General features: G+C 36.5%; 1 protein-coding gene and 8 long non-coding RNA genes across 19 annotated transcripts; 6 read left to right on the top strand and 3 right to left on the bottom strand.

The window, feature by feature from the left end:
• Positions 1–117,571: 117,571 nt before the first annotated feature.
• ROBO1 (roundabout guidance receptor 1) lies at positions 117,572–854,904 on the top strand. 11 transcript variants are annotated; one of them, XM_084506318.1, is made up of 31 exons: positions 117,572–117,588; positions 205,000–205,140; positions 470,468–470,551; positions 576,692–577,018; positions 730,615–730,772; positions 760,905–761,025; positions 768,407–768,545; positions 769,831–769,958; positions 787,652–787,776; positions 789,546–789,717; positions 792,699–792,904; positions 795,140–795,221; positions 795,389–795,557; positions 795,658–795,824; positions 798,969–799,090; positions 801,508–801,739; positions 803,023–803,144; positions 806,601–806,772; positions 814,035–814,232; positions 817,659–817,685; positions 820,397–820,439; positions 824,175–824,329; positions 828,593–828,928; positions 831,396–831,503; positions 835,690–835,834; positions 836,165–836,416; positions 839,993–840,402; positions 842,500–842,652; positions 850,815–851,123; positions 852,388–852,587; positions 853,173–854,904. In XM_084506318.1, the coding sequence occupies exons 2-31, from the start codon at positions 205,053–205,055 to the stop codon at positions 853,185–853,187; spliced, it is 4,965 nt and encodes a 1,654-aa protein (XP_084362444.1). In that variant the 5' UTR covers positions 117,572–117,588; positions 205,000–205,052; the 3' UTR covers positions 853,188–854,904. The 11 variants fall into 11 exon arrangements, with proteins under 11 accessions (XP_084362444.1, XP_084362441.1, XP_084362443.1 ...); XM_084506315.1 differs by lacking the exon at positions 117,572–117,588 and adding an exon at positions 117,973–118,287; XM_084506317.1 differs by lacking the exon at positions 117,572–117,588 and adding an exon at positions 119,100–119,301.
• On the bottom strand, positions 278,826–282,878 carry LOC311430340. Its single transcript, XR_014688711.1, has 3 exons — positions 282,728–282,878; positions 282,032–282,186; positions 278,826–280,789 (listed from the first exon to the last, which is right to left on the bottom strand). It is a non-coding gene; the product is annotated as an uncharacterized lncRNA (long non-coding RNA).
• LOC311429984 lies at positions 335,361–402,012 on the top strand. Its single transcript, XR_014688488.1, has 3 exons — positions 335,361–335,504; positions 400,225–400,316; positions 401,470–402,012. It is a non-coding gene; the product is annotated as an uncharacterized lncRNA (long non-coding RNA).
• LOC311429985 lies at positions 500,692–516,302 on the top strand. The gene is made up of 3 exons (XR_014688489.1): positions 500,692–500,773; positions 513,824–513,852; positions 515,786–516,302. It is a non-coding gene; the product is annotated as an uncharacterized lncRNA (long non-coding RNA).
• Positions 854,905–897,818: 42,914 nt separating the features above from the next.
• On the bottom strand, positions 897,819–1,030,858 carry LOC311446193. The gene is made up of 5 exons (XR_014698800.1): positions 1,030,648–1,030,858; positions 968,960–969,007; positions 920,227–920,454; positions 918,415–918,547; positions 897,819–898,256 (listed from the first exon to the last, which is right to left on the bottom strand). It is a non-coding gene; the product is annotated as an uncharacterized lncRNA (long non-coding RNA).
• On the bottom strand, positions 915,415–918,169 carry LOC311446214. Its single transcript, XR_014698807.1, has 2 exons — positions 916,569–918,169; positions 915,415–916,069 (listed from the first exon to the last, which is right to left on the bottom strand). It is a non-coding gene; the product is annotated as an uncharacterized lncRNA (long non-coding RNA).
• LOC311446184 lies at positions 919,946–946,621 on the top strand. Its single transcript, XR_014698787.1, has 6 exons — positions 919,946–920,108; positions 925,300–925,429; positions 926,881–926,916; positions 937,983–938,126; positions 943,609–943,667; positions 945,982–946,621. It is a non-coding gene; the product is annotated as an uncharacterized lncRNA (long non-coding RNA).
• Positions 950,747–966,561, top strand: LOC311446177. Its single transcript, XR_014698777.1, has 6 exons — positions 950,747–951,013; positions 954,634–955,048; positions 962,889–962,969; positions 963,864–964,023; positions 965,532–965,684; positions 966,166–966,561. It is a non-coding gene; the product is annotated as an uncharacterized lncRNA (long non-coding RNA).
• On the top strand, positions 984,808–994,762 carry LOC311446198. The gene is made up of 3 exons (XR_014698801.1): positions 984,808–984,890; positions 990,314–990,568; positions 993,139–994,762. It is a non-coding gene; the product is annotated as an uncharacterized lncRNA (long non-coding RNA).
• Positions 1,030,859–1,085,434: the final 54,576 nt, after the last annotated feature.

Below are 1,085,434 nucleotides of genomic sequence, written 5' to 3'. Positions count from 1 at the left end.
GCTGAAATACTGTATGTAATATAATAAAAGTCAGAAAATTGTGGAAAAAAACCAACCATCAGTAATTGGTTTTAAATAGTTGATGTTCTGGCACTACATTTAAACCAAGAAATAAATAGAACACATTAGTTTACATTTTCAAATAAGCCCTAAGAGCTGTGTGTGTGGCAGGCACAATTTATGACATTCATAAATCCTTTTGTGGAATGTTTTGAAAAATTGACCTCTTTGGGGCTAATGGTGACAAAAACAATTTAACGCAGATATATGAATAGTTCTGATAACTTTGATGAGTATCAAAGGTTTTTAACACATCGTGCAGTATGAGAAATGAGAAGAAAAAGAGCAAAGTTAAGCAGGAGTGTGTATTTGTGAGTCTGTCATCATGTGTTCACATGGATGAAAATGTCAGCAGTGGGTGATTCCTAACGGACTTACCTCAACTTAAAAAGACAACTTTGACAAGCCTTTAGCAAACAGGATTATTAAACAAAAATAATATTTAGTGAATAAAAAGTGATAAAACAATGTAAAAGCTTCATAAATAGAGAAAACTATCATAATGAACTATAATAAATGACCAGTCAGCTAGAAGAGCTATGAAGAATATAAGAACGTGAAAAAGGGAAAATTATTTCTGTAGAAGACGCTACCAAATGGATGAATATCAGAAGCCATTAGAACCCTGTAAACTGCATTTTGCTAAAACTGAGGGATACAGTCCTACTCTCCAGGGCTTGAAGTAGGATTATCACCCTCATATGACTGAAATAGTTCAAGTTTTCCCATTAGAGAAGGAATCTGAAAGGCAAATATTATATGTATTGTAGCTTATATGAAAGTAATAACACAAGAATCTTGTACACTTACAGTACGATTTACCAACAAGTGCTGAAAAACATAACTGATGTTGCATCTCTTGAGAGGCAACTGTTATTACTATATTTTTAATAAGGTTTTACTATTACTAACTATTACTAAGGAATTATCAAAACTATTATTTGAAAAATAATTTCTCTTTGATGGAAAGTACTCCATATGCCTAGAATCATATAATCACAGAATATCACAAATTGTGAGGGACCCACAAGGATTATTGGGCCTCAAATCCTGGGTCCACACAGGACAACCCAAAAATCAAACCATACATCTAAGAGCATTATCAAATAACAGATTACTGATGCCATAGCCTTTGGAGAAAGCACCATAAAGTCCAGCTCAACTTCAGTAGAATCACATTGTAGAATCATATCATAGAATCATATCATATGGATTTTTCTTAATGACCACGAATGTTCACTCCTGAACTACATGAATTTCATAAGCAGTATGTTGTGTAGTTGAAGCAGCAGTGACACTTAATTGTTTTAAATGCTGAAGCTAGGGTTCTCTGGAAGTACGACTATGAAAAGAGATTAATCTTAAATCAATCTTAGTGAAGCTAAAGGTCAGTCTAACAAACTGACATTAAAAAAATAATAATAATAAATAAAGTAAACAGTCTAGAGACTTGGAGACTTAAAGTAGTATTTTAAAGTAAAATATTAAATATTTTAAATATTATTAAAATAATAACTAAATATTAAAATAATAATTAAATATTATTAAAATCATCAATTAAATACTATTAAAAATTTTAAATATTATTTAAAATATAATTTTAAATTAAAGTTTTAATTTAGTAAAAACCTACTTTCACTCTACACTATAGTTATTAACTCAGTTAAAGCTTATTGCAGTAAATAGTTGTTTTCACCTTGTTTACACATATGCACCCAGTAAGCAAATACAGAATTTGATCTATTGGACTTAGCAGAAATTAGGGGGAAAAAAAAAAAGTAAGTAAAAAAAAAAGTGAGATTATGTGGTTCAAATTCCAAAACCGTTACTGGCACCAGACAGGAATCTGATCAGTTCTGCTTTCAGTGAGATAGTGAACTCCTATCCCATAACTCGTAATGAAAATTCTCCCCTAATTCTTGTAACAAATTTCATAGGCCTCCCTTTATGTTTTAATCTATCCTATTCCTAGGTCCAAAATACAATCTCCACCATTTTTTTTTCCAGCTGTGATGTTATATTTTACTATTTTGCACTTCATTTGGGGTTTTCTTTTCTAATTATCACACTAAGTAGATCCGTCTCTCTTTCTCACAGCTTGATCACTTTTTTTCATGTGTGATACCATCTGTCTAATAGGCTTTCTTATCTGGCTTAAGGGGGGACTGCTATTGTAGATTCTGCTGTATATCCCCAGAGGTCTTAATCCATGTTTTCTTATCACTAAAAGAAAAATCCATTCTCATTTTATAGCTGATTTCAGCAACAAGTATTTTAGCCTCATGTAACAGAATATGCCTTTCTAAAGCATACACATACAAAGCTCATAACAATGTTCCTTACACAAGACTATAGACAGTTACAAACTTTTTTATCCAAACGTGTACCTCCAAGAATTAGTCAACATATGCATGTCCCAAAATAAACGTATTTCCTTTATTTTGTCTACTAGCAGGGCAAAAATATCACCTGGCAGAAATCAGTGTAGATCTGATTGATTTTAGAGATTTTAATAATGAGAGCATGCTGAATAATTTTACGGTGATTGTTTCTGTTAGACAAATTAATAATAGAAATGTTCCAAGGAATTAAATACTCAGCTGCCAGTAGGGAGTGTGGGTGCCTGGGGCTGAATTGAGATGAGCCTGTGTAATTTTGTATCCCTTTTGGAGGAAAGATTCCACTCTTTGTGTTCAACATTTTCTGTAGTGTAAGAGCCAGAATATCACCATCTAATTTACTTACTGTATGATTCATTGATTAATCATTTCTTTGCATTCAATGATACAGAATACTATACAGAAGGAATCCGAGAAAATATTTGCTAGACAGACAATAATTGATTTGATTGGCAAATAACTTGTTCTACAAATTTTACTTTCAGAAGGGATTTCTTTGTGTTTGATCTTGTGAAGGATATTATAACTGATACTTGGAGGTAAAGCAGAATATAATTAAATCCACAATAGGAAATGGGAAAATAAAGATGCGGTGTCCTTACTTTCTGAGGCTGCCATCAAAGATTAACACAGAAAATATTATTTTACTTTTACTCACACTTTATGAAACCCTGACCCTCCCCCCCCCCCCCCCCCCCAAATGTCATGGAAAAGCACATCTTGATTTCTAGAGAGCAAAAATTCTACCTATATTGTGCCACTGATATGTTGAAATCTGTGTTTTCAATGACATTATGCTTATATTAAAACTGTGTTAAGAATATGGGTGCTATCATCTAACTTCAAACTGTTGAGCCCTTATCTTTTTGTCTCTGATGTTCTATTTGTTGTTAAATCATAAAAGCTAAAAAGCTACAGGTCAAAACACTAGGTTAGCAAGTAACTTGAAATTCCAGTGACTACTCTGACTTTATCTCAGCAAGGTTAGGCCCAATTTGTTGGGTCATATCAAAACACATAGCCAAGGAAATGGAACAACTTAGAAAAATACCAATTTATCACATCAATGGACAAGCAGCAAAAGAAGAATGACGGAAGCCTTCTCTGTCATTCTGATGGATCAGATCTGATGGATCAGATAAGGCGTCTGTAATTGTTGAAATTTCAGTCGTGTGGCAAGCATCTCACAGATGCTTGCTTTGATTAAGTTCATAACATAGGTTAATATTAACTCCTTACCCTTGACTAGTAGGTACGTGTAGAATAATAATTTTCTGTTTAGATCAATGCTTTCACATTCAAAGAAATCCACTTAACACACTAAACACAGAGTTTTTGCCATCATTGCTATTTCAGCTGAAATCAGCCACTTTGAATAGAGTCATACCTAATGATAGACAGGATGATCTGATCCAAACAGCACAGGGCAGTTGTAGGGACTGCACAAGTATTTGATGAAACTACTCATTTCTTTTCTTTTGGTTCACCTTAAGTGGAAACACAGCTTTGCTGCAGCCAATTGAGTGCACTGCTGCTTGAGCTGAAATATGCTCCACTGCATGACATAATTATTCTGCCATCTGCACAATGCCAGTACATCTAATGCACAGGGAATTTAGATATGGCCACAAATACATTAATTGCAGTAGTAAACCTTTTTCACAAATCAATACAGTCTCAGCAGCTCCTCTATCCTACCCTGAACGCAATACAATAGAAACTGGTAAATCTCAGTTATTCATTAATTCTGTCATCAAAGGTCCCCTACATACCTCCATTTTCATTATTGTTGCTTTATTTGATATCTCTGTGGATTCTGAATAGACTCTCCTGAGTACTCTGGTACACTCTACTGAACTGTTTGATCCATGTTTCTTAAGAGATTCTAGTTTGACAATATCTATTGCCTGTAGCTTAGCTTGAGCACCTGTGAAAGATATTCTTTCATTTGGGTTTGACTGAGGAGCCAGTTAATTTTAAAAGAACTGCACTGTGAGTAGGACATCTGGAAAGATACATCACAGTCATTTCCGTGATTTGAAATACTGACCTTCTATATGTATAATACATGATGGTTAGGTCCATCCCATTATTTAATTGATCCATCATTTTCCAAAATATTTCACACAATAAAAAAAAAAAAAGAAAAGGTTTGTTTTGTTTGTTTGTTTGTTTGTTTTTCTGTCTCATCAGGAAGAATGGTTTGCCAAAAACTTATAGATTGGAGAGGCTAAAATAGGCAGAGATAAAATAAAATTATAAAGAAAGCATAAGAGAGAGGAAAAAAAAAAAAGGATATCTTAACAATAAAACAATAATAATGTTAATAATAATAAAGGAATGAGGGACAATAGAGAAGAGAAAGAAAAAGATAAGAGAGAGGTTACCAGCTTCTGTAAAAATAAAATGGTTCAAATGACATTGAATAAGTTTATTATTATATATATAATAATAGGTTATTATTTATAGGTTATTATTAAAAGGTTATTATTATATATATATATATATATTTTTTTTTTTAAATAGGGAGGGGAAGGGGGGGGGGGGAACCATATGGGGAGATTCTACTCATTCTACTACCCTACATGAAAATACTACTCCCTCTCTCAATATTTAATATCAGTACTACTTTGTAGGGTAGAAGTAAAGTTTTCCTAGGAATGTCTTAATTTTAAAAGCCCTTACAATTTAAAGAATGATACTAGTAAGTATGGTATTAGCAATAACAACTAAAATGAAAAGAAAAAGATAAAATAGCTTTTTTCTTCCACAGTTTCCTGTCTAGTTTACCTACAAAATACTCTGTTTTATTTCCTCTCCTTCTCTGCTTTGATATACAAGTAAATGTTGGAGACAATGACAGCTACAAAATGGATGCCTGTTTAACTAATGACTGCTTTTTAAGTACAGGATTTTTGATTTATTTTTTTTTTCCTTGATAGACTTCCTGAATTGTCTGATTGGTTTCATGTACAGAAGCAACTATCACCTACTCCAAACAGGGAGAAGGTCAGATAAAAATGCATCTTCTGAACCTGAAGAAAGCTATTTATTGTGAGAAGCTGCAGTCATTTTATCTCCAATGCAGAACAGTTACATCAAGATCTAAGATCTTGGAAGATTATCAGATTAAAAGCTGATAATTATTAGCTTTTGAACCTACAGTTGAGAAAAGTTTCCTTAGGTCCTTACCTAGCTCAGAGAAAGATGGCTATATGATTCATATGACTCAGTCTTAGAGACCTGAAACACCTGAGATTAAACCTAAATCATCAGTTAAAATATTTCTAAGGATCTTAATGAAGATGAACGTGAAAGGAAAAAATAATCAAAGACATTATATCTGTATGATATCTATTTATAATATATTCAAAGCTAAAACAAATGTTTGATTTTTAGCATGATTTTTGCTGGAGGAAACTGCAGAACTTTTTAATGTTTACTCATGCAAGTTAATAACCTGTCCAATCTAAGGGAATCCTAGAATCAAATCTCCAACAGCAATATAAAAGAAAAAATGCATAAGGCTGACAGTAGGCACCATGCTAACAACTTAGACCCTGAAGTCAGTGCTTAGCAAGAATAACAACTACCTGGAAATGAATGAGTACTGCCAGACATGTTGACATTCCCTGCACCAACCCAGACTGAGCAATCCAGTATCTACTGCTGACAACCAAGATCCAGAAGTGTTCCTCTGAAAATGACCTTTCTCAGGAAAGCACCTCTTAGCGAATCAGAGCACTTCACATACACACACCAAAAATTGTAACCAAGGATGTATGTGTCTTTGATATCAAAGACCACAACATATCATAATTAACCTAACCTAACAATTCAAACACTAGAAACAGAAGTTAATGTAATGTGTTTTTTTTTTTTTTGTTTGGCTGTTGGTTGGTTGGTTGGGGTTTTTTTAAGGGTTTTATGTTTTTTTTTTTTTTGGTGGGTTTTCTGGGAATTTAAAAAAGAACTCACTAGTTCCAATAGACAGCATCCAGATTAAGAGGGTGGTCTGGAATGGAAGCGTTTCCTCCTTTCCCATTAAAGCTCTTTTTTAAGCTGTGGAGAGAGAGAAAGGCCTAATTGAGCCAAAGACAGGCATTGTGGTTTGGTGTGACCTAGGAGATAGTGGTCCCCTGGGCTGCTCTATGCCATTTATCATCAGAGTGTCTTTTGATACTGCATAGACTATCATTAAAAAGGAGGGGGGTTTGAGGGAGTGGGGAGGGAGAGGCAGAGAGAGAGAGAGTGTCAAAACTACTCCCCATAAGCCTCTTCAACATTGCACATGATAGTCACATACCTAAATTCTTCCTAAATCCCTAACTTGAGACTCCCCTATGTCATGGGTATTTTGCCATCAAAATATATGTAAAGAAAAATAAAGCAATTATAAAATGTAAGAACCAAAATGAAATCTGTTAGCCTAATGGATTTTTGTCCAGCAGAAAGAAAGAGCACACATAGTTATGTGATAGATACTCAAGTAATTTCCTAGTAAAAATATATTAATCAACATATATGTACCAAGAAAAAATGTCAAAAAATCTGCCTTTTTTTTTTTTTTTTTTTTTTTTCCCCAAGGGAGACTAGTTTTCTAAGCATCCTAATTTTTACTATGTACCTTGGGCAAAATTGTAACATCTCTACCTGCCTGTAACATCTGTAACATCTCTACCTGCCTGTAACATCTCTATCTGCTCAAGGCCTTCCCAGCAGAGATTGTCTTTTAGTAATTATATAGCTAGGTCATCTGTGACTTTTTTTTTTTTTTTGGGGGGGGGGGGATTGCGGGGGATGTACAAAGTAGAAGGAGCAGGGGGGAAGGGAGAAGGGTTTTTGCAGCAAATTGCATTCAGCCTCAAAAATTTGGATTAACTAATTTTTTCATTCCCTGCACCTCTGAAAGAGTTCGTTCCTGTATCAAACAGCCAACAACTCTTCACTTCTCCTCTGTGTGGTGTTCTGACATATTTCTCAGTATTTATGGATGAACTTTTAAAACATTTTAAAATCTGACAAACTCTGGAACACAGAACTAATTATAGTTCTGGCATTATTTATAAGATTATAGTCTCTCTTCCAGGTGGAATTCTTCCATTACCAGTTAGTCAGGCATTTGAAAAGATTTCACTGGTAAGCGCAGAACAGAAGTGCTGTCATCCAAGACCAGAAGTGCTGAGAACAAATTTATTATTTAAAGTAGGGGAAAAAAAACATATATAGTTTAATTATTTTATTATTTGACTGTATTAAAGTAAACTGTTAATAGATAGATTAGATAGGTAGACAAATAGATAGGTAGGTAGGTAGATGCTGTTCTGATTCCATTTAGTTTAAGGACTAAATGGAGTAGTCATTGCTATTAAGTTTCTTCAAATCATTCTATGTATTATATGTATTATAGATCAGATAAATGGGCCCACTTCCTGGATTCCCCATCACACACAAATGGTAGATGTGTCGTGTTACCATAGTAATGGAACTGCAACACAGAAAGAGCCATATAATCATATCTGTGTCTTGAATGAAGACACACATAACTATGCATAAGAAACTGGCATGCTGGGATTGCTTCCTAAAATTATGATGGGATTGCCTCTAAAATAGCTGCTTGTGATATCTGCAGTGTTTACAGTGGCTGATTTGAAAGCAGAGTACAAAGAGGAAACAAAAGAAAACCTTCAGTAAGAGTAAAGACTTATACAAAGTATAAGCATGGGGGAGATAGGAAAATGCAGTATATGTAAATGTAACAAACAATATGCGCTAGATTCAGCAAAAGAGATGAAGAAAAAAAAGTAATTAGAGAATGAGAATCTGAAGAAATTGTAAGACTGGAAAGAAACAGCAACAAAAAAAGCAGAAGAAAAAAACAAACGTCAGAAAGGGAAACAGGAAAATGAGAGGCAGGACATGAAAGTGAATTAAAAAAAAATAATAAAAAATAAAAATAAAAAGGTAGAGATGAGAATAACAAGGAGAAAATCCCTAGGAGAAAATGTATGGAAAACAAAGTAGTAAGAAGAAAAGCAGAGGAGGAAATGTCAAGATTTGAAAGGAATTTTAGCACAGGCATAGTAAATAAATAAATAAATAAATAAATATCATACTTTGAAGGCATAAACCACAGATATTTATATTTTTTCTTAATGTTGATAACAAAGCAATATTGAATCTCAGAGTAGTACTTTTTCAACGTTCACTAACATTAAAAGATAGAATAAGCAGAGATCATGAAATTTAGTAACGTTTTTAATTTCTGGAAAACAATCATCTAAGTTTTACATAAGAATTGTTCGTGTCCTTTAATTCCATTAATTTCGTTTGCAGGTATTTCAGCACTTAAAAGCAAACAAATTAAAAAAACAAACAAACAAAAAAGATTTAAAAACCAAAAGCAAATTAAAAAACAACAACAACAAATTCTAAAACCTCATTCAGATACTAGGTACCTGGCTGGCTTTTCAAATATTCAAAGGACTCTCATCGCAGTTGACAACAAGAACAGCACTTCTGAAATCCTGATTGTTTATTTTACATTTTACATTTTACATTTTATTTACATTTACATTTTATTCACATATGTAGATAAGATACATGGTGTACTTTTTTTTTTTTTTTTTTTCCCTTTAGTCTCACATGGACAGTTCAAACAACACAGAAACATTTTCACGTAAGTAAATAAATAGTAAATTAAGAACTAGTATGCTATTAAACTTTATTCTTATTACAATTTATACCCTACTCTCAAACTTTGGAAAATGATGTGGTTCTGATTTTTTTAGTTTTTCTTTTATAAATTGTCTGTGTTTGGTGGTGGAAGAGAATGTTACAGTTAATTCACTTTTTAGTTTAGTGAGACTCTCAGATTTTTAGCCATAAAGGAGAATTATTCAATCTGTTTTAGAAGTTTTTTTTACCTTTTAAATGTGTGTCTTGATGAAATATGTCATCATAAGAGGACATTTTTAAAGAACATAATCTGAAATTATATGTTATGTAAATTTATAAACATTTTAAAAAATAGTATCAAGAACTAAATTAACAATCGGCAACTTACACAATTTTATTTAATCCAGCTCACTTAGTTAGCAAGCTCAAAAATATACATGTATGACATTAAATGACCATACATATAAATGCTTTAATTCTACAAAAGTGATCATGTTATATCATTCTTACAAAAATGTATTTCCGCTTCCTTATAATAATTTAGTCTTGTTTTGACATAGAGTAGTATGGAAATTAAGTCTGGAATATCAAACAATGACAAATTCAGGATTAAAGTATATATACCTGAAGGCCTGACAAATGATAAATTAGAAAGGGAACCAATCTGCTAACTTCTCCAATGTTACACTCAGGGACAAATCTCTGAAGGCACTTCCACTATTGTCAAAGTTTCATTAAGACACAACATCCTTCCTAGGCTTCTTTAGGTGCCAGTTTGATGGATGTGTACTAAGCAATGTGTGTTGGGCACTGAAGGAGGTTGAAATACCTGCTATACAGCTGTCAGGTTCTTATTAACTTCAGTGCTTAAACAAAAACGGCCATGTAAATACAGAACAAAAATGCAGAGTAAACAAAGGCTTAAACTGCAAAGGAGAAACAACACCTGGAGAAGCCCTAAGTCTGGAGAATTAAGGCTTCTGTATGAAAAATCAATTTTCTGTTTCCACTATATTCTTAAGACTTTCAAAAACAGAGTTTGCAACAATTCAGTTTTTAGAAAACAGAATTCATTTGCAGTCCAAACTTAATACTCAAAAGCCTGAATTGACCATTGCTCCATTTTTATCCTGTTATAGGCTTGTTATGAAAACAAAAATATGTGTAACAAAAGGTGCTAAAATATTAAGCATAAGTTACCAGTCATTTTCCACAGCGTCAGGTTCAAAAATAAAGTAACAGAAGAAAAATCAGGCTAACAATACATAAATCTCTTTGTAATGTTAATTACCTTACTAGTAATATAGTCTCTCAATTTCTTCAAAAAATACAGTGATAATGAGGTTTTGACCTTCTCTTATATAACCAAATATCTAAAAACAATATTCTTTTCCTCCCTCGCCTATTATTTAAAGGCTTATAATTGAAAATACATTTGGTCATTTAAATAACATGGTTTCATTATTGAAGGTTGAATGAAAAATCTTATAAAAGACAGTACATCAGTAATATAGTTGTCATCAAAATTCCCTGTGAATAAAATTAATTGCAATGCATAAATTAATTTGTAACTACTGTAATCAACAACATCCCAGTGAAATCACAAATATATTGGGTAAAATTAGCAACTCTGAAATATATAGGATTATATTAGTATCCATGTTATTCAATTAACATGTAGGGTGAAATGAAGTGAATATTTAGCCTATATATAACTATTTATAAGATCTTAACTTTTACTTGTAACAACCTGTAAGAATAAAATTCACTCCAACTTAACATGTGAATAACAGGTTTAAAGAATGCATATTATTCTGAAAAACCTTTGAACTTTTAAAGGTTTAAATAGGTACCCATGGCATATTAAAAAAAAAAAAAAAAAGTTTACAGAACATGCTAGTAATCTCTACAGATGAAATATGTCTATTGGTACCACATAAAATGTTTTGTTTATTATCTATTTATATGTTTGGTGGTTAAAGCCTACACAGTTAGATATAAATGCATATACTTCAACTTTTTGGAAAGCAAATACAGACACTTTTGCTGAAATTAAACTTTAGCTGAGTTAAACACTCATTTCCATTTTATTTAGCTGAAATATTCTGCTGCAAGTTCAGAATCAAGAAAATGGAAAACAGGCTGAAAGGGACCTTCTCCTGCTTTAGGGGAGTACATCAAACAGTTCTTCTGCAGTCTTGCAACACAATTCATATTGAAGACAGTTAAATTCACACTACCTATTTTATCCTGTCTCATTGGTCAGAGGGTTTGAAAGCTGCTTTTAATTTCTAGCATAAATTCATATATGCTGAGGTTATCTCAATTTGTCCTTTGACAAATGTTATCCTTTAGCTGAGAAGAATTTCCCTTTTCTCCATGCTTGTCTTTTATACATTTAAACACAGCTTTTATTTTGCTAGGTCTTTTCATTGCCCCTATAAGCAAGGCTCCCAGTTCCTAAATTCATTTTTTTACACTTTCACTTAATCTTTCTGAACACAGGCAACAAGAATTGCACGCGGTGCTGGAACTGATATCTCTTCTGTCTTCTGTATGAAAGAGTAAGAATGCTTTATTTATGCTGGAAATGGCTCATTCACTGCATCTCCCATAATGTCAATCCTATCAGGGGAAACAACCTCCCCTTGCTGCCAGTGGCTTCAATTCAGAGATAAGGATCATGAAGGTCTCAAAATGCTGTGCAAAACAATCCCAATGACCTCATAAGGTTTTGTACTAGCCCCTGAATTATTAGCTCTGTCTGCAAGTATTTTCTTCCTCTCTGCTTGTCTTCTGTCTTCTTGAAATTGTCCTATGAAACATCAATGTATTTCTTCTACATACAGGTTTTTAATCCTGTCACCCAGTACTTTGCTGCTGGTGCAGCCTCCCTATTCATGGTGAATGCCTGCATGCTATTTCTATGCTTCTTCCATGTGTCTCATATCATGTTAATTACTGTGATTAATATATCTGACTTCCAACCTCTTCAGTTCTCAGGCGGATTTAATATATATATAAAATATAAATTAAATTGTGTATAAATTAAAATAAAATTGATGTTCCAAAAGTCAGCAAAATATTACTTTTACCTTATTTTTTATGTGTTAATTCTGTACTCTTATACTGCTGTAAGTGTTCCTTCTTCAGCAGATAACCAACAAATCTGATGGGACATTTGTGTGTATTTTATTATCATGTAGTCTTGAGTCATTTTTGGAATATCTGTTCATCTTGCAAGCTTTATGCTTTTACATGTGAGATGACTTTAACCGTAAGAAACTCTCTTCTTAAAGAATTACATTTAGAGAAATTTCTTCAAATGCCTATGCTGCTACATGGACCCAGTTAATTAAGAATTCTGAGCTCAACAAATTATATCACAATATTCACATGAGAAATATAAGACAACCTGAGCAAAATAATCTGTATTTTTCACTATTTACATGTATATATATACACGTGTGTGCATGCATGTACAAATATTTGACTCTTCAATTTTAGTTCGGAAGCTTTTAGCTTTGCTATTTCTTCATAATGATATCAGTTAAGGAAGACTTCTATTCAGGAAACTGAAATTATTCTGTCATGTTTATTTTTACCTTGAAAGACTAAAACTGGATATGTTTTAAACTGTCTACAGTATTCATATTTGTATCACACTACTTACTGAAATTAAAAGTAAATCCTAAATCTTATACTGCTCATTAGAATCCACTATAATCATTCACTGGAAAATATTTATTGGGAGGAATCACACTTTCTCTCAGGAAATCTACTTGCAACACCTGAATTCGTGATTCAACTTCTGTAACACAAAAGGATGTGTTATGTGGTAGGGCTGGGAAAGGGGGAAATCTCATTAGTCAGTGCAAAGCACATGGTTTTTAGTCACTGGCATCCCCAAATCCATCCCCTCAATTACATTGATCACTGGCTGAAAATCATGTTTGAGTTGACAAAACTCTTCCTAGCACCAGAGGGGAGGAGATAGGGAATGCTCCCATTCCTCCAGTCTCCTGCACTCTGTTCTTACTAGAACAACTTTGAAACTAAAATTAGATCAGGGAAGATCCAGGATAAATAAAACTTTCCACTTTTTGAGCAAATCCTCTAATCACTACAGAATTAGATAAGGTTTTCTTTACATGTATAAAATATGTATGCTTATAACCACTCCCATCATATTTTTTTAGCAGTGGTCTCATTTTAAAGGGAAATGCGTTACATGCTTATAGCTGTGGATATGAAATGCAGAGGGTTAGGATCCATTTTGGCTTGGGTGCCTGGGTAAGAGGATATGTACACTTAGAATATATATATATATCCTCTCTCTATATATATAATATATTTAGATTTAGATATTACCTACATCTATCTATCTATCTATATAGATATAGATATAATTATAGATTATATAAATATAGATAGATATAGGTTATTATAGATATATTATGGATTATTATGGATATATTTTATATATCTATCTATATTATCTATCTGTCTAACTATTAATGGCCTTTCTCAGCTTGTAGGAATGGCAGAGCTAGGCCATATACGAGCAAATAACAGCTCTGGCCATTAATACTGTCTCTGACTAAACATCATTCCCTCATCCGCTCTAGATTCCCATTTCCAGAACCGAGCAGGTGTGGCACTAAAGGTGCCAGCTGACTGTGGTGCCCAAGACATGCTCATGGACGTGCCTGCCATATATCTGTCTGGACTCTGTTTTGGCATTTTATCCTCAACTTCAGCACCATTAAGGCCAAATACTGAGAAGATACATGTTGATACATACCAAGTAGATGCCTGAATCTTTAATTTTCTTTAGCCCTGGGATGTGTGTGGTAGGGGATATTTTACCCCTAACAAGTCTTCACATACAAAAATGATCTATGCTTCATGAAACAGTTTCTTCCTTATGAAAGCAAAAAAGCTGCAGGGCAAAAAATGTTCTATTTCTTTGAGAACTTACAAAGTGTGATTTTCTGCAGGTGATAATTTTTGGCAGAGCTGTAGCCACTGCATACCCTGAAGAAATATATCCCCAGCCAAAGCTCATGCTTTATACTGTGTGAATGAAAATCTATTTTGCCTTCTTTATCCTTTACCCAAAACAAAATTTTAAAGGTGCCTTAACTCAAATTCTTAAACATGCCTTATGCATACATCTAAAATTCCCCAGTAAGATGCTCTTCAGAGAGTCTCATTAGCCAGTAGAAAACAGAATTCCATACATCAAATTTTAAAGAAAATCTAAATTTCCTTTACATTTTTCCCTGAGAGAAAGACAGTTTGACATTGGTATTAAAATTATGCCTGTCTATTTTTCATAATGATTAGTCAACACAAAAAATGTTCATAGGCTGAATTGCAACTGGTCTTTCCCTTCTATACTCCCATTTCAATGTAAGCATAAGGATAATGGTTTTGGAAAGTAAAATATCTGTGGCATTTCTCCATGACTCTTCTACTGTTTATTTTCAAGCCATTGTACATTTACTATAAAATAATAAAATTAAAAATATAGTAAACCCTGCTTTGAAAGACCATTCTCATAGCTTTCTGAATAAATAATCTGAATCAGATGCAGTATTTTACAATTCAGTAAGAGAGGAAGAGCAATAAAATTGACAAGAAAACTAAGAAATGTGGGAATATTTTGTCCTGTTACAACTCATCACAGTGGTTCTTTGCATGTTCATGTTACCAAGTTTTAAAGAAGTGACATTTCTATTCAGGCAATAAAGCAGAGTCGATTTATGCCAGCAGGTTTTTCTGCCTTAAACAAGGATGAACGTTTGAATTCAAATCCTGACTTAAGTATATCAAACACAACACACTGCAGATTGAGTCAGCTGCGGGAAATTAGAAGACCTAAATCATGACAAAAACGTGATTAATTTCACTCGTTATGGAGAAGAAAAGTTACTTTCTGAAACAAACAAACAAAACTAAACAAACAGAAAAAGGACAAGAAATCACCCCGTGAATTACTTTCTTTCTGAAACTATCACTGGAGCCTTGGATAAGAGTTGGCAGTACAATCCAAAGAGTGGTCCACAGCAGTTTTCAGCTTTACTTTAGCTTTACAGACACTTTTGCTTCATGTTCTACAATTCTATATATGGAAATCAAAGGGAAAAAAAGAGAGAAAGAGAGAGGAGAGAGAGATTAAAATAATGTGATGTTGTGTATGTTCTATAAAAAAAAAAAATGTAAATTGCTTGAAAATGTTACTTTCACTCCTTTTTTTTTTTTTTTTTCTCTATATATATTTAAATAAAGTAGTTATTTTTTTTTTTATTATGTTTTGGAGTATGCTTTAATAAGATATTAGTTAATAAAACTGTACTTGAAAGAGAATGGCAACATAACACTCCCTTTGGTTTTCCTGTAGATGTGCCCTTCCCCAAGACTGAGACTGCAGACCACTGTAAATTTGCTTAAAAATTTACAAATGATAATGCAAGGAATTATTCAAATGGAAGGAATGAGATGTGAATATGATAGGAATATTAGCCTATTTATAGAATATTTTTATGCAAAACAAGAAAGTTAAGAAATAGTGATAGAATCAAATGTTTTATTTTGATATTAGCTTTGCCTCAATTTTTATTGAAAACCAAACACACCTTTAAATATATATTTAATTAAATACAGATTTAACTACATAAAATATGAAATGAAAGATTTTTGGAACTATGTGTTTATAATGTAAATGGGAATAAAAAATTGAATGGACTTAACTCTGTGTTTGCAATATTAGATTTGATGACGATCTGATTTAGCACACAAAAATTAAAGGAAGAGAAGATTTTTTTAAAATTATGAATTCATTTGTAAGTACGTAAATAAAAATAGATTTATAACTAAATATATAAATATAGATAAATAGATAAATAATGTATATAATAAATTATAAATATATAAAAATTATAAATATAATTCTTATTTTAATCCTCACATCTATAATATCATCACTATCATAAACTTTGCTTGGAAAATATTGAATGTGTGAAGGCAAACATATAGTAGCACTCATAGGGAAAATACATGGAGTTCTAGATCCTTTCAAATATATATTTGCATATATACATATATATACACACATGTATATAAATGATTATACATGTATGGCATTCAAGGTCCTGCTTAAAAAATTGGTTTAAGAATTACCTCTAGACTATCTTTTTGAAGACTTAAGCCCATGTTTCAGATGGGTCTGATTTGAGCTGTGACCAGAGAAAACAGAAGCCACCCTCTGCACTGGAAAACAAATCCGATGCTCATTTTGCAGTGGCTTGTAGTAGCCCATAAAAACCTGTTCCTTTATCATTAAATTACAACAAATATAGACATTAACTCAAGATTCAGCATTGTTATTTCTGTTCCACTACTGTGAGATCATTATCTTCACTCTCAGTTTCTTCATTCCCATCTCCCAGGCTTTTTTACTGCTGAGCCTCATGGATTTCCTATAAGGGTGAAGGAGCAGAGCAGCACCACTTTTCTATGTCAACCTCCTATATTCTATTCTTCCTATATTCTATTGTTGATCAGCCTTCCCAGGTCAGTGAGGATTAATAACAGAATTCAAATCACTCCACATCCAAGTCCTCAAGCTATGGCATATGTCAGAACAAACCAGTAAATATTAATATTAAACTGCCTGATAATTCTATGTGTCTGTTCATAAATGAATTATTAATAAATAAAATATATAAAATTAAATGGGTAACAGTACAAAGTTATTAATTATAGTATTCATAACCATTTAAAAATCATCTGGAAAAAATATATATTTTTAATTATGTTCGGGGGCTAGAAAACTAAATATAATGATTTTATAATAGAAGAGAATAATCCAAGAAATTAAAAAAAAATAACATTAAAAATAAAAATAAAAACAAAAATAAAAATTCTTGTTTACAGAAAAATCCTGATGGTTGTTTGAAATAGACAAATTAAGAACATGGTCTAAAAGCATAAAAGTTCGATAAATAAGTGAAGAAACCATTAAAAGAATGCTAGTATATGAACCACAGAAAGCTACAGTAGGTGTCTGAAGGAGTTGATGATGTTCAAAAGAACAAAGAGAATGTGAGGGTCCATTAATAAGTCTTTCAAGAGAGCTGGACTTGAGCCACATAGTGCTTGGTCTGCAAATACTATGTTTAAAAATCAATCCTTTGCTTCACAGGAAGCCAATGTACTTTTGTCAAAATTAGAGCTATGTGAACATCTTGTCTTGGAGCCAGTTAACTATCTCACTGCTTGTACTTTTCTATTTTATTCTTTACCCCCATAAGAGGGGTAAAATTAAACTTCCACAGAAACCCAAAGATTAGTACATTTCCTGTGGTATGTCTGTACTCCATGAACACACAGTGATAGAAAATTCAGTGCAAAACAGGACTCGGGACACCATGTTTCAAAGCAGTAACTAAAGCCTGAACAAAGTTAGAAGCAATTAAAATATTGAGAATAAATGAGAAATTAGAAGCATGGGCTATTATTTCATGCCTTCAAAAGTTACATTTTAAAATATTTCAAGTATGTTTATTAGGAAGTACTGACTAACAAAATGTTGATGATAGAATATAACTGACATTCTCCAGTTTCAGTTAGATTTTCTTCCAAAGCAGGGTTTGAGAAAAAGCATTTTGTTGTTGCTTTTTTTCAAAATATAAATTTAACATTGTCAGAAGGGTGAAAGGGAAAGGGGGAAGGGGAAAAGAAAACTGGGATTCCTACCAGGAATACTTTTTACTTTTAATATATTTCTGTGCATAGTCATCACTACCCAAAGGATTAAATGACTACTGCTGCAACCACTGCTGAACACTCTCTTTTGGGAGAAACATGCATGCGGATGCAGGTGCTTTGTACAAGGAAGCAGAATAAGGCTCAGCTTTGCCTTCTGAATTCTGCCCTGGGGACCACCTGGCTGAATACTTGCATCATTTGGCTGTCATTCTGACCCTGCTACCTTCCAAAGGGCAGAATTTTGCCCTAGCTCCTTATAGAGTCCTTTTGATGCCTTGTAAAAAATCTGATTACAGTGTCATTTAGTAGAGAGACATGCAAGTGAAACATTCCTCCAGCAAAGCTGTCACACTGGGAACTGGAAGGTTGTGCCCTGAGCCTCACTCTGGTAACAAGTCTTGAAACCCTGCAGCAAGCTGCAGATTAAATACCTCAGTCTCAGAAGAGCAGACACATCACGGATATTGTGTGACCCGCTGGATATCCAAAAGGAAGAGATGAGATGCTACATCCTCAAAACACATCAAATTCTTATGCAACACTGCCTGGCACAAACTAAAGTTTGCAATAGGCACTGCCACTTCTGCCAAAGGCATGCTAGTTCCCATTTCCTCAGCCCTGGTAAACCACAGACACTTACACACCTGGGAAAGTATCTGTCAGGAACCATTCAGTGCACTCTTATAGGGCAGATTTCATCTTGTGTTATTGGCTACAATAAATAATATTTCAAGCTCTTAAAATAAAATTACCATATCTTAAGAATAAAGTACTATATAGGAAAAGGGGAAGGGGAAGGGGAAGGAGAAGAGAAATAAAGCCTTAACACAGAAGAAACAGCTATTGGCTGACTGTCTCAACTGGCGCTTGAAGCTAAAAGAAGGTAAAAGAACTTCATGGACATTTAAACTCAAGATTAATCTAATGATCATTTTCAACATCATTTTCTGTTTGCTGCTAGTAAGCAGTTGAAATTTTGGTCTTTTTCAAGCCTATGCAAAGAATAATAGGACTGAATGGGGATTTTGGTAGTTTGCACAGACCTTTTCTCTTCCTCGAGGGACTGAATACCAAACAACACACTAAAAGTCATCAAGCTCCATTTTTCCCCATGCATACATGCTGAAGAAACCTTTGCAGTACACTGATCATCAGATTATCTCATGTGGAAATAAGTTTATGCTCCCGTTCCTGTACACAAACTCTTCTCAGGTAATAAAGACAGACAGGAGGAAGCTGAAAATAAGGACTCCTTGGCTGCTTTAGCACAATTGTGCTGTTTTATGGTAAGGAATAATATTTCCATTTCTTTCCTTGGTGATAGTTCATTAATCATTTTAAAGTAATCTTTGTAAGTTAAAATTCAGTTATATCACACTTTGTATGAGAGTCCCAGAACTCTAGAACTTGGTGAAGTAAAAGTCAATAGTAAGTTTTATTATTTTTTCCTTTACACTTCACACAAATAAAAGGCACTTTAATAATTAGAGAAAGCAATAAACAAGATTGAAAGAAATGTGATTATGACAAATTGTCATAGGATATGGAATACTGTTACATTGATATAATTAAGGACCAGAGATAAGGATACATCAAAATAGCTTATGCTAATTATTTCATTTGAGATTTGAGAAATATTGCATATGTATCTAGATCCATATTTGTATCCTTATTTACATATTTATAGCATTTTAACTATACTAGGACAATGGCTATTTCCATTCTGCTCCTTACAGAGCCTCCCTGCAGTGCTAATCAAATCCTGACGTCTGACTCTAACACTACGAGTTTTAAGATAATTAAGCACTTTAACCTAATGAACTTGCATTTTAATCCACTGTATTTGTTTAGGGAGGACCCAGGAGACTAGTAATGGGATATGGAATTTTACACACATTTAGACTGAATGTTCAGATTAAGCCCAGGTCAGGACCAAGACAGATCTGCAATTTCATCTTGCAGGCAAAGCAAAACAAAGTGATGGCAGAGTACATTACATGAAATTAGATTTTTCTTGATGAAATAAAATGTATTAGTTGTTTCAATGCTTTTCTTGCTTATGGATCCCCAAAATATCCCCCCACTGCAATCAACTTTAATTGATGCTCTCAGCAGGCCAAATATTGAATGGAAATGGAGCCTGTGTGAGGATTTTATGACTGTGACTGTGAAAGGAAAAGGATAAAGCATGCAGTTGAAACAGCAAAAGGAATTTTGCAACTGCCTATGCTGTGGCTTTGGGTATCATCCCCAAAGTCTGTTTCATCAGCATTGCATTCCTTTACACAAAATGATATTGCCCAGAGCTAGGGGCAGGCCTCCAGTGTGCTCAAATCCATGGTAGCAGACAGAGTTATCAGGTATAGAGCTCCACAGGGAAATGAATTATCCACCTATTCACAGCAAACCTTACCAACAAGAGGGAATATGAGGTGGCCATGTTTTCTCAGCTTAATAAAGGTTTACCTCTCCATGAAGAGAAAGAGATCCAGGAAAGAGATTCATTTGCCGTCTCTGCCTAGCTTTTTATTCCTTACCCCACAAGTTTTAAAATTCATATATTCTTTTGTTGCTCTGAAGGAAACCAATTCTATTGAAAAGGAAGATAAGAGATTCTCTCCTTTCCAACTACTGCTCTGTGTATGATTCAGAGAGAGGAGTTCAACCTTAATCTACATCTTGGAGGCATCGCATAGCCTATAAAACTTATTTATTCCAGCACAAGCACTTTGGAGATTTCTTCTTTGGAGCTGTTCTTTCCTTGTAATAAATCACTTTTCATCATCATGACTCTGTAGCCCAGCAAGTAATGCATAGGAGACTAAAGCTGAAGTCATTGCAGCAGCAAGGTGGGATGATTCCTGCGGGACAAACCGTGACATCTACTTTGCTGAACACCCAACAGCATGACAACTAGAGTACTCCCCTGGGCTACAGAAGACAGCTTTAAGTTACTGTTCTGCTTCAGCATATGCTTTTTTGGCAGCTGATGTGCCACTGATAGCATGGAAAGAAAGACACCAAATTATAATGCATAGCAATACAGCTTCTAACCATTCAGAAATAATGAGCTATTCCTTTCTCCCTAAATATCCTTGTTATCTCTCATGGTTTTCTTATTTCTTGATTTTTAAGGTAACATTTTCAAAACATTCACCACAACCATGAATAGTGGAAGATATGGGAATTTCTGCATTTGTCAGCTAAAGAAGTCAAGCAATACCTTGATTTTCCTGGATAGACTTTTATAAAGTCTCCTATTGTTTTAGAGTCTCTAAAGAAAATAAAGACAGAAATGAGAACTGGCAACACTGAACACAGAGTTTCTCCTCCAGCAGCATACCACATACATGTCACATGTGGGAAGAAATACAACACAGAAGCAATCTTACCAAGGGATGACCATGTGGTCAACAACCCTAGAGAAAATCCAGCTCATCTGGGGTGTGGTTCTGGTTACATTCAAATTCAATAAATTGACAATACAATATGATTTTCTCATTCATTTACCGTGGTACAATTTCCTTTATTAATTTTTGGATGAAAACCGCATAATAATAAAAATGTTTTTGATGGGATAACAGTCAAAAGAATTTTTCCCATTCTGTTCTGATAGATCACAGAAAATTAATAAAATAAAATGAACATTTAAGATTGTTTTAGTATTGTTTTAGTATTAATTAGTATTAAGATTGTTTTAGTATTAATTTTCTTTACAGTTATGAGATTAATTTTACTGTTCATTTTTGAAATTCCTTTGTTTTTCTGAAAGATTAAAATACAGTATATATCACTTTCAATTCTTTGTGCTCAATACTTTACATGATACCAGTTTGTTTTGTTTCTTTAAGTCTGTCTTTCACAGCTAAGCCTAGGTACAAGTCTGCCGCTGAACAGTCCCATAGTTAAAGATCCACAATGGTAATCATAAAAGTAACCACAGCAGTGGTAAATTGTCCATCAAAAATTAAGTATTTGTACATGTAACTTGTTAAGCCAATGTTAATTGTTTTTCTCACTGTTAATGTGATCACTGAGTTTTTGGTAGAACTGTAGCCTACTGAGATCACTACAAAGAGCTAAGAGCTTCTGATAAGAGCACTTACGTGGATTTTTAGCTCAACCATTTTTAGCTGAACCAGATAGTTTAATAGAAATATAGTCAAAGGACTCTCCTGCCTGAGTTGCTTAGAGATTTAAACTGTGTTTTTTTGTTTTGTTTTGTTTTGTTTTGTTTTGTTTTGTTTTGTTTTTCCCCCTGCTTCAAAATCATATTTTTTTCTGATGAAATCATAGAAATCTGGTCTGTTTCCAGATTACTGTCCACCATCACCCCATCACCACTGCCACCAGCTTGCAAGGTTAACTCAGACATGCACATGATCTCCAATTTAATGTTTATGTGGAAAAAGTACTTTAAGAAGCACACATCAATACATGTTTCCATAAAACATGCATTAATTTTAGAAAAAAAAAAATCAAATTATAATTCCTCTGTTCAAAAACTCAAGATCCCACAACGTATTTTTCCTTACATTTCTTATGAGAGATAAGGTGATTTAGTGCTAAATAAGAAAAACTGGATTCAATTTAATGTATATATTAAAATTATAGATGTGAATTTACAAAGTGGTTGTTACATATATACACATATTTGTACACTTGATGTAGTTTTAGAAGTCATTTGTCTTCTCTAGTCAAAATCCACAGATAAAAGTTGTTTTTCATTAAATTTGTAACACTTCCATTTTTGCAACAAAATATTGTACTAATAAAACTATGTTATCTTTTATTGACTTTTACATTAAACATCAAATTAAGACAAGTCAATGCTATATATGAACAGATTAGTACTCACTATTTTCAGACAAACTGTAGAGAAGATATTTATCTTTCCTCTAGAGCAGAGGAAAGTATTTCATTAACTTCATATAGATTAATGATGTGGCAAACAGTTGTTTGTTTCTGTTTGATGGTGATCCCATGAAACTGTTAGAGGTCCAGCTCCAGCTATTAGTCACAATTCAGTGGCAACTGAACTCCAGAAAATCCAAATGCAACACATCTCTGTGTCATGCTGCACTGAAGAACTGATGAAATATTAATCACTCAGGCACCACATGCAAAATGTAACAAAAAAAAAGGAAATCAGAACAAGAAAAAAAGCACAGCAGGGGTGCTGTATATTAGCATCAACAAGACACTTTTAAAAGCTAAAGCAAAATGCAGCAACCCTAGTCCCACATGTTTGTAATTTTAAAACTCTTGTCATAGCTAAGCAATAACATGGCCACAGCAGGATGCACCAAAATTAAAGGTAAAAGCTCTCCTAAGGGGTGAAGAGAAGAGGTAATAGTGCTAGTGGTCACTGAAAAAGCCATTTATCTTTTTTTTTTTTTTTTTTTTTTTTTTTTTTTTTTTTTTTTTGAGAGGGAGAGAAGGAGGGAGAGAGGGAGAAAGCAATTGAGAGAAAGCTCAAGGAAGAAGTACTAGATTCATTACAAAGATTCATTTAGTAAGAAATAGATGAGAATAGATGAGACTCTTACACTTACAACAAAATTCATTATAGGTAGAGGAAAGGAGAGAGCTTGTTTTTGTTTTTGTTTTTGTTTTTTGTTTGTTTTTAGCTATAAATCTAAATGTCTGAATTTCACTGACCACTAATTCTTTCCTTCTCATAATTTTGTTGATTTTGTTTGTTTGTTTTATTATTAAATCAGACTAGGATTTTCAAATGTGCAGAAAAAAAAAAAAATGAAAAAAGAAAGAAACAAGACAGTTAAATAACAGGGTTTCATAACTTTCCCATTGTGTGGCATCAGTGCGGGAATCCAGTGTGTAATACAGGAAGTGTAAGAGCAGAGGCGCATCACAGCTGGACAAGTAATATTTGAGGAGCGTGCTGAAAAATCAAGTTAAATTGAAGACAACAGTCTTCAACTGAAAATTGAAATCCCAATTTTTCTCTGATACCAGGCTTCCTGTTTTGTAATCACTGATTATGAAGCCTTGCTGCATCTCATACTGGATTGATTTTTATGCCACATGTGTGAATTAAACGGAAGCTTTCAAAAGAGGGAAAGGATATCAACCAGAGATCAGCAAAAAAAATCATTTAAATCCCCTTTTTCTCTAAATTGAAACTCTGCTACACAAGGCACACTAAAGGCCCTTGCCATTTGACCTCCACCCTCTCTGTCAATACTAAAACATTTGAGGATCTGGATAGGCTGTACCGATGGGCTGAGGTCAACTGCATGAAGTTTAACAAGGCCAAGTGCCGGGTCCTGCACCTGGGGCGCAATAACCCCAAGCAGAGCTACAGGCTGGGAGAGGAATGGTTGGAAAGCTGCCAGGCAGAGAAGGACCTGGGAGTGATGGTGGATTGTCGGCTGGATATGAGCCAGCAGTGTGCTCAGGTGGCCAAGAAGGCCAACGGCATCCTGGCTTGTATCAGGAACAGCGTGACCAGCAGGGCTAGGGAGGTGATCGTCCCCCTGTACTCAGCTCTGGTGAGGCCGCACCTCGAGTACTGTGTTCAGTTTTGGGCCCCTCGCTACAAGAAGGACATCGAGGTGCTTGAGCGGGTGCAGAGAAGGGCGACAAAGCTGGTGAGGGGCCTGGAGAACAAGTCCTACGAGGAGCGGCTGAGGGAGCTGGGCTTGTTCAGCCTGGAGAAGAGGAGGCTCAGGGGTGACCTTATCGCTCTTTTTAGGTACCTCAAGGGAGGCTGTAGCGAGGTGGGGGTTGGCCTGTTCTCCCACGTGCCTGGTGACAGGACGAGGGGGAATGGGCTTAAGTTGAGCCAGGGGAGTTTTAGGTTAGATGTTAGGAAGAACTTCTTCACTGAAAGGGTTGTGAGGCATTGGAACAGGCTGCCCAGGGAAGTGGTGGAGTCACCATCCCTGGAAGTCTTCAAAAGACGCTTAGATGTAGAGCTTAGGGATATGGTTTAGTGGAGGGCTGTTAGCGTTAGGTTGGAGGTTGGACTCGATGACCTTGAGGTCTCTTCCAACCTAGAAAATTCTGTGATTCTGTGATTTAGATATTAAGCCAAAGCCCAGAGATTTTGCAGGCTCCTCATAGCCCAGTAAATACAACTCTTTTACACTTACTAAGAAAAGGTCCCAGACTTTTTACTGAGCTGGCAGGTTGGGGCCTTAGGAATTGCATGGGCTCACTCTGGGTTACCTGGCTGTGGGGCCACAGCCACTGCAGCTTTTGCTTCTAGCAGAGTTGAGGGCAGGGCTCTGGAGGACAAGGCAGTGTGGAAGAGAGAAGACCCAGGAGGATGCCAGTATCCCCACCTGCAAATACAGAGAACAAGCCATTATGAAGAAAGTGCATCCCCATCAGTCAGGTAAAAGCAATTTTAAGAATAACTAAAACCAAAAAGTGATCATAAAGTAGAACTGGGTAACAATGGGGAAAATGCAGGTTGTGCCAAGGAGAACTACAAAATAATCCCAGTGCTGGAGGAGGAGGAAACCCCAGCACATACACCATACTACACCTGGAAAACGGCTCAGGATGCCGATAGCTTGCCGAAACCCCATGTCCCCATCCCGATGAAACTTTGCCCTCAGGGACGAGGAGGACATTGCAAGGGTGACCACAGCCCCAGGGTAAAAGATGCAGATATTAGAAAAGTTTTGTATAAAAATTTAAGCTGCATTATCAAAGAGGTTTTTATATATGAGGAAGAAGATTTGGCTGCAGTTGTTGGTATCATTGCAGGCAGAATGAAAGTAACTGTTTGGATTTTTTTATTAATCAAGTTGTTAAGATTTTAATTAAACTTATATCCACGTATAAACTGTGTTCTCTTTTGTCATAGCAAGACTGTGAATTTTACATCCCTTCCCACTTTTCATTTTTACATGATAGGGTAATGTACCATCATTTACTGTTTTGCTACTCTGCCCTCCCTTTCATTTCGCAAATGTCACTTGTCAGCTCTGCTTTTAAGATTGAGATAGCATATCTCCTCTAACAGACCATACAGGAGAATTGTCCTTTTAGTGCCTATAAAAATTAAATGGTTATTATTATTAGTGGAGGTAACTTTAAAAAAAAAAAATAATAATTTATGTGCTTTTACATTGATGTGAATTTCTTCCAAGTTCTTTGGGTTTCATTTTACTTTTTTTTTTTTTTTTTTTTTTTCTTCTTGATGAAAACATGGTCCCATACTTTTGAGGGAGACATTTATACCAAGAGATTAACTGCAATGACACCTATTTTATAAACAAAGAAAAGGTTACTAAACATGCTAGCCTCCAAACTAGAGCTTGCAGGAAAAATCTTTTTTTCAAATTGCTGTCAGCAAAGACAATAAAAATAACACAGTTCTAGAATTTATCCAGAAATTGAGTCTTTTTTTTTTTTTAACATTTGAGTAGTAAAACATACCAAACAAAACAATAAGCTACTTATAAACTTATCACAGATCTTGTGTAAATGGTGAATGAGATTCTGTAATGCGTTAATCCTACAGGTAGTTCAGACCTTCCCACATGGAGTCTGAGCATTCTGAAACATCATAGATTCAGTGGCATCAAAATTGACTGTTTTTCTGTGGCAAAGATTTTAGATCTCTCTCTCTTTTTTTTTTTTTTTTTTTTTTTTTCCAATTTCATCATAAAATAACAGCAACTTACAAAGTAAAATGCATCTTTATAACCAAAAATTACCTCAATTCCTCTTTTTCTTAGTATACACTAAGTTAATCTATCGTGCTCCTCATATTAAAATTACATACATATCTATGAATACCTGCAAATGAATTATTTACTTTATAAAGTTCAATTATTTACTTTATAAAGTTTATAAATTTCTTTATAAAGAACTCTATGAACAACTGAAAATGGTACATAAATTCTTACAGGTGCTCCTTTATATACTGATTCACACTACATTCAAGTACAAGCTTAAACATGTGCTGTATATACTATTATTTAATAATAATTTTGCATCTAGATAGTTGTTTACTATATTAATAACCCCTTTACATGATTTTGTGATTGGTTTCAAAGTACCATTCTTCTGATGAAGACTGAAAAATTCTAATCACAGCAGTAAGAAATCTATTGACATGGAACTCTCTCCACCAGGAATATGGGAAATCTCACAAATTATTTTGTTACATGAATCAAGGCTATGTAGCCTACAGTGCTGGGCAATGGTGCAATTAACCACTAAGACAGATAAGAGATAACGAATGCCTTATATAGCTGGCAAATTCTGAAACTGGGAATAAGCAAAAGAATGTAGAATCACTGCTATGTTCCATAGATTCAAGGTTATGTTAAGAAAAACAGTAATTCAGCATTTTTTTTTTTTTTTATTTAAGGCAAACACTTAGTTTTTTCCAATGTAAGAAAAATTAAAATAAACAAATAATACATTTGAAGATCTGTAAATGCAGGTTCATGTAACTTTATATTTTTACTAACATTGTCATGAAAAAACAAATGAAGAGTATGAAAAGTGTTGTTTTCATTTTAACTCATAAAACCTATAATATCTTTGGCTTTGTTCACTAGCTAATCGTTAAAATATAGATTAAAACACTCAGCCTGGAGTAAGTCACTGTACTTTAAGAGTAATCAAGACAACATCTTTTAGTTGTGAATTGTCACATTGGGGAATCATGAGTTATATTTTTGAGGTCTATCAAAGTTTATTTTTATTTTTATTCTTCCCAGCCCCTCAAAAATATGTCCTCAATTTCAGTTATCAGCTGGAAATGGACATTTCCATAAATTAAGTACATTTTATTTTATCAATGAATGGGCTCATCTTGAAAGATAATATATATAATATAAAATATAATATATAATATAAAATAATGTTTTGTAACATCAAAAGAAGCTTTTAGTGCAGAAGATGTATGTGGTAACTGTGTCTTAAAACATGCACCCTGATGTTGCAGCTCAGGTTGTGCAGTCTTACCTGGGAGTCTCAGGAAGCTTCCAACACAGTATATAGGATATTTCAATCTGAGTAATCATGATCACAACATTACCTGCCCACTCATCCCAACTCCAGACACGGAATGCCATCACTAGTCAGTACTCTCTATTTGCACAAGGACCAGTAAATAAATCTAAGAAAGAACATCATAGAAAGTAGTAGTCCGGATATCTCCAGTAACTAATCACACATAAATCCATATCAAGTTTACAGGTATTCCACTGGTACAGATTGATTTCTTGAAACTGGGTCCCTGTACACATTTTCCACCACTTCCCTTCATCATTGTGGCATTTCAGACACTAATAGTGCTTGATGCTGCCTTATATTGCTTTTATGTACACATCTATTAAAATGTGTTAATGAAAGTAAACTTCTCATAACTTGTACTTTATGTAAGGAGTACACAGTGATGCCTGCTTTCTAGGTGTTTAGGCAGTGACCTACATTGAAAATATTCCTGAATAGGATATCTTTAGATGACTTTTTATGCTAAACTACGATTTATCTTACGTTGTATTCAGCTAAAATGGAATTGAAAATACAACCCCAAGATTTTATCACATGAAGAAAGCTGTTCCTAAAATGAGAACTTCTGTTTTGACTCATGTTCTACTTTTCACATCACATTCCTTCTTTCTTTAATACTTTATTGCACATAAACAGAGATTGGTCTGGATGAAAACTTCATTTTCTTTTTAAAATAAGTCATTAACTCTTTGTCCCAGTGCATTATGCATGAGCAAAAACAGCAGAAATGTGTAGTTGCTTTCATACACAGGACACACTGGCTAATAAAAGTAGGCATGGGATTGCAGTCTCAGTCACCCATTGGAATAAACAGATCTCTGCCAAGCTCTGTGATGGAGGGATTGATGGCAAAACATCCTGTGGGTCAAATTGAAGGTGAATAAGCAGAAAACAGATGCACTTCTTTCTTTGAAATCCTATGCAATTCAGTTTACTATTTGTTTGTTTATTTAGGTAATTTGGATTTTTTTTTTCCAAATGTTCTCTTCTCATGTTAAAACACAAAAAGACTCATCATCTCGAGACAATATATACATGAAGCAGTTTGTAGTGTTATTTTAATAATTGATTCTTGGGTGTGCAAAGGGAAGCCATACTTTACAAGTTTCTTCTCTTGTATAGCTGTCAACAAAAAACAGGTAATGTTACAAGTCAGGAAGAACAACTGTTGGAATGGTTCTCTTAAGCAATAAACCCAGTCTTTCTTATTGTTTACATAAGAAATTTACCTGGATTGCAGCAAGCCAAGCCCAGCTGAACAAAAGTACATCTGCAAACAGACCTAAGTGGTTGGTGGGTCCCCAGTGTCAAATCATACACTGAGCTGCTGATGGGATCTGTGCCACCAGATGCAGAACAGGCACCATCAACAGGCACCTCTTTTTCATCTCAGAGCCAGCGATCAGGGCAGCCTGTGGGCACCTTGGGACCTCTTGGTTCTCCCTAACCCATGGAAAAAGGACAGATGCTAGCCCAAATACCTGCTGGGGCAGCTATTACTGCTGGCTCTGAAGTTTGGAGCAACTCCAAAGAGCATGTGGATATAAGCTCTAACAGGAGATTGCAACCTACAGCATTCCTCATAACTGTTGCAGCTAATCCACTCTAAAACCTACTCCCCATGGGGCAGAAAAAGGGGAACACAATGAAACACAAGAGACTTTTCATTCTTGTTTCCTAGGTAGGCAGACTGTTGTTGGATGTATTTAGGATATATCTATCAGGAGGTAAGAGAAAAAAAAAAAAAAAAAAAGAGAAACATCTGTAGCTTTTATTGCAGTAGTTCACAGCTCTGCTGAATGTGGTAAATACGGAATTTTAAAAGAAAGACTAATAAGCAGAAAGGCCAGTGATATAAAAAAGAACAGTTTATTGGCACAGCTTCCTCTTATGAGTCTTGGCTCTATCCTGACAATAGCAAGAAACCATTAAGAAATGCAAAATGCAGTCTATAACATCTGAGATCATAGTCAAAAACATTTACAGAGAAATGTTCAATTTTTAAACATATAGATCCTAGGTTATTAAATATATATATTTTAATAGCAACAAATAAAATTAACAGATAGGGTATAAAAATGACCATTACAGGGAACGTCTCTCTCTAGAAATTGATATGTAGTGGTGACTAAGAAATAGCTTTTCATACCAGTACTTTACAGCTCATCAGAGATCTTTATTATTATCAGCTATAAAATATCTAATTTTTTATGTATATTCACATAAACTTTCTAGTCAAATTTTTATTCCCTATAAAAGTCATGCCTTTCTTACAACTATCTTAGATTACTGGGAATCTTTAAATGGCAATGAGAACTATAAATGCTAGAAGCACAGGAAAATGAATCTAAGTGACAGTGTATAAAAAACAAAACAAACAAAAAAAAACCTACAAAACAAACAAACAAAAACAAAGGCATCAAATACAATCAGTATGTGCACAAAACAAATAAACTGCAGACAAAGAAATATTTGGGACCCAGGATAAAGCACAGTGCAGTCTATAAAAAACTTCCCTTGACTTCAGTGGTCTCTCAGGCGCCCAATAGTGAGAGTAATGGGAATCTTATTCTGAATATATTATTCAAAACAATTTAACTGAATTGAAAGAGAGCAAAATCACAAGAAAGTATTATCTGATAAGAAAAATCTATTTTGTTTAAGATAGACAAAGCTTTTCTTAAACTCTCAAATATTTTAGCCATTAAAAATTATACTTAAAGTTATTTAATAATGAATAGACCAATTAAGCTGCCTGACCTTTTATAGAAAACAGATTGTTTGCAAGATCTACAAGTATGGCCTACACCATGGACTTTTGCCAGTGGAGAAACTGCAGAAGAATTCCAGTTTGTACCAAATGAAGTAATATTTGGTAAATTTGTTCTTGATTTACTACAAAACTTAATTCCACATTTGTTTGTTTGTTTGTTTTCCAATTCAGCAGTTGTAAGCTATAAAAATACAGCTTAAAAGTACATGCAGATTAAATATGAAGCCTGCTATTTATAAATAAATAAATAATAACTGCATTAGTCATACAAAAATGCCAGTAGTATTAATTTGAATAACTTGTAAGCCACTGAGACTTGGTGAGTTTTCCTGCTGAACAGGGGGAGCAAAAGCAGACGTACAGTCATCAAGGGACCTGAGCCTAAGATCAAGGGTCCAAGATCTGGGGATTCTTGAGGAATGATGTTTTGACCTGTTCAGTTCCAGTAACTGAAACAGAGAAAGTTAACCTATTTAGTTGTAACATTCAAAATCAAAGGGAGATGAAAGTCTAAGATGAAGGGGTTTTAATATTTTGATATATATATATATTTTCTACACCTAAATGATTCCTATTTAAATTCACAGATCAAATCTGAATTTAAAGGCTTCCCGTCAACCACACCAATCATACCCTCCAATGGGCCAGCAAGCTGAGGAATAAGTGCTTGTTGCATCCAGGTTTCCAAGGATAGGACGTTGTAAATCTTCAACTTCAAGGTAGATATAATACTTAAAAGAGAATATCAAGTGAGATCAGATTTAGGGGATCCTGCTTTAGGGAAAAAGCAATTGTCCTTAATACAAATGTCCTTATGTCCTGACAAATTAAATAAATACACAAATAAAGATATCTGCTTTTTGATAATGAAAAGTGCTGTGAAATTAATAGCTCCATTTTCCACAGATATTTGGGAACCAACCAGGAATTAAACACAAAAGGAGAGGGCAGAATAATGTCAGCAGAGAATGAAAGTATTTGCTCCTACAAGTACCAACTCACAAGGAAATAATTTGCTCATCAGTGCTTATGGGGACTGAGAACTTCTGGGCAAGCAGCTGCAATAGCAGGAGATTATTTTAAGTTCTATTTCTCTGGGCTGGCTCTAACTGTCTAACATTTAAAAATGTTAGATTAACCCATGGTTGAATAACCCATGCAAAATACCATCTTGTCAAATTTGTCATACAGTTGATACAGATCCTTTGCCTTCACTATTCTTCTCATGTACATCTATAAAGTCTGCTCTTGGTCTGCCATACAATGGTGTTTCCAGTAACAAGGCCAGACCCCAAGTGCCTTTGCTATTACAAACTCTGTACTTTAAGGAGACACAAGTAAACCATCCTGCACACATATCAGTTTTTTAGACATGGTGGCTGGTCCAGGTAGCATATCAGACCAGACACTACAGTTGGAGAGATCACAGTAATAATTGTAATGCAGATTAAAATATTAAGATTTCAGCCTTGGCCCTGAAGTTTTTTCACAGAGCTTCTGCACACAGCATTCCCACCAGCTTTCCCAGGGGCTGTGACAGGGCCAGGGCCAGAATCACCTTCTCTCTTGGTACATCTTTCTAACTTTTGCAGTGAAACTGCCTTGGCTGCAACAGCTAACTTCTATTTTGCAGAATGTGGCTCATCGATTATACCATCATAATGCCCAGGAAACTATAGCATACTCAGTCTTTTTTTTTTTTTTTTTTTTTTAATGAAAAGGGCTTTTGCAAAAATACACAGTCCCCAATCTTCAGACAGTACGTCAAAACTGCACTGCCATAACAATTCTTAATTAAAGATAGGCTTTCCAAGTTATGTATTGTGGCTTTGAGAGATAGCTGATACGCTTTCAAAAAAAAGAACAATTCTACAAAATAATGTGTACCTTCTTAACTGTAATGAAGCTTATTTCCCCTTATAACAACAACATGAAGCAGCTACAGAAAAATAGACAAGGAAATTAAATTCAAAAGTTATGTTAGACATAATTAGCATTGTGACATAATCTGACAAAAGCCAGGAAATTGAAAGCTAAGTCTGACACTCTATCTCTAATGCTCTCTGTTTTTCCATGATATGACTTAAAGCCTGAGTTACTGCCTTAACTTTAAATTTCCTGTCTTTTGTCAGTTTGTGTCACAACCTTCATGTTATGTAAACATCGGTTATGTGCATTTAATTCTTTATTACCCCTTTTACTGCTGATTCACATTCAATAAATCAGAACATTCTAAAAATTCTAAAAATAGTTTGGGAAAGGAAAGAAAAAAAAAAAAAACAACAAACAAAACACTGTATGAGTTTGAAGTTGTCCAAGTCTTGCATTTGACCTTCACTACATATTTTTTCCAAATTAAAGTTGGCAGAAAACTAACATTTGGTGTCAAACACTGCTATTTCATTTATAAACTGCCTATGATCAAAATAAATCCTTAAGAGTAAATAACATATTCTATATTCAGTGGAAAAACAAACCAAAAGATTTTTCTTTATCACAATTGTTATTTAATGCATCTGAAGATACATCTCATATTAATAACTTTATTTTGTGGGGTATAGTAAAAAGATGATAGTAACTGTCTCCATGGAGTTCAACATATGAATGTAAATGTTCTGAATGTCCTCAGACATCTTGTATAAACAAAATATTGAATTCCAAGGCAAAAATATTACTATTGCCCCATTTTGAAGGTATAAAATTGCTTGTAAACGCGTTAGTAGTTTCAAAGCACTACAAAAACTCAAGAATATTTACAATGTATTCTGCTGACTTTATAGGAGAAGAATTATTTTGATCTGCAGGACCAAATTAATTCCCAATGTACATCTTGCTGCTAGTAACTTAATATTTTATTCCAAAAGCTTGTATTCCCAACTCGTGCAGATTAGGTCAACACAGAGATGATAATTTAGAAGATAAAGAATATATATATATATATTCTGCTACAGTACAGACTTCATTTAAAATAGATAGGAACAGGTGTATATATTTTCTAACAAAAACTCATAAACACTTTAAGAGAGACAACCAAATCTCATTTATTGTCAAAGCATTTCACAGTTTTAAAAGTAGTGTAAAGTAAAAAGGTAATAATGTTGGTTGTGTAACTTTAGGTATTGTATTAGTTCTAATTCATCCAGTGAGTAGACAGGAAATAGCATACTAGGAATCTTTCTGCAAACCAGTAACATCACATTTGAGGAAACTAGGTTATTTTATATCTGAGCATGTGCTTAACACAGTGAATTCATTGCAATTACACCAAGAATCTTCCTTTGGGAATAATTTTACCTGGAGGTGCAGATCTTTCTCTGGTAAAAATCCCCTAAGCTACTTTGACTTGATTTATGATAGCTAGGAATGAGGCTGGTTGAGCCTAAAGAGCAAAAGTTTTGTTCCTCAAGAACTGCTAAGATGAAAAGTAAAGCATTCTTAATTGTAGCACACAATAAATACATATTTTCCTTATATTTATTTGTATAGTCAATTCTTTTTAATTAACATTTTCTAAAGACCAAATGTTTACAGATTTTAAAATAGAGTTTCAGATATAATATAGCTATAGACTTTTAGATATAATATAGTGTAATAAATTAATGTATTTCCTGATCAAAAATCTCCTTGACATCAAAGCAAATTCATTCACATCAAATCTCTTCATAACCCAAAAGACATGTCCACATGTGGTGTTTAATGAGATTGTCCAAGGTATACACACCCGGTTCCTACCCAAAGATGTAAGTGTTTATATCTCATCCCATTATGAAAGTGAACATACAAACCATTTGGCTCAGGGCTGAATTCCAGGGCATTTTGCACTCTTTGAGGAGGATCATGTGTCCAGTAAACAAATAAATTCAGCAAACAAATTGCACAGGTTATCAGTCTTACTAAAATCCTAAAACTGGTGGCTCCACTCTTGATTTAAAAACACTAAAAAGTTCCAAGCTCAGAAAGAGATGATACAAGATAATACTCAAGCATATTGAAACTGTACTTCTTTCATTTGAAAGTAATGTAAAATCAAACATGTAGAGTTTTTTTGACTGTTTATCTCCTTTTTCTGTTTTATCTTTAAAGACCTAGTCATTATGGATAACATAGGTAAACTGACTTCAGACCTGTTCCTCCATGGAATTTTACATACTACAACTGTAGAATGTGGTACAAGAATGGACTTAGCGAATGGTTCATTTGAAAGAAAAGCTGCATAGAAGAAAAGCTGCATTGAAAGAAAAGTATGTAATGCATACTTTCTGCAGTCTGGAGAATACCTTTGAATTTACATTAAGGACATAACTGATTTATATGTAAAATCTACACTTCTCTCTATAGGCCACTTTTGGATAACTTGTTCCTTTACCATTTTTGCAAGTCTTGCATGTGTACTAAAGATTTTTTTTTGGCAGTAGTTTACAGACCTCCTCCCCCACATTTTCTTATGAACTCCATCTGGCCAGAGTGAAAGAATCTAAGTTGAACAGTACATCAAATCCCCAAGTGATATACTCTTAAATACATTGTTTCTCATAATGTTTTAAAGAATTATGTTTGAGTAAGGAAATTGAGGACTTAGTAGTATATTGATAATTAACACAGCAGATGTTGTGCAAGTCTTGGCTGCAAAAGCATTTCTTTCTGAAAAGAAAATAAGTAAATTAGGCAACATGAAAGACATTTCAGGGGGGTTGTTTTAGTTTGATTTTTAAAACAGTTTAGCCTTATAAATGTCTTATTTTATGACTTTAAATATTCTGCAGTCCTTAAAACCTGCTTTTTCTCTGTATGTGCCTTTTTTCATTTAAGCTCAAAATGAATCCATATTGCCTGTGATTTATTGGGTAACATTGTAAGAGAGGCAAGACAGTAACCTCAGGCAAACCATATGTAGTGAACAGGTTCCAGAGACACTTTATTGCTTTCTACCAGTGGTAGGTTAGCACTGGCAGTATTCCTTCTGAATAGGTTACAACTGCTATCAGATACATCTGTTCAGCATTTTACTGCAAAGAGAATGTAATGCCAAAACAATGCTAAACTTGGATTGCCCATTTGCTGAGATTACTGCTCTCAAAAAGTTCACATAAAGTTTTCTGCTCTGTAATTTTAACATCTGACAAACAAAATCTGAAGCAGTATTTTAATTTCATACATTATCCATAAACTTCTGCAGAAAATATAACTATAATTAGTATAATCACTGTCATCTGCCAGCATAGAAAATAGATTCCAGAAATAATTTATGCTGTTTAATTTTGTTTTGTTGTTTTTGTTTTATTTGAATGAAGAAAGTCTGCTTTGCTATGCTCTCACCTTTCTTGTTGGAACTTTCTAGGATATTATTTATCTTTTTTTTTTTTTTCTTTTTAATGCAAAGATAGCTTGGATTTTATATCATACAATTTAGCTATTTCAACACCATTTCAGAAAGAGATTTTACTTTAAAATTGGTAATCTTAATGGAGCCTTTCTACTGTTTGTGTAACATAAGCTCATACAGCCTTGTAAAATGCACCTCAGACAGTCCTCAGGCACTGAAAAAAAAAAAAAACAACAAATAAACAAACAAACAAAACCACTCACTACATTTATCTTCTAAAATGTCGATGTCTTTCCATCTATGTAGAAGATTAAGACAAGAAAGGACTAATCTAGGGCACAATGAGGGTTGAAGCCTGTAACTTAATGTAAGGAAAAAAGTCAGTTTTGGAACATCTCATTTCATGGGCTTTTCCTTACTGTCTTTCTGCAGTGTAAGTGGTGTAAATGAAATGTATTTGTTCCTGTAGTCATAGATCAAATAACTAATGCCTAGCACCCACATTCACTTTCCCAAAACTGGTTTTGTGAAGCTGAGGTAAATGGTTCTCTAAATTATGTGGGTAAGGACAGGCTGGACCAATGGGCTGAGGTCAACTGCATGAAGTTTAACAAGGCCAAGTGTCGGGTCCTGCACCTGGGATGCAATAACCCCAAGCAGAGCTACAGGCTGGGAGATGAGTGGTTGGAGAGCTGCCAGGCAGAGAAGGACCTGGGAGTGATGGTGGATTGTCGGCTGGATATGAGCCAGCAGTGTGCTCAGGTGGCCAAGAAGGCCAACAGCATCCTGGCTTGCATAAGAAGCAGTGTGGCCAGCAGGGCTAGGGAGGTGATCATCCCCCTGTACTCAGCTCTGGTGAGGCCACACCTCGAGTACTGTGTTCAGTTTTGGGCCCCTCGCTACAAGAAGGACATCGAGGTGCTTGAGCGGGTGCAGAGAAGGGCGACGAAGCTGGTGAGAGGCCTGGAGAACAAGTCCTACGAGGAGCGGCTGAGGGAGCTGGGCTTGTTCAGCCTGGAGAAAAGGAGGCTCAGGGGCGACGTTATTACTCTCTACAGATACCTTAAAGGAGGCTGTAGTGAGGTGGGGGTTGGTCTGTTCTCCCACATGCCTGGTGACAGGACGAGGGGGAAAGGAATAAAGTTGCGCCAGGGGAGTTTTAGGTTGGATGTTAGGAAGAACTTCTTTACCAAAAGGGTTGTGAGACATTGGAACAGGCTGCCCAGGGAAGTGGTGGAGTCACCATCCCTGGAAGTCTTCAAAAGACGCTTAGATGTAGAGCTTAGGGATATGGTTTAGTGGGGACCGTTAGCGTTAGGTCAGAGGTTGGACTCGATGATCTTGAGGTCTCTTCCAACCTAGAAACTCTGTGATTCTGTGATTCTGTGATACTTAGAGTTGTGGTACAGTCTAATCCACATGGTCAGATCCATTTCATAATAAAGGAGTACATTGCCAGGCAAAGCTTTCACCACCAGTGAAGCACCTTCTTTTTCAGCTGCTCTGGACACGTGGGAGATATCAGACCTTCAAGAGGTTTTTCAGGACAAGCCTGATATTTCCCCTCCCATCTGCTCCCGCACACTCTTGTAGCACAAACTATATGAGTCTTTTAAGGCAGCATGAGGCAACATTGCACTATACACTATGCACTTTGCACTATGCACTTTGTGGGAATAAATTTGTGGGAATATATGAAATTTATGAGATGCCTATGGGAATAATGAAAGACTTAGAAAGGGAGGGGGTCCGGGTTGATCAGGGAGGCACAAGGATGAGAAAATAGAGGAAAGAGGTGCTAAAAGTAAACGGTTACTTTTAAACTGGTGGCAGGTTGGTACATTCATCTAATCACAGCACTTGTTAATGCAGTCAGTCCTACATTCTTGCAAAATCCTGTCTAACTGTATTCTGTGGGGAATGCAGACCATCCTCTGATCCTCTGCATTCAAAAGCTAGCAAAGGTCAAGCCCGGTAAACTGGTGAGTAGCAGAAGAGGTCAAGCCCATCTCCTGCAGCAAGGGGCTGTGGACTAGAGGAGCTCGTAGGGTGTGTGCATGTGTCCGTGTCCATACACAACATGGAGCAACACGTTGCTCAGCTTCACTGCTGACTGGGGCTGGAGCATGGAGCCGGGGCAGCTTGCATCCACCAGGGCAGGAAGACACCCATGGTGCAGCTACAGGGAAAGCCTTGCACAAGGCAAAATACAAGATGAAATTTCACCACCTGACTTTTCCAGACTCCATAGTTGACTTCAGTCTTGGTGTTATTTTTGACATACGTATAGGCAGTGCTACAACATTGTGTCCAAAATGCAAGATAGCCAACAAAAAATAGTCGAAGAAGGATCAGAGCTATGGTTTTATTTTTATTATTTTCCTGTCTTAATCCTATGGCCAAACATAAATGAACTGGTGACCAAAGTAGACAGAAAATTACTTCAAGAAAGGTAAAACTATGTTATTTTTCAAGACACAATGTTTTAGAAGTGTTTCCAGTGCTAAATGTAACATTGGAAAACAAGAACTTCCACCTTTTTTTTTTTTTTTTTTTTTTTTTTTGTTAAAAGATGAGAGAAGATTTTTATATTCCTAGCTTTGTCAGTGATTTAACATGGTGCTTTGATTTTTTCTCTTTTGTTGTTCCTCAGTACCAGATTTTCCTGGAAGGGTGGGAAATATATGACTTGGCATGAAATACTAAATGTATACATTATTATATATATTTCTTAATACAACCATGTTTATTAGTCAAGAACATGATGTTTAGTCCAGGTTTCAACTGAGATTGAGTTAATTTTCTTCATAGAGGCTGGTATATGGCTGTGTTTCAGATTTAGGAGAAAAATAATGTGCTTACACAAGGACATCTCTGCTTCTCATCCCTGCCAGCAAGGAGACTGGAGGTACATGAGGAGCTAGGAGGGGACACAGACAGGACAGCTGGCCCCAGCTGGCCAAAGGGGTGTCCCATGCCACGTGGTGTCATGCTGAACAATAAAACTGTTGGGTTGGCCAAAGGGCAGATGGCTGCTGCTTTGGGATGGGCTGGATATCAGTCAGCAGGTGGTGAGCAATTGAATTATGCATTACTTGTTTTGCTATTTTATATATATATATATATATATATATATAAACAGTTATTATTATTGTTATTTTCCCTTCCTTTTATATCCTATTAAATAGTCTTTATCTCAGCCCACGATTTTTACCTTTTTTTTTTCTGATTCTCTGCCCATTTCTGATTCTCCCCCCATTGATGGGGGGAGTGAGCAAAGAGCTATGTGGTGCTTAGCTACCTGCAGGATTAAACCACAGTGGGTTTCAGGAAGGCAATTTCTGCAGACTATTCAGAGATATAAGAATAATTATATAGCTATTGCTACTGTAAATGCAGTGAATTTTGTAGTTGTTGTTTTATTGTTATGATTATTATTTTAATTTTCTATGAAAACTTCATCTATTTCATATGAATTTTATTTTTATTTTATTTTATTTTTAGTAATCCAAAGATTTCAAAGTTCTATACTAAGCACAAACACTTATAAAAAATATACTTCCAGCCCAGACGTGTGTGTGATGACATATCTGTTGGAGCAGCTAACAAAGTTTCCATAATGCTTAGAGATGAAGCTTGCAGTCTACAACCCCTCTCATTCAAGGAAGCCGTGAGACAACCAATTTAACTTACACCTGAAATCAAAAAGGAATGAAAGGAAGCCTTCTCTTTTCTGACTACATTTTGCCGATGGGAAGCCCAGTAAGTTTTTTCTAAATTATATTGCCTTCTCAACGTATGACTTGACTACCTTGTACTACAAAGAGAATATCCAGAATACATGTAAAAAGAAGACTCACTTTTATAAGAAGTTATTCTTTTGTTGTTGTTGTTGTTGTTTGTTTGTTTGTTATCAGAACTAATACCATTTTTGTTCTAGATAAGTTTTATATTTCCGTAGCCCCCATGAAAAGCAGAATAGTAAAATACTACATGATACATTTAGCATGAAGTTCTAATAATAGCGCTCAGTGAACTAAGAAAAGCACAGCAATCTGGAAAGTTACTAAGACTACACTGACAAAAGCATCCAATTGTTCTCTTTACTGAAATAAATATGTTTAAAATTAGTGTGTATTACTCTAGTTTGATAAAGAAGCTGAAATTAGCTTTTGTTTAAAATTAGTCTCTTACGTAGTTCCAAAATGTGTTTTTTGTTTTGTTTTGTTTTGTTTTTTTGGTGAGTTGAAATTTTAAACTTGACTTGGTTCACACATTTGTCAGTACCATTGCATCTGGTCCATGTGAAACAAAGTTGTAGAATATATTCCTGAAAGTAGATTTCTAAAGAATTATCATGCATTGACTGATGTCTGAGCAAACTTTGTTACTTGTATTTGTTTATCACTGTGACTACATTTCACCTCTGAGTCTACCCATCCAATCAAATCTATAGCTATATTTTTATCACTCCTTTATAAATACTAGTCCTTGAATTATAGATGTCAATAGAAATTTTACCACTGTCCCTGAAATGCTCAGGTTTAGACTACTGCTATTACAGTTGAACAAACATCTAGGAAGGATTCCTTGCTTTCCTGCAAGTATATCAGAGAATCATAGACTATTCTCACAAACTGTCCAACATTATAATTTCTAAGCCAATATCAAAATCATGCAAGACCACTGACACCCTCAGCTTCATCCCAGTGCAACTCAAAATCTGTATTCGGGGGTGCATTTTAAGCATGAATTTAAATAATAAAGAAATCAGAAATATTAAAACATATTCTTTCAAAGTTCATCTGAAAGGCTTCACTTGCTGTGCCCTCAGAATTTGGTTGGGTCAGGACTTGCAAGAATTTCACGGACACTATTTGCACAGTTGCATGCAAATCAGTGTCACTCAGCTATGTTCTAGTCCACAGTGGTTCACACTTGTAAAGCTGGGATAAAAAGCAGGCCATGCTCCATTCTGAGTTAACATACATGTAGTTGATCATAAGTGAATGAGCAGTGACACTGTTCTGCAGCCACACATGAAATCAGTAGTAGGACAGAGAGCAACTATGCTGAATAGTTGCAATACCTCTGGAGCCCCAAATAGTGTTTCAGGCACACCCTCCCTAAGCAGGAAGGTTTTACTCATTACTATTGAATTTTCAAGGCAATACAGTAACTAAAATCTGAAAGAAACTAACCTAAACAGTTTCAAGATGCAACACAAGAGGATACCGGTGTGGATGAAATTACATTATTAACTCCTGTGTTACTGTACATTGATTTGCACTAAGAAATATGTGGGTGATCTATACCAACTGGACAATTCAAAATATGTACATTTTTATTTTTCAGTGGGAAATTAAGAACAGGTTAAATCTTTTATAGCATTGACTGCAATGCTTTCTACAGCAGCAAAAAACTATTTGGCAGCTGTTTTGATAGGAAAAATGTGGACAAATTACATATTTATATTAAAAAACAACATTGAGAAGCCTAAAACAAAAGCAAACATTAATTTTTAGGTTTAAATACCAGAAGTGTTGAAAGTTTGTTTTGTGTGTTAATACTGGAAGAAGGAAACAATAAATTCTGTCTATGATCAGGCATGGACCTAGTATACTATAGGTCAGCCTGATTTATTACAAATATTTATGATTTTCTTTTCTCCATAAACAATGATTAGCTTAATATTAAGCAGATCACTCCATGAGTGAAACGCATCAAGCAGTGTGAGACAAGTCTTATCTCAGCCACTGGACAAGCTGTTAATAGACACTCAAATCTCAGCACAGTTACATTTACTTCTTCCTGTTAAGTAGAAAGGTGTTTGTTATTCAGCTGGTGTTACTAGAATGATGCTAATGATACAGTTTATCTCCTCCTCACTCTTGCATAGCTCAAGCCCTATATTTAAACCAGTGGTGTCAAAAAAGAGAATGATATAATATAACCCAATTTTAAAAGTTAATCTCCACTTCTGGCATCACCCACGTGAATGTGGTAAAATATTCTTTCCTTTGGCAGGTGAAATTGCTGTCATAAACACAGCAATATATGCCTCCTTAACCACTGATGTTTACTCTGCAATGAAAATGCTTCTGTTTGTGCAAATAAGTGTGTTTTTGTTTTGTTCCCCCTTCCATCCCTTAAAACTGGACTGTGGCCTTACAAAGCATATTATTTAAACTACTTTGATTTTCATTAGTAATTCAAACAACTTTGAAACTTCTCTTGAACTCTGGGACCATTGGGAATTTGTTGAATCATGCCTTTCTGTTGCTTCCAGTTTTCTTACTGTCAGTCTTCTCTATCCTCTAAAAATTGAACACCTGTGTTATTGCCCTATCACAGACAGGGATCTTCCTGCAACACAATTTCTCTCTGACATCTCAACCAGCTTTACACCATGAAATGACAAATTCATCATTTTTTTTTTTCTTGGCATCAAAACAGATTTTTTCTGTTCATTTTGGTGATATATAGAATGCTTTCAGTAATGCAGTTAAAGTTGTTTTCTTTCATTCAGCCAAATAAATGCCAAAGTGGAAGTTTGTTGGCATGTGGAAAGCTATTATATCTAGCTGGAAAAAAAAAAAAAAAAAAAAAAAAAAAAAAGTGGATTTTTTCCTGTGGATTTTTGTTTTCTTTTCCTTCTTAATATATAGTTAAAGTCTTTCTTGATTTATTGCACTTTATTTTTTGACAAGTTATTCCATATTTTATCTTTAGATATGGAATATCTAATTAATCCATATTCCTTTTAGCTTCATCAGAATATCATCACTGCAGAATAAGGCAAAAAGGATCAATAAAGACCTGATTATTTATATGTCAGACTCTTTACCATGTGAAAAAAAGTGCTCAAATTTTAGAACTTATAATTTCTCAACCTTACCTGCCATATGCCACTACGGGTTCAGGACACCACAGAGTTTAATACATAGGAGCACATGCTCAGAAGTGCAGGATGGAGGACTGGGATTCACAACCAGAAACTTGCTCCACTCCAAATCACACTAAACTCAACACTGAAACCAAAATCTACCTTTAAACACTGTTACTTCTACACCCTGGTCAAGTTATTGAGTTGGTATCCAAAAAATAAATAAATAAATAAATAAATAAATAAATAAGAGTATGGTTATCGATCCAAATCAAGTTTATGGATTTACAATAGCCTAAAAAATCTCCAGATGCATGCTTTTTGCAGGAATTCCAGCAAGGCTTTTGGATAATTTCCTTTATATATATATGTATGTATACATACATAGTATAGAAGTTATGATGCAAGAATACAACAGAAACAAGAATCCCAGAGACAGGTTAGACAGCCAATTAATAGAGAAACCTAGTCTGTTCCTAGGATCCAAAGTAATGTGCTGCATTATGTGGGCATCAACCTTCTCAGAGCCAACTCATTATGGTTATAAAAATATAATATATTTATTATATTTCTCTACACTGTGTACTCCAGGTATAATGTTACACCACTCAAATCATCAGCAATCCTCTTGTCTGTGAAATCCATTCAAACATTCAAACATCTCCTAGTCATAGACCTTGCACTCAAAATCACTGAGGTATCTAACATACCACTGCACCACTTTTATGAAATAACCTTAAATAAAACAATTTTGATTTAAAAAAAAAAAAAAAATCCCACAAATTGTTATTAAAGCTCTTAAGTTATTTCTCTAGGATACATGTATCTATTCTATCTAAATTCCTTGTTAGGCCACTCAAGCAGCTAACATTACTATTATTCACACCTACAACACTTAAATATATACATATATATATTGTAATCCCTATGCAATCTATTTCAGCTCTATTTCAGTTTCAATGCTCGTTACATCCCCAACACATAAGCAACCTATACAGCTACAAAATTATTTACAAAGATAAACGTGCAACACTATGTATTTATTTTTAACAGTTGGGAAACTTTTGCTTATGGAACTTACTGAAATGAATAATATTTTGTAATGCAGAGAATAAAAATTACTAATTCACTATGATGATTGATTAAAGTGAAAATAAAACAGGCAAATAGACATTTGCATCTGGGCTCGTAAATTTTCATGACTATTTTGCAAAGCTTTAATATTAAGTAATATTAAAACACTTGGCAGTAAATCATTTTTCCACTATTTTCATTGGATTAAAGTTGGTTGAAGCTAAATATTTGCACGATTTGCACTTACTGAAATCACAAGGATTTTCTCTCTCTCTATATATATGTATATATTTATATATGCCACCACATATATTCACTATTTATCCACAATATGTATTTAATTGTTTCCAAAGGCATTTACCTTCACCCTTAAACTACATTAATAAACAAACAAACAAACAAACAAACAAATCAGATGCTGATAATAAGCCACAAAGAGAAAAGGAAATGAAAATCCATGTGTTGGTTAGAAAGATCTACTCAAGTAAACTTGGTGGAGACAATTTTTCTAGTGCTAATCTATAGTTATATTATAATTATATAAATATAAAGACATATATTATATTTATATTAATATTATATATTTGTTTATATAAATATATATATATATTAGTTATATTGCTAATTAATAGTTCTTGCTGTCCATCTTTCAGGTATCCAACTCTTTTCTAGATTGCAATACAACACCACTTTTAGTGTAATTTTTTTTGTTTCTTCTAGCAAATGAGAAAGATTACTTTTGCTCCACTTCAAATTTCTTTTTCTGAAAGGTCTGGTGTTTCTATATTGAAAGGCTTCTTTAAAAAGCTTTTTTAAATGTCCATAATTTTACTCCCCCACTAAAATGGTAAAAGTTCAACTTGAGAAATTCCATGGGAAATACCAACATATAACAAATAAAATAATAAAAAAAAAATACAAATTTATATACAGATGTAGAGTATCAAATAGTGTATCACACAAAAATGTGTCCTTTGAATGATATTTGGTGTCTGGGATTCCAGCCAAAAATAAAAAGCTTTTAGGTTATATTGTTTCCTGATTAAAAGATTTTTTATTATTTATTTATTTTTATAATCTATGAATGAAGAGGCAACAGACTTACAGTACGTTGTCTTTCGTCCTTCTAGCCTTCAAAATAACACTATGTAGGAAGACAATGAGAACTGTCTGAAAAAATGTGTAACATAATAAGTACATTAGAGATATCCAGACATTTTATAATATTGATCTTACTGAATTGCAGCTTATCAGATAAGTAAATAGGTAGATCAAAAGCATAGTGTTTCTTTGGTAAGTGATATTCAGGTATATATAAATATTCAAATATTCAGACATCATTAGGAGTGCTATTGCAGCTATTTATAAGGGGGATAATTAATTTTATGTGGTACAACTTTGTTCCATCTTAAAAATAGCAAGAAAGATAATAACAGTAGTTTGTATGGGTAAAAATCAGGTCTATTGTTGTGCGTTTTTTTTAAGTTTGATTTCTATGTGCTTTGTAATTTAGGGCATGTGGTGATGCTCGATGAAAACACAATTGGAATTTAACACCCTAATTCTGCCTTATGCTTTTCAGATAACTTAGCTATCTATGTCAGCATAAGTAAATGAGGACCTTATGATCTTTCTGAGCCTGTCTGCACACAGCATTTGTTCCTTAGTGGACTGGTTAATACTCTTTTCAAGGCTTACATTTCCTCACCTAGCCTTGATATACATATATCTGGGCTAAATTCAACATACTGCCAGGTCACAGTTTGACATCGGAGTTATCATCAGCTAGCAAGCTCCAACAGCTTTCTAGATTTTATAGACATATCAGCAAGGTCAAGAAAAGTCCTGGCCTTGAAACTTAAAAAATGTTATACTAGTAGTGGACTAGTAACATTTTTTATGCTTGTCAAAACAATACTAACAAGACTAGAAAGGGAAAATTGAAACCTCTAAAACAAGTAACTTTTTTATGTATCAGTACACATGTTATTGCAGTGTTAAATCTCATCTTTTGCTGGTTAATTAAATTTTGTTCTCAAAGAGATAGAGGTGAATTTGTTAGCCAAAAGATATGTTGGTCACTTATATGTTTGTTGACAAGTCTGAAGGGATGAAGCTGAGAATTAGGAATAGGATAAGGTAGAAGAGCAGGACTTAAAAAAAAAAAAAAAAAAAAAAAAAAGAGAATTGGCTGTGGCCAGTTTCCATTGCTTCTAATCTTGAATAATCATCTATATTGCATAGAGCAGGTATATACAGTTACTATATCAGGGCCGAAATGTTGAGCTGCTGAAGTAAAAATGATGCAAGGTGATCCTTACTGCTTTGCAGTTTGGGCAAACCTTTTAATTGTGGTAGAGCAGCATGAAGCACAGCTTTTCTTGTTTGATAGGACTTTAAGATCTCAGTTTCAAGAAGTAAATGATGGCATAAAGCAGTGGACTAGGACATGCTGACTCTTTCACAGACTTTTCTGTTTCTACATTACACCTCTCTCTTCTGACTGAGGTCCCCTGGGATCAGGATGATAGTATCTTCTATACTTAGAATGTATATCGAACACTAATGAGCCATAATGATACATATTTTGTATACTTTCCTTGGATTTATTTCTTATGCATGCTTTTATATTTTAAAATAAGATGCTGACATGAAAAATAAGTTCATGTTGACGGTAATTATGAGAGGTTTTAAAACTTTAATCCTACACAGACAGATTCAAAAGAGATTTCTCTCTGCAGAATTGTCTTTACCTAGAGTACAGGCACTAACTTTTCATGTACTAATGTCATTTATGTTAATGAAATCTCTTCCTGCATTTTTCTGCCCTGAATAGAGATGCAGTAAAAAAAGAAACCAGTAAAATACCTGCAATCTTAATTCAATTGTACAGATTAGCTCCTTTGAGCTAGATGATGATATCAAGTCAGTCTATCTTGTTTACCCCAAGCTTTGTTTACCCCAAGTCTGGGATGTCAAAAAACTTACGTTGGACTTCAGGGTAAATTTCTTAAAGTTCGTTCAGTTAGGTAATTAAGAATCCAAATTAAGAAGAAGAAGAAAAATTCTGAATTGAACGCATGCTCAGGACTATGATTCCAGAATGCCTGAAGTTGTCAAAGCTAAGGTTTGCAAAAATCAATCCCATGTTAAAAATATGTACTACAGCTATCAGACCTTTGGCAACCAGTCTCTCAAATGAGTTGGAGCAAAAGCAGTCTCTGTGAAAAACTATACAGTGTTTGCTGTACATTTTTAGGTTAGGAATCTGAGAGTGAAAGGAAATGAACTGCAGACTTAGTGTGTTGGGGGACAACTGAGAAGTATTAAAATGCTTGGATTCTTCTCAAAGCCCCTCTACATTCTTTGATAACTGTCCACACATAGGAGATCACATGACATGATAGACTATAGAGAATAAATGGCTTTTTGTGAAAGACATCTGCCATGTTAACAGAAGACATATATCAGCTGATTTATTTAGGCAAGGCGGGGAAACTTGAACGAGAAAACATCATTAAAAATCACTTTATGCCATTTCATAGTTCTTTTAAATTAAATTTTATTATCCAACAATTCTATTCTCTACTGGTGAGAGAGAGAGAGAGAGAGAGAAAGGAAGGAAGGAAGGAAGGAAGGAAGGAAGGAAGGAAGGAAGGAAGGAAGGAAGGAAGGAAGGAAGGAAGGAAGGAAGGAAGGAAGGAAGGAAGGAAGAAAGGAAGGAAGAATAATTATTAAAGCCTTTTCAGATCCTGTTAGGTTCTTTAAGGTTCTTTAAAATGCCACTGTAAAGGATAAAAGTCTAGCAATGTTTTTGACTACTGAACGTAGACTAACAGTTACCATTCCTACCATAGCTACATTCACTATAGACTCATAATATAGGATTGATAATACATGTATACTGACTGGAGCTAAAAATATCTACCGCTTGAATCAGAAAACCACTCTGCTCTTTGTTGTTGTATACAAGTGAAAGCTTCCAAAGCTATTAGTAGTAGTAAAATAGGTAGCAGTTTTTTTTTTTTTTTTTTTTTTTTTCTATTCTGCCTATGAATGTGGGAAATTCCTCCTCACATTGAAAAAATAGTCACAGTCTTAAAAAATAGTTCAGATGCATAGCACTAAAAATGTCAGTTTTTCCACAGGAAATTTTTTGTTCTATTTCTGATTTAATTTTTAATAGTGCACTGTGTATTTTTAGTGTTGTAGACTAAAATATAAAAAATAGGACCAGTAGGAATTCTTTGAAATTTGCCTCTACAAGACATTAACTAACACATACAAAAAGTTTCACAGTTAGTATGGGAATTCCATAGTAGTGACTAGCCTAATAGGTCTTCTTTCTGTCCTATTACACTAACCTACTGCTTTTTATTCCTTTTTTTTTTTTTTTTTTCTCCTTAATTTTCCCCCCAGAGGTGTAAGACATCCAAACTATTGGTAGTGTGTCCACCTTTCCAGAAGGTATCAAATATGCAAGATGGACATATCCGTGATATGTTAATGTCTAGGTCTAAAGCCCATAAGACAAATTGTATTGGTTGGGTGTTTAAAATTCCAATATAACTATATATATAAAGCAGATGTGCAGTGTTTGATGTTAACTGCACACCAAATTAAATCAGAGATTTTCTTTTTTAGAGTGAAATTGATACAGACCAAGCAACCAGGAAGGATCCTTTCTCAGTTAGAGTCTGTCTCTGCTTCTCAGCAGAGACAAGGCAAGAGAAACATCTGTGAAGGAGCTCTGAAATGTATGATCTAGAACATGATGTATGAACAGTAGCTGGAGAGGAGGAGACTATGTGCTATGGATTTGTGGAGGAATGGTTAAGTGAAATAGGACATGTTGATGTTGGGCAGTTAGGAGGCAATGGGCTAGTAAAGTACCGTACTCAACTCACATGAGTCTGGCACGTACGCAGCTGGCTGAGAGCCAATCAGGATCAAGGACACGATGCCCTTGAGCGATTGGGAAAGTCCCTAAGGCGGGACGGTGGCTAAAAGAAGGAGGAACAAACTGAAAAGAGCGGGAAATGTTAGCCAATGCTGAGCTTAGTTTTTGCAATATGTATGAGTTGATTATGTTCGAACTAGATAAAAGGCGACTGAGCTATCCATTAAAGTTGAAGTTCATTGTTCACTCATATTGAGCGTCTGTGTCTTCCTCCCGTCGACAACAAATTGGCGCCCGAACAGGGACCGGTCTGAACGGGATTTGGACACTGCTGGCAGTGATCCTGGGCCACGTGTTCGACGGAATAAGGGAGGACCCGGTCCTGCAACGCAGCCCAGGAGGTGGAAGGGACAAGCATCCCCGCACCCGCGTCGGGAAGGTGAAAGGGACGTGGAGTCCCCGAACCCGGGAGAGGATCCCGCCGGTCACGCGTCGCTGAGGTCTGAAAGGTGAAAGGGACAGGAGTCCCCGCACCCACAGCTCGGAAGGTGGAAGGGAGTCCCCGCACTCGGGATGAGCCTATAAAGGGTCCCGCCGGAAAAGCGCCGCCGAGGTCTTTGCAAAGGCTGCAACTGTATATATAAAGGTATGAAAGACAAGCGGCGTATAATTTGCTCAGATGCTTTTTAGAAAAGCGGAGCATTTTAGATATAGATTGTAAAAAAAAAAAATTACCAGGGTTGTTAGCATGTGCAGTAGCGCAGGGTTGTTTTACAAATCCTGATACAGTTTTTTGAACAAGCAGAGTGGCGTAAATTTGGGGACAAATTGTTTGATGTTATTAATGATATTAAGTCTGCTAAAAAAATTATTGAAGCCTTGGAGAACAGTCACTAACGCTTTAGCTACACATCAGGCTGAGCAGGGAGTCGCTGCTGCCGCTACAGAGCGACTGGGATTGCCGGGAAGTGCTGGAGCTGGGCATTGCCCACTGCCGCCTTCGGAGAGAATGATAACGCTGCCTTGGGGCTACGGGGCAATGGGAGCCTCCCCACCCCCCTCAGTCACCGCCACGAGCAGCGCTGCGCTTGGAGCTCACCGTGTGGCGAGTCGGCACAGAGCAGAGGGACGGACATCAGGACCCTGCAGCCTGTCTGACGTAACCATGGAAGCAGCGGCGGCTGTGCTGCTTCTCTCTGGCATGTTTTTGATCTGTGGAGACCGTGCATGGCAAGGAGTACCAGCCAATGCTTTTGGAGGACCGTGTTACCTAGGGCGACTCACACTTTTCGCTCCAGATTTACACTCGTGGCAGAACTCGACAAGGAGCAGAAGAATTAAACGAGAACTAAAAACTTTGGGTTCTGACTGTAATGATGATGTAGAATTGTGGGGTCCAGCAGAAAGATTCTTTGTTTCTTTGGTGCCTGGTGTGGGAACTGCACACGCTTTGACTAATAAGCTTGCTTGTTGGGCTGTTAAACAATCAAATGTAACAACACAAGTTCTTTCTGAAATGTCACAAGATATGGAGAGTCTAAGACATACTGTATTGCAAAATAGGGCCGCTATTGATTTCTTATTGCTGGCTCAGGGACATAGGTGTGAAGATGTAGAAGGAATGTGTTGCTTTTATCTTTCCGACCATGGTTAGTCAATTCACGACCAGTTGAAATTGTTAAGGGATCATACACAAAAAATTGTAGTACAAGATAGTTGGTTTGAAGGTTGGCTTAAATCTGTTTTTGGGAACATGGGTGGATGGGTTTTGTTAGTTAAAGAGGGACTTCGCTTTCTACTTATAATTATATTGATTTGTATTATTATTATTATTTTTTTAGTTGCTGCACGTATAATCCTTAACTGCCTAACTAAGAAACTAGAGCAACTCACAGAGAAGGTATTTGTAGCGCAAAATAAAAACGGGGGAATTGTGGAGGAATGGTTAAGTGAAATAGGACATGTTGATGTTGGGCAGTTAGGAGGCAATGGGCTAGTAAAGTACCGTACTCAACTCACATGAGTCTGGCACGTACGCAGCTGGCTGAGAGCCAATCAGGATCAAGGACACGATGCCCTTGAGCGATTGGGAAAGTCCCTAAGGCGGGACGGTGGCTAAAAGAAGGAGGAACAAACTGAAAAGAGCGGGAAATGTTAGCCAATGCTGAGCTTAGTTTTTGCAATATGTATGAGTTGATTATGTTCGAACTAGATAAAAGGCGACTGAGCTATCCATTAAAGTTGAAGTTCATTGTTCACTCATATTGAGCGTCTGTGTCTTCCTCCCGTCGACAACATGGATTACAGAAGAAGCACTCAAAGACATCTCTTTAAATCTCAAAATGCAGGACCAATTTAAGAAAGTAATGGTCTGGACAAACAAACAACAACAACAAAACGTGAAAGCTGATTTCATTTATAAAGATTTGAAACCTCAGTTTTGAAGAGATGGCAGGTTAAGGTTTGACATCCTCTGTCTGAAAACAACTAATTCTTTCTTTTCAGCCTTCTTGATGGCCAAGATAGAATTCTTTAACCAAAATAAATAAATAAACAAATAAAATATTAAAATAAAATAAAAAGAAGACTGCCATAGTTTATCTTTTGACAGTTCAGCTGGGATTTTCTCTATTAGGTGATGAAAGTCGATTTCTAACATTCTACCCTAAGTTTTAAATCTAATGGATAACCTGCATAAGAAAAAAACAGGTTAATAGTAAATTTCTCTGGCTACAGTACTTGGGCAAGTGTTTTTCTCTCTATCCAGAGAGATTCCTTTTTGGTTTGTTTTATTTATTTACTAAGTTTTTGTCCTAAAATAATTATCAAGGCAACAAAGGGCAAAAGGAGAAATCTTTAAAAGACAATTTTTAATCTGAGTAATGCAATAGAATTAAATTCTTTGTTTCTGTTGGCACAAGCCCCAGTGGTAGAAATAACACTATTCATTGAAGTGTCCTTTCTCCATTTTACAGAAATATTGTGAAAGGGGAAGGAAGGGAAACACACTTCTTTAGAGAAAATAGCACAGTGAAAAAAAAAAAAAAAAATACCAACACCAAATAAATAAACAAAAACAAACAAAACAAAAACACACACAAAAACAAACAAACAAAATATATCTCCAGAGTAGCAACTTCCTCTTGCTATTTGTTAAAAAACCTGAACAGCTACACAATGTCAAAAAAATGTAGTAGAAAGGGATTTACTATTTCTACACATAGAATTGGATATTTAAGTTCGAGGTCTAGATTTTTTTTTTTCATATATATCTGCAGTACTTCTGATAAAGAAAACAACCTGTTCTTTTTTACAGTTTATATGACCATGAACATACTGTTACATTTCAATAAACTAGTGTTTACAAGCAGACAGTAAAATATTGAGAAAACCATGTTAATAACTGTCCAGATATCAGGTTCAGTATTAAACCTTCAATTATTACAGCTTGCTGTGGAAACACAGTGGTTTAAGTGCTGAGTATTAAACAGTTTGTGGTGGGCTATAAATTTCAGTTGCATTTATGTTATATAGTACTGTGCAAATCATAATCTTAAAGTCAGTTTCATTTTTGCAATGTGTGCTTTAATAGAAAAAACAGTTCAAGCATGTGTGCTTTCCATTTTTACCAAGATTTTAAAGGATTATTTAAGTTGAAGGAAAAGCAGTTTCTAATGAAATTTGAGCTATAGCATGAAGAAAAGATCACAAGAAATACTTGAATGGGCTAAGCTTTTAGTAAAACTCTAACGTTCTCTGTTTCATGACCAATTTAAATGTGTTCTTTAACATTGTGGGGCAAGGGGGCAAAGTCAAAAGTACCTTATGAGATACTTTGAGCAATCATACCATGCAAATTACTTAACCTGTACCAGTGTTAAGGGATTTGATTCCAGCCAACTCTCAATGACTGATTATTTCAATACACAATTACTTTAACAAGCAATGTAGCCTCATTTCCTTGTGCCACAAGAACTGTCTTCCTTAGTTTTGTCCACAAATGAAAACCAGTGGGTAATCTGGAATGAGAAGAGAAAGAGCAAAGGGAAGAGAACATTTGCTTAATTGCTTGCTCTTTGCTTCTCTAGAAATCCTGCAGTCAATAAAAATGAGAGTGGATCCAGCAAAAAGCTATGCTCTGCAGGAAGCACACAGAAAACAAAATACTGTGCAGTTGTGGTTGAATGTTAAGGGAGCTCCAAAAAGCACTTTAGGAATTGCTCTGCCTCATGCAGAGGCAGACTACAAAGTGAAGGGAGGAAGGGAGGAAGGGAGGAAGGGAGGGAGGAAGGAAGGAAGAGAGGAAGGAAGGGGGGAAGGAAAGGAGGAAGGGAGGAGGGAAGGGAGGAAGGGAGGAAGGGAGGAAGGGAGGAAGGGAGGAAGGGAGGAAGGGAGGAAGGGAGGAAGGGAGGAAGGGAGGAAGGGAGGAAGGGAGGAAGGAAGGAAGGAAGGAAGGAAGGAAGGAAGGAAGGAAGGAAGGAAGGAAGGAAGGAAGGAAGGAAGGAAGGAAGGAAGGAAGGAAGGAAGGAAGGAAGGAAGGAAGGAAAAAAATACTGGGGAAAAATAACAGGAAACAGAGGAAAGAAGAAAAAAAAAAAACAGGAAAGTAGGAAAAAGGGGGAAAGGAGGAAAAAGGAAACAAACAAACAAACAAAAAAAACAACATACAGAAGAATCAGGAAAAAAAAAAAAAAAAAAACACACATACCATGTGTGATATTTTTTCTCCTTAGGGCATCAAGACCCCATAAACCAATGGTAGATGAAACAGAAATTGACAGCTCTGCACAAATTTGTTTATTTATTTATTTATTGTGGCATAAGAGTAACTATGTAAATTGCTCAGTTTAAGTCCTTAGGCAATAACCAAACTGTTGACTTAGTTTAAACATATTCAGTAATCTCTTGAATTAATATTTAGCAAGCTATAGGGTAAACAGGATAACAGAGAAGTGATGGTTCTGGAGTAAACTCCCCAGAGATAGCAATCTACTGTGCAGAATGTGTGAGTATAAAATGTTCCCAGTCACAGAGATGTGAAGGAACATAAAGGTAGCTCTCAGAATCAGTGGTCAGGCAGTTGGACTTTATGATCTTTCCACATCCCTTTCAATTGGACTATTCTATTGGATTATTCTGTTCTGTTCTGTTCTGTTCTGTTCTGTTCTGTTCTGTTCTGTTCTATTCTATTCTATTCAAATAGAACATTATAATAATTCTATTCTATTCTATTCTATTCTATTCTATTCTATTCTATTCTATTCTATTCTATTCTATTCTATTCTATTCTATTCTATTCTATTCTATTCTATTCTATTCCATTCCATTCCATTCCATTCCATTCCATTCCATTCCATTCCATTCCTATCCTATCCTATCCTATCCTATCCTATCCAAGGTGGGACCAGCCAGAGATGAATAGTGTTAGAGACTGCACCAATTGATTGACTGTGGGAGAATTGATTTCACCCACCCTTTTCTTCTCCTCCAGGCCACCCTAACACACCAGCTGGGATACGGGGGTGGCCAACATAAGGTTGTGCAGGCCTAAGCAAGCTGGAAAAATTTAGCAGTTTGGGAGCGCCTGTCATAGTTTATGTTACTGTGTTGCTAAAGTTTACCAGAGCTATATACTGGCAAACATATTCACTGTAACTCTATGTGACATGACTGTGCTTGAGCAATTGCAGTTGTACCTTGCAAGGCTTATGCCATTAAAGATCACTGCCATATGTACGTTTACCTAATCACAGTCTTTTTCTTCACTGGATAATACTATTCTTGTGTGCATTTTTGCCAAAAGCCATTTGTATCAGAAGTTCTTCAGATAGTAATTTCAAGGCAAAAGAAACTGATTTATATGCCTTATCTTTACTATTTTGTAAAAGGACCTACTTTCACACAGATCCCGAAGGTTGCCTCAGTTAGACGATCTGGCCAAAAGAATAGGATCTTAAATAAAATATAGACTGGCAAACTTTAGAGGGAAGATGGTTTATTTGTTTTTAAGTAGTTTGCAGGCTCTTAATGAGAAAGAATAACACAGCACTAATAGTAGAGACCGGCCTGACTGTTAGATCTGAACCAGAACACAGAAATATTTCTTTTATCCTGTACAAGACCTCTAATCTTTTGGGATTAACAGATAAATTCTAGCAAACCATGAAGTAGAAATTAACACTCTCCCCATGTTCTTTGCCAGAGCTTATCATTATCACAAGGGAGTCAGAAGAAACTATCAGTGACAGAGAATTCAAACTGAGATGATATGTTTCCTCCTGCTAACATTGCTGAGAGACAGTATGCTCTTGGGGCAGAATGCAAATTGGGGTTAAAAAACCCAAACTACTACAGCAGAAGTTGCCAGTGGTTGTAAATGAGTGAACACATTGGTTCAAGTGTCATTCTGTAATAGTGTATAAGTGTTAAATATATTGTTTGTTAATCCAAATATACTGCATTAATTTAATGGAGGGTTAGTTCCCATGAGCAGAAAAGAATGCAATGCTTTCAGATAACTAGCCATCTAGCAACACTTGATACAATGGCTGACCCCTTGTTGAACTCACCAGACCAGGTTGTCAAAAAGGAAAGTCACAGAGAAAATGAGAAGTCAAAGGATTTCAAGCTGGTTAAAAAAGTAGACTTTTCTTAAGGGAACAAAAGCAGTAACTCTTCAGAAATTGTACTCAGATAAAGACCACTGCTACAGTTTATAAAGAAGTCCATATTCCTAGGTTCCAAGAAAAGGGAGAAATACACAAGTGAAATAACCATAAATGTAGATGTTACAAACTTCCCTTTGTTAGTGTATTGTGGTCCCACAGTTAAATACTTTGAGAAACCTGTCTGGTCACCATTCTTGTTGTAGCAGCTTGCAGCTTGAAGCAGCTGCAGGTGTTTGAACTGATCCAGGGATTTCACACACCAAATTGCCTTAAGAATTACAAGTAGAATTACATTCCACTTAGGGATCAGTGATAGCTCAGAGCTGATCCCTACTGGGGTATGATCACAAAAACAACAAAAGATAAAATAACCCTGTAGTTAGAATGACAATGCAGTAAATATTGTTTTGATAGTACTTTTCTTCCTGAAGGACCATCTTTGTTAATAATATTGTAGTTCTTATTCTTAAATTAGCCCTGTTTATTTAAGGCTTGCTTTTTTACCTTGTATACTTCCAGCTAGAAAAAAATTACTTGTCAGAATAGCCTGTGCTACTCATGGCAAAATTATTCATCAACACCACTGACCTTCTTTTGTTATCCTAATAATACATTCTCAAGCAAGTCTGTTCTAGCCTGAAGATTAGGGCTGCTGATGGTCTTCATACTGGAGTTATAATTGCTCTGTGTACTTTGGGGGATACACAGTATCACATCTTTCCATTATGTACTTGGCACATTATTCTCTGAAAAGCATCTTAAAAGTGTAAAATGATTCCTGTGTTCCCAAGCAAATTTATCACTTCAGTAATGGTAGATAACAAGTGGCTCAGGGAGTCCAATTTTAGTTGGATTCAAACTTCTAATTATTTATGTATTATTTTCTTGACAAGGAACCACTCAAAGTAGTCAAGATCCTCAAAATCTTAAAGTCAAACTAAGGTATTTGAAATCAAATTTCACCAAATCCCAAGCATATTTGTCACTACTGATCAATAAGAAATTCTACTCTAATCTCATTCAGTCTTAATTTAGCAGTCACCTTTTATGTTAGATTTATTTTAGATGTTTTTATATGGGTAACAAACATCTGAAACTAGCCTTTACTTTGATTTGGACTAAGTCGTAGTATCTTTTTCCTGCAATAAAAGGTTACATGATATAGTATGCCAAGGAAGGGATATCTACATTGAACATTGGGTACAATAGATTTTCATGTCATGAAGTTATATACTGGCTCTGTTCTTAGAGAAATTCTCTTTCTGGATGCCTGTGTTTTAGAGTCTTTCTGATAGCTAATACACTGTGACAGGCCAGGAAAATGAGGCCAAAGTTAAAGAAATATCATCAAAATGTTTGGTGTTTAAAATGGCTAGGCCAGATAACAAAAAGGCTCCTTACCAGACTACAGAAAAACAAGAGTAGACAGACTTTTTATTTTTATTTTTTCTCTCATCCAATGGCAATCTAATTCCCAGAACTCAGTGTACCCAGCAGAGAATCTCAAAAGCTGTTTTTTAGGGGAAGGCCTGGTCGAAAGCCCATGAAAGTCAGTGAAGATCTGGTCACTGCCTCTCCTATGCACGGCTTGTTCAATAATTTAATGTCAGATAGGGTTCTTTTTTGTTGTTGTTGTTCTTATTGTATATTGTTATATCTATAAATATTCATATGCCTAAATATATCTGGAAACATATACACATTCTCATCACTGTCATATTAACAGGAAATGTTATGATATATCTTACACCTTACATGCAAAGACTTGATTGCTACCACACATTAATGAGGGAAGATGTTTGGAAACTGCATCTCCTTGCAGGAGGAGACAGAAATGCTCTGAAAGATCTGGTAGTCTCCTGAGGTTACAGAACCAAGTTCACAGGAGAAGAAAACATGGCATTAAATGAGGAAGAAACCTCTCTTAGTTCTATTTCAGCCATAGTTTGTCCATCAAGAAAATAGCAGCATAACACAACAGGAACAGAGATATCCACCTTTCTATTTGAATTTTCCTCCTCCTAGGAGAGCACATGAAGTCACGCCCTGGGCCTAGAACTTGAGGGATCTCCTGAAAAGAGAGGAAGGGAGAGAACGTGAATGCCAGCACTGAATCTGTCTTTCAGTTGCACCAGGGGAGGTTTAGGTTGGAAATGAGGAGAAAATTCTTTTCAGAGAGATTAGTCAGGCATTGAAATGGGTTGCCCAGGGAGGTGGTGGAGTCACTGTTCCTAGAGATGTTCAAGGAGAGGTTGGTCATGGTGCTTAGGGACATGGTTTAGTGGGAGATATTGGTTGTAGGGGGATTGTTGGAACAGATGATCTTAAAGGTCTTTTCCAACCTAATGATTCTATGAAAATACAGATGACTACAGTAAGATTATTTTATGACTTTGCTTTGTGAAGAACCCAGACATAGACACATTTATTATTCTCTGAACACATCTCTTGGATTGGGTCTGTTGATAACCTTAGACAGTGATAAGCTTGCTTTCTGAATCCCAAGTACTAAGATCCCTTACCTGAAAAGAACCAGTATTATTGAAGAAATTGTTCAATGAAACTGAGATTTTTGATGACTTGATGAAACAGAAAGGGTTGTTCCAGCTGGCTGTAGGATAGAAAAAATCCTGTTGCACTTATGCTATTCATTGTAACAGTGTTGATCCAGCATTAAACTTATAAATAAAACTGAGTCAATTTTAATTAATATCAGTTCATTTAAAATATTGACTCTCACCACTATATTGGTGGCTATACAGGTATTATCAAATGAAAATGAACTGAAATATCAGCAAAAAATATTATTTCCTACCAGAATCTCTGGTTTATAGGTTCTCTAGGCTTAGATTTGGACCTCAGCCATGTTACTGAAGACCTGTTTACAGCAGAACAGATTTTGAATGTTTTTCCAGACAATTAAAAAAATAAACAGAGTTTCAGTCATAAATCAAACCTCATCCTTAGTAACAGAACTATAGGATAATTTTAGCGTTCAAGTTCTTAAAACTTAATTAACTCTTAAGCAAACTCCCATCTGTAAAAATACAACCAATTTTTAACTGATTTCTAAATAATCTCCTGTCTTCAATACCGGGTTAATATTTGTGTTTTCACTTGGGACTGAAAACACTGATGAAACAGTATAGAGCTCTAAATGAAAACAGCCACACACCTGGGCAACAGGACTGAGTCTGCAGCTCGCTGTGGGCAAAACTGAAGTGCTGTAATGCTGATGTACGCATCCCTGACTCATCCCATTTAAAAATAATACTCAGTGTTCTGGCAGACCTTTTGCAGCAGCTTCCAATGGTTATTACAATATAAAGGTGAGCAACTGCCTAACACAGAACCCAATTGCTGACAGCTGATAGGAATAATTGTTCAAGTAAATCTTTGAATAGTGAGTCTTAGAATATAAACTGTCGTGCCTGATTTCATTGACTGACAGTTTTTAGTATTTGAGTAGGTAAAGAGCTGTGAAAATTCTTCACTTCATAAGCATTTTGAAAGTGATTTCTGACATATAAACTTTTGGCAGCAATTTTCAAGGGGGTCATCTAAAATGACTGATACAGTAGTTAGTGTGATGCGGGCATAGCACGTTTAACAGTCACTGAGCTTCGAATATGACACAGTATGATCCTAATTGCAGCACTGCAAGCAAGGCATAAAGGAGTTGCTCATGGTGCTTGACATATATTTTATGATTATGAAAAAAGAAAGACTTCAACTGGTAAAATCAAGACATGGCACAATACCTCTGCTTTATTATACAGATAAGAAAATGGCATTTAGTGGCAAGGTCAGGACCATTTAAAAAAAAAAAAAAAAAGAAGAAAATAAGATAAATCCCACTTGTGTTATTTTTTTAGATCCTAAGTTATATACATTCTATTCACAAATGTCACAAAATGATTACGGCATATTGAAGTTTAGGTTTTCCTACATGTTAAGAAAATATGGAAGCTGAAGCATCAAGATTTGGATTCTGGGACCAACTCCAATGCCAAAATGCAGTGGTGTGAAGAATTGCTTCTGTTACATGTTGTTTTATTATAGCAATGCACGTGATTTATACCAGAAGAGCCCTTGGCTCTATGGTTTTAATTCAGTTCCACTGATGATTTTTCATTTGAACTGCTCAATGCACATGAACTCAGTGAGCTATTTTTGTGAATAGTTTTTGCAGCTACAAAAAGGCTAATTGGATAACACTGTAGAGTTATTCCTGGAGATATTCTTTCTGAAAGGAATCTGATGAGTCTTTTTATCATGTTTTGTATAGGTATGCAGTCTGAGATCCAGAAAAACTACCTTTGGCATAAAATCAATAGAAAATATTTCAGATCTGACCTTCTCTTCCCTGACAAACATATTCCAATCAGGTTTCCACACAATTTCTATATTTTTGAAAATTGATAGTGTATTTTCTGATGTGTAATTAAAATTATTAGAAGTCAAATACTTGTCCAGAACAGATTTTCATTTAGATTTCTTTCTCTCTCTCCTTCCTGTTGAATTTACTATTTAAAATTCTGGCTTTTATTGTGTTTTTCTATTCTTCATCTTTTAGAGAAAGCAGTACTTCACACCCTAGATTCATGAATACTTTTGAGGTCTACAGCTGTTTTAAAGTCAGGTGGAGACTTGAAGAAATTCATGGTGATCTGCAAAGTACACGGCTTGTATCTTTCTGTTTTATCTTATTTCTTCATGCTTATGTTTGCATTTGTTCAAGGCTCAGTGAAGCTGTAAGTAATCCTCTCCTTTTCTCTGTCACCTATATTTTTTTAAACTGCTTTTTTTTTTGTGTGCTAAACTTCCTCTCTGCTACTGGGTTGGCCCAATCATTTCATATATAGAGAGAATGTGGTTATTTTAAAACAGAAGTACTGATGTGAAAAAGCAGCCCCAATCTTCATTCTTTTGTATGAATATTTCTGTTTGCTCTGCAAGTAATCTCAAGGGTGCTGCCTAGTGCTTGCTGTTCTACATGAACTGCATGTAGGCAGAATGTGTATGTCCATGTAGTACATCTCTGTGGGCTGGCCTAAGGGTCAGGGAGCAAGACTCTATTCACATTGATAAAGTAGCAACAGATCAGAGCAGCATTTGAGTGTTGATATGACTTCAGTTTGCTAGTAGGGGATTAAAGTCTTGCCCAGTGAGCAACTAAATGCAGCAATAGAGTAAGGTCAAGTATGAACTGCATCATGAACAGGTAACAGAAGAGTTTTCCAGCCTAATGAAAACCAGTAGCTCAATTGAGAAATATATGGTACTGGTGTTGATTTCTAAATAATATCTGAAGTCTTTGGGAAGATTCATTCATTCTAAGCCTGAAATGAATATTTACCAGAGACCCATATCTGCTGCATCCTGGTGCCCTGCCAGGGCAAGAACCATTTTAGAACAAGTCACTCCACATACACCTCAATTCCTACAAAATAAAATAAAGAGATAAGCCAATAAAATAGACAGAGGATGAACAAGAGACTAGAGAAAAAGGAATCAGGACACTAAAGCATGCCCCAACAAGCTGTGGCATGAGACCAGGCTTGGGCTATGCCCTCAGTTGTTAGGAAGATTTCCCACCACACCACTGAGGCAGGAGCAATCTGTCCTGAGGTGGGCAGTGAAAGCAGAGGCTAAGGAACAGTCCCTCTTTCCTGCAGATATTAGGAAATTGTACATTGCCTTTGTTCTGGAAAGGTGACATCTACATCCTTGCTAAATGGCAAGGGAACTCATCAGCCATGTAAGCAACATCATTGTGTGTCTTAATGAAGAACATCCAAAGAAGTATATGAGGTGCCAGGGGCTCTGGACTTGCTTGGCTCTGAGGTGCCTCCTGCCCGTAGATAGGCTTCAACAACTGAAATCTAGGCTCAGATGAATCAAAAGATGGTTTCACCTGTCAGACAACATAAATATACTTACATGTGCTTTATCACCGTATGTGCTTCAAATTTTATTTAATTCATTTATACATTTAGTGACCAAGGTATTAACAGATGAAAACTGGGAAACTTCACAATAAATATTTTTCTATTGATGATTCAATTTCAAACCAAACCTATTTGTGCAACAATAGCAACAAGGAGTCCCAACCAACCGTCTGGCCTCTGCGCAGACCAGTGTGCAAACAAAACACAAAAAGATGGCCCTTCCCCCAGATTAAATCCCAAATGAAATTGCAGAAAGTCAAAACTGTGAGTTTTAGGGAATAACATGTCAAACACAGCATACATACTGTCTTGACTTATATAAAAATGTATATAATGTAGAAGTTGTTAAAAAAAAATCTCTGTCCATTTTCAATTTTCAAAAGGAATATTATATATATATATATATATATATATTCCTTTTTTATATATATATAGGGTGATCCATGAGGTTAAGCTGTATTTTAATGATCTGATTTACCCAGAGCATCTGAAACATCATGAGGACATGCCATGCATTCTATTAGGCCTGGGATCCAATGTGAGCATGCAGAAGCACATGGATAAGCAAATCAAATGAAAGCTGTGCCAGTTGCACAGAAGCTGCGTGAATGAGATCTGTGTATCTGTAGAGCTCATGGGAAGGATAAATTATTTCAAGTTTGATTTAATGCAAAGATACAAGCTGAATGATTTTTTTGATTTCCAGTTCTCTAAAATGAGGGACAATGTTTACCCATGATTTTTCCTAAAGTGATAAACACAGGGAGAAAAGTGAAAAAATTAACTAAGATAAATTAAAAAAAAAAAAAAAAAAAAAAAAAAAAAAAACACAACAACAACAACCACCACCACCACCACCAACAACTATTATGTGTACAGAGGAACAGAGGAATTGTAGATGGATGATATTTTAATTTTCAGCATTTGCACTTAACTTTTGTTACTACTGGCAAGAGTAACAGCTTAGTCATAATTTAAACTTAAATAATAAAAGTGGTTTAGTTATTTGACTTTATTTTCGTTTTGAAAAACATATAGATGTATATAAATTTTATGGAAGGTAAGTGCAAGAAAATTAAATACAGATATTGAAACTGTTCTGGTGCCAAAAATAGTAAAAAGCATGGGACATATACCAGAAATATTTGTATCAGTATGTTTATCTCACTGATCTATGAAGATTTGCAGTATAGAGAGTCTCTAAGATTCATCAGAAGATGGCCTGAGAAGTTATCATTGACATAAGAGAAAGATGACAGTTAGGCTGCAGCAAACAGAATTAAATTGTGATTTTATTTGAAAACAAAGCATGAGCCTACGCGAATGAGAGCATACCTGTTTCAACTTTCACAAATCTCTCAGAAAAGCCTCAAGTCTCATTTTATAACACAATTCAATAATAAAACTTTTTAAGTTTTCAAATGTATTCTGATATACTATTTGGTTCATAACTTACTGATGAAAAAAGTGAGAAAGTCAGCCTTTTGCAAATTCTGGGAGAACAGACCCTGATGGAAAATAGAACAGAATTTAATACAGATACAAACAAAAAGAAAAATCTTTCCAGTTGAGATTGACTTAATCAAGATCAATCCTGTTTTCAGGTACTCATTACTACACAAACCTGCCTTCTAATATTTTTTCTCCTTTCTTTTTTTTTTAATACTTAAGATTAATAAATAAATAAATAAATAAATAAAATAAAAAAGAACATCAGCATCTACTTTGAATACATTGGAAACAATCCATAAATCTCATTATAAGCACTTCATGTGTACTTTTGTGTGCTCTTATAATACAATTGGTGGCTATTTCTTCATGAGAGTTCCTACTTGCTCTTCTTTCCCATTTTTTTTTTTCTTTTCTCCATGAAACAGACAACAAACCATTTCTTTTGTGGAAATACTTCTTTCTTTCTGGATTTTTGATTGTTTCCACTATAGACACAGAATTTTACTTAACCCAGAAATATGCGTTTATCCTACTGAAGGTAAGTTATCAATAAAAATGCACAGTGTTAATTTTCAGACTGTACTGATGTTACTAAATATTTTAAAACAAAAATTTGCATTTTTTACACATTTTTTCTTAATATTTTGTTAAACTAAATATAGTTTATTGACTTCTTGTACCTACAAAAGAAAGCGATTTCAATTTAAAAACTGTAATATCTGTAAAATAACTGTAAAAGAATCACCATTATTGCAAACTGTCTTTGGACACCAACATCAACAAATCCAGGCCATCAAACCAAGCCAAAACCTGAAGACAAACACCCTCAAGGTGGTGGCAGAATTGTGACTTCCATCTTGGAGTAAGCTGAATTCTTCTGGCTAGTTTTCTTTCCAGAACACAACCCTGTGGGTACAGAACCCAGGCACCAGCAGCATTGTGCCCCAAGTCACCATGCAGGGCCAATTGTTCCTTATGGGTACCATAGGGTGCCAGCAGCCAGCCACACCACCTGCCTGCTCATCAGCCCTGCTGAGGGTTGTGGTGTGGGTCTACAAATCACAGGAATGCCTAGCACAAAAAAGCATCAGGCCCAATGCTACCCCCAGATAGAAACTGATGGCAGGTGTGGTCTTTGTAGTGAGGGCTCACATAAAGGTTCTCATCTAGAACTGCAGCCTAAGAGCAACATATATTAACCAAATCATTTATTTCAAGTATTGAACATAAAAAAAAAAAATAAAGCCTGTCTTTCAGTATGCCATCTGTCAGTAAAACAAAATCTATTTTCTTGATACCTTCATTATTCTCAATTAAAATATTGCTTTATGGCTTTAGGCTCACCTTAATTTATATGTAAGGAGAATGAGAGATTTGTCATATAATCATCCTTTCTGGGCCCGGTCAACCAGATACTTATTTGATTCCTTTCCTCATTTAACTGGAAAAAGATCAGTCTGAGGGCTTATGGCATTAACTTTCTCTATTACTGACTAACCTGCCAAAAAGGAAACTATGTCATATCACATCAGTACATTAGTAACAATTTCTTTAGAGAAAACCAGATTTCCAGACCCACAAAATTACCTCAGGGGAGTTCACTTACCAGATGGCACTTTTTTCCAAGAGCTTCAACAAAAGTCATAACACAGTCCATTTTTATCTAAAGTATTTCAGCAATTTCAAAATTCTTATTGATTTATTGGATTTCTACTTTCATAATAATGAAAGTTGTCATTAAAACAGGTTTATAACACTTAGGTTACTAGTTTATACACTATATTAGTATTTGCATCTTTGCTGAGCAAAGCAGTTTGTGTTCTTAGTTTTTGTTTGTTTTTCTGTTTTTGCAAAATTCCTTTCATGCACTGCAGAGGCAAGCCAATAGATATAAGCACAGACACACAATAATTATCTAGCATTTCATCCTGCTATTGATTTGTCCTCCTATTGATATGCAAGATCAAGCACATCTTTGCCAGATGGGATTTTTCACGACTAACCCCTTAAAATTTCACAGTGCTATATATAATGGCACCACTTACCACCTTAAATGTAAAAGCAATAGTGCAATTTAACTGTATACTCAGATTTGTTGATCAAATCTTCAACAAGATTTCCTGTGCCCAGGAAAGAATGATGCAAGATTCTAGTGCATGATTATATACAATATCCTCTCCCCATCCTAACACATCCAGAAGCATTATCAAGCAGTGTCTACCCCACATGACAACTGGTGACATTGGCCTGATTCACCAAAACAAAGGAATATTTTATTTCTATGCCTATTTACTTTGTCTGCCTGTCAGCCTGTCAAACAGAAACCATCTGTGATTGTAAGCAAAACCAGTCCCCTGATCAAAACACTGAAATACAGTGAGAAGAGTAGTAACAACAAAGTGATGATTATGAAGGTCCCCATAATCTAACACAAACCACCTGTGAATTTTCTGGATTGAAATGAGAGTAGGAGTAGTTCAGCAGGTGCCTTTAGGCTGAAAGACCAGTACAGCTGAAAAAATAATTGGTCCCTTTGAGTTCAAATCTTCTTTTTAAGCAGCGCTGTCTTTTTTTCAGTGTGTTCTGCTACAGGTACAAAGGCTAGCCTTCTTTTTAGGTTGTTCTGCTACTGGTATGTTGTGGTGACTGCAATCCCTTGATACTATTGTTTGTTAGATCCCAAAGCTACCAGAGGAGGAAAGAGAAAAAAGCTCTTCCACTTACCCATATGTTTCTGCTGTGTACAGAACACAATTTGTGTTAAAACAAAAAAGCTTCCTATACCCGTGTGCCAAATTATCTTTCTTAGGATATTGGTATTTTTCAATAGTATTACCAGGTGAAGACTTAGTAACTGAGATTATCCCAGCCCTGTTTACATTTCCTTCTGTAGCCTTCCTCTCATCCTTTCCGAGAAATATCCTTTCCAGATACCCTCTTAGCATACTTTGGTTCCTCATGACCCATGCTGGCAGTAAAAAACACAAAAACTTATTTCAATACATCACAATTAGCTTAAGTATAAACTGCGTACCATTGATAGCAAAAATACATCTACATCCCACTGATGTTTTTGAGACCCATGAAGAGAGAAAGAGGCACTCTGGGGTGCAGTTCCCTACCATATGATCATTTTTGACTGCAATGCAGTTGTTTACATTGCCTGCATGTACCCAACAAGAACACTTCAGACTGAAGTCTTGCTGTTCACTGTTCTGCTCCAAAGGAAGAGCCAGGCCACAAGAAAACCAAACAAGAAATGCAGTTCCAAGGCCAGGGTCAGTTTCTGCTTAGGAAAAATGAATCACACTTCTGAGACTCCATCTATAGAAACCTGAGAGAATTGATTCCTCTTTCCCATCACCTGCAAATGTTCCAACATGACAATGTCTTTTGATCTACCAGTTGTCTGTATGGCACCAGTAGATTAATGCCATACGTTTATCGGAGTGATCTCTGTGGGCCCACGTATTTTCCTAGGAGGGAGAATCCACAGCCCTCTTGGAAAATCTATTTAATAGTTATATTCTTCATCACTAGACTTGAGAGTTCCTCTGCTGAACTGTAGCCACACCACTTTTGGCATATCTACATATATTTAGGGTCTGTGCAATGGAGCATCACAAATAGAGTAGGTACACAGATTGGAGGAGACCTGAACATGTTAAAAACACACAGGCCAATGAAGGTTCAGCTGCGTGAATTTGGAAACAGTACAACATATATCAGTGTAGGATTAGCTGTGTAATTCCAAGACTCAGTCTACCTTGCAGAGACAGTCCAGCACATTCAGTTTTGAGGACAGCTGAGGTTTCTCTTCTATCTCTGCTTATACACAAACTCCCTGCATCTGAAGAAAAATAAATATTTAGTACTAATACTTTGAAAATCTGTAACACTGACAACCTGTAAAAAATAAAACAAAACAAAACAAAACAAAACAAAACAAAATAAAATAAAATAAAATAAAATAAAATAAAATAAAATAAAATAAAATAAATAAGTCCTTTCAAGTCCTTTTCATTTTATTCAGCCTTACCAACTTCTCTTAAGCCCACAGGACTAAGCACATCATCACTGACACCAGTGGAAAGAGATCCACTCACAGTTACTAATGATATTTGGTTCAACAAATAAACTGGAATTTTCTGACAGATACTATTATGACTCTTACTTAATCTACACTGATATACTTAATACTGTAAGCAATAACCACTTCTCAACTGTTTTTATTATTTTTATTATTTTTTAACTGCATGTGTGAACCTAACAATAATGTTGTGTAAAGTACAACCTTCATACTTGTGTAAAGTACTGACTTGTCCCAGGGAAAAAAGAAAAGAAAAGAAAAGAAAAGAAAAGAAAAGAAAAGAAAAGAAAAGAAAAGAAAAGAAAAGAAAAGAAAAGAAAAGAAAAGAAAAGAAAAGAAAAGAAAAGAAAAGAAAAGAAAAGAAAAGAAAAGAAAAGAAAAGAAAAGAAAAGAGAAAAGAAAAGAAAAGAAAAGAAAAGAAAAGAAAAGAAAAGAAAAGAAAAGAAAAGAAAAGAAAAGAAAAGAAAAGAAAAGAAAAGAAAAGAAAAGAAAAGAAAAGAAAAGAAAAGAAAAGAAAGCTCTGAAAGACATAATATGGGGATAATAAACAAACATTGAGTGTTTTGTTTGTTTGTTTGTTTTTCCTGAGCCAAAGACCCTGGAAAAGCCTCTTTTTCATCAATTTTCTAAACAGCAATTTTACCACGTTCCAATATTGCTCTACCTAGTTTCTAGTTTTCAGCTGCACAAAATCAGAATTGTTTTCCTGGTTTTTATATTTTCCTTTCAAAACTGAGATTTTATCTTGAAGAAGGCCCTAGGATCTTTCAGAGTCTGAACTGTCTTCCATATTTAAAAATGTGTTCATTCTAAAGTCAAGATTAAGGTCTTAGGCAGGGAAGGATTCAGAGGATTCAGTGGCTGCATATCACTCTGGGTTGGTTTTGTACTACAGATAAAATTTTATTTGCCATGAAGACAGCAGATTTTTGTAGGCAGAACACACAGACAGAAAAGACAAGAGAGTAAATTGAACTTCTTAAATGGTTTTGCTAGGATAAAAAAAAAATTGATGTGGTTACGCCCATATGATATTGTGCAAAATGAAATATAAAGAAAATATAATTTAAATGCATCTTTCATTAATATAGTAGTAATTAAATCAAAGTTCATTTTTACAAATCTTAATAATCTTCAGGAAGTTTTCTTTCCAGAAATATCCCTGTATATATATATATATGTATATATATATATCTGTAAGTCAAAATCATACTCATGGATACTAGTGACATACTATTTCACCTTTGTATGAAAATTATTACCTCTCATCCATAAGACCTTTTTAACCAACACAAATCATTTCTGCTCTCAGCAGTGACATGGAAACAAGAGGCTAAAAGCACTGGAATAAGAAACAGCCTGTGTTAGCAAATGGCTGTGAAACTCATATGAGTGGAGAGTGCTCCCAAATGCAAACTACCACATCAGAATTGCATGCTACACTATTAACAGCCCTGACCAGTGTTCACTGTGGCTCTGCTCTAAGGTGCAAACCTCATGTGGCAAGGCAAACAGTGCCCTGAAGACTTCATAACACAAATAGGTCAACTGATCAGCACAGCATTAAAGGATATCTAGTAAGTTACAAATACAGAGCAGTATTTGCAAAACACAATTGTGTGTTGTTTCCTCAAACCTTTATTTTACCAGAGACACTTTAAAGTAATGCAAAGGCAATTGAAAGCCAAAATAATCAAGAGATCGCCCTGTTAATCTTGAGGTAAAATCACTGTTTCCAATTACTTTCCTCCAGGGAAATATGGTGGCTAAGAGGGGAGAGGGGAGGGGTACACAGGGTTTCTTTACCAAACCTGCTGTTTAATACAGTCTTGGTAGGGGGAGTTACTGGAAGATCAGCACATACAAAACCAAAGGCTGAAGAAGGGCCAAGTTACCTTTTCTGATGAACTGTCCTGTATAATCCTCAACTGCAAGCTGAAATTACAGCCCTGTAGTCTAAATTCCAGTATGTACCAACATTATCTTTGCTTTACACCAACAGTTAATTTTCTCTCTTTTCCCTTGTCAATGTGTTTTGAACTCACTTTCAGGTTACAGTCAGCATACTGCCAAGTTTCTGGGTGTCTGAGAGGAATAAGTCTGTGTGATGCCAAGAAGAGAGAAGTTTAGAGCAGCCATGGTAGAGCTGAACCAGTAAGCAGGACCAGACTGCAGTCTCTGTTTACATGATCCCCAAGGCCACTGCTCCGTCACTGCTGAACCTCAGAAGATCCATGTTATTGCCATCCCAACAGGGTTTTTTAATTCCTTTTCATAGAAGGGAATTGACTGTAACTCCATCTAAAGTTAAGCTGCTTCAGGAAGAAGTACCAAAAGCAAACAAACAACACTGGGCAGGACTTTGCAGTGGAAGCAGAGGCAGGCTGTAGAATGGCTTCACAGAAAGCAGATATTGAAGGTGATGCACTGTGGTTATCAGTACACTTAAGGATAGGCATAAAAACACAGAAATGGCTGAAATCATTTGAAATCAAAATTTTTCTTTAAAAAAGGAAAGAGGAACTATGAGGCAGTTTTATATCTATGTATTACCCTAATAAGTTCCAATGGATAGAAAGAAAGAAAGAAAGAAAGAAAGAAAGAAAGAAAGAAAGAAAGAAAGAAAGAAAGAAAGAAAGAAAGAAAGAAAGAAAGAAAGAAAGAAAGAAAGAAAGAGATTAACATGCAATTCTACTTGGAATGTATGCATATAGTAGGGTGAAATAAAAGTCACACTAAAATTAATAAGAAACACTAAGATCAGTATGAGCAGTATTTCATACTGTGTGTGCTAAACAGATTACATATCCAGAGACCAAATATGTTTGTGAATTCATGATGAATTCTTACATATTAACTTTAAGGTTTTATCCTTTTTTTTTTTTTTCCAAAAGATCACGTTGTTTCTCGTTACCAGCACTTTGTGTAGTTTTATAGATTTGATTAAAACCTAATAAAAAGAAATAAATAGAATGCAGCAGATAGCATGTGAGGGAAGCTGAAGGGTTATAGAAACCAGGCTACAAGTAAAACTGGGCTTCATTATTTCTCCTGCTTTGTATGCTGATAAGGTGATTGACTTATCCAGTGCTGAAATACTATAACTGGTTGACAAAGACAGGCAATAATTAAAGAGTTCCATTTACTTAGGAAGGGACAAAGAATATGTTCATCTGTTATACGCAACATGTCAATGTTATATCTTTCAAATAATATTGGTTGTATCTTTTTTTTGTGTCAATATTTGTACCTTTCTTATAGCAATGACTTCACTAGACAACTATATTCTATTATCTTATTGCAGTTTCTAAAGATTTACAAACTCTCATATGCTCAGGTCCTTCAACATTATTGTGTTGTTTTTTTTGTTTTTTTTGTTTTTTTTTTGCCACATGCCTTCTATCCAGTACACACAGGTTCAGTGTTGTTTACCTATATGTGCCATTTCAGCACCTGCAAAACAAACAAAACAAAAAGAAAGAAGCCTTGAAAAAATCTGATAAAAAATACAGAAAAAACTGCTTTATACCAAGTATACTTTTGCTAGTGGGTGATTAAACTGTATGAGATATTATTAGCTGCATAAGAAAATATTTATCTTACAATTTCATATGTATATTCACATCTAATTTTAATTTCCAAATGACTAGGCAAAAGACTTCTGTCACTGACATTAATTATTTACCTGTTAGTAACTGAAACACTACAATTGCCCATTCATTAGGTCACATAGGTGCAACATCTGTCACCAGTTTGTCCACATAAATGAATTATATCTTTTAATATTATTTCACATTTTGCTTTCACACCCACAGCTGAATGAAAGCCAGGAAAGGGCCCCAATATCTCCCTACCCTGGAGCATGCAAACAAATTGAGAAGGGTCTCATCTGCACGTGTTACTGCAGCAGCCTTCCCTTTGTTGTCAAACTCGACTCGGATTCATTCCAAAATATCCAAGTCCAAACCTAATTTCTGGCAGGACCTGCAGGATCAAATATGTCTCCTTGGCATTAACTTGCTGTGAAAAAGCCTCAAAAGGACAATGAATGACAGCCAAACTGATTATCAGTTTCAGTGAGTGAAGGTCAGCAAGTGTAACATCTGCCTTGCTGGTGTTTGCCTACATATTCATGCACAACTTCCTGGTTATCCAGAGGTCACAAAAACTCACAGAATGAACAAGATCCCACAGGAACCCTCTGCTTCCATATACATAGAGACAGACTGTTTTCTTATTCATTTGGTAATATATATATATATATATATATATGTTTTGTAAATATGGAATATGACTGACTGAAGTAGCCGTCTGGGTCACAACCACTCGTTAGATTTTTTTTATTTGATTATACAAAGATCAGGAGGGGGGAGATGACCAACAAGGAATATTTCTTCTGTCTTTTATAACACATGCTGATTCACTGAGCTAAGAAAAATTGTTATAATTTCCTTAGTGCCTTTCCCTTGAAAAAAAAAAAAAAAAAAAGTGGGGAGGAAAAGAAAAAAAGCTGTCTCATCATGTCATATATATTAATATAGCTCTGTCTGAATAATGTTGAGTACCCATCCCCTTCTGCTTATAAAAAACACGTCTTCAGAATGTCATCCATACAATAGGGTAATTTCCATAACAAATCTGAAATGCTGTTGAAAGAGCACTCTGCCATGATCTAGAAGAATGACCTAAACATACCACAAACAACTTTAAGAAATGCATTTGGAATGCAATTTTTAAAGTTTTATCAAATATTGCACTATTTGTATGAGTCTGTGGCTAAATTTTACAACCTTCTCAGGTTGTATCTTCTCAGATAATTTAAATACCCTCTGTTTCAGAGGTCAAACTTTTTGCTCTGGAAATTTGGAAACTTGGAAGCTAGTAGGTAAGAAATCATTAAGGAAAAAAAATAGATATTTCTGCAACTGAAACCCATTGGATTTATGTTTTGATCATTTTAGTTTCAAAAACTAATTTTGTTTAGTTTGGGACAATATTTCTGAAGTTTTCTAAATAATATTCCCTTTAATAAACTGTATGAAAGTCATTCAGTGCATCTGACTCCAAGTAACCTGGAGTAAATAAAGTTTCAAGATACAACAGACCTGACATGAATTTCCACACAGCAGCAGTGGAGTTAAAGTGGCTGCTCAACAACAGGTACATTTTCCATCACACAGTTGGAAAGCCATTGGGTACTTCCACAGTCCCCTCAGCACCCCAACAGTGACAAAAAGTCCTTTAACACTATGAAAGGTGATCATCATTAAAAACAAGAAAGACTACAGATATCTCACTATATGTAGTTTTTTTCTAATAGCCTTCTTCTTTCTTGAGTTATTATCACATGTTCTCCTCTTATTTTATTTTTTATTTTTTTTCTCCATGCTTCTCCAGTATTTATACTGAACAGGAAAACTACAGAAAATTTTGGTCATCAACACAGGAAATAAAATTTTTTAAGCTCTGGATGAGGATTTTAAAAGGGATGAGACAAAGTCATGTTTGTTAGCTAAAACTGAGTGTTTAGGAGCTAGAAATTTTTCATATTTCAATTTGACATTTTAGTGAAAAATGGGAGTATTCATAAGTGCAATTACAGTATTATAAAAACAAACTGTGAAAGGTATAAACAAAAGAAGGCATTAGTTGCTATGTAAAGTAACTCTACTTGGTAGGTTGGGAAAATTGGTTTCATAGACATGAATGTAACTTAATTTGAGAAGTGCCTAAGGCAACAACAAAAAAGGTTAAACTCCCATCCTCAATCAAATTTTATATTCTTGCAAGATGATAATATTTCATATTATTGTATTATATTAGTTAAACACAATAGAACCAGGAGGCATCAAGATGACGATAAAGTCACATCTCTACTTGCTGTACACAGAGCACAAAACACATAGTAAGAGATGCTTGTTCCATGAGGTTAGAGTATGCGAACCAGAAAACAATACTTTTTCTTTCTTACCTAGTGCAATTTCATGTATACACATGAAATTACACATGCAGCTTGTAAGTGTTCTGACTGAATTAAACTATGAACATCATTCATTAAACACACATGTAACTTTCCACTCATTAGGTTTTTATACTCTGTGAAGTTTTATGAAAACTTTAATTGCAAGGGAAGATATTTTTGATCTTCATTTACAGCAAATTACATGAGTGGCGTGTTCCTTTAATCTTTATCCTTTGAATAAATTAGTGAGCATTTTTTTATTAATTAATAAATACTAAGTGTTTGTTATTAATGATCATTCTGTTGTCATTGTCCTGGATTATAAAAAGTGTTTATTAAATTTAAAAATAAAATAATAAAAAAAAAGTCATCATTAATAGTTATGTTTATTAGGGTAAATTCTAATTAGTCTATAGATAGCATGCTCCACTATTATAACTGCATATATAAACACAGCAAAAGAGAAAGACATGTAACATAAATAAACTGGGGAATGCAATTGCAGGAGCTGTCGTGGCTCCACAATATTTCAGGAAAGCACTATTTAACGAGGATTAGCCAGCTGGAAAAGCAGCAAAAGAAAAGAGGATGACTATACGAGAGGAAAGAGAAGAAGAAGGGGAGCAAAATTTTGTAAAGTACAGCTGAAGAAAAGTCTGGTAAGACAGGAAGGAGACATCTGCAAGACACAGAAAAATTTTACACAGCAGAAGAAAATGTCCGAAGCTGTTACTCTGTCTTCCAGTTAACATCCACATGTCTATAGCTGGCCTGCTACACTTCTGTCTGATGACTTCTACTTTTTCCAGTCCCAAATATAGTGGAGTTTGGGAGCTGGAAACAAGTTGTCATATGAGATGACCACATGAGATTTATGGGTGCAGAGGGAAGATCTTACATGTGGCCCCATGTCGTTAGTCATTTTTAAGATAGGAAAATTATAACTTCAGCTTAATTCTACTGTACCACTTTACTGTGTAGAAAAGCACATGCTGACTTAGGGTGACAGCTAACCTTCTACAAAGCCAAGACAGTTTCAAGCTCTAATATCCAAGAAAAAATATTGCATACATAAAATAATTCAGCACAGCTTAATTATAGGCATAGGTAACACAGCTGATAAGAAAGCTCTCCACAAATTCTCACAGAGAAAAAATATGTTTTCAACAAGCCTCTTAAAATGTAATTTTTTTATTATTATTATTTTTTATCAGTGATAGTTCATTTAGGGGAAAAAAGACATTATATCTATGTTAATATAAATCTTCATTTTTCAATATTGCTGAAAATGTGTAACTTCTGAACACCATGAGTAAAAGCATGCAAAATGTGCTCTTGAGCAATGGTCCATTGATAAATGAAAAATTAGATGAGATCACTACTGTGTTAAATGAGGAAACACTCTCCCTCGCTGCCTGAGAGAAATTGAACAGTCATAGTCATTTGGCAACTTTCAAAAAACAGCCCACTTTCATTATGTGAAATTGGATTATTAAGTGTTTCTCTCCAGAATCATAACTTCAGAGACCAATCTCTTTATACATAGGATTTAAGATTTTATCTAGCTGCTACTTTTCCTTTAAAGAAAACTAAAAATATGCATTTAGTCACATTTTTCTAGGATGGGAAATTTTATCTTAATAACCTTAATTTATAAAATTTTTATAGCCTTTTTTGTATAGTCCCACCATTATTTTTGTCATTGAAATGTATGGGGAGCATAGCTGTTTGCCTGGTATAGGTAGGAAGGTCTTGTGTTCTCAGCTTTTTGAACTAGGTATGCTTGCCTGTAATGTTTGCCAAGCAAAATACCAAGTCTCATCTAAGCAAAATTTTTGTTCTGATCCAGCAAGAACCGCATTCACATGCTTACTTTTTTGCATTTCAGAGGAGCTAGAGAGGTTACTGGAAGTATATGCTTATGTGGTAACTCACGACAAATGTAGGAGATGGCGAGGGAACATTTTCATGTATCACATCAATATATGCGTCTGTGCTCTTCAGAATTGGGTTTAGTTTTCAGATTCATTTCACTGAATAACGTTTTGAGAAATGTAGTCTAATTTTGATCTTGAGATAATGTGGAAAGAAACACACTTTTCTGTTCAACTAAATAATATATAAGGAAAAATGACTCTAAACTAAGCTTCCTGTTAAATCTAGAAGTCTTTAGTTGAGTCATTTATATGCAGTTCATGAGGTCAAACAATTTACTTTTTTTTATGGTTAATTACAACTTTTGAAGAGAACTAAAAGGCTTTCATATTGTGTGTCTGCTAATAATTACCAGTAATGTGATTAAATTCATGTTTAATGCTTATCTAAATTAGCTCATTAGCTTGTATGGATGTTTGAAAACCTCCAAAGACTGAAAAATATTCAGCTTTCATTATATTCCTGATACAGATCTCTCAGACTGTGGCTACCATATTCATTACCTTCTGTATACATAGTACTGTATGGAATATCACTTGTTTCAAACCAATTATTATGCAAATCCCAAGATCTGCTTGCTTGACACTCCCTAGTGTCAATGAAATCTTGTTTAGCTTAAATAATCATTTGGGAGCCATTTTCGCTGTGAATTAATATTACAGATTTTGTATAGTAGGGAACAATATTTTCTTGCAACAAAGAATAACAGGAAAAAGAAAACATCAACAGAAGAGTAATTTTAGTTCTCTGTAAGTAAATTCTGGTGACTAGATTTTTTTTTTTCCTTTCCTGAAGTTTACATTACTGATGAAAAACAAACAAAATGACAACAACAACAACAAAACAGATTGGTCAAGTTTTGTCTTGTTTATGCTACCTATTTTCCTTGTACTGGGAAGCTTATCATGGACTGATTTCAATGACGTTCATCAGATAGGTAAGCACTTTTGATAAGTACATAGCTATGTTGTCATCATTCCTCGTCATCATTCCTCCTCTCTATTGAGAGTAGAAGAAACTAGTAAATCTTTCAAAATGATAGGTATATATAAAAAAAAAAAAGATAAAACAACATGTCCTCTAGAAAAATAGGAAATGCTTACTTACAAATCTATATTATAAAACTTTTTACAAAGATGTGCAATACTTATATGTCATTAAAATAATAAAGATATAGACAAAAAATATCTCAATGGAGCATGTTCTTTTATTAACCAAAACTCTGAAGAAAATCTGAATTTTATAGTCACCTTTTTTGGGACCAAAGTTTCATCTGCATATAAAATCTAGTCTTAATCTTGATTTCTTCAGTTGAAATTTGACTTTATGATCATAAAGTTTTTTTAACTCCATTTCTTGGAATACTGAGTGCTGTATTTAAAAACAAACAACAGAAAAAAACCTTCATGGCATTCATTGAAGCCAAAATTTAAGATACAATTAAGTTGATTCCTTCTAACAAAGCATCAAACTAGTTAATAGAAGAAAGCTTTTTGCTCTTACTTCTCCATAGGGAGAACAGTTGCTCTATTAGTAGTGCAAGATTAAAATATATAGCTGTAAAAATTTTCACAATTCAGAACTGTTGGCACATGTTGGCACTGAAATCTGGCACTTCCTTGAAAAGGATAATTTCTGTTACCAGAAAGATGTTCTCAAACATTACACCATTCATAGGACCCAAATATTTCCCTGAGGATAAAGTCCATCTGTATTTTATTTCCAGGTTCAATTTTCATTGTAAGCAGCTAATCTACAACTTTTGCCTGCCCTCTTTTTGCTGTTTGTACATTGTTATAATTTATAAATAGAAATACTGACTATGTGTTATCCTTCAAATAATTTATTTCAAGCCATTCCATTTGTATGGTTATGTAGCCAAGAAAATGCATAAATAAAAATAATATATTCTATACAGGATGTAAAGTATATTGTTCTGAATCAAGCTTACATTTATATTTGGATGCAGACAGAAAAAGATCTATGTTTCACCCATGCATTAATGAAGTTTCATAACAGCAAGAAAAAACAAACAAACATTACAACCCCACACCATGCAGGTGGGAGCCTTCCTTTGCCCTTGCCTCCAACCATTAGGGATTCTTCCCCTTGTGGTCCCCCTTGCTTCAGTGGTACTGTAGTTACATAGGTGCCACGTTCTCTGGCTCAGCAGGCTGCAGACTAGAGCTTTCTGCTATCTCAGTCCTCCCTCCCCAACTTTGGGAGAAGCAGCATGGCTGATGCCACGGCCCCACTTGTGCCCATACATCTAAACTCACTACATTGGTGGGGGTCTGTGAGGATTCGGATTACTAGTTTATCATTGCAGAACAGATGAGATCTCTGGAAATCAGACACTCATCTCCCTCCTAGCCCTGGAGTTGTGCCTTTCACCCCAGGCACAAATCACAATTCTCAACCCAAATCTTTCCATCAGCTTATTTGGCCAGGAAATCAGGTACTGAAGTAAACATATCACACAGCTTTTCTACTAGAAAAGACTAACAAAATATTCTGTAGGTTGGAGAAAAATTTCAGCCATAAACATTTATCTAGTTTTTCATTAATCTACCATTGCACTTTTTAAAAATTAACTTTTGGCTTCTCTTTGGCTGAAGTACATGTACCATGGAGACTGGAAGACTTTTCCTTGGTTTATGTGAGAGGAAGAAATTTACCATTATATTTATGATGAAATATACTTGGACTGAGCATGGCATAGAGACAATGACATTCACAAGAGGTGTTTTGTCTATCTTGTGAAATGCCATAGAAATACATGGAGACACAGCTTAAAATTACACTGGAGAAAAATTAATTTAATTCATTTTGATAAATTGGTAGACAAAAAATAAATTGTGCTTATATTTATTTATTTATTTATTTTCTTTCTAAATTATATAAATAACCTGTACAAATCAACCTCCACAAATACCTGAGGGGACAATGTAAAGACGATGGCGCCAAACTCTTCTCAGTGGTGGCCAGCGATAGGACAATGTGTATAGGTAATGTGTATAGCGATAGGTAATGTGTATAAATTGAACCCAAGGGTTTGTTGCCATATGAAGAAGAACTTTACAGTTCAGGTGACAGGCTGCCCAGAGAGGCTGTGTAGTCTTCTTCTTTGGAGATATTCAACACCCACCTGGATGCAATCCTGTGTAGCATGCTCTAGGTGAGCAGGGGGGTTGGACTAGATGATCTCTGGAGATCCCTTCCAACCTCAACCATTCTGTGATTCTGTAATAAGGTTGTAAGAGATCTTCAGATGTTGTGAGAAAAGTGAATCTTTAATTCTTGTCCTAACTGAAAACAAAATAATTTATGAAAAAATAGCATTTCTAGACAGATTATAATTTCACTATTCAAAAACATCCAAAATTTTTAGATCTTAATAATTAATGAAAAATTATTCATTTTCTAGGATAGTAATATAAAATTGGCTGATTTGATTTATTAGGTCCTTTATAAAAAACTATACCTCAATAGCCAAAACAGGTTGTAAGGAGGCATGGATTTGAGGCTGACTCTAGTTAGTTTTCAATTCTAATAACATTCACGTAAGGATCATTTGTACTGAACTGCCAGAGAACAAATCAGAGAACTTTTTCTGTTGTTACCAGCGATATCTATCTTACCACAGTACCGGAGCCTAGAGTTCACCTACAGAATGGAAGATTTTGTTTTCACTTTTAAAGCTTAATCACTTACTCTACACTTTTACTGCAAAGCCAGACCTGAGCTCATCTTTAACTAATGATTATGTAAAAATTTATAGAAATCTTTTTTTCTAACCATTTGTTGCTAAGCACATATTTGTTAGTAGTACAGAAAGGTTTAAAATATTTTTCAATGTAACTACATGTAAAAGTAACAAATCTAGGAATTATTATTATTATTGGAATAATAATAATAATAATAATAATAATAATGTTAGAAAATCAATATATTAAACATTAAGATGTTAGTTATTTTATTCCAGGAAATATATATAATATATATAATATATATATATATAATATATGTATTTTTATCTAAAACACAGGTAAGTACTCAGAAAGGAGTTGAATCATATACAAAAAGATTCATAAGAACAGGTTACCTTTAGGTTAGTAAACAGGTATAAAATATCATTTTTATAAAAAGGAAAAAAAAATGCTATTTTAACAGATTCTATATCTACAAATATGATTCTAGAAGAAAACAAGTGCATCCAGAAGCGTCACACTATTTCTACGTAGCTAGTGGCTATTTAGCTCTGATTTTGCACGCATTAACGTATCCGAAAGATGTGCAGCTATTCATTTGCAATTCAAAATGGCTGTATAACAGTATCTCTCTATGAGAAATACAATCTATTATAATAAACTATCATTCAATAATGACTTTGATAGTTTAGGAGTGTTGATTAATGAAACCTTTTGCTTGAAGAAAAAAAACATCAAACTGTGATAATTAATCATTTACAGAAACTGTAGGAGATTGTGTGCAGGCATACACACTGCTGTGAGTACAACTTCTAGGCTTTCTTTAGCAGTAACAGGAAACCATGATTTTATTTCCCCATTGTCAAGGGTAGGACTTCTACTAGCAGTTCCAATACCTTAGTATCATTCATTCATATATGCATATAAATGACATCCAGCACAAGTATAATGGTCCTTTCAGTAACAGATGTGCCAAACTAGCCTGCAATGAGAACTTCAGGATTAATCATTCAACTTTTACTCTTTGGATCTCATTCCTTTGCTATTATGGAAATAGATTTTCTGTTTGATTTTCAGATTAAATAGTGGGATCTTCAACTGAGAAAGAGCACCCACTTCATTGTGTCTGTACACTCTAGAATATTCAAAACACGTATGTGTATAGAGGACTACAAGAAAACTCCATTTAGCTGTTTATCTGAAATACACACACATGTATTTTCTTTTCCATTTGTAGGAGAGAACGTGCCACAGTCTTAGAGTGCACTTTATACATTATCCTACCACAAACAGACAACCTGCTGGGATTAATTGGAAATTCATGGGAAAGCTGCCTCAGCCTACTAGCACTGCTGAGCCTGTCCTTCTAATACTAGCAAATTTGAAGCTGCTACCATCGATCCTCCACTGTTCATGGAAAGAAAAAGAGATACAGTTAGGTTATTCACATACCAAGATATGATACAGAATTAGTAGAAATGAGCAATATACTTACACAAGTTGCCAAACTTACAAGACAGTTACTTGTGAATGTGTACAGTTACAAAACTAGAACATGACAAAGGGAAGAAAAAATAAACATGATATTTGCTGGGGATTTTCTTACATCGTCTACATTTCCAAGACATTTTAGAAATTAATATCCTAATGTAAGATAGACTAACAGTCTCATTACCAGAAGTTGAATTTGATAACCATTTAGCAAAATGTTCTACAGTCTTTGGTTGAGAACAGGGAAAAACGGTTGTTCATACTCTGGAGTAAATAAACATTAAAAAAAAAAAAAAAAAAAAAAAAAAAAGGAGGGATTTGGATGGGAACTATCAGAAGAAAAAATAAAACACACATGAGAGCTGTTGTGAAGAAATTGGAGGTAATTTTTAAAAAGAATAATCCGTGGATATCGTGAATAAAGGAAATGGGGAAAAAGGTAGCACCTAGTAAGCATAAGATTAGGAAGGACAGTCAAACAATACTTGAATAAAGAATGATGACAGAAGAAAAATGTTTTTTGTAAGACAAGGAGACTAGGTGTAAAACTTTTGAATATAAGGCTGTGATGATGAACCTTAGAAGGAAGAGTACAAGCTGAAGACCACAAAAAAGTGCGTTTTTGATTTTCTGCTTGTGAACATAGGATCACAGAAAAATTAATAGCAGAGGAAGACTTGATTGTGCTGTGAAAGCAACAGGAAAGTGGTAGAAACAGAAGATGACTGGAATAGGCAGAGAGGTAATGGCTCTCATTTAATGAGAACGGTAGAAATAGATAGGTAGCAATATCACAGTCGATTTGAGAACTTGGAATGAAATCACATTTTAACTGTTTCTAATCAGAATCAGAACCTTCCCTTCTTATTGCAAGTCAGGGTCCACCAAGAAACAGAAACAAGTGCCTGCACTTCTTTGTGACCTCAGCTAGTATAAGCATAATATTTCAGAAGTTAAAAATTTTAAAAAAAAATATATAAAAGAAAAAGTTTAAGGTGTTTGCAACACAAAATGCATACATGTACAGCACTCTGAATGACACCAAGTGTTTCAGTTGTGAAGTTAGGTTCTCCAATACCAGACTGGAGTCAAAGCCAGCTCAGTACATGAGATAAATCACAGATGCCACTAAACATTATTGATGTTAATCAATACATTCAGATTTTCATACTCTCCAGCTTTTACAGGTCATAGGAAATTTGGTGCTTTGGCTTACGTGGCATAATTGATACACTTATGTTTCAGAGCACTGGGACAGAACTCTAATGTTATACTTTTCCACATAACTCTGAACATAATGCTCAATCACTCTTATCAAAATACTCCTTTAAAGCTATTACATGTTAAAGTGTTTTCCATGGGTTTCTGTCCAACCTACTTCATGCATAAATATATTTTTTTTTTTACTTAAAAAATTATTAAATGAGTTCATTTTCTATTTTCTTTTTTTCTATACCAAGTATCAATAAAAATTTCCAAAAGTTACATGGCTCCAGACACTATAAATACACTAATGATTTTCAGAAGAATATGAAACGTCATATAAAGTGTATGTCTATAAGAAAGTTGCTTGACCAGAATGAAGAAAAACTAATTCTGAAAAACATTTTTAATATATGCCTGGAAAAAAAAATGCAATCAAAACTAGTCTTATTTCTAATTATTGTACTGTTTCTGATGCTGACTTTACAGCTGAATGCAGAATATTCACTGTGTTTTAGAGAGCATTTTTTTCTGAATAATCTTGTTTAAGCTCTTTCTTCATACACAAGTTCCATCTATCATATTAACTACAAGACTGAATTTTATCCTTGACATTCAGGGGTACACAAGACAATGACTCAAAGGCTTGACTTTATTTACCATTTACCTGGAAAGAAGGAAATTTGTGCAGGAATAATATTGGTACAAAAAAAAAGATAGAAGAGTGATGGTGGTGGTGATCATATCTGGTAAAGAGCATTGTGTTAGAGAGAAGAATAAGTATATGAAAAATTCAAAAATTGTGATAACAACTTACACAGAGATGCAGACGTATTCTCATCAGAATATATTATTGGTCATGAAGAGAATGTGGTAGTTGCTGGGTTTTCTTTGTTTTTGATCATTTAAATGACAGATACAGGTGTGTTTGAAGGCAGATGCTTTCTTACAAAAGTGTCCTGTAATAGCCATACTCATATTAGTGGTCAAAAATGTTGCTCAGTATACATATAAACAGAAAGTCCTGTCAGTAGCCAGGAGATATTTGCTTCACATGTGTTTATAATAGTATCTTAGCTTTACCATGAGCAAATTGTACATACACAAAGATATCCAACAAAACAAGACAGTACAACTCAGATGTTGTTACAAAAGCAATCATGCCTATACTATGACTGAAATACCTCATTAAATTTAAAATAATATTCTTATGAATATGTGTAGAGCCATTTAAAAGCAGTTAGCCAAACATTTCATTTTCAAAATGCCTCTCAGCAGCAAAGGTTTAATTCTCTGACTATTACAATTCTCAGTCTACTTTATTATCCCAAGACAGAGAGACCATAGAATTAAATTAACTGTGACTTTGCAACTAATTTTCAGATTTAAAAAAACATATGGTACCTTTCATGGGACATTTATTCTGTTCATTTATTAAAAATCTTGACCCTGCAAGAATTTTCTTCAGTTCAATTAAAATTCTAGTATAATATTAGTCTATGCATCTGTGTCATGTATTTGTCACATCTCAACAACTATATATATATATATATATATATATAAAGAATGAGAGATGGTGTATACTATGCCTCAAAGTACCAGACCTTTACAGATACGTATCAAGGAAGGATGTGTGCATGAAAAAAAGATGGAAAGGAGAACCAGATGAAGCATCCAATCTAGCACATCTACAGCTGTGATGAAGACTGTGCTTTCCAATGTCCTTGCAAGGGATAGAAAAGAGGTCAATGCTAATAGAGCACACACTGTAGAAGAGCAAGAAGTTTTGACCATCCCTGGCTCAGCTGCCAGACAATGCAGCAAGTGCTGAGCTTGTCAGTACATGTTTGTGAGTCAAAATATAGGGGTCTTCATCTGAGTGAGTACACATAAAGCTCAAATTGGACAAGTTTCTGAGAAAGGATTTGCCCTACTTCTTTCTTAAGAAGCCTAACCTTGAACCATATCTGATTTGCAGCCCACATGCTAATATTCTCCCTGGCAAAAGCTGTCAGCTGTTTAGAGACAGGTAAAATTAATTCACAAAATATGGAAATATCCAGATTATTTTTGTCTGATTTCTTATTTGTAACTCAGGTTTCCTTTAATGAAGAAATTCTCCCAGACTTTTCTTTCTTTCCTGCTTCACCATCATATTTTAAATTATTTCCTCTTTCTTGTTGTTGTATGTAATTATCAGTGTTCACTGATCATCTATGATTAGTTTTGTCTTTCTGCTCACTTGCCATTATTGTGGAGAACAAACTTGTTCTTCAAGATCATTATCAAACTGTTTCTCCTCAAAAGAAATCACATTGTGCTGTTGCAAAAATATAAATTTCAGATTTTTTTTTGTTTTGACTCTTATTTTTTCTTCATGGAAAAAGGGGGCTAATAGCCTTTTAGTTCCTTTGTTTGTGCCTGCAATGTCTCAAAACTTATCCAGAGAGCTACTGAAATGTATTTGTATTTTGACAAGCTCTAAAACTTGGAGCTGTAATATCTTAGACTTAATCACATGCAAGCAAAACCACTTTTTTTTTTTTTCTTTTAGATTTCTAAGATGTATTATAAAGCTATTATCCAGACTTACATTTAGATAGTGTATTTTATTACAAGTAAATCATAGTCAGTAAAATGATCATATCAGTAAAGCCTGACAGCTTTAATAATTTGGTTAATATTTGAAATATGTAATGAATTAAAACACATGGAAAGGGATTTTAACACTTTATGCACTTAGAAGAAAACTGTTCACTGTCTCAAAAATAATTAACAGTGGTCATCTGTGGTGATTTCCAGACCTATTATTGCAATTATTTTGTGATTATTTCTAAAGAAATTAATAAGGAATTAAAAAAAAATTTAGAGTAAAGTTGTTCTGCTGCTAGTTTGCATGAAAGTAGTTCTTTGCTGCCATGTTCCTTTAGGTTTTCTGTATTAAATTTCAGTGCATTAATCTGATACAAGTCTCTTCTCTGGAACCACTCTAACAGGTTCACATCCTTCTTGTGCTGGGGGCCCCAGACCTGAATGCAGCACTCCGAGTGTAGCCTCACAAGGGCAGAGTAGAGGGGCACAATTGCCTTCCTCTGCCTGATCACTACTCTGTTGATACAGCCCAGGATGCAGTTGGCCTTGTGGGCTGCAAGCATATGCTCCTGGCTCATGTTGAACTTTTCTTCCAGAACCTCCAAGTCTCTCTCCACTGGGCTGCTCTCAGTGAGTTCTTCTCCCAGTTTGTACTCATGTCTGGGATTGCCTGGACCCAGGTGTAGCACTTCACACTTGGAATTGTTGAACTTTGTTAAGTTCACATGGGCCCACTTCTCAAGCTTGTCCATGTCCCTTTGAATGGCATCCCTTCCTTTTGTTATATCAACTGCACCACTCAGCTTGGTGTCATCTGCAAACTTGTTGAGGGTGCACTTGATCTATGTCATTGATAAAGATGTTAAACAGCCCCAGTACTAAGATGGACTCCTGAGGGACACCACTTGTCAGTGGCCTCCACCTGGACATAGAGCTGCTGATAGCAACAATCTGGCTGCAGCCATCCAGACAATTCTTTATCCACCCGATAGTCCAGACCTCAAATCAATCTCTCTCCAAATTAGAGATAAGGATGTTGTGTGGGACCTTGTGAAAGGCTTTACAGAAGTATAGATAGATGACATCAGCCTTCCCTTGTCAACTGATGCAGTCACTAGATCATAAAGGCCACCAGATTGGTCAGACATGATTTTCTCTTGGTGAAGCCATGCAGTCTGTCTCAGATCACCTCCTTGCCTTGCATGTGCCTTGACACTGCTTCCAGGAGGAAGCATGATCTTCCCAGGCACAGAGGTGAGACTCACTGATCTGAAGTTCTCTCAGTCTTCCTTTCTATCCTTTTAAAAAAATGGGAATGATGTTTCCTTTTTTCCAGTCACCTGTGAGTTTGCTTGACTGTCATGACTTGTACCTGTTCATTTTCATCAGGTGGTCTCAAACCTGCTCTTTGCTTAGAGGTGGAGGAACTTTGCTCCTGCAGCCACTGATTTTTAGTGTTGATATTATTAAAGAGTCCTTCCATGTTTACATATTTATTTACGTATGTATATATGTATGTATTTATTTATTTATGAAGTACAATAGTGCAAGAAGCCAAAGGGAAAGTTAAACATTAACTTCACCATGTTTTTCTTTGAGAATTCCTTGAAGGTCAGTAGAAATACAAGGATTTCAAAATTGAATTCATCATTATCAGAAAAGCAATCAGAAATTCCTGACAATTCAATGTAAGTGAACTATAAAGTGGATACCTACTTGCATTGCCTATGATGCAGTAGAATGGCATAATTTTTTGTAAAGGTACTATAGAAAAAAAAAAAAAAGGGATTTTTTAATAAAAACAGTTTTGTATTTTTTTCTTTATGATTTTTTTTTTTCAGCCAAACACTTCTAAGAGCACATAAGAAAAGTAGAGCAATGCCAAGTAAAAATCTTATGCAGAGACTACCCGTTAGAATCCAGAACTCTAAATAAAGCAAATGGATGGCAACAGTTTTGTGGAAATGTTCTTTTTTTTGCTGTTGTACCTATGCATTTAAGAAGTGACTACTATGACAGCTTGACATCGGCCTAAGACAAATTTTAACAAATTAAATTGATCAAAATTGCATAATGTGAATTAATGTCTGACTTATGCAACAAAGTTATGCAAATTTTCTTGTTAGCTTGCTGAAAAAAAAAAAAAAAAAACAACAAAACACAACACTAAAACCCATAAATTACCAAAATAACTTGCATAACCTACTTTAAATGCAAATACAAAATAATAATACATCTCAGAAGAACAATTACCTGTCTCCATTACATAAAATAAAAATAACACTACTGCACTACTGTACTACAAGTAAATACTTTGTTTTAAAGAAAAATATTCCAATGTCAGCACATATCAATTCTTACTTCCCTATAAAAACCGTAAAAATTTAATTTGTAGTTTCTACCAACCGCCAGGCTCCTACTGTGTTCCATGAAAATAAATAAATAAACAAAATCTGTTTTTAATTGTCCATTGAACTCTTTCATGCTTTTTGTCCTAACTAATGCTAATAGGAATGTGTCCAGTATCCTGAAAGATAAAATAAAATTTGTTTAAGTTACATATATAATGTATCCTAAAGAATTGGTAAAATTGGATAAATAACATATTCCTAATAATTGTAAGGTAAACAGTATATTATTTAGAGGAATAGCTAACACATATTTCAATGGAAGCTTCTTCATGAAAAGTGCACCAGAACACAATATATAGGAAGTGCAACATGAAGTGTCAAAATTTGATCTCAGCAGTTCCATTCTCATTGTGGAATACTTGTTTGGTCTCATCAATGTCTTAAAGAAAAGTGAAGTGACCTTACAGCTGATTTACAAAGGACCAGTCAATTAAGACAGTCTTTGAAAGTGTAAATCAAATGCAGATGCAGAAGAAATTCTCTGGTATGAGATGCCTTACCATGGAATGGATCACTGGTAGATGCTGGGGGAGGAAAGGGCCAATGGAAAAGATAATTTGAGGTTAAAAGTTAAACTATTCTGAAATATTAGAAACAAAGGAAATATAAATATAGATAGAGCACAATTGGAAAATGGGGAGAACAAAACCTCATTTAGTTCTAGCAAGTATGTGCAGCCAGCTAGGAGACATTGCCAACTGGATATAGGCTGCAGTTGAAATATGTTCTAACAACTGCTCTGGATGGTTTCAGAGTTAAACAGGTTCTTCCCTTCTCTAAAAAGATGCTTATCTTAGGAAGAACCATATATATGCATCCACAAAACTCTATCCTTTTTAGAGTAACTTACATTTTAGAAAGCTTGGATTAAATGAAGAAAACATCATGAATACTATGTGTTTACAACAAAGTTATCAGGTCTCACTTAGAGTGTTTCCAGAGAGTTTCCAAAGTTTCCTATAACATTTTACCAGAAACATTCAACATTTACCAGAAATATTCAACATTAATTCTAAATCTAAGCAAAGAGGAATAATTCTGTATATGATGCAATCCAGGACAATACTGTTTCCAAAATGGTTTTTAGTCAAAAGTGTGTTCAAGGAAATAGATAATGTACCACTTTCAGATATGGTACATTCTTGGAAACAACAAAGAGGTAAGAATATGTGTAAGTACAGAAGAAGGATATTTATAAATAATCAAAAAATCATTGTTGTTTCTGAATGCAGGTAAGATAAGGTTTTGTTTGTTTGTTTGTTTTCCCAATGGGCTTTACCTTAAAATTGCATGTAGGACACTGCATATAATCTGCTTTTTTTAGGAGCTTTATATATCTGCAAGCGGTAACATTAAGGTATGCATTCAGGAACAAATTTTCAAAAGCATAGAAATACCTATAAACATACCATTTTCTGGAGTCCACTGGACATGTCTTATTTAAATCCTTTAGCAATTTTGAATATTTGTCCTTCACTGCAGGATTCAGATATCATCAGAAGTGTCTGACTGGTTGATAAAACCTCTTTGAGAAATCAGTATTCAAAGCTATTAACCAGTGCATATTCATTTTTGTAATTACAAGCAAAATGGATAAGCAGCTAAAATATATATAACCAAAACTGAAGGTTTTCAGGGCAACCGTATAATTATTTCTACTTCTTAAATATCTTCAGATCTATTTATGAGCAAACAAAGGACTTAAATACCTTCACAAGTAGACCTAAGATTTCCAGAAACATTTGTACTGTTGTTCACTACTTTCTTCAAGATATACACCAGAAATGTCCATGCTGAAAACCATGAAGACCACCACACTCCACTTGTTTGTAAGGTGTGAAGTCATTGTGTTGCTAGTACACATAAGCTAAATTCCTTCCTTTAATTCTGAAAGTGCTTGGACTTATCTTTCAAGAGGGTTCAACTTCTGGTTTGGGCTTCAGAAAAAGCAGAAAGTTATAAATGAAGCTGGCAGATTTCACACTGGGTATTTACAAAATTCTGGCCAATTTGAAAACACTGAATGCTTGCAAACCTACATGTGCAGTTTAAAATGAAAATCTTATTTCCCATTGTAAGTGAGCCCACATTTGCCATTAAGGAAAACAGCTTTGGTGTGATCACAAACTTGTTCCCTGGGTCACACTTTCAAACAGTACCATCTGAAAAAGTTCTATTCCTGTCTCTTGCTCAAATCTCCCTGCTTGTCATGTAGTTTCAGAAGCACCTTTGATATAAGCCAAGATAGAAGCAATCATTGTTTCTTCACAGCACCTGCTCAAGACCACCCCTGCAGGGAAAGCATAGGAAACAGGAAAATATTGCTTCATTCTTTGCTTCCTTGTCTCATAAGAGTAAGGGTTCAGTGAATTTTCCCTGTGCATATAAGACTGCTTAAGGTCTCCTACAGAACTGAGATTCTTCAATCAAATAAAAGAAAAATACAGTATGGAAAAAAAAAAAAAAAAAAAAAAAAGTGGGGTAAAGTTGCAATCAAATGACACACTTATAAGATCATTTGTCCCAGCCCAATGGTAATGTGTTGTATTTTGCAACCATCCCTAGGAAGTACAAAAGAGGGATGGAAATAATATCAACATATTATCCTTCCATGTTTCAATAAAAGCCTGTTCCAGAGGTTACAGAAAACAAAGGTTTTTGGATTCAACAGATGTGTGATTTATGGCTCTTCCTATTGCAACAGGCTGCAACATTCTTTGTTCACTTTGTAACACCCAGTTTTCAGAAAAAGGGTGGAACAGAATTCAGTGAAGACAGCTAATAAACTTTGATCTACTGTAAAATGATACAAAAGGGCTTTTGATACTTGCAAGATAGCATGTTCCTCTCACAGTGACAGAGAAGAAGTTTGGAGGTTGTTTCCATTATAGCACAGATTTCAAAGCTTTGGAAAGTAGCTGGCAGTTCTGTATTTCCTTTTGAATTTATACTTCTAATATGGGTATACATGCTTGCAAAGTCTACCAAACACACTCCATTGCTAAAAATGTCTCTGTGGGACAAGTGCTTTCTGCGTGACCTGCAGTTCTGACACGCCTCTGCACTGAGACAGTCTTTCTCATTTTTTATTTCCCTCACTGTCTGCTGACTCAGGAAGACATCGTTACTGCAATTAAGTGATGGAGAGTGTTTTCCAGCTTCATCCTCTTCCATCCACAGTGTTAAGAATTAGAATAAAACTATTAAATATGGAAGTTAAGTTTATTATTTTACTGTAAGTCCAGGATGTTGGCCCTAGATATATTTATGAGTCTTAGCCTGGATGTACCCTTCCACTCCTCCCAATATAAATATTAGCTTTTTTATTTTATTTTATTTTATTTTATTTTATTTTATTTTATTTTATTTTATTTTATTTTATTTTATTTTATTAACTTTATTTTATTTTTATATTTTTTAATATCTTGTTTGTGAACAGGAAAGAAAACATCAGTACTGTTAATGTGATATTATCCAAGCCATTCAAGATATTACTTTTTTTATGGTGCATTCATCCAACTTATCTCCACTTCCCAGACAATCCAGGATGCTATCAGCATCCTTCATAACTCTCCTGTCTTGAAAACAAAACAAAAATGTCTTTTTCTTCCAGTTTGTCTGCTTTTTCTACTTTTTTTTGGGATGATTTCCAGGCTCATGTATTTTCTCTATATTGCTTCAGTTAATTGCTTATATTTGATGGCCACCTCTGCGAACTTTATTACTTATTGCCACTTGTGAACCGCTATAATGTAAGGTGTTTGTCACTTACCCCAAGGTCATAGCTAGCCCTGTTATCATTTGGTTGCATTCCCCATCTAGTATTACATCTAGTATTATTGATGATAGTATAGTATGAAGCATTTGCAGCTCACACTAGCCCAATATGAACAAGCAACTTGTACTCACCTTCCATCTGCTGAGTAAGCCTTTAGTTCTTAGCAGCACAATGCCACAAATGTTAACCGTAACTCATCATGTTGAGCTGGGAAGCAACATAAAAATTCAGTTGCTGTAGCTTTTGTGGCTTGAAAGGTGACATTGGTCATTTTTTACTAAAGCTTTTGCTGCTCACTGCTAATCTTTTTTATCCTCTGGCCCTTGCAAGTGGGAGTAAAAGCAATGTGTCTCATTCTATAATGAGAACTATGACACGAAATCCCCTTCCTTTAATTTAGAAGGACATTGCTGACTTTCACATTCTGATGATTTATCTCTTTATATTTTTAGGAACCTGATTACCAGTATTTTACTTTATTAATAATATTAACAGCTATATTAACAGTTTATAATTAACAGTTCTGGAGATTTTTCTCCTGATAAACTTCCGTACTCACATTTGATTTCATCCTATCCTGCTGCTATGCTTTAGAAAGCTCTTTTCAACCCTTCACATGTCTTTTTGCTACATCCATCAGAATTGTATACTATCCCTAATTCCCAAGGTTGGCATTCTCCAGTTGCCTGCAAGCCTTATTACTTTTACCACAAAGAGTCTCTTTCTTAAGAAGGATTATAAGTGCACAAGGTTACATATTTTTATTGTTCTTTCGTATCAGCAAGATGCTAAACTGAATAAGATAATTAAGAATTTGTCTGTGTGACTGAACAAAAGAAATAAAATAAATAAATAAATAAAAAACATCCAAGCCGCAAATGTCATTTGCAGCCAAGAAGATACCTTGCCTGGCTCTCAAGTATAACAGCTCTTTCAGTGCTGCTATACCAGCGGCCGGTGGCAGTATGCCAGTGACGAGATTTCCTTATACCTCAGTTTTCCCATCTGTAAAATTGAATGACTCTGATTATGACTGATAATGACTCTGAATTCCTGTTTTGTATTCTTTCAGTTACCACCTAGAAAATAAATAAATAAAACCACAGCTTCCCTATTAATTTTTATCACATGATCTTTGTCCTTAGATTTCCCCCTTTATAGTTGAACTGTGAAATCTTGTACCTAGATATCCATTTTGCCTTGTTTAGAGAACTGCTAGTTATATCAATGCAGGTATTCAAATAATATACACATGTAAACACACCATCTTGGGGAAAAAAAAAAAAAAAAAAAGGATATACAAGTAGAGAAATTATCCTCTAGCTTTAAGTGCCATTACAGGAAAAATGTAATGAAAACAAAAACAAAGATAGGATTTTCTGAATTGCAATCTTACGTACAGGCAAATATGACTTGTATACATATGGCTTATATGGTTTTTATCTAAAAAATCATGACTGATATTACCCATATGCCAGCAGAGACTGAAGCACAAAAGTTACAAAGTAAACTTAGTCAGGGGTGCACAGTTCATTTAAAAAGCAAAATAGAAAAGTGGTCTGGTCTAAACCACTGTAGGCATATGAGTAAGAAGGAATGACATATAAGGTTATTCAGAAAATCCTAACATGTCTGAAGAATATTTGATGGGCTACAGAAAGTGCTGCTAGTAATTAATAATCCACTATTAATAGCCAGTTAAAAAATTAGCTAGTACAGTGCTTTCCCAAAATTCAATCATTGTTTAATTTGATTCACTACTTAATTTGATTAAAATCTCAAGAGCTAAGTTATCTGTATTAAAAATAACATTTGCTCATTATCCTCATTATCCAATAATATCTGGCTTTAGTGATCAAAATAGTTTCCTCTGTAGTTGTAGAATGTGTCAATTTAATTAAGAAAGAAGGACTGGGGGGGGGAAAAAAAAAAAAAAAAGTTAAAAAAAAAAGATATATTATTGAGCAAAATAGGTTGGGAAGGAATACATAACCCTATCACTCAGACTAGGGTGGTACAAGTAGAGAGGATTTGAGCTCCATCTTAGAGGGACAAACTGTGGCTAGTATCTACCCCTGTATCTATTCAGATGAAAAAACTTAGCCACTTCAGCTAAAATATGTCAGCTTCTTATTCCATCAGTAAACAGACTACAGAGTCTTTTGTGACAGATAGAGAATGTAGATGCATCTATGCTGCAAGTAAAAACATCTTCCAAACCATAGCCATTTTATTAGGTCATGTTTCACACGATGAAATAGGATTTCATTCTATTCTATGGGATTTCATCCTATTCTATGAATAGGATGGCTTAGGAAATGTATAATGTATAATGTATAAATAATATAGTCGTATACTAGTCTCTTCTATTTTATTCTTGCATATATATCCAAGTAGACAAAAAGGCAAAATTTAGAACAATACAGAGCAGAGAATAATTAGAAGAGATCTCTCAATCCAGGCACAACTCCAACTGTGGTTGCATGGTGACTAGAATACAGAGAGAATGGTACTGTACCTAAAACAGAATGTTATGCTGGCAAATTTCATAAGAGGGAAAAAGTATTATTTACACCTACAAGGGAGAATATTAATCCTAAAATAGTTAGATGTAATTCTAAAATTTAATCACTTTGCTTTTTCCAAAATGTTTTTCTAGTTATAACTTTTGTTAAAGTAACAATATACTAAAATATTTTCAGATATTATGCAGAAAGCAGAAATAGAATGATGGAACTCCTTCTAAAAATTAGGCAGAAGGATATGTAACTCTATTTTTCTACAAAGTATAGAAAAAAAAATTGTATTAATTATCCTTTTGTCTCATTCTAGATAGAAGTTCAATAAAGTCTGAGAACATGCTTAATTTTAAGCCTCTAAGTAATTCTACTCTTATTCACAAAAACATTTAAACTTAGCATGTTAAATGCTTAATGTTTGCGCCTCTCCAATAAGATGTTACTTTCTTATCAGCTATGGTTAAAGAAGACACATTCTAGTCAACTGTTCCTTTTATCAGTTATTAAACAATTTAACAATATAGAAATATTTAGAGACAGGTGGAACAACATCATCATCATCAACATCAACAGGTGGAACAACATCATGTACAGTAGTATCTGTACATAATTTGGTGCTAATGTGGTTATTTCACAACCTTTCTGTTAATACACAGAGTTTTATATTGACTTAGTTATCTTAGTGTACTTGTAGTTTCCTCAAATTGTATTTATTTCCAACATAAAAATGAAGACATTCCCACAGAACTCCCAACAGTGAGTTTGAATTAAGTCCAATACATTCTTGAGGTTATACTGAATCTGCCCTTTTTGTAATTTTTTCAATCTAGTCAATTATGCATTCATTCTAACTTCAGTGACAGCCAAGCTTGCTTAGTTATATAGGATTATTATTTAATGAACTTTTTAAAATGTATTTGATGGTGTATTTAATGAGACATGAGGTTATGAATTTACTCCTTGTTATTTTCCTCTTAAAAGAGGACATAACCAGAATATAACTGACCAAATCTTTCACCAATGTAAATGAGCTCCATTGAATCAAAACCAGTTTTGCACTGTTTGGTTTCATCCTACTCCTGATGAAGAAGGAATGCCCGTCCGCTAATGTGATATGTAGACTACTTCCCAAACATATGCATGAGTCATTGTCTGGAACATGTTCCTCTAAAGAAAATCATCAACACTGGCAGAGAAAGCCATCTCTATCAGTATTTCCTTCCTGAAATTAAAGATAGCCAGCTTGGCAAATGTTGAGACTTGGCTTTCAAAAGGTTTGAGAGACAGAGTTATGAACAGACTGCCAAAACAAAACCAGCTTGGAAGATTACAGCAATTCCACTAACAGGACTGGGACCAGGCCAGTCATATTTTAGAGATACATTATATAAATTAAAACTTCATTTAAAACAGGCAATTAGCAGGTACAACCAAAAACAGCATAAATCCAGAATTTCAGAGAAAAATCTTACATCTTACAGTTTTCAACTTGATCATCAAAGTCTCACCCAAGGAGGTTCTGTAGAAAATACTTTTAATTCCCTGGATTTAGTCATTTGACAAAGGTGGAAGAACAACAAATTATCAGCTTTTAACATTGATTCCACTGTGTTTTTGTTTGTTTGTTTGTTTGTTTGTAATTGGTGCACTTGTTCTGAGTGGAAACGATGGGTTTCAAGGCAAATAAAACAGAGAAAAGAGGTCATTGTAAACAGCCTAAACTTCCTGAAAAATAAGATCGTTCTGTGTCTTGGTGAGCTCCAGTGCATAACTACTGGTTGTGCACTTTAATGGATTTCTGACCACTTGAAGGCATGCTGTTGTCAAACTCTTCTATTCCCACTTGCTTAGAAGCTCTGGTAAATCTGTTCCCTTTATTATTATTATTATTATTTTAATTAATTTATATATTTTTTTGATCCTATCATTTTTTTCCACTGCCGGTAACAGAGACATGTTATTTCTGTTGCAAAATGCTATCATCAGTAATATGTGTAACTACCTCCAGGAAAGCAAGTTGTTAATTTAGTTTACAAATAAATAAATAAGTAAGTAAATCTTAGAACACAGAGCTTTGTCGTCCTTATGTCATCCTATCTATCTCCAGGACTACTGCTTTGTAGTGACCATGACCAACTGGCAATGTAATGTACCTTACTGTAGAGAAGAGACCCCATAAGCCCCTAACCTCATGATTAGGATATTTTTCTCATTTGGAGAGGAAGACCTTCATTGTAACCTTGAATTTTTGCCATTTCTTTTGAATGGGGTTGGCCTTAAACCTGTGCCAAAAAAAAAAAAAAAAAAAAAAGTAGAAGATTGATGATGACCAGTCTGTACCTGGAATCTCTTTCAATCACTCTAATATCTAATTTAGGATAATGATCCACATTAAAAATGAATTCCCATCCAAGCAAGGACAGGATTTATGGAAGATGATAACACCCTTCTGCAGGGGGAGATGGAGTGGAGGAGGAAAAAAAAAAAAAAAAAAAGATACCAATACTTTATAATCAATAACCAATAATTTATAACTAATAATTAATAATATAATTTATAAATATAATATCTATATATAATATAGATAGATATAAATATAGTTATATGATATAATTTTATAATATATTTATATAATAATATTACATGTTATAAAATATATATGCAGTATATATATATTATACTGTATATATTATATATAATGTATATATATAATATATATAAAATATATAATTAAATGTAAATTAATTAACATTTAATAATTAATAATTAATACAATTAATAATTAATAATCCTTCTGATCTGAAACAGAAAAATTACAAAGCTGTATACAAGCTGTAAACAATTAAGTTTAACTGCATATATTAGACAATCTGTGAGAAATAGATTTTCTGACTATGGAACAGAAAGTGTTTTAGAGGAGGAAAAGGTGGTTATTTTTCAGAGATAAAATCCATACTGTCCATAACCATCAAATAGTAATTAAACTAGCAGACAAAAGGAAGAAGGTAGTAATTCTGTAAGAGAAAGGCTACATCAATGAGGATGACAAGGAACTCTGAGATTACCCATTTCAACAAACTTTAAAAAGAAGCTATATATCTTTTTCTCTTACATGGCAGTAGTAGTCTATATGCAAACTGTCATTCTAACGACAGAAAAAAAAAAAAATCAATTTAGGCTGAGGAGCCCTGAGCCTCTTGAAAGACAACTTAGAGAAGTTGTCTTCTCTAAATGGCAAACGTAAGTAGAAAAATATTAAGATTTTGCCCAGACTAATTTCTACCTCCAAAAACCCATTAAGCTTTCCAACCACATTAAAAATCAATCAATCAATCAATCAATCAATCAATGTCTGATGAACTAAGAGTTGTTATTGATACTATGATGGAAGTAGTAGTAGTAGTTGTACTAATTAATCATTATCAAATTATTATCAATTCATTTTTTACATAAAGAAAAATAAATAATATGATACTACCTCTAAATACCACCATATTTTCTCTGAGGTGAAGTGTCATAATATCACTGAAATACCTAAAGATTTTTACCTGGATAGAGTAGTCTTCTAGGAAAATACCTCCCATGGACCACCCTCACCCCTTTTAAAATAAAAGAAATCCTTAACACCTTAAAACCTGTGTTAGAAGAAATTTTGGTTTAACAATAAATAAATAAATAAGTAAATGAAATCCCAGAAACCTCAGCTTTTCAAGCAACTGCTATTTATTGTGAAACTCCCCAATACCCTATATGAACTGAATGTAACCAACCCACTCCTAGGGAAAAAAAGCACAAATCTGTAGAACTGACCTGTACCCACCCAAGCAAATGCCTCCCACAGCAGAGTAAACACTCCACATCCAATCCATGCACTTTCCAAAACGTATTGTACACATCCAGATAGTGCTCCCCAAATTGTCTGGGTGAAATTCAACAGCCTTACAGTGACCTTGCAGAGGCAATTGATGCACTGGCAACAGAGGAAGTGCATTTGTCACAGAAGACACAAGTCAGCCTTGATCCCCCTCTCTTCCTCTTCCAAGGAGGCTCCCAAAAGCCTTTAAAAGATAAAGTAATTCTCATGTGAACTGGAATTCATAACACAAGAGGATATTCACAATTATGTGCTCAGCAGAAGCATCTCTAGCATCTCTTTTATAGAACATTGTGATTTCTCTCAGTTAACCAACAACATCCCACAGATGGTAAATACACCCTTTTCCTTTCTTGAAAGTTACAAAGATAAAGATATGGTTAACACCTCCACACAGACACAGATACCAATTATCTGTTATCCCATGGTCTAAGTAACACAGCTAATTAAGTTAGAATAATTGTTTTTAACTGGTATTTAGTTTTAAAGAATGCTGTTTCTCTTTCAGACAGGAAGAGAGTATAGCCCTCCAAGCTGCATGTTTTCTTCCTAACAATAGTAGATACCCTAAGATGTTTTGCTTACACTTGTAGACCATAACAGCTACAACAGTACAGTTACTGTAGCAAGGTACTACTTAAATTTGGGACACCAAATTGACCTGAAGATTTTAAACTTGAAAACACACAAATCAGTAAGTGAAATATCTGTGAAAACTATTTTAGACTAAAAAGGGAATGAAAGTAAATATAAACTCTGGGAGTTACAGCTACTGTGCTTGTCTGCTTACAGAGAAAATGAACTACATGGTTTCATCCTATGATGAGAAGGAAAAAGAGAGAGTAATAGAATTTCTTAAAGTTGAAAATATATATCATAAAAAATAAAATAAAATATTTAAGCTAAGAGATCTTATTGCTAGAAGGGAGGAAAAAAGTAAGTGATAGGAAGAAATAGCTGTGGATTAAAAAATACAATTAAAGGACACAAACAAAATACACACATACAAAAAAAAATTCACCTTATATCTACATTATGTTTCATATAGAAAATTTAAATAATCTCCAGAAGGGGATATAAAGATTTCATTTATACGATTCGTGTTTAGGATTACAAATATTTAAAGACTTGTTTTGTTAAACAAGAAAATTCTCATTGTTTTCTGAAAATATGCAGGCCCTTTCAAAACATCTACCAACACTGTTCATTTTTTCTTCAGATTACTTTCTCTGTTGCTGTCATTTTCTCTTCCAAACTACCATGTACACTGCTAATGTTGTTAGTGCCATTTCTGTAGTATTAAAAAAATAAAAATAAAAAATCTCCATGCAGTAAATTTCTAAGCAGGACAGATTTAGACTAAATGAAGACAGTTACACTCCCCTCACTCAGACCACTACTCCCATTAATATCTCATTAGTCAGCCAATTGCCTCATCCTACTTAAGATATTAAAGAAATGAGTGGGTCATAAAACTCTCATAACCATTCATTTGTATCAATGTATCTTCGCAATAGCATACTTCATACCCTCTGATGAATAACAGCTCAGATTTCTCTGAGCACATCATTGAAAAACTCCATTTAAACAAGGTCATTTTGGTTTGAAATTGTAACTTTGGTGGCCATCAAATTGGATTATATAATATTTCAGGCTTCTTTTGGGTAGCTATCTGTATACAAGGAAACAGAGGTGTTTAAAAGAAGGACAGGAGCAAAATGTTTCTTTAAACCCCAGCAACCTATGGCAGCCCTTTACTTAGGCATAAAGCAGGCTCATAGCTACTAATCATAAGTAGTCTTAAAGAATTAACATAATCCTCCAAAATCTCATAACTCATAAATAAATCTAAACATATCCTTTTCATTTCTCCTTTGCCTCTTTCCTCATTTCTTCTCTATTTCAGGAAAATCCTAGGTTTTACAGCCAAAAATTTCCACCTTGAGAAAAGGTCATGCTTTATCTTGCATCTCTAATGTATTCCCTTCCCTTCCCTTCCCTTCCCTTCCCTTCCCTTCCCTTCCCTTCCCTTCCCTTCCCTTCCCTTCCCTTCCCTTCCCTTCCCTTCCCTTCCCTTCCCTTCCCTTCCCTTCCCTTCCCTTCCCTTCCCTTCCCTTCCCTTCCCTTCCCTTCCCTTCCCTTCCCTTCCCTTCCCTTCCCTTCCCTTCCCTTCCCTTCCCTTCCCTTCCCTTCCCTTCTTTAAAAAAAGGTGTGTATATTTAATAAACTACATTGTTGCACTGACATACAACAATGACATATTTAAAGGGACAAATTTTATCTATTTCAGGTAGAATCACTGATGAATGCTAGTTCTTTGTTTGTAATTTAGGCAGAGAACAAATTCACCCACCCCAACAGTCTCACCCTAGTACTAATGTACTCCAGATGCTCCAGAGGAAGGAACAAAGGAGCCATAACACATATGCACAATGTAAAAGGTGAAGTAGAGGTAGGATGAAAGAATGAACAATAAGATGAGCCATGGTGAGAGAAATTGAAAGGTAAAAAAATGGAGAAGTAACAAGCTTTAAAAGTGAAGGTGAACCCACTCTTTTAGAACAAAAAGTAAAAGATCTTCTGGGAGCTTTTTCATACCTATCTGCAAGTACTTCAGAAAGACAACACAAACATATGCTACAATCAAAACAGTATTTTAAGGTTACTTTTTATACACACTAGAAAAACAAAACAACAACAACAACAACAACAAATCATTATTGATGAAATTTTAAAAATATTGAAATATAATCCTACCTAAATAAACCAAGTACATTAAAATAAGAAAAGTGTAGCTGCCACAAGGAAAACATTCTAGACATCAGAAGACAGGGGATTTTTAGTAGTAGTAGTAGTAGTAGTAGTAGTAGTAGTAGTAGTAGTAGTAGTTTTTCTAATAGAAAAGAATGCTAATCAAACATTAAACCTTTACAGTCACTTTTAACAGAGGACTTTTTTTGGTTATTTGTTACTCTGGACTTCTTGCATACGGCAAGGTCAACATCACAATAAGCCTCCAGGAGAAAAATATTTTAAACACTACTATTTTATTTTGTGAAATTGTCACTAATATGTCATGGCTTAGCAAAGGGCATGAACACCTTTCAAAGATGTTCATGCTCTTTCAAAGATTTCAAAGATTTCAAAGCACTTGCTTCCAGAGCATTGTCTGCTGTCCAGCAGGGCAAGAGTCTCCAAAACAGAAGTGAACCCAGAGATCCCACTGAACAACGTAGAAGCATTCACCTTCCAGGGTGATCTTGCATATCACAAATATCTAGCTTTAACCCTTAAAAAATAAAAAATAAAAATTAACTGCATATCCTTAAATTTATAAATACTTACTTCCAAAATTTAAGACCTTAGCTCATTCTTCTATTAGTTTAACTTCTGGTAAAGTGGCATTTAAAATTATCCTTTAATAATAGTTATTACAGAAGGTGAGAGATTTGCAGAGTTAACAAAGCCTGAAGGCTTTCAGCAGGCATCGATTTTTCTGTTTAGATTGTTATATATCTAAATTGTTTGCACAGCCTCAGCAAATAAGTTTGAATTTATCCTTTTTTTTTTCTTGAACTGAAGTTTTTTTCTGATCAATAGCAATTTAAATGTCATCCTTCCATGAATAAAAATGTCAAACTTCATTGTCTACTTGTTTCATAAGATAACTGCTTCCCAGTTTTAACCTGGAAAGCAATCACATTTATTCTTTTAGATTTAAGAATCACTCAAAGATAAGAGCCAAAGTATATGAGAGAAACCAAGAAATAGAAAAGCCATGAATTTAAACTGTGTATCAACTTAAGCAGAGCAAGATAAATCTGAAAATTTGATGTTGATGTTTTTAGAAATGATTTATCATTTAAATCCATAAAGAAATTGTCTACAAGAAAGATGTTATCCATGGATAGATAATGCTCAGTGAGTTAAGCATTCCCCAAGACAATTGTTTTAACCAGTGGTAGAACTATTAAGAGGAGAAAAGTACTTGTAGGACACACAAGTTAGAGAATACCATAAGATCCTAATATTGCACCTGTAAAAGGGAGAGTTCATAGTAAAGTATGAATTAATATTGTAATGAGGACTGAAACTCTAAGACAGAATTTTGTCATAATTCATATAGTGCTGTGAGCTACTGAATAGGGTCAGGGTCTCATTAATATAAGGCTTCTCCCTGGCTCTGTCCTTGATGAATTCAGAAAAATCATTTAATCACCCTTCAACTTGGTTTCCCAGAGGAAGAAAGTGAAAATCTTTCTATACCTTTTTAATAAATAAATAAATAAAATAAAATATTGGTTTTAAGATCTAGTTGTTATTAATTACAACAACACACAGAAAGTAAAGTAGCTGTATTAGACTGAGAAATTCTTTAGTTTATACTAGCTCTTTTGGACTGTTCCCAGTCCAACATATGGGATTACTTTTATTTCTGAGCTCCTCAAAGTAGGCCACAACTGGAACAGTATATAGGCAGACCTAGGAATTTCAGAAATGCTCAGCAACATTGATGACCCCAGAGCAAAGGGAGGACATAATAGCTTCTTCAAAAGCATGGGCTCAACATGCCATGTCCTGGGTTCCCAGGTCTGATGGTCCATGTAATGCTGGCACCATCCTCAGTTTCCCCAGAACTTGTAGTGTTAAACTTGCCTTGAATGTGCACAGCATAAAAAGTCAAATCAACATGAAAAGTCAATCATCACAGATACCTCATAGCCATGAATTTCTGTAGCCCTCTTCCTTGAAGCACCAAGGAGAAGAGGTCTGGACCTCACTTCTTTCTTCCTCCCACCCTTACCTTCACTTCTCACTTCTTTGCAGTGTCTGATTCAAAAAGACAGAAAAACTGAACACCAACCACAACACCCTTGTGCGGGTGCATGCTGCCATACCACAAAAACAATGCTTGGCAGATTGGCTGTACATGTGTATTGATGTATTTGAGTGGAAGATGCAAAGTGACATGCAAAGCTAGAGAACAGTTACTGCAGGGATGGGTGGACTATGGGAATAATGCAGATTCGTGTTGAAAATTAAGTTAACATGACAGGTAGGTGGAGTGCTTTCTTAAAAGCATAATTTCTCCTATTTTACAAACAGGGAAGCAGAGCCACTAGGAGATAATTGTCCTTACCCAAATATCTCAGGGTAAAAAATAAAAATTGTTTAGATCAAATCTGATGTTTTTGAGGTTGTGTTATGGACAGTTTATCACACAGAACAATGCTGTGCATTGTTCTGTTTCAAATGATGGGTTACATTAAAGTAGCCTGAAAAATTTGAGTGGCTTTCACAAAGAAAAGGATGCTTTAGAAACTTGCAGAGAGATGTCTAGATAGAAAAAATTAGTGTTCTTAATTCAACTAGTTACAAACTTTTATGCAACAACAAAAAATCTTTGATAAGAGATGATTAAATATTGTTCTCCAGAAAAGAAAAACAAACAAAAAAAAAACCCTGTGATGCCATTCACATTTAAAAACCACCTTTAAAGAAAAGTTTCTATCAAACTATAAAATGCTGTAGTCATTTACTGATCACTTTCAGATTAGAATTTTATTTTTAAAAGCAGACAAAGCTAAACAACACTGCAAACATTTACACACAGGTTGCATTTATGCATAGCTTATGCAAAGACTCCTGACAATGTTTAAAAAAAAATAAAAATCTAATATTTCAATGTACTTTTATAACCACTGCCTGATATGCCATCCATATTCATGATCCTTGTTTGAATGATTTCTTGAGGGAGGCTACAAAGGCAATGTGATTCAAACGTTATCCAGAACGCAAGCTGGCAGCATGTCCGCAATAGATTGCCTAATGCTTTAAAGCCACATAGGCCAAAAGCTCCATTCTCTGTGCCTAATTTGTCTGCCCCAAAGCAGTTTGTCTAAAAAATAAAAATAAAAATAAAAATAAAAAAAAAAAAAAAAAACTTTGCAGAGGTATATTATATAAAATGCTTGCATTTTATTCAATTGCAAGTCCATGATGCTTCATTCCTTGGTTTCATTGTCCACTTCTCCTAAATACTCTGTGCTTGGCAGTGACACTGGTAAGTGACACTGGTAATCCAGATTGAGGAGGGTGCATGGCTAAAAATAACACAATTCTAAAAGCAGAGAGAGAAATAACCTTTCTTCTTAGTTTATGTCTGGTAACAGCTGGAGAGGTAGAGCTAATTTTTTTTTTTAAAAAAAAAGCTCTACTGAGGAAGAAAGTTAGCTTGATCCCCTGAATTTAAACACAAGGAATTGCAGCTGTATGTAATATCTCCACTACTATAAGAGACATAACATAAGTAAAATTAATTTAAATTAATCAATTGCAAAACATATGCAAAATTATTTACAACTAAAACTCAGTTTTAAAACTATGTTCTTTAGAAACTAAAACTTTCTTTGGAGTTGGTCAGAAGGTTACCAAAAAATGAAGGAAGGCATACTACTTATTTTGGACCTACAAAATCTCTACTTCTGCTTTTGAGATTTTTATCATTTTTATTATTACTACTATGTAAATAAAAAGTAATAGCCAGGGCAATACTAGCCCAAATCCTGAGCATATTGTTGACCTATCGTATAATCTTGAGTGTTCAGTTTCCTGGCAGTATCATTTTAAAGGTAAAATTTAACCTGGTGGGGGTGAAAGGGATCATTGCAATTCAATGGCTAACGTGTTCAAATTCTTATCTATTAGAGTCCATTTTAGCAACTGTAGAGTTTTTGCTTTCTTCAGTAACAACACACATTTATGAAGCAATTCACTAGCAAGTATTGATATTCCAGATATTTTGTTTGGAATCAAAACACAGATTTTCTTTAAAAGATAGAGAACCTATTAATGACCACCACCACCTTCTGCACACATTCTACCTCTGTTTACTTCCTCAGAAATGATATTCTTGCACTATTTGTTGTCTCATTCTTTTTCCTCTTTCCAGTGAAAACAATTGATATTCCCAGTGAAAGCACTAAAGTTATAGATATGTAGACACTTGACAAAAAAAATGAGGAATCCTTGTTAAGCATTAAACATATCCAAAAGTTTGGAACATGGGTAGTGATATACTGAAAAGTAAAGTTAGTATGAAAGATACATGATTTGTTACAGCTCACCAAGCCCAAGATTACTGATTCACTAGCAGGAAAGTTTCTATGAGCTCATTGACGGTAAAACATCTGCTGCTACAACACCTGGAATTTGTAATACTTTACAATCAGAGAATGGATATAACAGTCAATAACATGTCAACTTTCAAAACAATAAATTGTGCATTTGACTAAATTACTAGTTAATTTTAACCATGTGATTAGCAAACAGTGAAAGTATACCTCTGTAAAAAAAATATATATATATCGATAATTGTAATGATATACTGTGCTCTAACAAGCTGTTGCAAATTATGTTCCTTCTTTGATTAAATTTGCTGAAAAAGTCACCTGTTATTTTCTGTGAATAGCTTCATTCAGTCTTCACACCCTCCAAGTTTTCATAGCCACATTACAATCAGTGAAAAAATATTTCCTAATGAAATAATGTATGTAGCCTTGTCTTATTCTTATATTTGTTATTTCATTGTAAAAGAGGTTCTCCTTCATAGTTCAACTAAGATTGAAATAACTCCTTTCCCTCCCCCTCCCCCCCACAATAATCTGGTGGGGTTTTGAGGTATCATTTTAATATTTCTTGTCTCAAAGTGGACAGCATGCTATTCCTTCCTTTAAATAAGCTTATGTTGACACAAAAAAAAAAAAAAAAAAAAAAAAAAGAGAGAGAGAGAGAGAGAAACCTAAGTATGCCTGAGGGAATATTGAGTTCAGTTGTGAAAAAAATAAAATTTCTTTCCTTTGAAAATCAGAGAGTAAAAGCTTGTGGCTTTTGTACAATAGCCATGAGTAATGCATACACGTGACATTTTTTATAGCATGGGATTCTCCTCATGCACATCTCTTATTTCTTTGAGGTAATTCAGGCAATCAGCAATGCACAAACAACAGATCACATTGTTCTTAGTGTTAAACAGATAATCAATAGTTCAAGGCAATAAAATTAAATGTTTTTAGCTTTATTAAACTTTGGAGACTGCTGGTGAGTAACTAGAAAATAAAAGCAACATTAAAAGTCAATTAGCATAACCATTATAGAAAAATATTTGCTTTCCATTCCACTACAAAACTGAATTATGAAACAAAGTAAGTGAGTCTGGAAGCTCATTGTTATAGCCATGTGAGGATTATATATCCATTTAGCACCAATAAGAATAAAAATTTATAATGCAAATGCAGACTGAGGCAATCCACATGAAAATCCAATAGACATTTGGTCATATTAATGAACAGAAGAAAACAAAGACCAAAATTTTATTTTGTTTTGTTTCAGTTCTTCTGATGTTGCAGAGATTCCTTGGGGTTAGAGGTTAGTATGTGCTATGCACTCATGACCCACACAAGTTATTAAGGTATGCAAGTAGTCCATTAACATCTACTAATTGAAACTACTCAGTGTTCTCAAGTAAACTATGCAATTAAGCCTTTTAATAGATTTAGCCAAAATGTTTAACATGGCTGGAGGAGCCTCAAAGCCTCCAAATCTCAGATAACTCCAGAAACATCAGTTATATTTCAGATAACATCTTTCAATAAACAACTATAAGAAGAAAGTTTAAATCACTGAAGTGATTGAGACGTTACATTTTAGATTGAAATTCAGTTTTAATTGAATCAGCAGGTGTATGCTTTTACAAAGAGCTGCAGTCAAAAGAAGCTTCCAATGTATATACTTAAAGTATACACAACTACATATTAAAGCCTTCACAAGTCACATCCTTGGCAAGTTTATTTCTAGTGTCTGTAAACTCAACAACTGAAGCTTGTGAGTGACAGAGATTAAATTGTTTTAGGCCAGATTAAACAAAATCATTGTAACAAATATATTTCTGTTTTTTATTTGCGAATCTAGCTTTTCAAAATGTCTGTGTCTTCAAAATATTGTTTTATCCAGATACTGTGCGATGCTACATAAGTGACAATACCAATGATCCCCAAAAGAAATAGTTCTGGAACTCTGCGGGGGGCTCTCAAGAAATGGTGGGTATAGAGGATGATATACCTTAGCTATCACTCAACTCTTCACAGCAGTTCTGTTATAGCTTGTGCAGCTTAAAGCCATTGCTTTCTCATTCTAGAACACATCATTGCGGAAAAGCAATGAGCAATATTAGCCTCTTCAGTAAAAAATGAAGCTGATTTTTTTTTTTTTTTCTGACCTCCACTAAATGTCTCTTTTTACAGACTAAAAGGGAAGATTCCAGATTACAATTATCGATAAAATTCACCTTACAACGATCAGAAAATTGACTGAAAGACAGACAAATAGGCTATAGTGGAGCTCAACTAGGCATTAGCAATATCAGCATAGGTAACAGTAGTTTCAGATCATACATCAAAATTGGCACACATTTTTTTTTTTAAATTCACTTAAACTCTGAAAACTTTCCATAAGTGTTTGTCCTTTTCTGCCAAAATTTCTATTCAAACAGAGACTTCTAATCCTTTGAGATATTTTCAGCACATATCAAGACTCAAAGTTTTATTTTGGGCTTTGTTTAAAATTTAATTCAGGTATTTCCCCGTTGCTTTGTTCATCAGTCCTTTCATCACCTCCAGCAACATAAAATGGATTAGGTAAGGTCAATTTGAAGCTCATGAAATAAGCCAATATGGTTTTCATAAAAACATATTTACCTCACTGCTAAAAGCATTGTTGCAATTCAAATTAGAAATTACTTGAAGATAATAATAATAATAATAATAATAATAATAATAATAATAATAATAATAATAATAATAATAATAATAAAAATATTTTATGAAAACAAAGCAATGGGGAAATACCTGAATTAAATTTTATATTTTATAATAATAATAATAATAATAATAATAATAATAATAATAATTTATAATAATAATAATAATAATAAAAACAAAATGTTAACATTTCAATTTTTTATGCTACTCTTTTGTACTAATGGTTATGTGAATCATTTAAGGATTTTGTGTGTGTGTGTTTGTTTTTTAAGTATATTAGTTTAGCTGCCAGTACTTACAGATTTAACTTCAAGTGTAAGTGCTGCTATCTGAAGAACAATATTAGTTATTCATATTTTATTTTAAAATACCTGGCTGTGTGCCAAAAAGATAGGGAAATGAGCTTAAAAGCAGCTTTTCCCAGAGTACTCAATAAGAAAATAGTAAGATATTCTTTTGACATATTCATATGAACAAGAACCTTAAAAAAAAAAAAAAAAATCAGTGAGAGTGTTTAAGAACTATATTTAAATTACTTTAAAAAAAAAAGTCAAAACAAATGCTTTTTGAGGTTTGTTGGTTTTCAGTTTCTGGGGAGGAGGGTTGGATTTTATTATTATAGTAGTAGTAGACTGTACTAATTCAATTCTTCAGTCACAGTCTTTTCATACTATTAAACAGTTCCTGGAAATTACCCACATATCAGCATAAATGCTTATTTATGCTGATTTTACAAACTTGAAGTTCTGCCTCAAGACACAGAAAATTGTTACTTTCTTCCCCTTCACCCTCTCCCCTGTCCCGGGGAGAAAAAAATAACAAAAGAAACAAACAAACAAAAAAGTGTGTATATAATTATTCACTGCAGAAGACATCATTAGGATCAATATTTCCATAATTTGTTGTGTCTGTGATTTTAAAAGGAATCTTATTTTTATTTCAGACAATACCATGGGCTCTAGTTTCAATACATCATGCTCTAGTTTCTTCTTTGATCTAGACATTATAATTTCTTAATGTCTCCATGCCCTTTCAATTTACAGTGTTCCTCATTGTTAGGTTTCCTGCTGAGGCCTAGAGAGATCATGTTTGACTCTCGCTTTCTAGTCATCATTCATCTGTTTCTCAACTTCAGTTTGACTTCTGAGATCATTCAGTCCAATGGTCTCCCTGCCACGTCTCTCACTTTTAAAGCCTGATGTTTACCTTTCCCACCATGCCTATTACTCACTGTCTGGGACACCTCCATTTCTGTAATAAATAAATAAATAAATAAATAAATAAATAAATAAATAAACATCGTGTGCTGCTTTTAGTCACTTTCAAAGGCAGCTTTAACATCTCCTCGAATTTCAGTTCTTGACTTCCAAAGAGCTTCCCAAGTTTTCAAGTATCTTTCCTAATATAGAGTACATGTCATCAGTATTAGATGTCAGTGGGCAAAGCATACATCAGTTTTCTGTAGTCTCAAGGCATAGACAAATAATTTTATTGTTTCTCTTCACTGCAATAAAGAAACTGCATCTACATGTATTTATCCATCTCATGAACAGATGGAGCAGACTGCCTCCTTACTACTGTAAGGTTTATGTGAGTGATATGCACTTCACAGAAATGGAGGACGGAAGATATTTTCACAGCTACAAAATATGCCTGCTTCTCAGTTTTAGACAGGCTTATCTCACAGATTTCCAGAAACATTTTAGGCTGTTTGCCCTTTTAACTTTGGGTCTCCTTACTACACTAGGTGACTGTTTTTAAATTTTCACAAGACTAGGAGTGGCAGTAGAAAATTAATCTCTGCCTTTTCACTTAGATCCAATCATATCTCATTCTTGTGTTGTCTTCTATCCCCACTAGAAAACAAACAAACAAACAAACAAACAAACAATAATCAGGCTCAAATGGAGCAAAATGAAATCCAAAGCAGAAAATTATATTAATTTTCCACAGTCTACCACAAGATGAAGGAAGAAGATGTCAGAATAAATTATTGTCTAGTGATATTTTTGGAAAGATTCATCTCCTTTGACCCCCCTCTCCCTCCTCCTCTCTCTTCCCCCCCCCCCTCCTTTTTTTTTTTTCTTTTTTTAATATATGTATATATGAACACTTAGGATCATGTTTTGCCCATCCTAAAAGACACATACACATTAAAAAAAAAAAAAAAATGTTATGAAGAATTATTATCAAACATAATTCTTTTAGAAAAACAAACATAAAACCACCACACTGGTATTAACAGCTTCAAATTTTACAAAGCTGATAACATTAAAATACTGTACTATAATGAGATAATAATCTTATCATAACTGGAAAATAGGGAGGTTTACCAAACTGTATGTAATCAGAGAAAGAAGGAAAAACAGCAGTAGGAGAATTTACAGAATAATGTGGAATAATTATATACTTCTTTCCTGAAAGTCAGTTCTAACAATTTAAAAAATCAATTACCTCATTAAGAAATACAAAAGGGAAAAGTGTTGGGCTGCTCCCTTCCTCTCACATTATTGTGAGCTCATGAAAAATGAAACTCTCCTACTTTGGTGAATCCGTCCTCACCAAACTGCTACTGATCCATCAGGAGAGCTGCACTACCTTTCATCCTACTCCAGGCTGTTCCTGTTTTCTTATTCCTCTTTGCTTCACTTCCCACTGCAACTAGATGATCTTTTTCCACTTTTTGATTTGGTTAATGACTGCAGCTCTGCCAAGAATTTGTGTTCCCTGTCAAGGCACAAGTCTTCCAACTCCAAATACATCTCCAGCAGTCCTTTTAGTGCTCTTTCTCAGTCTGTGTGTAGCACAAGTCTACATGCCACTGTTTATATTATTATTATTATTTTTTTACAACTAACTGTACCAGTTAGGTATAGATAGTTGGCATGATTATGCTGACATTAATTGCTTTGTATGAAGACGTTTTCATATTATAGAACATACATGAAAAGACATGAAATCTTTTTCAAGACATAATAAACTTTTCATTTCTATCACCTCTATTGCTTTCTTTCCAGTTGTCAAAAGGATACCTTTTTTCCTCTGTGGTTTTCTTCTTGCAAATACCTACAAGAAAATAAAGATTGCATAAACAACAAATACAGATTTTTTTTTTTCTGTTGGTATTAGAAGATGCAAAAGAAATCTTTTTTCTCCTCTTAGGCATCTGCCTAAAATTAGAGGATTTATTGAGAACAGTCTAGATCCACCATACAGAGAAGCGTGTACTTCACCATGTAAACCAAGTGAGGTCTGGGCTGTCTTTCCAGAAGTATTCATAATTATACAATATACCCAATACAACACCTATTAATTTCATATTTCAGCTACACTCATATGCACCAAGTACAATCTCAACATTCATTCATCTGTAATTATCAGCATCAAAAGAGGAAGGAAATGGAAGGGCAGGAAAGGAGGAAGGAAAGGAGGGCAACACTTCTAATACAAACAGATATAGAGTCTGTTTACTGATTTCAGGTTCCAATAACCTTAATGGAAAAAAAAAATATATATATATATATGTATGTATATGTGATATTGAGACTCCTAGAATATAAATCTGATCTGAGCTCTCATTTCTGATGAGATTTTAAAATCATTTGGCTAATATACAAAATAAAGTACAAAGCTGAAATTTGAAGGAACATCGTGAGTTTGTGATACTCCTTGGAGGACTTTGTAACCACAGCAGAACAAAGATGTGTTTGCTTTTTGGCAGCAGTCGGCAGAAGAATTTCAGTGGTTCACTGTTACATTTTTTGGATAAAGTTTAAGGCTATAGTTTAGGAATGCCTTGGGTAATGTCCAAGCTATGACAATTTGCTTTAAAGGTATTTCAGTAAGACATTTTGAGAGAGCCTTTTTTGCTCATTACAGTATCTTGAGAAGAACTCCATGTCATAACTTCTTGAAAAGTAAAGCAATATGATTTTTGGCTTTGAAGTTTTCTCTTAAGTTTATTGTAAAGTGGATTTAATGTTTTCTAGAAAATGTAGAGTACTCCAAGATATTTCATGGATATAAGTGAGGTATGAAAATGCAGGAAGAATTACAAAAACAAACTGGGAGCCCTCCACCAATTTCTTCACAAAACAAACAAACAAACTAATAAATAAATAAATACAAAATTAACAATACAAAAGTAACAATACAAAAAGTATCTCAATAAGGTGAATATGAGATATCAAATTGCTGACAGATAACATGAAACTGAAGTCTCTTTAATTTCAGTACATCTCACTTGAAACCAACAGAGAGCAATGCAATTCTATGCAAGGAAATGGAAAGTCTTTCTCATCTGTCTGCAAGTGATTAAAAATAATAATAATTAAAAAATAATAATAATAAGCTAAGAACCATAATGGAAAAAAAAAATCTTCTAGTAACAAAACTTGGTATGTTGATTCTGTGGTCCAACCTTTTCATTTGGCTGCATCTAAACACCACTGGACAGTTATTTTTCTCAGTAGAAGAATGCATGCAAGTGAGGCCTCTTTACCTTAAAATTAGCTCCTCTCAAAAATCTCCTTTCCATGCTTGCCTTCACTACAGGTTATGATAATTACCAATTACCTTCCCTAAAGCATAGGGAAGTATGCAGTTCTTTAAAAAAACTTTCTCCTTTCTAAAGTGTGCCAACCCTGATAGCAATCAAAAATTACTTTCTATTCAAAAAATAATTTTAGTACATAAGAAATATACTGGCCACAATGAAACAGAGCTGAGATCAAGACCAAAACCAACACTAAAATAATGCAAAAGCATTGCAGTTATATGAGGGATATACAAAGGCAGTATTTTTGGATATAAACATTCAGCTAAAAAGGTTGTGCTTTTTAGACATCAGCTGTTCAGTAGGAAGCTAGGATTTCCCTCAAAAGATCTATCTTTTTTGTTAGTGAAATACCCTATTCCCCCCAAGATACTAGGACTATAGATCTAGGACTGATATCCTCCACAGATTCAATTTTTCAAGCATACTTTTTTACTTGCTGGTAGAGGCTCCAACAGAAAAGTTTTCACAATGACATTTAAGATTTCTTTAAGAGAAGGAACAAGATTACAGAGAATTAAGGACTTCACTGTGTGAAATTATTTTATTCAAACAACATTTTCCTCTTCATTTGCTAATAGGAAATTTTCTATGTGTCACTTCACTTTTCTCTGATAAATTCTTCTTCTGAAGTTCTTATTCTCTCCTGAACTCTTTGTATAGCACTAACACATTTAGCTTTTCCTTGACATTATCTTTTCTGTACAACCTTCTCTGTGTGGATATATGGTCTATTTTTCCCAATTTGTTCACATTTATTTAAACCTTTATTCTTTGTGCCTGCACTACTATAACACATGGAGCAGTCTTGATTCATATTTATTTATTTATTAGTAGAATTATTAATTGGGGGGGGGAGGAGGAGGAGGAGGAGGAGGAGTAGACACTATCCAAGTCCAGTTGGAGGCCAGTCACTAGTGGCGTCCCCCAGGGCTCGGTGCTGGGGCCGGTCCTCTTTAATATCTTCATCGATGATCTGGACGAGGGCATCGAGTGCACCCTCAGTAAGTTCGCAGATGACACCAAGTTAGGTGCGTGTGTCGATCTGCTTGAGGGTAGGAAAGCTCTGCAGGAGGATCTGGATAGGCTGCACCGATGGGCTGAGGTCAACTGCATGAAGTTTAACAAGGCCAAGTGCCGGGTCCTGCACCTGGGGCGCAATAACCCCAAGCAGAGCTACAGGCTGGGAGAGGAATGGTTGGAAAGCTGCCAGGCAGAGAAGGACCTGGGAGTGATGGTGGACAGTCGGCTGAATATGAGCCAGCAGTGTGCTCAGGTGGCCAAGAAGGCCAACGGCATCCTGGCTTGTATTAGGAACAGCGTGACCAGCAGGGCTAGGGAGGTGATCGTCCCCCTGTACTCAGCTCTGGTGAGGCCGCACCTCGAGTACTGTGTTCAGTTTTGGGCCCCTCGCTACAAGAAGGACATCGAGGTGCTTGAGCGGGTGCAGAGAAGGGCGACGAAGCTGGTGAGGGGCCTGGAGAACAAGTCCTACGAGGAGCGGCTGAGGGAGCTGGGCTTGTTCAGCCTGGAGAAGAGGAGGCTCAGGGGCGACCTTATTGCTCTTTACAGATACCTTAAAGGAGGCTGTAGAGAGGTGGGGGTTGGCCTGTTCTCCCACGTGCCTGGTGACAGGACGAGGGGGAATGGGCTTAAGTTGAGCCAGGGGAGTTTTAGGTTAGATGTTAGGAAGAACTTCTTTACAGAAAGGGTTGTGAGGCATTGGAACAGGCTGCCCAGGGAAGTGGTGGAGTCACCATCCCTGGAAGTCTTCAAAAGACGCTTAGATGTAGAGCTTAGGGATATGGTTTAGTGGAGGGCTGTTAGCGTTAGGTTGGAGGTTGGACTCGATGACCTTGAGGTCTCTTCCAACCTAGAAAATTCTGTGATTCTGTGATTCTATCTAGGATGGCTATGCAATAATCAGGTCTCCAATTCCACAGTATATTTAAAAATACACCACGTAGAGAATGGCGGCAGAAAACCTTGAAACAGTGAATTTTTCCTTCACATTCAAATATTAGAAACAGAGAAGCCTCACCATCACTCTTCCAAAATGTAGAAATCCCATTTTCCATTTTCCTGTGCTTCAAATTTGTATGACTTCACATATTACAGAATGAGAATGCAGCCTTTGGCTTTGCTGTGATTTGTTAATCCAGAAGCACAATGAGAAACACCTATCTTGAAATTGTGGACTTTGCTCCAGGGTCATCTCAAAGCATAAACTCACAGGCTCCACTGATGGATCTATCAGACCCATGGTGCACACAGAGTGATTTGTAGAATCAGACTGGTGTACATATACCAAGTGACTTCATATTGCCTGTACAATGAGACTAAGCACACATACTACATGGGAGTGCAAATCCCCTTCAGATGCCAATGTTTTGGTTACAAAAGATTTGTAAAGAGCTGAAGTTTCCTCCACTCATTTCTTTTTGCTCAATGTCCTCACAGCGGAGTTTCAGCCCAAATGTTTTTTTTTTTCTCCTTTAGTTGCTTCCGAGACATTCTTAAACATGAATGTGACTGTACAGTATGGATGGACAAAGCAATGTTATCAGCTTACTGAGAGTATCACGTCTCTTAACTCTTTACTAACTGCAAGCCCAATAGCATCATCAGAGACTTATAGGGAAAAAAGAAAAAAAAAAAAAAAAGAGAGAAAAAAAAAAAGGTAACAGCTGAGAACCAGTAGAATTATGAAGTGTAGCCATTCCTATCTGCTTAGAACAGCTGACAATCAGACTGGAAGTATCTTAGGCTTTGAATAAAATGATTACTTGGAGGGCTAGGCACACTAGTGTACAACGAAATGGATGCAGAATTGCTTTCCTCTTCAATTGTATTCCTTCAAACTTGGAAACAAAGATCATTGCCAGCTTGAATTGTATGAAATCAGTATTTAATTGTACTTTAGTCTTACAGTTCTATTGTAAGAAAAGCTGTTATTCTTAAATATTGTCTACTCTTACTTAAGGAGCATTCTGATCAATACAGTGTGATTTCTGCATATATGTTATTTTGTACTGTTCCTATTCAGTCTTTTTTGAAGTCTCATTTTAATCTTTCTTACTTTTCCTTTCTCCATTCCCAATACTTCCTTCCTACATTTTCTGACAACTAGATGTTACTATATCATTATTAGATGTACTGGCAGTTGGGTAACACAGGATAATTGAGAAAAGCCCAGGACATTATTCTATTCTAACTTCAAAATCCAGTTTCATACTCAGATGTTGTTCTTCAGAGACCATTCTACTGTTTTCCTTGCAGAACTGCCTGACATTCAACTTCCGTCCTCATAAGTGTGCTTTTTTTGTTTGGTTGGTTGGTTTGGTGTTTTGTTTTGTTTTGTTTTGTTGTGTTTTTCCTGATATTCAGGAGGCACCTTCTGCTTTTATAAATGGGAAAGGCAGAAAAGGAGGAATCCACATTCTTTAAAACTAGTTTGATCCAGAGACAATGAAATGGCAGTAGTCCCTCAGACTTTTCTTCAAATAGACTACCAGCCTAACGTTGGTAGGATAAAAGGATAAAAATGATCTCCAAGTAGAAAAGTGAATCTGGGGAATTAACAGGACACTTGGTTATGCTTCAAACTACTTTTGCAAATTCTGTTTCCTCCACAACAGAATAATAAATCTATGCTTCATTAGTACACTGCAGCAACACATATATTTAAAAACTTACAAATTGCTCATTTTAAATATGTGAAAACTTGTGTTTTTTCTAATTACTTTTGCCCTGGGAAAGGCAAAACAAGTTTGTCAAATGTGATCTTTCTGCATAAAACAAAGCATTATGTTAATAAGAAATCCTCAACGTACATCTGTGCAATGGGATGTAGGTGCTATTTGTCATTTATTTCTGTATTTATACTGGAGAAGTTCACTGAAGCTCACCAAGAGCCCATGTCTTTTTCTCAAAACTCACTGAATTTTTAACAGACTCTGTGTTACTGTTAGGTAACATAAACACGTTTTTGTTGTTGTTGTTGTTGTTGTTGTTGTTTTCACACTGAATAGTCATTAAATATGGATTTTATGGATTAAGTTGTCCACTTCATATTCAAACTATACTGCGTAAATGTTTCTGTAGATAAAAAAAAGTGTTGTATTTGAGCAGGACTTTGGATCAAGGGGACAAGTCAGCTCACTCCCACTGACTTCAGATCAGGTTATCACAGGGTGCTCGTACCATAGATAAGCAAGTTATTTGCCTTTATACACTATATTTTGTTCCATACAAACACATGCTATCACTTACCTTTCTACATAGGAATGCATGCTTTGCTGAGTACTGGAGATAGAAAAATGTAGTGCTGATACATGACAGTCACTGTCAACTTTACTACCTCCCTAGAATGCTGCACGTTCACAAGTACCATGGTAAGTGACCACCGTCCTCCAAGGACAAGTTGGTCGCAGACATGTCATCGCATTCACTGACTTTGGAAACTATTCCAAGAAGAAGCTATTCTAAAACAGCGTTGGCTGGTAAACATGTTAAACAAGGAGACTCATAGACATCTAGAAAACATAGAAATGTATTATATTGGTAATCTGAGCCTGTGTTAGCTATTTAACCACTGCATGCATTATCATGATCATGTGTCATTGATAGTTTTCTTGTATACTACAAATAAATAACTAAACGCTCTATATACAGCCTTTCTTATATTACGCAGGATACACATTAGGTGTACACACACACACAAGGAACACATAGGCATAAAGATATTGTTATACTTCAAATAACTTTGGTTAGTGCAATGTTTTATTTATTTTGTCGTCCTCCATCAAGCTATTAGCTAGAGTGATAATTGATCAAGCAATTGCATTTTAATTGTGGTAATAGGGCTGCTTTGTGATTTATTCCTCTTTGTTTTGTTTCACTACAAAGTAATCATCCTAGCTCAGATGTTTAACCACCCACACAATTTATCTATTAAAACAGTTTCACAGCTATATTTCATTAATCTCTGTAGGCACTACAATGGCTATGGCAATTTCTCTCATTCACACAGTATTTTTTTAATTGTGACGCTGTTGGTTATTGCCTCCTTAATTTGAATTTATACTGATCTAATATTTTTGTTAAATTTGCAGATGATGGAAATTAACAATAATTTTATTATTATTATTATTTGAATATGATAAGCTTGATCCTGTCCTTCTTCAAATTGATGTTAAGCAGCCATCTCCTTGAGGTTATTATAGAAGGTGTAAGATCCATGGAAGTGTAATAGGATACAAGAGATAAGAAGTGTATGCTGAGCTCTCAAGTAAACAAAATTTGCCATAAGTAGACTGAAAGTAAAAAATAAAATAAAATTGGCCTGAAATTGTAAGTAGCTAAAATATCATCTGTTTTCAAAGTAACACAATTGATATTTATTTATTTATTCATTTATTAAAAAAGTATGATTCTATGTGTATCTATGATGTTAATTGAAGGGTGCATTGCTAGAAGCTTGTTAATTGGTATATCTCCTCTGAAAACAGAAATACTACTGCTTTGGGCCATACATGTCACGTAAGGGGTAAAATACCCAAACCAAAGTAGCAACAGAACTTCGAGAACAAAGAGTTAGAACCTTCTTCCAACGAGACGTGAGATCTTAACGATGCAAGCTGTAAGGTAGGTCTGAAATGCATTGCTCGAGGCCTGTCTTTGAGCTAATACTGCAATGCCTCTCATTAGAGGTTACTGATGCACAAAAATGCTGATTGCTTTCTCCCATCTCTGCTGATCTCTCCCTAGACATACAGAGACTCCATTCAAAGAATGTTTCAACTACTACTGTTGATTCTCAGAGTGCCAGAGTTTAAACACTGTATTTCCCTCCATGCTTTGTTTTAAATTTGTCTCTTTCTGCTTACATGACTGACAAAATCATGGGCTCATGGCAAATAACCTTATGCTGCATGTTTGACTTTTCAATAATATTTGTAAAAATGCCTTTGTAATGACATCTGTATTTATGTTGGTAGCTTCCAACTAGACTGTAAGGACATTGCCATATTAACAATACCCTATACATGGAACCCTATGGGTAATGTCTCCTTGACTTCCATTCTTTTGTGTAGGGCAAGAGGATAATGTTTAGATCTTTAACTGTCTTCTGCATTGCAATGTATTGCAGGATTTATTTCCAGATAATCTCTGTACATTATTTAAAAAATCTCATTAAAATGTGTAATGTAAAACCTACAAATGTGCATTATTTTGATATATGCTGTTTATATAATGGATATTATCTGCAAGACAGTCATAGAAATTTAGCTCCATGTGACAATCCTGCATATGCAAGTGCTTACATTGTTTTCAGTTCTCAGTTTTGCTGACCTTTGCCATTATCGTCTCACGCTTACTCTCTGTTTAACAGTCCATACATAAATGCTGTGTCTGTTTGCTGTTCTTTATACTGCCTGAATTTTCAAATCGGAAATCTTTTATTTAGTCCAGTGATTTTTTTTATATCCAAAAAGCAACATAATTTAAATATTGTAAATTAGCTGTCTCTACATTTTTAATAGAGAAAGCTTACCATTATAATTATTTTTTTCCTCTTTTTCCCCTTTAATCAGGAATAAATTGCTTAATTTTTATTTATTTATTTATTTTCCCACATGAGAGCAGATAGATGTTCCTTGGAAAGCCATAACCTGAGAAAGAAAGAAAGAAAGAAGCACAGGTAAGTGAAATTAAATGAATAAATGACCATGGAAGTAAGTACATAATTATTAGGGAACGTGACAGATCATTTCGACAGTGCAGGAAGAAAAAAAAAAAAAAAAGTCGACAAATACCCCCCCCCCAATTATTTATTTAATTATTTAGAGTCTCACAGCAGCCCTCACAATAGCACCGCAAAGGCAGCTAGGAAAGGATAGATCTCACGCCAGCCGTTCAGCTAGTGGCTCTCTCTAGGTTAAACACCGGAGGAAACGAACCCACGAAGCGGGGCTCAACCCCCGTCGCCTCCCCCCAGCCCGTGGCCGCTCGCAGCCGATGAGCTTTGTAGTTTCCCGGCGCCAGAGCAGTAGGACCCAGGGGCCCTCCGCAGCCACCAATAGAGGCTGCTACCGGGATCTATTTGTATGCGATGCCTCCTGCTCCGCGCATTAATAGTAATACAGATAACGGCTCTGAAAGAATGCTCTTCTGGAGAAGGATTTGATTTTCTGGGGTCCTGATACTGGGGAGAAATCCGGTTCCATCCCCCTTTTTGATTTAAAACTCTCCCGAACAGCTTGTCGTCTTCAGTGCTCCCTCTTTCTCTCTCTCCGTATAAATACACCTCCCTGCAGCCCCACTCTGCGTAAGGAAAGTTGGAAAAGGGCAGCCTGAGCGATGGGGCTGCCGCTGCCCTGAGAGCCTGTGGAGCCCGGCGGTGAGTCCCGCGGTGATGGGACTGGATGGGATGTGGACGGGACGGGACGGGATGGGAGGGAATGGTATGGGGGCTTCTCCCCGGGGGCTGCGGGAGGGGCCGGGGCGGGAGATGGCGATGCGGAAGCCCCCAGAACGCGGAGGGAGCGCTCCGACAAGTTTCCCCGCAGGTACCGGTGGCGGGTTGCTTGCCCGCAAAGTTGCCTGTGCTCTGGTACGACAAAGAAGTTTGGCCGCGGAGAACTCGAGGGGTGAGAGGGGACGGACCTGGGGGGCTCCCAACTTGTGCGGGGCGAGGAGAAGCGCCGGCTTTGTTGTCGCCGCGCTGCCCGGGAGCCTTTCCCCTTCCCGGGGGGGGCGATCGGGCGTGGGGATGTGGATGTGAGTGTAGCATGTGATGCACGTCTTTTATTTACCCACCTATGTGTAGGTGCATCGCGAAAATCGGAAAGCGGGAGGGGGCTGCGACACCGCGCCCGGCGGGGGAGGGGGCTCCGCTGGGCGCGCAGCCCGCGGGTGTGCGGCCGCCTCCGCGCACAATGGAGGGCCCCCGGCGAGGGGGGAGGAGGAGGAGGAAGAGGAAGAGGAGGGAGGTCTCCGCTGCAGCTGCTGTTGCTGCAGTGCCGCAGCCCCCCGCCCCGCGGGGCAGCGCCCCCGGGCAGGGAGCTCGGGGGGTCGCAGGTGCCGCCCTTGGCCCAGGCACAACGCGGGCGGAAGGCGGGGGCACGCAGAGCGCAGCCGGAGGGGGGAATTGGGGTGCCAGAGGGGAGCATTGGGGTGCCAGACGGTTCATCTCGAACGTGATCAGCGCTCTGACTTATTCCATGTGTTTGTAGATGATTTTTTTTTTTTTAATTTTCTCTCTCCGTGTTCACTGGGGTGCGTTAAGGTTAATTAATGAGCGATGATGCCAAAATTAATTTAAACGAGGTGAAGTTGTTCTTAATTTTAATTTCACTTGCTGGTGTTTTGCATCTGAGTTACAAAAAGGAAATCGTTAAAGCTGCTGGTTATTGTGAGTATGCTGAAGAACTTTGTGTCGGGCACTGGGGGGGATGGATGTTCTACGACATGAACATGCCATGTTTCACAGGCATGTGAGCAGAAGGAATACTTTTCTAATCTTTGACCATTGTCCCATAGGTGCATGTAGAGGCTCAAATAACAGGCATTTGAGCAGGCTTTTAAGAAGGTTTCTTATTAAACTCTTCACATGCTTTAATACAAGGTGAAGCCTATGTTGTATGCAGTTTGTAGGCAAAACGGGAATGTCTTGTTATATTATAAAACAAGGGTAATCTCAAAACGTCATGTCTGACTCTTTTTTTTTTTTTTTGGTGTGCTTTTTTTTTCCTATATTTATTTTATATTTGTCCACCTACGTGTTTTCTACTTACATTTTAAGCTGATGTAAATTCTAGTGGCATCACACTGGTGTAAACTGGCTATAAAAGTTGGAAGACCTTGTATGTGGTGATTAGAGACAAGGAAAGAAGGCAGATAGCTAATAAATTATTGTAGTGCTTCTCAGACTCACTTTCACTGCTTCATTCATCTTCAGAAACAACCCTCCTGCAAATGCTGCTGGACTTCCACAAATTGTTTGGTAGTTGTGTCCAAGCCCCTGCAATAGTGGACTCTTACAAGCAGTTCTGGTACCATGACTGATACTTGATCTGAAACTGCACTGATTTCCATAAGAATTCTCTTTTAACAAAACAAAGGATACTATTTTGACAGTGTGGAACAGCTTGGTTGCTGTTGATTGACTTTTTAGTCAGTGAGAGGAAATCTCAATCCTTACCTCTTGCTTCTATCAGTAATACTGAATCCTCACCAGTTGAATATCAGGCAAATGAGGAAGAATCAACCAGCTCTGTATTGAGGTACCTGCAGGTGTCTTCACTATAGCATAAACAAGCAGTTCATTAGACATAGTCTCCTTTTAAAAGGAACAAAATTCTTAACAGAAAGCTATTTGGGTTATGTAGGTTTTTTGTTGGTATTTATTTTATTTCTGTGCTTTATTTTGGTTTCATGGACTTCTCTTGTGTTGCCACAGGAAAAAAAATATGTTAAAAACTTTGATATTGTGCAGATGAACAAATGCTGTATAGTTTCCTTATCTGGTAAAGTATTAAATGAAACTGAGAAGTCTGAGTTCTGTGACTTGATTATTGTGGTGTATGGCTGTATACATTTAGCAGACTTGCATTGTTCAACAGGTAAGTGTGAAAAAGGAGGGTCAGGGTGGGAAAAAGGAGTGAGTGGGAAAAGTAAGGGATTTATGTTATCTTGATCTTATATGTAAGAGGAGTTCCAGGGGCTGTGATCTTTCTGGGGTGGATTCAGCTGTCAAGACAAAAGTGAAAATGACAGGGTAATTGATTTTGTTTGTCCAAATTACAAACTTGCTCTTGTAATTGTGTTCTCTGTCCTAAGAGACATCTAATAATCTCATGTTGCTTAGTATCTCATCTATACTCCCAGGTAGCAGGTAACAGAAGTTACATGTAATGCATTAATCCTACAAACCTGTTATTGTAAAGACAGGAGATGCTAAATGATGTGGACGTTTTATTTTCTCCACCTGTGTGTCTATTCTAGATAGCCTCTTCTGTGTCTTCAAATGTAGAAAGAAATACAAGTTATCCCACTTTTTTCTTTTTAAAACATAGCATATGTCCTTGTTAATTTCCTATGTACATGCTTGTTAAGGTACAAGATCAGGAATTTCAAACTTATTTTCCTCAAGAGATAAACTAGAATCACTGTAGATCAAGACTAAAGTTTCTTTGTAACAACATTTGTGAACACTTTACATTATTTTTACAAGTATTAGTCAAGACTTAGGAAATTACAGGTTCAGTGCTTGGTTCTAGGTTCAAGGAGGAGTTTGTGGTCTAATGGTTTTTGCACATTTTCCTGTGTTCCCTAATGTCTAATTCAACCAATTGGAGTGGATTTGCACAGATTTACTTGCATCGTAGGGAAAATGGCTTCCTCAAGAAAAATTTAGCCAATTTCAAGGGTCATCAAGGTGATAAATTACACAGTAGAAATATGAAGAGAAACAGTGTGTTCTCCCAAGCAATTCTAATATTCAAGAAAATAAATAAAAGGAATGAAACTGAAAAGGCCTTTAAAGAACTGTAAGGCAAGCATAAATACCTTGAACACATAAGTTAAACATATATCAATACAGAGTACTCATATAATTCTAATCCAGCATAGTGAGGGACATAATGAAATAATATAAGGGATAATATTTTATGTAATCTAAAAGAGATTTAACAAATATCTTGTGTTTCACCTGTAATATTCTACCTGTCTAAACTGCTCAGTCCATAAATCTTTCATTCTCTATCCATCTTCTAATCATCAGCCCCATCAGTTCTCTCTCAGCACCACCAATTTATAGCCTGCCAAACACATCAATCCTTTCCCTCAATTAATTCTATTTTCCAGACTTCTCCAGTCATTAATCTGTCCTTGTCCATTTTAAGGTCCACATGTGAGCCTTCCTGCTCTCTATCCTGGTTAGCTCAGCGTAATTTTCCATAAGGGAAACGTTGTTTGTTTCCAGTCCTGTATCACGTATTTCAACAATTTTTTGGTCTGTACTCCAGGCCTGCCATTTCATGAGAACTTTACATATTTTCATATTTTATTTCCCTGGGTATCTTTTAGCTTTCTCCTCTGTCAGTAGTGAGCCCATTGAGTAGATTTGTGCTTTTTTCCCTATTCAACTCATCTGTTGCTCCTCAGGGTCCCTCTAAATTGATCATTGCACCAACAGTGTGGCAGAGTTGTCAGGAAACATCAACAGGACTTGGTAGCTTCCTGGTTGCCTCCAACCTCAAGGAGATGTTGCTAATCCTGATCCAATTTCTCTGTATTACGGCTGGTTTCAGACTAATACTATGTGATTCTAATGTTCAAATTCAGCCTAAAGAGTAGCATTCAGAGTCCAGAAGGTCTTCAGCTGAGTGTTTGAGTTCCTGGGACATAGGCTTTCCTTAAGTGCTCTTTCGGCTCCAAGCATTTCCCAGTTCTCCTTGTAGCCTGGCATAGCAGGGATAGAAGATGCCATTTGCTCATTTTCTTTGAAGTTTCCTTGAACCTTTACATAGGATAGTTTAAGTTAGTGCTGATGAGGGCTCTTTACTGAGAAGATAAGAGCCATGAGACCTGAACATCTGGCAAAATTGTATCTGGAAGTTAGGTCCCTTATTGCATGAAGCAGTTCCTGAGCAATTCTTTATCCTCAGTGTTTTGAAGTATACTAGCTGCCATGATTTGTTTTACAGTTCATGCTGCCTGGATCTTCAGCCTATTCACCACACAGGATTTTCTTCCTTCCAAGGAGCAGCAATGAGTTTTTAAAGTCTTTTCATCTTGTTTCTGTATTGCAGTGGTGTTGATCTCAGTTTCCTACTCGAGGAAATTCTGCTCTGTCCCCATCTTTCATGGAGGCTGAACAAAGCAACTCCTCAAATTGGAATTGGAATATTGATCTTTCTATTTTGCTTTCTTGAATGTAGGATAAATGATTCTGGATAATTTTCCTTGTATGGTACAAATTTGCATCACAGAGCCTTGGCTTGGGGGAAGAAACTGTTGGGAAAAGGGAAGGCCTGAAGAGTGAACTTGAAGTGTGTATCTTTGTTACTGACCATAAGATAAGTCTGTTCCACTCCTAAAAATAGCACAAAGAAGAATTTAACCAATCTGTTAAACTAAGGTTCAGTTGCCAGCAACAGTGATTCTTCACAGTACTAAGTTTGCTACAGTGATAAATATATATTCAAAAAGTCATATTTTGGTTTGTCATCTAATATATCACACTTCAGATACTTCTAGTATTTTAATGGGGCTACCTGACCTTGGGCATGATAGTCAATTAAATATTTGGTGTTTTTTGTTGTTGTTGTTGATGGTGTTGTCCTAGCTCTTTTCTTTAAGAGGAAACTTTAGAAAGGTAATGGAAAAAACATTGTTAATGACCATACCTGCACTACGCTGCCATAATCACACCTTTTATTTTCCTGCCAGTAATTCCTATAAAATCCAAGACTAAAGTATCTTCATTTAGATTTCCACACTAAAAAGTGTTAGAAAGCTTCAGAAAAACTGAGTATGGAATTTCGGGATCCTCCAAGACAACATACATCCTGGAAAAGATCATCCCACTATAGAACATCACTGCTTGTGATGTTCACTGCTGTCCATGAAGACTATGGAAATGTAAACAAATAGCAGTTTGTAACTTGCTATTACTCCAAGAACACTAAGACTTTAAAGCAGGATTTTACTATAAACAGACGCACAATGCAGTAGTAAATTCATTTTGATTTCCTTATAAAACTCTCATAATTTTCTAAACAGACTTCTATTTAACTGCAAGTCTTGTATACACAACTTATTATCTGAAAGTTAAATGCTTTTATTTCACTCTCATTTATCATCAGTAGTAGCTGTGACTTGGATAAATTCTTCTGCAAATTTATGCCTCAAATCCACCCCAATTGTGTCAAGAATTTTATTAGTGATAAATGCGCTTAAGGATATGACTTGACTTTTTGAACCCACAATTGAGTTTTCATAGTTGATGACTAGAAAAAAAAAATCTGCTTTAAAAATATAACAGGAAAACTAAACAAATTGTCTGCAGACAGAGCTGCAGAGACATCTAACTGAAATATTTGAATAAAATAAAGACAAATTCACTCCCCAAATAAGTGTCTCGTGTAGCTAAGTACTTCTGGATAATAGTACTTAATATTTTAAAAATGAATGAAAAAGTTGCTATTGGAAACATTGCATACACAATGTCTAAAGAAAAGTCACTCTTTCTTATAACATGGTGTTGAAAACAAGCCTGACCACCTGCAGCATTGAAATGAAGCCTTGAAAATAACTGTTTCCAATAATTTATTTTAGATTGCGTGTGCTTTATATGGAAGAAAACAAGGCACACTTTTGAATATTACGTAGTGTGAAGAGATAGGAGTGTTTCCTCTGAGTATAATAGATAAATGAGAGAATGGAAGTATGGCAGTAGGAATCACAGGGCCCATATATGTTTCGTCTTACACGGAGACTTGAAACTGCAAGATAAAGTTATCTTTGCTGAAAATGTTTTGGAGTAACTCACAGCTGTGACATTTACTGATGTACATTACAGGAAACGGTCATGGTAAGGCGACAATCAGTATATATTTAAGTAACAACAATGAATAGATGACAAGAAAAAACAAGTTTTACTTGGGGATGTTCTCTACTAAGGAATTTATTTATTTATTTATTTTCTGAGTTTAACAGGTATGTGCTGTCAATATGTGGAACAAGTGGTATTTCTGTATCTTGAAGTTGAAAAAGTTTTTAAAAAAACAAAAACACTTTAGTCAAATTCACAGAGTTCTGCCTTTAACATTTTAACATAAAAGAAACTTTTTTTTCATTTTGAATGGGCACGTAAGATATAGGGAACAGAGTACATGTATAGCTGTGGGACATGTTTTGAGATAGTGGTATTTTTTTAATCTTAAAATTTCTGGTAATAAATAACAAAACAAAATAAATGAAACAGTTAAGAGAAGGATGGACATCTTCATATTGTGACATACTTAAACACCGTGTACTTTTAGTCTTACTTGTTGGGGAGAATATTCCATCACTAACTTATATAATTAAAATATTTTAGATGGTGTATGCATGTAAATTGGCAATGTGTGATTTCATGTTTATTAACTTCTCACGTTATGTTCTTCTTGCAATGATGCACATTATGAGCATCTATCCTGAATGTGAACTCTCTCCAATGAGTAAAAATCCTCTCAAAATCTTTAGCAGGAGTAGGTTGATGTCTGAATGATTTGCTCTGGGGCCTGTAGCTCTTCTATCTATTACTATTCCTTAACGTCATGTGTGAGAGATCCAATGTGCAGCTGCACAATAATCCATTCACGTTAACTGTGTAGTTCATTTTGGTATTTCTGTAGAGCTTTTAATTTAAAAATTTCTAATTTACTGCAACATTATTTTCAGGAATGGTTATCCTAAATCTGCTACAGTAGGTTAATATTGCCATTACAGTAAATTTCTTATTTATTACCTGAAGTCACATATTTGTATTTGTATTTCAAAAGCGTCTCCTAGAGTCTTGTTCAACTGTAGAATCTAAGTAGCTCCTAATGTTTTCCCTGGTGAAATATTTTAGCAGTCTTCCCAGCATTACTTTAGGACAGGTCATAATGGTATTTGTTGGGTATGTGTTTCATTCAATAAATAAGTTTAAGTACAAAGACAATAATTGTTTTGTAACCATTGCCATGGATGCCATGGCAATGAAATTGATTCATTTTATGAAACTAGTAGCAATAAGCAGAACTTTAAAAGATTAAACCATAAGAAGCTGATCTTGATCTTACTATGTTAAGGTACGCTGAATGTTGCAAAACAAAATACATCAATTTTAGTGTATTACTTTTCAGAAGATTAGGTAGTTTGTAATCTGCTCTTGCTCAAGTACCCTGCTTGCCCTGCATCACCCAGCTCTGCCTTAATGAGAACGCAAGTTCTGTGCTAATCTACAGAGATCAAAAGAGGCAGTGGATTTAACCTTTCATTGATCCAGAAGGAGCCCACCCACAGGTGAGATGGTATTACTCAGAATATTTTCTCCAGCAACAAGAACCAAGTTTGGATCCTACAACATTTATGCTTGTTTGCTTATCACAGATCAAAAGTTTTAAAAGGGGAATTGGTGTACTGTTGCAATAATGAAATAATCCATATTTCTTTTCACTGACCTCTGTGTGACTGTACAGCACATTTCTAATCACAAGCTACATGCAACTTCTTATCCTGATGTGCGGATTAACCTACAGTAAAACTAACCACTAAGTATTTCATATAGTTTGGTACAGAAATTACTGCCCTGTTATGCAAAGATGATTGTGGATGACTAAAATCCCTTCTGGTCTTATTCTGACTATAGTGTAATGTAGGAGAGTGGTTCAAACCTTCACACATCTCTGGCAAGGCAGGAAGATTTCAGCTGACTTCAGTTATACAGATTTTCATTGATTCTTGGCTGAGCTACAGTAGTGAGATGTGTGAAAGTGTTCAGAAAATGCTGGCCAGTGTAAAAATCATGCAGTACATTTCCTCCTGGGGCTACCATGAGAATATTGACTCTGCTCTTTGCATCCCATTTTGAGTTCAAGACTTGTGCCTTAATATCCAAGCTCTATTCCATCAGGCAGAGATATTTTACACATGCTAGAATGAAAGTAGAGTCTCTGTAAGAGAGAACTTTCTAAGGGTATATGCCAAAGCATTACAGAACTGATTGCCTAAAGAATTAGGAACCAACATTTAACTCATCTTCCTTTCTGAACATGGTACTTCTCTGTTGTGGTCTTGTGTAGGTTGATTGCACAGAATAAAGTATTTGTGTGTTTATTTTAAATACTGTGTCTCAGTCATCACAGAGAAGATTCACACGTATGATAGCTGTTAGTCCAACCCAGATAGAAGGTAGAAATGTGCTACTGTGCTTAGCAGAGTATAAAAGTCACTTGTGTGGCAAGTGGCAGAGACCCCTGAAGGGGGAATTGTACATTGGTCTTCACATCAGTCTGTCTGCTGTTTTAGAGGTGAGGAGGAGAGGAATGCATGTGGGGTTCCAGATCTTTCATAAACATACTCATTTTCTGGTACAGCTATTCTCTGGCAGGTGAGATGAATATCTTGGACTGAAGCCAAGTTTCCTTCATCCTTGCTTGTCTGCATGAGATACAGCTGTTCCAGAGAGTCTGTTTCCTCTACATTAACTGTGGGACTTGTCCCAATCAAAGTTGCAAAAATAGTTTTGTTAATGAATGATCTCTTCATTACAATGAGTTGCCATACAGTTACACGTAAGTGCATGTATAGCAACTCTGACACAGGAGCTTCGTAGGCCAAGAGTTTTCTTGGGAAAAATGGATCCTCTGCAATCTCAAGGTCTGTTCTGTCTCAAATATATTTTTTGGAAAAATACTGGAATTAGAAATGCTAATATCCTTGTAATTTATAAGGTATTCATAAACTATAAGCTCTTATATATATATATATTTTTTTTTTTTTTTCAGAATAAGATAGTATCTTGCTCTCATACCTTAACAATATGAGAGAACAAATGAAAAATGATCTGTGTGAAGGTCTTTATGAGAGAAGAAATAAGCTGCAAATTGATGCTTTGTTCCAGATAGATTTCTCAATCATGCTGTCCTTTGACATTGGGATAAAACTAGATATTACATGAAAGACAGAATTTATAATTAAAAATACAACTCAGTTCTAGTTTAAAAAAAAAAAGTCATAAAATTCTTCTTTCCTAATAATGTATGCAGAAATAAAATGGCCCTTGGGTGAGATTTCTTTTCTTCTCTTTTTTTTTTTTTTGGCTCTGTTACAGGTCAGAAAATTTTGTTGTTGCTGTTATAAAGCATTTCTGCATAAATGGACCTTCATGCTCCAGTTTTGCTCTTTCATCTCTTTGTGTCAAAAGGCCATACTTTACCCAGGAATTAGGCAGTTGTAGGTGGCACTACTAGAACATTTGCTGGAAATTCAGTTACTGAGCCTGCTCCTCCCTCTAGTGGAATTGATACTGTTCCTGTGAGTAATTCTATAGAAAAATAATGGAAACACAAACTTGGAAATGTATGTTTTTTCTTATCTGTAATTCTAAAAATGACTCAGAAAACTGAATAGATAATGATTTACCTGCCTATAGAGGTAGGTAATCTATTTTAAATGTCTCTCCGTCTTCATCACCCACAGGATAGACCTGTTGTTGAACTGCAGGACTAAGGTTATGCTGTGCTTTGCTTTTGAGAGTCCTCAGAACTCAGGGAATATTCTGGGTGTGTGACAGCAAATTCTATATCTTTTTTTAATTGTTTTGTACTAATCACCAAAGGTAAAATGATTGTAGTTCAGAGTGTTGTTCAGAAGAGCATACAAATACTGTTCAGTATGCTCTGTTGCAGATTGTATTTGTTTGTCTTTAGTAGTACTAATAATAATAAAGCAAAAGCAAACAAACAAAACTTCATGCTATTGAAATGGAGCTAGTGATGACTCTTCAGGAGAAAATGCTGTGTTATACAAAAATATCTAAAACCAACTCAGGATATGAAGTATCAAAAATCACATTAATTGAAAAATTATACATGTAATTCACAGAATCACACAGAATTTTCTAGGTTGGAGGAGACCTCAAGGTCATCGAGTCCAACCTCTGACCTAACGCTAACAGTCCCCACTAAACCATTTCCCTAAGCTCTACATCTAAACGTCTTTTAAAGACCTCCAGGGATGGTGACTCCACCACTTCCCTGGGCAGCCTGTTCCAGTGCCTCACAACCCTTTCAGTGAAGAAGTTCTTCCTAACATCTAACCTAAAACTCCCCTGGCTCAACTTAAGCCCATTCCCCCTCGTCCTGTCACCAGGCACGTGGGAGAACAGGCCAACCCCCACCTCACTACAGCCTCCCTTGAGGTACCTAAAAAGAGCGATAAGGTCACCCCTGAGCCTCCTCTTCTCCAGGCTGAACAAGCCCAGCTCCCTCAGCCGCTCCTCGTAGGACTTGTTCTCCAGGCCCCTCACCAGCTTCGTCGCCCTTCTCTGCACCCGCTCAAGCACCTCGATGTCCTTCTTGTAGCGAGGGGCCCAAAACTGAACACAGTACTCGAGGTGCGGCCTCACCAGAGCTGAGTACAGGGGGACGATCACCTCCCTAGCCCTGCTGGTCACACCGTTCCTGATACAAGCCAGGATGCCGTTGGCCTTCTTGGCCACCTGAGCACACTGCTGGCTCATATTCAGCCGACTATCCACCATCACTCCCAGGTCCTTCTCTGCCTGGCAGCTCTCCAACCATTCCTCTCCCAGCCTGTAACTCTGCTTGGGGTTATTGCGCCCCAGGCGCAGGACCCGGCACTTGGCCTTGTTGAACTTCATGCAGTTGACAAATTGAAGTGTAGTATTTGTTTCCTTAGCAATAGGCCATTGATGAAGAATAATGGAGGCTTACTATGAGAAGGGAGATTACACATCTGTCATGGGTTCATGTTTAACATGTGATATGTATGTTAAAAAAAAAAAGCTAGGTATATACTTCCATTATTATCCATCGGCAACTTTCAGTGGTTTCCATGAAAATTGTATGAAGAATACATAAACAATTTGGAAAGGTAATATGAAAGCTTATTATTTGCCTGGTTCAGTAATGGCTGGAAAGCACTTGTTTGTGACACTGAAGTCTTTTCCTTCCACCTCCATTACTAGTAACAGTCCAGTCCATATTTATTTATTGTAGGTAAATAGGAATATATTCACTAGAAAGATACCACACAGAGCAGAAAGGATCTAGATCAACAGCAATAATACAAATGTGATAAAAACTTGGAATTCTTGGAATTTTCCAGAACTTTGCTCCTGTCTTTAAAGTCTATTGTGAGCTTTTGAACTGCAAAATGCTAAGGAATTAATGCAGTAAGAAAATAAGGATAATAAATAAGAAAGATACTGTACAGTGTTTTGTGAGTGTTTTCATAAGTATGTTTTTCTTTAAGTGGTATATGATTTATGGAGTATGCCTGTGAATTGTACCTCCCACCAGTAGCTTCTCCACATAGAGAAAGAACAGCTTATTGCAGCTGTCAGCTAATGAAATGACTCCTGCAGTTCAAGTAGTTGCAGCTTTGGGCTGAAAACTGTGGTTCTGACGTTTTTGGCAGCTTATTGCAGTGTCCTGTGGTAGAGGGTTGTAGGCTTTTTTTGTCATGATATACAACTACTGCAGTAAGCAAAGAACACGAAGACTGGAATATCAGAAATCATTTTATACTTTAATCTGCTGTTAATTTTTTTTGCTGAGAAGCAGAAAGTCTGCCAAATTTTGTGCAACACATGATCTTAGAGGTCAGTGTAGTTTCAGCATGTATGATTAGTTTCCTAAAATGTCAGGCTTTAAAAAAACCTGAGAGCTGAGATTGTATTTACAGAGGGTAATCACAAATCCGTGTTGGAGCCACCCTACAGCTGTATGGGCATAGGAAGAAATATCTTCCATGTCATATTGGTACTTTTATCTGTGAGGCCTTTAGGTTAGGATTATGGCATCTTGAATGTGTGCTGCATGTAGATTTCTTGAAAATTAGTAAGTCCTAGTATCATACAAATGAATGGATAAAGTAGTTGGAAATAGTCTAATTCATCACTGCAATATTTATGGCTGTGCATGTAACTCGAAAATAGATTGTTGCAATGCTAGCATTTATACCTGGTTTCTCTGAGTGTAAATGCACCTACAGACCTTTTATTACAGTCTAACTGGAGGGCTGGTGACTAATCTCAGCATGGTTGAGCAGCAAATGTTGGAGGATAATTGGATCTGCAGGCTAAGATAGTATGAATGTGGAAGGTCTGGTAGAGAAGATTGATAGGCAGTTATTTTACATTGTGTTTGAAATCTGCTTTTTGTTTTTAATTTTATGTGGAAGATAACTTACTTTAAAAGTTAAAAATTGTATGTTTTCATTCAAATGAAAGATTGAGGTTAATAATCCCTAAATAATGTCTTTGTAGTCATAAACTGGTAAACAGGACATTCTGAGAAGTTTATTCAATAAAGCTTATCAACCTTTAATAAAGTGTGAACCCAGTATAGAACAGTTTAAAAGTGAATCCTTAAATGTGAACTTCACACATTGGGCTGAGGATATTCACTTATTTTATGTCCTACAGAAAAAGCATACTTCTTTGTTGTTCTATTTTTTTCTTCCCAAGTGAGAATTCAATACACTACTTTATAATGCTGCTAGTGGAGTTTTTTTAGCAAGGGTGGCTTGAACAAGTGCTGCTGCAGTAAGTCTTTAATAATATTATCTCCTAGTCCTCTGTCTGTCCATTCTGTCTCTTTTTGATAAGAAATCTGTTCTTTCATTGTTGTTTCTTAAGACACTTAACTGTTCAGAGTAGGATGCAGTTTGCTTGCTTCTTTGCAAAAATATCTTAATGAAAACAAATTCAATAAAACCATAGTAGTTGAGATAAAACATGTCTGAGAGAAGGGCAACAATCCCTGTGACTGTCAGTCACAGCATTGCATCCTTATGACTGTCAGTCTCACAGTTATTCCTGTTAGGTTTCACAGTGGGGTTGCCCAATGTACAAGGGGTCTAATAGCTTCTAATTAGAATAATTTGACATTGTCTTCTTCTCAAAGAGAGGGGGGAAAAAAAAGCCTGCCTGATTATAATGATAGTCCTTCTCTGTTTATAGCTGATCTTAGAATCTGCTGTCCAACTATACAGTTAAATTTGCTAAGAGTTTGAGGTCTCAAAGATACCTTACATTCCTACAAGTAGCAGATGAGAAGAGAGACTCAAATTAATGAGCATGTAAATAAAATAGCTATCTGTTCTTTTTGTTTTGTTGAATGACTGAACAGGATACGCTTGTTGGTTGGCTAATGAGTAGTGAGCTGCTCCAGAAGAGTCCTAGCTTCTTGCCTAGTTTGTCCCTCTAAGTGACTTTGGTATGTGCTGGCAGAAGATCTGGAGATGTGGAGTTCACCAAATGATGTGCACAATTTTCCACTGTGACTGGAAGGAGGGAGAATGAATTATGATTGGTTATGATTATGATATGGTTATGATATAATTAAGATATAATTATGATTTTGACAGAAGGAATTTTGAGAGAAGGAATTTTTGGAGAAGGAATTTAGGTTTTGAATCTGTAGGAAGGGAGGCTTTGCAGAACAAGTGATTCACTGTAGTCATCCCAGGTTTGCCCTCTTACATTTCGCATCAGAAGCTTAACTGCACAATTTTTAAAGGAGAAAGAAAAGAAGGAGAGTAGTGCCTATGAGTAGTAGTTCCTGAAAACGCCAGAACATTCCCTAGATTTACTATGAAACCAATCCATAAAAATCTTTGCTCTGCATTTTGGAAATGCAGCTATTAAATTCCTCTATTCCAGTCAAAGAAGATATACAAAACAATTCTACTTCAGAAGTTGATCAAATATGTGGGACTGAATAAAATATGAAGTATTTAGCCTTTGTCACTACAAGGAAGGAGAACTAGAATGTCTTTAGCTGTTATCATTCACTGTTAATGTCTTAAATGAGTAGTGCAAAATGCTTAAAGGTGATTTTTCATTTTAATAGACATATTTAATATCTGGCTATGAATCCTGCTATGTAACTGCAAATAAATGGTGGAAACTTTGAGCAGTCTGATGCAGAATATCATATTTCTTTTGCCAGCTATCAAATCTTTTCTTTTACCAGTGTTCTAAGGAAAATAATAATGGATAATTAAAATTTGGAGCAGAAGTATAGACTTATACTTTTAAAATTAAGATCCATACATTTCAATTCTACCTTGTGACTGAAAATTTCAATATTGTTCCTTCCTGGCTTCAAACTGAAATGCTCCAACTGCTTCAAAGTAATGAAATTTCTTAATTCTTTTTCACAGCTAACAATGACAGAAAGAAAACAAACTTCAGCCTCTTCCTTTGGCCTAATCGCTGTTGCAGATATCTGGGATTTAGTCCTTTTATTCAGTCTTCCATATTACATAATATTTGGCACCTCCCACTTTATCCTTTCCAGGAATTGAAATAACCTTTGGATGGAGAATTTCTGTTGGGAGGGAACAAAAAAAAAAACAAAACACACATAGTTCCATACTGCTATACAGCATGGCCATTGAAATGGACCTAAGCAAGTTTGATAGCATTGCTCAGTATTTCACAAATACTCTCCACCACATTAGAAATGAAGAGATAATTCAAAGGCCTCTATTAAATTTACTAGATTACACAGAAAATTGGCTTTCTGGTTAGATGTAAATTGCTATTTTGCTTTCAAGCTTGTGAAGCAACAGCACCACCATTAACACATCCCTGCTGTATGTACTTAGTAGTCACCTGTACTACCAAGCTTTACTAAAAGTAACATCTGCATGCTTCAGACTAACTGAAAGATAGTAGATGGTTTTAAGTATCTTTTTCTAAGAATAAAAATTAAGACTGCATTAAAAAAATCACATTTAACTCATGTTTTAGAACTAAATAAAGCAAGTATCTGGAGAAAAACACATGTACATAAAAATCATAAGTAGATGGTTCAGTTCACTTGCAAGCAGAATATATCAGTGTGGGAAAATCTGCCACATATGGGCAGTCTCATAATAAGCATCCTGTCCAGTAATTAGTATCTGCAAGTTTGTCTTTTTTTTTTTTTTTTTTTTTTTGTATAGCATCTTTTATGTCCCACCCATGCTGCCAAAAAATGGGGAAAACACTGCTACAAAGTCAGCTTCTTATAATCACACCTGACAGAAACCTATAGAACTAGGTGGTTTTAATGAACCTATGCCAAAGGACAGCACCTGCAGATCCAGCTCTTTTTCTGGAGTTTGAATTTAGCGCTCCTATGAGAAGTTTAACAGAGAAGGAAAATTAAAACATACCAGTGTGAACAGTTATGCAGAAGAAATGTATGCTTCTGCAAATGCAATAGGAAGTGTTTGAGAGAAGGTAAACTTTTAGACTTCATTCATTTTGGGATGAATTTTGAGAAAACTCAATGTCACCAAAAACATAATGATAGTGTATAGCATCATGTTTACTGTGATTTAAATGACCATTGCTTGTACAAAGCAGTCATGAATAAGTGCTTTGATTTCCATTAATATCTCTGGGAATAGAATATGGGTAAGGATTACCAATTTTCATTAAAGGAAGGTGATGATTGTATTTGTCCATGTCTGAAGAAATGGGTCTATTGTTTTTAGGAGCTGTGGTCTTGAGAACTGATTGTTGGAACTCACAGAAATAATTATAGTAAATAAGATTGTAGGTAATGAAGATGCAGAAGCTTTCTGGTAGCTGTAAGGAAAAAAAAAAAAAGATAAAAACTAAAGTGGTGCACTAGTCAGCACTCAGCAGTCAGCACTAGTTATATGGAATGAATATAATGAGTAAATTTAATGCTAAAAATCCAAAAGAGCAGTACCAACTCTATATATGCTTCTTAGTGACTGAAATTTTTACCTTTGGGAATATTTTTAATGCTAGCATACTGTAAATGGGGAAAAAAAATGACTGCAAATCTTTATTAAAATAAAACATTGATTTCAATATGGCAAAATGACAAACATTGTGGCAGGAAAAAAACATATTTTATAATTTATCAGTTGTAAGAAGTCACTCCCATTATATGCAAGTTAACAGCTGCTAATCAGAATACTGGGGTTTACATGGGAGGTGTTGGAAGACATGATAGTTCTTAAAATTAGTTCTGAAAAAACAGAAAATAAATAATCCTATTGTCTGTATTGACAGAAATGAAAAATCCTAGACTAAATTATTCTCATTTTCCAATTTTAAAATGAGTAAGTGTGGCAGTCGATTACTTCTTTTGCATTCCCCCCTGTTGTACCACTAGCTTTATTGATTGGTTTCAATTAATGTATGCCAACAAGTAAATTAACGTAGCACCTGAGGCAGAATTCTCTGGTGGTTTGCGTACACTGACTTCTTACTGTTCTTGCTGTTTTAACTCCTACTGAGCATATTGCTGGAAGCTACAATATTTTTCAGTCTGGACACAGACATTACCCATGGCTCTAATGACAGGTCATTTACAGCGAACCCATGTTTCACTGCAGAGATGTCTCTTTAAGTGACATCTTATCAATGGCAATTCAATTAGTCAACCTTAAGACTTTGAGATATATCTCACACTGTGTCACACAACACTCTCTGATTTGCATTTTAAATGTTAGCTTTTGTCATTGCTATGCTTCTTTGGTATACATTACAAATGCATTTTCATTCCAATTCTTCATTCAAAACTCCATGGAAAACATTTTCTGCATTAAAATTAAAATTTCTGCATTAACTGCCTTCATTTCCAACAATGCTGTCAGCTGAAAAGACTTGTGGACTTGTACTATGGACAAGAGTTTTCTTCAGTGCTGGTGCTTACCTTATCACCATATCCCACATATAATTACCTTATCAGCATCAGATGATTCTGAGCACAAATATCTAAAATATTCAGCTACTGCAATCTAAATGGGATATGTATGTAAATACTATTGTGATGGACACAATCTGCATAAACAGACAAAAAATAGCATTTTTATTTTATTTTATTAATTTATTTTATTTAACATACTAGAGTAGAAGAGAATTATAAACCATAATTTTTCTGGGATACTTATACAATGAAGACATCCTAACAAGACATGGTCTCACTCTGCATTGGCCAACTGAACTCCTTAGGGATAAACTATGTTGCTTTTAAAAAAATAAAAATAAAAAAAATGGTTCCATGCTGTAGACTGAGGGTATAAGTCATTTCATGGAGTGTGTATGACAGCACTGTGCAACTACATCATTCATCAATGCATGGTACTATATGTACTGAACATGCACTATTCACTATACATCAATATAAAATAGAGAAGATGGTGACCAAATGTAAGGATATGCTCACCAGTTGTGCTGTGTAAAACCCTGAGCAACAATGCATGCTTATGAATATAATACCTATTAGTAAGTGCTATAGATGCATAAAGGAATCTGTACTTTGGGGAATAAACAATAAACTTGTGTTTAAAACATAAAAATGAAAAAAAAACAACACCTTGAAATATCTATTGGAGCAGAGGATCTTCTAAACTCATCTAAACTAATTTCATCTCCCTGCGTCCTGCCACACTCTACTCTAGTAAGTGTGAATGGGTAAATAGACCAGCTCTGTGTTTGGTTTTATTTTTTAATCCTTATATCTGAAATATATATATATATTACTCAGTCTTTTCAGTCACATTAAAATGTTTTGTGCATAATTCCTTATTTTAAAAACAGTATTTTCAAATGTTCATCTTTGAAATTGTCCTTGTGGCATCAAAGAATCATGATTTAAAGCAAAGTTTGCTGGTGCTGTTGAGAAATAGAACACATGATATTTACATGGCAAGAGTATTGCCAAGGCAAATCAGCTGGTGTGTTTGGCAAGGTTATAAACCAAATGTACACAGTGCTTCTCTTACAAGATATGGGTGGTATTACAGAACATGAACTTGCTTAATGTGCAACTTTTTTTTTTTTTTTTTTTTTTTTTTTACTAGAATGCGCAACAGTGGATTCAGAATTCCATGCTAATAGACAATTTCAACTAGTTTCAAATTATTGGATTAGTATTCTGAGATCAAATTTTAATGAAGGAAAAAAAAAAAAGTATGCTAAAGCTCATTAAAAGATTAAAAAAATCAATTAGCCTGAAGTTTAAAAAAAAAAAAAAAAGTGGGCAAATTAATCCTGATAGAGCTATATTGGCTTGTAAACAAAGAAAATGAACTCATGAAGAAAATAGATAAATGACATTCAGCATTTTGTGCTAGAACTGCTTTTTTGTTAGTAATACATGTGTATTAATGTGCATATGTGAGTAGGCTAAGATACGTGTAAGTATTTTCAAGATGCATCTTTGTTAGCTTGTTAGTTTGAATCAAGAGGATGCTTTTGAAGTGCATATTTTCCTTTCTTATTGTGCATTAGTTCATATCACATGGAGTTTTTGCAGTGCCTCAACTTGATTCTGTTCAGCTGAAACTAAGATTTAGATTTGGAAGATTTAGCACACTCCAGCAGTGAAACTAATGTGCTCCAGCTGCAAATGGGCTGAAGGACCAGAGTAGAGCTAATCTGAAATAAAAAGGCTTAGAAGGTGTATGTTATGGACATGAGTTGTCAACATCAACTGTTTCCCTCTACAGGGTTGCTTCTATCCATCCATAACCCATCTGCTAATCTAGACAGAGTCTCCGAATTCTTGTGTGTTACTAATAATTTTTATTTAATGAATCTCTGTAAAGCATAAGACACTATTCTTACATGACTGTAGCAAGCACTTCCTATAGTACAGCACAAGGTATGTATATACATGTATTCAGTGAGATAGCCATTTATAACATCTTCATTGTTGTATAATATTAATAGGTTGTAAAGCCTTCAGGCATTGCATCCCTAAGCAGAAGCTTGTATCTGTGACTTGAGCCATCTCTTGCCCATCATTGACTGTTAAAGGCTTATCCTGAAGCTCATGTAGGTTATTATTCAATTCTACAATTCTTCTCATGGAAGAATGTTGGAGTTTGTATGAGCTAACAGCTCTGAAATTCATCCTGACTGAACTCAGACCCATTGTCCGAAGTATGAATTCCAACAAGAAGAATATCTCTTATCCTTAACTCTGGGCAACCAGAAACATTTAAGATTTAAAGTAGCTTGTGAGTGTGAATTGCAGTTTGTAGTAACTGTTTTGCAGGAATAAACTGAGTTGTGGCAAGGCTTTTATATTTGTGTATGCACAAGTTTTAAAACCCAAATGTATTTCATGCATACCTCTCAAAAGCAATTATTTTAGTTGCTGTGCTGTTCAACAGTGCTTCGCTTTTATGCATTTGATTAAAACTGAATCTCATGAGAATATTAACCTGCATGACAAAATCATCACATAATTTGGCAGAAGCATAGCACAGTTGACAGAATCTGCTTGGGGAGAGCCCCAGGACAGAGCTCGCATTGGGAATAAATTCACCTTTGACCACAAGCAAAAGCTATGTCTTTTGGACTCAGAATGAAAGCCTTGCTGTAAAACATTCCATCTGCTCTTAGACCAAGCAAATACTTGCTACAAGAGCACTGAAATCTGAGCTTTTCAGAAATGTATAATAAATTATACTATCAGTTATATCCGTAAAATGAAATTATTCAGCTACTCCCATACTCTGAAAAAGCTGATTGTACGCTTTACTTGATCTATGTAAAGGGTAACTTGGAGGTCTTCAGCAGTAGGAAAAGTGATTTCTCACGACTTCATCTCATGCTCTAGTTTAAGCTATAGTAGCTTCTCTGGTGTTGGATGTCCAGTTCAGGATAAGGCAAACGTTTAAAATGTAAATATCACCGTTTTCAAAGAACAAGAATTTCCAAAAGACTCTGCTTCCACCGCAGCTCTGGTTTCCTAGGGATGATGAATATATTTAACTTACTACTATTTTGAGGTTTTAATATAATGATTTTCTATATTTTTATTGCACTTTTTTTTTTTTTTTTTCCTGAGTCATTTTACAGATATGCTTGCTTAGGGTGATTGGTGCTTTATATGTTTGCTTAGGTGTGTTTGGTGGTTTTTGCTTCTCCTATTCCAGTGAATAGGGAAAGCGAGGACCAGATAAAGGAAAGCTAAACTGCTCTTAAAAGGAATATGGGATTCCACTTTCATATATTTCAGATCTCTAGTACATATTCTGCTCACAAACTTCATTTTTGACTTTGAATTGTGTTAGCAGAGACATGATAATTTCTCTTAGCCTTTTGCAAGACCACTTATATAAACAACAACAACAAAAAAAACACTTTGGCTGCAAAGCATGCCAGAATCAAAAAGCTGAATATCTGGGGGGGTTGTACGGAATGAATGAATCTAAAAATAATCCCCAGTTAATCTTTATCTATTCACAACCTAAATGGGTACATCCCAGGAGAAAGCTGGTTTATGTAACAGAGCCTGAGAACTGTCCCTAGAGTATGTATATTAAGGACACGTGGTTTGTATTTCATGTTTAGTTTAATCAGGATGTTAAATAGTGCAATTTAAGATAAAAAATACACAAGATTTTTTTTTTATTATTCAGAGAAATTTTTGGAATGCCATTATACCTCTCAATAACTCATCAATAAGTTAGTTTTTCAATGTTTATAAAAAAAAAAAAAAAGTAACAAAATAGCAAATGAAACTTGATCATGATTTCTGAAATTCTTTTATACCCATCTATAAAATTTTGGATGATTAGTTTACTGAAACTATGGGACCATGACAAGATTAAAAGCAAGCAAAAAAAAAAAAAAAAAAAGCGAGGTAGCAAGATTAATTTGACTAAATGGTTGTTCTGCGGAGTCCACTTGACATATTACAGTAATATTTATTACAAATATTAGAGTAATTATTTCCTAGAAATATTATTATTCCTAACACTTTAGCATTTCTATCTTACATCCATAACTAAAGTGTATTTGTTTCTCTTTGTGACCTTTATGGGAATTACAAAAACTATACCTTTCTGAAATTAATCTAAAGAAATAAGTAGCTGAGTAGCTTTAGGAAGCATTCACTGCAATAAGAGCAATATGTATTTATTCTCACTGAATTTTTGAAACAATGCAGGATTTTTTTTGGTTATAAGCAAGAACTCTTAGTAGAAAATCAGCTAGAAGTATGTTAAGACTCACTTTGGAAAATAAAAATCACAAACTAATTAAAAAAAATATTTAAATTAGGATGTAAATTAAAAAAAAAAAAGAATTAGGATGTAAAAATGAAGACTGGTGCTTGTATTCATGAAGAAGAGAATTTTCATATAAATGGGGAAACTTAATACTAAGTAAGTATCTAAGGTAATGCTGGGGAAAAAATCCTTTACCACTGACTATTTCTTTTTAAACAAATAAACAAAACTGAAGAGAATAACTGCCTTGCCTCTTTATTGCCAAGAAGATTTAGTTTATCGCTTTTGTTTGGAAAAAAAAAAATATATACTTTTCAATGTATTTTTTTTCCTTATATTCTATATAATATATAATATATAATTCCATATATATTCCTATATATTTTTAATGCAGCTGAATTGCTGATATGACTAGTACAAAATAAGGTTTGGTATTCAGTTTCTTCTGCTAACCTATTTTTCATAAGTCATTCTTTCTGGGACCCCAGGACTTTGATGGACCCCACTGTTTGGACAAAAAAAACAAACATAATGAAAAATGTATTCCACATATCCCCTATGGACTCCACAGCTCAATCAATTGAAGAGAACAGAGGCATAAATCACAGATACTACAAAATTATCCTTATAAATAGGATTCAGGTTTAAAAAAAAAAAAAAAAAAAGGCTTCAGAAGGACTTGCACTTATAGCACTTTATCCCCAGCTCTGGCAAAGAGGATGTGATCATTTTCTATAGCACCACATTATAGCCTGGATGATCCACACCTGTATGACATCAAATAGTGCAGATGCTGTATCTAGCTAGCATAGGACAAAATTAATGTCTAAGTTAATCAATTATTTCTTAATTTCGGTTCTAATTGACTGAAAAAAAACATAAACATTGTCAACGACAATTTCACAAACCTGTTAATGAGGGAATAAGGGAAATAGAGGAAGTAATAAGGTTATGAAAGAAATGGGGAAAATTCATATTTTTCTAATTAACAGTTTGTATGTAGAACTTTGTATACATAACTCGTATGCATAACTTGTGTAGAAACACAAGTTTTATTGTATTTTTTTATATGGTAGAAATTTATTGTATTATATTGTAGAAACAATATAATCTTGTTTCTGCAGAAAAAAATCACTTTGATCTTTAGTGGTTATAATATATAGAAAAATAGCTAACCACCATTTTTTTTTTTTAAGCAACAACAACAGAAAACTTGTTTTAAGATTATCTCTGTGCTTGCAGAAGATTTATCTAAGTAGCAAAATGAAGTCTTAATTTTGAGAGTAGACAAACAAACTGTTGTTGACTAAGACAATAAATGTTAAGAAACTTTAAAAATATTTATGTAATTTGTTCATTAAATTTGTTCCTCTACAGTCAGCATGTAATTGATCTATTTAGAGAACAGTAGTAATATTGCTTGTCGTGGTCATGAATTAACTGTAAATGGAGTAAAAGTGATAATTTTATAACTACATTAGGTGTTATATGCTGTTTGAAAACACAGCGCAGCATCTGACAGTGACTCCTGATCCTGATCTTAATGTTTGGTAGATAGATCTAATTTCTCTTTAGTCATGAACGTGAAAAGTATTTCAGGTTAAAAGAGAAGACAAGAGGGTCCTAAAGATATTGACGCTTATTAGAGATTTGTTAAAATATTAAAATTCTACTATTTTTAATCATAAACCTGTACATTGTCTAAATTTTTACAAAAAGGTTAAAAAAAAAAAAACTTAAAACTTTTAAATTTTAATATTTGTATTTTGAAGCTGTTCTGTTCTGCATTAGCAACATGAAGTTTCATCTGCCCTGTTTCATGAAGGTTTTAAGTCCTTGTGGTGTGTGTAAGTCACACTTGTTGATGTCATAGCAGATCGCATTTCTAATTCAACAACTAAAATCATATGATTCTTGAGCACAACTGTGACGTGTATCGTGGGAATCATAGTTTCTCTATAATCTCAAACAACAAGAAAGAGTTCAATGCCAAGAGTTCCCTTGGGATCAGATCCCTTATAATAAGAATAGCATTCCAGCAATGTTTCAGGTTTTTGCCAAATGTAGGTGAAGATTTCGTGTACTAACATATTTCAAATGTTGTTAGAGGCTATGGTCATAAAAGGCACCTGAAATACACAGTTTCATTTTCTGTGTAAAATCTGGGTTGCTCTTATCATGGTTCAGGTGCTGTCATGTCAGATAACAATGGTTTTGAAACCTGCAGTCTCTTAAGGTTGCAAAGGTTTTGCAAAGACTTCAGTACCAATAAAAAAAATAAATAAAAAAAAAGAGCTCAAACAACCCTCCCTTCTCTTCCTAATCAAAATCTGATACTAATATGGACAATAGTATTCTGTAAATCAGTTGGCCACATTTCTAAATCCCCACTGAAGCCTTTGTAGTTTGGTGACCCCCACTAAGATGAAAGCTAACCATCATTATGTGGCTCTGATTAAGGAATACTGTGTCCTAGTTCAACTGGTCAAAACTCCATTACAGGATATTTGTGTAAAGATAGTATTGCTTTGTCCCTGCTGTCATTCATAAAAAAAATAGATATTTAATGTGGACCTGGGGGTGGTTGTTGTCAGACAGCTGAATCTGAGCCAGCAGTGTGCCCAGGTGGCCAAGAAGACCAATAGCATCCTGGGCCGCATCTAAAGTAGTGCAGCCAGCAGCATTGGGGAAGTTATTGCCCCTTTGTACATGGCACTGGTGAGACAGCACCTAGAATATTGAGTTCAGTTTTGGGCCCCTCACTACAAGGGGCAATGAGTGCTCATGCATGTACAAAGAAGAGCAATGGAGCTGGTGAAAGGACACAAGACTTATGGGAAGTGGCTCAGGGAAATGGGGCAGTTCAGTCTGGAGAAGAGGAGGCTGAGGGGAGACTTCATCACTCTCTCTGTAACTATCTGAGAGGAGGTTGCAGTAAGGAGGGTGTCAGTCTCTTTGTGAGACTGTGACAAAATGAGAGGATGCAAGGAAAGATCCTCAAGTTGTCTCAAGGGAGGTCTAGATTGGATGTTAGGAAGAATTTCTTCATGGGAAGAGTTGTTAAACATCACAGTTTGCTGCCCAGGGAAGTGGTGGAGTCCCCATTCCTGCAGGTATTAAGAGATGTGAATGTGGCATGAAGGGGTGTGGTATAGCAATGGGACTCGGTAGGTCAGGCTGATAATTGGATTTGGTGATCTTGAAGGTCTTTTCCAACCTAGATCATTCTATAGTTAATAGTAGAGATGTTCTTTTCAAGTATGAAACTGTGGAACAGTTTTCTGGGAAAAGTCCTGACATTTTCTCTCCAGTACAGAATATTTACAGTGCTAATGGAAATGTCTGAAGCACAATTAAAATCAGGAGTAGTTCCTCTTGGGTGCACAGACCCTAAACAACATATATTTATGTTAAACATAAATATTTAAACATTTTAAATATACTAAATATTTGAACACTCTGTAGTTGTATTTTTTTTCTTTCTCAGCTACATTGCACTTAGAACTGGAATAGAAAATAAAGACACAGTGAAACCAGTTCTAGTGGTAATTTACCATCTTTAGTTATCCAAACACAATAATGCTGAAATTTCTTTCCCCTAGAGAGTTTACTTATATTAAGCATAGTGCGTTACTGTAATTTTAAAACAAAATTTTTCAAAGTCATACAACTTGTGCTTTGCAGATATTGCTGACGGGTTGGTCTCTTGGCTTCCTGTAGTGCTGTGGCTGATGGAGTGTCTCCACTTTTAGTCATGCTGGAAGAAAACAGTCTTTCAGTGGGTGGCTTAATTATGAATTGAAGGATTAATGTGAAAAACGTGTCTATTTATATTTCTAATTTACCTTTGCTGCTGGAAGAATTCAACATATATATTCAACATCAATGTAGTGACTGAATTCTGGATGGGAAGGGTGGTTGTTTTTCACAGTCGTATAAAAATACCTATAGTTTTTTAAATTATTATTTTGTTATAGCTATATTTGAAGCATAATACTAGCATAATTGCTCTCAATTGTTTCAAGTGTTTGAAACAGTCTTTTTTTCTCTGATGGTACTAATGAAATGATCCTTCTGTAAGACTGACCTGAACTTTTTGTTTTGTGCTGTCATTTATTTTTGGAAGGAGTATTCAAAAGTTTGCACTGTAATATATTCTATGTGTTTGACAGACCATAAACTTCATTGCTTCCTAGAGATCTGCTTGCTCTTTCAAACTAGTTTAGTTATAGTATATGTTGTGCTTTTCTTTCCATCCAAGCACGTGAACTGTGGAATGCAGTAAACTCCTACAGCTAGAAATTTCAGGTGAAGCATGGGTGTGAGGCTTGGAGAGAAAATGAAGAAAGTTTGCTGAGAAGGCACTGTCAATAATTCTAGCTCTTAGCTTTATCTGACACTGTGTATGACAAACTCCAAGTTGCTTTGAGACGAAACCCAGTACAGCAGTAGATGGGGTGTCAATTTGTGGATGCTAACACCACTTCAGACTTGAGTGTCTTTTCTGCTTGTTCCTGAATTTCTCTTACCCTTTCCACTGATATGAATGTTCCTGTTGTAAATAATCTATTTTTTAACAATATAATCTTTTTATATATATATTAAGGTTCTTGTCCCATGATAGTATTAATAATAATAATAAATAAATAAAAATAAACAATTTCTTGGAATTTAAAATAAATTCCTGGCCTTTTTAGGCTCATTGTGGATCTAGGCCTTGACCCAGAATTAGTTAACATGTAGAAAATTCAAAGCATTCACTGATTTCAGTGAGGTCATCAAAGCTATGTATATGTTGAGTTCTGGCCTTTCCATGAAGGTGGAGATCATTATTAACATAGGCTTTCTGCTGTTTACCTTAAGAATTTTCTCACAAGATTGCTCATTAATTTCAGTGAAATCAAATATTAATTTTATGAGTATAGGGCTCACAGTCTTGCCAGAGTGATTTAGAAATGCACATCTACTGATCTCTGTACATCAGACATCATGGGTCTGAAGTACGATATTTCTTTTCCTTGACTTCATACGTAATTTAGATTAACAAATTCTAGATGGCTTAAAGATTTCAGTAGCTACAAGTTCAAGAAATTATTTCTCTCTTGAAAGAAAGACTCCATGCTTTTTCAGTTCTTCTTGCATTTTACTCAGTTTACTCAGTTTAACTTCTTTTGCTTGTTTAATTTCTTAAAATATGGTTGCCCTCACATCAATGAGAGCACACCTTGAAGTAGTGAGAATGTGCTTAATAAATGTCTGATGCAATTTTCAGTCCTTGCAGTCTGTGCAATATTTCTTGAAATAGTTTAATAGTCTGATTATCAATTTAAGAATTTAGAGGTTATTTAAAGGATACATGTTATTCTGTGAAAAACAAAAGTTAATGTTTGAGCCACTGGTAATATGACAATTTTATATACTGACCTTTGTAAGGCACACAGCAAATATTCTATCTTTGACCCCAAAAATCAATCAGGCAGTTATTTTTTTATATATTTTTTTATTTTTTTCTGAAAAATAATCTTCAATAATAAGTTAAATTCTCCTTTTCATTTTTGCAACAATGTGTATACAGAAAGTGTCAGATATCACGGGGTGTTACTTTTCTCTGTTTATCTGGTAGATATTACATAATCAGGATGCATTTTTATAACAAGCTATGTCAAGGAGTGATCTGTCATTTCCACAAGCCACAGTGTTGTTCTTAGTCTTCTTAGTAAAAATGTTGGCTTTACCATGGATAAGTATTATGTTTTGATCATATTTCATTGAATGAAGTTTATTTTAAGGTTGCTTCAATGCTAATATTATTTTTATTTGATTGTAAAAATAGCATATGCTTAAAGATTAAAAGCTACAGGTAAGGTGTACTAGGTTATCATGAGTTTGCAGGTGCCAGGAAGAAGCTGAGTTAGGTTAGTGAAGTTAATTCTTTGTATTCATTGTAACATCTGGGTTTAAAATACAATTATTTAGATCTTTTTGCTACTTCCTTCTAATTGACTAAATAAATGTTTCTATAATATAACTTTAAAACTCATTTATGGAGCTATTAAAATCTTCTTTAAATAAATAACAAAAGCATTTTGGTAGAAAATCCATCAGGAATATAGGTTTAGATGTCTCTAGACTGCCATAGACTATATTTTCTCCCTGTGGTTTGCTTGCTTAGGTCTCACATTAGGCAGGAGTCTCAGGATGGAGGAACACTGATTGCTACAGTGACTGATGAATGATTGCATAGCTCTAATGGGACAAATAGAAAGAAGAAATGAAAGGGTGGAAAGACATCCCATCATGCCTAGTTAGAACAGTACCCTGTACACTAATGTTATACTTTATGGTTATTTATCCCCTGGCACTATTTAACACTACCAATTTTGAAGATAAATGTAGTAAAAGCATTTTTATCCTGCTGCTATGAAAATGTGCTTTTAATAGATTTAGGTTTTCTCGGGTCATAAGAAAGAAACAGAAAGATCTTGCAGCTTTCTAAAGGACTGTATTATATACAGAGTTTAAAATGTCATAAAGCAGCTTGAAACACTATGGGGAGTCTGTGCAGTAATTGGAAAAATGTTTCCTACTAATGTTTGGATTGCATTAGTGTGAGCCGTTGGCGTACATTTCATGACAATAAACATGTCTTTGCTTAATTGTAATTATAGCTTACAAAAAGGCTTAAAGAAAAAGGAAGTGAGAAAGGTACTTTGGTGAATATGGGTAATGACATCTTAATGCACTTAAGGCACAAGACAGCACTTCTAAAGACTAACTCTAGCTTCCACGCACTGCTAATAGACCAGCTCTACAGTTTTATTTAATAAAAGTTATCAAGGCAGGGGAATTTGTTAGGATCCCTCTGTACAACTCACTCTCAGCACAGATTAACAACTGGCATGGTTGTCATTCTGTGTTTTTTAGATTAAATTCCTGTTAACAATGAAAGCAGATTCTGATCACTATTCAGTGCTGAGCCATACCAGATTCTTGCTTGTGTTGTCCATGTGTGCCCACTCCTGTAGTAAGTTTGAATTCTCATAGCAAAAGACAGAAGAATCAAAATCCCCCATCTTTTGAAATTTCACTTGACAAGAAAAATCCAAGTTTAGATCTAGGAACTGTAACTCATACCTGCACTGTAGCTCACTGTGAATGTAAAGCTGAGCTTCTCTGTGCAGCTTTGGACATTGTGCAAATACCTAACCTCTTCATGTATTTAGAATTCCAGTTTTAGGCAACTTTTGATCAACTGAAATTACAAAGTTTAAATTCTGAATCATAAGTATTCAGGAAATCTTCTAAATATTTAGGTATTTATAATCCTGTTGTCACATGCTTACTGAAGGATTAACATATTTAGAACTGGAATTGTTTCTTGTTAGGATAGCTTATGGTTGATTATTATTTGATCAAATGCATATATAGTTCCATTTATATATCAGGAGCTCTTTAATTACAGTAGTGTACCAACAAAATACCTAACTTATTTCAAGTCCCATTTATTTTAAGTCCTATTGATATAGTTTTGAGATGTAGATGATTCTCTAGGGTCCTAAATGTCCTTTTCCATTGTTTTGGATACTACTGAATCCAAGCTGCAGTCTGGAGTTCTGTTGGATACCTGTTCTTTGACAGATCTCTGGAGGTGGTAATAGAGTGGCATCTTTGCCAATGACTTAAGGACTCTTCAAGGAAGAGCAGCAAAACTGGAGAAAGGAATTGTTTACATCTCCATCAACAGTCTTTCAGATGTTTCTTTGGTGTTTAAAACACTGTACTTTCCTTTACTGTATTATGTTAAGACTTTTCCTAAAAGAGGAACTTTGTCATGTGACCCTTCCGGTCACAGCTTTCATTGATATACCACATACCATATTCAACCATTTGGAGAGCTATGTTCTTCTGAGTGTATCCTGTGGGGGACCAGGAAGTTGCAGAGAGTGGTTGAATGCAACATGAATCCTTTTCTGCATCAGAAAGACACTAAGAGAACAGATCAATAAAGATATGGCTACAGATGGAACATATATCTAGCAGAGGACACCTATGGATGCCAGAAGGCAATTGCTGACTCCCCTTCAGCAGCTCTTCAACACCATGCTGTCTATCCCTCTGAAAGAATCCCTGCAAGAGGGGACTTTGCCCTTGACCTTGGTAACCAGCGACATTCCTCAAAGGTGGAAATAACACCTAAGAGACCTGATACTCCTGTACACATCTGAAGCTCAGTATTAGTGATTATATGCTGTTCAAGACACTAGGAAATAAAGGTGATAGTGGACACAGTTAAGTGGTGTGTTGTGAAACATATCAGGAACCGTTATACTGTCTCTTATATTGAATACTTGCATGTATAAATATACATGTCACTGGCTCGAAGAAGATTTTCACCAAAAGGAATGTCAGTGTAGTACTAGCTTCAGAATAAGCACTTAATCCAAGTAGAATTTTATAAGTATCACCTTTGAATTATCAATGGCATCTTCAAAGCAATTTGTGCAGTTTATGCAAACTGGACATTTGTTTATGGTTTGACAGAATCATTTACTTCCCATTTAATCTTCACTTTTATCTCACTGAACATGTTAGTACTGCTTAAGATGAGTATGTTTTACTTTTTCTGGTTTTAATATTTTTGTAGATAACATTAAGAGATAGAGACTAAAGTTTCTGGAAATAAGTTAGATAATTCCACTTTGTATTTGTTCTTCCTCCAACTTCTTTCTTGAACCTATTGTCAAAATCTTGGAAGAAAAGCTGAATTCCATTTATTTATTCCCTACAAGCCAAGCTATTTGATCTATACAGCAAATAATCACTGTCTGGCTGACTTTAGTGAGCATCCATGTCAATTTGTCCAATGTTTTTCATGTACTGTAAAGTCTTTTTAAGGCATCTGGGACTTAAGTATGGGTGTACTAATACCAGTACCTGAGACAAACTCCTAAGAAATCATCTTCCTCACATGAGAAAACAAACCACTTGATATGTTCCATATAAAACCACTTGAATCATTGAGGCATGAGTTCCCAAAAGGGAGGACAAAATCAGGAAGCAAGTTCCTACAGCAAATCTAGGAAATAATCCCCCCCCCCCCCCTTCCACTTGGGATTTCCAAGAAAATCCCTTGCAACATTTGTTTGGAAGCATTCAGCAACATCATAAAACCCAGTAAACCCACCCTCCATATTTCAAGTAAATGGAAATATTTTACATTCTACATGACCACTTCAGCAAGTTTCTAGAAAACATTGTATGCATGAATTATTAATCTACAGGATTCATAGCTTGGTTCTTTTTCCTAATATTCATTGGAAATCAGACACCATGGGCGTAGACATGTAATATTTGAATGCAAAGAGAGGTTGCTATCGTTCTATAACTCAGGACATTAGTTTGGTGTCATCTCTTCATGTATCATGTTTCAGTTGCAGGGTAAAAAGGTCTTTATTGTTGGCATCAAAGGATGAATGAAACTATTCCACAGAAACATACAGTAAGAACTCTGTATGTTGATATTAGCCTTCAATCAGTGCCTCCAAAACACTACTTCTATGGGTTTTCAGCTAAATATTCATCTTACCCCTGTTTATGTGAGCTGAACAGACTGCACTTGAATATTTAGGCCACACTTTTTCTGAGAACTTCATTCATAATGATTATTTGTTCTGCTTGACTGGCAGTTTGTGGTTGGGCAATTCGTTAAGATTAATTGAATTCTGAAGGGAGTAAAAAAAATAAATAAATCCTTGGACATGAATGTGAACTGATGTAACGTACAGGTTTATAATCTTCAGAGTATACAATAATATACTGTTTTTTAAAACAAGAAAGGTAATTTCAAGTTTGAAATAACAAAGTTAAAAATTACATCAGAATCAAAAATAGCATCTTTTTCTTCCTCATTAGCAATCATGATTGTTAAATCGATAGTGGGCATGAGAACTGACACAAAAACCTGCATCACTACTGAAGCAGACAGGATATTGACATTTAAACAAATGTTTTAAATACTGTGTTTACCCTTCTAATTTTAATATTAAAACCAGGTGGAAGGGCTTGTCTTTATTAGTCATATTAATCCTGTATTAACAACAAACTTACAGTGGTTCTTTTTTGCTATTTTCTGTATGAAAGATAATCAGTGAAACCTATCAAATCCTCATTTTCTTTCAAAGGATTGATTGAAATCTCTGTAACATTTGGGACTCTGGGAGATGTTTCTATTGATCTCAGTTGCCATGAGCATGGATAATGGCCAAAGTAACCCAAAGAAAGTCACCTGCCATGATCTCTTCATCCTAATGATTCATGTCTGAAACTTTTCAGTAGTAGTTTTGAATTTTTCAGGAAAGAAGGAGTTACGTTGCATGGAAACTTGAAAGTGTAGCCTGTTGAGCTATGCCATTTAGCTTTCAGTTGTGTAGTTTGGGCTCCGTTACTAAAGCAGCTCTGGCAGAGTGAATGTAACCACAGCCTAGCTGAAAGGCAGCATACCTGGCTTCCCTGATGTGTTTCTTCTGGAGCAGAGCACCATAGCACCACCCAATGGAAACTGCTCCATTTTGTTGAGGATGCTTTTGCAGATGATGAGCCACAGGAACCATAGTTAATCAAGTTTCTCTATAGTTCAGGTACTTAATAATAAGGCAGCTGTGGTACACAGCTGTTAGTCATAGAGGTGATTCATGGTCTTCTCCCTATTCTGGAATGAGTGCTGGGCTACTATGGTATGGGAGCCTGTCTTGTTTTTCTCCTACCCTTTCTGCTTTTTCTTTCTGCTATTCCTGGGGAAGCGTTCGTTGGAGTACTTTCAACTGATGCGACTGAGTGTTCTTGTTGCAAACCAGGCTCATGAAAGATGGGATAATTCCTTCAAACAGAGAAAATGGAACATTTGTTAATGGCTATATCTATTCCAAAGGCACTGTTGGAGGCAAACCCAAGAGCAACAATGTCCCTGCATCTGTGAGAACCTGAACAGTAGACAGTGTCTACTCTTGTTTGTATGTGGACCCCTAACCCACAAACTTGCTTTCAAGTGAGCTCCTTGGAGTGAGCACTTTGTGCAACTGGTGTACTGTATCTACTCTGTGATTCCTCAGCTACTCCAAGTGGGTAAGCTGCCAAGTTTCAGTGCTGCTGTGCATTCTCAAACACCAATATTTAGTTATCTGAAGGAATTTAATGTGGAATATGCAAGTGTCAATGGACAAGAGAGGTCAATAATTAGTTGTGCTGGTGTTTCAAGGTTCTTTTTTTCTTTTTTCTTTTTTTTTTTTTTTTTTTGATGAAAGACTTAAAGTCCCTTCATAGATTAACCATTATCAGTTTTCTCACATGCTTTTCTTTGTTTGGCCCTAACTTTCTATTTACCTTTTCCTTTTAATTTTTGTTTTATTTTGATTAAAGTTGTGCAAGACCCTGGATTTCAAAGCACAGGAGTCATCCTGTTAATATCAGTACAGCTAATGAGACCTGAAAACTATTAAGTGTGTACTGCATGATATATTATTTTTGTAGTATAATTAACCTTCAGTGGGATTGGGCAGCTACCTGTGTTGCATTTTGTGATTCTCTGTGACTTACTGAAATATTAAGGATGCACAAGCATGTTTGTGGTGACATTAATGTGTTTTTGTCCTTTCTCTTCTGCCTCATAAAACATATGGATCTTTAACTTATCTTTATGCTATGTTAATATCCTTGAAAGTTTGTACCGCCTCAGAGAAGGACGTACTGACAAAAATTATGTTCTGCCTATGTAATCTGAGCTAAAGGTATTTATATAGGTATGATTTATTATGAGGAGCTTTTTAGAGTTGGTGGTTTGGAAGTGTGTGATTCATTGAGCATTTTATCTATTTTGTGAAGATGCTGGGGGAGTATTTTTTCTTCTCTAACGTCAGTTGCACTGAACGTGGCTTTACCCAACTTGAGACACCTAGATTTGCAAGAGCACTTGTTAATTTATATGAATAAACAGAATGGAAGTAATTTGAAATCTCTACTTGTAAAATTGCCATGTTCAACAGAACACACATTTTAGCTGAGCACTTGAAAAATAATTAAACAGAAGGGAAAGAAAAGAAAATACTTCTAGAATCACTTTGGTCTCTCTCTCTCATTTTTTCTTTAGCCATTTTCAAGTTTTTCTACATGCAACTTTTATTACTCTAAACTCTAGAGGTGCTGTGAGGGCAAGTTTTGCACTAAAGAGCTCCCTGGGAGACAAAGTAAGGGAGGGGTTTGACTGGTGTTTCGTGCGAACATGTACAGTTACTCTTTTTAGTTCTTGTTATGTTCTTGATGTAAAGCTGGCAGAAAAGTAACAGTCCTTAGGTTATAATTAGATATTGGGTAAGAATAGGGCCAACAATAACAACCTGAAGGCTAAAAAAGGGAGTATCTTCTGTGACAGTGACCTCTTCTTCAGCATTTTTAATTATGTACTTGTAAAAACGCTGTACAGTGTTTTTAATTACGTGTGGGCAAAACAGTCTCAGTCCTGTGACATTCTGCTTAATTTACTGCCACTTAAAGCAAACTTTTAATGACCTATCTGTGTGTCAATAGAAAACAACAAACAAACAAACAAAGCGTAAACCCTTCAGCAACATCAGGCGAATACCTCTCTTCCCCCTCCTGCCAGGCCCTGCCATGGACCCTGAGGCCTGCTCAGGCCCCAGCACTGTCAGGCAAGTGGGAACTGACCGTAGATGTTTCCTTCCGTTGGTCCTGCTGGCTGTAAGTGCCAGCAGCTTTCCTTTTCTTCCCTTCCAATGGCTACAAAATGGAGCACAGGAAGTTGCACACCAACATGTGAAAGAACTTCTTCACAATGAGGGTGACGGAGCACTGGAACAGGCTGCCCATGGAGGTTGTGGGGTCTCTTTCTCTGGAGATATTCAAGGCCCATCTGGACGCCTACCTGGGCAACCTGCTCGAGAGAACCTGCTTTGGCAGGGGGGTTGGACCCGATGATCTCTCAAGGTCCCTTCCAACTCCATCAATTCTGTGATTCAAATGCTGAGCTAACTGCATGAGCTAACTGCGAGTGTCTTCACAAAACCTGAGTGATGATTTTGTGGTTGGGGAGAAACATTCTTGGCAGTTGTTATTTTTGTGGGGAACATGATAGAAAACCAAGAAGTGTACCTAAACAAAATAACAGGAAGTGCACCTAAACAAAGCAGGAGCAGCTTTGGAGCCCCTTTGAGATACACACAGAATCACAGAATCACAGAATTTTCTAGGTTGGAAGAGACCTCAAGATCATCAAGTCCAACCTCTGACCTAACGCTAACAGTCCCCGCTAAACCATTTCCCGAAGCTCTACATCTAAACGGTAATGAAAGGCTGAAGGCAACAAGGCCACTACATCCACAAAGGTTTTACCAAGGCATGCAGAAGGAAAGTAGTCACAATGCACATTTAGCCATGGAAGTCTCCGCAGTTGCCAGCTAATAAATATTTATAGGCAAATGTTTCTGCCATTATTACATTTATTTTAAAACAAAGATCTCTGTGTGAAATTGAAACAATATTTCACCTGACTTGCTTGCAGTGCAGGGAAAAATGCGATTCTGACCTATTTAGATGATGAATTGCATCTACTTAAAGGATGATTATAATTAGTTGAATAAACATCTAGAAAGTAATGAGCTGTAAAGATACTACTATCCAACTTTCATGTATAGTGATGAAAGTAATGGAAATCATTGGTGTGCTGATTTACCAACTAAAATAATGGCTGTACAGGGAATCCCTGATTTAAAATGTGATAAAATACTTGTGCTTTGAAGATGCTTGTCTGCAAATTCGTGACAAGTTAGTCCAACCAATTATGAATTACAAATTGGTTCTTTTTTTTAAGTTCTTTGTAAACAGTATCTATCTTTCTGTGAATTTTTGAATATGCATTTCTGACTGCATCAAACATCAACAATCAGTTTGAATTTTTCTCATCATAATCTAATTGAGAAGCAGTGCTTACCTTCAAAAGAAATGATTTCAGTTTGTCTATAAAAGTGTTGCTCTTGGATTTGAGGATAGCTCTGAGAGATAAAGATTAAGCCTTGTTTTCTGTAGGCCTTTGGGGTTTGGTCTTTTGAGCTGTAGATGTGCTGCACCAGCAGTCAGTACTGCACCTCTCTGTGGATGTGTCCTTACACCAAAATGATGATTACACTGTGTTAAATGTAAATACTGTTTACTTGTTATTATGTGTGAATAGGTATATTTCTTATGAAACCTCGTTATTAGGTTCATGCTGTTGTATATTCTAATTCTTATGGAAGACTTTTTCTTGCATCTTTGATAAACAGCTTGTTCAGCACAGGATTATTTAGACATTAGAAACGGAGCTCTTCAGAATTTACTGTACTTACATGTGTCTCAGAACAGTTTACAGATTCATGCATGTCATATATGTCCATATTTCTTAGGGAGGAATATTTAAAATATATAAAAAATAGTTTTGTGTAAGAAATGAAGAGACAAAAAGGGAATCATGGCTTGACAAACATGTTTCAAGAGAAGATTTGGTTCCTGGATGAATATAGCAATTGCTTTTGTTTCAAGTCAGGAGTTGGGCTTGTATAAAAACATATTCACCAAGTGACATAAAACTGGTCTAAATAACGATTTTGCTGAATGAATAAAGTGTCAGGTTTTAAACAGTTATAGGTTGTGACAGTCAACATGCCAATACAAGGTAAATCAATAAGACTTTCATCTGCATGAAATGGGAGGTATAACCTAGTGGTTCATGGTGGTTTAACTATGTGCTAGCTGATGTAACTTTTATAAACAAGACCCTTAACCCCTTAACTGTTTTGGGTCTAACATGACGAGCAATATGTGGTAAGGAAAAAAGTACAACCATTAATTTGGAGTTTACTTTTAACTTTCAAAATAAGGTGCTTATACTTGATTATAGTAGTGTAAATATGGTATCAGGAGTGACTACCCATGCTGTGGTGGGATGAGAGACATTTTGGAGGCAATGCAAGCTGAGTTCCCATCTACCTGCTCTCTCTGTGTCCTGCCATCATAACTATTTCTTGGGTTGCTGTGTTCCAGACTAAGAAGATATTTAAGTAGTGTCTTTCTAAAGTGTTTTTGAAAAATGGGAAGTCCTTCATTTTCATAGCAGTCTCTAGCTTTAGAGGCAATCAGTCTCAGTGAATAGTCCTAACTTTGGTCATTCTTAAAACCTAAAGTTTTTTAATGCTCTTCCTGTCTGTGTTTCCTGTTCTTACCTCCTGTGGGCCAGGAGGCCATCCTGCTCTGGGATCAATTAAGTCTTCCCTGAATTACTTGTATTTTTTCCAAAATAGCACAGGAAGATCCACCTGCTGTATTCCAAAGAGGTAGTCTTCTAGCCCTTGGTTAGCCTACTTCCCCTTCAGCATGAGCGGACCCTGCCATTACAGTGGGGCCTCCTTTTGAACCATCTATTTAAATTTTAACTGCTTTCTAGAGTGTTCCCCTGGGTGTTGTAGGGAAAACTTTAATCTCATGGCTGTGCTGAGAGGCATGAAGGAGGCCTCATGGTAGTTCGCTTTGACAGGGAAATAGATTCTGTCTCACAAAAGAAGTTTGAATTTTACTCCCAGAGTCTCCGAGCAGTTCCTTAGCCTGGCTAAAAGACATGAGCAACACATTAAAAAATGAGTTAAAAAATAAAAACAAGAACCTAGTAGGAACTAGATTTCAGCTGATATCATAGATCTTTTCAAAATCTAAATTTTAAATCTGCCTGATAATTTTAGACACTAATGTTTTATTTCCATCTTGAAAATGCATTCACAAACTTATTTAAAAGCTTCTCACTGAAAACTTACTGGGATGTCCAGCTTGTCCTTGCTCTCAATCAATAACCACTCCTTTAATGACACGGTAGCCTGCTGACAAGAAACACACAGTGGAAATGTGTTTCTCTAAATCAGTCAAAGGGAATAAGCCTGGAGAAAGAATGGAAGCCAAGTTCCCCAGATCAATAACTGCTGTTGTATATCTGTCACCTCTGCTGGGCAGCAGGAAATGTGATTAAAACAGGTGGAGTTAGGGATGCTTTTGCAAGTTTCACACTTTTACTTGAAAATACTTAATGGAACTTCTTGGAGCACCTGGCTAGCGATCTTGACTTTATTTATGTGCTTTGAAAGTTACAGTAGACCTTGGCATTTTATTTTTTTTTTTCTCTCTGTGTACATCTGTGGATTGATTTCTTCCAAAGGAACTGAAGTGACTTGCATAAGAGGGGGCAGGAAAATTGCTGCTGCTGTAGCTTCTGGAAAAGCAAGCAAGTGCCCTGAGCAGCAGGTTGCCATTCCTATCTTCCAAGGGGAAGTGTGCTTCTGGAGCGCGCTGTCCTCCTGAAGCAGCTGAGCACCAGTGGTGTGGTGCTGGCTCTGAATATATGGCCGGGGAGAGCAGCAGGGAGAAAACAAAAGTCTTTCATTAATGTGTTTGGTGTGGCTTACCTAACTTGGCTGGATTTTTTAAATTTTAAACGTGCCTGTGATTTGTGCCATTCTTGGAGGTTGGAGGTCAGAGTACTCCAAGAGTTGGTGAATAGTAGGATGCTTAAACCAATTAAAAGCAATTGGGGGGGGGGGGGGTGTAAAATTGTGAAAGGTCTAGAAAACTGGATCTTTTCTATAGAGTAGCAACATAATTTTCATCTAAGGTGAACAGGTAGCATTCACTGTTTCACAGAGCTACGTTGCTTCATTGCTTAATGCAAACTGAGAATGTGCCTCTGGTATTCTGTACCTCTCTTCACTCAACAAGAGTAATTGTTTGGGAGAGAAACCTCGCTAGCAAAGGTGGGAGGACAGCAGTAGAGCATATTGGTCACTTAAAAATGACCTGCAAATCAGTTTGAAGTTTCTTGACAATACATGCTTAGTGGTTCCAGTAATAGCTATGCTTTCAGTACGTTATTATCCAGCCCTGCCAGGATCACTACTTCTGCTCATAGACTGACGTCACGTCAGCTCTGCTGGATCATGAAGCAGGCTAATAGGTAAGTGTCTTTCACTGAATGACAGAGTTTGGCAATGTGTTTACTTTTAACTGAGTGAAATATTTCTAAAAAGCTTTTTGAGCAAACGGTACTTCATGGAAAACTAAGACATTTTATTTTTTGGCCATATTGCGAAGGCTTAAATACCTGCCTTCTCGTCTGTGGCCTGCCGAACAAGTAGATTAGCAGGAACTTCAGTAAAGTCATATAACTTACAGCTAGAAAAGAAGGTATCTATGGGGGAAGTGAGCTTTGTTTGAAGAGGCTAAGACTTTTCAGTACAATAGGATCAAATTGAACTATTCAGAATGAGTCTGAGAATCCGGTTGGCCAGATACATGTGAAAACATTTCCAAGAAAGATGAATGTAGAAGAAAAGCAGTAAGATGATCTCAGAAAGAGAATTTTGAAGTAGAGTGAGGTAACTAGACAGTTTACTCCTGAGATGAGAGATGCCAGGTGCCAGCTGTCTTTGAATATGCAGACAGACCTAAATAAACTCTTCTCTGTGACAGCATGGGACACTTCTTTAAACATCTGGAGAATCTTTCCAGCGATAGAGGTGTCAACGCAGGAGTAAGAGTAGCCTTTTTATTAATATCTTCTATCTGCTTATAGTTCACTTTCTCTATCAACAGCTATTGGAATGTGCTGTGCCATGAGCAAAGACTGCTTCCACTTTCTTTGAAAGTGACTTGTCTGTCTTTTTAAACCTTTGGAATAGGACACGCTGTGCATCTGAATTATTAGCAAATACACTGTCACAAATGAAGTCTGTATTTGCAAAAGTAATATTTTAAATCCTAGTGCTGGTAAGATCTATCATTTTAGACTCACACTGAGGGTTTTACATCTGCACACATGAATTCCCATTCCTACAAGAAATATCAGTCTCACTTTAAAAAAAAAAAGTCACTAGTCAAGTAAACAGTGATGAGATTGGCATGAGCCATAGTACCAGCTCTTTATGAAGAGAAATACATTATTCAGTAGAGAAGAATGTTAATATTAATTTGGATTTTTCAATTTGTCTGTAAAGCTATATTCAAACCCTGTGTGTGGGTATTGAGGTTGAGAAATGCCTATTATGTGTCCTTAAATAACAATTTGTTACATGTACATAGAATGATGCTTTTGTACACATACTGAGTTCCATACATAAAATATGAAACTATTACAAAAATATAGTGGCCAGCTTTACAGAGCTGAATTGCCTTATAATTCTAAAATTCAACAAAATGACCTAGGGCATGCTATAAAAAACTTAATTTAGGAAAATGTGTATGTGAAAGTGATTTGATAGAAAATGGTAATTATTTTCTTCCATACTGCTATAACCAAATCAGTAGGAGATGGATTTTGTTTTTATTCTCAGTACAAAGTGTTTAAAAAAAAATAAATCTGTTGTCAGCTGCAACCTTGTCTGCAGAGTCCCAGCCTAAAGCAAGATTTTTACAGTCAAGTTTTAAATCCCTTGATGTATCTGTGTTTGTAATGGAAATGCTAACATAACCTTAGCTGTTACAGGGCAAACAATATTGCAATAATAAATAATGAATAAAGTGGTTTAATAATTTGAAGCAAATCATGTCATAGGCTTGGCAAGATTTTATGACTAAATTATATGGGCAGGAACCCATCAACAGACATGCTGCATAAATACCATAAACAGATGTAGTAAGGATGTGTGTTCATGCAGATGAAACTACGGTTTTCATGATCTAAGGGATAAGATGCCGTATGAGACTGTACAAAATTGGTTAGAAGCCTTAGGCGAATCAAAAGCCAGAACAAATAATCAATGGGGCAATTTTTAATCAATGGCTATTATCTGTAGTACTAATGATTTATGCTATACAGTGGCTCACTGAATCTGCTGGGCTTCTGAATATGGATGTTTTGGTTAATGATCCATTATGTGGCCTATTGGTAACACTTCTTGCTTTTTAATTGCAAAATGTAATATAAACATATATATATGTATATATATTTAGTGCCACACATAGCCTAATTGAATGTTTTTCTCTTTATAGCTTAAAGAGCCATGGGGATTTCCCTGGCACAGTATGGGTCTGGTTCAGCTAGGCTCGTATCTTTTTCTGACAGTGCCTACTGTATACTTCTAAAAGGAAAGGATGCAACAAATCACCAAATAGGAAAGGGCCAATTAATTTATTCTATCCTGATCTAAGATACCAAGAGCTGCTCTCTGGAGTTACAGCTTTCATCAGAACTTGAAGGGCATCTGTTTCCCATCAAGTGGTTTATCCTCTGTTACTGCATTTTTTCTTTCTTTTTTTTCTTAGATCAAGAACAGCACAGGATGACAGGATGAGGGTGATGACCACAGGTGTGGGCTATTTCTTGCATTTTAAAGCTATGAAGGAGCATGCTTATGACTGTCTTGAAGTTGAAGAACTGGCAGGATGCAGGAGGTGGCCCTAGCTTGGCGTACTACAGGTGCAGCTGCTCCTGCACAAAGCAGGGGATAGGAGCAAAAGACCAGCACCCACCTCAGGAAGGGTGTTTGCTTTAGGAGGTTTGCTCAAAGGGGTAGAAAATACTCTAGGTGACAATTCAGTATTAGGGAGACTTTAGATAAATGCAAGTCCTTTCTTTGTGCAAGTGGCTGTGTGATGTGGGCAATAGCAGGTAGTGATTTTGGAAGGATTTTGCTGCTTCTAGGTTCCTCTGAGCAAATGAGATATTTTAGGAGGAGGTTTAAAAGGTCAAAAACTTTTTTTTATTTCTGCCCATGGGACTCAGTTTTAAGGGCTTGTGTCATATCGGGCATTCAGAAATGCCCTGGCAGTGTTCAGCAGCTCTTTTCAAATTCCTAGCATGATTTTCTTGTGATATACATGCACAAGCAATTCATTATGCTAGTGTTAACACATTGATCTTGCAGCTATCTGACACTTCTGCTGACTGTATTGATGGCTGCAGGGTTGTCAGGCTGCTGTGTGCTCAGAAATGAAGCCAGCAGGAGAACGATCAGGCAGATCTCTGTAAAGCTAGGGTAAGACTGCCTGAGGTCAATTTGTGAAACAGCCTTCATCTAGGAGTCATAAGTCCAGACCAAATTAGCTCTTCTTTTAGAGATCCTAGTTTAATCATCTGTGAGGGGGGGAAAAAAAAAAAAAAAAAAAAAAAAAGAAGCTGCATTGCCTTTATGTAAAAGGAAACAAACTTTATTGTTACTGTTTTTCTATACCTGTCTCAGTGCTTTTGTTGTTCTTTGAGAGATCACGCTTTGCCTGTTTTCAAGGCAGCCAAATTAGGGCACTCTAATGTGGTACCATTTAGTATTCTTCTCTTAACTCATCTACTTACAGAAAGGCACGGCAGATGTTCTGTAAACTCTAGGGAAGGCTCTGTGAGCCTTTACCAGGAAATTTGTACTTGCAGCCTGTCACACAGTAGGGAAGGAGCTCTCCTAAAGACAGCACACACAATATGAAAGGTTCTTGATATAAGAAGGTGGACTTTCCCTCAATTTCATGTCTTGAGTTCACTGGAGGGGAGAGGAGAGGGGTGCGAGCATCATCATGCATCTTGACAATGCTAAAATTTATGTATGCTTCAAGCTTGTGTTTAAGTAAGGTGAAGGAAGAAACATCCTCTAGTAATATACTGTACTCTGCACTGTAAATTAATTCTGGATTCAACTAAAATTTTGTCATCCTAGTTTAGCTAGCTTTAATGATTTAGTACCCTATTAAACTAGCAAACAGTTTGTCTCCTGTCTCAGATCATAGCAGTTTAAATATATTAATTCACGGTTGTTGTATATTGCAAGGAATGCAAGAATAGCCCTGCTAGTAAGATAACTAATAATGGGCCATCAGTCTTAAAATTCAGTGCCAAATTTGAAGGCATACACTGTTTAGACCACACTGAAGAGCTGCATTGTGTCTTTTTCCAGCTCTTAGTTATTAACTGATTGTTGTTATTGGTACCCATCACTGGTTTGTAATCCAGTATTTGACAATTTAGTGTTTCGCTTTTGTGAAACCCTTATGTTGTCTAGAGCTAGATCAAATTTCTTCTGTGTTTATAATTACTTGCAATATTAGCTTTGTTTCTGTATATTTGCAGGGAGATCATTCTGTGCATTTCAATGATTAATTCAGCTGCAGTCACTTTACCAAGGTCTTTTGCAGGAATTGGCAGTCAGATTGCAAATCCTCCACCCCTAAACCTTTCAGAAACTCCTCTCTCCCAAACTATTTTCAGTAAATGAGATTGTATTATACAGTATAGAGAGCGTGTTGCAGTTAACATTTTTCAGAGTAGGAAGGTTGATAAGGTTGTTCTAAGAGAGAAAGAAAATGGAAAACAAATGCAGAGTTATTAAATTATCCCATTTTTCTTCCAAATATGAAATTTACGCTTCAAGGCTTCTCCAAGAGAAGAATTGAATAGAAAAAGCACCCCAATCCAGGCTTGCATCTACAGATACTAGCTATTACAAGCATCTGATGCCAGGTGTTATGGAAAATCCTGCATGTCTTTCTAATGCAGGGCTGATGCTTATCCACCCTTGCAGAATTCAGTTCCTTGTACCACATGAACCAGCTATGTCTTCGTATTTTATCAAATACGCTATGAAGATACTATATACATGACTTTCATTTTAGTTGTTTTATTTTTTGTCTGAATTATAACAACACTTCTCCAATCTCCTTAAAAAATTAAAATCTGTTGTGGCAGAAATCTGTGATAGCTGAATTTTACACTTTGATGCACTGTAATTTTGACAGAAGAACAAAGATGGGCATTGGAAATCAGGTGTTATTTCCCTGTTCAGATTCAGCTTCAAGTAAAGCTTAGGAAGGGAAGATTGTTTGTGTGACATACCTCACAGAAACAAGTGGTAGGAAATATATTAATACCATGATGTTCAACTCTCATACTGTAACTGTAATAGAGTGCCTGTGTAACACATTTCCAATTAAAGTGCCAGAATGTGCTACATAAAACATGGTAATCTCTTTAAGTAACTTTCAGAACAGCTTATCTGTGCAGTTGGCAGCACTTGTAAATATTTGAGGCTGATGGATGTGGATTGGGAGTACAGTGTTTTCATTGTGGAGAGGGGAAAAAGCCTGACAGTGAGGAAGAGCCAGTTGTGTTTGGAGAGGCCATTCCATCTCTGCTTGTCTCCAAGAGCCCTGCAATGTGCCCATGTCCCCGGGAGGGAGAGCCTTCGGTTTGTCTTCCAGCTCCCTAGGGCAGAGGAGCTGTGCTCAGAGCCCAGCAGAAGCCCAGCGCTGCAAAGCCTGGCAGTCCACATGTGGTAGTGCCAGCGGTGAGCCCTGCCTCAAGCCTGGGATGCATCAGCCACCTGTGGTTTCCTCTCCCCGGGCATGTGCCCAATAGCTGCCAGTAATAAAGTTGCAAACGTCCCATGTGGATTTGATGATCAAAGGATTAACCTGGATGCCACAGGAAGGCTTCTGCTCCATGTGGGGATTCTGGGGCAGTCTGCAGGAGGTCAGGCTTTGTGCCATTCCACCTGGCAGGAGAGCCCAGGGTCATTAGGCTGGAAGTTGTTATGCTCAGTGAGTTTGTACGGTGGTGGTGTTAGCATCTTTCTGCTTCCTCTTCCTGTGCTGACTGTTGCATGGGAGAGAAGGTGGGTAAAGCCTGTGCAGATAGGCAGGGAGTGGTAGGGGAGCAGTTTGTCCCTTATTCCTGGATTGCTCTAGTTTAGGTATGTCCACTCCATGGTTATCTCTGTTTTACTTTTCACCACATTTGGTAGTTTTCAATAGGATTTAACTTGGGGTTCCCACCTGTGAGGTCTGACCTGTTTAATATCAGATGCTTCTCTGCTTCTGCCCATCTTTCCCCTGCAGTTGCAGCTCTTCCCTTCTCACCTCTTGTGGTTCATAGAAATCACTTGGTTTTGTTGTAATTTTTACATGTTGTTTTATTCTGAGAAATGTATTCTGTAGGAGGGAAAGTGTCCTGAAAGGCTGGAATAACAGAGCTGGAAGGTAGGTAGGGAAAGGGAACAAAGGAGAAGGAAATTCAAGAGCTCTTTTTTCAGCAGTAAACAATAATACCTTAACCAGCTTTTTTTTTTTTTTTTTTTTTTTTTTCTCCTGTATTCCTTATTCCTTGAACACTGTTCTCTGAAGAATAAATGATAATTTCCAGACTTTTTTTTTTTAATTACAATAATGCATTTATTTCAGAAATAATTTGGGAGGTAGCTGGAATGAATATTATTTAATTGAAACCTGTTTGCCATTGAGGGGAAGGAAGACAGTTATTACTAGCCAAACCTCCTCTTCTTTTTTTTTTTTTTTTAAGGGTAGACACTGCAGTCTTTCTTTTTGCCTTGTCAATCAAACATAATTAGTACTTTCTGTGCACAGAGAGTTTTCACTGTCATGCAGATTGATTGGAAAAAGGCATGTTCTCTAAGCAAGCAGTTCTTCTCCTGATGAATTAAATAGTCTTGCTATTCAAGTTGGTAAGAGCTGTGTTTGACACACATTACGTTATGTATACTTCATGCAGTATTTGGAAGGTAACTTTGACTTTCAATGGATTTAGATCTGACTCATGCCCGCTATCATAAACATAAGTGATCCCTCACTGTAAAACATTTGGCAGTATTTGCCGTCAGAAATGCCTCTTTGTGGAATATCTGCTATTTTCTGCCTTCTGCAGGCTATCACTCTAAATTTGTATTTAATTGGCACCTATGCCCTATTGAAACTGGCGTTCCACCTAGTGTGCGGGCTGAATGCCACGCTGACAGATGGACATCAGTGCTGGTATGCTGAAGAGCCAGTATTTGCATCACATGCAAGTACGAGTGACTAGATTTTACTTTACAAATCGTGGATTTGAAAATCTTGCAGGGCTTTCATGTTCGAGGTGAGAAGGATGCACCAGTGCTTTTCAATCTGCAGTTGGACTGTAGGAAAAAATATTGTAGTGGTATGAAAGTAGCTGCTTAGCTCTGGTAAATCGGGGCTGCTGTTCAAGGGGAGGATTTTAATCGTCTCCACCCTCGATTAGCTCTCCACAGGGCACACTCTGACTTTTTAGTAATATTATTTCCATGGCTAAACCAAGTTTCTCACGGAATACATTTGCTGAATACAGAAATCTGATCTGTCTTGCATCCCTTGTAGAAGGCTGCCTATTACTTCTGCTCAATAGAAGCTTTATAAAGACAGCTTTGGCAAAAGAGCGTCACTCAAATGGCTATTTAACTCCCCAGTGAAGAAGCTAAAATGTTAAGAAAAAGAAAAGAAATCGGTAAATACGCTGCCTTATTATTCTGCAGCATTTAATATACATTTCAATACTTCCTGTTCAGTATTTCTTTTCCTTTCTTCAGGCAATTAGCTGCTCAGATACAAACATAATAAAAGCTAAACTACACAAGAGAGGGGTTTTCATCCTCTTGCTAATGCAAGTACAGACTCTAAATCTCGACCTGAATACTCTTTGCAGATTGACAAGGGGTGCATTATTCTAAGTCACTCTGTATTATGTGTGAAGAGTGCCCCAGCTGTGTCATTGCTGAGGTTAAAAGGTGTTAGCGCTTGCATCTTTTAAATGAGCATAGTAAATGAAAGTGAACAATTAAGTAAGAAATTTGGCTTGCTATCTCTGCATGCTGTGTTTTATTGTGGTGTTGCCAGCTTCTGTGAATGAAAATACAAGAGCAAATTAAACAGCTTTATGAACTCGCAGGAGGAGCAGTTGTTCTAGTGGCTTTCATACAAATGTCTAATTAATTCTTGAAGTAACCCAAATTGTTCTTTTGTGATCTGTGAATGGGAATTTGTGAGGAACCTGTGCAGATGAAACTCGGTGAAAGGAGAACTGGGATTTAATGATTAGCTGGCAGTTTGCAGTTGCTGGGTCCAGACATTTTAGTTATTTTTCTCATTAATATTACATTAGTAAGTTTAATGAAACACTTGGATGAATATGTTATAAGTAATAAGGCATTAATGTTATTTTTTTGAGCAGTCAGTTATGCTAATGGACATCTGTCATTTCTTCACCACTGTTTATTTGAATTATTTGGGGGAATCCTAAAATAAAGGTATGTAGCAATTAAAAAACAAATTTTGAATACAGTCTAGCTTTGGCTAGTAGCTGTGGGCTTGAAACAGAAGAAAATATTATTGTAGGAGAAAAGCTCACAACCTTGCAACTTTTGCTTCCTTCCTCTAAGTGGACCTTTCTTTTAAAGAGCCTCAGGTTAAAATCCTGAAAAGATGGTCATTTTGTTTGTTCCCAAGTCCACACAAAATAAATTACTTTAAAAACAGATATAAAGTATTCCCAGTGAAATATGTACCAACTTCAAAATTTGCTGAAATTAATTTAACAGATTATTATTATTATTATTATTATTATTTTGTGAAAATGGTATTCCTCTTCACTACACCAATACTACCATGTTACTTCCCTGGAGAAATCTGATTTAGTGTCATGTCAAACCAACACCTTCACAGGTAGTATGAATCCAAACTCCTTTTTTTTTTTTTTTTTTTTTTTTTTTTTTTTCCTTTTAAATATCTTTGTTATGTGTTGGGCACGTGTATCCCAGAAGTGTCCTGTTCTGTTAAGTGCTGAAGCAAAGTTAGATCATTCTGGTAACAGTTGACAAGGTTGTACTCTAAATTGTTTGGAACAAAACACTCCATAAGTTGTATGTATACAGTTTTGTTAACAGGCCTTTTTATAAAGGAGGATGGAGTTGAGCAATAAACAAAATGTAAATATCACAGGAAGGTTTGGGCAGAGTGCATCCAAGCGTCCTCTGGTGTATGGGCAGCTTTAGGTGTGAAATGATGCCTCCATCTCTCATGTAGGGACACTAAAAGGAGCTGTGCATCTTCTTGGCAAATGGAAGAGCTTTCTTGTTTCATGCTCTGTTAAATATGTATGTCTTGTGATTTCATCTCTATTGTGTTTTTAATTAACTCTGGTAACCGCTAAGTTACCTCCACTGTCTTCATATGGACCAGGCTTTACTGCTCTTCAGCAAGAGAATAACATATGCCTGAGCTTGTCTGCTTAGCAGTACCTTTCCCTTTAAAACTTCCACATACGCCGGTTCTTACAATACCTTAACTGAATATCAAATTAAGCTCACCATAGCTTTAAATCAGTCTGATTTAACCTATTGTTTTCATAGTGGAGATGTAATTTAGCTCCATGTAGCCCAGTCTGCTCCACAGCTATCTAAATCACACTACGTTTCCATAGATCTGCAAAGCTTTATCCAGCTGGCCTATAAAATGGAAGCAATTTCTTGTAACAGCAAATCTCACCACTTTACTGAGATTTAAAATAAGCCCCTCAACCCCTTGATTCTAGTCAGAAGCTGTAACAAATGAGGAATTAGTTTGCATTTCCAAATGTTCACTGTGGGATAATGATGTAAAATAATATCCAGCCATAATAACAATAAACAGTTTTTTTTAAAGAAAAGTTTTGGGGAGGTAGAAACTTCTGCTTCCATTGTGTGTGTACAATGGAAAATGTCCTGATCAAGGAGGACCATCTAAATATTACCAGAATACATTAGTCTAATAAATAGAGGTAACCTGTAGTACAGCTGTAATTGTAGTTCAAAAATTGCTTATCCTTTGACCCTAAGATATTTTTACTCAGTAATTCATAGAATATCACATGAATGTAAAGAATCCACATGAGTATGATGTGTATTAACTTGCACCCTGGCAGAGCATTTTTGCTCAGTAAATCTGTAAACTTACATGGAAGAAATATGAAAGCTTAACTGGAAAGAGTTATGTTGTCTGTAAATTATACTTTAATGTGAGACCAGACTTTGTTTTTCTTCTAAGCAACACCTGATGGGATTGTATGGCCACCTGTCTATTGACGTAGTCATGAAAAACCTGCAGGAGAAAGAACGGAGTCTGTGTTTTCCTGGCTTATGTAAATCTGCTGTTAAAAATATGTACAAAAAAAGCGTATTTCATAATGAGTGACTCTGAGAACCCAGGATGTTGACAGCATTGGGGACACTTCAGAGATTATAATGATACCTAATTTATTGCATTGACTGCATGGAAACCTTTCTAAGTTATTGAAGTGCATGTTGCAAATACAAAATAATGAATAGCACTGCTTAGCCTACTTGTATACACTTATAAGGCATAAGCTGTGCTATTGGGATATGCATTCATAACTCACAGGGCAGTAAACATGATTGGCAGGTGTAAATCTGAGAGCTTGGTTCAACTCCTACATACATAAGTAGAGCCAAAAGTTCATATTTATAGTGTGTGTACGTGTGTGTATATACACATAAATTATTTTAATAGAGGTAATAGTTCCTTGTCACATTGTCACTCTAGCAATACCTTGAAGTTTCAGGAATGCCAGAGCAGTGGTAGCCAATGCTAGTTAGTCTTCCTTTGCCAAATAGAAGCCTGTGTGGTGTAGCTAATTCTATGTAGCCCCTTCAGGTTTCTGTCACATGTACTGCTAATGCGCTACGTTATTTTTCTGGACCCATGACTGCTCTCCCCTGGGCCATAATTGGACGTCAGACCTTCCATGGCTGCGTGTGGGCCATGGTGCTTGGCTCTGCACCTTTGTTGGGCAGTGCCAATGAAGCTCTGTGGCAGTGCAGTGCAGAGGCTGCCACCAGCAGGCCTTCGGGCAGCTGTGGGAGGCTGCAGAAAATCTCCAGGAAAGATGTATGGTGCAGGTCACAAGAAGGAAGGGTGGTGGAATTGCCGCTGCTGTCTATACACGAGCACTGCAGTCACTGCAAAGCCCTCAAAAATGCTCAGGTTTTGCCAACAGTGCACCTTTTCACAAAATATTCCTTCATATTGACTGAAGGCTAGGACAAATATCATTTTATAGTATAATCAAAATATAGGCCAGAGTAGCTATCATGAATGCCAGCCTTCAGACAAGAGGGAAAGATGTCTTTATGCAAGCTAAAGAATGGCATTGTGCATGCAAAGGGCTTTTGGAACGAGTTTGTTCATGAAAATTTGTGTGATAGGAGTGGAGTTCTACCATCTTCTGCTGTCTGTCAACTTTGCACAGTGTCCCATCCAAAGGCAATATTTCCTAAACAAATGAAAGGTAAAATTCAGTGCAAACTTAAACTGAATGTCTGATTATCCTGAAATTGCAGCATGTAGCAGTGTGCGGTTTAAAGATAGTGCTGGGAATCAAGCCTTCACTACTTCACTACTAGTAGTTAACTAGTAGTGAACTACTAGTACACTAGTACTACACTAGTAGTAGTTCACTACTACTGTGCACAAAGCTGCACAGTAGTAGTCTAAATTCTCACTCACAAATTTGTGCTTACCATTTCTGAAAATTTTGCAATTGGAACTTAGGTGTAATAGTAATTCAGACTTCTCACTGTGAGTTATTCAATAATGTGTTAGCACTGAGAATAGCTTTTGGGCTTTTTATTTTTTTTTCTTTTCAAATTTGGATGTGTCCTCATTACGTATATGTAAAATTTGCACAAAAAAAACATTTGGCATTTTATCATTATGAAGATCCCTAAACTATTGGCTTGTGCTATCTGTGTGATTTCTTTTCCTAGTTCTTGTTTTGAATTAGCAAGGCTTGATGGTTGATCTTTTTTGTTTAAAAAAAAAAAAAGTGAAAACCGTCTTAGAGATACCAAGAAATGGTACACCATACAGCAGCCTCTAGCCAGCTTTTTGGTGATTATTGTATTCTGCATCTGGAGATTTGAAATAGGCTTCTTAACTTCAAATTTGAATTTGTGATTTCAGTTATTTTCCTTTTTTGTGCTTCTTTGTTGTTGTTGTTGTTTCTTGATGTTAACCTTATGTCGTTTAATATAAGGAAGATTTTTTTCTTCTCTAATTTTATGGTCATTCTGAGTTGTCCCTTTTATTGTGGGTAAACTGCAACTTGCAAAGTATTGAGATGGAATGGAGGTTGAAGACTATTACTTTTTTAATTTCCAGGATATTTCATCTTACCTGAAGGGCTGTAGCTTCTGTTAACAAATGCAAGACGTGTTATTTGGAAGAAGTTGTTTTCCATGGAAACCAACAAAATAATGTGATCAATATCGATATTTTCTTCCTTCCTAGTCTGCAGCTGTGGAGATAGAGTGGTGCAGGGACACCTGCTTTAGGATTTCCATTTACAGATCTGAGGCAACATCAATGGTAAAGTGCTTTAACCTGCCCTTTACATGGAAAGCAGCAGGAGGGTGATTAACAAAAACTGACCATACTGTCCCTTAGATCCACCTGCTAAGGGAATAGGCTTTAGATTGGTGTTAGAAGCACATGAACAAAGCATTTGAAGAGATCCAAAGTGTATGCATTTCATGCTGCCCACAAGAAGCTTTGTGGAATGCCAGGAACTGCTTTGTAATGTCTCTGGTCACCCTAAGCAGCATGCCCAACTACCCATGTTAGTGTACCAGCTCCTCCATGCAACACCTGAAGCAGCATTTGGGCATCAGGAATCAGTCACTAAAGATTTTTCTGCATGTGAAGAATGCCAATATAACTTTGTGTCAGAGTACACAAAACAAAGCCTTTTCTAAGCACTGCACTGAGGAAATGTAAAATAATTACTTTTCGCAGTACACAAAGGATGCTGCAACAGCCAAAATGGATTAAATCATTGGTTAAATTCAGGGAAGGAAAAGTCTATCCTGAAAACAGAGTAAAGATGCAAGTTTGATCTCAGACTGGGGAATCTGCCCCAGCCTCTAGGGGCTCGTTGTTGAGGAATCATCCTAGAGAAGCAGCTCAGTGTATTTAATGTTGATCTTATTCCTTTGTTGGCTGCTCAGAGAGAGTACTGAGCTAGAGAAACCACAGGGTTATGGCTGTATATGTAAAACTACCTTTAACTCTTTCTCCCCACCTATTTTGCAATTGTATAGCTGTTGACTGTGTAGTGCAACACCATTTACAGTATTAACCTTTGATTTTATAAACTATCCCACTGGGGATGGTTTCAGTATCTGGTGGCTTTCTCCATTGTTTACTACAGTAATGAAGCAAGTATGAATCTAGAGGATTTAAAGTTTTAATCCAAGGCAAGGAAGTTTGCTGAGTAGAAATGGCTGTATAGCACAAGGTAAAATATTTTGCTGCACTGGTATTCTAATGTCTATGTGCACACATTTCTTCTAAGGTTATTAGAGAATAATTAACATTTTTTAAACATAATCTAATTTCAGAATTCCAGAGCAACACTAAATTGAGTATAATACTCCCTGTTTATGCAAAAGGCCTTGAACAAGGCCTTACTTATTGCGTATACTCTGAGTGTTTTCCATTGACTTTGTGTTGTCAAGGAAAAGTTTACAGGATCAAGTCCTTACATAAGGATTTGACCTGAAGTGTTTAGTGACCTACTGCATGAGTAGTTTTGTTTTGCAAGGGCTGAAATTAATTTTACTTATCTTGATGTGTACAGATTAAGGTGTTCTTTGCTTCATCACCCATGAGAAGTAGCATCCTGAGCAAAGGATATTGACTCAGCAATTTTAAGAACTTTAGAGGTCTTAGTATCAAGATAGATTTTGCTACCGTTTTGTTGGGTAATTTAGGATGCCAGCATCAGCGAGGAAGTAACATGAAATAGAGAGCCCTTGTGGAATCATGTACTTTTGCTAAATTGCATCTGTGTCTTTCTAGATTTGGCTAACATAAAGAATACCTTATAGCCTATTATACCTCTGTTTAGGAATATATAATATTTAAAGAGAAAAGATTCTTCATCAGATTTGACAAAAGCTTTAAAACAATATGACATCTTGATATTTGAGAACCAAGAGCTTGGAAAGAAGCAGAATTTCTATGTAATGCTTCTTTGTATACTCTGAAGAGCATATACACCTGTAGAGTGGTTATGGTTTCCGTGTGTGCATTTCAATTGATTTTTTTTTTTTTTGTGCTGCTATTAAATCATAAATCTTTTGCCTAAGCTGCCATGTAACAGTTTATTTTTTTTTTTAATTATGTATAATTTGATATGACCTTATCACTCAGCATACAGAAGTACAGATGGAGAATGAAGTCGCAGATGAGTGACAACGACGAAAAGACTGGGAATGAGCAAAGGAGCAAAGCCTTAGGCAGAGAAGGGAGGAGAAAACAGTCTGGTTTAACATTTGATGGACTCCCTTGCAGATGGCATATCATATATGGCTTTGTATTCCACTTTCTTTCTATGTATAGATTACATTTGACAAAGTTATGATGTTAAAAAGTTATAAATCTGTGACAGCATCACAGAACTGTCTAGGTTGGAAGAGACCTCAAGATCATTGAGTCCAACCTCTGACCTAACTCTAACAAGTCCTCCACTAAACCATACCACTAAGTTCAACATCTAAATGTCTTTTAAAGTCCTCCAGGGATGGTGACCACCACTTCCCTGGGCAGCCCATTCCAATGCTTTACAACAATTTCGGTAAAGAAATTCTTCCTAATATCCAACCTAAAACACCCCTGGCGCAACTTTAGCCCATTCCCCCTTGTCCTGACACCAGGCACATGGGAGAACAGACCAACCCCCACCTCTCTACAGCCTCCTTTAACGTAATAGAGAGTGATAAGGTTGCCCCTGTGCCTCCTCTTCTCTAGGCTGAACAATCCCAGCTCCCTCAGCCGCTCCTCGTAAGACTTGTTCTCATAAGACTTGGATCGCAGCAGTCTGAAAAGACATAGCTGAAGCTCACAGATCAAGGCTGGGATTTTGAGGATGGATGAACTTGTGCTATTTTCTTGTATACCAAGATATTATATATGTATTTTTAAACTGAGATTGAAGGCAAGAGGATAAGCTTCATCAAAAAGTTGGCATGATTTGTTTTGAATACGTTTTGGAAGTCCAGGAGTTATAGCAAAATGAAATGTTTTTTCATATTCTGTTTAGCTTTGCTTATTAGCCAAGCCTCCTCTTTTATATAAGAGTATGTTCTCAACTACCAGTCAGCCACTTCATACTATTTTTTTAGAATCTCCCAAGTACTAAATCCAAATGGCTTCCGCTACAGCTACCAAAATTTCCTGCTCTTCCCCAGCATATTCTATTTTCAAAATGTGATACTCTGCAGGTTCTTCACATCTGAAATGTAGAAGCACTGTAAAATTAATTTCATGTATTAATATCCTATGCAAGGACTACCTACATGTGCTTTCTATTTAGTAAAAATATTTTCAATTTGATAGAAAACAAAGCTGAGACATCAGCTTGAGAATTCCCCATGTGAGACACTTCTGCTGCAAAACCCATGTGCTGTCAAACCACAGCAATTTGAACTTTTTGTAGAATAAACAGGTGGTGGTCGTACCCACTGCTGAAGATGGACATTTCTCTTGTATGTTAGTTCTATTCTTTATCAACGGTTCCTATTTCTTAACGGTTTCTTAGTGTTCTTGTCATTACTTTCTTCCTTCCATACTGCTGTATTCCACATAAGATCTCTGCATTTGAGATAGTTTCTGTGTTTTTTTGGTGTAAGTAATGAAATATCCTCTTTGCTCTTGAAAAATAAAAGTGAAAGCTAAATGCAGTTCACTTTCTGCTAGCATCTCCATTTTCCAAGGTACTCTAGACTCTATACCAGCCTGACCGCATAAGTAGGAATACTGCAGGAAGGAGCTGGGTCTCCCACTGTTCTCCTGCTACCTATACAAGAGATGGACCCATGGGTGAAAAGTGGCCATGCAGTGGATTTCACTGCCTCCTCTTTGATGTGTTGACTAGGTCAGGCTTGTGTCACATGGTACAATATATTGAAGCAAACTACTACCAGTGGTTTCACTGTAATACAAATGAAGATCTTTATCAATTTATCCTTAATCTCTGATTTTCTTTTGAACTTTCTTCTTTAATTTGCAGATGGTTTTATTTACTGAAAAAGGTAAGACCTGAATGGTGCTAAGAAGAAGAATAAGCAAATTCTAATAGAGAATTACAAATTGTACAGAAGGGAGGAAAAAATAAATAAAAATAAATAAAAAAAAAAAAAAAAAGGAAGAAAGAGCAGAACTTTATCCGCTTCTTTTTAATGTCATCCTGCTGGCTATTCAGAACAACAGCTAATAGATCTAGTTCACATTGGTTCATACAGTATATAGAAAACTGGCAATAAATGTGAAATAAATAAAAGATTGATGGGAAATGTCATCTTAAATTCAATAGGTCAGATTCTCAGCTGGTATAAAATGAAGTATTGTAGATCTCCACTCATTTAAGGTCAGGTCTAATATATTCACAAAGAGCTATCCTATATTGCCATTTTATACAGTCATATAACTTTCCAGTCTGCTTTTTATTCCACTCCAAATTCTTCCTCAACTGATGCACATCAAAAATCTATTAAAAATCAACCATGAAACAACATAAAAGCTTAGCCTGTAACACTGTGGCTTTAAATGAATTCTTCATAGCATCTTTTTTTAAAAAGAAAAATGTCAAAAAGGTAACCCATTCAGACCTGTGATTCTACCTGAGCTTCAGTCATTCAGGAAAAGTTTGCAGAGGAGCTGTGTTATCCTCCTAACTGAAAGGCCACTGACATTTCTTTTGTTGTCTCCTCCAACGTTCATCTTAACAAAATTATAAGCTAAGCTGTTAATATTGTAGAAATAAAAATTCTTTTTTCCCTACGTGACATATAAGAATTGGAAACTTGTCATACAGAAAGCAATTAATCAGCCACACTTCATTAAATAATAATAAAAAGGCATATGAGATGAAGGGCTGAATCTGTCTGGAAGTGATAACATGTAGAAATAAGACTGCTGTTGTTTTGCTGAATAAACTGAGGGCTATTGTTTAAATGATCTTCAATGCCCTTCTAAATCTTTACTTTAGTAGCCTTCTGCTATGAATAACGGCTCTGACCTCCCTGACTTTTCTCATGGTATTAGGCACTGGCCAATATGCACAGACCCAGCAGGAGTCAGTCCTTAAAGAAGCCCCAGTGAGAAGCTTTATTCCCCACCCATACCCCTTCTTTTCTGGCTGCATTTTAAAGTGGTAACAGACTCTTTTCTGAAGCACTATTCCTCATGCCAGCTTAGAACATTCCCCAGCGGGAATGCTGGAAATCTTATCATGGCAGAATACCCCAAAGTTTTACACTGAATTTGCCCACAATATGCATTGCACTTCCATTAAAAATACTTATTTAAAACTATTTTGGTGGTCTTATGATGCACAGGTTACTGTTAGTTTTCAGAGATGAGTTGTGAGAGCAGTCTTGTAACGTAGAACTTTATACTCAACTCAGTTTAGGGTGCATTTCTTTGTTGTTAAAGCTTTATGTCCTTTGAAGCTAAAAGCCTGTCTCATATTTCATTGCTTTTTAAATAGAACAATAAAATTTTAGTGTAAATTCCATATCAAAAACTTCAGCCATTGCTTAAGGACTTGACGATTGCACAAGAGGTGTCTTCGCAGGCACCCTTTCAGAGAAACAGTCCTAAGAAAGCATTTATTGGGGTGCTAAATTGTTTGTTGTTGGTTTTGTTTGTTTGTTTGTTTGTTTGTTTGTTTTTTTTTTTTTTTTTTTTTTTTTAAAGGTGAAGCTATTTGCATCGCCATTATTGAATTCTTTGTGTTGCACTGATCAGCCTCAGAGTTTCAAAAGCCAACAGCAGATCTTCCTTTGTGTAGTCTTTCTGCAGCAGGGCAGCTAAAGGCATATCCTAGGCTAAGAGGTTGTTCAATAATGTCAAATGAATCCCTGGAGCCCTGCTCTCTGTCATATTATTTTCTGCAAATGCTGACACAAATGAAGTGAAGCATTTATTTATATTCACATACCTATTATTATGGTAATAGGATTGCTATTGTAGTATCAATATGAGAATTTAAATATATAGGGTATAACTTTATGGTCCCTTTTTTTGATTGCTTCACAGTTTTTTTCCCCAAATTGCAGTTCAGATGCAGTTAAGAAATAGTGTGACTTGGTTTCTGCAAGAATAAGGAAAGTAAATCTTTGAGAGATTAAGTAGTTATACCATAGGTGAGGGGCTATACTTAAATGCCTTCTGCGTGTATATAAATATAAATATATAAATTCCTAGTAAAATATGGCAAGTCTGTGACTACAAAGGATACCTTAGACCTGCCGATGTGTTGTGAGGCAGAAGGAGAATACAAGTTTTCTTCATTCCCCCAGAGAAAAGTGAGTACCCATTGTGAACTCTATTTATTGAAGTGCATTATTGCACTCATAAAATGCTTTTTTTTGTGTGGTTCAAACAGAGGAGAGACTAATTTAACCCTTACTTTGCAGAAACAGTCAAGCACTTTTAATTCCCATTTAAATTACACATTGAAACGTTTATAAGGTAGCACCTTCACTTATAAGGGAAAACAGATTTAATTTCAATTGCCTAGTTGACTGAAAGACAGGAATGATCTATGTCTCTTAGTCGTAATGCTTATGCAGAGGAGTGTGTGAGTATCATATATAAATACAGTTTTATATACAGCTATATATATATTTTTTGTTATGCGGTTTTGAATTTATTTTAATCTTAAAAAAATATATTTATATCAATCTGATCATTAAAATGAAAGAGGTTACTGACTGGTTCTTCCTTTCAGTTGTTTAATTTGTCAAAGACTATAATGAAAGGTGTTGCATGTTTTAGAGGATTTAAATTATTATGCTACTATTCTTACTGTTGGCTACTATTTAGTCTTCCATATCCAAGGAATTAGTTATACCAAGCTTTCTGAAAAAAGATAACTGTCATGAATTTTCTTTACCTTTCCACTTCCCTACCTGTCTATTATGTTAAGAAGGAGGTTATGGAAAAATTATTCTGATTTGGGGTTGCTAAGTGTTTGATATCTTTTTCTATCCTTTCTTAATGATAGTTTTTTTATATTTTTTTCTTGCTCCTAGATGTTGGCTGTCAAAATCATTCTTCACTGATTTTAGGATTAAGGGGTTGCTACCTATTCATCTTCTGTTTGTTTTTTTTTTTTTTTTTTTTTTTTTTTCCCCTCCAGTTTTCTGCAACTCTCATTTATAAATATATAGTCATTTCCAATTTGCTATTTCTTGATATGTTTTTTTTTTTGTTTGTTTGTTTGTTTTTTTCATTCTCTAGAATAACTTTCTGTGATTTTATTCTTCTACAACATTGATTGCCTTGGGCTAAGTTTAGTAAAATCCTGCAGGAGTTTGAGTCTTTAAGATGTATTAGTTTGTTAATAATGTTATAGGAATTGGGAAGTGAGACACATGGTTTTCTTGAAATTTGTGTACTTCTATCAGGGCTACCTATGTGCTTTTTGTTGTTCAGACTTAGCACTAGCAAGCTGTATGTTCAAGTGTGTGTATATACACATGCATATAAAAATGTAGCGTTATGATTGACATTCTTGTTTTCACTTTGAATTTTAGCCCTGAAATTATTACAATCTGTATCAGCTATGTGGTAAAATGTATGTACTCTTTATAGCCTTTTGCATTTTCCATGTTGTAATCAAGTGCCTAGATAGCTAGCTATTCTGTCCTTGGTCATGGGTGTCTAAAACACCAGTCAGAGCTGTCTTACTGGTAAGACAGCTTGTTAAGCTTACTTACCAAGAAAACACATGCTTTTGACTTTCAACACCCCTCCCCCCCCCCCCCCCCCAAAAAAAAAAAAAAAAAAAAAAAAAAAGTATTCACTGGGAAGAGAAAGGCTCAGGGGTCTTGTCAGTGAGAGAATGAAAGATCATGAGAGAGAGAATATTTCACTCCTAGGTCACCAGTTCAAATGCAGACTAGCTTAATAGTTAGTGTAAGTTGTTACCAACTGACAGCTGCTCCATAATCCATGAGAGATGGAAAAGTTGTCACAGTCTAGTTTCTCTGGCATCTAGATCTCTTGCCAACATCCTACAGACAATCATAAGTTGTAGAGATTTTTAATTGTTTCACCCTTGCAGAAACTGAATTTTAAATTGCAGGAACTGATTTTTAATTGTTTCACCCTTGCAGAAACTGAAGTGGAATATTATGAAACTGAATGTAAAGAACACACAAACTTCCCCGTTACTAAATATTGCTCCTGTGGAGCAAAGTTGAAGGATATTTGAAAGCCACTGTGAAAAAGGAAGAGGCACCACCTCCTCCCTGCCTTTTGCAGTGCTGAGTTCTTTGCGTGATTGGTTGAGGATAACAAAGATGCTCAGCATCAGACAGACGCTTTCTTTATGTAAGATGTGCTGGAGTTTTGTTGAGTAAATGCAGAGTAATAATTCCAAAAATGGTTTTGAAAAGCATGCAAATTATTACTATTATCAGTATTTTTCCTTCAAATTTGAAACCCAGACATGGCGATATCTATTTCAGATAGTAGCTTATAAAGTTCTTAGATTATACTGCTGCAGGTACTAATGAAAGTTAATAAAAACTTATTTAAATTTAATATTTATATAAATGTAGTCATAATAAAAAAAATAATGAATTTTAACTTTGCAATGCTTGAAATAATAAACACATAAATATACTATCAGTATGTTGAATGTAAATTCTGATGCTATTATTCTTCTATTGGCTACAATTTTAATTGACAGAAACACTCAGTAAGAATTTGAAAGCACCACAGTTCTTAGAACTTGATTCTGCAAGATAGAAAGAAATTGAAGAGAAATCTGGGTCATAAAACACTGGTATGCACATTTACATCCCCCCCCCCCCCACCCAACAATGTATTGCATAAATATTTAGGTCAAATATTGCAGCAAACAGAACTAATTACATGCATCAGTAACGTTAAATATTATTGTTTGTTTTTCTGATCTATGATTTCAAGACAAAATATTTTAATATTTGTGGGCAGGATTCCTTTTAAAATACAAAATTAAAAATAGTCATCTGTTCTTGTCATCTTCGTCATCTGTCTGTTTAAGGGATTTGGGAACATTACTGTCTCTGTTCCCTTTCTCAAACCACAGGAATGATCAACATTAAATGGGTTAGGATTTATTGTGTGACTTAAAGTTTGTTTCAAGTTAGTGTACTTTATCAATTTCTTAATGACCCAAGTCCACAAGCTTTGTTATCAGCACTGCACAACATCTATATGCCATTTGGACTTCAACAGCCATTGCAAGTGTTCAGTGCTTGTTAGAATAAGACTTGCACTCCAATGAACTTCATTTTCATCAGCATAGATTAATTTTGCTCTTCGGTGCATCTTATAAAGGCTCATAAGGTTTACGCAAACCCAACCTAGCTGCTAGGAGCAGAAAACCATGGTTTTGAAGAGGTTTTGGCTGTTGCAAAACATAAATATTGCATAATGCTGATATATTTGTAAGGGGAAAAAACATCTCTCTCAAATGGTAGAGCACATCTGAGCAGCTGCTCTTTATATATAATTACAAGCCAGATGTGGTAGAAAACTGGTCATTTAACAGTAGTTAACAACAGACATTAAAAACTTCATTAAAATAAAAATTACAGCCAATACATTAACAGATGATGGAAATTAGTAATGATAAACCAGATTTGATTTTGCTGCACTGCTTTTCATTAACCACACTTCTGAATTAGCAATTACATTTATATACATGTAAACAGTTATAATGCGTTTTGTGATTTTTGTGTACTACCATCATAAAACATTCATTTCAAAGTAGTATGTTTTTCTGAGTATAATGAGAATTTTGGTCTTTCTGCTCCTCAAATATCTTCTTCTGGATTTAATGCTTCTGTCAACCAGTTAACTTTTGGAAGTGACCCATACTGGGAAGGTTCTTTCTGTTACTGTCTCTGAATCAAAGAAACAGATAATTACTTTTTTAAAAATGATTACAGTTTTCAAGCTGAATATACGTGTCAGATACTCCATGTAAGTACATATCAATGGATTTCTTGCAATTTGTTAGTGTCCCAAGGCTTCAGTTGCAATCAGGACTCTAACTGAAAATAGCTCATGATTAGCAAGTAGAAGACATTGCAGAGGCATTTCTGCATGAATACGAGACAAAAAAAAAAAAAAAAAAAAAAAAAAAAAAACACAACAAAGACTAACTGCTTATGTAACGTGGCTCCTTGTTTTTACTGTTCAAGGTGCAAGCTTCGTTCTTTCCAATGTGGTCATAGTCTGTGATATATAGCCCAATGATGGAATTACTGGATTAGTGATTCCTGTAACTTCAAAACAGCCCAACACACTATACGCACATTGAACTATGCAATTTGTAATATATATTTGTTTTTCCCGTTTATATTGCCAGTGAAGTCTTTCTCTTAAGCTTGAACATGTAGAAGAAAGAAAATAGCAAAATAACTTATTTCAGCCCCTTACTTGCAAAGTGAAGCAGTTCACAGGGATGTTGGTTTATTTTCAATAGCTACCAGTTTGAGGAAGGTTGTTTCAGTTGTGCTGCTTTCCAGTTTGTTTAACTGAAGCTCCCCTTTGAGCAAAACTTTTGGCATGGATCTAATGGTTCAAGGTTTCAGAACTCAGAGACAATATACTTAATTTAAGGGGATCTTATTGTTTTATCACTTCTCTTTATTTACTAACAGTCTAACACAATTAAATGAGATGTAAGAATGAACTATTAAAAATACTAATGAGGAATTTATACTGTTCAACATCTGATATATACAGTGTTGTATATGTATATGCTGATGTAGAGAGTAAATTTTTGGAAGAAACTAATTACACATACTGCAGATATTAATTATCTAATATTAACATAATGTAAAATATAGCCTCTGAAGGCAAAGCAGGTGATGACTATAAAATATTTGTGTGTGGTGGATACTGAGCAAACCCAATATTAAACACATTTTAAATAACTTTCACTAGAATTGTTCACTCCCTTGTAAATTATTTCCTGATTCAAAATCTTTTCCTGACATTAAAAATAACCAGAAACTAAGGGTAAGTCTCATAATTATTCTCTTTTTGAAAACCATACACCTATAAATCAAACGTAATCTTTTAGGAAGATGTAGGCCTATAGCTTTAAGTAAGCAAGGTTTAAGGTGTAACTTAGGTTTGTTTCCTTGCATTGTTTCTTAATATAGCATCATTTTTTAATATAGACACTCATAAAATGAATAGTGTCATTGGGAAGAGGATAAAATACTAATTCAGGCCTAACTGTAAAAAAATATATATTTCTATTACATCTAGTTTACATTCACCTATTAATGTATGTTTTTACTGTACCAGTTTACTGTCTGGTTTTAAAAATTACATATGGATGCATCCACTACTATGGGAGTTGGAGGGACTTCTGATTATATGAGGGAGGGTAGGAGAGATATCAAGTTGGTCTACGTGTACATTAATGGAAAGCCAGCTACAAGTCCAGGATATATAATTATTTTATAAACGTTAGGAACAGCTTATTTCTGGGATCCTCTCTTTTTATTTTGCATATGAAAGTATCAAAACACAGATAAAATAAGGCAAGTTTGAGAGGAATGTGTTATCTAGTACTTTGAAATCAGATTGGAATAAGCAAAGTGGGCACTTCAGGATGGACTGGAGATTCAGTATTGGGCTACGCCCTCTGTATAAATCTGTACGTGATGTGGACTCTGTACATAAAATATGGTCTTTAAGAAAAAAACATGCTCTTTAAGAAGTTGCTTGGGACCAAGCAGGTGCCTGAGGTGAACATGGTGCACACTGTTGAACATATGTGTACTGAATGTGTTGCACTGTAGCAATAGGTGCTCACTGGCTCACTTTTTTTAGCTTAGAATGGGAGCCTGCAAAGGCAGTGCTTTGCAAAATAGCAATGAAGTTTGTAGTTTATGAATGCTTAGGCAGCACGAACAATGTGAACAGAGGAGAAAAACTAACAATTTTTAATGCAAATGGGTATTGTTTCTGGTTGTCAGTGCCATTTGGATTGCCAAAGCACTTCTTAGCAGTACAGAAAAGCTCATGTTCTGTGGAGCTCATTGAAATAACATGGTATGCACAGTATTTAAAAAAAAAAAAAAAAAAAAAAAGTGAATAGTGAAAGCATATTTGAGAAGAATGTGTGTCTATTGTGTTGCATTCAAAACTGAAGGGACAAAGGCAGAGATTGCAGTGTGCAGTTAAAACTGCCATCCAGGATATACTGGAAATTGAAAAGAATTTTGTACCTTGAATAGTGGAAGGAATGGTCTGTAAAGGAGCAGAAATTGCGGGCTGAAAAGAAAAGCTGAAAACAGGGAAAAAAAATTACCTTTTTCACCTACCTGAACTAAAGCATACAATGAATATTGCATTTCATGATTAAAATTCAATCTATTCTTTTTAATAGTTTGAGGCTTAATGTAATGGGAGCATTGGATAGTGTAGATTGGATAGTGCTTCTCTCAATCTCTTTTCCTACATTCAACTTTCCTTTTGTAATTTATGTACATACAGATAAAACAAAGATGGGAGTTTATAGCTTGTTATTGATTAAACTCTTTTTCCAGTTGATTTAATTAGGTCCTTTGCTCCTTGAAAATCCGATCTGAAGCTTAGATACGGATACATTGCTTCAGGCATTCAGGCTGAGGTGATGGAAGGAAGCAATGGGTCCATTGTGAATGGCTTTGGGACTGGGATGAACCAGATCGTTCAATTGGGATTGCTTGCCTTTAATAGAAAATTCTAGTGCTGACATGTTGAGGGTACTATTGGGAACGGAGATGTGCAAATGAAAGCACAGATAGTGGTAAAAATGCAGACTGATAAAGAGGGAGATTCAGCAAATTCTGTACACATTTGTATGTTTTAGACCTGATTAAATAGCAAAATAATAGCAGTCTAGAAGATGGTGTTTGGGCTTTATACAGTGGCAGGATGAATGAGCTTTATGTATAGTTATTCTGAATGGATGCAAGGACTTTACTAGATGCGTGTGACCTATTGACCACATAGCAATAGAGTAGCACTATAAAGCAGGAGAAACTGATAATGCAGTAATATTAATTTATATTTGACAGTAGTTACTTTTAGAGAAATAACAAGTGATGAGACTACAGTTAATCTAACAAATGTTTTCTAGCATCTCAGGCCTTCTGTAGAGTCTGTTTTTTTCCTCTACTTCAAGTATTCACTTTTCAACTCACTTGTATTCTTCCAGAAGCAAATATAAAACAGTTTTTGTATTCCTTTGGTATTTTAGCATGAATTAAGTAACAAGTTCTACATATATATGGGACTTAATCCTAGCTCTAGAATAGCAAGTTATTAGTATATGTTAAAGTGAAGTCAAAATAAGAAAGCACAAAATAAGATTACTGTATTTCCTAAAATAATTTCAGTAAGCTTTAGTTCTATAGTCCTGTGGACTGTCAACTTCAAATTCTAACTATCCTTATTAAAATGTTGAAGTTCATATGACAAGGTATAAATCTAATTTTACTTAAGAACAGCATGTACCAAATCTGTAGGCAGGTGCAAATGAAGAGAAGTGAAGTGATCTACATGGCTTCAGCAGAATTATTTTCTAATGTTATAGCGTCTAATGCCTAGCAAGGAAAATTGTATTCCTTTCTTGAAATGTGTAGCATATAGGCATTGCCTTTTGTTTCTTAGATACTACAACTTGAAATGTGAAAGATAGCAATTTTTTTCTTGTTGGTCAGGTGACAAGTAGAGAATCAGGATTAATGAACTGAAATGGAGGGGAAAAAGGAGATTGTTTTCCTGTGTATTTGTAGTTGCAATATGAGCGTGTAAGATTAAGTATGTTCAAACTTTACTATTTGGCAGCTAATTCAAGCTCCTCCTGAAAGCAGGGCTAGCCTCAAAGTTCACATTCTTGATATTCTGTTCTACTTCATGGGTATTAAAATAAAGATATTAACTTAATCCTGAGGCAAATTTTTGGAATTCAGTGGGCAAGAGAGAAATGTTTGTTTATATCTGCTACCCAGTGCTATACTAGCAAGGCTAGTGTAATATAAAGAAGGGGAGGGAGAGATGTACCATTTGTCCCAAACTTTTCCTCCAAGCAAAACAAGAGGGAAGTCTCCAACCATTAACAGATGGAGCAAGGCTTCCTGGGGGACAATAAGGTCCAGACCTTTAGAAATTTACAACTCAGTTTCATTGAGTCTTCTTTCCTTCCTGCATGAAGACCAGCAGGAAGGAGCTGCTAGTGCTCCCTGGAAAAGAAAATCACCACCCTGGAGCCCTTGGATAGAGGCAAAAAGTATGCCCAAAGTATGGCACGGTTGTGATGGCATGTGTGAGCTTTTGTCCTTCATCCGTCTCAGCTGCCTGGCAATCTTTTCCTTATGCACAGGAAAATCTGAGCAAATGCATCAGAGAGAGAGGGGGGTACTCTGCAGAGGCATGGAACAACAGTGGTGGTGTTTTTTTTTCTTTTTTCCCTTTTATGCCTGATCATAAATGCATCAACACTGGTCCCTGTAAGGTGTGCCTTGGAAATTTTCCCTGCATGTGTCCAGCAGGTGACATTGCAAAAGATTAAATATGTAGTAATTTTGAGCTATTTATGGTTATGGTAGTATATATTTTTTCTTTTTTTTTTTTCACTGATTTTTGTAGAGTTGATATAAATACACAAGCAAGAGAAACTCTTACCAACAGTGGCTTTTAAGTTGTGCCTTCAAACTGCTGCCTTGCTTACTCTGTGCGTAGGCCTTAGGTCTTATAAAATATTTTGAAACGTTTCAGTGATTTGTTTTTCTTTTGCTAGCCTTACCACAAGTTATTCAGTCTCAGTAAGAGAGACTGTTTCACTCACCTTGCAGGAGAAGGGAGGTGAGTATATAAACTTGGTGAGGGGAAAAAGAATGATTTATTCCTGCCAGGTGGCTATCTGCAAATAGTTTAGTATTGTCAACTCCAACCATGATTGGAAAATAAGCTTTTTCTAGGGAACTTCTAAATTTTTTTTTCCTGGAGTCACTTGTTGCAACCTATTATTGTTTCAAAAAATAAAATAAATAATGATAATAATAAGGAAAGGCCAAAAGGCATTTCTTGTAGGGGCCAGATTTTGTCTCCTACTTCTGCTCTCAACACTTGAGGAATCACGTCAGTTTCTGTCAGTATTTCAGAATATCAAATTGCTTTCTGCTGATGAGGATGGGGTGGGGGAGGTTATCCTTGTGACTTGAATTTTGCCATAGGTCACAGGGAAAACATTTCAATTCTAAGAAGACAACTATTGCGCACCCCTCCCAGACCTCCATGTGATGTGGAAGAAAACCTGGTGGTGGTGATGTAGTGAGAGCAGTGTTGTGCACATGTACTAGAAACACCCATGGCCAAGTATCTGGCATGGATACCAGGTCACAGGTTACTATGTGTGGTGTGAATGTGACTGGGCAACTCAGAGCAGAGCTTGCAAAGATCAGTACAGATATGAGCTGCTCTGAGTCAGCTGGTGTGGGACACCCAGGTAGATCCGAAGTGTCTCAGATAGTCAGTATGCATACACGTGCCACTTGAAGAACTTGTGACGGCTGCTACTGATGTCAGTCTTCCTGCAACACCAAACGAAATGTCACAGAAACTTGATGTTTCTTCCAATGGCTTTTCCATAGGAAGATGATTTTTAGAGGCAGGATTTTGTAATGTGGCTGTGGGCTGGTCTCTCTCCTCTTCTGATGTGACTGGCTGTTTCCCAGCCCTTGTGCCCAGGCAACCATATTCTTTTAAATGTAGAAATTCTGCCTATGTCTCTGGGGGTTGAAGTTAAGTTGTTTCCTCCATCCTCTTCCAGACTTTTAAACATGCAAGCTACTAATTGGCTGTTTTGCTCTACTCGGGAGTTTCTTGCATTATCATAAATTTGTTAGCAGAGGATCTCTTTGCAGGCAAGAGGATAAATGCATTTAATTATGTTATTTTGACTTATCTAGAGATGTAGCCTAAAACATTCCTTTTCTCTGGTTTTAATACTCCTTTATCTTCAGTCACATGTTTAGAATATGGAGGCGTACTTGGGTGTCTCCATTTTAGTTCTGACAGGATAATTAAATTTAGCAGAAATGCACATTCAAGGAATGAACACAAAAGCCTATACAATTACTCCCACAGACTTCCAGCCAAAGTTTGGGACCCAGTGGAAATAAGCTAGTGTTGTTACTGGCAGCAATTATGGTGCTGTACATTGTGATATGATACAAAATACATGAGCAATATCCAGGACAGGGTATCCAGCAGGATTTGTGAGCACCACATCCACTGAAACATAAAGGGAGAACATAAATGAAGTCCTCTCCAAACTTCTGGAGAGGTGTAAGAAAGTATGAAGTCCAGCATGAGGAGCTGTCTTTATGAATGGGTTGGCCGGGAAGGCAATGTGCCCCCGGCCATGTGGAAGAGTGCATCATGCTCATGGTTACTGCTTCCACTACGAGACCTAAGGAAATGTGTGTTCTAAACCACTTTCATGGGAAGCGAGGAAGTGCCTCTTGAAATGTGGGTCATGTCAATGTCCTTTACTGTCTGTTTCTCTTGATTACGTCTTCTAGCAGAAGTGGAGTCTTGAGAGTAGTGGCCAAGATCTGCTCAGTAGAAGACCTGGCAAAACAGTGCTGGTTGTATATTGTCATGAGCTTAATCCTCAGGTCTCCACTCAGCTCAACTGCTATTTCAGCTAGCAACAGTTAAAGGGAGAGGAGTACATATTGTTATACAAAAGATAATATCAGATGATTAATACATGTGCTGGCCATTTTATTCCTTCATTGAAAATGTGCTGAATTATCACTTCTGCCAGAAATTTCATAGTGCTTCATCCCTGAACATATCTCATGTGAATCATTTTTGGCTACAGTACTAGGTTTTTTATGCAGGATGCTTAATAATACATATTGAAAAGGGCAATTCATATTTCTTTGATAACTAGAGGCCTGGATTCAGTGGTTTGTTTTTCTTTAACTGCAGGCTGTAGGTAATGCATGATTTAATAAAATTACTTGAGCATTCCCTTCTGAGCACTGATCACGATAGAATAATACAAATGATTGATGTTCATTTCCTTTATGGTAAGCCAAAAAACCTGATCATGGTATCATAAAAAAGAAATAGCATTTTATAGCAGCAATCAAAGTTGAATGAAAGCTAATGAATTAAAGGGGGAAGTTTTAGTGCCTCTTTTAAGAAAAATTCCAAGTATTTTATGGGATGCATATAAAGGTTCTAACATAGAGTTCTTTTTATAGAATAGATGGTCGCTTTTGCTGTCACATTTAGAGTTTAACAACAGCAAAGTAGAAAGAGTTCTAACAGCAAAGAAGCTGTAACTGGTTTACTAAATAACAGGCTCCAGTGCCTTGATTAGATTAATTAAATATTGCTTTAGTTTTTAGCTGTGGAATGGAATAAGTGGAAAAACACGCATCTTCCATTGTGGATAGAACTTGCTGAAAGTTGTGCAGTTTTTTTTAGGTGACTTCACTAAGTATAAAGCCCTATTTATGCAGACTGTTGAATATCTTCACCTTTAGGTTTTGTTTTGTTGTGCTTTTCTCTTTTGTGTGTGGTCCATCCAGAACACCCTTAACAATCCTTCCGGAAGGTAGAGGTTTACTATGGCAAATATCTGATAAGTTAGTTGTGGTTTGGTCATGGTTTCAAGTCATGTTCGTGTAGTCCCTGTAGTGAGCTGCTGCCAGCAGAGGCATTTCCTTGCTTCCTCTTCTGTAGTTGTGGCTGCCTGCTTTTGCTGTGCCTGCCGTGCTCCCTGCACCGTTTATGAAGCTAAGCCATAGGGTGGGTGAAAAACTGTCCCAATAAAAAGAAAATGGCTAGCTTGCTGGGTGCCTCATGAATAATAATGTTGCCAGAACTAAAGAGAACTCTAGGTGGATTGTCTTTTTTTTTTTTTTTTTTTTTTTTTTTAACAAGGATAGAAAGTTTGATGCTTACAACATCACTATGTTTCATCTTGATAGGGACATAGGGATCAGGGAAGTGGGAATAGGGCAGTCCAGTCCATTGAACAGAGGGGGAGTTGCAGTCATCATTTTGATGTCGTGGGTGATACAGGGCTAACTTGGAGTCCAAAGACAAGATGTGCTGTTTATCAAAGCCTCTGAGGTGTATAAAATAGATGTTAGCAGAGGAAAAGTAGTATTTAAAATGCTGAGAGCAGACAAAGAAGGGTAAAATTAAGAAATGGTCTGAGGAAATTGGTGCATGAAACAAAAGAAGGTGGCAGAAGGATTACAACTATGGATGAATGTGTAAAATTGTCCAATTTCCAAGACACTTAAGAGACAAAGTACCATTGTCAGAGAAGCTTTTGTAGATGTTCATGTGTGTAATAATCTGCATCTTTAGCTGCATGAGTGCTTACAAAAATGACCCATATCCATTTAGAATCCTAAATGGATTCAAGGATATTTGGTTTTTAGGCGGTTTTATGCTTTTGGAATTTTTACCCATTGTGATCAAACCTAAATGGAGATAAAACTAAAAACTGCATTTAGAATGGGTTGAAAGGGAATGGCTGATAAGATGTAATGGAGCTTGAGAATAAATGAATCAAAATGAGAACCAAAAGCTTAAGTGAGCATTTAGCTGTGCAGGCAAAAAGGAAGAAAATTATCTTTAATGTGTAGAAGAGGCAGCAGAAAGATTTGTATGGGACCTGGATTAGGAAGGCTATGGAAAGGTGCAACAAAAATGATGCTTTATTACAGGCTTGAATGACAGGGAGGATGCTGGTGATGCAGTGTTTGGGTGGGATGACAGAGGTCAATTTTGGCCATGTTAAGCCACTGGCATGCCCGTTAGGTGGGGTGTGAGTGAGACAGCTGAGGGGGGAGATTAGGTAAAAGAAGGAAGGTCAGGAGTAGAGAGGTTAATGTGGGTTTTGTCAGTAAAGTTGCTTATATATGTTCTGTTTAGCATATTGTTTCATTAAGTGTATGTTAGAATCAAAAAAATGAAAACATACCCAATTGGTGACAAAATGTTTCTAATAAAGTGTACGTTTTATTGCAGGTTTCATGACTTGCAGATAGACCTAGTATCAGAAGTTTCTTATATTCTACAGTTATAACACTGAGTGCTTGATTTATGTTTGAATGGAGACAGTGATCCATTAAAATAGATTGCCTGAATGTTTGCCCAGCAGGTCAGACTGACTTTCATCTATGAAATTTAGTGTTTTAGACTTATGGTTAGACTGACAGGTTGCACTATATGGAAGGGCAGTAAAATTATATTGTGTCACTCCTGCACAGGGAAGTTTGTTACTTCTCTTCTTCTTAGATTGTGCTCTGAATCTGTGGTGTCACACAGCGTACAACTCAGGTTGTTCCAAATGTTCAGAGAAGACTTGTATTTTCCTGTGTAAGACTTGCATGTGACATGTAATATCATACAATATCCTGTATTATGGTAAACTAAAGCAGATGCTTTGCTAAGTGTAGAGTAAATAAACTGCTTAAAGAATGTGATTATGTAGTTGGCTTAATTTATATGTAAATGGGAGCAATGTTATTTTACATCAGTGGAGCAAATTGCCAAAAGTGGAATCTCATAAATATCAGCTTTTGAAGACTGGAGCCTGAATATTTAAACAGGGAAAGGTGTTTTTTGTTTGTTTGTTTGTTTGTTTTAGGAAATTTTGGTTTTCTGAATGGCAAATTTTCCAATCTGAAATACAGAGTTTCTTTCTCTTGGTTTTCAAACTGCTTTTCAGGAGTTTGGGATTTTATTGTGTTTCATTGTAATTAAACCTACTGTCATTTTTATTCAGGTGATACATTTCTATTTGTCTTGGTCTTTCTTGCCAGCAGCATGTATTGCCTTGAAGTATGTTAACAGCTTGTTAGTCTTGCATTATTGTGTATTTGGTTATGTTTTATCTGTGAGAATATTTTTAAGCAGACTTTACTGGGGAAGGGTAGTAGAGAGCTGTTTTTTGTAGGCATTCCTAAGTGTAGTCTTTTTCTTGGTGTCCTGATGAAGTTACTGTCTTCCAAAACACACATTAGTGGCCCCAGAGCAAAGCAGCTTATTTTAACATACTCTTTCTCCCTGACTTTAGTGTTTTTTCTTTTTTTTTTTTTCCCCCCATCTGTGCCAGATTCAGAAAATAACTTTAAATGCTGGGAGGGGCAGTGTTTGTTTTATGAAAATGAGATGTTGATTTGTTGTCTGCCAGTGCTTCAGTTCATGGCTTAAGCTGTTTGCATGCTCTGCATGAGCAGTATGTTTGTGGCAGCAGGAGATACCTTGGGGAACTGTGGAAGAGTTTTGTATGGTGGCATCACCTGAGCCTAAGAGGGATAAACCTCTTTCAGCTGTTACACATTTGCTGTGGAGGGAACTATTTATTAACAAATGGTATATGCCATTGAACAAAAACAGTAGGATAGTTGAAGACTGTACTTCTGAATAGATCATGCTATGGTAATGGTAATAACTTGAAGTCAATTTGCTGAATATTTACTTGTGTTAGGATAGTGGTATCAGTGAAAGAGATATTAGTAAAAGTATACATCGGGGGATATAAAGGAAATAAGAGCACAAAGGAAGAAAATATTTTGTTTCAGATACAGAAATTCTTGAATTGCTGTGTCGTTATGCAGAAGAAGCTTTATTTTTATTAAACATTGATTTATTAATTATGTTCATATGTAGCTAGAGGCTTCAAATTTAGTGCTCACTGTGCAAGATGGTCATACAAGATAAGCACATACAAGTGTGCTAGTGCATACTCATTTCCCCGGGAAAATAAGTAGCTGTTGCTTTCCTGCAGTTTAAAAGTTTAGGGATGTTTCGTGCTCTGTAGAGCATTTTGTCAGTGATATTCAACAAAGTTACTTTTGTCTGCCAGTATGTACTAGGGATCTCATAGACCAAAGCAAATTAAGTATACATTTTTCAGGAAATTATTGGAAAGTGGCTTGTGATGTGGGATGGCACAGACAAGAGCAAGGACTTGAAATAAACTTATTTCACTCTCACTAACAGGAAAAGAACTGGAGGACAATAGCTCTGAATTAGTTAAATGTGTGCGAGGAACATGACTGTGATGCATGTTATGAACCTCTTCATTAGAAGTAATTAATTCATTTGATTTTTATGGTAAATCATGCTGAAGATGTGAGTAAATTTACATTCTATCCACATGAACCTACTGCTTTCTTCTCACTGGTTGTAGCATTAGATGGCTGCAAAGAACCCATCTGTGTGGATCCAGATCTTCAGAGTAATTAGGGCAGGGGAAGGCAAGGTATTGCCTTTGTTTTATAATTAAAAAGTGAGCTACAGTAAATGGCACAAAATTATCTTTGGTGTCCCTTCCTTTTAGTGTCTTTCACTAAATTCAGTCAATGTTGTATTTTCTGTAGTCATCAAGAAATATTGCCTTCCGAAAGTGGCAGTCCAACATAGTAGCCCAAGCCAGCACATGCACAATTTTCTCTAAGTCCAAATAACAGCTTTTGCATCCGATGGCAGTTCAGAAATGAAGCACATGATATTGTCTTGCTGCACTGCTCTCTTATTTCTGGTAGCATAGACCTAGATTCTCTAGTAAGTTCTAGAGATGGAACACCACTTTATTTCAGGTGTTTCCAAAGACATGGCTGCTTCAATGGTGGGAAACAGAAACTGTCTTTAAAGTCAGACATGTTTCTCATGAACCACTCTTAGCTATGTCAAAAAGATACTGGCACGATGCCTGCGTGGTAGTCACTCCTTTTGCAGTCCCAGACTGAGAGAAGCATCGAAATTAAATATGATAAAATACAGATTATTAAGTCATGAATATGTGATTCCTGGGGATTCAGCCTTTTTTTTCTGTCCTTTGCAAAATATTCATCAATGATGAGTTAGTTTGATCATTATATTTTACTACTAGGAAATTGGTTGTCCATCCAGTTGACAGCTTTAGTCCAGCTCAGGAATATTTAAGCTCTAGTCTTTGAAGATTAAGGAGCTAGCAGTTTAGTTATTTAGTCCACATCTTCAAATTCCTGCTGATGTGACTGGATTCAGTGATTCAAGATGCTTTATTTTCTTGCCCACCTGAGAGTGATTATACAGCAGTTCCTCTGTTAGGAAAGGTCACACCAGTTGTGGCAGGAACATCCATAACTTTTAAAATACGTTTATAGCTAGTGTCCATTACAGTTACAGGGAGCCTGGCACATGTGTGAGCATCTGATTATGCATCTGACAGATAAAATGTGCAAGAATCCATGCTAAGATCTGGGGACCTCTCAAAATCATAGCCAGTTAATCTGAACCTTTGCTGTATTAGATATTCTGACAGAAAAAAATCCTTTTAGTTTGAGCTAAGTGTTTTCTATCAAGAGTGTTCCTTGCATGAATGAGAACTATTGTGGGACTTTGGTTTACTGTGCAACCTGAAACTCCAGAATTCATTATTGTGAGATGTGTGGTTTTGGTTGTTTACCCTTGCATGTAAATGTTATTTCAAGTTTTCTATCAGAATTTCTTGGTTTGGCAGTCCTTAATGAGACATAAAACCTCCATTCCCTTTTCCATATCCATTGTACATTCCTGGTCAGAACATTTTTAGGAGCTTTATCCTTTCTTTTTCTACAGTCATACTTGGAAATAAAACTTAAAACACACTCTAATTTACTGTGCTTCATATACTAAGGTACTCTGTCAGCTTCTTTCTAATAGATGGGAATAGTGGCCTGGGATCCTCCTCACAGGGAAAACTTTGCAGGCTGAAAATATTTGGTCTATCAGTTTAAGTTCTCTGCTACTACCAGCTCTTTAACAAATACCTTTAAACTTTAATTTGTATTCTTGAACTGAAGAGATGATTAAACATGTTTTATTATTATTTTTTTTTAATTTTTATTTTAAATTTAACATTAAAAACTAAGGCTGGGGATGGGAAAAGAGGGATGATCCTTTAAGGAGTAGTCTGCATTTTCAAATTAATGTTTAGATGATGAAGGAAGCTTTTTTGCATATCCTGCTCTTGCTCAAACTTAGTGCAGTTTTTAAAAAAACATTTCACTTGAAATGACAGATCAATAGAAATATTGTAAGTGGGATTTCAGGTATTGCCTCAGATTTTCTCTTCCCTCCTACCTGTAGGAACAGGGAGCCTATCATACTCTGGAAACGTCTTGTTAGTGATATAGTAACTTTTTTAGGTGGTTGACACCGTGTGGAGTAAATAAATCCCTTCCATAAAGCCTAATCAAGAGATATTACCAGGGTTTATAGAATAATACTCTCTTACATATAGTCCATGATTCTCCGCCTCCACTGGCCATTCTCTTTATAGGAGGCTGAAGAAGAAATGGCAGGATCAAAAAGACTTGGATTGTGAAATGTACACATCCTGTATCTACTGAAATAATTCCAGATCTCGTCTTTGATTCTCTCCCATACAATTTAAGGCCCATCTTTGCACTACCCAGCATCTCCCTCCTGTTTAGCTGATATGCTGGTCAGCATGGAGCCATTAGCCAGATGGGAAAAGGGCAGTGGTTGTGTCCTACCTGCATTTGTCTTGGGGTTGTATGGCAACTCTATCATATTTTCCTTTGACCCAAAGGCTTACAATCTCAGGAGCTGTAGAAATGCAGTGCTTGTAAATCTTTGTTTCTTTTCACTTCATGCTAAACTCCTGTTTTAAACCAGGAACAAGCTTGTGGGATCAGGTCAGCTGTGAGATAAAGCCTGCTTTAAGTATGAAACATAGTCAAAAGCTACTAGCCGTGGTCCCAGAAAGGCTAGGCTGCAGTAGTACTTCTCCCATTTTGTGGGCGAAATCCTCATGCTTGCTGGGGTATGGACAAGATGCAGCTCCCCAGAGGCACGGGCAGTCCCCAGTGCCCCTGTGATGACAGCTTGGCTGCTCGCTGCCCCGCACTGCAGCTGAATGTTGTGGTCCCATCCAGGGAGGCAGAGGCAGGGTTGCTGTTAACAGCCACCCTGACTTCATCAGAGCAGTCTCAGTTTCAAAAGGGTTCTGCCTCTCTTCCAGTATCTTTGTGGAAGCTGGAATCTTCTTCCTTTTCCCCAAGGAGTTAGCATTTCACACAAGTCTGTTTAACCAAGAAGCAGGCAATGTTGAAAGTCCCTATACTGTTTTAGCTTCGCCTTTACTGGCGACCCCAGAAGGATGAATGTGTTTCTGGGGAGAGCTGAATATTCTTTGAATTCTGCTGTAAATTCCTGTGTCTGAGAATGCATGTTAGTGGGACTGGATCCACAAATCCTTTCTAATTGCTCCTGTTCTTACTAAGGGCAAAAGCCAAGCTATTTTTCTTTTCCTTAAAGTTAAATCCTCAGAGGAAAAGAATTTTGGCAAGCCTTTTCGCTTCCTGAGACTGCACTCAATGGTCCCCAGATGCGTGTTGCTTCCTAGCTTTGCAGTGGAGAGTATCCCCCTCTTTTGCTTTGTGTACTGAGACTGTCTAGTATTCCTTTTTTTTTATTATTTCACAGGTTTAAAATTATGAGCAGCCATTTACTGTCTCTTTGACATGACAGATAGATGTGTAAGAAGCGTGGCAGTTAGATGAGCACAAAGTTTTCCCCATGCACTGAAGTGCAGTTTGGGTTTTTCTTTGCATTGAGTGACTGTTGCTCAGGAGTCTTTTTGCCAAATTGTAACTGGGGAGAGACTTTATCTGAGAACGTTACTTCCATGTTTAAATACACTTTCACAACTCTGGTTATGCTAAAGCTATGATCAGAGTTTAAATCTTAATTTCCAGACCCACAAAACCCCAGGGCTTTCCTGCCCCACTGTCTATGCTACCCCACCCACTGGAACCTAAGTGCTAGCAGTCTGACAGCTCTTCTAGGCAAGCTGGGGTTTCTTTCTGTATGCAAGATGAATAATGATGCATGCTGAAATGCTGTCACTTAATAGGTGAGAATCTGAGAGGAACAGGTTTTAAAATGGTCCCTCTGCTCTTGAGGTTATCATCACTACTGTTCCACTCAATGGTAAAATTAGCCAGCTTAGTTTAAATCTTTGTCCCCACATTGTGAACTCAACAGCAGTGACTCACCTCTCTGCTACGTATAAGTAACACTTTTGTGTCTTTATTTTTAAATTATGTGGCTGGGATTTACAGAAGTGCATAGATCCATCCTATTTCATTGCATTTGCAAAATTCCAATCAATTTGCTCCAGTCTGGGAGCAGAGTCAGGTCAGAAATGTGTACTTTAGAGATTACCATCCCAGATCTGTTGCATTTTTCACAAAGTAAACGCATATTTCATAAAGTCTGAGGAATATATAACGTGGTCAATTTAATATTGTCAAAGCATTATTGGTAATCTTCTCCTTCCCATCTGTGATTCTGAACTCTGCAACATTATGTTGATATTTCATGCTCTCCACTCCATTAACATTTAGGTTGTGTGGTAGGGGCCAACACTCCTCCAAGCACAAGGAACTCAGAATGATTACAGGGTTGGCTTTTTGAAAGTTTTGAAAGCTCTTTCTAGTTCGATGGTTAAGGCTGCTTCCATTAAAATTTTTAATTTTATAATAATAATTTATAATTGTATAAGAGCAGAATGCCTTTTAAATTTGCAACAACACTGCAGTAAAAATTGCAGGTAACTTATTTTTACAGTATTATATATCAACAGTAGGTCAGGTTAGACTGAGTAGCGTATGAAAGCTTTCTGGTAAAATGAGTATTGAGTACTTGGGTATTAAACATAATGAATTTTGGAATGTAATTGTTTTATAGTACTGAGTCCCATTTTATTTGAAAATTAATATTTTACTTCTCGGGTTAAATATTGATGCTGTTTACCATTTCAACATTTTATGAATATTTTGTTTACTCTGGGGACTTTCTATGCATTTTACCAGCCTAATAAATGAAATAATTCACAAACCAACTGCTTCTTGCTCTTGATGGCTTCAGGGGACCTTGTCATTCCCTGTAGTCTTCTCTCAGGCCCATCTGTGTGGCTCTGAAATCACTTGGCTGGTAATTAGGTATTTATCAGATTGTTTCTGAAAAGGGATGAGACAGTTATCTGACACAATTATCTTTGAAAATTGAATCCCTCTTTTCTGGTCCTGCTGAGGACATTCAAAGGTACTGTGAATGTTTAAAGCTAAATGCCTTTGAAATACCTTTGCTTTTTTAAATCAGGTATAACAGAGGAGTCCAAATGCAGTCATTTTTATTTTTGTAACCTTTCAGGCACTGGATTTTCTTTCTATCAAATGTTGCTTCTTTTCCATGTGACTCTGTTCGGAAGTACTTTTGACAACTACCACTTTACTGCTTTAAATGTCCCCTACTTAATATTTGAAAATTGACACCATTTCTTATTCATATTTTTTAATTGGAGGTTCATAGCTTTCCCTTTGTAGATGATAGTCTTTAAATTAATAAATTGATTAGAATATGTAAATGATTTCATTTGTCTTTTAATTCTGCATTTAAAGAAAAGATATATCTACTGATATATCAAAAGTACATCAAGGCATTACTAATCCTATTTTTGCCTGAGTTTTTGTACCTGTAACCTCAGAAGCTTTAAAGAGGTTTCATGATGAAAAAGTGATGAGTATTTAGTCTAGAAAAGCAGTTTGAAAAATATGGTGTTTCACATTGGGAACTTCATAACCGGACATAGCTTTTTCTAAAAACTCCTTTGAAAATCATGGTGGTCAAGATGGGGATTGCTGATATAATATGCCAGAGGGGAAATGGAGATAATGCATCTGTAATATAAGATATGAGTTCTTGTCTTATTTAGATCATGGGTTGGTTGTATTTTTAAAAAGCCAAAATAAAAAAAAATTAAAATCTTGATATTTGGCCAGATCTTAAGATTTGTCTATTGAAAAATACAGGGCTGAGTCCACTGTTACTGAATTTATGATAAATTCAGATTAGATTAAATTCATATTCTTACTATTTTTGAAGAGATACTATTGCTTTTAACAAGATCACACCTCTTAGAAAGAACCTATTTATGTCTGAACAGAAGATTCGAAGATTCTTAATTTTTGTATAGTTTTACTTTTCTGTAAAAAGGATTTATACAAATGAAAGATGGAGGAACCTGATATAGTAGGAGTTGAATACCTCTCTCTTTCTGTGTTTGTTGTTGTTGTTGTTGGCTTTTTTCTGCCTGTCATTCACAAGTAATATTCCTAATGGGAATTTTTCTTTTACTTTTGATACGCCATTTTTCCAGATTGGGGAGGAGGGGAGTCTGTGTGTGTTACAAAACCCAAGAAAAATGCCAAACAATGGTTTTATAGCATACAGGTTGCTTTTTTTCTGTGCTTTCTGTTGAGTACATGTAGAGAAGTACCTGATGGCTTGGAAGTCTTATGATTTGGGTTCAGAATTAAGTCAAAGAAATGCAGTTTTGTTTCATTATTGTTGAATTGCAGTCAGGAAAGGAAAACCTCATTAAAACAGGTCAAAACACATAAAAGACAGCAACCTTGTAGGTAGTCTATTAGTTACATTTCAAAAGAATTGTATTTTAGAGTTGTGTGAATTAAGTCAGTTGAAGCTTCTGGAGACTGTAATTCTGCTCCTTTTTGCCTGAGTTTTTGTATCTGTAACCTCAGAAGCTTTAAAGAGGTTTCATGTTCAAAATGTGATGCATCTTTAGGCATCAAAGACATCTTTAATTACAAAGAAATAGTGATCCACAAGTAAGAATTATGCCAGGCAGCCTGATCTGGAGAACAGGCAAAAACATTATTTTCTTCTACATTTGAAACGGATAAATTTTAGTAGATTAGAGGTGTCTCTAAAGCTGCATTGCCTCTGCCTCTCACAAAAGTGCCTGTTCACACATTCACACAGTATCCTGCACTGCAAAACATTTAGCTAAGACCTTTCCTTCTCACTTTCTTGTTTGGCTTCTTGGCTGTGATGATACAAATGTCTTCACGTCTGCACTCACTTTCCACAGCTTTTTGCTATGTAAGCAGTTTCAACAAAAAAGGCTTGTGAAAAGAATGAAATCACCTCTTGGATTTAAGAAAAGTTTTTATCCAGTGGATTCACTGGTGACTGTTACCAATTACTTGATTGCTCCCCTGTGAGTGACTGAATATAAAATAGATAACAAAACCTACAATACTGCAGGTCTGCACAAGAGAATAGCTTGCAAGTTAGGATTGATTGTTGCATTTCAGGGGAATAATCAGCCTGAATACGAGAAGCACTTAGATGACAGGACACCGCATAACGTATTTTAGCATTATTTTGTATGTACTTCTGCTTGCCCATAGAATCAATAAGGTTATTCCAAACAACTCTCAGCACAAACCTCTTAAGCTTTCAGTTTTTGACTATACATTGAGAACTGCCCACAAGACAATTGATTATTCCTAGTGTTTTTTTTTTTTTTTTTTTTTTTTTTTGAGTCCAGTCAACCTATGCCGATAGCTTTTCTAGTCACTCTATACTACATTTTCTGAGGATACTGTGACAAATTTTCTGTGAGTCTTTTCTCATTTTATGTTAGAGACTTTTTTTTTTTTTTTTTTTTTTTTTTAAATTTCTGAGACAGTCTATGGAATGCATATTTGGTGCTGTGGTTCCCAGACAGCAAAGCAGGAGGAAAGACACCTCTGGGGACTGCTTAATCCAACCCTGTTTAGATCAAGGTCAGCTAGAGCAGGTTGCCATGGTATGTGTCCTCTCATATTTTGTATAAGTTCAAGGATGGAGACTATATCTCTAAACACATCCTGTTCTGCTCACCCTCGTGGTAGAAAACTGTTTTCTTATGACTTGCGGAAAACAGACTCCACAATCAGTAAGATTGTAAAGTAGGTATGTCTATTCAGCGCTGGGCAGCACGGGGATAGTACCACCAAAGTTGTGCACACCTGACATGGCAACTTGTCTTGGTATTATGCAGTAAACAGTTACATATGCATGAAGTTTCACAATACGCCCATACATATTCATAACCTGTCCCTGTTTCATATTAAAATTAGTTCCAATGAGCAATTTCCATAAACTCCTCCCATCTGCACTTGCACAGTGTATTCTGGTGGTGGTCTTCAGGGGTCGTGGAGATGAAGATTGATGACTCTTCCTCGTCACTGCTAGTTGACCTCTTGTCTTTGCACAGACTCAGTTGCTCCTTGGCTCTTATCCATCTGCAGGACCAGTTTCTTAAGATAGGCTCACACTCTTATTAGGAGATTGACCTTGATAAAGGGGCCCAAGGCTTCTTGCTTTAAATAATTTGAGCATCCTAGTTTCATGCTGTCTATCACTCTATCTCTACTTTATAAGGTTCCCCTAACTTCCTAACTTTCTCAGTTCCCCCTTTTCTAAAAGTTAGTAAATTCTTTTCTAAAAGGTTAGTGATTTATTGTATTCTCCTAACTCCCTCTCTCACTTATTTCTAAAAGTAATTTCCCATGTTTCAGCTTTTTTCTCTTGTCTTTCTTGTCACTGGGCACCAGTGAGAGGAGTTTGGTTCCCTCTTTTTTATTTGCTCCCATTAGGTATTTATATACATGGATCCGCTTTCTGCTCCAGGCTGAGCAGGCCCAGGTCTCTCAGCCTCCCTGTACATGAGATGTTCCAGTCCCTTAATTATCTTTGTTGGATTTGCTCCACTAATCTTTTGTCTGTCTTGTTCTGAGGAGCCAGTGCTGGACCCAGAGGTCCAGATGTATCCTCACTTGTGCAGACCAGATGGGAACAATCACCTCCCTTGACCTGCTGATTACATTCTTTGCAGAGAAGCCCAGAAACCTTTGGTCTTCTGTGCAACAAAGGCAGGTTGCTGACTCAAATTGTTGTCCACCAGGACCTTCAGGGCACCAGAATAGTTTGATTCATCACATTCTCAGGGGTTGAGGTGGGGCTGACTGGCTTACTCTTACTTGGATTTTCCATCTTGAAGACAGGAGTGATGTTTGCTTTCTTCCAGTTCTCAGGAACATCATTCAATTGTCATGACCTCTCAGAGCTCGTCAAGAGTGGTCTTGCACTGAGACTGCTCTGCTTCCTTGGTTCTTATACTTTCATCCTGTCAGGTCCCAGGGACTGGTGTGCATCCAGGTTAAGTGCTCTCCAACCTGATTCTCCGTCACAGAGGACAAGTCTTCTCCCTCTAGTCTTAGGGGCCTGAGAATCCCAGGCCCCTGACTAGAGGGAAAAATTGAAGTGATAGAAGGCATTGAATACCTCAGCCTTTTCTGTATCTTTTGCTGACAGGTCTTCTGCCACTTTTAGCAGCAGGCCCTCTTTTTTTCCACATCATCCTCTTGGTACTCAAGTATTTGTAGAAATTTGTAGAAGCCTCTCTTACCCTGGTCAATCACCAGATTGACCTCTAGGTAGATGTTGCTTTTCTGAATCCTGCGCACTTGGACAGTGTCTCCGTATTCCTCCTGTCACAGCAGGCAGAAAAGACAGAACAGTGAGCACTCTAATCTAATTTATCGCCTTGAAAGAGACCAGCAGTTGGGGGGGGAGGGGAGCAGGCAGGGACAACGTTTTGAGCCCAGGAGTATGCAGAGCACTGTCAGTTTTCTTGGGTGGCTCCAGTGCACAAAACTATTGGAAATCACTGTTTTACACTTAATGTTTTTTTTGTTGTTGTTGATTGTTGGTGTTTTTTTTTTGTTCTTTATTTACACTCTTTCATATTCCAGGTCATGCTTTTTACTCTGCATTGCACATTTACTGAACTACGAATATATTGATTTCTTATGTAGAAATCATGTTCTGTTGCTTGCTGTCTCATTTATGGACCCCTCTGAGGAAAATGTCTTTGTTAAAGTTGCCCCTTCTGCAAAGTTAATCTCAGTTTATTTAGCCAGAGAAATGAAGGAAACAGAGATTAGCAGACTTTATGATAGAAAGATTGTTTATGAGGCTAGTAGGGGGAAAAAGAAAGTTTCTCTTTTTGTCATGAGTTTGGCGTTTGGCTCCTCCCACCAAGCTTTCATGTGTAGGCAGTTCAGTAGAGTGTATTTAGGATTTAGGCTACATTTTATGGCACGTACTACAGTTTGTCAGGCTGATACTGATGTTTGGGTTTCTGCTCGAGTCTCTCAGTAAGAGTGGGCAAAAATGGACACAACTTTTTTTCTTCCCCCCCTCCCTCCACTGAAAATCAAGTCACTTAAACCCTTGGAAAAACTATATACATAAGTGTGTGTCACCTGCCAGCCTAGTAAACTGAGGACATTCAATTCATTTTTTTTTGCCCTTGCTTTTCTCACTGGATTAAACAAAACAAAAAGCAAAACTGACCAAACAAACAAAAGAAAATGCATCTTAAAATAAGTACAAGTCTTCTATCATAAACTGTAATGCCTTCTTAGAATTTATTTAAAAAAAAAAAAAAAAAAAGTTTTGGTATAGTAAAACATTAAATAAGGTAAGCTTCATGAATAAGTACCACATACCAGTTTGCATGGAGCCGTTTGCTGAAGCTGTTACGGAAAGGATCACAGTCCAGATCTGTAGTTGCTCTATACTAATGGCTATTCTAGTTTAAGTAGATTTATATTTTTGCAGTTGCTTTCATCTTGGAAGAGCTGATTTACTTTATAACAAAAAAGGAGCTGGGCAGATTTTTTTTCCCCTAGTTCATCAACTGGTTGTCATTCTTGCTCCTAAGTGGAAACAGTTGAGACAATGTATGGTCGTACTTCCTTCTCATCTTCTTAGAACTCCAAATAAATTTAGTTTCACAGACAGGATGTTTAAAATAGTAGAATGAAGTTCTTTATTTCGGTGATATGTAACTTTACTGATGATAATGCACAGGAGGAGTAAGCTCGAAAGTAGTGTCAGTCTAAACAGATGATGAGATAACTGGATTCTAACGAATAGACACTGGGACTCTTCAACAAAAGGATTGAAAATCAGGGAAGCTCCATCCGCTATCATCAGGCCTAATAGTGCATGAATAGCTTGCATTTAAAAGGAGGTAATGTTGCTTCAGAAAGACCACTGTCTGGTTCTTATCCTTTAAGTAAAATTGTCAGTCCACTCCAAAATGGTTTTTGAGTACATGGCAAGTCAAAATTCAGTTTCATCAGTTAAACAATAGCATAGTATGTACAAAAGATTGTAATTTTATAAAAATAGGTTATTAGTTAAGATCTTAATTGTTTGACCTTGGTGTCCTTTTCTTTTCAAAATCCTGTGAAAATTTAGTCTTACTGATTTAGTTACTATTTCTGAGAAAAACAATAGTAATTATTAAAAAAAAAATAAATAAAATAAATAAAATTAAATTAAAAAAAAACAGCATTGTTTTTTGTTATGACCTGATGTCTTTACTTCTGCTGCACATTCTGAATGCTGCACTGACTATAGTGATAAATAGTACTGTGCTTAGAGAGTGGAAGAAAATAATTGATTAGACTCTTTCCCTTCATTTACCATAGTGCTGCTTTCCCCTCTGGGTTTGTGCAGTTTAATTTGCCATTGATTCTTCAATGATTATAATGTCATAGAGGAACCAGTGTTTATCTTCATTGTGCACCATAGACACTGGACCTGAATCTTTTCTTTCATGTTCTGCAGTCTGCAGTCATCTAATATGGTATTAAGCAAGGTCTCAGGCCAGCTGAAGTTTATATGGCTAGTGCATCCTTCTTCTGTCACTGGCAACATCTAATTAGTGCCAGTCCTCATTCTACAATATTAATTTTGTAGTTCAGACCCTGAAAAACTAATTGAAGAGTAAAACCAGACACAGGAACATTTAGCTTGGTTACTGTAGTCAGAAAGTTAAGTGTTAAGACTTCTATATGAATAGTTCTACATAAACATAGCAGATACTTCATGGTCCTTTAGTATGTAATATAAGGTAAACAGTGTTTTAAATTGCCTGCTCATTCCCTTTGGTTCTGATATGTTTCTGTGGGTTTCTTCCACTTCTGTAGTACTTGAATTGCAGGACTGTGGCAGTAGAATATGATAAGAAAGATCTTGTTTCCATCCCTCTCTTCTGCTGAACTCAACTTATATCTGAAAAACATTTTCCATTTCAATGACATCTTTTCTTACTTTATCTCCCCTGTTATCAGGGCTGCTCTTTCAGAAGAAAGAACTGTACTCTGAATATAGAGAATCAGCCTCTCCTTCAGGATTATTTTAAAGGAATATCTACAGGAACTGATTGTTTGAGCGCGCGCACACACACACACACACACACACACAAAACTTTGACAAGAATAACAAATGTTTTAAATAACACTGAAATATTTCAATTTTCAGGATTCAATATTAATTTGATATTCAAACATGAGGCACAAGCAGAATTAGATGAGAAAAGACTTTAACAAGCAAGCCATGCAGTCAAAGCCTGAGCTTCTTGTGCAGCTCTGGCACATGGAATGGGATTAAAAAGTCACAGTCCACCAATTCAGAAAATGGGGGAGAGAGGTATGGAAAAGACAAAAGTTTGGACTTGTGCATGGGAATCATTTATATGTAGGGCACTCCTCCATCTCCAACCTCCCACCTACACCCTGAGTGGTGCAAGGGGATGGATGCTGTGGTCGGTCCGTAGCAGATCTTCTTTGCTGCTCCTTTCTCTGCATGCTCTTCCCACGCTCCAGTTGGGTCCTTCCTAGGGGCTTCAGTCCTTTCAGAATAAGCCTGCTCCACCATGGTCCTCTCAGCAAGCTGCTGGTGAATATCTCCTCTGGCATGTGGAGTACCTCCTCCTCCTCTGCTCCAGATGTTCACAGAGCAGTTTCTCATGCTTTTTTCCCCCCTCTCCTTTGTGTAGCATCTTGCCCTTTCTCAGAGGGTGGCTGTTGGACCTGGCTGTGCCCTGCAGCGGGGCTGTTGGAGCTGCCAGGGGCTGGCACGGGGCAACCGTGGCATCACCTCATGCAGTGGCCCCACTGCCAGTACCTGAGCCTGGTACAAAGGTCCATAAATGAAGTAATCTCCAGAGAGCATGTGCTTGGAACTCTTGTTGATGTTGATAGCGTTTCTGTGTTGTCACTGGGTGGGAAACCATATTCTTCCTGAATCTCTGAGTCCTTGAATGAATTTGCAACATGAATTAATGAAATGTTTCTTTCATGTATATTGTATGAGCATCTCAGATTGTAATGACAAAGTACATCCTAATCTAAAAGTATTATTTTTTTTTGTTTGGTGAACGGAGTTCAATGGGCTGCCTCATCAGCTTTACGTCAGACGCAGCATTCAGTTTTACATATGCAACTGGAAAATGCAGATGCAAAAACTATGGCAATCTGAAGCCCATATGGTAAACAGCTTTATAAAACAAGCCTGTACTACCACATAGAGAAAGAGATCAATATTCTGAAGGCCTGAATTTGCAATTCCTCATTTCAGTCTTGGAGTCATATTATAAACAGCGTTTAGAGCAGCTTGCAACAGCAGCTTGGCCATTGATTTCTGGGAAGAGAAGGAATTGGGTTTTGGTATCGAGTGCAGGCAAAGTGAGAAAAAAGCAAAAAAAAAAAACAAAACACTTTGTAGGGTTTAAGTAATAGTAGTAGTAAGAAATGGAGTATTATTAGTTCTGGTTGCTAAGATAATAGAAATCCAGGTGTAGCACAATAATCAAATGCAAAATGCAACATGAGTAAATGATTGAATCTATTCTAGTTTAACTCATTTATGCATGTTTGAACATCCCAAACTATCAGATGGCACCAAATATTTGTGGTAATGATACAACTCTTCTATCTGCAGTCATTAAATATGAAGTCTATTGCTGTCCCAGCAGACTGAACAAGTGACTGATAGCACTGCAGTTTTGTCACTGCTCCAGCTTCAACCGTCCTGTGATTTTGTGATAGGACCTCTGGAGGTCATCTGGTCCAACCCCACCTGCTCAAGCAGGGCCACCTGGAGCAGGTTGCCCAGGACCATGTCTAGGTGGCTTTTGAATGTCTCCAATGAGGGCGACTCCACAACATGTTTGGGCAATCCTTGCTAGTGCTTCATCACCTGCACAGTGAAGTGCTTCCTGATGTTCAGAGATAATGTGTTGTGTTCCAGTTTGTGCACATTGCCTCTTGTCCTGGCACTGAGCATCTATGAAAAGAGCCTGGGTCCATCTTCTTAGTACCCTCTCATGACCCTATTATGATTCTGTCTGCTGATCATAATCCAAACCTCTCAACTGCAGAGGGAACGAGTACAAGGAGAGAGAAACGAGAGGCACAGGTGTGATGTTATCAAGTTCCAATGTTGATACTTACTATTGGAATAGAACTGCATGCGCCAGCCTACCTGTTGATTACAATTGTGTTCAGTGGTCTCTAATCGTTGGTTAGGGTCAGGCAGTTGTGAGTGTCTAGTAACTTGACAAACACTTGAAATACCTCTTTTATCGCCAGAACTTGATATGAACCCCATATGTTATGCAATGTATAGGACATTTCAAGCTTAAATGCATGACTGCATTGAGGCCCTTGTCAAATTTAAAGAAGCAAAACACTGCAGTAAAACTGTTGCATTTATTTAAAGATTGCATATATTTACAGAGATTTGTTTAAAAATATTAAGATGTTTTTCAGAAGCCTATGATTGTTAAAAGAACGCTATATTTTTCAGAAAGCTGTAAAGGAAAGGCATTGTGAACAGATGAGTACTGTAAACAAGACCTAAGCACCAACATAGCTGAAGTGCAAGAAAATGAATAGGATGAGCAGTAATTATTTTTGAGCAGTGGCAGATTTGTGAATGTTTCTCAATCTACAGTTGTAGTGGTCAGAAAAATTAGTGTGAAAATCTTTTGAATCATAATGTGATTTTCTTCCTTTATAAGATTCAATTTTACTGGCAGCCATATGAAAAAAACCTGCCCTTAATAACACAAACACTCAAAAGATACCTTAACAGGTGAAGTCATTACTGGGTGAAATTATCCCTCATCCTCATTCAGCCAAAACATCATGTCATAAGATGAGGACTGGTGCTTAGTTTTAACCCTGCTTTTTTTTTTTTTTTTTTTTTTTTTTTTTTTTTTTTACAAAGCTGAATGTTATTGTAGGATGTTTTTAAGCTTAGGCAAGTGTTTACATATAACTACACTATATTATCCTATCTCTTTAATATCTCAGTTTGCATCATAACCAAAGAACATGCAGCACTTCAAAATATATGTTGGGTCATCTTGTGCCTGCTTTAAAGCATCCTTTTAGAGGTTGTCTGCTCTGCAAGGATAGTTAATATATTTCTGGTTGTGGCTTATATCTTCCTAAGTGTTAGAAAATTTGACTTTTGTGGTTGACTGTACTGAAACCAGGATAGCTGACAAAATTATACTAGGCAAAAATATTTGGATGTAACTTAAATTTATCATTAATTCATCTGTTCATATTTCCATTGCTTATTGCAGGTAACATTTACATTAATACTGCTGAGCTGGTGTAATGCAAGGAAGGACACATCATGAAATGGAAACATTATCCTTTTTTGGTCATAGTAGCTGCATGCAGCCTTTCCAGATGCCATCACTTACTGGGTCAGCTTATTCCAGGTAGGTACCTTTTATTTAAACATGAATATTCATATTTTTACAAAATATTTTAATGATGTCACTGTGAATAAGTGCATGTATATACACAAAGATCTCTCTCCATATGTTAATGTGTGTGTGTGTGTGGGGGGGAGTGAGTTCAGAAATTTATTAACATAACTGTGTATTGAAAATATAATTTAATAAGTTCAGCAGTGTCTGTGTTGCAGTAATTTTTTTTTTTGTTTTGATTATAATAGACAGTATAGAAAAGGAGTGGCCTGAAAATCAAAGAATGAGAAGATTAAGGTGGCTATTAAAACATTCCTTTGATTAGCACTGTTGACGGGGGCAGGAAGTACAGAGTGCAGAACAGACTTGAAGATCAAAGAGAATAGGAAATCTATAGAGATCTTTCCTGAAGGAGGAAAACAGCAGGCCGCTGTAAATGTGAAATAGCTGAAATGCAGTGTTTTTGGTGAAATTTGAGACATTGATAATTGTGCTTCTGTCCACATGTGGCAAGTCTTACTCATGCAGAGAAGAGTAATAAGTGTGTACAAAATCAGGAAAATGCTGTCCAGCTTGAAAGGGGAGGCAGTGAAATAGATAGATAACCTGTATCACTCTGCTGCAGTGAGCAGTGTTTTTTACTTGAAGCAATGGAGAAAATGGAGGAATTAATTTTATTTTTTCCCCCTCTTTAGAATAAACGGGTAAAAACAGCTTTTGAGTCACTATGAGTAATTTTCAATATTTGTTATGGAAAAACTCAAGTTTTGTTCGGTGCTGTTAATAATGGATATTTGTTCAGTAATATGTAGGAAGACCCAGTAGACATATTAAAAGAAAAAAAAAGTGACATAATGTTTTTTTTTTTTTTTCTTCCCTGTTTTGGATTTGAATAATGTAGACAACATTACTGGCTGGATTTCTGACTTGAATACACTGTACATACAGACTTTTTTGTATATACAGTTCTTCTCCATGTATCTGTAGGCAGCTAGTTCGAATATATACTACTCAATAGAAAGAGAAAGGAAAAGGTTTTTCCTTCAAGGGTTTGTTGACCTATAATGAATGGTGGCTCATGGAAAGTAAATTAAGGAAATGAATTGATACCTTTTTTCTTTCTGATTTTGTTGGCTTCAAATGCATTATGTAGGAGATGCAAAAAGACTCCAGAATAAGGGAAGACGTAAGTTAAAATTATCATTTTAAAAGTTTGACCTCAGACTTCAAAAATCATTTCAAAGCAATTTACCTGTCAGAAAGACATCTACAGTTCTTTTTTAAAAGGAACGCCTGCAGATCCAAATGTATTTGCATGATAGCTACCTCTATCTGCTTGCATTGGTTTCAATTTAGTCATAGTTTTGTAGACACTACTAAAAAGGCTGTTGGCATTGTATTACTTTTTCCGTCAAATTAGTTTCAGAATAAAATCACAGGTGGCATTTTGATTTTGTCTCTGCTTTGTAATTTTCATCACAGACCCTAGACTTGAACCAAGAGATTACTCTGCTTGGCCAGACATCAGTGTGCTCAGACTAGCTGGCAGGGTGCCAGAAGTGTGATTATCACAAAAGATCAAATAAAGCAGGATTATTTTTTTTTTTCCTTCAAGCAGTTCATCCCATTCATTTTGTTCTTTTCACGACTTCCTTACAAAGGCATAATTCTCCTATTTTTTTTTTTTTTTTATTATTTTTTAATGCACAGAAAGAGACCTGTGCAAAATCTGAAAGTTTTTTTTTTCCTCCATTTAATGGGGAGAAAAGAAAATAATAATGCTTCTTTGGAGTTCTGCTGTATTCATGGAATTATCATAGAATGGTTTGGGCTGGAAGGGACCTTAAAGATGATCTAGTTCCAGCCTCCCTGCCACAGGGGTTGGGTGGATTCTTAGGTATCACATCTTTGATATTCACATTCTTAGATTTCAAGATATAATAATATCTCAGTAATAATATCTTAGATATTATTGTATCTCAATACACATAAAAAAGCTGTACATAACAGCTTTTTTTCTGAGGGTTACTAAAAGCACTAAACAGCTAAAACGTGTCTGATCTTAGTACTACTAATTTAAGTATTTTTATTTCAGTAAGGAAACTTGCTTTCAAAATGTCAGATTAAATGAAATAATTTTTAGATTGCTTTCCCTCTGTTATAGAACTCTTAAAAAAAATAAAAAATAAATAAAATGTTTCAAACCTTCCAAATCTAAACATCAAAAATGGTTCCAGCTTATTGGTGACATAGCTGTAATTTCATGTGACAAACCATCAGAAAAGTGTTAAAGTTTACCCTCAGAACTGGAATTCTTGACTTTGGTAAAATGTGATGAATTTTAATGGTAGTCTTACAACTTTGAAACATTTATTGCATTTTTTTTTTTTTACTGAATCTTTTCATATATTCTTGTTGAGTCTCACTCTTTTGCATATGGGGTCCACAGGGAAGTACTGTCTCCCCCCTTTATTAAAATCATGGCTGAGTCTTTCATCTCATGTCATTACATCTTACCTCTAATTCACATATAAAATACACTCTCAGTTCCACTATGGCTGTCTCCTGAGGCACAGAGTATCTCTGCCTTGGCATATCTTTATTTAATCAGGGGTTGAACATTGTCTGGGAAAGATGTGATTTGTTTTCTTTCCAGTTGCCTTGAATATTTAAAAGCTGGATAACTTCATAGCTGGTTTTGATAGTTGATTTTAAAGTGCATTGATCTAAGAAAACATGACATTAACTAATGCTATATTTTATTTAGATACATACATCGAGCTTTATGTTTTCAGTTAAATAATTGAAGTGTTTTGCAGTTACTACATTGTCAAAAATATTTAAGAACAGAAGAACTACAAATTCCACATGCAGCAAAAGACTAATAATTTCAAATGGGATGCTTGTTGTTTGTTTGTTTGTTTGTTTTTCCAGTTTTCTGTCTGATTAAAAAAAACCAGTAGAACATTCCTCATGGACCTGGTCGGGCTTGGAATCCTTACTTTAAGTTGGGAGTACTGTAGAAGTGCCATCCATCTGAAATGGAACAGAGGCTAGATATGTGGCATTGAGTTAGTCCTTGAGCTTTATAGAGATTCCTAGACAAAGAAAGCCTTGTAAAACCATATAATGACAACAAATTTTGAATGCTCTTGGTAGATTTAATGGTAGATTTTTATAACAGAATTCTTGTTGATCTTAGAGGAGGATGAGGAGAAAACTTCTTTTGAACCTATTTTTTTGAGATTTTGGTAGAAGCTTGTGGACCTCTATGGTTTACATATACTGTAAACCATAATACACAGTACTTGAGCAAATACTAATGTACTAAAAACCTGGCATTTTCATCATTTTCAAGTAAAAAAAAAAAAAAGTTTTGTTTTTTTTTTTGATACCTGTTTTGATTTTTTAATGTGAAGTGTATTTTTTTTTTCTCCAGGAAATAGTTCTTCTTTAGGAGATGCATATAAACAACAGTGTAATATGTATAAAATATACATAACAATGTAAATTTGAGAAACATTTCACTACTGAAACTTTGAAACAAATGAGAAAAAATAAAAAATAAAAAAATAAAAAAATCTCTGATAATCATAGAAGCCTACCAAAGTCCTTAAGAGAACCAACTCAGGATTTGACCTCTCCTGAAGTAAACAACAATATTTTACATTGTCTATTCCTGAACATTTCTTGGCTTGCTAATGCAACATAGGAGGAAATATGTTCACTATCCTAGCTTGTTTACCTCTTTCAACAGGAGACAGTTATTAAACATAATGAAATTTTCAGAAATGCAAATGTTCTTTTTTTCATTACCTCTAACATTTAACCAGAGTAGGTTCTTTTTGCCCACCTTTAAAGCCCTGCTGAGGTGTAAGCTGTCATTTTTTGAATCTAAAGCTTTTATCTAAGAGCTTTCATCAAGTTAATCATAACCCAGTAAAGTAAGTCACTCTTCAGGTCTGCCTTTTCTACGAAGCTATTTGGTATGATTTTTTTTTTTTTGTTCCAAAATCACTTAACTTTTCAATCCTCAAGAATCTGTGATCTTGCTGGTGAAAACAGCTTACAGATTTGCAGGTTCCCTTTGTTACCCACTTATCAAACTACTGAATTTTATCTGAATATGGTACTTCAGGTTTTTAAGTGTTTGATACATCATGGCAAGAAATTTGATTTTCTTGAGTCCTTTCAGCCTGTGAAGCTGCCCTGGAAGAAATGGTTCCTAGCACTGAAAGATCTTCATTTGCTGCTTAATAAAGATCATGACCATCTTTTATAATGTAGTGTACGCACATAAATTCTCCCGTGCTTTTAATATGCCTGAATTAATTTTCAATCAAATATCCTAAATAAATCTGTGATCTGAGTAAGGCATTGAATAGCTCACTTGAAGAATGTATCCAACTTTATGATTTTGCAGATATTTCTGAGGATAATGTTAAAATATTAAATGTTTGAACCAACCTAGTCCACAGTTTACTTACAGCCTGTCTTTCGACGTAGCCTCAGAGACAAAAAGAATTGGATTCAGATTCCATGCAAGCCCCTGTATATGAAGTTGCAAAGAAACAGTGAAGACTCATTAAGCTAAGGAAATTAAGAGTGAGCTTAAAAGTACTCCCTTGATACTTTTTCAAAGAGTAGGACATGTGGATTTAAATTCCTTCAGCTGGGAAATACCTGAGCATAAATTTCACCCATTCTGAGCAAGTTATCCAGCAGCTGATCTGATATTTACAAAGATGCAGTTTAGTTAGTTATATTTTTCTATTGGTTTAAAGTAATGATTGTTCATACTTCATACTTTTGTGATGAGCCAATAAACATTTTAGAGTACCTGAACAGGAAAGCCTTGTTTGTAGGTCAATGGGGAAATAAGGCAGAGGATAGATGCCAAAAAACTCACAACATATGTAAATCTGAGCCTTCTCAGGAGCACAGCTTGAATTCCTAGGAGAATATTAATTCTAAATATGGAAGAACATGATTTCGCAAGGTCAAATTTTTAAATATAGGTCCCCAAATTCCATATAAATTTCACTTATTCTGTAGCTGAATCTGAGCCAAAATGAAGATAACTTTTAGCTACTTTTGATTAAAGACATATGTACAAAAATGAAAGTGTATAGTTCTGATATGTAGGCACACTCATGGAATCATGGAAAAATTTAGGTTACAAGGCACATCTGGAGGTCATTTAGTCTGATTTTTTTTTTCCCCTCAAAACAATGTTGTCTTCAGAGTTAAATCAGGTTGCACAAGGCCTTGTCTAGCTGAGTGCTGAACACCTCCAGGGATGGAAATATCATAACCTTTTTGGGACACTTTTTTTTTTTCCCCACCCTTAGTGCCACCCTTAGCTGGAACTTCTCATACTCTATTTTGTGACCTTGCCTCTTGTCCTTTCATTGCGCACCTCTGAAGGAGAGTCTGGCTTTCGCTTTTGGGAAACTTTCTGTAAGGTAGCTGAAGTCTGTAATTAGATTCCTCCCTTGGACTTCTGTATGCTAAACCAACCCATTTTCTTAGCCTCTCCCAGTTTTTCATATGTCTCAGCCTTCTGATCATTCTAGAGGCTCTCCTCTGGACTCTGTCCCATTTTTCTGTTCCACTCTTGGCATGGCTGTTCTGTTGACAAACTGTAGCAGCAAGAAATGCCATATATTGGTGCACATTCTGCAGTAATTTTGTTTTCACAAGCTTTATGATACATCAGTCTTGGCTACAAATTACATTTTGTGATCCTAATTTAATATAACTTTGATTAATGCATCTGGAAGTGATGCATAGCAAGGGATGATGATTTAATGTATTGTTTTCATTAGTAAGTGCCCCTGAGTTTGTGGACAGTGGTATTCAAGGTCAAATTTAGAGAGAAGCAGTTTAGGCCTTGCAGAGGTCAAGAAACATGTGGAAAGATGTGTTTCTGTCATCTGCATCCAATCAACATGAAGCAGACAAAATACTCTTCAAACCAGATTTGAAACAAATACCTCACCACCTTCCAACCCATACAGACATTTAAAAAAAAATAAAAAAAAAGATAAAACCCACAAAAAAAAAAAAAAAAAAAAAAAAAAAAGGAAAGAAAAGCCTGCAAACCTGCACACCTTTTGGTTATCCCTTTGAAAGATAAACCTTACAGTAAGTGTTTAATAAAATAGACTATATTTAAAAAAAAAAAAAAAAAAAAAAAAAAAAAAAAAAGAGTGACAACCCAGAGGTTGTCACTGAGGTCTTAATAAATAAAAAGATTGCCAACTGTACGTCAACTCACAGTTCCTTTATTAGTCTTTAGAAAGAAAGAAATAAAGCATGACACTTTATTTAATTGTCTGAATATACGGAGACAAATGAAGAGGCACAGTAATCTGCAAGGTACTTAATGAAGAAATTTGTATTTTTAATCTAGGTGTAGAATGTACAACTATTCTGCTTTGATGATGTGGCCTTTGTGTTGAACGTGGCTAGAAAAGCACGTGTGCTGCACCGTCTTCCTAATTAAGTCATCAAAATGCACTGGAGCAAACTGAGTGACTTGCGTAGACCAATATAAGTAATTTTAGTTCATCTATTGCTTGGTTAATAGAAAGTGGCACTATTCTAGATTATGACTGATAGAGGTTAGATGATACAGCCTACTCTTATTTTGCCTGGAGGTATACCCTTCTCTAAGCAGCTTCTGTGCATATATAAGAAGGGAGCACTTTGCTTTGTTTCCCTTCTTCTCTTACTTCTTGAGGATGTAATCACAGATGCATTTCCTCCATTTTTTTTTTTCCCTAGAAATCCCTGTCTGTGATTATCCTCAAAGCATAGAGATAGTCTACTTGTTTTGAATATAGTGAAGGAATATTCTCCAAAACTGATCTCGAAAACAAAGTTTTGGGAAGGGTATCCACTAAAATTAAAAGATAAATAATAAGAAAATATGTCCACAATGACAGTCGCGCTTTTGAGAAAAAAAATAAAAAATTGAATATATATAATGAATAGGGAATCTTTGTTTTTTTTTTTTTTTTTTTTTTTTTTTTTTTTTTGGTATGGATTTGATTGGCCACAGCTAGAGATTTCGTATTAAAAAAAAAAATAATAAATTATAAACTGGTTTCTGATGCTTTTATTGGCAAAATTGCTGGTTAATACTCATTGTTTGCTTCACAAATAGTCTTACTTGTAGCTCTATGTTTTAGAGATAAAAAATATTAATTATAAGACTGACACAGGTCTTGAATATCTCTTACAGGCATTACAAACTCACTTCTTTTCTTTTTCTTTTATTTTCTTTTTCTTAGTCTTGTGACACTCCAAAGTTAGGTTAAAGCAAGGTTACTGTACAGATGTTTGCATATAGTAATCTAAGAATGCATTTGCTTGAATTCTTCTGTGAAGACTGTATTTCATACAGTTGATGAAGAAACTGGCAGAAACGCTATGTATATATTTATAGATAATAGGCACACAATTTTGACCAGAAGTTATTCTACCTAAATTAAAACTAACAAGGATAAAATACTTTTACATGATTTATCAATTGTCCTGAGATTAATCTTTGGTTACAAATGTACGGCACAAAATGACATAGTCTCTATTGAATCTAATTTTTATTTAGATGATGAATCTGTTAGACCTTCAAAGCAACTTAATGTCTTTAACATCAATTATAAAACTAATTTCAGTTATATCAGAGAAAGAATGTAACAATTTACAAGGGTGTTTTCACACTTATGATTACTCAAGGGGTTACTGCAGGCACATCTATACTTGCTAATTTATTTTCAGCTCTGTGTAATAGGGTGTCTAGGGATGCTTTATTAAATATTTTAATAAGTGTCAAATGTATTTGCACAATTTCTGCCTTGACAAAGGATGTTTTATATACACCTGTATCTGCATATTGAAAAAAATATATCCTTTTGTCAGACTGCCACCTTCTCCACCTTATTTTTGCACTAGATTCACTGGAAATGACTACCTTTTGTTTAATCTGAATATTAATTAATAGTACAACCGGTGAAAGCAAGCAAGTCATATTTTAAGATTTTTCTTGCCCTTAACTGTTGAGTTAGATTGACACTAACATCTTTTTTAAGTATTTATACTATATACATCATCACGTTATCAGTACAACAATATTTATATGATTAGTTGCTGTGTTCTTTATTCCAGCTATTTTTGAAAGTGTATTATTGTTAATAAAAGCATAAATATTTTTCATACATTAATTATTGTACATTAATAGTCAAAATAACATGTCAGATGTTCTTTGTATGTTAGTACTAGATCAGTCAACCTACCTTCCTCTGTTGTATGAAAACAAAGAGCCACCTATCCTTTAAAAATGATTTTTGCTTAGGGCATTCATACAGGCTACCATGAAGATAAAAGACCCTTTAACAGTGCTGTGAAGCACATCTGGTTAGTCATTTACTGTTAAGTTCCTATGTTTAGACATTTCTTTAATTACATTTTGGGTGGCTTTACTCTCTCTCTCTCTCTCTCTCTCTCTCTCTCTTTTAATCCTCACATACATTTCCCCAAGGATAAAAGTTAATGATATTGTTTAGAACTTGCTTTTTAAATCAGATCATAAATGACTGAGGTTTATGCCTATTTCATTTTGACATGCAGCTGATGTGACCTTCAAGGTCACACTTTTAATATACAAAAATAAAAAGGCAGCTAATGGTACCCAACAAAAGGATGTGCTGCTTGTTGTCATCTTCCTCTCTCTCTGTTTGCAGTTATGCCCTTCAGGATTTTATTTACATACAGCACTCCCTACTAAGTTAGATTAAGGAATTTCCTGTTCATTGTATGTTCGTCTGGTAGTTAAGAGTTAAATGTTTGGGTGTAAAATTAAACTTTCTGTTCATGTACAGTGCTATTTCAGAAAACATACTATATTTAGTATCCTTCATCTAAAAACATGGCACCACATGCATAAAATTGATCACTTGCATGTTTTGAAATTAATGTTTAATCATGTCTTCTTTAATCATACATTACAGTAAAATTTCTGTGTTAATACTTGAAATTTTCTGTATACTTAAGCTTCTTTGCTGATTTGGCCTGTAAGATATAAACATCACAGTTTTGAAAAGCGTGGTACCCATGACAAATTCTAACAGTTGGTTTCCATCATCTCCTTTTGCCACATCTCTAAGTGCATGTTTGTTTACAGATGGTAGCTGATAAGCTTGCATTTTGTCTTGCTGCAGATCAGGCCTATGCATTCTGCTAATTCAGAATTGCTGCAAACAGAGGTTAAAGCCTGCAGATGTTCATGACTCTATCTTCCACTGAGGACGTGGGACATTTTGGGTTCATCAAGAGTGATGTTTAGTAGGTGTTTAAATAAAGGAGTAGGTGTTTAAATAAGAACTAAGTCATCGCTTGATTATGTTCAGTTGCCTCTTTAATCTGTTCTCTGATAAACAAATGGGAACTAGAAAATAATGAATCTTTATACAAGTTTTCCTATATTTTACCACTTCTTTTGTGTTTATCACCAGCTTATAACATCTCATACTTTTATCTTTCACTTCTTCATCTGTTTACAATCTTAAATCCTTGTGATTGACTCTATGGTAAGCTTTAGGTTAACTTCAATCAACATTGCACAGTGAAGATAGCATCTATCCTTAAATGTCAGCACTGCGGTGGCCTGCTTCTGACATGTCACTCATGGGGGCTTCTGATTCTATGTTTAGGCTGGAACTGTTGTAGGGAGTACAAATTCTTTATATTATCTTTGTTTTAACATTTGCTATGAACAAGGTAGTTTGGACTAGTCTCAGATACACAGATCAAAAGAGGTGCTTGAATCCCATAGTGTTCTGTCCTAAATTTTCAAAAAATGCAGACTATCCTGACTTAACACTCAAAATGCAGAAAACTTAGGTGTAGTAAGAGGACAGTGATTACTGTCTACCTTCCTTGTTTCTTTTCTGTTCCTTTAAAACACATCTTTTTCAAAATTTCAGTCAGTGAAAGGGCTTACTATACAGAGAGTCCAAAATGTTAACTTTAAATTTGTCTCCTTCTAGCATTCATACAGCTTACCTAAATTGAGCTCTCTCCTGTCATGGCTAGATTACTTATGGGACCTGAGCTAATTTATTTAAAACTCGCCTGAGACCTTGACTTTACACTGCAGCCTGCAGTTCTTTCACTGCCTGCGGTCTTTTTTTCCTACTGCTTTTCTTGTGAGACTTTAGGGTGTTTTATCCTATTATAGACATTTTTTTTTTAAGAATTATAATATGGCTTGTGAATGAAATAGGCTTCTAATTTCTGATATATTTTTTTTTTTTGTTCAGAAATAGTCAATTATTTATTTTATTTTATTTTTTTGTCTCCTGTGTTTTTTGAATGACTATACAGTGGGCTTTTTAACAGAAACATTAGAAGGAAAAGTTGCACATGCTGTACCAGGAAAGTCTGAATCATCTAGTATTTCAAAGGAATTAAGTACAATGAGAAAAAGGATGGTTTGAGGTCAGTCATACCTTATGAAAGTATTCAGTCAGTGTCAAGTTGGCTTTGAGCTCTCATTTGAAATATTTAACCTTTCTATTATAGCAGAAATTCCAATCAATCTACGTTACAGTCACCTTGCAAGAACTGAGAGAAAACTCTTGGTCAGCATTTGCAGAACAGTCTGTTTTACTCATTCAGAAGGACTGACAGAATCTTGATTATTAAAAATAAACTAACTAGTATATCCTCTTTTCAAAGAAGACCAAAACCATCTATATTAGACATGGCAACATTAGTAATATGTTAAAAATTGATGAAAGTGCATTTCCACATTTTTGGAAACTAAAGGAAATTCTAGAGTAAAACTGGTCCAGTTTCATTCTAGCCTGATTACGTAAAATCCATATTGTAATAGATGATGACACAAGCATTCATGTACATAGCAAAGGATAAACAATATTTTAATGCTACAGAGCCAAATTAACAAATTCCACTTAAGGGCCATGGAACACTTGCAGACACTGTTAAAACTTGCTTATGAATTGAGTTGTGTCAAATTAAAAAGTTAAGTGATTTTGGTGAAACCTTCATCTTCCTGTTTTAATCTTCAGTATGTGTCCTTATTCAGTCTCATAGAGGTACATCAGCAATTATTCTGTTGTACTTGGTTCATCATTTCATTCTCTGGCTGTGAAATAATGCCATTTCTCTGCAGAATTGCTCCTACCTCATGGATATTTCTGGTTTGTTTTATTTTTCTTTTTACTTTGGAGAGACTTTAGCCTGTTTATGTAAAGAAGTTGAATATGTATGAGTAGCATGAAGCTTTTATACTTCTGCATTTTTTTTATTTATTTATTTTCCTGTTCAGTTACAAATATACAGCAAAGTTCTCAACCATTTGGAAAGTTTATTTCAGGTTTTAGTAATGATAAAGCAAAGAACATGGCTATATGATTTATAGTTCCTATTATTGGGACCTTTCTTCTGACTAGCTTAATTATTTTCAACTGAAATTTTCTGTGCTTCCAAGGAATACAAATTCCCGTGTTTGTTTAATGTAAGGGAAATTGTTCTGATTTTATATATATATATAATATATATATATTATAATATATATATATATATATACATATATATATATATATATAAAGGAAAGATCAGATAAAATGACTTTTTTTTTTCCCCCCTTGTTAGTACATAGTTAAAGTCTTTGTGCAGGAGTTTGAAATTTGGCAGTGGGACTTGCTTGGAATTTTACTGACAGCTTTTTGAAAACTTACCTCGAATGTATAAGTTGTACAAGGCCCTGAAATTTCAGATTCAGCAGCTGATACTGGTTTTGAAAAATTGGAATTTGTGAGAAATTCTTTCAAGGTTCTTAGACTAGAAATGATGAGCAAGAATTTCTCTGTGATCATTGCTTATGAAGAATAGGAAATGGACTTCGGTAAAGAGATCAGGAAGATTACCCAATTGTTCATTCTCTTAAGGTGATACAAAATAAATTTCCAAGAGAGAGCTGCTGAACAGAAGAGCCAGTTCAATGAAAAAGATGTGGGAAAAGTGTCAAAAGGTGATTTATTAAGGAAAACAGAGATTTTGCTGTGGTATTTGACCTGATGGAAAAAAACAACAGAGTGGGACAAGGAAAGGAAGACGAAGAGAACAGAGGGATTGGTGCAGAATGGCTGCTACTGTAGGACCAGCAGCAGTAAGAGCCTGCAAATAAATGTGGGAAGTCTGTGTCTCATCCTTCAGTGCCTTCAGAGACTGATATCCTATTTGTGCTTTTCTGTGCTGAATAGTTTAAATAGATTCATATCTCTGCTTCCTTCAGACTACAAGGTAAAGTGCAGGGAAGGAGTTGCTGTGTTGATTTTCATATTGAGATTACTCTTGGTACCAACTGGATGCTCTTCAATAGTTTCCTCAGCCCCAGGAGTTAGGAATCACTCCTGGACTGCCTGCTTCTATTCTGAGGCTGTGCAGTTCCTCATGATGAAGAACAGGAGGAAGAGGCCTGGCCAAGGAAATGTCATAGAATGGATTATAATGAAAGAAAATTAGTCACAAAATTAAATGTTCAGGTTGTGAAGAATTCATCACCAGTATTTCAGTTGAGAGAATTAATACTTTTTGTTTCAGTTGATAATGCTCATACTCAGACTATTTATTTATCTCAGATTACCCTGTTTTGCATGATATCATTTCATGCTGTCCACATTGTTAAAATTCCTTTTACATTTACATTTACAAAATTCCTTTAAATCCAACTGTGCACAATAATGTTCTGTATGTATGCTAGAAATCTTTTTGTATATATAGTGTTGTCATCTTTCTAACTTGGTTTAGCTTATCTTATAGTACGGTATGTCTGCGCGTTAATAAATTCAGCCACTCTTGTTTTTTTAATTACTCTTCTTCCTCCAGAAGTCTTGGAATCCACTAACCATTTTTTTTGTGTGTGTGTGTGATAGAACAGAGAAAGAGAATCCAGGATGATACAAAATACATGTGAATTAGCAGCTGCATAGAGAGGGAGACCCAGATTAGTACCCCTAGCCATCAGCACATGATGCTCAGGATGTGTACATGCTGGGATTTGGGTAGATGTAACTAGAGGGCATGGAGTATAGAGGAGGAAGGAAGAAAGAAAAAGATGTGCAGAAGGGTATGGGGCACTAGAGGAGAAAGGAAATCACTGGTGAAAGGATTTCAGAGGCGGTTTCAGAAATACCTAGATCAAATGGGAGAATATGGGCTTGTGCTTTTTTAGACTTATTGTTTATGGAACAATTTCATTTTCTATAATATCTGTCTCTGAAAGCATAGTGCTTCCAGACTGCAACCAGGGTACTCTCATTAAGAACTGCTGTTTTTATATTGCCTGTCATGTTTCCTATGCACGTACAGAGAACCGGAATCCATCCATACAACTGCCACAGATTTCTTAAGTGCTGCTGCACAAGAGGCTTCAAACTGCTGGCAGGTGGCCATTAGTAGTCCACACCTCATTTCATCACAGAATATTATTAAGGTGTGAAATATTCTTTAAAAAATGAAACCTGCTATGTCCCATCTTAGATAAACCAAATTAGTGGAAACTCTAGGTGTTTTGAATGGTAGGCCCATGTTCCTTACCACCATTATAGTGTTAGAAATAATACCTTACATGGGGAAAAACACTATTTACTACTTCTAAAGTTAAAATATTTTTCAGCATATAGTGTGCTATGACAATGTTAAAATATTACAATAGGAAATTCTCTATCACATTTTTCTTTTTTTTTCTTAACATCTACTGATTCATAGGCCTAAATTTTTGTTTACAGGATTTGGAGGGATAAATCAGTAGGTGTACCCACAATTAAGTTTCAGTATTACTGTATGCAGAACTCTGAATGTAATTGTTCAGAAATGGCAGCCTAACAGAACTGTAACTTTCATTTAAAAATAAATAAATATAAAAAATGAAGAAATACACAATGTTCGTATGTCATACAGGCAGAATTTCTTTATCTCTGTTCTGACGTTGTGTTCTTCATCCATCCAACTAGTTTCACCGATGCAGAATCTAACCCATAGTGCTTGCAGCTGAGTGGATCACTGGGGTTCTAACAACCCCGTAAGGAGGGGCAGTTCAGAATGTAGCAGATATGTGCTAGATGCATTTTGGGGTTGCCCTCTGTTGTTGTATGCTGTCTCCCTTCACTAAAGAAAGAGTTTGGATTTACCTTTGAACAGATAAAATCCCATCCTTAGTATCTGCTAATTCTCTTTTGACAACTAGGCTGCCTCTAGACTAAACAGTGGATACGCTGTTGTTTATCTTGCACGTGTTCGTCATGTAATTATCCAAATCAAGGATCAAGGCAAAGAGTACTGTAGCTCTCTTGTAGCCCACACATTCCTGTTTTCTTTCCAGGAAAACTAAAGGCTGGGATAAAGGCTTGGTGCTTGCCTGAAGTAAAAATCAGACTCAGGAAGTACTGCTAGGTCTACTAATTTAGATGTGGCATGGAAGTCTTCATCAGAGTTTAAATATGAGGTCTTTCCCATTGTCAAGCTGATGAGAGGCCTAATGATGATATATTACAGTAAAGGTACTTTTCCCAACCTATTGTGGCAGCAAGTCCAAACTATGCAGAAGGCTTGTAAGCTGTAATGCAGAATGGGGGGAACTATTTGGGATTCATTAGTAACTGAGGCTGTGGAAACATGTGATATATTTCATTACGTTGTTTGGACATTGTGCTGTCAGAAATGAGGAATTTTGAAACCATTTGCAAATTCTTCATCATGCTTTTGGAAAGGACTATGGAAGGAGGAGCCTGCTGGAAGTCTTGAAGCATGAGTCACAAGCCTCAGCAGCTGGGCCAAAGCATCTCTGGTCTCAGAAGGGGAAAAAGACTTATGCTTAGAGTTTTAACTGCAGGCGCATTGCCTGTAAGCTAATCAGTCTCAGGAAGCATAAAAGCTCAACCAGAGGAAATAAATTAGGGAGTAGTTACAAGGGTCTGAGTGCATTCCAGCTTGCACGTTAAATGGATACACCTGAGGTGGGCCCCAAAGTTAAAGTGGGCTGAATTATTCCTTGACTAAATATGTCTCTGCATTGACTAAAGAACGAACCAGTATAGATACTTGGTGCGTGTCTGATGTTAGATCAAGTATATCAAGTCCTTTTACCTCATCTAGAGAAGATCTGAAGAGCCTTCTTGGCAAATAATCCAGTTACACTCTCCAAGCTAATAACTACATTCTCATTTTCTGTTGAGACAGGAACATGTATGCTATGTACAAAGTAGTACCAACGTTGTGAAGCACCCTTTGCATCACTTGCTCTAGTATGCATAAAGCAATTTCTTTTTTTACACTCCTCAGGTGTCTCAGCTTCTTCAGCTGTCAGGCTTGGAGGAGAATTCTCTATTATTCTATTTTTGTCACGGACTGCGTGTGCAGAGAGAGGTGATTAAATTTCAGAGTACTACTCTTTGTGACTACTTTTCTCCACTTCTTGGAATCAAAAAAATAAAAATAAGAAGTGCTTAAGGATGTAGTTTAAGGGGGAACAAAATAGGAATTACTAGAGGAAATTAGTTACAGCAATGTTTGTTAATATATTATGAAGCATTGGTTCACAGTCTTATAGATAACAACAAAATGAAATATTGCAGATAGATATTGTGACCCGTGTTTGTTCAGCCTATACACTGAAAGAGGTGTTCTACCATGTGAATGAACTTTACACTACTCACACAGAACCACACAGAATTTCTAGGTTGGAAGAGACCTCAAGATCATCGAGTCCAACCTCTGACCTAACGCTAACAGTCCCCACTAAACCATATCCCTAAGCGTCATCTAAACGTCTTTTAAAGACCTCCAGGGATGGTGACTCCACCACTTCCCTGGGCAGCCTGTTCCAATGTCTAACAACCCTTTCGGTAAAGAAGTTCTTCCTAAGATCCAACCTAAAACTCCCCTGGCTCAACTTAAGCCCATTCCCCCTCGTCCTGTCACCAGGCACATGGGAGAATAGACCAACCCCCACCTCTCTACAGCCTCCTTTAAGGTATCTGTAAAGAGCAATAAGGTCACCCCTGAGCCTCCTTTTCTCCAGAAATAATTTTGTATATTACATATACAAAATAAAAGAATGGGAATTAAATGAGCTTTTTACATAGAACTGTTAGCCTATTTTTTCCCAAATGCTGAGTTTCATGTTCTAGTTTACTCTTTAAATGAAAAATAAGTAATGTATAATATCCTAGTTTTGTATAACACTAGCAAATACATTTTAATTTAGATAGGAAGTTGAAATCCACATCTGTTTTAAGTTACTTGGCACTTTTATAGAATCTTATGATAATAAAATGCTAACTGATAACCTGAAAAAGGTTGAGTTTTCTTATACATTTGTTAAGTTTATATATTTTGAGTGCTTGTACCAAAACAATGCATCTCTTCTTGAGGATATGGTTCCATGCATGGTTTTCATGGTATTTTTAAAATACCAATTTTCAAAAATTGGTATTTTAACATGTTTTTTACCCTATATGTTTGTTTCTACATGAACTTCAGTTGTGCCAGCATAATAATCGGTGGTGTTACAGTAACATGATTATTTTATAAGGCAGCCCCACAACCAGTTGTACCTTTCTTACTAAAAATGTGCAGAGGAGTTTGGAAAAACAGACTGAATGGCAAAGTATGACAGCTTTTCTCAAAAACTGTCGTAAGGAACTTAATTTGAACATGGTGTGTGTGAGATACAGAGCTTTTTCTGAGCTTTTTTTTTTAAAGCTTTGGTGGAGGATGGGAATAGAGCACTGCAGGGGTAAGAATCTACCTTTGCTCTTGTATTTTCAAATTCATCACGTTCAATAACTTTCTGGGAATTTTCTTTATGGTAGTTAGAAAAGGATCCAAATTTTTCAATTTCAAATGACACTTTAAATTTTACTTTGTATTCTGTTTTGTTTAATCACACTGGTGGTTTAAAGTTGTAAAAAATAAATAAAAATAAAAAAAAAATAAAACAAACAAAAAAACATATATGGATAGAAATAGGCATTGAGTACACCTGTTGCTCCATAGAATAACTTTTAAAAAGGTATGGAAAAAAAATGGGTTTCATAATAATTAGAAGCAGACAGAGAATTAGCATTAATTAGAATTATTAATTAATTAGAATTAATTAATTAATTAATTAATTAGAATTAGACTAATGCAAAACTGTTTAATTGAACTAATTTAAATTTAAATTCCAGTACTTCTTTTGTATCCTTTCTCATCTTGCATGCTGCTTGAAAATCAAATGTCAATCTGATAATCTCATAGGCATGAAAGTAAACCTTCGTATTCCAACTTTGCAAGCATACCCCAGTTCTCTGTCAGACATGCAGATAGTTTTTGCATAATTATACATATAGGTATCTTACTCCAAAATATTGTTTCATTTCTTAATACCTTGTTGTTGTTTTTTTTTTTTAAATTTTCCTCTTACATTCTCAACCAGACATGAAAACATTTAAATCTTCTCAAAATTACTTGTGTTATTTCACATGGATTATCAAAGGCCTGCAATATTTTGCAAAACCAAGTATAGCTCACTAAAATGAACTGGAATTTTGAAATCAAATTTCTGTGCTTGTTTAGAGAATATATATTTGGTGCCCTTTGGAGTGTAAAAATATGCAGGGAGGTATCCCTGGAATGGCTGTGGAGGTTACAATCCTTTACAATTAATTGCTACTCATAAATCGATCTTATCTTCTGATTAATGAGTCAAAATGTTGACGTTACTGTTTTATTGCTCCTGTATTTTTACATACTTTGTGAATCATAGATGTCACTCAACATTGCAGGCACAGTAAAAATATACATATTATTATTGTTCTCCCTTTGATACTGTTTATTACACAAACTTCAGCATAAGTGATTTTCTTTCTCTCTCAATAAAAACCCCTTTAATTTGCACATATGGGAGTCAGTGCCCCAGCATGGTTCTAATATAATCTCCATGTTAGGGCTGTAATTCAGTGAAGTTGTTTGCTGTAGCAGTGCATATCCATACCTAAGGATATGAAATGCTGTATTGGTTACTAATTTCTGAAAATTATATAGCAGAATTGAGTCATCAAATTTCAAACTCTTGTTTGAATCAGTTAATATCCCAGTTAATATGCTGATAATGAAAAGAAGGAGATGGGTGGTTTTCAGTACAGACAACCTGTCATCTTTCATCATCTCTCAATTTCTGTTTTTCTACAAAGAGTGTTTTTTTGAGGTTTGCTTTTGGGTACTGAATGCTGCTTCTGCTGATGTGTTATTAATGGAACTGCACTAGACTGAAAGTTAGACAGCTGCAGAAAGCCCATCAAGTAAATATTGCTTCTTTTTGTGTGTCTGTATGTGTCTGTGATGAGCTGAGTAGATTTTGAAGAGTAGAGCTTGTTTGTGTGTCCTGGTCTGTAAAACAGCTGTGTCCAAGTCTTCCATTTAGCCTCCATTGAAAGGAACAGCAAATTACTTCTACTGTGGTTCCCTTCCCTCTGAACTTCATAGGGACAAAGAGAGAACAAAATAAATGTGTTATGGGGGTGGATAGTAAGGGGAAAGGAGAAACTGCTACATTAATAGCTGAGAGGTGTTTACTAAATACATTTGTGAAATTAACTAAAGAAATGCAACAAAATAGAGGAGACAATAAATAATGTAAGTCTTAGAGCTTGTATCCTTATAGCAGTATTTGTAGCACATGCTCACTAGCTGTCAAAGAGAAAATGTAGAGGCCAGTGAACAGTTCCAATATGAGAACTGGAGCTGTAGCCCAAGGGCAATAGAAAAGGAAAAAGAGAGATGGAGCCCTAGGAATAATACATTTACTTTCAAAGAGAAAAAACGAAGTAAAAAGAACATTAACTAAAGGATTCAGCTCTGAGTGGTGACATGTCTGGTGACACGAATTAACCTCCAACGTGCCACTCAGGGAGACTTTTTAGCTCATGCAGTACAATTCAAACGTCAGACAGCCATTGAGTTTTTCTCACAAGTCTCTAAAGTCACCATCTTTTTAATGCTTCTACATCAAAACACTTCAGTAACTCACGCGACTACTGTACAGGCGGACAAGTGTGCTAGAAAACCTAGATGGGCACATATAAACTACTTTTAAATTGATTCCTCAGGAAACAATTTTATTACTAAGTTTACCTGAATTTATTTGAATTCAGAATAAGTGATATGCTGTGTACATTATTGCAGTGATTAGGACTATAAAAGTTTGTGGGGTTCCCTAGTGTGTTTGTTTTTTTTAAAAAAATCTGATAAATAAGGGTCAGTATTTTCTTTCGAACCAACACCTCTGTACGGTAAGGAAAGCTCACGGGGAAGCAATGGATATTACTGTACAGCTATGCCCTGTGGAAGAAGACCCATGAAATTTGCACCAGGGTTTGGCATAGAGAAGCTCATCCCAAAATCAAAGGATTGTTACTTAGGGCAAATAAGAAAATTGATTGGTTGTAAGAAAGTCAGATATTTCACAATACTTCATTAATACTTCATTTTTATTTTATTTTTCAAATGACATTGTGGTGACTGTATAGTACAACTTCAAAAAAAAATAAAAATCTGGATGAGGATAGATAATGGTCTGGTAGTTACATGCCTTGCAGGAAAATACATGTTAAGATACTTCTAATGTAAATGCTATCTATGTTATTTGCTGTCTATGTTATTGTCTATCTATAAGATAAAGATTGCTTCCCTTTTCCTGAAAATCATGAATTTTAAGGGATTTATTCTAACTTCAAACCAATTTTCATAATACCGAGCTACAGTTACTTTTCTTCACACATTTCACAAGCAGTTTAGCAAGAATCATTGGCAGACTGGGAGAAAAAAGTGGTCTCTGCACACAAACATAGATAGTATTATGAAAATACATAGTGTGTCTGCTACTTCACATTTATAGTGGCAATGAAACAATATATGCAGACAGTTTTCTATTTAGAGAACAGATGTTGATTGGAAGATAGTCCCCAGTTATGTGAAATGCCGTATCCATCATTGTTTAAAGTGTTACCTTTTTGTATTATCTGTTCAAAAGAACGATTTCTGTGCTTTGCTTTATTTTTAATTTGTGGATCATGTGCAGTAATGCTACTTTTGTATTCTGTTTTTGGTGATTATACATTTTCTATTCTTTGAGCAGCTTTTTACTTGGGTTTTGTTGTAGTTCAAAAAATGAATGTAAGGCAATATACAGGCCTGTCAGTTTGACCTCAGTGCCAGGGAAGCTCATGGAGCAGATTCTCTTGAGAGTCATCACGCAGCACTTGCAGGGCAAGCAGGCGATCAGGCCCAGTCAGCATGGGTTTATGAAAGGCAGGTCCTGCTTGACGAACCTGATCTCCTTCTATGACTAAGTGACGCGCTGGGTGGGTGAGGGAAAGGCTGTGGATGTGGTCTACCTTGACTTCAGCAAGGCTTTTGACACCGTCGCCCACAGCATTCTCCTCAAGAAACTGGCTGCTCTTGGCTTGGACTGGCGCACGCTTCGTTGGGTTAGAAACTGGCTGGATAGCCGGGCCCAAAGAGTCGTGGTGAATGGAGCCAAGTCCAGTTGGAGGCCAGTCACTAGTGGCGTTCCCCAGGGCTCGGTGCTGGGGCCGGTCCTCTTTAATATCTTCATTGATGATCTGGACGAGGGCATTGAGTGCACCCTCAGTAATTTTGCAGATGACACCAAGTTAGGTGCATGTGTCGATCTGCTTGAGGGTAGGAAAGCTCTGCAGGAGGATCTGGATAGGCTGCACCGATGGGCTGAGGTCAACTGCATGAAGTTCAACAAGGCCAAGTGCCGGGTCCTGCACCTGGGATGCAATAACCCCAAGCAGAGTTACAGGCTGGGAGAGGAATGGTTGGAAAGCTGCCAGGCAGAGAAGGACCTGGGAGTGATGGTGGATAGTCGGCTGAATATGAGCCAGCAGTGTGCTCAGGTGGCCAAGAAGGCCAACGGCATCCTGGTTTGTATCAGAAACAGTGTGACCAGCAGGGCTAGGGAAGTGATCGTCCCCCTGTACTCGGCTCCGGTGAGGCCACACCTCGAGTACTGTGTTCAGTTTTGGGCCCCTCGCTACAAGAAGGACATCGAGGTGCTTGAGCGGGTGCAGAGAAGGGCGACGAAGCTGGTGAGGGGCCTGGAGAACAAGTCTTACAAGGAGCGGCTGAGGGAGCTGGGCTTGTTCAGCCTGGAGAAGAGGAGGCTCAGGGGTGACCTTATCGCTCTCTATAGGTACCTCAAGGGAGGCTGTAGCAAGGTGGGGGTTGGTTTGTTCTCCCACGTGCCTGGTGACAGGACGAGGGGGAATGGGCTTAAGTTGAGCCAGGGGAGTTTTAGGTTAGATGTTAGGAAGAACTTCTTTACTGAAAGGGTTGTGAGGCATTGGAACAGGCTGCCCAGGGAAGTGGTGGAGTCACCATCCCTGGAAGTCTTCAAAAGACGTTTAGATGTAGAGCTTAGGGATATGGTATAGTGGGGACTGTTAGCGTTAGGTCAGAGGTTGGACTCGATGATCTTGAGGTCTCTTCCAGCCTAGAAATTCTGTGATTCTGTGATTAGCTATATTAAATATTCCTGGTTTGAACCACATAAAAATCAATTCTGACCGAGAGCTCAGGGAAAAGAGTACATGTATATCATTTCTTAATACAGGTCTTCTGAGGTCTGAAATAATATGAAATGAGTTGATCCAGTGTCCTACTCTGAGATGCACATGATTGTTACTCTGAATAATGAGTGATCTTCTCTCTTCAGATCACCAAAAGGATCACTATTATAAAGGACCATAAATGTCTTCTAGAATTTTGAGGATGGATTACATTTGGAATTAAAATAATTTTATGCTAGGTTAGTATTCTGAAAGGCAGCAATGGTAAAGAAGTGTTGCAAATTCATAAACATGAAAACCTTTTTATATTTCCTAAGTAATAAGTAAATAGCCTTTTGAGGATTTGGAGACTATTTCGTAAGGAACAGAAATGAGGGAGACTTATGGGTCAGAAAATGAGTAAAATATGAATCCAGCACAAGTGTCTGTCCTTGTATGCACGTGAAGTCTGCTGCTGGAGCAGTGCTGTCTGCTATGAGGAACCTGTCTGAATATGAAATTCCATTTCCAGTGGCCAAGTTTCTGTCAGATAATATCAAAGCTGGCTTCTGAGGTGGCTCAGGGTTTCACAGCATGACCTCAGCAGGCCGCTGCTGTGAGATCAAGTTTGAGAACTCTGTTTCCAGAGCTTTTATATAAATTACAACTACCTGAATCAAAATTTCCTAATAGACTCTGAAACCAAGAGCAAACTTCAGGAAAGAACTCAAATTACAGGTTGAGCAGTTTTCATTTCTATAGAATGAAAATATGAAATGAGGTGGGTTTAATTGGGGAATTGACAGATGTAATTATGTATATCACTGGAGAAAATACTCTGTACGCTTGCTTCCTTGTATATAGGGGTAAAGAAAAATCAGGAAAGAATGACAAGTCTCTTTATCTCGACACTTCCCAACTCTGGAGGAAGCAGAATACAGGGGAAAGATTTGGAAAACTGATGGAAGATAGTGAAATGCTAGGTAGTAACAGAGTAATAATAATCACTCAAGCAGTAATAATACATGTAATCTCAAAAGCAGGAAAGGCTTTGATATGGAAAATAGAACTTTAAAAATGTGAGAATGTTTCATTAATTATTTTTATGCATCTATTTATACAATGTTCACTGATGTATATTTTCAAAATAGCTACAAAGATTATATCTTATTGCCAGTCTGAGAATTCAGAATGTGTTCTGTTCTGATTCCTGTTAATGCTATCCTGGCATGTCTTTCTAGACCTACAAGATAATGTAGGTCCATCTGCAATGTCAGAAATTCTGTAATATTTACAGTAGTAAAAAGAACTGATTAACTTTACTGATATTTTTTGTGATGTTTAGACGTAAACATGGCTATCAAAATATGATCAGTCTTTCCAAAGTGGGGGTATAATTTACCAAAATATTAATAGTACTTTACTGGTGATTAATCCTTTAGACAGGTACAATATGTTTTGATGTCAGTCATATTGTGAAGTACCAAGTTATCTCAATCCATGTTATTTTTTCATTAATTAAATCAAGAGAATGCAGACTTGCTACTCCATTCCCATGACCCGTTTTCCTATATTCACGATGTGAAATTACTTGAGAGAAAAACTACTTATTTCAGTTTACCTACTGTGGCCACTAACATGCAGGGTAGGGAAAGGCTGATAGATAAGGTCTTTCATCTTTTTCTCATAATTCCAGAATTTAAAAGGAGATTTCAAGTGGAAGATGAATATATACAGTCATAAGATCCAAGCTGTGCCTGTGAATGTGTGAAAGGAAATTTATTTTGTGGTTTTTCTGCCATGTTGTCAGATGATTTTACATTGTGTTGGCAATTTTATTGTAGTCATTTTAATGTATCTTTTAGAATTAATTTTCAAATAATTATTTCAGATTTTAAATAGCTATGTTTAATAAATAATGATGTTGCTATTAGTTTCTTTGCCTGTGATGGTTTATGAACAGATGTTGGGGCTTCATATGAGTGTTTGCGCACCATATCTGCGTTGGGTGTGTTCTTACTGTCGTGGTTTAACCTGGCAGGCAGCTAAGCACCACACAGCCTTTCACTCATCCCCCTCCTACACACACACAGTGGGTATGGGAGAGAATCAAAACAAAACATCAAAAGGGTAAAAACTCATGGACTGAGATAAAGACAGCTTAATGGGACAGAGAAGGAAGAAATAATAATAATAATAATAAAAGAATATACAAAGCAAATGATGCACAATGCAATTGTTCACCACCTGCTGCCTGATGCTCAGCCAGACCATGAGCACCAGTATCTCCCCCCTGGCAAACTCCTCCATATTTACTGTTCAGCACGACACCCTGTGGTGTGGGATATCCTTTTGGGCATCCTGGGCCAGCTGTCCTGGCTGTATTCCCTCCCAGCTCCTGTTTCACCCCCAGCTTCCTCGCTGGCAGGGCAGTACCAAGAGCTGGAACATCCTTGGCTCTGTGTGAGCGCTGCTCTGTCCCAACTGAAACATGGGTGGGATATCAGCATTGCTCTCAACCTAAATTCAAAACACAGCACCATGCCATCTACTAGGAGGAAAATTAACTCTATCCCAGCTGAAAGCAGGACATCTTACTTCAGGTTATGTAGAGATTCAGACTGCAGCTACATGCCTGTATAGTTAGGAAGAAATGAAAAATTCCTAGCAAAATCTATTAAACAGAGTTGTAACAAAGCAGCCAAGAAGCTATTTTTTTTTTTTTTAACATATTATCTGGGGGAAGTAATCATATGTTTAAAATTACTACTATGGAAATTTCTTAAAATTGCCAGATTGCATATTTCCTCTTTCTTCAAATGTGAAATATATGTACAAGATGTTATATTATATGAAGTAAGTTGTCATTAATACTAAGCAAAGTATAACAACAGAATAAGGAAAACATTGTGAAAAGTACTTTGCAAGTAGCATCTAAATCCTATTCATATAAATGCAGAAATATATATGATAACTAAAACTTTCAGGTGCTCAGAGGTTGAAGAAAGCAACAGATTTAAGGCATTTTGAAAATACATGACATTTACTAAAGATAAAAAGTAGTGCAGATACAAGTTAAATGTAAGTATTCTCACATTCCAAGTGACATGTTTTCTTGTTTTACTGAACAGGGTAGATGCATTTCATCCTGGTCCAAATCTTATTTTTTATATCAAAGGACTGGTATACACATGGTACAATTAGAATTAACATATGGAGACAGTAGGGTGGATTGTACAGGTTTAGAGCTTTATAGATGTCAGTGTGAAAGAAAAGAACAGCGCAACTGTAATATATCCTTTCTTCTAATTCTTCTTGCTAGAGTTGAGGAGGAAGGGAAAAAGAGTAAATAAAGGAACAAAAATGGGAGTAGCAGTTGAGAGCTTTACATCTTCCCAAAAAGCAGTTTAGCTCAGATGTAGTGCAGCTGATTGAATTGACTACCTTGCAAGGAAGTACCTAGCTTACCAGCTATGTACTTGCTTTCAAGCAACAGTTGTTAGCTGAGAAGCCTAAGATACGTTTATTCTATTGTTAGAGTTGGTATCTGAGCAGGAGAATTGGAAAAACATCCTCCTTTTTTTAATCCTGTATCACTTACTGTAAATAGATACCAATAGCAAGTCTCATGGATATCTAAATTAAAAACAAAGGGAGGGAATCAATTTCATAGTAGATTAATATTGTCAACATATGATGAAAGGGTCAATTGTTCCACATACATGTATTTACATACACATGAGTTCCGCTGTGAAATTATTCAAACCTGTTTTAATAAACATGCATTGAAGTTGGAGTTAGTCACTTTCTAAAGGCGTATGGATGGAATATGACTGGCATCAAACATAATTCTTTTAAAGGAGTTGGCAAAGAATTAAGGGAGGCAAAATAAGGCTGATGGGAACTGACACAACACATGGCTCTTCCCAGAAAAAGTATCCCAAACCTTTAACATAACGATGGGTTGCAGCTTGTGCCAGTCATTTTTAGGATCATTACTTCTGACAAGAAGATTTCCTTTGTAACCATTGGACATAGTGGGTTTTTAAATTATTTTTTTTCCCTTTTATTTCCATAACACTTTTGAGAAAACGTACATTGAAATTAGCTTATTTGCATTTGAGGGTTAGGTTTGTTATATATCCTTGTGTGAGTATCAACACTCCTTCATCTGTCCAGAAATTACCTATTACAGCTCTAGAAGGCTTCTCAACGCCAGTGTTAGAATATTGTAGATTATTAGATTGTTAGAATATTGAAGATCTTTGCAAAAGAATAAATGAAGAGGAAGTGGGAAAAAGATGAAAAATACAGAATTCTAGCCTAGAAGCAGAGACAAGTCAGTTAGGAAACAGAAGGTAGGAATAAATGGTCAATCTTGGGAGAGGAGGGAGGTCATTAGCAGTCACACGTGTCTGGGTTGCTCAGCATTTTCATTAACACTGAAATGAGTAGACAGAATTTGCTGATGACACATAGTTTTTCAAGGTAATAAAAAACAAAAGGGATACCTATGATGAATTCAAGGAAAATATTACCATATTAAGTGACTGCAGTAAAATAGCAGACAAAATGCAATCTATATAAATATGAAGTGATGCACATGGGAAATAAGAACTTCTAACTTCACATATGTAATGACGGATTCCTAGCTGACTATTATCACATTAAATTTTGGAATTATGATTGATAGTTATATGAAAATATCAGTTTGCTGCTCAATAGCAGTCAGAAAAAGAAAAGGCAAATCAAATGTTAGGAATTATTAGGAAAGATGTATAGAAAAAGGGAAATAACATTAGTATGCATATATAAAAATCTGTAGCGTAGTAATATTTTGAGTACTATCTGAAGTTCTTGTCCTGCCATCTCAAAAGCACGTAGCAGAACCAGAAAAAATCTGGAGAAAAACAGTAGGTGTGATTGCACAGAAAGATTAACCCTTCAGACTGGGTGGGACTTTTCAGCCCTTAAGGCAGATAGGTGAAGATGGATAGGATGGAAATCTATACACCATGATTGTGGTGGAGAAACTGAATTTGGAATGATTGCCCACGAGCTCTTCAGATTCAAGAACTGGAAACATTCAGTAATCTTAACAGGAAATGGGTGTGCAGTGGAAAGAAAAAAAAAAAAAAGGCTCGTTATCTTCTTTTATGTAACAGACCGAGAGACTTCTTACAAGATGTAATTTCAAAAATTGACAGGACAAATTACTCGAAGAAGAAGTGCTATTACATACCAAACAGTACTTTTAACTCTGACAGTCCATTACCTGATAATTGCTGGATATAGGGAAACCATATTAAGGAAGTAGCACTATGCCCTTGCCCCAGTAGTGCACTCTGTAACTGGCGTTGACTATTGGCTGCAGTTGTAGGCAGAAGGCAGACAGACCATGGCAAAACTATACACATATAAGCTATGATTTTGAGCAAGACCTAGATCAAACAATCTCCCTCTTTATTTACAGTGCAGCTTTTTTTTTTTTTCTTTCACCAACTCCTCAGCTAAAAGCAGTCAAAAAAAAAAAAAGTAGACAAAAAAAAATAAATGTCAGTTTTATGATAATATAGATTTTTATTTTTCTAACACTAAGGAGTAATAATATAAAATTTGTGAGGGACTATGTATTTACAGTGATATCTCTGAAACACCAGTTCCCAAAATTGCTTGGTCTACCTTTGCTGATGATATAAGGCTAGCAGATTACCTGAATTTTCCCCTTGGTTCTCTGCCAAACTAAATGCTTAGAAAAACAAAATTCTTTACAATAATTATTAGAAGCTATATCCTTAAATGTGAGCTCTTATCATAATCAAGACACTGAAATTACTTCCCTGCTTTTCAGAAGCACAGCCTCCCTCAGTAGTTCAGAGAGCTCAGACTTCCTTGTGAAGTTATAAAAGTTTAACCTTTCCAGGGCTCATTCTACAGATTGCTTTGGGTTCTCCCTTCATTGTGTTCATTTCACATTCTCATACTAATTCTGTTTTGCATTTATATTAACACATGCACTTTGCATTCGATTCTGTTCAACTAAAGTCAATAGAAATTTCACTTTTGACTTCAGTCGCAGTACAAACGAGTAACAAGCAAAGAACGTGACAACACCTCCTTTTCAACACAGGAATTACTATTTCCTCTATCTGCTACAGAGGCTGTAATTGCTAACATGGGACCTGCAGGTCTGTACTTTGCTACTTTGTAGTTTAAAAAGTTTCTGAGCTAATACAAACTGCTGAGAATAGAATTATAAAGCCAATGTATCCATTTCACATGTGTTTATCTCCCTGCTCTCTAGTTTAACTTCTCTTCTACTGTCATCATTTTTGATTGTGCTTAATTTGATTTAATCTAAAATTTTTTTAAAGTAATGTGCTTTTTTTTTTTTTTTTTTTTTTTTTGGTATTCCAGGTATGTGCCTTAGCAATTTTGCAGTGTATGTAACCAATCAACAAATAAATGCATACATTAAATGTAGTGGTAGTGTGATCTTTACAAGGAAAAAAATAGCGAGACTAGAGCAGATAAACTAAAAAGTTGTTCATGAGATCATTTAGGATAAAATAAGTAATTTTTGTTTTTACATTACAAATAATTTTACATTGCATATAGTAAACTAAGCTGGAATATATCTGCATAGTGTACCCAGCAGCTTGCTATAGTTGGTTGGGATGTACCTGAAGAGTCATTCAAAGAATGCAGAACTTCCCACAGTGTTATATAATGCATTGCCTCTTGTATCTCTGTTTTCTTGTCCAAATGAAGATATGAATGTACAGGATTTAATATTACTCTATGCTTGTTCTTGGAAGATATTTGTGCATTGAATCCTCACTAGGTGGGCTGAAGCCACGATGGTCATTCTGCAGGTAGTTCATGCCCAGATGAGATGCTGCATCAGTGGCTGCATCAGAGAGACTGGGCAGACAGGCTTGCACCAGTTTTCATGTACTGGTCTCTGTCTAGCAATTATTCTTCTGTGAAACAAACTACTATATTTTTTGTCCTGAATGAGGAGTCTCTGAGATTTGGATTGAATTGCACAGGTTTCCCAGTCAGAGGCAGTTCAAGCCATTTTTGGAGGTGTGGTTCCAGACACCAAGGGAACTTCAAATACGTAAGGAACTTTTTTTTCCTTCTTTTTTTTTCCTTGCTCTTGGAAGACAAGATGATGAAATTTCAGACATCTGAGTTCTACTTATATTAAGATAAGTCCTTACATTTTTATTTGGCAGATGCCTTTGCCTGACTTTCACATCTGAAAAGTAGGGCTGTGCTGTACTTCCTGACAGGAATGTTATAAATATAAATATGCAAAGCAGTAGAGAGATAGCTTAGGTACTGTGGTTATTCTGGGCTACAGCAGCACTAGTTACCCTGAGACAGGTTCTTCAGGAAAGTGCATCTTCAGTGCAGTGAAGAAAGATAAGTAACTACTCTCAAGAAATAAAATTTTGTACTCCATCATTTGCTTTACAGTATTGGAAATACTGTGATTCCACTCTAAAATATGTTTTAAAATAAGATCCACAGACAATCTCTCCTTTAGCCTATATTTTCCATGACTATTTCAGCTCTACTTCTGCAATGAGTCCAGTTTTACATGTTTTCATGGTATATATGTAACAATTATGCTTTGCACAAGTCTAAACACCTGCCTGCAAGATCCAGCTATAATACTAGGCACCAGACTGTGAGATTCTCGTGACGGTGGGGTGGGCTTTCAAAGCATTCCAGGCCATTGGCTAAAAAATAAAAAAGAATAAAGAATATAATAATTTAAAAAAAAAAAAAAAGAAATAAGAACTTCTGAAAGTCAACAACCCAACAGCCATTTGAGACAATTTGTAAGTAAAGTCACACAGGTACATTGGCTTTATACATCCATAAGAGAATTAGTTTGAAAAAGAAGTGGAATTCTGTAAATCTATTTGCAAAGCTATTATTTGCTTACTTCCTCACTAAGACAGTTTGAATGTATTTTTGTGTATTTTCAAGAAGTATTTCCCTGATACACTTCCATATACTGCATTTTACTTAAAAAAAAACAACAAGAACAACAACAAAAAAAAAACAACTCAAGTTAAAATTATTCCTTCTCCACAAAAAATAAACTACCAAAACACCCTCAGAGAAACAAGGAAACAAGATGGTAGCATAAAACTGATAGTTGTATTTTAAAGATATATTTACTTTCTAATCATTTAATATCAATATTATTTAATGATATTATCAATGATATTTAATATCAATGCACCCCAAATACGTTTTTCACTTTTCTGTCATAGATCAATGAGAAAGGAACATAAATCAATTTAAGTCTCAGAAAATAAATTGTCAGGACTTCAGGAATTAGTATATCATTACCTACAGTGTATTTCAGAAAGAACACTGCTGCCCACATTTTTGTTTTGCATCTTTTTAAAAAGTGATATTGTGACATTCAGAATGTTATATATATAATGTATATAATTCAAGAACAAATTCTCAACTGGTCTTTTTTGAAAGGCAATTTTACAGTACCTGTGACTATTAAGATTTTGTGTGGCTTGTGTTTGAATTAGTTTTCTTCTACTATTTTTAGGCTTTCTACTATAGGAAAATATTTCCAACATATCTTTATAAATAATCTCTAGTTAATATGCTACTAGATGTTAATATAATCTAATTATTGCCTTGGTGGGGTTTGTAATCTAAAGTCTTTTGAAGTTATTGCAATTGTTGAGTGCTTGGACCTTTTGAAAAGTTGAAATTTCCTTAAGATAGGAATTTAAGAGCCTTGTTGAATTTTAAAGTAAAATTGAAGATGCTCACCTCAACTCTTAGCATTTCAATAGCATGTAGTAGCATGTAGTAGCTTCATAGTAGGTTTCAGTAATGGTATTCAGGAAAATTAGGGAATGCTGCCCTGAGAAATCCTTTATTACATGATATTTGAATGGGAAAAGGCCAAAGTTTCTGAAAGTTGAAGTACAGTTTAGAGTTTTACAAACTGGGTAGCATGAAACAGAAGTACAAAACACTTGTCATGTCTGAAAATTTTGGCTTAGTGGTAGCACTGTAAATTACACATGAGGTTATGCTTATCTCATTAAATTGTATATTCACAAGAGAGCCTTCCTGGCCACCAAAATGTTGCAGTTTGTGCAGATAAATTCCTGGAGCAGCCTCTTGATGGGTGCAGCTGGGCTGTCAGCACTGCAGGCAGTTCCCAGGCATGACTGGGCAGTCCCAGCAGCTTGAACACAGCCTCCATCCTTTGGAGAATAAAAAAAAAAAATTTTTTTTTTTTTTTTAAAAGGCATAGACAGGATTTGCAGCATGTCAAAGGCATGTCAGTGGCTAATAGCCACAGAAAAGTAATGAACCTCGGAAGTATTCTGTAATGAAAGATTCTCTTTTAAGAGCTTTAAAATTACCTAATGTTTATCAAGAAACTAATCAGTACTATCTAGAGAACATTGTTAGCTATGTAGTCTCTTAAAGTTAACACCAGGCACAAGGACCAGCTCTGCACTTATGGTAGCAGATGCGCCATAGATACCTGACAGTTTTCTGATCAAATTCATTACTGCAACAATTGGTGAACATCAGTATATTAGACACTCTTTGGGCACTTTGGTGAACCACTTATGAATTCACTCATCTCCAAAGGTGCAAAATGCTGATCTTGTAACATCTTAGATTTCTTATTAAACATAGGATTTAGTGGTTCTGTGTGACTAAGTCATCTGTCATTTAAACACAGAGACAACCAAGGAAGCCCAACATCACACCAGAGTAAGTTCCAGAGTCTTGAGCAAATTAGCTCTGTAACACATAGAGGCAGCAACTCCACCAATCGATGTTTAATTTTGTGGATTTGATATTTATATCTGAAACATTTTCTTGAAGTGGTGTTGCTGAAGGAGTGCAGGAAAGGGAACAGAAGAGTTGGGTGGATCCTCTACCCTTTATGGCAAGAACTGCCTTTCTGCAAAATATTTGTACAGCCCTACATTCAGGAGAAATACATGTAGGTTGACTTGGAATAAATAAAACAGAGTTAAGGGATCAGATCTTTACTTTTCAGCGAGCTGGAACCAGAAAAGAGGGGGAAATCTTGTCTTAACTTTCATATTATTAAACCTTGGTGTGGGAGGGAGTGAAAATGATTTAAAAATAAAAATTTTTATTTATTTAGAAACAAATTTAAAAACTGTGTTGTGCTAATGTAATATTTCTACTGTTACTGGCAAGCATTACTGAACACTTTCTTGATGTATAGATATTTCACAGTGGAAGTATCAGTAAAGATCGTGGGTAAAGTATTCGGTAATGAGACGAGCATTCTTCCCTTGTTTTTTGTGCAGACTGCTTGTGCAGCTTAATTCAGTTCATTTAATACTGCTGTGCTATTTTCAATTAGTCCATAAAGTTAGACAGTAATGCTTCCTGAATCATAGGTATATATGAGAAAAAACAACAACAACAACAACAAAAACTCAAAAGGTCAGATTTTAAAGTGATTATGTATTTCTGCATACCCAGAAAAGTTCTTCTCAATGTTATACATTTATAAACAATAATTTGCTATATTAAGATCAGCAATATGCTCAGTGGAAGTCAAGTTTATAGAAATGCAGCGACTGGCTGGCTATTTATTGATGTTCCTCCTTATACTCTTCATAGTAACATTTAAACTTAACTTTCTTAAGGAAAAGAAATGGATCAGTGAAATAGACAGACTCAGATTGATGACTTTGACATACAGTGCTGTACAGAGAGAGTACAAGGATCAAAAGTTAGATCTATGCTGTAACTTCTAAGGCTATTACTAGTATTTATCTTTGGCCTGCAAAGAGTATAAAGAAATTGATTTCACACTTATCAATTCACTTCTTATTTTTCATCTCAACAGAAAGCTTTTTTAATGAGTGAAAAGAAATCAATTGATAGTGGTTGCCTCTCTGGTACATTCAAAGATTATCTAATCATGGAGTCTAATCCAAGAAAATATATTTGGTCTTTAAGAATTGCGGTGGCTTGACTTTGTGAATTAGTCTGATACCAATAACTGACATAATCTGACATTTCATAATGGATACATATGTTAAAAGACTAAATTAAGCTTGTTAAAAGTTCAGACTCAAAGCCTGCAAAAAATATACAACTGAAGTAAACCAACAAAGTGGTAGACTTTAATAGTGCTGTATCAAGATACAAGAAAAGAAAATTTGTGACTTTGAGCTCTTTGTGGCCAAGATCTGAAAGAAAGAATAGATTTATTCACCTTTAATGGCTAGAGTTACGAAATGCACAGAGAAGTCTGTGGTGGCTTCTTGGATCTTCTGGATAAGTACATGTATGTCTGTTTGGACAAGTATTGTAATTTTTCTTTGCACACATTTTTACATCCATGTCATGGAGATACAACTGTCCCATTTGTATGAATTGCTCATAGACCTGCAATTATATGTATTCTTTACATTTCAATCATCACATCTGTATATGCATGTATTTACATTTTATGAATGCTTTATATATGCATATACAATGTGCATATATGTATCTAAATTGGGGTATATTTTATAAACAGACTTAGGTATGTATGTTTTAAAATTTCTTTGCTATTTAAGAGGTTGAAGTGCATCATTGAATGAAGCGTTAGGAATATGATAAAGGAAAGGAAAAGATGCTGTTTTAATCTGATGAGAAGTAATATAAATTGTTGAAGCAACATACAAGCAGCTTGTGTAGTATCTGTGTCAGAATTATTGAGCTTGAAATCTGATCAAAGATAGGAATTATTGAAATATAGTGTTTTAGAAGTGGAAATTCTTCTTTGACAAGGCAAGACAAGACTGCAATAACCTTGACTTAGACGTGGAATCAGAATGATTAGAGTCTGTGCAAATTTCAGACCCACTCCTTGACAACAAATAAATGGAGGTGTCGAGTCTCATTTCGATCACCTTCAGTAATGACCTTGAATGCATGCAAATGTGAAATTTGCTCAATGGGGACTCTGTGGTAACTCTGTGATTCAACTGTGAAATTAGAGTAGCTTGTACTTAAACTGGAATTTCACACCTGCTGAACTAGCAGTCTGTTTTTGAGTTACAACAGGAAGGAAAGAAACACTTTCCAAAGCTAGTTTTCCATCCATTTATTTTAAATATTTTCTTTTTCTTCATTTATGACTAAATAAGCAAAAATTAATTTTAAAACTTAGTGAGTGGAACCTGAGACAAAATAATTATGGTGGATTTTATTTGAAAGTTACATTCACTCTATTTTTAAAACATGTTTCACCATTGAAGTAAGTGCTACAAACTTTGCAGATGCTGTATGAATAGGAACTTATTGAAACACTGTAAGTGTTCTGGTTCTTAAAAAGGAAAAAAAAAAACAAAACAGTGTATCTGACGCATGAAGCAGGTTTTTTACAAAAAATATGACTAAATTCAAGAATAATAGATATGTACTTGATTCAATAGCTGAGTCCACCTATTTATTTCTTGGCCTTGTGGTAGACGGAATGTGTTTTACAGTGGAATTGCATATGCATTATTTGAAGAGTGGTGTAGTGCCAGTCGTGCCCTATCCCAAGCACTTTGTAAGGCCAAATGAATATTGGCTCTGTAGACAAGCAGTGCTTTCACAGAAGTGAATCTCAAATGGAATTGCGTATTATGAAGTATTTTATTTTTTTTTTTTTTTTGGGAGGCAGAAATTGGCAGTTTCTGATGATATACATCCTCTGGAATTGTGTCATGCCAATGTCATTTCCTATCTTGGCCACCAACTAAAAGGAGAGAGTTGTATCCAAGTTCCACATCCAGTCCCCTAGCCACGTATGTGATTGTTAAAAAAAATTAAAACCTTAATAGACTCTTACTGACAGTGTAACCAGGGGGACTGAGGTAACTTACTTCAGACATGCAGCCAATTTAGTCTGAAACTGCAAGGTTTCAGAGTTTTAAGTCACTATCCTTTCATGCTATCCTGCTCACTGCAGGAAGGAAGGACTCCTTCCTTGTCTTTTCCAGAGACATGCTAACTGCTCATGAGATGAACACCTGAACTGATCTTTCCATGGTCTCTCTCCCACATGGCAAGTACATGCAAAGAACACATTGCCTACTCATCAAGGATTTTTACAAGTAAAATATGCACAATACTGAGTTAACAAGTGTTACTGAAAAATTGAATCATTTTGCTTGGATGGATATTCTTTTAAAATATTTAACAGTTGGCTACGTAAACTGTGTCCAACAAATAAGCTGTCCAAGTCATGTATACTGCTTCCTCCCATACAGATTATAATGTTGTTTCCAGTAATGTTTTGTACATTTTCATTGAACACTTTTGGTTGTTCATACACTTTTAATGAAATAAAAAACGTAATAGGATAACAACTATTTCAATATATTTTTAAATTATGGCTGTGTGAAAACTATATGATGCCATGCAAAACAAAAGAATCTCCTTACATCCCAGAATGTCTCTGTGTGTGCAATGTACAGTGGAAATGTCTATACTGGAATTCGGGCAACAATACCTATATTTTAAAAGGCCCTTTTTTGTTCTGAAGAAAAGGCTGTGTCTTCCCCACTTCTTTCTTTCATGTAGCTATCCTCACATCTCATAAATTCTCTGGTGTATAAGCTGCTTAATCAGGCACTGGAAAAAAAAAAAAAAAGAGGAAGTGTGCTTCTCTACTTTGGTGGTTAGGACATCTTTGGACTTCATTACTGCTATTTTAAGAGGGTTGAACTGAGAACATATCCAATGCATATCTCTTCCTACCACAATTAATGCTTCAAACATTTGTCGCTTCCCTGAGATAAAATCTTCATGACTTAAAACTTCTCAAGCAGAGGAGGAAAATAAATAAATAAATAAATACATAAATAAAATTGTAGGGGCTTTCCTGCTCTAGGTATTGGACTGTTATAAAAAGAAAGACCACCACAATCACAGCCTTCTCCTTAATGTATCAAATGCCAAGTCTATTCACTACAGCCAAGTCACAGTGATTTCAACGTTCAATTGTTTGCTTTTATTACAATTGGCAAAGGACAAAATTTGCTTCAATTGAAACTTCAGGGTAATATTACATCCCATTGTGAAATACTATTAAAAAACAAATATATATATATATATTTAATGCATTCAATATTTCTTGTGTTTTCTCAGGTTTTATTCGACCCCAAATTAATTATGTGAACATAAACCTGTTAGCATTCAGCTAGTCCTGCCTGGAACCATTCTCTGATAGGGTTTCTTCTTAACTGGAAAACATTTTGTCTTTCATCTTTGACTTCAACAGTCCAGAGCAATTGCACAGTTTGGTCTTCTGTTTTTTCTGTTGCACTTTTTTCAGTAATGAGTCTGCTAATCCTAATCATGGCAATTGATGCTTCTTTACAGGTGCATTTTATATTAGGTACCTTCAATTCATGTCACCATAGGGATATGGTTTAGTCATGGGACTCTGTAGGTGAGGTTGTTTGTTAGACATAATGATCTTGAAGGTCGTTTCCAACCTAGATGATTCTGTCTACTCTCACATTCAGATATGCCTGCTCCTAAAGACAATATTTGTTCTCTAAGCCAAATCTTGAATGTAAAACATAATTATCAATATTAATTACTCCCTAATTTTTATCAGAGGTCTCAACTGATACCCAGTGCCAATGTTAGTGGTCTTATCTCCAACCCAAAAGACTTTTTTGACTTTTATTAATTTATTTATTAGGAAATCTCTTCTAATAACTTGAGCAAAAAGCTATGTTCAAATTTTATTTAACCATCATGGAAAGATTTTTTTCAATAGCCATATATGATCCTAATAGGCCAAAAAAGGTTATAAAATGTATCCTCTTGTTCTGTGATTAGAGATAGATCTCTTACTCGGCTCACTAGATTTTTTTCCAGCTCACATCATATGTAACAGTGATAGAAATGTAAGCATTTGCATTTCACTAAAGATTTGTAAAGTACATTCTGTTTTGACAGATAACATTTTAATTAATAGTTAAATATGTAATTATTGCAAGGCAAATGTATTTCTATGTAGTTGTGCAGAATCCATAGGCCCTGCTCTGGAAAATGCCTTAGGCAGATGCTTATCTTTAGACTGATGAGGTCTGTTAACTTTGATAAAACTAAACTTATGCTCTAAGTGGTTTGCTGGATTGGGGCCATAGACTCTGTAATTGAGTTGGATTTTTATCTTTAATCCTTCATACATTTGTTAAAATTTTTGATGAATTTTGTTCTTTTACACAGCATTATATTTGTTTAATGCTACTGGTTTCCTAGTGTAATTATCTTAATCAAGTTTCCTAGTTTCCTACTGGTTTCCTAGTGTAATTAAACTTAATCAAGTTTAAAGTACTTTCAGATATTCACGCATAATTTCTGTGTTAATTTAACCTGCTTATTTTAATTCATTCAGTCACCTTAAGTATCATAGGATAGGCACATGTATGTGTGCCCTGGGCAACAGACTGATCTGATTCTCAAAATTTAAGTGTGTATATATGTATGTATATATGTATATGTATATACATATACATATACATATATACATACATATATACACACTTAAATATATATATACATATATATATACATATACAATATATACATATAAATATACATATACAATATATACATATATATACATATACACATACATATATATATGCACCTTATACATATTTGTATAAGGCTTAGCTATAATGAAGAATGATGGTGTTCCACATTGTAACTGCAGTGCATACACTTCCTTCATAAGTCTGAAACCTGTTCTTCTAAAAGTTTTCCAAGTAACTGCAGATAGAGGTTTTTACTGTGAACATTTGTTTGCATCAGAATCCATTTCAACAGTTATATTAGTGAGAAGCAAGTGGAAAGTAGATCAAATAGAAGCTGGCATTTGAAAAGTTAGTATTGTTTTATACATGTGATCCCCTTTTATAATCACAAGGGTTTGTTACTGAGCTCTTCAACTTTTTTAATTTGTATTTTTTTCCCTTTTTCTGTTTTATAATCATTAGCTATTCCTTCTACTTAGAATATCAAAGCTTTCAGGCATGAAACGTATACAGTTTGTGTATGATTGTACAGTATCTATCATAATGATTTTAATTAATGCCTACAACTCCTGCCTTTAAACAAATAATTATAATCATATAAGGAAATGGATACACTTTACTAGTCTTAGGAGACAAGAACATCCTGAGTACTATTGCTGCTTCCCATACGTCAAAGTAGGCCCTGATCCATCTCTATTAAGCTAATTAGTTATAACATGCTTTCACTATTAATTATTAAACATCATTAACTATTACACATTTTTAGCACCCATGGAGCTGGTAATAACTTAAATTTTATTAACAAGTTTTGAGACCTTGAAAGACATTTTCATTATTTCATTCTTTGTGTTGAAAAAATTCAGAATTTACATTGAGAATATTTAAGCAATGTAATTGTGAGATTTTGCTTCTGTTGTTTTTTTTTATCATACAAAAAATAAACATATCATACAATTTTCTTGTTTACTAACATATTCTTTCTAAATTTTAATTAGTCCTTTTTTTTTTTTTTTTTTTTTTCTTTTTTTTTTTTTTTCCCTTCTACCAGTATACTTCACCATAGTCCATATCCTTGCTGGTTCACACTATTAGAGATTAATGTGAAAACAGTAGTTAAAGTAGTTAATGATGAGTGATTAAAAACATCTTCCTAGAAATTGCAAATATACTTCCAAATTGTCCTTTTGATGCCCTTTGAATATTCATTCATTAACTCCTGTATATTTCATGTGCTTCAGTTAGAGAGAGAGACAGGGAAAGAGGTGGGCAAATTCCTTTCTTAAAATACATATTCCTTCATACCCCAAAATATGCCAGGAGGGAGACTATTGATTGGCCAGTACTCCATCAATAATGAAACCTAAGGGCATTTTGAAATGAAGCAAAAAGCTGTGTGGACGTGGTTCTGGTAGTTTTGAATATTCCCTGTTTCAGCAATAATATTCACAAAGGATCCTTATTTGATTTATTTTTTTTCCTAAAATATGTTAATGGGGAAATTCTGCAGATTATGGTAGATGACTACTTCTACTCTGATGAGAGTATATTCACTTAATAATTGTGTTGGTATTCTATTTTTAAGTGTTTAAATTCTAAATACAAAAAGTAGGATCTGATCCATATTGTTTGTCCTTTTGCATATAAAATACCAAAGTAGAAAAGACATTTTTTTCTTGCTTATAGTTCTCTTGAGTTATGACTATGCCTGGGTGTGTGGTTCATCCCATCAAATCTGAACCTAGCTAATAAAAACAAAATCAGTTTTGTTCAGCAAATGCTAATGCATTGGTATGTATTAGGCTTACTCTGCTGAACTGTTCACCTCCTCTTAATCATTAATCAATTTAGTGACAGCTTAAACATAGTAGCAACTTTTTTATGACACTTGTATCATGCCTTTAATAGCAGTGATCAAATGTTTCAATGTGATGCTTTCTGGAAGAGATGCTATTCTGCATCTTCTGTCTTCCTTTCATTTTATGCATCTAAGGGTATATGGTCAACCCTGAGTAATAGGATGTTTAACTGTCAGTCCTCATAAGTCAACACTAAAGACACTATATATCCAGTTTACTGCCAGATAGTTTGCTGATGGAAGAAAGCTGTTATTGTTTGCTACGTGCCCAGAAACTACCAGCATATAGGCAATGAAAACTAGACTTGTGTCATTTTTTACTGGTTTATGATGTTAATGTAATTCTACGATCAACTTTTCAGTTAAAGATCAGCACTGCTTTTATTAATTTCTGGGAGGTTATATTAATTGTATAAACTCAGACTTGGGTGCAGTTGGTTGAAAATAACCTTGCAGAGTTAAAATATGATGTTCCATTTAAAAAAGGAATGATCCTTTGGTTTGCTGATAGAAGTTTTCCACTTTCATGTGTATGTGCCTGTGTATGTGAGCGGGGTGATGAGCACTGTCTTTAACTGTAAGAACTTTTTCTAAGAGCAATAGAAATACCAACCCAAATGGGAAACTTGCATAAGCAGGAGCAGTAGCTGCAGCCATGGCTTTGTTAAGTTTGTATTGAGCTTAATATTCCTTTTGGATATATAAGATTTACACAAAAGTAAACAGAAATAGGTGGGGAAAAAATGTTACAGGGAAAGGAATAGTTCCTCATTATTTCTAATAAAACACTGAATTGGATGATGTTTTGAAAGTTAAAAACATAGATCTCAGTTTCCAACAGGAGCACCTGCAGTGCTCACTGTAGCTCTAGTTGGGAAATGGTGTAGCCAGGAAGGTCTGCACATAAAGTATTAATTTCATTTTTAAATAAGATCATTATCTCCTTTGTATTTTAAATATAGGGGAAAAACTGCAAGATATCATTTAAATCTTTTTGTTCCACCCCAAGTAGACTTAGGTGAATATTGTGTTTATATCTTGGCATTAAGTTATATTACATATAGCAAGATGGATTTAATAGTTAAAATTAAAAATGAATAAAACCTCTCATGTACTTCTCAAATAGATTTATTGGTCTGTGTTTATTATATATAAAACGCATAACACTGTAACAGAAACACTTTGGTGTCATTTGTTCAGACTCATCTGTATAATTCATTTTTGACTTAGCAGCCCATGAGTAAGTGAGAATCCCAAATGCACGCTCATAAAATCTGTGTGCCAAACCATGTCATCAGCTGCTCTTTTTGAAATACACAGATAAAACCAATACATATTATAAAGAGTAGGAACGTGACAAATTGAAGGACGATTAAAACAATCAGTAGTTCTCATATGACGTTCTTGGTTGTATGGATATAGGCCAAATTTACTGCTTAGCTTTGAAGACAGCTATTAATTTTCTAATGGTCTTTTCCTTGTTTGCTCATTCGAAAAGTATCTGAGTGATTTAGAAATCCTATTGAATTTACGTTCACACAGTTCCTGCAAGGTAAAAGGATGTTATTATCCTGATTTATAAATGAGGATCTGAAATGCAGAGAATCAGCTATTTCATGTGTTCCACAAGAGACACCTTCGACGTGGATTTTACAGCTTTTGAAGCATTCAGAGCCCAGACTCATTGTCTCCCATTGCAGCTGTGAGCGCTTGGCAGTTTTGGAAATCAGGTGTGATGCAGCTGTGTGTAGGCTAAGCCCAGATGATGGACAGAGAGGTCACTAGTGATGTCTCAGCTTGAAACTTCTCAGCAGTCACCACACAAGAAAGAGCTCCAGACCATTTCTGCTTACAAGCTTAACCACAGAACTGCTCCTTCTGCTTATGTCTTGGGACCTTATTCATGCTTTCCAACCGCCTGTACCTTATCTGACCAAAAAAAAAAAAAAAAAACTGATGAGACCTGATCTCTGCCAGCACAAAATAGAATCAATTGGATAGAACTTTTAAAAGCACTAATTCTTCTTTAATGTATTCGTACACGTTTAAAATATACCATTGCCTTTTATGATAAAAAGTCTTGTTCTTCTTAATGTATTCTTTAGGGTTATCTATACCAATGCAAAAGGAGTTTTAAATGTTACATTTTATACTGTTTTCATCAGGAATGCAGCAAAAAAGCCCCTTTGTAATCTTCATACCTTTAGGATGTGCTCATTACCAAGTCGCAGACCTGGCATGATGCTTATCATATGGACGCTATTAAAGAAAGCACAACATTGTCTTTCAGGAAATTAGAAGATTTGCTGTGCATTCTTGGCACTTTTCATGGGTGGGAGCATGCTGTACATGCTCATAACCATTATCATGCATGTGCATGATCCCCAAATTTCCCACTTTAAAGTTTTTCTTCGTAAAGTTGACAGATACACTTGCATTACCAGTAACTGATGAAATAACAATAAAACAAGCTAGGCCAGTTAGCACCTACCTAGCTAGCTTCATGTCAACCTTAGCTATTACACAGGTGCTATATTAAGCTTTTGACATACTTGTACTCTTCATCTCATTGTAAAGTACTTCATAGGTATATATACACACGTATGTATGCACATGTGTATTTCTGTGTACCAATACAGATAGGTAGTGCCATTGGCCCCATTCATTACTAAAAGGTGTTGTCAGAGCAGCAGAGATGCTGTATTCTGAAGGGCAGAAATTATTTTACCAATGATACTGGCAGATCTATAAAATACAAAAGTACAAATGTGAAGAAATTATATTAACATTTGTTAAAATAAAGTGTACTAGGTAAATTATGTAAACGTTATAAAATTAATAACATTTCTTTTTTTTTTTTTTAATAAAGGGTAAAAAGATACTTATTTACTAAAGGAAACTGTATCTGAAGCTGCCAATAACCTAAAATCACTGATTTTCAATTCTGAGAGAACAGGTTCTCTTTCTTCTACAGTGTATATTGTTTTCACACTTTGTCTAGACAATGGTCACTCATATGGTGGCATCATCATTAGCATTTACTTCATAGGATTTTGCTTAGAAAAAGGTGTAATATTACTTCTGCTTCTCTTTTAGTTCATGCTTACAGCAGAAAAAGAGGCAAAAAGGTATGCATTACACAGGGTGCTGCTGAGGTGAGAAGTACTCCGGCCCCCAGGTTGAAGCTCTATTTTTTATAACCTTGACTAGTAAGATATTTCCAGCTAATCGAACCATAGAAAGAATACTGTCTCAGATACACCGGCAAATATCCATGCTCATTTAGTCACGTGTGAAGCAGTACTTCAATTGAGTGTTTAGGTCTTCGCATAGGAAGGTTCTTTTGTTTCAGCATAGGAAAACAAGTTTGGAACAAACACTGGAAAATAGGGAACTGTGATATATGGCCAGATATTCTGCCCCAGATCTTTTTTATTGTAATGAATGTTTGCTGTTAGTGAAGATTTATATTCTACCATATAAAACCAGAATATGTTGTTGTAATGGACAAAATGTTCTTTGTCTGTGCTTGTATATGTTTTTGCTTGTTTAGTAGAACAAAACAATCTCTCTATTCCATCCATGGCATTTTCTAGTAGCCACATCGATATTCGGTCAGAAATTTAAAGTTGAATGTCATCGAAATTGTGCTCATGTACTAACTTTTGTTCATGTACTAGCTTTTCTGTTTCTAGGAGCGTATACTTTCCTTATACTAATTAGACAGGATGGAATTTAATTTAAATTAATTTCAATTTTCTGGCAAAAACAAAACAAAGCAAAACAATAATCTAATGGATATCACTTTGGATATTGTTTGTAAGACTTTGTACAATCCTTTCAATTTTTAAAATATTCTTTGTCTCAGAACTTGAAAACTTTCTACCAGGCAGTTCCTAAAAAATCTCTTAAGTGTATGTTATTCAATGTACACAATTTCATTCTGGTAAGCTGAATGATACTGCTCTGCAGAAGACAACCAAAGTGTCAAAATTAGCTTTATGTCTTCAAATACAGTTCATGTTCAAATGCATCTCTGAATGCTTGGCATTTTTAGCTATTTTGTAAATTTTACTGTAATTGTTAATTATCAGAGGGATGGCAAGCAGTCATAGACAAGGATTTTTCCTTAACTGTCTTGGTTAGAAAACACCTGAATTGCTCATGTGGTTTGTTGCATTGTGATGTTTCTTTCCTCTGGATTGCCAGACACTGGCCTCAACAGGGCTTGTTTTGTGTTGCACAGTGACATATTAGTTAAGGCATTCCTTCTGCATAGCATGCAGAAGAAAATAGGAATCAGAAAATTTAGTATGTACACTGTGCTTATTTCCAGAAAGTATCCAGATGCCCAAAATGGGAACTTTACCTAAGATATTTTTGTTTCCTTGATCGCCTCTATCCCTTTCCCTGTGTCTAATTGTCCAGATTAGGATCTTCCAGGGTTGTACTCTATGTATCATGTAAGCAGGCTATGTATCATAAAAGCAGGCTAATTTGTTAGATCCATGAGCCTTACCTCCATGTGAGGCTTGGCTGGGCTTGGCATGGGCCAGGCATTGACTGTGGGCATACCAGTTTGGTATTTTGAGGGGTGTTGCCTTGTGCCTGTCGGTTCTGCTGCTTGATGCTTTAAGCTGATGTGACGCTGCTTTGCTATCATGGGAGTGCAGCTGGCCATGTACAATCTATTTCTAGAAAAGTCAGTGTCACTCCGTTGCCCTATCCTAATGAGCAATGAGGCAATACAGGAATGCTACAGAAAGAGGGTAACTCCCTACCTACACCCTTGGAAACTGAGGAGACAAAGGGAGTAACGATCCTACCTTAATGATGCTCCTTCCTGCCTCTGCTTTGTTCCTAGGTAGCAGAGAGGATTTGGATGCATTGACCCAAATCAGAGCTGATTGTAATAGTCTAGGATATGCTTCTACTTTTCTTGAGAAGAAATTATTTGAAGAAATAGTTTTCTCTAATGATTTGTTTACCCATCTTCATCCTACATATTAAAACTATGGCTAACTACTGTACTCATCTCATAGTATTAAAAAGCAGAACACATTTTCAGCTTTCTTCATATTCATCTCAAGACAACCTGACATGAAAAGGAGGAAACTTGTTTTTTGCTTTCTCAAATAATAATAATCCTGTTCATATATGCTGTATGTGTATTTACACAAATATCATACGTGTAATATATACTTGTTATATATATTATTCAGTAATACATTTTTAATAGGTTTTTCACTAGCAATAAAAAAATCAAGAAACACTCCCCACCAATATATATATATATATATATATATATATATATATATATATACACACACACAATAAAAATAAAACAAGCACAGGTGGCAGAAAAGCTTATTTCCACACTGGAGTAATTGATAATTTGTGGGATTTTTTTTTTTCTCCGAAGCCTGCAAGACAAGCAATTCCTTAGTGTATTGCAGTAGCATGCAGTACAGATGTAAGGGAAAGCTAGGTGTCACTCATTAAGGAATCCTGTTGGTATGACTGACACATAAAGCAAAATTTTTGCCATTCTGATGTGTGCTTTCTTGCAGAGGGGTATCTCAGAGACAAACCATTGGAGTAAACCCTTTCTATTGTCATTTGGTGAGGAAATTTTTATTTTAATGAAAGTGATCTATCTTGTGTGCAAATACTAGCCTTTGCTGTTTTATATGCACAGAAATTCAATCAGATGCTTAATTACATCTTAACATGAGTTCCAAACAGCTGGCTAATTCCCTTGTTTCTGATTAAAGAGATTACAAAAATAAAATTTAACATTGCATTTACATACAGCTCTAAAAGGAAACACTTGCCCATAAGTTTTAGTCATTTAGGAAATTCGTGTCTGTTCAATGCTAGGGATCAAAGCTTTTATCATGATGAATTGCAGACTGACAACAGATTAAAAAAAAAAAAGAAGAAGAAGAAGGAATAGCAAATGGAATTTGTCAAATGTTCTGCTTGTTGATTATGGCAGGCTTTAACTCGAAGGTGTAAGTCCATAAAAATATGCAGGAAGTATTTTGTTTCATACTCCTTTTTGTGAAAGCATGCAAGTTTGTTAGCTAAACTTCACTTCCTGTGAACTCAAAAGATTATTTTTCAAATGGGATTGTTCTAAGCATATGCACTCTTTTATTTAAAATTAATTTATTAACTGTCACAAAATAAGGTAATATTTTATTTGGTTTCTGTCTAGCTTAATCTTTGAGTGGTATATTTTTCAATTATTTTAAATTCATTTTTTTATCAAAACTACAGTTATTCTAACGTTAGTGTTTGACATTCACATGTTCTCAGCAATGACAGTATAAACATTTTCTGACACAAAAACATAAACTCCTTTTAGCTGTAATTCTTGTAATTACCTATAAACTCCTTTAGCCATAATTCTTGTAATTCTTGGTGAAACCAATCTGAATAATTGCTGAAAGGTGGTAGGATATAGATTCCTGATGTTGTAGGTTTAATAGAGATTCATTTAAACACATTGAAAGAGCTGTTCTTATACATAGAGAATTCACATGAAAAACTATTTTTTTTTTACTATTTAAGTAAGAGATATTTCAATTATATAAAAATAGGAAATCAAGGCAGCTACAGATAGTGATAAGCAGTTAAGTGACCTGTATGCATGACTCACTGATGCTGAATGTTGTGAAGAAATATACCTCCCTCTTTCAGTGATAAAGACTGCACATTTGGACGGGTTCTGGGGCTATTCACAGTTATAAAAAAATCAAATAGGACATATGCAAGTCTGCTGAGAGAAGTGGAGTATAAAATGAATGAAAGGCTATAAAGAATGTCCAGGTTTTTGTTATACTGAGGACTGGAGAGTGACAGATACCACATCCATATTTTGCAGATGTCTGTGAGCCAAGGGGGACTACTGACCTCCAAACCATAAACCTAGTATTACAGTGGAAGGGAAGACCTGGGAGACCATGACCAGACAAGTCTAAGGAGAAAAGTTTGCTTGAAAAAGGAAAACTCTCCCTTCTTGATCTGTTGACATTTTACAAACATGTTAATGAACAAGGATATTAAGAAGCTCATAACTGACATTTTGTTTAGACTCTGCGAAGACTTTGAAGAGATGTCCTACAGAAGTTACCAAATACACTGAATGGTCATGGGAAGTAAGCTTTAAAAATTGCATTGTGTCAAAAACTGTCTTAGGTACAGGAGACGAAAACTGAGAATAAGAGAACAGGTTTCATTGTCAACCCATCCTCCTGCCTCCATGAAGCAAACAAACAAAGCAGCCAGAGTGAGGTACCTACTTGAGAGCTTCTATATTATCCTGTGCAAGAGCAATGGCACTGGGTCAGGCTAAAGGCTCAGCTAGTCTTTTACTGTCTGGTTGTTTGGGGAAGAGCAACTATTATAGCGTGGCATTTCCCCTCACATGCAGGTTAGGCAATCTCAGATGAAAAATTGTAGTGAATAATGGTGTTTAATAGTCCTTAAAGGATTTTTACTTCCATTAACTGATAAAACCTCTTTGGACTGCGTTAGTGTCAAGAGTCCAATTCTTGCTGACCAGGTTCTTTCTGATATTCCACACATGAAGGGTTTGATGTTTAATTCCAGATTTTCTTATTTGATGTTATCTGACCTTACACAGGATTTTGATTTAGCATGCTGTTACAGCAGTGCATGTAAATCAAAATACAAATATGCTTAACAGAGTGTAGCAGTTGCAATGCACAGCTGAATCACAATACAGTAGCAGGGCCTCCCAGCTGCTGGGTGGGAGTACATGAGTTCGGACCATCTCCATCCCTTTGCTCTTTTCAAAGGACTTTTTGTTACTTGTTAGTGTTTCTCTAGTTTGTGCTGGGCTGAGCCACATGTTAACCTACACCTCACCAGTCTGGCTAGCCAGGGAGAACATTTGAACTCTTGTAATTTCTGGGATGAACAGGTACAGAGCTGATGCACACAGCTGATGTAGGCATTCATCTAGCCTAAAGGGCGAACCTCTGGGCCCCTCTTCATTGCGGTGAGTTGAGCTTTCTTTGCTCAGCAGCAGACAGACACTCCTGACATCCCGTCCTGAGTACAAGCCGTGCCTGCCTCCTCAGCCTCTTCCGTCATTGTAGGTGTTCAATTATCAGCCTCAGCTTTTGCTGTTTATGTTCACAAGATCTGGTGGCAATGAGGGCACAAGTTAAGCATGCATTGTATGAAAAATAATTTATTGTTTGTTGGTCATAAAATGCTGATTTTGTGTGAAATCAAGAATGGAATGGGGAAGGTTATTTCAGAAGTAACAGAATAAAATAAACTGATAAACTCTCAGATTCACCTGAAGAGTCTGAGGCTACCTTTCCTCTGCTCGTGCAAACTATGCTACCTTTCTCCATTTGATTTTGTTACTCTTCCTTGTCTTCTTTCTATTTCTGCTGTATACTGTCTTTGGTTGTGTAGAGTACCCGAGATACGGGCTCATTCTGGTTTTCTACTGTGGCATAACAATGCTAAGCACTGAAACCACAGCCACCCGCTTCAATCTGTTCCATTGCCTGTGGGAACTGAGGGAGAAAAATCTACTGAGGGCCTCAGCAAACTGTTCTGTGGAAAATTCCTGCTAATTTGTGCAATGCTGTAAAAACTGTAAAAATGTTGTTGCACACATCTTGTGATACCTTTTTCAGCTTTCTGATGCTTATGCATGTCTCCTTATAGCTTAGCCAAGACCATAGGCTGTTATTTCCATATCACTGTAGCACAATATTTTCTCTTGTAGCTCAGATCACTTAGTACTCTTAAAAAAGTGCATTCATTAAAAATACTGACGAGAAAGGGAAAGTGGGAAATCTTTATTCATACCAGTAAAAAAAAAAAAAAAAAAGTGGTACAAAAGCTAATATGAAAAACTTGTCTGCCTTGTAATGAGAAAAACTTGTTCCAGGTAATCAAGGAATGAATTTATGTGTTTGTTGTATCATCAATGAAATAACTCTTTTCTAAACTAAACAGATCATGGCTAATTAATATTTTTCTGGATGAAACTTGTTAACTATCTTCTAAATGATCAAGGGAATGAGTGTGTGAGCTATTTAAAGGTTTATGCAACAGAGCAGAGGCTTAAAATTACCAGTGAGAAACCAGGGTGAATATGAGCTCTCAGAGAAGAGTTCCAGCCCTAAGCCATGAAGTGCTCCTTGAATCCTTGATAGTGTGAGTGGCGGGGAGACAGAAAATGGGCTCTGGAGACTGATGCAGGGTGTGCAGGTCATGTGGTGTCTGAAAATGCTGAGAAGGTTAACAGATTTGTTCAACTCAATTAATCACTTCCATTAGCTCCTTTACCGATTTCATAAGGGCACAGTATTTCTTTCTGTCATATTAGATACACATCTGCATGTGTGCAGAAGGCATCCAGTGATATGTGGCTGAACTCCAGATTTGCACTGGCTCATTCCACTTGCCCTCTTCTTGCAGCTTTCCTAGATTGTCTCATCATTTTAACCTCTTTACCCTCCCCACTTTTCCTCCACACATATGCTACCATATTTTGAAGGAGCACCTTGTGTGAGGCCAGAAAAGAAGCCTACTCTATACTCAAATACTCTATAAAGTATTTGGGTGGTTCAGAACCAAAGCTCTTAAGCTTTGGTTCACTTAGGAATTTCTGTGGCAGTAGAGTAAGAAGGATTATCTTTATAAACTGCAGCATTTTAGGCTAACTGAAAAGTCAGCAAAATCACATTAACTTAACAGAAGTGCAATGTTTCAGTAAGGTCAATGTGTTTTAATCTCAAATTGGTCTATGGCATCATAAAACATTCATAATCAGACTGTGAAAGTTGGTATCAGAGTTGAGGTCAATATTTAGTGGGATTCAAGAACTACTTGGAAACCTCAGTAGGCCCATGAATATTAGTTGTTCAAATTAGTTGTTTATTTTGAAATAAAAAGCTTGTTCTATATTTACGTAATTTTTGTCTACTACAGAGAATATTTACTAGGATGGAACAGTAGTTCTGGTTACAGATTTCTGGTACATTTCCTTTCTGTTTTCATTAAAAATGATACTCAACTGGTGTTGATTTGTAGTAAGTGTTTTAACTGTAGTAGGATTCCAGGGTCATCACAGAGAACGTCTTCTGCTTTATTTTTTTATTTATTTTTTATTTTTTTTCTGGATTTTTTTTTTTGTTGAGTGAAGGTTTAATAATTAAAAACAGTGCCCCAGTAATTACATCCACTGTGGAAGAAGGATTTCTGAATGTCTCTAATGCTGCATTTCTTATTTCTGTAGCTACTATGTTAATTAATCTCTTTCACTGCTGGCTTAGAAAGTGGAGCCTTGCTGATTTGTAATGGAATATAACCATATAACTAGGAATTTCATTACTGGAAATGTTACTAGTAGACAACAGCAAACAGTTATTTCTGTTGAAAACAATTTTGGGAAAAATAAAGTCACTAATTATAGAGAGCCCTGAAAGCTTAATTAATACAGTCTTCAACTACATTCCTTATGATAAAGTCTTTCTCTGCATATTGCTTATTCTAAAACCAGACCTAAGTATGTCATACAGAGTACCAGATAAAAATCCTTTGTGCTGTTGGGTGAGGAAGAACATATGAACAAGTTAGGCCTTGGCTAATGCTGTAGTGCAATTATCACAGAATCACAGAATCACAGAATTTTCTAGGTTGGAAGAGACCTCAAGGTCATCGAGTCCAACCTCCAACCTAACGCTAACAGCCCTCCACTAAACCATATCCCTAAGCTCTACATCTAAGCGTCTTTTGAAGACTTCCAGGGATGGTGACTCCACCACTTCCCTGGGCAGCCTGTTCCAATGCCTCACAACCCTTTCTGTAAAGAAGTTCTTCCTAACATCTAACCTAAAACTCCCCTGGCTCAACTTAAGCCCATTCCCCCTCGTCCTGTCACCAGGCACGTGGGAGAACAGGCCAACCCCCACCTCGCTACAGCCTCCTTTAAGGTATCTGTAAAGAGCAATAAGGTCACCCCTGAGCCTCCTCTTCTCCAGGCTGAACAAGCCCAGCTCCCTCAGCCGCTCCTCGTAGGACTTGTTCTCCAGGCCCCTCACCAGCTTCGTCGCCCTTCTCTGCACCCGCTCAAGCACCTCGATGTCCTTCTTGTAGCGAGGGGCCCAAAACTGAACACAGTACTCGAGGTGCGGCCTCACCAGAGCTGAGTACAGGGGGACGATCACCTCCCTAGCCCTGCTGGTCACGCTGTTCCTAATACAAGCCAGGATGCCGTTGGCCTTCTTGGCCACCTGAGCACACTGCTGGCTCATATTCAGCCGACTGTCCACCATCACTCCCAGGTCCTTCTCTGCCTGGCAGCTTTCCAACCATTCCTCTCCCAGCCTGTAGCTCTGCTTGGGGTTATTGCGCCCCAGGTGCAGGACCCGGCACTTGGCCTTGTTAAACTTCATGCAGTTGACCTCAGCCCATCGGTCCAGCCTATCCAGATCCTCCTGCAGAGCTTTCCTACCCTCAAGCAGATCGACACACGCACCTAACTTGGTGTCATCTGCAAACTTACTGAGGGTGCACTCAATGCCCTCGTCCAGATCATCGATGAAGATATTAAAGAGGACCGGCCCCAGCACCGAGCCCTGGGGGACGCCACTAGTGACTGGCCTCCAACTGGACTTGGCTCCATTCACCACGACTCTTTGGGCCCGGCTATCCAGCCAGTTTCTAACCCAACGAAGCGTGCGCCAGTCCAAGCCAAGAGCAGCCAGTTTCTTGAGGAGAATGCTGTGGGAGACGGTGTCAAAAGCCTTGTGAGTCCATTCTTTGCACAATTCTTAGAATTTAAGCTAATGTTTTCTTAATTATACTATGGGAAGTAAAGCGGCACTGTGGATATATAGCACTTAGTTATTTTTTCAAATTCCAATAAAATTATATATGTATGGGTATATATGTTACATACATGTATGAAGACACATGCTTCAGCATCACATGGATGAAAGAACAGAACAATTTCTTCGTTGTACTATCAACGAAGTTAACTGCTCATATGTCTGCTCTGCTAGAATTATGTTGTACTGAAGCTTAGTTTTCAATGTTGGAGGCATTGTTTCTGCAAATGAAACCACTTTCCAATTCTGAAGATTTCAGTGGTGTGTTCTGCATTGTGTTGTCTGTATGGTATGAAAAATTATCTGTTTTAAGAAAGACGGATCTGAGAAATGGTAAATTGACTTCCAGAACTAAGCAAATGCCCCCAAAATACACCCCAAAATAAAGTCCAGACAAAAAATAAATAAATAAAAGTATTTAAATGTTGCATATGAAGTGCTATACCCCTCATAGTACTGGAGACTCTTCTGAATTTGAAGTCAGAATTTATTCTGACTCTTCATAAGGCTGGAGACTCTTCTGAATTTGAAGGAGCCTTAGACTTACTTCAGTTCAAACTCGTTCTGGGTGTGAACCCTCCCCAAGGAAAAACAAAGATGAGACTTTGAGCTTGGGGTACATCTGTGTTCACCGTTGCACAGCAGTGGGATCATTTAAGGTCTGCCCCTGAGTCTGCAAATGCAGATACGGAATCATTCTCAATCAATGTAGATAGATATGTTTGTGTGCTTGTGACATGTTAAGATTACTGGTAATGGTGTTGCAATTACTATCACCTATGGCAGGAGCGAGCATTTTGCTATACTCACAGTCTTCACTTAAATGAATCAATGTTTATATAAAAAAATAAAATCAACAAACAAATCAACACAAAAACTTTTTTTTGCAATTCTACTTATTTTTATAAAATGAAATTCTTTCAGAAGCAAACTTGCATGAGCATGCAGTCATATATTGGGCAAAAAAAAAGAATAGAGACCATGAATTACCATTGTAAGTATATGAGAAGTTATTTTATCTTTTTTATTTTTTATATATATGTATATATTTACTTATTATTATTTTTTTGTGGGGAGAAGGAGTACTAATTTTAGGGAGCACTACACTTGTTTCATTTATGACCATTAATGTTTTAGAGATTTAAAGTGAGATCTGTACTTAGTAAAAAGGTAGTACAGGTAAAAAGACTTTCTGAACTCTTCCACATACATATATAGTAAATATCCTGGAATTCAGATAACTCAGTTTAGAATAATCATCTTGATTCTATTTTCACTTTAAAATTAGTGAAGTATACAGGTGCTGCATGGAAGTGACATGTTCCATTATTTTAGAGACCAACTTTTTCAAGACTACTTAAAATTAAGAGGATGAAAACGTGGCATATAATTATATTAAATTGTTGAATTTAGCTTGAAATGTGAACTGCCACCTTCACAGCCTGTCTCCTCCAATAGACTTTGTTTAGGTCCCAGTCAAATAAAGATTATATATAGAAGATACTGAGACAATTCTCATAGAGTATATCATCATATCTGAAGGTGGACAAGTGTCCAAGAAGGCTGGAATAATAGTCTGTGCTATATTTTATTTCTGTATCATTTAAACTGCTAAGTATGATACATGGTACTATCTTCTAGTCTCATTTCCTATATTCAAAACAGTAAGGGGAATGGGGAATAACAGTGTTGCTGCTGCAAAGGATATATTTTATTATTACTGTAGATCAGAAATTTTAAAATGCATTACCTCACAAAGGACTCATGCCTTCTCCAACTCCTCCCAAAACACATATAGCAAGCTTACCAAAAGGTTTGCTGAGAACTGTAAAGTTTTAAGTCTGAGTGAAGTCCTCACTCTCCAGTTTTAGCAGTATTTGCTCTAGTTTTCTCCAAGGTCTGAGATGCACTCCCAGATTATCTTTGTCCAACTTCTCCCTTTTTAGGTGTCTCTTTTGTTTCTAGCTTTTCCTTCAGTTAGCAGGTTGACTTACAGAATCTTTGGCATTGACCTTGCCATTATTAAAATTTTTAAGCTTGAATATGAATATATATTTTCCTGCAATCATTTCCACAATAAAGAACTAGGTACATGCTGCTAACTTCGCGATATATGCCTCATGTGATAGTAGACAGAGGCATGAAATTGGGGTGAATGAGTTTGTTTACCCTGCACGACCTAAACTACCATCTAGTGATGGCCGTTCTGTCCAGGAGGTTATGTAAACTCTCTTGGGCAACACATAAACCAGTCCTTTATGTGTATGTGAATTTTAGTGACATTTTACAATAAGGCTAGAATAAATACCAACAGGACGTTTTGCAAAGGGCTTAGTCAGCAGTCTTCATATCTACTGAAAATTAAATTAGAAGGAACAAGTAAAATATCTTGTGCAAGAAGGAAAAACATGGAAGATTCAGAAATGTTGAGAAACATTCATAGTATCATTTGGTCTACAGGTCTTCCAAAAGTATATATCAGGACTGAAAAAGACAACTTTGTATGAAACATCAAATTGTTTTTTTGTTTTGTTTTGTTTTGTTTATTTTATTTTATTTTATTTTATTTTATTTTTTTTAGAAGAGATGGAAGGATAACAAGCCTATGTAATCATGTAAGAGAAATACATTGCATGTATGAATATAAAACCAAGAAAATGTTTGCCAAAGATGCAAATGATAAAAGGTATTTCAAAGTAATAATTTCATTTAGAGATAATACTCAAAACTTTGAAATCCTTTTTATGGAGATTATATATATATATATATAGTACTCTGGAAAGTACATCTTAGAAATTAAATCACTGTATTCTCTTTATCTATCTCCTTAAATTAGGTATATATTGAAAAGTGAAATATGACAGTTTCGTGTAGAAGAAAAAAAAAAAAAAAAAAAAAAAAGAATAGGAAAGTAACATTACCAGATTTGACATAGATTGCATTTGACTAATGAGTCACTTCCCTGGATTGGGTTTCTAGTCTGGAAGGTAAAGAAAATAAACACATCTGAGTCTGCTTTATTAGCTGGTATTTGTGAAATAGCTGATGAATGTGGGGTGTAAATATTAAGTCTTACTACCACAATAAGTAATATTCTTGTTGTGATATTTGAATTGCAAGAGAATCTAAGCCTTCTGACTTTTCTTCTTAATGAAATTTCAGTGAAGAATATTACACTTTTATTACTGAAATAATTAGGATGTGTTTAGGACCCAAGGGTCAGAAAGAGTATGGATTCATTGACCCTCTATATTTTCCACCTACACTTCTCGATTAAGACACAGTCAAAAAAATCACTGTCACAAAACATGATATATGATGCAAGATTTACAGTCCATTTCCATATTTTAAGCACTAATCTGGGCCCAAATCCAGTCTGGTAAACTTTGTTCCCTTAGAAAGAAGGTTTATATTGTCATATTTACTATTATAAATACATGCACACAGCTGATATATTTATAAAAACATTCTACAAATACATAAGAAATTTTCAGAAACTAAACAAACACTTTGCATGGTGAAAGTAACAAAGTGGCAGGCCCTCTATGCTTTTTGTCTTGTATTTTTGCTTGGTAGTTGTGGGCAAGAAGGCTGTAAGAAAGCACACAAAGGTTTATCTGCTTTAATAATGAAAAAAAAATCTTACATGAAGCTTTTCCATTAAGTTCAGAATTCTCTCTAGTTTTACTTTCCTGCAGGGGCATTCAGTGTCACAAGTAGTTTATACAGTCATCAGACAGAAATGGCCTCTTTTTTTTTTTTTTTTTCCCTTCTACTTCCTTGGAGTCCACTCTAAATATTCCAGGTCTGACTTGAATAGTTATTTCTAAATTATTAAAAACATGCTTATACTGCTTCCTAGTGGTGGACAAAAGAGTATCTTGTTATCTCTATATTTCTTGTTTTGAAACTTTGTGATATTGCATGTATAGATTTTTATTCTTCATATTTGATGTAATACCAGAGTATTTACAACTTTTCTCTTTTCTAATATATAGTTTTGTATCAATGTGGATTGACTTCAATGAATTTGTGGAAGCTGACACCAGAATGTGTAAGGGAATATGATCATAAGAGCAAAATGCTTTTCTGTTTTACAAGGGATCTTAACTCTCAAGCCTATGGCATACTGTATACAATTAAAGAAAATGATTAGTCAAGGCTAGCAGCTGTAATTTCTCCTGGAGATGGGCAAGCAAATTTATCTATGTTGGATGGCAGCATGCAATTCTATAAGAAGATTGTTTTCTAGGAAGGGAGAGAAAATACAAGTAACCCAGAATACATAAAGATCCATTACAAACTGTTTGTCAGAAAGAAGTGTGTGTAGATGGGAGAGATGATTGCTTTTTGAAGTATTCATTGGGAAAGAAGTAATAGTGTGCACTGACATCTCTAGGAGAACAAAGATGTGAGTACCTTCATCATGTTAGTGATATTACCCTGATAGTTAAGGTGTTGGACTGAAACTCAACATATTTGCACACAGCTCTTGCTTCTTCTATCAATTTCTTGCAAAAAACAGGGGGTGTACAACTCAGTACTGAAGTTCAGCACTTGCAAAATGGCACTATTAATTTTCTGTCTCCCTCTTTTTGTCTGTTTAGGGCCAGTCTTGGTACAATTATTTATGTTCAATTAGCACTTGAATTCACACCAATTGTACTAAGATTATTGAACTGATAAGATGCTACTGAGTGAGAGAATAGTGGGTCTGCAGAGCAGAATACCTGGAGATGGAGGTCTCAGTGTCTGCTGGATGGTGTGCCCAGCCCTGGGACCCCAACTCTGACTTCAGCAGAAGTAGTGTGGTGGTTTTACCGTGCTAGGCAACTAAACACCACAACCGCTCTCTCACTACCCCTCCTTAGATAAGGAGGGGTAGAAGTAAAGTAAAGAACAACTCACAGGTTGAGATAATGATAAATTAACTAAAAGGAAAGAAAAAAAAATATTAAGGAAAAATTATTATTAACTAAATTTAACTAAAGGAGAAAAAAAGAAATGGGAAAAGGGAGATGGAAAGGGAAAAAAAAATAAAGGCTATATGGAAGTGCAGAGGAAAGAAATTACTCTCTAATTCCCACAAATGAGTGATGCTTGACCACATCCTTGAAGCAGGGCCTCAACGCACGTAGCCAGTGTTCGGGAGGAGGACCGACATTTTCCCAATGAGAGCCCACCCCTCCCCTCTTCTTCTTTTTTCCACCTTTTATTGCTGAGTGTGACATCATATGGTATGGAATATCTCTTTGTTTGGTTTAGGTCAGCTTCCCTGGTGATGTTTCTTTTCTCACTTTTTTGCCCACCCCCTAGGAGGGTTAGAGAGAGTCCTGATGCTGTGCCAGCCCTGCTCAGCAGCAGACACAACACTGGTGTGATAACACTGCTGTTCCAGCTACAAGTGCAAAGCACAGCACTGTATGGGCCGCTGCAGGGAAAGTTAACATCACAGCCAGACCCAGTACAACCAGTAATTGTTTGTGTTCTTGTACATTTTATTCACACTTTGTTTCTCTCTTCAAACCTTTTTTTTTTTTTTTAAATCTTTTTTTTTTTTTTGTGTAGATTCCCAAATCCACCCAAAATCAAAGAAATTAGACATTTTAGCAGAATCCACACTTCTATGTGTTTTTTTTTTTTTTTTTTTTTAAGTCCTTCATATTGTCTAAAATTGCTTTCCAGTGTAGGATAGTTTTCTTTCAATATTCCGTGGCTCATCAACCTACCCATGAACTGACCTAATTTCTAGTGTAATGTTTCAACATAGCTGATAAGAAAGAGAACTGGTAGCACCTCAGAATAGCTGTGACACCTTATTATAATTATATAAGGGTAGAAGTTGTGTTTATACATTAATAACAATTCTATATTTGTGTTAGACATGCTTGTTTGTTGATTCATTTTAGTATGAAAACTGATAAAATACAATAATTGTCAAATAAAAAATTAGAATCTCTTCTTAGCATGCAGAATATTTTTCCTATAACACCCATCACTGTTAATAGTAGTTACTTATGACTCTGCTGTGTATTAAAATGCAAATATACCTCTTTGTGTTTAGTTTGAGATATACCCAAAAGTAATGTTAAGTGATATTTAGAATTTTATTATTGAAAGTAAATTTAGCCTAGAGTGTGTCAGATTTCAGACGTTTGTTTTTTAGTGTTCAAAATAACTGACTGCATATGCATTCATAAGAATTTTATATATTTTCCATAGCCTACTGAAGTCTCGAAACTGAGTGATCTTAGGTGATGGCCCATGCGTTTTCCTGTCTGAAATTAAACATTACTTATTTCAACAACTTTTACCAAGGATATATAGATACATAAATGTTGTGCTGTTTACTTGCATGATAAAGCCATTCATAGCAATTTCTAATTCACATGAAAACTGCCAAAGTGTGAGTATGGTTTCAGCAGACATTTGCTGGCAAGCCTTGCTGGAGTGGCTAAAGAGTGACTTAAAACCCCAGAGGTCTCAAGTCTGTTCGTTAGATCTCTGTAAGAAGTTATGTCCCCAGAGAAGGGAGTGCAAAGAGCCCTCTGCTTCAGGCGTGTCTGCCTGGTGGGTCAGCGTAAGCTGCTGGTGCCCGGCTGAGCAAACTGCAGTGGCTGGTGTTGAAAGCAGAGTTTTTGCTTTTGCCACTCCTTGTATTTGGCCACTCTGTGGCTGTGCTGGCCACAGCTTTGCTCAAGAATTTAAGCCATTGTTTATCACGAGCAGCGCCGGAGGATCTGAGTGTCTGAATTCCTCTGTCAGAGAGTAATATACAAGGTTTTCCAGGGGATTTGGATTTTTATTGTGTTTATTTATAGAGACTGTTCTGGAAGTTTAATTGGGCCTGAAATTTTTTACAAAGCTGGTGGCTGTAGGCAGTTTCTGTAACTAGCAGTGACAAGGTGTTTCCTTTCAAAATAAACCAGAAAAGCTCCTGTAAGTAACTAGCAAAGTCGTTACTTTAAGTCAGAAACTGCTATCAGCTTCCAGTAGTAAATTACAGCTGAAGTTATTCTTTCTGGTTTCAGAAAGGCGAAATAAAAATAACATGAACTAACTCAAACACTAATCAACTCTGCTTTTCTTAATCAGTTTAAATATTTTACTGTCCAAGAAGTCTTATTTAGTTTAATAAAAACTAAAAGCTGTTTCAGTTTATGCTCATTATTAGTGAGGATGACATATTTTTATCCATAGTTAGAGTATTAACTGAGCTCATCAGTAATCCTATTTAGTTAGGAACTATCCCTAATCTGAATTAAAATACACACACACACACAAATAAATAAATGCATGAAAGATGGGGAAAGCTAGTGATTTTGCTAGACTAATTAACCCATGATAGTACCCAGTACTTATTAAATATATATATTATATATAAATATATATACATATAAATATATATATTTAAATAAATGAGTGTGAAGTATCGCTTACTAAATAATATAGTAATCTTTGAAATAATTGATCTAGGTTAACATGTCAGTCATCAAAGTACCCTGTAGCTTAATGAGAGTATAGAAAAGATTGATCACAGGATCAATCAATGGTCTGGCTATCTTGGTACCTCAAATCCAAAAAATGGCCAATAGTGAATGCATAGGCAATCTAAAAATAAGGAAAGCCTACCTCCCCGTGACACTCCAAGGGATTTCTAGAGCCCAAACTAGTATCTTTCACTTCAATAGCCATTTGGATGGGTGTCCATTAGTTTTTCTAAACTTTTTTTTTTCTTTTTTTAATCATATAAACTTTTAACATATTCCCTATCTTGTGGCAATAAGTACAAGGCTTTCATTGGCTTTTGAGAAAAATAATATATTTCAGGGGATATAAATACACTACTTTCTGCCACCTACTATTGCTACTCCATAGCTCCTGTGTTAAAATTGACAGAGAACAGTTTTTGCTATTCTTGAGTATAGTTGAATAGTTTTTGCTATTGCTTGAATAGTTTTTGTTATTCTTCTTAGGTATTGTTGTTATTAATCCAGTCAACATGCTAGCCAACTGGTATTTCAAAATATGAGAGAGAATGTTGTGCTGGGTGCAATGTGAAGGTTCTTGAACTTGGCAGATAAAAGTGAAAACTGTGGGCATCAAAGTGTTCCCAACATTTTTCACTCTGGTGCTCTGTAGTCAGGGTCATATGTTGGTCCATCTGTGAAGTACTCAGACCCAAACAGATGATCTACTTGGAACCTTATGCCAACTGACTACAGTAGCAACTAATTTGATATTTTTTTCCTTTGGAAGAGAAAACTGGGATGAAATAATTCACTGTAGAAAAATCACATTAGCAGAATGACCTTTCTAATCTAAAGTGTATATAAATTTCATTGTGTTTAATTTCTTTTGTTTATAGTACATATTACTCGTGTGATAGTATCTCTGTGCCAGACAGTGCACAAACATTACAAAAGGTCGCAACATCATGTATCTGCTGGAAAGAGACTGGAATATAAGGTGAAAAAAAACAGTAGATTTATTCTCATCAGGTTTTTTAAAAAAAAAAAAAAAAAAAAAAAAAGTGTAAGGTTTCTGAAACAGCTAGGAGCAACATGAGAAACTGTGAAATTACCTTCACTGCAGTGTTAGTGCAGTGCTCTATTAGTACAGAAAGGGTTGAAAGAAAGTGGTGAGGCTGATTCTTGTGTGTACACATAAAGATTCTGGTATGTAAAATGGAAATTGGAAAGGAGAATGATAGTAAAATTAACTATCCACAACCTCTCTGATTATGAGGATTTTGTGTATCTCTTCTCCCTTGTACTACTTCTACAGTAGTTTGATTTCAGTTGCTATACAGCTAATTAATCCCAGAGAAAGAAAGATGATGTTAATCGCCATTATGGTTGTAATTATGAGATTTTGATATTAATAATATCCCCTTGGTCTGCTTTTGAAGCATGTGAGGGGTCAGCTTGCACTGTATGGTTAACCCAGGCAATATCGAAACATAGAAATAAAGACTTGCATAGCTCAGCTATGAGCAATTAGGAAAGGATTTATTTATTTATTTATGAATTTACTTTTGTACAATGTCTGCAAGCATCTGTGAGGAAAAAGAATACAACCACAGTTCTTTTGAGGTACAGTAACCTGATTTTCTCTGTGACTGTTTCTTAGTCACCTCGGAAGGTTTTGGAGTTCCATCACATTTCTTGCAGTTTGGCCAGCACAGGGGCAATTGTAGAAAGAGGGACTTCAAAGCTACCAAAACCTCGTATCTCAGCTGCAGGATGTTGGGGTTAGCAGCCTAGGAGAAAGTGGAGCTGGAAGTCCAGTCATATTCTTACTATTTCTACCTGTTTCATCTGAAATTACTTATTCATTCCAGTTAATTGTACTGTTTAAGTAATCAGTAATGAATGGGGTGAAACAGGAACAACAGAACAGACAGCCAGGGGCATATATGGAGTGGAGTTCCTTCCCTTCCCTCCTCTCCCTTTCCCTTCACTCTCCTTTCCTCCTCTCCTCCGGTCCCCCCCTCCCTCCCATTTATTGGCAGTTTGCATGCTTGTATGTTGATTCCTAGGAGAATACAATTTCATACTCCCAAAGCAACAATCTCCAGCCTGTGATTCAGCATGAAGCCTGAAATATTATATATACAATATTACAAGCCTGAAGTAATGTAATGTGAGTTACACACAAAAGATAGCATGTTTGATTATAAATGGTAGCTGTGCCATTTGTTTTGAAAGACGTTTGGGTGAGCAGCTGGAGAAGCTTCTTACCTTCCCCCTAGCAGAAGCTCAGCAGCCCTCCACTGACCAGTTGTTGTCGTAGTTTACAACATACCTGACTTATGTTTTTATGTACTGTATGCTTAGAGGCCTCCTAAGGAGATAATGTCTGTACATATTGCTTTTTTTTTTTGTGTGATACTACATGACATGTCCAGGCTGGAATTGGTGCGTTGCTGTTTTCATGAAAATCCTTTGGCCACTGCATATGCAAGAATTAAAGGCAGAGTTGAAGTGCAGCATCACGTAGAGGAGGGAGTGGAAGAGGTCTTTGTAATCCCTCTGCTCATTTCTGTATTTCAGCATTTAGTGTCCAAGTATTGTTTCTGTCTCCTACTGCTAGATTTCTTAACAACTTCGAAAGACAAATCTATTTCTTTGATCCGTGCTCTGTGCTTCAGGTTGAATCCTAAATTCTGTGTTCAGTTGGTAGCCATTTTCTGCTTAAGCCTTTGCAGCCCGTTTGGGCTTCAGGGGTTGCCATCATGGCTTGGCCCTCAGCCGGGGCAGGCTGCATCCTGGCCTGAGCGCTGGCTGCTACCCCTGTGACACTCTTTTTTTTTTTTTTTTTTTTTTTTCCCCGCCAGAGAATATAGGTTTTTGTGTAATTAATGACAACTTCTACAGAAAAAGCAGGTGAAACTTTTCAGCTGGTAACTTTGAAGTGTTCCATGCTGGCTTTTAGGTGCTGTCTTGTCCAGCTGCCTAACTGTGGCCTTACCCTGCCATCTAGTGTTGAAAGCATCAAATTTCGACTTCACCGAAGTGATTAGGGAACTGTTTTCTTTTTAGGATAAAACATAAAAATATGAATGAAATGAAGAAAAAGCATGTGCTAGCGTGAAACAAACGTAATAATAATAAAAAAAAAGTGACAAAATACTCAATACAAGTAGTTGTTTTTCTTTTCTTGAGTAGAGCTGCTCTTGTCTGCAGATTCTCTCAGGGAGCTATAAAAATTTTTATTACAGCCCCATGATTTTAAACTCTCCTTTGTTTATTTAATAGAAAATGTATTTCAGGAGTGAATCCAGATGTTCTTTAGACAGTATCTGTTGGCATAAACAGGCACTGAGCACTTTGGATAATTAGCTGTCAGATTTTTATCTGTTTTTCAGACTGTTTACTTTGGAGAATTTCATACTTGTATCTGTGTCATGTTTGATTTCTGAATAATTAGTTGTTTATAGGGGCTTTTGAAAATAAAAAAATCATTGGTAGTTTTCCAAATCCAACAAGATGGGGCCTTCTTTAACAGACAGATTACTTTTGCCTGTGCAAAGTGTGGAAAGTATTGAACCAGAAGTTATGGTAGAGCACAGCCTTCTGTCTCAGTGCTCCCCCTGAAAAACTCTGGGACAAAAACCATATCAGTTAAATATGATTTTTTTTTCTTTTATTTGGTATTGGCTTACAATAAATTTGATATGGCAAACATATCCAAGGGATATGTCAGAAAGGAAATACATTGGCTATATTAGGGGTCACAGTGCATTTTTTCTGGAAAATTAGGCAGTCCCCTGCTATTCTAGTTCCTGGATGGAAGACTACTTGCAGATTGCAAGTAAATCAGTGGTGGAATTGCTAACGAGCATTGTACCACTAGAGTGGAAGCAGTGAAAATATTTCTATTACTTCTGCTATGCTAGGAGGCAGAGAAAACAATGGAAGAATAAAGACAATTAAGAGCAATTCAGAGGGAATTTGGGGGCAAAGAAATTAAAGAAATGCACTCTATGCTTAATAAAGATCAGATCCATAAACAGCAAAATCCATTCCATACACTTTCACTTGGTGGAGTTTGTAGTTATTGAAAGACCTTTTCTTTAGACTAAAGTAGGCTCATTTCCTGTTCTGAAGTCTGAAATGCTTTCTTCTTATGTTTCAATCTTATTTTAATCACAATCTTATTTGTGAATCAACCACAGAAGAATTCCATACAAAGCCAGAAAACTTCACTATTTCATATGCACAATGGATTCTCCATGGTGCCACTAATCTTACTTACCATATTTTAGTACTACCTTAGATCCATCCCTGAACATTGTTCCCTGAAAGCACTATCTCATAAAAATAAATAAATAAATTATAATAATAATAATAACAACAGTGATAAAGAGAACATATCATTATTATAGATATATGGATAGCTCTGACAAATTATGGTATTTTGTTCCAGTTCTTCTATCTAGCACAGTCCATACTTTCATAGTTTATTCAGTTAGGCCAACTTTATTTTTACTTCCTTTTTTTAAAGTATTTAGCGACATGTTGATACTGTGTTGTTACTTCTTAATCACTGGTATATTCCTCTGGAATGTGAGACTGCTTAGGGTCCTTTTGGATAAACTATGTCAAAACAACTGTTTTTTACAGTGATACTATTCAGCTGTGGGTCTGTATTCATAAAGTCATTATGGTGTTTAACCAATTTTCTCATAAGCTGTCAATTTCATTGAAGAGAAATTATTCAGTGAGCATCTCATGATAAGAAGGTGGTGATTTTGGTTCATACGTACTTATGCCAGGTAGTAAAAAGAGATTCAAAAATAATACAAATCAGCTATTTTTCCAGATTTTTATAACATTCACTGAACTGCATGAAGGCACAATAAGATTTTACTTATTATTTTTATTCTCTTATTAAAAGGTTACATCTCATGCATGTGAAGGCCATGATATACTCTTGTTTTGAAGCTACATTGTAGGATATATAGATAACATAGGCTTCAAATCAGTCATACTTGAGCCCAGAAGTTTTCTGGTTATTTTCCATGAAAAGAGCTGAAAGAATGGAATTGAACTGGATTACAATATCCTGTTGGCATGTTAAGTAGCACAGTATAGCCCATGTCTCCAGAAGGATGAATCAGGAAAGCTTATATTGCATCTACTAGGTGATGACACACTCCTACATTTCCATTGGATTTGGATCGGTTTTGATCTCTGCTTGTAACTAGAAGAATTAGGGACAATTAAAAAAAAGTCTGTATTCCCTTTTCTAATGGCAATGATAAGACCTCATGGAAAAGTCAGGGTGATCATGCAGTTTTTCCTAATATTTCTCAGCATATTTTAAAATGTCAATAACATCATTTTTTCTTTCCTGTGTTGAAAAGAGGCAAGCAAATCTTGTTTGACTGCATTTATTTTTAGTTTTAACATTTTGAAGTACATTGACTGGTAATTTCATCTTTCACATGCTTACTTTGTCCTAGCATACCACAAGTTTTCATCTTCTTCTCCAATGAAGGATTGGCCCATCCTCAAAGAGCTGCTTCAGTTGCAGCCCAAAACGCATTACAACATTCTGCAGCTCTGCAGTAGCTCACCTTTGAACTGTAGTCCACAGATATCCTGTGTTTTTTCTACTCTCTGCAGAGTATGATCTTGTCTGCTGCTATTTATAGATTTTGTATACTTAGGAAGTAAGAAAAAAAACACTGCTTTGTTTTGTTTTCTGTCAGATGGGCCTCATAATTTTAAGATCTAACTATATTTATAGAGTAGGATCTTTGTTTTTGCTCTATCAAATGTGTTATTTATATTTTAAAACATTCAATCTTTAACCTTTTTATGTTTTATTTTCTGGTATGAAGCAACTTATGAACTACATCAAAAATATGTAGTACATAAAAGTCAAGAACAGAATGTTCATTGTTATTGCATTTAAAAGTTATCTAAGAAAATTGACTACTGCTAGTGCAGAGGGTCCTTATTCAGTAAGTCAAATGTGTGCAAATGTATTCTTGAAGCCATTAAATTCAATTGATTTGATCAGGGTTCAGTCATCCAAAAATACCTCATATAGTCTGCATTTTATAACACTCGGCATCCAGCCTTGTCTTCATTCCTTTCATAATAACTGCTCAATATCCAGTTGTGTCTGTATTTTTCACAGCTAAACAGGATTATTTGTTTTTAAGTAAAAGTCAACATACTTATTCAGAATTGTCAAGCATGTATACGTTATTTACACAGTAGTAAAAACTGATGGATAAATACGTTCAAATGTGTATTGAAATGGCACAAAATAGCGCTGTTATTTTTCTAGTCAATGGCAGAAAATTTTTATGCTTCATGTTAAAATTTGCATCTCAAATAGAAGAGATGCTATGTTTGCTATCCAGTAATCTCAAATCCTTTGTGGTTCCATATTTGCATACCCAATTGCTTTGTCATTTTGAATCAAAATTTTTAATCATTTATCTGGATAATTCTCCACATGCATAAAAAAAAAAAAAAAAAAAGATTGCATAATGACCACTAAGGGAGAGGAGAAAAAAGACACACACACACAATCAATTTTTGTCTTAAAATAGGCTTAAAAATGCTTTGATATCTGCTTTAATAGTGCTAAAATAATAAGCTTTCATGTTATTGTCCAGAGAATGAGAACATTTCCAATGTGAGAGGGACCAAATGCCTCTCAGTAAGAGCACAGCTCCAGCCTTTCTTCAGTGTTGTGGTCTGCAGCAAAACACTCAGTATGTTTAAACAAGCATACAATGTGTATTTTGCAGGAAACTTCAAACAAACATTATGTAACTCTGAAGGAGAACAAGACAAAAGAATGGAGGGAGTATTTTGCCCTTAGTCCAGAACAACAGACTGATTTATTGTGGAGCAGCAGACAGAATAGGAGCCATGCCAATAAGTAAAGCTGTCTGGCTCTGATTCGTTTCTCCCTCCTCATCCAACATGTGTCTTCCTGTGGCGGCAGAAGAAACATGTAGAGATTGTTTATTCATTTTTATTATTATTTAAAAAATATATATATTTTTTCTGTCTCCATTGTCCCTCCAGTAACTCCTGGCACAGTTTCCATCTGCAGGCATCCATACATTTTCAGTGCCCCACCAGCCTTTATCCCCCCTGGTATGTTTGAAGAACAGTATGGAAATGGCTCTCTCAGCTTATTTACTGCTATAAACTACCGGAGTTACCCCTTAGCTCTTGTAACACACGTGTATTATTTCTAAACTTTTTGCATCTCAAATCCTGCTAATCATCCTGACAGGAGGGAAGATCAACAGTATAAACTGGAGATTGTTCATGCTCACTCACAAAGTTAGTGAACATAGGAGGAGGGCTGGAAGTACAAACTGAGCAGAAATGGGAGAACACACTGCTCAAGGGGTGAGGAGGGAAAATGGGGATGAAGAAAAGGAAAATATAATTTTGAATTTTATTTTATTTTTTACATCTTGGGTAGACATGTCTCTTTAAGAAGGTCAAAGATAGGGCACCAGAGACAACTGGTAAGCAGTGTAAGTCAGTACTTTGTCCTGTTCTAGTCTGTAGTAATTAAAGAGCCTTATTTTCCCCTGGCACATCAGTAGTAAAAGACTATAAATTCAAAGTGTATTCATTGTTTTTTTCAATATTTGCAGTCATTTCATCATCATATTCCAGATGTAATCATGGTGTACAGTTTTATCTTGCATGCTATGTGTACATATGCACTTGTGTACAACAAAGAGTTGGGCTGCAGCGAGGAAGGAATTTGTGCAGACAGTTTCACAGGGTGAAATGGCTCTTTGTCTGATTCAAGCTGCTTAAATATTTTCTCAATTTCAAGTTACAGTTACAAAACTACATACTTTAAATAAACATAGCTCTTACTGCTGTGTTTGGCTATTGGTAAAAACATGTTTTTTAAATCCATTTATCATTATTGCATTCTATTTTGCATTTTTCCATGAGGACAATGGAAATCAATGATACTATTTAATTTTCAGAATGAAACCAATACTTTAATGTAACTCTCCAAGGTGTCAGCAATACACCTACTCATCATTCAATCTCTGTTACTCTAAACAGATGAAGTTTTATAATTTATAACATCAGCATTACTGGCATCTTTTTCAATTTTCAGAAAATTTTCAATGTTAAGTAAGAAAAAAAAAATTGAAAACATACGTAGCTTATAGACATACCACTTTAAAGAAATGTTATTTCATTTGCAAACATGAAGTTAGCTTGACAAAAATTTTTTTGCAACTTGTTTTCCTGTAAATACTGTTGCCTTCTTTAATAAGTGCAAGAAGAGAAGTGCTACTCTGTTTGTAAATAAAAGTCTTCTCCTATTGCTAATAGCATTTTTTGAAATGCTAGATCTTTAGATGCATGGATCAATCTGTAAAATAAAAGATGTATCTTGTGCTTCATTAAATATCTTAGTTTGTTTCACTGATATTTCTTTTTGTTATATTCATTATATTCTCTGAAACTCTTCTGCTGCCTATGAGAATTTCACAGATCAGTAACTGGAAAGGAAATTTTGAAGTCCAACCCTAATTCTGCTGCTAGACGTGTTCTATGTGAAAATCAGGTTACTGATGACTTGTAGTATGTACTTAGATATACAGCGTACTGACTATTCTGCTTAGAGAAAGCGCCCTATCCCTCCTCCTCCTCCTGTTGTTGCCCAAAGAACTATTCTTCTTATTAGTATATTGAAACAAAGTATTTTAAGATGCTTCTTTTTAAATACTTGTGCTCTAGTCAAACACTACATCATGCAGAATGAAACCAAGAAGGTCCCATAGATTTGTCTTTGCTCATAGTGTTTTTATGGGTGGTTCCTTGCATGCAGTCTTGGTTTTCATTCCCTCGGCTGTTGTGACTGGAAGCCAGCCCCACGCAGTTCCCTAAAGAGCTTATTTGTTCCCTTGCCCAGACAGCAAGCAGGCAACTCCCATCTCTGCTACCTGTAAGTAATCTTTTCCCCTTTTTTTTAATGATTATTTGTGATTTCTATTTGTGAACAAAAAATATTTCTATTTCTTCATTAAAGGCTCTAGACATATTTTTAGGAAGAAAGGAGAGGGTGAATCAAGATCTGCTATGTTTCTGCTATGAGAGGTAATCTGTTAGTAGCAGACAGAAATTTGGAGTTTCATGAGAGACACTTTTTGAAAGTGTCTCTTTTTTCCCTAAAATACAGTGCTGGAACAAACAAATTATTTTATGTGTTTCGTTAAGGTGTGAATTTCTTCCAGGATGGAAAATTTCTTTGTAAATTAAGCCCATGATATTCCTGGGTAGGCCCAGTGACATTTTTCCCCCTTGATTACAGTATGGTTTTATGTACCAGAAGGTTGGTTGGATGTCTGACCCTCTCCTTCCTTCCCCTCCCATCAGAGCTCTTGTGCAGGGAGCACTGATGCAAAGCTCTGTTCTCTTGTCAATGCTGCTGATTATCATCAGCCATGATGGGCTGGAGCCCTGTAGTGGATGGAGATAATGGTGATTTGTGGGCAGCTGGAAAGATGGATATGACTTGACTTCTTCTCTTATTTCAGAGTTCATCGCTGTGTTTTGCTGAATGTTTTTAGATGATTGTGCACATTCCAACATCTCTAGATGCTCACAGCACTTCTCAGCTGATGGTGGCATTTTTAATAAGTCATTCCTTCCATGACTTGTGGCTTTGCTCCTAGAAATGGCATAGGTGTCTCATGAAAGTGATTAAAGCAACTCTTAAGGAACACTATTGATTTAAACCACTTAGGGATTTGGCTCATACGTTAAAAGCCAGCAATCTGACAACAAAGGATAGAGGTCTAGAAATGGAGGCATGATGTTAGATATATTTATTTTGAAAACGATGACAGAGAATGTGGAACAAGAATTGGGGAAGTTGCCAAATCCAATTAAGAAGAACACTGCCGGGAAAAAGGAAGAACATAAAAGGGAGGGAGGGAAGGAAGGAGGCAAAGTATGAGGTGCAGATTTTTCATCATGAGGGATCATTCAAGCAGAGCTGACTCAGGGCTTCTCAACAATGTAGGCAAACATAAATTTTGCTCTCCCAGCTGCTGTGGAGTAGTGCTTTGACAGAGTGCTGGCTGAATAGCAAGAAGTGTTTAGTGTTAGGCTGGCCATGCCTATAGTCATGAGGTGGGGAAACAGTGGAAATGAGACACTAGCAATGCCTACTGCCTCTCCCTTCAACTTGCACCCAGACTCATTTTCCAGAACTGTGGCACAGGCTGGCAAGTCGGTGCAACCAAGGCTGGTATTGCCAGGGAGAGGGGAGAATAGTCTAGGCAAACTGTATCTGCCCCTTTCAATGCTTTCTTGATATGAGTGAATAAAATAAATCATACTTCATGTAAGCAATTTTGTTAGTTTAGAATTTACATTCCTAAACCTATGTAAATAACTGTTGGAGGTTGAACCTCTTTGTATTTATTCAGAATCTCTTCTTTATCATATCGTTCATTTACCTCATAAGTGGTCTTGTATGGGATACCACAAGCTGTGATGATGGCTTCTGTCACCCATCATGTTCAGTGGATATACATGTATAAGACTTAGTGTGATAACAGTGAAGAACAGATGTAGAAGCTGCAGATAGCCAGAAGTGACAGAGAAGCTATAAATCTTTTGATTAAAGAAGTGTAATCTCCTTTTGTTACCTTTTAACATGAGACCCATTTTGATCATTGCTGAAGACTAATTTAGAACTGAATAAAGAGTTCTGGATACTTTTGAGCCTAATTTCTTGTCCCTAATGTATTCAGGAATCAGGTTTTCAATAAAATCTTTCTGATTATTCATTTTTCAACAGAAATGGGATAAAATGCTTTAGTATGTTAAGTAATGCCTTCGTTGTATATACCTTGTTATAATAATTGAATTACAGTCAGCATAGCAAAACATTAGGTATTGCTCTACCACGATGTAACTGCAGAGCTTTGCTTTAACAAACTAACAAACAAAACAAGAACAAAGAGTTTTACATTGATTTCAGTTGTAAATTTGCTAAAAATGAGCATTCACTATGAAGCAAAGTCAGCAGAAGACTGAAATATCACATAAATCTTTTACTAGCTGGAATACAGAAAGAACGTCAGTGGGGCTAATGTTTTGGCCTCTTACTCCTTCATACCCCCATGAAGCATATTAAGTAAAAAATATTTTGAGTTCTGGATACCAAAAATAAAAATGGATCCATGAGAGAAAGCTATGTTTTGAACATTAATAGGACCCCAACACAATGTTGTGTTTTATTATCTTTGGATATAATAACATTGGATAAGGGGGTGATAAATTAGAAAGTATTTGGGGAAACAGTCCTGCATCTAATACATTTTTTTTTTAAGTGCAGTAACTCTTGAAGATAAAATGTTTTAAAGCATATTGATTTCTCAGAGGGAAGAAAAAAAAAAAAAAAAAAAAAAGCTATTTTAGAGGCTTTTTGAGACATCCAGACATCCAGCATTTGGAAGGTCTATTGAACGAGGAGTTTTTCCACCCACCTTTGTAAAGGAGTACATTTGCTAATCTAAATTTATCAGGATATGAGACATTGATCATGACCCATGAAATGTTTTATCCAGCTGAAAGTACTTTGTGTACACAGAATGGCTTTTATTTGTCCTCAGAGGGACCTTTTGCAGACTTTAATAGTCCTTGGGCTGATCGTTGTGTTAACAAAAGGAACTTGCAAGTAACAGCTTGTATTACTGTTACTCAGTGACATTTAGAAACCAGAAACCACTTCTGCTTGTTGCGTTTGAAAACCTGTTTTTCTGAACATGTAAGGAGCTAAAGAATTGTTACAAGAGCAAATGAGGAAATGTTTTCTGTGCTTCACAGTTATCACTTCACTTAATCAGTTACTAATTTAGTCATCAGTGAAAATCAAAGGACTGTTTCACAGACCACAATAGTCACTTACCTGCTGAGTTGCAGTGATGAAATTCTGATGTCCTATGACTTTTATCTTAATTCCTGATTACCATAGGCTTAATCTTTCCTCATCATTTGCTTTCTAAGCATGAATTTAGAATCCCATCTTTTTTTCCTTCCTTTTGCATTCAATTTCAGACAAACTTTCTGAGATTTGTCCTATTCTTCTTATACAAATTCTCATGAATTCATAAAGCTCCTGTGACAGTCTTTAGTATTTTTCCCCCAAAGCTGTCAGGAAATGAAGGAGATTGGCAGGCATGCTGGAGGTTAGGACCCTCTTCCCACACTTGAATCAAATACTGCCTATATTTTCCTTGGATCAGACACCAGACTTCTTCACTCCCCATTTTCTGCAGGTATAACACTCTTTAATTGTCCTCTGCAGAAGTAATCCAAGGATAGAGCTACCCCTCCAGGAAATTCTAATAACATTATAATAAAAAAAATAAAAAAAATTAGTCAAGCTATCAGGCTGGTGAACACCCAGACTGCTAACACTGATTTGCCTCTTTCTGGCTTGCAGATAACCCAAAAAAACTTATTTTGGACAACTACAGAGATTTCACTTAGGTTTCTTTTTGTTCTGATCACAAGATATCTGTGTATGTACTGTGTATGCAGGACTAGTTTTTTTGTTTGTTTGTTTTGTTTTTCATGGAAAAAGTGCACTTAGGATTTTCTGCTTTGCATTACTTGTTTGTCAGAGTCACCAGAAATACCAAGTACGTTGGCTGGTCTTTCATGACTCTGGATTGTAAACGGTACTTTCCAAGATGATTTACCTGGTAGATAAGATAAAGGTTTAAGCGATTAAGTGAGAAACCAGAAATATGTTTTGCCATTTGAGATGAGAGCAATTGCCACTAGGATATTACTAGAGTTACCAGTGCTGTATTTATGTCTGCTTTTGAGCAACAATATAAAAGCAGTCACCTTAATATATGTTTTCATTTATCCTTGGTTGGAATGTTATGATAATTGCTCCTAAAGTTTCATGATCCGTACCTTTCTGGTGTGGAGATCAGTTCTGCTACACAATGGTTCTTCACAAATAAAGTTAAAGAAGCTAGTTGAAAGGGCTGGGGCTATTTCAGTACTGCTATTCTTTGTGAACACATGAGCCTAATGCTTTGTGATATATGTAGGTGGTTTGGGGCTTAAAGTCTGGGCATTATTGACCTCAAACCACTAAAGCCTCAATTCACCCAGGTCACCTAACTGTGGTATTGCTCCACATCTCAATGAAGTCAGAGTAAATTGACAACTTTGACAAAAGAGATAGTTGTGCTCTCCCCAGTGCCTCTGCCAGGCATTCCTTCTGCTTCCAAAAGAGATAGTTGTGTTCTCCCCAGTGCCTCTGCCAGGCATTCCTTCTGCTTCCATTTAGCTAGCACTAATATTTGTGAAGCTACACGGTCAGTCAGCTCAAAGAATTGATCAGACCAGCACTGATAAACAATTCCTACCAAAAACAAAACCAAAACTTTTCAGCCTGGCCACCTTTCCAGCTTATGTTATATTGGCCTAAACATTACTTTTTTTTTTTTTTTTTTTTTTTTCTTTCCTATTTTAACAACACTGAGATTATGTTTTGTTGTATGTATGTTGATGTAAAAGTCATAAAACTTTAAAAACTGCAGATACAATTTGTGTTAATACACTTCTGTCAAGCAGGGATGACTCAAATCCATTAAGAATGTATGAGTATATGTTAGAATACATATACACATGTATATGAACACACACAAACACAAGCACATACATTCTAATATTATAAAAGCACAGAACTAGATTTAAGGGATGTTTTAGGTAAAATGCTGAAGTAGAGAAGAGGTCAGGAAATATAAATTTTTACTTATTAAACTGTGCTAAAAAAGGTTGATCTGAGGCTGCTAGCAAGTATTCTAGGTCCTTATCAGTCAACATAACCTCAGTTTATAGGATGATCATTAATCATTGTTTTCCTAGTGCAGACAGAAGCTGTAGCCAAAAACTGCAGATGGGAGAAAAGAGGGAGCCGCTAGAAACAAAATAAAGCTTGAAGACTTATATTCATCCAAATATTTATCAATGTCATTGTGGCCCCAAATCATTCACAGTCTCCATAAGCAATCTCATGTATTTGAAAGAATTCAGATGTCCTTAAATTTACATTTTTATTTATTTATTTATTTTCTGAGACAATCCAGAGATACCAACCTGTTAAACATTGAAACCCCTGCCTCTTGGATTGATTTCATCCAGGCAAATCAAGATAAAATGTTTAGTTTGTGCCAGGACTAGGAAAAGGGTCATGGAACAGGGTGAACTGAAATGTGTTAGCTAATCACAACCTCCCTTCAGCCCCTTTTCTAAACTAAATAAAACCTCAGTGGGTGAAGAATAAAGCAGTCACAGCAAATCCATCAGATTCTGCAGACCTATCAGTGACACCTAGCTGTCAGCAGTATCAGAGGCCGTCAATAATATTAACATGGACACCTGACCTTTGTTCATAGGTGATGGAAATCTTTGATCAAGGGAACAAGTGTTGTAGTAAACTGACTTGTGTCTGAAATCAAATTGAAATGGTTAAAAGGGAGGGGGAACAAAAAACACCTCTTACACTCCTTGGAGGTATCTGAAGTTGTCCTAAATGCTACATGAAATGTGTTAAATATAATTTACCTTCTGTTAGGAGAAATTCTAAAGGAATTAAAATATTCATATTCTTAGATAATGAGATTTTCCCTGGGAAAATTAAGGTACAGTTCAATTTTAAAATATCCCAATAGTGTGTTAAGCAACCTTTGAAGATGTTGAGTCTTCCCTTTAGCTTCATTAAAAATTCATTAAAATATTTTCCAGATCTCTAATGTGTGATGGAATGTTTAATTCAGGATTCCCAATTTTGTTCTTAAGGAAAACATTTATCTTAAAGATATATATGGAAAAAAAAAAAAAAAAGACTTTTACATTTATTATTATTTGAAATATAATATTTTAATTACTCTGAATTTAGTGAATGATAGTGAAATATGAGACATCTGAGGGATTCTATTTATGTCATATCTTATGCAGATGGTACTGGTAATAGGTAAAGTATTCTAAGGCTCTTTACAACTTGCAGTGCTTGGGCCTGATTTACTAGAGTTAATTACATAGGCTTATTTGTCAAATGTAAAAAATTACAGAATATAGTGCTTTTCATTAATAAACTGCTCACCTGGTGAACTTAATAAATCATTACATTGCAGCCATTAAAATATCAATACATTTTATTTATTGATTTTGAAACTTGCACTTTTTCCCGGATTCCACAAGAGGGCAACATGTACTAGGCATTTAACTACAAGACTATTAAAATCCTTTCATTATTCAACAGACTTGGATAAAATTCATTGATTTTGGATTTAGCATTCTTCTGTATTAAATTGTACTGTTATCTAAACTTTTCATATTGATAGGGGTTAATAGAAACCAATCCTGTTTGATATGGTACTGAACGTGAGTGTTGTTACATGTACTTATAATTAACTATGATTAAGGTTTAATAGGCATTTCATTTATCACTTGGACTGTCTTAACACCAGCACTCTTTTATTGGAAATGATGTCATGGCTAACAAAAACTTTTAGTGTCTCTTAGAAGGTCACACATTGGCAAAGCATATGTTAATATTCATGATGGAGATAGGTTAACAGCAATGTTGTGAGGTTTCCTGAAGGAACAAAAATGCCATAATTTTGCACAGCAGAAGGGTATGGTCTTTGCAGCATATGTAAAAAGGCAACTAAACTTGTAAAAGAGTAATTTTCATCTGAATAGTCCTCCTGCAGTAGTTCACTAGGGCAGGAGTCTGCATCTCTTACACACTGGATAAGGCTTTTCTCTTCAAGTAATCACAGTGAAATCAATTACACTCTTAATAGAATAAGGGTGGTCCAACCTGGTCCAAAACAATTAAATCAGTCCTTCAAAACAGTGACAGCTGATCAATGCCTTTGGCATATAACTCTCCATCTCATCAGGTTCTTGACATTCACAAAGCTTGAATCTAAGAGCTGATTGTTTTTATTTCTCTCATTCCAAAGAATGCAGAAGGCAAGCTTCTCAGTTTTGTGTGTATGCTGCACAGAACATATAAGAACATTTTTATATAGCCTAACTTTGAAATAGTTTTATCTTAGAGAAACTGATATTTTTATCAATATTTTTGTGTCAAAGTGAGTAGTATTGTTATACTGTATGGTCATAGAGACTGATCAATGCAGTAGAATGCTCAAATTCTCAAAAATTTATATGTGTTATGATTCATTTTTCACATATTTGTCTCTTCAGCCTGACTGTAGCATGAACAATTTGCTGTAACCTAGAGAATGCCTGACACTTTAAATCAATACTTAGAAAGAGAGAGAGAGACAATCATTGTCTTCACAGAGCACTTAGACTGCCTTCTTCCTGGCTGAGAGTAGTCTCACTGAAAGGGGCACAACTTTGCTGGAAAAATTAAAGCTATCTATCCAAAGTCTTCAGAAAGCAAAAAGAATATTGCTTGTTTTGTTTTGTTTTGTATGGCTTTGAAAAATGTTCATTGAAACAAATATTATAAACTATATGCCATTCAGGAAGCTAGGAACTCACCGCTTTAAGTTAACCATGCCATAAAACAGCAAATCTATGTGGAGAGTGACTTCTCTCTCAGGAAACAGGAGAGGCAATGCATACTCAAGTAAGCCTGTATATATTTAAACTACAGTCACAGAAGTTATTTATATATGAATTAGCCTGTGGTGAGTTCTGTGCTGTCACAACTGATTGACTACTGAAATCCAAGCCAGATGAAGATTGGCTGGCTTATCTCTCTGCTACATAGCACTGACTGCAATATAAACATGATTAACTGTAGCATATCTATTTTGTTGTATTTATCTTTGTCTGAGAGTCTTGTTGTATATTCTTTGTTTCTTTTCTAATTAAGTCTCATTTTTCCTTTGCTTTGTTCTTCTATAGTGTGTATCAGTGGTATTGGGGGTCATCTCAAGTAGCTAGTACCAGCTTTTGCAATCTGCTGGCCCAGTCAGCAAACCGTATTTCCAGAAAAGGTGGGAGTTCTTCCTTCCTTAGGTCTTCCAAGTGCACCTCAGATGAATAGAAGATTCCAGTGCTTGCATGTCTTTTCTGCTGCCAATAAGTTCTTGAAGCCATTGCTTGTCTCATCATTGTACATCCATAGATCCTTTAACAGAAAAATGACAAATGTATGGTTTGTCTTCATAATATTGCTAAGAATCAGAATATGGTGACAGTAGGTCTAAACAGTTCTCTGGATCCAGCTCTCTTTTTTTGTTGTCATAAGCATTTTTGGCTTTTGTTTGTGGAATAATTATCCCTTGAGCTTTTTTTTTTTTTCTTCTTATTAAGATGTTCTTCAAGATTGGTTGTTTTGTACTTTTACAGAAACCAAGAAAGCTTTGTTTACAAACCATTACCACTAATATCCTTTATCAGCGCTATAAAATTTCTAACACATTTGAGCTGAATTATGTGGAAAAGCTTTATTAGGTTTGTTTTATTCTTACTTAGTAAGTTTTTGAAACCCATGCTAGTAAAATTTAAACTGCTTCTGGCTAAAATGTTTCTTGCAGTCCCTGCAAGACAAAGTTTAGTTTTATTTTTTCACATATACATATGTTGCAACTGTCATGTTGAAGAAGCATGTACTGAAATGACACCCCTCCACCCCTTTTAACCTTGCAAAAGCTGTGTGTCTCTGATGCTTCTGGTGTTCCCAGGAAAAACACGTGAGGGGAAAATGTCAACTGGTATCACTGATCCTATCGATCCCCTAGTTTTTATTTCTTATTGACAGGCAGTCACAGTATGTAGGTCATGGGGAAATATCTTGTAATAAGTGTCTGGATGTGTTCCATATCATGCTATAAAGCCTTGATTTCATACTGAGGGTGGAGGTGAAGGCATTGCCCCTGTGCCCTGCAGTGTGCATTCAGCTCTCAGTGCATTGCTCTAACCCTTTGAAGGTTATGGATAGCCTGCAATATATACTGCTCCACAAGGAAACGATATGATCCTTTTATTTTTCTTATCTGGGAAACCTTTCCCAATCGTAGGTCAAGGGTGTCCCAGGAGTAATACAATCTCCTCTGGAAATTTCAAAGAACTCGATGATTATCTGCAATTGACTGAGGACATCTGTGCTGGCATACTGACACCCTGCCTAATTGATTATCCTAGATTCACACAGCTACATTCAAAACCAGGGCCCCAGCTGAACAGATGTCATGGCTAACACCCCCTTGCATTTCATCAAAAAGTTCTACAAGTGGCTTGTTATCTGTCAGAGTGGTGAACATTTACATATACTGATTGTATTGTATTAGATTTTTTTCTTTAGTTGAGAAAAACCCTATACAACATCAGCCAGTAACCCAGAGGCATAACTAACTGGTCATTAATATACCTGTGGCAAAACCAAAGCCATCTTTACCCTGGTTATGAGGTAGTAGTAGTAAAATGCCAGTTCTTCCTGTGGAAGGGAACAAGCAGAGAGCTCCGAGGACTTTGTCTGGAAATCTCACTTGGCTCTGCTCATGAGGAGCTTTTTTCTTCAGTTCTCTGAAAGAGAGGAAACATGGGGTAAAACCCAATAGCACATGATTGTATATGTGTTTTTCAGTGATATGATCACTTTGACCTTGACCACTGCTTCTAGTCTCTGCAGTTGGTCACATGGTCTGATTTTATGTAAAGATAAAGAATTTAAGAAAATTCTGATAGTCTCTAGTTAGTCTAATTGCTCTTTATTGCTGACAGGTGTTTATCATCACTTCTGCCTGTAGAAAAATGTCATCAGTCCTTAATATAACACATAGTATACTTCTTAACACATTTTCTGTAGCAATCTATCAAGAAGATAAAAATTAAGTGTGAGCAGATATTACAGTATATTTCTTGCAGTATGTAAGTATGAAGTCCATCATTTTCTATCTTTCATTTCAGTAGCAGGTCACACTTTTATGGAAAGGAAAAGCACTAAGTTGTAAGTTTAAGATTCCTGCAGTTATGGATTGTGTAGTTATGAACATTTACAGAAAATATCTGTTAAAAGCAAATGAAAAAAAAATGAGACCGTTCTTCCTCAACTTATCTAACTTACCTTTAATGTTGGTGACTAAACAAAGGATTGATGCTTTTGGCTTGACTAGATACTAGTTCTTGATGCAAATTTTGTCTGTAATGCCTTCCAACATACTTTCCATGAAAATGGTTGGGTAGATATCCACACCATAGCAGGAGTTCTAATCTCACAATTCACTGCAGGTTGAGTTTTACAGCTGATCTTTGCTTAATGTATTCTGACTTTCTGTCCTGATTATCAGAACTAGGATATCTTTCAGGTGATACAAAGCCTACCACCTGGGTGGAGTCTCTAGATAAAATGAGGTATTGTGGATTACTTCTGTATTTGCATATGGGTCACTCCGTTGCAGATATGTTCATTATTAATCACAGCTGCTGAGCTCTCTGTACCTATTTCCATCTGTAGATTAACTATACCTCTACCTGATAAAAGCCATGCTGCTTTCTCCATTTTATGCATTAGAAATAAACTGAAAAGAAGTTTTAGTTTCTTTGTTTCCCTCAATGTAAAATGTGCTGTGAGAAGAATCACAGAATGGTTAATGTTGGCAGAGACCTCTGGAGGCCATCTGGTCCAACCCCCCTGCTCAAGCAGGCCACTCAGTCCCAGGTGGATTTTGAAGATGTCCGAGGAGGAGACCCCACAGCTCCCTGGGCAGCCTGTGCCAATGCTCAGTCACCTGCACAGCACAGAAAGGCTGCCTGGTGCTCAGGGGAGCCCCTTGCATGCTAGGTTGTGCCCAGTGCTGCTAGGAACCTCTGTGAAGAGCCCAGCTCTGTCCTCTTGGCACCCTCCCCTCAGCTGTTTATGCACCTTGATGAGATCCACCTTGAGCCTGAAGAAAGCAAAATAACATATAGATCAAGAAATAAACTATGATTACCAGCATCATTGCAAGTAAATTCCTTATTCAATCTCAGTTTACGTGAACACTGAAGGTAATTGGAGGAAATGATTTCTGCCACTTTTTACCACACACATCACAGGAGTTCTAAAGCTTTCTGTCCCAATAAATTTCTCAATGGCTTGAAAGTTGTAATTATTGTCTACTTCTGAATATATACCCTTCAGGTATTTATACACATCTACAAGATCTCCATTGAGCATCCTCTTCTCCAGGCTGAAGAGGAGGACGTCTGCCCAGTTTGGCTATTTGATGGACATCTTACATTGACCTAATTTAAAATTACTAATTAGTATATTTAAATTAAAACAAAAAAAAAAAAAACAAACAAACAAACAAACAAAAAAAAAAAACAGAAGTATCTAACATCTACTTTAACACTTTAATGTAAAGAAAAATCTATTTTTTTTTTCAGAGCAGATTAAATAACAGTTTTGCAGAAATGATCTTGAATTTTCTCCTTACTACTATCTGAAGTCAATCTGTCTGGCAGCATATATTCTAGACCATTTCCTATACTGAGCTATACTTATTTAATGGTTTAGTTCCACTCATTTAGGTCATTTTAGGGCCTTCTCTTTGATTAAGAAATTTTATGTGTTCAGCAATTATATTTGACATGGGTATGTGCTGATATAAAGGACCTCTGAGGAACAAGAATAGAAGTTGCTTTCAAAAGATGGCCACCTGGGAATTTGTGACCTCCTTCGGTTGCATTGCAAGAGAATGGTAAGGAAACTCCCAGTTGTAAAACAGAAAATAACAAGTTAGAGCATGACTTTGCCCAAAGTTACTTGCAGTAACTTTTTACTTTAAATGCAGTAAATAATGGCCTGAGCATTTTGTTTTACTGCTTCTGCTGCACAATGTTGTCAATTCATTTGCTTACATCATTTTTTTTTCTCTCTCTCAAAAAAAAAAATAATGAAGAAATTTTCTATGCTTATAGAATTATCTAGTTGAAGCAATTCAGCTTACAATAATTTCTGTTCAGCTTTGAATTTTTGAAACTAGCTCTTTTCTACTTGAAGCCTCTACTTGGTACCTTTAATGCTGTGCAAATAGCAGTTTAGCAGCTAAATGTTCCTATTCCAAAAGCAGGCTGGTATTATCTCACAGGTATTCTTGTGATTTGATTCTCAGATACAACAGATAAAATTATCTACTTTTCAGTTCTTAATGCATTGAAGTGTTTACAGGATTGGCTAAGGATTGGGTAACTCCCTGTCAGCTGTGGGTTTTCCTCCCTTTAGAGCCTAAGTCCAGATCGATGCAAGGAGAATAAAAATACTTCCCTTGTCACAGGTGTGGTGTAAGTACATTGAAAAGGTGATGGGTTGCTTACATACTGTGACAAGGGGAGACATGAAAGCAGAGAAAATGGGTAAGTAGGACTCGAAGAAGAGATAAAGAAATAATCCCAGAAATATTCTCCAGCTGCTTTGCAGTGCTGTTATGCAGCAAAATAGCAGTAGATGTGGATGTCCAGACCTGGATGCTCAGTGCAGGGTGGAGTGGGACGCTGGAGAGTTCTCACAGGTAGGCATTGTCCCACAAAACAAGGGAAAAAGCTGCAAGCACACACATGCAAAGTACACTGTATATAGGGATGAAGAAAATTGAAGATGAAAAAGACTGGTTCATTTGATCAAGATATGTAGATGACTGAAAACAGACAAAAGATGCAGGCTATTTAATTAATTTAATTTAGCTGCCTAGTGCAGGGGTTCTGAGTCAATGATCGTTATTCATCCTCCCAGAGGAATTCAGCTCAGTATGAGTAACAAAGGTTATATTCAATAAGGAAAGGCTTTCCCTTGTCTCTATTAATATCACAGCAAAAGAGAACAATCACAACAGTCGTATTAACTATAAAAGTATGAACTGTTACCTACCTCTGTTGTCAGTTCTGAGAAAGGTGGGGGGAAAAAAAAAAAAAAAAAAAAAAAAAGGTTAACCATGTCTCTGTCAGTTTTGATCTACTGTTAAGCTGTCATGATTCCTTTAATAGAGTCAATCAATAAAACCTGAAGAATGATGCAAATGTTGACCTTAAATTGCAATATGGAGGAAATACATTTTATTTGCTATTAAAATAGTGAGACAACCTCTGCATCTTAGGGAAAGCTGCCTTCCCTTACCTACTGGGCAGGGATAATGAAGATAGACCAGAAAGACGTGTTTTGTAAGGGTGAAGTGTGCTTACTTACGTTATCGTATTCATTCACATTATGAAGAAGTTTTTCATCAGAAAAGTTGAAGGTTATTTCTGTTGATTCCAAGTTATCAGATATTGACGTTTTCCTTGAAATTACCAAAAATGGTGCTTGCATGTATGTACATAACTATAAGTATATATACGACAGTTTCCTTTGCATAAGGTATTTTTTTTTTTAACTAAATGGATAATCTGAATGAAATTTTAAGAAATGTAAGAAATTAGTATTCACATAAGGAAATATTTAAAATCATTTATTCTGCTATATGTATTGAAAATGGGTTTCAAAGTAAACAACTTTAATTAACGATTGCAAACTGTTAATGTCCTGACCTTTTCTCAAAACTACTGGTCAGTGAAAAAGCCACTTCAGCAATATTGAACAAAGGATTATCCCAGGGTGTACTGTAAATTGTATTAAGATATCAGAAAGAGTTCACCCGAGCAACAAAGGTTGCTGCATCCTTGACTCTAATCTGTATAAAGGAAGCAGAAGCTAAGATTATATTTGAATTTAGCCACTCTGTGGCAAGAAAAATCCTGTTAGTCATGCATTGATTTGGAATATTCAAGTGCAGCCTGTGTTGGTTTGGTTGAGAAGTAATCCTGATTTAAACGTTAAGCTTCTGAGGGCTAGTTTAACTTAAAGTAGATAAACCTTGGGATTGTATAAAGTGTTTATCACAAATAATATGCTCTGTAGTTGAGATACTATGTAGTAGCTTAAAGAGCCAGAGCAATTTGAAACTCTGAGTGCCATAGAAATGCTGGAGTTCAGTAACAATTTTTTTTACATATTCCGTTTGTATTTATGTAAAATTAAGATGCCCAGGACCATTTCCAGATGGTCTTTGAGTAGGGACTCAGCTCAAACTCTCTGGGCAGCCTGTGCCAGAGCAGACACCTGCACAGTAAAAAATCTGTTTCTGGATGTTCAGGTGGCATCTCCGGTGTTCCAGTTTTTGTCTGTTGCCTCTTGTCAATGAACACCACTGGAAAAAGCCTGGTTCCATCTTCTTTGTGCTTTTCATTCAGATATGTATGGATACTGATGACATCCGTCCTGAGCCTCCTCATCTCCAGGCTAAACAGTCCTAGCTCTCTCAGTTTTTCCTCATGGGAGAGATTCTCCAGTCCCTTCATCATCTTTGTGGCCCTTCACTGGACTCTGTCTAGTATGTCTTTCTTGTAGCAGAAAGCCCAAAACTGGACCCAGCACATATTTCATTTTTAAAGGAAAAAAAAAAAAAAAAAGTAAAAATTAAGCTTTACAAAATCCCCTGTTTTGATTAAAAGTTTCATGCTTCAAAGTGTTCTCACATTTTTGAAACCAAGTAAGTTGATTTTGCTAAAAATCAACTATTTTTTTGCTAAAAATCAACTAAAGTAAAAATAATTTCACAATTGAATTCCATTCTGCTTAAATAAAACCATATATAAAAATAATATATAATATATATTTATATAAAAATATAAATATTATATACATATTTATTTCATATATAAATATATATTATATATTAAAATATATAAAATAATATATAATGTATAAATATATACATTATAAATATATATACGTATATATACGTATATATATATACGTATATATACGTATATATAAATATATACGTATATTGAATATATATATATTTTAAAAGCTGTAATATAAGAAGAATCTACTTGTTTTGTGTCACATTAAGAAAATAATGGCATCTGATATTTTTCTTTTGTCATTAACAGCAACATGGACAAAAAGTAACCATATTTTTAAATTTAGGAGAACATGAAGACCATAAGATTAAAGACAAAAATTAAAATAATATTCAGGATGTTCGCTGTTTTCAAAGGACTGTTAAATGTGCTAAATTCTGTAGCCAAAACAGAAATTCTATTTATTCCTATCCAAAATTTTCTGTTAGTACTGTTAGTAGTAGTAGTGTATACTATATAGAAAAATATATAGAATATATATAGACATAGTATATAATGAATGTATATATTTCTCTCTATATATTTTTATATAATATATATGTAATATTATGTATATATTATATAATATTATTTACAATACATATAGAGAAATAGTATATACTGTATACTATTTCTGTAGTGTATGAGCAAATTTTTGTGTATAGTGATTCTGACCTTTGTATTTCTATTGAATTATAAAATACATACTACATTTTCAAAGAAAAAAAAAAAGATCAAAATTGTTAGACTTACGATCCTTCAGAATGAAACGTGCAAAGCAGCATTGTACTTTAGCTGGGGTGGTTTAAATTCATTACCCTAGGCTTTACTTGCAAATTCTGGATAGACACAGATTAATATTCTTGGAAATCACCTTTTTGATAGAAAAGTTGTCCTTGTCCTGCATACTCAATACACAGAAAGGTTATATATAAAGTCTTACTACTGAGGTGGCAATATTGTACTGTCTTTTTGAATAGAAAGAAATTGACAAAAAGAAGCTAAACTAAGCATTTTTTTTCATACATGGCATTATATTTTCATAGTGTATTCAAGTAGACTTAATGAAATTCAGAATGCCAACCATATATAACAGAGAAAACACACTGGGACATTAAAATGAACAATAGCAAGCATAAACACAAAGTCTCCTCCAGATTCCAATTACAATACACTCATCACTCACCATATTTTTCTGTTCCAAAGGAACACATGGAAAACACTATTCAATGATGTAAGATAAGCATTTATAGCAAGCTTTCTAATTCTAGCACACACTAAGAATACCTTTCTACAAGATAGTTCACTTCATTCTACCTTGGCCTGTGCCAGCTAGATTGTCCACAAAAGAAAATCCACGAAAGTGGGGAAAAATGTAGTATACTGTAAATTCACAATTTCCTTTCATTCATGAAGTTTTTTTGCATAGGCTCAATATTTTTTGATGGTAGCAACTTGAGCAGGAAAAGAAAACATGTATTATTAAGAAAGGGAATATACAGACCATTCTAATCCAATCAGTAGCATGTATTTCTTTCAAGAGTAGTGGAAATTCCATCCATTAAGACTCCTCACACTGTTCCCTTTGTTTGTAGCCTTTTCTTTCTTCAGCCATTGTTTGTTAATTTCTTTCTTTAAATGATCGGTCATCCTCTTCTGTCACCTTTCTCTTTCTTTTCACGTTATTGTTGGGTCTGTGGCTTGGTATGTAGATTACATGCTGAATTTTGGAGAGAGCTTTCTGTTAAGCATATTATCATCTCCCGGTTGGAAATCATGCTAGTTGTTTTGCATAAAAGCCTAAAGACCTTTACCTGAGATTTCCTCTCTGCTCACCACCCCCAGAGGGACAGCTGTGGCAGCTGGTAGCATCCATCAGTATCATGCTGGGAGAACATGACCTGCAAAGAAGACTGTAGATTTCAAACCAACTCATCCATTTGAGATTCTTCCTCAAGCAGCCTAAGACCATTGACCTTCTTGTATTGTAAAAAATCACATTCTCTTGATTCACAGAGGCATGCAAACCTGAGATACGTATGGTTGTATGGTTGTGTATGTGCCTATGCAGAAGAAGAAGTTGCTTTCTTTTTTTTTCCTCCAAAATTTAAGGGCGGGTAAAATCTTCACTTTGTGATACTTCCTTCCTGTTTTTCCTTCACTTTTGGAAAGCTATGGAAATAAACAAGTATACAGAGTTACAAGGCTCACTACTGTTGATAATTTTGCTGGAGTCTGTGAATGAAACTGGCTTGTTGTTTTCAAAAGGACAAATTAACTCTAGATTTGTTATATGTATTAAATAGTCTAGGAAAACTTCTTGACTGCCATTTTGAAAAAACAAACAAAAATGGTCCATCCTAAATATGAGAGAACAATGAAGAACGGGAGAATCAATACTTACAGAAACATGTGCTTGACACGTTTATGGAGAAAATAAAACATGAGTAAGATGGAAATGGTATTCAAAGTTTTCAAGGTAAGCCTTAGGTCACATCAATATTAACTACATATTGATCTTTGAGTAATGGGTTTTAAGACAGATCTGACTACATAAGGGAGAGAACTGTATTTAACTACAGAGACCCTGCTAAGTTGGTACTTTTTTAGGGCAGTAACCAAAGCATACTTTCAGGTGAAAAGTAGGGAATCTGTATTCCAAAATACTGAGCTATACTATCTTGTGCCTTTCATTAACTTTGCAATTAATTTGTGGAATTTCAGCTTTTCTTGTGAGATACTAATTGCTTATTTTTCACTTTTTTTCCCCCCTCATCTTTCTCAAATTGAAGACAATGTCTGTATTGTCTGAGATGACTGGGTTTGAACTATTTGAACTCTTGCTTCCTATAAAGGCAAAGCTCAGGTGTCAGCCAGTCCCTACCCTGTATCTGAATTTTCTTGCCAGCACAGCCAGAATGTGAACCAACATGCGGAGAGTGAAGATAATCTGGGTGTTTGGGCTTCAGTACAGACTAGTCTCCCAAGGTAATGTGGCATTACAGTTACAGTTCTGCCTTGCTTCACTCCATAAATGGAAAGAATGGAATTGGACTCTCACACCAGGGAAATATGTAACACGATAAAGGCAAAGGTCCATTCTGAAAGCCTAACATGAAGAATCAATTCTAATCCATAGCTGTTTCTCACAAGTAGCTCTTTCATGCATGAATAATAATATTGAACTCCATGAATACTCAGGTGATTGGTTTCTGCAAGATAGCAAGTGCTATTTTATTTCTTCTTTGTGATTCCTGGCCAAGATAGTAGACCATGTTGCTAAAGAACATAACTGAAACATTCTAAAAACAATGGGTGATAGGGGACCATCCCTCTGAATATAAAAGAAATAATTGTTTGTGTATTTACAAAGTACTGTGGCTCTTAAGCATCTGCCTGTGTCCTGATATTGCACCACACTTTCATGCCTATTCCAGCATTAAAAGAGTTAACTGTCCTGACCAGTAAATGTGTTCCTTCATATTTGTAAGCCGCTTTGGCAATTCCAGTACTTATTAGGGAAGACTGATTTTATCTGTAGCTTGGATTGCTTGCTTAAAAAGCACATTCTCTTCCTAAGCCAAAAATAATACGATTGTATAGTGAAGCTTCTGCTGTTCCAGCTTTCTCTAGGATCTAAATCAGCATGACACAAGTGTGACTGCCATAGCTACTGGTACAGCAGTTATGAAAGTACATTCTTCAGGAATGTACCCTGGCATGCAATGGGTATTGTCATACTTCTCTGCATTAATATCAATTTTAAGTTACTGTCATTTCTTTTATTGTAGTTTTCACAGGGAAATCATGTATTACATGTTAATATACTATCTGTCTCCAAGATGCTTGGGTAGCTGAACCCAATATTAGTATTTCACTGACTTTATAAATATTTACCTTTGGGTTGATTTGTGCCTTGTAATGGATTATTATTATTATTTTATTTAGTTAGTTTTTTAATATTTGAGCTGTAAATCTTGTTCAATATATTAGAGGACAAATAACCTCTAATGAAACTAACGGGGCAGTCCCTTTTGATTACAAAGACAAGGAATCAATGGGATTCATTTCACACATTAAATGAGGTTGGTATTATTTAACACTACAATGAGGGACAATAATTGATGATAAATTACAACTGAAGTCCTATTGGATTATACATTACTTTACTCACAGTGGTGTGAAGGATTAATTAAATTATGTAAGAAGCTGTAATATATGATTTTTTCTGAACTCTGCCTCAGCTATCAAACCATAAGATGAGCATGTTAAGCATGTTTTCATTTCTAATTCTGTGAGGGGAGAAAAATCAAATAATGCATTTTATATTTTTCTATACATTTATTTAGGTAGGTTGTTACAATTCTTGGATCATTTCTGCAATATAAAGAAAAAAAATAGGGCAGAGGCCATAAGAAAACTCGAATCTTGAATGTCAAAGCTACCATTTAAGGCAAGGAAAATACAGTTGAGCTATGTATTTTAGTTTGTAGTGGACATAAAAGAAAGATATTTATAGTGATGCTTTCCGTAATGCTTTCACTCACCAGATACAAATGGATGCATCCCAGTGGTAATTGTTTTTTTATTCATCTATTTATTTTAATTTATGTATTTAATTGGTTGAAGATATGAGGCTTTATATTCATTTCTTAAGGATCCATGTAATACTTATCAGCTTTATTCTGACCTTTAGTCCTCTTACACAGTCAGTAGTTCCTCCTTGTTCTTCCTTTGCCCTATCAGGAGACCTCAGTTCCTTCAACCAGCTGGTTACAAGCAAGTAACAAGACCTCTGTAGCCCCTCTGGGTCTCTGGGAAATGTTCATTTATAGCCCTGCCAACTAGGGCTGTTGTCCCAACACAAATTTGAAGTGAGGCTCAAGCTGGCCTTGATTGGTCTTTAGTCAGGTACAAAGCTGTTTTGCTCCAATGTCCTGCTCAGTTCTTGTATAATGTGTACCTCTTTCCATCTCAGTGCTGGTGGTTGCCCTATTTCACTAGACATTTTCTTTGATATTGAAATGTCAGAGCCTGTAAACGAGTTATCCTCATTGCTGAGTGCCTGAAAGTGCAAGGACTTCCCTTGCTCACAGTGGTATGCAGCTTTTACAGCTATTTTGTGATTTCATGGCTCTTTTTACAGGGAGGTAACACTGAGAATAGGATAATATATCCCAGATAACATCTCTCCTGCAATACAGCACATTGTTTGCTGTTGAATATAAGGTGGGCTAATGAATACAGAGCAAATAATCTGACCAGTATAGGCTGATTTAAGAATTCATTTGGAGAAGATACTAGATACCCTTTTGTGCTATGAAATGTAATATCAGTGGGATTACTCAAAGTTTAAAAACAAAACAAAACAAAAAAAAAACACACATCTTTTCATGTGAATAGGGTTTGCAAGGAGATCTTATGTTTTCCTGGGAGGTACTCCATTGTTCATTTCCTCTTTCCTCTAGTACAAAAGATAGAATGCTAAATACATAACTGGAAGATGCTTTCCAAGTGAAATGCCTTTCACTGACCTTGTGAATGTTTATAATGTTGGGAAATAGTGTTAAAGATTTTATGCAGCCTTTGCTGTCTGTAGTTTTTTTTTTTTTTTTTTTCTTTTAGTGTTTCTCATGTTGTGATGACAATACAGCAAACTGTCAGTCATGACTAGTTCATGGACATCCTACTGTCAGTATGTGTGTGGAGCACTTTGGAGAGCTAATGGAGCAAGGGAATGAAAATCAGTAGGCAAGGTCATCCCTGTGTGACTTTGAAAAGTCACTTAACCTTTTTAAGCAGTAGCTGTCACAACTGGACTCAGCTATGCTCATTCTCCTTTATTATGGGCAGAAAAAGATCCGTGAATATTAAGCAACACTTCCACTTCTTGCACTTCTGTTTCTTGTACTTGAAATTCCCATTAGCCTCTAGCTCATTCCAACATCAGAATTTTAAAACATTTTTCCCTTTTTTGTTTAAAAGAAGAGTTTTCAACTTTCTTGTAGAGAGTAACTTTACAGAGGAAAGCTTAAAATCTTCAAGAGAATGCATTTCAAAATCCTATTCAGGAAAATATTTAATTTATTTAAAATAAAATACATTATCTGAACTGTAGTTTAAAATCTTGTGTTTTTTGATGGTATATTATACTTTACAGACTAATTATGATGAGATTTATGATTCTTTTGAAAGACAAGCAAACATTTAATACAAAAATTGCTATTTTTTTCACAATAAACGTATGAATTGTTTAGCTTCTACATATTGTAAAATATTTTGAAAAAAAAAATTGTAAAATAATTTTGAAAGCCCAAAACTTTCTGAAAAGAAATATTAAATTCTATTATTCCACTTAAATGAGAATAAGCTTAAGAAAGGTTAATTGCACTGTTCTGACTCCAGGCCGTCTATCATCATGTTGACAGAATGTTTTCTTCAGTAGAACATAGCAATGATGGTATGAATTGAATAGCCACTTTTTCATGTAGATGTATGCACTTGCAAAAACAAATCATTGGGATTCCCAAGTTGTGACAATGTAAGGAAGTTATGATTAGAAAAAAAAGTGAGAAAGGGTTTTAAATATTTAAGTCTCTTTCATTGACATGAAATACAGAACAAATTGTAGTTAATAACCTCCTTTTAAAATTATTTCTAATTAGTAAGACATTTTGGCAGGTCTGCTTTCCCTTTCAGCTTTGAAATTTTACCTTTTTTTTTTTTTTTTTTTTTTTTGACAGACTACTCTCGTAATGATTACAAAAGAAAAGGCAAACCATCTAGGTCATATAATCTACAATTAACTCCATTAATTTTCCAAAAGAATAAAAAAGATCAATGTAAAATGTTACTTGTTACCTGGTTCACCAGAATTACTGTTAAACTTAAGACTAGAACTTTGAAACATGTTTATTCTGTTAAAGGTGCATCACTGTAAGGCACAACACTTCCTTCTGTAAAATAAAATAAAAAATATAAGCTTTTTCTCATCATATGTTAGCACATACAGTAAAGTGAAAAGTTAAATCCAATTCAGTGGCATGCCCTCAGCTTCAGAGAATTTAGTACAGGTGAGAGATTTCTCCTGTAATTATACATATGAGACCCCCCAAAAAAGAAAAAAAAAAAAAAAGCATCAGGCAAATATTCTTAACTGCTGAAGAAATCTTTTATGGTGTGCATTAACTTTTGTTCTGTGTTTATAGAATCATTTCAAATTTTCAGTGTTGGAAATAATGTTTATCCCAAATTCTGTATGACCAATGTAACTCAGAGACCATAATTACGAGTGGAAAATGAGTAACTGGGAAAAAAAAAAAAAAAAAAGAAAGAAAGAAAACACCATATTCACATTAATTATAGTAAAACCTCTTCATTAATCTTTCTGACTGTCAGCTGCCTCTTGTCCTATATCCTTGGGAAGTAAATTATACAGACGTGATCAAAGGGCCATGCCATCCATGTTTTGTTTCTGATGTTCAGTTCTTGTCAGTGAATGAAGACCAAGAGACCCCTTCTATTTATGATGACATAGGTGCAGATATCTGCCACGTAGAGGAAAGCAGTTTGTCACTTAGGAATATGTTTACATCATTTAGAACTTTTTCAACTAAAAGCAACACATTGAACCTCCATAGCACCATAAAGATCTGCACAGTGCACTGATATAGCATCATCAAGGTGTGAAATCCATGTAATCACAGCACGCTGAAGGGGTTGTACCCTGATTTTGGAAACTTTCAGGGTAATGCCTTGCCTAAAATGTGGTTACTGGCAATCAGAAGCCCAAGTTCCAAAGCCATGAGTACTTGCAGATTTTATGTTGCAGAAAATTTTGCAGTTTCTGCCAGAGAAGGTGAATTAGTACAGCTGTATTCAAAAGCAAACTGTGATACAACACTATTTTCTGTGGTAGGCAACATTAAAAACTCCTGATATTTTTGGCAAGATAGCTAAATTCACATTGAGTGCCTTTGAAAATCCTACTTTTAGATGCTTTAACCAGACTTGCCAAAACTTACCATGTGTTTAAACTCACTGTCACCAGCAGCTAGTGGTCCTAAGGGCATTTGCGAGATCATGAATAACACACACTGTGCCTTAATTTTATGGGTGTGTGTTATTTGTGTGTGTGATGCTGTATATTTTTGTCTTTCTAATCTTCCTGCTTTCTGTCAGAGGAATGAAAAGACTCCAGTCATCGTTGATTATTTCTGAGAGTAGCATTGCAGTGTAACACTGAGGGCTTTGTCAGCCTTCAGGATCCCTTTAAAGTGGATTTTGGATCTTCTAATAGGAACTGCCAAGGCGGGCTGTAAAACTTTCCATTTCCAGTTATTTTCTTCATACACCACAAACACTTTTGTCTCCACTGGTATTCAAACCCAAAATCCACCTCTGTTTTTCCTGAAGTATTACTTTTCTCGACCCATTTACTTTACACCATTCATCAGTCCATCATTCCCAGCGTTTACTAGCAAGCCGAGTAAGATTCAAGCTCACCCAGAAGAAATGACTGAAAAAAACAGAAAGAAGAAAAACAAGCAAACAAACAAAGCAAAACAACGTAACTCCTTATGCCATAAAGTTTTCAATTTCCAATATGGGAAAATACCTGAAGGAAACACTATCTTTGGGCAGACATTTGGATGAGAAACTAGGGAATAAAAGTAAATTACATGAAAAGGACACTTGATTTTTAAGTGACTTGATTTTTAAGTAATTTTCTAAATGACAAGTGTGTAGCTACAGACAGATAACAATTTTGTTTTCAGTGAGCTGAATTCTTACATCTCTAAAGCTCTTCTAGATAATTTATTTTTTTCTCCCCAGAAATTGTTTTAAAAAATGAAAACCTAATGTATGCTTGTGCAAACACATACTGCTTTGAAGATCTCTGCCAGAAAGTGTGTGGCACTCTTGATTTTCTTTTGTTTCCTTTTTGCTATTTACATATTCATCCAAGGCATAGAAGCAATACTGAGCAAAAATAGTAAATATTTGAAGACATACCTGAAATTTGGCCACTGAATACCAAAAAATGTTTTGTGAATGTGTGCAATTCATAAAACAAAGAAAAGGAACATTTGCAAAATAACTTACATAAACACTACCAGTTTACACAGAATTAACTGAACTTTACATGGGAAAAATCATTAGTACATGTGCACACATATGCAGACATAGAGGAGAAGGGATGCAAATACTAAATGGAAGTGGTCTCTCAAACAATCTCAACAATAGTAACAAAATCCTAGCTGAAGGTCAAGTAATAAATATTAGCTGCTGCCTTTTTTTGTCTTTTTATTTATTTATTTATTTATTTACTAGGCATTGCTGAATAGGGATTATGGATTCTGACCAGAAATTTCAACACACGTTTCTATTTTTTCTCCACCTCTGTGTGACACATTTTTTTATCAGCACTGGAACATATTCCAGTGAGCTTGAAGCAGCCTGACAGCTAGCAGGCAGGTTGAATAAATAGATGCTGTGTGCCTGGGGGTCTACGTTTCCCTGACTCCTTCTCTTTTCTCCTTTCTTTTCTCCCCATCCCTATTCCTCTCCCTCTCTCCTTTTCATTTCCCTGTTCTGTCAGCTGCTGCAGAATTCTATTTTTAATGTACTGTGTGAAATGTGTGCAGGACTGTGTGTGTGGGCAGGCTGTTTGTAATCATACTTCATGTTTCTTGTAGTGCACATCACAATAACAACAATAATACTTCAATATTTGTAACATGGTTATTTCATATGCACAAAGTTTGTAGGTATTGTGCTGCCTGATACTGTATTCCTTTAGTATCAAATTAACTAGTGTATGTGACATTAGTAAACTAGGCAGTCGTGCCTTGGCTTTGTTCTGGATTGGCCCTTTGATCACATTATGCTTTAAGGAGCCTATTTGCCAGCAAATAGGGGTTGTCCCTCTGACCTTAAAGAAGAATATTGTCCCTTCCCACTGCAGTAATGACTTATTTTTCCCACATGCCCAGAAAGATAGAGATTAGGAAGTGTGTTCTTAGTAGATTATACTGACAGTCGGTAGCTCTCTGGTGCATATGCTACAGTTTTCCTGCTTGCAGTTGCATTTTTATTTTTTTTTTTTTCTCTTTGGGGGAACTAAAATTGAGTTTAGGTTTCTGTTTGTTGTGGTATATATTCATAGCTTACAAAGCTGTGGATGTGACCTTCAGAAGAATTTTCAGATTGTTTCTATTTAGTTCCCTGCTCACATCAGGACCTTTCACAGTAGTGTGTCTTGTAGCTGGAACTGAATAACTCACTGGCAAAGACCTGTATACTTGATTACAAGAAGTTTCTACCCGTTCCATCAGGATGAATGGAGGGAAGCAGGACAACATCCATAGCATAGAAATACATTAAATGTCAAGGTCCTTTTGTACAGCATGGCTAAATACAGACTCAGAAACAAGGCATAAACTTTCAGTCTGTTTTGCCACTTGTTTGCTTTGGCCCAAAGCCTGCACAAGTGATTTAAGAAGGATTAAGTGTGTGATATTTGGTGCTGATCCCTTCCCAGGCTTGAGGTCCCTAGCCCAGGGCAATCGGACTACCCTCCAAGCTGTTATATGTCATTGCTTCTACAGAGGTTCCTGATGTGTGCCCAAGTGTGCACATGAGCGTGAGGATGGTAGGACAACCTGAGCTCGGAGCCAAATTTGGCTGATGGCAATGACAGGCTAAAGTTGACTAAGGAAAGTGACCTGTAGAATTTCCCCCTTGCTGACTTACAAACAAAATATGTTATAGTTATGTGGCACAATAGTTGCTACCCTCATCTGTCTATCCTCATGAAGCTGAACAAGCCGTATGTTAAGCAGCCACTGAACTGCTCACCGTACACTTTTATATTGAAACACTAGTCTATAGATTGTGACATCTATGATCCGATTCATTTTCTATTTGGGCATCAGGCAGAAAAGATGGATGAAGACCACAGCAAATAAACTGATAAAGTTCCTTGTGGTAACCCATCTTCACTCATAAATGCAATTCCTTGGCTTTTTCTTGTCCAAAGTTGACTAATGACTCAAAAAAGGCATTTCTGCTTTCCATGGAGTTACAACATGGAGTTTCCATGGAGTTTCCATGGAATTACAACATATAGCTCAGGGATATACCGGACTAATTAATTTCCATTAATTAGTCCGGTATATCCCTGAGCTATATGTTGTAATTTCTGTAGAGCACAAAAATTAATTTCAGTGCTAGTTACATTTCATAATGAACTCTTAGAAAGTGCAGTTTTGACATCTCTGACTTTTGTGATGTATCAGTGCAAAACCTCATTTTTCTTGACTATATGGTATGCAATAGCTTGAGAGAGGTCTCGTCCCTCTTAACAATTATGCTTTTATCACTTTGCTGTCTTCTCTACCATTTTATCTTCTGTATTCCCTACGTTGTATTGATAACCAGATTTTTTTTTCTACAATATAATTACATCTATAGGATATTTCCAAGACTTTTATTTCATTTTTTGGACATTGCATAAGGTATTTTGTAACATCTATGATTTTTTCAGGACCACTCCACCTGAAGTCTCTGTTCATAATCGACTGAGGACTGTTGGCAGACTGTTGGCTATCTGTTGGCAGATATATATATTTATTCTCCCTTTTGTTTCTGGAGAAATATTCTTAATTATTTGCTTTAGAACATACATTGAAAAATATTAGTAAGGGACATTTTTAAGTATGTATCTGCTAGCTTTGCTGTGAGAATTAGTCCTCTTAAGTCTCAATCATGTATAAGGGCTAAATTGTTTTTATAGTAGAATTCTTAATGGGGAAAAAATCAAAGATGATACTTAATATAGGAATAAGATTATTTATTTATTTATTTATTGTAGTATGCTCTTCATTGTAAATCTCACTAAGTTTGAATTAGCATTTGTTTTAGGAACAATGAGACTACAACACATTCTCCTATATTAAATTAGTTGGAGGAGGAGGATATCAGTAACAAGAACCATGTATGAGGTTTCTGCTGGAAAAATAGTTTAGAAAAAATGGTAAACCAGATTGAAATTTAAGTAAATAATGCTGCTTTTAAATTTTTCTTGGTAAACAAAGCTAAAGACATGAGATTCATTATTGTAAATTACTTCAGTATTAAATTGCTCTTAATTAGAGATGGAACATATAGAAAAATTCAAGAGGATGGTGTCTAGTGTACTATGCCTAAAAATTTTATTTTAAAAATTGCATCTTATTTCCTTAGCATTAATGATTTAAAAAAATCTTACATCTGTCTGATTCTTTAAGGAATACAGAGAATTAATTAATATAGAACCATTAAGTTTTTAAACATTGTGCTATAAATTTCATCACATAAGTTTTAAGTGCTTGGGATTCTTTATTGGATCTTTCTAAAATGAGTAGGGACTACATTCTGATTCTTATACATAGTTTATGAAGGCAAGTTCATGTTTTCTCCTTGGAGGTAGGTATATTGTACTTTAGGCTTTTGGTAGTATTATGATATATATTATATAATATATATTATAATAGTATTTTGATATTAAAACTTCAACAGTAGCTAGAACTTTCATCACAGTCTTATTTTTCTAGAATTTATAATTTCTGAGCAGAGCTGTCATTCACTTCTTTCCTCAGTCACCTGATTTGAGAAAGATACTTATTTTTTCCTCATAATCTTTTTCTAAATTCTATGAAAGCCAATGAAAAAATTTCCATTGACCTCAATACGGCTAAATCACTTTTAAAGGTGATTACCCTTATTCTATAAGGATATTTTTGTGTCTGCAAACTACATAATTAGTTTATATTCTTCAAAGCTTTGCATCATCTTGATAGTACATCTTCTGCTTTCAAAATGTGTAATGTATTTTAAACAAGAGAATGATGGTTGAAACTAAACAAGATTTCATTCAGTAGAAAAATAACTCAAATTCTTCCATGGTGTTGGAAGTTTGACGTGTCTTAGTTTGTATCATTCTCTTTGAAAAACAGATTTTATTTTGACTCTCTGATTTCCTTAACTTAGAGAAAGAGAGTGAGAGTAAACAACTTCAAATAGTATTCATCTTTTTAGCTAGTTGAATAGTTTTTGACATTGTATGAGGTAGAAACAACTTAAAATACTGCATGTGAGCATTTTGTGATATTTAAATCCTACTACCTCATCTAAAAATTTCATTAGAGTTTTATTATGTGCCTGAGAGCCATAAGATATCCTCAAATCTCCTCTGCAGATCTCCGACATCTGGTTTTATTTTTGTGTTTATGGGGCTATGAGCAGCCCCCATGGCTAACTGAAGACTTGCTGCTGTGTTCCCATTCTTCAGAAGAAGGTGGATGACCCAACCTCCACTGTGTGTCTGGAGGAAAAATGAAAAGAATTAGTCCAAAATAATATTATTCAGCATATATGATATTCTAGTAAAATTAACACTGGAGATATTCATTGTAAGAGCTACTTTGGAATTAGTGTTAGCTGCAGTAACATACCTTGTCTGATACACACTGAGTGTAAGTACCTAATACCTTTACACTTAAAATAAAAATAAATAAATAAATGAAATGTTCAAGCTTTGCAAATGTTATCTATGCTAACTGGTAATTGTCTTGTATCTTAGTTAAGCTGAATCTCCAAAATCTGTAATAAAATAAATTAACTGTAACACATTTTTTTTTACTTTTTTTTTTTCAAAGAACAAATAAGCAAGCAAATGATGTGCATGTTTTTCGGAACAAAATGTACAGTGAGGACATAGGTATAATGATGAAAAGCTTTACTAATGTTGAAACTTTGGGACTGTCATTTTGTACAACATACAGTATAGATTTTGTAAAAGCTGTAGTAAATTTAATGTAATCTTTATCCTGTCTAGTGACTTAAGTATATTGTATATGTGTATACATATATGCATTTTGGTGTATTTGTCAAGACCCATGACAAATCCATTATGTTGGAGCTTTGAATAAATAATACTGCTTTTAAAAGTTTCTTGTAAACAAAGCTACATGCATTAGATACAGCATTGTAAATTACTTCAGTTTTGTATTGTCTTTAATTATAGACTATTACAATTATAGCCACATAGACTATTTCAGAAACATATTCTGATGTAGTATGTCTAACAGAACTTTATATAAAAGAATTCCTATAAAAAGAATGCTAAACCATAAGTTTTACATTATGGATTTCAGGCAAAACAAATGGCCCCAGATAAACAGTTTTTGAGAGCAGATGAGTCTTCAGGTATTTAATTCCAACAAAGGAAAAAACAAACAAACAAACAAACAAACAAACAAAAAACTTCTCTGATTTCAGCTTTTTATGATTTTTTTTAACCTTTTTTTCAAATTAAAAAGAGGTGTTCTGAAAGCAGTGGCTGCAACTGATCTCACTGGAGCGCAGATTACTTTTTTATGTGAGTAACTTGGCTAGAATGTCATTGTGATACTATACATAACATTTTAAGTTTCTTGGCTCTCAGACCTCACATTTCCTTGCCAAAGACTATTTGGAATAGTTTATCAGCTTCACAGCTACCAGCAATGTGCCTGCAAGAATTTGAAGGGGGGAAGAAAAAAAAAAAAGCATCTTCAAAAGTATTTTAAGTATTTTCTGCTGTTTTTTTCTTTCCCTTTTGATTTACATTTTTATTTTTAGCAGTACAACTTTTCTTCATTCTTCATTAAGAGTAAGAAGGATTCTTCTTACTATTTCGCTTTTAATATTCTACCTTATGATTCTCTCCCATTCCCTTCTTTGTGCTTCAAGGACTACCATGCTCTTGATGTTCTTGTGCTTTTTTTTTTTTTTTTTTTTCCTTGCATGAGGGTTTGGGGAAATTCTTAAGGAAGAATACAAGAGAATCTTAACGTTTTCCTGCCAGAAGCTGAAATCTTGCATGGAGTACTATTTCAAGAGTGAAAACTGGAAGTGTGGTTTTAAAGAAACTATCTGCTGAAGCAGACACATAGAATAAAAGATTTGTCTACCAAAGCTTTTATATATGCACTCTAGAAAATTTAAAAAACATTACCTGTTCCTTCCCTTTCAAGAATGATGAAAATATTGTTTTGTAAAAATTAGTGGAAAAGGTTGTTACCAAAAGAATATGTTCGTGTTTGGCAAATCATATCATTTGGCTATGCCTAATTTAGTCTTTTATTCATGTAATTAAACAAGTTGTGGATTGCCAGTAAAAATGAAATTTGTGATGTAATTATAAAATTCTGATGCAGAACTTCACAAATTAATTCAAGAACAAATATTTATTCATGAACTTATAGTGGTTCATGTTCAAAAGTGCATATGCGCTGGAACAAATTTTATCCCAGAGGTCTAAATCAGTACTTTTGCAAATAATAATCAATTATTCAGTGTTGCACAAAACAAAAATGTTCTCGTGTATCAGAAGAATATTTACAGATCTGGGGAATCCTGATTTTTGGAATTTGAATCAATAGAGACAATTCTGCAGCAGATTTAGAAAATATACTCTAGAACTTTCATATTTCAGCATGTTGATACGTTGAAGTACATACAATTGAAGTACGAATAATGATTTCGTAACATCCACAGTCACTTGCTTCAGACTTCATTTCAGCTGGCTACATATTTGGTTCCAAATGTTTTTAGATATGTTTTATTATATAAATCCAATACCAATGAAAATTGTCTTTTGTTCGTGTTAAAATTGTTTAAAATCCATCTGGATATTATTAGTGTAATTATTAGTATTTTCTTTTACAACAGTTGATACAGTGACATGTATGGTCTTTTTTTTTTTTTTTTAAACAAAACATAATAAGGTGTTTTTAAAAAAAAAAAGCCTTCAAAAGTGATTGCTTTCCAGACTTTCTTTGGGGTTAACTTTAAAAAGGCAGTATGATGATCCTTAGTTGGTCATGAAATAATGTTCAGACATTTCCCTGTACCTGCAAATTTAATAGACTATTTCATTAGTCTGTTATGCACTGAGTAAGTTGTCCTTTGGTTAAAACTCATGTTGATTTGGAGAAAAATTAAGTTCCTTCTTTCTTACTTCACCTTTCAGGTGTTTTTTTTGTTGTTGTTTGTTTGTTTTTCTATTATTTTCTAAACTCTGACAAAGCAAGTTACAGTTCTTATAGTCTGCTCTACATAGCATTACATAACAAGCACAGTAGGCATATATGAAGAAATTGGCATGTTACATCTCAGAATCATGAATTCAACATATATTGCATTCTAAACAAATCAAGCAGGAATGTGGGCTACAAATATAAAGTTGCTCTAGGGACTTCCATATATACACTGCACAATTTTGCTGTATGCTAACACTTTAGATTCAGTAAATGGACCTCACAGAGTGAAACTACCAACATATGTTGTAAGCAGAGAATTAAGTCATGTAGTGTTAAGACTAATAGGGTAAATGGTAATAGATCTGGAGGTGGCCTTACATTGCACATTATGGGCTGTAGCAGCTAGTTAGAGGAAAAGCTATCACCTTACAAAACAAGATGTTAGGTATTTTCTTCATTTTAGTCTCCATCTATTTGCTTATTATAGTAAGTATAGAACCTCTAGAAAGTTAGAATGAAGGGAAGGTATTTATTAATTCAATTGATAACAAATCTTTCTGTAGAAAGATTGTTTAAATGTATACTCTGACAAACCCATCAACTTTATGTTAAATGAGTGAAATTTTAAGTAAACTGCATTGGCACAATTGATGTTATGTGCAGAAGGAGAGGTGAAGGAGAAAATGAGACGGAAGATGAAGAAAGATGAGAGAGTGTAAGCAAGGGTTAGCAAAGGGAAGAGCTCAGTGCTGTTTTGACAGGGTGCTCTCCCCTCCTTCCTGATTTCCAGATGTCATAGGGATTTGTGTGGGATCAAAATCTGCCCTGAGGTTTGTGAACCAAGTGCTTTTGATTTCTGTAGACATTTTTTTACATCAGGGTTGAATGTGACTTCTCTTTGACTGACTTTTTTTTTTTTTTTTAAATTGAATTAATTCATAAAACCCTACTGCGTAGCTAAGCTAATGGTAGGTCTTGGAAAGTGATGGGAGAAAAAACACTTCGAGTAAGAGATTGAGTCCAAAACCACCGTGAATGGTAAAAATGTAAAGTGTTCCTGCACAGCAAGGTTGAGAGTCATTTGTACAATGTACATGGAGCATATCTAAAATCCAAAAACATCCTTTGATCTAGCCCTCTGGGTTTGTATTAAGTATTTGGAGCCAAATTACAGAACTCAGCAGCTGAAAGAAGGAAACAGAGTGGGAGTCAGCCAGGAACTCGATCAGCTGCTTCCATAGCTCATGAAAAAGTGGGTTCAGGCTTTTTGCGGTAGGAGCTTCCATCATACCTGTGCTGACACTGTGCCAACCTGCAGCCTGTGAGGGCACACACCAGGCCCAAGGGCTGCCACTCACACTTTGCACTTGCTCACCTCCTTCATTGCACTCTTGGTCTTTATTTTTGCTAACATAAAATCTTCAGTTTGAGAAAATTGTGGTACCTTATTTGCAAGGCAGAGGCAGGCTGTCACACAGCATACTTGTAAAGGCTTTATTTTTAGAGACTGTGGTTTCCTTATTAAGTCTTCAGTGCAGAGCAGAACGAATAACTTTAGAGGATGAATTTGACTTCTTTTTAAACCTTCTATATTGTACTATAAGTTGATCTGATGATAGTCCTTAGTAGTAATATAATAATTATACATTATAAAATTATACATTATAAAATTATACATTATACATGTATATATATAAATTTAGTCTTTCATCTGTTAAATCACATTTCTGTGACCGCTAATATTTTTAATATTCTCATTAAAATACAAAGAGAAGAAAGTTTTTGTATTTTTTTATTTGCCTCATGACTTTGAAACTATTGTCTTAACTGGCCTGTGTGAAAAAGTCATGTATAAGAGTTTTCAGCTTTAAAATAGCTCTGAGTGCACCTAGCATAGTTGTCAACAGAGCGGAAATCTGTGAAATGTATCGGACAACAAGACCACATGTAAGTGAGAAGCAAATGTGTTAACCTAGCTACCATGGAAAACCAGACAATCAAAAAAAGATTATACCTAATAATAAGAGAAAAAAAAAATAGGTTTTCTCTGGCAACAAATGCAGGCAGTGAAACCATTTTTTAGCATTCAGGATACATTCATATGCTGATAACTCCAAAAGATGATAGTCATCATTCCCATCTTATGATTGGAATCAGTCTCTTCTTACAGTTATGTTCCATTTTATTTTGATGATTATTAGTTATTTTTACATTACACATAATAAATCTATCTTGTCTGTAAAACAACAACAACAACAACAAAAAACAACCAACCAACCAACAAACAAACAAAACTCCCTGCTGACAAGTTACGTTACTACAGTCTCTTAAAGATTTATCTTTTTTGTGACATAATTTAGCCATGTTTCATCATTAGGAAGGAGAATTTGTTTATTAAATTTGGTTATTATTTGGTTATTATTTGGTTTATTAAATTAACCTATTTTGGTTATTAAAAACTGTAGCCATTTTTGTTAAAACATCTTTCACTTAAATGTATAGCTTTTATTCCCATAACAAACTCTTAGCCCATAAATAAAAAGCTCATTTGCATTTTACAATTGTTTCATTATCTAAAAAAAAAAAAAAAAAAAAGGATTAAATGTCTCCAAGATGTGATTTGATAATCTTTAAAATAGAACCTTGGATTTTTCCTGGTTATTTTCACATGGGTATTTTTAATGATTTCCCAGAATAATGCTTGTCTTTGCGATAGATAAAAATGATAACATACCCACATCTTAAGGAATACTTGTGCTTACATATACGTTTCTTCTGATGTATGACAGAAACCTCTGTGCATTACTTCAATCAGAGCTTATATTGGAAGCAGTACACCAAATAATATGAGAAAAGTATTGATTTTATTTCTGAAGTTATTAAGTTATTAATTACAATTTTCTCACATACTTAGGAATGTTAATTATCCTAAGTCTTAGTTACTATGATTTCATAGTAACACCTATATATATATTATACTGGTGATTTTCTAGATTAAAAATTGTGGAACTCATTAAAAATACATACTTTTGTCATCGAGTGATTTCCATTAACACTTCTGTATATGGTAACACATCTGTATCCGGGGCTGGTGCCAATGCAGAAATCTTGTTTTTTTTGACCATGGGGCACTTTACTCAGCACCTGGCCTGATGGCCACAGACGGGTCCCTATCTTTTAGGGGAAAAAGGATCCTGGGCCAGGAGCTGGCAGGGCTCGTTGAGAGGGCTTTAAACTAGGTAAGAAGGGGGATGGGGCTGAAGCAAGGATTGTTGGGGCTGTGCCAGGGGGAACAATGGCAAGGCCGGGGGATAAGGCAATGGCCCAGCTGAAGTGCATCTACACCAATGCACGCAGCATGGGTAACAAACAGGAGGAGCTGGAAGCCATCGTGCGGCAGGCAGGCTACGACTTGGTTGCCATCACGGAGACGTGGTGGGACCAGTCTCATGACTGGAGTGCTGCAATGCCTGGCTATAAGCTCTATAGAAGGGACAGGCAGCATAGAAGGGGTGGTGGTGTGGCTCTCTATATTAGAGAGTCTTTCGAGGTTGTAGAACTCGAGGTTGGGAATGACAAGGTCGAGTCCCTTTGGGTTAGGATCGGCAGGGACAACAAGGCTAGTGTCCTGGTCGGGGTCTGCTATAGACCGCCGAACCAGGATGAGGAGACGGATGAGGAGTTCTACAGGCAACTGACAGAAGTTGCAAAATCGTCAGCGCTTGTACTCATGGGGAACTTCAACTTCCCTGACATATCCTGGAAGCACAACACAGCCCTGAGAAAGCAGTCTAGGAGGTTTCTGGAGAGCGTGGAAGATAGCTTCCTGACACAGCTGGTTAGTGAACCTACCAGGGGTGGCACCCCGCTAGACCTTCTCTTCACAAACAGAGAAGGACTGGTGGAGGATGTGATTGTCTGGAGCTGTCTTGGGCAGAGTGACCACAAAATGGTGGAGTTCACTATTCTTGGCGAGGCCAGGAAGAGGACCAGTAAAACCGCTGTATTGGACTTTCGGAGGGCTGACTTTGAGCTGCTCAGGACACTAGCTGGTGGAGTCCCTTGGGAGGTGGTTCTGAAGGGCAGAGGGGTCCAGGAAGGCTGGGCGTTCTTCAAGAGGGAAATCTTAATGGCGCAGGAACGGTCTGTCCCCACGTGCCCAAAGACGAGCTGGCGGGGAAGAAGACCAGCCTGGCTGAACAGAGAGTTGTGGCTTGATCTTAGGAGAAAAAAGAGGGTTTATAATCTTTGGAAAAGTGGGCAGGCCACTAAGGAGGACTATAAGGATGTTGCGAGGCAGTGCACGGACAAAATTAGAAAGGCCAAAGTTCATCTGGAGCTCAATCTGGCTACTGCCGTTAAGGATAACAAAAAACATTTTTATAAATACATCAACACAAAAAGGAGGACTAAGGAGAATCTCCATCCTTTACTGGATGCGGGGGGAAACTTAGTTACAAGAGATGAGGAAAAGGCGGAGGTGCTTAATGCCTTCTTTGCCTCAGTCTTTAGTGGCAATACCGGTTGTTCTCTGGATACCCAGTACCCTGAGCTGGTGGAAGGAAATGGGGAGCAGGATGTGGCACTCACTATCCACGAAGAACTGGTTGGTGACCTGGTACGGCACTTGGATGTGCACAAGTCGATGGGGCCGGATGGGATCCACCCAAGGGTACTGAGAGAACTGGCAGAGGAGCTGGCCAAGCCACTATCCATCATTTATCAGCAGTCCTGGCTATCGGGGGAGGTCCCAGTTGACTGGCGGCTAGCAAACGTGATGCCCATCTACAAGAAGGGCTGGAGGGCAGACCCGGGAAACTACAGGCCTGCCAGTTTGACCTCAGTACCAGGGAAGCTCATGGAGCAGATCCTCTTGAGAGTCATCAAGCAGCACTTGCAGGGTAAGCAGGCGATCAGGCCCAGTCAGCATGGATTTATGAAAGGCAGGTCCTGCTTGACGAACCTGATCTCCTTCTATGACCAAGTGACACGCTGGGTGGATGAGGGAAAGGCTGTGGATGTGGTCTACCTTGACTTCAGCAAGGCTTTTGCCCACAGCATTCTCCTCAAGAAACTGGCTGCTGTTGGCTTGGACTGGCGCATGTTTCATTGGGTTAGAAACCGGCTGGATAGCCGGGCCCAAAGAGTCGTGGTGAATGGAGTCAAGTCCAGCTGGAGGCCAGTCACTAGTGGCGTTCCCCAGGGCTCGGTGCTGGGGCCGGTCCTCTTTAATATCTTCATTGATGATCTGGACGAGGGCATTGAGTGCACCCTCAGTTTGCAGATGACACCAAGCTATGCGCGTGTGTCAATCTGTTTGAGGGTAGGAAGGCTCTGCAGGAGGATCTGGATAGGCTGCACCAATGGGCTGAAGTCAACTGCATGAAGTTTAACAAGGCCAAGTGCCGGGTCCTCCACCTGGGATGCAATAACCCCAAGCAGAGCTACAGGCTGGGAGATGAGTGGTTGGAGAGCTGCCGGGCAGAGAAGGACCTGGGAGTGATGGTTGATAGCTGAATATGAGCCAGCAGTGTGCTCAGGTGGCCAAGAAGGCCAACAGCATCCTGGCTTGCATAAGAAACAGTGTGGCCAGCAGGGCTAGGGAAGTGATCGTCCCCCTGTACTCGGCTCTGGTGAGGCCATACCTTGAGTACTGTGTTCAGTTTTGGGCCCCTCACTACAAGAAGGACATCGAGGTGCTTGAGCGAGTGCAGAGAAGGGCGATGAAGCTGGTGAGGGGCCTGGAGAACAAGTCCTACGAGGAGCGGCTGAGGGAGCTGGGCTTGTTCAGCCTGGAGAAAAGGGGGCTCAGGGGTGACCTTATTACTCTTTACAGATACCTTAAAGGAGGCTGTAGAGAGGTGGGGGTTGGTCTGTTCTCCCACATGCCTGGTGACAGGACGAGGGGGAAAGAAATAAAGTTGCGCCAGGGGAGTTTTAGGCTGGATGTTAGGAAGAACTTCTTTACCGAAAGGGTTGTGAGACATTGGAACAGGCTGCCCAGAGAAGTGGTGGAGTCACCATCCCTGGAGGTCTTTAAAAGACGTTTAGATGTAGAGCTTAGTGATATGGTTTAGTGGAGGACTGTTAGCGTTAGGTCAGAGGTTGGACTCGATGATCTTGAGGTCTCTTCTAACCTAGAAATTCTGAGATTCTGTGATTCTGTAATACTGTATGAAATATGAAATGCTACACACTGCCCTGAATCTGCTAAGAAAGTATTTTTCAGTTTCATATATAAATAAAAGGCAGGCACAGTGTTTTATGTTCTGAGTATCTATATATCTCATAGAAAAAAATATATTTCACTTGAAAGTAGAGTTAGCATGAGATTTTAGATGATAGTTTTAGCCCCATGCTCTTTAATGACATATCGTATAGTGGAAGACATTTTTATTTCCATACAGCTATTAAGGATTCGACATCTTTAATTCCATCAGCTCAGGGCTTAAATTAGAATTTAAGGTAAATATTTTCATTTAATTTATTGATTCTGTTCCAATTTAGGAGATTACCCCATGGCTCTAATTCACCCAAAGAATCTCACTAGGGAGATTTTCAACGGCACAAATAGAAGTCAAACCACTAACTTTCATTGACTGCTGAAAATTGTATTACTGCCTTCTCTCTGGATATACAGCAACCCGGTTCCCATTGTTCTCTTAATAGGAATGAGCATCCATCTTTCTCAAGGAGGCTTTGAAAATGATGATCAAAGCAGAGGAGGCACAATGCTCACTGTTTACTGTAGCTCTACTACGGTCAGTGAATTATTTGCACCATTTGGGACACAAGCCACATCATTACTAAAATGATTATAAGTTACTTAGTCTCCTAATAACAAAAATCAGCATTAAAGAATTAAGTTTTCTCAGCTAAAATGGAAAAAGTAGGAATTGTGTGTGTGTGTGTGTGTTTAAATCCATTCATTAACACCAATGCCATTGCCTGTTGAAGTCATCCTTCAGATACTACTTCTTTTTATTAGGCTGTGAGGCGTTGACCTTCGTTCATGTTTTGATCAGTATGGAAGCACTACAGTGAAAATGCCCTCACCCACTTGGATAAAGATAGTATAATGCCTTCACTTCATTGCAATTTAGGTTGGAATAATGTTGGCAGATGCAGAAAAAAATGCATCCAGGTTTTTCTAGTTGGTTTTATAAATTTTGTCATAGTTGTTCTTCTCTGCCCATCTGCCAAAACAATTCCCCATGCTTCTGGTGGCACTCAACCCAGGAAAAATTAGCTGTTTTTGTTTTCCAGTCATGCCCCACTCAGCTTGAATGTGTAGAAATTAATTTATTTTCTTAAATGACAGAATGAATACAAGGAGTATCTCCATCTTCTGGAATAAATACAAACACATTTTTAATATACTTTGTAGACTGTCTAGTTTTTAGCTTTTTGAGCTGAAAAGTACAGCAGGGTCAGCATACAAGGTATGTCACATTTTTTACCTCATGTGATCTACTCTGAAATTTGCTGAGATAATGCCACCCTTACATTGGTTGATCTCATCATTGTTGCTCACTAATGTTGGCACAGTTCTCAACCCAACCTCTCCTTTGCACTGCTTCCTTACAGGGTCTCAGCGCTGAATAAGTTAATTGGTTAATTATAGGTACAAAATGGTAGGTGAAGGCTATACTGGAAAAAAGACGGTAGGACACAGAGATAGAGAATGAAGAAGCCAGAGCTAGATGGAAAAGCAAGTAAGATGTCAGTAAAGAACAATTAACAAAAACAGAAAAAAAAAATAATTGAAAGTATAAATAATAAAGAAAAATGAGATGAGCTTTGTCTTTCATCTTACAATTATAATTTGTCCACATCTTCTTTGAATACTCTCTTGAAACCTACTAACATTATATTTTAAGTGTGTGAGAAAAAGTAAATATAGAAATGCAAATTAGTCCTGACAGATTAGCTTAACAATCATTTTTTGAAAAACAGGACACCACAGTTTAGCAGTTTATTTTGAGAGCCAAGAAGGATGGCATATTTTTACATTAAACAGTATTCATTTTAGTCCTCTTATATTTATTTTTGTCTGAACAAATCCTTAAAATTTTCCACCACTTTGTAAACACTCCTACATTTGGCTGAATTAATAGGATAAGGATTACCAGTTTGTTAGAACAAATAATGATAAATTGCTTGCGTACATTAAATATGTTTGGGACATGTTTAATCTATAAGTTTGATGTTAAATACACCAATGTTATATTATAAAATTTTGCTATCAACATGAACCAGGAAGCATTGTTGCAGAAGTCTCATGCATCTTTTCATCTAAGCTAGCAGAAAACACTGGGTATGCTGAAATAACAATTCATATATAACTGTGTAGATCTGTTAGTTGTGCAGTCACACATAAAGATCCTAAATAATCATTATAAGAAGACAAGCTATGACTGCTGGTTTGGGGTCAAAACAGTAAGAGATAGAGTGCCTTTAAAAGACTGCAGTGCTATATTGTAATACAAGGTCCTGAGAGCTCTTGAGATGTTTTGTTGTTGTTGTTGTTGTTTGTTTTTATTTTTCTGAAATGAGAATGAGTGCCAGAGCTAAAATAAGATATTGATATATGAAGCTTTTGTGAAAGTCGTGCTTTCTTTACAAATGGTGTGTTGGTATTCAGAGTCTGATGATACTTTTTGCTTTGAAGTCATTTACTTTTTGATGTCAATTTTTGTTGCATATTGCCTAGAAGCTATTTGTGGCTTTAGAAGGAGGACACACAGGAAAGTGATTGATTTGGTAACCTATGGGAGTATCAGCATCGCTCAGATACCCTGGCTCAGCTCAGCTAGCGTGGGAGTGCCCTTCTTGGCCATTTGGCCTTTTGGGTTTTGATTATTTGTTTGCTGTTGTGCTTTTTTGTTTGTTTATTCATTTTGGTAGTGGTTTGTTGTTATTGTTGTTTTAATAGTGTCTGTAAATGTATAAGCTGTCCAAGGATGCCGTGAGGTTAGCCACCTCCAGCTCAAATAGCAGCCCTTAAGAAACATTTCCTCATGTAGACTTCAGACAGTTACAATGGCTCAGATGTCTAGGCAGTTTAGGAAGGTTGATTTTTTTTTTCTTGAATGCAAATTTAGAGATCTCTCATAGGAACTTATTTTGCATTCTTAACAACAACAACAAAAACACTTATCTATTGCATGTTTATGAATTAGTTTTTCTTTCATTTACTTCCTGAGGGATTTAAAGTGTCTGTTGCAAACAAAGAGAGAATAAATTATGTATAATGAGATAAAAAAAAATGCAGTCATAGTTCTTACTTTTCTCATACTAGTTAGGCCAACAATGTGGAATTTCTTGTAAAATACACAGTAGTTGCTGACCTAGCCTTTCAGACATTGTCTAATGCCTATTCTTCTGCAGCCAGATGGAAAAAATAAGTCAGGTGCTGTTCTTTGATCTCTATATGTGTTTTGAAGTCTCTTTTATAGTTGACGGCCTCAGACCCCTGTACTTTAAAAAAAACCTGTGTTACCTTGAGGGCATGAGGATAGATCACAAACCGATAAGGCACATAAATAAGAAAAATTGTGATTTTTTCCTCAAAACTCATACCATATTCTTTGAAGTTTTCATTAAGAGGAACTTTATTCCATGTTAATTTTATAAAATAAACGAGCATAGATGCAAGGCTGGCTGATCTAAACCAAGATTAGTTTATTCAAATGTGATTTTAATCAATATGAAATAGTGTCTTGCAAAACTCACTTTTTAATAGTGCAACTCTCTGTTTATATGTTTGTGAATTTCAAAGCAAGATCATGTATACATACACGCATGTATATGCAGCTGAAGATTTACATATGTATATCTGTTTATGCAGAATGCATTTGTTTTCTTGTACAACCAAAAACTTAAAGGGTGGTAGCAAAATGTATAATGTTATGGTTGAAAATTTATATGCTCAGAAGTGAGGATATTAAGAAACAAACATGTACCCTCATAGAAGAGATGGCATGGTTATGCTAGATAATAAACTCCTTAGGGGAAGGGAAATGCCACTATATATATTTATATGGTGCTAAAGCACTGTTGGAGTTCAATAAGTAAACAGAAAATGTAAACGGTATGTTAGTAGATGGTAAGTTTTGCATATTTCTTTAATTCTATGGATTTGGATCTTGATTTTAATGTTCTATTAAGGTAGTTCTTTTGCCTTGCCTTGACATTAAGAAAAGATTAAGTAAATGACTGACAATAAAAAGAAAGAAAGAAAAAAAAAAAAAGTAAGGGGTGTTTTGCACTCTCCATGCATCTCCATCCTCAAAGTCTTTTATTTGTTTTTTGAGTTTGATAGTTCTTCATCACAAGCAAAGAAATAACCTTACTGAGCCGACCTGGCAGCTCTGCCACTTCCCCAGGCTTGCAGGGGTGGAGTGGTGTGTGGATCTGGTCCCCGCATACACTGATGAGTTATGGGAGGGCACCATTCACTTTGCAGAATTGTGCTGTTTTCACAGCAAACACTGCTGTGTCTGAGTTGATCTCCCAGGAGTTATTAGAGTCATGGGGGCTGCAAAATAAAACCCGACTGATTTTTAGCTTTGCTGTGTTCTGTAACTGTTGTCCCATCATGCCTTAAGTCTCCGCAACTGCCTCACAGAGACTCTCTAATAGTCACCAGATTTTGTTTCTTTTAAAATGGGACACTTTCAGAAATGCATCAAAGGCAATATAAGAACTGTATGTGGCAGTAGTTTAAGTACTCTTCCACTGCAGAAATAGAGACCTGCTTTCTTTTGCAAACCTGGTAAAGGTGCCTTAAAATCAAGGACCCTAAAGGGGGCAACTTATTATCCTCTGTGGTAAGACAGGAGAGAGCAATATATGGCTTCACTTATCTGTTGACACAGTCCTAGCCTGACTTAAATGAGGGCACAACTCATGAGCCTGTGTTCCAGAGGCCAGGCTCTCCCTTGTTAGTCTGTCATCTCTGCACTAATGCAGCATGTGACCTTCTGGGAAAAAAAAAAAAAAAAAGGCAAAAGGTTTCCCAGACCATCAGTTTCCAAAAAACGACAGTTTGGGATTCTTCAGAAGAGGTGACAGAGAGCTCCCTGTATGAGGAAGTGGCTTTGGCTTTGAGGAGAGTTGAGGGACTTCTGTGCACGTACAGGCTGACCTCACTGTCTCAGGGACTTCCAGTGTGAGAATATGTGGCTTTCATCATGTCTCAGTGAATGAAGTATTCCTGTAGAGAAGAGAAAAAAGTTGTTTTAAACACTTCCTGGAAGGCTAGGCCAAGATGCTGCAGAGAGCTTTGATTCCCTTTAGAAGAAAGTAAAAGTGAAGTCTCTAATGAAGATACAGAAGAATAATGAAGAGGGGGTTTTAGAAAAAAATCTGCTCGTAGTGGATAAAAACCCATGAGAGATATCTGATCCAAGGGCAGAACTGTGCAATACATTGATAGTGACTTTTATCTATCACACAGTAAAACAAAAATCAAAAGGCTAGGGCATAATGAAGGCTGAGGATAAAAGAAATAGAATGTCAACACATTTTAGAGAATGACTTATATTAAAGCTAGTCAGAACCAGTGTAACACAGACCACAAATTCTTTTCCTAATTTTATTTTTTTGTCCTTAACTTCTGACTGAGCTGCAATGCATGAATGAGATAAGCATCCAGTCTTGGTGTAATATCTTCAGGTGGTCCACTGCATCTCTGAAAGTGTTGTCCACAAGGCTGATCCCAGAATTAATTACATTGCTTTTAGAAAGCTTTCAAATTGCTAAGGAACTCACCTGATCAGATATTACACCACAGAAACTGAAACTAGTTAAATGAGCTATTAAACACTGAATCGCATAGGAACAGGCCACCTTTTATTGGGCTTCACACCTCTGAATGCTTAATTAGTTCAGTTTTACTTGATGTTATTCCAGGGAAGGAAGTGGATTGGCATTGCTCCCATGGCAGTTATTGACCACTATTTTGCTTAACAGCAACATTATGCATGAGGCATTCTGTTATACAATGTGATACAAAAGTTTTGTTGGTGATATATTTTCTCTGTCAGACTGCATTTTTGGTGTGACTGATGAGGAAAATAGTCACTTACGAGGTGCTGCTTTGGGCATCCCTTGACATATATCAGGATATGGGGTAGCTTTTCTGTAGGCAACTGCTCCTTTTCCTGTGACAGAATAAATGGATGCAACCTATGCAGAAATGTACATACAGGTTCTGTATCCTGAAAAGCAGCCTTCTATTATTCTTGTAAGAGTAAGCTATCTGGCCAACACTTCTGAAACTGTCAATTAACCCTGTGCAGGATTGAGTACTAGCACAACAACAACAAAAAGTGGTTTGAAAGATCAGCAGACATCTGCTGAAACACCAACTGGATATACCATTTTTCTTTTTCATAGTGCAAGGTTCAATGAGCGTTGGATCTGGGACCAAATAAAGTAAAACAACCCCAAATAACCCTCGCTGCAACTTAGGGAGTTCTTTGAGGCAGCTCAAGCTTTTTGCTTGGATTTGTTTTGGCTCATCTTGGAATTCCACACTTTGTCTTTTTTTTTTTTTTTTTCCTCTTTGAAAATCTCTACTTTCTGTCCTTCTAGCAGTGCACTGCAAACTGCAAAATCACAAAGTCTTCTGCTTTTGATGCTCAGAACTGCAGCTGGCATTTGAAAAGACAGTTTTTCATGCATTCACAGTAAACTGTGCCTTCTACATTACTGCTAATGTAATCCTAAAAGAGCACCTTGTATTAACTGAGCTTTTTTCCTGTGCCATGTTTTGATGCAATAAAATTTGGTACAGTCAGCTGTCTTATATAAGCAGCAGTGTGAGTCATCTTCAGAAACTGAATATTCACATGCTTCCCTGGCATGAGTTAAGAGAGGATATAAGTTATAATGTGCTAAAAAAGGAAATCTGAAATTCCCAGCAATTTCTTTTAACACTCTATGTTACTGTAGAAGTTATTTTTGCTATGAGTTCAAGACCTGATCCTTCATCATTCTTCAGACTGTAAATTTGCTTCCTGTAAAATGGAACGATGGCAAAGAAACCAAGCCTCTTCATCAGGCGATTCCTCTGGTACAAGGACTGGGTGACCCTCACTGACCAGACCCAGTGCTGGGTCTGTATGCAGAGAGCACCAACACCTTCTGGTCATCTGCATTTGGGGACAGCCACGTGGAGACTGCTGGGGTCAGAGCAAATCCAACGACTACTTGTAATGTGTAAAGTACTTGAAGTTTGACAGATAGCCTGGTTCTTTATGCCCTGTGCTGTAATTGCTTCACTGTACTGAATGTAGTTAGCCCAAATTGCAGTAAGAGCATATCTCCTCTCTTGATTTCTCCAGCTGGTCAGAATGAAGAAACAGAGCATTCCTTTTCCAATTCTATGTGCCACATTTGTCTCTTCCATTTTAAAGGACTTGTGGATAAGTTTTTTAACAGTAATGGAAGACATTCTGTTATGATACCTTTGCTGTCTGCCAGTTCTAGGTGAAAAATATGCACTTGGAAAGTTATCATCACTGACATAAGAACATCTAGAGATGAATGGCTTCAGCTGGTCACACTTTAACTGGTCACTGTGGAATATCTTAATAGCACTGATCATTTTAATTGAAATTTCATAAAAAGCAGTGGCCATGAACACTGTGAATGAACAGAGAGATGTTATTATGACTAAAATAGCTTACTTTGTCTCTCCTTTCACTCTAAATTGAAATTGTATCTAGAAATGTATTCCTGTACTTTACTTAAAGACCTTAATTCTGCAGCTCAGTTACAGGCATAGCATCTACCCGACAGCTAATAAGTAATGTGTGATGCAGAAGATCAGCTCGTAGAGTACTAATTAATTGCCGTTCTATTAAGAAAATGTTTTCCCATTGTAATTATTCCTAAGGCTGATGCTTCTGACGCTAAACTACCCGTTTTGCGGTTTCTTTTACTGAATATAAATGTAGACATATCTATCTGAACCCCTCTGTCACCATGAGAGAACAGCACCCAGGTCTTCTTGTGTTTTTGTCTCACAGGACCATGCTGTGAGACAGGCCACCTGGAATGATTTCATAACCATGGTGGTCAGTGGACAACAACTGTGGCATCACTGACTGGTAGATTGCCAGAGGAGTTTGTGGTCTCGTTGCCTGGCACGGGCAGGCGCTGCATTCAGTAGCTTTCCCCAGCCAGCAGGTGAATTTGGCCAGCACCAGGGCTCACCTGCGCATGGCATGGCTACCCAGGGGCTGCTGGGCTGCATAGTGCAGGTGGGCTGCACAGCATGGAGCGCGCACAGACAAGGACAGCATCAGTCCTCAGCTCTCTCCTTGCTGCATGTATCATGTATCTCTGTCAGCGAACCTCCTCCTTCTTTCTGGCAGAAACTGGGATGAGAGGGAGCATGGTTTGGGTCGTCTTCCCTAGAAACAGAAGACATTCATGCTAAATAAGAGACAGAGTTACTGAATGTCAAAAAAAAAAAAAAAAAAAAAAAAAAAGTTTCTTTTTTAAGCCTTTCTCCTCCTTTTTCCTCCCCTTCCACTGTCACCCTTGTCTGTGAGCAGAAGAGGCAGCTCTGCAAACTGTCCTTTTGCTCCCGTTGACAAATGCAGTGAGTTTGGGGCGTCAACATTAGATGTTCCATGTCACCAGCTCAGTGAAACTGCAGTGAAGTATGCAAGTAAAGGAGGAAAGAAAAAAAAAAAAAAAGAAAAAAAGCAACCCTCTGAAAACAACCCTCCGGTGTTTCAGCCCAGCAGTGTCCTGTGTTACAGTACTGTGGGGGATGTTGATAAACACTGGGAAGAGCTGAGAGGTGGCAGAGGCAGGTTAGGGACTGGCAGCTTCTGATAGACCGCAGAAAGCTGTCCCTTCATCTCTTCCTGCATCTGAATGCCAGATTCTCCTGCTTAGAGGAAGCCTTTACAACTGTTCTGTTTCTACATGCCCTGGATAAAAGGAAGAAGAGAAGCAATGGAAATACAATTTTTAGTAAGCATTTTTAGTAGAAATAATATTTTACATCTTCCCCTGCCTCTGCTGAGTAAGTGCTGTTAGTTCCCATCATTCATTCCTAAGGAAAGTCTTCTAATTCGTCTTTATCAGTGCTGCCAGGTAGAGGTTATTCATTTTTATTTACCTGGCATGGCCGTGCTGTCACTGCTGCTGCTGCTTTGGCTAGTAGAAATAACTGCTGCTGTGGACATCTCGCCCAGAATAAGAGCGGGGTCGAGGTGGAGAGGTGAAAAGAACCGTGAGTAACCTGGGCTTTTCCTTCTCTTCTTCTCTGCTCGGTGTTCAAGGAAATGTGTTAGGCCTCATTTGGCAGTGTAAGTCTTCCTCTCCAGGAGACTGTTCTTTAATAATAACCTTCAGGGCATATAATTAAAGATAGTTAAATATGCATGCAGAAAGCATGGGCCACACCTTCTGTACGCTCCCCACATCTGCAGTACAGTCCTGTGCTTCCCTGCAAGCTTCCCGAACAGCCTTTGCTGATTAACTCCTGTATTTCCAGAGAGTTGCAAGACTTCCAGGCTACAATCAGCTGTGATTTTTCTATTTATAATCTTACCATTTTGCACGCTATTTCAAATATTGGTTTTGATAAAGGTAGGAAATTTTACAGCTGTACTGGTTATGTGAAGGATGCTTGTAACCACAATGATTATGCTAGGTAACTTTATTGGTATAAATGGGAAAACTGCAGTTTAAAATCTACAGATTTAGAAGAGGGGGTTTAACCCAGCATTGCAGTTTGTGCAAAGTTTATCAATGTTGCTCTTGAAAAGAAAAAATAACATTACTGTTGGAAAAGGAAAGTAGATGAGTCATGATAATATTTGGGAGTGAGATCTGCAGGACGTGGTACAGCATACACAGTTTACAGTTTGTTTCACTGAAATATCCAGATGATTATTTGCATTTAAAGGACAACTCAATTCTTGCTGACATTATTCTTTGTTCTTGTCCAACTATATAAACAAGCATTCCTGTTATTGGCAAAATACTGGAATCATTATTAGTGTGAATTTTTTCCTTTCCTTTCCTTTCCTTTCCTTTCCTTTCCTTTCCTTTCCTTTCCTTTCCTTTCCTTTCCTTTCCTTTCCTTTCCTTTCCTTTCCTTTCCTTTCCTTTCCTTTCCTTTCCTTTCCTTTCCTTTCCTTTCCTTTCCTTTCCTTTCCTTTCCTTTCCTTTCCTTTCCTTTCATCTTATTTATTTTATTTTATTTTATTTTATTTTATTTTATTTTATTTTATTTTATTTTATTATTTTATTTTATTTTATTTTATTTTATTTTATTTTATTTTATTTTATTTTATTTTATTTTATATATATATATTAGAAACACCTAGATTACAAAAAAGGGAAGAAATATTGGAAACAGAAAGGCTTTCAGTTTAATTCAGCTGAATATGATGAGACTGACTGCAAAATGTATATGATGAAAATCTCTGAAATAACCAGAGCTTGGAGGGGTGGCTGTTGGTATCCTTGGGCTGGATATTATCTTGACAGTCCTGTTACCTGAAAGCTGATCTGTAGCTTGAGTGATAATTGTGTTTCCTAAAGCATGTATGGACATATCAGTAAATTTACTGCTTCCACTTGGGCACCCAAATCATCAGCCTTATGGAAAGAGGTGCTGGATGGACTGGAACTGAGAACTGAACTCCATTCATTCATTTCATTTACATCCAAAAAAATATACTACCCAGACTAGCAGGTTCTTAATATGTACATTAAGTGCTACATATAAATAACATCCAGTGGGTTATAAATATTCAAGCACATTAAGTAATTATGCTTAGAAGAGCCCTTTAATTTCATGGATATGGAAACTGAGGCACAAATCTCAGAAATATGTTGATTGAAACTTTTCCAAAGCATGTTTCTTACTCATTGAAAAGGTCCTCTAAAAAATTCATCTGCATTTATTTTCAAGTATTACCTTTTATGAAAAAAGCCATTTTGTAGAGTAAAAATACTATATTTTCAGTTTTGACTTAATGTTTTTCATCTGTTTGAAAGTTTGTGATGCTGGGTGTTTAGACTGAATTTAGACCAAAGAATGGAAATAGATGGGGATATAAATATTAATGTCTCACAAAAGCATTACTGAATAAAAGTTAATCAGTTTGGGATGGCATTTAGCCATGATGAGTAAATTATATGAAGATTCAAGAGCTTAAGAGCGCCACATCTTTTGGCATTTGTTTTGCAACTATAGTAGGTCATTTAATGTCATTGGTGGTTAACAATTAGACCTTATGGATTCAAATAGTTTTCTTTCTACTATTGAGGACAGGGAGTCTAAGTCCCTGTCCATTAGCAAATTACTGGTATGTGGTTAAAGGAAAAATAAGGATGTAAATTAGTTTTTATATCATACTGATGATAATACAACACAATTGCTTAGGGGGCTCAGTTGTCATATGTGCTAAGAGTTACAGATCTGAATTACGTCTGCTTGAAATTAAGAGATGCTTGAATCAGACCCAAATATTCCTTTTATTTTAATATTAGCAATATCCTAACTGAGAACAACTGTTGGGCAAGAGAAACTTTACAAGACGGTTATGTGAATTGTATACCTTTTGGCTTTTGCTGTCTGTGATGCCAGCATTTCTCTAGTAGCAGAATGCAGATATGCGGAGCTGAATGTTATGAGAAGTAGATAACTTCCTCTTTCTGGGAAAGGAGAAAACCAAAATGTTACATAATCGTAGCTGATTGATTCTTTGTCAGTGGCTATTAATATCGTATGTGTGCCTTTCAAAATTGATGTGGTTCTTAATGATGCTCTCCTACTGGTTTATTTTTGCACATCACAATAAAAATACTAATAAAAACATTAATAAAAATAATAATATAAAAAAGTTGTGTGATTAAATAGTGTAGTTTGTTTAATTGGTTTACACTTAAATTGCATTGCCCAAGCCAAAAAACATGACTTTAAATACAAAGGAACATGTCTGGTTTCTGAAGCTCTTAAACAGGAATTTTCACTAGAGCATTCAGGTGCAGAGCATTCAGGTGTAAAGCATTTTCAATGCTTTAAAAGTCTTCTGTTTACAATATAAAGAGATATCAAAACACTTTTATTTCAAGTAGTCTTTTAAAAGATAGATTACTTTGTGGGGTTTTGTTTGTTTGTTTTGATTCTCTGTAATGCTTCTCCAAACAAGAGATCAATATATATTAAGAGGAATAGTGAGTTGTCTGGAAAAGTCATAGTGATTCAAGTTCTGGCCATGCTTCTCAGGGACAGGACCGAAGTGGTCCAGCAAGGACCACAATACAACTCACATTAAGCTTTACCTGACCTTACACCTCCTTGGAAGAAGCTTTGTTCTTCATTTAACTATTATAATGTTCTTGGAGCTGGGAATTTTGTGACCATATTTCTGATCACAAATGAGTAAATGAGTCTGAAATGAGACTGACAAATACACCAACTGGAACAACAACAACAACAAAAAGTAGTATGGAAGCATACTAATGGATTAAATCCCATATGTTCCTGTACTTTATCTTATAAAAGCACATGGGGCAGGGGCACAGATCTCAGAGATAATAATAAATATTTAAAACATGTTTAAATATATAAAAATAATATTACTAGAAACTTATGCTATGGTTGTTGTCTTCTATCACATTATTACTTTTTCAATTCATTTTGTTTGTAAGAAAGTCAATGATTATTATTTGAATGCCTATATTTTAAATTGTACATGATCATGGGAAATTGCTATTTTGGTACTGAAGTGGCAATGTATTAAGAGTCTCTCAGAAGAACTGAATTACAGAGTAATACCATTGTTCTGTTGTTATTAATTCTTATACTGCATCTAATGCCTCCATTGAAAACTGTACAAGCATTTTTTCAGACATTTATAATGTTTTAAATCTGTTGCTGTACTCTATGCAATTTTCTTTGTTAGGAAATTGTAATCAAATTCTTTGCTTACCCTGAAAAAAAAAAAAAAAAGTATATTTTCTCATTTTAGGGAGAATAAAATTGTAGTTTTCTGTGCAGGTTTTGGACATCACATGTAAAGATCAGAAATTAAAGTTGTCACAGTGAATTGCTGGAGAAAAAATGTGTTTTTCATATTTTTGTTAGAAATTTTTTGTTGGAAAAACTTTGTGAAGCTTTAAGATTTTACAAGGAATTAAAACTATTCTTTCATTGCTAAATTCATGTTCAATTCATTTTGCATTTTAGGAAAATTCGTTTCTGATGTTCAGAAGAATTCTCATTTTTAAAAAAGTGAATGTGTAGACATATATAAACACACACATATGTATACCAACAATATATATGTAATGGAAAAAATATCCATTAATGATGGTGATATTTTTCTATTGTCATCTTGTCCCAGAAAACAAAACAGAAAACAACTTTTTTTTTTTTTTTTTTTTTTTTTTCCTTCTGGACAGTAAATTTATTTAACTTTTCAGATTAATTGCAAAGTAAACAATAGTTATAATTTCCAATCCACTGAGAGATCTTGTGGTACAGAAAGCTTTAGAACTCCTGTGATGTGTGTGGTAAAAAGTGGCAGAAATCATTTCCTCCAATTACCTTCAGTGTTCACGTAAACTGAGATTGAATAAGGAATTTACTTGCAATGATGCTGGTAATCATAGTTTATTTCTTGATCTATATGTTATTTTGCTTTCTTCAGGCTCAAGGTGGATCTCATCAAGGTGCATAAACAGCTGAGGGGAGGGTGCCAAGAGGACAGAGCTGGGCTCTTCACAGAGGTGTCCAGCAGCACTGGGCACAACCTAGCATGCAAGGGGCTCCCCTGAGCACCAGGCAGCCCTTCTGTGCTGTGCAGGTGACTGAGCATTGGCACAGGTTGCCCAGGGAGCTGTGGGGTCTCCTCCTCAGAGATCTTCAAAAGCCACAAAGGGCTTTGGGCCTGGGCAGGCCTGCTCTGGGTGTGCAGCGCCCCCAGGCATGCCTCTTCCAGTCTGTAGAGCAGGCAGACTGTATGGGTTAGGCTCAGACAGTAGCAGGTTGTAGCATCACACTCACCATCTCACAGGGAACCATCAACCCCCTAAGGTAACCCTGCCCAAAGGCATCTGTTAGCATAGGACTACCCCAGCAGTCAGCTGCTGGGAGCAGGCCACCCACAGGAGGTTTGGTGTAAAAAAGTGCTGATTGAGTACACCTGCTTTAGATTACTAAAAACAGCTGGTCTTTTAAAGAACCCGTCATGTTCCTTATCTTACAGGAAAAAAATAAAAAATATATATATATATATAAAAAAGCACATTCTTCTTGAATTCTTACAGAGTAGTCTTTGATGTTAAAAGCTTGATCTTTAGATACATTATTTACCCTTTCATGTATCAAATAATTTTAATGTGCAGGTTTGTTTATTAACATTATCATGCACTATACATCTATGCTTCACTGGAAGCTTTAAAATGAATCCCAAATCACTTAGTGATCTAGGTGTCAAAATGTAAAAAGAAAGGTTTGTTATAGCCTTTCCTAACCTTGAGGCCAGATTCAAGGTACTTTTTTTTCTGCTTTCAGGCAGTTGTATTTCTTACAAGAAATCATGTTTCACACAAAAAAATGTCTTAGAGGCCAGCATATTATCATAAACCCTTTAAAGTCTAGTAACTAAGTATCTAAAAAGAACAAAGAATAGAAAACATGGTTGCCTTTAAATGCCAGAGACTTTTTCTCCTTGAGTAGATGTGTCTGATAAGACCTTTAGAAGAACAATGGAAAGAAAGGTTAAGAAAAGGAGAGAAAAAAGGGGAGAAAAAGAAGAAGGAATTGGGAGAAAGAAAAAAAAAAAAAAGAAAAAAGAAAGAAGGAAAGAAAGAAAATAAGGAAATGAGAGAAAGTAGAAGGACAAAAATCCAACTGCTGCTGTTATTAACTGATTTGTAATTTCTCATGTAAACTACTTACTCTATCGAATTAACTTTAGTGTTCTACTTTCATCACACTATCTCCACTATCTGTAGGATCTAGGAAATAACCTCTTATGGCAGAAATAAATTTACTTGGTACTTTAATTTGTCCAATTTATGAGGATGAAATGAGCTGCTGTATTTTAAAATTGCCTCAGTAAGATTTTACAGTAAAAATTCAAGTGAGTTGACATTGATTCATAAAAGTATAAGATTTTCTGAGTAATTAAAATTTGGAATATTTGCTGCTCCAGAACATTTGAGTTTTAATAAATTTGAATGAAATTGAACTGAATTTTGATGTACAAGGTACCATATGATACAGTATGTGTAAGCTGCTGTAGGATTACATTTCTGTAAGACACTCTGCTATTCAATAGAGCCCTTAAGTGATTTCTTAGTCCTTATATAAAATGAAGAAAAGCACAGCTTTTGTGCACCTAGTTGTTCTATTTTAAGTAAGATTATTTGATAATAGATTTTTAGAAACTTTTTATTTTAATTCTGCAGAAGAAAAAAAATGTTCTTTTTGTAACGTAGTTATATTAAGAGATAAAAGCACATTTCTTTTTGAAGGTCTTCCTGTACCATCTGCTAAAGCAGGGATGTATATATTTTTAAATATATTCGATGGTCATTTATTTTTGATCACTCTGTAATTAAGTCTTAAAGCACTAGATGTATTTCCTAATATCTGCAAAAGCATTTTTATTTTTTTGTTGTCTGAGGACAATGGAAGAGTTAACACCATTCTGTACATGAACTCCACTGAAATCCTCTGTGACTGCTTTCTCTTCTTTTTCTTATCTTCGGTAGTCAGGCTCCCTAATTATTCATCTCCCTCTGCCTATTTGCTTGGTGATATATGGACTCGTTATGCAGGAGTACCCAAAGAGGAACATTAAGACCACCCAGTACCTAGATAAGTCCTTTATGGTGCTCCAAGTCTGCTTTCCTGCCAAAAGCAGTGTTATTACCTCCAAGGTTTAAAATCACAAGGTTTAGAAAAGTACAGAAACCTCTCATTCATCTTAGTGATCTTTCAGCCTTGCACATTCAGCTCTTCCATTTCATGCTGTTTACCAACAGAAGGAAGATTCAAAAAGTCATTGCTTATCTCCAGGGCCTGGAGCTTTACCTGGGACACTGTCCCGTGTCTCACTGCTAACCATACTGAATGACATGGCCAGCTCCATGAGACACAGGTGCATTACTGCCTAATAGGAGAAAACTATCTCTGAATCAAAATGCCTTATGGATTTTCTTTTTTTTTTTTTTTCTTCTTCTCTTCCCTTAAGAGAGTCTTTTATTTTCTTCTGATGTTCTTTCTCCTTTTTGTGTGAATCTGAAATCACACTGTCAACTTGTCAACTTCCTTTCCCTCAGCCACCAAGGGAAAGGACACAAGGAGTCTCAATTCTTATACAACAAGCATAGATTGTCATAGATTTACGTTTAAAAATACATAGGCATTGTTTTTTCTTCAGAAGGGTATTGCCTACGCTTATGATGAATACATTTGTCAAAATCAGATTACTTTCTAGACAATGAAAGAATGCAAGAATGATTTATTTGCCATGACTGTTTTTACTTGGTATTGTTATACAAGATTTTTTTGCTGTGATACAAAATGACTAAGGCAAAATATCATGATTTGTGCCCCACAGACTGCTTGGAATATCAGTATAATTTTACTCAAGGTTGAATGCGATGTAAAACAAAAATGTAGGAAATTCCCAAAGAGCAGAAATAGTGAAGTTTACAGATGTGTGTATCATGTGGAACGTTTTTAATATCTTTGAAGATATGTGCCTATTTTTAATTTCATCCTCGCCCCTTCTGTCTCTGTAGCACAAAATTCTGTCCTTGACACCAAGTTTTCTTGCAGAAAGGATGCTTATAGTGTCTCTCTCTCTGGCTGAACTTCCTGTTTTCATTCTATGTGTAAGGTCTAAGTGTCTTTGAAAATCTCCATGCTACAGGGCTAGATAGGAATTCTGGCAAGGTAGAACAAAGACATTTTTTCAACTATGAACTATATCCTGTAGTGGAGTAAGCCATTCATAACATGCTAAAAGACAGTATTATAGGAATTAATGTGAGAACTGTGTAAATTGTACAAAACCAAAAAATAAATAAATAAAATTTGCCTATCCTGTATAATAATTGTTTGTGGAAAAACATATGCCTCTGATGACTCAAGCTGAAAGATGTAGTCACTACAGAAAAACATGCTTATTTACTGTTCTTTTACATATGTTCAGAATAAATCAATTTTCTACTCTCAATTAAGGTGCCTTTCAGCAAGGTTTTTGTATGATTCAGCCTACCCAGTGGGTTGAAATGGTCAGGCTGGAAAATTACCTCTGTGGAATGTTCCCACTGATATATTACAGTCCTGAAAATGGGTTTTCTTTAGTTCCCTACATTTTTATTTGCATTTTCTCTTCCACGGGCTTTTCTGAGAGGAGATACCATCAGGAGGTCTCATTCTCTTTGGTCTCTTTGTCCTTGCTCTCCCAAGACAGTTCTTGGCTATTGAGCAGTGCATCGAGAAAGCCCGTCATGTTTTGGGGCCACACTGAATATCTCTTGGGAGAGCAGGATGAGGAGACATATGCACTCCAGGCAAAATGTGTTGGTGAAGGAGAAATATCTCCCAGTTACTGGCTCTGCTCATTAGATGTGCCAAACTAGGGTTAGAGAATTTACAGAAATCCTTACTTTTGGAGCCCATTTTTCTTAGAGAGGTTTAGAGGTTTCTGTGACAGAAACACAATGAGCTACAGAAAAAGTAAGGTATTTAATGAGAAACAGATGAGGCCTGTGTATTGTTAATGGAGAAAGACTACTGTTTTGTGTAAAGAGAAGCCGACATGTAACATTAGGAATAAAAACAGAGTAGCTTACAGGACATTGTAACAAGAAAATTGTTTTATTCTTGATGTTTAAGATACTGCTTCAAACAATGTCTTTAAAACTTACTGTGTCCAATGTACAGTCTGTGTGTATGTCTTCATTAAAAAAAGAAAGAAAAAGGAATAGATATCTGTTCCATTCTGTTGTTCTTGTTTTAGTGCTTTCAATATCGTTTTACAGATGCTTCCTTTCTTTCTTAACACTAGTTGTCCCTTTAGAACAATATCCAAAGATAATATTTTTTTCACAATCAATTTCTACTTGCTTCAACATCTGTTGACGTGATTTATTAATGTTCAGGTACAAATAAAGATACTTTGTGTGTGTGTGTGTTCATGTTCAGCAACATAAAAAGAATCCAACTTCAGCTTTCCTTAAAAACAAAGTCTCACTGGCTTAGCTTTTCTTTCTTTTTTTCTTAAAGACCATTGGGAATATTATGGTTTTACATGTCAGCTACAAATGGTTTTATGACCAATATTTGATTTAAAAATCACATGGCCTTGAATAGTAGTGTTTGTTTTTTGTGTGCATGTTTTTTTTTTTTTTGTTTTTGTTTTTGTTTTAAGCAAAGCCTGCTTAGTTTTGTATAACACCATGACATTAATGTCTTCTTTTTACTGACTATAAACATTTTAGTTTGCATTTTATATGCAGCACCTTTAAGCTTTAATTGGACATCTGATAGTTTGTGTACATAAGCACCTACCAGCTAATGTGGAAATTGCAGACTAAGAAGTAATTATACTATTGTGCTGGTGGATGCAGACTTCAGCCTGTTTTGTCAGATTGTCTCCCAGGAGTGTCTGCTGTATTTCAGAAACCCTTTTGGTATGAACTGTTAGAGAAATATGAAAATGATGAGGCAGGTACCAAAGCAAGCCTCTGACAGGCATTGTGTCCCACCCAGATTATAAGGTTCACACCTTATTTTTTATCTTAAATATTAGTATCTCAAACTATGACTGTGCTGAGGTTATATCTCTCACTTTTGATAGGTGTTGCTTCTATTATATTTTATAAATACTAGCTATTCATGTTGTTGTTTCAGTCTATAAAGTATCTTACATTTTGGGGATTCATGTTGTAGCTAGAGAACAAACAGTATTGATTTGTTTCTGACATGCTTTGAGGAATTCTCTACTTTTCCTTCTGCATTTCTGTGCAAAAATGCATATGATCAGAGTGAAACAATTCTCCCTTTCTGATGCACTGTCACACCTTCATTTATTGCAGGAATCATCAGTGGTTGCCTAACAGTGCTGTATCAAAATGCAATCTGAAAAGTTAGTTCATCCCAGGTTAAAACTTTTGGGATGATATTTTAACAACAGTTTACTTCTAAAGTAGCCTTAGGCAAAGAAATATAATCTAACAACCTTGCAGCAACTGTAGCATCTGAAGAAGACATTAATTGGTCCTTTTTCTTCAGCTCACTACCAGGTCCTATTAGTATGGTGTTTGCTGTCCTCATTTCATGGATGAGATCATGATAGACAAAAGATGATAGACAAAGTATGTATGAGAATTTGCAAAAGCCACACAGAAAATCAATAGTTTTACAGATTCTTGTCCAGTAGTTCTAAACTTATGAGAGCATGTGCCTGGGAAAAAAAATAAATAAAAAAAAAAATAAAAGAAAAGAAAAAAGAGAATGCTGTATCAGTATTTAATGAAAAGTCTATATATAAGTGTTCTCTTGTACATGTTTCTGGCTCTATATGTATATTATATATTATAATAGTTACTGACAGTGTTACCGTATGTTACTAGCAGCAAGTGAAATAGGGTAAATCCAGAAATATCTGGGCATATTTGGACATTTTGGGAACACTGCAGCAGAGGTAGAAAACAAATGTAATTCTGGATTAGTTTAAGCATGTCTATGTTGATAGAAGCATTTCTGCATTCATAGAACAGTTTTGGAGCAACTTCCACATAATCTAGTGCACACATATAACAGTACTGTCTCCTGCAAGACAAGACAAGACAAACAACAGAATAAAAATCGAAGTTATGATTTTGGAACTTAAGCAGTCCTGCAAAATCTACAGCAGCTTTTTCATGATAAAGCTGAAAAGAGGGAGGAGAATGTGTTTTTGCTGGCCTCTAGCAGAAACAAATGTTTTAACATTTTGTTTGGAGACCAAGAGACCAGATGTATAAGTTAATTAAGGTAATAAGGGTGGTATTTCAATGAAGGCTGAGTTTAGCCTAGCTATTCCAATGCTTCTCAGTGTAGGTTCATTTGAAGGAGCCAGTAAGGGGAGTCTGGGGAAATTAACCTTGTTAGGCTAAAGCTTGCCTTTGGAGCACTGAAAGTGCAGCATAATTTTTGGACAACAAGTCTCAGCTGTGGACTTGAGGTCCCTGATAAAACAGAAAATGTCTTAGAAGCCAAGAATATGTCTAGGGATATATAACTCTACAGCAGCCAGGAAAGGGAGTCTCAGCAAGAGACAAAACATTCAGTAAAGCATGGTTTTCAGTGAAATAAATGCTTACAATCAGATCAATCTCATTGACGTGTGAAGGTTGACATGAAGATTTCAATTACACAATAGCGTACTAAGACCACCTTAGACAATCTGAGTCCCCTTGCTTTTTTAAAGCTTTGTTTTGCATTTAAGAGATATATTGCTTAAAAAGCAGGAATAAAGTGTTACTAAAGTGTGTCAGGCTTGAAACTACACAGAGCAGTCTTCATTACTTACATGAGAAGGAAGTATTAAAGCAAGTACAATCTGATGGTGAGTAGTCTGCCAAGTACAACCTGCTCCATGGCTGGAGAATTATGAAGAGGTATGTATTCTGCTGTGCCAGAGCTTGATAACAAAGTTAAAGGACTTGTGAAGCATGCACAGCAGCCTATGTGTCCCTCACATATACCAGAAGTGTTTAGTGAGCACTTGGATAACTGTTATTTTCTCTAGATAAAAGAAGTCATGAGCTGTCAAGTAGGTTCCTTTAATATGATAAAATGAGGCTTTGGAGTAAGAAGCAGCAGGAAGAAACTTCTCACTAGTTAACTACAGAAGACCTAAATACAGATATTTCAAAACATGTCATGTTTTTTTAGGATTAAACCTCTTCAGTTTAACCAGAAATAAATACCAAAGTAAATAAATAAAGTAATAATACACCTGCATGTGCTTTTGAGATGTGACATTAGCCTGTACTACTGTCCATGCTTTTCTCAGCAGCGTCCACAGTATATTTGATTTTTTTTTTTATTTTTAACTATGAGAGAAAGCTATCTGAATATCAGCTAACTTCTCCTACAAGCAAGAAACAGGCATAACTGTTCAGTTTTAACCATTATATCAGCACAATAGAAATGGTTTTGTTCAGAGTCAGCAAGGTTGATGTCACTGTTACCAATGAAGCTCAGCTTCCAGGTTTTTCTGTGCCATGTTTTTTGTCACTCAGAGGATTAGTTGGCCTCAGTGGAAGGCTAAAGCAGACAGGCTAAAAATATCTCATTCAGCAGAGAAGTGCTACAGCTGCCTTAAACAATACATTGCTGCAATACCATTGGTTCTATTTATCAAAAACTCCTTCTTAACCTCCTCAGTTCGGCCAATCTCATCCCAAGTGTAACTCATTTGAGATTTAATTCTGCTTTCTCCTTGAAGTTGGACTGTTAGCAGTACTCACCTGAGAATTTTCATTTTCTATAAATAAAGAAAATGAAGCCTGAAGGCCAAAGTCTCCCCCAGGTATACAGGGAATGTAAATGCCAGCAATACTCAGCTTAATAGTGTGTTGTTGATTATTTGTAGATTGTAGAGTTCTTGGATGATTTGGAATAAAATGTAACTGCCTTGAAGCTGGGTTATACCTATTTCAGAAGACTAGCATTTGGAAAAGAATTAGAAATTGTCAAATAATACACTCAAGCTACCAACTACACTGAATGTGTTTTCATGCTCAGACTGGTGGGGAATGGAGTTAAATCCAGTTGGAGGCTGGTCACTAGTGGAGTCCCCCAGAGCTTAGTATTAGGGCCGGTTCTCTTTAATACCTTTATTGATGATCTGGATGAGGGGATCGAGTGCACCTCAGTAAGTTTGCAGATGACACCAAGTTAGGTGCATGTGTCGATCTGCTTGAGGGTAGGAAAGCTCTGCAGGAGGATCTGGATAGGCTGCACCAATGGGCTTAGGCCAACTGTATGAAGTTCAACAAGGCCGAGTGCCGGGTCTTGCACCTGGGGCACAACAACCCCAAGCAGAGCTACAGGCTGGGAGATGAGTGGTTGGAGAGCTGCCAGGCAGAGAAGGACCTGGGAGTGATGGTGGATAGTCGGCTGAATATGAGGCAGCAGTGTGCTCAGGTAGCCAAGAAGGCCAACAGCATCCTGGCTTGTATCAGAAACAGCGTGACCAGCAGGGCTAGGGAGGTGATCGTCCCCCTGTACTCAGCTCTGGTGAGGCCGCACCTCGAGTACTGTGTTCAGTTTTGGGCCCCTCACTACAAGAAGGACATCGAGGTGCTTGAGCGGGTGCAGAGAAGGGCGACAAAGCTGGTGAGGGGCCTGGAGAACAAGTCCTACGAGGAGCGGCTGAGGGAGCTGGGCTTGTTCAGCCTGGAGAAAAGGAGGCTCAGGGGCGACCTTACTGCTCTCTACAGATACCTTAAAGGAGGCTGTAGCGAGGTGGGGGTTGGTCTATTCTCCCACGTGCCTGGTGACAGGACGAGGGGGAATGGGCTAAAGTTGTGCCAGGGGTGTTTTAGGTTGGATGTTAGGAAGAACTTCTTTACCGAAAGGGTTGTTAGACATTGGAACAGGCTGCCCAGGGAAGTGGTGGAGTCACCATCCCTGGAGGTCTTTAAAAGACGTTTAGTTGTAGAGCTTAGTGATATGGTTTAGTGGAGGACTTGTTAGTTAGGTCAGAGGCTGGACTTGGTGATCTTGGAGGTCTCTTCCAACCTAGCCAATTCTGTGATTCTGTGACTCAAAATGCTACCAGTGTAATCATTGATGAACACTCTAAGGAAATGCTAGAATTCAGACAAAAAATCCAGTGTTTTGTTTGCATTTGCATTAGCGAACTGCCTTTGATTATACAATACTTTTTATGCTTTGTTCGTATTCATAAAGATGTGTTCATGCTCTTTGCTTGCCATTGTGTTGTTACTACAGTATAACTCAGCATTTGCAGATTCAGGCTGGTACTTACGTGAGGGACCTTAAGGAAGAGATGCTGGAGGAGTCCTTATGCATTCATAGAATAAATATTCATTAGATTGTTATTCTTTTTAATTGTTCTCTTTTTTCAATCTCTTGTGTCAGTCTCATTCTTTGTGTGGCTCATTTTATACCATTTTTTCTGATTATTAAACCCTTTTGCAGTTCTTTAGCTCCTTCACACCTTGTACTCCAGCATCTACAGCAAATCTGTGGTAACCAAATTGTTTTTACCTGATAAAAAATAAAAGCAAATATCACAGAATCACAGAATTTTCTAGGTTGGAAGAGACCTCAACGTCATCAAGTCCAACCTAACGCTAACAGCCCTCCACTAAACCATATCCCTAAGCTCTACATCTAAACGTCTTTTGAAGACTTCCAGGGATGGTGACTCCACCACTTCCCTGGGCAGCCTGTTCCAGTGCCTCACAACCCTTTCAGTGAAGAAGTTCTTCCTAACATCTAACCTAAAACTCCCCTGGCTCAACTTAAGCCCATTCCCCCTCGTCCTGTCACCAGGCACGTGGGAGAACAGGCCAACCCCCACCTCACTACAGCCTCCCTTGAGGTACCTAAAAAGAGCGATAAGGTCACCCCTGAGCCTCCTCTTCTCCAGGCTGAACAAGCCCAGCTCCCTCAGCCGCTCCTCGTAGGACTTGTTCTCCAGGCCCCTCACCAGCTTCGTTGCCCTTCTCTGCACCCGCTCAAGCACCTCGATGTCCTTCTTGTAGCGAGGGGCCCAAAACTGAACACAGTACTCGAGGTGCGGCCTCACCAGAGCTGAGTACAGGGGGACGATCACCTCCCTAGCCCTGCTGGTCACGCTGTTCCTGATACAAGCCAGGATGCCGTTGGCCTTCTTGGCTACCTGAGCACACTGCTGGCTCATATTCAGCCGACTATCCACCATCACTCCCAGGTCCTTCTCTGCCTGGCAGCTTTCCAACCATTCCTCTCCCAGCCTGTAGCTCTGCTTGGGGTTATTGCGCCCCAGGTGCAGGACCCGGCACTTGGCCTTGTTGAACTTCATGCAGTTGACCTCAGCCCATCGGTGCAGCCTATCCAGATCCTCCTGCAGAGCTTTCCTACCCTCAAGCAGATCGACACACGCACCTAACTTGGTGTCATCTGCGAACTTACTGAGGGTGCACAGAACTTACTGTAATAAATAACTTACTGTTAATTAATAAAGAACTTACTGTAATTAAATAACTTACTGAGGTTTCACTGTGCAGTCTGCTTACCTCTGAACACTCACACAGCATATTCTTAGGATATAATTTCCAAATTCATGGCAAGAAACGTATTTTGTGTATTCAGTGCATAATTTCAATATAGTCACACAGTAACAGAACTAGTGCCTTCCAGAGCCAGGTGAGCACAACTACTTGCTGAGAGATGTGGCTTTGGTTTATTCTATATTCCAGACCATACTTGCTCCAGTTACTCAAAGGAAACATACCTGTATGCTTACTAACACAGAAAAATAGTTCTTTTACTCATAATTAATAGGGACATTTTTGTTTAATTAAAAACAATTACTTTAATGTGGGATGGCAGTATGGAAAACTATCAGGATCTCAGTGATGAAAGTTCCAAAAAGATACTAGCTATGGGGAAAAAAGGCATTAAAAGGAAACTGTTGTTTAGTTTTGTCTCTAGTCTTCTACTTTTGTTCTTTTTAATAGTATTCATGCACTTCTGACAACGAACAAGTTATTCCTTTAAGAGTTAGAAAGTACAAAGATGAGACTGAAAGGAGTATTACTGTGAAGTATTTAAAAGCTATTTGTAAAGAACTTTAAGATTCTTGGTATAATATACTGTGGAATTGCACATTTATTTATTTCAATAAGATACTTTCATTACTGTGAGAAAGTTTTTTTCCTTTGTCCTCTTACTGGTTTGATGTTATAGTAAAATGCTAAAGTAAAAGAATGTTCTTAATTCTGAAGTTTTAGTTGAGAAAGCATTTTGACTTGGACCTGAGCCATTCAAGCTACACAACTGTCAACTACAATTGTTATTCTGGTGATTTGGAATCAACTCTTCATGCTTCACAGGTGACAAGAAATTTTGCTTCGTTTGCAAACTATGCATGCATGGGATATGAGTTTGAATTTCAGAGGGTTGATCAAAATAACGTAGGGAAGCTCCATTCATGCATTAATTCTTTTAATGTAGTTATTCATGTGTAGTATAAAGTTACAGTGTAAATTTCATTTTATAAGGAATATTTATTTAGACAGCTCAGTTTAAACATCTGGTACAAAAACAATTCCAGAATCCTGCTGCAAAAAACAGCTCAGTTTATTCTCATGTCATGGGAAATGCAACTATTACATTCAGTGAGATGAATGTTGGTAGGTACTGGCCATAGAACAGCTCTTGTACTTTTCAGATGAGTATTTTATGCAACAGGATACATATGAGCATCAAATCCCAAAGTGAGGTGATGGGGCAAGGAATGGTTTGGGAATTCTCACACTTTGGGGTAGTCAGCTGTCTGCAATTGCTCTGCGGTTTGAATGAGTGCACACCTGTTAATAAAAGGGAGTGAAAGACTGTTACTAAACCAGCTGAGTCACTACGAGTCACCACTATGAGTATTCTGAGTCCATCTATTGAGAGAAATCAGTAGAAGAATACCCTTAGACTGAAGCAATAAACCCACACTTGCAATACTCAAAATTTGCATCTGATTTCCATAACTATTTAACACATTGATCTTTAAATTGTTTTCATTGCCAAGAGTTCAACAGGCAAGGTTGCAAAATAAAGTGCCATTTAAAATTAAAAGGGTATCTATCTGTCAGAAACATAACCATTTTTGGGTTATTTCTGAGGCATATGAGATGAGAAGTGGTAGAATAAATGCAGTACACTCCAAGCAGCAGTGTAAAAAGAGGCCCCTTCCTCAGCTGGCAGAAATAAATTTAGTGATGAGATTGATTCATACCAGCTGTGGATCAGGCCCACTGTCAGAGAAGAATGGGATCAAAAACAGGAGCCCATTAGTAGGATAGTTTTGCTGAAATCAAGTTTTTGGAGTTACTTGGGAGCTGAAGGTATGCATTACAGAATTCTGTAAAGCGTGGGGATATTTTATTTATGTTATAGAAATACCAATGTATTGCTTTTTGGCTTGGTAGGTTTCATTCTCAACTTTCTAGTCTGAGCTTAGTTTGGGCTTGTAAAGTATTTCTGTTTTGTTTTGTTTTTTTATTATTTCTGTTAAATCCTGTAACCCTAGCAGTAATGTTTAGATGCTGAATACCTCAGTCTAGTCAGGGAAGATTGTTGCTGAATTTCACTGGAAAACTGATGAAATAGCCTGAGAAGGTACAAGCCTTCACAGAACCACTCAGTGATTCATGTATGTCCCCTTGCAGGGGCAGGGAGGAGGAAATAATGAGGTGAGAACTAGGTTATCCCAGCAGTTTTTTCCTGAGGAGTTAATAGAGTGGTGGTCTTTAGCGTTGAGTTGGTAACTGAAATTGGTTGGCATGGTAAGATGAAGTGAAGGTAACACTTTTTTTTTTTTTTTTTTTTTTCCCCTTCACTGGGGTTCTTCAAACATTTTCTCAAAGTTGTTTGGACTTATGAGGTCAGAGCTTACCTCTCAGACTATTTTGATGTGTTTATTTTTTTTCTGCTCTTCCCCATGTTTTGCTGTTGTTTTCCCCTCTTGTTCCTGTTCTCTCATGTTGATTGTGGTTTAACACAGTGTGTGGAGTGTGTTTGATCTTAGCAAGCAAATGCTCTTGTTAGTAAGCCCAGAATATCAATATGGTAAGCTCACCTACCTCACAGTGTTTTCCCTAGTGAGCTTTAGGAAAGAAGTTTCTAAGAGAGTTTGAATTTTGTTGGTCTCACTGAAGTGAGTAAGGCTGATGAAAAGCAGAAGAATCCTTTTGATTATAAGTGATTGAAGTGTACTTGAGGATTTTACTCTCTGAAAAATAAAGTTGCAGGCCTGTCACCTGAATAAGCTACATACAGTTCAGTGAAGAGCTATTGAAGTAGCATCTTGGTATCAACTGTAAGATAAGTAAATCGTAACTTCATTTATATTCATCGAAACTGTCTAATGTCACGTATTCCTGAATTTAGTAATATGCTGTAAAAATGCGATTAATAATTATGCTGAAAGTTCTTAAATGTCAGTGTGTAGTGTATTAGGTTGCCAGTACTTAGAAGCTATGGCAATAGTAATACTTATTGCACTGCTATAGCCTCCCTGTGAAAACATTCTTAAAAGAAGTTCAAGGAAGTAGTTTAACAAAACTTCTGTTTCTTTAGGTTTGTACTTTTCCAGCTGAAAGAGGCATGTTGGCAGATAACCAGTTTGTGTGTCAAGTTTCTATGTAAAGACAACTAGCATCTTGTTAGTAATTGCCTCTCCTAACAGCAACTGGTGATGAGTTGTTGGTATTTAATGTGTTGTTTTGTTGTTTTTCGTGGTGTTTGTTTAGCATCAACAGCTGCTGTCTCAAAGTGTTCTAGCATATCTCTAAATGATCATCAGCCTTGTGAAGTATGAAGGGCACCTGCTCAGTCATCTGACTTTAATCCTTTGGAAACACACTTTTGCTCGTGATCATACCAAGTTCATTTGTTTTACATGTAGCATCACCATTGGTCTATGATGTGTGCAGCACAGTTATTCCTCGTCTCCGATTTTTTGTGTGCTGTAGTGGGATTTTTTGCAGTGAATGTGCTTAGCCAAGCATCTGGGCTCTGAAGTTCAAAATTATGGTTCTGAAGACATGCTTCTTTCTAGCTTGTAAAGCTAGAAATGGTAGGCATGGTATGCCTACAGGGTATGATATCCTTTAATTCTGGCATATCTTTGATGGTGTGGGCGCCTTATTCCTGGCCATCTGTATGCCTTTAAGAGCTTCAATGAATCAATAATCTCTGTGAAGTATTACATGTGTGAGAAGTCTCTATAGGATTAGCTCACCTGTGGGGAACATAGTTTCCTTGCTTTAAAACGCTCTCCTCCATCATGGTCAATAGAGGTCACTTTCAAATTCTACTTACCTTCAGATCCTGTTAGCAAGGTAACTAACTCTCTTGAAGCTCCAGTAGCTCCATTTGGAAAGAGTGGGGCGTCACCCTCTTTTGGGTACTGTCAACGGCATTAACTTTATTTTACATTTTAGAGGATGTGTATAACAGTCTGTGGAAAAACTGCCATACGTGTTATGTATTTAAAGCTCGGGCAACACTTTACTCTTGCAAACAACCTCTAGGAAGCCGTAATCAAACATCAAGGCCCAAATCTCTGCCATAAGATGAATATTACCAAGTTTGTTAGTTTTGTGAAATCTTAAACTAAAGAGGCTATATCCTTCTGAATCAGATAGATAGTATCACTGAGTTACTTCAAAGGGAAAACTGAGAGCTGTAAAGATATGGTTATTGTGGAAGTAGATAAGAATAAAAAGAGTTTAAGGGCATAGATGAGACTTGGCTTGAGCAGGGAAAAGCAATGATAAAAATGGCTAGGTGATCATAGCTTCTAATGCACTGCCAGGGGAAATAGCACAGGTTGTCACAAGGTGCTACTTGTGCTATGGCTAGCGGAAAATGGTACCAGAAGACTTTGAAATTATTTAAAGCAAAGCAATGGAGTTCAACTGTCCTAACACTAGTTTTAATTGTCACTTTAGACTTTAACTGTGAGCCTCATTCCTATTTTTGATACAGAAGCAATTAAGAGAATATAGGCAGCACTTTTCAAGATAATGTGATCATCTGTCACTGCAGCCTTTTTTTTTTTTTTTTATAAATCTCAATTTTGTTTCCTTTCTTTGCTGACGGCTAAGTGAATTCTTTAGATATTGAAGAGCCTTTCTGATTAGCTGTAATGAAGGGCCAGATCCCTGGTTGTCTGTGTTCCCCTTGCAAGGTTGATGTGAGGAGAGGGGAAATCAAGGGTTATGATAGGAACATAGGCACAGGGGATTGCTCTTCATCTAGTGCTGTTGCTTGATCTGACTAATATACTAATATATACAAGACATAACTCTGGGGCACACAAGGGCGGGGCTGCTACTTGCTGGGAACTCCTTTGAGTGGCCTGAGCAAGGAGCTGAAAGTAAGCTAGTGCATCCCATGAGCATGAGCACTGTGTTCTGCAGCCAGAAGTCATTTTCAGTTAAACACTACTGCATACATTGCTATTAAAATTTAAAGAATTAAGTTCTAACTGTGATAAAGACAAATTACTTGCTTCCTTATGACTGGATGCTAACAATAAGATTGTAATAGTGAACTCAGAGCAGCTTCTGCTAAGCTATAGGTCTTCTTCCTCAACACATCTTTGTTTTCTGGTGTTCAGCATCTATTTCCTCTGTGGTTAAAGTTGACTTTAAGTGAAATGACAATGCTGGCAAACACTGGAGAACTGTGGAAGTTGGGCTCCTTGCTTTTTAGTGCTGTTGCAGAAAGTCAACCACTGGAACTTGAGGTTACCACACAACAAATTTTTCAGCTTTGCTTTTGTCTTTTCCAGACAGCTGAGTAATTGCCCAGTCTCTTAGGTATAGATCCCAGTTAATGATTATCTTGTTGCTTTCCTGACAGATGCTAAACCTGCTACAAATTAAGTTGTCTACTTGTTTTACCAAGCAAGTGGGGCTATGATAGTTAATTCTTAAGCTAATGGAGAAATAGGAGGAACGTGGAATGTTTGCTGGAACATGAACCAAAACTTTGGTCATGGAAGCCTACAGGGGTTGGGTTGGGTTTGGTTTTCCTCTGAATTTTGTGTGGAATTCGATGCAGCTCAAGCAGTAAAGTCGTCATAGATTTCCCTTCATCCCTGCTTACTAGATGGGAAGCCAAAGAAACTGCATGAAGGTTCCAGCACTGCCCTTCCCTGATACAAGGCAGGTGATAGCATGGCATTGTTGGTTAAACCTGGGGAGAGTCAGTCAATACGCTGCTCTTTGTATGTGTGGCTACCTCTGGTAGGTGTGCTCTTGCATGCATGAGCCTGTCTCCTTGGCTCTGGAAAGATCATTGAACAGCAAGGGTAGCTCCTGATGTGGACAGAGTCTGGATGCATCTGCATTGGTCTTATCTTCTTTTTGTAATCAAGCTACAGAACTAAAAACATTTTCGAAATTCTGTAAAACTTTTCTACATGAATATTAGTGAGTCGGGGACCTAACACTCACCATTTAATCATGACTATAAAGTCCTGCTTGTCTACAGAACAGTTCCATTCTGCAGAAGGCATTGATTAAACTTCATTGCGATACTATTTCTGTATGTTTTCTGTTTCTTCAGCTATGTTTTTTTACCAAGTGTGTTATTATCCCTTCCACAACTGAACCTTCTGGAAAGGAGCAAAAGCTTCAGGGGGAAGAGGGGGGCAGCTTTTGTCATTTTAAATTTCTCACAGATTGCTCAGGGTAGCAAAACAATGAATGTTTCATTATTACCATAATAGATTAAAACATCTGCAATAAATAATGCTGATGGCTATTTGTGATGGCACAAAGTATTGTTTTTGTTCTCTTTTATAAAATTACAGCTCATTAACTGTCATAAAGCAAAGATACCATAAATAAAACAACTAGTAGTGTTTCATTTCCCAGAAATGTGAAAGCCTGCTGGTTGGGAACTTTGAAAAGTTTGTTTTCACAGCTGGAGCAGTCAAGTATCTGAGTATGTTAGGGTCTGTCACTTCTGTGGCAAGAGAAATTATGAGGATTCAAACAATTTGTTGGTCCTCATCACAAAGCTAATATTGCTCTTATCTTCCTTCTCATCATGAAGTGCTTTCTACTTAGATTACAAGACACCTGTACTGAGCAATAAAAATATTTTTAAGTAAATCAGTAATTATAGAATGTTTATTAATTGAAAAGAGTAATTAGGTAAGTTGGTCTGGCTTCCAAAATAATAGAAACCATGGAGTAGTTGCCCACATATGTCCCCATGTTGAACCAAATTTGTATTTAGACCTTTTTTAAAATGGCACTATAATCTTAATAGCAAGTTGTTTATAATAATCCAATTGGTCCTTCATCAAAGATCACCTCATCTCACCTGAGATCACTGCAGTTTTATGTGTGCTCAATTTTCAAGCCATGAGAACAGACTTGAAGTGGATCGCTTACCTCACAGATGTGCAATGATGTAACTTCATATTTGTTTCCAATTTATTTTCCATAGACAGGCTTTTACATAAAAAGTTCATTCAAAAAGTAAAATAATATGAACCATACCTCGTGTCTCAAGTTCTGAACAGTGGTTCAAGTTTACAGTCCCAGATTTTCTCCCGCGAGTCTTGGTATTTGTGACAGTTATAATCGTGTGGTAGTTACGGGATCACTAGGAATTTTTTCCCTGGCCAGGACACAAGTTGGATTCGTGGTGGAGCTGTGGGCTGCACACATGCTGCGTCTCGTGGTGGAACACTTGAGCCCACAGCTGTAGGCTGCACAATAGGAAATCCTCCTCTGAATTTAACATTTCTCAACATTAAGGCTAAATCTGTATTTTGGCTGTAGCTGTGTATACTTTGAAACAACAGAGTGATGCACAGCACTGTTTGTTCCTTAGGCAGTTTAGGATTAGATTAAAAGAACTTGTGTGGCAGTCTGAATCTAAGTATTTGGATGTCTGCACAACGTAATCCTCTAGTTCAAGGTTCATCAGACATCAGATGACAGGGTTTTTATTGTTGTTTGGTTGAGCTTTTACTGGGGTTGCAGTGTGTTTTTTGTAGCTTTATTATTATTTCATATATGACAGATTATGTTTCTGATACTATAAGTATCAGAAATACATGTCCATTGTAGGATTCTCTTCCAAAGGAGAGTGTGGAGGTTGTAAACTTGTAGGAACCCTGAAAATAGCATTTTAGGTTGCAATATTTAGGATCACATGGAAGGGGGGAAAAAAAAAAAACAACTCCACTAGAGTATTTAATAAGAAAGGAAGTACTTGCAGAACATGTCACCATAAATAGGATACTGATACTTCAAGGGAAGTATCAGTTCTGTGTTTAAGTGCAAATGTTTTCTTGGGGATCTGCTACCGGTCGCCTGTCTGAAAGAGGATACTTGGCTCTGTGATCATATTTACCATCTACTGGTTGATCCTCCTGGTGATATTCCTGTTTTTGAAACTGTCAATGTAGAAGGATATAGTTTTGTTAGTTAACTTTGAGTTAATTCAGTGTTACAGCAAGGATGCTTGCATAGGATTGGGGAGTTATAGGCATATTTTGGACAAACAATAAGCCCGAGGCTCTTCAAAGGGTGAGGAGGTCTTCAGGATACAGGCAGGCTGTCTGCTCTTGCTTCTGCTAATGACACTGATAATCCCTTGCAGAGTTTCCATTTGCTTGCAGGTTGTTCTGCAGGAATACTTGACCCTGTTTTCCCTCCTCTAAGACAATGTGGTGATTTTTTGGAAATATGGAAAACATCCTCTTGTGCTGTTCTGAAAATTAGATGAAACTCCAACTTTGCTGCCATCCAAGACTTAGGTTAATTTCACTGATGTTAACTTTGGCTGAGTTTTTGACTTTTGGATACATTAGTATGATATATTTCTAAGTATGATACATTTTCTAAGTCACATTTTTAAGAATGTGTTTCTGGATGAAGAGTTCAATACAGATTTCAGAAAGAAAAGATTATAATGTGCATTGGACACATGCGTCATCGCTAGATATTTCTTTAAAATCTGGAGAAGAAAGGACAGGATAACTGAGGTGGGGGTTCATTTTTCTGAGCAACATACAGCTTTTTTTAAGCAAAAACACTCTTAATTATATGAAAAGGAATGATGTAATTGTGTTCTTGTTTTATTATCTACATGGGGATAGTAAGGGATGGTGTGACTTGTTTTGAGTATTTGTTCCTCTCCTCCTCAGTTCCTTGCTCCTTTGTGATAGTTGACATCTTTCATGCTTGGGCACAAATTCTGGCTGGGCTGAACAATTACACTAACTGCTTTTACTGTCTCTTTGTACATGTTTGTAATGTACAAAACAGCTGCATCTTGAAAACATCAGCTGCTCCAAGTGAATGTGCATACGTCAATGTTGTGCAAGACAGCTTTGTTTGGGAGAAGTATCCAGAGCTCTGGAAGCAGTGTAGTCCCACTGTAACTGGTCTAAGCAGGGCCATCGTGGTTGCTTTTAGGTCTGAAGCTATTTGCTTTGGATGCTTGAGATGTTTCTGAGCACAGATCAATAATATATGGTGCAGTGCAGATGTTCCTTGGCGTATGATACTTGGCACTGCTGTGTGGAATCACTTCAGTGGTCTGAAGCTTTTTTTGAATAAGAGTATCTCTGTCCTTAAGTAGTATCAGAGGATGGCTAAGAACCATTGATTTCAGATAGAAAATATAGACTGGAACCTATCCCCATGCACTTCAACGTAGAAGGTAATCACTACAAATGCTTAATATTGTTGATGAGCAACTGTATATTGCATGACCCTATTCACTGACCTGCAAACCTAAAAGGTTCTTCTGCATTTATTTCCAGGAAAAAAAAAAAAAAAACTTTCTGAAGTATAGCAGGAAAGTGTCTCCAAGCAATTTACCCATAATAAAAAGCTTGTCACCACAATGCAGAACACATGGACCTATGGAGAATTTGTGCATGTCTGTGCTGGTGTGACAATGATCTCAGTGGACCATAACTTAATCTACACCCTGGAATGTGCTAGACAGCTTGCCTGAATCTGGGAGATCCTGGCACTGAGCCTGCTATCTGTACCTTGTGTCAGCTATTCCTGAGTTATTTCATCTTCTGCTTCCTTCCTATTATGATAGCAATCTCTAAAGAAACACTTGTTCTACTGAGCAGCCTAAATTACATCTGTGATCATGACATGCAGATGCAGCAATTCTTGTGTTCTGCAGAATCTGACTGCTCTCAACTAATTGCAGCTGAGATTGGCTGAGGACATCCAAATCAAAAAGTATTTTACAACCTAAGGTTATCAGGTTGGTTCTCTTTATATGACGTCCCTGAAAACCACTGCCTGTGTGACACTTGGCAGAAACATGCAGAGAAATCTCATGGTCTGGAAGAATGTGTGTACATGTGTATTTTTTGTATAAATACACACATACTAACTATAGTTGCAATATAGTGTAACAGAGATAAGAGGTCTGAAAGCATAGGGCTAAGAAGCTGGCATTGCCCAGTTGTAAATGTCCGTTTGTGAGCCTGCAATGTGCACCTTAATAATCCAGGAATGCCCTTAGAGCTAAGGATAACAGACCAGCTATGTGCTGTGGGTTGTGAGGTTTCTTGGAGGTGTTGGGGAAGAGTGCTAAGTATCCAGTGATATCTAGTATCTAGTGATCCCATGTCTGGATTGATTTGCAAGTCAGCTGTATATAATGTACATGTAATGTACATTAATGTACATGTAATAATACTTATAATTACTGTCTACTTAAAAGTGGCATTTGAGTACTTTGTTCATTACTATGCAGAAATAAAGAATTTTCTCAGTGACCTACAGATGGCAGACCAATATAACAGATAAGCAATGTGCTTGAAGCATATTTCTCTGAATATTAGAAACATAGTACACCCTATTTATGAAGGTCCTCATGGAGAACGATGTTTTAACTAGGTCACTATAAAACTTAAGCACTTCTGCAGTTTCTTGCTCAGCCTCAGAATGTGTTCAAGATATTTTGCTTTGTGCTATAAAATACATTCAAAATTAAATCCAAAAGTTCTAAGTTGGAAATGTTTTAACTATTGGTGGGCTTGCTGAAGATGTTGATAATCAAAGCTGAGCATGCACAGTAGCCTGTATAGATGGGCTTGTACATAGTTTATGCTTCAAATGAATTTCTTTGGTATGAACATTTCACTCGTTACTTATACCCTATTTATGTATTGTGTGGATCCAGGAGGTTTGCTCCCTGCCCCCTCATGAAAGACAGTAAGTTTGTGAAACTTAGTTTTATTTTCAATAATTAAATAAAAAGCAAAAATACTTCAAAAAAAACATTTGGTCCAGAAGGAAGAATCACGGATACAATAAAGCTTTACTTTCTCTTCATTTTGCGTACTGAATTTTAGTGGATGATTTGATACTCTTCTGAATTTTTAGCTCATAAAAGATGAAATTCTAGAAGTCCTAAAATAAATGAGTCTTTTGCCTCATTTAGACAAAAAGAACTTACATGGGGGAGGAAGGGGGAAATTTCATGATAATGTGGGGTTACCCAACCTTGTTGTTCAGTGAATGGTTAACAGAAAAAACATCTTAAACTCCATACTCTCTCAAGTGTTTGTACTTACTGATTAATGCGTCATTTTTAAATAGTTGGAAGAGAAAAAGCAGTAGTATTTGGTATACCTTGAAAAATGGCTACATGGCTAGAAAGACAAACTCACTTTATAGAAGTGTTTTAGTGTTTTCTAAGGATTGTAGATTAAAATAGGTATATTTAAAATATTGCAGAGGATGGAAGTGATTACAACCTGTGACATAAGGCACTACTCAGGAAATTGAAGAACAGGGGCTTAAAAGCAGACCCCAAACAATGGGCTTACCAGACTCTCTCACAAAATGCTTCAGCAACTCTTTTTTTTTTTTTTTTTTTTAACTAAAAAATGCTCAGTTTCAACTAACTGACTGGAAAATATTTTGACATATTTTTGAACTGTTTTATATTATGGAAATCAAACAGACTGTCATGACAGATTACCATGTAGGAAAGAAGAAACAACGCTGGTTTAAGAAACAACTGCAGGTCTGTGGTCTGTGCTCTACCATGCTGTCATGGCTAAGGCTGTCCTAACTACTAATCCAGAAGTGTTGTTATGCCTGTTAAAAATCCGGTGAACCGAGAGCTGCTACATCTAATTCGTTTGGATGAGGGCATATTGACTCCACAAAGTATCAGGGGAGTTATATGCAGTCCCTCTGATCTGCTCCTGTGCTGAGAAACCATGACAGTCATGGTCTGCTCTAGCTCATCTGCATTATCTACCATGCATATGTTGGAGTGGGAAAAAGACTGAATTTGCCAGTACATTAACTTAAAATGTGAAGGGGAAATGTCTGCTACAAAGATGAAATGTCAAAAGAGGCTGCTGAGGTGTGGCCCCTTAGGTTCAATATATGTTAATAAAAGATTCTTGCTGTGTCTTTAAGGTAGATGAGGAAAGTGGTCTTGAAGGTCTGCCTCTATAAGAAGCCCCAAGTGAGAATGATGAGTAAGGGGAGAGGGGTGGTGACCAAGATAATTAATGCACCCTGATGCTAAGGGTGGAACTTCAGCCACACAGGAAACTGGCTAGGGGTTACGTTGTTTCTTTGTGCATGTATCTGTGTTTTCCTCTAAACTGGGAATTATATTCAATCATAGTGAAAAAGGGAGGAAATGATCTTAATTTGAAAATGGCTGTGGTTGTGATGCCAATCTTCCCTATCTTCAAACACCAAGAAGCAAATAAGAATGAGTAATGAAATGGAAAAATTGGTCAAGTTCTACAAGTCTTTCGCTGACTCACATAAAGAGGCTTCTGAATCAATGTTAAGTTGATCTGGCTTCATACAAAATGAACAGCAAACTTTTAAATTATCATTATATGTGTCTACAGTCTGAGTTAGAGCCTCACAACTAGAAATTCAAATGCTAAAAATGTGAATTGTTTAGTGCTGTGAAGTGCTGTTTGTCATAATTGTTGAAGAGATGGGTTCTGACCCGTTTTCCTTCTTCAAGCTTAGAAACTCAGCTTTCTCCCCCATATGCCAGCATATATTATTCTTGTAGCAACAACTGCATGGCCCAAGTTACTTTGAAAGGTAATACTTACAATGTGCTTTTCCTACAATGTGACCTAGCAGTTACATGACAGGAGGTTAGTGAAGATTATAGAAGCAGCTGTCTGCCTTATGCCACTCCCAGGCATTCTATGTGCCAGACTTTGAGGATCTGACAGAGCAAGGCATGTTACAGCCAATGTCTATTCTTTTTAAGTATCTGTATGAGTATAAAGAAGTCAAAACAGTTTGAGGGATCCTCCTACTTTGTTTCACTAGATCGCCGTGACTCTGACATCCCCAGTTTGCAAGTAAAAAATATGTGCTGCTGCTTTTCAAAAGCTACTATGGGGAGTTCCCCAAGTATCTACACAGGGAGGAAGAAAAAGTGAACTGGGATCAGTTTTATTTTTTTCTATCCAAAATTTTCATTTACCTAGAGAATGCGGAGAAAATGTAAAACTGTTCTTATTCTACTTGTCTCTTTGATTTTCATGTAACAGTATGCATAAGATTTGAGCCTGCAGTTTTACTATGTGCATATGTATGGCAGCACCTGTGTGGAACCATGCTGACTTGAGTTGAGGCACCATGTAGACACAGAAATCTGCCCACCCATAAGTTGTAAATCTCTGGATCAGGAACATAGCTTGTTTATTGGGTGTCTTGAAGGAGTAAGGCATTGGAAAGTGCCTGTAGGGTGACAGTGTATACACTATATGTTTTCCCACACAATCACACCAAGGCACGATGTTCCTGACCAGGAACTAGCCCCCATTTCTGTACATGTGATGTTCAACCTGATGACTGTGGTGCTTGCTTTGAAGTAAGGGCAAAGAAAATCTTGCTGTGGTAACTCTGTTTTTTAACTGGTTTTATACTGCTAAAAGGAAAATAAATAGAATGCAACTTTCAGACTCCATTCTTTTTTAACTGAAAATGCATCTTTGTTGTCGTTACTGCCTTGTTTTGTTATTGCTATTTCAGTTTTTGTCTAGAGGTGAGTTTCTGGAGATAAGTTGTTCTTTACAGCAAGATAAATAGAGGTAATGATCCCTTATCATTGTTTTGAGCCCTTGAGGGAAAGAGGCACAGCTAAAGCACCTTGCAAGAAACTGCATCCACCTGTTCTAACCTGGCTATGCAACCTCACATGTGTTTTATCCATCTTATCTCAGAGTTACAAGTCTGGTTTGCTTGGGTACCACCATCAAAGGAGACTGTTGTACCCAAACAGCAGCTGTGTCTGAGGCCTGGGCCAGGCCTCACAAGAGCAGACCAGCAGCCGTGTCTTCTGCCACACCTCCCTCCTTCTCTCTAAGCATCAGATGTACATCAAATACACTTGGGATATTTTTTATTGCATGCAGCTTACATTCATTTTGCCTTTAGCGATCATAATTCTGTCTTGACTGATGTAATTAGTTCTTTTTCATATTAATTTATTTTTATGTAGAGGTGATAAAACAAAGACATGCAATGTAACATAGGGCTGAACTTGCTGATGAAAAGTTTCATGTTGCGCTCCAGCTTTCATGTGAGTGAGTCCCGCTATGGTCTCTAGCTTATCTAAGGCTTGTCTCAAGTTTGTTTCATTATTTAATCAAGACTAAAAATTGTTTTCTGTTAATAATCAAGGGTATCAAAGAGGGCTGTATCGTGTTTCTATGTTTTGAGAAGGCTGCAAGTAATTATCAGGAGGCTGGTAATTAAATACATGTAGTCTTACCTGTCTCTTTCAACTGAAATTTCAGAAGCAGAGTCAGCTTATCTGAAGTTATATAGAAGATAAAAGTAGCAGTAGCATGTATTAAATATAGTTGTGTTTTTTTTTTTTTTTTCAATGCAGAGACACTCTTGCTTATGAAAGAATTAACGTCTGTGGGGAAGCCTGTGGTGGGTTCTTTAGACCCAACGCTAACCAGAATGCTATCAAACACTAACAGGTCACATTTTATTAGAACATAAGTTAACTGTTATATACCCAGGAGATTTGTCTTGCATTAAAATGGAATAAAACCCCAACGGGTTAAGACATGACTGTCCCTTCCTGCTGTGTCCTTGCAGCATGGGTCTGTGAGGTCTTGCCCTCAGCCCAGCAGTAAGCGCGCCCTGTTCTCTAGTCTGCTGCAGCATGAGGCTGGGTGCATTGCCTCTTGCTTCACCCTTTGGACTTGACTGCATCCTGCTGCCTTTGGGCTTTCTTTTCCTAGACCTTGCTTGGTTGGTCTTGAGGAACTTGGAGTAGTCTTTGACTACTCCAAGGAGCAACTGGAGCTGGGTTGCTTCTTGTTGAAAAAAGTAACAGGGCTGGGAAGAGGCTAGAAATTAATGTCCAAAATGTGACAGTAGACAGAAGTAAAATAGTTCGTAAAAGTATCATCTAGATTTATTATCTCTTTCTGCTAGAGTGGGACACGAAAGAAGGTTAGGAGGGAGGAGGACAGTTTTTTGGGGAGGAAGGTTAGACTGTTAATGCAATGTAATTGGTCACTTTGTTTATAGGCACTGCATTCTGCTGCATTATCCTTAGAGAAATTAAGAGCAACTCTGATATGCCTTTAGTACTACAATTTCAAAAAATAGTATGTGCATGAGTATAGTTCAGCAACTTCTTTGATGTTTCACAGTTATCCTGTAATATGCTTGTGATTTAATTTCCATTAAATGTCACTAGCAGATTAATCTCTCTTAAAATGCCAAAGAGGAAAACAAATTAATGATTTATTATCAAATAATTTTAGTGCTGGATGAGCAGAATGTAAGAAAAGCTGATCTTGCTCTAAATCAAGGATACAACCTGTTAGGCAGGTTTATGTAGAAGGGATTGAAAACTTAAATATTTCTTTTCTCTAACTATACATTGATCCTCCTCTGAATAAACAACTGTCCTGGTATCTGATGGGAGAATAGATCATATATCATGAGAAGGATTGTTGTGGCATATGTGGTAAGCATTCATTTCTTAAAGGGTTTCTTAAAAGACTATCTTTATTTCTTTATTTATTTATTTTACTGGGGCATGTTTTGGATGAACTGAATTACACCTAACTTGGATAGCTGCAGTTGTACCATGTGACATTTTAATGTTGAAATTGGTTTACTCATGATATGCTGGAAGCCTCTTTTGTTTCCCACAACCTGTTTTTTGTTCTAGTACACTGAAGACTTTGTTCTAACAGTGGACTCTAGGGAAACAATGATAAACTGTCTTGCCATGTATTTTTTTGAAGTATAAGAACAATATATTTTTAACTTCTTCAGTCTTGTTTGCAGCAATGTCATGGGATTGCTTAAGTAGGTCTACCTTCATGTGATGCAGTAGGGGCACTCTAGCAAGAGCAGGGACAAGAATATCCTGGCACTTAACACTTAATGAAAAGAAAGAATAAAAAAGTGTCCTCAAGATACTTGCAAGTATTTCCTAGGCTTTTCTTTTTATGTTTAGGTGGAAAAAAAAAAATGTAATAAGGAAAGGAATAAAAATAGGACAAATAGAAAGGCTTTTCTGCTGACCTTCTAAAAAGCTATAGTTCTGGCAAATGGTAGAGGAACTGATTTGGGTGCCTTGTGTGCTTGTCTTTGATTCCACTTTTCCACTCCACCCCCTAAAAAATAATTTTAAGGACAACAGATGTTGTGACTGTAAAACATATTTTCAGTGGCACTTTGAGCTGTTAAGTGCTATAAGCATGAGAATGGCCCCTGATGTGGAAGTTGAAGAGTTACTGTGCTACCACAGTAGGCAAACTTCCTCCTTTCAGGGTAATCTAAACTCCATTAAAACCAATGGTTACAGCTTGAAGTAGCATTCCTGCTGTATAGGAACTGTCACAAAGGGGTGTATTTCATGATAATCTGTCCATCTAAAACTGATAATGTACAATTATATATATTTTTTGTTTTATCTCTTGCTGGTTTCTATTACTAGTGCTCTTATGTCTAATTCAGTCTTTTGATTCTACTTGAATTTTTTTTAAAGGTAACTGAAACGTAACTGAAACTCATGATCTTTGCCTAAGTAGAACTCTTTTTTTTCTTTTTTTTTCTTTTTTTTCTTTTTTTTTATTGGACTGTAACATTCAGTTAATGCTGCTTAAGTTCTTTCATTGCTTGTTTAACAGAAATTGTACAGACAAAAATATACCCTAAGTTCAGATAGTGTTTGCTTGGGCATGTCTCTTTTCTCTGAAAATGGTGGAAACACCTGCAAAGGCATAGAGTATCTTTCTTTTTCTGTTCTATAGTTGCCCGGACTAGTGACAGCTCTGGCAACCTTTAAAGACAGAATTCAGTTGCATAAATGTGCATGTGTGTTGTGACTTTGTTTCCTTATAGTATCCTTCTTAGTTTCCAACTTCTTTTGTCAGAGATGTCCCATAGAATCCTGTCTCCTGTGCCAGTTACATGTATAATTTCTGGGATACCCTGGAGTGAATAAGAGAGCTGGAGACTAGGAAGAATATCATAAGCCACCCAGATGTTACTAGGCACTTGTGTTAAGGCAATTGTATGCAATAAAACTAGGCAAATCTTTGCATCATACACAAAGGTCATTATCCAGTTGGTAATATTAAACTCATTCCCTGACGTTCTTTCTGAGGGTAATGATGCTCTTATCAAAGGGATGTTACTAGAACGGTAAGCATAATATCAGATGTAATGTTTCCCTTGATTTAAAATCAATGCTCCTAAAAGAGTAGAAACTCTGATCTGAAAAAATGCTGAACACCATACCCTGAAGGAAACCAAGGCCTCTTTCATCATTGTGTCAAATCACATTTTGCAGTGACATACTCTTATGTCACTTAACTTAAACCTTTGAAGTCTTGTTCATAGTTACCTTTCCACAGTGCAGTTAGTAATGTTTATACTCTAATTTCTATAGCAGATGGACGTAGTCTATACATACATTGGAAAAGATGAATAGTAAAGTGCAATCGGTGCTGCCATCATCTATCTCAGCAATAATTCTAACAGCAAACTGAGCTAGGCTGGGATTTGGGAACCTGCCTTGGAGATTTCAGCAGTCTATAGTGGCTGGTGATGTACAGTATGAAAAAAGGATTTGAAGGAATGCTTCTGATCTTCAGTATGGAGTTGATAATGGGGGTTTTGTATGTTCTGTCAGGATGTTAAATCATTTCATGTGTGATTATGCATTAATGATACTACTTTTCCATTCAAATATTGTGGTAAAGCAATGATATTTTATCACAAAATAGGCTTTAATGTGCTTGAATTCCTTGTCCCTAGCACAGAACATGGTGTGAAAGACTATAATACTGGGTATTACTCATTGATGCATTTTATATGCAAACCTTTTTAACTCCTAACAGAGACCTGGGGAGTCTCAACTTCCCCTTCTACATAGCCCTTGTCTTTAATAGCTAACTCCAGACTTGCTTTTCTATTTAGAGTACAGCTAGATATTTGGTATGTTCTTTATGACCCACAATCATGTAGTCCCACAGCTCGCAATGGGAGACTGAGTGGTTCAGGAGGTCATTCCACTCGAGGAAGTAGGCTCTCTTGCTTAATGGGCACTAAGGGCAGGATTCATCTCTTTCAAGGCAGTTAGAGAGAAGCACTCTGGGAGACAATTAGGATTGTTTCTTTCCTTTGATTATGGAGAAAACATAAGAACACTGTTATTATAAGCTTTTGCAAGCAACTTGGATTCATGTCCACACAAAAATAAAGTTTCTTCTGCTTAAGTCTCAATAAATTGCACTTTTCTCCTGATGTTAGATTTCAAAATAGGAATGATGGATGGAATGCAATTTTTCATGTACTTGTTAAAATTTTTCAGAACTTATTGCTTTATCTGCTTGTATCATGCACTTAGAGTTGAGAGGTCTGTGGTATAAGCCTCCAGGTTTAGTGACATTTACTTAACAACTGTGTGCCTTCTGCCTGTAGCTTGCTTTCAGGTTTATAGGTAATATTGTTTATGTCCGTTAAGAGTGTATGTCTTTGTATTTTCCCCCCCTCTGTAAAATAAAGGTGCTGTAACAACTGCAAAAACAGTGGGTTCTGCACTTCTTATTAATGATATCTTACTACAACTAAGTCCAGATGGGGGAAGAGCTTAAAACTGATACTTGTGCTTTCTATTAGAGACATATCCATGGTATTTTAAGTAACTTGGCTGCACATACTAACTTTGAACAAAACAGCTGAATCCTGCCCATATCTATTTTATGTTCAATTAGTTGTGTGTTTTTTGTGTGTGTGTAATCCATCACCCCCTACTAGGGTGAGGTTATTTGAAAACAATACCTATGTAAGGGCTGCCTCTGTGAGGCTGTATATGAAAAGAAATATCTGTATTATTAATGTAAGTTTAATTTGCTCATCAATACCATTGTTTCTTCATGATTAATTTGTTTTCACAGGGACCTCTTAAACAAGGTAGAATTTCAAAGCAGTGTTGGACCATACTTACTGAAGCCAATTTTTCAAGCATTAAAAGGAAGGATTATAGCCAACAAGAGGCAGCTTAAGACAGTTCCTTGTGTTCATCTTTGGAGATGATGAGATATTGGGTCACTGAAATGTTTCCTTTTGAAGGAAAGGAAAGGATCAGGAAAATTCTTTCATTTTAGGGGGATGCCAGATGACATGGAATGAGTCTGCAGAAAGTGGGCTGTAATTTAGTTTTAATAAAGTACAGGTAGCACCAAGCCTGGCTCATGACTTGATGAAAGTCACTAGAAATCTAGTGTAGACAAGGCAGTATGAAAAAAAACTAGACTAGTGGATAAATACTCTTCCTGCTTGCTGAATATAAATATACTCTATCCTTGTCTCATATTCTTCTGGTAGTTTTCTGATGAAATGCATTTTAAATTTAAGAAAATGGGAGTGTTTAGAAATATTGGCATAGTTTTTATTTTTTTCTGTACAGGAAATTGAAACATGAAAACATACATAAAATAACTCTGTAGGAAAATGTTACTCCAGGATAAAGGTGGTGTTAAAACTTATTTGATATGTACATTCAGCTGTGTACCTGTGAAAAAAGAAATGGGGGTAAAAATCATAAAATGCCAAATTACTATATGACCTTAACAGATATGACTTTTGAAGGCAAAACCATGAATTGATTAAAAAATCTTAATTGAAAACTTTGCTTGGAATTTTTTTGGAGGAGAATCATTTAAAAAAAAAAAAAAGCTAAGGTGTCTTAATATGTAATAAAGATACCATCGACACTAAAGTACCATTAGAAATATTACAGTAAAAGGGTCAAAAATAATAGAGCTGGAAAGAATATAAATGATGTTGCAGGAACTTTGTTATAAAGAAAAAAGTTCTTATGAATAAAATATCTAGAAGATGCACTGAGGAAAATAATTTTTAAATAATTTAACTCTTGGGGTTAAAAGACAGCCCTAAATAATTGTGTAACCTAAACAACAGTGCATAATCACTGATGTTAGAACTACTACCTACAGTATACACTTTTAGTTTTGTTTTCCTGTGAAACAGATGTGAGATGCTTGTGAGAAAAATCAATCAAAATTATCTCATTCCTGATTTAAAAAAAAAAAAAAGAAGTTGAAGGGTTACTATAATTAGTTAAGAACTTAGTTAACACTAAATCAGCTTCAGTATTGGGTCAGGACATAAGGACAAGGAAAATTTAAGATTTGCATCTTAATATGGATTTTTGATTTGCTTTGGAAATACTTAGGCATGAAGAGATAGAATCTCTTGAGTTCATTACTGCAAGAAGAGTGGTGAATTGACTAAAATTTTCCTTCTTTGTTCATTTGCCTATTGGGAAGTAGCTTCTGAATCAGATCAGAAAATACTTCTGATCATAAAGTAATTCCATGTATACAAGCAGATGCAGGACTTCTGTTTCTGGTTAAAGCAAAGGCACGCTATGTACCTCCATCAAAGTTTGTTAGTTATTGAGGGTTATTTCCTTCTTGAAAGAAAACTCATTCATACAAACATTTTTAACCTTTCAGAAATAAATGGCCAAATGTTTGTTCTAATGCTAGAAAGGAGGAAATGGTATTTGTTTCACAAAGCAGTGGTTTGAAGGAGGCACCAAGAATTCAGTAATGCTAAGAGTGCTGATTAAATTTATGGATGCTTTAAATATATCTTAGGGTCCATGAGCTTGCAGTGATTCCTCCAGGCTTCTACCCCCAGACAAAACATACTAAGGCTTTCACATTCTCAATGTACCTCAAACTTCCCACGTTTCTCCAGGAACTAAGAGATTTAGGAGAGCAAAACTTTGTAACTAACATGTGAAGAACTGTCCATAGGATGTTAATATCTTGTATTGATAACTAAGAAACTTCATTGAAGAAACCTTTAAGAAAAGCTGCTTTTAATAAAGCTACATTAAATAAAGCTTTTAGCGCTAATGAAAAACAAACTATATGAAGTTTAAAATTTGAATGAAGCAGTATCATTTTAAGGCATGTTATATTACCAAGGCCAACCCTAGGATCCAGTATAACTTTTTTTGTTTTTGCCAAGAAAGAGGAGTGCTGGAGTGTTAGTCCCAACAGCATGTGTCGTACATAGATTAGCAATGCAAACCTGTATGTTTATTTCTGGTGTATGCTTTTCTGTATGTCAAAGAGGTAAATAACTCCCTGACCGGTCAGTTCTGTGACAAAAGACCAAAGTGTGTCCTGGATCTCTGCCCGAATGGAGCTCAGCCTGCAAGAAGGCACTGGCCAAAGCATACCTCTGCTGCCCCAGACCTGCTGTGGGGCCAGAAGGCACAGACCTCCAGGTAATGCCACAGCATTGGAAAAAAGCAAGGGGTTGTTATTAATGCAGTTGACTTTTTCTCTGAGAGGACAAAGTCTAAGTCAGTTTCCATGACACTTTTATGTGTTTGTGAGGCCTGGCTGGAACCCAGGAAGAATTTGTACCTGCAGAAGCTGAATGTGTGTAAAGAGGGCTAGAAAAAAGGTCAAATGACACTTTGTGAAAAAGACTACACATTGTACCTCAAAATCCAAGCACACAAATGGCTTGTCTTTCTATGCTTGCTCATTCTCCAAGCTCCCTTTAGTTGAGTGAGTGCTTGCTCTCAAGCTACATACCAGACTAACTTCTTGCTTCTGAAATTGTGCACCCCTACTGCTTCTGTCAAGGTACTAGGCAGCCAAGCGTGGCTGCCTTCCTTAGGCACAAATCTCAGGGACCTCATCTCTTCCTTTTTTTTTTTTTTTTTTTTTTTTCCTCCTGTAACTCCTTTTCATACACCAGCTCTGGGCATGGGTTTTCACACAATTTGGATTGATGTTAGTCCTATCTGGCAAGGATCTAATTACCATTTTTAGTAATGATGAAAACCTGAGTTTCATTTCACTTCAGTGAAATGATTGCCTTGTGCTGTGTTGGCACTTTTTCCCTGAAGAGGGGAGGAAAAAAGTTGTAACTTTGATGCTATTGACAATGAAGCTATGAAAAACCTCCATTCTAAAAATACGATTACAATAAACTTGCAAGAACAGCTTATTGTTATGGTGTAAAATATACCTCCAGTGACTTTTAAATTTATATTATTGATGATGTTGCCATATGTGAGAGGAATGTGTAAGTGCATATTCTTTGTGCTCCTTCATTCTTTAAGACATTACTTAATCAGTGCTAGAAGCTTCCAACTCATGTTCAGTGTTTGCAATTGTACTCTGAACAGTTAATCTGAAGATACCTAAGTGAAATGAATTAAGAAAAAATAAACACAGCTTTTCCATGTGCAATGTTCTTAATTTTGAAATGTCAGCCCAAGTAAGTCCAGTACAACCAAATATTGATGACAGCGCAATGTTGGTCAATTTAAAAATATTTTAACTCTCTTATTATGCCAAAATAAATAAATAAATAAAAATGGTCATGTGTGAAATGTTAGTGTATACATAAATACTAGTTACTCTTAATGTGATAAGAAAATGCATGATGAAATGATAGTAGGTGTGTATTGTTTAGAAACTGACTTTCTGAAATAGTGTCTCTTTTCTGTAAAATCTCTTGAGATACAATGATGAAACAACTTGTTGAATAGGAATGATTTGGGGATTACTGCTATTTCTATGCTGCAGGCTCTTTCCCAAGTTTGCAAATAGAAGGATGACAGAGGTAAACTACCTTCATTAGGAGTTTGTTGGAAAGTGAGGTGGTAAGGATGCCAATATGTGAATGTGAGATTTGAATATCTGAGTTTCCTACGATTATTGAGAAGTCAGGAGGAACCACAGTAAAAATCTTGTTTTTAACAGCTTTGTTTCACTTTGATTTGTACTCCTATAGTTGAGTGTTGTGGTCTTGTTTTCTTTTTCTTAAGGGGGCCAAGAAGGAAATATTTATCTATATATTGCATTCAGGGCAGATTTACCTACTTGGCAAATTTTTCTGCTAGTGGTAAATAGCATTTGGTGTTAGGACACCTTCAGACTTGATTTTGTTTGTTTTTGTTTTTTTTTCTTGTAGAAATCAATGAGGTGCATTAAAGAGCAAGCATTTGTTTTCAGGAGTGCCCATCTAAACATGCAAGCTCCAACATGATGCCTGCACAGTAATGACAGAGCATTGATACATGAAAGGTCAGGAGGGAGGTGTGTCAGGTTGAGTGCAGGCCTGCCAGTGCATGTGCTGTGGTGAAAATATCATCCTTTGTACTTGAAGCAGGCTGGGACCATGGGAATGCTCAGGTACTAGTTCTCAGCTTACAAACAAGAAGTCATCGAGCTATGATAGCTGTTTCTTGCAATCACCTATTTGTACCTGAGGTATAATAGCTGCTGCTCATGCATGTAACAAAATTCTAATCCATGTTCTTGCATGCATCTCAGGTTGTCCATCTGTCTTCAAGCTTTTAATAAATCTCATCTTGCTCTGTTCAAACATGGCCTGCGGACTGTAGTAAAGATCTGAACACCCTGTTACTATATAAGCAACAATAAAAGAGGAAAAGTTGAGGCTGTATCTTAGAAAATTTGTCTGTATGTCCTCGTATATAGATCTAATTCACATACAAACCCTTAAACTCACAGTATTTCAATTTTATTCCTCTGTAGTCAGATGACTGATTAAAAGTGAATTTATAAAGCACCATGGGTTGTAGGGTGGTTTTTTTTTTTTCCTTCAGACTATGACTGAAAAATTGTTGGTTAGTCACAAATATTTTCCAAGAGTAGCATCAAAATAAGTTGCTATGGAGGTCTGTAAAGGAGGAAACTGTTGGCAGCCCTGAAATTGTTACTTCTACTTTTCTTACATTAGTCTTCTTGTGTGCACTCCCTGCCTGTGTGCATATTATGTTTTGTTACATCTTAAACTAATCCATCCTCTCTAGTTCCATTATAAAAATGGCAGAGTTTTATTAAGTATCTAGTATCACCCACTAGACTGTTTCAGTAACCATATTTTTTTCTTTATTCCTCAAGGCAAGAACCCAGGAAAGATATCCATACCTCATAAAAGTTCAAAACTTCATTCATCTTTGCTACAGATACTTTCAATCTACAGATTTTTTCATTGCAAGAATTTCACTAGCATATTCCTTCATTGAGTAAACACAAGAGCTATTAATGATCCAAGAGATAAAACTGCTGTTATAGAATGCAAATGAATTTAGAGACATTTCTTGATTATATATGGGGACAAATCCTAGAACTCCCAAAGGTTGCCATTGGCAGCAGTGCTGGGCATGAGCGCTTGGCCCTCATGCATTTGGCAGTGCTGGATACATTGCTCTCTGTTAAGAATTAATCAGCTGTCAGTGCTGCCAGCAGTGGGTCCCGTGAGCTCCTGCCCCAGTGGAAGTCTGCGACATGGAGACTAATGAAAGATGGGACTTAGAGCAAAAGCTATGAGCTCTTATAGAGCACAGAGGAGGGACTTGGGGGCTATTTGTCTGCCACTGAAAATGGCCTGTCTCCCTCTAGGATATAACTAGTCTTGCAGGATCACTATTTCAGTATCCAATGTTCTGGGGCTTGTTTTTGTTTTCCAGTGTGCATAATGATATTGTGTAAGACATGTTCCTCTCCTAAAAATGTGTGTGTGTATATATATATAAAATAAAACAATTAGGAATAGGTTGGTGCTCTTCAGGGTTCATTTTATTATTCAGTGGGGGATGGATATCTGCCACAGATACGAGCTGGAAGGGATCCATGAGGATCTTTGAGTCTAACATGACTCCACATACAGTACTAACTCTTAGGATGCCCTATGTCTAAGAGCATCCGTATGTTTCTTGAACATGGACAGGCTTGGGGCCATGGTCGCTTCTCTGTGGACCTTGTTGCAGTGCTTGACCACCCTCTCGGGAAGAATTTTTTTCTGATGTCCAATCCGAATTTTTCTCGAGGCAACTTTAAGTCATTCCCTCTCATCCTGTCACCGGAGAGAAGAGATCAGCACTGCCTTTTCTAATATAATACAAATTCATAGAAGAAACCTTGGTAACTTCTCACATATCCTCCAATTGATATGCAGATGTTGTTCACCCAGGCATTTTATCCAGGAACACAATAGTATAACAAATAATAAATGGAGACATTCTCTCTGAGAGATGAAGATTCATCCCAATGGCCTAAGTTTCTGCAAATGCTATTAGATTGAATGTAACATCCAGATGTTGTCTCATGAGTTTAGCTCATATGCAAAACGTTCCATTAGTAATGTAATGCCACAAGAAACCATAAAACAAAAATAAAACTAAACTCATCAAGAGATGGTGAAAACCTATTTTAATTGCTGTGATAGGCCCTTTCTCCCTGCCTCCCATTGTCACTTCAAAATTCTTTCCTTTTACAGTTTACACCAGAATCTGTTTTTACTGTAGAAACCCAGATAGTATTGTAGTCCTCTGAATGATCTTGAATAATGGAGAATTGATTTAGAATCACAGAACTTCTAGGTTGGAAGAGACCTCTAGATCATCGAGTCCAAACTCTGACCTAACACTGACAGTCCCCACTAAACCATATCCCTAAGCTCTACATCTAAACGTCTTTTAAAGACCTCCAGGGATGGTGACTCCACCACTTCCCTGGGCAGCCTGTTCCAATGTCTAACAACCCTTTCGGTAAAGAAGTTCTTCCTAAGATCCAGCCTAAAACTCCCCTGGCGCAACTTAAGCCCGTTCCCCCTCGTCCTGTCACCAGGCACATGGGAGAACAGACCAACCCCCACCTCACTACAGCCTCCTTTAAGGTATCTGTAAAGAGCAATAAGGTCGCCCCTGAGCCCCCTTTTCTCCAGGCTGAACAAGCCCAGCTCCCTCAGCCGCTCCTCATAGGACTTGTTCTCCAGGCCCCTCACCAGCTTCGTCGCCCTTCTCTGCACTCGCTCAAGCACCTCGATGTCCTTCTTGTAGCGAGGGGCCCAAAACTGAACACAGTACTCGAGGTGTGGCCTCACCAGAGCCGAGTACAGGGGGACGATCACTTCCCTAGCCCTGCTGGTCACGCTGTTTCTTATGCAAGCCAGGATGCTGTTGGCCTTTTTGGCCACCTGAGCACACTGCTGGCTCATATTCAGCCGACTATCCACCATCACTCCCAGGTCCTTCTCTGCCTGGCAGCTCTCCAACCACTCATCTCCCAGCCTGTAGCTCTAGAAGACAGCTTTACATTGGATAGTGCTTTTGTCAAACTGGAAGACATTCTTACCTTCAGTTGTACGATATGTTGTCCTTTGGACATGCCTATTTTAAAATATTAAATGCAGAACATACTTTATAAAGTGCTGTGAAATAATTGTTGCAAATTCGTGGTCTAATCAACAGCTACCTGTATGTTGTAACTAGCAGGGTCTCCATCTTTGATTTCTTGGAAATGGTTTAATATTGGTTGGGTTTGGAGGTTTGGCATGGGTGATGCAGAAAAGCACTATATTAAATTATACTGGACTACATATAATGCATAAGGGATTAACTATGGTCAGTATACAACAAAAGTTGGTTTCAGTTCAGAGTTGTGGAGACAAACGGACTAAATTTTTGTGTGCTGTGTTAGGACTGTTAGACTTTTGGGGACAAAAGAAGACTTTGAAGTAATGTCTCTTTTCCAAAGTGATGTCTTTGTGAGCAGGGTTAAAAGGCTTCCCATTTATTACTTGTGTATCATGTTTAAAACCAAACCCAGAATAAAATGTAGGGCAGTGTCTTGGTAAATATCACCTAAAACATCCCCTAAATTTAATGATTATATTTTTTGTAGTCTTCCTTCTCTGACCCCAAACACCCATTCCTTTCTCCAGCCTCTCAGTAAGGGAAGAGTACAAAATGAGGATATCCACTTCTCGTTTTGAAGAGTCAACTGAGTTCTGGTGATGTAACAACCATTTTAGATTAGGATTGTGATACCTGATGTTATTAATAAAATACCTGTCTTAATGCCTGCCGCCTGTCCTTGAGTGATGCATTAAGTAAACTTTCCCATGCCTGTTTGCTGTTTTTCACACAGCAGAAAGAAAAAAAAAAAAAAACCTCTTTGTATGACTTTGCATTATAAATAGCTAACTAGGCACAATATATTTTCATTATTTAATGAGCTGTAAAAATACTTCAGTAAATGATGAGAAGAAAATTCAGAACTAGAAGAGAATATTAAGACTTAATGCAATTCCTGGAAGGATTTACATAGCTTTAAGCTACTTTTTCCACTAAGTCACTTGTGTGTAAACTCCTTTAAGGAGTTATGCTGTTCCAAAAGCACATTACCATGCAGTATGGAACAGTTATGGATGGGATCTGTTTGTCCACATCAGGAAGGCTTGATTAAGAATTTACTGCTTTGTCCAGCTGATTTCTACTTCCTGAACAGTAGATGCAGTAATAGGTGTTGGAAATGCAGTTGTTAGTTGGTTAAAGAGTAAGCCACAGCTTGAGTATTAAGATAAGCAGCAAACAGTAGTGTTTTAAGAGAGAAAAAATAAATAAATAAATAAATAAAATTGTGAAACACACAAAGACAAAATCCTTATTACTCCTTTGGTTCTAGATGAAGGCCAGATTTATTTAAAATGTGTAGCTCCAGCATGATGTAATACAATCCTGTTGATGTAAGGTATAGTTAAACAAAACTTATTGCTTTTGAATAGAAATAAACCTTTATATAAAGATTAAATAGCCCAGAACTGCTGGGCACAACTGTATATAACATGGTCAGTCAATCTTCTAGATACATTTCTTTTCCTAAACATTGTGGAAGAGTGAAACAAATGATACTGTATGCAAGACAAAATTGTTGATCTGATGTTAATTTCCCTTTGTATTTAATCTTCCATTAAATTTGGATTTACATTTTTATTGGTTTGGAGGTCATTATTTGTGTAAGCTGTGGCATTGGTTTTCTAAATTGCAACTTTGTGCTTTCAAGCATAGCCATTTTCATTTGAAAGGGGATATACTGAAAATGTGTTAAAGAGCCAACTGTTATACAATGTTTTCCAAAGCTGTTTCCCCAGGACTTAATGGCTAGCCCTCTTATTTGACCTGGTGGAAACCTGAGTGAAACAAGTCTCTTTCTGAAGTATGGGTCTTCCAACAGGAAATCTTACAGAGAAAAATAAGTGTTTTGGTTTTGTTCCTAAATTCATACTGATTTAACTTTGTACTAAAAATCACTTAAACTGTTTGGGTTTACTAGGAAGGGATTGTTGCATGGTTTAAGTGAGCATCTGGTACACATGCAACTGCACTACATGCAATCCCAGTGCCTTGAGAAGGTGAAAGGCCAGTGTAGTGGTAATTTTCCCCTCTTTGCGCCAGATGTTAAAGCTCTGTAATGTCCCTGAGTGACCATTAGATCGCAAGCAGCTGGGATTGGTGGTTTATGTTTAATTTATTATCACACTATTAATCTATCTGACTGGCAGAACTGTCTTCCTCATCATTTCCAGAAGTCTGTATATTTTAGGGACAATTTAATTTCTCTTCTGATGGCTCACTCTTATCTTGGTTATATATATTTAAGTAGATGATGCTTGGCATCCATTTTTGGATGGTATTGAGAGTGGCAATATATAAATCTAGCAGCCCATTATGACTTAAAAGTATGCCTGAATTTATTTAACATAGCGTGCTATGGATTAAAACATTTCCTCCAATCAACTCTGTGTTGTTGTTTTTTTTTTTAAAAAAAAAAAAAGAACAAACAAATTCACTGTACGTTAACAAATGTTAATGTACATTAACAAATGTACAGTGTAATGTACAAATGTAACAAAGTACATTAACAAATATATTTAGATTTAGCTGGTATGTTTCTTGTAGATTTGTGTGGCTTTAATTTTGCTTTTTTATTTTTCTGCAATCTGGGAAGAAAGGAAGAGTAAAGACTGGGCTAATGGAGGAAGTAATAGTAGGAAGTGGATAGTAGTAAGAGAAAGAGGTTTGGAGTTTGCTATAGGTTATGCTTGAAATATTTTAAACTCACAGTGGTCAGAAGTTGACAAAGCTGTTTTAATTTATTTTGCCATCAAGATGTTTCCTTGCTTCAGTAGTTCATAGGCAAATTTAATAGCTTATTGACTTAAATGCTCTGGTCTTGACTTGCCTTTAACTGAAGAAAAGGGGGAAAAAAGTCAAATACTTGATTCCTACACTTCTCCCTACTCACTCTTGCTACAACCATGCCGAATATTTGCAATGTTGACTGGGGGAAAACCCTTTTTAGAATTAATATTTTTCTCCATCATGTGAAGCTTTTATCCAAATGAGATGTTAACTATACTACTAAAAGTGATGGTGGAATCCACAGGACTGTTATTTTTTGTCACTGTCCCAGCTTCTGAACCCTATCCATGCCATATTTGTAGTTGCCATTGGAATAGGTGATGAGCATCTGGACTCCATCACTGAATGTTGCATAGTGCTGTAAATGGATTGCATCCTCAGCAAGTCTCACCCACTCATTTAGCCATAAGAAATTCATAATCCCAAATTCCCTTTTTGCATTGGATTTGGTGTATGTGTGGGCCCAGGATGCTGACTTCAAAGATGGTTTTGAAAATTTTGATTGAAAAAGAGACCTAGATAGTTACAAATACCACTGAAAACAAACAAACAGCAACAACAGCAAATATATTATACTATGTATAATATAATAAATATTATATAATATATATATATATTATATAAACTTGGAGATATATTCTTCCATCCAACACTGTATAACCAACACTGATCCCTTGTGGCAGGGAACTGTCTGTGTGTAGTAAGAGAAGGGTAATGCTCCTTGAAAGCAAATCAACATTTTAGTATGTGAGATTAAAGAAGTCTTTATCCACTGTCGTTAAAAAAAAAAAAAAAAAAAAAAAAAAAAAAAAAAAAAAGTTAAAACCCCCACATTATTTCCTTTCTCTATCTAAGCATTTTTTTAGGCTCTAATAAATTCTGTCTATACAAGTTGCTAAGTGGTATTCATAATGAGTTGATGAGTTGCATGTACATAGTTAACAGGTCATATGCAGAATACTAGTACTTACTCCAAAATTAGGCAAGTTTGAGAACTCCTCAGTAATTAGAATTTCAATTTTCTATGTGGTAATGAACAGGTGATCCTTATAAGTTAGCACATGTGGATAATGTATAGCAATCTTTAGTCTGTTGAAACATACATATCTTCTGTGCATCGACAGTATGTTTTTTAATATGCTAATGGAAAACAAGCTATATGCTAACTTCTGTGAGTTGATGTTCTTTAATAGCTATTAGGGCATGAAGTGTTCGAGTGTTGCAGTATCAGCTGATGCAATGAAACCAGGATTGAATCTAAAACAGTACACCATTCAAATTTCAACAGGACCCAAAGGAATGTAAATATATCAACTAACAAAATACAGCATGAGTTCTGCTTTTTATTACATGAATATAAACTTGCACTGTATTTTGTTAGTTGATATAAATTCAATAAAATCATTCCAAATGATTTGTAACAGTCATTTTTATTTACATTATTTATTATACAAAGCACATTAATCTTTTCATGCAAATCTTTTTCAATGATTAATGGCAATAAGAATTGCATGAAAACTTTGAAAAGTTTTTTTCCTTCATGTAGTGAGGTCACAGTATCTTAAAATAGTGGGTTACTTAACTTTTAATATTTACAACAATGTTTTGTAAAATTGGTGATCTCATTATTCAAAATGTGTGAATTTATAGTAAGTTTTGTATGCATGGGATTTTGATAAATTTTCTGTTCCTGCAAATATTATGATGCTCTTAATGGAGAACAGCCATCAGGCAAAAGAACCTCCACAGATGTACAATGATTCATTTATTCACTGGGATGAAGCTGCAAATCTTACCAGCACATACTATGTGCTTAATACCTAATAAATATTATGATTATAGAATTACTTGTGAAATAATTTTGTAAATAGTTTAATGATGATCACATTAACACAAAGGGAACTAAATTTTTCACAAAATTAACACTTATGGCTCACTTCGGTCAGTGGTCAAGTTGGAATTGCTTTTTAATGTGCCTACAGTCCCTGTAGTTTTTATGTTCTTTGTGGACATACCAGAAAGCAAAGTCTTTGCCCAGTAAGTCTCAGCAGTTGTGTTTTATTTACAGCTGTAGAGGTTCCACTAAAGTTAATGGAAATGCTTGTATTGTAATTAGTGGAAGATAAATTTGGCTTACTTAAGCAGTAGTGGTAGTTTTAGTTTTGAAACTAAGTCCTGTTAGTGTCCACTACTTGAGGAGATGTTAAGCAAAAATGGCTTCATCCATCATTAAGATTTTCATGCAAGTGTTGTATTACTAGTCTTTTGACAGTTCTCAATTACAGCATGTGAGAAAGAAAAAAGTTAAGCTGTAAGATGTGATAGCCATAAGTCAATTACAGAAGGAACCTGTTTTCTTGCTTTTGGAGAGCAGAAACAGTGGTTTATGTGGCTGGGGGGTCAGAAATTCATCTCAGGTGTCTGCTGGTGAGGCCACAGCACATGATGCCCCACGTGGGCTGGAGCAGCTGCATAGGCATGGCCATGGCCTGGGCCTGGCAGGCCTCTGGGACTGGGCAGCCTGGCCTGCCTCTCTGGGACAGGGGTTGTAGCAGGTGTCATGGCCCACCTCTAGAGGTGCCTGCTGCTGGTGGGGCTGTCCCCGCCAGGTTAGAAATCTGTAGAGGGAGTTTGACAGACTGCACAGTACTAGGGGAGGGGACAGAGGGAGTGAGAGGGTCTCCACAAGGGACCCTGCAGCAAGGTGCCTGCACGCCATCTGCAGGGAAAGGGGGTAGATGGAGGCTGCCTGGTTGAGATGCAGTCATGGTGAAGGCTGGAGGCTAGTGCCAGCAGCACGACAGTGGCTCTGTCTGCCCCTGCAGACCTGCACCTATTCTGCAGAAAAGATTTGGTGCTCTGGAGGCTCTGCTGAGGCTCTGCCAGCTCTCAGATAGTTACCCCTGCTGTTCTTCCATGTGAGCACCAGTAACATAGCCAGGGGAGGATTGGAGTGTGTCAAGAACAAAAACATCTCACCTGCCAAGTTTCAGAAAATACCAAAGAGGCCATCTGGGGTACCGTAGACCTCACTTCAATCTCTAGGGAAGTCACTGGATGAGTCCCCGTAGAGTTTTAGGACACCTAACGGCTGTGATAGGGAGTGTACAGTTACCAAGCGTACGTCATGCCTGACCAATGTGATTGTCATAAAGTCTCTGGATTTGCAGATGAGGAAAGATCAGTACACATCACTTACCTCAGCTTTAGCAAAGCTTTCTCCAGTGTCTCCATAATGTTCCTGTGTCCAGGCTAGGCCACTGTAGTCTGAGTGGATGGACAACTGCATGAGTAAAATACTTACTGAATGGGTAATACTAGCTAATACTAGCTGAAATAATGGACAAGGAGAGACTTTACAAAATACAGCAAAAACAAGTGCAAAGGCTTAGTGTATATTTAGGATGAAACAAACCCTGGCAATGTGACAGGCAGAGCAGCTCTGAAGAAAAGAACCAGGGGTCCAAGCTGAATGTGAGCCAGTAGACCACCTTGGAAGTAGAAACGGTCAATAGCATCCTTAGATGTATTTAAAGAAGCACAGCTGATAGGTTGAAGTAACAGAAATGATAGAGTGAAGGATAGATCTGATAGAATGATAGTGATATCTTGCCTCTATTCTACAGTCTAGATACTGTAGATACAGTTTAGATACTGCATTCTATTTTGCCCCCTCCCCAGTACAAAACAAACATTAGTAAACTAGAGCAAGTTCAGCAGGGGGTTACTGGGATGTTTGAGGCTGGAGCAGGGGAGCCTGATGGACCCCTCTAGAGTACATAAGTGGTAAGAGTGCTTATGTTTGGGTGTGTTTTGTTTGTTTGTTTGTTCTTTGGAAAGTTGTTCAAAATATTCCCACTGTAGTTGCTTAGTTAATTCTAGCACACTTTTTAACTAGGTTTTTGGAAGTGCTGTGTATAGGATAATAAGTCCTCGTGTAAAAAAAAAAAAAAAAAAAAAAAAAAAAAATTGAAGTATAGAGTCCTGATCTCTTCTTTGGAAAAATTGTATTTTGGGAGAACAGATGAAACTATGTAAGTGATTTGTGGGATATGAGGACTTATTGAGGTTGCAAACATTACAGCTGAACTCTTCTCCAAAGTCTGAAATAATCATAAGGTTTTAGGCATTACTCTATTTTTATTAAGCTTCTGGTATTTAGCCCATAAAAATTAGTTGATGCAACACATTCCATGCACTATACACTATAGTATATATGCCATTACATTCATCTTTTCAACCAATTAAAATGTTGGTAATAGCTTCTAATAACTTATCTTACAGTGGATATAAAATTCATAGTATAATTTTTATTGACTAGATATCATTAAAACCTATATGAGTTATTCATGTTGAAACCTAGATCATGCTTAATGTCAAAGTTATGTTGGTTATCAATTCTCTTGATATAGGAAGTCAGCATTACAAATTCTATGCTTTCAAGGTATGAAAAAAAATTATATGCTATTATGTAAACAATATTCAGCTGTTTTTGATGCTGCTTATGATCCTACTATCCTAGTAAGAATGACCTGAAAATTGAAAGGATTTTTTTTTTTTTTTTGTTATGCTCTAAAGCTGTAGATTTTTCTTAATGCATCTTCTGCTATGAAATCTCAATTAAGTTTCTACAATTCAGAAATAGTACACAGACAATGGATTATTAACAGCAGGTTTTTCTTTATTTAAAAAGAAGAAAACCTGAAACATGGGTTTCCTTAAATTTTAGCTGAATTTTTTGAAGGTCAGCTGCTGCTGCTGCAACCGATTCAGGTACTATGACAGCAGAGGTACCATTTAAATGGGAAGATGAATTAAGTTTTTGAAGATGTTCTACTTATCCATCATCCAGGGTTGGTTGGAGGGGGAAGCAGCCTTTCTTTAGTGTTGCAGTGTATGTTTCAGTCATTTTCTGTATTAGTAGAACACAAAATCAGACTACAAGTAAAATGAAAGTGGAATGAATGTTTTACCCAATCTTGGTGAGCATACAAAAGGTAGGTTAGAAAATAGGTAGGTTAGAAAATAACTATTTTAAAGATGAAGAAGAATCCTAATGTAATAAATGGCTAAGTCCTAAATAGGATTACAATCAAAGTTTTACAATTTATTAAATGAATAGAGGTAAGCAAACAGTGCTGGGTGCGCCGGGAGTCTCTGCTCCACCAAGACGCACACAAGTTACATCAGGCAGCTGTTTTTTATGCTCCTAGGCTCCTACATATTACTTCTAGAAAAGGCAGGGTTATTATAATTAGTTCCCGGAATCCGAACCTTCCTACTGGCGTATGCGTATCAGTCTCCGGTGGTCCCTCTGGGGGTCTCTCATGTTGAAGGCTCATAGTCTTCTTCCCAGGCTTTTTTTCTTGTCCTTTTCCTTTGTCCATCTTGGCTGGATGCCAGAGACTTGTGCAGTGTCCCCTGCAAGCTTTGTCTTTTAGTCGTCCTTCGGCTTTCCCCTTCTCCTTAATCTCTTGTCCAGATATCAGAGACTTGCATAGTGTCCTATGCAATAGTCATAATAGCAGTTATTCTGAAACCCCTTTGTTCTCTTATCCCCTATTGACATGAATTGCTGGACTATTCCTTTGCAAGATACAAGAACTATACAAGAACCACTGTTTTTCTTAGACTTGTGGTTATACAAGAGTATATAAGACATTTCATCATATCATGTGGCCCTAGTGTTGTTCCATATTGACACGAGTCAGATGAACACATTCCACACTAACAGCAGAACTTCTTTCAGTGTTTACATAAAAGAAGTTTTAAGGTAAAATTTCAGAAGAGGAATTTTGCAGTAAGAGGATTCTTTCCCTATCATTAATCAAAAGGCAGCAATTATTTTCACATACTTCACTGTACCTGAGGTGTACTGTCTGCTATGATACTGGAAACTTCTAAAGATGTAGTTTATTATAATTATTTTACTTTTAATTTTCTGTTCTTAAACTTGTTTTATTTACTTTCTTTGCTATGCAGGTACTATGAAAACAGTTGCATATAGCCATTTTTTACGTTCTCCTTAGAATTTTCTTACTCCGGAATTATTAGGTTCCAAGAAGTTATTGCAATTAAAACTCTCTGAAGCTAGTACAAGAGAAACTTTGGATTTTCTTTAATTGTTCAGTTTTCTTCATAAAACTAAACTTTTAAGGCAGAAATTTTCTACTTTTGTTTTTGTTTAAGTGGTACATATAGTTATGAAATTTAACTATGCAAAAAGGGGCTTTTAGTATAGAGTAATAACGATCTCTTAGGGAATGTCTGTTACAGTCATTGAGAGGAAAAATCATTTTGGTCTTTTTATATCCCCCAGAAGTGTGATACAGAAGAAAATTCAGTTATAAGTCAGAAGAGGGGAATAGGTATTAAAAATGAATGTGATGTCTTGGTAAATACCAGTTGTATGTTACAAAACCTCAAGGTTAAATTAAAGCATTGCAGGTAAAAGGTTTTGATATGTCATAAGATTATTAAAAATGCTCAAAACATTGTTGTATAGAATTGCCTGCAGAACTATAATGCTAATAATTTTTACTTCCTTTGATGTAGAAAAAACCAAACTGTTGTGTTTACACATTAAAAAAAAAAAATTTTGCATGTCTTCAGTTTTTTCTTCAATCTGTGAGTTTTTTTTAACCTATAACATTTTTCCCAGAGCGTAACTTGCTGCTACAAACTTTAAGACTTATTAAACCATAACTGACCAATCTGATACAGTATGAAATTGTCCTTTTACCTCCTACCTTTACTTTCTGTAATCTGTCTTGTTCTGAGGACCAAGCAAAAATACCGCATTATGATTCCCAGTGTCAGGAGGAGCAAAGCACACCCATGCAGGATGATGAAAAAGATTGTGATACCACAGCTGCCGAACAGATGAGCAGTTTTTAATGGAGCTAAGATTCACAATGAAGTCTGGGCCCAGAACTAATGAGATCTAATTAAGACAAACATGTTATGGTCCAGTACTGTTGACAGGGTCAGGGTTCTTGTAGCTCTAAATGAGGCATGTTATAATTATGACCTAATTGAAAAGCTGGGAGTGATACAGAACCTGTGCACTGCAGGGACTGAAAGAAAAGTTGCTCTTTAGGTCCTGTTGTATTCCTTATTAAGTTGTTAATGCTCAATTAGACAGCCATGCATTGGTGGGGGGGGGGAGGAAGTGGATGTGACAGTAGCATGCGGTTCAAAGAAAGCCTATATGAATTTACAATATCTCTAGATCTGATTCATGAAGATTTACTAAACATATACAGAAACAAGTTGTTTTTTTTCTCTCTCTCTCTCTGCACAGCTGACTTGATATACAGCAAGGCGAAGGTTCTTAGATATTGTTGTCATGATTCAAAAATACAGTGGAGGCTTTTCAAAGTGCAATATGTGCATGCATCAATCTACAGTATGATGTATGAAGGCTAGAGACTCTGTTTTCCAGCTCTAATCTGTCACTATGAAACTATCAAAGGGCTGTGGAGTGGCTTTTTCGTTCTTGAGACTGGTCCCAGAATTTCTGTTGTATGACTGACATATGGTCTCATAAATGATCATACCTTACCACAAACTACGTCATACATAGTTTCAGTTTTCCCTTCTCCTGGTATGGATTTATGGTTTCAAATTCATGCATTTCGTTTTTAAGACCATGTTTGCAACAAAAAGCTTCATTAGAAAGCAGGACATCTCATTCTACCTTGAAAAGTCATTCACATACACTGAGCGCACATAAAACTGCTGCCACAGTAGTGTAGAGTTTTGCTTTGATCTAGTGTATTCTTGCATCAAGCACACACAGATACATATGAATAAGAAAGACACCCAGCCTAATGTGTACACATTAAAAAAAAGAAAAAAAAAAATTACATAAGTGTTCTTCTAGGAGTAGGCAACCAAAAGTGGAGTTGTGTAAACTTTGCATCAGTTGGTGGCTGAATTATGACATCATCTCTGGCTGGATGTTTTTTCTCAGGTTGATGGTAAGGATTTTACAGGTTCCTTTGTATATGCCATGTACCTGCCTCCCTCAAATAATCAGTATAGTCAGCTAAGTGGCTAGCCAAGTGGGGAAGGAAAAAAAAAAAAAAATGTATTCACTACCTTAATAAAAGCTCAGGCTGCTTCTGCCTTCTACATCTTTCAGGCCAACAGGATAGCACTTTGATCCGCTGCCGGAAGGCGCTCTCTTCCCTGTCTCTTTGGATTGTAGAAGCCGGCTTTCCCCTTGCTTGTGGGGGATTAGTGAGATTAGTGAGCTTGGGAAATGGCAAATAATGATGACGAACCACTCTTGTGCTGGTTGAGTAATAGCTGTGGCTGCCTGGAAAAAAAAAAAAAAAAAAAAAAAAAAATTATTACAACTACCTTTCTGGAGGCTTTGGTCTCAATTTTACTGTTTTGTGTGCCTGAGATTTGAGTGTGTGACCAGGGAATGGGAATGCGGGTAACTTATAGCTTTGGCTGCCCATCAATGGCACAACCATCTCCACCCATCGCCATATGGGACGAGGGAGATGCGTTAGAAAGGGTAGCTGGTAGGACTTAGAAAATAAAACCTCTGCTGACCTGCCATGTTGCTGGGTCCATGCAGGCAGTATCTGTTAGCTCCACAGCAGCTATGGGGGGCCAGCAGTGGCCTCACAAGCACACCGAGTCCGGAAAGCAACTGCCTCTCATTTTCATGTTCTTCTGAGCAGAAGCTGTGTCCAGATCTGCAGGGCACGTTCTTGCTTCCATCTGCTTCGCACCAGACTGGGTCTTTGTGCTGGTCCTACATCCTTTTGTTTGTTTTGATTTCCTACTTCTTCAAATAGTGGTAGGAAATGGACCACGAGATGAGTCTTCCTGAGTAAAGCCTAACTTTTCCCACTGCATATGAGAAGTCACTGACTATAACTGACACAGTTATAACCACTATGTGGTCATGGCTGAAGGCAAACTGCAGATAAGCATACTTGGAATGAAATTTCTTGCTCATTGCTAAGCAATGTTCAATTCTTTTTTTCTTACAAGAGATTTCCAAGAATTTATTCTTGCCCTCTCCCATTCCAAAATTGTAAATACTATACCATACAGTGATCATATATACGTCAGTGATTTAACAGTTTTTCAAGAATATATGCAGACAGGAACAGAGAACGACGGATTTCAGCAGTGAAATCAATGGGAAATAGTGACTTTTAACTGAGAACTCTTATTTCCAAGAAAAATTAGGATCTTCCATAGGGAGCTACATTTAGGGTCAACATTTCTTTTGAAACATTTCAAAATCACACTGAAAAATACACAGGCAGATGTTTCCATGTTCTATTTAAGCAAACTATTATGCAAATCTTTAAGATATTAGTAGCTCATTTCACTTATGATAATAAAGAACATCTTAATTTTTCTGTAAAATATATTTGTTCAGACAACATTCATTTTTAGAATTACAGAAATAAAGCTTCTCTGATTTACTTCTCTATAATTTCCAAAATATTCTTAATTTTGTGCACAAGAATTAAAAACGTATGTTTAACATTATCAGAAAACATTAACTCTTAGTTTCTACTGAACATAATGTTCTAAAATTATTAGGTAGTCTGCGAGTTGCTACTATTTCCTACCCTCTTCCATGAAGCATTAGGAAAGAGATTAGATAAAGATAGAGGTTAAAAATATTCATTGGTTCCTCAGTTGAAGAGACTTTAAGAGAATTTGCCAGTTGCATGTCATCTTAAGATTCTCATTAATTCTGAACTGTAGCCTTGATCTCTGTGCAAAGGCATTTGCTGTCTTGTAGGTACCCTAAATAAATCAAGTCTCACTGTGCACCTAGAGAAAAATACTGGAGCTTCTTTTAAGTGTTTGTGTTTTTGTTTTGTATTTTTTGTTTATTTTGCCTGCATTTAAATAAGTAATTCATATTAATGACATATTTCCTTGTGTATATGCCTGTACACATACAGGCTGCTAAGAAACAAACTGACCCTTCCAGATGCAGAATTCTAGTCTATCACCTACAGTAACTCCTAATTATTCAGAGTGTGTCAAATGCTGTTAAACTTCAAACATTAATTTCTTTTCTGCATGAGTTATCATCAGTGTTTCATGTGGGCTGGCAGGATGTAACATTTGCTGTTCTGTTTTCCTTCCACTGTGCTTTGTTTTGCCTCTGTAAGTCACAGTGGAAAAAAAATACTTAATATGTGCAGAGAACTTCAACAGATATGGTAGACTTCTGAATGTCATTTCTTTGGTGTTGTTTTATTTAAAAAAAAAAAAAAAAAGCAAACAACTACAACAACAAAAAACTAGGGCTCTAAGTTTGGACTCAGTCTTGGTTTATCCTGAACATCTCCTCTATATCAAAGACCTCCATGCCAAAAAGAATCATTTCTAGATCAAGACTGTGCAAAATATTTTGTATTAGCTCAGAGGGCATAGTGGCTACAAGGTTAGTATTGGTTAGTATCAGAAAGGTTTTGAGGGATGGTTGAATAGTATTGCAGACAACAAAACGCAGCTAAGGTCAAGGAGATGTTGTATTTAATTCCCTTATAGTCCAGCACCTGCAACACTGTTAGATGTACAAGGAGTTACGTTGTTTGGTGTTCCCAATCCATGGGAGAACTGTGTTGGTTTTGGTCTAAACTTGAAGCCCCAAGAAACTACTACAATAATGGGTGGATCTAACACCTTGTTGCTTCTTTCAGCAGCACTTGGTTTCTTCAGAAGTTACTCTATTGGTCTTGCAGGGGGTCATTTTTCCCTCTCCCCCAGCCTTCCAGGCTCCTTTCAGTTGGATCCATGTGGCCTGCTTATAGGGGTACAGCAGAAATGAGAAATGGATCCGCTTGCCTGGGAGCACCTGGATGACAACCACATTAGAGTATCATGAATTGCTGTAGCTGTACTAGGACGATAGGTCAGGACAAAGTAGAAATATTAACAGGCTAGGTATACATGTATCTTGGTTTACTTTTGCTCCAAGAACACATCTTTAGAAGTGTGAAATACAGGAAAAGGTGTGGTTGATCATATTTCCTTGGAAGTCCTCTCAACTCTCAGGTGAAAATGAGCATAGACTTACAAAACAAGAAAAAAGAAACGAAAGGAAGAGGGAATCCTTCTTGAATGAAAAGTGGAGCACTAAACTTTGGCTGCACTATTAGATGCTAGTGTGACTCCCAGGGGCCTGGGGAAGGAGCATGTCGGGGAAGCACCTATTCTTCAAGCAGAGAGGAGGTAAAGGAGGATAGGGTCTCATGCAGACACAGGCTGCACCACCATGACTGTCTATCTCAACAAACGAAATATCCATCTTACAAAAGGGACTTGTGTAACAGCTATTATGTTACATGTTTAAGCAAAGCAGTGAATTTAAGGCTTAAAGGGTCTTATTTAAACCAAAGAAATTAGACAAATTATTTGAAAATACAATGAAAAAAAGTTGCCTTCTCAGTACTAATCTTAACTACTTAAAAGTATAATATTCCCACACAGATTTCAGGACTAAGTTGCTGACATTCCTTATCACTGATGGAAAACTGTTCACTGTTTAAAGCAGAAAATGTGCAATGTTCAACTGCTTTAAGTAATAATCTCTCAAATCGAGTACAACAGAAGCATGCATAGCTGCCAATTTATAATTAAAAATGCTTGAATAGGCTAATCTAATTAACCTAATCTAATAATACTTGTATAGATATTTAAAATAGCTTTATGAGTGTTTTGATTTTAGAGCTTGGCCTCAATACTTAATAGAGTGTATGTTTGTTTTTTAATTCACTTTTCAGAAGTATTACAAAATATATCTGGCAGAGTACAAATGGGAGGAACAGAGAGAGAGAAGCACTTCATGCTGTTGCTTGAGTAGTATTAACCACATAAGGGCATCACAATACTTGTTGTACAAGAAATAACCTGAAATGGTCATTCTTTAATTGACATGACGAGGTTTTTTTTTTTTTTTTTTTTTTTTTTTTTTTTGACTCTATAGTTAATTCTGTCTTCAAAACAATTCAGCTGGTTGTTCTAAAGGTGCGTTTGACTCCAATAGCTTACAAGCCAGAAATCTCTAACCAGTTCCTGAACATAAATGGACTTATCTGTTATGCACAAGGCTTGATTTCTCTTGTTCTTTTTATTTTGCTTATCCTTTCTCCTGTTTAGACACACTCTGGTAGTTCAAGTTAAGAAAAACTACATGCTGATGGTCTGCTTGACTTTGCCCTAATGCAGTCAGCTACAGGATTTGTCTGTGTGAACATACTTGCAAAGGCATGGATCCCCTGGCCATGAAATAGGTGGAGTTTCATATTCTCATTCTATATCTGTTTGAAGTGAGTGTTCTCAAATTACAGATTTAAAGGCCTCTGCTCAAAAATAACTTATCCATCATTTTCAGCAAAACCAGAGTACAAACTAAACAACAGAATTTATCAGTGTGATTGTTTATGTTGTGCATAATGCAAAAGTTGATCAGGTTTGATATATCTTGCATAAAACTTGCTTTTTGAGCATTGCCCTGATGTAGAAAACAAAGCATAAGAACACAAAGAATCAAATCCAGTCTTTACTCTCTGGGTTTGTAGCTAATGTATTGTTGATAAGTTCATTTGAACTTCTGGTTCCTTAATACAGAGCTCTAGCATAAGCCATAATTGTACTTCTGGACTAGTTGTTGAGGGAAGAAAAGCTACTTACTTTTTTTGGTAAGCAGTATAATTAGTTGTTAGCTTAGCAGTTAATATATTGTCGGAAGCATCTATTTTCCTTTGCTACTGATTGGAATGCCTTCTCAATGAGAGGATGCCACATAGTCATAGAATCATAGCATGGTTTGGGTTGGAAGGGACCTTAAGAACCATCCAGTTCCAACCCTCCTGCCATGGGCAGGGAAACCCACTAGATCAGGTTGTTCAAAGCCCCATCCAGCCTGGTCTTGAACGCTTGCAGGGATATGGGACATCCACAGATCCTCTGGGCAGCTTGTTCCACTGCCTCACCAATCTCTGAGTAAATAATTTCTTCTTCATATCTAACCTAAACCTATATAGTAGCTTTAGTTTAAAGCTATTACTCCTTATGCTATCACTACGCTCCCTGACAAAGAGTCCCTCCCCAGCTTTTTTGTAGTCTCCTTTTAGGTACTGGAAGGCTGCAATGAGGTTTCACCTGAGCCTGCTCTTCTCCAGGCTGAACAGCCCCAACTCCATCAGCCTGTCTTCATAGGAGAGGTGCTCCAGCCCTTTGATCATCATCACATGTGACAGCCAAGTGCAAAACACATTCCTTTACAGCTAGTGAGAAGACAAAAACTCAAAATGAAGCTTCCTTACAGTTTTATCTCATAGAGTTCTTGAGGAATTCCTCCACAGATAAAAGTAAGGGAGGCTTCTCTGCCTGGAAAGAGCATCATGACAGCTGTGAGGTGCTTTTGACATTTATGTAGTCTTTGGAAAGATGTTGGGTTTTATCTTTTTTAATTGATGCAGCCAGGGGGAAGGAAAAAAAAAAAAAAGAGTGAGAGGAACTGAAGTCCATTACTTAACTAATGTTTTTTCAAGAGTTTTCAAAATGTTGAAGACAAAACCCTTTCATACCCATTTTAGAGACCATGAAGCTAACTTTATGATATTTGGAAGATGATTTCAGGGAAACTAGAAAAAGTAGAGCCTGGCCAGTGAAACAGATGATTTTGTTTGTTTTTATGTGTCTTTTTCTTTTGTTTTCTGGAAATTCTGAAGAAAAGCATGTAAATGTTTAAAAAAAAAAAAAAAATCAAACTAATGTTGTGTCATACCCCATCTGAATGCCCAAACTTTTCATCCTATGGTAACGAAGTAGGAGTGGCAAGACCCAATACAACTGTTTTTGAGAGAAGTTGGTACACTAAGGTTTTAAGTAACTATCTCCTCCTTTTAGTATAGCTTTCTTTTCAGCATGTACTTTCTACTCCTTTTGCTCATCCTTCTTACTCTGCAATCATTAAAAAAAAAAAAAAAAAGTTTTCAAATTTCAGTTTGTATTAATAGCTTCTATAGATAGTAGTTTTCATCATCTACTTATTTTATATTTTGCTCCAGTCCCTGTAAATCACATTTCACATTAATTTACCTCTAAATCCTGAAGACTGTACTGAAGTCTTTAATCTTTAGCAAATTGAGGAGGGAAACAATTTTGTTGACAATCATTAATGAAACATCTGTATAAAGTGCATTATCTTTTTCTCCCGCTCCTTCTGCAGTCCTTTGATGTTTTTAGTTTTTCTAAAAAAAAAAAAAAAAATCTTTTGCTCTGGCAAAAGCATGCCTTCCTCCTCTCCTTTTCAGACCTATTTGCACAAATACCACTGCAGATTAATCAACTGTTCTCAAATTATATTATTAAAGAACATATCAAAATATAAATTCAGATCAGCTTATGCATGAAATGAAGTCTCCTATGAAGAGCAGCAGAACATGGAGGAATTTGAACAGTCAGTCTTATACGTATATTTTTTTGTGAAGCTCTTTAAAAAAGAATTTTTCAGCATGTCGTATGAAGATACCAGTGTTGATGCTTGCCTTTCAACTTCAGCAGACATTTCTATATTGGCATTTACACACTGTAGTAATATTCTTGTCTATTACTTTTGACCTTTAGAGGTAAAAGTTAAGACCTTTTTGTGAAGCACCTTCAGTACACCATTCTGTAAAGTATTAATACAAGTTTCACCAGTTCATCTTATGCTTATTCAAATATCACAGAATCAAAGAATCACAGAATTTCTAGGTTGGAAGAGACCTCAAGATCATCGAGTCCAACCTCTGACCTAATGCTAGCAGTCCCCACTAAACCATATCCCTAAGCTCTACATCTAAACGTCTTTTGAAGACTTCCAGGGATGGTGACTCCACCACTTCCCTGGGCAGCCTGTTCCAATGCCTCACAACCCTTTCAGTAGAGAAGTTCTTCCTAACATCTAACCTAAAACTCCCCTGGTGCAACTTAAGCCCGTTCCCCCTCGTCCTGTCACCAGGCACGTGGGAGAACAGACCAACCCCCACCTCACTACAGCCTCCCTTGAGGTACCTATAGAGAGCGATAAGGTCACCCCTGAGCCTCCTCTTCTCCAGGCTGAACAAGCCCAGCTCCCTCAGCCGCTCCTCGTAGGACTTGTTCTCCAGGCCCCTCACCAGCTTCGTCGCCCTTCTCTGGACCTGGTCAATCACCTCGATGTCCTTCTTGTAGCAAGGGGCCCAAAACTGAACACAGTACTCGAGGTGCGGCCTCACCAGAGCTGAGTACAGGGGGACGATCACCTCCCTAGCCCTGCTGGTCACACTGTTCCTGATACAAGCCAGGATGCCATTGGCCTTCTTGGCCACCTGAGCACACTGCTGGCTCATATTCAGCCAACTATCCACCATCACTCCCAGGTCCTTCTCTGCCTGGCAGCTCTCCAACCATTCCTCTCCCAGCCTGTAGCTCTGCTTGGGGTTATTGCGCCCCAGGTGCAGGAACTGGCACTTGGCCTTGTTGAACTTCATGCAGGGGGGAGATTGTTGTTTTTTTTTTTTTTTTCTTTTTTTTAAACCGAGTTTTTAAGTTCAGCATGTAAAATTCATAAGGAAATAACAAGTAATAGTATGTTAGTGGTATGTCCTCTGAAACATCCAGCTGTTGATTCTCCATAGTTGCAAACGTTGACCACGTCTCTGTCCTCTCCTGAACCCCTATTACTGTGCCTTCCCAAGTTAACCTAGCAAAAGACTTAATGTTGTGAATAGGTGTTCCTTCAAAATGTAACTTTTTGCTAAGGAACCCTGCCTGTGCTCTGTTACCTGATGTTAACAAAAGCTGCAGAATCACCAGAATTCTACACTAAATATTGGGAAGGATTATTCTTCTTATCCACAGGAAGAACTATGAAATCCTCGAAGAGTTCTTTCCAGTGTTCTTGGTTTTGGTCTCATGAATACCAACCTTGACCAGTGGGGAGATTATATCCTATGAGAGCCCACTACACTAACAAACCGGGTTTCAAATATTTGACCTGTCAGGCTGAGTTCCCGGAACTAGATAAAATGTAATGGCTTCTAAATTTAGGGCAATATGAACTCTTTGACAGTTGGATCATTTGGATGTATTTCCTGTCCTGTGTTTTTGTCTTCATAAGCTCAAGTTTGACTCACTTCCCATATGCCCAACCACATCATAATATTTCTTCAACTAAAACAAATCTAATAACTGTACCGAACTAATTCTTCAAATAATGACAAAATAGGGGAGGATAACCTTTTTCTTTAAATAGCTGGAGAGTCAAGGCTGCCTTTTCTTCAGTGCCATTACGCTATATATGTTTGAACGTAACAAGGTGGTAAATAGATCAGTGTATTCTGATTATTATTTTTATTTAATGCTGAGAGAACTGGTACATTATTTACAAGTGGTATTCATTTTTCATGTCATTGTTCCCAAGAGAATTAACATAAATCAGAAGAGCTCAAATGTTCTAATTTCAGTGTGGGACCAGCAGCTGTTTCCCAGAAGTTCAGACGTGCAGGACTCAGTAAGTCACAAGTCAGACAGACAAAGTCGGCTATATCTAGTTTCATGTTATGATATATTCACACTACATATGCCCACTAGAGATTATGATAACAAAAGGATTGTGTTGGGCTTCTGAGAAATTATGAGTTTAAGTAAACACTTATGTAATTGTCCCCTTCACACTCTGTAAATCATCGTGGCATAAAACTTATCTCTTAGTGACAAGTTCTTTGGAGGTGTGCAGTAGTGAACTGTCATAAACAAAAATCATTGAGTAGAAAGACCTAAAACCAATTCTTTGTGGAGAGTTAAGTATGCATATAGAAGCATACAATGGAATTTAATGCATGTTTTTCAGTCAATAGAATGCCTTAAAGAAAGAAAGAAACAAACAAACAAAAAGTGGCGGAGGGGTGGGGGGAATAAACAGCATCTACATTATTCTTCCAACTTGTAGTTGAATTGTTCTAATGTAATCTATAGAAAAGAAAAAAACCTTGCCACAGATGCATCTCATGAAGAATCTGTAGATTCTTTGTCCCTTTTAAATGGTGTATTTTCCTGGTCTGTCTTTTCTCAACAGGAGTTCTTATTTACTGGCCAATATATAGGAAGAAAGCAAAGACAAATGAAGTAATCTTTATTACATACTTTTCTGATCAAGGTTTTGAGTTGATAATTCATTGTGTTTGTCACATTCGAAGTGTGTTGGGCAAGATCATGGAAAACAGTAATTTTAGAAATATGCCTTGAGTTGAACCTCTGAATTAAAGACCTGGTGCCCAGACCTGAGAATCAAGTCTCCATTCTTAAGGAATTCCTTAAGGACTTAAGGAATTACGAAGTCTTTGATACAAGTAAATCTAGGACTTCTCTGCGCATTTCCATTATTCGTGTGGGAATGGAGAAGCAATAAATGAGAGTGAGTGGTAAGCACCGCTGTCTTCCTATTACACTATCATTTCAGTACAGCTGGGATCAGGTTCTAGATTTACAAGTGGTAGTGTCCTCATGACAGTAGTTGTCAAAAATCTACAGCAATTAACAGCTGTAACATAAGTATTGTTTGGTCTAGAATTCTGATATCTTAAAATATACAGAAATACCATTTTTAGGGAAAAATCAGTATTTAATGCAAGCATTTGTTTTACATGACACATTTTTGTAAAAATCATTTAAATATCTTGAAATCATTTTTGATTTATTTGTATATAGTTTCACAGCAAAGTAGTCCAATGTGGCTGATTTTATTTATTTATTTATTTATTTATTTTCTCTGAAGGCTTCCTTTTAGAACAGTAACCCTTCTGCTCTCAGATAATGTTTTACACCACTCTGTCAGCAAAAGGGACCATCAGCTTCCAGCCATCAAATGGCACCACTCTAGTGAGAGGCAACATTAAGTTTCTGTTTAAGAGATATACGTTTTTCTTAAATACATGTATCTTGAAAACTGTGTCAATTAATTACATAGCTAAATTAATCATTTATATGTGCTACGTAATGATCTGGTCCTTGATGCCATCCAAGTTATTAACATTTTTTTCTTCAAGCATACACATTACTTATAGGGAGAAAATCATTTCCAGAGTTATTACTTCAATACTAATTGGAACTTACTGGAGATTTACAACGTTAGGCCTGAAGGTTCCATTTGGTTATTTCATTAATATGACTGATCTTTCTTTAACAGAAAGAAAGCATTATCTTACTTTTTATTATTGAATGTTTTTCAACAGTCTAGCTGCAGTGGATCTATCTCATTGAAGTGTATGTTTGTGTAATCATCTCTTTAAAAAAAAGAAAAAAAGAAAAAAGGAAAAAGAATCATATCTTTTATTTCCTTTTCCAAAAGCAAAATGAAGCAGGATGAGATTGATGAATGTAGAAATAAGGAGGTTAGGTAGACTGCACTTCTGCTGACTTTTGACTTTGGCCTAATAGAGATATATTGGGGTATTTTAAAATGGCAGATTGGGTCTGAAGATTAATTTTCTTATACTATTGCTTAAATCTATTCACTGTCCTGCTCACAGAGCTCTAGTATAAAACACTTGGTAAACAGATTTGAATTATGCATTAATTGAAAGTGGAAATTTAATTCTTTTTTATATGGAAAAAAAAATATGCTTCAAAACATATACTAGGATACATAGAGATTAATATTGTAAATAAAATTTGAGTAAGTATGCTAAGAACAGCAAAAATATATATAGTTCATAAATAGATGGTTACCAGACAGTTTAAAGTAAACAAAAACATAAGGAAATGTATGCAAGAATAGTAAGATTTATATGTCTTTCTCTTTAGTACATTTAAATGGTTAGTAATTATACTTAACATGTACTAAGTAGTTCTACCTTTATGAAAGAGTAAAAATGACCATAATAGAGAGGAGGGGAAAAAAAAAAAAGAGAGCGCACTGGTAGTGCTGTGAGTTTTTACAGCTTTGTCAGATAGAACAGACTTACACTATCATGGAAAAATCTCTTATTTGAAACATGATCAGGATCTGGTCAGGTAGACTTTGAAATGAGCCTAGGCTATTTGGGAGTACTAATTAGAAGATTCATTGATCTGTCCCAACTTCTATACCTGTGTCAAAGTAGAGGCTTGTCAAGGAGGATAGAAAATACACTATTATTTCTTAAGCATTTGTTTTCCTTTAGGAAGGAGGAGAAAGGATACGCAGAACAGATCTCTGGCTTATTTTTCTATCATTATTTATTTATTTATTTATAAAAGAAGAATAACCTTAATCCTCAAATTAAGAAGAGGACCAACTTCTAAATGTTTATTTTATTTTGAATGGCATCTGACCCTTGAAAGTGGGCTTCTTGTAAAAACATTACAGGCTGTTCTCCCTACATTTAGTCTTATTAATGATGTAAAATGTACCAAAGACTTTATATCAGGGCCCTTTTTTTGTGATATATGCATTAGTTGTAAAACAATATTTTGCTGATTAGTTATAAAAGTATTTCACAGCATGGTATGTTCAACAGATATTTTCTCACTTGAAAGAGAAAATAGTAATTTCAAATACAAAATAAGAACCAGTAGCTGCTGATATGCACTAAGAGGTATCACGTTAGTATGACTTGCAATGCCACATCAGGCAGAAGGTTGAAGGTCGGGCTCTGGGGGCAGCTGTGAAGTTCTGAAGAAGCCAATTCAATAAAGAAAACCACAGCGCTGTGTGCAGGGGAGATTTATTGCCAGACCAGTGGATCCGCATCTGCTCTCTTTGGTTTCATATGGATCCAAAATATGGGTTTTGGATTGCTTATCAGCACATGACTTAGGATATTGAGAAACAATTCCCATCTGAGCTTGTTTCACTCGATCTTGTGTAGGTAGATCGTTTATCTTGTCACAAGGCACAGACACAAAAAGCACTGTGGGACTGTGATTTCATCAGTCTGGATAAGGTTTGTTTGCACACAGAAATGTTGATTTCTGTGCTAAGTTGCTGAGAGCATAGTGGGGAACAACGCATGACGTAGCTAAAGCTGGTTTGAAGGAAACAAGCTGATGCCACTGAGAAGCTTCCTGCACGTGTCATCCATCTGCCCCAGCAGCTACCGAGGGAAAAAGGCCTGCTTGCTTCTCTTCTTGTTCTAGCAATGACCTGTAAACAGTTTGAAAACTTTAGCACACTTAAATAATTTTGGGGCTCCTGGAGTAGTTAAGAGACTGCTTATTAATATAAATGTAAGTATCTTTTAATTAAAACTTCCTCAGGAATAATAAATACATATACTTTCTAAAAAGAACACCAGGTAAAAAGTAAATATCTTGTGAGGCCTAGTATGAGAAATTAGTTTTGTTTAAAAAGTAACTTTACACAAAGAGAACCGCATTCACATTGTAATAAAGATAAAGATAAGCAGAATCTGCAATACTTGCATACAAATTCATGTAAGGTCTGATCTGATGCTTTAAAAAAGACCAACTTATTTCTCTTACAACCATTTTAAAACAAAGAAAATATTTTTTTCCACTTTTTTTTTTTTAACAAACTGCATTTTAATGGCACTGCTCAACTGTAACTTGATTTGATGGTAGTGAAAGTTACTATAGTGAGCACATCTGATACTTGAAAATATGTTTTGAATTAACTTGATTTGTTTGTTGCTGGGGTTTTTGTTTCCTTTTCTTTTTCAAAGGCACAGTGCTTCTTGAAGATTTCTAAAATTCCTGGGGAATGTGCTCTAAGGATTTTTTTTTTTTTTTTTTTTTTTGGAGCGGGGGGCAGTAAACATTCCCAGAAGATTGTTTTAAAGATATTTCCCTTCAGGGTTGGCAGGTGTGAGGATGAAATATCCAAGCCTTTCTGCAATATCAGGTTTAGAATTTCTTAAGGGAAGGAGACTGCAACCAAGATGGTTAATAGTTCAGTAAACCCTTTAAAGCCAGGATGTTAACAGGGAAAACTGAGGAGTATCAGTGCAAGACGAAGCCTGTTCTGACTTCAGCTTCTCTATTGCAGTTGTAAAGTTCGGAAAAAACGAGATCAGAGTATGTAAGGCAGACTCAGTGTTTGGGAAAGGCTGTGCAATGAGGTATTCTAGTGTTTCCTCTTCAGCCTCTGATGTTCAGAGAGAGGTGTTCCTCTAAAGCTGGGTGAGGTCTGCCATGTTTTCCTGAAACCATTGCAGTGGCCCCTGATGGCTCGGTTGCAAGGACAGCAGTGGGCAGTGGGGTCCCAGCAGCCCCCAGAGGCCAACTTTCTTGCCTGGTCTGGTGTTGCAGCTGCTATTGCTTCTTATCTTCTCTTGTGTTTTTGCAGTTTCTCTACTACTAGGACTGTCACTCCAACAGGTAGCATAAAATGTGTTGATTTGTGTTCCTAGTGTAAATGAAGTTTAAAAAAAAAAAAAAAAGACAATGTTTAACCTAATGGTACCTTGTAAATTAAAACTGTCATATTTTGATTCTTCTCACTTATTAGTAGACATATAAATACAACATTCAGGAAAGATGCAATGACCAAATTCAGATATGTAGGAGTGATATGATCTGTGTACTACACTGAATTCTTACAGTGATAAGATTACCTGACATAAACACAGCAATGTTATGGAAAACTTACTAAATTAAAAGAAAACTATGCCATTGTTGCTTTGGCTTTTTGATCAAATATTTCAAGCAATTAATAGACTTTCCCGCACAAACACAACATCCAGCTTATGATTTTAGAAAGACTGTATCTCTGAAATACCTCAAAATACAACACTCTAAATTCTGCCTGGTTTTCAAACCAAATGGAAAGCTATTTCTGTTTGTATTAATCATCCTGGCAAATAAAATTCCTCTCTGTACATTACCACATAAAAGCTACAGCTTTTCTTTGAAACTTCTTTTCCTTTTCCTGATGTGCTTCTCTCTCATATGGGGGATGGGGAAGCTTTTTTTTTTTTTTTTTTTTTTTTTTTTTTTTCCACTTCTGGTATCTCAGAGATCTCAGAGATGATAGTGTTGCCAGCTGCCACTACATGGCAGGAAAGGTTTTTGTGATTTGGACACCTGTCAGCAAGAAACTGAAAACCACACAATGCAAACAGCTGTCATGCGTAATGATTAAATATTATCACGCAATAAGTGACTAGGACATGTTTCTCTTTTTGTATTGCACTATGAAATAAATGATGTAAGTGAATCATTTTGTGATATCCTCCAGCATTTGACATGCACTGTCAAGTGTTTCATAAATAAAAGGAAGGCTACTTTACCAACTTCTTGTTTTATTAGATTTAAAAATGCTTTTGTTATCTAGAGTGCTACAGAAGGTGCTTTCTTCCACTAGTCCTGCATGCTCAAAACCAACTGTGTATTTTCCAGGACATGCTATAATGTATGTCCATGTGTGTCAGACTGGAATTGAGCCAGCATCTTATCAATCAGCATTAAGAGCATGACAGGGAGCTGTTCTCTGTGTGTGTATCTGTAGACCAGAATGTTATTGCACAGTATTCCAGATCTACTTGTATTTATACAATTCTGTTGCAAATGCTCCCAGTGTAATTAAAGTCAGCATTTCTAATCTGAAAGTCAAGCCATACTAACCCTCCTTGCCTGCATACATTCCATATACAACTTTCATGCATTTTCTAAGGGTGTATTCTAGAATAGGCTGTTCTCACCTGCTTTGTTTACTGTTTTATAAGTGGTTATATATAGGGTTTTCATATGTCATTGGAACATAGAAGTTGAAAATACTGAATAATGTTCAGAAATGCAATGTAACATGATAATCAATAAAATAAAAATTTTCAACAACATAAGAAACAGTAATACAATTATCACTACTCAGTTTACTCTGGGGTAGCACTTCATATGACAATTTTCTTAAATTTTCTATACAGAGAGCAGCGCTTTGCAAAATTAGTGGAAAGAAATTGTATGACTTCCTTGTTGTCATTGACACCATGCCTCTGTCTCCATCTGCTTGTCTAGAAGATCTTTGTCTGCATCCCGGAGGGTTACGTCAAGGGTGGAGCATGGCAAGCTAATTCACATCTTGTCTTAAAGCTATCTTCAACAGTTTGACTTTGGGAACGTTCCAAAATACATCCATTTATACAGGTTGCCACAAATGATTTAGTGGATAGGGAGGGCCACGTTTTAGTTTGATTTCTGTTTCATTTAATTTCTGTTTTTATAATTTGTAGTGAAGAAAACCAAGAGGTCTAGTTTACAGATGTTTTTTCTTCTGTGCCAATATTGGCCAAAATGATTATAACAATAGATTTATTGTTTAGACTTGACAAAATAAGCTGTGTATTTCTAATCCCTTCACTAAGGGAAGGTTTAATACTGAAGTGAGGGGGTGGGAAAGATGAAAGCAACAGTGTTGTGTGAACTTGAAAGTAGACCAGCTGTAACCTCACAGGAATGTGAAGTCTAGTGAACTTGACGGTATCCTTTCACTGATGTCTGTGCCATTTTCTGAAAAATCAGTGGATAATGTTTGTTCTACTAGTCTGCAGACTTTTTGTCCCATTTGTTTGGGCAGTGTGAGAGGGTGCCATAAAATACAGCCTTCTACAGGCTTCAGTGCTGCACTTTGTCAAGCACACCATCTAAAAAAACAATTGTTTATGGATTGTTTGTCCTTCCTTCTCCTTTTGCTCTCTAGCTGGAAATAAATGATGGGAATTATTAAACAATGAATTTATTTATTTGTAGTAAACTGCATCAATTGAAAAAGCCTTGTTGGAAAACGAGCTTTTATTACCGCTTGAGATGTTGATTTTGTTACTGCTGGGAGTGGTTTAAAAACCAGAGCACGGCTGTACAGTTTGCTACAAATATGTGGATAATTTAAATGATTGTGTTGATCTGTGCAGGCTCATTCAAAAAGTAAGTCTCTATTTATCTGGTTTTAGGATTTTTGCTTGTATTCCCAGGCATAGCTCCTTAGGGAAGAGAAAGTGTTGACTCCTCAGCGATGCCATTCTTCACATTGAAGGGTTACACATTTTGAGGAGGATAATAAATGTGCCCTAAGTGACAGAGCTGACATCTAGAAATCTGGAAGTGTTTTTGAATAAGCTATTCACAGGGTACAGCTAGGTTTTCATTTGAATCTATAATACGTTAGACTGAGTCAGTTCTAATTCATTTCTATACAGATTATACCTTCCTAAGCTTAATTACTATTCTTTTCCTAATATGTCCCTGAAGAGCTGCTATTTTACTGCAATTACTGCAAATGAAAAGGAGAATAAAATTCAGTGACAGTAAACTAGGCTCCTCAACCTTACATATTCATTTTGGGGTTCTTTTTTTTTTTTTTTTTCTTTTTTTTTTTTTTCTTTTTTTTTTTTTTTTTTCCTTTGCTGAATGAAAGACAGCTCCTAGTTCATTATGAATTTAACAATCAATCTCTTGAGAGCCATAGAACCAAATCCTTTCCTGGTAATGTTCTATTGACATTATTAGAGACAGATATTGTTGAATTAAATTCATTTAGTTTTTTTGTTACAGTGGGTTTAGGATACTTTTCAAATACTAAACATTAAACAGTGTTTTTGATGTAGATTCAATCATTGGTTTTATCTCCTGAGATTTTTTTTTGGAACAGTCTAGAGTAGAATTATTAGATAAAAATTTTAATGGTGCATTCATTAACACAATTATTTTAAATATCTTCAATTAGTGGTACGTATCTGTGTGGAATGTACATCTGGAATGTAATTAGTAAATGAAATTGAGGCTTTACAGAATGACTACAGATTTAATACAGGTATATACATGATACAGTCTAAACTCCGAAGCAAAATCAGTGATAAAATTTGAAATCCTGACCACAGCTAGTAAGAAAGCTGATGAACTTCCAGCAAAGATAGTCTAAACCTTAAACTTTTCAAATGTGGGTTGGTCAGACTTGAGATATCAGAAGAACATAGGTGGTCCTATGTGTTACAAAAGAAAAATAGAAAACACTTTTTTAATATGTATGTATGTATTTCAAAGAGCTGTAGGAAGGAACCAGTTCTCTAGTCAGGCTCTAGCCTTGCTTTTTTTTTCCACCTGTGATTAACAGTAAGTAGGGTTTCAGAATGACCTAGGCTCTACTATGAAGGGAAAAAAAATAAGAACAAGAAACATCACGAATATGCAAAATGTCCTCCTTCTTTTCACTTCAGGAACTTTTTTTTTTTTTTTTCAACTGACAACAAACATGGCAATAGCTGTTTTAAAATTTATTTCTTGGTATCAAATAATTGTTTTGTATAGCACCTGTTTATGTAAGTGGAAAGCCATATAAATGGAAAGGAGTCTTAACTGTTTCAGTCTTTGGCTAGCAAGATTTCTGGTCAGTAAAGGTTTGTTTTTTTTTTCTCTCTGTTTTCATTCACTTGATATAGTGTCCTCAAAGGTAGCAGTTAAGACATTTGCTAGAATACCAAATTGTTAAGGTTACATTTGTAATAGAAAAATTCTCAGGCAGAAGAAATTACTTGATATGATTATTGTCAAAAGCAGATTTGTTAAGAAATATATTGCTTTCATTCAAAAACCTTCTCTTCTGGAGTATAAGATGCCCAAGATTAATTTTCTGCAAAATTATTAACCGGGTTTAATTAGTCTAGGTCACTTTGTAATTTCTTAAAATATAGAAATAGCTGATGAAATTTATCTAGTCAGGCAACTCAACATTTTTTTAAAAGGCTATACTTTTTTCTTGTGAGATGTTATTATTAGGGTAGAAACAATGGATAATTTATTTAGAGTAAAATTAGGAGTCTTATGCTATGAAGCTTAGATTGGTAGGCATTTTGGGACCACAGATATTTTAGTGATTAGTCACAGATGTTCAAGAACATACTTTGTGTTAACACCAAGTCACATTCAGTTTGAGACTCTGAAGGTAACTTTATAATCACTTCTGTATATTGCCGTGTAGCAGAAAGTAAAATAATGCATTTTGTTTAGGCTTGAGATACTATTTTTTGCATTCATCAATGTTTATATAGGTTCCCATCTTCAATTTGTAAAAGACACACAGGTTGCTTATGCTGATGGTCTGAAGTTGAAAGCTGTAAATAATTGCATTTGTGTTGCAATTGAGAAGTACTGTCTGATTTCAGAATTAGGGGGCAGAAGTAATCCAAAGTACGCTGGATAAGAATTGGTCATTCACTGATACGTTCTCCTCATTGCTGTCTCCTCATGTGCTACCTTATTGGCCAATTAACTTCAGAAAACCATTCTCCTTGCCTTACTGCACTCAAAGAATGCTCACAAGGTGGAATTAGTATCAGAACAATGTGTTTTTTGTAACTTCTCATCTCAGATCACTTTCAATTTCTGATTTATAAAGACAATCCTACAGCATTACATTTGTAAGGTGTTTACGAACTTAAAGTCCAATGGTTTGATGTGATTTAAATGCAAAAGTTATGTATGTGTTCTCAAAAATGTTGCTGTAGATTATACTCACCACAATGGAGGAGTGATGTTAATGGCAGAATTTGGGTCATGGCGGTGTGGTTTCTGTATGGACTTAAGCTTTACATTCTCGTAGGTTCTCTCACTGTAGTGAGAGAGTAGAGTGTACTACTGTAGATTGTAGTACAGCTGATGGGGTGTAGAAGGACACCTAGGGTAGGTTATTGCTTCTCAGATTTTAGGATAGTTAAGAGCTACATTTGTATACAATTCATACTGTGCAAAGAGAGGAATACCCAGACCAAAAAGGAGCATTTTTGTCAGGCAATCATGTAAGTAATAGAGGGAAACCTTTTGAGAAATTACTCTTTTCATCAAATAAATAGGCTATATTTGTGGATCCGGTTCCTGTTAAGCTCAATGTTTTTAAAAATACTTGGTATTTATATGTGGCTAACTTCACCATTGTGTTTTTAAGTATCTCAGTGAAATTCTTAAGCAGCAAAAAAAGAACATGGTTTGAAACTATTCAAATCTGTATACAGACACTAATTTGTTTCACTAAAGTTGTTGTTCCTCATAACCTGAATGCTGTTTGAAACCAATGTTTTTATACTAGGAGATGAATATAATTTATTGAATTAGACTGCCTCCAGCTATGACAGAGGGTTTCATGTGACATAAATACCTTAAAAAGGAAAATAAAAAAGAGGAAAGCAATCATATAGTTAATAGGAGTAGAGATCAATATATAATAAAGGAAGAGGTATGTTGTGTAAAAACTACAACATCAGCACAAATCAGGAAAGATGCTGAATCCCTATGGATAGCGTTAGTATGTGGCCTCAGCTATTCTCTGTTGGGTAAGTAGCTCAGGCTGTGGTCATACGACTTTTACATAGTCCTTTGCAAAAGTTTAATACTTTGTAAAAGTATAGTATTAATAAGTACTAATGTTAGACAAGCTCTGAATGCGCAGGCATAAATTCCTCTGTATTACATCAGGAAATTTAAGCTTAAATTTCTCTTAAAAAACTCAGCTTAAATTTCTCTTAAATTCCTCTGTATTACATCAGGAAATTTAAGCTGAGTTTTCCTTTCAGGAAAACTGACATTAAGCTGTTATTTCTGATGGTAGATGAGTCTTCTGACTTGCATGTGCTGATGAGACCTAGCTGGATGACAGAAACAATTTTAGCTTCGTTTCTGCAGAGAATGGGCAGGCTTGAGCTACCACAAGTATTGCAATGTGAGTCTGACCAGCAGTCAAACCAGCAGAGCCCACAGGTTTCCCTCTCCAGCCAAGGGCCTGCTCCAAGCACGTGTGCTCTGTGGCAAGGTATAGGAGGCTCATGGAGGGCTGCCCCCAGCTCCCTCAGTTGACAGTTGTTATCAGCCTGCTAGCAATGAAACCACTCCAAGTGCACAAGGCACCATGCTTAAAGGCTGAGAAAGAAAACAGAGGAATTACTCCTTTGGTCAAACCTCCTAGCTGAATTGCAACTTCGAGAAAGTTTCCTTCAAGTAAACACTTGCTTTTTTTAGGCACTTGGATCATGGCTGCTGTGTGAATAGATCATTTCGGTGTGTAGACTATGGATCTGGTACTTGGTTTGATGTTTTTGCTGGGAGGGAGGAGAGTAGCTAGAGGTAAGGCTGAAAATGAGTTAGCTTAACTGGGAGGCTCCCCCCTCACCCATATAAATGTGTGCTTTAGTAACAGACTAAGGGACTAAGTAAACTATCAGTGACATGCAAAGGGAGGACAGGAAATTCTGAACAGCAGTGAGCACTTGCTAGGTTGTTTCTATCTCCTCAATGCTTGATGACTCCTCAGTCATTTTCAGCTGTATAGGTCAGGCTTGGTTTTTCCTCTGCCATTTCTAGAGCTTTCAACCCAACTAACCTCTCAAATAAACCCCAGATGATTCATCTATTGCAGCCTTCCCTGCCAAAATAGCCATTACATCTAAATCATACTGATTTAGAAAAGCATACTTAACAAAGAGTAAGTAATAAATTAAAACGAATCTTGAAAAAACTGTCCTTGATTGTGAATATTTGAGATGGTGGTAGTGTGTAGATCATTTTTGAGTGACAGTGCCCTCAAAATAATTGGTTTGGGTTTTTCTGAGAGGAACAACAACAACAAAGTATTCCTGCTAAAGGAAGGACATAGTACGATAACCTTCCAAAAGTTAAGCCATCTTCTATTTTAGGGATTAAGTATCCTTAGACTGACAATAATATTTCTGTCTGATGATCAATCACCATATGAGTTCTGAGAAATTTCTCATGAGGTTCATTTTCATTTCCAAAGATGAAAAAAAGACTTTCTACTCCTTTATGCAGTCTCTTGACTGTGTCAATCTTAACTTGATTGCTATTGAGTATGGTTCTATTATTAATAATAAAAGTCTGTGAAGAAGTAACCCCTATTCAAAAGTATAGGGAAAACACTTGCAATAAAGTTTTTTCTGTCTAACTACAGAAATAAAAGCTTCTTTCAGAAAGTCTATTCTGATCAACTATTAAATTTGTATTAAAAATGACAGTCTTTGAAAACACGTAAAGAAAAAAAATTACTTCATTACAAATGTTTCTGGAGGAAAAAAAAAAGGCTAATTAACAAGGCCTGTCTGCAATTAATTAATTGAATTTGGGAAAAAATCCTCTGTTTTGGTATAATCTATTTGCAGTTTTCATTTTATGCTTTCATTTTCTTATGACTTATCTCTTGTTGCATCTCTAGACCTAAAATGTGCATTTTAGATTAAACCTGAGGAATAGTAGTTGTCAAACATCTCAAGTATTGTTTTATATACTTATATAGTATTGTTTTATATACGTATATATATACGTGTATATATATATATATGTGTATATATATATACATATATATATTTATATATAAATATAGCCCAAACATGCCAAACACCCATCTGCATTTGATCTCAAGTTTACATTAAGACCTCTTATATGCTGTTACAAGTAGAGTGGAAGTAGGAATTGACAGATAAAGTGATATTTGGAAACTTATTCAGTTTGGAACTTAAATCTTAAATCATAAATTAATTTCAGCAACACTACTGTATTCGTGCTTTCCACCTCAGCTTTGGGACACATGACTTGCACCTTGAATTATGACAGGGAGGCAGTGTCTTGAAGATTCTAGAAACTCACTCCAATGCAGCTTTGAATTTGGGATTATAAGCTTGTTCTGCACTGTTCTGGAGAATTAGGTATGTCCTTTGATTGCTGACTTTACTGGACATTTTCATTTTAACACATTAAAAAAAAATATATAAAAAAAATTATTTGTGCATCGATCTTCTTTGCATTTCCGAAACAGTACAGGGAAAGGGGAGGCACCACTGATTTGAAGAAGCTTTAAGCGCTGTCTTTCCCAAGGCTTTTGGGATACAGTCAGTTCCAGTAGCTGTACTTACCGGATGTGTATGCAGCTGAGAGTGAACCATGAGTATAGAAGGGATGCGAAGGCAGCTGTAAAGTCCAAGCCATGTTCCAGTCCAGTCCTTGACCAATCCCTGAAAAACTAAAAAGGAAGCCACAGCTCTTGGTCAGAGATTTTAATGTTGCTTACTGCAAGGAAAACCAGCAGCTATATAGCTGTAGAAGGAGTGGTACGTGAACTCCAGAGTTAGAAGTAATTTATTACTTCATAATCTATAAAATAATTTCTGTACTCTGCTTGGGAATGAATGATTTGCACATCTCTTACCTTTTGAAGCACCTGTTCTTACTTCAAAGTAAATTGTGCAATTTCAATTTGTGCCTGTACAGACAAAAGGCCAGAAGGGAAGGCACATTAGGTGTTTGTATCAGGGTATGTTTTTTAATGTCAGTACTAAGCAGTTAACAGTTAACATTTTAGCAGTTATGAAGCACAGCAGTTCTAGGAGTGAGCACAGTAACATCCTTCAAAAAGAAGGAGCCTTGTTAAGTAGGAAGGCGAGGTTCCAAAGGCAAGTGTGAATAGAGGCCCTTTAAAAACTTCTAAATAGTTAAGTTATATATAAGAAAATATTGCACTTATATTTCATTTTGGTATGTATTTCTTTAATATCCAACTCAGGATATTCTGTGATTCTAATATTATTTATCTTTTGTTGTTGTTGGTGGTGGTTTTTTTTCAGAAGAAGAAAAAAAATCAAGAGGGGGATTACTTTGTGATTTATTTTTTTTTTACAGGGATGAAAAAAAATCTTCCTCTACAGTTTGTGCATGTTTTAATTAAGATATGTACAAACCTAGTAATGTTTTAGTATATTAAGAAGAAAACAGATTAAGACACATCTGAAGTTATGCTAGTTTTTTTTGTTGTTGTTGTTTTCTATGGGCTAACACTGTGAATGTTTTTTCTTATTGCAGGAAAAACTTTGCAACTGTTATAAAAAAATTTTGATCAAAAGCATTTAAATAGAAACTTCACCAGCATAATAGTATTATCTTTTACTGGATTGTTGAGGTATAAAAGAAGCCTGATATTGCAGCAATTGAAAAATAATACGCAAGTAGTAGAACTTGTTCTAACACCAGATGATAAGAGTGTGTTCTGTCCTGGAATTCTGAATATCATTAAGAAATGCTGAGAATGGAATTTCCAAAGTGCATTTGAAGTAATACAATATTTATGATGATAAAGAATGTACCATTGGCTTCCTACATAATCCCTTGAGGCTCGTTGGCTGCATAATTAACATAGGTATAAATTAGATTTCAGTAAAATCAGATGATGATTTCATTTTTTAGCAAAAAGACAAAGGCTCTACCAAAAGACAGGCATCAGAAAGCTTGGTAATATGTGACTGGCCTCTTTAACTATCTATAAATGACACGTTATCTTATGTTGGGCAATAATGGTGGTGGGCTAAAACAGCTATAGCTGATGGCTAAAAGCACGAGATTGCTGACTCTGTGATAAAAAGTGATTGCTGCAGTCATTGATGAAGAGGTTTGAAAATTGCACTGATTGATTGTTTGCCCTGGTGAGCATGTGGTGTCCCATTAGAATGCTTGATTGTCAAATTCAAAAGTCACTAATTTTCTATGGAATCTAACTTAAAAAGTGGATTTCTCAGCTAAAATTAATTATGCAGTAACATTTGTACATAGCCTACATCTGGGTTTAGAAATTCCTTCTAGGACTGGAATTAGTGAAACCAAACCTTCAAAATGCCAATCCCTTATATATTACCTTATAATCTGTGACCTCTTATTATGAGGCCACCAACCCATTAAAAGCATACACTTAATTCACTGGTGCTGGCCAGAAGTTTCAGAAGTGGAATAGGTATGGTTTTTTAGAAGCAGAACTAGGATATTTTGAAATTAACTATTGACTCTAGACTTCTGGCTGCTTTCCCAAGGTTACTGACAGTCGTATTCATTTCCTTAGGGAGAGACCCTGTTCTGGTTGAAATCAATGGGAATTTTGACACTTCAGTATAGTCAGGAATTCCCGTTAGATGCCTGAGTTAACATAATGGAATGAAATACCAAAGACAGGTTTAGTCCAAAAATTAAGAATGTTGTTCATCTGTGAGGTCTGAGTCTACAAAATAGTTTCTCAATGAGAAACTGCTTGTTATATGTCTCTATCAAATGTCCATAAGGAATAATCTCTGTGCAACATAACATGTATTAAATGAGGTGGTACTTTGTGGCTCATTGAGAAAAAACTCAAATTTTTTGTGGTGTTCAAGTCAACCATAGCTGCCTAGAAAGTTTTAAGCTCTTTTTAGCAGGTGGAGTCTGAGACAGATTCCTTTATAAACTTTTATATTGTCTGTTAATTGCCTTGTGTGAGACTTAAAAATAAATAAGTAAATCAAGGTCGTATTTTTTATTTTTCATTATAAAAAAACAATTATTGACTCCCCTGTCCTTGAAAAAAAGGACAGTGTAAAGATTTATTAGCATTAGAAATTAATATTGATCAAAACTCAGGTGGTGGGTCAATTATTATTAAATTAAGGAATTTTTATATTCCTAAGGTTAAACTAAGATATTGCTCTGTGACTGTTGTCATCAAGATTTTGCTTTTTCTAGTTTCTTATATGGTGAAAATGTAATTGCAGATGCAGGATTCTAACTAATTCTAAATGAGCTTTGATAAGCGACAGTATCTTCCAGGCAGTTTTAAGACAGATGGAAATGATTATCAAAATCATGCAGGCTGAGTGTTTTTGTTTGTTTGTTTGTTTTTAAACAAAAAGATTGAAGTTTTAATGCACATAAAAGGTTTGCCTACGCAGCTATATTAGTTCTTAGACCTGACTGATATGCTGGCAGATGCACTGATGGTGGATTAACCAATCATGGTACGTGTATACAGACTGCTTTTGTGTACAGTCGCTCTACAGACCTTATTGACCCTGTATCACCTTCAGGAGACTGGGAAGCCTTTCAGAGAATAGGGAAGCTGTAAGTTGCCACTACCTCTACAGGTCACAGTTTCTCCTATTTGTTTCTTGTTAAGGCAGCCTCTGCCCATCTTTGGACAGCCTTGCCACGTAAACCCACTACATTACCTTATATGATCTTTTATGTACAGCTTCTCCTTCATTACTAAATTTTATCAGTAAAGAATATGGATTTTTGTTAAAAATTAAACAAAAATCAGCTGCTTAAAAGGGTGATCTTGAATTAAAATTAAACTTACTGCTTAAGCCTGAAGAATGTCTTTAAAGCATCTTTGCAGAGTTATGTGAAGTATATCAACTTCTGCTTTCTAAAAATAAGCTCTTTCAGACTACAGGGCTAGACAATCAGAGATCCATAGCCAGCCCACAGACCAAGACAGCAATTTAAGTATTTCCAGTTTGACCTGTGTTGAGGGCAAAATAAAATTGTAAGGTTGACAAATATGAATCTAAAAAGATGAAGGAAAATAAATGCTGTTCTGATGGTTATGTTCTGATGGTTATGGTATTTTTCTCCTGCTGCTGCCAAGGCAGGGGTGGGGGAAGGTGTTTTTATCTTTCTGTGTCTGTTTCCCTTGTATTTCTTTGTCTTAACTGTCAGATTTAGAGATGAAACATCTCTTGAAGACTCCTCACTATTGAGAAATGTAAAATATTACACACACGCACAAAAAAAAGTCTATCATCAGATGGGTATTTATTTGAGCAGATAGCTTCAGACTGGGACCAGAGCGCCAAGTTAAATGATCTCCAAAGGCTGATGGAAGTAGGCTTACATGTCCCTTTGCAGTGGGTGCCAGATCCACGAAAAGGCCGCAGACCAGAACTTATTGTGAATATTTCATGATGGGAATGGGAAATGAAGGATTAGGAGTGGGCATATACAGAGCATTACAGAGTAATTTATAATGTCAGTAACACCAGGTCCCGTTTTAGTTTCTTTGGGTCTGTTGTAGATCAGATGAGATTTGTCTTGGGGAACAGCAGGATGAGCAGAGAGGAGGGTTAAGTTGGAGAATGTCCTTCTTCCCCACCTTCTGCAATGCTCCTACAGCCCTTTTCCAGCACCCTCAGCACCTGATGGCACCAAAGAAACAGCAGCAGCAGATGTCCAGTGACCTGGAAGTTTCTCCCATCTCCTTCTGGTTACATTACACCTTTTTATTCACAGCCATCTTTTGATCTATGCCCAGGCAGTCTCCCTTCAGCAAGTAGAAAAGTAACAAATTCCACAGAGATTGTTTTGTTTTGTTTTGTTTTGTGTCCCCTTCCTTAGTGTCCACTGCAGATGGTAGAGGGAGTGGACTTTCCATGGCACTTCCTGCTTAGTTTTGTTGGTGCTCAGGAAACTAGTGAAGGCAAGTGGCGCCAATGAGTAATGCATTATTGCTGCTCCATTGCAGGCTAAACCTGTCTGAACTCGTGTTACTACAAAACAAAACACACTGAAATAAATTGTTGTATTAAATAGCTCTTGGTAGTACTTTGCCCTGTGAACCAAGCAGAAAATACAAGGGGTTCTGAGACTGAGCCACCTTCCTGTTCTTGGGCTGATTTTTGAAGCTGAGCAATTACATGCTGTCCTATGTACTGAGTTAATTTAAAACATAATTTTACCCTTGTAACATGATGACTTAAGTGATTCTCTTAATTCTCTTAGAATTCTCTATTTCAATGTCATGTCTGAAGACTGGAGTACCAAAATTGAGTGCAAACACATGGGTTTGAGATGACAGACTTGCCTTTAATGCTCAACTTTGTTCTGTCAAAAAAGTCCCTGATTTGTATTCATTTCCTGCTTCCTTTCTTCATTCTGCGTTTGGGTAAAAGCTTGAAAAGTCCCTTATTCTCACTGACTTTATCTTAATGTCTCTTTGATCATTTTTTTAGCTTCTTTTCCATTTTAACCTTTTTATAGCTGTACATGTTGTCTAAAGCTGTTATTCTCTCAAAATCTCTTTCCTTTCCTCAAGATAATTTCTGTCCTTGAATAAAATTTTCAGAGTAGCTCAAGTCTCATATTCAGAAGATATATAATTACTTGGAACCCTTTTCTCTTTGAGTATCATTGAACTAAATGTTAATGTTGTTTGACAATCACTTTCAAGTACTACATTTATGTTCCAAACTCAATTTTGTAATCTTGAAGACATTTCCATGTCCCTTTTGTTTTCCCCATCTGTATGTAGTTCTTTACTTCTCTCCTTTCCCATATTTCTCTTTACTCTATATTTTCTGGCCTTTGTTTCTGTTTTGTTTTGTATTTTTGTATCCATATCCTTTTTGTTTTTACCCACTGGATTTTATTTATTTATTTTTCAATCTCATCAAATTTCCTATATCACATTTTACTTAACTTTCATATGTTCTTTTCTTCCAAGTCTGTACAAGAGCAATGGTTGTATCTTACCAAAGCAAGGAAAGAAAACAACTCTGTGTATCAGCCAAATCTAGTTTTTTATTCAGCACCTTAAATTCTGTTGATAAGATACCCTCTTCATATCCATCTTTTGGCTCATTTTCTGAAATGGATGCAATACAAATGTCTCTTAAGGGAGAATTTGTGAACCTCAGCAAGGTAAGCTGACAACCTCAGAAGAGAAAAATTTAATACTTTCATTAAGCATAGCTACAAGGCAAAGATACTCTTCAATCTCTAGTGAATTCCCCAAGCACTTTCCTTCCTAAGTTATTCTTTCTACAAAATGGTATGAAGTTATGAGTCACTTTTTGTGCATTCAGGGTAGCCAACTACACTATAAATTACAGTGAGAGATTTTTAACCTCTTGGTTCCTTCTAAAGATTCTTTCTTTAACAACTTTTATAATTGAAAAACTTAGTAAGAATTATGTAGTGAAATCTGATGCTCTCCAGAATTGCATTGAGACTATCAGTGGATTGAAGTGTATCCTACAGAAAGCAAATACCGTATCTTTCTAAAACAAAATATTTTAGGGTATTATGACAATATTAAAAATGCAAGTTTCTCTAAGAGATGATTCCCCCTAAATTAACTAATTCATTTAAGTCCAAAAAGAAATGAAAAGGAATCCTGTACATGTTTTTGTTCATGACTATATAGCACGTTATACTCATTTATGTTAGTATGAGATATTGATTTCTCCTTAAAAAGAGGTTAGACGAATGTTACAACAGATGGGAAACTATTTTTATAGCTTGTGCATAATCATTTGCAGGTTTGTTGGTTCCAGTTTGCCATTACCAATGGGCATCCATGTTTCTTAAATTAGGCCAAGACAGATAGATAGTAGTCCTGTCAGCAGAGTGTTAAAATTGACTTGATGAAGCTAGGAATTGTGAAGGATTTGTGGGTGAAAGGTCTGAGAAGCTTCCGGGGAAGAATTTGAACATAAAAGATTACATGTATCCCAATAAGAAATCCTCCCGTGGAAGATGTCCTTCAGACGAAGGTTTGGCTTAGATCTGGATGCCAGCTGTGAGCCTTTGCTTGCCAAACCCAGCGTGAAGTTTGTTAGATAAAGTGAGAAAGAACCTTCTTGAAAATGAGCTGAAGTATAGGCAGTTATAAGGAACATTTTCGTATCTGTGTGTGCCATTCTGTAGACTTGTCAATTCTTGATGTTTTAATTATAATAAGTAAATTACTTCATTACTTCTATGTTAAGATGTCTTGGATGTCTAAGCTGTTTTCAGGATAACTGACAAGCTAGAGCAGTGATACAGTGAGTCTTAAAATCAGGGACCTGGACAAGCCTTGTGTTCTGGATCTCACAGCGCAAGGTGCAAGCCCATCTTAGGAGCAGGGCTGCTTTCAGTTGGTTTTCAGAGAGTTTTAGGCTGGTGATGCAAACTGCTGGTGTGGCAGAGGCCTTGTCTAGCTCACCAGTTAGCTCTTTGGCACATGGATGCAGCAGCAGCAGCAGGGACACCCTCTGGACACACGTTCAAGGATGCAGTGCCTGTCATAAATTAGGCGTGGGTGTAATCCCTCTATTTGCATTCAAGAGTAGATTTGGCCCTTCCTCTGATATGTTCAATTTAAAGTAAAATCCATATAAAGAATAGATTAATTATAGAAGTCAAAAGCTTGTTTTATGTAAAATTTTCTGGGGAATTATTAAATTGGCTTGTATTATTGCTGAGTTAGTTATTTATTGATGAGGTCCTAACTGATAAATTGCTAAACTGATAAGATGAATCACTGTATATCAATGCTTTTTTTTTTTTTTTTTTTCCTAAAACAGTGCAGTCAGATAGGATCTTGATAAGCCTCTTAGTATACAGCATCATATTCCCAAACTGAAAAAAATACTTACAAGCACTCAATGCACTTACAGCTGTTAGGAATCCTAAATTTGTCAGTATTTTGAATGTCTCTTTAATTTCCCCCTCAGAATTAGAGGAAATGGTACTGAAAACACTTATTTTTATTTTTTTTTTTGGAAATACCATTTTTCTTTATATATGTGAGGTTTTTATTTCTTTATGTATCATTACATGACAGTAATAGTAATAGTACACTTTTGTGTTACTCTGACACAGTAGTAATAAAATGTTCTCTATTTTTATTTTTGTACATTTTTGAAATCATCATGGACAGCTGCTGCTAAGTAAAATATCTTTTTTTTTTTTTTTTTCCTCCAGAATGTCTCTTGGTCATAAAAACAGCTTGACAGAACTTTTATGTAGATACATCTATTTCAACTGCAAACATACACTGCATGATCAAAAAAAAAGTAAGATAAATTTTTCACTGTAAAAAAGGTAAAATGCAGTACAAAATTGTGAAATCCTTAATTTCTTAATGCAAAATTTTAAACTTGAGATATATTTTCCCATGGGAATTTTCTTCCAACACAAAGTGTTTTCTTACATGTCTTACTTTAAACAAAATAAATCCATTCCTCTTCCTTCCTTCCTCTATCTTTCTCCCTTCACCTCCCACAAAAGTTTAAAAAATAAAATAAAATGCTAGTAGGTCAGCACATAAAAATACCTCTAAATCAAAGATCCCAGACAGTGATTAGAAACCCATCTCCTAATGAAAAAAAAAAAAAAAAGAATTTAGAACCACACCAGCATGTAGTTAATGTTATGCATTGTAGCTGTTGTGACTTAAAATAGTTAAATGCAGTTTATCTGTGATACAGCTTTATTTCATGTTCTGTGTGGATATTTCAAGTTCTGCACAGAATTCAGAACTACTTCTCAGATGTTAACATCACAGCAACTCAGCAACTGCTCTTTGGACTATTGCATTTCTGTATGTTACAGCCGTGGTCCCAGGTTCTTGGAGTGCTGCAGCTGTTCAGTAAATTGTTCAGCACTACAATTACAGTCAGTTTCTCCTGTATTCAGTTTCGGGGGGGGGGGAGGGGGGGAGGATGTTCATATTCATGCACTGCCCTCCCTAGCTTCCTCAATGAACGAATGTGCTTTTCAAGCAGTAGTTCTTCTAACAGCAACATAATTTTCTCATGCCTTCTGTGTTTTGGTGTTGCTGTTTATGGTATTGACCATTTACACTTTCTCTGCCTTCTAGACTCTTTAGACTAATTCTAGATTATATTCTAGAATACTTATTCATTTGAACAGTACATTATTCATTTCCTTTCTATTTGCAAAACATCTATTTTGAAATAAAAGTTATGAATAAGTTTCTAGGGGTATTCGGTATACAGCTTTTAACTTTTCTGAAAAATAATTTGACACAGAAGCTCCTTTTATATTCTATTTTTTTTGTTTTTTGTTTTTTGTTTTTTTTTTTTTTCATGGAGCATAGAATGCTATCAGTAATCAGTGTTACATTTAAATATTATGAAATATTTGAAAGAAATTTCTCTCTCTCTCTCTTTTTTTTTTTTTTTTTTTTTTGTTCTGGATTTAAAGGAAAGAAATTGAACTGAGAAATCTCAAATTCCAGGATGAATTGAATTACAGTGATGCTCTTTGAGGTTATTATGAACCTGCAAAGCTTTCATTCTGCAGTAATATTCAGCATGGAAATCTTTGCCTGGATAACAAAATTGCAAGCTGGACCTTAGGAAAAGAATCAGTTACACAGTCACACAACATTAGGAATGGACACAGTCATTTTCCCCAACTATTATTAAAAATGAAAATTCTTTGAGTCTCCTAAATGTAGTCTCCCTTGTGCCTTTTGGCAGTGATTTCCATGGTTTCTATGTGTGGCAAGTTCTCTTTCAACTGTTTGCAGCCTGCTGCATTTTAAGAACTTTGTTCTCTCTTGTTCCTGTATTGTAAATTGAAAGGATAATGATTTATTTTTTTTATATATTTAGTTTTTGCTGTTATGATGTATGACTCCTTTTATTCATCTTTTTCAAAGACAAGCACACTCTTCTTCCTTGCCCCTACTTCTTACTCTAATCCCTTTGCTGGACAGTTTTTAAATAAAAGATTTTACCAACATTTTCTATGTACCTGTCTGATATCTTGTCAGTGAAACCAGTTTCACTTTACTGAAAAGCTGAAACTACAGTTGTAAAACAAACTGTGCTGCAGCAGGATACATCTTCTAGTATGAAGCTGTTGTTCCAGGTCACAGAACCAGATGCTGCTGAGGCTGTTACTCGGTTATGACACTAAGAGAGCAAACTCGTGTATACCACACTGGTGTGACTCAGTTGGGTACTGCAACTTATTCTGCCATTTGAAGCAAGGACTCTGTTCTGTGAAGCCTTCAGCAGCTGAATAAAGTGATTTTTGCGTGGCATTCATTTCTTTGTTTTTTGGATGGTATTATGATTTCACTTAATTTCCTAGGAAGAGTTGTTTTTGAAGCCACATCAGCTTAAGAAAGTACTTTGCAAAATGCAGTTTTGTTCAAAAGTGGCACTTAGAGGTTCTCCTTTTCTGGTGACTTCTTAGTAAAATTTCAGATTTTTAAACTCTTGTAGAATGAAATGCTGCTGAAAGGGAAAGTTTTCTTGTTTCTTTCTTTTTATTTTATTTTATTTTATTTTATTTTATTTTATTTTATTTTATTTTATTTTATTTTATTTTATTTTATTTTTTATTCCAAAGAGTATATGCATTATTTGTGTCTGGCTCTACTAGCAGCTTAAGAACAAAATAGCAGCTTAAGATCAAAATAGCATCATAAATGTTTACTATTGGAACAAAATCCAGGGTTTCATTTCATAAGTCCCGCTGGTGTAAAAGGGTCTGATCATTTAAAGATTTCCAGCAGGGCAATGCATTCCCAAATTCAACACATACTAAGTCTATGTATGTGTTGTTAGGAGAAGGTTATTTATTCAGTGAACATAGCTTTCTAGTTAAAATACAGTCTTTAAGCCCCATTACTGTTTTTACTTGCATCTGGTGCACAAATTGGTTTTTGTTTACCATTTTTGTGCTTTCACCTTTTACTTGAGGAATACGAGGCTTACAGAAGATCCAGAGTGCCTTGTGAGCATTGAGGTACAAAGGACTGAAAGCTTTTTCTTTCTTTCCTTATGGAATTCAGTGTTGAAACTGAGGCATTTAAATACAGTTGTTGAAAAGCTTCTGTTGTGAACAGAGCTTGAAAAGAAAACAATACCATAGCGAGTCACTTGTTCTTTTATTGCTTCTCCCTGTGCAACCTGCTTTTAGCTGTTTATTTTATGCTGATTAAACAGACTCCTTTCATTAAGTGCACTTCCTTAGATATTGTTTCTTCTACAAACATGGTAAGTGCCAAAAATAGTCATCTTTTGAGCTTGGTTCAGCCTGAACTTTTGCTAAGCCATTCCTGTGTACTCTGTAAATAATAAATATAATTCCATTAACTTAATCATCCTAGCACAGAAGGAGGATATTTGACCAAGTCAAAACCACACTTGATAATACATCCTGGAGATGACTAAGCAGCTGGTTGGTGACAGAAAGAAAAAGATAGGTGTAAACGTTTCAGACCACCTCTTTCTCTTCATCCTTCAGATTTTTCTAAACTTCGAGAAAAGTTGAAGGGTGTATGCTTTGTTTTTTGTAGAGAATTTACCATCATTCAAGTTGGTATTATTTTCTCTTCCATTATGCAGGAAAATAGAATACTATGGTATATGCTCTGTAGTGCTGGGCAAATGCCCACTCACCCCCAAAGAGTTATTTCACATCTGACAGGGAAGGTTAATCAGATAGTTAATTATTTAATTAATGAGCTCTGTCTTGCAGAGCCACTTGGGTGCTTCTGCACGGCACTCCTCATTGTATCAGGTTTATTCACCATTGCAGGATGCCTCCCTGGCTCTGCCCTGATGCAGGGCTGGGCTGTAGTGCCAGGCTTTTGCCTTTACCTCCCTGCTGAGTTTGGCCAAACCAGGTTCTGCCTGACAAGGTCTGAGATGGCTCCTGAATTGGTTCAGTGTTGGCTGTTGCACACAGCTGTATTTGGGCTTAATCAGGAGGATAGGGGACAAGCACGGGTGTCTTTGAATCCAGAGCAGTGTAAGAACTAAGAACTGTGTAAATCACCATTAGGTAGTTAAGAATCAACTGCTGCTCTAGTAAGTGGTAAATGGCCAAGCTGTTTTGTTATTTTCTTGTTGAATATTACCCTTCCTTGTGTACTCCCACCATTGTGGCTGTAGGTTTCAGGAGGACTGAAGACTGTAAGTTAAGAAAGAAAATAGTGTGTTATTTAGTATTTGAATTCCTTTTACTCTTGGAAAACACTGAGCACCTTGATCCTTGACCTTGATCCAGCTAATTGTGTAAATACATGCTGCTCCGGTGGTTCTCCTTGCCTGTTGATTAGAAAGATTTCAAAGCTCAGAATTGAAGAAAACAATGTAGTCAGTTATTTCCTTGTTGCTTGCCTCACCCCAACCACTTAATGTTAATTTTTATCACTGGCAGAGAAGAAAGAAAAAAAAAAAGTGCTCTCCGAGCCCTTTTACTCAGTATTTTCTCACTACCAAACACCTGGCTTTGCAAGGTCTTCATCACAGCTTTTTGTAATGAATCAAAACATGTAAATTTCAAAAAATTTTGTGCCACCCTGACTCGTAAGTGTTTATGCAAGAATAACAATAAGGTTTTACTTACGTCTTTATTAGATTGGATGGGTCTTAGTTCATACTTACTTTTTCAATTCACACTGGGATTTTTACAACAAAAGTAGAATTTTATATAAGGATGCATCTAGGGATTGAGTTGGCATTCCTTATTCTTCAAAATTAAGTAACTGTAAAACTAGTAAGTATGCTTGTGGAAGACAGGTGGTATATGGTCCAGAAAAACAGTTAAGGACAGGTCATAGAATCATAGAATATCCCAAGTTGGAAGGGACCCATAAGGATCATCAAGTCCAACTCTTGGCACTGCACAGGTCTACCTAAAAGTTTAGACCATGTGACTAAGTGCACGGTCCAATCACTTCTTGATTCAGACAGGCTTGGTGCAGTGACTAGTTCCCTGGGAAGCCTGTTCAAGCGTGCAACCACCCTCCTCTCAGTGAAGAACCTCTTCCTGATGCCAAGCCTGAACTTCCCCTGCCTCAGCTTAACACCATTCCTGCGGGTCCTGTCACTGGTGATTACAGAGAATAGGTCACCTGCCTCTCCACTCCCCCTTGCAAGGAAGTTGTAGACTGTGATGAGGTCCCCCCTTGGCCTCCTCTTCTCCAGGCTGAACAAGCCCAGTGACCTCAGCCGCTCCTCATACGTCTTCCCCTCTAGGCCCTTCTTGTGACCAACCTTAAACATTTTAAGCAAGCTTTTCATGACTTATTCTCCTCTTTTATATACTTATTAAATAGAAAATTTTAAACTGCACCTGGATACACGATTAGTGTGTGCTTCCTGTCATGTTCCTGTTATCGTTATGGTAATTTAATGTAACACCCTGTTGCTAACTGTGCATATTGTAGATAATGTAGATATTCTAATGTACTTATATAGTTATTCAAATCTAGCAATAATAATGTACCTTTACTTTCCTACTGATACAAAAAGCATTTTCTGCCTAGTTCCATGGGTAACAGGGCTCTTACTGTGATGTCTATAGTTGAATTGATTTATTTCAAAATGAACAAGGCTTTTTTAGGCTTCTCAGATCAACATTCTCCTGATGTTCCTGTTACTTCAGCACTTAAAAGAAACAAACAAATAAACCCTAAGTCAACAAGGGATTAAACAAAATCAGAAGTGTCCCTTATAATAATTTCTTGTTAAAAAATAAAAAATAAGGGGGGGGGGGGGGGGAGAATGGGGAGCTGTTCACTGGGAGAACCCAAAACTAGTGTCTATTGGTTGATGTATTCCTGAAGTCATACTGAAATATACCCAACAGAAACTCAAACACATCTAAGAAGCATTGAACCATTGTTTTATGTATTTTCCTGGCTGCATACTACAGTAAACAAGAGCTGCTCAACTGTTTTGTATTTCAAATAGATTTTAGAGCAGTAAGTACTGCAGCCTTAAAAATACGTGCAAGAAACTTGGCATGTAACAGGTCAGTCAGATAAGCCAGCTGAAATCAATAGCTAGACTGTATAGCTTTACATTTAGCCATTCATTCAAATGGAGAAAGACAAAAGGCTATATTTTTGAAAAATAAATAAAACTGGTTGTGTTTTTTTCTTAATTCTCATGTCAAGATCAGTAGTAGTTTTACTTTAGCTTTCACAGAAACAATGTTCAGAGTAAACTGGAATTATTTAAAAGTAGCATGATATGTTATTATCAAGTTAGCTTGGGTAGAATGAATATTAGTATAAATTAATTAATGATGGTGAATAAGACATCTGATAAAACTGTTTTTATGCTGCTTTCTTCTTTTTTGTTTTTATTTTTCTACTTTTTTAATTCAAAAGTTCTCTTAGTATCATTTAGTCTCTTAGTTTCACTACTGTAGAAGAAATGTCTTAGTAAGCAAAATTAAATTGAGACCCATGTTAATACTTCTAGAGCAAGATCAGCACTCCTTGCTGACATTTTCAACAGAGCTCATTGGGAGATGCAAATTATTTTAAATTTAGATGGTTTAATAAAACCTTGCAGGATGCTGAAAAAATAAAGGAAATATTTTATTCTGTGATTTCAGTGTTGGATATTTTTCCTGTAAATAATGGAGATCCCTTTTTACTCTGTTCTTAGTGTACAGTGAAATGTAGTCTTTCCATTTCATCTACGATATTTTTCTAGCACTCTACAAAAGTATATAAACAGACGTGCTCTTATTCTAAAAAGCTCTGAACAGACTGTTGAAGGTTCCCCTCCCATTTTCTTGCCTGATTTATAGCTACAGTTGGCAGCAATGGCTATAGCTAAAGTTTCTTAACACTTTCTGTTACTAGGTCTGTTTTCAATTGCTTATGATTTTGCCAGCTTCAACTGCTTCCCAGTGTTTTTAGACCTTTTGGCTTGGGCAGTGGTTTTGAGCTTTTATGATACTGGTGAGTTACTTCAGAAGTTTTATGGACCTCATCCTGAGCTGATCTAGACTTGTGTAACTGAAACTCTGGGCTTAGCTACACTTCCCTGGATATAATGCTACAGAAAGAAGCCCAGCTGGTTTTATTTATTTTTTAGAGAGCTGTGATGTGAATGTGAATGAGACAGACAGTAAGGAAGATGGAAGGAAGTTGGGCTGGAAACTCTACAGTCATGACATGTAGTAACTTCTTTCTATTATTCTGCCTTTTCATGTTATATAAGCATGTGGATTCCATTTGACTGTAGCCATCTCTGCCCTTCATCAGGCTCAAATTTCTTTCTATTGCAAAAGCAAGCTTGAGGAGGTTATCCTCAGAAAGGAAAATTTCAGTAGTAACTTTGAGTGCATTTTTCTCTAAGCTCCTCTTCAGAAGTAGAAGAAGTTGCCTCCTTCATTTGAGCAGTCCTGCATTAATGACCCCCCAGGACTGAGCTACCCTTCCTGCTATAGGAGTGGTTCCTTTGGGTTACCCGTGTTTCTGCCACTGATGTGCAATAATATGATATCTGTAGCAGGAGGTGTCCCTTCAGTGTGAGAGCCAGAGAACGGCAGAACTCTTGCAGCAAGAGACGCTACAGTCAGAACAAGACTGACTGATCTAGCAAAGTGGGTCTTACCACTTCTAGTGACAGCAATAAAGCTGCACACACAAAGACAGTTCCTGCCTTCAAGTTACTGCCTTAAAGACTATTGCAGGATTTTTCTTAATTTTATGAACAGAAATCATACAAATGATAATTTAGCCAGGAATATTTGAGTCCTGCAACAATGTTTTAGCTTAAAGTGTAATTAATCAACATGTACATGCTAATTCTGCTCAGATACAATGCTTTATTTCTGCTGAGCTGACCCTCATTTTGGGTACGTGACTCAATTTATAGCTAAACTAGCTATGGTAAAAATAAGGTTCCGTGTCTCCAACAAAGAGAAAGTAATGTATCTTATTCAAGAGCATGAAACTCTTCTGACCCAACATCTTCCTTTTAACACTGGTCTGCATATTGTCTGTGCCTTTATTAGACTTTTACATCAAGAAATCAAAAGTTCTGAAAAAATCAAGGGTTTTCACTAAAAATCATATTTGTGCCTTCAACATGCCCTTTTTTTTTTTTTCTCCTGGATAGTTTAATTCTTTTTTTCAGGAATAAACCCTCTAAGTATCTGATAGAAAACAGGTGAATGGTGTCAGGGAAAACAAAAACATTTTAACCAAATCATTGTTTTCCAGTGGAAAATGGAGAAATATATGACTTTATTTTTGCAAACCGATTTATCTTTACTTGCTAAGGTTCTCAGTGCTAAGGGCACATTTTAGTTTCTGTAACTCAGTTTCACAATCTTCAGATTTGTTTGATAATTAATCATGCACCTTAATGCATGTCTTTACCATCCAGTTCCTTTCCTTTATCTTGCAATATAAATATTGATATTTGCATTGAATATTGCACTAAACTGTATTCAGTACAGTATTAAATGTTGTGCATTTTTAAACCACTTCAATGTCTATTTTCATTCATTTTTCTATACGATTTCAGCTTTTGGGCTTTATCATGTTTTCTCAACAGCTTTTTGTCTTTTAGTTATCTAGAAACAGTACTCTGTTGTACTGCATCTGTGCTTACTTTGTTTCAGACATTTATGGGTTACAGCAAAGAAAGTCTCCGTGTAGTACACTGTATTTATTTAATTTCCAATACTTCACTGAAGGTGTCAGTATTTTCAAGGAGAATCCACTGTTGCTGAAAATGTCAGTCTTATGTAGTCAGTGCTATGCCTAAAGTACACATGCAACAATTCAAAGAGGATACTTAATTAAATCCTTAATTAAAGTTCAGTTTTTACTTACTGGAGCTCTTAGTAGGACACATATAATTAGTAATGCAGTAATGACACACGATTGTTGCATTTTTCTTTACAAAAATGGCTGGGGGTAGGGGCTGGGAAAAGGACGGAAGGAGCAACTTTTTATTCATGTCAAAATCTGTTTTAGATCAACCATATTAGAGACAGTATGTTCTGTTGCATTAGGTAACTTATTAAGAAAATCGATTCAAATAAAAAAAAAAGAGAGAGAGAGACACGTACAATGCCCCCAAACAGATTAATTTAACCTGAGCCCATTCTCAAGTACAGTTCTCTGCATGCTGCCAGGCATGGCTCTCCTGGCCTCACTGAGGATGAGAGGTGCTGCCTGAGTCAGCTTGCCAAGATGAGGTTTGTGCACTGCACAAAAGCAGTTTCCAGACACTGGGTTTCTTTAGACCAACAGATCGATAGTTTGATATTATCAGTGCATCCAGCTGTTCCCACTCTGCTCTCCAGGAGAGCCACTACTACACTAATCTTCACAAGTTGTGTGACTTTCCACAGGAAAATGTTCGAATTACTCAGAAGAGTAGTAGAACTACTTCTCAGGAGACTCTTCTTTCTCAATTTATAACAAATATAATGCCTAGATCTAAGACCTTGGCAACATGTTCAGGTTTTTACCTAACTGTATTTTTGAAGAAGGCTACAGTTTCAGTTTGTTTTATCAAAGACTGTTGTAACTTTTCCAAACGCTTGCCCTACTTCATTCACCATTCTTCACCACTGGGGATTCTTTTCTTTTCCCCTGCCCCCTGATAGACTCCTGGAACTGGTCAGTGAACCAGTGCCTTGGAAGCATAATCAATGCTTACTACTCTGCGTGGATGTGCAAGTCACACTTCTGGGTTCAGACAGGCTGTGATAGGAGGATGCAAGAGGGGGTGCCACTATCACCCCTTGATTGCTACAAGTCAAGGCCTACTTTCAGTTTCAATTTCAAAGTTTGAATGCTATCCTAAACTGCTTTTTCTGAGAGTGCATAAAAAGTAACTTCAGAGTACAACAGTGCTCTGACTGCACCCAGCAATGTGTACCTGGTAGATGAGCTCTTGCTACCAGCATATTCTACTTGCTGGTTCTCAGCTACTGAAAATAGGTGAAATTACAGTGCAGCTGGACAGCAAGGGTGTAGCTGATCACATAGTTCATTGTCACTGAAAAGCATAGTCCCATTTTCCCCTCCCTCTGTTCCTTATGCTGCCTGACTGATGCTCAGGTGACCTCTGGGTAAACCAAAGAAGCATGAAAGGGGACAGAAAAGTAATAAAGGGGGGAGGACAAGGAGGGTAGATTTTTGCTACTGTGGTAAGCCCAATCAGCTGTCTGTTAAGTCAGATACGTATCTCAGTTAGTGTCAGAGAGGTGCAAGAGCACTTCCCTAGGAGTAACAGAGAAGCGGGAGACAGCAAAGCAGCGGACTGCCCCTTTCAGTAGCTTTTTAGGTCAGCTGGGCTGTCTTGCCTGCCATCACTTTGAATTTTATAGTCTTTTTATGCCGACATAGACATGCAAAGTGGATAGAGTATGACCCACAATCTGGCCCTTCGTATTCTTGAGAAAAGTCTCCCAGGAGGCATGGTATTTGAAGGAGAACGCAAGATGACTCTTCTAATGGACCATGAAGTGCTGACAGGCTGCTTTTAAAGCAAACAAAAGCCCAAACCATCAAAAATCCTCCCTTGTTTTCATATGTTTTTGGATTTCAACTCCTCCAATGTGTGTAGATGTCATACATAATTTTACACTTTGAGAATGTTTTAGGTCATCAGTCTGTTACTTAGAAGATTAAAAAATTATCTTAAAAGATATTATGATCTGTCTGGAAGGCCAGTGAAAATGTATCCTTCTCATAGTTGCTAATCTCCACATCTGCCTCCATAGAATGCTTTCATGTGATCTGCCTATGTTGTTTTTTAGGCTTATGTGACTGATGTTAGATAGAGATTATATAGATCAAATGGGCAAGAAGTATGATTATTTTACATACAGTATAAAATTCAAAAAGCATGCTTTCCTTCGAACAACAAAAAAGGGGGGTGGGAATGGGGGATGTGTCAGACCTTACTCGGGATAATTATCTTCTCCTGCACAGTGAGTTATATAAGAAAGGTTGAACTCATCAATATGAGAATATTGCCCCAAGTTATAAAGTGAAAAAAGTAGAGGGTTGAAACTAAGAACAAAGGCTTGTCAGACTAAAATGGATACAGCTGTGCCTACAATTTTAATACTCTTCTTAAGGAATTATGCTAAGACTTCTAGAAAAAGAATCACATGGTTTCCAAAGTGGATATTTCTGGCATTTAGAGATACAGCAATAGTGGAGGTTTTTTAAGTGAATTTTATTGTATCATTCTTGCTTAGGTATGTTATACTACTTACTTCTTGTATCTTGAACACTGGTAGTCCGTTGGCCATGGCTTGCTGTGAGCCTGATGTCTGAGCTGCAGCAGCTGTTGGTGTGTTAGAACATGTATCTCAGTCACTGTGAGCACCCCTACACTAAAACCTCAGAGGAGAGTGGTAGCTATTATTTGATGCAAATAAGGTTTTAAAAGAAAAATGTATTTATCTCCTCCTGCTTTTCCTATGGTTTGATATTATTAAGTGATTTCCTAAGCTATTTCCATGGTAAGAGTAGTAGGTCATTCAACTCATGCAAAGCGTAGGAGGGATTCTGCTTGAGAAAATCACACAGTAATTTTGCATGCAATTAACATGGTATTGGCCTTTCTTAGTACTAGTCGATATGATTGATGGTTTTCTTTCAGGGCAGTCAATTTGATTTATTGAGGACTTTTAAACAGTGACTGATAGCTCTGTAAGTAATAAATAAGGAAAAAAAAAAAAGTAGTTTAAAAGACTGCCTAAAAATATATATATGTTTACTATAAAATAACATATTTTGAAATTAGAAATAACACTAGAAAGCTTCATGAAAATGGTAAATCATTGCACCTTTCTGAGAAAAAGTGTATAGGTAGGAATTTTTAAAATCTTTGTGACAATATGTTGGGATTCTTTTTTTTTTTTTTTTTTTTTTTTTTGGTCTAATAACTGTTAGGATATAAGTAGGATATAAGTAGATTTATTTTTTTAATCCTTATTCTGTCAGTTACTGTGCTGTGCCAGCATTCAAAATAAAGTCAAAACGTTACTGCTTAAAATAGTTATATACTTATCTGTGAGAAAGCAAAGCAAATAATTCCAGAGAATATTTTAAAAGCATATACCTTTTGTGGAGCAGACATAAATAAGAGGAAAAAACCTCTTGTGGTTGTGGGATGTAGATATCCAGCCACTATATAATACTCTCAAGGTCTGTCTGTGGCATGAATTTCACTGATATACACTAGTCAAGGCAGGAAGACACCTTTAGAGATCGCCTGGTTCGACCACCTGCTCAGAGCAGGGCCAGCTACAGCACATTAATCAGGGCTGTGTCCAGTTGGGTTTTGATAATCTCCAGGGATGGGGACTTCTTCAGGACTTCCTTTTAGTTACTTAAAATGTTCTCTATTCATGCTACTGGTTATTGTAAATATTCTTGTGGGGACCTTACTTCTCCCTAGGTATGCTGGATTGAATTCAGGTGACAAACTTAAAAATGAACAGTTCTGCCTGGGAACCACACAGATTCATATGTTTTATAACAGAGTCACAGAATGGTTGAGGTTGGAAGGGAGCTCTGGAGATAATCTAGTTCAACCCCCCTGCCAAGCAGGGTCACCTAGCATACATTGCACAGGATCACATCCAGGCAGATTTTGAATATCTCCAGAGAAGGAGACTCCACACCCTCTCTGGGCAACCTGTTCCAGTGCTCTGTCATGCTCACTGTCAAGAAATGTTTTCTCATATTCAGCCAGAACTTCCTGTGTTTCACTTTGTGCCTTGATAAGATTCCCTTGTTGTCTTCACTTCTTCAAAGCTAAACAGGCTCAGCTCTCAAAGCCTTTCCTCACAAAACAGATGCCCCATTTCCGTAGTCATGTTCATAGATCTCTGCTGGACTCTCTTCCGGAGCCCCATGTCTGTCTTGTATTGGAGAACCTAGAACTGGACATGGTGCCCCAGGTGAGGCCTCACCAGAGGGCACCTCCCTCAACCTGCTGGCAACACTTTTCCTAATGCAACCCAGGGTACAGTTACCCATCTTGGTCACAAGGGCTCATTGCTGGCTCATGGTTAGCCTCCTGTCCACCCTTACTCCTAGGACCTTCTCTGCAGGGCTGCTTCCTAGCAGGTCAGCCCCCAGACTGTACTAGTGCATGGGGTTATTCCTCCCTAGGTGCAGGACCCTGCCTTTGCCTTTGTTGAACTTCATGAGGTTCCTCACCACCCAATGCCCTACCCTATAAAGGTCCCTCTGAATGGCAGCACAGCCCTCTTGTGTATCAGCCACTCCTCCCAGTTTTGTTCCTTTGTACCTTTTCTAAATTGTACCTGGCTTCTTTCTGTGGGTGTGCAGTTTCACAGGCAGTTGAGATCTTATTAAAAGCTATAATAAGTGGCCTTCACAGAAGTGAACCACCAGAGAACTCTTGTTTCTCTCCACTTTGGTTGGCAAACTTGATTCTTACCAATATCCAGTACCAAGCTCAGTACTGTGTGAGTAGATCAGCCATGTAAGGGATGATCTGATACAGCTAAAAACAATATTATCCCTTTCTTCTTTGTTTTGAAAGGAATGAGATTGGTTTTCAGATGGATCCGCTTAAAGATTGAAGAGAAGAAGAAATAGGCTGAGGATTCCCAAGAAAATTTAACCTGAAAATAGATGCTTCTAGGCTTTTCATTCCTACCTCCTGAGTTTTGTTGTTGTTTTCTTTTGTTTTTAATGGTATTATTTTGCTCTTTTTTACTTGCCAGACGTGGTGTTCATACCTAGTAATCTTCTCCCCTGAGAGTTAAGTATTTAGGTGGATGGACATATTTGTTTACACTTCAGATCCCTTTGGTTTTCATTTCATTTTGTTTTAATACTAGTGTTAGTGTTTGCAAAGAACTACTGCTAGGAACACTGGAAACTGAGATACATATTTTTCACAGATAAATTCTCCTTTAAAAGAGACAGTGGCTGGGAGACCAGTTCAATTATAGAAATCTGTAGTAGGTTGGTTGGTCTTGGCAAAATACTTTGCTATAATCTGATTCAGGTATCTCTATGGCAAACATACCTCATGGTCTGCATGGAATGAAAGCATTTTTTTAGTATTCCTGTTCAAGTTAAGGGTTTATTTAGGTGACATTAGTAAGAAGGACTTGACAATGTTTGTAAATTAACTTTAACATCTTCACTGAAATTTAATTTATCGACATTGGTAACATGCTGTTATCATGAAGTAATAAGCTGTTATAAAGATGCCAACAACAGTTGCTTCTTCCCTCAGGAGGTTAAACAACATTATGACTGTAGCTTGCGTAGTAGTGGTATTAAAAATTATAAATGTGAGGCATTGTATCATTTCAGTTTGACTTCTTGTAGCCCAAGATACATCAGTTCAAGTTTTACTGCAATAGAAATGTTCTGTGATGGTAGGGATGTCAAGCAAACTTGTTATCAATTCTCTGTAATAAGCAAATAAATGCATACATAAATTAGGGATGACAAGATGGTTCTTATCTCACAGGATATTAATTTTGTACTAAATATAATGTTGAAATTCTGTAGCACTGAAGGTTGTCCAAGATCTTGTGTCTGGAGAAATATGCTGTTCATGAAGGTATCCAGAGGGAAATTGTGGTGGGTTAACATTGCCTATGGGCTACAGGCCCACTCAGCTGCTCACGCACTCTCCCTTCCCCAGGCTGCCCCTGAGGTGCTGCCATCTTGGCTGCAAGGACCAGCCGTGCCCTGTGGTGGGGCTGTTGGAGCTGGCCAGGACTGGCACGGGGCAGCCCTGGCATTGCCTCACTCAGTGGCATTTTTCAGGGATGAAATTATGGAGGTTTCTTACCAATTTCTACAAAGATTTACTGAACATAACATAGCAGATCGGTATGTTTGTTCTATTTAGAAAATTTGCCTACCTTACACCTTCATTTTCTGGCTTTCATATGAAACAAATACTTTTCTACGTTGAGACACGTAGCGTGCTTTCCTGTGGCTTTTCTTGGCCAGTGTTTCTACAATGCTTGGGATGGGAACTGCAGTGAACCTTGTGGAAATTTTTCAGCAGGCATTTCGTCGGCTGTCTTAGGGAAGGTAAAAAGCCTATAGGAATAGTCATATGGTATTTCATATTCACATAGATTTTCCAGATTGTAAATATAATTTATCATCATGTTTGTACATATATGAAATAACGTACAAATATGATAGTGACAGAATATCTGTCAATTGTGCTGGTATTTGTACCTGCTAGCAACAATTTCAAAGATGGGGAAAGAAGCTACTTGGATAGGTAGGCATTAGGAGAGGTTGTTATTCCCTGTTCTGCAATTTCACAGAACATATGGCTCATTTGTCAGCATTCCCACTTGTCCTACTCTGTGTGACATCACATTGCTAAAAGAGTTGATCAGTGACCTGTACAAATCAATGGACCATCTTTCTGATCTTTGACAGATAGGTATGGATGAGTTGCATGTGGTTAGTCAGTTTGCCTGTATTACTAATGAATATTCTTGACCACAAGAGGCCAAAGATCAGAGAATAGGAAGGCTGCTTTTGTGACTTGCACTGTCTTTGTGGCTGTCTCAGCTCCATTAGACTTGCATGCTGATGCTGAAGGGAAGAGGAGTGGCAATCTGGTCATTTCTAATCTCCTCTGACATCAGTAGGTCTGGTGGTTAAGTATGCATGATCAAAGAGAGATGGAGGAAAAAAAAAAAAAAAAAAACCAAACACATGGACTTACTGAGCAAATGGAGAATGCTTTGTGTTTGGAGCTACTGGTCCTACTATATCCTTCAAATGTACTGACAGAGAAATCTGCTTTACCACCTATACAGGAACCACACAGCTTTTTGTTGCCCTGTATTGTTTACATGTTCCTGTAGTACTTCTCTGGGGTCTTGATGTCTCCGTGTTTCCATGACAATTTAACTGTGGAAAGGTTGCTCTTCTGGATAATTAAACCACTACTTCCAAAGCTTCAGTGTATTTTAAGGGCTCTTCTTTCAGAAGTAATGTATAGTTATAAATCCGCTTGAATTGGGTTGAGAGTTTTGGCTCAGGGGACAAGGCTTGTTGGGGATTCTTACACTGCTTTATTAGACTGGGTTACACAGTTGGAAAATACAGATTCCTTGTCTCTCAGGCACCAAGGTCAAACAGAAAACTTCAGGATAATCACAGAACAGAAGAGTTGCTTCAAGCTTAGCTTAATTATATTAGGGAATTAAAGAGAAAACTCTTGTTGGTAGTTTTTAGAGCATAGGTGAATGTGAGCAAGTGAAGACTTGATAAGGTCATAGTAAATCTTTAATGCTTTGTAAATGAAAAGTATTGAGATGAATAAAATGCTTTTAATAGCAAATCTCTGGCTGTCAGGAAGAATAGCTCTGAGACCAAAAGAGGTACAAAAGCTGGCTTCCTCCATCTCTAAAGACTTAAACGCTCCCATTCGTCCCTGTAGCTTAACTCCATGCCCAATTTCTACTGTATTTCTGTTTAAATTCACTGTTACATGCCCTATCCTCATATATTACTTAGCAAATTCTTAAGGCATCCTGAAAATGTTGTAATTCCAGCAACTGTTAAAAGTGACAGGATTTGCAAAACCTTGATGCTGTTTGATCAAAGAGAAATCATTTAGACTAAGAAGTTGGTTAGAAAAAAAAAATATTACTAGATCCTTCTTTTGAGTGTTTTGTTATTTATACAGTTCTATAAATAAATGCTTATATAAAGAAAAGGAAAAATTTTCATCACTTACCATCTAAATTACGTGAAGATGTACTTATTTTAGGGGGGAAAAAAGAGGAGGAAAAAAAAAAAAAAAAGGTGTAGCCTGTTCTCAATGACTAAATCAAACAAAATGCAGTTGGTTTGCCTCTTGGAAGAATTAGAGAAGGCAACATCAAGCTGCCACAGTTTTTTGTTTACTTAGCTTGGTCATGTAAAGACATTAGTTTTCCTATTTGTTTAAATACTGGTTCAGTTATGTTACACTTATAATGGGCTTCATATAGCTGGTATGAACTAATAATGAACTAATATTTTTTATATGTTTATGGATTGGGTTTGGGGAGAAAGAAGAGCAATACAACAGTATAGTGCAAGAAGAATTAAAAGCTGAAGTTGGAAAAGCACCCATTGGTGATTCTGTGGCCTTTATTAAATGAATTTAATAAATTTGATTAAAATGTATAAAACTAGATTAAATCTGAGAAATAGTTAGTATGTATTGGCATTGATCGGTGGCACAGAGTCCTGTGACTAGCAGTGTTCCTCAGGGGTTGGTTCTGGGTCTGGTCTTGTTCAACATCTCCATTGACGACCTTGATGAGGGAATAGCGACCACCCTCAGCAAATATGCTGATGATACAAAACTGGGAGGAGTGGCTGACACACCATAAGGCTGTGCTGCCATTCAGCAAGACCTGAACAGGCTAGAGAGCTGGACAGAAAGAAATGAAAGGAGGTTTTACAAGAGTTGCACCTGGGAAGGAGCAACCACATGTATCAATACAGGCTGGGGATGACCTGCTGGAGAAGAGCTCTGAGGAGAATGACCTGGGGGTCCTGGTGGACAACAGGTTGGCCATGAGCCAGCAGTGTGCCCTGGTGGCAAATAAGGCCAATGGCTTGCATAAAAAGGAGTGTGACCAGCAGGTCAAGGGAGGTGATCCTCCCCCTCTACTCTGCCCTGGTCAGGCCTCACCTGGAGTACTGTGTCCAGTTCTGGGCTCCCTGGTACAAAAAAGACAGGGATCTCCTGGAAAGAGTCCTGCAGAGGGCCACAAAGATGATACGGGGACTGGAGTATCTTCCTTATGAGGAAAGACTGAGAGACCTGGGTTGGTTCAGCCTTGAGAAGAGAAGACTGAGAAGGCATCTAATCAATGTCTACAGATATCTTAAGTGTGAGAGGTGGTGGGAATTGGCCAAGCTCTTTTCAGTGGTTTGTGGGGATAGGACAAGGGGCAGTGTATCACAGGAAGTTCCACACCAGCATGCAAAAGAACTTCTTCACGGTGAAGGTGACGGACCACTGGAACAGGCTGCCCAGAGAGGTTGTGGAGTCTCCTTCTCTGGAGAAGAGACCCATCTGGATGCCTACCTGGGCAACCTGCTCTAGGGAACCTGCTTTGGCAGAGGAGTTGGACCCGATGATCTCTTGAGGTCCCTTCAAACCCCTACAATTCTGTGATTCTGTATAATACAGGGATACCTAGAACTTCTGACAGAACCATAGATACCCTGTAGCAAAAATTTGTTTATTAAAAACTTTAGCTTCTAAAGCAAATCCAGAGAAGGGCTACAAAGCTGGTGAAAGGGTCCAGAAAACAGGTCTTAAGAGGAGCGGCTGAAAGAACTGGGGTTGGGGTTGTTTAACTTGGAGAAAAAGAGGTTCAAGGGAGACCTTATTGTACTTTACAATTACCTTAAAGGAGGCTGTACGAGGTGGGGATCATGTTCTCCCAAGCACCAAGAGATAAGATGAGGGGAAACAGCCTTGAGTTGCAGCAGGAGAGGTTTAGTTTGGGTATCAGGAGAAATTTCTTTACTGAAAGGATTGTGCGGCAGTGGAATAGGCTGCCCAGAGAAGTGGTTGTGTCACCATCCCTGGAGGTCTTCAAAAACGGGTAGATGTAGAACTTAGTAGCATGGTTTAGTGGTGAGTTTCAGTACTAGGTTGAAGGTTGGACCAGATAATCTTAGAGGTCTTTTCCAACTTGAATGATTCTATGATTCTCCTTAAGGCTTCTGAGAATTCCTCAACACCCTTATAAAACATACACCAGCTTGATTGCCAAATTGAAAAAATTTAAGAGCTCAGTAAACCAGTTCTTATGCTTATGAACATGTTGCATGAGGGAACAGTTACAGACAACAAACTGTCATTTTCCATAAGAATTTGATGCATCAAGACAAGGAAAAAAACATTTTTTTTCTTTTGTTTCAAGGACATTATTTTTAAAAACTAGTATTTACAGTTCTTACAGCATATGTACTTCCTTATATGTGCTGTACATTATTGAACAGATATTCAAATAAATTTTCTGTCCTCTAATCTGAAAAAAACACCCATGCTTTACTTCAGAAAATTATTAGGTACTTGTGTGTTTATCTGTGAGGAAAAAAAAAATGAAAGGAAAGGAAAAAAAATCCATATATCAATTCACATGGGAAGAAGGAGAATTGGTTCCTGTTCTAACTTGCAGGCTCTAGACTACACATAGAGTATATTTGATGTCATCCAAATGTAACAGATGCTATTTGTACTACATTGTTATTGGATATTTCACATCTTGCTCTATAAAGAATTTTTAAATCTCTTTATTTTTGTTAATTTTTCTACCCATGTTATCAAGGAAGAAAAAGAATGCAGAACCTCTATGAGAAGCAGAACTAATTTAGTGGTATTTGTTGTTTCATCTTTGCAGAAATATTAAGTTTTCTATACATATATGTATATGCAGACATATACATATCACTTCAGCAGAGCTAATGGGAGAGACTGATGGCATCATGAAACTCAGTCCTGATTCATCATTGGGCAACTTAATGTATAATTTATTTGATCATCTCCATAAAAACTGGTGGCAGTATATTATCACAGACTTATGAGAAAAATGAGCAGCATGGCCCCCAAAAAGGTGGGCAATTAATTAAATAATATGCTTGTTCATCTTGCAGGTCAAGCAGTTAATTGTGCCAAGAATTGCTTTGAAATTGTGCATGCCTCGACGTAGACCTTTTGCCTCCCGAGAGAATTCCTCAGGTTGAGTACCATGCTTCCTGGGGATGCCAGGCCAGTCTAATGCTAGCTAATCCTGTTAGCAAGTATAATAGATACAGTGATATCTGGAAATCTGAATCTATATTCAGAAGTACTACACACCGGCGTAGGAGAAAATTGAAATCTCTGTGGCTTCCTGAATATGAGAGCAAAATATGATTCATGGTTAAAATTGGTGCCATGTGCTCCAATAATTCGTACTTCATAGGGCAGAGAAGTAACTGCAAGCTAGGATTAAAGATTCTTCAATGACTTTGCACCTTGTAGATGTACAGTGAAATTTGTATTTGAATGAGTTCCATGCTTTTCAGCTCCCTATGCTCTCTATATGTATAGAAGTCTACTTTTCCAGTGGTTTCCTTTTTAGATTTGATATTTTTGCATAAATCCCTATCAGAAAGGGGTAGTTGATATGTATTGGTTTGAATTTTTTCCTCCTTTTTAAAAGGTGGGAAAAAAAATCCTTCCGTTTCTGAATGCTGAATCAATCTTCAGGCAATATTCGGACAATGGAAAGCAGCCTACAGTCAATGGTAGCTGAACATTTGTAGGCTTCGGTCCTTTCTTGCCATAAAGACAGTCGAACCATGACCCCACTCAGCCCTCATCAGTGGTGGTAGAGTAATGCAAAGATCAGATCCAGTTGAGTTGTACAGTTCATTTTAGAAAAGTTCATAGCTGTAGAGATTATTCAGAAAATTTCAAATAGAATTGTAATTATAAATTCTCTGTTGCAAAGCTATTAATATTGCTTATTGCTTATTACTTGTAGTCCAGCATTTGTCACTTCAAACATGTATTTTATTAAAAACTATATATTTTTTTGTTAAGAACTTGAAGTTGGTTGACATGCATCTTTTCAAGTTACTAATATTACTATTGAACACAAGCAAGGCTGTCTTTCAAAATAAATTTTTAGAGAAGCACTCTTACCAGAAGATTGGGCTAACTAAGAAAAAATAAAATAAATCCTGAGGATTGATCAAAATCAATATTTACACTTTTGTAAATACTTTTAAGTGATGTAAAAATTTCCTCAGCTCTGAGTAAGCCAATTGGTAAGTATGTGAACCATTAAGAGTCCTGAAAACAATGGCAAATGGACTAGTGCCTGTCACAACAAAATGACTATGTATTAGATGAAGAATGTACAAGACAGAGTATGTTCCTGGCTACATCCCAGCTGTTACAAAGCGTTTTCTCTCTTCAAAGCAAGTAAAATGTATTTTTCCATATACTGTTAGCATTCCATCTAAAAACTAAGATTTCCCCTGCTTTACAGGATTCATGTCTTTTCAGATGATATATACAAAGATCCAGTAGTATCAGGAGGTCTGCTACAATGACTTCAAATGATACAATGATACATATTAATGTAAAGTACACATAATTTATAGGAGAATAGGTTTTCTTCCCTTTAAGCCTGCTATTGGAGAAAACTTTCCATACTTCTAAAGAAAATTAACCTCATTTAAATGGAATCAGCTTTGTTAATGTGGAAGGATGAATATGTCATGTTGCTAATGCAATGGTCTTTAAATAGTGTGAAGACTTCCAAATAATAAATATAGATACCTGTGGGATAGACATTTCAGTAAATGTTGCATAGGGTTTATTTGACCATCTCTGTAAAAGTGAAAAGGATTTTCTGTCTTTGTAACTCTTTTCAACCTCCACATTCAATGGATAGGGAAAGCAGATTGGTTTTCCAAGGATCTTTTGAAGGAAGTCATTCTTTCCTGGCACCATGACTCACAAAATATTACTTGAATACCACAAACATCTCCAAGCCTTTATAGACCATAGAGTATGGGCTGTACATGTAGTAACCATTTCTATACAAAGCCTTCACATTGTAAATGCAGAAAAATAAATGGAAGGAATGGAAAAGAAAACAACTCACAAGGACAAAAAATTCCACTGGTATATCAGTGGCATTTGCTGACAAAGCTATTTGTTGAAAGTCTTCCATGATAATATTTTGATTATAAAGTTTATTTATTTCAAAGCTAACCTTGTTTAATATACAGAAAGAGCTTCCAGTATTCTCTCATATGTTCAAGAAAAAAAAAAAAGCAAAATTTATGACTTCAGTTTTTCATGAGATCCTTTTGTGTAAGACAACACTGCCCTAGTAATTATCCTCATCTCATATAAGAAGAAGCTAATGAAGATCAGTTAGGTATTTACTTCAGATAAGTGTCAGGAAAGATCCTGTTCATGTTAGACTTGATGTTTACTGACACCAATGTTATAGCTTCTGCAAACGGACAGGAATTCAGTCAAAAAATCACTGTCTTTCTATTGTTTCTGGTCTCTTGCAGTACTGTTCTAAACTTTTTGTTCTATCTGTCTCTGTTATTTTGGAGGGTATTAGTAGGTATGATCAAAGACATTAATATTGATGAGATCAGCTGATATTTTTGTTATGAGTGCTATATAAGTATTCCTCAGGAAATACTGATCCATCTATCCATGATGGAACAGTGTCATTGCAACAATATTGCTTATTCTTTGCATTCAATATTTTCAGTGGAGTTGATTGTAGAAAGATAGAAAGATGGACAATGCATTAAAAATAATGATTTGCTCATTCAGATGTCCAGGTATTGCAGGCTACTTTTCTGCAGTATTTCCTGGGAATACGAAGTTCACCTTTTGCCTCACTCATTTATTGTTGATTCAGTGAGTTCAAGTTGCTTGTTTGCAAGCTACATCCCTAAGGTCTGCATGCTTCTAGGCATATGCTAATAACAATTGAATTCTGCAGTGGTGATGATTTTACTCTCTAATATAGTCTATCCTACCTGTAATTAAGAACTTGTTTGTTTAAGAGGAGGGAAGAAAATGGAATCATAGGCTCCTGGTCAAGAAAAATTTTTGAAGCTTTTTTTGTTGTTGTTGTTGTTTTCTCTCTTCTCTTTTTTCTTTTTTTCTTTTTCCTTTTCTTTTTCTTTTTCTTTTTCTTTTTCTTTTTCTTTTTCTTTTTCTTTTTCTTTTTCTTTTTCTTTTTCTTTTTCTTTTTCTTTTTCTTTTTCTTTTTCTTTTTCTTTTTCTTTTTCTTTTTCTTTTTCTTTTTCTTTTTCTTTCTTTTTAATATTATTTTTATTTTAATATTATTCACTGCTACTTAGAATGAAAATAAGTATGTGCTTAAAGAGTTAGCTTTATAGGGGTGCTTTCCTGGATTGGGACCTCTATTTAATCACTGTCCTATTTAGTCTACATTTTGCAATTCTTGCTCATTTCTCTTGTGAATACCTTGCTGTCATAGTTGTTATGAATAGAGCTCTTTGTTTTCTATATCTTGAATTTAGTCTAAATAATGACCTCCAATGAAGTACTTCTGTAAGGTCACAAATGCCTCTCAGAGCCCAGCTAAAATAAACATCCTAAATAATGATATTTTATTTTTTATGAACTTAATATATCACTGACGTACAGTGAACGTTCCCCAGTAAGGGAAAGGCAGCTCACCACCTCAGTTTCATTGATCTGTAGACTGCTTTTTCTTCTGAAGAGTTTAATTGTAAAGGACTGAACTCTGAGTACTCACATACAGCACGTATGCCTAATTTGAAGCCAGCAAGTCTGTTTTGGAAGATGGTTAAAATAGGCTGTTTGTGTATTGGCAAAAGTCCCTCAGCAAGGCATTGTATATACTTCCTATTTTGAAGCACTTGCTTCTGTTCCCGAGTGTGATGGTCTGTATGGAGTCTCGCCTGAGATGTCTAAGCAGAAGACCTGCTTTTTCTGTTAAGGAAAAATGATAAACTGACATCCCGAACAGTGTGTTATCTGATACCATTATTAGGGAAGCCTGCAGCTGTTCGTATTTTCTCTCCAGAGCACGTGTCACTGTGGCAAATGGAAAATATTTTCATCCTCTAGGATTACAGAGCTGCTGAAAAGCCATAAACAAAACATAACTAGAATTGTGTATATAAGTGACAGTTAATGTGATCTCTCAGAAGAAGGCAAGGTAGAAAGGGAAAAAGTACAAGACAGAATCCATACTTTTCATTCACAACAATATAATTCAAAGAGAATTTCAGAGGAAATAATTACACAAATCAGTGGAAATGTTTGCTTCCTTCATTCTCAAACTAAACACAAATACACAAGCATGTGAAAAATACTATATAAACATATTTATGTGTGTGCATATCTATTTAGAAGTACAGTGCCAGTGGGTGAAGTGGGGACCCATTTAAAGTCGTCTGTATCAGAAAACAGTCACACCTATGTTAATGTGCTTTAATGGTTTCACTACCTATGGTATTTGAAAAATATGCATGTCGTATTGATAATGAGGGAGAAAGTGGCAAATTGCTTTTTCAAAGTGGAACAGAAGGGCTGTGTCTTAATTCTTGATTTCATCAAGCTAAGTCCCTAGTCCTGGTGGTCTTAGAGCATTTCTCAGTGTTGCTGATCCTGTCCACAGTCTATTCCAAATTGATGTCAGAAGTAGATGTGTGCTCAATGAAAAAATAGTTATTAACAAAATAATTTGGCTACTTTTTTGTATTGTGACTGGTTATATTATATTAAAACAGGACTTTTCCTGGAGAAGAGTAGAGTGGGGCTGTTTATTCAGACTCTGAGGAGAAGACATAGCACGTCCTCTGCCTTTCATAGTGAAGAGATTACTGAATTTTATCCAACCTCTGATGTGTCTTCCTCCCCTCCCCATAGTCACGGCTCTTGTTGGAGTGACATGGCAAAGCAGAAGCATGTAGCCGGTATTTTCCAAACCTCACCTTCCTGTCCTGCTTTCTGTCGAGCAGCTGCTGAGCAGGGCTGAGGAGTCCCAGAATTACAGGCTTCCTTTAATGGGGCATCATTTTGACACTCCTACAGAAAAATGACACGGGTATTCCTGAGTGAGCTGCATCATGCATCACTTGGGCATCTTCTGTTCCTGATGGAAAAAGAAGCACTTAATAGCTTAAGTAGAAAGGTGGTAATCACAGCATGTGTGTAGGATCAGTTCACTGGGGTGATGTCCTAAATGTAAAAAAGATCTGGCAGTGTCAGAGACTGCACATGCAGCTTAGAGGTGACCTGATAATCTTATTTTATTTTTCATTTGTGGAATATTTGATCCAAAAAAAATAATAATAATAATAATAAAAAAGTAAAAAACGAGGAATTAAAAATAATAAAAATAAAAGGCCATGAGGAAGGCTTGGGAAGCCTGTGTTTAGTCTTGGCATCTGCAGCCACTGGCATCCAGCAGAAAGCAGCGTGTGCCTGTGGGCTGGCTGGGCAGGGCTCAGCTGAGGGCCAGCCCTTCCTAAGGCAGGAGGAGTTGTACCCGCATCTGGTGTTCCTGGGAGACTCTTTGTGGTGTCTGTCACAAGTGCAAATGAGCTGAACCCCCAAATGGCATGACCCTGTGTCTTTTTGTAGTAGTGGTGAGGCTACTGGCTGTGGGTCAGCTCTGAGCAGCAAGATCTTTATCGGAGGCATTACTTGGTGGCCAAATATGATCTGCTAATTCACTTCCATTGCTTTTTCAAGTATTAAAACTAGTGTCTAAAAATAAACTCAGCTGTATAGGCACAGAAACAAGAAGAGTATTTTAGGGTTTAAGAAGTTAATACTGAAGGTATAAAATATCTATTTAATCAAAATGTGACATTATTACTACTTAAAAAATAATCTGATTAATGAGATTTGGTAGCCCAGCTGGGACAGAATGTTCACCTCCTTACTGAGAGCACACAATAAAAATAACAAAATCTGAAAAAAGATTTAAAATGCTCTTTTCCTGATGAGGTGACAGTAAGGCCACAGTCAGCAGGGTTGAAAATGGGTATTTCACATCATGGACAACACATGACATCTGGCATCAAATCTCTCCATTGCGTCAAATCACATTTGATGCTGAATTCATAGGTTTGATTTGCTAACAGTTTTGGTGAATAAAAGCTATGAATTTGGCTTCCCCTTTCTATCTTTTTTAATTCTGCCACTTAGAAAGCAGTGACATATGAGCGCAAAATATGCAATAATTCTTCACAAAGAGATTTTTACTCTCTTGCTTTCCCTTTTGTTTGCTGTTAAATCCTTGGAACATACTGCTAGGGGAAAAAGCGAGTTTAACAGACATTGTTAATAGTAGGGCGTTGGAAGACTATATATGAGCAGAAACTGTACAAAAAGGGACATTCATGTACTTGAGACTGCATAAAGTGAGGGAAACAGTTTTAAATTTACAACTGGGACATAGTTAAGATTCTGTTTTATTGGGCTTGGCTATCATGCAATTTTGATTTTCGCTTTCATTTGGCTTGTGGCACAAAGTCATGATCTCTCTTCACACTCTGGCGCTGAAGTGCTGTTGGCACATCCACAGTGCGGAGATTGAGTGCCAGCAGTTGGCACTCAGACCCTGCAATGTTTCCAGCTCCTGTGGTGCATATGGGATTGGTAGGAAGTACTGGATTTCACTTTTGGTCTGCAATCCCAGAAAGATCCTTCAGCAGACAAGGATTACCCTTGTAGGTGTAAACTACACCTTTTCCTGCAAGTTTGCTCATCATACCTTCCGCTAACGTAACGTAGACATATACCACATGCTATCCATTTGTAGTATGCAGTCAGACTATTCCCACTTAAAATTCCCAGCTTATTTTCATTTCTTCTTACCTGACTTACCAATTACATATCCAGAAGGAAACAAAATTCAAAGTATAAATTATGCAATTAACCTATTTCAAGTATGTTTTTCTTACCTGCTTTGGAAAATGACCATTTGAAACATGGCCCTATGAGAGGAGCCATGGCAATGACGCTGAGAGGAGCCATGGCATGGAAATGGCTGCAGTCTGGATACACAGTGACATCACGAAATCTGATGGAAGCAACTGGTTGTATATCAAAGTGATATGATGATGTTATTCCCTAGGGAAAAGAAACACTGCCAAGTTTTGCTTTGGAGATGTTGATTGGTCTGGTAAAGATAGCATGCAAGTATGAAACTTCCTGACTGTTATGGCTGCTGGCTGTTTTGAGATTACCAGTTGTGAACTACACAACTTTCTGTGTCCTTAAAAAAATAAAAAAAAAAAATAAAAAATGAAGTATTTACTGTCTTTACAATGGCATTATCTTGCATACTTTTGCCTTGCAGTCTGAGTATTTTAATTGCACCATCTGAGAGGGATGGCATATGGATGACATGCTATTACTTACTGTTTTGAAGTGTAGGAACACAGACAAGTTACACAATGGGATGGCTACATGAAAGATTGGCTAACATAATGAATTTCTCATTTAGAAGTTTATATGGAGCTAACATTCATTTTACAAATAGAATAAACAGCTTATAGAAGCAGGTGGCTGTTCACAGGAATTACTCCAGCAGGTCTGAGTTTATAAGGGAAGACTATCTTGTGCTTTGTTTTAGTTATGCCTATACAATTTCACTACAGATGGTAGTAGCAGTTTCCCCAGCAAGGCCTTCGAAAGACTTCAGCGATTAACCGTAAAGCAATTGTTCTATGTCTTCCCTGAGGCACAAAAATCAGAACCATGCCTGCGGAATTCTGGAATTCCTTTATTGTCACAAAGACACTGAGGCTGTCCTGGGAGGTGTCTAAAACACTGCTTTCCTGTAACTCAAGCTTAATTGGAAATTACCATCTCTTGGGGTGTGTAGTATTAGTGTTTTGGTGCCCACTCTACTAAAATATAGTGTTATTTCAGTTGTAATGTTATGATTTACTATGACAATTATGTGGCTCAGTTTGAAAAGCTATTGCACCCTTTGTGCAAGAATTTAAAAACCTATATTCTAAAAACCTATATTCTGTTATTGTACTTGGAAGGAAAGATTAAATGATGAGCATTTGAAAAGAGAGTTGCCAATTCAAATGTAGAATCCATAGTAAGTTTTTGAAACATGTTTGTTGTTTGATATTGTTAATATTCAAGCAACTTCTTCGATATTTATCTTTATTTAGAAGTTAAAATTTTGTCAATTAGTTTTCAAACTAATGCCAATATACTTGTCTAAATTGCAAATGCTTTAGTATAGTTTTGTGCCATAGACAAAGCAAGGAGAAACTGAGTAAGGAAGTGATCTTAAAATCTAAAATGAGAAATAAAAGTTGAGATTTTTGTATGTATGTGTGTATGATACTTTGTGGAATCTCATTGTCTTATGAAGTTTCTCTGTTTCATCTCAAACTGCCCATTGAGGTAGCTGTTGTTAGGATAATTTGTAAAGGGGGTGTGTGACTTTTTCATGGAAATTTATATATATATAATTCTTCAGATAGTTAATCACATCTATTCTGTGTCACATTTGGCACACATACAAAACCATGACAGATCTGGCCAGATTTTGGCTCTCCCTTTGGGAAAATGTACTACTGTATGTCAATTCCTGCCAAATTACTGTATTTAAAATCTCTTCTTTTGCTATAGTGGTAATAAGTCACATTCAAATACCTTTTTTTTTTTTTTTTTTTTTTTTTTTTGCTACCATTTTATTATAAATATTTACTTAATAAACTAGTTATTCTGCTGTTGTAAATTGGACATTATCTGCAATTATTAAAGGGATGATGCTAATTTATATGGAATGATACTATACATCTGTAGTTTTAATGAGTAAAGTAAAAGCTATTTAGAGGGAATAAGAGAATAGCACGTAGTTATCTGAATCCAAGTGTTTTGGTTTGCACATTGTGGATAAGTAGTTACCTGTGGCTGTATAGGTCCTGAGTGATGACAGGATGTCAATTCATTTCTTTTTTGTCTGTGGAGTCACAAGTCACCACCAAGATCTGAACGCTGAGTCAGTGAAAGGGAAAAACAACAACAACAACAACAAAAACTGTTTCTTTTCTTTAAAACTCAGTTCTATCTTATTCATATGACATATAAAGGAAAATAAAATAAGTAATAATAATAAAAAAAAGCTTTGTAGTTTAGTGACATCTGTGTTCTTTGCAAACTACAGCCCATCCTCCATCATTGCTCCAGCTTTGGAAGACGAATACTATACGTGGGAAGGTTCCATTGCTTTGCGTCCCTCTGATGCTTTCCAGAACTGAAAACTGTAGCCAACATTAAAGGCATTCTGTGGTGATTTTCTTGTAAATTTGACACCAGTGATGAAAAACAGCCCCGCAGCACCCCCAGTTAACTGCTAAATTTGAGGCGCCAGTGGCATGATGCCGTTCCGTGTCCATGAAATTGTCCGTGGCACGTATTTCCCCTTCTGAAAGTAGTTGTGTTCAGGGTACCTGCAGGAAAGCAGCCCCACATCAGTGTCCCAGAAAGATGAAATGAGTTTGAAGCGCAATGGTTAAGAACAAAATGTCAGATAAGCATAGTGTAGCATCCAGAAAATTGCTATCCTTACAGCAAAATGAAAAAAAGAAGCCAAGATAACAACCATCTGAGAAGAGAGCTGATGGATTTAAACTGAAGCATGTGGGGGACTTTTTACTCAGAGTCCTTCTTGGAATCCTTATTCTGAAATAACATATGTAGGCAGTATGTCATTTCCCTCTATATCCACCACCTCATTAATACAGGCTGGCAGTGCAGAAAAAAAAAAAAAAGAAAAAAAAAAGAAAAAAAAAAGAAAAAAAAAAAAAAAAAAGAGAGTGTATGAGCAAAGTTTGCTACATATAGTAAAAGGGTATTTTGTTTGTTTGTTATGTTTGTTGGGTGTTGTTTTTTATTATTATTATTATTTTTTCATACTGTAAAGACAGGTTTCAAGTAGGTGTCTGTCCTTCGCTATCTTTCCTGACCCACTGATGGGTAAAAATAATGTTTTCCTTAATAGGTGTCCCAATCTAATGGCAGATCTCTGGGCTGCCACAAAGAAGCCTGGGATTTCATGTACATACCAATTCTAACTTTAAAACACTAGTAAAGTTAAAGGTTTTGTCTCTAGTTTAGAGAAAAGTACATAGTATATATGCAAACCCTTGCATTTCATACAGAAGCGTAGAATTTGGATGGAGGGTATAACAATAGGTGATTGTTGGGGGGCGAGGGAGACTTAATAATACTGTGCTCACACCTAATATTTCTGCACTAACAGCTGTGGAGTGAAGTTATGCAGATCGAGGCTTCCTCCCCATGAGAGGTGTGGAGATCCCTCTGAGGACTGGGAGGTGCCAGACATGGACTGCTGGGAGTGCGTTCGCACAGGCTACACAACCTGTAGCTGGGGACCTGCGAGTTTCAGTGTGTCAGGACATCTGCAGCAGGTTTACTTTTCATCTGCAAAGTAGCTGGCCTGGTTCACAGCCAGGGTCAGGAGTTTCCTGGGGGCTGCAAGGCTCACAAGGCCACAGAGGTTGTGAAGATTTGTCTTTTGCTTTGCCATTGGCATTGGCTTGCAGCTGTCAAGACCCGTGTGGTTATTTTTCTGCTTCTGTCACCTGTGCCTCTGTGGATGAAACACGGTTCTCCTGAATTCAGAGCAGGACTGAGCTTAGTGTCCATCTGCTTCATTGGTACCAGTCCTGTCTTTTGTCCAGTATAAGTCAAAATCAGAGCAGTCAGAAGGCAGTAAACTGGCATGTTTCATGCTAAGTGGTGGGAAGATGACTCAAGAAGGTTACAGGAATATTACAGAGTGTCATATAGGAAAGGGGGTGCCTCTCTTACACCTTCTCATTAATTATTTTAATGCTGCAGTCATAAATGGCCTCCCCACTTGATTTGTAACATGTGTGTGAACGGAATGTGGCTTTTCATTTTTTAATTAGTCTCTTTTTTTTGCAGCTTCATATTCATTCTGTTTATGTATGGAAAGATTCATAATACTCCCTATTTGACCACAGGCTTTGAAATTATCTTGCATCATCCATTTGTATAAAGTATACTCTCTGTATTTTCAGTACGTTGGAGTGACTGTAACTTCTGGTGAGTTTAATTTCAGGAGTTTAGAGAGAAGGAAAAGTGTTACAGATTCTGTTTCTTTCAGGTCTTTTATGACCTAAACTGTTTTTCATCATGGAATCTATTGCTAAAACAGTGTTCTGAAAAGAAAATACTGTTTACAAAGTAAACATTTTTTCTGGCTGCAAGATTGTTTGCTGTCCAGGAAGCAAACACATTCTACTTCATTACATATATTTTGGGTGTATGAAAGGAAAATAAGTTTATACATTTTAAACATGCAGCTCACAGACTTTCCGGCTGGAACCCACTTGGGAGTCATAACACATTTCCAGGACCTCCCCTAGCGAGACTCCTCAGATATCAGAGTCCTAGTGACTCATCGACCGCAGGAGAGGCAATTGAATTAAAACTTAAATATTTATGTGTCTGACTCACTCAAATTGCAAAACAAATACAGCCTGATTTCTGGGTGAGATAGATGTATTTCTTAAGAAAAGTTGGAGCTGTTATTTCAAGAGCTGCAATGGCCTGAATTTGGATGTTGGCCCTTGTTTTCAGACTTCTTTTTTTTTAAGTGGTTTTCACAGGTTTAGAACTCTAGGGCAATTATAGATTAGTTATTAAATATATCTGGAGTACTTGATAGCAGTGACAGAGATTAAATTTCCAGCAGGTAGTTCAGTATGTTCCTCTGCACACTTAACTATTGCTTTTGGATGAACTGAGGGTCCGAAGTAAAGGTGACCGTGCATGTCACGGTATTAGAGTGGTATCATTTTACCGTCACTTGCCTGATACGTAAACATTTGTCTTATATGAAATGCAGTGAAAGACTGAGAAACAGTAAAGGTGCTGTGGCTAGTTCTGGCAAGCTATGTTTTGCCAAGTCGAGATTGACAGTAACAGCCACCAAGCCAAATGTCTTGCTGCCCCCAGCACAACATCAAGATCTTTGCAGAAAATTGAGCTTGGTCCTCCGAATTTGTTTCTGAAGCTGGTATTGCAAACCAAACAGCACAGATGTTGCTACCCGCTCACCTCCCCTTCCCCCAGCAATCAGGTGCTGGAGCTGAGGCTGTTTCATTCTTCCAGGTCAGTCTGTTTGGAGAAGGCTATAATACATATATAACTAGCTCACAGCTAGGAAAGCCTTAGCAGATCCTACATATTGAAAACTGAGCATGTGCTTGCTACAGTCATAATTTGAACTCTCACTATTTTAGTGCATATTTTCTGGTTCAAAATCCTGATTTTCAGCCTGCCTTTGAACAAGAAGCACAGGCTCTTGTCTGTCATCAACAAGATACGAGGTATTTCATGAGACCACAAATAAAGCTGTTGTTCTGCAATCACAAGTACAGCAAGTGCTTGCTTTTCTTAAGACAGCTTTCTAAACAACACAGAAGTGTGATCTGAAAATATAACCAAATGTTCTATTCAACATTCTTTATTTAAAGAATGTCTTATGTGCTACTGCCACTAATTATCAGCTCTTCATAATCCATGGAAAAAAGTATAATTTTATTTCCACTTATCCCATTTTAAATTTCTTATTTAGCCTCATATCAGAGATATCTTCTGCCACTCCTATTTCCAGGTCTTAAGCAGATTTACAATTTGGCTAGAAAGAGAATCAAATGTGTTCAAGTTTAAATTGCATATAGATGGATTATCCAGATGTGAGTCATAATACTATTTCATTATGTTTTTTGTTTTTTTTTTTTTTTTTTTTTTTTTCTGATGTTATGCAACGTGTGTTGTTTATTGTTTTTCTTCTGGTTGCAGTAGAGATGATTCCACAAATTAGATAAAATCAAATTAAGCTGGATTTGTAGCTAATTGTATATTCTTTGATCAATTTCAGCTTCACAAATGTTTTGTATTTAATTTGGATGATTGGTCCCATCACTAGTTGTAGTGGTAACTGCAGCTTGGTATGGCACAATTGTCTAGCATAGAGTAAATTTCAAATTTCAGTAAGATTCTGTGATTACAGATGTGTGTTTTTACAATCTGAAAGAAATTTTAGGATAGTGTGATATTAGACTTTTTCACATGGAACTATTTGGTTAAACTTGAGTGCTCCTTTCTAATTACATTGGTTACGTTGTTTTCTTAAATTCTGTTGTGCTTGTTGCTGGAGGTCCAAATCTTTGGCTATCATAAAAGCTAGAAGTGTTCATCCAGTGCAAAACAAAACAAATATAGCTTGCTGCTGCCATCTCTGAAGGTCACAAAAATATTACGGATTTGAGGGAGCTTGATCAGTTTACATAAGGGATTACAAAATGTGGTTGCCTGTAATACCCAGAGACTGTATTTGATGACCTAAGATTTTTCTTCCAGTTTTTCATTATTAAAATCCAGTCATAGGAAAGGAAACAAAACCACTATACCACTGATGGTATGATATTAGATGTTTGGTGTGTAGTCTGCTCTTAGCCAATAACTACTAGGTTGCTGAAGTTCACCAGCTGAACTGAATGAATGACACAGCTGAGCATCGGATGCTGCCCAAGCTGAGAATCATACAGACCATTTCATGTATTTCCACTAGCATACTTGCACATTGTAAGCAGTACATAACAGTTTACACTGGGAGGACCTAAACTCTAATCCACATAAGAAGGTGAATAAATGCCAAATTTTCCTTTGGGGCCTCTGTCACCAGTAACCTGAAAAAGAGAGTTCTGTCTGGTCTGCTAAATGAACAGGCAAATCAACAGCATTTTTTGGTCATAGTATCAGAAGCTGCTTATAATGCTAATAAATGTTGATGGGGTTTCAGTTCCATTTCCACATTGTTTCAGACTGTAAAGAATAAGTAGCAAATATTATGGAATCCAATTGTTCCTGGAGTTGCCTCATTACAACTTCCTTAATAACTCTTTACAGGCTGGCAGCTATTTCACTATTTAGGTTAAAAGTGTGGACAAATTTTACTGTTTTCAATTTAAAAAAATAATAAAAACAAAAATACCCAAGATTTGTTGTAATTGTCCTCTTAAAGGAAGGTATTAACAAGCATTGCCAAGTGCCTGATATTACTATGTCAGCTTTATTATTTCTATCAGCTCCACGTATAGCCGATGAAAGCTACATTTGTTGAAAAGAAAATAGCAGAAATTGCTTTTTTTTACAGGCTTTCTTTAAAAGCTAAAAAAAAATAAAATAATGTATTTTTTAGTATGCTTTTCAGGAACATACTCATGGCTTGAGTGCTTTCAAAGAGCTTTAGTGAAGCTTCTGAAGATGGCCTAAAAGGTTTAATTATGTTATTTTATAGTCATTTTAATCACATCATTATTATTCTTTAGGAGAGCTGAAAACCTAAGGTATGTGCTGTGAATTACTATATTCAGAATTAATCTGAAGACATTTCTGAATAAAGAACATATCTAATGCAGTACGTTTTAAAAGCAGCATAATTTATACATGGTCAGTGAAGAGGAAGGTAAACTATAAGCCTTGTATTTTCTACGATGTCTTGCAACTGTGATAACTTTTATCCTTTTGGCTTACTTGGCACTTTGAAAAAGTAAGAACTCATTACTTGCTGAATCTTGGCAGACATATTGAGTCAAATCTTTTTACATGTCTGACTGATTTTTGTCAGTGAAAAAAGCAAAAATCCTGGCTCTGCCTCTGTAGAGCTCTAGGGCAGTGACTTCATTTCTAGACTTCTAAATGTTGTGGAGTTTTTTGTGTTCTCTAAAGCTGATTCAAGAAGTTATAATAGAACATAAAATGTCACGAGCTACTAGTGTTGTACATACAAATATCTGTTATTCATAATCCACTCTTGGCAAAACTTACACTTGTGGAGTCCTACTTAACACGATCATTCATTCTTAAGTTCATCTTATTTTTTGAGTTGCATTTAATATACCTGGTGTGAAACCTCTACTAAGATTTCAAACCACACAAGTGTTTTCACAGAGGGTATTTCTTGTTTGAGGAATCTGCATATGATGAACAATAGTTACTTTACTTGCTTTTATTCACAAGGTGCTATTATCTTAAGGAAAAAGTTTTAGAAATGCTAATGACTGGCAGGAAGAATTTTCATCTGTTTCCAGACAGTGACAGCAAAGACACATCTGAGAGTTCAAGTTAAAAAGAAACAATAAATAAATAATAAATAAATAAAAATATTGCAGCCAATTGTGGAAATGGAAGGAACCTCGCAGCTTTCGTCAAAAAGACAGTAAGTGAAACAAAAGTCTAAGGCAAATATGCAAAGGCAAAGAGGGCAGTGGGAAGTGTCAGTCAATTTTTAACTTTTTTGTCTTTTTTTTTGTACATGAAGTTTTTTTCTATTTTAGAAGCACTGAAGGTTTTATTTGAATAAAACCTGTTTTTTGAACCTCTGGTCCACTTTGGGTACACAGTGTAAGAGAAGGGCCTAAGCCCCTGGCCCATTCAGTGTCCCATCTCACCACGAAAGGAGTGGAAAAAAGGCTAAGTAATTGGACACCACAACTTCAAGTTTATTGCTTTTTCATCATTCCACAAAATGCTGTTGTTTGAGTTTCTCTAACACATCCTGGCATATCTACTCAGCAGAGATATTAAAACAGTTGTCCCGTATTGTTTCACATACAGAAGTCAATTATTTATTTAAGTTGCAATTCAGTTCAGGTTCTTAGGGATTGCAGTGAATTTGTAAGACTGTTCAGTTACCTTAGCATGTCACAGTTGACAAATACAGACAGCACTGAGTGATATTTTGGTGAAATATTTTTAGCTATGTCTGCTACTTTTTCAGTTGTTCAATGCAGATGTTAGTATTGTTTCATAAGAGAAGAAGGTGCCAGAGAGCAGCTGTGAGCAGTGGAAGCCTCTTCCCTAACAAAGGGGCTCTGTATTTGATGCTGGATTTCAGTTACATCAGCTCCCAAGCTCCTGTAGCATGCTATGGGAAAGGAGCTAATGGTTAGGCACCCAGGTGGAATTACTGAAGAGTATCTGAACAGGAAGGAGCTCATTTGGAGTGCAAGGATCCAGCAGATCATCATCATTCTCCCAGGCACAGCAGGGCCAGATCCACAGCCAGCTCTTCCAGGCACCGAACGTCTCCTAAACCAGCCAGCTGCCAGGAGACTGCAACACAGTTTGTCAGTCACTGCTGCTCTGTATGTATTTCAGTTCATATTTTAATAAAAGCCTGATTCAAGATGAATGCTGGGTTCCAAAAACCCACAGGAACCAGGTGGGTTCCAGGCTGGCTGATTTTTGGAACCAGCATCTGATCTCTGAAGAAGCACAGTTGAAAATCACTGTCAAAGCTTTCCATCAGAGAGGTAATAAACCACATTATTGAGAATACCAATCAGCTTCAAAAGGGACACAACGAAGCAGTTCTGAGGACCATTGGTGTTAACCTGCACAGGATGCATTTGTGTGAATACTAGACTATGATACAATCATGCATCCCTTCTTAAACATGCTTCACAGACGTCTCACTTCAGGTGTGAGACAGAGAAGTTTCCTGCAGAGGAGAGAGTGTTCTAGGTATATCCTTGTCATCCACAATCTATTGCAATATTTACTCTTAGGTGCAAGTCTTGCTTTTAAGATTTTTTTATTCTGACATTATGGAGAATTGCAGAAACCTTGGTAACGAGGAATGAGCAAACTGTGGTTGGCACGGGCTCTGCTGCAGTCCCTTCCCTGCTTCTCAGTGCAGTTTGCTATGCTAAACTAAACCCTCCAGAATGTGAAAGCCAGGCACATGGTACTTGTGCATGTGTAAATATTTTTGTTACAAATAATGCATCCTGGACATTTAGTGGTCCCTCCAGAAATATGAACCTCCACTATTGTGATCCCAATCATCATGTAACTCACACCTATGAGCAGACTGTTGTGTCTGACATCTGTGAAAGTCTGCTTCCTTCTCAGTCATCCTGCCCTCCTGAAGAAGTGTACTAAGTCTTCTCGGCAGGGAAAGTAACCCTAACTGATAGAGATAGCATTGCCTTGAGTCCATAGAGATTTATGATTGTGCAACTAAACATCAAAGTCCTTGTATCACGAATTAGCTCAAGCATGCATGTACGTTCTTGCTGATTCTGGGAGCAAGATCCTATAGAAGTTCAAAGTAGGAAGTGCATACATGTAAGCATGCAGGGAATTAAACTGCATACAGAAATTAAAGTTAATATGATGGCTGTATTCTGAACACTGAGAGCAATATAAGAACATATGGTTATGAACATACTTAGATTCACTCCACTTGCAGAATAGCACAGTCTCCAGCAATTCCTTCTACGTACAGAGGAGGTGTTGAGAAGGTATGAAAATCAATAAGCCAGACTTGCTGATCTGTGGGTCAGGGACTGGAGCAGCTTTCCTTGTTGGCTTCCATTGAACATCCTCTAGAACCAACTCTTTCAGTGCTGGAGATACAAATCTGTCACTGTCTTACTCTGGGCAAACAGTTTGTTTCCTCCTTTGCCACAGATTTCATTGCTTTTTGCCTTAGCCCACCTGAATTCAAAACTAAGGATTTTGTATAGTTAATGAAAGTGCTCAATTTGTCTTGCATCCCTCCCCCTTCCCCCACTTTTTTTTTGTTGTTGTTTCTTTTTAATTTAGATAATCTTCCGTTAGTGACCCCTATTCCATTTTGCAGAAGCACGGAGATGGAAAGAGTTGAGAATCCATTAAGGACATACGTAAATAGATTTTACTCTGTGCTGGGGAATTACTTCAGTTGGAAAGTGTCATGTAAATGTTTTATCTTGGAAATCAATATTTTATATACTTGTTTCTCACTGTCAAGATTCACTTGGTTAATAACATACAAACCTACTCTCATGAATGAAATGTTCATCTAAATATTACAGGAAACGTGCTTGTAAAGGACTTTAAACTGTCTCCCAGAGTGCTCTAATATTTTCCCCTATGAACTGCTCCAATGCATGCTACCTAATCTTGCTATCAAAGCATTCCTGTAACAGAAAGAGTAACCCAAGCATAATTACCTCCTGATTAATCAGCTCATTTGCATGTTTGCCACTCCGGTGCCTGTGGCGATATTATGCTAAGCACAGATGGGTCCTCTGATTCTCCTCACATTTAGGTTTTGGTGCAGCTGCATGTGAAGCCAGTGGTGGGAATAGCAATGCAGACGAAGCTACAGTCAGTCCAGAGAAACCTGAGCAGAGCAGTTTCACCTTTGTTGTGTGGAGCTGGAATTCTTTGGGGGTTATCTCCTTCCCTGCACATAGTTGGAATTTTTGTACTAATCTTGCCCTTCTGCATCACATCCTAAATACATTTAACATGTGGCAGTGATTTCCACCCCAAGTGCATTGTTTGGGACCCCTATAGTTGTGGCAGCTAGCAGCAGTTATTGAAACATTCGGTATGTCTCTCTGACAAGGAGTCTATCTTGTTTCTGTGTAACTTGTTTTGCTTTTACTCTTTTCTCCTTCAGAAATAAGCTAACTCTTTCTCCTAATGATAAATTGATTATAAATAGTCTTTCTCCATCTCTAACCCTGTCTAGTAGGTTAGGTACATATTAGTTCTCTGAACATCCAGCGCGGACAGAAATCTGGGCTTGATAGAACCAGTTATCAGATTTACTATGTCTGGTCCTGTATTTCATCAGTCTGTAGCCACGTTATAAAAAGATGCCAGGAAATAACATTGTGCTCCATGATTTATCACTTGCCTACACATGAGCAGACATTTGTATCATTTTTAACTCTTTCCATCTCTTCTATTCCTCCCTAGATTAACTTGGTTTGTAATTTGGTGGTTTAGTTCCACCACTTGTCTGTCAAAAGCTGCCATATTCATCCAGTAGGCTGTTAAAAGCACGTGTTTAATATTATCATCCAATATTGGAAAAGTAGTTTGCCTTGGTACAGATGTCCAATATTTCAGATGGTTTGAAAAGATGTTTTGCTAAGAATGTGCACTTTGAATACATAGGGTATTACAAATTAGGTTGCTCTTTTCAAAAAAAAAAAAAAAAAAAGACTGTGGGAGTGGGTGGGAGTGTTTTTGTTGTTGTTGTTGTTGTTTGTTCTCTTCTCCCTAGGGTTTTCTTATATTTTTTGAGTATCATTCATTTAAATTCCTTGCAAATATTCCTCAGCTCCTTGAAGGCATTTTTCCTACAGTAACAGGATAGAATACCACAAAGGGAGGCTAAGTAGCTTATGGAAAGTTGTATGGGTAAAACTGTAGCTCAGCCACAATGGAATCAGTTATGTGGGATCAAAAAGTAAAGGCATGATTTATTTCTAGGTTTGTCTTCAAACTAATAGAGATTTCTGAATAGCTAGGTGCTTTAGTTAGAAGTAGCTAGACCTGTTGAAAATGAGTTGAATAACTACAAGTAAAAATCCAAGGATTTTCACTGGGTAGATACATAAGGTTCTTTTAAAAATACACAGAATGGAGGTTGTTGCCTTAAATAAAGTTAGGGGAAATTTGTGTTACATATGACTGAGGTCCCGGAATAGATGGCATTTTACAAAAATCTGAAAGCAATTAAAAGTGAAAATAAGGAAAGAAGAGGACAATGACACATGCAGTATGAATAAAAGCATTGATATTATCACTATTATTTTCTGGATTTTTTTATGCTGTAATGTATTAATTTTAATTGTATTTAATTTGGGAACTACTTATATCTATTCCGAAACCATGTCATTTAAATTCTGACGGTTTAAATAATTTAACTTCTTAACTGTGCTGCCAGATGGTGTTAGCAGAATCCTTTGCATTATGTGCAGTGTTTTTTTTTTTGTTTTGTTTTTTTTTTTTTTTTTTTTTTTTCTCTTTTCTGAAAAACTCTGGCCAGTGTGGGAAATTAAATTTAGAAAGCAGCATGATTTAGTGCAGCAGCAAATTTGCTTTCTGGACATTTTCCCTACAGCTCTGGTAACACCAGCACCTGAAAGTTGAAGAGTGGAGTTCCTGGGAGCTAAACTAGCTTGTAGCTTATCACTCATTGAAACATACAGGAAATGAACTTCTAGAATGAAAATATATATATAAAAGTGAAAAAAATATATATAAAAGTGAAGAATTGCTACTAATTGATAAACAACTCTTAAAAAAACAAAAACAAAAACAAAAAAAACAGTGTCCTCTAGCATATGCCTGCCTCTTCTTCATTCCTTTTTCCAAACATCTTTCAAAAAAACTAAAAAAGTAGCTTCTTAAAGTTTCAAAGTTTTTAAAAACTGTAGTAATACCATTTAATAGTAATATAATAATAATAATAATAAACTAATGGAGCCATCTGTATCTTGGTAAAGTAATATTACAATACTCAGTCATCGAACACCAATATATATATATATTTTTTTTTTAAATGGTCATTTTAGTTCATTGCTTTGTAAGAATGAGCTTTGGAGAATACCATTTATTAAGCTGCAGATTTCTGTGAAGTGAATGCATTTCCCTGAGCAGCAAAAGTGATCTCTGCAGAGAACTTCCTGTGGAGTTGTGGAATGTGGTGCGTGGTGACACTGACTTGGTATACACATTTGTGTCACATTAACAACATTCAAAAGCAAAAATGAATCTACTGTGCTAATGATGCGTAACCCCTGTTTTCAAATTCATACTTTGCTAGTAAGAATCTTTATTAGAGAGAAATTTGTTCTTCAGGTTTGGCTTTTTCTGCTACAGCCACAAGCTGTTCCTCATCAGGAGTGGTACCACACCAGGGTCTGCTCTTGGACTACTTACCTGATTCACATGTAGTTCATGAAAGTCATTGGCTTGTATTGACTTTCTGTCACTATTCATCTGACAGAATTTGAACCAGTAACCTACAGGTGATAGGCAATATATTCCTTAATTCTCTGAGAATTTGTATTCTGCCACTATTTTGTCCATATTTCAAGATTTAGAATAAATGAAATTTCATCATATTTATACTCCATAGTTCAACATAAAGAAATATTATCTTCCAAACTAAAGGTCAACTTGGGGGTATTTCCCAAATTTCTCCCTCTGGAAATCATTACAAATTTCTTTTAGATCATGTCTACACATTTCTAGACTAAAAGCTCAAGGTGACTTGGCTGAATTTGATACATTTATTTTTTTTTCTATTCTGTATCTAGAAACATTAAAAAAAAAAAAAAAAAAAAAAAAGGATATATATTTTTTAATGTCTATATCCATGTTCTACTGCATTGACAGATTAGCATCCAAGCATGCAGTTCTATCATGTGGGTCTCAAGAAGACTGGTGGAGCCTCATTAACATCAGCTGATATGATTACACTGCTCCTTACAGACCAGCACAAGAACGAGAATTTTTATCAAAAGCATCTTTCTGGTTCTTTTAGCCTTCTCAAGTTTTCTTTAGCTTCTGCATTCCTAAAACAAATGCAAGACTTGAACGTTTTAGCCCCCCTGTCACAGAACAGGAATATGTGTAAAGAAAATTTAAGAAAATTCTAAGTGATTTTAAAATAACAGATATATTACAAACTGTAGTAAATTTTCTAGAGTAATAATCTGCCAGTTTCTAAAGCTCCTTAATGTTTTGTTAAGCATGTGAAACATCACTGTTTTAGGATTCTGGATGGTGTTTTTCTACTTTGTAGTTTCTAAAAAAAACACTTCCATGTAGCTTAATTTTCTTTCTAGCAATGCCAAACATGTTATTGGATGAAACTGTTTTAATAACATGGTCTTAATAATACACAACTCTCGTACTTACTGATTTCAAGTATTTTTAAGATTCTTGTTTCCTGCATAATAAATTATGGGGCTGTAGCTTTTTGTACCTCTGCCTCTTCTCCAAGATTTTAGATGGGACTGAAGTATTTTTAGTGGTTTTGTTAATTTGTTTGAACAAGAAACCAAAACCAAACAGTGTATGTTTAATCTTGAATCATTAACTGAACGTTCATGGAGAGGAGACCACAGAGTGAAAAAAAAAAAAAAAATCAAAACTCAAATACTTAGAGTTCATCATTCCCTTTTTTATCTGAGGGATAAATAACAAGGCGTACCAATGGCCATCTTCCATGGCATAGTCACCTTAAACAATTTGTCTTGACCTGTGCTTAATGTCCTGATTATGGGTGTTCTTGCTGGAGAGGTTGTGAACATCAAGAAACGTGTTTTAAGAGTGTTTAAGAGTGTTTAATTTTAAGAGTGTTTAAGAGTGTTTAATTTACAAAACTGAATAAAAAAGATTTTTCCTTGCCCTTAAAGTCAGTTGAAATTTTCTGAAAAAGCACAGAAGTTGTTTCATTAAATTGTATGTTGTCTGTATGATGTTTATTTTAGCCACAATTACTCAATGAGTAATGAATCCACTGAACAACAGATCAGGTGAAGTAAGGACAAGTGCTAATGCCTAAGTGTTGGCATTTTTCTCTCAAGGTGTTGAACTGTGAATGGCAGTTTTGAATTCAGTCAGACAGTGACTTACTGTAGGAATAATGAAACAATATGTTTTTGTTTGTCTTTAGATGCCACTTACCTCTTTATCTCACTGTAGATAAGACTGTCATGGCAGCAGAACATTTAATAGCAGTGCTTTGATGTTTCAGAGGTCTGCCTGCAACAAGATTGGGACTACTTGGGACTACTGAGAAAAAAAAAAAAAAAAAAAGGAAAATGGAGTCTCTGATAACAGTTGATATAAAAAGAGTCTGATGACATAATTGCATTAGTACAGTTTGCAGTGCAGCTTATTCTGTTGCTGTTTCATTGAGTAATAGCTGCAGGTGTTTCCAGAATAGCTTCATAAAAGTATGAGAAAAGATGCATAAAAAGGAAGTATAATCTTCTTGATTGTATTTATTAATAATGAATGTGTGTTTGCTTTTTTTTATTGATGAGCATAAGAAAGAGTGAAAATGTTGCAAGTCCAGGATTGACCTCTGCCTTCACTACCCACATCTCTGCTATGTATGATGGACTTATTTGAATTTATACAAGGAGACTGATGTATTTCCAAGTACGAAATTAGTAACAGATGAAATTGGTCAAAAGCATACATCTTCAACATAACTAGTTATATATCACAGTCCTATAAATTCAGCATGACTACAGGGGCTCCACAACATGTATTTCTTTCTTCTGTCTCCACATAAAGTAATGTGAGCTTAATTTTGAGTATGTGAAATTAATGCCTTCTGATTATTCAGAATTCAGAGTATTTTTTTTTATTTTTTTTTTCCCTGCCAGGATAGTTTGCATAGTGTGGAATTTCAGCTGATGGCTATCTTGGCAGTCATGTCAGAGAGGGTAAAGCATGGCATGCATAGATGAAAGATTTCTGTAAAAGTACCCATGATCTGGTCTTTTAATCATTTCTTTAGATTCCTTAAGGAGCAAATGCAGTGGTACTGTGTCGTAGTTACTAGATGAGATTAGCATTGCATAGAGGCAGATATGTATGATCTGTATAAATAAGTTGAGTAGTAGCAAATCAAAAATTTGAATCATTCTTGCTGGATGCAAATACTGGATTAGAAACAGCTGGTAGTTTCTTATCTTATATGTTTACATGTGGGTATGTTCTTCTATAATGTTAGTGAATTTTTGCTAAACATATGCTCCAGAAAATTCATGTACTTCCTAAAAGCAGCAATGCTTTTATATATCAATACATTCTTTTCCTCCTCCTTTTGTGTAACATGCCTCACTTCTAGACACCTGCATATTGAAATTGTTCCTGATTTCTCTTTGCAGAGGTCTGTTTGGGTGTCTCCATGATTACTCTAATGTTGCAGCTGAACGAAATATTGTTTGAACATGAAGATCTTTGTGTTTTCGTCTATTTTTCTTAAATATGCTCACTTAGGCTATTAATTCACATTTATTTTTACAAGTGTTTACAGCATGCCCATGATGGAAGACCTATTACAATTAGTCTGAGTTCTACAGTGAAGGAAACACAGGTGATTTTAATTTGCCTTGTTGTGGTTTTGTTTGTTTTATAATTTGCTTTTCAGCTTTATTTTCTAGAAGTTAATCTGTTTTTTAAGGACCGTTTTGTTCAAGGCATACTGTAAAGAAACCTGAAAATGTGTAGACATCGTCTTCATCCTGGGAGCAAAAGTTAGATAAATAGAAACAAAATTGATGTAACTGATGGGCAAAACGTCAGCCACATTTCCCATGGGAGTCTTAATACTTCCCCACTATTCTGTAATTTTTTTAACGATGTCTGTGTACATATGTATGGTCTCATACGTATGTGACTTAAAACCCAGGGTGAGCTTAAGGAAGACCTTCATATTATATTTTCTTCCTAGATGGGGAGAGGACAAGAAATACTATTAGTGAGAGATTTTTCCATATCCCATAACAACTTTTTCAAAGCTATGCTTTTATGGTTAATAGACTAAGCAATCCCTAAAGACAAGATGCAAATCTCAGTGAGATTAGTAGAAGGTTTTGGATCCAGCTCTAAGTCATAGAATAATATGTTACCTTTCTCTTAAAATGTGGTGGCTGTTATCCTGCAAGGAAACTTCCCAGCTTTGGCATGAGAGGGCAAGCAGCAGGAGAGTCCAATGGGTCAAATACTGACCAGTGCTGTCCCCAGGAAACTGATGAAGCATAGTTACAGGAATTGCATGCGGCTTCAGATTATAAAATACACGTGGATTCACATAACCTTGTAATTCAGACTTTATATTTGAAAAATATAACATATTTTTTTTCACTGTACTAGTCTTTGGAGGAGTATTTACTGCAAATTCCAAAATCAGATCCTAAAATTATGCAGTTTTTCTGATTTTCAAGCAAAAGTATTTCTATGCTCTCACTTTGACTATTTTTTCACTATTGGTTTTGAAACACCACTTAGGGGCAAAAAAAAAGGGGGGGGAAGCAAAACATCTGATGTACTTTGCCTTCTTTGTTGAAGTTCCACTGAGTCATTCTGGGATAAATGGAATTTTCTTCTTCAATCCAAGGCTTAATTATGGTAATTAGCTTGTGCAATTTGTAAAGTTTGGCAGTCAATTCAGCTCCTAATATGCATAAGCCTCTTTCTGTTACAAATTGAGTAGGTTTAATCAGTTTTAAAAAGACAGTGTCTCACTATGTCTGCATGGCACACTCTTAGATTTTCAGATTGGATGTTATTCCAAACTCTGCTACATCATTAGCAGTTTTGATATTTTTAATATTCATGAAGCTTTCATTTTAGCATTAATCCCCGGCATCTGTGATTATGATGGGTACTTTTGGGATCTTCCATTGTGTGTCTACTGAGAATGAAAAGCCCAGCAGTTCCTGGCAGTAAATTAACCCTCACAATGCCAGTTGGTGCTACACTCCTTTTGAAATGTTGCCTTCTGCTATGTTCCTTTCTATTCAGATTTCACACTAACGTCTGATTCCCTCAGCAGACACAAGCTTCATTTCATCCTGACAGCCATCTGTGACACTAAGAATTTTTCCTTTTTTCATTCAAAGAATGTATCTTTCACCATGTGCTTTTTCCCCCCAGATTCAGTATGGTAATCAAATGGGAGAAAAATAGAGTTCAGAATGCAAATTTATATCTTAAGTGGGAAGGTGAAGGCATAAAAGAATTTTATTTTTTCAGGATTCAAGGAAGGGAAAGAGATTATTATTTTTTTCCTTGCAATATTCGTTGTAAGATTTTCTTTTTTGCTTACCTTCTAAATGTGGTTATACAAAGGCCTTTTACTGCAAATGAAGTCTGGTGAATGCAGAATAGACCTTGACATTTTGGTTACTGTTTCCTTCTCTGCTAACTTGTGTCATATAGCAAACTGAGCCTCTGTTTTTCCTTCTTTTCTTATTTAGAACCATGTTTGGGGGCAGACGCCCTTTACATTACTTACAGTGCAGTATCAGATCACCGATTTTAGGTATACAGTTTTAGCTGTGTATCTCTAGCTGACAAGTCCTTAACAAATGAAGACTGACTCTTCCAGCCCATAGCTGTAGTTCAGATGCCTGAAATCATTGCAGAGGAGCTTCTCACTGTAGAAGGTTCTTCAGCAGTAGATGGCATCCAAATTAGGATGGCAAAAACAGACAGTGTAAAATATGCAGGCTCTTCCTGCTGTGCAAAGCACGAAGATGTCAGCATCATCAGGGTGCAAAAATGCAATGTAAAAAATAATAGTATGTAAATAATTTTTTGGCCACTGGCAATGACTGCAGTAAAAATTCTTCACAAGTTGTCATGCTTTGCACCAAATGTGGTGCTCGCTTCGTATCCTGAAGTTCTGAGCAGCTGGGGCAGCTTTGGATTCCTCTGTAGGCTCTGTCAGAGTCCCTCTAACAGATTGCCTGAAGATGCAAGGCGCTCTTGACAAGCATCCTCTGCACCTAATTGCCTCATCAGGCACACCTCCTGGGCTCTGCTACCTGGTCACAAGTGCTGGTTGTCATGGTTTGCCACTGCATCTGTTCCAAACCTTCTTTGTTTCCCACAGCTTAAAGACTCTGTCTGCCTACTTGGATTAAAATGAAATTTCTGTCTTAAAAATGTATATAAACAGGTGGCTTTTAGCACACTGTAAATAAAGGTGGAGGGTTCTTTTGTATGTATTCATCAAGCCCTTTCTCCAAGATTGCTTTGCTGTTTACTCAAGCTCTGTGGGTTTAATTACATAGTTTTGGAGAAATACAATTGTGGGCAAGCTGCTACCCTCAGAGCTCATCGACCTGTCACTATGAGCCACGTGCTGCCCTGGCTGCTCACAGAGCTACAGGGATGTGGTGGGGGTGGCGCGAGCTTGCTTATGGCAGTGTGGGGAGCACAGAAGGAGCCACACCAGCTGTTGGGGGCCCTGAGAAGGCTGGGCACGAACTGTAGAAATATGTAATATCACAGAGCAGAAATGAGCTGCGGGGAAGAGGGGACTGTGATGTCTTGATGTTGACAGGCTTTTCCGGCAGCCTAATGGGATGGTCCCAGATGCTGTTTGTGATGCTGGGAGCATTTGTGGAGCCTGAGGCTGGGCACGCTGGGTTGGGAGGCACAGCTGAAGCTAGTCTAGACATACCTTTGGCTTAAAAAAATACCTTGTCACCAGCGTTTCCATGCAAACTGTTTGAGTGTTTCTAGCAGTTTTGACAGCAGTTAACGTGCTGGCATTTGAGTTGAAAAGTGTGCATCAGCGAGCACGAGGTAGGTGATGTGTCGGTAGACACGTTCTTTTGTCACAGGTCAAAATGGAGGACAGGTTGTAGGTAGATGCAAGTTCAAGTAAGCCCAAAACCTCATCACTTCTCTTTGGCTGACTGGACGCGTTGTGTTGTGTGTATACTGTTTCTCTGACACTTTCTGGGAAATACTGGATATTCTGCTCATGTTTATGGGCATGCCAGGCTTCATAATGTCTGAGAATGCACGACAAGTGTGCAAAATCTTCATTGTCAGCCTGGATGACATTTTGAGAAAAAAAAGCAACCATGCTGGGTAAGCTGCAGAAGAATTTATTGAGCCCTCTTCACCCACAGCAGTGCCTTAATAAGAAGGCATTCTGCATGTTGGCTTTATCAGTCATGACGGTGAGAGCCGAAGTGGCCTCCTCTGCATCGTGCCAGAATCCCACCCTGTGCCCACCCTTCTGCCCCACTGGCACCCACTCTGCACACCCACTGCTCTGGTCTGCAGGGGGCACGGCTTGTAGCTGAGGGGTATTGTGCCACCCACTGCCTCTGCACAAATTACATGGCACCTTTTCATTCCTTTGGTAGGGTACCTGTTACGGACTGTGTTCTCCCAGTTTAGACTCAGATTTTGTAGTTATCTGATCCTAAGCACAATAATCATGAGTAACTTCAAGTACTAAGAATGGAATTTAGCAGAGGTTCAGTTTTTATTACGAAAGGAACAAGAGCTTTGCAGTCTAATAAATGAAAGAAAGGTGACAGGGCTGGAATTTGATTTAAGGAAACAGGGCTCTAAAACATAATTCCTTCTGTGTAATTTAATAGCCATTGAGGAAGTACTGGAATCTACAGTATGTGGTCTGTTAATCTAATTAATCTACCCTAAAGGTTAAGTCACACAACCGACAAGTTTAAGTGGATTTTGACCAAGTTTTACTGGGCCTATAAAATATAGAATATATGAGGACGTCCAGATTTACTTGTGTTTGTGCTGGAAATAGCTCAACTTCGTAAAGACGCACACTGATACACACACAGAGGGACATTTTTATTTTTCTTTCTATTTCCAAACATAACATGCAACTTTTATGATGCTGAATATCATTGAAAAAGTGTTGCAATTAAGGAATGAGAAAACTGCAGTTCTTTGCCAGTAAGGGTGGGGTTTAAAATGAGAACTGAATCTTAAAACCTGTTGGTTTTGAGGGAAGACTGCTTCTGGGGTCTGAAAGAGGCCCTCATCTAGTTCTGTGTCATTCACAGATTGGTGTCCTCGATTTGAGATCACCCTGTCATCCTGAGAAGCACTGAAAGCAGAAGATGAATCTCTCTGCTCTTAGTTTCTCTTCATCTGCAGCCAGACTCCTGTGACATTGACTCTTTGCGGGAAAGATTGTGCAAAATTAGCTGTTCCCCCGGAATTCACAAGAGACTAGCTCCTGTGTCTTGCTCTCATCTCAACCCTAATCTAAGTGAAAACTAGTTAGGATCTTGACACCAGCTCCAGCTATTAAAGTGAACCTGTACCTCTGCAAATCTATAGAGAAGTTTGCTTGATAGAGACTCTCACATCTGCTTCCTTCCAATCTGTATTCCCAGTTCTATCAAAACATGCAATTGGCTTCTCTCCGTGGCTTTCAATAAGTCCACTGCCTTCCTTCAAACAGCTCTATACAATATAAATGTATTATGTGCATCAATATACTTCTCATCAAAGATTCTCACTCATTGATAGTATGTCTGCTGCAGTTCTTACGGTGACAACCCTCAAAGAAACCTATGCATAAAAGTGAAGTTCAGAAGGAGCAGGGGCAGAGTGCTGCATGTTTTTGGGGAGCTCCAAGAGTTTTTATTGCCTTCCCCTTCCCCAGAGGTTTTTGTTCTTTCTCTGTTTTTATTCCTGGAAGGTTTTTCCAAGTTCATGCAAACTCTGCAGGGTCAGAGCACCTTGTGGTGGGTGTGAGGCCAGCTCTGTGGCCACAGCTGGCTGCAGCAGTGGGGAGCAAGAGGAGCTGGTGGCAAGGACAGCACTCAGTGCTGCTATGGGGATCGGCTGTGAGTGGGGGCTCTGGCAGACACTGCCGGAACCTCTCATATGTGTCATCATAGTTGTGTTCATTTCAAAATGCAAATTAATTGCTTACCATAGGAGAAAATTATGTAATGATTCTCTAGAGAACATAAATATTTAAGCATGTTTTAAAATACTTTCAAGTATGTGTGTATGTAAAGAGGAGGGGTTAGTGGACAAAATGTATTCAAATAAACATGTTCGATATTCTATTGTATAACGTATCAACCCTGCAAATTCATACTAATTAGTATTTTGAGTGCTCATGGTGCTACTAAATCTTTGGCACCAGATGAATAAAATGTTTAGAAAACTTTTTTATGATCTTATTGGTGCATTCACCCATATTAATGACAGAAATTTATCTTGCTTTAGCAAATCAACAAATTTCTTTCTTCTGCTAAATGTTTCTGGCAACACAGATGGAGAACACAGCAGTCGGGGCCCTGCTCAAAGGCGCCAGATAACTGAATGGGTTACTTCCTACATTAAAACCAGCTTGTTGACTTGGCAAAGAGCCCTGGTCAAGTAATACAACCAGTGCTGCTGCCATTTGTTAATTCTGCATAATTAAACACCAATTATACGTAGTATTGTTTTGTAGCAGGCTTCTCAGCTGGCTTTTCTTTATTATGATTCTGTGCCAGTTTTCTTCCTTATTACTAAAAAGGACTTTTTATTTGTTATTGTAATTAGGAGGTTTCAAAGATACCAATTTTTGTAAAGAGAGAATAGCAAACGATTATGAAAGTTGGCATATCATTTTACAGGAAAGACATTGTGTATAATAGGTATTTTGATTTTTTTGTATAATATGAGGAATCTGCACTGTAATATTCTAAGACTCCACAGCACAAGTCTACTAGTGAACGTTCAGTAATAAAGGAATGTATTTACAAATCATTTTCAAAGTCTGTCTTAAAAGATATAGCAAAATTAAAATGTAGAACCAGTAATCATTTCATACTGTTTTTATCCTTGTTCTGCAAGGCATACAACTACTGTTAGCCATGTGCTTAAATCCTGTTGAAATGAATGTAGTTTAAACATACTTAAATGGGGGTACATGCTTAACTGCTGTTTACGGGATAAGGCTAACTACGTGTTCAGTGTTCTGCTGAACTAGTAATGTTTTATGTGTCATATTGTACTCCTGCGTGTTTGGAGACCATGTAATGAAGAAGTGCATTCATTGTCTTTGTGCTTTAAATTGTGGTGATGGTGGTGGTGTAAATGATACAATTCTATTAATAATGATGATGGAGAAATTTACAGAGATGATTTATCTCTGTTTCTGTCTTAAAGTAGAAACTGTGGAATGAGACGAGCAGAAGGCTGAAGGCAAGTTTTAAGCTTGTTTAGGGTTTATGTATTTTCCTCAGTTCTAATGGACGTATTTGTTATACAAACTAAATATTTATTTGTTAGCTGGAAAAATAGTCTGGAAAGTGTGTTATTTCTCTTTCTTCATGGTTGATTATGTATTAATATCACCAAAGGGTACCATGCAGCCAAAATAGGGTACAGGAACTATCTAGAGTCTTTAAATGCATATTATACAACCCATAAACTTTACTGAAGGAAAAAAGAGAAACTTTCAGGCTTGGTAGCCATTAGAATTTAAAAGCTCAGGAGGGCTGTTAATTGTGTCTGTGGCTCTTAATCCACAAACTATTCAGCAGTCATACGTGCATACTGAATCTGTATGCTGAATATCCTCATGCACTTTATTGATAAATGCTTCTATGAGTCAGCAGTTAGAGCTTATTTCTCCATAAATCCTTTTCTTTCTTCCCTCTTCCATCCTCGTGACTCTACTCTTGTTCTCCATCCTTCCCTTCCTTTCAGTCCAGATAGTTGGCCCCTGAACAAAAATGCTTAGTTTCAGGCTTGACAGTTCTCGTTTCTTCGTTTGCTAGACCACAACTCAACTAAACTGTTAAGAGAAGGCATGGTTGCCTGCTTAACCTTCTAAGCCATGAGGTCAGCGGGACTTCTCACAGCACATAATAGAAAGCACAAAAGTCTTTGCAAGATGGGGTGTTCGGTTCATGTTACAGTTAGGTCAGTGGAGCCATTTTAGGTTGCGATTGCCAGTAGGAGAATCCATTTCTTCATTCTTTGTAAGAGAAGGTCAGCTGTTCTGAATCATGTTGCATTACATGTGAATGATATATATTTCAACATCTGTAAACGCAGTTAAGCATTGCTGCTTTGTCTTACCTGCATTAAAAAACACATTATTTTGTCATTTTCTTTGGACCTTCTATTATCATATCCCCTGTTCTTCCTGTCTCAGGAACACACTTTCATTATATGATTTAAATGGAAAACTGACAGACTAAAGGATTGTTTACAAATATTGTAGCTAGATATGACATTACTATACCAGGTGTGCCATGCTTTTACAACTACAACAAACAGCAGAATTTAACAGGTGATACATTTTCACTATAGGAAGCTTCCTTTTGGCCTCCTATCCCAAAATAAAAATTTTAGAGAAAAAGACAATTAGAAATTCAACAGAGTAACTTGATGAGAAGGGAGAAATGTAAACAGTGGAAATTATGGTGATGTAGAGAAAGGAAATATTATTGTTCCTTACTGACAGTTCTTCGAAACACCTCTATGCTCTGGAATATTATTTATTATTGATATTATGATAATGCCCTACACATGGCAGGTGTTGAAGTGTTTACACTTGCTACAGTCAAATCTGCCCCAAATTCTGAAGTTCAGTATGTAATCTGAAGAGGTGGGAATTTTGTCAAATTGGCCTCATGCCATTGATTTCCACAGCATTGTTTAAAGAACCTTCCCCAGCCACAACACTAAGATCTTGCTTGAAGCAAAGTACCTGCATAACTCTGATTTTAGATCAAGTAGAGAATAAACACATAAAAGCAGGTCACAGCAGCCTTATGGTTGCAGTGTGGCTTATCTCTACTTAATGGCGATTTTTATTCCATGCTTATATAAATATGTTCACTTTGCCCATATGTACACATTCTAAGTGTATATGATATCCCAGTGATTAATTGCAGAATGATGTGATAAGTTGCATTTATAATACACCTGGGAATGCTCCCCTACAGCCGTGCTGTTGAGGCAAATCTCCTGGAGTCACTGCTAATAGTCTTTCCAGGATCAAAGGTCGAAGGTCACCTGGCTAACAAACCATGAAGGTTAGAAACTGCAGCTTCAAACCATGAGAAAGGATGGATCCTCGGCTTCACCTGGGGAGAGCATTTGCCTCAAGCCATGGAAAGTCCCACAACACGATGCCTTAATAATGTGCCCTCTTATGCCTGGAAAAGCCATTTCAGATTGTAGCTGGAGTTTTTTTAAGCTAATTATTTTTCTCTGTTCTGGATTCAAAAATAATTTAACTTTCCTCCTCCCAGATTTAGAAGAAAAATAACAGGAAAAAAAAAAAAAGTCAATATATTATAAATATATTGGGAAAAAAATGTGAGATAATTTAATCATACAACAATGACACATGGAAACTCCATGTGGCATTTGTAGATGCCAAGATTTTTATCAGGACTTCTTTGTCTTCAGAGTGATATGGGATTACTGCAGCTAGCCCAGACTCAATGAAGTAAAATATTTGGACCACATCATCACTTATTCTTTCCAAATTAGACTTTTTAATATATTTAAAAGGTCACTAATTTCTTAAACTATTACATAGCATGCGGTTGTGGTTTCTTCACCCAGACGTGATCCCAGAACTGTTTGATTACAAGGTGCTTCTATGTAATGGAAATTTCAAAACAAAACAAAAACAACCAGCAAAAAAAAGAGAGAGAGGAAAGAAAGAAAAGAAAGAAAGAAAGAAAGAAAGAAAGAAAGAAAGAAAGAAAGAAAGAAAGAAAGAAAGAAAGAAAGAAAGAAAGAAAGAAAGAAAGAAAGAAAGAAAGAAAGGCTCATTTTGTGGTTCATTTCTTAGTACAAATTAGCTGGACCTGCTAATTAGGAGTTTTGCAAATGTGGGGTTTGTGTTCAGTGAGAGTGTGTGAAGAAGGAAAGTATTTCTAGCTTGTATTGTTCCAGCATTGCACTGTGTGGTATTGCAAAATGTCGTGTGTGAGTGCTGCAGGGAGTTTCTGTAGTACACACCACAGCAGAAATACCAGAAACAGTTTTGACAGTAGTTTATAGTAATGACAAAAATTGATCTGTCAAGATGTAATGTTCATATCTGATAAACATAGTTAGATTTTGTAGTTTTGAAGTCTCAAACCAAGAAAGTTGAGTTTGTAAGACCACATTGTCACTTGGCCATTTAAGATGCCTTCAGTAAGAGCATTTTTAATACATAATGTATCGATATTTCTCTTTATGTAGAAGCAAATCCCTGTCATTGCCTCCAAACCACAAATGATGTTATGTGTAATAATCTAGTATTTTACTGAACACTGAATACTTACACACATTCACCAAAGTGCCTGCTTTCAAGAGCAGTGGTGAATTTAGGCTTAACAAAAGTATTTCTTTCACAGGGCACAGCAGCTGATGTTTCTCAAGATGTAATTACAATGCAAATACAATGTTCTCTTCAAAGTACAGGATTAGTATGACAAGAGTGGTACTTACACAATTGTTAAACTTTCAATGGTTAAGAAGGTTAAGTGGTTAAGAAATATCTCAGATAAATTTATGTTCCTCATAACTTGTTAAGAAGCCCTCAGATGTTATCATAGAAATATTTTTGATACTGTAGTTTATAGTAATAACAGAGGCATTAGAGCATGTTTCGAATTGTTGTGGGCATGTATATTTTATACCTTAGGAGTCTTTTATTCTGGTTTTATAAACTTGATAGAGTCAAGAAAGATCTGCAGAGGTGTCTGCATCTTTATACCTGTATGGGATTTGTATGGGATAAGTGACAGATTAAGATATTTAAATTTGAAATTTAGTAGCTGCAATGGCTTCCAGGTTAGCAATCTTCCTTACAAAATGTCTGTCTTTCCTAAAGGTTTCCTTTTCTATAAGCTGTCTAAATTCAGAGTCAAAACATTCTCTAGAGTAACATTTCCTCTGTTTTCTTCCCAAGCAGTCATAAACTGCTTCCTTAATATAATATCAACCTGTGTCAGCATAGTTTTGTTCTCTGCAGCACATGCAGAAATTTGCCTCAGCAATCAATTTTATTTTATTTTATTTTATTTTATTTTATTTTATTTTATTTTATTTTATTTTATTTTATTTTATTTTATTTTATTTTATTTTCAGATGCATACATACAAATGGCAATAGAACTTTTTTGATTTGAGGGACTGGGAAGAAAATAGCAGGTATCAAAATCTGTATAGCCATACAGGTTATAAACCCAGGTTTTTTAAGTTCACATACAGCATTATTTAAATGTATTTTTGCAAAAGTAGATGTAAAATTTGAGTCTTACTCAGAATATTGTAGATTAACTATTAAATCATTTAAACACATCCAGGGACAATAACGTATGTATTTCATACTTAACAGATCTTTCCTAGCAATTGGAAATGATCCTTTTCTACATTAATCAACTAATTATTTATTGGTCTAGTAATGTTTGTGCAGGTAGGAGGTCCCACTTGGGACAGAGTTGTTCGCCTGACTCCTTGGGCCAGTTAGGCAGGAACCTTGAAACAAGTCCACCTCATGCTGTCATACAGCAGGTGAAAAGCTCCAAAACGCAGAGGTTGTCAGTCTATGGGAACAACGCTGGTGTCCTCTTCTCCCTGTACTGACTCCAGCTTTACAGGCTTTTATTGTGGAGCTGGAAGCCTTGATGGTGAAAGTCTGAAGAGAGTAACATTTTCCAGAGAACTTGACTCAAACCCCAGCTCTGTTTCAGACCTCAGTGTGTGAAATGGAGATGACAACAGAGCCACTTCAGCTCACAGGGCTTTGGAAAAAAGTGTGTTAGTTCATGTTTGCAGAACTTCCAACAGCAGTGACTGCAAGTTTGTTGGTTTGGAAGAAGCCAAATTCCGAGGCAGTGTTTGGGCTTCACTTATTATAAGGTCAGGTCACTTAGGAAAAGGAAGCTATCTTTATTTAGAGCAGTGCTTGGAATATGTATTCACAACAAGGAGAAAACAAATATTTCATGGTTGCTTATTGATTGAGCATCACCTGTTCCGTGCACTGGAAGAATACTTTGGCATTGTCACGAAATTAATGCCTAAAACGTGTCTGGGGAAGCATTGGGCAGATCAGTTGTGCAGCTTCACTTCTACAGTTTCCTGAGTTTCAAGTTTGTGGCTTTGTGACTGTACAAGAGTCTTTTTACTTGCAAAGATTTTTGTTCTGGGGTGAGGGTGTTGCCATGTAACTTCCTATTATTTGGTGCCATTGGTTAAAATAACTGGTCACGATGTTGAAGGAATGTGTATCTGGTTGCGCTCACTTCACTGAGATCCAGGCAGCAGCTTGCACTGTTTTAAATGTTTGGTCATTATCATTTTATTTCCACTCTCTGTGGATGCCTGCAAAGCATAAAGACAGGCCAATCCGACTTTCAAGTGATGCCTTTCTTCTCCCCAGAGCGATTTCTGAGAATATTGGAGGGATGAAAGCGAAACCGTGGTGTTTCCATCCCTCCAGACATTCTGGATTTCCCCCTCCCCGCCTCCTCCCTCGCAGCAGCAGCAGCAGCAGCTGCAGCTCAGCTCCGTGGGCCCCAGCCAGGCTCTCCCCAGAGGCGCTGCCTCAGCCCCCTGACCTCCGCAGGGCTCGCAGCCCCAGCTGCAGCCGCCGGGGGCTCGTGGTGAGCCCGGGTTTCCCCGGTGGTTGAGCACTGCAGGAGACAACGGCTGGATTTTATTCAGTGTCCTTGCAACAGGAGATCTGGTTCTGTTTTCCTCAGATATCTGCTTCCAGTTTTTTGAGTCATAAAAATACAAAAGAAATCAATTGTTTCCTTAAAAGGAGCCACAGACAAAAAGGCAAGCACAGAGCAAATGTGCTTGCTCTCTCGCCCTTTCTCTCTCTGTCTCTCTTTTTCTTTTCTCCACAGAGCTTAAAGAAATTGTAAGATAAACTTACCTATCACCTCACAGTTTCCCCACTAGGGAGACGTTCCAGCATCTAATGGAAGCCCATGTGAACGCAGTTTTCACAAAGATGGGACTTCAACTTTGTTATGTTTTCTGCTCACAAAACATCAGCCAGTTTGAAACACTGGAAAAAAATGACAGGGAAATTTAGGCTTGATTGGGGAAAAAAAAAAATGCTATATAGAAAGAGATTTATAAATGAAGAAAACACTGTAAAAATCTGCATAAGATTACATTTTCTAAGCATGAATAATGAAATAACTGACTTACTCTATCTACAAATCAAGGTCAGATCATTATTTATGATGTTTAAAAGCCTATTAAACAAGGAGGGTAGAGGAGTTCCATGTTGGGAAAGGGAAATAAATAAATAAAACTGGCAATGCTTACAGGATTTTTTAAAAGACATATTTGGTTGGTAGTGTATTAAATAAGTTGTGCTGTGTTTTGATCACTTACTAGTCCAGACTGCTTTGTACCTCTAGTCACAGGTTGAAGCCAATTGCACAAAGTGTGGAGCATTCATTCTCCCTCTGGAAGACGGATCATTTCCATTTGTCTCACTGCTTGACTTTTCTTCAAACCAGCAAATGTTAGGATGGAAGTCATGTGCTCTGTTCTTTACAATTCAGTGAAAGCACAAAAACAAACTCCATATGATGCCTGTCAAATCAGATGTGCATAGAAATGGCATGTATTTTCCCTCTTCTCATCTTCAGACACTGGTGGGCTGGGGTAACCATGATCTCAGATTTCATCATTATTCTCCAAGTAATCAAAGGCTCCCAAGCAACCCAGTACTCCTGAGTTTATCATAAAAGTGGCACTTCACGTGTATCAGATCCTCAGATGATATAATGCTGTTGAAGTCTGTTTTAGTTATTAGTCATACACTACTTCCAGGGATCATTTAGTGCATATTATGCCGTATTTCCCACTATAATTCAACAGATATGCCCGGTAACTTCAGTACATTAAATCTACTGTATAATATTCATTCTTAACTGCACCTTCAAATATTTATTGTCAAAATATTTTCCTCTGAAATTAATATCTTACGGTTATTTTCACCTTGGTTGGATGGTATATAGAAAAAAATGAATACAAAAGAGAATCAATACAGTCATTAACTGACTTGCCCACTGAATATGATAAATGAGGGGTCAGCTTAAATTCAACTAAATTTTAATTCTATACTGATAGAAAAATCTTCATATGATTTTTTTTCTTCTTCTGAATTGCCTCTTTTTTTTCAATTTTAATAATATGATTGTTTAGATTGTGTAATTGGAGCCATGTCAGTCATTCAGATTTATGAAATGTGTAGTTCATGTTCAGAGTAATAATTCAGATTATGTCATGTAGGAAAAATCAATCTGATTTGAGATAGGAAGGGCTTGAAAGTCTTTTATTTTAGCCTAGTTTACTACAGAACAAGGTTTCTGTTATTGCACAGCCTGCATCTGCTGGCTATCCTTCTCCAGACTCTTCTGAATTCACTTGCTAATCTTAACCACAATCACGAATAAAGGTGGCAGCAGTCTCAAAGCTATGTCTGTACCAGTGGACCTGAGGTGCAGTTACATTTTGTCTCCATATTAGGTTGAGATCTTGCCACACACCAACTTCTCTCTGACCACTTGGTTTCCCTGAGAAAGATACCTGTGTCTGGAGGTGGCAGGAAAACCAGTAAAGTTTTGTCTAGGACTCTGGTTTGGCTGACTGAGGGGCCAGGACCCTGAGACATGCTCAGCCTGAATCTAGTCAAACATAATTATGTTCAAGTTTCAAGCTGATGAGACAAGCTTAGGCAGGAGCTTACCTAGGGAGCCTTCTTAGGCATGAGTGCCAATCAGTGTAATGCCAGTTAATGTTCAGTTGATGCTTATGGGAACATTTTTTGTGTGTGTGTCTTTGTCTAGAGTCAATTTTTTTCACCCAGTTTACCTTGTATCACCAAACATGACTTTCTTTATGTTGTGTATATCAATGCCTTATCTGAGACTATGCACATTTTCAGAAATAGCTATGAAATAACAATGAAATAGACAATTTGTCATATAGCAGTTGAGCAAAATAAAATCTGTAGGGAAAACATCCTAGATTATTTTTATTTTCATTATATTATTTCCAGTGACAAACGTTTGTTTTCATTGCAAATGTTTGTTTTCATTTTATAGCTAAGAGAAAATCCTAAAATATCTAACAATTTTAGAAGCTTTTGTTGTAGTATGCTTGAAACAACCTTTATCTCAGACATGAACTCTCTTTCACTGACTTGCTTAAAGCTCCACTTGTATTCAGCTTTGAGCATTTAGATACACTTCCAGCATATTTACGTCCAACATTTTGCATCCAAGATCATATCGTGTCTCCTTGGTCACTCTCTGGTCAGAGAAAAACCACACAAGTTTCAGTAGAGTTAGATAAACTGTAAGGCTTGAATAATGGGAATAATTTGGTAAACTCAGTATGGTTTCTTTTGTTTTAAAGCTTAAATTTCCTTATCATCTTTTGAGGCAAGTTTTTTTTTTCTTGTTGAGATGTTAAATTGGTGTAATAAAACAATACCAATCTACTTTGTGTTGTTCAACTTTCTAACCAGTGTTCAATGTCAGATCATTTTTTTAGATGGATTTGTTATATGATCCAATGTGTTAGTCTCATTTTTTCATATCTAGCACCTTCTGAAATTACAGTGTTTCTCTGGGAATTTTCTGTAGTCTGGCCTCCTAAAATGAAAGTGAAAGATGATTAATTGCCTTTAATATGCTAAATATACTTTTCTTTCTCTATGTTCTTGTGCTTTTGTTTTGTTCTCTTAGGTTTATTTTTTCCACAATCTTTCTTACCTGTATTCCCAGATAAGTCACTGAAATAAATTTTAAGTAATAAATTTTAATGTAAAAATCTTAAATGCTTTTTTCCATTTCAGTCTATTATATGGTAGAAGCTTAATACACTACTTAAAATCATCTTGTATATAACTTGAATTATTTAATATTGTCATGTGATGAAGTTCCAAACTAGCCAGATTGTTACCTTAAATTTAGCAATACTAATAATATTTGAATGAATTGTGAGCCACCACTTGTTTGCAACTGATAGGCTACATGCACAGATCTGGTTCTACAGCTCCATATTTATTAATGACTTGATCTTCTGGTGTGCTCTGCTATGTGGTACATTTATATTGTGTTCCATGTCTTTCATTTGAAGGGCAAATATTAAAGGGTCATTGCAATGACCTAAAGTTTTCAACTTAAAACCTAGCCTGATTATAGGTTCCCCCAATGGCTAGGTAGGAAAGGTGTTGCCCACATGGCTGGGGGCTGCTAACCCCACTGCCACTGAGCTGGGGTAGCCCTGGGTTTGAGGTTCCAACTGTGCAAATTTGGAGAGGGACCCTGAGAGCACCAGGGCATGCAGGAGTTCGGAGGGTGGCTGGTGGCCACCTCAGGGCTCAGCTTGCTCTCACCAGGAGCCCATGGGAGGAACCCCTGGGGGAGTACTTGGGGTCAGGTTGGAGACAGAGTATCTCCTTCCCTCTTAGAGTGCTGGATCCCTAGTCCATAGGAATACTTTTGACTTTTATCCAGGTTGACACGTTAAAATTTGCTGGTGAAATCTGCTAGAGGCACTTGAAGGCCCCAACAATATGGAACCAATCATGCTCAAAACATATGATATGTGTAATATTGCTTCAGAAGTATTTTTTGTTTCCTGCTCAAAGCAGCTGCACCAACACATTTAATGAAGGTAGGACAAACAAACAATTGGGGGTTGCTAAAGCAATTTTTCTTTCTTCGAGCTCTCACCCTTACTTCCTATACATTGTTATACTTCAGTCCAGAGATATTAAAGCTGTGACCTAGCCAGCAATGATATATTTCAAAAACTTTCTATAAGTAAATCAGACCCAATATATTCTTAGTAATCTGTACTTCCCCTTTCAGTTATTGCTGTGATGATAAATGAGTCCCTTATTAAGAGAAGTAATTTCCTGATCACCAACATTTTCTGGCTTTCCTTTTTAAAGGTGGCATAAGTGTTTCCTTGCGTTTGCTGTTTTGATGTTGTTCTGCATATACCAACACAAATTTTCTGACACCAACACAAAGTTTCTTATAAGGTTATGTCTTATTGGGCAATTTATCTGAAATTTCCAGTTACTTTTGAGCATGGATATGTGATTTGGTCCGTCTTTGTCATCTTGATACCCTTATTCATCACAATTTTGACGTGGATGCTTTTGTTATTTACACTGGCATCGCTCTCGTCATATTTGTGTAGTTTAAAGCATATCATTTTTCAGCGTTCATTCTTTATTGCTTTGGGCTCTCCGCTTTCAGTTACAGCTCTAATTATTTCAGGAGTTCCCATGGATCTATTGAAGGTCTTATTTTGTTTCAAAATTAGTGCCTCTAGCTAGTAATTCCTGTGCTCAATGTACACAATATTACAAATTGACAATATCTAGAGGTATCTGGAGATCCTTGTAAACCCAAGTACCCCTTGCTGTGTTGTGTGATTTCTTATCTGGTATTAATTTTGCAGAGCTGAATTCTGACAAGATAGAAGAGTTATTGATTGTTATCCTCCTTGGCTATTTCATTTCATCGTACTTCTATTTTGTCTGGAGTTTGAGTTCATAAACTTGGAGTAATTTTTGACCCGGTGCATTCTTTTGTGGCTGATATTAATCACCCTGAGAAATGTGATTGCCAGCTGGAAGATACTAAAGTACTACTGTAAAATATTAAATTAACTTACTGCCATTCTGTGAAACTTTCCTGGTTCAGACACTGAATTTTTAAGTTGATTGGGACATATGTGTATGTTTTGTTATGACCTAGATAATAATTGCTAATTCTTTATTTGTGGCTCTTTCTCCTGTTTCCCTGAAGTATTCACAGCTGTGCTAACAGAGCCCTGAATACAGTCAATGGGAGCATTTTGCTGCTTTAACAAGAAAGGACTTCAGCCTAATATCAAATTTTCCAGGCAAATGCTTACATGCTCAGTCATTTGTTTTCTTAAGGATATGATTTTTACTAGCAAGTAGTCAGCTCAGGTAAACAAAGAAAGGAGGAACACCTGTTGTACGGCTTCTCTTCTCTCCAAGAACCAAACTTTAAAAACCTTTGTAGAATGCATTTTGTTGTGTGGTACAAAAGCAGTAGCTCTTAGGAAGAGCTTTTCGGAGAGAACCCCCATGATCTAATAACAAAAGACAAAACCTTCCTCGAAGTACTTACCTCCATTAGTATGGATAAAAGAAAACATTCTTTGGATTAAGAAAAAAAGTTATATTGCAAGTGAGAATCATTTGATAGCTCCAGCTAATTCACTGTCTTGGAAGATTAATAGGAAAGAAAATTCTGGACAGACTTGATTTACTACTACTTTGTGTGCCTATGTATGTGTGATTTGATGACATTTGGAGCTTGCTGTACATTTATTCTTATAGAGCTATACTGATTGACATGGTGTGTTTTTCAAGTCCATCTCTTGTTTACATTGCATTTTGCCTTTTTTGTTTGCAGTGTTCACTTCAAAATCCTCACTGTACATGCTAAAACCAAACTACTTTACTCTTAGTTTGCAAGGATTTTAATATCAAACTATGACAGGGTTAAAACCTCCTCCTTTTTTAATTGTCAAATCACCCCAAAGGATATGGTGTTACCAGGTTCTGCTTTGTGCAGAAGACAGGCTAAAATGCAACACAAGTGTCTTTAAATATGAAAGAGAGAGGGCCATCAGAGCCTGCCATACCTGCAGGCTTCTGTGTCATAGCCGAAGGTCTGGGGCTGTGGAAGTCTAAAAGGAAGGGAACGCCCAGAGGAACAACAGCAGGATTTGTTTCCGTGAGACTTCTGTATGGTAAAGACTAATGTATGCTCAGCATTGTGTGGCTGAAGTCATGACTGCAAGGTAGAGAACATGTTGGCAAAGGTGATAGGAAAATGGTTCAAAATGTTGTCCTTGCAAAAGGAGGAATAAAAAATAAAGAACAATGTCGCTAGGAGCATTTCCTGAATAATGGGCCTGGGATTCTTGTAGTATTAAGGAGACTTTCTAGTTGCTGTACCAGATTCAAAGGGCTTGCTTAGTGTGCCAGTGTATTCCCTTGCAAGGCAGTGAATTACTATAAATACGTCCATTCTTTCTTAAAAAAAAAAAAAAAAAAAAAAAAAAAACACAACATTGACAGACATTGATTTAATATTATTCTTCATGCTGAGTTCTGCAGATAGGCTTATAAAACGTAAATGACACAGCTGCATTTCACATATATATTTGACAACTCAAAAGATGACTGTATACAGAAAAGCAAGGGAATGAGGAAAAGCTTTCTCAGCTCTTAAGCTGTGTAAATCCAATGTTCATTTTTACAGTAGTTTTATTTTAAATCATGTGGCTGCAAGGCTGTTGGGGTTGGTGTGTTGAATTAGTTCCTCAAGTGTCATTGTCCGTGACAGAGTCATTAGCAAGGAAAAATCATCAGCTTCCTTAAGTTTATCACTCAACTCAAGAAAATAAGGAGTAATTAAGCATTGTGGGTTCTTTGCAGGTTTAATTCCTGTTCATGGGGTAATCCCATGCTCCAGTTCAATAGTAAAGAGAAATGAATCTGATTTTTAGCAACTATATTAGGGGTAGCTACTTAAAAAGCTGCTGCATAGTTCAGGCTCAAACCAACCTCTCACAACTGGAGTAACAGAAGCAGCAGATTCATGGGTTAAAGCCTGAAGGACTGGGTGTGGTCTCCTTGAGGTGATTACCATGGGGTTAGTTGATTATTGCAAGAAGTCCAGTGGGTTTGGAGGATAGCACAGGAAGCTTGTGAAACCTGTTCTTCAGCTATACTTGGTTGCATGTATTTAAATCTCTTGATAGTGGTTCCCACAATCATCAGAACTCACCTGAGAAACATCTTAATTCTCATAAGGAAGAAAACTTAATAAGACATCCAATAGGGGAAAGGACATTCCCTAAAGCAAGGTCAAGTTCAGCGCTTCCAGTGAAAGGAAAATGCAAATATTTATATGAAAAGAAGTTAAGGAGTTGGACTTGATGATCCTTGCTGTCCCCTTCAAGCTGGGAATGTTCTGTTCAGTCCTCTAAGAAATGCACGCCTACTCTTGCACATCTGTTGTATTGAACACAGTCAAGATGATGGGCGAGTACTTCAAAATAAATTATTCAGTCTGCATTTTCTGGAGAAAGCTTTCCTGTTGCCTTAAAGAAGAAAATCCTGGTATAAATCCATTTATGCTTCCCTAGCACATAACTGCTTGTCCTAATTTATCGTAGTGCCTCATACAGGCTGGAGATGTGTCCCTACATATCCCTGCAACTAAAGCAGCTGAGCTGCCACCTGTTAATGTGCTGCCAGCACCACTTTATTAGCCCAAGGGGCTGTTGCCTTCAGGTTGGTCTAGAAAGAATGGGAAAGAAATGGCAGCAGATGCAGAGCAGGAGAGGGCTACAAGCGATGACCCAAGAAGTACAGGGAAGAGCTAAGTAGAAGGCAGGATGGGGAAGTTCAGAGAGGACAATTAAACAGAAAAGATAGGAAGCATCAAAGCCTTCTTATAGTGCATACTTATGTGCCCGCTAATAAATATCAGGTTTTGAGAACTATTAAGCTAGAATTGTTGCCATGGTTGTATGGCTTCCTGTATGATGGAACCCATGTAGAACTTCAACTTCAGAATTGGAAAGTAAGTAATGCAGAATTCATAAATAAAAAGAAAAAACATAATTATGGTACTCCATGGAATGCATTTGCTGGGCTTGCACTGAAGCTGCTGCTGGGGGAGAAGCCCAGTAGAGAGAAAAGCAGCACACTGAGAATTCACAATTCACTGCCCCACTCCAATGGGACAGGGGAGGAGAAGAGAAACAGTAAAGGCAAGAAAAACTTATAGGCCAAGGTGAAAAAAGAAAATAATAACTGAAGAAGAGAGACAGAAAGAGACAGCTGGAAGTCCTTGCTTAGTTTTTAGTGATTTAAAGGCTGTTATTGACTGTAGCATAGAAATGAAAGGAAGGAAAGGTGTTTAAATAGCATTTACTACTGGGTTTCTGTCAATACTCATCGTTCTTTGAAGACAATTGAAAAAAAAAAAAAAAAAGGTGCCCAAATGGTTAAATAGAAGCTTTATTTGTAGTTGTTTCAGAAGAATCTGACCCAAAGGGTTGTTTTATTATACCATGAAGTATATATGTTCTCATCAGAAAATTCTCTCGTGCCTAGTCGATAATGTCTCTGTACCTGTGCACAAATGTACTTTTTTGTTAACTTACTGAGTTGCTAGACTATACTTGTATAAGCTATTAATAAAAAGCATCCTTACATTTTTATTTCCAATATACTTGAGCCAAATCCTCAGATTAAAGCCATTATGTGAGAACAAATTCTTGTCTTTTTCCCTCAGCTTAAACCTTTCTTAACTTTTAAGATGAGGCAGCTGAGCAGTGTAAATTTTAATGAAGAACTCCCTAATTACTTGCAGATACCTTCAGCTAGTGAAAATGGTCATAAGTCCCTTAAGTAACCTGATTTAAAGTACTTAGAAGGATGGCTGAATGTGAGTATATCTCTAAAAAGTTGTGCTGTTAAGTCTTATTAAAATAATAGAATATTTCCCTTCACCTAATATAAGACATTGATAGGGATATCCTCCAGATTAATCAGCCATATGCAACATAGGCTTCTGATATAGAACTGTGTTTGGAAAGCTGTAATGGTTTAAGAGTGGCATGGTGATTTCCAATTCTCCCCATACATTTGAAGTTTTTCCTTTTCATTCCAGATCAGAAGAATAGGTCTAAGTGCTGGAAAGTTTGTCCATATTTTTTCTGAATTAATGTATGATTTTATGTATTATTTCACTTCACAGAAGTGAGTTATCGCAGATGCATTAATTTAGTTTAAACTATAGATCTCAAGTACTATCCTTACTTAACTTGCTTTGATAACAAGATGTTTTGTCATTATAGATAACCAAATGATGAAATAGAATTAAGTATCCCTTAAGACATATTATATTATTTTACTAATGTAACTCCAGTGAAAGCCTAGATAAAATCACAGTACTGAAAAAAACAGGCTACTAATTTATTTCCTCATCTTAGTCTGTGGTTTGTAGCCAGAGCTGTTTTTTTCTGACCTCTCTTCCTGAATTCCTCTAGATCACTAGAGGGGAATCAATGGGAATCGATCCAATTTGTAGAACACAATTCTAATATTGATAGTAGTTTATATTCATTTGCTTCACACTAATCTTTTATTAATGTTCATTTGCAAAATGCTGTTCATGCTGTTTCCTCCAAATGTTGTACCCCCAGGCAGATGATGATAGTGAAAGTCAGAGAAACTTAACAAAAAATAATGAAATTTATGTTTTGGAATTAAATAAAGCAACAGTTTTGTAGTCAGACATTTTTCAGTAAGTGGCTTTAACTTAGATAAAGTATGATCACCGTAGTATTTCAGATACACACGATTCCTACAGTAGAAAGAAGTTGTGCCTGTGAAGTCTTTTCAGCATTTATTTGTGTCATGGAGGAAGATGTGCTGGGGCATCAATACTGAATCATTTGGGGACTTTTAAGGGTGCATCTTCAATAAGATGTGGCATATAGACATCTCTTCCTGGTATGAAGGAAGCAATAACTAGTAGCATTACTTTCTGTTCCTGGTGGAAAAAACATCAGTGGTGACCTTGTGGCTTAGCCGCAGTGTGCAGCTCAGCATCACACAGCCGCTTGCTTGTTCTCCCCATGTGGGATCGGGGAAGAATCAGAAAGGTAGAAGTGTGAGAACCTGGGTTTAGATAAAAACTCTTCACAAGGTAAAGCAGAAGCTGCACACCCAAGCCAGGTAGAAGAAGGAATTCCTTAACTGCTTCCTTCTGGCAGGCAGGTATCATCCACTTCCTGGAAAGCAGGGCTCAGCACGTAGGATGGTTCTTCAGGAAGACAAACACCATCGCTCCAAATATCCACCCTTCTCCTCCTTTACCCCATATTATTGTTCAGCACAATGCCACATGGCATGGGACATCCCTTTGGGCAGCCTGGACCAGCTGTCCTGGCTGTGTCCCCTCCCTGTTCCTGGTGCACCCCCAGCCTCCTCGCTGGCAGGGTAGCACCAGGAGCTGGAACATCCTTGGCTCTATGTGAGCACTGCTCACTGCTCACAGCTGGAACTTCAGCGGGTTATCACTGCTGTTTTGATCAAAAATCCAAAACACACCATTGTGTGAGCCTCTATCGAGAAAATTAATTCTGTTCAAGCTAAAATCACGACAGACCTTCATATAAATAGTTGAACCATGTCTAAAAGAATGTTTAATACAATATTTGAGGTTAGGGTTGCACCAAGCATGTGAATGTAAGTAGCTGTGAAAGTAAATGTGAATGATAGGTTTAAGGTGTTACTAGGCAAGGCAATGAAAAGCAAGTATTTAGGATTTGGATTTTCTGATAATTTTAAAAATAATTAAAGATGTGTAAATGAAATCATAAAAGGTGTTTAGTGGCTACTGTGGCAGTCCAATAAAATACAGTAAGTTACAGATTTTTAAGTGGAAATTTCATTGGAAAATTTTCCACACATTGACATAAATTTTTGGTGCTATCCATCTTCAGATGGACAACCTAAACTTGTTCAGAACTTTTGTGATTAAGCCAAATCCTCCTGCTGCTTCACAGGTGGCATCTGTGCTTTGGTTGCACTGACTAAACCTGAAACCCGTCCCCTAAGAATCTAGACCACTCACTGTTGGGAAACCTAGAACTCTCTTATCAAGTCAAAATACATATACATATTTTTTAATGCCATAATGTATGTGCTTAACTGAATGAATGGTGGCTCCAGAGATGGCCATGGAAAGAGTAAAGGAGACTTTTTTCATCATGGTGAGGGGCTCCCTCTCTCAAATGAGGCATAGCTCAAATGCTTCTCCTGTGAAAGAAAAGTGTTATAGCAACTGATTAAAAAAAAAAAAAAAAAAAAAAAAGTGTTTTTTTTTTCCTTTTTCCCTTTTTATTTGGTGGTCAAGGCTTCACTTTTGATCCTCCTCTTCAAAAACAAAAACAACAACAACAAAAACCACTCCTTTTACTTAAAAGTAAAAATTGTTTTCTGTGTAATAAAATGCTGTGTCTTTTTGTTTATTTTTCCTTTTTTATATTTTAATGAGTCAACCAATTACTGATTAACCATCTTTTAAAGTGTAAGTTTTATTTCTGACTTTTCTGAGCAGTTAGTATGTCGGAGACCTTGGTTTAAATTCCTTCTGTCTGATACAGATATTCAACCAAGACATATAATTTTACTGGAGGGTTGTTTTGAGGGACATCTCTGTCAGTTCTGTGAAACCTCTACCCCTTTTTACTATTTTGAACTTGGCGAGAGCCCAGCTGTAGACTGATTATGGCATTTCTCTGAGGAATGGGACTCTGAGTTCAGCCCCTGCTTTGAGTTAGACTGAGCTCTAAATTTTTCATACATCAGGTGAATCAGTTCCAGGCTATCACATTCATTTCCTTCACTTATTGGTTTGTTTGTTGTTGTTTTTGTTGTGTTTTGTATTTGTTTTTCATGGTAATTCGTTCAAAAAGTGTAGTCATCTAAAATTATTCATAATATTTAGCAAAGCCAAGTGGAAAATCACCTGATCCTACAGCAAGGAAGTCATGAGAAAATAGATCACATCTTAACATCCAGGCCCTTTGCCTCACAGTTGACAGAATGTCTTTGTGGCAGTCTAATGGTGAAATGTCTAATTTCAGTCAGTGGTACTTATTTCTTTTAACAGGGACTCAGAAGCAAAGGAATAGCATTCACCTCAATGCAGGGGTCCAAAGCCTTAAATGCAAGACTTGAGTGCAGAGTTATCCTTCAGTGAAATGGGGAGAATTCACCCGTAGCAAGTACTGGACTTCAGTGATATTCCTTAGCGAAGGCAGTTTCCACACATGATTTAGCATTAGCTGAGTAGCGTGTTTCTTATGACCAGGCTGAAAAGTAGCATTTCTCAAAGAACGTGAGAGGGAATGATGTCTCGTGTGCTTTTGAATCATAAATAGTAAGGGTATGGTCGTTAGCAAATATCACATATGATATATGATATATATGAGTAGTGTTAAAAATGAGACTAACCTCCTCATTTCCATCACCATCAGGGACTGAAGGCAAGATTTTCATGCCTAAATGGCTGCAAGTAGTTGTAGCCTAGGTTTAGAGCTTCTGCTCTCATGTCCTGTTGGCTGGAGTAAATATAGAGTTCCTGAAATGGAGACTGCTCATGTTTAAAGCCCACAGTGAGCCTCACTAAAGGTCATTAGCAGTGACAGTTTTGTGAGAGGTCTGCTATGCAGAGGGTTGGCCCACTGCTGGGAATGCCATGTCTTAGGGAGCATCTTGGTCAAAACAGGCCAATTCATTTAGTAATCGTATTTTGCACATGATGGTATGCCTTAGGCTCTCATGTAGAACATACCAGGAGATTTTGGTGCATCTCCTTTCTTAATCATTTTGTGTAGTGTGCAGTTAAATCTCCTAGAAAGCAATTCATCTTTCAGAATGATGATCGGCAGGTTCATTGCTTGAAATCCCAGTCTGAGCTTTTTCTAGTTGGCTATAAACAGTTGCCCAAAAGAAAGTATGCACAGGCTCTGCCTCTTCGTTTAATAAAAAAGTCCTATCCTTCTGTCCTTTACTGCTGTAATTTTAAAACTCTGACCCAATCAACCCTTGAATGCAAATAAGAGAGCAATCCGGAGAAGCGGTGTTGGACCCGTCACTCTACAGCAATTTTCAGATCAGGCTTTAAAGATGTACGTGACATTGGCCATTAGTGAGCCAGCAAAGATAAATGGACCAATAAATGAACATATTTCACTTTTTTCATCTGCCAAGATGAAACACTATCTTGGTGGTGGTCTTTTTTTTTTTTTTTTTTTCATTTTTTAATTTGCACAACAGTGATTTAAAAGGCATGCTGTCAGTTCTTTTAATTGACTATTTTTTAAATAAATATTTTTTCCAGTGCATCCGCTCAACTGGATTGATCTGAGGATTTTGGTTTTCTTTTTGCTTTCCTTTAAGAATTCCTTTAAAAAGCTATGGATTTGTGAGGATGCTGTCTCTCTAAGAGTACTTAGCAGACAAATGGAGAATATAAACGTTCAGCATCACATTTTAAAAATTAGATTGACTGAGTAAGTAAAATTCTGTGTCCAAAAAGAAAAAACTGCTTATGTTTTTTACAGTGTTGTTTCATACATATTTTCTTTAGGAATTTTGTGAAGCCAAGATGATTTTTAATAGCAAGTGTGTTTTATTGAAAAGGAACGTTTGCTTTCAGTCATTATGGAAGTCCAGAATACATGCCTCTGTGTGTGAGTAAAACAGATCTTTCCTATTTAGAGTCTTTAAAATCATTAATAAATTGTCTGACACCTGTCAAAAAGAAGAAGAAATGCAGTCTATTGTGTTAGTGATATCTTGAGAACAGATTTGCTTCTTGCCGCTTTTTTAAACAAAATACGAATGTATGCATTGTGTAACATCAAAAGTAAATTAAAAAATATAATTAAAGTTTAATTTGCAGTTTCACAGCTACAGACAAGTCAAAAGATCTAGTGATATTGACAACAAATTCCTCTGGGTTGTGTTGTTTTGTTTTCAGAGCCACTGGGGTTTTTATTTTATTTTTTTGCTTTGAATTATTTAGTTCATTATTATGAGTTACCTTCACAGTGCTTTGTGGTGTTTTGATCAGCAATTTATCTTGGAGACTTAAAACACATGTCCATTCGTGTTTAGCTGACCAGCTGTCTTTCTTTTCTTTTTTTTTAACGTGACATTAAAATTGAGTATTTCCCTGCAAGCATCTTTCAGCTCAAAAAATGCATCCCACTTCCTATGCTGCATAACTGTTGCCCTTTCACAGAGGAGCCCTGCCCCTCTCTCCTGCCCCATCCTCCAGGAGAGGTAGAGCAGCCCCCCTTGCTTGCCAAGGCACAGTCCCCCCTCCCCGTCATCCCCTCTCTGCTAAGAGGTGAAGTCCCCTGGGTCCGTAATTGCCAGGAGATGAAGCAATGATGGCAAGTGATCACAGTCAATAGCTTTGATTAACAATAAGGTGGAAAATTAGCAATGCTAGCATTCAGCTCCCCTGCCTCCCTGTCCCCATATGCTCACCACAGCCTGCACGGGCTGGTGGGCTGGGTGGCCACCGCACGGCTCAGGCGGCAAAGTGGGAGCTGAGGTGCGGGAGGAAAGCTGGACAGGGCAGAGGGGGACAGCGGGCAGCATTTGGAGACCCAGGGCCATGCTCTCAGCCGCCTTTCACTGGGCAACGCCATGCAGGCGGGGGAAGGACGAAGCATACCGTGTGCTGGCACTGTGGCTCTTGCTGTCATGTGTGGATTTAATTGTGTCTGGACGTGTTTTGATCGAAATGGCAACTCCTGTTACTCCTGTGACCCCATCAGCAGCTCTGGTGTTGTTTCCGACAGACTCCGACGACCTAGAGAGGGGAAACGACAGCGGGACACCACTCCCCACCTCTGATAATGGTGACAATTCGCTGGGCTACACAGGTAGAGTGCAAATTTCCAAAATATTCCTGATTTTCTACTTCTGACACTTTCCACCTTCATCTGCTATTACCACCTGTACATAATTTTTTAACCATCATTGCTACCTGGCTTTCTTTCACCATCACCCTAGAAGTTCAATGTTATTAGAACTGTTGGGAATTATTGTGCTTTTTAACTAATCAAGATGACTGTCTTTTATTGTTTGTTATAGTACATTTCAATTATTTAAGTGTTTAAAGTCTTTTTCTATTGTTGAAACAATGCACTCATTATTTTCCTTCAGACTGTGTATATTAGTGCACAAGGCAATCTATCATCTCAGAACAATTTTTCCAAACACCAAAAGCAGGGATTTCTCCATAAGGTTCTCTTAACACGCACGCACACACTGCCTGCACTACTTAATTGCTGTTGTAAGCTGAAGTGAAATATATTGCAGCAGGGAAAAGAAGTCCAAATGAAATTAAAATGTGCTCGGAGAAGAATCTGTTTCACTGACTTCTGTTTTGCATAAAACAGAGAAATGTGTCTCTAGGCCAAATAAGAGCCACGGATAAGCAGCCTCCTGTGGTGTGGTGCTGCAGGGATCTTTCAGGGACACAAATCTGCAGCTCCTCTGCACAGTGAAGTGACACTCAGCTCCAGGAGCTGTGCTGCTGACCACAACCTGGGCTCAGCTACAGAACTGCTGAGCACAGAGTTTTCTTGAAAGACGCGTGCTCCAGAGTAGTGGCAGGCTCTAGACCTAAATAACTCTTAGATTATGAAGGTAAGTGTTAAGTCTTTTAGTAGGAGCAACTTCTGGAAAGGGGAAGAAGGGAATGAAGAAGGAAGGAATCTGTTGGATATTTAACTGAAAAACATTCTGTAAATACTTTATCGGTGGATTACTAGTGCAACGACTCCTCTCACAGTGTATAAAACTGTGTATAGCCAAGTGATTAACAAAAATGTTTTAGTCAAATATGCATAAATAGGAGAGTCTTACATTATACAAGAAGAGAATAGGAAGATGTAAAAGAGAGGGAGTAATTTCTTATCCATTCATAAAACTTTATGTCTGTTATAGACCACTTACATGATTATAGCTTTCATGATCTACCCCTTGCAATCATCCCTGCATGTGGTCTGAAACCTTGACACATAATTGTATTCCAGTTTAAAATACTTTTCTAGTAAAAGGGCAAGAAAGCAAAGCACTGCAAATCTTCTCTCAATCAAGAAAACTAATGCCTTCTTAGAAAAACATAGCAGGAACCATGACGCATGTGAATTACTTGGACTTTTCTACCTTCTGAATTTTTTTCTACATGTACCCCCCTTTTCCTGAGTTTGGAACATCACACCTTCCTGATATACAGGGACGCATTCTACTCAGAAAATGAAAATTAATATAGGTTAGAGACATCTTCTTTTAACTCGCTGTTAGATTTTTATTGTTTTTTCTTCAGAAAACAAGGCTGGGAACTGTAATCCTTGGGTCCTGTGTTTAACCAGCCATGTTTGAGACCATGAGCCTGCCTTAGTGTTAATCAAGTCCTCCAGTTTTACACAGGGGAGTCCTCTGGCCTGGGGATGACTGCAGCCCTGCAGCACCCTCCACACAGGACGGTTACGGGTGACTGCCATGGCCTCACAGCCCATGGACCTGAGAGAGTGAGCTCCCTCATGAGTGCCCTGTTGACAGGAGTAGCAGGAATGGGATTTAATACCCCACCAGTGCCTTTCTGAGAGGGGCTGGAGGCTTTCTCCCTTCCTCAGCACAGGACCTGCCACTGCAAGCATGCCCAGGTGGGTGATGGACATCGGGCGGCGGTGCAAGTGCTGCCTGGTCCCCCCACACAAAAGGAATGTTATAAGATGTATAAGGCAGTGTTTAAGGCAGTGGGGGCATGTGAGGGTTTCCTGAACAGACCACGGACCCTTCTAAAGGAGAAGCATTCTCCCATGCCAACATGCACCTGGGTATGACATCCAAGGTCAGCCTTTGCAGGGGATTGCCATCACCGAACCTGCCTCCAAGAGACTAATAGGGGTCACAAGGGAGGACTTTAAAACTCAAACCCCAGTCTGGTTGTTCTCTGGAGGCTCTCAGGATGTTAACTCAGAGACTGTGTTTTAATAGGTGTTTTCCAAGAAAGCATAAAAGTCAGAATTGAGTTAGAAGTAAACACAAGCTGAACAAAAAGGAAAAGTGAGAGGACAGCTATGTTTGTGTCATTGGAGTTTTTGTGCCTTTATTTGAATGAAGACTGAATGAAGGAAAGACTAAGTTTTTCATGTTTAAAGATTTAATGATCCATTGTTTTTCCTCCCCTATGTAATAATAATCAGTAGCACTGTGTGTGTATGCCCCGGCTTATGTGGAAAAGCCCTGGGGTATTTATTAAAACTAATCCGACAGGTTTCTATAGCAATCAGTAAGGATTTATAAAAATAGCATTAACTGTAATGCAATCTTATAGGTGAAATTGCTTCCTACCCCCACCCCCCACCCCCAATTCATGGGTGGGTCCAGTTTATGTAGCAATATGAAATTCCTGGATTTTACAGAAATATTATTTATTTGTTGTTGTTGTTGTTCTCTCTTGCCTATTAGAATTGCATTCTCTGAGGGGAAAACCGTTAGGGAGGTTTTTACTGAAAATTCTCTGACATTCCTAAAATCATTCAGATTAAGTGCAGGATGTCTAGACCCATTATCAGAAAAAGTGCATCCATTTATTTTTAATTCCATATTTATTTTCAGGTGGCTAAATGTACACAAAACAAACATAAGCTGATGGTGTCATACAGTATGTATGAATGGTGTCATACAGCAGGTATATATTTTTTTATGCATGTTAAGAGTAATGATATACCTATAGGGTGCTTCTCCCTTCCAGTTCCACATAAGTTTAGCTATGAGGCAAAGAAGGAAAACATTTGTTCATGTGGCAGGTTTTAGAGTTCAGTTTTTCTACATATTTTTCTTTCCATACATGCTTTTCAGGATGAATATATGCATCTGTTTCATACTGTTCTTAAGTGGATATACATGACATCTACAAAGTGTTTCAGTATGTTCTCCTGAAACCACTTTAAATTAGGAGAAATATTTTGTCTGTCCCACTGGGTTCTAGTGTCTCCACTCTGGATCTGAATACTTGCTTTGAGAAGTAACCACACAACAAGTAGGAAGAACATCACTTTAAATGAGGAGAGAGGAATGACTAACCCAAGCTAATTCAAGTAAAGATTGAAGTTGTTGATAAATTTCAAGGCAGTCATTGGGGGAAAGTGATGAGTTTGTATTTGACTTTCCATGATTCTTAGTATGTTACAGGACTCAGCTTTAGTTTTTTGTTTGTTTGTTTGTTTGTTTGTTTTTCCTGCTAATCAGTATTGTGGTATCCAATATATTGTTACACTTTTTATATATCATCAGTGTTTTATTATAATGATAATCATAATTAGACCCAAATGGAGTGGCTATATACACGTATATATTAAAGATGATCAGTGTTGGAAAGTATTTATAATATAAGTAAAAAGGGGGTGAAAAAAATTAGAAAGGAGGAGGTGTAACTGCACCCACTCAGTCATTGAGGCTTATTTCATATGCAAGGCACTAATATTAGACCTAAGGAGCTTATATGAAAATTTTCTACTGCATATTTGGTATGAGAGAAATGTTAAGAATAAAAAATATTTAAAAGCTGGTTTGACCACCTATATAGCATAATGTAGATGGTAGATATACCTGGATTGATTCAGCAAAAGTTTTATGGTTAAAAACAACAACAACAAAACACCAAAAAACTGTAAATATGTGAGTTGAAAGAATTGAGTCAGGAAGACAACCTTGTCTGCATCTTCACAACAGACCAATTCTCCTCTGTCAAGGTCAACATGGAAAATAATTGCATAGTTAAGATAACAATAAAAATCTGAATGACTATATTAACTATGTGCTTAAAGAGCAGGCCAGATCACAGCATGAAAGCATATGTTTTAAATATATTGTCTTGTATTTAATTTACAGTAAGGAAGGACACCTGAAGCAGTTTTATGGAGTGCTTTGTAATCATACATGTTTCTCTGTAAAGACTTTAAGGGAACGTTAGGTGACTAGCAAAAATGTAGATATTTAAAGATGAGGGTAATTAATCCTACCTGCTCCATGAGTTTGGATCTAGATGCTGAAAGGAGAACTAGGTGGTAGGACTGAGCATCAGAGTATATAATGACATCTTTATTAATGAACAGGGAAAGCAGAGGGATGGAAGTAAGGGTTCAGTTCTTTGTCAAGCTAAGGTTGCAGAGATGTTAGACAAAGCCTATTGTTTGGACAGTTGTTGTATTTAGATTAGAAAAAATCTTCAAGTTACCCATCGTTATTTTTGTCATTAGAATCCTGGAGGTATGTACAGAGACAAACAGAAAAAGAAGGGAATCAAAGAAAAAGATCTAAGAGACTTCCCACTGAATATCAGAGGGGATACATAGAAAATCGTCCAACTAAGATAGAAGATAAATTCCATATGGGAAGGAGATGGAGAGTTTGGAAGGAGGTTCATAGAAGGAAGGGTGTGAAATAACATCAGGATTTCCATGAGAAGAGCTTGTGGTCAAAAAGAACAGATGACATGCTGAATGATGTCCCCGTATGCCTGAGAAGCTTTGAGAGCCACAACCCTGCAGCAGGGAGTGAGGAAACCTCAATAAGAACATAGGATAAAGCAGCCTTGACTTAAAACTATCAAATGTATTTTTCTATTTAATAGTTGATTAATGCTTCTGTAAGAGCAGATTTTCAAGAAAATAGTAAAATAATCAATATTTCCACATCAGAGTTCACATGTTTTGCCAGCCTGATCGGTTAAGTAACTGCTCAATTTTTGGGCTTCTTTTTTCATCCACAAAACAGCACCAGGGCATTTAACATCAAGTATGAGCCTCAGTAGTTTTCCATATAATCAATGGCTGCAAAGCAATCTCTAAGATTGCATTGTACTGTGTTATTGAAGTGTGTGTATGCATTATATTCCAGGAAGTACCACATTTTCTGTTAAATCAGCTGTGACATAAATATTGGGGATCATTAAACAGATCACAGAGTATTGCTTGTGTTACAGAGACCAGAATGATGACTTGTTAAATTAACACTATATACTCAAACATTTGCAGACAAGGATCACCACTCCTCATTAAGTAGATGCATGGCTTCTTGGCCATTCCTTGGAAAGGAATCTTTCCAAATAATAAACTTTTTAAAATTCAGTTTTCTCAAAAGCCTCTTCCAGTATACTAAGAAATCCTGTAGTTCCCATATGTGACCCAAAGTTAGCCTTTACTTTTTTTCCCCTGATTTTAGTCACAAAATCATTGTATCTCCATTCTTTTGTATAAGAAGGGATCCCATCCTTTTTCCTACATTACCTTTTTTCTTTACTGCTATGTTGTTGTGTGATCAAGAGTGTTGTTCATAGTGTATTACTACTTGTACCGTGTTAAATGGAAAGATGTCATTGGGTGAACATTTCAAGAAGCAAAGTGGAGATCTCTCTTAATTGCATAGCCATTTTTGAGGTATTTCTGATTCTATTCCAGTAATTTTACACAGGTTATCATTTTATTTATTTAAGTGTACTTGTTTTGAAAAGTGGTAGTTTTAAAAACACATTCAACAGAATACTTCTAAAGCTTTTTCAATATCAGAAGTGGAAATATAGAATAATACTTTTCCTGTTAGAAATGAAGGGTGTTTTTGACATTTCTTTTCTATCAGATTAATAGAGGTAGTAAATCTGTGTCTGAGAGGAAGAGAGGAGAAGTGAAAAAGCTGTGGACTGCAACAGGAAAATAAATACGAATGCTATAAAGAAATAGTTGCTAATTGATTTGACATTCATAATAAATTATTATCTTTAGTTTAAGGATTGGCTGGAAAGGATGAGCAATCTTAGGGGGAAAAAACAAAACAAAACAAAACAAAAAACACATGGAACAAAAGATGAGTTTTGATAATGGGGTGCAAAGAGGTGGTAAATATGTTGCAGAATGTTGGATTGAAGGGAAGAGTGCATAAAACTATATTTCACAAGTGGAGCAGATAGGTAACAACGTATAGAAACAAGATCTTATTTTGTACACACAAGTATTCCAAGTACACTGTTAGCATGTCTCAAATTGCACTGAGTTCATGAGGTCCAACAACCTGAAGAGAAAAAACAAACACTTGTTAGCACTGTAGAAACAATGCACGCATGACAGCTGAATAAATCAGTAGAGTAGACAACAACAACATTTTTTATTTAATTGCAGTTACAGAGTCCTTATTGCTACAGGTAATACACAGAAGAATAATGCTTGACTTTTACATCTTGGGATAGCTAGCATTTGGGACATTTTTCATAGTCTTCCCCTTTTTTAAAACTCCATCTGAGCAAGTGTGCTCCCCAGTCACTGAGGGAATGAACACAGAGCCCCATGGTACCAATTTTAAAAAGTTACTTTTTAGAGTACATCTGCAGTCTAAATCCAGGAACAGATGGTTACTGTTATTCTTATTAAAAAAAAAAAAAAAAAAAAAGAGAGAGAGAGAGAGAAAAGAGAAAAAAAAATCCCCTGCTCTTGTCTATCAGCAATCTCTCTGTTCACCATGTCAATCTAAACTGTGAACAAGGTCTTTTCAGTTCTATGCTTCTCTGCATAAATTCTTCTGACACAGATATTTAGTTCAGTTTAGTGTTTAGTTTCTTAATATGTATTAAAGTACTGATGTAAATATAACACCAATCAATAGAATCGCCTCACAATTATAGCAATGTCAATTAAAACATGTAGTAGCAATATTGGAGCACAGATACTCCCACTTACATAAATCTTGCCAGTTTTCATTAAGAGTTTGTAGAAAATCTCCTCCTCTGGTTATTATGTTATACTTCAAGGAAGACCTTTGATTAAAAGTTAAATGGCAAAGTGCAGTGGTTCTCAATCAGTTTTCCAGTAGCTATCAGACCGATTTAAAATAACAACACAAGGGAAAAAGAAATAAAACGAAAAGGACATTGTGTGGAAAATTTGTCTATTTATGATGTTAGAAGCAGTATTGCCCCTTGTATAACTGAGATACCTCAGGAAGATGAATTTGAACTAGAGAAGAGACAGGAAAGGGCTATTAAAATAATTAGGGAATAGGAAGCTCATTTTTAGAGAGACCTTGATAAAAGAGGAATTCAGTAAGGACTGGCATTTGTTGCTAGCCTTATGTTCTTAGGGAAAACATAGAAACAATATTTTAACTACAGAGCATGTTGACAGTACAACTTGAAGAAATCTAGTTGTTGGTAAGTAGCCCATCTTCACAGTGTGCTCAGAACATGTGCTCATATAATGGCTGATTCTAAGCTTTTACTCATATGTTACTACTTACCTGACAAAAGAATAATCAGGCATAAAATGGAACAGTTAATTTAAGGTACAAATGTAGAGTGTTCTACAGGTGTAGATTCTAAAACAGTTTTCAAACAGGAATTTGAAATCCTTTTTGCAAAGATTGAAATTTGTGATAGGCTATGTTAGGGTATGTACACTAGAGTTATTCCCTAGGATGAGCTAGTCTCATGTTTGTGTGTTCCTATTTAATTATGAGATAAAATAAAAACAAAAGACATTCTCAGTACATTATACTTTCTCTCTTCCATAAGGACTGTCGCAGACAGGAACCCCTGGAGCTGATGAGAAGCTTTCTGCTGAGGGTCTCCTAGCAAGGGTAAAGACAGAGCAAACTGCTTTCAGTTCAGTGAACTGAATATGTAAAGCAATTTGTGAAGATGGTCAGAAGTGTAGATTTCTGCCAGTAGGTCAAAAGAGTATGAATTACCACAAGATAAGGGTAAAAGGAGAAATCTCTTGTGTTCTCATCAGGGAGTGTTATACAAGTTAATCTTTTGTTTTACACAGGCTATTCGTTTTATTTAAAGAAATAGGAAGTTGGTAGTTCACATGGTCTCATTAAATGCATAGCATGAAATGCAGTGTAGAGATGACAACATTTTGACAACTGTTTTTTTCCTTTTTTTTTTTTTTTTGTATCTATAATGATGCTAAACTGTCTCGAGTATTAGAGGAATAAGAAAATTATGAAAAGCATTGTTGGTCATTTTTCATAGTAATTAACCTCCTGCTCAAGCAGTGTCAGCTGTAAGGTCAGGCCAGCCTGCTCAGTGCTTTATCCAGTTGGTGTTGAAAACTTCCAAGGATGAAGCCTGCACATCTTCTCTGAGCAACCCACACCACTGCCTGCCTGTCTTTATGGGGAAATTGTGTCTTCTTATATCCAGCACAAGCCTCTCTTGTTTTGACTTTTGCCTGCTGTCTCTCACCCTGCCATGTACTGCAGAGCCTTTCTCCGTCTCCATCCCTGTCAGTACTGGCAGGTAGCTGTTAGGTTCCCCCCACAGCTGTCTTCCGCAGACTGAACAAGTTCTGGTCCCTCAGCCTCTCCTCACAGGGCAAGTCTTCCAGCCCTGATCATCCTGGTGACCCTCTGCTGAACTCACCCCAGTTTGTCGATGTCTTTGCTCTACTGGGGAGCCCTAGACTGGATGCAATACTCCCGATGAGTGCTGAGGGATAATTCCTTCCCTTGATCTACCACCTGTGTATTTGCGCAGCTGAGGACACTGCTGCCTGTCTCTGTTGCCAGGGCAGGCTCTAGGGTCAGCTCAGCTTGCAGCAGGCCCAGAGCCCCAGGCCTTTCTGGTAGGGCTGCACTGCAGCCTGGCAGCCCTCAACCTGGGCCTAGGCAGGGGGTTCTTCTTTCCTTACCAGGGCAGAACTTTGTATTTGTCCTTGTGGAATTTCATAAGGTTCCTGTTGGGCCAGTCTGCCACTTTGCAGGTGGTAGCCCTGTTGTTGGGCAGAGGGACTGGTTCCCCTAGTTTGGTTTAACTTGAAAACATAACGAGCATGCCCTCCTTCACCTCTTCCAGATCATTAATAAAGACCTGAAGCAGGGCAGGTCCTGGAACAGACCTGTCAGTCCTCGACTTGTTACTGTCCTCCAGAGGGGCTGCAGTCCATTAGCCATTAACTTCTGAACTGATGATTCATCAAGTTTTTACCCATCTAGTTGTTTTTCCATCTAGGCCATAATGTCCCAGCTTGGGAGACAGGAATAGACAGGAATAGACAGGAAGAGACAGGAATATTATTGGAGACAGTGTTGAACCCCATACATGGAAGTCTAAAAGCAAGAGAATATATCAAGTTAGGATTTCCCATCAGAACTGATCTGTCCTTTTAGCAGTATCTGTAATTGGAACTCTTGTCTCAGAATTGAAGCTTCATACATCAACAGAGAATAAGAAAATAAAAACCAACATCTGTCAGAAGATCCAGAGTTTAATTCCATCAGATCCTTCTGGAAGTACTACCAGACATTATTTATTTCAGCACTTTTTGTTTGTACATGATTCTTGTACATCACTTATCCATAAGCCATAACAAGTTGAACCATCACCTACAGGTGTTAAAACATTGTAGAGAGCTTTTCAGAAGGAATCATATTGATTTTCAGTGACCCTTGTATAAGAAAGGAGATGTTTTTCTGTGGTGCAATGTACAATTTACTGGACAATACATTATTTATTGTGTTTCTGTCTTATACTTCCTAAAAGGCAGTGAAAAATTACTACTAAAACTCACTACTACTTTCTTTATTGCAGAAAAATCCTGAAGTATTTTGCACTCATAATTGTAGGCAGAATCCCACATCTTAGTCTTTTTTTTTTTTTTCTTTTTTTTTCTTTTTTTTTTCACAGTATGCATCTTTTGAAGTAAACTCTCCCATATCTACACTATCTTTTTTGTCTAGGTTCTCTGCCTGTTCTCAGGCTCTTCCTCTTATTCCTATCAGATGGTTCTTGTAAGGTAATAAACTCCAGCTGCTTCAGCCTCCTGCTCCCCCTCCCCACTTTTTCCTAATTTCACAATGCGTTTTTAAATACTCAACAGGAAAGGAAGGGTTGGAGTTCAGCTGAACTTGGAATGGAGTAAATATCCCACTCAAGCATTCATAATTTACCTACCCAAAGCCCACTGAAAAACCATTTTCTTTAATTATTTCTCTCTGATGTTTAACAGAATAAGTCTGTCTGTCTTGTTTCTGGATCACTACAAAGCTAAATGAAAGACTTGTTTTTTTTTCTGTTAGGAGTTGTCCTAGTTGTTCAAGGGAAACCCAGTTGCTTTTCAGTAGATTTAAACATTTGGATAGCAAAGTATAATTTATTTTCAGGAATATTTTTTTTACTTGTATCCTGATGTGTAATGAGGTCTTTCATTATATCATATTTAAATTATTTATTTATTTATTGCTTAAAACAAATGGACTCTTCACATCAATAGAAATGATAAACTTTGACAGGAAGCACAAGGAAAAGGAAGGTGAAGGTATCACGAATTTACTGATGAAGTTGTTACAAAGTGTTAGTGTTTCAGATTTTTTTATAAAGCTGCAAACTGCATATTTTGCATAAAAGTTTGGTGAGGGAGGAAGATGCCTGTTTCTCTGGAAGAAAAAAGGGGGTGGGGGTGGGTAGGGAACCACAAAATTACTGTGCAGTGTTTAGATATTATATAGTTTAAGGACCATTTTTTAACGTACCATGACAGCAAGCTCACACTGGGAGGCTGAAAATGGTTTTGGGGGTATTTTTTCCTCCAAAATCATAGTCATTTAAGTATAGAAATATCTTCTGGATAATTATGAAATGGATAAAATAGGAAGAAAAATTATTCAGAAGACATTTTGTAGGAACTTATGGGAATAATGTTACCATTGCACACAATATGCACACAAGTTGTTAACATGATTTTCAGTTGTTGTCAACACATTATCACCCGTGGGATAACTGGATTTTTGTATGTAAATGCAAACACACTATTTTCATGATTTCTTAGAGATTATTAAAAATTGATTAATAAAATTATAGGCAAAACATAATTAAAAATATAAGTGTACAATGAGAAATAAAAGTCACCCTCACTGAAAAAAAAAAATCATTTTAAAATAAAGCTGATATAACATAGACCTGATGTGGTCTGTGTTATAGAATGTGGAGGGGTTTGTTCATTGGTTAGTTGGTTGGTTGTTTTTCACATTTTGAAGGCTTTGCAAAAACGTATTGAAGATTTGGAGGAAAAAAAAAATAATGAAATATTCCATAATCAAATTATTTTGGTTCCAGACAGACCCTCATGGAAATTCTTTAAAATTCAAGATCTTGTTAAGATTACATAAGACAGATAAAGAGTATAATCAGCTGAAAGGGAAAGTTTTATCTTGAGGGGAAGAACTTTCAGAGAAAATGTTCGTTTATGTAAAGGAGTTGTGCATTTTTCTTTGCAAACAAGATTACTTGTAACACATTGCTAACACCAGGGCAGCCATAATTTAAGCTTCACTCAGTACATCAGCACAGGGCTATTTTTTAGCTGATTAAGAATAGACAATATTGAGTTAAAAGTTTACATTAGTTTGTAATAGCACAGGGTATCAATGTATATAAATATATCTGAGGTGAAGTGCAAGGATCCAAGATCTTTTCAATGGTGCCCAGTTGCTAAGAGACAGTGTGCACAAACTGGAATATAGGAGGTTCCTTCTGACTGTCACTGAAACACTTTCCTGTGGTGGTGATGAAGCACTGGCACAAGCTGCCAAGAGAGGTTGTGGAGCCTCCCTCCTTGGAGATCTTTAAAAGCTGTCTGGACATGGTCCTACTGGAGCAGGGGAGGCTGGACCAGATGACCTCCAGAGGTCCTCTCATACCCCAATCATTCTGTAATGTAAAACTTAAAACTAAAAATAAATTAAAAAATAACAATAATCAGCTTTGCTGATTTTAACCTACCTGAAGGTAAATGTTTCTTCTTGACCAAAAACGTACCTTGAAAAAATAGTAAGATGTGAGGAATAGTGAGCTCATGGAGATGCCCTTAATCTCCAAAATGCAGGGGTTTTATCTTTTCAGATGAAACCAAAAAACATCACAGATTTGGAGTTGTCAGCTCTCCCTTCCAGGAGCACAATCTAGAGCTGTAGAACCCTGTTGACAGGAATGTGCTTTTGCCTTACAAATGTGTTAGCTTTTTAACTATATAAATTTGTAAACTATATTAATTTATATAGAAATTTAATATAAGCTAATTACACGCTTACATACAGAGATACACACAAGTGTGTCAGGCCAGCTTGTTTCTGTCTTTTTATGCTTGCCCAAATACTGGATATTGATCCAAACTAGGACAGCTACAAATACAAAGAGAGTATGGACTCAGAGGGAAACAGAATAGAAAGGCTACATGATTTTTTAGACCCGTGTGACTGTAAATATAATACCTAGAAAGAACGTGTAGTGAGATCTCATTATTAATATGTCTATAAAAGTTCTCTGAAGAATGGATGCAGCTATAGTTTTAAAATACGAATCATTAATTCTTTTGTAATACCCAGATGTAGTGTCATCTTTATGTGATTTTTACTTATCTTGTTGGAAAATGTCCTTGTGTTATGGTGAAGGTCTTTAAGTAGCTGCAGATGCTCTTAAAATCTGGTGTTCAGAAGCTGAACTGAGATAAAGAAAAAGCATCATGACACATTTATTTTGGCAGCCTTATCAAAGAGGGATGGCTGCATTTAGGCAGACAAGGGTATCAAAGTGGTGCATTTTGAAATGGCTGAGTTAGCTTTCCTAAAACTGTGTCCCTGTGATAGGCTCTACAGTGGTGCTGGCAGGGTAGTGTAGTGTTAGAAAATGTTGTACCTCCCTCAAGACACAGCTTGAACTGAATGTAGTGAGAAATTATGATTCACTACAATTTTTTGCTGCCTATATTAATTTCCCTGTAGCCATAACACATCTGTTCATAGTAAGGCTGATCCAATGCCCATCCGACTATAGTCCATTTACTTCAGCACTCAATGGATCCAATAAATACTATTTAGGGGAAGATTAAAAAAAAAAAAAAAAAAAAAAAAGACTAAAATCTAAGTTAAGGGCATGAGTCCAATTAGAACAACATAGAATCCTAAGGTATCTGCATGTTTTGAAAAGCACTTCCCTTATTTATTTTTTTTCTGCAATGATAATGGAGAATGCAGTCCTGCAACGTATGGAGTATTTCTTAACTATATTTGTTTGTTTGCTTGTTTGTGTTTTCCAGTAGGGTAATGAACACACTTTCAATGCTATTTTATGCTTGAATACTTCAAAAAGAAGACTTTAAATTTGTCATTTAGCTGCATGGTTAAAGTGAAGTTTGAAGACATTTATCTTTCAAGAAAATATTTTAAAATAAATAGAAAACATCTTCCTCAAAATTTGCTTTTCCATATCTGAGAATGGGTGGGTTTTGTTTATTCCTTTAGAAAATGAGATTAAAGGAATCTTTTTTTTTTTTTTTTTTTTTTTTTTTTCCTGAAACTGCCCAATTTCAACATATGAACACAGAATCCATATATATCTGGGACTTGGCATATAATGAGTCTGCCTTGCAAAAGAACTTATATTTTGTACTAAAATGGAATATTTCCAATAAGTGGGGTGTTTTTAGGTAAGTGTGACATGGAAGACAGTGGGTGAAGCAAAACAAATACCCGCTGACCATTTTTCTCTTCTACTGAAATGAGGCAGCAGTGGAGTTAGGAGTGCCTCAGTGATTAGCCTGCCTTTTTCTCGCAAAATGGTTTCTTATAAATGATTTAATCAGTATTTCCTGCAGTGAGGCTGGCTTCTTAATACCACTACAAATATGCAGGAAAGAATATGGATGGAAGGAAAATTAGAGTCTGGGAATGAAAATAAGATAGACTGGAACAGTTTGAATTTTTCCTGTATTTTGGAATTCAGGTGCAAGTTCAACTGGAGAGTTGGTTTTAAGCTGCTGAAAGTCAGGGCATGATACATATTGTATGCAGTCTTATGATTTACAGGCGCTGATATGTATTCCTTAAAACAATACTGCAGATTTCTCATTTAAAGCTTTTCTTAACTAATAGGATAAATTACTGCCTTTCTTCAACTTTCATCCTAAGGAATGAAGGGACGTAATCAGTTTTCATATCCTTACCACATATATTGCTCTACTTTCATAGAAAAGGTCTTCTCTACATGCACCCATGCGTATAGAGCAAAAGAGGTGGGAAGAACTGATAAACCACCAGCATTGTTTCCTTCTCATCCTTAAGCATCCACTAATACACTTGTGTCACCAGACCACAGGCTCTAAGCTTAGAAACAACATAACCCATATTTTGGGGTAGAGCTCCAAAGACGCTGCAGATAGGTACCTAAGTCCTAGCCCTGCATTCTTGGTCTCAGTCAAGGACCTTTCTCCAATGTAAGTGAATGGAGGAGGTCTGGTAGGCCCTGGTTACCCTCCTGCTTCTCCTGCCATTAGACTGTATGGTACCTGCTGCCTCTGGCCTCACCCCAAAGTCCCCACCGGCCCTCATCCCTCTCCTTTCCATTCCACAGTTCCACAGAAAAACCTACTAAAACTAACACTATACAGGTATCTTCTATCTCCAACAGAATTAAACAGCAATTACATTTGAAAAAGCACTGACAATTACAACTTCTTGTGTCTTTCCTTTGCATCATTATTAATAACATCCAGTTCTGCTCCCATTCTTGTCTTCATGATTTCTCTTACCGATAAACTTCAATATTTTATAAGCAAACTTACAGGACAGTTATATCAAAAGCAGTCTTACAAGGTATATTGAAGGCTCTGAGGTTGCACTTATAATTGTTTATCCCATCTGAGAAAGAGGCACCAAATGTATGAGTTTTCATAGTAATGGTTTATTGCATTTTCAATCTCTAAATAGCTTAAGGCTCACCGATTGTACTGGTACTGGGACTCTCTTAACAACAGTATGCATCAGAACATATTTTAGATGGTCAGCACAGAACAACTAGGCCATGGACCTCTGGGGATTTAATCAAAAGGTTAGCAAACCTAGTACACCGTGAGCACCAACACTGATGCTAATAAGACCTCATTTAAGTAGTTTCCCAGAGAAGAAGAAAAGATTACCTTCTTTGGGGAAATTAAACTTATTCTGGTGTTTTTATTATGCATCTAGTAGTATGCCATTTCCTCTATTTTCTTTTCCTTACAGATTTTCTTCTTTAATCTGGCAAGGAAATTAGATTATTAGATTTATCTAAAATATGCTGCTATTAGCACAGTAAACAATGCATTAATGAAAAAAAAATATCCACAGCTGATGCTTTTTTCTTTAGAAGAGACTAATCCTCTATCATATTAATATTAACTAGTAAATGAAAACAGTAGAAGCATAGAATAGCTTGGATGGGAAGGGACCTTAAAGATCCAATGCCCCTGCCATGGGCGGGGACACCTCTCACCAGACCAGGTTGCCCAAAGTCCCATCCAACCTGGCCTTGAACACTTTCAGAGAAGGGACATCTGCAGCTTCTCCGGGCAACCTGTTACCATGCCTCGCCACCCTCAGAGTAAAAAAAAATTCTTCCTTGTATCTAATCTAAATCTCCCCTCTTTTAGTTTAAAACCATTACCCTTTGTCCTAGGTAAGACTCCCTGATAACAGAGTGTCTCCCCATCTTTCCTGTAGCACCCCTTTGGAAAGCCGCTATAAGGTCTCCCTGGAGTCGTCTTCTCTCTAGGCTGAACAACCCCAACTCTCTCAGCCTGTTTTCATAGGGAAGGTACTCCTGAACATCTTTGTGGCCCTCAGCTAGGATCACTCAGATCCATGTTTTTCTTATGCTGGGGGCCCCAGAGCTGAATGCAGTACTGGGTTAAGGTCTCACAAGAGCAGAGTAGAAGGGGAGAATTACCTCCTTTGAGCTGCTAGCTACACTTCTTTTGATGCAGAGCAGGATGCAGTTGGATTTCTGGGCAGCAAGCACACATTGCTGGCTTATGTTGAGTTTTTCATCAACCAACACCCCCAAGTCGTTCCCTTCAGGGCTGCTCTCAATCCATTCTCCACCCAGACTGTATTTGGGTTTGGGATTGCCCTGACCTAAGTGTAGGACCTTGCACTTGGCACTGTTGAATTTCAGGAGATTTGCACAGGTCCACCTCTCAAGACTGTCTCAGTCCCTCTGGATGTCATCCCTTCCCTCCAGCATGTCAACCACACCACTAAGCTTGGTGTCATCAGCAAACTTGCTGAGGGTGTTCTCAACCTCACTCTTTTCTAAAACAATGAATTCCTTGCTGAAGAACATTCAGAGAATAAAATGAGTAAAGACTGAAGTATATTATCTATGATGATAAGATTTTATAATATCAAGTTTTTTAAGTGAAAGGACTGAATTCTATTTATTTATTTATTTTTAAACATACATGGAACAACATTAAACATGTATTAAATTAGTATCATTTGGTGCATAAAATATTAACATGTTAAGTCTTTATTGGTCTTTGTTTTAAAGACCACAAATAGATCTACCACATAAATGGTCTTTAAAATAAGCCCACTGAAGCTGATCCTTCAGTGCTTTAAGTGTAGATAGGTCTTTCAGCAAAACTTAATGCTGCAAAAAAATATTAGGCCAGGGTGTCTTTAATACCTACATAATCTGAGAATGATTTCCTATATGTGATCTTGCTAATTTGAAGTACCTCTGTCCAATAGAAATATCAACTTCCAGCGTCATCTAATTCAACCTTACGTGACTTAAGAAAGAAACGTCAGAGCAGCTAGACACAATATTTAAACAGAAACACACACACATGCACACACACAAAAAAAAGTACAGAAAACAAGCAGTAAGCAGTAGCTTCCTGCACAGACTTTGTGTCATTCTGAGGTTCTTTTTATTTGCAATCTATCCTTCCATGTACAGCATAAATCAGAAGGGGTTTGAAACAATTAAATTTCCCTTAAAGAATGATCATCTAATGAAAGCCTGGGAATATACTACTAAAATAGTAGAAATTAACTGTACCACTATACTCTAACTACATTTCACAGCTTTATGTTCCCCAAAGGTACCTGATATATGCGTTGTACTCAGTCACTTTCTGATTTATAGATAGAAATTCCTCATGCCTACTAAATCAAGCATAATACCTTTTTGTTCTACATTGTATGGCTCTCTGTGATATGATGGAAAATTCTAATTCACTGAAGACTTTTTACTGTAACACCTGATATATATCAAAAAGCTCTTTCAAATATAACCCATTCAGGATATTCTGAATTTTATGTGGTAGCTCTGTATCATTCATTTTCTTAAATGAACCCCCTTGAGATTTTCATTGTATTCAGGTGAGTGGAGTATTGAAGGGATTGTATTATTAGCTACAACTTAAAAGAAAGAATGCAAAGATTTCTCAGGAAAATTCTTGAGGCTTTCTTTTATTTTTCAGTTGAAAAACTAGAGCACTAAATTCTGGGATATAATTTTAAACATATTTGGGAAATGTTTATTTGTTTGAAATGCCAATAGATGAAGCATTATTTTGGCAAAGGTAATTATACATGATTCAAACCTTATTAAAGACCCCCTTTGGCACTGGTAAATTTATTTGGATCGGGCCTGTTGATTTTTGCCAAGTGCTGTCTTGAATTATTCCGTACTAAAATGTTGCATACATGTTACTAAAAGCTATGGTCCCATTTATGTTGATTATTTTAACCTATAGAGTTACAAATCAATTCATAATTGTTTATGAAGATGTGGTTCAGTTCACAGTGGCCAGCAATTCAGAGGGTATTGCTTTTGATTATGAGTCCTGTATTCAGTACTGCTTAAAGCAAGGATTAAGCCTTGTAGTGATTTATGTGGATCCATGCCTGGAATTTCATCTACTTGTGGATCTGACCTCTGCCTAATTCCACCCACCTTCTTCAAATGTATTCTATAGGGAAAATAGTGGAAATAGGCCTAGCTGGATTTAAATAAGTAGAAATTCCACTGAGATAGATGTGTAAATATGACTAACTAGTTGTTCGATTAAAGCAGCGAACATCTCATTGCTCTGTGGCTACCAGTTATGTACAACCTCTAAGAGCAGAGAGGATTGATTGTCCAGCAATCTGTTTAAATTATATAATAAACTCTGTAACATTTTTGCATGAGATTAAATGAGGTTTCTCACTCCTAAAATAAATATTTTTTTGTTTGGAAAAAGAATAAAAATATAGAAGGAAAAATATAAATGCCTAGATAAATAGTCTCTATATAAGCCAAATAGGGTTTTAAAGTAGTTCATTTTCACACATCCTCTTTGTTACAAGATAGGTACATAAATTATTGGTCCAAAACACTAAACAAATGGAGTTGTGGATTAAAGCATGTTGAATTTTGCGGATGACTGCATTACAGAAATAATTTTCCATTGATGAACTGTAAAAATAAACAGAAATCAATGATGAAACAAGTATTGTTTCTTCGTGTGTCAGATTTAATGGATTTACATTTTAAGTATTGAAGCTGTTACTGTAGATGGAAAAAAATCTGTCTATATTAAAAATATGAGGCATGCTTTTCCTAGATAATCACATAAAGTGATAAGACAAATCTATTAAATTTCTCAAATAAACATTGTTTGAAATGCAGAGAATAGAAAATTTCATGATATTGCTACCATACATCAGAATGAATCGATACAAAGCAAGAATAAGTTTCTCAAGTGAAACAAATATCAGGAAACATCCTAGGTCCTTATTGACTTCAGCAGCCTACCAGCAACCTAATGATGCTATGCATTTTATACGATATCAAGTCACATAGCAAGGTAAGCAAAGTAAGAAACTGTTCATTCTGTCTCTAGAATACAACATCTTGGGTTCTAATTAAATAAGACTGAGCTCTACAAGGAATGAACTATAAGGGTTCATAGGAAGGTTGTGTTTCACAATTTAATTCAATCATAGTTGTTTCCATTTTTTCTTGAATTAATGGTACATGTAATTCCAACTGAATAGGAAAGAGCCTTTCATATCCATGAAAGTCATAAAGGAAACCCTATTTTAAATGACTGTTACAAATATTGCATCTTGGAGAGTAAATATAATCAAAATGAAAGGATAATATTTATTAAAGGTACTTTACATTTTAATAAACTACAGACAGTTCTTACATAAAGCATGGTTAAATAATGAAAATGGAATAAATGCTCAGCAGCATGATGTACTGAAAATCATGAGGCTTCCCTAACATTGTTATGCACTTCAGACCTTACTAGTAAATCTCTGTTGAAAAGTGAGGGAAGAGGGCCAGAGGGGTCTTCTGTACAGAACATAAACCATAATAATCGGACATTTTGGAGTCAATAAAATGTTAACATGATATGTTAAGTAGCAAAGGAAAAAAGGAGTGAATGCAGTACTTGCTTCAGAGGTAGGATCAAAAGAGTATGAATATTTTATATTGAAGGGCAAAAGCATTCTTTATTTGTCTGCATTTCTAAATGAACAAAACATCTATGATTGCAGCCCTCCTGTGAACATTTGAATGCCAACTAAATTTGACAGAGAGGAGAAAGATCTTATCTGTTCTCCAAAAGGCAGGTCTTATTCTTCTTTGACTGCTTGACAAATCAACAGACGCGTAGCTGCAGACTGCCTATAACATGGGCTGACTCCTGGCCAGCCAACAACTCCAAAACGGTAAATAGAAGACATGAGAGAGAGATGGAATATTATGATGGGCAAGGAAGACTATGGGAGAACTGATGACAATGCATTACATGCTGTGGTAAGCATAGAGATAAGGTGCAGCACCAAACTGTGGCAATGCGGCTGGGAGAGGAGGCAAGAAACAACTCCCTGGGAAAACAGGCTTAATTGATCTGGATGTTCAGGAAATCATTTGTTTTCATGCTGGGTTCTGTACTAGTCATGCATTTTTCATTGCCAATGACACTGTGTAATTACTGCGTAATTTGAAAGAAAACTAAAATTTCCATCATTCTAAGGGAAATAACTGTTCCCATTGTCAATTTTAGGTACTTAAATATATATATTATTTCCAGAAGCATTATGTTACTCTGTGAAATTCATGCTGCAAAGCAGGTAAACAGACAAAATGTCAGGAATTGATCTCATAATAATAATTGATAGTTTGCTGTCATTTGAGAAACGCTTTCTGTAAAGTACTGTTTCTTACTGTGAAGTAAGTACATCTAGCTGAAATACCTTAAGTAAATAAAACCATTTTACCACAGCACAGCAGTAGTTATGTAGAAAGCTCTCTCACTTGAAAGCACTAGAGATTCAATGGTCCACACATATGCTTTTTATTTAAGCACAGGGACTATTGTAGAGTTTCCTCACCTTGTTGACATATTTACAAACTCTGGCAGGCCTACCAAAAAATTTTGGCTCATTCCACAATATTCTTCTAGCTGAAGGATGAAAGGTGTTGATGTGATTGTCATTACTGTTACAGAACTTGACTGTTCTTACTGGTCAAGCTCTCTGCTAAATCCAGAAACATTGAAAATCTCTTTATGAACAGGTTTTTAAAATACATTGACTTCAGAACTGAGTCAGTAATGGCAGTGTGAAAAGTCAAGGTAAGCAAACACGTCACTTGTCCTAAACAGGCATCACTACTCTAACATATTGTAGCCAACAAACATGCTCTGCTCACAACAGAAACCATCTGTCAGAATGGCTTAGTGCCTGCACGCTGCTGATAAGATCTTTGTCCCTACAGTATGGGTGCCAACAACAATAGACTTACTTAGGGAAATAGGGCAACCCTGTGAATAACCTCTCATCATGTAGGAAGTCCTTCTCGCTGTTAGTCTTGATGTATTGGTACCACATGCATCTTTCCAGTTATTAACAGCTGCTAATTAGCAGTAGTTGTATTCCTAATCTCATTTTTCAGATTGCATCTTGTCTAACAACTCAGCATGGTCAAAAATAGAACTGCTAGGAATAATATAAAATTGTAAGATCTCTGGAGCAGAAATTGCCCTTTTAAGAGCATCATATTGCAGTTGGCTCAAACTGAGTTTTTGGGTGTTACTGTAAAATGAACTAATCACATGATTTTCTTGTGAAAAGGACTCCTTGAATAAGAACTTCAAAAAACTATGAAAAATATATTAGTAATGAAAAATTGTCAATTTTGGTTTTTATACTACCTTAGTCTGAGAAGGAGCAAGAGCCAATAAAGGAAATAAAACCTGACAACAGGAACTTAGACTTCAAAGCTTCAATTCCAGATAAAAGTCTGATGCAAAAATAAAGTCAGTTAGTTGCACAGTGAAGAAGCTGCATCCTTTATATGAAGACAGAAAATCCTACAACCTACTTGATTGCCTTGAGTGCATGTCTGTCTTGATGCTGGATTTCTATGGTAGATTTGCTTTTAGAGCCTCTTTGAAGGTCCCAGCATCAAATGCACATATATGATCCTCACTTATAGTCCTATTTATGTTTCAGCACCTTGTTTCTCACTTTATACATCAGAGATAAAGACTAGATGAGCAAGGTCAAAGAAGAGGCAGACAGTCTGCAACCTGACTTAGGTAAAAGTGCTTCTTTTACAGAAAGTACATGAAGGAATTTCTTCATGCCTTCTCTTAGTGTAAGTACAGAGTTCAGTCATGTTCCCTGTTCTTTGGTGTTTTGTCTATTTTTTTATTTCTTTTTTTATTTTTATTAATGGTCATACTTGGGTCCTATTTCCTCTCCATTGGAGTAAAGCTTATATTCTGAGGATCCATAATTCTTAAAATCCTTCCCAAACTCTGACGTGTAGGTATGTACTTGTATATATTTCTCTTTTTGTTTTAGTCAACAATGGCTTCTAAAATGTATCCTGTGGCATTTAAAAATAATATATTTTTCATCACTAAGACGCTGTAGTTAAACGTAATTTGCTTGCTTACTGTTTTTTGTTTAGATTAAAAAGAAAAATCCGTACTTGTCATGCAATTAGTCCACATAAGGAAAATGCATTTGAACAATGAAAGTTCTAGGCAATGTATATACAACCTCTTCCTAGGTTGTATAGTAGAAGAGCCAACAGTAAAATAAGATTATATTTATTTAATCAACCATGTTTCCAAGTGCAGCAGCAAGGGGAAATTATCATGTCTTAAAAGTTACACATATTCTTCACAGAAACTTATATGATAAATTTAAGATGTTCCCAGACAATGTCCCTCTCCCTGTCTGATTTTTCCACTTCACACTAGAAATCAAAGGAAATAGAGTGAAAAGTAAGCAGAGATGATGAGCAAGATTATGCTGGGCTGAGTATCTTGAACCAGTCCTTTCTTATGCTGCCATATGGCATCTCTGCTCCTAGTTGAGATAACAGCAGGCTTTGGGGTCAGGAGAATTTTTGAGTTTATAATAAAACAGATAATGATGTGGAAAAGTATGTTATTCTGTGATAGTTTTATAGCGCTTCATTAGATGATGATATAGCTGATCAAGTCTGACTCCCATAGGACAAAGGGATGGGAAATCTAACACAAAATGCATTAATGACATTATCTGTAATAAGCAGGAAAAACAGAGCTTAAATAGGTGCTTAGTAAACTCAGGAAGGTATATATTGAAATCTGTTTTTCCATACACGTGAATCAATTTCAGCAAATTGGCTAATCATCCTTTGTCAACTTGATTTTCCTTCTGTTCAGTTTTGCAGATAATATAAAGTCAAATAGAAACTTCCTAGTTTTACATGCCTTGTTCTAGCATATGGAGAGACTTTCATTCTTACAATTAAATCAGCTGTATATTCATCAAACCTAATTACTGCAAAATAGATACAGATTCGAAGAGTGGAACTAGAATCCTAGTGTATCTGAGGAGCCTAGGCTTTTAGATGTGCAGTACATAGATTAGAATTCAAGTGAAACACTCCACTTGTGAAATACAAAATGTCTAGAAGGTAAGAGCAGCATAATAAATACGTTTAGAGCCATTTGAAAAGGCGGAATGAAATCAGATTCCTATTTAACAGTAGACTCTCCCAAGAGCTTTGAGCAGTACTCCATTACTCATTTACAAAAGCAATGAAAACATTAATTGACCTCTTGATTAGTATTTAAATAATAAATACCACAGTGGATTAATGTACTGGCCTTTTACCTCAAAGACATAGTTTAAAACTGACTTGACAAAAAAATCAATTTAATTACATGATACTAAAATTACAAGTGCCAATAGGTGAGAGTTTCCATGCACGCAAGGCCACACATTACATAATCATGCCAAATTGGAATTTATTCAGTGCTTTCTCTCTCTTTTTTTTTTTTTTTTTTTTTTTTTTAATGAATGCATGTGTGGTGCATGTTGAAAAAAAACAGGCTGCCACCTGCCACAGAAATATCCCACACAGCAGCTCCCATCCTTGTGAACTAAAATATTTGTTTTTTTGCAAGAAACCTGAAAACTGACACAGTTCCATTATCACCTTCAGCTAATGAAAACAGATGCATTCTGGAAAGAATCATGAAATGTTTTCTATAAAGTGTTTATTTTGTACAATCGTTGTACACATAGATTTGTGGAAAATAAACTCAGATTTTATTTTTTTGGAAGACCTTTAAATGCAAGCTTGACGTTGGCCAACTCAACAGTGTCTGGACGTAGATGTTTATATTATATTAAATTAGTGCACGGGTTTCATTATGACTTTGACAGCTGGGAAATATCATAAACTGCTCTTAGTAGACTTCTACCCTAAGGAGTGGAAATCTCATGAGGTCATCTATTCCTCTGAGTTTTCTTTTATCTTAGTTTGAAACTCTGTGAAAACAGCTGGCCAAAATAGAACCAGAGAAGTGTCTGCATCCACATTTGGATAGGTCCCAGAATAAAAATCCTTAGAGGCAGCTCTGACATTTAACTTTTCTGATGAAAGCATTTAGATGCACACTATGCTTTAGGAAAATTAGATCTGAACCCCCATACTGTGATTATCTTTTTTTTTTTTTTTTTTTTTTTTTTTTTTTTTTTTTTTGGCTTGTAACAGGTAATTGAAAATAGTTTCCCTCAATACATTCACTGAATGTGTGGGAGAGAGAGTTCTGGTTGTGGTTGTACTGATGAGGATTTTGTTGCAAGCATTTCAGAATATATTCAGACTATATTTCTGAAACATATTTGTTAAACTTTGTTTAGACTTATCAAAAACCAAACTGCTTGCTGAAAGGACAAACTCTGCTTTCATTTATACATACCTATTTTTGATGAGTATGATTATGCTTTTAATCTGGCTGACGTTTTCTTGCAACATTGTTTTTAACAAGATTGTGGTTTGTGCTATTTTTGATAGAAACTGCCTTGTCTCATGAAGAAATCTTTGACTTCTCATTGAAAACATGAAACTTTAGTCCAAAAAATTATTTTGACTGTGTTTAATCTAAGTTGCAATCAGAATCTTCCATATATAGTTGTTGGTTTTGTGTGTGTGTGTGTGTGTGTGTGTGTTTTTATGTTGGAAAGTTAGGAGCAAATCAGGTCTAAGTGTGCAGTTTAACTATGCACACAAATGGATTTTTTTTTTCTTAAACATGATTTTTATAATTACACAAGTACAACAGAGGGAAAAAAGAGCCTACTATCTGTATATCCAATACAAATACTGAATAAAAGTTGCTAAACTTTTTCCTTAATTGTAGTGAGCACAGTATTTCACCACCCAAATTTTGTATTTTAATTCAGTGATCTGTTGTAAGTTGATAATGCTAAATGAAGAACAAAACTGAGAACTGTAGCTATTGACCAAAAAAAAAATCTTAAAAGCTGTTTGCAGAAGTGATTGATAGCAATTAAGATTTTCTATGGAAGTACTGTAGACTAATCAAAGTAATCAAAAGAACTTGAGGATGAATTTGTAACATACTTCTTAGCGATGGCTATCATCCATCATTGCTTTTCATTTCTGGATATCTTCAGGATTGAGGATTCTGAGACGTCAGCTGAAACTGATGTATAATGGCAGGTTTCAGGAAGACTAAAGTCATATGTTGCTTTCTTTTTATTTTTTTTATTTATTATTTTTGCCATTTTTCAACAACTGGAGGTTCAATTCTTTTTACTGAAGGTCTCTCCTATTGAAGTCTATGTAGAAGAACAAACTATGAAAAAAAAAATCTTGTGATAAACTCATTTCTATTTTGTAACAACTATTCAGACTTCCATCGTTTGCATTTGCAGGAATTTCTCTAGCACACCGATATTTTTATTTATTTTTTATTTTTGGTCTCTACATACGTTCTAAACCTTTTGATTCATATAAAAATGGCAGTGATATTCTGTTAAAATTCAAGAGTTAACTAATTGTTGTAGGAAAAAAAAAAGAGATTACTTCAGCTTGATTAATCTCTACTATCTTTGTGTGGTGAACATACAAATTTTGGGTATTATTAAAAATCTTGTGGAAAAAATACAAGAGCTACAGATTTTCACAATCAACAAAGTGGTCCCAGCAACTGGAAATATCTTGTGGCAAAGAGACCATATGGTAATTCCCTTTGTAATCTTCATTTTTTCTTCCCCTACTGCTTATCTCAAAGATTGGAAATTCTGTAGGAAAAAAAATCATACTTTTGTTCATTTCATAAAACACTTATGGAAGCCTTCTATGGCGCCATTTATAACTTCCCCTTCAGGCTTCAAAAGTCTTGCTAAGTGTCTTGGACAACTTTGGACTCCTGAGAAACTGCAGGTTTTTGTGCTGTTTCATGCTACAAAAAGCGCATTCAGAAAAAGCTTTTGTACGTCCATGGAAGTGACGCATTCTTGTAACTTATTTTTTTAATTAAAGGTAAACAAAAAGAGGTCTGTTTTGAAAAGATGGATCTCAGTTTTGGAATATTATTGCTTCTTTTGCATAAGCTGCTCTTAGATGGAAAAACTCAGTTAATTGTTTGTTAAATGTTGTCACTAACCTACTTTATGCTTCATCACAAATTCTTCCTGCTGTTCTGTATGTCATAGCTGTTTGTTCACTGTTGCATACTTTGGTTTAACCCAAAATATATCTAATATATATAGCCACAAATCTAGCCACAAAAGCTACACCTGCTCTATAATAAAAGTGAATAATCACTTAACTCTACTCATGAAAATGACATACAGCTACAATGTATAAATTAGTGTTGAAATGCTGTATTTTCATTTTATTCAATTGATACTTCTTACCATTAGTCAAGAGGCAGATGCCCTGTAATTTGGAAGGATAACGGACACATTCTACCCTAACAAGCCCAAGAAATCATAGGCATGCTGTAATTTCAGTTCGTGTAAGTGCATGAGTGTGTGAACAGTCATAATTTATGTATAAATGGATTTTGTGTTCTGTGTTTTATGCTTTTGAAGTTCTGAACATTTGACTAGTCAGAAAATTTGACAACTGAAGCCCCAGTTCACTGAAACACTAATTCCTATGTACAACTTCAATTGTGCAAATAAAAGGAGACCAATTACATGGAGAAGTATCTTGCCCATTTGGAAAGAGATTTCTGGGCTTGCCTGAAAATGCACTGATAAATTATCTGTTGATACCAGGCATGTTTCTCTCAGACCCAGAGTCATTTGGAAAACCAAAAAAATTACATGACAAATTCCTGTCTAGATGCTGTTTAGGTTGTGCTTACTAGGTCTCATATCAACAGTAACTACCACTTAAATAACACTAGTCATGTTTTTCTAGACTTTCACGTATTTCAGAACCCATGAGAGATAATTATAACAATGCAAGTGTTAATTTTTGACAGGGGCTATGAAACTCATCATCTATAGAAAAGCAGTATTCTTTAGAAGTGGTTGGTAATCAGCATGACACATTTTAAAAACAATATAATGTGCTTTGGCAGGACATAAATGAATAGCAATACACAACAGTGCTGTTCTATTTGATCTCCTGCCAGATGATTCAGTGTTGTGGCTTAAAATTCATACAGGTGTTCATTTTTGGTAGTTTGGTGTTGGGACACACATCATATTATTAGCGGGCTAGAATTTTCACAGCTTTATTTGAAATGTTAAGTATAGGTAGGAGATTAAAACAAGACTACGCCTTTATTAAAGAAACAGAAAATGTTTGGGTCAATTGGCCTACTGGATAAAAATTGACCTTTTGGGAAAATAACGTTGTATTTCTGGAACATGGTTCAGAATCAAATGCAAACAATTATAAACAATTTCTATGTCTTGGCTACTCCAGTTTGGAAATCAGTGCATATTATCAAAACACTTTTTATGGAACATCAGTCTCCATATAAAAGTGTTAAGAAGAGAAATGCTATGCTGAATTAATTTTGCCATAAATATAAAAGCAGAGATCATAACAGGATAGACTATACAACATTCTTAGTGCTGCAGCCTGTCTAGCACCTCTGGGGTAATTGTATTAGTAATTTTGTATTAGTAATGCCTATCATTTCAGATTGTGTATTAAAGTTCTTCAAGCAAAATTATAGGGTATTTTTGAAGATTGTGATTTTCAGTCATCAGCATTCAGTCTTTTTTGACAGATCTGTGTATACTCTTACATTCTTATATGGCACAATAGGAACAAAAAAAAAAAATGATGTGAAAAACTGGATTATTTTGCTGTTAACCCTTCTCTGGGAAATTAGAAATGTTAAGTACTCGGCCTACTGAAGTCAACGTTTTTTTTTCCATTGATTTTTATGAGTGTAGGGTCCCAGTCTTTATTCTAAATCTCCATGTTCAAGCTACAGAACGATCCACCCCATATGCCTGATTATAGTTTTATATTAGAAAATATACTTATTTGCCCATAAAACACTTATCATTATAGTTTATACCAGTCTCTGAGTCATAGCTTTAATAGATAAATGGATGGAAAAAAACATCTCCAGTTTAAAAGCTTATTTCAGAATTTGAACAGATAGAAAGCCTGATAAACTGTCCATATTTGTAGCCATTCACTCTGTCTGTGATATATTTTCTGTAGAACAGCATTCTGTATGCAAGCTTGCAGGATGGAGTGAGTCCTATATTTTGCTTTTTTAAATGCTTATTTTATCAGAAGATAATGAAAAAATGGATGCAGGAAAGTGCTAAACAGGCTGTTCTGTTTCCCTCACTGAAAGACTAATCATAAGGTTAGTTTGTTTAACTTAATTATTAGAAAAAGGATAAAGGAGACGTTTTGTCAAAATGTGTTACCGTCCTTACTCAATGGCTCCTGATCTAGAAGAAAGCATATGGAGAAACAGTGAATGTCAGTTAAAACCAGGCATTTGACTGAGAAAAAAGCAACACATTTGGATATAATGGCCAAGGAAGAAGTGAATTGTTCATCTTTCATTGTCTTCAGATGCTTGAAACATGAGGCCATGGCAGTGTGGTTCATTCAGTGATGCCATTTATTAAGCAGATATTGTAGAAAAGACCTAAAATTATATGGCGTTTCTTATACTTCAAGTAAATTAGATGATTTCACAGTCCTCAGGCTTAAAATCCAATTAGCATTCCAGTGTTCCAAGTAAGTTTAAGCAATTTAGGCTTACATCAGGATGTTTGACTGGGGTCCCTGACCAAGCACAAAGCAACCAGACACAGGCAAGTGATCATGGCACAGACTCTGAGCTCACGTTCCCCTAGGATCACATGTGCTTAGCTTTGCCACACCTGGCTTGTACATTCCTGCAAAATCCACACAGACACACTGCTGAAGAGGCAGGAGTATTCACTGAGGCAGCTATTTCTCAACACTTACATTACTCTCATAATTTGCTGGTGGTGACAACTGAACCTACCTGAATTGGTCACTTGTTCATACATCCTCAGCTTGCAGTTGTGTTAGCTGAAGAAGTTGGCACCTTCAGTCTCACTTCTCTTTTCTTTGGTTTGCTTTGCTTTGCTGGAGATATGGAGACTATGGTCCCCAGCAAGCTGATGGCTTAGCTGCTCCTGCAAATCAATCAGAGTAAGAGAAACACACAAGTCGCTGCTTAAACTCACATCATTCATTTTCACTGAAACAGGTTAGAGGGGACCTGTAGAGATACCTGACTTCCAGCAGGGAGGCATTAGGCAGTGACAAGTGGATAAATGTTCTTCAGTTGGCACAGCTCCAGCTGGAAGAAGATTTGTGAATAAGCAAGCACTTAGTGCAAGCTAGATGAAAATCGATATATAAATTAAACTAGCTGTCCCTCCTAGAGCAAATTACTGAAACTTTTTACTCTATCCTACTTTATCTTATCATGGCCTATTGTAGAGGTTTTGTGCACTCTAGAATATGTAAACTACAGTTTAGAACCATATACAATAATCCAAAATAATTAGATACCTATATGAGTGTAGGGTAATTTCAGTACAGCATATTTATGAGTAAATGTGTTCAGGAATCAACTGAGTGGGAAATGTTCACTTCATGCTTCTAAAGACAGCAGTTCACAAGAGACAGCAAAATAGTCTGTGCATGATCATGGCCATACAGTACAAGAAAGACACCTTTTTCCAGCTGTACTTATTTTCATCCCAACTTTCCCAACATACTTGTCAGATTGAAAATGCTTGAAGAGTCATCTATCTGAACACGCCTGTGAACATAAGTAGATGTAGAAATGAATCTGCACTGTATACATGCACACTAATTTTCCCAGACTAAAGCTTTTTTTTTAAAAAAAAAATGTTTTAAAAAGTTTTACTTTTACTTAAAACTTTTACTTTTAGAAATCAAAATTTAGAATACTACTTGAGTATTAGATTTCTCAGTTCTAAGAAGCAGGCACATTAACAAATCTACTGCTAGCCTAATTTATGTTATTGTTTGATTGAGACAAGAAAAGACATCTAGACAGATGTAAAGTTTTGAAAAATATATTTATATGCCAGCATGAATCCAGTTTACATCACATGGCTTTGTTTCACAGAACTTTAGCCATTTGTTTTCCAGAATACAAATTCCCAGTGATAAAACTCTAGTTTTCTAGTTATATCCTTAAATATAAATGGTGAGTTTTCTCTAGTTAACTCAGTTGCTGTACTCTTTTGAAGAATGTGTGATAAAATGCATTGCCCTGCACACAGCTGTAGCTGCTCTGAGGCAAAGGAGGACAGGTGTATCCCCTGAGGAGGCATCATTAGTGGCACTGGTGTCTGACTCCTAGGGCAGGCTGAAGGCCCTGTCTTGTGTAGGAGCCAGTCAGACCCTGGGATCTCTGAGAGAAAAGGACAACCACTGAATTCCAAAGTCATCTTGAGGGGTAAGTTGATCTTGCTACAGAAACATGGTACTATTCATCACCTGGTTGATGGTATGTTGAGGTAGTGTGTCTGCCAAGTTTGAAATTTTGCAACCTTACATAACATGTCCCTTCCTCCCTCTCTCCTCCTCTTCCCCCTCCTTTTTCCACAGTACTGTGTTGCTTAATAGAACAGGAATGGTGCCTCAAAAAAAGATTTAGAGATATTGGTGAAGTGTAGTCCACAGTGTGGGAAAGCATGGCCCTAATCTCTAGTGGCACTTGTACAACTCTGATGAACAAAACGTGAGATGTCACGTAACAACACATAGAACTGCTAGATTGCTGTGCTACTTCTGTTTGTTTCATAATATACATATTTCAAATCAAGTATATTGTGTGGTACATAGACTCTGATCTTGCTCATTTCGTCTATGTTGGTTAAATATCCCACTTCTGTATTGTTAGTATTTCACTCTCAGTTTGCAGTTTCTAGGCGTAGAATAACCAGAGTTATGATAAAGCAGTTAACTAATAAGAGTCATCATAGTGAGGCCAGTACTACTGCTTTTAGGAGTAAAGGGTATTCTTGTATGGACATCATAAAAACTTGTAAACACACACAGACTCCAGGGAGACGCTCTGCTCTTGAAAAGCAGCATACCAACAACATGGTTGTAACTGAGCGGTAACAAAGAGTGAAAGTTGTAAATTTCAGGACATGCCATTATACAGCATTCTGTTTTTGTACACTATGTCTGCATTATTCAGATTTCTTTTTATCAGAGATAACTTACTAAGTTAGTAAGACATAATTTCAAAATCTTATTGCTGTTTTAATGTTCGCAGTGCTAAAATGATTAAGCTACTCTGGTCTACTTCTTTCCATGAGGAAGATAATCTGAAATCCTTAAATGCAAAGTATTTTGCATACTTAAGCACTTTCTTAGATATCAAATTACAGTATATGTAATGAAATGTAGAGAAGTCATGGGGAGGGTGGGAAGGAACATCAGTATGATACTGTAGCTGTATTCATGAGTATTATGTATATTTTTAAATTTTAAGACACAAAACCTAAACATGAGATGGTTGGATCACCAACTCCAATTTAGAAATGTTGCATTTGATACAGAAGACAATTTTGAAATAACTGAAATACATACATTCTTGCATAAATATGCAAACAGCTTGAAAAGTAAGTGTAGGTGGATTCTGTTTACTTTAAGATGCCTAAATAGTAACATACCTAAAAGCACCTGTTCAAGGAAAAACAGGATCATGCTGCTATCATCTTTTTTGGATACAGAATGGTTTTCCTGCTTTCTACTTATCTCCCTCTAGTGGAGACCCGTAAGTCTGCATGCGATGAAGCTCGCTTTTCTCCCCACAATCTTTCATGCAACTCAGACAAGTAACACATGATGCATATGCTACAAACATCTGTTTTCAGTAATCAGGACGAATTCTGTCAGTTCCTGTAGGGAAAAGTAGTTTATGCAGTGTACACAGGGACCAGAATTGCAAAGCCTTGAAACTCAAGGTCCCATTAGAGAATGGCTAGGAATATAATTTGTTTGCTAAACCCATTCCTTATGGCTTGCAATTTTACTTTTTAAAAGAAATTGGATTAATGTATGGCTAGATTCTTCCCAGATATGGTAAGAGTGCAGAAGGAAAAAGGCAAAATAGAGAAACAGGTGTTTACAGAGACTTCTTTATCCCTCGTCCTTCTGGGGTGAGCAGGCTCTCCAGGGGATAGGAAATAAAGTATGGCCTCACCTCCCCTAATCTCCACACCAGCCTGCACTCCGGGTTTGGTATGCAGGAGGAGTACATTGCACCCCATAAATCAATGTCATGCCAAATATGCTCTTTGCATCACACCCGTGTTTTGTGCCTCCAGACAAGTGGTGATCTCTAACGCAGGATGTCGTCCAGGTCCTGCTGCAGAGTACTGTTATTCAGCTGCCTCAGTCTTTCTTTCCTTGGCTGGCAGCAAGTGGCATGACAAGCTGCTCTAAAAGTGTGCGCTGGTGGCTCACATATGTAAATAACAAGATTACTTGTGCACGTATGATATATGGCATCCTTATGCATAGACAGGCAAATCTGTATTATGGATACTGTGGATAAATACATGAAAGCCAGGAGTAAATACACATGTGCACTCAGTCACTCATGTATACCCTCAAATGCAAATTGGCATTCATTTTAAAGAAGACAAAGTAGTTGCAAGATAACAGAAGGTTGTTCTTCTGGTATCAGTAGCATTAATCATATATTTCGCTGTGAATACACCATTAAAACATAACTTTGATTAATGATAGTGTCAGTATATTTAATCAAGTGCAAGCAACACAGCACCGGTTCTTTGTGATTATTTCTCCCCTTGACCTCATCTCGTTGACAAGCAATGTGAGTGAAATCAGTGAGTCTACTGAGGTGAGCCCAGCATGCAAGGAGGAATCAGTGCCCATCTTTGCCCATATGACTTCTAAGAACTCAAGAGGAAGAAAAAGGGGAACAACTCTGAATATTTGAACCCACATTGAAAATTGCAGTGATTAATTATAGGTAATGAAATTGTATTTCTGGATCCCAACTATGAGTAGTTTCTTCCTGTCCTAAGCCCTGCATTTGCACATACTGAGGAACTGTTCCAGAAGGTTTCCAGTTTTTGCAGGCAAGGGTTAGGAAATGTTTACAGGTGGAAAAAAAAAATGTTATTGATAGAGCTGGACGTAGACTTCTGATATACTAGACTAATCCTGTACTAGATCTGCATGGTCGGACTGTAGCTCTAACTTTGGCAGGGTTTTGAGCTCCCTTTCACAATTGCCATTTTTGTCAATACAATGGAGCCTTACAGCTCTCTGAGGGTGTGTTTCTACTAGCTGTATGTAACCCCTAGTGAACTGACACTAGCAGCAGAACAAAAACAAATGGAATGGTTTGCAAGTGAAAAAGATGAAACTCCAGCTAGCAAATCTCTCAGGGGCAGAGGAAAAGGGGAAAGAATAATCAGCAAGAAACAATGGAGAGAAGGAAAGGAGATGAAGACAGACAAGTAAACTGCAGTGCTTATTGCTGCATGTAAAAAAAAGATGAAGAAAATCGTGTACAGATCTATCTGAAAGCAGGGGGAGAAGTCTTTACTTGGAGAGCTTGTAAACCATTGCAGCACTCCCCAAACCACCTTTCCTTCTACTGTGTTCTGCTTAGTCTTGCTGCTGTATTGGCTTTTGTGTGCTTTCAGTAATTACTTTTTGGCAATTGCAAGGGGAAGTGCTCTAGAGAACTGTGGGCATGGTGTTATGTCAGCTAGCAGGAAGTAGCTGGAAGAATGTCACCTGCCTGTGGCAAAGATAACTAAAGTGCCTCCTAGGGCACTGTGCCAGCAACCTTCAAAAGCACCCCTTCAACTGCACCTTTAAACTGGGCAGCTTGTGCTGTTCACTGTGCCAAATACAAATTCTCCCAGTTTCTTTTTAGACAGCTTTTGAATCGTGGTAAAGCCAAAAAAAAAAAAAAAAAAAAAAAAAGACTCTAGTAAGTGCTATTTTTTCCACTCACCACTAACACAAAAATGCTGAACAGATTGAAGGCAGGGGGATGGGAAGGGAAGAGGGATGAGTGAGGAGGAGTTCCATTGTGCTGAGACCAATTATAGAGGTCTCAGCCCAAAAAAAGACTCTTTCAGAAAGTCACAAACAAGTGAAAACAGAAGACTGTGATAAATCGTGGCACAGCTTTAACAGCCATGAATCTCTTGTTCCCCCCAAAGCTATAATAATAAGCAAATTGTAATGGGTCATATCCCTCTGAGGACTGTAAATTCAAGCAATATATGAATACTTTGCATCTTCACTGTGTTGGATTGTTTTACTATTAATGAATTATAAGGTTTTCATTTTAAAAAATAGCAAAAAATATGCCACTTGTTTAAATGTATTCATCTTTCTGATACCATAATGCAGTACTGACAAACATCCTTATGGCTTGGTGTTGGACACAAAACAAAACATCAGTTGGAAATACGGCTTGATGTGTTGATTATGAATTCATACACCTCCTTGAATTTTGAACCCACACAGATTCATACCTCATTCAGGTTTTCCCTTGTATTTGTCTGCATATTTATGCTCACTGAGGCTTATGTTTCTTTTACCACCTTGAACGTGTTTGTTCAATATGTTCTTCACGTGGCGTATCTTTCCTGAGTGTCTTCAAAAACCAACACATGCAAAGTGCTGTAGAACCTCCACTTTTTTTCAAGCACAAGAGAGAAACTAACCAGCTGATAATCATTAGGATGCTGGAGCTGGAGGCATATGACATACATTTGTAAGCACAGCTTTCATTAAAAGTATTTAAATGTCTAGTTGGAGTGGATAAATCTGTCTTGAAGTTATTTGGTGATACCTATCATAGGCGATCACAACATACAAGTTAGAGTCTGGTGTTTTCTTGTCCATATCTCAAGGCAGTTTGGAAGACAGATTATGTCACCACTCCATTTCTGGTTGCCATTATTCATGCTTCTATTGAATTCCATCTATTTCTGTTCTCATCATTGTTCAAAAAAAATACTGGATTGTGCCACCACAGTTGGGAATCAGTAAGGAGGAGTGTGCCAGTTCTAAAAAAGGAAAGCTCTTTGCTTTCACAAAAAGGCTTTGTTAATTAGTGCTGCACAAGAAGGGAAATGACAAAACTCCATACTTTTTCATTTAAATGTTTGTAAAAGTGATTTTGTTTAAATTTCACTGAGTGTAGCAGGAAATGTTAAAGCTGAAAGCGACCAGACAGAACATAATAATATCCTTTGGGGTAGGAGTGAGAGAGGGAAAGGACCTGAGGGTTATATTTTCATTATGTATACTCTTTCCATTAGAATACTGTACTAGAATACTATATTGTTTTTGCTTTTTTTTTTTTTTTTTTTTTTTTTTTTTTTTTTTTTCTATCTTTAAAAGTATTAATTTGACAACCCTAAAGAGAGAATTCTTTTTATAGAGAGCTAATATAACTTCAGCAGTCACAGCACCAAAATTTCTGTTCCCGGCCAATATGGGGACAAAGGGAACAATCAAAGAGCCAGACCAACATACATGGAAGATGCATCCTTGCATACATTTATCTCACTACTTCAGAGGACCCTAACACCAACGTACATCTCACCTAATTTTTTGTATTTAATTTGAGGTACCCTATTTACTTATCCTGCGCAGGTGATAGCTGAGAGATCTTTCTAGAGCATAGGTGAAATCTGAAATGGATTCTTCACTGGCAGTAGAAAAACAGTAGGATGCTTACACTCCCAATTTAGATTCTTCAGTTATATGCCCAAAATTACGTGGATGAACCTAGATCTTAGCACATCCATACAAGGAATTAGTGCTGAGTAGCAAGTATACTTTTAATTCACATGCTAGTTCACAGTGCATTCATTTCCTCATATAGACAAGATATAACTCACAAATGGGACTGTTGTTTATTAGGACGGATTAGGAAGATTCTGGTGCAGCTATAAAAGACAATTTCTGGAAACTGTATTACTCTACTATCAAATAACTCATGCTTTGTACACAAAAATAACATGCCTAAGTACAAGACTGTAGCTTTTTCTTCTATAGAAGCAGGGCTGCCTGTGTCAATAACATCAAGTTTGTATTTGACTAGTCCTAAGAATATTATTTATTTATTAGTGGAAATGATAATACTTATTTTGGCAACCAATATTGACCAAATAAAACACAGATGTGTGAATGGAGCTATATTTGCATTTGTGCGGGGATCTACAATTTATAGTCACCTAGGGGCTCCCTGTATCCACAGTGATCCACAGACGTTGGCTCCACACTAAGCAAAGCCACAGAAGATTTTCTGTACAGACTTCAGCGTCAGAGAGGGAAAATGTGGATGTAACTTTCGTATAATTAATTTCCCTTTCTCTGCCTCTTCACTTTTTCTCTTGATTCATGAGAATCCAAAACCAATCCCTTGTGGCCAACTAACTTTCCTTTTTGGGTCAGAAATTGTACTGCTAAAATAAAGATTATTTTTTCTCTTTTGAAACCAGGAAAATAGATTTTTTTTTTTCCCTTAGTCTTTCCTATCCAAAGTTGTCTCTCTTCCATGAGGTAATCAAACATTTTGTCCTATATCAAACCACCAACTTTATGACTGATGGTCTGTTTGGCATGAAACTTGTCCATACCCTTTCTTAGTGAAGCTGTCTATATTCCATCTCAACCTAGAGGACTTCCAGGATAACTCTAATTTACGTCCAGTTGCTACGTCTCAAGGGGAGCATTCTGGCAGCCAAGGAACATGACCTTGCTTCAGCCACGTTCATTCTCCTTTCATCAAATATTTAATTCTGTTACTCTCCAGCAGGGCCTACAACTACACATGACATAAACTCTTCAGCACTCATAAGCACTTCAGAGCAAACTCAACTGGGTTTGTAGTTCAAGACTTTTTATGCCATATAAGACCATATAAGAATAAATATTTTCCACCTGTTTTGCAAGTTCATGCTCAGCATTTGCATGTGGATAACATACAAATTGCCTGCAAAATTCTAGAACAATTTTCACTATCCATTAGTAGTTCATTACATTAGATTGTTTCCTCCTTTCTTCAAAATTTCTGTTTTGTTCTGTTTTATTTGAGGTTGTGATAAATTAAATGCTGGCATCACTGAGACTATTTCTACCTTAGCTATGTATTTTGGAACCATCCTTGAAACTCAGCTGCATTCCATAAAAACAGGCTTGGTTCAAAATGCCCTGTGGAAAAAAACAAATGAGATCAATTGGCTTGGGCTTGAATAGATGCCATAAATTCTAGGGAAAGTCTAGTCCAGTAGCCTGACTGCATTAGAAATCTGTGAATAACTCATAACGCTGAAGAATTTGGTTTAATTCCCTAGAAATTATTGAGCAAAATTGTATATGTGATTTTCTAGAGCAGGACTGAGTTAATGTTTTCCTATGAACTTTTGGTTTTCAGCAAATGTTTGTTGCCAAGCAAAACCCAATTGCCTGTAAAATGCCATGCATAGTTTATCCTTTTCCAACTATGTAAATCTGTATCCCGTGATTCTAATATAGCTTAGAATGAAATACGTTATGGCTGTATATTCCTGATTATTTTTTTTCTTTTTTTTTTTTTTTTTTTCCTCCTCAAACCATATTATTTAATTGACTTAATTGACCATCTTGTGCTAAGTGAACAACAATTTACAAAGATGGGTCATGAATTTGGCTCATGACATATAGGTGTAAAGCTAGTGTCACAGCATGAGTTCTCACCTGGCTGGCTAACCTCAGGAGTCATCTCCATGTTAAAGCATGTTTGCTTCACAGTAGAGCTTTTCATATGAAAAGTTAGTGGTACGTAAATGAATAAATGATTTTAAGTACACAAAGCCCCAAAGCACTAAAAGTAGGGTTAATTTAATATTTCCAGATTAACCATCATGGATACAATCTGATCATCCTGTTTTGATTGGGTTATATGAGTAAATACCTGTGATTTCTCATGAGACCGTAAAGTACATTCATTTGCAAAGAGACAACAGCATACTACTGTGTTTCAAAACATGCAGCTGCATTTTGGGCTTGCATATGTAAGAGTCTGTTACTTCTGGTTCATTTATTATTTGATATGATTTACTAATATACATACAAAGAACAACTGTGCCGCTTTGTCCTGTGCTACTGTAGCAAAAAGCAACTAACTGTTGAACATGTCCTTTCCCCTGAGTGTCTCATTAACACTTCAGTTTTAGTTGCACTGTATCTTTTTAATTTTTAATGTAAAAATCCAGATTGAAGTGGAAATGAAAAGGAAAGTGAAGGGGGATAAAAAGAAAAAAAAATAAAAATAAAAAAATGGATGTTCAGATACCAATGTGGATATAAGCACATGAAGATTTTATGTGGTATCTAGATACCTAGAGGGAAGGAGATAACAGTTGACTACTGTTATATGAATACTGTTCATATAGTCTGGCATAAGTGTATTGACATGTTCAGTGGTTAGATTAATGTAGAGACAAAAATTAAAAAAAAAAAAAAAAAAAAAAAAAAAAAAACTTAAAATTATTTACTTTATGTCCATACATAAGTGATGTGGGATGTAGCTAATACATAAAATGTTTTTGGTTGGATAACAGAAAGCCCTTCAGTTCATATGTTATCCATACGATTTCTGTAATTTGACTTCTGTCATTTGCTCCTTTAAAAGGTATCTCTGATACTGTTCTGTTGGTTTAGGGTCTACATCTTTGTGTTTGCACTGTGCATCCCTTTTAATATATAGCATCAGTTTTTCAGTTTTGTGTTTCTCAGTTATACCACAGTTTCATTCACAGTTTCACCCTAAAACATTGACATTTTCTAGAAATACGGAAACTAGAATATTCTCAAAGTAAAGACTATCAGTTTATCCTACTGTCCCTTCAGGAATTCCATTGACTTCAAGAGTTTATCCCTGAACATTATAATTTGTCAGCAATTTTAATATGCTTTTGCTTCTGAAGCTTAGATAAATCAATAATAATTTATATTTTTATACCAGTCGGTACATATGCACTGTATATCTACTCTGTATAGTAAAAAGAGAGGAAAAAGACCATAAAGCCCCACAGTTCATTAAAGATGCATCAGGCTTTATTATTATTCCAAAAAAAAAAAAAATAAGGAAGAAGAAGAAAGAAAGGAAATGGGTGAAGAGGCCATCCTCTGCAGTGTGATAGAAGCTAGGCTCATATAAAACAAGCCAAAGAATTAGTTCGTGAAGGAATGACATGAAACCCTAGCCACGGTAGCTGTAAAAACAGTTAAAGGTCTTCTTTGTGCTCATTAGCACCACTGTGCTGGGCTGGTATTCTATGTTGGCAGCTTTTGGTTCTGCTGAGGCAGTCCTAAAGAAAGTTGTTACCAGCCTATATTCTACAGTTCACAGGCTCTCAAAAAGGACACATTAAAACAGTTAGAATCCCCAGGGCAAATGGGGAGATTAAGTAGCCTTCTCCCTCAACAGAAGCCCCAGCAGACAAAGCTTGGCATTGTGTATTCAGTACACTATCTCTTTCCAGCACTGAACTTTACCATTGTCCTCCTGGATTCTAGTTTACAAAGTGTTTGGGGGACTTTGCGTAACGGTTCACTGGCACCACCATTGACAGCCATCTGAGTGTGGGAACTTTTTTTAAAGGACATGATGCCCCCCCCCAAATGATTGGCCTATTATATCAGTCCTTAAGCAGACGCCAGTGGCAGGGTTGTGAGGTTTTTTGTTGTTGTTTTTTGGTGGGGGCTACTTTGGAATTTTCCTGGGGTCTCATCTTGCACAAGAATACAAATTTAGACAGCAAGCAAACATGGCTTATTTGTTGCCCAAAGGGTCAGGCTTTTTCAGAATTTTTAACTGTTACACCAGTTAAAAAACAGAAACCAGCATCACAAAGAACACAGGATGCCTTGGAATACTTCTGGAGTTTTTATGCACTATTCAGAACAAGTTATTGGGGGGGGGGGGGGGGGGGGGGGGGGGGGGGAGAAGAAAATCAGTGCGGCATTAAAGTGCTGTTGTTCCAGTTATAGCAGATATGAAAAAGATTCATTATCTGTTTATTTCCATTTGCTTCTGAAAAATGCACATCTTGTGCTGAAATGTTTCAAAATGATTTTTAATTAATTTAATTAAACAATAGTGAAAGGATCTAATCTGATCTCAAGACCCAGTCCTTTTGGTATGCTTTTGATATGCTACTTTTGACTGAGTCTTAAGGGGACACTAGTGTGAAAGAAGCAGCCTTCCAGGAAATACTGAATTTGGAAAACATACTTTAGCTGAATCTAATATTTTATTTTTAGCTTGTTTTATAATCCAAATAGGCTACCCAGATATTTTTTTCCAGACTCTACAGATGTTAGTATTGATGTCTGGAAAATAGAAGAGGCTCAACCCAGGCAAAAGCATGTTTAGGCATAAAGTAAGTTCTGCCGAGAGGCACAAGCTCCCCACTTCACACAGCTGCTCTACTGCTTGTGCCTCAGCCAGCCTGAGGAGCTTCACCTGTAGCTAAGGTTACATAAAGAGGAGCCAAGGTAGAGCAATGAAAAAGGTTTGGAACATGGTATTCGTAAAATAGAACTGCTGATGGAACAGGAATAAGTGAAGATAGACTTGGTAGAAAACATAGTACGATGGCGATGGTAGAAGACCTGAGACAGAGTAGAAGGGTTTGATAGGAATCTGGAGGTCTGGGTTAAAAACCCAAGGTGTGAGATGGCTTGCTTTTACCCGCACCTGTCTGACACTTTCATGACTGTGCACTGTTGGCAATGGGACTAAACTCAAGAGAAACTGTGCCTTTGCATGGGTGTTGTTTGGTGGATGGAAAAGACTGTGCTGACAGGCACATTGATTTTTACTCTGAAAAACACTGTGATCACAGGAGTGTAAAATGAGATTCTTATTTATGACCATGAAAGGGAGGGGGAAAAAAGGAAAATGGAATAAGGTTTTCTATAGTTGATGACTTAAGACAATTGATGAGATCTACTATTTGTCTTTGATACCTTATTCATTGAGATGAGGGAAAGAACAGGTATTCAATATAGCTGGACTTGTGTAACTATTTTTTCTATTCTATGTAATCAAAATATTAAAGTATGTTGGAGAAGATTGAAACCAGTATAAAACCAGTAAATCAAGTAAGCAACTCAAAGGGTGATGCTAAAGAGGAAACTATAGAGATATAGAAGTTGAAGAGAGGTTACAGTGCAAAGCTATATTGACCATAAGGACTAGCAAGACAGAAGTGGGATTGAGTGCAGTATGTGAAGAACAAGGTCATAAACTTGGGGACTTTATCTAATTTGATAATTAGATAATTTTGATAATTTTGACAAATTTGAGAATTCATGGTTGTGCAATGATAAAGGGAGAGCACCTGAGTGTACACATCGATCACAACATGACAACTGGTAAACAGTGATGCCGAAAGAGAGTTGTGGGAGGTTTGCTCCCAAAAATACTCATCAGGAAATATTCATCGGGTCAAGAAAAGTAGTGATCAAACAAAGATGATGTTAGAACAAAGCTAAAAAGGTGTAAAATAGTAATAAATAAATTTATAAATTAGAAAAAAAAATCATCTGTGCATCAGAGGAGTAAAATTCTGGTACAGCCTTCTAATAGGAATAGCTGGAGCAAAACCAAACTTAAAATGTACTTCCTTTGAAGGAAAGTTAATGTGTGAAATGGGAGTTAATGTTCAGCAAAGCAATTTTCCTCTGAAATGGTTATTTATCAAAATCAAAACATTTCAGATGAATGACAAAAAGTCAGTTAAAAAGAGAAAATAAAAAAAAAAAGTGTTATAATAAGATAAGGAGTTGACACTTAGATTTTCCTGTTTTAACACTTCTCATGGAACTTACTACATACTTCAGTAGTAAAGTCAAAATCACAGCATGTGCTTTTCAGCAACCAAATACTTCAGGTTTTGTATGTTCTTTTTATTCTGTTCCTGAACAGAGAGAAAAAAAAAAAAAAAAAAAAAAAAAGCAAAGTTCCTTATGAAGCCATGAGTTCATTCTAGATGCACCTCTAGTAAATTCTGCTACAAGCAGCAGGTTTGCAGATGGTGATCCTGCCAGAAGCAGTCAGAGCAGGGGGACTACTCTCTGGCCTCAGTCCAGCTCGCCACAGATTCCCCAATGAATAGATGCTGTGGTATTTGGAAAAAAATAGTACATTACTATTAAGAACATGCAATGCACTGGAGAGCACTATCTGACTGTCTGCTTTGGGGAGAGCTGCCTCAAAGCAGCCATTTTAAGGCAGGTGGTGTTATTGTGGACACAAGGAAAACCACCAAATGAATGCTTGCAGTAGTAGATTCTGAATCAAAGGGTCTGTTATAAGACTCCCCAGGCATCTAGCCTTTATGTCCACAGTCTTAGCAAATTTTTAGTCTGTAAATCCTATGTAAACTATGACTACAAGACAATATTAAGAATTCTGTAATTTATAAATAAACTATTCCTCAGAGGGATATTGTTTATTATTATGAGTAGTATGCAGAATTAACCTAGTCATCTTCTGTAGATACTCTATCTTCTTTTGTACATTTTCCTGTGAAGGAATATTTATTTATAGGCTCATAAATAAAAGCTTAAACTGGTATTAAGTTAGAAAATATGCCACCTCTGATCTTGAGACTAATTGGTTTGTATGGAATGTGTTTAATTTGCATAATTTCCTCAGCATGATGTCTTTACTCTTCTTTCATTTTATAGGGGGGGAAAAAAATCTTTATTTCAACAGTGAATTGAGAGTTTAAAAAAAATTAGACTTCCAGTGATTATAGGTTAGGTGTAACATTTCATCTTGTAGTAAACGGATATATTTCTGTCACGTACTTTCAGACCTGGAATTCAGTCACAGGCTGAAAATATTATTCATAGGCACAGATCCTTGTTAAATAAGCATTACCTTTGCTCTACCCCTTCCGCACTGGGGATGTACAGCACAATGTACATTCTCGTGAGTCCCCACTTTCCATGGCAATTACTGGAGAAAACCCGATTGAGAAGTGGAGTCCATTTCTTCCCATGCTAACTCATTGCCTGGGGTCTCCCCTGCACCAGATGAGATGTGATCCCAACTCCCTCTTTATAGTTGCCTAATTCCTTTGTATGCAACATCTAAGAAAACAGCTCTAGCCAAACTGAAACAAAATAAGCCATTTGTTGTCTGTGCACTATTTTTCAGTAGCTTGCAGTCAGTACCATAATTATTTAACTACCAGACAATTTCTGAACTCCCATTTCTGGTTAGCAGTAGGACTTAGTTGTACTGCTTAGCAGAGGCATTTTTGATTTAAAGTAGTTTTAGAAGAATTAATGCACTAAAACTTAAGGTTTAGAGAGCAAAATGTCCATAGCTGCAATGCTTCAAATCCTCTGCTGCTTTTTACTGCTTCACTTAAAAGGGTATTGACATTTTCTAGCACTAATTAAAGGGTGTGTATTTCCTTTCCAGGACAAGCACAAAATGGTGGTACAAACAGAGTGAGTACAATTCTGTTTCACATGGAAGTGGAGAGTTGTGTAATTGTACACCCATTTCTTTTACTGAGTAATAAAGTGACGCTGCTTGTTAGCTAACTGATAAAAAAAAATCCTTTAGTTTTAGACCTCTTCTTAGTATTTCCTCATGTTAGTTCCATGATGATCACAGTGCATATACACAAGAAAGCATCCAGGAGTTGTTGAACAGCTCTCCTGTGTCTTGTTAGCTCAAATGTAAAAAATTGCTTTCATTCATTGTTGGAATATATGACCTGTTGTCATGTAAACCTAATGCAAATGTGCCGTGGTTTACTTGAACGAATAAAATATGTATTAAGCATGTAGTGTAGTAAGAGGACTGTTAGGCTTGAATGCAAATTGAAATTCAACTTAATATACATATATGGTGTTGTAAAATTTGATTGGCATTTAAGATGTTGAACTGTGATCTCTTAGGTCTAATCCTAGCCTTGAAACTATACTTTTTTTTTTTTTTTTTTTTTTTTTTTTTTTTTCCCCTGGCACAAGGTATTAAGCCACTTCGCAGAAACCTTTCTATTTATGCTACCTATCTGTTTCACTCACAGTGTTAGAAAAGCAGATTAGGAAACTGCTGAAAAGCCTTATGTAAATGAGTATTGCTACTATAATTTCAGAATATGAATAGTAAGTATAAAGAACTCATACTAGAAAAGAGAATAATGACTTATTTATCACCTCTTGTTAAGTGTGTGTGTGTGGGGGGGGGGGGGAATGCAAACTTATTCCATAGGCAGAGCAAAGAAAGTGCTCACCCACATGCCTCTGCTTCAAGGGAAAATCTTTAAAAGGCTTCATTTAAAAAGGGCCAATATGTGACGAGTTGACACTGAGATTAGCAAACTAAAAGTGAAAAGATTATGCAGGAGTACAGCCAAACGAAAATTGGATGGACGTATATAAACGTACACATACTTTGAGTATCTGGTGTCTACTCACAGGTGAATAGTAGTGCTCAGAATGTGGGAATGTATGGCAACACCTGACTTCAAGACAGTTTTTAGATATCTGTTTCACAATTTTGTATAAAGACAGTTCAGTTTGCCAAGTTTCACGTAATCTGACCAGCATGTTGAATTAAAACAGCAGCATATCTCAGTGTAAAGCAACAGGAGTGAACAAATAAAATGCTTGTTCTACTCATTAATCTCCTCATGTTGCAGTCTGATTGATTTATCTAGAAGTGAGTTGTGGCACTAATTTTTGGATTTTTGTCCTAGAAAGGTGACAGTGAAATAAAAAGATCTTGATATTTGTTTTGCCACTGCAAAACACAACTCATGTGACATATATTAATCCTGAAGTAATACTGCATATTCTAAGATACAATAGCTGAAAAGTAGCTCTGTGATATTTGTGACTGTGCTAGAATACATGTATAATGCTGTGAAAAATACTCTACAAAGCCCTTGTTAAGGCAGCCCTTACCCCTAAGGAATTTACAGCCTGGGAGACAGAGAGAGATAAGATAAGATGCACCTGGGAACCAAGAAGTGATGTTATTTACATTTTTCTTTTTTGTTTGCTTTCTTTTCCTTATGTTTCACCCCCTGTTTTATAATGAGGTGCTGGATTGGTTGATGTGACACTTGTGAGTCTCTAGGAAGAATTTAACTGAAGAAGAGTAGTGTCTGGCACTGGGTTTGGGAAATCATATTTTACAAGGTAGGCAGCTGAGAGGAAAATGTAGAAGTGATGATTGGAGATGATTCTTAAGGCCCAGTCCCTGTCAAACACTGAACACTTTGACTCCTGTCAAAGAAAATAAGGAAGGAGTAGTCTTCAGAAATGAATAGGAACTTCATGTGTACTCAGAGAATGAGGTTTTTTTTATTTTTTATTTTTTTTATTTTTTTGTGTGTGTGCGTGTTTGTTTTTTTTTTTTTCATTTCAGATATTTAATGCATAACCCAGTCCTCATCTCAACAGTGCAGCCTTTTGATGAGCAGCAAGTAACTGTCATAACACTGGAATGAGAACTCAAGTGGTGCTGTTGCTAAAGATTTTCATTTACCTCAGTAGCATCCAGACTAGAGGCCTTGTTTTAAGTTCCCAAATGTCATTAGGTTTCTCAAGACTGTTGCTATGCTGCTGAGACTTGCTGTAGCTATTCTAATCCTTTCCACTTCTCATTAGAGCATTGCTGTTAGTTTTTCTCCATTTCTACATCAGCCTGTTCCCTGGTTTCCTTCAATATATACCATCCAATCTGTCTTCCGTATTCCTCCTCCATTTCCCTTCCCTCACTTTTCTCCTTATCTTCTGGTAGCATAATTTCATTATGTAAAATTCATGGCCAAGCTCTCTGATTCCCTTTGCCTTGCTCCTCTCTCAGTGAACACCTTGCAACATTAGTCAAGTCACATCCTATCTTTTCCATTTTTTTTTTCCAATTGCAAAGGTTTTTAATTGTCAATTTGATTATCTTCCTATTCTGTAATTAATTTCAGTGCATGGCACTGCAAAATAACAGGCTTACAATTCAATGGAAATGTATCTCTCCTGAACCTCTGTGTTTTGAATGAAAAAATGTTTGGTTTTGAATTCGGTTTCTCTTGTCCTACCCCAGTTTAAAACAATCTTTTTGAATGAGAAATGAAAATAATATCTTTGGTTCTTCTGCCTGTCCTGCTACCAGCCAAGCCCCATAAGAAAGTGGAATAAGTTTGAATATGTAGCATAGGCTAGGGTCTTGCAATAAATTCTTAATAAATGTAATATGCAGATATATAGTGATAACGTGAGGCTGAGATAGTTACCTCAGAAATACTTTTTTTTTTTTTTTTTTTTTCATCGTTACTGTAGCACAGTACATGACAATGATTATGAATAAGCTTGAATGTTACACAGATACACTATGGCTGTAAGGATATAATATTTATTATAGTTTTGAAATGGTATAGTATCTATAATCAGTCTAGAAACTCTTAAACATGCCCTCAAACACCATTAGGAGTAATTTGTCTGGATAGAACATGAACAGATAAGCACCTCAATCGACAGTTATAGCAAAACAGAATTTGATTAATATAAAGCACCTGTACTCTTTAAATCATTTTTAAATGGCATCTGTTTTCTTTTGAGATTAAATCTATGTCATATCAGTATTTTATGTGTAGCTTGTGTGTCTAGTAATCTCAAAAGTACTTTAAATGAACTGTACAAAGCAGTAGATGTAAAAGAAGAAGCAGAAAGACAGCAACAAGTTTTCATAACGTTGGTTTTTTTTTTTCCGTTTACCTAAAGAACTTTGGAAGCACATATCCATGACTTCAAAAACAAGCACTAAGGGTTAAACACTTGCTTGGGTGTTAAACCCCAAAAGAGATGTGAAAACAAAGTAAGATGAGAAAACTTTTAGTTATTAATCATCCTTATTATCACAGTTCATAAGCACTGTATGGAACATGGCAGAACCTGAGGAACTCTTCTAGTTCGCATTGATCATGTTTGGAAAATAAGACTTTAATTTGACGTTGATATTTTCTAAAGATAATTCACTAAAATTTCTCTGTCATCTTACAAATTACAAAGGAAAATGCATATTCTAAAATTGGGCACAAGAAGAAGTAACATTGCACCTGACAAAGGATACCCTGCAAAGAACCCATTCCAGGGTCATGGAAATATAAGTTACCCTGGCAAATTTTACTGGAAGGATTAATAGTACCATTATGTGCTGTATTTGGTTTTTTATACTATTTGTGCAACTTTGATGCTATTTTTGCACATTGACAATATAATTTCTATAATCCAAGAAGTGATGCAGCTTCATAGAAAAATATGAGAAAGTATTTTTGGTGATAGACTATTCTGATGTTTAACATCAAGGAGACAGTCACCTTAAAACAAGTTTAATTAAGCATTTTGTTCAAAGAGAACTTATACAGGAATTGAGACCTCTGGTATGGACTTTAGGACAAGATCTTAATTGCACAGAGAGTTCATTATGGTTTCTTTTTGAAAGACAAGAATAGGTAAAAGGTGACAAAGAAAGAAGTGCACAGACTGTTCAGTCCATAGCAAAGAACTTCCATTGTGTCATATGTGTACACAATCTCCTCTTGTACTGGAAAACTGCTCACCAGGGAAATGCAGTTGTGTTTGTCAACTTGTCCATAGCAGTATAGCAGGATAGCAGTAGGAGAAATGCAAAGCTGTAACAAGAAAATGCAGAGTAATTTGTCTATCCTTTTCACTTTTTTTTTTTTTTTTCCAATTAATTTATATATATAAATAGCTGATTTAGAATTCTCTGTGAAAATAACTAAAGAAACTGCTTGATTCAGATGTTTTAGTCAGATGACCAAGCACCTTGGTCATCTGACCATCTGGTCTTGGTTGATTCAGCCAAGCCATTCAGATTCAGAGCTTGCAGTTAGAGCTTTCACAGCTTCCTCACAAATGTCTACAGCTGAGACTAACATGAAGACCTGCTTTAAATGTATCTAAAGTTAGGTATTGAAGTATGAAGATCTGAGTTGGACAAGATCCTTCACAGAAGTGTACCTCTAGGATTACATATAAAGATTGGATTTTTCTATACACCTAAATTCAGGTGTATAGACCAAGTCTAAACCAGTCATTCATTTCTCTCTGCAGTAAGTGGGCATAAAAAGACAATTCTAGAAGATGCTTTGTTAGTCCTAAGATAGGTGATACAGATCTCCACCAATCTGTACAGTATCTATACAGTAGTTTCCTCCGCTACTAGACAGTACTATCTGCAGAGGCCTTAATAAAGCATTTCCACCTGCCTGGTGGAAATGCTTTAATTCCCCCTTTTTTTCCAGTTCCATGATTTGGAATCACCTCACTGAAAGCAGTTCTTGTTCTATAAACATTCTGCTAATTCTTGTGAACAGCACCGGTACTTGAAGAATCATAGCAACTTCTCTATTGTGTTTCTATTTTAGGAAGTAAAACTGTTTTAATTTTGAGAATACAAACCATATAAAGGAAGTTTTTCCTTGATTTTAGTAGAAGCACTAACACCACTGAAAACCTAACACCACTGAAATTACTCTTAATGTTAAATTCAGGTGATATGCTGTAGTTTTGGTTCAGGCAAAAGTTTTCCTAATCAGTGTCCTGATTCCACAAGAATGTGTTCTGTCCTGGTTTTACTCTTTCCCCATGCCACCAAGTTCCACAACAAAACATTCCAACTTTACTGCAAATTAGCAATTTGAAATAAATGGAATCCATCATTCTAAAATGGGAGAAGATGAGAAACATTCTCTTGAATGCTTCTTGCTGTGATTTAGCTTACAAATCCATAGCCTACTGACAAATGCTTCTTTGTCTGATGGCTGTAAGTGTTTTTAGGAAGTTGGACAGTATTTACAATTTAACATATAAAATTTGTTATTGACAGTAGTTGACAACATAAAACTAGGACAATGATGTAGAAATATAAACCTCTGAGTGCTATATCTTCCAAAAAAGGGATTCTTTGTTTTCCAGTCTTAAAAATGCTGCAACAAAAAGATCATAGAATCTGAACATCATCAAACATTAGCTGATGTCACTTTATACTTCAAATAGTTCAACTTGACACCCTGTTTGGTTTACCCTTTGCTAAGATGGAGGTTTTACCCTGAAATGACCTCTTTGGCTTTGCAGTGAATTGTTTTAGTAAACAGATGGATCATTTGACTCACAGAAAAAAAAAATAAAATAAAATACTCATTTAGGTCTGCAAATCATTTCTCTGAATGAGAACAGTGAATTTGAAGTGCCTGAGGCTTCAAACCTTTCAGGAGTTGGAATTCTGCATGAAATTGGGTTGTTAGTGTATTGCCTTTATTTTATGTGATTTATTCTTTGTACTCCATGAAGCTGCATACTAGAAAACCTTTAATTACTTATTTCATGGAAACATTTCAGGAGTTGTATTTATTTCAATTTATTGGCAGCCTTGCTAAGCAATGTGTGACTGTATTTAGTTCAACTGTGGTACATATTTCATTAAAGGATTTGTTTTCCAATCTCACTTGTAATCAACTGAAGACATAACTGTTGAAAGATATGAAAATTCCCTTAACTTTTGTAATTAGGAACATGAGTGTAATCAACTTTTGTTGTAGCCTATAAACCACAACGGAAGAGGTGTGAAAGCAAGAACTGTTTCCCATTTTGTGGGTATAGACTATCATGTTTTGGATCTATGTTCATTTTTGTCAGTAGAATTAAGAGAATCATTTGCAAGCTGTGGCATGGCTACAGATGCAAACACAAAGAAAATCTTTTAAATTAGTTGTAATATGTAATTTCTTTTTAAAAAAATACTTATGCTCATCTCCTGGATAATGTATTGTTTAGTATCAGCTGCATGATTTGTAGCATGTAAGATAGAAAAGACCACTTGATCAACAAGTATAAACTTATAAAAACCATTTAAATTTCACCCATTAACCCCTGTGTTGGGCTACATAAAGCACACTTGCGTTTGCTTAAGGCTTCAAGAAAAGCATCTTAACTTGATTTGCATGGATCAAGAAATGAAGGTATCACTTCTTCTTCCCTTGATTATTTAGTACCATGTTATTTCCAAATATTTTATTGATAAATAAATTGGACCTGATATGGCCTGTTGCCTTATAAATTGTTTGTAATAATAATTTGTTTGTAAATATCAGCTCCAGAAGCTGGTATCTGATTTTAAAAGTGGTAATTTATTTCATGTGATTTACTCAATTTGCCAATAGGTTGGCAGAAATGCACCCAAAAAGCTATTTATCTGATGCTATTTTTTTTTTTCCGTGGGTATAAATAAAATGTGCCTTAGTTTTTCCAGGATGGGAAAGAAATAATTCTTTCACATTACTCCAGAAGTTGTGACCTCAAACTTCATGAGGTAGAATTATTATGCTCTGATTTGGATGTGTCAGTGTTTCAGATGGCAAGTGTTTGAAGAATGAGTGGAATAAGTATATTACTGCTACTTGGTATATGGACCTAGATCAGCCCTTATGGTTATGGAATCTCAGTCAGACTTAAATGATTGCTAAGTGTGCAGTAGCAGAGCACTGAAGGCACAAGTCCCTTCAGCTTTTTGTTCTGTCTATAGCTGTTAATATGTGCTTAATTGTGAGAAACAAAGATTGCTATGCCATGTAAATGGCTGCCATTTTACTATTTACTGTATGAGCTTTTTCAGAACTGAGATACATACTTGTGTGAAGTGTCATAGGAAGAATGAAAACATTTAGGCAATGATATTACGTGATTGCTATACTTTAATTACATTGTTAGAAAGCCGCAGAAATCTGTGTACGTTCGTGTACCAAGATGCTAGATATAAATCTTTTCTTCTCTGTAGGATGGACTTTGCTCTGTGTGCTTACTTCAGTCTCTCCAATGTCTAAGTGAGAAATCAGTGTCAAATCAATGCTATCCTGAATTCAACAGATAATAGAAGAATATGATGTTTGTTGAAGATGTCTTGTTTTAGCCAGTAGACAAAATACTAACCTCCTTAGTGATGAATCATTACATATAATTACCTATAACACACTTCTTAATAGAGAAGAGTAGCATTAAGAAACAATTTAATAATGTTACCTTGGTAGACTGTATTGGGTAATGTCTTCCAGAAGAGAAATAATGCAAATTTCACAAAGGCTGAGCACCACATTATTTCACTGATAGGACCTTTGGTCACTAACCAGACTGTTTCATGTGATGAATATGTTAAATTTAAAAACTAAACGCAAACAAAATAAAAACAACTGTGATTTTCATCAGAGCAAAGTAGAATTCAAAGAGAACTACGTTATGGTATTTAATTTTTTTTTTTTTTTCTCCAGCAGTGTCTTCACTGTGGCTTAGATTACACGGATAATCAGAGATAGGAGAAATAATTAAAATGTTTGAGAAGATAACAGATGGATTCCAGCTTTTCATACATCTCTGAAAAGTGAGGGTCATGTGTCCCACACCTGCTCTCAGGCAGAGGGTGTCATCTCAAGCTACTGCCAGCTTAGGACAGAGCAGATCCCTGAACCTAGGATCCCTGAACCTCTAAGGATTAACCTAAATCTACACAATAGTTGAAAATCCTAATGTTTGCCTTTAACGTGTTTGTTACCATATCAACATGCACTCATCGTTTGGATCCATTTTGTCAAATATGTTTGACAAATCATGTTGTGTTTAAACAATAATCAATTGTATATCAATTTGTCTCATGAAAATATTTTAGATTACTCAAATCCATATTTCCATTGCATTAAAACTGTCCATTTTTCGTTGTGAAAAATACTCTATGCTCCTCTACTCTATACTCCTCTGTGGAGGAGATAGGCTGGTTTTGAACAAAAGCAGCTCTCCAGAGAAATGTATGTCCATACTCTAATCAAGAAAATCCTTCATGTATCCTGTTAATTGGTGATTTTCCCTGCATATCTGATGGAAAGATTTATGGCTTTGAACAAAAATCTCTTTCAAGGGATTCCTAATAAAGCTTTAAGGGTGGGATTTTCAGGAATATCAATGGGAGTTTTTTCAATAGCAGTTAAACATCTCCCTCAGCCCCCACTGCAAAGCACTTTGGAAACTCTCACTCCTATTTCCAAGAAGCCAAATTTGGGCCATGTTTATAATTTTTACTCTGCACTCAGAGAGAATTGAAAGACAAAAACAGTAAGACTTTGCAATACCTTATTTTTATCAGTACTCTACCTAGTTACAGCAACTTTAACAAAGAGGTTATGAAAGGTACTTCAAATAAAATAGCACGGGCACTTTTAAAACTTGATTAACCTTGCAGTATAGAAGATTTTGGTGTGTTTGATATTTATTCATGAAAAGTATTAATTAACTCCTTGGGAATGGGTAACATCTCACTAAACTTTAAGTAAAACTGCAGCAAGTTAATTTTCAGTATTTCCTTCTTTTCATGTATTCATGCCATAAAAGTATTGAAGCAGGATTCTTCAGTATATTGTACTTAGTATATTACACTATCTAAATTATCAATCCCGTTTTCTTGAAACCTACTAAAAATATTAGCCAAGAATATCACTGAAGTCCTAGTGTATAGATTCAATTCCTTGCTTTAATGATGGCTTCAGTCTATGGTTACTGTTTTTTATGGTCTTGTTTTGCTAATGCATAATTAACTTCTTGAAGTGAAATGGACATCAGTTGGTACTCAATACTTTCTTCCTTTAGCCCTGGGATTTTTTCATAGAATGTGAGACTTAGCAAACATTCTTGCTTGAGAAACCTTGAAAGATCTTGAAAATTTTGTAAAAAGTTTGGGATTGTTTAAAATCAATTTGTTTGTTCTTAAAAGTTCCTTACAGAGTCTTACCAACCTAGAGTACTGGCAGAAGTTTGTAGGGTTTAAAGCTTTAGTTTTTAAATGGCTCTTACACCTCTTTAAACAACCTAAGGAAATCTAAAGCTGGCTTTTGCCGACCTAATACCAGCAGAGGGCATTACAACATAGTTCACTACAAACTAAAAACAACATTACTTTTTGGAAACAACTCAGAAAAGAACAAAGCACACCGGAGTTTTGATGAGTATTTTACAGAAAAACATGTAGATTCTAAAATGATCTTACTGAACTGTCTGTGAGGATTTTACCACTGTAATCATAACATTCTGTTTTTTAAAACCTCATTTGCCTCTTGAAATCAAAATGCAAATGTTACAACACAAGTAGTATTGGATACCAAAAAGTGATGCAAGGAATAAGCGTGACTTATTTTTCTTCAAAATTGGGGAGCAAATTTAAAATTTTACAATAAAAAGTAAAGCTGTTAGTAAAAAGAGAACCAACTGAATGTAACCTCTCAAACTTCTATACATGTTTCAGTATTGTATCCCCTTGCAATGCCAATGCATGGCTGTTGCTCTTCTACCTACCCACCTAATAAATACAGCTACAGGGATCGTAAGTGGAAGGGGTAGATCCCAGACAATACCTTTCTCTGCTGTGGTTTGTAAGAATTTTGCCTGAGACTTTCTTTGGCCTGAGTATCCATGCAGTCTGATATTACTGTCTGAACTACCATTCTGGTGCTGTCCCCTTCCAGCATAATGATTTAAAGAGTGATTTTTCTCTTCTTGCTGCATTCTTTGAGGTTAGCTATGAGTCCGTGCAGCTCTGGCTGTGCCCTTGAGCCAAAATAGGATGTTTACCCAACAGTATAGTTGAGGGTAAATGCAGAAAAATTGTGTCTACTAAGTAACAATTTGGGAAATACAAAATGTGTCCATTTATATAAAAGAGAAGGGGGAATTTTTCACTTTTTATTTGAAAGCAGATAGCTGCATTTTATTCCTCCTCCAGCGCTCACTGTGTAATTTACTCTTGCATCTTCCCCGTTAGGAGATGAGAGGAGAGGAAACTGGAGGTTGTACATGTGATCCTCACTTAAGATCATGCTTTCTGCTTTGGCGAACTCCATTGTGGCATAGCACGAATGAACCTCTGACCTGCCAGAGGCAACCAGCCCTCCAAAACCTCTCACAAACATGCTATTTTTAATTTATTTTATTATTATTATTTAATGCCAGAAGAGCTTTTTGAGAGAAACAGCTGCTGGCTTTAAATTAAATGACAAAACCTCCGGGAAGAAGAGGAGGAACACACTGACGGCATGTCTACACAGTCAGGAGCAGATACTAAAGCCCTCTGCTCCTCACACACCGCGAGCCAGGCACACAGAGCCAGCTGCAGCGCAGCAGCCATCTAGCCATGTTATTACAGTAATGAGCCTCAGTTAATAAGGCCTGTTGAGACACAACCTGTGTTAGCTCAGGCTTGGCACTATGATAGCATATTTACTCAGCTTCTGGATTGGAGCTGGCTCATGTCAGGCCGTCTCAGAGAGTGGGAGGAATAGTTGTGTTACTGGATGCTCCTAACTATGTAGACATACCCTGACAGATTTGTCCTTTGGGAGGTTTTAAGGAGAACACATGCAAGACCAGTTTGCTTTTTAATGAAATATTTAGCTGGGGCCCAAGGCCTTCCCTCTAGGTTGTTTTTGGTCGGTTTTGTTTTATTATGTTTTTTAAATCTGAAGACAGCCTGACCTTCTGTGAGGAGGTGTATGCAGTATGTGAGCCTGGTATTGCTGTTTCCTGCACAAAGCTGGAAGGAACTCTTTTGAAAGAAAATAGCCTGCTTTATGAATGGGTACATAAGACTGACTGACAGCATCCTCTCTCTCAGCAGCAATCCTTACTCACCCTGCAGATTTCGTACTTTAGCAGTGTCCACAACTGAACCTTATAAAACATTTGACCTGGGCTTTTCTTACTATAATCCATTAGGACTTAGACCAACTGTTTGGAGAAAATAAAGAAATAAATAAAAAGTAAAATGAAAACCTGAAAATAACTCCAAATCCGAAAGAGGAGGGAAATGCTTCTAAGGGCCAGAAAACATTTAATATCTAGTAGAATCATACCTCTACTTTCTCTTCTGCTTTCTCTTTTGGAGGATGAGGGTTTAAAATTTATTTATGCATTTATTTTTCTGTATCACCTACCTCATGAAGCAGGAGTAGTTTGGCTTTACCCAAACACATTAAATGCATTTATACACATTTTTGGTTCCGTAATTAAACCAAATAATACAAATTTTCACAGTTCTCTCAAGGAGTGGTTTTGAGAGCTTTTAATATAGTTTTAATATAGTTTAATATGGTTTACTGAAACATTTTCTCTGATATTTCACCTACATTTTTCTTCAATGTGCAGAAAAGGTTGAGACTGTGCTAGCCATTATACGTTAAGGAAGGCAGTTCCACTTGTCCATTTAAATAGATATACTATTGCTTTAAGGAGGGTACCAAGACCAAGGCTAGCAAAACATACTGTTAGCATAAGATTTTTGCTGCTCCTTCCAGTAGTGTACTTTGTTTGCTGACAGGCGGTATGTACTTCTGCCACCAACAAGCAAGCACACCATCATGGGGCAAAGATGTGTCTCCTCTTTCCATGCTGGTCACACAGTGTACACTGAAAAATTTCAGGAGGTATAGTAACCTATATGCTCTAGGCACTAATACAGGATGTCTCTATCATTTGTAGTTCCATCCTTACTTTTTTCCCTCCTCCACTCAAGGGCAGAATATAATATTAAAACTATAGTAAGCATTTTTTTAATTAAAAGAGGTTAAATATATGGGATCAGATAGGCTTTCATCATACAATTATAAATTGTACGCTGGTTATTTTAAATTTCAACATGCAATTGAAACTTGTACTGGGTGAGCTGGCTTGGGTATCTGCTTTGCATTTGACTGAGTTAATTCACTGCAGGTATTCAGCTCTTAAGTGGCGTCTGCTTTAAATATGTGCAGTAATTCAATCAAAGAAATAAGATGGATAGTTTATGTAATCCTTTTCATCTCCAGATTGCTAAGGTTAACCTTAACTATTCATGAATTATAAATGCATGCAGCAATCTCAAACTAATACACGTAAAAAACCTTTTTTGATGGCCTGTTGAAAACCAAGCAATAGTTCATTCTTTTAAAATATAATTGATGGAACCTACAGGCACTGTATATCATTTCTTCCACTTATTTGTAATCTCAAACAAAAGTTTTGTGCAACTCATTTAAAATGGTTGTCTGTGGTAATATTAAACCTCTCCTCTGAGCCAGGAACATAGGTAATTTTCTCTTCAAAATTTTGGATGCATCATTCTTACTGGCCTTGTCAGTGCCAGCAGATTCTATGACATGAATGGGAACCAAAAGGCAGATATTATGGAACAATAACATTTTGTTGAAGCCTTCAAAATTCCTGAAGTAATTAAATAAAGAAAAAAAAGAATCCTTTCTCTTTCAGTTTGTTAGTTCATTCAATGCCATTTGGATGATTTTGCTTATTAGCTCTCTTACAGACAGTCTGAACAATCCACTAGGTGACACCCTCAGACTCTTCCTATACTCTGCATAGAAACAAGGGGATAGTGAGTATTGAATGGCTCATCTGTTAAACATCTAATCCAAATACTGAGATTTCAGGGACAGGTCTCTCTTTGTTTAGTAGTATCGGAGATAACACTGGTTTTGTAATAAATACTGTGTTTGTATATAAATTACATATTAAATAGATTAGCATTTTGTCATTACCAAGAACAAAACCACAGAGCAGAAGTTGTACACATTATTTCCTATAATTATAATAATTTTTAAAAGGCATTTGAGCTAGTGTGCTGAGTAGACTGAATAGAAAATATGCCCTTAGCAGTTTCTACTGGAGGAACAGAAAGAATATAGCTTCAGTGATTTTTTTTTTTTTTTTTTTTCTCATGGGGATGTGCTATAGCATCTTTGAAACAGAAATGAAAAGCCACATACACCCCTAATATAAAAGAGTATTAAAGGATGAACATCAATGGAATTTTCCGTGTTTATGCCAGTGGTGAATTTTTCTTGTATTCCTTTCCACTGATAATGATGCTTTATAAATCCTTCGAATAAAGGATCTTTTTGTCATGTTGTTTTTATACACCTAGAATGATGAGGCCTGAGCTTATTTAGGGTCTCTATAAATTCAACATAACAAATAAAAACTCAGATTTTATTGCTAATGTTCCTTACTTTGCAATGACCATGAGTACTATTCCAAATGTTGTGCTGCCCCAGCGTACTTCAGATGCTGGCAGTCTAAATTCACTTGTGGTATAATTAAATATAACATCAAAGAAATGAGTTACATCCCAAAATTAATGTAAATAAAAGCCAAAGCATCTTAAGGCCCTAACAATCAAATGCAAGAAAATAATCTCTTTGAATAGCAGGTTTAAACAGTAGCCATTCAGATCAAGAAAGAGACACAACTTGACATATATGGACATGGAAGTCACGACATTTTTGTTTACCCATATTAATTATCCCAATTAATTATACGGCAACTGTAGGCTTTAGAGCTTTTGCTATTCATGCACTTTTTATTATAAGCTACACTTTACAGTGCTTCAGCGTCTAAAAACATAATTGACTGTTTAGTTCTAATGTATTTTTTTATTACTGAAACCTTTAAAAAGTACTGAAATTTTATGTTGTTCTGTTGTCTTACATGCTTATTGACTTCAGTTAGCATTCCTAAGATGGGTTGGGCCCATAATACACTTAGAGTCAAATGTATGAAGGGAGAGATGTAATTCCTTGCATTTTTCCATTGCATTTCAGATTATCAATGCTTACATATAAGGAAAAAAAAAAAAAAAAAGTTAATTTTTTTAAGGCAGTTAACTACATAATCCAAGTCATGCCTTTGGTGGCGTCCTAAACAGTCTGGGAAGAAACAGTTCTGGAAACTTGCTGTATCTCATAGAACAATGGAATGAATATGCGGAACATTGTAAGTGGGTGCCTTTTTTAAATGAACATTACATTCTGAAGGTAATATAATAGTAATAAAGTAATTTAAACATATAGATTATAGTAGGCTACCAGTCACTACCATTAAAATGATGAAGTTTAATGCTTCTTAAGTGGGGGAAAAAATAGAAATAAAATAAAATAATAAAAGGACAAGACACATGAAATTGTGTGAGTTAGTATGGGTGAAGGTGAGTTACTGTAGGTGAATTGGAAATTAGTGTTGGCTGATTTTAGCTTATATAGTTCTTTAATCTATATGGTTAATCACGTGAAAGCAGACCCAGACCTGGGAAAAACACCACAAAGATCTTGACAAAAATCTACGAAAATAGTTCTAGCTTAAATAATTTGTACAGACATCTTCATAATACTCTAGGTAACAGTAACAATGTACTCTTATCTGAACTAGTTCTCTCTGATGTCAAGGGAGGCTTAATTGTAGCGTATAAAATAACATTACTGATTAGTCATACTCGTTGCCAGCCTCAGTATGCTTAGAATGATAAATTCTGTGTACATATGCATACACATTGTGTAACATACACATGCACTCACATAAGTATTCCTGGCAGCCAGCTCATGTGGAGATAACTGGAAGGCAACACAGTAGTTTTAAGACCAGGAAGGTAAGAGCCACTTGAAGTTCAAAGAGGGTTGTATGGAGAGAGTGCCGTTGCCCCGTAACACATCCAAGACATGATGTACATATCTCTGCCTTTAGAGAGAAGTACACTTGGATCTTCAGTAGTTACAAAAATTCAGGTTCTTCTGAGTAACCTGAAATAAATCATCTCCAAAAGCACATTCTCTATTGTGTCTGAGGCAGCCCTGATTTCAGTCACTTTGAGGGAAGAGTGCCATCTGCTGAATCACAACTATCATTTCTGGAGAACCTTTTCTTTTTCTTTCACTTTCCTGTCAAAGTCCTGTGTTTCAAACACAGGCAGCACGTGTTAGTTTGTGCATGAGTAGTCCTGCTCTCTCAAATATTGCATATTTGTATAAGTCTGAAAAAAAAAAAAAAGGTGGTGATTTATAGGAATATAAATAACAAACTAAAAATTTGGCCCTTCAAGCCATATTCAGTATTGTATGAAACTTAAATAGAAAGGTAAATGCTGAGAATTAGACCTAATATTTCACTGCAATGAATGCAGTAGATGGATATTATTCTACAATCAAATGCATACATTATGGCACTTTCTAAAGTCTCAGAGCTGACCTGTGCTCACTTAAAAACACGACTTTATGTCAGTGGAAATGGGATAGATCTCTCTATGCTTTTTTTTTTTTTTCAGTCAAAATTGTCCATTGATGTAATTTTAAATGGAATGTAGTTTCATGACATTTTTGCCTTCTCCTTTTCAGATGCTACCAAATTTATCATACCAGGTTATTTTTCATGCACTCATGTTTCACATACTCTAGAATTAACACAAGTACATCTGCATTTAAATACACGTAGAAGAAACGTTCCCCAAATTTGAAGAAATTAAAGCCGTATGTCTTTTTCTTAAAGCATTTTCTGATACATAAGCGTACATGTCTCTCATATATATATATGTATACATACATATATATGCGTATACATATATATATGTATACATACATATACATATATATATATGTATGTATGTCTCAATATCAAGGACAATAAGGATGTTTGAATAGCCCACATTTTGTAAGAACATCTGCAGAATTAAAGATGTCAATTATAAGATATTCTGATGAACTTTTGTAGGCTTACAATTTGAAGAGATTCACTCAGCTGTGCAGCTGTTATGTATTATTACAATCTAAATGAATTTAAAAAGATAATTAGACCAGTATATATCCACTCCTAGTAATTTTTCTGAAGTAAGAAAACACTGAGAGCTAACCATTATGTTATGAAGTATTTGAGACAGTATAAGTAGAACAAGTCTTTGAAGTACTAGTGTACTTTCACTCTAGGTGCCTGATGTGGAATTGATTCACATTTCTCACAGGATAAAGATTTCTTTACAGTGATAGAAACAGTCTTACGTCTCTGTTAAAGATGGAGTAACAGAGACAAAAAACATTTAAACTGTTTTACTTATGCTCACCTCATAAGGTCATTCAAACTTCAGACCTTTAATCCATTCCTGTATTTAGAATCTCTTTGCATTGGAAATGTGAAATAAAAATAATAATAACATACATCATATCTAAGGCTCCAATATAGCATAAAGTTTTATTTTCCTTTTTATTGAATGACCTAAGCAAAAGAGTTTATGAATCTAGTAGCTTATTATTTTGCTTATTATTATTATTAGATTATTATTTATAATGTACAGGAAACAATTTTTTTATTATTTTTATTTATTAATTTATTTATTTTGAGTAGATGAGTCACTCTGAAAAATGGTAAATTTTTTATTTACCGTCCCCCCACAGCACATATACCTACTGCCAGTTACAGAGGATTAATTTATGTTCATAGATAATACACACATCATAGAAATGCATTTAATTATTTATTTGTTTTACAATTAAAGATTACACAGAGTGTTGACAATGATAGCTTCATATAAAAACTGGATATCTAAAAATGACATTTTACAAGTAAATAAATATGTGTATATATAAAATATATGTATGTACATTCAGAGAATACGTAAACTTACACCCTGTAGAGTGATCTGCTTGTAAATTTGAAGTTCTGCTTTTTTAACAGAAGCAGTAGATTAAAATATGTAATCCAGCACAACATAAGTAAGTCCGTCAAGTATTGATAGTAGTATCACTACAGAAGGAATAAAAAATAAGCCTTCAAAATTTTATCTGTAGTGGTGATGTGTTTTCTTTTCCTCCTGGAGTCTATATAATCTAGGCATTAAAAAAATCTGAGTGTACAGTAACTGGAATAGATTACTTAAAGAGAATATGAAATTCTGGTTATCAGAAATTTTAGAAATGGGATTAAAATACACTATGTGGGAGTCTACATCTATTTGACTGTCTCTGAATAGGGAGGTGAATTACATGAACTCTTTTCAGCCTTACACGTGACTCATGTTTAATTAATTAAAAAAATAAAACAAAAACCTAATTTATTGAAATCTCAAACTTCTGTGTAGGGGTCAGGGATGATCTAGACCTCTTTGCTGGTTTTACTGTGTGTTTTAACTCTGGGGGTGCTATTTCATTTTTCTTTCATAAAGTGCAGAATGATAGCATGAGGTCAGCATTTGAACAGCAAGATGTGTTGCTGGTTAGGTATGGTTTTAAGAAGTCTTGTCATATGTGGATGTATTCACTGTGGAAAAGCCTGTTATTGATTCCATAGTTATGATTGTTTTCTAAATGTGTTTGAAGTAGGACACTGATTTTTTTTTTTTCTCTCTGAAAATTAATGCCTGGTGATAAAAAATAATAATAATAATAATAATTGTTTTTTTTTTTTTTTTTTTTTTTTTTTTTCAAGTTTTGGTTGTTTTAATGCTTAATCTATTCACAGTAGTGTTAGTGGACAATCTTGCAAGTTTGGCTGCTACTGATAGGTACACTTGCAGACCAGACACTTCTTTTTCCAATGTAAAACGGTTTTGCTGTACATTATTGAATACCATCTTCTACAGATCCAGCATGAAAGTAAACTAAAATAGATTCAGTGCAACCCACAGGAGCTTTCCTTGTTGAAATTTCAGTCAAAGTTTGTCCGATGCCACAATGAGGGAGGGAAAATGGGGCAAATGTAGTGGTATGCCAGCATGCGTGTGATTTGATTGATAGAGGCTGTGCGCATAAGAACCTGTTTGGCTGATAGCAATGGAGGGTGTGTATAAATCCTGCGACTGGAAATAAAGGTTCTTTCTCTGGAGTTTTATTATACCACTGCAAGAAAAGAATCATTTGCAATGGGGTTAACGTATTCAACATGTTTCTTGGAAATTAAGTTTATTTTTTACATCTCATTCAATCCTCACAACCTAATGACAAGGCTTAGGAGCACATGGAGCACCATGTTGTGAGGTGGCAGTACCACCACATGCTGGACTCATCTGATAGCAGCCTTTCTTCTAGGCTCACCCAGCCTTTCCACCTATGGTGTGAAGCCTTTGTGCTGCACCACCACCTCTCATGCTGTGAGATAAGGCAATTGGGGCCACACGAAGGTGTCCTCATGGTGCTTGGCCATGCACCCCACTGCAGAAGCAGGGACCTGGCAAAGCTTATTGGGAGGCTTGGTCTTTGTCACCTGGTATGACCTGACAAACTGCACTTGCATTGCTCCAGCGGGAGAACCAGACTATGCTCTCCCTGCCCACAAAGCCCTTTATTTATTACGCTGTCCTCCGGTGCAATTGGTAATTATGGCAGAGGACAGGAAAAGGAAACAATCAGGGAAACTGACGGGGAAGCAGACTAAGGCTTTCTCTGCCGTGGGGTCACCGCGTGGGGCGGGAAGAGGGCGCGGAGCCGCTCAGGGTTTCCCAGTAACCGGTCATTTCCCCAGCGCCCCATGACCACCAAGGAGGCCTCAAGGAGCCGTGCGCCCGTTTCAGGGCGGGCTTCTGGAGGCCCGAGGGGCTCCGCAGGTGCGCTGCGGGGTGGGGACGGGCAGCTCCTCAGGGCATGCTGCCCGCAACGCCCCCGGCTCCGAGCACGGGACAGGGCTCGGGCGCCCCCACACCATCCGACGCCTCGGAGGGGGCCGTGGCCGCCCCGCCTGTTACCTTCGGCAGGGCGGGACCGGGGCTGGGGCCGGGGCGGGGTCTGCCGAGCCGTGCCGGGGCCGTGTAGGTGCGGCCCCATTACGGTGTCCCGAGGCGGCAGCCGGCAGGAGAAGGGGAAGGGAAGGGAGAGCCGGCGGCGGCCCAGCGTGACAGCAGAAAGTTGGGGCTCGGCCCCGCCTGAGCCGTGCACCCCTGCCCCGGCCGAGGGGGCAGGCGAGGAGCTGCTCCTCCTCCCGCCGCACCGAGGGAAGGAGGGTGGGGGCGTTGGCCCGGGGAAGTTTTGCTCCCGCTGCCTCTTCCTTCCTTCCTCCTTTCTCTCTTCGCCCCTCTCCTGTGCCCTCCTCCTCCTCCTCCGGCGGCGGGGAGGGGGCTCCGTGGCGCAGGGGGCGGTGGCGGCGATGCTGGGCTGGGCGAGGAGCCGCCGCCGGGGCTCCCCTGCGTGACCGCGGCCCCCGCCGCGCCGCGCCGCGCCTGCCGCCTTCCCCCGTGATGGCAGCGGGGGCTGCCGCCGCTTCGCCGCCGCGCTCCGACCGCCCCTCGCCCGCTCCGGACGCCCAGTGACCCCCCGTGGCGGGGAGCGCCCCTCTGCCCGGCACCCCACACCCCCAACAGCCGAGAAGGCTCCGGCCGGAGGAGCGAGCAACTCGCGAGCCGCGAAGTCGGGCTCTTTTGTCTCCTGCCGTCGCCGTGGATGGTCCCGGGAAGTGTCAAGGCGCCGCCGAGGAACGCCCGGACCGAGAGAGGGGAGAGCGGGGCCGCGGTGCTGCCGCAGCCCTCCGCCGCTGGCAGCGCCCCCCGAGCCGGTGCCAGGGGGTGGCGGAGCCCGACCGGCGCTGAGCTGCCGTGGGATTACAACTGGGGGCTCCCCGCTGCTCCTGCCCCCGCTCTTCTGGCATGAGACTGTCTGCGGGCGCCACCTGAGGACAATGATCGCGGAGTTTGCTCACTTTTACCTCTTCGGATTACTCTGCCTCGCCTCAGGTAACTGCGGGGGGCGGCCCCTCCCGGCCCCTCGCCTCCTAGCCCAAACTCGAGGCCGGTTCCAGGAGCCGGTGGAGAGACTGGGGGGGGGGGGTTGGGGTGGGTGCCGGGGGCTGTTTGGTGTGGAGGGGGCGGCCACGGAGTGGCCGTGTCAGCGGGATAAGGGGGCTGGGGGGAGATGGCCGAGCAGATAGGGGGGATTAGCGGTCATTAGCCACCGCTGTGCGTTCCGGGGCACCTTATCGCGCCTGTGGATTAAAGATACGCTATCGAGGCATTGTCGGCAGCGGGTTTTCTCCGGGTTCCCCACCCGAGCACCCACCCCGTCGGACCCCAAAATGGATGCGCGCCCCCCCGCCGGAGCAGAGGGCAGCGCGGCGGAGGTGCTCGGTGCTCGGCCGGGCTTCTGGCTCGGCATGAGCTCCCTGAAATTTGGGAGGCCGGGCTGCCGGCCCGCGGGACGCCCCCCCGCTCCCAGCAGCTCCTTTTGTCAGGCGTTAAAGGGAGCAGTGAGTAAACGCAGTCAGACCTCGCCGAGCAGCCGCGGCTGGCGTGGGCAAGCGGCTTCCACCCTAATTGGTTTTTATAAGTTCGCCGAGGACCCCGCCGAGTAATTAAAGTGGTGGTAGTACGAGGCACCTGGTCAGTAAATGAATGAATGAAGTTTTTGAAAGACTTAAGTGCACTGCCTGAAGCTTTAAGTCTTAATTATGTCACCGAGTGCAATAACTTATGTCTGTTTCTAGATTATATCATAAATTTAACCATTACATTTTTGCTGTTAGGTATTAGGTTTACTCCTGCGGCTTTGAATGTGGAAAGCATTGCATTTCTCTCTCAGGAGAGCAACTCGAACCTAGTTCACTGTGAACCGTGTCAGTCATGCTACCTTTTGCTTGCTTGCCTCTGTCCTGCCTTCCTTAGCAAGCTGAAGAAACAGCTGGACTGGGGGGCCTTCCACCAGTTTGCTCTCTGAGTCTTCCGCGTTGTAGAAAAGTTGACTTTATGTGCTAACTCCTTTCTGGACTAGGATATCCTTTATTCCAAGTCAAGCAGCAGTTTTTCAGAATTGTTTTTTATTCTCTCATGTATTTCTCACATAAACGCTGAATAGAGTAGAAAGGAATGTAAGGGTGTTTGTTTTTCACCCACTTGGGATAGGGCCATTTTCCCTAATAATGTTGATTCCACATGAGTTATTGGGGACAAAAAAAAAAAAAAAAAAGAAAGCCATGAATGCTTATGGAGGTTTTTAATTTTGTATGGTAAGTAAAGCCAGTAACATAGAGACAAATGCCAGAGAATAACTTTCTTGTAGATCCTGCACCAGAAGGGTTTTTTTTTTTCCCTCAGTTATAATGTGGTCAAACAGTCCATCTTTTGTCTGGAACAATGGAGATACCAGAAACCTGAGGCGCGATGAAGTTTGGAGGCAGATGGCTTTAATGCAGAAGGAAGGACAGGAGTCACCTACAGCAGTTTCCTCATTGAAATCCTTTCAGTTCCGCTGACAGCTGATCTGCTTGCAAGCTGATTGATCCTTTCCTCCCTTTTCCACTGAAGGTTTTCACTTCCCTCACACCTAATCTGAATCAACGGTTTGTGTGGTCACACTTTAAATGGGATGGTGGAAACTTTTACTGAGAGGTGGGAAATTACTGGGGGATGGGGAGGAGGGAAATCTTTGTAATAATAACAAGGTATGTAGGTTAGTGTTTGTTAAAACAGTAATTGGTAAACCACTTAGTATTTAAACCCCTTAATTTTTACCCTGGTGTTGCCTCTGTGAAGTACCTTCTTTCGTCTAAGCCTGCGGTTAATAAATGTTGAATAAATTTAAATTTTGAATCATTTTGAACATTGGCATATATACTTCCCTCCCTTATCCTTTCAGTGTCAGTGTAATTTCAACACTTCTTTGCATAAAAAGAAGAAAAATTGCTTTAAGGGGTACTTCTTCTCAGGTAGACTTTGTTTTCTTGAGTATTTATGTGCATTTTTGCCCTTTTTCCTCCATTTTGAGAGAGTCTTTGCTTTATTCCTTTATAATCCATAGCTATCTCTCCCCCCCCCCAAAAAAAAAAAAAAAAAAAAGGCAATAAAACCTACACTCAAAAAAATAAGCATCAGACTAGTATGTTTGGGGAATAAAAACTTTCCGTAACCCTGGGAGTAACGCAGAACACTTTTTCTGGGAATAGGAGTATCAAAGTTCTGCTTTTTCCACGTGTGTGTGTTCACTGCTCCAGCAACCTGCAAGACTAAATGTTTCACTAGTTGGCTGTCCAATCCTTTCACAGGAATCTTTATATTTCTACAAGGTGTTTCATTGCATAGCTGATTACCACCTGCTCAACATGTTTCCCAGCCTCTTTCTGTCTGTGATATCCCATACCAATTATTGTACTTCAGATGGGATTGGTAAATCTGATAGAGGGATTTTTATGCTGTGTGAAATAGGGCAGCTCTGATGGAACCTAGGCAGGCATGGTTTCCATTGATAGTTCTAGCCAGTGGAGGGCAAAATTGTCTCTTATATTCCTTTATGGGAGAGTCATCTTCCAACTGTTAATAGTTAAGGGGTGTCTGAAATGTCCCTAAAGTCCTTTCCAGTTGGCTAACCTGTCTATTGGATTAAATAAATCAGCAATTTCTTTGACACTTTTGTTTCATAAGTTTGTACTTAAAGAGGGAAGTTTCCCCTGTGCAATAAGAGAGCAATTTGTAGGTTTCGTGAAGTGGTATTAGAGAATTTCAGGAAGTGTTTCTGTTCTTTTTCCATAATCTCGGTCTGATGATAATAATAAAATATATTTTAAAGTCTTTATTTTACACAGTAATTCAAAGGATTTTGAATGTCTAAGTGCATCATCTGTAATTAAATAATCCATGGAAGTATTGAACAAACCCATGTTTTTCCATCCACTCCTAATGCACCATGCATTGTTCTAAGTAATTTTACTGTAAAAATGTTTAAGAAGGATAGCTCCTTACACTTGAAGCAGGCCAAATTTTCATGGTGTTTAAGGACTTCAGACTATAAAAGAAATTGCCACATGCTGTTCAACTGGTAATTCCTTACTTGTGATGAAATATCCTGCAAATATCCAAGTGTTTGACTGATTACCACTTATCCATGTGACTACTGATAGTATCTGTTGATACTGAACAAACCCTTTCTTAAAATTCGCATTAGCATGCAAATTCTTTCAACTAGAAAGAGTCACTCTTTTTATGCAGCTTAGGAATTGATATGGACACCTATTTAAAACAGAAAGACATTCTAACTGGCTTTTTGACTCACTGCAAACAGTATTGATTGTCAAATGTTGCCTTGTTTCTGTGCCACTTAGTCCCTTGTGGTCTTCCTGAAGTAACACAGCACTTCCATTAGAAGTACCTTTGCAAAGGGTTCAGGGCTTTGAACTTCAGAGGACTGCTGCATACATCCCACAGAATTTTGTGAGAAAACATGAATTCAGATGAGGGGTACTTCTGAACCTACTGCCCAAAGTCTGTAGGCTAAAGGTTCTGATTTGGTCTACAAAGATAGACGGATGATTACAAATATTACCAGAAACCAACAACACCTAGGTAACAGTATTGTTTAAGGCCAAATGTTGACATGTGGTACCCATACCAAATGATGTTTTAATATAAAATGCTTAGGAAGTGATTGCCAAAGAGGTTCTGTGGGGAATCAGAAACAATCTTCATAAGAGGTACAGAGAAAAAATAATCTATTTAGACGCCTACAACTGAGAAATATACTGCTGCACTTAAGAACAACCTATTCTGCTGTTCTCCTTCTCACACATAATACCGGTTTTGGTTTGGCCCTTAACTTTCCCAAATAACTGAAAGAGTTTTGTTTCACAATCCTAAACAAACATAATTGTGTCTCATTAGGGGATGATTTTGTCCAATTAATTTTAAGTAGGCTGGGGCAGCTAGCAACTCCAGTTACTTGTGCAGCTTCTACACCTTATTTATTAAATGCATTGTGTGAGTAATGGTCATCTCGCTCAGTATCATGGTAGCTATTTTAATTCTTTTTCAAAGTATATCTCTACTGAAGATAGGCCTTGTCAGTGTATTGAGAACTTTTTTTTTTTTTAATTGAATGGCTGGGAGTGAGGCTTTTCTCTGTTAATAGTTAATATTTTGAGCTTATTTTGCGGTCAGGAAGTTAGTAGGAACCTTGCACTTTTCAAGCAAATTCAAGAATACCATATGCAGAGGTCCTGGCAAGTTTTATTTGTATATTCTGCTCTATAACCTTGTTTGGTGGTGATAACCTTCCTTAACTTTTGTGCCGAGTACCTCTTCATAAAATCGTAGAGTAAACAGTGAAATAACTAAAGTAGCGAGTGAGGTGTATTATGAGTACAATAAATTGTGTAAACAAGAGAAATAAGAGTGTTTTCCCTATTAGAAACCAGAAGCTTGAGCAAGAGGTGAGCACAGAGTTGCAAAGAGATGCTCTTAGTATCTTGAAAGGAAAAGAGGTGCTTGAGTTTACGACTTTCGTTCATACCCTCTTTAGTACCAGGACCTACATAGGCAATCCAGGTGTTTGAATATAACAGCATGTTTCACGCATAGGTGAATGCCTCTTGGCTGACTATTGGATCAGCCTTAAATGAGCATTTAATTGGTGTGGGTAGAAGGGCATTGAAGAAAGAAAATACTTTATGAGAAGAAATACTTAAGTCTTAAGGCTTGGGCCATAGATGGCAACCAGTTATGTTGAGCTATCAAAATTGAAACCTGGAAAATAAGAATGGGTAGACTTGAGGAGAAACTGGGAGGCTGATACGGAATTACAGTTTTCAGTCAGGTGTACAGGCTTCTGTTACTGTGTTGTTGTATTGTTTTCTTTTCCTAAGATAATAATCAGGATAATGAAAGACTTGGGACAAGTACTGTAAGTTACCTTATCCAGGAAAAGGATAAGCTTCCTTGAAATAACGAGGTGCTGAATTTAACTCTGGATGCCAGAATTTTTGTTAGGTGACACGGTTCTTTGTGAATCATCAGAAAAATTATATATTTATCCACCAAAATTATAACAGTTGCTTCCAGAGAGTTTTAAGAGGTGAGAGGATATGCCTCTTAGACCAGGAATGTGTATGATTTAATTTGTGTAAAAAGAGCAGCATAAAACTAGTTGGAGGAAGGGGTAGGTAGCTATTTACTCTCACTTAGGAACCTGAAGTATCCACTTCAAGTATTAGGAGGAGGAGAAATGTCCTACACATTGACAGAATGATGGATAGAGGGTAAAGAAAACATATTCTATTTGTTTCTGTGTCTTCTGAAAATAAAATGAGAAAGCTAACTTTACTGGGTGAGTGCAGGAGTATATGAGCAACTAATGAAGGTAAACACTACTGAGGACTATAAACAGTACTGAGGACTATTTTAGTGTTCTTTGATAAGATCTGTAGAGATTTTTCTTGCTTCTTTTGCCCAGAGACTTTCAGAACAGTGAAAATGCACTAGACTATTGTATGTGTGCATCTTTGCATGTCTGCCAATTAAAACAAAAAAATTGAAAATAATTTGTATTTGCAAACAGTGGTGGGGTCAGTCTTTTAATTTAGAGCAGTTTCAGGTAAGGGAAAGATACAGGATGTTCTGTCTCAACGCCTATGGACAGAGAAGTCATTCTTCCTTTAAAGAGGTTTTTAAAGAGAGAGGACCGAGTGGTTAACTCAGTGATGTATCTTTCAGCTTTTCTTACCTGAAAAGAGAAATATGTTTTTCTCTTGGAGGAACAGAAACTTGGAAACTTAAAAAGGAGAATCTATGGCTAGTCAGCAGAGAACGTACTTGTAGATCTAAGCAAAGGATGCTTGTTTAAAAAGCAGCTTTACATTTTCATGCATTTAAGGCCCTCAAACTTACTCATAGTTGCTATTGCCACCACTATCCGCAGAGCCACGCAGAACTTGTGTACTTTCCTATCTAGCTTGTGGTGAAGCCATGTCAACCAGTTGCTGCAGGAGTGTAGAACCTGAGGATATTGGATATCTGAGGATACCTTAGGCGTTCGCTTCACCTTCTGACACAGAGAAAAATGCTAAAGCTATTATAAAAGTCAATGTATTGAACATCTATCTTATTCAACCTCATTTTTAACACATTTGGTTTTGATCTTAGTGTTTTTTATATAGACTCTGTAGTATATCAAAACATCAGTTTTTAATAAAGATGTCTTAAGTATTCATTTTCACAGTCAGAATTCTGACGTTCTTTATAGAATACTTGTATTAACATGCATACTTTCTCAAAATAGTAACTATGTCGGTGGAGATTTTTCTCACTTGGTTTTCAAAGAAGTTCCATAGTAAACAATTGGATTCTATATCTAAGTAAGGGGGGAGTCTGTATATGGATTAGCTGACTGACTGCTGAGGTAAATTCCAAACTGTGCATTCACCTTGTGTTTTCTGCTGCCAGACTTCACACCTTCAGAGGGGCAAGGGGCTCCCTGTGCTATGTTAAATATTAATTTACATGGAAATAAATACTAAATTAAATAGAACATTCATATTTAACTATAACTTAGTATAAATTCAGAGTAGATGAAAAGAAATGTGCAATATTATTGAATTGATATAAATAACTTTTTGATCTGAAAAAGTGCTTGTTTCCTGGACTGCTACAGTCCTGAAATACATACATATTATTTGAAGAAATGCATAGTCAGATATGCAAAATTATTCAAAGTGCCCTATTAGCAGGTATTTGCTCAGTATGGTGTTGCATTACATGAAGTTTAATGCTAATACAGTAAATGATTAAAAGAATGGGAAAGCCCATTACTGTAGATTTAAGATTAGTAAAAGTGACAAATCTGTGCTGAAATCTGTATTTAAAATCTTCAAATTAATATATTATTTTTTACATCTTGCCTGGTGAGTTAGCTGTTGACTAAGCTGAGTTCTGGAACATGATCTTTGCAGACATGGAGTGCAGGACATACCACGGGAAGGTTTCCAATGAAATACGAACAGTCATCCTTAACAGCAGTGTGCTAGAACTGAATAGTCTATGCTCTTTTGAAGTAATGCAGTTTTGTAGTCTGTCTTCAACTCTTATAATGGACTTCTATATAAATCAGAACTGTAATTTATTTAGTATTGTTGAACTGCTTCATGAGCAAGCACACTAGTATTGCATTAAAACTTGCTTGGCTAGCATTTTTGTGCAGTCTGAAATTTGCATATCCTCAGGCAAGATATTTATTTTGCATTCTGTGTTAGTTATATTGCCTCTTATCTAATTACTGAACTGTCTTTATGTTGAAGATGAGATATATAGAACTCTTTAAAATTCATATGCAGAAGGTTCCTTTTTTTTCTTTTTAATTTGCTTCTACAGTAGCATAATAGACATAAATAGCTTCTCACCTTAGAAATTAGAATATCAAGGATATCCCTAAAAATATGTACAATTTGAAGTTTCTGTTCTTTTGGAAGTAGGTAGAGAGGGAGAGAAGTATGTTTTTGATAGTGACCAAATAGATGTTCTTTAAAGAGGGACTGAACTTTCAGGAAACACTACAACTCTTTTGTTTTTGTGATCCAGGGCACTGAGTTGTTGAAGTTGGGAACCTGCAGCCTAGACTTGGAACCACTTAAAATCAGTAGTACCTCTTGAAACTCTTGATTCTAGTGTTCAAATTAAATTGTGTAAAGTGTTTGACATTATTTTTAGCTGTGAATGTTTATGGATCATTGTCTTTACTCGGCCCATCTGAAAATGAGATTGTGGTGAATATTTCCTTAAGAGGCAATTAACTGAAAAAGCCATATACCCTGGATGCATTTGCATGGTCATCTATAGTTCTGTGTAGAGTAAGAGGCCAGTCAAAGACATGCTTGAGTATGTGTTCTGTCATTACCTTTTTGGTTTGTCACTTTTGTAGTGTGTTTTTCAATCCTTGGTCAAAAGCAGTATTTTTCACGCTCCCGTTGACCAAATAAGCCCAACCATCTAAACCCAAAACAAGGATTGAAGGCCCCAAATACAAATTAAGATGTGCCTGTAAACACATAATATAGGGTCGTAAAATGGAGATTTTGGATTAAAAAAAAAAATAAATCTGTTGGATGCTAGGCAGGTTTGGAAATGGAAATTGCAAATTCTGGATGCTCCCCTCTCACCTCCTACACTACTGAACAATTCTGTTAGTGCAACTTTCTCTCTTGGAAGAGAGCTGATGGTGTAGCTACAGTACTTCAAATACTGCAAATACTTCACAAGGAAGGTGTTGCATGGTAGGAGGTGATAAAGTTGTTTTTTTTTTTTTCTTTCTTCAAGTATCCGCGAGCAGAAAAAAGAGAAAAGAATGCTAGGCTAGGATAGTAAAACCAAATTATTTTCCTTTTTGGTGCCCAAAATAGGAGTTGCCACTACAGAGAATAGTGTTTGTGCATACAGTATTGTAGCAGCAGAACGCAGGATGTGTGTAGCAAAGAGGTGTGACTAAAGGTGATCCTATCAGGCTGGTGCTCAGGCAGAAAAGTGAGTGGCAAGGAGGCCCTGCACAAGGAATGAAGTCCTGTCTCCACTAACATGGAAAATTATGGTTTTAACTTCAAAAGCTGTTAAAACTTGGAAGGAATTAGTGTATCGCTAGCACTGAAGGGCACCTGGAACTGAATGGCTGAGCTAAATCATTCAATAATGATTAATGAGACTCATTGCTTAGGTTAAACAACCTTTACAAATTAAAAGGAATATTTTAAAATCAGATGCAAAGCTGAAAGAAGAATGCATTGCCACTATTTCCTCTTGAATGCAAAAGATGGTGGAAAGTCTTCCCTACTCTGAGACAAGGAGAATCTGTTAAGTGTTGCTGTTAAATTAATTTCCTAGTTTCTCAACTTATGAGCAACTGATCTGAAGATTATTTTGTGGCTTCTAAATTGTGAATGCAGTGATCAGAACCTTCAAATGGAAAGGAGCATATTGGATAGAATTCTGCTACTTTTTAGAGAATTTAGGAAAAAAATATTTCTACTCTCTTATTTGTGAGTGTTAATAAATAACCTGTAGGTAGTGCAAAATACTGAAAATGTAAAGTGAAACAAAGGTAGAGGCATAAAGAATATTTATTTTAATTTTTCTTGAGCATGATTCTGGCAGTTACTGAGCTGAATAGTAATGTAGCTTGGTTTCTGATCAGAACAATGGTTGAAATGTCCAAAGGGTGTCATTCCACTGGAGGCTTATAGTACCAATGTGAATATACTTCTATTTGTTTCCAGGTTCTTAGTTGAGGTAGTAAAGAAACCAGTTAAACATGTTGATTAATTTTTTTAGAACTGTAAAAAGAAAACAGTGGCATCATTAATGATACTGCTGTTTAAAATGTGTGGCTTTGTGCAGGAAATTCATAGGGGAAGAAAATAAGTGAGCTAGGCCCTTCTGCAATAAGATGTCATTCCTCTGGGGCTTATCATGGCCAAAACTGTAACAGCATTTAGCTTTAATCTCTAGGGGTTGAGGTTCCCTAAATTGCATTGCTGAAAAAAAATCTCTGCTCACAACATTTCTCGACTTCTGTATTGCTGGTTTTCCCACTTACTCAATGTCTGACTTGGTTGTCTTTCAAATTTTGATTGATTCATTCTTTTTTTTCCCAGCAGAAAGCAAGCAAGCAAGATTTTTTAAAGCTAAAGCTTCATGCCTATTTATACGTTTTCATGGCATCAGTTAGCCTAATGTGGAATGAAAACATGCAATTCCCTGCTGCTCACCCCCACCCAATATTCTGTACCGGATGGAGTAATTTTCCTGTCTTTGCTGGGACAGCCAGCCTAGAAGGTCGGGCATGTTTAGGTTGACCCACTACCTTAGTGACCAGGAAGAATTTTTTATATTTATACAGACAGTTTCGTTGGTGCATGTGTTTTTCTTGCTTTTTCCTGACTATAGAAATTATTGGTGTTGTGGACATTTAATTTTTACCGATAACTGTGGATTATTTTTTTTTTTTTTTGGGGGGGGGATCACTACTAAATAGAGAATGAATTAAAATGCTCTTATTCCAAAAAGATTGGCACAGATCATTGTGTCTTCAGAACTGATACTTCTCTCTTTGGCAGTAATTTACATTTTATTTTACATAAATTTACAAAAAGACATTTACATTTTATTTGCCTCTTACCCTATTGCAGGAAGGAAAGCAGCAACCTCACACTAAAAATTCATGGTGAACAACAGTCCACCAGTAATTAGAATTAAACTGAGTCATTTTGCTCGGTCATTTCATTACAGTTCCTGTAGGCTTGCAGCTGATCATTTTGAATCTCGTAAACCTAAATTTTATTTTACTCACCTTATGCAGGTCAAGTAAAAAGCCACGTCAATTTAATGAATCCTTTTCTTTGCAATGAGCTGAACGTGGCATTTGTTTTTGTTCTAGCAGTCATGAAATAACAGGGTGTTGGCGACAAGTCCATTATTGGCTCTGTGTTTGAGGGCTTTTACTCCACCCAACATATTATGTGTGCAGACTATAATGTACTTGTTAAAACCTGTTTTAAAATAAGGATTCCTTTTTTAAAAAAAGCAGTAATAAAGAGAAAATAAAAATAGCTCCCTGATCTGTATTAGCATAAAGAAAGAGAAGCAGCAACTCATTCGTTTCATGGCTTAAGGAAGAAAAAAAAAAAAAACTCTCAGCCCCTTCAAGTCAAAGAAGGTTTCACTTCTGATTTTAAGTTTTACCTCCAGCTGTATGTCACTATGCCACTGAATGATATTACAGAGAAGGTGTTTAGGGCTGGATGCTTAATCACGTCACTTGTAAACTTAAAATGCGGAAAGTTTCAAGGATAATCAGACTGCAATTTTGCATGCATTTTTATCAGTCACTGCAATGTTGGGTTTACTGCATGTGGTTTTGATGTATTTCCTGTGGATTTCATTCACCTGTTTGCTAAAGGACCAAACTAGTATCTGCTTTGTTTATTTGTTTTTGTTTGGTTGATTAATGGCTTTTTCAAAACATTTCTGGCTTTTAATTTTGCTGTACTTTTTTTTTCCCCTGACATTTAGGCAGTATTGTAAGAGAATGATAATAAATGTAATACTTTGTTTATATAGGTACTGACTTTTTTAAAAATAATTTCAGTGTTTTTGCTGTTTGCTCAGGTTTGAAAATTAATGTAGTCTGGTTCCTACCATATAATACTTGGAGGGAGCCATAAGATGTTATGAAAGAAGTGTTAGGCAGAGATCACCTATTTAAAGAAAGAATGGTGCCAATATAATACTGTAAAATACTCATCAACGTTTAGAACGTGCTATTTACAAACCTTTACTTCATTCATTTTTTTAACCAAAGTTTTAAGAAAAAATTAAGCCAGACTTTCCTATGTGACTAGTCCTTTTGTTAAAAGTACCAGGTGTCTGATCAACAGCATGTGCTGAGAAGCATGAATTTCAACTCTGTGGAGACTTTAAATGCACTTTAACTTTCATGAGCTACAAGTTGTGTGTCTTGTTTTGTTTTCCTTCTAAACAGGGCAATGCCAGATAGAGTTTTGTTATTTCACTACAGATTTAAGACACAGATTTGTGCATATTTTTCTTCAGGCTTTTAAGGGCTCAAGTTTAAGTGGTAGATCATTATTCTACGCATCAAAAGTGAAGGGTGATTAACTCCGTCTGGGTGCATGCAGTGTAATTTTAGAGGCTACAAATGTTGTTACAAGTCAGGTTAAGGTTTAAAGGTGAAAGTTTGGCTGAATGAGTTTTACAGCTTTAAGTTAATGTACGCAAACAAAGAAACTCTTGTTTTCTACTCATTTACCTCTAGTGAGCAAGTAGCTAATGTGGTACAGAAAAGAAAACGTGAAGATTTTGCAGCTTGCCATAAAGCTCAAGCTACGTACTTCTTATTTCAATTTAGAAGTCCCATTAAATAAACTCAATCTAATACAGCTTTGATTTAGGCTGTTCATCTTCCAAATGTGAAGTGAAATGATAATGTCTTTAAACTAAGTGATATCTGTTATAGCTTAACTTTTAGGCATGAATGTATTTTAGATTTGCTTATATGCCATTAAATAATTTGAAGAACCTATTGAGATAAAAACCTAGTAAAACTGCCCTAATGGGTTTAAGCTTTGCTTCTAGATAATTCTTCAGTTGTGTTGGTAAGTTGAATTTCACTCAATTCTCTGACTTAATGTTGAACTTAAATATATGAGAATAAGCCAAGTGGGAAGAGAATGGGTGTTTTTTGAATGATATGGAACTTTTAAATGAAATTATAGCCTTTCTCTATAATTTTAACATAGTAAATCAGGTTGGTATTTAGAAGTAATGAGACAGGTAGGATCTGTCCATCCCAATGCTCCCTCTCCAATTAAAGATTTCTTAGTGCCAAACAATTTGGAAGCTTTTTTGAATTTCAGTGATCTATTCTATTTACAACAGATACAAGCTACGTGGTGTGCATTCTTATTGGGATGTATGCTAGTGGTAGAAACTGTTCAGCTGTGTCTGAAGAAGGGACCCAGGTTGCTAACAGTTCTGTTTGCTAATGCCATGGCATATAAATGGAATAAAACAAAATGGAAGTGATTAATGGGAACAAAAATAAACAGGTTTTGGTCTTGGTGAATGATACCTTTAAAGCACAGCAACCTTGTCGAACATAATTAAAGTTGTAAGAACTGGGGTAGGGTGAGTGGGCTCTATTCTCTGAGGTCATGATGGAAATACAGAGGTCAGGGTTTTGCACTTAGCCTTATGTAAACACTGTCATGCCCTAGTAAGTATAAGAATTGATTTAACAAGGTTAAGCTAGTTTTTAAAAAAGTGCACTTATTTGGTATCAAAATTTGAGTACAGCACCTATATTCTTATTTAACCAGCTAATGGGGGAAAGTAAAGAGACAAAGTAAGAACAATGAGAAATAAAAGTTTTTATTTATGCTTGCTTGTGGATACGTATTGATACTGAATGATTCTGTGGTGTCAGATTCCGTACAATAACATTCCTGTAGTTCTCCCAGAGCCTGCTCCATGAAATCTGCAGGTAGGCATTTGTTATTTTTTAAATCAGTTCAAAATGAGACTTGTTTTTTAGAACACTCTTTCCTATTTAGGTCTATTAAGTATTGTTTTCTTTTGCTGTAGAGCTTGGGTCCCTATCCTTCTTGAACACTTGAATAGTGCTATATATCTTCTGAGTATTAAGTTATTATTTAGTTCCAGAGTTTTTTTTGCTTTCATTCGTGGTTTGGATTCAGACTTACATTTATGCATTGTAGAACAGAAATTCAAGGGTGGGGAGGTATCGTAACAGTTTTCCCTTCTGAATTACTTGAATGTTCTTTCTTTCTCTGTGCCTCATCTCCAGCCCTTTTTGTGTCGGGCCTCCTTTCATTATGGTCCATTGCCAGTCAGAAGGAACCACGAGCTCCAGACGGAACATGCCTCTGACCGTTAAAAGGAGGGTGGCTGGCAAAATCCATAATAATTCAATTGAAAACAGAGTTCTGTAACCTAAAGTCTGGCAAGCACAGACGGCACTCCCTCTGAGAAGTTCCAAGGGCAATTGTTCAGGCTTTCACATGCTTTGTCTAGTCATCCAAAGCTGTGAACAGGATGGGGCTGACCAGTTGGATCTGCAGTTACAAGGTTCTGCTTGTATCAGCAGCCACCTTTTTATTGCCGCAGAGTAAGGAGAATGCAGGCCTTCAGAGAAGGGGAGGGTTGGTGTTCAGCATAATCGAGTATGCAAAGAAACACGCTGCAGTTACTGTCTGCAACCCTCTTTAGGCAGGTTTTGCTTACCGTGAAATGCTGCTTCAATATAGGTCAGCTTTAACTGCTGTAAATGAGCGCACTTCTGGTGAAGTCAATGAGCCAGTGTTAATTACTTCACTTGAGAATCTGCCCAAGTAGATGAGCAACTGGCAAATTCAAAGGCAAACACTTGCCCGCAAGAAAAGTTCAAGTTAGTTTGGTGTTTTGTATTTGTTTTCTTCTCAACTCTTCTGAGGAAGATGTCAACATTCCTACATCCTGATTGTGTTTGTTGCAAGTAGAGTTTTATTCACAAACGGAAAGTTTGTAAACTGTTACTGTTTTGAAAATAAAGGGATAATAGGTACTTCAGCTTCTCTTTCCAGATCCTCTCTCTACTAATAAAAGGAGTGGGTGATGTGAGCTCAGCTGAACAACGGTTGAGATCACAAAACCACCAGCGCCATTCAGCATGACTGGCATAATTAGCAGCTTCTAGTCAGAGGAAGCTGGAGGTTCCTTTTAATGGAGGCTGCTGGTGCTTGCCTGATCTGGTTCACAGAATAGAGGCATCGTGTGTCCCAGGGTTTTTGATGTGTCTAGTGAAAGTGAAGTAAACACCTTGTTTTTCTCCCCAGAGAGCTCACTTAGCTGCGTTACAGTTGGTGTTTACCTGACACTGTTAAATAATACTGAGAACAGGACGGAGACTAGTTATGCCTCTGGTGAGGCACATGAGGATGCATGTTCTGTCCATTCAGAATTATTTCATCAAAGGCAGGCTTTGATCAGGCAGGTCCCTGTAGATGCAAATATATGTTGCAGAGGTTTGTAAGAGTGGCAACGCTTTAAAACATAGTTAGTCAAAAAGTAGTAGCCTTATGGGTCAACAGAAAACGGTGACATTGACACTTTTTTGCAAACTAAATGACACAAATCTGGCAACCCAAACTATGGCAGTGTAACTAAACCATTACAATTTCATAATCAAGTAACGCTGTCTGTAAGCCTCAGGGAGAAGTCAGATCCTTTAATATTGGCCTACACACTACTTAGAATACTTATTTCTATTGCATATTATTTATCTATTGGTAGATTGTGCAGTAAATCAGGAAAAAAAAATGGCCAGCTGATCTGTATGTCACCGCCACCTCCCCCCCCCCCCTTTTTTTTTTTTTTTACCTTAACAATTCAATGCTACCTAGAGACCTGTTCAGACTCAGCCCTCCCAACTGATGGGGTGACTGGATTACCTGGATGCAATGTTGTTCCAAGTGGTTTTGCTCACTTCAGGTTTTAGATGCTACTCTTTACTGTCCAGTGCTTTGGTTCCTCCAGTAAACGGATGTATTGAAGTTTTTTGCATAAAGTTCTCTGCATACTAATTGCTCTGCATTTACGCTAGTTGCAGCCAGGTAAGATCCTTACTGTTTTATGTGCACTTTCTATTTTTGAGGACAAATAGGTCCAGGAATAAGGCAATACTTTATTTCTTAACCATTCATAAAAATTATCAGGGAAGAGAAAGTGCTGTAAGTCAAACAATTACTGTATGCAGAATGCCACCCATTGTCTCAGACCAAGAGCATGCGGTCCTTTCCCGAGTCCACAGTAACTTCAAATGTTTAGCTGTGCTGGTTTTACTCAGGTGGGCAGCCGAGCTCCACCACAACCGCTCTCTCACTCCCCCTCTCCTCAAAGAGGAAGGGGGAGAAAATACAACACAGAGAACTCAAGGTTTGAGATGAGAAAGGTTTAATTAAAGGGGAAGGGAATAAGGAGAAAAATAGAAACAAAAGAAACAGTAAGTCCGTGCGGAAGCACAGAGAGAAGGAAAAAAAAATATTCCCTATTTCCCATCAATGAGTGATGTTTGGCCATGTCCTGGGAAGCAGGGCCTCAAAACGCGTAGTGGTTGTTCAGGAGGAACAGCCCCCTCCCCCACGAGAGCCCCCCCTTTTATTGCTGAGTGTGACATCAGGTGTTATGGAATATCCCTTTGGTTGGTTTAGGTCAGCTGCCCTGGCAGTGTCCCCTCCCCATCACTTGTCCATCCCCAGCCTGCTGGCTCCTGGGGGCTTGGAAGGAGTCCTGATGCTGTGCCAGCACTATGCAGCAGTAGACACAACACTGGAGTGATACCAGTGCTGTTCCAGCTATGAGTGCAGAGCACAGCACTGTGTGGGCTGCTGCAGGGAGAGGTGACTCCAGCCCAGGCAGACCCAACACATTAGCCTGGAACGTATTCTGGAAGCTTCCAAATGTATCAAGTATCATCACATTGTGTGTGTGGTGTTTTTTTATTTTTTTTTCCAAGTGGTTCATAGTCCCTAGGCTGAAGATACGGTTGCATCCAGGTTGATAGAGTAAGACCAGTTGATGTTTTTAGGTGGGAATCATCAGATGTTGATGATTCATCCATCACCTTCCAAGCATATGATTTCAAGGGACGTAAAGAAAGGCATGGCCAAATACAAAAAGCTTCATCAATATTTATTTTTTACCAGATCTATAATGTGCTTTGTATATATAAGAAAACTGATGATTGCATGGGGTTTCACGTTTAAAGTAACCTAAGCATGGTTTCCCTTCTTACACTCTCAAGGGTTGCAGAGATGGGTCAGGTCTTTACCATGCTTGTCTTTGAACCAGGAACCTGTTTCATTGGGATTGCTCTCACAGAACGGAAATGCTCACCTGTTTGTACCTTGGTAGAGCAGCAGCAGGTGGTCTGAAGCCCCAGGTAGGGATGTGGGCTTACCGATCAGAAAGTCATCAAGTCCAGGCCCTCTGTGTCTGTAGGGAGTAGCAGGCACTTGTATGTCAGTAGTTTGAGGTGCACTCTTCAGCGTAGCAGGCATGACTGTAAGGGTGGTGGAGATGGGTGTCTAGAGACCTGTGGGTTCTCAGCTATGCATGCTAATTATTCAGAAAATAACCTGTATATAGGACTTCCCCAGCAATTCCTTCCTAATATGAAGCTCCTTAGCACTGATATTAGGTAGGGCCTAACAGAAATACAGCAGAGAACTTCAAGATCTGACTTGGTTGCTTGTCTGGTTCCCCTATTATTTAATACTTCACTTATGTATTTAACATCTATCCAGACATCTTGCCCTGCCCTCCTTACAGGGATTTACTTTTCTTTTAATTACAACTTGAGTTAGCTTTTCTTTGAACATGTCAAGTTATGTCTCTAAAATACATATGTATTTTGGGAGTTCAGGTATTATATAATGTATCTGGTATGTTTTGGAATGTGCACAGTTCCCTGGCAACTGTTAAGCAAAATTATGCCTTTATGTTTATTGTAGTGTAGGAAATTATTATTTTACTCTTAAGTTACATACCAAGTTAACTTTTTAAAATATGAAGTAATGCCCTAGGGGATAAAGTGGGATCAAAAGCCATTTCTATTTAAGAAGTTAGCTTATATATAGTCAGTGTTAATGTTTGCTAATATTCTTACCCAGTGAAATGACTTGGCAGTCTTGAGGGCTAAGAACAATTTCTGGGGCAGGTGTCAGACTATTTCATCCCAAAGTGTTTTCTATGTCATCACAGACTGAGTCACAATAGCGGGGATCTATTTGTATCTGGGTTTGAATTCAACTAAAGGAAATAGTATTTCCAGAATTTGCTTGTGAAAAGTGTCAGAAAGTGAACAAGAGTGCTGACATACACACAAAAGATTGCATATAAAGTTTCTCAGTTTTCATGGACATAGCTCACTTCCTGAAATTAGTAACACTGGCTTGCAGGCATATGGACCTTTTTTTTTTTTTTTTTTTTTTTTAAGTTAAATACGTGAGCAAAAATTGTGGGGAAATATATGAAAAGTGAATTGAAGCTTTTCTCAATTGGAACCTGACTAGGAGATCACAGCTGAATGAATGTCATGTTAGGGATAAATATATTACATACCCTTTAGCAATGAAGCACCACGTTTGTTTATTGAGTGTGTGTGCATATATTTGAATCCGACTCCTCAGTGAAAGTTAAAAAATAAATACAATAATATGTTGATAGAATTATTTATATATACTCACAGTGATTAACTCCTGAACTCCTGTCATGGATTATTTGCCCATGGGTGCCCCCATCCATAGAGGGAGCCAGGTTGGATGGGGCTTTGAGCAACCTGGTCTGGTGGGAGGTGTCCCTGCCCATGGTGGGGGAAGGGGAACAAGGTGGTCCTTAATGTGCCTTCCAACCCAAACCATTCTGTGAGTCTATGATTATGCAGAAATACTGGAAGTATTAATTTCACTTAATCTTCCCTGCTTATGCATATTATATGGTAGTCTAATGGTATTTGGTTGTTAAAATGTTACAAGTTCCTATGATGAGGTTCAGTTACTTCAGTGTATAGCTGGGAGTAAGAGTTGGATTTGTTTGTTCATGATAGGCATACTACCATGATGTTAGGTTTACAATAGGCTGAATTGTTACCAACAATAAAAATCTTTGCTTGATTTTTATGCATCAATTCATATTAGTACTTTATTATTTTGGATGTCACATCTGTTGAGATGTGTTAGTATTAACCATAACTCTTTAATACAATGTATGCTTCTTGAAGTTTTGAATACCACATATTTTTTCTCGATAGTAAAATAATGCATTATTTATTTAAAATCAACTTTAGGAGCAACAGAAATAATTCTCTAGATTATATTTAGTGACATTTGTACTTTGACTGGTTGAAGATATTCTCACCACAGTGATCAAGTCTTAACTATTTTGATTTTTTTGTCTTTTTCACTTTGAACTGTGTCAAGGAGTAAGCCTAAACAGATTTTATTAGTTTCCAGAGATACGCTCTTTCTCTCCTTCCTTGCTTTCTAGGAAATGAAAATCATTTGTCATGGGAATAGACTTCAAAGTCAGTAAAGCTGATAAATAAAATCGTGCAAAAATAATTAAGTACTTGTTAGAACAATCAAGTCAGAGACTCCATATGGCAATGGTTTTGGTATGTTCATGTTTCAGTAAGTGTCAGAATTATGAGAGAACAGGATTTCTGACCAGATAACATGACTAATCTAGGATCATAAGAGTTTTCAGTTCCACGGTAAATGGTAAATTCATGGTAAATAACTGAATTTGTGTAGTATTTTTGAGCAGGAACAGTTATTGTCTGGTTGTCTAGAATAGAATAAATGACATAGACAACAGAATCAAGTGCACCCTAAGCAAGTTTGCAGATGACAACAAGCTGAGCGGTGCAGTCAATACAATAGAGGGAAGGGGATGCCATCCAGAGGGACCTGGACAGGCTGGAGAAGTGGGCCCAGGAGAACCTAATGAAGTTCAGCAAGACCAAGTGCAAGGTGTTGCACTTGGGCTAGGGCAATCCCAGGTACATAAATATAAAAGGTACATAAAAGCAGGCACATAAATAAACAGTTATTGTCTGGTTGTCTAGAATAGAATAAATACTTCAGTTGGAAGGGACCTTCAGACATCATCAAATCCAACCGCCTGACCACTTCAGGGCTAACCAAGATACAAAGCACATCACTAAGGTGTCCAAATGCCTCTTGAACAGGCACAGGACACCAACCACCTCACTAGGGAGCCTGCTCCAGTGTTTAGTCGCCCTCACAGGAAATAAATTGTTCCCAGTCTGAACCTTCCCAGGCCCAGCTTTGTGCCATTCCCCTGTGTTCTGTCACTGGTTCCCAGAGAGCAGAGACCGGCACCTCCCTCTCTGCCTCCCCTCCTCAGGAAGCTGCAGAGAGCAGTGAGGTCACCTCTCGGCCTCCTTTTCTCTGGACCAGACCACCCCAGTGTCCTCGATGTCTCCTCATAGCACGTGCCCTACAGCTTTGTTACCTTATTGTTCTTAAGTCAATCATAAGTTTTAACCTTCTCTATGTTGTATTGCTTTTTTGTCATTTTTATTTTGTATTTGAAAACTTATGATTGTCTTGAGTAGCTCTCTTCACTTATGTGGTCCTTTTCTCTGAAGATTTTTTTCAAAGGAAGTTAGTGCTACTGAAATATAAACAGCAATAAGAGGTTTAAGTAGCAGAGTTTACTAGCTTGTAAGAAATGCGTTAAAGAAAACATATAGTTATGTTGCTTACTACTTTGTAATTTTGTCCTAGCTATGGAGCACTGATTCATTATATGCTTATGGTATATTATTATATTTTAATTAATATATATATAAAATCATTAAATCCGAAACTTGAAAGCAGTTCATATTCTTAAGACAAAAAGTGTCCATTTCTTCCTTCCAACAAATTTTACTCTGATTTCTTTCTCTGGTATAGGTGAAAGGAATAACTTGTCCAGATTACAAACTGCCATATTTTATCTTCAAGATTCCTGGTTATTGAATTTGAAATGGATTCATCTTTGCATAACATACAAACGTTAGTGCGTTGTGATTATTCCCCTCCTCCCCCAGTACGGTCATCCTTCTTTAACAATTTTAGGCCTTTAATCCTCTACTACTACTTGTCACCGTAATTTCAAATACAGGTTTAGGCATGTTAGAGAAAGAAAGGATGGGGGAATATTTTATGTGATACGATATTCATTCTTAAACAAAAAAATGAAGTGCCCTAGAATGTTATTAAAATAAGGAAGCTTATATATAATTAGAAAAATATATATTTCTTCAAATTTATATTTAAACAGTTTGCTATTTTAACTAAGAAACTTCTGAGTTTAAAATGTTGTTTATAAAATACATTTTTTCCCTGTTACAATAGAAAATGGCATTTTAAAAATACGGTGATTAATTCCATCTCCCATCCATATTTCTAAGATTTTTTGATTCCTGCTACATCTGTTATTTGAGAAATTAGTTGGAACATCACTACAGTAATGCTACAATTTCTGTAGGAAATAACACTTTCTCCTACCTCCCCACCCTGTTCTCTTATCTCCTACTTTACTTGGTTCTGCTGTATGAGCACAAAGCTGCACTGCCCTTATTCCTTCTCTTTCCATAAGGGAAATGCTGGTCCACAGACTGTGAGTAAATTTAAATTTTACATAAAATACTACTTACGGAGCAGTATTGCTCTTACCTTTTATATAAACAGAATGAAGTGCCAGGAGCTACTTGCTTTTTTTTTTTTTTTTTTTTTTTTTCATTCTCTGACAGGTTGTGATACTACAGTAGAAAGCATTTTATCTTTGAAGTGAAAGGTAGTTGGCTCCAAAAAAGGTCTGAAATTAAGTGTTAGGAGATAAATGATGAAAGTTGCAGTGTACTATTTTACAAATTGTTTACAGCAATGGTCTGAAATACAGTATGAAAAGTGGTTTCTAGTTTTGGGGATTAATATACTATGTAAATTCTAAAAAAATCTTACATATTACTATATATCATCTACCTGGACTTGAGCAAAACCTTTGATATGGTCCCTCACCACATTCTTCTCTCTAAATTGGAGAGGTATGGATTTGAAGGATGGACTGTTAGGTGGATAAAGAATTGGTTGGCTGGTGGCAGCCAAAGGGTTGTGGTCAATAGTTATATGTCTGGGTGGAGGCCAGTCAGAAGTGGTGTCCCTCAGGGGTTCGTCTTAGGTCTGGTGCTCTTTTTTTATCAATGACATAGACAACAGAATCAAGTGCACCCTAAGCAAGTTTGCAGATGACAACAAGCTGAGCGGTGCAGTCAATACAATAGAGGGAAGGGGATGCCATCCAGAGGGACCTGGACAGGCTGGAGAAGTGGGCCCAAGAGAACCTAATGAAGTTCAACAAGACCAAGTGCAAGGTGTTGCACTTGGGCTAGGTCAATCTCAGGTATTTATATAGAGTAGGAGAAGAACTGCAGAGAAGGACTTAGGGGTCCTGATGAACGAGAAGCTGGACATGAGCCAGCAGTGCACACTTGCAGCCCAGAAGGCTAACTATGTCCTGGACTGCATTAAAAAAAGGGTGGCCACCAGGGAGAGGGAGGTGATTGTCTCCCTCTACTCCTCTCTTGTGAGACCCCACCTGTAATACTGCATGTAGGTCTGGGGCCCCCAGCACAAGAAGGATGTGGAGCTCTTGGAATGGGTCTAGAGGAGGGACACTAAGATGATCAGAGGGCTGAAGCACCTCTCATATGAAGAAATGTTGAGGGAACTAGGCTTGTTTAGCTTGGAGAAAAGAAGGCTCTGGGGAGACCTGATTGCAGCCTTCTGGTACTTGAAGGGAGCGTATAAACAGGAGGGGGAATGGCTGCTTACGTGTTGATAGTGATAGGACAAGGGGGAATGGTTTTAAACTAAGACCAGGGAGACTTAGGTTAGATATTAGGAGAAAGTTTTTCACTCAAAGGGTGGTAAGGCATGGGAACAGGTTGTCCAGAGAAGCTGTGGATGCCCCATCCGTGAAGGCACTCAATACCAAGCTGGATGCAACTCTGGGCAGCCTGCTTAAGTGGTTGGCAACCCTGCCCAGAGCAGGGGGGTTGAAACTAGATGATCTTTAAAGTCCTTTTCAACCCAGGCCATTCTATGATTCTATATACTAATCAAATGAAATTTAATGGAAAATGCTGTAAAGGTTCCATGTTATCGATATGGTTCTGTTGTATTAAACCATGAATATATTAGAATAGTCTAATAATGGTGTTAGTGGTATCCAGCTTACAGTTGAGGATCCATCTTCAAGGCAGGACCAAACTTCTTCTCTCATGACAGGCAGTTGTGGAAAGAACTTTGGGAGCTTAAAAATTGTATCGTCAATATTTTACATATTGCGTCTTCTCTATATGCGTTGTTCAATCAGACTTGGGCCGTATAAGAAGGGCAAGATCTCACGGACTTCCTTAATCTGAACATGACATATTTGCATCCAGGAGCCATTGGCTGTCTTCAAATGTGTGTTACAGATTCTTTCAGGAAGGCTTTCACTTCTTGCACAGTAACAAAGAAATGGAAAAAGTTCTTGAAGATGTATTTGCCCTGCCAGCAGAAGCATAGTTGTAACCAATGAATCTTTTATAATTAAAACACTATGACTTGGATTTTGTGCTAGGCAGGTGGAATGCTTTGTTGTGGGTAATTAAATTACACTTCTTCTACCCTTAGATCTTGACCACTTTCCAAGGAGTTCTCCCACCATATACATTACTTGTGATAAGACCAATCTTGTCTTTGTTTAGCTTATGCATTCCTTTTTACCTGAGTAATGACCAGGATTATTGGAACTGCATATCCTTCCTCTCTGAGATAGATGTTCTATGTTAAGCATCTACTTCCAGCTTAAAATAACAAGATTCAACTATTGTTCCTTCCTTGTTGAAGGAATAAAGTAGGAGAGTTGGAAAGACTCCAGCTTTCTCAATGTTCTAGCAATTTTTGTGACTTAAAAGTGAGTCTTTGAGCTCCTTGCCACCAAAAGTCCTGCTTAAGATTGTTACTACTGCTTAGTTTTGTAGGTGAATAAACAGTAAGGGAGATTAGTCCAAGTCCCATATGTTTTTAAATCTATTTGAATAGAGTGGTATTTACAAATACTTGTTGAATTTAGCCAAATGCATGTTATTTAATATAAATATAAAGTTGATTCGGTTTATAATGCACCTAGTTGTTCTCTCAGATTCTGTGTATCTTTAAACAGATTCTGTATATCTTTAAACTTTTAGGTTCTATTATGATACACTGTTGCAATGGTAGTACTTGAATTTTAAAGTCTTTTTTTTTTGTTGTTAATATTCTGCAAGACTTCTTTTTCTCAGAAGAGGCTGATTAGGTTAGTTTCAGAGCTTGCAAAGAATTTTAAAATTCATGTGTTTTCATTTAAGAATGCCTCAATTATATCTGTTTGCATCAAATATTCTTGGAATGTACATTCGGAGAATTAAACCAGATAAAACAAAAATTAAAGCATCGAAGAATTAAAGTTGATTTAAAATCTTAGATCAAATCATTAATAGGAAGTAGAGACCTTACTTCCTTGGGTGGGGAGGAGTGAGATCAATCATGACTCCCTTGTTAAATGGTATATTGATGAGAAAATAGCACTATGTTGCCACTCAGTACAGGAAAACAAAAGCAAATAAGCAGAAAGACTTTGATAGGAAAGATATTAGGTCTGTTTTTTTCACCTGTTAAGGCCAGCTGTCACATGTGTGATTTTGCTTTGGTGTGTGTGATGTGTGTGGGTTTTTTTATTATTATTATTATTCCCATAGTCAGTAAAGCTGTTGCAGAAACTGTGAACTCTTGACATTAACAGTTCATAGTTTTACAAGATACACAGGGAAGAAGTGTCATGTGTACAAAAGTTAAATTAACTTCTTAATATACTTCTCTTGTGTTTATATTGAGTTTTTAAGTGGCATTTTACAAACCCCATTACTGTACTTCTGCTGCCAAACTGACTAATAGACTGATCTATTGACACCATCTGTCTAAGGAATCCACAGCCGCTGTTTCAATGTCTGGTTCAGTTTTCAATAGAAGTGCATTCTTTTTAGAAGGAATTGTTTGTTCTTTTTTCTTCCTCTTCTGCTCCCTTTCCCCTCCCAAGGATCCTCAGTGGTGATTCATACTGGAATTTCCCACAACTTCCCCCCCCACGCACACACATGCTTCCTTTTGCATATCCAGTAAATTTCTCTGTTGATTCTCCAGTATTATGTGATACGTTGGCATGTTTTATCATGGTATGAAAGCTGTAGGGCATCTGGACAGAAATGAAACATCAGTAGATCATTTCACAGATAATTCTCTTAAATTGTTTTGTTCTTTTGGAAACTATTTGATGTATATAGGTACTGTTTTTAGAAATGAACTGATGGTGCATTAACCAGATGTAACAGTATGTCTTCTGTTTGATAATTTAACCAGTTTGGTTAATTTACAGTGTGTCTGCTTCTGTTTGATAGTAAATACCTATTTCTGCAAGGTGGAAGAGTCAAATTTTACTTATATATATATATATACATAAAATACATGTTTCTTTAAAAATTATTCTAGTTGAACAATACAAGGGTGTTTGTGAGGGGTACAGCATACATAAATTGATATGCGGCATTCCAGTAGTAACTCATGCTGCCCAGTCTTGCTGTTTGTGGTTGGCAAAAGCAGTACGATGCTGTAGGCAAATTACTTTGCTAATGAAGATTATTTGGAGGGACAATTACATGCATTTATATTAAAATGTAAGCTGTGAAGAAGGCGTTCTGAAGCATGGTGGAGTTTTAGCTTGTGGCACAGTGAACCATTTGCCAATATCCATGAAATGAAAGCATTAAGTTCAATCTCCAGATCAAAAGAGACTGCTTGTGTCTGCTGAAAGACCTAAGTCAAAGCAAAATTTGTAGTTTATAAATGTGGACCTAGTCAAGAGAGGATAATAGCTTTATCACTGATTTTCAGTTAAAACAAAACAAACTAGGCAAAATTCCAAACTGGGCCAACGTGAACAATGTCGGTGAGTTGATACTGTCATTGTAGGTTCTAGAGGTTCTGGGGTCTAATTTTTTACCTTAGATAATGACTTAAGGTTAGTTTAAAATGAACAAACTTATCTGTTCAGCTAATTAATGTTTAACTTGGATTAATATTAGTTCATCTGAATACTTAAGTTATAAAGATGATGCTGATATTGTAGCTACTCTTTTGATTGTATTAAGCCACCTGAGTCATTTAAGCTATGTTATCTAGAAATCTAAGTTCATCTGCTTACACATTCTTTAAGACTATGTTTTATCATAGCAGAAGATCCAAGTATAACAAGAATTTACTCATCCTGTGTTTGAGTCTACTTGACCAGCATGTTCTAACTGTATGAATGCCATTTGCAGTAAACTGTGTAAATTTTGAAAATACTTACAGCTTTTTTTTTTTCATTTTATCTATTTATTTATTTATTGGAGATCTCTGAGAAAGAACATAGTTCTCCAAGAGCCACTGGGGCTTTCTGCACTGGTCTTCCTCATGATGGCACTCAACTTTCCCTAGATTCTTGTTCTGTCCCAGGGAATTGGAAGACCCAATTTCTGTAGGAATTCATGGGTTTTCTTCTTCCTGCTAGATATGAAGGGGGGGGAGGATGTTAACTGTACTCTGTTAAATTTACACCTTGTGGTATTAGAATTACCTATTGGTTGTGGTGATGGGAGCATAAAGCCATAGTAGATATCTTCATAATATATATATATTTTTTATTCCACTTGTTTGTATAAACAGTGGAAACACACTTCATTCTAATCATCTCATATGAAAGGTTTGTGATTCACACCTCTGAATCACTCTTTTCAGCTTTACGGACCTGGGCAGACCTTACAAAAACAGTTGGCAGCATTTTTGGAGAGAAGAGAATATTTTATTATTATTTTTAGAAACTGTGATTTGGTATAATTAATAAATACTTACTTCTCAGATAAATTTCAGGTCTATATCATAGAGAACCGGGTGTTGTGAAGAAAAAAACCCTCTGATTTCCATTTATAGAATAGTGTTTTTATCTTACTTAGAAGTAGTTTGAAGAATATTTCTCCTTTTTAAAAATGATTTTGCAGTATTCAGTCATCACTTTCATGGAGACCTGATCACAAGCAGAAGTGATCCGCAAGTGGCTGCATCAAAGATACCTAAAAATAGCCTACAGCCGTAAACCAGGAAGGTAAAGGAATCTATGACAATTCAATAAACTTAAGTATAGTAAGTAACAACTTTATACTGTATTACTTCGGATGAAACACAGCTTTGAACTTAATGGTCCCCTACGTTGGAAATACAAGTACTTAGAAAGACTTCTGTCACTGTTACATAGATTTTATTAAGTACAGTTATTTGTCATGATCAACCATATGTTTCTTTCATGGTTTTTGTCTTCATCTGTATCTCCTTCATGAACTGATATCCTCAACGTATCTTCATCCACGAGACAAAGTAATCTGTGTGCAACAATTTCAGGACTTTAAGAATAGAAAAGGAAGAGGTACAAACAACATACCAATTTTTTAAAGGGTTCCCAGATGTGAATATTATTTGTTCTTTTTTTTCAGCTGTGATAAATTTTCTTGAGAATAATACCTGTCTTGTTAAATTGTAATGTCATCCTACCATATTATGGGCAGCTTAATTTAAAAATGTGTTTACTTGAAGAAAATGGGTAATCCAGTTTCACTGTTTTAACTGGGTTGTGTTTTTGTTGTTGTTGTTGTTGTTATTGTTGTTGTTTTTTAATTAAATAATGTTTATCTTATAATTCTTAAGGCATATGGGTTAATATTTGACTCAGAATATAGTACCTGGTGAACATGTATGGTCACTTTGGGGTACTTTTTAAGGAAGTTTCTACACAAATCTTTCAGTTTAGAAGGGATATAAGTTACTTCAAATGTTTTAATGATTCCTATTTTCAGTTGCTGGAATTTATTTTTTTCTTCACATCGGCAAAATAATTCTTAAGAGTAGATTCCTTTCTCCAGCTTGGAAATATCAGTTCCTTTAGGTTTTCTCTGATAGCGTCCTGTCTTAACCGTATTGGAAGCGTTACAGTATGTATCACTACAATATTGTCTACCTCTGAAGACTGTTTTTTTTTTTTTTTTTTACAAGTCATTAAGCCAGCATACTGTAGAGTGAGATATTCATGAGGATGGGATTCTTCCACTGAGTGGCAGGAGATATCATACATTAGTGAAGGAGAATAGGTAGAGACCACAATGAGCAGTACTAATAAGCATGAAGGCTTTAGGCACTTGCATTCACAGCAGTGTTTTGTAGAGATGGCCCCTTTAACGTTATTTGTCTTTTTACTTCCCTTCCCCTGATAATTCATTGTTGTCATGGTGAGAGCTTTCAACATAAAAGTAATGATTTTTAGTAATTCATTCAGGCTTTTATGACAGCATTAACAGGAAAATGGGGATTTTTCCTATTGAAATGTACCAATAAATGCTTTTTTCAAGGTCAGAACATTCTTTACTATGGCTTGATTGTGCAAGTTTACGTGACTATTCTGTTTGCAATTAATTGTTAGGGACATTTACTTTAAATTAGGATGAAATGAGTTTTGGGGATCTGTTGTACTTCAGAACAATGGTTCAGTTTGTCTTCCTTAGAACTGTATTTTTGGGGATGTGAGAGATATTCATGATATGTTTGTTCATCAAACTTTGCTGACTTCTCCTGGAAGAAAGTAATCCAGTTAAGGAGCATAACTAAATAAAGCTAAGGAAACTACAATTCTAAGTGTTTTTTGTGTGGTTTTTTTTTTTTTTTTTTTTTTTTTTTTTTTTTTTTGAAGGTGAAATTGCAAATAGTTATAAGCTGATATGTGATCAAAGTCAAGGGAGAAAGAGATCTTGGTAAATGAAGAATAGAAAGCTATACTTCATATCTCAGTTTCTGGTTGCTGATCTTGCTTAAATATTGTCAGTATTAGGCAATTGGGAGTATGGGATCATTAGAAGAAAAAACTTTTAAATAAATGCTGTGTGGCTTTTTTTTTTTTTTCTAGTTTCACAGTGCTCTGGTCTTGCACGTGAGTCTTTTAGATTTATTTATTTTTTAGCTCAGTTGAAACCTGCTCTTGTCTCTATTCTCCTGATCACTTTGACATTATATTCTGTGCTATTGATTTCTCTCTAAGCAAGAAATTCTTCACCACTCAGATGCTTTTAGTAGCTAAGCATTTGTAAAAATGTTGGTCTCTATTGAGGTAAATAATACAAGGTCAAAGCTTCCGTAGCTAAGCTTTAATCTAGTCCCCAATGCCTTTCTTCGTCAGTTAACAGATGACTTTCTGGAGAATTGCATGTACAAACACTGAAGTTTTTTTTTCATCTTGGTAATACTCTATGGTCAATTAAAAACTAATACAGCAACTAAATGAAAAACAGTCCTCTTTTAAACAGGAGAAAGGCAAAGAACTCTAAGAATTAAAGTTATGTATGCTAACTTAAATATAATAAGTTTTCAGCTTTGGCTCGGACTCTTCGGTCTTTTATGTGGAAGTCTGTATTGAGTAGACTTCTGTAAAATTGTTGCTAATTCATTAGCTATTTAAAGAATAAAAAAAAAAACACCATATTTTTGTTTTTAAGAACAGTGTAGTATCTTGGTGTTTTGAGAAAGTCTGTTACATATGCTATATTTCTGAGCAGGAAATAAAGCTACCTAATGAAGCATTTTTTGAAATCATAGTATTGGCTTGTAAGAATAGTTTGATTGCACAGATTACAACTAGTTGTTTGATTTTTACTGATAATTAAATACCGATATTAAAGGAAAAAACAAACCACATTTACTGTTAAGTTTGGTGAATATGTTGTCATCTCAAGTGTTTCTGCCGGGACATGCAGTTTCTGGGTATTCTGAAAAGCCTTCTCTATTTCTTTTTTTAGTGTCATTACATGGCTTGAAAGCCACCATGTAACTTCCATTTAAGATAGGGGGAAAAATATTTTGATCATGTTGACTAAATTCAGCACCTGCCTTATGCTTTCAGGTTTCTGGTTTAGTTCTCCATTATTTATCACTAATTAAAAAGTGATACACAGATGTTAGTAGACCAGACTATTAAGAGTTTCTTTGAAAGGGTGGATAAGTATATGCCACAAGGAAGCCTAAATGTTGCCAGTTCCCATTGTGTCATTGTTTATGCCTAATACCTTTATTGTGTTCTTCAGGGTGTTGTGTCTGATCGCATGTTACAGGGCTGACCATTTCAGACCTACCCTGTTGGGTTTCACAGGCATGTCACAGTCACTTTCTTCTAAAATCTGTGTTCCAACTGTTTTACATTAAATTGATAAATAGCCCTTGAAGCAGAGGCTTAATCCCAGGTCTTCTGTCATGTGTGACTTTCCTAATTGCTGATACAAATGGGCCCCCATAACACTTTCCTCAGATTCTTACCAGAAAAAAATATTCTTGTGAGCTTTTGACAGAAGACACCTGACTTGAGCACAGATCTGTGGACTGCCCATTGCCTGCTGGTGGATGGAGATATCACTTTAAGAATAGTTAATTAGTCAAGGTATGAAGAAACAAGGGATTCACTTTGGTTCGGTTAGGTAGTTCCACACCAAGCAGGCTAATTGTCACTTTGTGTTTTCAACATCCTATATTGAATCACTTTGTTTTTCCATGGCAGTGTAGGGGTTATGTGTACCTAATAGAAAATCTAGATTTTACTGTGAAGGCCAAGCAGTTGGTGTTTACCTATGGTGGTTTCACTTAGGTGTAAGTCAAGAGAGCTGGAGTAGTCAGCTCTCACCCAACGAACTGGGCAACTCAGAAGTTGAGTGGCATGGCCTCTGCTGAGAACTTTGAGCTTTCTGTGAGGCCAATGATAAACTATGGGATTTGGGGTGAAATATTCTGAATGTTTTTGTTCTGCCTCAAAATCTTATATGCCTTTTTTTTTTTTTTTTTTTTTTAATTTTTCATTAGATTATTATTTTTCAAATTTGATGAATTAAGTCATTTGCTCTTTTGGATAGGTAATGTTTTCTAATGATGATGTGCTATGTTAATATTGAAGCAGTTAACGCAAATAAAAACTTTCTAGTTTTTCCACAGTGTTTCTTTCCTAAACAGACTTGAAAGTTGCCTGTTTACTACTGCCCTTATGGAAAATCAAATAATCAAGTAACACAGGACAGATTCAACGCTCTTTATAACTAACTTCTCTATATAATGTCTTGTAGCTATTACAGCGTGGTGTTTATTGTTTACAAATGCCATTATTTATAAATATGACAAATTGCTCACAATTACAGAACAAATTAAAAGAAAAATTTCAAAATAAAGCACAGAGGGCTGACAGTTGCTGTACAATCTCTCAATTCTTTTGTAGTGTATCTTTTAGCACTACTTAGCTTTTGGTTTTAATCAAAACACTGAGGGAGAATTTCCTGTTTATTTAAAGTAGTAAATTAAAATAAGGACAGATTAATTGTCAGAAGAGCAACTTTTAAACTGATACCTGTGCCATAATGCTACTAATTAGTCATATAATGTCATATTAAAGAATAAAAAGAAGGAGATTAGTGCTTGCCCTGTGGAGAAGGGACAACTGATACCCGTTAATCAATTTAACCCCCTAACCATGCATTTAATTTTCAGCCTTTGCACAGGGTAGTAGTGAGCAGCTGTGAGCCTCAAGGCCTAGTGGTTCTGACTAATTAGTCCCACTGAAGGCTTTCAGGCTATTCAGGAGGGCTTAATTTAGGTTCAGGGGTTTTGTTTCAAATAGCTGTTTACATAAAGTAGAAAAGTCCATATACTGGTTGCCTTTTAGAGTTTAGAAAATATGCTGTACTTGTCTTTTTGATACAGAAAGGAAACTTAGCCTTGAAAACCCTATTGCAAGAAAAGCTTGCCTAAAATGTGGGATAGTCCTTTGGAAGGATGAAAATGTATATAACCAATAGTTCTTTGAATCCACCACGCAAGTCATTTTACACCTTTGCAGTAAAATGTTATGCAGTGTTAGCAACAGCATAAGTTTCTAGTGAGGTTTGAGTTTTGCAGTAAAGGCCCTGGCCTACTTTTGCCTCTCGGGAGAAATTGAGCAAGTTCTACATGGTGCAGTCACGGGAGGAGGGAAGGAGATCGGATGAGGGTGGTAATTAAACCTAGTCCCTGTGTAATAAATCTGAGACGAACATGCATTCTTAGCGAACAGGCAGATTCAGTCCATGATTGGATGCATTACGATAGCCCTGAGCAATAGAAGGTGACATATTTGTAGTTGATGAAATTTGTTTTGTTATGAATATAGGTAGCTTTTTTTCCCCTCAGTATTTCTACATACTTGTAAAATGCAGTTTAATTTTTTGGAAGGAAAACTAATAATATCATATTCAATCAATCGTAATCTTACAGACTCAAAAATAGCTTTCCTTTGCTAAAGGAACCTACTTGGTGTAGCAGCAGGTTATTTGAACCTAGCTGCCCTGTTCTTATAGGTTGCTGTTTTTTTCTTCTTGCCTATCATTAAACTGTGAAAGAAGCATTGTGCAGAGAAGTAATGTGTTGTTTTTTGTTGTTGTTTTCTTTTTTTTGATCAATTGATAAAGTTGGATGATATTCTTGGTCATGCTGTTCTACTGTTTATTAATTCCTGACATAACCTATTTTTCTTTACTGTTTGAACCCCACTGTCACATAGTGGCTGCTGATAGAAGTAATAACAATTCCTTTCCTTTATTTTCAAATAGTTATTCTCCTTAATCATTTTGAGGCTTCTTCATAATTGACATTTATATACCACATGAGCCTCTTCCTGCTGGCCTGTAGTTGTGTTGTATAATGCATTATAATCTTGATTCATACAGTTCTGTTCCTCTCTCATCATTTTTGCTGGCTGTTGTCTTTTATGTTCAAGGTTTTTGTGCCTTTCTTGCACGGCCCTGCAGAGTTTTGAGATTTTTGTTTTCCCTCATTTACGTCTTGCATTCATCTCTGTTGCTTTCCACTCAAAGCACCATGGTTATGTAATACCAGCTTTCTCTTACCTCTTCCCCCCTCATTCCTTTTGCAATTTTCCGTATCTAAATGTTGATGTGTCTCCATCAGCACTCTAATCCCTTCATCAGAACCCTATTAACGGTAATTCACAGGCTAGTTGTTAAACTAGTTTTTAAAAATATGCAGTATAAAATCCTACTCCTGTCTTCTTGCTTTTGATCAAATAATTATATTTTTCTAACTTTTTCTCGTACTGTTCAAATGTTCTTCGCTCCTTAAATCTCATCCTCAAAAACCATGACCTACTGCCCTTATTTAATCTTTTTTTCATTCTACTGTAAGCTTCAGTAGGCTCAGTCAACAGCATTTTTATTTATCTGTAAAAACTCTAACATTTTAGCATACCATGGAAGCTATAAACGTTACCTTCATTCATGTTCTGGTTATGTCAGAATTTGCTTTTAAGGCTGAAAACTGACTGAGATGGGCTACATTCCTCTAGGGATTTGTTACTAATCCTTTAAAAGGCCATTTCAAATATTTTGTTTTCTGAAAGTATAAATTACTCCAGACAATTATGCTTAAAACTGTGATTCACTACCTTTTCTTGAAGAAGTTAATAACTCACCTAAGACTGGTGCTATTTAAATATCTACCTTGAGTGTGCCTATTATATACGGTATCTCAAAAGCTTCGTTTTAGATGTTTAAATACGTGTCAAGCTGCTGAACGCTTAGGCTATTAGCTACAGATTTTCTGAAGAAGCCACTATTTGGGAAAGCTGTCTAATGTTTTCACCATTTCTTTTATCCATAAGATAAAAGTAAAAGTAAGGGTATGCATTTCATAATTTTTCTCCTGTTAATTTTGTACAGACAGATATTAAATACAATTTTCCTGTTTGAAAACCAAAGTTAGTGTCTACAGTGAGTGCTTTGAAACCTACATTTGTTTTGAAACTATTTCCTTTGAGTTTTCTCTTCATTCACAGATACTGTTGTGTTTTAACGTAGAAACATGCACACGCAAAAATAGGAAACATTGCTAATTGCACTATTTTACATATATGCATATATATATATCGATATGTATCTGTGTATACTGTAGAATTTTCTTTTATCAAGAGAATAATTATGCCGGGAAAGCTGAGGTGGGTAGTTCAGCAATCTTCTAGAGCCTAAAAAATTAAAATGAAAGCCCTTTGTGCTTTTCTCAGATCCACTTATGCTTGGAAGTTTTATTTGGCGGAGTATCAAACTGCTAGCTGGGATGGTGCCTTTCATAGCAGGTACCATGGTCGGCCCTTGCCTTCATTCTTCCTAAAACTGACGTAGCTTGATTGCTGAAGTATCTACACGTATTCAGTTGTAGGATTATGGAGAGGTTCCACTGAACTGCTTGTTCGTGCTTTTTTGCTCTGTGAAAGGGTCATGTTTTTTCTAACATGATCACTTTAACATAGCTGTTATTTACAGTGAACTGTTTTTTCTCCTATGTGGATCTTAATGTTTGGATAAGTAAAAAAAATTGGCAGTGTGCATTAGTAGAGGAAGAATATATAGAGCTGGGCAATTTCCTGCATGGCTCTGGTTTTGGTACGATCTTCCAGAGAGTTTTACTGGTAACATGATTCAGAGCACGAAGTATGAGAACTCTGGATGTGAAAGTGTGGGTGATCAAAACGACTGAAAGTTTATGTAAGAGTAAGTACGCAAGCCTGAGGAATGGAATTTTTCCAGGCCCTGTTTTTAGGAATCTCTGCAGTGACTGTTGAATGATACCAAAGTCTTCAGCTCGGTTGTTTGCAAGTTGCTAATACCATTTTCACTACAACCAGAACTAAAATCCAGTTTGGAAGGTATAGGTGTGGCAGAGATAATGGTGTAAATTTCTCATAATTTTTCACTGTGTTCAGCAGCAATGCTTTGAAATGGGAACTCAGAACATAGTAATGGTAGCATTAGTTCTTCATCTCAGGGAAGAAAAAGTCTGAGGGATAGTTTTCAGGGCCGATACCGCTCATTTAAGGATGTCCTGGGACATTGTTTTCTGTGTAATGCAATTCATCTACAGTAGGATGTAATGTTAGAATTGTTACGGTATGCTTTATGCAAAGGAGTTGCAGTTTAAGATTTTCTCTTCAGTTGAAGGTTTCTTTGACTTCAAATTTAATGCCAATGTGTTTTTGTTTGTTTTGTTTTGTTTTTCTGACCTGAGGAATGTAAAATTTGATCACCTTGCTGTCAAAGAAAATACATCCTCCATCACTCCGTCACATCACATCACATCTATCACAATCCAATACTCCATCACTCAGAAAAAAAATAGTTTTGATAGTAACAATAGGTGGAAGTTTATTTTTGGGGAAAGGTAATGCTTGGTGTTTTGACATTACCTTTGTGTTAGTGAAAAGCAATAGAGATTTTTAGGTCATCAAGCAGTGATGTCATATTGATTGCTGTGCCAAGTAACTCATGGCTTTCTGGTAAACAAATAATTGGAGATATGTTTTGTAGAGTATGTGACTGATTCACATTTATATGGGAAGGTAAAAAATATATCCCAGGTGTTTTTGAAAATACTGGATTAGTTCCAGTTGATTGCTCAAACCAGAATCATCACTCACTGAGTTACTGAGGCTTCATTGTCCGGCGGCACGTTCTGGTTCCCTGAGCAGCCTTCCTTCCAGTTTGGCAGATGCTCCATTCGAAGCCTGTGGGATCATCAGTCCTTTTTCTTCTATTTGCAGGAGGAGATATTTACTGCTTTCCACTGCAAGCTTGCTATCTTTCACACTTAATACTAATTTACTTAGCTTTCTGTTTGAATAAAGTGTGTTTTGGAAAGAGGATATGGATAGACATTTTTAAGTATGAGTTTATTAAATTTGATGTGTATAATTATTTTTTCCATTTACACTTAAAAATAAAATAATTTATATTGATCTGTACATTTAATGTACTTGCAAAAAACTCATTGTAAGTATTTGTTTCATTTGGATTTAAATTTCCACTCTTTCTTCCTTATGCAAGTGAAACGTGACAGTGATGTATCATTGTAACAACTTGTAATTGGAAATGTCTGGCCTTTTTGTAATTTTCCAAACTCAATGTTGCACAAAAAGTTGGGTTGTTTTAAGTGGAGTGAAATAGATTTGTTTCAATCCAAATGTTTAACACATTAAAATACCAACAACAGAAATAAGGTAATTTAGCTATTTTATAATGACTCTTTATTCTATTGTTAATATTCTCTAAATTATTAGCATTAACTAAATAATTAGAGTATTAACTCTAATTATTCCTGAGTATTTATTCCTGAGCTGATGTAACACTCCAAAAAATACCTAACATCTAGATTCCTGAGGGCAGTTGTGATACTTCATTCACCCTTGCAGATAAACACATTTAGAATCATCTTAAAGCAGAAATTTAGTGAGGTGTTTCACATCCTTGTATTTCTCCTTGTCACTTATTCTTGTTTTCAAAATAAATTTAATGTTATTTCTGTGAGATGTAGCAAAACTAGCACAAACAAAAGCCTAGGAATGCTCTTGGCTGTCACAGTACTGTGCTTCTGTTGCCTCGGAGTTGAGGAGTGCTGCTTGAGAAGAGAAAAGCTTAGGCTCTATTTGCTGTTTCTTTGGCTTCCCTACAGTCCCGAGGAAATGCAGATCCTTTTTCTCCTCCCTCAACATCTTTTAAGTGTTTGAATATGCAGTTGATCATGATCAGATTGAGTCTCACACTGAATCTGGAGTTGGAAATGAAGTAGCAGTCAGTATTCTTAAGCATGGTAAGAAGTGGGTTTAAGTCCAAAATAGAGTGTAGGCAATCCCTCTGAAATAAATGCACAGAATGCGTATCATTGGTTTCCATGACTAAATGTTTTTTAAAAAGAACAACACAAAAGAAAGGTATGCTTAGGCGTATCTGTTCATGAATGAGGAGGAGTATGGTGATCCAGGAGGATAGTCTGTATTTGGTTCAACACCCTTGACTGTTCTTTGGCTGTTGCTCTAGCAATGCCAGTCTTCTCTGAGTTCCCTCCACACCTGCCTGGCCTCATTGCTTCAGGCATCCTTCAGTTTACTGTGATCATCTCCAAGCAGCTTGTGGCTTCAAGATCGTCACATCCCAACCTCCAAAGATGAGCTTGCCTTCAGATCTGTTTGTGGCTCTGTCTTGCTGTTGTGCTCTTGTTCTCTGTATTATCCCAGTACAGGAAATATCTCCCAACATTACTGCAACCATTTCAAAGAAAAAATTATTAATGGAGTAGGCTTCATTAGCTCTGTATTTGTTTTTGAAACGTGGTGTGATTACTCACTGTGTCATAGTTAATTTGCAATATTAATAAAAGATACTCCTGTAATTTCATTAATATTTTCTTTAAGGGAAAATACTATTCTGAACTTACCAGCTTGGTGGGGGATACTGTAATTTTTATTGAATGAGGTTTGGTTTCAGAAGCCAGCATTCTAGATACTGCCGTCTCACACTGCTTCAGTATCCACTAAAGTCAGATGAGATACGTATCTTGCTGGAGAGCAGAGCTGAGAGAAGGAAAAATAAAACCAAACGCTTTCTTACCTCAGGCAGTAGGTGATGTTCCCAGTGTTTTATGCAAATGTCAGCCTCTTACGTAGCTCAATATAAATGTTATTAGTTTAAATTTATATTCTCGCTACACTTAATGAATAACCAGGTTAGGACTTATACATGCTAACTGCTGGACAAACCAGTAAACATGTATTTGTGTAATGATGGTTCACTGTAAAGCTATGTCTCTTGAAAATAAATAATCTGTCCAAAAGCAATTTTAAAGAGTTGCATTGAATTTGGGATTAAGAAACTAAACTATGATTCTTACAGTTGCCACTTTGAACTGAAAAAGTGATCACTTCAGAGAGCTAGTCTCTCTTAGTATTTCCTGAGAAATGTAATTTTATGGAGTAAAACAGAGCTGTTGTTAGTATCTATGCAATGCAGTATGTGCTAATATTTTTTTTGTTCATACCAGATAGAATATTTAAATATCTATGAGGCTCCATCATCTTTTTAGAAGTCTTTTTGCCTAAAAACTTACGGCTTTTTTGACCTAGTCATTTGTGTCAGGATATATTGTAGAATAAGAAATAGAGGCAAACAATTTAAACCAATGTAATATATTCTTATTTTTCTCCCTTGTTTGTTTAGTTTATTACTATATTGCTATAATACTTCAGTTAGCTTCTCCTCAGTTGACTAAGACATTAGTATTGTGTAAATTGAATGTGGCTATACATGTGTTACATCTCGTACAAGAGCCAGGTACCAGATCAGTCTGAATTTGAGGCATTTTTTAATCTCTTCCTTTGGGGAAAGAGGCAGACATAGCTTAAAACTCGAGGTTGTCTGTGGTTAGTCTAGATTTTTTTGACTGTACACATACAGTAAATTACTGTCTTCTGACATCTCCTGATAGTGTTGTAACCAGGACAGAAATGTGATGTAATTCACGATGTATTAGCAGCATAAGATACTTCAAGGTTATCTTTCTAAGTGGAAAAATGTTTCATGGGTGCCTGCAGCTAAGTTTAAAAGGCACGGCCCATGATTCTTTCTTTTAAGATTTTATAAACACCTTGTATTTAAAGTCCAACATGTTTTATCCAGAAATATACCTCAGTAACAGAAATAACGAAAGATTAATTTATCATTTTGTGTCTTTGTAGGAACAAAAACTCCAATGCCACTTAAAGGAGAGACACACAAGTATTTCTTGACATAATGGTGTAAACTGGAGAAAGAAGTAGTAAAATAATAAAAAGTTATACTGATCCAAACTGAGTGCCTTGCTTATCTCTTTTTATGGTATCTGAATTATTGGAAAGAACTGGACCTATTCCCAGCTTAATATATGGAAGCATTGAACACATCTTAAAATGTACTTCCATAAACCTGTAGTCCTGGGTGGGTGTCAATCACATTCCAACTGTTCATTTTTCTCCTTAGGATACAAATATTAGCTCACTTGTGCAAATGTAGCACCTCTGCTGTCTGCAATTTTTGGTTATAAAGGTAGCATCCTTTTATAGAATTTATGAAATTGTGCACAGCTTTGGCTGTGCAAAGTTATGGCAGGATTTAAGTAAAAAGAATATTTTTTTATCCTGAACTGGAAGTTGAGTACTCTGTTTTTAGAAATCAACAGCTGTTGTAACTAAAATTCTTCATAACTGTGCAAAGAACTACTTTGCGAGTCCAATGTGATGCAACTCTATTCTCACATTCGAGTGTTTTAGAAATACCGATTTAGTGTAGTCTTCACTCTTGTGCTTTCTGCCAAAGCAAAATTCAAAAGTGAAATTTCTCTTCCTAGTTGACAGTTCGGGGGAAATCTGAAGAAACAGGCACAGCATTACTTCATTAGTTATTCCATGCCTTTGGTTATGGCTGCAACATCTGTAAAGGAAGTTTCAAAATACTTGCTTTTTAAAATGAACTGCTCTTGCAGGCTGCAAAGCTCAGGAAATTGGATGTTCTATTGGGGCTGGACTAGGATACAAAGAGAAGAAATACTCTAAAAATAAGAGACAAATGGAGTTCTTTATTAACAGAAACTAAACCATCTTTTTCACTATCTCTGAGAATCTGATTTGTCCGATTTTTTTCCTTGAAAATTATCTGCTGTCTATGAGAACAAGTAAACCCAATGGGTTAGGTTAGTTTAATGGCTGTACACAGAAAAGCTACTTCATGGAAAATTATTTGATTCTTTTAGATATTTCTCCTGTGTGACATGATTCTCACTGTGTCATTGTGTGCTCTTGCAATATTATTTTAAGTCTGCTTCTTACCCGTATTTGGTTTGAGTCTTCTGTGTTCAGAAAAGATGAACTCAAACTGGAACTTACATGTAAGACAGGGAAATGGTGAGCAAATCTTACGAGAAGAAAACCGGAGGAGATTAGTTTGTTGATTTCTAACAGCTACAACAACATGAAATCCAGAAAGGTGGTTAAAAAATGAAAAACTTGCAATCTTACACTTGCATTCTGTAAGTGTGTCAGTGAATCTGAATTCAAGGGCAACTTGAGTACAGGAAGAGTAAGGTATGTACTCTTGGCTGCATTTAACTTGAGAATTAGAGAAAGATTTTTAACTGTTAGAGCAACAGAGATACCAAGTGTCTTTCTAATCAGTATAAACAAAACCACAGAAAAATTCCACCACTTTCTGAAAAATTAAGTTAAAAGTAGTGGAAATACTACTGGTAAAAATGGATCACTCATGTTCTTTTGAAGCATAATTATTTGCAGGAACCACCTAACACTGACTTTTTAAAACTGTAGTTTTGTTTGTTAGCATTTTATTAATATCTTGTATATCAGTTAGGACAGTAACTTAGTTCTTATGTTAAAACATTAAGCTCTTCAATAAAAGAATGGACTAGAGATCTAGTGTTCTAAAAATACGCGTTAAATGCTGTATTTGTGAAACTGAAAATGAACGGGACCTCCTTCTTCCTCTCCCCCCAGGAGGTCAGTACCCATGATAGCAGCTTTCCTATTTAAATGACTATTCCATTCTATTTTCAATTATTCGTATATTATACCAACAGGAAGTTTTAAGGCAAGAAGAAACACAATTCTTGCCACTGCAAATTTAGCATTCATCTAATGCTATCTTTCTTTGAACCTTCATGTCTGTCTATTTCAGTGCTGGAATTCTTGTAAAAATAGTTGTGGCACAGTCCAAGAAACTGGAAACATGATTTCATATAACTGTTCTTTTAAGTAGCATCGTGAAATAATTAGTATGGCGTACTTTAATTGGTCGCATCCTGTTGAGTTTTTATGGAAGACTTGAGTTAGAACGAAAGCACGGAACACAAGTTGGTTAGATCCTATAACACAGTGCTGTCATCTTTTGGGGGCTGGGAGGAGAAGCAGCTCTATATATCTAATGGCATATCCAGTGTATAATAGGTGTTTTGCTTCTATTTTTTTTTTTTTTTAAACCAAATATCCCTTCAGGATGGATTTTTGACAGGAAAATTACATGATTGGTGCCCACTGTAAGATTGGTGTTGATAATTGAAGCTGCTTATTCTCAATAAAGCATAAATGCAGCTTAAATAACTAGGCTAAAATGAAAGACTTTAAAATAAAAATAAAAACGTATAGATATGTGGGAAGATTATAACTTAGTTGTCAAGGCCATTATATCCCTGAGGCAGTTGTCACTAAATCTGTGGTTAATGCTCACTATGTGCCAGTCAACTAATCATAACTTTGTCCCTTTCCACTTTAAACAATTTTATGAAATTTTCTAGAGAAAGGTTGCTTTATAAAACACCAGATTAAATATACGTATAAAATAATTGACATTTCCATCATTTTAATTCCTCTGATGTTAAAGAAGTCTCAAAAGTATATGAGCATTCCTGGAGTTTTCTGAGAACTTGACCTTACGTAAGGACTTTGCCCCCTCAAGAATCTTGAGTCTGTTTTCAAGAAAATTTAGAGATCAGTCTTCGAACTTTTATTCGGTATGGTCATTTCAGTTAGTGTAAAGTGACTTGAATGTCAGTATGGAAGGTATGCATACAATATATCTGAAAATGGTATTTAATTTATTTGTGGTGTGAGCCTGGTTGATGGAAACAGCAGGCAGCTTAAAACTGTATTGCGTAATAGCTGGCTGGTAGAATCTGTGAAAACCTGCACTACATACACAAACCTGCACCACGTACTATTGCATACGCAAACGAAGACCCTTGTCCTATCATTATCTACCCAATTAAAGAATCCCTCTCCATCTTTTTTATAAGCCCCCTTTAAGTATGAAAGGCTTCAATGAGGTCAGCCTGTCCAGGAGCCTTCTCCTCCACAGGCTGCAAATCCCCAGCTCTCTGAGCCTTTCTTCATAGGTGCTCCAGCCCTCTGATCAACTTTGTGGCACTTTTCTAGACTTGCTTTAAAAGATCCACATCTTTCTTGTGCTGGCGGCTCCAGACTTGGATGCAGTACTCCAGGTGGGGCCTCACGAGGGCAGAGCAGAGGGGCACAATCACCTCCCTCTGCTGGCCACCCGTCTGTTGATGCAGCCCAGGATGCAGTTGGACTTCTGGGCTGCATGCATGCACTGCTGGCTCATGAGCCTTTTTGTCCACCAGAATCTCCAAGTCCTCAGCGTAGCTGCCCTCAATGAGTTCTTCTCCCAGTCTGTGTTCATGTCTGAGGTTGCAGCATCTTGTACTTGGATTTCTTGAACGTCATTAGGTTCACATGGGCCCACTTCTCCAGCCTGTCCAGGTCCCTTTGAATGGCATCTCCTTCTTCTTTGATATCAATTACACCACACAGCTTGGTGTCATCTGCAAACTTGCTGAGGGTGTACTCAATCCTATCGATTGTGGGATTGTTTCTGTGTCTTTCCTTGTGAGGTATGTAAGAAATAAGTAATGGTATAAACAAAATAAGGCTCTTTATCCCTGTCTAGGCATTGTTACCTTGGAGAAAGATCAGAAACTGCTCATTTCAGTTATGAGGGAGTGGCTCATCACAAAAATTGTGAAACTAATTTTATACATGGCAAAGTTAAATATAAATAAAGAAATAAGGAAAATAGTAATTTAAAATTGAGTCAATTGAGATTTAGTTGAGTCAATTGAGATTTAAACCCACAAAAGTTTAGGTCACACCCTGTCCCCAATCCAGAGTTCTTGGGTTACCCAGTTTGTTGTCATATTATCCTGTATCGTATGTCTGTCCAGATTATCATAGTATTTCCAGGCTGCTCTAAGCTCACAGTTTGAATCAGGCTGACCTTGAGTGCCTTTCTAAAAGACCATCTTGTTTGCTTTTAACTCTTCTTTCACCCCCAGTGCTTTTGTCTTATGTTGGCTCAGAATTTCAGATTGGGTAATGTGTAGCCAAGACAGTTAAAAATATTTAATATAAAAAGTAGCTATAATTTTCCTGACACAAAAACTGTAGGAAGCACTTGGGCATTCCATGTATTTCTACATCTGTGGTACTGTTTAACAAGTCACTAAAAAGAGCTGGTAGTACAAGCAGAATAAAGCAACTTCGTGGGTACTGGAAAAGTTAGGCTTACTCCATAGGCTTTGCATGAATTGGTGGACTTCCCGAAAGGTTGAGTGAAGTTGATCATGACTTTGTGTTATAAATAAGAGCAGTACCGGTTTTGCCAGAGGTGGCCTGATGACTGCAGAGTATCTGTAGAATTGTTTTTCATAATTACATGTATACATATTCATGTATGTATAAATTTGCATCCATTTTTTTATTGATATATTCATGTGTATGATCTAGGAACATGGCAGTTTATTTCACTATTATAGATTGCATTTTGAAAAATGCTTTTGAATTTATTCACTTGGGAGAACCTTCCACACTATGAAATACAGTAAGGGGCTTTTTTTTTTTTTTCCACTTAGAAATGCGTTAATAGCTATTCTTATTAAAATCCTGCACTATAGGGTAATGGTTAAGTAGTTGTATTGCAAAACTCTATGATTACCTGGCAGCGATCTAATAAGAAAACTTTGCATTTTTATGTTATAGGCTCCCGTCTTCGTCAAGAAGATTTCCCACCTCGAATTGTTGAACACCCTTCTGATTTAATTGTTTCAAAAGGAGAACCAGCAACTTTAAACTGTAAAGCTGAAGGAAGACCAACCCCAACCATTGAGTGGTATAAAGGTGGGGAAAGAGTGGAAACTGACAAGGATGACCCTCGTTCCCATCGGATGCTGCTGCCCAGCGGATCTTTATTTTTCTTACGCATAGTTCATGGGCGCAAGAGTAGGCCGGATGAGGGGGTCTATGTCTGCGTGGCAAGGAATTACCTTGGGGAGGCTGTAAGTCACAATGCATCGCTGGAAGTGGCAAGTAAGTGCTTTTTTTTTTTTTTTTTTTTTTTTTTTTTAACCCACTCTGCAGTAGCAGCCCCTTACTTTGATGTTATTCAAAGATTTAAAAAAAAAAAGAAAAAAAGTGGCCTGTCTCTGAATCATTAACATAGAAACAATGAATGAACTATATAGTTAGTCTTATTATATGCATATTAATGGAGTTAAGAAAATAGAAAGATGGAAGAGGTATCCTATCACTTTATAAATTAAGACATTTCTGTATGCTTGCACACATCTTCATGCTTGCATGGAATTATGATTATTAGATGTGCTTGTTAGATTTTGTATAATTAATTTCAACTTACAGATGGTTTTTCCTCTCCAAATATCCATGCAAAACACCACATGTAACAGGGGGCAAGGCAGCCAGGATTTTATCTACCAGGGTACATTCGGAATTGTTGCGCAAATAAACACTTAAAAAAAAAAAAAAAAAACACAACATATTTAGAAACACAAAATAATATAGTTTTGCTCTAAAAGAAGTGGTCTACAAATGATCTCTTTAGTTATAAGTATTTCGTCAGAGGAAAGAACAGTCAAGTGTGTTCATGTTACTTTGTATTCCTTATCTCTTCCTGTATGCTCTTTAAAGTCTCCTCATTTTAGAGGAAGAGAATGTACATCAAAAGGTTTTGAACATGCCCTATGAAAGGCCATGTGTAGGTCAAAAAATGTCGGTTTTGGGATAGTTAAGTATGAAAGGAAACCTTCCAATCCAGAAATTAGTTATCTATCTTAAGTTGCTTTCCTAGGCTTCCTGTGTAATCCATAGCGATTCATCTGTTTTTGTGTTGAAGAGCCAGTTCAGAACTGGGTCAATCACCTTCTGAAAGTAGTGATCTCTCTGATTAAACAATTCATATTAGGAGTCTAGTCAGAGCTGTCTGTCAACTTTTAGGCAAGCTAAGTAGATGCCGCTGTTGGTGTATGATTTATGAAAATCCAGCCCTTCTGATAAACCTTAACTCCCAGAGGAGGTGAAGGAAATGGGCTATAAAGTTGTCCGTTTGTTTGAGCCCTTTGCCTACCGTTGCCCACATTCAGAGAGTACTTCACAACGCTTCTACCAGAAGGATCTCCAGCATCACAAGTAACGCATTAAATGGATGTGATTAAGATCTATGACCATGTTGTTTCCTTGTTACTGCTTTAGCGATAAAAATAATTGGTGCTTGGCTAATTGGAAGTATGTTTATCCAGCAAACGTATAACCTATTTAAACTATCTGTTGATCAGTTAAAAATGCTATATACAGTATGTTGTAGGTGTACATGTGTTTTACTGGGCCTTCATATTTAAGAGGTTCTGATTTTATCTGGGTGCTGTTATTTACTTTCTACCAGTGCTTGTTGCTTCTTAAATGAGTTTTAATGTTCTGTTCATGCAGCAGATCAGTGGCCACGCTTATTTCATATTCTGTGGTTTGCGATGTGCCAAGAAGTAATATCTGCAATACACATTGTGTTTCTGCATTGTCCATGAGGTAGACTTCAGTAGTTGATACATGATTGCACGTATGAATTCCACTGTTACTAGATGTGTATGTAAGCTCTGCCTTAAGTCATCTTCATGTGATTACAGTAAGAGTCTTACTGACAAGGTTTCCATACAGAATACTGATATGACAAGTATTTTTTTCTTTAAGAGGCTCTGCCTCTTAAAAGGCAAAAATAAAATGAGTATCTTTTCAAATGTGTGCCACCTAACAGTAGTATAATGTTAAATTGCTAGTCCAGTTCAAAAGTGCTCTCATTTTGAGGTCTAGTGTCAGAAAATACATACCAACACCATTGCAAGGGAAAGTAATTGCTCTCTATAGTTGGAAATAAGATTTGTAGGTTGGTAACAGTATAATAGTACGTGATTTTAGTTGTTTACCAGCAGATTATAGACAATGAATTTTAACTGAAAAGGTTATGATTGTAATGGAAAAGGTGACGTGGCACTGCAAAAGCACCAAAGCATTTTAGATAGCACAGAAGAGGTGAGGAACAAGAAGAGTTGCAGGTTGATGGCATAAATTTACATTAAATCCAAAATCTGTGGTTTATAGCTTTTATGCTGTCATCGTTATAAGATGTAGTTACATTCATAGTGGATTGTTACAAATCAGTAATCTGTTTTGATTAACTTCTCAGTACACCTGTTTTGAACATAACAGCATTTACAATTCTGTGCATGTAGTCATATACAATTGCAGTTTTAGAAATCCTTACGTTGTAGTTTACTCTGTAAACATTCAAAAATATGTTAGATTTACTTCCATTTACAAAATACAGAATATCATGTGGAGTAATCACTTGGTTGTGCTTTGCTGCAAGTTTAACCAAAAAACTTTTGTGAAACATAGGAAACAAATGTTTTGAGAGCTTAGCAGTTAAAGCAACTCCTGTCTTCGCCACTTTATATTTTATAATGTAATAGTGAATTTAGCATGACTTTTTTTTTTTTTTTTTCTATCACCTATTAGAGTAACAATTTCAATTAGGTTGATGGACATGTGGATTTGACTTCTGATTTAGGTCAATACTAAAAATTTTCGTGTCCATTACTCCTTTGTGAAGCTCATTTTCTAAGCAGTTCCAACACTCATCATTGAGACAGGCAATACATTCTCTATGTGGACTGTGTAATAAGGTAAATGTGTTCTTTAAATAGGATGCACGTTGATTCTGCAGTTATAAAGCAGGAAAAGTAGAGAGATCTCATACCAAAAACTAAGCAAATACAGAATATTAAAATCTGCTTTATCTCCTATAGTGAAGCAATGTGTGTTTAAGGAACTCTTAAAAATAAATAAAATAAAAGCTTTAGATGTGATAGCCATATTGGAGAAGACACTAAAATCCCCAATAAATTGTAGTAATAAAGAAAAAAAAATCACACTGCTTTGTCCCTTTTCTATTCAGCAGAAATAGAAAAGTCACTTTCTTTGTCGACTTAACTGAGGTGTTCACATTACTTAATCCAAAGCACGCAGCATTTTTTTACACTGATGTATATCTCAGTCATGACACTATAGTCCTTAATAGTATTGAACAAGACTTAAATGCTGTCTATAATAATTAGAAAATCAAGTTAAGTAAGATTTTTTTTAAGAGTTTTCTTACTCACTTTCTGCCTCTTGTGGCCTTCGCAAAATGTTTGAAGATCCGGTGTATCTACTTATGGCATAATGAATTTGTTATATACTCTGTCATGTTTGGTGTTTTTTTTTTCAAGTTGAATTTCCTCCAGTTTCTGTGGTTATTTCCTTGAAGCTATCTCTGTACTAACTCCCAAAAATGCAAGATGATCCTGTATGATACGGTTGTATCTTTCTTATATCTACCCAACCAGTACTTGAACCCACGTGAACTGCTTTCTATTTGATTATATTACAGAGACTGTAGCTTTCCCTGATAGCCACCCGATATTTCAAGAATGAAAATTTCTCACACACTTTAGAGACATGTAAAACTATTCTAAGCTCCACAGCATGTGAAAAATCACTTTGTAATTTGATACTAAATGACATTTTATGTGTAATTTAGATGTGTAAGATCTTCATAAATGTAAGGATCTAAATTTGCATAAATATGAACTCAGCAAAAAGCTAAATTACAAGTCAAGTAAAGAGATGTAAGTCGTGTTTAGGTTAGGGATTTTTTTATAGTTGACTGGTTTCATCTTTATTTGAAATGTTACTCCCACATAATTTATGACATGGAGGCTCACTGTGTATGTTCAAACTTAATTTGCAGTAGAATGAAGCTTCAATATGGTAGCACAAAAAGGGTGTGTGATGGGATATTCAGATAACAGCCTGTCATCCTTTACAGACTTAGCCTGCTACAAGTCCGTTTGCCTCCCTCTTCTTGACTTCCTGAACTTGGCTCTTTGATCTCTGGAGACCTACTTAAATTAGCTGCCTGTTTTGTTTTTGAGGAATGTAACTGGTTTCAGATTACTACCTACAAGTGACACATTCTACAGTTATGAAAAGTCCTAACAAACCTCATAAAGGGCACGTCCCTGTCAAAATTAAACTAGGTAATTCTCCCTATAAATGTCACCTTTTACAGGTGGGAGCACAAAATGGAACTGTGCTTGAGACAATTTTGGCTATTACATAAACAAGAGGGAATCAAGTCATTTTTCACAGTAGAAAAGCCAAAGATGTTTTGGAAAGTGTGAAGTTGTACATCAGCAAAATGGAAGGTGACTGCAGGGGCTTCATATTCTTGAATCTTTCAGGATTGTATGATGAATGTATGTATATGATCAAAATCAAATTCAGTTATTGGCATGTGATAGCTTGTTTCTGTATTTATTTTTTCCTTTTATACTTTTCTTCCATTACTCCTTTTTGAGGAAAATGGTATCTGTGGATCACATAGATGTGTGTTATGTAGCATTATGTAGAAGCTTAGCTTCTACATAATATCAAGAGAGACAACGATATTTGCGGGGGTATATTCATCATTCTTTTTCCACTCCAAAGTTTTTGAGGATCTTTTGAAAAGTCAAGTGCAAATGAAGTTTGTTTTGTTTGCTGCTCAGCAGCTTCTTCAACTCTTATTTTAAATTATTTTAAATCATGTTTCTCTGAGAGAAACTTCTTCCGCTTTTGCTGTGAGAGTTCTACAGTTTTATTGCAACACTTAAATCTTTTCTATTGATATATGGACTTGTGTCTCAAAAGTAATGCTTTTGCAAAAGTATTTGTAAAGTAAGTACACATGTATGTAACCTCTAACCTAAGTAGCGGCATGTTTTATGCTACATAAGCTGTTATTATCAATTTACACTGGATAATAGTCCAAATACTTTCTCCATTAGATCCTAGCAGAGTCCCAGTTTGTATATTTACTGTGCATTAAAAAAAAAAAAAAAAGTCACGAAATGTGACTCAACAGCTCTGTCTGCTCAATGATTCTAAAACAGTAGTATCCTTCTTTCCTTCTTGCAGTGAGAAGTCAAATCTCTTTTTTTTTTTTTTTTTTTTTTTTTTTTTCCCCAAAAAGGTCATATGTTCTTGTATGTTTGGCGTTAGGTAAAGTTATTGAATGCGCCATCCATCACTGCAGACTTTGTTTCATGAGCTGTTATCTCTTGCTGGTAAACAAGTGACTTCTATATGCACATAGGCATTCAAATTAATGAAGATGGATTTCAATTGTAGTAGAATCTCATTAAGCTCTTCTCTCTCTCTTTTTTTTTTTTTACAGTGCTTCTTCACTGTAACATGCTACCTAAAATATGCTTCTGTGGGACAGTGATTCATCAAATTGATCCTTCAAAAATATTTAATTTCATTCTAAATTAAAAAGCAAATAGTAATAAACTGTCATAGCTAACTGTTCAAAGAATGTTTCTGAAATTGTCTCATGCTCCTTTCAATTGAAAGGTATTTAAGTAGAAAGTTCTATTTACTTCCTTTGTTTTTCACTTCAGACAAAGAAGCTTCAGACAAAGGGAGGAGTATCTCAAAAAATTTGGTGAAGCTATGCTGTTGCTTACCACAAGTCATGGCATTAACAAAAGTTGCTTGAGGCATAGAAGGTTTCATAGCAGTAGTATTGCTAATGCTTATTAAAAGATGGTGGTAGAAAGTGGTAGATTTACCTTACTCCTACTATGCAGCTGTAATAAGAATTGAAAGCCTGGATTACTCTAAACTGCCTCTGAGTCATATTTTAACAAAAGATATAATGTCATTTAAAATGTGTTATCTGCACAACTAAGTCAAAATTGCATGTCAGTGTGCTACTCTTCATAATGTAGTTACCTCTACCCGAGGAAAACAAGAACAATTTTTTTGCCTACTCATAAAAGTTAGAAAAGAGAAAATGTCAATTTTCTCTGCCATTATAGTCAGTTGAAGAACACTGAGAGATTGAATATTAATGTAGTTTAAGTCCCCCACCTAATTTTTAAAGGCATGTGAACTCTTATTTTTACTCTTTGTTTATTCTGTTTCTTTCATTGACCTCCTGGTAATTGAAAGCATTTATTAGTGCTACTAGGAAATCGCACTAAATGTTATATCTAGGAAAACTGTTTTTCCTAATGAGACCTGAAAGTGAAGGAAAAGACATAGAAAAACTAAACTTATTTGAAACACCTTGTCATACTTCTAGATACTAGTGTGCGTTTGTATGCTATTTCCGTGTTTCTGTTTCTCTGTCTATTAAGCATAGTAGTATTACAACCATGAAAGTTTGAGAAGTATGGTGGCTGTTCTTAGATTTAATTATAATTACTAGTATAATCATAGTTCAGTTAGAGAAATTAGTCTTCAATGAGCCTTCCACAGCTGTCCTGACACTCCTATCTGTCCTATTGCATGGTTTAAAGGTAAAATAGTGACATATTTAAATATATTCAATTGTGATTCAAATCGGAAACAAAAAATATTTCAGGAGATTATGAATTAAAATGAATTAAGTTGGTCTCCTTTACTGGGTGCAATTAGGACATAATTTTATGTTGTCTTCACATTGGACCATCCCAACGTGAAGCCAATATGTTGTGTCTCTGTGTTCATGCTCTTTGTGAACAGAAGTAGTCTTCATGCAAGCAATCCACAGAAGGCCCATATCAAGTTTCAGAGAAGGGGGCTGAATCTATCTAAAATGGTTTTACTTGAGGAAACCAAGATATGAAATCCATTGCTTCCCACTGAATTAGACCATTTCCTCTTCTTTCATAGTGAGAGTTTAGAGGGGAGTTAAGAGTTAAGACCAGGGAATTTGGCACGATTCTTTCACATATAGCTTTATCACCACTTTAACATAATCTTCAGCATACATTATGTAACCGTTAGAGTTCTAATATAGCATTGGTGTACTTTTAAAGTGATTCAGAAGGAGTAAGTATGGCATAGTCAGTGCAGGTGTCTTACTGTTAAAACCACTTTAAGTTCCTTTGAATTCCCATAAACAGAGATAACCATCCTGTGAAGAGGATGGTTTCATCAGCATAATCATTAATCAACGTTGATAAAGTGGAGTATTCCCTGTTGCTCTGAAATTCCTTTGGCGGAAAAAGAAAAGGTTGCTACAGAATCTGAAGATCAGCAATGACTTATCTGTGCTTTGTTTTCCTGTGTTATACAGAATATGAGCTGTTCAATTAGCTGGAAAATTTTCTCATTTCCCATTAATTTTAGGCAAGATAGGGTCTCCCTGATTTAATGCTAGCATTATTAGCTGAAAGTAATGCAATAGTGTCGAAATTAAAACCACTTAATTTTTATAAATGTTCTGTGTTTTAAATGATCCCAAATGTGCTGACACTGCTGTTTTAAAAGAACAAGCAAACAATGGGTTACTAGCTTTTCAATTGCAAGACAATGAACAAAATATTTTGGAAGCATATCAGAATTTCCATAATTTGAGACACCCATGGCCTGAGATAAAATTATGCCCTTTTTTAACCAAACCATCTTTTTTTTTTTTCATTTTTGTTTATTTGCATGATTAACATATCTACTATACAAATGTCTGTATTGGATAATGCTGGTATATTTTCTATGCTTCCAACAGCTGCTTCACTTCCTATATTTTCATGTATCTTACCAAAAACTTAAGATTTTTGTTCTTAAAATCTATGCTAAAATGATTTTAATGACTTGATATATTTGTATGCTGTTTTACAATTTGTACCTCACAAAAAAAAAATGAAAAAATACCCCCAGCTTTTATTGGCTACATTTCAGCATTTCTTATGGTATTTACTGCTAGTTTTGGAATGGACTTTCTTACTCTGTCCTGGGGAGGGGAGGCTTCCAAGCTTGTCATATAGGATTTTTGCTATTAAAGCTGTAGTCCATACCATCAATTCATTAAACAACACATTAACTCAGCTTTAGCTCATGACCATTTTGTTTGCTTTGCATTGTCTGTGCAGTGGGCCAATAGGCACATGCAGTGGTGCAGGCTACAGCTTCCATTTAGTGCTTGATAAAAGTAGAAGAAATCATACATAGTTATCAACACTTTGACTATATACAGCAATTCAAACCACAGTTCTAGAAATGTTAATGTATTTAAAATTGTTTCCGTTCCAGTGATAATAGACATAGTTTGTGTGTGCAAGCTGTGCATAAATTAATACTCCTATGGCTTTATAGGTTGCTTCCATGCCAATTGTTTGAGATTGAATCTGTTACGTGGGATCCAAAACAAACACTTGTAGAGTGAAGATAGCTCAGATCTAGTTGGAACTGCCTGGAACTCCCATGGCAATACGTCTATTCATGCCATGACAAAAGCAGGCCTTTGTTTTTCCTTTCAGTGTGTGGGTTCCTCCTGACTTGCAGCAACATTGAGTGTGCTGCAGGCAAAGGACAGTGTAACCCTGGGAGGAGGGCCTACCATCAGGTTGTAGGCTACCAAACCTATAGGTTGGTTTGAAAGCAGGCTGGTTACAGAGGGCCCTGCTAGGAAGAGCCGACTTCCTGCACTCATATGCTACATGGAGTACTTTGCAAGATGTATTGAAAGCTATGTATGTCAATCGTGCTGTTTATGGTGTTTATGATTTTATTTGGGAAAGTCTTGTGTAAGTTGTGGATGATCTTGTGTTTTTATTTTTTTGTTGTTGTTTTATTTATTTATTTATTTATTTTAGTTTTTCATTTATAGTTCTGTTCAGGACTAGTTTCTTCAGGCCATAGTCCACCCTTGGGTCATGGGGGAGAGAACAAAAAGAACGGTTACATTTTTCTGATATTACTTGGTGAATTTTTGATGATTCAGTCTTGTCAATACTCACAAAATAAAAGAATAAAATAAGGGATGTTCCTTACCAGAGTAATTGGATGTTCATGCTGAACAGCAAGTTCAATTTATGTATTGAGGAATAAAACAGGATACAGTTGTTTTGTTTTGTTTTAAAAAAAGCTTGACTGAGCTTACCTTTATCTTGACAAAGCTCTTGATAGGTTATAATACTGTGACTGTACCAATTATTTTTAAGCAGATGAGTAATTTAAGATATTATGGTGACCATGATGGGATGGATGATCAAATACAGTGTTTTGTAGTCTTGCCAGAAATTGCTGTGCATTGCAGCAAATCCATAGATCAAAGAATGTAGTGGCAGTCTTTCCGTGGGATGGGTAGAAGATTACCTGAAACCTCAAAGCAAAACTGGAGAAGTCAGTTCTTACAAATGTAAGATATGCCTTGCAGTAGACTCATCAGTCATTAGCGTGAGTGAAAAAAATAAATGGTGGGGCTTAAAGGGCTCTAACTTTTCAAGCATGAACCTGAGACAGATGTGTAAGTCACCTTCCTGAATCTAATCAACATAGTTGAACAACTAAAGCTGTTCTTAGATCTGTTGCTGTTCAGAAGCATGTGGAAAACAATTCAGATTAACATCGACTAGAAGCATCAATAACGGGAGTCATCTGAGTTATATAAAGAAGGAAGCAGAGGCCTTAGTCCCATAGCCTGTTTTCAGTCTCTGCTGCAGACTCCTTCTCTCCCAAAGCGCTCAGTGAGATGCCCCTTGACAGGTCCCAAACCCTTACACTCCATGGGCCATGAAAAATGGCACCTGAAGCAAAGTTTGATGGAGCTTTGTGCTGGAGATTATCAAATGGGTTGGGATCGCTGTCTGTCTTCTCAGTTTTTGTCTGGTTGGTGAGCCTCTGCTGTTCCAAGGGGATTTTGATGTGCCCTTTTCAACTAATAGTTATCTAATTCCTTTTCTTTGCCAGTTTCTGCTTTAAACTCTGACTGTTTTTTTTTTTTACCCATGCAAAGTCACCTTGGTATAACTAAATGAAGATGATCATTTGTCTTTTTATTAGTATTTACATTTCCTAGATGATAATACAGTCAAAGTATAAAGTCAGGCAAGCACAATGCTGTCTAGTAATATTCATACATTGCTTGTTTGGATGCTTTTTTTCTAATCCTGCATATTTTCCTGAAGTACTGAAACACCTGCTCCTGAGCTAAATTTGAAGAAAAATTTGCATTGTGTCAATACCCGTTAGTGTATGAACATAGAACCTTTGCCAAATACTTCATATGGATGAGATTTCATTGTTGTTATTATTTTGAATCATCATCCTCCAGGAAACAAAGGTATCAGCTGTATTTAAAATTTTGATGAAATTATTTTTTTTTTTTACTGCCAGCACACTCAAACCTTTCTTAAAAATCAGGCTGCTGACAAAGATGGATTTGCATCTTTGTGTCTGTGAGCTGTTTTGATGAGAACTGTCTGAGTTGGATCCTGTATGTAAATTGATTTCAGCTGATTGCTTTGAATTTGAAAGAAATTTAATTTGAAGACTGCCCTATTCTACTCCCTGTGGTAGTGGATGGCTCTCTACGTCATCTGTTAAGCAGTGCATAGTCAGCATATGGCTGTTCCTCTTCTATTTAAACTGTTTTCTCCGGAGAAGGAGAAATTCCCTTCAGACCAGACAGACATCTGCTGACTCTCTCTTACTAGCAAAGCAACTGAAAAGATATCTTTCCTGTGATTCAAAGAAATACGTCTGGAGGCGCTTACTTTTTGTTCAATTAATCAAAGATTAAACACATGTGGACTCTCGAAACTGAGCTTCTTTGTGTTTCTATGCTATCAAATTTGATTGGAGGGGAGCAGTTCACCAGATCTGTCTTGACTGAAATTTAATATTTTACCTACTTGGATCCTATGATTCAGTTCTAAATCCTCATAACAAAGTGGAAAAAACACTGTGTTAAATTCATTTTCTAACCCATGCTCTTAAAAAAAAAAAAAAAAAAAAATGCCATGTCTTAAGGATATATGTGATTATACTGTTTTATACACAGTTACCATTTTGGTTTCTGTAACCATTTCCAGATGTAAGGGCATTTTTGGTTACTTCTGTTCCTCAGCTCTTCCAAGTAAAGAGTTTAGTGGCAGAAACTGTTCTAAGTCTGGTATTCAGCTCGGTACCTTATCCTTACTTAACAATTATACCACAGATAGAGTGTATAGAAACTTAAAAGCTTGCAGGTTTTCATCTGTCGTCAAAAAATGACTCTTTTTCATTCTAAAGTATATAGATTATGTAGACTAAAAATGCCACAAGAGTAAGATGGCAATAATTAAGTGGATTCCTTGAATACCTTGCTGCCCTTAAATTTTTCATTGGATACTAGTGAGTCTGCCTCATAGACATCTTTATCTGAAGATAATTTGTTTGGCTCCAGTTTTATTAGTGGAATTAGTTCTTCAGTGCAGTCTGTAGTGAGGTTCTAAAGCAGGAACGGCTCCACTGATAATGTAACTTTTCTAAGATAGTTTATAAAAATGTGTCTTTTTCTGGACTGTTCTTTATAACTACTATGTTTTTGGTTAATTAGCTAAATTTGCTTCAAAATATCTACGTACCACTTTCTGAGTAAACATGAATTGAAATACATTGGAAAGGACTGTCCTTTGATAAATAGGCAACCAGCAACTTTTTGGACAAGTTATGTCATATGATGGCAAAGTCTCCTAACAAAGTAAGATATACTGTAAGTATATTAATAATAATTAAAGAAGCAGACAATGAAATAAACAAAACTGTCATCATGGAATTTGTACTAAAATAAAAATAATCAAAATCTCCATGGTATGTACCTTTATTCATTAATAATGGGCTGAACCAGTCCAGTGATGTTGATAAAAGGTGGAAGGATAGGCTCTGCAAGTTGTTTCAGCATTTTAAAAGTGAACTTTTTTTTCAACTTGAAAAATATAGCAACCATTTTGGGTTTAAAGTAAAATCATAGTGTAATTTTAGTAAACTTCCCTACACAGAAAAAAGAGAATCAATGCATATATTTTTAATTGGGTATCTTTCTATTGCTTTGTGATTTATTTTTTTTTATGACTTTTTAAAGCATTTTATAAGTGTTTATATATGCTTGTACTTGGGTAGTAATGAGGTCATACTATTGCTGTTCTGTAAATAAAAAATCTGAGGCAGGAAGAAATCAAATACCAGTCTCGGAAGGTCACAAAGATGTCTGTCAATTGTGGGGAGATGTGGGGACTTGCTGTTGCATTTCCTGCTCAAAAGACCGCTCTTCATCACTAGGCTTTAAAGATTATTTGAAATGTTTCATAGCTATTTTTAGCACTAATTGCAAATAACTTTCAAAGTCCTTCGAAATGTTCCACAATTATCTCTTTTGGGTGGTGCTGGGATATAAATTTAGTTCTCTAACTTGTAATTTTCAGTTTTCCTTCTATGGATTTATTTCTCTAGACCCTAGATTGCTGGTTCCTTATGGTTATGGGGCACTTTTTTTTCCTGCCAGCTGCTCATGGATCAGATGAATATATCAAGATGATTGTATATTTAACCCTCCGTTGTCCACAGTGGGAAGGCTGCAAAAGGGAGAGCTGAATAATACCTAGCTGCTACAAAATGAACAAGTGAGCTTGGTACAGAAATGCTTGTTTTCATAACTTCATTTTAATGTTTTCCTTCTGGACTTGGGACTGCTCTTGCAGAAACAGATTGGTGTGGATTTTAATTTCACATATGTGCAAGAAGAACTTTTAAGGGTCAAATGTAGACCCTTTGCTTTAATACACAGTGGATGGGAAGAAGGGGACTTATTGTCCAGGCCAGGAACATCCAGCCCAGATCACTGCTCCAGGATTACGACCTCTGTTAGGAGAGACTGTAGGTCCTGTACAGGAATGATGCTGTCTTCCTCTCACCTTGCTTGGAGGGGTGGTTGGAGTACTAGTTCACTCTTGGTCTGCCCTAAGCAGACCTAGTAAAGCTACTTCTGAAAAGCCTGCTATAAAAGGTGGGTTGACTTTGGAGCCTGGTGTAGTTGTGGAAGTCACTGTGGCAGGAGTCTATCCCTGTGGTTTAGCCCAGTCTGGGGCAAATCCTGTGAATGACCCAGCCTGCTTGCCAAGCTTGGCTTGGCTTAGTTTTGTGCTGGCTGCTCTCTGGATAAGCAACTGGACAAGGTGGGAAAGTGCTGAAACTGTTCCACTTCCTTTTTCAGCTTGTTTGGATGGCCATCACACTGCCCTATTACCCTTCCCCACCTTTTACTTCTCCTCACTCCATTTTCTTTCTTTCCTGCTCTCCTGTGGGCTAAGCAAATTGTTTTGCACAGTACAGTCAGTCTGTACTGTGCAAGTCTTTCTTTTGTGCAGTCTTTCTCCAGGCCATTGTGGGAGTCAAGTACACTGTCTTGCGGGGCTGGATTCAGCCTTTGGGCTGTCAATTAGTTTTCCCTCTTCTAGAGGGAGACTCACAACTCATACATATTTCTGCTGTATGTCATGGAATAGATGCAGAGCTTCAAAGTTAAGAGGATAGACGATGGGAGCAGTAATTAGCAGCCACAGTCCCTGGGTTTGCTTTTTCAGTATGCTGTCATCATTTAAACATTTTGTTGCTGGAAAGAAGAAAGCAAGTTTAATCTCTTCCTGACTTCAATTATGGCAAAGAAGAAACTTGATTTAAACCAGTGTTTACGAGAGATTAGATGAGCATGAGGGGAGGTTGCCCATCGGAAAGCAGTATAAACTAATGGTGGAAAAACAGATTACTTTTCTTTGAATTATCTGACTATGGCTTGTAGAAGGAAACAAGAACTGAGCATTTTCCTCTTCGCATGCACACACAAAGAAGCAGAAACAATAAATACACTTGGAGTTACTAAAGTAGAGGTACATAGATTGGATTTACACAGTAATCATTAGTCACAACTTGCAAGATTTGCAGGTATGACTGAAGTTGGCAGATAAATAGCAGTAAGGTAGAATCCACCTTCCATATTTGAACTGAATGGCTTGGTAAGTATATTTTATTGTATTCAAATGCCACATTACATGGCATCAAAAGATACGTTGTTTTCATAACTTTATCATAAGTTTATGGGACAATATTCTGGAACAGAATGATGTTGAGAAAGATCCGTATTCATGCTAGACAGCCAAGATTTTTCCAAGTTATACTGGAAAATATGAGCAGGGAGGTGAGGAAAAGGTGAATCAGTGTGACTGTTACTATACTGCATCTACACACACACAGGTCATTGAAAATTTGGAGTGGTTTCAGAGAAACTGCACAGATAATTCCAAATTTGAAAAGCTTGATACATGTGAGACTTCTGCTCAACCTAGTATAGTTTTATCAAAGCAAATATAAAGATGCAACTTGATTAGAGGTTAAAGATACTTGTACTATGAAGGTGTTATATGAAAGTAGATAGAGAGGTTCTGTCTCAGAAGTTACATATGTGCATTATTACCCTGATTACAGTTAAAGCCCTGAAGAAAATCTGAGCAGTTTTGTGCCTATGAAGTAAATCAGTAGGTAAAACGTACTGCAAATTCTGATGCACGTGAACTTTCATATTGCTCTGGGAGCCTCAAGCAACACTGAAGTTTACTTCATTACTCCACTTATTCTTCAGTTAAGCACACAGTAAAGCATGTTACAGGAGGAAAAAGTAAGTATGCAGTTTGCTGTTCAGACTGTTTCTGCTTCCTAAGTAACATTTGTGTTGTGAGGAGATGCATGTTTATTCAAATAGTACACAAATTAGTGAATCCAAGAGAAGGAGAAAGGGCAGATGAGAACTGCAGTTGAAACTTCAGAAGCACAATTTGTCAGAAAACCGTAGTACTTAATTGGCTTTTTTCCCTCTAGGAAAGGTAGACCCTTGGGTCATGTTTTAATGAAATCAGGAGATAATTGTTTTTAGTTGATTTTTTCTCCATGTTTTCTTGAAGCATTCTTATATCGGAAGTGAGCTGATGATAAGGAAGATGGGACAGGGCCCTATGCAGTATCTTCATTCTCACTGTTAAAGAGGATAACAGAAAGTTCGAATTGATGTGGTGTGTATTGGAAAACATTAACTGTTCACCAGACTTTAATTACTGTCTCTGCTTGTAATTCATTTCGATGGCATCTTGTAAATCTGTAGACCACCAAAAGAGCAGGAAACAGACAGAAGTAGCTGGTTACAGTACAGCCTTGCTTAGCAGATTTCATGCAAAAGCACGTGTGTTTTGATGCGTGCACAGTACAGGAAAAGTAAATCTCTCTTTCTTCAGCCACCTCTGCCTGTGGTCAGAGGTGCAATCTGCTAGGTCCAATCTGCTAGCTGAACCTTTGTAGGAAAATGAAGCTTTCTCTGCCCAGAGAGTCCCTCAGGGGGACTCATGCCTCCTCCCTTACCTACCTCCCCCTCATGCCCCATCCCTGCATGTTGTTTTCTCAGACTCCTTCAAAGTGTAGTTGTCTTCTGGCCTGAAGATCTTATTTCTTCTATCTGCAGTCTTTTATTCTGCATCTTAGGCCTTTAATAGTCTTCAGAGTGTACAAGTTGGACTTGGGCAGCCTTGTAGCTGCAGTGTTGGAGCTCGCGTGGTTTCCTGAGAGGCACAGCAAACCAAGAAAACTGTTGTCAGCAGATCTAAGCTAGGTCAAATTTTGTCCATCTACTACTTCTAAAGATTTTCTTTGTAAACTGTGTTGAAGACCTCTCTAATTCAGTAACTCGGTAGGATTTTTCCTACTGTTACACATTGTTGATTGTGAATTGTGTTGTGGATAAGGTTTAAGGAAGGTAAATTCAGAGTGATGGTCTGTTTATTGCTGACCTTAATCGTGATTTTTTTTTTGTCCTCTTTAAATGATTTGGAGAAATTAAAATAATTTATCTTGAAATGTATTGCTTTGGTTAAGATGATTTGTTGTGACATATGGCTCACTGTGTCTAATGCCTGATTATTTTTATCTGACTGTTCCTACTACAGATGTATTGGAGACTCTTCTGGTTGATGAGTAGAAAGCATGTCTGAAATATGTATGTATAGTAGGAATAAATAATCACAGGCTCCTCCAGGTAGTTTATTGTATAAGCATAGCAGTGTATCAAACTTTGGAACAAATTGCATTGCTTTTTTTTTTTTTAATTGCAAGTGGAAACAAATTAAGTGAATGGCACATTAAAGCATGGCAGTGTTCAAATAGATGCAATTTTGTAAGCAATGCACATTTTTACTTCAGGTAACATATCGTAGTTTACTTCTACTGATCCTCTAAATAAAATGTATATATATATATATACATATATATATATACACATTTTGTATATAAAATGTAGAAACATATAAAATTATATCTTGATTAAAAATAAATTGTTTATTGAAGCCTACGTATGTGTATTATATGAATTTCATATATATCACTTGAAATAAAATTTCTGGACAAATGTATTCAGACATTGTTCAAAGATGTTTTAATACACAGAAAAACTCTGCCTTAAAAATGCAAAATGTATTTTCAATTATTTCATGCAATAAAGATCCTTTATGGGCATGTGAATTTTATTTTTATCCTAATTTACTATATAATCCATAAAGAAAGTAACATGGCTGCTATAAAAAGTTGTGGCAGGCTTTGCAACTATATTTTTTAAGGCACTGATTGCAAAATGTTAGGTTTTACCTTTTTGAGGAAGTCCAAGATGTGCTTGGAAAGGAGAACGGTTTTACAAGAAGAATCAAGGAGGACTAGTGCTATACTGGGGCTAATTACAAGTTAAGAAGTACTCTTTAGGTTTACTTGAAAGAGGATTTTATCCAAAATACCTTGGAAAATGCTGTCTGAAAGCCCTCACTCTTTTTATGGAGGGAAATAAAGTTAATGCTGGCAGATGTGGTTTTTATGGTGGGGGGAAGTAAGCTTTACCATGATGGTAAGATAATTGTTTCTTCATGATAGAAACAAACTCTCAAAGGTTGAATGACTTCTTTTGGTAAAAGCAGTAACTTTTTTTTTTTTTTTTCCTAAACCTTGTTAAGCACGTGATTTCAGTGGTAATTAAAATGGCCAAAATACATGAATGTTTTCTGAGCGTGCATTGTTACTTTGTTTAGAAAAATATTAGTCAATATAACTTCAAAATAATTAGTAGTGAAAGGTTCCTATTAGAGCATTATTGTTTCCCTTGCAGCTTTGTTCAATGGTAAGAATTATTGGTGAAGTGAAATAACTTGTTAATAAATAAAATTATCTGTCATGCAGCTTATAAATAGAACTAGTGCTATAGAACTAGTAAATAGAACTAGTAAGGGTGTCATGGAAATTGTAAGGGGTTTCTTATTCCAGTGAAGGTTAAATAGACTGTTTACAGATATTTTATTATTTTTAATTTGAATTTTCTTCATAGTTTTTTTGATGTCTTGGAACTGGGACATCTCTTTCAGGCTTCTGTTCTCTTACAGGATTTGTGGATTAATATCTATTGGTGATACATTTCATAATCTATCTATTTATTTACCAGTGGCAGTGTCCTGGGGAAAGTTGTTCAGCAGTGAAGAGGTCAGTTTCCTTCAGCTCTACATAGACGTAATGCATAGGAAGATTATGGAAGGACTGTGATGTGAATAGTTTTCTTTGGCTATCATTTAACCTTTTCAGTTTATGAAAATGTTAAGGAGGCAAGGAATTTTGCTGTTTCATGTATCTGAATTCTAGTTCAAGACTAAGTACAAAAGGACCATAGTTGTGGACAAAATTGATTTGCATGCAGTCTTTTGGTGACATAGACATGTTCTTCTGCTAGTGAGCAGAGAGAGGTTCTGTTTAATAGGGAAATCCTATTAAGCTTTTCAGTTGTTTGCTTATTTCCCTGGTAGGCAGCAGGACCAGAAATAGAGTGAATTTTTCATCTTTAGTTAAGAATGAGAAACGCTAATGTGAAAGATTTTTATTTATTTTAATGATGGGGAGCATACTTACCTTTTATCCATGTCTTTCTGTGGAGAGCTTTTACTTTAGCCTTGGACACACTTCCAGTAAAAGAGCTGTTAAATACTTGCTATTTTTCATTTGTCCTTGGAAGACCCGGGTATGTCACAAAACTTGTCTATTTTTAAAGTTATTTTCATTTGCTATTTTTCTTTGATTACAGATACTTCTTTCCTAAACTGGGGTTTATCTCCACATAAAGTGACCTATGTTGAAGTTGATCTGTATAAATAGACTAGGCTACAGACTAGGTCTTATTTTAATCTGGAGTTTTGTGAAAGAAATCAAGACAAATGAAGTAAGGATGAATGCTGTGTCTACACCAAAGGTTAACCAAACTGCTCTATGTTTGGTCATAGAATACACTGACAAGATCACAGTAATTACTGAAGTTCAGTTGTATCAGGCCCGTGGGTTCTTGGTTGCTCTGGGTAGGCCACAACCATAACTATCATGTGGCATGTTGACAGACAGTTTCATTAAGGGTCAGATATAGCTACTGGAAGTGCACTGCTAGGTTATTATGTACTATATTCTATCTTCAGGCTTTATAAGAGACAGTACTGCAAAGGTCTTAAAAACCAAACAGACTTGTAAAGGAATTGTGTCAATGTGCGGAGGCCAGGAAACCACCCTTGGATAATCCACTTGGATTAGCTTGCTTTGTGGTCATGAACTAGTACAGCTATTCTAGCAGGGTATCAGTAGAATACCTATCTAAAGAGACTTCTATGGCCATATACAAATATTTTTGTATAGGACCTCTATACAAAGGCAGTGCTTTATCAAGTACTTTGAGGAAAAAGTGCCAATTAGGTGTTTATTTACAAGCGTTTGAGACGAGTTGGTCATACTAATCATACTGAATCACAGAATTTCTAGGTTGGAAGAGACCTCAAGATCATCGAGTCCAACCTCTGACCTAACACTAACAGTCCCCACTAAACCATATCCCTAAGCTCTAATACAGCAGCTTGGTATAAATTTGCAGACATTTAATAATGTTGCTAAATTTAGGTTTTAAGCAAAAATTCTATAAAACGTTTTCAGTGAATGTTTGGGTTTCATTCCAAATAAAATGTTTTCAAAATTTGGTAGAAACAAGAAGCAAGTTTTGGAATTAAATAATAATAAGTCTATGTGAATCATATGTATAGGCCACGTTTTGTAAATTGGTAACAACTGAGGAAGGTAGGAAAACATTTTTGTGTCCAGAGTGAAGTGATTCAAGTTTTGGATGAATTCCACTTGAAATCCTACTAACTGGAAAAGTTCAAAAAAGACTTTGTTCTTCTTGTTGCAGGTACAGTTAAGGTTTGCCTTTTTTAGTGCTTCCCTCTAGTGCATTACTGCTTAATGTTAGCTGGTTAGATCAAAACTGGTAGTTCCAGTAACTGCCAAGTAGTAATGTAGAAATTAGTCTGAAGTAGGAAACGGACTTAATTTGTGGAGATTGTAAGTAAATAAGTAAAAAAATAACACCATTTGTGTTTTATCTGCAAAAGTATAGTAACTCTGGTCAACTTGCAAAACCGCAGCAGTCAGTTAAAAACAAAGTAGTATGTTTTTTTCTTGTGGATAACTTTCTTCATGCTTCTTTCTGACATTTTTAAAAGAAAAAATCAAATGTTATTTGATTGCATAGATTCCTTAGATAAATGAATAAATATATATTTATATCCCTGTTTTCAAATATTGTAATAGTCGTTGAAATTAAAGCGCTGGAAATTTTGGTCAGTTATGGCACAGTGTGACATAGTAGAATGTTGATGTAGCGAACTTCTAGAAATGGAGCTTTCATATATATATATATTACTTATATATATATAAGTAATATATATATATTACTTATAGAGGATTACTTATTATATATATAATTATTACATATATATATATATATATATTACTCTCTTGTAATCTCAATGTTTACTGTGTGAAAGGTAAAGGAAAAAAACTGGTTTAACAAAGGCAATCATTGTTTTGTTTGACTGTATTTCCTCAACATGAAAAGAAAAACATATTGAAATGTATATTATTTCTTGTGAGAGAAATTATTTTAAAAAGAGATGTTGAAGTCCTGAAATTGAAAGATCCAGTAGAGTTTCACATTAATTTCTTGAATATGCTGAGATTAGTGCTTTTGAGAATGAGCAGGAATTTCAAGTTAAGAAATGTGAAAAATATTGCTGACTTTTTGAAGTAATATTTATATTTTCTCTTCATTTGCGACCATTAATTTCCCAGTTTTTAGACTGTGATGTACTTTAAGAAAATAGATGAGGGAAAAAAATTGGAAATAGACCCAACTTTTGCAGGATCTTTGAGATGCTGGATATTCTCAGGAGGAAAATAAGTCCTTAAGTCCTCTAGTGAGAGGTGGTCTTCTTTGATTATTATTTTACAGAATTTGAGAGTTCAGATACTTGTTGGGAGTATGTCAGTTTTTGTATACAGCCAGCAACATGTTAGGACCTTTTAAAAAACAAAATAAAATTAAGAGGAATCATAAACTGTATTTTAAGAGGAGCTTGTATTTAAAATTTGTTTGTACTTAAAATAAGCAAATGGTCTCACTGAGGCTTTTACAGAGGCTTGCTCTACAACTTGCTAGAGGACATGATTTGTTACAGTCTCTGTAAAGTGGCCTTGTGTGTTTATTGCCTTTGCGAATATTGTTGAATATTCAATCCTCTAGTCTGCATGAAAGTCTTGTGCTGCAAGTTTTATTAAATAGGAGTAGAAATTGAATTAGAAAATAAACCAAGAAATACTTTTACTAGTAGGAGTACTTAAAGATGTAAATGTAGCAGTCTTTTTTTTTCTAAAATAGAATCAGAATCATTGTGGTTGGAAGGGACCTCTGGAGAACATCTAGTCTATGCCCCCTCCTCTCAAAGCCTGTCAAACTTTTAATCATGTACAAAGAGTTCAAAGTAATGTCAGTGCCAAGCTAACTGTGTCTGAGTTTAGAGGGGAAAGTAATAGATTTCAGGTTGTCATAAACCTGCTGCAATAAAGCATTTCTTTTAGGTATTGGTCATAGCTTACTTCAGTACTTTCTTACCTTGAAGGGAATGCAAAATATGTGCCGAGGAAAGTCAATATTGATCTAAAGTAGGTCTTTCTTTTTTTAAGTTGTATTCTCTCATACTTTTGTTAGTGTTGTTTTTTGTTTTTTTGTGTGTGCATAGTTATGTAAAAGAAAGTGCATGTATAAGACTTCAGTAAATGAAGTATGAGCCTACTTTACTTTTTCTATTGATTTAGAATGAGTATAAAGACTTTTATTTAGTTAAGGTCTTATAATGAATATTAAAAAAAAAAAAAAGGAAAATATAAACCACTTATGAGTATATTATTACTGCCTATGTTATTCCAGGCAACAGAGAAAAAGGAACCCAGATGAAAACTTTTTTTTTTTTTATTAAAGATCATTACATCAATTTCCTACATAGTTTTATAAACTCTGAAATTATAATCTAACTTTTTCGGAAGCAGTATAATCTGTATTATAGTTGCATATAATAGGTAATTAAATACCTGAGAGATAATATACACTCAAAATGAAAAAAAAAAAAAAAAAAAAAAAAAAGCCTCAGGAAAAGACTTCCTATTCAGATGCTTACTCTTCAGAAGTTCCCTGGAAAGAGATTTTTTATGTTATGAAACTTCCTGTACTGTGGAATTTACTTCTCCAGACCCCAACTTCTGAAGTACTGGACTCCCATAGGCAGGTAATTCATCTTTTTGCTGTGTTGCTCAGAAAGTAGTAACTGGGAGATAACCTAATCTCTTTCCTCCATACATGTGACCCCACAGAAGTTGGGAGCTGGCTGGGAGGGAAGCTAACTGTTTTTCTGTCAAATTAGGTCAGATGTGCTCTTCTGGCTAGAGTTAATCCAAATTAAGAGGTTTCAGTCCCAGCTGTTTTGTTTCTGTCCTCCCTACAGTTATTACAGCCCCACTCTGATGTGCAGCATAACTGCATGTCTAGCTGCTGTCTAACCCAGTTCTATCAAAGATGATCTGTTCTGAGAAAACCTCAGATAAACTATGCTATTTAAAATATATGGAATTAGTTGGACAAAACTCAGTTAAGGAAAGACTATAATCTAGCTTTTACTTGTCCTATATTTAGGCTAATGTATTTAAACAGTTCTTTACCAGAGCTGAAAGCCTTTGGTAAAGGAGAGGGAATACACAGCTGAAGATGGCAATCTCATCTCCCTGGCAGGACAGCATGCATGGCTAGATCAGGCTGCTGTCAGCGTACAACTACCTATTTAGTAAATGTAGCAAAAGTCACAGGATTCCTACAGATTTTGTCATTTTAGTAACTTCCATGTTCCTTTACAGTATTTGTGCCTTTCATGTATATTTGTAATTTTTACTTTAGCGCAGTGATCGATTGAACTTTTAAAATCTCACCTGCTGATGTTCCCTAATTTCACATGATATATTAGCCTAAGGAAATGACGTCTGGTAGGAACCTGTTCCTCACCTGGATTAAACTATGCTCAGCTACTTGAAACAAATGCCTAAGCAAACTTGAGCAGCGAAATTCTGACTGCATGGAAAATCTGTTCTTTCTAAATGCCTGAACTGGAAAATTAATTTGTTTATAAGGAAATCTTCCAAAAAGAACTTGTTTGAACTGACTTTAAGAAAACTTCTGCATTTAATATAGTAGCTCACCCAATGCATTCTTGCTTACTGTATTTACAGTCTAGTGCAATGTAGTCTCATCCTGCTGCAGTCTTTTGGCAAAGTATTAGCCTATTCTTTAGGGAATAAACTATTATGATATATGAAACCTATCAAATGACATAATATTTGTAACAGTCAACTTAATTTTTCTTCTCTTGAAATTCATGTGTGTAAAAGCTTGAAGCATTCCTTAATTTGTTTAAAAACAAACAACAACAACAAAGCTAAAAATGTTCTGTTTATTTATCTGTGTGGGTACCATTAAATACTGTAACTGTTGTTTAATGGGCCGTTGTGGTTCAACTTAGCTGGAGTTGGGAAAGATGACATTTTGCAGTGGAAACAGAGCTGTGTCTTTGACAGCAAAATATTAGCTCTGAAGCAGGTAGCTGGGGGCACAGACACTGCAAACAAGGGGGTGACACGCTGCATGAAAGTGAAGGACTGACATGAAATGTATCAAAGATAGAGGATGGTTTTGACTTGGTATGATTTCACTATCACTACTCACATATTTTTTTAATTTTATGCATTTATCCCATTTTTTTATATATCAGAGGCACTAGAAAATGTAAAGTCTAATGAATAAAATCATTAGTTTAGAGGCTTAAAAAATTAACAGCTATTTAGGAAAAAAATTCAGTGTTCATTCACAATGTTTTCAATGCCTGATATTGTCCATAAGGTCTTAGCTTACTCTTAAGTGAGAGTGGAGATGCTGGGTGGTAAGGAATTGCATAGAGCAAAGGTGGGGGGAGGGGATCCTCTGTTATTTTTATAAAAAACCCAAAACATACTGTAATATGAAATCTTACTAGTCCTCTCCTGAGGGAAACAAAACCAAATGTTAACTATAGGTAGTTAAAATGAGATAAAGGAGGAGACATTTTAAAAACACTTATTGGAATTGATGAAACTCATTTACTGCAAATGGCTGTCAAAATGAACAATGTATTTTTTTCAAACAGAGACAGTTAAATGTGAGCATGTTAAATACCTGAATTTGCATATTACTTTTACACAACTGGTTGGTGGTTTTGACAGACATTCAGAACCAATCTTGGCCTGAACTATTCTTATGTACTGTTATTTCCTCTTATAGATGGTATGCCTATGATTGCCCCCATAACTACTGATTTTAGTTTGCAAATATGCATGCAATTAACATTGATCTCATAACTTGTTTATGTAGTGTCTGTTCTGTTGCTCTATGTTAAATTTTGAAGGGTATAGAGAATGTTTTATTTTTCTGGTTATTGTTAATAATACTTAAATATCAAGTTCTTCCTCTTAGAAATCCCAAACCTTTTTTGAAATCCCAAACTTTGAGAAAACTACTGAAAACTCCACTTTTTTCTCCTCTTTAATAGTGATGAGATGGTGCAGGGGTATAAAGGTGTTCCATTTTAAATGTAAAAGCTGAAGTTGTTGGCCTGGACCTGGTTGCATTACTGGTGGCTGAGAAGTTAGCTTAGCTGCTGGTTGGACTTAGGGTGGGGAGAGCTGTATAACTGACTTGTATATGAGCCTTTACACTTGCGTCTGAATAAGCTCAGAGCAAACATGTAATAATTAAACTATGTATTTCTCTGTATACATGAAGGTGGAATACGAGTAAGTAAAGCATCTTAAGTTCAGATATAAAAAAGTTGATATTTTAGTGGAGTTACAGGTTTTATTTTAAAATCTAATTGAACGGATGTATTATTTCTCCTACAAAATAGGGAAATAGTTTTAAGAAGATTTCATTTATATTTAAAGAATTGTATCTTTTAGAGCATTTTAAGCTTTATCACAAATGATGTGTGAATCTCAGTTGCTATATAGGACAAAAGAAAGCCTTGACTAGCTCCTTGCTGAGAGTACTATAAATATTAGCAGCTTCAGTGAAGTGGGAGTTAATTAAATAACTAGATAATTTTTAGGTGAACTGTCAATAAATTTTGTATCTTTTGCATGTTGAACTATACTAGAACATGCTTAAAAATTAAAATTTCCCTTAGTTTAACTTTATGACAATTATGTTTTCTAGCTGTTTAGGCTTGGGGGGATCTCTAAGAAGTCAGATGGCAAACATGGAAAATGGAAAGCCATTGTTTTGTGGACTTGGATTTTATATTTACACACACACAGTTCTGTTAACTCAGCAACTTAATACCAAGTAAGTGCAGATGAGGAAGGAATTAATGTATGTAATGAGTAAACATGTGGTGAGACTTTGAAAAATTGAGAATATTGTAATCCTGAAAAGGGCAGGTGGTGGATTTGTGACTCGTCATTATTGAAGTATAAACTTAGGGATGGAAACTGTGTTAAGTTTCTGCTCAGCTATCACAAATTTCACACCTGATTTAAAAGAATGAGTTGTGTGAGTGAATGACCAGAACATTCACAGCAAATCTACAATCCTTCCTTTCAGTGCGAATCTTTCAAGGCTCTGGTTCTTTATCTTTTTGTATAACTGAAAGCAGCATATGTGAATACTCGATTCTAGGTCAAAACCACAGCGTGTTGTCTCAGGGCCCTGCAATAACAAGCAGTTTTGACCATAATGTCTTTATGCAAAATACTTACTCCAACACTTTAAAAAAACATTTGTTCAAACAAACATCTGAACAGCTGTGATGGCAAAATATTTTCAGGGTTTGAGTAAGGCTAGACAGGACCCAAAGTCTCTGACTTTTCAGAAACACCTAAAATTTGGGATCCTTCATCCCACTTCTCGTTCATGTATTCCTGTCTTCTATTCAGATATCCTTGATATTTCTTGCAAATGATGCAGCTTTCAGCTACTGACATGTGGCTGACAGAAAGCAGTCAGCTGTATTCCAGGCAAGTGATTCTCAAAACTTTTTTTTTTTTTTTTTTTTTTTTTTTTTTCAAACACAGAATGGTAGGGAAAAAAAAAAGGCATAATATTCTAATAAAGCTTGCAGCTTCTCTGGGCAGTTCAAGTCTGATTTTTGGCTGAAGTTAAGGTTGTAAAGGTGTCAGAATTAAATTGCAGGTGGTTCTCTTACTTCTTTATACAATTCAGTCTGTGTAGTAGAGCTAGTTATTCAAAGCTACATTTCAAACATAAAAGACTCAGTTGACTTGAAAGAACCACTGTGTCCAAACCAACAGAAGGTTGTTTCTGAATTTCTAGTTCCTTGCCCCTTAAGGAGAGGAAAAAAGATAAGTGTCAATCATGTATTTGTATCATAAAAGGCATGTTCTGCTAATGTTGTAAAGCTTACCGTACCAGTTGTGTATATTTTTTCCTTTTGTTTTCCTTGCTAAGTAGGATGCAGGAGGGTTGGTTTTTTTGTTTGGTTGTTTTTGTTTTTTTTTGAAGCTGCAAGAGTATTTATGATCTTGTAATGCCAAGATCATTTGGTATATTGCTAAAATGTAAGCAGTACTTTAGTAGATGATACAAAGCAAAGCTCTTAAGTGCTCTTCTGCCAGTCTGTGACTTAAAACAATACTTCCCTAGAATCGAATGCTTTTCCTCCCTCTTCGTGTGTGTGCATGCAGCTCTGTGTGTTTGCTTTTGGTTGTTTGCTGAAAGTCCTAAAGCATTGATAACACAACATGCTGTAGATTTAGGCTTCAGGGAGCTAAAGTAAGCGTGAAGTTTAGCCTCTAGCTAAACATCACCACGGGGCTAATCTACAATTTACAAGGATCCATCACAAATATTTACAAGTAGGCAGAGTGCAGCACAAAATTAAACAGCATATGGGTACAGTTATGCCTGTGAAAATGACCAACGTGCCTTGTATTGTGTATGGAAGATAGCTGGACAGGTGGTAATCTGTCTTCTCTGAGCGGAGACAGCTGGTATTTTCCTTGGGCTTCAGGGGTGCTTTTTTGTATAGTCTCACCTGCCAGCTGATATCTTGCTTGTTAGGCCGATACAAAGTATGTATTAACCCTTTTATCTGTTCCTGTGTGATGCCCAACAGGGGAAGTATCAGACCTCCTGTCCATAAGCGTGGCGATTTAACATTTCTGGTAATAGAAGGTGCATGCAGTTTGTCTTACTGGCCTCATTACATAAATTACCATGTTCATATTTATCAGTAGATAGCAGATAAAACCTTACACTTCAAAACATTAACAGATTTTTTCTAAAATATCTCACGAAACCTCTAACTGAAGCAATGTTTGAGAATCAACTCCTCCATTTTGTTCAATTTAGGAGGACCTGAAAGGTCATTAAAAAAATTGTTTTGTAACTTTACTTGCAATTTACTTCATTTCCAGTTATGTTCCTTGATATTTAGGTATGCACAACTTTTACTTTTTGAACATCAATTTGGCAGCACCCCAACCCAGGAGAAACTAGGAACAGCTATTGTATTACAGTTGATTTTTTCTTAAATATTTATTAATTGTCTAATTGTTTGGGATTCCTGTGTTTGCTTCCTAAGAAAGGAAGGATACAGTGCTTCTGAGAGGTTCAGCATTCAGTTTCTGTGCCCTGACAAATGGGAGACAAACTTGCCCATCTCTGCATGTGGCTATGTTCAATTAATTGATAAAATCAATCAGCAGTTGGATTATTCCATCACACCTGGTGTTGTGGTAAGAGTCACAGACAAGACCTAGCTGGCCTGTCAAATTAGCTAAGAGTGCTGTAATTGCATCAACTCGATTAGGTCAGGCTAAAGAGAGGTTTGAGCTTTGAACATGCTCAAATTAGAGTGTTCCTGTCTAAATACAGTTATTATTATTTGTTGTTGTTGTTTTTGTTGTTGTTGTTTTTGATAGTATTACTGCTTTTCAAATGACCAGTAGTTTGAAACCTAAATAGATGTGAGGGCCAAATATTTTTGGCTTGACTAGTAAATACACTTTGGTGATACACTGTATTGAACATTGCATTAAAGCTTTTGGAGATGATGTTATGCAATGCCTTGTCCAGTGCAACAGTGCAGAAATTACTTTTTATTTCTGCTTGCACTGTACTGTATTGTCCTAGCCTTGTTTGGCAGCAGCACCCAGACATCCAGGGAGGTGCAGGCAGAACTTTGAGCATCTTCTGGTCTAATGGTTTTCACTTTGCTTTAATTGGTTCCAGCTCATTAATCATATGTGTCCTTGGAGAACTGTTCTCTTTTTTCTCTGATTACTGCTTACAGATCCATATTTAACAACTATTTCCTAATCATAAAAATGTCTGTACTGTTCTGCCCATATATATATGCCCATATATATATATATATTTAAACTATATATATATTTACCCATATACAATTAGTTACAATCATTAGAAATTCTTAACCTTGTATTTCTAAAAGTTACTTTAGTAACACCTCTCTTTCTGTCTAGGCTGCCATGATAAACTCTGATTGATTTTAATGTCCAATATTTCATGAGTCAATGCACTTCACTGCTGCTTCAAAGCTGGATTTTGGCCTTAAAAGGGAGGACACAGTGAAAATAGTGTTTGATAAATTTAGTCCTTTCTGCTTTGTTAATTGTGAAAAATCAAGCTTGGAATTTATCTAATGAATCACAGAAAACTAGTAACAAAAAGGTTACTAAAATGTTAGGGTCTCCAGACTTACCATCTGTAGCATGAGGAGTAAGACATTAGAAACAGAAATGTCAGTAGTCTTGGTGTAGTGCTTTTCCTATTCTTTGATTAAAATGTGTCCAACTTCAATGATGTTTTGCCTTCTTTTGTCCTTTAAACTAGCAGTTTTCCCCCAAAGTCTCAACCTTGGACCAGTGCAGCTTTATTTACATCATATATAATTTGTTGTACCTCAGAATTCAAAAGGTATGACGGGTTATAACCAGAAGAAAATATTGAACTATATAGTCCAACATGACAGGGTTAAAATCATTCTGGCTTTTTCCCAACAGATTTTTTTTTTCTGTTGTTATTATGGGATGGGTTGGCATTCATTGCTTGAAGTGCAAGTTTGAGGACTAATTCATTTTTTATATTAATAAAAAAAATATATATATATTTTTTGCTTTGTAGAACATTATGGATATCATAGTTTAAAGGAATCAAAGGATCTTCTTTTTTTGTAATAACAAGCAAAGTCAAAGCTATTTTAATTTTAACTCATACTCTTCAATTGATCAGTATGCACCAATACATATCTACTTAAAGACCAGTCAGTGAAAAATGTGTTTTGCTATTAATCAAAAAGGATCATGGCTGTAACTAGAACGATAGTCACGTTAATTCAAGGAGTCACTAATATCTGTGGATAGTTCTGTAACCGTACAATATAAACCATTTTATCCTAGAAATGACTTGGGAACGTAGAAGAGAACTAAAAGACTGCAGAAGCAAGTTCAGTGAAAGGGAGCAAAGTATACATGAATTTTAATTGAGCTGGCCACCAGTTAAGAGTTAAGTAATCTATTTTTTTAAATGCACAGACTTCCAAACAGCCCAGGTGACTAGGGAGATGGTCCCTGAGAATGTGATGACACATGGGCAAGGACTCTTCTTTACATTTAGTTATTCAGCCATCACATTTCCAAATGATGCTTTATTTGGAAAGATCCTCACTCTCTTTCTTTGACCCCCTAATCCGGAGGGTTATGTTTTATGAATTCAGTTATGAAACGTGCGTACGTCTCTGAAAGGTTGTTTCATGTGCTCCCTGTTCAACATTGACTGGTTTCAGCAAAATTCTTCTGCCCTGAAAGTTTTAGTGAATAAGTCATCCAGATTCACAAAAGGGCATCAATGTTTACAGGAAGTTTTAAGCTATATATATATTGCTTAATATATATATATAATATACATATTATTAAGCAGAATATATATATATATTATTTGTGTAAGTATATATAAAGTCCAACAGTGGACTTCTAAAAACTTTTTTTTGTCGCCTATTCTGAACTATGGTGAAATGGAAACTAAGGCACAGGACAATAAAGTCCAGTTTGTAATTCAGCTACTAGAAAAAAAAAAGTCCTTTTGTGAATCAGATCTTTAATTTTGTATTGGTGCAATATTGAATGAAATAACTGTGCTTCTAAATCATTTTGCCTTTTTTCTTTCTGGCCATCCTGACCCAAAAGATTTTTATTTCTAAGTAAATATAATTTGTGGTCTGCCTGAGGAAGAACAAAGCTATAGACTATTCCAAATAAGTTTTATACATGGACTCATCATCTATGATACCTGACAAATCATTAAGGCTTTCATGAAGTGTCTGTGTCAGGGAAATGAAGCCACAGTCAGTGACAACCCTTATGCTTCTCCTATCCATAACGAGTTACTTAATATATTCCATTTTAATTGTGATCTTGGAGTCAATCGTGATCTCACGCTATAGCTACTGACAGGGATCATCAGTTATATGCATGGTGTTTTGCAAAATTGCAAATTCGCGATACATCTCTGTTCAATGGCAGCAATGTTTAGCAGCTCATTAACTTTTGGGCTGTGCCTCCTGGTCAGTTAATACTGGCACAGACAGACAGCCTAGCTGATTTGCAGATGTAAAATAGTCAAGATGCATACTGCTGTATAACTGAAAGGAAGCAAAATAGAATAAAATATCATTTAGAGTAGACTTCCATTAACTGGCTGGTAAATTAAAAAGGCAATTAAATTGGATTAAAAAGGAAGTAGTGTTGGTGTTTGTTTGTTTGTTTGTTTTTAATTATTTTATTTTATTTTGCTTAGTAATATCTCTCACAAAATATTCCTTGCTGTGAAGTTTGTTTTTATATAAATCTAAAGAAATGGACCATTCCCTAAATTTATACATGAAGAAAAGTAAACATACAGGTAGAAACTATGGCATGCTTTCATTTAAACTGGAGTTCTTGAAGTAAAATGTAATATCAAAAATAGGTTCCATGTGTGATATACTGAAGATACCATGTAATATGTTGTCCATGGTTACAGTTTTTGAGGCTTTGTTCAGATTTGATGACTTTGTATTACTTTGGTGAAGCAGGTGGAGTGGAGCAGAATTGCATAGCGCTGGATAGCCTTTGCAGAAATTTTTCAGTATTTAACAGCTGAATGAGCAAGGGGAGGCTTCAGTAATTCAGACAAATAATAGGATTGGTAGGAATTACTGCTGTGGGACTATGCAATAGTATAATTGGAAACCATAGATCCATTTGGAATGGTGTAAAATGTGGGAAAGCTATGTTAGTTCAGAAGTGACTAGGTCTGGAGGTATTTCTTACCGAGTGTATCTTGGTAATAGGGGATGGAATGTGAAAGGAGTTCTTGTCAGAGAACCTCTTTTTTTTTTTTTTTTTTTGTCTTTTAACTTCCTTTCCTTTTCCTTTACCACCCCATTTGTGCTAACTCACTGAATGTGAACGGGCTGTTCTGGATCAGGCCTAAAGCCAACTAGCATCTATTGAGGGGAAAAAGTTTTAATAAACATCAGGTGTGCATGGAGCACTTTTACGGGTTCTGACAGCAAAGAGAAGCTTGTAGCTAGACTTTATCTTCTGAATGCATTTACATTTTGGCCTCTCATATTGCTTTGAGTCAGTTACACAACTGAAGGACAGTGGAACTGGGCAAAAGAAAGCTTCATAAGGTTCAACAACAGGAAGTGCGAAATCCTGCACCAAGGAAGAGCAACCATGTGTACCACTTGCAACCACTTAAGGGCTGGGCAGCAATTTTTTGCAGAGATAAAGGAGCTGGGGACAGCAACCTGCCCACGAGCCAGCCACCTTTACAGCTCACTAGTGGCAGGACAAGATGCAATAGGCACAACTTAAAACACGTTAAATTCAATCTGAACATTAAAAAAAAAAAAAAAAAAAAAAAAAAAAGTCTTTAACAATGAAAATGTTCTCAGTGTCTTTGACCTTGCTGTGCCATTATTATTCCTTTTTAGTGTAGATGGAGAGCACAAACATCTTTTTTTTGAGGGAACTTTTGTCTACTGAAAGACCACTGCTTGTTCTTTGCCTAAGAAATCCCAAACCTCTTTGTGGTCCTTCCTGTGTAAGTTTTTTTTTGTATTTTTTTTTTTCACTTTTTAGTCCATGATACACTCTTGTGGACTATTTCAGATGTCTGACTCTATTTTTGTTTTCTTGAAGAATGATGCTTAAAATTGGACACAGTTTTATAGCAGAAGCCATACTGATGTCATGTACAATAGTCTCACAAGAGCATTGTTACTGACTCTTGCTCTTATCACCTACAGGCCCAGGCTCTACCAAGATTCTAGAGTACACTGAGAGTCAGGGCACTGTGGGGGGGGAAAACAGTGGATCTCTGAAACCTGTAGTTGTACAGAAAAGATCTACTTTACTCTGTGAGTTCACAGCTTGCTTATTGCTGCATCAATAGATAAAGACTGTACAAAAAGTCTGTATTGGCAGAATCTGGATGAGTCCATGTTCAATCTGGCCATTCAGTGTTTTCCAGTGAAAAATCTGAGTTTACTTATACTGTACAATCATTAATACAGGAATACTGCTTTGTGACCTGGGCCTTATTTTTCCTATACATACATTGCAGATGGCCTGGCATGAGTCTGTACATCACTGCTGTGGTTGTTAGTTAAGGACTAGGTTTGGAATTCATATTTTTTATATGAGATTAATATGGACCTAATTTTATATGGACCTGAGCATCCATATAACTAATGTTAAATGATTCCATATTAACAATTTTTTCCAGAAACCTGATTCTTTTTCAAGTTTGTATTGGGAAGCAGGGTATAAAAGTGTTAACCTAGTTATTGAAAACACGGATCTTCAAATGTCACCTCACCTAATCTATTACTTTAACTGAAGCAGTATGCAAAGTTCTGATCAAAGGAACTACAGGGAAAAATATAAGACAAATAAATTATCAGTCATCTTTTTGCGTGTAGTGTTTGGGTTTGTATGTAAAAATGTTTTTTAAAGCATTTGCCTATTTACTGATTTAGTTGAGAAAAGTAAGTGCCCACTTTCCCTCCATCTCCTTCTGTGGCTTTCTGTGATGTTGCAATTTTTTTTTTTTTTTTTGACCAGGTGGTCATTGTATATTTCCAATAGACAATAATAAAGCTTTAAAAGCTGTGTCTATTTATAGGCAAGTTAAATATTCTTTTGTTCTTTTCAATTTGTCCATTTTAGGTAAGAAGTTGTGTTCTACCCATTAGGTCTGATTTATTGCTCAGTGGCCTATGTGAAATGAATAAGTGAACATCCTCTAATTTCTGGTGCCCAGGTGTTGAAGTCGTATATTAAGTGCTTTAGTAATTTGCATTAATTGGCAAGCTGTTGTCAGAGAAATGCCAAATATTTAAGCAATAATTCTGCAAAGTACTGAGGCTCATTCGTATGTCACTGTGATATTAGAAAGGTAAGTATTTAAAACTTACTGCTAAGAATGTATCCAAGTATCTTGTTTAATGATATCAAGTTGCTAAATTAAAACATGAAAACTAGCACTGAACCATTTTGCTGAGAAACCCCTGCTTTTACAATTACACTTAAGACAAATTTCATTTTCAATTCCACAGCAAAAGAAATCTTGTCCTTTACTGGCATTGTTCTGCCACTGTAATGGATAAATACAGCATAAGATATGCAAGTTTTTATACCGTCTCATCTTTTCATATTTATTTTAAAACAATTTTCAAGGATCTTCTTCACTTAATATAGCTAGTGATGGTCATCAGCAACTCTGGCACACTTTTAAAAATAGGTTGTGGTTATTGATAGCATCTATGACACAGTCTGAAATGCAGTAAAGTCTTGAAACCCTTGATTTACAAATGCTACTGTTGAAATCATGTCAGTGCCTTTCACAGCATATCAAAAAAGTAAAGCAGAATCTTCATGTAAAAATAGATAAAGTATGTTATTTGGGTAGAATGGGATTTGTTTAGAAGGCTTACATCTAGCTAACCAATACTAATAATAAATGTTTTTGTTTGTTTTTAAGGAACAATGAAATAATATTTGCAATATGCAAAATGATGCAAAACTAAAAAACTGTAATGAAACCAAGTATCAGTCTACAGATTGATCAGTATACAGATATAATTAAGGCTTTTGTTTAACCATTTTATTTCTTGCTGCCTATGCTGTAAGTTGCCTGTAAAATGAGTTCTTAACATTAGCGCTATAAGCTAGAAATTTCTTCCCATCTTTTGCCTATTGAATATTTGTAATGATTATTTCTGGCATATAAATAGAGCTGATTTTGTGAAAAATCAACTTTTCTTAATGTGAATTTTAGGACAGTACATATTACATAGTAGGATAATACAAGAAAAAAGACCTACTTGTAATATAAATTTTTTGATTCAGTACAGAGCTAATTGTAATTATGCAGATCTCTTGGAATACCAGCAATGTAAAATCTCAGTAAAATATTTTACTCCAGACTGCGTAGAGTTTTAAGGTTATCCAGTGTGTACTGGAGCCAGCAGAGGATAAGGAAAAGGAAACCAATTATTTGTACTGGTTTTATAAATCTCCCTTTATTGCCTAACCTTTTCAAACAAGAAATGGATTTATCCTCTGTGGAGACAGTAGTATAAACAATGTCATTCTCTGGCTAGATTTTGTTCTAAAGTCCTTCTTTGATCTCAAATAGGGTTGCTTGATTCTAAATACATCTTGTAGCACATGCACACTAACTATTTAAAAAAAAATCCAGTTAAAAAAAATATATATTGTCAATAAATGTTTTCTTTAGACTAATTTAATAGTTATAATGTGGTACAATCATGGTGTATTTAATTTCTCATTACTACTTTTAATAGTTCAGGCTTTTTCAGAATACTAGGCTTATTTTTTCTTCTTGAAGGTGGTAAAAAGACAATCTTTAACTGAAAGATTAATAGGAAACGTGTTCAGTCTGTAAAGACTAGGGTATAGTGACTGTAGAAAAGACTTTTTTTTTGTGTGTTCCACTTCAAATTGTGGATAAAAAAAAATAAACAGCATATTCCCTTTCCCTTGGAGATGACCATCAGCCATAGCATTTTGTAGTTGTTTTGTTTTATTAAAGCGCTACTGGGGTGTGGATGAGATGGAGATGCAGACAAAATGAGAGAAAGAAAACAAGCATGAAAATGGCCATCACCGAGGGAAGATTGGGCTATCATAGAAGTTATTAGAGTAGACACTTGATGGGGTCTAATTTACCAAAGGTAAAAGTGAAGAAATGATAGCTAGTGTGTCTTCTACGTTTCAGAAGACAGGAGCCAATTCATGTCTGTCAGCCTAACATTTTATAGATCTAAATTATTTCTGTGTAAGAAGATTGTTCTCCCCCACCTTAACAAGAATATTTGTTCACTGTCAATTTCACAATTTTTCTTCAGTCATCACACTTTAATTAAAAAAAAAAAAAAAAAAAAAAAAGGGTGTGGTGAGGGAGTTGATTAGAACTGGCAGGTTTTTTGGTAATAAGTGTTACTAAAAAATCACAAGAATTGCGTTACCCTGCTGGATGTTGATTAGTTCATATAGTCTGCTATTTCTTAGTTTTGAAAAAGTCTTCAAATTTCAGTGCTTCGACAGAAGTATCTTAGTCTTCACTGTGATCTTTTCAATTTTTTTGTGTGTTTCAAAATATTGCGTCCATGAGTCAGGACTTCTCTAATGTTCAGCTAATGTATGCTGCTGCGAAGTGATAGACTAATGAAATTGAAATGGTTGATTAACTGTCCATGGCTCACAGAGCTGACTGTCACATCTCTTGGCTGTCTTGTCACCAGAAGCCTCTGAATACAAGCTCTGGTAAGAGAGAACATTTGGTATTTCCTTGCTTACTCCTACACAAGTGAAGGCTTCTGGGTCCTGGAGGTCTTGCTCCAACACTATATATGTTGTGTTGTTGTTTGTTTGTTTTTTTTTTAGCTGAAATGAGCTTAAGGTATACCTGTGAAATTTCAATTTATTAAATATTAATTCAATATATTAAGCAATTTCCACTTCAGTTATCTAACAATAACAGGAGGGAAGAAATTGCTGGACAAAGAAAAGTGTAAGACAGATAAGCAGATATTTGTGAAGGTTTCTACTTTTTTTTTTTTTTTTTTAATTTCTTTTTTGTTAAATTATGTACAAAATTCTTTGTTCTGATTTTGCAGAAAATAGACTTTTTTGTTTATATATTAATCTAATATTTTAATTTACTTTCCATAGACTTGCATAATTTAAAAATACTGTTTGCAAATGTGAAACCAGAGTGGTAGTTAAATAATCTTTTTCTTTATTACATCATTATGTGAAAAGAATTCTCCTTTGTTCATTCAGTCCCAGAGTTCTGATTAGTATTGAGAGTCATATCAAACTCTGAAACCACCTCTCAAACTTGTATTTTTCATTATTTTTAAAATAAAATAATAATAACAAAGCCAGGTAATAAGAGGAAGAAGCATTGCCCATGTTCCCAGTCCGAAAAATGATGAGGGTAATATTCAGTAAAGGAGAACAGCATTCAGGATATGTAGGAGCCTAAAGTTAATATCACTTTCTGTAATTGTATTTCTTGTATTTTAAGCATGATGCTTTACCAAAGCTTTGCCAAAGGCATGTAAGAGCAACTTATTAGGTTTTAGTTCCTGTAGTGACTTGAAGGTGTTGCAGCTATATTTGGAACTCAATTCATCGGCCTCAAATATTTTTGTACTCTTCTAACAGCAAATTAGAGGGAGAAGGACTCCACACATCTAAGTTTTGTATTTCTGCTTAAATTAATCTGAAAATCACTATGCAAACAAACAAAAACAACAATAAAGAAACTGTCTCATCTCTTTTGTAAGAGCTGAACCCTACTTGGACTTGGGGCATATTCATCACTTGGGTTCACAGGCGGTCAGACCGTCACGCCTATGAGCTTGCTGCAGTTTTGAAAGTAGGTTTTGAAGATGACTTAACTGAGTAAGTTTGGTGACCCAGTGAAGTATTTGTACTGTTTTCAAACTGCTTTTGTCAGCTTGGCTTATTTCTGTGTATTTAGTGACGCATGTTAAAATATACAAGTCAGTGGTAGATCCATTAAAGTGTGTCAACATGTGAAGCTGAACTGATTTATTAACTCAGTCTGACTTGGTATGTGGACCAGACTGCAGTTTCTGTAAATATATTCTTTGGGCAGTTCCTCCTGTGCTCCCCAAGCCTATGTTGGTAGTACCAGAACTGAGAATGAAATCATGGATTCAATTATACACCTCTCAAATTATCTTTGTCTGAAAGTTCAGGGGGGAGCCACCAGTTCAATAGCCAGAAAATGGATTTTTTTTCAGGATGCATATCTGAATTCATTTTGTGCATGTTGGAGGACAAGTTACTGTGTCAAAAGGACCTTGCTTGGAATACATTTAAATATTGATTTAACTGTTGTATGAAGGCTTATGTGGTAATTCCGATATAATCTCAAGAGCCGCAGTTATGCATAACTGCACTTTCGGATTTCTTGTGGTTAAAATTTAAATTGCCATGTCTTTTGGTTGCTGCCTTTTCCTGGAGCTCTTGATTGCGTTTCTGTCTATGGAAGCCTAGAAATAATAGCCTTACACTTCGCAAATTCCCATAGGCCTCCCTGCTTGCTTTCAGCATTGGCTGTTTTTCTTGCAAGCAGGAGTTCTGTGCACCGGCAGGATAGAGGAAAGGCCAGTAGCTACTTTTGTTGTGTTTTTAAAAGATTATTTTTTATTACTGAATTTATTTCTGTGTTTCTTACACCCAGAAATGTTATGGTAGCCTTGATTTACAGGCAGGGCTAGCGGTCTCCCTGTAACTCTTACTCCCCCGAGTAGAGTCCATACAGGCATCAGAGCTCATGTCCTTGCAGCGCTCCTTCAGCAGCTATGGTGAAAAAGAGTGTGTCATGGCTTTTATCTACTGCTGACACCAACTCGAGAGCTGATAGTGGCTCTGAAATTGAGAGGCCACATCACTGTTCTTTAAAGTTTGAGCAGGGTAAACAGACTCACAGTAAATAAATAAATAAATAAATAAATAAATAAATAAATAAATAAATAAGCCAGGGGGGAGGGAAGGACTGTGCTTTTGTTGTCCCTTCAGAGAGAGAGAACCATGACTGTGTGTAATGCTGTGGTGTTACTAGCTGGGCTGCTGGCAGCAGTCATGGGACAAACAATTGTGGCAGGTGAAAGAAGTAGTTCTCGCCTGTTTGAACGCCTCACTTGCTCTTTGCTTGCTACATTACCTCATCAGGTCTTACTTCAATAACCTGTAATCCTGAACAAATTCAAGGAACTGACAAGTCACTGTTTTCTTCCTTCAAAAAATGCATTTCTTCCACAAAATTGCATCAGTCCAAATATAAAATAGGCAAGCCCAAACAGACAGGACCAGAATCTGTTTTAAGGCGTTGTTTGGTTTTGAGTAAGGTTTTGACCAGCTATTTGAGAGTAAGGATCAACAGCACAGGCAAGTCCGACATGAACATCCGAGGTGGCCGGGAGGAAGGCCCAGACCTGCCTGCAGGGTTCCTCTGGGCCCCTTACCCTTGGGATCAGTAAATCAAGTGTCGGGACTGATGGCTGATAATGAACTATCAGAGTCACAGAAGGACCAGGAGGCACACTTACCGTTTAAAGTTTTTAATTAAGACTGTTGTTAAACATGCTGCAGCCCGGCTGTGGAGCTGCAGCCAGGCGGGCTACCCTTTTTGGGGACACACTGTGCTGCTTCACATGCATTTTCTGTCATGGTGATGCTCTGCCTGACCTAAAACGGAGCCAGAGCAGGCTGTAAGTAGCTCTCTTCAAACTGGAGAGAAAAAATACACCTCTGTAAAATAATTAGCTGAAAACAGCTCAGTGCAAGGTGTAGCAGCATAAACAAAAGAGCCTTGTGTTTAAATATAAAGATTTTTTGGTATGCATTTGAGATCACACCTCAAGTAAGAGCATACAAAAAATGTCCTGTTTATCAATACTTTCATACTGTAGTCCTGAGTCCTCCAGTGCTTGTCTTTGCTCTATAACCTTTAAATATGTGAGTACTTGGACTGAAGCTAACGTGTAAGTGCTTTATGGAGGTTTCTTCTGTTGTCCCCAAAAGTTAATTGTGTTTGTTCTTATTTGTATGAATTTATTCTCTTCAGTTCACATTAGGTTGAATGGAGTTGTTCTGCATATGAGTTTTTGTAGCGTAAATAAAATTTAGATGATTTAGAGATGACCACTGATTTGATTTTATCACAGGATTGTGATTCAGACAAATTCCTTCAATTAAAATATATTGTAAGAGCAGTAGTTGACTTATGACATCATTTCAGGTATGGTCTACGTGAATGGCTGGTTCAACTTCACTTTTAAGGATCAGTTTGGAGATTTATAAGGTTGGGGAAAAGACCTTCTGTATCATTTGGTAACAATAGATCACATCTTCAAAGATTCCTCTAGGGTATCAAGTGTGCTAACCAGATAAGTCTACAAATGAATAGGATTTATTTAAAAATCCTATTTTTTATATAGGAAAATAAAGAGACAGGATTAAATTAAAGAGATGTAAAGAGATAGGTATAAAGAGATAGGATTAAATTAAATGAGTTTAAATTGAAACACACACTTAATCCTATTTAGGAATTATTATAACTAATGTTTATTATGACTTTTCTGTGAAACTGACTTTCATTATGAATATATTCTTTGTCTCAAACATTAAGTTAGAAAGTTCACTTTCAGGGTGTTTTGTTTGTTTTTTTTAAGTAATTCTCTAAAAAATCTAAAGAGGTTCTTTTTGCATTTCAGGAAAATTGATCAAGAAATACTCTTAGGGGAGATTATTGTTTAATACTTTGGGAATGAAAACAATTGTTTCATAGCATATTGACATTTTAATTTTTAAATATAAACTGCAGTTCCCCAATGAAGGGTATTTCAGAGCATTAGTCACACACTGTTCTGTATTCTTCCAAATACTTTAAAACATCGATGTGCATCAAGCTCTCAATGAGGAAAAAAAACAGGAGCCATGGCAATACTTCACATCTCCAGATGACAAATTCTATTTTAACTAGTTTTTCTGGGGGAGGAGGGGGACAACACCCTGAGTCTACTTTGTCTGCTACTTTTTTTTTTTCCCCTTTTCATGCTGACATGATATAGCTCTTCGAGTGGAAATGTAAGTCATGACAATCATAAATTGTGCCTCTCAGATTGAGAGTTCTTTTCAGAGGCAATGCATACCAAAATCAAAATTGTTCCATCAGTGTGAAATACAGCTTGGAGCTTGGGCCTTTAACCCCTGGGTTACCATTTTGAATTGGAGTCACAGCAATAGTGCTCAAACTTACCCATTTTACAGAAATCCTGTTGCTTGAGTGACGGGAGTTCTTTGATTTAGGGCACTTGCTCATCTGCATTACAAAAACCTGCCATTATAATGGGCTTGTCTCAATAGACTTAGCAGAGGCCAAAGATCACCAAGGACTGTGTACGACCCTTGCAATTAATTGTGGGCCCAAAAGTTAACGATTTATTTCAATGAACATATATCGGGCATAGGTGCAAAATGTTTACTTGTGGCACTCTACTTTGTGGCCCACAAGTTAAAAAATGTAATTTACCAGAATTTATTCATCGCTGTAAAAAAACATGGTGTAATTGTGAGAAAAACACTGTCCCTCTGTAGAGTTAGTAAGAGCTGCACATTGTCTAGCTGTGGCCGTTTAAATGTTATCTAGACTCCTAAACTGGTAAGTAACATAGGCTTCCAAAGCTTTGCCCTTGAGCTGCCTGCCCTGCTCCCTTAATTTCAGCAGGGAGCCATACAACCCGTTAAGGCTAGTGGGATAACTTCAGTAGTTAAGTGAGGAAATGTATCTTTTTATTTGAAGAGCTTGAATCAAATCAGCTTGATTTCTTGTGGCTGGAGCTTTGCTTTCTAAGTATGATGAGAAATGTGATAAATGTTATCCTCTGTTGTTCTATTTCATCCTGTAATCTGTTGTTGAAAAGGACACTTGTTTGTAAATTGTTCCGTGGCTAACTAAATATTAGTCTTGTCTCTTTATAATCTCCTTCATTCTAGCCTTCTTTTTCTTATCCCCAGAGACTGCTGTCAGTCAGAAACAGTGTAAGAAACAAATTCTTTATGGCTGATTTCAAAGTTTATGTACTTTATATACAGTAGGCTACATATTTACTCTATTTTTCTTCCTTTTTTCTTTGTATTGCCATCAATAAGAAAAATAGAGTATTTAAATAAACTTCTTAGTGACTCTACCCAGATTTGCATCAACTGAAGATTGACTTGAATAATATTATCTGTATTTTGTCTCACTGTAATTCTAATTTGTATAGGAAATTGTATTAGAGAATCTTACACATTTCGTGTCCTTTTCAGTTTCTCTTTGAACTCAGTAAGTAATATTGTACTTAATGAATCCTCATATATAGTACTTTAAAATTTTACTAGTGGCTGCTTGAAGCCTGTAATCCTCCTGGAATCACCAATCTTATTTTTTTTTTTTTATGTGAATTTTTTTCTTGTGAACGTGTTGAGCACTTTCCAGGCTCATTCCTTTTTTTTTTTTTTTTTCTCCCTTTTAGTTCATAGTTAAAATCAATAAATTTCCTCAGTACAGAAAAAATTCCACCCACATGGCCAATTTTGTTCAGGAGTGGGTTTTTTTTGTTTGTTTGTTTGTTTTTCCAAATGTGATTCCTGCATCTGCTTCTGTTCTTTGGTGCTTTTACTCTCCTTGACTCCACATCATTTGCAAATATGATTACAGACCAGTTTTCTTCCAATGCTTTATAAGATCTAAATTTGCTGTTCCTCAGGGAGGTAAATTTTTGTAGTTTCTGTAAGTTATGTTTATTATTATTTTTTAATTGCTGTATTTTGTTTTATGCTTCCTCTGTCATGGTATGTAAAAACATGTATGTATGTGTGTGTATAGATTTACTACTAAATGAGTATTGTAACTATTCATAGCCAAATTCTATGAGTACTTTTTCACTTGCTCTTAATTTAGGTCATTTTAGAGAATGCCATAAACTTTGAATTAATTTTGACTTTGTAATTCTGTTTTCCTTGCTTTGGGGAATATTTTAAACCTTAATGTCAATTGAAGCACAGTATTATGCTAACCAGCCTTTGCACAGAAATGTAATGCTCAGAATGCTATAACTTTAGCAGTCTCATTTAATAGAGTTACAATGAAATAATAATAATAAAAAAATCTGTATTGTTTTATCTATACTTGTTTACTTTTTTTTCAAGTGAAACTTAGAAATAAAAAACATAGAGAGTAGTTCTTTTTATAAAATATTTTTAATTTTGGAGAGAATCTTTAGATGTGAACGTGTGGATTAGAATCTCTTTAGGTTCTGAAATGTAAAGCTATTTCTTTAGGAAAAGTTTTCAGATTTTCTAGGACATATTTGTTTAGAATATGCAATAAAGTGCTTCCGTAAAACTTCATGAAAATAAAAGTATTTTGAAGACCAAAACTTGAAAATCCGTGAGCTTTACTTGGATGAAAATGTTGGCTGAGATAATGTGGAATTTGGGAAGAAGAGTGTGTGGTGTAGTTTTTTTTTTTTTTTTTTTTAATTTTATTTTAAGAGTACCCAATAGACTCTGAAGCAAATCCAATTAGTGTAATATTAATGGGTTTAATGCTGTACAGCCAAATGCTACATCTGGTTTTACAGTGTTCTTTCCACTGCCAACCAAGGCACTGAAGAGTGCGTGTATGCATGTGTGCATGCATACGTGTTAGTGTTAAAAAATAATTATCAGAGAGGTTGTTTCCTTCAATGCAAAGTAGATGATTATTCAAGAAATCATGAGGATTTTTCCTTTCACTCCTTGAATGTAGAACACAATCCTAAATTTCCTAGAAGTAGCAGACAAAGTGTAATTGTCCATAAATTCTGGTTTTATTTCCTTTGGGTTTTCAGACAGATCACAAACAACATTTGCATTTACATACAGTGCACAGATGGCACTTTGACACCAGCCCGAAGTACGTATCTTTCAGAGCTTATTGGGTACACTCTTAAACTTGTGACCTCTGGCTATTATCATGCTCTTTGTATTTTGTATTGCAGTGATTTCCTTTTTCTTACTAAAGCAATTTTATTATTTCTTCTTTATGTAATGCATGTTTGTTAAGAATTCTACCATGTAATTTATATTTTTTCCATTCAGATTACAGTACTTTGTATCTTATGTGAAAGAGTTAGATGTGAGGTTTTCTACAGTAGTATTTTTGATTAAAAAAATAATCTGTACATAGTAAGATAAAATGTTAACTTTCCTGTAATAAAATGAAAAGTGCAATCACTCTAACATTCTTCATGTGGGAAAATAGGAGCTTAATTTAATTTATGGTCAGAGCTTTTTCTCCTTCCTCTATTAATGAATAATGTTTATGAGGACTGGACTTCTTGAGAAGATAGTGCATTGTAAAACACTGTGGGACATAAACTTATAACCAGAGAAGAATTTCAGAGATAATTTTGGATACAATTTTAAATGGAAATTCCCTTTTCATCAAAATGAATAATATTTTTGAAATTTCCATGTCTGGTTTAAATTAAAGGGACTTCTTCAAGAATTCTGAGACTATGAGAACACTGAAAACTTGGTGTTATTTTTCTGTGTAAGGACGCACATCTTGAAAACTTTCACAGCCTTCTGAGGGAGGTGTAGATATCTTAATTTATAACCTCAGTTCCAGGCACTTCTAAATGACATTTAGGACATTATGTATGTATAATGGAAGTATTCATGGCTGTGTGAGCTTTAATTTTGTGGAGTCTCAGCAATTACAGAATTCTGCTAAACAAAATGAGGCACCGAGTCCCTTGGGAGGCTTTGTGGATATTTGTCGAGGTGATTGCCGACACTGCATTTCCCATTGGTGGCAGTGCCATGGAGCAGATTTGACTATGCCTTCGTGCAACCCCTGTCACATCCCCATTCTCCTGTCTGTTGGTGGCAGCTTCCAAAGCTCCAACTTGTTCTGCACTGACTGCGTGTTGGCCCCCGTCATAAATCACCACTGAATAGCCGGCTCTGTGTTCCTGTGTTTAAAGCGGCCCTGAACATTGATTAATGTGGCTCTTCGCTCGCAGAACAATTGCCGACGCACATATGCACATGAAAAGCTCTTCCAGTGCAAGAGATGGCTTTGTCCTGCACCCTGCGTTTCCCCCCTCTCGTCCTCTTTAAGTTATTCCCTTCCCGGGCTAACCTGGCCTTCAGCTAATTGATTATGGGGATGCAGGCCGGATGGTTTTAGCCGACACCCCTGGGGCAATGAGAGCCTTTGGCAGGCCTTGTTCCTGGCTGAGGAGATTCCTGCAGGCTGCTGGGCTTGGGACCCTGGCTTCTTTCCATGTGTCATCTGAGGACTTCTTTCTTCATTTTATTTTTATCTTTTTTGTCACAATGGATCATGTGCTTCGGTTGGTAGATGACTAAATGGCTAATACTGGGAAATGGGCTTTTCCCAGAATTTGTTTCAGGCTTGGAGAAGAGTGCGTAGATGTAATGACTGAGGGTATATGAATTCAGTACTTCTCTCACCATTGCACAGATTAGTGTTCCTCACTCATTATTGTTCATATGCTTCTACTATTTTAAAACAAACCCCTGTGACAACCCTTTGAGAGTCTGGTCCTTTCTTGCCTTTGGAGCACGCTTTAGTTCCTTGGCCTCAGTTAATATTCTGAGCAATCTTCTACAACTCATCCCATTGACAGGACAAAGCCAATGCAGAACAGGAGAGCATTGGAGAGCAAAAACTTTTAAAAGTTTTTCTGTGTTTGCTACTTTAGTAGATCTCATTTTTAGTTGTCTTTATATATATGCATATAAAGGTAAATAGGTTTGAAATAGTAGCTCCTTAGTGAAAGTAAAATGGTTGCTATGAACTAGTGGCTACCTGGTGAAGTCTTTAGGTGACAGTATAGTTGGGGTATAGAAAACTGCTTCAGAAGGCTGAGAAATTGATATATTCCTCACTTTATCAGTTAGCAGCTTAACTCCTTCCTTTTGGTAGTCTATTGTGAAATAATTGTGTAACATGTCAAGAGAATAAATATCTTTAAAATAAAAATAAAAATGTGTTAATTAGAAATGACTACAATCTGAAAACGTAATTTTTCTATGATCAGTAAAGTGTAGGTATTTTTTTACCATGTGTACTTACAAAGTACTTTATGCTGTATTTGTATATAACTCAAATTGTGTTTATTTCTTCATACTGATCAAAATTATAGGCAAAAAAAATACTGCTGGAATTTGTGTCTATAGTTATAGGTGTGTTCTTCTTAGCGACAGATACGTCATATATTGTTGTCTTGAGAATGTATATGAAAGTTTATTTCTATCTCCAGAAGAATTAGCAATCATCAGCGACTTTTTTCACTAGAACCTGAGCATATGGGATATAGTAAAAACTTTCATAGCTTCAGGGATGTGCTCTTAAATTTTTTTCTTCTTCCAAGTTCTTGTAACATTGATTTGAGTATACGTATGTGTAAAAAGAGAAAGCAAAACAAAAACAGCTGCCTCTCTGTTCAGTTTGTATCCAAATCCAGCAGTCTGAAGTGATCTCTTGTTTTGAATATTCAGTAAATAAATGTGTATATATAAAAATATACATATATCTTTGCATTTGTTTGCAAAAGTTTCTCAGGATGTTTTTTAATCAAAAACAATGCACAGCCAAAAAGGGGGAGGGGATGTTATAGCTTGTAACTCTAAAATTATTTCCTTTTACCTTTTCTAGTCTGTTGGTTTTCTGTTGGTGACTTTTTTTTTTTTTTTTTTTCTGTTAGAAGCCTGCATGCTTAAAGGGCTGCATGACTTTCTCATTTTAATTTTTGCTTGTGATACATTGACTGTGTCTTTGAATCTTTTTCAAGGTAGAAAAAAAGTTCAGACATACCGCTATTTGATTGATGTGCCCATTATAAAACTTCATCTTTTGTATTTATCTATCAAAATGTTAATGTCCTGATTATATTTTAGTGTGAATTTGACATGATGGTATGTTATAATTATGAAGCCTTGGCTTCATAATTATAACATCCTATGGCTTTGCCTGAACTTGTATCCAGTTTCAAACTGTATGCCCTGTTTTGTATTTGTAAGTACACTTTGATGCAAGAGGCAGCAACATGCAAAACAGATTTTGCTTCTGAAGGTTGCTATTGAAGCTCAAGTCTCCTAAAATTCAGTATTTTGCATTCTGTATTGTTTGGAGTTAACAATCCAAAGAATGTGAATATTCTTCCAGAGAATTGTTTTGAGGGAGAATAATGAGGAAAAGGTTAACTTAATGAAACTGCCATTTTTTGAATGTGGGAAACTCATGGTACTTCCTAAAGAAGTGCTTTGGATTGAAATCTAAGTCAGTGTCAGAAGAGGTGATGGTAGTTTTCAGAACAGACCCACTACAGTATTTCTTTATTTTTTCTTAGGAAGAGAAGGAGGTGGGGCTGACTTGGGATATCCCAAGCCATGTACTGTTGTTTCTCATCTGAACTACTGTCACTCCATCCTCCCACGTGTTCCCTTGCTTGTAGCTATTGTTTCCTTGGTTGAAATTTTTACAGGTTATGAGATTCAACTTCCTTTAGTTATACTGTGCCAATGTACTCCACAGGACATGCTGCAAAAACTGTGATTATCTAGATGTTAAGAAATTTGCAGTGGAATATGATTTGGAATGAAGAGCAGAAGGCTTTCTGGTGAAGACCCAACATCAGCTCTTTATGGGTTTCTGGGCTTTTTTTAAACTAACTCACATTCAGATGCTTGATTTGAATAATGTTAGGTCCTCTACAGGAGATTGTCTTAACTTCATCTGAAAGGAGTCACAGAAGCACAGAATGTTAGGGATTGGACTGGACCTTGAAGTATCATCTAGTCCAATCCCCCTGCCGGAGCAGGAACACCTCGATAGGTCACACAGGAACACATCTAGGCAGGTTTTGAATGTCTCCAGAGAAAGAGACTCCGCAAAGCCCCTGGGCAGCCTGTTCCAGAGTCCACCTCCTATACTGCATTGCTGCTGTGTGATGCACACTGAAGTACATGAAGTGACAATGTTTGGGACTCCTTTCGAAAGCAGACTGGTCTAAACTGGAATTCATATGTACATGTGTTTTGAGGCATAGCAGGCAGGGATAACAAATATTGCTATGTAGCTGAGAGTCCTTTATCTGTGGAAGGTGACCTAGAAAAGGAAATCCATCTTTAGTTAGCAAAACAAAGATCACAGGAGTCTTGAATTTCATCAGTTCCTGGATTACTTGTTTGTTTATTTAATGTGTCCTCTTTCCTAATAAATCCCTGATCTAATGTCATGTAGGGAATGAAATATATAAATATATTATGAGGGAGATTGGTAAAAATATGTTCCTATCTACTTCTGCTTTATCTTATTCCTTCATTTCTGCCATGATCTTGTTACAGTAAGAAAAACAGGCGGGGCCTTGAGGAAATCCACTTATCCAACATTTTATTATTTTCTTCTGTGCAGACTGTAATCATGCCAGAGTCCTGCAAAACGTTCGGGGAGATTCCCTCTCATATGGATATTCTTGTAAGCTGTTGCTGTGTTGCGACACAAGCTTGCTTTGGTATTCTGTGAATAAGATAAATGGTCTCACTGCTAAAAAAAAAAAAAAAAAAAAAAAAAAAAAAAAAGGGGACTGTTGATAAAGGAATCCCAAGGCTGTGTCCAAAACTGGATTTACTTTAAATTAGTACATTGCAGTACCTCCCTGAGCTCTACATAATTAGCTCTTTCTGTTTTTGTGGGTTCATCGACTTGCATTCATTGAAGGATTTAGAAAATTGGATAAGATACAAAGTTAAAGCTTAAGCTGGTAGTTAACAGTGAAAGCATTTCAAAAACAACAACAAGAAAAAAACATGCAGATACAGTGGCAATTACTGGCTGAAGCCAAAAAAAGGGGGGAATTTTGCTCCATTGCTGATTTCTGCACCCAACCATAAGCTTCATGCCTCTCCTAATTAACTTCATGCTGGTGAGCAGATTGAGAATGGCTCTAGTCAGCGCTAAAAATGCCTGGAAACATGCTGTTTTACAGCCGTATGCAAAGTTGCTTATTTTTTTTTAAATCGCTGCCAAAAGCCACAAGACATAGATGCATGTGTTTCATGCTAATCACAAAATAATAAGGTAATTGATATTCAACAATTTAAAACAACAAACAGAGCCCACGCTATAAATCTGGCTGGCTGGTTTTAATTAATAATAGTGCCCACTGTTTGAGTGGAACCGCAGATGAAGTAGTAGGAACTTGGTTCTGAAAGAGAGGTTTTTCCCCAAATGTTGATAAGGCATTTAAATGACTCTTCTTGTCTCCAAGAAGACAACTGAAGAACTGGTGTTCTTTTTCTATTGCCTGCAATAAATTTAAGAAGCAAAAGCAAGATTGTAGGAAGGTTAAAACTCCAAAAAGGTCTGGAGAGGTTGCTGTTTCTTGATTTGTTTCAGATTAGTTATTGCTCCTTAAGGACCTTCAGAATTTTCCTGGATTGTTGAAATGATATTTTAAAATTAATTTTGTCCATTCTAAGGGAATATCTGCATGGCACTTTCCAGATGTATTTGAGACTATTCTATATTGCAAATAAACCAATGGCAGAAACAGTTGTATTGTTAATAGAAAGGAAATATGAAAATTAGTATGATTTGCTAGAAAAGGTCCTGGCTTTGGCAGGGATAGGCATAGTTACTATTCAGAATCTGTTCTTGAGTTGAGGGGATTTTATGGAGGGATTTTCATTGCAGTAATTCCATCACCTCCAGTAGACAAAATTCTAGGCTAGCATGCGATACCAGAGGATTTTTGGTAGCAGTCACCTCTTCTAGTCATACTGGCAGTTAAGCCTATCAATAATGGTATACTATTCGGGTGACATACCTTCAATTAAAACTCCTTTTTCTGAAATAAATTATTCAGTTTTAACTTCTATTTGTTGGACAGTAACTTGGAAGAAAAAAAAAAAAAAAAGAAAAAAAACAAGAAAAATTTCTCTCTTCTGAAAGACCTCTAGGAACATCTTGAATGATTCTACTGTGTAAAGCATTATAGCATTGCACTGTTAGCTCAGACAGTTTCATCAGATTATTTGTCTGTTTTGATTCTGTGGGTGTTTTTCCTGTTTCTTTGTATATTTGTTTTTAAAGAAAGTGGGAGAAGATAGCCATACGATTATGATGAAGAACCTTTCTCTCATCTCCATTGTCTACCCATCTTCCCCTGTAGTAGTGTTTACCTCATAGAATTTCTGGTATAAGAAATGCAAAGGCCTGTGATGAATGGTTTATTAACTTACTACTTCCATGTAAATCAAGAAAATTCTTTTTCCTTGGAATAACAATCATGATAGCATTTTTTAAAAGCTGCGTTCAAGGAGGAGTTTGGGTAATTTTCCTTCTGGAAATGCTTAGGAAGAGAAGACTTTGCTCATTTGGCTAGATTAAACAGGTATTATTAGAAGGAAAATGCTTAAGGGCATGGGCATGGAAAATATGTCTTTTAAGCTCTCATGTTTTGACAACCTGCATGTGACAATCCAGCAAAAATCCATTGCTCTTTTCTCGTTATCGTTTCTAATTAGGGTGTATTTTTTAAAGATTACATGGTTTCTAAGACAACTGTCAGAAAAATTATTTTTGTGTCTGTTTTGTTTGTCCCATTAAACTGAGAACGGTGCATTATTTTGCTTAATTGAGGTATTGTTCTGGGAAAAAAAAAAAATCAACTTTCCAAATTTCATCCTGTTCTTATAGCCTGATAAAATGGCTTCCCTGGTTCAATATAGTAACAAAAAAATTCTAAAAGGAAGTACTTATGAGGGACAGATATGTTGATGGCTACTAAATATCTAAGTATAGATCCAAACCCTTTCAAATTCACAGTTTCTGGCTGCTGGAGCTGAGCTCTGTAATTGGGAAAACAATAATTCCCTTAAAGCTGTTACTGGGGTCTAACACTGAGCAACACAGACCTTTACCCTAGTCCTGCAAGGAAGTTTTTTGTGTTCTCATGATTTACAGGTAGATGTTTGCGCTGTAGAGGTTAATGGAGAAACAACAAAGGGAATTATAATATGTGGCATTTTTTAAATATTCAAGAGAGTTCAAAAAGGCACATGAAGAACACAGCCTGGAGTCAAACTGAAATGGCTTTACACCATCCTTGAGTCTTTCAGACCCTCTGTTGCCTCAGGCTCTCATTACTCAGATAGCCTGCTGGGTCCATTGCATGGACCAGTTTTCCCAAGGATGCAGAAGCCTCAAGAACCTCAGTATGGCATTGTCTGCCAGTGAAGTAAACATAGCGTGTTTTTTTTTTTTTTTTTTTTTTTTTTTTTAAGGCAGTTTAAATGTGGTATTTTAAGAACTATTAAAAGGAAATGTGGTACATCATTAATGTTAAAGGACTGATGACTTACTAGAAGTGAGCTTTAGGGAGATCTGCTGAAATTCTCCCACGTTTCTGTTGTTACTCATGGATTTTATTCCCTCTGACTTTTTTTTTCTAGTAAACGTTTGATCAGTTTAGCCATCCCTTATAAATTTACCTTTGGGAGAGGGGAAAAAATGTCAGCAGCATTTTGCTTCTGTGTCCTTTACTTGGATCCGTGGTTCTGGTAAACCACTTCTGGTGCTTGTCATTCTGCAGCTATCTTCTCGTGCCTGTATCTTCTGGGGATTCTTCTGTCATAAACAAAATAAAGCCCACTTTGCTCACTTCTCCTGCTCTTACTACGAGGATTGAGTACCAGCACTTGACATTGCTGCTAGGCCCTGCTAGGGCCTGCAATGGCAAAGTCATGAATGTAGGACTCTAACATAACAGCAGTTATGGAGGAACTGAAATCTAGTAGATTTGTTCCAGTTGCAAATAGTTCATTTATCTATCCGGAGAGCTTTTTTTAATGCTGTGTTTCTGAGTAAATAGTAATACGAAATAGTAAAAATCAGGGAGCCCAGCCTGTCAGAGTCTGTAATGAGCAGTTCAATTAGGATGAGTGTAAAACCAGAAGTGAAAAATATGCTTGGCACAGTCAGGGAAGAAAAAAACTGTTAGTTTCCAGCTTGCTTCTGGGATTTTATTATATTATTTTTTTTCTGTAGAAACTTTGAGTTAAAAATAACAACTTTCAACAGGTTTCTAAATATTCTGCTGGTTTGAGTTAGTGGTTGTTTCAAGGCCAGTTGAGATTTATGTATATATATATATATATATATATATATATATATATGGATGTATATATATATGGATGTATATATATATATATATGGATGTATATATATATTCCAAAAGCTTCTGGCTTCGACTGATACTTTATTTATCAGTAAACATGGCAGTATTTTTGTATCTGCACCACTGACAATTAAAATTTGCCATTACATTATGTTACAGACGACTTTTATTTCCATTTCTGCCCACATGTAAGCTCTTACGGTGTCTTGCAGAGACTTTTTCTCAGTAATTCTATTTTTTTTTTTTTTTTATAAGTGTCCGTGGAAAGCTAAAATTCAAGTCTAGGCTGGACTAAAATAAAAAATAAAATAAAATAAAAAAAAGATCTGCTGAGAAGGCTGAAAAAAAACAGCCAGAAACAGAAAATATTGTGCAAGTTCAACATTATACTGTTAAATAGTTCAGAAATACAGACTTTGTGTAGCATTTCTGTTACTTAGGTGTAGAAAATTCATGTACATATGCAGGCAAAATTTTTCTGTGTTGCTTGGCTTACAGTTTAGCACTTGAATATTACCACTGGCAGATTTGATGATCACAGTAGGAAATACCTTTGCTGGTAAGAAGTGCCTTCTCACATGCATTACCGCTGATTTGAAGGATCAGTTTGGAGTTTCCTTGATATGTGCATTATTTTTGAGCTTTTTCAATTAGATGTGTAGCGTTTCTAGTAAGTGCTTGATATTACTCTCCTGCATTTCTGACTTTCGCTATCCAACTAAAAACATGTTTCAAATCACGCTAAGTTTAAAAGCAAATATCTTCCTCTGATGGCTTTTTTCATGCAGCTGGTAGAATTTTGTTGTGATATAGATAAACTAGCTATTCTAATATATATGTATTACGGTAGGCAAAAGATAGGGAAACAAGTGTAGGAAATGCCCAGTTCAAAGCAGTTCTTTGGCTCATAAGCAGGCAGAGAAAATTTTCAATTTAGTGTCACCTTGGCTCTGTAGCAGCGAGTTGACTCTCAGGAGAGGGAGGGAAGTTTCACTGTTCCAACGCAGAACAAGACACATTTTCTAGGTGAGATACTGAAAATAGATGCAAAGTTGCTCTACCTTTGTCATTTTATATTTTATCTTATGGACGTAAAAAAAAATAACCTTGCAGAAGATGAATGTCTAAGAATAGCAGTCATCTTGAAAGACTTTTTGTCAAAAATCATTTTCTTCCGTTTTTATGTTTTTTAGAAAAACATTCTTTAGGTTGTATGTTGTTTGATCTTATTGCCCTCCCTGTCTAGCTTTGTGCCCTTGACTTTAAATGTATGTATACAATGTTAGTAACAATTTTCTCTGTGTAAACACAGGAAAAGCAAACATTGGTATGTTGTAAAGGGTAAGTGGAGTTTGAGGTGAATACCCTGTAGGTAAAATGGACTTGAAAGAGCATTACAGCAGAGCTCTGGCTTTTCTGTGGCTATCTCTGGTGCTCAGTTGTCCTTTGCCTTGCTCAGGATTATGCCATCAGTATGTTCCTCAAACTACTGGAGAAACAAATAAACCTTGCCTCTGCTGGGATTAATTTACTGCAGCCTGAAGCAGCAAATCTCTTCTGGCAACCATTCATAAACTGAGTAAGCTGCACCCTCTCATCTGTTGGCAGCACGAGTTCATCGCAGAAGACAGTGTCTAAGAAGGCAACATAGTGGCCAGGACAGGAGAATGAATATGAGTCTTTAACAAGTGAGAGCTATTGTTTTTAACATGTTGAGTCTGCTCCTCACATTGTGTAGAGTCTTCTCTCTCTCCAGTATTTGTATAGTTCATCCGGAAGACAGAAGATCATTATGCCGTGAGAAGGTCATTCATTCTGGCTTGGCCAGTTACTTAATGGTGACTTGATAAAATTTATAGTTTTAGTGAATTTACTGAAACTATAATCAAAGCAGATCTTTTCAGTCAAGTTAGTAGAGCCCAGTTTTTCAGAGAGGCTATTAATTACTGAAGCCACATTAATAATTTATGGATCTTTTTTTTTTCTTTTTTTTTTTTTTTTCTGGATATAGCTATACCTTACAAAATCACTTCAAAACTTTATTCTGTTTAATCAGACTTTGATCCTCCTCAGCAGTGCTTGACTAAGCATGGGATAACATTGAAAATCAAAATTACACTCAAGGCCATAATCACTTTGCATACCTCAACATTTACTGACTTCAGACTTTTCCTTCTCCAGCTTAATTGCAGTACAGAAGTGACCATCTTTATTTCTAAGTTAAAAAGGAACTTTTAAAAGGAACTTGCTGTCTACCTGGACAATAAAATGATCTTGCCATGGGAATGTAACTGTGGGGTTCTGGAGACCTGAAGTTCCCTTTTTGCTCACTTACCTTGGACAACTTTAGTGTATCACTTTGACTTTTTGTATGGCATTCTCCCAGCTATACCAATGAGATATGACTATAAGCATTACATTTAATATTTCTGTAGTCTGGAAATACATGCTACTCCTATAAAGGCATTCTAACTTGGCTCCGAACTGGAAAATGTTTTCTGAAAACAAGTATTGAAGTCCATGACAGATAAGATGTACATGTGTGTTCAGTAAAGAAACAGGCTAGTTTTATAACTATGATTCATGACAAGTCTCACATGTTGATTTTTTTTTTGTCAGTGAACTATCATCAGCAGCTACAGAAATGGTAAAAACTAGAATGAAAAAATAAATGCATGAAATAAGTTAAATAAATACAACCCATCTGTTCATAAGTATTCGGTGAGCCAAAAATAATGAAATGTATTGCATGCGTTGTTCTGAATGAGTTCGTTGCTTAGCTCTACAAATTTCTGTCAAATTGTTGAATACAATATAAGCTGTTGAAACTTGTCAGATTAGTGTTCAAAATACAAAGATCTGATGTTCCTTTAAGGTTTTTGGTTGCGTGTTGTTACTAGCATTCATAAATTATTCTGCGATTAAGAAAAATGATGTCGCAAACAGAAACGGTTTTAAATTGATGGTGAAGCCTGTGAGTTAGTGACTTTGTTTTAATAGAAGATCACTTTGTGTGTTTTGCTTCTATTTCTAAAATTAGTTTTGTTCCAAATGGATCTCGGGTTTTATGTGTAGTCAGACTATTTTTATATATTCAGTACAGCCTTTACTTATGTTTATACCTCATTTATTTTGTTTAAGAACTACTTATATGCTTTTATCATTTAGTTTTCTATTGTTGGTGCCAAATCCTGAAAAATTGGTCCCTGTAGTATGCTGCAGCCATTAAATACCAGTCTGTTGCAGAATATCATTTGAACTTATTAAAATGTGATTCATCTGGTGCCAAGTTTATTCACAAGCCTTGTGCTGGGCCAGGCATTATACATCAAGGAAAAAAAAAAAAAAAGCAAACTCCCGTGGGTAGAGTTGGACAACTAAATTCTGTAAGGTTTGTTAACTCCTGTCTGCAATGAATCCAATAGGGTGCTGCTGTCCTCTCTCTGTTCTTCATTTATGGTTTTTCTTGAGTGGCCGAGGAAGCAGGCGCTTGAACATGTGAGCTAACAGAACTTATGTGGTCCTAATCCCCTAATTAGACTATCTTGCACAGATGGTATTTAGATTCTTTTTTGTGTGTGAAGAAAGCATGTGGTAACAATATTCATGAATTTTTATAAGATCAAACATGCTTCTTAGGTTTTGCTTGCATATTTCTTAACCTTGTATTTGGGCCAGACCACTGGGTGGAAACAAATGTGAAATTGAACCTAAATACACAATGAAATTCTTACCAAATCACTTTACAGCATGCAATAAATAAGTAAAGGCATTGCACCACACCAGTGGTATTTGTGACGAGGCAACAAGTTTTTTCATTATCTTGGTCGTTGACCCCAAAAGTAAAATTCAGTAAAGTGTGCTTTACTGAAATGCACTAATAAAAATACTAAAGTGCACTCATTCTGATGTTATATCCAATAGTATATTATAAAGGAGCTATGCTTTAATTTTGTTTTGAGTAATAAACACAGACAAAGACACTCTGAATTGTCAAGTTTAATACAAAGGAGGTCAATTTTCTACAGAATGACAAGCATTTTGGACAAAGTGATTATATAATGATGGTGTCAGAGGGAGATGCATTATCAAAAAGCACTTGTGCTGGAATGTCATTGGAAGCCATTTTTTTTAATCTATCACAATATCTCTAATATTACATATGAGAAAAAATAGATTCTTGAAAAAATGTCTTTGATAACAGTGTTCTGCATTTTCTTTTGTATCGCCCATGGAACCAACAAATGCATAAATGAAGCATCATAAAAGTTGAGATTTGCTGTGTTCGAATCTTATATTGAACTTGGCAATTACAGTGACGTTTTCACATTCTGTCTGGCATATACAATGGTGTAATTGGAATCAAATTGCAGCTTTTAAATCGTCCAGAGTGGACTTTTCCATAAATGAAACTGGATTTTTCCATGTTGTTCTTATTAAAAAAAATAATAATAATAATAAATCGCTGTATTTTGTTACCATTACTGAATGTGTTTCAAGTGTGGAGGAGATTTTCATAAGGCCTTAGGAGGAAGACAGACATGCAAGTAACATCCATAGTGTGAAAACAGAAGATGATGAGAGGTGAAGATAGGTTAAGAAATAGTAGTTATAACCAAATGTTGTGAATCTGATACTAATGAAATTCAAGAGAATTGTGTAAGTTTTTTAAACAGATTATATTTGAAGACATGAGTAGTAATGGAAGTGAATGAGAAAAGTAATAGAAACAGCTTTATTGTTCTAGGTAAAAAAGATGAGAATTATCTCACATAACAGAAAGAGTGTATCAATTCAAGATTCAGACACAAAGAGTGTCTCTGAAGTTTAGATAAAGGCTGAGAAGAGACCCCATGAGAATGTGAAATTGAATGATATTGTCAACTTCTTAAATTCAAAGTGGAAAGTTAGCAATGAGTAAAAGTTAGCTATGTCATCTCAATGACTGAGAAATAATGGATAAATTAGGATTTTAGCCACTGGAACAATTAAGTATATTAAAAATAAATAAATTGGTATTAAAATGACCAGATTCACAGATACAGGTTTTGTGGTTGCCATTAAATTCTTTCTAGCTATAGCATTTATTATTTTTTGGGGGGAGGGGGAAGCGGGGAGTTGCAAAGAAATATATATATATATGTATGTATGATATTTTTTATGTACAGAGGGAACTTGGGGAATTTCTTCTGTGCTCTCTAGAGGAGACATGCAGCCCATGTGGTACTAGAAAAAGGGAGCTGATGGTTTCCATCTGAAAGATGATCAGTTATGTGTAGTGAAGTTCAAATGCCAAGTCTTGGTACATGTGCTGTCCCACGCTTCAGAATATTTGATTTTGTTTCCAAATTCCGTGCTCTTCAGGAAGAAAAAAAAAAAAGCTAGAAGTTTTATGTGGAGAACTATACATTCTTTTCATTAATGACCCAACTTGTCCTTCCTAATAATTCTATCTCATCTCCCCAGCATATGAGAATGGACAGGGTTTGAAAGCTGTATGTTCATTGTGAGTGTAAATATCAGTGCCATATTTTTCAGCTAGCTGAATGGTCAACCTAGGACAAAGTGCAAACAGGAAACATTAGCCTCAGCTGATCAGGAAGAATCATAAAGCACATCTCTTGAATCATACCAGTCCTGGTAAATACATCTAATTGTTTTTTTAAAGACCCGCAATGTTGGAGATTGCACTGTTTCCTCTTCCATTCTCTAATGTCTACCGTGAATTCTCCTTGCAGCAGTTCAATCCATTGCTCAGTCTACTAGGGACACAGAGAATTGCTTTTCCTCTTTGCAGCAACCTTTGCGTATTTGATGGCTTTTATCATTCCCCAATATCAGTTTTCTCCTAGGTAAAGGTGTCGATTAGTGTCATTCACATAAGTCTTATTTTTGTAAGTTCTGCACAGTGATTACAGTAGCAAAAATAAGAACATGATTTCATGTAGCTAAAATAGATAAGTATTTGAAAAAAGACTCTTGTATTGTGATCATCTGCCAGGATGTGAGAAACAGAATGAAATTTTGGTGGGGGTAAAAACAATCTTACAGCTCCGTTGTCTGCTTGAAGCAGGGCCATTGTAGTTTGTTCTTCCCAGCTTTCTAACTCTGTTCTTTCTCACCAGTAAGAGCATGGAGTGATCATCTCATGGCGCCCTTTTGAAGGGCATGTTGCGTACTGGGCATGTAGGGCATGTAGAGCTACTGTATTTGTGACACAGAAAAGCCATGCTGCAGTGGGAGAGGGGACACATTCCTTTCTGTTCATTTCAGCTGCCAAGAAGGCAGACAAAGGGATGAAAAGATGAGTCAGATAGCAGATGGAGTTGCAAAGAGAGATTTGGGGCACCAGATACGAAAACACAGGTGCATGTGTTCTCCTTACCTTGATACTGAATGGTAGTGCGTGCCAATGCTTAATACCACTGAAATAGGTAACGTCAGACTCTATCACTTTGGACCTTTCAATATCCTTTCAAAATTTTCCTCTTGCTAATATACCAGTACTAAAAATATTCCAGAGAAAACTGCTTTTGTTAAAAAGTGTTTTTTGTTATAGTGAATTGATGCATAGAACTCCTGCAATTCTCTTAGCACACTTCCAGGAGACAGACAAGTGTTTCTCAATAGCATAGATGTCAAAGTAGCAAAGTCTCTGCAGCAGGAAAAATCACGGGACTATGGCACAGTCATACAGTCACTTGCTGAGGGGACAAATGCTTGTTCTGTATGCCAGGTGCATTGCACAGCGATAAATTAATTCATTAGGATTTAGTCACAGTGGGCAAGAGGAAGGTCTCTTCACTGTATATAGAGATCAGATTTTGCTGATTCAGAAGTTTGGCAAGGCTCCTGCTATTGAGGTGTCTGATTTTTAATCTAAAGAAGCAGCTATCACGACTGGATAGAAGCATGAAAGGAACATTGAAACTGATGAACTTTTCAAGCAATTGTTGAGTGATCCCAGTGGTATTGAAAAGTTTATGTAGTAGCCTGGGAAAAAAGGGAGACCTGGTCCAGGCATCCTACTGCAGACAGTCAATGGACAAAGGAATATGGACAACCCAGAAATAAGATCTAACAGTTTAGCTAGCCCATCTATTTCTCTTTTGGAGGAAAAGAGACAGCAAAATCTGATACCTCCACAGGGAGATAACAGTGCAAACGAAACAATAAATCCTTCTGAAAGTCACACACTTACCTTAGTTCTCTTGAAAAGGTGAATAAAATAAATCAGACGTGTAAGAATAACATTTCTTTATCAGGCAGTTTTCCCTTTTGTAAAGGAAATTTTCTTCAGTTCAGACTGAAGAAAATGAGAAGGGAGGAGATTTTTTTTTTAATCAACTCTCATAGTTTAATGTAATGGTTATAGAAGTAATCTAATGTTTAAAGAGCTTTTGAAAAGAGTAGATACTTTTCCTTAGATCTGTATACTTTTTCTTTCAGTACTGAAATTTTTTATGGGAAAGTTGAAATTTCAAAGTAAAATTGGATGGCTAAATTAGAAAGTCATCTACACAAAAAAGAAACCATGTTGGCTGTTGCTCGATACTGTGTAAAACAGCAAGAAGGGAGAAGTATTTTTAGCCCTTTGCAATAGCAAGGAAAGCTACAAAGAAGCTGGTATTAAAAAGCAGTGTTTGAAGTATATAGCATTAGCAGAAACATCTTTTTCTGGTGGGAAAATTGTAAAACTCTCTTCAAACGTGAGAAGAAATTGTTATCTCACTTTTTTTTTTTTTTTTTTTTTTTTTTTTGTAATTCTTTCATTATGTTTGATATTTAAAATGTTTGACTTGCAGCAGCAGAAGTTAGGACAAATCAAGAAGTGGATAGGCCAAGTTTTATGAAACCACTAACTAGGGCAGACTTTAATGGAAAGGACCACATGTTTTGGGATTGTGTCTTGTAAAAAGGTGGTGTTACATACAAATCTTCCTCTGCTCTACAGCAGTGACAGCTTTAAAAATGTGAGGTTTTATGTTCTAGAGAGTGAAGCAAACCCCAAAAGACCAGTCTGTCTTTAAATTAGTCTGTGGTTTATGGTAATGATCCATTATTATGAATTTGTCTCTTTGTAAGCTTCTGGCTAGGATCACCCTTACAAAGGGAGAAACTAAAGGTGGCTGCTTTAGTGGTGGGGTTTAAGATTGTTTTCCTCAGCATTTCTGTTACCTAATGACAGGGAACTTTCTGCTGAAGTTTCTGCTGACTTAAAACTTTTTTATTCAGCATGATGGCTTTTCTGCATCCTACTCTGAATATGTTACTCCTCTATCAGCAGTCTGATGAGAACTGCTGCATTTTGGTATTAGGTAAAAGAGATCAAACCAGCATTGCAAAGGCCTGATATACCATAATCCTCACCATAATCCCTGCCATATGACAATGGGACTAGTCAAGTAGTGTAGAAGAGAAGTGAGAGGAAAGGGGTCTGCGTAAGGTCATTTATATGCTCTTTATAGATATTGGTTTATTTGTATATTGGGTTTCATTTAATACGTTTGATCAATCTTCCTTCCCTCACCCTTTTAATGATAGCATATTTTAAGGGAAAGACGTATCATTTTGTCATTAAATTACATTTTTCTTTTTGTAATTTTAACTTAAAAACATTGTCTTTCATTTCTCTTATGTAATATAGCACGAGTCTCCGTATACAAGTCCTCTTGTATTAGGACTTCACCTTGTAAAAAGGATAAAATAATTTTAAGTTCAGTATCAGCTGAAGCTAGTAATCTAGCACTAGAATGATGAACAGAAAAAGGTGAATTCACCTGCATTTAAGGTGAATGGTAGAAATGTCAGATAGGAGCAATGATCTTAAAAATTTAAAGTGTCTGAAGATGAGAAAGTTTATGAAGGTATCAGAAGATGACCGATACCTGGTGAGACTCAGCTTAAAAATGTGTGGTCATTGTTAAGTAGTTAAGGAAACATTTGTGCTGTTAGTGAAACTGTAGGTGAGATCTCATCTGCAATTCCATAGACAACTTCTATCTCAGATGTTCCAGGGACGTGAAATGAGGCTGGAAGTGATGCAAGGGAGAGCTGCAAGAATGCCTGGGAGAATGATGAACCATGGTTGTAAGAAGAAATTATAAGAGCATCTCTACATAATTTAGTGAAACCGAGAACTAAAAAAAAAATAAAATCTGTGCTATGTGAATGCTGTAGAAGAGGAACTTCTCTATTGAAGACTAGTTTTTACCCAAGAAGAAATGAATACAAAATGATCTTAAATAAAACCTGACTAGAATTTTTAGAAAGGTTTTTAAATATATGAAATATGAGGCTTTGAAGCAGCTTCTTGGTGAAAGCTACTAGTGGTAAAAGTATAAATTTAAGACATATTTCGGTAAATTTATTAGAAAGTTTATATGCTTCATATTGGAACTAAGGACTAGCTTTGTTAATCCAGAATATCTGTACTGATCATCTGTTGTTATGAAATATGTGATTGTAAGAATACATCTTTGAATGAAACGTATCAAGAAATGTATTTCAAGAAGGATAAGGGTTTCTACAATGTATCCAATTTAACTTGCATTTAATTAAAGCTTCTACAATGTAAAGAAAAAACAACATCCTGTGAGTGGGATGGTTGATGTTTTTCATTGCAAGTGAATGTCGTGCTGGAAAGTGTACTACACTGTTGCCTTATAACATGCGGTTAACTATTGTTCCTAGTGTATCTTTTGTTCCCAGCTTGGTCTGAACATGCATAATTACAGGTAATGGAAGACAGCTGTGATGTACCAAACATACTTTTTTCCTTTTATCTTGTGTGAATGGATAATGTCTCTGACTGGCCTATCCCTGACTGTGAAAGCTATAGTTAAAGTTGCAACTCAAATTCAATTGTAAATCTCTATTTTTATTCACTTATGAATATTGTTAGGAGCTTAATCCTGATTTTTTTTTTCTTTTTATTCTTTTGAGAAGATTGATATTTTTTTCTTCGTCTTATAATAATATACTTGGAGGAGCGTGCATCAAGAACCACAAATACCAAAGTTATTTTACAAATTTTTTACAATAGAGATATTTCACCATTTAAAAAGAGTAATTGCTGTGGCACTGTCATAGTTTTTACAAGCCTATTTTGTTGAGTAACTCTCAAATGTTTATGATATGTGTTGTCAACTAAAGACATCTAGCAATTCTTTTTTGTATATACTTCAGATAACAGATGAAACACTTGTTTCTGCTGTGTGCTAATCTGCAGTATATGTCTGATCAATCTTTGGTGCCGATCATTCCCAAAAAAAAATTTAAAAAAGAAGGATTTCAGAGGCCAGACATTTCTTTTGTTTCTTGCTAATGGAAGTCTGGATAACTGAGTAACCTGGTCACCCCAGTCAGAAAGTTTTGTCACCTCTGTCAAATAAAGTGCAAGATAAATTCTTTGTGCATTCATGGAATTTGTACTAGAATGATTTTTATATGCAGAGCCATCCTGCAGATTCCAGGTGTTCTTAATTTTCGGTGTATTTGTAAAAAGAAAATGTTTCATTAATCAAAATGGTTATTCATGCTTTCTTACCAAACTTTAATTTTAGCATGGATGTTTCAGAGATATACCTTACTATATTGCACTTGCAATATAGTACAATGGTATATCAGGTACACCTGAGGCTTAGCTCATACCTTAACTAAGTTCATAGGTAAAGTTAAGAGGTTCTCTGGGAGAGGATTTACTGAACTGGATACAACCCAAAACATACCTATTCTAGACATTAAACTTCAAAGAAAATTGTTATATACAAGTAAAAATTAAGTTGTCTGTTCCAATCCAGCTCTGGATATTAAGACTAGCTGATTTACTGTGATATGGTTGCCTAGTTTTTTTAATCGCTGTTTTATATAGTTTAATTTGAAAGGCTCCTTCCCTGAGTCCCTGTTCTCTTTTTTGAGAGCCATTTTAATGGTTTTGTTCTTGAGTGTACATATATGCCCCTTGCTTAATCTTCTGTATTTTGAAATCCATCTGCAGTGAGTTGGATGCTGATTGCTTTCTTCAAGGCTGAGAGTGTGTCACTCTTAAAGTAGTCATTCTGAGGCTTCTGAAGCTTTCAGCCAGTATGCAACAAGAGAAATGGTAAAAAAAAATGTATTCCATATGCAAGTATTCCTGGCCTGTTTCCTCTGAAATGAAGATGTCTACTGCTAAATTCACATTTGAACTCAGCTGTTCATATAATAAAAGCTGTTTCAGTTGCAGCAATTAATCTTATTGTCATTAGAAGGTAACTGTTCTTGTGATAAAGAGAAGATTGCAAGTTTTAGACAATAATAGGTTTTGTTTAGCTGTTTTCGTTGGAACAGCTTGCCTGCTTGGAATGATCTGCATCACTTTTTTTTTTTTTAATGCTTTTTTTTCCCACAACTCTGGCTAAAGTTTTGGTTTAAATATAGTGAAGCTATTACTTTATCTGACTCCATCCGACTACTGTGAAATGTTGCTAAGAATAAATAGGTTTATGTGGTGCTGAGACTGTCCAGCTCACAGAAAAGAAATACAGCCTTGTGTTCACGGTGGTTCTGCTTGGTTCAGCTGACAAGACTGAAACTTCAAAAGCAGAGATTCTGGCTGGGAATGCATCTCAACAGAGAACTTTCTTCACATATCTTGATTATCAATCTGAATATGTAATTCTATTGAGTATTTTCCAAAGTATAATTGGGAATTTTTAATCCAGTTGTTTAATTCAAATTAAGTCATTACATCTTTCTCATTTCCAATTCTACTCCTTTGGCTTGTCCTGTAGATTGATTTGGTGCTCTGAGATAACCTCAGTTTCTCCAGCCTGCATCCTAATGCTTTGGTTTTCGCTTAAAGTCTAACTTGTATGAAAACAGCCAGTGGGTATAGTAACTTTTCATTTCTGAAAAGGAACGATTTCTGTTGCTGGTCATTTACTGAGGTGTTCAAAGGGCTTGGTAGTGTGCCTGGTTGATGCAGCTCCCAGGTTATCTTTGACCTGTAGAGATGAAGTCCTAAAGAGACAAATCTTACAGGGAGACCTACAGAAAACAGTGGACTTGTGTGGAATTTCTTAAATGAAGTAACTTTTCAAATATTTGCTTTTTTTTCTATTCTGGGAGGGTGGAGGGAGGAATTAGCAAATGCCACGTATGAGATGTTTATTTAGTAGGGTGCTAAATGATCAAGACAGTTGGCCTGATGGCACTGAACCCCTTCTGAGCCTCATTCCTTGAGAGTAACACAGAAAGAAGCACACAGAGGTGGAGAGGACAGCTGATGGATGAAGCCAGTGGAAACTGAACTGTTAATGAAGTAATGGGAAGGAAAGTAAGAAAATGTCATCTCTGAGCTGATGCCTTTTGTAGTAGCAAAGTGGCATGACTTTGGTTCTGTCCTGAACACATGAAGAAAGCAAAGCCAGAGCTGAAGCCAGTGTTGTAAAATAGGTTTGTCAGCTGTTTTACAAAACAGCGTGGGTAGAAAGGTTTAAGGACCGAAAAAATGAAGTGCTGTATTTTGATCATGGTAGCTGGAGTTTTTGGAAAGTCTTCTGAAAAGAGAAAAATCTAGTACATGAATTAGAAAGTTATCTGCAAGATACTTCCCATCTGATTCATAAATAATGTTTGGACTTGCACATAAACAAATCCATTTTTGAGTTGGCAGTTTGATACAATCCCAAAGGGTCATTCTTAGAATAGTCTCATTGTCTGGCTACACAGCATGGACTCATATGAGATGACAGGAAAATCTCGATTCTGTGTACCACAGTGAGAGCAAGTCAGATGTTTCCACTCCTGTCTGCTGGAACCAATTTTTTGCAGCCTTGGCTTTTAGTACTTTAGTAGCAAGTTCCAGAGGAACGGTATCTAATGTGGTGGCGGGGAGGGTGGTCTGGTTTCAGATCTGCCTGATGTAATATCTGACTTCCTGACTGGTATCTTTTTAAAGGGGGAGAGAATTGTCCTGCTGAATAGCTCCTTGCTGGGAGGATTATGCTGTGAGAATTAACAAAAGGAGAGAAATCTTCATGTGATCCTGTCATGCAATGACTTAAAAAAAAAAAAAAAAAAAAGTGGGAAACATTTGTGAGTGATAATTGGTGATAATTGTAATGGAAAACACCTGGGAATATTAAATGTGCACCTAGGCATCTGGGGGTACTATTGTTGATGCATAAAACATCAAATATGTACAGTTGCATATACTTATTTTCTTCATAGCTCAATCATTCCTAAAAAAAAAAAAAAAAAAAAAAACTTGCTTTCTCCTTTCCGATTCTGGAATTTTTTGCTTTGCTGCTGCTTGCTTCCTCCTACCTTCCCCCTCCATTTTTTTCCTTTTTTTTTTTTTTTTTTTTTTCTTAAAGGATGAGAATAAAACAGACAATTACTCAGCCAAAAGAAGGTGAAAGGCTTTAAGATAGAAAGCATATAAAGAAGTAGCTTTCAAAAATCTCTTTTAGTATTTGTAACTAGAAAAAAAAAAATCTTATTTTCACTACTAAATTCCAGGCTTTTTGTGCAAAATAAAAAATTACAAATTACAAATTTGTCTATGTTGTGTTGAGAATATGTGATTGTTTATTAACAGGAGTAAGAACTTGCACAATAAGGTAATTAAAAATACAGATAGAACTTTTATAATAGTCTGCTAATTACTTACACAATTTAATACATGCAGATTACATTTACAGATTATACTCTTAGCTTCCAAGTAATTAATAACTAATTTCATCATTTTAATATGCATAGTGTATTTTAATATGTACAGCATTCCCATAGATAAAGCACCATTGATCTATCTAATAAATAAACCTGTTAATGTTTTGAAGTCTTCTTCCATTTTCATCTTAAACTTCTTCTTGTCCTCAATTTTAATCTTACTTTAATTTCCTTTTTGTCACTAACACTAGTGAGATGTACATGAGAGAATTCAGTGAGCATCTAGTGAGAGTTAGTTCAACCAAAATCTAAGGTTAATAAATAGTTTCAAAAAAAAACACTTTGGAAGCATCTGTTTTATCATAGTTTTTTCATGCTCTCAAGACCTCAGAGACAGGTTTGTCTTAATATCTGGCATTAATTAAGGTGTTAGGAATTTTTTATGTTAATGATACTATTGTTATTGTATTGCTTCTGCCATCTCTCAGACGTTTTCTGAGAGTGTTCCCAGATTTAAATTGGAACTAAGGAATGAATACTCCTTCAAGTACTGTCATGTAGGTATTGAGTTGTCTTTTAAAGTGCAATCACATTTTGAAAGTTGGTTCACAGAAATTCCATTTGAAGTATGTGTGTTTACTCAGATTCATACTTGCCAACATTTTTATTGCCTTTTAACTCTGTAATCTTTCTGGATCTGGCAAGGCTAAAATGAATTTTAGTGAATTAAATCTACTGATACCAAAGTTGTTATTCCCACCATCGCAGTGGCAAACTTCTGTGGACAATTGAAACTGAGGGGAAACAGTGATTTGTAAAGCTTTCATTGGTGTAGGCAAAGGTGGAGAACCTAGAGTCCAATTTGATTTTATAGCTCAAGTAGTAAGTGGTATATTATTTGTTATTGTCCCCTGTAGATGGAGCATTTTTGTTAACTACCTTTCTGGAAGAGTAATAACGGAATCTCACGAACACTTTTACAAATAAAGGTAAACTTTAAGGTCCAAGGTTGGGATATTTAATGACACTTCGGAGTCTTCTGCTATACATGGATGGATATCTTGTGTGACTTCACAAATACCTTAGCAGGCATTTAAGTGAGTGGGTAATTAAGTTGGACAAATATACTTCTGAAAGCGTGTTGCCAACTAATCAGCTTTCCCGCACTGGTGACTATATGAGTATTTAGGTGCTTGTAGCTCTGCTCATAGGCCTCTCAGTAACTAACTGGCACTCATCTTGGACCAAGTAGATAGCCTGTTTCTCATTATTCGGCTGTAAAAACTTGCCTAACAAGATATTTGATAAAGTTTGGAAGACACTGTGGTATGAAATAATCTCAGGAGGATTTGATGCCCCCTTTTCCTGGCTAATGCTTTGTATTTAAATGATGGAGCAAAGTTTATGAGAATAAATGTATGTGTTTGTCCATCTCCATGTCTCCCATGTTTCCCTTAACTTAATGACCATTTTTGTCAAAAAAAAAAAAAAAAAAAAAAAAAAAGCACTGTTAAACCCCCAGATCCAATATTTATGTAAAATAATGCAGGGAAGATACAGCTGAATGTGCTCATTTTCCAGCATGTTCAGTAATTTTGTCTGCTCACTGAGCGTGAGATAGAATTTTCAACTAGCAATTTCAGATATATTTTCATCTTGCAGAAACTATTTTTTTTGGTAATTCAGAGTGTGTACAGTATTTGGTTGGGCAGCTAGAGACATTGCATGTTGATGTGATGGCTTGCCACTCTCTTAGCAAGGTGCCCTGTTTAAAGCTGGAAAGTAAACCATGAGCTTAAAAAACATCTTGCATGTGTGAGCACATGCACCTGTGCATGTACTCTTAAAAGGAGAATAAATAAGCATTCTTCATCTTTGCTAAATGTAAGCATTTCAAGCTTCCTTGCTGGTTTTCCATTTGGCTCAGCTTGTTCCTTCTGTATTTGTTAGATATTTCTCTCTTGGATGAGGCTTTGTCTTTTGAAGAATAAGTAAGTTACCTCAAGATTTTATGATGGTTTTAATGCTTAGGGTTGCTATAAAAATACAGTGTTTACCACAAAGTATTACTGTTTAGGTTGAGAAGCATTCATGTCTAAAGAACCTCAATGATGTGTTTTGAATTTAGATAATGGTATTATAATAATAGAAAATTGATGGTATGATGTAAACGCTGCAGGCCCTGAAGTACAATAAAACTGAGCTTGGTTGCAATTCCAACATGTGTACAACTTACTGCAATTGCTTTCTGTCTGACTTGTCTTCACCTACTGAAATGAAGAGGAAAATCTCTACAGCATTGATTCGTATCTGAAGGGTTTCAGTTATGCTGAATGTCAGATGAAGGCATTTCATGTTTGTTTTACAGTGAGGGAGAAAACTATGGTATGATTTTTATAAATATAAAAGTGATATAAAGGGAGATAGAACATCTAATAGTTTGAATCTCTTTTCCAGACTCAGTTAATTAACCTGAAGCACACATGGTTTTTATTCTTGTTTAGCATAATACAGAATAATTCTACTGCATTTGTTGCAAAATTGGGATAAGTAAGAGGATAATGAAGCTGTCCATATCTGTAACATGGGCCTTTCGTAAAAGATCTCTCTAAAATATTAAATTAGATATTTGTAATTTCATTCAGTACAGCTTTAAAAAAATCCATTACTGAACAATATTCAACTTTAGTAAATGTAGAAGATTTTTTCTTATTATTTTCTGTTTTCTACTATATTTGTTTTGAAAGCCTATTTCAAAAGTGCTTTGATTTGAACGCCAATGCAAGTAATATTTGCCTTCTATCTTTCTTAACTTATTTCAGAGTCATAGTTAATGTAAAGTTGGTTATCAGTGAATTAATACTAGGTTACAGGTATGGATTACAGGTAATTGATTGAAATTACATTGAATTACAGGTAAAGATCTAAATTTGTTAACTAAAGGTTACGCATTTGTATCAATAATATCTTGGAAGAAACTATATAAGCAATGAGTGTACATGCTGCTATTTCCACATTACAGTGGAAAAAAAATACGATTACTATGCAATTACTACTGAAGATATTTTATACTTTTGTACAAAACGTGTTGTTTCACATAGAATCAATAATCCTTTTGTGGTGCATCTTACTTTAATATCATTCCGGACATTAAGGTAGTCAAGTCAAAATATTTTAAGTAGGGGCAGTATAAAAGGTATGTATTCTTTTCTTTGTCTGGGTGAGACTTAATATGTAGAAAAAGCTTAAAGTTTTTGTATTGTGGTCAGAAATTTTGTAGTACCACTTTCTGGGACTCACTATATGATGCTTGGCATCAGACACCTAAGATCACCAATTCAACCACTTGATTATGATGCTAACACTCAGCAGATTGTCTTTTACACCTTAGAAATATTTTAGAAGACATCTGCTTCTTAGGCAGAAAAGCCAAGTATTTCAGTTTTTCTATAATCCTATTCTAAACTTTACCCTTTTCATCTAGAGGAAAAGTCATTTTTTGCAGGATTTAAAAATACATTTTTTCAAATCCAGACAATTTGTTTCCACAATTATCATTAAATATTTAAATACTTGAAGGTATGTAAGTTTTATCTCTTGCCATATACCCATTTTGAATAAGCAAAAAACAAAAACAAAACAAAACAAAAACTTTCTTTTAGTCATAACATTACAAGTTTGTCTCATTTTTTAACTGGACAATGTCATTCTTCTGTTGTAAACAGTCTTGTTTCAGTCTGCATGTGAACATTGCTAAGATGTAACCACTGCTTGATATGTCAAGAGAGAATTTTCACACAAAATGTATTTTAGTTTTTATCTTGCGTGAAACCCCTCCATTTGTCCTTGATTTGCTGAAATTACCTTGGTTTCTCCTCCCTTCATATGCTTTTTCTTTTCTCATTTGTATTTCTTGACATACTGTACCTCCTGAGAAGGCAATCCATAAAAGGGAATTTCTTTTACTGCCTCCCAAACACTAAATCTCTAAAACCGATTCAATACCTGTAATAACTAAAATAATGCCCTATGTGATGAATTGGTGGTTTCAAATCTTACTGGTCTTCCTTTGTGCATAGCTAAGAACACCGTTGATAAAACAGTGATTTCCAGTGAGGGGTCACATTCAGGTTCCCCCAGGTGGGCTGCGCACCCCTGTGGGAGCACAATTTATGAGTGGTGTCTGCAATTAGTACCCATTATAATTTTTGTATGACAAATCTACTTCAGAAACTTTCCTTTTGGTTAGTATGAGGCTCATTGCATTTGTAGGATTAGGAAATATGTAACTTCCCTTCTTCACAGCAGTGAACAACTATGTTCAGAATTATTTCCCGTGTTTATTTGCGTCGGGGCTTTCCTGAAGCAATATTTTTAAATGCACAAGTGGAGGCCACACTTATCTGCCTGTTGGTTTCAATTAAAGTTACCCTTTGGACTTAGCCAAATGCATGGGAAGATTTTCTATGCTTAGTTGGAAAAACTTATTTTTAATTGTTTCTGCTTAGCTAAAACAAAGTTTACATTTTGAACAGAAAATGTGAAGTGTTGGGTAGATAGCTGTGGAAATCACTGTTATCTTTAAGGGCGACTTTTCACATAGCTGGTTTTCTTGCAGTAAGTGTGAATATTGTATATATGTAATTATAAGTAACGATTGTTCAGATGTAGCTCTTGAAGGACTTGCTTATTTGTGCTTCCTGTTTATTTGTTTTGTTTTGTTTTGTTTTCCTTCCGTAGAGGGTGGAGTATCCCATAAATAAATAAAACTGCTTTCATAGAAATTAGAGAGCACTACATCCTCTAATAAAAGTTTGGACAAGTTATTGGCTTGAAAATAGTTATGAGTCCATGTTTCAGAAAGAAGATTTTTCAGAGAAAAAAAATATCATAATGCAAATGCCCCTTCTGACTTCTGAGTACTGCTTATCCTGTATGCTAGAAAGAGAGGATATGGCTACGCCTATCTGTTTCTTTTCTTCTGGACCCTACTTTTGCAGTTAGGATGAAGGAGGTTCAGTGAAGCCTCTAAGCCTGCAAAGCAAGTCGCAATGTGAGGTACATAGTGGTAAATCATGTGTTGAAGACTTTCTTCTTTAAGAGTTCTCCTTTTAGACAACTATTGTGAGTGACTGTGGACATTTAGTATGATTTCAGCAAGATCAGACAATAAGAATATGGCAGGTTGTTAAGTTTTCACAATCCTCCCAATGGGCAAAAAGTGGAGCAAATCCACTTTTTCAAGCTTATTGTTCAAGCTTATTTTTCTGTTTTAAGTAATAGTGATAAAATTTGCTTCGACAAAGGACTCATTGCCTTTTGAACACTGTTTCATTAAATATGTTTTCTATGGCAAAAATGAGAGAGCAGTAAAGCATATATGTATTTTTTAAACTGGATTGATTATTTGTCATTAACTCAGAATAGTTACGCTGTGTAACTATTTTGTTCAAATATGTACTTGGTTGTTCTTCACTTGTGCACTTGTTAAGATACTAGAGTTTGTTTTCCCACTGGCACACTGCTAAAGTGCAAACAATTTTTGGCTTGAAAGCAGATGAAATAATCATCAAATTTGAGTTCATGAGAAGGTAAGCTACTTACTGGCACACGTTGCATATCATGTTTGCCTACTCAATCCCTATTTTGAATACCGTGGATTTATTAACTACGCATGTTTAGAAGGATTTTACTTAGCATACTATTTTTGCATTCAAGCAGTAGATTAACTGGAAAATGAGTCATTAAACATTATTAACATTTATCTTCTGCCAGGTAGAGACAAGCTTGAAATAACATTTTACTTCCTGTGACAGTAAAAGTGAAGCAAAGGAAGCATGATTAGAACAGGTTACTCCAGTGAATGGCAGTTTCTCTTTGGAACAGATTTTAGTGGCTTCTAATGAACCTCTATCTTCATGTTTTCCTTATTCATCCATATAAAGCCCTTATAAACCCTTAGTCATTGTATAAAGCAAACCCACAAAACTGAATTTGAATAAGTATTTTACAGAATCTAAAATGGCTTTTGTCCTTGGTTACACTGATCCTATTACTTCTGCTTTGATAATTGAAGACAGCTATCTAAAGAAATCATCTCTTTTTACAGAAATTATTGTTTTGTATTGGATCAGCTTTACCATTCATTTCCCCTCTGGTTTCATTTGATTGCACCATTAAATCTTATTTTCATTTTAATACAGTAGAGTAGGTCAATCTATAATTAAACGTGTTCATTTTTGTTAAATAGTGCCACATATGAAGCTATGTTAAGAAAAGTTATTTCCTTGCCACAGTTATAAGAATATGGACAGAGATGCAGTGAAAGTAAGATCAACATTTTCACTTCATACTTCCCATTGGCGTAAACTTCTGAATGTAATGCATCAAAGGCACCTTTCAGGAATAAAGAAAGATTGCTTAGGGAATAAGTGTAGGCAATGCTGTAGATAAAATATTTCTATATATTATTCATAGAGATTTATTACTTATGTATTATTACCATGTCTGGTATTATTTTCTCCAATCATTTGATGCTGCCCAATGCTAAGAATTTAGGAAACAAAATTATTATAATTGTGTGCAGAGAATATATTGTATGTAATCCATAGGAGATACTTTCTGATTCTGAGTATTTGGCTGAATTTTGTGGAATATTCATTGCTGAAGAACTTAAGAGTTAGCATTTGATTAGAAGAACTCTTAAATGTGGAAAGCATATTAAAAGCTGTTGAGTGTTTGATCTGTTAGCACTTCATAGGTCAAAGATGTTTAGGGGTCACTGCACTTCCACAGATAAAAATATCAGGATAACCATGGGGGTTGCATAAATTATTATATCCACTGTAGTCCTTCCAGAGGATTAATAGGCTAGCTTTATAGTTTTTGTTTAACATCTTTTAGGACAGTCAGATAACTTATCTTGGAACTTTTTCCACCATTTATTTAGGGTTAGTGTTTTTTGTTTTGTTTAGCGTTTTTTTCTCTTTAGTATAAATGTTCTCTGAGTTACAGTGAGTGAAAGGGATGTTTTGTTGTGTAAATACTATTATGAACCTTGCCCTTTTCGCTTTCTCTATCTGAAAACATTTTGTGACATTTAATGAGCTTGAGCACTGGATGGAAGAAGATTTAGACTTCATGTATGCATACTGCTGGGCTTGCAGCTGTAACACAGATAAAAAATGAAAGTGTGGCTTAAAGAATCACAGCATCACAGAATTGTCTAGGTTAGAAGAGACCTCAAGATCATCGAGTCCAACCTCTGACCTAACACTAACAAGGCCTCCATTAAACCATATCACTAAGTTCAAAATCTAAACATCTTCTAAAGACCTCCAGGGATGGTGACTCCACCACTTCCCTGGGCAGCCCATTCCAATGCCTCACAACCCTATCCAACCAACAACACCCCTGGCGCAACTTTAGCCCATTCCCCCTTGTCCTGTCACCAGGCACATGGGAGAATAGACCAACCCCCACCTCACTACAGCCTCCTTTAATGTACTTATAAGAGCGATAAGGTCGCCCCTGAGCCTCCTCTTCTCCAGGCTGAACAAACCCAGCTCCCTTGAAAGACTTGTTCTCCAGATCCCTCACCAGCTTCGTCGCCCTTCTCTGGACTCTTTTGAGCGCCTCGATGTCCTTCTTGTAGTGAGGGACCCAAAACTGAGCACAGTACTCGAGGTGCGGCCTCACCAGAGCCGAGTACAGGGGGACGATCACTTCCTTAGCCCTGCTGGCCACACTGCTTCTTATGCAAGCCAGGATGCTGTTGGCCTTCTTGGCCACCTGAGCACACTGCTGGCTCATATTCAGCCAACTATGCACCAATACTCCCAGGTCCTTCTCTTCCTGGCAGCTTTCCAACCACTCATCTCCCAGCCTGTAGCTCTGCTTGGGGTTGTTGCGCCCCAGGTGGAGGACCCGGCACTTGGCCTTGTTGAACTTCATGCAGTTGACCTCAGCCCATTGGTCCAGCCTATCCAGATCTCCTGCAGAGCCTTCCTACCAAGACGTGGAATGTCTGCCACAGGTCTCAGCCTGGACTTCCCTAACAGCCTATGGACTGTGTAAGTGGTAATGCTTCCTGCCTGGAAGTAGTGGCAGAAAGTCAAACATCAGTTCTATCCTAGTTGCACTCAGTTACTCAGTTACCTATGTGAATTGTATTCAGTTTATTGTATTCATTCATTTATTGTATTATCTATTGTATTCAGTTTAGGTTGTGTGAGGATTTTGTTGTTTGTTTGCTTGCTTATTAAAGTAATTTGGGTGTTGTTTTTTTTTTTTCTGTTTTTGTATTGCATCTTTTTGTGTGTGTTTCTTTGTCTGTCCTTTCCCAAAGCTAATGCTCTCTGTTCAAAACAGTAGAAATGGCCCTTCTACTTTCTGTGTGAAATGCCAACTTAAAAAAAAAAAAAAAAAAAAAAAGAAAAGAGAGACAGAGACAAGCTATTAGGAGACTGGAACTGTTTACTGATATTTATGGGTTCTCGGATGCCATTTGTTATACATGAGCCATCACAGCTGAAAGATACGTGCAGGATGTAGAGTGTGTAGCATGATGTTATGCCAGTTCAGCTTCTGCACATCTGGCAGAAAAATGGCGTGATGTGTTGCCAAAATGCTAACAAGGGCCTATGTGTATCTTTTCCACTGAAATATTTTCTGAGTCACCAGTGATCCATGTGGCAGTCGCTGATTTCAGAATGCTTTGTTCATGCAAAATCCACTAAATCACAGTCTAAATACCAAAGTCGTACACTCCATCATCCCTCACTGCTCTTTCATCATCTCCAAAATATAAATATTGTAGCAGCCTTTCTAGCCACTTCCTGAATGTAGGAGGAGCCTTTCAGGCAGCGATGGTATTGGACTTCAGGTTTCTGTGCACATCAGTGCTGACACGTGATTTGACCTTTGAGGGTATTTTCTGTAAAATCACTGGTCTGTGAAAGAGTTGAATGTTTTAAGAGAGGGATAAATGGACTGCTCCCCTTTTAACCTTAGGAGACTTTAGGCCATGCCTTGCATGGAAATGCAGGCCCTCTTCATGCTGGTAGGCCAGTTTGCTTTTGTAGTGATTCCATTATACTTGTAAGCGATGTAAAAGTGCCTTGAGGTTTGTATATTTACATTGTTATAAAAGATTCTTGAGTAACCATATAATTTTATAATTTATTTATTTATTTATTTTTAACAGAAAATCATCACCATGATACAGTCTAATACTTAGCAGTGACGCAAAGTGTTTTGCATGCAAAGTAACTACCTATTGTGTCAAAGTGCACAATGCTGTGTCCTTCAGTGGAATGTCAGTGAAGTCTGCCTGAAGGAACAGGTTTTGACCACTTTTCAGTTGCTACTTCTTATTAGCCCAAAAAGAACAGCATCTCAAACGGTGAAACTTTTGCCTCATTTTAGCCTCCTTGGCTCCACAAGGTAGCTGTCTCAGTGAGACTGCCTTACAGGAGAAACTATCATGTTAAGCAAAATATATGCACTCCTTCATTCTCCTGCTCTCTCTCACATATGCACATAAAATAAATATATGATGTGGAAAGGTGAAGAGATCTATCTTGCTGGAACATCAGGCATGGCTAGTTTACAAATCAATCAAAACTTCATATTATATGATGCTATAAAGCAGACATCAAAATATGTAATTAAGGGATGATAGCAAGTGACCCAAAATGTTTTTCATGTTCTCTCAGGTCCCAGTGAATGCACATGAAAAAATGTATCATTTGTTGTTTTAGAAGATTCAAGTCCCTGAAGGTGGTCTTGGGAGACTAGTTGTTATGATCTCTGTATTACCCAAACACCGACCAGTGCAAATCAGTATTCCGTAAATGACTTAGTTATTCGAGATCCTCTGTGTTTCCATCTCTTTTCAATTAATTAAACATTTTTAGAAAACTAAACTTTTTTTTTTTTCTTGTGACTATTGACTTCTCTCTCAGGCAGAGATAACATGTCACGGTCCTAGGCAGGGGAACGCTTTTTATAGCTGTTGCATTATCAACAGTGTACATTAAAATAAGAACAAAAATATTTAAAGTCATCAAGCTTTTTGAATAAAACAGTGATATTAGTCCAAGAGAGTAATGTCAGAATACCAGCTTATTCAACAAACTCCTGCTTTCTTTTTCATTTTGTTTCTTTGGGTTGTTTTCAGCACAATTGTTACAGTTGATTTATTTCATCTAATTGATAAAAAAAAAATGGGAAAAAAAAAATATTCTTTTTTTGTACGTAGTAGGTCAACTAAGACATTAATGGCTGTAAATTACCTTCTAGAGACATTGTGTTTTTAAAAACAAACCATTTGTCTAGTTTTATTAATGTTTTTTGCTTTCATTTGTTTGCTGAAGTATTACTTGCCCAGTTTATTTTTTTCAAGTATGCTTGCTTTGTGCTGCTTTATACTCATTAACTGTAAGAGGATGAAATGCAGGCCAGTTCTTGGTAGTCACTGTTCTGAATGATAATATATTTTCTAGTCGTAGTATCTTTTGATGATTCAGAAGTCACGTCCTTTCTAAATTAACAGATAGAATCAAATGTTACATCTTAATTAGATATAAGAGCAATGCTTAAGTCCTTCTGGGCAGTAGCCACAACACTCTAATGAAAGTCTTGTACCTTCCACTTAGCACTCTTTTCAGATCAGTACAAGCACACTCTCCTTCATGCAATAAACGCATGCCATATAGCTTGATACCTATTACTCCATGGAGCAAATTGTGAAAAAATAATTTTTATTACTCATATATATATATTCTGTGTTGCCTTCTCTTTCCATTCAAGTGTTCACAGTATCATAAGGATGTTGGTGGTCTTCTGAATGTGATTTCTGCTATATAATTATTTATGAATTGTCTATAATTGTAAATTACATAGTTTTTGCATCTGCATGTTACTTAAAGGATAATCTTTAAGATATAAAAAATCCTTTCAATACCTTAGGTTAATGCTACGTACACTTCTGTGAAATTAAAACATATGGCTTGGTTATTTTACAAGTCTAAAGCAAGGAATATAATAACCTCTGCTAAACAGTGCAGGTTTTATCCTTTTATCTGAATGAGTTATATGGATTAGTAAGAGAGATGGCCAGACTTGTTTTGCTGAAATATTCAAATAATGTTTCTTTTGCCTTTGAGTGTATGCTTTAAGTGGTTATTCCAGTATGGTGCAATTCACTTGTCTGCACTGTAGTGTTTCACAGGACTGAATTTCAACAAAGAAACACGGATATATAATAGTTAGAAGAAGCAGCATGTCCAAATTAGCAAAATAGGAATTTAGTAATTCTGTGCTTGGAAGGAGCATGTTCAGACTTGAGCTATCATCTTGTCAAATATGTATATAGTTCTATCTGAATAATAAAATGTGTGTTAGTTTAAATGGAATGTGTATGTTTATAACACAAAATCGCTGTTGTTTTAGGAGTCATTTGGTAAACCATTGGGATTTATGAGCAATGTATTTTGCGCATAACAAATTACTGTGTTTACCTTTTTAAAGGCAATGTAGTCTCTTCACTTGTGGCTCCATGAGATCTGGAATCCTTGGCTATCATTAGAGAATGTCTAGATGAAAAAGCTGTATGTAGGAAAAAGAGACTGCCTTCAAATAGTCAAGGGGTAATCTTTGGTTTTCAAGATCTGCCTGTGAGTTGATTTCCTCCAAAGGTGGGAATAGTTAGCTTCTGTAGTTTTGTGGACTAGCTGCTAACATTGCTGTAATATATCATCCTATCAGTGCCTGTTTTTTTCAGGTTGAGAAATGTCAGTGCATATCTGATTTTCTTAACTTTTTTTCTCGTTTGAACGTACAAGATGTGTAGGTTCTATATCATCATTTCTACACATAGACTTAAGCAACTGTTGTCTCTACATTTGTTCTTACCTGTGTTCTTATCTGTGTGCTAGAGCTACTAAATATTTTAAACTAAAAAACAAAATCCAAAAACAATATACATAGTTGATAAACTTTTACTTATTTAAAAAAAAGAAAATAGGATACATTCCATTATTATCTATTTCAGAATTTTAAGTACATTTTCCAACCTTAAAATAAAATTGTGGCTTCTTTCTGAGGGAATTAAAAAGCAACACTGAAAAATGTTTTTAGTGCATAAAGCTTTACAAGATTGAGGTCTAAAAATGTATACAAATTATGACAGTGATAAATACTTTTGAAGTGTAGGCAAGTTGTGAAATGGAGCTCTACATGGTTAAAATTCATTGTTGATTGAAATTAATGATAGTTTTATTATCTCTACTGAAAGCATGTGTTTTATTTTATTTAGATGATAAACTTTTGGTTGTGAATGAGTGAACAGAAAATGCTCATTTGCTAGTCTTCTGTTTAATAGCTGCAGTCACTGTAAGAGGATTGCTGAAAGGAAGACACATAAAATGAGATATAAGACTTAGAATATTTACATTTTTCATGGTTGAAGTCAAATCAGGGACCTGACCCATATCATTACCACTCATTCTGGTGTCTGTTTGATCACTTATAGATCTTATTTTTCTCTAGAACTCACTTTCTTTAAAAATGTAAGAGGTTAATTAACTTGAATGTTTTTTTGTTTGTTTGTTTTGTTTTGTTTTCTGTTAATGTACTAAAAAATATTCATAATACTGTTTACAGCCTCAATGATAAATTAATATATTCTTTGTAAAACAAAAATCACAATTTTTAAAAATGGGAACATTCGGAATGCTAGTGAATGTGATTTAATTGAAATCACTGAGTCAGACAAATAAATTCTGAGAGGAAAAAGTGTTCTCATAAATGATCTTCTTGACCTTACCTAAAATGTACTAAAACAGTCATCTTAAATGCAAGTGTGATGTAGACCTATACAAGATCCTTAAATGGCTTCAGGGCTGGCTTTAGGTTGGTAAAGCATTAAGAAGTTTAACTTCATACCAGAAGTGTTGTTCCATTTGCCAGCTTCTTGCATGGAGTTAAAATACTTTTTGGATTTGCAGTAAGGCCTTTCGAACCACAGGAACAGGCTTTAGACCCGTGTTATGTTTAATGCATAACATTTGTGAGTTAATCACAGTATTTATAAGAAGTGGTTAGCTATGCAATATACATGCTTGTTATTGGTTGTAATTTTTAGTATGGAACTTGAAAAAGGTAGTTACAGATACCAGATCTTAACCAGTAGGGTTATCTTAGTTCTTTACATAACATTCTTTTAGAGATTAAAATTTTAAATGTCTGAAATTTCAGTTAGTTTCCGTGCAGCTCACAAACTTTGTAGTTAAGAGGTTACTCTATATGTCATGTCCGGAAGTTCGTAGTGTTATTTTCAGGAGTCAAGGCCTAGAAATTGAGTAGGGACTCCACGTAGTTAACACATTTTAGGATTATAAGCTTTCATAGCTTTTGACGTTTTTTCTGATGGTGGTGGGCATGATGGGATTTCTTTTAATAAAAAAAGGAAAAAGTTAAGGGGTACTTAAGGAAAAAGTCTGTTTGATGTATAAATACTGTAATGCTACTTTTGTCCTAACACCTGATGTGATCTCATTTGTAATCTGTTAGTAGCTTTTTTATGAACATAAAAATACAAGAAAGTCAACACCTTTGGTATTGAATTTAATTCAAGTACTTCTCCATTAGTTCATTAAACTTTAATCTACATCAGATTATTACAAAGATGGTTATTTTCATGAATGCTTTTAGAAAAGAAACATGATCACCCACGTATAGAACAGTCTGCTTTGTCTGAATAAAATAGGTAGACAAAAGTTTGGAGGCTGCTAGCTCATGCAGAGGTTGTGGTACCAATTGTTAGGTTTGGCATCTAGTGTTGATCAGATCCTTTTTCAGTAGACTTGGTTTTAGCCAGTATTTCTCTTTTGACACTTGAGAGTGAGATGAGAAGGAGCTTTCAACTGCTTTCCCATGGCAAAGCCTCTTGAGAAACAGAGAAGGAAGATGAAGTTTTCTCTCTGCTGTTCACCACCATCTCCCAGTCCGTGACTTTTTTTTCCCCCCAGTTTCACGTTCTTGGTCATAGTTGCCCACAATAACACTAGAACTTAGTTCATATTTCCCCACAAATAATAGTATTTCCTGACTTTCTTAATGCTTGGATTTATTTTCAATCATTTGACTCAGCAGTAGTGTGGTGTTGGCGTAAGTATTTCAAGTTTTACTGCTGCCCACAAGAATCTGTAAAAAAAATAGCAGAGCTTGAAGATTTTCTTAACTTCAGAGCAAGACTGCTTACTAATTGTGTTGTAGCTGATGATGGTCTTGCAGTTTTGATTACTATCCTGCTTATTTTTACCAAAAGGAAAGAAATATACATATTTTAAAATAGTGACTTATATTCTGCAGATAGTCTAGCACTTCATGAACAAGTAATCAAATCGCAAAGGACTTACATAGTAAAATGAGAAATAGCTGCACTTTTTTTTTTTTTTTTTTTTTTTTTTTTTTTTTTTTTTGTTACTAACAAAGTATAAAGCCATTCCAAAAATGCACTCAGTGTTTCCCCTTACAAACTTAAACAGAGTTGGGCTTTTGTTCTTGAAGTAAACTGTATGAGCTGTTGTCTGCCATTCTGCTGATTTCACCTTATGGATGTGTAATTCTGATCTAAAGTGTCAGTGAATGTGTAATTAACAGAATAGTTTTCTTAAAATTGGCTGATATAATTTCTAGGTTCCAACTAATAATTTAATAAATTAGATAGCTTCATTTTAGACTAATCTTTCCATTTTTTCGTCTGAAGTTTCACAGATGGCTTTACCAACATCTCTGAAGTTGTAATTTTTCCAGCACATTTGACATTCAAAAATGTGAATTTCACTGTCATACAGTTTAACCTCACTGTTTTCACTTGTTTTAAATTTAGGAAGATCAGGTGCTTTAATTTGGAAACTTATTCTTGAGTTGAAAATAAATTTTCTAATTAAGTTGTTGTAGTTAGATGGTAATGGTTCTGACCTAAGAAAGGGCTAAGAAGTAGAAGATAATTGTTTACTATTGCTTCTGTTGAAGTCATGGAGATTTTGTTTTGTTTTGTTTTGTTTTTCAATGTTAAGTATTTTTGCTAGAGTTGTGGCAGTCATCTGCTGGATGTGTCCCAAAAGTCAATTCTGAAGGAGAAGGAGAAGGCATTCCTAAATGAAAATATTGCATACAATGTTCAGCAACCAAATGCAATTGCCTGATGCTACTCTTGGCTTGCAGGAGCAACAAGTAACCCAAGTAACAGTTATTTCTGGTAAAGTGGGACGATCTCAGTAGTAATTTTGTGAAACATGCTTTTCAAACCTTTCATTTAAGGGATAGCATGTTAGCACCAAATGTTCACAGGAATTACTGAGATCATGACATGTTTTAGTATTCTAGCCTTCTGCATTAACAGACTCAGTTTTGATATTGATTTCTCATCCAAAGTTTGCAGCTGTGACTGAATGTACAACAGAATATACAAGATTGAAAAGCGGTCCTTCTTTTTAAACTTCCGTCCATAATAGCAGCGTGGAATGGGATGCCTTCTTGCCCACCAATGTGAGTGAGAAGAACCAGGTGTGGTAACTGCTGAAAGTTTGGGTTTTAGCTAAGTACAAAACTAGAATAAAATATTTAGCCTTCTTCAGCAAGAAGGCTAAAGAGCGGCTGGCTGTGACCTGCTCTGCAGTTACTTTGCACTTTGACAGTCTCCTGCCAGGTTATTTTGCACTTTGTGAGAGAGTCTTTTGCCATGTTTTCATGAGGTCTAGTCTAACTGTGGGAGCAGCATGCCCCATTGCAAATCCAGCTTCCCTTGACTGCCCCAGCTTTCTCCCTGCCACTGCCTGGGCTTTTCCAAGCCTGTTTTCCATGTCTGTAGGACCTGACGTGCTCCAGCTCCTGGGACACCGTCTTTTACAGTGTTTTAGCCATCTGGTGTTGGCTAATGCTTCGTGATCCCTGGTTAGGTAGTTGCACCATTTGCAATTTATAACTAAAACAAACGGTGCTGCTACTTCACAGGTTGCTGGGTGTGATGAACCCACTTATGCGGAGGCTTATTACTGCGACTTTTTCACTGATTTCACTGAAGTACCAGCGGGGCTGCTTGTTTTGGTACAGGGAGCTTCTGAAATGTGGGGTGAGAGAGTCCAAAATGAGATCAGTACCTGGCTTAGAAGGAAACATGCTTTCTGTGGCTAGATAGAAATTTTGGGCCCGTGATTGCCAATTGTTGACTTAACTAGGTCCAGAATCCTATCTTAAACAAATTAATCTTTACCTCTTACCTTTTTACCTCTTTACCTCTCTGCATTTCTCAGGAAGCTTGTGCTGTGTTTTTCTTGACTACCCCTTTAAACTTAGAATTGGAACATGTGTCTGAAAGCTCTGAAAACTCTTTGCCTCAAATCCATTCTCCAAATATAGACTAATTAAAAACAGCAACATAAAAAACACTTCCCACACTGCAGAAACAAAAGTTTCAAACATTTGCACCTGCCATTTGAAAGTATAGAATAATTATATACCACTGATTTCTCTGTGAAGTTCATTTCTCAAGCAGCTGCAAGAAAGCATGTACAAAATCCTTTTGTAAATGGAAAGATTCCACCATTTAAAAAAAAAAAAAAAAAAAAAAAAGAAAGAGAGAGAAATGTACATAAGTTAGTAACAATGAAGAAAAAAAGGTAGTTTTGTTATAATATTTTGAAGTCTGCTTCATGGAGAGAAAAAACTTCAGTGGGTTCATTTCATATGACATTTCTTAAGGATGGTCAATCAAAACATACTGTGAGGCTCACGTATGGTACATAATTAAGCATTCAAAGTTTTGTGGTATAACCATAGTTTTTATGCCATATCTGTTGCTTGGTGGTTCTTATATGAGGTTCATTGTGGAGAGGGATTTTTCAGTTGTTTGCTGTTTTAATTCTAATGAACCACAAATGATTTTTTAAAACTCTACTATCTGTCCTGTGACATTAAACAGTAATGATCGCATTTATTTTTAAAAACAAATTATCTGTGCATCTGTGACTATCTAATACGTGTTTTCATGCATTCTGACTTGCAGTTTTTAGTTCATATTGACTTACAGCTGCCCGTGGGGTTTGGCTAACCTAATAGAACCATGACTGTTCTGAAAACAAATAACTGCTTGTATCAAATTTTTCACTATTAGGAAAGGAAGAACTTTTTTTTTTTCTTTTTTTTTTAAGGAAAAAGAGAAAAAAAGTCTTAAAGGATACCTTTTACCATAGCCAGTGATGAGTTGTTATTTTCTTTTTTTTTTTTTTTTTTTTTTTAAAGGACTAAGTAGGGGTACTTTAAGATACAGGAATATTTTGTTAGTTCTGTGGCTGATGAAGCTCATCAACTTCATATGCTGTATTTTAGATGACTAAAGAAGGAAAAATAGTTTTCAAACAGCTTGTTAACCCTCATGCTGTGTTTTGTGCTACTGAACTGATCTGATGCAATATCATTATATCATCTTTCAAGTGCAGCTGTTGGATTTCAGTCCTCAAGTTTTTCTATGATTTTGGTTAGATACTTCTTTCATTTTCTTCCAGAAGTTTCCACTGCCAAAACAATTGCCAATCTCCTTTAAAAGAAGATTTTTATCCCTATTAAAAAATAAAAAGCCATATTTGAAATACATTCTTATCATAAAATTGTCTACATCACAGTTCAACATACCAGTGACTGCAGGTGCTTTTTGAAGAATTCATTGGTGTGTTTTGAAGAAGATGTTTCTTGACAAACTCTTGTCCAAGAACACCACACTGCAGAAGGGAAATTCCCCAAAGTGCTCCGATCGTGTTTAGACACCTTGAACTAGTGTCATCAGTATTATTTTATGTTCAGTGGTTCTCATTGTTATCAGCTGTGAATGGAAACATTTGGAGAACTCAGCCTGGAAATTTGTGTGAGTTTCTGGTTTGGTGCTTTCCCCTGCACTTTACAAAGTTATGTTCTGTTCCAGGATCTGATAACTTCAGTTAACCAACTTGAAATCCATATTATTTTAAGCATACTTGAATAGTTTAACATCTGTAACTATGCTACCATTTTGTTTTAAAATCAGTACTTGGTTGTAGGTAAGTTTTGAAGTTAGCAATGCCATTATAATTGTACCTATGGAATAAAATGCTTATTTTTTTTTCAAAAATTTATGTTTGTGGTCCTCCCACTTCTCCACCCCCAGTAACTTTCTTGTGAAGTTCCTGGAGGGGCATGTCCCACCGTTTTGTCTGGTAGCTGAGGGCTCAGCAGCTGTTGAGCTGTTGATCTTAAAGATCTGCAGACCTTCCCATGTAGGTTATTATTGAATTTTTTTTCTTAAAAAATACATGTATGCTTCAGATCACACTAGTTCATTATATCTGCCAATGTCTGTATTTAATGGTATTAATTTTCTAGTGTCCTACAAAAGCCTTCTCTATCTATTTCATATATGTGCTACTTACATTAATTAAAAACATAATCTAAATATTGGTGGGGTTAAAGTAACCAAATTCCTGTTGTTTAAAACCAAAGAAGTACTGACTCACACCAATGGCAGTTTCATGCAGAGATACTAGTTCAGGATGGAACAGAACCCAGTTTTGCTAAAATCAGCCCACTTCAGTTTCCAGAGCTGAAAGTCTAGTGTTTGATTAATTATTTTGATTTTTTTGTTTGTTTGTTTTATTTAAAGACTTTTTATTAATACATTCTTCAAAATGAGACACAAAACATTATCACTTTCTTGATCACTGTAGTAAGTGTTGAGATCTGAGAGGACCAGCTGGAGCAGCTGTGTTCCCCCTCAAATCTGGAAGCATAAAAAACTTTCATCTCCGTTGCTGTCTCAGCTGCTGGTCTCAGGCTATGGCCTTCCCATAACTCAAACCAATTTCAAAGCAATGCAAGTAACGTCTTTGGAATGCTTTTGGAAAACCGCAGGAAGATTTTTTTTTGCACTTTTTTTTTTTTTTTTTTGTATCCTGCCAATTTTAAATTAATATTTCCATTTTAAGGTAATCTATGCATGATGTCTCATGTGAGCTGGCAGGCCGTCCTCTAGCCAGGTTAAGAATTTCATTGCTTTTTTTTGAACAAGGGGGAAAATGCAGTGATTTCAGCAGGCCACGTAGCACATTGAAAGACTGAGTTTAAGAAGCTTCTTTGAATCTTTTTGGTAGATGCATATTAAACTAGGACCTTTGAATCAAGTTGAACACCAAATTCTATTTCAGATGCAACTTTGTTATAAAAAGGAGATAAAATTCATGAAAGCTACAAATTGCTGATGACTTATTTTGAAACGATGGGCAGAAAGGCCCTGAACAATAGCAGAGCAGTGGGAGGAGAAATTTTGAGAACGAGGTAAGACCATTCACTTAGATCAGTTAGTCATTTCTTGATGTTTCTTACCTCAGAGAAAACCTCATACTTTTTAAGATTTCTCAAGTGACTCCAGGGAAGTGTAAAATAAAAATAGTCCAGGACTTTCCAATAAGGGGCAAATTCCTGCTGCTGACTTTCATCAAAACCACAAGAAAAACATTTGTCTTTTCTTCGGAATCCTTGGACTGTGATCACTACGGTGCCGAAATATGGGCAAAAGCCTCTCGCTCTCCTGCAGAGTGGTGACAAAGTGGCTTACAGTCTTGCTAATAGAGATCCATCAATAGGCAAGAAGCTGAAGGCTAATCAGAATGCGAAGTCAGGAACAAAAAATTGTGGAAACCCATAGAACCTTAATGGGTCAATAGAATTGATCAGACAAGGTGCTGCCTTTCTGAATGCATTCACAAAGTAAATGCTGGGAGCAGCCCTGGTTACAGAATTTGCATGGACAGAACAAGTGATGACTCTGAAAGTTGTGTAATTAAATGTTTCACGGTTTAATTTCATTTAATTATTAGTTTGCGGCAACTTATCTCAAGATGAGATGTGTCTGTTCCAAAAGCAGATTTGCATGAATTAGCGCTCTCCTTTCATTGTGGACAACGAATGTGCTTCTGCCTCTCAAAGGATAGTCAGAGCTACTCTGGATCATCAAGACTCTTCTATTTTTGGTATAAATTCTGTCTTCTAGCCTTTCTCTGAATTTTCTCCTGTTTGACCTGGTTCAGAGCGTTGCTTTCAGATGGAATGAACAGCGAGGCAGTGCTAGACATCAGAGAGGTTCAGGTGAGTTTGCAGGGTAAGGAACCTACCATCTTGTATACAGATAGGTGTCCAGTCAGTATTGTTCCAGTCCTTACTTCTCCTTGGGTAATTGCAGCTGCATCCTATTGCTAACAGCTCTTTTCAGATGCATACAATTTTTCTAAGCAGATAGCAAAAGCATCTTTGAGTGACAGACTGTCATTGCTTACTTTCCCTTTCTGGCTATTGACCCAATTAGTAGTCTCATGGTGAATTCCAAATTAAGTGATATTTTAGCACTAGCACAGCACCACTAATCACTCTCTTAGGCCAGCAAGGAAAGGCATCATCTTCTTAATTTCTGGTGTCAGGGGAACTTTTAGAGTGTATGGATGATGATTTCTGTCTCTCTCCCGTTTATGATTAGTAATTGAATGATTTATAGTTTATAATTTCATGTTTCTATTCAGTAAAGGACTAACACAAGAGAAATATGTTGGGTTATAGGGGGTTGTAGGAAAAGAGAGGACTTTAAGCACAAGGTTTCATTATTATTCTTTGAACCTTCTAAATAATTTGACCTTTATCTATAAAGTGATCACTGTGGTCAACAAAGGCTAGTATTGATTTACAGCACAGCTAGCCTGTCAATTCTGAGCTCAGCCTTTGACCTTTTGTTTTGTTGCTGGAAAAAATTATGGTACATGCCTGAGTCATACAGTTTAATAGGTTTTTTATATTCAAAAGGCCAAAAGGCTCGTTTTAAATAAATCAGCCAGCTTAATCATGTAGGTAGGAGGAGAAAGCAAATTGTCCATAATTAAGAAGTTCAGAAAATGTGCATATACCAAAAATATTTCTTAGAACTAAACAATGATTTTGTTTAGGAGGCAGATGGTAAATGTGCATGTATCACAACAGATAGCTTTCTTTTATTATCCCTGGTATTTTAATTCTTTCTTACCAGGCTGTTCACTTGCGTCCATTCTGACCAAAAAAAAAAAAAAAAAAAAAAAAAGTATGATGGACAAGATCATGAGATCATGATTGTTTTATTTTCTATGTTTTAAGCTCCTTCATTTTTAATCTTGCTCATTTTGTCAAAGACCAAAATGACCACTGAAACTGTTTTCCTCCAATTTCGTCTTCATGGATCAAGTATGTTTGCACTGTTCTCTACAGCAAGGTATATCAGTTCACAGCAGCTTTAATATCACACCCATGAAAGATGCAGATTTATTTATTTATTTATTTATTTATTTTCTCCAGAATGTCAGCTCAGGGAGCTAATGTTTACATTGTTCAGTAACATAGCTTACGTACGTTAAATGTGCTGACTGACCATTTACTTGTACAGATGGCTTCTTTTCTTTGGTTTGCCTTTATTTGGTTTGTCTGAAATTGTTTGTAAAAAGCAAAAAGCAGTTAATGGAGTTGATGTGAATGAATTATGGTCATTGCCCCTCTTCTTTTACCCCCTCCTCCCCACAGTAGTTTTATACAGTGAATACCAGCTGTTTATTTCTGCAAAGTAGGTTACAGTTTTGAAGGGGTGTGGATGTATAGCATTATGCTTATCATTGCGGTCTGAAAGGTTATTATCTTTTATGATTTTAGTCAAACATTCCATTAAAATGTGAATAAAATTTATAGGGAATCCACAATGTTTCAAGCAAAACACAACTTGTACGTTTTCAAAGAAAGAATATGATTGGGTTTTGAGAGAAGACAAAAGCCAGAGTTAGCATTCTGAACTAGGCTGTAGCTTTCTTTCTGAAAATAAAATAAAATAAAATAAAATAAAATAAAATAAAATAAAATAAAATAAAATAAAATAAAATAAAATAAAATAAAATAAAATAAAAATAAAAAAGAGAGAGAAATCAGAACTGTCCCATGGCCCTCACACCACTAGAATTCACACATGCTTCAAAAAAGTGAAAGGGTTGACTATTCATGAGGAAAAGGTCAGCAAGTTTTTTCTTTAACCCCTGGGTGTTTTTACATATTTGCATGAAATAAAATGTTCTTTGTTTCTTTTAAGCTGGGTGGCAAACTCTTGTTACATGTCACAGGTAACAAGTTAGAGATTCATGTCTCTAAGCAAATGATATTATTTTTATTTACTAAATTATGATTTTGTTGCTAATCCAGTGTCCAGGATATCCTAGCACTCCCACCCCACAGTGTCCTTCGGTACAGATACTTCTGCAGCTTCATTTTCATTTAGGATTCAGTCTAGGCCTGTATGATAGGGGGATTAGATGCGCTTGCAGGAACACACAGCTGTATCAAAGAGTTTGTCAATACTAACCCTCCTTTTAATGATCATTCATTTTGAATTCAAAATTAAAATTGATGCTAGGATCCTGTTTCCATGACTACAATTTCTGTTCTCTGAGACCAGTAATATTTGGTGCCTATTTGTCTGCAATCCATGTACTAGAAATATATAGGTAGGTGTAAATTAATATCATTTTAGATTCCCCTTTATGCAAAAACTGGAACAGAATACCATGACAAACTAATATATAACCAGCAGGCATGATGGTAGAAGACAATGTGATAGTAGAAGACAATGTAGTTATGTGCAAAATTAATATACTGAAAGGAGTCATATCTAGACTTAGCTGATTTGGTTAGGCAGGCAAACTCCCTAGTTCTACTTACCCCAGGGAAAACAGATGCCAATGCAGAGGAAGAGCTTTAATAATAGCAGTAGATTTGCCATCTGTCACCTTGCTGGACAAATAATCAAGGATTAAAGATTTAACGCCTGAGAGGGATTTTTTTTTTTTAATTTCTGTCCTGGATTTTGTACATAAATCCCTATGAACACTATAGGGGAGTTTACTTTACTTGCATTTTCCTGTGGAAAGCAACCTTCAACAAACTTCTCCCGAAATCCCACCTTTTGTAAGCAGCTTTGGTAGAACACATGTAGTTATCAAGGGGTGCATCAGGGAGGAGATTTGATGCCTTTGCAACTAGATTTGTCCCTCCTCTTGTTACCCTGGAAGAAGAAAGAAATTGAATGATTGTTACTCTGTCTTACTGCACCACTTCAGATCTGACAGCACTATTTCAAGGAATTTGGTACTCTCTGGAATTAAGTGCAAAGGTGCACTTAAAATGTCCACCTCTTTTTTACAAAAAAAAATATCCACCTCTTCCTGGTCTGATTTTGTGTAGCCTTTTTGTGTCATAACTTTCAGAAGTTAACTTACTGAAAGATTAGATGATAAATATTGAATTTGGATTTTAAAGATGGTTCTTGCTTTCTGGGGCAAACCAGGGTCCTTCACTGCAATAAATAGTTGGCTATTGTTCAGTTGTTTCAGATTCTAAATAGAGAAGGAAAACAGGAGGTGAAACTGTGCACATTGCATGCATGCTGTCTATGATACCATGCACTGTGAAGGTCTATGATGTAATATAGTAGTTAAGTAGAAAGAGAAAAAAAAAAAAAAAAGAAAAAAAAAAAAACAGCCAAAGGGAACATAAGCTAGTGATGAAAGAAGTAGATGGTAAGTGACGATGACAGCCCATGAGTAGTTTAGCAATTTCTGAGTTGCGTGTAAGTACTGCAACAGTACAACTTTCAAAGTCTCAAAGCAGTTCTACCAGACTTTTGTTGGAAGCATTACTGTTATAGGGATGCTATTTAGATATTACAGAATTAGCACTTTATGGGGAAAATGGAATAAAGGAAATGTTGATTAAACAGAAGACAATAAGGTGGAGAGGCAAACTCACAAGGGAATAAAGAGGACAGAGTCTTTCTAAATATCTGATTCCAGTTGTGAAACAGGTTGTGAGACAGGTTCCAGTCTCAGGGAATAATGAGAATATTATTTCATATTCTTTTTCTCAGTTAAGAAGTCATTTGTTTTTCTGTGCCAGAGACATGATGATATGCCACTGACTGTTTTTGATGATGTTCAACTCAATGTGTGTAAGAACGTCAGAAACAATTTTCAGAAACAAATATCACGTTCTCTGTTTTTATAACGTGGAAATCTCAGTCACATGCATACCTTTTTCACTTCATTTGCAGACATTTGGCATGGAAAAAAATGCCACTGTAAGATAGGTGTTCAGAACAGGAACAGTGCTCTTCTAACTGCAAGAAAACATATTGGTTCGCAGTGCTCACAGTTTTGATATTATGCTCTTCCCGAGAGAGACAGCACTGGGAGTCCCTCGCAATTCCTTTCTGGGCCCTAGGGAGAAGAGTCGCTTGTGTTGCCTTCAGCCTTCTCATAACCCTTATCATTAAGAAAATGCCTGTTCTGTCTGGTCACCTCCATAGACAGCCTGGAAGGTATACTGTATTCCCTGATACACAGCTGATCAAATGTATTTTTGCTTCCTTTGTTTTACTCTCTGACTCTTTAATGTAAGAGTATCTTCACAGAGAGGCACTGAGCACTAAATGAGATGGTACAAGATATATCCTGCCTACAAATTTAGTTGGGCTCTAGCCTGGTACCTTTTCTGAAAATGATTATTACCTACAGAATCAGGGTTTGCAAATTGGGAGGGAAGGGACTTTATGGAAGAGATTGCTCTTCCTAACAGTGCAAAATAAAAACTACCCCACAGAATCCTCTAGTTGTGTTACCTTATATTTGATGTTTCAGTGGTTCATCAGTTCAGTCTATCTGGTTCTTTGTCTGTGGTACAAAACCAATTCTAACAAATGGAAGTGCTTTGGCAAAGCTGAAGCTGTTGGACTCAACATTGCACTCTATAGGTAAAGATTAATAATACATGTACACGTGCAAAGTTCAATTTTTCTTCTACACTAGGAAATTTATGCCTCAAAAAGTTTGTACCCTTGCAAAGGATACAAACTCCCTCTTGCCTTTTATGGCAAAAGTCCCTTACTTTAATGCATCATTTACAAAGGAATTTTCAGCTTCTTAAGACTGACAAATCAACTGACCCAGTGCTTTCAGTTGTACAGTTGCATCTTGAGATGAATGCAATTATAGTCTTAATTTGACTCAGATGAAGATAACATTAAAAACATAACTCTTGTACATGCTGCTAGTCTCCTCTGATGTTATCAAATAGCTTTGAGAGTATTTAGTTCACAAGTGGGTAGCTGGTTGGGAATTAGTAAGCGTATTACTACTGCCCTTTGAGTGAGAGCCAGAATTCCTTTTAATAATAATATGCACAGGTTTGTCTTTGAAAACTTATGTTAGAGGCCTCAGATGGATGGTCATTGACAGGAAAAGCAGAATTCTCCAGAGCTGGTAGCCTCATTTTTGCCTAGATTTTTTTTTTTTTTTCCACTTTTTAATTACTGGGCTTTAAATTTACTGTGTGCAGAAGAATTAAGGAGTGGGATTTTCAAAATGCTCGTCAGTGACCTAATCTGTACTCAGTGAAGTTAGTGATAAAACACTCAAAGCTGGATTTGATAGGATTAAGCCGATTTACACCATCTGTGAATCTGGCCCCCATTAACTTCAGTGGCAGCAGATTGAACCAACATTGACTGCTTTTGAAAACCCTATCCTAATTTGGTAGCAAATACTCTGACTATAGAACCAATAGATGTCAAAGAGCTGTTAAAATAAATAAGTCAGGTATTTCTAAAGCACCAGTATGAATTTCCCATTGCCCTGCCTAGTTGTATTTTCTCTGTGGTACAGTTCTAATAATATTGTGTGCATGATGATGAGTAGATTATTATTATTTTTTTTACTCTTGTTGTCTTGTATACAGTCACAGGCAATCTGAACATGCAGGTTTACAAACAGATTGTATCTGTGGAGCCAAATACACCATGAACAGGTGTTTGATTTTTGTGCTGTATAATTGTACAGTTCTTTTTGAAGACAGAGGGAAAAAACAGCACAATTTTTCTCTAACAAAACAAGTAAAATGTTAGGTTACTTTGTTTTGGCAGTAAGTTGTGTCCCAAAACCACATAAAACTACCATGCTTTCTGTGTGAGTCTGTATATGTACACATTTCTTTGTGTGTGCATGTGCATGTGTTTTTACGTACATTTAACTGTTAGACGTAGCTCAGTGAGCTTCATGCGTTTATCTTTGTCTATTTATCTTTAGTGGTCTACAAAGTATAATATGTGTGGAAAACTATTATTATACAATGTATTTTATGGCAGAATGTAAAGTATAGGTGATGTATCATAAGAAAAAGTCATTTTGCTTTTTGGAATCATCCTGTTCTCATCTAAGGACTAAGAAAACAAAATACCTAATTTTATTGTACTCTTGTAGAAATGTGCTGAAGTGATAAGTAGTCGAGCACTGCAGTTATTGTGCGTTTCTCCACCTGTACTCAAATATTTTGTTTAGGGTCATGTGAAGTACATATTAGGAGTTTAGAATTTATCGTTAATGTGTAGGATACAGATATATTTAGCATTGACTGGAGCAGTTAAAAAGCCAGAACCAGCAGGTTAATCACAGGTATTATGGTCATTGTTCTGTTATTAACTGGACTCAAGTTACTTGCTCCATAAAGAAAAATTAAAAAATATCTCTGAAGAGAGCCTTCAAAAGACACATGGCATAATTGAAACTTCTATCAAAACTTAAATTCTCAAAGAGGTAAATGAGATTTTAGCAACAAGACTCTGCTTGACTATAACCAGACTAAATGTCTAAATTAGGAAAAATGACTAAAACCACCTTCAGCTCCTTGAACGTTTACTCATTAAGGGACTTGCAAAATGAGTGCTGTGTTTACTTAAGTGAAGAAAATCTTGAGCACATTCACTTTTTTTGGCTACATCTTGTATTCTGTTTTACTCTTGATTTCTTTAGCAAAAGTCTACTTGAATGGTAAAAGTGGAAGTTTTTTGAAACTTTTTTTTTTTTTCAATTTTATAGGACTAAGCATTAAAGGAATTTTCCTGCTTTAATTCAAGGTCACAATGTTTTTAAATAAGATATGTTTCCAAGTTAGAGGGAGTTTTGAGCAACCTGGTCTAGCTGGGAGGTGTCCCTGCATGGGGGGTCGGAACTGGATGATCTTTAAGGTTCCCACCAACTGAAACCATGGTTTGGTTATGCCAAAGTAGAGATTCTGCACATTTTAAAAATAGGTGTAAAGGTTGACTAAGATATAGTGTGAGAGCCTGATACATTTTTTTGTTTGCATGTAGCTTTTTTTAATCAATTAAAAACAAAAAATGTTCCTATACAGATATTTTAAAGTGGTAGATTTCAAGAGTTGTAAAAGTAATGATATAGCCCAGCAGTTCTATTAAACTACCTCTGTAATCTTGCTAAACTCAACTGGAATAATTTTCATCTTTCTGTGATTCTGTGACTCTGTGATTCCCTTGCTTTCAGAGCCAAACTGGCATCTTCAGTGTGTTAAGCTGAGGGCATGGCAGGACCATTTGGTCAGTGCTGGTATCTGAGTACCTCATACATATTTTGGGGGAAGGACAGAGCAGAAAATGCAAATAATGATTTTATTGAAATCTGATATTCCATTATTATTTAGGCTTTTCATGACAAAATGTAACCATCTCTATTCTGTGATTATTTACATTTACATTTATTTATTTTATTTATTTATTTTTTTAGTCCTGTTGCTATATGTTGTGAATGTAAGTGAGGTTTCAGTCCAAAGGATTTTGCTGAAAGGCTTTGGAAGGTGTCTGAAATTAAACATTGTAGCAGAAGATGCCCTTTTGAGGTCCAATAGTTAATTGATGCTGAAGACATCAAATTGATGTCAAAACATTCTTTTTCAGAATAATAATATAAAAACAACAACAATAAACTCCTGATTTATTGCTTTTAATTAGGAGAAATGGAAAACTGAGCTAGGTAGATACAGACTGTTGTATGTGCAATTGTGTTGAAAGGGACACTAATTTTCCTTGTGGTCCAGTCCTTTTCTCATTTCATTTGCTCATTGAAACTCCATATCATTTACTGCACTTGAATAAAACAAAATGGTTAGATCATTAAACTCAAAATGTTTTTAATGCTGTAGTGGTTTGATGATGTTTTTAAAATGTCAGAAGTCTCTTATATTTACATAATGATACCTTCAATTTGCAATGGACTCAATCACTGTGCATGAAGCTGGGCTTCTTATCACAAGAGAGAGAGGGAGGTGAGTCAGGGGTGTTTTCTGCCTCTCTGTGGCAGCTGTAGAGCATACTCATGGAAAGCTTTTATAACACAAGGGTTGTACATTGGAGCTCTTGTCGTGGTTTCTGGACTTCTGCTAAAACCCCAAATCTACAGGCAATCAAAGGGAAAAGCAAGCTGATGGTTGTTTCCCAGTTCTTTCTCAATGTATTGAAAGGAATGCATGTAACCCTGCATAATTTCTATGTTATCTGTGATGCTCAGGTAAATCATAGGGGTGGGGGGTGTTTTGGCTAATCTGTTTACAATGATTTGTGAGCCAATTACTCAAAAAACTTTGATGGCATTTTTCTTGCTAGAAACACTGATTTAGACTCTTACAGCTCTAACTGCTCACTTCCATAGAACTCATAGGATCATAATGAACTCAGAGACTGAGTTAGACTTGATGTTAGACTTGTTTGAAAGTGACTGCATACCACAAGGCTATTAGAGTGAGAGAAGTAAGCAGGCAGATAAGCAGCACATCCATATAAACTTTGCTTCTGTATGAAATCCATCTAAAAAAGCTACTTCTATTTAAAAGCATCACTCACGTAACACTGAATCTTTCAAATCTCATTATGTCCTGCAGGTATAATAGGTAGGAACTGTGTAGGAACTTGTTTGTACAGACAGCATCCTGTAGGGTGGAAATATCCCCTGCAGCAATGGCAATGTATTAAGACTCCATTATTGAACCGTTCTGGCTTGTATGTGTTTTTATAGTGCCTTTACTATTGAAGTGTTGTTGAGTTGTGCATTAGGCAAAATGACAAATACTGTTTCCCTCTTAGGGAAATATTTTTTACCCAATATTCATATTTGATTTGGTTACAATACAGAAGAATGTATGTACACAATGAAAATAAAACAGATGTTTGGATGCAGAATGGCTACACTTGCAACAGCCCTCAAAATCTGCGTAGTGAGTTACACCTATCAAGAGCTTGCTTTTTCAGGTAATTTTGACTCTACAATTCACATAAATATTGTTCATGTAGACATACTTGTCTAGTATGCTTTTTTCCATCCTACTGTTGATGTTTCAGGGCTTTGTAATTACACACATCTGAAGCTGAAAGATTTATTCACCTGTGATACTAACTAGAAATATGGAGAAGGCCTTTGGAATTTTCATCCTTGCCAGCCAAGTAGTGCATTATATCTCTTTCTATGTAAAACATTTTATACCTATCGATATAGTGATTTTGAAAACTATTGTGAAATATTTTGAAATTAGCTTTAGACGTCTGTTCACTTGCTGACATATCTCCACATTCATCCGAAATAAATTAAAATAACTGAGTGAGGGGAAAAAAAAAACACAACACAACACATTGAGTCTCTTATCTACAGATACTATCATTTAAGGCAAAACTAAGTTTGCTTTGGTGTTGCTGCAAAGAGATTTAGGGTGCAGTTCGATGAAACTGAGACTGCCTTTATCAATGAGTTACTTGTTTAAAACAAAATACATAATTTTATATTTGTTCTCAGTTTATTATTCACAGTAGAGATGAGGCCACTTCAAAGAAAATAGCATAGAACTCACAGTTCCTGCATTATGCAATACTAAGGCTTAATTGATTGCATGGTAGCACTTTGGGAATCAGATTTGTTACGCCATTCTTATAGTGTATATCCACAGAAAGAATGAACCTCAGGGGATCATCCTGTTGTCTTCCTGACAAAGTTTGAACTTGAAGAATTAAAATAAAACCAATCAAAAGCAAAGGTTTGGATACGTGAAGGTGTCAAGCTATATAATTTCAGCTCTACGATAATTTTACTCTTTATACTTTGCATGTGAGTCAGAGGAAGATGCAGGAGCTGAAAAAGAATCTTTCTTCAAACATTCATATCAAGTCTCCCACTCCCAATCTTGCAACAGCTGACTGTGTCCAAGTAAAATTTCTTAGCATTGTTTAAGAACCTGAAATGTGTCTGATAATATTGCTAAATTACAGAAAACTAATATTTTTACATAGACAAGGACTGCTGTCATGTCTCCCTTTGTATTATCCACTCTTTAGATAACTGTTGCTCCTTTTTCTTCTGAGGACACATCTAGATGTTCTGGTTATCCTCTCCCAGTCTCCTTTTAGCTCTGCAGTTAGTTAACATCTTTTCTGAAGTGTGATGGCAAAGCTCAACCTCCAGAGCCCTCTGAAATCCTGCCAGAGTCACTGATTAAAATATTTAAGGACTTTCAGGAGAGAACCAGGGGTTTTAAATGTATGACAAGGAAGATGGATTAAATGTGGATATATTTAATGAATTCTTTAGTTAAGGGACAGCATTATAGGCAGGGATTTGGGGAAAGAAAGATGAAAGGGACTATCATTTTTGTAAAGCTGGTGAAAATTTCCTATTTATGCTGGCCTTTCTTCTGGTATTCTTTAATGAAATATTACTTTTTGTTGCTGTTGATTGGAAGCTTCGTAAATATATGTGAGCATTTCTGAAGAATATCATAACTAGAAACATTATCAGCAGTTCAAATTGGAATTTGTAGAGAATTTGTGATTAGTGGGCCATTTACAGCTGGGTGCATAAATATGTATGTAGAAAAATACCTTTAGAAATACAGATTCAAACATTTTTTTCTCATTATCTCTTCATTTCTTCCATCGTCTACTTCTAATGTTGCTCTCTGTTTGACAAATTCTGCAGTGCTGTCCTGTAGGTCTTCTATATCTGACATTGTCAGAAAAGGACCCCTGCCAATATCCAAGTCCATTTTACACAGTGGGTCAATAAAGAGGAGTTTTGTTCCTAAACACACAGAAATGTAATGAAATGACTTCTTGTAATGCCCAGGTGGGTGCCCTAAGACTAAAAGCCTGGAGAAAGTGAGACAGAATTTCCAGGGAGTTGGGTTTGCTCAGTGGGATGTGTCATTTAAATAAGGTAGCAAGCAATGAGTGAGTTCATCCCCCTGCCTATTCTTTCTTATTTTAATGTAATTTAAAAAGTAGTAAAACCAGCATATTCTTTGTCTTTAAATTAATCAGTCCTTTCTATTTCACCTGAATTCCCAATGAATGCTTAAGTCTTCATAGCAGAGGCTGTAGCACAGAGCTAAGATATATCACTACTCTCTTGCAAAATGTTTAATTTGACTGTCTTGGTAAGATGAAATACTGAAGATTAATACAGCATTAAAAATGCATTGAAACGTGCATTTCCCAGTCGGTTAAATACAGGCAACTTGGAATTCTTAAGTGTGTGTAATTAATCTGTTAGACATATTACCTCTGTAATTCTCAGGTTATATAATTTACTGGTAGGATTTTTATGTAAAAAATTATTGCTTTATAATTTAACACTAAGTGCTCCCTGTAGAAAAATGATAATACAGTCTTGTAATGTAAACAATGTAGATTATGGTTTTGGAGGCTTTGATGAGTTATCTGTTTCTTCAGCTATACTTATAAAATTGATTGTGTAGCATCTGACTACTGATTCACTTTCTTTAAAGTTTGTGGACAAAATTTTCCAAACGGGTGTAATGTTGTCTCAGGGAACTCTTTATGTCTGTACACTAAAACCTGTCCACACAAAGTCATGTGTTGTGACTAGCTTTCTGTTGATTTAGTGAGTGGTTTTCTTTGATTTCTTCAGAAAGGCAAAATGCTAAAAATGTTTTTGAAATGACTGAATTAAACTACATTGTTTTTAATAAACTACATTGTTTTTAAAAAAGTAAGAGAGATGTATTTCTATTATCTGACTGTGTTCAAAAAATAAAGGGTGAAGTGGCCCTTCATAAAGAAATAAAACTTAATGCAGCCTATCTGGATGTTTTGTATCTAACTACAGCAAAAACTGTAACCCAAACTGTTGACATTCTTGTTACTTATTTTATACTATTCTTTCGCATTCCCATTAAGCTGTTCATATAGACAATTTGGTAAAATGTCTACATAGATGTACTGTAAATAGAACTGCAAAGAGGATGAATGACCTGTTCTTTAATCCTTATTATAGTTTAATTTGTTTTATTGGAGAAGGTTTCTGACCCTGTTTTTGTTTGTTTGTTTTTTCCCTACATATTTAAAACCTTCTGGGATGGGAAACATAATTTCAAAATATATTTGGCTTTATTAATTTATCTTAATGTCAGGAAAAAAAAAAAAAAGTGTGTACCTTGGGTCAGTATAAAGCTATGTTCCTGGAAATGAAATACTGTAATTAGAATTCCTTGGAGGCAGTGTTTTCTTTTTAACTTGACATTACAAGAGAGGGACTTCAAAGAGTTCTGCTACTTCAGCTGATAGCGGAGCAACTCCCTGAGGCGGGCTCAGTTAGACAGCTCAGGGATGGTCATTCAGTGGTAGATAAGGGAGTCTCTGAAGTTAATGAATAATGCTGCCAGTTAAAAAAATGCTTTCCATTTTTATTCGTTGATGAAAGTTACAGCTTTGACATCTTAGTTAAAAGTTGAGTAGGAATAGGGAAACAGTGCTGGTACTGTAAGAACAATCAGAGGTGATAATGTCATAGCACTGGCATGTAAGTTGGTTAAAATTAAGTGCTTTTCCCTCCAAGTGCTCACAGAAGAAAGAAACTTGCTAGGTCATCCTATCACAATGAACATTTACTTCCCAAAGGAGAGTAATTAAGTTCATGTTTAAATTCGTTAAACAGTGGTGCATCTTTCACCTCACTGGAGCAGCTTTCCACAAGCTAATTGCACAGTACTTGGTAGTTTCACTCCTTCCACTTCCTACACTTCATTTTTATTCCCTGTGGTTTATTTCACTCTCTCGCTTTTTTGTAAATCAGTCTATTTCGAAAATGCCTATATTCCAATATAACACTTCTGAGCTGCCAGAAAGTAACCGTGTCGACAAGAACAAGATGGCTGTCCTGTGTGCTCAGCCTGTAGGCCAGTAGGCCACTGGCACTCACTGGGTTCAGCACCAGCATTTGGGGCTCTGCCCAGTGGAGATATCCAGTGTAGTAGGCTTTTTGGTGTGGCACATCCTGGGAGAAGAGGTTATCTCGAGCTCCTTGTCTCTGGAGCACTTGTATTTACATGGGCAAAGTCTCATCAGAAGCACCTCACTTTTCCCTGCGAGGCTGTTTTTGCTTCTCCTGGCTCAGCGTCCTCCTTCCAGCTGGATTGGGGTGAGCCTCCTGCAGCTGCCAGCTCGGTGCCAGTCCACAAATAACGAGAGTGGAGCAAGAAGGAAGGCTTTTGGGGCACCTCTTAATGCCACAGATAGCCCAGCCTGTGGTAGCTGGCCTTGGTGCACCTGGGGGCCCAGGATCCACAGCCTGCATTTCAGTGAGCGCAGGCTCTGAGCTTCAGTTTGTAGTTCAAAGCTCAGTTAGCTCTCGGTGTAGATGATGCCATTAGACTTACATGGGCCAAGAAGGCTGCCTTTTTCACCCTGATACCCACAGACAGTCTTCATGATATTTCTAGTTTGTCTCAGTGGAGTGAAAATTCAGTGTGTTGGCATACTTCTGCATAAACCATTACTCAAAGTGTTTCAGTAAGTTTTTTATTGCGCTTCTTAAATTCTCATCAGTTTATTGAGGATCTTTTGAGTTGCATGTGAGGGTCTCTGTGTAACACACCCAGCATTGCATATAAAGAGCTTATTAAATCTTTGTCGTGTCACAGGAACTGTTTTAATGCATTTATCAGAGATCTGGTTTAATTTTATTTTGTATGAACAGGAAGGAAAAAGCATACCTGCTAATAGGTATTTAGAGTGGTAAAAAAAACCTTAAACTTTAGTGGTTGTATAATTATTCTGAAGTAGAACAGTAAGCAGAGATGGTGTCTGAATGATATGATGATAAATCAGTCAAGTAAAATACAATTATTTACAGTATTTTTTTAAATAGGAGTGTTTTTTTAATGTACTGGCATTTTTCTAGAGTATGGATTTTCTATTGCTGTGGTTAGAAAAGTGCCCTCATATGAGAGAGGTAAATTCCTCTCCTGATTTAGAAGAAAGAATGCAGTCTAGGTGACTCCTTTCTTTCCTTCTTTCTGACCCCCAAGAAAATGCATTGACTTCAAAATTCACAGAAATCAAATTATGTGCCACTTACTTTTGAAGTGCCTTTCATCTCAGTATAAATGTAGAGGTTTTAAAACCAGGAATGGACCTCCTGCATAACACAGTCCTTAGAATTTCACTCTGTAATTTTGACATCCAACCTGCAATTTGTGGTTGAGCTACAGCGTATCTTTAAGACATACAGTCTTGATTAAAAGATTTTAAATGAAGGAGAATCTACCACATTCTTTGACTGTTGAGTGTTTTCTATTTTTTTTTCTAGATTTAATTTGTCCAATTACAACTTTCAGTAATTTAATTTTGTTTTTGTTTGCCAATGTAAAGTATGCTTTTTTTTTTCCCCTACTAGAAATGTTCCTCATTTTGGTTACTTAATGAAGCAGTACTGTTTTAGATTTGACATGCTGTAGACGTAATCAGGTTGATCTTTTTTAAAAAAAAAAAAAAAATGAAGCCCAAAATTTAACAGGTTTTTTTTTACTGTTAATAGTTTGTGTTGCAACATCAGTATATTTCCTTATGTTCTCCATGCATTATAAATAAATGAAAAAGAATCCCAATATATGGATTCTGATATACATGTATATATATGTGTGTGTGTGTTTACCAGAAATACTGCAAGCATACAGTGTAAACTCATTTTCAGAGTTTTAAACAAATAGATTCATCTTAAAATACAATCAGACATACCAAAGAAATTTTTAAAGGCTGTGATTTATGCTATTTCTTAACCTTATTTCTTCCTGAACTGTCATATGGTCTTGCAAATCTATTGTGACAATATCTTCCTACTGAGGTTTCAGGTAAAGGGCAGACAATAAAAATGTAGAAAACACAGTCTAGTTCAATTGAGAGAATTTGATTCAATATATAACAACCATGACGTATAGCATGACAGGAATCATGCCAGATACAATGCCCATGCAAAATTTCCTTAAAAAATCACTGTATTATCTAAAAATTATTATTTATTGAATAGTATGTTCATTCCACATATCTTATGATTATTGATCTAATTTTTAAACTAATCTAATTTGTCTTACTTTTTAAAATTTGGTTGCAAAAATGGTTGCAAGGCTTCTCAAGTCCGTAGCAGGTATTTTAGAAAGGAAAAGCATTTATTATTTCAATTAAGGTAAACTCACAATGAAATCTTGTTAATGGTATTGGTCTGACAAATATGTCCACAGTCTGACTTGGCAGCATGCAAGGGAGAAATACATCTCCCAGCACAAATTTCTTAAAATAATATTTTATTTTATTTTTTAAGAAAGCAGCAGTTTTTTTCAGCTTTGCTTCATATTGTAGTAGGAAAAGTTATATTTTAAAGTATGAAATTAAAAAACGCTCAAAATTGTTTCAAAATCTCTATTTCTCCATTATCATTACTCTGGCTGTAGCATGATCTCTAAGGATTGCCATTTTAATGCTAATTCCAGAAACAAATAGAGCCAGCTGACATGCAGTATCAAGAGAAGAAGGTCAGCCTAGCAGCTAGAAACACAGGAAACAGCAGGAGACTGCATTATTACTTATTACGTATATTACACTAGACCTTAGGGATTCCCATTATGACCAGGACATTGTTGTGCTTGATACTGTACAAATGCAGTAAGAGCAGACCATGGCCTGAAAGTTATCAAAACGAGTGCAAGCAAAATGTCTATGTAAATAGTCCTTTTTTTTCCCTTTTTCTTTCTTTTTTTTTGGCATATATTCAGAAAAATATGCAAGAAGTATTTTGCTTTCCCTATGCCTCTGGCAGTGATTCAGATCTTTTGCCTTGATGAGTGTCATTAGACAAAGCATGGGGCAATCAATGGGTTATGCATTCCACCTAGTGGTACACACATCTGCATACACTCATGTAAGCATACATGCAGTAAAGAACTTCTCAAACTCTTATGTGACGCAGTCAGATGCATGCTCCATCAAATTAAATCAGTTCAAGTGAAAATTATTTTATATTTCACTAATTTTTTTATTCCACTCTTTACCCCCCAAATTATCATTAGCCACAATTGCTTTCACCTGGGGATTCATCATAACTTGGACCTGTCTGCCTATGCACATTAGGTCTGTCTTTCATAATGTTTAGGACCTAGAAGGATCAATAAACCATTTAGTCTTATTGGGACCATGCATCTCTTAAATTTCACTCAGTTATCTGCATGCTAAGACTGACAACTTTATATAAACAGCGTTATTTTTTAGAACAGCTGAGGACAGTAGAGACTAGAATGTTACCAATTTCTGAGGTCTGTGCAAAATGATGAGTTTGCTAAGATGATCTCAGCAGGTGTGTCATAATGCATGCTGAAAATGTGTATGATTTGTTTCCTCCCTCCTTTCTGGTCAGTAAGACCTACAGTGTGCATCCCATCTGATTACACTTGGGGTGATCAAAGTGACTCTTTGTGGGCAAGCAATTGTGTGCTGGTATCTAAGAAAAATAATTCTTCAGTGGTCTGTGACCAATGTGTAAAATTGTGAAGTAATTGAGGAATTTACCTTTTATTCTTGCTTTCCTCTCCCAGAAATGAAGAAAAGAATAACAAAAGGTGGAAACTGAAAGCGGTCAGACTAGAATTCATATTATCACTTTTATGTAGTGAGCTAGTCCTCCTGGGAATCAAGTACAGAACAGGATTCCTCCAAGTACAGTACAAATTCTTCCTGGAAGCTATGCTAGGGCACATAGAAAATAAGGAGGTGGTTGGTGACAGCCACTGTGGCTTCACTGTGCTATGAGACAGTGCCTGACACATCTGGTAGCCTTCTGGGGCTGGGTTGCACTGTTGGTGGATAAGGAAAGACCAACAGTTGTGGCGTACCTGGACTTGTGCAAAGTACTTGATGCCATCACACATGATGTTCTTGTCTCTCTTGGAGAGACATGGATGTGATGGATGGACTGCTTGGTGGGTAAGGAATTGGCTAGATGGTTGCACTCAAGGAGTTGAGGTCAATGGCTCAGTGTCCAAGAGAAGATCAGTGACAAGTGGTGTTCCTCAGGGGGTCAGTGTTGGGACCTGCTCTGTTTAACATGGTGTCAAGGAAAATGGGATCAAGTGCACCCTCAGCAAGTAGGTGACATCTTAGCTTGTTTCAACTAGGGATCTTTTTCCTTATGGTCCTACATCTGTCTTGAACTTTGGGATCCCAAACTGGTAGGTTGCGTTCTACCAATGTTGTAGCCAGTTCTTCACTTGTGCATGATGCTTCACGTAGTATATAAACAGTGATTATTGTATGGCCTTTTTTTTTTTTTTTTTTTTGCCACAGTATTACACTAGAAACACATTAAGGCAATATCTGCAAGTACCTGAGGTTGTTCTGGAAGCAGCATTGCTATTTACTGGCTTAGAAGTTGGTTAAAGCCTGTGCTTCTGCTGAAGGGAACGGGCTGTTCTTACTTGGGCCATGGCCACATGTTCCCATTCCTTCCCCTGTATAGGAACTTGATTCACCATGCTGCAGCTTGGGAACAAGTTTGCTCATCTGACTAAATCCAGCATGGGGGAAAAAAAAGTCTCAATTTGAATCATCGAGCTGGTCCAAGTCCGCACGGAGAGCCCTACAGCTGCATTCTGGCCAGAAGCCGAGGAATTTGCAGCCCTTTTTCAGTGGTAGCATACTGTTGCATTAGTTTCACTTGCTTGTGACCGCATTGTCTCTCAGTGCAGTGGTGTGCCAAGGTTAGTCCAGCTCTGGCGAGGTGCCACAGTGCTGCAGCTCTACTTCTGCCTGTTCTGATAGTAGCTCCTCTGAGGGCTGACTATCTGAATTGTTGTAGTTGAGCTGTATGATGACCTTCCAAACTTCTTATTTTATCCTTTTATTACTGTAAGCTGTATTTTAATCTCCAAAGGTGTTACTTTGGGTTTGTCAGTTTAATATATATTTTGTTGATTTCCAGTTGTTTAACATAGTAGCTGATTCTGTAGCAGTAGCCAAGCCGCTTGAATTATTTACATACTTACTAATCTTTCTGTCATCTGCATGCTTGCAAGGGACATTATGTTTAGATCATTATTTCAAACCCCCTCCTCCCTTCTTCAAAAAAACAAAACCCACAAAAAAGCTGGAATTATCAGCAGGCTCGGAAGAGATCCCTGGGGACTTTCAAGCAGTTCTGCTCATTCTTAGTGAGCTAAAAAGTCATATATGAGAAAACATATAATGTAGGTATTTAATAGAAATGCGTTCTGCTGTTAGATTGGAAATAAAATCTAGACTATCAACCCAAAACAGACTACTAAAACCATCACAAAAATCCAACAGGATTGTTTGCTAGTTCTGATGGTTGACATTATTGATATTTGTAGATCCTAACTGTTTGTTGTTAGAATGTTGAATTTACTTATTTATTGTTTCCAAGGTTTGAGTATTTGAGGTTTTATTGTGTAGTAGTATTTCCTTGGCTTGCTTGTCCCCCCTCCCTTTTAATTTTTTTTTTTTACTCCTCTCATAATATGTATTGTTTTTAGATAAAAGAGTAGATAGAAGATTAGAGATTATGCTAGAAAATGTAATAAATAAATAAATAAATAAATAAAAATCTCTGTGCACTAGCAAACATATAGAAAGACAAAAATCACTACATTGTGTCTCACTGGTTCAATCTTTTTTCTTGAGACTCATTCTTCAGAAAATTGAGTCTTCTATTAAATGTATTGTCTTCCACATTTTTTCCTAATTACAATTGTATATCATAATTAAAACTCAGCATCTGTAAATATGAGTCAGTTATTTTTAAAAAAATAGTCATTTCCACTGTTGCTGTAAACAGAGTGGTTTTGACAAGTATACTAGCACATGCTGCTTATTAAGGATAATTTTAAATTGAGTGCAATTTTACTCTCAGCCACAGAACAGTGTGAGTGTGATCTTGAGCTGTACAGCATCAAGCAGAGTTGAAGTTGTTTCATATGTCATTATTTTGGACATAAAAGCTGAAAGAAACAGGTCTTGAAAAAAAAAAAAAAAACTATAATTGAGAAGTTCTGTTGCTTCTATGTCAGGTGATGCAGTTAATAGAAAATTTAATTTAGCTCCAGCAAATTATTTAATATATTCCAGCTGACTTACTTTATCAGTGTAAATAGAAAATATGTTCCAGTTTTGTCCGTTTCCTGCAAAATAATCTTACTGGTTTAAAGCCAAGTCAAAACACATGAGATGGCCTTTTTGACATCCATTTTTTTTTTATAGGATAGCTCTGGGGTTTCTAGTACCAGAAATATGAGAAAAAGATACTGAAAGAAAGTTTTTGTTTGCTTGCAAAATCAAGAGGAAATAAAATGAGATATTTTATGTAGACAAAGTCTAGTATTTTAGAAAGAAATTAATGGTAAGCGTTTCTAGTAAATATGATTTTGCACACTTGAAATTGAAGTACTTAGGTGCTTATTGTGTTACACATTTGGGGCTATATTCTTAACCCAAGCAAATAGAGGCAGCTGCATTGATTTCGGTTAAGCTTTGCATATTTTTACAAGGTGACATTTTAGCTTTTTTTCATCAAGCCAGATAGAAAATCGTTGACTGTGCATACCTGGTAGGCTAGACCATGTACATTTTAAAGTCACCTAATGATACACAGATTACAGTGCCACAAAAGTAGCACTGTATTATATGTACTGTATTGTATGTATATATGATGCCAGGTAAGAAGAAAAAACAGAATGGAATCTGTTAAACCTTGAATCTGGTCACAGCTAAAAACTCTAGATGTAATCGTTGTCACTTTGGGGTTTGTAGTATTAACAGAACATGGAATCCCTCCCCTCCCCCCTCCCCAGAAATCTGTTGAATCCAGGCTTGATTCACCATGAAGCACTGAAGTCCTCTTCCATGCTCCCCAAAGCAGAAGTTAGAAGGCTCGTATGATTCTTGGTTGTCCTGATATCTGTATTTGTTGACAACTTGTATGACTATGGACTTGTCTTCTCATCTGTGCTTCAGTACTCTGTAGAAAGTATTCAAAAGAATTTTCCTAGTATTATCTTGAATCCCACAAGTACATAACGGGCAAGATCATAACAATACAATTGTTTGATTGCACATCATGAGTTATGCATCCCCTAGATACAAATTGTGAACATTTCATTTAGCTATAATTCCATGCTCAGGCATCAGTCTTCCAGGAAACCTTTTCTCTAAGGACTGAGTAACTCCCCTGGAACAGTATTTCTCCTCCTTTTGTTCACCTTGAGGTGAATTCAGTTGCATTATTAAGAGCTTTATTGGAGCTATTATCAGAGCTTTAATTCCTACTAGGGAGTTGGAAACACAAGAACATCCCAACAGAAGGTGTTGGGTTTTTCCAAAATTTACCTTCTCCTTTAATAGAAAACAGAGAATCATGATATATTGCATTACAACATCCTTTTGAGATTTGTACAAGTTCTGTACCTGTTAATAACTGTCTTCAAGGTTAAAGATGTTAGCATTTCAAAAGTTTGTTTTTGCTTCCTTCTTATGATCAGATCTTGGGACAATAGTCTAGCTGTGGTATCTCACTTTAATTGCCCTAGTTCTTTGCTTTGTTAGAGTCATCTTTCTTATATGGAGCTGACCTCAGGAATACTTTTCAGTCTAAGGCAGCATCTACACAGTATCACATTTACATTGTTTTTCTTTTTAAACCTGTGAAATGTGAATCAAAATGTTTTAGAAAAGTATTTTCCAATGCCAGTCTTGATATGAAGTTCAACATACAGAAATTGTTCAGTTTTTATTTGGGGGCTCCATTCTGTTATTAAATTAACATGCAGTGTTCCAACAACTATCTCATAGCATTAACCTCTTGTTACTGCCAGCTCAGAGAGGAAAGTGAAACCAAAATTGTTGCTGTCCTAAAACTGCAAGTAAACAATGGGCAAGTAAATATCATTGCTTATGTGTTAAGAGCAAATACCTGATTTCAGAACTCGATGCTAAAGCAACTGATTACCATCATCAGGGAGTAAATTTCAGCCACTGAAAATCCAGTGTATATTAATCCAGTGATTAAGAGGTGTAAGTTGTGTATGCCATTAGGAATCTATGGTATGCAATTCTCCATGATGAGTTATCTTAAAATGTTTTCAGCTGTGTTGTATTTTGCTTACTTCCCCTTGGGATGGGATGAACATGTCTGAATATTTTTGTTATCTAATCTGCTGCAATTTAAAAACCTCTTTTTAGCATTTCCTTATTTCTATCCCTTGAAAGAATCCTTTGATTTAAACAGATTTCCAGGTCGCTTTGTTGGATAAAACCCAAAAGAGTTTAGGTAGTTTCTGATCAGTGTGCAGTCCTACCCATTTGAGAGACGAGCAGTGGTTTTGTTTGCTAGTGCCTTTGTGAGGTACTGTTTTTTTTCAAAGCTGAAGAGCCATATTTTTCATCATTTTCCCAATCTGTTACTGACTTGCATCTTCCATTGGTACTGATGCTGTTGAAGCAAATCTGTGTCCACTATCTCCGTCCTTAAGAGAAGTGGTATTGCAGAAGAGAGGATGTGTGAGCTAAGCCCCCATATGTAGGGAAATAGCTGTATTACCCCTAGGTAAACCTTCCTTTCCATATCATTTCTGTGGTTGCTGTTACTGTAAATTGTCCTTATTTTGGAAAAGTTTGTCTTTTAGGGATTAATCAAAGCATAATACTTGGGACCAGTTTACATACAGATAGTCATACACAAATACACATAACTTTTTAAATGCCTGTATATCTTTCAGCATAACCTCTATGTTTATAAACACATCTGAATCAGAACTGCTGTTCATTTCAGTAACCAATTTTGAGCTTAATGTATATATTTTAAAACCAAACATCTGGTTCTTTTGGAACAGGGTCCTGAAATGTACTACACAACTACACAATCTGCACAATCTGATGGAAGAGACAATGTTCTTTTTTTTTTTTTCCTTTTTTTCTTTTTTTTTTTTTGGGGGGGAGGGCTATCCCAAGATCCATTTCTTATGCTATTTTCAATTTGCAGCATAAGCTGTCTACAGAATATATGTTCCTTCATAATATATTTCCCACCTGCTGTGGGAAGTAAATCTAATAAACCTAAAATTTATGTTATTGATTGAACAGAACCTGCAGCTGGCAGCAGGTCTCCGTAGATGTATATGTGAAGTCCACACAAGTGGGCTTCAAGTGTCCACACATGTTTTTCTTTATTCAGATCTCAGTAGGAAGGAGGGCCAAAGTCTGTTATTTGAGCACAGAATTCAGAATGCTTAACCCCGGTGTCTCATGATCTCTCAGCTTATGTGGCACAGTTGGGTTATTGTATGTACTGTTGCTCAATATCAAAAGATAATCAAGACTTTTCAGAAAAAAAAAAAAAAAAAAAAGCTGGACCACAGATCCAGAGGCCTGGATACAAAGGAAGGAGGTCTGTGATTGTCCTGTGGATTTTATTTTTCTTAGGTCTCTGAGACACTGCATGCTACTAAGTTCAGTTTACATGTGTAGTTAGTTATTGGTGGTATATGGAACTCCTTTGGAGTATTCCTTTCGGACAAAGAAACACAGCTAATCAACGATGGTTGTCCATCAGAATTTAGGATGTTCTTAGATGAGTTAGACAATGTATAATACTTCCCATTTAGTCTATATCAAGCTATTATCAAAGACTGCGGCTTCACTTTTCTGCAGGATGTGAAGAGTGTTTCTTCTAATAATATTCCATTCTTTACTTTCATAAGGATTTGTGTATCTGTAAATCATTTTGTCACATTGATGTTTTAGCTTGCGTTGTGTTGTCCACAGGACAAACCTTTCAACAACTACAGCTACTGAAGAAAGAAGATCCACTTAGTAATGATAGCTTTCTCCTCAACATTTCAGTTAGTCAGATAGTCAATTCTATCCCCTTATTTGCAGAGTCTGCCGCATCTTGTGTTTTTGAGGTCTCCTGGATGGAAAGTATTACGATCGTGTCACTTTCATCATCATCACTTTGAACCCTGCTGCTGCTTCATCTCTTCAACTGTCAGAAGTCTGATGAGGAATTGTGGTCATAAATGGTTTGAACCAACTAAGCAGTGGTTATTTAATTTGGAAAGGAAAAAGACAAAGTTATTCACATCAGTTGTTTAAAAATCACCTCCTTCCCCTCTTTGCAAGTACTATGGATTACCTTTGTACTAACTGTAATTCTAATGGCTCATATACATTAGTACAAAGTACTAGTGGTACTGCGTACTGAAGTACAAAGGCACCAGAGTGTTTTAGAAATTCCCAAGTATTTGATTATTACAGCTTATAAAAATGTTCTTCCTTAGTATCCATTACTTTTTTTTTTTTTTCTCTTTTCTTCATGTGTGTGAGCATTCTGTGTTTTTCAGTCAGCTTGTCAAGCCTTGCTGTTTCTTGTAAGAATAGGTACTTAATGTGAAATCATAGGCATAACATGACCTGGAAAGAAATAGTTCTAACAAAGGGTTCAATCTTCAGTATTGAAGACATTGAAGTCCAAAGTAGCCTGATTAAAGACAGCAGTATTGAGTTTTTGCCATTAGACTAGAAAGGCTGGATTGTTAGTAAAAGCCATGGAGTGGGGGACTCTGGAATTTGTGGTGAAAGGAAATTGAAAAGAAACAGAACATTTGGATTCATGTTTCATGAAATAATGTGTGTGACAGAATAGGAAGGCAGTCTGAGGGAAAATTGACATAATTTTTTCCTACAACTGGGAAAGGCCAGATAAATATGTCAGTGTTAACAAGTGAACTATTGTGTACTTAGAGAAAAAGATTCAGAACAATTTGTAAATACTAATTTGCACTGGCCTTATAAGAACATTTTATAATGCACATATACGTACTTTTTTTTTTTGTTTTAGAATTTTTGAGACCATAATAATTAGAAATCTTTATTTTCCATTCTTTAGTTTTATAGAAGCAGTTCTTCATTCAACTTCATTTACCTTAATTATGAAGCTATAAAATTAAAGATTTCCCACTGTATTTTGTTACAGGCACATGAGAGAAAAATAGTATGGTATTAAGTTTTACAGGCAGAACAATGCATTTGAGAAAGAAAAAAGAGAAAAGATTCTGAAACTGTTAACTAAAAGGACAAAAAAACAAACCCAAAAAAGACAAAATTATAAAGTAACTTTTTTTTTTCCCCAACAATGAACAAGGCACATTTTTTAATGCTGATGTTTGCAGAGTTACAGGAGCCTATAAGTTAGAAAAGTAAGCAAGAACATGCTTTACTAATTGGAATAAGCTCCCAGGTAAATCAGGTCAGTACAATATAACATTATTGTGGGAAAAAAAAATAGGCATTAGATAGCCCAAATTATTAAATTCAAAAGAGGTAAGTCAGCTTTAGGAGAAAGACAAAAATTGGGAAGTGGTAACCCAACAGGCATCCTGATCCTGCAACTTATTTATGGATAGTGGATAGAACCCAGAACCCAAGTGTCAGAAGTAGCAGCATCAGGATCTTAAACTCTATATTTTAGCAATAAAATTGCAAATTAGTCCTTTTTAAAGCCACTTAGTCTCAAAATGAGAGAAAAGTAAACACTTTTTTTTTTTTTTTTTTTTTTTAAATACTTCAGTTTGTGGCCTTTATTAACTGTGTTTCAGAGAATTCAAGCGTGGTCCTGACTTTAGGCACATTAACATCAGTGGTATTTCTCACATGCTGAAGTTGTATGCTTTTTAGATGCCTAGAAATTGGATTTGATTAAGAAGATGAAAAATTGAAAGGAGAATGTTTGTATGTTTGACTTGTGTAGTTTTTCTGAAACGTAATCCTTTCACCCAGATGATGCTTAAGTCTTTTGACTTTTCTGTAGAGCACAGGATGTTATTTCCTTTTTAGCTGTTATTTTGATTTCTGAGTAAAGCAGATGTCCATATTCAGAAAAGGTGAACTATGAGTAATTGCTTAAAAATAAATATGTACATGTTGGTAGGCATGTATCAGAGCAAGGCTTCTTGTTTGCTTGTTTTTCCTGATAGGCAATAGTGACTGCTAGGACAGAAGAGAGCCTGATTATCTTCCCTGAAGTTAGATCTTGCAAAGCTTCTTATTCAAAAACTCTGTCTTCTTGGGCTTATGCTTCTGTTTGCTCCACGAAATCCTATGGATAAGCACTGTAAATATTTAGTCCATTGGCCATGCAGGTGGTGTGGTCCATTAATACAGCTTGCATGACACAATGTTATTTATATAATTGGTTTTATATTGTTAGCCTTGGTGGCTGTATAGCACAAGTGGTTGCTTGCCCATATGCTCACTTTGTTTTCAGATCTGAAGTTCAGTGCTGTATGACTTTCTTATTACTTTTTACAGTAGAGTTGAGATCTTAGAGCAGTGAAGTATTGAGACCTGAATGGTGCTGCAAAGAAAGAGTGGCAAGAGAAACAAGAAAGAAGCACAAAAAGCTGCAGTAGCAGAAGGGGTATATTGCAGAAGTTTCTGAATTGTATCATTTGTCAAGTAAAATCCATTGGTCAAATAATTTGCAACCTCAGTCTGAGTGTGTGACAGAGGCAGTACTTTTTTTTTCTACTCTTGATGAGCTGTTATTGAATTTTTGGTTACAAAAATCCCTGTCCAGCACGTCCTTGTCCTTTTGTACAGAGGGTAATATGACTTTTCTCAAGAACGGAGCAGCAAGGTCTATATAATTTTTAATGAACTTTGAGAGCCCTTTATAGTATATTAACAAATGTTTGATGGCTGCTGCGTTCTTATAAACAGGATTTTTTTTCTTGTTGTTCTTGTGCTTTAGTCCATAAACTGTTGATATTTCCAGCCTTGCAGCTGAATTAATGCTCAAGAGGACATGTGTTTGCAGTATCCAAAGAGAGACATACCACCAAATTACATCCATGACCTTCTTTTTAAAAGTACATTAAAGTTACCAGGAATATTTCCTCAACAACCCGGAAGAAGTTTATGTTAGGCACTAGGTTAACATATGGTAAAGCACATTAATATAATTACTTCTACCTTTGTTTCCAAAACAACTTAAAATACATAATTGACAATGTGTTCACTAACAACATACAGGCTTGTTTTTTCCTCAGGTGATGATTGAAGATTTCATTACAGAAAGGAGTCACAATTACAAGTCACTTGAATTATAGATGAATTGTGTACATGGTGAATGGCTGTTCAAGAGCTAGAAAAGTCAGCATTAAAAATGTCTAAAAACCTTGAGGAATTTTGTCTGCTCCTTTCTTTTCTTCTTTCTTATTCTAAGGCTTAAGAGAACAGAGTGCAAATTTATTTCAGACAAGAAGGGCAAGATAAAATGGTTCTTGGGTTATCGTTAACCATAGTGCTCCCATTGATTCTGCTTGCTAGACTGCATGACTTGTGGAATCATCTTGGGGCTGTCTTTTCAGCTGAAATAGTCTCCGAGTTCAGGATTCAAATTGAAAATTTATTTATTTTTTTAAATCAAGTGTTTTCCTCAGAGAAGTGTCTTTAAACTGAAAGGTATGCTCAGTGTAATTGGGTATTCTTGTTTGAAAAGCACTCTATCGCCAAATCAAGGATCTACATGGTGGTATGTCATGGCAAGAATATAGATAAAAGGAAAGCGTCACTGTTTTTAAAAGCATTCATATCCTTGTGTTCACTGAAGTTTCAGATAAACATTCTTTTATTAAATGCAACCTACCTAAATCACATATTTCTATATTAAATCCAAGATACTCCAATTACATTAAGTAAAAGTAGACTGTGGATTAAAATGAATCTGTAACCTATCTGTGTAGCTTCAATCTTTATGTTAATTTGAGTTTATAATTTTTTTGAAAATTAGTCATTGAATTTCATGAGCAGATTCTGGCTCCATGTAATATGAATTGTTGTTGGTGTATTTTTTTGCTTGTGTTTTAAAATAATTAAATATCTTGGCTAGGTGCACAATGCTTTTCTTAAAGACAAATACAGTGGAGTTCAGGTTTTTCTTTACTCTCTTGGGAGCTGAAAGAACAATGGTGGAAAAGGTTTAGTTGTAACATATTGACCTATAAATAAATTGTTTTCTAGAGAGCACTATGTCAAATTTTAATAAGCTATTTTTTGTCCATGAGTTCCTTTCAGTTTTCCATATCAATTTGACATATGTTCTTTTGGGGATAAAAAGTGCAGTAAGAGGAGAGAACTACTCTTGGCCTAAGTCATGAATTTTTATTTTAATTCGACATTTAATATTTCCTATATAGCTCTCCTGATTTATTCAAATTTTATACATTTGAAGGAGTTATGTATTAAGTTAGTATGTACAATATTTTCACTTCTGTGTGCTTGTGGGTTGGTTTGTTGTTGTTTTTTTCCCCTTCTCCATGTCTTGGTTATAAAAGGAATGTTGCTTTGAAAGCCCAACTGTTGAACAGATTTAATGTCAGGAAAATCTGTATGAAAGACATAAAAGTTGTATAATCTTTGCCCCAACTATGTAACAGTCAAAGAATGCAATCACAAGAAAGCAAAAAAACATAAATAAATTCAGATCTATAGAGTATTTTCCTTCACTCCATACTTGAACTGTCATATCCATATTTTTGCTGAAAATACAAATGAAGATTTGTTCTGGAGCATTCAGATGCTGCTTTCTAATGGTTGTGTGCCACCCCATAATCTATTAGCATTTCAACTGAATTCGTGTTCTATAGTTACTTACTCTGTTTCATTCACAAATGGCAATGATCCAGATCTTCTATTTGTCACAAGAACTAAAACATAAAATAAAATAAAATAAAAGTATATATCCATTGAAAATAATTTTTGACCTTAAGCTCTTAATAACTATCTCCTGTGAAACTAGTCGTTGGTACTTCAGAAAATTTCACTTAGCTAAACTGATTTGTTTAGAATTTGTGTTTTTATTTCATTCTGGCGTGAATTTATTTACACTGTCCTAAATTACAGCTTGCACTCTGAATGTTATTTTACTTTTGCTGTTGTTGTGTTGCTCTGCTAATGTCTTCAGTATCTTTGTTTCTTCCCATCTCCTCTGCTAACCCTCACGTTGGTCCCCAACATTTAGCTTTCTTTGCATAGTCTAATTATCCTTAAATTCTTGGGATTTCTCTTCTGTTCTGGATGAAGATTTTAAGGACCTTAAAAGAGGATAGCATAGAGTCAAAATTATTGTTGCAGGTTTGAGTGTTCCCTATACATACAGGTCAGAAAATGCAGAAGGCACTTGCTGAAGATGAGAAGCCCTTTATAATAGGAGTTCTTCATAATACACATTTTATAGCTAGTGCAGTATCACATCACTCTCCACACTGATAGTTATTCTATTTTCCACATGTAGAAGAATGGTTTTCTTGCAGAATTCACAGGTATTCAGTGCATTCACAGGTAGCTGAGACCCTAGAGTAGTTAGCTGAAATTCTCAGGTGAATTTGTGTAAAGATAAGATAACATTTATTCTGAGGACATAAAAATTGCACTGTGTCAGCAGATACGCTTGCAACTTCTGTTAGTGAAGGTTTTCTATGCATAATGGTCTGGGTTTCTGTAGTCAAGGCCGAAGAATCAAACTAGGAAAAAGTTGCTCACGTTTTATAGAAGTTCAAAGTTGAATTATTTTGCTATGGGGAGTGTTAGAACAGACAGCTACATTGTTGTGCAGTAGCTTGATACCATATTTCATTACCTCATTCAAAAATGATGTTCTATATCAATCAGTGAATTCAGGAGTAAAAGGGAAATTCAGACGTAAATTATAGGGGGAAAAAAGGAGAACTAGAGGAAAAGAAAAGCACTGGGTATTGCTGTATGTACAGCTGATTCTTTGTGGGAAGAGATTTTGTGAGGGAACTCTTTTGGCTGCTCAGAGAGAATACAGTGTTGATTAGAAAGAAGTAGATGGCAGTTGATTGGAAGTGGACAGATTGAAAAAAATGTCCTCAGCAAGCTAATAGCCTCAGCCACATCTGTTGCTGCTCTTTTTTTTTATTGGAAATTTTCACATGAAAACCTGGTTTGCAAGCTGGAGTTTGGAATAACTTTTCTTTACATTGGACTCTGACTTCCCTGCAAAAAGCAATTAAAACCATATGTATTACTTTCTTGGATGCAAACTTCCCTTTGTCCCACATAGACCTGGGAGCATTATGGGTAACATAAGAGCTGAATTATTAAAGTAGCTGTAGAATAAAGTTACTTTTCCAATGCAATTTACAGAATATTTTTTTCACCAAATGCATTTGCTTGCATGGTTTTTGCCTTATATATTTTTTTCTTTGAACAAAACAACAAAAAAGAAAAATTTGAAAATCCTGGCACCGTACTTCACTGTTAGAATTCCTAGGAGCAGTTACTGACCTTAAATAGTTTTAATGCTTTTTAAATGGCAATCCTAAATAACACATTCTGTTATTTAACACCTACTGAGTGATTAGGCAAATGTGTACTGATTTGTGCAGCTATGAAAACCACATGACTGCAAGCCAATCATATTGATCACCTCAGCCAATTACAGTCATACACCACATGGTGATCCCATTTTATTCACTAATATGCAGTAAAGAAGGCTGGCAGCTAATCACTGTTAAATGGTGGAAGCCTCATTAGTTGCTGGTGTGATATCACTGCTGTGAGTGACAACGCTTGTAACAAATTTAGCAATCTTCTCCAGAATACAACTCAGTTACTGAGACAAGAAACAAGTGTTGGCCCAATTAGCATTTGGTTGATAAGTAGCACTTCCTGTCCAAATAACATGTTTTAGATTAAAGTTTGGATTCAGCAATATATTTTTTAAAGGAAAACTGTTGACAAGGCTACAAATATTTTGAAGGGCTATGCTGTGAGAGAATTGATCTTGATTGGAAGTTGTTTCTCCCTGATTATTTTTTTTTTTTCATTTGGCAACTAACATGTCTTAATACCTAAGAAGCTAAGACTAGAATATACTACAATCTTCAGCCAATTGAAATTATCTAGACTTACCTAAAAATTCAAGGGTTTCATTTTGTTTTAGGAGAGACACAAAACTCGATCTTCTCTAAACAGGCTTGCAAAGGAATTAAATTAGTATGCACATGCAAACAAATTTAGTTTGGGACATGGCTAAACGTGAAACACTGCCTGCAGCCATGGGGATTCTTTGGTCCATTGTCATTTTTGCTCTGTGTTTTCTTCTGCTGTAAGAGTCTCCATTTTATAAATCATTCTGTAATGCTGAAATCTCTTCTTCAGCTCCTTTGGGTTAACAGTATTAGAAAAGAGCACCCTCCTCCAAAAGGTCAAACTTATTTTCTTTCATTGAAAAGGTGTTTGTTTTTTTGTTTTACTTGTAATTCCATTCTTCTTTTCAACACTGACAACTACCTTTGCTTCTCTCTGAGTTGACCAGCAAGGGTACTGTTAAAATTTGTGTGGTGTAACCTCTTCTCCGTGAAAATAGCCAGCGAAGCAAATATCCCAAGGCCCTTTCTGAGCCTGTATGCTCAATGCTGGTTAAAATAATGTGTTTTAGTAATGCTTGCCAAAGCATGGGTGGGACGGGGGAGGGAATCACATGATCTTAATTTAGAAATAGCATCTCTGGAAAAGCTGACACTGAAAGAGTTGTTTAAAATCATTAAATCAGTACTTTATGCAGGGCTGAAAACACCCCCCAAAAAATCAGCTTAAGGTTCTCTTTTTAACATATTTTCTTAATGCTTTGTGTATATGGAACGTATTAGGTCTACATTATCCATCATTTCTCCATTATGAAATCTCAGTTCATTAAGTCTTATCTGCAGCCTTTGAATAGAACATAGTCTTCCTTTTTTTTTAGTAGAAGGGCAGGTTGTTCTTTATCAGCTGTTAGACCTTGCAGATGTTTCCCTTGTAGTCATATATAAAATGGCTGATACAGCATGAATCTCAGTGTGGCAACCTTCAGATGCCAGAATCCTATTTTAGATTTTACTTTAACTCCTAATCTTATATGTATCTTTCTGTGATATGACAAGTCAGGGTTACAGAAATGATTGATTAATCAAATTTTTTTTTACTCAGGAATAGTTACAGCATTTTAATAAGGACTACATGAAAGGTTTCATGGGATATTGCACCATGGTGTGGTAGTGTACCAAAAAAAAGAATGAAGCTGTGTAAGAAACTGTAAAGAAATATTTGTTTAGATCTTCTTGGTGGCATTATTGTCTTCAGTATTGAAAAGTACAACATAGCAAGTTGAACTGATATGCCAATGCAACCTGTACTCCAAGTTAAGAACAGACTCCTTATATTCTTGAAGTCATGTATGTGCTGGAGTTCTGCATTATCTCAGGGCTTCAGCAGTGACAATATGACTGCCATCAAATCCCAATGCCAGAAAATATTTGGTGGCACAGGAAAATGTAAGAATGTTTTGTTTTGTTTTGTTTTGTTTTAATTCTAAAGTGACATGGAAGAATTGTTTTCAGGAATTAGGTTCGGCATTAGGGGTCATGCAAAATTATTGTATGTTAATACTGCTGAATTGGCAAGTCTAGATCAGTTGTCTTTCCAGCAAATAAATTTCCTTTCCTGACTCCTTTAAAGATTCTTTTTCCTCTAGGCTGTGTATCCTCATTAACAGCATGGGTTTAATAGAGGGGTTCCTGACTTCCTTACATGTCATTGTGGTTGAGTAGATGCAAAGCAGAAGAATGAGACAAGGATTAGACTATCTTGTTGTGCTCAACAGTTCCAGTGTAACATAGCTGCACTGACTTTGGATTTAAAAAAAAAAAAAAAAAAAAAAAAAAAAAAAAAAAGAGAGAGAGAGAGAGAGAGAGAGTGCAAGTTAGTGATTTTTTTTTTTTTTTTTTTTTTTTTTTTCATTTTGGTAGATCCAAGAAAAGTTCCCATTCTTCAAGCAGGTGATGCCATATTTTCTTACCAAGCTGCAGCCATTTTCTCAGTGGGTGGGATTGCCTGAGCCATGTAAGCAGGCACCTCCATCGGAAAACTTGCTGGAGAAGTGGTTGGAAGCTGCCTGCACTTGGAGCTCTGTCGGAGAGGAGGAACTGGCCTCCGAGGAATCCTGATTTCCTGATATCAGGGAGCAAAGCTGCTGCTGACCTCTAGAAACAGTTTTAGAGCTTTGACTTATGTAAGATGCTAAGCAGAGTACTGCTAGCTAACATAAGAGGAAGATGAAGGCAGCTGCTGTGCTGCGACTTGCACCACAGACTGACTCATTCCTGGAAAGGAACTTTGAAAAGACTGATGCCAGCATCAGCTCAGAAACCAGAATAGCATGCAAAAGGCAGGAGTTGTGAGAATGCTTATGAGCGTAAGGTTTTTGGAACTTGATCCAAAAAGCACAGCAAAGAAATCTAGAGGACTGCAGAAGGCAAGCTAGCCCAGAGTTGTCTAAGCTGTCCTTAGAAAAAAGGATCAGGAACCACAACCATTGGGAAGGCTTCCAGGAGGGAAAAGGATTGTGCCAGAAGCCTGAATGATTTTTTTCCAGTGAACTAACCAGCCAGGCACTGGCAAGCTGATCCAGGATGTGCCAGATCCTGAGGCAGATGCAAAATGAAAAATCAGTTACATGTACTTTATTTTAAGGACTCATTGAGGAAACAGAACTTTTTTTTTTTTCATTTTAGGTTTTATTTGTTTTTGCTTTTTTTAAACTGGAAAGAAGTAGAGTCGTTACTTCTTATTTAGAAAGGTTCTGAGTTAATATTTTGATTCATAAGAACATTCATGTGTAAGTTTTGCTGCAGAGAAATGTGTAGTATGAAAATTCCTAATGCTTTCTATCTGTATGAACATGCAATAATGAAAACAACAAAAAATTGGAAGCAATTTTGTTCTTTAGAAGAACTATTATATATTCTCTCTCTATATAGAATATATATATATTCTATAATTATTCTATAATAAGTTATAGAAAGTATTTCAAAAGTTTTCAAAGGGCTAGATAACTGTCTTGCCAAACTAATTGGGTACTCTTGTCGTTATGATTTAGTTTTGTGTTTTCTATTATGCACATTTGTAGATCAGTTTGTATACAGCAGTATGGAGATTGCTTTTTGTTGATCTGACACCAGTCTCAAACTAGAGGTCACACCCTGATTCTGAACAATCCAAAATCCATCTGGGATGACAAATGCCACCAGATAATATTTACATGTATTTGTAAAGTGTTTTGTTTTGTTTTTCCTTAAATAGTTTTCATTTCTTAAAAAAAAAAAAAATAAATATAGAAATAATGTTTGGTGACTGTCACACTACGTTAATCTTATTTTTATTTTAAGACAATATTATGGGCACAAGCCATATTTTTTTAGCACATTAAAAGAATAGGTGTGTGATTACAAAATTAGAATTGAAATTATAAAAGAAAAATGAATACTTAACAAGACATACTAAGGACATAATTCTAATCCTAAAAACTAAATGAGACAGGATACTAGTAATGTTTCTCAACAGGGAGCACTGATAGCATCATTTGAGCACACACGCTGGGCACCAGCTTCTTAGAACAGCATCTTTCCTTGATTTCTGGCTTCTGGTTATGTTCCTGATATATCAGATAAACACTGACAGCAAATAAGCCTTCAAAATTAATCTACATACTCTACTTATGTCTCTGCAAATTCAGTGACAGGATTAAATATGTTCTGTATGTTATTGAAGATGCAACTGAAGTGTTATCAGAGTCTTCCTTAAATGAGTTGATTTTGATAATTACATTTCCTGTCTTCATTTTCTGGCTTCAATTGAACTTGCCCCTCTTTTCCTAAGTGAAGTGAAGATGGAGCACTCACCTAGGGTGTGGTCTTCCTTTTACCAGGCAAAGCACTTCTTCGGTTGTCATCTCAGTTGAAGTGCTTTAAACTTCCTATATTATTGGAAACATTTTATTCTGCAAACTCATAATAAGCCTTCAGTCTTCATTTTGCCCTTAGAACTTGAGGAAGATATAACTTGACAGAATAGGAAAAACTGGTAAGAATGAGAACAGTGGTTCTAACAAGCATGAACACAGACATGACGCAGTTCCACTTTGTTCAGGAGGCCCTCTGTCAACAGCTGCTTCAGTGGTTCATGCAAATGAGGAAAAATACCTTATGTTCTACCAAATACAAATTGTACCAGCAAAAACATGTGGCCCATTTTTCTTTTGAAAACAGGTAAGCAGGGCTACAAAACTTCAGAGCAATAAACAGAAAATGTTTCAGTTTAGACTAGTAATCTAGGTTATAGCATCTATGCTGGTAATCACCAGGTTTGTACTACACTGATGCTGTTTGGTTTTTTGAATGCTTAGCAGTTGTAATATTCTAAGATATTTTTGCTTAACAGTAAATTTTGAGATTTTTTATTTTCAGTTTATTGTCTGACGATGCCAGTGCCCTCAATATCGGATGCATGTAGCTCTTCATCTGTTAATTTTTAGCCAGATCTCCTTGGCAGGGGTGATTAAGTGTGTTTTAATTAATTCTTACTCCATTCAAAAAAAAGAATCTAACTGCTAGATTGGGGAAAACAACTTGTAAGCGAGGTAGTTGTTAAAATGTTGATTGCTTTATTTTTATTTTTATGTTTTAAATTGTTACTGTTTCCATATCCAGTATTCCTGCTGAGGGTTTTGATTTTATCTGTTTTTCATGAATGTCTAAGAATTCAGTCAGCATGCTGCAAAATTAAGCCCTTGTTAAGAGTACTTCAAAATGTACCTGCATTTTTTAATGTTTGACTGCATTTGCCATAGAAGCTGTTAAGATAACCCATTTTTAGTATAAAACCCATTTTTAGTATAAAACCAGTAATTAATGCTCTGTAGCTGAAATGTTCGAATTATGCTAGCTCCATACTTTTCTTGAGGAATACTGAGAAGGAAATGTATTATGTTAGCCATGTACATGTATAAAGTGATATTTGAAATAGATTCTTGAATTCAAGATGTCTTTTGGGGGGATTAATTATAGCCCTAGCTTGGTGGTCTTGAACTTTCCACAGGAAATGAGAGAAGAAATGTAGGGTATGAAAAGTAGGTGTGCTGCAGCCTTCTCTGGACTAAACATCACCTGCATAGTGGAGAAGAAGATGGGCCTGGATTCTGTTGCCCCTCAGGATCCCTCACAGTCCCATGCTTTTATTTTACTGGGATGACACATGCCCATTATAATTTCCAGATGGCTTTTGAAGTTGGATATAACAAAGTGTTTGCTAAATGGCTTTCATATTGGTCTAAGAGGCACCAAACTTGTATGTGTTGTCAGAGGCAGCAAAGCTCATCTCTCTAGTTTAGAGTATAGGGCTATTTTGTGATGATACTTGTTTCCAAATGTCTCTGGGTTCTAGTTCATATTGTTGCATTGGTTGTCCTACGTATTTTGTCAGTGATAGATTTTGAAATTGCCTGAATATATTCATATTGGCAGTAGGTCAAGAACGCAGTATTTATACAAGTAGAACTAGAGAAAGGAGAGGTATGAGCACACCCAGAGAAATTATATCAGTGTATTCAGAGAAAGAAATCTTGACTGTACTGAAGTCAGAGATAAAGCTAACATTGACTTCAATGGGTAAGAATTTGACCCAGAGAAAATAAGAAACATACCTTATATAAGCTGAAGTCAAGATGTAGGTCCTCTGCCCCACAGAAAGAGGATATTTAAAATATTTATGTAAATATTTCAAAGGCTTGCCAGTTCAGCTTTGTAAAAGGAACCTGTATGTATGTTGACCTTATGTTTGTTTGTTTCACAGAAAACTCATGCAGCTGTTTTTCATAACTGTGTTCACATCTGCTGTTGCTATGTCATTTTTAGCCTGGTTTCCGAAGGAAATGAGGTTTATGTGATTATAGTATGTGTGCCTGGGTGTGCATGCACACGTGCATCTACAACCACGTGAGTGTTTCCCACAATTTTTTTTTATTTTTATTTTTTTTTAAACTCACTGGCCAATTTCAGGCAAATCTGATGGGGTGAGGAAGGGCCCAGTTTCTTGGATACTCTATTCTAAAAATTTCCTGACATATAGGCAGCTAGATAACAAAGCCAGAGAATGAGAGACCATGGAGGAAGTATTACAAGACACCAGAGAACAGAGCTGTTGTAAATGACCTAACTAGTGAAAAAGACTGCATTTAAGTTGTTACCTTCTTTGGTGCTAGAGTAACCAGTTATGAGATGCAAATCCACAAGAAATCAGGGTTCATTAATTTTGCTGTTCATAAAACTATGTTTATGTTCAGTGAATTGGCTTTTTGTTTAAAAAAGAGCTTGTCATTTTTCAGTAGTAGTAAGTATGGGCTATTTTATAGGAGAGGAAATTTTAGCTTTGGGAGAGGAACAAATCATGAAGGGGTGGTAGTAGTTTTTATTGGCATGAGCTTTTGATGGTATTGTGTGTGGAAGCCGTAAGTTACTTCTGCAGTTCATCCAAAGGAAAGGTAAATAAAGACTTCATGTTATTCCAAAACACCATGAATTCTTTACGTACCGCATAACTTGCATGGAAGAAAAAACTAGCTTCATGAAACTCCCTTGAATTATTTCTCAGTGGCATTCATATTATTCCTCATCTCTTTTTTTTTTTTTTTTTTTTTTTTTTGGCTTGACTGAGTTCCCCTCATAGAACAGATCCACCTGAGTGGAACTAGAAAATAAAGGGAAATTTTAAGGAAAAAAAAAAAAAAAAAAAAAAAAAAAGTAGAAACCTTTAAAAATTGCCTAAAGTTAATTTTTCATAAATTTTCTGTTGTAAAAAGAGTGATGGCTCTTGTATAGAGATATGTATTGGTCTGGGTGTATCCCGTATATATATTAAGAGAGAGAGAGAAACAGAGTAGAACCAGGTTCTCTCTTATTGGAAAGGGAATTAGTAGCTCACTAAATGCTAGAAAGCCTCTGTTTCCAGCCCTAATGGGCTGTGAAATATTATGCTTTAAACCTGTCACTGTTCCAGGACTGAATATTGCTTGTCCTGTGCCTTAGGAAAGTGTAATTCGGAGTGTGTGTAAGGGGGTATTTGGGGGATAAAGAGGTAAATGGAAATTCCACAATGGAGATGAAGAAAGGAAATATTTCCTGGTGAAGGGGAGAGATGAGACTTTTTAATTTTTATTTTTATTTCTTTTAGAAGTGATTGAAGATGTTCAAATGTTTAAACGTTAGAATAGCCTTAGGGAAAATGGATTAGTGGGCACAGAAGTATAGAACAGGTGAGTGGTGAACAGTGCATGAGGAATTAAACTTGCCATATGGTTACAGGCTACATTACACAGTTCTTTGATTATTAAATGAATTTGCAATATATTTGTCTTTAAAACCATAAAAATAAATCAAGACTGTTTGGAGCAGAGATGATGCCTTGGTTTATTTTTTATTTTAGGCATACTTTATAAAAGTTTCTGAGGAGAGTTTCACGCGTGTACTATGATGTAGAAATATCCTTTTGAAAACTGAGGAAAAAAGTCATCTTAAGACATGCCATTGTTTAGCTGGAATGCCTTATGATGCATGATCAAAATAACTGCAATCTATCTTTCAAATGTAGTTCAACTAACAGGAAAGAGAATATTAGCAGTCCCGCATCTCTCATTTATCTGAACATCAGCAAACGGACACTTCATTTGATATCCTGACATTTCTTTGTTTTTATATATTTGGCTTGTATATATCCAGAAAGACACAATGCAGTTTCTTTGAACTCTGTTACTGAACATCTGTAAAAGTTTACTTAGCACATGGTAGCAATTTTGAGCTGTGTGTATGGCAAAGAAGTGTGTATGTCTCTGTACAGAAGTTAAACTGGTGAATCTACCACGTTTGCCTGAAACATTTAATTTATCCAGCCGTTTTTTTTAATAGTATATCAAATTAAAAGTCTTACATTGAAAAAGGTTTTTATGCATAAGCATACTTTTGAACGTAATGCCCAATAAAGCTAGAGCTACTGTAGCTATAGAGTTAGCTTAGCTCTAGTATTTTGGATGAAGGTTTACATATGCATATGTGTATCATTCACCATTGATTCACCGAAAATATAATTACTGTTGTAAATGTGAACTCCAAACACACAGTTTTCAGCATAAATGAGAATGTTTGGATTGCTAGCACTGGACAATCTAAATTTTCTTCCAAAATGAAATTTTGTAGTTTTTTGTTTTAGTATGGACCAGTCATGATCCTTATTCCTCTGAGGATCTAATGACAGACACTTTTAATGAAAACATGCAAATACTCTTTTAAAATCTATTTCTGTAGCTGGAATAAAAGTGGCTTTTACTAGTGACAAATGTATGCTTTGGAATTCAGTTCCTGATTTGGGGAACTTCACGTAAAAATCCTTAGGCTCTGGGCAGATAAAAAGGAACTTTTTATATGGTGGTCTGTAGATTCAAGACCATTTTTCCTTCACATTCACTTCTATTTATTTTAAAATATGGGAAATAAAAAAAATAATAATTTGTGTGGTACTCTCCTATGTAGTGTAGAGGACTGTCAGCTGTGCTGCAGCTGAGTTCCTTGTTGGACCACATGTTAGCAGCCTACAGTTGCTGCTTGGGGACTGCTTCCATTTACAGACCAATGGAGCTGCTGGAAATAACTTGGATGTGGAGAAGGAGGCCTGCAAAAGCAGCTTGTAAAAGCGGACACTGAGGTGGCCATGGGCAAGGTCAGAGGGTAGAGCACTGGCAGAGAACGGGGATAAAAATCCTCTGATCAGAGGCTGGATTTGGTGTTTGGTGGTATATACGTGTAGTCATTTGGTCCAGGCTGAAGCTTCAGCTTTGAATGTTATGACTTTTGAATTCTTGGTTAAAGTATTTGCAAATCAATATACCCTCTTCAAAGCTAGCATTTATTGCCACTCATCTGGCATTTATATAGAATTGAAGTTTTGGACTTTGACATGCTTTACAAATTCATAACGTATTTTGATTGTAACTGGTGCTAATTCCTAACTGCATAGCTAATGGTGAAACAGCACTAAAATGTGTGGTGCTTACAGAAAGTTGCTTACGTTTTAATGGCAGGTCCATGAATGAATACAGAGTGTACTGTGACATATCTGTTAATGTTTACAGAAATAGCTGTATTTTGCAATAATCCATTATGCAGTTTTTCACATTTCATGTTAGAAAATCTGCCAGGACTTTACTGAAAGAGATTTGCCTTTTTAATTTCATCAGAAAATACTGTGCTTAAAATGAGTGTAAAATGCAACACTTCTTGTACTTCTTCCCTGTGGGGGAAAATACAGTGCAGATCCTTGATGTTGATGTTCTGAGAGTCCAGTATTTGCATTAGGAAATACTTCGTATCTCCTAGTGGGAATAATTAAACTGGATTCCTGTGGTGTGAATAGATGCCATAGCTTTTATTGCGTTCCATTTTTTCATGTGTAATTGAACAGCTTTGTAGTAAGAGAACAAAGGTTAGATGTGTGCAAGTTTATCTGGATACTAGTTTCAATTAGGGCGAACACCAATTCCTTCTGCTTTATCCAGTGTGTCTGAAACCTGTTTACAATAAAAGTGCTAATTTACTCCCCCAATGCTACAATAACGTTGAGTTTTTCATTTTTAAGCAGTCTCAGATACTAGATATCTGAGAAACACACAGGTAACAAAAGATACAGTTAAAAAGAACTTTGGGAGCATCTCACAGTGTACTTAGAAAAAAAAAGCAAAAGATCGGAGCGGGTAGTGTTTGCTTTTTGATGACCATTCAAGTTAATATACAGCACAGCTGAAAATCTCCAGGGAGCAAATGAGCCAAGTGTCGTCCTTCGGACAAAGCAGTTTAGCAGATGTGCTGGTACTTTTAAAGAGATGTTATTATTATATTAGTCTGCAAATGTTTTTGATGTCTCTGAAATAACCTTTGAAGATCTCCAGCTCCTCGTGCGGAGATATGGTCTGTAGCACTATCTGTTCCAAGCTGTCTTGTGTTCCCTGTCATCTGCTCTGAGGCTACTTATTACCAAAAAAAGGTGGGATTTTTGTTTTGTTTTGTGTTGAGGAAACCTTATGTCATTGGAGGGTGCAATTTCTGCCAGTGAACCTTTGGAAAATTGTTTTTTGAAGAGGTTATCTGCCTTCATTCTGATTTCACTCTTTAAATGTTTTACGCTTTTAGGCATGATTTATCTTGGCATTGTGACACTGTGTGTAACACAGTATGTGGCTTTTCTTATTTTTTTTTAAAGACAACCAAGCTATGGAGAAAATTATCAGAGGCCAATGACTGTAAAACTCTTCACCAAAAATAAGGTAAAGGCAGCACAGATGTAAGCATCCATGAAAAAATCACGTCATGGCTAGTTACAGTAACTGGACTTGAGTAGTACAGCTCTGCATTTAGTTGTGCAGAAAGGTCCTGTAGATGTCTTCCAGGTCTTGCTGGCACAGATAAGTACCAGCACCCTTCCTTACACAGGCAGCATTCCTCAGTACATCTCTGTGTCAAGGTGTAGGGCAGATGGCCTCCTGGGTTGGTAGGCAAGGACGGGACGGGCCTCACCAGCCAGGGCCCATCCCACCACCCCAGGGAAGGAACAGAGAGGGCTGGGGGGCAGCCAGCAACAGCCCCAGCCATCAGGCATCTCCTGTGGGCCAGGGTGTGTGAGCTCAGCTCAGAAGGCCCCCAGCCAGGCAGGGCTGCAATATGGCAGGACTGTAGCTCAGGCAGGGGCCAAGGAGGGGCAAGGGTAGGCTCCGGCCTCAGTGCTGCCGGGGGCTTTTCTCCACAGCTGCCCTTGGCTGAACCAACTTAGAGCCGGCCCTGAGGCCCCACTGCCAAACTCTGATGGGGGCACGCACACTGGGTCCCCAGAGCACCCTCTGAGCACGTTTAGCTGTGCTTACCATGTTCTGAATCAAGCAGGGATAGTAACTAGACAAAAGTTGTCCAGGGAGCAATAAATTAGAACTTTAGCCAAGTTACATTAGTGATGAAAGGTACGTCCAAAAAGACTGGCTTTTTCCTTCTTACAGCTGTAATCAGGTCAAGAGATCAGCACAAGGGCACAGGACACATGTTATATTTTGTTCATCATCTGAGTCATAAGTGGGTTTCCTTGAAAATAGAGAAATGGAGAAAGTCTCACTATATAAAAGCAGCAAAACTTTTAAAAGCACGGTATATCATGATTATGTTCTAGTTACATTATGCTTACTTGCCCTACAGCATTTCTGCTGGTTGAAGCAATTAGATGTGTAAAATACCCCAACTGTTTCAGTGATTTTTGTGCAGTTTTCATAAAGAATAGAGACTTATTCATGCATTCCAGGCATAGCTTTTGAAAGCTTTTGAGAGAGATCACTGTTTCTATTTTGCTTGGAAACTGAGGCACAGAAGGGTGGTCGGTCAGGGTGTCAAAAAAGATGAATCAAAACAGCCAGATCTTCTGACTCCCAGTCCAGTGGACTGTGTGAGTGGACCCCATTGCCACCCCAGAACTGCTACACAGGAAACTGGAGATGAAATCCTTTGTTTGATGTGGAGCACTTCAAGCCCTGGGGGATTTGAACACTAATCCTTTGTGTGACAACACTCAAATATCAAGCTTACAGATACTAGGGTGATGAGTGTGTTATAAGTGTTTGGGTAGATAAAAAAATAAAATAAACTGTTAAAATGGCTCCATTTTTTACTCTCAAAAAAAAATCTCAACAAGACAAGATATTACCAGTGCTAAGAACAGCTCTGAAAGAATGTCAAGATAATGTTACTATCAACATGAATGTCTGTGGTGATTCTTTAAAAAAAATAAATAAAAAAAAAAATAGGCTGAGAAACAATTTTTATTCGTTCTAGCCCCTGGGGACACACTGACTAGTGATGACTTGTCTAGCTCAGCTCTGTGTGGTCTAATTCATTTTATTTGCCAAGATCAGTCAACACTCATTAGAAGTAAACTTCAGCACTTAGTTCAGATTCAGTAAATAGGTTTATTAGTTTAGGTGAAATAGTCTTAAGTCCTTAGCCTCACCCAGATGACACAGTTATCTGGGTGTAACAAGGAGAGAGACTATTCATAAATCCTTTTATTCTATTTAGTGTCACTGAAATGGATTTCAGTTTTATAAATAACCTGCTTGGCTCTCCTGGCACGGAGATTCTGCTATTACTGATACGAGATTCACTCATTTTATCTAGGTGTAAGTTTATTTTTAGTTCTGAAAGTTATCTGATCACATGACTACAACTGTTTAGTATAAAGCTAAAAGTAAACTGGAGTCTGAAGTTTTTATTATTTATTCCCCACTTAAATTAATAAAAACAAGTTAATTTGTAGAATAGAGATGATCTATTAGTGATGGCAAAGTACTTCAACATGATGCTCTATTGATTATGTTGAAGACACGTTACACCTATTGTACACGTGAATGCATTTGTACTTGAGCTACCAGTCTGTGTCAGGAAGCAGCTTTTAACCACTTCAAAATCATAATAGGCTAACATGAAAGAAAGCAAAAAGGAAAGCAATTGTCTTTTTTTTTTTTTTTTTTGTGGAGGTGGTTTCATATAATGTTTCATCATTCGGTACTAACCACCATATATAAAATCATACATAGTCATTTAGTGCATTAAATTAGGAATGAATTTTCGTCTAAAATTTTGAATTTGCTTTATTGACATAAATTTGGTGATTGGCATTATTTTACCATTTGTTCTTTTCTTCCCCATACTTTTATAAGACAAGCATTAAACAGTGTCTTGTGATCAATGAACTCCTAACAGTCTTACACAATTGCAGTCACATCCATAGAAGGAGTCATGGTGGTTAGCTGAAAAATGTTTGCAGGTAAATTAAATAAGAGGTGTACATTAGTCTTTCTAAATTATTGGGGAAAAAACAACAGGAACAACAACAAAATCTCTGTATGCTTGGGAGCAGGTTCGTGTGTTAGTGCAGTTAGAGCTTTTATGACCCTAAGGCCTTCTCTGAAATAGGAAGAGCAAAACAGTACTGTTGGGATCTAGGGAGGTATCAGGGCTTTCAGGTGATTGACTGCTATTTCGGAACTGCTGCTGAAGAGATGTGTCCTGAAGGGGACTTTGGGGGATAAGTGATTACTGGGACAATTTCCTATATTCTTGTGCTGAGTTCCTATCAGCTGAGCACGGCAAAACTGTTGGACAATCCCTGCAGTTCATTGGAGGGTCTCATGATGTGCAGCCTTTTTTTTTTATTATTTTATTTTTTAAGATCTAGATCTTTTTTTATAAAGCAGTTGCATGAGAATTTCTGTAAACATTCTGGATTTCTTTGGCACTGCGTTTGTAATTCAGTAGCCCCTGTGGATGACAAGAGAGGTTAGAGGACAAGGAGACTGAGACTGTGCAGATACCTCAGACAACAGGAGTACAAACAGCAGTGATCATGTTCATACATATTTTTATGTGTACGTATAAATATGTGCTGTGAGTGTAAGCATGTGGAACTGTTGTTTCTTAGTTTGGGGATTTTGTATGTGGAAAAGGGATGTAAGACAGTAAGAAAGATTTCTTCGATTCATCGTCTGAATTGAATCATATGGACCAAGGTGCAGGTTCTGAGCAGGTTATGAGTTATGGTGTCATTGAAAGTGATCATTATTTTGGCTTTACGAAAACATGGAAACCTATGAAAGAATTCAATGTTTGTGTCTAATTCTGTTCCATAAATATATGGAACTCCTGTCCTCCTTTCTTCCTGTGATCTTGTGCAGCTGTTCCTGAACTTTAGCTACCTGACCTAAATTTGAGTTAACATAATTACTTGTAATTTTGAAGTAGAACAGTAATTAGAGTTCACATAATATCAACAGAGCTGCAAGGAGCTTTTAAGGAATGTGAATTTAATTCAAGCATACATAAAATGGTATCATAGACTCAGATATGATGACAGCCTCATTATCCAATAACAATCAGTGATGTAAAGTCCAAATATATTTTGCCCCAGAAATCTGACAGCCATTTACTCTGCAGTATTTGATGGTATGAGAGCAAATGAAAAGATGAGATTCCAATTATGGTACTTTCCACTTAAATCAGCATCTTTTATTAACCTTATGCTCCCATTAGAACAGGTGAATGGAAATTAGCAGATCCATATCACATAAATAATTACAGTGTCTTTTGTGTTAAAAACAGACAATAGAAAGCCTGTCCTGTACAGTTTCAGTATGATTTAAATCTATTTAATGACTGGTTTATAGGCTTTCATTTCAGAATTAAATGCAAGTATAACAAATACAACGAGGCATCTTGTTAATACCTTTTCAGGTCAACACATTGCTTCTATGGCCAAGGAAAATGTGTCTGTCTTTGTGGCAAGAATATGACTTTAGGTACAGAAAGCTATGAATAAGTTGAATTTCTTTACATATGTATGTGGATTTTGGAAATATGAAGAAGATGGAAGGATTTTCATTAATGTAGGGCTATTTTAGTTTCTGAAGGGCTCAGTGATCTAAATTATCTCAGTATTTCCCTCTGTTTAGGTTTAGGTCATGGTTTACATTTACTTGAGGTTTTCATGTAGCCTTCATATTCCTAACATTTTATGACCTTTAGCTGTGTAGTAAGCCATGCATTTTTGCAGCCTAGAAACTGGGACTAGAGAATGGCAAGGCAAGTTTACACTGCAGAGGCAACCACCATGCTTCTGTTCCTAAATCCCCACACTCTGATGAGCAGGTTTGTTAACTCAGTCACAGTTTGAAACTCAGGGTTTCGTGGCTGTGCCAATTTCAGACCTACGTGGGATCCTCTCATCAACTGTGTTGAACCATGTGGATGTGGTAACTCAGTTGTAGCTTTGCAGTCTGCAGGAGGCAGATACACCAAGTGGTCCAAGCACTCCATTCTTGTAGAGCAAGTGTAGGGGATGACAGATGCTTTCTAGTCATCAACTAAGGCTTCAGGCTGTTATACAGGAATGAAATGGTGGTTCTGGCTCATTGTCACTTGTAGATATGAGAGGAAGCTCAATGTCTTGGGAACCTGCCTTGTATGAGTGATCCTTGACAGCCTGGATTTGAGAGAAATGCAGTCCAAAATATATCATGTTTCCATCTCAGTTGCCTGTAAAGCTGTACCAAGCCTAGCCTGTAGTTACAGGTATGTGCTCTGCAAAGGAAACAAGTGGGAACTGAGTCCTCCAGATAGAACTGTGAAGTGCTTCATAGCACTATGAAGTGCTGAAAAAGGGATTTACTCATATCATCTACAACCATGTATTTTTCATTGTTAAGTACTAGATGTTTTTGATTCCTGTATTCTAAATAAGGTTAAATAAAATGTGTACTTGAAGTTGGTAGGAAGTACCGTTTCAACCCTGTTCATGGTTAGAGGTTATACAGGAATATTCATGCATAACTGCTTATGTTACCTAAAATAATTGCATATTCTGTTGTCTAGCAATAGTCAGAAAAAGCGAACGTCACCTGAGCTATAATACCTAGTCCCCAGTCTCAGTCTAGCTTTGAGTAGTTCTTCCTTCTCTACTAGTAGGATTAGATGTAATGTAACTAGAGATAGGGGTGATATCTGTGACAGATGGATATGTAGGTGGTATCCATGTGCAACATGAATGTCATTCATAACCACACCGAATGAGTATTATTTGTATCCAAGTGACTCTCTATAACTTGGACAAAAGCCTGCTTTAAGGTGGACAGCGGTAAAGCACTGTTGTTCACACTGCTTAGGTGGACAGCACTTGTTTCTGGCCTGTGCCTGCCTCACCTGGAAGTGGCACGCAGCTGTTCTTCAGATGCAGATTCTTGCACCCCTCACAAGACTTTATGCACGTAAGACACCTGTTAACCTTTGTCCTTCTCAAATACAAATGCCACTCCTCCCTGACAGGGGGCTGAAAGATAGTAAACATGGCACAGGGAACATCTCTCACAGTTTTTCCTGGCTCCTCTGCGTGCTAGTGGAAGATTTTCAGCCCAAGTGTTTCTCAGTGGAGGTAAGGGAAGACAATTTAGTTTTTCACTGCTCATAGCATATTCTCTCAGGTCAACGTAAGTTCTGCTTCAAGCCCTCCTTTTCTGATGTACATTAAGCTACTCGTTTTGATAGAAACCACTGTTTTCCATTATACAAAGGGTTTCTGTAGTGTTCTAGCTTCAAACAGCTTCTCTTCTAAGCTCTCCCTCTCATTTTCCTGGTTCTATGTCCTCTTTCCTTGTTGTCTCTCCCTGTAAGACAGAACAATTGTAGTCATTCTGTAGTGAGCTCAGTGTCCTAAGTGATGACTGGTGCCAATATACATCGATGAAAACTAATTACTAGTGCTTGTTTTGCTTTGTGTTTGAGAATAAGCAGCACCCTTTTGGCTGTAAGCTAGAAGTTAACCTAGGTTCTTAGGTTAAGAACCTCAGCTAACAGCTCAGTGGTACTTTTTGGGTACAATGGAAAAAGATCCCACACCTTGATAAATCTCTCTGAACAAACTTACAATGGAGAACAGCTCCCAGAAGAACACAGAAACAGGGCTTATCAGTGGGGTGAGAAGAACAAGGCAAAGGAAGGGTAGGGGGTTGTGAGATTTGGAAAATGGATGATATCAAATGCCCCTTCTGTGGACATGATTCTGAGGCAGTCTTTGGTGGATACACAGGACATGACTCATGATGACCTACCTTCAGCCCCTGTAAGTGCAATTTGTGGTCATACTGACCACATCAACTGCATTGTAGCAGTATTGATGATTGCAGGCAGAACTTTTTTATCCTGTCAGCACTGAGGTTGCTTGTCTTTCATCTTTTTGTACAGATAAAAAAGAGGTTTTCTCCAGTGTATCCATCCTGCTTTGAAAACTTCTTCGACAACTTTAGCTTAGTAAATATCATAGTGTACATTCGTACAGTTTGCAAACATTTAACATTTGTTTTTCACATGTTGATGTTTTATTAATACTTTTTCTGCCTTAAAACTTAATATTTTCCTGTACATCAACAGAAGAATGTAATCTTCCGTTAGAAAAAATCTGTTGAAAATTCCCATTATATTTGTTTGTGTGTATGTGGATGTGTATAAAACAGTGCATTTTAAATAGAAGTCATTATGAAACAGGAATTCTTTGTTTTCTTTCATTATGTTTGGTCAACTGAAAAAGAACATCTGTACCATCATCCTCACTGCAATTTTCCACCCTAGCAATTACCCACATGAGCAAAGATCATATGCTATTTTAGAGAGCAGGATATAATTGTGCAGGGTTTCTGTTGATCTGGGTAATTTAGTGGAAAAACTCTGATTAGACTGAGCTTGCCAAAGGGTAGTAAGGGACACATTAGATGGCTTACCTGTAATTTAACGTTCTTTTAGGCTAGGTACAAATTGATGTTTTTGTGTACATAAAAAGACATTAGAAAAAAATGTATTATTCATGGATACCTTTTCTTAATGGAAGCTAAAACTTTTTTAATGACTAATACATTCTTGCTAGGGGCAAATATGTCCAGTATTTCAAAAAAAAAAAAAAAAAAAAGTTCGATTTTTGCTTCATTTGGCATCATTCTTTAAAAAAAAAAAAAAAAGAAAAAAAAAAAAGTAGATTCGGCATTGTGACTTGTTTTGAAAATGTATTACCCAGTTAGGAGTTGAATAAAATATTTATCTGATATGCTGGCATAAAGATGCAATATCTTTGTAGTGTAATTCTTTTTACAGAGGTTATAAAGTGAGGTCAAACTCAAATTTCCATTCATTCATAGCCACAAAACAAGGTTACTGGAAGGTTGCCTCTTCTGAATGAATAGAGCAGCAGTTATGGTAAAGAATAGAAGGGTGCTCTGTTGAATCTTTATTTTAAGTGTTTGTTCTTCGTATAACTGCAGAGAATTACAGCAACTGTTGAATCATATTATTTTGTGCATTGCAAGGTATACTAAATAATCTAATCCAGGCATCATGACAGTTATTGTGAGGACTAGTACTTGGCCCTGTAGGACTAGTACAGGTAGGGCCCGATCCTTTCTGTTCGGTGCTCTGCCTTTCATTTTCCAAGGCCTTCAGGGTAAGTATTTCTGACATATCAGTTGCAAAACTTCCTATTTGTGAAGCAAGAGATTCTCCCACCATCAAAAGCTGTGAATCCACTTTGAGAAAATCTTTTTGTTTGCTGTGATGCATGTGAGTTTCAGCCCTTATGAACTGATTGTGGGAAGGTGCATGTCCAGGCTTCAGTGAAACTTTTAAGTGCAAGGGTCCAAAGTCCCTGAAGAGGCTGGGAAAATGAGCCAATAGAAGAGATCAAGCACAGGTACGATCAGGAATAGTAACTGTGAGCAAAAGCACAAAAGAAGATCACACCACAGACCTTTCCTTCTTTCCTGGCTCTCTCTGCAGGGGATTAAGGCCCATTTTACTGATTTGGATGCTTTCATTTATCCATGTGGAATTTGCTCTTCCACAGATCTCTTCTTTTCAGGTGATTCAAGCAAAAACACGTTTCCTAAAAAGGAAAACAGAAAGGACCTGAAGTGGGCGCCATCACTTGTTTGCTCACCGTCAGTGTCCATCATGTTACTGTATCCATCTGTCTTCCCATCCCTCAGCCTCCCTCTGTGCTGAATGCCGTCTGTTCTCAGACATTTACTCAGAAGGTTCTTGGTTCTAGTTTTCTTGGTAATGACATTTTCAAAAACAAATTTTCTTATCTTGGACCATGTACTTTTCCCAGTAGATTTTATAGCCAGCCTGGTTGTACTATATAATGTTTGAGTTCCTTACGATTTTAATATTTCACTCTTCCTGCTTCAGTCACTCTGTGCTGTAATAAAAGACCACCAGTTACGAGGCAGAAGAGAGTAGTGTGCCATGCTTAGTTAGTTCAATTTAGATCTGAAAATTTTGCTGACATTACTAAGTACATAATTCAGTTTAGGAAGCGTGTATTGTGTACCCTGACTTTTGGCCTTTTATTTCCTTTCGTAACTATCATTGTCTATTTTTATTAAATGTTAGGGACCTAATTTTCAATGACGCTCCTCAGCCAGAACTTCAATAGTTCAGTGATGAATAGGTCTTGAAATCAGGTTCTTTATGTGCATTCTGTTACACAAGAGGCAATTATTTTTTCTGTATCCAGTCTTGCAGAAGTGCCTAAGAAACAGATTCTGCTGAATTAGTGATCTGCTCAAAATCCAGTATGTTTTCTATAATCTAAAGATAGTGATATGTGTATTTCTTGCTGGGCCACTTTATTTCTACTGTTGTAGAAAACAGTGATAAACCTTTTGTTTTCCCACTTCAAGGAAAGGTTTCATTTTATAGTTCCTGAATGTTGCACCACTGTTTCCATTGCACTCTTCCTAATGACTTTTTTTTTCTGCCTACCACCATTTAATTTATTGCCAGCATGTATACATGCATGACTAGCTCAGATTTCATTTCCTAGGTAGTCATTTTCACTCGAGGCATTTAATTTCATTTGCTGTTGTGCTGTATGTTTTATGGCTTCTGATTGGCTTTTTCCTCAACCAAATGCTGCCAGAATGAAATAATTGGTATGGGAAAAGGCTGTGCACATGGATTATGTATAAAGGGACTTAATTGATTAGCTTTGCAAAAGATCCAAGCTTTGCTTGGTGTAGGTTGGCCTCAGATCAGTCAGCGATACCAGATTTTTATGGATGGCTCAGCACATCACAAAAATGCCTTATATTTTTTCATGAGAATGATCCTCAGTCTTTCTGGGTAAAGGCCTGCTAGACTTTCCATTGTAGATCTTGAAATATATGGCAAACTCTTAAAGCTTTTTTTTTTTTTTTTTTTTTTTTCCTTTTCTTGATTGGATGATTTTTAGTTATTTATATTTACAAAAGGTAATGTGTTTTGTTTTGTTTTTTTTTTTTTTCTGTTCATCTCTATGCATTTTTATTACAAGACAGTTAAAAGTCAAATTGAATTAGAACTGCTACAGGTTTGAATAACGACATCAGTTTAATTTTTCAATATAATTTTTTCTACATATTCTATTGTCTGATACTCAACATTCATTTTGCATTGTGTAAAAAATGCCGACCTAATTTCAAAATACTGGTAACTCATCGTTCACAGAGTATAAGAAGGTAAAAAGTGGCCTTTGTTGTTAATAAGAACTCTGAAGGCACTTCTGAAGTAATTGTTTCATAAAACTACCCAAAGGGAAAGTTCTGCATAAGATTTGTACAGTAACTTTTTAAATCACAGAAGAACATTTTTCACTTCAGGCTTGCCAAATGATTTGCGCAGTTCTGCTTTTTTTCCTATGTGCTTCAGCCCAGCACTTGAGAAGAGAATTATGAATGTAAATAAATACAAATCGATAGGAGCGCTGTTTTATTATTTCTCTGGGAATTTCTGTACAATTTGAGAGCAACTTGCTACGAGTTCAGCAGACGATTAAGTTTAACCTTGATCTTAAGCCAGCTAGATTGGCTTACATTCTATCACCAAGGGATTTAAATTTACTCGGACACATTTTAATTGGCATTTATGCAACATGTACTCACAGATGCTGAATTCATTGAGAAATCCTGAGTGCCATCTGTTTAACTCTGTTTCCCTTCTATTAAAGTATAATAAAATAAGGCCAGATTCTTCTGGCTTGCTAATATATTTATCTTTCAGAATACAATATTGTAATTACCACATTATTAATGTGTTACGTTGTGCTAGATAGCAATTTCTGTGTTTAATTAAAAGTGATCTTCTTTTGTTTGCTCTTTTTAATAGCTGTTCATTTTAACAATTTGCAACCTCTTTATATGATAAGCTTAAAAAAAAAAAATCCTTGAATGTATTTCATAAGTGGACAAAGCAGTTTTGAACCCATGGTATGTTAAGTGGAACTAGATCTTGCTCTTATAACTTGAGGTTAAATTGTTGCTTTCTGAATAAGATAAGATTCTGAATATATTCATGGTATATAATCACCAGTATAAAGCAGTGCTATATGTAACTTATGTAATTGTACCTATCCATATCCACTGTTACATAAGAAATTAATATGAGAATGCAGTTCTCATTCTGTAAAAGTTATGATTGTTAGTGTTATTCAGGCAGCTTTTTGTTTTTTAACTGAACATCGTATTTGTACTTCGGTAAGATTGAAGACCTTTCCCTACTTTCAACATCTATAGGGAAGACTGTCAGGTCTCCTGCTGATTTCAGAAAGCTTTTAAGCGTATCTTAAAATCATTGTTGCTCTGAGAACATTGGGATATGCTTAACTAAGTAACTTATAGCTTGGGTTCCAGTATTTATCTTTTATTTCTACATTGACAGAAACCATGAAACTGATGTGAGGTATGAATTGTCATGGTGAGGAGTAGAAGGTTCCTCTCTTTTATTTGAAAGCTTCTGGTTGTCCCCAATTCTGTCACCTTCTGTTTTTGTTCTTACAATACAAGCTGTTCGACGTAGGAAGAGTTTTCCAAATTGCTGTTTAGATCATTCTTCTGTTTGTGTATGTGCCACTCTATTCATAAATCTTCCGGCTTCATAAATCTGTTGCTTGCAGGACAGGAGGTAAAACTGCAGAATGTAAACTGCATTTGTTTTAGAAGCGGTAACTCTAGCAGTAGTGTTAGTGTCTTTAAGTATATATGAAAATATTTCTGCTAAAAAGGCTGCATACATTACTGCAGTAGATTCTTGTATTATATAAAATAATTTCATAGAGTTCAGAGATTTTGAAAAAGTGAAGTAATCTAACAGGAAAGACTCACTTCTTGGTTTTTCAGTGTTTGACTTCCAAAAATGTTATTAGTACATAAAACCTGAATTTCTAACTAGATAGACAGTATCAAATATGAATATTCAATGCCTAATAATCAAGTGGCTGCCCACTTTTTACCATGGAATTGTAAAGGATGTTTAAAATATGTGGCATGAATTTCTAGGTAGGTAGAGTCTTATATATGCATTCAATTAAAAAGATAATGTTGCTATCCTTTTTTTATAATGAAATTTGCTTATTAAGTTTCTCTGCTTTATTTATTTATTTATTTATTTTTCTATTTTATCTTAAATCAACTTGTAAAGTAATTTGGACACATATTATAGGAAGATGTAGAATGTAAAGGGCAAGGAAGTTGGAATGCAAAGTAAATAGCAAATACAGTAGGTTGATATCATAAAAGATACATAGTGACAGCTAACCATGAAATCAGATATAGTTTTCATATTCACATTTATTTATTTTTTATTTCTCCCAAGGTTTTCTTCTCAGGATAAGGCAGCTGATACTTGAATGTAATTGTTAAGGTTATAAAGATAATTTGTGAAATTCTCAGGTTTTACCTGTGTAAGATTTTCACCTTTGATAGTGTGTTTGCAGTCTTATCTGTATGTAAAGCCTGTTACAACAGTGCCTCAGCTTTCATCATTTCTCTATGGTGGGTTATATTGAAATAATAGTAATTCCCTTGCATACTATGTAATTAGCCTTGCTAGATGATACTGGATATAGAGATTCAGTTTCAAAGGAAAGGTTAAGACACCATGAATATCTTTTTCCTTTGAAGTACACTGTTGAGACTTCATCTGGGGAAGGAAGGGTATGGGCTTCTAGGGCAGTGGGGGCTGCAAGAAGAATGCCCATCTCAAATAGTGGCAAATCAGATTATTTCCATATCCATGCAAACAGTGCGCAATATAACATTGAAGTTTCAAAGAGCTGAGGAGTTAATCAGACAGATGTTGATGGATCTAGCAGATTCAGTGTCCAATCACACCAGAGGGGTAAAAAAAATCCTTCTGAAAAAAAAAGAAATTGTATAAAATATACATGCACGTAATAGGATTTCCTTGATATTTATTTCCTGACTTGTTACTAGCAATACCAAACTAAGTGTATTCCCTCATGGAAAGTATCATTTTAATTATCCATATGTTTTTCCCTTACCTTTTATTATTCTGTCTGAGTTGGTAGTTGTGTGTGCTTCAAATGGTATGTAGATTAATTTCACTTCTGGAAGTCTTAAATTATTTATACTGTTTGGGAATAATAATGTGCACATCCATTGTTTACAGCTCTGGTGTTTCTGATTATGCAGCATCAGTCTTGTTTTGCTGAAAGTGTCCTCTGTTGATTAACTCTCTAGATAGTTTGTTAATGGCCTATATCCAAATGATGTATATACAAATCCCAGTTGTTTCCGTGAACCTTGACAGAATTTAGTAAGGTATTTGTTACTATTTTTTTAAAATGAATATGTATAGAGTTACCACTTTGCTTTAAAAAAAAAAAAAAAAACCCTTTGAGAGATCAGATAGTTTTTTCTGTTGTACAGTTTTATATGTTAAAATAATAAAGTCTTCCTAGGCATTATTCACACAGAGTTACAGTGAGAACAAAAGTTTGACACAATAATGGGAATAAGTGCTATAGCACTGCTTACTTCTGTTTACTAGTAGTAAAACACTCTCATTTTTTTCCCTACTTAGGGTTCCCATTTTAGACCAGGTGGATTGATTCAACACATATGTGGATATATAGTACTATGATTTATATGGCTTCTGTGAGGATACAAAAGGACATCCCTTCCCCCCAAAAGAATTCCAAAATGCACAAAAATATTTGAACATCTAGTTGTAGTACGCATGTATATCATTTTCTCTACCATGTAATCCATATTGTGCATTTCAATTCTGAGACACATATCTCAGTGCTGCAAAGGGAACAAGAAACGTAGCAAGAAAACCAAGTACTTACATGCACCTTAGCCTTAATGTTAATACAAACTGTGTCTACTTAAAAGCATTTTCTACAAGAAGCAACTGTTTGCCTCTGCCTGAAAGTTCAAGGCTCTGAGTAATCACCAGTTGTTGTGAGGTAGTGACTGGAAGATACCAGTCAACTTCTTTCAAGCACACAAAAAGGCACTTTATTTAGCAAAGAGAATGTCTCCTTTTGTTGCAGATTCTCATATGGAAACAAAGATTTTTATGAACACAGATTTTTATTTGGTGTTTGGTATTCTCTTGTTTCCTGACGAGAGAGGGCCTCTATCATCTTTGTTAGCCCTTTTGCTCCCTGTTACTTTTGTATTCCAGCCAAAATCATACACTAAACATACAAACAAAACATACACTAAAACAAACACTACAATATGAGCTTAAAGCTTATTTGTCCTTTTTTTGGTCTCCTGGTTGGGCAAATAATGAGTAAATATTGGTAACAGGCATGCGACTCCTCTTACCCCGTAGAAATGGAGTGGACATGCAGGAGGAAAGGCATGGTGCTGCTGAAGGAAGCATTGGATGGGCCATGGTGTGGTGGCTGAAGGAAGTGGAAGGAGGAAGGATTGAGACTGTTAAAACGGATATGAATGAGGAGGTGTAGAAGGGATATCTTACATCTTCATGATATTTTTCTTAGTTTCTGCTATACATACATTATGTCTACAGCTGGTTGCAAGTAATGCAACCCAATAGAAGTGTATTTACAGAGGGAGGCAGTTGGCCTGAGAACTGGTATCTGCTACGGGGGATAGGAGCAGAGTGTGTTACTTTGTGCTCCGTTTTGGTCTGTGGCCTGAGCATCCACTGGAACCTGGTGTTCACTTTCTGGTCTCATTCCTTCTGCTCCCAACCCCAAACAAATAAGTAAAGTCAAGCAAAACAAACAGTTTTTGCACACCAAACCCAGGCCAACAGAGGTCTCAAAGCAAGGTTAGAGGAGAAGATATAGAGATTTCCTTCACAGTTTCCAAACTCAGGTACTGATTTAAATACATCCATAGAGGAACTTCTGTTTTGCTTTTGAATTTGATTTGTGCCCTGTTAAAAAGCAAACTGAAGAATGCAAGAGAATCTGGACTTAAGTTTAAGTTTTTGCTTTTATTATACCTTATATATATTTCATAGAGGCCCACATAGATATGCAGACTGGAAACCTAGCAAATTAACTGCAGCTCTGAGGTGTCTGATACAGCTCCTGTGCACTAACTAACTAGATGAGGTAGGAGCTCTTATTGATTGGAGACTGCTGAGGGCAATGTTACTGTTCACTAATGTCATTGATAGTAATGAGCAGCAGTAAATAACCTCCATGGTGCCATTCACCAGTAAGTTCTGAAGTGTCTAACAATGCAAGGAAGCAAGGAAGCAGCACCAAACCAGCTGGAGGCTTTTATTTAAAAAAAAAAAAAAAAAAAAAAAAAAAAAAAAAAAAATCCTGTAATGTAATGTATTCTTTCAGTATAACAGAAAAACAAATGTAAAGATTTTGGCAATCCAAATAGTGTTTTTTTTTATTATTATTTTTTATTTTGTGTGTGTGTGTGTGTGTTGTTGTTTTTTTTAATGCATTTAGTTTTTTTCTTTTTTTTTTTCTTCCTCAGTTGCTTCTGAGTGAATTGCTAGAAGATACCAATAGCTTTTATCTTGAAAGCTTTTTCTCTTCACTGGTTTCAGCATCCTGTTTACCAAAATTAGTCCCAATGTATTTGCTTTTTAAAAAGGTCCTTAAAAATGTATGAATTCTATTTTTATGCATCTATTGATAATACAGAGTATCAATGCTTCTCAAGCTTAGCATGCATATTGTACTTTTTGTGCTTAGACATACAAAAAAGAACCAGTCCACTCTACTGACTTGAAAATTTAATTGCATTGAGAGTTCACCAGTCACACCATATCACATTTGCTTTTCCTCTTTTTTTTGTCTATAAAAATTTGTAATGGAAACTTAAATGGAGTCTTGTGGTTTACCAGGAAATTATCCCATAGAGGCTGCTTCGGACTGGTAGGAAATGAATTAACGAAGTTGATAGGTCTTTGCAGAGTGTACCATGGCACCCCACAGTTCAGGTTTGTAATAGCAGGGGCAATGAAGCGTACGCACTTCTGCTAATTGTACCTCACCTCATCTGTGATCAAGAATTTTGAATTTTGTCAAGTTTCATCATTATGAGTTAGAAATGGATAAAACAGGGAAAAAAAAAAAAAAAGAGAGAGAGATGATTAGTAACAAAAGAAATACATTAGTGTTTCTTTACCACAGTTTGTTTCCTGAGACATTTTTTAAGGAGTTGCAATGTATTGCATTTTATCACAGCATTTAAAACAAAGGTGAGATTAAGGTTTCCACCTAGTGCACTCACTGCCTTGATTGTTCTAGGCTTTCATAGCCATTTCCATCACATCATTATGTTTTGCCTTGAATGCATTTATAAGTTCCTATTTCAAACAGACTAAGCAAGTGTCACGATCATCCACTTTACGTCTACATGTCAGCAAGTGCAGATGCATTGTATTGCAGGCTGTGAAGTCCACACCAGCCCATTGTGCCTTGCAGCATTACCAGGCTGGATAGCAATGCATGCCAGTTTCCCTTTAGTAGCTGTTATTAAAGATGTTATCTTCAGCCACAACACTGAAGTTACGCAACTTAATGTTCTGTGTCTATTAAAATATTAATGAAAACACAGAGATGAAAACAATGAATGTGACCCAATATAAAAGGAAGTGTTTAATCAAAATTAAAATCTTCAGTAACGAAATCTGGCTGTCTTTATGTGCATTTGTGTTCATGCTGAGCATCACCCTCAGTTTCCTTTTGTTAATTCAAAATCAGATTTCTGGCTGTTTTACCACATGGGGTGATCCAAAACTTCATGCACTCATTCCTGCCAGCAATAAGGCGTACTCTGCGTACAGGCAGTATTTCTCTGATTTTTGCTCAGTAGCATTTATTGCACATTAAATGCTAACATATTGATCAATTGGCATGTTGCCTTTGACTATCTCATAGGGACTGAAGCCAGAATAAGAGTCCAAATGCAGAAGTACTTTTCTGCATGATTTTATTGTATTTTGCCATTTACTATAGTATATAAATCTCCAAGAACTGCAGTTCAGAGTTCCAGCTTAGGAGGTTTGGTAATGTCCATCTGTTTACAAAACCATTTTCCGTTTTTGTAAACTTGGCTATTTGTTGTAAAGCTTTAGGTAGAATTTTACAGTATTTGGAGCCTTCAGATTTGGAGCCTAAATGAAGAACTATTGTCTTAAGTCATCTAGAGATTTTTCAGATTTCGAACAATAAAAATTTTGAGTGTATGCTATTAAGCCATGTTTCTTTATAATAAGAAATCAGTATTATTCATATCTTAGAATGTATGAAATAGAATAAACATTTTTTTTCTATCTATTTCAAAGCAGTTAATTGAATTAGATGAAGACTGTATTTCTCTGTGACTTCTGTATAAGGCTGTCTGCCAATTTTCCCTGAGGTGTTTTCCTGGAATATTTTCTAAAACCAGTAAAATTAAGAAAACAGAATTTTGAAAAATATATGATATTGGGCATAAATGTCACTTTGCAAAAGTTTACTAGCTCTTGCTGTGGCTATCTGTTGTCAGTTTAAAAGTTTTAGAAGGTGTAGAGCTTAGGGATATGGTTTAGTGGGGACTGTTAGTGTTAGGTCAGAGGTTGGACTCGATGATCTTGAGGTCTCTTCCAACCTAGAAATTCTGTGATTCTGTGATAAGAATGACATTCATGCATTTGGACATACAGAGTAATATATAATGAATGAAAAATCTACTCCCTAACTAAGGGTATATTCTGTTGTTCATCAGTCCAGAGAGGTGAGAAGAGATGGGAGCTCTGGTTAATGGTTCCCTTCAACAGAATAAAATTGTGCACTAACAGTGTAATAGTTCAGCAATTTTTGAAGTTCTGCAGTAGTTTGGTGACAAGAAATCCTGCATACTATTCTTACCTCCATTGTTGTTCAGAATTAGCCACTCAACCATACAAAGGGTCTGTTTGTTGTACCTTCCAAGGGGTATTTCAGGCTTGACCTCAGACGTAACAACGAAATATCATTTTCCAGAATATGACAAGGGAAGCAACTTAGGTTTTTGAGTGTGGTTATGATAATGCTAGTGTATCTTCTCTGCTATAAAAATGTCACATTTTTCAACCACTTGAACAGCATAATGGGATTTTTTAATGAAAATAGGGTCCTTTCAAAGAACTTTGATTGTAGCCGTACAGTTACAACATGGGCAGGACATGGCTAAAATTGTTGTCCTGAGGCAGGACCTTAGCATGACAGTATGTATCATTATGCATATGCAGATTTAGGGCTGTGAATGCTGTATAAACATGGTTATCCTGGCGTGTGAATCTTTATTTCGTATAAAAAACATCTCCTCTGATAAGTCTTTGTCTTCTTCAGAGTGTAAGGATGATTATACGTAATGGTATAAGAATATGACTTGTAGGTCATGCCTGTGACAGAAACAGTGCTGCAGTTGTTCCGTTGGCAAGTCTGTGGAATAGTTGTATCTCCCCTTTCAACAGTGCAACTGAAGACAAATAGGTTCCCTTAGGTTTTGCCTGGTGAGGGATTTTCCAGCTTAGGAACCATGGGAAGAGTCAATTTTTCAAATCTCAAACCAATGTAGCTGTGACAGCAACAGCTTTTCAATCAATTGCAATCTGGCTCAATTGGCCAGTGCCATATATCAGAGCTTTAAGCTCTCGTTGAAGACTGGCTGTTTGCTTCCGTCCTTGCTACCACTATTAACTACTTTATTTTTCTCCCTGGTGTCCTAAGTGATAAGACACTGGCACTTCTGGGTCGATTCATACCATCTTTCTTGCAATGGAAAATCATTCTACCTTTTGGAATAAGGTTTGTAAAGAAAGATGCTGTTTGGTCACGTCTTCTCACCTTTTCTCTCTTATCTTTTGATCCTTTGGTTTCTTGTTATTTCAGTTATGTCTCTATGCTTGCAGGACCAAAACAAGAACAAGGAGGCTCACTACAGCCTTTTAATTCTTATTTTCTGTTTTGGGGGAAAGCTGGAGCAGCTTTAACAGTTCATTTCAAACTGGACATTGGGACCTTGAGTTGGAATGTACAGAAAGAAAGCTTTATTTACAGAACACACCCAAATCCTTGGATTTAAAAATGTAAATCTTTCCTTGCCTAGGGAAATCTAATCTGTGATCTCCCAAAGACACAGTTCTTATATGAACTGTCTGGAACACATTGGTTTTATGTCCATGAGTTTGGAAATCTGCTGTGTTAGTCACAGTAAAAATACTGTCTGTAATGAACGTGATTCAAATAACTGAAAAACTTTACAATGGAATGTACAATAAAATAAGAATAAATAAAATAACTATAATTAATTAGGACAAAAGAAGGGGAATTATCTCTGCAATCTGTGCAAATTAATCTAGTCTTCCAAAAGGTAAATTCTGAATTAAAGATAGTAAATGCCTTCTCCTAGATTGTAAGATGCAGAAGATCTTGAGAGGGACCATATTTTGTACGCAGTCAATTAAGTTAATAATTAGGTCAATTTTCCTGATGTATTTTCAATTTTCGATCAGCCTGACGGGTACTCTCAAAGCTGCATGCCTGAGGCACACAGATACTTCAGGGTTTAATTAGGATTCCCAAGTGTTACAGCATGTTCTCCTGTGCTGTCAGTTACACTTCTCACAGGAGTTAAAGGTACTGTTTATATGACTTCTCAGATTTGGCCATTTAATTGATTCCCAATTCATCATCTAGTTCATTTACTCTTTCACATATGGAAATAGTGGTACAGGATGACAACTATCTTGCCCAATAAGATTCCTGGTAATACTTAAAGTCCAAGTCTTCAACTAGTGAAATAAACAGACTGATTGAGAGGTTTCTATAACATTTTTTTTTTTAGTAATCGCGTGTAACTTTCATCCAGTGGGTGTTCCAGAAGTCTTCTTTGGAACGTGCTTCTTTAAGCATGTATTTCTTTCTATTAACAATGGTAAGTTTCTTAATGACTGAGTGGAGGAAAAAAAAAAAAATTGTTTAACCTCTCTATCTGCATTTGGTATGTTTATTACCAAATGCCTCAACATTTAATTATTTTTGCAATGTAGCATATTGCTTCATTCACTTCTGTATTTGTCACCAGCAACGTTTAAAAGATGTGATCCTGTTGGTACAGCACTCTGTACCTCTTTCTGCATTAATGGATTATCGGCATGCAGGAGTTATATCTGCTAACTATCTTGCTGAATGTAGTAGGGAATGACATTTTTTCTGGAGAAGGTGACTGTTAACCTTCAGCATACCTTCAGATATTAAGATACCAATTTGGAGGTTCTGGGGGGAAAAAAAAAAAAAAGTTACCCTTTGGAGAGCATGCATTTTAAAACACCTTAAAGGTTACCGTAATTGAGACAGTACATTTTGTTAACATTTTAAAAGTTTGATCTAATTTCAAGTCAGGAGAGGTAGTTGTTCTTTCATACGTCTAAGGCCTATATTTAAATGTTTCAACTTGTTTTGGACTCAGTCTTGGTTCTGTTAATTAGTGTTAAAACAATACTGTGTTTTTTGCTTGTGTTGACCACCTGTGCTCTGGTATCATCAGATAGGCAGTAATAATGAAGGTAATACTAAAGTCTCTAACTTTTTTTTAAGTGTGCTTTCAGGAATTTAATACCACTCCCTGAGGCCTTTAATCTGTTAATATTGTTATAGCAGAATGTGGTAGCAGATTCAGTAAAACAGATATTTGGTTTGCATGTTCAATGAAAAATAGGCAGTTTCCCATTGCTTTAAACTCTGTTTTACTCTTTAGGCAGTAGGAATGAAAGTACTCAACTTTTCTTCTTAATTATTGAAAGCATTTCATGTGTACCATTCACTCTTTAAGTTATTCATTAATTTATTTTCATTTATTCAATTTAATAATACTGTTCTTTAGTACTCATATTTCTTCCCAATAAAATGTGAATTACTGGTAGCACTCGTTGTGAGATTTAGATTGTACAAAATGATCTAGCTCAAGCTCTAGTACAAGACTATGTTTCCTGTTTTACTGAGAGCTGAAATAAAACTTTTAGGTATTTTAAAGGAAACCAGCTCAGTTTTAAACATAAACACGAAACATTTAAATGATAATGATTTTGGATATCTCTATTTTGAATTGTTTCTGAATCTCTTTAAAGGATTTTTTTTTTTTTTTGAATTTTGACTTCGACCATTCTTTTGAAACTTGTTTATATTTAATGTGCTTTAAATTTGAGGTTAAAAAAATTAGCAGTTATTTTAAAAATCTTGCTTATATTTGCAAATCCTATAGTTCTCTTATACACCAAAGAGGCTCACTGCAGTTTGATTGTGTTACAGATCAAAGCAGGAGGGTTCTGTGTTAGGTACAATTGATGTCAGGTTTGAGGAGAGCAGCCAATTCTGATTATTTTTATTTAGTAAAGTATTAACAAACTTTTATTAGCACAAGTACTTTAGTACCTTAGTTCACGTGTTAATACTATTTGATATATCAGCTGTTGTTTTATACAATAATTCTTTGTAGCTGTGTTTCCAGTGAGCAGCAGTACAAGACCTAGTACCATTCTCTTCCCTGCCACCTGAACACAAAAATAGTGAATAAATGAACTTTAATCATACAACATATGAAAAATACACCATTCAGTATTCAAAATCTACTGTTATTCAAGAAAATAACAGGCATACAGAAAGACCACTTATAATGTCTACTGAAGTCTTAAAAATGTTGTAATTTAAAGCTTAAAAATAGAGCATTTGAGAATATATTAAAAAAAAAAAAGAGAGAGAGAAAGAGAAAGTGCATAATAATAAATGTCAGATCTAGAATTTGTTCAACATTGCTTGAAGGTCTTTTAAAATATGTTCTTTTGTTCATTAACCCTACAATTCCTTTTATGATGACATTGTGGAGGAAGTGTTTATGAACCAGCTGTTGGACCTATTTAAATTTGATCTCAATGGTAGTAGAGTAGAAAAAAAAAAAGTAGGTTTTTACTTAGTGTGTGTGTGCATGTGTGGTTGTTTCCTTTTAACTTTGCTCTTTAGAGCTTGAAAAGGAGATCCTGAAATATATGTAGATGCTGTGTTATCTTCATGAGAAAGATTTAGGACAAGGGTATCAACACTGATGGGTACAAATACATTTGAATACTAAGAAAGAAGAAAAAAACACACTGGATTTTAAAGTTCTTTTGTTTCTTCAGGCTTTGAGGGAGCAAGGTTTGCTAAAGGACAGAGTTGAAAGCAAAGCAGGACAACCCTGTATGAATAGAGTACCTTGAATCTGTTGTCATAGATGTATGGCAGAAGATTCAAAATCGATCAGTGCTGTCATAATGTTAAGTGACGATCATCATTTACGATCAGTCTCTTCAGTGTGAGCAGTCTCTTGTATCTGGAAACCTATTCAGTGAGAATTCTTCAGCTGTCATCAGGGAAGTCCTGTGTCGTGGGAAGGGCTGGCTGCCTGGGAGAGAGACTGTCAGGTGCCCTACCTCGGCAGTTTGGAAGTTCAGAGGAGGCTTAAAGAAGATGAGAGATCTAGATACTGACCTGATCGCTATCTGCTTGCTCTCAGAAGGCTCTTTAGTCCAAGTGACAAAGGTGTAACAAGATCCGATGGCTGAGGTCAAAATGCTTCAAGGTAGGAATCAGACGGGAACAGAAAATGATGAAAGTAACCAGCCAGGTTTCTAAAGGAAATGACTCCTACCTGTCAGAGGCTCTTTAAAAGTGTAGATGCTTTTTGAAACATTCAATACCATATTGCTGGACTCAGTCACTGTGTAAAATTATTGTCTGTTTATGTGATTGATCTTGTTAGATGATCATAATAGTCATTTCTAACTATTTATAGCTAGGCTCCTTCTGTTCTGTTTTAATGACTGTGCAACGATCTCTCTCTCTCTCTTTTTTTTTTTTTTTTTTTTTCCCTTCCCCCAGGGTACTAGTTTTTGCTATGACTTTACATAACTGCATGGAAACTTCTAGGGCATCCTCTTCAAAAAAAATAATATTTCTAACTTATTTCTAACTCAAGTTTTTTTTTGTCAGACCAGATAACATTCTTAAATAGTTTAATAGGGTATATAAAATACATTTTGGTAGCACATATATTGTCTTAAATCTTAGCATGTGTGGTTTTTGTTTTTTTTTTTGAAGTTAATTTGGTGCCATAACACTTTAATATATGTGTGCCACCAATAACAAAAATGATATTCTGTCATTGGTATAAATTTCATGCCAGCAAAGTCTTTTTAAAAGGTACTATAGTTCAGGCTAATGCTGTTAGGCACCTGCTTTGAAGCACTGTTCCAACTGACAAAAGTGTCTTACAATATATTTGAATGCCAAAAATGCTGTCTGCTGTGTCTCAGCAAGTTAGAATTCCATAGGTAGCGGGGAAAAGGGATCATTGCTGCTCTGAAATTACAGGAACTGTTCTGGTTTTGAAGAACAGCTCAATCCTGACTTAAAAAAATAATTAGTTTCTCTTTGATTACTGATTCATGGGATTAAAACAAATATTTAACTTCCTGAATCCAATACATTTTCCTAACCTTACAGCATCTTACAGAAAGTGTTCATTTTTGTTGTGCACCTCATTTTATTAGTTAGATTAATTATTAGACAGAAACTTTCTTTGCAATATGTTGTTTTGTCGGGGCAAAAAGGGAAACATTGAAATACTTGTTATAGATTTGCAGGAATTAAAATAATATAATTGTATGTATTTAAATATATATATATGTATTACATGCTTGCTTGTTGTTTTGTTTGTTTTTTAAGTGAAATTAGCTGGAAGGCAGGGCAGTGGGCTATTGGGGTTGCATTGGTCCATGTTAGCATGTAACTTGTTGTTAGCACATTTTTGGTTGCTGTGAGGAAACTTGCTCATTAGTTGAGGTCTGGTTGTTTTCTAAAGCAATACAAGGAATGATCGCTTCTCTTTATTTCACTTTTGTTTTCTTTTTTTTTCCCCATTTTTGAGGCACATGCTACAATACAAGGAAACGTTTAAATGATCTTCAGGCCAAGAAAGGGGCAATTGCTGGGGTCTTTTCTATTCTGTTGGTGAGATGCATTGGCTCACTCATCCCTGCTCACTTGTCCAGCAGCCAGCCTTGCATGGTTTGACAGTGACAATGCAGGAGAATTAGCAGGAAGCACATCTGGGCAATCTCTTGTAGAATTAGAATAGATTGAGATTCCCTTAATTTGATCATGAAGCTGTGCCCCAAACACCTTCATTTCCCTCTCTTCCTCTCTTTATCAGGTGACCATGGCTGTAGTGACCTGGTTGATTAGAAATGCTTATACATTTGAGTGCATTGCTGTGAGTTGATTTGGTATATGAAGTGTCTAGCCAGTCTGACTAGAATAGACCTATAATAAAAATTTTCAGATTTTCTTATCTCAGGTTCTTAAATGATAGACACGGCTGTAATATGCAATGGGAATGAGTGCATTCCTTACAAATGCATTCTTTCCATTTATTAGCTAGAGCATTCTGGTTGGTTTATTTTTCTTGTGTTTTGTTGTGTTTTTATTTGTTGTCTTAAAACTAGATCACAGGTATTTAATGATAAAAATTTAACAATAGTCTTTCTTAAACACCTACAGTGTGTACATTGAAAAAAAATTGCCTTCAGTTGCCTTCAGGCAATTACCTTCAGACATGTCGTATGGGTTGCACTGAGCAGATCAAGTCACGGTTACGTACTAGATACAGGGGCATGCTTCTGACTGGCCCATTGCAAGACAAAAGAGCGCACGTACCCATGGTGTTTAGGGAAACCAACCAACACACACCTCTTCTTCTTGTGTTGCCCATGTGTGCCTGATGACCAACATATCAAGTAACTAGCACTACATGTATAACTATATGGGGGTTGACAGCATGGTTTGGGACTGTTGTGTTGCTGATTGTGTAGGTATTAGCTAGTAGTAGTGTAAATGTCATGTGTCTGTAAGTTTAAAAAAAAAAAAATCTATGCTCCTATTTCATTGCATTCCTAATTATGACACCTTTAAATGATTTTTTATATCATTGAAGCTATCATGTAATATCATTGAAGATATCATGTAATTTCACCCAGTAGTGACTGGCTACTCTTTTTGACAGTAGCCAGCATGCCAGCATAAAAAATTAGGAAAAAAACACTGGGTGCTGCATTTTGACAAGCACTGTTTATGGTTTACACAAAAAATACTGTCTCTACTTATGTTGCTTGTCAATAAAAACTTATACTCAAGTGATTGCTATTTCCTTTCTGCTCTGGGAAGGATTCTCTGGGGTAAGTGTAATTGCTTTATTGATTGAACAGTGCAAGGTTTTAAAGAGTCGTTGACTTTTAGGTGGAGTTACCAAAGTTTCTCTTCAGCCTGATTAATTCAGCAAGCACAGCAAAAAAGTGCTTTCTGCCCAAGCGTGGGAATTGAGAATTCACACAGCAACATCACCAAGTTGTTTAGTTGTGCAAGGTGCATTGTACTGTCTTAGCTGTGCAACAACAATAACTATGATCATGATTTTCTGTATTTTGGAGAAAATTGAGTAAAATATTAGAAAACCTTAACCACAGTATTTCAGAAATGGAGATTTTTATATATGAAGATTACATATTGAATATGAAGAAAAAATACTCTCAATTTATCTGTTTTCATTCCAACTGCATATACGAAGAGAAAGAAAAAAAAAAAAAAGTGTGGTGAAATTTGACCCTTTGGTGACTGAAAGCATGAAAGCACATACCGTACTGGATTACCAAGCACAGTTCAAATATATCTTCAAGAGGAAATGTAATCTCAATTTACAGTGACCTTGACTCTGAAGAACATGAAAAACTTTTTTTTTTTTTTCCAACCTGTCAGGGCCTGAGACAAAACCAAAAGGAAACGAAAAAAAAAAAAAAAAAAAAAAAAGGTAAATATCTACTTTACAGCTGCACAATCAAGCAATTAAATAACAACTAACTGTGGAGTGATCTCTAATAGATTGCATTTTCTTACCATTTTCTTAGCATTTTAGCAATTTGTTTTTATTATGCAAGTATTGGACTTTGTTGCTTGAAAGGTGCTAAAAGCCATCTGAGGTGCTAGCTATCTGATAGGCTTTCATCTTAGATTTGAGGTTTTTCAGACTTGAAAAGCTCTGTGGCATGTTAAGATCATTTCCCTTCACTTTTTTTTTTTTTTTTTTTTTTAATTTAAAGGCACTTATATATCTGTTAGATGTATCCAAGTGTTAAAGTCTTCAGCAATAATAAGAGGCTTCTTACTCTTCGTATAGAATCTCCCCTGTACTTCCATATGGTGTTGGCACTGGAAACTGGATATATACTTTTTTAAAGTAACTTGGTTCAACTTCAATTTCTATTACTTTTATGTTCCTTAGTTTGTGAATGTGAAAAAGGAAGTAATAATATGACCAGTGGATCCAAGCCAAAAAAAGTCTCCATTAAACTTAAAAAAAAAAAAAAAAAAAAAAATCTTCAGCAGTGTCAGCCCAATCTACTTTTGCCACACAATTTACTGTATCTGGGTAGCTTGAGGGCTAGCTGCCTAGGAACACAATAAGTTGCATCTGGTTATTAATGCCATATTCAGTATAAGCTGAATATGTATGTAAAAGATTTTCAGTTTGCGTGAGTAGAATTTGAGTGCTTCCAGAAACAAAATAATTTGATGTTTCCAAATCTGTTGCATTAATATTTACAGGAATGTAGTAAGAAAACTCTAAGAGGTATGCAGGTTGAACTTAATACAGTTCTGTTGAAAGCAGAAGGGAAGCTAAAGGATAGGATAATAGTATTTTGACATACTTTTCTGAAAAGCTAAAAGTGACATAGTTCTCATTTCTGAAAACATATTTCATATAGGTGTAACCTGGATTTTTTTGTTGTTGTTGTTGATGAAAATGTCATCAGTTTTCCCTAGTCCATAGAAGGAAAATACCCGTGTTATTTGCTTTTTATAGAGAGAGATGTTTTGCTATGGAACATGCTTTTTCTTTTTTTTTTTTTTTGCACACCAAACATTATAGGTTTATTTCTTGTTTTGTTTTGGGTGCTTTGGTTTTTTGTGTGTTTGAAATGAAGCTTCTAGACTAGCTCTGTTTGAGACAAGGTAATGTTTGTTCAACAGCATGGAGGTTCCTTCCAACCGGAATAATTCAATAATTTCTTCATTAAATTCTAACACTCTCTTGTACTATTTTGCATTGTTAAATTGTTAGAACTGTTTTATCCCTGACTGCCCTCTTGCAGTACAGTATCTCCTGATTCCAAGGCATTCAGAATGTTTAATTTAATATTTTAATTTAATATTTTAACTGAAGCATTTGAAACATGAGTGCTTCAGTATGGAAGGGAATTAGTAACTTCAGATGATGTCTGGTAGTATCTGCAACATACTTCAGTCCTCATGGTATACAAACATTCTTTGGTGCTTCCAGAAATTATATCCTGTATGTAGAAAAGAGGTATAACAGTCTATATTGATGAATTAAGGTATACCTTTGATGAATCAAGCTAAGCCTGTCATTGTAGCCACTGAATTGTGGGGTGTCAGAATGTAAGGTAAACCTATTTGGGGAAAAAAATAGAAAACAGTAATACTCATTGACAGCGTTATTTGCCAATAATCCCCCCAAACAGTCAAAGAACTGTAAATCCTTTGTGCTCCCCCACTTCACGTTAGATTACACAGCATTGCTGTATAGGAAGGTGTTAGAAAGGTATTTCCCTTGTCCCATGTTAGATGACCCATTTACCCTCAGAACATTTTAATAGGTCTGAACAGCATGAGAGACCAATCAGAGAGCAACGGTTTGGTGACAGTGCCAATCTGTAGCACACCAACATTTCTTAATATCTAACAAGTCATAGTCAGCTTTCAAACAGCATTAACAACCCAACCACTCTTTTGTAATGTGTGCCACTATGTCTGCGGTCGTATTTTTGATACGTATGATACGTGGTTTATTTACTATGGATTCTTGGCACCAATCAGTGTCAACACAAGATTGTTGCAAGTAGCAAGAATGACTGATAGCTTTGTCAAAATCCTAAGGGTCCTTTGGTTGTAGTGTACTACTCTGTTACAATATCCTTTGTTCAGTGTGGATGGCGTAACCACAGTGGAGAGGTCTATAATGCTATATTTATTATCATTTGAGTTATTTATTTTTAGATTAAACCCAATGCCACTTGCTAGGCAAGACTTAGGAATGCCATTATTCTGTTAAACTGAGTCATAATGCAGTGGTCTGCTGAGCATGGTATGATGTCTCCCCTCCTCTAAAAAGAAATATATTCACACAGATATTGATAAAATTCATAGCAGATTAGCAGATGGAGCTGGAGTTGCCTAGGCCTAGGCTTGACCAAATGATGATAAAGAATAAATTCTAGTAATGAAGACCAAAAAAAAAAAATTTCCTTATGTGAAAAGTTACTAAATAAAATTGACTTCTTCCAAATGAAGGATGTGGTCCTGTATCAAAGTAAGTGATGACTCCCAGGGATCAGGGAAAAAAAAATCCCTGTAAACAAGAGAAGCCAAATTGCAAAGACTAGCTTAGCTAAGGCTGCAGAAATGTTTGTCCACTTAGTGTCATCTAGAACTTGAAAGTAACTACAAAGTTCAGTTATTTTTGCCATATAATCTTTGCCATAAACTCAAGGTGCAATTCATATGACCAGTGGCCAATCTTCAGCCATAAACTTTTGAGTTACAGGCAGGTTGACTTTGTGTCTTGGAAAAAGAGGATCATAAAGTAATTTCTATCGTGTTTATACCCAAGTAACTTTCCAACTGAGCAGAAGATACTTTGTCTTCTTCAACTGTGATAGGAACCTGTGCTTACATGTGAGGCAGAGCTATGTCAGGAACAAATGAGGCAGCTGTTTCCTGTAGACAGTCCTATGTCTGTGTCAGCCTTTCATGTCCACAGTGTTAGTTACATGTGGGTTTTCTGTGTTACAGTGTGGAAGTACTAGAAACCATCCTCAGATGCCAAATAAAATTCCTGAGCTATGCTGTTCATTAATATAAATAAAAATGACAGCAGGAACCATTAGAAGTCAAAATAAAACACTTTGCTGTCCTGTTGGTGTATTGCTGGGTAGTTTTTGACTTCGTCTTCTTCATTCTTTCAGTTCTACGTGATGACTTCAGACAAAATCCATCAGATGTAATGGTAGCCGTAGGCGAACCTGCTGTGATGGAGTGTCAGCCCCCAAGAGGTCACCCAGAACCCACTATATCATGGAAAAAAGATGGGACCCCTCTGGATGACAAAGATGAGAGAATTACAGTAAGTATAAAAGAGAGTTGTTTGAAAAACTTGTAAAACCTAAATTATTAGTCTCTTGAGCATGTGGACATCCAATCATGATGGACTTTCTGGGTTCTGTCTATTCCTTGCCTCAAAGGCAAGGTTAGTTTGCACTTAGCTTGGAATGCATTCTCTAGTCACGTACTGCTTCATTATAAGCTATGCATTTGTTTGTTAAAGAGGACCTTGCAAAACTTGTGTTCTTCTCTTCCTTAGGGGAATTACAAACTTGTGAAAATGAAATTCATTGTCACTCTCCTATAATTTTCTTCTCTTTTATCCACTTACAAATTCCTGCAACTGTATCTGCCTTCTTTAGTTGGAAGGAGAAACTGCTGGTAGTCTAGGTGAGACTTTCTTTTGTAATTCTTTGGGAAGGAATCTGGGCAGAAAAGTTGTGCATTGTGGTACAAAGGATAAGAAAACATTTGGAATATTTCTTTAGAGAGATAATAGCTTACCCTATAATCTCAAATTAAGCTGTTTTCCTATTAGAGGTGTTGTTATTTTCACTTGTAGCTGTAGCTTGCTGAATACAGTGCACAGTTATTCAGTAGTATGTAAAAAAAAATCTTCTCAAATCACAAAACTATCACTCTTAATTTTTGGTATGTAAAACAATAAGTTATTGAGCCTAATGGCTTGAAGAAAGGGTAAGGAAAAGTGGAGTTCAGAAATCAGTTGTATGCTGGCAGCATGGTGAACCAGAACATCTTTCCATATGGTAACAATATGTATCATCTAAAGTACATATCATGTATTATCCTGTTGGTACTTTGAGGATTATTAATGTAAAACAAGGTCATATACATATTTATATACCTCAATCAAATGATGAAATGAGGGAGATTTTTAATGGAAGAACACTTAAATGTCAGCAACCTAAGTTAAAAATTGCCTCTGATGCTGGAGATTTAAATTGCCTGTTGTTTCACATGCTTTTTACGAACAAGACAAAGCTCTGGTATTGTGTACTTCTGGCATATGCATACATTTAAATTTTTAAGTGCCCTTTAGAACCTATACTGATTGCTGGCTATTAACACAATTCCTCCAATCATACTTAAGAAGAACTTGCAATTTCCTTTTAAAATTTCCTTCCCACTGTGACAAGTCAATTGACCTGACATAAGGGGAAGATTCCAATGCTATTTTTTCTTCAGGTAGTGCTTTCTATACTTGCATTTTATATTGCTGTAGTCTCTTGAAAGAATTTCATGTATAACTTATTCAGTACGTTTCCTTTGTTATACATTAAAACTGCTCTTCTCCCAGCTGCCAGAAAAATACATACCCAGAACAAAAGCAACAGTCATTGATTGGCAACACCACTCGTATTTATTAAAACTGTGCTTATGATGGAATAAAGATCCTCATTTTGGTTTTCTTTTCTGTTTATCACATAAAATACTCACCTACCTCGTATTCTTTCACCATTATATTGAGTAAAGTTAGGTTGTATTATTAGTTTCTGCTTCCAAAAACAAACAACTGAGAATGAGTTTTGATGTATGTGTAGATATATGCGTTTCACATGCTGAAATGAGTGTTTGTGTTCAGAGGTGCAAATTAACAGTGCTGAGATAGCTAAATCAACTGCATCGTTTTACGTCATATTTGCCTCGCACAGTCTTACACAGCACCAGGAATGTCATGGCTGCTTTCTCACACAGGCAGGAGACTGAAGCTACATTGTAATGCAGATTTGCATTGACTTACAGCTGTAGCAGGATCTTGCCAAGTGGATGAATATGCATTCAGATGTACATCTCAGACAACTTTGCAGTAACCATCTGTATTATCTTGCTAGTGGCTGGGAGACACGAAGAGACTGAGACCTGGAATAGAGAATGTGCCAAAGGACAGATGGGCAAAAAATACTGATTTTGAAACCTGACTTAGAATTGTTCAATTTTTGTTTACAGATCTCTTTTGAATTATTTCCATTTGTATTTAAAAACAGAAACATAAAGAATCAAAGCAGTACAGTAGCTGAAATAAGAATGAAATTGTTGGCTTTTATGCCAATAAAACAATAACGATAGACTTATCAGTAGACTTAATTTTTGTATGAAATCTGCCTTTTTAAAAATATTTTTTTAATTTAATTATTTATTAAAAATTATGCTATAATTCTTACTGATATCAGTAAGACTAACTTTCAGGTAATATGACTTGCATGCATTACCTTCCTCTTTTTAAGCTGTGAAATTACCAGATCAGGAAATGCCAAAATGTATATGTTGGTGCTCAATATATAGGTAATACCAGTGGACATACAACCAATGAGAATACTTGTCATGACTCAACTTTTAAGGCATTTCCAGTTGATTTAATTCCTAAAAAATTCCTAAAGCATTCAATTTTTTTTTTTTTTTTTCCTGAAAAGGGTTTTAAAATAAGCATTAAGATAATACTTTTTTAGGTATAGAGGATTATGTTTGACACCTCTTTTCTGAATCGTATCTTTAGTTTCTTCAAAAATACACACTATGTCCATGAGGCAACCTTATTTTTGATATATGGAAACTGTCTTTCTCATCTGCAATGGCAATATTGATCTTTGAGTCAGCAGAACTGTTTTTTACAAGATCAAGTATTAAGGGTGCTGGAGAAACAGAGGTGGTAGCTTCATTCCCGAGAGAGATTTTGAAGCAAGAGATTTAGATAAATAGCAGTTAAGTAAGATCCAAGTTCAGGCACTACTTCCTTTGGAATGCAATAAAAAGAAAATATTATTTTGTCCCAGTAGGGTTAAGGAAATTGATATGTTTATGTAGGAGAGATAATAAAAATCAAAGTGCTCTTTGCATATCTTGGTCCATTTGTAGGGCAAATAAATGTACTTTGAAAAGAAATAAATTTATGTCTTTCAGGTTATAAGCAGTAGTGAGTGGAACAAATATGAAGTGAAAGTAAGGGTCTGGACACAGCTATCTGTGGTGGATTATAGAAACAGACATTCTCTCTGAGCACAGCTCTCCCAGTACTGCTCAATTTTACCTCAAGTCAGGCTCAGTACAGGCTGTTCATTGTACACATGTCCACTGGTTGAATCTGATGAAGAGTCATCACTAAAACATGTTTTTTTTGTTGCTCTTGAATATGCTGTATATTAACAGTTTTCTTAGTGCATTGTAGCTAAACTTCATTGTTTTTGTGTGTGTCCTTTACAGCATGGTATGAAAGAAAATGCTTGATGTGGCTAATCCCTTTCTATATATTGTGAGTGAAACAAGAATGACAGTCTTGCATGAGAAGCAAATGCTTATCTTTAACTTAATTTGTTCAATTGAAAAACAATTATCATGAGGCCAGAGCAGAACTAGTGAGATTCTGTGCTCATCAAGTTAATTTCTCTCTGGGGATCACTGTGGAATCAAGAATCCCTGCTATAATATACATGTATAGCCGAAAAAGAGTGCTTCAGTGCAGTCCAGTGAATGCCTCTTGTTTCTCACTGTGAACAGTTTAAAAACAAAATGTGTTTTTCCAATGTTAAGGTATTCCATCTGTACTAGGAGAGGCTGTGCAGCTCTTGTGTTGGAGCTGAGACACTGTGGAGAGAGAAAATGCAAGGTCAGGACTACAAATCATGGAGAAGGGAACTCACCGGGGTGGGGAACTTCCTCAATCTGCTTCCAGCCCTTACTATTGTTCATGCATATGGAGTTGTTGTCTTGCTAGATCAAATTCATACTGAATTCCTTAGAGCGAGGATTTAGACCAGGGCTCCTGGCTTCTAGGTGTCCTCACCAGGAACAGGCACACTCCCAGCCCCAGCAGTCTAGCCATCTTCTTTGCATGGCAGCCCAGTTTCATTAGTACATTGCCACGTGTTTCAAGCACTTACCTTGGAGCTGAAAGCTCTGAGTTTGCATTGCCTCAGGTTAAGGAGGAAGTGGAGTCAGTCTTGTAGTTTCTGCTGACTGTTCTGATCACAGGGTTTGGTCTTTCCCACTGTGTTTTGTCTAAATAGAGTTGGCAGGAGCATCAGTGGCCGTGAGCAATGACTAACTTGGGCGCTCACAGATACTGCAGTGAATAATGGTTGCTTGTAAGCCTGTGAGTATCCCTAGTGTGCCTCCATTCCCTTTTCAGCCTTCTTCCTGTTGTACCCCAAAATCTTCCGCTGCCTTTCAAATGGTGTTCCCACTGCCTTCCTACCACATACCACTGAAATGAAATTCTTTCCTCATTCTCCATCTATTTCCTCCCAACCTGCCCTTGTATTTACCTAGCTTTTTTCTCTGTCTAGCCCCACTTTGACATCTGATTAATGCTAACTGCTTATGCTGAGGTAAAAATTTGGATGTCAGATAAGCAAAGCCTCCTGCTCTACACTGTAATGTAAAGGCACTCTCCCTTTGACTTTGCTGCTAATGTAAATGGGTGGTGTGCTATGATTTGTCATAAATGTGGTGTTGCCTGCCTGCATTTCATTTGCTCAGAGCCTCCCTTAAGGAACTTTGCTGCTGATCCGTCATCTTTGTGAATCTGAAGGCAACTGCCTGTGTATAAGATGCTGACATCAGTAATCTAACCAAGATGGTGGGGCCTTTGAGCATATCTTTAGGCAAAAACTGGCAATAATTACAGACTCTGCGGAGTGCAAAGCATTCAAAGAGGAGTTTTTGTATCTCCTATTAGACTGGGGAACCTCCATGCACTTTTGGATCTCTGTCTCAATATGTCTCATATGTTATAGGCAATGTCTGCTTAATGAACTAAATCTCAAAAAATCACAATGCAGAGAGTGCCTGCAATTATCAATACTTTCCCAGTGTAAGAGTGTATACATCTTACATAAGCTCTAGAGCAAGTTGATGTTTGAGCCAGGATTGGAGGTCAGAGCCTCACAGCTTCTTTTGTACCTGCCCCATGACCAGCAGTAGCCCATACTTCAGAAAGCTTCCTAATTGCCCACATCTTGAAGGATGGTGGGAGAACGGAGCTATGTGTACTGGAAATTAAATTTTAATAGCTAAAATCTTTTTACATATACATGAAAAAGCATGCTGGTACCTCAAAAAGAAATCCTTTGCAACTGAATACAAAAAGCAAAGCTTTTGCATTGAAACTTTGATGCAGCTCTGTGATTGCAATTTCCCCCTCTTTCGCATTAACTCTTATCTATCATTTATCCTGAATCATTTTCATCTGATTTTTAAAAGAAAAACCTCGAGAAGCCATTTATCTTTCCTTGTTCAAGATTCTTAGCTTTTAAGATCAAAGTTAAAGGATGAATAATGCATACAGGTTTTCATTCCTTTTGTGTGTGGCTGTCTTGTGACAGCAACAGTTTTGAATGACTTACATTCTTATTTTAGATAAGTTGTAACTTGAATTCTTGATTACTGTTTCTTATCCTGTCCCTTAAATAGTACATCTTAAATACCAAGTATTTATTCTCTTGCACAATGCTATTTTTACACAAGTGAGTCTAGAAAATGCTTTTCTTCAAAAGGTAAAAATGAGGTCTCTGATCTGACATGACAAGAAACCTCTGTAAAGATACCAACCACAGGAAGATTTATGCATTTACCCCATTATTTTTTTATTTATTTATTTTGTAAATGAATTATTGAAAAAAAGCTTGGTTCATCTTTGTTGGTTGAGACCATTCACAGCCTCATTGTGCTTTGACAAGTTTAAAACAAGACAGGTGATACCAGTATGATCTCTGTCATAAAAAGGAAGAAGAAAGAAATGGAAGAAATTATTATGCATATCATTTAAAACACAAAAGAGAAAGTATTGTTTGTATTGGAGGGAACAGTGGAAAAAGTAGAAACTAATTCTTCATTTATCCAAAGGGCCCTTTCCTTCCAAAGATAAATTGCAGTGGGAAAAATTGCAGAGGGGAAGTGAATCAAGAAAAAGGAAACAAAACCTGATCGAATTTGTTGCTGTGTGCTGTGCAGGAACCTTAACCCTTTGAAACAGCTTTGTTCCTGACACAAATCATACTGTTATGGTGCTACTCTGAATTAATTCAAGATGTTTATCCTAATTTCTTTTTTTCCCCTTTTCTGTCTCTCTCTCTTTTTTTTTTTTTTTTTTTTTCTCCTGGCCCTGCTCTCTTTCATTAATTTCTTAATCTTGAATGTTTTAACAACTTAGCCTCCCCAAATTACATATCTTAAATACACAGCAAAGGAATGCATATTTCTGGAGAAGATGTAATGCTTACTTGTAGGTTAACATAGTCTATCCTGTGGAGAACAGTATGAGAGATCATGGCCTGGGTACACAGCACACAGAATGATGTGTGTGTGAGGGGGGTGGCAGCAAGTAAATACAGTTAAGTGTTTTATTTCATTTTAATTGTTTTTCTTTTGGGGGGCAGATTAAAGGGCAGGCAGCAATTTCCTATATGCCCCAGGAGGATTAGAAAGAGAAGTGTATTTTTCTACTGATTCCACTATGTATTTGTTTCCTCCCAGCAATTTCCTTTCTTTCCAGTCCTTTCTCTTCATTCTGTTTCTTTTTCTTACTTCAAGAGAGGGTTGGCTTCCACTCTGCTTCTCTTTTTCCTTCTTTTGCTGATCCCTACAATGGTGGTTTCCTCAAGGATCAAGAGTAGTTTTTGTTAATGATTTATATTTCTTCTGCTATTAATATTGCTTCCACTGGTAACACAGTTGGAGCTGCTGTGACTTAACTTGGCACCCAAAGGGGAAAAAAGACGAAAGATTGTGAAAAAGAATTTGGAACCCCATAGCTATCCCAGAGGATGCTGAGAATGTTTCTAAATCCTGCTGTTTCTTGCTCTTAATTTTTCCAGAATGTGACAATTGTTTTTCTGTATTCATGCTTAAAGCTCTGTTTCAGGGTCCCTGTTGCTCTTGTTGGATTCTCTCTGCTCTTTGGTTTCTTTAACACTCACTAGTCATCCAAAATGTATCTTCTGGATAGTCTTTCTTGTTTGCTGTCCTAACCCTGACATGTGTAATTCTGTTGTCCTCTTGCATTTTCGTCAGGACAACTTTCTTGTCTTCATCCTCTATTCTCTCTGCACGTCTTCTCTCTCCCCTACTGTGTCTAAACCCTTGGAGTTTCTACATCTGTATTAACATTCTTCCCTTGTGAAGACAAAGACATTTAATGGTGTCTTACTTCCCAAGTCTTTTTTTTATTTTTATTTTTTATTTTTTTATGAATTTATTATCACAGAGCTATCTGGGCTCTTTTCAGTGGTACAATAATCTTTATGACTAGTATTTGTCACATTTTGTGTGTTCTGTGTGTTTTTCTGGTAGAGTCCTAAAACATTGCCTTCTACAGATGACCCAACTCTTCTTGGAAGACTGTAAAAATCTGACCAATCCTAGTAGCCTGAGTACCATTCAAGGATGAATGACTTTCTAAAAAAGAAAGAAGAAAAAATACAGAAAAAGAATATATTTTTGTATTCGTTGCTTTTCTTGCTGTCTAGAGGCTTATGGTATTCCATCTTATTTCAGACTTAGCCCTTGAAACTCTTCATCTCTGATGCGTTCACAAGTAGTTTCCAACCCTGACCTGTTAATAACCCAGCTGTTACTAGTGAAAGCTTGTATTTCTGCAAGCACAGAAGTAAACAGGGATTGAAAATTCTAGCCTATTGCAAGATTCTCTCCTCACAGCTTTTTGCAGGTTTGCCATTTGTAAAAACATAGCTGTGCAGACTTTGTTAGGCAGATGTGAGCTCATTCAGCTCACTCTTTGAATCGACCAGAAGCCATATGGCAGCAGTTAATGTGGCGCCGAGCCTGAGCTAATAAGCCCTGCTGAGAGACAGGCTAGATCACTAAGGCACGGTATTGTACTAATACGGCCACACAGCTTCTGTTGTGCTGAGGGTAAGGGCAAAAAGAGCTTGCATTGGCTGGAGGTCCCCACATGCCAAGCCAAAGCAAATGGCTTGAAAACACCCGCGTGGACATTCCCTTCCTTCCCAGTAGCTCTTACAGTCAACTGTCCCAAATACTTCTCTGGGGGACAAGCTGCTTTCTCCATTAGTGTGAAGTGTTTGCTGCAAGAAAATGGCAAGATGGTTAGCCAGTTAGTCTAAAGTGCCTGAGTCATATTTCATGCCAGAAATTGTTCTAAATGGTTTAAACAAGTAATTATTAATCCTGAACCTTGTATGCCATGATGTTGAATAACACATAGGACAAGGCAAATGATGCATTGGTTCACACTGAGTGGAACATGTTTTATAAGAATCCACACTGAAGAATCTAGAGGCAAGGGCTAATAAACCAGTCCCTTGGAAACTGGGCATTAGTAGAATAATCAAAGCATTGTGCCTTTTCAGGAGACATCTCAAAAAGGATAATGATAGCCAGTGGAATTAGTGGAAAGGGAAAGAACATCATGATTCAGGGCTAAAGGGTGGCCCAGTAACAAACACCTGTGTATGGCCAGCAGGTTCTGTAGGCTTGTGCTGGATGTCACAGAGACAGGATTTTGCCTGTAAGACAAAATTGACCTTCTCTGTCCCCAAAGGCATTCCCTATCATAGTGCAACCTACTGTGCAAGGTTATGAGATTTAGAGACAGCATTCAAACGAGGTGAAACTACTGCAGTTAAAACTCATTTTAATTCAGTGTTAGGTTAAAAGGCTATCATGTAATGGCTGGCATTTTAAACCATGTTATTGCTGATCATATTGTCAGAAAAAAAAATCCCCATAGCTAAGGGTATCCATCCTGTCTGCTTTTCTCACAACTTTCAGAAGTGCTCCTTTGCATCAGTGATGCACATTGCTTCAGATATTCTATTTTTATTCTCACTGCTTAAAATGTTGGGCATCAAAAGTGTAACTATGGTTTCTCTTTGATGTTTCACTGTTGTTGTATAATACAAAGTATACCTTTAATGTGAACCAAGCATGCATTTTTCTATACTGAACTTTATTTTACAATTATTTCTACTTTAAATATAAAAATAAAGTGAAGAAAATTGTTCTTTTGCAGATATTCTGTGTACTTAAAGGAATTTGAAAACTCTTTACTGAGTCAAAATTCTCTATGGATTTCTTTTGTCCCTAGTCATGAACTGATGACCTAGATAGTGTTAAAAAAAAAAAAAAAAAGTGGCTGTGGCTGCAGCAAATACGTTGTGTGTTATTGTTAGATATCTGAGTTTTGAGATTTCCACGTAACTGGACATTATACATCATTATTTTCTTGTAAAATGGTTTATTGAGAGTTTTGAACCTCTGGGATCATTTGAAATGATAGAAATGGAGTCTGGGAAGCTTCTACTCCTTAAAAAATAATATCAAAACAGGTGGTTGTTATCGCAGACTAGGTTACTTGAGCTATCTAGAGCATGTAGGCCTTTATGATTTGAATGATTAGGAGCAAAAGTGATTTATGTTGAGAAAGTAAATCCTCTGTTTGATTTGGCTGATATTCTAGTTGTTTTCTTTGGGATGGGTAAGGGAGTTGAAGAAAGGATGTGGGAGGGAAATTATTTCTTCATTCATTTTATTCTCTTAATGAAAAAGAAACATTTTTGTTTGGTTAGTTTTTTTTTAAGCAGTCAGGAAAGGAGACTTATATTGTGCTTATATTAAGCACAATAAAGATGAAGACCGGGTTTAGAAAGTTAATTCTTCTCCCTCCCTCCTCTCATCAGCTGTATGGAGATCCTTAAAGCACAGTGTGGGCATCCTCCTCTAAATCAAAAGTCCATTTCTGGAGAATCTATTCCTCCCAACCCCTTAGGGACTGTTTACCTTCTCTGATTCCTAATCAAGAACAAAAACAGTGAGAAACAGTGAAATATGTAGTATCAAACTTTTAGAGCCTTGTATGAATGTAACACACCAGACGCATTAGGTCTCTCACTGGGAAGCGTGTGCACTGTGAACAGGCACAAAATGTATTCAGAGGAAAGTTCAGTCCATTGGGCATGGGACTGACCGTCTCTACCTATCAAATGTGCAAAAGAAACTAGAAAAGAAACTTAAGCACTAGAAACTGTCTGTATTCCCAGGTACTTTCATGCTGATTCCTGGACCTGTGAGTCCTTCGCTTTATCTGTTACTGTATTTATATTTAACTTATACTTGCGTACAGAGGTATTTCCATTTGTATGTCATGAAAGACGTTTAGCAGACAAATATCCAAGAGAATTCAATGCATTATTTGTGACAAGTGCGTAGCAGTGAAGTGAATCAACCCGAGTTCTCACTGTGTTCAGTGTTTTCCAAACACTGAAACCCACTCCATTTGGGAAGGGGGAGGAGTACATTTTTGTTCTTTAAAGTCTCTAGTGGACCTTACAAATTTGATTGTTCTTGGCATTTTTGATATTCCTAGTTGCTTGCACACCGTAGCAGCCACATGTTGTCACTTAAAATCTAAATATCGGATAACTGCTAACTGAGACTTTATTGTATATCATGCTTTTTTTTAAGAATTAGTTTTGTAAAGTAAGAATGACACTAACTCTAAAAGCATGTTTAATAAAACCTCAACAGTCTATGTGCTGAGTTTGCACATATTATGTTCTCATAATCAAATGAAAAATGTAGAATAAAAATAGTAGAGAAGAACAGTGCCCATTTCTGGAGCCTTGAACAGATGTAAGTGATTAGAGCTTCTTGTTTGGTATGCTTTGATTTTTTTGGTCTACTTTTTGAAAGTTCTGTCAACTTCATTTTTGCTTATTTCACTTTGTTTGGATAGTTTTGCCTTACTGAATTTCCTATGATGCTTCTGGTTATATGAAAAGTCTAGTCCAAATCTCAGCACTTCAAAAATAATAATTTTTCAGTTCTTGGGTTTCCTCAACCCAACAGAGTACTTCTCTCTCTCCGGGTAATAATATAATCACAATTGCTGCCAAGTTCAGATATTCACCATGTGCAGTAGTGTGGGACTAACATACACATTGCAGGGTGTTATTCCAGACTCCTGTGTAATATTATGCAGGACCAAGCCTGCCTTAAGTCTTCCCTGATTTAAAAAACAAAAAACAAAAACAAAAACAAAAACAAAAACAAAAAAACAACAACAACAACAAAAAAAAACTTTAGCTAGATGGCAATTGTTGCTAATACTCCTGCTTCATTTAGGTCAATGGTACAATTGATCTAACTTTTCTTCTTCAACAAATCTTTATCTTGCAAGAACCTGTTTGGCAAACGGCCACATAAAGATTGTCCTTTTTTTTTAATGTGGCAGTGTGGGTGGTTACTTTTACTTGCATCTAATTATACTCACTTTCTTCTAACTCAACAGCTTTGCTGTTCCTTCTGCCTTTGCTGCTCTTAATGGTTGTGTGCTTGGCTCTGCTGGGCCTCCTTGTTCTGGCTGCGTGAGGGAGAATAAATTATACAGATATAGGGAGGGAGGGAGTAAGATTCCCTACAAGCTTAAGCGAGGGAAAATAATTCATGGAAAATAATGCTGTTCAGGAAGAAAAACTTGAGAAAGTGAGATGCTTTCCTGATGTATATCTTCCAATATTTCTACCGCATGTAGTGTATTTATTTGATCTTGAAAGTAGCCATAGAGATGTATGCTTAAGTAATTTTGCCTTCCCTCACAATGTTTGAAGTTTGGTTCCTTGAACAAAATGATGATGAGTCAAGATCTTTAAACTGTAAGTTTTTATATTTTGCATCATTCCTTTTCCAAATAGTTACACCATTCAGAATGCTAAGGTTTTCAGAGATTAGTATGTTGATGTGATAGCTTGGTCTTTCCTCCTTCACCATCCCCATTGTAGATTTGCTATTCCAGTTCTTTTAGAGTCATTTGGCTCTTACAGCTACTCTGACGTCTGTTGTTCAATTTGAACTTTTCTGTTGGAGGAAAATCTGACACAAATCAAATAGGAAGAAGTTTGCTTGTTCAGTGTGTAATGTTACCACAGAAGCTGCAAGTACCTGATTGAAGCTGTTTTACAGTTCCTGATAGGAATTCCAAATTCCAGGAATGAAGGGTTCTTGCTGGCAGGCCTGTACCTTGAATAGAATTAAAGATAAGCTATTTTTACCATGAGACAATACATTCATTGCAACACTATTTTTAAAAGTGAGCCACAAATATTTTCCTATGGAGAAAATTATTGTACAGTAAGGGAAGGATAGCCTTGAGGTAGAAAGTCTGCAAGCTAAGCAAAGCAAATTGCTGTGCTGCTGCAGTCTGCCTATGAGATTTTGGGCAAGCCATGAAATTATTCAGTACTTCTTGTTCAGCATTTCACGAGTTGTGAAACGGAATTCATTCATACATGTAAAGCAGTCTGACAGTATTACAACAAAGTTGTGTTGTGCCACTTGGCCAAAGCGCAAAGCATTATTGCATCTTAAATCATGAATAGACTCTTTTTTGTAGGCAAAGCAGTAAAGAAATATTCTCACTCACGTACTCAGGCCATGGTCCACTAGGTGTTTGTGACTGTGTAATACTTGCAGGATCTAGCCTATATGCAAATATTTTGAGATTTCCTTGGTTTTTAAATAAAACAATTATTTACCACTCAAGTTGTATGCTGAAGCATCAAAGTGGCTTTAAAATTGTTGTCCCTTGTGTTCAGAGATCTCTAGTTTATTAATAAAGTAGGAATGTCTTTATAGTAGGTACTTTGCATGATTATAACTCCTGGGAAATTTGCATTCACAAAGACTATGGTTAGTATGTTTCATGAAAATACACTTTGCACACATCCTGTACTCTTAATGTACATTTTGCTGCATTACTGAAATCAATGTATTACCATTTCCTTTGCTGATACTAATATTTCACCCTTCCAAGAAAACATACAATATAATTTACAGCAAGAGAGAAGCCCCTTTTTGAAGTTCTGAAAGAGTTGAGATTACAGAATCTCAGAATAGTTGAGGATTGGAGAGAGCTGTGCTCTGCCAAGCAAAGCAACCTAGAGCATGTTGGACAGGATCACATCCAGGCAGGCTTTGAATATCTCCAGAGAAGGAGAGTCCACAGCCTCTCTGGGCAACCTGTTCCAGTGCTCTGTCATGCTCACTATATAGAAATGTTTTCTCATATTCAGCTGGAAGTCCCTGTTTTTCACTTTGTGCCCATTGCTTCTTGTCCTGATGCTGGTCACCACTGAAAAGAGTCTGGCCCCATCCTCTTGACACCCTACCTTCAGATAAGTATATACATTGATAAGATCCTCTCTCAGCCTTCTCTTCTTCAAGCTAAACAGGCTCAGCTCTCTCAGCCTCTCCCTGTATGACAGATGCTTCAGTCCCCTAATCATCTTCATAGGCCTCCGCTGGACTCTCTCCAGGAGCTTCATGTCTCTCTTTTACTGGGAAGCCCAGAACTGGATACAGTGCACCAGGGGAGGCATCACCAAGTAAAGAGGGAGGATCACCTCCCTTGACCTGCTGGCAAAGCTTTTCCTAATGTGCCCCAGGAAACCATTGGCCACCTTGGCCACAAGGACACTTGCTGGCTTATGGTTAATCTCTTGTCCACCAGGACTCCCAGCTGGCCTTTCCCTGCAGAGCTGCTTTCTAGCAGGTCAACCTCGGACCTGTACTGGTGCATGGGGTTATTCTTCCATAGGTGCATGACCCTGCACTTGCTCTTGTTGATCTTCATTAAGTTCCTCTCCACCCAACTCTGCAGTTTGTCCAGGTATCTCTGAATGACACTGGTGCATCAGCCGCTCCTTCCAATTTTGTGTCATCAGCAAATGTGCTGAGTGTGCACTCATCCACGTCATTGGTGAATAAGTCAAATAATACTGGACCCAGTACTGACCCCTGGGGAGTCAGACAACGTATACTGCTCTCCCCTCACCTACCCAGGTTGCTTAAGCATGATTTTTGCTTGGTGAAGCCATGACTACTACTCCTAATCACCTTCTTATCCTCCTTGTGCTTGGAGATAACTTCTAGGATGAGCTGTTCTGTCTCCTTTCTAGGGATAGAGGTGAGGTTGACGGGCGTGTAGTTTCCTGTGTCCTCCTTCTTGCCCTTTTTGAAGAGTAGAATGTCATTAACTTTCTTCTAGTACTCAGGAATCTTTCCTGTTTTCCACAAACTTTCAAAGATGGTGGAGAGTGATCTAAAAATAGCATCCGCCAGCTCCCTCATCACTTGTGGGTGCCCATTGGAATTGTGGGTATCATGTTTGCCTAAATGATCTCTAACCAATTAGGCAAACATGATACCCACAAGGTCTCCTCCTTGACCAAGGGAAGGGCCTCCTTTTTCCAGACTTCCTGTCTCAGACCCTCTAGGATCTGAGATTCATGAGGGCTGGCCTTAGCAGTGAAGACTGAAGCAGTCTTAAAAGGTGGCATTTGGTAACTCTGCCTTCTCAGCATCCTTTGGCACCTACCCTATTCAGCATCAGTCTCATGTTTTCCTAGTCTTCCTTTTGCTACTGATTTATTTGAAGTCTTTCTTGTTGTCCTTGACATTCCTTGTTAGATCTAATTCTAAATGGGCCTTGGCCTTCCTCGTCACATCCCTGCATCCTCTGCAAACATTTCTATATTCCTACTAATTGGCATGTTCCTTTTCTCCACATGCTGTATACTTCCTTCTTCTTTTTGAGTTTTGCTAGGAGCTCCTTGCTCCGTGTAGGTCTGCTGCCCCCCTTTGCTTGACTTCTTACACAGAGATACATTGGTCTTGAGCTTGGAGGTAGTGATGCTTTGTGACTGATTGGGTACTGACCAGATTCTTTATCTTTTTATTGTTGTTGTTTGCCATTAAGATACTTTCCTTTTACCACCTGGAGCGTTATGGACATACTACATTTTCACTGCAGACTTTCTGCTGAGAAAATTGCTTTCATACGTATTTACCTGATACCTATTGCATTTGTTGTTCTTAAGTATTAAGAAATGCCTGAACAAAGAGACAGCTGTAACTCCTCTCTTCCAAAATGGAAAGCTTTGGTGGAATAAGGGGTCATTTATATATCTATTGTTCTTGAAGCTTACAAATGTAGATAGTCGTAACAGGGTTTTCAGTGGCTGGAGAAATCTTAATTTTAACAATCTGGACATTTTAAGTAGGACATGCAGATATAACTTTTAACATCTGCAAAATTAAGAGTAGCTGGAGTAATGACAACAAATAAACCTGAAAGTCTGCTTTGCTAACTAATTCTGATTTGAAAATAGAAAGTAGTCTTTGAAAACGTTCATCTGGATTTCAGCAGGTGGAGATCTATGTTCTCCATACGCTAACCATCTCAACAAAGGCCATTTCTTCTACCATTATAAATACAGAGTTCAAGAAAGAAGGCAGTTTTTCATCTTTGTAACGGATGTGTATCTCAGGCTGCAGTGTCAGTTTTACTATGCTGCCCTGTCAATGAGTCTCAAATTCACCTTGAAAGATCACCCCTAGGGATGCCAGCTGAACCTTTGACCCTTCTGTTTTGACTGTCACCAAGGTTAACACATCATTACAGCTTGTGATGTTTTGGATACCTGTTCATTTGGAGCCTTTCTTAGTCTACACTGTTTCAGACAAATTAACAGAAGCAGTCTCTCACTGCTGTTTCATAGAAATATATTTCGATGATTTTTAAGAATGCATTATATTTCTTCCTAGTTTTGTGTAAAAACAGATGTGAAATTTTAAAACTTACAGCTTTATCACTGTGTTTCCTAAGTTATTAAAAGAACATCTGTACAATTACAAGCAAAAGTAACAAGATGAGAAAGCATTTTCTTTCTAAATGGGCAGAACCATGCCTGAACTACTGCTTGCAATACTGCACAGTGCAAAACTGTGTGTGGTGACAGGCCAAAGGACATCAGTAAGTATTGGCTTTTTGGGATAAATTCTAGCTATTGACAGGCTAAGAACAGTTAGTTTATTTGGAACTGTCCTAGCAAGGTACCGTGTTGGATAATTAGCCTGTTATAATTAACAGGGGTTTTGATTTACTAACCCAGAAAATTGTTTGCAAATACTGTTCTTGTCTATGGGATTGGTAGCTAGCCAAGAGAACTCTTTTACTGTGCTGATAGAGGTTTTCCAAACATGTATTAAAATTTGTTATTTTAATACATTGTACTGTATTAAATATATACTGTATTGTATATAAATGTGCTCCTTGGGAAGTCCCTATTTTTGTCAAGGTTATCCTCTGATAAAGCAAATATACCATTAGTTTGGTGAGGTTGACCCCTGGGTGCTGTTATACTTACCAGTTTTGTATTTATGAAATAGTAAAAGGAATCAATACCAAAATCAGTTTTATTCTTCTTGTATTGTTTCAAATTACTTCCACATATTCTAGTTGGGGAATTAACAGTAGCTAATGTTGAAAAGGTGATCTATTTATTGAGATACAGAGGAAAATGTCAATGCAACTTTTGTTTCTGCTCATGGAGATTTTTTATTTTTCTTTAATTCCGACAGAACAAGTCTACTAGATCATGACCTTGTATTCTTTCTCCCTTACTTTCTGCAAAATCAATTATTTAGCAGTGCTTTACAGGCATTATACCTAAATATATCATTCAGACTGTATATGAAGTTATTCTACATCCTCTGTACACTCAGTTGAAAGGGTTGAGATATTAAGAGGCAGTGCTGTATCCCCTTCTGTCATCTCTTTCTGAACATGATATTTTAGGTAACAAACCTTAAATCAATTATTCTTTTCAGTTAGAATTATGTCATTTTCCTTCTCTGAGGCTTCTCTGGAAACTTGCAGTCATCAGTGTAACAGCTACATTCACTCCAGTTCCTTGTGGTGCCACAGTTTTACCCTTTGGAAGGTTTTGAACTGTAGTTTGAAAATGCCATAATAGAACTTTCTGAAAAGGAAAGATATTGCTTATTTAACCACATGATCATACAGCTAAGGAAACAACATTTTGAACCAGTCTAATAGCTACATGCCTGTCTAACTAATTTAGCATCTAAAATTTCTTTCTCATGGAATTCCATTTGTATCCCTTCTTCCTCATTTCCATTTAATAAACTCCTGTTCTTCCAATCCTCAAGGAAGTATGCATCTCATTAAATCCCTCTTCTTGCTCTGGATTTCACCACCTCATATGTCTCAGGGACAGAGTTGCTCCTTTGGGCTACAAATATGTCAGGCTCAGCAGAGGCGCAGTCCTCAGTTTCAAGGTGAACTCCTAAGCATCTGTTGAAAAGTTACTATTAGGATCATAAGCTCATACCTTTGTGGTATGTTTCAAGGCAGTCATGCTATGAAATTAGCTTGCTCTGTGAGCAGAATAAGCCTAGACAAAAATCTAATGCATTATTAAAGGCAGCTATAAATACAGCAGATACTATATACATAGTACATACATAAATATTATATACAACACACACATCAGATTGTTCCTTGCACGGATGTTTGAAACTGTCAGCATTAATATCTGTAGTACAGTTTATGCCTCAGTTCTCACAGGTCATGAACAAATGCTTGACTCTAACAGGATTGTCCAGAATTTCATTATTTACAATTACGTATTCTGAAATTTAAGTACTATTCAAACATTTTTCTGAAATATAGTGGAACTATTCAGATTATATTCCACCAAACATTTCTTGCCAACCTCTAGGTCTGGGACAAACATGTAGCATTTCATTGCAATCCAGTGACACCAACAAAGCAAAACTGAACCTGAAAATGGATGTTTTTTGTTTGTTTCTTCATGTTGTTTTTTGAATCTTATCAAAGGATGAAACTTTTTAAGATTTTCTGACATTTTTGCTAAACTTGTAGTAACACATGGAACTGTTTGATAGGTAAAGAGAATCATAACCCTTTTATTTTTTGATCTATATCAAACTTTCTCTAAAGCTTTAACTTATTTTTTCCTCATGACTGTCTTCTATTTTCAGTGGAGTTTGGTTTTATTCTTTCTTCTAAAAAGGATATCTTAGAAAAAGTTTGCATGAAGTATCTGAAGTGTTATGCAAGTAGTATAATGCAAAGTATAACACATAACTGATAATGCATTTGACTTTTATTTTTATGTTTACTATGCATAGGGATTTTTTTTTTCCACCTTTTTTAACTTAGTTTCTGAATATTTTGTCTATGTAGGCTTTGAAAATCCCATACCATTTTAAAATTTAAAATGAATCCGCAAAGGTAACAAATAAAATTTTGTTACCTTTTCTGGACATAACTAAGAAAAAACAGTGGATTTGTGTTGGAACAAATGTGTTCTCTAATATAATAAAGGGTGAACTTTAACCACTGTTAACAAAATTTCTGTAAGGTTACACCTTGGTGCAGACAGCAATGTAACCTACTGAAATTTGTTTATGTAATGCAGCAGTGGTTGATCCTGTTCGTGTTTGTGTGTGTTGAAAAGGAGACCAGAAGACTAATGAAGTTTATTGATAAGGTCTTCTTTTTGCATAGATGCTAACAAGGCAGTCCTTTAAATACTGCCTTCCATGTCTGTTCACATTCATTGTTTAGTGTGTATTTTTGCATCATTTTTCTTACCTTTCCTTGTAGTGTATCACCATGGGAAGGAAGTCAGCCAGCAAAGGAAAAAAAAATGCAGTAACAGGAATAACACAGAGAACTTCCAGTCATAAATATTTTTCCTAAAAATATTTTCATGTATTTGGTGTGCTAAGTGGAGTCTTACAGTGTATCAGGAGGTCAGACCTTAGTGGTGTTCCAGTTGAGGACAGCTTTAACTAACTTGCCCCATTTCTAAATAGTACCAATTGTTCAGAATGGCACTTGATGTAGTGCATGCCATGCAGCATCTTTTGGATGACATGTATTCAGGACCGGATTTTTGAAAGTGGAATTGCTCACTCAGCTTCCTGAACATGTCAATATGTCTGCCCAGTGATCATATGTGTTGAGTACTTCTTACGTTACCCATGGGACAAGCACTCCTAGCTTTTGTCATCTGCTTTTGAAAAATTTGATCAGCATGTTAGGTAGATAACTCCTTTACACGGAAAAGTAGATCTTCTATTCCGTTTGTCATGCTAAATAATTGGCCAAGTAAAAGTACTGTCTTCAAAAGTAAAGTGTTTACTTCAGATTGGACACTTGTGGTTTTGTATCTGTTTTGGAAGCTTAGTATGGCTGTTTATGTTTCTAGGGGGAAAAGTTTACTATAGGAATGCAGTTATAGCTTTTAACTTCCTGTCACTGTCATATAAAAAAAAAAAAAAAAAAAAAAAAGTAGTTAATACCAAAGGACTGAAATCTGGTCAGGTGAAAATTTTAGTTAATTTTGTCTAAGTATCACTTCCTCTTTATTATGCATCTCTATACCTTTCACACAGAAAGCATCACAGTTTCTTCACAGTTTCTTACGTATGTTAGGGTAGTACTAATTATAAAAAAGGCAGGCAAAGCAGCCACAAGAGAAACTGGGGTAATGAAAGTACTGAGTCATTTTACAAGCCCATTCCACCAACAGCAATCTGCCACAAACAGGAAATGCTAATTTCCATACAGAACTTGGCCAGCTAGACCTTAGATTACTTTGCTTTGTAAATATAAATGGAAAAAGTTGAGCAGCTGACATTTCCAGTGTCCCAAACAGCTTCTCCCCGCTTCCAGCCACTTATATCCTCCCCCACCTTTTCCACTGATGCAGCATACAGTAGTATTTTAACAACAGCAAACCTCGTGCTGGGAGTTTAAGCCCTCCGTGGCAACTGAGAGGAATAGCAAGAAAATGCTGCAGAGGAAGCAGTTATCCCAGCAGGGCTGCAGAGTCCCCTCAATAGGTTGAGCAGCCACCAGCTGCAAGCAGACGAGAGAGAACTGCAAGCAAGGCAGGGGGAAAGGCACCATTTCCCATGCTTTGGTCTCCAAAGGCACCATTTCCCATGCTTTTTTTTCCCCCAGACTCCTTAGCTGTTTACACCATGAGCACTGCCATTCTCATGCTGAGCATTAAGCAGGTTGCAGCTCCAAAGGTAAGGGCTGAAGAGGAAGAGCAAAACTGTCAGGCAGCATGTTCTTCCAGAAAATAGAGCCATGTTCTTCCCTGGTTAGCCTACCAGTAGCCCATCAATGAAGACTTTTGGAGGTAACGGGCTTAAGGGATTGGGATGCGTGAGCACTAGGGAGTGATGATCCCACACAGAGAATTAGAACACTGCACACTTCATTTGGCCTGATTGCAACCTGCGTTGGGTTGTTTTAAGAGTAGCAGAAACTGAATGCTTTGTGAACTGCCTGAGATCTACAGGTCACTCACTGCCTCTTGAGGCTGTCTGGAGGATCAAATGTTGAGCACAAAGGGAAAATAAAAATAATGAACCTAGGTTGCTGGGGGAATTGGGGGAGTGGATATTCACCTCTCTGTGCATTCATTCTCCTTCTTATTCTTTGTAAGTTTAAATTTTAGGAGCTTCCAAACAGGGGCCTTATGCATATCCTTAATATGTGACCTAGTGGCTTTTTGGTATTCTTTTAATAAAAATGAAAGCTACCACCAGATTTGCTTTGGTTGCCTGTAACAACTTTTTTTACTTCAGTCCTGTAGTACAAAGCTTGTGTGCAGACCACAGAAAATACATGGAAATCTGTGATTTATGACTTGCATGTGCTGAGGCTGACAGGAACTGCAGTGATCAGTGATGGAAGAGTGAAAAGTGGCAGACTATAACTTTTAAGTCTTTCTGAAAAATGAAAGTGTGTGTTCCTTTTTTTTTTTTTTTTTTTTGAAAGTGTTTCACAAATGATGTGAAATGATATGAAAGGTTTAATGTTTTCACAACTCTGTATGTTCCATGTTGTCTTAGATGAAAGTTAGAGCTGAACTTAGGCTCAGTCAGAGATATATGCAATAGAAATGTAGCCCAGGTTTTTGTACTTTCTTGAAGCATGATGTAATTTACATGACGGTAATTCACCTTGATCCAAAGTTGGAGAACCAGCAAGTTTTTAGTATTTATATTGCAAAACATTGTCTATTTTTTCAAGGTTACATTTTGCGAAGTGTTTGTGTGTCTGTAGTTCTAGACTGGTAAGGCCAACACTTCTTTGGGAGTAAACTTGATTGTAAAGTTTTGAAAGACAATGTGTTGAATGAGATACCAAATCTCTCAAAGTTCAAAACTGTCAAAGTATCAATTTGGAAGTGTATAAAAGGACTCGTTGCCTTTTTTCATCCATGACAGTTTTTTCTTCAGTTAGTTTGGTTCTCAGTTTGTATTCTGTACCATAAAAGGCTCAGGTTTACCCTCTGCAAGGAAGGAAGAAATTCCTTCTTCCCTTGGGAAGCTACTGAGCTGGCTTCAGGGAGGAAAGCTTTCACAGACAATCGAGTGTAGGAAGTGAAATAGTCACAGGAAGGATCCGGGAACCTGTAACTCATATCCCCTTCAGTCAGGAGCCAGCGGTGGGCAGTCTCAGAGGGGATGTAAAGAGGAAATCTGTGCCAAATCTGCTGCAACTCAGAAGGTCACTGAATGACTGAAGCCAAAACTGGAAATAATGACCCGCTGCACAGGCCCATGCCAATAAGAAAAAAAAAAATTGAATAATTTATTTTTATTTCTGTCCTCTCTCCTGACTGAGGTGGTTTTGTTGTTGCTACTTCAGAACTGTACTTCTAAGTCCAGTAAAATGTTCCCTTTCCTTCTTAAAGCCTTTCAGTTTCTCGTAGGAGTTCATTGTAGAAGGCCTATGAAATTCTATTTGAAAGCTCTTCATATCTTGAGTCCTGTCACAACAGTTCCCTTTAGAAGACCCTACACAAGGACCTTGGTAAATCATTTATTGTGACACCGTGGCAGTGAGAGATCTGTGCTCTGAGAAATGTCTTTTGTCAGATTACAAGTCTCAGTGAAGTTATGCCTAGCAATGCTTCTAAGCTATGAAGTTGAAAATGAGAATTCTGCTGTTGGAGATTCGTATCCTGTATAAGTCCTCTTTTCTGAGGGCACAGCAGGAAATTTCTTATCAAGTAAATACACATGATACTGAGTTGTCTTAGATCCATATAATTGTCCTGCCCGTGTAACTTCAGATTTAGAAAAGTAAGAAGACACCAGTCGATTAGGAAACTGACAATTAGGAAACTAAACCCCCTAGAAATCAGCAGCAGTCCATACTCCTCTGAATTTGTATGGCACTCCTCCTCCCCAATAATACCTGCACAGCTGAGGTGTATTCTGCAGCAGGCTAAATCACTGGATCTGGTCACCTGAATGGTCCCCTCATACTCCCTGGAGAGATTATCTGAATCTGCACTTGCTTTCATTCTTGTGAACTTTTTGATACATCCCTAAAGAGTGGCCTTTCATCTGTCTTTTGCAGTGTAGTGGAAACTTCCACTTTTGCTTAGTGGAAAATAGGCTGCAAAATACCTCTGCAGATTTGGGCTATATTGTTTCTTTTGTGGTTACCAGATAGAAATTCTTTGTGCATCTTAAAATGTTTGGTTTGTTTCAATTATTTTTCCATATTACATTTGTGATGACTTAGGTAACATAGTTAAACACTGAGAAATTTTGTGTGGCAGGTTAGACCCAGTTAGCCTGAGATTTTATCCTTGGAGGTATGCAAATAACACACTGGTGGCAATGCTTAAAAAATTCTGGTGTAACAGACATTTCAAATTGTTTGACTGAAGGGGAGAGAAATGAAGACACACCAGACAATGAAATCAATTCCACTTTACTTTTGTTTCTGACTCCTATCACTGACTGCCATGAAAGCTACCATAAACATGAACCAGTTCATCTAGGGAGATTCATGTACCAGGATAAATACAGTTTTGCAGAAATGTCTTATTCATCCCTACAGACACATGGTTCCTATCTGGGTCAATAATATTTGGGCTCAGTTGGGTCTTCTGTGTTGCAGAAAGATAGTTTCATTCCATAGCTTTTTTTACTGACCTGTAGCATGTCCTTATGTGTTGTTCGTTAGGTAAGTTTAGTATATTGTCTGTACTCGGTAAAGAGTATTGTGCAAAACAGTTTCTGATATTTTTTAAATTTTTTATTTTCCCAGATCTCAGATGAATGTATTTAAGGCCATGAGGGTAGCTGTAACATGCTTTTGTTGTGGGAGGATTTTAATCTTGGTTTATAATAACAGAGGAAGTATTGCATAATAAATGTTTTGTACTGTAACTGAAAACGTTTCAGTAACATGTTTTATTGGTTCAAATATTTTTATACAAACATAGCTGTCTGTTCAGAAATTAGGTCTGATTAATGTGAACCAATATGGCCTATTTTGAATAAAATCTTCCTTTGCTATTAACAAAAGCCAAATGTTTGTAGAAAGTGAGATTGAGATGACTTCAGTGTTAAATGTCTGAAAATTGTATGTGCTGAGATAAGGATTTTTCTTTCCTGAAGTTGGATTTATGACATTCTGCATATACCTTGGCTGTTTTCACTGTGTTGTTAAATGTGGGAGGTATCAAACACATTATAGTAATTCTGATACTTGGTGTCTTGTGATAATACCAAGTACTGAACAACCTTCAGTTCCCTCTGAAGTCACCAAACAACTCAGGACACAGATAAGCCTTAACTCTTTGTAGATACTGATCTTATGGATACAGTCATTAGTAAAGAGACCGTAAAGGAAATGGAAGACTGTCTCATAAGCAAACTGAAACCGATTCTGACTCTCCAGATATGCTAGCCAAATTTTAAGGGTGCCAGAAGGAGCAGCTTTAATCTGTTGTCATTTTATCTACCTTAAACATTCTTTGTTTTTAAGTAAATCTTTATTCGCATATATTTTGCACCATTCATTATAAATGCTACTTTCAGACCTGTCACCACTGCAAGACTACTTTGTTGATCTTTATGATAGTGCGAAACAATTGACTTGCATTTTGCCATGGCAGATTTATGGCACAGAAGGGCCAGATGAAAGTATTTTTTAAACTTCTTTCAAGAAGTGTTTTGTATGTGTTTGATGTGGAGAAGCAGCACATATCTTTCTGGGGTCCAAGAGAATGGAACCAGAAGTAGGAAAGACTTGTTTGAACTTTGAAGTTGAGTAAGAGCGTTATCAAACATGTTTTAATGTCAAGTGTCTTGCAATGATACTGAAGCATATTGTAATAGGTAGGAAATACATTGGATTCACAAGGCTTGGGACAAGGTACACATTTTTAAACAAAACTATAAGGTAGGTATTCATTTATCCTTATTTATTTATTTATTTATTTTTAACTCGACTGCTCATTTAAAATTTCAAAACTATCTTCTATTGCTTCTATTCCATGCCTCACAGTCTATGATGCAATGACAAGTAATAAAACGGATATAATAATCTATTTGGGAATGCTAGACCACATAGACAAGACTGTCCAAACTCTGTGTTTCATAAATAAGAAATAAAAGCTCCATTTTACTTTTATATATAATTGGTGACAGAGTTAATTACAAATGCTTATACTCACCTTGTTCTTCAATCATTGTATTGTCATTTATAATTAGATGGTACACTGTTAAAGCATAGACCATGTCTGACAGGTTAATATCACATGCCCATCACATTTCATTCTACATAAAATGTGATGTTGAGCTCTACTACAGAAGACTGAAATATATGAAATTTGTGACATTACATATGCAGAAACCCTGATTATACAAACAGGTCAGTGTTTCACTCTGTAGTCTAAATTTCATTTTCTTAAGCATTTAGGTTTGCTTTAGAGTTATTTTGCAACAGAGCACATTTCATTTATTAAATGGAATGAAAATAGGAGCTAAAGGAAAGTAAAAGAAAATATGCCAGTCATCTTCATATTTGGACTTGCCAAGCATTTTTCATATGGCTTCTTTCTTTCTCATATTACATAGCACGTTGCTGTGAAAAGTAAGTGAATCACCCACATGAAAAAAAATATTTCTTAATACAGGCAGATGGATATGCATCTATACATACAGAAATTTACATATGCATACACAAACATAGGTATATAAAATATGGTCTTAGGATAAGAATATATGTGTATAGCTATTCTGAATATGGTGATATGTTGTAGAATCCTTGGGTAAGTTTTTGTGGATTTGATTTATTGGCTGACCAAGTTGATTCGTTATTTGTATATGATTTTTTTTTTTTCACTCCTGGGTGGTCATAATTTACAATTCAGGACCTAGTTAACTGTATAGGTTCCTAGGGTTTTCTGAATCAACATCCCTAACTATTGTTGAAAGAAATAAATGAAGTGGACTTGCTCAAATGAACAATTTACTCATGAGGAGCAAAATATGGTCACGCACACATATAGAAAATAGCTTTCAATATGTCTTTGTAAATCACCATACTATCATATATTGTGTTACAGGCAACCAAAGATCATCTGTAAACTACTGATCACAATCTTTTTTTCCCCATCAATGTTCAGTACTATTTTCATATCCCCTACTTGCATAACCCTGATAAATTTGTTGATAGGCAGAGAACAGAATAAAATCCTAAGGAGACATTAAAAGTCAGAAAATACCATGACATCATTTCTGTATAAATGGAACATGATACTTGCTTCCATCTTTTTCAAAATTGAACTTAAAGCTTTGGCAGTTAGCAAAGCAATTCTTTTCCCATGATGTGCAATACCTACCAGAATAGTGTAATAAAATTGTTTAGTATATCTTCTTCACTATGAAAAAAAAACAAAAAACAAAAAACAAAACAAAACAAAACAAAAAAAAAAAAAAAAAAAAACAAGACTTCTCTTTGTGTTTAGTATGATAACAACTCTTCTGGGGCTTGGGATGAAACATTAAACTGCCTGTCATTTTTTCAAATCATTATATCGTGACTACTTTGAAGCTGATGTACCCCTTTGAGTCAGGGGTATAAATGTGAGAAGAAGAGTTGAAGCACTGAAAGTAAAACCCCTGGTTAACTGTTACATGTCCACTGACTAGGACCAGCTCTAATTTGGCATGATTTCAGATAATACCCTCAAATGTGATTTGGCTCTTTACTGCTTTAAACAACAGATACAAACTTACAGCTTAGTAAGACAAAGAAATGTAACAGCTTTATGTGGTCATACCAAAATTTACGTGCGTGTATTCCGTTCTGTACTTTGTTAGTTAAAGCCATTGGTTCATAGTCCATAGGTATTTGTAGGATTTCATAGAATCAAAGTATCACAGAATCACAGAACTGTAGGGGTTGGAAGGAACCTCGAAAGATCATCAGGTCCAGCCCCTCTGCCAAAGCTGGTTCCTCAGAGCAGGCTGCCCAGGTAGGCATCCAGACAGGCCTTGAATATCTCCAGAGAAGGAGACTCCACAACCTCCCTAGGCAGCCTGTTCCAATGCTCCGTCACCCTCACCGTGAAGAAGTTCTTTCGCATGTCAGTGCTGAACTTCCTGTGCTCTAACTTGCAGCCTTTGCCCCTTGTCCTATCCCCACAAACTGAGAAGAGGTTGGCTACATCCTTCTGTCCCCTACCCCTCAGATAGTTACATACCCTGAAGAGATGCCCTCTCAGTCTTCTCCAGGCTGAACAAGCCCAGCTCTCTCAGCCTTTCTTCATAGGGAAGATGCTCCAGGCCCCGTATCATCTTTGTGGCCCTCCGTTGGACTCTTTCCAGGAGATCCCTGTCTCTCTTGTACCGGGGAGCCCAGAACTGGACACAGTACTCCAGGTGAGGCCTGACCAGGGCAGAGTAGAGGGGGAGGATCACCTCCCTTGACCTGCTGGCCACACTCCTTTTAATGCACGCCAGGATCCCATTAGCCCTCTTGACCACAATGCTTCTGCCCAACTGCTTATCCAATTCTCTAAGGTTGTCTTCATACAAGAGGTGCTCCAGGACTCTGATCATCCTCATGGCCCTCCTCTGGACACACTCTGCCAAGTTCATGTCCTCTTTATGTTGAGGGCCCCAGAGCTAAATGCAATACTGAAGGTACTCTTTCCTATTAAGAGAAAAAGTGGCAAAAATTGCATGTACAAAACTCAGGTTTATCATAGCTACAGATTTGGTTTGCAATGTCTTGTTAATAAATAGAAGGTCTTGATCAATCTTATTCAGATGGTGGGTACATATTTGTTAAAACTCAATGTAAAACTTGGGTACTGAACCAGCAGAGGAAGTATATTATTCTAGCCATCTGTGAATGCTTAGTTGCAGACATACTTAATTCCACATGCCCAATATTTTATCATAATTGTGTAATTTATCCTATTTTTATGTTTTATATACCCACATAGCCTTCACTGTGGCTAAAGTTCTAAACATTTATTCTGATTTAATATGAAAAAAAAATCAACAAAGGAAAAAAAAAGAAGAAAAAAAATCTAAATGCATTCAGAATTTCCATCTTGAAACCATAGCTACTTTCGATAGGTATGCCATGTGTTTGAAAGTCTGCCTCAAAGTCCATGATACAAAAGAGAGTGAGTTCATAGTTTTATGCAAGACATGAGGGAATGTTTCCTCTGCATCTCCTGTCTTATGTAAATCTCAACTTGGAAGATTAGCAGCTTTCAATGATTTTTAACTGTTCAAATCTTTCTGCTTTAATGCTTTTCTCTGTATGTGGTTTGAAGAGAGGCTGTTCGTGATTCCTAGAAGGAATTCCTAGAATATCTCTTGCTAGAGGTTACAGTTTTCAAAAACATGCAGTTGTGCCATATTGAAGGGATTTTCATAAATGCCAAAGTCACAGAGGAGCACAAGTACTACTGAATGTCAGTGGGACTTAAGTTCCTGAGACATGTATGAAAATCAAAGCTTTCAGTTTACATAGGTTTGAAATCATTAGGAGCTTCAGTAAATTCTTGTGGTGTGTAAATACATTTCTTTGTTTAAATCCAGCGCATTCAATACTGATGTACATGAAAATAATGTATTTCTGCATATATATCTGAATATATAAGTGCTTCAAAATGAATATGGAAATCTTTCACAATCACTTTTTAAAACCCTTTCTATAGATTAGTTGGAAACTAACAGCATTCTGTGATTTAGGGAGGTGTAAAATAGGAATAAATATAGAGAGATATGTTACAGTCTCTTCTGCTTACTGTTTCAGGTGGTCAACAATCTATTCAGGCTCTTGAAAAAATGTATATTTGCAGATCACCTTAATTTTTTTATTCTTCATGCTTGAAATCCCCATTGAAATTTCAGCATTACTAGATTGCTGGATGATAAAGGACATATCTTTTCTGTTCTCAATGAGTGCCAAAGGCAAAAGAATGAAATTTGTATGCAACATTGTCTACGTTACATGTGCATGTTCATTTATCTCAATAACTGACTGTCATCATTGTGTGTGTACATCTTACAATGATAGTAGGAGACCAATACTACTCCAGATGTCAAATTTTCAGGGATAGATTTCTAGCTGCAGGGAACTTGAGCAAAATACCTCAGATTGAGAACACTCTCCTTCTTGTCACTGACCACATTAGACCCTTTTATGTAGTTTCATCTTTGGTTTTTATTTGTTGTTTTCTTCCATCCATGCCTTGAACTTCAATGTTTTTCATATGTGATGTGAGTCATAAGTGTGTGTTCAACAAAAAATGTAATTAAATAATGTATTAATATATTAAAGTAAACAAGGTATGTATTCAGTTGCCTACACAAATTTTGTTGTATTTTGGTGAACAATGAAACTTCTTCAGCTGTTTTGCAAATCAAATAGAAGTAGTATTTTTAAAGGGACATCAGATATTTCTGTGTACTTCTAATGTATATTTTAAAATATTTAAATTTTGAATCACAAAGGGGAAATATGTTTTCTTGATTTGGATGCTACTGAAATTCTGTTATCTTCCAACAACTGAATTCAGAAGATAATTCATTTCCCAGCATGGGTTTAAATTGCTTCTGCCCGACTGCTTATCAGCCTTAAAAATTCCTTAATCGAAGGTAAATAACTTTATAAAGATTAAGAGCTCTCTTTGTTTCCTTTAGAAATAAAAATAAAAATAAGAAATAATAATAATAATTGTGTATAGTAACAAGCATCCTACCAACAGTAGGATAATATAGAATCATAGTATGGTTTGGGCTGGAAGAGACCTTAAAGATTGTTCCAACCCCCCTGCCATGGGAAGAGACACCTCCCACTAGAACAGGTTGCCCAGGGCCTCATCCAACCTGGCTTTGAACACTTCAGGGATGGGGCATCAACAGCTTCCCTGGGCAGCCTGTTCCACTGCCTTACCACTCTCATAGTAAAGAATTTCTTCTTAATGTCTAATCTAAATCTACCTTCTTTTAGTTTAAAAACATTACTTCTTGTCCTATTGCTATATTTCTTGGTAAAGAGTATATTGGGCCCCAGCTTTCCTGTAAGCTTTGTTTAAGTACTGAAAAGCAGCTATAAGGTCTGATGGAGCCTTCTCTTCTCTAGGCTTAACAACGCCAGTTCCCTCAGACTGTCTTCATAGCTCCAGCTTTCTGATCATCTTCATGGCCATCCTCTAGACCTCTTGTAATGGGTCAATGTGTTATGCTGGGGAGCCCCCAGCTGAACACAGTACTTCAGGTGGGGTTTCATGAAAGTAGAGTGGAGGCAGAAAATCAGTGCCCTTGACCTGCTGGCCGTGATTCTTTTGATGCAGCCCAGGATACAGTTGGCATTTTGGGCTGCAAGCATCCATTGCCGGCTAATGTTGAGTTTCTCTTTAACCAACACCCCAAGTCTTTCTTGGCAGGTCTGCTCTCAATCCACTTATTGTCCAGCCTGTGTTTGTGTTTGTAATTGCTCCAGCCCAGGTGCAAGACCTTGGCCTTATTGAACTTCATGAGGATTTTTATTAAGAAAAAGTAATTGCTACACTTGATGTGAAAATGGGATTTATGTCTAGTGCTAATTTTTGCTCTTCATCTATGTCAAACTATAATAGTGCATAGAAAGGAATTGTAGCATTTTCTGCCAATGAGTATTAAACAGACCATTAAATAACTAGTATTGCACTACACAGAATGAAGAAAAGAGGTCTAAATTTGAGAGATTTCAAACTACAGATGTAAAACTAAGCCTCCCCCCCCTTTTTTTTTTCATAAGAAGAGGAAACTAAGTTAGTAGTTTCACTTTTTTCAACGTTTTGTTTGATTTGGAAAGTCACTGCTATCTTTTTTTTTTTTCTTTATCTGCAACAAAACACTTTTCAAGTTAATAAATATTATTAAGTCATTAGTTTCTATTAAAGTATTTTCTGTTATCCTTGTTTTGTCCTAGATCAGAGGAGGAAAGCTTATGATCACATACACAAGAAAGAATGATGCTGGCAAGTATGTTTGTGTTGGAACAAATATGGTTGGAGAACGTGAAAGCGAAGTTGCCGAGCTCACTGTTTTAGGTAAGAACTCTCCATTAAGACTGTGTTAATGAAAATGTCCATGAATATGAAAATATCCAACTTTGTTATTCCTAGGAAGCCTTTAATTAAAGGTCATTGTCAGCTATTTCCTTTTCGGTGTTTATTCTGAAAATGTTTTTTGTCACATTAGCACTCTAGCAAATGGGTGGCAATTAGAATTAGAGAATAAATTAGACTGCAAAAGACATTTAAGATAACCAAGTCCAACCATCAGTTAATGGCTTTGCAGTCTAGCTTTGTTGTTACTACAGAAGACACTTTCATACTTTATCTAACTGAAAATAGTTCCAACGTCCGATGTCCACTGACTGTGACAGTACAATGAAACAATACCGAAACAAAAAGTGACATCTTTAAGAAGAGGCTATATTTTTTCTTTCCTTTTGAAGCAAATCACAATTATTCTATATTTCTATTATACATATTTTTTTGTTTATTATCCGTGCTGAGTGTTGTAAAGATATAACAGGTCTACTTGTTCAAACGATTCTAGTGATAGTTCCTTCAAGCATTAAAACATATTTTCATTTAAGATAACTATCTTAGCTGAAAATTGCATTATTTTGTTGTTGTTGTTGTTATGGCAGAAAAGAAACTGTAACTCCAGTTTCTCAGACTATCTCTCAGATAGACTGTAACTCTCAGACTATCTTCAGCATGTGAGAGTTGCCTTATCCCTGTAGATGAAGCTTTGGTAGTTTTCATTCAAAATGTGTTACATGTAACTTGGCAGTAGGGAAAGCTTGGGTTATCTATTGCTTCTGAAGGAGAAATTAGACTGTTTTTGTTGATTTGGCTGTTGACCAGCACCCCCAGGTCCTCTTCTGCCAGGCAACTTTCCAGCTGCTCTACCCAAAGATTATACTACTGCGTCAGGTTGTTATGACCCAAGTACAGCACCTACATTTATCCTTGCTGATTGTCATGCAATTGGAAACATCCCATCAGTCTAGCCTATCCAGATCTGCAGAGCTCTGGAGAGCCTTCCTACCCTCAAGCAGATCAACATTCCCACCCAACTTGGTGTCGTTTGCAAAGTTACCGAGGGTGCACTCAATCTCCCCATCAATATTATTGATAAAGATAATAAATAAAGCTGGCCATAGTACTGAGCCCTGGGGAGCACCACTTGTGACTAGCCACCAAGCAGATTTAACTCCATTCACAACAACCCTTTGGCCCAGGCCATCCAGTCAGTTTTTACCCAGTGAGCAGTACAGCCATCCATGCCCTGAGCAGCCATTGTCTCCAGGAGAAGGCTGTGGGAAACAGTGTCAAATGCCTTATTAAAGTCACAGCAAACAAGCTACATCCTTTTTCTTGTCCACTAAGCAGGTCTTCTTGTCATGAAGGAGATCAGGTTAGTCAAGTAGGACCTGCCTTTCACAAACCTATGCTGACTGGGTCTGATTACCTGTTTGTCCTATATATGCTGTGTGATGGCACCCAACATGATCTGCTCCATAACTTTCCCTAGCACCGAGGTCAGAATGACAGGCTTGTAATTCTCCAGATCCTCCTTCCTGCCCTTCTTGTAGATGGGCATCACATTTGCCAACCTGCAGTCAACTGGGACCTTCCCAATTAGCCAGGACTGCTGGTAAATTATTGAAAGTGGCTTGGTAAGCACTTCAGCCAGCTCCTTTGGCACTCTTGGGTGCCTATTAGCCCCATAGATTTGTGGGTGTACAAGCAGTGTAGTAAGCTGCTAACCATTTTACCTTGGACTATAAGGGCTTCATTCTTCTCATCAGACTTGAGTACCCTGAGAAGAATTAGTCTTACTAGTAAAGACTGAGGCAAAGAAGGCATAAAATACCTCAGCCTTTTCCTCATCTCTTGTCATTGTTTTCCCCCACATATAATAAAGGGTGGAGATTCTCCTTAGTCCTACTTTCTTAATGATGTACTTTAAAAAAATGTTATGTATATTATCATCTTTTACTGTAGTGGCCAAGTTAAGCTCTATTTGGGCTTCAGCCCTCCTAAATTCTTCCCTGCATGACCTCACAACATCTTTGTAGTCCTTCTGAGTTGTCTGTCTCTCTCTCTGTTGTTGTTTTTGTTTGTTTGTTTGTTTGTTTTTGTTCTGTTTTTTGTTTGTTTGTTTGTTTGTTTGTTTGTTTTTCCTGAGTTACTGAAGAAGCTCTCTGTGCAGACGTGCTAGTCTTCTCCACCAGCTCATCTTTCAGCACATAGGGATGGCCTGCTCCTGTGCCTTCAAGATTTGTGCTGTTCTAGAAAAATGTCCAGCCTTCCTGAACTCCTTTGCCCTTTAGAACAGGGTCCCAGGGGACCCTGTCAAATAGGTCCCTAAAATCAACCCTGTGACAATCCAAAGTAGCAGTTCTACTGACTGCAGAACATATTATTCAGGTTTAAGATGTGTTTTGTCAGTCTTTGGCACTTTTGTGTCTCATTACTTTTTAAAAGTATGATGCAGGCGACTTAAGGTTCTGCTCAGAGTTTTTTATGAAGCAATATTATCCTTAACGAAGTGAAATTATCTGCCATTTTAAAGTTGCTGAGATTGAATATCCAGCAAGACAGTCTTGTAATTTTCTATAACTTTCTGTAAGCTAAGGAAGGATCTTTGTGATCCACCATCCTGGTTCCTTTGTTGTTTTTTATCTTTTTGTTTGAAAACCTTTGAAGGACGTCATATGGAAATTTACTGTCACATAGACTTTTAGAACTTTAGAACTTCAGAACAGAATCTAGAATTGATATAGCCTTCTGGCTATAGTTACATGAGTGAAGTCCCGACACTGGGCTCCTTGTCACCTGTACTGTTTAACTATTCTTCTAACCAGAGAATCACAATATAAACTGTTATATATAATTCATGCTGGAAATGGTCCTCCATCTGGTTTTCCCTTCAAATGAATTTCTGATTTTCAGTTTGGGGAAACTAGTAGGCTTTTATTTTCAAACAGGACAGTAAAGCTTTGTCTGTCTTATCAATCTATGTCTAAAAAATTTTAATACACTTCATTTTTTCAAGTTGGATCTTAGATACAAGTCAAAAGGCATGAGAAACATGCTGACTTCATATATTAATATCTTTCAGCACAAATCTTATGTTTATGGTTTTTGGTTATTTGAAAGTTGAACTTTTGCTTTTAGGTCTGCTTCAAATCAGGGGGAGGATTATATCCCAGAGACTGTAATATTAGAAGATTTCAAAGTGTTCCTTACTAGGCTTTCCTTGTATTTACCAAATAATTGTGTGACAAAGATAGATACTTAGCTAGTATCAGTGTGATTTCCTTTATCCATTTATGCACTTGAATAAGAGAATTAAGAATGGGCAGACAAAAGCTCTTGGGCTATTACTCTTCTGATAGGAAACTGACCTAGAGAACAGTATGGCTCAGGACTCAATTCTAGCCGTGGCCCAGGACTCAAATCTGTTCAACATTTTTATCAATGATCTGCATGCAGGAGTGGAGTGCATCTTCAGCAAGCTTGCTGATGACAAACTAGGAGGTGCTGTTGACTACCTGAAGGGATGAGGAGTATTGTAGAGGGATCTAGATAGATTGGAGCACTGGGCAATTAGCAACAGCATGAAGTTCAGCAAAGGAAAATGCTGGATTCCGTACCTGAGACAGAATAACGCTGGACACGGGTACAGATTGGGAGGCGAGTGGCTGGAGAGCAGCTCAGTTGTAAGGGATCTGGGGGTGCTGGTTGATAGCAGTCTCAGCATGAGCCAGCAGTGGGCAGCCAAGAGGACAAAACACATTTTGGGGTGCAGTAAACAGCATAGCCAGCTGGTCAAAAGTGATTACTTGGTATATTTAGCAGTGGTACAGCCTTGCCTTGAATATTACATGCATTTCTGGGCTTCACAATATAAAAAGGATCTTAATATCTTTGAAAGCTTTGAAAGAAGAGGGCAGCAAAGCTGGTAAAAGGCTGGAAGGCGTGTGCTGTGTGGAAAGGCTGACACCTGGATTGTCTGGTCTGGAGAAGAGGAGGCTGAGAGACGACCTCACTGCTCTTTGCAGCTTCCTGAGGAGAAGCAGAGAAGGAGGTGTCAGTCTCTGTTCCCTGATCACTGATGAAAGGACACAAGGGAATGGCACAAAGCCAGGAGAGGTTCAGACTGGACATTGGGAAAAGTTTCTTCACCATGAGGGTGGTCAAATGCTGAAACAGGCTTCCTGGTGAGGTGGTTCATGCCCCATGCCTGTAAGTGTTCAAGAGGCATTTGGGTAATGCCCTCATTCATATACTTCAACTTTTGGTTAGCCCTGAAGTGGTGACGCAGTTGGACTTGATGATCTTTGTAGGTCCCTTCCAACTGAGCTGTTCTATTTTGTTCTGTTTTCTTCAATGGCATCCCTCAAAAATGTATATAAAACATTGGATATATTAAAAAGGAAATAAAGATTAAAATGCAGAAAAATAAAACAGTGTTGTAGAGATCTTCCATGTTTCATAAGTGAGATATACAAAATGAGCTGAAACTGAATATTGCAGTTGTGCTTGTATCCCAGTTCTTCAGAGGTGGGGTAGATGGCACTCTGAAGTGGAGAAAACTGCCTTCAGGTAAATATTTTATTATAAGTACATAGAATACAAATGGATCAGGCACACAAGAGTCTACAGAAGTATGGAAAAAAAAAATCAACTCATTTGTAAAAAAATTAAAAAAAAAAAACTCATTGTTTGGCCAAGCGTGCTGATAGTTCCTACCTTCTTGGTTTTACAGTACAATCAGAATTATGTACATGTAAAACACAACATTAAGACTCATTGTACAGTCATATCTTTACATCAGATTTAAGGAGTCCTAAAAAGATAAAATCCGGTAATGGAAACAGTGACAAAAACATTCACTGCAAGTGTTCCTGGATGTTATTGTAATTTAAGTGCTTTTGATATTATTGCTGTATATCTGAACATTCACAATGGTGTGATTTGTGTCCAAATGAATATAGGTATTTGGGGATTTACTTTGCTGACCTTTTACAATGCTGTCTTGGTGTAGATAAAGTCACTTCATCTTATTTTCATTACTGAAAGTTGTAGACTGATAAGAAGTATACAGAGTTGTCAGAAAAGTAGGCCTCTTGTGTTGTGGTTTTTTTTTCACTGTTGCACAGCAATCATGTCCTTACCAGATCAGTCCTTTATATTTTGCAGGATTAAACTGAATATTCTTCCTCAAAGGATTCTTACTGTGATGCTTAAGCTGGAACATTTTTCTTTTATTCAGGATTGTGGTTTTACTGCACCTATAAGAAAATGGGGGGGGGGGGGGGGAGAGGGGGGGAGGAGAGGCTACTAATGTATTTTTGATTTAATTAATTGAAAAAACAACTAATTAGAAATTTAATTTCTAAGTCATGATTTAGATTCATATATTTAGGTCCTTGTTTTATTTCTCACTTCTTGAATACAAAACCAGGCTTTAACTGACAGCATTATCAGCCTGGTTGTAAAGCAAAGCAAAGGTAAATTTTCTACGAGACTGGTGTCCCGTTTGTCTGGACATCCTCCAGACTAAAGGAAATTTTTCTATAGCGTTTTGCTTAGTTGTCACTTCTACTTCATTCCTTTTTGAACCATTCAATGGTTTTATAATACCGAATTTGTAAACACTTATCTGCATAGTGGAAGTGATATTTGTGAAGTGTGGTATTAGTCAAACGTAACACAAATGTCAGATGCTAAGAATATAAAGCTGTCTCTTTATCCTTCTGTCAGGTTCGTTTGTACTCCTATGAGAAATCTGTGGCATATTTTGGAGTATTCACAGTTCCTCATGGTGCCAGTGGCTTCAGACTCATCCAGTTCCAGGGAGATGATATGTATATCTTTAATACATACAAGTCAAAACATGCAACTGTCTTCTCATTTCTCTCAGAGCTTTCACAGCTTTATAGGCAAAAAGGTCATCTGCCTTAGGCAAAGGAACCTGCAAAGTGCTCTCATGTTCTTTTTTGGACATCTTTTTTGTCATTAGATGCTGCCTGTCAGGATGAGTAATTCTTCTTGGAGTATCCCAGTAATTCTTAAAATACTTCTCTTCTTTGTGCATGTGAAAACCTCACTGCACCACTCTGGTATAAAACTCTATGGACAGTAGAGCACCATAAACTTTGGACCCTGTTGCAGGTAGAAAAATGTATGGATTCCTTTCTTGAAATTTCTAGCTTCTAGTTGGGTTGCCACAATAGCACAGCCTGTGCTGAGGTCTCTTTTCAGAAAACCTGAGAGAATTGTGCAAAATGTGTGTTTCTGACTCTGGTGAGACAGGACGGGGGTCATCCATGTCCTACCATGTGAGTCAGGGATAACAGCAGTGTTTATTAGCAATAATTAGAGAGAAGACCCTGTAGGTATTTTTGGCTTACTTTATTTTGTGTGTTTTATTTTCATTAAAGAAAATTTTATAATGTAGCACTGGAAATGACCATCATGTGCTAGCTGCTGCTGACGTGCAAGCAACCTCATAGAGCTAGTGTGCTGGGCATTACTTGGAATTTATATGCACCATTGAGTCACAGCCTCTAGTAAGATAGTATTTAGTTTGTGCCTTCTGTCTTTTTGAAGCGGTGCAGCAGAGGAGTAGTCATTTGTCTGAGGCCTTGCAGCAGGTCTGCTTCTTTTTAAGGGTCAATGCATATTCAACTTGCGTATTCAATAAGATGTGATTTTCTTTAGGTATATGTGATGTACCTAAGCCTGAAGAAGAAAAGGCTCCTGGGTAACCTTAATGCACCTTTTCAGTAGCTAAAGGGGGCTTATTAAAAAAGATGGAAAGCAGCTTTTTGCTCAGGCACACAATGACAGGACAAGGGGGAATGGTTTTAAACTAAAAGAGAAGAGGTTTAGATTAGAGGTTAGGAAGAAATTCTTCACTCAAAGGGTGGTGAGGCACTGACACAGGTTGCCCAGAGAAGCTGTGGATGCCCCATCCCTGGAGGTGTTCAAGGCCAGATTGGATGGGGCTTTGAGCAACCTGGTGTGGTGCGAGGTGTCCCTGTCTGTGGCAGGGGGATGTGAACTAGATGGTCTTTAAGGTCCCTTCCAATCCAAACCATTCTATGTTTCTGTGATGTGATGATATATAAGAATTAAGCTTGGATCCTGAACTACCATTGAGACTACTGTACTGAGATGAATAATGCTAGGTATTTATACAGCTACAGGTCTTCTGCTTATTGTCTGAGCTTTTCTCCTGGGGCAAAGAGCTAGAGGAGCAGTGGCAAAATCAGCTCCATTGGATTCATCCCACTCTTCCTGTTCTCTAACAGCTGGAACTGAGGAAAAATCACAATTCGGGCACAAAACTGCTGAACTAATCCTTTAATCCTTTTTTTATTATTATTATTTTTTCCTTTAGAAAGACCATCTTTTGTGAAGAGACCAAGTAATTTGGCTGTAACTGTGGATGATAGTGCTGAGTTTAAATGTGAGGCAAGAGGTGACCCCGTCCCTACAGTAAGATGGAGGAAAGATGATGGGGAATTACCAAAAGCAAGGTACAGTATATGGAGTTAACTTTCTGATGACATTTAGTTTGGTATATGATGTTGCCATTCAACATTTGACTGCTAACATTTCTTGTTCTTGAATAGAAAAGGCTTCATAAGTCATTGAGCTCAATTTGAAGTTATCAGTTATATTAAAACTTAAGAATTGCTTGTTCTAAGCCTTTCATTGTGACAACATGAAAAAAAAATACACCTCAGTTCAGTCAGTAATATCTGAAATAGATTAAGATTTCACCTGAAAAACCTTCTGTAATTATTAAAACTTTGAGGGAATGTATAACAGTTAATAAATTCGCTTACAACATCAAGAAGTGTATACTGGAATTGCAATTGATGTAAAATGTAGTCTGTTAATGTACCAAGCTGTCTTGGTTATATATGGTTTTCTTATTAAATCTCTAATTTATTTTTTTTCTGTCCTTGCTCTAATTCAGGCCAATAAGTAAAACACCTTATTAAAGGAAAATACAATTCCGTGATAGATAATACATTTATTTACTTGAAATACCCATACATACATCAGTTGAAAACCTATTGAGAGAGGTTTTCAAATCCCTCCTAAGCAGGAGGGATTTGAAAGAAGACACAGTAACAGTTGGCTCCTGTCATCCAAATTCATTTTTCTGTTAATCTAGTCTATACCTTTAATAAAAAGTATTGTGTTTTTAAGAGGAAAATATGGTTCCATGAAGAGAAACACATTGACAGCATTATACAAAGAAGAGGAAAAAAAAGGTGATGAAAGGACAGGAAATGGTGAAAGGCCACACATCATTCTTTAGAAAAATTATTGAATGAGTTGCGATTTATACTGAAGTTTAACCAATTCTGATCTTTCTGAGGACAATATTTTCTTTTCAACTATATTAAAAAATAAAATAAAATCTTTCATTCAGATGGAAAAAGTATGGAGAGAATGATTACTATTATTAAATTTACCTGTTAAGACAGTTCTAATAATTAAAAAGTTCTGTGGTAGAACCTTATAATTGTATTACACTAGTGAAATTCTACTGGTGCCAGCGAAACTGACTCATGTTGCAAATAAAATTAGAATCAGGTTTTCAAATTTATAAATATATATTTTGCTTCAAAATCTTTGTTTTTACATTATTGATTTACAATAATTTTAAAATATTTTTATTTATAAGGGAAATGTATAAATAAAAATATTTCAGAGGAAAAACACGGTATTCCTTCCTACCCTTTACAGAAGTTATACAAAGTTCTACCTTTTTTCTTGTTCATTATATATTACTATGTATATTTAAAGATACGAAATCCGTGATGATCATACCTTGAAAATACGGAAAGTTATGGCAGGAGACATGGGCTCATATACTTGCGTTGCAGAAAATATGGTTGGAAAAGCTGAAGCATCAGCTACTCTAACAGTGCAAGGTAAGAATGTTTCTTTATATATTATTCTAACCCAGAATTAAGAGAAATGGATTTTCTCTGTGGCAAATTTAGGGAGTTGTTATACACAGACTAGTTGTGTCTATAAACAACTCATAGAGTTGCTACTTACACCATATATCTATGCCGTGCTGTGTAAAAAAAAAAAAAAAAAAAAAAGCAAAAATAACATTTTAGTTTAAGCTGTATTCAGCTTAATGGAACAGAAGCATTTCGTATGTAACATTTTTCTTAAGAGTCTTTACCTTACCAGGGTGGGAAATTGAATACATTTTGAATTTCAGTGTGTTCAGAATTGTGTTATTTACAAGCTTTTTATCTGAAACACTAACAGAACGAATAAAACCAGTTTTAGCAAACTACATTACTTTAAATTTAGTTTCAATTATCTGCTGATTTTTTTTCAATTAAATGCAGTAAATAAGCATTGAATGATAAATCTGTGTGTATATCTTATAATGCATTAACCCAGACCACTGGAATTTCAGTTGTTTTTTCATTATAAAAGCATGTCATAGCACTACTGTTTCTCTGTAAGATAAAATTCAGTGGAACTCAGTGTATTAATATGTATAAAGAGTCTTCATTGCCTTTATATACACAATCCAGATGTTCACCATTCAGATAATCCCTTTCTTCCTTTCCTGGCTAGCAGACAGGCAATGATGTCATACTGATGCTTTTTTTTTTTTTTTTCAACACGCTGATGGTCCTCCTGTCCTTTTTTCTGTTTAGTGGGAATTAGTCATTATGAAGTTCTAGGGAAGTATAGGCTTAAAAGTATTTTATTTGGTAACTGCACTCTATTTTGACACATTTACTGTAGCAGGAAAGGTCTTGTCCTTAACCTGATCTCCTTTTTCCACTAGAAACATTTGGTATCCTTAACATCTGTAGCCATTAGGAAAATACAGGAAGGATTATTTTTGTTGGAGGTCTCATAAAAAATTTTGAGATGTTCTCTTTTGTTAAGTCATCATGATGTTTATACATCAAAACTGATATCTTATGTTTGCAAAATAATCATCTCTTATGCTCAGTGTTTTAGAATAAAAGATGAACAGGTGAGCAGTAAGCACAGTTTATTCCAAAGAAAAAGCTTGATTTTTGATATATTCTTTTTTAACGGCTATTTGTTCTGAAGATCATGTCTTATGTCAACTGACAACTGTTAATCTTTTAGAATATCAATTAATTTAGAATATCAATTAATAATCAGTATTAAGAACATTTCCTCTATGACTGGTTGAGTAGATACCTTTCTGGAAATAAGCTATGTCCCTAGTCCTCCTCAGTCTTATTCAAATAATCTGCAGACACATTCTGGTAATGTCATATTGGTTGATGGTACTACTCAGATCTAAAATTACCTAAGTTTATAGTTGATAGAGATCTAGAGTGAGATCTTTTGAATTTTGATAATAAAACAGTATTTCTTTGTAAGCATTTATATTACACAGTGGATGTTTACACTGTAAAAGCTTTGCTCTGCAGATACTGTTATACAATAATTGGTTTCCCAGCATGAATGGATTATCTCCTGAGCTATTTTTCTATGCTAATGTGTCTGTAGAATGGATTGATGCGAGAAATTGTGATGTGTGGGGCCAATTTGTAGTTTATAATGCAGTAAATTATGATCAAAATCCATTTATTAAAGTATATAGGAGACCTAGGTTTATGGAAGAAAAGAAAGAAAAAGAAAAAAAAAAGACTCCTCTAGAGAGCATGCATTTCTAGAGAGCAGGTATTTTTTCACATTTTTCCTTCTTTTTCTCCTGTTTCTTCTCTCCTACTGCTCTTCTTGTTTGGTCCCTGCTTTCCCTCCTCTGCCCTCTTATTTAAACCACATCTTCTGAAGGGTCAGCTTATTGGCTACACTACATCTAGAGAGGTAGATGTGATCTTGTTTCAGTGTTAAGATGATAATGATCTGACAGCATTCATGGGCATATGAGCATATTCCCACAGCTCATCAAGGAAAATATTTTTTCATTTATATGAGTTAGTATTTTTTCAGGCTGATTTAAGGAATGGAAATGACAAGTCTCTTCTGTGCTTTTGGTAGTTTTCATATGTTCTGTTGATGAAGGAATAATACATAAGTTGGGGGGGGGTATGCTGGATAGAGTTATTTCTTATGCATATTTGGGCAATGTTACAAACCATGGCCTCAGAATTTGAATCTGCAGCTGTGTATCTGTCCTTTTTAAATTCAACAAAAGACAAATAAAGGTTGGTTTGTTTGTTCCCTCGGTATCTCTGGGATAGGCAGTGGTGTTTTCATGCCAGACAGCCCTCCAAAGAAACAATATGGGAGTTGTTAACGGTAACAACTCCAGAGGACATGTCTGTTTAGGTAGGGGTGGTCATAGTCTGACAAGTGTCTATGCTGTTAAAGTGCTACCCTGCATGAAATGTGACATAGAGCAGAAAGTGCTGTAAGTGATGCTCTTCAGGATGCTTCTCAGTCTTTTGGCTTTGTGGAACTGCTATGATGATAGATCCTCTTCCTGCACTCATCATTTTCCAGGCTTGATTGAATTGTGTAAGTTCTGTAGCCTGCAGGGTTATCTAGGGTATTAAGAAGTGGAGATTGTAGCACGGTGGCTAATGGAGATACTTAGGTGGCAGGGATGTGACGATGAGAGGTGGTGAATAGCTAACCTGGTGTCTCAACAGAGAGCTAGCTGGGATCTAGCTGTACTGCTAGCCTTCAGCTCAGCACTGACACTGCTTTGGTCTAGCAGACATCTAGCAGTAGGTAAGACATGCCCTGCAGTGCTCCATAAAACTCTGCATGGCATCCTCTAAGCTAGTAATGCTTCTGGGAACGAGCTGTCTCTGTATCTGTGGACTAGTAACTATCAGCTCAGATTATTCAACTACATATAATGGGATACTGATGGCAGAAAATACGGAAGAGGGGAGGAGATACCAATTCCATTTCAGTGTTTTACATGTACTTACTCAAGCCAACAGCATCATGGGTTCTGATTACTGGGATCAGTATTTCCCTGCATACAGACTCCAAACTTTGGGGATTGTAACTGTTTCCTCTCAATATATAAGGTACAGATGTTGTATTTTTATTCAGTTTCACTAAAATTACTAAACCAAATTTGGAGTTCTATATTGACATAGAAGCTCGAACCCCTCATTTAGTCTTTTAGTATTGTAGTTTAAAAGTATTTCCATCTTTCAAGTTGTTTGTCAGGTTATCTTATTTTCTTCCTTGAAAACTAAATACTTAAGAAAACTTAATTCTACTGTTTTTGTGTTTTTGTTTTGTTTTGTTTTGTTTTGTTTTTGCATTCTCCTAAAATTAGAGAGCCTCAGTCTGTTGTTTTCATTTTGTATCAATGTGTAGCACATATGTAAGGCATCCGTAGACATACTGAATACACACAGTAGAGTTTAATTCAGGAGATGATTAATTATTGAATAAATACCTCAATCAATACAAGCTGCCAGGAAGCAGCCTGGAGTACAATACATTTTATTTTACCAGACTCTAATAAGTACCTGATGTGCTCCAGCAAACGGAAGTGATGGCCAAAAATGTATCTCTGGACCCACTGGATTTATCTCTTAGTTTCCAGCACTAAGTAAATTGGATATATTTATCGTGCATAATTTTAATATATATGCAAGATGCTTTTAATGTTTTCATGGAGATGTCTATTATGTGTTTTTCTTAGTTTTATGCCTTTAAGCAGGACTGTAGAAATGGTAATATTATATACAATTTAACTGAATCCCATATTCCTGAGAAATATAAAATTGCCATGAATATGTGCCTCAGAACCTCAGTTCTAAAACAGAATTAGTTTTACCATTAATCGAAATAGCAGTAGGCTTTCTTCAGAAACCAGCAAATTTCACATTTAATCATAAAAATGCTTTCAAGTAAATCTAGCAACAAAAGGTTTCACTTATTTTCCCCTAGTTCCATTTGCTTTGCTCCCATTTGCAGTACTTAATTAGGCTTTTTTTTTTTTTTTTTTTTTTTAACATCCATTTTAATAAGATTTCTATGCTTTATGTTGAAATGAGATTTACTCTCTAAAACAACTGCAAATTATGATTCCAGGGGAAGTCTTCCTAGGCTGTAGGCCAAGAACTGTTATAGCAAATACATGTATGACAGTGTCGTTGTTGCTCAGCAGGAGTTGAAGAGGTTAAGTACATCAGGTGAGCAGGTCTCCACAAAATACCCCTGATGTTGACTATGGGTTGGTCACCAGCAGGTTGGTAGTGAACGGCAATCGTCAAACTTTGTGTTCTTTTTAGGTCCTTTTCATCAAAAAGTGACTGTGTAGGAGCTTGTAGTATTAGTTGTAGTGCCCCGTCTAATACACACCCAAGCATGCTGCAGCAGTAACTGAACACTGCATTGTAAATGTTGGCATTCAAAGGCACTAAGCATATTCAATGTTACTGGTTTGGCAGGAAGAAGGAAGAATTCCTGTGGAAATAGCTCTGGCAAATTCATATTTTGCAGTGGTACTCTTTGATATCAAGGCTGTTCTGGTTTATGATGTCATTACTGTTAGGAATAACAGAAATTGCCTATGGGGTATCCACCCTACAGTGATAAGAACTTTCTATAAATGACTTCTGGCTGGGATTTTGCTGGACTGGTCAACTGACAAGGAATTCTAATCAGAAAAGGTGGCACATGCATTAGGTCTGGAATTTCCTCTGCCTTTTACCTCCCTCTTTGTGCAAAGTAGCTTCAAGGCAGGCCATATAAGACATCTATTTGATTAGGCTTCTGGGTAGGGCTAGGAAAACCACCCTGAATAGAAGAGAATGGGATTTGCTCTTTTATCTGTCAGATACCATGTAAATGTTTCCACTGTGTCAGGTTGCTGGTACACATTATAAGTTGGCTGTAAATGTAATTGCTTTATAGGTATCTGAGATACAAACATTAAAATAACAAAGACAAGATATGAATTTTTATGGGATTTAAAAAAAAATGCCATTGGGGTATATATTGGCTACTATGTGTTTTGCAGTGAAGGCCTCACTGGATCATTAAATGCTTTAATTTTAAAACAGGGATTTGGATTTAAATCTTTAAATTTAAACTTGTCTATGTGGTCAGTATTTCTCCCTTTTGAAAGTATTGATTTTAAGCAATATTGAGTCTTACATTTCCATGAAGGAGAAAGGAATAATAGTGATTGATGAAATTCAGTTTTTTTTTTTTTTTTTTTTTTTTAATTAATAAACTTTTGGCAGGATAAGTGAGGGGAGCTATCTCTTGTGGTTTGTGTAGCTTAAAGGCACAGCCCTTTCCCCATTGATGACTTCTGTAAACTATGACAGTACTTCAGATTTCTATCAATGATCAGAGGAGTTTGACTGCCACCTATTTCTGGTTAGAGAATATAAATCTTAGAAGTTAATCAGAGGGAAATGAGGAAACTATCTGAAGAAGAGGTTAGTGCCCTGAAGGTGCTTGTTCTACTGATGCGAGTGATGAACACTAAGATTCCTGAAGCATTTCTGAAATGCAGGGAAAGAAGGAAACAGTAAATATTTCAAAAATTAAAAAGAAAAAGGTTTATAGTTGCTTTAAATCCATGTAACATATTTCAATAAACAACTGCTTCTATGTTTTTTAAGTTTTTAACTGGAGGTTTTTTTGTTTGTTTGTTTGTTTTACATAGTATCTCATAACAATGACTACAATTACTTACGTGGAAAAAATGCTTAAAAACTTTAGAGAACTGTTACTGTAATTTAGCACTTTATAACAAGAAGTTGAGACAGATGTTTCTTAGCAAGTAGAGCATAAGGAGTCCAAATAATTTGGAGAAACATTACTGGAGAGATATGTTGAAGCTAGAGGCTTTCTCCTGCAGGAAGAGATTAATTTACTGTAAAATTCTTAAAAATTACACCTTTTAATCACTCAGTGCAGAGAATTTAAGAAAGTAGATGTGTGTAGAATAAATCAGCACTCAATTAAAAAGTAGCACAGATTCTTTTCTAGTGCCTGCGATTTCCTAAACCCCATGGCTAAGGAAAAATCAATTGTTTCTGTATCAGGCGTGTGTGCGTGACTGCTGTTGTAAAGATAACATTTCAACAGTTTTGCCATTAAAATAGACAAAGAAGAATTTTACTGCAAAATGTTGTGTTTGGGGATTTATATGTAAAATTAAATAGAGTGCAAGGAATAACAACTTACATGGGCTACTCATTAAACAGTATTTCTGCTGTACGCTCATTCTGAAATAAATATAGGCCTTATTAAGTTACGCTAAACATCTGTAAAAAAGTAACACCCTTTTTCTGGCCTTGTTTCTAACCTGTAAGTAATTTTCATAAGGACTATACAGTGATTATAGTACACTCCCTTACTTATGTTACATTACATGCATCATTAAAATCAGTCATCTCTGTGAATTAGTTCTTGACAAAAAATGCTGACTTATAACAGCAGTGTTCAAACATTATTTCGCTAAGCTGTTTTAGGCACTGTTTGTGTCTATGAATTATGTTTTGTTTGAACACTAAAATAGGTTATTGTTAGGTGCTGAATAACACTCCAGAATAAATATGAGTAATAAAGTATCTTGCAGTCTTTACAAGCAAATTGTGTCACCTAGTAGGCTCAGTATCATGAGCTTCCAGTGCAAGAAAAAAACAGCTTAAACTGCTAAACATGAAGTATGCTCTTATTATTCTTAGTGGGAGAACTGCATGTCGTTCTTGTCCCAATGACTGCACATTAATTCCTGAAGTTTGAAGTTAATTTTTTTTTCATTTGATTATGGAATAGGATGAGAGGGTTAGGAAACAAACTGGATGGATGGACATCAGGTTGCTTTGCTGTGTTCTCATAAATATCCAATGCACTCTAAACACAACTCTGAGGGGGATTTTGTTCTCTTTGCATCTTTCAGTGTCATATAGGATAGTCCACCTACGACTTGTATTTCCTCAAATGAAACAGCTGCTCTCTTCTTTGGTACAGTTAAGGTAGCACATTGATACCTGGGTTTTAGGAAAGAGGAAATTTCAAGTCACCCAAGAGTTCTGCTGCAATCCAGTCTTTCTGAAACCTATTCCTTACCTTTCTCTTGAGTTACTGTGTGCTCAGATCTTGTCAGACTTTTTTCCTTAAAGTGTGTTACTAACCTAAATAAAAACAGAACCTCAAAACTTGTTTGCTAATATCCCTAGATTATCACAGCTGCCATAACACTTCATTTCAGACTACCAGTAATTTTGATAGTGTTAGTCTTTTTGTAAAGGTGAACCACTGCCTCACTGTATGAAAAACAGTCTGAGTGTTGTTTTTATTTTTCGTTTGTTTGTTTCTGAAGATTGTGTTTATTTCTTTAGGCAGCTTTCCATCTGCCTCACACTAAAAATCCCTGGTACCTGATGCCTATTTTGATCTGATGATTTGTTCTTAAATGTTGCAACTTTTACTACCTGTAATTAACATCTATTAATGTGTCCTAGTTACCTTGTAGATAACACTATCAATGAAGTAAGATCAGGTATTACTGGGCTATTTGTAGACCTGGGTTGTCTGTATGTGAGGAAGTATCTCCCTTATAACAAGAAAGAGAAGTCTAGATTCCTTTTGAAATAGTATCTGTTTCAGTTGGCAGTATTCCTTAGTGAGTATTGCATGTAAAATAATAATAATAATTTATAATGATCAAAAGTTACTTCGCTGTGGAGGTTTATTGTCCTTTCGTTTTTAGTGTGTGTTTGGTATCTATTAATCATGGGGCTTTGGCCACTTCTCACAAATAGCTTTTACTTATTAGAAGAATGTTGCTATGGATTTTAAATACCTCTTTCGAAGAAGAAAACTGCTATCATAAACAGCTGGGGAAAAAATTACATTCCATTTCCTTTTTAGCTCTACTATCTTTTATTGTAAGTTAAAAATGCAGTAGGGTGCTCCTGAGAATTCTTCAAATAGTATCCAGCTGTCATATTCTTTTTGTACTTCTGCACAGCTTACTTAAAAATTATCTATCCTTTTTCACTCTTTTAAAAGGCTTTAGTATAAATATTTGTGGCTATGACTGCTTAGATTGCAGCAGCGCCTAAAATTACCTCAGTGCTTTTTAAACAGAGGGCAAGACAAGCATTCTCCAGAAAAGCCTGGGAAACAGAACTCCACAGTTCACTGCATTGCTCTGGTTTTTAAATAGATGAAATTAAGCCTCTCCTAAGTGTGTTCACTAAATTGTATTTAGTTTATAAGATGGTTTAGGAGGACCAAGAGCAAGGATGGAACAGAGGAGGGTAGGAGAGGAACTTCTGGAAGGACTTAAATCGCTCCCTCTCTGTCTTCCACCCCCCATATTTTAGATTTCCACTGTCACCCCAAGGCATTGACTACAGGATTTATGAACATTATAAACTGAGAGTATTACATGTATTAACCTGAGAAGTGCTGCCTTTTAAAACTACACTGCAAAGTCTCTTTCCACATTTTTGATTTTATCATAAAAATCTTCATTAACTCCTGAAAAAGGTGAGATTGCAAGCTTTCTGATTTTGTAGCTAGTATCAGCAAAATCATTTGCAAATCAAAAAATCTTGTGTGAGTACATTGTGCAGACTGTTCTGTTCCCAGAGATTTTTGCAGTAGGTTTCTTCCCAACACACAAGAGGGCTACTTGTGTAGCCCTCTTCATCTCGACTCTAAATGTTTTTTAGGGAAGATTTGCTCTCAAGCAAACATTGATATAATTTCACAACTGAGACACAGCTGAGAGAGCACCAGTTTTCACTACCCAACCCTATCAATTAGAATTTAGAAGAAAAGAAAAAAAATCACCTCTCAGCCCAAATTAAATCTCAAAATGACCAGAAATCTACATGGACATCCTCATGTCTGTCTCTCCCCAGTATGTGTGCTAACTCGAAGTGTAATTACATTTTCAAGGCTGCATTTGTACTGTCAGCAGGAAGGAACAGTACTTGTCTTTTTCTTTGTGAGACCACTTTCCCTTGACGCACATTAGATCTCCTGAGTCACCTGCCCTTTTACTCTGGGTACCAAGCCAGCAGGTAGAAGCCCACGTCCCCTGCTGAATCTGAGAATATATTCTGCTTGCCTGATCAGAGTAAACTGGCTGCCCAGTTTCCAGACTGCAGCTGCCTCACGACCACTGGCTCAGAGTGCAGCAGGTAAGTGTGGTGAGAAGTGCAGCTGGCAGTCCACCAGCACCCTGATGGTGGCACATTCATGACAAGCACAGATTGTACTCAGCCTGTTTCCAAGTTGCTGCCCAGCACGTGGCAAGTCTTTGTTGTTCTGACACCTCACAGAGGAGAGAATGTGTGTCAACTATAAACAAACAAAAAGAAAGAAACAAATAAAAAATTGTTGTGAAATATGTTGAGGAACACAGCAGTTAATTAATACTGAAATTTCTTCCATTATTAAGTGTTCAGTGCATGAAACTGAAACATTGTTTTGGGTTTCTAGATTTCTACTACTACTTGCGGTGATCCCAAGTATCAGAATCGTTTATCCTAATGCACGATCAACAGTTTTCTATTTTAATTTAATTCTCTTTCTTATAACACTGTTATAGAATATAATCCATCTGCTTCTCCTCTCCAGTCTATTTTGATTTCCATCTTCTCATCTTTGCTCATTTGAAGTTACAGTAGTCACTTGCTCTTATAAACTGAAGAAGTGTTTATCTGATATATCATCAACAACCCAAAACAGAATTTTTCCAGTCATCATAAATGTAATTAACCATGATCACTCCCTTGCCAGGGTTTGGAATTACAAGTCCTCACTTTTGATTTGAAACATCAAAAAAGCACATGTAAACATTTTCCCTGAACTATATGTGGTTGTGGCATGCTTGGAGCCAGACTGTTAGACCTTTCCTCAGAAGTTTGTACTGCACTATATCACACTTCATGCCCTGGAGCTATATACTGTGTAAGCATTCATGGTGAGTAAAGGTGTCCCAGTCTGGTCTTTTAAGAATGTGAATTTTAGCACAAAATATGGAAAATGTAAACTATTTGTATATAGAGAGAGACCTCAAGAAATGACAGTTGAAAATGCAAAGGCCAGTGAGGATGAAAAAGGATATACCCTGTTTCTTTTGTAATGTATCTGGTAATGTTTTCCCATGTTTTTCACAGGTTGTAGTCAGGAGACAGCTGAATGGCAGCATTTTTATATTTATTTATTTATTTATTTATTTATTTATTATTATTATTTTTCAGAACAAGAGATTTTGGCCTTCACTTTTGACTGTGTAGAAAGTAATACTTCTCACAGATGACTGCAGAAAAATGTTGCTTATGAAGGATATTGGGTGCTTCAGATTGATTTGATAAGAACAAATAGCGAACAAATCACTGGAAGGGAAATGAAACGTTGACTTAAACTAATTCCCTTAATAATAACTTTTGTAGAACAGCAACATCTCTTTCTGGTAGGTGTGTTACAGGAAGGCATTCAGTGGTCCTTGTTCAGATATTAATGCCTCCGGAATTTAAATCCTTTTTTGGAAAGTAAAAAGTTGTTAATTAGATTTCAGAGTTTAGCAGTGAAACATATTCATGAACAGAAGAGGTAGGCAGCTTTTGTGCTGGTTGAAACTAGGAAAAGAATTGGAAAAGATCATTAGACCTTCTTAAAAATATATATTATTATTATTATTATTTTAAGGAGTGACCACTCGGAGTTTGACCAGTTTGTTAAACCTGTTCCAACTAACACTTCCTCTGCATATAACTCCAGTACCCAAATCTTCTGTACTTAGCCATTTTTTTCATGTAGAGATTATAAACATCTGAGAGTTCAAAAAAGTTTCAGCCATTCAAAAAAGTTACAGCCAAAATGGCAGTGTTTTATTACAAATAATATAGCTATCTCTGTACTATCTCTGTTGCTATCTCTGGAGTTTCTCCTCTCATACTCTCTAGTCTCTAGTTGGCCAACTGCATCATTAATGCCAGCTCCCCAGGCTGTCCCTTCCAGCGTGTAGGCTCATAGTCACATCCCATCTCCTACCAGTTTGTTTCTACAGGCATATTCAACCTCTGAATTATTTTTTTTCTTGAACTACGGTTAATGTATCACAAAATTAATTGAAAGCAATCTAAATTTCATTGTGACTGCCATTTCACAGATTAATCATATACTTAAACATTTATACAGAAACTAAAGACTGCCTATTACCTTGATCTTATATTATAATTATTGGCCTGAATATTGGGATTGCTTGATTTGTCTTGTGTAGAATTATACAGTCTCACTACCTTTATATTAATTTCTATATGCTATAAGGGTGTCAAGCAGTCCTTGAAGACTTAAAATTTTTTATTCTAATAATAAAAAATGAAATACACTGGGCTTAAATTGAAGGTATTTAGCTTGCGTCAACTGAACTATAAGATATATTCTAAGAATCCAGAAAGTATTCATAAATAGTAATAGTCATACTTTATGAGTTTTTAATATGCAGAACAAAACGCTGTTTAGTAATTAAGTACCACCTTGAATCCCTAGATCTCAAAAATACTTTATTAGTATAAATGAATGACAATTTCTGTCTCTTTACTCTTTTTAAGATAGATAATTACTACTACTGCTTTTGGGACTGAGATACTTGAATATTGTAGCTTGTCCAATGTCAGACTATGAAACAGAGGCAACTCTAATATTTGCTTCTTAATACTGGAGCACTGATAAATTGTAGAGAAACACTAGATCAGCATTTGCATTCACTTCTGTGAGAAAAATTAATAAATGTGTTATTTAAAGATGCAGGCATTATGTACAGTATGTTGTGGTCTCATATGTACATACATCCTTTGAGGAAAGGCTGAGAGAACAGCTCTTGCTTAGCTTGGACGAGATGTGGCTTCAGTGTTGGACGTAACAGCAGCTCCCAGTACCTACAGGGAGGTTGTCAGTAAGACAGAGCCAGGCTGTGTTGGGAGGAAAAGAGGCAAGTGATGTAAGTTGAAACAAGGGAGATTGATACTGGATACAAGAAGAAATTTCTTCACTGGGTGGACAGTCAAGAGAGGAGAAGGTTGCCCAGATTGTTTGTTCATTCTCAGTCCTTAGAAATTTTCAAAACCTGAGTGGATCAAGCCCTATGCAGCCTGACCTCACCCCATAGCTGACCCTGTTTGAGCAGGAGTTTGTACTGGAGACCTCCTGATACTGCTTCCAACCTGAATTATCCTATGATCCTCCAATACGATATCTATCAAATAAAATAGTTGCTCCACTAACATCTGGTAACTATACTTGTCTCTAGTTTGAGTCCTAAAACTGCAAATTCCTACTCCTGAGAGTGGATTTAATTATACCAATAGTCCCAGTGAGGATGATAAGATTGCTGGCAAGAATAAGATATTAGAATATAAAGTCACTAGTCTGGAAACCACTTTTCTTTTGTTTTTTTGTTCAGTGACTGGACACATGTCTTCTGTGATAAACCTCATATGTCAAGGAAATTATTTGAAAGGCAAAAATATTATTCCTTTGGTATTTGTGGTTTCACATGCTACCTTCCTGTCTTTACAAACAGGTTATTCCCCCTAGTTACCATGTGAAAAGTCATGATAAACACATGGAAAATGAATTTACTTAATAATTGAGTGTAAGTGCTGTCAAATAAAATGTGCCCTAATAGAGTAAAAACTATTTATTTCTCAGTTTTAGGAACCTTAGATATTAATAGTATGTAGATAAAAGTAAGAAAGTGGTCTTTGTTGTAGCTATTGCTTTTATTGTTGTTCTTTTAAACCACATGATTTCCCTCTGACAGAACTGTTTAAATTTTTGTATGAAACTTCACCCTTTGCCCTTAACACAAGTTTGCAACCAACGTGATGCCCTGTTTCTACAGGGATTTATTTTCATGTATCAGTATCCCCTCTGTTTTTACAGGTGGGCAAAAAAATATATTTGCTCAACAGGGTTATTTTTGACATACAATAACAAAACCATCTGGTTAAAAGAAAAGTGGAAATTCAGCACTTGCAAGTTAATTTAATTTGTGGAAATGCAATTGAGCAACCAAGACAGATTTCTATCTTGAAAATTTCAAGTGAGCTTTCAGTAGAAGGCTCAGGCAGCTTTGCATTGCTACCAAGAAGGCTTATCTTTTCTCTTTTGGGCATTTATTAAGTAGTGGAAAATTGCTAATTTAAAGTGCAATCCTCTGTGCAAGAATTGCAATCCATTATGTCTCTTATCAGACTCCTTCATGTAGAATATGAGTTGTGTTTTATGGAGAAGCATTTCTAATTTTAAAACAGGTCAAAATGTAATTGCAAGTTTAGCAGAGAGCTTTTCCGTTTTAAAGGAGTGGCTATTGTGTAATATAAACATACACAATCGAGAGTCACTAGGAGCTCAGTCTTGGGGACAAGCATATTTCTCTCAGGAATTCTTCTATGTAATTCATTGGCTACTCCTCTTAAAAGTCACAGATTTGCCATCTGAGCAGAATAATGCACACTATTTTTCTCACACATTTAAAGAAGGCTAACATACATTCAGAATACTTCCCTAAAATTGAAAATCAAAACTTTGAAAACTGTGCACTTTGATTTTCTCTGTTTGGAATTGCTTCCTTAAAAATTTCTCTAATAACATAAAAACAGAGTTCTCTGTATGACCGGGTTTTTACACTTTCAGTTGCAGCTTCTTGGCACGATCCAAATTCAAGTATTATATCAGATTCTCCTTCTGCTTCATTTTCTTAATACACCTGGAGTCCCCTGTTTATGTGAACTGTAAGCCAGTATTTTTCATGCCTAATGAATTTTGGCAGACTGGATATTATTAGTTTCCTCCATGTGTTCTATCAGAGGATGGTGTATAGCAGGTGCTTACATACTCAATATAAAAGCAAACCCTGCTGAACAACAGTTGTTTTATTCTCAGCTTAAAGCTTAAAGGGCTTGGTGTTTGTAAAATGTATTAAGAAAAGTATATATATTTGGAATTATACTGTAATTAGTTTATACCAACCACCTTTTTTTTTCTCCCCAGAACCTATATATAATTACGCAATGCACAATTTTTACATTTTTATTTTGAATCTGTTCTTTCAATTAGTGATGTATTGTTGGAATGCTTTCTAACATGCCTTTCTTTTGTAAGTGAAATTCGCCTCCCAGGATTCATCAGGTCATTTCCAAACTTACAATAATGTTCACCTATGTTTGAAGGACAATGTGCTATTAGATAATTTACCACTGGAATATTTCTGTTGAGAAACGGAATGTTTTGCAGTAGATCTCTGCTTTTGTGTATTTCACTGAAATTGAGATTTTTTGGGGGAAGAAAAGGATTAAAAATCTTTTTTAATATAATTTTAATTGTGGATTAGTTTGCATTTGCAATTTAATACTAATCATTATGACCTTGATACAGCAATTCTATACTGAAAAAAAAATGGTGTGGGGGCTAAATCCCTCCGCATATTACTAAAGGTTGAGTAAACTGCCTTTGTAATAGCTATTAGCCTCAGAGAAGTATTTTCTGTTAGTAAATGTTTTTATGCTTTAGAAAGAGCGTTACCGTCACTGTTCTATTTCAATAGTGTTGCAAATTGATATTTACTGTAGATGTCAAGTTCATTTTACTATGGAAAACTCTTCATGCAGAGAAACAATAATATGGGGAAAAAAATAAAAAGTTTTTACCTAAGGTTCCACAACGACAATTGCCTTGGAATAGAACCCAATTTGCCCAACCATTATTTTAGTCTGTTACCTGGTTTAGTCTATAGCCTACTTCCAGCATGATAGAGTTCTGCTTTAAAATATAAAATATGTGGTTCAACATTTTGAAGCTGTGTTTCGTATATCAGAATATATATGTGCTTTCTAAGATCGTTACCAGGGATCCTTTTTTTTTATTTATTTATTTAATTTTGCTTTACTCTTTACTTTGTTTCATGTCTATTCAATTTTATTTATTCCATGTTTTCTTTTTGTTTTGTTTTTGTTTTTAGTTGTGTCTGGTAAGTTGAAATTTTATTGGCCATCTTCTAATCATCGTATTACTGTGACGAGAACATCTCCCCTTTCCATCCATCCCCTTCCATGTCCTTCAACCAGTCAGCTCCCATCTTTTACTTGTTATTGACAAGACACATCGCACAGAATAAATTCTGCATGAAGTATGGGTAACTTAATGACAAAGAGAAAGGTAATGGGTTGCTAACTTTGTTTTTACGTGATGTATTGACTCAAATCCTGATGTTTTCTAGCTTCAATGACTGCATTAGTTGAAATTGTGCTCTATAAAATAAAATAATTTTTGTTTTAAAGGTTCTGCTTCCTTTATGGTATAGTCATCACATACCACTTGTCTGAATGATCTGAGGTGTGAAAGCAAACTGAAGTTTATAGGAAAAAGTGGTGAAAATGCTTCTAGTGCAATACAAACATGGAAGACAATTTAATAATAAAGCTTCTCTTAACCCTATTTTAGTTCTTCTGACACTGAAGCTATTGGGATTTTCATTATTTACTATAACAGGAGTAGATTTAGAATAATACAAATATGCATAATATACACAGGTATTTTGACTAATATACATGTAAAATGCATGTTTAGAATAATACATGGAAGCATATACCTATCTGTAGTTTATAAATTCTACCATGGTTACCTGGGAGACTACATTTCCTGTCTTTTTTTTGGCATTCAATAGTCCCTGAAAATCATGTTCAGGTATTAGAATCACAAGCATTCAGCTATTTCTCCAGTGGTCACAGCTGTTTTATCCTGATATAACTGTATCCATTCTCAAGTTCGATGAAATCTAAAACCTAACAAATCATATTCAGTAGCAAAGAACTGAGAAACCCTTGGTTCCATTCTCTGTGGTATTATGTCACAAACTAGTACAGAACCAGCCAAGCCTTAACTGTATGCTAAATTTATTCTTGTTATTAGAATTCCAACAGCATAATGAAGGTGCTTCACTCATCTCCATTTTCCCAATCATACCTTACAACCCAGTGGTAAACCCCCAACAGCACCACTTTCCGTTCTAAATTAAACATGTTATCATGTCAAAATCTTCCCACATCCTCTTCCAAGGTGTTGAATGAATGTTTCAGAACTGTTTTTAAGTCTGCTAATAGATGTAGGTGAACTGCACTCTAACTTCATGTAGTTCCTTATCTAAGAAAATTCCGGGAAAGGTGGCATTTGCATCCAAAACTAAATAATGATATGTTGTACTTTAAAAATTGCCCCAAAGCAGGAGGGTGATAGGAAGAGTATATTCTACCATGAGCTCAGTAGGGGGCTGAGGCACAGGCAAAGAAGAGCAGAAAACTGAAAGTATTGGCCTACATGAAAACTGAAAGTAAAATTTTTAAAAGGGACTTTTACTGTTTCTTAATTCATTTTATATGAAGTCACAGTTACATGATTTCTACTAGGCACATTGAGCATTATCTTTAAATGACATGATTAAGACCCTTTTTAAAGAAAAGCTTTTAAATACAGAAATGTTTTAATGGAAAAAAAAAAAAAAAAGATACAAGTTATTGAAGTCAGATTCAAAACATCCTCTCTATTCTCAACCCAAACACAAGGAAGAGAATAATTAGTTTGGGACAGATGATCAGAAGGAATTGGAAATGAATAAACACTAAGTAAATGGCCTTTCATTTAATGCACATTTTTCAAGGAGTGAGAGTGAACAGACTCAAACAATCTAGATTTGTTGTTCTGTGCTATCCCCAGCAACGTATCTAATGCTGTCAACTCTCCTGATTTCTTTTTAATGTGACTGACATAATTTTTGACATTCTATTTACTACTGGATGAAGTGGTTGTTGAAGTCTGTATAAATCAAAAGGTTTGGACAATGCTGGCAGTATTTATAATGTTAGGCTGAGCAGATGTTTCAAATTTGCCCTCATTTGCATATATATTTTGTTTGAACATGCCCTTGTCTATGTAAATGAGGAAGACATTCAGCTCTGCTGTTGCTTTAAATTCATTCCTCTTCAGTAATTGGATTGAAGATTTTAAATCATTCAGTGGTATTTCTGGGGGTTTTGAGTTAAACTGAAAAAATTGAGAGACCCCAACTACATCAAAAGTCTCTTTTATAAGCAATGAAAAGCTTTTTCTCTCATAAATAAAAAAAAAATATATATTACTCCTGTGCAAGTAAACCTGAATTCATAGTTACTCAACAGGGTTTATTACAGCCTTTGACAAAGTGTGTCACTTGTCACTCAAAGATTTCTCCATGGTGACTTGGTACCTTTATGCATGCTTAAAAATCAATCTTATAAATAAATAAATAAATAAAAATCTAACAGGTTTGGTCACATTGGTGTCTGTTGCATTGCCACTTGTCCTGTTTAGTGGGACTTACTTTCTTGTACAACTGGTGACTAGTAAAATTAATGGATTCACAGTAAGGATTTTACCTGAGAAGTCCAGCAACAGAACAGGTGATCTGAGTGCTGATGAAGCTGTGATTTGTTAGCTGATGAGTCTTTGTGCTGCCTCCTTATTAAAGACACCTAACTGCTCTGGTTTACACCATTTAAAGTCAGGACTTATATCGTGCCTTTCAAATAGGCTAGCTTTGGTCTTCTGACAGCAGTGTAACTTTATTTCTTTTTATGGTATTTTCCTCTTTCAGAGCCTCCACAGTTTGTTGTAAAGCCTCGTGATCAGGTAGCTGCACTGGGAAGAACGGTGACTTTCCAGTGTGAAGCAACTGGAAACCCTCAGCCAGCCATCTTTTGGCGGAGAGAGGGAAGTCAGGTAAAACAGTCTTTCTGTCCATTCTTCTTAGCATTTTCTTGAGGAGATGTTGAGATGTCGTTGAAAGAAAAACACCTTCATTCTTGTATTTAGGATGTGAAAAATAACTCTAGTGCTAGGAGATGCTGGATATTTCTTCTCTATGTTACATGCATTCAAGGAGATGTCAGCCATACTATAAAGTATATCTATATGCTTAGTCTCAAGTTTTCTCCATGAATGTAAAAATAAATTTATGAAACAAGTGGAAACATTCCATGAAATGGAAATCTTTTTCTCCTATCAGAGAGAAACGTTTAAGAGATGAAAAAGTGACTGATGCTGAAGTTTTCTTTAATTCCCAAATACCCCAAAAATTTTCAGGAAGTTTGGCTCTGCTTTTGTGGTGCAGATATTAGTTTGCCAGGTGTGTGTGTCTCTCTGAAGAACTAAATGGTTTGCTATATTGATCTTCATCGCTGTCTGGATAGGACACTAGCTTGGGACTAAGATCTACTTTTCCAGTCAGTCAGTCAGCCCCAGGTCATACATGAATAGGGCACTTTTTCTCCTAGCTTCCTTATTTGAATGGGAGGGAAAATTATTTTCAGCTTCTTTGTAAAGAACACTGAAAGCTAGTGAATGAAACGCAAAATAGCACAGCAAGAGAATAAGTTTTATTTCAGAGTCATCTTTTGAAGAAGAGATGTGACACAAAGTGTTCTTTGTTGAATATGTCTGTCTAAATGTTTAAGTGCAAACAGAGTAGTGGCCAAATTCAGATAATAATATCTTATTGTAAAAGTATATAGATAGATTATATTTACATTTTTATATGACCTGGATTTTTTTGCTAATAGTTGTTTAGTACGTATTTTTTCCTGCTTATTTTTTACTGCACTTTTAATGAATGAAGGTCAGTGAGTATGGTTTGCTAATACTAAAGCAGCAGAACTTGTGTCTCATTCCCTCAGATGGATTTTGGAAATACAAAATAAAATTAGGTAAGATAGAAGGATGAAAAATAGCCTCTGTAAATTTTGGGTATTCTCATTTATAAATTGTTCAGCCAAAGGTAGAAATTTGAAACCAGTATGTGGTATAACAGACTACTATTATGGCTGCCATTTGACTTTTGACTATTGCTGGTAAAATACCATGTACTTCATACCAAAATTGTCTAAGCAAAAACTGGTGTAGGACTGAATTATGTCCTTATATATATATGGCTCATTGCAGAACACAAACGCTATGATTACAGAGACCTAAACAGCATCTTTTTTTTAGAAAACTGTTCCATTCTTGGGAATTTGAAAGTTAAAATACAAGCGAGTAAATGAAAATTTGAAGTGGAATAAATAGAATGCCCTGAATGAAGGTCTAAAAAAAGATGTTGAAGTAAATTAGTCAGGCTCACCACGATTGCTTGCACCATTGGAATATCTGTACATATCAGATCTTTGCTACTGCTTGTTACAGTTTGTATAAAGCCCAGCATTACTGAGGGTATTAGATAATACATAATACTGAGGGTATTAGAGCAACCCCAAAAGACTTACACAATTTTATGAGCGTATCTACACCTATTTTATCACCAAAAAAAACCAATTAATCCTATAAAACTATTCACATTGTGGTAGAGACATGCTTAAGATCTGAGGGGCAGAACGTTTCATATATAATGTGGAAAGATGAATTTGTTTAGATATATTTAAGTTATTCATATTGACATTTGAATGTATTTAACACTTCTTTTTCACTTTCTTTCCTACACATTCTTTCTTTCCTAGAACCTTCTTTTCTCATACCAGCCCCCTCAGTCATCCAGCCGATTTTCAGTTTCCCAAACAGGTGACCTCACCATCACCAATGTCCAGAGGTCGGATGTTGGGTACTATATCTGCCAGACATTAAATGTTGCAGGAAGTATTATAACAAAAGCCTACTTGGAAGTTACCGATGGTAATGATTCCTTTATTTTATTGTTCCCAAGTTTTTATTTTTATTTACATACATCAGGGGGAGGATATGACACTATTTGGATCTGCTTTACATAAAGTCATATTGCATTCATTGTTTCTTTGAACCTAAAAATCCTGTTTGGTTCTTCTATGCCAGGGGGTTAAATTTCGGATATCACTTAACAACATTTTGTTGTGAATCAACATCTGGTATTTGATAAGTTTACTTCTGTTTATGGATTGTTGTCAGTTCTGTTAATTTATCTGGCTTTTATTCTTTTTTTTCTTTCTTTTTTTTTTTTTTTATCTTTCACCCATTACATTTAACTTACTTTCAGATTGCTTGTTGCCTAAGTATTTATCCCTGTTACTGTGTGCCTGTTTGCTAAGCATCTCCATTTATCTGCTTTTTTCCCTGTTTGTTGGTGGTGGTGGTTGGTTGTGTTTTGTTTTTTTCCCCCTGTTTTTTTAGTATTGACGTGTAGCAAAGAAAAAACCTTTATCTGTATAGAAGTCAGTAGAATAGTATACAAATATATATTATCATACATTTCCTTTTAGGAGCACTTGTGACAAAATTTAAGATGAAAAAGCTACACGGAACATGGCTGCAAGCAGTAATATATAGTGGCATTATGTCAGTTCGCAGATTGTCAGAAATTTTTAATATTTTTTATAGGAAAGATAGGAAGGAAAAAATTATTTTGGTAGGTGAAATAATAATCTTAGCCATTACAGAAAAAGGATGAATGCAGTCTGTGGAGAGATTTTGAGGTGAAGGAAGCTGTTGCCAGAGAAGAGATTCCATAAGCAAGGCCTCTGCCCAATAGAAAGCATAGAAATAGTTCAGTACTAGAAACATGCAGTGAAACTGGCGAATGAAATTGTCTATTTACACACGCTGGATTGAAATTGTTTGGAGGAATAGGACAGCGTTATTTCTGATTTCTCAAAAGTGGCAGACCAGGCAGACAATGTTTCTTAAGCCACTTTCATTCCTTTTCCACTGTGGAGAAGATCATGGCAAAGTGAAAAAGAAATTTTAATAATAAAATCAAGCCAAATACCTTAAGAGTTTTTTTTTCTTAATGACCTAAGCCATCTGAACTTAGAAAAAATCAAGTTAATTTAAGCAAATTTGCTTTACTATGACCATATGTTCTGGATTGATCTAGTGGATAATTATTACGTATGATGTCTTTGAATATTTATTATTTATTTATTTTTCACTTCTACTAAAGTAAAGACAGGATATGTAGAATGATACCCTCATATTACTAAAAGTAATAGAAGTTCTGCCACCAGCTTCAGTGGCACTTATGTTTACCATGGATTTCAATGGAATTAGACTTAAGCTGTAGAACACAAATCAGTCAGCAAGGTGATTACTGGGAGCATTAGATGGGGCAAAGATACTGTGAAATTTATGCAGTTCAATACTGAATAGCAGCATATCCATACTATTTCTGGTGTGCATTATTTTAATACATTTTTTACTTTTGACATATCAACATGCTACTGTAACTGATTCTTAGTAAACAATTTGTAAATTGCTTAGCATTAAATAGTATTAAGTAATGGTAAAGCAAAGCATAACTATCAAGTCCAAACAGAAGATGTTACTCAGAAAATCACTTGGAAAATTATGTCCAAACTTTATTGTAGAGCCTCATACTATTGACAGTTGCAAGCTTCTTTAGAAGCTTGTCAAAGTTAAATGCAAACTATAGGTGAACTTAGTTTGGCTGACTCTGATGAGAAAGATACAAATGGCCTAACAGTGCCATACAGTACATTACAACAGGTTGGAACAAGAAGCATAGGATAAATTAAGCAATTGAAAACATCGAGTGTCATTTGAACATGCAAATGAAATTACAGGAGCTGGAATTTAGCCAAAAAAAAACAGTGATAACATCATGTCTATTGTTACAAAAAGCAATCCAAAACTATGTGATGATCCCAAACTACTAGAACTTCAGGTTTATATTTCAGCTACCAGACCAGATTTTAACTGTTAATCAGAGTTAAGGTCATTTAAAGTTGTGGCTATTTTCAGATTAATAGTCTATGTCATGTTAGATGATAGAGGTAGGAGGGGGTCACAAAAAAACACAACTAGATAGTTTTTACCTTTCTTGATTATCCATTGGATAATGATAAAAATGTGTAGAAAATCATTATTTTTTTCTGTGAATACTGAGATTGCTGTATACCTTTCTATGCATAGTTAGTAAATAACTCATCAATACCAGTTCATTTTCATTGTGTGCAACGTGCGTTAGAACTGATGCAAACACACTGTGGGATTCTCCTTGTGACTTTGAACTAGTATTGACAGATTAATTCGTTAGAAACTACTGGAAAATAATTTGTAGCTGAAAAGTTCTGAAATGGTGCTATTCATTAGCATTATGTTTAGCCTAATCATAAGCATCTCCCAGTTAGGAAACAGCACAAAGATAAATTGATGAGTTAAAACAACATTTTGAAAAAACAAACAAACAAACAACAACAACAAAAGAAACAAACTTACTTATTTACCAGGTTATTCCATGCCTGTCTACTTCCTTCTTCTCTGTCTTTGAATAGAGGAAGTATGAGTTCTGTTTTACAGGCCTTCTACATGGTAAAAGATGAACAAGGTGAAAACTGTGCCTTTGCAAATAATTTGCAAAGTGCTTTATCATTTTGCTATCACTTTATAAAGACATTGGAATTAGAGAATGTCTACCAGATATCGATATGTAATAAATAATGCTTATTTCCTTTCTGAAATTAATGTATTGTATATTGTTTTAAAATTTTGTAGTTGTGCATCATTATGATGCACCCTTCCATGAATAATGCATGCCTCTGACTTTAATTACTTGTTTAATTATCTTTAGTTTGTTTCAAAGCCTCAAGCAACTGCTGTTCCTTAGATGATTAGAAAATTGCTTCCAGTCGCAGAAATCTATTTCCTGTTGTTTCTTCTGGCAGTGATTGCAGACCGGCCTCCCCCTGTCATTCGACAGGGTCCTGTGAATCAGACTGTAGCTGTAGATGGTACTTTAGTACTGAACTGTGTGGCTACAGGCACTTTAACACCCACTATTCTCTGGAAAAAGGATGGGATACTGATCACTACCCAGGACTCTCGCATCAAGCAGTTGGAAACTGGAGCATTGCAGATCAGATATGCTAAGGTAGTTTGAACTAGCAAACTGTTTTTTGTGTTGAGTCTTTCCTGTTGTTTGTTTCACTTTTTCTCCTCAGAGCTCTTTTGATGTACGCAATCCTACATTTAGAATGAATAAAATGATAAATAATTGTATTAAATTACTTGATATGTCATGCTTTCAGATAGTTCATTCTTTAAGCTTTGCACCTTGGCTTGTGTATCACAGAGAACATTGCTTCATATGCAAAAATGCTATTAAGAAGTATTAACGAGGGGGATTATTTGGTATTTAAAACATGAAGGGGGAAGGAAAACTCATATTTTAGTAAAATGAATTTGAAATATTTGGACTTCATCACTAATATATAAAAATGATCTAATTATTTCAAATGCTTATAAAGAAAATCCTTGTTCAGCATGCTGCAATAATAAGAGTTAAGTACACAGCTTTTTCAAAATAACTCTTAAATATATTTACTTGACAGTATAAACATACCTTCAAATAGTTAAACACCTGAGAAGTCCATGGCTTCCTTAGGGAATTGTAACAAGTTCTTGGTCAATATTACCAGTCACACCTAGCAAAATGTACAGTGTTTTAAAATGATGTTAGGTTCCAGCACACTGACGATTCCCTGTTATATTTTCTGTGGTTTGAAATTTAGTAATGCTTAAAATTAGGCCAAATACATGACTTCAGTGTGTTCCCTAGACTTCCTGTGTTACCGATTACAAGTTTCACTGGCTGAGATTTTCAATCTCTGATTTCTGAGTGCTTCCATTCATCTCATCTGCTGAGGCTGGGAGCTCAGTACGTGTGGTGGTTTTAGCCTGATGGGCAGCTGAAATCCACCACAACTGCGCTCTCACTTCCCCCTCCTCAAGACAATGGAAAAGGCTCAAGGGTTGAGATAAGGACAGGGAGATTGCTCACCAATTACTGTCATGGGCAAAACAGACTTAGTGTAGGGAGATTAATAAAATCCATTGCTTATCACTAGCATACTGGAACAGTGAGAAACTCAAAACAAACTAGAAACACCTGCTCCCCCATCCACCCTCTTCTGCCTCCTTCCCCCAAGCGGTGCAGGGGAGTGGGGAATGGGGGCTGCGGTCAGTCCCTCACACTTCATTTCCACTGCTCCTTCACAGTCACTCTCTGTCCCTGCTTCACGTGGGGTCCGTCCCACGGGATGCCGTCCTTCCTGAACTGAGTCTGCGGGGGCTTCCCACAGGCAGCAGCACTCCAAGAACTGCTCCCGCATGGCTCCATACTGTGGGTTCCAGACCCCCTGCTCCTGTGGGGTCTCTCCATGGGCTGCAGCCTCCTCCAGGCCACATCCACCTGCTCCACCAGGGGCTCCTCCACGGGCTGCAGTGTGGAGATCTGCTCCATGTGGGGCCTATGGGCTGCAGGGGGACAACCTGCTCCACTGGGAGCCTCTGCACAGTTTTCTCACTTCTTTCACACAGCTAGTCTCTCAGCAGTTTTTCCCTTTTTAAACATGATCTCAGATACCCAACCAATGTCACTCCCCGGCTCAGCTCTGGCCAGTAGCAGGTGCCTTTTGGAGCCAGCTGGAGCTGGTTCTGATCTGACATGGGGCAGCTGTTGGTACCTGCTCACTGAGGCCACCCCTGCAGTCTCCCCACGAGAACAACCTTGCCACATAAACCCAATACGGTAGGGCGCAATGTATTTGCAAAACAAACAAACAGAAACCCTCCTTTGAAATGTGATTAAGTCATGTATGGACATGTAAATCAGCATTCAGAACTGGGTGAGAATTGCATATGTAGGTCCTTTTTTTGGATCTGCCTTAGAGTGAAACATTTACTAGTACAGAGAACCCAAGATATATAAGGCCCTGTGAAATATTTAAGCTTTGTTTGAAGGTTGACATTCTAATGTTGCAGTCCGGACAAATCCTAGGCATCATTTAGGCAGAAGGTTACGTAGGAGTCCTGTTATCTGAATTCTTTATCAATTTATTTAAGAACTCTGCAGAGTAAAGAATAAATGCTACCAAATTGGTAACATGAAGTTAGAATATGTAGCATTTTCACTTCTTTGAAGAAAGCTCAGAAACATTGCCATTAACTTCATGCCTTCTTATGTAAGAAGTTTCTGGTTCAAAGTTTTTTGCAGTCTAATACATTTATCCATATTCATGGGGAAACATGCAGAGATGTAATTACTTTTCTAGCCCACTGAGTGCCTGATTGTTTCAAATATTTATTCTTCTCTTTTCCCACTCAGCTGGGTGACACCGGTCGGTACACCTGCATTGCTTCCACCCCAAGTGGCGAAGCTACGTGGAGTGCTTACATAGAGGTCCAAGGTAAATCAATTAGGTTTTCTCTGCATGGAGAAAATATGTAAAAGGAACTCAAAAATTGAATTGTAGTAGTTATGCGACTCTGTCATAAATTGCCAGGTAAGATGTGAACAGCATTTAGCTTACAGCTTCGTCCTGTCTATACTCAGCATTTTTCTCTCCTTTGTTAGAATTTGGAGTCCCAGTGCAGCCACCAAGACCCACTGACCCAAACTTGATTCCTAGTGCTCCTTCAAAACCTGAGGTTACAGATGTCAGTAGAAATACAGTAACGTTGTCATGGCAACCGAATTTGAATTCAGGTGCAACTCCAACCTCTTACATAATTGAGGCCTTCAGGTATACGAGTCTCATAAGATCATGCTGTACTAATGTTTATGTATAATATATTGTTAAAGAAGCACGTGCTAACCTGCTGTTGTGTGTGTTTTATCCTTAGCCATGCATCTGGTAGCACCTGGCAAACTGTAGCTGAAAATGTGAAAACAGAGAGTTTTGCAGTTAAAGGGCTAAAACCTAATGCAATTTATCTATTCCTCGTGAGGGCAGCTAATGCGTATGGACTAAGTGACCCAAGCCAAATATCTGATCCAGTGAAAACTCAAGGTAAGCTTTAGATATTGAACATTTTAGCTGTCCAAAGTTAACTGAGAAATGTTACTTGGAAAAATTTTACTAGCTTTCAACTGTCTATCTATACTGGCTGTAATATATGCTGCGTAGTAAAATGGATTGTTTACACTTGCATTTCCCTATAACATAGACTCTAAAAGCTGCTTAGACAGCATACTGTGCTCCCCAAGAGAACCCTAGTATATATAAGATATATATATAACAAAGATAGTTACATCCTGCAGAATAGCTCTTGTTAACAACAGAAGTAATCTCTGATTTTTGAAGTTATCACACAAAACCTAAAATTCCATGGAAATGTTATTATGTCCAGTGGATCAAATGAAGCTTAGGAATGAGACAGGGAGAGAGACAGCACACAATGTGATTTGTCTTCTGCTGCATTAACAAAGATACAAATTTTAAATTTGAAGGAATTAGGTGTTGTGGGCCAGTAAAGAAGAACTTTTGGCATCGTATTAGAAGTATTGCAGTAGTGCTACTGTTGAAAGTGAAACAATAGGAAAAAGATACATTTACAGACAGTCAAGTGTAAGACAGAGCTGTATTACAGCAAATTAAGGAGTCATCTGCTGACTCCAGCTATGGACTTAATCCAGATATGTAAAATTCAAAATAACTGTGTGTTCACTATAAAAAATAAATGACACTTACAATAACTTACAAGAAATAATGCTTTACAACATAGCCTGCATTTTTCCTTTGATTATGAGCAAATAGAAAGAAAATTGATATATACTTTTCCAAAGAAAAAGTGATAAAGATCATCTTCCTTTTTTTTTTCTGTTTTATTGGAGAATTTGACCCATGGGTTTATTAAGAGTGCCTGTGTTGTATGTTTGTTCCTTTGTTTGCAAAAGTAAGTACATGCTTGTTTTTGGAAGGAAGTTCCTTAAAGAAAACATAGCATTTTCTGTTAGCAAGTTTTCATTTGTTCTGAAGGCAAGTTTTTGTCATCTCCCATGAGGAGTAAGCAGTTTCATATTGCTATCCTTTGTTATTATGCATTTCTCCTGATGGGTAGCAATTTCCTTGGATATATAGACAGCAGAGTTATGACCACATAGAATATAGGAGTTACACAGGTTTCTAGGTCTTCCCCAAAGGGCAACATGTGTTGTTATGCAGGTAAGCAGCAATGTTCTATATGAGTCCATTTTTCATGCAGTGTAGTTTCATTTGAAGAGATGAGATGTGCATCAGGGTTGAATGTCCCAAATGAACTGATCACTGACTTGACTGATAAACAGCAAATGAGGCAGAATATTCTGTTCACTCACAGAACTGAGTGGTTTATAATGGTACAAAAAAGTTTACCTGTTCTCTGAGATCTAGTAGAGCTGAAGATCTGAGACCATGCAAAACCTAAGAGCAAAGCTAAAGGCCAACAGATAAAATTTTCATAAATAGTAAGAAGCATAATAAAGTGTAAAGTTCTTTAAAGCTGCTCCACTCTTCTTCCAATAACATTTCCATGTTGTGAAGGTTAGCTTTATACAAATTTTTAGTTTGAGCTAGTAAGTTCAAAAATTTCCCAGTTAAGTTTTGTTCCTAAGTATGTATTGTCTTGTTCAAAATTCATATGCAGATCAGGAAACTCACCTACCTTAACCTTTAGACTTGACTAACATTGACAAAATAACAACATGCTTTAGTATTTTCTCTCTCAGTCCCTGTCTTGGAAACTTCAGAGCCTAATCAAGAAAACATAGGATAGATGATATACACCATTCTATAGCACATGTGCAAAAGATTGAGGCTATTAATAGTTTTAATCATATTTTTGATGACTCATCTTTTATGACTAGTAGCAAAAATATGACTAATTACTCAACTGACTTTCCTGTAATATTCTAAGCAGGATGAGATTTAGGCAACTCTCCAAACAGAAATTTCTATCTTTAATGCTCTCAGAGCAATAAAGGGAGGGAGATGCTCTGATAAATGGACCGTTTGGCAGAACATATTGTATGTAGATACAGTGGTGAATCAGTGGTATTTCTTTGGTTTGTGTGTGTTTGTGCTTATCAGTATTCCTTGCTAAGAATCTGGATTTGTCACCTACTGACTGCATGCTACCCTCAATTTGCTTTATTAACATCAGAGAAATCTCATCATCTTGCAAATGTTTGAGGCAACTGTATGGCAGGACTGCAAAGTAGCAAAGGCTTTGTATTGCCAAATGGGAGAACTAAATTTTTGGAAAGAAAGGTGTAAAAAGTTGGTAAACTGAGAATATATCCACCATGCAAAAAGTATGCTTTACATACATACATGTTTTACAAACAGCACTATCCAAACCTCAGCTTTCAAGATAGTCTACGCACCTGCAATGACATATTTGAGTAGTTGTAGATGGATATATATATATACATATATATACATGTATATACAGTTTCTTTGTACTGTCTCCTTGGCCCTTCTTGTGAGCAGACAGGTATGGAAATTACTAAGGTCTTCCTAGAACAGAACCCTTGAAGATTTTCTGATCTTACCTAATTGCAAGAGAAGATCAGATAGACAGAGAAAGTAGTAGGCTAGAGCAAAAGTTATGTAATGCATTACCCTGTATCTGGAATTCTATTAAAAAAATATATAGAAAAAGAAAAAGAAATCACTCTAAGAACTTTCTGTGTATCTCCCAGTCTGTGATTTTAACTGTTGTCAGCATGGTATTTGCTAAAACGAAGTGATCAAAGGAAGACATGTGAAAGCAATATAGAAACTATGTTCCTCCGCTGTCCATAGTACATGTATATTTTAGACACCCTATTAGTGACTGCCCTATAGACTTTATATATGTCTAGGACAGTCATTTAATTTCAGTTGAATAAGCTTTTCAAGGGCTCTGCATGTAGCAAATGTGTTTCCTTTGTACTATTGAATATTTTGAGAGGAATTTACTGCTTCATGTGTATGAACAATCCTTTTAGCTTTAAATAGACCAAATGTCAGAAGGGCAAGACAACACTCATGTAGATTTTTCTTACATTATTGGGAACTACTTAGGATATGCTTCACTGAGGAAAGCATCATATGTTTTCTGATACGTTTGTATTTACATATGCTTATTTTAACAATTATATATTGTGAGAATGGAATCTTAAATTATTACAGATGTTCCACCAACAAGTCAGGGTGTGGATCACAAGCAGGTCCAGAGAGAACTAGGTGATGTGGTACTACATCTGCACAACCCTACTATCCTTTCTTCCTCCTCAATTGAAGTTCATTGGACTGTAAGTAAAAATCTGTATCATGGTGGTGGTTATATACATTGATGAATTGTACTGTCTGGGTGCTGTGGAGTCACACTTTAAGAAGTGTGTGGTTTGTACACCTGAAATTGTTTTTCTTTGGTTTGAGTGCTGCTTGGACGTTGTGTTCCTACTTCATTAAATTTTGTCCCATTTTCACCATTGCTTGCCTCTGTAGAGAGAGCTGCTTATCACATGGTGAGAGTTTTCAAGTTCTCCTCTGGAAGCTAACAGACCGATCAAAACTTTCACAAGTCAAATCATTTGAAGATTTTGCACTGGTTTCAGTAGGAAGTGTATCAGTCCCCTAATGAGATAGCATGGGAACTTCCCCATCTGTCAGACTCCAGTGGAGGGAAATACTACATAATTCTTTTTGAAACTGTTGCCTCTGTCCTACATACAGACTGGGAAACACAAACTAGTAGAGCCTCATCTGAACGTATTCTTCTTTCCATGGTGCTATGAATACACACAGTACAGGGAGCAGATGCAAAAATAACAATTTTGAGATGTTCTGTCGATGTTGATCTGACAGGAGGAAGCAGGAAGTTGGTCGTGGCGAATATAGTAGAGAAAATGGAAGAGTGAGGAAACAACATTGTAGAAGTCCTGAAGCAAGGGAAATGAGAACATACATGAAAACAATTCAAGTAGGCTTAGAAAAGGATGGGGCCTCAGTGAAGGAAAGGTTAGAAATGTCTTGCTATGGGAAACATTTGGCAACCAAAAGGTAGAAATGAAGAGAGAGAACAATACGGGAAACTATAAGTAACAAGTAATGAGAAATGGAAATATAATTCAAAGAAGACCAGCTTTAAAACAGAATGCAGAGAGAAGAAAAAAATGGAGGAAACTTATACTAGTGCAAGAATAAATCTAATGAGACTAAGATTTGAGGTCTGTTGATGTCCTCCATCTGTACAAGTCAATATATTGGCAGGAAGAGCACAGGGTATAATCCCCGTCATGCTGTGACAGAACATTCTGAGCAAGAACGAAGGCGTTTTGACTTTGTAGAAGAGTCCTAGCCCAACTGAGTCCTGGTACATGACCAGGGCTCCTCAGTGCTGCAAGGTAATACCAGCTGTGTAATTATGCTGTCACGTGCAATAAGGCCACCTGCAGTAGGCAATCTCCTGTTTTAACTAATAACATTAAAACATCCTTGAGGTTCCTAGCACAATTTTGTTTGACCTTTACTTACAGAACAACCTTTTCCAGACAGCCAATTTTTGTCAGTTTCTTGGGTGGCCTGTGGCTTCTTTGCAATTTCAAAAGTAAGCATTACCTCAGTTTTAGCTAACACACACGTTCTTTATGTGATTATTAAAAATGAAAGATGTTGTTTTTTTGGAGTAAAATAGCAAGCAAACATTTTTATTATACCATTGTATGAGATTTTTGAAAAAAGGGAAAATCTGGTGCACCTTTTTCAAGTTTTTTATTGTTGTTTTTGGACTTCCTTATTCATCAGAAATTGAAACTGGTAGTTAATGCTCCACAAGAGATCACTTCTGCAAAGTAGCCTTCTGTTGCAGTTATAGCCAAACACATTGAATCCTGTCCTCATTTACTTTAAGGTCTATTTCTCCATACATGCAATATAAAATGGCCTCAGTCTCAAATCATTTGGGACTGCTGAATATCATTTTGATCTGTTTTACCAAGTCTCATCCTTATTACCATATTGATTTTTGTGAGCCTCTTCAGAACACTCTGAAAACATCTCCTCTCCTCCACCAGAGGAGCCTCCTGCTGAGTCAGTGATTGTGGAGGAAGTGCTTGGACAAATCTGTCCTTTGACAGCCTCCAGTCTCATCAGAACAATGTAGATAGTGCCAATTGGCTGCCCTTTTAAATCGGTGATTCCAGAAGGAAGCAGGCAGGAAGCAGTGCTCATTTCATGAATTTTGGGACGCTTCCACACTTCAGGAGAGCTGGCAGACTTGCTGCTTGATCTGTGTTCATCAGCACGCACTGCAGAGCCATCACTCCCCTGCCCTCGCCCACCTCCCTTGCCCAGTTCTGCAGAGCAGATTGGGGTGGGCAGAATGTATGCTGGGTTCCTTCAATTCTGGTGAGATTCTCCGTGTATGTAAAGGTGGTTCGTTTCACAGAGCTAGAGTATATTATACAACTCTGCTATCCCCCTTTAATGCTTTCATAAATCTACCAAAACCTGTGCAGTTCTAACAGCATCAAACAGATTAATGCACTTGTGAATCAGACCTGTAATTTGCTGTAATTCAAGGAGCCTGTATCTCATTCAGCAGTGTTCTTTTGAATAAAATAAATGGATAGTTCAAGGACTAAAGTCACAGATAACATCCACGATTCCTGTTTATTAAACAAACCATTGTATGTTCTAAATGTGTGTCTTTCTGTTGTTTTGCCAGGTGGACCAACAATCCCAGTATATTCAAGGATATAAAATCTTGTACCGGCCTACACCAGCATCCTATGGAGAGTCAGAGTGGTTAATTTTTGAAGTGAGGACTCCAACCAAAAACAGCGTTATCATTCCAGAGCTGAAGAAAGGTGTAAACTATGAAATTAAGGCCCGCCCCTTTTTTAATGAGTTTCAAGGAGCAGATAGTGAAGTGAAATTTGCAAAAACCCTAGAAGAAGGCAAGTAGGAGCCAGACTGTCTTCATCTTTCCTTTTTGAAGTAGTATCCTGGCCTGCTTTTCTCTGATATGTTCATTATTTGATTTTGTTTGAAGTGCGTGCTGTTTGAGAAGAGCAATCTGCAGCAGAGGAGACTGTGTGTTGGACTGATCATTATGTGAATTGTTTGGTGACATCGAAGTAAATATTCAGAACCATGTGTGAGAGACAGAGAGAGAGGGATGTGCAAACCCCCCCATCAACAGACAATGGGAAATGTGCTTTTTATCTTCATTGCAGTGTGCACTCCTCCCTGCTGAGTTCATGGTCTGGTCACAAGTGACTTCTGTCAGATTCAAGCACTTACTAATCACTATCTTGAGTAGATAGCAGACACCACAGAAATCATCAAAGTGCTATAGCTGAGGGAATGGAAACCACATTCTTAGAAAGCTTTTATATCTGGATCAATCAGTAATACAAAATGAAAAGATGAATGAGGGCAACAGATATAGTGAGCTAAATTATATATTTCCATCTCAAACACATGCTAAAACGGGAAGGTTCATATAGCTGTTCCCTTTGTTGTAGCTTGCCTGGTATCTCAGGCATAATGAGTATGCAAGGTGGCCGGTGCATCAGAACAGGGATTTTAGTGCCTCTGGCAGGATGTGATACCTTTTGCCTTCTTTCCTCCTACCTGTTATAAATACAGTGTAGTTTTGGCTTATTTCTCTGGGTGGTTAACTACGTTCATCCTAAGCATCAACTAAGCATTCAGTTTTTAGAAAAATATTTAAAATGCAAAATATAAACCTGTTAATAGTAAAAAATTCAGTCTTGATTTTAACAAGTTTTGTATTAGTCATTATTTTTTACACACTAGAGCAACTAAGGTTTAACATTCTATTTAGGGTCAATTTACATACTTTATTTTCCAAAACTGTTGATTCTGGATGAGATGATTTGAGACCAATACGGAATTCAGTGCTCAGGACTGTGTCGTGTAGTGGGTATCTGAGTTTGGAGAGTCTGGTGGCCTGTGTGTCTTTTCCTGTCTTACAGAGAGACTGTGGCAGAAATTAGGAGCCTGGCTGTAGGATAACATCACTTACCTTGTTATTTTTCATTGATTATTGTAATAATAATTTTAGCTAGTGGGCAGAATTGCCCTTAAGGAAGGCTGGAGACTAAATGAATATATTTGTGTAGCCCAGAAACCAGTTTTCCTTAAAAAAAAAAAAAAAAAAAATACCCCTCACTGTTGCATTTGATGTATTCAATCCTTCTCTCCAAATGAACAGCGCCCAGTGCTCCGCCTCAGAGTGTTTCGGTAACTAAAAACGATGGAAACGGCACTGCAATTGTGGTCACCTGGCAGCCACCCCCCGAAGATAACCAGAACGGAATGGTTCAAGAATATAAGGTAATACTCACATGCCTGTATCCCCTATCAAAGTGTTGGCTGTGTTCTGACGGGTAAGTTGTTTGTGGATTCTTGGCTCCATCTACTGGTTAAAGTCAGAGCACACTGCATGGAAAATCAAACTCCATATTTAGTAATTCTGTCTAAATGGTAGAAAGCAATTTAAAAAGCCTCTATAAATCAAAGCAAAGGGTCAACACTCATAATTAAAACTACATTCTTGTCTTTATTATAAATTGAGAAATGCATACACAAGCTGAGAAGGAACTATACCTGTTTGAGAACCATTTTGTGACTCAAAAGACATTGGCTAAGGTAATAAATATAAACAGGTTTCATAAGTTGAAAAGCTCAGGGATAATAATTAAAAGTGTTAATATCTGAGTAATTTACTCATATCTGGGTACTTAAACAGAAAAATTTCAAATAAAGAATGTGAGTGCATAATACTAAATGTACTAAATACTAAATGTATAGAAATTTTCTTGTCTTTTACATAAACACAGCTCTCATTATGCTATATAATTTAAAAAAAATGTAATTACATTATAAAATATTTATTTGATGTTCATGTAGCAGTAGACATTGTATTTTCAGTTCAAATTGTTTTGAGCTAATTTATGTAACAAATTAAATTAAGCTTAATTTTCCTAAGAAAGCTACAGACATTTTAAATATTTAGTTGTGTATATCAAGTAAGCTTTATAGCCACTAAGTGGCAGATTCATCTGTTTCAGTCCCTGCATATGGGCATTATTGAGAGAAATTTTAAATGAAATTTTCTGGGCTATTTTTTCAGGTAAAACACTGTGCTATAGACATATATTCATAGCCTTTAAAACTCATTCTGCTATTTTGTTTTTTCCTCAGTAGAAAAGGGGAGAGATCACTAAGCGTCATGGTCAATTTAGAATAATAAAATGCCTTTCAGAAACTGGTCAAATGGTAAAAAGAAAAAAATCTGTTTGTGGCTTAATATATAATGTAATTGAAAAAAAAAATACTTGCAAAGTTATTTTATTTAAAGATAGACCTTGACCTGAAGAGGTGGATTTATTTCCATTGAGAAACTGCATTAGAGGAATTTGAAGGTTGTAAGGACAAAACAGTAAAGGTCAGGAAATTCATATTTCCAGGTAGATGTAATACCTTACATACCTCCTAGCATTCAGAGGTAACAAGCTATCATGTATCAGAGCAAGCCATCTTGTAGTGCTTGTGTAGCAGTAGATGGCACACTGGCACATTTCTCCTACATTTATTGTGTGCATTGCATTATTTTCCTTTGTGTTTTTTTTTTTTTCACCATAGACAGAAAACATACACAATGAAAATTTATGTAGTTGCTACTCGAGCAGCATATGTTTAATATTTTTCTCTAAAAATACAAAAACAATGATCTACAATTAACTGATTTAAAAAAAAAAAAAAAAAGGAAGTCTTGTACATTTATTTTTCTTGTTGTTTTTCTGTCTCATGTTTTTCCCCCAGAAAAAAGTATGCATGTTGGGGGGTGGAGTTTCTAAGGCAAGAATATACCTATGTAATTAAAGGATAAGACAAATAGGAAGGAGGATACCACCTTCATTGGAGAAGTGCCAGTAGCTCACACATAAAAACAGAAATTTAAACCATAGCAGAGGTCATTCCTAGCATGAAGTTAGAATTCTCTTGCTATACTAATTTTTCTTCACTGATATGTCTGTTAGAGTATGAATCCCCCCTTCATAACATTCTAAAAATTAGTTCTCACTTACCTGTTTAGGTATGCATTCAAATATAGTACTGGCAAGCACTGAACAACCTGATGTTTAATTTACCATTCTCAATTTGTGGATCTCTGTATTTAATTGAGCTCCTAAGAACAAAGCATTTTTACAGATAAGTACTGCATAGTTGCAAGTATATAATAAATTGTTTTTTTGTTGTTCACATATGCACTATTGTACAAGGTAGCAGTAACAATTCCTGTGAAAATGACTTGTCAAAATGCAGATTTAGATCTTTTGTTCCTCACTTTGTCAAATTCTTATTTAAATAATAACATTTTCATAGACCTTCAGAATTTAAGAGCAGTGTTACTAATAATTATACATACTGAAACAGTCTGTATTTAATACCAGAATATAAAAAGGAGAGCCTTTTCTGTTCTTTTTGTATTCTCTGACCCGCTTTACAGAAGCAGTTCTATATGTGCTGCATTGGGATTCTATTTCAAAGGAGCTTAAAATATATTTCAGATCCTCAGTGTCCCACTAGCCTTGTTTTAGTCCTTGGCATCCAGAGAATGAAGAAGGGTCTTAGAGTGTCCTGAAGATGAAATAAAGTTTACGGTATCCGGGAAAAAGGACTCCATGGAAAGTGTCCTAGCAATTGTTCTGTAAGGGAAACTCTAGCTCACTCACCTGGCAATCTCTACAGCAGCAGAACTCTACAAGGGATTAAGAACGGCTATCTGGGTAGTAAATCTTTTAGGAGCTCCATATGTCAGAAGCACAGTCTTCCATCCTGTGCACAATCAGCACAGGTTCAAAAATGCTGACGTTCCCAGGAAAGTTTGCTTCTTTACAAATAAGGTACTGAATTTAACTAATTTAAATTTCTGGATAAATATTCATTGTAGTACATCTGTGGAAAATTAACAACAAAGAAAACAACACACCTTCATCATTTTTTAACAGATCTAGATCATCTGCTACTTCACTTTTAATAGTAGGTCACTTCTCAGCCATACTCTTATAAAACATTTGACACACAAATAGAGCGGGCCCAAGGAGATAAAAATATCACATTGTTCCTCCCAGTCATTTAATATGACTAGATATAATGCATTTGTAAAATGGTGAATTGAAGTCTTTAGACCTGTGCCCTAATTATAACCACAAACAAAATCTGACATCATACTGTTGTTTCTCAATAGAATATGACTCAACCTTTGCTTCTCACTACCATTTAAAAAAAAAAAAAAAAGGTAACTTTTTGATTCCAGCACGATATCAGTTCTCCTGTGATGTCATGTTGAAAGACTTGCCCTTGCACTTGAGTAAAGAAAGCCGTTCTTGACGAAGGATTCCTGAACAAGAGAATTGCAAGTTTGTTTAACTGAATGCAGTAAATTTGTTGTTCATATGAATGATTTTTTTTTTTGTTAAGGGGCTTCTCTTACTTGTTCCATGTTACTAACACTTTTAGTTTTATTAGCACTGTTGTCGTAGTTTTAATGAATTAGGATAAACCCATCAAATAATATTAGTAGTTGGATCTGTTCTTTGGAACAAGAAATGTCTTTCCAGTATTCAGAGTGCCAAGGATGGTGATCCATGACTACAGATTTTAGAATATTGATAAATTCTAAATTTTTATCCAGCAGAAGGAAATATGTCAACCTTCCTTCTAATTATCCTACACCATTGAATTTTAAACATTTATACATACAATATACTTACTTCCCTGCAGGTTTGGTGTCTTGGCAATGAAAGTCGATACCATATAAACAAAACGGTAGATGGTTCCACCTTTTCTGTAGTCATCCCATCCCTCGTTCCTGGTATTCGATACAGCGTGGAAGTGGCAGCAAGTACTGGTGCAGGACCTGGAGTGAAAAGTGATCCCCAGTTTATCCAATTAGGTAAGCCTGCTGGTAATTCTGTCTATTGTTTTTGATGATTTTTGTTTGCTTGCTTTTGTCTTTGATGGCACCAGAAATACTTTCAGGACAAGTGGAATAGATAGTGTTACCTGATTTGTGGAACAGGATTTGGCATTTCTGGCTTTAAACTTGTCCTAGAATTGCATTCTGAAGATAGGATTATAACAATGTAAATGTTTCAGTCTCCTAATTTAGCAATGTTTTTTGGTTGTTAATTTTTTCAAAGTGAAATTTCACACTTTGGAATGGTGCAATAAAACATTTAGAGGAGTATGAAACACTACTGTTGGCTCACATTAGGTTAGAGAGTTAGTTGGTTTGTCTTGATCAGATTTTATCTTTCTTTATTGCTGAGAAAAACCAAAAGCATGCTACCATTAGGCCCGATAAATGTCAGCTATGTGTGAAAGCTAGTAAATAACCCCAGAAGAGGAACAAGAGGTATACAGGTGACTTAAAATTATTTTGACCTCCTAACTTTATTTACACCAAACATTCCTCTGTCATAAATGCAGATCTTCATCATTGCTTCTGGATGTGTCTAGGAGAAATGCATCTTTGCTTTCAGTTAGCTGAAGAATATTTATAGTAGCCTTAGGTACAGTCATACAATGCTTTACCAATATGTCTGTCTCAGACTACTTTATCAGTACAGTATGTAATTTATATATAACAAACAGGCAAACTCAACATGTTGGTTTGGAATTTGTATCCCTTTTTATCTTTGTATCATGAGTAGATATTCCTTATTATTTGACTTTTTGTATTTAAAATACTATAATTATTGTGTGTGAAAACAAGAGTGAAGTAACGTATAAGTAATGTATTCTCCAGAAAATTACGTCTACATTTCCTTGACTATTAAAAGGAAGGTTATCTTTAACTTATTTCACTTACACAAGCATATAATTTCCAAGTACATGGAGAATTTATGGCTAAATTGCATATGGTCTAAGTGATATTCAATTAATATTTGAAAAAAAATCATAGTTATATACCAGATTGTGCTTTCCTAAAACCAGCTCCCTATTGCAGCTCCCTATAGCTTTCCACTCAAATTCAAGTTTTTTGAATGGCTTGGGTTTTGAAAAATTTAAATTAAAAAGTGTAAAATAACAGGGTAGCATAGAGGTTGAAAGGCAAAGACTTCATAATCACATTTTTTTTCCTTTTCTCAGACGATATGTAAATGCTAAATGAAGGTGTAATTTATAACATAACTTAATCACTTTGGGGTTTTGATAAGTGGAAAAAGAAACAAATCAGTCTCTTGTCAGGATAAGATTTTTGCCTGCTTCCGACTTGCTGGCCTTACTGATACTGTGTTAGAAGGCATGAAGCAATCACACACTTTGGAGGGTGGTCAAATGTAGAAGTGTGCCTTTAACCTGGTAATAGTCATATATTTCCATGTGGTCAGGGTTTGATTTTGTATTTTTTATTGCTTGCTTTTAATTAAGTGGTGTGGCCAAATCTACAGGTACTACAGTAAAAATCCCATAGTTTGGTTGTTACAATTGGATAACAAAAACCTGGAGAGAGGAGACTTGGGGGGGGATCCATGCCACTAAATGCAGCACAAAGGAATACCTAGACAGTGCTGCCATCCTGCAGGCAACTGCAGGAGGCTGCTGAAAATTACTCCTGAAACTTAAGAGGAGTACTCTTCATGAGCACAAATCAAGCTAAAATCCTCAAGAAGTATGAATGACTCCAGTTTACCTAGCTCTACCTTGTGGAAAGGGAATATAAGTTCTCTTACAGCCCCCGCAAAGACTCACATTCTTAGCTGTTGGATGTGCTCCCAGCAGCGGGGCGGAGCAGACACTGGAGTATGCTGGTAGCTCTTTTGAAGAAAGAAAATTAAGTTGTTGATGTCATCAGCTGGCACCTTTCATCAGCAATAAATAACATGGTTACAGCGAGAGAGAAGGGAGGCCAGGCAGGGGGTGGAAAAGGGACTAAGGATGCTACTTTTAGAAGGATTGAAAGAGTCCTGACTCCCTGTACCTACACGCTCAAGGAACTGTGTGTTTGCCTCTGACAACTCCCAAGTTTCTATCTTTCTTTTGTTGATCCCAACTATTCCTTCAGGAATATTATTCTTGATATCTGAAATAGTATAATAGCTACTTTTTTTTTTTTTTTTTTTCTGGAATTATGTCAGAGGTGATATACTGGTGATATACTATGTGATTTAGATGTTGACTTACTTTTTTTTGAAGAATTTTCCATCGAAATCAGTTTTTTTTTTCTTACAAAAACATGAGACTAGATTGTGGCTGGCTCTAGAATGCCCAAAGAAGAGATTTAACACTTTTTTTTTCCTCCAGTATAGTCTACTCTCTTGTGCAGCGAACTCATTTTTAAGACTGTGTGCTGTGCAGGATGCTACCAGGTTCCTGACTGTGAGCAATATATCTGGGCAGGGTTTCAGCCAAATGTGTGACAGGAGGAAGCTTCACCTTTCAGGGGCTGCCTTCCAGAACAAGAGGGGAGGACAGGAGAAATTGGATTCTCAGAGAGCTGAGGCGTGCAATCATAGTACCATGCATCAGCTGAGCTGTGATAACTGACCTTGTGCACGCACTTAACCTGTTACAAAGACAGGTACAAATTGTAAGCTGAAAGCTCTTTCATTTTCCATGTCTCAGCTGACATGAAGCAGCTCACTGAGCTGTGGTACCCTAGACTTCAGTGCCACTTGGGACAAGCCAACAATATACTTGCTTGTTATTCAGAATTATGTTTCAGTGCTTAAAATCATGAGATCAGCTGAAAAATCATGCATCTTCCTGAAACACCCCACATCGGTGTTTTAATTTATTTATTTATATATTTTTTGATGGGCCTTGTAAAGCTTTTTGTAGATTTCCAAGGCCTAGAAAACCATTTTTTTTCTTTGTTTGAGAAGTTGATATTTTACATAACAAAAGACTACAAGAGCTTTGCTGCTAACGAAAAAATACATACTTCATAAGAGCTATCTACAGCTCACTATAAATCCTTGTATGTATAATACTGTGCTGTGGAGAAAAAAAAAATCTGTAAGAAATATGATAAAACATGTTTATTGTCACAGCATGTGACTTCAGGACATCAATTATAAAAATGCACTGTACAGAAAGGTGAGAATTATCAAATGAAAATGGTTTTTGCCAGTCTCTTGCCTAAGATTTGTCTAGTGACATGATGCTACCTGTGGTAGCTCTGCTGTATAATACATCCTTGTTGGCAAATAAGTCATGAAATTGGAACATACTGCAACATATTTTGTTCGGGGTACCACCTATGAAAGGCCCCACAACACCAGTTAATGTGACTCATAAATACATAATTTGTATGAATACATGCTATGCATTTTTTTTATTGAAATGACTGTACAATTATAATTGTTGAGTGCATTTTTCAACTAGTGGATGTCTCAAGTGTACAAAATAGAGGAAAGTCTCGTTGAATCATTTTTCTAATTGTTTTGTTTAGGAGATGTGATTTGTGAAGCAGCTAAGATGCCTTTAGGGATATTATTCTGTCAGCCTTTCAAATGCTTCTAGTGTGATAGTTGTACGGTGGGTTTTGTTGATATTTTTGTCCTGTGGCCTGCAAACAACTTGATAACAAAAGGGACGTTTTTTTTTCCTCAAGTATGCACTTCCAAACCAGCTTGGTGCTATCTCCTCACAAGCTTTATGCTGTAAGATCAAACTGCAAAAATGTTTGTTTGTTTATTTGTTTGTTTGTTTGTTTTTCCCAGGTTTGGAAATGTGCATAACTACAAAGCAGTGTATTCTTAACCTTGTTTTTCATATTGCAACATGCACATGTATTTGAGGAAACAACAGACATTGTGTTACAGATTCCAGGTGTTTTGCTTGTTTTTAGTTGCCAAAATTATCAATGTCCACAAAAAAATATATATATCTTCCTATTTCCTGATTGTACATTCTGTATACTAAATGAGACAGATGTATTGGAAAGTACCATACTGGTTGTATACATACAGGGCAAAGATGAAGTTGATTGCACACCTGTGAACCTGGAATTTCCTGCCTTTCTAAAACTTTGGCGTTCAAATCTTAATTCTATATTAATCATTTGTGTAACATTTAACACTTTAAACATTGATTTTTATATTATTTACATTAAAGTGTTCCATAGAGAGTTAGAGGTCCCACTTCTTCCCCACATGAAATTGTAACAAGATTTCATTGAAGTTTAAAATGTGGAGCTTCAGGACAGTCAGATCAGGCAGTTAGTTTGTGAGCAATAGCCATAGCAATATGCTCTGTGATAAAAAAGAAGGTTCTTATCTCAGGGTAGAAGACAAGGGGATGAGTCAGTGTAATAATATGCTGGTTTCAAGGAGTTGTGGGATCAGCCTGCTCCAACAACTCTGAGGCATTTTCAAGTACATTATAAGCTGCGGCTGCTGCTCTGGCAGTAAGATGCACTTTGCCTTACAATGTTTATGTTCACTTATTATTTTGGCATGTTTCCCTGAGGAGTGCAAGCAGGAACAGGAATGTTGATTAAGAACCGTTTATATCTCAGGCAAAGTTTCCAGAAGTTTCCTGGGATGAAGAAACAGTACTTTTTTCGTTCAAGAGCTTTTTTCCTGACTGATCTCATGGGGCTATTACGAAGAGTGAAGATGCCCTTCTCAAAGAAAGGCTTCCTACATATTGTATATGGAATTCTTCAGTAATAAGGCATTAAATAGATTTGCTCCTCTTGCTATATATCTAGCTTGCTTTCTATCTATAGAACATGAGAAAGACATGGGTTAAATGTGACCTTTTTGAAGCCCTTACAAGTTCTTTTTTATCATTCTGTATATATGAATATACATGTACACATATTCATTTTTCTTGTCACCATAGATGTAAATACATACCAGTTAATTCACTTAACAATCCACCTATATACAGTGTAGCGTAAGCCTCGTAAAAGCAAATACATTGTTATGCTGTTTTTATGCTTGCACTGGCTAACAAAATAATACCATGAGTTGAATCTTAATTAAAAATTAGAACAATAGGTGTTCAAAGAGATTATTTGGTATTTGATGTATATAAAAATACTGTCCTTTATGGTTGTATTATTGACATGTTTTAAAAACATTCTCATTTGGCTTTTAAATTTGCATTTTTTATTTTATTATTTTTTATTTAATATATATATATATTTTAAAGGATTAGAGAAAAGCATTCATCAATCTTCTGAATCTATTCAGGACCATAGTCCTGAATAGATTTCCACAGTCTGGAAATCTTTTTTCTATTCCATTAAGAAATGTGAGGTAGTATATCTGTTTAAAAATATAGAAACAGTAGAGTTACTCATTTTGAAAACAGACTGATGATGCAAGATTTCATATCTTAATATGGCCTCAGCTGCAAAGACACAAAAGATGAGAAGCAAAGTGACAGTTTTAATTCATTAGTCACAGTATACTTTATACATTTAAGCCCATCTGGCCACTTGTGTGGAACTTCACTTGGCTGTCTCCATAAAATCTGAAGCAACCCATCTTAACCTTGCGCAAATAGGCATGAAATCTATAAACCCAGCAGACACAAAGAGTGTATTAGTACAAAAGAATGAGTCTGCTTGCTGAACTTTCAGGCTAGGCAGTGCATTTAGGATCACAGAAGATACAGGGACCTGAAATATGAAATAAATTTTCCAATAAGGTAACAGTCAAAGGCAGCAGTGATTCCGTGGCCAAATAAGTATGTCAGAAAAACTGAAATCTGGAATTCTTCACTGAAAAAAAGTTGTTATTAATTTAACCATTTCCCATTCGTAAAGGTATCATTTTCCAGAGGAGGTTTGTTTTTTGTATGGTTTACTGTTATTTTGTACCCTTTTTGTATTGCTGTTTCTTATATTTTGTTTAGGTTTAATTCAGCAAGATACAAGATCTACTGAAATAAACTAATCTATTCACTGGTTAGTCCTTTAGGAAAAGGTGTTGTTTTTTATGTGACTGCGTCTTAATTTCATTCATAGTTTATATTAATAGTATTGATAACGGCACCTTTCACCTTAAAACACTGATCTCTTTCAGAATATGTTGTCACTACCCATAGTATTAAAAATAAATAAATAAATAAACTTGGATTTACACATGAATAAGAATGGGTATTTCAAAGACTAAGCTGTGGAATGTGTAAAGCAATATCTGCTCTGAGTAAAGGTTTCAAATTCTTGCCCTCACCCTGTGCAATAATGAAATTTCCAGTAACCACTCACTGTAGTGGTAAAAAATCAGGAAGACAGTATTTTGTCTTTGAGTTGCTTCATTTTAGTTAGAAGGCATTGTTCAGTAACTGAATATTTTTATTACTGTTCCTAGAAGGTTCTTGCAAAAGTACAGCACAGAAAGAGAACAAAAGACTGATTATTGTTGGTGCTTTCTCTGTAGGAGAAAAAAAAAAGTTTAAAATGTGTAGAAAAATACCTGTTCTTCAGTTTGATTTGGTATTTTTAAGGATAAACAGTATTTTAGGAGGGCTACATGTCCAATAATAATGAGACTGTTTGACTATTTTTTTTTTACCAATTTAGAACTCCTTTTTAGTCATTCTTAAGCTTTGTCATCCATGTCAAGTGGGCAGAATTTGGTTATTTTATACTTTTACTTATGTACTATTAAATAGTCTTTTTTAAACTGAGGTCAAAATGGGAGACTGCAAAGAGTATGTTAGACTGTATTATGATATTTAAGTCGTCTGTCAGGAACTGCTAAATTAAAATGTATCACTCAACATCAACCTCACGTGAATGAACTTTGAATTTGTAATTGTTCTATGATTTTCAGTTATGAGAGTGTACATATGTGTACCTGAGTTCTGCACATTCACAGAGCCCTAAGAACACATTAAGCATGTTTCATATATGAGGTTTTGTCTACTTTCTGGTTTTTGCTGGCTTTCTGAATGATTTTTCCAAATTGATGTTGCTTTGCTAAAATTAAAAATAAAATAATCTAGTGGTCTGATTTTAGCAGTCACTACAAACGAAGCCCAGTAGATTTGGAGATACCTGTCTTATAAGAAAATTGAACTATTTCTACCTAGTCCTATAAAAAGAGATTTTCAAAAACAATCTTAAACATATTGCCTTGAAGAACAGGACTACAGTTCTGTTGATTCTTTTCATGCTGCCCTCTACAGTGTTTCATTCAGATTAACTGGAGATTTGGGATGTCTTTTTTTTTTTTTTTTTTTTTTCCCTAGATTCTCATGGAAACCCTGTGTCTTCAGAAGATCAAGTCAGTTTAGCCCAGCAGATTTCTGATGTAGTAAAACAGCCTGCCTTTATTGCTGGAATTGGTGCAGCCTGTTGGATTATCCTCATGGTCTTCAGCATCTGGTTATATCGCCACAGGAAGAAACGAAGTGGACTCACTAGTACTTATGCTGGTATCAGAAAAGGTGCCATATTCTGTTTCAATCCCCTAGCTGTTGAATACCTCTTTACTGGCTATTTACTGTATCATCAGTTTCTTGCTCTTATAAGATTTGATGCAGGAATTATCAAATTGTTTCAATATTTTCAGAAAGTTTGGATCAGCAGCTGGTGTAGAAAGCTCTAGTATTTACATAATGTGTTAACCTGGCTTTAAAGTATGAGTGTATAGCACCTAGATTGGCTTTTCATAAAGATACTCATACAACTGAGGAATGTCCAAGACGAATTTAAGTCTGGGAGCTTCCAATGTGTTCTTACTGCCTGGCACATATACCATCTGGAAAGGAAGCAACTGGATGATTGTTCATTGTCCCTCTCATTCAGTCTTTTGCTTACTGCTGAGAATACTAACAGTGGTGTCAGTTACAGTGATGCTTTGGGTGCGTATTCTTGAATTTCTTCATATTCCTGGGTAATGTGGTGAAGGAGCTGTTTGTGAAAGCACAACCGTCAATAATACTTTACAAAATCCTTTCATAAATGCTGTTGTGAGGTCCTTCTCTGGGACTGAATTCTGGGACTATCAAATCTTGCATCTGCATTCAGTTACAATGACAGCAGTGGGACTAGCTTTAAAGCACTCTTCATTTTTGTGTTATCGATACCTTTTATATCAGATTGTCAGTGGACAAGCAGTGCTTTACACTATACTCCCTGACAACCCAAAGTAGAATCTCTACTTGGAAGATCTTCTAGAATAAAAATGTGATTTCTCCTGATACAATAATCATTAAGGTTTAAGTCTTTAAGTCCTGACGTTAAAGCTGAATTCAATAAGTTGCGTTTCATTACATCTCAAAGTAATACCTTGTAGGCACTCATGGAGTGAAAACCATAAATTCTGGAATGAATCAGAAAATGGAAGATCCTGCTTTTAAAGAGAGATTTTGTTTTGATATTTGACAGTCAAGAGATAGACCTAAGCTTAAAAGGTGCACCTTATAACATGTTGAAAGGTGTCATGATGAAACTGCATTCTTTAGTCACTTCTAGACTGAATGTACGATGGGTGAGACAGATATACATGTATTTGTGGCAAATATACCACAAATGTTTTTAAACAGTAGTAGTGTGTTGGCGTGAAAAAGGGGCACTGTTAAAAATAGTAACTGAGTGAATGGAAACCTAGAAATTGTTTTGGAGTACTGCAGGGTTCAGTTGTCTTCCGTGCTATTAAAGTATCAAAGCTGTAGGTAGACCCTAGCTCTATAGCTCTAGACTCTTAGTGGAGCTATAACCACAGAGATCAGGGACAAATACCGCATTCAATTTCATTCTTCTAGGATTTCTTAGATAAGACAAATCTCGACATACTGCTGCATCGGCCTGCTTTGTTTTGTTTTACTAATAGCATGCTGCCATACTGCCTTTCTACAGTTCTATCAAACTAACATCACTATGCTTTCAAGCAGTACCTATGATTAAGCAAAAGGCATACAATTTGTTCTTAAAGATGGTTACTTTAATGACATTGGCCATTGTTCAAAACAGCTGTGTTTTTCAATATCTGTAAAAAAATATCTTTTGTGTAATTTGGTAGGGATTTTTATAAAAACATACAGAAAAGTAGGGTATGCATCTCCATTATCAAGTATTCCTCAAGGGGGGGAGGAGGAAGGGAAGCTATTCTTAATGAAATACAAATTGCGAAGTAGTTTGCCACTCTGCAGTGCATAAAGTCATCACTTCAAGTGCAAACTTTCTTCAGTCCTAGCATTTATTTATTTATTTTTATGTTTAGCTTCAGGCCTGACATCTGTTGAAATACTTCACTGCTCCCACACACACATTGTAATAGTACTCTTAAACACTCAGAAGAGTTTATTAATAGAAGCTCTGAGAATTAAGTTGTTCCTTTGTGTGATAGCTGTAAAGATTTCATTTAGGTGAACCTCTCTTCTTTTGTTCCTCAATTCTTTAAAAACTAAACTAGTATTAGTACTTAGCTCACAGGCGAGTAATGAGTCAGTATTTTAACTTTTTTTTTTCATGTCCTTGCGACTGCAAATTAATTTTGAGACACTTGATTCTCTTTTGAATAGCTTTGGTTTAAGTGCACCTTCTATTTTAATGAAAGCTTGTTACTATGGTTCTATATTTTTTAATGTAGCTAAATTAAATTTGACTGTGTGAAAAGGCCTAGCTCAAAGAAAACACAATGGAATTCCCACAATAAAGAGCTGTACTATAAATGAAGCTTGAAATGGGCAAAATGCTCAGAGCATTTTTGCTTTTTGTCATATTCCTGGAAAATAAATTGGCTTGGAAAGAGTGGGGGGAAACTACAGCATTTTCTAAATTGTAACAAGACACTCTAGAGCCCCCACCCCAAAACCTTGGAACTATTGCAAAAATTGCAGTAATGGTTGTTTTCTTAGCCAGAATATTTTATTTCTGTGACAGGTTTGCCAATCCATCTAAGGGTTTCCTTTAGTGAATATTTTATTGTTTCTCTTAAATTTCTTTTTGCTTTCAGTAGAGCAAAAGGGGCAATATTAACCTTTTTCTGCCCATCAGTGGTAGAAAAACTATACTGTCTTCTCGACAGGAGGGGGAGCATGTGCTAATAGGAAGAGCAGATGCTAGCTAGCACTCTGTATTTGGATTACAGACTTTATTGATCCAAAGTGGATTTATGGTGGCTACAAAAATGAAGATTGTCAAGCAATGTCATTGTTCCTTTGTTAACCTTTCCTTTGTAAAGCCATGGATTGAAAGGTAGAAAGGTGTTACATCTAGTGATATTTTTTACCTCTTTTTTTTATGATTACTTAAGGAAGATCATATCTGTTTAGCAGTCTCTTCTCTGAAAACAAAAATGAGTTGCTGCAGTAAGTTTTAGTGCCTTTTTTTACAGTGAGAGTTGGTACCCTTCTTAAATCATATACAGTAAAATAGCAGTTGTCTTTGTTCCTTTATATGATAATTATTTTCTTACTGAATACTTAGAAGTGTGCCTGTTAGTTCAGCATAATGAACATTTACTTAGTGAGCTGCAGATAAGATTCAACAGGACCTTGATAAAGCTTTGTTAAGGAATTTGTCATTTTGCGTTCTAAAATGATTAACAGTGTAGGGTTTTTGTTTGTACTAGGATTTTCAGAAAACTGTAAGATACCAAATTGAGGAATACTGAAAGGTTAAACTAGTTGTTCCCCTCAGGAGCACAGTGAAGTATCAAACTTCTTTTCAGAATGGTATCTGTGGAGACAAGCTTCTTTCTGAATCGCAAATTTAATTTTATTTCTATATTAATGTGAATGAACTACTGGGTTAGATATTTACATTTGTTTTATGTTCAGCTGTCTGCTAGATTTATACTAATGTGGTATGTTTCCCTTTCTCTCTTCAGCTTAATAACCAGTTTGTATTTTGTTTTGATTTTTCAGTCCCGTCTTTTACCTTCACACCAACAGGTATATATTTGCACTTTTCCCCCCTTCTTTGTTACTTTAGCATGCGTTTGTGGTACTGTTTCTCTTTTTCTGACGTAACCAGCCCATCTGTTCAGAAGTGTTTAAAACAATTTCATTAATGACGGGTATCATTATTTTTTTCTCTAAGTAGAGTATACTTGCTTTGTAGCTGACACTTTTTTTTCCATTTGTATGTACCATTTTGTCATGTGATGCAAGCATACCATTTTGTAGCATGCTCCTGTCAGTTAGTTCAACCTGGGCTCTCTTCTTGTATTACACTCAAGTAGTGTAGCCTTCTACATCTAGTGATTCAAAGGTACTTCTGATGAAGGAGGAATGACTTAGCAGAGCCCAGATGCTGACTTGTAAGGGAACCGATGGGACTACAGTTGGCAAAACATTTGCTTGTGTCTTCCCTCTGAAACTGCATTAAACCAGTGTCCTAGGAGTTCTCTGCTTTGGCAGATACAGGAAATCAAAGTGTGTTATCAGTTAGATTTCTTTGCTTGCTGCCTTAAGCTGTATTTGTGCTATGAAACTCTTAAGCAGTCAACTTGTTTTACATAAAGCTGCATTTCAAATTCAGGGTGGGTTTAAAATCATCTTCTTTTTCTTTATGCTTAGAAATGTGCAAACTATTTCCATGACACACACCAAGCCATAGCCCACCAGAACTTTCAGTGAGAGCCTTTCTGTTCTGTAGACTGGACCTTCAGTCAGTCCCATAGTCTGGGAGTTCAGAAGCTTTTCCTCAACAACGAATACTATTCAACACATTCACTATCCACCGTTGTACTGCATATATTCCTTTTAGCTACAAACTGAGTGAATAGACAGGTCGTATCTTCCTCCTCTGTTCTAAATGCCTTATTGTCTATGAGACTTGCAGGTCATGTAATACCCAGGCAGGTTAAAAGCCACCTAACTATTCCTCTGCACAAAATCAGCTCGAAATACTTAGCTCAAAATAATAGCTCAATATCACCATACTAATTTGGCCTGTGGACTGCAGCTGTGTTACATCCTTCCAGGTGTGACTGCAGCTGAAACAATCTCATGTATATCTGCATTGATCCATGCAGACCTAGTGGTAATGGGTTAGATTCTTATCCACATGCTTTTAATCACACTGAATAGTGTCTTGTTTCAAAAGTCATCCTATTATGTTCAGTGGAGTTGCTTACTGTTCAGCATGAGTCAGAGTGGCCCTTAATGTTTCTGAAGTCCTTTGAGATCCACGGTAGAGACTAATGCAAATTATTATTTTGCTGTTACTTTAATTGGCTTAACAGAGAGCTTCTACTGCAATCACAATTGTAGCATGCTACTGAAATTCCGCAGAGGTTGGTAGGTTAGCTAATATACATTTTTTCATTTGGATTCTTAACATTAAAGGAAAATATCACAGCTCCATAAGATATGTCAGAGCTGCAAAATAAATATCACTGAGATTTTTAAAGAAGAAATTGGAAAAACACAAAGTATGTAAAATGTTTAAAGGAAAAAAATCTTTTTTCAATCCACAATCCCAGTCGTGAGTTCCACTGACTTTAAATGGTACCATATCCTCTTCTTTAGCATTACCTACAGTAAAAGACTTTTACCTGTAGCAAGGAATTCTACATTTTAATCCTGTTACTGTAATCACTGCCAGCATTTATCTCTCTCTTGCAGGCTCACAGTTTGGAGTTCTTCTAAAGAGCAGAATTCGACTGCTTTTTTTTTTTTTTCTTTTTTTTTTTTTTTTTTAAGATATTCCTAGATGGAAAGTGTAGAATCCATAAGCATTTGCAGGGAGGCAGTCTCCTTAACCCTTTGCCTAGCCCAATGCAAACCCCAAAAATATACAGCACTGTTTCTTGTTGGATGTATACATCCTGTAACATAACTTTTTTAACCATGATACCTCATTGTGAAGGATACACAATCCATGCCAACATATAAAGCATGTGGTTGTGCACTTAGTTAATGTATGATGCTTATGAAATGCTAGCAAAACTGCTCCTACTAATTTAGGAAATATTCTTTCTGCCAGTCACTTTTTACCAAGATTTATACTTCTAAGGTTTTAGATTTAAAAACCAAGTATCATTATTAAATGCAATTGTAAAGTGTTATAAAATACAAAGCTTCTGTGGATTTTTAGAGTATGCTTGTTCCATGAGTAAAGTGCAGTAATGTTCAGAAAAAAGCATGTTTTCGTAGGAGGTCCAGCTGTAATGAGCCATTGTTTATGTTGGAACTAAAGTCTGTTATAAAATCATACTACCTCTTTAATCTTACCAAAATAATAAGGTAGAGCAAAGCTTTAACATCTAGTCATTCATGAAATAAATATATGACCTAAATTCTTCCACAGAGTAACTCCACTGAAGTCAGCAGAGTTATGTTAAGGATAAGTTCAACCTGATGAATGGCTTCCTGCCATAAATGATACATGTATTTGTTTGTGTTTTTCTGAATGTAACTGGAATATGAAACTTTGATGAAGCTAAAAGTAGCAGTTATCAAGCATCACAAGTATTATGTATAAACTTGCATTTGAAGGAATTACTTTCAGAATGAGACTCAGAATTAAAGTATAAACACCGCACACTTACTGTCTTTCATGAAATGAAACAAAGGCAGATTTAATATTGTTATGTAAGGAGTCTGTGTGCTTTTTAAATTATTTCCTTTTTTTTCTTTTTTTTAATCTTTTTTTTCAGTAACCTATCAAAGAGGAGGAGATGCCGTAAGCAGTGGAGGCAGGTAATTATGTGCTTTATTTTTAAAGCTGTAAATTGTGTGCAACTACATTTAAAGATGTTGGGAGTATAATTGTCCTTATAAGTGATGGCAGAACAACAACTTGCAAATACACATTTTAATTTATCATATTAATGCATACACTTATTCCATATATTTTACTGCTTAGACGGATGTGGTTTGCATTTTTAGGATGACTTCCAAAGAATGGGTCATGGTATTTTCTTGAGTTGCTTTGTTAATCTGTAAAAACTGCACCTCAAAAGATAAGCAGCAGAGGGAGCACTTTAACTTCAAAATAAATATCTGACTTAGCATCTGATTAAGGGAGTAAAAGTAATTAAGTCGTGGCACTTATGAAGGTTAAGAAATACAGCTGGTTCACAAATGCTACAAAGAAAAAAAAAAAAAAAACATTTATTGGAAGAATGTGCTGCAGACACAAACAGCTTGTAAACTGACTTTTTAAGAAAAACTCTTGCTGTGAATGCAAAACAGTTAAAGCATTACTTGCAAGAGATGGTTCACTGAAGGAGAAGGAGATGTAGACTTAATTTAAAGCCCCTTACTCTGAGAACCTACTCCATTCAAGACTGAAGATTTAACTGAACTATGTTTACTGGGTTTACGTTATTAGTGAATGGCAATGGACAAAACTGTAGTTTAATTTTCCCACATAGAGACGGAGATTTCTTCAGGAGGCAAAATAGCAGTTTTAGCAAAAAGGCAGGTAGGAGCATTGTCACTCTATTAGCACACTTTTTTTTTTTTTTTTTTTTTTTTTTTCTGTGTGCATGCTCTTTTGTAAGCATTTGAGCTAAAGATTTGGCATGATGTTGGAATAAGCATTAAAATCTCAGAGAACAGCTGTGTTCAAATTCCTATATCAGTTCCTGTCTCACAAGTGGCATCTTGTCAATTCCTAATATGCAAAACCTTACAAAAATTTGGTAATGGTGAGGATTAGGCATAAAATTAAACATTCCCAGTGTGCTTGAATGCTGTGCAGAGTTAATCCAGTGCTGCTACTGTACCTGGCACATTATGAGCAATTGCACATCTCTCTGTCCAGTACTGTATGCTGCTGTATTGTCATAGCCATAAAAACATGGAGGAAAACCTCTAGAACAGTTACCATGTGATGTTTGAATGGACAAATCTGTAAATCACTGGGTTGCTGCCTTCACCCCAGGATAGTGAGAAAATGAGAGAGCAGAGACAAACCATCTCTTTCCCTGACAAGGTTGTTCAAAAAGATACAGTTAACATCCTTTGTGTTCTTTGTGCCACTGTGCTTTCTTGCTCATCCCATAGCACAAGGTAGACAAATCACAGTCAACATAGACTCAGAGGACAGATACGAACCCAGAAGTGTCTACGTCGTATACAGTCATTTTGGTACTGCTAAAGAAGCAGTGTCTTTTTTACTGCCCTACTTTTAAGGATCCATGCCACAATCTAGCAGTGTAATTGATTTAAAGTGCTAACATCTATGCTTCTTTTGTTCATCTGAGTATATGGTATTTACAGAGCATCTGATGCTGTACAGCATTTAGTAGAATATGAAACATACTTTTGCAATGTTAAAAAAATCTAATCTTTACATATGAAAATCTTTACTCTGAATTTCAAACTTAAAGCTTCCACTTCCTTACATTATATTTGTAATGTTTTGGAAAGGTTTAGCATTTTTTTGCCGAGTGCAGATATGCGAGCATGTTAAAGTTATTATTCAGAATGCCACAGTGATCTGTTTCAAAATAATCCCCACTTCTGTAATGCTGAAAAAAACGCCCATTTCTGTGGCAATCCCCTTTTCAGCTGGAACTCGAGTAATGGTAATTAGGGTGGATTGACTCCAGCCAGTAGCCAGGCACCCACGCAGTTGCTTGCTCTCCCCACCCCACCTCACCATGCCCCACCCCAACCCAGGCCCAGTGCAGCAATTCAAGGACTCAAAGAATTCACCTCAAAGGCTGAAGATCTTTGGAAAAGATCATCTCCTGTCTTGCAGCAGAGTATAGAGATGTAATGCAAACACCTTGTGCTAACACTTCCACCTAAATGTCCCCAGTATTGTTTACCTCTACTTATATACATCACAACACATTTCTTACGTGACAACTTGTTTTAATGGAAAGTAAATTTTAGAAACAAAGTGCCTTTAACTTTCTATGCAAAAATCCAGAACACAGGCCTTGAAAGTGCCCATATTCTGGAAACTTTGTCTCCTCCAAATGCCTTGAGGTATATTCTCATTGTAAGAGCAGAGCAATAGGTTAAAAAAAAAAAAAAAAAAAAAAGTATTTCAACCCAGCTCTTCACATGTTGACACGGCTGTACATTTATTTCAGATTCTAAAAAATGTACCTTTCTAATGAATGTGTATTGTCTGGTGTGATAGCCTGGCAGTAAGTCATGCCTCATCACCTCCTATGTTAAATTGTCAGGTGACATGTGCAGTGCAGAAAAGGTCTATACACATATGTATAGACCTTTAAATGTCATTCTAAGAATATGTCTTAGGCCTGCAGCATTAATTAACTATATCTCCCTTAAAAAACTGCATGCATTTTGTATTCTCAACTTGTAGATTCAGAGGATTAGTGTATTTTATTTTTGAAGAACATCACATCTAATATTAGAGACTAGTTTTTATACCGTTTCCAATGGAAATTTGCTTGTTAAATCATGTGATGAAAGAGTCTGCATTACTTTTTTTTTTAATACGACTGAATAAAATTTTCTGTTTTTTAAAAAGCGTCTTAGTTATCAAAAGCAATTGTTGGTAGAAGATGTCACTTGTGTGGGACTTCATAACATGCTGTTATGCATCATTATTGTAACAACTAAAGAGGCACCAAAGATTCTACTAAACATTCATCAGTGTCTTTCATGCTCCCTAGAAAAACTCAGCATCTTGGAAACCAAGCAATGCTGTCTTTTTCTGCTGATGGTGGGAATATATTATTCCAAATGTAACTGATATGCAGTATTGATATCTGGATATTTGTAAAGTTATCGAGTATTCCCAGTTACTTTAAAGTTGCTTAGGAGTTGCTGCCGTTCCACCTATATAAAGATTAAGCAAGTGTTGTATTCATTAACAAAGATATATCACATACTTAGTGTGCTTAATGGGACCCAAACGCTCCCAAGTAACAGAGGTTTCTGTAATCTGCTGTTCCCTTTGATCCACAAGAGTAGTATCTGATGGTGGTTAGTACCTGTCTTCATAAATCACCAAGAACTTGTGACTATTCACATGCAAACTTGGCTTGTATTTCTGTGTATCCATCTTCCATGTTTGAACTTTGTGTTTGACTTGCCAGTGACCTCTTTTTTACCTTGTTTTCTGTAAGAAATACAAAGAAAGAACAAGAAGATAAAAATACCACTCCCTTGCGCCCCCCCAAAAATAATTATTGTTATTATTATTTTTTTTTTATCAACAAAATTCTCGAGATAATTGAAGGTTGCACACAAATACGTTATGCGCAGTTCATCAACCTGAACCAATGCTGTCCTTGGCTGTTCACTTCAGAATGTCTTATCAAGGAGCAGGTTATTTTAGTCTGTTACATAAGAGACTGAAAACCATTCTACAGTTGAATTAAGCTGTATTTTCCAGTGTCTAAGCCCTTTAATAAGTGATATCTAACCTTCTGAGAAGAATATAATTGCAATGTGAAAACGCTTTTGTTTAATTTTTGAAATGACCAAGCTTTGTTTTTAAAGGCCAGGTCTCCTAAACATCAGTGAACCAGCCACGCAGCCATGGCTAGCAGATACTTGGCCTAACACAGGGAACAACCACAATGACTGCTCCATCAACTGCTGCACCTCTGGCAACGGAAACAGTGATAGCAACCTTACAACATACAGTCGACCAGGTTAGATATATTTCTGCCTTGCTTAGGAATCTTCTTTACATAGTATATGCTTATAATACTGGAGAACAGGTTTCTTTTTCTTTTTAATTTCCAATATATGTTCAGATTTAATGTAGTTTCATTCCACTATGTCATGATTATGCTTTCTGTCCCTTTTTGGTCCCTTGTGGTTCCCAGCCAATTGCAACAATCTGTGTCGAAAGCTGAAGGAGCCCCTGCAATGTCCCACGTTACCAGAAGTCGCACTGAACTTGTATGTTATAACATCTGACAAACAGCAGATAACTTTGTTTTTAGGTTGTTTTGCACATCTTTGTTACTTAGATGGAGAAGGAAAAGTATTAAAAATGATACCAGTGAGATTTTCTTTCTGTTTTGGGCACAATGAAAAGCAAGAAATAAAACATCACTAAAGTACTTGGAAGATACTCTACTTAGCCACATTAAAAACCTCTCATGGGATTCCATTCTATACAAAAATGGATAGTCGGTTTTCCATTTAGGGTGTGTGGAAAATAAAGTTAACTTCACTATCTGAAAGAAATTGTGAAATGTTAGGTTAAGTAGGAGTTCCCAGGAGCTTGAACAGGATTCAGGGTATTCTTGAAGAAAACATTGTGAGTGCCACGGGAAGACAATAGGGGAAATCTACCTGGAAGTGCTATTTGTTACACATTTTGTTTTAAATGGACTTGATGCACCTTTTATTTTAACCCAGCCAATGCTACCAGTGAGGAATGAAAATGTCTTTCCCACATCGCCTACAAACTACCAGGATTTCTAGCTGATTTTTGTTGTTAGCATTTCCCAGCATTTCAGAGAGGGAGCATGATTACCTATAGTGAAGTTGCATAAGTGCAAAACAGCATTACATCCAGTGTAATTGATGTGAAACCAGCCATAATGTGATAGTGGTAATTCATCTCCTGCAGTATCCTGTCTGACAGTGACCAGCACCAGGTGCTTCGGGGTAAGATGAGAGATTTTAACATTAGAGACATGTGTCTTACCCTGCCCGAGGATATCATATTCACAAATACCTATGTAAAAATATTTCTGGTGGAGAGATGACTCAGTGGTGTGCCCTGGCAACCAAGAGGACAAACCACGTTTTGAGGTGCTTTAAACACACACAGCCAGCTGGCCAAAAGGTGACTTTCTCACTGTATTTAGTGTTGGTACAGCCTCACCTTGAATATTGTGTGCAGTTCTGGGCTCAACAAAATAAAAAGAATGTTAAGGTCTTTGAAAGCATCCAGAGGAGGGAAACAAATCTGGAAAAAGGGCTGGAAGATATGTCCTGTGAGGAGAGGCCGAGGACATGTGGTTTGTCTGGTTTGGAGAAGAGGAGGCCAAGAGATGACCTTACTACTCCCTGCACCTTCCCAAGGAGGGAAGGCAGAGAGGGAGGTGCTGGTCTTCGCTCCCTGGGAACCGATGACAGGAAGCAAGGAAACGGCACAAAGCTGGGCCTGGGGAGGTTCAGACTGGACACTGCAAAAAAAATTCTTTACTCTCACAGTAAACAGAGGGGTCAAACACTGGAACAGACATCCTAGTAAGGTGGTTGATGCCCCATGCCTGTAAGTGCCTGGCATTTGGACAATGCTGTCCATAATGTGCTTTAAGTTTTGTTTAGCCCTGAAGTGATCAGGAGGTTGGACTAGATGGACTTTGAAGGTCCCTTCCCACTGAACTCTCCTCTCCTCTCCTCTCCTCTCCTCTCCTCTCCTCTCCTCTCCTCTCCTCTCCTCTCCTCTCCTCTCCTCTCCTCTCCTCTCCTCTCCTCTCCTCTCCTCTCCTCTCCTCTCCTCTCCTCTCCTCTCCTCTCCTCTCCTCTCCTCTCCTCTCCTCTCCTCTCCTCTCCTCTCCTCTCCTCTCCTCTCCTCTCCTCTCCTCTCCTCTCCTCTCCTCTCCTCTCCTCTCCTCTCCTCTCCTCTCCTCTCCTCTCCTCTCCTCTCCTCTCCTCTCCTCTCCTCTCCTCTCCTCTCCTCTCCTCTCCTCTCCTCTCCTCTCCTCTCCTCTCCTCTCCTCTCCTCTCCTCTCCTCTCCTCTCCTCTCCTCTCCGACATAGCACATAGCAGGTTTAAGTAATGGAAACTTAACAAATCCAGAAAAGGAAGCCTGCACATTTTTGAGGGTTGCAAACTAATACAACATCTTGTCATGAGGTGCAGCAGATTCTCTCTTGATTTAGCTTTTGTGTTAAGCTTGGTTGTGTTGCAAAGTGATTCTTTTCATTGAAGTACAGCCTGTAAGTTTGATGACAGATAAGATGGTCATAGTGCTATAGTAATATATTCCAACTTTACAGAATGGGAACACATTGTTCTAAAGGTAGATACAATAAAAATATCTAGCAGAATAAAAATGTTATAGAGGTGAACCAGTTTTCTTTAAGTACTTTGTATGAGGAGTTGTAATGTGTTTATGTAAAAAATGTATCTGCTGTGTATATTGTATCTATTACATTGCCCTACACAAAAATTGGATGTAGCTGAAAATGGAAGGAGGTAAAAATATTTATTACAAGTGACTGTGCAAGGATATTATAGCAAAGCATGACGTATTAGGAATGAAGAATATACTAGATATTTAATTGCCCAATATAATGAATAAAATGCCCTTGGAGAGGAGGAAAGACTAGCATGGTCTCAGCAGGTGAGAGAAAAATTAGAAATGAAGAAATTTAAGAAGCAAAAATCAAGACAATGAAGACTGTGAAGCAATAAATAAATAACACCTTACATAAGAAAGAAAAATATATCAAACCGTAAAACCTTCAAAAATAAAAGCTAAGGGCATGAAATGTGAATTGAATATGTTGGATGTGGCATGTTCTGATATTGTTCCTTAATCACTGGGTCAGTGATTTTCTTCCTCTAGTTGTGTTTTATTCCTCTTTTTTTCAGAAAATATTTCTCCACAAAGATGTATGTATTAGGGAATACTTTTTTAAAAATTGAATGTCCTCTGTATTTCGAAGTTAGTTCACTTAGTATAATGGTCAAATCCTGTATTCTGTACTTACTCTTATGATCTAGAAAATGAATTGTGGCCTCCATGGGTAATGTACTTCAGGTTTTTAATCAAACTCATTAACATAAATGGTACATATTTTTGAAAAGGAAAAATATATTCCTGGTGATTGTTATGTAATTATTGATGCATTAATTAGGTGGCAAATGAATTCTTGTTTAATGATCATGGTATGCTGGTTGTACTTAGCCTTCTAAAACCACAGACTGCATTACTCCATTCAGTGTTCTTCCAGCAGACTAGATAGGGAGAGAAAAAAATTGTATGGAACCACTGTTACATCGGAGTAACAGTAACTACTGTTACTGTTACAGGAGATAGGGAAGCCAGAAAGACAGGCCCATTGGTTCACACAGTAGTGGCCTGAACACCAGTATTCATCTAATTAATGTATGACTGTAACAAGTACTGATCTAACGATACAATACCTATTAGAAAAAATGAATTCATGCTATCTATGCTGTCAATATTTTGCACACAGGACAATGGTATTACTACGATATTACCTTGCCATATCCAAAGCAACTAATAATTAGCAAAAATTCCAAATTGTTTTCCTGTCTTTTGTTTCAATCTGAAATGCAAAGTTGTACAAAGAAACAATGATCAAATAAAGTTTTTTCTGCTGGGTACTGAGTTACCTTTTGCATTGTACTGTTTCTTTTTAATTAATTCTGTTAATGTTTAATCATTCCTCAATCTGTTTTATAAAAATCTGTTGTATTGTGTTTCTTACACCAATTACAAAAATCTAAATGATGTTCATTCTATATTGACATGAAATGACTGTCTTGTGTAGTTATTGCCACTATAAGATTTTGGTTGATTTTTTCTTTAAATTAAATTATCTTAATCACAGTTATTAGGTACTTATACTGCTTTGAGAATAATATCTAAAAATGTAAATATTTATATGGCAAATGTAGAAAAAGAAAAAAGAAAAAAAAGGTAAGTCATAGTAGATACAATTCAATAGATCTGAATTTACAGTGAAGCAAAACAGAGAACACTACTTTTGTTCTGGAGACTTAAGACTATAGACAGTAACTTACTAGGTAAAAGATATTCCATAAACTAGTTAATTACAATATCTCAGTTTCATGGATGTGAGACATGTAGTTATGCACTAAAAAAAAAAAAAAAAAAAAAATTAAGGGAATTTCATTGAAAGTATAGTGTAAGCGAACAGAATGACCTTTTCTTTTTTCTTTCCTCTGTGGTTAGCCGATTGTATAGCAAATTACAACAATCAGCTGGACAACAAGCAAACAAACCTGATGTTGCCTGAGTCAACTGTATATGGTGACGTGGACCTAAGCAACAAAATCAATGAGATGAAAACCTTCAATAGTCCAAATCTAAAGGATGGAAGATTTGTCAGCCAACCTGGGCAGCCCACTCCATATGCCACCACTCAACTCATCCAGTCAAATATCAGCAATAATGTTAACAATGGCAGCGGGGATACGAATGAGAAACACTGGAAACCCTCTGTTCAGCAAAAGCAAGAGGTTGCACCCATACAGTACAACATTATGGAGCAAAACAAATTAAACAAAGGTGAAGAGCTTTTAGCTTGTTTCTCCTCTTTAGGCATCAGAGGAGTTTTGACATTCTGGTACTGGGAGTGTAAAGTTTTCAGGTTCAGCAATTACAGACTTCTGTGGTGCTTTTAGACTTCTTCCTCTTTAGGTTTAGCTATTCACTGCTAACAGTGTCAAAAAGTTAATTAGCACCACAATAACCTTCAGATAGTGAATTTATTATAACAAATAACAAATTGTATATTTAGAAAAAAATATATATATAAAATATACTTCCTGTTGATTTGAGATTAATTTATATTTAATACTGGTTAAGGGATGGCTTAAGACAGAGGCCAGATATTTTATTCATAAACCAGATGTATGGTAGTTACGTTATACTCTACCTTAAATTTTAAATAGGTCAACCCACTCTTCACAGTCGTGGATGGAGACTAATTAAATCTACATGTTCATGTAAACGAATGAAATTTTGCACATCAAACTCTGTAAAATTGTGTTTTGTTGTACACTGGGGACAGAAATGGAGCTATCCAATTCATTTTAGACTTGTTCCTAGCAAGCCTTCGATTCACATATTCAGAGGCGATGTTACTGCACACAATTTTGGAAACTAAATTCCTTTGTTACCCTGACTGAAGTCTGTGGATCCAGAAGCTATAAATAAATTGATTTCAGTGTTAACGTGAAACATCAGAATCTACTTTCGTGGCCTTGAGGGCATGTTTCTTTAATATAATGTGTGGGAGTTTGAAGAAATAGGTATGTGATTTCTTGCTAGTCCTGCAGGCTACCATGCAACCTCTTTTAGTAACCTGATTTGCAAAACAGTATCCCTAGGAACTGGACCTATTCTAACTTTGAACTTTTTGCATGGAAAGTTGTATCTCAAGTGGTCGTATAGTGATAAGTGATCCAGTAAAAAGACACATTTTATTACAGGAATGTTGATTTTGCTGCTGGACCTATCTACTTACAGAGGAGTTCAAAGGGCAATATAAAATGTGACACCTTCACTTGCCATAAATGTGTCAAAAGAAAATTCAATTTTTGTGGCTCCTTACTACAGGGTGAAAGCTGTATTTTTTGTAATTATGTTTTCTTTCATGAACTGTGTATTACATATCTGTTTTGGAATTAAAACATACTTCGTTTTTATGCCCTGGAAGATACTGCATCTTTCAAACTGTGTATATTACAGCTGCATATTTTCTAGCATATTGTAGTGTGGAAAGTCCCCCTTAAAGCATTGTCTGCTGACAGTCATATATACATATTTCAGGGTGTTGATTTACTGTTTATCCTCTGTGTAAACATATGTGGTATGTAGGGCTTCGTCGTGGTCTGTGGGATTCAACTAGGCTGAGAAACTATTACAGAATACACTCTGGTGTGGAATTTATCATTTTGCTCTTTTTCCCATGCTTACATTATCACAAACATTTCTGCAGCAGATGGGGACTGGATTCTTAGTTTTGTTTATTTTTGTTTTGTTTTGCTGTTTTATGAGTCAATATTCTGATCTTGGTTTTCTCATTTCCTAAGTCAAAACCATCTTGCTGACAATTATACCTATAGCTTTTGTGATGGGAAATAACCATTTTGATAAGTTAAATGCCGTGCTTCGTTGTCACTACTTTATGTCCAATGATTCTGTTTATGACACAGTTTTATTTGCTATATGAAGAGTAACTCATCTCCTTTCTGTTCTCTGGAAATTATAAAACTTTTTGGCATGAAAGTACTGTTTTGTCAGATGAGCATTTTATTTCTGAAAAAGTTTTACAGATCTAGTTGCCAAATATAGATTTGAAAGTAACACAAGTGTCAAGTGGTTTGGAATTGGAGAATTGGAGAAGGAAATTACTATAACAGCCATTAGCAAAAAAGGCCCTGTGCCTTGCTAGGACCTGCATGACCCAATGTAAACAGAAATCTTGTTGGAGACAGTAGACATGGAATGAAGACCTCCTCTCCTGTAACCCAAAATCAAGGGAGCTGCATTGTTGCTCCAGCAGGTCATTCAGCCCTTGTAATTCAGGGCTGACTCCTCTATGGGTTTATAACCTTTGTATTTTGAAATACAAAAAGTAGCTACCACAGTCCACTGCCTGCTCTGCTTGCGTAAATTAAGCAGAGACCATAGAAAATCAATCAAGGTGACAGTCTATTCATATGCAAAATGCCCATATAGATCATATATATCCGCTGAGACTTAATCACTGTGGAGGCATTGCAACAACCCTGTGCATAGGATTTTATTTTACTTCATTTTTGCTGTGGAGCCACACCCGTGATTTTCCTGAAACTTGCAGAGATGAGATAAAAATAAAATGTGATTATAGGATGATTTTCATTTAAAATAAATAAATTTGTTTTTTTCCCTCACTGTTTTCAGGAGGTCTGCTTTGTGTTATAAAGCAGGTATATAAAAGTAGATCTTTTTCTAAAGGGTGGCATTAACTATACTATTAAACTTACAGATTACCGAGTAAATGACAACATTGCTCCAACAATTCCATACAACCAGTCATATGACCAGAATACAGGTGGATCCTACAACAGCTCGGATAGAGGCAGTAGCACGTCTGGTGAGTATCTAAAATGTTTACCAAACCTTACCTTTTTCTGGTGCTTTTTTCTGTAGCCATAGTTAGCACTAGTTACTGGACTTACAGAAGGGATGAGGGGGAGAGAATCACTGAAAATAATGTAGCATGAAGATGCAAAACTATAAAAACTGACTCAATAAATGTCTGTATTTCTGTTGCATCCTCATGATTACTTAGTGCCATCTAAATGTCAATTAATTATTATGGTCTCCAGATAGACAAGTCATGGAAATGTGTAAATTCCTTTTTAGCTGCCACCAAAGGAGGGGAAAGGGGGGAATGAGGATTTTGTGTGTTAACCTCCTTATATTTTACTGACTCCTTTTCCATTTGTTAGGTCTATGCACCCAACAGAATCTTATGCATAGAGAGGCTCAAGATACCAGAAGATCTGAGTTATACCCAATAGAACTGGTTTAATATTTTTTTTTTTTCATTTTTTAAATTGATTCCATGCATTTTATTGGGTAAAAGAGCATTTACATACATATTCTATTTTTACAGGTTTCAATTGCTGTATGTCAAAACTACTCTTGTTCATCATTCAAATGTAGGCTAGATAATTCAGTTAAGTTTTGTTTGTCATAGGCATCTCCTATGCAAAATATCTAAAAGACCTTTCTAAAAATCTTGAAATGAGACTTAACTTTTTGTGCTAGAAATCACTCACCAGGGCACTGAAATTGTACTCTGTGCTTTGGAACCATAAAATATTGTTTAATTGCTTCTTGTATTGGCATAAGCTGTTAACCTCCAGCTTTGATTTTTGGTAGAAGTGTGAGAGATGTTCAGAGATAAATCATGGATAGGCTTGATCTGGGGCTTTACTTTAAGTCTTATTCTCAGCCTATGTTTATATACATTGATCTTCTAAAGACTTGGGCTTTCCTTTTCACTTTCTGTTCTGCTTACCCTTTGGTAGCCTAGCTGCCTTAATCCTAACCTGCAGTCCATCTTAACCTATTATGACTGAGGCACAGCAGAGGTGTCAATGTGTAAACGAGCCTGCTGTGCCTGTGGGTGACCTGAATTCTCACTGGTTGGGGTGAGATAAACACAGCTCCTGATTCTCCCAGCTGTTCAGGGTGTTCTTGTGGGAGCCAGCCTTTTGCCTGTTCCCAGGTTTACAACATGAGGCTGTGGTGCTGAGCCATTGCTCAGTGGCGTTAAGATCTGAAATTCAGCATGAAATATCTCAGGGGTATGAGATTTTGCCCATGCAAATTAAAAATAAGAAGGTGGTATTCACCATGATGACACCTATTATGGTTATTCATAACACTAACAATTTATAGTCCTATACCAAGGACTCCAGCAGGAATGAAGCACAGTGACCAGAGTAATAAATTAATTGTGCTGAACTTAGCATATATCATGGTGCATAGGGAAAAGAATGCAGATGATGGTATCCTTGGGATAGTTAGGGTCTTGTGTGACATACTGAGATACCAGACAAATAATTGTGCATAACTAAAACACATTGATATCTGTCAGCTAACGTGGGAGAATAATAAGCAGAACTACTATATATAAGAAAGGAAAATCTGAGGCAGCAAAAATTAAAAAAAAAAAACAAGCTTCCTAAATTTCACTGCAATGTAGACAGTCATGTGTCTAGGCTTAATTATGATAGTATAAAGCCCAGTCTCAGTTGAAGTGAGAAATAAAAAATATTCTAAAATATGCTTAAAAATACGGGTACTTTATCTGCAGTTAGTGAAGTAACAGTAACAAAGAAGGATAAAAATGTGTACAAAGGAACAATGGTAGAGTCAGTTCATGTCCAAAGTTAAAAATCAAGACCACCTGAATAATTATCCTTATTCAAAGTTACTCAAATTGTTAAAGCTGCATTGTTCTATTATAAGCTATAATTTCTCAGTAATAGTAGCTGAAAACATTTGAGCTGTACTTCATTGATCTTCTTTCTTCTTCATTTTTTTTTTTTTTGTTATTTTAGTTCTGCCAGCAATTATTTTCAACTGCACCTGCCATTTAGACTAAAACTAGTAATTTCATTGTGCCTAAAACGTTTCAGTGGACAAGTACAAATTACATATATTCAGTGACTTAATGCAACAGTGGAACTTTAATAGATCATATCTGTATCATATTGTATTTTAGGTTACAATAATTAAATAATATAAAGGCACTTTGGAAAATATGTCTACAGCTCATTTGTTTTAGATGATAATCTATAATGTAATTAATAGAACTAGGAAGCTCACTCTTAATGACACTGATTGTAAAATTCATTTAAGTTTTTATTACATTTTGACTATTTGCAATTCAAGTTTTGTGTTCTGTATGCTTTTTACATTCTATGTAAATTTTCTAGTAAAATTCACCTACTTATAAAAGGGGAGTAATTCGAGAGAGAAGCTACAATTATAAAGTGGTGTAAAAAGGAAGAATGGCAGTTTATTCCAACAAATGGTAACTGTAAATTCTTAGGGAATTCAAGAGAAAATGGAAGGCACTATGGCTATTTTGGTTTTTAAAGTATAATGGTGAAGAGATATTTAAAAGAATTACAAATATCCCTCACTATCCACGAAGAACTGTTTGGTGACCTGCTACGGTACTTGGATGTGCACAAGTCCATGGGGCCGGATGGGATCCACCCAAGGGTACTGAGAGAACTGGCAGAGGAGCTGGCCAAGCCACTATCATTTATCAGCATTTATCAGCAGTCCTGGCTATCGGGGGAGGTCCCAGTTGACTGGCGGCTAGCAAACGTGATGCCCATCTACAAGAAGGGCCGGAGGGCAGACCCGGGAAACTACAGGCCTGTCAGTTTGACCTCAGTGTCAGGGAAGCTCATGGAGCAGATCCTCTTGAGAGTCATCACGCAGCACTTGCAGGGCAAGCAGGCGATCAGGCCCAGTCATCATGGGTTTATGAAAGGCAGGTCCTGCTTGACGAACCTGATCTCCTTCTATGACTAAGTGACGCGCTGGGTGGATGAGGGAAAGGCTGTGGATGTGGTCTACCTTGACTTCAGCAAGGCTTTTGACACCGTCTCCCACAGCATTCTCCTCAAGAAACTGGCTGCTCTTGGCTTGAACTGGCACACGCTTCGTTGGGTTAGAAACTGGCTGGATAGCCGGGCCCAAAGAGTCGTGGTAAATGGAGTCAAATCCAGTTGGAGGCCAGTCACTAGTGGCGTTCCCCAGGGCTCGGTGCTGGGGCCGGTCCTCTTTAATATCTTCATCGGTGATCTGGACGAGGGCATTGAGTGCACCCTCAGTAAGTTTGCAGATGACACCAAGCTATGCACGTGTGTCAATCTGCTTGAGGGTAGGAAGGCTCTGCAGGAGGATCTGGATAGGCTGCACCAATGGGCTGAGGTCATCTGCATGAAGTTCAACAAGGCCAAGTGCCGGGTCCTGCACCTGGGGCGCAATAACCCCAAGCAGAGCTACAGGCTGGGAGATGAGTGGTTGGAGAGCTGCCAGGCAGAGAAGGACCTGGGAGTGATGGTTGATAGTCGGCTGAATATGAGCCAGCAGTGTGCTCAGGTGGCTAAAAAGGCCAACAGCATCCTGGCTTGCATAAGAAACAGTGTGGCCAGCAGGGCTAGGGAAGTGATCGTCCCCCTGTACTCGGCTCTGGTGAGGCCACACCTCGAGTACTGTGTTCAGTTTTGGGCCCCTCGCTACAAGAAGGACATCGAGGTGCTTGAGCGAGTCCAGAGAAGGGCGACGAAGCTGGTGAGGGGCCTGGAGAACAAGTCCTACGAGGAGCGGCTGAGGGAGCTGGGCTTGTTCAGCCTGGAGAAAAGGAGGCTCAGGGGCGACCTTATTGCTCTTTACAGATACCTTAAAGGAGGCTGTAGTGAGGTGGGGGTTGGTCTGTTCTCCCACGTGCCTGGTGACAGGACGAGGGGGAATGGGCTTAAGTTGCGCCAGGGGAGTTTTAGGCTGGATCTTAAGAAGAACTTCTTTACCAAAAGGGTTGTGAGACATTGGAACAGGCTGCCCAGGGAAGTGGTGGAGTCACCATCCCTGGAAGTCTTTAAAAGACGTTTAGATGTAGAGCTTAGGGATATGGTTTAGTGGGGACTGTTAGCGTTAGGTCAGAGGTTGGACTCGATGATCTTGAGGTCTCTTCCAACCTAGAAATTCTGTGATTCTGTGAAATATGTACTGTTTATAATTCACAGGGAGTCAAGGGCATAAGAAGGGTGCTCGGACTCCAAAGGCTCCCAAGCAAGCTGGCATGAACTGGGCAGATCTTCTTCCCCCCCCTCCAGCACATCCACCTCCCCACAGCAATAGTGAAGATTACAGTCTTTCAGTGGATGAAAGGTAAGAAAGATAAAAACATTATCAATTTCTTATTTTAATTGCTTGTTAATTGAACAGTAATCTGCCCTACAAGCTGGCATTGAGACGTTCCTTCAGTACAGTTCTAGTGCTCATGATCTAACAGTAGAGTAGCTATTTAAAGAGATGACTTAAGTGATGTACACCTAGTTATTACATCCTTGCTAAGCTGTGTTCAAGAGCACATATAACAATGATGTGTTTTCTCCCCTTCCCTCCCCTTTTTTTCTGGGCTATTATTGTATGCATCAGATATGGTAATTACACAGTGAAAAAATAAGTCCTTATTTTCATTTAAAAAATTAATTTCAGCTATGATCAAGAAATTCCTTGTCCAGTCCCACCTGCAAGAATGTATCTGCAGCAGGATGAACTAGAGGAAGAGGAGGAAGATGAGCGAGGTCCTACTCCACCGGTTCGAGGAGCTGCTTCCTCTCCAGCCGCTGTCTCCTATAGCCATCAGTCAACTGCCACTCTCACTCCCTCTCCCCAGGAAGAACTCCAGCCCATGTTACAGGACTGTCAGGAGGATCTGGGACACATACAACATCAGCCTGACCGCAGGTGTGTCATTGCAAACGTAGTGGGAGAGATGTGATAAAAGTCATTCTGTCCCCACTGAAAATTCCTCTTGAATTCAATGAGGCCAAGGTTTTCCCTATGATATTTATTCTGTTAATATTTAACTTCCAATCCAGGACACTAGAACTATTTGTAACCTTAAAAATACATAATTAAGTTGTTTTATTATTATACCATGGAAAGAAATGCAGTATATCACTTTATGGTACATACAATGCTGACACAAGTTAAATTCACAATCATCAGGATATTAAAGTGGTATCGTTAACACAGCTTACCATATAATTACAGTTCCATTGTTTCCAATAGATTTACTGCATTATTACCATAAAATAGCATGCATTATTTCACAGTAACTGTGCAATTAACTTGTCACCCATATGTATGAATATATATAAATATATAATTTATATAACCTATAGATTTTCCTCCTCTCATAAATTCTAATACAGTAAATTACTGCTTGCAAAATTTTCTTAACATTTCCACCTACCCTAATTTAAAGGAATGACCAACATTAATAAAGATAGATATTTGTTACAAGGAGATATTTTTTCTTCTCAGAGTTGCTTTTAATACAAACTATTTTGCATATATACTCTCAAAGCTTCTGTTCCACTGAATTACAAATAAGGCTATTTATGTGTATACTTACTTGCCTTGCTTTTTGCTAATAAGATACAGCTTTTGCATTCAAAATTATATTCCCCTTTATTTTTTTTATTTTATCCAGTGGTTTACACACATTGTTTATTATCATAAGTATACCAACTTAACTGTAATATTTCAGTCATATTTTCTGCTTTTAGAAAACTGCAGGCTTATTGTGATGAAATGAATTTGATCTTCCTGAGCAGAACTTTTTCTGTAACTTGCGATTTTACTAGCTTACTGGACATTTGCAGATGTATTTTCCAGAATGTTTTTTGGAAAAGGTGGTTCATTTTTGTCTGTCTTTTTTAAGTAAAAAGTAGCTATTAACCTTTCTTATAAAGGGTTTATAACTGCTTTTACTTTTATTCCTTACTTCTACTTGGTCTGCTTTGTTATGTTATGTTTTGTTTTGCTTTGCTTTAGTCTTTATGCTAACAATTCTTGTACTGTGTGTCTGTTTCTTCCTCCATCTTCCTGAGTCTTTGCAATCACTCTTTTTATTAGTGGATAGTAATATTTTTCTGTAATTTTCATTGACCCAAATATGTAAGGGCACACAAGTGTTCAATTTAAGCACATCTGTTTTCAGGGTTATTTAGAAGTTATACTAGCTAGACACTAATGGGAAACTGAAATGCTAAGTGAGTGACCTTCCAGAACCTCAGATACCATGTTCTGGAAAGCAAGACATACTGACCTACAGAATGGAGTAGGCATTGGAGCAGATGTATGCAAACATGCATAACCAGCTAGCAATTACCTAGAAAGCCAAAAGTTCTCTCACCACAGTGACTGAAGTCTAGTCACAATAAATATCACCAAAAGTAGTGGAAGAAGGTCAAGTTTTATCTGGGAGGATGTTGCAGTTTAAGCTCCTAGGGCATGTAACTTATCATTGAGTGGATGGAAATAAAATGTGTCTTTATTTTGTTTTTACCTACAATGGTTGTCTATGTTTTTTTTTGCCTGAAAGTCTTAGAATTGTTAGTGAGTAAATTTGGCTTTCTTATCTTTCTTACTTTTCCAACTGTTCTTTCTTTTCTCTTTGCTATATCCATCTCATCAGTTAAAAAAAAAAAAAGAAAAAAAAAAAGATGCACATAGTTCTATCTACTTAATTGGCAAGTCTTGGGTGACTGTCCTTTCCATTTAATGGTGTTGATATGACCCTGGGCATTGCTACATAGGAGTTAAATGTACTGTTCTCAACAGCTGTCGCCTATTCTGGAAGGAGGTTTCTGTTTTGAATATGGTGTGACAATGCTTTCCAGTTAAGAATGCACTGAGTGTTACCTCTATGTATTGTATAGTATTTATTTATTTATTTATTGGTAAATGGTGGTTTTGTAGTCAAAATAATGGTTAAAATACCATTTTCCGTAGTTTTTATTAGCTTTACTTTGTGCTCCTGCTGATAATCTTATTTTCTTATAAAAACCAGGCTTCTGGAATATGATTCTGATGGTGATGATGATTGTGTACTGTAATATTTCTCTGTCTGCTTGGCTTGTAAAATATATAGCAAACTGAAATTCATGCTTTGGAAAAATGGTCAAGTAGAAGAAAACCTAAAGACTTAGTGAGATAGCCACTATTAAAGCAAGAACCACTGCATCAGATAAAGTGAACCAAGTATTGTTAATTCTATATGCTCATGAACAGCTGCTCTCTATTAATCTATTCTTAAAGGTTGGCACAAGCTCTATTTTCAAGAATCCGATCATATTTTGTAATCAGTTGCCTGTCTCATAATACCAAAACCTAGAGAACAGGAAGACTGGCAAATAGTTACAAGGACAGTTGTTACAAAAGCATTAAATTAAGGCAGTAAAACTTTATTGGGCAAGGTCTCTAGTTAAAGGCAGTTAGAGCTTCCCATGTAGCAATGGCTTTCTGTCCTTTTTTTATTTTGTGTAATGATTATTGGTATATATTGCTAACTGACCTTGTCTTCATTCCATTCAGTGCTTCATATAGCAAATGCAAAACAGTGGCTAGATGATTCAGTTCAGGGAGGTTCCAGCTTGCTCATGCAACAAAGTATTAGGTTTTACCTTGCTAAATTTTCATTTCAAAATTAGTAAGTATCCCATTTATTAAAAGAAAGAAGTCACCCTGCCAAAAAGAAAAGATTTAAAGTTGGCATCCTGTCAATGAGATAATAAGAGAGAATTTTGAGAAAGCAAGATTACTTTGGAAATTCTGCAAAGCAAACTGAAATGGAATTTCCTGGTAAACAAGACCAACATTCCATCTATTGGTGCAGAAAGTATTTCTTCCTTTGAGACAAAGGGCAATTAAAGACCATGCCTCTGGCTCTGTAAAGATAAATTATTGACAGTGTTAGTACCTGGGACTTCAGAGAGAAGTTTTAAATAAACTGAATGTTGATGTAATGGTATCTAATACATTGCTTCTTTAAGTTGTATACAATCATTACTGATGATTTCAGCTCAAAATAAATTAACCAATACATCTACATGCGATTTGGTATCCTTAAAACCTAACATTGCAGTAGATAATTCTTTTTTTACCTATACCAATTTTAAAATCTTCTTGAATCATTGGGATGGGTGGAAGGAATATAATGTTATTGAGCAATCTGTCTGGATAGAGGTATCTGTTGAGATTGATAGTTTCAAGCTTCTAGAGCTTCTACAGACAAATCCTTTCCTCAGACTCTTAAGGGTGCACTTTTTTTTTTTTTAATAGTCATGTAACCACCTCTTCCCCTAGCTGTACATGAGCTACATTAGGAAACAGGAGGAACTTTATGCAACATAAGCTGATTTCCATTAAAATCAGTGCTGTATATTTTCATCAATTGATTCTATTTTCCCTTTATGTTACATGCCACTTACGTTATATGACTTCAGTTCTTCTTACTCTTGTATTTTTATGCAGACGTCAGCCTGTGAGTCCTCCACCCCCTCCAAGGCCCATCTCTCCACCACATACCTATGGATATATCTCAGGACCCTTGGTCTCTGATATGGATACTGATGCACCAGAAGAGGAAGAAGATGAGGCAGATATAGAGGTTGCCAAGATGCAGAACAGGAGACTCCTTTTGCGTGGCCTTGAGCAGACACCTGCCTCAAGTGTTGGGGATTTGGAGAGCTCTGTAACAGGGTCCATGATCAATGGCTGGGGTTCAGCTTCTGAAGAAGATAATATCTCAAGTGGGCGGTCTAGTGTTAGCTCTTCAGATGGATCATTTTTTACTGATGCAGATTTTGCACAGGCTGTTGCAGCAGCTGCAGAATATGCTGGCCTGAAAGTAGCCAGACGTCAAATGCAGGATGCTGCAGGAGGTGAGTCTTTCCTGTATTTGATATGAGAACGAAAAAAGAAAAAAAAAAAAAAGTCCATTATCACATGTACTTATCCACAACCACTTCCTGAACCACTTCCTGAATTCCTTTTGTTCTTGACACATTTAGAAATTTAGGAGGGGGGGCGGGGGGGAAGAGGTGTCAATTCCGCCCTACTGGAAGAGGCAGAATAGGACTTCTGTTGAAACGGTTCAAATAAATTGCTGCTCTATATTGTTCTACATAAGTAGTTCCTAATTTTTTTGGTTTCATTGGTTGTTGCCAAACCTCAACACTGCTTGTGGATTTCCAGCCAGAATTGAATGAGCCTAGCATAGTCTTGCCTAGCTGTGCATATCTTACAAAGCTGTGGAGCAAAGTTTGGAAACCACTGTTTTATATAAAACTACTTAGTAGGAGATTGTGATAAGGATAAATATGAGAAATTTTGTTATGATATTTTTTTCTCCAAGCTCACTGCCTGCATGACTGTTTTTTAAAATTACTGCCACATTTTAGATTCAAATACTTCCTATGACAATTAATTGTGGAAAAAAAAGGTTACTGATAGTTTAAAAAATTTGACACTTTCATTTTAACTGTGTGTTCCCTTACTCTTTTAGAAAAGTGTCCAGTCAGTTCTTTTCTAACAAGGATTGTTTTTGTTAAGGGAAAAATAAATACAAAATTCTATCCGGTGTAAGGCTCCCAGACTCGCTTCATGAGAGGTTTAATCCCTCTGTATTGAAATGTCCATATAAATATTAAACCTTCAGTGTCTTATTTCCTCTGTATTTTGGGGAAAAAAAAAAAAAGTTTGTGTTTTCCATTTCATATTTCATTATTATCTTTTGGAGAATGCTACTCAAGCTTTTATTGCTGTATTATTGAGATGAACTGTGTATGTGTTGATTTCTTAATTTAACAGCTGTTATTAGTTATAGTTTAGATGATAGATTATGAATATATAGCAAGGACATATGCATGTTTCTTCTTTTTTTATCCCAAATCACTGCTGGAGATATGAAATACAATATTTGAAATATTTATGCTTTAAAACATACTGATTACTTGTAATACTGGCTGTACACTGGTAATCAGTAACCTGACTAGGCCTGATAGTTATTGTTATTCTTTGTCTAAGAAACAAGAATACCACAGTATATAATGCTTGTTTCAAACAGATCTGTGACTATTTTGCCAATCCTATTAAACTGCCAAACCTAGAGGAGAGGGATGCTGTCACAACTGTGTCCACACTGACTCCATGGATTTGCAACATTCCTCTCTCATTTCTCATATCCTCTCTGAGTTAACAGTCCTTTGTTTCATTTCCACACAGCTGCTCATCATGAGGAGTGAGAGGGGAGGTAATTTAGTAATTCTGGATGAAATCCTGGCCAATTGAAGTAGGTGGCAAAACTCCCATTCATACCCATGGGGCCAGGATTTCATCCATTTTCTACATATACATTCATATTAATATATGTGTGTGTGTACGTTTACATATTTAGAAAAGGTCTTTTAAGAGTCAAATTCATGCTGTACAGTGACTTTTTTGTATTGATATTATCTGTACCTGACTGCACATCCTAAAAATGTGACACTTCTTAACTGCAAATAAACTGTGATAGTCATATATCCCTGATGCATTCTTAGTAACTCACTCAAAGCAATGCTGGGGGCATCTGTAACTAAAGCCTGCTAGAGACTCAATAACTTGCAGTTTCCAAGCCAGGGGAGGTGAAACCCGTTTTGAGAGTGAAACATTTTGTTGCTTATAGAAGCCTGCTGGGCTGGAAGCCTGGCTGTGTATGAATCTTGGACTCCTGGAGCAAGAGCTACCACTACAAACCAGTTGGATAATTTCTGTGAAACTAAGCCAGCCTGCCTGTTAACAGGATAGCAAATGTTCCTGTTTAGTTATGTCTCACTCAAAAACTGATTACTGTAAGGATGACAGTACTAACAGTGTTCTATGATTTTAAGTGCCATGTAGCTATATAGTTCTTGTGAAAAAAAAAAAAAAAGAGAAAACATGAAATGTTTTATTTTGCATGAGAAAAATAATAGCTATTGTTCTGTAACAATTTTCAGGCCGTAGACATTTTCATGCATCACACTGTCCTAGACCAACCAGCCCTGTGTCTACTGACAGCAACATGAGTGCTGTTGTAATACAGAAGGTCCGACCTGCCAAAAAGCAAAAGCACCAGCCAGGACATCTGCGCAGAGAAGTCTACACAGATGGTGAGTCCACTGAAATGGGTGAAAACATCACTGAACCTTTCTAAATATGCATTCTGTGTATTTGTGAAATTTTTCCACAGAGATAACATTATATTTCAGAATTCAGTGATTTGTGTTTCCTGTTGTTAAACACACTGAACAGATTAATCATTTTAAACACCATAGTTCCTTAATACTGTACATTGATGCTTCCACTCCACAGCCTTGCACCTGTTTTCTGTAGTGTCCTAATCGGCTAATTACTGTCATTATTTAAGAGCCCAGATAACATAAATAGTACAGTCATTGAGAATAATGTGTGGTTAGGATTAAAATCATCATTCCCATGACTAAATATTAAAACCTTCAGAACTTATTTTTTCCTCTAAAAACAATTTACCATGCAAGTGGTGGACACAGATCGATGAATTTTAATCCCGACCACTGCATTCTTGCAAGCAGTTACTTTGTGAGTAGAAGCAAAATCTAATAATCTTCTCTCATGCCTTCACACACAATATCAACTTTTGCTGAAAAGGTAGTGCTTGTATTCTCTTGGGACCACAGAAGGATAATGCAAACATTGTGATGTTGTCTAGAGAGAGCCTTTAATGAAAATGCCTCAGGTGGTGCAGCTTTTATTAAACCGCTACCTTCCAGTTTTATAAAACAACCCAAGGGCTTTGTTGGAAATTCATGTAAGATAAATTCTCAAAGACTTAACCCATCTTGTCAAGTTTGCTAAATTTGCTAATGGGGGGAGGGGAAAGAAAAGCATCATTCCCCACCTCCTCGTTCTCAGCAACAACAATCTGATTAGGACTTTCATTTACAGACTGAAATTTTTCAAAGAGGGGCATCATTTGCCATTACCATATGAAAGCCTAATATTATAGATCCTTATCCAGGGTTACTAGAAGGGAGTTTCGAGCCACTTCTCCCTATGATTCCTGCCACTTGACGAAAAAATTTAATACAAAGCTCACAGCACGATGAGCAGAAGTAATTTAGCAATGAGTGGTTGTCCATGCTATTATCTGTACTTTATTCTGAGTATTTTCTCTCACTAGCATCTATCTGATATTAGACTGCATTAAATACTGGCATGACACAGTGCACCTGGGCCTCTTGGCTTATACCCAGGCCCCTTCTGTCAGTGAGACTGAGCTGTTGGAATATTATCTGATTTCAAGAGGTTATTACAGTGGTTGTGTGCATGTTTGCTCCTGTGAAAGGACAGCACAAGGTGTAAATCCCAAAACTGTCCCAGAAATGTTACATTTATGATACCCTTGTAATGGCATTTTTGCAAGATTTTATGGACATTTTATCCACTTTCACTATCTAGAAGAAAATGCTAGAATAATTGGCTGAGCTTCAAACCTTTATATCAACACAACACATCAGAAATAAAATCTGAACAGAAGCTTTATGTGGACATTTTCTTCTAACACAGGAATAAATAAGAGGAGGACCTATATTTGATGACAGGTTTTTGTGAAAGTAATTATACAAAGTTAAATCATAGAACATTGTGGTTAGGTATTGCAACAGATTTGACAATTGTGATCAATATTTGTTTTGTGTTGCATAGCGAGTGCTTACTTCAGCATATTTTCTAATTAGATGAGAATTTCCACTAACCGGTTTATGTGCAATACAGTGTGGTCATTCAGAGAATGGCAAATTATGGCTTTAATTTCTGCAGAACTAATAAAGCCCAGTTCAAAGGTTGAAGATCTTGTTTGGTTTTATTTTTATTTATTTATTTATTGCCTCCATCGATTTACATAAGCATATTCGGACCCTTACTGAAGATTATAACCACTTTAATAACCACAGCTAGCATACTGTCCCTTTAGAATTAGCTATAAAATAACATCTACTAATTGCTTTCCTTAAGTGGAGAAAAGTGATATGGAGATGTGAGTGAAACATTTGAGCACAATTGACCTTTCCCAGATCTACTTAGGTTTTCTCTATTGGTTTGATGTCACAATGTTACTTATCTTTTTCACAAAGGATTGCCTGATAGAAAAAAGATTTTTTTTTCTTTTTTTTTTTTTTTCCTCAGTGGGTGAGTATACATGTTTGTAGTGGAGGAAGGATGATATTCTGCATTTGAGCATTTATTGATGGCCAGAGTCATTAAATAAATAGTAAAAAGAGAAGAATGCATTAAATCATTACTTACTTGGCCTTTAAAATGTAATTTACTTTCACATACAAATAGTTTTCAATTTCCAGACTGCCTAAATTAGTATTTGCTATCAGCTTAATGAAATACCTGTTAGAAAGAATTTGCAGTTAGTTGACAAAAAGGATGTATAAATAAATCAAGTCTTTGCATGAACAGTTGAAATGCTAAGAATATTGTCAGCAGCAATGTATATACATCCTATAAAGTTCTGTATTTCTTGTCTTGATACAGCAAGATTTGGGAAGGGGATAGGCATTCTGAAAATGTGTTTATTGTAATGTAATTAAAAAGTCTAATGTAGCAGTACAAGGTCTACTGCTAACCCCCTTTTTTAAAAATAAAGATAAAGGAGTGCTCTTTGATCTATTCTGCACTTTAATACCAATTTTGTATTCTCTGGTAGCATTAGTTCAAATTAGTTTCTACTCTATGCAGGATGGGATTTTAACTCGGTCGTTTTGTTCTTTGACAGTCATCCAGGTGGTAAAATGTTCTCAGTATTTGTTGCTAAAAATCTTTGCTCAGTAGGTGGTAAGGATTAAAATGTATGAATTTTTATTTGCTCTTCATCTAGCCTTTTAGAGAATTAACTACAAAGGTTATGTTACAAGAACCAGCAGATGTACACACCTTGTCAACTTCATCTCAACTACTTACATGCTAGATTTAAGAATACAAATTTTAAAAGAATATTTTTTGTCTTTTTTAAAAATAATATATATGAAAATCTCTTCTGAACTGTCTTGAATTTATTAATCAGTAATTGCAGTCCTCAGAATTGTAGATAAATGTAATTTAAAAAAAAAAAAAAAGGATTAAAGTCCTTTGTCATTGCTTAGATTCAGTAGATCTTTCAATAGACATTACACCATTGATACTGTTCACATGAGATTTTAAGTCCTGATTCCGTTTTAAGTCTCTCGGTGTCAAAGGAAAAATACTAAAGTTTTCACAATTAACTGTTCAAGTCTGCAACTGAGGTATTTATCTGTGCTATCAATGACATGACATTAGGACAGCTGAATTTCTTAAAAAAGGCAATTTAATGTTTGCCAGATGTTTACCTGAATTTGCACTTTGGAATGTAAGCCACTATGCATGCCAATATCATTTGTACCAATGCCTTCCTCTGCCTGTGCAGTACAAAAGAATCTACTCCACACAAATTTCAGCAAGGTAAATAAGTAGGAAGGCATTTCTTATCTCTATGAAGAACAAGCTTCTTATGGAATAGTAATTTATTTATTTATTTATTTATTATATCTGGTCTCTTAGTAGTCCTTCTGATTCAGATGTTTGCAGATGTTGATTATGTTACTGAGGGAGATTTTGTGGACTTAAAATTGGTTTGATAAAAACATCATGTAAATGATTGCCTGAATACAGGCAATAAAAAAAATAATAATAATATCAGCTTACTAATTTTATACGTCATATTGGGTTTTGCTGTGTCTATTTATTCACCCAGTTATTGCGTATAGTTTGGGCCATGTTTCTTGAAAAAGAGAGCACGAAAATAACTTCAGTAAATGAATAATATTGGCTGAAGTTATTACATATCTGAGAATCTTAAATAATCTGAAAGCTTCACTAAGTCAGGAAAAATCTTGAGTTTTGCATGCCTGCATAATTATGCAATACTCTATCTTCTCAAGTATTACATCAAATCTATATAACACTGCTGTTTTCTTCAGAATATGACTGTAGAAATCTATAGCTTGATGACACTTAAAAAAAAAAAAGTAGTCTAATAAGGCCTTCTTCCTTCATTTGTCATTACTTACAATTAATCTTTTTGTTCTTATTTGTAGTTTCTCCACTTCAGTGCAAAACTAGCCTAGTAGGTTATTTTTCCCCAGTGATGTTTTGCTTCTCCCATGATTTCTGTGTCTGTTCTCATTTAGAATCTTCTTGAAAATAGTCATCAGTCCCTTCAAAAGACATATGTGGATGGTTTCCCCTGTAGAGCATGCATGCTATAAAAATGGCATCCATTAATTGTTGGTTTTGTTTTGTTTGTGTTTGGTGGGTTTTGTTTGTTTGTTTGTTTTCCAAGTGGGAAGCAATACAACAATAATAAAGAGACATGAATGAAACGTGAGCACAGCTGACCTTTACCAAAAACTTCTGAGTTCTTTATATTGGTTTGACGTTGCTTTGTGATTTATTTTTTATTCCTTACAATGGAAGCTTCCATTTTTCTTTCAATAAGAAGTGTGCCAATTTGTACTAGAGAAGGCAGATTGAATCTGGATTTTCTCTATGATCTGAGCTGTTAAAATAAATTCCACAGAGGTGTAATAGTGTTGACCTCAGATTTTTTTTTTTTCCTCTGTACAGAATCTGTCTCAGTAAGGAGTACTCTGTTATAATGAAGATTTTTATAGTTTCCCTGCAGGTTGCAAAAATGTTCTCAAAAGAGAATATCACTTTTCTGTAGTTATTACTGTACCATAGAGCTACTGCTATTTTAAGAAACTTTTTATATCAATGCATCTTTCCTTTCTACAGTCAAGACTTAACACCACGTTGTTCACTGTCATGTGTAGCTAGATAGGATTCTTGAATACAGTATTTCCAGGTTATATTTTGTAGGCTACAGGAAAGATGCTGGTTCCTTGCCTTTGGTACTCAGCCAGTGCATTGACATGCCAGAACTGTTGGAGACTAGCTCCAAAAGTGACTGAAAAAGCTGATGTTAAATACCTAAACTCCCTTTATATCAGTAGGCTCAAGAGAAGGGCAATTCAGTGCTCCAATAACTAATAAAGACAGCCAATAGGAAATGTAAGATACAAGAAGAATTTTGAAGAACAATTACTGTGCTTGATATGCTTTGGCTTGGACCTGATAAGGTCTGGCGCACAGGGCTCTCATGGAATGTGTCATGCCCTATACTGAGGTCCTGGACAGGGTTCCCACAACCCTAGATGTTGAATTGTATTGGTATATATACTTTTTAAGACCAACATTTTTTTGGAGTAGGTACTGATGCTTAAGCTCACGTGGCTATGGAGGCTTGTGATCCAAATGTCCAAACTTGGAGGCACATAGTGAATATCAGCATCTGCTGGGCTGGGCAGTGCAGCGAGGGTGTTTTGATTTGCTCTTCTGTGGCTAGAGCTCACAAGGCACTTTTAGATGTATAGTAGAGGTGTTCTGAGTGCTACCCTGATGTCTGGAATTATAGGGTTTCATTGCTAAAGTTGTGTATTAGACTGAGGTTATCGCCATAGACCACATGTAAAGACTCGTGGATGACAAAGGAATGCATCTTAACTAATTCTGTACTTTTTTTTTCTTTTTTTTTTGCCAAAATCTGTTGTTCATGTTTACTGAACAAGAAGTTGCCTCTCCATTTTATACTTACAATTCTCTTTAGAGAATTAGATCTATTCACCTGAGAGAATTGTAAGTATAAAATGGAGAGGCAACTTCTAATAAATCTAATTTATTAGATTTATTGCCCACAGATCTGCCTTTCTTCTTATTTGTAGTCTTAATAATTCCCAATACTCAAATAAGAATATTTTGATTCATCCACTTACTATATGCAGACTCCCAATTAATTTACATTATCTCTTTTCAAGTTTTGGAAATGACAGTGCTTTTTCTTAATGTCCTCTGTACATGTTGAATGTTAAGTAGATTCTTCGAAGTACATGTCAGTATTCAAATGTTTACGTTTAGCTGCACTTTAAAACTGATGTTCCACAAACTGCCATTTGATAAACAAGCTACCCTGTGGAATTTGTTAAGAATATCTAGGTAGTTGTCCAACTTTTACACAGATAAAAGGAACAGAAGGAAAGAAGATGGCCAATGAAGGCCAACAGCTTGTATCAGGAATAGTGTAGCCAGCAGGGCCAGGGAGGCGATCATCCCCCTGTACTCTGCTCTGGTGACACCTCACCTCGAGTACTGTGTTCAGCTTTGGGCCCCTCTGTACAAGAAGGACATCAAGGCCCTGGAGCATGTCTGGAGAAGGGCTATGAACCTGGTGAAAGGCCTGGAACGCAAGTCCTGTGAGGAGCAGCTGACGGAACTGGGGTTGTTTAGTCTGGATTCTGGAGTCTCATTGCTCTCTGCAACTACCTGAAAGGAAGGTGTGGGGAGCTTGGGGCCAGCCTCTTCTCACAGATAACTAGACTAGATGCAGATAGGACTAGAGGCCTCAAGTTGCACCAGGGGAGGTTTAGGTTGGAAATTAGGAGATACTTATTCTCAGAAAGAGTAGTCAGGCATTGGAACGTGTTGCCTAGGAAGGGGTGGTATCTCCATCCCTGGGCGTGTTCAAGGAAAGGTTGGACCTGGCACATAGGGACATGGTTTAGTAGGTGATATTGTTGGTAGGGTGATGGTTGGACCAGATGATCTTGGAGGTCTTTTCCAACCTTTATGATTCTATGATTGTATGATTCTTGTAAAATGGATTTGGCCCCTTATTCAAGTCAAATATTAAAAGAAGCAGAGGGGTTTTTTTGTTTGTTTGTTGGTTTGGTTTGGTTTTACCAAGACAGTGGAGTTAATGCAACAAGAATGATATTCCAGATCTCATTTACCTGAAGTATGCCCAAACTTAGGGAATGTACTTTGTGACATCTTTCTTCCTCATCCCAGTCCAGTTGATAGCTGATAAAATTACCAGTCTTACTTAAAACAGGTCAAGGGCAATTCCAAGTAATATCACCAATTTAATGTGGAGAATGGTGCCTACTAATGTTGCATACAGTATTGAGCTCTGCATTGCTACATCTTTCAGCATAGCTAGATCAAGTCATTTGTGTCCCTGGAAAACCTCTTGGAAATTTCTGCCATCTTCCATATCCCTATTCACACAAATACGTTAGATTCCTTTTTTTTTTTTTTTTTTTTTTTTTCTTCTTATGCAGGAGTACTGCAATTATTCTTGGGCCAATTTAGTTAGTTTTCAGTTGAGATGCTCTCTTGAATAGACTGTGAATTAGCTTATATGTAGTGATGCTGTTTAAAAACCACAGCTGCTCCAAGATTTTTGTGGAAGTGGAAAGAATGAATGCTTGCTATTACAAAATGCTGAAGTAATAATTTTTAATTAACAGAGCTGTTCATTTTTCTTAGCAGCATCATTTGAGAGTATTAACCTCAGAAACATCTTTCCCATCTCCCTATTTTTAACCTTTTTTCTCTTATATGCATGTAATTTGTTCCTATAGCTTTGTTGTGAACGACTTTTATATTGTCGCTTCCCTGTTTGACTTTTACATCTTTTTTCTTCACGCTTTGTATTCCACAGAGCACTATTATATCCAGATGAACAGTTTACACATTCTAGTTTTAAGTCTTACTACAGGAATAGAAAAATGTAACTAAGTGAAATGTGGGCTGTACTAATTTAAGAGGCAAAATGAAAAGTTCTTGTATCTTTTCTTTCTTCTATTCTTGCTGAGAACTTGTTACTTCTTTGATCGAATGTGCTTTTTTTTTAATCTCATGACATACACTCAGGTATCTTGAAAATAGACAAAAGCAATAGATGAATGCAATAATTAATACAGTTTATCCCTACGTGTATCAACAGCATGTCTGTACAATCTTAATCCCCAGACAACTTGTTTTAACACTCAGTACATTGAAGATCTTGAACAACTGTAGTGAAAACTGGTGTGTTGTTGCTTGGATTTAGCAAAATGGTAAATACCAGTAAAGATAATAATTGGTGTGCTGATACTCAAGTGCCTAAAGATGTAATGATTTTTAAGCAAATACTGTGATCCAAAAAGGTATTGAGAGGTCTTTATTTTGCATTATTAAAGCTTGAGGTCTGGAAAAATACCTGTCAGCAGTTGTAACAGTAACATAATATTTCTTAGGGTGGAGAGAGAAGGGCAGAGGGAGCGCTAAAAATAAATAGAGCATCTGTTTCTTCAGCAGAAGTTAAATATTATTTCTAATTTTACTAATGTGTGATGTCATTTTAATTATTCTTTTTCTAACTTTGTAGACTTGCCACCTCCTCCTGTGCCACCTCCAGCTATAAAATCACCAACCGCTCAGTCCAAATCACAGCTGGAGGTGCGGCCTGTCATGTTGCCAAAACTGGCTTCTGTAGAACCGAGGACAGACAGATCTGCAGAAAGAAAAGGAGCAAGCTACAAGGGGAGGGACGGGGTGGATGGGAGACAGCATTCAGATGTGCGGACAAATTCAGGAGAGCGGAGAGAATCACAGGAACAGCAAAGTGATGGGAAACTGCGAGGAAATAAAACACCAAAACGAGAAGGCACACCAGCAAAAACTCATCTTCTTCAAGGTTATTTTGCATGTTTTGGATTTAATGAAGTACTGTGTGTTGATCATAGGGAAGAGGCTAATTCTTCCTAGGTCTCACACACTACCAGTGTGAATATAATTAGAACTGCAGAATCGTCAACATTTATCTGTCAATATACAGTACTAATACAGATCACATAAAATGCAACCGTATAAAAAAAACATAGATTTTCGACCTTGCACTCCATATACATCCATTGTATATTGAAGCTAACACCAAAGAAGCCCAAAAAGAAATATTCCTTAAGAGTCATGTCCTTGCCCTGAATTCTGAATCCTATCATGGATTAAGAATCTAGTTGTATCTAATTAGAATCTAATTTAAAAGGGAACTAGGTGAAGTCAGATAGCTGATCTGCAAGGCAAATATTTCTACCAAAGAATTGGCACTTGGCCCATTTTTATCTAAGATCTGTAAAGGAGAAAAGTTCCAGAATTATATCTCATCGTGTTTAAAAATAAAAATGCCACAGTAGTGACACATTAGATATAAACAGTAACTGACATGACATTATATGTATCAGACCTGATCAATGTAATTTTTTTTTTTTTTTTAATGGAAGTTGTTAACATTACTAGTGAATGAAACATGATTATTGGAATTTTCCAAGTGGTCACTAAGACTTTCAGCAGAGATTCATACAAACAGCCGGTCCTTTCTTCCAAAAATTGTGCAGGGTTAGTATTGGTGTGACAGGGTAGTAAATTCATTAAAAGGGTACACTAGTGAGAGATTGTTATTGATTACAGTGAATTACTATAGAGAAAAGTTATTAGAAAGTTGCAGTTGAGGATGGCACTGAGATCCATCCTGCTAATTTTGTTTCAAATCCAGCTTGAGAAATACAGGCTGTAGTATTCAGATGCAGTGAAGTCCTTGTTCTAGTGAATATTGTGCATGTATTGTCATTTCTCTTACTTGGTCATGTCGAAAAGATAATGCAAGGGTGTTTTTTTTCTTCATTTTCTTATAGAGCACAGACCAGAGATCATAAATTGAAATGAAGTGGGCATTAATCTTGAATTAGTTTTTCTGTGGTGAATGTTACCACGTGAATATTATAAATTTCCTCAAGTTTCTATAATGCTATTATGGAAACAGTGTATTTCATGTTCCTGTCAGGCACCACTTTAAACCTACTGAGGATCATAAAAAGTAAAATAAATCAACTGTATGCTGAAATTTTAGGATCACAGTATCTCTGAGTTTGTAAACATAACAGTCTATATGTTTTATTATACAGAGGACATCCTGCCATATTCTAGACCAACATTTCCAACATCAAATAATCCTAGAGATCCTAGCTCCTCCAGCTCTATGTCTTCAAGAGGATCAGGAGGTAGACAGAGGGCAGATCAAGCAAATATAGCCCGAAGGAATGTTGCAGAAATGCAAGTACTGGGAGCATATGAACAAGGAGAAGAAGAAGAAGACGAGATGGAGGTAAATGCAATTGTACTATTGACCATAAATAAAATAAGGCTATTTTCTGTTCTCAGATGCCAAGAAAAAACATTTTTTGACAAGAAATATTTCTCTTCAGAAAATTAATACATTTATCTGTCTATTATCAATCTACAATCCAAGAAAAGAAATTTTAAGAATGTGTCAGAAACATAGAAACCAAGATGTAGCATGCTATAATTGTCTCCACACTAAAACTTACGGAACAGAACTTGCAGAAATAGTGTGTTTAACTATGCATTTTACATTATCCATATCCTTTCAATAGTGAAAATAAAACATCTGCGAATACCTTGACATTACCTTTCACATTTCTTGAAAGTTTCTAGTTCTAGATTTTATAAGATGCTATTTTTTTTTTCTGTTTCATGAAATTAATTCAGTTTAAATCCTGATTGTAGAAGGGGTGTGCAACATGCAGTCATAATGATGTACATAATTAGAAATAATAATTATTATTTGAAGGTAAATCTGTAATAAGATTGTGGAAAAAAAAATGAGTAATAGAATCTAACCCATAGTCATTGGTTTCTTTTTTTTCTTTTTTTTTTTTTTCTAATACAGGAAACAGAAAGCTGAAGACAACATGTACTGTAACAGGCTTTTAAAATCTAATCAGAAAAAAAAAATCACTTAAGATGCCTCAAGTCTGATGATGTTTGACGCCAGAAATAATGTTCAGTGCAATCAGAGTGTACAATTTTTCATTTTTCTTCATGCCATCAGAATGCTTGTTTTTATTTTACTCTTTCTTTGTAAACCCTCCTTATTAGGAATGGCTGTTGCCTATTCCCTAATGCTAAGTGCATCACCTTTGCTGCCTAAGAAGGCAGGTAAGCTGCTCTTCATGGTACATAGGCCAGCTGCTTCTTCAGGATTTGAGCAGAAGCCTGGGATCCCCGGATCTCTTCCCTGAGAGTCAGTGCTTAGTGCACTGCTGGTACACCACTGAGCCAGTCAATTACTTGTATTACAAGTAATACAGCATTGGTTAAAAAGTTCCACAAAGAGACCATCATGCAGAGCATTCTATTATTCTAGGGATTTTACTGTAGTCTGCAGTTAGCACAAATGGCACCCTGCAATTTCAATAAAGAATGTGTATCTTGGTTTTTGCCAGTCTCCTGCTAACTTTTCGCAGCAGATACAGTTTTACAAATACAAGTGAAATCAATTTGGGATGAGGTGGCTCTTATTGTAAATACACACTCATTTTAAAGCCCCTGTGGTACTTTAATTTGTCTTTCCATTTTCATCATTAAGTACATTCTTATTAAAAATGTCCCTTGAGATGGGCAGGAGGTAAGCCAATGTGAATGCTGTTTGTCTAATTATGGCATGAGCAAGTTTATCTGAAACTTTTTCTAATTCTCAGCCTCAACAATGCTTATGAAAATAAGCAAGAAAATCAGTGGACATTTTTAATAAAGATTGGATAATGTCATTAACTGTTACTGGCCCAAATCTCAGACCTCTACTTGTCAATTCACCTTAAAGAAGTGCCACTTAAACGAGTTTTGTTTGATCTTGGCGATTATGTTTTTTTTGTTGTTGTTGTTGTTTTGTTTTGTTTGTTTGTTTTTGTAATGCACTGCTTATCTTTTTTTTTTTTTTTTTGGTTTTAAAAGCACAATCACTAAACTTTGTTTGTAAACCATTGTAACTATTAACCTTTTTTTTTTCTTGTCTTATTGAAAATGTTAAGCATTTGTTTGGGATATTTTTCATCTTTTTGTTAATGCTCTATGTTTGTATTGGGAATATTTGAATAATGACAGACGGTAAAGTAACAAACCTAAATGTGGGCCAAAATCAGAACACTTCTCACTTTTCCTGGACTTACAGAAAATTCTCAAATTTGTTGTGGCCTCTCAACATTGGATTATCATTAAAGCTGAAATAGAGGCATTAGTTGCATTGAATTTGCCAAATGATGTCCTCTGTCTGTAGATTTTATTATCTTTTTTGTAACTATAAATTTCTTTGTCATTGGTGCTAATGGAAAAATGTGTGTTTGTTTATTGACAGCTATCAGGACTAGCCCCAATGGAAAAAAAAAAAAAAATGGTGTTTTGGTGTTTACCAAGGACTGAAATTTTTCATTTAGCTAATTTTTAAAGAAAGGTTACATAGAAAGGATGTGCAGTACTAAAGGAACAATCCATGTGATTAATGTTTTCATTATGTTCATGTAAGAAACCTCATATTTTAGCCATAATTTTGCATACTGAGGATCCAATAATCAGAAAAGTAATTTTTGTCACATTATTTATTAAAAATGTTCTCAAATACAATATCTTTCTTGTGTAGTTTCTTGTGTTCCCTGAAACTTAATTTTAAGGCCAATTCTGACTTTTTTTTCTAATAACATGAATCAGAATCTATTGCACTGAAATCATTGAGACGTAGTAGCATAAGCAAAATGAGAGAGCTGGGTACAGCCTAAGATTTTGCATAATTACAATTGATTACCTTCAAAATCTGATTCCTGGGTGCTTTATGAACTGTGATAACTAAAACATCTCTCAGCCTGCCAATTTCCAGGAGCTGATGAATAAAATCTGTACCAACAAAAGCATTCACCTCAGGGGTGAGATACATTTGTTACAAAGGAAATAAGATCCAAGTATGTGGAGGGAAAAAATATTATGAATCATATGTTTGTTGGGGTCAGCATAAATACAAATTTTCTTGAGCACCTGCTGTCCTCCTCTGCTGTGGCTCCTTCTCTTTTTGACTGCCATATTTCTTCTTTCCGAAGAGCTTAAAACAGTCTGGAGCCAGATCCACAGATGCTACTGGGTACTACAGTACCAAGTATCTTGCCACAGAAGGTTGCTACAGTTTAATCTGGCCTAAGTTTAAATATCATTTCTTTGCTAATTGTTGCTTCAAAACAGGTATTAGGGTGGTAGAATAAGTTAAATATTACCTTTCAATTTTGCTTAAAGGTTGTGTATTTTTGGAGGTGTCTTCAGTTTAGATGCTGGAGTTCAGATCACCATGCATTACAACTACCAGTATAATCCAGACAAGAGCCTGTAGACAGATAGGAGACAGCCAACTGGCCTGCACCTTTCCTTTAAAGGAGGCAGGAGAGGTTGATTTGATGACCATAGGCCGCTTCAGCAGCTGATTGTCTCTCCTGACACTGGGAATGGCCTGATGATGTGGGCTTAAGCCATGTAGGGACCAATGCAAAAGTTAAGGAAGGTCTAAGGATGTCAGTGACTTGGCACAAAATCCACTTCCTAGGGCATAGTGGTGCATCACAAAACTGGGACCTAGTTGCAGCTGTAGTGTGTGAACGTATACCTCTGTAAGGTATATCTTTTCAGAAACAGTGCTGTTGCATGCCTGACATAACTGGAAATCCCTTTGTTCTTTGCTGACATGGTGAAATGCTGGAAACCACACAGCAGATCCTCAGCCAATGTCAATCAGTCTGTGTACCCTCACTGGAAGTTGGGTTCCAGGTAAAGCTCTGACCTCAAATAAAGGTAAGTGGAAAATCTTACCCAATCATTTTTTTTTTTTTTTGAGAGAGGGTTAGTATAAATCAGTTTTATGGTGTTCCATAAGAAATTATTTGGATTGTTTGGTGTTTTCACTCGGTTGGTGTTAGCAGTATGTTGAGACAGATGTCACAGAGTTGTCACAGAGTTCTGTCACCTACACTGGGTCCTAAGTACATTATGGTCGTACCCTAAATGTTGTAATGAAAATAAAATCTGCAACCGCTTGGTCTTAAAATTGTAGCTCTTGTTAGTATACACTTGACTGGGTCTTCAGCATTCAGGTATAGTAAAACTAAGTCATCTTCACTTTGCTATTTTACATAAAAAATTATTCAGTGATTGGCAATCCAACAGAACAGAAGTAGTTTTCAGAGTTTTGAATTATGCTCTGTCTCCAGAGTAATGCCTAGAGAAAGCAAATAGAAAAGTCCTTAGTATTTGTGTTCTGAATTAATATAATGGATGTAGAAATGTGATTTCTCTTATAGTGTGTTCTGTGAAATCCTATCAGTTAATATTAAATTTGATTTTACTCAAAATTCTATTTCTGCTAAGATACTCTGAAAGATATGTAAAAATAAGTATTATAAAATTTTAGAAAGTGCCTTGCACATGCTTTGCCCTTACATTTCAGTTTGTTTTCCAAATAGTACTTATTTTTATGTATAAATGACAAAGGGTTGGTTTTGTTTGTTTGTTTGTTTTATATTAGGGTAATGCAACACAATGTTGGAATCAGTATTTTCAAAAATTGCATAGGAGTAGGTTAGTTGTAACTGAACATGAAACCTAAACAATGTTTTAACATAGTTACGCTTTAACATAATTCACCTGTAAATACATTTGAACTGTCTACCACCTTACTTCCTAAGTTCCAGAAGCAATAATTTGTTAAAATACCAACTTAGTTAATTTATTGCTTAAGTTAATATAGACATATTACACAAAATGTTACATTTGCCGTTTTCTACTTTAGTATTCCATAGTCAATTAACTTTCTTGAATAAACAAAGAAAGGACTTCAATGGCAAAAATGTAGGATCTGCATAAAATAACATCTGTTCTGCAGTGTTTTTCTCAAAATCTCATCTCCAACCTCTGTATGCACAGCTCCTTGTTGTCTTACTGCCAGCAACAGAACCACCTATTAAAAAATAAAATTGCTATATTGCTTAAGTGGAACTTTCAAATTAATCAAAATAGATTGTTATAAGTAGATAAAGTGTTTTTATACATTACTTCTGTTTATGTTAAAGAGTTAGAGTTGGAAATTCTCTACAAATGAAAATCCTACTGCTTATGTATAAGAGAAGCATAATTTGCTTAATATGTGCACATGAAGATACTGCTATCTGCAAATGCAGACTAACGTGTGTATACAGTTTCGTATTTTCTGAGGCTAAAGTCAGGAACTAAGAGGGTTCCAAACATTCAAATGGCAAACATGTTTATAGATGTTTGAAGTTTACATATAAAACCCACACGAGTAACTGCAGTGTTGCCATGGATGTTATCATTGATGAACAAATCCTTCAATGTCATTTTGTAATGAACTGAAAATTTCAGAAAATGCAGGTTTAATTTTTTTTTTTCGTTGTATCTCATGTTTTTTTTCCAGTTACCTGTAAGTATATTCCTCACAAAAGCCAGTGCACTATTAGCTGTTTATTACAGTGAAACATTTGAAGATCAGGAATTTCTTAAGCTGTATGTTTCTTACGATTTCTTAGGATTTCTTAAGCTATATGTTTCTAACCTTCTTAATACGCTGAATCATGGATCTCAGAAACAAAGATTTGAAACCATACCAGTAAGGATCCCTTTACATTTTATGTCCATACTGAAAGTGGGAAAAATACTCCACTCTATTCAGAAAGAGGAAAAGGAATTGGTGAAACTGGAATCCAGTCTCTCTGAAAACTATAAAGCGGGAAGGCAGACTGGAGAGGGTGAATCAAGGGACAAAGAGAAGGGTACTCAGGGAGCTGAGAAATCCAAGTCTCCTTGAAGTTAATGACAAAAATCCTGTTGAATCGGAGTGGCTTGGAAGTGAATTGCCTCCTTATACGCTGGTAAACAGTAGGCATCGCAGTGCAATGAACACTTGAAAAAGAGTGAAATCCTTGCTGCATGCTTGTTTTTTTTCTGTCTCCTTGCTAAATATACATTAAATGGGCTTATTTTCAGCTGCCAGAGGAGGCAAGTGGAGCTTTAATTCACCGCAGCATTCAGCATTTTGTCACATGAGATGATGAGGATGGGACCTACTCATTTCTAGTGTCTGTATCTGGCATAAAGTGGAGCCAATTGCTTTTCAAATATTTTTTCTTTTTGAGCATGACGATCAAAGTCATGATGATAAAAAATGTGTTTATTGAATATTTTTTTTTCAAGCTTAAGATATTTTTAGCAAGAGCAAGATCAGGAAATACAGAATAAAACTACTTAGTATTAACCTTTATTCTGTGGCTTCCCACCAGTGCTAAAGCACAGACGTGGTTCAAAGTCAGCAGCAAGAGATAACAGTAAAGAAGCCCTTACAGGCTTTGATGAATAGAAGGACAAAAGCAAAACAAAGAAAAAAAAAGTCTTTCAACAAATTGTAACTAATGGGGTATTCCTAAAGTGATTGTATAGCATGAAAATAATGGCCAAGATCCTTTATATCTGCTATGGTAATTGTCACGGAATTGAAGATTTCATTATATTCCTGAACCAGATGTTTGCAAAAGAAATTGTAGTCTACTGAGCTGAGTACAGAGCAAAGCAAAGATTCTCATACCTACTAAATGCCTGAAAAATGTGGAGCTCAGAACTAGGTCATGTCACAGTCATCTCAGCAGCAAGCCAGGCCTGTACCCCACTGATCATTCACCTTTGTAATACAAATGAAAATTAAAACAAAGTATTATTTTCCGTAGCTCTCATTAACAAATATTAAAAAGGTGGCAGCATTTTATGGTCTAGACAACTTAAAATTCAAAAGCCATCATAAGGCTGAAGTCTTTAACAATTTCTTGGGTATTGGTCAGAACCTTTAAGAATTGTACAGATAATGCAAGAATGAAAGGTGATAATGGTTGATAATGGTCCAGTCATATAGGAAATGTCCAGTCATATAGGAAATGTCCAGTCATTTAGGCAGACGCAAACAATATGAACACCAAATGACTCCATATATGTGTGATGTCTCTTCTGTTCCTTGAACTAACTTCTAGCATGGAATCCATCTGAGATAGACATAGATATTATTATTACATCCCAGCTCATGTAAGTTGAATGCCTAAGGACTTCCGTCAGAACCATCACAAGTGTTATGTGTACCATATCTGAAAGAAAAAAAAAAAGATGGGGGGGGGGGGGGAGGGCAGACACACATAAATATGTCCACCAACCTAAGATTTTCTTCCCTTCTTTGTTTGCATTATGACATTCTTTTCACTTGCATCTTACCATTTTTCATACAAAAGGAAAAAGAGTGTACAGGATGAAGATTGACTGTCTAGGTTGCCAAAACTCTTTCTCTTTGGTGAGAACCTCCATGCCTTGTTCAATGAATATTTTGCAAATGTTTCTCTTAGACGGAATTTTTAATTTGTCCATTAAAACCATGCACTCTATTATAATAGCAAAGCTACAGCTTCATTGGGAACCTAATCCTTGAGATCTCGCTTTGTCAGATTATAGTAGAGGAAGGCAGTAAATCCTGAACCCATGCTACTAGTGCTCTATCCTGCCTATGTGTTTAAGTGGGGAAGTAAAATGATGCTGGATGTAAGGTGGGGTGGCTGAAGAAGTTGTTGGTTGCCAAATATTAGTCTTAGACCATGAAATAAATCAGGGTGTCAAAACACCAAACATTTGGTCTGCCAGGTCGTCTGATCTGTGATGAGCTGTGACTGAGTGCACAATTGCTTGGAAAGGAGTTGGTCAGAAATGCTGCATGTCCTGGAACAAAAGTGCAAAGTTGAAAAGGTGGGGGAGGGAGTGCTGAAAATGTGGTTTAATGCTATATTTTTTTTCCTGAAAGAACAAGTAAACACTGTTGTGTTCCTACTTCACTGCATATGAAAGTGTTAGGAAAACAAATTAAAGGTAATATTTCCTGTGGAGATTACAATTTTTGAATATCGTGATAATCATCATAAAACTTTCAAATGAGAAATTTCAATGACATCCATTTTTACTTGACTGAGAGCTTAGTAACACTGTGCAACAAGATACAAACCAGCATGTTTGAGTCTCATTTTAACCTGTAGCAAAACAACTGTGAAAGAATCTTCTTAATAAAATAACAAACTGGAGCTCAATGGTATTTCCTGTAGTAGAAAGGTGCTACAGACACTTAACTTCTGCAGAAGATATGCCTCGGAGCAGTCTGAAACCCTGTGACAATTAGAATTAAGATACAGTGGGATTAATTTAATGTCTGTCAAGCATTCTGAATTTGAATGTTTCTGTATAAGCCATAAGTAGTTGAGCACTTCTGTCAGCTTTGCTTTATGGTCATAGTCAAGATGGTTTCTCGACAGCTTTTATTTCGTTAGTTAACCAGACCACTGATGTGTAATAAATCTATACTACAAGAAAAGGAAACCAAAAAAATAGATTTTATGCGGTCTCATTTTTTTGTTGTTGTTCTTCACCTACTGCTTGTAGGCTTGCTTTCTTGGATGCATGCACACTGTCACTACATTTTGACATCATGCAAACTGTGGAAATGCAGATTCCAAATGCCAGGAAACCACATATGTACCGATTTCAATTCCTTTATGCTTCTCATTGTGGGCAAACTTTGCAGGATGTTAGTCTAGGTAACAGTAAGAACATTTTATTACTATCAGTGATATATTGATAAAGTTCATAGCAAGGTAAATGATTTAATAAATTCATCAAGTTTTAAAGAAATTAATTCAAATATTGCCATTGATTTGTAGAAAGGATCAAAGGAAAACTGATATGGTAGAAACAAAGATATATTTTCCTTTATTTAAAAGGAAGGTCTGAAGGGTTATTTTGAGCTCAGTTACAGGATAAATAAAACAGAAAATAATGCCTGGGTCATGTGAGAACCCAGGACTCTGAGGCCAAAAAAATATCTGCAGCAGTAGCAACAAAACTAGCAATGAAGTGTTGACTACCGTCAGTCCCCCATGCATCAGTGTGAAGCAGAGTTGTGTTCACACGCCCACCTTTAGGTGTCTGCACTGCTTGGTTACCTGGCTTGGCACAGTGGCAAGCTGGGGCACCAGAGTTTGGACCTTCTCAGCTACCCTTGGGAAGAGCCTCTCTTCGCACTAGCTGTAGAGAGAGTCCAGTGGTCTTAGCTTGGCCCCTGCACTTCAGAGCAGTATGCACAGCTGCCCTACTTGTGTATTGCAGTGCAGTGCATGGCCAAGTGAAGAGCGTCAAAGGGATAGCCGGTTTCCTCTGGTAGATACTGATCTCTTTGTGTTGTATTCATTTCAGAATTTTTACGATATTATATTAAATCATTTTTTGAAATATAAGCAATCTACCTGTTCTTTCAGGAATGAAGACTGTAGAAATAATTTCAAAAAGGGTTTATGTGACCTGTTTCCATTGATTAAGAGTAATGCTTAAGAGAAGATGGCTTTGCAACAAAAACACCACAATGGGACCCAGCAGATCTGTACGGATGATATTACGATTTTTGTTTGACACTAGCTTTGAATGCTACTTCTGTCTCCATTCATCTTGTCAGTTTAGGTTGTTTGTACCTCTAGACAAGGGCTGTCTTTTGCTGTGTATATATGTGGATAGTGCTACATTAGGGTTGAGTCTACTTTTGCTGCTACAATGTAAATAATACAATATAATTAGTGTTAAAATGTAAGGCCTAATGATATTCTGAGACTATCAGGGAACCCCTGGAGGATCAATTTTGGGACAATTTTATTTAATATTTTCATTAAAGTACTTGGCACAGAGGCAGGAGTCCAATAATGAAACGCACTGATCGCAAAACTTGTGAGCAATTGTCAGTATGCAGGAGGAATGGGTCACCTTGAGGACTGGAGCAAAAGAAATAGGATGAAATTAAGTAGTTCAGTATGCAAGGTCATGCATTTAGGAATTAATAAGAATGCCTATTATATGCTGGAAATTCATCAGCTGAAAACAACTGTGAGGAAGAAAGAGGCCTGAATGTATTTGCTGACCCCAGGAAGTTTCATAAGCTCCCAGTGAGATGTTGTCAGTAAAAACAAACCCAAACAAATGCAGACCTGAGTAATCTCATCAAAGATGTTTCCAGTAGAAAGAGAGAAATACTGATGTCAGTCTCAGCGCTTGTGAAAACATAAATGGAACACTGTGTCTAATTCTAGTTGTTTGTGGAGTTGGTGCTGTGAAGTTAGAAATACTTACTCTCTCTGATCAGATATGCTCCTTGTAAAGTGGAAGACTTTGATAAAGAGAGATTTGCATTCCTGTGTAATTTTTAATAGGAACTATTAAAGACGTGGAAAAAAAAAAAAAAAAAAAAAAAAAAAAAAAGCTTGTTTGTTCTGTTTATTTGTGAAAAACCATTTCTATTTGGTCTTGGTATAATTGGCATAAAATTCCAGTGAAATCCAACTCCTTTTGACAGCTGGACTCATCAAGAAACTCGTGAAAGCACGAGATGCATCTTTTCCACTGACAGTGGCTTTTGAAACAGATTGGAATGATCGAGTATCTCATTCACTTTCAGAGCAAAGTGTTGAGGTTAATACTTAAGTCAGGTTTTTCCATCCAAACCTCAATCTAAAGATAGAAAAAGAAAACTGAACAGTTATCTTAGTGGTTTTGGAGAAATGGCAAGTGAAGCGGAGTACCAATAGTTTGAGATAACCTACTGTGGTGAACTTGGTTTCAGTATTCAGATGATTAAATGGATAGAGAGAAAATAATGAACTTCATTCCTATAATAACTTATCTTCTGGAGATGGATCCAAAGTTGAGTGTTTCACATTCACTTGTATCTGAACTAGAGGTATCTTAATCTGAAGATAACAGCTAAAACCATCTGAATGTCTGAGATAACTCAGCAAAAAAATAAGTGAAAGTGAGCATATGTGGAGAAAGGAAAAGATGATGCCTTCAAAAATAAAGCTGAAATAAAAAAACACAGTGACATGGTCCAAAAGACGAAAAGAGGACAACTCTGTACGATTGCTGAAGCTGGGGACAATAAAATACCCTGTAACAAGAAGGTAAATTATATGAGGTGCAAACTAGTGAGTGCCTCAGGAGTGGTGTTGGCATGGGATCAGGGAAGAGGTTTGAGTTACTAGAGGATCACAGTAACTGGGATGCTGTTGAGGGCACATAGATTGATGCTGAGCACCAACAAAGGCTCTGCTGTGCCTGATGACAATTCTCTGGTACTGCATTAATTGTGAGCAGGTCTCTCCTTTTGTCACCGACATGAGCTGAGGCCATATGCGAACCTGAGAGCAGAAAACAGGTTCCCTCACATGTTAGTTTAATGCAGTTTATCAAGGCAATTCAGCTCCTCTTGCAATGTTTTTAGTCTGGTACTTTACTGCATTCAAGTATTTTCTGCCTCTTTGCGTGATAGTTGTGCAGTTTTTTAACATCTCAATGTAATTAGATAACTTCCTACCCAAATATTGCATTGTAACAATGCTGCTACCTGCATAGTTGAATCCTACACAGAAAGGAGATTTACAACAGTATATAATGCTTTTATTGGTGTTAAAGTATCTTCCAGTGTCATGATACTTAATGCTAGTACAACTGTAATGACTGTAGAGTTTATAGAGCAGTAAATCATCCTCTTTAAACTGAATATCCATTCTGAGGCAAAAAATAAGTGTAGTTTACATTTAAGTGTTTTTGAAATTTGTATCCACAATCAAAGTACCTTTATGTACTTTCTTGACTGTCATGATCTTTCCCATTGCTTTTGCCAGTGATGTTATATGCCAGACAATGAAAGCTGTATAGTGATTTTTAAGATAGATTCTACCTATGAATAAGTTCAGGCACCCCTCCCAGTAAACATTACTCCTCTGCACCTGCCTCCTGAAATTGCCTTTCATATCCAGCTTGGATCATTGAAAGGGAATTACACCCCAAAGGCTCTGGAGCAGATCTTTGGAAAAAGCACTTCTCCTAGCAAGTCTTTAAGTAATCACCTCTCAGCACCCTGAGCACATTGCCTGGTTTGGCAGCCTGGCCTTCAGCTCTAACCTCTAGGTTTTTATTATCATTATTGTCATATCTGTTCTTCTGTCATTAAGAGGCTTTCCAGTTTCACTTTATTCAGCTGGGAGCTTTAAACCCTCTGGCCCATAATTTCCTTTTCTTTTTTTTTTTTTTTGGCATTTCTTTCTCTCAGTCCTTTCATGAAACTTGTCTGCTGAGTGACATGCCCTCTGTAAAACATAAACCATAATTACTCTAGGATTGCTCATACTTGGCATAAATACTGTACTTGCAAGTATGTAGCTTATAGCAACACGTGTCACATTTAATTAAATTGCAAAGCTATATCTTATGGTGTCCTTCAGGAGAAAGAAAGAAGTGAGAGAGAGGGTAAACTTGTCTAAAAGAATTTTTCATTCCAGCTGCAGTGTTCAGTCAACAACCTTGCATAAACTGGGCATACAGAAGCAGGTAGGACATATACTTTTCTATTTTTTAAACAGGATGACCAGATCAGATAGAGGTATCTGCATTGCTGATGCATAAACTTAGGTTAGATTACTTCCAACTCTGTCATCTTTATTTTAAAAATGATTACAGTGTTAAGACACAAACTTTATCAACAAGATAACTTTTCACATTACACTGCAAAATAGTGAGCATCTCAAGTAGTTCCATTAAACACCTGATTTATTTATTTATTTATTTATTTATTTTTTGAGGGGGGACTGCTCATATTACTATCATTCTTAAAATAATAGGAATTGCTATTCTAAAAAAAAAAAAAAAAAAAAAAGACAGTAGAAGCTTTAGTTTACTCAAGGGTGAAAATTTTTTGGACCTATGTAGTTTTTAAGGTGATTTGCTCTGAAAATGACAAAATGGGTCATTTTGAATTTTTCTTTTTTATAAATTCTGTTTTGTCACTACATGTTAACATAGCAAAATTAAAACATTATTGATTTGAAAGGCTTCTACATCCTCTTCAGTATTAGCATTATTTTTTTAATCCCATTTGTGGAAACATTTTGAAACGCTAACCTTTGGTTCAGATAGGGGATAAAAAACAACTCAAAAATAATTCTGTTTTCTGTCTAGCTATGGATATATTTAGACACTGAAGCTTAAAAATGCTGGCTTAGGAAAGTCTACAATTTCAACCAAACCCTTCTGGCTTTATACTAATGCAAATATGATGAAAATCTTGATCTTGGTTGAAGGCCTTGCAGCAGAGTTTTGATTCAAAATCCAGGTCTGCTTTGTATCCAGACTTTAATGATGGGAAGGCTACTCAGTTGAGTATCACCATCTTTCAAGCTACTCTTCAAAAAACTGAACTGAACCATAATCTAGAGTAATGCACAAAGTACAACAGAGAGACAGCTTTAACAGCAAATCTGTATAAGTTTGATAGCTATATTTCTGATGAAAACTACTATGACAGGTAGCTCTTACAGTCTATTTAGCTAGACGTCAAACTTTAACGTAATTTAATTTCTAGAATTTCCTAGAATTTCTTAGGTAAGTTTTTGTTAACAGTTAATGTGCACTTGGCAATTAGAAGATGTACTTCTATCAATAATACACAGTGCTTTGTGATGTAGACCATAGTTATTTAAATATTTTTTAATGCTTAGATTGTATTATCATCAGGGGCTGGAAAATAACATGCTAATGTTATGAAATTTGAATCGCATTCATAGGTAATTTGGTCAAATTCTTTACTGCTTTATCAAGTGAAATGTATGGCAGTAGCTTGTGAACAGGTCATCAAAGATATGCATAAATAAAGCAGACTACTTACTCTTAGGGTAGTGTAAACACTATGGTATTTTAAGCACAAATGTATCCTTATTCTTCACTGAATATGACCAAGCCATGCATAGTATTTCACACTTCCATTCTAAGAGTCATTGCCTAAATTCTATAAATCCTATAAATACATACAAATCTGGTATTTCTATAAATGTTACCCATATCAGTTTTGCCCTTGATATTTTTTAAGCAATCCCAACAGGAGTTATAACTAAGGCTTCCAAGTGATTTCTGCTTGGTGCTGTTTTCCTGTCTGAATCCTGCAATTCACATCTCAATAATTCCTTATCATAACTGACAGTTGAAGGATTAGTGGGTGCTTTTTTCCTACAGTTTTAATATAGCTAATTTGAAGAGACATTTGACACAGAGTATGGAAAGAACTATTCCATTGTTCAGCAGAATACATTTTCATTACAGCTAAATCTGGCTACATTGGTTGACCTTTACTTGAATGTAAAAATTAATGCTTTGTCTAAACCAAAACATTTCCCTGTAAGTTTCCTTGCAAAGTAGAGATCTTTGATAAGTAGTCACAGCACTTTTACACAAACTTGGTCTGAATATTGTGAAAATAGAAAAGCAAAATATTTGTTAATATATTTGGATGGTACATGGACATTTCATTTTAATTCTTGTTGGTTGCAGTGCATGGAATCTCTAAAAAATAGGAAATCAGTAGTATGTACAAAGTTACTGGCATTCACTAAGCACTTTAGTAGTTTGTTTATGTCTCCTGTCTTGAACTTATCTACAAAACACGTTGAAATAAAATCTGTATCTGGCCATTGCCCTATCAAAAAACTGGTGACTAAAAAAAGAAAAAAACCTTCTCTGAATCTTTCCTGATAATTTCAATAACAGAATAACAGTGAGTGTTCAGCACTAAATGTATTTTCTATGCTACCTAGATACTTATTACTTCTGTACTTCACAAATATTCTGCTTTTCATTTTTTTCATTATTTTGCCTTTTTTGTTTTTTTTTTTTTTTTCTGGGTTATCTTATCATTAGTATAGTCATTACTTATCACTGTGATTTTCTATTATTTTTGTATCATTTAAATGGTACATAGGATTATAAGTTTCTAGAGTGCAGTAAATAATTGCTTTGGTGTTTTTTATCTCTGGGTAGAAAACTCACATTTTTTTTCTCTTCCATTTTACCCCATTATCATTGTATCGTTGGTTCAGTAACTGGATACCAGTAGCCTAGTTACATACAGCTAACTTCAAAGGTTTCCTATATCCAGGACATGAAAACTAATGGCAAATATGGGATGATGTTTATTGGTAGAGTAATTCTGACAGCAGATCTCATTCTAGATCCAGGTAACATGCAGAAGACCTCCTCTTCTCCCCTCAAGCCTTGCTAATAGTGCCTCAAATGACAACTACATCGAGGATCTACAAAGATGATTTCTGCTCAGCAGAAACAAGTCACAGAGCTGGCAATAGGAGACTCTAGGCTCGAGTTCCCAATTCCAGTCACAGCAGGACAAATACTCAGTCTGTGCAAACCAAGTAATATTATAAGTAATATCTGTATTAAAATAACCTTTTGAGTAGGATACATTACTAAATGACAAGTAATCTCTTGCTGCTAAGCTTACTTAGAGTCACTCAGAATTATACTTTGTGATGGATAAATATTGCATATTCATCTCAAGTTATACAAGTAGAGCAAGCTTGTAGCTTTTCTACCATTCTTTGATCCATGATTTTTTGGTCTTGCCTAGGTCAATTTTTGTCTAGAAATCTCTTAGTGTCACGGACTCTGCTGCTGAAACATCTGAATGCTTAAGTATGTCAGTATCAACTTGAGGCTCAAGTTACTGAAGCTAATAGCATTAGTTCATGAAAAATATTCCTCTCTGAAATGATTTTGAACAATTATACTTGTTATCCTGTGGACTTTCTGATTTGTAAGAGTCACATAGCATAGATACCAAAGTAGACAGTCCTCTACTTAGTTTCAGCAGAACTTAAGCTCCTGTGGATTACTGTTGATCACTGGTGATGGTGATTAGTGCTACATCTTGACATTTCGGTACTTTTTTTTTCCTTTTTTTTTTTTTTTTTTTTTTTTTTAATGAAGGAACAAAACTGTGGCATTTTTATCATTTTTAATGAATACTCGAAGACTGACTATGTTGTTTTTGCTTTCTAGGACTATGACCTTCCTGTGTTAACACAGACAAATTTTTATAGTCTATTCAGTCTTATGAAGCTAAAATAGAATCTAACAGTCTGTTTAAAAAGAAAAGGATTTGGATGTTAAAAAATATAAGCTTATGTCTAGCTGTTCTGTGGAAGTGTGATACGCTCAATAAATCAAAAAAAAATAACACAAAGCATAATCTAAAAGTAGATTATATCTTTTCAACTCTGTAGAATTTGAACCAAATTCATCCCTGGTAGTACTCAATAGGAGATTTTTGGTGGAAATGTCAGTGGACATTTAGCTACATAATTTTTTTATTTTTTTTTAAGAGGAACTTCATTATTTACTTTATTATTATTATTAATGAATATTCCATTTCTAGCTCTGTTAAATAATTATAAAATGAGTATGAGCTACTTTGTAATCTGAGTGTCTAAAAGCTTTGTAAACCATGAGTAATGAAAACCATTCATGACACTGAACTGGCTTGCAAAGAATAGGGCTGATTACAGTTACAATGCAGAACATCATTGCATAGGTAACTATGTCAATGTTTTTAACTAACATTTTCTAATAATAATAGGGTGCAGTAGTACAGGACTTGTGTGTTTTTAACCTACGCCTAGTTGTGTTGATGATAAATGGCTTCTATTCTGAACTTAATCAGGTAGGCAAGAATTGATGTAACAGAGCTCACATCCCATTGCTAAATTATTGTGTCAGAAATATAGGGGTAGCCAAATGGGGGCATTTAGCTGTGTGGGGTCCCATTGATGTCACTGGGCATCATGTGGTTAAATCTCCTTTAGAACATGTCCAATATTTACCCTATAGTGAGCAATAAAGTCTGATGATATGGTTGTACAGACTTCTCTTTACTCACTCTTCTTTCTACATGTTACTCATCAAGTAATCTTTTTGTGCATCCTGCAGAGATTTCATCTCTGGTACAAGGGAGTAATGTGAAAGTTGACTGAGCTAAAAAAAAAAAAAAAAAAAAAAAAGAATAAGGAAGAAAGGGGGAGAGAGGGAAGAAAAAAAAAAAAGAGAGAGAGAGAGAGAGAGAGAGAAAATGAGAGAAGGAGAAGGGGGAAAGACAGAAAAGAGTAAGGCTGAGAAGAAAAGAAAGCAAGAAACATTTCTGTCCCTAAAGTTTGAAGACACAACTGCAGTGTAAGTGAGGAGGCCAAGTCTGTTCAGTTTGCAGAAGCGCTGTTACTGCAGGATTCTTCATTTAGGATGTGGTTACAGAAAAGCTCCCAGTGGGACAACCCACATTAGGCTTCGATGTCCTACAGCCCAGCTGCCCCATCCCCCCTGTCCTGCTGCAAGAAAAGTGTGAAGTTAAACCAATACTGTGGCAGCAAACAGTGGGGGCAGGCTGGGATGCTGCCTCCTTGTCTCCCAGGCTAAGAGAGATGCCACGCTTGCTACTTCTAATGAAAAGCAAAGATTTTCTACCCCTTTTGTTGCAGGGTAGAAATTTCTTTAGCTGCTTCTCTGCAGATGAGAGAAGGGTGGGCTGTCAGGAAGGAACCATCCTGTGCTGCAGGCTGTGCCTGTGTTACAGAGCAGGACACGAGAAAGTAATGCAGGATGTAGCTAATTAGTTGTCACTTGAGCTGAATGAGACAGGTATGTGTTAAGCACAGGAAAGAGGAAGTAGGGCTGAAGACCTACTTATGCCTGTCTTTAAGTTAGAGACCCAATCCTTTCTCCTAGTAATTTTATTTTATATTATTTTATTTTATTTTATTTTATTTTATTTTATTTTATTTTATTTTATTTTATTTTATTTTATTTTATTTTATTTTATTTTATTTTATTTTATTTTTATATAACTATGTATATTATGGAGCCAGTGAGGTCCTGACAGACTGCAAGCTGTGAAACAAGGGTTTTGGAAGGGCTCAGGTTTTTTACTCTAAAGCATCAGTGTGTATTGTTGAAACTGAAGGCAGACCAGCTTTCCTTGTGTTTGTAGAAGTCACACATTACACAGTGCTCTCTAAGTATGCATATGAGCATATTTTTTCTCACAGCTTAAAACTTATTTACACTTATTTGTCAAAATTTTTCACTGCCTTAGTGTCATTTCTGGTCACATATTAACACTAACTGCCTTATAGCTGAATTTTTCAGCTTCCATGCTGAGCAGAATCAGTTCTTCTTTCAGGCAATGCTTTTCTGCAGTGATTGGCAGGAATGGATGCTAAAGGAAGTTCCAATTCAGTGCTGTAGGAGACATTAAAAATGGTCATGCAGATTATTACTTTGGATTAATAATAATGCAAAGGTTTGTGTTTCGTTGCTGCACCGATGGGTGGGCTATGGGGAGCTATTACCACACTGAGATCCCTTAGCAGTGCCACCCTATATCTAGAGCTGAAAGACTTTTCCTTCCTCTGAGGGACAGACAAGATAAGGGCATCGAAAATATTTGTGACTCATTATCCCAAAGAGAAGTTAATGTTTTGCAATAGCTAGAAAAGTCTGCATAATAATTGGAAGCTGAGTACAAATTTGCATATACAGCAGGGGAAATTTTAAAGGCATTTTGCCTGTTTATTTTTTAAGTCAGAATAGATAGATGCTTTAAAGCCCAAACATGGAGTTCTAGCTTTTTTGATCCATAGTTACAGTAGATAAAAAAGTCTAAAGTATCTTGAAGGTACAAACCACAGGAAATCAGAAAGGTACTTTTGAAATCTACAGCATGGGTCTGAAGTGTTGCAGTCAGTAAAAGCTCTCTCTTCCTCTTTTGCCAAGTGCTTTGCATCAAAATATAAATCCTCCAAATCATGCATGTAGCTGTGTAGTAATTAAAGGTGAGATCATGATGGACAAGACTCAGCCATGTTTAGACATATAGTTAAAAAATAAAAATAAAGGTGGGGGAGGAAGAAGAAAACTGTTTTTCCTCTAGAAGATTGTTATCTCTAGAGGTTCTGAGGTCAAGGAAAAGCTATGAACATTTGGTATCACTCTAGGAACAGCTTTGTTGGCAGAGGTCGCACTTGAACAGGAGATATGGTCAATAATGTGCTGTTAGCCTGCAGGAAGAGGCCCAGCTCTGTTGTCCCTTTCTTTCTCAGATTAATCCAGGAAAAGCATGCATAAAGAAAAGAGGAGCTCTGCTTTAGATGTCAATGATTCAGGAATATCCTACTTTCTTTTTTTTTTTTTTTTTTTTTTTTTCCATCCACAGAAATCCACATCCACACAAATATGAAATCTAACCTTCCTCTGACCACAGACATTCTTAAAAATTACTGTCAAATGTTATTGCCCCCGTCAGACAGAGAACAGAGATACTGTGGAGTTAATGACCCATAACCATATACTTATTTCACAGTTATGCAGTTTCTAGCACTCTGTTTGGCTGGAGAGATCTCATCTGAATAATGACTGCATTTCTGCCAAACTGCAGTGCTTCTACCTCTCCCCTTGCCCTGGCTCTTCCGCATGAGCGTGCCAGTGCACTCCCACTGGTGCTGGCTCCTGGCTGACGTGCTCACCCCACCATCACTCCTTCGTGCTCCGTCACATCCATCATCATGCCTCCCTGCTTCTTTCCCAGATATTTAATTATGGAAGAGTAGTGGTATGCTATGGCTGTGTAATGGAACAGGAGGGCACTTAACCTGTCCACACAAAAAAGGGCAAAGTGATGTATTGAACAAACAGGCACAGAGAAACTGTCAGAGTAGAAAAAGTCCTGAAACAGATGTTTGTGGCCAGGATATGGCAGGGGAGTTTTGATGGTGGTAGAAAGTCAGAGGTGCATTAATATTCAATAAGCAATGCAGAGATGAAAGAAAAATGTTTTCAGTATGTACTTGTAAGTTTGGCTCATAGCAAGTTTTTAGTCTACAGTGCAGCAGTCCTTGATAAGCTGAGGAGGATGCTGAACAGTTGCTCAGAGGTATTTTGGGAAACATCAAAAATGAAAAGTGTTGGACTTACTTTGCCATCCATTTTAGCTACCCTACGACCCCAGGAGTGTTCCCTCGTATTGTCTTTGGTGTGCACATGTTTATGACCTAAAGAAACAGACCTTCCATGTGCTGACAACTCTGCTCATGCAAAGCTTACAAAGTTTTCCATGTTATGAAACTGAAAAGTTATTTTACATTCTGCCTGGGAAAAGCTGGCTTACCCAAGCTCTGACATTGTGACAGCTAGCTGTCTTGGCACCGGTATTTTAACTTTATTTCTTCCATTAATCGAGCAACAGCTACACATAAACTCATTTCACCTTTGGGTTGCACTTCTTTATAAGCTATTTATTTCACTGACTTCTTGTCTTCCCCCTGCTTACTCTCCCCTTTGCACTACACTTTGCTTCTGCTGGTTTCTGGGCTAGAGAAAATATGTGTATCAAAAAAGTGGTGGTCTCGGCTATTACTCTGAGTCCCACATAAGGTGATAATATAGTATTTCTTGGTCCATGAACTGAAGAGAACCTAATGTAGAGGAGATATTTCACCAGAAGAAAAATAAAGATAAGAAGATACACACAAACAGAATAACAAAGACAGATGAAATACTAGCTGTAAAGCTGGAAACCTAGTCAGTCTCCAGAAAATGTTGAGTTTTCAGTCATCAATATTTTGTTATCACCAACAAGTGGGGAGTTCTAAAAGAAAGTTTTGGGGGATGCTGCATTAATATTTTTTAACTGGCATAAGAAATCTCTGCTATAATAAGTTTTGAAAAGATACTGACTTTGTTCTTTTCCCTCTGCTCTACTCGTTCTTTTTTTATTTCACTTTTGACATTTTCTTTTCCATTATGCTGTGCTCTTCCTCCTTGCTTTTCTTGCCAATCCTCATTATAGTCCACCGTTTTGTCTTTATTATGAGCCTGGTAAATCCTTTTTACACATAAAATCATACTCAATACAAATTATTCTGAATTAGAGAAGCAGCTTCTGAGCTTTTATAAATCGTTTAGATCCCAGCCCTGCCAGGTGCCAACCACCCTTTTTTCTCAGTTATCTCAGTGGAGATGATGGTGCTTAACAGCTCATTGGTTTAATAATAGCAGAGATTATAGCCCAAACAGCAGCAGAGGAGGAAATTTCATTCAAGAGCTAAATGTTTTTCTTGTCTTTATCTGCATTGTTGACATATCAAGCTATGTAAGTGTGTACTGTGCACATATATATACAAGTATAAGGAAATAAAGCAGCACATACAAGAAGGAAAGTCTCCAGAGCAGAACTGTGTCCCTAGTACAGTAGATCATGAATATTTTCCTGCCTGTGAGTGAAAGGAAAAGATTTGTGACTTGGACACCATCCTGGTGGACCGAAACATGCGTGGCAAATCCGAGTTTGTCGTTTGGGGCATTTATGAAATCATGAACTTGCCTGCTGCACTGAGCCGCTGCCCTTGCGTGACAAATCATGAAACTCAAACTGTGAAAATTATGGGCTCAGTTGGACTGTCAGTCCCGTCCTGAAAAGTAACTGATGGTAGAAGTAACCTTGACACAAATTTGTTCTAAATTTGGGTATGTTTGTAATCTGTAATAGACTGATTTTTGTGGAAAGCCTCTTGTAGTGACACAATATGCTACCTCTATCAGTCTTTGGAAACACACATGCGCAGCAGACACCATGTGTGATGTGATGCTCGTGTTTCTTGACAATTCTTGACTTTTGAGTTCGATAAGACCTTCAGTATATCATAGAACAAACTGTAATTGTGCTGAACTGAATGTACCATTTTCACAATTGAAGCGCTACGTGAGTCCATGTTCTGTTTGAAGTTCACCTTCAGTTATCATATCATAGTTAATTTTCATGCTCTGTAAAATTCTTATTATTTTTTTCCTTTCATGCAGCTAAATTTATTTTAAATATATTCCAGATTTACCAACACTTCCATTTTAATAAATAAATTTATTTTTTAAAATTTGAAAATAGAAATGTATGCATAAGTTTTTCTACTAATAGGAATATAGGTGATGTGCCACCTTTAAACAGAGAGAAAGAAATGGAATAGTGATAACATAACAATGTATAACCTAAAGAAATTCCTTTTTGGAGCTTCTAATGCCAAGAGTTTCCTTTTAATGGATCAGTGAAAAATATCAGGCTCAAGATCTTACATTCACTGCATATAGCTAGATTTTTAAACAAAAATAACTTTTCTTTTTCAAGAAAATTTAACAAAGCTTGTAATGATTCTTATTTTTATTTTTTTTCATTTGGTGGATTTTGGGTAAGGTTAAAAAAAAAATGTACAATGTAATATGTATTCAGGGTTCAGACCTGGATAACAAGAAAAAGAATAAGGTTTGTCATAGATGGAGTAACTGTGGGAAAGGGCTACTGTCATATGCTATTATCATAGCATTATATGGAAGTAATATGAAAACTATTCAAACTTGAGAGCACAGTAGTCAGGTAGCCTTACTGCTAAGCCATTCTGAAGATTTTTGTGTTTGTTCACTACAGTTTTACTGATAAAAGCATGTCAAAATATTATGGCTGTGAAAAACCTTTTTATCACTCTTGAAGCCATATTTGTATAGAACCCTCCTCCCCCTACACTTTGTCAGGCCCCTCGTAGGTGTAATGGGAAAACCGAGACTATGCCTAGTATGTGTTTAATCTGTAATCATTATCTCTAATCCTTAGTCCATCTGGCAGGTTTTATTTGTTATACAGTAGATGGTGGTTTGAATTATGAATGTGTGTGCAGAAAAAGGCCAAGGGCTGACAAAATAATTGTGATTAAACAGTTTTTTTTTCTACTGAAGATAATGATTTGTGTTTTTGTTTGTTTGTTTTGAAATCTTCTTACTACTCAAAATGTTATGACTATGAAAACATCTTCCAGTATTGCAATATTTTAATTTTCTAATAGTTTTTATTACCTTTTCATTCTCAAAATGCTACTAGAATAAAGTGAAAACAGGTAGTATTGAACTAGGAATGAAACTGCCACAGCATTTGTCATCAGAGAGCATTTTTCCTTAACACTGTGAGGAGACTGTGAGGAAGAAGAGAACACTGAGCTGACAACAAGCAAAGTCTTAATGTTCTCTTAGTCATTATTCTGCACAGAGCATGTTCATTTTGATATTAATGTTGACCATCATTTATTAGGGCATGATTTTAAAGCAATATGTTAACAGACAATGAAAAGACACAGTCCCCAAGTTGTAACAAAAATTTTTCTCATGTGAGGTTTCACCCAATAATAATTGGAGTCTGGCAGTTTTGTGGATGTTGGTGCGAGTGTGATGTCTGATTCATGCTCAGGCTTTATGCTAGGAGTTTTTATGTAATACTGCTGCAATGGCAGCTGCAGAGGCAAATGTTTTAAGCAAGCTTGAGTCCCTGGCATCTTCAATTCTTCTCTCACAACTATATAAAACATTTTCTGGCCTTGCAAGTTATATCATCTCATTGGTTTCTGACAAGGAAACAGTGGAGTCCATCCTCTTCAGATATGCCTGTTGTTGTAAAACAGCAGGAGACACCATTTGAATATACACATAAGCCCAGCTTTGGGGTTTATGTTGTACTCAACTCTGGGACTGGTTTCAAGCTCTGTCATAAAGCCAACCATCTCTTCTTGTAATTTCCCCAGCAATGGGCCTGTGCTGGTGGCAGCAGGCGGTGAAAAGTAGTACTGAATAACACAGATGGTGTTACATCTGACAGTGTAGATTATTCTACAATAAAAAAATTATTGTCATTTTTATGCTTGCTATTATGAGGCCACCTGTATTCAGCCTGCTCCTGGGCAATGGGAAGTAACAGGAGAGATAAATATGTCATGCTGAGTATTACATATCTGTGCACTATCACTCTGTGTACGTGTATGTAGGCACATGTACCTGTGTGTATGAACATAGATGTGTACAGAAGCTTATGATGAAAAACTATACATTTTTTGTTTATTGACAGCTGAAAATCTTGAATTCTGTAATTTGTAGAACCATGCTATCAGTTGTGACACTTTCTCTAGATTTATTAAGCACAGAAAACTTGTTAACTCTGGATCTCTTGGGGTTAGTTTCATTTCTTTTTTGAAGGTCTAGGATGCAGATCTGCTGTCACATTTTCTGGCATGTTTCTTTCTCTGTTCTACAGTGGGCTCTCCACAAGTGATGTTCCTCTATTCTCCTCCCTACTGGCCCACTTCAAAGCAAGTGAAATCCTCACAGCTGTGCAGGTACTGTGCTCACACCCTGAGGAAGGAGCCATTCAGGAGCCAGAAGACCATAAACCACAGCCTGCCTTTCAGCCAAACACAAGGTATCTTCTCAGGGAGCTACCAGCTGCCACTGAAGTTAATGCTCCTCCTGCTGTAACGCACAGGAGTGATAACCCTGGTATGAACATTTTGGTCTCGTTTAGATTTGGAGATACTGATTATTGCTTCTTCTACAGAGAGGACTCGGAAAGCTCACCTGATAAACAGGTGGCTCAGAGGCTGGTGCCAACACAGAAATTTTGTATTTTTTTGACCACAGGGTGCTTTACTCGTCAACTGGCCTGCTAACTGCAGATGGGTCACACCTGTCTCAAAGGGGAAAACAGACACTAACACAGGAGCATTCAGGGCTCATTGAGAGGGCTTTAAACTAGGTAGAGAAGGGGGGAGGGAAGAGGGAAGAGGGAAAGAGTAAGGAGTAAGTAAGGCTCGTTAGAGGTGTGCCAGAGAGATCAATGTCAGGGCCAGGGGAGCAGGCAATGGACCAGCTGAAGTATATCTACACTAATGTGCACAACATGGGGAACAAGCAGGAGGAGCTGGAAGCCATTGTGCAGCAGACTAGCTATGACTTGGTTGCCACCGCTGAAATGTGGTGGGATCACTCCCATGACTGGAGTGCTGCAATGTCTGACTATAGGCTCTTCAGAAGGGACAGGCAGCACAGAAGGGGTGGTGGTGTGGCTCTCTGTATTAGTGTTTTGATGTTGTGGAACTCAAGGCTGAGGCTGGGAATGATAGGGTTGAGTCCCTATGGGTTAGGATCAGTGGGAAGGCCAAAAAGGCAGGCACCTTGGTGGGGGTTTGTTACAGACCGCCAAACCAGAATGAGACAGATGAGGAATTCTACAGGCAGCTGGCAAAAGTTAGGTACGTGTGTTGATCTGCTCGAGGGTAGGAAGGCTCTGCAGGAGGATCTGGATAGGCTGCACCGATGGGCTGAGGTCAACTGCATGAAGTTCAACAAGGCCAAGTACTGGGTCCTGCACCTGGGGTGCAACAACCCCAGGCAGAGCTACAGGCTGGGAGATGAGTGGTTGGAGAGTTGCCAGGCAGAGAAGGACCTGGGAGTGATGGTGGATAGTCGGCTGAATATGAGGCAGCAGTGTGCTCAGGTGGCCAAGAAGGCCAACAGCATCCTGGTTTGCGTAAGAAGCAGTGTGGCCAGCAGGGCTAGGGAAGTGATTGTCCCCCTGTACTCGGCTCTGGTGAGGCCACACCTCGAGTACTGTGTTCAGTTTTGGGCCCCTCGCTACAAAGAACATGGAGGTGCTCGAGCAAGTCCAGAGAAGGGCAACAAAGCTGGTGAGGGGTTTGGAGAACAAGTCCTACGAGGAGCGGCTGAGGGAGCTGGGCTTGTTCAGCCTGGAAAAGAGAAGGTTCAGGGTTGACCTTATTGCTCTTTACAGGTACCTTAAAGGAAAGTGAGGTGGGGGTTGGTCTATTCTCCTCTGTGCCTGGTGACAGGATGAGGGGGAATGGGCTAAAGTGCCAGGGAGGTTTAGGTTGGATGTTAGGAAGAACTTCTTTACTCAAAGGATTGTCAGGCATTGGAACAGGCTGCCCAGGGAAGTGGATGAGTCACCTTTCCTGGAGATCTTTAAAAGATGTTTAGATGTAGAGCTTAATGATATGGTTTAGTGGAGGACTTGTTAGTGTTAGGTCAGAGGTTGGACTCGATGACCTTGAGGTCTCTTCCAACCTAGACGATTCTGTGGTTCTGTGGATACTTTTCATGCCCTAAGCAGGGTAATAAGGCTGTGGAGCTTCATTTTTCAAACCTCTTTCTGAGCAGAAAACAGCTTTTCTGACCAAAGCAGAAAAAATAAAACCTGAAGAAAACAAATTCCCATTTTCAGATACTCTGTGCTAGAGAAAATAAAATGAGGGTCAAAATAGCTTTAGTTTACAACAATTCCTTAAAATTACGGGGATTTCACTGTGTCATGGCTTGGTCTGTAACTATTTATCTGACTGAGTATAAAATGACAGCCACAGGCTTCTCTAATTCATGTGTTTCTGAAAATTCAGTAGCAGGAAATCAATAGAGAGAAACAAGTACACGAATTAAAATTCAGCACACAAGCCTTTACTTGTGTATTGAACTTGGGAAGGATGATAGTCACCTGTAGGAATTAATAGATCTGAAGGACACCATAACTGCTTCTTTCACCTTGCATTTCACAGGAATGGCGTCTTGTCTTCTTCACCCCAGTCCCTAGAATTCCCCCAAAAGGGAGCTAATGTATTTCAAACCTTAAAAAAAATCTACTCCTAATATCTTAGTAGGAAAAAAAAAAATAGAAAAGACATTGACATCTACCACAATTGGAGTAAGAGCTGTTTTTTTCTAAGGAAGTCAAAAGTAAGTAAAAGTAAATTTAAGGTATTTCTTATTGTAGTCAAAAGTAACAGTAATATCCTGGATTAGGATCGTGTCTAGGATGTTCTTAAGGTAAGGGGTAAAGTAGTCAGGGGGAAAGGAAACTCCAAGCTCCCATGCCTTGACATGTATTGTTGTGTGATGGACTAACTGTGGCTAGTGGTTTACTATTAGGTTAAACAGAATTTACTGGTGACTTCACATCAGGCCAATGGAAAGATTGGATCTCTTGCTATAAAGAATTATTTGAAGGTATACTTAGTTGTCCTTGGTCTTTCCCTGTTTCTTCTTCCTCAACTTAGACTTTTAACCAATATTTTAGAAAAAAAAAAAAAAAAAAAAAAAACAAGTTCATAAAAGACAAAAAATCGCTGTCAGTTATTTTGCCCACATCAAAAAAAAAATAAAAATCTAGTTTTGCAACTGTTAGTTTGATATTTTTTCCTTTTTTTTTTTTTTTGGTTTGTTTGTTTGTTTCTGAGCAGGAGACCAGTCATTTTGTATTAATTGCTAAGCTGTTTGAACAGCCATAGCAATGGAATTCTCTAAGTGCATATACAAAACAGCAGGAAGGATAAGCCTGGAAGGATAAGACTGGCTGAGCACTCTGATTATTTCATTCATTACCAGTTTTATTAAACTCGTTTTACTAGCTTAGACCATCAGCACCTCATCTGCATGAGGTCTTCATTTGAACATCTTGTTAAATCAATCAAAAGTGATAGAGAATGATGAGCATTTGCAGTATTTTTTCAACAGATATTCTATTTTAGAAGAAGGGATTTGAGTAGGTATTAGTAAAAGGACTGAAAACTCCCATAAAATTGGACTCAATCGCTATTGAAAGCATTAAGAGTTCTTGTTTTATCCTTGCAAGGAGAAGACTTGGCTTTAAACTATTGGGCCATGATAAGATTAGATGCATTTGAAATCTGCTATAGTGTGTTTGGGCATGAACAAACCTCAACAGAAAGCAAGTACTGCTTTGATGTAGAGTTTAGATGACTAGACAGAATAAAAGTCCTTTAATAACATTAGTTAATCTGTACAATTCTTACACAATATTTAAGAGCCATTTGCAACTGCATTTCATATTTATTTGCCTGTGGACACAGAATTGTAGAATACATGTAGTCTACTTTGAAAACAAGAGATTACATTTTTGTGTCTTGGTTGGCTCATTTCTCTGAAGTACTGTTTACTTTTATTCAGATGATTTATCTTATCTTGATACTGTTATGCATCAAGACTACAATGGGATATAGTCTTATGTGTACAGTCTGCATTGTGGTCAATGATATGATTCCAGTTTACATGGATGTCAAATTATAACAAGCATTTAAAAGGGACTAAACAGTTCAAGCAGCAGTATACTCGTAATAGACCAAAGAGCTGTATGGACAATGCTTCCTTTAGTTTATCTGAATAAACTACTTTTTTTTTTTTTTTTTTTTTTTTTTTTTTTAAACCATGCTTTTCTCTACCCATACCCATAACCAAGCTGGTTAGCTTTAGATTAACATGCAGACTTCTGAAGAAATTCTTACTGCATCTTTAATTGCAAAGTACTTCTCTTGTTAAATATAAAAACACTAAAAGTAGTTTATTCAAACAAGTATTAAGTGATTATTGTGTCTTCAGATATGGGCCAGTGTCTCTTTACTTACACCAAATAGATTCAAAAGTGGCTAATCCAGTCAAAATTGAATGAGATGCGTCATTTTGGAAGTTATGGATACCACAGAGCTGTTTGAAAATACATGGCTGAGTGTAGAAAAGAAATTAGAAATTAGAATGTAGAAAAACATCTTCGATTAAAACAAATAATATAACATGAGCTACAGTACTAGACACCAGAAAATCAACAAAGAGATATTCATTTAAGAAGAAACACTTGCACTGGAACTTATATTATCCTAGGTATGAAAATCAATAAAACTTCATCTAAGGAAACCAAGCTTCATTGGTTCATTTTTATTTTTATTTTTATTCCTCCTCCTTCATTTATTTATTTATTTATGGAACAGCAATCTTTGGTCAGGATTTCTGGATACATCATTCTGTGAGAATAGTGATTAGTAACAAATGAGATGGCAAAATAATAACTGAAGTAGCATTAGTAAAGGTACATTTTTTTGCTGAAAAGATTTTTTAGAATATGTCTGATATAACCCTGTGTTTTAAGGCCATATCTAGCTTATGTTTAAATTTAAAGCTTTAATCCAGTCTGTGTTTAGCTTTAAAACATTATGGACTAAATCTCCAAATCTTCTTATCTTCAAAATTATGTCAGCAGCTATGACAAAATGACATCTGTTCTGAAGCTGTAACAAGAATACTGCATCACTTGACACTTGGTTCATTCCCGTTACAGTACAAAGTCTGCCTCCCACATAACAGATGCAGTGATTCCTCTGCTGAATGCATATTATTCAGCCATAAGCATACTTAGTAACTGGCTTGTAATTAGTATTTGTTGTTTCTGTTCCAGGGAAGAAAGTCAGTATTTTGCGGACTTGAATTGGTCAGAGGAATGTAAAATCTTTTCCAAAAGTAGGGTAGAGCATTACTTTGTTTTTCTTTTTCCTCAATTTCTAGAACTGGAAGATGGGAGAACAGCACAGCAAAACTGCTTGCTATCTCTCCTCACCATTCACTGTGTGCATTTAGTCTGTCAGAAACGCTCTGCTGCTGCAGTTAATGCTGAGCAGAGATTGATTGTGGGCTGTTGTTCCACCAGACATGGCTGAGGGAAATTAATAGCTTGTTGCTACTGAAAGGGGCTGGGGGCCTAACTCTCACCTTTCCAATTCCTCTGGTAATCCTGGCAGGGGCTCCTGCTCCTTAGCTTTTCTGGGGAATCAACCCCGTAGTTTCCCTGGACCCTCAATATATCTTTCTTAGGGGTGGCAGCAAACCCACAAAAAAAAAAAAAAAGAGCTTTGTCTATGGTGAAGGGAAAGAGTAGAGGAGGATGGGCTGTTCCCCTCCTGGGAGCATCCAGCTTTTGATGATTTGCCCCCATGGTACATCTGGCCAATAGTCAAAGGGTTTTTTTGTGCCATGCAGAGTCAGGTTACTCACTGCTCCTCTCTTCTACAACACCTTTCCAAAGGTAGTTTTCCACCCCTGTCTTCTGCTGCCCAACACCGTGATTTAGACTAGTAACATCACAAAGGATGGTGAGATTTCACAGACACCTTCTCTTCTATAAACCAAAAATGTTCCTGTAACCTTCAAAGTGTCATGTATTGCTTCACAGACATGCATATTTCTCCGTGGACTCCAGCAGCACTGTTTTTCCAGTCTCTTCAGGGCCTGGGGCTGAGCAGTCTGTCTGCTCATGCCTGACGGGATGGTCTTCCTCACTATCTGCCATTATGGGAAGTGATGTTTGTTTTTACATGTGTGCCTGTGGAACTGAGACAACATTCTGTGGGCCTTTGGCACTGATTTCCAGGTGCAAGAACTTAGTTCTTTTTAGTGTCTTTTTCAGGAGTTAGTGCAGGTTTCCTCACCTCCAAATCACAGCAAGAGTTTTGTTTAATGCCGTCTGCCTTGTTTTACATCTGTCTTTCACATAAGTGCAAACTTTCTTATTTTTCCATTTCTGTCAAACCAGATGTTATCAGCTTGTAACCTATATTTCACTGGTTCCAAACTGTAATCTGGCACTGCTAAATATGGATAAAGGTCTGGCTTTAGAGTGTTTTTCCATGTTTTCTATTTAGATTTTCAGCAGATTATGTCAAAACATGTAATTTGCTGAAAATTGCACAGTCATGCCCACTATTTCAGGGATAGTGGGTAGCAAAAATAACTGTTGAACTAAATTATTATCTAGTCAGCCTATCTGAAAGAAGCAAGTCTAAGTAGACTAGGATGAGAACATAGTTTCTTACAACCAATGTACAAATATCAAAGACTATCTGCTAATTTTTGCTGACAAAAGAGCTTTGATATGTCCTTCATATTCTGTTGTGAAATATCTGTTGTTTATTTGAGATGAATATAGAATCTGCTCATCTTCCTTTTTCTTTTCTTTTTTTTTTTTTTTTTTTTTGGTTGTTGTTGCCTGCTTGTTTGTTTTTGTTTTTGTTTTGTTTTGTTTTCTTTGTTTCAGTCCTTAACAGATCTGATTTCCTTTTAGACTTCTTCACCTCCAACGCCTTACAATCACCCAACCTAGCCTTTTTAGGACAAACCATTACATTCTGCACGGTCTCATCTTTTGCAGTAGCTTTGGCATTCCTGACACTTGAGTGTTGGAAGAAAAATTGGCTACTTATAATTGTATATAGTGGGGAAGTTGTATATTTATTGACTGATTCAGTTTTGTAGGGACCATGTAGAATACTGAGTCATTTGATCATTTTATTTGCTTTCTGTTTCTTGGAGCTTCAACAATGAGAACTTGCCTGTTGACTTTAGCACTTTGCAGTTCTTCACATCCTTTTTATTGTGGAGATGTTTTCTATACCTTTTTGATGACATCTCCAATGGCTTTTGCAAATCTTGCAAATTCTAGTGGACCAAGGACTGTCATGTTCTTAACCTACAGGAGTATGTTTTCTCTTTTGAGATTGTTCTGAGTTTTATTTTTACTCATTTTTAAGCAAAAAGGTCTGCCTTAATAGTCAGGAACCCTGTCCTAGGTACACTTAAAATCTTGCTCTGTTGAAAAATCATGCAGGTCTGTCTTCTCACTAAGGTGGGAAATTGCCTTGACAAGGTGCATGTGCAGCAGCATGTGCCGTCTTTTGCACACTTCAGCTTTCCACAGCTTAAGAGATTTCTTTATCAGGTGTCTCTCTTTGTAACATGTTGAGTAATCATACATTTGGTTTCTGAGCATTTTCTATCACCTATTCATTGTTAATTCAGTCTGAATGACTTTCTTCTTTATGAAGTTGGGACTCCCCCTGTTTTTGAGTACTTAGGACAAAACCCCAGTTTTCTTCCCTGATTTGGTTTGGTTTCTTATTGTCCTTTTTTTTTTTTTTTTCAGAATTGCTAAATTGCTTTAAATTGCTTTTCAGGTATTCACACATTCATATACTTTTAAACAGAGAACAAAATGGTGGGTAAATAAATAAATCTCATTTTGCTTTATATTGAATAAGTCTCTTTTTAAATTGATTTTTCTATTTAGTTTCTTTTGCCTGCCTTAACTAGAAGACTTTAAGGAAATTCAAGCACTTCAGAAAAGCCATAACTGTTACCAGAAATAATACCACTCATACCTAAGGTAAGAGCCAGTGCAATTTTAACAAAATCCTGTCTGTACAGTTTCTCTGTTGACATATGTTGAAAAGTTTTTCAGGAAGAGTAAGATATTAGGTGGATAAAATATAACAAACCATTAGAAAAGGTATTTTTGCAGCCACTTGTTCAGGAGTCTTTAGAGTAGGCAATGTCAATCACTATATAATTGAGAGGAGTTGATAGGAGTTTCTCATAATATTGCACACAGTTTTTTCAAGGAAGTGGCACCACAGAGAGTGATTATTTGCAACCCTGAAGTCACCCCATCTTCCAAGGCATGATGCTATCATTTTGTAAACTTTATAATTACTCTGTACTAAAAGAGAATGGAGGGGAAAAAAAAAAAAAAAAAAGGCATTATAATGACTTCTATGTGTTCTAATATTACAGTTTACAGCTACCAAACTGCTTTCTTCATCTATAATTTAAACTCACTGCTGCTACAAGTGACTTCAAAAATAAATCTGTCACTAACTTCCACCTATTGTTGTAATTTAGATACTGTCACATAACTAATCAAATTGTATCAGGCAGTTGTAACAGCTCAGATTTTGTGTCCTGTAACTGCAGTGACATTTCTTATTCATTTTGTATATCAGTATCTATCAGTAGTTTGTTTCCACCTGGATGTGGACTGTGGCACATAAATACACGCAAAACAGCAGCTCAGAAGGAAACTCTCTGCCTAAATTAATGGTATAAAAGGAAGATGTCATATAAATACTTGTTTTTGTTGAGGGTATTCTTTTTCTTTGAATGGTCTATTAATTCTGAAGGCCATTTTAGGTTAGAATTCTTAATTTGAATTATGTTGTTGTTCATGGACTCATTTTGTGTCTTCTCATCATCTTCTTTCTAGTCTGAATAGTCTGATGGCTATTCTATATAGGTCTTTTCAGAACAGTATGGATGGCAACAAAAGAATATGTTTATTTTATCCATTATTATGGCCCAATTCCACTATAGGTAGCCACACTGAGACATACATTGGATTTCAAGTGTCCTATTCATCACAGTGAAAATAATTGCAGAGCAAAATAGACAACATATGAACAAAGATTCAAAGAATCTAGTTTGCAATAATTATTGAAGCAAATAAAAACATTTTGTTTGGGGGAATTGCCCTTCAGTGCATAATGGCTCGATGCAAATCCTATGGGGCACTATGTACTTCAGTAAGAAGAGTAACTGCAGAAAACCAGAAAAAATGTTGGGGGGGGGGGGGGGGGGGGGGGAGGGGTTGGTCAGAGAGAATGAGATCTTATGATATTGGAGTTGTGATTTGTTTATGTGGTAAATGTAGCCTGAGGTATTGTCTTGGCTCAGCAACTGGAAATACTTACATAGCGATAAGTGGAAATATTTGAAACAGTGTTTGCTTTGTTTCTCATGAATGTATATAGAGAAAATACTCATAGTTGGGAAGTTTCCTTCTAGAATTTCTTCACGTGTTTACTTTTCTGTCCAATAAATTTTTAGGCAGAGGCATCTTTTACTAAAACTTCTAGTACAGTTAACAGAGAAAATAGCTATTTTTACACACCTGTCATGTTTGAAATAGAAATGACATACTTCAAAGCTAAATAAGAGTTGAGTTCAATTAGCTGAATTTCAAATCATGAGACAAAAAGCATTAGGTCCATTGAATGTTACTGGGTGGGCTGTTACTACTGAGAAGAGATGATAAATTGAAAGGAAAGAGAATGATAATTCATAGCCTCAAGAACCTGAAGGGATTAATAGGAGTGCAGGTAAGCATGAGGCTGAGAAAGTTTTAAAACTATTAGCTGTGGGCAGTGAATTTTTTAGTTTTTTTTTTTTTGTTTGTTTGTTTGTTTGTTTGTTGTATTTTTAGGTTTATAAACTTTAGTTCCCAGACTTGTGTCTGGAAATATTTTGCACATTTCTCTTGAGATGAGGGCTGAGAGAATACCAGAAGTGGGGTTGTTTTGTGAACACTCTCATGTGAGTCACTGAGGCTTTGTCTTGGCAACAATTGCACATGGGTGACAATTGCACAGTGGCTGTCAGACCTCAGGATCCTCGTGTCTCTGTTTTGGTGATCTTTACTATGACAACTCTAAAGATGTGCCAACAAGTTTGCCAAAATTTATGGTCTGGACTTATTCAGCTCATGTCACATGGCAACATCCTCCTATACACAAACATACTCGGACTCATGAAGATCCTGCAGTCTAAATAGCTGAAACAGTTAAAAGATTATATCAGTATTACTCGTTTTTTTTTTTTTTTTTTTTTTTTTTTTTTCATTTTGCATAAAACATAGCCTGTACATGGTAGGACCAGACACAGATATAAAAACTGGCTCTGAACAAGGTGGCAGGTCAGTTGGCATGCTTTCTATTCTACAGACACAGAACAGCCAGTTGGTAATGTAGTAATTACTCAGGGGTGGCACTGCATGATCTGGCTATGTTGTATCCAGAACTTCGACTAAAGTGCCTTTAGTCACAGGGTGTCCCTGAAAGGTACTCTCTGCTCTTAAATTACAGCTGTGGCATGTGCTCTGCACCTCCTGCCAGGGAGCTCTTTGTCTTGGTAGAACCAATAGCCACTTTTCAATTAAATTTTTGAGCAAAGCACTCTTCTACCGAGAAGTAATCAGCCCAAGAGAAAGCTACTTCCACATCTGATGTAAAATGGATTATCTCCATCTGGTTTGGACTCTCCCCTGGTACTTTGCGTCTGATTTCTATTATCTGCCTCTGATTTAGAGGATAAACAGCCTAGGGCAGTGTTTACGCAGTACCACACACAGTGACAACAGTCAATAAATTATAGGAAAAAGTGATCATACAGGTTTGTTCCCAGCTTCACGTCCCTCATCCTTCATTCAGATACCCCAAGTGGTGCAGGGAAGCTGTGTTTTCTGAGAAAGACACTGCTCTACGTTTCCTTTTCAACTAGTATTTTTCTGCTAAGGGGCTTTAAAGCATTTCCATTCATAATTTAATGATGTTGTTTTGCTAGTTGTTCACTCCTTTAATTATTCAAATCCATTGCAGATGTTAAGACACATAGTTATAGACAGTTACCAAAAAGCAACAATAAAAAAAAACAACCCTGAGCAATTTCCTCCTCAAGCCCAAGTCACCTAAAAATAACTTTTTCTCTCCTTCTTGCCCTTTCTCCCTTTCCCCCTTCATTTCTCACCTGTGCTCCACTCCTTTTCCTGTGCTCCTTTCTTTAATTTTCCCAAATATAGATTCTATTCTGTTCCTTCTTATTACAGCTGGCCAGAGAATTTACACTTACCTTTTTTTTTTTTTTTCCTTTTTTTTTTTTTTTTTTCTGGTAGTTTCTTCAAAAGAACTGAATGACAGTATTACTCAAATATCTCTCTCCTTTTCTAAACAGTACAAAGCTAGAGTGTACATTATTGCAGTTAGGAAAAATAATGTGGTTAAAAATGTGTTTAAGGAAAAATTAAGATTATTAAAAATGTGTTTACTACTGCTGATACTTATAGGAATTCCAGTAGCAATCATGTTTTAATAGGTGGCAAACTTTGGCAGTGGTTTGGTTTGGTTTTCTTTTGTTCTTTTGTGTTTTTTTGTTTGTTTGTTTTGTTTTTGTTTTGTTTTGTTTTGTTTTTTTGGTTTGTTGTTGTTGTTGTTTGATCAATAGATATTAGTATGCTTAGGTACTACATTACAATGAATATTCATTTTGGTTGCATTGCACTTCCCCATCAATGACAAAGAGATATTAACTAAAACAATATTTTATTTCCTACTTTAATGGCGAGTACATAATATTAATTATATTATTAATCCAACTAGAAACTATTAGACAAAGCTATTTCAAACCATTAGTTGCCCCGTAGTAATTGATGGATTACTGCATTACCATTTAATTTAGTATTGTTTTCAAGGCATTACATTCAGTTTCATTCAAGTTAATTGTGTAGCCAAAGAAGGGAAGAACTTGCTTCGTGAGCATGAATGATGCAAGAGTGGATTCTTCCTGATTTCAGAAGTATAATGGGATGTGATCCGTATAGCAATTCTATACAAGGCCCTCCAGTTAACATTACCTTGCAATTTATGGCAACAAGAAGTGAGGGAATGGACCAGAAGAGTACATGACATTTGGATTCAGCATTGTGATAGTCTTGTCTGCAAATGGAAATTAACATCAATTATTCAAATCTAGTTATGCTTTCAACCCTCTTAATTGCAAAGTGTTTTCCATTCAATGATCAAGCCCAATTCCCTAAACATAATAGCAATTATAACTGTGCATCCAGAGGAAAATATACTCTCTTTGGCCCAATTTTCAGCTCTGACATGACCTCTTTATGCTGCTTTTTACACAAAGGGGTTGTTAAGCTGGAGCAACCCTTTTTTTTTTTTTTTTTAATTATTATTATTTTTTTAAATGTAGAACATGTCCCAGGGTAGTAGAGAAACACAGATTACAATCTTCTTAACTGCCCCAACATAAAACATGGGATAGGGAAAACATAATGGGTGGGATTCAGCTGCTAGACAGTACACTGTTTTAGATGGATGTCCTCAGGTATCTGGGGCACCTTCACAATATGTATACATGCAGTGTAGGACTTGGGGAAGAACTGTAGAGCAGTAACTGGAAGAAAGGTTAGAGGCAATACTCCAGGGCATCTAAACTACTACAGTGGTTAGGTGCCTGACTTACTCTGGTTACACGTGACAAAGGGGACAGCTCTTCTGGGTTATGCAAGGGTAAGCATAAGTTATATTATTCTTTAAGCTAAAAATTGTGTCATATGCTGGATTGCTTAAGGGCATGATCTTTTCCCCCTGAAAGCAATTCCAATTTTTGACTGAGAGCAACTTCAGGCAACTCCTGTCCATCTTGTAGCTTTGCTGAGGCAAACTGAAGAATTTGTTGCTCATTTTGAGTGTTTAGTCTGTAAGGGTTTCAGTTTGAAAATACTGCATCCTTTACCACAAACAATGATTGAGTATGGTGGGTAAAGAACTGGCTGTCTGGCGGGGCTTACAGTCGTAGTGAATGGAGTTCATTCCATTTGGTGGCTGGTCACCAGCAGCATTTCCCAGGGCTCAGATACTGTGGCCAGTTTTGATTAATGTTTTTATTAATGATCTGCATGAGGGGATTGAAAGCACACTCTGTAAGTTTATAGACAATACCAAGTAAGGCAGGACTGTTGATCTGCTTGTGGGTGGGAAGGTTCTGCAGGGGGATCTGGATAGGCTAGACAGATGGGCCAAGTTCAGTCACATGACATTCAATGAGGGTAAGTGCGAGGTGCTGCACTTGGGCAATAACAACCCCATGAAGTATTATAGGGCTGGGGAAGAGTGGCTGGAAAGTTCACTGGCAGAAAAGGACCTAGGGATGTTTTTCAACAGCCAGGGGAACAAGAGCCAGCAGTGTGCCCAGTTGGCCAAGAAGGACAATGCATCCTGGCTGCAGCAGAAACAGTGTGGCCAGCAGGACTAAGGAAGTCATTGTCCCCTACCACATGGCACTGCTGAGACCACACCTTGAGTAATATGTTCAGTTTTGGGCCCCTCACTACAGGAAGGATGCTGAGTTGCTCAGATGTGTGTAAAGAGCAATGAAGCTGGTGAAGGGACTAGAACACAAGACGTATGAGGAGTGCCTGAGGGAAGTGGGGCTGCTTTGTCTGCAGAAGAGGAAACTGAGGGGAAACTTCATTGCTCTCTATAACTACCTGAAAGGAAGTTCCAGTGAAGAGGGTGCCGGTCTCTTTTCTCAGGTGAAAAGTGATAGGATATAAAGAAGCCTCAAGTTACACTAGGGAATGTTTAGGTTGGCTATCAGGGAGATTTTTTTCATGGAAGTGGTAGTTGGGTTGACCAAAGGAAAAGGCTGACCAGGGAGGTGGTGGATTTGCCATTCCTGGAGGTATTTAAGAGGTGTGGCACTAAGGGATATGGTTTAGTGTTGGGACTGGGTAGGTAAGGATGATGGTTGAGTTTGGTGATCTTGAAAGTGTGTTGCAATCCAGATGATTCTATGAAATAAACAATAATGCATCATTTATTTCTCTGTAACTACAATCACAACTTTACTGACTGGGAAGTAAACATCAGGGATTAATATGAAGTCCCAGACTTTGTAATAGCTACAAAAAGAAATATCAAAATGTGCTGTGGTTTCTTCCCAGCCACCTTCTCTGATTACTTTTCTACAGCAGAGAATAAAAAGACCAGGGAGCAGCTGATGTTATGTCCACCGTAGAGATAATCTCTTGTCTGATACTCAGGGACTGGTCTGTCATTCCTTTGCCTGTAACAAACAGTCACAGGAGACATCAAAAATCAATGACGTTACTAGAGACGAAAGTATTAACTTTTTTGATTTTTAATTGGTGCCCCTATTAGAGATGGAAACAGTTGATGAAAACACTCATTTCCTCATTGTGTTTCCTCATTTCCCTTCTAAAAAAGAAGATGCAAAGTCTCAGTTTTCTGAACACTTTAAGAATCAAATCTAGGACTCATTGTCCTTGGTTAGAGTTCACTACTTCCTTCTAATGTCTAACATGGAGCTCTCCTTCCTCAGGTTTTATCATATGCACTTTTGAGAAACACTGTTTTCTTACTGCATTCTCCATTTCCCAATGTGATGGTTTTGATTTATCTTGAAAATAAATATAAAAATCTAATTCAGTCAAAACTCTTTGGTTAGATTTCAGCCAGCATTAGCTGACATGCATTTGGGTAGTGATTCCTCAGAATGATGAGTTTCACCTCTTTCTAGCAAAGAGATTTTTTTGATATAGTTCCTTTGAATAAAGATAGGTTGCTTTTTTAACCATCTTCAACTAAATTGTAATTTCCCAGTAAAACAGTGCAAATGTAAAACTGTCCATGATAGGGATAGGCTTCCAGCTGAAATGGTGTGATTTTGGAAACTCCTGAGGTGGTTATATTTGGGTGATGTTTTCTTTGCTACAGAAGCTTACCCTTCTAAAATGGAAAGGCTGCTTGCTAAATGCATCTGAGGGTGGAACAAGGATTTGATTACTCTCATCTCCAACAACAATCTGTGGAAACTAGGGAAGTTGCCATGGTTGATTCCACTTTTTTCTTGTTTTCAAAGGTTTTCAAACTCCTTCACTTCCAGAGGATTACCCCAAAATCTGTGCAACATCTCCTGCAAAGTAAGCTTCATTTTGAGGGATTAGGTAGGATTGTACTTGTGCCCAGAGGATTCATGTTTTGTTTCTCTACAGAGGCATTATTTTGAAGCTTTGAAAGAACTGAAAATGCTGGTTGACAAACCAAAGCTAGCATCCCATGCTAACACTTATGCAAAGTCCATTCCCTGCATGAAAGGCTGCTGTTCATGTTCACTGAAAACTTTGGTTTATGTTACTCTACCGATACATGTGGTAGGTTTTTCTGTTTATTATGGCTGGAGTCTAGATGTAATGATAAAGTAAGATTACAGTTTCTCTTCTTATAGCTTATCACAGGTTGTATATAGGTTTGTATATATTTCTGATGGAGTGTATTACTGGTATCCAGAAGCTGATCCACAAGAAACGAGAGGCTTTAACTGCAATAATCAGACTGTTGTCCTGCAGCCCAACTAGTACAGTACAATCTGCTTATTCTAATAGGTGCTTTTTTTATTACTTATTACTTTAGAATGAATCTCTCATTCAAGGAAAAAAAAAAAAAAAGAAAAAAAGAAAAAAATGCAACACAGAGAAATTACTGTAGAAGTGGTAACGCATGGAAATATTTGCCATGGGCCTTGGTTGGAGTAGTTGTCATATATTTATGTCATGATATAATGGCATACTGTAGGCTATTCTTGTATGCATTTTCATTCCAAGCTCGTTTGTCACTTGTCTGTGTAAATTCAACATCTTCCTCATCTGGGGAAGTTTATATATCTCCTTGCAGTTGACTGTAAACAAATTACAAGTGCTGCTTGGCAGGTGACAGATAGATGCAGTTGGTTAGGTAAGGCTGTAGCAGTCTCAGTGTAATATGAAAAATTTACACATTTAAGAAATTCTAGGCTGCTGCTTTCTAGTGTAGAATTTTGGGATATGACAGCAGATGTCAGATTTTAAAATGAAAAGAATAAGAATCTGTGGGGGATTGAACTATTTCATTTTTTTCTTAGGAAAAAAAGTCCAGACACTTAGCTGACTTGCTGGTGTAATTGGTTGCTTCATGCATGCTGTGTCAAATGAGTCCATATGTGAGGACTATGTTTATACACTCTACTAGGGAAGAGTTTGATTTTTGATTTTCAGCGTATGACAGGCTCTGAGCCTTAGGTAGCAGTCAAGCAAAGGCCTCCATAACGTATGATGGCATCAACGTATTCAGATTCTCCCCAGCTTCAGGGTAGTTGCAGGCACACACAGCTGTGGAGCTCATTGTCGCACCGGGGCCTCAGAAAGTTTCTGCCTTGCATAAAGGTAAACTTTAATAAACCCACAAAAAATAATTTGGACCTTTTTCCAACACAAGACTTTGAAGTCAGTGGGAAGCACTGAGGATTTTGGGCATGCCAGCTTTTTATTTATTTCCATGTACTACTCTACTTATTGATTTCAGTCAGTATGTCACTGTTGTTCTTATAGGCACTTCAGGTTATTTTAATATGTAAAAGCAATATGTATGGGTTCTTGGTAAGCAGTCTCAGTTGTGGAGAAAGGTGCTGTGCAAAAAGAATAGAAGTGGTAGTGTAGCTCTTTGTGCCTTGCTAAGATAAGACATTAGACATATGGCTCTAGCGCTGGGCACTAAGAAAGAAGCTGGGTGGTGGCTTTGCCTGTGTTTTGTTTTCACTGTGCATTTCTTTTAATTTTTTTTTTTTTTTTCCTTAGCTCACTCACAGCTGAGCCCTTGTGGTTGTGTCTGTAATTGAGCAAGCCTTTCTTCAGGAAAAATCCCAATAGTTCATGAGAACATAGGAAAGACTCTTGTCTTCAGGGGCAGCTACACTCTGCCTTCTGTTATGTGATGGTATTCACATATTTTTGAATCCCCCTTCTGGTTAGGATCCTTTTGTCCATTACTTCATCTTCATTGCTCTGGAAATCTCATTTTATGTGTAAGCCTATTCCAGGCTGTGTTTTATTCCTCTTTATTCTTGTGCCAAAGACTACACTGTCTTTTAGTGTAAATAGTTTTTCTTTTGAATGTTTATCCTTCTCTTCCTGTAACACACACAAAAGAACATTTGAAAAGTATACATATCTACTTACATGCACAGCAGTATTTTCTCTGAACTGAACAAAGGGAAGCCCTTTTAGTCATGATATTATGCTAGAAACCCATCTTTCTTTCTGTTCCAATTTGAAGCTGTCTTCCTTGGCCATCCATGATTAGAACTAAACAAAGTATACCTATAATACTGTACGTAAATTGTCATCAGGGTTTTATACAATAGAGTTAATACTGCTTCTCCCTATGGAAATATTTGGTTTGCATTGTTGTACTATTGTATTAGCATTTTAAAAATAAAAAAAAAAAATGCACCAATGGCTTATGTTTACCTTGATGACACATTTCATCAATTCACCTGTTTATACAGATAATATCCCTATAATTTATTCTGAGACGTTTTCAAAACCTTATCGTGCATAGTAAATTATAAAAGTGTGGATAGAAAATATAAAAATACATAATTCAGCATGTAGCAACATATAGAATTTGAGACTGTGGAACCTACCCCCAGAGATTCGTTTCCCTAAAGACAAAACCTGTAAAAGGGGTCATTTCCAGGTGTGTTTTTTTGTTTGTTTGTTTTTGAAAGTGCAAATTGTTACTCATGGTAACATGTTAATCATTTTGTATATTGTTGTACAGTTGATGTGAACCAACCCAATTCTTACTTCATTAGTTGAAAAAAAGAGTTTAATAACAGCATTGTATATAACACTGAGCTGCAGGGCATTTTTATCATGCATCAGGATTTCACTGCAATGTTCAAGAGTGTTTGTAGGATGAAATATTTACTTATTATAAATTATGTTATTGTAACAGAATCCATCCATTCCTACTAATAACATCCATTCAGTCCAATAATGTGTGCAATTTTCATTTTTATAAGAATAATTTACATCTTGAATTTACTTTCTATTTCAACCTTACCCAAATGTTCTCCTCAAGCTTAAACTATTCAATGTGTAGAACACATCAGTAAACTAGTCATACCAATTCGTATTAATTTTATCCCCCTTGCTTACATTAAATCCTTTAAAATAGTTTTTCATTATGGTTAAAAATTACAGTAAATATGGGAGGAACTAAAATATACAAGAGGTTTAACACAGTGATTTGAAGAAATCCCATTATAACATTCTGTGTTTGCATATTATTCTAGCAATACATTCTTACAATGAAATATATACATATCCCTCTAAAGTTCTTTTTTTCTATTCTCTGCCTGTAAGTTTGAAACCTCTGCAGATCAGTGTAGTTTAATGTGCTGACCATTTCTTTTGGTGAAAAAGTACATAGCTGCATGTGTATAACTAGTGCTACCCAAAGGACTGACCCTGGATACATTATTTATTATGAGTTACTGATGATCTTATAGCTCATGAGTGACAGAGCAAAACAGAACAACGAGGTGGTATGAAAACTCATCAATAACTAGATGCAATAAATAATGCATTTGCCATCTGCCAATTGAATATATTCTTTATGCATTAGTTTTTTGTTTGTTTGTTTTCTTCAAATGTTTAATAAGTATTTTGGAACGATATAGGGAATTGTATCATCTAGATTCAAGTAAATGTTTTTAAAAATCTTATTTTATTCTGTGGCACACCTTTGTTTTTGTTTAAATTATACAGAGAGATATTAGAGATGAGCAAATATTCTCAATGAATAATTTATTTGAATTTAACCTCCTTTTCTACTATTGGAATATTCAAACGATAGGCTACAACTTATTCTGATTCATATGTTATTAAAATTTCATTTGACAGATGTCTTTTTGAGTTTTTATTTTATGTCTTGACAGCAATTATTAGAAAATGGAACTATGTACTCTAGAGCTGGTGAAATAAATGTGATGCTTTTTTATCTGATCCTTGATTAGCTGCAATTGGCCTTGTGAATCCCATGGTACTCTGGCCTTGACTGCATGAAAATACAAGCAATTCTTATGTGAGTACTTTATGAGAAGAAGTAAAGCTCAGTTTCTGCCAATTTTCATGCATATAATATTGAAGTTGCTTTCAATGAAAATATTGTTCAACTGTGAAAAGCTGCTACAAATACATAATGAAAAACTTCCTCTACAATTTTAAACATTTTCCTTTGCAGATTTTTGATTAAGCTTACCATCGAGGCATCATGTTTTGTATCTTTTTTTTTTTTTTTTTTTTTCCCCTCAACTCTGTAGGGCATGATCTGCCCTTTTCTGATGTTCATCTACCCAGTCCTGAGACCATGACCTTCCAGGAGCTGCTTCTCTCACTATAGAGTGAGAGAATAAAATGGTCACAGAACAATTTAGATGCTACAGTACTCCAACTACTTTTATTCCTCTTGTGTTTTCTGTAAAGAAAGACCATTAAACAAATATATTAAAGTGAAAGTTAGTCCACATAAACCTGTTGGACAGAAATTTATAGGTCCAGATACCTTCTTTCTAATTCTGAGAGGATAACTGAGGATCCTCTATGAGGCAAATGAAGTGAGTCTCACGGTGTTTATTTCATGATAGCAGTCACTTTGGGTTCCTTTTTCAATTAGTACAGAGAGAGACAGGAATAATATAAGGACTGTTCAGATAACTAGTGCTCTGTATTGCTCTCTGGATCATCTTGCTTGCTCTCATCACTGATTGTAGTTGGAGACCAGGAGGGCAAAGACAGGATTTATCTAACTGAAATGTAGAAGAAAACAATGAAATAGGCATTTCTAGACAATTTTTTTTTTTCTCCCCTAAATAATACAATACTAATGTGGCTAGCTCAAGGTGTTATTTCTGTATTGCAGATATCTGATTTTAGATTAAATGATCTTGGCTTATATTAGGTACCTAAACACGATGAGGTAATCTGCATCACAGACTTTTTAATGTCATGGTGCCCATGTGTATAACAACAATAAGGACTTGATTCTGCCTGGAGAAGTAAAACTCCAATTGTATCACTGGTAGCAGCTCTGCTTCTCACCTTGGTTCTGCTTATTAATGTTTTTGTTATGTGTTGCAGGTTAGATTTATTCCCAGACTGAATTCCAGGCCAAACTTCTGATCTAACTTTTTTACTCCAAATCCCAGAACATGGCTTTGAAGGAAAGTAAAATGGCCCCATGCTGACTCTGGTCAGTGTTGTATCCTTATGATACGTAGTTCCCTGGCTTTCTTGATAAGCTTCTGTTGTGTTAGGGCATTTGTTCACAACTAAAGTGAAGCAATGCAAATGATACCTAATTTCATTTTTATTAGATGTGCTCTTTTTTCACAGATTCTCTCAAACGTCTTGAGAAGATATATTCTGGGGAATGTTGGTGACAGGTGGCCTAATAATGTCATTTTATTTTCTGACAAAACAGCTATGGTGGAATCTCACAGACTCCCAGCTAGTATAATTTGCCTTCTCTCCCTTAGATTGCCACTGGATTATGGCAGCTCAAGAATTTGGCCCATGATTCTTCTTCTACTCTGACTTTTGTGATTCCTGTGTGCCCCATATATTCCTTCTTTAATAACCAAACTGAGCAGAAGGGGTGGGTTCCCTTTGCATCACTCCAGAAATACAAAACAACTTAATTTGCCAGAGCAGGCAGGTTTACAGCTGCTTTATGTTGACAAAAAGGCACAAAGGAGCCAGAAGGTGCTATTGAAACTAGGACTGTGCCTGATAGTGGCAAGACGAATAAAGGAATGTATGAATCATAAATACATATAGATTTGGCATGTCTTTTCATGGCCCATTTCTACAGCAGGATTCTATTTCAGTGCTCTTATTCACTAGGAAAAAAAAATCTTGGGGGAAAAGTTCTGAATTCACATTAGGACTTTGCTCTCTGGCATATGATGAAGACTGCTCCTCTCAAGCTGGGAATTAAGGGAGTCTATAGTAATAGCCTAGTTGGTCTGTTGGTGGGAGTAACAAGATGGTCAGCCCTGACTGTAGCCTAATGTTGCTGAATTGTACTTTTTTGAAGAGCCTAAAGCACTTGCTGACACTAAGAGCTCCTACCAGAAGCCCTGCTTTCTTTAAGGACCTTGTCCTTAGAGGAAGCCCTTTTAATTAGGCTTTGCTCCAGTTCTCAGAATTTTGCTGAATTCTGTATTCTGAGATTCAGAAATGCATATGCTGCTTTGATATTTTCTTTATACATAACACTGCCAAAACCCAAATAATAAAAATGATAGCAGCAAATAGAACTAGTTGCAGATGGCAAGAGCTTTCTGATCAGTCATAATTTATTTTTCATGCCGCTATTTATCTGATATTCCCTCTCCCACACCCCTTACCTAATGCTCAAAAGAAAAAGGGTGAAGGAAGAAGGATAGGAGGGAGTACACAAACAAACAAACCTCTGCACCTTAAAAAGACTGCAGTTACTGGGGTTACAAATCACATCCATCTCCAGACAACAAGGAGAATACATCTGCCATCAGCAGCAGTGGGGTTAATAAAAATATGTTCTGCTGTATCTTTTTTTTTTTTTTTTTTTTCAGATCTTTGTGCTTTTTCAGAATTTCTGTAATGAGCATGTTGTGCCTGTCAGGGGTTGGTTTCTTCAGTGAAACCTTCACAGTCACTTTCATCCCCAGTGTCTCAAACTTCTTGTCAAAACCTATAATTACCTCCCAGAGTCAAATCTACCATTAATCATCGCAGAAACAGTTTTGCAAAGACTCATCACTCAGAGTGCTGAAAATGAGTAGGGACCTCCTGTATCTGTACCACTTCACTGGACTGAGTTGTCCTGCTCTGGACAAAATTGAGAATTAACTAAAATAAGCTTTGCCAAAATAACAAGGATTTCAGATGACAATGCCGTGTGATGTGAAGGTAATTCAGATGTTTTTCTTCCTATTTCAGTCCTTTTTTTTCCTTCATCAAAGACAGACATGCACCTTCCATCCTTTGCTGCAATACAGAAATAACAATTAGAGGGGTATAATGTATGAAATACTTTTCCCATTGTCTATATTTTTCAGGAAAGACCCAGGCTAAAAAGAGGATTTTTTTTTTCCCCATTAGGTTATAAAAAATCAAGGTAAAAGCTCTACTCAATTTAAGGTGTTCCAAGGTGGGGGAAGGAATTTATTTAGAAAAATCAAATGCATCCTTAATCAGAGGTGATCCTTATTCCTTTCCTTTCCTTTCTCATCTCACCTTCTTCATTTTTCACTTTTATTACTTGGGGAAAAAAAAAAAAAAAAAGACTCCATGGGAGAAAAAGAAGGGAAAAATACTGATTGTTTAAATTAAAGTTCATAAAGCCTCCAGAAAATTACAAGAAATAAACATTTTTTTTAAGGAGAAAGATCTTGTACTTAAATCTTTAATATATATTTGCTCCAAAAGGCAATGCAGTCTGAATATTACCATAAAATAACTATACAACTTTTTCAATGACTATAAAAGCAGAGAAAGAAGTCCTTTCCCATATCATTAACCCCAATGTCTATGTTGAATTAAAGTCACTAAGAAAATGAGAATCTCAAGAATCACATTTTGATACTGTAAGTGTTCATCTACTTAATGTGGATCATTTTACCATCATTGGTAAAAGATCAATGTGGACAATTAATGCCATTTGCAGGTCATCTGCGGACAGAGTTTCATGGTCACATCCACTCCATGTGAACTCCATAATCATGTGAACAAAGGCCACTGTTAAAGGGAGGGAGTCCTGATGGCTTTCTTTCACCATGTAGTGTTTTTCTCACCACTTGTCAGATTTGATTTGAGTAGGGTAGCAAATTTCATCTGCTTCCTTCCTCTCCTCCATCTTCCTGTCCTATTTCTTCTCCTTCTTCCTTGAAGAATTCAACTAAGCTCCATGTAAGATGCTTATCTCTGAGATATTTATCAGCCTTTCTTTTCAGTATATTTGAGACTACTATCGGTATTCTGTTTTTTTTTTTTTTAAACTGAAAATGAAGTGAAAAGGTGTGGTGGTGCAGCAGTGATAGAGCATGGATTATCAAGCTCTGGAATAGGAAAAAAAGGCTGCCTACCCAGCTAGCCTCTGATGCTCCTCTCTAGGTACAGCCGTGCACTTGCATGACATTGAGAGAAGAGCTCAGTTCAATGATAAGAAACCAGATTTATTTGGTTGTGTCACTGCAAAAAAAGTTTGTGTTCAAATTAGCAAGCAGACATGTTCCGAGGTTTGCTGTTTGTACAAGTGCTGTTCTGGCATCTGTGTATTTGAGGACAGCTATAAGCCTCAGTTGTGCGTTGCAACTGGACATGGGGCTCAGGAGAATATGATTTGGGCAAGAGCTGGTTCCTCAAGGGGTGCAATGTCAAATCTCCCCCTAGATTTCCTGTGCCTCAATTTAAGCCATTCTAGATGGTTCCCAATGATGAATTTCCCTGAGTGTTCTCTTCCCGATCTGTTCTCTTCCTGTAGAATGCACAGGAATTTTAAAACTTTAAAAGCTAAGGGGGTGCCATCAATTCGGGACATATGGATCCTAATGAGAATGATCTTATAGCTCTCAGAAATTCAGAACTCATCTGAAACTTTGCTTCCAAATTCATCACCTTCACTGGATTCTAAGACTCTTGTTACAGAAATGGTAAAAACTTTGCTGTCCAAGCAGCTAAAGGTTCTGTAGACATTTGTAGGTAATTCAGAAGAAGGGGATGCACACAACAAAGGAAGAAAAGGAGGGGATTATGAACTAAGATGGACACTATGAAACTTCTGCTAGAAAAGGAGAACTGATTTGATTTTGGATAACTGTTTAAATTAGAGGTATAAGGGAAATTGGAAAATGATTATTCAGCACAGGCCAAATCTTCACAAAGATAATGAAAAGGTTGATTAGCGAGTCAAGAGAAATTAGGAGGATGAACCTGGCACAGTTTGTTTTGATTCCTGAAATGAATATCGTATGGGAAATATGCAACTGGAAATATTTTAGAAATTCATATGTATAATTGTATTCACAAAAATAAAAGGGAGTATAAAATAATTTTCTCTTATTTCTTATGGTAGGGAAAGGAAAGGAAAAAGATCTAATTTAGGGAAAAATCCTCGATATGTTCAGAGATCACAGGGTACACAATTCCAACCATTTCTATCAACCTCTGCCTCATTTTTTGCCTCATTCTCTGCTGAATCCTATGCATAGACCCTTGATTTTGTACAGACTTTTCATCCTATGATTTCAGGTAAATTCCATGTAATTCCAGTTCCCTTTACAATCTTTCACTGCCTGAGACAGTTTTCAGCTACTGCCTTACTTCGGTGAATGGGGTATTTTTCTTATCACTGATATACTTTTCTCTGTACCCCAACTCCCTCACTGGTGCATTGCTACTCCCCTGAGAATTACACCCTCATTTTTCAATGATTCTGGGATCAAAAATCTAATCAACCTATTTTCTGATCTCTGTTGCTCTGTCTGTCTGATCTATCAAGACCCATTTTCCACTTGAAAGGGTAAACAGATATCCATTTCTACCAACAGTATTTGCACTGACAGCAAGGGCAAATCATGAGCCTGTGACTACAAAACCCTGTAACTCAGATAAGGAAGTTAAGCAGAATTTAGCATGACAATTAGATTATATTCTAAAGCAGTTGTTTTGAATTCTCTTCCATTATGTGTGTGCATCTTGCCAGTATTTTTCTATGCATATACTTTTTTTTTTTTGTATTTTTTATAATTTATATATATACATAAAATTTTATTTAAAAGACACTTTTAATAGTTTAACAGAGAAATATCACATAATATGAAGAATACATAATCTGCCAAAGGGTTAATTAAATTAAAGCAGCGGGTAAGAGAACTGCCTAAGCAGAACTTTGAGATATTATGGCTGACATATAAATCTGTATAGAAATTAGAGCCATAAAATGGTAAGCTGATTCTAGGATGCTACAGAGAGAGTTTACATCTCAAGGGTAGTTAAAATAAAATAACACAGAATCAGCAAATGTTTTTATACATTGGAGAATCCTGTAACAAGGCAGGATATTTGATCCTGGCAGAGTTTTAATTACTCAGATGTTGATTTGGATGCCACTCAATTCAAAAATGAAGAGGAGGAACACATTTTGAGAGGTATTTCAGGATTGCTTTCTTCCATGGCTTATTGAAGCATTCAGATGGTTAGAGGCTATTTTGGACCAAGTCCTAGAAAATATACCAAGTATGATTAATAGGACTGAAGCAAAGAAACACCCAGGACATTACAATATCATTAGTTCAAAATATTCTTAGGGGCTGGTGGAAACTAAGTGAACATTCTGGACTGCAGGAAAGCTGACTTTGAGAAAATATGAAATGCTCTAACAGATTTTAGTTAGTATTTTATTGGTCAAGATTTTATTATGCAGAGGGAGTCTAGTGGAGAACCTAGGAAGTGTTTTGGAAACAGTTGGTGATGCAATTAAAATCCATCTCAGTTCAGTCTAGAGGGAGAAAAGGCAACAGATGCAAGTTTGTTTAAGTGGCAATGTAAAAATAATTATAAACAGAAGGCTTCTTTAAAAATATATACAAAATGTAGTGAGGGGTGGATTGGGAAATCTCTAAAAATAAGCATAAGGAAGTCAAGAACATAATTAGCATTGTTGAATGTTGAATTGTAAAGGGTATTTCAACTAACAAAGGATTCTGGTTCTGTTCTTACAGTAAATGAAAAATATAATTGGAAATAGATATGCTTAAAAAGGAGATTAGGGAACCAAAAAAAAGTCTTAACAAAATGACAGATTTCAAGAAGAGATAAGAAATGGCAAGCTGCTTGGGGCAAGGATTACATTTCCTAATTAAACCTATTATCAACACTTAGTGTATTAATTGTTTCCAGAGCTCTGTCCTACTTGGTAACAGATGCAGGGGATTAATCATAGCTCCATTTTACAGACAGGTAAGCAGAAGCAGAGATGTGCTAAGGCTAGGGCAGAGCACATTGGTAGCACAGATGAAACTAAAGGACTTTTTGACTGACAGTAACCTACCTCTCCCTTTCCATTATTATTTGACTGCCAAATTCCAATTGTAGGTAGGGGAGACAACAAAACAGTAAAAGTAATAGAAAGGAAATAAATTCTTCAGTTTTACAAACCTTTCCACATGGCAGGCTTCTTTGATTGCAGCAGTGATGCAGGTTTCTGCCTAACTAAAATTGTTTGAAGAGAGGGGCTAGAGTCTCTGTAGGAACCAGGAATATGCAGAATAAATTGGGATATCGGAGGAAGTGAGGACCTGGCCACATGATGGGGAGAAACCACTTGTAAGTCTGTGCCATGCCAATCCAACTTGTATAACTAGGCCGCAATCAGGCTTTCTTCCTTTCTTTGGCTTCATCAGCTCTTTAATATAGCCAAAGGGAAAAGAGTTGGACCCTGGCTTACAAAACACTTAAAATATGACTTAAAATTACAAATGTTTGCACCAGCTTCAGAAAGAATACTCACCTGCTTGAAGTTGAGAATGGGTTAGTTTATATCTTAAATAATTCAAGGTCATGATCTTTGTGATATAGATTAGATCATAAAGGAAAATTTCTAGTATCTTAAGGAAAGAAAATACTGGAATGAAGATAATTCATAGCCATGTGAGTTCATGAAAATGAAGATAGAAACAGATGAAGTCTTCAGGAAATTATTTTCCAAGTTCCTTGAAGAGAGCACTAGAAACTTGCAAACATAATGTCATTAGTCCAAGATAGGTCCGTGACATCAATTATGGAAAAATATTAGCAAAAATGTGTAGGGTCATTGATGGAGCATGCTGTGGTACTTAATTTCTTTAGAGACAAGTAGCGTAAATTTATGAGAGTCTGGTATTGCTTAATTCAATTGCATTTTTTTTTCAGTTTTTATTATGTGGTATTTTCTGCATTCAGTATAGGAAGAATTTACTTCATTCTATTTTGTAATGTATACTATATTCACCATTCGCAGTGTTCCATCTCATGAAGGAGTTATCTTGGTGAAGGAGACAAAAATATTCTTATCCTTTTCCTCTGAAGACTGAAACTGTTCCCTCCATTTCGTGAAGTGATGTTTCTGGATATACAATTTGTTTTTGCCCCCTTCTGGCTGTGGCAAAGAATTGAGGTAAACTGCCACTCTCTTAGTGGTATCTATGACCACAGGTGTTCCTTGTACCAGGTTCTTCTGACACATTGCTTCTAGCTTTGACATTGCATTCACTTTTGAGACTGGGACTGAAGCAGGTCAATTAGTTTTCATCAAAAGTAATGTTACTTTTTGTTCGATGTATTCACTGTTTTCAAATTGCTTAGATAAATTCTTGAAAATATCAGGCAAAAGGAGCACAATTCTAGATTGAGATTAGCCAAACAGGAATGTTGCAACAGATATATTAAAATAATTCAAGTTTTGAGGTAGTATTTGCTTGTAACCAGCTTTATGATGTATTTCTCTCCTTTAATTATTTTATTTCCTTTTCTTTACTAAATTTCCTAAAAGTCTTGTGATATTGTTTATTGTGGACTTGGGGTGGTATGGGGCTTTTTTTTTTCAAACAGCAGAATGGTACTGAGGTTTCAGAAGACTTTTGCCTTCACCAGCACTCTCACAAGGTTGCAAAGTAGAGAACATGCAACCAACTGTTCAACAGGCATTGAGTGTTCTTTGTCAAGGACTTCTATTAATACAATAGTAGTCTTGGAGCTAAGTAACAATTGCAGGATTACTGTTTCAATTAGAAGGCAGACTGGTCTAGAAGTACTCACTATCGTATCTGGAAAGTGAGACTGTTACGAAGTTATTTATTATTTATACAGATAACTTACTCTTTATTAATTCTACCTGATATTGTATTTCTTTTCTCTTAAATTGTCTGTTTTGCATGCAGTGTTGAGGTTTGTGATTGAGGAAACAACATGTCTCAGGAAAACACAGACAAAATATTGAGGTAATTTTGGAAATTCAGGATAATGAGTCAGTCCATGATTTCACTTGCATGAATTATCCTTTAACATTAAAGCTTGTCTTTGCTGCCAAGGGCTACACTGAGCAGTAGCTTAGATGTGGAGTTCATCACTCCACTTGCTTTATCTGTTCCATATCCTGGACACTGCTTTTGCCTTCTCCAGCTACTTATACATATTGACTTCCTTTCTATGGTAAATGACTGAGGATAAAAAAAATACCTAAATTATTATAAATAGCTACCTTAGAAAGTCTTCATGACCTAGTTACACACTGCAGCTTACCCTGTTAACTTACATCTGGTGTCAGTAAAGTGTCTTGTTAAAATCCCTAAGTAGTTGTGTTTGATTCATACTCAGTTATGAGTGTGAATTATTGACTGAGACCCACTGAACAAAAAAAGATTTTTGAACATAATGAAAAAGCAAGTACAGAATATCTCTGAGATGTGAAAATGCTTACCATATTCAATCAGCTGTATTTTCATGTAGCATCCATAGATTGACCCTACCTAGTAGCATCTTCAGTTTTGTTATTATTGGCTACTTCTTTCTCCATATGACTGAAGGACTTTGTACCGTCATAAGGACTTTGTACAGTCATTCTTTCACAGTTTACTACTGGTAGTACATCTGTAAACAAAGTAGATTTTAATAAATGGTTTGCTGTGGGATCAGAAGCTGTCATGCTGCTTGTCCATATGGTCCAAGTATGTAGGCCAAGTACCATCTGACATATTTAGTTAGAACACCAAAATTGCTATTTGTTATTAGCATGTAATCTTGCAACATAGGTATCTTTAGAAAACTTCATAATAGTGAATATGGCCTTTATATCCCTTCAGTTTCTGAGGCTGTAACAAGTAGGCTAAAGTTTATGCTTGTATGCGTAAGAGGAAATGGATGACAAACAATAAAAGCTGTAGGAAACTGTAAACACAAGTTGACCAAAAAAAAAAAAAAAAAGTTTTATTGTTTAACGGTTCTTGAAATTCTGACTGCATATAATAGTACTGGAAAAGACAAGCAGGCTATAGAATCATCTCCATAGGGAAATTGAAATTGAAATGCTATTGTTTGCTATACAAGCTACTGGCCAGACTTCAGCTAGTTCACCATACTTGGTTTCAGTGACCTTTGCAAAGAAAGAGTAGTGCTCTGCTGAAGGTATAGAGCACGACATCAAGGACAATTCAAAGTGATGGGAAGAAGATGTTCTTTATGGTATATAATAAATAACAGGGCTATTCCTGAGTGCCTGTACTGTGGCTAGTTATATTTATGTTAGTCCCTGAAATGTATGTTTGTGGGGTGCTTTTCAGGAGGAAGCAATTTTCTAAGTAATGGAAAATACTCTTACTGGAAAAGACTGAAGGAAAAATATAAATGAAGAAACCTTTTTCTATTCTTCATTAGATAAAGAATCACATAACTGGACATTGTTAAGCTGTTTCAAAACAAAACAAACAAACAAACAAAAAACCAGCTTCATATGTTTTAAGCTCCTGACCCAGGAGCATCATTAAACACTTTAACTTGAAGCACGTGAGTAGCATTTTGAATTCAGTAGGTTTACTTGAAGTTGTATATTTGCTTAAGTGCATGGCTGGACTGAGACCAAAGCCCTCTGTGGAGATTTTTAACTTTCTGTTGTTGATATTACTGCAATGCAAGTAGTAAGCAAGAGAAATTATTGTGTTATTTCACAATCATTATTAAAATAAAACTTTATGTAGCATGTTGGCTCCTTTGTTTATAAACCATCTTCTTGCTAAGTCTGATTGTATAGATTTACCTTGTTCCTTTAATGTTCTGCAACGTTGAAATATTTTATTTTAGTTTCATTTCCTCTGGTTTTGAGGAGAATCTTGTATGTAGCAATTACTTAGCAATTTACTTTAGACAACTAAAGAAGGAGGAGATATCTAGTAATAAAAATTAGCAATGGAATAAGATAAGAAAAAAAAAAAAAAAAAAAAAAGCTCCTACTTCGAATGTTAAGGTTTAAAAGGCATGGTTTTATTCTCTGTAAATGGTATTACGTTATACAACATAACTTGTGTGTTGTATAACGTAACAGTGAGTTGTCATGATACATCCAATTAAAACTTACACATACCTGAAATTCAAAATTCAAAATAAAAATAAAAAGTTTTTATTGGGTAAAAGGCTCTCTGATTTCTGTCTCAGATTTACAACACAGAAGATGTTCATGTAACATACAACATGCTCACAGTGTTTCACACATCAAGGACTCCTTAGCCACATGGTGCTTGCTTTATACCACTGATCTGGCTTACACAGACCTACAAGGTCCCCATATCCCTTCAGGATCCCATATGACTCATGCATGCATTTGGCGTCAATTCTGAACTTCACTCACAATGGGACATCTGAATCTCAGAGCCATTTTGCATATGTATGATGACCACTTGCCTAGGATTTTATGCTAGCTACCCTCTTTCAGTGAAATGGATTAATGAGTGACTAGCCAGAGGGGAGTATTTAATGGCAACATCTACAAGTTAACTCATAATGTTTTCACAGTGAACCCATTGAAACTATGTATGTCCTGCAGTTACTTACCAACAGTTCAGTGCTTATTTTGTTTCCCTGGGGAATGGCTTAAAATAAAAAGCAGCAATATATTTGACAATAATTAATTATTTTCAATTAATAAAATAATTGCCAATTAACTCAAGCACAGTAATAATTTTGCAGGGCTGATCCTTCATATGCAAGTATGGTGCAAAAAAAGCATTCCATCTTACATGCCCCCACGGTTGAAATAGTCAATTACAGCAGCAGACATTTTTTGGATAGGGAAATTTTATTTGATTGGATGAAATATGCTTATTTAAATATAACACAAATGTAGACTCTCCAAGTAGCTTGCAAATGGAAGGGAGGCAAATTTTTGTCATGACGGTGTACTGGAAAAAAATGTTGAGGTGAGAACCATGAGATAAAATTGTGAGCTGCTGTCAGCCTTAAAAATTGCCCTAATTGAGAGCAAGACTGTGCAGCACATCTAACTATTGCTAGGACCTTGAAAAGGCTGGCACTCAATCTTCTAATTCTGTATTATTGAGCAAACCTGCAGTGTTTGTGACCTTGCAAAAACTGTTTGAGCCCAGCTGAGTTTTAAAGCCTTAAATCAAGATCCCGCCAGAATGAGATGATTCTTGTAAGAACGATAACCTACAGATAAGGCAAAATGAAATCTAGTTGGCTCTTGAAATGACTTGGAAAAACTCTGGCAATGGAAATGTCAATCACATGGCCTTCTGCCAAGGTTAAATCTTAACTTCTCCATGAATCGAGAGCCTGGACAACTTGGCAATTGTTTCCAGCACAAATGCCATAGAAAAACAAGGAATTTCTGTTAACAACTCTGGTGTGAGGTGACTTGAAATATGCTTTTTAACTTCACCTGGGAAATAAAAATTAGAAAAAGAGGAAAAGGTTTTAGCCAGTAACTCTTTTTCAGACATGGGTCCAAACCACCTCCGTTTGCTCATATATTTGAAATGTAGAGGCAAGTTAAATGGCTGTATTTCCCAGCTAAAACTGAGGTATTGACAAATGCTTTAAGGTGAACCTGTGCATTCATTGTTCCAGGTAAATTGTCTTTTGCTGGATCCTTACCATAAATTCTGAACATCACTTTCTCTCCACTGATGTTTTGTTCCATATTTCTTCATTGCTCTTAAATTAGGCATGTCAATTTTAAACATATGAAAGCATGAGAACTTCACCTGGTGTACAGGAAGAGTATATTAATAGCCTACCATTGTTGTTCTTCCCATGTCTCTACAGTATACTAGTATCTTCAGAACAATGACATCTGTCACTTTTTTCTAAGTGTGAGGCAATGACATTATTTTGTCTTGTCTCTGGCCATAGCCAGAATGTTACAACTAAAAGCACCTTTCTCTTAAAGGAAAGGAAATTACACCACAGGAGATGCTTCTGGCTGTATTCCAATCTTAATTTCATTGAAGCATGGCATTGTCTTTCATTACAAGGAAAGCTGAGAGGAATCTAGGACACATTCTGATGTTATGGGACCTAGCTTGAGATCATTTCTTTGTGAGATAAGAGTAGGTAATAGAAGTAAGCAATAAGTTTGTTAGGAACTTTTAAATTCCTATTGCAGAGATGGATTTAATATTATATATGTTTTCATATTTAGTGGGATATAAAGTTTGCATGATAAGGAAACTTGTCACCACAGGTGTCCCAGTTTCCTTGCAGCTCTATACAGAACTAATTATTCATGCTGTAATTTCTGGTAATTCCTAAGATCAGAAGGGTTCATTATCTCCTAATGATGGCTTTTGCTTTCACTGGCCAGGCTTCTCTAGGCACTGCAAATCCAGGTTTCCCACAGTATCCCATTATTATTTCTCTTCCCTGTCTTCTGTCACTTCTTTACACAGCTTTTAATCTTTCCTATCATCACACAAATTGACTGCTTAAATTATTTCAGCCTTTCTTGGGTGTAAAATGGCCAGTGTGGATCTTTGTTGTTCCCTCCCATACATCAGCAAGGTATGTCACAGTTACACCACCTTCCTAGAGATATGCTTCTCTCCCATTGCCTTCCTCCCCCGTAATTTCATGCTGATGCCCTGTATAGCATATTTCTCAGGGAATGCTTTTAAACCTTTTGCTGCTCTGCTTCCACTTCTTTTCTAAATCTGTTCTAAGCAGATCAAATCTGATAGATAACTGATGCTATAGAAGGAACTCTGCTGGAGTTTTCTGAGAGGCAGAATGTAGTGCAGATCTGTACAAGAATAGAAAATCTGCAAGGCAGTTTTGCTGGGTTTGGAATCATTTTGTCTGTAAAGTCTTTTTAAGTATCTGTACAAAGAATTCAGTTGGGATGTTTGATCTGGGATGAGAAGTAACAAAGATAGTATGGATCAGTGAATTTGTTCTTTTCAGGAATGTTTGACTGAGAACTCTTTCAGAAACACTCTTTATGTTTTGTTTTGTTTTCCAGGTACATATACAGTGTCGTATTTGATGTTTCCCTGTCATTCACAGCAGAAAGTGAGTTTGTCATTTGTTTTTCAGGATTTGGGACATGTGTTATTCCTTCTGGAATAAATAGCAACTACTAAAAGTTATTGATGTGCCTAAAAAAAAATAATGAATACTTTCACCACTGTTACAGAATCAGATTGAAAATCTACTTCTGTTTTGTAGCAATTGTGCAAACCATTGCTCCAGCTGAGATATATTCAAACAAACCCCCAAACACATAAAAATGAAAACAAAATGTCAAATTCAAAAGTACGTCACAGATACGAAAAAAAACACCTGATTCTTAGGAGAATAAATAAATAAATAAATAAATAAAAAGCTAAGTTTTATGAAAATATACTACTGTATGCAACCTCCTTCTCATCCTCAGAACTCTGTGCATACCTGTACGCATACCTGTATGCAACTGTATATATATCTGTACTAGAGAACTGAATGTGAACAAGAAGACTGCAGGGTGTGAAAGCCAATTTTCAGAGGATAATCTGAGTCTTTGTTTGCAAAATGTCTTACCCTCATAGCACAGTTGGCTGCATGTAAACTGCTGATGAGTAATGGCTCTGGAAGGACCTAGTTCCTCATCTTTACCTGGGAACTGTTTGGGAGAGAATTCGAGGAACACCAGCAAAAGGTGAGCTGGTTCTTCTAACAAAATAACTGTTTTAAACATCATATTCCAATTCTGAAATATTGTTCTGTTTTGTAATATATATGTCTCCTCAGGTTCCAGATGGCAAGGAAAACCATCAATTTTCTTCAGTTTATTTTAAAACACCAGAACTTAGTCTCTTTACAGGGGAGCCCATTCTCCTCACTAAAACAAAACATTTAGCCTTTGACAAAAGTAATTTTTCAGAGGCAAATTTAAAGATAAATAAACTGATCATAAAACGAGGATGGATTCTGTTTTAAAGTCTTTCTAGAATTCCTCATAGAAATTATAAAAGGTTGGAATGAATATCCCATGGGTTTTATGGAGAAAAAGGAAGTTTCAAAGCAGTATTTTTGACGTTTGCTTCCTTATCTGTTACAAGACATTTCGTGTATTATATGTGCTAAATTATATTGTTTATTTTATTTCCTGCTTTAGATGTTGGCCTTGAGTTAGATCAGGATGGCCAACTTGTAAATCTTGAGTTGCATGCACATTATGAACAGTTCAAGTGAAACTTCTTCAGTTTCTGCTCTTCACTTAACCTCTCTCAGAGATCATCACTTTGATCTCTGATGTGGGATGTGTCAGGTGGCCCTCAATCATATGACATTTTCAGTAAGAAGTTCACAGGGCTAGAAAGGTTGTCTGTTTCAGGATAGGTCATGTTTTGGTTTAAAAAACAAAAACAAAAACAAAAAACCACACACACACACACACACACACACAAAAAAAAAAAAAAAAAAAAAAAAAAAAAAAAAAAAAAGCAGCTATAGAAGATATTTTCTGTCTTTCCTTTGCACAACAACAAGGGACACTAGCATTATGGCTGGTCCTGCACATCATTCCTGCCTTTCCCTTCAGGGATTAAAATATGGAGAAGAACTTGACAGGAGATGCAAAGAGAAGGTAAGATCTCTGAAACATTATTGAATTCGTTCTAAATAGAGGTGCTATACATTTTCATGTAGCCGGGGTTTTCTGGTTGAAACAATACACTTTTTAAAACATATAATTAAACTCTAATATTATATTCTGACTGAATATTTTGTGCCCTTTCTGGATTAATTTTGAACTCATTATTGAAAATAAAATTGTTGAAGTTATTGAAATGTGTCCTTTTTCAAACAGGCTGTTTCAGTAAATTAAAAATATTGATCATATGTCACTTTCAAAAAAAAAAAGAGAAAAAAATAGAAATGAACATTGGTTCAGTTTCAAACATTTTGAACTAAAAATAGAAAATATATTTATTCTCTAGCAATAGTTCTAAATATTCAGAGCAATGAAACACTTATCAGCTCCTCTGGGAATATTCTCTATAGCTTGATCAATCTTATTCTCAAGTGTTTTCCTGAAATTCAGTGCAAATTATTCTTTTTTTTTTTTTTTTTTTTTTTTTTAATATCATTCTGTAACTCCTACACATCCTCAATCTGCTTTAAAGTAGTTGTCATGAAGCTGCAGGTATATTCATTACTAAGACACTTTTTCAATGACAAAAACATGTTCCACGTCAATCAAATCCTCCACTAGAATCTAGGTAATGTTGACTCCATTGGCATTGGATTAGGCCCTAAACAACAAACTGTTTGGAGTAGACTGAGTGAGTAAATTAAGAGGAGCAGTGAAATTCTGTACAATAATTCCTCATTTTTTTTTTACTCCTGAAAAGTTGGAGAGAAATTATTTGTAATCTCCTGGGCTGTGTTCTCAATTAAAACACTAGCTTATGATCAAGTACAAGGATGACAGTAAAATACCTTGAACATCTATCAATTACATTGACGTTGTTTTATTAAAAGGCAAGTAAATCTGTGTTCTGATGGGGTAGTAAGCCTGAGCAATTTAAAGTTTCATGCTACAAGATTCTGTTATCTTCAAAGAGTTCTGCCTATACATACTAGATTTCGGTCTCAAAATATTTTGTATCCAGCATGGAAGAAATACAATATTAGAAGTCATCCTGAAAAAGAAAAGTCAGTCTGTATGGAATGAGTGAATTAGCTTAATAGACAGTAGCCTATTAGCTTAATAGACAGTAGACAATAGAACTCAGTCCAGTTCACCTTAGGTTCACAGGTAGTTATGCCACAACTGCTGAGGGCACAAAAAAAGATGGATGAAAGAGAAGCAGATATAATGTAGCAGAGAAGGGTGGGGGAAAAACTTCTTTTATCTTAAGGTGTCAAGAATGTTTAAAATAAATAAATAAATAAACAAAGTCTTCTGGAGTTCTGAATTCAGGTATCTGAGTCAAAGGGGTTATCCCATTGAAAAAGAGTTCCCAGTAGAAACAGACAAAAAGACCAATGGCAATGTTTAAAGCTGAAACCTGAAAAACTGATAAGTAAGGAGTTTCTGCCACCAAGAATAAACATTTTGAATAATAAAATTCAGAGTTCATTCCTGAAGAAAGTAATTAAATACTGAAATAGGTATAAAGGAATAAATAAAACAGGTGAAGAAAATTGTTTCTTTTGAGAGATTCTATATGATCTGTTTAGTTTATTCCACATGCAGTTAACCTCATCTCCATTATTTAGTGAGGAAATAAGATTTTGTAAAGGACTCTTCAGCTTAACTGGAAAGAGCAAAACAAGAACCCATGACTGGAAGCTAAACAAAAATATTTGGAGATTCAATTTGAATATGGATTAAAATTTGTCAAGCATAGTATTTTTTTTACATTTCCTAACATTTCCTATCTTCAAATCAAGTGTTTAAGGGACATAACTTTGTTCACATTTGGCTATTCAACTGAAAGTAGAAATCAATATAGTCCACTGTATTGATTTACAGATAGATGTAATCAGAGTTTGTTTAATTAGAAAGCTTCAAACATCTAATTCTAAGCACACCTTATGTGGTTGTCGTATTTTAAAATAATAGTAAAACAGAAAATAGAATGGAAAATGGAATCTCAATGTGCTTCCCTATCCAGCTTTTTAATGTGACGTTTATCCTGGTAGGGGAATTTTTTACCTTTCACTGTTTCATAGGAATGGGTTGTGGTATTTTTAAAATTTTATTTCTCTCTTTTTTTTTTTTTTCTTTTTTTTTCTTTGAAACCACAAAAATGATTAACTACTTATTTGTGCTCAGCAGTCTCAGCAGAAAAATGTGCCTTTAGCATTTTGCAGAAAGATTGCAACAAATGTGTTCAAGGGAACGTGAGTAAATGATGACAGTCCACAGGCACAAGTAATGCTGTGTTTAAGCTTCAAACACTGGAGTGTATCACTGATAACTGAGATGTATAACTATATTGATATATAGAGAGATATATACTGTAATGCACTTATGGTTTGTTTTCAAATGTACCTCAGCTACTACAGGAAATCAAAATGTAGTGGTTGCTCAAAAGAAGAATTAAAAGTCTCCATATAATTCATATTGCATATGAAGCAAATGCTATTATGAAAACTTCATTAATATGTAAATTGCAACGTTTTGATTAGCACTTGCAGACCCTTTTTGTTAAGAAAAGAGATGGAAGAAGCTAACCAGATTGCAATAATTTACATAGTAACTCATTGGTGGCAATGCCACCAAGAAGAGAACCTAAGGAAGGCTATAATGTCTCTTTTAATAGCTTAATGCGTATTAAAACACATAGTACAAAAGGAAGGAAAATGTTTTTCTTCAAACCGACAGTCTTTTTTTTTCCTCTTTTTTTTTGGACTGGTTGTGGGGTAAATTAAAGATGTGCTGAAGCTTATTTTAAAATAATAGGATATACATTTACTTGACAAAGGAATACAAATATTTTGGTTCATTACACAGTGGTATGAATCCAAATGAAGAGTACCTTTTACAGATCAGTTTTATTATGTTTTTCTCTATGGTGATTTTGCAATGGGCCAGATCATATTATTTTGAGAAACAATGGTGAGTTGTCCAATGACTTTAATAACCTCAGGGTTTATTTCCGTCCAATGACTTCATTAACCTCAAGATTTATTTCTGTGCTTTTGATTTTCAAACTGGAGTATGGCATTATATGACATGCAATTCTCTCACTCAGATATCAGATCACAGCATCATAACTGTACAAAATGGCATTTGGATTTTTAAGTTCTGATGTGTGTCATGATATGCTCCTTTCAGGCAAGATCTATCAGTGGGTTTATTAGGTATTCTAGCTTTTGAGCTGCTTGAGCAATATAGGAAAGCTAGGATGTTATGGTTTTACTTATTGCTAATACTTAAAATACTCAGAGCAGTAAGTTAATGAAACCTCTCTTTAAGTCCCAGCATTTTACTTTTGTTACTGGTCATTTGACATATGTTTTGATATTTGGACACCTTAAAGAGTGAGTGCTCTCCTATATTTGGAGCCCAATAGCAGTCAGGTTTGCTTGGCTCTTGAGGCAATTGCTGTCGAGACAGTGAAACATCTACAGACAGCTTACAAAAGCATGACTTTTTCAGTGGCAACCCAGAAGACAGCAAGTAGCAGAAAAAAAGAGAAAGAAAATAGTGGGGATTCTTCATATACTTTCATATACTCACCAAAGTTCACAGATCTCGTGGCAAAACAGGAAAAAAAAAAAATAATATATATATATATATATAGTTGAGAAGCAAAGTTGAATAGCTCTGCTTAGGGCTACTTGAAAGTGTATTGCAAGCATCATACTAGATTTATCAGAAGAAATAACCATGATCTTTTAAAATTAGTGTGCTTGGTGGCACATTCTTTTTTTACAGTTCCATAGGATATTTTTTTCCAGTTGATTTCTGTAGAAAAGGCTTCATTATGAAGTAACTAAAGCAAATATTGGTCTAAAAGTTAAGAATGACAAAACAGCTTTTTGTCATTAAAAGGATATTCTGTTACATTGGGAAAAGAGTGTTTATGAAGCAATGTGCCCACAGGGGACTTCAGGTGGATGAATCTGCGGAGATTTTTATTTTTATGTTTTTGTTGTTGTTGTTGTTTATTTTGTTTGTTTGTTTGTTTGTTTGTTTGTTTTTTGGGTTGGGGGTGAGAAGGGTTTTATTTAACCTTTAAAACTTTTACAGAGCTTTTTAATATTCTAGAGCTCATTATAAAAACCCTGAAACTTTTGGCAAACCTTTTAAAGGTATTCTTGATACAGTTAAAAAATATCCCAAATAAGTGGACATGCTTATAAGAAAGACTGGTCTTTCAGCTGGTGATAATCAGCCTTGCTTCACTGAATTCAACAACCTTATGCTGACCGTCTCGTGTTGCAGGCATTTACAGGATGGAGTCTATCACAAAAGCATAAGCTTAGCTCTAAGTAATGAAATCTTTGTTGAGTTGATGGGATAAGACTGATTTGCAATAGGTAAAGATCTGGCACAGAGAATGCATGTGAGTCATGCATGTGAGAAATTACCTAAACAATTTGTAAATGGAATTACTAGGTATTATCTGTCTTTTATGACCAGTAAGTATTGACTTACAGTGTATCATTAGTGTTTATGTGATGACCTCCTAACCAGATTAGCGGATTCTTTTCAATGGATAATTCTATCACGTTTTTTTTTTTTTTTTAAAGTATGTTAACAAACACATAGCATTTCAAGCCACCTTAGCAGTCATGTTACATGATAAGCAAGTCTTAATAAATGGCATTTGATCAACGTGTTTATAGGAAAAACCAAAAACAAACAAACAAACAAACAAACAAAAAATAGCACCAGGTGTCCACTGTACCTCACTGAAAGGAACACTTATAAAGACATGAGTGGCTAAGGCTGAGCAGTAGTCTGTGACAACAGTACCTGGTACAGTCTCCTCCGATGTGGAAGGTGACCAGCCCCTTCAGCTGTCTGCCCCAGAGTCTCTGGGTTGCCTGAACTGTGTTTTGTGCAGACTCAGAATGGAAAATGTGACATTTAAGTTGTCTTTCTGGTCCTTCTTTCAGGACTTGCCAGGTGCCAGTTAAGTCTTTGCCATGAAACATTTATCTTCAAACTTGTCTGTTTTGTGACCGACAACCCATAGTTGCTGAGGCTTTTCCAGAATCAAGAGACTAGGAACTCCAAGGTACAGGAGGCCTAACAATATCTTACTTTCAGCTGCATTCATGTTGGTAAAGTGGATATTTTAGGCACTATTTTGCTCCTGTAAAAGAAAAGGGATAAGACTTTAATGAGGGACTGTGATGAATCAGACTTGCAAATCAGGTGTGCTGTCCACATTGCCAGAGCTGCTGCTTCATGATAGCATAAACAGTGCTGATAGCCATTATGTGTGCAACAGAAGTGTCTGGGAATGTGTTAGTATTTCTTTTTAATGGGGCTAGAACTGTTTTGAAGTCAGTTGCAGGTCATCCTCCCATCCCCGGTTTCATTCAAGTTTCAGAGGGTTAGCCTGGTGTGTGCAAACTTGACTCCCTTCAAGGGAGCTGAAAGCTCTCCTCCCAGGATACACTAAATGTGCTCCAACCCTCACTGAGGATAGAGGTGTGCAAAACAGTGTTGCACAGTTTGCAATAGCAGGAGGGTCTCCTGGGCTTGCCAAGCGTGCACGTGCCATTTGAAGATTTACAAACCAATGAAAGCTCATGCAATGTTCAGAATAGCTCTTTTATGGCATTTTAAAATCCATAAGACTTATGCACCTTTATATTTGTAGTCAGTCATGCAGCTCTTCACTGAAGATCCACTCTTCTTTAACTGTTTTATCTTCTGTTGTCTTCTACCCTTGTTGCTTTTGTGTCACTTTTAAAGAATTATATCTCCTTTCTTCCTGCTCTTTCTTCCTGCTCGCTGTAGAAATGGCAACATACCTCCCTTTATTCTCACAAAAGTTCCAGAAAAGTGCTTCACTGACCAACCTGTGCCCTGAAGGGCCAAGACCTTTTCTGGTGTCTGGATAGCATTTCATTATCAGCAGCTGAAGCAATCCATTAAGCTCACGAGTGCAATCACATATGCAATGACCAGCAAAGAGTTCCATGTTAAAATAAAAAAGATGAAGTCCCTTTTATTGAAGACATGGAAAAATAATGTCCCTTTGGTCCTGTTCAGCTGCAGCCTGGTACAGCCCACTGTCATGGAGTCTTATGGAGCCATGGCCACTGTTTTGAATGTGAGTTTGGGCTTTCAGGAGTTTGAGCAGTAACAAAGAATTAGCAATGCTAGATCACAGCTATGGGCTTCTGTTTTGTCCCTCCACAGATAAAAGTGTCACAGTTGTCATGGTTGTCTCAGATCTAGAGAAAACTGCAGTCCCACCACTCTGGTTCACTGACACAGATCAAAGCTTTGGCTTAACCCATGACAAAGCAGTTGCTGTGATTAGCTGTAATTTAACATGTCTTGTTCCTCCTTCCTTTTGCAGGAGGCACCCTGTCTGCTCACTCACAGTATTGTCCCAGAGTAGTGGAAGCAGAATTTCATCCACCCCTACAAACCTTTTTTTGGACAATGAGCAAACTCAGAATAAGAAGTGTGAGCATGAAGAAGACACCAGAAATTAGCAGGCTTGCTCATTTCAGTCAAGCTTGTTGCTGTGTGTGAAGTTTTATACATGTAGTCATGGTGGCAGCAGTGACATGCTGTTGTCTTCTGCATGACACAGGCAAAAAGATTGCACACAGTCTTCTATATATATAGAATAGACTTGTCTGTATGGAGACCTGTGTCCAAGAAAGCCAAGAGTCTCAAAGCTTTTGAGATTGCTTTACTGTGAGCCTCATGCCTGTATCTATGTTTGGCTCATTGGAACAGGCTAAATCAGATCTGAAGTATACCCAAAAATATATATGCTATAAAGGTAAAGGTGTCATCATGTGCTCATCTGTTAATCTGCCCCTATTGCAAAAACTGCTTGCACTTGAAATTAGGTGACTTGTTTTTCCAACATTTACATCTTGGGAATCTTTCAGGGAGATCTGGCTAGTCCCAGAGGATGGTGCACAGAATGATCTGACTCCTACCTTTCACACAGCTTTTTGTATCTCACCTGTAGGCTGTCCTGGCCTATTGCATACTTAGTGTACAAAGCTTGTCTGTTCCATAACATTCACATATATTTACTCATTTTCATGATGGACTTTCAGGTGGGATACTTTTATTTTTTCAGTTTTGAGTGGCACTGCTGTAAAATTCTAGTAGCAAGCTGAGCTGGTACATCTTTCTGTAAGTGGCTTTTGCAGTAATGAATGCGTCTTCCTTCGCATTCCAATTCTGGAGCAGTTTGAGGCATGAGCCTCCTGGCCCTGCCTGGTGTTCAATGATCCTGAGATTTTTTTTTTTTTAATTATTTTTTTATATATAAATGATATTTCTTTGTAATATGCCAGAGATGAGAAACTTTTGCATTCATGTTCCAAAGACCTGACATCTAAGATTGTGCCTGCAGCAGGGCATGCCATGGGTATGTGCAAGGATACAAGACCTTTGGTATCACAGGACAGAGCTTGACAGCAGGAGAAGAACCTGGTGCAGACCCATCTATATCACCCATCTGAGCAGTTCCAGGGCAGATCTAACTATGGCGCCATGCCTGGGTTTTAGCTGATGAGAGGAATCTATCAGTTTTTCTCCAGAAGGGATCCTGCAGGCATACGGTAAGGATGGTCACAGGAACAAGGCACTGAAATGAAACAAAGTGTAATCTGAATTGACAGCGTAAATTCAAACACTGTGTCTACTAGCTGTGACCCAGGGGGATTTATTTGAGACATGCAGATGGTGCAAATGCAGTGAGAATAAGTTAAATGTGCATTGCCTGTGCTTAATTTCTAATTTCTTGTACCTCCATATAATTATTTTTGCTAAGAAATATAGTAATCTCAGCAATTAATATCCTGAATTTCAGCCAACTTTATTTTTTGATATTGAAACATCCCATTAATTTCCTTTCCTCTCCTCACTCCCCATTACTGACATGTTTACAGCAAGTCAGGTATAATGAGAGGGTCTTAATTGTTTCTCTTTCAGCATAGGAAATTATCCTCTGTCCTCTATTTTTATCGTGAAACTTGAAAAAGCCTATCTATATTAATTGTAGGGTTGTGCCATATATAAATATAATGCTGATTATACTATTGAAATATTATTTTCAACATCGAAAACAACCATGGTACAATTCAGTCTCTTCAGATGAGAAGCAGTGCTCACGTGAAAGCAAATTGTAGTGAACAATGCTCAAAGAACGCTAATGTGTTTGAAGCAACTTAAAGCAATAACTTTGGCCTTGGACACACAGACAATCATTCACTCAGACTACAAAGCAATCATTTTGTCCAAGAGGAGAGAAAAATAAGTTGGAGCAACAATTTGTTCCTAAAAAAAATTGGAATCAGTTAATCAATTTGCAGTAACTATCTGATTTATTTGTTTAATAACATGACTGACAGTTTACAGTCTTTGCCAATAAATCTCAAACTCATGATTTGCTGCAGCCATAAGCCATTTATTTTATAAAGATGACCTTTAATCTCTCTTATGATTGATTAATCAGTATATCATAAATAGAGTCATGAGAGGTGAAGAAAGATTTGCTTGATGATGACCAATTTTCTGTTTCTAAAGAGCTCTGCAGGTGTGTCCAGAACACAAAAAGCTTCATTAAAAGACAGTGGAGGAGCAAAAGAGGTGCATGATACTGCACTGACAGATGAAAACAATAAAATTACTTAATATTTATTCATTTTTAAAAAAACCCTCAGTGGACAAAAATAATCCTCCAGTCATAAAAGGCTAAACTGTTACCTTTAATGTTCCTAAATACAAAAGAGTGTGGATGCTTAACCCCTGGATAGAAAACAGGATGAACTGTGGCTGTGATTTCAATGTCCTCTTAACCTCTCCCACTTTGGGGTGGTTATTAGGTACTTTAGCTCTTTTGGTAAACATTTTCAGCTGTTCTACCTAATGACTAGAGAGACAGAGAGCTTTCCAGTGCTTTTCTCACTTGTGTTTTCCTCCAATAGCCATGCACTTGGAAGAGCAAATAGCAGGTAAACATCACCTACTATCCTGTTTCATCAGCTAAGTTTGTGGGAGCATCCTCTACTCTCTGGAGATGTGTTTTCATAACTTGGCTTCAGCTGATGTAATTTCTTGCTATCTGAAAAAGAGTTCCCTCCCATCCTGCTCCCCCTTGTCAGGGGCATGCTCCTGCTTTCTCTTGAGCATGGTGTAGCACTCAGGTGAGTAAACAGTAACCCCTCATAAAAGGGAGGGAAGAAGAAGTGATTGAATACAAAAAAGTGTTTTTGTTTTGTTTGTTTGTTTTTTGTATTATTTGGTTAGTGACAACTCACATACCTATACATATTGGCTGAATATCAGGGCTAGTATAAGGAAGATTGTGGATAAGAGGAGGTGAGCATCCAGTTGGCTCAGGTGCAGACCAGAAGCTACACCCAGAGGGCTCCTGAAATGCAGGTGCTTGCTTTTCCTTCACTCCTGGATGTGTGTATGCCTCCCTTGTGCCTGTGGACACAGTATGCTCTGTGGGCATGCTGGCTTGGTGCCTGTAGGCCAGCACTCAACCTAATGCAGAGGAGAGAACAGAAAGGAGCAAAAGGACAGGATCAGAGAAGGCTGTGGTAGTTTGATGAATTTACACTTGAATACAAGAAACATGTGGTTCATCCAAAGTCATAGGCCTTTCTTAATTTTGTGTGTGTGAAAAGTCGGTTGCTGACTTCCAAACTTCATATTACAGAGTAGTTCATAAAGCACTACTCAAATGAAATAAAGATACCTGACACCTGGGTTTTACTTGATTTGTAGAGCTGTAAATGAGTGTACCGGAAGTGACAAATTGAGGAACCAGGAGCATAGTATATTAAAATGTTACATGTGACTGATAGCTGAGGAAGCCTGATGATGGCTGGGGAGAAGGTCTATGATGTTATTCTAGGCCATTCACCCCTTCCTGGATTGCAATCTCTTTAAATTTACAAATTACATAAGTGGTAGATTTGATAGTTCTTCTACTCCTTTAACACTGGAAATAGTATGTTTGTGACTTACTGACCTGGAAAAAGCTGTTGTGTGCAAACACCAAGTGAGTTTAGGAGCTTTAGGGGCTTCAGGTTTCAGATACTGGGAGAGTACTATTGTGAAGACTGTTTCTTTAACTTGTTTATCAGTATCAAAATGATAAAATGAAAGTCCGTTTCCATACCTTTATCAACACAGCGCTCTGTCCTTCTTATCTAGGCAACTTGTTACAGAGACTCAGATTTATTTCCTTCATTTCTGGGGGGAAAACTACTGATGCAGTGTATTCAGACCCTGGGGGGACAAAGTAACTACTCTTATTCTAGAATAAGGCATCTCTTTTGAAAAGTATAGACAGACAATGTTGGGCAGAGACTTAATGATGCTTAATGTGAGAGAAAAAACAGACTTACCCAAACAGCTGGTTTTTAGACTTAGAAAACTGCACAATCAGCACATGCTCCTTTCCTCATCCAATCTTTTATAAGTAATAAAAATCTATACCAAAGTATTTTTAAAGTAGTAAGATCTTTACACTTATTTAAATAGACCATGGGACAGGCCCTGTAATTATCAACTGCTGAAGACGTTCAACTTGCTGGGCACTTGAAGATTACAGTAATATAGCTACTACAGTCAGATTCAGCAAATATTCTGGATGCACAGAGTACTCTAACACTGTTGTACTCATAAGCTTTGCACATATCTTTCTGAGTTTCTCAGTTGTTACCTAGTGTTACTAATGAGGGGGCCAAACACAGTCACTAGACTAGACTAGAGATCAGTGGTCCAACTCCCATGGTTAAGCTGCACAGCCCAGAGACTCTACCCCATGAAGAGCACATACACAAGTTGAGTCTGGTTCAGTGACACAAAGGACTTGTAGCAATCTTCAGTGCCTGTAAGACATGCGTTTACTCTCAAATGAAAATATGACAAATTTTCTTGTTCTTATACAGGTGTTATAGGGCAAAAGACTTCACTATGCCAGCCATAGATACATACTTTAATGCAGTCTGCTGAAAATCTGAAAAATTTTCTTCCAAATGTAGATATAGAGCACTTGAAAATGCCTTTGGGTTTAAGGTTACAAACTGAAGCCAGACCTACTGAGATACGACAATAAGCTGCAGAGTCACAGAGTTCAGGTCCCTAGGAAGGAGGCAGAAAGAGTGCAAGGTGATAGTCAAATAAAGGGTGCATGCCCTGAGGGAAAGCAGAGCATGGAGGGCAGTAAAACCTGAACTGTAGCTTGCCCCATGTTTTCCTGTCTTTCTAAATTCCATTAGACCTCTGAAATAGCAGCAGCCAGCCTGTGGGGTGGCTGATAATTTTCCTTCCCAAGCTTGCTATATTTCTGCTACTCATCTTTCAAACAGGACCTATTGATTTTTGGTGCAAGATGGTGCAATCTTCCCAGATTCTGCAGGTGTTTTAGAGACTTATCCAATAGCATTTGAATCTCTGGTGAGCGGCTCTCTACAGCTTTATTCATGCACGTCTTAGCAAGTAGTTCTGTTCAGTGATTTGCTGGATTGTTAGCTCTGTTAGAGGCTGGATGAAGTGACAGCATCCTTTTTCTATTCGTGATTTCAACAAGCATTTCAAATCTGGTTAATTTGCTGATATACTCAGGAGAATCATAAATACCTCTATCAGGGTTTTTGGATTAAAAAGGAATGCAGCACTTCTGGTCAGAGGTTAAAACTCACAGAAGATTTGATTGTTTTGAATGTCAACATTGTATTTATTTTCCAAAAGTGTCCTCTACAAGTACTGTGTACTGTTTTCTGATTTACATTTGATAGAAGACTGAATTAGTTTGAGAAAGCTTGAGTCTCAAACTCTGCATTGATAAAGTCCAATATTTTAAATCTAGGAGTGCAAGCAGGGTTGGCCTGAAATACAGTGATTTTTGCAACTCCACCTCCTCTCCAGCAGAGCATGTTTCCACCATATAATTAACTCTGTATTTCTCCTCATTTAGCCTGTATTTTTAGTGAAAAGAAATAATATTATTGTCAGTCCCATCAAACAGACGCTGCCATAGGCTCAACAACGCAATGGAACAAAGCATTAAGAGAAGACAAAATTGCTTTATTTTGAGGCTTTGGAGGAGGGAATCATCAAGTCACTGGATTTTCTAATGCATATATTAAATTGGCTGGCAGAGCATTTCAACAGGGACGCCAAGCCAGCCAAAAGACCTAGCCCATAACCTCTAATCTTTTGGAGCTTAACTCTATTATTTGCTATTAAAATTAGATGTTACTGACTTGTAACAGATGTCTTCAACAGACACATTTTTATTATTGAGGAAGTTTGGGTAAATGGAAACTGAGCCCCAAATTTTATTTTGTAGATTATGGGAGTGCTGTGCTTTGTGGTTGAAGTTGGCACTTTAATCATGAATTATAAAAGCTTTTAGAAACCACACATTAATTGATGCCTCAGCAGTTCTGCTGAATCACAGTAAGAACAGGGGCTGCCATGAAAAGAAGTGTTGCAATAACACGTTAGCCAACACACTGGCTCTTTTTTATACAATGACTGACACTAGTTAGTGGGTCCATGTTGTGCATCTCCATGGAATTATGTTAATTCTTAAGCAAGCAAGCAAGGGAATAAGAGGAAAATCTTCCCAAATATCTTTAATAAAACAAGCTGGAAGATGCATGAAGGAGTATGGAAGATCATTATGAATATGCACCAGCACAGGTCTTTAAATAAGAACAAGAGAGATTAAGATGATCTCTGTATTTACAACAGTTAAACAAACAAACAAAAAAAAGTTCAGAAACCACAGGTGAACTTGTTTTGACAAAGCCATTTAAGCTAGGATATTGCTTTACTGTGAAACTGCCCTCTTCAACACTCTTCAACATGAATAGTTTAATATAAAACGGAATATATTAATATTCTGCAGAATGTGGGTATGGTTCCATGTGCCTCTAGCACTGTATTAGAGACCCTGGCTTCAAGAGTACAGAGATATTCTTTTTTCCAATTTAACGATACTATTCAAAGTCACTAGACAGTAAAATGAACTTAATAATTTCAATAATATTCCCCTCTCCCTGAAGGTACAAGGGGAATAGACACTTAGATATAAGGATCATGTTTGCTTTATGAACTTCTCAGGAAAGAGTTCACTGTTTCTTCCTATTTTTCCTTAAGGCATGCTATTTCAGTGATAGTAAAGGCATAATTAAAAAAAAGAAAAGAAAAGAAAAAAAAAAAACCACGAAACACAGGAACACAGGATCTTTTTGATGTTCTGTTTTCTGAGTGTGCTTCAGTGTGATAGCAACGGTAGTGAGAAATCTGGACTTCATGAGCCCTGAATAATATTGTGAATGTTTTTGAAAATAAACTCATTCTTTTAGAATTATTTCTGTTAACCTCATAACAAATTTTCAATTATAGGACAGACTTGAAATTATGATGTTATATATGGCACATTTTTCAGGTAGTATTTAAAAATTGGTCTTCTGAAAACCTGCTACCATGGAAGTCAGTAAAATAAGTTTGTGAGGGTATTTGTGAAATAAATCAACTTGAATGAGGTGGAGAACATTGCCCTAGGGAAGGATTTCTATCTTTACTCTAGTACCACCCTGGACCAATCAAGGATTCAGTCACTGCATGTGAACCTCTTATGTTTTTCTGGTAGTGTAATTAAAATCATCATTTTGCACCTTGACATAGTTGTTGTTTTTAATTGCCATGATAGAAAGAACAGAAAAATAATGTATTTTGTATCCACAATTATCTTTGCTATGCAAGCACTTTATGCAGAAGGATATGCCATTTCTGTACTGCTTTAAAAAACAGCATTTACTGTTTTTAAAATGAAAACCAGTTCTGACTTGGAAGAGGCTGTAAAGGATGCGTTTGTCAGGAAGCATATTTCAGTGTGCTTAAAAATGGCTTTAGGAAACATTTATTTTCTGAATGGTTTATGAGCGATGGCTTTGTAATATTAGATGTAATATGCCTTATTTCTCTGTATCTTGTACATGGTACTATACACTCCAGCTGCTGGTGTTTTTATATAGACTCAACCCATAAATCCATGACCTGAAGATATCATGGCTTGAAGATATTTCCAAGAGCTTCTATGTTTTTTATCCAGCTTTATTAGTTAGCCTCATAAAAGATTTTTTCTCTCCTTATGAAATGATCCATTCGTTAAAGTCTGAGATTTAATTTATGGTGGCATAGTCTTATTTTCTCCAATATCAGGAAACAACCTTGCAAAACTAAGTGTTTTACAGAGTACATGCATTTCACAGCAAGGTAGAACAAGGCAAGCACAGCGCTATAACTTTTAGAATCAAGGGGAGATACAGACTGTAATCTTTCTTTCCCTGTGTTTGAGACATCTAGAGTAGGAAGAAAGAAGGGAACTAGGTGCAGTGCTGCTCTTATGGAGGACGTCAGCATTTGAAAATTTGTCTTCTCTGAGGTATGATCTCTTTAAACTGGCAGCTGTATATTGAAGAGGATCATGCATAAGGTAAGGGAATTTGGCTCACAGTAAGTGAAGGAGACATCTGTCAAACCATTTTGCTATAAGAAATCGTTAATTTAGACTTCTAAACAATTAGTAGTTGGAGGGGCAAGAGGCAGCTTCAGGATGCCCCCTGTTGGGGCAAAAAAAAGGTGGTTGCCACCAAAGTTCTTGCCTTGGCATTTTTCAGCTGGCTTTCAGCTTTTTCCTTTCAAGGGAGCAGAGACTTGTTTGCTGATGATGATCAGAGAGAGCAGCCCCCGTCCTCTGCTGCTGCATCCTCCATTGTCTCATCCAAAAGGGAGTGAAGGAGAAAGAGATGTAGAGGTGGTGTTGACTACTAGAGTAGTAGTTTGGAGTTTGGAGTAGAAGTAGTAGTAGTGGTGGTGGTAGCATTTGGGGGTCCTTAGAGCTGAACTGTGATCAGAGTAGGGGAACTGAGGCAGTGAAAGAGGGCAGGTAGGCAACTAAGGGAGGGGGCTTGAGGATGGCAGATTTTCGCTGGGGCTGTGGGGGACAATACAGGTTACATTTTCCAGTCTCTGAAGTTCAAGAGGCGGCATCCATCTCCTTTTTCCCATGCTTTTTCCCCATCCCTTTCTCAGAAAAATAAAATAAAATAAATTTCTTGTTTCCCTTATGTTGCAGGAATAAATGTGTTGCTAGAGTACTTTTTTAAATGTGGAGATCTTGTGGAATGAGAAGGGTGTATGAGTTTAGGTGAAGTTGTCTTTGCTTCAGGTCTTCACTGTCTTTGCTTGTGACTTGGGTGGTCCCAAGGAGTGCTCACATGGCTCAGCTGAAAAGACCACTGCCTTCATCTCTATGCAGGCTGAGCTGCTGTCATGCTTTTGCTTTCTCAGTGACCTGGGTGTTGAGATACTCCTTTTCTCTTCAGACTAATTTTACATCTGATCATGATTTACTTTAACTGGATTTGGGTTAAGGCCTTCTTAATGCATAAGTCCAGATTCATTCAACAGTCTGAATTTACATTATATTAACTGAGGAAAAAATTGGCCATTAAGGTAGACATTAGATAACTTCCTGCAAAGAAAAAAGGGAGAAAAAATAAAGCCATGCGCTATTATCATTGTATAGAAGGTTTTGTCTGCACATAAATAGCCTAGTACCTTAAGAATGTTTGTAAACGTCTTTTGCACTTTTAATTGTTCTAGTTTCACCTTTAAAAAGAGTAGTTTTAATTGTCATATTAATCATTAATAACTCAAAAACACTAAGGGGCAGGCAGTTTATTTACTGAGATATTTTAAACACGTGTTTTGCATAATAGCTTAAAAATAAGTAACAGCACACCTTTTTGCCATCAGCTAAAGTATGATCCTTATATACAATTATTTCTGCAGTCACATAATTAATAGTTCAACAGTGCATATATACAAAGAGAATTAACGTTGAACATGCAGCCTTAAATTTGTAATTTTCTGACTTTTCAGTGCTTGACTGTGTAACCTGAATGCTCATCTTTTAAGGTAAGTTTCATAGGGAATATGCTTAAGTTTTCTGTTTCATGACCTAGTTCCTTTGTTCAGAAGCTTCAGCACTGTGGTAAACTGTCAGAGCCCTGACAGCTGGCACCACAACAGAAATACTGGCATTTCTTTAAGCTTATCTCATAGATTAACTCCTCAAAGTGCTTGCACACTTGAAGGGCAGACCCTTTCAGGTTCTTCTTTATCACAGTCAATGTTTTTACTTTCGCCTTCTCTGAACAGAGATTGTTCAGAATTCATTTATTCTCTGCCAGGTTTCTCAATATATAAAGCTGATTTTCTATCCAATTCTTTCTGGAAATGTGTTTTTCCTGGCTAGAGATTTTATGAATTGCAACTCGAGTGACACCCTGGGTGGGAACTGTAGCTGGGCAGGTAAAGATTTCAGTTGCTCTGAAGCCTACCTGTGTAGGTTTAACACAAATTGCTCTAAGTTAATTGATTATTTTTTTTCCAGGTCAGGGCTAAAGTGAAAGAAGCAAAGTCTTAGCAGTGCAATATTTGTATAGTCTATGAAGTCAAAAGACCAATGGCAATTTTCATTAGTTAAGCATCTCCCCTATGCTCCAAAGTCATTAGTTAACTGCTTTATCTAATATAAAAACATGGCTAGTAAAGGAAAGCTTATGTTGCCTGCACACTACACCAGTTCTACAAATTAGATGGATCCCAACTATCTCTAAAGGGAAAACGCCCAGGAGGTGGCAGGGCTCATTGAGAGGGCTTCAAACTAGGTAAGAAGGGGGACAGGGCTGAAATAAGGCTTGTTGGAGGTGTGCTAGGGGAAACAATGTCCAGGCCAGGGGAGAAGGCAGTGGCCCATGCATTCAGCATGAGTAACAAACAAGAGGAGCTGGAAGCCATTGTGCGGCAGGCAGGCTACGACTTGGTTGCCATCACAGAAAAATGGTGGGACCAGTCTCATGACTGGAGTGCTGCAATGTCTGGCTATAAGCTCTTCAGAAGGGACAGGCAGCACAGAAGGGGTGGTGGTGTGGCTCTCTATATCAGAGAGAGTTTTGATGTCATGGAACTTGAGGCTGGGAATGATAAGCTTGAGTCCTTATGGGTTAGGATCAGGGGAAAGGCCAACAAGGCAAGCATCCTGGTGGGGGTCTGTTATAGACCACTGAACCAGGATGAGGAGATGGATAAGGAATACTACAGGCAGCTGGCAGAAGTTGCAAAATCATCAGTGTTTGTTCTTGTGAGAGACTTCAACTTCCCAGATATATCCTGGAAACACAACACAGCCCAGAGAAAGCAGTCTAGGAGGTTTCTGGAGAGCGTGGAAGATAGCTTCCTGACACAGCTGGTTAGTGAGCCTACCAGGGGAGGTGCCTCGCTAGACCTTCTCTTCACATACAGAGAAGGACTGGTGCAAGATGTGTTGGTCGGGAGCTGTCTTGGGCAGAGTGACCACAAAATGGTAGAGGTCTCCTTTCTTGGCAAAGTCAGGAGGGGGATCAGTAAAACTGCTGTCTTGGACTTCCGCAGGGCAGACTTTGAGCTGTTCAGGACACTGGTTGATAGAGTCCTTTGGGAGGTGGTTCTGAAGGGCAGAGGAGTCCAGGAAGGCTGGGTGCTCTTCAAAAAGGAAATCTTAATGGCACAGGAACGGTCTGTCCACATGTGCCCAAAGACAAGCTGGTATGGAAGAAGACCAGCCTAGCTGAACAGAGAGTTGTGGCTTGATCTTAGGAGGAAAAAGAGGGTTTTTAATCTTTGGAAAAGAGGGCGGGCCACTCAGGAGGACTATAAGGATGTTGCGAGGCAGTGCAGGGACAAAATTAGAAAGGCCAAAGCTCATCTGGAGCTCAATCTGGCTACTGCCATCAAAGAGGACAAAAAATGTTTTTACAAATACATCAACACAAAAAGAAGGACTAAGGAGAATCTCCATCCTTTACTGGATACAGGGGGAAATGTAGTAATGAGAGATGAGGAAAAGGCGGAGGTGCTTAATGCCTTCTTTACCTCAGTCTTTAGCAGCAAGAGCAATTGTTTTCTGGATACCTGGTACCCAGAACTGTTTGAAGGGGATGGGGAGCAGGATGTGGCCCTCACTATCCACGAAGAACTGGTTGGTGACCTGGTACGGCACATGGATGGGCACAAGTCGATGGGGCCGGATGGGATCCACCCAAGGGTACTGAGAGAACTGGTGGAGAAGCTGGCCAAGCTGCTTTCCATGGGCAGTCCTGGCTATGGGGTGAGGTCCCAGTTGACTGGCGGCTAGCAAATGTGACGCCCATCTAGAAGAAGGGCTGGGGGGTAGACTCAGGGAACTATAAGCCTGTTAGTTTGACCTCAGTGCCAGGGAAGCTCATGGAGCAGATTATCTTGAGAGTCATCACACAGCACTTGCAGGGCAAGCAGGCGATCAGGCCCAGTCATCATGGGTTTATGAAAGGCAGGTCCTGCTTGACGAACCTGATCTCCTTCTATGACCAAGTGACATGCTGGGTGGATGAGGGAAAGGCTGTGGATGTGGTCTACCTTGACTTCAGCAAGGCTTTTGACACCCTTCCCCACAACATTCTCTTTAGGAAACTGTCTGCTCATGGCTTGGACTGGCATACACTTCGTTGAGTTAAAAACTGGCTGGATAGCCGAGCCCTAAGAGTCGTGGTGAATGGAGTCAAGTCCAGTTGGAGGCCAGTCACTAGTGGCGTCCCCCAGGGCTCGGTGCTGGGGCCGGTCCTCTTTAATATCTTCATCAATGATCTGGACGAGGACATTGAGTGCACCCTCAGTAAGTTTGCAGATGACACCAAGCTATGCGCGTGTGTCGATCTGCTTGAGGGTGGGAAGGCTCTGCAGGAGGATCTGGATAGGCTGCACCGATGGGCTGAGGTCAACTGCATGAAGTTTAACAAGGCCAAGTGCCGGGTCCTCCACCTGGGGTCCAATAACCCCAAGCAGAGCTACAGGCTGGAAGATGAGTGGTTGGAGAGCTGCCAGGCAGAGAAGGACCTGGGAGTGATGGTTGATAGTCGGCTGAATATGAGCCAGCAGTGTGCTCAGGTGGCTAAAAAGGCCAACAGCATCCTGGCTTGCATAAGAAACAGTGTGACCACCAGGGCTAGGGAAGTGATCGTCCCCCTGTACTCGGCTCTGGTGAGGCCACACCTCGAGTACTGTGTTCAGTTTTGGGCCCCTCACTACAAGAAGGACATCGAAGTGCTTGAGTGAGTCCAAAGAAGGGCGACGAAGCTGGTGAGGGGCCTGGAGAACAAGTCCTACGAGGAGCGGCTGAGGGAGCTGGGCTTGTTCAGCCTGGAGAAAAGGAGGCTCAGGGGCGACCTTATTGCTCTTTACAGATACCTTAAAGGAGGCTGTAGTGAGGTGGGGGTTGGTCTGTTCTCCCCCGTGCCTGGTGACAGGACGAGGGGGAATGGGCTTAAGTTGTGCCAGAGGAGTTTTAGGTTGGATCTTAGGAAGAACTTCTTTACCGAAAGGGTTGTGAGACATTGGAACAGGCTGCCCAGGGAAGTGGTGGAGTCACCATCCCTGGAAGTCTTCAAAAGACGTTTAGATGTAGAGCTTAGGGATATGGTTTAGTGGGGACTGTTAGCGTTAGGTCAGAGGTTGGACTCGATGATCTTGAGGTCTCTTCCAACCTAGAAATTCTGTGATTCTGTGATTCTGTGGACTCGTTGTTCTTGGAGGCCTCCTCCAACCTAGCTGATTCTGTGATTCTGTGAAATGATATCATATTTTCTCAAGTGTTACTCTCCTTTCAGGAAGTAACAAAATGGTAACCTTTCTACCTGCCTCTAAAACTGAGAAATATGGATGTGAATAGATGCAAAGAGAAGAACACGAACAATGTACTTCTAAAAACAGAACAGTGGGAGTCCCTGCCTAAGCAAAGGCTGGGTACCATCATAAGCTGCTTTTAAGCTTCTTTGTTTGTGATGTCTTTGTTTGAACTGTATTAGTTATTTCATTGCTGAACTAGATAAATAATTCTTAAATCTTTTTACTTTTTATTTCCCTTTGTCCATTGGCTTTTCTCTCACCCTTTCAGCACAGCTTATGTTCTAACCAGGAATGAATACATTACTCTGCTAAAATTTGAACAGAAGGTTAATTCCTAATCAAAATTGGCACTAATTTCTTTCAGTGCAAATTATCATCATTCATTGCAAATTTGCTCTCCTTGAGCTACGCCAACATGTGGTAGGATTTTCAGCACTTGGAGCCAGCTCTATATTGGGTTAAATAATATACTATTGACTTTTTATTATTTCTGTTGCATATTTGCATGAAAAACATAGCTTCAAAATCTTACTAAATAAATATTGCTACTGCTATGGTGAAAAGAACTGTTTAAACGTTTGTAGGGTTCTTATACCAATAACAGTTTCTTCCATAAAAGAGGAAGAATTCATCTGAAAATGCAGAGAAACTAAATAACATGACACATTGTTTATCTCTTTCTTTCTGAAACAGATCATCCATAGGGAATACACATAGGAAAATACACAGGGAATACAGCTTTCAGAAAAATAAATAATAATAATAATAAAAAAAACTGCTGAGGTTCCAGTGGAAATCTTTATTCCTGCACCCAATGCGTATTATTTTACAAGCATTGCAAAGATGGCATCTGATATTCTGAAAATGACATACCTACCAGCCGTCCTGGGAAACCAGGCATCCCAACTGGTGTGCTTATCTATTTTACATAGCTTTTGTGGTCTTCTAGGTGTCATCACATGCATGCCTACACACATGTTATGTCTTCAAACACCTCTTCCCAGCTACAATTGTGTTTTATAGCACCATCTGTTCAAAGGATGGATTTCATAGATTTATAATAATACCATCAGGCAAATAGCTTAGCAAATTGCAAATATGGTTAACATATACACAAAAGATACAAACATTAAACACAGCAATTATGTTTTTTGTGGGTTTATTTTTGTTTGTTTTTTTTTTTTTCAGTCTTGAAATGCATGTGTCTGGATACAATTAGTTTTTGTTGTTGCTGAGGTGTAGTGCATATCTGTATGCAAACAAGATTTGGAACATTTTGTTAATAATAGTTTGTATCCTTTTGTTTGGTAGTCTCTCTTGCAAGAACATGGAAATCTCTAGTCGAATATTGTGTTCTTTACTTGTGGGAAAAATATTTACTATAATATAATTGAAACCATTGAAAATATTAAAAGGAAAAAAAATGTGTGAAAATAAATTACCTGCAGCCAAATTGTCTGCTCCAAATAGTTTAGCTTTGGGGTTGCTTTAGTCTTGCAGAACATACTTTAAAGAGGAAGAAAATGCAAAGAGGGGAAAACAACTTGGAGTAAGACATCTAAAACTGATCTCCTGCCCTCATTCATTTGAAGCATGTTAAAATAATAAAATATTTTCCACTAGGATGCTTGGATAATGCCTCTGAACTATTTGCTATTCAGTTCTAGTTTTGGAAAGCTTCCTTTGTATCTGCACAATGTATATAACACATAGCCAGTTATCTGGAAATCTGGGAAATGATCTAGGTTATAATAGGAGAGGGTGGTGTGATATTTTATAAATATAGTAGAATCATGGATGCCAAATCACAAAAAACAAGTCTGTATTCCACTTGACAATAAGATGATCTTAAATGCTATAATTAAAAACAAGAGTTACTTTCATTAAATATTGAATCCCCATTGAGCCAATTATCTTCATAATGCTTTGCATAATGTTTGCGAATCTATAATGTTTAAAGATTCAAAATGAAGCATACTGTAAAGGCAAGGACAAAAAAACCATTCCAACCTTTAAAATATTTTTCTCCTTTATTGTGTTCTCTGGCTTTCATCAACTGAAGTTGAAGACTTAAGATTGCAAGTGAATACGTATGCAACCCTATCATCAACTGTGATAAGCAGTAAAACTTGGAAGTCAAAAGTGAACTCAGTAAGTTACTATATGTATGGGCTAAAATAAGCTACGAAATCTAACATTGCCACGCACTGAGAAAACAATGTAGTATCAACATACAATAGTTTTTGATGTAGCCATCACTCACAGTAGATAGTTGCAACACAGTCTTGGTTTTTGGAGTTGGCTGTATTTATTCAGGCCACACACAGCAATTGTCTCATGCTATTTCTTCTGAATGAGAACTACCTTGTTGCAGATGATGTGCAAGGGCAGAAAATTCCCTTCCATAGGCCTTACCAGTTCAAAAAAGTGATAAAAAGTATGCCAGAAAATCTTATTGACCTATTCTGTTGTGTCAGTATAGCAGCAGCCAAAGTGTTCAAGGTTTTATTGACAAGGTGTTCACTGGCAACAAGAAAATGATGGCAAGTTTGGTTGGGGGGGAGGGTCATCTAAAAAACAGGATTATGCTAGGGAATTGTGGTGTTTTACAAGAAGCTCCTCTGCTTCTTGTGTCAAGAATCCACATGGCGAAAAGCATAAATATCTTCCGTGAACTAAAAGCTACTGTCATAATCTGAGTAAATTTTGAAGTACTATTAAATAAATGCTGGACAAGGTAGGAATGGACTGGAGAAAAAAAGGTTCTTGGTATAGTATAGGAGAATCAGTGGTGTAATGGCATGTTTATGAGCTTTCTAGATAAATGATAGTAAACTCCTGGCTACATGTTCACCTCTAATAGAAGACAAAATTTACTATCTGAGAAGAATAAAAGGTTTTCACAAAGCAATTTTCCCATGCCATGGACATAAAGAAATCTTATAGAAAAGAGAAAGCAGGTATTTATTGCATTTTTCTGGCTTGGTAACGTGTAATGTGTGCTTTTTTGTTGTTGTTTTTTTGTTTGTTTATTTTCTTTAGCTCACTATATTTAAGGCTTTGTTCTGCATATCTGTGTGGGGAAAAAATAAGGTGTTTGTTTGTTTTTAAAAGGTGAATTAAAATACCGTGTTAGATTCATATCTATACTGCTTTGACATATCCAGCAGATTGTGCTTTGTTTGTAAAGGAATTACATAATTCAGTATCTCATCGTAATGGTTTAAATTCCTTCTTACTGTAAAATGAAAGAATATGACTAGGAATAACAACTTAAGCTCAGGACACAAAGCATACAGCTGGTCCCTGAATGATGGGAAAATCCTTCCAGAATATTTGTGCCTTGACTAAGAGAAGCCTTTGAATGTGAAGTGAATTTGCAGTGAGTTTAAGCCTCTCTGCTTTGTGTTGTCAGTAGTGCTTGTGACTGTTAAGTATCGACACTAGGATGTCACCAACAACTTCTCTGCTTATCTTCGAGCCTGTGCCTGCAAAGCTGCTGTAAGAGACCTGAAGTATCATGTTTGCAATGAGTGATTAAGAAGATACCGGGAGACAGAAAGCTTTTTAGGAAAGAACGACAGTTTCACCAGTGTAACAATGCTTAAAGGAACATAAAGACTCTCTCATTCAGTCTTTCATGCTATGTCTTTACACAGCCACAAACAGCTAATGGGAGGCTGTGACTATAGCTAGAACTTGTTCAGAAAACTGTAACCAGAAAAGGGGTGTCTTAGGATGACACAAGAGGAACAATGCTGTGAAAATGAGCAAAACCAGTATTTGGGTGATAAAGACATTTCCAGTGGTGAGAGGGAAGAGACTGCTGTAACAAATGCTGTGGTAGCATGGGCTATTATATCACCCGTGGTGCTACAGATTTTGTTCCTATCACAAGTGAGAGCAGGAATGGAGCCCCTGAGGTGGGAGAAGGAAAGCTGTAACCTGGCTCACAGCTGTTGTGTCTGTGGCCAAGGCTGCCAACATGCTGTCATCTCTTGTGTTAGATAAGATGAGCTCCCTTCCCTTGGCTCAATTTCTAGTTTCTGCTGCTAGTAGGCCAATGGCCAGCTTGTGCTCCAGTAAATTCCAGGGTAAATCTTGCTGTCAGCCCTACCATTGCGTTGTACTCTCCAGTCATTTCTTACTTTCAAGCCGATGTGGTTTTGGCTACTATGCACTGCCTGAGGCCTTTGTCTTCTTTTTTTTTTTTTTTTTTAACTGTAATCAAAAGGAGCCTGAACCCAGAAGATGCCAAAATACATCATTTTCCCTTGTAGGTGGTATAAGCTGTGTGCGCTCACCTCCTCCACAGTTGCTTAGCACACTTCTAGGATGGGGCCCTGAATACATATTCATCCAAAGCTCATGGGGCAAAGGGCTGCATTTCATTTTTACTGATGATGATTAATATTATATTTCAAAATGAAATTTCTCCAGGAACATTGGGTTTTGAGCTCATAAGAAATGCACTTCTGTTGTGGTTTAACCCCAGTGGGCAGCTCAGTATTACACGGCCGCTCACCCACTCTCCCCAGAAGGGATAGGGGAGAGAATTAGAAAGGTAAAAGTGCAGGAACTCATGGGTTGAGACAAAGACAGTTTAGTAGGTTTAAAAAAAAAAAAAAAAAAAAAAAAAAAAAAAAAAAAGGTAAAGGAAAAACTGCACTTGCAAGCAAAGTAAAACAAGGAATTCATTTGCTACCTCCCACAAGCAGCCAGGCACTCAGCCACTTGCAGGAAAGTGGAACGGTTTATTGGGAAGACAAATGCCATCATTCTTAATGTCCCCTGCTTCCTCCTTCTTTACCCTACTTTTTATTTCACAACATGATGTCATACAATATGGAATATGTCTTTGGTAAGTCTGGATAACCTATCCTGGTTGAGTCCCCTCCTAACTTCTTGCCCACCCCAGACTCCTTGGCAGCAGGGCAACATGAGAAGCAGAAAAGTCTGTGTAAGCACTGCTCTGTAACATCTAAAACATTGGCGTGTTATCATACTATTTGGATCATAAATCCAAAATGCAACATGTTACAAGCCTCTGGGTTAGGGGGTGGGAAATAAAAATAAAAATTAATTCTATCCCAGCCAAAACCATGATAACTTCAATTAGGCTTACTATATTGACCAATTCAGATGAAGTCCACAGAATTGCAGGCAGCCTAAAGCTGCCTCATTGAATAAATCCATTATAACTCAGTGTTTGTAGAGCCCCCTGTTTTTTAAAATTACTCTGATTATTATTCTTTTTTACAACATATCCCATGCATTCTCTCTGTCAGTTTTGTTTTCTTTTTACTAGACCACATCAGCAAAGTTAATCCAGAGTTATCAATGGTTCCTTGGATACCAATGTTTAATTTAATTTGAAGGAAAACTATATCATTTTATGATTTGCATCCAATAACATACAGGTTGGTACATGTTGACAGTGGCTACACAGCTATGAAAACAGACATTTGTGTATATACATGTCTGTAAATGTGTTCATTAAGTCCTTAACTACTAATACAATTACATCATGCAAAGAATATTTTACAAGTGAATGTGCTTAGACAAAAGTCAGTGTGTATTTCTCATTGTGATATGAAATTGGTAGCTTTACAATAGCAGCACTGCAACTGCCTGGTACTAGATAGTAGCAGTGTGTTGGATTGTCTGTGTTGTGAGTACTCAAATGCACTGTTACAGCATGCCAAAATATCTTTAAGGAGCCTTATTGCACTTTTATGAGTATCTAAATAAATTATGAAATATATAAAATACAATCCATGGAGTACATAAGAGAAATGCCTACAGAGCGTGGCAGATCTCAAGGAAATGTTGATGTTTTTAGTACTGTCATCCATCACCATAATGAGTGCCAATACTCCTTTGAAAATTATCTGTCTGTGATTAGGCAGGTTTCAGAGTGCAGGTTGTTTCTGTATCTGATTCTGAAATATATTAATATGAATGTTATGCTAATTTATCTACTTTTGACCTAGAGCTTATCTCAAAGATTCAAGAGGATATTGCCTCATTAACTAACTCACTCACAGAGTAAAACTACCTTCACCTTCTCACTTCATTAGATGGAATTGTTACTTTTCTTCTTTTGGGGAAGAGAGAATAAACAGGAGTCCTTCAAGATATGTTGCTTATTTCAGCCTCAAGTATAGTTGTCTTGTGCATACATAACAGAGGTATTAAAATTAGTATTCATCTCTAATTCTCTGCAGTCTAACTGATAGCGTTTTGATGAGTTTTGGAGTTTCTGTTCTGTCTGGGAATTTTTGTGATGAAGTAAGGCAAACAGAAAGCAGCTTGATTTTCATAAGCTGAGTTGACCTTGCAGGACAGAGAAGCATAAAACTGTTTATTGTGAAACTGAATAAGTGTTCCTATCACACAAAGGGTATGCATAAGAAAGAGAAAAATGCATACACCATTTAAATCCCAGACTGGCCAGGATTATTACATTTCTGTAAGACAAAATCATTTCTCTCAAATGTATGTTAAGCCACATCTATTTTTATATTATAATTTTGATTTCTGCATTTTCCTGCCGCTGCAGAGATAATATTTCCTCCCTGCAATCAACAGGAGAACTTAGCTGGATTGTATTAAAGTCCTCCCTACCATTTACCCCCACAGGTAGCTGCAGACATGTTTATTGGAGAGAGTTGAAAAGTGGAATTTATAACCATGTTTTAATCTAAATTTGCCTAAAGTTGGGATGCGTTGAATCCAGTAATTCCAGTTTGAACATTTCAGTTATTTAATTAAAACCATACAATAAATACCAGAGAAATATAAAATCTTTTATCTATCTTAACTGCATCTTTTTTAACTCCTCTCTGAGTCTTATGTTAGTATGCAAATTTAATCTGAAAAATTACGGAAGGCTTTTCTTAGTGTCACGACCTTTAAAAATGTGTGAGTGCAAGACTTCCTTATCTTTTTGGCCCCATTGTAGGGCCAAAATATTATACAAAGAGACTGTTTCCTTACTTGGACTTCTGGTCTAAATATCTAATATCCTTAGTGTGATCCTTTAGTCTATTTCAAGGAAAAAATATCTTAGGGATATGGTTTAGTGGGGACTGCTAGCGTTAGGTCAGAGGTTGGACTCGATGATCTTGAGGTCTCTTCCAACCTAGAAATTCTGTGATTCTGTGAAATTCTCTCTAGCACTTGGTATGCACCCTCATTTTCATTTACTTTTGGCAACAGACAAAGAAATCCAGGGACTAGTATCATAAATGTCACTGTTTCTTTTTCTCTACGTGCAGACCTGGTCCCCAAATTCCAGAGTGATTGCTTATATCATTTGAGTTAGCCAAAAGAAGATTAAAATGGTTCCTTCTGACTAGCTGAGATATACTGCTTGGTGGAAATATGTGTCTGACCTCTTCAGCTGATCTGTAACATGGAAGGTAATAGCCCTAATAACTGTTATCCTACCTAGTGTAACTGCAAAGGCTATACTTTGTATGTTTTGAATGGTGTAGTGTGCTCTTTTCTTTTTTCTTTTTCTTTTTTTTTTTTTTTTTTTTTCTCCATTTAATCTGGGTAAAGCACCTTAATACAATCTTCTAAGGGTAATTTTCATCTCACTACTCACTAAAATCCCAGCTAATATAGCTTTATTTTTAACTTCTTGCAGAAGTATAGCTTACAAGAGTAGCATTTGTGGAAATGTCCCAGAGCTCGCCTTCAGCCTTGGGATGCTCTCAAGTGATAGAAATGTCTTATTGCTGCTGCAGGAGAGGCAGCACCCTCCTGCTGGGCAGCTCAGCCCTCTGTGGAAAGCTAGAGGGACAGGATCAGAAGCAAGCCTCTGTGGAAGAGTTTAAAGACATTTGGGGAAGTCTATGTATTTTTTTGAACTGGTCGATCAAAAGATTACTATTTACAGCTCTGTAGTACTTAAACATCCTGGAGATGTTCTGGATTAGAAATGTGCTTCATCCCCAGTAGTAACACAAATTTTCAGCTAATATTTTCAAGATTGTATTTTGTCCCCAATTCACTCATGAATAATTCAGTCACTGGGAGATCTAAGTTGGTGTACCTGGGAGAAAATGTGTTTTCATGCTTTACCCTGAGGACAAACATAGACCTATGTAATGCTGCTGTTTGGAAAGACTAATATTTTCTAATTCTGTAAAACCTGGCCTTTATTCTGTTAAGGGGTCTTGGTAGTGTAGCAAAGTAAATGGTTGAAGGTCATTGTATGAATGATAAATATCATGCAATACAGATAGCAGCAGAACCCCCTGATGGAACTGGAGCAGTGCTCAGCTACATATTTTTGTTGTTATTTATATGTGGGATAAAAAATAAATTATTTGTATCCCTTCCTCTGTATGCTCACATATTTCTCATGGCTTTTATGGCATGCAACAACAGTGCTAAGAGATAAGAGTATATAAATCTTATTTGGACCACTGGAGAGAGAGAATATTTGCATACTTTTTTTGTTATTACTAGGTGTTAAGATAACATAAAGCAGAAATGCAAACAATTTCACAAATTAATCTTTTCTTAAAAACAAACAAGCAACAATGACAATGAAAAAACAGGCAACAAAATAAAGCACACAGTAAGTAGGCAATATAAAAGCAAAGGCTCAGTCTTAGCTTGGCAGCAGTCAGTTAGTGTATCAGTCTCAGATATTATGGCGAAATCTGCCAGAGCAGCCAGGGGTAATATTTGCTAAGAAGTCAGTCAGATGTCAGTTTCAGCTTCTTAAAGTTGCTGTATATGCTACTAAGAAGGATGGCACAAATCCGATTCTTTCATTATTTACAGTTCACTAATTTTTTTGCTATTTTTATGATCTGTTCTTTATATAATATTTATATTGCTGTATACTGGAATCCAAACTTTTAAATGATACAACAATTAATTAGATGCTATTTTCAGGAGGTGTGGAGGGGAGCTGGTTATTGATGGAGGGAGTCAGTAGTGTTTCTCTTAGCAAAGTAACAATGCCTGGTACTTGTTATCCTTTTATTTCTTCTTGGTGCTTTGCAATATGTTCTAAGGAGCAGACGTTATTTACTATAGAAACTTGAATGTCTTTATTGACAAATAGCAGGAGACAGACCCTCAGGAAGAGTGGCTTCATTAGCATGCAGCTTATACTATTTTTCAAGAATATGTTTGAGTCTTTACACTTTTTTTAGAACACTAAAATGTTGATAGTAAATGACAGTAGGAATAAGTGCAGCTGGCAGGATAAAACCTATGGTTTAAAAAGCCTCAATCTGTTTTCTTGATCTGTTTTCACCATGTGTGATATAGTCTTAAAAGCTATACATTTTAAAAGATGGATGAAGTATTTATAGCAGTGATTTTTACATTTTCTTTTGCCAAGGAAGGGCAGAGAATTTTATATTGCACAGTTTACAAGCAAGGTATCACACAGACCTTTTCCAAAGAACTGCTACTGGGTGAAGACAGAATCTGTGTGAATGTGACTGCAGTGATAACTGCTTCATTTTAAGTCCCTGGCTTCGTTTTTAGAGAGCCATTTTGTTTAGACTTTTTATAGGTGCAAAATGCCAGCAGGGAAGTAGGATGGGAAGAATTCCTGGAGGGATTTTCTTCAGCTTGTGTGAACAATTACAGCCCATGTGCTCATCAAGGAGCAGGAGTTTCTTTCAAACCTTTCCCTGGAGTTTCACCTGAGATGGACAGCTGTGGCACTCCAAGAGTGTACCGCTTTCTCAGAGAGGCACTCCAAGCAGTACCTCTGTGGTAAGCCCTACTCTCCTCAGGCAGAATTTATCCCTCTCACCACAGTGCTGGCAAGGCAATAAAGGATGGGGTAGTCCAAAAGCCATGGATAAACCTGTAACAATTCAAGAAAGACAAAGCAACCCCCTTCCCTTCCTCCCCTCTCTTTTCTCTGTATCATTGAGGTCTCTCTCATCTGTATCATTCCCTCTCAAGCAGAGTTGGTGAAGAAGAAAATATACTTTTATGGCCCTTTCTGTCCGTGCAAAATCACACTGTGAAGGGATAAAATCTATTTTGCTCTAGGACATGATAATCCCCATCAATGGGATCTGTGGTCTACCTTCTAAGAGCAGCTGCTTGTGTGTCTTCCAGGCCAGTTCCTCTGTCTGACAGCCATGTGAAAGCAAAGTCCCCTCTGAAGCATCTTCTGATGGATTTGTATTGAATGGGAGAAGCTCAGAGAAACCACATCCATCACCAAAAGTGATAGAAACTTCTTATCTCACCTCTCCTCATTGGATCCCAACCTAGTTTACTTCTTTCTGTGTGCTCCATAGTACCGTCTCACTCCTCCTTTTCTTCATTCCCTCAAAGCTGCTTGTCTTTCTCTCTTTACCCACTGAAGCAGTCATTTTATTACAACTGTCTGAATCTATATATCCCTAATATTTATTTATTATTTGTTATTTCTGGGAGAAATCAATGAGCACATTTCACCTTAAATACAGGTTTACAGTTACAAGAGCAGGAATAGTCACAGCAATAGTGTTCTCACTGATATTTTATCAGTCTCATATACTGAAATTTGGACACAGTCTCAGTGATATTCTAATGGTAAGATGTATCAGTTATATTAATACATTTATCTTAAGACATTTAATTTTATTGATGTTATGTCTGTATAACAAAATGACAGAAAAAGGAATTGTCTTAATTTTGTATTGTCCAGGAAACAGTGATTATGTTCCTGAACTTTGAAGTATTTTTATCATTTTGTATGGAATTTTACTTTTTGACCATTTGGGAGAGAAATTTCATTCATTTTGATTCATTTCATTCATTTTCAGCATTTGTGCTGAAATGTCACGCTTCTTGTGTGAATGAGAATAAGTTCCTCCACATTAGATCATGTTTTTGGTACACAGTTTGTCCACATCCATGTGAAATCACTTGCCCTTTCTTTGATAAAAACAAAAATTTGGTTAGCCAAAGCTGTGTTTCCTCAGAACAACACCAATGGTTTGAAAAAAGATTACAGAACTTTATGACTGGTTCTCACAAGGCAACTAGTTAAATAGTATTTTGCTTGATGGAACAATATGAACAGAAAGTTGAAATGTGTTTATTTAGATGTTACCATCCCCTTCATTTCCTGATTTGTGATGTTCTGTTTGTTAATAATAAAAAATAACAGTAAAACCTATTTACAACTAGGTTTTGAGTTCATCTTTAACCTATTAGTGGGTTTTGAGAATTTTTGACATGTAGGTCAAAAAGATCAGGATGTCTCACGGTAAATGGAACACTCGAGCATCTGTGTAGCCTAAAATTTCCAGACATTTCATTTCTTTCTCAAATACTGAAGTAGAAAATATTTTTTTCTTCATGGACAGTCATAAGAACATCTTTGACATCAACTATTTTCAGAGTACACAAGGACAAATTACTATGGATAATGGTGAATATTGAGTGTTTTACAAGGGTTGGCACCATGCATCTTCAAAACATCTTCCAAGAACAAACTTCTAAATATTAAAATACTCTTTATAGACTGCAGAAATCTCAGGCTTTCTGCAAGCAAATCTTACCATTCTGAGATGAATGGACCCAAATGAACAGGGAGTATTACATACAGGAGAACTGTTCTTCTGTTTGTAAGTTACATCTTAGGTGCTCATGAGGAATGACATTTTATGTATCTGGTCACATTGGTGCAAAAGGGAGAAGGCCCTTTTTGTATGGATACAAGTTATAACACAATTGTGTACCCTATCTGTTGGGTACAAATTCCAAACCTTTTCTTTCACTTTCTTTACTAGAATGAATTCCAAACCCCTTCTACACACATTCATCAGTGAAGTTCAAATGATTCCACTATCTCAAAGTCCATATTTTCAAAATGGAAATCCATAGTTTATTGATCTTATTTCAAATTTAATTCACTTGAATTCAAGGTATTTGAATTCAAGATCAGTTGAATGCAAGATATATTTCTTCAATCAGCTCTTCTTTTTTTTCTTTGCCACTTACCAAAGATTCATTTAAAACAGCATAAAATCCACTCTTGTTGACTCAGTAGGTACTTGGTAAATAAACCTGCTTACTATTATAACCTGAAATCACAGACATTGTACTTAATGTTAATTATCCAGTCTGTATCTGTCATCTTATTTCTTTTACTTTCTAGTGTATATACCCTTTGATGTTTGTGTTATAAGTAAGCTTCTTTAATCTTTCTTTTGCATTTCCTTGAAAATTAAGTGTTATAATTGTGTTAAGTGTTATAATAACTGATGTTTTATTGCTGATATTCATTGGTGATTATAATTTTGGGGACAGTTTCATCCCTTCTTCCTTTCAAGAACTTTGGAGAGCAAAACCTCCTCTCCAGGACTCTACAGTCGTTGTGGTATTGTCCAGAAATTATAACCAGGAAATGGTATAATTTCTATATAATGGTATCTTAAGAGTCCAGAGACTGAGAAGCACAGCAAAAAAATGATTACTGACCTTAACCAATTAAAACTAAACCCTGTGAAGCCTTATTATAGTTCTGTTCCTGTAGTATCTGCTCTTCCGTCTTGTCCAGACAGCAAAATGAAATACTGATACATCTTAGTTTACAAACAACTCAGATGTTTCTCACTGTCCATACCAATTTCTGTCTTCCAGCTCATTGATATTTCTTTACTCTTTGCTGAATCCCTATTTACCTGTTGTTTTTCTTTTATATACTAAATCCAGATGGAGGAAATTTTGCCTGCTTTTTTTTTTTTTTTTTTTTTTTTTTTTTGGTAACCTTCTTACACTACTGCATTTTTTTTTTTTTTTTTTTTTTTTTTTTTTTTTTTTTTTTGTCATTTAAACCTCATTAAATGCTACTTAGTTGGATCATTTATTTTTGATTTGCTACTTGGCATTTGTGCAAAGGTGCATTTGTTGGCATTTCAGATGGAGACCTGTACTCTTGGGACATGCATTTTTTAATGAGCAGCCTGTATGAATATATGGTAAGTATATACTCAAAATAAATCACTTTGAATGCATTTAGGACTCAGTATGAATGTGGGTTGTTTTTTTTTTTTTTTTTTTTTTCCTCCAGGCACCTTCCTTTTTTTTTTTTTTCCTTTTTTTTTTTTTCCTTTTTCTTTTCCTCCAGACAGACTAGCATTACAATCACTCTGTCACTCAGAGTGCCTAATGCGAAGTTAATGCATTTTCTTCCTAAACAGTTAAGGTCAGAGCTCCATACAGTGCTTGAAATTGATGGCTTTTGGAATTAAGAACATTTTCATGAAGATTTTTCCATTATATTCAATCCTGGCCAACACAGATGCAAACTAAACGACATAAACCTCCTGCAATGTAAGGCCTCAGAGACGAAGGTACAGCTAATTCATACAAAGAAAAATAAATTTAAGTTCAAATAACCATACTTTAACATACCAGTTCTCCTCCCCTTCCCTCTCCTCTCCTCTTCAAAATTCAATTTCTGATATTGTAGAGTTCAGAAAATGGACTACATAAGTATATGGAAAATAATGCAAAACACTGTAGTGAAGATGAGGTGCATAAGCTAGAATTCCTAAGAGAAGATAGTCCCTGTGATTCTGTTTTCTGATATTTAACTTTTCCATCAGGTTAGACAGTTTTCTAGACTGAGCATTGCTATAATAGCAGTAGCCCAAGGTAGTAGGTTCAACGTGAGACATCATGAAATCTGGAAGATATAAAGAGAAAACTGACTAAGGAATTTAAATCACAAAGTCTTGTTGGTAGTTGTAGCTGAACTTGTTCAAAATAATGTAGTCAGATGTCATATGTGAACAGTGTGTCTAGACAGAATATTCAAACAACAAGGCTGAATATTTACTTTATGCTTTGTGCTATGGACAAATGAATTCTCTGCTGTCATCTTGACTCGTGTTGTTGTGAAATCAAATCAGCGCCCAGTATTCCCAACATACCTAAACACAAAAGAATTTTCAAACACACATTCTTACTGAACTTTTCTGTTTCTATTTATTAGTTTATTAATAAGGAACAGGAGGTAACGTAAAAGAGAAATAAACCAGCATCATGGCATGAAGTTTCCAAATATTATCATACAAAAGAGATTTATACCTGCACAGAAATATTCTACTCTTCATGTTAAATATAAAATGTATTCATCTATTTGTCCAACCACAGAAACATACACTTAAAGCTCTGTGAATTCATTATACAGTCGTTTGTATAAGTATACAATATCTATAGGTCATTAATATTGATTAATACATAATATCAGTGCTCACACTTGCACATATAAATCCATAATCTATGTGTATTCATTTCATGGATGATAATCCATAAACTTGTTCTGCAGTGTTCTAAGGCTCTTGAAAAGTCCTCTGTTAATGCAGTGCTACATCATAAAACCCACAGAAATTAGAAACTAGAAATTATGGAACACTAATGGGACATACAACCTAAGAAAAATGGCCTTCATCTATAAACATCTCATTGTCCTGGAACTTCAGGTTTGGTGTTGTGTATGTGTATATATTCCTGCTATAGTAAGCAGGATTCATGTGGCTTCATTCTGTGATGTTTATATGTCCATAAACAACATAAATATGTTTGTTATTGTTATATGTTTACTATATAAATAAACAACATATACAAATAAATATGTATAACTATATGGAAATTTTTGAAGTAAAATTGTTTTTATTCCTTAAGTATAACAATAATTATATACTTCATTTTGATATAGAAATGTAGTTAAAAATATAAAGGTAAAGACAAATATAATGTTAATTACATCATTTAGCTAATTATTGCATAATCTTAAGAAAGTTTCAGCTATAAAATTATAATATAAAGAATGTATTTCTGATACTTACAGAACTTAATTATTTGTTCACTTATATGTATGCAACTTCAGTGTAGTTTTTCATCCTGAAATATTATACCATGCCTCTTATTCTGTGGAAGTAAACACAGCATTTTCCAACAGTTAACAGGGATGGAAACAAGAAAAAAAAAAAAAAGAAAAAAGAAAAAAAAAAAAAGTAGATTGATTTTCAGAATCATTACTTCTAAAGCTTGTTGCCTTAAGTCCTGGATCATCCAAAACTGTTTTGTGATCCTATGTGTTCTCATAAACTCTCCTACCAGCTCAACTGTGATACCAGACAACAGAAAATCTGCACTGAAAGTGTGTCCCACTCAAAAGAAAAACTTAATAGAATGAGAAAAATCAGAAATAAAACGTAAAGACATGGGAAGCTGAGTTTTTAAGTTTCATGACTTCCTTACAGCATTTTTTTATCTTGCTTGCAGATTTAAACATGTATGAATGAATGTCATGGCAACGCAGAGAAGACATAATGAACCATAAACCGTGCCATCCAATTTACTTAAGTATTTGAGCTCTCCAGAGATTCCAAGCAACCAAAATCTCCAAACAAAACAATCTGATTTGATTCTTTTTTTTTTTTTTTGAGGGGGGGGGGGCTTAAGTAAAATAATGTGACTTCATTTTCAGTTGTATTCAGCAGAGTAAAATAAGGGACAGTACACCTTTCTACTTTAAACCATCAAAATGTAGATAATTCTTCTGTTAATTTACTCAAATTGTCACTTGAATTTAAGAAGTAAACTTTAAGCACTCATCTTTTGATACAGTGCAACATATTGTATGACAAACCTCCTCTTCATAGTTTTGAATCTGCTGCCTCTCAAGTTCATTTGTTGATGTACCCCCTCCCATTCTTGTTCTCAACAAGCAACAGTAAGAAATCAGTCCATGGAACTGATTAATCTAGCCCATGGAACCACTGTGGTAATGCTCTTACTTGTTACTACTGATTTTTTCCAATAAAATGTTCTTCTGTTTTGTAATACTAATACAACACTGTTAATGCTTTTAACAGCACAATGGCTAATGATGGAATGAAAATATATTGTATTTTTTCTTGCTCAACCTCCACATTATTTAGTCCTCCTCAAATCAAGATTATATTGTACTAAAAAAAGTGGGTTGGTTTGTGATTTTTTTTCCCCCCTTTATTCTGACCAGTAGCTCACTCTGTGTTAAAGTAAACCAGTATGTTATTGTGCACTGGTATTATAAGCGTATATGTGTGTGTGTGTGTATATATATATATATATATATATATATATATATATACACACATATATATGTACCAACATACATGTTTCTGTAGGGGATCTTTCCACAAAAGGTTTAACATGCTGTGTCTAAATTATTTTCTTTTGGTTTGGAACAACAGTGTGGTTTTGGAGCAAAACATGACTGTCTCCTTTTACTGCATGTTGATTCAGTTTTCAGAAAGGTTTTGTTTATCATTTTATGAGAGTTTATTCAAGTTGTGTGGTAATTATATCATTTTTTAAAATATAAAATTTTCACTGTTCATTTGCAATTATAATATATTCCTACACACCATCGCATATAGCTAATGACACAGTAAGCTTATGGTAAGAGTTTTCTTTTGTCTGTTTTGTTTCAAATGTTAATTCTCTCAGTTGTAGAACCTTGTACATTCATTGCTTTGATAAACATTAGTAGGTACATGTGTAAAAAATATCATGACTACAGAAAGATATTACTGGAATACAGTGTTATCAGTGAAAAATATCAAGATCTAATTGGAATACACTGAAATCTTTTGGTGATAAATCATGCGCTTTTTATTGTTACATTTTACTATCTTTTTAAATTAGTTTTGGAAGCATAAGTGGCTTACTCACATCAAGTACAAACTAGAAATGGCTGCACTGAAGGGAAGGACATATCAGTCCTAAGTTACAAAAGCAAAGTTGTCCATCCAAATGGTCATTGTGCCATACTCTGTTAAAAAAATATTTTGCCAATGGATGGTATCATGGGTCATTGATTTATTTCTCCTAGTGATCTTCACCATGGTAATGCATGAGTGTCTAACCTATTTATTGCTGAGACTATAGATCTGAAACGTTCCAATGCTGTCATGGAAATGTTTGTAGGAGGCAGTTTTTCATTAGTGACCACTTCAAAGTGGCTATGTTCATGCCAGCTGAACTTTGAATGACTTTTGGTTAGAATGGTTGTTTGTTAGGGAAAAGCATTTTATCCGCCCCTTTGGAAGTTGTTTAAGTGTGTTCTCCTGGTTTGTGGATCATCCGTATTTGCAAGCACACTGAAAATACATTGTAGGTTCAAGGACAGTTAATTCATTAACCTTTGTTTAGAGATTTGGGAGTGAAATTCTTGTGGATTCTTCTAGAACTAATTTCAGATTTCTGCTGATATTTGGTATACAATAATCCTAAGGCTAAATATAGAAAGGAAAAAATGTTTACCCTATTGCAACATGAATCTGAAAAAAAAAAAAAAAAAAAGAAAAATTTGAGTTTCTTTTTTGTAACAAGTTTAATTTCTTATAGGTTTTCAGGGTAGGAATTCAGCTTCTCTGTATGTTCTGTTAATATATAATACACAGTTCATACACCGTGGTTTGCTTTTTGCAATTTTAAGGGGCATGTTTCATTTACTAACATCACTAGTATTTTACAGGCACTTTTTTCAGCTGATAGGCAAAAATTGAAGCAGAAAAATGCTACTGCCCCATCTTTTAAAACCTTTTCTTTTCAGTAGTGTTTTGCAATGTTGACACTTGCACAATATGTATATAAATATATATATGTCAGTGCTTAACACATAATACCTCCAATGTGTTAGGTATTGCTGATTTTGTGTAAGTACAACATAAGTCTATTGTAAAAAAGTGTTTATAAAGAGAATAAATAATAGTACTTTACCTTTCATAAAATGCAAGAACAACACAAAGCAACAGTAGATGAAGATGTATGTTATTTCAACACATACTTCATTGCAACTTTATTAAATGCAGCAAAGCATTAAAAGGAAAATAGCATAAACTTTTTATCAGGAGTTTTAACAAAATCCTCAGAACACTTGAAACAGCAAATGGTAAAGTTTAAATCTAGTAAGTGAGAATCTGACTAATGAATTAACTATTGTAAAATGAAAGGCTGGAAACCTTAAACAAGACTACACTAGTCAAGAATGTAACATGCTGGGAGCAGGCCTAGACATCTTCGAGTTTAAATTATGAACCATAAATCTTTGGGTCTTCATGTCTGCATCATGTGCTGTAGAAACAGTAAGGCAGGAGCCTGTTCCCATTCTTGGTGTGTAGTTGTGGAATGGGATTACTGGCATTTCTGATAAAAAATCACAGCAGTTTATTAAGTACCTTTATTAAGTACCTGGGGGAGCACCCCACCATGGACCTTACCAGGCTTCCATGTCTGCCTTACCGTTACCACTTCTGGGTAAGCACCTTACTTGTCTGTAGAGACTGGTGGAATGTGTCAGGAAAGAGCAGAAGCCAAAGCTCTGCTTTCTGCAACTTTAAGGGGTATGTTTCAAATGCCAATATTATAAATACTTTGCTGGCACTTTTTTATTTTATTTATTTTTATTTTTTTTTGATAAGCTGTTAGACCAAGCTTTGCATGACAGAGAGCACAACTTTGTTTGCATGACAGAGAAAACAACACGAGTTGTCCTTATGTCCCAAGGAAGATGACAGTAGGGGAGGTGAGAGGGAGGTGGACATGGCTCTGTGGAGATGGTGGCGATGGGGCAAGAGGTCACTCCAGCTCATTCCAGTGTTGGTGAGGTCTGGCCACAAACTGGTGGTGGAGGCACAAGGGAGTCCCAAGTTTGGAAAAGGCAGATCTTTGGGACAAATCCCATGACATGGAGCATGGCTGCTGCTTGGCACGGCTGCAGGCCACCCCATAGTGCCTGACTCGGGAGCTAAAGGCTGCTTACCAGAGGCCTGCCAAGAAGTAAGCAGGTGTAGCCTATGTGTAACCTAAGTGCTCTGACTCTGCCCTGGGGTAGGAGTGGAGAACTAGACTTAATGGTGAGGATCCATTAAAGGATTTTAAAGCAAGTGAATGTGTGAGACCTATTTACTATCTATCAATCCTTTATACCAGGATGAGTTTCTGCATTTTGTTTTCTTGCATCTGAAAAGGAAAGCTCTGAGGGTAAAAATTTAGAATTCAGAAATATGCCAGTTTTAATAGTTGCAATAATAGTACTTTTTCTTGAAGGATCTGAAATAAGTTAATGCATTCAACTTGTCAGAACATAATTGTGGATTTCAATTATGTAATAAATGCCCCTTTTATTTAGCTCATGCAGTGTTTTTCCTTGACTTTTAAAACATAAACAGCTACACACAGCAAAAATTTGTAGGAAACGCAGTTTGGTTATGAAAACTTCAAAAACAAATGACCTATTATGGGAGCAAATTCCCTTATGCTGAGAAATAAAAACCTCAACAAAATTTTTATTTGCAGAAGAAATATCAGCTTTTTGCAAAATGTTTAACAACTTCTTAGAAAAGCTGGCTTTGATTGTATTTAATATTTTGGGTTTTATTGAAAAAGGTGGAATATTTCAATAGAAGTTTTCTGCCTCTTGCCTTTTGGTTTGTAGTAATTTTTCACTAATGAGAGACAATGTTTTCCATGCAACTTTGCTAATGAGACTTTCCTGGAATTCTTGTATGTGAAGTCATATAGTGGCTGAAGCTAAGTCCTTCAGAAACTTATAAAGTGTTACTTAAATCAATATTATCTGCAGAGCAAATGAAAATAAGTGTGTGTTTTGTTTTAAACCTGCCAATGTTGCAATATTTTATTACAGCATGTGGTAAAATTGAGATTAAGTAAAACTATTTGAATATCTGATGTCAACACTAAAACAGAAATGTGGGTTCATGAATTAAAGATACTGCTCAGAAGCCACCAAGGTTTCTGCAACACTGTAGACCAGCTTGCATTAAAATGGAAAAGAATTACATTCCTTGTTCTCTCAATCTGGACCAGCTTAATTTTCTAATACTCTTATTCTGAGTGCAAGAGGATCTTTTCCTAATTTTTAAAAAATAGTATCACCTTTTCTTTTTCTCTCACCAAAAATCATTGGGCTTAATTGCAGGATAGGCAATTGAAACAAAGAGTAGATTGGTTATTTTTATTTTCCTCTATGGCCCTGTAGTTGTAGATGCACTAAATGAGTCAAAAACTGTGAATAAACCACAGTCTTTTAATGAAGTGAGATTTAATTCATTATCTGTTTAAAGATGTCTTGTTACTCATCTGGATGGTGCTGTAATTCTTAAAAAGGAAGATTAATCAGATTGTTTCCTGTGTTGAATATGTTCTTAAATGGTTGCTATGACAATCTTCTTCCATTTTTTTTTCCTCTCTTATATCTCTTATATCTGCTTATATCTCTTTGTTTCTATAGAAGTTATTTGCCAAGGTAAGAAGTTTCTCTTCTAATTCTTCTTTTTCTTCTTTTCTATTTCAAGGGTTTTATATTTTGAAACAAAATAAAAAAATGCTGCGGACGTAGCCTCAGATTTCTGGTGAGTCGGTTCTTACTCTTCCTTTTAAGATTTGCAAATGAAATATCTAGGATTTTAATCTTTACAAAAGACACAAGTGATAATTTTTCACTAAAGAAAAACTAGATGTTCTTGTTGTAATGAATCAAATCTCTAATGACAATGAAGATTATTTCTTTAATAGCTTACCATGGATAATACCACAAATACAGAGCCCATACTAGCTATGCTAGGTAGTTTAAGCAACTATTTTACATTGCTGCCAAAAATCTCAGAAAATCTCAGAAAAATATGCAGAAAATCTCACAGAAATAAATATTTTTTAAAGTGTTTAATGAAAAGAACCAAGGATCTGGAATGAAGGCTGGCTTTACTCTTTATTAAGCCAGATTTACATGTTTGTTGTTTGAAAATATTGAGCACACTACTCTAAAAGTTGAAGTTTGTTTTCTCTGAAAGGTCCTGGTACGTTTATCAATTTGTAGTTCCATGGATGTCAGATCCCCACAACCTCTGCATAAATTTTAAGATCTTTGTCTACCATCACATGTGAAAGCAGAGAAGTTATACACCACAATTACTAGTAAGTTATTTTATTTTTGAATCATGGTAAAATGTTGAATGCATGTCATATGGACGTGACATTCATTTAATTTATTCAGTCCACAACCTCTTCAATCTGCACTTTGATTTGTTTCAGATGCTCTGGTGAGAAACACTAGGAAGAGATATGAATTACAGAATTTTATATATATATATATATATATATATTATAATATATATATATTTATATATATATATATATATTTTTTTTTTTTTCCTCCTCATCTTATATTATGCCAGCTCTGGCCTCCAGCTGTTATTCATAAATTTCTTCCTGAGATATATTTCAAAAAAAGATCTTTATTTGTTACAATATGGAGGAAACAATGATCTAGTTGCTTTTAAAGCAGCATGTGTTTAATATCTCTAGCTCAATTCTTTCTTCCAAGGAACCTTTTAATAAAAGCTCTGTTTGTGTGAGAGGAAAATTAAGATATGTTTGATAGATATTAGGGAGATGATGCAAATCAATACAAAGCCAGAAAGAAATGTTTCTGCGTCTTACTACAGCACTACTTGTTAATCTATAGTGTGATTATATTATACTCTGCATATACTGTACTATTAGTATATCTGTTGTGAATTTGGAGTGTGAGCAATGCTGCAGGTCTTTCTCAGACCTGTTTGTGAAAATTGTGTTGCAAATATTTCATTTTGTGTTCAAATTGTTCTTCACACTGAGTTTTTCAGACTGGACTTTTGATGTTAGACATTTGGTAAATCCAAAGGAAAATTTGATTTCTTCCTCTCATCTGGGACAATAGTAAGCTATTGTTTCCAGCATTTTTTGGAACACCTTTTGAATTACAAATACTTCAAGTACCAAAATATGTGTTATCCATTCTCCTACCTGCAGGGCCTTTCTGGCTGGTGCAATTTGCTCTTCTGTTAAATGGCTACTCAACAACCTTCCAAGGCTGCATGAGACCTGTGACATAGTCACTGAAAGGCACTGTAGGTAACATTAATGAACCAGTGAGCTGTACTTATTTCTGTGAGCACTGGCCATTTTGCTATGCTGGAGACCATGTCACAGATCTCTTGACAAGTCCAGACACAGGAACAGTAGATTTATTTTATTTTATTTATTGACATTGTGCTATACAGATAAGCAAAACACACTATATTTTATGAATGCAGACACTTTCTTCCAGTTTCTTGACTGTATCACACGCTGCCTTATTCTTCTCTTCTTCAAAGAACAGCTAATTTTTCTCACAGCTGTACAGAAAGGTTCAGATTTTAGAGAATTGTTTTATTTTCCTCTGCTGTAGTTAAATTACTTAGATTCTGAAAGGTGTCAATTTATTTCTCCTACTTAAGAATCCTCTGCAGTAGTTCTTTGTTTCTTGTGTGAACATTATGCCAGATTTACTGTAGACATCGTAATAAAGAGTAGGCAGCTGGAACTATGCTTTTCTAATGTCAAACAATCTCTGTCAGCATGCTTGTTCTTCCTGTATAGATTATTTTTGTTTGTGTTTGTTTTTCTGCTTATATAGTAAAACCACAAGGGATGTAACACTAGCCAACCTGCAATGTCTAAGCCCTTATGTAGTTGAATTTCTCAGTGTGCCTGTAGAAAACCAAAACATGCAAATCCCATATAGGATGGCTAACACAAATCAGGTTCATTTCCACAGTGCAGCTTTGAACAATTCTAAGTATTCCTGTCATGTTGCACTTTACATAACATTGCCATTATACGTGGAATACATTTAGACATCTCAGAGGTGAACATAATGGGTGTCGTGATGAGGAATTAGAAATTGTTGGGAATGCTTGCTGACCTTAGCAAGCTCAGAAATACAAAGAATCAATCTGTCTATCGTGCAGATCTTGGTAAAAAATAAAGAATAAAATGCATTTTTGGTACTAAAATAATGCATTTTTGTCAAAGTAGCAATCGTCTTCTCCGGGATGACCTGATATGTATTATTGTATTACTGATAACATGTATTATTTACATGTTTCTACTTAAATGAACTGTATTGCTTGCATGCTTGCTTTCTCATTTTGTTCCTAAATGGCTTTTAAAAATGTTTTTTCTTAATCAGACATTTTCCCAGTCTTCACCTCTCTCCTGGTGAGTTGGTGAGTTTATGCCTTTGCTCAGACTCAGATTTCTTGTGAGATCTGAGGACGAGTGGTATGAAGGGGAGGACGCCTGCTTTTCTAAAATTTGCTTTGCTAAATTTAGAGTTTTCATGGCCTGTGAATCACAGCTCTTTAAATAGATGGAAATTATGCTTGCAGAAGGGGTGGCAGCTCCTCCTACTGCTATGGTTGCAGGCAAATGGGAACACAGATCTGGGAGCTAACTTCCCACAGAGCCAAGTCAACAGCCAGAAGGCAATAGGAGCTTGTTCTTCCAGGGGAAAAGGAATCCTTACTCCCTTCAGGAGGCAGTGTATGTAGCTGAGTGCTGTGTTCAACAGGAGCTGAGAAAGAGAAGGAATCACTTTTTAAAGATGAGAGCCCGCTATTCAGCAGGGTGGTGTTAATTGACTTCCAAGAAAGGAAGAGGCCCTTCCAAAGCACCAATATGACTATAACTACCTCAGCATCTCCAAAATGAGTAGTGGCACCGTGATGCCAAAAACAAACAAACAAAAAATCCAAACCCTGAAAAGGTGTTGCACTCATTACTAAGCTTACACACATGATGACTTCCCAGACACATTTTGTACTCTATACCCCATTTTCCATGTTCTTTTTTTGCCTGAAAAAAATGACAAGTTAATAATAAGCTAAACAACTAAAAGATTAAGAGATTTACTTTTCTAAAGTAAATTTTATTTATTTATTTATTTATTTTTGTACACATAGAAACCTCCTCAAAGCGTTTAAGACTGTTTCAAAGATGTCAAGTTTGCATGTGCATGTTCAAGTAATTATGCACTATCCTCCTTCTCTTGCTATGGCTATGCAGGAACTTTTTCAACAGCTGAAAAGCATTTGGAAGTCACATCCAGAAACATCTGGACACCTGTGTTACCACCTGTCTCCACTCTGACTTAGGTAGAAAGTCCCTTCAAGTAGTTGTTTCCCAACAGAGCAAGATCAGGTCAGTAAGTCTCTTCACAGTGTCAAAAGCTGTGAGCACTAAAAGCTAAACTGTGAGGTGAAGACTCTTCACAGGATGGATATTTTATATTTTTATATAATGTGGTACATATAACTGAAAGGAACCTCAAATGGTAACATTGTGAATCATGCCAAGATGCTGGTTCTTCTAGCTACTGACAGGCATTTCACTGTGATGACCAGGTGGCTGAGAAGCACTATGTCTGTGTCAATGTTTCCTGTTGCTGCAGGAGTTCTGTCCAGTGACTTTCACTTCACAGGTGAGTAAAATTCATGTAGTAGTATATCCTTTTGGAATTAAGCAGGAAGGCAAACTCAGTTTTAAGCTGGCAAAGAAAAAAAATCTTTACAGCCCTGAGTGTATAGTCTTTTTTTTTTTTTTTTTTTTGGGGTGGGGGGGGGGTTGTAGGTCGGTATTCTTTGTAAATAATGGCCCAGTTGCCTCTAATAGAACCTTCCATAGCAAATTTTATGTATTTTATCAACTTTTCTATGTTGTATGTAAATTTTCATCATTTTCAGTTAAGAGAACTCATAAACACTCATAGCAATCTATAGGATTTTTTTTTTTTTCATATGCCCACTTGCAAAGGATAACATTTATTTTAATCTTGTTCGCTGACTTTCAAATCAATGCCGTGGTAGTGTCTGAAGATTACTTGCAAAGCATTATATAGTATTAGATGTGGATTGTGTATGTGCTTTTGGCAGTTACTTTTGTGGATACATATAAAAGCATCAATAGCTTTTCTTCAGCCTTTTACTGAAAACTTTTCTCTTGCTCTTTACTGTAGGTAAGAAAGGTTGACCTAAATAATTCTTTCATAGGAGATTGTAGAATGTAGGACATGAAGAGCCCATCGCAGCATTTCTTGGATATTCTGAATTGACTTGAACATGTCATTTATTCCCCAAATGGCAAAATAGTTGGAGATGCTGTCAGCCCAAATATTTAAAATGAAAAACAACTCTAATTGCATGATCAAATGTGTTGCCAAAAGTATCATAATAGAAAATATTTTTGCTCTGAGTGATGTTTTACTGTAAAATACTTTCACTTGTAATATTGCAGTGATGTGTCACCTAGATTCCACCTTAAAGCTTTCATCTTTCTCTATGTAGGTTATACAGTGAACAGCATTTCGATCAGAAGTCTCATTGTGCATATTAATCTGAGGGGGATTTTTTCACTGTTCATATGCAGGTTTTGAGACAATGATTTTAAAAGGCTGATGGGATTTTTGGTATGTCCTCTATGAATAGTTACTATAATTGCTATGAATTTGGCCAGGTGTAGCTAAATAATGTTTCAGGCAAAGAAGTAAGAGGAAAGCTTTTTACACAATAATTTCCTGGGTAAGGTTTAACAAAATGAAAACTCATCAGAAACCCTGCTGGGATTCCATCAGCAAGCATTTATTTGCAGTTGCTGGTACACCTGCTTACACAGTAATAATACACCAGTGAGTTAAGTCACTATGCCAATTCAAATTAACTTTATTTTGAATCAAACGCTAGATTTTAAAACATATGATGGGCAAAAGACTATAATGCCACTAGATGCAAGCAGGAAACTGATGGGACTGAAAAACAAAACAAAAAAAAAAAACAAAAAAAAAAACCACCACATTTATTCTGGCCTTTTCTATTGATGTTCTTCTGTATATTGATACATCCCATAAGAGTACCTAGTCTATTTACAGTGCGTATCTGAAACACATGTTTTTCCCCTCTGCTATAACTGGATTTTCTTTAGCGGGAGCCTTGCCATCTGCAGTATTACCTTCCCCCCCCCCACCCCCCTCCCCCCCAAAGATGATCCTGTATTTCAGTCTGGGGAGAAATTTCTTGAAGTGGACTTTCTTCTGTTTGCTCGTGACCAGTGGGATTCTGGCTTTCATAAAATCAGTTTGGTCCTGTATGTGCTTGGTTTTGGCGATGCAATCACTAATCTTAGAAAAGAATCTAACACTATGCAATGAGTTTCTCAGTCTCTGGACTGACTTCCAGTGTTTGAATCTTAACTTTTTTTTTTTTTTTCCATAAATAATTTTCAGACACAAATCTTACTTTGTGTGCTGGGATTATCAAGGTATCATGGGAGAATCAGGCGCTCAAATCCCACTGAAATATAAACTCCGTTATAGTCCCTTGGAAATTTCAATCCTAGGCTACTGCACTCAGTGATCAAAATGATTAAATGTGGGATTTTGAACCTAAACAGAATAGTAAGAATTCAAATGTTGAGCCATGTAACAACATTCGAACAATAGAGATCTGAATGTTATCCTGTCTTTTATATTACAAATTTATTCAAGCATTCTCTTCCCTTAAGTGTTTTTCCTTTGTTTCCAGAAACTAAGCACAGATTTACCTTGGATTCTGCTAGCACAGCTATTTTAGTCAAGAGTGTGAATGCAAAGCCATGGTGACAGAAGAGCAAGCAAGACACTTGTTCTGGCACTGAAGCCCCTGGCATCTTGTGCAAGCACATAGAGAGGGTGACAAATGTTCATGAAGCAGAAAGCTCACACATAGATCAGTAGGCCTTACAGAAACACATTACGAAGAGAGATGATTGCTGGTGTATTAGCAGGAACCCCTTCTATGGATGCACAAGTACTTTCTATGGATGCACAAGTAAAATCGTAAAATATCATAGTTTCCAGAATCACTCCTTGTTCTGGAGCCCAGTTATCCACTCTACAGGTAATAGAGTGGACTACAGGACTTATTGAAGAAAATCCTCCTGGAAAGCATTTCCAGTCACAAAGGACAAGAATTTGATGAGGAATATGTATCACGGGTATATGAAGTGAAAATCATGCTTAACCAACGTGACAACCTTATAAAATGAGGTTACCATTTTGTTGGACAAGGGGAGAGCAACTGATGTTGTTTATGTTTAGTAAGCCTTATGACACGGTCTCATGTAACATTGTCATGAACAAGCTGAAAAAGTATGGGTTAGATAAGTGGATAGTAAGTGGATTGAGAACCATATGAATGGCCAGGTTCAGAGGGCTGTGACCAGCATCAAACAGTACAGTTTGAGGAAAGTCACTAGTCTGGAAAGTAACACTGGAATGGGTTAGTCAGAGAGGTCATGGAGTCTCCATCTTTGGAGACATTCAAAACCCAGCAGGACGTGGTCCTAGACAATCCAATCTATCTGAACTTGCTTGGGCAGAAGGGTGAAATAGATGATCTTAAGATGTCCCTTCCAATGTAAAAAATTACTTGATTCAGTTGTATGCTCTCTCCATCTATGTACAAAAGTGTGTGCATTAGGACACTAACTCAAAACTGCCATTCTATCCACTCTGGAATATTTTTGCCATGAATGGTAGCACTAGTCCAGGGTTAGGCAAAGGATGGGTTCAAAGACAACATAAGCATTGGATACAGAGTGCCATCAGCTCTATTTGAATTCAGGAGATTTGCGGAGATGTTCATCTTCCATTCTCCTTTGTGATACTTCTCAAACTTGTCACTATTTATTTTTACTATTTAAAGGTAAAGCTTTCAGATGCCTAAGATGTTGGTTCCATTCTGTACTGCTCATTCAGTCCTACTAGGCAAAATGATGTTGGCCTCAATGCACATCAGATGAATGTCAGGTCCCACTTTTAAACTATATTCAAAATTTACCAACATATACATGATTTGCCTGTAGCTAAATAACTAAAAGGGCCTGAGAGTATGTACAGGCAGACTTCAGTGTGCCACAGGGTTGTCTGGAGTTGTCTGTTTCACCAAGAAACAAAGTGAACCACAGGACAAATTGTATCTTGAACCAGTTTCATTTTATGCTGCTCTAGGAGAGTTCTTGATTCTAAGAGAAAGTCAGCATCATTGCTTTGTGATGAGTATGTATGGGGAAAAAACAGCTGGAGCTGTAACTTCCCCTTATTTGGCAGAGTACTTTAACACTTTTTGCTGTACTCCAAGCTACTGAATACCAAGCAAGTGACCCACTGTACTTTCACTCACAGTCAGCAAGCAGGATCTTATATTAAGTCTGGCAAACAAAGAAGATTATTTTTAAGAAGCTGGAAATCCTGTAGCCAGGTCAAATACTTCAAATGAATCTGTATATTTGTCTTTCATCTAACTATTTCCCCAACTGCATTATTCAAGCAACAGGTATCTTTCTAGCTCAGAAGGTACACGATCATAAACATTTTGACAGTAAGAAGCAAACATAATTCAAAAATGTCTTTGACTGTACTGGTGGTCCCCAAATTAATTTTTCCAGGCTACTTTCTTACTCATGGAAGCAATGCATAGAATACGTATCCATAAGAGGTATGCTTTTGAGGGATTTTCTGATTGTGGCTCTTTCATTCCTGTTCTGTAAAGCCATTGTGTTATTTATTTCCTCATTCTTGCACGTTATTGTACATATTTTCAGTATTCGCTACTAATATTTTGTCATAACTGATAAACAGCAATTCTTTTTGAGTAATATATATATATACTCTAGGCATTATGAGAGATTAGTTTGAGAAAGTTGTAAATTAACAAACATTCATTGTATTTGAGAATGTGAGCTATAGAAATTTATCTGTAATTGTATGCTGCCTTTCAACTGATGAATACCCCTAAGGAAAAATATGGTGAGATTGGCAGATGGAGCTGAACTTCTCAGAGATTGCCCCTAGCTGTTATAAAGTTGTTAGCTTGGTAAAAAGGAATATATATATATTATATAATATATTATATATATATATATATATATATATATATATATATATATATATATATATAATTTCCATGTTTGTTCGTCAAACATCGGTGAGTGGAGCAGTTTATCTCAGTATTGTTTCCAAAGAGTATCAGTGACAGGAAAATTATCACAGCTGAAAAGGCAAAGAGAATGGGAAAAGTTTGAGTGACTTCCTCCCAAGAAAGAAACAGGGAAAACAGACAAATCTATATGGAAATCTTGGATCTCTACTGACTAGTGGAAAACATAGATGATCAGCTCACCTGATTCTGTTTTAACTATACAAACCTGTTAATAAGTAACATGGAAATTCACAGGTGTGCTTAGGTTAAGGTAGGTTACAGCTCCAGTAGCTCCGTTTACTATCAAACAACTGTGAAGTTGGCTAGAACCAAGGTTTGCAATAAACAAACGGATGGAATTTTTGTTGAGTATCTTCATCAAAATGTGATCTACCTGTGTTTTTGGTGGTGGTGGTTGGTTGGTTTTGTGTATGTATCTTTTCTTCTGGGCCATACATGGAGTACTATGTCCAGTTCTGGACTCCCCAGTACTAGAGAGACATGGAGCTACTGCAGTGAGTCTGCAGAGGACTGGAGCATCTTTTACGATGGAAGTCTGAGAGAGCTGGACCTGTTTAGCCTGGAGGAGGAAAGGCTGAGAGGGGATCTTATCAATGTATATAAATATATTTTGGGTATCAAGATGATGGGATCAGAAGATTTTAAGTGGTGCCCAGTGACAGGATGAGAAGCAATGGCTACAAGCTGAAACACAGGAAGTTCTATCTCAATATGAGGAGAAACTTATTTGTAGTGAGGGTGGTAAAACACTGGAACAAGTTGCCCAGTGAGATTGTGGACTTGCTTTCTCTGGAGATACTCAAAACCCATCTGGATATGATATTCAACCTGCTCTAGGTGGCCCTGCTTGAGCATCAGGATTGGATTAGATGATCTCCAGAGGTCTCTTTCAACCTCAATCATTCTGTGATTCTGTGAACCCCTATTGATTGTCCCAGGAATGCCAATTCATCAGTTCCAAAAAAAAAATAAAATAGTTTCATGAAGGATCAGAGCAGTAAGGTTATAAGCTGAGAGGCTTTTCTTCACAAGGAGCAGTAGAGCTGCAACCAGTATAAACTCAGATGTCTTATCACTTCAGGAAGATTGGAAGGGAATGTAATTTGATCAAAAATCAGCCTCATAATTACGTATATTAGAGGTGTTGTGTTATATTAAGCAGCCAGATATAAATTAACTTGAATCCAGAAGACTTATTTTCCTGTTACAAAGCCAGATCCTGGTAATAAGAACTCAAGACTCATAGAATGTTGAGTTGGAAGAGACCTTAAAGACCATCTTGTTCCACTCCCCCTGCCATAGGAACAGGCACTTCCCATCTGACCAGGTTGCTCAAGGCCCCATCCAACCTGGCATTGAACAATTCCAGGAATGAAGCATCCACAGCTTCTCTGGGCAACCTGTGCCAGTACCTCACCACCCTCATAGGAAATAATTTCTTTCCAGTATCTAATCTAAATCTATGCTTTATTTAGATCTAGTTAGATTAGCCATTCTCTCTTGTCTTATCATTATGCTCCCTGAAAGAGACTCTCCCCAGCTTTCCTGCAGGCTCCCTTTAGGTACTGGTAGGTACCTAAGGCCTCACCAGAGCTTTCTCTTCTGCAGACTGAGCAACCCCTATTCTCCCAGCCTGTCTTCACAGGAGAGGTGCTCCAGCCCTTTGATCATCCTTGTGGACCTTCTCTGGACTTGCTCTAAGAGGTTCATATTTCTAGATTTGAACTAAAAAGCCCTGTATATTTGAAATACCAGGTGTTTTCCTTATAGTTTCTCTGTTTAATGTTCTGTCAATAAATAAATAAATAATTAGCTAGACAGCAAATTACTTGCTGAGAATTCAAGGTGTGCATCCTAACGTGATGATAAAAATATTTTGTAAAAGATCACATAATTTTACTGTATGCATTCAGTTGATAAATTCCCTTTGCATATGTCACCCTAAAGGATTTAATAAGAATATAGTTCCTGATACATTTTACCCTTATGAAAAATGGTCTTCTCTCCTCCACAAAAGATTATTTAGCTTGCCTTAATTCAAAAACTATTGCTTAGTTTTTGTTGTTGTTGTTGTTTTCCTTCATGGAAAGAATTGTAAGTTTACATTGATGAAATTCCTTTGTACAGATGTGTAAGTGCAACAGTGAAAGTAGGAAAAAATCAACAGCGTGATAGAAAACAGCCATCGTTCAGACTTTTTCTGCTTTTCTCTGAAATGTTGCAGGTCTATTCAAAGCAGGAATATTGAAAACATATTTTTAGAGTGACTAAATTTAACAACACAATCCAGAGGAAAACAACCCCTAGGTGATCTGCTTTTTATAAAATACATAAATAGTTTTTGAGAATTACTTGTAGAAACAATATATCTTATTCTTCCTTTTCCTTTATGTAATAACATTGAGGTCCTGAGGGATGACAAGAAAAAATAGTTTCATTTACTAGGGCTTGAAATTTAGTAGTTTTAAATCTATAATTTTGTGACAGAATGGCACACCATTATTTTCTATTTGCAATTTATGTCCAAGACAACAGGAAAAAGTCTAGCAGCATTGTTGATACTATAGATCTTTCTTTTCTCATTTTTTTCTGTTCTTGTTTTTTTTTTTTTTTTTTTTTTTTTTTTTTTTTTTTGTTTTTTTTTTTGTTTTCTTTTGTTTTTCCTGGGGGAGGGGGGAGGAGGAGGGGTGCCGATTCTATAAATAATCAATACTGCAATGTTTATGTATTGAAATACGTAGTAATGTTTTCCTAGGGAAGTGACCAATTTTCCAATCTGGAATAAAAATCTCTGGACCAATATTCTGATAGTGGCTGCAGGTACACATTTCATCACTCCATACAAGCACTACAAAACAACTTTATAAATATCTTAAAAGACATCAACTTTCTGTAGGAAACCGTGTGATTTAATTTTTCAAAAATGTAAGCCTAGATTTTGTAATAATTTATATATATCAATAGCATTTCTACATACACCTACTGTACATACAAGTGCAATGTTTAGATATTTAATGTATTATTATAATTAATTTTCATTCATAAGTAGAAAACTAGTTAACCTGGTGGAAAGGGAAATGTGCTAAAAAGCTATTTATTCATTGCACTATGCTTGATGGAAGTTACATTGTCCTTACCAGGTAAGCTGTGACTACAAAAACAAGTGGCACCATGCTTGGGAACTTTGGACAGGGAGTGTGAGAAGGTGCTGTGGCTTGTAAGGACAGATGGGAACCTCCTCAGCCACCCCTGTTGATGGAGAAACTTTGGCCTGTTTCTTCCTGGCAGGGCTGCCTGTTCTGTTTGCATCCCTTGCTCCTGGACTCACATGCTCACCTCCAAGGGTTCTGCCCCTTGCTTCTGCTGCTGGTGAGTGATCTGCTGCTCAGGCTGCATTTTAACTGTTGTAGACCAGACAGTCAAAAGACAATGAAAACGGGAGTGAGATCTTTGTAAAGTGAGAATAAAAATTTTAATGATCTGTTATGCACAACTTAACTTGTAATTATTGAATCTAGTGTTTGGGAATCCTGCTGTGCTGCACAATACTCAAGCACTGAAAAATAAGCAGGCATTGCTTTAATGAATTATAATATGCAGTTCATATTGCATTACTTCTTCTTTTCCTTTTTTATGTAAAATATCTAGTTACTATTTTTTTTTTTTTTTTAGTGTTTCAGCAAGCATTCAACATTTCCCTGTAAACAGGATATTGCCTTGTTTATAGCTGTAATGCTGTTAGATTTCAGTGAAATATTAGCTATGAGTAAGGGGTGGAGGGAATGTCATTTTTTATATATATATATATATATCCCAGGAATCAGTTTTTATGGTTTTATATATAAAGAATCCAAGGGAACCTCAGCATAACCTCCACAAAGAAAACTCTTATTGTTATGTTTCATCATTGAGAAATGTTTATGTGTCCCATAAGATTTCACTCAGATGTTTAAATAATTTGTATAACCTTTTGGTCATGTAATTTATTTGATTTATCTGAAATGACTGTAGACAAGAAATTTCATCAGCTCTGCTTTGTTTGAGAGTTCTCTCATAAAGTAATGGAAAGAACATAGTTCTTAAGTTATATTAGACTTAAAATAATTGTAAGCAGCTACCACGAATGCTATATAAATTGTGGGTTTTCTCCTAATTTCATCAATACTGTACCCTTACCTTAGATGCCTGGTAAAATTTGATTAGAAAAGACAGACTAAAGATTTACCTACAAAAAATGCATGTCTTCTTTTAAAGTGGAGTAAGTTTTAAACATCATCTTCGTGGATGCACAAGGAGATCACAGGAAGATTCCTTTGGGGAGCCCCCACGACCTGGACAAACACAGATGCCTTCCTGTGGTCTTTTGAGTACAGGGACTGCTCTCTGTATCTCTACGTGGCTTTTTTACTTATAAATTTCACTGGTAAGCCTTTTCACTTTGTTAAAATTAACTGCATCAGCACTAATATCCAGCTGTGTTAAGATTTAAGTACTATCAATAGTACCTCATATGCTACCTATTATTCAAGCATGACTTTGATTAAAATGTTTTTGTACCCAGGTGTGAACAAAAACACATTTTGGAAAGTTTCATATCTCTATCCTTACACTTGAATTGTTTAGGATGCAACTTTGGCTGCTGTACCTCTTCTGTGTTGGTACATACGTGGTTAGCATTAAGCAGTGAAACTATAGAGGCTGGCAAAACCTAATCTTTCTGTCCTCAACCAGTCCCTCTGGTGAGGAAATGTATTGACTTATATAGAAGAACAGAAGATGCTGATAAAAGGATTGCTTAGCCCTAATGAAAAGGCTTAAAAGAGTTAGAAGAACATCCTGCAAAAAGCAGACCTAAGCTTCACCCCTTCTCATCAAGCTGTCAAGGACACCACATCAAGCACACCACACAGCTCAGGATTTTATTTCAAAGGAGCACAACTGGGGTAGTCCCATTTATAGTTGCTTAAGAATTTAAAAAAAAGTCCAAGAAAAATGAGGACATTGTTGAAATAAAAGAATTTTGATATGATTATTTTCAAAACCTGGTACAAAGGAGGACCAGTCTCAGTGAACTCACAGGAGCTATTTTGATATTAAACAAGTCAGAAGGAGACTGAAGGCAGAACTGTCAAATTAGTTCTCTTTATTCTCATAATGATAAAAGCTCATGACTGCTCATTATGCTAGGAAGAAAGACATTCATAGTAAATTTATTAGTGAAAAGCAAGTGCTTTAATTCATGATCTTTCCTATGCAAACATTTTTTGCTAAAATTCCTGGAGGACTCACGATGGAAAGGATTAATTCCAGTAATGACATACTAATGTACCTGGCAATAATGATTGTTCTGGACTGTTAAGAGGTTACAAAGATTAACAGGACAAATTCTTCAAACAGAGTTGAGTTATGGTAAATCAAAGTCTTTTGTCTTCTTTAAGATGAATCATTACAGAATAAATGAGAATATTAGATGGTGGTACTAAGCTTTGATGTTGCTTCTAGTTTTGCTTAATCGCATCTCATAAATATATTTTTGGGGTTGGACTAGATTAAAGGTACCTTCCAACCCAAACCATTCTATGATTTTATGATACTTTTGTCTTGGAAACCTATCAAACTGGGTATTTTTGTTCTGCTTCTTTTCCATTTCCTCCCCATCCTGATGAAAGATTGTATTTTAGCAGCGTTCCTTTGGAGGTTCCACATATAGTAGAGTTCCTATTCTATGTAGGACACAGAAACAGTTAAAACTACCCTACAGGCAGGGCACTTCTGTTCTGCAGTCATACTATAGGACAGAATAATTCCTGGGGCTAAACAGCTATTATAAATAGAGTGAATTTTGAGATCCTCTCCTTTTGACTGGCCAGGGCAAAATACTGTATAGTGTCAGAATTTAGGAAAGTAAAATAAACTAATTACTTCACCCAGGTTGTGCTTACAGCAGGACAGCAGGCTGCTCTTCCTTGATCAGCTCAGCTGTATCGTGGTGTTTGGAATGCTTGGGCAGTTCTGTTGAAACTGAAATCTGGTAGCTCAAGTATGCATTCAAACTTGATTCATCTTTGGTGCATCTGTTTTGTGGTAAGTGTTTTGATGTGTGGGAATGGGAAATGTTAACACCTTGTAAGATGATTTGATATGTGAGAAAACTACATTTCACAGCAAGATAAATAGCAACTCATCAAACTTTGCAGATACCAAAGAAGTCTCCCAGTAGCCTGGGGAATGAAGAGGGTGGGTCATTCTTGCACTCCAGTCTCCTTAAAAGTAGTGTGGTACTGGAAATTTGTCACGATGCCTATGGATTACCAAAAGTTTCAATTATGGCTAAAAAGCCTTTGAGACTGAAGCTGTTGTGGTTATCTCTTAGAAGCACCTGTCAAAGTCATTGAGGTCTATTTATCCCTTACTATGTTTTAGGAACATTTTGAATTGTCATATTCCACCTGTTCTCACAACCACAATTCTTTTTGCTACTCAAAAACCATCAGATTTGTAGCCTCAAGGCACAATCAAGGTGTCAAACAAAATTTGATTTTTACCTCTTTATATTCCTCTGAAGTGCAGGTGACTCTGACTTGGCAGCAGTATTCTATACAGAAGCAAAGTCTCAGGGCTTCCAGGTACAATAAATGATCCTCGCTGGAGAGTTTGTGCAATACATGTGGACGTAACTTTAATGAAGTAAGCCAGAAAAATTACATTTTACAATCACAATGTGGGCTTTATTTGAGAAGGAAGAGAGCTACAAAACGTATTTAATTTAACAAAGAACAGCCACATTGGAATAGAATAACATTTTCTGGATGTTATTGAATTTGATAATTAAATATATCCTTTAAAGTAGTTCAAGCTCTTGGTCAGCCATCTGTAAATTTTATTTTGAAAAGTCACTGAAGCCTCAGCCTCACTGAAGTCAATAAGCCACTCGACTAAACTAAGATTTTTCATCAGTTCAGACTTCGGATTTCTTTTGACAGTCTGCAGAAAGTACCCAGGCTATGAACCAGCCACAGTCTTTAACTTCTAGCAGTCTAGAATAAGTCAAAGCCAAGGTGCCTCCATAGTCACTGACTATAATTATTTAAATGTAACTAGATGTGCACAAAATTTTCTACATTTAAGATTTTTGACTACGTATGTTATCAAAGACAATTCTGATGAAAACAAGTGTTGTTGAATCTTTCACATTTTCTAGCTAATTAGTAGCTTTCACCAAAACTGCATTTTGAAATCTTGAAAAATCCCCTGCAGTCTACTTTCCATCACTGGCATATTTTTTTTCCACAGTTTATGATAATAATGTATATGCTTTACAGTTGATCTTACTTCTGCTAATTTCTGATGGCTAAAATGTCAGACAAAGCTTTATTATCAGCTTTTGCTCTCTTTTATATTTATTGGTACCATTTTCTGCCTCCTTTAGTTGAAATACCAAAGATATTTTGCTTCAGTTCCTTGTTCATTTCTGAGCCACTTAGAAGTTAAGCCTTTAAAGAAGAAAAATAATATTTCTTCAAATAACCTAAATGATAGTATAAATGCAGCTGAATGACACTTGTTCCTGTACCTAGCATTTTGTCTAAATATGTGTTTTTGGCTATGTGAGGCAATTGAATTTCTACTTTCCTAAGAGTTTTTCAGTATGAAGTGTCTAGATGTTAATGACAGAGCACTACAGGAATCTTCCTTCCAGAAAGCATATCTGTTGAACAGCTTTGAATCATACATTTTAATCTTCCTGGGTTCAGGTGGTCAGTAGGGTATCTATTTCTGTCCCCACGCTTCATTATGTGAACATTACAGTAGTGCTGGAAAAAGATAGACCCCCAATGAATCTTATGAAAATATTGCGGTGTTCAAATGCATTATATTATTGATATTAATAAGATGAAAAATTAGACAGTACAAAGCATGCTATGACATTTTTCAATTCAGAGAAAGAAGCTTTCCTCAGAAGATTTCTAAAGGAAAATATGACAGCAGGGAAATAGATCTGAAAAAAATTTATTATTATTATTATTATTATTATTTTTAAGTTTACAAACCAGAGAATGATGGTCAAAGAATGTAGAGTGTAGGTTAAAATGCATTGGTGAAATAGCTACACATTTTACATAAACAGAAGAAAAGTCTGCATCAGGATTGACAAATAATGTGTTTTCATATGGAGATAGTCTAGTAAAAGAAAGTCCAGCATGCTACAAAAATGCAAAGAATAGTGAAGTGTTTCTGTTTATGAAAGCAACTAGCAACTCACTCTCTTTTAAAAAGGTTGAAACCCTCTTTACCACAGGGATGATATGACAATAAAGAAGAAAATTGACAGGGAACTCAAGTCAGAAAATGGTACTTCAGACTGTAAAAGGAAATCAGTTTAGTTCAGTACACTGTGTATGATACACTGCTGAGGGAAACATGTACAGTACTTTAAAACATTTAATATGGTTAACATTGAGCTTCTGGATATTTGTATTAGCCATCCTGTTGCAGTTGAGACATGAGCAGTACTGGATGTCAGCAATATTGGGAAAGGCAGCGCAGAATTTCTTCCAGCCAGTGAAGTTATAGTTCACCTGCCTTGGCAATATTGAGGCTATGAGACATTTGCCATCTTAGCTACACAAGTGTGGCAAGGGGAGCAAGGCCAGCTCTTTGCTGTGTGGTTTACCTTTGCAGACAAACATCAAATTGTGTTGTTTAGGCAGCTGCCAGAACAAGAAGGAAAAATCTTGGCATATTAACAAAGCAGGTACTGTTCAAAGGCAATAAGCAATAGCATCAAGCCCTGGCTCACCAGCATCTTTGTATTCTTCTTACATAGTCAACTGCATGACAAAGGATGATGAAGATGTTTTGTTGTGGATTGCTCTATGCTGGATTTTTTTTTTTCTAGTTTGTCTAGTTACAGACATGATTCTTTACAGTGCCTCTCTGCCAGTAAAAGCCTTCTCATTGAAGCTGCTGTGATGTACTTTGAGGAACATGTAAATAATACTAACAGAAGTTTGTTATTCTCAACAGTAGTTGTGACTGCAACGTGAAGTTTTGTTGGTATGTCTATAACAGTAAATCATACCTAATTTAGACTAAACACCAAACAATGAGGAGACCTGCTGATCAGCAGTCATTCTGATACCCGATATAATTTGAGTTTTTTCAAAATCCTTGGGGGATTGAGAAGACAAAAACATACCTTTTACAGTTTCAAAGTAGTTTGGTCTTATGAGTAAATGACACCTTTCTGGCTATAAGACTTGTTATTAAAAACTCTGCTACTCTTACCTGAAAAGCTATCAACACTGTAGAATAGCCAGTAGTTCTCTAGTTACATGTAGGAAGAAAAGTTTACTTACTGCAATCCATTCTCAATTTCAATCTCTTGTGTGTATCTTCTGTCAGTGCTGCACATGTGAGGAGAGAAAAAAAAAAAAAGGCAAGCATAACCAATACAGAATTTACTATAAAGGAATCTTACACAAAAATCAGCCCTTTAATTTCACACTTCATACCTAGGTGCTCCTTCATTGAATTGTACAACGAAGAAAGTAGGGCAAAAAGGGCTTATGTATTACTAATGCACTTGATAAAGTAGGAGAATGTTTTACGATAATGGAATAGAATCACAGAATCTATGGAATAGAATCATAGAAGGTGTGATTTAGCAAATGATTACTACCAAACAGCACAGTTGCTCATTTTAATATCCTGGATGGAGAGTTTTTGCCAAAGTAGCTTAGTACTGAGTCCACCTAGTTACTACAAGGTCAAGTTAGACAATGGAGATGACAATTTGGTGCTGTACAGATGAACTATAGCAAGTCCTTTGCTCTTCACAATATACTAGCAAGTACACACACTCATTTATCTCAACAGTTGATTGGGAGAGAGGTTGGGCAAAAGGAATCACTATTGACATTAGAAATTGGAAATATATTTTTTTTTCTGTCTACTTGCTGTTGAGTGGTTGTGACAATCTAGCTATTCACGTATAAGTACTTATTGAACCAATACAAATGCCACTGCTTTGCTGAACTGGGAATAAAATAACAAAGGCTTTGATCAGGTAATATTTTGCCATATAAATTCTTCTTCATACAAAAATAATCTTTATCCAACTTGTAGCCTTCACTGGTAACAAATGTAAGCATAGACAACCTGTTGTGCTTTAACTCATCAGGCAGCTAAGCACAACATAACTATTTGCTAACTCCCCCTCAGTCGGATAGGAGAGAATCAGAAAAAAGGGCAAAACTTGTGTGTTGAGACAAAAATGGTTTAATAGGACAGAAAAGGAAGGGAATAATAATAATTATAAAAGAATATACAAAGCAAATGATGCACAATGCGATTGCTCACCATCCACTGATTAATACCCAGCCAGTTCCTGAGCAGCAATAGCCCCCTCCCTCAACCAAAAAAATCCAAAACACAGCATTGCATGAGCCTCTACAATGAAAATTAATTATATCCCAGCCAAAACCAGGACACGTTCAGACTAAGCATCCCTTATATTATAATATATATATATATATATAAAATTTATAGTTGTGCTATATTTTAATATATATTTTAAGCAAAACTGTATCAATATCCTGTGTATCAGTAACTACTACCATAAAAGCCCCTGTCCAAGAACTTGAGTCATAATAAAAGGTACTTCAAAGCTAGAGGAGACAGCATATGCTAGGTAGACAGCATATTCCAGGCCTGGCTGGAGTGGTGGAAGGCTGTACTGCCCTTTTGCTGGAGGATGACGTTCTATGCTAGGCAGCCAACAGACAGCAACCTGTGAGCACTCATTCGTCAAAAAGATCATAAAGGTAAGGAACTGAGTGTCAGAGCTAGGGCAAAATGTCCAGATCTGCACACCAGAAAATATATTCCTGTGTTCTGTTTCACCCTCATTTGCCATGCTCTGTCTTCAAAGAGAGAACGTGACAGCGACTAACAGATCAAATCACGTTTTAGAAGTAGAGTCAGAAGGTACTCAATTAGTCTGCTTTGCATCTGGCATGGAGAAAAATCTCTTGTATATGAGGTTTGTTATGTCACCATTTGTGAAACAAACCTGTCTCTCCAACAGAGGTATTAGAGAAACAAATTTGGTAATGGTGAGGAAGGAAGCTGTTTTCATTCTTAATTTCTGCTTTGAGGAAAATAAATCTTCATGTGATTTAAAAGGGGGGAAAAAAAAAAAAGATACACAGAGATTGTAGTCCAGAAATAATGAGGAGTTATTACATAATTCTTTTCAGCTGTTAAGCTATAAAAAGACTGTACTTAATTGGTTGAGTTACAGGACAGAAGTATGAGTAGGATGGGACATCATTTCCCTTCTGGTACAGCATGCAACACATGCCTAGAAAGACAAAGGAAGTCAACTGAAAGTTAAAACACTTTGGACCTTTTTACCCCTTCTCAAAATGTTGTAACAGAAGGAAGGGATAAAATAGTTTAAACACCCATATTACAGAAAATAAATGCTCCTTATGTCAAGAGTAAAGTTCTAACAAAAATGTTTAGGTTTAGGTGACTTGGTTTAAAAAATAAAATTAAAAAAAAAAATCTCTATATTGATTTATTTGCAGACACTTTCAATACATCTGTGAACAATGAACCTACAGTATCAATAGGACACTACCCAATACACTAAACTATTTGGGGGGGGAAAATGAACTTAACCTTTGAGTGTTTTATCTGGCTCTGCACCAAAACAAATGGAGCACAGGGCGGTTGGTTACTGTAGGGTGCAGAGACTGTCAGAGTACTGAATAGTCTTTGTTCACCTCTAAAAAGAAATGGAAGAGAGAGATATATGGGATATATATATATATGTATGTATATTGTCAGTTGTTTCAGGAAGACATTAAAAACAGAAAAATACAGAAAGTAATATTATCTTTTTTTCCACTATACATTTTCTAAGTTTATCCTTTTTTTTAATTATTTTTCTATTTTGAGTTGCTGTGATACAAATTGGTGGTGGTCATATGTTTCTGAAGTCCCCACCTGTTCCACTTATTTCTGTATGGAGTTGACTGTGAAGCTGCTGTGTGTATAAACACAAAGTGGCTTCTGCAATGGAAGAAATTGAAATAATGAAATTTCTGCCCAGAGCCTTTGGATAGCAGTTCTAATGTTTACTGTATCACTGAAGTTAAAATGTCCATATTTGCACTGTAAAAGACTCTGAAGTAGAAACTGGGTATGGGGTGTTAAATGAAGGTGAATGGGATGTTATTCATTACAGTTTTATGCCTCTTCTAGCTTTTCGTGATTTTTCTAGTTTTAAATGCAGAGATCCCACATTGAGATCTGCTGTCATTCTTCTGAAGTGGGTTTTAGTCCTACACCCTGATTCTTTATAGTTTTTGTAATTTACCTTGGTGTTGTTCAGAAAGGGTACCCCCTTTCTGAATATTGCATTCAGTATATTGTAATTGTGCTACTGTAGCAACATACATATAATACATCGCTGCTTCTGCTCCTTAAAATGTATATGCTTTGTCCTCTTTTTAAAAGGCTTGTCCATTAAGATGGCCTTAATGTTCTTCACAGGTCTGATCTGAAACAGTTTTAAAAATCTAAATACTAGAAAGTATATTCTCTCCTTGATCTGCTTTAATGGAAGTTGTGCCTGGGGATGAGAGGACAATAGATCTTCCTGTGTCTGAATGATATTAATTCTTTGGAGTTTCAGAAAGGCAATTTGTCTTATAATATGATGTCGTTTAAAACTGCTTTGTTTGTTTCTTAAATGCAGTAAACCAGAGCTGCCAGCTGCATAGAAACAACCATTATGTTAGAAAAATACTCAGGTATGTTGAAAATTATTTCTGATAATCTTGGGACATGGGATTTACAGGTTTATGTTATGTGCATAAAGGAGACCTCAGCTGTAAAGTAAGCCTGAAACACACATCTTTTGTCTGTCTCCAAGTGTTTATTTCCTGTTTCCTTCTAACATCTGGTAATGAAATAAGTTGTTAAGATTGAAATGCATTACCAGGGCTTAACTTTTCAGAGTGAATGTAGTTTAAATGACTTGCTGTACATGTGTTGCTATGAACAGCAAGAAACATAAAAATTAAGTAACTTGTTACTAGGATGGATCTGCTCCCATGATCTCTCTGTAATGAAGGATCAAGCTTAGAAGCCACCTTTTAGTGGAGCAGCTTATCTCTCCCTGGAAGAAATTAATGGCGTGGGTTATTTTGAATGTGTTAGAGGTATTCAGAGCCCTGCCTTTTTGTTATTTACTTTATTATGTGTATATATATATATATATATATATATTATTTTTTTTTCTTAACAACATTCACAGGATTGCCTGCTTGCATCCCTGAATTTGGAATTTTATATCCCAGCAGAAGTACAGCTTCTGATGGGACTAATTGGAAAATAGAGATGTTGCAAAGGATATCTTAGTATTTCTAAACTATTAAAAATACTGATTCTGAACTATCAGTTTTTACTGCCTGCTGAGTTGATGAGGAAGCAACTTTATTTTTTTTTTTTCAATTAGCTACAGTGCTAATTGAATTATTCATGCTAATTCAGGAGCATGGATGGGATCTACTCCAGTAACCCTGGACTGAGTAAGTTATAGTACAGAGGCCAAAGAGTAAGAAGACCAAATTTTATCTGTTAAATAGACAAAATATATCCCATGGTGAAAGAATTAGTTCTGTGTCAGTAAAACATTGGCATATGCCAACTTTTGTGGTCTTCATTATAACATACTCTGGCAGTAAAAGAGTGTTTCATCATAGAGCATGTTCCAAGTCAGTCTACAACCCGAAATATACTTCACTAGTCTCCTGCTTAAAAGAAATGTATTCTGCACTGCTGTTTAGTATAGTTCCCTCTGCAAACAGCAGTACAAGATCATTGTACATGTTTTTTCTAATTACAGTGTTAAGTTCCACCAGCAATTTAAACTGTCCTTTTCAATTTTCAATACTTATTTTTTATATTATTGTTGTTCCATAACCTGTAGAGTGCAGTTAGTTTATATTCTCTGGGTACCTTATCTCTAATTGTTCCTCAACCTGACCACTCTACACAAATCTTTTTCAGATAACTTCCTTTGAAATGTAAAAATACAGTTTATAATAACAGGAGGGAGGCAACATGAGGTCTGTTGTTGTATAAATAACTTCAGTCATGACATGGGAAATATTTTCAAAAGGAAGACATAAATAACTGAATGTATTTTGAAAAACAAAAACAAAACAACAACAACAAAAAAGTTTTAATGAGAAATCTTTAAAGACTTACATCTGAAGTAAAGGGAGTAGTGTTTCCGGTCTCCTACTTACCAGCTCATATTGAATAGAACTTATTTCATTTGCATGAGATCTGTTGTACATTCACCATATAATCATTTTGTATGGATGGGAAAATCAAGAAGTAGATTCCAACCTCACCGAAATATGCAGCACAATGTTTCTTGCCTCCATAAACCTTGCCACTTCTTATGCACGTACATCTTTTGTAACAATGAAACTGAGATGTCAGATGGAAGCTGACAATTTCCTTTTACAGAAGTCTGTGTAAATACTAAGGCCCGTGGTACAGTACTTCCAAAACAGGTGATACAAGGATGCTAGTAGGAGCATATCCCAAAGGCATTGCTACAGCATGGAATTACTCAGTCAACCTGCTGGATGTTTCTAAATGAAAGACTAAGATATGCTTTTCTGGACAGCTGTTGCCACGGATTCCTATTGCATTTGGGTTTTGTTTGTTATGTTTTTGTTTGTTTTTCCCATTTTGTTTCAACCATTTATCAATACGGTCTGTATCACTTACATAGCTGACAGATTTGGGGGAGGAGGAAAACTAAATTCTTCTAATCATCTTAACGCCACTTTTCTACCAAAAAAAATACCAGAGAATGACTAATTGTCACTCTATCTTTTCTTACTTTATCTCTCTATTAATTTCTTAGCCTCCTTTGAGAACAGCGATTTCTGTATCACTGAGTTCTAGGTTTAAATACACAGTTTCAGAATGATTCTAACTCTCTTATTTTTCTCCAGCTACAGTTATTTCCAGGTCTGTAGGAAGCTCTGTTTACTAAATGCAATACAATCCAGAGCAGCTTACATTACTTTGTACTAAAATAAACTTTTCTCGTCAGAAGCCTATTTATTAAAAACACTTCACTTAGAGTTACATTTACAGCTAAGTGTTGCAGCCATTTCCTGTAGTAATAAAAATTTACTACCACTTTTTTTTTTAATTTGATAATATTTTATCATCTACAGTAGAAGAATTACAAATCTAACCCATTAAATTCTAATCCATATTTTTTCCATATTTATACCGATATCCTTTTGCCTGGAGGATATGTAAAAGATTTAATTTCTCCCATTGTTTACTGAAGAAACAGAAGCATGATGCTTAAAAAACCTCTTTGCCTTTCAGTTAAAGGACAAAGTTCAGGGATTTGATGAAGGAGTCTCTGCCTGCAGGTGTGAAACTTTAAGGTAGCTATTGGTCTATTTTTACAGCTGTTGATCTTTCACACCTCTCAAACAGATTCCTGCTGTGCAGGAATTAGTACATAGAAAATAACTGAACACAGTGATCAGGTAACACTAACCCCATAATTCTTCTCCAGTATTTCAAGATAATGTTTACTTTACATGTTCTTTCTACTTCTGGTAAATTAGACACAAAAGAAAAGAAATTGGTCTGATTATTCCATTTGAAAATGAGTCTTGATACCTGCTCTGTATACAGATTTTTCTTTTTCTTGTAAATTTGCTTATTATTCTGGTTGTGTAATTTCTATTTCTAAGGAGAAAAAAATTGGGCAATGATCTGAGAGTACTTCACTTGAATCTTGATGAGGACACTTGAAAATTTCAGAAAAGACACCTCTCTGAAATAATTAATTCCCAATCTTTACATGGCCCTGATGAATACTGTGAGAATGCTAGGAATGAGATATTAGTGGTTCAGTAGCCTGCTTAGTAGAGATTTTTCTCATTAAAACAGTTCATTAAATCATTTAACAGTAGTGTTAAGGCCAAATATAGTCTTCAGGACACCAAAGGATATTTTCAGTAGAAATAATGATGTTTGATAAGTTAAAAGGGGCTAGAAAGAAAATGAAGTGTGAAGCTATAACTTTTTCATACATGACATTGCATAGAAAGAAGTGAAGTTTGGGAACAATGTTTCAAACCAGACTGCAAGGGTATCTGAAGGAAAGGAGGACAGTCCAAAAGTAGTTGTGAATGTTACAGCTTCTGTCGTGAACGGTCACTTGGAGAAGCGGATCTAGAGACAGTTCAGATCCCGAGAGGGAACTTAACAAGCAAATGGATGCACTCTAATATTAGACCCTCAGCCTGCCATATCTGATCTCTCCTTCCACTTTTAGGATGTTATTAGCCCAATTCATAGATGTAATTTTCACAGAGGTAAATAGTACAAAAATGTACACTATCATTGTGACCTATCTAGAAAAGTTAAGCACACAGATTCCATTAAAAATAAAGTTTTCAGTGAATCACAAAGAAAATGTTCCCTCAATCTGTCTTTCTCTCATAAAATTGAATTAAATGAATAATGTATATAGTTCAATTTTTACGTTATTCCTGCTCCATTTTATTTTAAAGTAAGAATTAGTTTTTCTTAGAATATTCTTAAAATAATTTAGCTCAGAAAGGATGGAAGTTATTTACCATTTATGAAATGGAAAGGATTGGTTTTAGTGCTTTTACTGTTATTCATGCCATAATAATTTATGTGACTTTCTAAGTTATCCAGTCTTGCGAAGCAGTCTTGGAAGTATGTCTACCCCAGGGGTGGTGGGCTGGTAGCTGAGGTTGAAATAAAATTTAAATCCTCTTCTCTTTCCATAACGCAGACTATCCATGCTTCATAAAACTTTGTTCTTTGACACTTCTCCTGATAGACACAGCCTCTTGACGATGTGTCATGCTTCATTATGTTAGCAAGTTCTGTTCCTGAGAGCTAATCAAATGGCCAGTGGAATTTCCTCACATCTTTTTTCAAAGATGTGCCTTTTGTGAGTTTCTTTGCTGAAGGAAGACATTTTAATATCCCTCTAAATTCTATAAATGATGAAGAGCATACCAAGGTCCAAAGTGTGGGATGCACCAAGAAAGTGACCTCCAATTTATTGCACGGGTGTCCTGCTAGTACACTCCTATTGCCTAAGGGGAACTTTTATCTACTCTGGTACCAGGCTGATTTTCAGTTATGTCACCAAACAGGAACTCCCCAACTGATCTCCACAATAGTGGCCTACAAAGAAGGAAATACATGAATGCAGTTCCAGACCAGGAGTAGTAACATGGTAGGGGGACAAAAAAAAAAAAAAAAAAATAGCAGAATTATGCTGGTAAGTGAGTAATAATTCATAGCTTCTCTAGGGCCACAGCAATGTATTCTAAAACTAACATACATTTTACTTTGGCACTTTGAAGGACCACAAATTCCCGAAGATAAAGTGGAGTTATTTTCCTTATTCTACTCTGTATTTACTAAACATATTTTTCCCTGTATTAATGCAGGAACAAAACCACATGTTTAATCAGACCTAAAATATCTGCAAATGCTTTCAGGTGATAATGGTCAGCCTCCTTTTTATCTGAGGATTAAGAGATCTTCATTCATTATGAATCAAGTCTAACCCATCCTAGAAGTCCCATCAGACTTCTGCTGTTCTTTCAGTTTTTACTAAAAGGTAAATGTGACATATTTTCAGGAGTAATGAGGTTACTGTGTATTCTGGTATCACTCTTCCCACCTTCCTCTTCCTGCAGGAACTGCCAGCAGAAGTGTCACTGCAGGAGGTGCTACCTGAGGGGAACCAGGCCTCTACATAATATCTGTGGATGCTATGTAGGACAGGAAACATTTTATTTGCACAAAGCATACAAGAATACCAGCACATCTCAAACTCATTGCATTTTCCTATAAACTCAGTGAGTATGAATTTCCTTTCATCAACAAAAAGGCTTGATCAACTACTTGCTTAAACTGAAACTGAAAATATTAAGATCATCAAGCTCAGGCCAAAACTCATGACCATAAATTCACTTGTACTTGCAGGAAGTATGACGAAGTATCTGTACTGTTGCAAACCACTCAGTCTTACATCCTTGTCCCAAGTACTGTCCAGATGGTGATTATTGCAAGGTGCCTTGAAGTTCTGTTATATATATTTTTTCTATTATTCCTAAAAAGAGACATATAGAGTTTTCTTTATAAGGGAAACAAAACGTATCTTGCTTTGTTGTTGTTGTTGTTCAGTTGTTTAACAACAGCAACAGCTGCATGCAAAAGCACGCTGAAAGACAAAGCTTTTTGTTTCTGCTTCATCACTGAGTTATGCTGAACAGCAGATCTCTGGCTCTAGTATTTGTAAGCTACCTGCTGCTCCAGAGCCAGCAGAGGGAGCACAAAACATCCTTTGTTTATTTTCAGTTAATTTCTGTGATGGTGTGATTGATTTGAAAATGATAAACATGTGCCTCAGATGTTGCTAGAACCCACAGAACACTATCAAGTTATGTATTTTCCTATCTGTCTATTTAGAACTATTACTGATTGTATCTCTCCTCTCTCAAAAATTCTCACACAGCTTTCAGATACAGCTTGTTTTCTTCAGAGAATCTAAGCTACATGTGATGTGTTTGACTTCAAATTAATTGTTTAGCTGAAGGTTAGATGCCACATCTTCTGCCCACCATCCAAGTGTCCAAATAAGTAATAAAATAATCAGGAATAGGTAGACTTTTCTAGTTCAAAATAGACTACATCAGCTGATGTACTTCCAGTGCAAGTTAGCATCACAATCTTGCCAATTCATTTTTTATATCTTCTCTGTGTAATACAGCTCTGTGTGTGTGTTCTGCAGTTCTTTAAATATCTTCTTCCAGCTCCACTGCCTGAGGCCACAAGTGTGTAGCAGAGCTCTCTCTCCCAAAAAATGTCAAACATAATGAAAAATGAACTTGCAAAAGAGCTGATTTTTGTATGCCTTCCTGCTTGATTCTACTGCCTACTCTTTTTGCTTTCCCTCATTCTCACAGGTTTTATTTTCGGCTTTTGGAACTGTATCCAAAGCCTCCTCAGAATGAGTCGCTTTTAAAAAGCTTCCTCAGAAAGAATCACTTTTAAAAAGCTTCCTCATAATGAGGCCTGTCACTGAAATGAATGGAGCATTGCTGAACTCCAACAATGTGGCACAGGCTGACGCTCCCTTTTGATGCCTGCTCTCAGAATTAGCATTCTTGTCTAACAATGTTTTTTGCCCCTACTCTTTCTGCTGCTGAAGGTGGTGACCTACTATATTCAAGAAATCACGCTCACAAAAATAAATGAAAAGTATAAGGATTAAAGTGAAGGTTAACCTCACGAAACAGGAGAACTTTAGAGTTGGGTTGTCTTTCTTATCCCTTGGACCTCAGTATTGTAGTAGAAGCAGAAGAGTGAGTGATCTTGCATTCAGTGCCAAAGGTGAAGACAGCTTTCTTCACAAAGAGTGATGCCTGCGTGCTTTAAGAGTAACTTCAATGAAACTACTCTTGTGGCTGAGGGAAACAGGATTGGGTCACAGCTGCATACTTCTCCACTTTACCAAGGAGGACAGGAGAGTTCAACATCTCTTGAACACTTTGTGCTCCTTAAAAAACCTCTGAACAACCTAACAAGGAAAGAGAAAAGATGTGAGATAACTCTTTTGAACTGGTGAATGATGGAAAAGTGTAAGCTAGAAGGCCTCCCTTACAATTTGGTGAAGACAGCATCAGTAAATAGAAGAAAAATGAGGCAGCCCTACTGCCTGGAGTCCTAAGAACAGAACAATTTTCCCTGGAGATTACAATTGAATTAACAATGCTAAGCAGCTCCGGAGTTGTGTCTACACAACTCCTCATACTACAGCTAATCATCTTCAAAATTCTGGAACATTTTGCTGGACAGACTTCTTTCCAAAGGGGATATGGAGTGTAGAAGAAACAGGAGTGAACATTTCTATGATATCCTGTGTCTCCATTTCACATGCAATTTTAATATTGTGAAGGAAGGAAAGAGACACAAAGAAGACAGAAGAGAAAAGAGCAAGAACACCAAGACTCCAGCTCAGCATATACTGCTGAAACTTTCCATAAAATAGAAACTCAAATGACTTTTTTTTTTATTTTTAAATGACAACAATAACATTTTATTTCAAACTTTAGACATGATGTGTATAAGAATCCACATGACAAGCTTGCTTTTAGGTTTGCAGCCAGTTTCCTACGAGTGCTACAAAATCCTAGACATCACAGCTCAACAGAGTGTCTCTGACGTGTTATATAGGCATGGCATCCTCTACAATCAGAATATAAATATCTGATGACTACAGAGGTTCTTTTCATTTCTTATCTTCTTCTGCTTGATACTTTTGCAAAAGCAAGAAGTCTGGAAGCATTGTGTATGGTGGATATCATCATAATTCTTCCATATGACGTTTTAATCCTGTTTTGAACTGGTGACCTTGCACTACCTTGAAAACCTCCCTTACTTCACTGATTAAGCTGATGGACTGACAGTTTTCTGATTTCTATGCAAAAGATGCATAACACATTGCTTGATTACAGACACAATTGCAGAGAATTATTAGCATTATGTGGTAGAAATGATGAAAGTGCAATTTCTGATCATCTGGCTCCTAGCCTGTTGTATTTCCAGCAAGAGAATATTTTGGGGAAGAAAAATAGAAAGTAGGAAAAGTGTAACTGGTGATTCCTTTTCAGTTTCACAGAAAGCAAACGTGCAAAATTTAGCCCAGAATGATTAACATTCCTTGAGTTGTAAACCATACTGAAAACTGAAAGCTATAAAAGAAATTATTAGGCAGCCTTAATTAAAAACATCACTACCAGCTCTCCACATAATAAACACACTTGTTCCGAGTACGATAAAATGAAACAATGACGAATAAAAGAAGGATTTTACAACCTACTAGTGAGAGGGCCCTGCAGCCAGGGCTCAGCCCCCAGGAAGTGATCCCCACAAGCCCCATTTCAGCCAGTTATGGAGGATAATGACAAACCTGCTTCATTTGGGGAAGATATTTGTAGCCACCCTAATGCACAGAGAGAGGCTGAGAGCAGAGCTCCTACTATTCTTACGATAGTAATTGACAAGGAAGGAGGACAAGTGGCAGAGGGGCTGGAATCCCTGCTGGCCAGAGAAGGAACACGAGGCCAAGCAAGAAGGAGAGCTGAGCTGATGGCCCCTTTTGGGTGGGAGCCATGTCTGACTGCAGAAGGGAGCAGGACTCCAACAAGGACCACCCGACAGATACCACCTTAGACAGGTTTGCGCTAGCTAAGGCAGGTGTCAGGCTGAGCACTTCTGATGGTCTTTGAGGAAATGATGATGACAGCTGACTGCACTGCAGTAGACATAATTTCTTTGGACTTCAAGAGGCCTTTTGCTCCAGTATGCCTTTAAAGGTGGGTTTTAAAGCTGGTGTTTCTGGCAGGGTTTTAGCAGTTAAAACAGCAACAGAGTGAAAGAGGCAGGTTAAAAGCTCACTTGGATTTGGTATTAATGAACTTGGCACTGACCCTTTAAAATAATAAGCTTTTTTAAAACAGACTTGCTTGCAACTGCAAGTACTGCCTGCACTTACCCAAGCAAAGAAGGCTGACTTCAGTCAGACAGATGAGCTTGATAGCTTTAATTAATTCTTAATAAAGGAAAAATAGAGTGGATGAAAGAAGCCAGCTCAAGAACTTAGAGCAAGTAAGCCAAGAATTTCATACTTACCTTCTCATATATACAAGCATCAGAGTAAATTTATTTCCAATTATTTCCATGTGTGAAAATCAATGGTCTCTGTCATTGTAATTAAATCTGTGCTTAAAAGTGTAATTATTTTCATTAGGAGATGTTTTGTCTGTTTGCTTCAGTAAGAGTGGCAAACAAGGAAAGTCTCAGGTTGCATGTAGGTTATAAAGACACACTTGCGTTTTTCCTCTCCTCTATGAAAACCTGGAAAGATGCACATTAGGCAGCCTCTCTGGGTAAGCTGCGGCACTACCTGCTTAGCTTTGATGTTGTTGGTTTCTTTCTTTTTCTCTTTTACTCTCTTTTTCTCTTTTTCTCTCTTTTTCTCATTTTCTCTTTCTCTTTTTCTCTTTCTAAATGGGAGAAAGCTCTTTAAATAAATAAAAAAATGTTATTTTATTGTTTCCTAGCTCAGTAGTTAGTTAAGGCTAGATTATCAGCACTAAGTACAATTTGTTGACATTTTTTAATTTAATGTTGTTTAAACTTTTTTTTTTTTTTTGTACTTAATTATTATGGTGCTTTGCCTTGGGGCTATTTGATCTGAAAAACAAGACTTTAATGATAAAATACAGAAACAAAGACAGGCTACTCTTGTCAGTGTCAGAAAATAAATAGCATTAATCTGTCTTCATTACTGCCATGTGTGGTGTAATACAAGAGTCCACCAGGTGGGAAGAGGTATAATATTTATAGCCATTCTACAAGTGCTAAGAATTATGCTGGAACTTAAGCTGCAAAATTCTCTTTGATCAGAAAAGTGACAGTCATTTTGTCTTCAGGGGCTTTTTGACATTTTTATGTTAAGATTCTGAGAGAGTGCAGAATTGTGTGACCTGACCTGTCATCACCAGTTCTCAATGGAAGGTGCCTCGTGACCATTTGTGCCTTGAAAACTCTGCCTTGATAGTATACTGTAGCTGGATGCTCATTCCAGCTGGAATTGAATATCGTTCCTGCTTTATTATTTAAAAGTATGAAGTTTTCATTAGCACGTAGTTACATTTTAGAGTGCTTTAGAGTATGTCATATCCTCAAAGGCTTTCAGCAAATGGATGGATGTTGTGTTTTGTTTTTTTTTTTCCCTGAAAGTGAGTTATCCAAGAAATCTGTGCTAAATGTTTTTGAGAGTAAAGGTTGAGCACACACAGCTAGATTACGTGGCAGGATAAATCAGAAATGTGCAACTCACTTCAGTGATTTACATTATCTGAAGATCTGGACTATTAATTATTGGACGCATACCTTTTTAAAAGCAATTTTTTAGTCACTTTGACATCTAACCATCTGGCTTCAGTTTCCCTTGGTATGTACTTTCAGGCATGAATACTAGGAAGCTTTGTTTAAATATGCAGATTACCTAGGCAGCATGTAGGAGATGGTGAAAGATGCAGCTTTGATTGCATGTTTATTTCTTTGCAAAGTTGTCCTGGTTAGACTTCACATATCACTCAGTAATGGAATTGGAGAGATAAGTACCCATTTTTCACAGGTTTCTATGACTTTTTATCTGAGCCTGTACTGGGGTCACCCCTCATTCCCTGAGCATGCTCACAGACAGTGGCTCTGGCTCTGCTGGAGCTATCCTTCCCAGTCTGAAGGGTTAGCCATTTGGCTGCCACTGCTCCACCTGACAAGGAGGCTGAATCAGCATCCTCACCTTGCAGAGGTGGTCATCCAGAGCTTTACCGCCAAGGCAAATAGGCAGAAGCTCTAGACTGGGCTGTGAACCCACAGAGATTTAGGCAACATCTAACGTGTTGCTGGCCTGAAAGAGCAGAGTTTCCCTGACCTAGATTTATAATATGCTCTTTTATATGGCTTCTACATGTGGACCATCATTTTCTTTACCATCAGAGAACAGTCTCACCTATAAAGTAAGATCAAGTATTTGAACATGAAGTTCCGTTCCCCTGAGGGGTCTGATTTTACCCAACACTATATATTGTGAGGTAGCAGAGTTATTGGCTGCAATCCTGTGGCTGCAGAGGCACAGTGGAAGTCTCTGTAAAAGCACTTTTAATTGTCATCCTGTTTCGTCATTATTCAGTGCTCAAGTGTAGCTTTAGAAGTTGGTGTAGGATACAGAAGAACCAAGAAAATCTTTGGAGCAGTCCACTTCTTTTTCCTTTAGTCCTTCTTCTGAGCTTTCCCCGTTCGCTGTATGTGGAGACAACCTATGGTCCTAGATAGCAGTATGAGCACCTTTACTTTCCCAAGCCACTGCCTCTGCCTCCTCTCACCCCTAAAGCAAGAGTGTGCTCCTGTCATCTGATGTCCTTGGTAGAAGAAAATTTCTTAGTTTCTCTCTTCTACCCCAGCTGCAAGACTATCACACATTTGCTGATAAAGCCTGAAGGTAACTCAAGGAGGGGAGGGCTGTTTTGTATACACTCCTAGTAAAAAAAAAAAAAATAAAATAAAATAAAAATAAAAAATAAAAAAATCACCTGATAAGTTTTTTTAATGAACTCTAGTGAGATTTGTGGCATCTCAGTTAGATCTAACGATTTCATTAAAGGTAATGGTATGAAAATGGTTAATTTTAAGCTCTTTAAGACTTCTCTTGGAAAACACATTTCCTATTGTCACTGTGATTTTTCACTTTTTCACTCAGTTAAAGCACCTTCTGATTTAAGCATCTTAGTCTCAGATATGTGCTATTAATTTAGCAAAAGAGATGTATGTTTGTATGAAGAACAATAGCTTAGACCCTGTAAAGACCCTCTTTACCCCAAAACTTCTGGTAGAGTTGAGAATTCTCCAGTCTACGTGTAGCTGAATTTCACAGCTCAGTATGTACATCTAACAAAACCCATCATCAGCCAATTGGAAGTCTGGTTTTCGAGGACCATTGAACACTGAGCATTCCCAGTGAGTTGCAATTACAAAAACAATTGTGCTAAATAACTTTGGACTGATGGTTTGTGAACATCAGTCCTCCCAACTTCCCCTCTCTTATTTCAGCTAGAGTCTGACAGTGTACAGGGTTACAGCAGGAATTTTTCAGGGAGCTCCATGAGATTCAGAAATTCTGACATTTCTTCATCTGCCTGTAAATTATGCCTGTGTTTTATGACTCCATAAGGTGAATGGCTATATATTTGCAGTTGTATTTGGTGTTAGGAAGAAAAAGGGCAGGGATATTTCTACTGAAGACGAAATATCTAGAACTTCCTAATATAATTCCAGTTCCAATTTCAATCTTAGCAAAGTAAATCAGAAGAAAGCTATACATCTTTTTCTTCTCATTCCACAATGCCAAACATATTGTCAAACATATGAGGAAGTTTATTTAAATAATAGACTATATTAGAAAATCCACTTCTGTTTCTTAAGCTTTTAAAATGATCGTTTTTATGTTTTTATTTAGCACGTTGGAATGAGTTAATATGTATTATGGTGAGACTGAAGGTTTCAAAGCTCCTTAGGACTCCTATGAAGTACAAAAACAAAGTAAGTTTTTTGACCTCAGATTTGTAAATTGATATTTGATTCCAATGTGCATGGGCTGTGTCATGCTGATCAGCAAAGTCAAATGAAGTACTGGAGGTAATGGCTTAGCATTATCAGGAGTCAACAGTCTGCCTCTATGTGTTTTACAACTTCTTGCTTTTGCCTCTGCTAGCTCTCCAGGCTGACTGCCTGTAGTGGGTTCACATGGCAAGGTTTTGGTAGCAGGGGGCCATAGGGGTGGCTTCTGTGAGAAGGATCTAGAAGCTGCCCCATGTTTGGTAAGGGCCCCACTGCTGACCAGAGGCAAGCCAATAAGCGATGTTGTTTTGCGCCTCTGTGAGAGCATATTTAAGACAGGGAAAAAAAATGCTGCGCCACACAGCAGCTGGGAGAGTGAGAGGAGTGAGGAACAGCCTTGCAGGCGCCAAGGTCAGTGAAGAAGGAGGGGGAGAGGTGCTCCAGGCACCGGAGCAGAAGTCCCCTGCGGCCTGTGGTGAGGACCATGGTGAAGCAGGATGTCCCCCTGCAGCCCAAGGAGTACCACGGTGGAGCAGGGTTCCACGCTGCAGCCTGTGGAGGAGACCACGGTGGAGCAGGTGGCCCTGCACCGATGGAGGTTGCTGCCTGTGGAAGACCCCTCAGATTCCGGGCTAGACCTGTAGCCCGTGGAGAGGAGCCCACGCAGGAGCAGGTGACCTGGCAGGAGCTGCTGCCCGTGAGGGAGCCAGGTTGGAGTAGTTTTCTCCTGAAGGATGGACCCCATGGTACGGACTCATATCTAGAGCAGCTCTGGAAGAGCTGCTGCTTGTGGGAAGCCCACGCCGGATCAGTTCATCAAGGACTGTATCGCGTGGGTGGGGCCCCACAGCACAGAGGACGAGAGTGACTGAGAAGAAGTGCTGTAGACTGACCATAACTCCCATTCCCCCGTTCCCCTGTGCCACTTGGGGAGAGGAGGTGGAAGAGGGTGGATGGGGGGGAAGGTGCTTTTGGTTTCTTTCCTTTGTTTCTCACTTCTCTAGCTTGTTAGTAATAAGCAATATATCTTACTATCTCCCTATGCCAAGTCTATTTTGCCCGTTACAATAATTACTTCGTGATCTTCTCGTCCTTATCTCAACTTTTGAGCCCTTTTCACATATTTTCTCCCCATTTCTCTTTGAGGAGGGGGAGTAAGAGAGCGGCTGTGGTGGAGCTCAGCTGCCCACTCAAGCGGAACCACGACACTGCCACACACTGATCATGACATACATTTTTCATATATGATGATACTTTTCAAATGCATGCAAAAAATGTTTATTGGTCTCACTTAAATTCATGAATGAGCCTATGCATGATACAGCATGTCTGTCCTTTCTTGGCTGTATGTAAGTGAGAATGAAAACCTGTGCAGTTGAGCTAGACACTTGGTCATCTTGACACTCTTCTTACTGCAAGCTAATCTACCAAACTACCAGACTACCAAAGCAAAAATGCAATGCAAACGTTGTACAACTTCTGTAGAGAGACAAATCATCTGTTGTTAGATCTGCAGTGATCACAGATTATACTTAAAATGTTTTATCTGCAATATGAATATTAAATGTAATAATTAAAAGCAGCTATGAACCAGTACTTCTCCGATCCTATTAAAACAAGGGTGGAAATGCAGAATATGGTGTATAAACCACACCTCCAAAAGGCAATACCTAAATGGTGATGCATTGTGACAAGATAGTTAACGAAGTGGAAGGATGAACATCTGTCTCCTGCATATGAGTTGGCAGGTACAGTGAAGATTTGAAGTACATGAAGTCTTACAGAGAAACGTGCAGCATACAGTCTCTCCCCATGCTTACTTCTAAATCTGGACTTCTTCCATTGTTATTCTAAAAGGATGAACTGGCAGAATTAGAAGCTTGACTGACTGAGAAGTAAAAGGTAGTTTCTTACATGCCTGTCTGGCAGAATAAGATATTTATATTCTGATCACAGAATAGAAATGAGTATAATTTAAAGTTAAGATGTCTAGAAGTAAGGATTGGAAGGCCCATTGGGAAAAGAGTGAAGGAATGTGAAAACGGAAGCTGTCATTCTAATAAGAAACAGTTAATATTACATTTGGATGTATTGTACGTTCAGTTATTAGAAGACCTAAAATCAGTATGTGATAATATGAGGTGTTATATGTTATTAGTTTTATTATTCCACTTCTGATATTACAGAAGTAAATGTTTATTAAAAAATAATAATTATATAGCAAGAGGTTCTAAGAAATTGCTTTCAAATTTGCCTGGAGTGAAAGCCAGAGACTTCACTAGAAAATCAAAAAGAACATCTTTCTGAATTTTTAACATTAATGTTGATGTTAATTCTGCTTTCATATTGTGGATATGGTAGAAGCAGGCACTAGGGGAGTCAAGGGCTACATTTAAAATAATGTGTAAGACTCATGAGCCTTCTGAGAGAAGAGATGGTAAACTTAATAAAACGTTAAGTTACGTTGGGCTGAATTTTTGTACTCATGGTTGAAAGTTATTGCATCTGTAGAAAAACTCACATGAGAAATATTTTTAATTAGGGACGTTCTAAATTCAGAACATGTAACTTTGGTAGCGTCCATGAGGTAGTAAGGGTTTTGACAATAGCTAATAACTTTGTGTTGCTTCAAAGGCACAATAACACTTCTGCTGTCCCTTTCTCTAAATTTCTTGGAGGAAACATGAGGCAGGTGAGGAGAATTTCTTAGCAGTGCGAACACAAAAAAATTCTTTCTGGCAACAGTGTATTCAGCACTTTTGCTTTAGCTCTTCCTTACTTCCTCACTTGAGGCTACAACCTGAACATGATGCTGGGGAAAAACTTACAAATTATGTTCGCTATAAATATGTTTTAAAAGTTTATTGCTCTTAAAGGAAAGGGATGAGAGAAGCTGAGTGATTGGGATAAATGACCTAAGACTTTTCCAAATATAAGTAGGTTAGGCTAGGTAATGTGACAACCATTCAAAGCCTCACTTTTCTCTCCCCACACATAGAATTTTCATTGCATTTGGCCAAATACAGCCACACATGACTGAGCACAGGATTTCCGTTGCAATGTTACAAGTCAAGTCAGGGAGGATGCAAATTCCTCTTTGGTGAAACCACTGGAATATTTCCAGAGTAGGATTATCCCAGCAGTCTGATTCTGAGCAATAATAGATGTCAGTGAAGAACAATGGCAGTTTAAGCAGTACAAACCTATTTGTTTTCAAGTGGGTGATGGACAGGTTTTTGTTGTTGGTTTTTTTTTGACAGTAGAAGAGCACAGGAATATGGACCACATAGCTGCTGGTTGCTGTGGTAACCATCAAATCACATTCTCCAAAACCTTTCTATTTAATTATATACATCACTGACAATCAAGTGGAGTAAATTTCATTTTTTCTTTAAAACTCAAGAGTGCAAAGGGAAAAGAGGCAAGTTCATTGTAATTTTAACATTTCTCTTTGTCACTGATGTGCTTGGGAAGAGTATTTTGTCCTTCTTTACAGATGTTTTTGCTGATTTTCCATCTGGTTTTATTGATATAGTGAATTATTGTATTGGGCTGTAGTGCCACACAGTTAAGGGTTAGATGTTTATCATTGTTTCTGCTGTATGTTGTTTCCTTTATAACCTAATTCTCCAGACTTCTTGATATACACGATTTCTCCCCAACCTGTGTGCTATTGGGGTTGCATTTCACCTTTGGAAACACCTGCATCATGCTGAAAATCTTGTCTGCTTGAAGACTGACTGAAAAACATGAATTATATACAGAGACCATTGTATATTTCCATTGAAAAAAAAAGACAAGATACCAAAATCAAAACTCAGTTTGTACGTTGAATCAAATATACTTTATGAAATGCTCTCATAAACCAAGGTTATTTAGGTGTATAATGATGTGATTGCGCATCAGTAGTTCTCACATCAATCTGTATCATTCGGATCATTCAGATAAATTTTTTTCCTAAGATTTATTTATAAATTAATATGTATTATTTATAATATATAAAATATAATAATTTACAATACATTATAATAAGTAACAGTACAATATATTTATGTAAATATTTATAATTTATTTATACATTTGAAATAATTATAGTTGACTTTGTTATCCAGGAAAAAAATAAAATATATAATTATCATAATATAGATTATAAATAAAAGATGCAGAGTAGTGAGAAGTAATCTCTATACAGGTATTATACATTCATGTTCAAGTGATGTAATTCTTTCTTCATTATTCTAATACTACATTGCCACACCTTACCAAAACGAGTTTTTTCATATATTTAAATCTCTTCATAATAATAATAAAAAAAAATCCAGGTCACACACAGGTTTCTTATATGCAGTTAAACTGCATATGTTGTTGGAATTATTCCAGGCAAGAGGTCACATGCTACTAATTATGTTTAGTAGCTAAAAGAGTATTATTATTGCAATCAAAATTGCAGATTGCAACTCATTATTACTGTTCTGGAAATTAAGTAATAGAATTGAGAGATGTATTAAGACAGATTAAAGGCAATCTCGCTGAAATTGATATACAGAAGACACCTTTGGTCAGGTAATAAATAAACACTGTTTGAGTTTAACAGTTACCTGACATGGAATAATATTTTTTAAGTCTGATTCATAGTATTAAGTATTAGTATTAAGTCTGATTCATAGTATTCCTTGTATTGGACGAAGAAACTTGATATCAATATAATTGAAAATATATTTCAGATCAGGAGTTTTAAAACTAGTAAGGAGGTGATATAACAAGAAAATTTAATCAAAAGTAGTGTCAATGAGTTAATTATGGCCAGAAATTAGGCTAATGCTTTGACTGACTGTAAAAAATTATATTGAGAAATAGTTAGTGCTTTGAAGTGCATGCATATGCTATTTGATAACCATTTCTTTTTAGGAGTACTGAAATATTAAAATCATTATTTTGAGTGTTAGGCCCTAAACTTTTTCATGTTAAAATAAAAACCTACGAAAATACAAAGAAAGAAAGAAACAAAACACAGAAAAACCCTACCATCTGCCTGAGAAAAGAGCCTAGTTGGCCTAAAGAGAAATAAAATCCTAGTATGTTGCCTAAAAGGGTGTATCCAAAACTGTGGTTGGAGTTTATGAATTTATGACAGACAGTTCTAAGCAGTTGTCAGTCCAGCATCATGCTTGGAGTTGATGCCAATGATAGCAATTTTTACACCCATTATGAAATTGAGACGATCTTCAATTTTCATCTTCTTTATCGTCCCAATTCCAGTCAAGGGGATCACTTGGCTAGGTACTTAGATGTTTTCTCTGTATAAACTTTAATTATAATATATTAATAGTATACATAACATATATTAATATTATATTATTGTTTATAACATATATTAATATGTTATTATTGTTTATTACATTCAGTTCTGAGGCCCCCAGCACAAGAAGGACATGGAAGTATTAAAACAAGTCCAGAGGAGAGTCACAAGGAAGCTTGAGAGGTGCTGGAGCACCTCTCCTATGAAGACATGCTGAGGGAGTTGGGGTTGTTCAGCCTGAAGAAGAGAAGGCTCCGGGAAGACCTCATTGCAGCCTTCCAATACCTAAAGGCGGCCTGCAGGAAAGCTGAGGAGAGGCTCTTTGTCAGGGACGAAGAGAATGGCTTTAAACTAAAAGAAGGTACATGTAGGTTTAGATTAGATATTAGGAAGAAATTCTTCACTCAAAGGGAGGCGAGGCACTGGAACAAGTTGCCCAGAGAAGTTGTTGATGCCCCATCCCTGGAAGTGCTCGAGGCCGGGTTGGATGGGGCTTTGAGCAACCTGGTCTGGTGGGAGGTGTCCCTGCCCATGTCAGGGGGGTTGGAACTGGATGATCTTTAAGGACCCTTCCAACCCAAACCATTCGATGATTCTGTGATCTCAAATGGCTCAGCTACTTGGAGATGTATTCTCTTACCTCTCTGAAGCCCCAAAGAAATGCACTGGAGTATGGTGTACCATTGCAAGTGCTACCAATTTGTTGGGTCTAGCTTACAGAATAAGTTGCTCTCATGTATTTGCTAAATTCAAAATCTTGTTACAGGGAAAATAAGCACATCTTATTCACAAACAAGGAGTTGTTATTCTAATATGTCTTAAAAGATTAGTCAAAGTATAATTATTAGTCCAGTTAAAATAATATTAACATTTATGATTCAAATCATGTGCAAATTAGGTTAGTATACACAAACAGTGTACTATCTCCTTGTTACTGTAATCCTGTGTTTCTGGGTCCTAAAACTGGTGGCTTTGGTTCAGGGAGAGGGAAGGATTACAGCCAAATATCAGCATCATGTGATTCTGTGATCATAGGTAGGACTGTGGTGTTCATGATTCCTTCTTCCTCTTTTTTCAGTCTGCCCGAAGTAATTTTAAACGTCTTTATAATATGCTCTATGCCTTTTGTTGTTGTTGTTGTTGTTTGTTTGTTTTGTGGTTTTGTTTTGGTTTGGTTTGGTTTTGGCTCACATTTCCACAATACATATGAATTTACTGGGCATTTACTTATTTTATTTATGTTAGGTACTTGTTCACTGTTCTTGTTGTTGTTGTTATACTTAAAATTATCTTTACCCTGCTCCTAAATTACATTTCTTTTAATGACTATTAACAGACCACTGTTAAGTCGTTTATAGCCCCAGGGCCTCTGGTATCATCCTGTGTCCACAGCTGAAACATCACCCTGTTCCAGTTCTCCTTTGTTTGCATTTTTTTCTAGGGCCATTAATAGCTCATTCTGTGTTGAATAGCTGCTTGCTATTACCCCGTACATTCATTTACAGGCTAAAATTGGGCAGGTAATAGTTATTTGGTAATTGGATAACTGTTGTCAGTTAAACTAGCCTGAATATAACTCCAGCTAGGCCAAAACAAGTCAAGACAGAGCCTGATAGGTTGATAGGTTCTGATTCCTGGGCCATTACAAGCAACACTGATATACTGGGCAACAAATGTATAATCCCAAAGTCTTTGCTTTGTATCAAGGCAAGAATGAAGAAGGTACACAGAATTTTGTTAGCACTGAAACATCTACAGTACAGGACACGGAACCAAATAGTCCATGTATTTATAGTTTTTCAATGGTGGAAAAGAGTTATAGAGAGATAGAATAACAAAACATATTGCCATAACCACACTTAAAAGAAACGTCTTAAATACTCTAGTCTTTCAGGTTGGCTCTAAGGCTGTTGGGTTAGTTTCAGTGAGCTATTCCCAGGCTGTCATCCTTGAGAGAGCTCTTGGAGATGAATGATTTCTACTTGAACTGTTCATGTTGGTTAGAGAAGCTGTTTGGAGCAGTTTCTTCTTTGGCCCATAATCAAAGATCTGCTATTTTCTCTCTTACTTGTTTACTACTCACCGTTTTCCTCTGTGAGAACACCAAGACATAATACGGTGCCAAGAGGATCATGCAATCTCTTTTCCCCATCCTCCTGAAATTTACTTGATTAACATTTTTATTGCATATCTTAATTAGTGCATTCCTAGCTTTAGGCATCAGGCTACTTTCTCCTGCTTACAGCCTTGCTAGAATTCATTGATTTTATTTTACAGATTCTACAGCATGGGAAATGTTAATGGTACAAAATCCTTTCAGTATTTAAGTATTTGGTTTGTTACAACTTTATATAATATATATATATAATAATATAATTAATAATTTTTACATGTAAAAATTATTTGAGAATTATCATTTGAGAAGGAATTTCATTTACACTACATTAGATTTCAGGAAGCTCATTTATATTGGAAAAAAAAAAAAAAAGTTGTATGTCTTTAAATACGGGCAAATATAAAGGAATACAGTTGGTAGCATTGTTCCTTTACTAGCTCAGTTATTGGAAATGTAGGTATTTCTTTGCCTAGGACCAGAAAGCTGTGTCAAAATACTTCCAGATCTGCAGAAAACACAAATGGAAATGATGTAGTCTCTTCTTTTTAACTGACAGTTGAGTGGTTATAGAACTCATTGTAAAATGGTATTTCAGGTACCTGGGAACATTTCCCAAACCTGATGGAGTTTGCCAATCACCATATTACAGCATATTCTGATTCACGGCTCTTGTGGTCTGTCTTGCTAAATCCTTTGTGCTTTTTATAAAATGCTTAAATATTTTTGATGGAGCAGAGACTTGAATTCTACCCTGAAAACTGTGTTATCATTATATTAGCTGTCATTCTTGCATGGTCTGTTTCTTCTTCCCCCAGATATTTCACGATTCAGAGCACAGAGGAACAGTTTCAACAGGATGCTTCAGTATTTTGAATAGGTTGGATTGAGTTGGTCCCTGGTGCATGGCAACTTCTGGACACTCTGTCCTCAGAGAGATTCCTTGTGGTGGGGAGAGACCCTTCATGCCTAATGTGTGATTGCGAATTCCATCAAGTAGCAGGTTAATTACAAGCTGTCCAGTGCAATGAAATTCTTGTGGATTGAGCCTAATGCTAACAGGAGTTTAAGGTAATGAAATTAACAGCTTTATTTTCTACATTTCCTTTCTTGTTCTAGACATAAGCTATGAAGCATCCTATGCTTGTTACGGAGGCATGCAGCAAAATTAAGTGCTGTGAACTATAGGTTTAAGTGAGAGGAACACCTTCTGTCTCTTCTTTCTTTATGCACTGCAAATCAGACAATGATAACTACAATTTATCTCCAAATCACATTAAAAGTAAATTCTCATATCATTATGCCTTTAAAAGAAGTCTGCACTTGGCACATATCGGGGCCTCTACATATCTCTTATTTCTATGAACAATTTCTTCTTTGCTAAACTTTCTTGCTTGTTTTATATGAAAATGATCCCATAGGATGGAATGAGGCCAAGTGTTGCATTGGCCAAAATACGGGGTGATGAATATAATTGGGTTTTTATTTATTATGTGACTTGGCATTATGATACCTGAATTATCTGCACAGGCCTACACTAGACATCTAAGAAAATGAGCCTGCTAGCTGGATTCTGTGCCTGGAATTAATCAATCATCCATATGTTGCTCCTCTCCTCATCACTTTAAGTAGTCAGGTATGCACAGATGCTTTTGGCTGTCTGGAGGGTGACATGGAGTGGGAAGAGAGCCTTATCCTGCCTGTCCTTGTCTCTTTTCAAGGAAGCTTTTAACACCATTCTACCTTTCCAGATCCTAATTCTCATGTTTTTGTTGTTGTTGTTGTTGTTGTTGTTGTTTTGTTGTTGTTGTTTTGTTTTGTTTTTTGAAGGCAAGGAATGGACTTACAATTCACTGTGGTTTTCATTTTATTTGAATTTGTACATCTATTTTAGCTAAGTGTTAGGAATCTTATTTTCCTAGTTTGTGATATGCTAGCGGCAAGCCCAGTTACCATCTGGATGAGTTGATTTGTGTTGTTTTCCTCACATACCAGAATTGGAATTTTTGTTCCACAAATAACGCCATTCTCATTTTTTTGAACTTGTCCCTGCTAATCTGTCTAGATATCTACTATATATGGCATGGGAAGTACCTTTGCATGGAAAACTAGAGGGGAAAATATACTGATTACACTAGAGGGGAAAATGTACTGAAAATACACTGATCTTTTATACTGATATTTTATTTACTGATATTATTTTATACTGATAATCAGTATAAAAGAAATGTTTCCACAAGTTATAATTTGTCAGCCAATTCCACAGATCATGGTAATTCCAGGAGATGAAATACGTTGTTTCTTGTCACAGAAGGCTAGGAATCAAACACATCACATTTAATAATAATTTTTGATCACAAATAGTGCAAAATTCCTTTGTGTGTATATTTTATCTCGTGAAGTCAGAAACATACAATCAATAAATTCTGCAAAAGTATTGTGTTGGGATTAAAAACATGAGAGATGTGTTCTATATAAAAACTGTGATTATTTAATTATTCAATTAAATTTCTTTTATTTGTATGTAGTTTGTGTAACTTTCAAAGAACGTTTGGCTATTCAGAGTAAATCTGGATGTTCAGACTGCTTAAATATTCAGTATGCACAGTGTATCTACTACTCTTCCTGACAAACAACACTTATCAACCTGCTTTGTAAATAATAACATTGTACACATTATAACCAATGTGATTATACTGGTAAAAACAATGATGCTGCTATGGTCCTATGAAAATGATTCATACTAAGAACATAATTCCTGTATCCTCAGAGGAACAGTATTTCTGATAAAATCAAGTATCTACCCTGTAATAGGTATAGAATATTTCTGTCTGCAGAACAATTAGAATTCTTACAATTAGAATTCTGATGTGAGTATTCAGATATATACAATAGTTTCTATTTCAAGAAATATAATTGTTCAATACAGCGTGTAGTTGTTCTGAATTGGAAAATGAGAAAACAGTTTGAATGAGTATCCTCACTCATGGTTTCCCAACATATTATTCCCAGAAAATGAAGTATAAATGAATATGAAATGAGTGCAACCAAAATAAATCAGTTTAAAACGTCTTTCTCTACCCCAATGATTTTATTCCTTTTAGACATGCCTTCTCAGCTCCATGCAAAATACATGGTATTACGTGGAAATATGCACCTCTCCTTTTCTTTTGTTTTGCTAACAGTTTGTTCACTGATTTAACATAATTTACAGAATTGTGCAATGAGTAACCACTGACTTTACAGCATTGTCCTAATAAATAACAAAAATAACTAACAAACAATGAAAGAAAATTAAACTAAAAATGATGTTGTGAAGGCTGTGGAAGAGCCATTGACTATGGCATCATATATATTTTGGCCTCACATTCAACAATTTTGGAAGTGGAAGAAAAAAAATATGGAATTTGACAAAATAATAATGAGAACACACATATGTATGCCCATACATCTACAAATATATATATATTTATGGCTTTTTTTGCATGTGGCTCATGAAGCTCTATTAAATGACAGTTGGCTTTATGATATTCAGTGGTTTAAATATGACAGCCACTGACACACTGATAAACTTTTTTTATGGATTCCTCTGGTTTCATTATCATTATTCACAATGTAAAGTCTTACTCAATGAGAGCAAGTGTGAATCTGCTCAGAATTAAATAAAAATAGAGGTCCAGTTTTTCAGTACAGCTCCATGTTGAATTCATTGGTGAAATTTATTTAAAAAAATAAATAAAATTGTATGACTGGCCTTATGTTATTTATCATATACACCTCAACTTGCAAAACCTATAGAGTTCTGGTTGTTTGCAAATATCCAGACATCTGAAATGATTAAAGTCCAGAGTGGAAATGTGTACTTTATTAATAATTTGAGCTAGCTTTTTCTATTAACTCATGAACAGCATATTAAAACGTAATGGATCTCTAAGTTTATCAAATTAGAAAGGAAGCCATTGGGAATCTACCCCATAATAACTTAAACACAGTATATCCTGCAGCCTCTACAGACACCCACAACACTTGAGGCTGAATGAAGTTTTCTAATACACTGCACAATTTTAGTCGCAGCATATAGGCTAAAAATGAAACTGTTGAAATATCTACCTACCTCCCACAAGATGCTGCAGAAATTCAGTAATAGGGTTCAAGGTAAAGACAATTTGGCTTGATCCCTAACCTAGTGAAGTCAATGAGTTTTTATATACTGCTTTCGTTATGCTTTATGCTTGAAGGTATGTGGGGAATACCAATACATCTCAACTGCATTTTTACTGGAAAAGGACAAGGAAGACAAAAAAGTAAAGTAGGCAGGAGAGAGAAGAACAATTATCAACTTTGAAAAATAAAGAGTTCTGTAACTTCTATAAAAATCATTATTGCAAAACCTATTAAAATTATGCTCTTTTAAAAGCAGAGAACAATCTCCCCTTGTTTCACAAAAATGATAAAAGAAAATGAGTCAATTTAATGTGAAATTGAACTTCTGTGAAATATGAACTTACTGTTTCATATATTTATTCATTTATTATGATTAAAAATATATGGAAATATCCAACAGTCAACAGTGTCATGAACTCCAAGTAATCTGGATAAAGAATATTTGGGAACAGATCAGAGAGAAGTTAGAGAAGCTGTGAATTCAGTTATCCTGTCACAATGTATAATGCAGTTATTTAGTGAAAGAACTCAGTTTGTTCTGAACTTTGGCAGAAAAAAAAAAAAAAAAAAAAAAAAAAAAAGCTAAGATAAATACTTAGTGCAGAAATTCATAAGGTATTGAGATTGAGGTCTGATCTGCTTATTGTTATTTGTTGAGAATTAGATCCGAGAAAGAGAATATGTACTTAAAAGTTAGTTTATCCAGGAAGTGAGGAATAACACTTCCTTGTCTTTATTTTAAATTTATTTCAGATTTGTTCTCACATAAATGAAAAATTCTTTGATTAAGAGAAAGTAAAGAAGAGAACTCTAGGTTTAACATAGCAAGCAAGGAGGCAAGAGGAACTTTGTTTAACTTAATGGCATTCATCAGGAAGAAGGAAGATATCCTTTCTATTTGTCCTTAAGTCCAGCAGGCTCTTCTACCATCTGGTTTTGATCCCAGATAGTACCATAGAGCTATTTAAGAATTTTTAGTGAACACATTTTGGCACGTCTAGAAAAATAAACAATTAAGAGGACTACACATGCTGATAATTCAAGGCATTTTGAGTCCATTGAAAAGCAATTTATCTTAATAAATATTTGATAATATCACAGAATCACAGAATTCTAGGAATTGGAAGGGACCTTGAAAGATCATCTAGTTTAATCCTCATATTAGGAAGTTGATTAGAAAGATGGTATTACACCTGATCAAGATCATCACAATATGTCTCCAGTCTTCAGTGAGATACTGTAGAAAAATAGTCATAGTTTGAGAAAATAGGATATTTCTGTCACTGCAGACAATATTTCTTAGGGTAGACTGCCCAACTTCTCTCAATTTATTAAACTTAGCAACTTAAGAAATAGTAACAATAGGCTGAATGTCAGAATCCCACTTCTTAAACTAGTTACTTTTTTCAAGAATTTTGCTCAGTTAATCCATCATTTTATCCACTTTAAATCTTTAACAAAAAGAGAAAGCTCTCCACATAAATTATATCATCTGAAAGCTGTCTTCTAATATTCAGCCTTTGCTGTAATATTTTCCTGAAAAGGGTTGTCACCTACACTCTAAAGCCTTTTTACTTTAAATCACTAAGTTCACTGAATGCACATAACTCCAATTAACTGCAGCCTGCTGGCTCAAAAGCAATTTGGTCTTTCATTAATTACTCAGGTAAACACGGGGAAAAGCTCTTTTAGTTTGCCTGAATTCACAGAACAAACATTACTCTTTCTTTGATGATCCAAGACAATCTTGTCTTTTGATGTTTATCACTTAGTTGTTCAATAAAATGTAATTAAAAACAAAGACAACAACATCCCCCTATCACCAACCCTGAGTTACAGTTAATTGTCAGGCTTTCAAACTTACTCTTACGGTGCAAAGCTTTATTGCACTTTAGGTCATAAGGCTATTTGTTTAATCTCTTTCCTCCTGGATTGACTCTCCTGAGTCTCACAATGCGATTTCTAGACACAACATTTAGTTACAGCTGCTTGGATGTTTTTCTCAATTGGTTTTGTATAGAATATAAGCAAAATCCAAAAATGTTGGTTTTTTTTCTTTTTTTTTTTTTTCTCCCCAAAGTATAAATCAATTCTGCTAGAAATCCAGAACTATTAATGATGCTTAGCAAGCCATTTGATCAGTTTATTCTGCCTTTCAAGTTGGAAAACAAAACAAAGCAAAGACTACCGGTAATAGTTGGTTACGGTTACTTCAAATTTCACATAGAATTTAAAAGGGGTGAAGGCCATTAGAAAATGTATAAATAAAAAAAAATCCAAGTAAATCCAATCCAGTGAATGCAAAATCAGTAGAAGGTACTGAATTGTTTAATATGCCGAATCATGACAAAAGTTACCAAGGCCTTCAGAAACTAAATTGAGCAGTGATAAAGGTATGCAATAAGTAATTATAAAATTAATGGACTGTTATTCATCTACCTTTTTCATGTTAATGAACAAATTAGTCTTGCATGTGAGTGTACCACATCTGTTTGTGCTGACATACACAGAGAAACACATCCACATGTCACCCAAGCTGGCTTGATTGCACTTTGCGGGACATATTTGTATACATTTTATCACCGTTTCTGTAAACAGCAGTTTCTTTCAGTATGTTCCATGCTCTGTGCCTAGGTCTTAATGGAAGTGTTAATTAGAAGCGCAGTAGGAAAACAATTTATGCTTCTAAACATGTCTTGTGTATGGAGTTTGAGTAATGAGAAAAAACAGGCCAGAACATTTATATGAACAGATTCCAATTACGCTTTCTGAGTCTAACATTCTCACTCTTATTGCCAAGAGTGCAGCACAGAATGATGAGACAGCTTATGAGAAATTTTAAATAATCAATAAAAACACCCATAGTACCCAATATCCATAAAAAATAAATTTACATGTTTAGTTGAAGGTTTGCTTTCCTAAAACCTCATTCTTCGTTTTGCTTCATGTATCTCCTGAAGTCTCTGCACGCTTACCTAGATGAAATTCTTTGTAAACCTGGGAAGCAGTGGCAGGACTTTGCCTGATCGTATCTATTTGGTTCAAATGTAGTTTGTATATACCCAAGTGATACCTTCTGTAGTCAAAAATCAGGTTCTTAGATGCTCAGGAAAAAACAATGCCCCATCCTTTATTCCTGAAATTAATCACAGAACTGTCTAGGTTGGAAGACACCTCAAGATCATCAAGTCCAACCTCTCACCTAACACTAACAAGTCCTCCACTAAACCATATCGCTAAGTTCAACATCTAAATGTCTTTTAAAGACCTCCAGGGATGGTGACTCAACCACTTCCCTGGACAGCCCATTCCAATGCCTAACAACCCTCTCAGTAAAGAAGCTCTTCCTAATATCCAACCTAAAACACCCCTGGCACAACTTAAGCCCATTCCCCCTCATCCTGTCACCAGGCACAGGGGAGAATAGACCAACCCCCACCTCACTACAGCCTCCTTTAAAGTACATATAGAGAACGATAAGGTCGCCCCTGAGCTTCCTCTTCTCCAGGCTGAACAATCCCAGCTCCCTCAGCTGCTCCTTGTAGGACTTGTTCTCCAGACCTCTTACCAGCTTCATGGCCCTCCTCTGGACTTGCTCGAGCACCTCCATGTTCTTCTTGTAGCGAGGGGCCCAAAACTGAACACAGTACTTGAAGTGTGGCCTTACCAGAGCTGAGTACAGGGGGCCAATCACTTCCCTAGCCCTGCTGGCCACACTGCTTCTGATACAAGCCAGGATGCTGTTGGCCTTCTTGGCCACCTGAGCACACTGCTGCCTCATATTCAGCCAACTATCAACCAATACTTCCAGATCCTTCTCTGCCTGGCAGCTCTCCAACCACTCATCTCCCAGCCTGTAACTCTGCTTGGGGTTATTGCACCCCAGGTGCAGGACCCAGCACTTGGCCTTGTTAAACTTCATACCGTTGACCTCAGCCCATCAGTCCAGCCTATCCAGATCCTCCTGCAGAGCCTTCCTACCCTCAAGCAGATCAACCCACATGCACCTAACTTGGTGTCATCTGCAAACTTACTGAGGGTGCACTCGATCCCCTCATCTAGATCATTGATAAAGAGATTAGAGGACTGGCCCCAGTACCGAGCCCTGGGGAATGCCACTAGTGACTGGGTTAACTGAGAATTTATCAGGAAAGGGCAAAAAGGGGTAGAATGGGGTGGGGTGTGAGGGGTGATAACAGGATAGACTTTCATATGATTAGGTAGAGAGCTTACATTGACATGTTTACGGTGATGGATGATTAACTTTATAAACCAAAGAATGTTCAACCCTGAAAATAAATTTGTAGGATAGCAATAAAAGAATCCCAGAAGGGGAGGAAAATGAACAATGAGAAAAATGTTAAATAGATAATACATAATAATAGATAATACAGATAGCAAAGGATAAAGGACAATAGGAGAAATAAAAGATGCTATCACTGCATGGGGCTTCTAATTGATTACAAAGTAGTAGGATGAACACCGAGTCTTATGAAGAATATAGTTTGATTATTTACCACCTGATTTTTTATTTTTATTTTTATTTTTTTTTCAGGAATTCATTGTACTTCATATATCACACACAGTTGGAGTGGAACAGTAAGTATACATGTATAATTTTCCACTGCTTAAATACACTTTTTGTTGTAAATTGAAAACTTTCAGCTTGCTTTAACTTTTCATACAGACAGACAAAATGATCAGCAGTTTAGTCATCCAGAACTATGGTGGGTTCCTTCAGAATTATATTTCCTGTTTACTTGTCTGTTGCCTGTAAGCTGCTATTATTGAGTGAGGTGATACAGACATTGCTCTCTTCTCTCTTTCCCCAGAGATGTAGTGAAATCCATGATTTTCACAGGTAGGAGTATTACAGATTGTCCCCCTCCCCCTTTTTTTCCCCTGTGACTATAACTACAATTTTGTAGATATAGCAGGCATCATCAGTATATTCTAGATAAAAAGGAAATGAAATTTCAGAGATGGATGCAGTGTTCATATATATATACATATATATTTATGTGTATATACTGAAGGATACACATTAAAGTATTGTTAATAATTCTACACACAACTCTTTACTTTTTAGGTGTAGGGATAATCTTCAAATTTATTCATTGTCCTGTCAACATGAAAGTCAATAGTGAAACCCATTGGCCATATTTCAGCCAACTGAAAAATCTAAGGCCCCACTAAGGTAACCACTAAGGATGCTGTTATCTCACAATGAGATTATATGAATGTAGAATTTGGAATATCACATATATCAAATCCTTGGTGGGGAACGGAGGGAGGAAAATAATGATGTTAAGGCTTCTGAGAATGCTTTATTCCATTACAAAACTTCAAAAGGAACTCTATCGCCAGATTAGATGGACTGAGATGGACTGAAAAAGTGGAGGATAGTGAAGGTGTCATTTCTTTAAAGTCTGAAAAAACAGCACTCTTTGCATAAAGCCACATCTAATGTCATTTCCTGATGATGCTGGTACAGTTTGCCAGTTTGGATGAATTCATACGTCCTACAATGCAAAAGTGTTCATGGTTTTTAAAGTGTCCTCTTTCATTCTCCAATGTTGATGAAAGATAGCAAACATGACAGAAGCAGGTGGATACTGTCAACAGTAGCTTCTGAAAAATGGCTATCAAATTGTGTGGCTTGAAGAAAAAAAGAGGAGAGAATAACAGAAAAGAAGAGGAGAGGGTTAAATAGATGAAAAGTTGAGAAAGAAAGTTAATCACGGGAAAATAAGTAGGACATTAAATGTTGAAGATATTGAATCATCTCAATGACTAATATTTTCTAATTTGGCCAGTCTTTCCAGCTTCTGGCACCATGTTGTGGGTCTTTCATATCAAAAAAATTGTTTCTGAATTATTAAAAGGCAGGTACTAATCTTACCCCACTGTCAGCGCTGATAAGGTGGAATGCTATATCAGCACTAGTCACCCATGTTTTCCTTGTCGTTACAGTGAAGAAAAATGGGCATTTTTAAGGCATGATTCATCTGACCTATTTTAGGTATTGACATTAGAATGAGACAAATAGTGCCATGAAAGTGCTTGTTTTTCTCCACTGCATGGCCCTTTCTCACATTACTACTTCACGTACAAGCAACTACAATAGATCAGATTACTTAGCTGTTTTGAACCTTTGCATTTAAACAATACAGTGGCTTGTAGTACTTGACTGTAAGGAGATGAGGGTTTTGGCTGACTGTCAGAAGGCATATTTCTTAAATTTGGTAGAGTCCCAAGCTATTTTTTATTCTTCCATTTTATGAGCAAAATGAAGCACTAAAAATAAAGAGGAGTTTCAGGTACACCAAAATGTTTTGCATAGTCTAAAGCAAATCTTTAATTTTACCTTTTATAAATATTTTAAAATATTTATGGCACGTATAAAAATTGTAAAAACTCCAGTTTTATTTTAAAGTTGAAAAGACATTCTGTTGCCTTTTGAAATGCTATCTTTCTTCTTTGAAAATGTTTAGAAAACTTTAATTTGGTTTGGCTTAAAAAGCACTTTTGGCTAGTAAAAGATTTGGGAAAAAAAAAAAAAAAAGTTTGCTCAGCTGTAATGGTTAGATTAATTGTGCTTTTTCTCTGAGTATGACTGTGAAATGATTGCTTGTTCTTGCTATGAGTCATGCCCAAGTTCTCTATGCTAATTTGACTATACAGTAGCTGGCAACCAAGCAGTTGGCTGCAGAATGTTTTACTTATTTATGAAGTCCAGAGGTGTGATAGGCAGGTTGCTAATTATTGTCCATTAGCAGCTGTGATACAGGACATGAGAAATGTGAAGAGGACAGGAATGTTCAATGTTTGGAAGAAGCTGCAAGATCCAAGTAGTAATGATCTTTCCACACAACTTCTGTACATTGAAGTGGGGTTTGGATTCTTGCTGGGGTATTCAGCACCTGTAGAGAGAGGCAACCTAGAAATCCTTCCCTTCAATGAGAGAAAATGCCATGGTAGCAGCAGCAAAAGAAGAGGAACTATGACAGTGTGCTAGGGAACAGGCAGAAGTCATGGGACTTCCCTGGAAATGCCCTTAGCAAGGAGGAAGGTGCTTAAACAAGGCAGAGAAAGGCACTAGTGAAGAGCTACATGACTGTTAGAAAAGATAAATACATATAAGCTAGTTGTCCCACTAGCAGCTGCCTACCACGAAAAGCTAAGTATCTTTTATTTCCCACATGTCAGTGTGTAAACATGGGAATTTTCTTCTTATTTTTCTAATCCTTACATGCTCTGAGGAATTATCTGCTTGTAGTAGTATTTCTGCAAACAGAACTAGGAAGACATGTTTTTTACTGTAACTGTATCTGCCAGGTAAATATCATAATGACTCATTCTTTGTGTTAAGATTTGGACTTTCCCTGTGCTGCTGGCACTCAAGTGTTATTAGCATAATGTATTTTTAGTGAACTCTGTCAGCGAAGCACTGTATGGCTAATCAAGCACTCATTGGGGATAAATGGTAGACTTAATATTCTTATCAGGCTACTGGAGCTTAGAAGTTACCGACCCTTGTTCCACTTATATCAAAGCCACTTACAATGCTACTAGTTTGTAGCAAATTCATTTTCTGTTCATGTCTGATTGCCTATGATGGTGCCTAGAAACAGAAAACAGAAAATGGGAAATGGGAAGGAATGAAGGTCCCTGTTGCCTGAGGTCTTAATGCAATTTCAAGATATTGATCACATTGGATACTTCAACCTAATCCTCACAGTTTCACAGGCTTTGCAAAAGATGTTTCTCATAAGTACATTTTCAATTGTGTTCAAACCTTAGTGACTCAGTGACACTACCCTCTAAGAGGATCTATTTAATATCACTAGAAGCTGCCAATTAAACTGGGAATTTTGTTAATTTTCTCTAGTATATAATCTTGTCTGCTGTCCCTGTGAAGTCTGGACAGTGTAGGTCAAGGTGATGCAATGGATCAAAAACAGGTGTTGCTTCCCCCTAGCACCCTACCTTTTCCCTAAGAAAGAGCAGAACTGATTGCAGCATCACTTCAAATGTATTGATGTATGCATTCGGCAGTAGATATGGCATGAGTTTGTTTTCCAGTGAGAAGAGGAACCATAGCCAAATGGAAAGCAAATAAATTTTGAGGGCTGCCTGTGTCACAGGAAAGGAACTGTGCAGTCTGATGTGTACACTGAGATCCCTAAAAAAATCCCCTAGAGCAGACATTAGAAATAACACTGGAACAGGAATAACAAGTGTCAAACTTATCCTGTAATTTTGTTTTTGTATTGTTTTTCTGAGATTTCAGGCCAATTAGACATTATTATTCATTCTTTTGTGAGAGGTCCAAAAAGCCTGCTGCCTTCCTGGGCTGGATCTGTATGTATGCACGTGTGCAAGTACATATACATATTTGGTCTTGCAATCATATGTATGTCCATCTATATCTGTGTGCATGTCTGCATCTGCATGTGTGTGCAGACGTGTGTTTTCTAAAACTTCTGTCCTGCAGGTACTGGTGCTGAATGACAGCAATTCACATTGAAATATTGATAACCTCTGCTAAAATCATGTTGCCCACCCTCCACAACATGATTTAGCTGTGTTTCAAAATAATTCCTTAAGATTTCAGGGACATTCATACCTATACATATTGCAGAGAAACAATAATAATAAATAAATAAATAAATAAATAAAAAAAAAAGCTCTAGCAGCAAATATACCAAAATCGTAAGTGGATTTCTTCACGAGACTTTTCTATCTTCAGTTAATTGGTCACCGGCTGACTTAAAGTAGTCAGCATGCTTCTTAAAGGCTACAGGATACCACATCATTTTCTGCTGTAGGCTTTGGATGTTTCTGCTTTGCCCTAAGCCAAGATAATATTAAAAGACTGGCAAATTTTCAAATATTGATTGTGTGGTTGATAAATGTAAGTTTGATTCTTCTAGAGTAAAGTCATTTCTTTGAAAGCTGGAATATGCATAAGGGTCACTGTCCCACTAGCTTTTATCCAACTTTAAAGGCTGCCACTAGTTATTCAGTAATCAAATAAATATACTAGTGCAGTGTTGGTAAACCTACTTTAGCAGAAGCCTTAATGGTTTCCAAGATTATATAACAATTAAAGGGTAAACCTTAGAGACAAAATGACCTAGCTGTAAAGTGTCGTCTCTCAGAACTTCTACTTATATGATGTTTGTCTCACTTTATGCAAATGAAACAATCATCTAAATGGTGTTAAAACTGATCTTATCTTGGAAGTGAACTACTAAATGAAGATCAGTTTGTTTAAATGAACATTTTATGTTTTCAATGAATACTTCAAGTTTAATGTGATTTAACAGCTCCCCCAAAAATGTATTTTGATTCTTTAGATCAAACTTTTAGAATCACAGAATCACAGAACTGTATGGGTTGCAAGGGACCTCAAGAGATCATTAGGTCCAAACCCTCTGCCAAAGCAGGTTCCCTAGAGCAGGTTGACCAGGTAGGCATCTAGATGGATCTTGAATATCTCCAGAGAAGGAAAATCTACAACCTCCCTGCACAGCCTGTTCCAGTGCTCCGTCACCCTCACCATGAAGTTCTTTCACATGTTGGTGTGGAACTTTGTGTGATTCATTGTTTGGACATTGCCCCTTGTCCTATCCCCACAAACCAACGAAGAGAGCTTGTCCAGTTCCCAATGTCTCCCACACTAAAGATAGTTGTAGACATTGATAGGATCCCCTTTTAGTCTTCTCTTTTCAAGGCTGAACCGACCCAGGTCTCTCAGTGTTTCCTCATAGGGAAGATGCTCCAAGCCCCATATCATCTTTGTTGCCCTCTGCTGGACTCTCCAGAAGATCCCTGTCTTTTTTGTACTGGGGAGCCCAGAACTGGACACAGTACTCCAGGTGAAGCATGACCAAGGCAGAGTAGACGGGGAGGATCACCTCCCTTGACCTGCTGGCAACTCTCCTTTTTATGCATGCTAGGATCCCATTGACCTCCTTGGCCACCAGGGCACACTGCTGGCTCATGGCCAACCTGTTGTCCACCAGGACCCCCAGGTCGTTCTCCTCAGAGCTCCTCTCTAGCAGGTCATCCCCAGCCTGTATTGATACATGTGGTTGCTCCTTCCCAGGTGCAGGACTCTACACTTGCTCTTGTTAAACCTCATTTGGTTTCTTCCCGCCCAGCTCTCCAGTCTGTCCAGGTCTTGCTGAATGGCAACGCAGTCTTCTGGCGTGTCAGCCACTCAGCCACACAGTTTTGTATCATCAGTGTACTTGTTGAGGGTGGTCGCTATTCCCTCATCAAGGTCGTCAATGAATATGTTGAACAAGACCAGACCCAGCACCAACCCCTGAGGAACATTACTGCTCACAGGTCTCCAGCCAGACTCTACACCACTGACCACCACCCTCTGAGCTTGGCCAGTCAGCCAGTTCTCAACTCACCTTACTGTCAGTGTTTCTATCCCACACTTTCTTAGCTTTGCTAGCAGGATGTCATGGCAGACACTATCAAAAGCCTTGCTAAAATCAAGTTAGATGACATCCACTGCTCTCCCCCCATCTACCTAGCTGGTGATGCCATCATAGAAGGTTACGAGGTTGGTTGAGCATGGTTTTCTCTTGGTGAATCCATGCTGACTACTCCTTGTATCCCTCTTCTCTTCCAATTGCTTGGAGATGGCATCCAGAACAAGATGTTCCAACACCTTTCCAGGTACAGAGGTGAGAAGGACTGGCCTGTAGTTTCATGGATCCTCCTTCTTGTCCTTCTTGAAGACCGGAGTCACATAGGCTATCCTCCAGTCTTCAGGCACCTCTCCTGTTCTCCAAGACCTTTCAAGGATGATAGAGAAAGGTTCAGCAATCACCTCCAATAACTCCTTCAGCACATGTAGATGCATGCCACAGGGACCCACAGATTTGTGTGTGCTGTCCCCACTCAGGTGCTCCCGAACCACTCCCTTGTCAAACAGGGGGGAGATCTCCACTTCCCAAATACTCCCTGGAGGGGGGGTATTTGAAGCAAAGACTGAAGCAAGGAAGGCATTCAGCATCTCTGACTTGTCAGCATCCCTTGTTGCCAGGATACCCACCTTGTTCAGCAGGGGACCCACATTATCTCTAGCCTTTCTTTTGCTGTTTACATACTTAAAACAAAACAAAAAAAATATTGTTCTCCCTGGTGGATTTTGTAGCATGTTTGCATGGACATGTGTGTTGACTGTCAGTTGCTCTTGCAGGCTGTGCCTGTGGAGGGGAATTCCTCCTGAGAGCCTGGTACCAGTAGGAGCAGCCTTCACCCTGACTTCAGCCTTTGGCAGGAGACATTATTGCCCATCCACCTCCTGGACTGCACATCCCCCCCCAGGGATCAACTCTACCTGCAGGTATGTTGGGATTTCTTATCTTCAAAGCTCTGGAACATCCTAAATTTATTTCCAGATGCAAACCACTTAGTCACATCTTCCCAACTATATTTTCCAGAGGTTTCTGTGGTGGTTTTACTCAGGTGGGCAGCCAAGTTCCACCATGGCTGCTCTCTCACTCTCCCTTCCTCTTTGAGGAGGGGGAGAAAATATGACACAAAGGGCTCAAGGATTGAGATAAGGATAGGGTGATCATTCAACAATTATCGTGATGGGCAAAACAGAATCAGAATGGGGAGATAGTAAGATTTATTGCCTATTACTAACAGGTTGAGAAGTGAGAAACAAAGGAAAGAAACCAAAAATGCCTTCCCCCCATCTGCCCTCTTCCATCTCCTCCTCCCAAGCAGCACAGGGGAACGGGGCAATAGGGGTTATGGTCAGTCTACTGCGCTTTGTCTCCACTGCTCCTTCACTGGTCACTCTCTTCCCCTGCACTGTGGGGACCCTCCCACGGGATGCAGTCCTTGATAAACTGATCCGGCGTGGGCTTCCCACAGGCAGCAGCTCTTCCAGAACTGCTCTAGATATGGGTCCGTACCACGGGGTCCATCCCTCAGGAGCAAACTGTTCCAACGTGGATCCCCCATCGGCAGCAGCTCCTGCTAGGTAACCTACTCCTGCGTGGGCTCCTCTCCACGGGCTACAGGTCTGACCCGGAATCTGCTCCGGCAGATTCCAGGGGTCTTCCACAGGCTGCAGCCTCTCAATGCAGGTCCACCTGCTTCACTGTGGTTTCCTCCACAGGCTGCATTGTGGAACCCTGCTCCACCGTGGTACTCCATGGGCTGCAGGGGGGACAACCTGCTTCACCATGGTCCTCACCACAGGCCACAGAGGACTTCTACTCTGGCAACTGGAGCACCTCTCCCCCTCCTTCTTCACTGACCTTGGCACCTGCAAGGCTCTTTCTCACTCCTCTCAGTCTCCCAGCTGCTGTGTGGAAGCATTTTTTTTCCCCATGTCTTAAATATGCTCTTACAGAGGTGCAAACAACATCGCTTATTGGCTCAGCTCTGGTCAGCAGTGGGGCCTTTACCTAACATGGGGCAGCTTCTAGATTCTTCTCACAGAAGCCACTCCTAAGCCACTCCTGCTACCAAAACCTTGCCACATAAACCCACTACAGTTTCTTTTTTCCTTTTATAACAGCTGAAATATTCAAAACTTGTCTGGAAGTAATTGTCTTTCATCTTCAAATCATTCATTATAAGTTCTTTTCGAGATTTTTACTTCCTTGATATAAGAACATTGGACTATATTCTTTACTCACTCTTCTTTTCGTAGGTGGCATTAAATATATATATATATTAAAATATTTATTTACATTTACTGTATTTCAAATGGTATACAACGTATACTATATAAAATGTGAAGCAACTGGCTTTATTTTATGATTTTGGTTGTATCACAGCCTTTTTATAGACACTACATATGATAGTTTAGTATTAAACTTGTTAGATTTAGTATCTACCTGTTTGGATGAAAGAGACTTTCCTCATTTTCAAGGACTGCCTTTTTTTCTCATTAGCACATACCATTGCTGTAAAAATATTTAGGAGAAGATAGCCTGCAATTCCTATGAAAGGAGAAATTTGTTATTTCATCGTAAGTATGCGAAAACAGGACATTTAAGCCACTTTAAGACTCAAAGTCTTTCACTGTTATTCTCTAACAAATAGTCTTCTCTTCAGGACAATGATATTATTGTATACAAATAAAGGACTAATTTATTCATGGAAAATATGGTTAGTCATTGAAACAGACTGATCGGGGACTTGGTGGAGTAGCCATCCCTGGAGGTATTTAAGAGATGTGTGGATGATGTTCTAAGGAACATCATTTTGTGATTCATTTACTGGTACTAGGCTGGTGGTTGGACTTGATGATCTTAAGGGTCTTTTCCAACTCAATAATTCTATGATTCTATGAAATATCTTTCAAAATGATTTTCATTTTCCATTGTCAATAATACAACTGAAGTTGTTGGCTTGCCTTCAAGAATCTCTTTTAAAAGGACATCCATTTCTTCAGATGTTCTTTGTGATTCTTATTCTCTTGGAGGAGATGTAATGAAGTAGCTTCTGCTGACTGATAAACTGGTAGCTATTAAATATGACTCCAAAAGTGTTAATTTTAATAATGGTCACATTTCAGGAAAATATATGAATTTCAGCAGAAATAGATCCAAGTGAGGTAATATGGTCACTGAAAGTGGAGATAAGATGTTATTTGGGGGTATGCATAATCATGCGTGCACTTCTCTGTGTGGTGGAACAAGCACAAATTGGAGGAGTTAAAAGACAGGTGTATAACAAGAGACTAAAGGTCAGAATTTGATAAGTTTGTATTTGTTCATGCTCTTTCTGGGAAAAGGGTATTTTATGTTTGTTTCTTTTACAAGGACCCCTTTTAAAAATTTGGCATTTCATATCAGACATTTTTACAATGCTAAACATTATTAATAACATATGGTAAAATAACGGAAGCACTGCAAGCTTGGTATGCATTTTGAACTAAAAATTTTGAACTAGGTCTTTGGTGTAGAGTATGTGACAATTTTTGTTTAAAGACTTGCTTTTAATGAACACATTTACCTGTAAATCCTCAGAAAATTAATTCTTCAATCATAAGGAGCAGAAATTTGGTAGAAGAAAGGCTGTGTGTCTCTTGTATGATAAAGAGATTTAATTCCAGCTTTAACTTACATATAAAGCTTCAACTGGCACTTTCACAATGCATGCCCTGAATTCTGTTTGATGTGTATATCAACGTCCTTCAGATACCACAAGCTAAGAAAAATACTGTTAACTGCCAGTTTTTGAATTTGTGTAATACAGGCTGACTGATTAAAACAACCTTTTCTATATGCTGCTATCATTCATGCTATTTAAAACTCAGTCTCTTTTTCATTCCCTGTTTTCAATGCTATTATCCACCCACCCTGTTTGACTAGGAAAGGATCAATACAAGAAATTCCTTTCATGGCAGATGCCTTTTTTATTTTATTTATTTATTTTTAAATATTGTTATGAATATTGAGAAGACCTGGCAGTAGCAGATTTTATTCATGCTGTTAAGGATGATGGATATGGATCATTTTATATATTCAGTATATGGTAATTCTTGCTGAAGCTTGTCCAACTATATATGCTAAATAGAGAATTTAAATGGCAACAAAGCGTCTAAGCAGAAAACAAGGAATTATAAAGAACAGATCTATAATCAACCGGAATATTAGGCAGAATCTGAGACCACCAAAAATGCAAATGGATTCTGCAAAGAAGTATCAGCAGATTTCTACTGAACACTGCATCTGCGTCTCATCAAAAAGACCACTTCTGCCAGCATAATGCATGCCCCCAACACTACACTGATGCATTTTTCCAGGACTAAGTTAATGAAAAAAGTACACCTCTTGAATTTCCATGGTAGGGCAGGTCTTCTAAACTGGGAAGATTTGGGAATATTTGGGAAGAGATTAAAAACGATATCTTATACATGGGAAAAGATATAAGTAAGCATTCAAATACATGTTTTTAAGAAAGAAAAAAAAAAAAAAAGGAAAAAAAAAAGAAAAAAAAGAAAAAAAAGGATTATATTACATAACAACCTTTCAATTTAATAGGAATCTAAAGATTTTGGCACTTCTCAGAACATGAGAGGTCAAAATATGCATTTGTAACAAATTTCTTCCCCCTTTTCAAACATCAAGGAGTGGCTGAGGGAGCTGGGGTTATTCAGCCTAGGTAAAGAGGAGGCTCAGGGGCAACCTTATCACACTCTACAGGTACCTTAAAGGAGGTTGTAGCGAGGTGGGGGTTGGTCTATTCTCCCATGTGTCTGGTGACAGGATGAGGGGGAATGGGCTTAAGTTGCACCAGGGGAGGTTTAGGTTGGATATTAGGAAGAACTTCTTTACTGAGAGGGTTGTTAGGCATTGGAATGGGCTGTCCAGGGAAGTGGTTGAGTCACCATCCCTGGAGGTCTTTAAAAGACGTTTAGATGTAGAGCTTAGTGATATGGTTTAGTGGAGGACTTGTTATTGTTAGGTCAAAGGTTGGACTCAGTGATCTTGGAGGTCTCTTCCAACATAAATGATTCTGTGATCAGATTATCCTTTAGGCTAATCAAAGACCAAAGTTCATCTGGAGCTCAAACTGGCTACTGCCGTTAAAGATAACAAAAAATGATTTTATAAATACATCAACACAAAAAGGAGGACTAAGAAGAATCTCCATCCTTAACTGGGTGCGGGGGAAAACTTAGTTACAAAAGATGAGGAAAAGGCGGAGGTGCTTAATGCCTTCTTTGCCTCAGTCCTTAGCAGCAAGAGCAGTTGTTCTCTGGATACCAAGCACTGGTGGAAGGGGATGGGGAGCCCATAATCCATGAGGAAATGGTTGGCCCCCATAATCCATGAGGAAATGGTTGGCAACTTGCTATGGCACTTGGATGTATGCAAGTCGATGGGGCCAGATGATACTGAGAGATACTGAGAGAACTGGTGGAGGAGCTGACCAAGCCGCTTTCCATCATTTATCAACAGTCCTGGCTATCGGGGGAGGTCCCAGTTGAAGGACGGCTAGCAAACATGATGCCCATCTAGAAGAAGGGCTGGGGGTAAACTCGGGGAACTATAGGCCTGTTAGTTTGACCTCAGTGCCAGGGAAGCTCATGGAGCAGATTATCTTGAGTGTCATCACACAACACTTGCAGGGCAAGCAGGCGATCAGGCCCAGTCAGCATGGGTTTATGAAAGGCAGGTCCTGCTTGATGAACCTGATCTCCTTCTATGACCAAGTGACATGCTGGGTGGATGAGGGAAAGGCTGTGGATGTGGTCTACCTTGACTTCAGTAAGGTCTTTGACACTGTTCCTCACAACATTCTCCTCAAAAAACCTGCTGCTCACGGCTTGGACTGGAGTACACTTTGTCAGGTTAAAAACTGGCTGGATAGCCGAGCCCAAAGAGTTGTGGTGAATGGAGTCAAATCCAGTTGGAGGCCGGTCACTAGTAGCGTACTCCAGGGCTCAGTACTGGGGCCAGTCCTTTTTAATATTGTTACTGATGATCTAGATGAGGGGATCGAGTGCACCCTCTGTAACTTTGAAGATGACACCAAGTTAGGTGCATGTGTCAATCTGCTAGAAGGTGGGAAGGCTCTGCAGGAGGATCTGGATAAGCTGGACCAATGGGCTGAGGCCAACCATACGAAGTTTAACAAGGCCAAAAAAAAGTTGCACCATGGGAGGTTTAGGTTGGGTATTAGGAAGAGCTTCTTTACTGAGAGGGTTGTTAGGCATTGGAATGGGCTGTCCAGGGAAGTGGTTGAGTCACCATCCCTGGAGGTCTTTAAAAGACATTTAGATGTGGAGCTTAGTGATATGGTTTAGTGAAGGACTTGTTAGTGTTAGGTCAGAGGTTGGACTAGGTGATCTTGGAGGTCTCTTCCAACCTAGACGATTCTGTGTGATTCTGTGATTTAACTGCTACCATTTCTTACACCTCTCTGGAGCCATCCATTCAAGTACAACCTTGCTGAAACTTGGTAAAAAACGACAAAAAGGCAGCCTGGCTTAGCACATTTGGAATATTATCACAGTGTGCTTGAAACATTGCAGTATTTAGAGTATCACAAAATCTAACTGGCAAAAACTCAGTGGAAGTCTGTCAATATTGTCTTTAAAGGTGAACCTCTGTGGACTGAGGGAGTTGTTCATCTTAAGTTTTTGTTCTTGTTAATTAAATACTCCTTCTATTAACTAAAGTGAAAATATTCTTACATAAATCAACTATTAGAGAACAGATAGCTGAGCCAATTCTTTAACTACTGTTTCATAATGCTGAAATCATATTCTGGAATATTTTGGGGAGCTTAACTGAATTCTTTAAGTTTCAGGATTCACATCTGGATTTATTGTGATTAGAGGTGAAAGAATTTTGCTCAGCAAGTATTTACAACTCCAGTGTCTTGTAACATTCACCATGAACAGGTCATACAGACTTTCTTTGAGAATAGTTTTTGCTTGTTTTTCTGTTTCCTGAAGTCACCATCAATAGCATATCGGCCATTAAATAGATACACTCCAGATATTGGTCTTTTAGAATGGCTTTTCTATCTCACTGACACAAAGAGTACTTGGAGAAGGTTTTAGATCAAAACAAATTGTGAAGATCATTATGAAATAATAGTAGACCTCTGAAGACTTACTATTATATGAAATTATTTCCAAGCACTGCAGCCACTCTCTGAAAGAAGTTCATTTTAATCTTAACTTCTGTGAACTTTTCATGTACTCAAACAGATGAACTTCTAAAGGAAAAGGCATGTGATGAAGTTAAGATAGGGAATGAAAGTGGTCAATGAATGGGTCTGTATGTTAGAAGGTTAGTGTCAATATAGAAAATGTTAAAAAGTTGTCTGAAGTCCAAAGAAATGTTTCTTTTGCTCTGTGCAACTGATGAAAACCACACTAAAGCAGCAAATTTGATATGCAGCAACAGTAGAATGCATCTTTAAACATATGAAAGGCACTGCACTGAATCTGGACAAAGCCTTTCAGAAGTCTCACCTTTCAGTTTATTCTCAAGGGGATTGCTGTTTCAGAATCTGAAAGATACTTTTCCATATTAAAAAGGCCTATTTTAACTATTGCCTTAGTTTATTGTTGATTCATTCAAGTGGCACCCAATAGAGCAACTGATTTTTATTTGGAAACCCACTTAGGGCTTAACAGTTTTGGCAGTATAACTTTCTTTTGGCTTTGGGAGATTTTTCTCCATTTTTTTACCATGTAAATGTGCTCACTGAGTGATTCGGTTAGGAATTTCCATGAGAATACACCCTGACAGCAAGAGCCATAGCTATGCCCCAGCATACATTTTCACACAGGGTAGGCTGAAAAGCTCTCTGGGAATCACTAGTCATGCAAACTGATTACTTAAAACTTTTCCTTTCTGCTTTCAATTTTCAAGGTGAGTGTATGTTTCTAAGTGTACCTAACTGTTTTAGCCACTAATGGTTTGAAGTCATTTTCCCACTGACACGACTATCTTGATTGATACACACTTAGAGTTTTTCCTACATCAAGCTTTAATGACATTTCCTCTGCTGCTCATGCTTATTATACTTTGTTCTTAAACAGTAGGAAGTCTGTAGTTTTATTTCCTCCAAGATACCAGCCCCTCTGTCATTTCTGTTTAGGTTTGTAAAATTTCTTTTATGCTCTCTGGTATATCAGTTGAGACCTGTTTCTTTTAGTTGATTAATCTTACCTTCTGTTAAAGATTCTAAACGCTACTTAGATCCTAAGTAGTCTGACACTGTATATGTTTTTTAAAGGTGGATGCAGTTCTGCTTACTTCTTGATATCTGTTGTCCTAGTTTTATTTTCCTGCAAATCTTCACAGTGTGATCAAGGACTACTTATATGAGTAAAGTTTACATAGATGAGAATTTTGGAGACTGACTTATTTGGGAAATGGTATTTGTGGATATAATTTTGTGAGGAAGGGTGGGGAGCTGGAAGAACTGACACTGAATTGACCAAGTACTGCTGAATACAGGAGACAAAAATTGAACATTTTAATTGGAGTCTGAATGGATTGTCTGGAAAATTCCGTAAAGTTTTCTTCACTCAGAGAGTGGTGAAGTACTGGAGAAGCTGTGGATGCCCCATCCCTGGAGTTGTTCAAGACCAGGCTGGACAAGGCCCTGGACAACCTGATCTAGTGGGTGGCATCCCTGCCCATGGCAGGGGAGTTGAAACTAGGTGATCTTTGAGGTCCCTTCCAACCAGAATATTTTATGATTCTGTGAAAGGGATAGAGACATTTGGTTTGAAACCAAGTGTTTGAAAAAGAGAAGTTTTCTTGTTAAGGGTCATTTTATTTAGTAAAATTTTGGTGTTGGGCTACTGGAAGTGCTTATGGGGGAGAATGACAACTTTATTTAACATTTTGTAATTAGGAGGAAATTAGTAACATTGACTGAGCAGCAATTAATTGCCTATGATATATAAACTTATCAAAAAACAAACTTTTTTTTTTTTTCAGGAGGAAGACATGCTGACTGAAAAATATCAGCGTAAACACGAGAGCCTGGTATTCCTTTTAGTCTTTATGCAAATTTAAATAAGGCAAGCAAATATATAGAATCATAGAATTGTTCAGGTCAGAAAAGACCTCTAAGATCCAACCTTTAACCTAGTACTAAAGTCCACCACTAAACCATGTTATTAAGTCCCAAATCTACACATTTCTTGAAGATCTCTAGGAATGGTGTCTAAACCACTTCCCTGGGCAGTCTATTACAATGCCACATAACCCTTTCAGTAAAGACATTCCTCCTAATATCCAACCTAAGCCTTCTATGGCACAACTTTAGCTCATTTCCTCTCACCTTATCACTTGGTGCTGGGAAAAGAGCCCAATACCCACCTTGCTATAGCTTCCTTTAAGGTAATTGTAGAGCATGATAAGGTCTCTTGAGCCTCCTTTTCTCTAAGCTAAAATACCTCAGTTCCCTTAGATATTCCTCATAATACTTGTTTTCTAGGCCATTCACCAGCTTTGTTGCCCTTCTTTGGACACATTCCAGCACCTTGATATATATATTGCTGTCTTCAGATTCGTTTATTTTGTTATTTGTTCTCCTTTAAAGTTGCACCTTCTCATTTCTGATGTTTTACCTAGTGTTTTACTTTCTGTCTGCATTGCTATGTCCCTCTCCATCAAGGTGTGGCTTGTATTGTATGTAACTCAGCTACTTATGTAATTCTAAGCATATACCATATAACCTTAAAAGTACATCAGAAGTTGCTGCCTAACTTTCTTGAGGCTGAAAGGTTAACAATAGCATTTTATAATGTATATAATTATACAAAGAATTGAAAAGAATGCTCTAAAATATGAGAAGGAGGGGACTTGCTACAGTATTTTTACTGTCATGTAGGCATAACTCAAAGGTGTCTGGCTATTCTCAGATAAGCACATAGATGTGTTTGGAGTGTTTCATTCTCATCCTTTTTTATGCATTGTTCATGTGGATCTTAAAATGCTTTTGTTCATGAGTCAGTTCTCTTTGTTACTGTTGCTGAAATCACTGCAGTAACATTCAGCTAGGTAATACTTTCCTGAAGGTAACTTAAATTATTTGGATTTAACCTCATTGGACTGACACCCACAGTTTTAATCCCATATGAATGATTTTCAAATTTTGACTTCAAGGTCTTGGTTATTCAGTCTGAATGCTTCTTCAGTCCTTTACAAAAGTGAAATTAAGGTTTGGATCCAAGTAGAGAAAGTGAATTCCATCTGCAGTTCAGAAATGCATTGATTTTTTTTTTTAATTTTTTATTAAAGCCCACCTCTTATCATACCAACTTCCAGTTTCCCTTTGCTACCTAACTTGCCTTATTAATAAATTGTTTCCACAGAAATGGAAGATTAATAGATGCATGACATATATACACTAATCAATGTATATGTTGAAATATGTTCTCATGGTGACAGTAGGGTCAGAGGAATTTGTGAGACAAGATTAGATATTTTATAGAGTTTTTGATTGTGGCCATGGTTGCATCCCATGCATCCCATTGTATTGCTTTGCCTTTTTATTATTGTTGTTATTACTATTTACAAGGGAATAGAAAACTGTGATTCCAGGCATAAACCATAGAACATAGATTGGAAGGTTTGTCTATGGCAAATCATTCTGTTGCAGAGCTCATAGCTTCAGTAACTGCCTAATGTTACAGATAGGTTCCTTGGGAACCAGTCAAAGGGGCACCAATGGTATGTCAGTTAAATTGTTATTTTGACTATCACTTGTACAGCTAAGGAGAACCATCCTCATTTATGTTTTATTCCCATGCTAAAAAATAAGAAAATACTTTCATCTGGATAACTATTCTACACTACTTACTGCCAAAACACAACTAATAAATAAGCAAAGGAAAGAAAATGTTCTGCAAATAAAAAGTTATTATAAAAAATGTCATCAAAATAATACTTTAGCAGTGATGAAATTTGTAGTAATATGTTCAAAGCCATAAATTCTGCTTTCAAAATTTACACAGTATTAGGAAATTTTTATTTCTGTTGTGGGCTTAGTATTCTGACTGTAGTCACTTCCATTTGATTGTCTTTAATATATGCTTTAGTACTGTCTAGGTCATCAACAAGATTATCAGCTATCAGCATTGTTATGATGGGATAGCTTCCAGAGAAACTAAAGAAACCTTAAAGGGAAAATAAATTTTCTAGTTGGATTTTAAAATTTGATGCACCTACCTTTCATGGAGTTTTCAATCATTCTTGTTGCAATATTTTTTTATAATACTCTATATAGGAGGTTGATCAGTTCTGCTACTTGCTTTTTACTTTTTCTTCCAGTGAACATCTGGTTTCAGACTGAGCCCCATCTCTGGTAATAAACATAACAAACATTCCAGTTCTATGTAATTGCCATGGGGTACCCTATATTTTATCTTCTTTCTTTCCTGTCCAAAATACCCTGAAGGAAAAAAATAAAAATAAAAATAAAAATAAAAAAGAGTCCCTCCTTAGTCCCTCACTTAGTAAGTCCCTCACTTAGGCCTGCAGCAGCACATTCCTGCCCTTACGATCTTCAATCCAAGGTAATCATGGCTTTTCTTCAGAGTACCAAACTATTTTGTGGTAATTTTGATATTTCTGATTTTCTATTGCTCCAAATATAGGTATTTTACATAATCAAATTTTACTTTAGGAAGACCTTATTTTAGAAGTAGAAATTCAAAATGTGTCTTTCCTAATTTATAGGGGGCAGTAATTTTTTAATATCACATATAAGTTTTAAAAGGAATAATGTTGTACCATTGTAAAAGGCAATTTTGAGTAGTGTTTCCTGAGAGTGGATCTTCCATGGGACACTCACTTCACATAAGAGCAGAAGAGGAAGATGGTATGGTTAATTTGATATGCACATGAAATCAGCTGATTGCAGCTAGGGATAATATTTATGAAAAAGCTCAAAGAGCAGTTTACAATGAGGAAGAGGGCAAAGAGGAAGTTTGGAATAGAACAAAGTTATATTCAGATTCTTCAGACCACATCTCTCTTTAAGGAAGTATCAGGAAGACCTGCTTTCCATATGTCCTTCATGTCATTTCTACTTCAGTGGAGACCTTCAGATTAAATTGTAGCATTCTACAAGCAACATATGAGCTGCTGAACAGCTTTTCTTTACCAGTTCTGACCCTGAAAAGCAGTGTGTTTGCCCAGACTGCTGGGAGACACAAATCCTAATGATTTTAAAGAATCTGCTAGCCTAGTGAAACTGGTCTCAGGCATTGTACAGGGGATCTAAAAAAGAGGAAACACACGGTGATGAAGAAAAGCATAAGGAAGGTAGGTAAAACAGTTTGCCTACTTTCGCAGACTATGTCTTCATTATAATTTAAAATTAACAGCTTAGGTAAATGCAAAACTATCAGAAATTTACAGAGAATCATAGAATATCCTGAGTTGGAAGGGACCTATAAAGATCATCAAGTCCAACTCCTGGCTTCACACAGGTCTACCCAAAAATTCAGAGCATATGACTAAGTGCAAACACAGTCCAAATGCTTCTTAAGCTCTGACAGGCTTGGTGCCATGACTACATCCCTGGGGAGCCTGTTCCAGTGACATAGCTGAACATAGCTTCAAGCTATACGTACACATATCTAAACAAGCTTCAAGCTAGCTAGCTTGCATAATGATAGCATTGCCACTGTTTCTTTCCTGTAAATGAAGAACAAACCAACTCTTTTCAGCTTTATTTATTTATTTTATAGGAAGCCTAGTATAATCTGATGACTACTGTATAATACAGATAATACTTATTTGTTTGGGACAATTACAAAATATCTTCATATCTTAGAGCAAACCTTTGTCTGACCTCAAGCAGCTTTCAGCAAAACCAGACAGTTGATTGTAAAGGTAGATTCCACACCAAAAAGAGGAAAAGACAGTGAACAAACAGAACAGTACCAATACACTCTGGTTCATACACCCAGAGCATCTTATCATATTTCCATCAAAACTAAAAGAGATAAAAAGCAAAAAAAGCCAAGGAAAGGCAAATCTTATGAAAAATAAGTGGAGTAATAAAAAAAGCAGGCTGATAAAATGAAGCATTCTTTACAGCAAACTAGAACACATACAGAGGGCAGAAAAGATGTGACACACGGGCTTTTAAGAAACAGGCAAGAAATTACAAATGTGTAGTGTTTTGCCCTGAGCAAATTAATTTGTCAATAGCTTGAAAAGTTCTAGTGTTTTTGTTGTTTTCAGAAAAAGGGTTGTTTTAGTAGAATGCACTATGTATGTGTGCATAACAAGTCATCTAAATCAGTATTGTACATTGTCTTTAGGCAATTATTTTCTTCACTATTTGTCAAAGGTAAGAAGTAATTTCAAGCAGTTTTGAACTGTTATTTTGTTGTAATTATCTTTCCCTTTTTTAAAGATACTGTGGTTTATGATGCAAAATGAGTGCTTCAGGGTTACTCTCTGGCATTCGTTATGTCAAAGAGAGAAACAATTAAAATCCAGGTATATAAGAAACTGGTGGATGCAAGAGTGTGTACTGCAGTCTGAAATTAATTTGAACACGTAATATTTATAAACACACTTTGCGTAGCTGATGGTAACATTAGATCTATTGACTGCCATCTGGGTTCATTGTATGCCTATATTAAAACTTAATTTTAAACTTTGTCTACACTGTCTCTGTACATGTACATGTGTGTTGCTCTGTGCTCCACCATGAAGCAAGTTGTCAAATTCATAGGAAGGTTAATGGTGCACTGTAAAGCATGGCTCAGGGGGAATGACATCAATATCATTGTCCAGAAATGCAGAAAAAAAATGCACAGCAATAAGAGGTAGCTTAAAAGTTGTAACTGGATCTGTTCTGAGGGTTATATTTTGTGAGTTTCTCTGTTTGGAAAGAATTAGCTGTGTGGTTTCCATTAGTATCCCTCAAGAATTTTTACAGCTTCTGGATTATAGCTACCGTAAATCCCACTGGAAATGCTGTAATGATACCAGTCACCAACATCCTAGCCTATAATACCCATAGCTGTTTGCTTTTCCTTCTTGACCCACTTCCCTGTCATTCTTAGTACATGACACCATTGTCCAGGTGCAGTCCTATAAAAATAAAGAAGGCCATTGACATCCTTTCATTACCTTTTCTCAACTGTTAGAATATTCACTAACTTTGAGCTTAGATGAATGAAATTATAATCTTTAATAAATAAATAAATAAAAATATTTAAACAGAGAAAAACAAAACATGTTTGTCCAGAAGTAAGAACAATGAATATTTTGGTAAGCTTTTTTTTTTTTTTTCTCTGTAGTACTTGAAAGACTATGAATGTATAGGCACATTAACTACAATTAGTTTTAGTTGTAGAGAGGTTATTTATAAATTTTATAAATTGATTATAAATGACATCTCTAATTTATAATCATCTTCCATAGATGGGTCAGGATAAATTAAAAAACCCTCTATTTTCAGTCAAAGGAAGATCCTCTTTCTCTTGCACTCTTTTTTGTCTCGCCATTAAATACAGAGCTATCTTAGAAAGTTCCTTTCCAGGGCAGTAATTAATCAATTGTTGAATATAACTTTGCTTTAAGTACTGCAATAGAACCAAATGACATTTGAATCTGAACCTTCCAGCTTATTAATTATTTGATTATTCTATGTAAAATTCTATGATATTCTTCATGATCTATGATATTCTTCATGATATGCTAAGGTCAGAAAATTAAGCTTTGATTGTGTCATCTAAGAATGCAAGTTCTCTTGGCATTTTGAGATATCTCTTGGTAGAATTTGAATCTAGCTTTCACTTATAGTACAGATTATTATGTTCTAATTGATAATACACTCCTACTTCTTAAGAAATATATTTTTGTGTTAGCCTCATATACATGTTCAATTAAGGAAAGAAAATTATCGATACTCATTTTTTTTATTGCACCACTTCAGACTTGTGCCTATCTCTCTGCAACTTGTCCAACACTTCAGAAATCCTGTATTTTTCTGTTGAAGATAGGTTTTGCTCTACCTGAAGCAGTCAGAGAGAGCTTATGCCAGAGCCATATTAAGCATTTAAATATAAGAGAGATTCAGAGAATGAATAAAATATCTTCTAATATTCAGAGACATCTTGATTATTGTAAGTTATATCATAGACAGAATCTTCTTTTTGAGATGCAGGTGTGTTATACTGAAGATTCTGCATTTACAAGCTATATAACAGTCATCTGTGAATGGAATCCATTGGAGGAAAGTGTTTTTGTGTGTGTGTGTAATTTTATCTATTGCTTTCATACTTGGGCCTGTTTTCATATTTTCTGTCCTGGTGTCATTGTAAACAGAACTAAATTATTAAGGTGGATAAAGACAAAATCCAAAACAAACAAACAAACAAAACAAAACAAAACAAAATAAAACAACAAAAAAACAGGCATCCCTTCAAAAATATTGAAGGGAAGTCTAACTGAACGTATTTTCTATAAAACCTCTGCAGCTGCCCCATGAGAAACAGGGACCACATATATACATCATTCTATCCCAGATATATTCTTTGAAAGAAAAAAAAAGTCATTCTGGAAAGTGTCTGGGGAATTGAGGGTAAACTTGATGCAACCTGTGAAAGGATTTCTTCTAGCTTCACAGGGCAAAGTCTTAACCTACATGTACTTCTGCTTTACTTGCTGAATAGATCCTGTAAAGATCCTGTTGACCTTCATCACCACAGACTCTGCTTGACCAAAGTTTTGCAAGCATTTTGCCTTACTATAATAATTAAAACAAGTAACTTGGAAATTTTGACCATGGAACTGTCTCTTTGCCTGTCTCTGGCACACAGCTAGACTTTTAAATTGCTCTTCCAGGCATAGAGCTGAACAAAGAAATTCTGCTTTATGTTATGTATTTATTGTTGTGAGGTAATCACACAGCTGATGCTCCAGGGATTGTTTCTGTGGTACATAATATAGATCTGCAATGAGAATCATCCACAGTGTCCTCACCACTTATCAAAACTGTATCTAAGCTGCATTCTGCCTTGTCATTTTTTTGGTAAAATGTCTTTGGGCTATTGTTTTCAGGATGTCTAGGATTTACCTGTGCATTGTTTTTGTCTTTTGACTTATGTCTTGAATTTTTCAATCTAATATAATGGTACAGTCTTACAGGTATGTCTTTATTTGCAATACATCGCTCTTTTTAATCTCAATATTATATGGTAATAGCACACACTATTTTTTGCCTTCCTTACCAAAGCAATTGAGCCAAACATGTTTTATGCATACTATCCACTCAGCAGCTGTCACATGACATAGGATCACTTTCTCTTCAGAATGTGTACCTAGCTTGAAGGTGTACTATTGCCTGTTTCTTTTAGAATTAGTTTCAGGCTTTGGCTTTGTCCTTCGCGTGAATTATTGCATTGCATCATGGATCATAGATATCCAACTTTACATGGACACTAGCTCATGACTTAGAAGAACTTCCTAGGGATTACAATCTCATTAGTTAATGTATGGTTCAAGAAAACAAACAGTAAAGATTTCTAACAAGTACTCTTAATTCCATTTTCTTTCTTTGGTGGGAAATGCGTCTCTTTTTTTCATGCACATAATTGAATTCTAGACTATACCATCTTACACTACTAAAAATTTTCAGAGGAAGATAGTCCCTGGAGTCTCCTCCTAATAAAAAAAAAATATTCTTTCAACTAAAGACTTATTAATCAAAGCTCAGAGAGTATGAAACTGTGGAGGCCCCTAGCACTGAAAGACAGAGGTTGGTTTTAATTATTTGGATATAATTTTTTCATGGGTGGAAATATAGATGATAATTCAAGTAGAAAATGAAAGCTGAAATTCAGCTGTGTTTATGCAATGATGAGAACTGAGTTTCAGTGCTATTCTCCGTTCAAAGAATTCACATACATATAAACCTGTCTACAAAAATGAGATTTCCCTCCTAGTTTGTGTGTGTATGAGTCCTATATGCACATTTTTCCCTCACTTTTCCTAGCAGATAGGCAGTTATAGTCCAGACTGCTAATGTTTCATTGCATATCACAAATGGGAGCAAAAAAAAAAAATAATAATCAGAAAGTGCCATTCACTGAAATAATATTTACTTTGTCAGTCTGAATAACATCTGCACTTGCTGCTTTAATCTTTCTACCAGCATTTGACCTCCATTTTCTCTCCTATCTCTACTGATTATGAGTTATTATTTAAGCTCTAAACACAAAAGTCTATTATGGTCTTTGACCTTGGTCATTCATGTATCTTCTATATCAAGGTCTTGCACTTACCTATCCTCTCATAAATTAAATTGGAGTTCATATTTATCAGGTAGTCAGAACTATAGCAACAGCATGACTGGTTCTTGACTTGTGGCAGAAATCTATAATGAAAAAGGCAAACAACCACAACGCAAACAAACAGGCAAAATACAACCACAAAATACACAAAGAAAAGTATAAAATATTTTAGAATGATAGAATGTCTTTGTTTTTCACCTTTAACTTTTGGATACCTTCCTACAAATATGATGAAATTTCTCATGTACCAAGAAAATGTGACACTCTCCAGAAGCAGCACTCTATATATTCTATATTTTGAGGTAATCCTCAAAATTCAGGATCAGGTCTATGCTATTGGAAATGAGTTTTGCTGCTGGTATTATATCTGGACTTGGAAGTATCCCTTCAAAAAAAACAGACATCATCTTTCGATTATATCAAGAACTAGTTATTGTACCAACTGGATTTAGATTATAACTAGATTACCATGGACATGTATGCCAGAAGGGCAAACTGAAAGAGAGAATAGGTCAGGGAGGTTTTCTAACAATCTCTTTGAGGATTAAATATATGGATATTCCTATTTCTTGAGAAAGACTGAGGGAGAAGACTGCTGCTGTGGAAGAGGCAGGAGAAAAAAGCAGGTCTACAGAGGAAACTTGGGGCGTATGTTTTCAGGCAGGTGTGTACTAAGTGTGTCTGCACTCCCTTCTCCAGGTATCCAGTGGTTTGGGAGTTGGAGTACCATGGTCACTGCTTTGAGCTCGCCTCAAAGTCCTTTGCTATTGAGCGAGAGGCCCTTTGCTTTGCTATTGTGTGAGAGGCCCTATGAAAAAAAGTCCTTCACCTCCCACTTCTCCTTCCCCAGCAGTGCCTGAAGTGGGAGAGAAATATCTAATTAATATTATGTAACGAGATCCAGAAATTGGCTTTAATCTAATATATAAATTTAATTTATATTAATTTATATTGATTTTATTAATTATTATGATTATAATTATTATATTTATATTAATTTTATTTATTATAATTATAATTACTATATTTATATTATTTTTATTAATTTTATTAATTTAAAATATATATATAATATTTTGTAATGGATTTGTATAAGTAGTTTCAGTCCTTAGTATATAAAGTTTGTATAATTTGTGGTTTCTCAGGATAGAGATTGCTCTACTTGCACTGCACAAGTAATCTACTCATAAATGTTTATTTCTGAAAATCACCCATTCTCTTTTTGAAGTTCCTTAGAACAGGTTTGTAAAGTTATTGTGAATGATTGAAAGCCATCTTTTGAACATGCTAATGTGATTTCATACATTAAATTGTCTTTATAACAGTAAAATTGTGTTTTCTGTCATCCAGTGTTTACATTTCCTTTAAAAAGAAGAGCAGGCCATTTTTCTAAATAATTGTAAACACTGGCAATTCACATTTAAGTTTATGCATAAGGGCATATGGGCACTGTATATTCTTTCACTTTAAAATCAAAAATTTGTCTAACACATACGTTTTATGTACAATCATTAATTGTACCAGAACACTAGATACTAATAATTTTTGTCTAAAGAGTTTCACTGCAAGCTGATTCTCATTTATTTGCATATGATTTCATTTTCTAAGCAGTAGTGTAAATACTAAGTAAGTTTCTAAGCAGAGTGTAACTATTTCTCAGTGGAATTAAATTGACCTAAATCAGACATGGAGAGATTAATTCTGGAAGGCGACAAAGCAGAGGTATGAGGTACTGACAGTACCTAGGAGACTAAGGTATACATGTGCAACCAATTTTGTAGCTAATACAAAACCTGTTGAAAAATAAGGTCTTCCATGCATAATTTTGCAAATCTAAGATTATGGAATAGTTTTAATCTTCATCTTTGAATGACGATGTTTCTTCCAGGTGTAAAAAAGGGTTATGCTATGGTTTACAAGGTACTCAGATGCAATAGTAATGACCAACTCAGGAAAAAAATGTACAAAGCAATTAATATTTCTGGTCTCAGAGAAAGAATGGACACAATGCAATGAACAAATCCTAGACACATGTATTACAAAAGACATATTGAATAGTTGCTCATTATGTGAACAGTATGGTAAATAAGTAAATAAATAAATAATAATAATATTAAACACTATAGGGGAAGTAAGTGTGATCATGCAGTTAAGACTGTGTCATATATTTTATGCCAAAATACCTGAAATTTTCACCCCAAGTCTTAATATTGTTTTCTAACTTTTAATTATTTCATCCTACAAACTTAGTAAAGGTTTTAAACATTATTAATCACAATTTTTCCCTGGTTTAGGAAAAAAGCAAAAAACAAAAAAAATACTGAAAACACTTACTGCCTTTAATAAATACAAGAGGCACAAGTGATCAAATTGTCATATGAATACCAATATCTCTTAAGGTTGATCTATCTCTTTGCAGAGAAATTACTAAAACTAAAATCTTCTTTGTTAGAAGCCTTTGTAACGATGTGCCTTGAGTGTCACAGATGAACAAGCTCTAAGGCAGTGGGTATGAAGTCCACTTCCAAAACCCTGGTGTACAGACTTTAAATAAAAGAGTGTTCGTCTATCTGAATGAAGTGGATATATATCCTAAACCTCCAAGTCTGGACCACATTTTCAAAGACGAATTTTTCAGTGATCCTAAAGACAATTTTCAGAATAACTGAATGAATTAAAAGCACAGGTCCTATTGGGTTTTTATTTGTTTGTTTTAACTAAAAATCTCCCTTCTAATTGCTGAATATATTATCTGTTTAGTTTAAAAGTACAGTTTTGACAAAACTCTTAGGTATATTTTCCTGTGTTTTTTGTGGTCTGTCACAAAGAACCAGGCTGGTGGACCTGAAGGAATGGCATCAAGCTGTGACAGGGGAGGCTCAGGCTGGATGTTCGGAAAAGGTTTTTCACTAAGAGGGTGGTTGGGCCCTGGACCAGGCTCCCCAGGACAGTGGTCATGGCAACGAGCCTGCTGGAGTTCAAGAAGCTCTCAAATGTATGGTCTGATTTTTCAGGTACGTGGAGCCATGAGTTGGATTCAATGATCCTTGTGGGTCCCTTCCAACTCACGATCTATGATCCTACGTGTATCCTGTCATATATTTCTTATGATCACTGTTGCAAAGGGGACTACATGCTTACCTGAGCAACTATATTCTCAGCTGCTTCAGGCTGCAGGTTTGCCCCTGTAGTAATCTTCCATCTCCCTGCTTAACTGCTGTGAGTTTTCAAGGCAGCTCATTTAACTGTTCTGTGCTTTGAGTCATACTGACAAATGTCTTAAAGGAAGTCCCAATTTTCATTTGCTTTTCTTCTTTCTCTTTCATCCCTATTCTTATATATAAGGCTCTTAAAATTCAAATGATTCAGTTGTCAAATTTGACAGCCTAGAAATAAGACATACTTATTTCTTTAAGACATATGCACATTTGTGCATACTTTTCAATGTTTTCAGGATATTACTGAGCAGGGTTAGGCAACTGCTGAATTCCAGTTTAAGAATCAATCCACCTTTGTCTGTCATTATGATAGTGAATCTTAATTCAGTAGCGTTATGTAAGGAAACGAACTTAGAATATCTAAAATAAAAATTCTTGCTTACCCCATTGCAGTTGCATTTGTAACATCATTGATTCTGTTCAGGACAGATAGCTGCTCATCCTGAGTAGCTCATCCTTTTTGTTAGTTTAATTTTGATTTGTACCAGACACCAGAATATACCTTCACTTTGTTAGGTTGTACACTGACTTATATATATGTTCGTGACTCTCCAGTTCTGAATGAGACAATGTGTAATAAAAAATGCCATTCACTCTGCTTTGTCCTTCCTAAAAACATTGTGGACAGTGACTCTTTGAATCATCTTTCTCTCTCTCTCTCTCTCTTTTTTTTTTTTTTTCCCCGTACACTCCAACCATGCACTCCTCACTGGCTTTCATCAAAGCAAGTTAGACTTGTGGATTATTTAGAATTCTCTGTGAGGGGAATTTCTAGTTCTTCACACTTATTATCTAGATCTTTAGCACCAATGAATAAGAAATTAATTTTCTTGTTCTTTTCCATTTCTATTAAAATCATGTAGAACACCTTGAGTTTGGCACATATTTGTCTTTCCCCTCACCCCTGAATTGTTATTAGATGATGTTAAGACAAAAAAACAAGTTCTGTAAGAGAGAAAGAGAGAAACCATGTACAACTATCACTTATAAAGCATAAATTATGTCAAGCACAGACCTTGTGATTACTGTAATACTATCAGTGAGTGCTGCATAGTTAGAGAGACTGTAACCACTAGAAATTCACTACATAGAACCTCTCAAGCAGTAAAATCTTGCCCAAGCTTCAGAAACTATTAACCCTATTTTTTCTTGCTGGAAGAATGTTGCAGGCAGGATTTTACGCACTTTGTTTAGACTTAAATTGTTTCCCTGTACCCAAAAGTAGTCTACAGCAAAGGAGTGAGCAAGGAGGCAACACTTCCTTGAGTGTCAGATAAGAAAGTGATTATAGATGCAAGGAAAAATAAAAATAAAAATAAGAATAAAAATAAATAAATAAATAAAAGGTATCATTTTACAATTTGGAAAAGCTTCATTTAATATACTGCTTATAAGGAGAACCTTACTTTATTACAGAAATACATGCTTGAAAGGTGAGCAGGAAAACATTGTCTCCAATTCACATTTAGGGCAGATAAAGATGAAAATAGCTGTCAGAGATCACATAGTGCATGTGACAAAAGAGGGAGTCTTGCTTTCCTTTGATAGACTACCCCAAGATGTTAAGAAAAGTGAATCCCAGGAATTCAGTCATCTGATGGAATAGTAGACCAGAAATCCTTACTTTGAACTAGATAATACAGCTCAAATGTCATACATTGAAGAGTTGTAGTGAAGTGCTCTGAAATGAGATGCAGATCAGAATTGTTAATAGGAATTATTCAGCAAGTGTATTTATGAGAGTCATAAATAACTCACAAACAGGGAGGAGGGAGTGAAATTAACCAAATCAGCAATGCATTATGAATTATTTGCTCACTGTTAGAGATAATGAGGAGCAGGATCTCCTCCTGTCTCAACACTAAGGTGAAGTGCAATCAATCAGCATGGACAGCCTTGGGGGTGGGAGCAGTAACAAGAGCAGACTCTGGCTGGAGAGTGGTTCCAACTTGGCTTTTTTGCATGGGATATACAGGAATACCCACCGCCCCCCAACCCCCCAAGAATAGGATTTGGAAGGAAGAAAAAAGGGACAGGTCAAAACAAGGAAATAAAAAATAAATAAATCACACTCAAGCTAAAACTTCTGGAATTATTTTCAAAGATTAAGGAGATTTCTATTGAGATTTTTTTTCCTGACATTTTAGTAATGTGCTCTTTTATTTCACAAACTCCAGAAGGGAATGGTCAGTCTGAATAGGGTCTAAATACCAAAAAGGGTCTAACCTTTTAGACAGCTGGGGCCAAATTCCTTAAAAATAAATTTTGAGAAAGGAGATAACAATTGCTATATGCCTTTTAGCAAGTCATAAAAATGTGATGGCAAGCTGTTTCTAATATCCAGTCTATGCCTATTATCTTTGGCTAATAGTTCTCAGCCTATCTGTACAAATCATTTACTTTACCCACTTTTTCCTGCAGAGCTAAATTATGTCTCTAGCCGCCTCCTTTGAATGATATCACTATAGCCTCTGCATTGTCCTACCCACTGAAGACTTGTGATCTTGAGTCAAGCAAGCGATGAAATAATGCAGAAGTCTGTTGCCTGTGCCATGCTGCTTTTTCAAAAAATAGGGGGACCTATACTGGGGGGGAGGGGGCACATCTCTTTAGACATACATAACCCTGGATATATTTTTTTTCTTATTTTCCACTAACATTAAAAAGAAATGTAAATGCTAAAAATATTTTCTTCAGTTACAGCTAACTTTGGAAGGGGACTGCAATCTTGATCTGAAGTCAGCAAGATGTGCATGTTCCACCACTTTTCCTGCTAATTTTCATCATTTTTTTTTAATTTCCAGGTAAAAATATATACTGTATTTTTAATTTTCTGTTTCAGATTTTAGTCATTGATTATTTCTTTACTTCTTTTTTTTCTCCAGTAGATTAAAGAATCCTTTGTTCCCTAGTATTTTCCCTTATGCATGCGGTTATAAACCATTATCAAATCACCTTTCAATCTCTCTTTTTATAAGCTTAAAAAAATGAGTGCTTTAAATTTCTCAGTGTAAGTCATTAAGTCTCCAGCCATTAAATCATTTTTATGGCTCTTTTTAGCACCCTCACCAACATTCTTTAAAAATATGGAGACCAGAATAACACAGAGTATTGCAATAACAATCACACAGAGGTAAACTTACCTCCCTCTGCTCCTGTGTTTATATATCCATGGATGACTTTAACCCTTTTCCCACAGTTCCACATAAAGGCTTTTGTAGAGTCATATATCTACTCTGACCCCTAAATTCCTTTCAAAGTCACCACCTTCCAAGATGAACTGCTCCAGTCTCTAGACTTAACTTTTATTCCATATTTCTCAGTCTGTTATCAGGCACTTGGTGACGCAGAATGAAACATTTTGATTGAAGGGTGCTCATTTGCCAAGTAAAGTGGGTAGCTTCTGCAACCGTCTTTTGCTATGCCATTGGTCCCCATCTCTTATGTAAGTGATTTTATATTTACTTCCATGTAGTTGATGGAATTTTTTTCAAAGTTTGCTGGTAAAACCTTTCTCAGATCCCATGCAATACAGACAGGGAGAAGTTGTCAACATGGAATGGGAATGGGTTTCATTTCAGATATATGTTGGGTATCTTCTTATGAATACCTTCAAACACACACACCAAATATATTTCAGCAGAATTAAGAAAAACAGAACAAAACAGCAGAAAGAAAAGAGACGTAGCAAGTCAGTGGGCTTGATCACAGTCATGCTTAAATGTAGGGAATGGGATTCCCAATTCTACATCTTACTATTTGTACTCCTTGCCTAACTTCTGGAACACCAGCCATAGCCTGCCTAGAATTTTTTCCTCTTTCTCTATATATTTTCTTTTCTCCTCAATAAATAAAAATAAAAATGTTTGCATTTGCACATTAAGCTTTTCTGCTCCTGGCTATCTTTCTAAAGGGGCTATACTACCTGAGTCAAAACTTATGGCCAGTAGGAGTTCTATGCTCAGATTCTGGAAGCTACTTTAAGAAAACTTTCTAACTAAGCAGCTATAGTGGCTCCTTCTACCCCTAAAAAGACAGCATTTTTTTCTGTTGCCTTTAAGAATAATTTGGCTGTATTTGATAGTGATCATTGTCTGATAGATTGTTTTTTGTAGTTGGTTTTGTTTTTGTTTTTTGTTTCTTTTGCATGAGTATGTGCCATTGATTTCTTTGATAAACAGCAAATTTAATTTGAATAAAAGGCTGTCAATAGGCAGGTAGATATCGAAGTGTTGCCAGCTTCAGTGTTAGTGGTGACTTCACAGATAAACAGAATTAGGCTATGAGACAAAAGAAACATCTGACTTAGAGTCAGGTCTGCTGGGAGATTTATGGACAAAAATGAGAAAAATTCCTGGGGAGGATGAATCACTCAAGACCAGGAAAGAGAGAGTCTGACATCTGAGGAAAGGTCCTGGGGGAAGAAAGGCAGAATTGTCTAAATGATGGGACAGATATCCCAATGGGATTAAAGTGCCAGGCTCAGAAACAAAGAGGCTAAGATTAGAGTTGGTGCTTACGACTCTCCCCTCCAGTCTAGACTTCATTAAAATGGCAGGAACTGATTCAGTGCATGGCAGTAGCATGACCTTGAGGTCACACAATAAGCTTGTTTCATAAGTCAAATGTAGTTTCCATCTCTGTTTCCTCATTCAGTTTCTTTCTTGCTCTCCCTTTCCACACACACATTGTAGCCTCCAGTCCTAGACTTTTTCTCTAAGATCTTTACCATGTCTCACTGTTCGCATCACTCAGACTTCTACCACTATCACTAAGCTCATGGGCCCATGTTCTTCTCCCACTATAGTCTAACTACTACAGCCCTTTCCAACCAAGGCTGCCATTCCAGTGTCTGTCTCCCTCTGCTTTACCCTGGAATACTCCCTCTCCTATGATGGATAGACTTTATCTTCACTTTATTTGAATTTGTCAGGTTTCTTACTACATCGCCCTTGACTCATTCATAGGATATCACTGAGAACACAGGAGCAAAGAAGTCGCAGTTTTCAGTGCAGCTGATGGACCAGGAATGGCCTGCAACATCTTCGAAGACAATTGCAGGGAAAGTCATTCTCAGTCCTGACTGGAGTGTTGCCAGTACAGATGGTATCCTTTTGGAATATACATCTGGTATTAAATAAATAAATAAATAAATAAATAAAAATCAGTACTGAGCATGTGCAAGCTGTGATTTCCCAAAGGTAGTAACAAGCTGGAGTAGATTTTTACAGGCTCTGCAAAAGGCAGATCTTAGCCAAAAGCCACTCAGTTTATCTAATTTTAGATTCCAGTTCCAAATCATAAGAGTGGTAAGGTTTTCCAATGGAAAAAATAAATACATATTAATATGGCTTTTAAAAAATCATTGCTTTGCTTTATGCATAGAATCTTAGAAAGGGACCTTAAAGATAATCCAGATCCAACCCCCCTGACATAGGCAGGGACACCTCTCAGTAGACCAGGTTGCTCAAAGCCCCATCCAGTCTGGCCTTGAACACCTCCAGTGTTGGGGCATCCACAGCTTCTCTGGGCAACCTGCTCCAGTGCCTCAACACCCTTTGAGTGAATAACTTTTTGTTTTCCTTTGTTTAGATTCCTTTTATGTAATCTAAATCTATCTTTTTTTTTACTTTAAAACTTACTCCTCGTCCTGTCACTATACTCCCTGATAAGGAGTCCCTTTTCTGCTTTCCTGTAGGCATCCTTCAGGTATTGCAAGGCCACTAGGAGGTCTACCTGGAGCCTTCTCTTCTCTAGGCTAAACAACCCCAACTCTCTTAGCCTGTTCTCATGGGAGAAAAAACACAGAAAAGTAAGAAAAAGTTTCTTAATGGATTGAGAAATTCAGGTTACATAATTTGACCTGACTTTGCAGCAATAATTTTGAAACAAGTCAGAATGGAAGCTATCATTTCAGTATAGAATGAGCCACATCATCTAGACTATCCTGTCTAACTATAGGCTAGACATATGCACTACAATAGACTATTTGGAATTATCCAGGGAACCAAAATTAACACACTTGTTTGCTGAGAAAAGAAATAGCAGGACACATATCAAAGATATTTTCAGAAAACTCATTGAATGATGACAAGTCACAGCTCCATGGCACCCTCTCTAACCCTGTGATATTGTTCCAGTGCTAACTCAGAGAGTCAGTGATTCAAACAACTTTCTGCAGCAACTAGGCTTCTCTAAGAGCTCTTCTCTTCAAGTATTGACAAATCTAAGGCCTGTTTACTGTTTGACACAAAATTCTAACTTTCAAATATTTATCTATACAATGTCCACTTTAACACAGACCTTTTTTGAATTGTTTTTCTGTATTTATCATTTTTCTAAAACTATGTTTTAATTGCATTTCTAATCTTTTAAATCTTATCTGCTGCAATCTGAACTGCATCAGGCTAGCCATGGAAGAAACACTAAATCCATAATATATATTGGTTTCAAAAGTATTTTTAGCTGGCAGACTTACATAAGAAAACAACCTTTACACTATGTCTGTATCTTGAAACAAAGTTTCTCAAGGTTGAGTCTACAGCATTACATAGAGCGTTATGATTACGAAGAACCCCAGGTACTAAACATACATTAAAATCACCGTTTAAGAAATGATAGACAGGGAAATTGGAGAAATCAGCTGCATTTTCTGATTTAAGTTCTACTTAGATAAGCAAATAACCTGAGAGCAAATAGAAAAAAAAGTGTAAATGTGTAACTTGCATGGGAAAACTATAGTAGATCACTATTCTGAATTTTTTTAAGTTTAAGTATAAGTTAAAGTTTTAAGTTTAAGTTATGGCCATGAATATGGAGAAACAGATTTCTGGGGTAAATAATATTCCTCAAATCACCACCTTGGAGAGAACAGTTTCTAAGCTGACCCACTTACAGTATTTTTTTTGCCCAAGAGAAAATCTAAGTTGAGTATAACATTAACCATAGCAAAAACATACAGGTCTTCCCTGCACCTGGCAAGTAGTGAAACTGATACATTTTCTGTAACTAAATATTAATTCTACACAGACAGTTGAATATATGCAGAATACATAAATATCTTTTTTCACGCTTTCTGTGGCAAACTTGTTCTGAGGGTCCAAATTATTCTTGATAAATAATATGTTGTTTTAAAGAAGAAAAAATATGTTCCACACCATTTCCAACCTTACCAAAGTTGTCTGTTAGTCATTTCTCAGCTGTGGAAGGGGAGGGATCAGGGATCACAGGATTTTGCAGTTTGTGCCTTCTTACAAGGGTAAGGACCGAACAGATCTGTGCCTATAAATGCTCAGAACAAGAAAGAAATGCTTGCTGAGCTATGCACTGGCAGGGTAGCTCCTTGTGAAAGCTTCAGATAGCAAGGAGTATATTCTTGACATGGATTTTAATGGCTGCATCCTCAAAACAAACAACCAATTCTTACACAGCCCTGAATCTCACTAATATCTCCATGGTTTATCCTATCTGTGCCTGATAGGTACTTTCCCAAAGATTTCCAATCACAAGTCACTAGGTTATTCTTCACTACGTACTTCATACCTTCGCTATGTACATATTTTATATGGAAACAACAACAGCAACAACAAAACCTTTTCAAGTTACTTGGTCAGCTTTGATATTCTTATAACTGAAAGTCAATAGTTCAGACTTGATATTGATCCTTCCTTAGTGTAAGGAAAAGCAGAGAAATAAAGTTGTCTCCAAATGCTAAAAAAGGTTATAAAATAATTCAATTAAGAAATGTTATTAACTTAAATCCAGCATTGTATTCATTATTATCAATTCTTTGGCACATCTCAGTATTCAATTATAATGTTGGCTTTTCTTGAATTGCTCCATAAGTGAAATATATCACGCCTCCTTTTATTTATATGGACAAAAACCTACTGCCAACTTCTTTTACCAGATACACCCTTTGTAAATCAAACTTTGGTGGGGAAAATAAAAAAAAAAAGTCACTAAAAAAGAAATAACAATGGCTATATCTGCTAATCAAATTTCCATGCATCAGATTTGCAGAGGATTACACCAGTAAACCTGGAGCTTGCAACAAAACTTTCAAAAGTTTGTTTCCCCTGAGATTTAACTCTATCAGCTTTGGCTAGAGAAATTCAGTCTCTGAGTGTCTGCAGGACTGTTGATTTTTCTTCACTATTGCAATTCCTAGTTATTGAGGCTATGAAAGGTTTTGATTTGATGCTTCCCGTAGTATTTCCTGCTATGTTCTAAGGGTGTTTGTGAGTGTGTCATTGCAACAAAGCGGTACCTTGGACACACCATTTTCCTGGAATTTTTTTTTTTTTTTAACATACTGAGAGGCAAGAGTCTGTCACCATCTCTATGGCAACTTAGGATCCTCTGATCCCCATAGACAAAACTAACTCCCAGGTTTCCTGTCAAGTTTGACTTTTGACTCTCTAGCAACTCTGTGCAGCTGGGCTGTTGACAATTGCCAGATTGCAGGAAATAATTATGGTAAAATTTTGCTAAAATGCAAATATGCAAATGAAGGCTAATTAAAATAGAAATAGAAAAAATATCATGGTAATTAACCCTAATAGAACTCATACAGTTAAGGACTTCAGATAGGAAAATAAAGATAACCACATGAAGGTGATGAAACTATGAACAACTCCATGGCAATCCCCCATTTTTTCTGCATGTCTTTGTAGTTCTGCTCACAGGCCAGAATTTGTGCTTCAGGAGTCCTTACACAGAATTAAAGACCAAAAGAACCTACTTTTAAACATCTTTTGTTTGTTTGTTTGTTTTCACATTGGATTTTTTTTTTTTCTTTTGAGCAGATCAAGAAGAAAAAGAGCATTTCCTTTCTTTTGCAAACAATTATGAAAAATCCCAAGTCAATCTAAGAGCTTTCTTCAACTCCAGTTTCCCCTGTTCCTTATCAAGTAATCCCATTAAATAATTAAATAAATAAAAATCTATGCTTTTGGCCAGGTATTTCTGCTTTTTTCTTTTTGACATCCTGAGAGCTTCCTGGAGTTTTGCACAACAGCTTCATCTCAGCAATACATCAGAAAACTATTCACATCCTGGTCCGGTTCTTTCATGAGTCACGATAGCTCACATAGAGGTCCATAAGTGATAAAAGCTAACTGTCAAGGCTCCATAGTCCCAGGGGAGAGATGGAAAAGGACCTTTACTTTTTGGAGGCAGCAAACCACAAGATCAGATTAGCTCAATTCTGTAAGTTTGCCCCCAAAATGAAGAGATTTTTTGACAAACTGACTGTAGCAACAGCTCCACAGCCAGCAGTTCTGCTTTTCAGTTAGGTGTTGTGTAGTCTTTTCAGTGAGGACTGCTGTACACAGTGCTCTGCTTTACGGAGTGCTCTGCTTTACACAGTTCTCCAAAAACTAGTTGGGCCTAGCAAATAAATAAACTATTGATTTTGGGGTCTCTGGACATTTGTCCTTAAATTTAATGGAATCAGTTAAGAATTTAAAAGCCCTAACATCACTAGAAGTGATCCTGCTTATACTTCACTGAGAGGGCAGTACAATCAGTTAATAGCAAAATGTAAATTAGAGGATGCAATTCTTAAATGTGAGACAAATATTTCCTTGTTTCTCTACCACTTAACATATGAAGGTATCACAAACATTACCTCATGAAGAACTTCAATGAAAACATGAAAGATTTTAATGTATAGTAATGGCATGAGCTAAAATGTTGTCCTGAAAGAGGAATGTTTTAAATAACAAGATAATGAGTGATAAAATCACAGTATTACGTTACAGACTTCAGTAAGCAGTGGTCTTGAGTAGGGATTAATAAATAAATAAAACAACAACAACAACAACAAAAGAGAAATGCTTTGACTTGAGTGAAAATAATGTATAGAATTAACCTTTTTATTAGTTTATCTGTCTTCTCAAATGGTATTTAGTAGTGAAATGAATGGTGAAAGAGCCACAGTCTGCAAGGAAACAAAACAACGAGGGGGGACAAAAGCTGCTAAAGCTCCATTTACCTGATTAGAGATACAGATTTGTTTGCAGCAGCAAAATCTGCCCTGAGCAAAGTTTACATAATATAGCCATAAAGTACAGTAAAACCTTAAATGAGCTAACAGGTGGAGAAGCAATATACCTTTCATCATTATACTAGTGTGTGGGAAATAAGTACATATATTTAACAGTTAACAGTGCATAGCTGAGTCCTTGTCTGAAATTTAGGTGTTACATGTATTGTAGAGATCTTGTGGAGTCACACAGTTCAGGAATCTTAAGGAACGTTCCTGGGGTCCTGGATGGATTTTTATTTAAATTCATAATCACAGAAGTTCCTTCTGAGACATCTGTTTACATGTAATCCACCGTGTCCCAGCCATTGTATAAAAGAAAAAACATTATGTAATAGAAGTAATCTCTGTTTTTTCTCCCTTGCTTAGAAAATAAGACTAGTAGAAGTGTTCTCTTATTTAAATCAACAAACAGTACTCCTGAACACAGAGGTGGGTTTTGCACTTGACTTTTGTGAACTATTATTTTTTCTGAATAGTCAGTAATGCATCACAATAAGTTTCTGTAGCCTGATTTGTGACAAGCAAATGTTGGGAATTCATGTTTATTTAATTGCAGAGAGAAGAATGTTTTGGCATTTTTCTCTAGGAAACAACACAGAAATGTGACAGGCTTGTAATTTGATAAGAGGTCTCACACTGCATTTTTTTTTTTTTTATTCTCATAGGACTCTTTGAGCTTTCCCAGATCTACCTTGAACCATAGAATTGCCTGATGTTCTTCATCAGCTTTTAAAAACAGAATTGTTACAAATGAGAGTTTATAGTGGCAGCCCTGGTTTATTTTATGCAATGCCATCACATCATAATTGTATTACAAAAGTTTGGCAGCATATCACAGCTGCACTAAGTCATGCTAATGGGTGGTATCCAATTGCTAATGTTGAAAACCTGCTTCTCCACAGAAGCTTATTGAATAGACTTGCTCACTAGCAAAGACTCATTTATTTCTTTCATTTTTTTATAGAGGCCTCACGTTATCCCATTTAGATAAAGTAGTATGGAAGGAAAGTTGAGCACTCAACTTCCCCTTCCCCCCCAAAAAAAAATTTAAATTTTCTATATTCATCTATTTTTTCTAACCAAGAGATCACTAAGAAGAGCCTTGTCAGGTTAGTCAGGTTACAGATTTAAAGCAGTTTCAGGTTTATCCAATACCTCTGATCTTCTACTATATTTTCCTAATCTTTCAAGCCTGCTTCCTGTGCAACTGTGTAAAACTTAGCTGAGGTCAGAGTGTCCCCATGGTGAGATTTAATAAAGAGCAGAGACACTTCAGGAAGGGTAGATTATGCAATAATAATAATAATAATAATAATAATAATAATAATACAATAACCAATAGGTTGCAGTATAAATCCATAGTGATCTACCTTGCTTCTGGTGCTTAAAGTATGTGCAGAAGTCCCCCTTCCTGCTGACTCCAGAGCAGCCCCTGCCCCATCTCCCTGCAAGTGCTTCTTCTTCCCTCTTCCAAAAGGATGCTCCATCATTCACCCCTGCACAGAAACCTATACTTCCCTGTCCAAGCAATGCAAACAGCCATTCCTCTTGGCCACCTACACATTTTCAAACAGCTCTACAAGCTGGTTATCCACCTCCCTGTACAGTGATAGCAACCTGCTTCAGTCTTCCTACTCATCAGTGGTTATCTGTTTTGCTTAGCTTTGTGCCAGCAGAACGTCCCAGCTGCACCCTATATCCAGAGTTTAGCTATGTGTGCAGGATCAGGTACAGGGGAACCTCTAAGGCTGTTTTGTCTTATCTCAGTGGAGGCAGTGGACCAGGTAGAGCATCCCAATTTTTGTTTTGTGGGTGTCCTTCCTTAGCTTTCACTAATAGGTAGGTGGGTGACACCACCACCATTTCAAATCTTAACATCATCTGAAAAACAAGTGCAGCCACTGATACTGTCAGGCACCTAGCATGCTCTGGAGCAGGCTCCAGATATTAACTTTAAAAAAAAATAAAAAAAAATAGACCTGAGCAATATACCTGATGGTGTAGGCACTTGCTTTCTGCCTTTCTTTTTCTCCAAGCTCTCCCTTTCTGAACTCAAGGAAAGGGCATGACTGTTCATTTCCAGCTCTGTGGAGTAGACTGAATCCACATTGCCCATACTTTTCAGAATACCCTTCACGGTAGGCGATAGGCAATTCTGAGGGGTACTAACTTGTCATGCAGAAACCTTGCCACCATTCATGGCTTTGTGTCAAATACAGCACACTTAATGTGGGACAGGCAGGGGAAGAACAGTAAGCATAATACTGCTTTTTGAAAGAACTTCCTAAAGAGCTTATTCCTACTTAAAGAGTGAGTCTTCATACAAGGGGTCAAGGCACTGAATGATGAAACTTGGTGGACAGTCGTTGTCTCAAGTTGTGGTTATGAATTTTACTGGATAAAATTATTCTTTGGAAGAGGAATGGAAATCTACATCTTGTCAATTTCCACGAGAATATTTACACCTTCACAATGGATGGCAACTAAAACCCATCTCTGGTCTCTCTGGCTGGTTCCTGGCATATTCTGGCTTAGCACAGTGAATTTTGTAGTTCTTATTTTGAGATAGAAATGTGTTTGCCTTAAATTTACCTTTGAAATAATTAGCTTTAGGTTGCCATAGACTTTGGAAAACTACCTGTAGCATTATCAATCTTGTGCAAGACCCCATCCCATGCATCAATCAACCTCAGAACTTTTTATTTACAGTGTAGGAAGGAGACACAAGAATAATTTTAAAAAGCATTTGCTGATTTGGTAAAACAAAATATCCAAGTATAATGAGTATTATATGAAGCAGACAACAGAAAACACATTATTGCTACATGGAAAAATGAATGAGAGAAAAAAAAAAAGTAGTGATCAAAGAGAAATTATTATCTTTCACTTGTAATTGTGAAATTGAAAGAGTAGAAAGTAATTCTGGGGCTATGGCCTACATATCAGCACCATGCTGACAAAGTAAAGTTTATATATTTAAGACTTTTAGATAAGAAATAATAAAAATAGGAAAATACACAAAAATGGGAACATTTAACAAAACAGAATATTCTCAAGGTTGAATTAAAACCTAGTTCACCTTTCAGCATTGTACAAAAAACACTGTATAAAGCAAATAGTGCTAATTTAGCATGAGCATAAAATGGCCTGATTGACAGATGTGGGAAATTTTATTCAGGAAGCACTGCTAGAGAGGCAAATTTCCCTACATTGTCATCACCAATTTACCTTACCTAGAAAGAGCTATCATGGGGTAATTACTGTGTCAAATGTGCTTTTTTTTTTTTTTTAATCTTGTTTTTTTGTCACATGGCTTCTGTCTTGTTAGGGTTTAGAATGATACTGTTGAACTCATTTATTTAGTCCAGCAAACAGACATCACATCATAGTGGTCACAAGACACTGGACTAAGTATTCAGCCCACTGGCTCTCCAACATGTTTGGTGTTCAGCAAGTGTGTTTATCTGTGCACTCGTGAGAAGTGCAGCACCACAGAGGGCAAACCAGTTGGTGCTGCACAGCATGCCCATGCCCCTGCCTCAGATCAGAGCAGTTCAGCTGTTGTACTTCCAACCAGTACTGCTCAGATGTGGCATTTGAGGTCAACCCGTACTGCAGGTGCCTTCTGAGTAAGGCAAATCCACAAGGAAGCTGATCTGTGCACTGCAGCAACTGGATGTTCCCAAAGGTGCTGCTGCCATGGAGAGCCCACACTACAGCAGACAAGTATGTGAGAAGAAGGGAGCAACAGAGAGAAACTGCCATGTGCTGACTGTAATAACCCAGACCCTGCAACACTCAGGTGGCAGAGAAGAGTCTGGAGGGTGCAAAGGAGAGAAGGCGACCTTGAGGAAAGGAGGAGGAAAGGTGCTGTTTTGATGTCTGTGCCTTTGTTTCCTATTAGCCAAATCACTGAGTACATATTTATTAAGTTAGTCTTCCCCAAACTGAGTCTGTTTTGGTTTCAACTGAAATTGAGAGATTTATTTATTCATTTATTTATTTTTTTTTCTGGAAAGGACTTCTAAATATATAGGTTTTTGTTTGTTTGTTTTTGGTTTTTATTGTCATTGTTGATTTTTTTTTGTTTTGTTGGGTGTTTTTTTTTGGTGTTTTGGTGCTTTTGCTTTGTGACATTTGCAAAAATTCAAAGAATTTCAGTTGCAAGAAGACTATAAGTTTAGGAAATCTTGAATTTGAATAAAAGCATTCCAAAAAAATGGACTTGAAGGATGAAAAAAAAGGTTCTTCAATTATATCAAGCCAAATTAAGTTACTGAGATTGTTTTGATAAACTTTGGATGAGCCCTATGGGGAAATTTTGAAGCAGAGCTAGTGATCCCTCCATGTTCTCTACAGGTTAAAAGAAAATTTAGAAGCTATGTTAATACTCTTTGAATCTAAAATCAATACAAACTAGGAACAACACAGCAGTGAAAAAGTGATTTTAATTCAAAACAGAAAGCAGAACACATCCCTGGTCATTTTAGATTTAGAAAAATTAATTAACTTTGACACAACTACAAGTGAGCTGGCTCATTGCATGTCTTTTGAAGTCCAAGACAATAATCTTAGCAATCATGCTTAGTATAATTGGACTAAATGGAGAAATACATTTGAAAACGTCAAAATCACAATCGATATAATTGACCAGGAACCAGGGAACAGCTTTGTTACTCCCTCATGCAGCCAATAAATGTTCTATTTTCATGACACCACCCCAGAGAGATTTAAATTTAAAATTATAAAGAATATGTTCAGTAACCTGCAGGTAATGAAATAGAATTCCATTCAGGTCCTATAGTTCTCACTGCAGATAGAAATTTTGATGATAGACTTTGAAAAAAATAAGGTTCTTGTCCCAGTGAGACATTAACTGATCTCAATTACTTTAAAGCTAATCAGTGTTAAGGATGCTGAAACTTAATACTTTCTGGTGGAGTACCATGGCTTACCTATATTTCTCTGCTACTTGAAAAAAATGCTTTTGCAAATTCTTTATACTGAGGATTAATCTTGTAAAAGTCCTTGCTGTGCTGAGGAATGGAAATGCAAAATGAAGACACGCAATGAACTTAGACAGTCATGTAGTGAGTTTGAGTCTAGATTAAAGGAAAATACTTCAAAGTAAATAAATATATATATATGTTTGTCAGCATATCACCAAACCTGTTTTCAGATCTTATTTGTATATTTCTATATAACCTAGACTTCCATCTACCAACTTTTCAATTTTTCTTTTGTTTTGAATTGCTCACATTAATTATTCCTGTTTTGGGGACATTTTTTGTGTTCAAAGTATAATTAATGATGTCAACTCTTGAGCTGGACTATTATTTTATTTTATTTTATTTTATTTTATTTTATTTTATTTTATTTTATTTTATTTTATTTTATTTTATTTTATTTTATTTTATTTTATTTTATTTCTTATCATCAAGTGTATTGGTTGCTTTGATAAAAATCATTATGTTACTTTTTGACTTCTAAGGAGTCAAAAACTGATATCAGAAACAAAAAAAAATCTGTAACATGGATATATTTGGTTCTTTTCATATGAGCTGTCCATCAAAGTTTGGTGGTTTTCCACTCATTTCTGTTTCTGTTAAAAAGCAACTTTAATTACAATAATCACATTTCTTTGAAATTTGTCTAATTTTATTAAAATGTACTCAAAAGCTGAGCCTTTCTTGAACACGTCAGAAATTTCACAACAGCTGAATTTCTGCTATCAGCACAATATCCAGAAAGATCTCATTTCTTGTGTTTATTCAGCAAGTGATCCTCTGACTGTTTGTAGCTGTCTGCATCTGCTATGTTTCTGCTGTGCCTGTGTACACACAGATACACATTGAAAAGGGAATTTTGTGTTATGTTTGTCATGACAGTGGCCTGGTACATCCACAGGCTCAAAGAGATTTTTTCCAGCTGTCAGACTAACAAAGAAAACAAAGAGAACTGAAACAAAATTCAGTGCAGTTCAAAAACACATGAGGGTGGCTGGACAGAGAACTGGGGCACATGGTTACTCTGTGGGGGAAGGGAGAAACCTGGAATTTCACAGTATTTCACAGTATTTTTTTAGCACATCCCAAGGGTGAGGGTGGGAAATCCATTACTTGGCTCATTGATTTCAATGACTGTTTTGTCTGTGTGGAGAATATGAATAGACACAAGTGAAAATTTCCAGAAAAATAAATAAATAAATAAATAAATAAATAAATAAATAAATAGCTTAGGTATTAATGAAATTAGCATAAAGTTTATGAACAAAACAGCTACCAAAATAGATACACTGATCAGAAATTGAGGCATTTGGGTATTTTTCTATCTGTAATGGTTACAGAGGTGATTCCTGAAGGCTTTATTCAGCGCTTTGCTAAAACAATGATAGCCATGAATTGCTTGTCTGAAAGTAAGAAAACCATATACCTCTAAACAAGGATGTTATCTTCTGCCAGTTTGCACATCTGGTAACCTATGGGTGTTCAGAAGTGCACAGAAGCAAAGAGATGGGCAAGGTAGAAAGCCAACCTTGTGGAGGGGTTTACACTTTGCACCATTTCTTAGAACTGAAAAACAATGACAAAAAAACCTTCAGTTGTTTCTTTTTTTCCTACACCCATCTGATTAGGCATCCACAGTATTCTTCATAGTGAAACATAACAGTGGGGTCTTCCCTTTCCCTTTCCCTTTCCCTTTCCCTTTCCCTTTCCCTTTCCCTTTCCCTTTCCCTTTCCCTTTCCCTTTCCCTTTCCCTTTCCCTTTCCCTTTCCCTTTCCCTTTCCCTTTCCCTTTCCCTTTCCCTTTCCCTTTCCCTTTCCCTTTCCCTTTCCCTTTCCCTCTCCCTCTCCCTCTCCCTCTCCCTCTCCCCCTCCCTCTCCCTCTCCCTCTCCCTCTCCCCATTTCTCTATTTCCATTTTCCCTTTCCATTTTCCCTTCCCTTCCCTGTCCCCTTTTAAACCTTTCCAGAACTCTGAAATACTTTTAATTTCAATGTCATCTATAAAAAACATACTTAATAAATATTATTTGATCCCACCAGATTATTTCATCAGTTGAACTGTTTAATCCTTCTACCTAAGTATATGGTAGTATTATAAACTTCTTGAACTTCGTACAAATCCAGAAAGCTCCTGAAAGACTCGAAAAATACATAAAGTTATGGATACAAGAATGGATACATAAAGATATGGATACAAGCTTGAAACAGAATTTCTAAAATAGAGTTCTGCTAAATTAGTGGTCTTTCCTGAGTTATTAACCTGAACCCAGGAAAGAAATCATAAAGATTCAAAATACTCTGTACAAGAAATGAATGCTTGAAATATTCTCAGCTGTTGAAACTTTTCAAAGCATAATCCACAGAGTAAATGTCCCTAACAATAGTAATGACATTTTAATCTTTGTTAAAATTTGGGAAGTACACAGGAAAACTCTTGCTGTGATATTTAACTGTTTGACAGCTATTAATCTAACATTTCACAATGCCAACTAGAAATTGAATGAAGTAATGCTATAATTACTCCTCCAGAAAATGCAATAGAGCCAGAGCTGAAACATAACAACAAAAAATACCACAAACAAGCTTAACATTAATACTGTAAAATCTCTTTGTTGAAAAATCTCTTTAGATACCACCGGACATTCTGTGGAAAGGGTGCCTTAACACTACTTCTCATCTGATCAGCATAGGTGGAACCTTCGTGTTGTAAGCCAGGAAAATCATCAGAGTGTCATTTCCTCTAAAATCTGTCTCCTCAGTGACCTTACCCAAAGGCTGAACCTCCTAGAGACTTCCATTCATGATCACTTATAATTTTACCAGATTTTTTCTCACTGACTACAGGATATAAATTACTGTCTGCCTCCTGCTTCAGTCTAAGTAAAATATCATGTGTGAACAGCCATGGTTAATGATGACCAGATGCCTGGATCTCAAACTATGACATCTTTCTTGGGACAATCTTCGAATACGTACTGCCTCTAACATCATCTCCCTTGTTAACGTTGGGTAAGTCCATTGTGGCAAAAATAAATAAATAGATAGATAAATAAATAAATAATCTGCATTGCTAATTTTGTATCTTCATCTTAGGCTATCTAGAGTTTGAATTTTCAAATCTTCCTAAGCCCTCATAGAAGCTAGAGGGAAAAATAAAATTTCAGTATGTTTTAAAATCGGGCCATGAATGCTTGAATTTGTGGTAGACTACCTTAGATATAAAAATGAATTGTTGAAGAGCAACAAAGGAATGGTGCCAGGGAACCTTATGGAACACAGGGAACCTTCTGCATGGATGCTCAAATAACCCAGCTACATATTGTTGCAATATTATGTCAGGTTCTTGCAGAAAATAAACAGAAGGGCATATGAGTAAAGAGTAGCTCTGTGCTTTTCAAGAGTTGTGCAGATGAACAGACATGAGATCTTCTGAAAGTATTGGCTTTATCTGGAAAACATGGAGTTGCTCAGCTGATAGAGTCAGGCAGACACAAAAATTAGTGTTTTTCTATAAGCTGTTTGAAGTTACTCTCTTAGGAAGTAGTTCCCAGGAAAAGAAAAAAAATAAAATTGTATATACAGATAAAAATACAGCTGTGCTCCTCAAGAGGGAAAAAAACCTCTAAGTAAAAGGTATAGCCCATAAGCCAATCCTACCATTACTTCCTCCACCAGTTTCAAAATAGAAGTTTAAAATAGAAAGCAGTCCAGCCTAGAAGATCCAGCAGTCAAAGATCATCCTACATATAGAGATAACTAAGTGGAGTAAGATGTGCATCCGTCTGCTAGCTGTTTATGATGGTGTGGTGGTTTTACTTGGGTGGGCGGTCGAGCTCCACCACAACCACTCTCTCACCCCCCCTCCTCAGAGAGGAACAGGGAGAAAATACAATGAAAAGCCCTCAAGAATTGAGATGAGGATAGGGAGATCGCTCAACAATTATCGTGACAGGCAAAACAGACACAGCATAGGGAGATAGTAAGACATTGCTTATTACTAACAAGCTAGAGAAGTGAGAAACAAAGGAAAGAAACCAAAAGCACCTTCCCCCCAATCCGCCCTCTTCCACCTTCTCCCCCCCGCGAGTGGCACAGGGGAATAGGGGAATGGGGGTTACAGTCAGTCTGTAGCACTTCTTTGCCGCCACTGCTCCTTCTTGGTCACTCTCGGCCCCTGTGCTGTGAGGTCCCTCCCATGGGATGCAGTCCTTAATGAACTGATCCTGCATGGGCTTCCCACAGGCAGCAGCTCTTCAATAACTGTTCCAGATATGGGTCCATACCATGGGGTCCATCCTTCAGGAGCAAACTGCTCCAACGTGGATCCCCCATGGGCAGCAGCTCCTGCCAGGTCACCTGCTCCTGTATGGGTTCCTCTCCATGAGCTACAGGTCCAACCTGGAATCTGCTCCGGCAGGGGTCTTCCACAGGCCATAGCCTCCATCGTCCACCTGCTCCACCATCGTCTCCTCCATGGGCTGCTCCACTGTGGTACACCATGGGCTGCAGGGGGACATCCTGCTTCACCATGGTCCTCACCACAGGCCGCAGGGGACTTCTGCTCCAGCGCCTGGAGCACCTCTCCCCCTCCTTCTTCACTGACCTTGGCGCCTTCAGTGCTGTTCCTCATTCCTCTCACTCTCCCAGCTGCTGTGTGGCACAGCATTTTTTTCCCTGTCTTAAATATGCTCTCACAGAGGTGCAAACAACATCACTTATTGGCTAGGCTCTGGCCAGCAGCGGGACCCTTTCATAACATGGGGCAGCTTCTAGATTGTTCTCACAGAAGCCACCCCTATGGCCCACTGCTACCAAAACCTTGCCATGTAAACCCACTACAGATGGTTAGAGTGTTCATCTAAAATCAGTATGGTACTTCCATATCTTTTTAATTTTTTGTCTTTTAAACTAATATTTTAAATAAACAAAACCATCTCTGAATGCAGAAGTGAAGCCACAAAACAAAAAAAGCTATGAAAACCCTAAGCCTACAAGTCTGATCTCAATTCCAAGAAATATGTGGCATCATTTTGTACTCCATTTTATTAAAGAAGAGCAAAAAACTGTGAGAATGCTACTAACTAAAAATAGTAGTGTGCCATTTTTGCATACCAAAGGGCCACTAGTATTGTCTGCTAGTTTTGTTTTGATTTTCATCTATAAATTGTTTCTACATTCCTTAATAAGTGTAATTATATCCAATTCAGATACTTTAATCATGGAGCCATAATCTTCCCAATTTAGTTCCTGGTTAATGATTATACTGGATGGTATTTTATAACTGTTCTGAGGTTTTTATTTTGATGTAGAATTCTAATTTGATTCTTCTCAGTATATGTGTTGTCAATATTATTTATAGTTAAATTAAAATTCTTAATAGTAGAAAGCCAGTGAGCATAACAAAGCTTGCTGTTAAGAGTTCCACAGACGGCTAGAATGATGGTCAATTATGTAGGTTCATCACGCCATGGAAAAATGCCATCATTTGGAAGCTCTTTCCCAGAAAATTAATTAATAAATTAGTATCAGATCATTATCAAACACTTTTTATAGTGTCATGTGTAACAGAAATTGGCTATTATTAATATACTGTAATTGAAAAGTAACTCTCACACCAAAACTAATCATTTAACTGGATTTAGTAAATAAAAGATTTTCCAGGAAGAATAAAATTGCATTGAGAGCTACTCAGATTTGGTTATTTTCCTCCTATACTTAATCTCAATGAGAAGGCTTTATATGCTTGTCTCCAGCCATTGAAATCCATAGTAAAGGGGAAAGAAAAAAAAAAAAAAAAAAAAAAAAAAAGAGAGAGAGAGAAATTATCAAATTATCAAGAGAAGAATATAATCCTTTACAAATAAATCATCCCATTTTCAGTTCTAGCAAGACTCAGCTGTGTTGGCATCCTCTCAGATGTCTGCAGCATGGCAAGTATTTTTTACCAGGTGTTAAATGACCCCTGTATTGAAAGCAAAGAATTATAAATGATACTCAAAACCATGAGGAAGGGTATTCAGTCCACCATTATAAAAAGAATACAAGTTGGAAGGACTGATAGTTTCAGAATAACCTTCTTGATACATTCTGCTTCCTCTGCTGGAAGAGGCAATCACTATTTGAAAGAAATTCATGAAGTCTATCATTCAGTTAAGTTTGGAAAGTACCAAAATAAAACACCAAAGAAGAAAGATGACCATCACACTATAATCACTGACTCCTCCAATATCAAGTGCTACACTTTTATCCTGCTTTTAACTCCACAGATTTTACATATAAATTATGACTAATAGAAAGGGCATGTCTTGCAATTCACCATGGATGTGTGGTCAAACTGGTGGACAAGTTGTTCAATCAGCACATGTGCCTAGACTAAGAGCTGACTGCTGGATTGGAACATTCTAACCAATAGCAGTATAATCAACAACCTGTCAATTAACACTGTCATTGATTAAGACAGTTAAATTAATTAGATGTCATACTTTTTGTATACTAAAATTTTGACATACTAAATGTCAAACATTTATTCCTATGTCTTTTTCATGTAAAATGATGATGATGATGATAATAATGGTATCATGAATAGACAGAGAGAAGCACAATATGAGTGCGTTCCTTACAAAGAACATGATAGAGACAAAATGGTTTTCTTTGGGTTAAGACTTCAAAGTAGTTCCTGAAAGAAATGTAGTCCAATTGAATCTATACAGAGAATTGTAGCTGTGACCTTTAGATGTGAATTCCTGAGCTTTTACTGGAGACTTAATGTTCTAAGGACAGAACATGCTGGATACCTTTCAAGAGTCAAAAATGAGCAAAATGTTGGTAGCTGGAAATCAAAAATAAAGTCAATAAAACTAGTAGAAAAATTAAAAATAAATAATAATGACCAGAAAACATACAGGATTGTAAAGTATGTGTATCCCTCCTGTCTGAGGGCATCAGGAAGCTGAGTATGTGTATAGCCCAGGATAATAGATTTCTGTCCTGCAAGCAAATCACCTTCAGATTAAATGAAATTTCTATATGATTCTGATGTAATTTTTGTTCCACCTGATTTATGAGACTTTCATGGATGAGATAAAGTTAAAACTATGCTCTGTACAGAAGAAGTAAAGAACTGGTACAAGACTTTTACTGTGCCAGTGTTTTCTCTTAAGCAGGAAGACCTAATGCTGAGATTATTCATAGTTCATATATTTGAGTGAAGTCAAATAAAATAATTTTTACTTTTAATGGTAGCCTGTACATCCCATTTGAAATCTGTCTTGATACAGTCCTTATAATAATAACCTACAGACAACATATCCCAATTTCATGGGGATTGAACAACTGGGGACTGAACAATTGTATTTTTTTTTTATTATTATTATATTATTTTTTTTTTTTAAGAGTTTTTACTAATCAGCTAAGTGAAAAACATTACAACAAATAGTTGTACAATATTTGCCAGTGCATTTCCTGTTACAGAATATACGATAATCTTTAGCCCAAATGACAGTTATTTAGGAACTCTACACAGAAGCATTATTTTGAAAATGCACACGCACCTGATCAGTTACAAGACATATAAAATCATTATTTAAATTACAGAACTATAGAAAAAAACACCCTTACTTCTCATATCCTCACAGAAGCCTCTCCAGTCAAACACACTCTTAAAAGAGAAATTGATATAAGACTGCAAGAGCTGTCTCAATTAGCCAAATAAAAAGCTGCTGAGGAATTCATCCAGTGTGGAGACTTCATGAACCCCTACACAATTAAAAAAAAAAAATAAAAAAAATCTAGTAGTCAAGTGATTACTTGTTTCAGTAGAATTTCTACTGACTGCAAAAGATGTAGACTCACTCTGGTGCCTGCTTTTTCTTCAAGAGGGAAGAAATTTCCAACTAATCTCTTAATATAGAAACCATGCAGAAATTTCTTCATATCAGTTATGTTCCCTTTGTCTGTTAAGTGCAAACAAATACTCAGATCTGTTAATCTCCTGTGATTTCAGTTGTGTTCTCTGAAATTACATGCCAACACTGTGAGTGACATATCCACCCTCTGGTAATTTGTCATTGATAGATTATTCTGTAATTAAAGTTTCAAGATGGATTTCCTTGTACTCGGGAAAAGCTTGCTTTACAGTTTTTGTCTGGAGGCAGAAGGTAACTGCAGATCTATAAGAAAATGTCACGTATCAGAAAGATAAAGATATACATTCATTTATATCAGAGTAAAATGCAAATATATATAAATAACATTTTTATCTATCTTATATACATAGAGAGATGTTAACCCCCAAATGTAAACATTTTTCTAAACTAAAAACACTGATGCAAATCAATGTACATTTCAGTAGAATTGTGTTGATGTATGTCTGTTCAACACAGAAATATCTGATCCCAGGACTTCTAATGTTAATAACAAAATCAATCAAGTGTCACAAAAGTGAATAGAAAGACAGCTATGGCCAAATTTGAAAATGAAATTAAGAAGCACAAAACTGATTAACACTGCATAACTTTCAGACCACTTGAACTGTACAGTCTCTGTACTTTTTGTTTAGAGAGAGTCTCAAGAAAGTATTTCTATAGTACAATCTGTTCAAGCTCAACACAAAATGAGATTGCATACATGCTTATTTAAAAGATGGATGAAGTGGGAGATGGAAGACCACAGTTTATGCGTGTCTAGCACACAGGGATTCAAACACGTCTCCTCAAATATTGAAATTACCACTAGGTTATCAGCTACTTTTATTTTCATTCATGTATTGTGGAATCATGCCCCTGTGCAGGGAAGAATTTGAGACAAAGAAGACCAGAAAGCAAACAAGCAAAATACAATATGTCTGTAGCTGCCAATTTACTTCACAGAAATGTCACTCTGGAAATCTGTGCAGGGTTCTGAGCACAAACAGTTTGTGAGTGCCTCTCATAAGCTTAGCAAGGTCTACTTTAAAGGTCTTTAGGAGCAATGGGAGCAAAAATCCTGTAATTTTGATGGGAACAAGGGACACCTTTTACGTGTCCTAGTGACTTCTGTTTTTTAATGGAATAGTGAGACACATGCACCCTTTACTGAATCTAGCACCTCCAGCAGGGAGTGGGTCAGTCTCTGAAATAACCTTTCAGCTGGGGTACGTTCTTGTCACTGACATCTCTTGGAATAAAGTCTTAGAATTAAAGTCTTGGAATAAAGTCAATATAAATATAAACTGTATATAGGAAATCATGGTACTGGATATATAATCTGAATACATCACTAATCTGATGTACCTTTCTAGCACGCACACACACAAGAGAGAAGTAATATATGGTTATTTTATTATTATTATTATTTATTTATTTTTAAATCAGGGGCTATAAGTTCTAAAAACCAAGAGCATGTTTACTCAAGTTCATTATTTGCCTAGCTAACCCAGACAAGTACTTCCTAACAAAAGAACCCAGTGAATTCATTTCTGAGTAGCAGCCTGCTTTCATTCTTGCTTCTTTTTTCTCTTGCGTGATACAAGGTAAAGAGCTGGCAATAAAAGCACTGACAGATTTTCTTTTAATACGCAGGTGTGATTTAGGGGTATTATACTTGCTTTTGGTATACTGTGAATCATACAGGTTTGGAGTGCAAGGGTTCCACAAAATGCAATGAGTCAAATGTTTAATAAATATTTACATCACTTGTGCAAAACTAAATAAACTATTGGTCCAGAGTACTGTAACCTTTCATTAAAAAATGTAAACTAGCCCCCACAGGACACGTCAGATTCTCATACATCAAATGAAATCCAACACAAACATTCAGGAGTAGTAGTATAATTTGTGGCATTATTAAATTTGCTTCTCTCTCCTCCTTCTTTACAATTCTTCTAATAATGTGTTATGTGACCAACGATTATTATTTTTTTAATGAAAAAAATCAAAAAGTATGTGCCATGGAGACTTGAGAAAATTACATAGTTATTAGGAGAGATGAAACCTGTAACTCAACACAGCATATTTGCTGTGCAAGTTACCTTTATCTACTGATGTCAAAACCAGTACATATTATATACATATTATATACACATAATTACATATTAGTAATGTCAAAATCCTAATTTATACCTTGCTTCTTTCTAGCTTCCTTCTGCAGTTTTATACTGTGTAAAACAAACAAACAAACAAAAACAAAACAAACAAACAAAAAAAAACACTTCTATTTGTCGATGGTATTCATGAGTTAAATAAATAACTATAGCACACTTGTAGCTATCAATAAGTGATTATAAACAACTTATTGATGTATGGACTATGCAATAAAGAGCTGCTTATTAAAACATATATTCATCTTTCTTTGACCTTTTAATTAGAATCTAGTTTATAAATAATCCCCAAGCAGTGACCTAATCCCTTTTATGAGGTAGTCTTAACTCTCTAAGGTGTTTATAATTTCCAGAATGCTGTAACCATGTTCACTCTGTTTTGCACATCAGAAACATATTACTCCCATATTCTTTTGTATTTGCTGCCTGGCTTTCTCCATCTCCTCACAATTCTGTTTTTCACCATTCTTTTCTGAACTTTCATTGTGCTTCACTTCGGTCAAGGACCCTGCTTTAATTTATACTGGCCACCTCATCCAGGAGTCATTCCATTCTGGTGAGACAGTATTTTTGTTGGAGAAAGGGAAGGGAAGGGAAGGGAAGGGAAGGGAAGGGAAGGGAAGGGAAGGGAAGGGAAGGGAAGGGAAGGGAAGGGAAGGGAAGGGAAGGGAAGGGAAGGGAAGGGAAGGGAAGGGAAGGGAAGGGAAGGGAAGGGAAGGGAAGGGAAGGGAAGGGAAGGGAAGGGAAGGGAAGGGAAGGGAAGGGAAGGGAAGGGAAGGGAAGGGAAGGGAAATTAAAAATGTGTTTTAGATTATTGGCCTGTAGACAGCAGCACAAAATAGCTTATAACCCAGTCTGGTAGCAGTCTGAAAACAGTAGGCTTCAAACATGGTTTTAACATAAGAAATATCCATGAACACGACTTTATATTCATAAAACATACATGCTGAAGATGTTTTAAATCTTTTGCTTTAACTGGTGAACAGAAATGCCTAAGTGATCCTTTTCCTCATGAAATCTATAATGGTGCTCTTTTAAGACATGCTACATTGTAATTACTACTTTGCTACTGCAGTGTACTTTAGGGAATTGTAACTCACAGAACAAAGGTATCTTGCTTTTAGTTGCTGAACAGGCAATTAGTTTGCCCCAAAATGGCATGTTCATATCCCAGCAGCCCCTTGAAAAAAAAAGAAAAAAAAGGTCTCTACATCATATTCTGAGCTCTCTCCTGTTTCACAGAGAGTCTGAGGTTCCCTTCACACATACTGCTGATGTGCATTTGTCACTGAAAAATCAGAATAATAAAGCAATATTACATTCTTACTTGTCAATTTCCATACCTTTTCCACCAAAGGAAATTTGCAGGGATCAGCTGCGGCAATTTGGGGATATCAGCACACAGGTTGCCTTTTGTATGGCAATACCTTTGCCTTAAACCCATACCTTTTTAAGGAAGGTACTGGGTGCCTTCCTGGTTACTTGAGGAGAATTTATCCAGAGCCCTGGCATTTAATCTTGTAAATCCTCAGATTTTCACAGTTTGGGGGTAGCTTCCTCGATGAGCAGTGTTCTTTCAAGGGATTCCTGCAAAACTTTGCTTTAGCTGAATGTTACCTCCATTACAGATGTTTCACACAAGAATAAAGTTGAAACGTAGAAATGAAAAAGAAACTTCTGGCAAAGGAAATAGTTAAATTTCTTAGGAACAATGTTACAAAAATAAAAATATTATGAAAAAAAAACAAAACAGACATCAATCACCTTTTCTTGCTGTCTCCTAAGATTTCTTGACAGTGTATCTTGGCAGGAAAAAAAGTCCTTCATGCCTGACTCCTACCTTTTCGAACTGACCTCTAAAACTAACATGGAAAGCTGGCAGCGTAGCCCTCTTCACCCCAGCTGTATTGCCCCAGGGACCATCTACATATTCTTTTTCCTTTTGCCTATATTAAAACTTCCCCTCCTGTATTTCCTTTAATCTCATAATTTTTCTTCACCTTTTCATGCAGCAGAGATGCAAGTTTTAGATTTATACTAAATACATTAGTTACTAATGATCTTTCCTTGTTCATTGGGATAGGTATGTGAGACATAATGCAGCTGCAGTGAGGGGGGTCTTTCATCTTTACTTTGTGTTTACGGTCCCGTGACATTCCTTAATTTCAAATTCCTCATAGTTTCAATGACCTTCCTACTGACTTAAATGTTTTTGGGACTCTTACTATGGAAGGAATAGGATAGTCCCCTATATAAGTGGCCTGAGGATTGTCCTGATTTGCTTCCTTATACTGCAGACAAGGATGCCTGTGAATTAGAGTGAAACTTGACTCATTGGCCTTTAGTGGAGCCTAGACCACAGGTATAGGCATGCAGCCTTTTGCTATGAAAAAATGGAAAGCTTTCTGCTCTGGAACATGTCAGATATCTTAATAATTGAAGAGAAACAGCAGGTCTCCATGGGGTTGCAAAGGGAGAGGAGCTGATAATTTAACTTTTCAATTCAGTACATATACAGTTGTGTTCTAGAAGATGAAATATATAACAGCTATTATACACATTGACCAAACAGAATATTTTTAAAAGTACTCATTCTCAAAGAATAGATGCTTTGAACATATTTATATAACAAAATAATTGTTTATTCCCTCAGGTAAGGGAACCCTTCTGGTCCAACAGATTGTCAGTTATTCTCGCGCTCTCTCTCTCTCTTTTTTTTTTTTTTTTTTTTAAATACAAATGCCATTTCACTATTTCATTTCTTATTTTATTTTTCCCTTTATTTATTTTATTTTAGTCTTTAATAGTCTCTAGGTTGTCAAATTCTTGCATACATGCCTGTATTTTAAGATCAATATTGTGCCTCTCATTTGCTCAATGTGTCTACAAGACATTAAATCAGAACACTTGTTTTTCTCACTCCATCAAAGCCAGGTGTCTATCCACAAGCCATTCCCCACCAGTCATACAGGCCTAATGGGAGGAATTCCTAGTTTTGCCCTAAATACCCAAATATTATTTTATATCAGATACTTTATTTTATTGTTCAGGGCAAATTCATGAGTCTTAATAAAATAACAAAAGAAACAATAATGATACGACAACAACAATATTGCCCCATTGACAGAAATGCCTTGCATGTGGATATTTCAGTGCTTTGCCACAGATTTCCAGGAGGCTCAGATGACAGCAGGCAATTGCAACTCCCATCAAAAAAAAAAAAAAAAAAAAAAGCAACAACCCCTTTTAGACTTTCTGCAAAGTGCTGATGTGTCCACAGATGCAGTGAACAAACAACTTGCTCTCTGAACAGCTGAAACAAGCTGTGTCAACAAGACAGAATTTGAATTATTACATGCTGCTCTTACGTCTCAGGAAGCAGAAGAAGGGAGTATATGATTATGGCCTAGAGCTTGTGGTTAGGGAGGGAGTAATAGTAGCTCTTCAGCATTAGTTGTTGATGGAAAACATCTGCTTCCTTTCCCATCCCCATGAAACAGGCACTTGGGAAATGTCCCCTGATGGTATCTCTCTGAACTGGGTCAGTCCTCTCTTTGGAATTCTTATGCAATATTTGAATACCCTGGGAAATCACTGAAGATCAGAACAGAAAGCAGATAAGAATCCCAGGAAGCCTGCATTTCCACATTACATCTGAAACATGGCACACAGCCTCTAACTATATGAAAAGAGATGCCAGCGCTACATCAGTACCTGTTACTATAGGAGCAAGCATAAGCAGTCCTCTCTTCTTCCCTGGGGGAGGAAAGGGAGAAATCCAGATTCCTGCACTGGTTACATCGGAACCTATCACAGCCCACCTTGATACTAACCATCTTTGACCCCAGCATATTAAGCTCAGTGGTCAACTAAACCCACATAACGAGTGGGATATGGCCACTGAATGATACTCATGCAGGGGTGGAAATTATTTCCTACAGATTATAAGCACCCCTTCTTTTTCCTGGTCATATGCTTTCTTTTCAGGCCTAAAATTCATTCATGTGCTTCAAGATAAACCATACAACTTATCATTATGCAAAAATGTAAGGAATGTGATGCAAAAGAGTGATGGTTTTGCTTAGCCACTATGTTTTCAAACTTTGTTACCAGCACATTTAATCTACCATACAAAAAGTGATCCAAGGTTGTGAAATAATGATTGAAAGAGAATATGGCTATTACAGGAGAGGCAATTTTTCATTTCAAATCCAAATTTAGCCAAAAGGGTGGCAGGATTGATTTCATGGTTTCACAAAGCAGTACTCATGAAGGAAGGAATGTGGATGTTCCATTTAAAGAATCTCTGATTTCAGAAAACATAAATATAAAGAACGGACCCCCACTCATGTTTTAATCTTTCAGATTTTGAAGGGAGGCATATTTGTATATATAAAGTATATGTGAATATACACACATATATATAATATGTATTCTTACAGATAGGAACATTACTGAGTCTTACAGATAAGCATGCAAAAAGATAACAAGCTTTCTTTTATGTTCCTTAATGATATACATACAGGAATCTTTTAGTGTATTGTGTGAGTTTATATGCAATTAGTAGATAAGTGCGGTGAGGGAGATAAGAATTTTATTTCAAGGTGCCTTTATTTTTATGTGTGTAGAATGTATCAGTGTTAAAATGTCTATATATTATAGAGTATTTTATTCACATTGTGTGCATGTCAGACTGGTTACTATAATTGTGTTCCAGTCTCAAAGCAACTTGGTTTAAAGCCTTAAAGGATTGCGGTAAAGTAAATCAGGAAAGCAAGTCTTAAAGTTTCCCAACATAATGGTAGAAAATATGATAAAGCATCTCTTCACAGCTAGAGCATCCAGCCATTATATTTCATAAATCCAAATCTGTATTACTCACATTTATTTACAATATTTTCGGAGAAATCTGGCACCCAACCAGAAATACAGTTTAAAAAGCAATAAATGTCAGAGAAAAAAATCTCGTCTGTCATCAAGTGATAAAAGAAGGAGTTTGCTAAATATGTGGTGATTAATTAAAATATTACAACTAAGGCAGAGCCTATACATAATCTTGGAAGAGAAATTCTGGAGATGAAGAGATACTGCAGTACAAGCTAGCTGTTCTGTAAATAACAAAATAACGTATTACAATGAGACATCTGCTTCCTCTTAAAACAGACAATTGGATATTCCCATACTGTATGCATTTATTTACTTAAAATACATGGTTTGTTTCATTTATCTTTAGGTGGTTTAAAATATTAATTAAAATGTCTGTGGAAGGTATGAAACGGGAATGGGATTGGAGTAGCAGATTCTGACTCCTGTTCTGTTCCTTGGTCTGTGACAAAACAATTTAAAGCCACAGATTTGTCTGCCCTGATACACAGAAAGTAATAGAGAATCCTATTCCTTTTCCTACTCCTATTCCTTTAAATACAGATTCATCTCTCTTGATTCAGTGGGACTATTGATCATAACTATTGTTCACTAAAGTATGAATCCAAAATAGTGTTTCAGGAGCAAAAACCCAGGCAAACTACCTATGCTTGAAGATGGGATTACAAAAATTTCTAATACCTATTCCCCAAATATTGCTAGTCCAAAAGGGAATCAATTTCTAAGAGAAAATTTGCCTAGACTGCTTGCATCCTAGCATAATAGGTTGTGTGATGTGTGGCAGTGAATGCTGTAACTACCCTTGAAACTAGCTCTTTCAGATGGGCTTCAACATACTGCAGTCTCTTCTTAAGGTGTTCTGCACATCCCTAAACTTTGGCTTAATCAATCACCCAAATTTTGAAGCACTGATAAGCAAAGGCTTTCCAGTGTCCATAAATACGGAATTTCTCTGCCTGTATTGCTTGTACAGCCCAATTCATCAAAACAATTCACACTTTCAAGATGAGAAATATGATCATACAAAACCTAGTTTTTTTACCCACATTCTTTTACCCGACAGTATAGCAACAGAGCATTTTATTCATGATCTAAGGCATTTGTATTAAGTTTTCTCAATAAGACTATTTGATTAACTTTCTACTATCTGAATACATTTTCTACTTGTCCAGTAAAAAAATATATTTTTGTCCTGAAAAAAATATGTTTTTTTCAGTTAGACTGAAAAAATGGACTGGGCTTCTGTTCCTCATGCCACAGACCCTAATAAAAGCTGCGGCACTCTATGGCACAAAAGTGTCAGCATGCCACTCCTACAGCTACTCCAGCCAGGTCACACCAAAATATCCTTGATTTGTTAGGACCAGCACCTCTCCTGTTAAGGTTGCAAGAGAAGGTGACGATACAAGCACTTATCATTACTAATGTTCCTGATCCCCTACGTATCACTCCTCTCAAATACTTACCATTCTCTGTATGGAGTTTGGAAGCAATATTTTTTACCATGGTTGCCTTGACTGCATCAGTAGCAGCAGATGGTCTCATCTTTGGACAGATCAAGCTGAGTCAGCTTGCTACAAGCATGGTATTTTAACCTAACATTTTGGCTTACCTGAAAAACAGAACCTGTGCCTTGTGTTTCAAAGCCAAGGGGAGAAAATAGAAGTGTGGACTCACAGAATCTCCTCCTGAATATGTTGACCTACCTCAGACAGCATGACAAGCAGATTTTACAAGCCCTGTTTTCTGACCTGGGCTGGTTCAGGAGAATGCATGTGAGGCAGTTCCCCTGCTGAAATTGTTTCATTGTGCATAAAGTAATTGATTCTTCACAGGAAACAATAACCGATCATAAGACAAGTTTAATACGATGGTGAAGATGTGGCCAAGGTTGATACACCAATGTGTGCTACAGTAGACTGAAGGAATGCTTTAAGGCCAAATAGAAGAGTCACACATTTGATGATAGCAAAACCTGTTTTCCTGTATCTCCTATATTTAGAATGAATGCTTTTATTAGTAGACTGACAGGGAAAGCTGTATCTTCCCTCTGTGTTCTATCAGGAAGGGTTAGAATTAGATTCCTACTTTCATGCAATTAGGTGGACCACGAAGTAGAGTCCTGATCCTGCAATGAAACTCCAAAACCCCAGCAAGGGAGCAAGTACAGAACATAACCTTATTTGCAACACTTCCCAATTGCTTTATTCTTACAGTGTCTGAGGTGAGTCACATTCTCAGATGCCTGATTTGCCACATGTATGTTTCAGGACTGCAAAAGCAGCCTTGGAACAGAAGCCATAACTGTGAATTCCCCTATATTAACAAGATTGCTCAACACTGAGGCCATATTGTTGAACATTTCAGTGTCCAAACTTTTCTGTGGTTTCAGCCCTGTGCCACATACAAGGCAAATGATGGAATTATGCAAGACACAAAAATCATTTCTAGCCTGTTATAAGATTGCAGAAGTATGCATAGCTATAGCTTTATGTCTAATATTATTGCATCCTAATAATAAGAGGACTTACTGCACTAAATAGATACAAATTCATGAATGCTTTCCCATTATTTTCTTATGTAAACAGTTTCTGCTGCTGTCACAAAGGACAAAGGGAAAAAATCTGTGTAATAATGAATGAAGGGCAAGCATTCATAATCTATCACACTCCATTAAGATGAAGGCTACACTGAAAAAATATACTCCCCCTACCCCCAAGATAGTACAAATGCCCATATCCAATGGGATCAAAACTCTGACAGCTTTTACACTGCCTTTTCTGATACCATAGACAATGCTGCCTTGACAGCCTTTGTCAAAAACCTATCCCACAATAAGGGCAATAGGACAAGGAACTGGTACTTTGAATGCTCAGACATGAAAAAGCAATTTCAGTTCCCTGGAGGTATTGCAGAAAGTCATTAAAGAACATTGGCTACCTTAGCACAATGGAGCCCTGAAGGATAATCCAAAAAACAGACGTGGCTTTGGAAAAATATCCTAGATTCTACAATTTCTTCAAGGTACCCTTCAGAGGGATACTTAAAAAGTCAAAATGGAAAATTATGGCTTTTGTCTTAAGAATAATTTAACACCTTAAACGTTGATGAGAATAGAATTGGTGGACAGTGGAAAAGATAAAAATCAAGCCTAAAATATACATGTAAACCTTTAAATTAGAAGACTATATGAAAATGGGACTGTGAAAATACTACTGTTCTAGAAGTGTTTCCAGCACCTAAATGACAAAATATAGCTTTCTTAAAATAAAGAACTAGAATTCAGATAATAGAAAAAAAAATCTTTGGATTTATAACTGTTGAATCTTTATTTTTAACAGACCATAATCTTATAATGCAATTCATTTCTGAGTTTGCTGTCGCCTACAGAGATAGGAAGCCCATGTGAAAATATGAAAACAGCTCTTTTAAACTGTGGCAGGCAATTGTCTTTTCCTTCTTCATTTCCTTAAATCCACCAAAAAAAAAAGTGTGGTAGATGTCATTATTCCCTCTCTTTTCCAGCACTGTTATAGAACCATTGATCAAAAGGGCCCCTTGTTTCTTCCATACAACATCATGCTAAGTGAATGTGAGGGGAAATGGTTAGTGGCAAGAAGTTCAATATGTTGCTATATACTTTCAAATGAAAGCATCACACAGTTTGGTATCAGAGCATGCTAAATATTAAATTAACAGTATTGAAAGACAATTATGTATTGCTAGGGATGTCTTTAAACATCTCTTTTCTGTTCCTTCCCTATTCAGCTGTGTAGTTAAGTTTTTTTTCAGTAGGAAAAATTCTGTCTTGCAAATCTTACTGTACAATATTCAAACATAAGAGTTTTGATGGGGGTTATCAAGAGTATTCAAGATATATTCCAAATAAAAAACAAAACAAACAAACAACAATAATAATAATAATAAACTACATTTAAAAGTACATAAATATATATATAATTACTTGTGTATACTGAAGGCTCTTCAGCCATAGAAATGGAGTCAAGATAATTATTTTTTTAAACTCCATTTACTTGGTATCAGTTACGTGTACTTTCAGTGCTGTCTTAACAGGGGAAGATTTTGTTTTGTTTGCTTCTTTAAATTGAAAAATCCATTTCTATTTTCCTCCTGGGAAAGATACATGGAGAGCATTAATCTATGAGCAGAGACAAATTACAGGAGAACTAATAAAAACATACAAAATAGTAAATTATATAGAGTATATATCAAGCACTTCTTAGTGCTGTCTCCTTAGACATAAAGAAGGGGCAACTATTGAACTGAAAAAAAAAATAATTAAATTCAATTGAAATTGAATTGAAATAGTGAAATTATTGCCAGTTGGAAGAGAAGACTAGACCTTTCACCATACAGCATCTTACTGTAGGTTTTCTTGCCCCATTTTCTGAAGCAATTGGTTCTAGACACTTTTCTATACTGGACGTATGGAAAAACTCCAGGAACCATCTGACTTGCACAAACTTTTGTTTTCCTACATTTATTTATCTACACTAGTTAATGCAAGGTGGTGGGTTTTTGTTTGTTTGTTTGTTTGTTTTGTTGTTGTTGTTAGTTTTTTGTTTTGTGTTTTTTTTTTTTTTTTTTTTTTTTTTTTCTGTGAAATTATGCATGCAAACGCTTCTCTTAAAAGCACCTCAGCATTTCATCTGCTCCCCAGAGGAGACCTGCATTCTTTCAGGCAACATTTATGTCACAGTTAATGTAATAAACTAAGATCATTTAAAGTGTTCGGATAAAGTCACATTTAGCTATTATCAGAGTCTCAATACATTTTGTCAGCTCTTTGGCAGAATATGAAAAAATATGAAATTACTATGGAATGATTTTGCTTTATGTGGTCTGAAGATCAATGGCAAATAAATAATAGTAAAAAAAAAAAAAAAAAAAAAAAAAAAAAAAAAAGAAGACAGAATAAAATAAATAATAGTAAAAAAAAAAAAAAAAGACATAGAATATACCTGTGCTGGAGTTGTAATTTGATGTATTTCTAACATCTGCTTTCTTTGCACGACTACCTACACTCACACTTTTTTCTTTGTTTTTTATTACCAAAAGTATTTAGTCCCTTATATGAACTATCTGTTACTGTCATATTTAATAAAGAAAGCCTGCATAAAACAATTCTCACACATGTAAGTTTAATGCTCCCTGCTTCAATTCGTTTCTTTAAAGGGCTGTGAACCCACTTCTCTCACCCTCAAGGTTGGGGTTTGAATCACTATACTACAGACTTATGTGAGAGCAGTTGCTCTCGTGCACTCCTATTGTGATTGCTCCACTTTAATATTAAATTTAATATTATAATTCTATATTCAGTAGACCAGAAAGAGAGGGTGAACTGACAGAAATATGACCATATAGCTTAGATGTTAGGTACTTACCTGGAAAAAAAATTACTTTCTCTTACTCTTCCTGCTACAATGCATACTTAAATTTAAAGTGCTTAACCTTTTATTGGCATTTCAAAAAGAACTGAGAATTACTAGGCAAATACTCTTAAAACTAGGCATGGGAAATATGTTAATAGGCCTTCCTTTCAGCTCAACATCATACAGAACTGTTTCAAAAGGAAAGATGAAGACTGAGGAGTATCAGAGAGCCCAGTGGTTAAAGTATGAAGGAAATGAATTAATTAAAAATGTCCAAAAGACTAGCAAGAAGAAGGGAAATATTTAAACCATCAAACCTGTTCATAGTGGAAGTGTATGCTAATAGTTGATCCACAGAGAAGATGATGGTAAGAATAGGTGGATATTCCTTTTGTCTTTTACACAGACGCAGTCTAGAAGGATCTTGTAAGTATGAGTCTCAACAGGTGAGAAAAGCGGGGACTGTTTAGTCTCTCAGTTTCAGCAGGCTTTAAATAAAGCTAAGCACAGTCTCCTATTAATCAGATAGTATCACGTCTCAGGGTCTTTATTAGCAGAAATCTAAGAGACGCAGTGACCTTCTGAGGTTAAGAATGCAGATGGGGGCATTGACTGTCTAAACTTTACAAGTAGGGATAGCTAATGATAGTTCTGAGCACTTGAGATGAGCAAGGACGTGCTGACATAGACTTATGGTGCCGTGCCTTTGTCACCATGTTTTGAACTGGGCCAGCGGGATGCTCTTGACCTCCAGGCAAAGCACTGCTCCAGTCTTCCGGACCCCTTGGTTAATACTGGATGTGCTGTAATGACACAGACAGTCAAGTCCCAGCCTGGTGCCAGCTTAAGCAGACATGAAAAGACCTGGAGAGATTTCATAGATCTAACCTGAGACAAGAGCATAGATGCTGTTTATGGTATTTCATTCTGAAAATACAGGTGGAATAAAAAGCAACTCTGATCACCACTGCCATTTTTAAAATAAGTTAAAAATATGACTACAAACCTTAATTATGAATTTAGATCACTAGAAAAAAAAATGAATTAAAAAAATATAAAAGAAACACACACACTTCTCTTCAGGTTGTTGTGTTTGGTTCTCCTCAAAGTAGGTTATAGTATGCCTGTCAACTTGTGTCTAAGCTCTCCAGCATTAACTAAATGCAGACTCTCCTTGATTTAAGTTCCTTGATGTGTAGATGAAGATTAAGTCAACCATCAGCCTCTCAAAGGTTTATTCAGCAACTTCTTTAGCCTATGTACAGCCTTAACCTGTGTACAAAACAAGTGATCAGCATAGCAACAAATTCCTAGAGTAATGGAGAAGCAGCACCATACATACAATATATGTCTAGACAATAGCAATAGTGTTAGTTTCTGAATTACAACAGAACAAACCAGGGCATATCCAGGTTAATCAGTAATAAAGCTGAACTATTAAAGTGGATCTCAGCTAATTCATAGGTTTTCAAAGTATTTTAGGCTAGATGGATTCTAGCCAAGGCTTCAAGCTTATGAAACAGTGATTCATGGCTAATAAGGCCAAATGCCCTAGAGATACGAGTATTTGTTACCCCAACATGCTGACCTTTTCCCAAAGAGGCAGAAATTTAATTATCTACTTTGAAAAGCACAATTATAGAGAAAGTCAAGACCTGATTTATATTCAGTTTCTGCATTTTTTCGCCAATAAATAAGTCGGAGAAAAGAGAAAATGAAGGAACATTTCCAATAACCAGCACTGGAATTCGTATATATGTGTATGTGTTTTTGTGGGTGATGGGGAATGTTTTTTCTCCTGCTACACATTAAATCTTTGCAAACTCTTTTTGGGTCACTTTAGCTCATTCAGCCTCACTTTAGCTTTCTTGCCTCTACTTTTTTCACATCCTCCCCCTCCTTTTTCATCCTCCTACCCCTATTCTTATCTACTTTTTTCTCAGATCCTTGTTCTTTTTTGTCTTCCCACCTGTCTTCAGACTCTTACATTTCAGCCCCCCCCCCTCTTTTTGACCTATACTTTTCTTCCAGCCTCCCACCACTTTTGGATCTCCCAGCCCTTTTTGGACTCCCTCCCATTTTTGGCCTAAAAATTCCTCTGAGCCTCCCAACATCTTTTTGGCCTCCCACCCCTTTTCAGACTGCCCTGGCCTTCTTCTTAGCCTCTATTTTTCTCTCACCATCCCACCCAATTTTCAGCATCCCACCCCACTTTGGCCTCCATCTTGTTTTTGACCTCTATGTTTCTCTGAACTCCCCACCCCTTTTGGCCCTCCCCAGCTCTTTTCAGCCTCTACTTTTCTCTCAGACTTTCATGTCTTTTTGTCTCCCAAGCTTTTTTGGCCTCTACTTTTCTTTCTGCCTTTTAGCCTCTCACATCTTCTCAGCATCTACTTAAATCTCAACCTCATACCCCTTTTTTACCTCACCCCTCCTTTCTTGGCCTCGACTTTTATCTTGGCTTCCCATCTTCTTTTGCTCTGCCACCTTTTTTCAGTCTCCGTTTCTCTCTCAACTTGTTACCTCTTTTTGGTCACATTCAAACCTTGTGGCCTCCACTTTTCTTATGGCTTTTCAGCCTCTGCCTTTCCTATGTCTTTTTGACTTCCCACACTTTTTTTTACTTTCCATGCATTTCTGGCCTCAGATATTTTTTGTCCTCTATTTTTGTCCCAGAATCTCACCTCTTTTCAGCCATCCACCCCTTTTTGACCTCCCACCCCTTTTTGGCTTCCACAAACTCCTACAACTGGCAAAATCCTGACACTCTGTAAATGTGCTGATTCAGTCAGCAGTAATTGTCCATGGTTAAGCTAACTACATTAAAAAATAATCAAAAAGTCTTCTCAATTACAAATGGAAAACAAGCTGAATGTAGATTAGCTGAGACACTTTCATCAAGTATGCTTCTTTAAGAAAAATCTGAGCTCTGATCTGCTGCACTAACATGGGATCTCTTGGGAACGTATCTCCTGTAAGATCATATCTTAATTTGCTTAGGTAGCATTTTTAGCAGTTTGATGTCTTCCTCCCCACTTTCCCACCAATGAAATAAATCATATTGTGGTCATTAAGTAAACTGATTCATCCAGTTCCATTTGCTATAATTCTGCCTGCTACCATGTAGCCTAGGGCTATTGATCAAGCACAGCATTCCCATCCAAGAGTGTGTATGTGAGCATGTGTTTAATTAGAAACTTAATTTATTGCAATGACAGCATGGAAACTTTTAGACACGTGAATTCTTAGACATCTTTCCAGCTCTTAAAAACATAGATTCTCTCTTTGACTGCACATAGCTTATTTCATTTATGCATAAATTCTTTTTAATAATTAAAATTAATTATGAAAATGAACTTTATATGAAAAAGGTTTAAATGTATATATATACATATTTCCCAAGGCATTTTCTCCAGGAGATTATGAGCCTCCCAAAGGTAGAAACAAAAGATATTTGAATCATTATGTCTCTGCAATATTACAGAATCACAGACTCACAGGAACCGAAACCAGGGACTAGATTCCAACCCCTTGTTCAGAGCAGCATCACCTACAGCAGGATGCATATGGTTGTGGTGACTTGGGTTCAGAGTTTCTGTTGCTGAAGATGGTGTCTCAATAATTGCTCTGGACGACCTGCTCCAGAGTTGAACCACCTTCAGAATAATAAAGTGTTTTCTTATGGTTAAATGGACTTTTGTGTTTTTCCGTTTGTGCCAATTGCCTCTTCTCCTGTTACTGGGCACCACTGACAATAGTCTGGCTCTGTCTTCTTTACTCCCCTCATCAGGTATTTCTACACATTGGTAAGTGTTAAAAGCCTGGCTGAAGTCAAGACAAACATCCATGACCTTGCTGGCTTCAGGGAATGGTTGTGCTAGTGAGAGCTCCCCACCTCGCCTGCCTGTGCAGGAGGGAGTCACATCCAGGGCACAGTCTCAGGTCACTGCCTGCTGATCAGATACAGTGCAGATATAAACTGAATGACATAGATAGTAGAAGTGTAAATGAAGCAAACAAATGTGATTAACGTTGCTGTAAGGGTGCTTTAGTAATTCTGTGAATGGTAGTGGTTGTCCTCAGGGCATTAAAACCTTAAAAATGCACGTTCAAGGAAATTTTTTCTTATTTCTTTGAAAAAGAAACTAAAACTTACAGTACAAAAGGCAAAGCAAGTTTCCATAATTTTCATCTGGATTAACAATTAAACTCAGCATGATAAACAACCTCCCTTGCTCTCTTTCAAATGAGATCTTTCTCCCATTGTCTCTCAATTCACTCTTAATCATGCAGAGTTTACTCACTGGCTATATTTCCTACTTATAAAATTCCTTCTAAATACCAAACACCTGATACTTTTGTACAGAATATGACCATGCTTACTGTCAGAACAGAAAAAGCCTACTTTATCTCTTACAAGGTTTCAACTAATATGCTTCCCATAAGATTAAAGGAAAATCTGTGATAAATATGCTTTGATTTCAGCATTACCATGACATTTCTGCCAAGATGCTTGCACAATTATCCAACACAGTACACATTTTTCTATTTTATTACTGATTATGGATGAGGTGGAGAGTACTTAGTAATAGCACTTTTTTGACCTTTCCAATTGTTCCTTTTTCAGTGTGAAGACCTTTCGCAACATCTTTATGTTCACTAAAAGGTTTCTGCTTCTAAAACTATTGTTAATAAGCTGATTATTCAGTTTATGTTACTATTCTAAGTAATCTTATCAACGTTGAAGATTTTCATTGCCCTGAAAGTGAATGGATTTGAAGGTGTAATTTTGTTGTTGCTGGTTTTTTTTTGTTTGTTTGTTTGGTTTGGTTTGGTTTGTTTGTTTGTTTGTTTTTGTGTTTGTTTGTTTTTTTTTCATTTTTTGTTGTTGTTTTGAGGGGGGTGATGTGGGAGGGTGAGGTTGTGTTGCTTTAACTATAGTGTGTTCTTCTTACCTATTGCCTGTAACGAGCCTTGTAGTTCTCGGTCAACCCACTGAAACACATTATTGTATACTGTCTCTTTCTAACATAAACAGTGTTGCAGTTAATAATACTTCATTTACACTAACTGTGATGTGCTGTCCAAGAAGTTAGAAAAGTCTAAAGCACAGATAACCCCAAGATTTGTCCTTTTCCCAAACAATACACCTCTGGCCACAACAGCTAGAGGAAACGAGGAAGAGTTTGTGCTCTTCTCAAGAATATCCCTCTAACTTAATAGTTTGCCCTGTTTTGAAAATGATTAGAAATTGAACCAATTCATCTACCTCCTGAGTTTTTTCTCTGGACACTGTATCTTATTAGATTGTGTGCTGGTGCACTCAAGAAAAGGAAAAAACAAACAGACAAACAAACAAAAACAAATTTAGAAAGGCATTTAAAATTTTTCTGTTGTGTCCACCACTAATAAAGCAGTTTAAATATGGGCAAAATATGTATTGATAAGATCACTCATCATTGATGAGCCACCTCTTCTCCAGGCTGAGCAGTCTCAGTTCTCTCAGCCTTTCCCTCATATGAGAGATGCTCTAGTCTCTTCATCATCTTGGTAGCCCTTCACTGGACTCTCCAGTATGTCCACGTCTCTTATGTACCAGGGAGTCCAACACTGAACCCAATATTCACCAGCATTGAGGGGGAGGATCACTTCCCTAGACGTGGTGGCAATACTTTGTCTAATGCAGTCAAGAATACCATTAGCTTTCTTTGTGGCAAGGGCACGTTGCTGACTCAAAAATTGATTGGAAGAGACACGCAATCTCTTCCATTTACTTACACTTTTCTCTCAACTTTTACTCTCTTGTGTTCATTGCCACAAATAATTGGATGAACTTCTCTCCCCTTTTCTTGGGGAGAAAACTGTCCTTACCACATGAATCACATTTTTGGTGTTTTCATCTCCAGCAGTCTATCACCTCTATGCAAAGAGGATTCTCACTGGGATAGACACTGTAGAGTGCTGCTCCATTAGTATTCAGTTACTACACTTTAAAGAATAAGTCCTTTCCTTTGGTATTTTATAATATATCTAAGGAAGACAGTAACTCAAAAACACTGCTGTAATGAAGGGGTTATGGGAGCAGGATTCTGTTCTTGAAAAGGAAGAGGTTTAAATTTTTTTGCATTTATTATTTTTTTACTCTTTTTAATAATTTTCCTTAACCCCACAGGGGGCAACTCCTTCACAGGGATATTTTCCTCAGAGTCATTCCTCCAGGGTAGGCAACAGTGACTCATTTTTCTATTTTGTTCTTCAAATGCTCTTTTTTACATTTCCCTGTTTTTTGTTTTTTTTTTTTTTTTTTTTTTGTTTCCAGTGACATTATATCTGTGCCAAAGCTTTTGACTCCATGTAATTTTCAACTGTTCTGTTGTTACTTGTGATAACTTAACAACTTATCACTCATCCACAGTATTTTTAAATAATTTATATTTCAGGTTCTACTTTGCAGTATATCCTTTTTGCCTTTTTTTTTTTTTTTTTTTTTTTTTTTTTGTCCTCAGACTTCTCTGCTCATAAACATTGCCAATCTATTTTACTTAATACATTTTTGATTGTATTAAATTGGACCATTTACATGTTAATACACCTGTATTTGTATCCAAAATCCATCCTAATGACTGTGGTACTTACCATATCCATTTTAGTTAATAAAATTCAGTCTGAAGATTTTCCTTGCAGAGTTGCCTGTAACACATACAGATATAAAAATGAGTTCTACATAAAACTCTAGTCCTCCTTCTTAATGACTGAATAAATTATACAAATTAAAATTCCCTAGATATCACTGCATTCACTAATCTCATGCTCTCAGCTATCTCTGAGTGTGCTTCCCTACCCTGAACCACAGGTGGTAAACACATTTTCCTTCCCTCTCAATACTTCAGATTAAACTGTCTCTGTCTTTCCACATTCCCCTTCATTTTTAATAATCTTCATCACAAACTGAGAAGAGTTATTAACTCAGTGTCACCTTCCTTACCAAATATTCTGATGCAGAGAGTACCCTTCAGATTCCTAATCTTATCACAGACACCTCTGCATTGCCAAGTAAGAATTGACCCATGTTTACCCAAAATTTTGGTAATATTATCAATAAAAATAAAGTCTTATAACTGCTGTTGATAAAAAGTCTATTGAGACTTTGTATAGACTTTATGGATCAGTATGTTGCTATCCGTAGATCCTAGGAACCACTGTACTCAATCTGTAACCAACAATGTTAAGAACTTCAGAAAATGCTGGATCATGTTGTAGAGCATTATTAACTCTGTTTCAATATCTATCTTTTGTTTTCTGTGAAAAGCTTTCTGCCTCACACTATTTAGCTGCAGAGACTAATAAATGCCTCAATGAAAATTTGATGAAATAGTTTCTCTCTTAATTTTGTATAATGGAAAAAGGATGCCCTGTCCAAATACATATATATGTATAATATATATATATATATATAATATATATATATATATATATAAAGTGATATAAGACAAAATCAATCAAACAAACAAACAAACTTGGTTTTTTGATCCCATCTCTACAAATCCAGATGACATCCCTGTACTCTTCTGAGGCCACATGTCCCTGCTTCCACTGCCTGTGCATTTCCTTCGTACATCTCAGTTTGACCAGCAGGTCCTTGCTCAGCCATGTTGCTTTCTTACCTTCCCTGCTTATTTTCTTACGCATGTGAGTGGAGATCTCTTGTGCTCCAAAAAAAGTGTCCTTAAACAGTTGCCAGTTCTGCTTGGTTCCTTTGTCCCTAAGGACAGTGTCAACATGCCCAGTCTCTTGAAGGTACATCAGAGATCTTAGAACACAAAACCCTGAGCATTGTACAAGCCATGTAGCCAACCATTCACCTGATCCATTCATCTCCTTCTTCTTGAGTCTGCATCTCCAACTGGTAGAATAGACGAGAACACTACCCGAGTTCCCAATTCCTTCACCACCTCTCTGAGGGACATAAAGTCCATTTTGATATTTTGGAGTGTCATGAATCATGAAGATGCAGAATGGCTGGAGACTGATTTCCCTTTCATTTGCACTCTGCATCATGAAAATTTCTCTTGCTGCTTTGTCTGTGTCCTTTGACTGTATCATTCCACAGCTTTTTCTTATATCCTCTGCAGGTTGAACTGCGCAAATGTGGTGCAACCCACTGCAGGTTACTTCTCTGTACATGGCTATGGACAGACAGGCAAGTTATTAAGACATTGCCTCAGCTAGAGGTAATAGTTTGAGATTCTCCCCTCCATCAGTCACCAGTTGTCAAGAAACTAGCAGAAATGAAATGATCTTGGAAAACCTCCGCCTTTCCATCCCATATAGTTAAAAGTAGTGCATGGATTCAAATGTTAAGAAAAAACAGCAAGAGAACAGACACAAGGACAATGTGGGAACATAACCCTCTTTTAAAGGAGGCTAGGCTAAGGAGTAGGAAAATGAAAGGTCCTTATCCAGATACAACTAATTGTGTACCTGAGAGAGAACGCCATACCCATGATGTGAAATTTTCACACTCTTTCTCTAGATCCAGTACTGTTAAAGAAAACCATGGGTATGTTCTGATTACTAGCATGCTAATGAGACAGGCTAGTAATCAGACAGACTAGTTAGCAGGCTTCCTTACACAATACAGGCTTCCTTCATACACAATAGACCAGAAATCTCTATTTCTTATGAATAAAGTCTTAATTACATGACCAATCTTCATGCACCTGACCAATACTAATGTGCCTTCAATTATGGAAAAGAAGAATAAGTATCAAAATCATGCATTTCCTCCATTCTTGGAACATCAATTTTGATTTTCTGCCAAATACCAGAACTGTATTCTGGAAAAAAAGGCTAGATTTCTGCCTGTTTGGAGAAGACTTGAAACTATAGAAGGGGTAGAAATGAAGAATGAGTATACGGGGAATGGAACATCTCAGGCTTATGCCTATACATAGTCTGGTTTGTAGTACAACCTTCCCAGCTATAATATAGGACTACAGCAGACATAGGTGTCCATACTAAAAATATTTAAAAAATAAAAGTACACTTAGAGTAGCCCATAATCTGTTACAGAGAATACTCCCTCCCCCTAGTTGTAATATAGTATACTATAATCTGCTATTTTAAATCTATACTTCAATTAAGTTTATCTACCAGGTATATATGTTCAACTATGCAACTCTGCAGCAAGCAATGAATAAGGAACAGAACATTAATTAATGTAAGAAAAATCTTTTTCTCATCTATTTTGCTGATCCTGTGGTATTCAGCAGGTCAGACTTTTGTATAGCTATGAAACCATGTGTATCTGAATGTCAGCACTTCCTCCTCACCCAGAAGGTTTTGCAAACTCACCTTGATGCTCCTTTTACATGCTATCCACTGAGCCATTTGCAGAATGGTCCCATTGCATAGTTTGTTTGCCTTGATTTATCAGTGGGAGGCAGAAGAGCTGTGCATTTTGCTCTAGGAGAATATATACAAGTTTGCATTTCATATCAGAAAGGCATTTCAAACCTTTGCATTTCATATCAGAAAGGCATTTCAAACCTGTAAAAAAACAAACAAACAAACAAACAAACAAACAAAAAACAAGTTTACCTCAATTTAATACAACACTGACTGGCATAAGAATGTAATCTTTGCCTTTAGCTTGTCCTCTCTTAAACTATAAAATGGGAAAATGTGTAGAATAAAAGTACCTTGCATTTCTTTCAGAACAATTTCAATTTTTTTTATTTTTTTTTTTCATGTGGCAGAGTACATACTTGACAAAAAGCCTCTCAATTATGATTTTTTCCTTTCTCTCATTCTACTTCTCCGATTCTTCCAATGTTTTGTTGGGAACTTATGTGCTCTTTTTTTAATTTTAAGGATACTAAAATCTAGAATAACAATCAAAGTGACTGACATGGGAAAAAAATATAAGAACAATTTTTGTACCCAATACTCACTAATAGTCCCTCTCTGCCATTCAGTTTTCCATATGCTCACCTCATCTTTAGTGCCTTTTCTGGTACTTTCTTCTGGCTCTTCTCCCCTTTTTGCAGACTTAAAAAACATCAATGTGTTAAAACCATGGATCAAATCCCCCATTATTCTTTCTTCCCCTTCAAAATTCAGCTGGTTGATGTACACCCGTGACTTCAAAATAATTTCTTAACTGCATTTTCTTTACTCTAATCATTTTTAAAGCCATATTGATCTTATTTTGAAGTGGTTTTTTTGTTTGTTTGTTTGTTTGTTTGTTTTGTTTGTTTTGTGTGTGTGTGTGTGTTTCCATGTTTGTTTTCATTTTGTTTTTCAGCCACATCAACTAGAAACATCTTTTCTCCCTAAAATAGATGCTGAAATCTTATCACGGTCATAGGCTTTCCAATTCTTAGAACTTCAAGAGAAACAACAATTGCAAAACTCCTGGTAAAAGAGAGGAGAAGTGCTCCTCTTAGCCATCTTCAGTGCATTAAAAGGGAGACAAGAAAAATGGGGAACAACAGAAAAGTACAGCTTGAAGAAACATACCCAGTTAAGTCCCATTCTATTATATAGATGTATTAGAAGCATCCCTCCTGTGAAACAACTGGCTATCATGTACATGGTTCTTGGCTGACAGCACATTTTCCTTCCAGAAGGAATTGTTTTGGGTGAATGTATGCATTGTATATTTTCTATCTGTGCTCAGAAAAAATGTATACCCACATATAAATGTACTACCATTGTTCACTACCATTGTTCCATCGTGTGAAAAGCATATTGTTTGAACTTGCTCAAGTTACAAGTATTAATAAATTATATCATGAAATATGTTTGATACATTACTTCTGTCAGTAAGCCATGGGGGGAGGTAAGTGAGGGGGAATGTTTCATGTATATGTTTTAGGGATATTTTGTTCTTGCTCTTCATTGTCTCACTTTTCCTGACTCCAGTCAGAAACAGCAAATGAGAGCTGACTCGTTTAGCACTCCCCAAACGTGCTGAAATGAGTTTAGTCACAGCCCACACAGAATGCTATTTCTATTTGCTGCAGCCCAAATCTGCTCAACAGGAGAGGATCATGGATCAAAGATCAACCAGCAAGCAGAAGATATTTTATTTCCAGATCTTGCTTGTGGAAGAAGACAAAAAAAGTGCCAATTAACAGGCTTTAAATGAAATACATGTGAGCATCGTGCCAGTGGGTTTTACATGAAATGCATAGATTAATCTAAACAGCAGGGTATATTTATCATAAGTGTGACAACGAATTTTTTCAGCTATATGATTATCCAGTTGTTATGTGGTTTACTGTGTGGAATATTTTTTTAATTCAAGTTCACTTAAACTGTGCTTGCTTTTACATTATATTATTAAAAACTCTATTTCCCTTTAATAGGCAATCTAAAATGTTTTTAAGACATGTTTATAGCATATCTGAAGACATAATACAGTTTTTTTCATCCCTATAAATATTCCTAAAGGGTTGTTTTCTGCAGGTTTTTTTCCATACCAGGTCACATACTGATGTATGGTGCCATTAGTAGACCTTCCTTAGCCCAGTTTCTCCACCAGATGCATATATTTTTAATGATTCTTTCCTTGTCAAAATGAGTGAGATTTTACTGGTTGCTATACTGAAAGTGGCAGCCAGTTGATAAAGTGCTTTGTGGATATGTCCTTCCATTCATCAATTTCTTGCAGGTGTACAGTTTTGTTTTTAAACGTTATGATTCTATGTCATGTGAGATGTATATAGGCTTAGGGAGGTCTATTCAATAAGCCATAAATTCTGTAGGAGGCTCTTGATATTACTATGAAGTTGGGGTGTCTTTGCTCTTTTCAGCTCAACATATTGTTTCATTTTATTCACATTCATATAGATGTTAATGGTTGTAATTAAAAAAAAAAAAAAAAAAAAAAAAAAAGCAGAAGGTAGGGTATTTCTTCTCTGCAATGAAATTGGTGCTCTTCTCTCCAGTCTTACATCTACACAGCAAGTAGCCCTTACTTAAGGTCACAGGCTTTGTGCCCTGTTTGCCTTCTGTCTCTTTATCCTGATTCAGTCACAGTCAATGTCATATTCCTTTGTGACTGTGAAACAGGAAAGCATTTCTAAGGAAAGGAAAAAAGAGAGGGAAAGGGGTAGTGCAGAAAGAATAGAGACAAAATGGAATATTCATGGATCCTAGGGGCCTTGCCCAATTTGAGAACAACCATGTTAGACACTACCTTAAAACACTTCTAAAAGAAGGTACAAACTCAGCATCAAGCACCAATTAAGATCTTTTTGTAGTAGCTATACATGTATATCTGTGCATCTGATAATATAAGGAAGTGATTAGCTGGAAGTTTTTGCGGGTTATTATTTTGGAGAAGCAGAAATTTACACATCCATTTAAATTTCAGTTTCCTGCCTTGACAGATAGTTTCATACATTTGCTCAGCTCTTCAGGCAGGATTCTCTCTCAAATATATGACTACAGCATACAAGTATTATATTAATGAACGGGACCCATTACAGTTGTGAAACAAACTAGCACAGAAGCAGTATAGCAGATATATGAGTGTACAGCAGACTAATGCTGAGCTCTGCTTAGGTGAATACCTTTAAGCCAAATAGTATTTTTTTTTGTCTTTTTTTTTTTTTTTTTTTTTTTTTTTTTAGGGACTAATATGAAGATATCAATAAATCTATCACTTATGCCAGTAGTTTATTACAGTTGTTAATCACCTTTGTATCAAAACTGTTATTTCTCATGTGAATTCATGCAGCTGTAGTTCACACATACTGACTCTGTTTTTTCTCCATTATATTGCGGAGCAGTTAGTACCTAGACATTTTTCCACTGGGAGAGATTATCAATATAATCAAAGTCATCTCTCAAACTGCTTTTCCACAAATTAAACAAGTCAAGTTTATCTATCTCTCTTAAAATATATGGAATTTTTAACTCAGTGCTTAGTTTTCTTTTCTATGCTTTCTTTATATCTCCCCTAGCTTTTTAATATCTTGTTCCTGTTGAAGCAAACCTGTAGGTAGATGCAGTCAAGTTAATATTTTTCAGCTACAGAGGTAAGTTAGTCATTTTCCCTGTGTGCAGCTCTCATCCTTGTGCAGTGCAAATCACCTTAGCCATTTCTTGCCACTGCATAGCTTTGGGAGCTCACATTGAGCTCCTTTACAAATGACGTCCTTTTTGAATTGCTGGCTGCTGAGAAGCAGTTCTGAAATGAAGAGTTTATACTTGAAGCCAATATTATAGTGCAATCAAACACCTTTCAAAAACTTTTAGGTGAAATCAAAACATATTTTTCTTTCATATAATCCATTGCTTTATCTTACATAAGCATCTTACATCACTAAAATGTGGATTTCAAGTAGTAAAACAAAATGGAGAAATGAACTAGACACTCTGTACAGAATGTTTTATAGGTCCAGGTATTTCTCAACAGTGTCAATACTAAAACGTTTTGAGGTTAACGTTTAAATATATTGGATAAAACTTCAATTTAATGGAAATTTAGTTTGACCTGAAATATGATAGTAGCACAGATTCAGGAAATGTATCTTCTGGTACTAATCTAAAGTGCCCAAACTAGGAGTGCCCTTGCTCTTCTCATGAATAAACAGGCCATTCAGAAATTCAGCCCACCTAAAGTCTCAGTTCCTACCCTGCATTTCCTATGGTTACGGTAATAGCACTGAAAGAATCCAGTCTCCTCCAAAATTCTTGGTCCCCATGAGAACTGATAAAGAGAGACCCATGCCTACCCGACAAAGGACCTTCTGTCTCTTGGATGAAAGGTCCATGTCCACACTGCATAGGATTATTTCACATAGGGTTTAATTCAAAACAGGCTGTGCTGCTGCATCTTTCTATAATAAGATTCCAAGACCGCAAAATGCTTGGGTTAGGGTGTAGCATGAGGATACAAAGGTGTAGGTGAGGATGCAAAGACTGCAGGAATTGCGTTGGAGGTGTGCAGAGAGTTGAGGGAGTCAAACCTGGTGCAGTTGCATCCATATGGTACAGGGGTGGTTCTAGGATCATTTCCCAGAGCTGTATCATGTGTCCTCCCAAAAGGAATTAGATGATTTGCTGAGAAAGACAGCTAAGGAGTGAACTGTTTTACTTTCTGCATAATAAGGAGACCAGGAGCCAGGACTAAATCAGGGTCTAAATTATATGATGGTGTAGATTTAAAGGCTTAATCTGCTAGGCATCCCAGGGAGTATCTAGTGTCCTTTCAAAAAATAAAGGGAGATGGCAGGGTGGACAGAGATTAAAGAACAAATCTGATCACTGGTCCCCTGATCTTGTGCTTAATCATTATCTCATTCCCTTAGTTTGCTTTGGTCCTCCCCAACAAATTGCTGAGGTCAAGCCTGTCATATCCATAAAGACTTCAGACAGTCAGTGCTTCTTGCCTTCAGCACAGGGATCAGTCCTTTTAAAATTTCTCTCTCTCTCTCTCTCTCTCTCCATATATATATATATATGCACACACATATACACTATATATACACAAATATATATATATAATGATATATATATATATATAATTCAGTTAGGTCAAATTTCAGCATATGGATTTTACAATGATAGTAAAATTGCTATCAGTTCATATTTAGTACAGACCATAGGTACATACAAAACGCTTTCTGTTTTATAGATTTTTGCAGTGAAGCAACAATTAAGGAAAAACAATAAAGTTCTCCCAAATTATTTGATAAAAAAATTACCACATTTATTGTCATAGTGTAGCTACATTCTTTCCAAACTTCCTCAGTAGGTGTCAAGTCTCAGAAGAAACATTAAATTTTCTGATATTACAAGCTCTATCATGTGGATAAAAGCTACACTTTTTCTTTGGCATAATGAGTTAAATGGGCCATCTTTTTACCATCAGCAAAAACTGTTCATTGCAAAATGTGGGTAAACATATTTTAATAAAATTTTAATCAATGAGGACCCTGCCTTCTCTTAGCTGAGTCCTGATATGTGAGATATACAGGGAGAGACAGATGAGATATAACCTATTCAAGTTTTAACTCACCTAAAATATCCATGCTGGATATTTTCCCCTGGAAAGAGCAGAGAACTTCAACTGGGTATTGCAGAAAGATGAAATCCAAATAGACTAGTCTTTCCTTAGCTTTAAAAAAATCAATTCAATTAGAACAGCATGTAATTAAATGTTACTAAAAGATTTTTCGAATGGACAACTAAATTTCAGTGAAAGACATTAAGATTTAGGCATCTAAGCATCTAAATCACATTTGAAAAATCATCTTGAACTCTTAAAAATCACCTAGGTGTTTTTAGAAGTCTCACCTATGAGAAATAGCCTCATGCTCTAGAATGACTCTTTGTAAACTGCAGAAGAAGAAATAATATCTTTTCTAATATATCACAAAATAAACAAAATAAAATAAACAAGCCATGGCCATATCTGTCAGAATGCACATAAAATATGAAGCATCTATACCATATAGTGAGATGTTTGGGTTATTGTTTAATTAGTTGTTTAAAAGAGATACATTCACACACATTAAATATAGAAATTATGTAATAATAATCCAGTAGGGAGAGCTAGAGGGTAATACTTTTGCCAAGTGCTTAATGGAAAAGATTCAGACTGCATAATTAATTAAGGAAGACATTGCTATTGCAGTATGTATTTCTGAAGGACCTCTCCAAAATGCCTAAGCTCTCTTATTCACATTTTGTCTTGCTTTCATTGTCTCAAGGAAAGAAACTAAACTTTCCTCCCTTCAGTGTGAATCTGGTAACTTGCAAGTCACTTATTTTGCAGTTGCCTTCAGAGACAGTTAGCCAGGGCCCTTCCACAGCGTTGCTCATTCCACACTGGTTGCTGACATTTTGCTGAAATTGTCCTGTATCACAACCCCAAAATGTGGATTCACACAATCACTGTGGATTCAATACAATCTCCACAACAGTGACAGCATGATGTCAGCTGAGTAAGTCAATTCACCTTGGTAGGCATCACCTGTTCCATTTTACTAACTTTGAAATTCAGAATAAAATTTGAATTTGTACATCCATTGCTTGAATAGATTTGTAAATCTGTCTTAATCATGATATTCCTAACATGGTTTACATTTCATGTCAGCAGAGTGTATAGATTTGCGTCTTCCAATAAATTATTGCAACACAACATTGCTTGAAATTTGATGAATCCGAGATATATTGTATAAAAATATTAAATTAATATAAAATAAAAACAATTAATTATTTACCCTTATTTGCATGCATTTTTCATAGATAAAATGATTACATCTCTACTTTAGATAGATAGATACCCATAGAATGAATAAGACTGCACAAGACAGAGGATTCTCAAACCCAGGTTTAGTGCCTGCAGGTGCTTGAGGTTAGTATTCCCCTATTTACTGTTCTCCCTCCCTACAAGATTGAAAACCATATGTCTCCAAAGTGCTGATAGATCTTCCAAATCTTTTCAGCTTTTTTTTTTTGCATTGCCATCTAAGAAATATAACCCATACTAATTCTTCTACCCAGCTATAGCTATAAGGCCTGCTTTATGAAGAAATATATTTTCTCTGAGTTCTTGCAATTGCCATTTGAAATCAGTCATGGAGTAGAGCAGTTTCATGTGCAGAACTGTGTTATAGAGAGCTGAGAGGCAGAACACAAACACTACACAAAAGAAACCTCCGACAAATGCCTTGGCTCAGAATGATTGCTGAGCAGCACATGCTAATAACAGCAGGAAAATTATTGAGTAGAGAATGAAGCAATTAAAAGCTGTACTGGGTTTGGCACATTCCTGAGACACACAGTGCAACTAAAGAAATTTAATAATGCTACACCCTACATTTGTGAACACTAAAAATACCCACTCAAAAATTTATTCTAATAATAGCTAGTTCTGAAGCATTTGGATATTATCAGGTTTTGTGCATTAAATTGTAGCATAGACATTTGGGCAATTTGAGTAATGAACATCATATAATTGTTATCCATAAGATAGAGGGAGGTTCATCCAAAAAGTATATTTACCTGGGGAATTATCCAGAAAGTCAAGAGAGAGAATGTGGTGGTTTGTGAACACTTGAAAAAAAAAACAGTCAGTGGTCGGAGAGCCAGCCTTGAGTACTGAGTTTTGTTTGATGAGTGTTAGAATGTGACAGAAGGAAAATATTAAAGGAGAATTTGAGAAACAAGAAGCTAATTTAACATGCACTCTACCTGAAATATTTTGACAGTAATAAAATCTACTTCGTCCACAGATTCTATCAGTCTTTCTACGACAAAAACAAATAAACAAACAAAGAAGTAAATGAATTTCTCCACTAATAAAAAAGAATGTTGAACACTCCAAATAAAAACATAATTTAAACATAATATTTGCATTGAAACACTTTTTTTTTTTTTTTCCAGGCAGAACTACATGCAATGTACAGTGATGTACGGATGCACCTGATTACTATTACTCTTGATAGGATGGTGGAAAGGTGTTCCAGTAACAAAGCACTTGTCAAATGGGAACATGGGAGTGGACACAGGTTCATATTTTTCACTATAAATTCATGAAATAGAACCACTATAGCAGGCACTGTTCCCTGCTAACCTTCCATTCAGGAGAAAACAGAAATAAAGCACATCTGTGCCATTAGAAACTGATGTCAGAGTCATTTGTGGCTAAATAACAACACAAGAGATGAAGCACTGGCTGCAATTTGTGATTCCGAGAGCTGCTATTACTTTGGGAAGAGCGTGCTATCGCGTACAATGGTAACTGCAGCTGTGCTGTCATAACAAGGTTAACCCGCAGCCGTAGGAAGTTGTCAGTCTCAGCGGAGGCCTATTGTGGAGGCCTGGGCTCAGCTTTCTCTACTGCCAAGGGGGAGGTGAGCCAGGAGAGCTGAGTCACTCCTCTTGCCCAAGGAGGTCTCAGCAAGACAATCACCACCACAGACTGAGCCAGACCAAAGAGCTCGCATCCATTTGGGTTGATAAAATCTGAACTAACACATTTATCATTTCCTAGCACCAGCGCAGCTTACATTTTAGAGGACAGTGACAGATTCACACAAGAGGATTATGCTTGCTAATTGATGTTACTGGTACATTTGACTGGAAAATTAAAGTGTCAGGACCTCAGTGTTGAGCAAGCTCTGCAAGACATGAAACTGTCTTGTGCTCAGGGGTGAGAAGTTGTTCAGCACTGTATAAAACAGACTTCTTGAGGCTGAATAACATTTAAAGAGCTGAGTCTCCTCAGCCCCAGGGGAGTGCAGGGCCATGATGGGGCATAGCAGGCCCCGACCTGTCTCCTGCCCCTTCCTCCACACCTCCCTTCCAGATGGCATCACCCCAGCGCAATGAAGGTGATGAACAGCCCTTTTTCTCTTTCCCTCAGTTTCTCTCCTTCTCTTTAATACTTGTCTTAGCACCTTTCATCCAAAATGAAAAATATACCTTTACTGATGCGTCTTTGGAAATTGTGCAGCTTCAAGAGATCACATAGGAAATCAGTCTGGCTTTAACTTGTAATGAAAACTGGTTAAAATTTATGCTGTTCCTCATTTTTATTATTTATTACAGTCCCTGCCTGAGTATATTGATTTTGTGCCAACCTCTGTTCCTGTCACAGTTTTTGTCACACAAATGAGGTTCCAGAAATGTAATGCCTGTATTTTACGAAATACAGTCCTATGCCATTTCAAGATGACCTTTTCAGTATTCTGCCTTCTGATGGGCTGGCCGTTTCTGAGTCAGGGGCCTATTTCGATCTATGCCTTATCCCCTCAACACTTATGTTTTAGAAGTAATTTAAACAGAGGTGGATATATCAATTTCTTTTATTTGTATTGGTATGTAAAGCTTATGATCTCCCTTCTGGAGAGTCAGTGAACTCTGAGGGACTCACTCTTGCCATCACACAGCCTCCATGTAGGAATTAAGTTTAAAATACAGTGTTAAATATGCTATTAAAATATTTTAACTTGATGGTACTGTTTTGCTTTCATCTCAAAGCAGTTACAAAGGTAGATTTGAATCAGCTATGAAACACTTCACCCAAATCAGTAGGCCTTAGTTCTAGGTGTCTGAACACAAAGCAGAGGTCACACCCCCAAATAGAAATACAGACTTGGAGAGTCATCATCAATCAACGTAAGTTAATTGATCATGCACAAAATGTACAAAAGGCCTGTCTGAATAGTTCCAACAATGACAGGTATCTGCTGTAGGCAGTATCACAATTGGAGAATATAAATACCATAACTAATAATTTCTGGTAATTCCTTATTATCTTTTCCAGCAGTAGGATGGGAAGAAGGCACGAGGAAACTTTCTTTAACAAGCACACCTGATTATTTGGGGGTTTTCCCAGCATGAGAAGACTCCCTTGCAGGATTCATGAATGCTCCCATTCCAGTTAATCACTACCTATCATACAGGTCACAGGAGCTGCTGACTCTGGATTTTTCTTATGACAAATTTAGTGGCATTTTCCCCAGTACACATTAATTTACTTTTGAACTTAACAGTTCAGAATACAGGTAAAAAGATCATGAAATTAAGTATCCTAACAGAACAATCCAATGATGGGATATTTAAGGGGAATTCAGGACGCTGAAATTTTTTGTTTATCCCTACTGTGGCTCTGGTAAGCCTCTGAGCCCACGCTCTGGACCTCTGCTACCCTGGTGACACTTTTCATCCATCTATTTAGACCAGTGGTTCCCAGAAGCACTAGCTCAGAGGGAGCTGACAGCTATCCAGATCTCACTGCCGCAGTGCACGTGTAGTGACTATGACTCATCTGTGACAGATCATCCAGTCTTTGCATGCACTGTGGAGACAATTTGTATATGCACAGTAAATTCAGTATGTCCAGAATGTATTGACTTGCTACACATGCTTTTGTCACCTGTGTAGCTTGTGCAGAAGTTTTGACACATTCTGAACACATCAGATTCATAGTGCATGCACGTGTTTTGTGTGCATTTATTTCTTTCTGGAAAAAATATGAGCTGAGAGAGTCTCAAGAATGCACAGTGGAAAAGCGATTTTGAAGGATTTTTACCAGCTGATGTCCAGCAAGTCCCTGCTAAATGTATACACATTGGACATAGTATTCTTTATACTATAAACAATATTCTTTATACTAGTATAGAATATCTTTGCTGACAAACCTAGGAAACTTTTCAAAAGAAGCATTTTATCTAGGGAATGGGATAAGATGAGTGGAATAAACCCCTGCATTTTTCCTAGGCTTGTTTTTAAAGCTGAGCAGTGCTAACTGCTGGGGGGCTGTATCAACCAACGGCAAGTACAAATCAGCACAGTGCTCATCCCTTCTCAGATGGGTGCCCTTCATGCAGCAGCATGCCATGCAACCACTGCTCTGTTTTGAACACCAGCATCCTGCCACTTCTGGGTAGCCACTGCCTGCAAAAAGAGCACAGTGGGAGCCACTGCCATCAAGGCAAGCAAGGTGTCCCTACACCACAGCAATCCTGCGGGTACTGCAAATCAGGCCATCTTGAGCTGATCTGCATCAATGTGATCTAGCAAGAGATAGAAATTGGAAGTATCTGTGGAGCCTGAAGTCATGATGCTGTACCTTCCTTTTCCATCACAGGTTGTTACAGAATAGCCTTTAAAAAAAAAAAAAAAAATTACTTTGGAAGACATGTATTTTAAAATAACAAGCAGAACAGCCAAACTGAGAGTTCAGTTGCACCTCATGCATTTTCATGCCAAAATTGTTAACAGCAACAAAGCGATCTAAAAGACTTTACTGCCCTGCACGAACTGCTTCTTTGCAGAATTAACTCCATTAATTACTATCAAGTCAATAAACATGCAAACTTAGAAGCAACATGTACTTCAGCCCCTGAACATGTAGTTAGACCTCTAAGCAGTTAGTCATCTTCACACACTTCAGTGATATTACTGTCAAATATGAAAGAAAACATGGGGGAGAGGGGAAGACACCATAAATATACGTGAGGCAAAAACTTTTCTGCAGAGAACAGGAAACCAGAAAAGCTTCTAAAGCAAACAATTTAAGGAAATTACCATTTTGGATTCATTTTCTTCAGAAGGGTTTCCTTAGGAGGATTAAAAAACTTTTTAGAAAAAGTTCATCTTAAAAGCTGTCACTTGTCATTCACAATGCCCTGGAGGTTTAGCAGAAGTCTAGACAAGAGATGAAAGTCAGAATTTTATTCAACATTTCCAAGACAGTCCCATAAAATTCAGGTAAACCTAAACTGACATTTGAAAAAGATATATTTAATGAAAAGCAATACCAAGCTGTATAAATAACTGTGGCCAAGCAGAGGAGGTAGGAGGTGGGAAGGGGAAAGACTGTAAAAATGCAAGGAAGATATTTTGTGAGTAACTGCACAGTTATCTAGTTATCACCAAGGTGAGTATTAACAATAGCAAACATGCTGTAGTGGGTTTACATGGCAAGGTTTTGGTAGCAGGGAGCCATAGGGGTGGCTTCTGTGAGAAAGATCTAGAAGCTGCCCCATGTTTGGGAAGGGCCCCATTGTTTTCCAGATCTGAGCCAATAAGCGATGTTGTTTTGCGCCTCTGTGAGAGCATATTTAAGACAGGGAAAAAATGCTGCGCCACACAGCAGCTGGGAGTGAGAGAACAGCCTTGCAGGTGCCAAGGTCAGTGTAGAGGGAGGGGGAGAGGTGCTCCAGGAGCTGGAGCAGAAGTCCCCTGCGGCCTGTGGTGAGGACCATGGTGAAGCAGGATGTCCCCCTGCAGCCCATGGAGTACCACGGTGGAGCAGGGTTCCACGCTGCAGCCCGTGGAGGAGACCACGGTGGAGCAGGTGGCCCTGCACCGACGGAGGCTGCCACCTGTGGAAGACCCCTGCCGGAGCAGATTCCGGGCTAGACCTGTAGCCCGTGGAGCGGAGCCCACGCAGGAGCAGGTGATCTGGCAGGAGCTGCTGCCCATAGGGGAGCCAGGTTGGAGCAGTTTGCTCCTGAGGGATGGACCCCGTGGTACGGACCCGTATCTGGAGCAGTTCTGAAAGAGCTGCTGCCTGTGGGAAGCCCACGCCGGATCAGTTCATCAAGGACTGCATCCCGTGGGTGGGACCCCACAGCACAGGGGACGAGAGTGACCGAGAAGGAGCGGCAGAGAAGAAGTGCTGTAGACTGACCATAACCCCCATTCCCCCATTCCCCTGCGCCACTCGGGGGGAGGAGGTGGAAGAGAGTGGATGGGGGGGAAGGTGCTTTTGTTGTTTTTTTTTTTCCTTTGTTTTCTCACTTCTCTCGCTTGTTAGTAATAGGCAATAAATCCTACTATCTCCTTATGCCGAGCCTGTTTTGCCCGTTACAATAATTATTGCGTGATTTTCTCGTCCTTATCTCAACCCTTTGAGCCCTTTTCACATATTTTCTCCCCATTCCTCTTTGAGGAGGGGGAGTGAGAGAGCGGCTGTGGTGGAGCTCGGCTGCCCACTCGAGTGGAACCACGACACATGCTCAGAAAGGGATGTGTTGTAGCTATGGTA

The sequence above is a fragment of the Aythya ferina genome, assembly GCF_964211825.1.
Source record: "Aythya ferina genome assembly, chromosome: 1".
NCBI lineage: Eukaryota > Metazoa > Chordata > Aves > Anseriformes > Anatidae > Aythya > Aythya ferina.
This window is presented reverse-complemented; position numbering and strand designations above follow the sequence as displayed.

What these genes read in the sequence shown, in the direction of transcription:
- ROBO1 (XM_084506311.1), top strand. Translation starts at nt 318,522, where the DNA reads ATGGCCGTGCTGTCACTGCTGCTGCTGCTTTGGCTAGTAGAAATAACT. An exon ending in AGCTACTCTAACAGTGCAAG is followed by an intron (nt 769,959 to 787,651) that starts GTAAGAATGTTT and finishes TTCCTCTTTCAG; the next exon opens with AGCCTCCACAGTTTGTTGTA. An exon ending in TTTTACCTTCACACCAACAG is followed by an intron (nt 817,686 to 820,396) that starts GTATATATTTGC and finishes CTTTTTTTTCAG; the next exon opens with TAACCTATCAAAGAGGAGGA.